Consider the following 1129858-nt stretch of genomic DNA (forward strand, 5'->3'; position numbering starts at 1 on the left):
TTGAAGAGAAAAGGCAGAAGAAATATGAAGCAGGTCATGAACGCAGATATTTGGTGCTAGACCAGTCAAATCACAAATGCATCCAATGTGGGAGGCAGTGCTGATCCAATGCTGGTCTTGTGGCCCATAAACGTGCCTGCAGAGACTAAACTCTCAGCACAGTCCACAACGAAATCGATGGACAGCCGAAGAAAAAGAAAGATGTAAAATATCAGTCAACAAAATTAGTTAACACAGTAATAAACCAGCCTGTATTAAGGACCGTCAGAAAAGAGTAAGAATTACTTTCATCTTATTTTCATGTGGGGATTCCAACTATCACAATGTTGCAGGGGTTGGTTGGAGTTTCCAGCTGTGTACAATCCATAACAAATGAACTGGATAAGGGCTCCAAGTATAGTATACAGATAAGTTTCAAAGACTTGTAGAGAGCTTAAGTGAATGGATGGTGAATGAATATAAATCTAGAGATACAACACAGTAACAGGCCCCTCTGGCCCAACGAGCCTGCACCACCCAACTACACTCATATCCTACTAACGCATAGGCCTTTGGAGTGTGGGAGGAAACCAGAATACCTGGAGGGAACCCACAAGGTCACGGGGAGAAGATACACAGTGGCGGGAAATGAACCCATAACCCTGGTGCTAACCACTACTCCAATGTGCCTCCCTTAAAAATAGAAAAATACTTGTTCTATATTTCTGTGCATTCTCCACAATCAGTATTGACAATTATGTCTTCAGTTATTCCAAAGTTCTGAAATTACTTCCAAAAACTTCCCCACTTCTCTCTTGAACTTTAAGACGTTCCTTAAAATCTACTTAAGTACGATTTTAAAGTATAGTTTATAGTTAAAATATAGTTCATAAACCTTAAAGTATAGTTTAAAGTAGTTTAGAAATCTATCAATTTTCAATTGATACTCCTATTTATACTCTGATAATACTATTATGTTTTGTAATATTTTACACTCCTATAAATTGCCTACTAAGATTTTGCAATGTAAATTGGTGAAAGCTCTTGTTAGAATCTTGTAGTTTCATTGATCCCACAAATTTCTAACTTTCACAACAGCATAGAAAACAATCAATTATGGATTATTTTTGGGAAGCTGGGAACTAAATGATGCACGTGTCTTGGATAAACAGGTCGATTTTTCAATAAAGTTAAATTGTTTATATACAGAGCTGAGAAATAATCACATTATTCAAATTCACATCACAAGTCACAGGACAAATTGATGCTCCCAAAGTTAAGCTAAGTAAGCAGAAACGGGTTTGATATCACTGGCATATATCATGAAATTTGTTCTGTTTTGGCAGTTGTACAATGCAGTACATGATAATTGATTAAAAAACTGAATGACAGTAAATATATATCAAATAGTTAAATTAAATAAGTAATGCAAAAATAGAAATAAAAAAGTAGTGAGGTAGTGTTTGTGGGTTCAATGTCCATTCAGAAATAGGATGGCAGAGGGGAAGAAGCTGTTCCTGAATTGCTGAGTGTGTGCCTTCAGGCTTCTGTACCTCCTTCCTGATGGTAACAATGTGAACAAGGCATGTCCTGGGTGATGGGGGTCCTTAATGGTGGATGCCACCTTTCTGAAGCATCACCCCTTGAAGATGTCCTGGATACTAGAGGCTGGTGCCCATAATGGAACTGCAGCTTGTTTCGATCATGTGCTGTGATCCCCTGCATAGCAGACGGTGATGTAGCCAGTCAGAATGCTCTCCATGGTACATCTGTAGAATACATGAGTTCCAGTGAGATATAGGCGAACTTAAAAAATTATCTTTGAAAGTATCTAGAATCCAGCAAATAGTTGAATAATAAGTAGAACCTGATTCAATAGACATCTGGTATCTACAGGACATTGACATGACACCAAAAAGTTAATCCCTGAATTTAGTTAAATTATATGTTTCTAACAAGCTTTTCCTCCACTTTTTATGAAAAATTCACAACCAGTTGACTACCATGTGAAAAATAAAACAATTAAGGTGCAATGCATGACTCAGGCTATTAAAATTATGATCAAAATGTACAGTTTCTGAAATATCTGGCCTTGATCATGGGTACACATCAATAAACAATGGTTCATTGAATAGGCAATATCAATGAACAGGCTTCACATTTTGAAATATCACCAGTTCTCTGGCCTCCCACTCAATCACATCTAGGATCATGGCCATTCCTCAAACTTGCTGTCCATCTTCCAATCTTCAGACCATTTTATTCCCTGCACTAGACCATTGAAAATCCCCAGAATCAATTGAAAGTAAATATTATTTATCTGCAGTTTTATTACTCTTATTCAGAACTGTTTTTTTGGTAAATTAATCCCACAATTTCATCAGTGGTATGTTTATCAGAATAAGAGCACACACACCACTTTTCTGATAAGAAATCAACATTTAACAAATATATACTTTAATACATTATTGCTCATAAAACAAAATCATTAAGGAAATCAAGCTCTATTAAAAATATCTTAGACCATATACTGGGATACGCTTGCAGTGGCATGCAAAAGTTTGGGCACCCCTGGTCAAAATTTCTGTTAGTGTGAATAGTTAAGTGAGAAGAAGATGAACTGATCTCCAAAAGTCATAAAGTTAAAGATGAAACATTCTTTTCAACATTTTAAGCAAGATTAGTATATTATTTTTGTTTTGTACAATCTTGGAGTGGAAAAAAAAAGGAAAGGAGCACCATGCAAAAATTTGGGCACCCCAAGAGATTTGAGCTTTCAGATAACTTTTACCAAGGTCTCAGATCTTAATTAGCTTGATAGGGCTATGGCTTGTTAAGTCATCGTTAGGAAAGGCCAGGTGATGCAAATTTCAAAGCTTTATAAATACCCTGACTCCTCAAACCTTGTCTCAACAATCAGCAGCCATGGGCTCCTCTAAGCAGCTGCCTATCACTCTGAAAATTAAGATAAATGATGCCCACAAAGCAGGAGAAGGCTATAAGAAGATAGCAAAGTGTTTTCAGGTAGCCATTTCCTCAGTTTGTAATGTAATTAATAAATGGCAGTTAACAGGAACGGTGGAGGTCAAGTTGATGTCTGGAAGACCAAGAAAATTTTTCAAGAGAACTGCTTGTAGGATTGCTAGAAAGGCAAATCAAAACCCCTGTTTGACTGCAAAAGACCTTCAGGAAGATTTAGCAGACTCTGGAGTGGTGGTACACTGTTCTACTGTGCAGAGACACCTGCACAAATATGACCTTCATGGACGAGTCATCAGAAGAAAACCTTTCCTGTGTCCTCATCACAAAATTCAACGTCAGAATTTTCCAAAGGAACATCTAAACAAGCCTGATGCATTTTGGAAACAAGTCCTGTGGACTGATTAAGTTAAAATAGAACTTTTTGGCCGCAATGAGCAAAGGTATGTTTGGAAAAAAAAGGGTGCAGAATTTCAGGAAAAGAACACCTCTCCAACTGTTAAGCATGGTGGTGGATCTATCATGCTTTGGGGTTGTGTTGCAGCCAGTGGCAAGGGAAACATTTCACTGGTAGATGGAAGAATGAATTGAATTAAATACCAGCAAATTCAGGAAGCAAACATCACACCATCTGTAAAAAAGCAGACAGTGAAGAGGATGGTTTCTACAACAGGATAATGATCCTAAACACACCTCAAAATCCACAATGGACTACCTCAAGAGGCGTAAGCTGAAGGTTTTGCCTTGGCCCTCACAGTCCCCTGACCTAAACATCATCAAAAATCTGTGGATAGACTTCAAAAGAGCAGTGCATACAAGACAGCCCAAGAATCTCACAGAACTAGAAGCCTTTTGCAAGGAAGAATGGGTGAAAATCCCCCAAACAAGAATTTGAAGACTCTTAGCTGGCTACAGAAAGCACAAGCTGTGATACTTGCCAAAGGAGGTGTTACTAAATACTGACCACACAGGGTGCCCAAACTTTTGCTTCCAGCCCTTTTCCTTTGTTATTTTGAAAGTGCGAAAGATGCAAATAAAAAAAGTAACCTTGCTTAAAATATTAAAGAGATGTGTCATCTTTAACTTTAGGCCTTTTGGAAATCCAGTCACCTTTTACTCAGCTATTCACAGTAACAGAAATTTTGACCAGGGTGCCCAAACTTTTGTATGCCACTGTATCACCCTTGTAAGCAGTGTATGTAATATTGGTTTGAAGCACTGATTACTTCATGACTGTTCTCTAGATTGGGACATTTTGTAGAAAGTTTCAGAGGCTGCCTGTGAAGAATCCTTCACTAAATTTCACATTTTGAGGTTGTGACACCTTCTGTGTATCTATCTGCACACCCTAACTCACTTCAGAGATTATGAACCCGTCGAATACACTTTACAAGATCCTTCTGCCAGTATATCGTCAGTCTGTACTCGTGAAACTACTCTGCGGCAATATAATATCAATTATCTGATTATATCAAAAAAGGATATAATTAGTTCAAATACAGTCTAGATCATCTCTGCGCCCCTAAAAGAAACTTGCCCCGCCTTCTAACCTCCAGTCAACCGTATAACAGCACGGAAAGTTGACTAATAAATTTCTAAATTTCACCATCTGAATGCAAAATGACATAGATACAGTGGCTATATTCCCACATAACATAATTATAGAGTCGCGATTGGGAGAGAGGGGTGATAATCTGGCCCACCGCCCTCTCAAACTGGACCTCGTTGAAACTCAATAGAGCCACAATCCCCGATACTCAACGCGTACCCACTTGACAAAGATATTTATCAGAGTTTTAAAATAGATGGACCTATGGCTAATGCACAAAGAAAGTATTCTACGAGAACAGCACTACGTTTCTCGCTTACACCATCAGGATACAAGAATTAAATGCACAAACAGGATGAACCGACAAGCACTCACCTTAAAGGAATTTGAAAGCAGCCCAAATATTACTCGCACTGCACAGGCGCTAAGACATGCGATTGGTCGTGTCGGGCTCGGGGGGGCGGGTTAAACGATAGGCAGAGTGGCATTTAACCTATCCAATCGGCAACGCGGCGTTTGGCATCGGGATGGATTGATTGGTGGGCGGTGGAGCGTGTGCCGTGTGCAGAGGGTGGGACTTTTCGTCAGACGGTCGTGTGCAAACCGCATGAGGCTACGGAGCGAGGAAAGGCGAAAGTCGGGGTGAAGGCAGCCGGGCGGTGAGTGTGGGGCGCGGCGCTGGAGCTGGCGAGGGTTGAGTGGGGACAGACGCCGGCCGGACTTGACACAGGTGTGGCGAAGCGGGCTTGCTCCCTTTCCTTGCCTCAAGGGTTAAAGTGTGCTGGTGGGCTCCCAAGGGTTAAACGCTGAAGAAGTGCTGAGGTAAACAAGTGAATTTCTGACGGCGCATTGCGGCCTGGGCGTCAGGCTGCTGGGCCCGCTGGAGCCTGGGCCTCCCCCCTTCGATCTTGGCTGCTCAATTCCGCCTTCCCTGCCTTCGTGGTCTGCCTCCGGCGTTGGCCCAGCGACTTGACTACCGCCTACTTCGGAAGGCCGCCTGAGTCAGGGCGCTCCTGCGCTCTTAGGCCTCAGTGCGTGTAGCGGGATAGTGTGCGGCAGCTTACCTGTGGAGTCTGTCCTTACCAGGGCTAGCTCACTCTCACACGTGAAGAGGACGAGACCAGTCATGAACCGGGACGGCTTTCGGTGCCGCAATACTTTATGACGAACCAGCAGGATTTAGAAACGTTCAGGTTGGAGTCGTTCGGATAGGCCCTGCATTCGCTGGCGCTGAGGTTTTTTTCCTCATCCCCATTTTAAAATAAATCTTTGGAATAAATAGCACTATTCATTATAGAAAACGCTATGCGCAGTCGTTCCTCAAAACTCGTTTTAACCCGAAAATTGAATGAACCTGCGTTTGGCGGGAAAGGGAGTGGGGCTTGAAATGTTCCACGTGGGTGAGTGTCATGGCTAATAGGTTAAAATAAAACGTGCTCCAGACGTTTGGCTGGAGTCTGCATACTTAACAAATAAGTACAAACATTTAATTTGTGAAATGATTTTTATCTGGTTTCAGATGATGTACAGTTTTTTCATCTCACGAGAGCCATAAGGCAACTACCAATTTTATTCGAGGTTTATCTTTGTTTCTCTTTGCCTCTCTTTGCCATATGAAGACTGTCATTTAATTGCAGTAATCTGAGGTGGGACCAATGTAAACCAAGTGTAGTATGTCATTACGGACTTGCAGTACAAATTAGTATTTGGTAGTGCTGTTATATTACAATTATTGTGGGGTCACTGAGAAGTTTTAATGTGCACTCAAAAAAGCAAATTGGATAATATATTTTACAAAGCTCCATAAATTAACATGACTGTAAAAGGCATTTTGGTCTCTGGTACCAGCTTCAGGTTGTACTTTCTGTAGCTGATTTTTGTGCCTTTATTTGGAATATAATTTTAAAACCTAGTTGGACTGTTCTATGGGAAAAGTTCAAATTGGTCTGCATGGGGAAGTTATTTGGGGTTCTTTTCTAATGCAATTTTCATGTCCACAGTTTGTTTCCTAAAGTGTGCAGGGATTCAGCTAGCACAAATAAGTACTCTTTATTTTTTCAATGCTCCTTTAATTAAATATAGCAGTTTATTTTTCTCTAACTCTTCCATTTGTATTTAAAAATGTCTGTCCTGTGTCTAAGAATGGATGGATACTTACCCAAAATTAACTCGTGAATAGAAATTAATTTCAAATTACAGTGCACCACATTTAATTTGCAGTATTTCTTGGTTTGGATTTTGTAATCTTTTGCTTTCTATTTTATCGTGCCATCTTTCAGTTATATTTCTGTGGATTGTGTTCATATGATTATCTCCCTAGGGCTTCAATTCTGCCACTGCTTGGGACAATAAACCAAAAGAACATTCCATATACAATATACTGTGCACATAAGGTTGTCAAGGTTTTCAGCGGCACTTGTAAAACCAAGTGACTTGTGGCAGATTTCCATGTAGCCATGCATCATTTTGCTACCTGCTATTCTTTAATTAAATGGCAGCTGGGTTACTTAAGCTTGGTCTTTGGAAAGGACCAAAGACAAAATTTAAAACATCTTGACTTTAAAAAAAAATTAACTAGTTGCTACTGATACACAGGAACATCTCTACAAGCATTTTCATAGTTAAGATGCTCACCTCATAACTTGCCAGCTGGCAACATAATTTGAGGCTTGTACAGCAATCACCTTTTATTTTGCACCCAATTTTTTTTTGTAACTTCCAATTGTTGAATGGTACATTTTTGGGATGTTAACCCTCCAAAGTTGACTGTCTCAAATGTAAGCCAGAAATGATCAGTTTTTGGAGTCTGAGGAAAATGAGATAACATAACCTGAATAATGAGTTAGGAAAGGAAGCCTTTATCACTAATGTTGAAAGTACCAAAAATGAGCACAGTTAATTGCAACTGTGGCTGGAATTAACGATGGTATTATGATCTAAATGACTTTTTTTATTTGTAGCGTTAATGACAGTGAAAGGGCCTATAAGCCACTGTAGATGATCATGGTATGTAAGATTAGAGAAGTCTGGAGGATCACATTGAAATGTGCAGTCTGATTTTTTTTTACATAAAAGGAAGAGGAAAGGTCACACAATTTGATTTATCTTTGTTTTCTATTAGCACAATTTCAGAATTAAATGTCAGATGAGGGAATAAAGCTTAAGGACACAAAGAATAGATTTCACAGGATTTTTGTGCTAAATCACAATGATGTGTAGTTAAACTTTTCCATGTTTTGCCTTTTGGTAGTGTTGGATGAAAGCAAAAGTGTTTCTGCTTGATGTGGAATATCATTTTCATCTAACAGGTTTTGTGTATCAGCTTTAAGTTTTGAAAAAGTTGTCAGGCCCTTGGCTGTGGAACTTTGCTTACATTTCACCCTTGAGTGATAGCTGGTATTGTTTGGATTAAAGTAAAGGTGGGTAATACAGAATGGAGGTGAAAAGAGCACAAGAAAATGAGTTTGCTTCCCAGTCTTTTAAACTTGTACTACTATTTAATATGATCATTTGCTGATCATTAAGTTTGTACTTTAAATGTTTTTAATACACAATCATCTCTAACAGCTGAGACAGGTTCACCACCCTTGGCTTTAAATGATCAGTGGCTTGAAATCGTGTATTGTAGAAAAATCATAATTCATTCTTCTAAACTTCAAAGCACTCATACCTAACCCGTTACTCTTAATATGGCAGCCTTCTCAACTGAGGAATTGGACTGAGTTACTTTTGGTCTGCTTCCAATGCTACATTTCTTGGGCATATCGTGTGGCCAGCACCCAATACAATTGTTACAAGCTTTGCTATGTCCAAAATCCAACTTGGCAATAAAACCAATGTGCCATTTGTGGTCTTTATTGTTATTTGACAATTGGATTGTTATTTCCATGTATTAATAGTTATCAACCAATGGCCTCCTTTTCCTTTTAGGGATTTGTCTTGAGGGAATATTGTTTTTCTTCAACTTTGGTGCCTTTTTTCATTGAATGCTTTCTGTTCCTGTCCGAGATACCTTTCAATGTATTTTCCTTATAAGCAACGCCCCCAAAGATGATTTATTTAGACTTCAGACCCAAGTTTTGCATTTCTTGTTCTTGTGACAGGAACCATTTGGCTTATTGACTTTGTTCTATCAGAATGATCCTTCAATCTCATTGCCTTGCCTAATTCCTGTAACCCATTATCTTATACACTCAAACTTTTCATCTGCCACTCGGCTACACTAGGGGTGATTTTTGGCCAGCAATGTGCTACATATCAATTTGATCTGTATGAGCAGCATACGAAAGTTTTGCGTGATCTTGGTACATGCAACAATAATTGAATTCCTACTAAACAGCACATTGAAATGAAATAGCTGTTATATATCCTATAAATTAGCTGCTCTTTTTTTTTTGTCCTTTTTCATAGTTTAATCCAAGCTGGTTTGTATATTTTGAAGAAATCATTTCACGGAAAATGGGTAAAATAAACCTCGGGTATTGTATGCATGAGACTGGTGCTAAACTAGCAGTATTTCCACATTGTTATACCACAGCTCTTTTCAAATTTTCTTGTGAGTTTCAAGCAATACACGAAATGTCATCAACTGAGCCATGAGGTTCACTATTTACCTGATACCCTAGGTCTGTTAAGTTGACTCCTATTAGAGCATCACTTATTTATAAATAGTTTGGGAAAGGTCAAGCTAAAGCAGTGTCATTTTTGGACTGGATGCTTCACGTATATGGTAGTGTGTCTGAATCCTATGAATTGTTCTCTAAGCTATTATTTTACTAAATAGTTTCACTTAACTGATTCATTTCCTTTGTTTTTGTTCCCAAATCCAACATGTATTTTAAGGAAGGGAAATTGTGTTTTGGGTCTTACTCAAGTAAGATTGTGCACATAGCCTTGAATAAAGTGTATTGTGTGCAGTGATTAAAATGCTAGAGAAATGTACTGCAGGCTAACTTCAGATTTGCTGCCACTTCAAGTGGTGACTATTTCATTGGTATAACGCTGAACAGTTTTTAATGTCATAACATTTCAGATTAGATTTCATCATGAGCAGCAACGAGTGCTTTAAATGTGGACGAGTTGGGCACTGGGCACGGGAGTGTCCAAGTGCAGTTGGACGTAGTCGTATTCGTGGACGGGGTAGAGGAAGCTTCACTGCTGCAAGAGGTAACCTGGCAAATGGGAATTATCAAAATTGCATGAATGCTTAAGAGTCAATTTTGTATGCATTTGTAGTTTTAAACAATCTCATTTGAAATTGGCCAGTTCATAATTTTACATCTAGAATCTTTAATGGGGGGAAAACTTGAGTTGAAATAATGAATTTTTGATTTAATAGCTCTAATTACTATGCCCTGAGTAGAAAACTGTTTTGTAAGTAATTGAAATTGGAGCTGGAATTATAAATATTACAATATAGGTTATTCTACCAACGTGCATTTATATGAAAGTGGCAAATCTGTTCCATTGGCACATTGGCCTTCATTGCAGAGGTTTGTAAATGTAAGTTGGTATCTTGCTGCCATGATTAGGAGGTTGAGGCCACGAGTTGATTTCCTTTAAGTATTTAAAGCATGCAACCAGTTTTCATTAGATTGCCCTTACTACAGAATGGGTTAGCAAGGTAAATATTGTAAAGTCACCTCTGATCAGATTCCCTATCAATTATATTGTTGCCTTAAGTGATTTGAGAGTGTGATTCAAGAAAATTATCACCAAAGTACCGGAAATGAAAATGGACATTTTGTTTCAAAGGAACTACTTCAACTTCAGTATGTTCTATAGATTGGAATCCCCTGTGTAACCACAAGATATTTCAGATATTTTGTAGATTTGAAGTGTCACATTTGGTAACATTTACAGAAAAGGGAAGGTTTAATATTTTTGTTTAGACCATTGAGTTGAGAGGTGTCTGAATTGTGTATTTCCAGCAATTTTAATAATTTGTGCTTTTTCTATGATCAGTGTGCAGAAAATATGCAATTGAGTAGAATTGAAGAAATTAGTGTTGCAATCTGCAATATTTGGTAGAGTTGTTATTGAGCTAAACTGTGCTCCATTTACAGATATCTGCTATCGTTGTGGTGAATCAGGCCACCTTGCAAAGGATTGTGAGCTCCAAGAAGATGGTAAATATTTTTTCTTCTTTTTAGTATGTTGTAAAATAACTACTTCTGAATAATTTATCATCTGTCACATTTCAGCTTGCTACAACTGTGGTAAGGGTGGCCACATTGCCAAAGATTGCAAGGAGCCAAAGAAGGAGAGAGAACAGTGCTGCTACAACTGTGGCAGACCTGGACATCTGGCCCGTGACTGTGATCATGCTGATGAGCAGAAATGTTATTCTTGTGGAGAATTTGGGCATATTCAGAAGGACTGCACTAAAGTCAAATGCTATAGGTATGGAGCAGATGACCGGCCTTTTTTGTAGTCCATTGTTAATTTCTGTTCAGTCATAGATGACCTATGATTCTGCAGTTAGCAATATTTGACTTGATTTTGTGGTGATTTTTTTTCAAGTTATGCAACGCATGTTTGTGGCGCTGCATTTTATCATTAAGTACTGGTTATGTTCTGTCCTCCGCATTTAGCCCAAATTGCAGTGCAGATGACCATTTTCTTGCTTCATGGCTAACTACAAACATTTCTGCAGTGTCGCTACATAAAGAGTATGAAGGCTTTTACCCATTTGCATGTTTACCTACCCTAAATCTAGAATAGCATTGGGCATTTCAGCACTTCAAATAAACTGGGTTACTATTTTTGTATTATGGATGAAACAAAGCTTTCTTGGATGGAGCAATGTTAGCTCTGCCATTGCTGTCAATATGGATTCCTACCAGGCTAAAATTCCATTCCTTGCTCTATTTAGCACATGACTTTTCCATTTATATTCCTTAATATTGAGACTGTTCCAAAAACACATTTCTCCTGAAGCAACATCTACGCAGGTGAACCCAAGGGATTTTTACTTGGAAGTAATTGGGTGCATAAGTGGTGCCAGTGTCTATCTCACACTGCCCTCCACCAAAGAAAACCCTTACTATTTGACTTTGGATTGCTGAGACTAATGCCATTGTTTATAATGCTATCCTAGCTGATTGGACCAACTATTATCCTGGGAGCTTCCATTATTTGTGGCCCAGCCATTCATTGCTTGCTACCACAAATTGTATGAGCCTTTCAAAGAAAAAATCTTAATTGATAAGAATAAGTTACAGGAAAGGTATAACACTTTCAGGCTTCTTGCTGGAACTTTGGTACCAGTCTCAAGTTAATATAGGAACTAAAGTAGAACTTGTTTGGGTGTACAGTATGCAGCAACTTGCTTGCAGCTCAACCAACTGGGCTAAATAACTAACAAGTACTGCATACATGAGTGCTTGAAGATTACTGGGTAATGTTGGCTATGGCATTGCACGGTCACTTGTAATACAATAAAAATGAACTGACATATACTGAACCTCAAATTTAATCTATGATAAAATGTTTTGGATGTGATCTAATAATTACTGTTATCTTGTGCACATTAGACATTGCATTTGTATCAAGCTTGGAAAAATGGAAATCAGCTTGGCTTACCTCTTGTCATGAGTTTCTCAGCAAAATTTTAGGTGTTTCATGTAACCAATATTAAAAATCTTACATCTACAAAACATAACTTTCTGTTGTCAACTTTTATCTAGCGTTTGTCTTTTTTTCTACTCAAGATTGTAATGAAAATTATAAACCATCACAGCAATTGTACATCCATGTTAGTACCAAATTTATTAACAACCTACTTGTTTCAGCACTTGGTTTGGTCTTTGCAAATTACTGTATTAAAGATTATATTCTCCAGTGTTTGGGATAACTGTTTCCAAGGTCTGAATATATGATGAGGTCTCAATTGTACTTGTGCCTCCAAAATTTTAAATCTGATGTTGGCTCAAGGGGAGTTTTGGGGGGGGGGGGGTCAATGGGGAGTTAATTGATACTGTTGCATTAGGATTGAAATATTTTAACACATTGAACACATTGGATAAAATAAATTCACCTATTGTCATTTAACAGTGGCTTCAATGTCATTTCAAGTCTTGAATATCAGTATCAGGTGATAACTGATATTCGGGCTTGAATTTTTCAGGGGTATTTTTACTAGTCGTTCTATTCGTAAGTATTCGGAATCTTCATTTTCAAAAATTACATGCAGGTTACTGATCAATTCAACTTGATTAGTGGTAACCTTGTGACAGCAGTACCTTTTTGGAAGGTAATGTGGTTTTGCACATTGGGCAACTTGCTTTTTGAGAAATCAGTTTATGTCTGAGTTTATTTTGACCAGAAACTTAAAAATGCTGCCTCCATACTGAGCCAAAAATGAAATTCAAGCCCTATTTTCCTTGTTGTGAATTCCTCATTAAGGTAAGACTTAACATGGGACAGTAAAATAATGTGCAGTGTTTATATAGAAAAAAATTCCTTTCTGATTATGCATGGCTTTTAATCTAGGTTCTGTGGAACTGATCTGCCTATAATTTTTCCTGTTGTGCACCATTTCCCACTACTAAACCAATCCCTTCTGGTTCTGTCAACAAATACATCTATTCTTTATCACCGGGTGATAAAGATGTGACCTATATAATGGATGAAACACAGGAGGTCATCTGTTACCTTTCAATGCATCTTCTGATCAAGGCAATGATTTTTGAACATAAACTCACGTACAGTATCTTCACACAGCTCGAGTCTTCTACCATCTGCTCTCAATGAGAGTTGCTAAATTGTGGGAGGCTCTGGTCCTTCAGGGCTATGCAAGGAACCTTGACCAATATTCTAAAGTGTGGTGCTGAAATGGCTCATAATGCATTATGAGAGGTCACCAGTTCCTAAACTCTGCAACAATTGTCTGCTTTAATCCTTTAACTCTTTAATGGCCTCTTCAAAGATGTGTTTGTGCACATAAATTGCATTGTTTGAAGTCTTAGAATGATGTGTGGCATAGTTTAAAAAGCATTCCTTCTAATTTGCAGTGTGGTCTTGGGCTGGGCAGCCACTTGGTTTTGTAGGTGGGATTGGTGTTCCATTAAACACTAATTCCAGACATGCTAATTATTCCATATGAACAACTGTTCATAAAATGCAATAAGTCTCCAAGAACTTGAGTAGTGTGAGGAATGAGTGAATTCCAGTGGTGAGACAATCCTGTCTTTGTAGACCCAGTCAACTCTAACTGAAGAAGACATACTGTCACAAGTTTTTAAATCCTACCAATTCGCTGGGTCACTAATGCCACCTTTGAGAGAATTTGAAGTTTTCTACAAGGAGCTACTTCTTGATTTCTGGTACTAATTTCTAATTTTCAGTATCTGGTATAGTGGTCAAGCTGATCTCCAGATACAGCTCAGCATTATGTGCAAATTGTATTTGCTAATGACTAATTAGAGTTCGGAGTGTATGACAATTTCAAACATTAAACTTGAGTTGACCTATTGTAATCAATTTACAACTCAATGTAAAATCTTGTTTAACTTGCAGGTGTGGTGAAACTGGTCATGTCGCCATCAATTGCAGCAAAGCCAGTGAAGTAAACTGCTACCGCTGTGGTGAAGCTGGACATCTTGCACGGGAATGCACGATTGAGGCTACAGCTTAAACCTTGCATTGTCGCCCCCTCCTTTTCTGATTGATGGTTGTATTATTTCCTCTGAATCCTCTTCACTGGCCAATGGTTGGCAGATAGAGGCTAGTCCCAGGCCAGTGAGCTTTACTCAAAAAGAAAATGTGAAAGGAAAGGGGTGGAAATTGACTTTCTGCATTTAACTACAAATGTTTATGTTTAGTTTGGTAGAGGTGTTATGTATAATGCTTTGTAAAAGAACCCCCTTTCCATGCCACTGGTGTATAGGGATTAATGAGTGGGAAGAGATGAGTCAGATCAGTAACCCTTTCTGGGTTCTGGAAATGATTCTGTGAGAGGAAACCAAACCTGGAAGTGTCATTGAAACTTCCGCATGTGATTTCTTGAAATGTTGGCTTTGAATTGTTTGACCTTGGGAGCAGTTCATCAAACAAACCAACATCTGTATCAGGGCCCTACGTACAGTAAACTTAAGTGGGAGTAAACAAAGCTAAACAAGCAGACCTGTCAATGGTTCGGGAAAAGACAGGTTTTGAAGCATAGGAGTAACCAGCTTACAGTAGCTGAAACCAGAGCTGGTATTGGAGATACAGATGTGCAAGCAGAGGTTTAAATTTTTTGAATGTAGTTTAGCATCTATTATACCCATTATGAAATTACAACAGAAACACATAGCAAATAGGATTGGAACTACACAGTTGAATGAATGTTTTCACAGAAATCAAGATGTTATTTTTGTATAATACAGTTAGACTACTGTAGAGAATCATTTGCTTGAAATTGTTTTTTTTAAGACAAGGTAAAAGCAACTGAAGTCTTAGAACTATAGAAATGTAATTTTAAATTTAAACTATCAATAAAGCTGGAGGAGGAAGGGGAAAAGCTTGTCTGAGTGATCTTTCTAAAATTCATTAAATTCCATAGTGTATAACCAAGGTGCGATTTTTGTTTTTGCTGGAGTCAATGTCGAGGGAAACCAGTGTAAGGCATGCCTTTGGTATTTCCATGAGTGCATATTGCTTAACATTTTTGCACCTTAACTCAAATGTCGAATACATTTGGAAAGCTACTTTAGATGTATATGTGCTCTGATTTGGTTTGTTACCTTATTAATTTTGCCAAATGTTTTAACTGTCCTCTGAAGAAATTAGGAAATTTAGCAGAAGTTGAGGTAATATTACTTACCCTTGCAGTATTTATTTTACTTAATAATTTACTGTCCAAATAAACTTTTAAGCAGTGATAGAGTTAAGCAACTATTTAAAATTGAACCATTGCAGAAGGAACTTGCAAATCAGGCAACATCTATGGAGGGGAATAAACAATTTGAAATTTTTGGAAGTCCAAATCTGCTTATCAGAGAAAAGCAGTTTTAGCTGTGCCTTCACCCCATTATGGAGATATGAAACTTGTAAGGTTGATGTAGTTGTTCAGCTGCTTTTTCCAGAGTACTGCCAAAATAGCATTTGTTTATTACTTGCCACTGCTCTTGTATTTACTGTCAAAAATGGAATAGTTTGGTGAGGGAAGAATAGAGTGGCCTTTGTTAAGTATTTGTTGGACCAGTGTGGAAAATTGGAGATAGAAAATTGTGCTCGCACTGAATTGAAGCAGGAAGCCTTTTGAGTACTCTGGACAGCTGGGTTCAATTAGCATCACTCAAATTGTAGTCTTGCAGTGCTGGCAGTAAGCTGTTTTATTTATGGTTCAACTACAAGGCAGCCGTTTTTGAAAATTATAATTTTAGTATGCTGTGTATTGCATTTGAAGCCTTGGTAAACAAGGGTTCAACATGGTGGCAGTAAGTGGTGGATAGGAAAGATTGGCCATACAGTAGTCTCAATCTTGCTGAACCAAACTTAAAGGTGGACTGTAAATAGACAGCTGGTGAACAGCTTTGAGTATTAGTAACTGAGCTTAAGTAATTTGATCTGGGGAATATGCATAACCAATAACAGTAGTATAAGTGGGTGACAACTAAGTGGGTTGGCATTTTGCAGTACTAGATCTATTTGCCTTAGTGTGTTCATTCAAACTTTTATCTGTTATTTGACCTTCATCTTCCAGAATGCATAACCCTTGAAGACAGCAAATTTGTTGTACTTCCCTGTCCATTGAGATCTTTCACTCATTTGTGAAAGCACTACAGTTTTTGCTGCTGAAGTTGGTTGATGTGTAGTAGTTTCCAATCTCTAGATTTTCTTCAAACTGATGAACAACAATCTTGTTTCTATGTTACTTTAGTTTTCTATTTTCAGCATATTTTCATTATCCGATGGAGGAAGTATTCAGACTAAAATCTCCAGGTGCACTTGCAAGCATAATTTCATATTACTGAGTTGATCCTGATGACTTTCATTTGGAATTGGTGTATAGAGTACACCCTTTGGAACTAACCAGCAGATGTATCATTCACAGTTCCCCTTATTTTGCTTTTGTACATAAGTTAAAATGGTGCATTTGTATTGCATCTAGGAGTATATAGTGTCATTGAGTATTTAGTCTTCCAACTGACTCAGCCTTCATAACTGCTTGGGTGATATTTGGAACTTTATTGGATACTGACATTTAGACAAGTTACATTACTAGCTTTGCTGCTGGCACCCAGATATCCTCAAAAGCAGCCAACCGAGAGGTAGCTTACTGGATCTATTAGTTGGGAGCCAAGGTGTCCTATAGCACAGTAGCAAAGAAACTACTCATTTGGATTTTCGCTGATCGTAGATCTTCACTGGAAACCAGTTCAATCTCATTCTTTCACTCTCCTGTTTTACAAATGCTTGCTTAGTTCCTTCAATTGCTACTTAAGACCATAGCTCTCCATACCCCTCCCATCATTTAAACAAAGGGACTGCTTTTGCCTAACTCAGAATTAAAAGATTTAATATGGTTATATGTGTAAGTCAATTGGACTAAGGAGATTAATAGTTATGTACTAGATCTGCTGTGCTGTAGTGTTCTAACTATAAAGCTGAAATACTTACAATACCCATCTGGTGTACAACTTGCAGTAAGTCAGGGGATTTCATGCTTTAACAATACCTATTTTGAATGTAATTTATCCTAATAACAATTCGGATGAAAATAAAACTTGCAATGTGGCAGATGATTTAAAAACATGTTTCTCTAATCTAATTTTCATTCTCTGCTTTCCACCCTTTACCAGTTTGCTTTCATCCCTGAATTACCCTCAAGCTCTCCAAATGAAATTTCTTACAGTTCATTGGTAAAGTTTAAGAATATCAGGAATAATTTGGCTTGACAGTATGCTGTTCAGTTATCAGAATTACCTCTAGAAACAGCTGTAACTGATCTAAAAATAAGTTGTCACATTAATGAGCAGAGTTAAGTCAACTTTGATCACCTAGCCTAGGAGGCAAATTCTTTTAATGGAAGTCATCAATTAATAAAGTAAATCTGACCCAAGAATGTCTAAATTTGGAAATATACAAATATTTATTTCTTTATTATTGGTCAATTCCTTTGCAAGTTTTAAACATTCATATATTGTCCACATAAATCCATGTGTCAAAACCATACAAATCTATGGCTAAGGGATAGTTTGTGATAGCTGCCAAATTAATGTGTTCATTTTAGAACAAAATCATCTGGTGCCTTGAGTTTTCACACGGAAATATCCTATGAATGTGCCATTTTGTCTTGTTTAATAAGGTCCTGTTAAGTGGCAGTCAAGTTTCTTCAATGAAGTCACTTTCTAAGTCCAATCTGAAAAATAATTGCATTAGTGTTACACAACTACAGTGAAAACTACAATGTATATAATCACAACCATTTGTGTCCTTAGGGCAAATTTACTTAATTCTACAACATGCATTGACTTACAATTAGTACTCTAGCAGTTTTGAACTGTGCTTGTGCATTAGTCAAAATCTATTAGGATGTGATATTGTTTGTAGAGCTACTGCTCTTAACTGAGGTCTAGATGTTTCTCTTCCACTTGTTTCCCTAACTGAGCAAACATGTCTTAATCATTTACAACATGACTCACCTGATTTTGCAAAATTAACATGAATAATGCAGATTTGGTTTTACTGTAAAGCTTAAATGACTGAGAAACCTGAAATGTTGGCTACTTAATGTTTCAATTCATAAGCAATACTCCCATTTGTTTTCCAATCAATGGTAACAGACTCAATAAGTCTACAGGTTAAGTGGTGAACAATTCGGGACATCCAGTCAAATGCACAGTAGAAATGGGATCAGGATGCATGATTAGAACTGTGGCAGATTAATGCAGTAAAGTATCAATATTCCTAGATAGAATAGCTGCATTGTCAAAAGTCAATACATTCATAAAATAGTGGGGTTTGCCAGTGATTACTTAGAAAAATTATAGCAAAGAAAACTAGCCATCCAGTTCCTTGTATGGCAAAATATCAAAATACAAATCAATATTAAATGACACTATAATGAAGTACTGAACGCATTGCTACAAATTTCATCACTTCACAAGTAGAAAAATTCTTCTGGTAGTATCCAACTGTGGAAATAACATCAAATCAGAACAGTTCACTTAATATTCTGCTTTTTCTGTATTAATGAAAGCTTGTTATTTATCTCTGGTTACACTCTGGTTACAGCTATGTGGGAGTGAACAGAGATGCAGTGGGCATCCATACTGACTTGGAGACTGGCCTCTGTAGGCTAGCTGTCCTGTTGGTGCTGCTCTGCTATGTGATCCCTGGAAGATAAGCTGGTTTGCTATTGGCTACAGGAGACACAGAACTGTGTGCATGTTCTTGTAGGAACGTGGCTCTAGGGCAACATCCCAGTCCATGCCACTTGAGCATTTGCTATTTTGTAACTATATGCTGTGTGTCACTATATTGTTTAGCACCCTGGCTGCTGCAGAGTGCTGTTTTGTTTAGCTGTATGCATGTGTAAAGTTGAATGAAAATTCAACATGAACTTGAGTTCAAGCTGTTATTTAAGGCTATCTAATCGTACAGCAGAGAAAGATGTTTTGACCCACCATATATACTAATTTAGCCTACCACTATCCAAATCTTGGTGATTCACATGTCTAAATTCCTAAATAGTTTGAGAGCCTCTGCATCCATCGTCCACAAAATCAGAAAAAAATACAGCACAGAAACAGCCCATTTAGTCCATACCAAACCATTTAAGATGCCGTCTCCCACTGACCTGCTTCAGGACCATAGTCCTCTATACCCCTATAATCCAAACTAATCTTAAACAATGAAATCAAGCTCATTCGGCTCATTGCATAGATTACCATTCTGATCTTCCAGAAGACCAACTTTGACCTTTGCAATCTTTTTGCTTTGAACATCTGTAGAATCTTAGTATTCTCCTTTGAGTTGTCTACTAAGGCAACCTTATGCTACCTTTTGGTCCACCTGATTTCTTTAAGCGTTCTCTTGCATTTCTTATACTCCATAAGCACCTGATTTATTCCCATCTGCCTATACCTGCAATGCACCTCTCTTTTCCCTAACCAGGGACTCTATCTCTTGAAAACCAAGGTTCCCTACACCTGTTATTCCAACAAGCACAAACAAAATTTATACTCTCAATCTCACTTTAGAAGGCCTCTCACTTAGCAAGTACAGAAAATGTATCAATACACACTTGCCAGATCCTTTCTGATACGATGAGAAATGACCTTTCTCCAATCTAGAATCTCAACCTGCAAACCCAACCTATCCTTTTCAATATTTACTTTGAAACTAATGGTGGTGTGGTCACTGGAAGCAAAGAGTCCTACACAAACTTCTCACCTGCCCTGATATCCAGTGCCTTCCAGTTTCCAATTACTTAGTGAAAAAAGTTATTCTTCAGTTCCCCTTGTTAATGCACTTCTGTTACCTTTTTTAAAAAAAAAACTCTTGATTTATCAGTCAGGATTTCCCTGATCAGCCCCTGCCTTTCCAAGTGTAGCTTAATCCTGGCCTTCAGATTCCTATCTCTGAAGTTAGATGAATGGTCTGTAATTACCTGACTTAAGTGAAATGACTGAATCTGATTCCACCTTCTGACCCAGATATCAAACATACTCTGAAAAACAATTTTCTCTCAAATCCCCTTTAAAATTTCTTCCTCTCACCTTAAACCTCCTGATTTTAATAAACCTGCCACGATCAAAAAAATTTTCCCTACTTTTAACTCTTAAAACCTCAGCCTATCCAATATGCTTCCATAACTGAAATTCTATTTACTTTTCACACATCAAAACGCACGCAATACTCCAGTTGTAGCCAAGCAAGTGTTTAAAGGTTCAATGTTACTGTCTTGCTTTTATTCCCTTTTTAAATAAAGCTGGGATTCCACATACCGAGTGTTCATATTCATAATAATCCAGATAAAAATAAATGTATTAATTTTTTGACCTTGTTTTCTAATTTACAGCACAATTCAAAATGATGACCCACTATAGAGCAGATCCATGATAATGTTTGAAGTTAAACACAAGTACTGCCGCTGCAAGACTGACAAACGACAGCTGCGCAGACTTCCCTCTTACTTTTGCATACCTGCTGGCAGCCTGGATCATCTCCAGGTACCAGGCTCATTAAGCAGGAATGCATTTGAACACAAAAAAAACACTATTGGCTTTATACATTTCACAATTATTTCAGGAAGACTAAACCTTTATCCACCAGAAATACAAGGTAAAGAATTTATTTACCTTCAGTTCTTAATTATCTCTGGTTACTTCAGTGATTTATATTGAACAAGCTGTGCTGGATCCTGGGAAGAGCTATACAATCAGTCAACTAAAATTCCATTTCCCATAGCCTTTCAGATTTACCTCGATGCCTTGTTCTTTAACATTAAGTCTGGTTATTGACCTTCCTGGTAGGGGAAGTAGATTCTTCCAGTCAACATATCTCATATTAACTTAATTTACTGCCTCCCAAATCATTCCAAATAAAAATGGCCTTGATAGCTAACATAGGCCACAGTTAACATTTCAAACACTTAAAGATTCTTCAATTAGCTGAATTTTCATTTATAGCAGCCTGGGACTGGGAGAGGAATTGCACTTTCACAACCAGCTGGAGAATCTTAACAATGCGTAGAGGCCTGGCTTGTTTGATTTGGAATAGAGATAGCTCAGAGGAATGGTTAATGAAGATATACTGTGCATATATGAGGAAGTCATTTATTATTGAAGCAGGCCCTTTGACCCCCCCCCCCCCCCCCCCCACCATGGCCATGCCGGCCATTAAGAAGCTATGCTAATTGTGTTTTCGGCATTCATCCCAGAGCCTTCCATGCAATGATATTTCAAGTGCTTATCTAAATAGTTGCCAAGAGTACCTGTCTCCATCTCACTGGCAGATAAATTTTGACTGGGGGAAAAAAGCCCAAATCCTGTCCAAATCATGCTTATAGACAATTTTTCAAAGGGGTAAAGTTTATGACTATCGCACCTATCTACACAGCTCATACTTTTGTACAGCTTAGTCAGCCTTCTCTGCTCCAAAACAAATAAACCAGCCTATCCAGCAGAGATGCTCCACCCAGTCAGCAAGAACTCAGGTTAACCAACATCTGTGGAGGGTCTTTTTTTTTCAGGCCAAGAAGCTGCACTACAACTGACAAATCTCCTCAGCACCCTCACCCGTGCTATCACATCTTGGAGTTATGAACAATTGTATCCTTGCTTGGCGTAAATGATATTTTATATAACTGTACCATAGCCTTTGTGCTCTTATATTCTATGTCTCAGCTAATGCAGTATCCCATAAGCATTCTTAACCAACCCGTCTATCTGCAGCTCCTTGACAAGCTGAGGAAACCTTGGACATGTATAGTCGGACGATCTCCTCCATAGTACTTTCTAGGGTCCTTTTGTATATTGTTTATATTCTATCCATATTACTCCTTATCACCATAATCACACCATTTTTTTTCCAGGATTAAATTCCACCTGATAGTTCTCTGACCATCATTACTCTTGTGCATCTTACCATAAGCAATATGAGCAGGATAAGGCTAACGATCCATCGAGGCCGGCTCACCATTCCATCATGGTTGGTTTCTTTTCTAACCCCATTGTCCTATGTTCTCCCTGAAACCCTTAACCACTTGCCAATCAAGAACATAGCTATCTCTGCCTAGTTAAACCTTTCATTGCTGGGACCATTCGTGTGAAATTCCTCAGGACCCTCTCCACGCCCGACAGACCTTTGCTTAGATGCTGAACTTAAAATTGCAGATAATACTCCAGAAGCGTTCCGACCAACACCTTATAAAGGTCCAGCAGTGCCTCCCTTTCATTCAGACACGGTGCGGAATAGGCCTTCCGGTGCCACACCGCCCAGCGACACCCGATGTAAACCTAGCCTAATCACGGGACAATTTGCAATGACCATATGACGATGAGAGGAAACTGGAGATCCCACGCATTCCACGGGGAGGGTGAACTAACTCCTTACAGATGACTTCGGAATTGAACTCGGTCGCACCGATCTGGAATAGAGTCCCGTTGATGCTACCGTTGCCTGTTCTAATCCTCTCAAAATGAAAGCTAACATCGCATTTGCCTTCTTTGCTACCCGCTCAACTTGCAAGTTAGCCTTAAGGAAATCCCAAACCAGGACTCCCAAAAACAACACACACACACACACACACAAAATATTGGAGGAGCTCAGCAGGTCAGGCATATGGATACGTTTCGTTTTGGGCCGGGACCCTTCTTCAGGACTATCTATTCTGTGCTCCCAAATCCCTTCACACCTCAATCTGAATTCCCTTAAAGTGCGAAACCTCGCTCATACTACTTGCAACTTCTTGACGCTCTCCCAGCCTGTGCAATTCCCTCTGCACACTCCCTGCCTCCACGATAGCAGCTGTTCCTCCATCTCTGTTGATATCTTCTGCAAAGTTGGCCGCTATGCTACCAGCTTCTTAACAAAGACCATCTTCCTCACTATCAACTGCACTACCAACTTTAGTGTCGCCTGCGACCTCATCATCGTGTCTACAACATTGACACCTCAAGTCGTCGCTAACTCATATAACAAAGAACATGGCACTAGAATTTATAGTGCGAATAAATAGGACTAAACCCTGCATGGGCAAGGAACAGAAATGGAGGCAATTCGCTCAGAGATAGACACAGAAGAGTCCGGGATTTCTGAAGGGACTTAACGACAGAGATACCCGTCAGAATTATTTTAAAAGGATTTAGGGGTCTGTGACGTACCCTAAGCAACGCCAAGATCTGGGAAGAAGGATCAGACTGAAGCACAAAGGGTCGAAAGCGGTCAGGATCTCAAACGAAAAGCGCGTTTAAACTACAACTTCCGCTGTCCCCGCCGGCTCTGGGAGATTGACAGCTGACGTAAAGAACACGGCACAGCCAATCAACTTCGCCGGCGCCAACCGTTCCCTCCCCCCACCGAGACCGTTGGTCGCTCACGCTGACAAAGAGCCACGTGATCCGGTTCCCGAGCATCCGTCCAATCAGCTTGGTCTTTGTCGCTGACCTCCGACCCTTTCTCGGAGGTTCCTGTTTTGCTTCTGACCGAAAGCGGCTGCATGGTGGCGCGGAGTGTTTTGTGGGATCTGTCCGCGGCTAAACTTCGCAATGGTACGTATCAGGTTTGCTGCTGGGGGGTGGGTTAGTCTCTCTCTCTACCAGACCTTCTTGTCTTGCGATTGATACAGTATGAGAATTTCCAACGTGCGGCTTCGGGTCCTAAGCCTCTGTGTGTTTGGTTATTGGTGACCCCTAAAGCATCTTTATTTTTGTTGCAATCATTAATGTCCCTGCTATCAACTTCGGGTCTTGGGGATAATTTATTAAAATTAAGTTCAAGTTATTTAAACCACACACAAGAGAAAATCTGCAGATCTTGGAAATCCGAGCAACACACACAAAATGCTGGAGGAACTCAGCAGGCCAGGCAGCATCTATGGAAAAAAGTACAGTCGACGTTTCGGGCCGAAACCTTTCGTTCAAGTTAATGCAAGGGAATAGAAATAATTATTATAGATACTGGAAATCATAAGTAAAAACAAAAAAAAACAACCCTGGATACAGCTGGCCGGGCAGTATCTATGAACAGAAAGCTCATTGATGTTTCATTCTCTATTTCCAGCAAAAGATTTTAATTATTTGATTAACTTGGTACATCGTTTTACAAAACAAGATTACATTTGCAACCACAATTAATTACTGAATCAAATGAAGCTCATCTTTGGAAATAAACCCATATTTGTATTTGGAATATTTAATTCCATCCCAATTTCCCAGGCATTCTCATTGCTTTTTAGAAAAGAGATCTAATCACCACTGCTGCTTCCTTTCACCACCACCCCAGCATCTTGCAATGGTTAATTGCTATCGCCCAATTCATTTTTAGGTGTAATCTCTGCCCTTCCTGTTTTATGCAACTGAAACATTCAGTAGAATAATTTAAATCTTGACATCTTGGAAGAGTTATATCTTGAAAGGAATACTTTTATATATTAATGGTCCAGGAGACATGCATGTCTTTTAGGTTTTCTGATGCATTTTGCTGCTGTTTAGAGCAACACACAGAAGCTGAAGGAACTCAATAGGCCAGGCAGCATCTATGGAGTGAATTAGACAGTTGACATTTCTGGTCAAGACTCTCCCTCAGGAGTATGTCCAGCATTTGTACATTGCTCCAGATTACTGGCATGTGCAGCTTTTCCTGTGTCTTGTTTATAATATTTGTTTTATTTTAAAAATTGTAGAGTTTTGTTTATATTTGAGTAGCAGTTAGATTGACTACTGCTTCTGGCTTAATGATAACATTCTTTCATTGTAACCTGGTATAATCATATGGGTTGATAGAGGTTGTGAACCACAAAGTTCTGCTGGTACACTTTCTGGTGAATTAGTTGGCTGAGTGGCTTTCTAAGTAGGGCTCATATATTTTTGTGGGAAATGTCTTTTAAATAATGAGATCGAGGCCTTTCTCAGCATTTTTCTATTGAGAGAGTTTTTGTGTAAAAGTGTTAGAATTCCAATGTTCATAAATTTGCTTTGTTTCCATGCTTTTGCAGGCTCGAAATGCAGAGAAGGCAATGTAAGTAAACTATCTCAATAGGATTTAGTAAATTAAAATTTAATACAGCTCATTACAAAGCTTTGCTGATTTTATAAATACTGTGGATCCCTGTAACCTTTGGTGTCCTTACTAATCAAGCACCTACTTTCCTCTGCTTTAACTGCAGTGGATTCTGGTTAATTGGAACCAGGTAGCAGACACCAACAGAATCAACAAACTCACTCGTAAGGCCAGTGATGTTGTGGGTGTGGAACTGGACTCTGACGGTGGTGTCTGAAAAGAGGATGCTGTCCAAGTTGCATGCGATCTTGGACAATGACTCCCATCCACTCCATAATGTACTGTTTAGGCACAGGAATACATTCAGCCAGAGACTCATTCCACCAAGATGTAACACTGAGCGTCATAGGAAGTCATTCCTACCTGTGGCCATCAAACTTTACAACTCCTCCTTCAGAGTGTCAGACACCCTGGGCCAATAGGCTGCTCCTGGACTTATTTCCACTTGGCATGATTAACTTATTTTTATTTAATTATTTATGGTTTTATATTGCTATATTTCTTCACTATTCTTGGTTAGTGCGGCTGTAACGAAACCCAATTTCCCTCGGGATCAATAAAGTACGTCCGTCTGTCTGACATTGTGGCTGTCCCAATTAGCTGAAGTTTCATGGAAATAGTTAAAAAGGTATAAAAAGACAAACTACCATTTAAACTGAGTAACAAATTATATATTTGCAGTACTGTGCAAACATCTCATGTGAACATATATTTTAAATACTTTTTTTCACTTGAATGGGTGATGTGTGAGTGTATCTTACCTCAATCTCTGGCCCTCCACCAGAGGCCTGGGAGTTTGAAGGTTTGGCACAGCACACACACACACAATTGTACTTGTCAATACTGAGTACACCATTTAAGCAATCACAGGCTAGGTTCAAATAGGTATGTGAACCTCTGGGGTCATGCCTTCTACAAAAGCTATTTGGAGCTGAGTGTTCCAATCAATGAGATGAGATTAGAGGTGTGAGTTGTAGAAGTGCCCTGGCTTATAAAATGACAAACAAAGTCAGGGTACTAACAGAGCCTGCTCTTCTCAAGAAAGATCTTATTATGTGCAACATGCCTCGATCAAAACAACTTTCAGGGGACCTTAGAAGAATTGTAGAGGTGCATGTAGCTGGAATAGGCTACAAGAGCATTTCTAAGACTTGAGTGTTCATCAGTCCACAGTATGAGAAATTGTCGACAAATGGAGGAAATTCAGTACTATTGCTACTCTCCCTAGGACTGGGTGTCATCAGGAGCACAATGTGCAATGCTGAAGCAGGTGAAACAGAGCCCAAGGGTAACTGCAAAATACTGGCAGAAATCTCTAGTACTTGCTTAAACTTGCTTTAAAAAAAAAAGCACTGAACAAGAATGGTGTTCATGGAAGGACACCACGGAGGAAACCACTGCTCATCAAATAAAAAAAATTGCTGCACTTCTCAAGTTTGTAAAAGACCACCTGGATGTTCCACAACAGTTTTGGGACAACCCTCTGTGGATAGATGAGACAAAAGTTGAAGTTACTGGCAGAAATGCAGACTGCTACGATGGGAAGAAAAAAGGGCACTGCACACCAAAAGCAAAGCTTCATCAGAACTGGGAAGAATGGTGCAAGGAGCATCGTGGTTTGGGGCTGCTGTGCTACCTCAGGGCCTGGACAGCTTGCAATCACTGAGGGGACAAAATATTCAAAATTGTATCAAGACTTTTTAAAGGACAATATCAGGGTAGCAGTCCATCACCTGCAGCTTAATAGATGTTGGATGATGCAACAAGACAATGATCCAAAACACAAGAGTAAATCAACAACAGAATACTTTAAAAAGAAGAGAAGCTCATATTTTGGAGTAGCCAAGTCAGAGTCTTAGATCTTAACCCAATTGAGATGCTGTCGTATGACCTGAAGAGGGCTGTTCATTCAGATTAGATTCAGGTTATTGTAATTTATAACCACAAATACAATGCAGTTAAAAAATGAGACAATGTACTCCGGAATGATATCACGAAAAAAGCACAAAACAGACCACACAAGAAAAACCACATAACGTTTGGTAATCCCCAATCCAGAGTCCGGAGAGGCTGCTGCGTATCGATATCGCGCTTCCGTCTTAGCACATTCCCCGAAAAGGAACTACAAACCCATCAGACAAACCTAAAGCCACAGGACATACACAAAACCACATAGTTACATATAGTTATAGTTAACATATAGTTTCAACGGTGCAGACAAAACCATAATTGATAAAAAAAAACTAATAGACAAAGACCACATAATTATAACACATAGTTTCAACAGTGCAAAGCAATACCATAATCTGATAAAGAGCAGTCCATGGCACGGTTTTAAAAGATAGCCTCAAAGTCCCGACAGCCCATCGTCTCACGCAGACGGTAGAAGGAAGAAAAACTCTTCCTGCCATGAAACTCCAGCACCGCAGCTTGCCGATACAGCACTTTGGGAGCTCTGACCACAGCCAACTCCCAAGTCCGTCCGAAATCTTCAAGCCTCCGATACCAAGCACCATCTCTGCTGAGCGCTTCAACCCCGGCACCGGCTGCCAAGCGACAGGCAAAGCCGAGGATTCGGGGCCTTCCTCCTGGAGATTTTTCGGATCGCACAGTAGCAGTGGCAGCGAAACAGGCGTTTCAAAAGTTTCACCGGATGTTCCTCTGTGCTTCACACATCCCTCTCCATCAAATCAGGATTGTACACGGCCCCTACTTACAGATAACAGATATTCATTTCTGGAGTGGCCACTGCGTGCTGCGTCGTGCCGCCATCTTGCTTCTGGACTCATGCAAGGTATTCCAGTAATATTGATGAACTAGAACAGTTTTGTATGGAGGAATGGTTTAAAATTTGTCCTCACTGTTGTGCAAGTCTGATCAGCAGCTACAGGAAGCATTTGGTGGAGGTTTACTGCTGCTAAAGAAGGTTCTACCAGTTATTAAATACAAGGGTTCACATTTTTTTCCAGCCTAGACTGAATAATTAAACAATGTGTACAATAAAGACATAAAAAGTACAATTGTTTGTTATTAGTTTAGGCAGGTTATGTTTGTCTATTATAGTGACTCGGGTGATCAGATCACATTTTAGGAGTGATTAATGCAGAAAACCAGGTAATTGCAAAGGATTTACAAACTTTCTCTTGCGCCATGGGAGGGGTGTGGGACAGGTATCAGAGAAGGAGTGCCAGGCATGGGTGGGCTGGTGCTGGTATGGACACACCCAGCCCTGAGACATCAAACAAGGTAATTTGATTCCAAGATTACTGATCATTACGGAAGGTCTCTCCGGAGCTTCTTACTCCCTGCCCTCTCCCTTCCCCTTTTCCCAACTATGATTTTCCTCTCCTTGTACTCTTCCCACTCTCAATCCACAACAGAGACCCATATCAGAATCAGGTTTATCATCACTCATGTATGTCATGGAATTTGGTTTTTATTTGTGACAGCAGTACATAAAATTCCTACAGTACTGTGTAAATTCTTAGGCACCATAGCTATGTATATGCACAGTTCTGTAAATGAAATTCAGAACAAATTAAAACAATATCAGTGCTACTACAGTGATATAAAACTATTAGTTCCTAGGGTTATTGATGATGGAATTTATCCAGTGTCCGTTGGGTGTTCAGGGAGGGGTAGCACCTCTGGTGAAGGGGCTTTTGTGTCCATTCTGGAGCAGCTCACTCTTGGCCCCACCTGTGGCTGTTTGTATGTGACAGTGACCACACCCCAGCACACCACTTCAAAAGGTAGGCTAAACCAGGTGAGGGTAGCTGTTGGGTTTCATCGCCTGATGAAATAGGGATGCCTGTCCTAGCATGTGAGTCAGCTCTGGCGGACTGGGTGGGTGAGATCCAAAGGTCAGAAAGGCAGTTCTGCAGCACTTTGTGGAGAGTGGCTAAGGCACAGAAGAAGTCACGGGTATCCACTGCAACCAGAGAAGACCCCAGTTTGTGACAACTACTAGTACCACTGGACCAAGTCTTCCAATGTCAAGAGAGTGGCACTGTCACAGTGCAATTGCTTTTCCACTTTAAAAACCCCTCCCCCACTGTTTTCACTGTCATCGTCAGATACGATGGACAAACAACACTTCTTTTGACTGTAAGTGAACAAAATTAGTGCAGGTAATGGACTACCTTCATACAATATTTTCAACAGTTGCATCCTCCAAATCTTCATTTTCATTGTAGCGTTCAAGATAATTATTGGTACCTTCATATTCTTCATAGTTCTCAACTTATTGAAGTAGTGAAATGGTTTAATTTTCACTCCCATCTTTTCAGGCTTCTCCAAGTCCGAGTGCTTGAAACTGCAGTGAGCAAAACAGTTCCAAATTGTCTTCCTGCTTATTTTTCGCCAACAGTTAATGACAAAAATCACTGCTTTTTGAACACAAGTATATGCAACTGATGCCATTTGAAAACTGTTCACTCTAAGCACAATGTAGTGTCTAACGACAACACAAGTTCATGTGACTATTGCTAGTTGGAAACTGTTCAGCAAAAGTCTCTTTAACAGTCCTTAAGTGTCTCTTAACAGGGAATCCTGGCTATTTTCTTGATTTGTTTTTGTTCTTTAAGAGTTTTTCAAATAAGCGGCTACCCCAATTTACTGGAACCCACTGTATTCGGTATTGCTGTCCTCATATGTTTCTTCAGCTGGTTGGACTTGATCATCCAATTCAATTTTGCTTACATATATAAGCACACAAGATGACATTCTGAAAATAGAATAATCATCGCAATAAGAAAAAAAGATATTTTGATCTTCTAATTGATGTGAGGAAATTTTATATATTTCTCAAAATATTTTTCATGGAATGTTGTGAAAATGAGCAAATAGTAATTTTGTCTTGATCACAAATTTTGGATTTGCTTTGAGTTCTATTTAGCTCATGATTGACACAGAAAATTGGTGTTGTCAGGTCCTGATTAGATGGGTCTTGTTGTACTTTTACCTTTGAAACTTAGTTTCGAATCCTTTCCAAAATAATAGAATGAAACCAGACCATGAGCTAAATGGCTTGAAGGGTCTTAATATAAATTTGAGTGATCTTCAGTCCTTTGCCCAAAAGTGTGTGTGGAAATTAATCTTTATTTGGGGATTGAAATATGAACAATAGGTATTAGAAATACTCAGCAGGAAAGGCAACATCAATGAAGAGTAAAGAACAGGAGCCCTCTGTCAAAACCATTTTTTTATTTTGTTCTCCCCTTCCCAGTACTGATGAAAGGTCTACAACCTGAAATGGTTTGCTTTCCACAAATACTCCCTGACCTGTTGAGTGTTACTAGTGTTATTTGTTTTTATTTCAAACTTCCAGCTGTTGCAGATTCTTTTTCTTTTTTTTTTCCCTGAGGATGTGCAGAAAAATTTAATGTTAGATTATTGGAATGGATTTGCTAGTGTACTATTTGGTTTACAGAGCATTGTTCAATCATTGTATTTAGAACTGAACTTTGAATCTATGCATCTATTGTAACACACACAAAAAATTCAGCAAGCCAGGCAACATCTATGGAAAAGAGTGCATTTGACATTTTGAATCTATTTTATGTTTTGCCCATTGGTCAAACAAGGAGGAAAATTTAAAATTTTTAAATGTATAGACATCAATGTTTTATAGCTTAACTGAAAATACCGGTTGCCTACTTTATATTTCAAAATTAATTTTATAATCCCTTGTACTTGCTCTATCTGTTGTCACATAACTTCTTTAAGCTTGTTTCTCATTTTGTTGATCTATGTTGGAAGTTACAAAGACACTTGCATTCTTGATACTTTAGACTTCCATTTCCAGCTATGTAAAAGTCAGTATGGAATTATAGTTAAAATAAAGAAATCTCAGGCTTGCAAATGTTTATTTAAAGCAGTTATTTCCGTAAGGAAGATCTGCCAATTTTTCAGTTGGCATAAATTTTGAAGCCTTACAAATAGCTCACAAAATTTAGCCATGATTATAAAGTCTTGTAGTTAGCTTAAATATTTAAAATCATGTTTTGTTCTATATATTAATTTTGACATGGCAATAAATTTTCAAGCTCTGTTGAAATGGCAGATCTGTCAGTTTATGAAAAATGAATTATCCATATTATTTTCATTTAGGACAGCCTTGGCAAGATTTCGCCAGGCCCAGCTGGAAGATGGAAAGGTTAAGGTTAGTGAATTGTTATTTTCAATTATGAAAGAGATGCTGTAAAGATATCCATTTTGTATAAGATTCAGTATATGAGATTTTCCAGGATACCCAAACTAAAGCAATATATTTAAAGACATTGAGCACACAGCACTATGTAGTTTGTTCATTGAACCAGTACATGACCTGGTCTCGTAATCATTGGAGTAATACTGAGCTAACAATTTTTCTCCCCTCAGCAAAGCAATAGTTTTAATTCAGCATGTATGTTCTGATACTTTCCTGCCTGGTTGTAGTAAAATAATGTAGTTTTGATGTGTTCATTATTTGGGTCACTTGCCGCTTGGCTCCGTGACACCTTTTGGTTTGAGCAAAAACTTTGATTACAGTCTCTGTCTCTTCAGTAGGAAAGGAGACCATTCCTTGCATCAGAATGCAGTGATTTACATAAGGCAGAGAAATGGAGGAGACAGGTAAGCAAATTCTCATGGTTCTTCGGCACCAGTAATCTTCCATGAGTGGTTTTATTAACAGCATGTATTGATTACATTACTGTAATTGTTAGTGTTTTCAAAGATTATTTGACTGTCTGAAAATTTGTTTTGAAACTAAATTTTACATTTGCAGAGATACAAGTGGGATGGGGGCTGAGCAAGAAGAGAAGATGCTGCTGTTTACACTGCTCTAAAAATTGTATCATGGTTCACTTTAATATAGTGGCATTTCTCAATTGAGATCAAGACGTGACAATTGTGAAGTCAAAGCGCACAAGATGTGTGGTCACAAAACTTTCTTTTGGACTAATATCTGCGTTTTGTTGGCAATTCTATCAATTGGACTCCAGTGTTGGAACCATCCAAACTTTTCTGCTGGATCCAGAGCGTGGAAGGCAATGGGATGAACCGTGCACGTTTAGCCCAATTAAGTGGATATGTACGAGGGCTGTGATTGACAAATTGAATTCTATCAGATCCACATGACCCCATGTCATGTTTAGTTTTAAAAGTATTGCCATAAATAGTTCAAGTAGAAAGTTTCCTTCAATAATAAAACATGGTTTTAAATCATTTCAAAGGTTCATTTGTTAATGAAGTATACAACTCTGAAATTCTTCTTTACGTATATCCACGAAACCACGAAAGATCATCAAAACCCAAATCCCCCACACCCACACCCATACAAAAAAAAGGAGAAGGGTCGGGTGAAAAACTCAGAACGCAGAAAACGGTAAGACTGAAAATAAAGCCTGCAGTCCAAGTCCATATTCAAACCACAGAAAACCTGGGTAACATTCTCCGGGCACAGTGGCAAGACTTTTCCTCTCTGGCAGTGATCAAAAGGCAGTCTCTATCCCCTCTCCAGAGCAATGATCCTCCAGAGATCTAAAGCCATTTTTCACTTTTGTCCTGACGAAGGGTCTTGGCCCGAAACGTCGACAGTGCTTCTCCTTATAGATGCTGCCTGGCCTGCTGTGTTCCACCAGTATTTTGTTTGTGTTGTTTCACTTTTGTAGAAAGATTTATAGTACTCATACATTATATTGGAAAAGTAGTTTTAAACATGAATACCTAAATGTAATATTACCAATCAGACAGTGAGCTATTTAAAAAAAAATTGAAAATACACTTGGCCTAGGATGTTAACAGTCCTGTGCTATCACCAGTGGATCATCAGTTGATCTGCCACCTGTCTTCAGGAGTTTCGGCCCGCTTATGATCAAGACTCCCTCGAGGTGGTGGGCCAGCAGTGCTGAAGCACCACCTCCCACTGGTGAGCTTAACAACTTGGCATCTGCCTCTATCAGAGTTGTTGGTCGCCTCCATCCAACAGATAGTCTACTCTTCAGGTGTCTATGCAACTACTGGAGGGTTTACAAAAGATGGATACACTGTCCGACTATCTGCCCCTCTGGACGTACTTGGTCCACACCCATGATGATCCTGTCTCCCCTGCCTCAGCTACAGCCCTGCTGGTTGATTTGATCTCTCTTCTAGTGAAGCCAAGGTCACACAGCCACTTCTGGAAAGTGAACGCAATAAAGCCACAGCAACCTATTTCGAATGGATAACATGAGACCTTCCACCCTCTGCCTCTGCATTCTGATCTTAATTCTGCATACTTGGTTAACTTGCGCACGTGGGCTTCATCGATGTTGTCTTCCCAGGGGACTGTGAGTTCACCAATAATCTCTTCTGTACTGGTGTCAGGCCATATGATTATATCTGGATGCAACGTAGTGAAAGCTATTTGCTCCGGGAAATTGCCTTTCCCATCCAGGTCGGCCTTGACACACCAATCATTGGCTGAAGAAAGTATGCTTGATCGTGGGCTTGCGCTGTAAATATTTGATGCTAGTGTGCACAGCTTAAGGACAGGTTCATGGTCGGTGAATGCTTCAAATTTGCTTTAAAGGTATCCTGCTCAAGTAATCTTGTTAAGTTTATTACAATATGGAAATAATCAGAATCTTGTAATTGCTAAGGATATATTTAATATGTATATGAATAATATTCACAGTTATCAACTATTATCTTTTTTTTAGATTATAAGTGAAATTTCAAAAAAAGTGGCACAGATACAAAATGGTAAGTTTCTAAACTGCTTTCAACTTCACAAATGTATTCTCATTTTCAATAGAAATTCATGGGATGGAAATACATTTTCTCTTAAAGCTGGATTGGGAGAATTTCGGATACGAGATCTAAATGATGAAATCAATAAGTTGCTACGAGAGAAAGGCCACTGGGAAGTCAGAATAAAAGAGTTAGGAGGTCCTGATTATGGAGTAAGTAACAAGGTTTTGCTAAATATTCATGCAAATTTTCTTGACTTTGACAGTTGTAGATAATTGGAAATAATATATTTTGAAACATTGGGTTTTAAAACACATTGGACCTGCTTACGGGAGCTTTAATTTCAGCTCTGCAATTTATTACTGAAGCTTGAGTAATCTTCTTGTTCCCACACATCACTGTCCTAAGAGCTCTTTGTAGCTTTTGTGCCCAAGTTAGGTAAAAGCTATTAAAATAAATAGGGTGGTTTAATTATCAAAAAATAAATCAGGTTCCACAATATGGCATGTTTTTAATCTATGCAGGACTTTCTAAATAAACTAACTATACTTGTTAGGGATTCCTGTTGTTTATTCCAAATGGTGATAGTTTCTAGATTATTGCTATAGAACATAGAAATCTGCAGTACATTGCAGGCCCTTTGGCCTACAATGTTGTGCCAACCATGTAATTTATTTTTAAAACTGCCTAGAATTTCCCTAGTGCATAGTCCTCTATTTTTCTAAGCTCCATGTACCTGTCTAAGTGGCTGTTAAAAGATCCTATTGTTTCTGCTTCCACCACCAGTGGCAGCAGTGTATTCCATGCACCCACCGCTCTCTGATAAACTTACCCCTGACATACCCTCGGTACCTATTTCCAATCACCTTATAACTATGCCCCCTCACATTAGCCATTTCAGCCCTGGGTGAAAGCCTCTGGCTATCCACACAATCAATGCCCCTCATCATCTTGTACACCTCTGTCAGGTCACCTCTCATCCTCCAACACAAGAAAGGGCCAGGTTCACTCACCTCAAAAGGCACGTTCTCCAATCCTGGCAACGTCCTTGTAATCTCCTCTGCACTCTCTTTATAGTATCCACATCATTCCTGTAGTGAGGTGACTGGAACTGAACACAATACTCTTAAGTGGGGTCTGACCAATGTCTTGTATAGCTGTAACATTGCTTCATGGCCCTTGAACTCAATCCCATGGTTGATGAATGTCAGCACACCGTATGCCTTCCTAACAACGCTGTCAACCTGCGCGGCAGCTTTGACTGTCCTCTGGGCACGGACCCCAAGATCTCTCTGATCCTCCACACTGCTAAGAATCTTACCTTTAATATTATATTCTGTCTTCAAATTTGACCTACCAAAATGAACCACTTCATACTTATTTGAAATCCATCTGCCACTTCTCAGCCCAGTTCTGCATCCTATCGATGTCCCGTTGTAATATGACAACCCTCCGGACTATCCACAACACCCCCAACCTTTGTGTCATCAGTAAACTTACTAACCCACCCTTCTACTTTTTCATTCAGGTTATTTATAAAAATCATAAAGAGGAGGGGTCCCAGAACAGATCACTGCAGAACACCACTGGTCACTGACCTCCATGCAGAATATGAACCATCTACAACCATCTACATCTTGCCTTCTGTGGGCAAGCCAATTCTGGATCCACAAAGGAAGGTCTCCTTGGGTCCCATGCCTCCTTACTTTCTGAAAGAGCCTTGCATGGGGAACCTGATCAAATGCCTTACTGAAATTCATATACACTACATCCACTGCTCTACCTTCAATGTGTATTGTTACATCCTCAAAGAATTCAGTCAGGCTGGTAAAGCATGTCCTATCCTTGACAAAACCATGCTGACTATCCCTAATCAGATTATCACTCTCCAAATGCTCATAAATCCTGCCTCTCAGGATCTTCCAACAACTTGCCCACCACTGAATTCAGACTCCTGGTTTGCAAGAAGGTTGCATATTTTTGAGTATGAGGGCTAAAATGGGTATTTTTCTTCCCTTGTGAATCCTTCTCCTTTTGAACTCTGAAGAAAGCAATATATCTTCTTTCTCCATCCTGCTTTCTGTAACTGCCATATAATTAAGTTGATTTTAAGAGCATAAATCACTGATATTGCATCAGATACATTCTCCCACCTATTTCCCTCTGCCTGATCTCTTTCATGTGCCCATCAACCCCATTCCCCATCTCCTAACACTTGTTTAGCACAAGGGGCAATTTGAGTAATCAATTAATCCAGCAACAGGCTTGTGTTTGAATCACAAATAAGATAAAAAAAGTTATAATATGATACTTCTGCTGTGCTTCTGTGCTACCAGTTCATAATGTTGTAGCTTTAATGTAAAGAATGTGTTTGGATTTGCAATCAGTTTTTCAAAATATAAATTGATCTTAAGCATGTGACTGTGGCTAAATGCAGCATATTTGAATTTTGTCCTAACGTGATGCTACGATTTGGTTTATTACTAGGCAGTGATGTTAATCTACTGGCGTTGGCACTAGCAAATATCTTTAATCAACATAAGATGAAGGTTGCTTTCCTGATGAAAAAAATCAGAGGAAAACAGCTGTTTACAATTTTATTCTTCTTTCTGAATAATGTCATTTCTACAAGTCTTTTTTTTTAATTTAGAAAATTGGACCAAAAATGTTGGATCATGAGGGAAAAGAAGTTCCAGGCAACAGAGGATACAAATATTTTGGAGCAGCTAAAGATTTGCCAGGAGTCAGAGAATTATTTGAAAAAGAGCGTAAGTTTTTAAAAAATTTTTAATTTCCTTCATTACCTATCATGAGAATATTCACCTGTTGGAAATTTCTTTGGGTGTTGTCACTCCCAATGCTATGTAGCGAATTCAGTTTTCATTAATTATTCAAAATGTTACTGTTACACAGTTTAATCATTCTTTGGGGCCGCACTAATTAAACTCAGGTTTTTATAACCATATAACAATTACAGCATGGAAACAGGCCATCTCGGCCCTTCTAGTTCATGCCGAATGCTTACCCTCAGTCTCACCAACCTGCACTCAGCCCATAACCTTCCATTCCTTTCCTGTCCATATACGTATCCAATTTTTTTTTTAAATGACAATATCAAACTTGCCTCTACCACTTCTACTGGAAGCTCGTTCCACACAGCTGCCACTCTCTGAGTAAAGAAGTTCCCCCTCATGTTCTCCCTAAACTTTCACCCCTTAACTCTGAACTCATGTCCTCTTGTTTGAATCTTCCCTACTCTCAATGGAAAAAGTCTATCCACGTCAACTCTATCTATCCCCCTCATAATTTTAAATACCTCTATCACGTTTCCCCCCCGCCCCCCCCCTTCAACCTTCTACACTCCAAAGAATAAAGACCTAACTTGTTCAACCTTTCTCTGTAACTTAGGTGCTGAAACCCAGGTAACATTCTAGCAAATCTCCTCTGTACTCTCTCTATTTTGTTGACATCTTTCCTATAATTCGGTGACCAGAACTGTACACAATACCCCAAATTTGGCCTCACCAATGCCTTGGACAATTTTAACATTACATCCCAACTCCTATACTCAATGCTCTGATTTATAAAGGCCAGCATACCAAAAGCTTTCTTCACCACCCTATCCACATGAGATTCCACCTTCAGGGAACTATGCACCGTTATTCCTAGATCATTCTGTTCTACTGCATTCCTCAATGCCCTACCACTTACCCTGTATGTCCTATTTTGATTAGTTCTACTAAAATGTAGCACCTCACACTTATCAGCATTAAACTCCATCTGCCATCTTTCAGCCCACTCTTCTAACTGGCCTAAATCTCTCGGCAAGCTTTGAAAACCTACTTCATTATTCACAACCCCACCTATTTTAGTATCACCTGCATACTTACTAATCCAATGTACCACCCCATCATCCAAGATTATTAATGTAAATGACAAACAACATTGGACCTAGTACAGATCCCTGAGGCACACCACTAGTCACCGGCCTCCAACCTGACAAACAGTTATCCACCACTACTCTCTGGCATCTCCCATCCAGCCACTGTTGAATCCATTTTACTATTTCAATATTAATACCCAACGATTGAACCTTCCTAACTAACCTTCCGTGTGGAACCTTGTTGAAGGCCTTACTGAAGTCCATATAGACAACATCCACTGCTTTATCCTCATCAACTTTCCTAGTAACCTCTTCAAAAAATTCAATAAGATTTGTCAAACATGACCTTCTACGCACAAATCCATGTTGACTGTTCCTAATCAGACCCTGTCTATCCTGATAATTATATATACCATCTCTAAGAATACTTGCCATTAATTTACCCACTACTGACATCAAACTTACAGGCTGATAATTGCTAGGTTTACTCTTAGAACCCTTTTTAAACAATGGACCACATGAGCAATACGCCCATCCTCTGGCACCATCCCCGTTTCTAATGACATTTGAAATATTTCTGTCAGAGCCCCTGCTATTTTTACACTAACTTCCCTCAAGGTCCTAGGGAATATCCTGTCAGAACCCAGAGATTTATCCACTTTTATATTCTTTAAAAGTGCCAGTACTTCCTTCCTGTTAATCGTCATAGTTTCCATAACTATCCTTCTTGTTTCCCTTACCTTACACAATTCAATATCCTTCTCCTTAGTGAATACCAAAGAAAAGAAATTGTTCAAAATCTCCCCCATCTCTTTCGGCTCCACACATAGCTATCCACCCTGATTCTCTACGGGACCAATTTTATCCCTCACTATCCTTTTGCTATTAATATAACTGTAGAAACCCTTTGGATTTATTTTCACCTTACTTGCCAAAACAACCTCGTATCTTTTTAGCTTTTCTGATTTCTTTCTTAAGATTCTTTTTACATTCTTTATATTCCTTGAGCACCTCATTTACTCCATGCTGCCTATATTTTTTGTAGCTCTCTCTCTTTTTTTGAACCAAGTTTCCAATATCCTTTGAAAACTATGACTCTCAAACTTTTAACCTTTCCTTTCAACCTAACAGGAACATAGAGATTCTGTGCCCTAAAAATTTCACCTTTAAACTACCTCCATTTCTCTATTACATCCTTCCCATAAAACAAATTGTCCCAATCCAGTCCTTCTAAATACTTTCGTATCCTTTTCTTTTCTCATTTGATATCTTTCTGCCATTTTGCACCTGATAATCACTTTGTTTGAACTAGGCAGGCTATATGCCCTGGGTAGAGATATTAATTCATTATGTAGACTCTTGCTGTTCACATTACCTATCCATTTCACTATTGGGGTTTAACGCAAGTAAATATTGTAAAGTGATTTGTTTTAAATAAACTTTTCATAATGATTCAGTGCATAAACATGTCTAAAATGATACCTTTTTTTGGTGTTACGAATGCAGCAGCAATGAATATGAAATTGAGATGGTTTAGAACAAATCCCGAGATCTATTAAGTCTGCTCAAAACTTAGAAAAGTAAATAATTGACTAACTTAACCGGAAGTTAACAGTTAGGCGGCAATCTCTAACCAACAGTCAAACTTAGAAACTGTTCTTAACGAGTTCTCATCCAAACACAGACTTAAAGTGATAAATTCAAAAGTCCGTGTGATTTATACAGTCAGTAAGGAGAGACTTCCCCAGAACAACGATTCCTTCGAAGTAATGATGATCTGCCGATTCCACAGCCGGGAGATGCCTTGTTCACAGAAATGACTAGGAAATAAAAGGAACTGACCTTTTGACTGGAGGGTGGTCACTGCACAAACCTCCTCAACTTTGCAGGGGTTTAACTCAAATGTGCTTGCCACAACTCCTGAACGAAGTCGCAAAGGTTCATCATTCCCCAAAACACTGAATGACATTAACTTTATCCAATCAGTTGAACTCGGATGACAACACAACAGTGACGTGATATCAAAGAAAGCTATCCACAGATTGTCTATTTTGTATTTCTGTAGCTGCATCTGTCAAATCTTAGTCGTACAGTATGTCACCAAGGAAGCTGAGCAGCCTTTATCACGTCCAAAGCTAAGAAATACAAGTGTTAATTTTTAATCTAATTTGTTAAAAATGGCAGAGAACAATACAAGGATTCAGATGTACTTGAGTTATTGAGATGAGAACTGAAAATTACTTTGAAGTATTGCATTCTTAAAAAAGATATGCAATTTTGTTTTGAAGATTTGGAGGCTGATATGCATTGATTAATGAATGTTATGTCATCAGAAATTAAGTTGTTTATTCAGCAAAATCTTTTTCCCAAAACATTACTAGTATACAAAATCCTTTAATAAATTAATAAATAATTCCGCATTAGCAGCTTCCTGATTCTAATGGAGGAGGTGTCAACGGACTCGCTGTATGGCATAAAATTAGTAATGATGAATTAGCACATCTACTCCTGGGTCTGAACATCCATAAATGTTCCATTATAATGCATTCCTTCAATATAAAACCCACATTATTACTCTTGTCCCAAACTTAAGGCAATTCTTTGTTTAGATTTTAAGGCATGTTACCTAGATATGCCTCTTTTTTATTGATCTGCAGCGCTGACCATTTGAGCAGTGCCACACAGCGATCTGATTTAATCCTAGCCTAATCACAGGACAATTTACAATCACCAATTAACCTACCAACCAGTATACCTTTGGGCTATGGGAGGAAACCGGAGCACCCCGAGGAAACCCATGTGGTCACAGGGAGAACATATAAACTCCTTACTGGCAGTGGCGGGAATTGAACCCAGGTTAACTGTGCTGCAAAGCCTTGTGCTAACCTCTACGTTACTGTGCTGTCCCTTAACTATGTTTTATTGGAAATGAAGTTAATAATTATAGTTGGTAGGTTAAGGACAGAAGCTATGCTGTTTTGAGGGAACATCTTTTTTATATTTGCTTGAAGCTCCTGCCCCACCACGGAAAACTCGTGCAGAGCTCATGAAAGACATTGATGCAGACTATTATGGCTACAGAGATGAAGATGATGGTGTCCTTTTGCCTTTGGAACAGGAGCTTGAGAAAAGAGGTAAATAAAACTAAACCAGTTGTTAAATCTGTAAATGAGTATTGATAAAATAAGATGGTCCTAGCACACTCATTAATATTCACTTCTGAAGTTAAAAATAAAGCTAATTAGCATTGACAAGCATCTAAATATGATGTATGGAATGAAATGTTTTCACATCAGCAAATTTAATGCCACAGTTTCATAGTGTTCCTATTATAATTAACTTTAAATTATACACAAGTCCTTACGCAATTTTTTGACATTACTCTTAGACATAAATTTATTTTCCAAAAGATATTGTAAAACAGGGTGGAAGATTCAGGAGAGAGTACAGAGGAGATTAACTGGGTTTCAGCACCTAAGTTACAGAGAAAGGTTGAACAAGTTAGGTCTTTATTCTTTGAAGCGTAGAAGGTTGAGGGGGACTTGATAGAGGTATTGAAAATTATGAAGGGGATAGATAGAGTTGACTTGGATAGGCTTTTTCCATTGAGAGTAGGGGAGATTCAAACAAGAGGACATGAGTTGAGAGTTAAAGAGCAAAAGTTTAGGGGGAACACGAGGGGGAACTTCTTTACTCAGAGAGTGGTAGCTGTGTGGAACGAGCTTCCAGTAGAAGTGGTAGAGGCAGGTTTGATTTTGTCATTAAAAAAAAAATTGGATAGGTATATGGACAGGAAAGGAATGGAGGGTTATGGGCTAAGTGCAGGTCAGTGGGACTAGATGAGAGTAAACATTCAGCACCGACTAGAAGGGCTGAGGTGGCATGTTCCCGTGCTGTAATTGTTATATGGTTATATGATGTCTCCTCGTATGGTGACAAAACATTTGCAAATGGATTGCCAATATGGAGAACTCAAGCCAACCATATGCTAGAATATCAGCATGAATTTTCATTTACTGTGACAAACTCGAGGAGAAAAATGATAGCAATGGTTTTACTGGAACATTTTTGAATGGCCTGAATTACTACTATTGACAGTATCCTGCTTAAGAGTTGCTCTTGTAATTTTCCAACCAGTGGCGTGTGGCTATACAACCTGATCCTGATGGACCCTAACTAAATATACTAATTTCCCATTGGGTATATTGTCTGAGTGCAATCATAGTTAAGCCAGCTCATTACTTTACACATACGCTTTAGCAACGGTAGCACATTTTTATAGTATTGTCCAAATGCTTCCATTTGATTGCACTACTTCAGAATGAATGAGGCATGATGGTAGAGTCTACAAAGAATTCACTTGTGGGTAACAGTTAATTTTAACCTACTGATTCTGATGTACAAATATTGTGAAGAGGCACTATTCTGCACAGGGATTATGCATATTCTGAGTTGTTAACATAAAACATGCTCTGTGAAATGGCTAAGATCATGCATGTGTGATTAACTTGATGATATATGGTCATGTGTTTGATTCTTTTTATATACAAAAAAAGTGGGGAAATATTTTATAATGATCTCCATGTTTATGAAGTCACAAATTAGTTTAGAACGAAACAGTTATCTTCCTTGTGTCAAACACTGATCCTGCTGTCTACTCCCTTTGCAAAATAATTTATGAATATAAAATCTCATATTTTAACATTTTTAATAACTGGTTTGCTTTCATCAGATTAGTTTAGTTAAAAACAATTCTATTGGTCTACATGTGATCACCAGCACAAATCCCTGAATTGTGACAATATTATAGCGTGACTGATCTTTTTCCTTTGACTGGCTAATGTGGGTATTGAGTTGGTTTCAATATGTGTGTGCTTGTTGCATGTGTCATCCTGGGAATCTGACTTACATTTGTTGGAAGTATGCAGTGTTGGCAGAGAATACAGCATGTTTCACCGATTTGACACAGTGCTCACCAACCTTACGTCCAATTTCAGCAAGACTTAGGAACTGATAGTACAGTTCAGAAAGGGGAAGTTGCGAGATCACGCATCAGTCCTCCTTGAGTGGTCAGCGGTGGAAAGGGTGAGCAGCTTTTAAGTTTAATATCTCAGAGGACTGTCCTGGGGCCAACATTTTGATGCAAGTCATGAAGAAGGAATGCCAATAGTTCTGTTAGTACCTTGAGGAGGTTTGTTATGTCAGCAAAGACATCTGCAAATTTCTATTGATGTGCATTAGAAAGCATCCTGACTGGTTGTATCGCAGCCAATTATGGAGACTCCAGTGCCAGTGCACAGGATCGCAAGAGGCTGCAGAGGATTGTAGACTCGTCCAGCTCCATCATGGGCACAATCACCCCTACTTTCAAGGACATCTTCAGGAGGCGGTGCCTCAAGAATTAAGAGTTAGAATCCGATCAGAATCAGGTTTATTATCACCAACTTGTGTCATGAAATTTGTTAACTTAGCAGCAGCAGTGCAATGCAATACATAACATAGAAAGGAAAAAATAAAGTAAATCAATTACAATGAGATGTATATAATAGATAAAAATAGTGCAAAAGCAGAAATACAGTATATTTATAATGTTTAAAAAGTGAGGTAGTGTTCATGGTTCAATGTCCATTTAGGAATCGTGTGGTAGAGGGAAAAGAAACTGTTCCTGAATCGCTGAGTACCTCCTTCCTGACGGTAACAATGAGAAGAGGGCATGCCTTGAGTGATGGGGTCCTTAATAATGGACGTCTCCTTTCTGAGGCACCATTCCTTGAAGATATCTCAGGTACTACAAAGGCTAGTATCCAAGATGGAGCTAACTAATTTTATAACTTTCTATAGCTTCTTTCAGTCCTGTGCAGTAGCTTCCCAGCCCCCGCTCTCACTGTGCCAGATAGTGATGCAGCCTGTCAGAATGCTCTCTGCAGTACATCTATAGAAGTTTTCGAGAGCAAACCAAAACTCTTCAAACTTTTAATGAAATATAATTGCTGTCTTGCCTTCTTTATTGCTGCATCAATATGTTGGGACCAGGTTAGATCCTCAGAGATCTTGACACCCAGGAACTTGAAATCTCGCTCACTCTCTCCACTTCTGATCCTTCTGAGGATTGGTTTGTATTCCCTCGTCTACCTTTCCTGAAGTGCACAATTAGCTCTTTCATTTTACCGACATTGAGTGCAAGGTTGTTGCTGCATCACCGCTGGACTAACTGGTATAACTCGCTCCTGTACACTCACACCCTCCAGGATGTGCCCTTTTCTCATTACCATCAGGGAAGATGAACAGGAGCCTGAAGGCTCATGCTCAATGACTCAATGATTCCTGCAGCATCAGATCTCTGAATGGTCTATGAATACTACCTCTTTTTTTGGCATTATTTATTTACGTTATAATTTATAGTATTTTTATGTCTTTGCTGCAAAACTGTAAGTTTCACAAATAAGACAGTGGTAATCCTGAATCTCAAATGGAACTCGGCACTAATATCATGAGTTGAACATATATTTGAGTATTGTCTGTTTAGAAGCAGCAAGGACACATCCACCTTTCCCTAAAGTGAGCAAAAATATATGTAGACTGGAGACTGACGTTTGTCATGAAATTTGTTGTTTTACGTCAGCAGTACAGTGCAATGTATTACTTCAATTTACTTACAGATAAAGAATAAATAAATAGTGCAGAAAGAGAACAAAATAGTGAGATAATGTTCATGGGCTATTCCTAAACAGTTGAGTGTGCGTCTTCAGACTCCTGTACCTCCTCCCTGATGGTAGTAATGAGATGAGGGTGTGTCCTGGGTATTGAGGGTCCTTAATGATGGACTTTATCAACCATTTAAACACAGATATGCCTGTGTTGTAGTACTGTTTGGCTCCTGTCATTCACATTTCCATCTGCCACCTTACTCCCACTCCACAATCTGTTAGTGTGTTTGGAGGGTCTCTTAGCCTCCTATGCAAATAGCCAGTCTCCAATGGAGCTTACTTTCTCAGCTACTTGCAGTCATCTCCTCAGTGCACGAGTTTGTGATATATTTATAATTCAAGGTGAGCATTTACAGCATATCTTGAGCAAGGAGGCATACAACATGGACATGTATGAATGTGTGATTATTACAAATACAGTGGATTCCATTTAATTGGAGCATCAGTTAATTGGGTCAGGTGGTTATTTGGGACAACTCTTAAAGAAAAAAAATCTAATAGAGAAAATAGTTGGGGTTCCCTTCGCTTATTTAGGACACTATGCTGCTTAGTTGGAACAGGGAACTTGCTGATCAGTTTCTAACTAGCATCAGTTACGTGCACTTGTGACCATTAGACGCTACATCTTGTTTAGAGTGTATGGTTTATAAAATAGCTTCAGTTGCGTGTGTTTGTGTTCAAAAAGTAGTGACTTTGTCACAGATAGTTGGCAAGTAATAAGCAATAAGACAGTTTCAGAACATGTTTGCTCACTGTGGTTTCAAGCATTCAGGCTTGGAGTTGCCTGAAAAGGCCCGGAATGTAAATGGAACTTCAACTACTTCAACAAGTTAGGAACCACAGAGAATTTGAAAGTGTCAAAAAGATTTGGGTGATAAAATTGTTGAAAGCATTGTATGTAGGCATTCCATTATCTACTCTAGGTGTCTGCAGATTTTGTTCATTTACAATCAATCAAAAGAACACAGCAATGTATACTGGATGAATTCCTCCATTGATAACTAACACACAGTTTTATAGTACTGTATTAGTATTGTTCTAATTTGTTCTGTATTTCATTTAAATACATAATTTGTTACTTAGTTAAATGGTAGTTTGGTTTCTTTATGCCTTTTTAACTATTTGCATGAAACTTCGGCTAATTGGAACAATTGCTTAATTGGACCAAAGTGTATTGATTCCGATGTGACCCAGTTAACTGGAATCCACTGTATTTCAAATTCCTTTGCTCATTTTAGTCATAACAGAAGCCGTTCAAAAATGGAAGATAGATAAAGAGTCCCGATTTACAAGTGAAGAGTTTAAGGAGGAGGAAGAGGAAGAAGTAAATATCTATGCAGTGAAAGATGATGAGGTAAATGCATTTTCAACATTTATATCAAAATATTATAAACATGTTCACATTTGCTGTTACAGGGCAGAAGTGAAGATAGGTACAGCATGCTTATTGCCTCCATTAGGATCATACTCTTCCATGACTGGTGTTATCCCCTCTGCACCAATTTGCAGTAGTTTACAGATTTAAAGAGATTATTCAGATCACAATGATGATCACAGAACCAGGATGTGATAGCAATGGGGTACAGCTGAAATGCAATCACTCGAGTTCCCTATGAAGGTGGGAGGTTGAAAATGAATATATGAAAATGGTAACATACACAGAATGCTGGTGGAATGCAGCAGGCCAGGCAGCATCTATAGGAAGAAGTACAGTCGATGTTTCGGGCCGAGACCCTTCATCAGGACTAACTGAAAGGAGAGATAGTAAGAGATTTGAAAGTGGGAGGGGGAGATCCGAAATGATAGAAGAAGACAGGAGGGGGAGGGGTGAAGCTAAGAACTGGAAAGTTGATTGGCTAAGGGGATGCAGAGCTGGAGAAAGGAAAGGATCGTGGGAAAGGAGGCCGAGGGAGAAAGAAAGGGGGAGGGGAGCACCAGAGGAAGATGGAGAGCAGGCAAGGATTGATTGTGAGAGGGACAGAGAGAGAAAAGAAGAAGAGGGGAAAGAGAGAGATAATAAATAAGGGATGGGGGAGGAGGGGCATTAACAGAAGTTAGAGAAATCAATGTTCATGCCATCAGGTTGGCAGCTACCTAGACGGAATATAAGGTGCTGTTCCTCCAACCTGAGTTTGGATTCATTTTGACAGTAGAGGAGGCCCTGGATAGACATATCAGAATGGGAATGGGACGTGGAATTAAAATGTGTGGCCACTGGGAGATCCTGCTTTCTCTGGTGGACCAAGTGTAGGTGTTCAGCGAAACGGTCTTCCAGTCTGGATCAGGTCTCACGAATATATAGAAGGCCGCACCGGACACAGTATATCACACCAGGTGAAGTGTTGCCTCACCTGGAAGGATTGTCTGGGGCCCTGAATGGTGGTGAGGGAGGAAGTGTAAGGGCAGGTGTAGCTCTTGTTCCGCTTACAAGGATAAGGGCCAGGAGGGAGATCGGTAGGAAGGGATGGGCAGGAGGACAAATGGACAAGGGAGTCACTTAGGGAGTGATCCCTGTGGAAAGCAGAAAGAGAGGGGGAGGGAAAGATGTGCTTGGCAGTGGGATCCCGTTGGAGGTGGCAGATGTTACGGAGAATTTTATGTTGTACTCAGAGGCTGGAGGGGTGGTAGGTGAGGACAAGGGGAACCCTATCCCTAGTGGGGTGGCGGGTGGATGGGGTGAGAGCAGATGTGCATGAAATGGGAGAGGTGCATTTGAGAGCAGAGTTGATGGTGGAAGAAGGGAAGCCCCTTTCTTTAAAAAAGGAAGACATCTCCTTTGTCCTGGAATGAAAAACCTCATCCTGAGAGCAGATGCGATGGAGACAGAGGAATTGCGAGAAGGGGATGGCGTTTTTGCAAGAGACAAGGTGGGAAGAGAAATAGTCCAGGTAGCTGTGAGAGTCCGTAGGCTTATACTAGACATCAGTAGATAAGCCGTCTCCAGAGATAGAGACAGAAAGATCAAGAAAGGGGAGGGAAGTGTCAGAGATGGACGAGGCAAATTTGAGGGCAGGGTGAAAGTTGGAAGCAAAGTTAATTACACTTCTTCCCTCACCACCATTCAGGGCCCCAAACAATCCTTGCAGGTGAGGCGACACTTCATCTGTGAGTCAGCTGGTGTGATATACTGTGCCTGGTGCTCCTGGTGTGACTTATATATTGCTGAGGCCCAACGAAGACTGGGAGACCATTTCACTGAACACCTACGCTCTGTCCGCCAGAGAAAGCAGGATCTCCCAGTGGCCACACATTGTAATTCCACATCCCATTCCCATTCTGATATGTCTATCCGTGGCTTCCTGTACTGTCAAGATGAAACCACACTCAGGTTGGAGGAACAACACCTTGTATACCGGCTGGGTAGCCTCCAACCTGATGACATGAACATTGATTTCTCTCTTTCGTTAATGTCCCCTTCCCCTTCTTACCCCATCCCTTATTATTTTCCCCTTTTTTTCTTCTTTATTCTTATTTTCCTCTCTCTGTCCCTCTCACAATCACTCCTTGCCTGCATCTCCCTCTGGTGCTCCCCTACCCCTTTATTTCTCCCTAGGCCTCCCGTCCCATGACCCTCTCCCTTCTCCAGCTCTGTATCCCTTTTGCCAATCAACTTTCCAGCTCTTCACTTCATCCCTTCCCCTCCTGTCTTCCCCTATCATTTTGGACTTCCCCCTCCCACTTTGAAAATCTCTTACTGTCGCTTCTTTCAGTTAGTCCTGACGAAGGGTCTTGGCCCGAAACGTCGACTGTACTTCTCCCTATAGATGCTGCCTGGCCTGCTGCGTTCCACCAGCATTTTGTGTGTGTTGCTTGAATTTCCAACATTGTTAATCACACTCCCTTTTATTAAATCTAGATAATTGGTTTGACCCACAAAGGCCCTGATAGCATGTTCTGTATGATCTTTTTACAACCCATTGTAAAATGCCCATTGTCTTTATTATCTGTTGCAGTAATCAGTGGGTGTAAATTTTAAATAAATTAATTCAGCATATTAGAAGGAAGTTGAAACATTTTTTTAAAGTTGAGCAATTATGGGTAGGGAGCTAGCTGAATGAATGGCTTTAAAGTAATAAACAGTACTTGATATGTTGTAATGTACAAGGCTACATGCCAAAGGTTGAAAAGTAGAATCGAGTTGGGTAGTTTCTCCTAATTAGTATTTCACAATGAACTGAAGTAGCAGCCTCTTATGCTGTAAATTTATGCAATTTGGTATTAAGAACTCCCATTAATCAATGAGAACATAAATGGAGGTTCAATTGTTTAAAATCAATGGATTGTTTTATGATATCGAGGACTATGGGGGATAGGTAGGACTATAGTGTTAGGAAGATCAGCCATAATATTGTTGATTAATGGATAGGCTCAAGTGCACAAATAGCCAATTCACCCGGTTTTTTAATAGAAGCAGAAATATTGAAAAGCCATTCAACCCCTCATGTGCATGCAAATAAAATCATGGCCTTCCATTATTGTATATGTTTGAAATAAAATAGTCGATGCATATTTGGAAGCGTAATTATTAAAGTGTAAAAACATTAAAGTAGGACATATAAAATTTCCATTTAAAGTCTTGTTTTGAAACTCAACAACTACAGATGCTGACAATCCAAAGCAACACACACAGAATGCTGGAGGAACTCAGCTGGTCAGGCAGCTTCTATGGAAATGAATACAGTTGACATCTCAGTCAGAGACCCTTCTTCAGAACAAAAACAGTAAATGCTAGAAATCCTTGGAATGTCAGACTACAATTTTATATAGAAAAACGGAGTTAATGTTTCGGGTCAAAAACCCTTCATCAGAATGTTACATTGTTTTACAATTACATGCATGTGCCTTTTTGTTGAATTGTGGAGTGATCCCTGCTGGAGAAAGATTTGTATTGTGCAAAAACAAAATGTTAGTGCTTTTATATGTTACATCAATACCTTTATCTATGTATTTTTAAAAATTAAATGTATATGACATTCAAGATAAATACTGATTATATCTTCCCTTAGTATCTCAAATGTTATTTATACTTTGTTCTTCAGTCTGATGAAGACACCGGTGAACAGATGGAAGGAGAGGAGGACCAGCAAAAATTCATAGCTCATGTTCCTGTGCCATCACAAAAAGAGGTAAGATTATTTTGAAGAAATTCTTAAAAAAAAGTACAGTTACGTTAAAGTCTGTTATCATGTGAAGATTCGTTATTTTAAATTACCCAAAATTCTAATAGATTTGTTGTTCTTTTTTTAAAAGAAGCATCAGATCTTAGGTTGTCATCCAAAGGACATTTATAATACAAGTCACAAGTGCTTCTTATCTGCTTTGAGCTCTTTCAACAGTGGCAAATGGTTCTGCTTTACAGCACGTAATTTTAAGTACTTAACCTATTTTTGAGTTTGGATCATATTTTGTCATTGGATAATCTGATAATATTTCATTTTCATCATGACAGATTGAGGAAGCACTTGTACGACGGAAGAAAATGGAGCTGTTACAGAAATATGCTAGTGAGGCTTTAATGGCTCAAAGTGAAGATGCTAAAAGACTTCTGGGATTGTAACAAATTGTTTATTCACAAGGCCTTGTTCTATAAAAAGCCACGATGAAAATTTTACAGAAGAAAGACTGGAGACTACTTTTCACTCTTGTTACAATGATAAACTTTTGCACAGTGATCAAAATAATATTATTTTTGATGTCCGGTTTGTTGGTTTCAAGAAAGTCTTAAAAAAAAACCACTTCCTGTATATATATCAGCCTTCATTTCTCAATGTGAATTGGAAATTTTTAATTTCTAATTTTTATAGATTGTAAAAAGATACATTTTTAATAAAACAAGGCGTAGGTCTGAATTTTGTTCTCTTTATGCTCTCATGGTAGTATTCATTCAGTTTTTTTGTATAGAATCTATACATCTTTTATTTAAGGTATTGAGCAGAATGTTTTTTTTCACTTGGGTGGTTACTTCAAAGTTAATACAGTATTGTTTCTAAATGTTCCAAGGAGAAATTTGGAGTTAAAACATGTTTAGCTCCACAATCTAGATAAAAATCATTTTGACTGTTGTTTGTAATGTATTGAAATTTCTCTCACTGAAATATTTTTGAATTTCTGTACCAATTCTCAAATTTAATCTTATTCATCAGGTATATACAGCATGATAAACAATAGTCAGAGACATGGCTAAATGTAAATTTTGAAGGCTTTTTAAAGCAAGTAATCAATGATAGGCTGAATAGTTTTACTAAATTATTTCTCGGGTATCTTTTCATATCAGATTAACATATGTAATTGTAAATAAAGGTCATCAGTATTGCTGTGTTTATGCCCACAGGAACACATTTATTAACATAGGAACTTTTTAGTGCATTGTTTTATTAAATATTAAATCTCAAACCTTTACAGCTGTTAAAAAACCAAGTTGCTGGGCTATTTGTTATGCTTATTCATTTATTCTATATTTTGGCATACTTTTTACTATTATTTACATTGAATTAACTACAGTTGGAGATTTATGGTGTTTGAGAATATTCTTGCAAAAACTTCAGTAACTAGGTATGTGGTCAATTTGCATTTGATTCTACATTATCAAAATTTAATTGTTCGTAATATTTTGGACTGTTTTGATGAGAATTTAACTCCCTTGTATAATTGTTGCCATCTAAACCTAATGAATTAACTGCAGGCTGAGGAAGATAGGAAGCTGGAAGTGTTGAAGCTGTTTATTAGGAAGTCCTTTTGACATATCACTAGAGGTTATAATTGCTATTGGATGCCTGTTACATTGAGTATCACTAGATTTACTCAGCTTAACTGTTTGTGAACCATTCAGAGCAGGGAGGGCTCAAGTTTAGAAATTGTCCTGAACAGAGTATGGTGATCCCAATTCTGGAAGCTTTAATTATCCATAGGAAAATGGTTTTGTATTGTAATTATTTTGTACGTCTAGTACTGCTATCAATAGAAGTAAATGTTTAGAAATGATGACCACTAGCCACTGATACTCTTGCATATGTTAAGCACTAGCAACAAATTTGCTAGATGTTAGATTATAATGTTGAACCATGTAGTAAAATTACACAAGTCAGTGCTGCAAGTGTTCTCAAGTCTGGTCCCTGCATGGTGTGTCCTTGGAAATAGTGCAGAATGATTCCTGGCTGCTTTCCCAGTTATTTAGATGAGCGATGATCATGGTCTATTTATAATAGTGTAAATTTAGGTGCAGCCTGACTTGAGCCTTTTTAAATCGAATAGTTCACGTCTTGATGAAGAATTCCATTTTAGTGATTTGGAGTATTGGAGGGAAATGAGACTGATCGATTTGAGGCTATGAATTGGCTAAATATTGGGCTGCTCTTTTTATGAGAAGTAATAACATTTCTGGAATGTACTACTAGTATTATTATGGTACACTTTGAATAGAGAGCTTCCCAAATTGAAAATTGCATTTTGAGGAAAAGAGCAATATCTTTGACTAAAACTTAAACTCATCTACTAGTAAGCCGGCCGGGGCATCTGCACTGGACTTCAAGGCGAGTGGTCCTGGGTTCAAATCCAGCCAGGTCCTTGCATGCTTTCCACCTGAGCTAGGTTGAGTATCAAGCTAGCAACTCGGCCTTGCTTTTTAAAAAAAAAAACAGGCAAAAATGCTAAGGAAACGGCAAGGTTGCCGCCCAATGCGCAACAGAGCATGGAAGGGAGCAACAATGACATCTATTACTATTTTTTTATTACCTGAGATAGTTGGAAGTTTGTTTACAGAATATTTCCCTCTTATTGGGCTTAAGTTTTCTTTCCATCATTTTTTCACATGGATCAGTGATAGGAGAGGGATATAATCAGTCATGAAATGAGGCCAAGGGTACTTTCCTTAAAATTATGTCTTATGTGTATTGATTCCTGAGGTCACTGCATTGGCACCTACCTTTAGCTCATATCAATGACTGGTATATTTAAGTTCAATACCATGTGGTATAATGTACAGATCAAATCCACCAGAACTACAGTCAAATTTAAGACTAATTTTTTAAAAATAACATTAGTCAATCAGTTAAAATTAGAGCAGTGTTTCCCAATTTTTTAGCCCAACGCACCCCTCCCCAAAGCACTTTCATACTTGCCAATGTCCCTCTTAGGCACAATGTACTTTCCAGTACCCCCATAGTGTAAAAACATGTCTACCATATGTTAACATGAGAAAGATTATTCTGCTTTAAATTTTTATTTGTCTTTAAACTTTGCTTACACAATACCTGTGCGCTGTACAACAGCTTTGATATCTTTTTAGCAAGAGTTGAAATATCTGGTTCAAGTTGTGACAGCAAACACCTTAAGCTCTCACGCGTAACAATGTCCAAGCAGTTTCTGTTTTTTGTGAGTATGTGGTTCACTGTACTGAAGACCTTTTTAACAAGGTAGGAGAATGGAAATGCAATGAAGAGTAGTTTGGCTATTCTCAAAGACCTGGAAACTTTGTATGACAGTGCACCACATACCACAAAAGACAATATTTTTGAAAAGCATTTTTGCTTATCATACTGAATTTTGATATTTCTTCTTTCAAGTTCTCTTCCTGTTCTTCCACCTTGCAAAGAAATGGGCTAATTGCCCAGTCCAAATCCTTGAATTGATTTGAAAAATGCTTCTTCAGTGACTGCAGGTGTAAGCAGTACTCTTGCAAATCACCATCTTTGAAAGAGAGTCATATTTTCGATACAGGGAAACTGAGAACATTCTCCCAAAGTTTTGCTTATATATTTCTGATTTTCTGCCTGCACTTTTTGCCTGGATTAAATTGAAATCCTACCCTGCAGTTCCATATTTAGAATGCTCATTTTGTCATACAGACTAGCAAAGTATGCCACATCTCCAATTAGAAGTTCAATCTTGTTTACCAAGCTTGTCAACTTTGAGCACAAATTCAACAAGTGTCAAAAAGATAAAAGAAACGTTTTATGCAGCAACCTTTTGGCATCCAGTGTACTTCAGTGTGAAGAAGCAAGCATTCAAACTCTTCATTGTTATATTGGCATAACCAGCAAAATATTCTGCTATTTAATGGATGAGCTTTAATTTTGTTGATAACAGATATTACAAGAGTCATGCTTGAAAAAAATCAATGGCTGAGGGTTTTGGCTGTGAGATGTTGACGATGAATTACAAAATAGATTGCAAACACTTGGAATTTTTTTTCTCATTAATACCACTAAAACAGCAAGGTGACCTGTCATGTATGGTGCTCCATCTGGTTTGCACAAGAAATCGCATTCCTAATTAGAATGCTTCCATTCTCAATTATATCATCGTAGAATCGCTGTTGGTATTTGTTTTTTTTAACTTTAGAGAGCCTTCATAAATTTTTCCAATTTGATAAGCTGTACACACACATATTGTTTTTTATTGTAGCTCTATGCATAGTTGATAATGTCTTCTCGCATTCCGGCAATAAGACAGGCTACAGAGTTATTACTCAGAGGAATTGATTTTAAAACACATATCCATATTGAGGACAGTGGTGAGCACTTCTGATACAGCAGGCATTATTAATCGTTCACCAATTGTATGAGATTTTCCACACTTTACTATCATTTTGAAAATGTGATAAAAACCCATGAGTCCACTATCAAGGTAATTTTTCGCTTTCTTGGCAAATGATTCGAGTATGCAAATGCTTCTTGTGGAACCGAGTAATACCACAAGTAGCCTCTCAGGGTGACTTTTACGGAAGTGTTCCTGCAATCGATGGTTTCATGGCTTCATTAGACAATACAGTATTACAAATAAAGCACATGGGGCGTTGCTTATCTGACGAGAACAAAATAAAACTGTACTCCAGATATGTAACATTGTGTGAACGCACTTTCTGTAGTTTCTGTTTCTTCGCAAAGTGAGATTCAAGGCTTCACCACCTTCAGAGATGGTGCCATACATAATTAATGTGGCTAAATTAAAATTTTAAAAAATTAACACAAACTGGGAATGCCTATCGGATGTTGACAATGGCAGCGAGTTGACACAGTCGGTTCCATCTCATGCCTCAAGTTAGGGTGCATTTACTGCCCCTCCCCCCCCCCCCCCCCCCCCATGGCTTCTAGTTCCCCTAACGGTCCCTTAGGACACGTACCACCCGCATAGGGAATCACTAATACAACCTTTCGGCCAAACATCTATGATAACCCTGGTGTCCACCAAGTAGTACCATTTGGCTGATGTCCCTCTATACCCCTCCTATCCCGAAATTCAAATGTATTTTGAATGTGGTTATTGTATCTACATCAGTCAGTTCATCTGCAGTTCATTCCATATACTCATCAGCCAAATGGGACCTACTTAAACCTATGCCCTCTAGTTTTTAATTGTCCTTCTCTGGAGAAAAGACACTCTCTATGTCCTTTATGATCTTACATACTTCTCCGAGATCACCTCTCAATCTCCTCCATTCCCAGCTAAGAAGTCCTAGCTGCCCAATTGCTCCCTTTCATTTAAGCCCTCATATCCTGGCAGTATCCTTGTAAATCTCCTCTGCACTCTTTTCCAGTTTAATGACTTTTATATAAGAGGGTGACCAAAACTGTGCACAATGCTCCAAGTGCAGCCTCCTCAACATCTTGTATAACTGCAAAATGATGTCCCAACTCCTAAACTCAATGCCAGGCTGCTGAAGTGTGCTAAGTGCCTTCTTCACAACCCTGTATACCTGTCATCCTGCCTACAGCAAACTATATATTCATAGTCCTAGGTTCCAACATACTCTCAAGGGGCTGACCATTCAATATACAAATCCCACACTGGCTTGACATCCTGAAAAGCAACACTTTTTACTTAACCTAACTGAAAGCAATTTGTCAATCCTTGTCCCACTCACCTAGATAATCAAGATCCCGCTTAATTTCAATGTGCTTCACAGTCTACAATACTACCTATTTTAGTATCGAACTTGCTAATCATGCCTTGTATGTGTATATGTAAATCACAAAGGCGCCAGTACTAATCTCTTTGGCACACCACTAGTCATAGGAAAGGAAAGTCAGGAGATTCTACACTAATCCTCATCAGGAAGTCAGGACTGGAAAAGGTGAAGTGCTCCAGGTTGATGTGCATCTGCACCTCTGAGCATCTATTTTAAGTGCAAACACGAGGAAATCTGCAGATGCTGGAAATTCAAACAGTCCTGACGAAGGGTTTTGGCCCGAAACGTCAACAGTGCTTCTCCTTATAGATGCTGCCTGGCCTGCTGTGTTCCACCAGCATTTTGTGTGTGTTGTATCTATTTTAAGTGTATTCTTTCAATATCTATAGTCATTGAGAGATTTGCTTGTTCAATTGTCTACATATGCCCCCTTTTTTCCTGACCTAGATTTCAATATCTCTCATCAACAGGGGTTTCCTGAACTTCCCAGCCTTTGCCTTCATTCTAGCAGAAATATGATGCCCCCGGACTCTTGAAGTTACACTTTTATAAGCTTCCCACCTACAAGTCATCCCTTTATAACCCCACCCAATTGCCATCTGTGAGATCCCACCAAATTTGTCTAGAGCAAATTATAATCTTTCAGCTAAAATACAGAGCATTCTGATCAATTGCATATAAAGGAGGATCAGCATTAGACACAGGAGAGCTGTGAGGGAGATTCACATCTCCAAGCTGAACCAAACAAGTCAGTAAAATACAATCTTAACAAGCACAAAAAAATATCAACATGAGTTATTTTTAATATCACTACAAAAAAAGTGCTGGAGATATGGCTGGAAGTGCCTAGGCTGAAAATATGTTTTGTGGAATACCCTGATTCAACAACTATGTCAGAGTGACTTTCAATTGTTTGAATTTGTCTCTGATGCTATTCGCTAACAGATCAATGACATTATTCTTTCTCTAGTAACTATTTGCAGGTGAATGAGACTAGTTATATAGACTGATTTGGGATTTGGCTCTGCAACTGCACTACACTCAAAGAAACTACCTAGTTGCATTTCTGTGACATTACCCAATTTTACCTGTGCTTCACTTTATCTACTCCCTAAAGTCTCATCCACACCTTAATTGCTTAACTATTCTTATCCAAAACACTGAAGAAGAAATTTTAAGAAAACAGTGTTGGTAATACTCAACAACTTATGTGATATCTGAGGAGTCAGAAATAGAATTAACATTACAGGTCAATTACTCCTGGCCAGTCTCCCTTTTCCTACCTTTCATGTTTAAAGTTTTCCAAAATTATTGCTTGTGTCCATTCACTTGACTGTTAACTGACATTAGCTTCTGATTAAATGACATACCAATCTAAACTCACAAATATGCTTTCAAAACTATCTGTGATCTTGTCCCTCTCTGACTCAATAAATACCTTGCCCACAACTTTCCAAGAAATCTGTGCTGCTGCATATTTTGGCATACTGAGCACTCCTTTTGATGGTTACACTACCATTGTCAATAGTGTATTGAACTGCCAAGCCTCTAATCTTTGGAAAACCTTTCCCAAATGTTTCCTGAATTAAGTAATCAAAGTCTATCCCTTTGATCAGGTTTTTGACATTTACCCTAATGTGGCTCAGTGCCAAAATCTGTTTCATAAAGTTCCTGTGATGTTCATTGAATTATTTTAGTATATTAAAGTTGTAGTCTACATCTAAAACCCCATTGTTGAAACTAAATCTACCCTTAACCTTGTAATTTGTGCATGTGACAAGAGCATGCATTTAATAGACAATACATCTTCTGTTGGATTTCATGTGCTCTGTTTTATATAATTATAAAAAAGCTAATTAAGTACTTGTGTCATTCAATAAATTCTAAAAGTTCCATTTATCATTCAGTACATTTTTAGCTCCAAAATTATCTGGAAATATCCTTGATTGTAAAGGAGGAGGCATAGTATTCATTTGTGAGTTTGCTGTAGTTCAAGCAAAGTTTAAAATACACACAGTTAAAGAAAGATTCATCCAATAAATTTGAGTCAATAAAACACATGATTTAATAACCAAAAATGCTGGTACTAAAATTAACATATGTAAATTGGTCCTGGGCCAATTCAAGGAATCTGTTACCTTTTAATTCTTTTACTTTCTTAAAAGTTGCATGTTTAGTTATAAGATACTGGCAGGATGCTGGAGCAGGGATCTCATCGCAGACCCAATACTATGCACACAGTGATATTAATTGAGTAACAAATTCCAAGGTGCAAACAAAATCAGCATCAAAGTTCAGGGAGAGATCAAAACATCCAGAGAAATCCAAAAACCAGAATCAGGAAATAGGTAGAGTCAATATTCAGACAGACAGAGTACAGATATGAATGCTGAAAAGGCTCAGGAAAATTTATGGGCACGATCTGGCAACAAACAAGTAAAAACACAGGACTAAAATGCACTGAGCAATAAACAGAGAGGCACAATGAGACACAAATGGCAGCAAAACAGGTAATAATGAGGAACAGGTGAGAGACGGCGTACTCAGTGATACAGGAGTGGAGTAGATCAGGAGCGGGGACAGGAGCACAAAAACAAACAAGAGCACATGGCAACACAAAACCACAGACTGACGGCTAGGGGGGGAAACACACAAAAAGGCAGTTCAACTGGAGGTACTGATAGATACATATTCAGCGTCACTGCCCTTAACTGCTCATTTTCTTTAATTGGGTCAGCCATAAAGGTCAATGTATAGGTGGTATAGATGCCGATTTTGCTGGAAGTGTAAGCACAAAGGCTCCACACATTTTTAGTGTGGCCTGTGCTGTCTGCCATGATTGGAAGTGCTTATAGCACCACATATACTTGGAATTACCCAAAGCATATTTCAGACTTAGTACCAACAGTGCCAAGTTTGACTTACATGATACACTTTATGTTGTGTTTTCTGGAATTAACAGTGCTGGCAGAAACCCTATCCCAAATTAAGCTATACAAAGTGATGATCAATTATTCGCAAATTATTGGTAATTAATTGGAAGGAGAGTTGTGGTAAAATGGAGCTGTTTGGTACTTGAACAATATAAGAACTCCCACAGCTTTTTAGGTGGTGTGACTTAAGTTAGGATTATATTTATACTTAGCCACACATTTTTGTGGCCATGTGGGCTTATCAAGCTGTTTGGCCAGGCCCGCATCAGGCTCGGGTGCACAAGAAGAGGTCTCATGGAAAGCAGGAAGAGGTGAAATGTTCTAAACCTGCGTGTTTAGAATTATTTTCTGTCCATTTCTGAGAAGCTTGGCCATTTTTTTTGTTGCTATGCCTCTACTCTCCCCTGCCTAAATGTGGAAATATTTTCACGTTAATTCCTCCTTTCTATTTTTACATTTTTAAAAACTTTTCCTTAATGTTTTATATACGTATAGATTTTTTCAATGTCTTTTACAATATAACCTAACTATTCTCATTGTGAGAAACTCCTCCAGATCCAATATTTACTTCCTACTTCCTGCTCTCTCCTGAGCTTTCCTCAATGCTGTTTCAAATGCCATTTGTGAATTAGGAAATGATATTTGACGCCAAATCTGGAGGCCGACGAGGGTGCTCTCTCCTATACCACCTTTGTGTTGTATCCAGCCTTTGGTTGAATTTGGCAAGAAGGACACACCAGTATTTAAGAGCAGTGATGATTCCATTAGGTCAATACCATTACCACCTTCTGCTCAGACCTTGTGTCAGTCACAGATGAATAATTGGAGAGGGTGCAGAGGAGATCCACAAAAATGATTCCTGAAATGAGATGGTTATCGTGTGATCAGTGATTGAAGGCTCTGGTCCTGTAGTACTCACTGGAAATTAGAGGAATAAAGAGGGATCTCACTGAAACCTATCAAATGTTGAAAGGCCTAGATAAAGTGGATGTTTCTTTTGGTGGGGGAGTCTAGGACCAGAGAGCACAGCCTCAAGATAGAGGGATGTCCATTTAGAACAGAGATGAGGAGGAATTTCTTTGCCAGAGGGTGGTGAATCTGTGGAATTCATTGCCACAGGTGGCTGTGGAGGCAAGTCACTGGGTGCATTTAAGGCAGAGGTTGATAGGTTCTTGAATACTCATGGAGTGAAAGGTTATGGGGAGAAGGTAGGACAATGGGGTTGAGAGGGAAATGGAATGGTGGAGCAGACTTGATGTGCTGAATGGCCTAATTCTGCTCCTATGTCTTATGGAATACCTGGAACCAATTTGAACTGCTCAGAGCGAATGGCTGCAAAACCAATGCCATGCTCAATGGCAGTTGGCTTGATGATCTTTAATTTACCTCAGATAAGGTCCAATTTAAGACCATAAGATATAGAAGCAGAATTAGACCATTTGGCCCATCGAGTCTGCTCCACCGTTTCACCTTTTCCCCTCTCAACCCCAATCTCCTGCCTTCTCCCTGTATCTTTTCATCCCCTGACCAATCAAGAATCTATCAAGCTCTGCCTTAAATATACCCAATGAATTGGCCTCCATAGTCACCCGTGGTAATGAATTCCACAGATTCACTACTCTCCGACTAAAGAAATTCCTCATCTCTATTTTAAAAGGATGCCCCTCTGTTCTGAGCAGAGATAGCTCTCGGTTGTGGTACAGAATCTAATGAGCCCAGACCCCATTCCCCTGTGCCACGGCAGTCATGCAAACCATTTCATCTGGAGATTGATGGTGTCTGCAGAGAAATAAAACCAGAACAATTTGGAGCATAAGAATTACAGCAAGAGTAGGTTTTCTGTTCCCTCAAGTTTACTTCTCCATGATCATTTCCCCAGAGAAAGGAAATGTATTCAATGTGGTCCTCATTCTTTGATGTGGAGCTACTTCAAGCTCAGCCCTGGTACATGAACAGCAAGTTATTACTCTATAAGCTTCTACTTGTTGCAGAGAGCAAGTCTGACCACGTTTCCATGGAAATTACCATTCAGTCTGGGAAAGTTAAAGTGCCTGAGCCTCATAGAAATCTTTGTACTGTACATTTTAGACTAAGCAGTGGTCTGCAAGGAATATCCTCAAGGCCCTGTGGGGAAATGGGTATAATGGATCCAATTTGCTAGTTCCTTGAAATAAAATTTATTTACCAGGACTTTGAGACAAGAGCGGCTGGTGGTGACAAGGATTCTCTCTCTCTCATGGACAATCTTAATCTCAGCACCAATGTCCACTACCCTGAGCTGGCGGTGCTGAGATCATCCATGGCTTTCTGATAATTCTGTTTGTCAGAAGATCCAACAGCGGATGCAGTATTCTTTGTTGAAGTCTATCCCATACTGACTCTTTACTCTGAAAGCTATTCCCAGCAATACACACTGAGGTAAACATCAGCTGCTTTTAGAAATTTTTCAAATCGGTGAAAAGATGCAATTGGTGAAAGAGGGGCATCCTTTTAGAACAGAGTTAAGGAGAAATTTATTTAATGGGGGGCGGATTTGAATCTTTGTAATTCATTGTCAATTTTGTGGAGGCCAAGTCACTGGATGTATTTAAAGTGGAGGTTGACAGATTCTTAATTCGTCAAAGGTTACAGCGAGAAGGCAGGAAATGGGATTGAGAGGGTTAATAAATCAGCCATTATGGAATGGCGGAACAGACTCAATGGACCGAATGGCCTTATTCACTCCTATGCCTTATGCACTTTGGCCAGGCTGGAAATATAATCAAACATTGCGTGGGGCCACAATCCAAAGTAAGGGATAGGTGCTGGGGGCACTTCCATCTGCAGTAGAAGTTCGCGTTTAAATACTTCCCGCCACTGCATAACGACGGGCTGGGACCAATGGGAAAACCGAATGGCGCTGTAGAGCATATTTAAAAGTCAGAAGAGGTCAACCACTCAGCGGTTCAGGCAGCATTCATCCAGAGAGAAACAGAGTTAATGCTCCAGAGGCCAACGAGTCGTTCCTCTCCTCACTGATGCTCCCTGATCCGCCGTCCCAACCCTGGCATCTTCCGCTTTAATTTCAGATCTGCGGGGGATTTCACTGTACCTCTGAAAGCCCATCCGCGATATACAGGAACACGGGAACAATTTTTTGAAAACGTTGTAACGGGGTCAAACTCATCGAGGGCCGTTCCGACCTGCCGCCTGTCCTCACCTACAGGGTCTGTGTGTTCGCCTTTGGGTTGATTCCATCTCCACCGATCACAATTAGACTGAAGCAGTATCGTCCTATCTCGATTCACTTACAAATTTGCTAACACGATCAGCGCCCCCCTCCCGTGCACATTGCATTGGTGCTGTGATGCCGTCTCCCTCCTTTTTGCGTGCAGCTGTGATGTTAAAAGGCTTTGTGCCCTCATTCGCTTTTGCAGCGGAGGGAAGTTATGCCAGGCGGGTGCCACAGGAGGCGCTGTGAGCCGGAGCCGAGCTGTCAATCAGCCAGTGGGGGCGGTGACGAGAGGGGGCGAGGGATTGAAGAGGTGCGGCGCCGAGCTGTCAATCAGCCAGTGGGGGCGGTGACGAGAGGGGGCGGTGACGAGAGGGGGCGAGGGATTGAAGAGGTGCGGCGCCGAGCTGTCAATCAGCCGGGGGGGCGGTGACGAGAGGGGGCGAGGGATGGAAGAGGTGCGGCGCCGAGCTGTCAATCAGCCGGGGGGGCGGTGACGAGAGGGGGCGAGGGATTGAAGAGGTGCGGCGCCGAGCTGTCAATCAGCCGGGGGGGCGGTGACGAGAGGGGCGAGGGATTGAAGAGGTGCGGCGCCGAGCTGTCAATCAGCCAGTGGGGGCGGTGACGAGAGGGGGCGGTGACGAGAGGGGGCGAGGGATTGAAGAGGTGCGGCGCCGGGCTGTCAATCAGCCGGGGGGGGCGGTGACGAGAGGGGGCGAGGGATGGAAGAGGTGCGGCGCCGAGCTGTCAATCAGCCGGGGGGGCGGTGACAAGTACAATGATGAGCCCGAGCGCTGGCGGCGCCGCGGAGAGCGGCTGCAGCGCCCGAGAATGAGCGCGTTGCTTTCGCTGAGCCGGGTCGCTCGGGCGACGCTGAAGACGTTAAAGAAAGTGGCACCAGCGTGTTCCAGAGTAACGAGCAGCACGGCAGGATCTCAGGTAACGCGGGGAGACGGAGAGAATAGAGACCCGGGATGTAAAATGTTCTTGTAAACAGCCTGTCATTCACCCACTATTAGGTACTCATTGTCCCTCGGTGCAAGAGAGAAATGCTGCAATTCACTCAGAAAACAATAGAGGGGTTTAATAAAGAACATGTTTTACATTTATTTAATATCTTTAAAATACCTGATTGAGACAGGAGATTGCTGCTGCTGTAATGTAGTTCAAAGATCGACTATCCGGATGCCTCCACTGATGCTTCTCGACCCGTTGAGTTCCTCCACAGTGTGTTGCTTTTTTTTACACACACCACCTCCAGCTGTTTTTTTAAAGTGGCAGTTCCAGGCGGTAGACAGATTCCATTATTCCATATCCAGGCCAAAATGTGTCTTATCAAAAGAACTGCTTGGGATAACAGTCATTTTCTTTTTCAAAGTAAATTTATTATCAAAGTACATGTACAACATAGACAACTCTGGGATTTATTTTCTTGTGGGCATACTCAATAAATCCATAATGGAATCAGTGAAGGACCACACCAACTTGGATGTTCAACCAGTATGCAAAAGACAACGGACAGTATAAATACAAAAGGAAAGAAATGATTATGATAATAAATAAATAAACAATAAATATTAAAAACATGAGATGAAGAGTCCTTGAAAATATGTCCATAGGTTTTGGGAGCATTTCAATGTTCTAAGACTGCATGCAGGACTGAGTTGTGCATGATATGCCCAAAAATGATTTCCATGTAATATTCCATTCATAAAATTTAGTAGAGAGGGTGCAACTGGCCTATAATTTTAAGATATTTACTTCAAATAAAATGTAACCAGGTCTGCTGTGTTAAATGAGCACCTTTTTCGTGTTACGTACCCCGTAACTGGGTGTCAGACCAGCAGAGAAAGAAGAATCCGTTGGAGTCTGGTGGTACCAAACTAAAGGTGTTTATTAGTAAACTACACAATACAATATCAAAAATGCAAATATACATATAAAACAAGTTAGCAGTAATAAACCTAAAAGTGTAGGAATAATAATAATCAATAATAAACAAGCTCTATCGATGTCTAGGGGTAAATGAATTGTCATAGGAAAGTATAGAGTTCAGTTCATAAATGCTGAAGTAGTTATGGTTGTTGTATTGAAATTGTTGGGGAGAGAGAGAGAGAGTGAGTGAGATGTAACAGCAACAGCTGCGGCAGGCAAACCTTTTGTGGCTTTCTTAATCCGTTGTGTCGTTGTGGCCATTCAGTTATGACCCCTCTGGTCTTCAGCTAGACTGTTCTTCTGTGGTGGACTCGTCACTCTGGCATGAGTGGACACACACACACACAAGTCCCCACCAGCCCTGCTGTAACACTGTGAGCTTTACTGACTGATCTCCTGATTCGGTCTCCGAAGCCCCCACCTTTCTGTGGGTTCCCAACACTCAGTCAGTGTCCACTGGTGTGTCTGAAGGGTGTCTCTCCAGACCTGTCTTTTTTCCCCAGTCACGGTGTCTCAGCTATCTGTCAACTCTGAATGACCGTGTCCATCAAATCAGGCCACTCCTGCTGTCTCCTGAGGAATGTTAACGAGCAAAGTAAAGTCCTTGTAGTGGAGGGTAAATAATCCAGGAAGAGTCAAAATACAGTAAATCAACAGTCTCTCTCCCCCTCTTATCTGTAGCAGATATTCTTGCCTGTGTCTTATCTCTGTCTCTCAATAGCAGCATAGCAACAGCAATAGTTCGTAGTTCTCAGGAGGGGGTGTTGGGAATGGTTAACTCTGCACCCCATTTCCATCAGGTTTGTCCATCACTCATAACATTCATAATAAAGTGATGCTGCTCTTTATAATTAACATTGGGATCTGCAATGTGCTAACAGAAATGTATTTCAATATAGAAGCAACAGAATTGCTTAATTTTAATCTAATCTGCCTGGGATGACAATTAGATGAGCTTCCTGTTTTAAATCACAGCCTGTTGTACTTTTCTTTGAAAAGTTAGATGGAACACTGATCTAATTGCAATGGTGTGGAACTGATGGGCTTAGCTCAATCACAAACAAGAGAAAATCTGCGGATGCTGGAAATCCAAGCAACACATGCAAATTGCTGGAGGAACTCAGCAGTCCAGGCAGCATTGGTCCCGGCCCGAAACATTGACTGTACTCTTTTTTTTTCCCCAATGGATGCTGCCTGGCTTGCTGAGTTCCTCCAGCATTTTGTGTGTGGGGCTTGTTTTTATGCCATGTTAACAATATATAGTTAACAACTTCAGTTTTTTTTTCTCGCTATATTATTTTCCCTCCAGTGGTGTCTCCATTTCTTTCTCACTGGCTATATCAAAAACTGAGTTTTTCTCATTTTATCAGTTTCATTCTATCCATAAGCCACTCATTTGTAATGAGTCTCTTATTTGTAAAATGACCTTTGAAGAGGGTTTCCACCTGAGCCCCAAGCCCCTAAGTAATAGAAACCAGCTGTCAAAACCCAGGCAACTAAACTGAAAGTAAACCAATTTATTATTGGTTTATTATTGTCACATGTGTACTGAGATACAGTGAAAATCTTTGCCATCCATGCAGATCATTTCATTACAACAGTGCATTGAAGTAGTATGAAGTTCAAAGTAAAATTTGGTATCAAAGTACATACATGTCACCACATACACTCCTGAGATTCCTTTATCTGCAGGCATACTCAGCAAATCTATAGAATAGTTACTGCAAACAGGATCAATGCAAGAGCATAGAGTACAATTAGCCGTTGAAATGCAACTGTAAGTAAATAGCAATAAATAAAGCATGAAATAACAAGATAAAGAGACTTTGAAGTGAGATAATTGGTTGTGGGAACAGCTCAATAGATGAGTGTAATTATCCTCTTTTGTTTAAGAGCCTAATGGTTGAAGGGTAGTAACTGTTCTTGAACCTGGTGATGCGAGCCCTGAGGCTGCTTGATGACAGCAGTGAGAAAAGAGCCTGATCTGGGTGCTGAGGATCTTTGAAGATGGATGCTACTTTCCTGTGATGGTGTTTCATGTAGATGTGAACTTCGAGACCATTCATCTCAAAGTCTGGTGCTGATGCCACGCACCAGTGGCTGGTTAATGTTTCGTGTATATGTGCTCAATGGTTGGAAAGGCTTTACCCGTGATGTACTGGGCCAAATCCACTGGCTTCTGTAGAATTTTCCACTCAAAGGCATCGGTGTTCCCGTACCAGGCTGTAATGCGGCCAGTCAGCACACTTTCCACCACACATCCATAGAGGTTTATCAAGGTTTTTGATGACATGCCGAATCTCCACAGACTGCTAAGGAAGCAGGTGCTGTCCTGCTTTCTTTGCAATTACATTTGTATGATGATTCCAGGACTGGCTCTTTGAGGTAGTGACACGAATTTAAGGTTACTGATTCTCTCCACCTCTGATCCTGAGGACTGACTCATGGATCTCTGGTTTCCCTCTCCTGAAACCCACAATCAGTTCCTTGGTCTTGCTGACATTGAGTGAGAGGTCGCTGTCATTACATCACTCAGCCAAGTTTTTCAGTCTCCCTTTGCTACAGCCCACAACAGAGGTGTCATCAGCAAACTTGTATATGGTGTTATAGCTGAACTTAGCCACACAGTCATTGGTGTAAAGCAAGTATCTCAGGGGGCTGAGCACACATCCCTGTGGTGCTCCTGTGCTGATGGAGACTGCAGAGGAGATGTTTTTGCCAATTTGAACTGACTGGGATCTGCAAGTGAGGGAATCCAGGATCCAATTGTACAAGGGGGTATTGAGGCCCAGGACTTGGAGTTTACTGCTGAGTTTCAAGGACATGATGGTATTAAATGCTGAGCTGTAATCGATCTGGATATGCCAGAGTAAAGTGCAAGTGATAATAGTACCAGGGAATTACAGAATAAGTTGCTACAGTTAGAGAGAAAGTACGGTCGAGGGGATAATAAGGTGTTTTATGGGACTGGTGGTCTGAAATTAGTAGCATTATTGCCTATTTGGTAACGCTTCAATGTAGAATAAAGGATTTAGTTCTGAAAGGACTGTAGAAGCAGAATGTCAGGGAATACGTTCATAACTCATTGAAAGTGACAGGACAGTGAGGAGGTATGCTGCCTGTAAGGATTTTGTCAGCTTGGCAAATGGTGGAATCCTCAGTGAGTTTTAAGAACTGGGAAGGAATTGGAGGTAGTGTTGGTGAGGTGAGTGAGTTGGAGTCAGATCAGATTTGGAATGAGAGTTAAGGCCAAGATGAAGCAGAAGTGTAGAGATCAAGAATGTGGGAAAAAGTTATAAAGTGAAACAAATTTTACATGTTTTTAAAAAATTAGCCACTTGAAGGAATGAGAAGGCACAGTATAATTTGTTCCATTTCTAGATCTAACAAGTTGATAAATACATTAGCAAATGCATTTGGGTTCTAATCTCAAGAGACTACTTTCCTCAGAAATTTAGTTTGTAAATACAGAGTTGTTAAAAAATAACAGGAAGAGGAAGGGGGTGCAGGAGTTGGAGATCATTTTGTAACTATAAGGTAAATAAAGGATAAGACTGTTTAGGAAATTCTTTTCCTCTTGTTCAGACAGTTTATGTAAACTCATCTTCATCAAGGTGGGGCATTAATAGTGATGGAATTGCAATTTGTTTATTATTCTCAAATGTATGGAAATACAGTGAAAAGCTTGTTTGCATACTATTCATACATATCAAATCATTACACAGTGTGTTGAGGTAGAACCAAGTAAAACAGTCACGATGTGGAACAAAGTGTATCTGCTACAGAGAAAATGCAGGACAGTTAAATAAAAGGTGCAGGAACATAATGAGGTAGATTGTGAGGACAACAAACCACCTTGTTGTACTAAGGAATTGTTTTGTTGCCTTCTAACAAAACGGTAGAAGCTGAACTTGAACCTGGTGGAATATGCTTTCTGGCTTTTGTAAGTAGGGTGATGGCACTTTTAAAGTTGATAGGAAATGATTGTGGACTTTAGGAAGGTACAGATGAACCAGTCCCATCTGTGCATACATTGTTCCTCCATAAAGAGAGTTAAGTGCACCAAGTTTCTGGGAGCTCACAATACCTGGTCCCTCAATATCTGCCATCCATCGGGGACTGGGCAGGGACTGGGTATTGATAGTGAATGATCAGCCATGATCTCAGAATGGCGGTGCAGACTCGAGGGGCCGAATGGTCTACTTCTGCACCTATTGTCTATTGACATTTATCAGGAGTGCTGCAAATGCAGGGCCCTTAAAATTATCAAGGATCTCGCCCATCCATCCAACATCCTCTTTGACTTTCCACCATCAGACAGGAGATTCTGATGCATAAAGGCAAGAACGATCAGGATTGGATACAGCTTCTGACCTCCCTGCCGCATCACATTCAAAGTGTCATCAGATAATTTATACTTTATTATTTCTTTTTGTATTTCCATATTTTGTTATCTTCTGCACATTGGCTGAACGCCCAAGTTGGTGTGGTCTTTCATTGATTCTGTTATGGTTATTATTCTATAGATTTATTGAGTATGCCCACCAAGAAAATGAATCTCGGTGTTGTATATGGTGACATATATGTACTTTAACTCTTGCATTTGTTTTATTTTTCCCAGCAGAGAGTTTGCCAACTTGTAACTCTGTAATTGTGAAGAAAGCTGAAAATGGGTCCATTTTATACAGGAATGTTACTTTCATAAATAAAGTGGGTTAGCTGTGAATTTCTGCTTCTGTGCTGGATAATTCACACTTTTATAACCTTCAAAGTGAATAAATTGGAATATAAATGAACAAGAAATTGCTGGTTGAGACTATTGACAATCAAAAATCTTGAATCTGGAGATTTGTGTTTTAGGAGAAATATTCAATTGTGTAAACCGCTGGACTTCATCTGATTACTAAATACAGTTTCATCTGTGCATGAAAATTGGTCTTTCTAATCATCTGCACACAAAATGAGAAGATAAATCTGTTCTGACTGGTGTGCCTGTTAAGTGACAGCAAACTAACAGAAAAACATAATAGAGCAGCTCAAGTCAGATTGATTCATCTGCTTGATTGCACTCACTGCCAGGGCATTTGTCTTCTTGAAGCAAATCAGACCATTGTGCATAATAACATTGCTACTGATTCAATAGCAGAGATAATTTGATTTTTCAACTGAAGTTATTTAACTATTTTGAGTAAAATAGCTTTCAATAAAAAACACAACTAGATATTGTTTTGTTTCACAAAAATGTTTTCCATGGGTTGTATTGAACATATTGTGCTGTGTATTGTAATTCAAGGAACCCTTATTCTTATGGAATACTTATATAAATGTACAGTGGAGAGTGTATTGATTAGCTGCATCATAGCCTGATATGGATAGACCAATGCTTTTGAATGGAAATCTCTGCAAAAGGTAGAGGATTTGGCCCAGAACGTCACAGGTAAACCTCTTTCAATCATTGAACACATCTACATGAAACACTATTGTAGGAAAGCAGCATCCATCATCGGAGATCCCCACCACCCAGGTCATGCTCTGTTCTCGCTGCTGCCATTGGGTAGAAGGTACAAGAGCCTCAGGACTTTCGCCACCAGGTTCAAGAACAGTTACTACCCCTCAACCATCAGGCTGTTGAATAAAAGGGAATAACTACACTCATCTATTGAGAAGTTCCCACAGCCAATGATCTCGCCTTAAGTGCTCTTTATCTTGTTATTTCACGTTCTCGCTATTTATTGTTATTTATTTATATTTGCGTTAGCACAGTTTGGTGTCTTCTGCACTCTGGTTGATCTTTCAATGATTTTCTGAGCATGCTCACAGAAAATGAATCTCAGGGTTGTATACAGTTACAGGTATGTGCGGTATTTCAATGATAACTTTGAGCTTAGAATGCTATGGACTGTGATGCTCACTGCGGCACATGTACATGGGACCTACTGAGGGGAGAATTTAAGGGTGCGAACTAATGAGTTACTGTCTCGGAAGTGCTAAATATTAAGGGTTGCAAGCAATTGAAGGGATATCACTGGGCTTTGAAAACAAATAGAACAACTAGTTCTGGAAAGAGAGCACTAATGTGTGCTAAATGAAATTGATGAGAGATTTGTGGTCTTCTTAGGCAGTCCCTCGGGTTCGAGAATAACTTGCTACTATTCTAGTTTTGTGGGTTATGGGATGGCTAATGAGGACAGTGTGGGAACTGCAAATTCTTTCACTGCCTGGGCAGGACATATGATTACACCTACAAGTGGACTTGATGTTCTTTGTATCATCTGGAATGCTTCTTCTCCACCTTGACCAATCATGGGCCAGAGATGAACGGGAATGAGTTTGGATGTTGCACTTCATTCAGGAGGCTTTTATCACATCCTTGAATCTTTTTCTTCATTCGCCTGGCAACCCCTTCTCCTCAGAGCTCAGAATAAAATGTCTGCTTTGGGATGCTGGAACAAAGGCACCTGCTCTTCAAGAGTTTGTAGCCCATTAAGTAGCGCTCTGGCCAAGGGCTCCAAATGGGATTAGCTCATGTTGGCATGGGTGAAAAGGATGAAAGACCTGTTTATGTGCAACATAACTTGATTCTAAATCCAGGCTCCTGACAAAAGAGCAGATTTATATGACGTTAAGAATATGACAGTAATCCTTACAACCACAATTACTGTGTGCTTGTTGCAGTTTAAAGGTTATTAGTAAATTTCATCATTTTTTACTTCTATGCTGGTTTGGATAATTGAATTTATTTTCTCACTGTGAATTGTTTTGACGTTTTTCCAGAATTGAAAGTGTTACATATAGGTGGTTTAGAAAAATCCAACATTTTGTGTAGCATACTTTGTACCAGGAGTGAACATGTATAAGTGCTCAATAATAAGCAATTGCTTTGAGAGGCTGGTCAAGGACTAAATCTGCAGCTTGCTACCACCCACACTGGACCCCCTACAATTCGCCTACCGACACAACTGATCAACTGACGTTGCAATAGCCACTGTTCTACTTACTGTCCTTACACATCCGGAGAAGAAGGATGCTTATGTGAGAATGCTGTTCTTGGACTACAGTTCAACATGCAACACCATAGTTCCATCCAGGCTCGACAGGAAGCTCAGAGACCTGTCTTGACCTCTGCTTTGTGAAACTTGATCCTGGACTGTCAGATCGCCGGCAGGTGGTAAGAGTGGGCTCCCTCAACACAGGTGCCCCTCAGGGATGTATGCTAAATCCTCTACTGCCTGTATACCCATGACTGTGTTGCCACCCACAGCTCCAATCTGCTAACTAAATTTGCCGACGACACTACATTGATTGGCCTAATCTCAAACAATAACGAGGTGACCTACAGGGGAGAAGTCATTTCTCTGACACAGTGGTGTCAAGAAAACAACCTCTCCCTCAATGTTGCAAAAACAAAGGAGCTGGTTGTGGATTACAGGAGGAATGGAGACGAGCTTACCCTTATCGACATCAATGGATCTGGGGTTGAGAGGGTAAACAGCTTTAAGTTCTTCAGCATCCACATCACCGAGGATCTCATGTGGTCTGTTGTGCCTTTTTCACCAGCTATGTAGTGAAAAAGGCACAACAGTTCCTCTTTCACCTCAGACAGTTGAGGAAGTTTGGTATGGGCTCCCAAATCCTAAGGACTTTCTACAGGGGCTCAATTGAGAGCATCCTGACTGGCTGCATCAGTGCCTGGTATGGGAACTGTACTTCCCTCAATCACAGGACTCTCTGCAGAGAGTGGTGTAGACAGCTCAGCGCATCTATAGTTGTGAACTTCCCATAATTCAGGACATTTACAAAGACAGGTGTGAGAAAAGGGCCCAATGGGTCATTGGGGACAGCAAGTCACCCCAATCACAATCTACTCCAGTTGCTACCATTTGGGAAATGGTACTGCAGCATAAAAGCCAGGACCAACAGGCTCCGGGACGGTTTCTTCCACCAGGCCATCAGACTGATTAACTCACGCTGATTTGAGTGTATTTATATGTTACATTAACTGTTCTATTTTTTATAAATTATTATAAATTACTATGAAAGCGCATTGCACATTTAGATGGAGATGCAATGTAAAGATTTTTACTCCACGTGTATGTGAAGGGTGTAAGAAATAAAGTCAATTCAATATTAAGTTTGATACCATTTCTATCATATCACCAATATTGCCAATTTAACCTAACTGAATTAATCATTTTGGGCACTTTGTCAGCATGCCCTACCATTCCATCCCAGCTTACTTTCATATCCACATTGTCCTTGACCAGGATAACCCTTTTCAATTTGTTTGGTCAACCACATATGTGATCATTTATTTATTGATATACATCATGGAGTGGGCCACTTGAGCTATGCTGGCCAGCAACCCACTGATTTAATCCTAGCTTGATCACAGGACAATTTACAATGATGAATTAATCTACATCTTTGGACTGAGGGAGGAAACCTATGCAGTCACAAGGAGAACATACAAACTCCTTACAAGCAGTGGCGGGGAATTGAACATGGGTCGCCCGTACTGGAAAGCAAAGTGCTAACCACTAGGCTACTGTGCTGACCTACATCTAATATCTGCTGATAACTCATTTTTGCTGGAGGAGTATGTGATTCTCCAAAGAGGCATAATGCAATATTACATAATAAGTATAGGAATGTTAATTTTGTGGAAGAATTAGTTATGTGAAGGTGTTATACATTACTGGAGCATTTGAGATATTGTTTCAAAATGTATTACGGGTATTAAACCCTTAAGTGTATTAAACCCATCCAGTTAAAAGTTTCATATGATTATTTCCAAGTGCTTAAGGCTAATCCAGTTCCTTTTTTAATGGCCTTGTAGTAACTGAGTTATCTCATTTATAAAAACTATATAGATCATGGATGATCTGTTAGTAATTAGAATTTGTTTTCAGTTTTCCTGTTGGACATCCCAAGACGTTGTTGAAGACTTTCATAACTTTTCATGTGCTCCATTTTCTAGCCCACCTTTGGCCTCCTTGTTGACATTGATGGAGTGTTGGTGAGAGGAAAAACACCTATACCGGCCGCCAGGGAAGCTTTCAAGAAGATAGTGAATCCCAAGGGGGAGTTTTTAATACCTGTTGTATTTGTCACAAATTCAGGAAATTGTGTTCGGCAAACAAAAGCTGACCAGCTAACTAGAGTATTGGGAGTAAAAGTAAGTACCTTGAACTGGTGCACTTTAAAGGTGTTGAAATGTGTGGATCTTGTGGATTTAACCAATCGGGTTAGGACTTGTAGCCTTTACAGAGATGATCATGTTTCATGTTCAGTGGTTGCTAATAGTCCCCTCTCTTCCATTAGTAAACATGGCTTTTGCCTTGTGTTTGTTCTAAAGTCTTTTGATTTAGTTAGTCTCCATAATTCCACCCTATGGCTCTCGGGATCATATTAATGTTGTTTCTACTTATTATAACCAGAATTCAAATGTTTTGGTGAACATGAATAGACATAGTAGTTCTTACATGTAGTCTTCCAAGCATATGTTGTATTGGTGGTACATGGAGTTGGTAAGGGAAACACTGTATACAATTCCTATTTAAGTGCATGTGATGTGTTTTTGTTTATTGAGGGGAGATCTGAGGGAACAAAGTGGATAACTCCTTCATTTGGTCAATGGGTTTGGTCTTACATAGTTGAGAAAACTCTTTGCTTTTTGGTCATATTTGTACAGTGCTACAGCACAGAAATAGGCCTTTCAGTCCATCTAGTCTATGCCAGTCTGGCCTTCTGCCTAGTATGTCAAGTCAAGTTTATTGTCATTTAACTATATACATGTACACTGACAAATGAGAGTGGACCAGGAGCACAGTAGTACATGTAACCCACAATAACTCATGAAAGTGAAAATAAAATCTATAGATGAATTACACATAAATAAACAAAGTAAAATACATAAATATTGTAAGGAAAAGAACAGATTAGTTGGTGACACTTCAAATGCAATGTGACAGGGAGTTCAGAAGCATAATGGCCCGGAGGAAGAAACTGTTTCTCATCCCGACCATTCTTGTTTTTATGCATCGGCGTCTCCTGTCTGTTGGTAGAAAATCAAAGGGGATGCTGGATGGATGGGTGGGATCCTTGATAATACTAAGGGCCCTGCATACGCAGCACTCCTGATAAATATCATGGCTGGATGGTAGGCAGACCCCTGTGATCCTATCAGCCGTTCTCATGGTCCTTTGTCGGGACTTCCAGTCCGATGCTCGGCTGCTCCCATACCGGACGGTGACGCAGCTTGTCGGGATGCTCTCAATGGTGCTCCTATAAAATTCAGTTAAGTTCACATTAGGTGAATTAATCACAAACTCCACTCACCTATTTTTGCTACCACATATGAAGAATTAGTGACCATCCAAGGGCATAAAGAGGCTGATCGAACATGAAGTCGTATTGCATGCTATTGAGTATCCAGCAGGTTAATGAGCTGTGGGGAAGCACAAACTGGGAGCTCAGTATTCTGATCTGATAAACCAAGTGTGGCAATTGAAGATAAATTCTGGGATAGAGGCATCTAATTTGGCAAATATTTTATAGAAGTTTATAACTTTCTTGTCAGTTAATGGTCAAAGTTTTGATTTGGGATTAGTTGAAAGTGATGCCTTGAGGACAGTCCTTGAAGTAATGTAAAATGTGTGGACCTGCTCTTAAGTTGTGGCTGCTAGTGGAATGGAAATGGATTTGGAAAGCCAGTGTTGCAAGATTTAGCTTTAGGCATAAATAAGGTGACATGATCTACCTTCTCAAAAAGCATTATACAGATGGGAAGGTGATGGATTAAGGCTGGTCTCAAAAAAAAACCACTCAGATATCAAGCAAATGAGATTGAACAAGGCAGATTGGAGTATTGTTTTTGCTTTGAGATGGCAATAAATGTAGTCCTGATTTTCATAGTCACAGAGTTGTAGGAAGGACACTTGACACTGATTTTGGAAGGGGTGTATTTTATGGGTGAAAGTCATCAGAAAAATAAACCTGCTGTTGAGTCCTTTAATCTGATTGATATATGCCAGTGATAGCAATTGCGTTTAGCACACAAGGGACTACACCTATAATTCCGTCCTTTAATGAAACTCCAATCTCAGCCTTGCTACTCTAGTCCACCACCTTTGGCAGCTGGAGTAGGTTTTAATTTTCTGATTTTGTGTATAATATTTCACACACTCTCACATACTACACATAATTCTGCTATCTCTGTCCTCCTGTTAGACAGCTTTTTGTTTTCTTTTTTAAATTTCTAGTTACTTATCAAGCCCCTCTTCATTTTTTTTTCAACTTGGCTTGAATAAGTTTAGTTGAACCAGTGAGACTGCAAATGTCGGTGACCATGGTGAGGAAAAGGGGTTGGTGTGCTGGTTCGCGTTGGATTGGAGTTCAGTAGCTAAAGTGTCAGTGAGCCGCAGAGGACCAGAGAGAATTATTGGTTATTTTGCCCAAAATCTAATTTCTATTTATGGTAGTGTGGTAAATAGGGCATAAAACAATTGCTTAATCAGCATAATGCATTCAGAATATGCAATGTCATGTTGTATTGTGTGTACCTATTGGGTAAATGACGGTTGAATATTGTGTGGAGTAATATTACTAAAAGAGATGTGATTAATTTGCAGTGCATTTTTAGTGTCTTATTTGTACTTCCAAGATATGTACTAGAAAATGTAGCTGATATTTACAGCTTGGTTTTAAAACAATTAAAAATAGTATTGCTGATTTGCATGCACTTAATTTGTTCACTTTATTTCAGCAGATTGCTGCTAGCAACCTATAGGTTACTCTTGGATCTTCACAAGAATGACTTTTTTTTTGCTCTCAGGAAAGACACAGGACTTGAGTGCATATTCTCAGAATGGAAAAAAAATATTTCCTCTGCAGCACTTTAACTGGAGGGTTTCGACCTCTTACAGATTCAGTACTTCTGTAGTGGTGGCATGGTTATGTAGTGGTTAGCACAACACTTTACAGTACCAGCGACCGGGTTCAATTCTCACTGCAACCTGTAAGGAGCCTGTATGCTCTCCTCGTGACTACATGGGATTCCTCTGGGTGCTCTGGTTTCCTTTCACAGTCTAGTCCAAGAAAATACCGGTTAGGGGGTTTATTGGTCATTGTAAATTGTTACCTGATTAGACTGGAATTAAATTGGGAGATTGCTGGGTGGAGCAAAAGGGTCGAGGCCACACTGTATGTCAGTAAGTAAATAGATAATCCAGGGTTACAGGTGGATTGGAGTTCTGAAAATTTGGTTAGCTCTCTTTTTTTTTTGAAGAATAGAGAGAGACTTGAAATACAATGATGGACTACTCTGGGAGGGGAGGAATTGGTGGAATAGCCTATTGGTGTTTAGCAGCAATCTGGAAAAAAATAGAGATTTTTATTTTTGCTTGTGAAACCACTCCAGTTCTGTTTTGAGAACAGATGCACAAATGGTAAACCTCCAATGGTATTCACTTTAAAGAAATAACACCATTTGTGATGGCACAAACTGACAGTGTACCATCTTTAGTGAGAACTGAATCTGCAGAGCTATGGGAGAGAGGGACTAGCTAGATTATTCTGTATTGAGTGTTACGTACCCTGTAACTGGGTGGCAGACCAGCAGAGAAAGAAGAATCCGTTGGAGTCTGGTGGTACCAAACTAAAGGTGTTTATTAGTTAACTACACAATACAATATCAAAAATGCAAATATACATATAAAACAAGTTAGCAGTAATAAACCTAAAAGTGTAGGAATAATAATAATCAATAATAAACAAGCTCTATCGATGTCTAGGGGTAAATGGATTTTCATAGGAAAGTAAAGAGTTCAGTTCATAAATGCTGAAGTAGTTATGGTTGTATTGAAATTGTTGGGGAGAGAGAGAGAGAGAGAGTGAGTGAGATGTAACAGCAACAGCTGCGGCAGGCAAAGCTTTTGTGGCTTTCTTAATCCGTCGTTTCGTTGTGGCCATTCAGTTATGACCCTTCTGCTCTTCAGCTAGATCGTTCTTCTGTGGTGGACTCGTCACTCTGGCATGAGTGGACACACACACAAGTCCCCACCGGCCCTACTGTAACACTGTGAGCTTTATTGACTGATCTCCTGATTCGGTCTCCGAAGCCCCCACCTTTCTGTGGGTTCCCAACACTCAGTCAGTGTCCACTGGTGTGTCTGAAGGGTGTCTCTCCAGACCTGTCTTTTTTCCCCACTCACGGGGTCTCAGCTATCCATCAACTCTGAATGACTGTGTCCATCAAATCAGGCCACTCCTGCTGTCTCCTGAGGAATGTTAATGAGCAAAGTAAAGTCCTTGTAGTAGAAGGTAAATAATCCAGGAAGAGTCATAATACAGTAAATCAACAGTCTCTCTCCCCCTCTTATCTGTAGCAGATGTTCTTGCCTGGACTTTATCTCGCTCTCTCAATAGCAGCATAGCAACAGCAATAGTTCGTAGTTCTCGGGGGGGGGGGATGTTGGGAATGGTTAACTCTGCACCCCATTGACCATCAGGTCTGTTCCTCACTCATAACACCCCCATCCTTCTGGAAATTTTCACCAGGGTGAAAGTGAACTAATAAAGCATATTACTGAATTACAGAGTTTAACAAAATATAGAAGTAGTCTTAACTACAAGAATAATACAAGTACACTTTCAAATTAACATCTAGATAAACAATCACTCATTCTCACTCCCCTTTACATGTTGTATTTTAATATCAAATTCCTGTAACAGACTCCAACTTAATAACCTCCTATTTTTATTTTTCATGTTAGCCAAAAATACCAATGGGTTGTGTTCTTAGCTTAGGTGTATATTACAAAGTGTGACCCAATACATGTGTGATTATACTGTGGTACATTACAGAAGTTTGTGCAAATACTAATCTCTATTTTACTTTTAAACTTAACATTCAATCTTCCATGATGTTGTCTGTCTTATTCACATGCTTTGTTCAAAAAAAAAAATCAAATTCCCGCAAAACCAGATCCTGTTATTCAAAGTGGCATTTGGTCAACCTTTGCCTCTCTTCCACTTAACTCTCACGTGGTTAGCTTGCTCACCAGTGTGGAATAGGCCTTCACAGACTCCTTTCCCATGAGCTAGCTTAGCACCAATGTTTTCCAAACTAAGCCCAGTTGCTGAATTTCCAAACCTCTCATTAATTTTAAGCAGGTCATTAATTTTATCTTCAGGATCTTTCATTCTGTTAGTTTCCAGTTTCACATCTGCAGGTGATCCCTCTTGGTCAAAACAACACTTTAAGTTCTGCCTCTCCAAATCATATCCTTGAACAACATCGCCAAGTTGTTTATCCTTAAATTCCAAAACAAACTGTAATTATAGACAATAGAGACAATGGACAATAGGTGCAGAAGTAGACCATTTGGCCCTTTGAGCCTGCACTGCCATTTTGAGATCATGGCTGATCATCTACTATCAATACCCGGTTCCTGCCTTGTCCCCGTATACCTTGATTCCCCTATCTATAAGATACCTATCTAGCTCCTTCTTGAAAGCATCCAGAGAATTGGCCTCCACTGCCTTCTGAGGCAGTGCATTCCAGACCCCCACAACTCTCTGGGAGAAGAAGTTTTTCCTTAACTCTGTCCTAAATGACCTACCCCTTATTCTCAAACCATGTCCTCTGGTACTGGACTCTCCCAGCATCTGGAACGTATTTCCTGCCTCTATCTTTCAAGGGATCTTTCAATCAGATCCCCTCTCAATCTCCTTAATTCCAGCATGTACAAGCCCAGTCTCTCTAACCTCTCTGCGTCCGACAGTCCTGACATCCCGGGAATTAACCTTGTGAATCTATGCTGCACTTCCTCTACAGCCAGGATGTCCTTCCTTGACCCTGGAGACCAAAACTGTACACAATACTCCAGGTGTAGTCTCACCAGGGCCCTGTACAAATGCAAGAGGATATCCTTGCTCTTGTACTCAATTCCCTTTGTAATAAAGGCCAACATTCCATTAGCTTTCTTCACTGTCTGCTGCACTTGCTCATTCACCTTCAGTGACTAATGAACAAGGACTCCTAGATCTCTTTGTATTTCTTCCTTACCTAACTTTACACCGTTCAGATAATAATCTGCCTTCCTGTTCTTACTCCCAAAGTGGATAACCTCACACTTATTCACATTAAACGTCATCTGCCAAGTATCTGCCCACTCTCCCAGCCTATCCAAGTCACCCTGAATTCTCCTAACATCCTCATCACATGTCACACTGCCACCCAAACTTGCTGATGTTATTCTCAATGCCTTCATCTAAATCGTTGACATAAATCGTAAACAGCTGTGGTCCCAATACCGAGCCCTGTGGCACCCCACTAGTCATCACCTGCCATTCTGAGAAACACCCATTCACCGCTACCCTTTGCTTTCTATCTGCCAACCAGTTTTCTATCCATGTCAATGTCTTCCCCCAATGCCATGAGCTTTGATTTTACCCACCAATCTCCTATGTGGGACCTTATCAAATGCCTCTGAAAATCGAGGTACACTGCATCCACTGGATCTCCCTTGACCAACTTCCTGGTTACATCCTCGAAAAACTCCAGTAGATTAGTCAAGCATGATATTCGCAAGCACCTTGTTAACAAGCCACTGTTCCTTCAGCATGGTCAAGGCTTCTAAAATCAATCCAGACTTTAAATTTACTTTATTCAAAAGTTTAGGAACAATACTTTTCCCTTTTCCTTCAAAAATATTCACATCACCAGCTTTCATCTCATTACTAACTTTTAACACAGGTGACTGAGAATTCTCACTTTCTTCTGGTGCCACGGTTAAGCCTTTCTTCACTGAACCATCTGACCCAAAAGGATTGCATTCCTTTTCAACTAAATCAGATGCCTCAGTCTTTTCCTGAGCTTCAGCACTAGGTTCAGTACCCTGTGACTCCACATCCTTCACATCCTGAACACAGGCCAACGGGACATCTGCCTCTCCTAGGCTTTCAATACCAGTCTCCTTTTCAAATTCTAAGTTCCCCTGATCCTCCCAGGTACTCTCTGGGCAACTCCCCTCTGGAGTAAACTCAACCTTGCGGGTTAAAACAACTTAGTCTGCTAACCCAGCAGACTCCCTCAAGGTAGCGGCATCCTTTTCATCTAGGACTGCTCTCATATCATCGGGAACACACTTAACTTCTCCAACTGAAAACAGTTCTGTCAAGCCAGACAGATCATCCGTGTCCAACCCTGGACCTTCTAACTGCCTCATCAGTTTCTCATCTTTACTCTGGCCTCCATAACCTCCTTCCTCACTCCCAAGTGTCCACCTAGGGATATCTTGTGAGCCAGCTTCAAAATCTCGTTCCTTGACAACACTAAATCTGCTTCGTCTCCCTTACTTTCCTTAGCTCCACTATTCTTTTCCTTCTCCTCTGGTAACCCCCTTTCATACAAGGTCGGCAAAAATGTCTCCGCTAAATCAACCCTGGACTCATTTAAACTATCTCCTTTCTCAGCCGCCTTTCTAGACATGCTGCGAGTGATTGTGCATGTGGGATAAATCTTGGACTCAATGGGCGGGTCCTCAGCATTTACAGGCTTACTTGTCAGCTTCAGTGCTGAATACACGTCCCCAGTATCTCTCCAGATCCGCACTGGAACTGGGGTTACACCCTCCTTCACAGACTCCGTCCCTTTCAAGATAAACTTCTCATGCCCCTCTTGTGGTCTATCTAACTTTGCCTTCCCCATTGATCTGTTGACCAACTCAATGCAACCAGTTGGGACTGCCGTTTTCCCTTTTCCTGTCTCCTTCTTCGGAGCAAAACACTTAAGTGCTATATGACCAGCTTTCCCACAATTATAACACGTAAAGTTAGGAACCTTCCTGCCAGCCTTACCTTTTCTACTAGCTCCCGGCTTATTCTCTGCCTTAGCTGGTGGGCTTTCTCTGCCGTCCCTACTGCCTCTCTGGTAGCTCTTATTTAGGGAAAACTTTGTTTTGTGGGTTAAAGCATACTCGTCTGCTAATTTCGCAGTCGCAAACAAGAGTCACTGTCTCCTCATCCAAGTACATCTTCAAACTCTCAGGGATACAAACTTTAAATTGCTCCATCAGTATTAACTGTAACAGTTTATCATAATCTCCAACGACCCCTTTTGAGGCTCACCAACGCTCACAATTCATTTGCATCTCACGGGCAAACTCTAAATACGTGCGGTTCCACGGCTTTCTCAAGTTCCGGAACTTCTGCCGATTTGCCTCTGGCACCGACTCGTAACTCCTCAATACAGCCCTTTTTACTTCCTCTTAATCCTTAGACTCATCTATAGACAATGCCGAATACGCTTGCTGAGCCTTCCCCCTAAGTACGCTCTGTAACAGAACAGCCCATTTTCTCTCAGGCCAGTTCTGATTCACAGCCACTTTCTCAAAATGAAGGAAGAACTTACCTACATCCATCTTCTCGAATGGAGGTACCAACTGGATCTCCTGACCAATCTTGAACCCCTCATTTGGGTTTGCTGCCCGGTCTCTTCCCTACGATGCCTTTAACCTCTCCATTTCCAGCGCAAACTGCCTCTCTTTCTCTCTGTCCTCCCTCTGCCTATCAGCTTCTTCGCTCTACCTGTCAGCTTTTTCTCTCTTGCAGCTTCTATCTCCTTTATCCGGAGCTCATGCTCCCTTTCCTCCTTCTCCACAACCAACCTTAATCTTTCTATCTGTATCTCAAGCTCACCCTCGACTGGTTTTTTCTCAGGGAACAGGTCCAATACATCTGACGTGAACACACCCTTGGATACGTAATGCACAGCTATTGCTCTCTGTATATCCAACTTGCTCATCAACGATTTCACCGCCGAGAGATTTAATCGTTTTGCAATGCTCAGCAACTCCACCTTCTTGGCAACCTCTAATGCCCCCGAAGTCAGGTCTTTTAAAAATTTGTCAATTTCCATCTCTGCTGGTTTCCCGACTGGTTATCCACACAACCAGATCAAATAAGGGACTTCTATCCCAATTCACTGGTCCCCCCAATTTGGTAATCAAATCCCGGAGCCAAGGCACAAATTAGTAAACTACACAATACAATATCAAAAATGCAAATATACATATAAAACAAGTTAGCAGTAATAAACCTAAAAGTGTAGGAATAATAATAATCAATAATAAACAAGCTCTATCGATGTCTAGGGGTAAATGAATTGTCATAGGAAAGTATAGAGTTCAGTTCATAAATGCTGAAGTAGTTATGGTTGTATTGAAATCGTTGGGGAGAGAGAAAGAGAGAGAGAGCGAGTGAGAGGTAACAGCTACAGCAGCCAAACCTTCCTTTGCTTTCTTAATCTGCCGTATCGTTGTGGCCATTCAGTTATGACCCCTCTGGTCCTCAACTAGATCGTTCTTCTGTGGTGGACTCGTCACTCTGACATGAGTGGACACACACACACAAGTCCCCACCGGCCCTGCTGTAACACTGTGAGCTTTACTGACCGATCTGCTGATTTGGTCTCCGAAGCCCCCACCTTTCAGTAAATCAACAGTCTCTCTCCCCCTCTTATCTGTAGCAGATATTCTTGCCTGGGCTTTATCTTGCTCTCTCAATAGTAGCATAGCAACAGCAATAGTTTGTAGTTCTCGGGGGGGGGGGGTGTTGGGAATGGTTAACTCTGCACCCCATTGACCATCAGGCCTGTTCCTCACTCATAACATGAGCTAGTACTGAATCGATGAGCTGAATGTCCATCTTCATTCTGTAACAATATTATTTCTGTGGTTTCTTGTCACCCTTACTCAAGGTGTGTTATAAAGTATTATATCCATCCAGTGAGCGTTTGTGTTCTTTCAAAAAGTGTTGGGAGTACAGTAAATCGTCATTTCTCTTTACTACGTTGACATATGTTATACCCTGGGATGAGTCATTTACGGAGTTGGTCCTCATTTTATTTCAGCTTTAGAATCCAAATGTGAAAATTTGAAGTAAGAAGTGTTAAAAGGAGGTGACATTCCAGCAACCTACAATGTTTAATACTCATCGTGCTGGAGAGACAACGGAATGCAAAAATTACTAGACATCTGAGAACTTAAGATTTTGACCCTATGACAGAATAAAAAATCCAAGCTGGTAGGAAATAAAAGGTATAAAAGGGGAAGCATAGGAAGATTTGTCAGTGGAGATGGAAACCTGTTGGGAGTTTTCTGACAGTGTGTGCATGTATATTGCAAACATTCCTTGCTCAGTGACTGGTCAGTTGCAAAAATAAAACCATCTCGCTGATCAGAAAGACACCAGACCTTTGCAATCTGTGACTGTCTTCAGTGCAGTGTCTATAGGCAACATTTTTATGCCAATCCTGTTACCACTACCATTCATCTACTGGGCTAGTGTTAAATAGGTGGGTTGCTGGGCGGGCTGGAGAAGCCTGTTTCATGGCATTTACAGAAATAAACAAATAAATCCCTAGACACCTGTGCCCAGTGTTATAGCACTGATAGTAGTGGGACCCACATTTGATATTGTCACCTCAGTTGTAATGTAAAAAAATCAGAATCAGGTTTAATATCACCAGCATATGTCGGCAGCAGTACAATGAAATATATGATAAATAAATATCGAGAAAACAACTGAGTTACATTAAATAGTTGAAATAAGTAGTGCAAAAAAACAAATAAAAATTATAGTGAGGTAGGGTTCATAGGTTCAATTTAGAAATTGGATGGCAGACGGGATGAAGCTGTTCTTGAATCACTGGGTGTGTGCCTTGAGGCTTCTGTACCTCCTCCCTGATGGTAACAGTGTGATGAAGGTGTGATGTCCTGGGTGGTGGGGATCCTTGACGATGGACGCCACCTTCCTAAGGCACCGCTCCTTGAAGTTAACCTGGATACGATGGAGGCTCGTGCTCATGATGCAGCTGGCTAACTTTACAAATCTATGCAACTTCCTTTGACTTTGTACAGTGATGCAGCCAGTCGGAGTTGTATACTTGGAATTTATCATCCAAGTGTAAGAAAGAGGAAGATAGTTTTGATTCACGTGTTAAGTAGCAATATGTAGATATTAATTTATTAGCATATGAAACTATTTAAATACATTTCTTAGAATTAACGTTAAGTTAGAATGTAGTTATTTTTGTTTCAAAACATGTTAGTTAACTGGCTGCTTGATTTTTATCTAAAATCTCTGCACTAATCACATAGCCACAACTTTGTTATTTTAGTCTAATCAGAACAATCCCACATACAGTATAGGAACAATACAGGGACAATGCAGAATTTCTGATCCAATGAAGGGCAGTTAAAGAATGGTCTCATCCTGAAACGTTGACTACTTACACTTTTCCATAGGTGCTGCCTGGCCTGCTGAATTCCTCCAGCACTTTGTTTGTGTTGCTTTGGATTTCCAGCATCTGCACACTTTCTGGGGTTTAAGGAACTCCTTTGGTTTAACTGGGATGGATAAGGTGAAGGCAATCTCCTTCAAGGGAACCTTCAATATAGATACTTTAAATAGGCTGAGCCCAGCTCTTAATGGAGACCTAAGCAAAAGTGAACTCATACCAATTTGCAAATTAGTTTATAAAATGAGTAAGTTTGAGAGTGAATAGTATTCTACTGTACAAAAGAAATCCATACATATTGTAGGGCATGGGGCCAGTAAAGGGAATGTAGCTAAATTTTTAAAGATTTTGATACTCTCATTGTTGTGAGAGAAGGAAGTTAATCAACAATATTTGAGCTAATTTGCAAAATTTAAGATTTTGCTGTAAGATACTCATTAATTTTATTTTATATATATCTCGCAGATTTCTCAGGATCAGGTTATGATGTCTCACAGTCCACTCCAGATGTTTAAACGCTACCATGACAAGAGTGTTCTGGTGTCTGGGCAGGGGCCAGTCATGGACATCGCTAAAAGGTATCCTTTTGAGAAACTTGCCAGAATCATTGCAGCAAGTTCTTTTTTGTCTGTGTGTGTTTTGGTCTAAGAACTCTGAACATCTATAAAGAGCATCTCGAAAGCGTGTGGGGAGCAGAGCTTTACATATTCGATTCAGTTCTGATATTTTAACATTTTTGAAGATATAGCTACTAGGGGAAATAAAAAGGAATCACTGCTGTGTTTTGTCAAAAGGCACTTAATAAGGTGCTATACAAAGGGTTGTTACACAAAACAAGGGCTAATGGGGTTGGAATATTGCAAGAACTAAGAATTGGTTAGCAGACATGAAACAGGAAAGGAATAAAGTGATCATTTTTATCCTGGCAGGTGGTTACATGGGATGAAAACTGGCCCTTGGGTATTCTACATTCTTGTTCAATAATGCATTACACTGTCTTTTTGTAGATGAAAAGCTGTTAGGAAAGTGAGCGTGAGGCAGGTGCAGAATCTACAAAATAACCCAGAATCGGAATCTGATTCATTATCTCTGACTTAATCATGAAATGTTCTGTGGCAGCAGTACAACACAAGCATAGCAAATAAGTTACAATTAAAACAATCAAACAGTGTAAAACAGGAATAGTGAAGAAATAAGTCATAAACATGAGATCCTGCAGATGCTGGGAATCCAAAGCAACACACACAGCAGGTCAGGCAGCATCTATGGAAATGACTAAACTGTTGATGTTTTGGACTGAGACCCTTCTTCAAGATTGGAAAGGGAGGGGCAAAACGTCAGAATAAAAACGTTGGGGGTGAGGATAGCTAGAAGGTGATAGGTGAAGCCAGGTGGGCAGGAAAGGGAAAGGGTTGGAGAGGAATGAATCTGGTGAGGTAGTGTTCGTGGGTATATAGACCATAAAGAATGCTGATGGAAGAGGGTGTGATGCTGTTCCTAAAACATTGAGCATCGGTCTTCAGTCTTCCTGATGGTAGTAATGAGAAGAGGGTCCTTACTGATGGATACCACCACCTTGAGGCACCTTTTTTTTGGGGGGAGGCTTGTGCCCACGATGTAGCTGGCTATATCTACGATACTCTGTATCCTCTTACGATCCTGTGCATTGGCACTTCCGTGTCAGACTGTGATGCAGCCAGTCACAATGAACTGTAGGAATCTTTGATGACATACCAAATCTCCTCAAACTCCTAATAAAGTGTAGCTGAAGTACACAGAAGCTCTGGCATAACAGTAGCAGGCGTGCACTGCCACTCAGCCATTTGCCCGTTGGCCCCAGCAGAAGTATCCTCCCTGACACCTTCAAACACACTCCTACAGAGTTTTAGCAAGGCTGCCTAGGTTTTGAGACACAGCCCAAGATACACTTGCCTTCAAAACTACAGGATAACACTTCAGCTCTGTGAAAATTAGCATATAAATGCAAGAATTTTTGAGGTGGTCAGCCTGAAAGAGTTGCAATAAAACTTCCTTGTGAGCAGAACTATTTGGAAACTTGCCTCTCATTAGCTTCTCTATTGCTGATGGAGTGTTAGAATCAGTAACTCCCCACTCAGTGGGTGAGCTCCCTCAGTGATTTACCAACACTAGCAAACACATTGCTTCTCACAAAGAAACATTATCCCAGTCATCCCAACAAAGGTTAACAGACTAACCGTTCCTCAGACTACTTCTGTTTTTTTTCTCAAGTTGCAGGAATTTGATACGATTTTGAAACTGTGTGTGGGGAAAATATTATTCTATTGCTAACTAAGCAGGTGTATGAGGGATGTTTGATAAGTTCGTAGCCGAAAGTAGAAGGAGTCAATTTTAGAAAACCTAGCACATTTAGTTTTCCTACATTTACACACTTAGTCCAGTGATCGTGGAGCATACGGATCCCTTCTTTGTAGAAGTCGGCGTCTTGGACCTCCAGAAGTGGTCCACAGCATGGGGTGATTGATAGGTTTGTGGCCTAAGGTAGAATGAGATGAGTTATTAACTTCAAACTTTCTGCATAATCACTCAAAAAGTTGACCTGCATGTTCATGTAATGAAAGCTGTATAACTCATTGCCTACCTTGGGCCACAAACTTATCAATCACCCATCTATAGACACTTTCTGGAGGTCCAAGATCTTATGATCCACGACCGCTGGACTAAGTGTGTAAATGTAGGAGGGGACTATGTTGAAAAATATATGTGCTAGGTTTTCTAAAATGGACTCCTTCTACCTTAGGACATGAACTTAGCAATCACCCCTCGTAGATTCTAGATTTTCACAAGAAAACGGTAGAGAATGTTGACAAATTTCTCTTTTGCACATAAAAATTTTTAGAACTTTAAAAGCTGTATTTGGTGGTCATTGTAATTCAAATGCCATGCATATAAATGAGTAAAATGAAAATTACTGACGTAGGTTGAGAAACACAATGCTTTCCAGTACCAACAACCCGGGTTCATTTCCTGACGCTGCCTGTAAGGAGTTTGTATACTCCCTGTGCTCCGGTACAGCCCAAAGATGTACTGGTTAGTATGTTAATTGGTCATTGTGAATTGTCTCGTGATTAGACTAGAATTAAATTGGGGGGGGGGGGTGGCGGCACAGCTCAGAGAGCCAGAAGGGCCTATTCCGTGCGGTATCTCAAAATGGAAGCTGCAGTCTGAGCACAGCTATTGTGAACATGACAACTTCACAGAATGATAGAATTTCCATTCATTTCCAAAGGCAAATCCCAAAATAATAAGGGCATTTCCCAGCTGAATAACCTTTTTTTAAAATGTGGTATTCTCTTCTGTGCACAGTCTGTGCATTTTAAAAGTATTTTGAAACTTGTCAGCAATACCCGAGTCTGACAAGTGTTGAGTACTGAGATTGGGGGTAGTGAATCCAGTGTTACAAGCTGATTATTCAATTGCTTAATGCATAGATAGTAATCCTGGTCCACAGTATGTGTAATGTACGTGCACAAAGCTGCTAGACATGCGGGGCACATGGTGTCAATCTGCATTTAACACATGGTTGACACCAGCTGCACAATGTGTCTTCCTGCCAGCAAAATTCATGAACCGGCTCGGCATCAAACATTGAAGATAGCCTTGGCCAGAGATTTACTACCTGCTCTAGTTACAGCACCAATTCCCACCTGAGGCACTTCACAGGAACCCAAGGCCTTGATCTTTACTGTCCCATTTTGTCTTCTCATTTGGAGTGATCACGCCCATCATTGGACTCGTTTTGCTGATGTGGCTACGACTCCATCGACATCTCTCTGACCACTTGCCCCACCAGTTTTTGCCACAACAGCCTCCAACTTCCTTCTGACTCCTTTCTCCCTCCAACTAGTATGACCTGTTGATTTTTTTTCAACTAGCACTGCTGTGCCATGGGAAAAAGTGGAGGGAAGAAAAGATTTTTATAGCATCTGTGAATTTTGACAATAATTAAAGCGTTTAACTTTAGTTAATCATTGCTGTATGTAGGCACCTTTTACTTTGGACATACAAAGTGACTTTGGTCTTGGGGTTAAAATATTTCAAGGTCCTTAACAGGATTTTTATTAAGCTAGGTATGACACTGAGGCACACAACTTTATATTTAAATTCTTGGGAGAGATTCAAAAGAATATTAGAAGTTTAGGAAGCAATTACAAAACTCAAGAAACGTTTGTAGCAATGGAAGTCTGCAAGAGGCCATAATTGGAAGTGGACAGAGATCCTGGGGAATTTCTGAGAGACAATGGAAATCTGCTTGTAAAATCTTATTCCAGTTATGGTGTTGTACACTTTCTCACTAGGATCTAGTCATCACCACTGGTACTCTTCATCACCAGCTGAACAATCCACTGACATTTCACGGTTCTTCCTTTTAAAAAGTTTTATTTCCGAGATTCATGATTTAATATTGAAGTTTTTCTATCCAAGTCACTCAGGTCACAACAATTACTTTAGAAGTGTCATTTCTTTAGGTGATATTCTCTCCCCCTTCCTCCTTCTGACACTCTGTGATAGTTCACTGTCAGCTATTTGCATTTTACTTTAACTAAAATTATGATTCTTAACTCCCAGACCAGTATTGGTTTTACTCGTGTTATTACCATAGAGATGTTACGCGAGGCATTTCCCTTACTGGATATGATGGATCATGATAGAAAGCCTATTTTGTCGGTAAGTCTTGGTTTTGCTTAAGCTCATTAGTTTCAGTTACTGATGATTGCTCCAAATGGACACTTTTTTTTAAACTTTGAAGCTGTAATTTTTTTCTTAATTACTCTTGAGTTTTTTTGTGTGAACGTGTGGCGAATTTACTGCACATTCCTCTTACTAATTAGATTTACGCCAATTTGCCAAAGTTAGCAAATGATCACATTGCTAGCAAAGTTATTAAATGATTGGTCGTTGCAAAACAAAATTATAGAATTCTAATATTTGTTATTACTTAAATGTTTCCTGTTGCTGCAGCTACTAAGCCACTTGCTAATCAGTGGAACCTGTGGAAAAGTTCAGCAGCCTATATTGCATTGATCATTGGAAGCTTTTCTGACACTGCAGTGTGCTAAGCTGCCTTTATTGTGTGAAAGCTCTCTTTTCACAAAACAGCTTGGAGCCTTTCATAGCAGTGTCTGTATTTTATACACTCAGTGGTCACTTTGTTAGGTTCAGGGGGCATGAAGTTTGATGTCTTCTGCTACTGCAGCCCATCCATTTCAAGGTTTGAAATGTAGTGCATTTACAGATGATCTTCTGCGCACTATTATTGTAACCATTGTTATTTGAGTTACTGTGGCCTTCCTGTCAGCTTGAACCAGTCTGGCCGTTTCTCCTCTGACCTCTCTCATTAACAAGGCATTTTCACCCACAGAACTGCTGCTCACAGGATTTTTTTTTCTCACACCATTCTCCCTGAACTCTAGATATTATTGTGCGTGAAAATCCCAGGTGATCAGCAGTTTCTGAGATACTCAAACCATCGCATCTGACACCAACAATCATCCTATGGTCAAAGTCACTTAGATCACATTTTTTTTTTACCGTTCTGATGTTTAGTTTGAACAACAAAAGAACCTCTTGACCATGTCTGCATGCTTTTATACATTGAGTTTCTGCCACATGATTGGCTATTTAGCTATTTGCATTAACGAGCTGGTGTACATGTATAACTAGTGGTCACTGAGTGTAATTGCAATGTTACTGTAACACCTTCAAAGGAGAATGGAATAATGGAGTGGCCTAAAAATTGAGCACAAACACAATTATAGTAAGTAGCATTCCCTTCAATAATAGTGTCCACCCAGATCACATTGAACTAAAACCTGTGTAACATTAGGTTGTAGCAACCAGTATAGATGCAAAACCAGTGTTGTATCATGTAATGGGCCATAAGTTAACTTCTCATTAAGTTCTTAATTGTATTGTTAAAAACAAAACCCTATTAATATTCCTATAACATTGCTTTAATTTGCTACAGCATTGTATTTTTATGTGCTAATGCTGATTTGGACCTCTTCAAAAGAAAATAGTAAAATTGAACAAAAAGATGTATTCCATCCTTCGGCAAATCTCCATGCATTAGCACTTAGAGATGCACTGCTTGTCAGTAACACCGATAATGGATGCCATGGTGTTCCATTTCTGCCTCCCTGCATCCTCACCTACTACAGAGGCAACAATTCACAATTCCACCATGATCTCTCGAGCAGCACACCTGCCTGTGCCCTGCAGCCAGCTTCTTCAGTTCACCCTGAGTAGCGGTCTGAGGCTGGACATTTTAAGGCAGGGGCTTTCCTTGGGTCACTAACAGTATTGAAAATGGAATAGCCTTCCACTAGACCAGGGGTTCCCAACCTGGGGTCCACGGACCCCTTAGTTAATGGTAGGGGTCCATGGCATAAAAAAGTTGGCAATCCCCACAGTAGATGGGCAACAGCCACAAGGTCACACTGCAATGTAGTATAAAGATTTTGAAACCGACATATGAGGTAGTGATACATGAAAGGCATCATGGTATTAATGTACACCCTAGAGTGTAAATCTCAATTACAGTGATGCTTCTCTTCCTGATAGGCTAAATGTCTTTTACACTCAGTCCCCATTCTCCCGAGGAGCAGGCGTTCTTGTCTGGCCACAGCTGATGTGAGGAAGACTGGAACCACATTCAACCTACAAAAATCTGCGGGGCCTAATAATATTTGGGTGCTGAGGGATTACGCAGCCTAGTTAACAGAGGTTCTAATGGGCAACTGCAACATCACTCTGGAACAGTCCACTGTCCCCTCAGGGTTCAAGGTGGCCGCCATGATCCCAGTGCTCAAGAGGGCGACAGTAACCTGTCTCAGTGATTATTGTCTAGTGGCACTGGCCTCAACAATAATGAAGTGCTTTGAGCGGCTGGTTATGGATCACATTAAGTCACATCTTCCTGCTAAATTGGACCCTTTCTAGTTCACTTATTGCTCAAAGCGGTCCTCTAGCGATGCCATAACCTCTGCACTCTACTCTGTCCTGTCCTACTTAGAAAATGGTGCCTCATATACCAGGATACTTTCTACTGACTTTGATTGGTATTTAATTCAATCGTCCCACAGAAACTGGTGGGTAAACTGTCCACGTTGGGTCTCATTGCCCCTCCATGTAACTGGATCCTGGATTCCTTGACAGAAAGGCCACAGTCCAAGTTGGCAGCAACATCTCAAGCTCTATCACACTGTGGACTAGCACTGCACGGGGCTCTGTGCTCACCCTGCTGCTGTTCACACTGCTGACGCCTGACTGCACTGCCGGATCCAGTTCAAACACAATCATCAAGCTCGCCGATGACACAAGAGTGGGTGGTCTCTTCAATGATGATGAGACTGTGTAGAGAGTGGAGGTAGGGTGACTGGTAGAATGATGCGAGCACAACAACTTGAGTGTCAATGTAGACAAGACCAAAGAGATGATGATGGATCTTAGGAAGGAGCAGGCTGACCAGTCCTCACTTCATGTGCTTGGCTCCTCCGTAGAGAGAGAGAGTTAGAAACACTAAGTTTCTGTAAGTGTACACAATGGACAATCTCACCTGGTCCCTCAACACCACCTCGTTGGTCAAGAAAGCACAGCAGCATCTGCATTTCCTGAGGAGACTGAGGTGAGCACACCACCCATTATAATCAATGTTTAAAGAAGCACCATCAGGAGGATCCTGACCAGTTGCATCACTGTCTGGTACTGGAATTGCAAGGGAAGGCATCTGACTGCTGGTCCCACAAAGGATTCTGAGGACTGCTGAGCGGATCATTTGGATCTCTCTTCCACCCATCAGATATTTATCAGGAGTACTGCATATGCAGGGCCCTTAACCATTGATCCCTCTCATCCATCCAACAATCTCTTTGGAAACGGAGTATTCCTGCAGTGTGTTGTCTTCTACAGAATGTTTCCTTATTGCAAGAAAAGCAACAAGCTGGCGCAATATGCCCACGATCTATTGAGAACTTTGAGCTCCAGTTTAAGCTGAAGGAGGAATAGTGAATAGTGATGCCTATAGATGCATCTCCAAAACTAGAAAGTGTCATGTTCACTAACAGGGATATATTGGTCTAACGTGCTTTTACTGGGAAATGATGCCAAGTAAGATTTAGCTTTCCTTAATTGACTTTTCGTGCAATTTGTGTATAAAGATCAATCCAATTACCAGATTGTTGGTTTAAGTTAAGAAACAGAAGTGATTTTATATTGCACCTAAATCTTGGTACATATATTTTGAATTTTCCATTGGATAAACTGGTATTTTCTTCTCTAATTTGTATATTTTTATATGCACATCCAATAATTTTATGCATCCCTTGGCTAATAAACTAAATTGGAGACTTGCCATCCCCAAATCTAACACTAATGTATAATCCTTGTTGATAAATTACTTTGCTTGATAGCTATGTTGTTTTGTAATCAAACAAAAATGCTTTCAATACATGCCAGGCATTCCTGCTAAAAATAATAGTCAACTGGATTAAGTAGTGATAGCTGTTGCTTGTGGAGCTGTTTGCTTGCAAGAGTTTACACCTACCATTCCACAATGTTGGGATACATTGAACCAATGTTTTGGAAGGTGGTTGTGGGAACACGGAGCCCGATGTTACTCTATGAAAAAAGAGGGGAGATCCTTCTGATATTTTAACCACCGTTCGAAACCCAACTAACAGCACTGCAATCAAAATTAACTGATTTGTTCCCCGTGCCACTCAATGTCAGCAAGACCAAGGAGATGATTATTGACTTCAGGAGGAGGAAACTAGAGATCCTCGAGCCAGTTGTCATTGAGGGATCAGAGATGGAGAGGGTCAGCAATTTTAAATTTCTCAGTGTTATCATTTCAGAGGATTTGTCCTGAGTCCAGCACATAATTACCAATATGAAGAAAGCACAACAGCACCTTTACTGTCTTAGAAGTTTGTGAAGATTTGGCAATACAGGCCATGTACTCTTCTTGCTGCTGCCATCAGGAAGGAGGTACAGGAGCCTCAGTAATAAAAACCACCAGGTCTGGGAACAGTTAGTACTCCTCAGACATCGGGCTCTTGAACCAAAGAGGATAACTTCACTTGCCCCATCATTGAAATCCCCAAGCAGCTACTACAGTGTAGTGTAAGCTTTCATTGGGCAAGAGGAGTTGATGCAGGCCCTGTAAGAGGTTTAAGGACTGCAATGGAAGCTAATATTGCACAGGCTGAGCTTGTACCAAAACAGCTTGAACAGAGTGTGCAAGACCGGAGTGGCTGGCGAGTTAGAACCACTCACAACCACCTGGAAGAGAGACGTTGAGCAGTACTAACTGCTGTCAGACAAAGAAGGAAAGTGATCTCAACAACTCCACTCCCAGACCCAGCACAGTTTTCATGTCCTTATTGTGGCCATCTGCATCACTCACAACTTGAACTCAGCAGCTACCTATGAACCCACCACAGAACTGCACAAATCTGTCATCGGCTACGACAGATGCCAATGAATCATAGTGTTAGTAACTAGGGTTAAAGTTATGCACCTGACATTTAAAGAACAGTACTACTGACATATTGCAATGTAATAATTTGGAATTTCTATTTTAAAAAAAAGGTCAAGGCAGGAAGTTTGAAATCTAAGGAAGTCCACAGGATTTGCAGAGCTTTTTCGCTCCAAACTCAAAAGAGTTTAAGGGAGAATTCACATTGGATCCATGGAATTAATAATAATAACTTTATTTACATAACACCTGTCATACATTAAGATGCAGACTCAAAGTACTTTACATCGATTGTAAAGATAAATCAAAATAGTCATAAAAATACAAGACGAAATTAAAAATCATAAGTAAAAACAAACATTGTGCAGTATTATTTGAGTATCACAGACCTTCAGCGAAAGTCGACAGTCTGCCCCCATCCTGTTACTAGATGTTGTCTGGTATCTTCTGCAGAGTCATGTAATGCAGAAACAAGACCTTTGGCCTGCTAATTCTGCACAATCAATGAGCACTCATTTCTATTCATCCTACACTAACATTCATTGCTGTCGTTTGCAACCCCTCTGAATACATGTTCCTGACTTGCATAAGACTAAAGATATAAATTATAATACGTTTTTTTGTGTAAAGAAATTGTAATAGATGCTTTTGCTGCAACCTAGTATAGTCCACAGCACCAACCTACTGATCTTTCATTTTTTAAAAGAATAATTTATCAGCAGGAATCCAGCCTCTTCTAACAAACTCATCCTAAACCCTGCCTGCATCTCATTACTGGCGTTGCTAACATTGACTGTCTGTCCATGTCCTGCTACATGTAGTATCAAGTGTTTATTCATAGAGAGAGTACAGAGAAGATTTACTAGAATGTTACCTGGGTTTCAGCATCTAAGTTACAGAGAAAGGCTGAACAAGTTAGGTCTTTATTCTTTGGAGCATAGAAGGTTGAGGGGGAACTTGATAGAGGTATTTAAAATAATGAGGGGGATAGATCGAGTTGTCATGGATAGGCTTTTTCCATTGAGAGTAGGGGAGATTCAAACTAGAGGACATGATTTGAGAGTTAGGGGGCAAAAGTTTAAGGGTAACACAAAGGGGAATTTCTTTACTCAGAGAGTGGTAGCTGTGTGGAATGAGCTTCCAGTAGAAGTGGTAGAGGCAGGTTCGGTATTGTCATTTAAAGTAAAATTGGATAGGTATATGGACAGGAAAGGAATGGAGGGTTATGGGCTGAGTGCGGGCCAGTGGGAATAGGTGAGTGTAAGTGTCGGCACAGACTAGAAGGGCCGAGATGGCCTGTTTCCGTGCTGTAATGGTTGTATGGTTATAACTATTGAGTACAAGAGCAAGGAAATCCTCTTGCATTTGTACAGGGCCCTGGTGAGACCACACCTGGAGTATTGTGTACAGTTTTGGTCTCCAGGGTTAAGGAAGGACATCCTGGCTGTAGAAGAAGTGCAGCGTAGATTCATGAGGTTAATTCCTGGAATGTGTGGACTGTCTTATGCAGAGAGGTTAGAGAGACTGGGCTTGTACATGCTGGAATTAAGGAGAGAGAGGGGATCTGATTGAAACATATAAGATTATTAAGGGATTGGACAAGATAGAGGCAGGAAATATGTTCCAGATGCTGGGAGAGTCCAGTACCAGAGGGCATGGTTTGAGAATAAGGGTAGGTCATTTAGAACAGAGTTAAGGAAAAACTTCTTCTCCCAGAGAGTTGTGGGGGTCAGGAATGCACTGCCTCAGAAGGCAGTGGAGGCCAATTCTCTGGATGCTTTCAAGAAGGAGCTAGATAGGTATCTTATGGATAGGGGAATCAAGGGATATGGGGACAAGGCAGGAACTGGGTATTGATAGTAGTAGATCAGCCATGATCTCAGAATGGCGGTGCAGGCTCGAAGGGCCAAATGGTCTACTTCTGCACCTATTGTCTATTGTCTGTATACAGGCTAGATGCAAGGAGGATATTTTCCTTGACTGGTTCTAGGCCTGCGGACACAATTTAACAATAAGCAGTAGAATTTTGATCCCTCTGAAACTTTCAGCCGAGTCTTGAGCCTTTTACAATGCACCAGCCACTGAGCAAAGGAAGTTCACCATATTTCAGTCCTTACTTTGATAAAGTCATCCCTAATTCTAGAAAAGCATTCTGCCTTCGTCCACTGTGCCAAGTCATTTAAGAAATAACGTTTCAATGAGGTCGCCTTTCATTCTTCTAAAATCAAAAGAGGAAAAAGCTACTCAGGATCTGTAATATGACAAGATAGTCTACTCTCATATTCTCAAGTTGGGATTAGTTATAATTGTAACAAGTGAAAAAGCTTGTCTGGTGTATTGAACATACAGATCAAATCATGACACATTGCACTGAAGATAGAACAGAATGCAGAATAATGTATAACAGTTACAGAGAAAGCACAGTGCAGGTAACCAATAAGGTGGAACATTATAATGGGGGAAGTCTCTGAGGTCAAGACTCCATTTTATCATACTAGGGAACCATTCAATAGCCTTATAACGGCAGGGTAGAAGCTGTCCTTAAACTGGTGGTAAGGGCTCTCGGGCGTTCGTATCTTCTGTGCAGTGGGAGAGGGAAGAGGAGAATATACAGGGTGGGTGGAGTCTTTAATTATGCTGGCTGCTTTACTTAGTTTATGCTAACCACTGTACTGACATCATTACCTTAATAATGGCACCGCTCCACCTCCTTTTCCATTTCTCCTGTTCTTCCTAAGTGTACTATTTTTATCACTCTGAAGCCATGTTGATGAAACTGCAATTCAATCATCCCCATTCGTTAAAATGCTGTTCAAACGTTTGGCTCATCAACCTTACAGGACACAGACCAGCAGGCTGCTTCTCAGGGTCGTTAACTTCTCCAGTGGTACTTTCTCAATCATCGTTTACATTATTTCCTCATTTGAAATGAAACTATGACTCTCCAATCTTTTCTGGGAAGCCCTGTAAAGAACATAGAATATTACAGTACAGTGCAGGCCCTTCAGCCCACGATGTTGTGCTGACCTTTTAAAGTCCTCTAAAATCGATCTAACCCTTCCCTCCTGCATAGCTCTCCATTTTTCTAAGGCCAATACAAACAATTTCTTCCACCTTACGTTTTGACAGTTCTACACTGTTCACCCCATAGGTTACATACCAATACAAAGAATTAAATTACTTTAGTAAAAGGGTGTTTGTAAAATGATACTGTTTCAATTTGAATTTATAGAAATCTAAATCAAGGAATCTAGAAACAAAATTATAAAAATTGAAGAACTATAAACACCAGAAATGTGAAATAAAATGTGTGCTGGAAGCTGTGGAAAGAGAAGACCTTTTTTCAAAACGCTTCCCCTAAAATGCTATTTCTCTTTCTACAGATGCTGCCTGATAGAGTCTTAGAAAAGTATAGTGCAGTAATGGGCCCTTTGGCCTATCTAGTCTGTGCCGAACCATTTAAACTGCCCACTCCCATCGACCTGCACTGAGACCATAGCCCTTGACACACCCACCATGCATGTACCTATCCAAACTTCTCTAAGATGTTAAATTGAGCTCACATGTATCACTTGCACACTCGTTCCACACTCTCATGACCTTCTGAGCGAAGAAGTTTCCCCTCATGGTCCCCTTAAACTTTTCGCCTTTCACCCTTAACCCATGGCCTCTAGTTGTCAGCCCACCCACCCTCAGTGGAAAAAGTCTGCTGGCACTTACCCTATCTATAACTCTCATAATTTTGTATGCCTCTATCAAATCTCCCCTCAATCTTCTACATTCCAAGTAATAACATCCTAACTTGCTCAATCTTTCCTTATAACTCGGGTCCTCCAGTCCCAGCAACATCCTTGTAAATTTTCTCTGTAGTCTTTCAACTTGATTTAGATCTTTCCTGTAGGTAGGTGACCAAAACTACACACACAATACTCCAAATTGGGTCTTACCAACATCTTGTACAGCCTTAACATAGTATGCATCTACTGTACTCTGCTAAGTCAGTCCAGTATTCTCTGGTTTTGTTGTAGAAGCAAAAGTATCTTGTTTGAAGCTGCAGTACTTTGTATTTCAGTAATCTTTTGACATGAGAATTCTCTCTTTTCCAGCCATCTATACCCATAGAGCTTCCGACCATTGAAGGTATTGAAAAGCCATATTTTTTGTACATGTAAATAGTTTGTGCTGACGTTTTAGTTGTTTGGAAGTTCTGACAGTAAAACCGGGGCAAGATTTAATGTTACCTTGTTTTTGCAGAGGCATGACCTAAACTGGGGGTCACAGCACTCTGTGACATCAGAATGAAGTAGTGGTCAGCTTTGGGGTTGGGGGGAGTAATTTTTTTTGCAGCACCCTTTCAGGACTTGGCATGCAACTTGCATAATTGCAAAGTTGTTTCTCACTTTCTGTCTTGGATTGTGGTATTATATTTTATAGCTTACAATCTACTGAGACTCTTGCAAGATTGCCTAGATTGAGTAAGATTACCATACCTTTCGATCCCCAGGACACCAGCTGTGAAGAGATTTTTCAGTCTTTTAAACAAATTGATTTCTTCGGTACTTCCTAGTTAAATATGTGAAATTCTTATCTCTATTACACCGCAGATTTTGCACCTTTTCTTGTACATGCACCCTGGTTACATGTCAGTGTTTATAATGAATCCCACAAGACATATTAGGCTATAAGAACTGCCACCATGAAAGAGTGCCTCTGATAAAGGTGCTGAGCAATCACTTGAAGCTTTGATAAATTTCAATGGGAAACTGCAGATTTAAATTTTAAGGAAGTGTTACAGGATCCATAATCTTGACTTTGCTATTAATAATTCTATACCCATCTTCTGCTTTCTGGTCGTTTCCCAGACAGTGGTGTTTCAACTGACATTTAGTTTCTGTTGCTCTGATCAAAACAACTCTTGTTCACCCTCTTGTGGCTTGCTGGTACAAGAACATGGACAGCGTCACAAATTAATATACTTTCATATTATCAGTAGCAATATGTTTTTTTTTGTTTATGTAGTGGTCTTTCACATATTTTATAGGTGTTTCTTTAGTCTGTGAAGGATGTTATGAATCTAAGAATACACTGTTGCATAGCAAAGATCTTGGTGTTTAGCAAGGAATTTAATGGTATTGCCTCTAGAGCTTTTTTTTCTAAATTTGGATAAGAGCATCAAAACTTTTTAATGAAATGCATCTTTTCTTCCCTTCTATAACTTTAATTTTAGCTATAATCCTGTTTTGTGAGCCTGTCCAATGGGAAACACACCTTCAGCTGATTATTGATGTCCTCCTGACTGGTGGAAACCCAGAAAGAAGTCCTCGACAGTACCCTAACCCTCATATTCCTTTGGTGGCTTGTAACACAGACTTGATGTGGGTAGCAGAGGGCAAATCACCAAGGTATGGTAAGGTATTTGCATGAGAGTGGACAGCTACAGTGAGACCTAACCTACCCTGGACTTAAATTCAGATTCATCAGAATGAGTGTGAACTTTATTACAAAAACGAGAAAATCTGCAGATGCTGGAAATCCAAAGCAACACGCACAAAATGCTGGAGGAGCTCAGCAAGCCAGGCAACATCTGTGGAAAAGAGTAAACAGCCGACATTTCAGAAAGACCCTTTTCAGGATTGGAAAGGAGAGGGAAAAGCCGGAGTAGGAGGGTGTTGGGGGGTCAGGGGAGGAAGAAATTGAAGAAGTAAAGAGTTGGGAAGTTGATTAGTGAAAGAGATAAAGGCCCCCCTTTTTTCCATTGTCCTCTGTCCTCTCCTATCAGATTCTCCTTTCTATAGCCCTTTATCTCTTTCACTAATCAATTTCCAAGCTCGTTACTTCACCCGCTCTCCCCTTCCCACTTTCACATATCACCTGCCACCTTGCACTTTGTCCCTCGCCCCCCCCCCCCCACCTTCCTGCTCTGTTTTGTCCTTCTCCAATCCTGATGAAGGGTCTCAGCCCAAAACTTCCTTTCCATAGTTGCTGCCTGGCTTGCTGAGTTCCTCCAGCATTTTGTCTGTGAACTTCATTAGGTGAAGCTTTATCCAAAAGGTTGCCACGAATGACTGCAGGTTGCCAAACTGGTCCATTTTTTAAAAGAATTTTATTGTCCTTTCTCTGAAAGGTAAAAGGTGAGGCTTCTTTGCTGAGGCTCCTTGTCTGGACCATAATGCTGCAGGGCATCTCCTGAGGTGAATTTAACTCAGTGGCTTAAATTCTGACAAGTAAATTGTTGTAATTGGTATGCATACTTACTTCACAAACTTTATTGATAGCATCATTTGCTGATAGGTTTGGTTCTTGCATATTATAATTTGGGTAGTGGGGTGGAGATACATCTCTACCAAAGGATATGTAAGGCAGTATTTCCCTCTGCTAGCCTGCAAGTGATCCTTGGGCAAGATGTAGCACCTACTTAGCCCCCCCCCCCCCACCACCCTGATCAGGGTCACTTGAAGCCATGGGAGCAGGTGGTGGATGCCCATATGAGCAGCCAGTGCACATCACGAGTCCTGGTTATGTGACCACTGACACCAGGCAGACAATCTCTGAAGAGTATTGATAATGGTTGGAGTCACCCGTCTTGCAAAGACAGTGCTTATAAGAAGGCATTGGCAAACTACTTCTGCAGAAAAAATATGCCAAGAACAATCATGGTTGAAGACCATGATCACCCACATCGTATGTCATGGCACATGATGATAATACTGTAATTGACCGTTAATTGTGGAAGGAAAGACCATCAATATAGTTTAAGAATTTTAAATAGAAAAAAGACTCTTAAGACATATATAGCAAGATAAATCACGGGAAATCTATTAGTGTTTAGAAATAGGAGGGATAAAACATACTAAGGAAGAGTAGTAATTCATAGCACATTGTTCTTCTAAACTAAGCAAGTGAGTCTTATCTAAACTGAACTGAGTAGTTGGTGTGTACAATGCAACGTTCCTACGGTTTCATCTAATTTCTCTGCTGGGACTCTGCAAGCTGTTTATCAGCATTCAGCGCATGACTGATTAATATGAATTGGTGTGTTCCAGTTTCATGAATATGCAGGCATTAAATACATAACAAGAGGACTGGGGCTTTCTCCCATGTTAAAGGACCTATCCCTACATGGGCTGCTGTCACAGAGTCTGAGGTATCACGTTTCCCTAAGGTTATTTTATCATTTACCATTAGTGATAAGTACCTTTATAGGTACTTGTTGGCCTTGTAAGTGTATGGGGTTGTGTGGGATCAAGGATCAGCCATGATAGAATGGCAGAGCAGACTTGATGGGCTGAATGGCCGAATTCTGGTCCTGTGTCTTATGGTCTACCCCTGTTGCCTCTGAATTGTAACCTGATTTCTGCCCTGACACTCTCCCTGATCTTCTTGACTAGCTTCTCACTCTGGCGATCGTCCACTTCCTCTCCTCAACGGTACTCCACACTCTTATCAGTGCCTTACCCCACACTGATCTCCACAGGGGCAGTAGAATGCAGAAGTAGTTCCTTTGTGGCCACAGAGCTATTTCCCAGGCACGTCAAAATCCCAACTAAAATAGCTATTTGAGTATATTAATGTGTATAACCAGGGGAGTGGTAAATGGTGGGCGAAACATGTAATATCTATATTTTGTCCCCAATGAACTAGTCAAATTGGTTCACTACTTCATACAGCAAAAGCTAATTCAATTATGCTAACCTTTTTTGGAGCTGGAGGGGAGCTGGGGCAACTGGCTATACAAAGAGATTGTGGGCAATTTTATTTTTGAAGAGAGGAGTTTCCTTCGCTCTACCTCTATTACTTCTGTCCAGTCTTCCTCTTTTGACCAGACCATTTGCCTAACTATACCTTCTGAGGCTTAATTACTAATGTTGCCTGATAATACTTCTATGAAGTGCATTGGTTAATGCATTAAAAGTAGGGTAGAATTATTAAAGTTATTAAACAGGGCAATCAAATATTATAAATGTATCTTGAGATTGAAAGTAAAGTTACAAATCCTATCAAAAAAATTGAAGAAAAAATTTCTGTGGAGGGTTTCTCTTTTAACACCTGTGTTAACTTCACAGGTTTGGCCACGGAGTATTTGTGCTGTGTCTTGAAGAGATTTACAAGAAAATCACGGGCAATGATCTTAAGTATGAGCTCTTATTAGGAAAACCAAGTGAAATAACCTACCATTATGCAGAGTGTCTAATAAAGGCTCAAGCTGCTGGAAGAGGGTGGGAGAAGCCCATCCACAGACTTTACGCCATTGGGTAAGTGACTGTAATTATAGAAAAAGATGTGCTGTCAGGAGACCAGAAGTACTATTTGATGAGATATTTTAAAGTACACTCTAGTGTTTGTGGAAAAGGCATAGCAGTGTATCGCCGCAGTTTCCCCCTTGCAGTATGCAAAAGCCCGTTGAGGTTTGGGGCAAAAGTTACAGGGGGTCATGAGTCCTTAAAAGAATGGAGGCAAATTAGTTGGGAAGTTCACGAGGAAAGCAAAAATAAATTATAAGTATAGTAGTCGCCAGCTCTTCCAGCTGTAGGATTCTTCACAGTCCTCAGGAATTCTAGGGACATCCCCATAGCGTGCTTGTAGAGTGAGCAGCATGATGCACCATCAATAACTCACACTGAGACGTAAGGCGAGATATCGGCTTTTATTGACTGGAAGAAGGAACCAGGAGTGAGTGTCCATCATACTATGTCCTGGAGACTGAGCCCGAGCGTCAGGCCTCAGATCGCCTTTATACAGAGGCCTGTGGGAGGAGCCACAGGAGCAGTCAGCAGGGGGCGTGTCCAGACAGGCACATAGTTCACCACACAGCAGTTAGTGTGGGGTGTGGATTTTGCTAAGTGTGAACAAGTAGGAACTTCATTCAAACAGTCTGGGAACCTCTAGTCCAATGTCTCAATGCTTTGTGCTTAAATTTTTATTTTATTTTAGGGACAATCTAATGACTGACATCTATGGTGCTAATCTATACAACCGCTGCCTTGAAGAGGAATCCTCTACTAAAGGATCCTTGGTGCACGTCAAAGTTGCTGCAGGAAAGCCAACAGCAACAGTTTGTCAGGACGAAGATCTTAATGTAATGGCAGGTGGACTGGCACAGAGTTCTGCTACTTCCTGTAAGTCTGTGCTGGTTTGCACAGGTGTCTACAATCCCTGTAAGGATGACATAAAAGGCCATCAGGACCTTACAGGATCCGTATTTCATGGCCACAGGGACTTTAGCTTTGACGCTGATTTATGTGATCCAGACTATATCGTACCTAATATTGATGCTGCTGTGGAACTGATCTATAAGCTGGAAAACTATGTGCCAAGCTAATTTTTTTTTTATAAAGCTTTGACCTATCAGTTCAACTTGCATCTGGAGATAGAAAATGTAGATTTTTACAAAGTATTGTATAAAAGCAAGTTGCCTTGTTTGGTTCAAATATCAAATTGTCTTCCAAATGGTTTCCCCCTGCTTTGGCAAGGTTACCCCAAGATACAAGTGTATGTGCTTGTAGCCAAAATGTTAATTTGATCATGTAAGTCCAACTAGCTTCTTAATTTGTGTCACCCAACGGTCTAGTAATTCCCATATGTTTTGATAACGTAGCAAAGGAATAACTTGTCCTCTCTCTATGGATCACATCTACAAAAAATACTCTTTCCACAGTCAGAATCAACGTGGCTTTTTTAACCATATTGTTAATAGTTGTATGGACACAGGTTCCATGATAATTTAATGAAATACGTTGGTGCTTTTAATTTATTTTAAATTCCTGACAAAAGCATAAATTGTGCATTGAGATGATGCTGCTACTGTTGATTAAGCCAACACTCTGGAGATAAAAAAAAAACTATTTTAAAATTTTATTGATCTTATTCTTTTGATGGAGAACTGTTAAGTTTAACATAAAAGCACTAAAATTATTTGTCACATTTCCTCCTCCATTTCATAATCATAGCCCACATCAAGGCATATGTGTATAAATAGAAGTCGGTATATACATGGTTACCGGTTTTGTACCTGTACAGTTTTCTATTTCCTGTCTGTATGATTAGTTAGTGCAATAGCAATGGTGCAAAGCCACTCATTCTTTTGATAAGACTTATTAATTTCATGTTAATAACTTTTCTATACTGTCAGTATTTTGTATTGTATTTTGATACCCAGAAAGTAGATGAGAAGATAGTCATCTTCCAATATTAAGTTAAATGGTCTGCAAATGTATGTTACTTACTATGATATGACTATACATTTTAAACAGTACTTCAATATTGTGGCATGCACTGCCATTTTAGTAAGATTATCTTTAAATATGACGGCTTGCCATATTGAACAAAAATTGCCATCAAAGACGTATTTATACATGGATTAATTAATAACCCTGTTAGAAAATGGGGGTTCAGTATATAAGATTTTAACTACTAATTATTTTTTAAGTTTTCAATTCCTCAAACAACTCTAATGTGGAAATCCCCCACTTAAGTATTAAACAATAAACTCTTTATGATTATGGTCCCTTTATTTCATCATTTGATAATATTTGCTATTTTCTCTTTGAATATTTTTAATGCAGTATTAAAGTTTAAACACTTTTGTCACAATATATGCAATGATGAACACATGCCTCGACAAACTTAGTTTGTAAGTGAAAGACTGGTATTGAGTGGTCAGACCCATCTGTTGCCCAACTCTGCCAATTGTATAAATATTGAAGAGATTGATTTTCACTGATACTAATTAGTTCTTTTAATGAGCAAGCAGCTATGCAAACCTGTCTCCTGTTCATGCACACAGTTTTATTTTTAATCATCTTTCAGCACATGGGTCAGTGAATGCCTCCTCAGTCTCCTAATGAAGATTTAGCTATTTCAACTGGCTGTTGGCCTTGGTGGCATTATTTTGGCTTGGCAGGGGTATTACGCTATAGCCAAAGTGCATTAATTGGGGAAAGAATGGTGATCTGTAGAATTATTGAATTGAGAACTAATTAAGTGGGATACTCCGTCTTGGATGATGTCGAGCTTTGGTGGATGTTGACAGTTGCAGTTATCATGGAAGGTGGAAAATACTTAACCGGACTCCTAGTTTGGAGAAATGTTTTGGAGAATCACAAAGGTGACTAATGTTCACTTTACATTCTCAACATGTCCAAAGCTGTCTGACTAATGCTAAAGTATAACTTGAACATAAATAAGTTGATTTTTTTAAAGCATTCTTTATCTTTCTTCATTTTTTGATTTATTTATTGAGATACAGAGTGAAATAGGCCCTTCCAGCCCTTCAAGCTGTGCTGCCCAGCAACCACCAATTTAATCCAAGCCTAAACACAGGACAATTTACAATGACCAATTAACCTACCAGCTGGTAGGTCCTTGGATTGTGGGAGGAAACCAAAGCATCTGGGGGAAACTCACATGGTCACAGGAAGTACATACAAACTCCTTATAGATGGGTGGGAATCAACCCTGGTTGCTGGTACTTCAGAGCGTTGTGCTAACCACTACGCTATCATGCCACCCCGTTCATTCAGTTGAATGATCGAGCACCTTCCCAATGTATGTTCGCTTCTGTTGGCAAATATCTCACTTTCCAATCATCAAAATATTATATCGTGTTACAACTGTGCACGTGCTGCAGCGAGCAAGATGCTTTCTTTTTAAACAAGCTCAGGGATTTGCATTTCAATTCACCTGTGATTGCCGGGATGACACTCTCCCTTCAGAAGGCTGCTACTTAAATGAGTTTAAGTGGATTCGAATTAATCTCTCAGAGACGATCTTGTATCAGGTAACCCAATTTTAAGTTGGCATCAGTAAGGTCAGTTGGGAATGTTGGAACATAGTTGGGGCAGCAAATGCAAAATGTCCCCGATGCACTGCTGCCTGAGGTTAGGCAATTGTTAAGGGAGGGTACAGTTCTTTGTGTGGCTATATCATATCTGTCGCTAGGGTTCCTCCAATAGAAACCATTTCTATTGGAAGTCCAGGACAAGAGGACACAGCTTCAGAATAGAGGGGCATCTTTTTAGAACAGAGATGAGGAGGAATTTCTTTAACCAGAGTGCTGAATCTGTGGAGTTCTTTGCCACAGGCAGCTGTGGAGGCCAAGTCTTTATGTATACTTAAGGCAGACATTGATAGATTAGTCCTGCCAAAAGGTTTCAGCCTGAAATGTTGACTCTACTCTTTTCCATAGGTGCTGCCTGTCTTCCAGCATTTTGTGTGCGTTGTTTGGATTTCCAGCAGCTGCAGATGTTCTCTTGTTTGTTGATAGACCCATGATTGGTCAGGGCATGAAGGGCTATGGAGAGAAGGCAGGAGATTGGTGCTGAGAGAAAAAGTGGATCAGCCATGATGAAATGGTGAAGCCGACTCAAAGGGCCAAATGACTTAGTTCTGCTCCTATATCTTATGGTTTTATTTCATTCCACAGAAAGTCCTTACTTGCAAATTTGAAACCATTGATGCAAAATTAATCCTTAGTAATTTGATACATTCTAAATACACTTGAATATTTAAAAAAAATCTACTGAACACTAGAAGTCCCTGTGAAGAAAACGGAAGAGAATAGGCTACTGTAGAAATCCTGACTTAATATATGATGCATCTTTTAATGCTGGTGCTTCAAGCGTAAAGTCACTGAATGAGTTACTTTTTATGGGTGAGGGAAGTTGATCAATTTGCTTTCTTTGAATAATGACCCTTCCACAGAAAGACGGGCATGAGTTACAATAAAACAATTAAGTGATAGTGTCCAGATTGTGGTCCATGCCTGAATTCAAGGAAAGCAAACACAATTTGAAATCAGCTGAAGATTGTACTTCCATTGCAATTGATATGGCGAGGTGCCAATTAGAAATCTGAAAATATGTCAAATGGTAAGCTTTCGGACTGAACCTTGGGCTGTCCGCTGCTGTGATAGGCCTGTCTCTATATCTGCTTATTTTTAAGTTTAAAGTAGATTTATTATCAAAGTATGTATATTGTGTCCAACCTTAAGATTTGTCTCCTTACAGGCAAACACAAAACAAAGAAACCCAATAAAGCCCATTTAAAAAAAAACACACCCAATGTGCAGGAAAGGAAAAAACAAACCATACAAACAACTGAAGTTCATGAAAGTGAGTCGACAGCCACGAAGCCGGCCATCTCTACAGCCGATCCAGTAACCTGTTAGTTGTAGTCCCAGAGCTTCAGTTCAGCACAGAGACGAGTAAGCCTCACTGAGCAGTGAGCTGAACCAGCCGGTTCCTCACCTCAGGCGCCGATACCCTGACCTTTACATCTAGCCTGATGTTTAAATCATCCAAACCTTGGGTCGTTCCTCGCTGTTAAACTCAGGCCCTGTCACTCAATTTGGCCCGTACCTGACCGTTTCAGTTTGGCATTGTTAGTTTTCTATTGGCTGTTTAAAACTTTGTATAGTTGTCGTTCCTTCCCCTTTACTCTTTTTGTCCTGCTCATGTACGGCATTTGCATTTTATCTGGGGATATTTGCCCTCAACTATTTAATTTTTACTCCTTCAGCTAAGCTTGTACGCAAGTATTCCTGAGCAAAACATAATGATCTACAAGAATTTGTTGAATCAGGGGTAAATTATTTTACACTGATTTAAATTGTCTACATTAAGAAAGTACTGATTTACTGTTTGCAAATTCAAGAAAAAAGATTTCATTGTTCATCTTAAATCCACAATTTTAAATGACAACAATAATTCTGGTGCAATATTTCAACATTAATAAAATATTTGCTCACTTTAACTCCAAGACATGAGAATGATGTGTGTATGTACTCAGCAAATCTTTTATATAACAAGCCCCTTTCCTGTTATGTTTTAAACATCCTGACTTAGCTTTAAAACATTTCCTGTAAAAGGATTTTTTTCAAGGCTGAATAAGTTAACCTATGTAAAGCTTTCAAGTGATGCTTGAAAACAAATTTAGAATATGTACTGCTTTAAGATATTCGAGGCTTACAAATTGGTTTTTATTCTTGAGATCTGTAATCACAAAGTAACACCTTTCCATTACTATATAAGTGATGGGGAAAAACCAGTGTGCTGTGGTTATGGTTTCGGATTCATGAAAAATGTAGAAAGATGATCTCAACTTTAGTAATAAAATTTGGATTTTTGTCATTGGTTGATTCTTCAGGAACAGAGGTCATCCCTGCTATCTTAAAAATTATGATATTGTATTAAGCTATTAAACATGATTTAATTCGCTAATGTATCCAGACTTGTGGCATCGTCACAGCAAGAAATTATGGTGGTAACACCACACATTATTTATCCATTGGTGTACATGCAGTAAATTCTTGGTAAACCAACGCCCCAGTTATGCGGCTGATCAAATTGCAGGAGTTATAAAATGGACAGGAATTCAAACATACAAGATATGACCGAAGACCAAAGTTTAAATTTATTATCAACTTATGTATACTATATATAACCTAGAGATTCATCTTCATCTGTGATGAATCATAGTACTTTTACATATAGTAAAAAGTTGGCCATCTAATGTTTTATATCAATGACTTGGATGATGGAATTGATGGCTTTATGGCAAAGTTTGCAGATGATATGAAGATACGTGGAGGAGCAGGTAGTTTTGAGGAAGTAGAGAGGCTGCAGAAGGACTTGGACAGATTTGGAGAATGGGCAAAGAAGTGGCAGATGAATACAGTGCTGGATAGTGTATGGTCATGCACTTTGGTAGAAGAAATGAAAGGGTAGACTATTTTCGAAATAGGCTGGCTGGTGGTGTAGCAGCATCAGCACAGGACTTCAAGGGGAATGATCCCATGTTTGAATCCAGCTGGCTCCTTGCGTGCTTTACATCTGTGCTAGGCTGAGCATCAAGCTAGCAACTCGGCCTTGTAAAAAGTCAAAATGCCGTGGAAATGGCAAAAATATAGCCTGTGTTGCCACAAGGTGTGTAAAGGAACAACAACAATTTCCTAAATGGAGAGAAAATTCAAAATTCTGACATGCAAAGGACTTGGGAGTCCGTGTGCAGGAGTCACTAAGGATTAATTTGCATGTTGATTCTGTGGTGAGGAAGGCAAATGTGAAGTTAGCATTCATTTCAAGAGAACTAGACTATAAAAGCAAGGATGTAATGTTGAGGTTTTATAAGGCATTGGTGAAGCCTCACTTGGAGCACTGTGAGCAGTTTGGGGCGAGAAAAGGATGTGCTGTCATTGGAAAGGGTTCAAAGGAGGTTCGCAAAAATGATTCCAGGATTGAATGGCTTTTCATATGAAGAGCATTTGATGGCTCTGGGAAAGAATGAGGGGTGATCTCAAGGGGCCTTGGTAGAGTGGATGTGGAGAAGGTGTTTCCTATGGTGGGGAAGTCCAAGAACAGAAGACACAGCCTCAGAGTAGAGAGGCGTCCTTTTAGAAAGAAGATGAAGAAGTTCTTTAGCCAGAGAGTGGCGAATCGGTGGAATCCATTGCCACAGGCTCATTGGCTATATTTTAGAGGTTGATTCATTCTTCATTAGTCAGGGAAGGTAGGAGATTGGGGCTGAGAGGAAAAATGGATCGGTGTGGAAATGGCTAATACAAAAGGAAATAAATTTAAGGTGAATGGAGTAAGGTATGGGGGGGGGGGGGGAAATTCCAGAGGCAATTTCTTTAGAGAGTGCTGGGTGTGGAATATTTTGCTGGGATGGTGGTAGTGACAGATGTGAAAATACTTCAATGTAATAAGTTTGTGATAAAGCATGTGGAATTGAACCAGGAAACAGAGCTGAGGAATCATTGGATATTTTCCTGGGCGACAGATAGGGAGGGGTGAGATCGACACAAGCAACTTTACTTTGCCCCATTTAACCCTTCATTACCACTGATCTAGATGACAGAACTAAACGTACCATCTACCTGCTTTCAGCTGAGCGGTGGGAGATGCAAAGAGGTTTCAGGATGATTTAGTAAAGTTAGTCGAGTGAGCAACTGCAATAACGTGGACGAATGAGGAGTCATCTATTTTGGTTCCAAAAACAAAATGGCAGGTTACGAGAGTGGTGATTGTGAAACAGAAGGAGCAACAAGAGCGATGTGACCACTTACAGGAAACAAGCGTTCAAATGAAGTAAGTGGAAAGGCAAGGGGTAGGTTGGCTTGATTGTGGAGGTTTTTAGTGCTGGAACGAGGCTGCCTTGCAGCAGCTGTACAGAGGCTTGACAAAAACCCCATCAGGATTAGTCCTTATCCAATGTTTATGCCTAGGAGGATGTAATTAAGATTTACTGCACTGATTCTAAGGCATACAGGAAGAGATAAGGTTTTTGCGTCTTTACTCACTGGAGGCATATGAATGAGAGGAGATTTCATAGTAACCTGCAAAATTCTCAGTAGACACTGGCAAAATTCCCTAAAAGTGGCATCACAGGTAGATAGGGTCGTAAAGAGAGTTTTTGTTACATTGCCCTTTATAAATCAAAGTATTGAGCATAAGAGTTGGAATGTTATGGTGAGGTTGCATAAGACAATGGTGAGACCAAATTTGGAGTATTGAGTGCAGTTTTGGTCACCAAATTACAGGAAGGATATTAATAAGGTTGAAAGAGTGCAGAGAAGGTTTACAAGGATGTTGCCGGGACTTGAGAAACTGAGTTACAGAGAAAGATTGAATAGGTTAGGACTTTATTCCCTGGAGTGTAGAAGAATGAGGGAAGATTTGATAGAGGTTATAGATAGAGTGAATGCAAGCAGGCTTTTTCCACTGAGGCTAGGGGAGAGAAAAAAACAGAGGACATGGATTAAGGGTGAAGGGGGAAAAGTTTAAAGGGAACATTGGGGGGGCTTCTTCACACAGAGAGTGGTGGGAGTGTGGAATGAGCTGCCAGATGAAGTGCTAAGTGCAGATTAACTTTTAACATTAAGAAAAACTTGGACAGGTACATAGATGAGAGGTGTATGGAGGGATATGGTCCAGGTACAGGTCAGTGGGACTAGGCAGAAAAATGGTTCGGCACAGCCAAGAAGGGCCAGAAGGCCTGTTTCTGTGCTGTAATGTTCTATGGTTCTATGAATGTTCTTTGTGGTTGGATAGTTCAAAACCAGAGGTCACAAGGAGAAATTTCTTCTTACATAACATGCCACTGAGGTTGGGTGGGACTACAACTAGGGGTCATTGGTTAAGGGTAAAAGGTGGAAAGTTTAAGGAGAACATGAAGGCAAGTTCTTCAGAGGATGTTGGTAGTGTGGAACGAGATATCAGTGAAAGTAATGCCTGTCTCAATTTCAACATTTAAGAGAAGTTGGGCTGGGTACATGAATGGGTGGGGTACGGAGGGCTCTGGTCCGAGTTCAGGTCAATGGAACTAGGCAGTTTAAATGGTTTGTCATGGGCCAAAGGGTCTGTTTTGGTGCGGTATTTCTTTGACTCTATGCTGAGCCAGTGAGATTTCACGCCACATCTTATGGAAGAGAAATGATTAAATATATTCATGGCAGAAGATACAAAGGGGTCAGAGGATTTAGGGATAAAGCTGGAAATAGGTAATGATGTGGATAATCAGCCAGGACTGTGTTGAATGATCAGGCAGACCCAAAAGACCTGCAGCTGTTGTCCATTCTAAATCCATCACGTTGCACTCTTCCAACAGTCTAAGCCTGGTATATGATCTGGATCTTTGAAATATGCAGTTTTTTTTTGTTTAAGAATGTCCTCCATAAAGAAGCACATTATGACAACCCTTCCCAAGACTGAGCATAATACTGTTATACACATGGCCGTCAAAAGAAGGCTATTTCACACAATGAACTTCCTCAAGCTCCTACTAGACTGCTGTCAGTATTGTAGGAATGAGGGATCTTTTCAAACTGAGAATCTGGAATGAGTGGACTGTGATAAATTTCTGTTTGATTGTTGGATCAGTTCAAGTTAAACAAGCTGATTTTCCTCCCTGTGTAACGAATAATTTGTATTAATGATGCAACGGACAAAGATAATTTACCCTTACATTGTGAGCTACAGTACATTTGTGTGTCTGGTGAAATTTAGCTTGAAAGTATTAATTTTCTTGCTTATGTACACCATTCAACCTCCTTTCCACTGACATTTCTGGGTATGAAAGCACTCCACATATCCTCTGGTACACAATTATTTGGGTTAGGGTTAGTCTGAGCTTGGCAATAAGTAAATTTGGCTGAGGGAAGGGAGGGAGAAGACAAGCCAACAGCAAGTTGCACACCCCTGACAGCAGAGGCCTAGGATGAGTGGGCAAGATAGATCATGACAACGACAGAGTTAGGCCACTCAGCCCTTCGTAACCCTGTGTTCCTAAAAAAAGGGCCATTCAAGCTCAAAGGTATTACTTTTGCCCAAACTGTAGAAGAGACTTCGACCTAAATCCAGAACTTCTCTCTCTCTCTTTATGATTGAGTATTTTGGGAAGCTCAAACAGTTAGACATTGAGGCAGTATGGTTGAGTCCTTTTCATACATAATTAAGAATAGTACAGGGAAAAAGAACATGGAATGCCCAAAATTTATTTTAAATCAAGAATTTTTACAATAATATCCTTCAATATGGTAATTTCACTTCTTTTGCTTAGGAATCCAAAATGATCAAGTTACATCATATTACTTATTCTGCATGTTTTACAATATAGACAATTCAGAAAAGTAACAGATATACCAAATCCTAAGCAGAGGGAGAAAATAGGTAAAATATTTCCAATGATGAGCATGTATCATAATTGCATTGTTTAGTCTCCCACCAGATTAACACAATATTCTATCAAATGGGTTGAACCACAAGAGCATATCCCTATGCTTAGCTATGAGGCAGTCTATACTGCATGCAATGAGTTCATTGTTAAAAGATTCGGTTCACATTGTTTTTACAAGCCCTGTTCTGTCAGACAATACAGAACCAGTCAACTGTTGAGACATTTTTTGCTCTTCAAGCATCACGAACATTCCCAATGTCAGTTACCCACTTTGTTAGAGAGTGAGATTTACATTAAACAATAAAGCAGATCATGCCACTGGAAGTTCATACTAACAGCCTTGACCTTTTCAAATTACCCCAAGTAGCAATTTCTTCCTGACAACTTAAATAGAAAATTCAGTTTTTAAATTGGTCTGTATTAATTGCATTTTACATGGATGAGAAAATGTTAAACTTTCTAAATTCACAATAAAGACAGATAGCTCCTTTATATTAAAACTTTACTCACTTTCCTCTTCTAGTGACATATTGACATTTATGCTACTAAAATTAGCTGAAAAGATTGTAAAAATTAATACAAAAGACTACTTTGACACCCGTTATGGAGCCCTTATCTACATTTTTTTGTTAACATTGATAATAAAGTGCAGTATTAGTTCTGGAATATTTGGTCTGAGAATTTTGAATGTAGCGAGAATCACAATGGAACCAGATTTTACAGTTAACTACCAAATTCCATTCTAGCAGACAGCTAAGATGTTTGCTTAATGTCAAAAAAAAAATGAGAGTTCAGTATTTAGTTTGTGGCCTTGTTTTACAAAATATTGACTCATACAGAAATATAATAGGATACATTCCAGAAAACATTACTAAATTTAAACTTGGCTGCTTACTTTACCTGTCATTTAAGAACTATGAACAAGCATACTCAAGAATGCATGATCCTGATATCCCCAGATGATCTGTAAACACAGCTTTAAACAATTTAAACTTGAGGATTCATGGATGAACTAGATAGATGAAATTCATTGACACAAGAAGTACTGCAGATGCTGGAAATCTACAGCAGTACACACATTGTGCTGGAGGAGCTCAGCAGGTCAGGCAGCATCTATGGATAGGAATAACAGTGGCTGTTTTGGGCTGAGACTCTTCAATAGGACTCATGAAGCGTCCCGATGAAGGGTCTCGGCCTGAAACGTCGACTGTTTATTGCCATCTATAGATGCTATCTGACTATATCTTTTGCTGAAGATTGTCACATCAATACAAAATAGAACATTTTGAATTTGTTAACAAAAATCTTAAAAGTAACTAGAACGCTTATTGAGAAAACCACACTGAACATTTGTCACTTATCGTAACCAGAGGACAGCCATATGAATGATGTAACTGATGGTGTATAAATAACCAGAAATTTAGAACATTTTTTGAGACTGACAATCATCTTAATTAGGCAATGTAACTACATCTTTTTCATGATGTAATGGATTCAAGTTGACGTATATATGACTGTTTAAAAGAGTGTAACAATTGAAAATGCTACTGTAAGTTTGAGATTTTCTTCATTTAAATAAAAAAATGCATCCAACTAAAAGCAGTTATTATCCATCTACACAAGTTATTCCTAAACAAATGAATTAATGGGGCGGTAGCACAACGCTCTACAGTACCAGCGACCTGGGTTCAATTCCCGCCTCTGCCTGTAAAGAGTTTGTAGGTTCTCCTCGTGACTGTGTGGGTTTCCTCCCACAGTCCAAAGACATATCAATTGGTAGGTTAATTAGTTATTGTAAATTGTCCCATAATTAGACTCAGGTTAAGCCAGCGTGGTATCTCAATAAATAAAAAAATATTCAAATCCAAGTAGAACTCTTCCTGATTCCCAAATTATTTGCATATTAGTGATTCCCATTGGTTTCCAAATGATTATTAATAGACTTAAATCTGTTTGCTATAAAAATCTAATGACCTTAATGAGGATTTATCTTTAATGTGGAAGCCGAGGTGAGCAAAATTAATCATTGAATTATACAGCATGGAAGCAGCTCCTCTGACCCAAACCGATCAGCAAACTGAGTCCATGGACCTGATACTTATCAGTATTGGGCCATGACATTAAAAAAAGGTTGGGAACCTGTGCATTTATACTAGTCCACAAGAAACATTAGGCCATTCTGCCTATTGAGTCTAATCTGCCAATCCCATTTCATTTTCCCCATATTATCTTCAACTGCCCTCAGATTCCACCATTTGCTTGCACACCAGGGGCAATTACACTTCTGTGGACTGCGGGGGGGAAACTAGAGTACTGAGATGAAACCTATGCAGCCACAGGAAGAACATGCAGATTCTACACAGACAGCATGCGAAGTTAGGGTTGAACTGGGCCACAGGAGCTCTTGAGACACCGACTGTAACACCCACACTGGCGTTGAGGAAGTAAGTGCACTGTAACTAAACCGTCCTGAAAAGCTCAGCTGTAAAAAATCTAATCTGCAGGAAGACAGCGGGGCAACAATGAAAAAGAATTCCACTCCTACCTATAACACTGCAGATTTTGACAGCAAGTCCAGCATCCACTAGTTACCCAGTGAATGTAAGAGTCTGAAAATTGAAATGTTCTCCTGTCTAAAGCGTCTCATCTGAGCTCTCAATCAGGCAAAACTATCAGGAAGCTGGTTGAAGGGTGTAAATGACAGTATTTCCTTGTGAATATAGGACTAAAAGGGTTACTACAAGGAATTTGTGCTAGAGCTTCCTTTTCTGTGAACCGGACCTTCAGAACAGCTGAGCCAGGTTGCTTTCCAGACATGTAACTCTTCCAGGTGGTTCTTCACAAGGGGTACCCACAATCCACAGGCTATTTCATTTTGTGACTTTGCTGTGGTGCGGCTGCCTCTCACCCTGAAATGGGAAAACAACAGGCAGCGTTCACACAAGGCTAGGTGGCTAAATTCTGCTGTTGCTCCAACCTCAGACGCTTGGCAGGAAAGATTGCCTCCTCCCACTGGGAGCTAAAGCAAGTCCTTCACTGGTAGATGCATGAAGTCATACCTTAGTACTTAAATACAGTGCATGGTAGTGTAGCGGCTAGCATCATGCTACTACAGCGCCAGTATAATTGTGCCGCTGTGGGCAAGGAGCATGCACATCATCTCCATGCTCCCACATTCCAAAGTTCATCTCTCGCAAGGATTTGTGCTGTAAATGGCAAGCACTGATTTTTTTTTAGAATATTTGCTTGTAGGCAGATTAGATACTGGAAATAATAGAAAAATAGCTGCATAAAAAAGTGGAGCTGGGGTGGGGGTGGGGGAAAAATGTTTAATATGACTGATGTGAATGGAAGGGAAAGCCTTGGGGCAGTTTCATATGCATTTAGTGCCCGTCACAACAGCAAACCTCTAGTTTGGGACAGAGCTCTGAGATTAAAGGATTGCACTATTAAACAATTATATCACCATATAATACCTGTATTTACGTAAAATAGTAGCAATGCTATTAAATTTTATATTAGCATATCCAAAAAGGGTACAATTAATAAACTAGATTTTAGTACAATCTGTGCAAAAGTTTTCCATGAATAGTTAAATATTGTAGGCACTACACTTCACCCAGTTATTAAAATAGATATTGCCAAAATTTCATTATTTTATCACAAGCATATAAAAAATCTATTTAATTGCTTTCGCAAAAAAATAAGGTTGTCCTTAACTGCATCCAATAGTTTCTCTGGCTAATGGCATTCTTTGGCTTGGACAGTGGAATTACTGTTGATCTGAAATGCACACCATCAGAAAAAAGTGCTGCCAATTTCAATAAAATCAAGGTTTAGTTTTTAAGAGATTGTCGAGTGATCCAGCCAGTTCAGTAAAGCTCAGCTCCCACCCCCATCATCGCTAACAAGAAAAGCATGTTTAAAAAAAAGTATCATCACCCCCCCCCCACCCCCCCGTTATTCTGGAATCTGTTTTTTTTTAAAAACAGATAAAGTGCACCATGTATTTTCCAGGAGAGATCCTCCCTGTTGGCAGTTTGCAAATGCAAGGTGAAGAGCACATCAGTATCATCTGCTGCTGAATACTTTGTCCTCATCCATCCAAACCACACTCTGAATCAACAATAAGGCTGGCACTGATCCAAGCTGCATGCAGAACCACACACATCACAAGGCACAACATCCAGGCAAGGAGTTAGCTGCAATTAGCTGTCGCTAGGTTAGCCAGAGCCTTCGGTAATCTGCTCTTTGATCATTTCCAATCAACGGTGAAAATTACGTTGTTGCCTTGGGAGCACAAAATGGCCGACTGTCATGGACTGCAACACAGCAACTGAAGGGTGCAGAATCATTCTCAAAACGTAATTGCAACAGACACGCACTTGTTTCAAGTTTCAGATTAAATCACCACCTATAAAAGTAGGTCAGGCAACCATACAAAACCTCACAGTAAAGCATTAATTGATTTTAAAAGAACAATATTCATAGGACCGCTTGGGGTTTCCCAATACTGAAATTGGCACATAAAATAGTTGGAATGCAGTTTTAATTGTAAGGCAATGACAGATATGCTAAAGAATAATAGCTTGATGTACACCGCCTTTTTCCACCCACTGCTTACAAGTAACTCAATCAGGAGCTTTCCTAGGTATTAGCTCTAAGTATTAGTTCATATTTAAAATGTTCAGGTCTTCTCCACAAAATAACCTGCTCAGAACTATAAAATTCGTTAGAAAAAGGGCTGGTAGACTAAGTAAGTATTTCGGTATCAGTAGTTAAGGCAGTAGGACCACTGTTCCTATTGGAGTTTCAAGTTACATGGAATGTCATATAATCAGTGAAAACTGGACTGTCAGCTTCAAATTGTAGGAATGAGCAGATTTCACAAGTTTTCAAGAACGCATCACTAAAATGTTACTGGCTCCGAGTGATTTACATCGCATTTGTGATTTATCTCTCGATCTGAGAATGAGATGCAAAACCCGATGAAGTTAGCCCACAATATCAGCAGCTACAGCCCCATCCTTCATTCACATCCTTGCTATTTAATCTGAGGCCTTCCGTTGCTTTCTCAGTGAACATTGGCCCACCGTGCCTCAGCATCAATTCCGTGGCCATTTTGATAAAAGCCTCTTCCACATTGCTAGAATCTTTGGCGGACGTTTCTAATACAGACACGATATCATAGTGATCTGCAAGAGTTTGGGCTTCTTGGTATGCAACCTCTCGCATATCTTCCATATCAGACTTGTTCCCTGCAACGAGAAACAAAAGTATTTTACTAAATGAATGCAGGGTTAGTTTATTGCTATGAATCGTTGTCCATCAGTTTGTCAAAACTGTTGCAGCTCAGAGGCCTGCATGGCAGAAAGTCATTATTACATCTATTTGCTCAGCTCCATATTCCTTTTTTTCCCCACTTTAAACACTGCTCATTCATTTTTGTTGATATTTTGACCGGGGTGGACTGTCTCTGCAGGCTGAAATTAACAAATGACACAGCGCTGGACTGAATTGAAATGAATATGCCTGGATTGTTTCGTTGGTTTGGTGTTTTCCTGCTTACTGTTATCATTTACATGATTTGTTCTTTTTTTGTGTGTGTTTGGGGTTTGATGTTTCTCTTTGAATGGGTTCTACAGTTCACTTTCTCTGTTTCATGGCTGTCTGGGGAAGACAAATCTCAGGGCTGTATAACTGCTTACGTACTTTGATAATAAACATACTCAACTTAATGTGCGATTTTTGGCTCCAAATGTTCTAAGGAACTTCTGCTGCCTTTTCCAAGTTTCTTACATTATGGCTCCTTGTTCTAAAGAAATGAATTTCATTTGTGCATCTATCACAACCCCAGAATTCCCTAACTTGCTTCACAGCCAACAGTGTCTTTGAGATGAAATCACTTCTGTATCCAAGCTATACACAGCAAGCTCACACTGACAAATGATTCAGGGGTTAAACGTAGCCCTGATCAATAGGGGCAACTCCCCTCCTCATCTTCAACATGGTCATCTGACAGAAGAAAAAAACAGGGCACAAGAAACTGCAGAAAAAAACTAGGCCTCTATTTGGTATGTTGGAAAAATGGCAGCTTAGATAATGCAGCAATCCCTCTTTAAAACAAACACATTCACCGGAGGAATTGATCGGAGGAAACCCAAGTTCAGTGTGTTGAGTGACCCATCTCACGCAAGTTGAATCCAAAGTCTGACAAACAGAACGAGGGGTAACTTTTAAGGGAGAAATGGTGGAACTGCATGTCTCAGAAGTAACACTGATAACATTCAGCTTAGGTTGAGCATTGTGGTGAAGTTGTTTATCTGAGTGGAGGAAGGTTTGCTCAGGCCAGTGTCGCAGCCACTACTTTTACTGATCTACTTTCATGACCTGAATTGGGAGTACAAATCCACAGTTTCTAAGACCTTAAGAAATAGGAGCAGAATTAGGCCATTTGGCAAATCCAGTCTGCTCCGCCATTTCATCATGGCTGATCCAATTTCCCCTCAGTACCAATAGACAATAGCTGCAGGAGTAGGCCATTCAGCCCTCTGACCCCCTCATCTCTGGAATCAACCTGGTGAACCTCCTCCGCACTGCCTCCAAAGCCAGTATATCCTTCTTCAAATAAAGAGACCAGAACTGCACACAGTACTCCAGGTGCAGCCTCACCAGTACCCTGTACAGTTGTAGCATGACCTCCCTGCTCTTAAATTCAATCCCTCTAGCAATGAAGGCCAACATTCCATTCGCCTTCTTGGTAGCCTACAGCACCTGCAAACCTTTCATAATTCATACCCAAGTACTCACAAGTCCCTCTGCACAGCAGCATGCTGCAATTTTTTACCATTTAAGTAACAATCTGTTCTTTCACTTTGCCTTCCTAAGTGGATGACCTCGCATTTACCAACATTGTACTCCATCTGCCAGACCCTTGCCCACTCACATAACCTATCTACATCTCTCTGCAGACTTTCTGTATGTTCTGCACAATTTGCTTTTCCACTCAATTTAGTATCATCAGCAAACTTAGATAAACTACACTCGGTCCCCTCTTCCAGATCGTTAATGTATATCGTGAACAGTTGCGGCCCAGCACCTATCCCTGCGGCACTTCTCTCACCACTGATTGCCAACCAGAGTAACTCCCATGTATCCCAACTCTCTGCTTTCTATTAGTTATCCACTCCTCTATCCATGCTAATACATCACCCCCAACTCTATGCATCCTTATCCTGTATGTGACATCTTACCAAATACCTTCTGGAAATCCAAGTAAATAACGTCCAGCTGTTCCCCTCTATCCACTGCACTCGTTACATCCTCAAAGAGCTCCATTAAATTTGTCGAACAGGACCTGCCTTTGCTGAATGCATGCTGCATCTGCCTGATGGATCCATTTCTTTCCAGATGTCCCACTATTTCTTTTTTAATGATAGCTTCAAGCATTTTCCCAACTACAGATGTTAAACTAACTGGCCTATATTTACCTGCCTTTTGCCTACATCCTTTGTTGTACAGTAGCGTGACACACGTTCACCGACTTCCAATCCACTGGGACCTGCCCAGAATCCAGAGAAGTTTGGTAAATTATCACCAAAGGCTCTACTATAACTTCTGCCATTTCTTTCAGTACCCTGGGATGCATTCCATCAGGACCAGGGGACTTATCTATCTTCATGTCCACAAATTTGCTCAGCACAACCACTTTAGGGATAGCTATTGTATCGAGGTCCTCACCTCCCATCGCATATAACATCTCACTTCGGCATGTTAGATCTATCCTCTATCATGAAGATCGACACAAAATAGTCATTTAAAACCTCGGCCATTTCCTCATTACCCAATATCAATTCCCCCTTCTCGTCCTCCAAGGGACCTACATTCACTTTAGCCACCCTTTTCCACTTTATACAATTATAAAAACTTCTACTACTTGTTTTTATATTTTGTGCTAGTTTATTTTCATAATCTAGCTTCCCTTTCTTTATTGCTCTCTTAGTGGTACTTCACTGATTTTTAAAGTTTTCCCAATCTTCCAGTTTCCCACTATTCTTGGTGATTTTGCATGCATGAGCTTTTAGTTTGATACCTTCTTTTATTTCCTTAGTTATCAACAGCTGGCTCTCTCCGCCCTTACTGTCCTTGCTTCTAACTGCAATATACTTTTGTTGAGAACCGTGAAAAATCTTTGAAAGTCTTCTACTGTTCTTCAACTGCCCCACCATATAGCCTGTTTTCCCAGTGTACACTAGCCAAATCCTCCCTCATCCCATTTCAGTCTCCATTGTTTAGGCATAATACACTGGTTTTAGATTGAACTATTGACCCCTCCATTCGTATAAGAAATTCAATCATACTGTGATCACTCTTTCCAGGAGGATCCCCAACTACATGATCATTAATTTTACCTGTCTCATTGCACAGGACCAGATCTAAGATAGCAAGTTCCCTTGTAGGTTCAGTAACATGCTGTTCAAGAAAGCCATCACGGATGCATTCTATGAAGTCCTGCTCAAGACTGCCTTGACCAACTCGATTCATTCAATCTGTGTGTAAGTTAAAGTCCCCCATGATAACTGCTGTTCCATTCATACATGCCTCAGATATTTCTGTTTATTGCACATGCCACTATAATGTTATTATTCAGAGACAATAGACAACTCCCACCAGTGATTTTTTCCCTTTATGACTCCTAATCTCTACTCAGATGGATTCAACATTCTGCTCCTTATATCTTCTTGTGAGAGATCTTATACCCTCTCTCACTATTGTCCTGATCTCATCCTTAATTAACAACACTATCCCACCTCCCTTACCTTCCTGCCTATCCTTCTGTATTACCTGATATCCTTGGATATTTAATTCCCAATCCTCTTCACCCAGCAACCAAGTTTCTGTAATGGCCACTAAATCATAAAGCTTTGTACTGAGTGGAGCCACAAGCTCACTGACCTTGTTTCAGATACTATGCACTTTCAAATAAAGTGCCCTTATACTCATTGTGCTTTTAAAACATTGTCATCTTTTACTCTTTTGCACTTTTCTTCACTCCACTCTTACTTTTCTCTTCTTTATCTTTTGTTTTTTCTTTATCCACACTTTCCTTATTTTCTTTATCCATACTTCTCCAATTTGTTGAACTCACCCCCCTACTATTTAGTTGAAAGCCCTATCCACAGCCATAGTTATGTGATCCACTAGGATCCAGGTCCCATCACAGTTCAGGTGGAGCCCATCCCAATGGAACAATTCCCTCCTTCCCCAATACTGGTGCCAATTTCCCATGAATTCAAACTCACTTCTCCCACACCAATCTTTGAGCTATGCATTTAACTCTCTAATCTTCTTCAGCCTGTGCCAATTTGCACATGGCTCATTGTATCCAGAGATACCGGCCATGTGACAGAGGCACTGCCACCTGGCTGGTCAGAGGACACACCACATGCCAATCAACATTTGGTCCCTCCCAACTAATCAATGCACACCTAAATTATTGGTCACCTTAATTGGATTATCTCACCCAGCCCCATGCTTTAAAAGGTGAGACTTGGCCTTAACTAGCCCTCTCTTACAGACTGCCTCATTGAAGGTAAGTACATTGATTTATGTTTGGGAAGGTCTATCGTTTGTCCTGGTAAGGGAGCCACAACTATCCAAGGTCAAGGGGGATAGCTGTTGTAGTGCTTTTCCCTTGTTCTTTGTTTGTGCAATTGTACCCTGTCCCCACACTGCTCCCTGTGTATTGTAGTTGCTTGTGTTGACCCGACTTCCCCTTGTAAATAAATTCCTTGTTATTAAAACTGTGTGTGTCCAGGCCTCTACTGTTGAGACTCAAAGAACCAGTTATTTTCCATCACAACATTCAGGTAGTAATCCAGAGATTACCACCTTTTTGGTTCTGCTTTTTAATTTAGTCCCTAGCTGCTCAAATTCCCTCAGCAGAACCTTTTTCCTCATTTTACCCATGTCGTTGGTACCCACGTGGACCATGACAACTGGATTTTTCCCCTCCCACTGCAAATTCCTCTGAAGGAGAGATAAGATGTACTGAACGCAGGTAACACAGCCTTCAGGATGCTCGATCCTCGTGATAAAGAACTCTGTCTATTCCCCTGATTTTACTATCCCCAATTACCACATTTCTCTCATTACCCCCTCTTGAATGGCTCCACTACAGTGCCACCTCCTTCCTACAGTCCCCACTCTCATCCACACAGGGTGCAAAAAACTCTTGGCATGATGGACAAGGGTTGAGTCTCCTCCAGCACTGTCTCTTGGATCTCACTACCCGCCTCACTCGCAGTCACATACTCTTGTCCCTTACCACAGACTGAATTTGAGGCAGCTAACCTAATGGGTGTGCCTAACTCCTGAAACAGAATCCAGGTAACTCTCCCCCTCCATGATTTGTGTTTGAAGCTCAGATTCCAGGCCACCAACTTTGAGCCCGAGTTCTTTGAGCAGCCAACATTTGCTGCAGACGTGGTCACCAGGAACCACAATGGGGTTCACCAGCTCCCACGTCATGCAGCAACAGTGCATCACCCGATCCTGCATCATTCCTTTAATTAGCTGTAACTTAGTGACTTTTTAAATCAACCACTACAAAAGCTTTACTTGCTACTTACCCATGCCTCCTTGCCAATGCCTCAAGTTCCCACTCCTAAACTGGTCCTCTCACACAAAAGCCGCTCTGCTTTGACCCTGCTTTACTTTTATTTGCTCCTGCTAATGAATCACGAATCAATTGGCCCACTGCTAATGTGCCGACCCCCGTGAAACACTCCCTTTTTAAGCTCTTCTCCCCGACCTGTGTGAAGCTCGTTCTTTCTACAAATTGATTGATCTGCCGCCAATGTGCCAATCCCCGAGAAACACTGTTTTTTAAAACTCTTCTCCCTAACCTGCATGAAGCTCTCTCTTTTTGAATCGATTGGTCCGCCGCTAATATAAAATGATGAGGAATTCAGACAGCGGCAGGTTGTCCCCTTTTGTGAAGGAGTTAAAGGTCACAGGCATAAAGGGGAAGATTATGAAGAGCGACATGGGAGATTTTAAAAAAAATAAGAAGGCAGTGGGTCATTGGAATCTGGAATGTGCTGCCTGCTAATATAGTGGAAGCAGGTTTAATTGTGGACCATGCAGAAATTAGGTAAATATATTGTGGAGAAAGGTTTGCAAGGTTATGGAAAAAGGGCAGGTGGAGGATTTCATTAAATTTTCTCTGTGCTAGCTCTCCTTTGTTGTAAGCATTCTATGATTCTGTAGAGATACAACTTAACCCCTGGCAGTAACAGTCAGTAGAAGTCAATCCAAATCAGTCTGAAGAATCCTTCAGGCAAACTTGTCAAGGTCCTTGCCACTGTCGTTCTGACAGCAAAGAGCCGACATCCTCTACACAGGGATCAACGTCCTGTCACGCAGGGAAATTCACTTGGTGAGTCTTCACCAAGTCATTAGTGCCTAAGATGCAACAACTCTCCCTTTCAATGGAAGTGACAGACCCATCGGTAACCAGAAAGATTAATGCAACTTACTTTTTGATATTAATGCAACTTAAATAAAAACAAAACACTATTAGGGAAAGTTTGCAGGTGCTGGAAATCCATAGCAAAACACACACAAAATTCTGGAGGAACTCAGCAGGTCAGGCAGCATCTATAAAAATGAGTGAACAGTCGATGTTTCGGGGCGAGACCCTTCTTCAGAACTGAGAAGGAAGGACAAAGATGCCGGAATAAAAAGGTAAGGTTTTACTCTGAGTGTTCTTACAGCAACTTAACCCTTAGTAATAATCATCCACATGAACAAAAGGACAATATGCATCTCATCTATATACTACTAGAACTCTCATTCTGTCTGTCTGTGACCTCCAGTTAGCGCAAACGGTGCATTACACTTTTTCCAACTAAATCGACTTAAAATGCGCTAACTTACAGAATGCACGCGAAGTTCAGGGTTATATATTCCTATAAAATTTCTCACTCATCAATCAACAGGCCCTGTTTTCCATACCGGCCTGATTCCACCTTTCATGGAAACCACGACGCGACACCACGACACGCGCATGGCCAGCCTCAGCAGCGCCTCATGATGCTCACAGCAGCAACACCAAGCGGAACAACGGGGCAGGGCAGCTCTATTTCGAGTGGTCACATTCTGCTAATCACCATCAGAATGTGCAGGATCGGGACAGATCTAACTGCCACCCATCAATAAGAGATAATTAAATCTAATTGTAATGATGTACTTCCAAACACCCATCAAACCCTTTGCTGCAGTCAAAGGACAGTGGTGAGTACTTCACATCCATTTAGGAGAGCTCCAACCACATCATCAAGAATAATCAGCATCCTGGAGGCTTTGGTGTTACCACTTCATATCTTCTATCCAGTTAAGGTTAAAAAAAAAAGTATGGTCAGCCTAATTATGCGGCATGGAAAGAGGAGGAGGACATTATGGTCAAGAGATAACGCCAAGCGTCGTTGGGAAGCGGCAAGGAGAAGGAGAGAACAAGAATAGGATGAGGCCAGGGCCGCACGACTCCAGGATCAAAGAGTCAGGACAAAAAAGATGAGAGAAGAAGAGACAGAGGAGGAGAGGCATGCACATCTCCAAAATGACAACAACTGGCACAGGAGGAGGAGAGAGGAAGAGACAAAGGAGCTGAGAAGTGCATGTCTCCAAGATCAGAGACAAACAACAACCAGCAGATGACATGAAGAGATGGCCAATGAAAGGACTGCACGTCTCCAGAATGACAACGAAATGTCGCCATCATAAGTGTCCTTTGTTAAATGAGGAGGAGCTATATTTCCCTTGCTATGTGTCTGTCTTTAATAAACTGAGTTTTTCTTCTTCAATTTCCAAAACAAAGCGATACCAATAGCATTCAGGAAAAGTTAATGTTCACTCTGGTCACATCAGACTGCACTACCATTCTCTCAAAGGGTGCCCCAACAGATCACCCTGTTGTCAAGTGGACACTATGTATGGTTAAAAATTTTCAAGTATAATTCCAAAATGTGCATGTTCTAATACTTTAAACATTAAGATTAGGATTTTTCCTAGACTGGGTATTTTTCCAAGAGATATTACCAGAACCTGACAGCTTTGACTGTCAGTTAGCCAGAGCTGTGGCTTGGACAAACATTAAAGTAGTTCGTTACTGGCCCACAGGAGGAACAATGCACGGCTGGATTCAATGAGCAAGGTTTACAGAGCCACCGCAAGGCCTCCTGACCATTATACTCAGCACCCTGAGCAGTGAAGGCAAGTACAGGTGGCCCCCCATTTTTCCAACGTTTGCTTTACGATAGCTCATCGTTACGAAAGACCTACATTAGTACCCGTTTTCGCTAACCAAAGAGGATTTTCACTTTTACGAAAAGACACCTGCTTTATATGTGTTTACCCCATGAAAGACTACCATGACCGTGAAGCCTTGTGCGTGCATGCACCGATTTTTTTCTTCTCCAAATTGATTTTGGCACACTGTCTTCCCAATTTTGATAAGTAAAACTACACTGTACATACAATATTCCTACTTTATATAGGCTGTATATTTATCATATCATTCCTGCTTTTACTATATGTTCGTGTTATTTTAGGTTTTGTGATATTTGGTATGATTTGGTAGGTTATTTTTTTTGGTCCTGGGAACACTCAAAAAATTCTCCCATATAAATTAATGGTAATTGCTTCTTCGCTTTACGACATTTCCGCTTACTAACGGTTTCATGGGAATGCTCTACCTTTGGATAGTGGGGGAACCCTGTACGTCATTCACCTTTGTTACCACTCTATTTTCTCCATCCCATCTGCCTCTTTTGGGAAATTCAGAACTTTGACCCAATGCTCCCTCTGTGCAGGTCCTTATTGATCATGAGCTAGCTCTGAGAACTTCGACCATGTACTTGAAGAAATGGAGATGATTCTGGATTGTTGCTCCCGTGGTGTTCGAGAAGATACATCCTGCACACCCTATAATGGCCAGGAACTGCATGGTCCCTTCAGAGCTCTGTTTATATTAACATACTGATTTTATCATCCTTCAGAGCTTAAAATGTATTTTTAAAAATCAACAATATACACACATAAAGCTAGCTTTGTTTTTAATTTGAAAGACCAAATGAATTACTCTTCAGAATGTATTTTTTGTACTTTTGGTTGCGGAAACACGACTAAACTTTTCTCGGGCTTCTAGCCGGGTATCGATCTTAACGAATGTTTCGATGACAAACTCTGCCATCTTCATCATGGATGATGCCTGGACACGTCTAGTCCGGTAGTATTTATAACCCCCTTCGTCCATCCGTCCTGATTGGTTAGTCCTCATCCAATCAGATCTCCGCTCACCCACCTTGCTCACAATCAAATTCTAGTTCTTTCTTCGAACGAGACTTACATCTTTGTTAGAATTCTTTTCCTCCAGTTTTATTTCAATGGCTTCCTTCACCAGGCAGTCCCAAAAGCCAATGGCGTGGTATAGTAGTTTTGTACCTAATAATTCTATGGCCATTGTGAATCCAATGATTTATCAGCACATTGCACTATACTGAAACCCCCATTTTAATAATCCTTTTTACAGAGTTAATGCAGGGTTTAGCTCAAAGTTATATGCAAAAAGAATTAGACCCTTTTTAAAACACTAAGCAAAAATACAAATTCTATATTCAGGAGTTTATGAATATGTGCTACTAAATCAGACTCATGCTCTGATGAGCTAACAGGAGAGCAGAAAGTAAACCTCTTTCCCATTATTTAAACAGAGTTCCCAACCTGGCTCCACAGACCCCTTGGTCCATAGCATAAAAGTAGGAAACCCATGACTTAAACCTTCACTGACAATAAGGCTCTCTGGTTGGACTTTTTTTTTTGGTGCACAATGATTACAGAAAGATACAAGTGAAATGGCTGGGCTGGGAATGACCCCACTCCAGTATACAATGGACTTGGTTTACAACCAGTTACTTTAATCAACTGAAGGTCCAAAATGAGACAGTTGTAAATCAGATGCTCTTAAAGTCAATGCATCCATACCAACCAAGATCTCTATCTGATTGGTGATGACACAAAAAATTGTCAGCTGTGAATAGTGAGGAAACTGTCAATGAATTCAACAGGATATAGACCAGCAGATGGCCTATATGGGCAGAGAAATGGCAGATGGAGTTTAATCCAGACAAGTGCGGGGTGTTGCATCTTGAGAACTCAAATTTAAGAGGAAGGTATAAGTGGCTGGCAGCTAAGGAGCACTGATGTACTGAGGCATCATTGGGTCAAAGTTCTGAGCTCCCCTGGAGAGGCAGATAGGGTGGAAAAAGTAGACTGGCTGGTAAAGAAGGTGATTGGCACTGGTCAGGATGCCATGTTGTGACTCTGTAAAACTTTGTATAGGCCACATTTGGGTTATTGTGTGCAGTTCTGATCACCACATTACAGAAAAGATGTGGAAATAAAACATTATCTCTTAGGTCTTTTATAATTAATAATGTTAATAATTTCCCTACAACTACTGATGGTTTAGAAGGTTGTGAAACACTGGTAAGTCAATATTATCTTCTAACTGGTGGCCTGCTGGGAAAAAAAAACTTTAGTTTTAATCTCAGTTCATTTAGAGTGGCAGAATTATCAGAGCATTACAACACAGGACACGGCCAATTGCCTCATCACACCTGCATTGGACCTATTCCCCTGCAGAACCTTTACTTTCCCCTTAAATTTACAAACATTGCCCCAATACCCTCTTGAAAACTGCAATTAAATCTGCATGAACCCCTCTGCTGTACAATGCATTACTCACCATAATTACTTGCCACATTTAAAAAAAACAAATTCTTCACAACTTCCATGGATCTTTAGCCAATGGCATGAGATCAGTGCCTGCTGGTGCTCAACACCTCTCCAATTGGGAGTTCCTCCTGTTCAACTGATTCCAAATCATCATAATCTTGTTCCCGGCATCAAATCTCACCTAAACATCCTCACCTCTTCTTTCAGAACACAACACAACTTCTTTAAGGTCAAGCAACAAATGATAACAACATTCACCAATTGTCACGCCATTTCAGGCAGGTCTGGATGATCACGGTCCAATATGGCAATTGCAATGTACAGCAAAGCAAAAAGCTACAGAGGCTGATAATTGTTATGTCTTTATAAAACTTGCATACAATATTTGTCCATTCTATCTAAGCATATACACTCCATTTATATATACACACATGTACAGCCATTACCATCTTATAAACCAAATTCATTAACTATTTCACTGCACTTGCCTGCACAACTAAATGCAGGGTTTAGTTCATAATTATATGCAAAAATGATCAGGCCCTTTCTTCTCACCTATCTGATCCCTTCCTCTCCAGTCCTTTACTTTTCCTTTCCACCTGGCGTTACCTATCACCTTCGAGCTATCTTTCCTCCCGCCACCATTTTACTCTGACGTCTTCCCCCTCTTTCCAGTCCTGAAGAAGGGTCTCAAGTCTGTTTATTCATTTTCATAGATGCCACCTGAATAACTGAGTTCCTCCAGCATCGTGCAAGAGTGAGTAGGTGTGATGCACTGTAAAAATACAAGTTTCAGAATGAGGAGTTTATGAAAATGTGTTACTGAATCAGATTCATGCTGACGATCTAAAAGAAAAGCAGAAAGTAAACCTCATTCCCATTACTTAAACCATCACTGGCAACCCGTCTCTCAGATTGGCCGTTTGTTTGGTGCACAATGATTACAGAAAGATACAAGTGAAAAGGCTGGGCTTGAAATACCCCCTCTCCAATATACATCACGTGAAGTTTACACCTGTTATCTTAATCAACTGAAGATCCAAAACTGCTGAGATAGTTATACAGCAGAGGCTCTCTCTCAATATAGAAAGACAGGGTTTTACAACACAGAAGCAGGCTTTTAAGTTCAACCTGTCCTTACCAACCAAGATGTCTAACTGAGCTAGTTCCATGGTATCTTTTTAATAGCCAGAAACAACCTGTCCCAATGTTTAAATGAGGAAGAAAATCCATCTCATATCATTTCAGAAACAAAAAATGAACATTTTAGTTCAAGTATTTTACAACAGGGGTCCCCAACCACCGGGCCGCGGACCAGTACTGGGCCATGAGTACTGGCATGTGCTACTGGGCCACAAGGAAGCGATATGATTTGGCGATACGAAACAATGAGTTAGCTGCACCTTTCCTCATTCCCTGACATGCACTGTTGAACTTGAACTAACCCACCAAATAACACATAAAACCTAAAATAACACTAACGTATAGTAAAAGCAGGAATTATATGATAAATACACAGCCTATATAAAGTAGAAATAATGTACATACAGTGTAGTTTCACTTAACAGAATCAGGAAGATTAAGGCAACTGATTTGTAGAGAGAGAAAAAAATCAGCACGTACACACAGGTGCCCAGGCAAGGTATCCTGGTCATAGTAGTCTTTCTTGGGGTAAACACAAGTGTCTCGTATTTGACTGCAACTTTTGTCCCTGTCACCAGTCTGCAAGAATATTGTCAATATTAAACTGGTCCATGGTGCAAAAAAGGTTGGGGACCCCTGTTTTACAAGGGTGAGTCTCCACCCATCTTCTCGGAGGGGAGGGCATGCTGCTGATGAAACTGAGAATGTGAAGAGGGGAAAGGGTACGTGTAGAAGGGGTGGGCGAGGGGTAAGTGTAGCAAAATATGTAGACAGGACCAGGAAGAGGATACGTCATTGGGTAAGTGTAGGACGACAGGGAAGAGGAAGCCAAAATAAGATGCCAGACAGCATGTGGCAACCACAAAGAAGAGGAACCTTGCGACCACAAGACAATGTGTTCGGCAAAGTAATTTGAGCTATATACCTATTGAGTGGTTTGCTTGTGTCCATACCCATTCCAAGTATTACGCGGCCCTTGCTCGAAAGTACCGATTGGCCCTACCCCACCAAAAATCCAGGTAGATCCAAGCCCCGCCCCCCCTACCTGACAGATGCCAATGTGAGAGGTCCCTAACCCTCGTCACAATCCAGCCCAGGCTGAGGATGCTGTGCAAAATCCCTTGATGGTTTCTGTGTATACCCCCCGGAAGCCCAATGAAATGCTGGACAGAAAGCAGGAGCTGGAGCAATTTACTGAATATTTGCTGAGTATTATTAAGATCTACAGGGCGACCCCGAGGGATCTTTTTAGTTTCCCTGCATCAACCAGTGACGGTCTACTCTTCCCATGCGGTAACCGCCCTTCTAACCACGCACCAAACTCAACATCGATGAGGTTGCTCTTCTCCATAATCCGTTGCTGACGTTCGCCTATTGCACCACGCTTAACCCCGCTACCTTTGTGGATCACCCACCCGACCTGCTATCCGAGCCTCTGTAGAGCGAAACCACTTCCTCATTTCTCCGCGGCCAGACCTCCAGGACATTGAGTTCGACAATCCGGGCCGGATGCTTTTCGTGGACGGCTGGTCCTCTGTCTCCCCGGACAGTGGCCGGCAATTGGGTTATGCCATTGTGACCCCACACACCACCCTGGAGGCGGCAGCCTTCCACCCACCAGTCTCGGCCCAACAGGCTGAGCTTTTCGCCCTCACTCGCGCATGCATCGAGTCAGACAGCCAATATCTACATGGATTCACGCTATGCATTTGGCTCACTACGGGCGCAGCGGGGCTTCCAAACATCGGCTGGCAAGAGCAGTGCCAACTGCCTCCACATTGACAATTTGCTCAAAGCCATCCAGCTCCCCGGTAAGCTTGCTATTATAAAATGTGTCGCCCACTTATCCGATGACTCTCCCGTTAGTAAAGGCAATGCCAGGGCAGACCCGCCAGCCAAGCAAGCCTCCTCCTCTAAAGCAATAAGTGTGGATTCGGCCCCACGCCTTCTGCCTGCCAGGCAGCCGGTTGATAGCTCAGGCATATCCGACATTGTGCAATCACCCCGCGACAGAACTTGATGTTTGGAAGAAACATGGTTGTATTATTAATAACACAACGGGCCTCTGGCGGACCCCAACAGGTCAGACTTGTATTCCTGATACTCCCCCGCCTGTCCTGGTCGACCGGCTCCACTCTGACACTCACCTCGGCAAGGGGGGGAATGTGTAGTTGTTAAAAACATGGTGGTCCCCCAGTTTGAATGAGGCAGCGGAGAGACGGGCAAAGGGTTGCTTAATTGGCCATAAAGTAAACCCGGGTAAATCTATTAGATGTGATAAAGGGTGCACCCCAACCCTAGCAGGACTGTTTGACAGATTACAAATGGACTTTATTGAGTTACCTAAGGTGAATTGTTACAAGTACTGTTTAGTTATAATCGACATCTTTAGTAAATGGATTGAAGCCTTCCCCACAACGAACAACAAGGCCTCCACGGTAGTGCAAGTACTGCTGAAAGAAGTTATTCCTCGTTTTGGTATCCCACAAAGACTCTCATCTGATAACAGCCCGTACTTCATTGGGAAAGTAAACAATGAACTCTGCAAAATACTAAAGATTGAACAACAATTCCACTGTGCCTGTTCGACTCCTCCCGCGGATGAAAGAAGAGCTCTGGTGAGAGGGGAATCTCAAACCCCCGAAGGGTGACCGAGTATATGAGAACTGCTACTTTGGAACAGGGTGGGGATGTTCAGACGTGTATGTCTCGAATGACGTCACCTGCCTCTCCAAGCCCAGTAGGAAAAGGGAGTGTCACCCCACCAAGGATCCCTTAGGGATATCTTGCTCTTGCCATGAGACACAGTGCCAGCCCCTGACCCAGGGGGTGCAACTTATTTGTGGGGAGGGGAACCACACCCACCTCCGGGTCAATGATCATGTATCCCCACTACCTGACTATCACAGGGGTACCAAACGAGCGTACCCCTCTGCCGGTGTGGGAGAGTGGAGCGACGACAAAAACCTAAAGGGTAAAGGTTGCACTGAGACCATGTATACCCTCCCGGGGTATTTTTTCTTCTATAACGGCATTGCCACCAACTTCCTGGAGTACCCATACCCTTCCTCGGTGGCCTATGGCACCTTCCTCCCCACCGCAGTCCCTCGCCCTGGGACTTGAGTCCCTCACTCCGCCTGCCTGGGAGGTACAAGAGAGAGGTCTCCCAGGAATTTTGTGCAGATTACCAAGTCCTGACCACCCTAACCGCAGGTCAGGTGGCCGTTTATGGGGCAGCTGGCTTTTTCTCTTTGGGAGCATCAGGAGCCACTATGGCGGCCCACAATCGGAACTATCTGGCCTGTGGTCTCATGAGCCTTGGGAATGCCACCAGGGGGGCATTAAGACTCCTAAATGACAGCCTTAACCAACTGCGGCTCTTCTCCATGCAAACCGCTATGCACTTGATTACCTCCTCACCAGGGAGGGTGGGCTCTGTGCTATCGTAAAGGACAAATGCATAATGGGACCAGACGATGCTACCGCCAACATAACACGGTACATGAACAAAATAGATGAACAGTTAGGATCCATTAAGGAAAGAACAGGTTGGGCAGGATGGGGACTAAGTGGATGGAGGGACTGGTTGATCAATGGGCTGATGGCTATTATAGGGATTTTTGTCTGTATTGCCATTGTCAGATGTGTTCTGAACCACATGATGGCCTCGTTAAGGGACCTGCTGCCGGCTAAGCCACTGATGGTAATACGGGCGACTGTTGAGGCCACTGAACTCCTCGAACCTGCACCCGAGGATTTTCACGGTATTGATGAGTGATCATTTCATGATCACAGGAGGGACTGAGAATGCGAAGAGGGTAAGGGGTACATGTAGAAGGGGTGGGCGAGGGGTAAGTGTAGCAAAATATGTAGACAGGACCAGGAAGAGGATATGTCATTGGGTAAGTGTAGGACGACAGGGAAGAGGAAGCCAAAATAAGATGCCAGACAGCATGTGGCAACCACAAAGAAGAGGAACCTTGCGACCACAAGACAATGTGTTCGGCAAAGTAATTTGAGCTATATACCTATTGAGTGGTTTGCTTGTGTCCATACCCATTCCAAGTGTTACGCTTGCGTCTATGCTTATTCTGAGTATTTTGCGTGCTTAGCTATGTAAAAGCCAATCAATTGATGAATTTGAATCGGTATAAGTAAACCGACAAATTGGGAGTTGGCTACCTTATGCCCGAAGTGCGTGGGGCTGCGAACTCCTCTCTGAATAAAAACCGTTTCAGAGGTAATTTCATGTCTCTGGCATTTTTCCTCAACTGAGCAGGTTAATAATTTCAGGTTGACAAAACAACCTGAGGTTACAGCAAATGAGCATCATTCAACGTGAGGAGAATTAGACTGTCACGCGTCCTAACTCCAAAAAGCAGCACCAGTCAAAGTCCCCAAACTCCCCGCTTTACTTTCACATCAGCACCACCATATCTTTTATCCTCTGGCATTTCTGTTCTCAAATTCTCTACTTTAGTTGTGAATAAGAATGACAACCACAAGAAAATCTACAGATGCTGGAAATCTGCAGCCACACACACACAAAATGCTGCAGGAACTCAGCAGGTCAGGCAGCATCTGTAGAGGGAAATGGACAGTTGATATTTCAAATCAAGATCATCCACTGGGACTGGTATACAACTGGATTCCTATCCATAATCCTGCTCCTACCAGACATTATACATCACCTGTTCTTTCACATCATCATCATTATGTGCCATGTCATATGACATTATCACTATACACCATGTCGCATGACATGGGCAACCATGGTCTCTCTGACCATGATTGTTTTTGGCAGATTTTTCTACAGAAGTGGTTTGCCATTGTGTTCTTCTGGGCAGTGTCTTTACAGGACAGGTGACCCCAGCCATTATGAATCCTCTTCAGAGATTGTCTGCCTGGCATCAGTGGTCGCATAACCAGGACCAGTGATATGCACCAGCTGCTTGTACGCCCATCCACCACCGGCTAGCAGAGGAACGGAGTGCCTTACACCTCCTTCAGTAGTGACACATCTACACCCTGCCATCTTTCTCATTCCTCTCCATATACATGTATTTCAGTACTAATTGTGCACACACAGAATACTTGCAAATGTACTGAGACATAGAACACCACAGCACAGTAATAGGCCCTTAACATAAGAAACAGGAGCAGGAGCCTGCTCCACCATTTAATAAGATCATGGCTGATCTGGCCATGGACTCAACTCCACCTGCCTGGCTTTTCCCCATATCCTTTAATTCCCCTACTATGCAAAAATCTATCCAACCTGGTCTTAAAATATATTTACTGAGGTTGCCGCCACTGCTTCATTGGGCAGAGAATTCCACAGATTCATCACACTCTGGGAAAAGCAGTTCCTCCTCATCTCCATTCTAAATCTACTCCCCCGAATCCTGAGGCTATGCCCCTTAGTTCTAGTTTCACCTACCAGTGGAAACGGCCTTCCTGCTTCTATCTTATATATCCCTTTCATAATTTTGTGTTTCTGTAAGATCTTCTCTCATTCTTTTGAGTTCCAGCGAGTACAGTCCCAGATGACTCAATCTCTCCTCATAGTCTAACCCCCTCATCTCTGGGATCAACCTGGTGAATCTCCTCTGCACTGTCTCCAAAGCCAGTATACCCTTCCTCGAGTAAGGAGACCAGAACTGCACACAGTACTCCAGGTGTGGCCTCACCAGTACCCTGTATAGTTGCAGCATAACTTCTTTGCTCTTAAATTCAATCCCTATAGCAATAAAGGCCTTCTTGATTTGCCTTAATTTGCCTTCTTGATAGCCTACAGCACCTGCAAACCCTTCAGCCCATCTAATCCAGACTGAACCAATATTCTTCCTCGTCCCATTGACCTCTCCCTTCCCCCGAACCATGATCCTCCATACCCTTCCTGTCCATGTACTTTCCCAAGCGGTAAAATTGGTAAAGATTCACCACTTTAGCTGTTCACTCTACATATGGGAATTTTCCAAATCTGATCACCAGAAACAGGAATGGAAATAAGAGGATTACTTGAACACCATCTAAGCAAGTCCAGGGGTTCTGATGGTGCTAAACTACAGGCCATTCAATGAAGTAGCTGCCTTTTGAAGTCCTGTAACGACGGCTCCTGAGGGCATGAGAGGTATTCAGCATAGAGGATGCATGAATTGAAGCAACTGAAAGAGCATGAATGGAACTTCACACAGAATAAGGCAGGATGTTCCAGCCTCAGGGAGGTTGCTAAGCATTCCTGACAATTTCCTTATCAGAGGTCTCCATCAATCAGAGATGACCATGGATGTTGTGTCCTTGCTGTCTGGATACACAAGCCTGAGCAAGCTCCCTCTCTCCGTGCTGACGAACACAAAGGAAGGGCAGAGACTGACAGAGTTTGGTACCAGTAGTGTTGCCAGTCAACTAGATGAGCTCCCAACCATGACTGGCGAGCCCCCTCTGCCTGAAGCAACTGGTTTTAAGGTATCAGAAACCCTCCTTTGCCCTTTCTCCTGTTGGTAGAAATGTTTCCGCCGGGCTTGGTATCTAAGCCACATGTGAAGGCCAGGAGCTGTTGTCAATTTGAGGTGCACGCCATTGGGAGCATTTAATAGGTAGTGGGAACTTGTCCCCATTACCACCCCCAGTTATATCCTTAACACTATGTTAAAACACATCACCGTAAATCGTTATGGCATCTCAATGGTAGTTAGCCAACTGCTGATGGACTGCACCGGGGAATCATTTAAGACATTTACTATGCTGGGATAGTAAGGAGTTTGCATCATTTAAAATGCTAAAGGACTGATAAAATTGTAACATGCTGCAAGTTTCATGAAAAGACCAGCTGCCTCTTGCACAGCCTCTCTTAATATACTTCTGTAAAATGCTAAGACACTGGAGTTCTGGTCTGATTTAGAGGTGTATGATGGAGATCTCTGCATGTAAAAAAAACAATTGTGGGAAGGGACAGAAAGTTAACAGTCTAGCAGACATTAAAGCATTTGCCTTTCTCGTCAATTATCTCATTTGTTTCCACTCTAAATTTGAAAATGTATTGTCTCATCCAACCCACATGAACAAAAATAGCAACCACATCCAGCCAGCAAAGTGAGCAGAATCTACACTACAGTGAACTTGCAAAGATTTGCAAAAGTCACAGCGCAAGCAGCTAGTGTTCTAGCTCCATTCCCGATATCCAATCAGAATCCTTCTCATGTGCTCCCTCATTCCTGCTATCCAATCAGCGTTCTTCTCATGTGCTCCCCTCATTCCTAATGTCCAATCACTGTCCCACTCCTGTACACCCCTCACCCCGGTGCTGGGGGACATAAGTCCCTGACATGCATGAGGGGAAATATCTGGGCACAACCAAACCACACACTATAATCGACACTCCCGATGCACTGATGCTTCACTTAAGATGAGTGCAGCAAAACTGTTAAGGAGAAATGCAACTTTTGCAAGGATAAAGCTGTAGCTGTTAATACTGGTGGTCACTTTCCTGGCCAGGGAATGGGTATTCACAAGCATGATTCCAATCCACATTCTCCATAAAGTAGATGAGAAAATGACCAATTAATCATCGTGTAATATTCAAACATGCAAATAAACCTACCTATTAATAACTGTACAATGTTCGAGCCTGCGTATTTCTTCACGTCCTCTATCCACTGAGGCACTGATGCAAATGTTCCTCTTTTGCTAATGTCATAAGCAATAATTGCACCATTAGCACTTCGATAATAACTCTGTGTAATTGTTCTAAATCGTTCCTGTCCAGCAGTGTCCCATATCTGCAACTGGAAGACAACAGGAAAGCACATGAATGTTAAATGATCAATAAGGCAACGGTGGCACTCAGCAGGGGGTGGTATTGAGTTCCCTTTACGACAGTTCACGTCTCAACAATGGATGATGAAAGGCAGATGCAATTTTAGAAGTTGAGACTCTGAACTAATCGGGCTGCTGCTGGATTTTGGCATTTCCCTTTTAACTGAATAACTTCCAATAAGAAGGGGCACTTTATGTCTGAAACTGAAAAGGTAAACCAATTGTGGGAGATATAAAGGCCTGAGGTAAATTCAGTAGAATTGAGAGTACAGGCAAAGCAACAAAAAGCTATTTATGAAAATCCCCCAGGATAGGAGGTATTAACAGAACTTGCGCTCTTTCTGTGCTCTGCACATTTCAGAAGAGATCACCAGACCAGAATTTAACTTTTTATTATTCTCTCTCTCACTGCCAATATTGTCTAACCTGCTCAATATTTCTAGCATTTTCTGTTTCTTTTCCAATTTCCAGCATCTGGGAGTATCTGACCCTCAAATTAGAAAAAAAAAATGCCCGATGCAGCTTACTGTTCAGAAGTAAGATGTTGTATAACAGAAAAGACAACTGACGGGAACTTAAAGATGAATTGGAACCACCAGTGCTCAAAGACTAGAGCACAGGCCTTGACTTGTCTCTTATTGTAATATACCATATTAACTGAAAGAATCAAAGCCATAAAGATGTTATAAGCTTCAAAACAAAATCAATGATGTGTATTCTGATTCAAACTATTAAAGCAGAACTGGATTGATTTAAAAATCCAGCGTTTGCTTTAGAGTATATTTGAAAATTTTAAATAGACATTTAAGAAAAAATTTGGAAACAGCTTGTGCTGCCTCAGGGAGTGTTGTTAAGCGCGACATATCCATAAAACACATAAGATATAAAAACAGTCAACACAGATGCAAAAACAAAGTTCTGAAAGCACCATGGGAATCTATATTGATTAATCTGATTACTTAGTAACCTGCTCTGTGTACTGAGCACAGAACTCATTGAATTTTAGTTCACCTTTTTTTCCTGCCCAGTTTAATGCTGCTAAGTAGCTGCAGGCACAGATAAAAATAAGCAAAACGATTTCTAACTTCCTCTTGATTCCATAACCACAAAAACTTTCATCTTGTCAGTTCACGAATAACGTTTAAAAAAAAACCAAACAATTTCCTCTCTGGTTCGGCACGGAATCTGGCCATTCGGCCCATCGATCCCCAAACTCTGATTGATTTGATTATTCGCATAATCCAGACTTCTCCCTTTAGGAACGAGGTATAGAGAATTGACTCTTCAGTTATAACCCGAAATTACACATTTCTGTAACCACCACATTACGAGAATACTTTGTAAAACAGTCCATTTAACAAGAAACAAACTTATGCGTGAATATCATGTGTAATTCAAAAATATAATTGCCCAGCGCATTATTATCGACTTAAGTGTGGAACATTGTTTAGAAATAAGGGAGACCCCGAGCTATTGCCGGTGCCCAGGGCTGAATGAAGGGCACAGAATCCACACTTCACTCGAAATCAAACATCTCTGCGGAAGGTCAGTCTCCACCCGTGCAGAGTTAGTCACAGTCGCCACAACGGATGCGCTCACCCCGTTCCTCTCCCCGCACACGCTGCCCGACCAGCCGAGTACCTGAAGCCCTTTGACTTGCTTTCGTTCCTGACGGTCCACTCACCTTTACCCGCTTGCCCTGGATCTCCAAGGTTTTCATTGTGAAGTCCACCCCGATCGTGTTCCCCTGCCTTTCCACGAAGATGCCCGACTTGAAGCGCTGCACGACGCAGGTTTTGCCAACGCCGGCGTCCCCGATCAGCACCACCTTGAACAGAAAGTCGAACGACTCGTCCATATCCACCGGCCCCGCCATCGCAGACGGGCTGACTCCCCGCGCAGGTAACGCCGACTAAGAGGGTGATGATAATAAATAGCCGCACCAAGCTGTGCCCATGACGTGGATGCAAAACCCCGGAACTGATAATACGGAAGGAAGGCCACAAGGACCTCCAGCAGACGCCCACCACAGCGCCTGAACGCAGTAACATGCAAGGGATAGGGCGCTTTCAGCCGGCTGGCCCCTGAGTGCCTTCAAGACCCATTACCGCGCCCCCTAGAGACACATGAAGCGCCACAAACCCGGAGTTCTGCCCCCTTTCCTAATAGAAACAATGCAAAATAAAACACACCTCAACGATGCATATTTTGTGAACAAAAATACCTAGGAAGAGTAAATGGAACTGATTTTTAATCATTTAAAAGGCAAACGACGTCTCTTCTCGTGGATGCTGCCTGATGTAATCTGTTTCCGCCATGTTCTAAATAGGGTTCAGATTGACGTGTTCGTTTATTCTATTTAAACTATTGTTGATAGAGTTTCTAGCACATTAACGTAGAATGTCAAGATCTTCTCTTTTTTTCCAGTTATAAAATAGAATCTCTTTGACGGAATTGTTTTTAATTTGCGCAGGGGGAGTTCAAAGTTCAAATTCGCGATTTATCTATTTTGACTTTCGAAATTACCTGAATCTTGCATTAAACTATACACTCTCAATACGTCGCCAGTATCTTCATTTAAGCTTCTCAAGCTCTGATGAATAATTGGATTAATTGGATTAAAATGATTGAAAGTAGAAATCTGGAAAACACAGGGAATGATTTCCCCTGGCCAAATTGTAAATTATACAAGATTAATTATCCAACGCGTTGGTAACACTTCACGATGATTGACATTTACCTTCAGCCATTCGATTCGTCTGATAAATTCCCTTTTTCTTTGTTCCTCCCATAGATTTTCAAGGCCCACAAGGGAGAGTCAGGTCTAATTGCTGTCATCAAACAACTGGGAAACAGCTTGGGTTTAAATTCTGACAGCAGGTTTTTGGAATCAGAATCGGCAGATAATTTAAACCTTGGAACTGCCTTTTAACAGATTTAAAAGTTTAGCAGGATTTTTCTTTTGCTCTATGCTGGTTGTCTATTTTTTCCTCTGGCATCAAACACCAAGGAAGCGTGTTTTTTATTGATTGATTGAGATACAGTGTGGAATAAGCTCTTCCGGCCCTTCAAACCCCCCATTTAGCCCTAGACTAATTACGGGACAACCTACAAAGACCAATTAACCTACTAACTGGTACATCTTTGGACTGTGGGGGGAAACCAGAGCACCCAGAGGAAACCCACACAGTCACAGGGAGCAGTGCCCTTATAGGCAGCAGCGGGTACAGGAGACGATGTAATGAATTATCACATTCCACTACCTCTACCTCCATTTATTATTTCTGGGATACTTCAGTTGTAGTGTATTTAATATTTCAGTAATCTTAGAGTGATATTGTAAATATATTGTTTGCTTACATAATTTATTATGAGTCATATGCAAGAAGTACGGGAATGGCATACGTCATTATGCCGCTACATTATATGTGAGCACCTTACCAAAGGAAAACTAAGGAGACAAATATCCCAGGCTCCTGTGTTTTTCTGCTAATTAATTTCTGGAGTCTCAAAGTGTAACAGGAGTAAATGAAGGTTTTGCCCATGTTCGTCACAGGAAAATGTCAGCACGATGTCAGGAGTGTGTGATTACTAGAATGTGAACCATTTTCTTCTCCTCATGTTTACTTGAAGCACCAGTCCTCTGCCCAAAGAACTCTGAGGCTAGTGTATTCATATTTATTTATTGAGATACAGTGGGGAGTAGGCCGATGTAATCCTAGCTTAATCACGGGACAATTTGCAATGACCTACCAACCAGTATATCTTTCAACTGTGGGAGGAGACCCATGCAGCCATGGGGAGAGCAAACTCCTGACAGGCAGCGGCGGGAACTGGGTTGCTGTTACTGTCAAGCATTGTGCTGACCACTATGCTATGACACAGATTGGGTGGCTTTCACTTAAAGACATACTTGCATTTTCTTGCAATGGCGACAGAAGTGGACCCGTTCATCGTGTTCAAGGTGGCAACGGATTCCAATGGTACCTCCGAGCAATTGGAACGAGGGCACGGTAGAAATCTCAAGGCAACAGGAAAAGAGGTGGCGAGTAAGACTGACACGTGTGGGGACTCTGGCAGCAACAAAGACCGTCGTCCTCATTCACGGAAAATCAACTGGTTACCCAGCGATCATTGTCAACGGAGGATTGCTGTCACGCCTTGAACTGGAAGACGTACAATCACAACATTGCTGCAGAACCGAGCCGATCGGGAAATGTGAGTTCAAACCCCACCTCTACGGCTCACAGATGCTGCAAAGGGTATTAACTTCACCTTGTACATGGGAAATGCAAGTTCGAACCTCACCTCGGAGCATATCAACGCTGGTTGTTGCAATCAGAGAGAAGATCATGGCTAAACTGCCAATCAATGAACTCGGCTCCCCTGATTTAGTGATAAAATTCCATCAGGCAGCATGCTAGAAGCAGCCAATGAAGCAATACTCACGAATGCAGCCTCCAACAGAACTGAGACCAGTACTTGATGAATGCATCGGCAGCAGCCATCCTAGAAATGCTGGGCTACCAAATGAAATACAGTGGAGGGTACTGTCATAACCCCTCCCTCCCCCCGGAGACGACGATTGGAAGCCAAGGTGAAATCCACAAGGGTGGAGCTGAGCAGACTTACTGAGATGCAGAAATGTGGGAAGACCAAAGACTCATCTTGGCTACGAAGGAAGTCCAGAGCCACATCCAGAGCCAAAACCTTGGAAACTGCCAAGCAGCAGTTTCCAGCTCTGGCTAGCAGACTACAGAGGTGCACAAAGGATGCAGAAGCTAAGCAAGTGAATGCACTCTTTTCCAAAAAACCAGGACAAGTAGTTGCTCAGCATCAAGGTGCCAGTACCCGAACCAACCAAAGCAGCAACTGAGGAGCAGTGGAAGAGAGAGAGGCGTCACAAATCACCAGGGCCCAGTGGCGGAAAGACCCACAAGCAAGCCTCTGCGGACTCCCAGAGGAAGCACCAGTCACCAGCACAGCAAGATCCATGCCTATTGGCTGAAGAAACTAACAACATTACATACACACTGGCAGCTCAAATGAACCAGCTGCTTGAAGCTGGCTCCCACCCGGACTGGATAATGTCGTGGTTTCTCGTGCCCCACAAACAACCAGGAGATGCAGAAGATTCTTCAAGAAGTGTTAAACTTTAATTTGCAAATCAAAGGTGAGACAGTCAGTGAGCTAGAAAGAGACCCGCAGAAAGGAAACGGCAGATTGGGGACACTTCCCAGTCCTCTAGGGACCTCCACAGGGCTAACAGAATTAAGGGTGCACCCAAACAAAAGGTAAGCGCTTTTTGCGACAATTTGGACTAAGAATTCTGTTGGTTTTGGGGAGGTCTTGGAGTCTCAGAAGTGTGGAACCACTGCCGAAGGGTCTCTCCAGTCCAAAGAATCTGGCAGAATTGGGGATTAACAGGAGGCCCAGAGGATTGATCAAGAACACTGCAGTGAGGGTAAGTACAAATAAGCTAATAAGAAGTTAAGTGATGAAAAATTCCACGTGATGTTGGTAAGTCCCTGTGGATACCGCTTCGTATGAAACGAAGGTCTGAATGGGCAGGGAAAGGAAAAATAGAGAAAATCCCTGTGGATACCGCCTTAAGAGATAAGGGTCTGAATAGATGAGGTCAACCACACATGCCATTGCTGGGAAAGGAAAGAGGCCAGCAGAAAGATAGAAGGTTAGATGAGTTGCCATCTATTCTGTGGTCACAGCATGACATGGACGTAGGGAAAATAAAAACAGCTAGTCCGGTGGAAATAAGGCTGAAAAGGGGAGCAATTCCACCCAGGAGACCACAATACCCTCTAAGACCAGAAGCAGAAGAGGGAATAGCATCGACAGTGCAGGGGTCGCTTGAAGGAGGAGTGCTTAAAAAAACGAACAGTCCATGCAATACCCCGTTGCTGCCGGTCTTAAAAGCAGATAAATCTAAATGGAGATTGGAGCACGATTTGCGAGCGGTAAATGATGTGGTAGAGGACTGGCCAGCGGTAGTCCCCAACCCACACACGCTTTTGACTAATGTTCCACCAGAAGCAAGTTACTTTTCAGTGATTGATTTGTGTTCGGCTTTCTTCAGCATTCCTCTGGCCGACCAGTGTCAGTATCTGTTTGCATTTACTTACAGAGGTGCTCAGTATACCTATACCAGAATGCCGCAAGGAGTTAAACATTCACCACACGTTTTTAATCAGGTGTTGAAGGCAGACCTAGAGGGCATACCATTGGAAAGTACACTGTTACAGTATGTGGATGACCTGTTGATTTGCTCCCACAGTAAGGAACAGTGTGAGCAGGACACTATAACTCTGTTAGAGAAGCTGGCGCACGGAGGACATAAATATCCAAAATGAAACTGCAATTTTGCACGCAGCAAGTGGAATACTTAGGCAGGGTAATATCCAAGGGAGTGAAGGCGATAGCACCAGATCAGATTGAGGTGATAACTAAGGCCCCAAAACCCCAGACAGTTGGGCAGATGATGACATTTTTGGGAATGGCAGGGTACAGCTCAGATTGGATAGGAGAATATGCTGAGATTGTGGCACCTTTGAGAAAGATAATGAAAGAAGTGGGACATACAAATTTGAAGAACGGCTTACAGTGGAATGAAGAGGCGGAGATAGCTTTCAATACAATTAAGCAGGAATTGCAGTCAGCACCAGCATTAGCTTTGCCTGACTACGAGAAGGTTTTTCATTTGTGTGTATCCAACTGACAGGAGGGTTATGTCACAGCGGTTCTAACACAGGAGACAGGCACAGGAAAAGCAAAGCAGCCGATAGCATACTACAGTACAAGACTAGATGAGGTGGCTCAGGGGTATCCACCCTGTTATCAGGGATTGGCGGCACTGTACTATGCATATGAAAAGGCATCATCTGTAACCCTGGGCTATCCTGTGACTCTGTACACACACCACAAAGTAGCAGAGTTGCTGGAAAGAGGGAAATTTGTGCTGACGCCAGCCAGGATAGCAGCGTATCAGATGCTATTGACATTTCCAGACATAACTACAGAGATGCACTACCAGTAATATAGCCGATTTTGTCCCTTTGGGCTATGAAGGAGAACCCCATGATTGTGTAGGGAAGACGATGGCATTTGCCAAATTGGGAGCAGATTTACGGTCAGAACCACTAGAGGATGCAGATAAAAAGGTTCTGTTCGTAGATGGCTCTTGTTATAGGGATTATGATGGAAATCATGCAGGGTTCTCAGTAGTGCAGCAGGATCAGTCGAGCTATAAGATTATTAGGATGGAGTCCTATCCCCAACCGTGTTCCGCCCAACTAGCGGAAATCAAAGCCCTAACAGCTGCGTGTGAAATGATGGAAAGTGAGAAAGTAGACATCCATACTGATTCGGCATATGCTCATCGAGTATGCCATTTGTTCAGGGCAGTGTGGAAACAGAGAGGTTTTAAAAAAATCAGTGGAGATTCCATACAACATTGTCAGCGAATTCTGGACTTAATAAAAGCCATGATGAAACCTAAAGCATTGGCTATAGTAAAATGCCAGGCACATAAAAAGGGAAATGATGTAATAACAAAGGGAAATCAAGCTGCGGACGAGGCAGCCAGAAAAGCGTCTGGATGTACATCAGCTGTCATTGCCCCCCAAGTAAGCCTAGATCCAGAACCTGTGGTAGTGGACCTAATTGAAATACAAGGTAAGGCAACTAGCAAAATGGCGTGGCAGAATAGACAAGCATTGGACTGGCTGTCGGCAGAAAAAGGAGGAGTTTGTGTGATGTTTGGAGAGAAGTGCTGTACTTTTATACCAAATAACACTAGTCCAGAAGGATAGTTTACTAAGGCAATGTATAAGTTGAAAAGTCTAAGAAAGGAAGTTAAACAGAATGCAGGATTCGGACATCAGTTATTTGACTGGTTAGAAAGTAGACTCGGAGGATGGGGAGCATGGCTGACTAAAATGGCAATAACTGTCAGTATTGTATTGTTGAGCTGTGCGCTTGTGCTGTGCTGTTTTCTTCCTTGTCTCAAGTCTCTTGTAGTGCGTGCTGCAACCAAACAATTTCTGATGCTCGTGGCAATTACTGAAGCAAGCTTAGTGAAGAAAGAAGCACCGAAGATGTATTGTTACAGCCCTACAACACCTGCAGGATGAACAAGAGCAAAACGACAGTGTGGGAGTAGATTGTAAGGGCTTCTGAGTGTTTTTTCCCTGTCTCAGGTACAAAGGGACAGGTTTTTGGCTCAGCGGCCCAGGGTAACAAGGAGAGAATACTTTGAGGTCTTGGCGCAGAAAATTATAGTTTAACCTGAGATTTGGGAATAAGTGCTTGAGTTTATTGGGGCTTTTGTGCGCAGACTCTTAGTCTTCTTTCTCTATGTGAGCCCCTATGGGTCTCAAAGGGGAGATATATTGGGAGTATAAAGTTGCATTGTTTGCTGTGTAACCAAAACTATGTAGACAGCTTTGAACTTGCTATTTGCTATGTATGTATCCAATTTATTAGGGGAATGAAATTTCTGTATTGTCTCTGTTCTATTGAACACGTCAGTGACTTAAGAATGTAGCCAAATAAGAAGATAATGGTGTGTTAATGAGAGGCTGGCTAAGAGATAACTGTGTCCAGGGATGAGGTGACATGTGGCCCAAAGAGTAGATTAAAACATGATTAAGTTAATAGGTAGAAACAATAGTGGGAAGTCCGGAGCTGATGTACTGGTGATACGCAACTATAGACCGATTTGATATGCTAATGCAACTAAACCAGGAGATTGCTATAAAAAATTCTATGTTCAAGGATCCGTGGGCAATCAGCGACTAGCTCAATAACTGTCTCAGCTTTGATTTGCAAATTAAAGTTTAACACTTCTTGAAGAATCTTCTGCATCTCCTGGTCATTTGTGGGGCACAAGAATAACTCGAGGAAGGACAGTACTCACAAGGAAGGGTCCTCACAAAGGAGGAACACCCCCAAACTATCGGCCTATAACCTGCCTGGCAACAACACGGAAGCCCTATCAGTCACCAGCTGAAGAAATGTGTGTAAGTTCCCGAGGCCCTAGGCCTGCTCAGAGTGGAACCGGAGTCTCCAAGCACCAGCTGCTGGTGGACAAAGCAGCCATGTGAGACTCTAAAACCAGGAGAAATAGCCTGGATTGAGAACCAGAAAGCACATGACTCAACGTCCCTCACATGAACCCTGGAATGCCTGTCTCTGCACAGGTCAACAAGACCCTTCATCAAGAACTGCTGGAGGACAATGCTAGAGGTTAACTCAAAGCCAATAGCACGTGTCCACCGGGTGTCGCACTGCCTCCACTGCTGATCTGCATGGGCTAGGACCCTCTCCGCCAGATCATCTCAAAGAGTGGATATGGATGCAAGTTCAAGTGTGGAGTGGCCATCAGTCACCTCCAGTATGCAGATAACATCAAAATGTATGCCACTGACTCACTGATCCACCTGACAAGCAGAGACATCAGGACGTAATTTGGGCTGGAAAAGTGCAGCCGGATGGTAGTGAAAGGGGGCAAATCCATGAAGACTGCAGCAGTCGAGTTACCTGAAAGCCACATACCAGATGTGCAGGACAGTGAAAAATACCTGGGGATCTTCGAGGCAGATGGAAGCCACAATGAGGACACAAGGAAGGCTGCAACAACCAAGTACCTCCGAAGACTGAGATGGGTCATAAAAAGCCTGCAGAATGGGAAGAACAAGATCAGAGCCATCAACACATGAGAACGGGGGCTTGGAAGTGTCAAGGCCAAAGTCCTGGAAGAAATGTGTAACATCTATGAGTCTGTCAGGAAGATGGCTCCTCAGGATGACCCGCTAGGAGAATACCCCAGACAGCAGGCAGGGGACATGGAAATGGAAGCGGGTGAAGCAGAGCAGAGGAACAGAGGACATGGCAGGACAAGCCACTGCACGGAATGTACCATCGCCGGATATCAGAGGTGGCTGACGTAAGAAAGCCCTACCAATGGCTGGAAATGGCAGGGCTGAGGGACAGCTCATGGCTGCACGAGAACAGGCACTGAGCACAGGAGCAAGACACACCCATCACACCCGACAGGACGCAAGATGCAGACTGAGCTGCTGAAACCGTCCAGCACATAGAAGCAGGGTGCAAGATGCAGACAGGGACAGCATATACTGAACGGCACAACCAAGTTGCAGGAATTGTGGACGGGAACATCTGCACTGAATATGGATTGGACACACCCAAGAAGGTAGTGGAGAATGACAGAGCTGAGATCCTGTGGGACTTCCAAATGCAGACTCATAAGCAGGTACTGGCCAACCAACCAAACATAGTAATACTGGACAAGGAACAGAAGAAAGCAATAGTAATGGAAGTGGTATTCCTGAATGATGGTAACATCAGGAAGAAAGATCATGAGAAGCTGGAGAAATACCAGGACTTGAAAGAGCAAATAGAAAAGATGTGGAAGGTTGAAGTCAGAGTAATCCTGGTGGTGATAGGATCACTCGGAGCTGTGACACCTGGACTGGGAGAGTGGCTCCAACAAACCCCAGGAATAACATCAGAGACCTGGGTCCAGAAGAGCTCACTACTGTGAAAAGCAAGGATATTGGGCCGAACCCTTATGCTCCCAGGCCTCTGGCAGAGGATCTGAGATTGAGGGAAAAACACACTTGCACATCACCCATTAGGGATGAGAAAAGAAGTTAAATCAGTAATGCAAAAAAAGAAGTGAGGTAGTGCTTGTGGGTTCAATGTCCATTGAATGTCCATTATTACTCTGCAAGGGATGGGCAATTAACACTGAGCTTAGGAATCTCCATATCCTGTACAAGCAACCGCCTGGATTTTTTTAATCGTCTCCGTATATAGTATTTTGCACCTGCCACTTAACAGGCAGCAAACTGGGACTGTCCTATCTAATATAATCACAAAAAGGATGTGGGGGAAGGGGGAAGAAGTTCATCAGATTTGGCAGGCCACCCACCACCAGCTGCTGGGCATTCCATCCATAGCTCACTCACACGTGTGAAAAGAGGAAATTTATATTTCCTAAGATGATGGTGAAACACAAAGTTATTGGTGCCGTTAAATTTGAACTGTTAGACGGACTGCGTTGCTGGATTTTTTCAGAACTGCCGTGCCTATTCTGTGATGCGTTTTCATTGACACTGCAGGTACTAAATGATTTGTCAATGTACCCTAAATAAAGGAATTGTCCGAATGTGGTTGTAGGAAGCTCTTGTTCTGAATCTTCCCAGCTGTCTGCATGGGTCAGCAGTCGGCCGTGAGCTGAAAAACCTGAGGCAAGCATGCCAACGTGCTGCATTGAGCACATATACCTGATGACAAAGCAGATCACTGTGAACACTGGGCTATTTTTAGATCGTGTGCTTAAATCACTGGCAACACTAATCAAGACATCTTATCCTAACCCCAACCAATATTAAACATCATCATTTCCCTGAAGACTTATTCATGTGTCATGAGGCAGAGATGTCTGAAGATGGTGGAAATACTCAGCAAGTGTGGAGAGAGAAATGGACTCAACATCTCCAGCTTATCCCGTTCATCATTTCTCAAGTGCTGATATTGAATGTGCCTGTTCCAGAGTCTTAAACTTAAAGCCAAGATCTCAAGTTTTATATGTGCCTGTAAATCGGGAGATAGAGTTATATTAATTTACAATTCAAAGACTAGTTTACTTAATGACTGCAGTTTCTTCTCCAGGGGTCTAGCTCTCAATGATCACTATTTCAAGCATGATTTCCCTGCCCAACCAAGGAGCAGATACTCCCAGCGAACGAAGCAGATTAAACACAGTTTTAAACAGAACACATTTATTTTGAGGAGTAATTCCATCAGAGATTATAATTCTACATAGGATTTCCAACCACAAGTACAATTCTTACAAGCTTGAATGTGTTGTGGAAGAACATGAAAAGAAGATTCTGGGAAGAGATCCTTCTTGAGCTGAGGCAGAGGCATGAATTCTGTCTTCATCTTTGTAGCTCCCTTCCAACTTCTAATGCTTATTTTTTTCTGCCAGTCATCTAGTGCTAATCTCATCTGCATGTGATGTTTTCACAATTGCATTGATCAGGTCAGATGACAGGAACCTCAGATTATCAGACCATGTCGTTTCTTCCGATTAGGTTGTAGTCTGAGTTACACCAACAACAGGCTTCTTGAGCCTGGACAGTATTGGTTTTTCAACAGGGATGACTAAATAATACTGTTAAAAAAATTAACATTAATCATCTTGAATCTTGAACAGTTTTTCTTTTGCTATGCTAAAAAAAGACATAGTGAATGGCCATCACAATTCTAAAACAACCAATCCCCTTTAATTCTCTATGTACATTTAAGTTCCACTTGCATACTGATTTTGTTTCCATTACTAGTACTTTGTGGCTTATTGGCAAAGACCTGATTTGTGAGGTTGGACTTTTATCTGACGTTGCAGTATAATGTAGAAAGCTCACTTCTTTATCTTTGAGGTGGAATAAGTCACCAAAAGTCTACTGTGTGTCAATACTTTTGTTTATCAGTATATTATACAATTAGAACATCATGGCATCATTCTATTTATTCAAACATGTTCTAATGTTGAGGAAGATCATGCAACAGGTTGACTAAAATACTGTGCAGTAATTGGAGTGTTCTGTTTCAAAGCAGTGCAAGACTTGCTACTTTAAAGACAGTCAGGACCATCACCGTCATTGTGTGCCACCTTGTAGGATGTGGGCGATCGTAGTCTTTCTTGAACCTTGAACGTTCTCGGCCAATTTTTCTGCAGAAGTGGATTGCCATTGCTGCCTTCTGGGCAGCGCCAGGACCGGCAGAGTTTAAAGCGTGTGTGTGCAGGAAGGAGAACCAGGTGATTACACAGGAGCACAGGAAACGGGCTCCCAGAGTGCTTGGAGGGAGCACTGGGAAAGGATTACTTTGAGATTGAGGGGAGCATAGAAGCAAGATGTCAGTGTATTTAAAGAGGTGCTGGAAGCAGGGTTCTGGTGGGTTTGAAGGGAGCACATTACCAATTGTTGAAATGTTGGAATTATGGTTTATCAGAATTTTACTGATTCTGTTTCACAACTTAATGTTTTTTGAATTTTTGGATATTTTTTTTCTACTCCTTCATCATATACATCTTCCCCATGGCCCCATTGTTGCTGTGTTAATGGCCATCAGTTGGAAACTCCTGGAGAATCATTCACGGTGAGTTCCCCTTAACGTGGAATCCCACCAACTTGGCCCAGCACCCAGTAGCAGATCATTCAGAAAGAAATCCAGCCTTGAAGGATAGAGATGTAGCAAGACAGGGGTCTTCTGTTGCCTTGTTTTCTCCTTGATGCTAGGCTATATGTCGGCTGCTTGTCAAGATTATGTAATTTCTGCTAGAAAGACTGCTTCCTCATGCTATGCATCACCTAGTGCAGACTGTCATGAAGGGAAGCACCAGAGTAGGATAAGGCATTACATAACTCACAGAGTAAGAGTGTAAAGGGAAGGACAGTCACTGAACTTGAAGCAATATACATATGATATTTAGACATGAAATAGTTTTGTAGGGTAGAGCAATAAAGTAATATTAATTAAAAGTCTCCAATTAGGAAAACAAATGTTAATCAATTGGCTCTGTATAATTTCTCATGACTGTGTGGAGTTTGTGCTTCTGTTGTCCCTGATAGCCATGTTCACAGCCTACAAATAATAATGTTGGATAACATTAATAAGATCAGAATATCTGCATGTGCATAATTCATTGAACGTGGTGTCACTGGTAGATAAGAAAGCTTTTGGCACATTGGCCTTCATGAATCAAAGTATTGAATACAGGAGATGGGATGCTATTGAAGTTGTATAAAGTTGTATAAGACACTGGTGAGGCCTAATGTGGAGCTCTGTGTGCAGTTTTGGTCACCTACCTACAGGAAAGATGTAAATACGGTTGAAAGATGAGAGATAAAATTTACAAGGATATCACTGGGTCTGGAGGACCTGAGTTATAAGGAAGGATTGAATAGGTTAGGACCTTATTCCTTGGAGCATAGAAGACTGAGAGATTTGATAGAGGCATACAAAATTATAATGGGTATAGATAGAGTAAATGCAAGCAGACTTTTACCACCGAGGTTGGGTGGGACTACAACTAGAGGTCATGGGTTAAGGTTGAAAGGTGAAAAGTTTAAGAGGAACATGAGGGGAAACTTCTTCACTCAGGAGGTAGTGAGACTGTGGAATGGGCTGCCATTGCAAGTGGTGCATGCAAGCTCGATTTCAATGTTTAAAGAAGTTTTTAATTGATACATGTCTGGTAGGGGTATGGAGGGCTTAGTCCCAATGCCGATCGATGGGAGTAGGTATTTTAAATGGTTTGGCATGGACTAAATGGGCCGAAGGGCCTGTTTCTGTGCTGTGATTTCCTTTGGCTCTATGTACAGAATCAAAGAAGTTAAAATTATCCTCTTTTGTTTAAACATCGGATTGTTAAAAATGTTCTTTCTGAATTAAATTAGCTATCCAATGAAAATGTAAGTATTCAGGTTAATTTTATTGAAGATAATATTGTTACACAATGTATTGCTTTTATATAGCACAGGAAGAGGACTTCCAGGCTTAGAGACCTGTTCCAGTGCTGACACTCCTTGGGTGTTCCCTCCTTGCAACAATAAATCTCATCAACACTTGCTCCACTTCCTGTTGTATGTACATTTAGTTTCACTCGTCAGCATATTCACTCATTGTAGTAACCATATGTACATTATAATCATTGGTGTAAGTGCCTCCTAAATTACTAAACATTTTGTCTTATTTACTTGGCCCCTATTTTTGGCCTCTGTCCTTTACAATCTTCAAAGGCATCTATCAGGCTACTTTCTGGCCTTCTCACTTCCATTAACTGTACCAAATTAAACCTTAAGTAGAGCTTCACCTTCCTCCAATGGTAAAGGAAATCCATTTTGTTATCAGCTTATCAATCCATCCTAACTGCGGTGGCAGGCTGGAACTGGTCTCAAAAACAGACATCTTTCTTGAGACTAATATACATCTTTGAATCCTGCCCTACTCATTTATGTCTTTTGTTGTAGAATGGAGTTGGTTGCAAACCAGACCATGCTGATTGACATCCATTTGGGTGTCTCGAGAGTGGGTGCGAACGAGGAACTGTGTGATAGGAGAGCATGGTAGCTTCGTGGTTAGCACCATGCTTTACAGTACCAGCAACCCAGGTACAATTCCCGCTGCTGTCTGTAAGGAGTTTGTATGTTCTCCCTGTGACCCCCGTGGGTTTCCTCGGGGTGCTCCCACAGTTCAAAGACGTAACAGTCGGTAGGTTAATTGGTCATTGTAAATTGTCCCATGAATGGGCTAGGGTTAAAATGAAGGCTGGGTAGCACAGCTCGAAGGGCCTTTATCTCAATAAAATAAAAATTGCCTTTATCTCAATAAAATAAAAATTGTTAACAAATATCCAGCATTAACTTCAATCATTTCTATGATATGGATCTCTATGACAACATGTTGGTTTAACCTCTCCTACAGATATTTGTAACTTTTTGGCCGTATATACACTTCCCTTTCATTACATAAATTTTATTTCCACATTTCTTTATGACATAAAAAAGGCTATTCATTAGACCATAAGACATAGGAGCAGAATTAGGCCAGTCCATCCTGGCTGATCCCGGATCCCACTCAACCCCATACACCTGCCTTCCCGCCATATCCTTTGATGCCCTGACTGATCGGGAAATGATCCTGCCACCTCACTGAGTAATCCCATTTCCCCACTATTTCCCTCATGTTTCTCCTTACATTCCCAACATCTCTCCCCAGGTTCTACCACTTGCCTCTGTGTTAGGAACCAATTAGAGTGGTCTATTAACCTAGCAACCCATGCATCTTGGTGATACGGAAATCCATGCCACCTCAGGGAGAATCCACACAGACAACACCAGAGGTCAGGAAAGAAGCTACTCATGAGTGCTGCCCGGCAGGGACTGGCCACCCAAAACTGTGACACTACCATCCTTAAAATATATGGAATATCAGTTTGTGCAAAGATTGCAAACCAAATCAAATTTAGCTCCTGCACGATTGCAATGACAGAAAAGTGCAACCAGTTGTCCAAAAAAAAAGGCAACGTCAGCCTTGTAACCAATGAATAGTTTAGTTCTTGCAAACTGGATCATTTTTAATTAAAATAAAATGCACAAAAATTACTTGGTTTTCTTCATATCATTACTGGCTTTTTCACTTGTGTTCTCCTGCCTTCTTTCTTTTATTTGTAAACTCTCAATCTCCCATCTGTGAAATAGGATTGATGAAGTGTCGTTTGATTCTGTTGGCCAGTTCTACTCTGTGGGTGCATATGTAGGTCATATCAATTCATAATGCTAGGTTTGTTTTAGTTATCTTGTCCTTTCCCCCCCCCCCAGTATCTCTATAAATCATCATCTCCACATTCAAGATTGTTGATAATAACAGTGAGCTCTTATTTTTGACATAGTTGACTCAGCTCTGCTCATTCTAGAGATTTCATGCCTTAGTTCAGACTTTTAATTGCCCTTAAACTGTTAATTGATGTGCTATGTGGACATATAGTTCAGAATTCCTTGATTTTAATGTTAAATTTTACATTTAATGTTTGTACTATTTGTGGCAAAATCTCCATACTTTCATGGAGACAAGAGTACTCCAGGTCATCTGGCCATTCATTACTTGACGCAAATTCCACCGGCAATAATCTTTTCTTGTCTTGTCTTCGTTCCTTTAAAGGAACGTGTTCAATTAGATTAACATTTCTCAGCGGTGTAAAGATGTAAGCTTTTGATTTGATGCTGGTGAGAGAACGCATCATCAGAATGAGAAGAAGTAGATAGAGTAGGCAAAGTGTAATGCTTGTAATCCACAAGTAGTAGCATCGGTATAGATTATGAGACTGACACCTCGAATATTCAGTTCCTCGGAGTTCTGCCACGGGCTTCATTCTGACTGAAGGAGGAGTGAAGCAGGTGACGTTGGAATGAACCTTCACTGGTGGGTTCTGTACCCACTGCTTCAGATATGCAATATGACAGTCACAGTTCCAGGGGTTGCTGTGCAGGCTAATCGTCCGCAAGTTAGGCATTTTGTCAAAAGTACCTGGAGCCACTGTAGTTAGTAAGTTGTTGTGCAGATAAAGCTCTGTCGTGTCTTCAGGAACAAGTGGTATTTCCCGTAGCTCTCTAAAGCTGCAGTTAATTGTCACACCCCGAGATGAAGATGTACATTTGCAGTTTTCTGGGCACACTTCGGCAGCGGAGCTCCTCAAGAGGAAGAGCATGGCTAAACCTGGAGATAGCAGCATCCTGAAAGTCAGTTAATAAGACAGCGAGAGTCAGCAAATAGCCAAAACATATACATAAATCATAGAGTGCTTGTCAGAATGCAGAACATTTTGATCAAATTCTTTGGAGCTGCCTTGTTCTAGTGTCCTGCAGAATAGATATGTTCTATCTTTAGCAACCTACTGTTAATCTGAAAATAAATGTAATAGAAAAGAACATTAATCACTTGGTACATGAGGAAATATATATTATCAATATATTTTCATAATGTATATTCTTTATGTGAATATTATGCCTCGGAAAGGTGACATCCATCATTAAGGATCCCCCCCCCCCCCGGCACCCAGGGCATTCCCTCTTCTCGTTGCTGCCATCAGGAAGAAGGTACAGGAGCCTAAAGGTGCACACTCAACGATTCAGAAACTGTTTCGTTATGCACCTGACTGCTCCAGCTTCCGGGGTTCAGACACTCTTAACTCTCCGGAATATGGATAGCTAGTGTGGCCCCTTTAAAGATTCAGGAGCACCCCCCTCTAAATGGTGGCCATGTTTCGATGCCAGGGTTTTCAGAATCGGGTATGTTATCACCGGCATGTGCTGTGAAATTTGTTAACTTAGCAGCAGCAGTTCAGTGCAGTACGTGATAATATAGAAAGGGAAAAATAAATAAGTTAATCAATTACAGTAAGTGTGTGTACAACACACACACACATATGTGTGTGTATATATATATATATATAATATGTGTGTGTGTGTATATAATAGATTAAAAATAGTGCAAAACAGAAATATGAAAAAAAAAGTAAGGTAGTATTCCTGGGTTCAACGTCCTTTTAGAAATTGTATGGCAGAGGGGAAGCAGCTGTTCCTGAATCACTGGGAGTGTGTACCTCCTTCCTCCTTCCTGATGGTAATAATGAGAAGGCATGCCCAGGGAGATGGGAGTCCTTAATAATGCATGCCCCCCCCCCCCCATTCTGAGGCACTGCTCCTTGAAGACGTGTTGTAAACTACGATGTCTTGGGAGTTTAATATATAAAGAGAATCTGAACCGAGGTTCAATGCTCAATTGTTTGGTCTACTTTGGGTTGTAGTCTAGCGTCTAATTTAGAATCCTGTCCCCATTCGTGTCTTGTTTCAAGTCTCGATTCTAGTCTTGGATACACCAGCATTTGGGTCCTAACCATCCATGTCAAGGCGTCTCGTCACTGGAACAACTTCTTCCGCTCTGTCATCGGATTTCTGAATGGGCATTGAGCCCATGAATACAACCTCACTACTTTTTTGCACTACTTATTTCATTTAACTATTTTACATATTTACAGTAATTCAGTCTTTATTATTATGTATCCCTCAATCGCAGGCCTCTGCAGGAAGTAGAGTGTGAACTTCCCACTATTCAAGACATTTAGAGAGACAGGTGTGTAAAAAGTGCCTGAAGAATCACTGGGGACCCGAGTCACCCCAACCACAAACTGGTCCAGCTGTTACACATCCGGGAAAAAGGGTTGGCACAACATTGTGGGCCAAAGGGCCTGTACTGTGCTGTACTGTACTGTTTTATGTTCTATGAACTGGTACCACAGCATTAAAGGCAGGACAAACAGGCTCTGGGACAGCTTCTTCCATCAGGCCATTAGACTGATTAATTCACGCTGACACTATTGTATTTCTAATCTACATTGACTGTTCTGTTGTACATCTTACTATACATATTATTTATTACAAATCACTATAATTTAAAAATTGCACATTCAGACAGAGACGTAACGTGAAGATTTTCACTCCTCACTGATGTAAGGAATGTAAGAAATAAAGTTAATGCAGTTCAATAGAATTCAGTTCAATTTAATATTGATAGTACTGCAGCTGCAATAATAACAAATTTCATGATGTATGCCGGTGATATTAAATCTGATTCTGATTCTGTTCTGAAAATTACATTTGAGAAAATCAACATTTCTAAAGACAAAAGGGGCTGCAGAAGAACTCAAGCAGGTCAATGGGAGATAAGACATTTTTGATATTTTAGGCTGAAACGCCACATTAGGACTTCTATACTGGGGATGGAGATGGAAGACTGTGGCAGGTAACTGACAAGTGGAGGCAGACAAAGAGGAAGAGGGACAAAACAACAGGTGGAGCAAGGTGGGGAAGGGGAATGTGGATGGGGGACAGCTGCTGCAGGGAGATAAGCAGGAACACCAATGCTGGTTTCTGATAAGGAAGGGAGTTGCAAATGGAAACCATTAGGGGAGAAGAGAGTTGCTTTCCTCTGCTCTAGTGCAGATCCTGATGCAGGGTTTTGGCCCAAAATGTCAATGATTTCTTTCCTGTCTGATACTACTTGACCCATTAAGTTCTTCCAGCAGACTGTGTGGAGGGGGAGGTGGAGGACGTGACACAGCACCTGTTAGTCCAAGTGACAACTGTAATGAAGGCTTGAAGAACCACACTCAACATTTTAGAATCAGCCTTTTCCCCTCTGCCATCAGTTTTCCGAACAGTCCAGGAACCCACGAACACTACCTGTCTATTCCTCTTTCGCACTACTGAGTTCTCTGCTTTTTATTGTCACTTACAGTGAAATTTTAGGTCGAGCATTGTACTGCTGGCTTAAGCCGGTGCTACCGAACGTGTGGCAGTCCACTGGCAGTTCAAAAGGCAAGAAATTCAACTAAAGTCATTACTAACAAAGTCCCGCTTGGTGGCGCAATAATATCAGCGCTGGAATCCGGAGCGAAGATTCCCGAATCCAAGTCAGGTTGAGCGTCAAGCTCAAAACAAGAAATAAAACAAGAATAGCTTGCTACGGAAGCACTGTCAAAACAATAACACCAATTACACCACTGCCGTGTTAAAGGCTATTCTTCTGTGGTGAACTACATACACCTGCCTGGACATGCCCCCCCACCAGCTGACTGCTCCTGTGGCTCCTCCCACTGACCCCTGTATAAAGGCGATAGGAGGCACTGCTCCTCCCTCAGTCTCCAGAATGTTTGTGTGATGATCTCTTGCTGCTGATAGTGCTCTCTCTTTCCGCTAATAAAAGCCTATCTCTCGCCTCACGTCTCCGAGAGTTATTGATGGTGCATCACATCCACACCACAGACATCCAAATGAATTTTAATTGGCATTCTCTGTTCTGGGATTCACAGCTTTTAGGAACCCACTGTTCAGATCAGCACTGCAAATTAAATCCACAATACACTTTCAGATGTGAAGACTGGTAGCCAAGGTCAAGTGCTAAATGTTTATGTCCCAAACCCAAAAATCACTCTAACAATCTACCCGTGGGCAGATTGGCACATTGGTGGAGCGATTCTGGCCATAGGTAAATCTGCACACCACTGGAATGATCTACCTACGGGCAGAACTGTGTGTCGATGGATTGATTCTGCCTGTGGGCAGATCTACCCGTCAGCAGAGTGATTCTACCTGTGGGCAGATTATTCTCCTACAAACACTAAAATGTTCGTAGGAAAACTTGCCTCTGCTCTGTATGGCCCCTGCACTTCTTCAGTGTGACTCAGATTAGACAGAGAACCAACTCCTAGGTGAAGAGTGAATGCAGCAGAAGCCAGATAGACACCTGTAGATTCAACACTGACGACTGAGTTGGCCTTGGAACTGGATGTTGAAATAATGGGTAGAGTCCTGAGTCCAGGAGGGCCTTTGACCTGTGATCGTGCCGTATCCCTTGGGGTCACCTGATATCCCCTCTCTCGAAGTTCACCAGTTCACGCAGCCTTGCTGTACAGCTACGTCCTGGTTTCTCGTGCCACACAAACAACCAGGAGATGTAGAAGATTCTTGAAGAAGTGTTAAACTTTAATTTGCAAATCAAAGCTGAGACTGTCAGTGAGCTAGTCACTGATTGCCCACCGATCCTTGTACATAGCATTTTTTATAGCAATCTCCTGGTTTAGTTGCATTAGCATATCCAATTTGTCTACAGTTGCGTAACACAAGTACATCAGCCACTATTGTTTCTACCCATTGACTTAATCATGTTCTAATCTACATCTTAGCTACCTCTCATTAACACATTCTTCTACATTCTCAAGATTTCATTCTCCTACTAAATTGGATACATGTATAGCAAATAGCAAACTCAAAGCTGACTACGTAGTTTTGGTTACACAGCAAATAATGCAACTTTTATACTCCAATACTACCCAGTCTAGGTTGTCACTGAAATTGGTCCTGGCTATTCAGGGTAACAGTTCCTATGAGAACCTCAGAGCCTACCTCAATACCTGCGGAGTGGGCTGAGTTCCCAAATACTATACCGTGGTGTCAGGCTAAGAGAGCAGCTTCCTCCCAGATCACTCTGCAGTGTAGTGCTAGAATATTTACACACACTTAAGGTCTGAAACTAAACAGGCAGATGTCAAGAAATTTAATTAACATATTACTTCCTGTGCTTCATTGTAAATAGTTCTCAAGGCACTAGCAATGTTGAATCATGTTCTTCATTTAGGGCAAAGAGCATGGTTCAAAACATGGTGAAAATTATATCATTATGGCAATTACCAGCATTATTTCAGACCATGTAGTAAGGAGAGGGTTAAAGAATTTTGGGAATCTAGATCCTTTCCAAACAAACTAATTTTGAGACAGAGCCTGTGCAGGAGAGGCCTCTTCCCTCACTCAGCTGGGGGATGAGGTTCTTGATGTTCGCCGAGGACTTTCTCCAGTATCCTTCTTCATCCTCCTGCTCTTTATTTAAAAATTAATTCACTTGGCCAAAGTCCATCCCAAATTTAACACACACAAAATGCTAGAGGATCTCAGCAGGTCTGGCAGCATCTATGGAAGTGAGTAGATGGTCGATGCCTCAGGCTGAGATCCTTCCTCAGGACTGAGAAGGAAGGGGGAAGATGCCAGGGGAGGGGAAAGGTGATAGGTGAGCCCAGGTGGGTGGGAAAGGCCAAAGGCTAGAGAGGAGAGAATCTGATAGGAGAGGAGAGTGGACCATCGGAGAAAGGGAAGGAGGGGAAACACCTGGGGGAAGTAATAGGCAGGTGAGAAGAGGTGAAAGGTCATAGTGGGGATAGGTAAAGAGGAAGGGGGGGAATTTTTTAACCGGGGAGAAATCGATATTCATACCATCAGGTTGGAGGCTATGCAGACAGATATCAGGAGTTGCTCCTCCACTCTGAGTGTGGTCTCCTCTTGGCACAAGAGAGGAGGCCATGGACCATTCCGAGCTGCTCCTACCATGAAGCAGTTGCGAGTCAGCCATCTTGGTAAGTCTGAGTCACATGTGTAACCCAAGTCAGGTCAGGACAACTGATTTCCCTTCCCCAAGAGAACATGAGCTAACAAGACGGGCAGCATTACAAGTTCATAGTATTGTCCAAGAGTAACAACAACCTGGTCCTTTCATCAATTCCATTAATGAGACCAACTTTTTCTTTTGAAAAGTTCCAGTGTTACCTAATGGCTGGAGTTTCCATTCCTGCTACTGCCATGATAGGACTGAACTCTCGTCCCTCAGTCCGTGGTCCAGGACTCTGACTGCTATGCCAGTGATTTACTCCCCGCATAACAGTACACTACCGCTTTCCAGGCTGTGTTTCCTGTCCCCCTGTGTTCAAAGTACATTTATTATCCAAATCTGTATACTATATACAACCTTGTGATTTGTCTCCTTACAGGCAGCCCCAAGGCAAAGAATCCTAATAGAATCCATTAAAAAAAGACCATCAAACACCCAAAAAAATCCACAAATTGTGTAAACAATAAAAGTAAGCATATAACATTCAGAAGTGAAGTTTGCAAGAATGAGTCCGGAACCATGATGCCAGTCGACTTTCTGCGCTTTCTGTTGCCTTTGCTTGACAGGGTTGTGTATAGAGTGCGTAAAGGTGAATTCTCCAGAATGAAGGGTGGATACTCCTGACAACAGAGTATGGACGTTAGGACACACTAAAGAACAGAGACTTTGGTGTACATAGAAACATAGAAAACCTACAGCACAATACAGGCCCTTCGGCCCACAAGGTTGTGCCGAACATTTTCCTACCTTAGAATTACTAGGCCTACCCATAGTCCTCTATTTTTCTAACCTCCATGTACCTATCTAAAAGTCTCGTAAAAGACCCCATTGTATCTGCTGAGGGTATGTCCAAGGATTCCTGAGGGTAGTGGCACAATGTTCCAAGTTCAAGTACGTATTTATCACCGTGTACTATCTTGAGATTCATTTTCTTGCAGGTATTCACAGGAAAATAAGTAAATACAATAGAATTTATGAAAATCTATACAGATACCGACAATCATCCAATGTGCAAAGTTGTGGAAATAATAAGCAAAAAAGTAGATAAATAACATTCAGAAACTGAGTTGTAGAATCTTTGAAAGTGAGTGAATGGGCAGTGGAGTCAGTTCTGAATTGAGGTGAGTGAAGGTATCCACGCTGGTACAGGCCCCTGATAACTGTTCCTGAACGTGGTGGCGTGGCAGCTAAGGTTCCTGTACCTCCTGCCCGATGATAGTAGCAAGAAGAGAGCATGACCTGGATGACTGGGGTCCGACACAGACAGGTAAATGGGATGAAGATTGAATGAGAGAGACTTGTCTTTCTTAGTAGGGTCGTATCATATAAAAGCTGGTAAATGGGATTGGTAAATGCTTGAGAGTCGGTTTGGATTTAATGGTGTGACCCTGACATTAATATAAAACAGAAGTTAGATCACAGCTGGAGTACCACATGTGCTTCTGCTTGCCACACTTTATACTTTAGCAGAAGAGATCTTGCGATGAGGTTTTGAGCTCTTCCGAGAATTTCAGCTATGAGGAAACTGGATTGACCGGGTTGAAATGTGCGCCCATGGGAAATATTGAAACCGTACGAATCAGCTGACAAGTACCTGACAGGAAAGAGCTTGCAGGCTCAGGTCACGGCAAGGTTAAGCAATAGAAATTGTGTTGTTCTGATGGTTGTTAGAACAGCTGTGTTTCAGGAACCGGGGAACTACTGCAGTTCTGGCCGTTCACCAGTAGGTGTCAGCAACTGATGCACATAGACAGGGAAGTGAACTGATTACATACTTACTGGGATTCGTACCTCATTGGATATTTGGCGGACGCACAGCATTTAGCTCATTGGCAGGGACGTGGAAACTGAAAGAGAAGGGTACAACTGTAAGAGCAAGATTACTTAATCTGTCTACATCAAGCAATTGCATTTCGCTACAAAATAAGGAGATTCTGGTTTGCTGACGTTAACAAAAAAAAGTCTTTAGCTAGGAATGCCTGTTGAGGTCCGTCGCAAACATAGGGGGCAGAGGAATAAATTGTTCCACAAACCAGTCGTAGCCATAACAACAACACCTACAACAGTCCACTGCTGCTAAATAGAAATACGAAGAGTATTACAGAAAATAAATACTAGATTAATAGTGAGAAAACACCTCACTATTATTTTAAATACTCGCTGTGGAATTTGGAAGGTTTTTGAGCAGCCTATCTAAGAGCTGAAGCTCTCAACTCTGGTCACTCAAAGCCACCAGAAAGTCCTTTCACATTGTGAGTGAAGTGGGATGTTCTTGTTAGACTCAAGTTGTTCTATGGTACTTAGAGTGGGGAGATTTGAACTCTAGTTGATGTGAGTGTAAATAAGCATTGCACAAGTTATTCAATCAATTAATCAAAATACATTTATTATCAAAGAATGTATCAATTATACACCTTGAGATTTGTTGGCTTTCAGGCAGTAGCAAAGCAAGAAACCCGAAGAACCCAGTTTAAAAAGACAGACCGTAACCACTGTGCAGAAAAAGAGGAAAAAAAATCACACATTGTGCAAACAGTAGACGTAAACAAGAGCATTTCGAACCAGACAGAGTCCTTGGATCTGCTCCCCAGAACAGTTGGAGTAGTAGGCCCAAGCCTTGATTTCAGTTCATCATGTTAGCGGGGCAAAAGTGCTGCTAAACTCGCAAAGCCAATATCCGCCTGAGAGGAATGAGCATCGCAGGAGAGTGAGCAGAATCAGCCCAACTCTCACCTCCACACCCGGGCTTTCCAGTCTACCTGGGCTGGCATTTCAATGATCTCAGCACTCTAGACCCAGGTCCCGGTGCAGTGACACACCTGCCCAAAGCCGTTCTTGATCTCACCAAATTGGCTTGGTTCTTGGAGCGATCCAACCCCACATCCAGGCTAGGTGGGCGGGCATCAAAACTCTTCCGTAAGTTTGAGTAAGTTTTATGAGCCTGAGGCCAGTTACTGACTTAGATCATGATCAAAATCCCCATGGTCCAATTCCACTTCTAATGCAATTTCAGCCGGAAATAAATGCTAGCTTATTATGGTCTCCTCCAAGAGGCCTTGTCATGATTTGGAGGATTGCATGCCCCAGTGACCTGGAGGGCTATATTGGCTGGAGTTAGGGCTTTATTCGTTGGCTCTTGGGAGGGTTACCCATGCCGAACAGGTCATAGCGTAGAGGCCAGACTAAGAGCGGTCCACTGGTCCCCCAGGTTTAGGAATTCAGCTCAGGGCTAACAACTCTGGCTGGTAAAACAAAACTGTTATGGAGACAGCAATGAAGAATCCTTCTACATCTGAGTGGCCAACAGTCAGAGGTGGAGGGTCTTCATTGCTGCCCTAAACAGCAGCAGTGAAATGGGCACTAAGATAAATTCCTGCCCGCTATGCAGATGATATTTAGGATGGCAATGAAGGTCTTCCAGGTCTATCTCTACAGGAGGATTCTTCATTGCTGTCTCCATAACAATTGCTTTTTTTGACCAGTCAGGGTCATTAGCCCTGAGCTGAACCCCTGAACGAACCTGGAGGACTGGCGGGCCACTCTCAATCTGGCCTCTACCCTTTGACCTGTTTGGCTTGGATGACCCTACATAGCTCTCCGGGTCATTGAGGCAGGCAAAACCTCCAAACCATGACAAGGTTGTGAACCTCTTGGAGGAGCCCATAACACGCTAGCATTTATTTCTGGTTGAAATTGCACAAGGCCCTGACTCCAGCCAACATAGCTCTCCAGGTCATCGAGGCATGAAAGCCTCCAAACCCCACGACAAGGTTGTAGTCCTCCTGGAGGCAAGCTTGTTATGGTCTGGGTAAAATTGAATTTGCCGTGCTTTTGAATCATTAATTCTACCTCGAAGGTTGTTGTCACTTTAGAATTTCTTTTTGCACTGGTGCAGTCTGCACAACTATCCTTTGTAGCATTCCATTTTAAGCATGCATTACTGTACTTACTGTTGTGTGTTTTATTATCATCTATAATATTTATTCTGTGGCCTTCATGCAAAGCGAAGAATTTCATTGTGTGATGAATAGTCATTGTCCAGGGCCCAGGGGCCTTTTTGCCAAGCTCAGCTTTTTAACGCAGCAGCTGGCTCTTCCAGGGGCCAAAGAGTTGTTTTTAAGCAAGTTAAGCTCCCAAGCAATATTCCTTGTTCAGCTACTTGTCATAAACGAGAACCAGCCTTCGGCTTTAAATGTAAATTGCAAGCAATAAGCAGTCTGAAGCTTTGCGAACAAACAGCTCTCTGCAGAGCACAGGCCTCTGGCCCTCATCATGGGGCTGGCTGCCCAAGAGAGTAGTGCAAGACAGTGGGGTTATGTTAATTGGCCTGCATCAAACCGGGCAACACTGGCTAAGTTATTTAGTTCAAAGAAGCTTGCATACTTGACTGACACTATCACTTAGCACATGAAGTATCAAGATTGTTTGATGTCATTTCCTATACACAAGGGTAAGGAGAATGAAATGATTACTACTCCAGATCTGATGCAGCACAAAATAGTTTTTGATTCCCCTTCTCTGAGAAAGATTGTGTGCATTCACCCTATTAGTGCCCCTCATGATTTTATGCACCTCCATAAGGTCACCACTTAGTCTCCTATGCTCCAGGGAATAAAGAACTAACCAGCCCATCCTCTCCATATAACTCAGGTCCTTAAGCTCTGGCAACGTTCTCATCAAACTTCTTTGCACTTTTTCCAGATTAAAGACAGATTTCCTATAAGAAGATAACCAAAACCATGCACAATACACCAGGTGTCACTTCACTAATGTTCTTGTACAGTTACAACATAACATCCCAGCTCCTATACTCCATAGTCTGACTGATAAAGACCAGCATGTCGAGAGTCTTCTTCACCACCCTATCCACTTGTGACATCACTTTCAGAGAACTATGTACTTGTACCTCCAGGTACCTCCACTACATTCCTTAAGGCTTTACTGTTGTGACATGATCAAAATCACCAGAGAAGCTAGCAGATATAGAAGTGCTTTATTCAATAAAAAGAAGCACAGGGATCATATTGAGACACCCTTGGAGGAAGAGGCCTCCCAAGCCAATATTACATGATATTTTTGTATGCTAAAGGTCGAAATTAACTGCAGGACAATTCTATAGTTACATTGTATCTACAATGCTTCCTTTGAACTACACGTAGTTTTCACACAACTTCTTCTTTGCACCAACACTACAGACACCCAAAATGAATGTTAATCAGCATTATCTGGTTTGCAATCATCTCCAATGTACAGATCCCTGTAAACTATTGTTTGGTGCTACAATTAAATTTTACGTACAATCCATGCTCATGTTTGAAGATTGGTTGCCGGTGAAATTATTATTTGCAATATAGCCTAACTCCAGAATATGCCCTAACATTACTGCTCACTGTGGAAACCATACCTCGGTTTGACTTACCAAAATATAGTACCTCACACTTAAGTGAAGTGAATTGCCATTTGCCACCCTTCGGTCAATTTTCCGAGCTGATCAAGACCCCACGTTAACTTTGGTAAACTTTTTTACTGGTGCAATTTAGTATCACCAACAAGCTTGCCAGTCTTGGATTATTCATTCACATCCAGTCTACTTATTTAACTGACAATGAGTCCAGCACCACTCCCCATGGCAGTCTCCAGTCCAAGAAACACACTTGCTGATCACTTTAAAGTAATGTTATTGGCCGTAAAGTCTTGTGGGAGTTGGAGAGAAAATCATAACGTGAAGTGTCGGGGACGGAGTCAGGTAAACAAATAGCCGCAAAACGGGGAGTGGAGCGAAAGAGTCGAAGGGAAAATGTTTAACAGAGAAAAATAAAGAACAATTCCTTTCTTTCCCTTGACTAATGGTTGCTAGAAAGTACTAAAGATTCAAAGATTATAATTGCTCATCTCAGAGTATATTGCAGTTCATTCTTTACTCGTGTATTGTCCCCTGGCATCTTGTTTTGTGATTTCCTTCATGATAGAGGAAGGTCGAATTACTTTCCTTTCTTGGGCCCCTCACGAAGGACACTTTAGTCAGTTCAAAACAGATGAAGTGTGGACTTGCCGCTTCTGTACACCAGCCTGCTTTTGACATATTTGCTGAGTCATTGAGGAAACTGTTTCCTGAATGGGTGAAGGCGTACCCTCCAGTCCTGAGGCACTCATACAATAAGTGAAGTTTGCTATTCCTAAAATAAAAGCTAATACTTAATGTGGATCCTTTCTCATTCCTGATCGCACCTCTTTGGAGTTAATCGGCAAAGTCTGATGGGTCATACATCATAAAAGAGATTTTTTTAATAAAAAAAAGTCAACCCCCTACCAACTACCAAAGAAAAAAGCTGATGGATGATAATGGATAAATTAGAAAAAAAACATATTCGCTTGAGAAGAGAAGATAAAAATATACAAAAAAGTCTGTGCACTGTTAAACTTTATAAATTGGAAAAGTAATTTAGGAAAGGTCCCCAGATGTCATAAAAACATTGTTTCAAATTTAAGACTGAGCAGCGGATCTTTTCTAAATTTAAATAAGACATAATATCACGTAGCCATTGAAGATGTGTAGGAGGGGTAGACTCCTTCCATTTAAGCAAGATTGCTCTCCTTGCTAAAAGAGAGGTAAAAACTAAAACCTGTAGGTTAGGAGTATTTAAAGTTTATCTTCATTTGCAATAATACCAAACAAGGCAGTAAGGGGATTTGGGTCAAATTGGACCCTAAAAAGTTGTGAGAAGGTATGGAATACTTCCCGCCAAAACTTTTCAATTTTAGGGCAAAACCAAAACATGTGAATTAAAGAGGCATCAGCAGAGTTGCATTTATTACAAAGTGGAGAAACATTTGGATAAAAACTGGACAGCTTCTGTTTAGAAATGTAAGTTCTATGAACCACTTTAAATTGTAGAAGAGAATGACGAGCACAGAAAGATGATTCATTAACCCGTTTAAGAATTTTATTCCATCTATCATCAGAAATCTGACAACTTAGGTCATCCTCCCAAGCTTTCTTAATTTTATCTAAAAAGTCTTGTCTAGAATCAATCAACAAGTTATAGATACCGGTAATAGAACCATTAACAAAAGGTTTTAAATTTAAAAGATCGTCCAGTAAATTTTTATCAGGACCTATAGGAAAAGTAATTAATTGGAAACGTAAGAAATCTCTAATTTGAAGGTATCTGTAAAAATGTGTTTTTGGGAGTGCAAATTTAGTTGACAATTGGTCAAATGAAGCAAGAGATCCTGAGATAAACAGGTCCCAAAAACACTTAATACCTAGTTCATCCCAATCCTTAAAGACTTTGTCAGTCATGGAAGGGATAAAAAAATAATTAAGGAGAATGGGAGATGATAATGAAAAATTCGCTAAACCAAAAAGCTTCCTAAATTGAGACCAAATCCTTAAAGTTTGCTTAACAATTATGTTATCTGTTATTTTATTTGCTGAAAAAGGAGAGTATGATCCAAGAAGAGAAACAATAGAGGAATTTTTTACAGAATTCACTTCTAAGGAGACCCATGATGGGCAATCTTTACGATAAATATAATAGGACCAGAAAGTAATATTCCTTATATTGGCAGCCCAATAGTAAAAATAGTAAAACTGGGTCGGGCTAATCCACCCATCTCTTTATTTCTTTGTAGGTAAACTTTACTTAAACGGGCTTGTTTATTATTCCAAATATAAGATGTTAAAATTGAATCTAAAGAATCAAGGTAGGTCTTAAGAATAAAAATAGGGAAGGCCTGAAAAAGATATAAAAATTTAGGAAGAATCTTCATTTTAATCGAATTAATTCGGCCAATTAGAGATAAAGAAAGAGGAGACCATTTAGAAAGCGTCTTTTTCACATAATTCAATAAGGGGTTTAGGTTTTCTTTAAATAAATTCTCGAAGTTTTTAGTAATTGTTACACCTTGATATGTAAATTGACTTGTAACAACTTGGAACGGAAATTTGGCATTTGATGACATTAGGTCATTTAAAGGAAATAGCTCACTTTAATGTAAAAAAATCTCTTTTATGATGTATGACCTATCTATAGAGTGGTATACCTTTATGTGTTATGCTATAACATTTTGATCAATTTTATTACAATATATGAATGTACACAAGTTATGTTGAGATGTATCTATCTGTAAATCTTGTTTTTTTCTTCTGAATAAAAATATTGTAAAAAGAAAAGAAAAGAAAAGTTTGCTAATTCAGAGGATGTTTTCAATTTAATTCATTGTAGCCATGATGATTGTGAGCTGGGGAGTGATAGTGCGCTGGGGGAATGATCGCAAGCTGTGGGATAAGTAGGGAGCTGAAGGCCGTACTGACACACGCACATTGCTGGGGGAAAGAAAAGGCAGAGGATGTTCAGATCTGTAATGAGTTGGGAATGGAAAGGGATTTAGAAGAGCTTGGCTCAGCAGTGTAGACTGAATATTTTGCTTTTCCTATGAATTAAATAAACCCGGTTATTCCCCAACGTGCATCATCCTTATGGGAACAATGTCTCGTGGGTAGAAATGCAATGTCTAGCCTTGCGAATGAAGTGAGTACCATGCTCCATGCTTTTGGACTGTGAGCTTTCATCTCGAGATTTTATTTCTCTACCAGCTCCTGCTTTAAGTAATTCAATGGAGACTCAAAACACCAGCGATGCTGGAATCTGGAGCAGCAAACAATCTGTTGGAAGAACGCAGCAGGTCAAGCAGGAAAAAAATTGTCGATGTTTCACGTTGAAACACATCATCAGGACAATAATTTGATCATTAGCTTTATCCATTATTTCCCTGCTGATACTTCCAATACCTCTTACTGATTGTTTTGAGCGCATAAAAATGAGCTTGGAATAAAAGAGAAGCCAAGTTCAAGTTCAAAATTAGCTGGCTCAGATATCACACATGCTCTCAAAGTTTAAGTTCCACATTTGGTAGCTATAGAGTTTATGTCAGAGCAATTTATTTTTCTGTACGAGTAACTGTGAAAACCACTATTATTCCATGAAAAATGCATTTTAAAACTATTCCATAAGACCATAGGACACAGGAGCAGAATTAGGCCATTTGGCCCATAGAGTCTCTTCTGCCATTTGAGCAAAGCTGATCCATTTCCATCTCAAGCCCAATCTCCTGCATTTTCCCTGTAACCTTTCACTACCTGACTAATCGAGAACCTATCAACTTTCACTTCCACAGCCAAAACTGGCATCCAATTTCACAGATCCACCACCCTTTGGCTAAAGAAGTTTAAAGATTTATTAATTCCTCCTTTTATGGAATTAATATACCAAGTGAAAAGAATGCATAAACTTCCGCAATCTTCCGCAATCTTTTTGATCATAACTGTATTGCCAAAAAAAGATAGAGACCCTTTAAAACCAACATCATACAGGCCTATTTCTTTGTTGAGTCCAGATTATAAAATACTAGCAAAAATTTTATCTAATAGAATATCTAAATATTTACCAAAATTAATACATATGGATCAAACAGGTTTTATTAAAAATAGACAATCAATGGATAATATAACTCGGTTACTTAGTATTATTCATCTGGCACAAAACAGAGAGGAAATGAGTGTGGCAGTTGCTTTAGATGCAGAAAAAGCATTTGATAGATTGGAATGGGATTTTTTATTTAAGGTATTGGAAAAATATGAGTTAGGAAAATCTTTTATACAATGGATTAAAACTTTAAATACTAATCTCCATAAATTTTGATGAGATCCCCCCCCCCCCTCGTTCTTCTAAATTCCAGAGAGTACAGGCCCAGAGCCACCAATCGCTTCTCATATGATAAGTCTTTCATTCCTGGGATCTTTTTCATTAACCTCCGTTGAACTCTTTCCCACATCAACACATCCTTTCTTAGATAAGGGGCCCAAAACTGCTCACAATACTCCAAGTGAGGCCTCAGCAGTGCTTTATAAAGTTTCAACATTACATCCTTGCTTTTATATTCTAGTCCTCTCGAAATGACTGCTAACATCGCACTCCAAGATGCTAATTGTAACGAATGCCTTATTTCTGGAAGTGACTCTCAAAGTACGCTGGTGATAAGTTACAATGGGAATGATAAGGTGAAGTGAGATAGACAATGAGAAACATTTAATGCTGTTAAGGCAATAATTTGATGTAAAAACCACAGCTTTGCCATTTTTAAAATTACTTACACCTCTGTGTCCTAAACATCTAATAGATGAGCTTCTTAATATTCCAGTTGCATATATTGAGATAACTCAGTGCATCAAGCTAGCTCTGACCAGTTTAGTGGGTCATGTAGTTGAAATGAGATAGGAACAAAACCATATTCACTGGCCACTTTATTAGGTGCAGGAGGGGAGTGCAATGTGGTGTACAGCTGCTTTAGCCCATCCACTTCAAGGGTCAACATTGAGAGACTCTTCCTCACACCTTCCTGTCACTCCCCCTGTCGTCTTCCTGTCAGCTTCAAGTGGTCTGGCCATCCTCCCCTGACCTCTCTCATCAGTAAGGCCCACAGAGCTGCTGCTTGCTAGATCTTTATTGTTCTGCACACCATTCTCTGTAAACTCTAGAGACTGTTGTGTGTGAAAACCCCAGGGTATCAGCAGTTTCTGAGGTATCAAACCATCTGGTACCAACAGTCATTCAACAGTCAAAGTCACTTAGATGTCATTTTGATGTCTGCTCCAAACAACGACTGAGCCTCTTGACCATGTCTGCATGCTTTTATGAACTGAGTTGCAGCCGTATAATTGGCTGATTATATATTTGCATTAGCGAGCTGTTGTACATCTAACAAAGTGACCACTGACTGTATTTTTATCAGACTCAGTTAACCTTATAAAATAATTTGGATCATTCCTGCATCTGTCAGGACTCTTTTTGCTATTACTGGGTCATCCTAATATTGGGAGTTCTGCATTCAACGATTCAAAGTGAGGCACCTTCTTGGTGGCTACTTGGTTCTAGTGAGGTTGGGCCCAGGCCTGCAATGACTCAGACTCTTCGTGACCAAATCTTAGTGTTCAGAAGATCTACTCTTTTGTATCATAATTATTGCTGTCTAGAAAAACAGGTCATTTTAAAGATTTCTTTTGTTTTAAATCTGAACATTGTATACACTTGGAAGGAAAGGGGAAAGACAAAAACTAGCTTTCCAACCTGATGGGCTTTCGACTTCACATGGGACTGTGAAACTGCTAGAATAGTTCAGCCTCATTTCTTTGCAGGAGGATTGAAATACATGTAAAGAGGGTTTCTTCTTTTTTGTTAACTAGCAGGAATGCTAATTTACTGATAACGAGAATGGTATTCCTTTGTAAACCAAATGGGGATTAATGTTCTTTCTTCTGAGTCTGTAAGCTTTTGTTGACGGGCTTTTGGGCAGATCGGCGCGAGGGGGTCGAGAGAGAGGACGCAATGCTCTAAGCTGGGCGAGGATCGGACCCCAAAGGGGGATCCGAGGCCGGGAGATTCTCCGAGGGGGGGGGGATGAAGCTAGATGTGCTTGGTTGACCACTCGGAGGGTCCTGAGCTGTTTGGAGAGTCGAGGAGTTCGGAGGGTCATGAGCTGCGAGTTGAGGAGTTCGGAGGGGATCGAATGGTGGCCAGAAGGCTTCAGTAATTGAGCTCCAACGGCTGTGCACGAAGTGGTTTGGACTTTGATAAGTTTGGCGCCTTTTCTTTAATTTTCTCTTCATATATACTGTATCGTTATTAATCACTTAGTTATAGTAACCTTTATAAATTGTACTCATTTAATCGCATATGGTGTACTGTCTGTTTTTGGGCGAGGCGGGGACATCACACAGCATCCACACCAGCTGATTACCCAGTTTGGCGGGGCCGAAGGCTGCTCCCCCTAGACGAGAACGAGCTGAGCGAGCCTGAGGCGACCCAGGGGGTTACATACACAAGGCACAAAGCCATTATCATATAAAATATTCATCCTTCCATTGGCATAAAAAATGCAAATTTCTTTCCATAAATTCTTGTCTAACAGATGTGTACAAATAACAGAATGTATCAGCAAATGTGCAACTGATATCAAAGTGATTGTCCAGGTGGTTCAGCACCCTCTCCTTCTTCTCACACCAATTCTTCATGAGGGTTAATATCGATTAGCTCATCCTGCGCTCCAAAAGATTCATGGAGGTGAAAGGGCGTTCCTCTCATGGAAGTTTTATTCCTGCCAAAGCAGGCTATTTTGTGAGATTTATTCCTTGGCAATTTAGTGTTCTCTCCTTTCTGTTTCATTTCCATGGAAAAACACATTTTAAAAACTATTCCATAGGACTATAAGACGCAGGAACAGAAATAGGCCATTCAGCACATCAAATCTGTTTCGCCATTTGATCATGGCTGATCCATTTCCCTCTCAAGTCCATTCTCCTGTCTTCTCCCCATATCCTTTCACACCCTGACTAATCATGAACCTATCAACCTTACAGCACAGAAAGGCTCTTTGGCCTCTGAACAGTTATTCTGCCTAGTCCCATCAACCCGCCTTTGGACCGTAGCCCTCCATACCCCTCCCATCCATGTACTTATCCAAACTTCTGCTAGATGTTGCAATTGGACTTGCATTCAGCTCATTCCACACTCACACCACCCTCTGAGTGAAGAAGCTCCCACCCAGGTACTCTTTAAAGATTTCACTTTCTCTTCAGCAAGGATTTATCTTGAATTTCATCAATTGGATGAACTATAATAGTGATCTATTGTCAATGCAACAGCAAAGTAAAGAATGTCAAATAAATAAAAACACAAAATGCTGGCAGAACTCAGCAGGCCAGACAGCATCTATGGGAGGAGGTAGTGACGACGTTTCGGGCCGAAACCCTTCATCAGGAGGGTCATATAAACATGTTAAATAAACATATTTTAGAACAATGCCAAGTGCAATTGTAAGTAAAAGGTTCTCCATATTGTAAGGCCAGATAGTTAATGCACGTACCTTTATATCTCACCAAAGCTTGCAAAGTTGCCAAGTGATTATTCTGCATTCTCCACCAATGAACAATTTATATCTCCCCAGTGGTTGGCCTCTCAATCAAATCAGTGATATACTTTAGTTAGCAAGTCTAAGAGACCAATTTAGTCGAGTGTTTTTACACTTTGCAAACGTGCAGTAAATATCGTAATCACCAAAGCGACCAGCCAGCTGCAGCAATCTAATAAGCAAAAGCAAACCACGTGATCACGGTGAACTTAATGTTTTTGGAAGATAAGAATTCTCTGGTGAATTATTTAAACCACTTCCAGCTTTTTAAAAAATGAGGCAATTCGAATGCAGTATATTGTTAAGGTTAAACCAGTAAACCATTTTGAATTACTTACTGTTGAATTGCCACCTTTACTTCACAAAAAGGAGAAAATATATATTCATGCTATATTACGAAGTATAATATGTCTAAGTATATGACTTACAAACTATTCTCGGTGGCCACTTTATTAGGTACACCTGTGCACCTACTCATTAAAGCAAATATCAGATCATCCATCTTGCGACAGCAACTCAACGCTTAAAAGCCTGCAGACATGGTCATGAGGTTCAGTCGTTCAGACCAAACATCAGAAAAGTGATCTCAGTGGCTTTGACCGTGAAATTGTTGGTTGGTGTCTGACGGGGTGGTTTGAGTATCTCAGAAACTGTTGATGCCTTGAAATTGTCATGCACAACAGACTCTAGAGCTTACAGAGGATGGTGCAAAAACAAAGAAAGAACTCAGTGAGCAACAGCTCTGCGGGGGAAAACGTTTTGTTAATGAGAGAGGTCAATGGAGAAAGGCCAGACCGGTTCAAACCGATGGGAAAGTAACAGGAACTCAAGTAACAATGCATTACAACAGTGGTGTGCAGAGGAGTACAATATGTCAAGTCTTGAAGAGGATGGGCTACAGCAGCAGAATACACTCTGGCCACAGGAAGGACCAAATGAAGGGGCTACTGAGAGTACGCACATGATATAATTGTATTAACCGCCAAGTTGAGTGACAGCAAGGCTCAGGACAAATGATGATTCCACTGCAGGGTTAAATTAATCACAGATTAGAGAAACATGTACTGTAGCTAAAGAGACATATAGCAAAATGTCAACGTTACTAATAAAAACACAAACCCCGTTGAAACTGCTTTGAACTTTGTCTCCCTCTCCTGGCGAATTGGAGAGACTGCATGTCAAGATGATTGCGTTTAATTTTGAAGATGCTCTCCAATAACATAGAATATAGAAATCCCTTAGTATCTTTGCTATCGGTTAGTCCTGACGAAGGGTCTGGGCCCGAAACGTTGACAGCGCTTCTCCCTATAGATGCTGCCTGGCCTGCTATGTTCCACCAGCATTTTGTGTGTGTTGTATAGAACATAGAAATCTACAGCACATTACAGGCCCTTTGGCCCACAATGTTGTGCTGACCATGTAACCTACTCTAGAAACTGCCTAGAATTTCCCTGGCAAATAGCCCTCTAATTTTCTAACCTCCACGTACCTATCTAAGAGGCTCTTAAAAGACATTGTCATTGGCAATGTTGCCAAGAATCCTCTTACAACACTGTCGACATTTCGGACTGAGACCCTTCCTGTCGAAGGGTCTTGGCCTGAAACATCGACAACGCTTCTTCCTATAGATGCTGCCTGGCCTGCTGCATTCCACCAGCAGTTTGTGTGTGTTGCTTGAATTTCCAGCATCTGCAGATTTCCTCGTGTTTGCCTCTAACAACATTTCCTTCTTTCCTTTTTAATCACTTATAGGAAAAAACATTTCCCACATCAGGAGTCAGATTAAGATTATCACTGCAACGCCATTTGTATTTTTGGGGTGTTCCAATTTTTAAAAGATAATGCTATTATTTAGGGGCAGAACAGACTGTTTGTAGATAATCAGATGCAGTAAGGAGGAAATTTAATTCTATTTTATAGGCAAAGTTAAATTACGTTTGGTAAACATATTCACTCTCTCCCAATCCTCAGTCATTTTCGTTTCGAAACTCTATCCTGAATTTGCTGGATGTCTTCCCACTTTGTTTCCAGTCCTGAAGAAAGATCTCAGCCCGAAATGTTGACTGTTCATTCATTTCCATAGATGGCGCTTGACCTGCTGAGTTCCTCCAGCATTTTGTGTTTTGCTTTCTGTTATAAGTAAAATTTCCATCCCATGGTCAAGCAGGACCCTGGTGCAGTTTTAACAGCCCTCTGGGCAGCTTTTGCATCATGAATGCTCCATTCAATCTAACCTGTGGGAAGAGGCCCAAAAATTTAAGTGTGCAAATTCAATTCGAAATAAAAAAACAAAAATGCTGGAAATTCTCAGTAGGTCGAACAGAAATTAGCATTTCATATTAACTCTATTTCTCTCCCTACTGAGTATTTCATGACCTACTGAGTATTTACAACTTTTCTTTCTGTTCCATCCTCCAAGGGGACTACAACCTTGCTGTGGTTTGTAGGCTTGCGTGCCTCAATGACCCGGAGAGCTATGTTGGCTGGATTCAGGTTTGGTTCTTGGTAGGGTCACCCATGCCAAACAGGTCGAAGGGTAGAGGTCAGATCTACCACTCTTCCAGGTTTGAGGGCTGAGCTTGGGACTAACAGCCATGACTGGTAAAACAAAATCGTTATGGAAACAGGAATGAAGGTTCCTTCAACTTCATAACATTCCCGAGTCTTCTCCTGGGACTTGCATGACTGAATGCAGTGAAAACTGAGAGGAAGCTGCTAACATGATGAAGGAAGCCCTGAAGATGGAGGACTCCCATGATGCCCTAACCACCAGCCGTGTAACAGGCAGTAAAGTAAGTTCCTTTTACACAGTTCTGGAAATTACTTGCCTGCCTGCCACATCACCTACCTCGCCGTCGACAGGACATTGACAAGCCCTTCAGATGAGGAGCAGGCTGGCTTTCAAAAGTAGACCACACTCTCACTTCAACAGATTTAAAACTCCTCCGGTTAACAGGGGCTCCCAACCTCTTTTATGCCGTGGACCCCTATCATCGACCAAGGGGTCCGTGGACCCCTGCTCTAGTACAAGTGGGTTGGTTGGACTTACCGGAATAGAAAATAAATCTCTTTGTTCTATCATGCCCTCAAGCTGTGTCTGAATACTGATGGTAACATTGGCATTGGTTACTTCAGGCAGCTGTAAAAAGCTGGTGTTAAGTCCATTGTATATCTGGATAAGGCCTCTGTTGGAAATTTCATAATTTCACATGACAAGGGGAGATGATTCAGTCAGTCAAGACTGTGTTGGCTCCTACAACAATTCCATTGTTCTAATATTTCTTTGTAACTTAACATCTTTCACTTGCTCCCCAGCTCCACAATGGCCCTCCTACTACTCAGCTGCACTGCAGATACCTTACAGATACCAGGCCACAAATCTTTAACTTGTCAGAAGAAACTGGAGCCTCTGGGAAGTCAGGATGAAACCAAGTTGCTGAAGACATGAGACAGCTACTCTACCTGCTCAGCTTCCATGTTAACCCACTTATTTTAACTAAAATTTCAACAGATACATGGCGATGAATATTTTCAATGTACTATACTGCAAAAAAAATCGGATATTACAGCAATGCCCCACCCCCAACCCAAAAGAGAAAATAAATTCACTGAGAAGATAAATTCATTTTGGAAGAAGAGAGCTATACCAGGTTAGATGCCAGCTGTTGGATCTCTGTTTATTTTTTGATCCCTGGGGTTCTTCCGGGAGTCAGGAACGATGAGCAGATGTAATTCTAATGATCGTTAATTTTAGAGTACAAGCAAACACACAAATGCTAAGTAAACAAAATTAAGAGGTGAAAAATGATGCGAAGAGGCAAGCAAATGGCAAAAAATGCCAAGACAAAAAGATGGTGCCTCTGAAAAAAACCATCACTTTTATAGATAAATTAAGGAAAATCCCTTAGATAAACTAAACCAATCAATGGTTGCACAATTACATCATGTGGGTAATGTTCCAATACTAGCCAATGAAAAATGAGAAAGATTTAGCTCTATATCGTTTTCTGTCAGTGAGTGGGGATGAACCAACACATACTGTGCAAAATATGTGAGTTTGTTAAAAAGTACAAATCTTATAAAAAAGTTTTATTAAAAAACAGTGGTCCACTACGAGAGATCTAAATGCAAACATAAAAAGAACAACCGGATTTGAAACCCCCCCCCCCCCCCCCCACCACGCTCTTAAGGCCTCTACTAAAAACAACTCTATGAAACAAAGAGCTTCCAATTTGAGATCCTTTCCCCCAGTTTCTGCCCAACCTGCTGTGTATTTCCAGCATTTTCTGGTTTTATTTCAGTTTTTGGCACCTGCAGTCCTTTTACTGATTTTCATTTGCAAAGGTTTGGCTACGTGAAACTGCAATTATCAGAAATGAAAGCGCTGTTACAACACTGGTGGTTGAAACTGTCTGTTTCACTGCAACATCAATGATAACCCACCAGCCGGTGAAAAACAACACCGGTAGCTGTGGACACGACAGCATTTCATTTCTCAGTCCCACCAGTTTATTCACAATGTGGATACCTGATGTTATCTAAACATCCCAACATCATGCTTGACTATTGCTGGTCCCACTAATCAAAGAATCACTGTTTGTTTTGAGGGCGTTTGGGAGGATTTGATGTTATTGTCACTGGTTTTTTGCGAGGGAGGGGGTTGAGGGTTTGAGGTTTTTGAGTTCCAACTGCCATTTTGCATACGGAGATAGCTGTTAGTTTTTTTGTGCAATTGAGGGGGTGGGGGATTTTGGGGTTTGCATGTTTTGTTCCTTTTTTTATGCTGGGTGGGGGGGGGGGGTTGATGCCTTTTCTTTCATGGTTCTTTCCCCATGGTTTTTCTGCACTTCATGGCAATCTGGAGAAGACAAATATCAGAGTTGTATTGCACATGCATACTGTGACAATAAAATGAACCTTTGGGCTTCTGATTTTGATGCTCATTTTGGGTTTCCACATTGCCTGTCGCCAGCAGAAAGGAATGTTTGATTTTGCTTTTAGACAGTTCTGTGGATTTGTGAAGGCTAATTCTGCTCGAGCTTCACCACACACTCCAAGGACATTGCCAGCCTCTGATCACTGACCCTGGATACCCAGTGCAGGTCGATGGGAGTAGGCATTTTAAAGGGCTTGGCACAGACTAGATGGGCAGGACGGCTAATCTCTGTGCTGCACTTTTCTATAACTCTATGACACGCGTGATACATATCTGGATGAACTGCCAGAGGAGGTGGTTGAGGCAGACACAATAACAACTTTTAAAAGACAGGCCTGAGTCTGAGGCCTCCGCTGGACAGAGTTGACCATGGATGTTATGTCCTAGCTGTCTAGATACGCAAGCCTGGGCAGTATGATACGGAGAGCAACCTGGCCGCCCATGTAAGTTTCCCCTCTCCACGCATCTGATGAACCCAAAGACCGATACAGTTTGGCACCAGCAGCATCGCAAAGAGTTGTCAGTCAGTGTGGAACTCAACGTGGGACCGCCTTAGGGACTCCAGCTCCGGATTTTTCCCACGGGGTTTACTCCCAAAGCCGTCCCCATGAGTGGGTATAGTCGCAAGGCAGTGGAGGTTTGAGACCAGAGTTTTCCTTCTCCCAGATGAGCTGCCAGCCACAGCTGATGAGCCCCAACTGCCCGAAGAGACTGGTTTTAAGGTGCCAGTTAACCCGCATTTGCCCCTTGCACCAAATTTGGGTCTTGGCCAGCGTGGACCAGTGGGCTGAAGGGCCTTTACCCATGCTGTATTAGTCTAACACTCTATACAATTTTGTTTTCTATCCCCAGTACCTATGAAAGAGTTCCTTCCAATGTGGCAGCCAATTAAAACTGGAGAAGCTGGGTGAAGTGTCTCTGGACATGTGCCTGTACTGCAGTGAAGCCTAATGTATCATCTCAAGAAGTTGCTTTAAGCCAATGCCGTTCGAGTGGCTTGCTATTAGTTTTAAGTGTGACATCAGTGACCACAGTAAACTGAAAGCAACCTGTATGGTTTCATTACAAGGCAATCACTTCCCAAGTGACGCAATTCAATTAGCAATAAGAGTTAAAATTTACAGAGCATGAGTCAAATGGCTGTAGAAATAAAAAGTTGGAACAATCCACAGACTTCTATTTTCACACTATTTTGGTTTCATCTCCTGTGTTATGTTGTGTAGGATGTGATGATTATCAGTCAGTTGCACCTTGAGATGGATAACACTGGGACACAGGAAATGCAGGCATTAAAGAATTTTTAGTAAACACTGGGACACAGGAATTACAGGCATTAAATAATTTTTAGAAAACACTGGGACACAGGAATTAAAGGCATTATAGAATCTTTATTTCTCTCAGCTGTAGCAGCACGTTATTTCTACGAACATGAAAAGCACAGCAATATTACAATTTGTTGGTAATTAACCCGCAGAAACATGTTTACTTCTTCAGTATTTCATTTTCGGTCACAGGAATTTACAATCATTTTTGCAGATGCTATAGCAGCTAATATGTTGCGTATTTCTTTGATGCTCATTATCTTCCTTATTTTGTCACTGTTCAACCTTATATTCTTCTCTAGCCAACAAGATCCTCAGGTAATTAAAAAAGTTTGTAACTGTGAATATGTAGAATCATGGAATGACAGAATTTTAACAAACTGAAGGGGGTCATTTTGGCTGCTGTGTTCTGGTCGACCATAAATGATATCCAGATTAATTCTACTTCCTTGCTCCTTGTGCCTGGCCTTGAGGGTTAGGGTACTTGCAATGCATATCTAAGATCTTCTGAAACATGAGGAGGGTTTCTGTTTCAGCCTTTTTTCCCCTTAATTTTCAACCAATTACTTTAAATCTATAATTGACCCTACTGCTAAGGGAAATAGGCCCTTCCTCTCTATTCCATCTCAATCTCGTAAACTAAATTCCAAAGGTAAAAACCTCAATCTACACTTGTTCCTCATGGCCAAAATTCTCCATTATTGCTTCTACATCATTCCCGTGTGGACATTGAATTCATATTTATGTTGGCCCAAATTGAGATCTGATCTTTTGTTTCCTGGCTTTCCAATTGCCAGTAACATCTCTCTGATACTAACAGAACTGACAAACATTTCTGCCAGCTCTCAAAAACGTCTTGCAAAGTGCAGGTTCATTTTCAAATAACATGCAGTACTTTGATGGGGAGGATTCCTGATGACTGAGAAAGAATATGATATGAAATTATGAGAACTTGACTCTGCAGCTGTGTACAAATCGTTTAACGTTAGAAATTTGAATGGGATTGCAGAGTAACTAGTTTCTGGAATACATTCCAGAAAGAGCATTTAATATTTTGTCAATGAGCTGATAGTTGGCGGGAAGTAGGTCAAACTTTCCTGGAGCAAAGGTGGTTGAATGGTAGGTAGAGATCAATTGTCTTTTCAGGAAGAACAGGAATTTCTTTCAGCTAATGTGAGCTGCAGTCAAAGAAATGGCTAAAAGGAGGAAATACGGAGAGTGGTGCTTGTGTGGAACGTGCTGCTGGGATGGTGGTAGAGGCAGTTACATTAGGGATGTTTAAGAGACTCACAGAGAGGTACATGAATGATAGTAAATGGAAGGCTATGTGGGAGGAAAAGGTCAGTTTGATCTTAGAGTAGGTTAAGGGTTGGCACAACATTGTGGGCAGAAGGGCCTGGACTGTGCTGTAATGATCTATATTGTAAATCTGAAATGCATTAGGAATAATTTGTGTGAGAATATAAAGCAAGTCAATAAATAGGTTTGCCTTTATCCAAAACAAATCCATTTTACTCTCGCAATTCAAGCCCCTCCCACATTCCCCCTCCAGTATTTATAAAAACACCTGAAACTATTTCATTATCTGGAAGTGAGCCTCTTTGAAGCATGTAATACTTTCTAGAAAATAATAAAGGAAATGTGTTATAGGCAAAATCCATTTTCTCCATCTCTTTTTTTATTGGTATTTTTGTCTTCCAGGGCATTCTACCATAAAAACCCAGTAAGTCAAATACTTAGCAATGTAAACTGCACATATCAACAAAAGGAAAACAGACAAAGATACAGTAAAAATACAGGCGTATCTGTAAATAATTGATTTACAGTGGGTATATTCACGACCCTTACAGGCAGGGTATTCATTCCCTGTTAGATTCAATATATGTTTGCCTTTAATTAAAACAGGAGTTGAACAAAGAACTGGTGAATCAGAAATGAATTTCTGGTCTTCTAGCCAGTGTTTGAGGTACCCAATATGGCAATCACAGTTCCATGGGTTGGAGGAAAGATCGACCTTTCTCAAGTTGTGAAGCATATCAAATTTTCCGGGAGCAACGGAGGTTAAATGGTTATTCTGTAGGTAGAGTTCAATTGTGTTTCCATGAAGAACGGGAACTTCTTTCAGCTGTCTCGAGCTGCAGTCAACTTTGAAGCCTCGGCGACTGATTTTTGTGCATTCACAGGACACAGGACACAACTCAGCACTTGGCAACTTAAACAGGAAAGACAACACTAACCCAGCAGTGGCCAACATTTTGTACTGCACGGAAGCAAACGGCTGTAAAAAAAAACAATAAAAGTCAGCAGAAATTGCTAAGGAACATTTTTTTTGTTCCATTTCTCCCTTTTTCTCTTTTCCCAAAGTTGTTGATTCCTTTACTGGGATAAATAGGACCATTACTCATATGTGCGTACTGATAGCAAGTATAGAAACATGGAAATAATTGAAGTCGGTGGAGGGTATTTAGACAACAGAAGTACATGTGCAGTTAAAGAACTGCCATTTCATTCCCAAAGTACTCTAGGCAATATGACAAACTCTGTCGTGTGCTGTAAATGCAGAATTTAATGGTTTATATCAAATGCTTCTTTTAGCCGTTCCTGCTACTTTGCTTCCGAATGTATTTTTTCACTCAAATACCAATGTTTTCTGTCCATCCCAATCCTTAAATGAGGATGCAATTAGGAGTCAATCACATTTCTGAGTGTGAGGTTCCATTTAGAACAGACAAGGTAAGGGATTGTTGAATCAGGTATATTCCTCTGTATAGTTTCATGGTTTCCTTGCCTTTTTTAATGCCGGTCTTTAGTAGCTTGAGTGAACTCGGCCTTTTCTCCTTGCAGCGACGGAGGATGAGAGGTGACTTGATAGAGGTGTACAAGATGATGAGAGGCATTGATCGTGTGGATAGTCAGAGGCTTTTCCCTAGGGCTGAAATAGTTAACATGAGAGGACACAGTTTTAAGGTGCTTGGACAGCAGGTACAGAGGAGATGTTGGGTAAGTTTTTTACGTAGAGAGTGGTGAGTGTGTGGAATGGGCTGCCGGCGGTGGCGGAGGTGGAAACGATGGGGTCTTTTAAGAGACTCCTGGATGGTTACATGGAGCTTAGAAGAATAGACGGATATGGGTAAAGCCGAGGTAGTTCTAAGGTAGGGACACGTTCGACACGGCTTTGTGGGCCGAAGGGCCTGTATTGTGCTGTATGTTTTCTATGTTTCTATGTTAACTTAAGTTTAAATTCAGCTGCCGTGGCCACATTCCGTCTTACGTCCCCTGTCCAATGGTCCAGAATTCTACTTGTTAGTCCAGTAACTTAACTATCTAGTGCTAGTGTCAAAACTGATGATAACTGACAATGCTATTACACACATTTTCCAAACACCCCAAATCTTGAAGTTACAATTAAGCAACTTACTTCTAAATTAAGTTCTTAGTACTTTCATCATAGATGTAGCAACCATACCTGTGATATTTGTGGAAGACACACCCTTAGTGCTATCCTACCAAGTATTGAAAGAATGTATCCGATAGTGGGCAAGACTCAGAACAGAAGGGTGTCCCTTTAGAACAGAAATGAGAAGGAATTCCTTTAGCCAGAAGTAGGTGAATCTGCAGAGTTCATTGCCACAGACAGTTGTGGAGGCCAAGTCGTTGGGTATATTTAAAGCAGAAATATGATATGCTCTTGATTAGTAAGGGCATCAAAGGTTATGGGGAGAAGGCAGGAGAATCGGGTTAGGAGGAAAAATAAATTAAATGGTGGAGCAGACTCAGTGGACATAACGGTGTAACTCTGCTCCTATGTTTTATAGTCTTACTCATTTTATGTTCCTTCTTTGGTCTCTGAGTTAGTGACTGATTGGAGTACACAGTACGTGCTCATCAATTGAACTTTTGTAGCAACTCTACTAATATTAGTGAGAACCATCAAACAAATCTTTATAATAATTATCAGATTCATGCTCTGTTTAGAGTTAAAAGTCATTAAGAGAATAGGGCAGAAATATAACATGTGGCGGGTGGAGACAGGCTGGGGATGCGTCTCTACCAAAGGAGGTGTAAGGTGCTCCTTCCCTCTGGTAGCCTGCAGGTCTCCCTTGGGCAAGGTGCGGCACCTGCTCGGCTCCCTCGATCAGGGACACGTGAAGCCATGGCAGCAGGTGGTGGACGGTCGTATGAGCAGCTGGTGCATATCACAAGTCCTGGTTATGCGACCAGTGACACCAGCCAGTCAATCTCTGAAGAGTATGGATAACGGCTGGGGTCACCCGTCTTGTAAAGACACTGCCCAGAAGAAGGCAATGGCAAACCCCCACTTCTGCTGGAAAATTTGCCGAGAACAATCATGGTCCAATTGCACACGACACGGCACACAACAATGATGAATAACAGAAGCTGGCAAAATGGAAATACTGTCCTGCTTGAGGCTTCAAAGACATGTTTATCTGAATTTAAGGATTTTGCTCGTATATTTGTTGGAGATTTAAAAATACAGATGAAGATGGCTTGGCATTCCCTGCAAATGTCTAACCCTCCATTCTTGTTTCAGCACATACGTGAGGAGCAGTTACTTGAGAACAAGCTCCTGCAACCACAACACACAATGGGTTTCAGGAAAGGAAGGGCTAGGGTGAGAACAACTATATGAAGCATCAGAAGCTCACATTTTCAGTTCACTCTTTAGATTTAATCAATTAGAGGATTAAGGGTTATGGGGAGAAGGCAGGAAAATTAAGTTAAAAATATTCATCCATGGTGGAACAGACTCGGTGCAGCAAATGACCTAATTCTATATCTAATGGTCTTAATAAGTAAAGATAATTTTTTGTACCAATTTAATGATTTAAAATAAACCATTTGTGTTAAATCTAATCGCTTACCTTGCAGTCCAGATACTTCTTTTTAATTTGGCTTGTTAATCAAATAAAGCCTCAGGACTGAGTGGTACATATAAAACGCAAGCTGTCTGTTAACCTGAATGATTAAGCAAAGTATTTATTAGCTTTCGAGGAACGAGAACGGAAGTGAGTTTGCAAACATTGACATATCATTGTATGTCACATTTCCTGCATTCTGGCAAAATATACAAAAATGAATAGTTCTGGATCTTGCAGGCTCCCACCCACAATGTCTGTCCAATTGGGTAACATTTTCTGGATGTGAAAACTAGCTCCCCAAGAGGTGTCCCAGACCACCAGGCACCAGGCAAGAGTTCCTGAGGGAACACACCCTTGGAGAGTCCCCATTATCAGAGACAATTAAAAATTGTTCAAGTAGAAACAAATTGTTTCTTGTAAACAATTAAACATATCAAGATAAGTAAAACAGATAGAGCACTATTTACTTTTAACTTTTACAAGGCTGGCAACCATTCAGAAGTTACAGTTCAGAATCAGGTTTATTTTCCTTGACATACTATATATCATGAAGTGTTTGTTTCTTTTGACAACAGTACAATGCAAGACATAAACATTACTATCGGTTAAAATAAAAAGTAAATAGTGCAAAAGAGGAGTGGGGAGGTGTGTTCCTGGGTTTATGGACTGATGGTGGAGGTGAAGAAGCATTGTGAGTGCATCTTTGGGCTCCTGTACCTCCTCCCTGGTGTAGGAGAAGAGGGCATATCCCGGGTGGTGAGAGTCTTTAATGATGGATGTCACCCTCCTGAAGCACCACACTTTGAAGATGTCCTCGATGTTGTGGAGACTTGTGCCCAGGAGCTGGCTGAGTCTGCCACACCCAACAGCTTCTTCCGACCCTGTGTTTTGGAGCCTCCACACCAGGCGTTGATACAAGCAGTTAGAATGCTCTCCACGGTACATCTGTAGAAACTTGCTAGAACCTACAGTGACCTATGCCAAATCTCCTCAGACTCCTAAAGCCACTCGCGTGCCTTCATTATGATTGCATGTTGGGCCCAGCATAGATCCTTTGAGCCATGAAGCTGCCCACCCTTTCGATTATTGACCTCTCGATGAGAACTGGCGTGTGTTCTCCCGATTTCCCCTTTCTGAAGTCCATGATTACTTCCTCGGTTTTGTTGATGCATCCTTGAGGTGCGCCTGTGTTGAATGTCAGTGAGCTGGAGATTTTATTTCTGTAGTCTCTTGATGAGGAAGTCGAGAATGCAGTTCCATAGGGAGGTACAGAAGCCCAGTTTTTGAAGCTTGTTGATTAGTACTGAGGGGCTGAGGGCCTTGGACAGCGATCTGTAATCAATAAACAGCAGCCTGACGTAAGTAGTGCTGTTGTCCAGGTGCTCCAAGGCCAAGTGAGAGTCCGTCCCCTGTAGACCTTTTGTGGCAGCAGGCAAACTACAGTGGATCCAGGTCCTTGCTTAGGCAGGAGTTAATTCTAACTACGACAAGCTCTGACAGCATTCGTCACGATAGAAGTGAATGCTAACGGGTAATATCGTTGTGGCACTTCACCCAACTCTTCTTGCACACTGCAGCTAGTGGCTTCACACAGGTTTTCAGTAACTTGTTCAGAACACCACTGGGGACTCCTCCCTTGCATCAGGAAGGGTGCTTAACCCTCCCTGACCAAATCCCAAGGGCTGTATGTAACGTACATCTAGTTCCTCTTTTTAGCATTCCGATGCTCCAGGAATTCCTCAGAGTAGTGTCGAAGGGTAGATCATCTTCAACTGCTTTATCCAAGTCTTTCCTTCCATTAGGTCACAAGTAGGGATGTTTGCTGATGTTCACGCAGTGGCCTGGTTCCCGTGGCTCATATTTTTTTCTCTGTTATGCATTTTGGTTCTCTGTGGAAGCTGCTCGTTGGGTTACTGTTGAAGGTAAGGAATAGGAGAAACGTGTGCCATCCAGTGGGGAGGAATGGATTCAGGGGAGGTTTCTCTGGTGAGGGACGTGAAGGTTGGACTTGGGGCTTTTGAGAGGGGAGCAGAGAGAAGCTGGAGAGGAGAGGTTGGAGGAGTCGACCCAGGATTCAGTGAAGCCCGGGGAGATCGACGGAGGATCGGCAAAGAGGAAACTGTGAGCTCCAATTTGTGCACGTTAGACTGTTTCATTTAAAATAGGCCCCTTTCTTTTTTTGCTTTTTCCTTACTAACCCCTTCATCAAATTACGGATTATAAAGCGAAATCTTTTAATCGTATGTGGTGCACTGATCTGTAACAGGGTAACACGTCACACAGCGTCCACACAACAGGGGGATTGGAGGGGGGGCTTGCACTTCATTACCCCTCGTTTGGTGGGCCGGACGGTGTCTTCCCTGGACTTACGCTGCCAACAGAACCGGAGTGATACATTCAGTTCCGTTGTTAACTCCTTCTAAGGTGGAATGAGACCCAGAAAACCACAAGGCTTGGGTTTGGTAAATGGCTTGTAACATGCACCAAGCACAGATAACCACCTCTAACTAAAGAGACCCAAGTGCCATGACACTGAATGATATCAGCCCCACTAACAACATCCTTGATATGGTGATGTTTGTGGGGATGGTGTCACAAATGACCCAAAAGCTAACTATACCAGCCACACAAGTACTGTGGCTAGAAACTGTGGATCAGAGGCCAGTCTTTGTCTAACAGATGATCTCCCGTGGAATCCCTAGAGATTATCTGCCAAGGCACATCAGGAGTGAGATGGAATAGTTTCCACTTGCCTGCGTTGTAACTGGAATTTCTTAATCATTAGCACTGAAGGAGCATCTTCATCACACTGACAGAGGTGGTTCAAGAAGGCTGCTCACCTCTACCCTCTCAAGGGCAATTGACAAGGGGCAATAAATATCAGCTTTCGCCGAAACACCCACATCACATGAATTATTTTTGTAAAACTAGATTAGTGACACTTCCCAGATTGGTGTGTTTGTATCTCAAGCACTCTCCTGAGTGTGCATTTGACATGGCATTTATTCTTTTGGCTCTGCTGTTATTATGAGCAATAGATGACAATTTTGGAATGCATCCAGAAATGTGAGAGTAATTCAAGTTAAAGGAAAGAAACCGAATGAAAGGAAATGAGATAAACAGAAAAAGCACCAGGCCAGATAGCTGTGACTGAAGGCACTTGCTTCCATGGAAAGATACTGTAAGTGACCAGATGCACTGAATATCTCACTGTTTCTGTGCTGTAACTTAAATTATCGTAGTTGAGTCATAGACTATGGAAATTGGCCCGTCAGCACAAGTTGCCTGTGCCCACTAAGCTAGTCCCATTTGCCTTAATTTGGCCTGTATCCCTCTAAATCTTTCCATCCATTTTCTTAACCAAATGTCTTTGTAAACTTCTTGATATTTTTACATATTCCTTGGGTTTCTCAGCAGATAGTTGTTTATCCAGACCTCAAAAGGCAATTCCCAGGAAGAATAGCTCGGTTAGGCTGCTGAGGTACACTGTTCTCCCGAGACCAAGAAACAACAGATTTTAGAGAAACCTTTCAACCTCGAAAGTCAAAGTGGCCTTGTTTTCCTCTGGCCCTCCGGTTTATCTGTTTCCCCATGACAAACACAAAAAAATCCCTGTGTCTCTGTGCAATTTACAATTGTACCTGAACTTGCTTTTCTCTCATATCTGGTCTTTTACCATACTGAGCTCATAATCCAAACCCCACCACATTTCCTTCTGCCCTTGAAAAGCTGGTAGCACTTAATGGGCAAAGAGCAACACATAACTAGCTACTTATGTTTGGACCTGGACTCCCCAGCCTTGTGTGCTTGTAGTTTATCATGTAATTTGTTGGCAAAACTATAAGTGGACATAAATCATCTGACTTTGCATGATCCGAGAAAACAAGGTCCACCTGAGTGAGGGAGATGATTAGAACACAGTCAGAAACTTGTGATACAGAGCCACAATTGTGTAATTAGAAACATAGAAAACCTACAGCACAATACAGGCTCTTCGGCCCACAATGTTGGACTGAATATGTACTTACTTTAGAAATTACCTAGGGTTACCCATAGCCCTCTATTTTTCTAAGCTCCATGTACTTTTTCCAGGAGTCTCTTAAAACACCCTACCATATCCACCTCCACCACTGCTGCCAGCAGCCCGTTCCACGCACTCACCACTCTCTGCGTAAAAAACTTACCCCTGACATCTCCTCTGTATCTGCTTCCAAGCGCCTTAAAACTATGCCCTCTCATGTTAGCCATTTCAGCCCTGGGGAAAAGCCTCTGACTATCCACACGATCAATGCCCCTCATCATCTTATACACCTCTCTCAGGTCACCTCTCATCCTCCGTCTCTCCAAGGAGAAAAGGCCGAGTTCACTCAACCTATTCTTGTAAGGAATGCTCCCCAATCCAGGCAACAACCTTGTAAATCTCCTCTGCACCCTTTCTATGGCATCAGCAATTATAACAATAATCAGTATTATAATAATTAGTCATTATTGTACCTTGTGTTTCTCCTTACATCCATGGTGTACAATCCCTGTGCTTCTTTGTGAAGTAACATTTTGTTCCATGTTGTTTCTAATACTGGTACAGTTGTTCAATATTGCTTCCAACGGAGTAAGAAGGAATTCAGTTATATTTCATAAAAATAAGAAGATTGTGGCTGGCTCTGACTTCCACAGTAGAAAAGGTAGAGCCCAACTAAAAATTCAACTAGTATTAAAAGTTACATATGCTCAAACTTTTACTGAGGAATTAGAATATTGAGACAGACATCAGTACACGATGGTGAAGGTATACTTATTTATTGAACAACAGAGCATAACTGATTCACCAAATTGCTTATAGCGATTTCGGCTTTTCTCGGCAGCACAGTTGCAAGGGGAAATAAAACCAAGGAAAGGACAAGCAGAGGGGCCATTTTTTTTGGAGCAGCCATTGTTGAAGTGGACCAGGTTTAGATTGGGGAGCTTGGGCTCGGGCTTCAGTGAGATCACGCTTGGGCGGGGTAAGCATCTGGTAAGTTTCTTCTTCTTCTTTCTCCTTCCTCTTCTTCATTCTCCATCTGTTAGTGCATATTCAGAGCAGGGAGTACAGCTTTAGGGGCTGTGCTGTGTTCTTTGTGTGAGATGTGGGAATCCCAGGAGACCTCCAGCCTCCTGGATAACCACATCTGCACCAGGCGCACTGAGCTGCAGCTCCTCAGAGGACGCGCTAAGGAACTGGAGTTGAAACTCGATGACCTTTGGCTTATAAAGGTAACTGAGGAGATGAGAGAAAGGAGCTACAGGGACGTAGTCACCCCTAAGTTGCAGGAGACAGGAGGGGGAAGGGAAATAGGCAGACGGTGCAGAGAGCCCCTGTGGCTGTTCCTCCTCAATAATAAGTATACCGTTTGGATACTGTTAAGAGGGATGACCTATCAGCAACTGCAGCAGCTGGGTCTTTGGCACCGAGGGTGGCATTGTGACTCCGAAAGGAAGGGAGAGAAGAGGACTGCTGTAGTGCTAGGGGATTCAATAGTTAGAGGAGAAGAGGTTCTGTGGTATTACAGGAAGGACACTAGCACGGATAGAGCAGTAGCAGATTGGCAGGAGGAAAGAGTGGGAATAAAGGGAGCCTTTTCTTTTTGGCCATCGGTGACTAGTGGAGTCCCGCAGGAGTTGGTATTGGGACTGATGCTTTTTATGCTGCATGTCAGTGAGTTGGATGATGGAACTGATGGCTTTGTGGGTAATTTTGTGGACTGTATGAAGTTAGGTGGTGCTGAGGGAGCAGGGAGGCTGCAGAAGGACTTAGACAAACTAGATGAAAGGGCAAAGAAGTGGCAGATGGGATTCAGTGTCGGGAAGCGTACGGTCATGCACTTTGGTAAAAGGAATAAGAACATGGCCTATTTTCTAAATGAGGAGAAAATTCAACAGCCCAAAGGCAAAGGGACTTGGCAGTCCTCGTGCAGAATTCCCTAAAGGTTAATTTGTAAGTTGTATCAGTGGTGAGGAAGGCAAATGTAGTATTAGCATTCATTTCAAGAGGACTAGAATATAAAACCAAGGAGGTAATGCTGAGGCTTTAGTGTTGTGAGGCTTTAATGCTTGGAGTATTGTGAGTGATTCTGAACCCCTTAGTTAAGAAAGGATGTGCTGACCTTGGGGAGGGTTCAGATGAAGTTCACAAGAATAATTCTGAGATTGAAAGGGTTATCTCATGAGGAGCAATTATTGGCTCTGGGCCTGTTCTCACTGGAATTTAGAGTACTTGGGGGGAGGGTGGTGAGGAGAGTGTGATCTAATTGAAACTTATCGAATGTTGAAAGGCCGAGATAGACTGAATGTGGAGAGGATGTTTCCTATGGTGGAGCAGTCTTGAACTAGAGGGCACAGCCTCAAAATAGTGGAATGTCCAGAGATGAGGAGAAATTTCCTCAGCCAGATGGTGGTGAATTTATGGACTTTGTTGCCATAGACGGCTGTGGAGCCCAAGTCATTGGCTGCACTCAAGGTGGAGATTGATAGATTCTTAATCAGGGTGTGAAAGGTTACAGGGGGAAGGCAGAAGAATGGGGTCGAGAGGGAAATGGGTCAGACATGATGAAATGGCAGAGAAGACACGATGGGCCAAATGGCCTAATTCTGTTCTTATGTACTATTCTATGTTCTATGTCTTATGGTCTTGTGGTCTTTGTCATGGTCCGGTCCGTGAAATCCACGTTCTGGTTCATGATCCGGTCCGTCAACTCCGGACTCCGGGTTTTCTGGCTGTCCGTTGTTTCAGTTGGGCTTAATCACAGGCACCTGATGATCATATTGGGGCTGGAATATAAGTGGCCCTGGGTTTGCATGTGGTTGCTGGCTTGTCTTGTTGGTATCCTGTCCTTGTTGCTGTGGGGTAAGTCAGGCTGGTCTTGCTGTTATCCTATGGTGGTATCTGTCCCATTCCTGTCCTTGCCTCTGTGGGGGTAAGTCAGGCTGTCATTACCCTCTGGTGGGATCTGTCCCTTGCTGTCCTTGCCTCTGTTTGGGTAAGTCAAGCTGCCTTTGCTGTTACCCTGAGGCTGGACTGTTCCCTTCCTTCCCTCTGAAGCCTGGCCTGTAGCCCTGCTGGCAGCCTTGCCTGTGTCCTCACCTGTATCACCACCAAGTTTAGCTGCTGGGGTGAGACTGGAGCCTTGCCATGCTGACAGAATGAACTATCTATCGTTGAGCTTGGAACTGTCTCTTTGTGTCCCTGTGTTTAGTGTCTGTGTATGAGTCCTGGTCCTATGTCCAGTCCCCAAGGAGGGGTTCTGACTCTGCGAAGCCCTGGCCCTATGTCCTGTCCCCGAGGAGGGGTCCTGACTCTGCAAAGCCCTGGCCCTATGTCCTGTTCCCAAGGAGGGATCCTGACTCTGCAAAGCCCTGGCCCTATGTCCTGTTCCCAAGGAGGGATCCTGACTCTGCAAAGCCCTGGCCCCATGTCCTGTCCCCAAGGAGGGGTCCTGACTCTGTAAAGCCCAGGCCCTATGTCCTGTTCCCAAGGAGGGATCCTGACTCTGCAAAGCCCTGGCCCTATGTCCTGTTCCCAAGGAGGGATCCTGACTCTGCAAAGCCCTGGCCCTATGTCCTGTCCCCAAGGAGGGGTCCTGACTCTGTAAAGCCCAGGCCCTACGTCCTGTTCCCAAGGAGGGGTCCTGGCTCTGTAAAGCCCAGGCCCTACGTCCTGTTCCCAAGGAGGGGTCCTGACTCTGTAAAGCCCAGGCCCTACGTCCTGTTCCCAAGGAGGGGTCCTGACTCTGTAAAGCCCTGGCCCTATGTCCTGTTTCCAAGGAGGGGTTCTGGCTCTGTAAAGCCCTGGCCCCATGTCCTGTCCCCAGGGAGGGGTTCTGGCTCTGTAAAGCCCTGGCCCCATGTCCTGTTCCCAAGGAGGGGTCCTGGCCCTATGTCCTGCTTCCAAGGAGGGATCCTGACTCTGTAAGGCCTTGGCCCCATGTCCTGTCCCCAAGGAGGGGTTCTGGCTCTGTAAAGCCCTGGCCCTATGTTCTGTTCCCAAGGAGGGATCCTGACTCTGTAAAGCCCTGGCCCTATGTCCTGTTCCCAAGGAGGGATCCTGACTCTGTAAAGCCCTCGCTCCATGTCCTGTTCCCAAGGAGGGGTCCTGGCTCTATGTTCTGTGTTCCTGTGCTCCAGTCCAAGGCTCTGAGGAGGTTCCAGCTTCATGTTCTCATCCAAGTCTGAGCTTCATGTCCTCGTCCAGCCCTGGAGTCCCGCGTCCTGTCCCCACATCCCATCTGTTGCCTTGCCACGTCCAGTCCTTGCTTGGATCCAGAGTCCGAGTCAAGACCCAGGTTCTGAGTCCCTGTCCAGTCTCTTGCTTGGAGTCCTTGTCCAGGTTCCTAGTTCCCAGTTCCTAGTTCCTCATCCAGGTCCCACTTTCCTACTCAAGTCCTAGCCCATGCCCTGTCTCCTAGTCTTGTCCAGGGCCTGTGTCTTGTCCAGTGTCATTTCTTCCCCACTTCCTTTGCTTTCCTGATACACCTGGTTCTCTCCCTAGTATTTCAGTGTCTGTGCCTTGCATTTGGGTCTGTTCCCAACGCCCACCTTATGACAGTCTTATAGCAAAAAAAAAATTGGTAAATTAGTTTGTTATTGTTGCATGTGCTGAAGTGCAGTGAAAAACTTTGTTTTGTGGTCACCCATACAGATCAGTCCACTATGACAGTGCACTGAGGTCAAACAAGGAAGACAGTAACGGAATGCAGAATAGTGTTAGAGACAGTGTAGGCAAGCAATAAGGTGCAAGGGCATAGTGAGGAATCTTGTGAGATCAGAAGTCCATTTCATCGTGTTTATTTTAGAAGCTGTTGTTGAGCCTGATGAGGTTGCAAACTCCTGTCCTGATTCTTCACCTTGTGAAGGACTGAAGCATCAGTTATTAAACTTCAACAGGTCACTTTTCTGTTGTAGCTTCTCCTAGATCTATGAAAGAAGAACCTTTTGATCCAAGAAATGAGCACGTTCTTCGCAGTTTCTAAAACCGCCCTTTCAAAGGGCGTTGGTAATCTGACAGTTTTCTTGCAGCCACTTCAGCCGATGCAAAATTGTGCTCCAAGTCCAAGAAGAGCTTCCTTCTGTGATATCAATTCTCACAGCACAATCCCGTGAGCTCACAGCACCCACAAGTCCACTTAAACTCCCAATTTGGTATGTGCTATGGGAAGAGAGTCCCTCATTAAGATATTAATGAGCTGGTCTCAAATAAGAGCACAGGGCTGGTTAGTTCTGCTGAACAGACAGCATACAGCACCCCAGGGGCACAATATTAACCTCATTATATATTGTAGACTTCAAGAGAGGGAAACCAGAGCTCCATGAGCCAGCCTTCATCAGAGGTGGAGAGGGCTAGCAACTTTAAATTCCTGAGTGTTACTATTTCAGAGGCCCTGTTCTCGACCCAGCACATTAGTGCAATTGTGAGGAAAGCACAACAGCACCTCTACTTCCTTAGCAGCCTGTGGAGATTCAGCATGACATATAAAACTATGACAAACTTCTATCGATGTGTAGTGGAGAATGCATCAGCTGGCTGCATCATGGCCTGGTATAGGAACACCAATGCCTTTGAACGTAAAATTCTACGAAAGGTAGTGGACTTGGCCCAGGACATCAGAGATAAAGCCCTCCCAGCCATTGATCATGGGAGATCTTCACCTAGGCCATGCTTTTTTCTTGCTTCTGTCATCAGGTAAAAGGTACAAAAGCCTTGGGACTCTCACCACCAGGTTCAAGAACAGTCACTACGTGTCAACCATCAGGCTCTTAAACAAAGGGAATAACTACACTCACTTGCTCCATCATGGAGATGTTCCCACAACCAATGATTTCACTTTAAGGACCCTTCATATTGTTATTTCACAGTCTTATTATTTATTGCCATTTATTTATATTTGCTTTTGTACATTTTGTTGTCTTCTGCACTCTGGTTGATCTCCCATTGATCCAGTTATAGTTACCATTCTATAGATTGACTGAGCAGCCTGCAGGAAAAATGAATGAATGATCTTTATTGTCATTATACATAGATACAATGAAACTGTTTAGCTTCCTCTCAGGCAATTAAACAAAGTGGTAGATAAAAACAAGACAGTAATAGAAAAACTGTATTAAATAGATAAGCAGCAGAAAATAAGTTGCAGCAGCACCAGAATGTCAGTCATGTGCAAAGTGCCGTTAGTGCAAGTATTTGAGTCCTTGTGTGTGCTCACAGTTTCAGTCATTGTTCTGTGGGAGTGGTGTGATGGAGGCCACAGCTCTGGGGTAGAAGCTGTTCCTCAGTCTATTAGTTTTGGTTTTTAGTGTCCTGAACCTTTTGCTGGACGGAAGTGGGTCAAACAGGGAGTGGCGGGGGTGTGTGGTGTCTCTGGTTATGCTGATTGCTTTCCTCCTGAGTCTGCTGGAGTAGATGGTGACCAGTCCTGGGAGCTCCATCCTGACAATTGCTGGGCCGCCTTCACCATGCGATGCAGGTCTTGTCGCTCAGCGGCTGTGCAGCTGGCATACCGTACTATGGCACTATTGGTCAGGATGGTTTCAATTGTGCTTCTGTAGAAGTTGAGCAACAGCTTTTGTGGGAGTTTGTCCTGTTTCAGCTTTCTGAGGAAGAGGAGTCTTTGTTGTGTCTTTTTTTACAAGCAGCGAGGTGTCGGGGGTCCACGCCAGCGAGGTGTCGGGGGTCCACGCCAGCGAGGTGTCGGGGGTCCACGCCAGCTGCTTTGACAACATAACTCCAAGGAACTTCAGGTGTTTCACACTTTCCACTACCTCTCCGTGTATATGGAGCGGGGTGTGTACTCTGTCCTTTGATCTCCTGAAGTCAGTGATCATCTCTTTTGTTTTAGAAGTGTTAAGGACCAGGTCGTTGTCCTTGCACCACTCTGTCAGATGATCTACCTCGAGCTTGTAGGCTGTTTCATCCTCGCCCGAGATCAGGCCAGCCACTGTGGTATTGTCTGCAAATTTAATTATGGATTTGGAGGTGTAGATGGGGGTGCAGTCATGTGTGAAGAGTGTGTAGAGCAAAGGGCTCAGCACACAGCCCTGCGGGGTGCCTGTTTTTAAGATGGGGGTGGTGGAGGTGTGCTGACCAACTCTGACTTGCTGTGGTCGGTCTGTGAGAAAGACCCACGAGCACAGGGGGGAACCAAGGCCAAGAGTGTTCAGATTGCTGACCAGTTTACAACTGAAGTCCACAAATAACATCCTCACATAAGTGTTCGGTTCCTCTAATCTCAGGGTTGTATATGGTGACACGTATGTACTTTGAAAATAAAATTTACTTTTAACTTTGAACCACTCCAAGAATGTCTGAGATAAGACAGAGAAAAGTTACTGATTCGATACAAGTTGAAAAATAGGAAGTGAACTAGATCATGGCATAATAACTTGAAATCTGGTCCCCTCATTCTTCTAGAGTGGGAATTATTAACAATTCTTCCCAGTCTAAAGATGATAAAATATTGAAAGAGGCAGATTGGATCACAGAGAATTTAGGGAGGTTTAATAACTAAGTACAGTATGTGAATGAAAATTGCAGATAATCCTGTAGATAAAAAGTAAAATATAATCATAGACTCTTAAATATTAAGCAGAATGAAAGCTGAAAGATAATATTCTCAGTGTCAGTTGGTTTCTAGTCAGGCTGGTTTAGGAGCATATCACGAGGAAATTTTACATGGAATACTTAGATTTCCATTAGATTAAACAATGGATTAATGAGGATTGCTGTAATGACCTTCTGACCACAACTCTAAAAGGCCGACAGAGAATAGTGGAGCAACAAGCGGGGCAAAAATAAATAACAATAAATAAATAAAATTGGTAAAAAGAAAGAATCAGACTCATCGTAATTCTGTCACAAAACACAAGTGCCAAACAGTTGTGCAGCTGTTGCTGACTGGCGCTCTGAAGACAGGAAATTCATGATTTTTCATGCATAGCCAGCATGCTGAGTTGCTGTCTGCACAATTTGTTTGCTTTGCACGTGGGTGTTGATGTTCTATTTGAGCAGCTTACATGGTTTTCTTTGTTTCCCGGCTGCCAGGTCAAGACAATCTCAGAGTTGTATGTTGCATACATACTTTGATAATAAATGTACCTTGAACCTTGGGAAGTGAGCCTGGTATAGTGGGGCAGGGTGTGGTGTTGGCGTAGAGATGGGAGTTTATCCTGCCTGGCTGCACTTAAACATGTTTTACCCAGTGGGGTCACCATAAAAGCACTAAATTTGGGATAGCCTAACGTTAAGAAATCATTATCATGGTTTGTCTGCTTTGAGAGATATTAAATCCCAACTGAGACGTTCAGTCAACCGCTGCAGAGAGCTGCCTCCTTTTGTTCGTTTGGTATCAGCTGGGTAGTTGTCCACTGCCATGGAGATGTAAGAACTGGGGGAAGAGGGTAATCAGGGTGAGGAGACGGTTGTCCTCTTGCACTGTAAAGTGCCTTAATCGGGCCCAGTGCCATCAGTGGGCTCAATTGGGCCTACTGACAGAGGTCAAAGGGGTGAGTGAGAATGGGGAAGAGGGGGATCTCGATGCTGGGCTGTTTGTGATATGACAGCTGGAGAACCACTGATCCAATCATCGTTATCCAAAGACACAGATGCATAGATGCTTTGATCTGCTCCCAGCAATACTAGCAGTAAGGTTTTTAATGCAGGCAGGGGCATGTAATATCATCTGAGATTTACGACTTAGTTATTTTCAGTCCACTTTGAACTGCAAGTTAATAATGATGGTCAGAGACTACAACCTGAGCCAATTTCTGTTAGCACGGAGGGCCTGAATATAAGAGACTGAATAGCAAATTTGCTGATACAAAGATTGGAGGTGTAGTGAACAGTGAGGAAGGTTTTCAAAGCTTGCAGAGGGATTTGGACCAACTGGAAAAATGGGCTGAAAAATGGCAGATGGTGTTTAATACAGACAAGTGTGAGGTATTGCACTTTGGAAGGACAAACCAAGGTAGAACATGCAAGGTAAATGGTCAGGCACTGAGGAGTGCAGTAGAACAGAGGGATCTGGGAATACAGATACAAAATTCCCTAAAAGTGGTGTCACAGGTAGATAGGGTAGTAGAGAGAGCTTCTGGTACATTGGCCTTTATTAATCAAAGTATTGATTATAAGAGTTGGAATGTTATGGTGAGGTTGTATAAGGCATTGGTGAGGCTGAATTTGGAGTATTGTGTGCAGTTTCGGTCACCAAATTACAGGAAGGATATTCAGAAGGTTGAAAGAGTGCAGAGAGGGTTTACAAGGATGTTGCCGGGACTTGAGAAACTGAGTTACAGAGAAAGGTTGAATGGGTTAGGACTTTATTCCCTGGAGCAAGAAGAATGAGGGGAGATTTGATAGCGGTATATAAAATTATGATGGGTATAGATAGAATGAATGCAAGCAGGCTTTTCCCACTGTGGCTAGGGGAGAAAAAAAACAAGAGGACATGGGTTGAGGGTGAAGGGGAAAAATTTAAAGGGAACATTGGGGGGGGCTTCTTCACACAGTGGTGGGAGTGTGGAATGAGCTGCAAGATGAAGTGGTAAATGCGGGCTCACTTTTAACATTTAAGAAAATCTTGGACAAGTACATGGGTGAGAGATGTATGGAGGGTTATGGTCCAGGCACAAGTCAGTGGGACAAGGCAGAAAAATGGTTCAGCACAGCCAAGAAGGGCCAAAAGGCCTGTTTCTGTGCTGTAATGTTCTATGGTTCTGTGGAATAGGTTAGGACTTTATTCCTTGGAACATAGAAGATTAAGCGGAGATTTGATAGAGGTATACAAAAGTATGAGGGGTATAGGTAAATACAAACAGGCTTTTTCCATTGAGGTTGGGTGGAACTGTAGTTAGAAGTCACAGGTTAAGGATGAAAGGTGAAAAGTTTAAGGGGAACATGAGGGGAAACTTCTTCTCCCAGAGGGCCATAAGTGTGTGGAGCAAGCTACCAGTGCAAGTGGTGCATGTAAACTTGATTTCAATGCTTGAGAAGTTTGGATAGGTACATGGATGGTAGGGGTCTGGAGGGCTATGGTCCTGGTGCAGGTCAATGGGAGTAGACAGTTTAAGTAGTTTGGCATGGACTGAATGGGCTGAAGGGCCTGTTTCTGTCTCTATGATTCTATAAGTAACATGTTGAAAAGCAACAGGAAAATGACAACCATGTTACAGTTAATAGTAACAGGAAGTGCTTGGACAATTTCCCCTGTGAGGAGGGCCTCAATGGAAACTGGTACAAACACTTCAAAATATGTGAAACATACTTTACATGCACAGTTTACACTGGGGTGAGGGAGAGGGAAGACGTAGGATGTTGGGGGCAGTTGGACCAGGAAGAGAGGAAAAGGGGCAGAGCTGGAGAGTGTTCTTCAGTAAGGCTTTTGTCTGATTAAGGCCCAGTTTTCTGTTGTTAGAGGTCTTGAATAGTAATAGGAAGAAAACAGCTGTAACTCCACATCCCAAGATTTAAACGTCTACTGCTGTGTTCTGAATTGGAAAGCAGGTTGATATAGTGCTTATAGATAATACTGTTTTTTTTATTGTGTAGCAATGTAGATCCCTAATCATAAATGAGTTTTTGGTTGCAGAGAAATTCAACATTGGTTTGGGTTAAAAATATTTTTCAGTTTGATTGCAAAGCTTGTTGATTATTGCTGCTCCACTTTTGTACAATTTAGTCACACTTTACACACTTTTTTGGATATTAAAAAACCTATGATATGATGACATTTTAAGTGAGCATATTTCATGCCAGAGGTGCAGGTAAAGTATAGATATCCAAGTGTCCACAAATGAAAAAAAAAATTAAGATCTTGTTTATCCAAATACAGGATACAAACCCAATTTGAAGAATGGGTTGCTTATTAGGCAGCTCATGCTAATATTGGCTTCCTACAGAAGAAATAAGCCCTAGGTTTACCTGCAAGTTATTTTTAAAATTTTCTTACCTGATGAATGTAAAGCAATATCCACTGACTTCATATCTAACATATGGAGAATGATTGGCTAGTTGAGTGTTATTACCACTCAACCAGCCAATAGGAGGGAGATTGAAAATCTGGCTGAGTGGTGTCATAACAACCTCTTCCTGAATGTCAGCAAGACCACGGAGCTGAATTTTGACTTCAGGAGAAGGAAACCAGAGGTTTGTGAGTCAGTCCTCATTGGAAGATCAGAGGTGGAGAGGGTTAGCAACTTTAAATGTCTCAGTTTTGTTATTTCAAGGACCTGGCCTGGGATCAGCACATTATTGCACTTGTGAAGAAACCACAGCAATGTCTCTACTTTTTTAGGACTCTTTAGAGATTTGACATGACGTTGAAGACTTTGGAAAAACTTCTATAGGTGTGCATAGGAGAGTATATTGACTGGGTGCATCACTGCCTGATATGCAATCACCAATGCCCTTGAATGGAAAGCCCAATACCCAGTCCATCATGGGTAAAGAACTCCCAACTACTGTGGACATCTACATGAAACACTGTCACAGGAAAGCAGCATCCATTATCAGGGACCCCAACAATCCAGTACATGCTCTTTTCTCGCTGCAAACATTAGGAAGAACAGACAGGAGTCTCGAGGCTCACACCACCAGGTTCAGGAACAGTTATCCCTCAACCACCCATGTTCTTGAACCAAAGGAGATAATTTCATTCAACTCAATTGCCCCATCTTTGAAATGTTCTCACAACCAATGGACTCCCTTTCAAGGACTCTTCACCTCATGTTCTCAATGATTATTGCTTATTATTCTTTCTTTTTATATTTGCACAGTTTGTTGTCGTCTTTGGTTGTATGTCCTAGTTGGCAGACTATTGATTCTGTTATGGTTGTTATTCTACCGATTATTGAGTGTGACCACAGGAAAATGAATCTCACGGTTGTATATGGTGACATATACAGAATGTACTTTGATAATAAATTTACTTTGAACCTTGAACCACAATATCAAAGAAATGATTATGGACTTCAGGAAGGGCAAGTCAAGAACATGAGACAAGGTCCTCATGAGGGGTGGGGTCAGAGGTGGAACAGTTGAGCAGCTTTAACTTCCTGGGTGTCCTAATCTCAGAGGATCTGTGCTGGGTCCAACACATTGATGCAATCACGAAGCAGTAGCTCTGCTTTGTTAGGAGTTTGAGTATATTTGTTGTCTTGCAAATTTATATAGATTGAGTGCATTCTTTTTTATATATATGTTTTAATTCAATTTTTAAGATAATTACATAGAATGAATAGAATAAGAGAGTATATCAGCCCTTCTCACCCCCTTAACATCCCCGTCTGGAAAAAGAAGAAAAGAGAAAAAAGAAGAAAGATTGCCTTGGATACCAGATGATCTCCATGCTCCATGGAATTCAAATTAACTTTAATATATACATATTTATTTCTTTCCCCAAATGGCTAATAACTTTATCTTCAAAGGGCCTATATATTTAATCCTATCTTTTGTAAATAAGGATGCCAAATTTTCAGAAATATATTCATTTCTTAAATTATAAGTAATTATTTTCAAGTGGAATGCAGCTAAAAATTTCATTATTCCAATGGTCCATAGTTAAGTATGAATCTGATTTCCATAAATTCTTTCTGAAATTTGTTCAATTTAAGTTTTGGTTTTATCCCTTCAATATCACCTAGTAAAATAATATTGGGTTACGTGGAAGTTGTATTCCAATGATTTGTTCCAATAAAACTCTTAAATTTATCCAAAAAGGTTGAATTTTAAAACAAGACCAAGTAGAATGTAAAAAAAAAAGTACCAATTTCTTGATTACATTGAAAACATTGATCAGATAAATTTGGGTTTAATCTATTTATTTTTTGTGGTGTAATATATAATTGATGTAAAAAATTGTATTGTACTCTAAGTTGGACATTTATTGTATTTATCATACTGTCAAGGCATGGTCTTGACCAACCAACAGATTGAGTGCATTCTGTTGGTTGTATCGCAGCCTGGGATGGAAGCTTCAAAGCACAGGACTACAGGAAGCTGTTGAGGGTTGTAGACTCTGCTGGTTTTGTCATGGGCACAGCATCCGCACCATCAAGGACATTGGCAGGATGGGTTGTCTCAAGAACTCTCACCATCTACCCTGTCCTCTTCTCATTGCTACCATCAGGGAGAAGGTACAGGAGCCTGAGGACCCACACTCAACAATTAAGACAGCTTCTTCCCCTCTGTCAGTCCAGGAACCCAAGAACACTATCTCATTATTTGTTTTTCTTTTGTAATGTTCAGTACTATGCAAAAGCCGTAGGCACAAAGTATAGCAAGGGTGTCTAAGACTTTTGCACAGAACTGTAGTCATTCTGTTTTGCACTGTACTGCTCCCAGGAAAAAACTAATTTCATGACGTATGAGTGATGATAAATCAGATTCTGATGTTGACTGAGAGTGTGAAGAGGGCAGGAAGAGGGGAATCATGGTTGGGAAAGGGGAAGAGAGAGAGAAGAGGGAGCGGGAAGCACCAGAGAGACATTCTGGTGATCAATAAACCAACTGTTGGAATCAAATGACATTGCCTGGTGTCTCAGGGCTGGATGTGTCTGCATCCACGCCACCCCTGCCCCGGCACTCCTTCTCTACCACCTACCCCACACCCCTCATGCGATACTCCACTCTCACCATTCTCAACACCTGCTCCTGCTGGATTTACTAAACCGCTCTCCATTACCATGCAAAATTCTTGGGCACCCTAACTATACATGTGTGCCTAAGACCTTTGCATAGTACTGTGTAATAATTTTATGTCTTTTTATTTTTCTGCTGCAATGTACTAACACATTTCGAGTCATAGGGCAGTGATAATAACCTCATTCTGACTTTGACAATGAGATACAAGATGGTGTAATGGTACAGTGTGGCCTTTAGGGGTCACTGTGGATTTATCTTTGCTCATTAATGTCCTCAAAGAAAATAAAAATTTTTTAATCTGATAAATGACTAATGAACGCTTCTGGTCTCTGAAGGAGCCATTAAAATTCATCTATCTACTAAACAATAATTTGATTCAAAGCCGGAAACAAACTAAATTGTTGAACAAAATTAAGTTCAATTTGATATAAGGCACGGAAAGGATTTTTAAAATAACCCTGGCTTAATGAAAAAGGCTGGTGAACCCTTTGAAGCTGGGAATGACTGTGTGGCCATGATCCAGTTTGACACAAATTAGTTTAATATGTCAGCTGCTTGTAATGATTGCAAAATGTTTTTTTTTCATAAAGATTAACAGAGCTTGACTATTAAAGATCTTGATGAGCTAGACGATTTAAGTCTAGGCTGTTATATAGAATTATTACCAGAACATTAACAGAATATTGGCCCCAGGAATAATCCTGGACATTGGGAAATAAGTCCAGGAGTTTGACATTATTGACATTATATTAAATGCTGGGAAATGCTCTGGTTTAGGGGGAAACAGAAAATGAGGGGTTGCTCTTCCAGGATTCGTGTTCAAGTAAGTGAAAATGTTTTCCTTGCTATTTATCCAATGGCTTCCAGTGTTCCCTTTAAGATAGACGGGCCTAATTGCAATTCAACAGAAACATTCTGAATGTTGGATGTGTATGTGGCAAACAGCTAGCAATTTCACAGAAGTGTCTGAAATAGTCCTCATTTGATTTATTTGTGAAATTGGCTTAATGTTTTGGTGGGTTCTCGGGGTGATAACGAGTTATCTTAGCCAATAGGTGTGTGTTTTGTAGATTGCGTAGCGCCTGCTGCATTACGGTTTAAATCTCTCATTACCTATCCATCTTCCTCTTGTTCGTACCATCAGGTTTCTAGCTCATTAAAGTTCCAATTTCTAAGTAAATTTTATTATCAAAGTAGATACATGTCACCATATACAAGGTATGTTTTCATTTTCTTGTGGGTATACTTAGCAGATCTACAGAATAGTAGCTATTACAGAATCAATGAAAGATCAACCAGAGTGCAGAAGACAATTGTGCAAATGTAAATATGGATAAATAGAAATAAATAATGAGAATATGAGATAAAAAGTCCTTAAAGTGAGATAAATGATCGTGGGAACATTTCAATGCAGAGCAAGTGAGTGTGGTTATCCCCTTTTATTCAAGAGCCTGACGGCTGTGGGGTGGTAACTGTTCTTGAACCTGGTCATGTGAGTCCCGAGGCTCTTACACCTTCCACCTCAGTGGTCCCCAACCACCGGGCCGCGAAGCATGTGCTACCGGGCCACAAGGAAACGATACGAGTCAGCTGCACCTTTCCTCATTCCCTGTCACGGTCACAGTTGAACTTGAACACACGCAAGGTCATCAGTTGCATTAGCACCAGGGGTCACTGGTGGACCACTGGTTGGCCTTGAGTAACCAGCGGCCTCGCGCAGCTGGCGAGACGCCGTTGGTACTGGCCTGGAGCGCGGAAAGATAGGTGCCACCTCTAAATCTGTTCAGCACACTGAATATTCGATGGGAACCTGGTGCTAAAATATTTGCAGATGACCTAATTTGGGCCCGGTTTCGTAAGTAGCAAAGCAGCTACCTCGCTGCGATCTACTGAAAGTCATCCCTCGAGCCAAACTTTGGTCGGCCGAGAGATCCTACCAACCTACAAGGTGGGCGGGCACGCCCTGTTGCACTCCTCATTCAGTCAGTTGCTCTCTCTGGACTGCGACCACCATGGACCCAGTAGGGGGACCTCAAGCCCTTACCTTGTCCTCTCACTGGTGTGTTCCAAAAATTTTATATGTTCATGCGAGGGAAAATATGCGCTGTGTTTAATATTAAATTTGTTAGATAAACGCTTTTAGAAACAAAATTGAGTGTATTAGCCACTTATAAGTGACTCATTGTTGACTTATCACCTATATACCAGTCGTGATTAACACCCCCAGCCACCCCCCCCCCCCCCACCTCGGCTGGCCGGTCTGCAAGAATATTGTCAATATTAAACTGGTTCGTGGTGCAAAAAAGGTTGGTGACCCCTGTCCTACCTGATGGTGGCAGTGAGAAGAAACCATGACCTGGGGGCGTGGGATCTGAGGGATGTTGCTTTCCCACACCAGCATTTCAAGTAGACACGAGGAAATCTGCAGATGCTGGAAATTCAAACAACGCACACGTTTCGGGCCGAGACCCTTCATCAGCATTTCAAGTAGATGTGTTCACTAGTTGGCAGGGTTTTCCCTGTGATGTACTGGGCGGAATCCACTACCTTTTGTAGGATTTTCTATTCAAAAGCGTTGGTGTTCCCATACCAGGCCATGATGCAGCCAGTCAGCACACTCTCCACTACACAGCTATAGAAGTTTGTCATGGTTTGAGATGCCATGCCGAATCTCCACAGACTGCTAAGGAAGTAAAGGCACTGCTTTGCTTTCTTTGCAATCGCACTTGTGTGCGGGGTTGAGGACAGGTCCTCTGAAATAGTAACACTCAGGAATTTTAAGTTGCTAGACCTCTCCACCTCTGATCCTCTGATGAAAAACTGGCTCATGGACCTCTCCAGCTTCCATCTGCTAATAATAATAATAATCTTTAGGATAATGAAGTTTTATTTCCATAATGTGGTAATATTGCATAACTTTCAACATTTCATCTTTTGCAAAATTTCTAAAGTCACAAATTCTTGAAGAAAACTGCTTGAGGTCCTCACCGTTATATGAATTTTAGAACATAGAACAATACAGCACAGGAACAGGCCATTCAGCCCACAATGTTGTGCTGAACCAGCTAAAATGCAAATCAAAAAGACCCAAACACAAATCCCTCCTACCTTCATCTTCTGTATCCCTCCATCTTCCTTTGGATGTGCCTATCCAAACATCTCTTAAAAGCCTCTAGTATATTTGCCTCCACCACCATACCAGACAGCATATTCCAGGCATCCACCACTCTGAGTAAAAAAAAACTACTCCTCACCCCCCCCCCCTTTGAATCCACCCCCTCTCACCTTCAATGTATGCCCTCTGGTATTAGACATTTCAACCCTGGGAAAAGAGATGCTCCCCGTCCACTCTATCTATGTGTCTCATGGTGTTTAAACCTCTATCAGATTTCCCATTCGCCTCTGGCATCCCGGAGAAAATGACCCAAGTTTATCCAGTCTCACATAGCACATGCTCTCTCAACCAGGCAGCGTAAGCCCATAGCAGGGTGACCAGAACTGTACACAATTCTTAAAAGTATTACCTTTTAACCCTGTTTTCTTTGTTCTTTTGCTATTGTTCATTTAATCATGTGTGATGACTTCCTACTTATTTCAAAGAAATAAAAGTAGAAATTCATCCCTGGGGCACTGATTTATTTTTCCTTTGGAATGGTTAGAAAGGAAACTATTCTTGTTGCAAATGATGCCTGTCTGAGCAACATGACATTGAATGTGGTTATATTTAAGTCACCTAAATGAAATAAAGCAGATAATTCAATATTTAATATCATTCAAATTTCTTTGGGAAAATAAAACAAATCCTCATTGTGTGGAATAGTCAGAATATACAGATGTAGTGAGGCTTCTCTTCAATATGGTGAGCCAGAAACAGCAAGTTGAAGCACATGTTTTTTGAGATGCCTTCAGGCTTTGAAATAAATGCTTTAATATAGGGTATTAAGCAGATAAAAGCCAATTCAGTTCACAGATTTATTAATGTCTTCTGAAGCATTGTGGCCTATCCAGTTGTGTTTAAACAGTAAATGCTGGCAATATCCAAAGGGTCTTCGATCTGAAATGTTGACCTTGTTTCTCTCCTGCCTAACCTGCCCATTGTTTCCACCATTTTCTGGTTTTATTTCAGATTTCCAGCTGCTGTATCTCTTGGCTTTCATTTTAAAGTTTATTTAAAGCCTTCCACTGAACATTCATAGTTTCCATTATTGTTTTAGTACTTGGAATGTTTGCTTCCTTAACAAACAAATTGATTCACGTACAGCTGTCTGGTCATAACATGTTTATGTATGGATTTTCCCCTCAGCAGTGAACGAACTCAGCCTTCTCAGCGACAGTAGCCTAGAGATATTCTTCGATCTGGTAAATGAGATTTCCTGGATCTGTGTCCCTAGTACTTGGGCAGCCAGGAGAAGTGCCTCTGGAAACTGATATGCAGGTTTTCAAATGTTTAAAATATAGGCCAATAAAGGACAAGCAAAATTGTAATGATGTAACTGATATTGTTAAAAAGTGAAAAGTAGAAACAAATTAAGTTCAGACTGATAGGTAGGTGGTTAGAAAGTTGCTATCCTCTGCTAGAAAGCTGTGGAAATGGCTGCTCAGTTCAGAAACATCTTTAAAAGCTGCACATTCCATTTTCAGAAGAGACTTTTTTTTCTAATGAAGCTCTGGTGAATTGCTGATATTGTTCAAAGATTTTGATTAAAAGTTAACTGTAGAAGGTAAAATCTACGCCTCACATTTCAATCATTTGGACATACTAAACAGCATATTAAACAAGGTGTTATAAATTATGAAACTTAAAACTGAGGCAAGTGCTAGAAATTGAAAGGAATCCTGGTGTCCTCCTCATCTAATCCATACTGTGGAGCAGTTTAAATTACATTCTTAATGCAGCACGTTAATACTCTTTGTACTAAATCACTGTTTCCTGGGATGAGATTTAGATTTAAGGCAGACGGAACAGCTGTTTATTGCGGTCAGAATATATTGAAGTAGAATCCCATGAGATAGCAGGCATCAGTTGTTGTGTTGCCATGGATACAAGTAGGATGTGAATGAGGTTCCTTTAGGGGTTCTTTTTAGCTCCTGTGTACCAGACACTTCCTCACTGAATGATTAACTCTTGAGTTACCAAATGCATTTTCAGTATGCTTATACATTTTAAACAAGTACTAAATAGTATAAAATATATTAAGAAAGTAAGACTGTGGGATAGTTAATAAATATCCAGTCGACCCCACGTTTTCAAACAACACACACAAAATGCTGGAGGAACTCAGCAGGCCAGACAGCATCCAGGGAAAAGAATAAACAGTCACCGTTTCGGGCTGAGACCCTTCTTCAGGACTGTAAGCATGAATTTCAGCTTTGGAAGAATAGAATATTGTTCTGGCTGGACTCTAGATAAAGAGAGTGAACATGTCACAGCTGGTGCGATAAGAACAGTAGAAGTGTTTGGAAATGGAGTTCAGTTTCACCAGATGCCACAATACACCTGCTCCATTCAAATATTCTATTGTTTCTCTTCTATTTATATCTGCTTTGCACCCCCCTCACTTGCTTCCTTCTGAATGCAATTAGATTGTGGGTTATTTCTCCAAGCAATAGCCACAGTCCAACTCTTTGCCTGGGTGACAGCTTTGTTTTAGCAATCAAGTGAACTTCCCAAAGAGTTCATTCGCTTGCATTAGAGGAGGAAGGATAGCTGGTCTTCGCTCTCATTAAATATGGAGCCCTCGGGCCAGATTTAATGGCTGTAGACTGAAGAGGAAATCTCAGCTCTTGGCGCTCAGCAGAAAGCGCTAACTGCTGGACAAGCTGAGACATTGAGATGGTGTATTATTCATGCAGTGATTTTTGATGTATATTTGTAGAATGTTTTATGTATTTCATAGCTATGTACTTGATAGCTGTCCTTGCATTTCTATTTGTAATATTTGTAGTCGGAGACGGCAGATGACTATATTAGCTGAAGTAATGTAATATGGTAACTGAATTGCAAGGCAAAGAGAGGTACTTGGGTGAGGGAAAGGCAGGAACATTGGCAAAGTTTGTAGTGCTGCTACACCGCAAAGTTTATAGTGCTGCTACTGGGCCAAATGGCCTGTTTCCATTCTCTCTCTCTCTCTCCCTCCCAAGGTTGGCCAAATGAAATTTGGCTAATTAAACTTTTCAGAAATCTGATGGGGGAGGAGCAGAAAAAGCTGTTCCTAAATTGAGTATGGGTCTTTAGGCTCATGTACCTCCTCCCTGATGGTAGCAATGAGAAGAGGGCATGACCCAGATGAAGGTCCTTAATGATGGATGCTACCTTCCTGAGGTACCTCCTTTTAAAGATGTCCTTGATGGTGTGGAGGTTAGTGCTCATGATGGAACTGGAATGTATTGATAAAGAGTGCATTCTTTATGCACTTGCAGTTTATTCTCTAGATTAGGGGTTCACAGATCCCTTGCTTAATGGTTTTTACTCCATGGCATAAAAATGGTTGGGAACCCTTAACCCCTGCTCTAGGTGTGTGATGCACTGAAACTTTTTGTTAATCCTGGAGTGTGTTTGATAGTACAGATACCAAGATTAGAGCCATGGTCCAAATGTCAATTTACAGCATTGTTGATCTTCAAGATCAGATCCTTACATTCAGATTTATGGGAAACCTCTTAGAAAATATCAACCTCCCCTATATGAAATGACTTTAACAGTCACTTTCAATCCAGGGCTAACTGTATAATTGATAGTTTGTGATATACAACATACAAGTGGTATAGGTAGGGTTGATTTTTCCCTGTATCAGAGGAAAATAGAACTAGCATTCATAGACTAAAGTAAGAGGGAAGAGATTCAGTGAGGATATGAGGGGGACCTTCTTCATCCAGAGTGTGGCAAGTATCTGGGATGCACGCCCTTGAAGCATTTAAGAACTGTCCAGATGAACTGCTGAATCGCTGTGGAGCAAGTGCCAGTGATGGAGGCAATATGGAGGGTGCCCACTGGTCAGCATGAACTAGTTGAGCTGAATGGCCTATCGTGGTTCTTGGTGGTGAATCATTTTAGTCCAAGGACTTTGCCAAAGGAACTCCTCAGGTCACTAGTTTAGCTCCATGCATTTGCTTGATGTATGGTAAAGCCTAAATTGGCCATCCAGCATTTCTGGCAAATGTCAGAGCAGCCTACATGAGAACGTTAAATAAAGTGACAAATGTAATCAATTTGGAAGTAACAGACTCTCCATCCAGTCCCTGAGTTATTTTTATTGGCTCTGATTTCTGTGCATTATTTCTGACATAGCTCTGTTGCTGGACCACACACATTTAAGAACAAAAGAGAAAACAGCTATCCTGCTTTTCACCAAGATTATAGTTGTCATGCTTTCTTCTCACTGCTGCCATCAGGAAGAAAGTACAGGAGCCTCATGACTCTTACTTCTCAGTTCAACAACAGTTATTATCCATCAACCATCAGGCTCTTGAACCAAAGGGATAACTTCACTCGACCCATCACTGAAATGTTCCCACAACTTATGGACTCACTTTCAAGTCTTCATGTTCTTGATATTTATTGTCTATTTCAAAGTTATTATTTATTTATTAATATATTTGAACAGTTTGTTGTCTTTAGCACACCGGTTGGTGTGGTCTTTCATTGATTCATGGTTATTTTTCTTTCGTGAATTTGAGTATACCTGCAAGAACATGAATCTCGGGGTTTTATTTGATAATATATTTATTTTGAACTTTGAACTTGACCATCTTCTTCAGCACCACTTTCCTTACACTGTCCCCATATCTCTCGATGCCCTAAATATCCAAATTGTTTGTATTAAGATTTTTTCCTATTGTGAATGCTGCTTTTCTGATGCTGTGTGCCTGAGGCTGCTGCAATTATTTTTAAATTTCAGCCATGTGTACTTGCACTTGCTTGGGTGGCAGAGTGGAGATTCGTCTCTACCAAAGCAGGTGCAAGGCGCTCCTCCCCTCTGCTAGGTACATGTAGGTCACCCTCGGGTAAGGTGCAGCACCTGATTAGCACCCCCCAACCCCGATCCGAGTCATGTGAAACGGGTGGTGGATGGTCGTCTGAGCAGTTGGTCCATATCACAAGTCCTGGCTATGCAACCACTGACCCCAGGGCAGAGTATTGATAATGACTACGGTCACCCGTCTTGTAAAGACACTGTCCAGAAGGAATGGCAAAACACTTCTGTAGAAAAACTTGCCAAGAATAATCATGGTATGATCGCCCACATCATACAAAAATGGCACATAATGATGATGATAACGTATACCAGAATCAGGTTTATTATCACCATCATGCGATGTGAAATTTGTTAACTTAGCAGCAGCAGTTCAATGCAGTATATAATTTAGCAGAGAAAAAATAATAAATAAAATTTTAATAAATAAATAAACAAGTAAATCAATTATGTATATTGAATAGATTAAAAAATATGCAAAAACAGAAATGCTGTATATTAAAATAAGTGAGGTAGTGTCCAAGGATTCAATGTCTATTTAGGAATTGGATGGCAGAGGAAAAGAAGCTGTTCCTCAATCGTTGAGTGTGTGCCTTCAGGCTCCTGTACCTCCCACCTGATGGTAACAGTGAGAAAAGGGCATGCCCTGGGTGCTGGAGGTTTTTAATAGTGGATGCTCCCTTTCTGAGACACCGCTCCCTGAAGACGTCCTGGGTACTTTGTAGGTTAGTACCTAAGATGGAGCTGACTAGATTTATAACCTTCCACAGCTTCTTTTGGTCCTGTGCAGTAGCCCCTCCATACCAGACAGTGATGCAGCCTGTCAGAATGCTCTCCATGGTACAACTATAGAAGTTTTTGAGCATATTTGTTGACATGCCAAATCTCTTCAAACTCCTAATGAAGAATAGCCATTGTCTTGCCTTCTTTGTAACTACATTGATATGTTGGGACCAGGTTAGATCCTCAGAGATCCTGACACCCAGGAACTTGAGACTGCTCACTCTCTCCACTTCTGATCCCTCTGAGGATTGGTATGTGTTCCTTCATCCTACCCTTCTTGAAGTCCACAATCAGCTCTTTCATCTTACTGACGTTGAGTGCCAGGTTGCTGCTGTGGCACCACTCCACTAGTTGGCATATCTCACTCCTGTACGCCCTCTCATCACCAACAGAGATTCTACCAACAATGGTTGTATCGTCAGCAAATTTATAGATGGTATTTGAGTTATGCCTATTCACACAGTCATGTGTATATAGAGTAGAGCAGTGGGCTAAGCACACACCCCCGAGGTGCGCCAGTGTTGATCGTCAGCGAGGAGGATGTGTTATCACCAACCCGCACAGATTGTGGTCTTCTGGTTAGGAAGTTGAGGATCCAATTGCAGAGGGAGGTACAGAGGCCCAGGTGCTGCAACTTCTCAGTCAGGATTGTGAGAATGATGGCAATAAATGCTGAACTATAGTCGATGAACAGCATCCTGACATAGGTGTTTGTTGTCCAGGTTGTCTAAAGCTTATGGATGTGACAATGAACTTGACATTGACGTTGGAACTAGTTTATTAAATCTCCTTGCACTCCATCCTTCCCTTGGTAAGGGAAGTCAAAATTGTATATTATACTCCAGGTGAGCCTCAAAGGTCTGATACATTGCAATACCATCTTTTATTACCGGCACCTCTGACTTTCATCAGTACCTTTTTAATCATCCAATGATGCAAAAAGCATTGCACATGTGATAAGACAATCAAAAATGAAACAAGCTGGGTGAGAACAGAAGGGGAGACCAGAGCTGCTCTATTTGCTAAAGTAACTGATTTGTTCATTGTACACAGAGTCAAATTAAGCCAGATCCTGGGTTTAAAGAGAGCACATTTGCTGAAGATATGCCTAGGCCCAGAAAAGAAATCATATCTGTCAAGCAGAAGGCTGCTAAAACACAAAGTGATCATTAGGAGGTGAGTGTTGTTGCTGAGGAAAGCATGCCAGAGCAGAAGGGTAAAACGTTCAATAGCGCATACAATTTTTACATGCCTTAATTTTGATTAAAATAATTCAAAAAGCAAGAATTTACTCTTGCAATTAGGCCTACAGACCATAAGATAGCTAAAAGAGGTAAAAAAAATTATTATTTTTAACCTCACGTATTTTTATTAAACACAAATTTAGCATAAAAATAATTTGGCCTAAAACCCACACTTTAGACTTGGATCTGTTTGCTTAACATGCTGAGGGGGTGGGGGTGGGGGTTTATTCTTGGTTTACAGCTACAGAAGATGAATATGGTGATCAAATCTACAGCCACAAAGAACGCAATGCAGGTAGGAAGTGGGGCAGCATGGTGGGGCACAACACCCCACAGTACCAGTGAGCTGGGTTCAGTTCCGGTCACTGCCTATAAGGAGTTTGTACATTCTCCCTGTGACCATATAGAGGTCCTCCAGGTGCTCTGGTTTCCTCCCAATTGGTAGGTTAATTCATCGTTGTAAAATTGTCCTGCAATTGGGCTAGGGTCAAATCAGGGGGTTGCTGGGCAACACAGCTCATAGGGCCGGAAGGGTCTATTCTGTGCTGTATCTCAATACATTGAAGGAATGAATACGAAAGCCCAATTGATGGACCTTTTTCTAGCGATGAGATGATGCCATTGGCCAATCCAGCACCTATTCCATATTATTGCCCTTCAGAAGATGGTGGTGAGCTGCCTTTCTGACCTGTTGCAGTTTTGCGTCTGAAAGGTGTAATAGTTTCAGGGACATTTGTTGCAGTCGAGGTTAAGTTTTGGAAATGTATGTCCAAGTTGAGACAGTATTCGATTTGGAAGTAGTTTGCATTTGACTCCACCTCATCTGTTCTCAAGATGAGGCTTTCCTTTCCAGGACATCAGAAATGTCTTCCTCCTTCAAAGAACAGGGTTCCCTTCCTTCATTCAACTTGTCCCTCAAGGACCCAAACAATCTTTCCAGGAGAGACAACACTTCACTAGCAAATCTGCTGGGGTCATCCATTGTGTCTGGTGCTCCCAATGAGGCCTCCTCAACATAGGTGAGACCCATTGTAAATTGGGGTCTACTTTGCCAAAAATGGAACTTCCTGATGGCCAAATACTTTAATTGCCTTTCCCATTCTGACATGTACCATGATGAGGCCACCCTCAGGGTAGAGGAGCAACACCTTATATTTGTCAGGGTAACATGAATATCAATTTCTCCTTTTGGCAAAAAATCTGTCCCCCCTCCCCTCTTCTTTTCCCCACTCCGGCCTTTTACCTTTTCTCACCTGCCTATCACCTCTCCCTGGGTCCCCTCCTCTTTCCCTTTCTCCTATGCTCTGCTTCTCTATCAGATTTGTTCCTCTCCAGCCCTCTACCTTTCCTACCAACCTGGCTTCACCTATCACCTTCTAGCTCTCCTCCTTCCCATCTCCTGACTTTTTTATACTGGCATCTTTCCCCTTTTTCAATCCTAAGGAAGGGTCTCAGCCCCAAATGTCAACTATTTATTCACTTCCACATATGCTGCCTGACCTGCTGAGTTCCTCCAGCATTTTGCATGTGTTGCTTTGGACACTCAGGTGCCTACTTTCCCTCCTAAAATATAGAGGGTGTGGGTTTAGCAGACGATACCCGGAAGAGATCCGGGGAATTGTTCAGTGCATAATGTAGCTTGTTCACCTTGTAGATTATGAACAATGGTGCACCAGCAACTGAGAGAATAAATATTTTCAGAAGGTTAGTATGGTGGCAATCAAGCAGATTATTCTGTCACATTCCCAGCCATCCAGGGAAGTGGGGAGGGTTCAGTCACACTTCCCACTGCATTTGCTCAATATTGGAAAGGACCTGGGAGTTGGGAGGGAATGAGTGATTGCATCAGAATTAGGATGGAGTGTGACTTGGAGGGAAACATGTAGGTGGTGATATTTTGTATGCCAAGCTCCCTGTCCTCCTTGGTTATGGAGGTCATAGGATTGGAAGGAGACTTGTCTGGTTGCTCCAGAGCAGGTCGTGTAGCCCAATGGAGAACATTTCATCGTAATTTTTTATAGTCTTCGGTGAATAATTTTTGAGGGCACGAATGAGATTAACTGTGACAGACAAGTGCAGGGTGCAGGAACCATGGGCTGTGGAGGTCAGCTGGTTCAGATACAATCTGCTGTGGTACTGTGGATCCTTGGCTTCAGTGAATCGTCTCCGCTGGACCAGTCACATGCTGATTTCCGGTCTTATCAGATTACTTGCCATCTGCACGTGAATGCTCTTCATCATCTTTGTGATGCATTCACCTTCTTTGCTCTCTTCAGTCTTCTAAAATGTCAGATCTGACAGGTTAACACTCCTAATGTGAATATCCAGGGGCTCAGTCGGCACCTGTCAACACCACAGTGAGAAAACGTGGCTCTGTGTTTTCCCTGATAGCTTTGTGTCTCAAAAGGTTCCATTCGCTCTACAATGCTCCTGCCTGGTGAGGCAAATATTCAATCTCCAGCTCACCGCCTGCTCGTGGAAGACTCAAAGGCAGACAAAAATACTGTTTCCTCCTACATTAACTTCAATTTGAATGCAAGTCCAGTAGTCGTCAACCCACAGACAATAAACATGACGATAGAATGGCAGCTTTTTGTCTGCTTCCTTTGTTAACATTTCTATTTGTTCTTCACATGGGAGCAGTGACACGTCGTTCATTCAGTAACCCTTTGTCAAACAGCAGCTCCAAGTTCTCCAAGCTGCTTGTAGTTGTTAACAATGTGTTAGAAGAAATGTTCGACTTAACGTAATGTGAGGAATTTGCTCTAATTTCAATTGACTTTTACTATAACGAGGCCACTCAGCCCTTTGCTGGTCAATCTACCCTTACCTATAGATCTCAATAACTACAGAAGGCAGGTGTACGGGGTTGAGTGGGATCTGGGATGGAATGGTGAAGCAGACTTGATGGGCCAAATGGCCTAATTCAGCTCCTACGTCTTATGGTCTTATTGTTATGTGGAATGAATCCCAGGCAAATTTCACCAGATAAAAACAAGTATAAAAATGCCTTAAATTATTAAGTTTTATTGTAGAAGAGGTTAGTATGGCATTCCAGAAGTATTCAAGAATAAAGTCTGACTTATCATTAGAAGAGTCTCATTTAAGTAAACACACCTGAGTCATTATGCATTGATTTTTCTGTACGATTTTTGGCAATGACAGTGTTTCATCTCTGCACTCCCAAGATAATGGTATTCTTAAGTACATAAGAAATATAAACAATTCCACCCTCTCTGCTGCTCCTCCATTCAATATGAGAATCTTTTACCTTGCCTTCAATATCCAAAGATCTATCAAAACATGCTTGAATATTGTAGGAACTATGCATCTGTTCTCTATCTGCATTGTATACTGTGTGCAAGTTTACTATGCTTATGTGGTAACTAGTCACATGAGTGTGGACATGGTAAAAGTGAAGTGATTAAGTTACGTCCTTGTGCTTTGTTCTTTGTAGCTTGTTGTAGGTGGGGGCCGATGGAGGTCGTATCTTTTGCTGACTGCTCAATTATGCTTAGCTTGTACTTGGGTGTGCTTAAGTTTCAACATTTCAAGGTTGTATGTTTGCTATTTGCTAATGTTTGCAACCATTATTGGGGTGAGGATGCATCATGCAAGTATAACAAATCAGTCGGGTCACCAACAACGGCAATTGTTTTGGTCTTGGTTTGGCTGCTATAAATATATTCAGCAACCGAGTCTGCACGGTCATCTTGGGTAGTCAACTTCTCCAGAATGACTATCCTTGAGATGAAGAAGCTTCTTTTCAGGTCAGGAGGGTTGCGCAGGTTAGAGCATTGGAGGTATTTAAAGAGGAGGAGATGAAGGTTGAGAAGCATTGAGTGCTACGAGGAATTAGCATGGATGAGAAGGTGAAGTCTTGGGTAGCAAATTTATTATGATCTGATGTCAAGCAGGCCTGAAGGACAAAGTGATCAACTCCTGCTTGGCCAACCTTTGACATTGAGATTGTTATTCCTGATCTCATTCATCCCAGACAGGAGATCCTTGTCAATTTCTATAAGAATGTGACTTGTATCATTGGGGGGAAAAAATTGTATGATTGGGCAGAGTCATGTGGACTTCTGAAAGAGAAAGAGAAAGACTTTGGAATTAAGTCCATAGATTGGAAGGTAGTAAATATAACCCCAGTTATTAATAAAAGTGGGGAGAGAAGATGTGGGTCTACAGAGCAGTTATTTTTACATCAGCAGCAGAGATCTATCAGCAAGATAGCACAACAACACTGCTATCAGATCTACTGCCTCAAAATACTGGATCTCTGTGTTCAGTCCTGCTGTCTTTGGGAGTATGCAAAATCTTTGGCTGCTAGAAATATATTCAGCAACTGAGTCTGCATGGTCCTCTTGGGTAGTCAACTTCTACTGACTGACACACACAAAATGCTGAAGGAATTCAGCAGGCCAGGCAACATCTATGGGAAGGAATAAAAAGGTGGACGTTTTGGACCTTCATCATGATTGACTATCCTTTCAGGTGGAACAGCTTCTTTTCAGATCTGTGTGATGAATCTCTGGCAGGTTGTGCAGGTTAGATCATTGGAGGTATTTAAGGAGGAGGGAGATGAGCATTGAGGGCTACGAGGAATTAGTTAGATGAGAAGGTGAAGACTAAGGCAGAAAAAATATGATCTGAATGTCAGGCAGGCTTGAGGTTCAGAGTGTCCTGCTCCTGCTTGGCCAGCCTTTGACATTGAGACTGTTGTTCCCTGATTCTACTCATCACAGGCAGGAAAACTATCATCCTTGTTGAGCTCTGTAAGAATCTAACTTATTTCATTAAAAAAAAAATACTCAAAGAATTCAACCAGGCTCATTAGGCACAGCTACCCCTCACAAAGCCACACTGACTGTCTCTAATCGGATTTTGCTTCTCCAAATGCTCATAAGTCCTTTCTCTAGGAATTCTCTATGCTTCTCAACCTTTATCTCCCTCCTCTTTAAATACTTCCAGTGCTCTAACCTGCGCAAAACCTCCTGACCTGAAAAGAAGCTTCTTCATCTCAAGGATAGTCATTCTGGAGAAGTTGACTACCCAAGATGACCGTGCAGACTCGGTTGCTGAATATATTTGTAGCAACCAAACCAAGACCAAAACAATTGCCGTTGTTGGTGACCCGACTGATTTGTTATACTTGCATGATGCATCCTCACCCCAATAATGGTTGCTCCAATAGTTGACGATATGTATTTGATCCTTTATTAGCAAATAGCAAACATACAACCTTGAAATGTTGAAACTTAAGCACACCCAAGTACAAGCTAAGCATAATTGAGCAGTCAGCAAAAGATACGACCTCCATCGGCCCCCACCTACAACAAGCTACAAAGAACAAAGCACAAAGATGTAACTTAATCACTTCACTTTTACCATGTCCACACTCATGTGACTAGTTACCACATAAGCATAGTAAACTTGCACACAGTATACAATGCAGATAGAGAATAGATGCATAGTTCCTACAATATTCAAGCATGTTTTGATAGATCTTTGGATATTGAAGGCAAGGTAAAAGATTCCCATATTGAATGGAGGAGCAGCAGAGAGGGTGGAATTGTTTATATTTCTTATGTACTTAAGAATACCATTATCTTGGGAGTGCAGAGATGAAACACTGTCATTGCCAAAAATTGTACAGAAAAATCAATGCATAATGACTCAGGTGTGTTTACTTAAATGAGACTCTTCTAGTGATAAGTTAGACTTTATTCTTGAATACTTCTGGAATGCCATACTACCCTCTTCTACAATGAAGACTTAATAATTTAAGGCATTTTTATACTTGTTTTTATCTGGTGAAATTTGCCTGGGATTCATTCTGTAGAGCAATAAGACATAGGCTGAATGGCCTAATTCTGCTCTTATCAAGTCTGCTTCACCATTCCAACCCTGATCCCACTCAACCCTGCACACATGCCTTCTCGCCCTGACCAATCAGGAAACTATTAATTTTCACTTTAAGTATACACATACACATGGACTTGGCCTCCACAGCTGTCTGTGGCAGAACATTCCACAGATTCACTACTCTAGCTAAAAAAAATTCATCCTTACCTCTGTTCCAAAGGGTCACCCTTTAAATTTAAGGTTGTGCCCTCTAGTTCCGGACACCCCCACTGTAGGAAACATCTTCTCTGCATCCACCTTGTCCAGTCGTTTCAATGAGGCTTCAATGAGATCTCCCCCCCCCCCCCCCCCCCAGCATTCTTCTAATTTCCGGTGAGTACAGGCCCAAAGCTGCCATATGCTTCTCATATGTTAACCCATTCATTCCTGAAAACATCCTCGATGAACCTCCTCTGTACTCTCTCCAATGACAACATATCCTTTCTGAGATATGGGGCCCAAAACTTGATAATACTCTAACTGCGGCCTGACTTGCGTCTTTTAAAGCCTCAGCAACATCTCCTTGTCTTTATATTCTATTCCCCTTGAAATTAATACCAACATTGCACTTGCCCGCTCAGAATAAGATTCTTCTTTGATCCTTGTAACATGATTTCAACACAGCGATGTTTAGTGCAAGCATATGTCCAACAGCCATTATAGTACTTACCCCCAAAAACCATGCTGGTGCGACCACACCAGCTACTGCACTCCATTAACAACAAATATAACCCCGTTAATAGATGTTGGCTTGTCTGATTTTCCACACTAAAAAGCCCAGCATGCAGGACTTTGATGCACAGCCAGCTTATTGAAATTTCTGCGAGGAAAACCCGCCACACTCCAGCCCACACACTCATGCAGTTTAAATTCTGACAGATGTTTTAAAAAAAAATCAGGGCCGTAGTGCCTCACACAGGCCACACTTCAGAATCAGGCCTCTTATATGATGCAAAATTTGATTTCTTTTGTGGCAGCAGCACAGCGCAAAGGTATCCGATTGCTTCAAGTTACAAAATAATTCATGCTAAAAGGAAGGGAATAATATGGTAGTGTTCATGGGCTCGTGGACCGTTCAAAAATCTGATGATAGTGGGGAAGAAGCTATTTCTAAATGATTGAGTGTGGGTCTTCAGGCTGTTGTTCCTCATCTCTGATGGTAGCAATGAGAAGAGCACATGTCCCAGCTGGTGACTGTCCTTAATGATGGATGTTGCTCCCTTAATGTCCTTGATGACCGAGAGGGTTGTGTACATAATGGAGCTGGCTGGACCAACTTCAGCCTTTTGTAATCCTGTGTATTGGACTCCCATACCAATCAGAATGTTGTTCACTGTACATCTAGAGATTTGCAGGAGTCTTTGGTGTCAGAATTGGGTTTAATATCACCAGCATATGTTGTGAAATCTGTTACATTTGCAGCTACAGTACAATGCAATACATGAAAAATAGAGGGAAAAAGAATTATGGCAAGTATATATGCATATTAAATAGTTCAATTAAAACAATTGTTGCAGAAACAGAAATTTAAAAAAGTGAGGTAGTGTTCATGGGTTCAATGTCCATTTAGGAATTGGATAAAAACTGTTCCTGAATCGCTGAGTGTGTCCCTTCAGGCTTCTGTACCTCCTACCTGATGGTAACAATGAGAAGAGGGCATGTCCTGGGTGGGGGGTCCTTAATGATGGACGCTGCCTTTCTGAGACACTGCTCCTTGAAGATGTCTTGGATACTATGGAGCTGGTTTTACAACTATGTAGCTTCTTTTAATCCTGTGCAGTAGCTCCCCACCCCTGCCAAACCAGATGGTGATACAGCCTGTCAGAATGCTCTCCCTGGTACACCTGTAGAAGTTTTTGAGTGTTTTATGTGGCAAACTAAATCTCCTCAAACTCCTAGTGAAATACAGCCTTCTTGTCTTGCCTTCTTTATAGCTGCATTGAGATGTTGGGACCAGGTTAGATCCTCAGAGACATTGACACCCAGGAACCATACCATATTTCTTCAAACTTCTAATGAAGTGTAGCCACTGGCATCCCTTCTGCATGGTTGCATCAATGTGTTGGGCCCAGGACAGATCCTCTGAGACGTTGACAGCCAGAAGCTTGAAGCTGATCACCCTTTCCACTGCTGACCTGTCAATGAGGACTGGTGAGTATTCTCCTGATTTTCCCCTCCCTGAAGTCCACAATCTTGGTATTCGTTATTGCAGACATTGAGTGCAAGATTATAAAACCACTCAACCGTCCAATGTATCTGACTCCTCGTTATGTAAACCCCATTTCATTTTGAGGTTTACAGAACCAGATTGTATCCATTCCTCATATAAAACCATGTCATTGAAAACACCAAAATGCCATTAGCACACGGGCAAAGACTTAAAGAGAGAAAAAAAATCATTTGAATTTCTGTGTTTTGCTAATGTTGAATGAGATATTGTTAAATTTAGATATTAGGCCACAATTTAGTGGCACACATATATAGCTCACACAGCAGAAGCACAATTAAATCTGAAAATTAGAACTTTCTGTCTATGATGTGATTTTTATATCTAGTTTTGCCCATTGATTCGCCATTCAAACTGATGTAACTGATTTCGGATTCTGCATTGTAAGTGCAAAATACAGTACTGTGCAAAAGTCTTAGACACATATATATTGCTAGGATGCCTAAGATTTTTGCACAGCACTGTAGTAATTTTATGTATGACACTGTGCTGTTTCTGCAAAAAAACCCAACAAACTTCATGATGTATGTGAGTGATGATAAACCTGATTCTGATATGGGTCTCTGTTGTCGACTGAGAGTGGGAAGGGGTCAGGGAGAAGGGGATCATGGTTGGGAAAAAGGGGAAGGGAGAGGGGAGGGAGCCAGAAGCACCAGGGCAACATTCTGTAATGATCAATAAACCAATTGCTTGCAATCAAATTAACTTGCCTGGTGTCTCAGAGCTGGGGTGTGCCTGCACCTGCACCACCCCCCACCCCGACACTTCTGCCATTTGCCCCACACCCCTCCAGTGCTCCACCCTTGCCATTCCCAACATTCTTTGCTCCTGTCAAATTTACAAGCTTGTTCGCTGCTCCACATTGACAAATACAGTATGGTGCAAAGTAGGGGAATTAATGATTATGGGGGAAAGACAGGTAGGTGGAAATGAGTCCATGGCCATATCAGCCACGATCTTATTGAATGGCAGAGCAGGCTCGAAGGGCCAGATGGCCTACACCTGCTCTTATTTCTTGTGTTCTTATGTCTTTTGCACAGATCTATATGCTTTCCTTCGATGACAGTCCATTTCATGCAACAGAGATATGTCTGTTGGCCTCCCTGTACTGTAACTACAGATTTGAAATATTATTGGAAATTTATTAGGATACTCTCGCTTACTTTCTGTCTTGTTTTTAATAATCCTATCTTTTCAGTATCTGACATGAAACTAAATTCACCCATTCTCAGTTACACTTCATTCCTTGTGCTGTTCAGATAATAGATAAATGGGGAAAATGCCATTACTTGTCTTATTCCCAAATGTCCTGTAGAGGGAGTATGCACCTTCAATCCAGCGATGCAAAATACCATAGAGCGTAAATGGGAAAGGATGCCTAACTCAAGGCTAACACTGACTAATACTTTCTGAAGAAGTCTGTTCATATTCATTCTGCTCCAACTGTTGCATTTTGTTTTCTTTGGTACATTACCCCTGTAAAACTGATAGCCATAAAGAGTCCTTTATGAGCTTCCCGATGGTAAACCAGTCAGATGTTCCTCATGATGTGTACTGAGCCACACAAACATGAAAAGTTCCATTTCAATCCCCGTAGCGACGGAAGAAAAAAATACAGACATTGTAGACATGATGTGCAGTCAGTGAATGTGCTCTATTTTTGACGAATATTGGATAAACAAATTGCAAACTCTAGTTGGAAAGATTAACATTATCCAATGTGTCTTGCTTTGCTGTCACTCATAAATTTATAGATTTCTAAAATGTACCTCAGGCTGTTTTTTTTTAAAACTCATTGAAAACCATTTTGTGAAAAGACTATTTTAAAAGGCAGAAGAAAGGAATTCTAATTAATTTGCAACAAAAGTACATGCTGATATACAATTCTGTGCAAAGATATGAAGTCTTGACCTTTAAGCTCAGCTGTTTGAAGCTTCGGTGTGATTTATGGTGATGAACAAGACTTTTGACGACGCTGGGCTTCAATCAACCACCTTGTTTTAGTATTTACTTCAAAGACAAGCAGATAACGTTGACAGGGAGCGGACATGAGGTATATTACTTGAAGCCCTCCGTTGGTCGAGGTTGACCAAGGGTATTGTGTCGTGGCAGTCTATGTGATATACAAGCCATGGCAGTACAATATGGAGAGCAAGCTGCTACAGCAGCCTCTCTCTCTCTCTCTCTACTCAGCTGGTGAATGCAAAGGAATGGCGCCATCAGCGTCCCAAGAGTTGCCAGTCAGTGTTGATATCCCTTCAGCTCCAGATTTTCCCTCGGGGTTTACTCCTGAAGGCATTCCTGTGAGTGGGTATAGCTGCAGCGCAGCGTAGGTTTGAGATCAGAGTTTTCCTTCTTGATGAGCTGCCAACCACGGCTGATGAGCCCCAACTGCCCATAGAGATTGGTTTTACGGTGCCAGTAACCTGTCTTTGCCCCTTCTCCTGTCAGTAGAAATGCTTCTGCTGGGCTCAGTAGCTAAACACACATGAAAGCCAGGAGATGGAGTTAGTTGTCAGAGGCTATTTGAGACGCATGCCATTGGGAACATTTAATAGGTAGAGGGAGTTTATCCCCACTACCACTCCATCTATACCACCCCCCCCACCTCCCGACCTCCCCAGCTATAACAAACTTGAGGAACCAATAAGATACTGAGCTCTGGTTACTTAACTTAGATTGAAGGGTCAGAGTTTGACAAGCCAAGGTCTCTTAGAAGCAACACCACCCTGTGTAATTTTGAAACTACCCTGATAGATTCAGTTGCTGAATATTTAAATCACTGGCATATGTGAACATGGCTTTATAGCATCTGTGAACATAGTCTTCCCAGCATCTATTCTGATATCTACCTTTTGTTATTCAGTAGAAAAATAAGGATGTGCAGAATAAATTACAATAATTTACATAAGTGATGTTGAATCAATTTGGCATTGCACCTCTCGGCCTGACCTTGAAACTTCCCTCTCAGCATCCTGAGCTGGCTCGGTTCTTAACCTTAGCTGCATACGTTCTTTGATTTCATACTTGCCTGCAATATTTATCTTCATATGAAGAGGTGTTATGGGTTTTGTTAAAGTTCAAAGTTAATTTATTATCAATGTACATAAGTGTCACCACATACAACCCTGAGATTCATTTTCTTGCAGGCATACTCAATAAATCCATGATAGAATAATAACCATGATAGAATCAATGAAAGACCGCACCAACTTGCCATTCAGCCAGTGTGCAAAAAGCAACAAACTGCACAAATACAAAAAATAAATAAATAATGATGATAAATAAACAATAAATATTGAAAACGTGAGGTGAAGAGTCCTTGAAAGTGAGTCCATAGGTTTTGGGAACATATCACTGAGGCAAGTGAAATTGAGTGAAGTTATCCCCTTTGGTTCAAGAGCCTGAAGTTTGAGGAGTAATAACTGTTCCCAAACTTGGTGGTGTGAGTCCTGGGGTTACTGTACTTTCTTCCTGATGGCAGTAGCGAGGTGGGGTGCAGGGGGTCCCTGATGATGGTTGCTGCTTTCCTGCAACATCTACTTTGTGTAGATGTAACTACTATGTAGAAATAGCTACTATTGCTTTTGAAAAGCAACCTGTATGGTAACTGGATAGAACAATATCAAAGCACATTTCAGCATATTAAGAGGCTCTGTGTAAAATGCAACATTTGTTATTGAAAACGATTTGGTATTTAAATTCATCATTGAAAAGTTTTGTTTTTGAGGAACGAAGCCTTTGCAGTTTTTATGAAATAAGGATTTGTATGCATAGAGCGGTGAGGAACAAGGGTAGAATCAATAGTCTAGTACCCTAGAGAAATCGTAAAAAATGATGGCCCTGTCTGCATCCATTCTCTCTGAACTGAAGAGCCTGGCAAAGAGGTCATTGGTGACCTGCAAAATCATTATGGTTGTTTCACGTGTCTTGGGCTGTGGAATGCTGGTTCCTGAAAATATCTATCAAAACCTATTCAGTGGGCTCGGATCTCCATTGTTTTGTACACTGGTTGAACGCCCAAGAGATCTTTCATTGATTCTGTTAGTTATTACTCTACTATGGATTTATTGAGTATGCCCGCAAGAAAAAGAATATTGTGACATAACAGCAGGTAGATACTTTATTGATCCCGAAGGAAATTACAGCATCACAGTAGCATTACAAGTGCGCAGATATAAATATTAGAAGAGAAGTAGAAAGAATAAAAAAATTAAGTTACCACAAACAGTCCAACAGGAGGGGGTCATCACTTCCTCGGCTATAGGTTGTCTCTTTATAGTGCCTCATGGCTGAGGATAAGAATGATCTCATATAGCGCTCTTTGGAACAATGTAGCGTTCTTAGTCTATTCCTAAAAGTGCTCCTCTGTTCAGCCAAGGTGGCATGCAGAGGGTGAGAGACATTGTCTAGAATTGCTGGACTTTCTGTAGGGTCCTTTGTTCTCCCACAGCCTCCAGTGTGTCCAGTTTGACTTTTACAACTGAGCAACCCTTTCTAATCTGTTTATTGAGCCCGTTGGCATCACCCAGCACACCACCACATAGAGGATTGTACTGGCAACAACAGACTGGTAGAACATGTGAAGGAGAGGCCTGCATATTCCAAAGGACCTCTTTCTCTTCAGGAAGTAAAGGCAACTCTGGCCCTTCATGTACACAGCCTCTGTGTTGGTGCTCCACTCAAGTTTGTAGTCCAGGTGCACCCCCAGGTACTTGTAGGTCCTCACCACACCCATGACTTCACCATCAATTGTAACAGGGAGCAGTGGGGGCTTAGTCTTCCTAAAGCCCATCACCATCTCCTTTGTCTTACTGATGTTGATCTGCAGATGATTCAGCGTGCACCATTTGACAAAGTCCTCCAGCAGAGTCCTGGATTCATCCTCCTGTCTTCCCTTTATATTGCTGAGTCATCAGAATTTCTGCAGGTGACATGACTCGGTGTTGTAGCTAAAGACCGAGGTATAGAGGGTAAACAGGAAGGGAGCCAATACAGTCCCCTGCAGGACCTCAGTGCTACTCATAGCCATGTCTAACACACAGCTCTGAAGCCGCACAAACTGTGGTCTGTGGTCAAAGTATATGTACTTTGATAATAAACTTACTTCGTACTTTGAGTACATGCATCTTGTGTAGCAAATTCCTGCTTGCAAAAATAAAGTCAGAGAGTAAACAATTTTTTAAAGAATGGAATGCACAGGAGGTAAAGTTAGAAAACAAAATGCATAAGATTAAAACCACTCAAGTTTGGAAAAGCTGCTATTTTATTTTAAATTTTGTTCCATTTAATGCCATTGACGTCGTTTTGAATTTACAGGGTAAAGACACAAATCTTGACTGTGGTATCTTTCATAAAATTGCCTGAATTGAATAAAATTGCCAGTGAACTTGTGAAACAGAAACAGGATTAATTCACTCAGTCCTGCTCTGTCATTCAATAAGATCAGTCTGATCCCATCTTGCGTACAAGAACAGAATTGAGGTTTTGCAAACTTATGATGTATCAATTTGAGAGCTTTTGTGCTGGGTGGTTACAGCTATCAATCTGCCCAAGCAGCCTTTGACTAGCAAATAATCTAACACAATAGTAAAAAAATTACTTTATTTTTGTTTTTATAAAGTGGGTCACACATATAGTAAAATAAAGGAAAATACAGTTTGCCTTACTCTTGAAGTACATGGCAAATTGTGCAGCTGCTCTCTCTCTTTCCAAAGTAAAAATGGTTTTGTTTTGGGTGTGCATTTTGGGGTTGGAAATGCATACAGAGTATCTGCCATTTTGCACATACAGTCTACTAACTTCAACATTCCCAAACCTTGTTCATGCTTTCAGTCAAGGACCATCTATTATTTCACAAAACACTTCCTTCTCACATGACGATCTTTATTCCAGATACCTACACACAACTTCTGAGAGAACACAGTGAAACATACCGGCCCAAGTTCAGGGAATGTCAGTGAATCTTCATGGCACAGTTTCTACTTCAGCAGCCTAATGGAACAATCACTGGCCCATGTCAGGTGGCACTTGGAGTATTGTCAACAGCTTTGGGCCCCATAACTCAAAGGATTTGAGAGAGTACAGAGGACGTTCACACGGATGATTCCAGGAATGAAAGGGTTAACATATGAGGTGCATTCAGCAGCTTTGGGCCTGTGCTCACTGGAATTTAGAAAAATGCATGGGGATCTCATTGAAATATATTGAATGCTGAAAGGACTAGACAGAATGGATGTGGAGGGAATGGTGGGGGTATCCAGAACTAGAGGGCACCGCCTCTAAATTGGGAGGTGACTTTTTAGAACAGAAGTAAGCAGGAATTTTTTTTTAAAGTCAGGGAGTAGTAAATCTGTGGAATGCTCTGCCAAAAACTGTGGTGGAGGCCAAGTCCGTGTGTATATTTAAGGCGGAAATTGATCTTTTCCTGATCAGTCAGGGCATCGGAAGCTATGGCGAGAAGGCAGGTGTATGGCGCTCCAGGATCAACCCTGATGGAATGGTGGAGCAGACTCGATGGGCAGAATGGCCTACTTCTGCTCCTATGTCTTATGGTCGTATGTTAGGGGTTGAAACTGCAACTGAAACCAAGCACCCACAAACTTTAGATACAAGTAGGACAATGTACTACAGTTGTCAGCTTGTAACCAAAAGAATATTGCATGGGAGTTTGCCCAATAACTCCACAATCTGCAGCTGGAGACTATGACTATGCCTTGCTGCAGGGTTATTCCCATCATCAATCACAAGCTCCCTTCAGTTTTTTATTTGAAAGGTTCCTGGCGACAGTGTCAGAGTCATCGGTACAGACTTGCTGATTGGCTTCAGTTCCACAGACCACATTTTAATGACACAATGCCAATTGATCTAACTTTTGTTTGGTTACCAGGACTAATGGAAATATCTGTCTCACTTATAAGTGGCTCTACGAGGCTAAGTTTACTTAATTCAGCATAGAAATTACAAATGTTATAGCTGGCTGCTTATGAATGTAAATTTCAATACTGCGGCTTTAGAACTGTCCTCTAAAGTTATCAGATACGTTTTGTGTATAATGTGGCAATGGAATAAATACATATATATTTATTGCTGCAATAATATTTATAGTAGCAGCAGTACGATGGTTAAAAAATTCTCCCTTAGTGTTCACTGGCATTTGCCATTATGTCTGGATCATAACTATGGCATTTAATTTCCCATTTGAGCTGTTCAGCTATCTGTATTCATCACTTCTGCTATTTATGTCAGAAGGCCTGACCCAATAAACATTTCATACACTCAGTAGGAGTTAAATCTGTCACTTTTTGTGATTTTATCTTTAAAAAAAATATATATTTCCTGTTTATGATTTTTGAGCCAATGTATGTTTTCTTGTTAGAACTTACATTTTAATGATAATCTAATATTTTGGCTATTCATTTAGTACTTCTAAAAGACACAACTATTTCTTTTGGACTCATTTGTTAAGCATTCTTTATTGGACAGTTCCCTAGCATTCTCTTCCTCAAGTTGTAAAGACTAATAAGTAGGAGCCGTAATGATATGATTTAGCCTTCCATCCAGTAAAGCAAGTTAACCTGGCCGACAAGTTTAACATTGTGTTAAGTAAGGTGCGTAAAACATTTTTTTTTTTTTACAAACTTGCTTGGGATACAGGAGTTGTAGGTTTCTGGGAAACGTTTGAAGTGCTCTTTGAACAAATCGGCAAAGCCAGCTTGCAGATCCTCAACAGGAGATGAGCAGTGGATTTCCCAGGGACTGGTGACTCTGAGCCTTTTCCAAAGACTTGCTGGATAGAAGCTCACAAGCAGTAAGTTCATGATACAAGGCATTCAGTACCTCCAGAATGTGAGTCTTTCCTGCAAGAAAGAATCAATAGATCATTTCTTTGAGATGAACAATTTATGCTTTCTATACTATTGCCAGGGGAAATGCTAGACATAGGATCTGACTTGTTTGAACATTCAGCCATTCCTGTATTCATAGGAACAATAAAATATAAAGTGCTTCTTTGCTAATCCATTATATACAGTAGAGGAAGATGCTGTCAGCAGCAATAGCAAAAACAAAAGAAAATCCATAGAAGGGGTGCAACCGATTGTAAACTTTCCTCAAAAATGCTATTCAAACCCAAAAAGAGGCTCTGCAAATGACAACATATGAATTTTGTTATGATTAAGATACAGGAGCAGAGCCCAGCTACCTGGAACATCGAGTCTGCTCCACTTAACTGTGCAGGTAACTGCAGTGGATGTGCTCTCTAACCTGCACATTAAAGCTTAACGATTTCAGACTCCATACCAGCTTCTTCTGTCTCACTCCCTGAAAATTTCACCAGTATTTTCAAATCCCTCCCCACCTGTAGCTGTGGCCATTCACTTTAACACTAGAAAATATTTGGTGCTACGTCACCTTGAGTCCCTGGCTCAGGGATAACTCCCAGATGAGTTTCTTGCTAATTGGGGGATTGAGTTCAAGAGTAGAGAGGTCATGTTGCAACTGTACAAATCTCTGGTGAGACCACACTTAGAGTATTGTGTACAATTCTGGTCACCTCATTATAGGAAGGATTTGGAAGCTATGGAGAGGGTGCAGAGGAGATTTACCACAATGTTGTCTGGTTTGGAGAACAAGTCATATGAAGCAAGGTTAGCACAGCTGGGACTTTTCTCTTTGGAGTGTAGAAGAATGAGAGGGGACTTGATAGTGGTCTACAAGATTGAGAGGCATAGATAGGGTGTATAGTCAGTACCTGTTTCCCAGGGCACCAATAGCAAACACCAGTTAATATGTTCAAAATTAAGGGAGGGAAGTTTAGGGGACACATCAGGGGTAAGTTTTTTTTTATACAGAGGGTTGTGAGTGCCTGGAATGACTTGCCAGGGATGTTGGTGGAGGCTAAAACATTAGGGGTATTTAAGAGCCTCCTGGACAGGCACATGGATGAAAGAAAAATGGAGGGTTTATAGGGTAGTGTGGGTTTAGTACTTTTTTTTAAGGATTATATGGGTCGGCACAACATGGAGGGCTGAAGGGCCTGTACTGTACTATGTAATAGAATAATGTTGTGGGTCACTCTAACGATGTCTGCAAAAGCCTCATGAACAGATAGAACTTGATTCGTCAGGGTTCAATGAACATTGTCAGATTTTTTGGTAAGGTGTTGACAGTGTTGTTTCAGCACAGTGTTCCCTATTGATACCACATGTTTATTGGTTGGCATCCGTCTGTCTCGAAGAACAATGGGTGATCATCATCACAAGCCTGGGTGGAAGGTGTGGAGATCCTGAGATGCCCAGTCGTCAAGATCCCCCCCCAGCCTCACCAGTGCAGTCCAAAGGAAAGCTTATGAAGCAATACGTTTGGTACCAGCTTGGCTGCAGGAGCTGCTGAAAGAATGTTCAATGACGTCCAGCCCCATTAGGGGCCCTACTTCTGGATTTGCTCCCGTAGCCTTCCTTGCTCCTGAGGCTGCCCACAAGGCAGTAGGGTTATAAACATATCGATAGCTCCCAGCAAATGGGCCCTCTGCAGTCACTTCTCCATGGGACATACAACCAATAGCCTTGTAGCCACATTGCAGTAGTGCTGTTGTGGCAATAACCAGGGAAGAAAGAAGGGCACGGAGAGCTGGATTGTGGGGGGGGGGGGGGAGGGAATGGTGAGTAGTTAAAGACGGTGAGGAATACACATGGGAGGCGTGTTCTGTGTTCTGGAACCACGGTGAGTCTCTAAGACTTCAGGCTGATTTCCCAGGTATGGGAATGCTTGAGAGATATGAGCGCCATGCCCAAGTGCCGGAATTGGAGGGAAGCCCTGGGCTGCAGGCAAATGCCTGTGGTTGCTTTGACCTCCCTGCGCAGTGGCGAATGGCAAACTGTGAATGTGGTGGAGATCTGAAGCAGCAGCAAGCTGAGGCTGGGAACCGGAGACAGACTGAGGTCCTCACCCCCCCACTGGCGAAGCAATGAAGTATGTAACTGAGATTGTGTCTGAGGATGAAGGGGGTTCGAAATTGCAGTTCCACTGGAAAACTGTCAGTTCAGACCAGTGAGCTTGAAAATTTCCCTGGGGGAGTTGCATGTTGGGGGAGAAAAGCTTTAGAATTGTTAACACGTATACTCTTGTGTGCTTCATGCGAGCAAGAAATGTCATTGTACTCGGGTGTATTGTATATGACAATACACTATTTATAATCTGAGAACAAAACTCCCACTGTAAAATGAGAAGGTATATTTCTTTATGGGAATCTAGATGCTGAAAATTGCGTGCAAAATCCTATGTTAATTGGTCATTGTAAATTGTCCCGTGATTAGACTAGGGATAAATCATGGTTCGAATTAAAACTAGGGATAAAAAGCCTGGAAGGGCTTATTCCGCATTGTATCTGAATCAATCAATCAATCAATAAATATAGAACAGACATGTGAATTAATACCACATGCTAACAGGCTAATCACTCTTTCCCTTCATGATATTTTTATTTTATTCTGTTTTTCTTACAAAATCTTGAATTTTTACATAATATATTGTCAAAGTCTGCCGATATGGAAAGACGTATCGTCAGGGTTCATATGAAGTAACTGGAACAAAACTCCATGTTGAAAATATCCTGGTCTGTAGAAGGGAATGAGAGAACAATTTGCCAATTCAAGAGACCACAGCAAATAGGAAGTATCAGAACGAGAAGACAAACAGAATTCCTGAACTAGTGCCTGAGTAAGGAGAAACAGGTTATAAAATAAAAACAATAAACATAAATTTTACTTCACTTTCTAGTTTGTCGTCCTTCCCCTCCCGACCCTCTACTTGTTTCTAGTCTGGCATTCCCTACTTTCCAGTCCTGAAGAAAGGGTTTGACCCATAACATCTACTGTTTATTCATCTCCACAGAAGCTGCCTGACCTGCTGAGTTCCTCCTGTATTTTGTGTGTGTTGCTTTGGATTCCCAGCATCCAGAGAATTCCTCCCATTTAACGCTTAGTATTAGAAGTGTTTTTTTTCCAGAAATTTATCTGGTTTAAAAAAAACATGTTCAAAAGTAGTTGTGTAGTTTTGAGTGTGGGATGGACAGCAGTTAGAAAGCGTTGAAGTTCAGGTGACTTGGGTTAGGTGGTCAATATTGGAAAACCTGAGATGAAAGTCAATGGAAGAAGAGGTTGGTGATGGTGTATTGGGAGGGGCCTGTATTCTCCAGGGTCAGGGAAGAATCCTGACCTGCAGAAACATACAGGTCACAGACGGAGAAAGCGTGGTGCCATGAAAATGGTGTAAGACAGTGAAAGGACCTAAAAGGCAACTTGAACATGATAACGTCAGACACAATATGATGTAAAGTTTTCAAATATATAACAATAGGGAAGGAATTGAAAACCTAGTGACATTCCTATCAAGCTGAGAGGAGAACGTCAGCAAAATCTGTTTTTTGTTAACCTGAATACTTATTTAAAAATGTCATTACATAATATCCTGTTTGGCTAGATAGTTCAACGGCTGTTTATATACTTGAAATAATTCTGGAATGCAAGACATGACAAACATTAATCTTCCAAAGACATTATGCTGCAGGAAAGTATTCTCATTATACTGCTGTGCTGGCATATTCAATGCATCACAGAATAATGCAGGAAGGAACATTCAGTTCACAGTTTCTGAGCTGATTGTTTACTAGAACGATTCCAATTAATCCCTTGACCCCCACCATTTTCCTCATTGCTTAGAAGTTTATTTTTCCCCTCAAAGATGTATTTGTTTGGCCTGGAGCATCTCTGGTCTGGGCTGCTCCACACATCATGCCATGATTGCACCAACCAGTGACAGACACGAACTAATCTTCCAAACCTGACGTGCAACAAGAGGAAGGGGCCTGCAAGATTTTCCCATATTGCTACTGCTTCTGATGTTATTCATAAATTTGTCTTCTGTTTCTGATTTGTCTGTCAGTTTTTACTTATTACGATACTGAAACTATTAATGATCATAAATAATATCAAAAGTTCTGCACTCCTGGTAGAACAACTCCAAATTCTCTATACTCCACTTCCAGCTGAAGTCGCTTAAGCCGGTATCATTTTCACGAGCTTGCCAAGGCCATCGTAGCTCATTAAAACCCGATGGATTGGTGGATGATCTTCTTCCAAGGTATGGATTGGGTGGGAAGGAAAGGCACTTAGACCAAAAGCTCAGGAATCAGATTGGCAATGTTTGCAAATGGGACTGCAACAAATGGGGCAGCACGGCAGTGTAGTGGTTAGCATAATGCTTTACAGTACTGGAGATCTGGGTTCAATTCCTGCCATTGCCTGCTTAGGAGTTTGTACATTTTCCCGTGGCTGTGTGGGTCTCCTCCGGGTGCTCTGGTTTCCTCCCACAGTCCAAAGACATACCGGTTGGTAGGTTAATTAGTCACTGTAAATTGTCCCGTGATTAGGCTAGGATTAAATTGGGGGATTGCTGGGCTGTGTGGCTTGAAGGGCAGAAAGGATCTATTCTGCAAAGAGTCTATTCCACACGGCATCTCAGTAAAATAAAATAGGCACCATGGTCAGCATGAATGAGCTGGGTCAAGGGGTCCATTACCATGCTGTTTAACTCTGTACCAAGACCAGCCATAAAGATTAGCTTTATTTGTCACGTGTTACACCAAAACATCCCAACGTTCGGTGAAATGCATCATTTTGTCTCAACAACCTACACAGTCTGAGGATGTGCTGGGGGCACCCAGCAAGTGTACGCGCGCTTCTGGTGCCAACAATTTACTAACCCGGGCCATCTTTGGAACGTGGGATGAAACTGGAGCACCCAGAGGAAATCCATGTGGTCCCGGTGAGGATCTTTCATAGGCAGCGGCGGAGTTGGACCCCAATTGGAGATCATTGGTGCTGTACAGCTGCTGTGCTACCATGTCACCAAATATTGATCATAATGTTTTCCACAATTGTGACTTCATTGCAAGGAGTAAATGAACGAAAACACATTTACAGCAATTATACAAGGCTTCGCTGGGACCATACTGAGCTTTAGTCTCCATCCCCAAGGAAGAATATATTTATCTTCAAGGTTCTCTAGATGGCAGGTACTTTCAATAAGACATATCTTGGAATACTTTATAGGATAGATGCTGAGTGGCTGCTTCACTTGGCAGAAAGATTATATTATCATAATAAGGAGTCACAAATTTAGGACTGAGATGAGAAAAAATAGTTTCACTCAAAGTTTGAGAACATTTGGAATTTTGTACCCACTTGATAACAATGATCAGGACTGAGGTCAATAGATTTGGGATAAGAATGGGATTAGGGGACCTGGAAGGTGATTTTCATGCAGAAATTCTGTCATGATCTAATTGGGCAAAAGTACAAACATATGCTTTACTTCTGCTGCCTTTACCCATACAGTCAATTATTCACCAACATTCCAATGCTTCGTAAGTAAAAGGCCACTTTTTAACATTTAAAGTGGTATTTTAATAATTAGCAAGCAATTTTCAGCCAAAATTAATATAATACTTTGATCACAACAAAAACAAAATTAAAACACCCCTCTCAGTCTTGCTAATAAACCAAGTTTAGTTTAGAAACTAGCAAAAGTTTGCAACCATTCAGACATAAAGTTGGAACTTGTGTCCTTTTCTTTAAACATTTGCACTCCAAATATCAGTAGACTCAACAGGTGTTTCATCAATGTGCGATTTCTGATTCTCTCCACCTCCCTTTGTTCCAAGTGCCTGTGTGATACAAATACCAACTTCCCAGCAAACACCACGGTTCATCCTTTATTATCTGATGCAGAGGCAAAAGAATTGCAATGTCTACACACTGTATGAATGACAGGACAATGTGATGAAACCCATTCTCTCTAAAAAAAAACCTCTGACTAACACCTTGTATCCAATTGCTGTGCCAAATATACATTTCCAGATTACTTAGGTATAATACAGATTTAATATTTAATGCATTGAAATTGATTTAATGGACAGCTTATTAGATATGTTCCTCAGTGGATATGTTTCTTGATTAGTCAGGAATGGAGGGGTGTGGGGAGAAGGCAGGAGATTGGTGCTGGGAGGGGAAACAGATCAGGATGATGAAACGATGGAATAGACTCAATGGGTCAAATGGCCTAATTCTGTTCCTATATCTCATGGACTTTAGTTCTAAGTTCCTTACCATTTTCCGCTGAAGTACACAAATTTACAACCATGACAAGATCTTAATATACCATAAGACCATAAGATATAGGAGCAGAATTAGGCCATTTGGCCCATCAAGTCTGCTCTGCAATTTTATCATAGCTGATCTAATTTTCCTCTCAGCTCCAGTCTCCTGCCTTCTCCCTGTATCCCTTCAGTCCCTGTACAATCAAGAATTAACAAGCTAACAATTTTAGCCAATAGGACTTCTAGCAGAATTCTTCAGTGCATGTGACCAAAAATCATGCTACCAAGCTGTTTTTAATTAATTCAAAGTCTTCTGCACCGGAAAAATAGCAGATTTGTAAATAAAATCAAATGCCAAATATGATGCTGGATTTGCAAATTCTTCAAGTACTTATTACTTCTGAGTTATATTTTTTTCTAATACAATTTGTGATATTTTGTAACTTCAAAACATTAAACTAATTCAAAGGAAGACATGGGAGTCAGAAATGTGGGCTAACCTTATGTTTACTTTAAAGTATTGAATATTTCAATAATATTTGAGAAATCTTGTATATACAGTATATTGAAATATTAAAGGCACAACACAATTCACTTACCCCTTTGTAAATGTGTCTATGGCAAACATAATATTGTTCTTCTCTTACCCAAATCCTCTCCACTCAATTATCTCGACAGTGAGTTTATGGAAATTCCAACAGCTGGTACTTGCTTACATTTCTCACTCCTCACAAACTTCCATTAATCCTTGATTAATGACATAACACTAAATAGCACTGGAGTAAAATTTCACATTTACCTCCAGAAACCTAGCAACACCTGTGTGGAGCACGGTAAGTAAAAACTGGTGGAAAACTCCACTTATTGAAATGTGCATTTCTGGATTGTATTTTCATCAGTTATTTTGTTTTGTACCTGTCATCAGCAAAAAAAAATTATATAACTTTCATACTTTAACTTGGCAGGAATGACAGTTTAGACTAAGACAATCTACCCCTGCAATGGAGCTATGTTTTCCCATTGGACCTTTTTATGATTGCCTCTAGGATGTGGCCTGATGCCATTAGTTTAGCTTTCACTGAATAGCAGAGTCAAAATTCCCATGGGACGTTGACACCCATGTGCATACCCTCAAGTCATTCTTATATTCTCTACCTTCCCGAGCCTTCTCCATTTTATTTCATGTTACACATCTCTCCCCCACCAGAGACATGTAGATTGACTTTCATCTGACATTGATGCTCTTGTCAAATGAATCAGTTGAGTATTCTTGCTCTCTGTAAGTGCTGTTAAGGACAAAGAAGGACAAAGAGAGAACCATAACATCAATTTGTTAACTCACCATGCTGAGGATCACTGCAGGATTCCAGAGTGCTGAGCAAGATTTTTCCCAACGATCTCCTCGACACATTCTAGATAAAATAAAGATTTTATTGAATACACTGCAAAATGAAAATATGATCATGAACATTTTGGCACTCAAATACTTTCCAAGTCACATTTAATAACTCCCATGGTGTATTCATTTCTACATAGGGTGAAATTCCTATCTTTTTTTCCTGAAAGGTAACAGACATAAATCAATCCTAATGCACCACTGGAAATGAGCTTTTCCTTACTGTGAGAACCTATTGCATTAAATTACTGCAAGTTGTCAGAGCATCATTCACTCACAAGGTCACGTAATTGCTGCAGGAGCTGCAGTACATCCATCAGTTTTTCTTCAATCAATGATAGACGTACTCGCTCAGTTTCTAACATCTGCAGCTCCATCTGCAGCAGTTCAGTCTCATCCACTTTACGCTGTAGTTCACACAGCAGTGACCCCTTCAGCTGAAAAGCAAAGACAAAAATGCAGTTACACTTCTAAGCTTTGAAATCAAGTACGCAGAGGCTCTGCTGAAGAACTTCCCATCACCAACAAACTTGCTTAAGGATATTTATGTCTTTCTGAGAACACCATTAGTTACAGTACAAAATAACTGAAGACCATTTTATTAATGAGTATTATGAGACTTCTACCTTATGCTTTAGGGATTAAGGTTGACTATTTTATTAAAACACTTAAGTGCGCAGCATATAATTAAAATATAATTTTATCCCTTCACGTTTCTGAAATGGGAGAGAAAATTTCATAGAAAAGGTACCAAAAGGTAAAAATTTGTTAACTGAATGTATTATATATGTACTTTTCCTGTCTTGTGGCATGTTGGGTGGCATTTTTGCCATTTCCCTATTTTTTTTTACAAGGCCGAGTTGTTAATCCAACACAGATGGAAAGCGTGGAACACAGAATAGTGCAGCACATTACAGGCCCTTCAGCCCACAATGTTGTGCCGACCCTCAAACCCTGCCTCCCAAATAACCCCCCACCTTAAATTCCTCCATATACCTGTCTAGTCGTCTCTTAAACTTCACTAGTGTATCTGCCTCCACCACTGACTCAGTCAGTGCATTCCACGCACCAACCACCTTCTGAGTGAAAAACCTTCCTCTAATATCCCCCATGAACTCCCCTCCCCTTACCTTAAAGCCATGTCCTCTTGTATTGAGCAGTGGTGCCCTGGGGAAGAGGCGCTGGCTGTCCACTCTGTCTATTCCTCTTAATATCTTGTACACCTCTATCATGTCTCCTCTCATCCTCCTTCTCTCCAAAGAGTAAAGTCCTAGCTCCCTTAATCTCTGATAATCTCTGGAAGGAGCCAGCCAGATTTGAACCCAGGACCATTCGCCCTGAAGCCCGCTGCTGCTGCCACTATACCACTGGGCAGCGATATACATCATAGGCTGCTTCCAAAATGTCATACAACTGAAACCTATGGAAGCAGGATCCAAAATACATGAAGTACACTTAGCTAGCTCAAGCAGCCAAGGATGAAATGTTATATCACGTTGCGTTTTGGGGCAAGCCGCAGGCTGGCAGAGCTGGGGTTTCACAACAAAGTCCTAGTGTAATGAGTTCTTTGGACCTACGTGGGGCGCCAGAGAGCATTGGGTGCTGAGGTTTTTAATGAATTGGTTAATTGTTGTTTAATAACAGTTTTTAATTATTTAGAGTACCTTGTGTTTTTCTCGAGCAACTCACTTTTTTTAATGCAGTCTCCTGCTGCCTTCTGTTTAAGCTTGTTAAAGTTATTTTGATTGGCTCAGGGATTCTGTGTCACTTGTAATATTTAAGTGGATGCCTGATTAGCACTAATTGCTGGGTGCTTGTTTTGAAAATGATTCCTCTTGCAGTGTTGCTCAGTCGTGCCACCGACACTCTGTTGGAATTCCTGTGTATAAACTCTTGTTTCCATCTCTACATGTGAGTCTGCTGTTTCTCTACACCTGGGTTCAGTCGTGGCCAGCGCACACTGTGACACACTAGAATCCCAGGGCTTTGGTAGAACTGGAAAGCAAGGCAAAACACACATGGGTTGGGTAAGGAATCTTGACTCAGTGTTGCTGTGAAAAATCTGACAGAACTAGGAGTTGATTGCCAACTTTATCTCAGCAAAAGACACCTCAGAAACCATGCTGAGAGGTTCTTTTAGAACTGAATAGCCAGATATCATTTACACTCACAGTAAGATAGCACCTATTCAATGTTGAACCAGCCATTAAATGCTTTATTGCATATTTCATGAGAGAACAAATGGATAAAGGGAACACAGATTCATTACAAACTGTTGCAGTTCCAATTATGAAGAGAAGCTGGGAGGAACCTGTCTTGGGAAATGAGTACAAGTTTGACTTGGGCCCACCTCGCCCACACTCCTCTCTGTGGCTGCACTGACCTTTGCAGCCCCACTGGGCAAGTGAAGGATCAGGCCTCGCTGTTCTGTGAAGCCAAGTGATCCACGATCAGCATTAGGCCTTGGGCAGTGGATCCTAAGTCCCTGTACTCAGACTGCTTTGGCAACTCTGACGCTGCCAAAGGTTTTTTTTCCACTGTTTCTAATTATCTTTCGTTGGCCTGTGGAGCAATTGAACTGAAATAAGTTAATCAAAACCATTAATATTAGGATAAAAAAAGGACAACCGCTTAGCTTCAGTTACATTTTTCCATCCGGGCTTGTGACCTCATTCAAGTGATGGGGTCACTGCTGCTGAAAAGCAGCCGTAGACAGACTGCACCCAGCTCCTCAGCTCTGAACAACTGAGCTCTATCAGTTGAATCTTTGCTGAAGGAAGGACAGAGGTTCCAGCATCTGAGCACCCCACCCCCCATCTGCGTAACCACCTGCCTCTATAATTAACAGGTCCATGCCAAGCTGTGAACCAGTATCCCTCAACCGAACATCTGGCTTAAACACAGAATGAGTCTCATTATTCAGTATAGCAAGTTCAGGTTTGCTGGGGGAATGGGGAAGGAATTTAGTGGATTACTTGTGGAATATATGAGCTTTCCAAAGAAAACATGGATTGGTTAAAGCTCAGCTGCTGTGGAACGTTTCTGAAGATGCCGTAGATGTGTAAATAGGGAAGTGTCTATAGGGTTCAGAGAAGAAAGTTGGCATGGATCTGTATGAATGACATCTAGCTGGAATAAAATAACATGGATTTGGAAGTAACATTGTGTCTAGTAATAGACTGGAATGTAGGAGGTTGAGAAAGGTAACCTGATGAATGTACTAGATTCTCAGCTCTTCACCAAGTATATTAAGATGAAAAATATGAAAGCTTGGGAGTGAAGATGACACCAGAGGGTGACTCCTTTGAGCTAATCTGTGAAGCAGCTTCAATTCCACTCCTTAAAATCTCTTTTAAATCTTGCTCTCTCCCCCCTCCCTACTCCCTCCCTCTCTCTCTCTCTCTCTCTGTCTCTCCCTCTCTCGATGGGGGTGAGGTGAGAGTCTTCTGGTTCTTGAGTCGGGTGAGCTCACTCCAGACTATAACGTCAAAATAGCAGTCTGGTGGTCTCCCCTCTCGCTGTGACACCTCTCTGTCCAGAGAGAGAGGACGAACTTGGACTGTAGTTTTTGACAGACCTCTTTGGGGGCTTTGCTATTGCTTGCTTGGTGGGTGGTGGCACTTTTGCTTTCTGCTGGAACAAGTGGGGGGAGATTTGATGCTTTGCTGCTGCTTTGTGCGTTGGAGGGGGTGGGAGGGGCTTTGGGGATCAAACATCTTTCTGTCATTCGTTCTCTGGGGTTTTCTTCTGTTTTGTGGATATCTGTGGAGAGTAAGAATTTCAGGTTGTATACCGAATACATTCTCCGATATTAAATGGAACCATTGAACCACTGAAAGTATGGAGTTTACGTTAAGTTAGCCAAAGCTGTAAAAATAGGAACAGAAATCTTAATTGGATTATCTCTTCTTTGCTGCTGTATTTTCTCTTTTTTCCTGCTATGTACTCGCTTTCCTCACTCGTGTACTGCCCACTTCTCCACCCTCCCTTTCCCCAGTGCTGTTAGTTTCTTTCCATCCCTTCTACATTTTCACTCCCTCAAGGCATTCCGAATTATTTTTTCCTTCTTCTCTTTAAGAAACATTGTTCCTGCCTTTCTTAAATGTTGGTTCACAGCTACTAACTGTTTGCAGTGCTGTTATTGTTGACGCTGCCGTGTACCATCAAGGGAAATTCCCAGTCCTCTGAAATCCCATCGGCAGGTTTCAGCAATTGCCACAAAAACGCAAGCTGAAAAGAGTTTGACAGTAGTTTGGCAAAAAAGAACAGAGTCAAAATAAGATTATCAGTCTATAACTGATGATTTTGTACAAAATTGCCCTCTATGACATTAAGAACTGTTGCAATTGTTTTAGCTAAAAAGAAGGCTTTTTAATAAACTACTTGATCCGAATAAAATTGTAACCAAAGAAACTACAGCAATTGGTGCTGACCTAGATGTAAGCCATCACTATTTCAAGCCATCTGGACCTAAGTTCAGATGTAGCATTTTCTTTCCAATCGTAATTAAAATTATTAAGTCAAATGGTGTTATCTTGCATTAGAATCAATTAAGAAAGTTTGATTTTGTACTTAACTACATCTGACAAGGCATAATTTTTTAAAGTGTTCAGTCGAAGAAATCTAATCTAAAGGAAGGTTAACTTTCTCATATCATTGAAAGAATTACTTGATCTCTAAAAATTGGCTTTGAGGCATCAATAATCTACAAACATCAGCAACTATGCAGTAAAGCTTTCGGCATGAGTTTTGAAAGGAATCTCTACTAAATGTCGTAACGTGCACTGGCAATTTTGGAAATCAAGTGCAGAGAAACGATAGATTCCAATGTAGAGATGGCAAAGGGAGCTTATTCAAAATATTTCCAAAAGTACATTGGTGGCTCAGCCATGCAACACCACGAGAAGTAACATTCTCAAAACCAGGACCCTGGGATTAGTGCTGATTGGGCGTCTACTTAAATAATACAAGTAACGTGGAGTCCCTGAGCATATCAAAATAAGACCATAAGATATAGGAGCAGGAGCAGGCCATTCGGCCCATTGAGTCAGCTCCACCATTCAATCCTGGACTCATCCAATTCTTCCAGCCACCCTCACTCCCCTGCCTTCACCCCATACCCTTTGATGTCCTGGCTAATCAAGAACCTATCTATCTCTGCCTTGAATACAGACAATGACTTGGCCTCTACAGCCACTCGTGACAACAAATTCCACAGATTTACTACTCTCTGACCAAAGTAATTTCTCTGTATCTCAGTTCTAAAAGGACGTCCTTCAATCCTGAAGTCATGCCCTCTTGTCCTAGAATCCCCTACCATGGGAAATAACTTGGCCATATCTAATCTGTTCAGGCCTTTAAACATTTGGAATGTTTCTATGAGATCCCCCCTCATTCTCCTGAACTCCAGGAAATACAGCCCAAGAGCTGCCAGACATTCCTCATACGGTAACCCTTTCATTGCTGGAATCATTCTCGTGAATCTTCTCTGAACCCTCTCCAATGTCAGTATATCTTTTCCAAAATAAGCCCAAAAATGCACACAATACTCCCAAGTGTGGTCTCACGAGTGCCTTATAGAATATCAACACCACATCCCTGCTCTTATATTCTATACCTCTAGAAATGAATGCCAACATTGCATTCGCCTTCTACACAACCGACTCAACCTGGAGGTTAACCTTTAGGGTATCTTGCACAAGTCCCTTTGCATCTCTGCATTTTGAATTCTCTCCACACCTAAATAATAGTCTGCCTGTTTATTTCTTCCACCAAAGTGCATGACCATAAACTTTCCAACATTGTATTTCATTTGCCACTTCTTTGCCCATTCCCCTAAACTATTTAAGTCTCTCTGCAGGCTCTCTGTTTCCTCAACACGACCCATTCCTCCACCTACCTTTGTATCATCTGAAAATGTAGCCACAAATCCATTAATATCATAGTCCAAATCATTGACATACATCATAAAAAAGCAGCGGTCCCAACACCAACCTTGTGGAACTCCACTGGTAACCGGCAGCCAGCCAGAATAGGATCCATTTATTCCTACTCTCTGTTTTCTGCTGACCAGCCAATGCTCCACCCATGCTAGTAACTTCCCTGTAATCCCATGGGCTCTTATCTTGCTAAGCAGCCTCCTGTGCAACACCTTGTCAACGGCCTTCTGAAAATCCAAGTACACCACATCCACTGCATCTCCTTTGTCTACCCTGCTTGTAATTTCCTCAAAGAATTGCAGTAGGTTTGTCAGGCAGGATTTTCCTTTCAGGAAACCATGCTGGCTTTGGCCTATCTTGTCATGTGCCTCCAGGTACTCCGTAATTTCATCCCTAACAATCGATTCCAACAACTTCCCAACCACTGATGTCAGGATAACAGGTCTATAGTTTCCTTTCTGCTGCCTCCCACACTTCTTAAACAGCGGAGTAACATTTGCAATTTTTCAGTCATCCAGTACAATGCCAGAATCTATCCATTCTTGAAAGATCATCATTAATGCCTCTGTAATCTCCCCAGCTACTTCCTTCGGAACCCAAGGGTGCATTCCATCAGGTCCAGGAGATTTATCCACCCTCAGACCATTAATCTTCCTGAGCACCTCCTCAGTCATAATTTTCACTGCACAAGCTTCACTCCCCTGACACTCTTGAATGTCCGGTATACTGCAGACATCTTCCGCTGTTAAGACTGATGCAAAATATGCATTCAGTTCCTCTTCAATCTCTGCGTCTCTCATTACAATATCTCCAGTGTCACTCTGTATTGGTGCTATATCTACCCTTGACTCTGTTTTACTCTTTATATACTAAAAAAGCTTTATCTTCTTTGATATCTTCTTTATCTTCTTAACAAGCTTAAACAGAAGGAACCAGGAAACTGCCTTACAAAGAGTGAGTCCCCCAAGAAAAACACAAGTAACTCTAAATGATTAACAACTCTTGTTAAGCAACGATTATCCAATTCAGGTGCTCTAAAAACCTCGGTGCCCAACGCTCTCCAGCCTAAAGAACTCATTACACTAAGGAGGATGAGCAACCAATAAAATAATCACTTGAAATAATCACTGCCGAGTGTCTGATGAGTGTCGTCAATTTTTAACTAGAACAGGATGACATGGTGTCCAGACAGATTTGCAGCTCAATAAACATGCAAATCCCCTATAATGTTCCAAGTTGCATTCTTTCAATTTCAGACCAGTATGAAACCAATGAAATCAAAATAGAAAATGCTGGAAATATTTGGTGAGTTTGGCACACCTCTTTCTTTCAGATGGATGAGCAATGAAGAACAAGACTGTGTCACCTTCAAGTCATTCTGCTTCCCTTGGTCTCCAACTTATCTCAAACAGTTCCCTCCAGCCCTCCCATGCTTGGCAACTTAAAACATGTTTGATTTCAAAATTTAGCCCATTTTTCTTCAAAAAGTATTGGATTATTAATCTAAATGATAATCTCTCCTCCTCCTTTGGGAGGCCAGTGAGCCAGATGTCAGTCGCGGTTAAATTATTGGAAGGCATTCTAAGGGACCGAATATACACACGGTCATCGTCATTATGTGCCATGTTGTAGGCAAACATGGTCTTCGACAGGCAAATTTTTCTGCAGAAGTACTTTGTCAATGCCTTCTTTTGGGCATTGTCTCTTCAAGATGGGTGACCCCAGCCATTATCAATACTCTTCAGAGATTGTCTGCCTGGCGTCAGTATCTGTATCTACACAGCAGAACTCATGATATGAATTAGCTGCTCATACGACCATCCACCACCTGCCCCCATGGCTTCACGTAACCCTGATTGGGGGGCAACACCTTGCCCAAGGGTGACCTGCAGGCCAGAGGAGGGAAGGAGCATCTTACACCTCCTTTGGTAGAAATGTATCCCCACCCTGCCAAACTATGCTTTCAGTGGCCACACATTAGGACATGAACTGATTTAAAATCATTGCATCAAAACGCAGTTCAAAAATGTTTTAACAAAGACAGCACCCCTCAAATATCATTGTCATTATACTTCAAAGGCATAGAAGAAATGCATCAAGGTGTTCTGATTTCTCACCTGATCAATGTCGGTCTCCATTCGCTGGGTTTCGTACTCCTTCAACTCCAGCTGTTCCTTTAACTTTGCCACTTTTTCAACCAGTTCCCAAACAGCATTGTTGCTCTCTTCACACCGTATGTTCCCAAACTCTGAGAGTAGCTTTCTTACAGTTTTATCATCACAGCTGTGAAAAGATACCACATAACAGGGGACTGTCATGGAGCCGAGGATACTGCCTACGTTCACAATTTCGTTTAAAAATTAGTTAGTACATCCCTGATTTGTTGTCAAAATACCAGTAGGGCTAATAGTATTCATTATTCTGTCTTCAGCAGATAGCGTATAATTCCAGGTGAAACAGGCATATTATTCAATGTGAATTTGAAGCCATGGTAGTGTATGGTTAGCACAATGCTTTACAGTACCAGTGACCCGGGTTCAAGCCCCGCCACAGCCTGTAAGGAGTTTGCACGTTCTCCCAGTGACTGCGTAGATTTCCTCTGGGTGCTCTGGTTTCCTCCCACTGTCCAAAGACATACCAGTTAGTAGGTTAATTGGTCATTGTAAACTGTCCTGTGATTTGGCTTGAATTAAAACGAGGGATTGCTGGGCAGAGAAACTTAAAAGGCCAGAAGGGCCTATTCCGTGCTGTATCTCAATAAATTAACACATTCCAAATGCTGTTGTCTACATGACACCATCCCATGTGCTCTAATAGGACAAGTTGTCAGGCATTCACTTGGACAGTCTGAGGACAGGTCTTCGTGTTCTTCTGCCTGAGGCCTAATTCTCTTTCATCACTATTTTTAGCCATGAAGCAATTCCTCGATGACATTGTGAGCCTCAAGTAGGCAAACATCTAGTGTGACCACTGGACTAGCATTCAAGGTAAGAGTCACTTGGAGAATAGTTTGGGTCATTATGCTCAAATCTTTCATGTTGATTGTTTGGAAAGATACACAATTACCTTCCCTGTGAAATGTGTGCCCAGATAGCTGGCTTGGCTCAAAGCAATGCGAACAGTTTTCATCTTTGATCGTTTGTGATTCAAAGTGTCAGGGTACAAAATATCCAGGATCAAATCTAACTCATGCTGAAGTATGAACTTCTAGATTCATAGAGTTATACAGCATGACCAATTTGTCAAATTATGCTGCAGCTACGGAATTTGAAAACAGATTAGTATACTGAAGGCCACTGAAATTAATCCCTCAGGCCGCACGGTAGCTCAACGCTTTACAATATCAGCAACCTAGTTTCAATTCCTGACGCTGTCTGTAAGGAGTTTGTACCTTCTCCCTGTGACCATGAGGGTTTCACCCAGGTACTCCAATTTCCTCCCACAGTCCAAAGGCATGCCATTCGGTAGGTTAATTAGTCATTTAAATTGTCCTGTGATTAGGCTAGGGTTAAATTGGAGGCTGCTAGGCAGCACGGCTCGAAGGGCCAAAGGGTTTATTCCATGATGTAGCTCAATAAATAAATAAATATTTGCTTATAGAACATAGAATACTACAGCACATTACAGGCCCTTCGGTCCACAATGTTGTGCCGACCCTCAAACCCTGACTCCCATATAACCCCCCCACCTTAAGTTCCTCCATATACCTGTCTAGTAGTTTCTTAAAGTTCACTAGTGTATCTGACTCGGGCAGTGCATTCCACGCACCAACCACTCTCTGAGTGTAAAACCTTCCTCTAATATCCCCCTTGAACTTCCCTCCCCTTACCTTAAAGCCATTATAATCACATACACTTGAAAGAAATCAGGTAAGAGTAGCTTGACAGTTTCTTCCCTTCCTGGCTGTGCACGGAGAGACAATGAAACCACGTGATTATGATGCTAGGCTAGCAACCATGAGGTGTCATGACATTAAAAGGGAAAATAACCATGAAATCATCAAGCTGCTGTTAAAGCTCAGAAGTTTCAACAATATACCTCAGGGAAAGGAATGTATTTATTAGTTAAAATATTAATCTCAGTATTAATATTTTTTCTATTAGTTATTTAGAAATTCATTGTTATATTCCTATTCCTTCAGATTAAGTACTATATACACAACATTTTTCTAATTGTTCACTTTGGCCATTTGTGAAAAATACCTCTTTAGATCAGCTACTGGTGTTGGGATCACACTGTATGGATTTTGCAGTTTCAAGGTGGTTTTACCTCCGTTTACCACAAATTACATCGGTAATGAAGAAACCTCTATCATAATACTTGTTACAAAAGTTAAAGTGGTATTCTCTCTGAGAGAATTAATGTGGTTTGGCATTCTCTAATCTATGGGATTGGAGGGAACTGGGTGCAGCTCGTTACTCAAAAACAGGCATCCATGTCCCTTCTGTTAGGTTTTTGCATTTGATTGTAGGAGATACCCAAGGTTCTGTGGTTGCTTAAGTTCAGTGGTGTGGTGCTCACCCATTCCCACAGCAACAGAGCCGGTTCAAAAGTTTCTTCAGTTCTTTCACCTGGGTCTTCTGATCTTCAGTCCACTTCTCATCCTCCTCATCTGAGGCAGCTTGTCCTTCCACCGAGCGGAACATCTGTTCTTCAACTAGTTGATGCAGAGAAGGAAACACTAATGTAACTTAAATTTTTAGATCTACAGCAACACTTCATACCAGGATGTGACTGGACTATTCATCTTTTTGTGCAAAGGTTGAGACGCTTAGCTTTCAAAATTGATTCTGCACAAAAAGATATAGATTATTTATAAGCACTGGCTGTTCAAAATGTTCTCAGAGCCTCTTTGAGATCTTGGCTTTGAAATTGATGAACTGCAAGCCTTAATTCACTAAAATGCCAAGATAAACACAAAAACTGCTCCAAAGTAAAATACATTAGGATTATGTCATAATTGCATATAACTTGCATGCCAGGAATCAAAACATTTAAGATATACAGTATAAATGAATAAATATTTCTTCTATATCGGCTATAATAGTTAACACAGGAAAGGCGAAGGTCAGAATTTGCTGAATATTCAGCTGTTTTAAATACTATAATAAAGCAAGCTATGCACTTTGCACTTTCATAAATCTGGTCCTCTTCATTAATGAAGTTTACACAAGACATATTTAGCACATGCCTATACAGTTTTTTTTGTTTTAGAAATAAAAATGGCACAAAATCTAGAGATTTCACAAACCTAAATGACAATGTATAAATGGGGATAATGAATCATAATCTGCTTTACATGCATTTATGATATACATTTGCATGAGATTTGTTTGCATTAATATCCAAGTCATCTTCGAGGAGCGGTGCCTCAGAAAGGAGGCATCCATTATTAAGGACCCCCAACACCCAGGACATGCCCTCTTCTCATTGTTACTATCAGGAAGGAGGTATATAAGTCTGAAGGCACACACTCAGTGATTCAGCAACAGCTTCTTCCCCTCTGATATCCAATTTCTAAATAGACATTGAACGCATGAAATTTTTTTTACTAGCAACGCACACAAAATGCTGGAGGAACTCAGCAGGCCAGGCAGCATCTATACAAAAAAAGTACAGTCGACGTTTCAGGCTGTGACCCTTCGGCAGGACTCTTAAGCATGGTGCGTGGAGCGCAGTGGGTGAAGCAGTCAATTGAACGTGAGTACCTGGGGTCCTCAGAGGGTTCAAATCGAGAAGCTCGAAAATGAATCTGGAAACCGTGTGGTACGAGCTGGTGATGAAGACATGTTCCCAGGAAGGATACATGGCTGTAACAACAGACCTGGGTAAGTACACCGACAAAGTGAGTCCTGCCAAAGGCTTTCAGCCCAAAACGTTGACTGTACTTTTTTCGTTAGATGTTGCCTGGCCTGTTGAGTTCCTCCAACATTTTGTGTGTGTTGCTTGGATTTCTAGCATCTGCAGATTTTATCTCATTTGTCAACTTTTCTTATTATTTCTGTTGTTGCACTATTTTTAATTTAATGATTTAATATACATATTTTTGCTTACTGTGATTAATTTATTTAGTTTGTTTTCTATATCTATCATGTAATACATTGTACTCCTGATGCTAAGTTAACAATTTCACTGTGATATTAAACCCAGTTCTGATGCTGATCCTAATGTATGTGGTTTATACTTTCAAGTTTACTATCAATGGGCTCATAGAAGATTTAGGTTTCAGATTTGCTGCATCATATCTCCATGTGCCATTATTGGTCCCTGTCACAAACAATTGATCTTTCCTCATTTGTTTCAGACAATCCTGATGTCTGTATTGCACTTCAATTTTCTGAGAATGATTGCTGAGATTTAATTCCTTTCACAGTAAGGCATTATCCTTCACATCCCTTTTGGGGCTTAGCAAGTTAATTAGATTGCATATATTGTAGAGTACCAGCATTTTTTCTATCTATATTTAATTGATTGCATGCCCTTAAAAAGCAATGCCCACTTAATCTAAACCAGTCTGACTTTCCTTAAGGTAACAAAATATTTCCTGTTGTTCTTGTTCAGGCACTAGTGCAGGTCCATTTGCTATCTAACTGGATTTTGATATTCATTTTTAAAAATGAGGTCCCAGATGATTTTTATCTTTATTTTCGATATTTCTGTCATCATAGAGGAAATCTGTACCTAAAGTCAAAGCAGTTTTATTTTTCCCATGTGCCCCAACGCATCTCTTCCTACTTTATTGGCAGATTAGAATCAGAATCAAGTTTAATATCACCGGCATATGTCGTGAAATTTTTTGTCTTTGTGACAGCAGTACAATGCAATACATGATAATGGGGTGAAAACGAAAACTGTGAATTACAGTAAGTGTGTATGTGTTTGTGTGTGTGTGTATACATATATCACCCACAGTTAAATAAGTAGTGCAAAAAATAAGAAATTAAAAAATTGTTAAGTAGTATTCATGGTTCAATGTCTATTCAAAATCGGATGGTAGAGAGGAAGAAGCTGTTCCTGAATCATTGAGTGTGTGTCTTCAGGCTCCTGTACCTCCTCCCTGAAGGTAGCAATGAGGGCGTGTCCTGGGTGATGAGGGTCCTTAATGATGGATGCCGTCTTTCTGAGGCATCACTCCTTGAAGGTGACCTGGATACTACGGAGGCCAGTGCCTATGATGGAGCAGACTGATTTTACAACTCTCTGCAGCTTACTTTGATCCTCTGCAGTAGCCCCCCCTCCACCACCCCATACCAAACGGTGATGTAGCCAGTTAGAATGCTCTAAATGGCTTAGACTTTCTAATCAATGTAATGGAGTCAGCACCAGAAAAACTGTCCCTCTTCCGAGGCTCTGTATCTCATAAAGTAATACTGACGTTTTTGGGTGCTGGGTAGATTGTAAAGTTAAACAAGTTCCAATAGTGAAAACTGCATAATTACAACAGCACTAGCATAATCAACAATCTACCAAAGAGCTTCTGGAGTGGATCTCTGAGGCTCTGCAATTTGTCAGTTCTCTGGGTAGCTGCAGGTTAGAATTAGATACAGCAAGACAATGAGAAATTTGAGCAGCAGTGCAATAAAGCACTAACCATGGCAGCTGCACCAGTCACCTCACATTGGCAAATGATCAGGCCTATTCAAAGTACGATTGTAGACATGTAAACTGTGAAACATGCAAGAATTGATGGTTTGAGAATAAGGGGTAGGTCATTTAGGACAGAATTAAGGAAAAACTTCTTCTCCCAGAGAGTTGTGGGGGTGTGGAATGCACTGCCTTGGAAGGCAGTGGAGGCCAATTCTCTGGATGCTTTCAAGAAGGAGCTAGATAGGTATCTTATGGATAGGGGAATCAAGGGATATGGGGACAAGGCAGGAACTGAGTATCGATAGTAGATGATCAGCCATGATCTCAAAATGGCGGTGCAGGCTCGAAGGGCTGAATGGTCTACTTCTGCACCTACTGTCTATTGTCTATTGTCTAATTGAACAGGAAGAAAACCATGGCCTGGGTCTACAGTATGTATTTGCAGAAACCTTTAAAGAACAAATACAGAATCAATCAAAATGCCACAAATGACATCAAACTTGCCGTGTAGTTTATAGCCAACCTGCCTATATTCCTTTTCTGGGTGCTATAGTGAGTTACCAGATGACATGTAGATGTTGGTATGGATTTGATTCTAGTTCAGTACAGTAGGTTGACAGACTATCCTATCAATAACGTGCAGATTATTTCTCTTGCCATCACAAGGCTCTACTAGACATTGATAATGTAAGATGCCATGGGCCTGTTTCCCTTTTTTAGTGGTGCGACAGCTAGCGGGGGAGCTGTGTGGCCTCAGTTGTAGCGAGGACTAGGTCTCAAGCCGCGGGCTTGCCTGCTGCTGCAGTCCAGGAGAAGAGACACCAGAGGCAGTGTAGCGTGGGGTTCCTGCTTGATTGGGGGATGGCATCTCCCATTAGTGCTGCCCTCTAGTGTTCGATCGGTGGAATGACAGAAAATGCTGAAGGAACTCAACAGGCCAGGCAGCATCTATGGAAAAGAGTAAACAGTTGATGTTTCGAGCCGAGCCCCTTCATCAGGACTTTGATTTCCAGCATCTGCAGATTTTCTCTCGGCGGAATGAGAGGCTGGATTGCAGAGGCTGCGCATTGCTAGGAACTGTATCATTAATTTGCAGGACATGTCGCTTAGGGACTTGGGCTATATAAGTGTTTTTTTTTGTGTGACTATGTTTTATCGCTCAATATTTTGAACGTGCTGTGTATGTTTTGCATCTCAATCCCAGAGGAAGCCTGTCAGTTCAGTTGTATTCATATATGGTCGAATGATAATTAAAATTGATATTTGATTTGACTTGATTTGATTTGATTTGAAGAAATTCACCTAAAGTAGTTCCAATAAAATAGCAAATTAAATATCTAACTTGAGAAATGAAAGGGAAAATGAAATGAAATAGATTAAGCAGATTGAGAAGAAATAACGGTACCTCTGCATTAATTAGCACATAAGTTAATTTTACTCTGAAGGTCTTCCAAACTTTCTTACTGTTATAAGCTGATGTTTCAATGTCGCCTGTTGGAGATCTGCGTTCCTGATGCACTGGTAGGCATCCCTTCCACTCATACAGTGCAGGAGGAGGCCTCCCCTCTGGAGGGTTTGAATGTTGGAATTGAAACTTCATTACCTCTGTCCTAAAAGAAAAGTAAATAAGTAAATGAAAGAGCACATCTCTTTAAGTTTGCAGACATAGTTGGGATTTTCTTACCACAGCTGTTCTCAAATGCTTATATACTTCATAGAGGTTACTTTGAAACAAACCAAAGCTGCTGAGGGATTGAGAATTGACTCTGTATGACGCACTTCCAAATAACTGAGTTCCAAGTAGAAAAATATACATTCGATGCTTTATTATGAAATCAGCAAAGGTGAACGATCTTGTAGCAATGTTAGAAAGTAGCGTAACCAAAATCAGTGTTCAAGTTAGCAGTCAACAAAAAAAATCATCCCTGTCCTTGGCTGCTTCTAAGAACTAACTAAGACAAAGCGTGAATGCGTAACTATGCTCGTTTGCTTCTACCATGCCCAACCTACGTGACAAATTATCATAACCCATAATAAATGCACAATACAAAATACAATACAGACTGACAGAATATAGATACATAGATAAAGAATATAGATACGTAACTCCTACAATACAAGCACTAAATTTTACACATTTATGGCTATTTTCTGGTGCTTCCTAGTGATTTGCCTGGAATTGTCTGCTCACTGTTACTTGTTTTACTTACAAGATAATAAATTTATTTCAATCCAACATCAAATAAACTTAATACATTTTCAAAATGTTTCTGAATGGCGTGTTGAGTCAACAATTAATCCTTCCGCTTTAGCGACTTGAATAACAAAGCAGGTAGGTTAAATGGCCATCCTGCTGGTAGCTGATAACCGGAAATTAAATTTTCTGATGCAAAACACAGAAAATGCTAGAGGAACTCAGCATTTATGGAAGTGAATAAACCGTTGACGTTTTGGGCCGAGACCTTCCTCAGGACTGAAGAAGGATCTCAGCCCAGAACATTGACTGCTTACTCATTTCCACAGACGCCGCCTGACCTGCTGAGTTCCTCCAGCACCTGCAGTTTTTCCTGTGTTAACACTTTTTTTAAATTACTGCTTTATCTCAAAATACATTACACTAAGTTGATTAAAAATGAATTATGTTTAACGTTCTTTTTCTTTTTCAATCTTTTTATTAAATTTTTCAAAAGTAAACACATAATGCTCATAGCAGTATAAAGGGAGTGGGATTACATTGTTGGTAATTAACATATGGAAAAAAAGCTATAAATAGCACCAATATAGTTGTCCTCCCAAACCCTTGATACTCAAAAATAGACAAAAATAAAAAGGTGGAAAAAAAACCCCAAATTGAAATAAAAGTAAAACTAAACCAAACTAAAACAAAACTAAACAAAGCAGGGCTATTCAATTATATCAAATAAAATCTTTAATGCCATTAACTCCGCTTCTCTACTCAAGTCAATGAATAAAATAAAGGAATTGGAGAAGGTCAGATCACGTTCTATGAAAGTGTTGAATAAAAGGCCTCCGAGTTTTCTTATGTGGGATTTAAACAAAAAAATACATGGCGAAAGTATTACATAAAATGAAGGAAAATTGAAGAACAATGTTTAAAACAACGGTAAATGTTTCACAGAACACAGGAGCCAGGAAAAGCAGTTGTCCAAACCTTCATGCAGGGAGACTTGATCTTGAGAAATGACTAAGAAGATAATCCTCCAGTAATAAGACGAAGATAGTGACATATGTAATGGTGTGAAACAAAACTGGGAAAAAAAAACAATGGAGTAGTTTCACTGATCATCCACTACCACAGCAGTTGGTCAATTAAGATTGTTGAATTCATCGGTTTGAACCAGGCAAGTGAGCTCATAAAGTACCCCATCAATATAAACAATCGAATGAGAAAATTTTGTGGTTTCACACTGAGTTAGAACTAATTGGAGCTTGCAATGCTACACATTGGTAGCTTACAATTTAATAGCTGTAGATGTGCAGTGATATAAATCAAACTCTTGCAGATAGACTTTCCATCTGTTTAAATGTGCTCATTTGAAGCTCAATTCTAAGAGCTCAAAACCAACAACGAAAATTGGTCCATCAAAATGCCAAGACAAAGGTTGATGCAGATAGATTGCTCCATGTGGAGATACGCAATAAGTATAGAGAAAAACCATTAGAGTTTGCCAGTTAAAGGTGCAATGAGGTAGAGTAAAATTGCTTAAACTAATGCTAAATATACAGAAAATACATTTTTCCCCTTGGATGCTCTTGACAGTTTTTACAAGGATAGAAATTATGATGTTCCAATAACAACAATATTTGATGTACATTCTTATTTTAGAACTAGGAATTTATAAGTGTCAAATCAGATTCTAATATTAGTTTGGTGTCACAAAGTTTTATTCGTCAATCTCTAAACAATTTTAGTCATTGTACATTTTTTGTTGCGGCTTTGTTTTACTTAAGAACCAGAGAATTTTGAAGGATTAAAAAAAGATGGGGAAAATAGAACTGAAATTGCACGGAGATCATGAACTCATCAATGCTTCAATGTTTTGTGTAAATTAATGTACTTTTACTGTATTAAATGTAAACAATACTTTAGATTTAATTGTCTAGACCATCTTCTTTTTGATGTAAGTTCTAATGCTGAGCTTTTGACAGAGATCGGCTCTTCTTAATTATACATTCCCACTGTTCGCTTAAACAAGCCTTAGAACAAATTTAAATTATTTTTTAAGTTGCTCATTATATCTTCTTAAAATCCTTTGCCAAACAATTCAACCTAACATTTCACAAACCCAAGTATAAAATCCATGTGGTAATAGCTCAGTCTGGTGACCTTCAGAAGCATTGGAGACACTGGTAATGTATCGGCGCATAAATAGGGTGAAAAGAGGTCGCCATAGTGAGAGACAAACATCTCTCTTGTTCTTTTGTGTGAAAGAAGTAAGCTGCTTTAGATCCTGAAACAATGTCATAGAGCGTGAAAGAATGTAAAGTGATAGGTCTTGAAATATTACCCATGACTAATGACATTTTAATCAATGTGACTCTGACTGAAATAGCAAATTAGAAGCCAAATCGTGTAAAACAATTTAGATATAATAATTCCTACTCTGAGTGTAGTTATTATTACTCAAAACAGAAATTGCTTCCAATAATTAACAGGAATTTCTGACAACAATGTATTCTAAATCCAAACTGCCATCCACTAAATCGTACTAAATTTTGAAATTCATGAAGGTTCTGGTTAGCCTTGGAACTAAAAAATTAGCACAATGCTCTTTCACCCTTGATACTTTGGTCTGACTCCACAATAAATTACCTTCCACTGGATACACGGATTTTAAACAAATTTACTCCTTGAATTTGAAGAGGTACTTCCCTCAGTCTAAAATTCAAATAATTCTACAGACACATATGCCTTAAACATCAATTGAGCACAAAGCAAAGACATCTACTATTTGTCAAGACTTTTTAAAATTATTTTATCTATATTTTATGGACATGTAGATTTTTAATGCTGGGAGGGTCAGCACACACCCACCAATAGCTATTCAGGTTTGGAAGTCTCGATTCAACTTCTATTAAGTGTTGGTCACAAAGATAGCCAGTGTGTGTATAATGTACCCAATCTGATGCCAGATTACACTGCCAATGCTTATAGAGACTTTACTCTGTCTTCGAAGTTCGAAGTTCAAGTAAATTTATTATCTAACTACTTATACATAGTACAACCTTGAGATTCATCTCCTTTCAGGCAGCCACAAAATAACAAGAAACCCCAAAAGAACCCATTTAAAAATTGTTTATAAACAAATCTAACTGTCTAACTTGGATTTTTTTTAAAAACAACATCCCGTTCCAGCCCCTTGGGTGATTTTAACCATTGTCTCTCAAACTCCAACTCATTTTTATCTCAACTCCACTGTCTGGATTAGACCTCCCATGAGATGCCACACTCATTAAAAGAAATAATTTATTTCATTTCATTCATTTTGCAAGGAAGTCATATTTTTTCATAGATTTTCTTTCAATACGTTTGTAAGGTGCATGGAAATAAGGCTGTCCTTTGCTAAAATGTATTAGGTGATAATTAGGTGACTACCGGACTCCATTTACTCTAACCCTTTTCTACTCTTATACTATTTTTAGTTTCTTCCAAGCTGCAAACCAGCCAAACTACAAATTCTTATAGGCATCAGGTTTCAATTACTCATAATCTTGCACTTCAACTCATTCCTTGCCAACTGTTTCTTGTGCTATAACTTCAAGCCAAGTTTATTGTCATTTTACTATATACACGTATACTGTCAAATGAGGCAACGTTTCTCTGAACCAGGGTAAAAGCACACAGAACATACAACACCCATATAACACACAATAGCTTAGGAAAGAAAGGATAAAATCTATAGATGATTTATGCATAAATGAGCAAAGTAAAATGGATAAATTAAATATTGTCAGGTACAGAACAGGTTAACCAGTGACACTGCGAATGCAGTGCATCAGGGAGTTTAGAAGCCTAATGGCTTGAGAAAAGAAACTTTTTCCTATCCCACCCATTTTTTTTTAATGCATCGGAGTCTCCTTCCTGATGGTAGAAAGTCAAAGAGGACGCTGGATGGATGGGTGGGATCCTTGATAATACTAAGGACCCTGTGTGGGCAGTGCTCCTGATAAATATCTCAGATGGATGGTAGGCAGACCCCTGTGATCCTCTTAGCCATTCTCACAGTCTTTTGTACAGGTTGTTACAAGATCACAAGACAAAGGAGCAGAAGTAGGCCATTCAGCCCTTCAAGTCTGCTCCACCACTCCACCATGAGCTAAACCATTCTCCCGTCTAGTTCCAATTTCCGGCTTTTTTCCCATATCCCTTGATACCCTGACTAATCAGATACCTGTCAATCTCCTCCTTAAAAGCCCTCAATGATTGGGCCTCCACAGCTGTATGAAGCAACAAATTCCATAAATCCACGACCCTCTGGCTAAAAAAGAATTCTCCTCATCTCTGTTTTAAATGGGTACCCTCTAATTCTAAGATTGTGACCTCTTGACCTGTACTCACCCTCCAAGGGAAACAGCCTTTCCACATCTACTCTGTCCAACCCTTTCAACATTCGATGTGTTTCTATGAGATCTCCTCTCATTCTTCTATTTCTCGAACATCCTTTTCAATCGGTCCTACATCTATCCGTGTCGCTCTTTTACTCTTTGTATATTTAAAAAAACTCTTAGTGTCCTTTTTTATGTTAATTGCCAATTTCCTTTCATAATTCATCTTTTCTTTCCTAATGACTTTCTTAGTTTCTTTATGTAAATTTTTAAAATTCGTCCAGTCCTCAGTTTTCCCACTAATTTTTGCTTCCTTGTACAGAAGGAAAAATTTTTGCCTCTTTTGCTTTTATTTTAGCCTTAACTTCTCTCGTTAGCCACATTTGTGTCATTTTTCCTTTTATGATTTTCTTTTTTCTTGGAATACATTTTTCCTGCACTGTCCTTATTTCTTGTAGGAATTTCATCCAACTCTGCTTTACCGTCCCTCCATCTAGCTTACTTTTCCAATCAACTTGGGCTAGTTCCTCTCTCATACCGCTGTAATTTCCTTTGGTCCACTGAAATATCGATACACCTGATACCAGCTTCTCCTTTTCAAATTTGAAACTGAACTCGATCATATTATGAGCGCTATGTACGCAGCCACAGGATTTATCTCTCAGAAGATTTAACATGGAAGTGAATATGGAGGAGCAACACCCCATATTCAGTCTGTGTAGCGTCCAACCTGATGCCAGTAAAAAAAATCCCTTCACCCTTCTCTCTTCTAATCCTCATTCAGGCCGCTTACCTCTTCTCAGCTGCCTATCACCTCCCCCACATCACCCAGATCCCCTCTTTCTTCCCTTTCTCCCATGATCCATTTTCTTCTCTGATCAGATTCCTGCTTCTCCAACCCTTTACCCTTCCCACCCATCACTTCTTGCCTTCACCTTCACCTATCACTTCTTGCGAGTCCACTTTCCTCTATCTTTTTATTTTCCTGCAGTGGCAGTAAATGCTGAACAGCAGAACTATTGCTGGGAGATGCACTGCGCAGCAATTCCCCCAATTTAATCCTAGCCTAATCAAAGAACAATTTACAATGTCCAATTAACCTACCAACCAGTACACCCAGTGCACCCAGAGGAAACCCACGTGGTCATGGGGAGAATGTACTAACTCCTCACAAGCAGTGGTGGGAATTGAACCCAGGATGCTGGTACAGTAAACCGTTGTGCTAACCACTACGTTACCATGCCACCCTCCTGTCAGTCTGATAAAGAGAAAGAGCAATAAATGAGGAGCAACACACACAAAATGCTGGTGGAACACAGCAGGCCAGGCAGCATCTATAAGGAGAAGCACTGTCGGCATTTCGGGCCGAGACCTTTCGTCAGAACACACTGAACTCCTGTCGAACAGAAGATTTAAACTTCTTCAGTGTAGGTATCACTGGCAGAGGCTTCGCAGTAGTGAATTTAAAGAGCAAACAGGAGGAAATCTGCAGATGCTGGAAATTCAAACAACACACACAAAATGCTGGTGGAACACAGCAGGCCAGGCAGCATCTATAGGGAGAAGCACTGTCGACATTTCAGGCCGAGACCCTTCATCAGAAATCAGAAGAAAATGAGGAGTGTTTTTACACTGGATTTACTCTCAGAGGAAGATTTTTATTTGGAGATGAACTGAAAAATGTCTGTGTAATCAAAATTTCTAAGCTATTTGGCAATTGTTTTTAACAAAATATATACATTGACAAAAAAGAAACTAGATTCTTTAAATACAGAATTCTCTAATTCTCTAAATTCTCTCCATCAGAAAAGTATACACATTACAGTAATGTATAAATAGGAAATTAGTTATTTAGAGCATACAGCTTAAACACATTTTTTCATTAAAAATATTTATAATAAGACATTGAAGCAGAACTAGGCCACCACTTGATTGTAGCTGATTTACTCTCAACCCCAATCTCCTGCTTTCTCCCCATAACATTTGGCATCCTTACTAATCAAAAATCTGGCAACCTCCACATTAAATATACCCAATGACTTGGTCTCCACAGCTATCTATGCCAATGAATTCCACAGGTTCACCACCATCTGGCTAAACGAATTTCTCATCTCTGTTCTAAAGGGACATCCTTTGACTCCAAGACTGTTCCCCACACCCCCATCCCCAAATCCTAGACTCCACCCCTGCTGGAATCATCCACTCTATCAAGGCCTTTCAATACTCACTACTTAGAGATCACTTCTCATCCTATATTCCTAGTTTTCATAAATATTACAATAATAGAACCTCTATGATCTACACTTCCTTTTACAGTTTCATTGATCAAAATAATTTAAAGACTTGGTGTGCTTCTTGATATTTAAACCTTGGTATAAATATGATTTGAATTTATATAGAACCCTAGTTCATAAAAAGGAGAAAAGATGTCTAAAGCTACAACAGGATATAAATTAGATGGAAGTCAATGGAAAATTGCCAGACAGAAATTAATCTAGACTATAGAAATAGTTATAGGACATTTGAAGTAAACAGCAAGGCACTAAGGAATGTCAATGAACAGCGAGAGCTCCAGTTGGGGTCCAAGTTTATAATTCCCTGAAAGTGTTGATACAGCTCAATAGGATGCATCCATCAGTCAGGACATCCGACTTAAAGCTGGGATTTTAGTTTGCAAGTTTACTAAATAAATTGTTGGACTACACTTGCAGCGTTGCGTGCTTTTCTAATTGTCACATTATAGGAAGGATGTGATTGCACTGGAGAGAATGCAAAGGCGATTCAGCATAATATTGCTTGGATTAGAGGACTTCAGTTACTGAGGGAAATTGGTTAAGCCTGGAGTTTAATTTTCCTGGAGTGAAGGAGGATGAGGAGTGAGCTGACAGAAGTATATAAGATTAAGAGAGGGATAAACAGTGTTAATAGTTGAGATCTTTATCCCAGGTTAGGGACATAAAGAATGCATCTCAAGCTTGTGTGTGGTATTCACACCTTGATAATAAATTTACTTTGAACTTTGAAATAAGAGCTGAGAGACAGGAGTTTTATGGGGACTCTGAGGGCAATGTTTTTATGCAGTGGTTGATATCTGGAACTTGCCAAATAAGGTGGTGGAATCAGATACAATTAAGAGGCATTTAGCCAAATATTAATCAGATAAGGCATAGAAGGACGGATTTCTAATTGTGCATGGTGGATTAGAATAGGTGGACAGAAAGGTTGGTATGTATTTGGTATGACACCATGATTAAGAGTTACACATAAAAAATTTTATTAACAGACCAAAACGATGTCAATAATATGACTGACCAAACCATCTTTCTTTGTGAGATGCCGAGGATCAGCAGATTTCCAAGATGGATAGGTCAAGGTCAAGATCTCTTTGGGAGCTTTGGTATTGCCTGCGTGGCAGGTGGTGGGGGGGGGGGGGGTGATGTTTTTGCTGAAGCAGATGGGTGGGGAGGGTTGATGCTTTGCTGCTTGTGTGTGGCAGGAGGGGGTGCTTTGGAGATCTAATGTTTTTTCAGTCATTCATTCTTTGGGGGGGGTTTCTTCTGTTTTGAGGATGTCTGTGAAGAGTAAGAATTTCAAATTGTATATTGGAAACGTTCTCTGATATGAAATGATCGGAGTGGTCTGAGTCAGAGTGGTAGGGCTATGGCTCTACCAGCCTCCAACAGCAGCCAGGATGTGGATTACAAATTACAGCAGGAGATCGAGACGGTGTGTCAGATGGGCAATGTCAAGATAATCATTGGGGATTTTAACATGAAAGTGGATTGGAAAAACCAAGCTAGTACTGGACCTCAAGAGAGAGAATTTGTAGAACAGCTTGTTGTTGAAACAACCAGGGGATCGGATGTGCTGGGTTGGGTGTTGTGCAATGATCCGGAGGTTATACGAGAGCTTAAGGTTAAGGAACCCTTAGGAAACGGTGATTGCCATATGATCGAGTTCACTTTGAAATTTGAGAAGGGGAAACTATATTCCAATGTGTTGGTATTTCAGTGGAATAAAGGAACTTACAATGGCATGAGAGGGGAACTGGCCAAGATTGACTGGAAAGGGACACTAGCAGGAAGGACAGTAGAGCAGAGATGGCTGGCATTTCTGTGAAAAATGAGGGAAGTGCAGGACAGATATATTCCAAATAAGAAGACATTTATGAATGGAAGAAGGACATTACCGTGGCTGACAAGTGAAGTCAGAGCCATGGTAAAAACAAGAGGGCATATAATGAAGCCAAAGCTAGTGGCAGGATAGAGGATTGGGAAGCTTTTAAAAACTTGCAGAAGGAAATTAAGAAGGTCATTAGGAAGGAAAAGATGAATTATGAAAGGAAGCCGGCGGCTAATATCAAAGAAGATACTAAAAAGCTTTTTTAAGTATATAAAGGGTAAAAGAGAGTTGAGTGTAGATATCAGACCAATAGAAAATGACACTGGAGATATTGTAATGAGAGACGCAGAGATGGCAGAGGAACTGAATGCGTATTTTGCATCAATCTTCACAGTGAAAGACATCTGCAGTATACTGGACATTCAAGAGTTTCAGGGAAGTGAAGTTAGTGCAGTGAAAATTACAACTGAGAAGGTGTTCAAGAGGCTTAATGGTCTGAGGGTGGATAAATCTCCTGGACCTGATGGAATGTACCTTCCGGTTCTGGAAGAGGTGGCTGAAGAGATTGTGGAGGCATTAACAATGATCTTTCAGGAATCGCATTGTACTGGATGACTGGGAAGTTGCAAATGTTACTCCGCTATTTAAGAAGGGTGGGAAGCAGCAGAATGTTAGTCTGACATCAGTGGTTGAAAAGTTGTTTGAATCGATAGTTAGGGATGGGATTATGGAGTACCTGGAGGCACATGACAAGATAGGCCAAAACCAGCATGGTTTCCTGAAAGAAAAATCCTGTCTGACTAACCTTTTGCAATTTTTTGAGGAAATTACAAGCAGGGTAGGCAAAGGAGATGCAGTGGATGTGGTGTACTTGGATTTTCAGAAGGCCATTGACAAGGTGTTGCACAGGAGGCTGCTTAGCAAGATAAGAGCCCATGGAATTACAGGGAAGTTACTAGCATGGGTGGAGCATTGGCTGATCAGCAGAAAACAGAGAGTGGGAATAAAGGGATCCTATTCTGGCTAGCTGCTGGTTACCAGTGGAGTTCCACAGGGGTCAGTGTTGGGACCGCTGCTTTTTATGATGTATGTCAATGATTTGGACAATTGGATTAATGGATTTGTGACTAAATTTGCCGATGATATAAAGATAGGTGGAGGAGTGGGTAGTGTTGAGGAAACAGAGAGCCTGCAGAGAGACTTGGATAGTTTAGAGGAACGGGTAAAGAAGTGGCAAGTGAAGTACAATGTTGGAAATTGTATTGTCATGCACTTTGATTGAAGAAATAAATGGGCAGACGATTATTTAGATGGGGGAAAATTCAAAATGTAGAGATGCAAAGGGACTTGGGAGTCCCAATTGAGTTGGTGGTGAAGAAGGCGAATGCAATGTTGGCATTCATTTCTGGAGGTATAGAATACAAGAGCAGGGAGGTGACATTGAGGCTCTATAAGGCACTTGTAGGACCACACTTGGAGTATCATGTGCAATTTTGCACTCTTTATTTTTGAAAGGATATACTGACATTGGAGAGGGTTCAGAGAAGATTCATGAGAATGATTCCAGGAATGAAAGGGTTACCGTATGAGGAATGTCTGGCAGCTCTTGGGCTGTATTCCCTGGAGTTCAGGAGAATGAGGGGTATCTCATAGAAACATTCCAAATGTTAAAAGGCCTGAACAGATTAGATAATGGCAAAGTTACTTCCCATAGGAGGGGAGTCTAGGACAAGAGGGGATGACTTTAGGATTGAAAGACATCCATTTAGAACAGAGATGCAAATTAGTTACTTTAGTCAGAGGGTGGTAAATCTGTGGATTTTTCTTGCCATGAGCAGCTTGTGGAGGCCAAGTCAGTGGGTGCATTTAAGGCAGAGATAGATAGGTTCTTGATTGACCAGGGCGTCAAAGGGTTTGGGGAGAAGGCAGTGGAGTTGGATCAGCCCATGATTGAATGGTGGAGCAGAATCGATGGGCAGAATGGCTTACTTTGGCTCCTATATATTAAGGTCTTATGGTCTTATCGAACGAATGAACCACTGAAATATAATTATGGGAGATTTTCTCCGAAGCTGTTCCTAGCAAACTAAAACGGGATGGCTTAATTTGTATGATTCTGTGATGGAGAGTTCATAGCAAACAAGTTTCAGACCTTGATAAAGTACTAACATAATGGCAATACAATAAATGACAAAGCTTAGATGAATTATCTTTCTTCATAAGCTAATAAACAAAGCCAGACTTCCAAGTACAGTAATATGAATTGAACGATAAGATTAGAGAGGAGTGAAGAGAGATATAAATGAACAAAAAAAAATCATTACTCTAGCTGGTTAGAATGATGAGCAAGTGAAACATTTCAGGCTGGGTTTGGACTTCATCCCTGCTTAGATTGGATTCAGCTGTGATGCCTGCAGTCAAGCCCTGCCCTGGCTTTATAGTAATAGCTGGACCAAATGAAACAAAGGTTCCAGCAGCTTTCATCAAAAAGATTTTGTTCTTCCTTCAATCAAACATCATAAAAGTACTTTGTAACTTGTCAAGTTTTCTCCTTCAACTCAATCAACTGAGGAATTCTTAAAAAGACTGCTCAGAAATTTTCTTTTGTTGTATGATTAATGATTAACATTAAAGGACTCATATTTCAACTTTAATGAAAATCATTTCATTTCAGATACTTCTGTTTGTAAGTTTTTGTTCTGTTTTTAGTGACCTCTATTTAAAGTACAACATACTGTAGTTGTATAAGACATTGGTGAGACCTAATTTGGTGTGTTGGGTGCAGTTTTGGTCACCTACCTACAGTCAAGATGTAAATAAGATGAAAGAGTACAGAGGAAATTTACAAGGATGTTGCCAGGTCTGGAGGACCTGAGTTATAAGGAAAGATTGAATAGATTATGACTTTATTGCTCAGAACATAGAAGATTGAGAGATTTGATAAAGGTATGGATTATGAGGGGTACAGATAGGGTACAAGCTCTTTCCATGGAGGTGGGGTGGGAGTACAATCAGAGGCCATGGGTTAAGGTGAAGAGTTTAAAGGGAATATGAGAGGAAACTTTTTCACTCAGAGAGTTGTTAAAGTGTGCTGAACTGCCAGCACAAGTGCATCTCAACATTTAAGAGAAGTTTGCATTGGTACATGGATGGTAGGGGTATAGAGGGCTGTGATCCCAGTGCAGGTTGAAGGGAGTGGGCAGTTTAGATAGTTTGGCACAGACTAGATGGGCTGAAGGGCCTGCTTCTGTGTTGTACTTCTCTGAGTCACTTGTTTTTGTTTTGTTGTTGACAGCACTATATCTAACAATAAGTTGGAGTCAGGGTGATAGAACTCACAGCAAATAGTCTTTGTACCAAACTGAGTAACTTCACTCAGAGAACAGATTCTATATTAAAGAGCAGAATATATAACCAAAGCTACATGACTTCTCCCTGTTAAAGTAAGGTAACTTATTCATGAAAACACAATCCAGCAGAGGATATTTATCTACAAGTTATGTGCACAAAATTAATCTCATTTACCAAGATTGATGCAAGCATCAAATATAATTGATTGGGTAATTACTCAGAAGAGTGTTGACACCATCCACACATCTCTGGGGAAAGTACACAGAAGCCACTTTCCCATTCATCTGGATGGAGAGACAGAGAAGTGGACAGACTCTGACAGACTTCAACGCTAGAAATTAAAATTAGCTAAAATTAGAGATAGCAATGTTTCTCCTTCACAGATCATAAGAACATAATGAAAGCTGATATAAGCCACTTACGAGTCACACAGCAAAGGCGATAATAGAATATATTTTAACTGGATGGTTGAATTTTTAAAATGAACAGCAAATTACATTTGGTGCTATGGGGAAAGTACTAGGACTCAGATCAGAATCAGGTTTAATATCACCAGCCTATGTTGTGAAATTTGTTGTCTTTGCAGTAGTTGTATAATGCAATACATAATAATAGAGAAAAATTTTGAATATATATATAAAATAGTTTAATTAAATAAGTAATACAAAAATAGAAATAAAAAAGTAGTGAGGTGATGTTCTTGGGTTCGATGTCCATTCAGAAATTGGATGGCAGAAGGAAAGAAGCTGTTCCGGAATTGTTGATTTCACATTGTATATTGGATGCATTCTCTGATATTAAATGGACAGAGTGGTCTGAGTCAGAGTGGTAGGGCTTTGACTCATTTGGGCTCTGGCGAGGTAAGTGGACTACGTTTTTTTTGTTGGAATAGACAGCACGTCTGTAGGGTTAGTACTTTGCTCTGGGTGTCAGATGTAGGAATCCAGGGATTCTTCCAGTCTCCCAGATGGCCACATCTGTGCCAGGTACTACTAAGATGCAGCTCCTAAGAGATTAGGGATCTGGAGCTGCAGCTTGATGACTTACAGCTGATACCACCTTCCTGATGGTGCCAATGAGAACAAGGCATGTGTGGGTGATGGGGGTCCTTAATGATGGACTCACCTTTTTGAGGCATCACCCCTTGAAGATGTCCTGGATACTATTTAAGCTTGTGCATAAGGTGGAACTGACTAAGTTTAACTCTCTACAGCTAATTTTGACTGTGTGCTGTAGCACCCCGCGCCCCCCCCAACCACCACCTTCCTCACCCCTCTATACCAGACGGTAATGCAGCCAGTTAGAATGCTCTCCACAGTACATGTGTAGAACTCAACTATCATGACTCAAATAGGTATCTTGAGATAATGATCAACAAATTGTAATTAAGCTTTACTCTCATAAAAAGCTAATCTTTACTTCCTATCTAATGAATGACAAACTGCTTGAGTTATAGAAACATAGAGCAATAAAGTATGGACACAGGCCATTTGGTCCAATACTTCCATGCAGACCACAGTGTATCAGTGATAGCCCACCACCACTGGACAGGCCTTAATATCCACGTCAATGCTTTAGTAGAGTTTGAACTAAAGGTGCTGTATGGTGCTGAATATTAATAGCTCAGGTTGAGGCATTGGATGTTTCAGAGTTCACTGATCTTGGCAATTAACTTGCAGACGTTTCATCACCAGTCGAGGTGATATACTCAGTGCAGTGTTGGTGTTTCTCTGGGAGTGCTCACATTTGTATAGCACTCCCCCCCTGCCCCCGTTCTCTTGCCTTGGTCCTGATTGGCTACCCCTTCAGTTGACCTTTGAAATCTATTGGCTAGCGTTTCTTTGGCTCTTAGAGGTTTGTAGGTGCTGTCTATTTCGATATGTTCTGTTTACGGAGTTATCAGAAAAGAACCACGCATCTAAAAATTCTTGTGCCTGCTTCGTGTATACCTGCGCTGGTACCTCCACAGTATCCAAGTTAAAGTGTTATCCTTCCTGACCTTCAGGTACCGAGATCAGAGATCTCATCAGAACATCATGTCTCCGTATTACCAGTTTGGGTTCCCATAAATGAGTTGAGGGTTTATGTCCTGTCTGGCCAACGTAATTCTTGTTGCGGTCTCGACGGGTGATCCTGTACACCACAGTGCTTTTGTCAGTTGCTTAATGGTATCTTGGTTCTTGAGACAAGCTTCCTTAAAGTCGCTGTTGGTTTGTGAGCAATTGTGCTGCCATTTCTAAAAGTATTAAACTTGGTGCTTATGTCAATATGTGATTAAACATTAAACACCTAAAGAGCTCTGGACCCTTAAATGAGCACAATGCTGTCAGAACTGGACAGGAGAAAGACTATGCTGGAAACCAGTGCAAAGTAAATCAAACTTTCATTTCTCATTAAATCAATCAAAATACTTCAAAAATTCTAAATGGAAGTTAAACAGTCTATGGAAAAAATTGCTTTTCTCATCACTTCCTAAGTACTTTCAGTTTATTTCAATTTGTGATGACCTATGCAAACCAGCAGCAGATGTAATTGACTCCAGTAAAGGGATAGTAACCTATATAAATGTCCTGTAGAGACATGCCAGAGAAATTACATCTTTAAAGCAATTATTTATTATTCATTAGAAATGATGGGTATTTAGAGCTTGGATTTTAATTGAGCTATTCTATTAAAACATTTAGATCAAGAGCCTGCCTTATCAGTGATGAAAGCATCTGTTTGATAAAGTCTCAGCGGGGACTCTTAATGGTGCTGCAGTAACTCCTGCTGCCTCTCCCCCTAGCTATACTTTGCCAATTATTCATAGTGCCCACCAAATGCATCATCAACAGTAATTTCATTTCATCAGGTCAGGATACATTGCAGACTTTGCCTCATATCACAGTTGCATTTCTCCTGTTTTTTTTCTCCCTGGACCCCTGGCTGCTTTGTCACAGTTGATCCCACCCATGAGATTAGCACCATCTGTCAAGTTCGAGCAATTTGTTTTGCATGTCTGAATGTAGCGATTTAAGTGAATTTAAAAAAAACAGGATCGGATCATCCGTGATTCCTAGGGTAAACGATCCTATCATTTTCCTGCTTTATTTCCATAATGGTAATCTTTAGTTAAAAAATTCTGCCAAATTATTTCTTTCTATGTTGGCTTTTTTTCTTTCGAGGAAATACCTCAAATCATAAGTAGCAAACCCAATTTTTTATAAATCCAAATTCTGTAACAGCTTAATTAACTAAATAAAATTATTTTTGATATTCTTGCTTTCTCAACATTATTTCATCAAATGTATACAGAAAGCTTAATGTAAGATTCCATAGATTCTGGAAATATCGGATCAAAATAGAAAATGAAGAAAATAATCTAAAGGTCAGATAATATCTTCGGATAGAGAAAAAGCCATCTTTCAATTTGATATTTCATCAGAACTGGATTTTTACTCAATTTGCTTAAAGGTCACTGACTTTAACATGGCTTTGTTTTTTCCCTGTCTGCAATTGATGCTTAATTTCTCAAATATATTCAATATTTTATTTCATATACAGCAAATTGTTGGAGTCTAGGTTTTCATAAATCAATGAGAACTGAGTGTTCTGAGCTGATGAATTTCACAAAACCTGATGAGAAATGAATTAGGCTCTCCATGCTTATAAAATTAACTTCAACTTCAAAAATTGTAGAAACAGATATCAGCACTCCGTACAAAATGCTGGAGAAACTCAGCAAGCCAGGCAGCATCTATTGGAAAAGAGTAAACTGTCAACATTTCAGGCCGAGACCCTCTATGGTAAAGAGTAAGCAGTCAACGTTTTGGGCCGAGACTCTTTATGGAAAAGAGCGAACACTTGACATTTCAGGCTGGATCCCTTCATCAGGACTGATGAAGGGACTCGCCCCAAAACATCGACTAGTTTACTCTTTTCCATAGATGCTGCCTGACCTGCTGAGTTCCTCCAGCATTTTGTGTGTATGCTTTGGATTTCCAGCATCTGAAGATTTTCTTGTGTCTCAGATATCAGCAACTCTTGTTTTCAAAATTCTACCCAGCAGGTACAGCTAAATTTGGAAGGCTCAGTTCAAGTTCAAATGAATTGATGAATTTCGAATTCAGTAATCAGTCTAACAACAATAATTATGCAGGCACTTTGATGATGACCTTACAGACTGAGCCAGAAATGTGAACCGTCACTGAATTTCTAATACTGCTTGGTTGAGAGTGAGTGTAATTTTTAATTGTGCTTCATAATATCTTCCTTTCAAAACTTGAGCAATTTTCTTTTACAGTAGATATGGCAAATGGAAAGGAAATTAGTAATAACCAGTTAAATATTATAATCAAACAAGATTGGGATCTGTGACAGGTTCCTGCAGTGTGATAAATGAATACAATACTATTCTGGAGCTGAGTTTGGAGTGCATGGGTGATTGCTTTTTGTGTTAATTTTCGCTGCAGAGTTCTGTTATATGAGTTCCCAGCCATCGGCAGTCTGATAGACAGCCTTGAGGCCAAGGTAGCAGGTTTCTGAGCTTCACACAGCTATGGAATAAACTTTTGAGAGAGAGCTTGATTAGAGCATGACTGACCCTAAACTCCATGGTGGGGCTGGTGATGTGCTCTGACATAAAATCGGTCTGGTTATTACTGCTCTCCTTACCTACTCGTAGAGTTGCTGCTAATTGCTATCCAGTTATGTGCCGCTGCCACACATTTAGAGGCACCCTGGTACAAGTGCTTAGACTTTCCATATCAATTTCCAATAATGAGTTAATTTAGTGCAAAGGCATTGTTACTTTTGATGTAAATTATCAGCAATGATTATTAGGGATTGAACAGGAGGGAATTATGGTAAAGAGTATTGTATCATTGATTGTTCAAATACACTGTATTCAAAATCCATACAGCCAGAAATCGGTTTCGTCAGATGTAAAATCATTAGTATTTATGCAAAAGAACAGTTCATGTATTTTCATGTCTTTAAGTGTGGTGTTTACTATGCTATTAAAATACAGAGGTGCAGAGATTGCACTGGAAATAAACTTAACTACTAGAGAGGGATTCTAGAGAACTTAGAGTTGACAAACCTGGTACATTTATCAGATAAGATGGCAGACATGGCATGTGGGGAGGGATTAGTGAACACAGTGTACATGAACTTTATGAAAGCCTTTAAGTAGTGAATTTGATTGCAGAATCTGCCCAATTTATACTCTATTGTGTAAGTGGAATGAGCTGCACAATATTTCAAAGAACTGCATTCAATTTAGCCCTTATAGAGCAAAATGCAGATTCAGCCTGGTTATTATAGATCCCAAATTATGTACTATACAATATTTGCCTAACAATTTTTAAAGATACCTCACAATATTTCTTTAACGTCTTGTAAAGGAAGGCGAACAAATACAATATTTGGTCTATGTGTAGTTAGCAACAAAGGCTGTGAAAGACAATGATACAGCATAGTTCTGCTTTCTCAACTGAAATTCTAATTACTTTAGACCAGGTTACCTAACTGTTTCTTTCAATGGTTGCGATGCTGATAAAGGTGAACTACTTTAGAAATACAAATAGTAGAGAAAGCCTAAGCATCAAAGATGCCCCTCTGTAAATGTATTCATATCAAACTGACATCTAGCTTCAAGCACAGCCTCTGGCAGGAAACTGGTGGGGATAAAGCTGTAATCTGGAGACCAGTTCGTCGGATAAGCTTCATATCATAAACAGACAGAAATGGGACAAGAGAGCAGATTCATCATTGTGAATCTCCATGCATTCATAGCATCCTGCACATTTTCACTTCCAGAGCTCTTTTTGACACTAACAAGCTCTGACCACAATGTGTCACCATGGAAAATAGTTTTCGGAAAGAAAATTAGGAAAGCTGAAAGATGGATTTGGGCCAAAGACACTGTAACAGCCGAACTCATTAGAGAGTCAGGTTGGATCAGTAGAGTGAATTGAACAGTGGATGTTTTGGGTCAAGACCCTTCATCTGCAGTTTCTTTTCTCACCAGATGTTCATATCTGTAGTGCTGCAGGAACAACTTTACTCTGTCAAAAGAGTATTTCATGTAGTGGCTCAGCTTTTCAAGAGGAAATGAAAATGATCAACTACATCCACAAGGCCTGCGTAGCAACACTTTAGTGGCAGAGGGACACTTGCTTTAAAACCTCTGCTTCAGGGGATTTGCATAAGAGCAGAGTGGGTTAGATGGGATCTGCTCTGTCATTTAAGATTATGGCTGATCAGATTTTGGCTTGAGTTCCACTTTCCTGCCTCATCTCCAAAATCCAACTCAAATCCTGAAGTCTAATCATTTATCCATTGCAGCCTTGAATATATTTAATGACTCAACTTCCATAGTTCTATGAGATATCCTTAAATTCATAAAATTTGAAAGAAAGAATTTCAGTTTTAAATGTTTGACTCTTAATTTTGAGACTATAGTCCCTATGTCTAGGTTCCCCCACCAGAGAAAAGGTTCTTTGAGAACCAACCTTGTCAAAGTCTCTCAGGCTCCTGTACATTTCAACAAGATTACCTCCCAATCTTCTAAACAACAAAGAGCGTATGTCAGTTTGATTAAATTTCTTTTATGAAATTAGAGTCTTAAGTCTCAACAAAGGTATGAGGTGTGACCACAAACAAGAGAAAATCTGCAGATGCTGGAAATCCAAAGCAACACATAGAAAATGCTGGAGGAACTCAGTAGGCCAGGCTATGTCTATCGAAGAGAGGCAACAGTTGACATTTCTGGCCGAGGCCTTTCACCAGGACAGGTGTGAGTTGGGAAGTTGGGAACTACATTAAAATGAATATGACTGTAAAAAAAGTAATGACTAACATTTGTATAAAAATATAGTTTACAGCACGGTTCCAGCACTACTAAATGGCAACACCCAGCAAGGATAGACAGTCCATCTATTGTTACCAAGTAAGCCAAGATAAAGACAGAATCAAATAAAAAGGAAAGGTTTACACTATGAAAGAGCAGTCAATATGATGACAGATTAAAAAAAAAACTAAGATTTCAGCAAAAGATGACCAAAACATTGATAAAGGAAAGTGGAATACAACAAAAAGAAATTTAAAGACAAATTGTAGAAGTTTCTACAGATACAAAAAGGAAGGGATCACCAAAAATTAGTTTGACTTCCCTCACTGAAGCAAGAAAAATTAAATTGAGGAATAAAGAAGAATAACTTGAAATTATATTGGGGAATAAAGAAAAGGCTGAGAAATTAAACTATTATTTTTATCTGTCTTTATGCCTTAAAGAGATTGAATGTCAATAAGTCCAAAGAGCCCAATGATCTGCACCCAAAAATTGCAAAGGAGAGGCTAAAGAGGGAGTGGATGCATGGGTTATTATTTTTAAAATATTGATTCCCATGGATTGGAAGATAGCATATGTAAGACCAGTACACAGGAAGGAAGAGAATCTTTGAGGTTGCTACGAGAAGAATGGATAAGAACATACAAGTGATGCAGTGCACTTGGACAAAGTTAGAATAGATGGGTTTAGAACTAAGGTACAAAAAAAGGGCTGGGGATTGATTAACGAACAGAAAATAGTGAGAGGAAGGCTCTGGCCTGTGAGGCGGCACGAAGAACACCATCAGGGAAATCTGATACCCATTCCCGTTCTGACATATCAGTCCATGGCTTCCTCTTGGCCAAGATGAGGCCTCCCTCAGGGTGGAAGAACGACATCTTATATTGCAACTGAGTAGCCTCCAATTGGATGGCATGAATATCAATTTCTCCTTCTGATAATTTTCCCCTCCCTCTCCCCCCTTCTTCTATTCCCCACTCTGGTCCTTTACCTCTTCTCACCTGCCTATCACTTCCCCCGGGTCCTCTCCTCCTTCCATTTCTCCAATGGTCCACTCTCCTTTCCTATCAGATTCCCTTTTCTCCAGCCATTGACCTTTCCTGCCCACTTGGATTCACCTATCACCTTCCAGCTAGCCTCCTTCCAGCCCCCCCCCCCCCACCAAGCTTTCTTAGTCTTCCCCCTTCCTTCTCAGTCCTGAGGAAGGGTCTCAGCCTGAAACGTCAACTGTTTATTCGTTTCCACAGATGCTGCCTGACCTGTTAAATTCCACCAGCATTTTGTGTGTGTTGCAGTGATGTGGATGGGTGAACGAGTGTAATATATCCATGTTAGGAGATAATACCAACTTTGATGGCAGGGTGAGTTGTAGAGGGGATATAGAGAGACTTCAGGGAGACAGGGGCAGCCTACATAAATAGGCAAGGATATGACAAATTCAACAATATGTAGAAAATCCGTGAGCTCATTTACCTTAATAGAAAAAAAGTTAAGTATTTAAAATGGTGTGAGATTGAAAGGTGTTGGTGTTCTTTTACATGAATTATTTAAAACTAACATCTAAGTACAGAAAGCTATTAGGAATACCATGCTTTGGTTTTTATTGCAGCAGAATTTTGATCACAGGTGTCATGAAGTTGTGTTGCAATTATACAATATAGAGCTCTAGTAAATCAGTATGTATATTGTGCTTACATACAGTTTAAATATCAAAGAAAGGGTATGCTTGTTATAGAGAGATTTTATTTTAACAAGAAGAGATTAAACAGCATGAAATTAGAAGAATGAGAGGTTATCAACTGAGACCAGGATTTTGTGCATGTATTTGCCTGTAAATTTGGGGAGGTGGAGAAGGTTCCGGAGGGTGTCAATCTCTCCAGCTGGGTCCTATGTATGGCACGTTCACATACTGCAGATTATAAAGAGCCCTACTGGTTGGCATTAGGATTCTGTGAAAATGGTGAATATCCATTCCTTGGTGTTAGCTGAGTAGTAAGTTTCCAAGCCCCAATTTGAGGCTATAATTACCTATTTAAATTTTAGCAAGATGAAATCGACTCCAATACTTTCAGCTTTTTAGTCCCCAGACCTCTAGTCATCTTTTACACATTACCTAGTTTTTTCCTGCAAGGACTGGAGGACACAAACTTGCTTCGACTTTAGATTTTGCATTTTCGGCATGGACTCTCAGAAAATGGTTGAATATAATCGCGACATGCAATAAGGAACGTGCAGCATTTTGAATGTCCTGAGGAAGAGTCTCGGCCCAAAATGTCGACGGTTTGTTCATTTCCATAGATGCTGCCTGACCTGCTGAGTTCCTCCAGCATTGTGTGTGTGTTGCTTTGGATTTCCAGTGTCTGCAAAATTTCTCGTGTCTATGATTTTGCTGCTCAGGATATAATCCTCTTAAAAATCTAATAGCAGACACCGATAAAGGAAATAGATAAATTAAAACAACATGTTACAGGTCAGCCCTAGTGCTATGGTGCACTTAATTGTACCATGCAACTACAACACTTGATAAAAATACAAAATTACATCTTTTTGCTAAGGATTCAGAAATGCTCAAAAGCTCAGAAATAATGTTAGTGTAATGTTTTAAGCAATAATTATTTGTTATGGTACGCACCTGACCATGCCAGCCTCTGGGGTTTAGACATTCAGGTTCTCCAGAGGATGGCTAGCTGGCATTGTCCCTTTAAAGATCCTGGCCCACTCCACTAATTGGCAGCTTGTTTTGGTGCCCCAGGATTTAGGTACTAAAAGAGCACCTGAACTCAGGTTCAGTGCTCAATCATCAGCTCAACTTTAGTTTGGTCTGTGACTGCTTTTAGGATTTATGTCTTGCTTGGATTCTTGTCCAGTAACATCAGGTCCTTGTCCAGCATCCAGTCACGAACCCAGTTCTCGTCTCAGTCTCGAAATTGTGGCTCGATTCTCGTCTCAGATACTGACCATCCTCGCCTGGGCCTCTTGTCATATTACTAGGTAAGTTTACTTTTAAGCAACACCCTCAGTACCTACACTAAAACTTACTAAAAATATTAAATCCACACACACAAAATACTGGAGGAACTCGGCAGGGCAGACAGCATCTACGGAAAAGAGCACAGTCAACATTTCAACCATCCAAGAAGTGAAAAAAATAACTAAATGTTTATTTTGCCATGGCGTAGACCATTTGGCAAACTCCCAGTAGACCAATCCCGTCAGTTCCATTACCTCTTTCCTTATTTCATTGTATCTTTGCAACATATTCGTCATAAACCTGTCGACACATACTTGGGACATGGGAGGTAACTGAAGTCCTGGATAAATGTGCAAACTCCATACTGATAGTATCCCCTGTCAGGATCGAATCTTAGTCTCTGAAGTGATGAGGCAATAGCATTCATCCTGCACCACCATAAGTATATTTATTTTGTTTTGCAGCAAGATGAAGTGTTTTTAAGAGAGGTTAAACTTCTGAAGCATCTGGAGGTGACAAAGTTCTCACTGAAACTTCTGAACTAAATATTTCCTTGAGGGCTGAACTGTCAGATCTGAACAAACAGCCTACTCTAAAATGGAACACAGCCATGGCATGGCTCAGTAGAATTCTAGCCAAAATTTCAGCTTTGGTGGTTGACACATGTGACATACTTTTAAATTGGTAACCGTCTTTTATTCAATCATCTCCAGTTTATGCTTTATCTATGTGGGTGGCTAAAATGCGACATTGCTCCATTTAGTGGTAGCGTAATTTGACTAAAGTTCCACAAGCAGATGGATAAGTTGAGGAACAGAACTACAGTTCATGTGGTTGGCAAATAAACTCTTAAAAAAATGAATAAAATCCTGTTCCTGCACCCTCTGAAAGCATTCTTGAGAATAAATTCAAGCCAAACACAGCTCACAATAAACAGCTTGTTTTGGCTGTTCAATTTTGATTCATATAAAATCAGTAGCCAGTGCAAAAACATTGAAAGAATTCCCTCCTATCTATAATTTTTCACTCCACCATGAGAAACTCATTGTACTTTTGTAAGGCAGGAGAACAAAATTTTTTAAAAAAAACTATTCAATCGATTACGTAGTGTCTTTCAGAGTCTGGAATGATTGCCAGGTCTTTTATTCACACTTACTTCTTTACCATAGGCACAAGATGCCTGCTATAGAGCAGTAGGAGCTTTGTGTAAACTGTCACCCCATTCTAAAGGATAGAAAGGCTCTGCCCTTTGCGGTCCTTCAAACATGAGGCTCTGGCTATAAAAACCAGTAACAAATGGACAAGTGTTTTCAGCACCTCCAGATGGCATTACTTCTTTGCTGCTGCAAACGGCCCTATTGTTTTGGAAAGGGACCAAGTTTTTCATCAGTCTCTTTGACTGTTTGATTGAAACAGTGCTTTGCTAGGTCAGGGAAGGCTGCAGAAATGAAAGGATGAAAAGAAGGTGACGGTTCGATGGCCTCAGTTCTTTCATGGTAATGAACCAAACAACTTTTTTTTCTTGGTTGCATTCCACCCCCATCCCCCTTCTCTTCAGCTGGACTACTCCCTTAATCACTTTAGTTCTGTAAGTATGAACTCATAAACTTTGGGAGTGAATCAACTGTCTATCGAAGGAAGGATTTTCCAGATTCCAGCATTTTTTTTGTGAGCAGGTACCATAATAATGAGCTGGTATCACATTTTTTCTCCTACTTAAATCTGATCAAGTGGGGTTCTTCCAATAAATGATAAGGCTATCATAAAGTATACGTTATCAAGAAAGTTAACTTTTTGCTGGGTGACTGCGGTTTTTGCCCATGTTGTAAAATAAAATAACTTTATTTAGAGAGCCACTTATTCACATTGCCGATTCTTTTCCCATAGTCAGCAGTAGTTCCCCCTGTCTATGGGATGAAGTGAAGCTAGTTGCCTTTCTTAACATAATTCAATTAACCCAGAGGCACCTATCTTATAATGCATGAATTGAATACAACCGTTACATCTGAATGCTTCTCACTCTTAGCATTCAAAGTCACAAGGTAATTTAAAGTAAGCATCTAAACTGGTGCAATATCAGGTATGAACAATAAAACTATCTGAGTCGAAACTGCCTGTTTCCAGTAATCACACAGTTAAAATTATTAAAATCTATCAAGGCCTCTTTCTCACCTTCTGAAATGTTCGAAATCTCTAAGGACCATTAGTGATTATAAATGACATCCTGTATAGTGCCCTCTAGCCATATCCCTACAATTATCAGCCATCTGGCAGGTCTACAGTTTCTTTCTTTCAATAGCAATAGGATGACATGAGCTTCTGCAATCCACTAGAACCCTTTCAGCCCTGTGAAGGATATACAAGGAACCACAATTTACTTAAGCACTGGAGCATAACTGCAATCACATTTAGCATCATGATCAGCTTTGTGTCAAGATTAAAGCCAATTTTATAGCTGGTTTTGCTTCACTCCTTACATTGAACCCTGAAAGTAGCATTGTAACATACGACACTTTGCAGGAGTGCATCACATCCAAGATCTGACGGGTGACTAAATTTTCATCAAAACTGGAGATATTAATAAGTGTCTTTAAGAAGGGGAGGAGGGTAGAGAGGAGACAAGGTTTTGCAAGGGAATTTCTGAGCACAGCACCATTGATGGAATGATAAATTTATGGAAGTAGGCAATGTGTAAGAGATGAGAAATTGAGTACTATATCATCATCTATAAAAGCAAAAACAATTTAGTTCTTCAGAACCAGAATCAGGTCTAACATCATTGGCATAGGTCATGAAATTTGTTAACTTTTCGGCAGCAGGTCAATGAAATGCATGAAGAATAATTTTAAAACTGAATTGAATATTATTGAATAAAAATCAATAAATATTATTGCATAAAAACCAAATCACAGTAAGTATATGTATGTCTATTAAATAGTTGTTAAAATAAGTAGTGCAAAAAAACAACAGAATTAAAAAAAGTCATGAGGTAATAATGATCATGGGTTGACTGTACATATAGAAATCAAATGGCAGAAGGGAAGAAGCTCTTCTTGAATTGTTGAGTGTGTGCTTTCGGGCTTCTGTACCTCCTTCCCGTTGGTAACGATGAGAAGGGGGCATGTCCTGGGTAGTGGGAATCCTTAATGATGGACGCTGCCTTCCTCAGGCACCACTCCTTGAGGTGTCTTGGATACTATGGAGGCTAGTATCCATGATGGAGCTGACTAATTTTTCAAGTTTCTGCAACTTACTTTGGTCTTGTACAGTAGCCACCCTCCCTCCCTCTCCGCACACCCCCCCCCCCCGCACCAGATGGTAATGCAGCCAATCAGAGTGCTCTCCATGGTACATCTGTAGAAGTTGTCAAGTGTTTTAGTTTTCAAACCACATCTCCTCAAGCTCCCAATGAAATATAGCCACTGTCTTGCCTTCTTTATAGCCTAATCAATATACTGCATACAGGTTAGGTCCTTAGAGATATTGATAAACTCTCTCCACTTCTGATCCCTCATATGAACATTATTTTTTATTTCTTGCCACACAGATAAATATCATTATCATTATTTTTTCCATTTAAAGCATTATTGAAACTAAACATTGTCAGATTTTTCTTCTCAATATTCTACCAGCACTAATTACTTTACACTGTTAGTTATACTTCTTATGAAATTTGTTAATATGTCAAAAGAATATGTTGCCATTAGAACCACGAGCAGCTACATTCATAAAATGATCTATGCTTCTGATGACAGTACACAAATGTAAAGTGAAGTCGAAATGAAGTCAACAAAGTTGTATTTTGCTTATTTGAAGAGGCTGACAGTGTGTGAAATCACTGCAAAATGTTTCCTCATAGAAATACCTTCAAGTTGTCCTTTACAAGCTCAGGCATAGTTTCAGCACTGAAATACATACTACCAAGCATGAAATTATTGAGGCATAATTAATATTTCCTTGTAATTGGCAATGTTATTCTCTTTCATCAACTGTACCATCCTCTAAATATGTTCACCAAAGCTTTTTACGGATGAAAATTTAAAAACTGCTGATCTAGCTATCTGGAAATAAAGAATAGATATTACTAGAAGTGAAAACAAGTGAAAGCCTGCAGATGCTGGAAATTTAGAACTACACATGTCGAAGTCTGGAGGAACTCAGCAGGTCAGGCAGCATGAATAAAGGGTTAAAAACACAAAATGCTGGCAGAACTCAGCAGGCCAGGCAGCATCTATGGGGGGAGGTAGTGATGACGTTTCAGGCCGAGACCCTTCATCATGAATAAAGAGTGGATGTTTTGGGGCCAAGGCCCTTCTTCAGGCCTGGAGAGGAAGGGGGAAGACACGAGAATGAAAAGGTGGGGAAAGGGGAAGGAAGATAGCTAGAAATTGACAGGTGAAGCCAGGTGGGTAGGAAAGGTAAATGGCTGGTGAAAAGAAGCAATGCAACAGGAGAGGAGTGCAGACCATTGGAGAAAGAGATGGAGGGGGGACTGAAGGGGAGGTGATACTTGAGAGAAGGTAAGAGGCCAGAGTTGGGAATAGAAGAAGAGGGTCAGGGGAGGAAACAATTTTTTTAACCAGAAGGAGAAATTGATATTTATGCCATCAGCCTGGAGGCTATCCAGATGGTAAATAAGTGTTGCTCCTCCACCCTGAGGGTGGCCTCATCTTGGCAGAAGAGAAGGCCATGGACCAGCATGTTGGAATGTGAATGGGAATCAGAATAAAAATGTTTGGCCGCTGGGCAGTTCCACTTTTGGCAGATGGGGTGGAGTTGCTCGACGAAGCGGTCCCCCAATTTATTGCGGGTCTCAGCAACGCAGAGGAGGCCGCGTCGAGAGCTCCGAAGAAAGGAGAAACAACCAGCAAGTGGCACAGTAGCAGAGGAAAGAGAAACAGAGCTAATCTTTCAAGCTGAAAACCCTTTGTCAAAATCATAAGGCTATTTGGTGGTTGATTTGATACAGTCTTTAACATCCTTCTCCCTGGTCTGGGAACACAGCAGAATAAAAGCAAAGTTTTATTTCTGTATCCCCGAGGGTCTTTGCTAGCTCCCAGCTTGTTGCCAGAAATCTGCAGGGAGCTAGGATAAATTCTTCCCCCAACCATTGACCTGCAAATTGAATTTAGATCATGGTATTTGAGAGGACGTTTCATTCCCTGTAAGAATGAACTGCTCTCTATTAATAAATATATTGTACCTTAAATATATTGTATAATTTCAGATTTACATTTTTGCCAACTTTAACCTGTTAATTCTCTATTACTAATCTACCTAAAAGCTTGATACAAACCCTGAAAAAAAAAGAGCCACTTGGAAAAGTCAAGCCTGAATTTAAGTGGGAATTTGTTGCAAAGGTTGCCATAAATATAAACAATGAAAATTTGCAGCATTCAAGTTACATAAAGTACTTCACCCGCACCTAAGCCCCGTTTCAAAGCCTGAACAGTTTTATTTTGAAGATTCACCCTTAACAATGTGTTATGTATAAATATTTGGCAAGGTTTCAATCCTAATTTCCTGGGGGGAAAAAACGTTTGTACTTCCATCTGGGCTCCAGACGTATACTGAAATGGACAAGTATTAAACACTCACCAATAGAATGTGGACGGTACAACAGCGAGATCAAACATACTTGACATGTTAAACAAGAGCTTTTAGATGGCCTGATCGTAATTGTGGGAGGGTTATATATTGATTTCATATGTTTGCTTTCATGATTTTAGATGCTTTCTTTTGCCAAATGTCAAATTTACTAGCACTTGTGTTTTGATACTTAACAAAAGTCCTCTTTATGTGATGTTCAGGAACCAGGGTGAAAAAACTCACTGCAAAAACACATACGTTCTGTGCTTCTGCTCATTTCATTTGTCTTGCCAGATAGCCATAGGATTTATAAATTTCAGTTCCCTGTTATGCATTTTAAAATGTCACTTAGAAAGACCCAACAATCACAGATTTACAAAACAATACAATGTAATAGGAGTCCATTCTGCACTTTATTGATCTAACCAAATCTTCAAATCTCCCAATATTTCCTGCTTCCTAGCATTGTTTTACAAGTATTTATCAGAATCAGGTTTAATATCACTGGCATTTGTTGTGAAATCCGTTGTCTTTGTGACAGTAGCACATTGTAATACAAGTAAAAACTGTAAATTACATAACAGTTTATATACAGGCTCCTGTCCCTTCTTCCTGATGGCAGCAACGGGAAGAGGGCACGTCCTGGGTGATGGGGATGCTTAGTGATGGACGCTGGCTCTTTGAGGCATCACTCCTTGAAGATGTCCTGGATGCTGGAGAGGTCAGTTCCCATGATGGAGCTGACTCAGGCACAACTTTCTTCAGCTTCTTTCAATTGTGTGCAGCTAGCATGCCCTCCCCCCAATGTACCAGGCGGTGATGTAGACAGTTAAAATGCTCTCCACGATACATCTGTAAAGATTTGTGATTCCAATATCTATTTCAGAGTTTGTACCCAATCTGTTCTAACATTCCTTCAGGCAGTGCATGCTGGATTGCAGCTTATTGGATAGGTAAAACAAGAAGTTTCCTTGGTGATTCAGGATCCTTTGACCCAATTGCCTCAAATCTGTATCCTCAGTGACTGACCCTATAAACAGATCCTCATTATTTACGGAACTAAACCGTTCATTATATAAAGTCCTGTGTCAATCACAATTCTTCTTCACCAGCTGAGTACAACGTTCCTTTCTGCTCTTTTCCTAATCAGTAGGTTCTGCTGGACTAGTCTTTCCAGTGGCTCACAATTGTTGCATCATCCTATGACATCCTGGCTTCTGGTACCCAGCGACAGCAGAAACCATAGATGCCTTGCAAACCTTTTACCATTCTGAAATGGATTAACTTTCTAACAAGTAAATTTGACTGTTTACGGCAGATGCTTCATATCAGTCTGAAACCTCGGACATACAAATAAACTGTCTATGGATGGTTGCATTTTCAGCTTTTTTCAGTAACCAAATAGTCTTCTGCAAAAATGTCAATCATATTGGAATCTTTTTTCTATAAGTATTCTACTGAAGTGTCCAAAATTATGTAAGATCAGTTAAAATCCATGCCCTTTAACCATACACTGAAGCACCAAAATCAACATTTGGGCCTAGGACAAATGCCAGTACTCACCCAGCCTGTGGCAAACCCCTAGAGACAGAGACAGTGTCTGTAACATAGTATTTACTTTCCCAACCTTTAAAATTCTAGCATTTAGTTTGTTTTCACATTTTATAACCTCTTCCTTCCTTCATTCCTTTAACCTTGGAAAAATATTTTCTATTTATGCCTTTTAACTTCATTTTTTAAAGACATCTACTTAGATTTAAAGCTTGTCATTAACCTTCATCCATATGCCCATTGATCTATTTAATGAAAATACTTGAATTCAGAATAAAAACAGAAACTTTTTGAAATATTCAGCAGGTCAAGCAATATCTGAGAGATGAATAGAAACTGAGGAAAAAACTTTCACCCTGAAACATTAACTCTATATTTCCCTCTCCAAAAGGTGCTTACTGACGTACTCAGTATTTCCAGCATTTTATGCTTTTAGTTCAGGATCCAAGCATCTTTATCATTTTGCTTTTGCACTTCCATTCAGATTTTTTTAGCCATCTAAAATGGACAACCTTTGGTTTTCTTCTCCTATTCATCCTAATTACCCTTTCAGTCAGCATTGTCTTTTAATGACTTGTTGTGGGAAGTGGAACTCACTTCATTTAATCCATTCTAATTATATAAGCAACGTGAGTGGATCATGTAAACCATGCATATGTCATAATTATTTCCAGAAATAAGCCAGGAAGGCTTCACTGCCTTTTCCCTTGCACACCAATAAGGAGTGGGAACTATGCTCAGATCAAAAAGGAGGCATTGGCATTATATTTGGGATCACCGTTCTTGTTTGTGGATGATTCACATTGAACACTGATCACAAATCCTCATTGTTCATTCTTAAAACCAAGCTTGTAATTCTCACAATGGTGGTCTTGAGAAGGCAGAAGTAGGCTGTATTTTTTATCCGGATGTAACAATAACACTGAGAATAGAGCATTCAATTGCCTCACCTTTCCGTTCATTGAATACATGGATATTGTTTTTATTTATATATTTACTTATTTAGATATAGCACATAACAAGCCTTTTAGCCATGATGCCCAGCAATATCCCAATTTAATCTTGGGACAATTTACAATCTGCGTCTGCAGATTTTCTCTTGTTTGTGAACTGGCACATCTTTGGACTACGGGAGGAAAACCCATGCGGTCGCAGGGAAAACGTGCAAACTCCTTACAGACAGCAGCAGGAATTGAACCCAGATTGCCTGCGATGTAAAGCGCTGTTCTAACCACAACGCCACCGTGCTGCCCTAAAATATTTGTAACCCTTAATTATGATAAGAGGATCTTTGAAAAGATCTGTGCATTGTCCTTGAAACTTATTTATGGCTTACCACATTATTCAAAATCATCTTTAATTCATTGAGCTAATCTTTCTGCAACAGAGCTGATCCCTTTGTGAAATCCACTGCTATACCTAGTATTTCCACTTGGGAAATGATACATCACGTCTGATTTAGAGTTTGAATCAAATAATCACAGCTCAGGAGGAGGCCATTTTCCAACAGCATCTAAGCCAGTAGAAAAAGAACGGCTTAATCTAAGTCTACCTTGCTACTAATGTTACGTCAGGAGCCCTGCTGGTCTTGGCTCTTCAAATGCATGTCCAAATATTAGTTAAATGTGGTGAGTGTTTCTGCTTCCAATGAGTTTCACATTCTGTGTCAAAAATATTTTTCCTCATTTCTCTGCTTGTTTGTCTGCCGATTATTTCAAATCTATGCTCTGTTTTGTTTTGAGTCTTGTCATGGGGTAGCAGCTCATGCTTCCTTTACACCATTCAGCCCACCTTCATTTTGTACACATCAGATAAATCTCTCCTAAGCTTTTCCTGCTTCAAGGAAAACCAACAATTTTCTCATATAGCTACATTTTAAAAATCTTGATACAGCTTCGTAAATCAGTGTCTCACTTGAACATGTCTTAACATGCTTTCTGTTAGTCACATTGGTAAACCAAGTACATATTTCTGCTGCAAACCAAACAACCAGCTGGTATACTGATGGCAATATTGATAACTTCAATTTTAAAATCACTATTGCCTGGACAGTGCGAACCTCTGTGGCCTTGACTGTAACAAACAACACTGCTGATGTGCTCATGAGAGGTGACCAGTGATTTTAGGAGATTGCAGAGCTCATTGAAGATAAAGAATGAAATAGGAGTACCAGAGCTTGAAAGAGCATGTTTTCAGGGAAACCTGGCTAGTAAAACCTGGCAGAACTGTGACCAATTCACTGCAAAATAATTTGATATGTTTCGCCACAGTTGGCATCATTTGGGAGAATTTTATGGCAGGAAAAATGCAGGGGAGCATGAAAATACTGCCAAAAATTATCAGGAAGATATCCCTGGTGCGAAGACATCCAGAAACGAAGACAAGATTGGCCTGTGCTGGCTAGATTGTTAATAGCACTGGGCATCTTCTTTTAGAGCTGTGTGGGTGATTTTATAGATACATATCTCTCCCTCATAGTGCAACCATAAATCATAAACCCTGAGGTCTTTGATAGGCAAGGTAACATGTTCTGTTTTATCAGAACCTTTCTCATATTTTGCTGCAAAGCAATGTCGAAAACAACCCAGAAAACTCACAGAGAATTTGTTTATGGCGAGGGAGAGAAAGAACAAGAATCACAATCAGAATCAGGTTTAATATCACCAGCATAATGTGGTGAACTACATATACCTGTTTGGACACGCCCCCCTGCTGACTCTCCTGTGGCTCCTCCCACAGACCCCGGTATAAAGGCGATTGGGGCCTGAGCCCGACCCTCAGTCTCCAGGATGTAGTGTGGTGGTCACTCACTGCTTGTTCCTTCTTCCAGTCAATAAAAGCCAGTATCTCGCCTTACGCCTCGCTGTGAGTTATTGATGGTACATCACATATGTTGTGACACTTGTTAACTTTGCAGAAGCAATACATTTCAATACATAATAATAGATTTTTTAAAATGTGAATTACTGTAAGTGTATATATATAAAATAGTTAAATTAAATAAGTAGTGTAAAAACAAAAAGTAGTGAGGTTATGTTGATGGGTTCAATATCCATTCAGAAATCTGATGGCAGAGGGGAAGAACTGATGAGTGAATCGTTTAGGCTTCTGAACCCCCTTCCTGATGGTTACAACGAGAAGAGGGCATGTCCCGGGTGGTGGGGATCCTTAATGATGAGCGTCGCCTTTCCAAGGCACCACTTCTTGAAGATGTCCTGGATACTATGGAGGCTTGTGCCCATGATGGATCTGATCAAGCTTACAACTTTCTGCAGTTTATTTCGATCCTGCGCAGTAGCCCCCCCCCCCCCCCCCCCCCACACACACACCAGATGGTGATGCAGCCGATTCAGAGAATAGGTTTTAAAACTAGGATGGTGGAACAAGTTGGATATACTTGAAGCACTTTAAAACTTGCTAGCTAGCACGAGAGGAAATAAGATGTTTTCCAAAGCAAAACGGTCGTAAGTTCAAATCCCAGACAAAGTTTTTGCTTGCATCGGGCAAGATTTTCCATTTCACCGTGAGGTTATTACGTTAGGAGAGCTCCATACTGATGAGGAAACTTCTTTGAGATCACTTTAGTGCCTGCCATGGAGATATCATTGTTCCAGGTTGTTGTAGTAGCCAGCTGAAAATTCAATTACCAGCTGCAGCAGTAGGAATCCTATAAAAAGGGATCTTGGTGATTGAACAAGAACTGTGAAAACAGTTGCTTCTTATGGACATGGGAAATACAGATAAGGAGATATTGCTCTTATATAAGAGTATAATTAGCAAATTCTCATTCTTCAAAGTCTTTTTGAAGGGGATGCATATTGGTTTAGGGCCTATAACCTACTAATCCATAAACCCTTCCAGTCTTTATTGGAAACACAGGACTGACACATTGACCCCACGGTGTAGTTTGATTCATTCCAGGCAACTTAGTTTATTGAATCTTGTCCAACAAATTACTTTGGGGAACACCGAACAGACAGCCTGGTTCCAGCCTTATGCATAAGAGACTAATATGATTGGTTTTTCATATGTGTTAGGGTGCCTAGAGTGAATTGTTCACCATGTCTTCGTTCCAGCCAATCCCAGGTCAGCACAAATTCTCAACATAAAGAGAGCATTAAGTTTTTTTTTATATATACTTTTAAGAAACAGATCGTTCATTCTGAAGCTACAAACATTTGGATTAGTGCGCAAAAAGACAGAGGCTTTTCATAAAGCTTTGCGAGAGTCTGGGCTGCAAATCGGCCACCGAGAAAACTGTATTATAATGAGATTGTTTACTTTGGCAGACCCAAAGGATTAGACCAGAATCAAAGAATCTGACTGAGAACCAAATACCGGGATGTGGAAGTTGACCTGAAAAGTGCATTGCTGTGTCTAGTTTCATCTGCTTGATGATCCTTGTTTTATATTTCTGTAATGAAGTTTTCTTTTTTGTGGTTACAAGTCAAATATTTCTTCAGGAGGCAAGAAATGATGGAATGTCACCTGTTCTTGCCCAATTCCTTTGGTTCCATAAGCTTAAAAGCATTAATTTTAGCATACAGGTTGTAAACCCAATTTTCCTATTATTAATCTAACAGGGTACCACACACAAAATGTTGCAAGAACTCCACAGGGCAGGCTGCATCTATGAAAAAGAACAAAGAGTCGATGTTTCAGGCTGAAACCCTTCGTCAGGAGGGACCTGGCCTGAAACATCAACTATTTACTCAATTCCATAGATGCTGCCTGACCTGCTGAGCTCCTCCTGCATTTTGTGTGTGTGTGTTACTCTAGGCTTCCAGCATCAGCAGAATCTCCTGTGTTTAATTTTATTTAATTGACAGATGCAGCACAGTAACAGGCCTTTCCAGCCCAACATGACTGTGCTGCCCAATTACACCCACGGGAACAGTTAATCTATCAACCGATACGTCTCTGGAATGTGGGAGAACACCACAGTACTCGGAAGAAAGTGACGCGGTCACAGGGAGAACGTACAAGCTCCTTACAGACAGTGGTGGGGATCTTGTGTTAAACATAACAGGGGCATTCTTCCTTTACTCTTGCATTCTATCTGCCATAATTCACCATTATGGAGCCCATATGATTTTCACTTGATTAATGTCAATGAGGCGTGGATGCCTGATTTAATATGATGTTGGAGGCTGCTTCTGAGGCAACTCTTTTGTATGCCGTGCCCTACATGGTTAGGATGGTACAGAAGGTTAAGAAAAATATGAACTGGAGGAACTCAGCTTCTGTAGAGGGAAACAGACAGTTGGCGTTTTGGATCAAGATCCTTAATCCAAGGAGTACAAAGGGAGATGCCCTGGTAAAGAAATGATGAGCTCGGGCTAGAAATGACAAGAGAATTGTGGAAACAGTTAAGTAGCAGTTGATTGGCAGGTGGAATTATGTGAGGAAGGGAAGGATCGAGATGGCAACGGGAGGCTAGGAGCTGATGCACCAAATGCGGAAGAAACAGGAGATGGGGAGGGCCTGGAAAGAAGGGTGTGTTTGAGAGGGCCACCAACAAATCCTGTTTTACCACAAACAACAAGATTTTATTTTAGTGACCCCTGAAAAATATAAATGTGGTAAGCTCCCATCGAGGGTTTGGATCAATCGTATATTGTGTTTCTTTGCCAGCTGTTTTAAAACAGCCAGAAGTAGCTATGCAATATGGAGTTTATGCAAACGTAGAAACAATGACTTTCAGGTCTTAAATCTCGACAATAAAACCCAAGTGGGTGATGCTACAAACCGCCATGGATAACTTTCCTCACAGCATCACACACACCAAAACCTCGTTTTAACAGCTGTGTTTTGACATTATAACTCCACTGCAAAGGCTCAGCTAGCTCCATCACGGCGATCGCCTGCCCACCGTCAAGGACATCTTCGAAAGACAGTGTCTCAAGAAGGCAGAGTCCATTATTAAGTCCTTCACCGTCCATGACGTCCCTCTTCTCATTACTACGATTAGGGATGGAGGTACAGGAGACGGAAGACCTACACTCAATGTTTCAGCAGCAGCTTCTTCCCTTCTGCCATCAGATTTCTGAACAGTCTATGAACCCCTGAGCACTATTCCATTATTCAATTTTTGCCGTACTTACTTATTGTGTAACTTATGGTATTTTTTAAAAACATGTTTTGCACTGTCTTAACCTTAAAGCAACAAACATATGTCAGTGTTAATAAATCTGATACTGATTCTAATTTCTAGTTTTTGTTTCTGATGGTATTTTCTAGTTGCTATAGTTTCTTGCATTCAGGTATAACTTGACGCTTTAGTGTAAATGTAAAATTTGATTGAATCAAGTAGAAAAATTTATTATGTTGAGCACGATTAACAAAATATGGCCAGCGTTTTGTATGCACTTTTTCAGCTCACAGGTAAATGTACAGACTAGCTGTTTCATTCACTCTCTGTAACTCTGCTTGTTCCCACAGTCATTCTTTCAGGTTCCCTCTCCCTGAGCTGAATTTTCTTTAGTCTCCCTGCATCTCAAAAAGGGCAATAAGGTTCTAGTCAGTACCCTGGCTCAACAGGGCCATTAGAAATAAGGAGCAGATGTCTTACAACACAATTGGTATGTCTGCTTTTCTGGAGGTCAGCAAAGTTAGAACGACACTTTGCCACTCCTGTAGAGGGAAGGTGAGCAGGTAGGGATTTTTAGATTGTTTTTGTTAAAGACTGCTGAAAATATTCCATCAGCATATCCTGGTGGCTCTTTTCTGATGTCAAATGCTAAATTTGCATTGTGTTGACATAAAGTGAATCTTGTAAGCAAATTTGCTAGGAAAAGTGATTATGAAAAATGAACATCTATTATATGACTGTAAATTTTATAAACAAGGTTTTTTGGGAAAATAAAGTGTTGGGATTTCTAGTTGAACCCTTGGTTGGGTGGTCAATATGCTCTTGAAAATGGAAAACAAAGTTTTCCTCAAATTCCTAGCACTGCAATACCCGTAACTTGGTCACATTCATATTTCCTCTGTTCTTTTAAATCTAGGAATGTCTTGGTTCTCTGTTTATGTTTATTTTTCTCCCTTCTTGAATGGCTAGCCACATTCATTTCTCTGCCTTACTTGTATCCATTCCGCAGTTAAAATAGGTAGAAATTTTCTTTTATGAATCTATGAAATGCCATGAAAACAGGTGTTGCAATTTTTTTTCCACAAACATGCACACCCACATGTAGATATTGACCTCATTCTTGGATGGTCTTCCTGCCATTCATGCTTTATGAAGTAACATCCAAATTCTCACTTAATTAAAAGGAGTGGAACTATTGCAGACTTGTTTGTAGGGTTTTCTCAAACTGCCCATGCACTAATTAGGGAACAGTGGAAGATGCATGAGGTTATGTGGAGTGTGTGTTGGAGCAGCACTGAGGGAAAAAAATGCACCAGCAATGAAAAAGAACTTGAAATGATCAAACCCATCTGTCCAAAGCTTGAAAGACTCTGCAGCCAAGGGATGATGTCATAAGTAGAGAGTGCTCTCAAAGGGGTCTGATCTGCGATTTTCACCCTGATTTTCTCTAGCTTTAGTTTATATTTGTCTCAATTACTTCAAGCTTGATCAGAATCAGGTTTATTATCACTGGCGTGTGTCGAGAAATTTGTTAACTTAGCAGCAGCAGTTCAATGCAATACATAATATAGAAGGAAAAAAAGTATATATATGTATTTTAAATAATTAGATTAAAAATAGTGCAAAACAGAAATAATACTTTAAAAAGTGAGGTAGTGTTCATGGGTTCAATGTCCATTTAGGAATCAGATGGCAGAGGGGCAGAAGCTGTTCCTGAAATATTGAGAATGGGTCTTCAGGCTTCTCTACCTCCTTCCTAGGGGACATTGCCTCAAGATTCTGGACAGAGATGAGAAGAAACTGTTTTTCCCAGAAAGTGCTGAATCTGTGGAATTCTCTGCCCAGGGAAGCAGTTGAGGCTTCTTCACTAAATAAAATTAAGATACAGTTAGATAGATTTTTACAAAGTTGGGGAATTAAGAGTTATGGGGAAAAGGCAGGTAAATGGAGCTGAGTTTACGGACAAATCAGCCATGATCTTATTGAATGGCGGGGCAGGCTCGATGGGCCGGATGGCCTACTCCTGCTCCTATTTCTTATGTTCTTATATTCCTGATGGTAATAATGAGAAGAGGGCATATCCTGGGTGATGGGGGGTCCTTAATGATGGACGTCGCCTTTCTGAGGCACTGCCCCTTGAAGATGTCTTGGACACTATGGAGACTAGTACCCATGCTGGAGCTGACTAATCTTACAACTTTCTGTAGCTTCTGTAGATCCTGTGCAGTAGTCCTCCACCCTCCCTCCCCCCACACCAGACAGCATTGCTGCCTGTCAGAATCCTCTCCACGGTACATCTGCAGAAGTTTTCGAGTGTTTTAGGTGAGAAACCAACTCTCTTCAAACTCTGAATGAACTAGAGCTGCTGTCTTGCCTTCTTTAGAACCACATACCTTCCTCAGTGCAATAAGAATATTTTGAGCACCACACTTACTGGTTAACAGCTATATCATAAATTTTGTTGAACTAAAGCTGGAGTCGAACAATCTCAATGTTATCTCACACTATTTTTCTGCCCTTAAAACATTCCTGCTCTAGTACTGGGATTATTTTCTTACCAACACTGAATATTAACATTTCTTAGTCTTGGATTAAGAAATTCGGATGGTGTTCTGGCAAACTCTTGTGTGGCAGAATTTTGCAAGGTTCACGGTACTGGTGTGGTGGAAAATTCCAAATTATGAAAATCAGTGGAATTTGGTTTGGAACTCTGATATTTTACATGCAGTCCTGGCAATCTAATGCACTGAGATTTTTGCACTCCATGAATATTGAACCTGCTGAATAATAAAAGTTAATTTTTCTCCTCAGCTGCATTGTTTCATAGAAGTCCACATGCCAATGTATTCGTCAATGTGCTTTTAATTAGCTGATTTCTTTTAAGATTTTTAGATAATCAACTTTTTTAGAAGTTAATGCTGCAGCCAAGACTTTAGGCAATTAAATTTGACCTTGTCATTTGCAGGAGAAGAAGACAAATTGCACAGGAATACTAATTAAAAGTTAGAGATCTGCAAGTAGATTTGAAATAGACATATTTCCTTAATTCTAGAATGGCAAATTATGGTTAAGTCTTCGTTTGAAGTGCTGCATTGAAAGGATAAAGAGGCTGAAACTGATTGGTACTGGAAAGCAGATATGAACCTTGAAATATGTGAGTAGTCTGGTTCTGCTTGAGGTTGCACGCAGAATTTATCATGAGTACTGTGACCAGCCACTGCTAACTGCACTGTTACTGGTCTTAGTCTATGTTGGTCAGCTCTAGTTTTAGGAGGGACTAGTATTAGCTACAGATAGCAAGTGATAATTGAACACAAGCCTGCACTTCATAAAGAGATGGTTTGTGACATTAAATAATGATGGAAACAGAGATCAGACCCTTTTTCCAGACAGTGGTAACTGACACTGCCCATTTCTCTTTGTGCAGCATTTGAACCAGTGGGAATAAGGTAAAGTAGAGGAGGGATAACCTTTGGATTGGAGGCAGTATAGGCAGATGGTCAAGCTCTAGTGCAAGGAGGTTGCAGTGAAAGTGATCATGAGGAGTAAAGTTGCTGAATTTAGTGCAGGAAGAAGCTTTATAATCTGTACAAGTATTCTGGTCATTGGTACATCTTCATTTCCCTTCTCCCAAAAATCAACATGAGCTTTACATACTGCTAAACACCGGACATTTCCACCCACTCAACTAATAACATTTTTCACTAAGAAAGACACAAAGCCACCACAATCTCACACACTTACAACTACTCTAAGCTTTACACCCACATTTCCAAGCAAGCAGACAGTCAGTTACTCAGCGAAGGCAGAGAAATCAAACACATGGACTCACTAACAGCCTTCAGCGGCTTTGCAAGACAATGTGACACCCTTTTCTACTGAAACTAGCACTGCCATCATTGATGTGAAGAATATGAAGGCCAAATGATACTTTAACTTCATTAATATCTTCATTGGCAGTAATACTGAGAAGGAGACCCATTCAAGTTGAGCCTCAGCACCCAAGATTCAAATTACAGGGGTTGCCCATCCTATGGTTGGCTAGCATCTTCCATCATGTCCCAAACTCCTGCAATCTATGTAATAATGGTACTTAATTAGGAAGGAAATTTAATTGTCACTTTAGGAATAAATTAACACAGTCAGTTTCAAAGGTTCTAAGGTTCAATGTATTGCTAAAGCATGCATGTACAATACAACTCTGACATCCGTGTTCTCCAGATAGCCAGGAAATACAGAAAAACCATGGGAATTGTCGAAAGAGAAGATATCAAACCCCCCCCCCCCGGCATAAAAAAAACAAAACTCGCAAACCATAACTTCCCTCTACCTCTTCTCTTGCAGAAAAATGCAACAATAACATTAGCTTTAGCCAGAGGGTGGTGAATTTGTGGAATTTGTTGCCACGTGCAACTGTGGAGGGCAGGACGTTGGGTGTATTTAGGGCAGAGATTGATAGGTTCTTGATTGGACATGGCATCAAAGGCTATGGGGAAAAGGCGAGGAAATGGGGTTGAGCAAGAGAAAAAAGGATCAGCCATGATTGAATGGCGGAGCAGACTCAATGAACCAAATGGCTTAATTCTGCTCCTATACCTTATAGTCTTATGGTCTTAAATCCCCAACCCCCTCACTCACAGGAAAACAGTGACAATAGCATCAAAACCCTCAGTCCTCACTCTCACACACAAAAAAAAACTAACAGCTCACCCACACAGAAAAACAGCAAGAAGAGCATCAGACCAGAAATCCCCAATTCCTCCCTCTCACAAAAACTAACATATTGCCCACCCAGCAACTGACCACAAGAAAGAAATCTCTGAAAAAACTGAAGGAGACCAATATACAGTCCAAGAATCAACATAAATCTCAGAACATCAAAAAGATCTTCCCATCATCAAGAGAGCAGCTGCATGAACTCCGTCCAACTCTTTGGCATTACTGCAATTCAAATTATTTACCACGCAGCCTATTCATGTGTTATTGGGTGTTTTAGATGAATCATCTATTTGTTTATAGATACGGTAAATATTACAATCCCAACAGTGATCCTTGCAAAATATCTTTTGTCAATACTTTGAAGATTAGTAGATTATACTTTGTTGTCAGTCATTCAGCCAAGTTCCTGATCTGACGAAAATCTGTCCTCAGTTCTTTCCTGAACTTTGCTCCTAGTTCCACGGAATACGGCAGGGCCACATCAGAGTGGTCCAGGGATGTAAGTATTGATTTCATATACCAATTTAATTAGCAGCATTTCATTCTTTGTATCACATTGTCCTCATGGGTATATTTCCAAGAACTGGCACCATTTCCGAAAATGTCACTAAATAGTCTTTGTTATGCAATGGCTGTCTCTTGGTTTATATTGATGGCTTGAGTGCAGATGGTGAGGCAGATGGCCAGATAATGAAGGCATCATAGCTGCTGCCAGAATAACAGCATTGATGTCCACTAGTGTTTGTTCATGGTAACAAACGAGCTGAGCGCAGAGGGAGGGGAATCCATTTTGGTTGCGGTATATCTGAGAATTGATGCGAACCACCCCCAAAGCACTGTCCTACAATCATGATGTTCTGCAGGCGGAGACAGCGGCTATCCTGCAGAAGGTGTGTGCTTCATTCCACCTCTTGCTCTGAGGTAAGGAATAATGAAATGCTCTTTGAAGAGGGATTATCTGTGACCTCCTTATCCAACGTTGGATGGCAAACTGGGAGATTTGCAAATATATCCAGCTCCACTCCAGCTTGGAAGAAACGTTAAGTATCTCTTATTTATCAGGCCCTTTTAGAATCAAGTTAACCAGTAATTAGCCTGCTAACCCAGGAGCAGTAATGATCATTGCAAATAATGGTGGTGATAATTCCATTCCATTTGCCCTCTTTTGTGTGTGGAAAATCATGCTTCACAAATTTAATTTTTTTTTTTCAGATTTAAGAAAGGTGACACAGAGCACAGACAAGGGCAGAGTCACACATGTTGTCTCCAGGGACTTTAGCAATGCCTTTGACAAAGTCTGATCCGGAAGGTTAGATCCAAGGGTGAGCTAGTCAATTGGATACCAAATTGCAAACAAGAGAAAATCTGCAGATGCTGGAAATCCGAGCAACTCACACAAGATGCTGGAGGAACTCAGCCGGCCAGGCTGCATCTATGGAAAAAAGTGCAGTTGACGTTTCAGGCAGAGACCCTTCGGCCGGTCTGGAGGAAAAAAGCTGAAGAGTAGATTTAAAAGGAGGGGGGAGAAGAGGGAGGAACACCAGGTGACAGGTGAAACGCCAGAGCAAGTGGGATCTCCCAGTGGCCATCCATTTTAATTCCACTTCCCATTCCACTGATATGAGGCCACACTTAAGCTGGAGGAACACACCTTTGTGTAGCCTCCAACCTGATGGTCTGAACTTTGATTTCTCAAACCTCCGGTAATGCCCTTCACCATTTCCTAAACCCTCTCCCCTCTCTCACCTTGTCTCCTTGCTCACCCATCACCTCCCTCTGGTGCTCCTCCCCCCTTTTTCTTTCTTCCATGGCCTTCTGTCTTGGTGGGAGGAGTCAGAGGGTGGTTATGAAGCATGTGTTTCGGATCAGAGCCCTGTGACTAGTGGTGTGCCACAGCGATCAGTATTCAGTCTCTTGTTGTCTATCACATATACAGTGATTTGTGCATCTAAGAGCACAATGGGATCTTGATCAAATGCATCAGTGGGCTGAGGAATAAATATGGAATTTCAATTTGTTCACATTGAGATGTTACATTTTGCTCAGATGAACTAGGGCAGGACTTACAAAGTGAATGTTAGAGCCCAGAGAGTTGTAAAAACAGACAGACCTAGAATTGCAGGTACATACTACAGTTCTTTAAAAGAGTGACACAGGCAGACAGGGTGATTGTTTGTTCAGCCACTGAGAGGTAAATAAATGTAAAAACTACAACACAAACTCCAAAATGGCAGTGTTACCATCAATTCAGTACTGCACACAGATTGATGTCATGATCTGCCCGTTTACAATCTTCCAGCGAGACTCTCATATAATGCACCCTGTGACTCTCACCATAAAGAGCATAATTTTGAAATTTAATTGGCAATTTGAAAGATTAAAAAGGGCAACGTGGAAGCAATGTCTGCAACCTTAGATTTTTTTCCAGTTTGGGCTTAAAGGGGGTGTTAAACTTGATTAGCTTACTGGATTTATACTATTTACCTCAATAATATTAAAAATACAATTTGTTGCAATCTTTATTTGATCACTTATAAGCAACATTTATAGCATTAAGAGGAAGAGGTAGAGTCATTGACTTCCTTCAACCTGTCAGTCAAACACAGTCCAACACAGTCTCCTTTAAATGCCATGTTCCTCACTTATTGCCAAATAACAGGATTCTTTTCTAACCCAAGAACACAAAATTGTTTATCTACATGCCATTCAAGCACAAGTGTCAGGAAATATAGAGGCCGTTTGGCCCAAACGCAGCGCAGTGGAGCCAATTTAGCGGTGAGCAATCACTTTAAAAATAAACTGCAAAGTGACAAGCCTTGAGGGGGCCACCAAACAAGAGAAAATGGATACTTAACACGGCAAGGCAACGGGGTAACTGAAGTCTAGGAGTGTCTGGTTGAGGCTGGCTGGTTTGATGAGGGAACAAAGACTGTGGATGACAGCTGGGTTTAAATAGGCTACAGGGGATGAATTAGAACCAAGTGGCAGGTGAATCCCATTAGATGGGTGTAGACCGGGAGGAGCCTCCTTGTTCAGACCTGACAGGACACCACCTCCAACCCTATGGCTGCCCCCCCCCCAACAGCCTAGGACAATCCGGATGGGTTTAGTGGAACTCTTCAATGAGCGATGGATCAAAGATGTAACTGAACAGCATCCAAGATCTCTCCTCCAGGCTGTACCCTTCCCAGATAACCCAAGTACTGCACATCCTGTCCACGAAAACGTGAATCCATCAACTGGTGAACCGTATTCACCTTCCACCATCTTGGGTTTTCGAGGCGCAGGTCCATAGACAATAGGCTTGAGGCAGGATGCGTGGAAGGTAGGTGTGCTCTTGAGGTATGGTGACAGCTGGAAATGGCAAGTGTCTGGATGGATGCGATGGGTAATCTCAGAGGGACCAAAGAACTGGGGTGAGAGCTTTCAGGAGCAGATCTCGGGTGGAAAGCCAGGCACACTCCCCAGGCCAGAGTATCGTAGCTGGGTGCCTGATGCACCTTCAAGAACTCACTCTGAGACGTAAGGCAAGATATCGGCTTTTATTGACTGGAAGAAGGAACAATTAGTGAGTGACCACCATACTACATCCTGGAGCCTGAGAGGCCGGGCTCAGGCCTTGATCGCCTTTATACAGGGTCTGTGGGAGGAGCCACAGGAACAGTCAGCAGGGGGCGTGTCCAGACAGGTATATGTAGTTCACCACAGTGCCAATGGCAGTAGGCACAGTTAACAGCTAGGACGGCTCTCTGTGCCCTCTTTGAAGCATTCCAGAACGGCAAACCAGGGCCCTGGCGGATAGAAACTCCAAATGTCTCCTCTGTAGGGAACAATGGGGTACCAATGATGTACTTCAAAGGGTGATGTACCTGTGGCAGAGGGTGTTGTGTAGATTGTGGGAAAGCCCAGCTCAGAGCAGATATTTCTTTCTTCTGGAAGAGTTAGAGGCAGCGAGCCATTGCAGAAACTTCTCGACTTGCTGATAGGCTCTTTCTGGATGACCGCTGGTCTGGGGATGACAGCTAGAGGAAGTGCAGAGGAGGGAGCAGAAAGCTCGCCAGAAGCGGGAGACGAATTGTCCTGAGGGAAAGCGCGTTGGTAAAGCAGGCTCGCCGTCTCAGCAGCTGGCAGAAGTTTGGGGAGGGCAATGAGGCGGGCCAGCTTGGAGAACCAGTCCACCACTGTCATGATCACAATAGTCCAATCAGAAGATGGCAAACTCATGATGAAGTCTATAGATCAAGGGACTGCAGCAGCCCAGAGCACTGCTGAATGGAGGAACAGGATTGGGCACATTGAGGGCAGGCAATGGCGAAATGACTTATACTGTATCTGTGAACATGGTGGGCCACCTGAACTGGCACTGCAGAAAACCCAGGGTTCTTCAGGTGCCTGGATGGTCGGAGAGAGGTGAGTAGTAGGCCCACTGGTGTGCCTCAGAGCATATGGCCACTGGCACGTACATGTCTGGTGTGTCAGTTGGAGCGGGCTTGTGCTGTAGTGCCTTGTGAACCTGGTTCTCAAGATCCCAGATGAATGTGGTGACGATGATGGTCTGAGGGTCTATTTCCATTTCAGCTGGGTCGAACTGTCGTGGCAGGGCATCTGCCTCGGTGTTTTTGAAGCAGGGTTGGTAGGATACAGTGAAGCTGAATTACTCAAAGAAGAGGGCCCAGGGAGCTTGATGTGGGTTAAGTTGGCATGTCTGCTGGCTTTGGTGGTCAGTCCAAATCAGGAAGGGCACAATGTTCCCCATCAGCCAATGTCTCCATTCCAACAAGGCCCATTTAATGGCAAGAGGCTTCCAGTCTCCTACTTCATAACGGTGCTGTGTAGAATTGAACTTGCATGGGAAGGCACAAGGGTGCGCCGTCCCATCCTGTCCACACTGGGAGAGGATAGTCTGGCACTCACGTCAGATGCATCCACCTCTATCACAAAAAGCCCGGAGGGGTTTTAATGTCAGAGTAGGGTAAGTGTCTTGAGCTCCTCAAAAGCATAGTCTGCGACAGTGGACCAGGTCATCCGTGAGGTAGCTGATTTGGTGATGGAGGTGAGAGGAGGGGTAATATGGCAGTAATTCCTGATGAAACACTGGTAGAAGTTGTAGAAGCCCAAGAAACACTGTAGCTGTTTGAGGGGGTGGAGTCGGGGGCCATTCAATGACGGCACACACTTCCTCTGGGTCCATGGTCATGCACTGGTGTGAAACGACATAACCCAGGAAGGAAATGACTGGGGTGTGGAACTGGCATTCTTCTAACTTTCAGAAAAGTTGGTTTTCGAGGAGTCATTGAAGGTCTGAATGGACGTGGCAGATGTGGTCTTGGGGGTCTTGGAAAAGATGAGGATGTCATTGAGGCAGGCTATCTGTGCAGCTTATCTCGGAGGATCTCGTGAATGAAGGCTTGGACTGTTGGAACGTCCAAAAGGCATCACCAAATATTCATAGTGGCCAGTGGAGGTTATGAATGCCGTCCTCCGCTCATCTGCTGGCAGATGCAGATCAGGCTGTGAGCGCTTTGTAGATCCAGTTTCGTGAAAATCTAAAGCCCCATAGAATTTTTTGAATATGCTATCTGTCAAGGAGAGAGGGCAGTGGTTCTAAATGGTGATTTTGTTGAGTCCACAATAAACAATGCAGAGAGAAAGACTCCCATCTTTCTTTTTGACAAAAAAGAATCCTAAACTGGCTGGGGACTGGGATGGTCGAATGAAGCCGTGCTGTAGCACTTCAGCAATGTAGTTATTCATGGCTTGGGTCTCAGGAGGGGAGAGGAAGAACAGACGGCCACGGTGGGGGGGGGGTGCAGATTGTGGCCTGGAGGAGGCTGATTGTGCAGTTGAGTGGTCTACGAGGTGGCAGGGTGTGCTGGCTTCACTTTTACTGAAGGTGATGGTTAAAGTGTGGTATTCCCACAGGAGTTTGAAGTTGAGGGTTTCATCTGTCTCCACAGATTTACTAAGGTGAAGGCACCTGAGGTTGCGGGCAGATAGACCAGCAGGTGGGTCCCCAACTTAGCAGTAAACAAGATGACCAGGTAAAGTGAGCGTCGTGAGTGGAGAGCCTGGGGTAACTCAAGATGAGAGGAGTGTTGAGCAAGTCGATTGGGAGGAACTGAATGGGCTCACAGCGGTCTCCAAAGCTCACGTGCACAGGATGCACATGAGCTCTGACCATCTCAAACTCCAAGGGACATCTGTCACTGGCTGTGATGCAGAAGGGGTGCAAGATAGGCTCGGTATGGTGTCCAAGCAGTACACATTGAATCCAGTTCAGACAGCTGCCTGCTGTGCTGGAATCTACCAGAGCTTCCTCTGCACGTACAGCCTCTGGGGTGTGGAGGGCAGAGAGAGAGACTTCGTCAGGCTATGGTACTGGAATGAGAGGACGGGCAGATAGAAGACCCCTTGTCTCTATCTGGTGGTACCATCTTCCCAGATGCAGTGGACATTTGATGTGTGGGTGATCGGCTGTTCTGCAATAAATGCACAAGTTGTTTCTCCACCAACGCTCATGCTCGGGGGTGGGGGGTGGTTAAAAGAGCTCTCCCTATCTGCACAGGTTCTAGGGATGTTCCTGATGAAGGTCCTCCAGCCTGAAATATTTCTGGGAACGGAACTGGGTTACTGGCTGATAACCTGGAGGGTTGTTCCACAACGCACTTGTCAACATGGAGGGCCTGAGTGATGATACTTTTGAGGTTGGTGGGCATCTCACATACAGACTGCTCAATCTTTCAAACAATCTGAGAGGCCAGCAGTGCTTCCACATTCCTGTCACGTACCGCCTGAGGGTCCTGAATTCCACGGTGTAATCCAACACCAAGCATAAGCCGTGACGCAGGCAAGTGTCCGATTCGCCATCTCCCTTCTGCTTCCTGAAAACCTGGAGCATCTCAACAATGAATTCCTCATTTATTGCAGATGGCGTTTCTAATTGTCCCAGTTAGCAGAGGCCCATGTCAGAGCTTGCCCGGTCAAGAGGAAGAGGACAAAAGCAGTCTTGGCTTGGTCCGCAGAACACAGGGATGGCTGCAGCTCGAAGTGCAAGATTCACTGGGACAGGAAATTGCAGCAGTGGGTTGGGGATCCAGTGGTACATTCAGGCACCAGAATCTGGGGCTGTGAAGGAGGTTGTCAGGCCCAGGGTTGCTGGACAGAGAGTTGGTTGAATATTGTGAGGGGATGGTTCTGGATTGGGTACTTGTTAAGGCAGACAACTTCCTTTGGGCAAGCAGACTCTGTTGGGTCAATCTACGGTTCACCCATCTATCAGAAAATGTAGAGGAGGCTTGAGCCAAATGCAAAGCTGCAGAGACAGTTTAGCAGTGAGCGATCTCTTTAGTAATAAACTGCAAAGTATCAAGCGACAAGTTGGCACAAAACAAGAGAGAATGGGTAATAAACATGACGAGGTAACTGACGGCTGGAGTGTCTGGTTGAGGCTGGCTGGTCTGATGAGCGAACGAGGGCAGGATGAGAGCTGAGTTTAAATAGGCTGCAGATGATGCGATAGAAACCAGTAGCTGGTGATTCCTATTAGCTGGGTGGAGATTGGGAGGAGCCTGCATGTGCAGGCCTGACGATAAAGGAAATTAAGAAAACCCTCAGAATATTGATAAAAACACAAGGCTGAAGAGTGTCAGCTTTATGAAGTGTGAACGATTAGTAAATGCAATAAAATGCAAAATCATTAACAAACAAATGGAAGTGCTGGATCTGAAACTTTTTCACTCAGTGTCATTGGTGAAAAGATTTCCAATAATATATCAGTTTAAAAAAAACTTATAAATGGAGACTTGTGCAATCAAACATACAAAATCCCTTTTCCAATTATATTAACTATCAGTAAGTTAACATTAATAATAATCTCAGTTTAAAGAATCTCTTGCCACAAAACCAGGGGGGTATTGGATGCATGCAAAGCAAGCTAAATGTGACTAAGTTTCCCATATCTTCCCACAGAAAACAGAAGATACAAACAAAACAAAATCATTATGGAAAGGAACAATTATAAACTTGTAGTACTGGATACAAGTGATGATTATAATTCTCAGAGTTCATAAAAATATTTATTTCCTATTACTTTCCGTAGTAATTATCCCTCACATAACTCATCATTCTAAACTAGTTCAGGTGCTAATTAAGTAATTATATTTCTGGCATCTGGTTTTATATTGCATCTTGTTATTAGAATCTCTGTAATGACTGACTGCAATAAATTTGAAATATTCCCTACTGGCATTCTTTTTCTTCTGCAAGTGGGAATTCCCTGTTTCTTTCACCCAATTGCTTCTTCAACCTCTTTGCTAGTTTTCTTTCTCATTTGGTTAAAAGAACTGCATGTTGGATTCAAACCAAGAACAATCAATTTTGCTTTGGATTTTATACAATAAAACTTTGATGATTTTCTATGAAAAAAGTTGATATAAAGCAGGCACTTACGCAAGAAAACAGAAGCCTCAAGCAGTCACCTGGTCCTTCAAACCTGTCGTCATTCAGTTTGGTCATTGCTGATCTACCCCAGGCCTCAACTGCATCTACGTGCAATTCTACATTGCCCTTAACCTTCCAATCTATTTTCACTTTAAATAAGCTATCCTCCATAGCTATCCTTGGAAATTCTCTGCATATTTTGTTTTTGAATGACCAGCCCACATCATCAAAGACTCATTCACGAGTCTTCCACTGGTGAAAACATCTTGATGTCAACCCTTTCATAATTCCTTAGGATCCTTTGTGGTTCAATAAGACCCCCTCCCCTCTTATTCTTCTAAACTCCAAAGAACACAGCACTTTACAGCATAGAATGATTCGTGCCAATCAGGTTCTGATGCTAATGAAAATGAGCATGTGATAGCAGCATACTCTTGCAATATTTAATTTTGCAACTTTTAGTAGTTTTCATTCCTTGCACTGTTCTGCGGCCACAAAACAACAAATTCATGACAAATGTTTAATTTTTTAAATTTAAAGATATGGTAACAGTCCATACTGGCCCAACGAGCCCACACCTCCTAATTGCAGCCATGTGACCAATGAACTTACTAACCTCTACATCTACGGAAAGTGGGTGGAAACCAGAGCATCTGGGAGGAAACCCACATAGTCACGGGGAGAACATACAAATTCCTTAGAGACAATGGTGGGAATTGAACCCGGGTTGCTGGTATTGTAAAGCATTGTGCTAACCAATGGGTTACCATGCTGCCCTAAATGTTAGTGACAACAAACCTGATTCCGATTCCGATTCAGATTCTCCCAACACTGGATTTTGAAGAGTTACCTGTGGTTTAAGTATTACATGAACAAGGAATAACTAATCATTGCTAAAACGAGTACACTTTATCTTCTTCATGGATTTTCCCCCCTAATTGTGAGCTTAGAATGCAGTAGATTGCCATTTTATAATATCTTCGAAGAACATGTTAACAGGTTATTTCTCAGAATTAGATACATAGAAGTTATAGACCTTAATAGTTCACTTGTCACCAGTTCTAGTCTGGATCATGATTCCTCATGTTTCAGAGGTACTGATGATTCATATTATTATTAATATTCCTGATGTGATTCATCAGAGGTGGTGGCCTGGTGATATACAAACACAACAAAACAGTTCCGAGAGTTTTCAATGTTGACTCTAAACCCAGAAGTGACCCCAAAGTGAACCAATTGATCTTTGGCTTAAAGGAATCTCAAATGGTTTTGTTGTGGTTTGGCATGATGTAAGTAACGAAATGAATTAGATGTGCCATGTTAGCATGACCTGGATGAAGAGGAGTTAAATTTAACATTACCACCAGGCAAGAAAAAAGGAAGCAACAAGCCAATTTACAACTTGATTGTTTTCCCACTGAATCCTAACTCAAGACTATGCTCTTCATTGCAAAGGCCAGTTAATACTCTAGATCAGGGGTTCAACAGACCCCTGATTAACAGTATTGGTCCACGGCACAAAAAAGTTGGGAATCCCTGCTGAAATTCTGAAAGGGCATGAAAACACAGCTGGAGTTTTGCACAGGAATGTTGCAAACTATTTCTGACCAAATGGTTTGATGAGCACTAATGATGCATGGAGAGTCATCAAGATGTGATGACTAAACCACTGGAATTCCTGCCACCGTTGAACATTCAGCCCCATTCAGAAAGCAATTCCACGCACAGAGTATGTGATGAATGCACTAAAGCTAGTAGATGCCTCCCTTTAGCAAATGCACGTCCACTGCGGTAGACGTTCATCACAGTTGCTTGCAAGGATCCAGTGGTACAAAGGGTTATTATTTTTGGAATCTTCAATCCTTGGGGAGGAAGTATCGTTGTGGTAGAAGCTGTTTGTTGGCCCACAGGAGAGGATATAAACCTCTCCATAGGGAAGCAGCAATAATGAAGATGTGCCACGTGCAACAAGGAACTGACAGGTGTCAAGATAATACACTGTGTCTGGTCCTCCAAGCTTGACTTACTCTTGTAAACTTGCCTTCCACTTATAAATCATGACAAATTCAGGGAACTTCTCAAATACCCATCACTTTACTTGCCATCACTTAATTTGCAACCAAATTTAACATACTGGAAGAAATCAGACATTAAAATCGTTCAGTCAAAGCAAAGGAAGCAACATCTTGTTGACATGAAAATAATTCCACGTGCGACTTTCCTATCAGCTCCAGCTTGACAAGTTAGGGTCAGTGGCTATTTGAGACATTTCCAGTGGTTTTCAGTCAGAGATCAGGTTAGTTGCTATTGAAGTTTTACTTTAAAAATTCAGATGGGAACAGGAATGAGTAAAAAGCAGTGACTTGCCTTAGTGCAGGAACAGTTGAATACAATAGATTTCCTGTCCATTACTGGATAGATAACACTAGAAAGGTCAAAAGGCATCCTCAAGTAGACGTCTAAAAGAGGAGGAACTTCAGAGGATATTGTAGTCAACTGTGTCTAAGTTTACAAGGAAGTCACAGGAAAGAACACGTTTCATTCACCCCTACTAGAGGATGAAACTTGTGCCTTTGATGAGGTCTATTCCTGTATATGGCAAAAGTTTAACTCCAGAGCTTCAAACATGGATATGCAGAAAGACAGACAGACCTATAACAATACTCTTCAAGGGAGAAGTGAAGTATGAAGATGAGGTAGTACTTTGGAATAATGAAAGTGTTTAGAGACAATGAAAGCAGATTTAGAAGGGAAGGAAATAATACCAAATAGTTATCATCTAATATAAAGGCCAAGAGGTAGTTTTTTAAGTGAATTAGCAGGAATAGATGCAATGAAGCAATAAGTGGCTCCTGTAGATAAAGTAAGTTTACAGAAGACAAAAGAACTGAAGGGAGTGAAAGAGATAAAGGGAATGAGTTCAGTGTAAAGGCAGAGAATAATATGGGATAAGAATTACTTGATAAGCAAGAAAGGGTGCAGAGGATGTGAGACAGATGCTTCCAAAATAATATTTTATCAGTCTATGAACTGGTGCATGTTAGACTGGTGGTAGAGAACAAGATAGTGGCAGTGTTGGACATAGTGGTAGTAAATGGAAGAAAAGTTTGCACTGCACTCAGCACGTTTTCCTTCCAATCACAGGCTCTTTAAAAGGTAGGAAGTGCATTTGCTTGAGAGTGGTTGTGTGATGGGTGCAATAGTTTTTCTCTCAATCATCCCCATTTTCAACTTAGAAAACAACTGATCAAAATCAGAAATGATTTTAATCTACATATGAAAGCGAAACTTTTAGCACCGTGTGCTTTGATATCCAATAATATTCCAGATTGTGTTAAAAAACACGGATGAATTTCATGCCAACACCATTTTACGCAAGCAATCCTCGGAGGAGAAATTACAAATTGACAGTGCACTGAGTGCCCCTACCTGTAGTATTGCAGTTCCGATTCCAGTTGTACGATGTTCCTCTGTAAGAGAGGAACTTGTTTAGCTCTAGTTTCCAGTTCTTTCACCTTCTCCAGGCTTCCCAGCAATGCCTGGCGCGCTTCTTCCACCCGCTTCCTCATCTGCAGTTGCTCCTTCTTCAGGTGGTCGTTGCACCCCTCCAGTTTCAGCAGAGCGTCCTGCGATCTGCTCAGCTCCCTCTCCATCTCCCGGTTGAACCTGATCGCCTCTTCGATCTGCCCGTCCCTGGAGATGCGGATCAGCTCGATTTCCTTCAAGACGCTCTGCAGTCCGTTCTTGGGACCGGCGTGGCCACGGAGATATCGACAAGTGGCCGATCTGGTCCAGGCTAGGAAGCAGTTCTGCGACTCGTGGTTGGCGTGACTCTTCCACAGTCCCACTTGGAGTGCGAGGGATCGGGCATCGCTGCTCTGCAAGGCGGCTCTCATGTCCTCCACGAGTTCCCTCAGGCTTTCGTTCTCCTGCTCCAGCTTTGCGATCTTGTCTTCAGCTGCTTCCAGGGCTACGATGTCCTCGTAGCATTCCTTGGTGCAAGCACCGTGCCGTTCCCAGGACGGGACACCTCGCTGCCTGTCCAGCGAGGATGCTGTGTTGCGCTTCTCTCTCCTGGGAGATCCCGAGGACGCCGTGCCTGTCGCCTTCTTCCTTCGTCGCAGAGGGCTTCTCAGGCGGATCTGCGTCTCGATGTGCTCGCTGTCCTTCCCGACCAGCAGCCGCCCCGTCTCGTACTGGCAGCCGGCTTTAGTGCTGAAGTGACCGCACAACTTGGCGTGGAACTGCCTGAAGTTCAGCTCCGTCGGCACCTGCTCCAGGATGCCCGCGCACTCTTCGGCTTCCGTGTTGTTGTCCAGCCCCAGGATCTCGCACAGGGTTTGGAAATCCTCTCCCGGGATCTTGCCCTCTCCTTCGTAATCCAAGTGATGGAAGATTTCCTGCAGGTACTGGTCCAGACCCGTGGCCAGCACAATGATCTCGTTTTCCACCCCTCGGTCCAGTCCGTAGTGATAAGCCAGGGCGCTGACTATCCACTGCGTCCGGCGAGCTGGGCACCTGTAAGGATCGCAAGTATCTGATTGATCCATCTCTTCGGAGAGAGCACTGGGAATTGGGGCCGGATTGCACTTTAAAGGCGCGGACCCGGCTTTTCCACCGGGCATAATGTTTTAGCAGCAAATCGGGGTACTGACATCGAAACCTCGCCGAGTTTGCCACTTTGCCCAGATGAAGCGCGCCTTGCCTGATGCTGCGAGTTTCAGCAGTTCTCTGCCGCAATTGGAAGTGATCATCAAAATCAAAGTCCACGCGTCTGTGACGCTACTGGGGGAGGGAGCAAATCAGGGAGCGCCGGACTGGAAACTTTACAGATCTTTTCAAAGTATCAGAGAGACTCGATACTTCCCATTTTTAAAAACCTAGATGTTTGTGGATACCTTTCTTTTGAAACTATGCTTGTACTCACAAGACATTTCTGTTGAAGCGGAAAATTACTTCTGATACGTATAGCTGCAGACTGCGTGCTTTAATAATGAGTGCAAATACAATCAAAGGGGTTCGGGGAGCTCTGTATAAAGCCCTTTTCTTTAACCAGCTTCTCAGAAGAGACTTTCGAAACGGAGCAGAATTTCACAGAATCTTTGCAATAAAAATATTTTAAACATACAAAATTGTTAGAAGGGGGTGTTGCGAGCGGACCCAAATACAGGGCACAGACACAGAGGTAGTATAAACAGAACAGTGTTTACTGATAGTTACTAGGAAGGTCAGGGAGCCAGGACAAAAACGTCAACCTGGACGTTAATGTTGGATAACAAACCGGTAATACCTGGACTCGGACTCGGAACTTAACTGGGAGTCAGCCTGCACTCCGAATTTGACTTGGAGCCTGGGACAGGAACACGACTTGGAGCCTGGACTTGGAGACGGAGCACGACCCTGGTCTTGAAGGACTTGGACAACGAGGAGACAGAATACCCAACTCGGGGTAGTGGCAAATGGCCGGACCTACTTAGCTGGAAGGACTAGGACAGCAGACTCTCGACTCAACCCAGGAACTGCAGACGTCAGGCTCTTGACTTGATCCAGGAACTGCGCACGGCAGGCTCCCGACTCGACCCAGTCTCAGCCGGCCATGAAAATGACAGAATTCGTATCTTACTTGGAGTAGCAGCAAAATGGCCAGTAACCCAGCTGGACACGAAAACTACTGAAGTCACTAAGTGGCCACGGCACTGAAGCAACTAGAGTCCACGATTCTCGGCGGCCCCGAGACAAGCATAGCTGCCTTACTGAGGTGAGAGGCTTCTGGTGATGAATTTCTGATGACGGTCCAGCAAGCCAGTAGCTGTAACCCAGAGCCCTTTTATGTTGCCGGTACGAAGTGAAGATCAGGTGCCTTAATCAAGGCGCCCAACGGAACACAGGGAAAAGGAAATAACTGGAATGAGGAATCCATGGACCGAACCATGACAAAAATATTGCAGGTATTAGCGATCTGTAAAAATAAAAACAACAAACTCTTAGAGTAGATATATGTCAGGCAGCATCTGGAGGAGAAACAAAGTCAAAGTGTGCTCAGCCCCCTGCTCTACTTACGTTACACCTTTGACTGTGTGGCTAAGCACAGCTCCAATGCCATCTTTAAGGTTGCTGATGACATCACTGTCCTAGACAGAAGCAAAGGTGGAGATGAATCACCATATAGGAGGGTGATTGAAAATTTGTCTGAGTGGTGCCATAACAACAACCCCTTACTCAATGTCAGCAAGACCAAGGAGAAGGAAACCAGAGGTCCATGAGCCAGACCTCATTGGAGGATCAGAGGTGGAGAGGGTTAGCAACTTTAAATTTCTCAGTGTTATTATTTCAGAGAATCTGTCCTGGGCCCAGCACCTAAGTGCAATTAACAACGCCTCCACTTTCTTAGGAGTTTGTGCAGATTCGGCATGATATCTAAAATTCTGACAAACTTCTATAGATGTGTAGTGGAAAGTACATTGAATGGCTGTATCACGGCTGGATATGGAAACGCCAAAGCCTTTGAGTGGAAAATCCTACAAAAAGTAGTGGGTAGGGCCCCATCCATCATGGGTAAAGCCCTCCCCACCATTGAGCACATCCACATGAAACACTGTTATAGGAAAGCAGGGACACCTCCCTCACAAGGACGTGCTCTCTTCTCACCGGTGTTATCAGGAGCTGCCGTATTCACACCACCAGAGATTCAGGAACGGTTATTACTCCTCAATCATCAGACTCTTGAACCAAAGGGGATAACTTCACTTTCCCCATCGTTGAAATGTTCCCACAATCTATGGACTCATTTTCAAGGACTCTTCATCTCATGTTCTAGATATTGATTGTTTATCTATTTATTATTATTTCTTTTTGTATATGCACAGTTCATTGTCTTTTGTGCATTGATTTGCTTGCATGACTTAAGTTAACATTTCAGGTTTGCTAAAAGGTCATCCATCTGAAACCACAGAATTTGCCTGACTTGCCAAATATCTCTAGCGTTTTATTCTTTCATTTCAAATAGTTTTTGTGCAGGTGGGTGGTTAGTGTATCGAGGAAAGAACCAGGAATGATTAAAGTTATCAATGGTAAACCCATTACAAGATCCATTCCAAGATATAGTGTGAACTTTGTTTTAACTCTGAATCCAATGACCCGTTTGTTATATCCTACTTTGTGAATATTGTTTAGTGGCATTCGCACCGACTGTGATGAAGAGCTTTGAAAGGCTGGTCATGTCTAGATTCAACTCCTGCCTAAGCAAGGATTTGGACCCGCTGCAATCCGCTTATTGCCACAGTTGGTCTACAACGGCAGCTATCTCAATGGCTCTTCACCGGGTTTGGATCAGCTGGACCAACTGTTTGTTGAGTATAGCTCAGTGTTCAACACAATCACAGCCTCAGTTCTGTACAACAAGCTTTTACCAGTGGTAACCTGCTGCTTTGTGGTGTTCATTTTGATGAAAATGAATTAAAAGGTAGTTTATGTTGAATCAATTGAGTCAATTTGTGTTGGGTCCCAGCATTTATGAGCTGTCCTGACAATATAATTTAATATGGCCGATAAGCACAGCATCTGTTTCTTATACTGTGGATTAAGGTTAATTGGGTCACTTCAAAACTGGGATATTCATGAAAATAGTTAAAAAGGTATACAAAAGACAAACTGAGCAACAAGTTTTATATTTAAATAAAACGCAGAACAAATTGGAGCACAACCAATAGTACTACAGTACTATAAAATTGTATTTAAGTTCCTAATAGTTATCGACAGAGAACTTCATCTAGTGTACGAAATGAACATCAGCACAGACACCTGGAGTAAATAATAGACTGCCTTCATACAATGCTATCGATGATTGCATTCTCCAAACCTTCATTTTCATTGTGACATTCAAAATGATTGTTGACACCTTCAAATTCTCTGTAGTTCCTAACTTGTTGAAGTAGTGAAATGGTTTAATTATCACTCCCAGCTGTCTCGGGACTCCCCAAGCCTGAATGCTTGAAACTGCAGTAAGCAAAGGAGTTTGGAGTTATCTTACTGATTAATTCTCACCAACTATCAGTGATAAAAATCTCTGCTTTTTGAAAACAAACATATGCAATTGACACTAGTTAAAAACTGTTTGTTCGAAGCGTGGTGTAGCGTCTAACAGTCACACAGGTGCATGTGACTGACCTGCTCTCACCTCATCCATCCCACTAGGGATGGGGGTTCCTCTTGCCCTCACATACCAGTCCATTAGCCTCCATATCCATAATTCTCCATAAGTTCTGCCATCTCCAATGGGATCCCACCACCAAGCACATCTTGCCCTCCCCCTTCACTTTCTGCAGGGATCGATAACTTCTTTGTCCACTCACCCATCCCCACTGATCTCCTTCCTGGTACTTATCCTTGCAAGCAGAACAAGTGACACACCTCCTCCCTCACTATCATTTAGGGCCCTAAAGGGTCTTTCCAGGTGCACTGACACTTCACCTGTGAGTCTGTTGAGGTCATCTACTGCATCCGGTGCTCCTGGTGTGGCCTGCTGTGGTAATTTGACGCTGAGACGCAACATAGATTGGGAGACTGCTTTGTTGAGCACCTTCACTCCATCTGCCACAAAAGCTTGGACTTCCTGATGGCTACCTATTTCAATTCCACTTCCCATTCCCATTCTGATATATCTGACAATAGACAATAGGTGCAGGAGCAGGCCATTTGGCCCTTCGAGCCAGCACTGCCATTCAATGTGATCATGGCTGATCATCCACAATCAGTACCCCATTCCTGCCTTTTCCCCATATCCCTTGACTCCACTATCTTTAAGAGCTCTATCTAACTCTTTCTTGAAAGCATCCAGAGAATTGGCCTCCACTGCCTTCTGAGGCAGAGCATTCCATAGATCCACAACTCTTTGGGTGAAAAAGTTTTTCCTGAACTCCGTTCTAAATGGCCTACCCTTTATTCTTAAACTGTGGCCTCTGGTTCTGGACTCCCCCATTATCATGTTTCCTGCCTCTAGCATGTCCAATCCTTTAATAATCTTATATGTTTCAATCAGATCCCCTCTCATCTTTCTAAATTCCAGTGTATACAAGCCCAGTCGCTCCAATCTTTCAACATATGACAGTCCCGCCATCCTGGGAATCAACCTCGTGAACCTACGCTGCACTCCCTCAATAGCAAGAATGTCCTTCCTCAAATTTGGAGACCAAAACTGAACACAATACTCCAGGTGTGGTCTCACCAGGGCCCTGTACAACCGCAGAAGGACGTCTTTGACCTATACTCAACTCCCCTTGTTATGAAGGCCAACATGCCATTAGCTTTCTTCACTGCCTGCTGTACCTGCATGCTTACTTTCAGTGACTGATGAACAAGGACACCTAGATCTCATTGTACTTCCCCTTTTCCTAACTGAACACCATTCAGATAGTAATCTGCCTCCCTGTTCTTGCAAGCAAAGTGGATAACCTCTCAGTTATCCACATTAAACTGCATCTGCCATGCATCTACCATTCACCCAACCTGTCCAAGTCACCCTGCATTCTCCTAACATCCCCCTCATATTTCACACTGCCACCCAGCTTTGTGTCATCAGCAAATTTACTAATGTTACTTTTAATCCCTTCATCTAAATCATTAGTGTATTTTGTAAACAGCTGTGGTCCCAGCACCGAGCCTTGCAGTACCCCACTGGTCACTGCCTGCCATTCTGAAAAGGACCCGTTAATCCCTACTCTTTGTTTCCTGTCTGCCAACCAATCTTCTATCCACCTGTGTCTGTCTATGGCTTCCTCTGCCAGGATGAGGCCACACTCAGGTTGGAGGAACACCACCTCATATTCCGTCTGGGTAGCCTCCAACCTGATGGCATGAACATCGATTTCTCAAACTTCTGGTAATTACTCCCCTCCCTCTCTCCTTCAACATTCCCCATTCCTGTTTGCCTCTCACACCTTCTCTTCTTACCTGCTCATCACCTCCTTCTGGTTCTCCTCCTCCTTCTCTTTCTCCCATGGTCTCTGCCCTCTTCTATCAGATTCCTCCTTCTCCAGTCCTTTATCTCTTCCACCAATCAACTTCCCCGCTCTTTACTTCACCCTCCCCCTCTCCCAGTTTCACCTATGACCTTGTGCTACTTCCTCCCCTCCCCCTTCCTTTCCAGTCCCAATGAAGGTTCTCAGCCTGAAACGTTGACTGTTTACACTCTTCCATAGATGCTTTCTGGGCTGCTGAGTTCCTCCAGCATTTTATGTGTGTTGCTTAGAATTTGGGAAGCTGGCCAGAAGAATTTTGGAATAATATCGGAGAGCTTCACCAGTCTGAGAGTTAATACATAAGCAGGTTTGGACCGTAAGTGAGTGGTCTTGGTAATGATACCCTATTAAATGTAAAGTTGAGTTGCATTTTGGGTCTGGATCTTCTGCCTTGCTTGATCAATCATAAACCTGCCTGGAACTTGACTATAATTGACTAATTCAGATCATGCTCTGTATGAATTATCAGACATAGAGACCACCTTGAGAAGTGAGTGAGCAGAGTAGGTGAAGTCAGTCTTGTCATCTGCTCGAAACATAGTTTCGAAGTTAAGATACTTGAAACTGCCCAGCCAGTTCGTGTTCCTTCCTGGCTTATTATAATTGCACTGTTTGTTAATTATATCAGTACAGTTATAAGCTTGAGAACCTCTGAACTAATTTTAATATCACTGGCATATGTCATGAAATTTGTTGTCTTTGTAGCAGCAATCAATACAATAGGCAATAATAGGAAGAGGAGAAGAAGCTGTTCCTAAATCGCTGAGTGTGTGCCTTCAGGCTCCTGTACCTCTTTCCCGATGGTAGCAATGAGGACAAAGCATGTCCTGGGTGATGGGCATCCTTAATTCTGTATGCTGCCTTTTTGAGGCATTATTCCTTGTAGCTGTTCTGGATGCTACGGAGGCTAGTGTCTATGATGGAGCTGATTGAGTTTACAACTTTCTGCAGCTTATTTCGATCCTATGCAGTAGCCCCCCCCCCCCCCATACCAGACGGTTGTGTACCAATTAGAATGCTCTCCATGGTGCATCTGCAGAAATATGTGAGTGTCTTTGGTGATGTACCAAATCTCCTGAAACTCCTAATAAAATATAGTTGTTATCATGCCTTCTTTGTAGCTGCATTGTTATGTTTACTTTAAAATCATTATACAGAGAAGGGGTTTCTATATCCAACTGGTCAACGCACATAAAATGCTGGAGGAACTCAGCAGGTCAGGCATCTTTGGAAAAAAGTACAGTCAACGTTTCAGCCCAAAACGTCTGCTGTACTTTTTTCCATCGATGCTGCCTGGCCTGCTGAGTTTCTTCAGCATTTTTGTGTGTTGCTCACATTTAAGGCAATTGCAGATTTTCTCTTGTTTCAGATCCAAATGGTGGAGGGTTTGGATGAAGATAAACTACAGTAAATGATATCAAACGGCACGGCAGTTGAAGGGAAGGGCTGCACAAGAATTAAAGGAATAACATCAGTACTCGCTGTTAAATTTTGTTTTTATTTTACAAAATGCAGGATTAATTGCATTAATTTGACCATTTTCAATTATAAATGAGTCTGATTTTATTTTCATTGGTCACTTTGAGATATGGACATTAACAGCAAAGCCAGAATTTGTTGTCCTTCAAAAGTTTCCCTTTAGAAAACAACACCGTGCCTTCCCCTTGAGTAGTTTATCCATTTAATAAAAGTAATTCCAAACTACAAATAAGCGGAGAGTTCCAACATCTTGACCAAGGAAAGATGAAAACAAGTGTTTTAAAAAACCCAGACAAGATTGTATATTTGAATGGCAACTTTAAGCTAGTACGATTGGTGAGGATGTTTAAGGTGGTGAATAGGGTCCATATCTTGTGAAATGCTTTCTCCACTATACTGTTGAATATTTTGTGTTTTGCTGGAAATGAATCCATCAATCAAGTGGAGAACATTCTCACATACACCCTGATTTGTTCCTTATGAGAATAAAGGTTTTAAAAGGTGAACAAGGAACACCATGGCAGCAGGATATCTAACTTCTGATGTACTGCAATGGAAAGAAAGGAAGGAGACAGCATTAGAAATAAATTAAAATGAAATAATTAATGTCCCAATGTATTACATGTGAGGTGTGTAAACAAGAGCAAATTCAACATCTGTTCTTTATGCAGCCACTGCAGATTTGTCAGCTCTTCAGTATAAATGAAATCATCTGAAAATAAGTTTTGCACTTGCCAATTCATGGCCATATTGTGAATAGTGGAATAGACTATAAAATTTAGGAGCAGAATTGGGCTATCCAGTCCATTTTTTAACCAACAGAACTAGTCCACCCCCTCTGCCCACGTGCTTGTCTCTTCAATAGGATGTGTATCCTTGGATGATTATCTCCCAGTTGTGATCTTCTTTCAATCACGATTGTGCTGTACCTGCCAATTTCAAACTGTGCTATGTTCATCTACCTTGTTTCATCTACTGTGTTTATTCAAATATAGCACCTTCAGTCCTGTATTCATCAACCCTCTTCGCAAATTCTATTCTCATCTCATTCTAAACTTCAGCAACCTCTCTCTTGATCTCCTTCCCTTCTGCTTTATTCACACTTATCCAATTCACTGAACCTGCAGGTTACATCAATTCAATAATTATTTTGTAAATCCTTATTTCAATTTAATATGCAAATCAGTTAATAAGTAAAAGAAGCAGTTGAAGTCAATATGACTCATAGCTTTCAAATTCCATATTTAATTAATTTTCCTACCAGTGAATATAATCTAAACTGCACATTAAACTCCGATCATGTTTGGCAAACATTCAAGCAAACATTTTTATGTTAATTTGAAAGTAATCCATGAAATTCTTACATCTACATCCAATGCTCAGCAGATGCAGTAGCAATTGAACTTTTGAAGTTGCATCTTGAAATCTTTAGAAATGGGCAGAAACACAATTTAATGGAGGCAATTTTTAATTCAATTTTGTTCATGCAAAACAAAATCTGAACAAAAGTTTGTGGAAAAATTAAACACTAATATCCAGAAAAACAGAGGAAATGTTGAGAGGTGTGGAGAATCCAGCTCAGCACCCCTCTGCTTGCAACATCCCATCCTAACCCTCCACGTTTATCAACCTCATAGATTGAGGGCAAAGGCATAGCCCCTTACTCCATAACAAACATATCAGCATAAATTTGTCAGCAGCACCTGCAATTTCCACTTGATCTGGGTTGCAATAAAGCAGCAAGACATTTTAGAAAACACTTAGCTTTTTGTTGAGTTGCTTCATTTGCCATCTGTTTTTTTAACAATGAATGTTAAAAAAAAGTACAATCTGTAAAACTGTAAATATTCCAAATGCCATTAACAACATTGTGCTAATTAGATAGGAAGGATCTCGAGGGGGAGTTCAGGAGAATCACCATATTGTGTAGAGAGCTGGAAGCATATGCCTATACAAGAATTTCAGGTTGTATATTGTATAATTCTCTGATTTTAAATAGGACTATTGAACTACTTAGGGTAGTAGGTTCTTTTTCACTAAAGATACGGGTTCCATAACAAAATCGGGATTCCATTTCATTGTAACATTGTTGGTGCTCTGCAGACTCTGACAATTTTGTTGGTAATTGGGTCTATAAGGCTACTGGAAGATGATTTTAATCATTTTACATGGATGGACCTTTCTCCAAAGCAACTTTGGCTACTGATTCCTGAGCTTGTCTATACCACTACAGCAAACACCCTTGCAGTACAGTCAAAAATGCACTGTCTACATCCCAGCATGTGTTTATTGCATTCTATTTATTTTGGCATGGAATGAGAATAAGTTAATGGATAGGAATCACAGAGTGAAAATAAAGAGATCTTTCTCAAACTGCCAGGCTGACTAGTTGAGTAACCTCCAAAGGTTATAAAGTTAAATCCTGTGACATAAGGGACAGGAGAGCTTCGCTTCCAGATGAGCTCAATGCCCCCTATGCTCACTTTGACCACCAGAACTGGGAGGAACCATCGTGTGCCCCCATGTCTCCTGATGATCCTTTGGTCTCAGTGTCTGAAGATGACTTGTGGGCATTCCTTCAAGAGAATGAATCCAAGGAAAAAATCCGGTCCAGGTGGAGTACCTGGCCAAGTACTGAAGATCTCTGTTGATCAGCTGTGTGTGGTACCACCTGTTTCAAGCAGGTTTCAATTGCATCAGTGCCCAAGAAGAGTTCGGTAACCTGTCTAAATGACTATTGCCCAGCGACACTTACATTTCATAATGATGAAGTGTTTTGAGAGGCTGGTGTTGAAGCACATCAGCTCCTGTCTGAGTTGCAGCTTGGATCCGCTCCAATTTGCCTACTGAACCAACAGGTCTACAGCAGATGCCATCTGCATGCAACCCCAGAAAGTCTGGACAGTAAAGATACATACATCAGGATGTTTTTTTTTTATCAATTAAAAGGTTTGAATGGTGACCAGTGGTGTTCCACAGGGATCTGTTCTGGGACTTCCCCTCTTTATGATTTTTACAAATGACCTGGATGAGGAAGTAGAAGGGTGGGTTAGTAAATTTGCTGATGACACTAAAGGTGGAGTGTTGTGGATAGCCTGATTGTCATAGGTTAAAGTGGGACATCGATGGGATGCCAGACTGGGCTGAGAAGTGGCAGAAGGAGTTCAACCCAAATAAGTGTGAGGTGATTGATTTTGGTAGGTCAAATATGAAAATAGAATATAATATTAATGCTAAGACTCTCGGCTGTGTGGAGGACCAGGGAGGAGTTTATATCCATAGGACACTCAAAGCTGTTGTGCAGGTTGACAATGTTGTTAAGAAGGCGTATGGTGCATTGGCCTTCATGAACCATGGGATTGAGTTCAAGAGCCGTGAGGTAATATTACAGTTATATAAGACCTTAAGTTAAAACCCACTTGGAGTACTGTGTTCAGTTCTGGTCACCTCACTACAGGAAAGATGTGGATACTATAGAGAGGGTGCAGAGGAGATGTACAAGAATGTTGCCCGGGTTGAAGAGCGGGCCTTATGAGAAGAGGTTGAGTGAATTTGGTCTTTTCTCCTTGGAGCAATGGAGGATGAGAAGTGACCTGATAGAGATGTACAAGGTGATGAGAGGCATTGATCACGCGGATTGTCAGATGCTTTTTCCCAGGGTTGAAATTGGTTAACATGAGGGGACATAGTTTTAAGGCGCTTGGAAGTGGGTACAAGAGGGATGTCAGAGGTAACACAGAGAATGGTGTTTGCATGGAATACACTGCCAGCGATGGTGATAGAGCTGGATACAATAGGGTCTTTTAGGAGACTTTTAGATAGATACATGGAGCTCAGAAAAATAGAGGGCTATGAGGTAGAGAAACTCTAGTCAGTTTCTAGAGTAGGTTACATGGTCGGCACAACATTGTGGGCCGAAGGGCCTGTACAGCTCAGCATTTAATATCATCATCCCCTCAAAACTAATCAATAAACTCCTTGACATGGGCCTAAATATTCCCTTGTGCAATTGGATCCTGGATTTCCTCACTTGTAGACCCCAGTCAGTTCCTCCACGATCTGCATCAGTACAGGAGCACCTCAGGGATGCGAGCTTAGGCCCCTACTCTACTCACTTTTCACCTATGACTGCACAGCTCCAGCACCATATACAAGTTTGCTGATGAGATCGCTGTTGTGGGCTGTATCAAAGGTGGTGATGAATCAGCATACAGGAGTGAGGTTTAACATTTGGTTGAGCGGTGTAATAACAGCAATCTTTCACTCAACGTCAATAAAACCAAGGAACAGATTGTAGACTTCAGGAGAGTGAAACCAGAGGTCCATGAGCCAGTCCTCATGGGAGGATCAGAGATGAAGACAGCCAGTAACTTTAAATTCCTGGGTGTCACGAACTCAGAGGACCTGTCCTGGACCCATCATATAATTGCAAAGCAAGCACGACTGCACCCCTGCTTCCTCAGGAGACTGCGGAGATTCAGCATGTCTTCAAAAACCTTGGCAAAGTTCTACAGATGTGTACTGACTGGCTGCATTACAGCCTGGTATGGGAACACCAATGCCTTTGAGTGGACAATTCTACAGAAGGTAATAGATTCGACACAGTACATCACGGGTAAAGCCCTCCCAAACATTGAGCAGAATGTTAGCCGGCCACTGGTGTAGTGGCATCAGCACCAGCCATTCATGGCGAATGGTCCTGAGTTCAAATCCAGCTGGCACCTTTCATACTTTCCATCCGTGCAGGGTCGACAGTGGTGGAGGCGGATACGATAGGGTCTTTTAAGAGACTCCTGGATAGGTACATGGAGCTTAGAAAAATAGGGGGATGGGTAAGCCTAGGTAATTTCTAAAGTAAGGACATGTTCGGCACAGGTTTGTGGGCCAAAGGGCCTGTAACATGCTGCAGGTTTTCTATGTTTTATGACAGGTGAAATGGTCTCCTTTTCTGCCACTATAATTCTGTGAATTTGAGTCAAAAACAGAAGGATTGACCAGCTGAGATTTTGTCTTGATTTGAGAATTCAGCAGATAGGTGTGGAACGAGTTTTGTTTATGGTCTTTTCAACTGAATGACAAGCTTTCAGACCTTTGACTTTAAAAGTGTCTTGAAATGTTAACTTTTTCTCCATACATGGTGCCTGATTTGCTGAGCATTTCCAACATCATTTTTAATGCCGATTTCCCAGCAGTCAGCAGATTTCACGTTTGTATTCAACCTACAAATCCTTACATTTGTTAGTTCCCAATATTGTCAGGGGCGTAGTTTGTGCTGCCAATATGATTGTTGGTAACACCAAAGCAAACTGAGATATCAAACCCCAATAACTTCCAGTTTCCCTGTGCTTCTGGTAATTCCCTGACACATATCTGAGCGGTTAAAGATGTTAAATAAATTGTACCCAGATTGAACAGAGTCTGATTTGGTTCATTTCAATGAGCGCGGGTCAGATCAGGCAACACTGGTAGGCAGGGTGATTAGGTGGGCGTTTGGCACACTTACCTTCATTGGTCAGGGCATTGAGTAACGTGCAAGTTGTTGGCAAGGCCACAGTTGGAACATTGTGCACAGTTCGGTTTGGCCAGCTATGGCAGGGATGCCACTAAAATTGGAAAGGTGCTAGAACACTCACAGGGGCATTGCCAGGACTGGGGGTTTGGAATAAGTAGGTGAATAGCTAGGACTGTTTTCTTTGGAGTGTTACAGGCTGCGGGCAGCCTTATAGAGAGGTACAGGACTGTGCAAAACACGTAGGCACAGATATATGGCTAGGGTGCCTAAGACTTGCACAACACTGCATCTGTCAACATGGAGTGGAAAGCTGATGGGAGCAAAGGATGTTAGGAATGGTGATGGTGGAGGGCCATGGAAGGGGTGTGGGACAGGTGGCAGAGAAGGAGTGCTGGGTTGTGGGTGCTGTGTGGGTGCAGACACACCCAGCCCTGAGACACCAGGCAAGGATATTTGATTCCAAACAATTGGTTTATTGATTATTACAGAACGTCTCTCTGGTGCTTCCTGCTCCCTCACCTCTCTCTTCCCCTTTTCCCAACCATAATTCCTCTCTCCCTGCCCCCTTCAGTCAACAACAGAGACCCATATCAGAGGCACACATGTGAATCTGCAGATGCTGGAAATAAATAAAAACACAAAATGCTGGCAGAACTCAGCATCTATGGGGGGAGGTAGTGACGACGTTTCGGGCCGAAACCCTTCATCAGGACTGAAGTAACATGGGATGGTCAAGGGGCGGATAAGAAGTGGGGGGAGGGATAAAGCAGAGAGCTGGGAAGTGATAGGCTGGGGGGGGAAGGTGGAGAATTATGGGAAATAAAAGAGAAAGAAAGGTAGGGCTGGGGGGAGATTATAGTGAGGGGGGGAAAAGAGAGAGAAAGAGGACCAGACTAAAATAATAGATAGGGATGGGGGTAAGGGGGGGCAGGGGTATCAACGGAGGTCCATGAGTTGGATGTTCATGCTGGCAGGCAGGAGGCTACCTAGGCGGGAGATAAGGTATTGCTCTATCAACCTGCGTGTGGCCTCATCTTGACGGTAGAGGAGGCCGTGGACAGACATGTTGGAGTGGGAGTGGTCTGTGGAATTAACCTGCGTGTGGCATCTTGACGGTAGAGGAGGCCATGGACAGCAGTCCTCCAGCAGTGGCGGGATCTCCCTGTGGCCACACACTTCCCCCACTCTAGGCTTTCCGCAGGGATCGCTCCCTACGTGACTCCCTTGTCCATTCATCCACCCCCCCATCCCTCCCCACCGACCTCCCTCCGGGCACTCATCCCTGCAAACGGAAGAAGTGCTACACCTGCCCCCACACTTCTTCCCTCACCACCATCCCAGGCCCCAGACAGTCTTTTCAGGTGAGGCACCACTTCACCTGCGAGTCATCTGGGGTGATATACTGTATCCGGTGCTCCCGATGTGGCCATTTATACTTTGGCGAAACCCGCCGCAGACTGGGAGACCGTTTCACTGAACACCGGCGCTCGGTCCTCCAACAATGGCGGGATCTCCCTGTGGCCACACACTTCAATTCCACAGAGCACTCCCGCTCCGATATGTCTGTCCATGGCCTCCTCTACTGTCACGATGAGGCCACACGCAGGTCGATGGAGCAATACCTTATCTCCCACCTAGGTAGCCTCCTACCTGCCGGCATGAACATCCAACTCACAGACCTCCGTTCATACCCCTGCCCCCTCTTACCCCTATCCATATCTATTATTTTAGTCTGGTTCTCTTTCTCTCTTTTTCCCCCCTCACTATAATCTCCCCCCAGCCCTACCTTTCTTTCTCTTTTATTTCCCATAATTCTCCACCTTCCCCCCCAAGTCCATTTCCCTCCAGCCTATCACTTCCCAGCTCTCTACTTTATCCCTCCCCCCACTTATTATCCCCTCTCCACCATCCCATGTTACTTCACTCCTGATGAAGGGTTTCGGCCCGAAACGTCGTCACTACCTCCTCCCATAGATGCTGTCTGGCCTGCTGAGTTTTCCAGCATTTTGTGGTTTTAGACCCTTATCAGAATCAGGTTTATCATCACTCACATATGTCATGAAGTGGTTTTTGCAGCAGCTGTACAGTGCAATACATAAAAGTACTGTGCAAAAGTCTTGGGCACCCTAGCAATATACAAGTGAATATTACAACAATACACGTGAATACAAGTGAACACACACGTGTGTGTGTCTAAGACTTTTGCACAGCGCTGTATATAAAATCATGATGGACACAGGTAAGGTGAATTTTCGGTCACTTTTCCAGGGTAAATGGGGGGGCGGGGGGGGGTCTCGATTTAAGCTGATAAGTGAAAGGTCTAAAAGGGATCTGAGGCGCATGTTGCTCACATGGAAAGTGATGGTGTGTAGAACGAGTTGCCAGAGCAAGCAGCAGGTGCAGTTACAATTAAAGGCAACACCAGTGAATCTGCAGATGCTGGAAATAAATAAAAACACCAAATGCTGGCAGAACTCAGCAGGCCAGGCAGCATCTATGGGAGGAGATAGTGACGACGTTTCCTGATGAAACAAAACACACGAGAATGAAAAAAACCCACACACAATAAAGTCAAAAATAGCCAATTGCTAAAAGCAATAAAAACTCAAAATGAAGTGATGGAAGTAGAGAGCTGGGAAGTGATAGGCTGGAGGGAAATGGGCTGGGGGGAAGGTGGAGAATTATGGGAAATAAAAGAGAAAGAAAGGTAGGGCTGGGGGGAGATTATAGTGAGGGGGGAATTAAAATGCTTAAAAGACATTTGGACAGGTACACGGGGGAGAAAAAGGTTTAGTGCACAGGAAGTGGGCACTGAACAGGAGAGACGTCTTGATAGGCATAGCGCGAGTTCGAGCAAACAGCTTGTTTTTTTGCAATGCAACTATTAAAAGGTTAATTAAGTAGAAAAAAAAAGATTAAGGATAACGAGAAATAACTCAGGAAAAGAGAGAAAAATAACCCGTAATTAGGCAGAGAAGGAAAGTTCCATCAACGCGCACAGCACCGACCCCGAGCGGTAGCATGTCCCGGCCAGCCGAGTGCTCTGGGGCTCGGTCGGTCTTGTCCAAGCCGGAATTGCCAGCGCCCAGCAACCTCGCCGTCCAATTGATTTGTGAACTGTTACAATATCCTGCGGAGGGATTCGCGGAGCGGCCCGTTGCTGCGCGACGGGAAGAGTTGTGTCTGTCGCCGAGCAACCAAAAGTTGGAATCAAACTTGCGGTGGGAGCACCTGAGCCCGGGAGAGGACAAACAATGGAGTAGCGGTATTGGTGGCCCGGTCCCCCAGCGAAGGGCAAGGAGAGCCCGCATGGCCACTGGTACCTGTATTCGACGCGTTGGTTTTAGTTTTATACAGACTTTATTTATTTGCTTCCCTGTTTGAAGTTCAACAGTTCGAGCATTCAAACTTTTTAGTAGTTGTAGCTTATTCCACCCCCAAGAATGGATAGTCAGCTTCTCACTGTAAGCAGCAAACAATCGGATTTGAAAGTCCTTTGTTAATAGCAATATTATCATTCTAATTGTTATTCCACAGGATGGTTCGGAAGAATTACATTTCCCTGACTCGATTTCCACCGAACTAGCCCCCTCGCTATTAGGTAGAGGAACAACAATGGACGGTGAAAGTGGGGCATCAACTTCTGGCGATGACACGACAGGAGGGGCCTCAGACTACGGGCAAACCCTTGCAACCCCGGCGCCAGCTACTGAGCCCAATAACGCAGAGCAGAGTTCCGGCGTGTCCGAGGTCGCTAATGATTTCCAAGCCGAGGATACCGCCGAACCCGTTCCTCACCTTGTCACGTTCACAGTGACTGTAACCCTGGCGGTACCGACTGGTATGTGGTTTAACCCTAATCCAAACAAAACATTCCCAACCTGTGGGAATGTCAGGCTCAGTTTTATTGAACTACTCACAGATAGTCTTTTTGTTGCACATCGTTAAAGGCCAAGAAACGCGGATTACTTGTTAAAATGTTAAATGCTCAACAGGCAATTTTTGGGAAAAAAATGCTAATTGTCCAATTAATAACACCTGACTGATTGCGATTTATTGCTTTTCAGTTGCTGCATTTTGTACTTTGTTTTGAAGCTTATTTTTGCTGTGACTTTAAGGCACATAATACAAATTGTATAAAAATCAAACAAACCGTCTCCGTCCTGTTAGGTTAACGTAGGGTTTTTTTTTCTGCAAATGCTCCCTGACTACAGTGTTTCCATTTATTAAATAAGTAATGAAATCGTCATTTCATGGTTCAAGTGTTTTGCAGTGATTTGTAGCCTGGACAAACATCTTCCAAAAATACCAGTAGCCCATTCTCCACTTAAATGTTTCTGTTAAAAGCTTTCAGAGAACTTTGTGAACAATAAGAGCTAAAAATGTATTTGTTGTTGATAATAATGGATAATCCTTTTTCTGCTTTTTAATAACTTGCTGATTTGAGTGTACTCTATATTACATTGACTGTCCTATTTATTATAAATTACTATGATGGCACAAATATTTGGAGACGTAATGCAGATTTTTACTCCTGTGAAGGATCTAAGAAATAAAGTCAATTCACTTCAGATTAATCCCAAACACTTCAATATCTCCCTGTGAATGTATAGAGGAGCATAATGGAACATTACAGCATTGTACAACCCTTTGGCCCATGAGATGTTATGCTGACCTTTTAACCTACTCTAAGATTAGTGGACCCTTCCTTCCCACATAGCCTTCTATTTTTCTGTTACTCATGTGCCAATCAAAGTGTTTCTTGAACGTCCCAAATCTACCTGCATCTACAACCATCCCTGACATTGCATTCTGTACACCACCACTCTGTGTTTATTTAAAAAAAGAAATTACCTTTGGCATTCCCCTATACTTTCCTCTAAACACCTTTAATGTTTATGCCACCTCATATTATCCACTTAGGTAGTACAGAAAGTAACTGAAAGATTGGAAAAAATAGACATGTACCCTGCTCTAGCATACAAGAAACAAGTGTTCTTTTGTAAGGCCAAGATTTAGAAAAACAGAATTGCCCAAGTCCAGAGAGACAATTATGGCTATTAAACTAATGGTTTATATTTTGATTATGTAGAATTGGGGAGGAGAATAGCATTTTTGTATTGGGGACTATTCTTATGCATCCTTCAGTTGCATTACAAATTATACTTAAATTATATATTCTGCTCTGGGTCCATTCATAGTGCTTCATAAATATTCTTACAGTACTGAACATATCATAATTAATTTGTCCTGCATTCATCTCTAGTCCATTTTTGAATGTTATTAATTGTCCACTATAAATACCACTGCTAGTAAAAAAAAACATAGAGTTCGTATGCCAGCTGTATAGGGCAATTCATTTTAGGTCACTGGCACATGGTATAGATTTGCTTACAGTAGATTGAATCCTATTTTTATTAATTATGAAATGTGCATTTCTCACTGAAAGAGAATAACAAAATGAAAGATCAGAAGTATAAGGCACTGAAGATGTTGGAAGCATTAAAAGCTATCAGCTACTTCCACATGGAAGCATCTCTTCTTCCAAATGCTGAACCAATAAAATTTGACCTGGTGACTTTTGAAAAAGCTGCTAAGCTCTACATGGCAAGTGATTCCCAGGTAGGTGATTTGTCCAGGTTTATCGATTCTGTTAAGGTTTATGCTGGATTGGCGTCTGTGGGCAGAGGACTGAGGTGACCATGATATGGAATTTGCAGATGGCGAATGTGGATTCAGATGTGATTTTCAAAGGGAAGTTGGATAGATCTTGATCGGGAGGAAGTAATGTGTGGCTGCTGCAAAAAAAAAATAGAGTGTGGAAGAATGAGCTTGCTTTTTGGTCCTAAGTAATGATTCTGTGATATAGTTGTAGTCATTTGGTAACTATTCCTGCCCAGTGCAAATTAGATGTTTTCCCATGACACCATGAACTCCATTGGGAAGGACCACTGGAACATCTGTCCTTACAGGCCGTGGATTGACACTAATTTCAACAGGTTCATTACTATTGTTATAACTCCCAGTCTGTAAATGAATGTGGTACAGAGAAACACTAACTTGATTCCTCATTTTTATTTAACTTCTGTTAGGTTGGCAATGGAAGCTTGGGATTGTATCTCAGTATTATCCTTTGATAATAGCATAAATTTAAATTTGAACCAGCTGTTTCAAAGATCGTGAGTGGCAGTTTTTCATTAAGCTAGTAGTTACCATGCTTCAAGGAATAAATTATGAATCCTTAAAAATTCAGCTCTTTTAAAAATAACCTTTGAAATGTGCGTTTCCATGGCTTCACCTCTCATTATTTCTGTAACCTCCTCCAGACTTGGAACCTTATGTGAATTCTGCATTCCTCCAATTCTAGTCACTGGTAGCTCATCAGCTTTAATTGTGTTACCTTTGATAGCCATGCATTCACCTGTCCAGTCCCTATATGCAGGAATTGCTTCATCAGTCCACTCTATCTCTCCTGTATAAGGCTGTTTTTTAAAACTTACATTGATTTTGTGCTGATTTTTATTTGTCAGTGCTTGGAATATTTTATATGCCAGTTAATATAATTACATATTGCTGCTGTTATATTCCTCATAAAATATTTGTGTCTATTTTAATTAATTAATAAACTTTAAAGATCTTCACCATGAATTAACCATGAATATGTTTAACAAGAGAGGAAGTTTCCAATTAGTAACATAACACATATTTTGTACTGCCATGGAGAGTAATTATTTTTGCCTACTGAAACATTGTTGACCAAGGTGAAAATAAATTTAATTGTCATGTAGTCTCTTACTACTCAAAAGTCAATAGAAATCTTCTGCAATATTTTATTTTTGTTGTGGGAGAGTTGGGAACAAAATGGGAGCTGACCTATGCCAACTGGAACAGGAATGTAACCTTTATTCTCCTGAAATATATTTGTGACAAAGAGTTCTTAGCATCCAGAGATGCTCCTTCAATCTCAAATCCTCCAATTAAGACCAAGTGGGTAGTGAAAACGCTTAAAGATTAGAATAAAAGTATATGGTCCAATTTGTTGGAAAGTTGTGGACCTAATGATGGAATTGCCAAGCTGTCAACATTTAATTCATTTCTGCTTTGCTAAGAATAATGATAGGAAATGGGCTGCAATTATACAGGAAATTTTTAACAAAATTCATTAGCTTTTACACTAATGGTATTGTGAATGCCGCCACAAGATGGCGGCATGTATGGTCGCAGCCAGCCTCTGGCTCCAATAAATAGTGAAATTTCCTGTCCTGTTCATCTTTTCTGTGATTGAAAACGCTGCTGATTGTAAAGAATAGTAAAATTTGCAAACGTACCTCACCAGTGACTGGAATAATGAAGGTGCTGCACAGTTATGGCCCTTGCTCTGCACTGTGGCCTACCACAGCTACTTGGGAAGTGGATGTCAGAAGTGGAGCAGAGAAGGGTAGAGAAGTGTGGTAAAGCGTGCCGGTATTCGAGGGAAACTTAAAGTGGATCCCCTCCAGGCTCGTGCTCACAACGATTCTACTCACTACTGCCTGTCACTGGAAAATAAACTGGATTACCTGCACTGGTCTGAACCAGTTGGAAATGAGGGACTTCTGCACACTCATCCTGACGAGTGTCTTGGGAGGTCTGTGTGGCCTCTGTCTCTGTCATTAAGAATTGGTGTGTGTAGTGATGGCCCACTGCTCACCACAGATGGGAGTTTTTAATGGCGAACCGCAGCCCCTTCTATTTATCAACGGAGTTGACTGTCATTGTGAATGTTGCTGTTTACTAACTGTCCCCCCCCCCCCCCCCAGTCTGGGGAAGCACTGCAGGAGTTCTACAGCGTCATTTGCAACCTGGAAGCCTCTCATCCAGATACTTTCTTCATTGTTGCTGGAGGCGTCAATCATGCCAACTTAAGTGCAGTCCTGTCAAAGTTCTACCAGCATGTCAACTTCGTAACCAGAGTAGAGAAGATATTGGACCGCTGCCCCCGGCCTCACCTCAGACACTCAGACCACATCCCTGCATACAGACCACTGGTTAAACAAGCCAAGCCAGTTTACAGGGAGATCAGCACCAGGCCTGAAGGTGCCACCTAGCGTTGCAGGACCGTTTTGAAAGCACAGACTGAAGCATATTCAGGGAGTCAAGTACCTCCGATCATCACGTCAATATTGATGAGTCTGCAGGACTATGCAGGAAAATGCATTGAGGACGTTACTGTGGTTTAACACTACACTGCCAGGGCAAAGCAGAAACCATGGCAGAGGTTTGTGCGCTGCTGAGGAATCGGGGCACTGCCTTTAGATCAGGGGATAGGACAACTAAGGTCAGCAGCTGTGACACTCTCACACGCCACCGGGAAGGCAAAGCAAGAGTAGTCATGTAAAACTTACAGACACATTTGCAGTGCCTGTGACAAAGTATACAAGCCATAATAGATTACAACTCCATTCTGTACGTCAACACCCGTGATGTCTCCTGTCCTGGTGGGCTGAATGCCTTCTATGGATGACTTGACACAATGAATGATGTGACATCAAGGAAAGCCCCTTCTCCCCGGAGGAACAGGTACTCTGTCCAGCCATAGCCGAGGTGAGGAGGACCCTAGCCAAGGTAAACCCACTCATTGCTGTCGGGTCGGACAACATGGCTGGACGGGCGCTGATGGATTGTGCAGCCCAGCTAACAGAGGTCTTAATGGACACCTTTAATATCTCCATGAAACAGGCTTCAAGGCAGCCACCATCAGTCCGGTGGCCGAGAGAGCGACGGTAACTAGCCTGAATGATTACTGCCCAGTGGCAATAACCTCAACCATCATGAAGTGCTTTGTGCAGCTGGTGCTGGACTGTATAAATCTCACCTTCCAGCTACATTGAACCCTTTCCAGTTTGCATATACCACTCAAGCCAATGATGCCGTAGGCTGGGCCCTCCACTCTGTCCTGTCCCTCCTAGAAAATGATGCCTCTTCCGCTAAGTTGTTGCTTATTGACTTCAGCTTGGCGTTTAACACTATCACCCCTCAGAGGCTGGTGGATAAACTGTTCTCGTTGAGGCTCAACCTCTCTCTCTGTAACCGGGGCCTGGACTTTTTTGTGGAAAGACCATAGTCAGTCGGAGTTGGCGGCAGCATCTCAAACTCTGTCAGGCTGTGCACTGGTGCCCCCAGGGTTGTGTACTCACGACTGCACAGCCAGATCCAACTCGAGCTGCGTCATCAAGTTGCTGCTGACACAACACTGATTGGCCTCACCAGCAACAATGATGAGTCGGCATACAGCGAGGAGGTAGTGAGGCTTGTCAACGTGGACAAGGCAAAAGAGATGATTGTGGACATCAGGAAGGTGCAGGTCGACCACTCTCTATTGCACATCAATAGATCTGTCATGGAGAGAGTGAAGAGCACAAAGTTCCTTGGTGTGCACATAACAGACAATCAAACCTGTTCCCACAACACCACCTCATTGGTCAAGAAGGCACAGAAGCATCTACACTTCTTGCGGTATGCAAGTCTTCCCACCCCCATTCTACCAACTTCCTAGAGGAGCACCATCGAGAGTGTCTTGTGCGGTATGGAAGCTGCAGAGGACAGTAAAAACTGCCGAGAGGATCACCGGGGTCTCCCTCCCCCACTACCTGTGACATTTACCAGGCCCATACGTTTACCCAGACGTTTACCAGGTTGTATACGAACGGCCCATTGTTGAGGATCCCTACACCCATCCCAAAATTTATTCGACCCACTACTATCAGGAAGGAGGTACAGGTGCACCAGGACTAGGACTGCCAGGCTGGTTAACAGTATCTTCCCTGAGACTGTGAGACTAATGAGTACCCTACCACCACTGAGGTCTTGTCACTGGGACAGTGAGCTGTTTACAGTTCACCGTTAGTCTATTCTGTGCACTAAATGTACTTTATGTTTTATTAATTAATTTGTGGTAATAGTTTGTTTTATCTGCTGTGTGTGATGTATGTTCTGTGGGTGCACCGTGGCCCAGAGGAATGTTGTTTCATTTGGTTGTAAGTATATATTATATAGTCAGATGGCGATGAACGTGAACTTCACTGTTGTGGTTATTTATAGGGGATGTGTGATGCTAGCAAGTGTTACAGGCATCTGTCAGGATCATTAACCATTCAGATTGAAGATTTCTTACATTCAGCAAAAATTATGGATTATAATTAATGCCTTAACAATTGTTAGTTAATTAAACGAGACATGCAAAATGTATAAGGAAGGCACAAAAATATCAAGCAAATTAAAAATAATTTTAATAACATACATCCATTTTTTAAAAATGATATTCTGAAGGAATGAGACTCTACACATTGAAAACATTTTTACATTCAGTACTACTCTGCACAGGGCACCTTGCGTTGTGAGACCCTCCAAGGATCATTTCCTCCCTGCTTGAATCCCAGCTTTACAGTTTAAATAAATTAATTGTGAGCGAGATTAAAAATCTAATGTCTGTGCTCGATTACCTCATATTTCGTAGCAATCTAAGATGCTCTCTGATGACAGCCTTGATCTGGTAGGTAGAATTATTGCCCGAACAGAAAGTTGAGTTCTACTTCAGATATTTGAGCACAAAGCTTGATTTGGGTCTTCAGTGTGGCTCTGAGGAAACGGACCACTGTACAGAGCTGCTCTCTTTAGAATGAAATATTAAACTGAAGCCTGGACTTCCTTAAGTGTTGGTTCCAAAAAAAATCCCACGTTGTTTTTTCTAAGAATAGTTAGGATGTATTACCCAGTAGATGATGTCAATACGTGCTCCTCAACCAATGTGACCAAAACTCATTACCTGGCCATTATAATGTTCTTTGTCAGAGATTGCTGTATACAAATTGACTGTTGTCTTTACAGCGCTACAATATGAACATTAATCAGTACTTCATTGTCCAGAAGGTGATTTGGAATACCTCTGCTCATGAAGAATGGAAATACAAGTTTTATTTTAACGCTGTATAAGCTGTGCTGGTAGCTGTCAAGTTTTAGACAAAATATCTTGCAGCGGTTATAACAATTGTTACTTGAAGAAAGATTTGGCATTAAAACTTGTGTTGTTGTATGTTATTCGTATTTGTGAAATGAATGTTTTGTGAATTCAATTTAAAGATGAACTTGTAGTTAGGTGATCACTGTGTTTTTCTTACCCATGGGATTTGTGCTTCAGTATATAGTATTCTTATTCTTTAGAGTTGCTGCATTAGTGTAGGGGAGTGAGTTTGCAGAGAGAGCTGACATGACCAAATAGTTTTGATTTTTGTTGTGAGAAAATAGGAAAGATATGAAATGTAAGGTATTTTTTTCTGATTTCCCACTGAGCAATGAAATTACCTATTATTATTATTACTAATCAAGTTGACTGTATCTGCATATTTTGATGTATAGTAAGTTGTTCTTTAATGTTGTAACTTATCTTTGGAAAAATGGGTTCTTGCTAAAAGTTCACAGGAACAGATATGTTAATGATATATTTTCACCAGCTTTGAGATACAAATAAAGCAAAACCTAGTACTCAATGCTGGAGACTATAAGAAGATGATTGAGCAAATTTAAAAAATTTCAACAAGAAATAATGTTTTGGAAAAAAAAAGTAGAACTTTGAATAATTCATTGACTTTATGATTTCTAGAAGTCATCAGGAGTTCAGATTTTATATTTATTCCTAAATACACATTATGTATTAACTGGAGGATAACCTGCTCAATAACAGTGAAGAATAAACTGGGTAATTATAGACAAATTAGACTAATGTCAGAATTGTAAATTCTTTGGAACCGTAATGAAAATTAAAATGTGCAAGGGGCTCAAAACGGGATGTATATTTGAGAAATACACTTTATTTGAAGATATGATCATTGATTAGAGGAGGAAAGTATTTAAGAAATGGACTGTATGAATTTTCTTAAGGTGAATCACAGATAGTTTCTTAGATAATTTAAGTTACAGCTATAACAGGAAGATATAAACCCTATTGAGAAAGCTGGCAAGCAGAAATGAAACCAATACGTTAGGATAAATGACAGTTGATTTCATGAGAGAAGATTAGAACATTGGGTTCAGTCTGGTTCTCTTTTCTCAAAGATGAGTTTATATGTTAGGAACATAGTTTCAAAATTTGATTATATTAGTGATAGCCTGATAGACATAAATGAGGACTTTAATGACGTCAAGAAAACATTAACTGGATAACACAATGAGCAGACAGGCGATGGGTTAATTTAACAGGTAGGTATGATTTAATATAGTGTGGGAGGGCAGACAATAAAAGGAACCATACCTTGAATGGTATTCTGTTTAATGGATGTCTCTCATAGAGATCATTGGTATGCCACTTCAACTTTAGTAATGCAATGGAGTTTTGTTATTTGAAGGGGATAAGGATAACAGAATTCATCTAAAATGCAACTGAATGAAACACTGTTCATTTTTATGCATTTAATTTGAGGCTTCTTAAAGAGGCGATGCAGTATAATAGCAATGATTATTAATTTATATCAATTTATAAGTAAGGCACAGTTTTTGACACTGTCTTTTAGGAAGTATAATAAAGCCAGATTTGCTTTTCATAAGCTTAGTTTGGATGTTAGAATTTTCTGTTAGTGAGAATAAAACAGTTGATATTTGTTATTGAGAATGCAGCTTGATTCATTTAGTTAAGAAGATGATATTGACATAAATTAATAGCAATGTTGATACTAGCATTTACAGTGGGGTAAACTGACACAAAAATGTTACATCAGAAAGGAAATTTTGTACGCAGAAAATGTGTGCAAATCTAAATACAAATTAGAAATTACTTAAAGACTAATTTTGTTTTACTCCTGGGGCAGTTGATTGGTTTGCTAATGAATTTTGTGAGTGGAGGGGTGGAGATACGTCTCTACCAAAGGAGGTGTAAGGCGCTCCTTCCCTGTACTAGCCTGCAGGTCACCCTTGGGCAAGGTATAGTACCTGCTTAGCACTCCTCCCCCCCCCCCCCCCCCCGATCACATGGTTCACATGGTTCATATGAGCAGCCGGTGCATATCACAAGTCCTGGTTATGTGACCACTGACACCAGGCAGATAATCTCTGAAGAGTATTGATAATGACTACGGTCACCCGTCTTGCAAAGACACTGTCCAGAAGGCAATGGCAAACCACTTCTGTAGAAAAATTTGCCAAGAACAATCATGATCCTAGACCACAATGACCCATGTCTTACGACATGGCACATAATGAACAAATGAATTAATTTTAACTCCATGTGAAGTTTTTATGGTGTTGCAGCCGAAATGAAGTAGAGGGCAATGAACCTTCTGGAGGATATGTTGCCCAAATGAGGCATGCAAGCATATTCAAGCTTCTCTCACGATGGCATCGAAGCCAATCACTGCTGAGATTACTTTCAGACATTATTCAGATGATATTGATTTTCAGTATAACATAATTAAAATTTGTGTTCAACATACACAAGATGCTGGAGCAACTCAGCAGGCCAGGCAGCATCCACGGGAAAGAGTAAAGTTGATGTTTCAGGCTGAGGCCCTCATCCAGACGGGAAAAAAAATGAGAAGTTAGAGCAAGAAGGTGGGGGGAGGGGAGGAAGAAGTACATGGTGGTGGGTAATAGGTGAAACTAGGAGAGGGGGATGGGTGACGTAAAGAGCTGGAAAGTCGATTGGTGTAAGAGATAAAGGGCTGGAGAAGGGGGAATTTGACTGGTGAAAGAGATGAAGGGCTGGAGAAGGAGAGGGCAGAAGATCATGGAAGAAAGGGAAGGGGGAGAGCACCAGAGGCAGGTGATGGGCAGATAAGAGAATGAGGTGAGATAGGAATGGGGAATAGTGAAGGGGTGGGCAATTACTGGGAGCTTGAGATATCAACATTCATGCCATCAGGTTGGAGGTTACCATAATGGAATGTAAGGTGTTGCTCCTCCAACCTGAGTGTGGCCTTATCGTGACGGTAGAGGAGGCCATGGACTGGCATGTGGGAATGGGAAGTAGAATTGAAATGGGTTGCCACCAGAAGATCCTGCTTCTTCTGGCGGACAGAGCGTAGGTGCTCAGCAAAGAGGACTCCCAGTCTGTGTCGGGTCTCAATGATATACAAGAGGGCACATCAGGAGTGCTGAAAATAGTAGATGACCCCAACAGGCTCACAGATGAAGTGTTGCCTCACCTGGAAGGACTGTTTGGGGCCCTGAGTGATAGTGAGGGAGGAGATGTAGGTGCAGTTGCGGCACTTGTTCCACTAGCAAAGGGAAGTACCAGGAGAGAGATCAATGGAGAGAGAGGGATGTATGGACAAGGGAGTTGTGCAGGGAGCATTCCCTGCAGAAAGTGGAGGTGGGGTGGAGGGGAAGGAAAGATGTACTAGGTGGCAAGATCCTGTTGGAGGTGGGAGAAGTGGTGGAGAATTGTGTGCTGGATGCAAAGGCTAATGGGGTGGTTGGTGAGGATGAGGAACTGTATCCTTGAGAGGATGGGGTGAGGACAGATGTGCACAAAATGGAAGAAGTGCAGTTGAAGGCAGTGTTGATGGTGGAGGAAGGGCACCCCTTTCTTTGAAGAAGGAGGACATCTCATTAGTTCTGAAATGAAAAGCCTCATCCTGAGAGCAAATGTGTCAGAGACGGTGGGAAGAAGTATAGTCCAGTAGCTCTGAGAATTTGCATTGCTTGCTGTTGAAATATATTTGAACCATGTTTAAGCTTGTGACCTCTTTGATAATGAATTGCAGGTTCTAAAGCCATGGATTGAAGATGAACGGAGGTGGTTGCTCTTCCGCCATAATGTGGAGCTGCCTGTTACTAAGGAATTAATATTAACACTTGTCCCTCATAGAATGACACTTAGGATATGGGAAGGTAAAGACAAAGTGAGCCCAAAGGCCAAGTTTGATCACCCTAAGAACTTGCATCATCCATCGGACACGGAAGAAGCAAGTTCTGGTGAGTCAGAAGAGGTGGATTTCTCTGCTGTCTTAATAATAAATGCAAATGATGAAATAATTTAAAAGACAATTTTAAAATCCAGAACTGTTTACTGTGTTATATCTAATGTAATTATATTTGAATAATGAAAACTACATTTAAAACTAAAACGCCTTTAGAAACGATACTGATTATTGAGTTTAGGATAAAAAAGACAATGTTAATAGTATCATATTATCAAATGGATGGTTTAAATTAATGTTGCTGGAAAAGTGCATATTCTTTCTGACTATCTGATTTCATTGGCAGGTAGTATAAAATATTTGGTTAAGGATCAATTAGAATTGTTGGAAAACAGCCCCCTCTTGACAACCTATAAAGCAACAGATGATTTGCCACCGGAAACCATGAACTTTCCTGCACAAGGTAAAAGAGCACCCTGCAGAAAACCAACATCATGTGCACTTCCATTTTTCTTTAATTGCACGCCTAACGAACAGTTTCCTGAAAACATCTAAAAACCCATCATGTAGGATGACCTCTGTTTATTCCATGCCGATTGTGGGACTTTTTGTTTAAATGTGTTTGTGGGGCATGATTTAACCAATGGAATATTAATCAAGGTAAAACTTCAAGGACTGTTTGACATCGGTTCATATGCATTTTATAATATCTATAACCACATATCTGTTCTCTTTCTTTTAATATTTTTAGCATCCTAAATGTTTTGAGTAAGCATCACTACTGACAATGGCTACTAAGATTTCTAGGTAGATAGTTCCCTCATAATAATCATAGCATTGATATCAATAGAAAGAACGAAGTGAAGTGAACACACAATAGTTGCATTGTCATGAGCCAAAGAACTATTGATGCATACCACAATTATTGAAGCTATCCTGTGCTGTTATCAATATTGTGAAACAACTAAATCAACCACCACAAATCAGCTTACTGGAAAATGTTATGAATACAAACACAAGAAACTCTGCAGATGCTGAAAATCCAAAAGCTACACAACACTAGAATGTTGGAGGAATTCAGCAGGCCAGGCAGCAAAAATGGAAATAAATAAACAGTCAATGTTTTGGGCCAAGGCCCTTCTGCAGGACTGGAAAGGAAGGGGGAAGACACCAGAATTTAAAAAAAAAGTTGGGGGGAGGGGAAGATCGCTAGATAGAAGGTGACAGGTGAAGCCAGGTGATTGGAAAAGACCATAAGACAGATAAAGGATCAGAAATAGGCTATTTGGCCCATCGAGCCTGCTTAGCCATTCAATCATGGCTGATCCAATTCTTCTAGTCATCCCCACTCCCCTGCCTTCTCCCCATATCCTTTGATGCCCTGGCTAATCAAGAATCAATCTATCTCTGCCTTAAATACACCCAATGACTTGGCCTCCACAGCAGCTTGTGGCAACAAATTCCGCAGATTTACCACCCTCTGACTAAAGTAATTTCTCCACATCTCTATCTAAATGGACATCCTTCAATCCTGAAGTCATGCCCTCTTGTCCTAGAATCCCCTAGCATGGGAAATTTTTAATTGGGGAAGGGCAAATTATGAGGCTACAAGGCTAGAACTTGCAGGTGTGAATTGGGATGATGTTTTTGCAGGGGAATGTACTATGGACATGTGGTTGATGTTTAGGGATCTCTTGCAGGATGTTCAGGAAAAATTTGTCCCAGAAAGGAAGATAAAGAATTGTAGGGTGAAGGAAACATGGGTGACAAGTGAGGTAGAGAATCTAGTCAGATGGAAGAAGGCAGCATACGTGCGGTTTAGGAAGCAAGGATGAGATGAGTCTATTGAGGAATAGAGAGTAGCAAGAAAGGAGCTTAAGAAGGGGCTAAGGAGAGCAAGAAGGGGGCATGAGAAGGCCTTGGCGAGTAGGGTAAGGTGTGGGAAAAGAGATTAGTGAGGAGGGACAAATGGAGAAGGGACTCATGGAGTCAGTGGCCACTGTGGAAAGTGGAGAGTGGGTGGGAGGTAAAGATGTGGAAAAAACATCCAGTGCTTTCCCAGCGTATATGATGAATAAATTCTTCTCAGGCTTCTAGCAGGTACAGGTACCGAATTGAACCGAAGTGTTGATAACAAACTCTGCCATTTTCATCAGGGGTGATGCCTGGGCAAGTCTCGTGTTCTGCTACCACCGATTTCTCTGGGTAATCCAAATGGATACATCTTTGACGAACATGAGCTGTGATTTGAGCTTCCTTATGGGTTTTTTGGTGGTATTAATCCAGTATTTCTTCCTGGCAATCCTTCCAGAAACTGTGGAACTAAAGGGAAGATGAGCGGCATCACATTTCCCAATGAAGAGCGGTTTTTTCTACTTCAATTAACCATGTGAAAACTATTTTGGGCCTGGGGAGTCTGCATGAGGAAATAAGACTACTACACACGTCATTCCTACACAATGGCTCCAAGGTGAAGGAAATCAATTGGGCCCTTAAAAGGAAAGACAGAAAAACCAGGAATCCCAACAACGAGGAGGAACCTGTTGCTACCGCCGGTCTTCCCTACATTTCCACGGTTTCTGGGAGGGTCATCGGGATCCTGAAGAAGTAGCAGATTAATACCATTTGCAAACCCACAAGGAAGCTCAAATCACAGCTTATGCGGATCAAAGGTAACCTGGGACACAGGACAGCTGATGTTACAGGATTCCCTGCGAATGCGGAGCAGGGAATATTGGCCAGATAGGATGCAAGGTGGAAACCTGCATCAAAGACCACAGGAGGTTACCCTGAGGAATTGGTGGTAGCAAGGCATTGCATTCGCAATGGCCATAGAATTGACTTCAGTAGCACAGAACTACTATGCTGCACCAATGGCTTTTGGGACCAATGAAGTAAAACTGGAGGAAAAAATTTTTAACAAAGATGAAGGTCTCAGTCTAAGTAAGAACTGGAATTGAAGTGTAAACAAGGTGGGAGAGCAGATGAGGACAAACCAGTCAGGAGGGATGGACTGAACACCAGCGGTCTAGATAAGCCCAGGCATCATCCCTGATGAATGAGGCACAATTTGTTATTGAAATGTTGGCTAAAATTGATACCTATATCTGGATGGATAACCAAGAAGAGTTTATAAGGTAAAGATGTGTTTAGTGGTAGGATCACTTTGGAAATAGCAGAAGTTGAAGAGAATGATGTGTTGAATGTGGAGGCTCATGTAGGTAAGGACAAGAGAAACTCTATCACTGTTGAGGCGGTGGGAAGATGGAGTGAACCTGGATGTCTGGGAAATGGCCAAGATGTGGGTGGGGGAGGCATCTATGGTGAAGGAAGGGAAACCCCGTTCTTTGAAGAAAGAGAACATCTCTGATGTCCTGGGAATCCTCATCCTGGGAACAAATGCAGCAGAGCAGAAGGAGTGTGAAAAGGGAATAGCATTTCTACTGGAGACCAGGTGGGAAGAGGTGTAGTCAAGGTACCTATGGGAATCTGTGGGTTTATAATAGATGTTGGTCGATGGTTAGTCTCCAACGATGGAGACAGAGAGATGTAGAGAGGGGAGGGAGGTGCTTCCAGAGATGGAGAAGGAGATCGAGAAAGGGGAGGGTGGTGAATAGAATAGAATGAGTAGAATTTTCTTACAGGAATTATTGTCATTCTATTGAATAAATTCTTGGATAATTAACAGTTAGTGAAATTATTGGAAGACACAAACACATCACTTTATCATTATTCCCCTTGTCTGTAAAACTGCACAGACCTTTTAATCCTGCTGGGTAGTTGTGGCTGCTGTTAAAGTAAATTTAGTGATCTATGGTTTTAATTTTAGAATTCCCTTGCCTCATTTTCTCAACACTTATATCATACAGGAACAGTTTCCACGTTGAGCATTCATGATACTGAAGTAACGACTCTGAATGAACAGCTACAGAGGTAAAATTTGACATTTGCTTTTCAGGGTGACTGTAAGATAAGAACGCATGTTAATGTTTTAGCATGGATAGAGCTTGGTTAACTGATAGAAGGCAGAGAGTTGGGATAAATGGGTGTTTCTCTGGTTGGCAATCATTGTGAGTGGAGTGCATGGAGTGAGTAGAGTTTGATGCTGGGCCCCCAACAGTTTATGATATACATTGGAAAAGGGGACTGAGTGTAGCGTATTTAAGTTTGCTGATGACACTAAATTGAGTGGAAAGTCCGCAGGGAGATATAGATAGGTTAAGTGAGTGGGCAAGTGTCTGGCAGTTGAAGTGCTATATGAGGTAAAATAGAAGATTGCAGCACACTGTTGTGCTGAGAGACTTGGCAGTGCTTGTGCGTGAATCACAAAGGATTGGTTTGCAAGTGCAACAGGCTATCAAGAAGGAAAACGGAATGTTGGGCTTCATTGTAGAGGGATTTAATTTAAGAGCAGAGAGGTTACGCTACACATCTGGAGTACTGTATGCAGTTCTGGTCTCCTTAAGGAAAGATGTACTGGCTTTGGAGATGGTGCATTGGAGATTGATTCTGGAGATGGGGGGTTAACTTTTGAGGGGTGATTGAGTCACCTGGGATGATACTTGCTTGAATTCAGAAGAATGAGAGGGGTCCTTATAGAAACATGTAAAATTATGAAAGGGATTGATAAGATAGAGGCAGGAAAGTGAGACCAGAGCTGGCAGACATAATCTCAAGATTCAGGGGGAATTGATTCAGGATAGAGATGAGGAGAAACTGTTGTTTCTAGAGTACTGCAACCTTTTTTCACAACCCAAGGAATAGTAGAGGCAACCTTATTAAATATACAGTAGGTATGTAAGATGCAGTTGGTTAGATTTGTGCAGAGCAGGGGAATTAAATGTTATGGGAGAAAAAGGCAGGTAGGTAGAGCTGAGTCCTTGGTTAGATCCACCATAATCTTACTGAATGGCAGAGTAGACTCAACTAGTCCAATGGCCTAGTGCTGCTCTTATTATTAATGTAAAAAAACCTGCCAGACCAGCTTTCTTTTACCATTACAAAAGTATAATTAAATATTGATATCTGTTTTACATTATATTAATATGCTGCTGAGCTTCATAAACTTCAAAAAGTGTTTATAATCATAGAATTTAATTGGGGGTTCCCTACCTGTGGCCCATGGACCCCTTGCTTAATTGAAGTAGTTCATGCCATAAAAGAGGTTGGGAACCCCCTCAATTGAATAAATAATTAAAAGTCTGAAAAATTTGCATTTGTGATCAGTGTTTTTAATGTTCCTTGTGAATTGTTATCCTGATTCCTGAGCAACATAATATGTTGGTAGGCAATGGCAGCACAAAACAGAAGTATTAACTCTACCTAAATTGGGAACTTGTTAGATTCATGTTACCACTTTGTATCGGGTACCTGACTGACATGGTGGCAGAGCTGACAGAGTTGCTGCTTTACTGTTCCAGCAACCCAGTGCACTCCTGTCCCTGGGAGCTGTCTGTGAGGAGTTTCTATGTTCTCCCTGCGAGCTTATGGTTTCTTCTGGGTGCTCTCCAGTTTCCTCTCATTATCTCAGAAATGTTTGTAGGTTAATTACCTATTGTAAGTTGGCCCTGGTATTCAGGTAAGTGGTAAAAATCTAGGGCAGGTTTTCCCAACCTGGGGACCATGGATTTCTCAGTTAATGGTAAGACCATTGACCCTTCAATAATGATAAGTCTGTATGGCATAAAAAATATTGGGAACCCCTGAACTACAGGGGAGTTGATGGGAATGGAGGAAGGACAAAATGGGATGAGACTGGTAGGATTTTAATGTTTCTTGTGAAATCTGTGGGCCAAACTGATTTTTTTCCATACCATTAACACTCTAATACTCAATGTTTCTGGAATTCTTGATGCACCAATTGATCAAAGATTAGTTTTGTTTGTCACATGTAGGACAAAGCATACAGTGAAACGTGTCATTGGCGTCAACGGCCAACATAGTCTGACAATGTGCTGGGGGAAGCCTGCAAATGATCAATATTATTAGAATAGCTCGATACACAAGTATGCAGTTTGAGAGTACAGTTGAAGAGCTTTACAGTGTGATTATGATACTGAGTGTTGGTGCATGGCCTAGTGGATAAGGCATCGGTCTAGTGATCTGAAGGTCACTGGTTCAACCCTCAGCTGAGTCAGTGTGTTGTGTCCTTGAGCAAGGCACTTAACAACACATTGCTCTGTGATGACACTGGTGCCAAGCTGCTTGGGTCCTAGTGTCCTTCCGTTGGACCACATCGGTGGCGTGGAGAGGGGAGACTTGCAGCTTGGGCAACTGCTGGTCTCCCATACAACCCTGCCCAGGCCTGCACCCTGGAAACCTTCCAAGGCGCAAATCCATGGTCTCACGAGACTAACGAATGCCTATTATTATTATGATACTGAGAAATTTATGCAGAAAAATATTTCCTGCATATATATAGCCTTTTTCAAATATAGCCTCAAAGATTTAGAAAATATGCTACTAAAACAATATTCTCCAGAACATCTCAAATGAAACAAAGTAGTATACAATGTTAAATGTTTGGGATGGATATTTTTTATGCTTTATAATCCTAACAAAAGGACTTGTTAATCATTAGATATCCAAATACTGAACTTACAAGTATATCTGGCCAGTTGTTTGTGGCTGTGCTGATGAATTCCTTTGGAATTTAAGACTAGACTTTACTGTAATGACCAAGCACATTTAGGTTAAACATTGTAATGAATTTGTCAAAGATAAATTCATTTAGGTATCATGGTGTACAGCAACTGCAACTCAGCTTTCATAAAGAAATATTTACGGAACTTTCTCATGTGATTTATGTACATAACTTCATGGAATACAATCAGTAAGGAAAACTATTTGAAAGCTGTGACCTTATAATGCAGTTTGCATTGGTGTTGCATGATAGAGGATGATATCGCTTCATCACACAAGACCTATCTAGAAGATGATATTGTCAGTGCAGTTCATCATTTTGATCTGTTTTTTTTTAAAGTGGAAATCAGTAGCATCGGCTGCAGCTGTCACTGAGAAGGGTGTACAGGGAGATCAGGTGCTAGCTGTATTTTCCAGAGATAATGTAAGGCCAGTGTTGGTAATTCCTTCGCACTGAAAGCTGGCTGAGCCCTTAACTCTTGGATTGATCATCTGTCAGTGATAAGTTTAAATGTTTAAAAGTTGGAGCATCAGTGTTTTCGATCCCTGAAAAATTAATAAATCCTAGCTTTGAAATGAACTTATAATGGGGCATGGTGTTTTACTTTTAACAGACCATTTTCATGTAATATTAAGGAACATTTCCCAGATGGTTTATGAGGAGCGGGCAGACCATTTATCAGCAATAATATTTGCCAATAGACATACAATTGTCCTTCATTATTTTGCAGTCAATGGGGCGATTACACCATTCAAATCTTTCCACATCATTTATTTGGAAATGGTAGACAATTCAAAAGAGTCTAATTTTAAGGGTGCTTCCCCGATTCCTTTTGAACATTTATTCTGATCATGAACTTATGTTTCACTCTGTCACTGCCTTTGTAACGCTGTCTAGTATGGCACAAATCCCCTTGCTTGGAATTGGTATATTGAAGAACTGTGTAATTTGATGCTAATTCACAACTTATTTTCCTAGTTAGATGATTATCAGTTTTAAACTATTCTGATTGATCTCGTGGGAAGTTTGTCATTGTAAAAGCCATTCTGAAAAAGGATCTCGTGCTTTCCCGGCATATATGACGAATAAATGCTTCTCAGGCTTCCAGCCGGGTACAGGCATCAATTATAACCAACATTTCGATATCAAACCCTGCCATCTTCTTTAGGGAACCATTCTATCCTTGTACCTGTTTGGGAATTACCTCCACTTTGTTATTTGTATTGTCTTTACCCCTGTACATGGAACATAAAGAACACATCCAGCATTGGAACAGGCCCTTCCATCAAAGTAAAATTTATTATCAGGGTACATACGTGTCACCACATACAACCCTGAGATTCTTTTTCTGCAAATCTATAGAACAGTAACTGTAAGCAGTTAACATCATGAACAATGAGCTGTAAACAAACATGCAAATGCAGATCTTAAATAGCAATAAATAACAAGCATGAAGTAAATAGATAAGAGTCCTTAAATGAGTGTAGTTATCCCCTTTTGTCCAAGAACTAGATGATTGAGGGGTAGTAACTGTTCTTGAAGCTGGTGATGCAAGTCCTGAGGTTCTTGTGCCTTCTACCTGATGGCAGCAGTGAGGAAAGAGCATGGCCTGGGTGGAGAGCATCTTTAATGATAGATGCTGTTTTTCTACAGCAAAACTTCATGTAGATGTGCTCAATGGTTGGGAGGGTTCTACCTGTGATGTACTGGGCTGAATCCAGTACCTTTTGTAAGATTTTCCACTCAAAGGCATTGGTGTTCATGTACCAGGCCATAATGCAACTAGTCAGTACACTTTCCACCATGTATCTATAGAAGTTTGCCAGGTTTTTGATGACATGTCAAATCTCCCCGAGACTCCTGAGGAAGTAGATGCCCTGTCATGCTTTCTTCACAATTAAGTGTGTATGATGGGTCCAGGACAGGTCTTCTGAGATAGTGACACCCAGGAATTTAAAGTTAGTGACCCTCTCCACCTCCAATCCTATGATCAGGACTGGCTCATGGACCTCTGGTTTCCTTCTCCTGAAGTCTACAATCAGTTCCTTGGTCTTGTTGACATTGAGTGAGGGGTTGTTGTTATTGTACCACTCAGCCAAATTTTCGGTCTCCCTCCTGTGTGGTGATTCATCACCACCTTTGATACAGCCCACAACAGTGGTGTCATCAGCAAACGTGCAAATGGTGTTGGAGCTGTGCTTAACCACACAGTCATAGATGTAAAGTGAGTAGAGCCTACAGTGTCGGAAATGACCACGTTGCTAATCCAAACTAGTCCCATCTGCCTGCGCTAGGTCCATATCTGTTTATTTTTTGCCTGTCCATGTGTCTACATACTACTTAAATATTACTGTTAGATCCATAACTTGTCTATTTCCAGTAATATCCTTGTAATTCTGTTTCTGCTGTTATCAATAAATGAAGTCTGATGAATAAATGCCACCTGCACAAAGCCAGCTAGGTCTGCACTGCCCCTTTCTTTAGTCTGTATGACCTTTGCCATTTTAATCACTGACAGCAAACTATAGAATTGTTTTTGGAGGTTACACTTGCATTACACAGGTTTGATGAACTGAATTCACTCCAAACCAAATCATTGCCCCTCTGAGTCTTCATTCTATCAATAATTTCCCACACACAAATGAGAAGTTTACAGGGTTTGACTTTGGGACAGGTGACTTAAAGACCTATCGCCCATTTGGGTTTAATGATTTGTCTTGAAGAATGAGAAGTCATGATGTAGGGTTTACGGAGAGTAAAATAAGGGAGGTAGGTTCATGCATTGGGATTCTCATATCTAAAGATAACAAAGGCTTGGGTCAGAACATCAGCAGCAGATCATATGAACTGAGGTAGGGTGGGAACTTCAGTGCGGTGGGATTTGGTGGACTTGGCATGGATATGTGACTGGATACTTTCCTCTAGTTTAAAAATAACATTAAAACTCTGAATAGCAAGACGCTGGTGAGAGACGTTAATGCGTGTTTACACCAAATAACGTTTGGAAAGCAATTGTCACTGAATTGGGATGCAGTTCTTTCCAGGGATGCACACAAAGGGAGTGGAGATGGGTAACGAAAGGACAATCTGGCATGGAGGACATGAGGAAAGTTATCAGAAATTGTCTTGTATATTGAGGGAGAGGGAAGGAAATGTGCAGATGCTGGAAATTTGAAATGATGCAAAGAAAAACCAGCAAGACTCAGCAGGTATAGCCATATCATTGGAGAAAGAAAATTTAACATTTTATTAGAATAAGTAAAACAGGCAAAATTATCTTCCACTACAGGTATTCTGGGCTTTACTACACTCATATCCCGTTTCTTTCTCCATGCAATACAATAAGAGACCTGCATCTTCTCCCCACCAATTTCTTCACCATTTACCCAATTTGTGGAAATCCAAAATCCTGAACAGTGGCCTTTGGCAGGGGCCAAACGTGCCAGTCAGTCAACCTGCTAATAATAAATACTATAGGAGTGTGGTAGATCTCAGGACCTCTAACTGTGTGGTGAACTAACAGGACCTTGTGCAAGTCGGACTGAGGCATCTATGGAGTGCCATGGGTGTGTATTCCAGGACATTTGTTCATATTTTTATATAGATGATTTGAAAGTACATGTACATCCGAGGTTAGTAAGTTTGCTGACAATACTAAAGTAGGGGTATCATAGTGCAGAAGGCAATCAAAATTTACAGGGAGATAATGATCACCTAGGTGCTTGGGCTGACGGTTAGCAAATGGTTTCAAAGCAGTCATAGTGCATTTATTATTGAAGTATATGCAGCTCTGAGATTTGTCTTCCCACAGACAGCCACGAAACTAAGAACCATGGAACCCATTCAAAGAAAAACATCACCTCCCCCCCCCCGCTCCACATGCAAAAAAATGCGCAAATGGCCACAAAAAATGTGCAAAAGCACAGAATATAAAAAAACAAAATCATAAGTAATTTTTAATTCAGCTCAGTGTTCATTATCTGAAGGCTGCCCAGATTAAAAAATCACCTTGAATTCAGATAAGCGTGGGGTATTGCATTTTAGGGAGTTGTACCAGGTTAGGACATGTACAGTGAATGGTTTGGCCCTGGGCAGTGTTGTGGAACAAAGGGACATAGTTTGCTGAAAGTAACATTATAGATAGGTGGGTGTTTGGAACACTGCCCTTCATCAGCCAGGGCATTAAGTTTATGAGGTTGGAAGTTACACTGCAGTTGTACGGGATATTGATAAGAGCATTCTTGGAGCATTGTGTACAGTTTTGGTTGCCCTGTTATAGGACAGACATCATTAAACTAGAAAGAGTGCACAAAAAGATCTACAATGATGCTGCAGTGTTTAAGGGCCTGAGTTAGGAAAAAGTTGGACAGGCTCAGGTGTTATTCCATTGGTGCATTGGAGCTTGAGGGGTGACCTAGGAGGTGTATAAAATCATGAGGAGATTTGATAGGATGAATGCTCTCAGTCTTTTTCCTAGGGAAGGGGAACTAAAAACTAGAGAGCATTGTTTAAGGTGTGAGTGAAAGATTAGAAGGGACCTGAGGCCATTATCTTTATGCATAGAGCAATGCATATATAGACTGAGCTAGCAGAGAAAGTTATTGAGGTAGGTGCAATAACAAACTTCAATCATTACCAATGCCTCCACAGCCTGTTAAGCTAACTCTTTCAGAATCCTGGGGTGTAGTCCATCTGGTCCAGGATACTTACCTGCCTTCAGATCTTTCAGCCACCCAAGCACCTTCTCCTTACTAATAGCAACTACACACTTCTGCCCCCAACACTCTCAAACTTCTAGCATACTGCTAGTGTCTTTCATGGAGAAGACTGACACAAAATACTTAAGTTCATATCTATGAGCACATTACTACCTCTCCAGGACCATTTTCTAGTGGTTTGATAGCCACGCTTGCCTCTTTTTTACTCTTTATATTTCTGGAAAAACTTTTGCTATCCACTAATATTATTGGCTAGCTTATATTTAATCTTTTTTCTCCCTATGGCTTTTTAGTTGCCTTCTGTTGGTTTCTAAAAGCTTCTCAATCCTCCAAAATTCCATTAAGTTTTGTGTTTATGTTATCTTTGACTTCACTTACCAGCCATGATTGTGTCATCCTCCCTTTAGAATACTTTTTTATCTTTGTGATGTATCAATCCTGCGTCTTCTGAATTTCTCCCAGAAACTCCAACCATTGCTGTTCTGCTGTCATTCCTGATGGCGTCTCTTTCCAATCAATTTTGGCCAGCTCCTCTTTCATACCTCTGTAATTCCCTTTACTCTACTGTAATACTGATACAACTGACTTTAGCTTCTCCCTCTCAAACTGCAGGGTGAATTCTATCATATTATGATCATGGCCTCCTAAGGATTCCTTTACCATATTGATTTTGCCCAACACACACAAAATGCTGGAGGAACTCAGCAGGCCAGGCAGCATCTATGGCACAGAGTAAACAGTCAACATTTTGGGCTGAGGCCCTTCATCAGTCCTGTGTTACACTAATCTTACACCTAAGTATTGTACAAGATTAGTGTAAATGGTGGTTAATAGTTGGTGCATACACTATAGGACTTGCTTTTCCATGCTGTAACTCTTTATCTCTTCTGATTATCAGAGGCTACATAAATGTGTCCGAGATCATTATCAAAATTACTTCAAAACACTCCCACAAGAGCAGGTTAAATCATCTACTTGGCTCTGGTATTGGTCATTTTGAATGTCACCTGAGTTCTGTCCTTGACACCATTCCTTTACATAATCACTTGGTTTATTCAGCCATGTAATCTTTTATATACTGTCTGGGTAGCCTCCAACCTGATTGCATGAACATTGACTTCTCTAACTTCTGTTAATGCCCCTCCTCCCCTTCTTATCCCATCCCTGATATATTTCGTTTTTTTCCTCTCTGCCCATCACTCTGCCTGTTCTCCATCTCCCTTTGGTGCTCCCCTTTCCCTTTCTTTCTCCTTTGGCCTCCCATCCCATGATCCTTTCCTTTCTCTAGCTCTGTATCCCTTTTGCCAATCACCTTTCTGGCTCTCAGCTTCACCCCACCCCCTCCGGTCTTCTCCTATCATTTCGCATTTTCCCTTCCCCCTCCTACTTTCAAATCTCTTACTATCTTTCCTTTCAGTTAGTCCTGATGAAGGGTCTTGGCCTGAAATGTCGACAGTGTTTCTCCCTATAGTTGCTGCCTGGCCTGCTGTGTTTCACCAGCACTTTGTGCGTGTTGCTTGAATTTCCAGCATCTGCAGATTTCCTCATGTTTAATCTTTTTCAGAGTTTGCAAATGTTATTTAATTTTACCTTGCAAAGTTCCACACCCTGTATTAGCTGAAGTATCTTTCTTTTATTGCCTGTATTTGGGTTGGCTTCTTGATAGTTTCAATGACCCTGGAATGTTTATGAACAGAACCAGAGAGTTTTCAGTGTGGAAGGAGGCTCTTTATCTTATTCAATTCCTTACAAATCTAAAGATGACCAGTCCTCTTAGGCTTGTCTTTTTTCTTTCTCTTGACCGCTACATTTGAATCTTTCACCTCTACTGTGCTTGTCAATTTTCTTCCAGATCCTAACCAACTCATCATGTGAAAAGGATTTTCCTTCTGGTTTTGCTCATCTACGTTCCTTCATTATTGATTTATGTTAATCAGAGCACATCCTTTACACTCTGCCTTCGTGCTGCACAATTCTAAGTAAGAGCAGAAAACGTAGGAGCAAATTTGGAATATTCAGGCCATCGAGTCTGTCCTGACATTCTATCATTGGCTGATTTATTATTTCTCTCAACCCTGTTCTCGGGCCTTCTCCCCTTTGGAGCCCTGATTAATCAAGAACCTATCAAACTCTACCTTGAATATCTCCAATGTCTTGGCCTGCACAGCCATTTCTGGCAATGAATTCCACAGATTCACCACTGAAGAAACTTTTCCTCATCTATGTTCTAGATGGACACCTTTCAATTCTGAGGCTGTGCCCTCTGGTCTTAGACCCCCCCCCCCCCACTATAGAAAACGTCAGTTGTAACAATGCAGCATTTCTCTGAAGTTCACAACTATTTCTGTTCCAAAAAGAACAATGCAGGAATGTCAAACATAACTGAAGTCTGATATTCCTGTGATTGTTTTAGTAAATCTCTCTGCATTTTTATATAATCTTTCTGAAGTGTAACCATCAGAATTGAAGTAAGTATTGCACTTGGGGCTGAACTAGCTTTCTACAAATCTTGATCAAGCTTACATAAATGGCACCACATACTGGTATGCACACTGAAGCAGGCTCCCCTTGGTAATGGGTAAGTGAGTACTCACTCTATCTGAGAGAAGCCTATGATGCCATAGTCCCATTAACCCACCAACTGGAACACCATTGGGCTGTGGGATGAAAACCTCATGGTCATGAGGATAACGTACAAACTCCATACAGGCAGTGACAGGAACCTACGTCCTTTTCTCTTTAGTCATAGATGTAACATCTTCATAAAGAGTTCCTTTTTAATATGTTTGAGTGAATGTCAGTGTCAGGGCAGCCTTTTTCCTGTGGAACCAAAACTACCTCCACAGGAAGAAGAGTCAGTGCTCTTAGGTACAGAAGTTATTAAGTAGGTGTCATGGTCTGGTCCGTGAAGTCCGCGTTCCGGTTCACGGTCCGGTCCGTGGACTCTGGACTCCGGGTCTTCTGGTTGTCCCTTGTTTCAGTTGGGCTTAATCACAGGCACCTGATACTCGTCTTGGGGCTGGGAATATAAGTGGCCCTGGGTTCGTGTGTAGGTGCTGGTTCATCTTGTCAGTATCCTGTCCTCGCCTCTGTGGGGTAAATCAGGCTGTCTTTGCCATTACCCTGAGGCTGGACTGTTCCCTTCCCTTCACCTTCCTCCTGAAGCCTGGCTTGTAACCTTGCCTGAGTCTTCACCTGCATCGCTGTCAAGTTCTACCACCAGAGCAAGACCAGAGCCTTGCTGTGTCTAGATAAGGAACTGTCTATCGTTGTTTAGAACTGTCTCTGTGTCCACGCCTTTGCTAGGTAGGCCTGGCCATTTGCCACTACCTTGTGTTGGGAACCGTCTCTCTGTGTTCTGTGTACGAGTCCTGGCCCTACGTCCTGCAGTTCAGGAATTCCATGTCTAGTCCTGTAGCGAAGCCTCGAAGAACCCAAGCCTCGTCTAGTCCCAGCCAAAGTCCCAGCACCTAGTCTGTGTCCTGTCCCGTCCCTAAGCCAAGTCCAGTCCAGTTCCTAGTACCTCAGTGTCTGTGTCTTGCATTTGAGTCTGCTCCCAGCGCCCACCTTATGATAGAACAGTCCAGCCATATGTGGACCCAGCAACACAGACACTATTGTCTAACTCTCACCGTCCTGGGTTCCCTCCTGATTGAATACCCCCCTACGACCTCCCCAGGTCATCCTTAGTCCTGGAGAGCCCGTTCGGTTGCCCGGAGCCTCCCATGGTTGGGGGGGGGGGGTGCGTGTACTGTCATGGTCTGGTCAGTGAAGCCCACGTTACGGTTCACGGTCCAGTCCGTGGACTCCGGACTCCGGGTCCTCTGGCTGTCCCTTGTTTCAGTTGGGCTTAATCACAGGCACCTGATGCTCGTCTTGGGGCTGGGAATATAAGTGGCCCTGGGTTTGAGTGTAGGTGCTGGTTCGTCTTGTCAGTATCCCGTCCTCGCCTCTGTGGGGTAAATCAGGCTGTCTTTGCCGTTACCCTGTGTTTGATCTGTCCCTTCCTGTCCTCGCCTCCATTGGGTAAGCCAGGCCATCTTTGCCGTTACCCTGATCCTGGACTGCTCCCTTCCCTTCCCTTCACCTTCCTCCTACAACCTACACCCTCAACCTATGCCTGAAGCCTTTGCCTGAAGCCTTGCCTGCAAACTCGCCTGTATCACTGTCAAGTTCTACCACCAGAGCAAGACCAGAGCCTTGCTGTGTCAAGATAAGGAATTGTCTATTGTTGTTTTGAACCGTCTCTGTGTCCGCGCCTTCACTAGGTAGGTCCGGCCGTTTGCTGCTACCTTGTGTTGGGAACCATCTCTCTGTGTTCTGTGTACGAGTCCTGGCCCTACGTCCTACTCCCCAGGAGCGGTCCTGACTCAGTGTAGAGCCCCAGCCCCAAGTCCTGTTCCTAAGGAGGGGTCCTGGCTCTGTGATCCATGCCCCTGTGTTTCTGTCTCTTTCAAGACCAAGGCGCCGTGTTCCTGTTTCTCTCAAGACCAAGGCTCTGCATTCAGGTGTCCCAAGACCAAGTCAAGGCTTCAGGTTCTTGTCCTGTCCATGTGCCTCGTCCTGTGCAGGAATTCCATGTTTAGTCCTGTAGCAAAGCCTCGAAGAACCCAAGCCTTGCTTCATCCTAGCCAAAGTCCTAGCCTAAGTCTGTGTCCTGTCCCATCCCTAAGCCTAGTCCAGTCCAGTTCCTAGTACTTCAGTGTCTGTGTCTTGCATTTGGGTCTGCTCCAAGCGCCCACCTTATGACAGTAGGAAGACTTTCCCATTCGGTTGTGAATCACTGACATTTATGCTGTTGCTTAATGAAATATTATGTTGCTGATGAAAAACATTCATACTGTGTACCAGGTGCTGAAACTCTTTGAACTAAATTGGACATTGCTAGACTGTTTCAGAATCTCTGCAGTTTGATGTTGAATAGCCTGTGTGCCTGTTTTTTTGCCGTTGGTGTGGCTTTTTGTGCATTGTGTGTTTGATGCTTACTTTCGGGGGGGGGGTTCTATGCTGTTTCTTTGTTTTGTGGCTGTCTGTGGGGAAGTGAATGTGGTGTATACTGCAAGCATACTTCGAATTCTTTTGAACCCATCCTTCCTATCACATTTGTATAGACGGAGTAGCTGCATTTAGATTTTAGGCAGAGGGTAATTCTCAGGAATCCCCCTGTATTCCCAGGACACAGGAAGTTTAGTACCGTTCTAGTGAGGCTTTTTGTCTTAATTCATATTCAGGGTCTGGATGTTGATGGCAAAGCTTAATGTTTATTGTCCATCTCGAATTTATCTAGATAAGGTGAAAGTACGATAGCATAGCCGCAAAAATTTCCACTTGTCAGCTGAAAATTTGTGATATCTGCCATCGATGATATGCAGCATTGCCATTGTCACTTGAAGCAGATTTACAAACCTGAGCTCTGCTGTGAGGTTCTTTGACCTCGGGCAAAACCAAAAGTGTGCTAGCTTCAACTCTGAGAAGTTTATCACCCAGGGTATTCACAGCAAATACTCGTGTGATCAATATTCTGGAATTTTTGGGCAATTCAGATGTCTGGAAACGTTGACAGTTCTAATCTACAGAGTGCCTGATGTCCAAGACAAGACTGACACAAGAAAGCTACTACAGGAAGAGCACTAAGATTGTTCAGTGAGAACTGGGATTGTTTGGCTGAATAGGGAGGAGGCATTCAAAACCTGATTACAAATGGGTCACTTTACAAAGATCTACCATTGTTATAGAGACTTGGTCGAGAGGGGGACAGGAATGTTTGATGTCCCAGGGTTTTTATCTTTTTAGAAATGATAGAAAAAGAGGTAAAAGTGAGGGAAGGGGAGTTGCACTGCTAAACAGGGACAATATCACATCTGCACTCAGAGGGGACATAATGGAGGGCTCAAACACTGAGTCTATATGGGTAGAACTCAAAAATAGGAAGAGTGCTGTACTGTTCTATGTTCTAAGGCAATCCTTGGTATAAAAGTACCATCTGAGAAAAGTAGCTTGAGAACTACATCAAGACGAGGAAAAACTCAAGAGATTCAGCAGATGCTGGAAATACTGAGTAACACACACAAAATGCTGGAGTAACTCAACAAGTCAGGCAGTATCTGTGGAGGGCACCAAACAGTTGATGTTTTGGGGTGAGACCCTTCATCAGGACTGGAAAAGAAGGGGTTAGAAACCAGAATAACAAGGCAGGAGGAGGGAAAGGGACACAAACTGGCGGGTAATAGATGAAATCAGATATGTGGGTGGGGGAAGAGGGGTGAAGCAAGAAGGTGGGGGGTGATCAGGTGAAGCTGGAAAGGGCTAAAGAAGGAATCTGAGAGTGGACCATGGAAGAAAAGGAAGGAGGGGGGCATCAGAGAGAGGTGAAGGGCAGGTGAGGAGAAGAGAATGTTTATACTGTACCCTTCATTAGAAGCTGCCTGACCTAGTGAGTTCCTCTAGTGTGTGTGTGTTGCACTACAGGGAAAAGTAATGTATTTTAAATACCTGCATTAAAAAAATCACAAATTAACATAAAGGAATCTTCACCAGTAATATCAACTAAAAAATAGAAATGTTACGCTGTGGACAATGGAACTTTAGCCCAGAAGCAAAGCTTAATGATAAATATGAATAATTTAGAGCATCATTCAGACAAGGTGTGAATATGGGAGAAGCACGACACAGGCAATAAGGTTAACAGCAGGAACTATATAAAATGAGAATATATTCTCCTCTTGGATCTTTGACATTCATTCTTCTTTGTAGAATGTTTTTGAATGGTCCCACTCCCAATGTCCTGCACTGGCCACAGGTTCTGGTGCATATGTTGACAAATCCAGCGTCATGCTCCAAGAGCTGTTTGCTCCTCCCAACAGTAGATGATTGTCTGAAGGCCCTACCGATTTGGCAAGAATTTGCACCTGTCAAATTGCAGTCCCAATCTGCTCTCGTCCCATCTAGAAACAGTATGTACTTTTCACAAGGGGCATTTCCAATTTGGCTCCCTTCAAAACTCTTCTCACTGAGCTCTTGGTTTTGTTGGAGAATGATTCTGGCACATTTCAGAATTGAATTATAATAGGGTTGAATATTACTGTGTTTGGACTAAACTGTCTTGGGATATTCTCGTTACATTTATGATTTGTGGGTGTTGGGGAGGAGATGCATCTCTACCAAAGGAGGTGTAAAGTGCTCCTTCCCTCTGCTGGCCTGCAGGTCACCCTTGGGCAAGGTGTAGTACCTGCTTAGTCCCCCCATTCAGGGTCATGTGAAGCCATGGGAGCAGCTGGTGCATTTCACAAGTCCTGGTTAATGTGACCACTGATGCCAGGCATTCAATCTCTAAAGAGTATTGTCCTGTAAAGACACTGCTCGGGAAAAGGCAATGGCAAACCTCCTATGTAGAAAAATTTTCCAAGAACAATCATGTCCACGGAAGACCATGATTGTCCATGTCATACGACATGGCACATAATGAATGATCAAACAAATAAGTGTTCTAATTAATTTTAGCCATGACATCTTATAATCTTGTATTGTGTGATACTATGTTTTGCAAATAATCTATATGGTTGTTAGAAGTTTGTTTCTATTTTTTTATAGTGGACTAACTGCAAGAGTGTGAAAAGAGTTTAACTGAAAAAGAGGTTAAAATACACAAATAAAACACCTACAAATACATTCACCTTGTGTTGTGCAGGCTTTAAACTTTTTACAACTGTTTTTGTTTGCTCACTGACAGGAAATTATGTGCAGATATGAAGCCAAAGAAATTAATGCAGAATGTAAAAAGGCTATCATCAGTTTGGATGCTCACAAAGGGAAGTTCTCACCAAAAAGGCATAGAAGGTATGAAAATGTAAACTGTGGTGTTCAGTTTAAAAAATGACAAACATCTCCCAAAAGAAAGCAGGCAGGAATGAAGCAAGACTACTCAGCAAATGACCCAATTCAATTTTCTAAGTCACTCCAAATCTTTACAACTTGATGCAAGTTGCCGGCATAAAGCACCATTCCCCAGAGACAGCTTTCTATCTAATTGTTTAGAAATCAAGCACAGGTATTGAGTTTTAAGTAGGTTCAGGTTATAATTTTAAAGGTGAGAGGGGGACAAAATAGAAAAGGACATTCTGTGGCCGACACACTTAAGGAGAGTTCCCAAGTTTTCAGATACACCCGTTGAGATACTGGAGCTTCACAATAAACCAGTTGTCTTCTTTCCGTCAGATGATTGACAGGCTGCAATTTAAATTGGTATGCATGAATGGGGAGGGGAGAAGCAAAGTAATGCGTACATGATTAGTAGTCTGAAGAGGATCTGGTTGCAGTGCCCGATGGTTACACTAAGAATACCAGGCTGTGACACTGGTCTACATCTTTCCTATTTTCCACCCTGTATCTGGAATCATTTACTTCACCACCGCTGATTTTTCCCTTTCAGCTTGCTATAAAACAGTACAGTTCATGGACCGTCCCTTCAGCCCGCAATCTTTGTGCTCAACATGGTGCCAAATTAAACTATTCCCTTCTGCCAGCTTTCAGTAATCAAAAAAGAAAAGCTCATTGCACCTGCTGTCTCCTTTGACTCCACCACTATATTTTCCCAATTGCTTCTCTGCCTGGACATATTTGGCTTCTCGTGTCTTCCACACCACGACAATCTGGCTCACAGATGCTGAAAACCATTGTCGTAGCACATATTAACACACTGTGCTTGGAGTGGGGGTTCTGTCACCTCAGCGGTATGAATGGGGTGAGAGATCTCCCACCTGTGCAGTGGGGGTCATGATTGGGTGGTGTGTGCGTCAAGTGATCTCTCCCCTGGGTAGGTGGGGTCTCCAGCCTTCCAGGGTTTCAAACTCCATGTCATAGAGTCGCACAGCACGAAAACAGGCCCTTCGGCCCAACTCGTGTTTGCTGACAAAGCTACAAATCTAAGCTAGTCCAAATTCCCACCAAGCATTGTGTGTAAGACAGGCAAGGATATATTCTGAGCTCAATTCTGCAGCTCATGCACCGAGGCCAATTGCAATCAAGGTTACTGCATGCCCAGAACTTTTTGTGTCCATTTCTTTCCATGCTAAGAAAAGGACTATCACTCTGCGGAAAAGCACGTGTGGTTGAAGAGGAGGCATAGGAGAAGGCACAACTTAAAATTACTTTGATGCAATATAAAAGCATAGAAAATTCCAGAACAGCAAGCATTTCAATGATGTGTTACACTAATAATCGAGTGGTATGTATTGCAATTCATAAATGCAGTTCCTTTGAGTAAGTCCTCATAGAGGAATCTAAAAGTGGAAAGAGTGAGCAACTTCAAGTTTCTGGGTTTCAATACCTCCAAGGGTCTCTCCTGGATCCAACACATCAATGCAGTTATAAATCAGGCACAACAACAGCCATATTTCATCAGAAGTCTGAGGAGACACTTGCAAATTTCTACAGATGTACCGTGGAGAGTATTTTAATTGGCTGCATCACCATCTGGTATGGAGGGGGCAACTAGACAGGATCAAAATAAGCTGCAAAGATTTGTAAACTCAGTCAGCTCCATCATGGGCACAAGCCTCCATCATATCCAGGACATCTTTAAGGAGCGGTGCCTCAGAAAAGTGGCATCCACCATGAAGGACCCTGTCACCCAGGACATTCCTTGTCTCATGGCTATCATCAAGAAGGAGATGCAAGAGCCTGAAGGCACACATTCAACGATTCAGGAAGAGCTTCTTCCCCTCTGCCATCCAATCTCTGAATGGACGTTGAACACATGAACACACTTGACAACTTCTTTTTAATTTCTATTTTTGCACTGCTGAGAACCATAGAACATTACAGCACAGAAACAGGCCCTTTGGCCCTTCTTGGCTGAGCTGAACCATTTTTCTGCCTAGTCCCACTGACCTGCACCTGGACCATATCTCTCCATACACCTCTCATCCACGTACCTGTGCAAGTTTTTCTTAAATGTTAAAAGTGAGCCCGCATTTACCACTTCATCCGGCAGCTCATTCCACACTCCCACCACCCTCTGTGTGAAGAAGGTCCTCCTAATGTTCCCTTTAAACTTTTCCCCCTTCACTCTTAACCCATGTCCTCTGGTTTTGTTCTCCCCTAGCCACAGTGGGAAAAGCCTGCTTGCAATCACTCTATCTATACCCATCATAATCTTATATACCTCGATCAAATCTCCCCTCATTCTTCTACGCTCCAGGGAATGAAGTCCTATCCTATTCAACTATTTTACATATTTACTGTAATTCACTTTTATTAATGATTATATATTGCATTGTACTGCTGCCACAAAGATATATGCTGGTGATATTAAACTTGATTCTGATTCTGACTAACACAGAATGTCAGGAAATCCTGCAACCTGTGCAAGCTTATCTTCCTGCTTCTCAGTGCAGCGATAAGAATGAATGTATTTACTCTAGAGCAGGGGTTCCCAATCCTTTTTTATACCATGGACCCCTACCATTAACCAAGGCGTCTGTGCACCCCAGGTTAAAGGCTAAACAAGGCTCTGGGAATTCTCTAATACAATAAAAATGTACAACAGGAGATGGTCACTTTGTTAGCTTGAAAAAAGGCAAAGAAGTTGTTGACAACAATGGGCATTTGAATGTGAGCTGCAGAATCTCTTCATTCATCCAATAGCTACTGCCCAGAAAATCAAAATGTCCATGTGCATTTCACCTCAAAACTTTCAGCTGCATGATCTTGGACGCAGACACAATACCGGTTTTCTGTGATTAGGAAAGAATTCCTCTGAAGCTGATCGGAAAAAATATCAAATGAAAAGGTTCTGTTTCAATTTAATTACTCCTTCTCCTACTTCTGCAGTTCCAAGAAGCGCCTTCCTTAAGAAATACCAGAAATCACTTAATTGGGCAATATTTGTAATAAGGATTATGCTTTCAAAGCTCAAAGTTTTGGTTAAATGGAGCAAGCTACTGAATAATAATTGTTTCAAAAGCCTTTTACCTGAGAGGAACAGAAGATTCTTTTGACTGAGAGTTGGAATGGTTGCCTTCAGACCAGCCACAATTAACAAACGGGGCAAAGGCATATTGTTGTCAGGTGTAGAAGTGAAACTTTGAAAGTTGTAACAATGTTATTTGATCCAAGTTTGAATTTACTCACCAGACTTGTGTTTAATAAAAGTAGCAGAACTAATGTCTCCTAAAACACATCGTAAATGGAGCAGTAAGGGCATGAGATGAGCTTAATTATAAACCCAATGCTACTTTATTTATTATAGAATTGTGAGAAAAGAAGTGAAAATCAGCCCTTTTTCTGCCTTATATATGACCACCACAAGTTTGACAAATTCTGAAGAGATTTTTTTTTTTTACTCTTCCTGTCTTTTAATTAAAATCTTTCAAAAACTGACAAATATGGCTGGGGATGGGAACCAGAGTGCTAGGGCTGAGGATGGGCCAGTTAGCGTACAACTAGACGCAGCGTGTAGTGAGACTGAGGAAGGACAGGCAGATTTTAGGACAAACTTGCAGTCGGTAGGATGAGTTGAAGTGTATCATGGGGGCATAATCACAAAGGATGATGAATTCAGGATTGAATATGTTATACTTGAATGCGTGCAGTACATGTAATAAGTTAGATGATCTTGCAGTGCAGTTAGAGATGAGCAGGTTTGGCATTGTGGGCATTCCTGAGTCATGACTGAAAGAAGATCTTAGTTGGGAGTTTAGTGTACAAGGATACACGTTGTATTGAAAGGAAGGCAGGTAGATCGAGGGGGTTGTAAATAATGAAATGTAATCTTTAGAAAGAGCTGACATAGGATGGGAAGATGTAGCATCCTTGTGGGTAGAGTTAAGAAACTGCAAAGGTTAAAGGGCTCTAATGGGGGTTAAATTCAGGCCTCCAAACAGTAGCCAGGATGTGGGATACAACTTGCAACAGGAGGTAGAAAAGGCAAGTGAAAAGGGCAATGTTACAATAGTCACGGGGATTTCAATATTCAGGTAGATTGGGAAAAATCAGGTTGGTGCTGGATCCCAAGAGAGAGAATTTGTAGAACGCCTACAGGATAGAATTTTAGAGAAGCATGTAGTTGAACCCACCAGGGGAAATACAATTCTGTATTGGGTGTTGTGCACCAAATAACCAGATTAGATTATTAAGCTTAAGGTAAAGGAACTCTTAGGAGGCAGTGATCATAATGTGATAGAATTCACCCTGCAGTTTGAGAGGGAGAAGCTACAGTCAGATGTATCAATATTAGAATGGAGTGAAGTGAATTACAGAGGCATGAGGGAGGAGCTGGCCAAAGTTGATCAGAAAGGGACATTAGCAAGGATGATGACAGATCAGCAATGGATGGAGTTTCTGGGAACAATTCAGCAAGTGCAGGGTAAATATATTGCAAAGTATTCTAAAGGGAGGATGACAAACCCATGGCTAACAAGGGAAATTAAAGACGGCATAAGAGCAACAGAGTGGGTATGAAATATTGCTAATGTTAGAGGATTGGGAAGCTTTTGAAAGTAAAAAGAAGACAACTAAAAAAGCCATAAGGAGTGAAAAGATAAAATATGAAGATAAGCTAGCCAATAATATAAAAGAGAATACCAAACGTTTTTTTTCAGATATATAAACAATAAAAGAAAGGTGAAAGTGGATATTGAATGGTTGGAAAGTGGTGCTGTAAAGGTAGTCATTGGAGACAAAGGAATGGCAAATGAACTTAATAAGTATGTTGTGTCAGTCTTCACCCTGAACGACACTAGCACTATGCCAGAAATTCGAGAGTATCGGCAGGCAGAAGTGTGTGTAATTGCTGTTACTAGGGAGAAAATGCTTGGGAAGCTGAAAGGTCTGAAGATATATTGGTCACCTGGACCAGATGAACTATGCCCCATAGAGGTAGCTTGAAGAGATTGTGAAGGCATTAGTAATGATCTTTCAAGAATCGCTTGATTCTGGAAAGGTTCAGAGAACTGGAAAAGTGTGAATACCACTCCACTCTTCAGGAAGGGAGGGAGGCAGAAGAAAGGAAATTATAGAACAGTTAGCCTGACTTCAGTGGTTGGGAAGATACTGGAGTCTATTATTAAGGATTGAGCTACAGGGTACTTGGATGCACATAATTAAATAGGCCAAAGAGAGTATGGTTTCCTTAAGGGGGAAATCTTCCTTGACAAATCTGTTGGAATCCTTTGAGGAAATAACAAGTAGGATAGACAAAGGAGAATTGTGGATTTTCAGAAGGCCCTTGACAAGGTGCCACATATGAGGTTGCTTAACAAGGGAAGTTATTGGAGAGTATTTTTAGGAACAGGATTTATGAGTATTTAGAAAACCATGACCTAATTAGAGCGAGCCAGCATGGCTTTGTGCAGGGCAAGTCTTGCCTTATTATGTTTATAGAGTTTTTTTTATGAGGTGACGAGGGTGATTAATGGAGACAGAGCTGTGTATGTTGTATACACGGATTTTAGTAAGATATTTGACAAAGTCCCTGATGGGAGGCTTATCCAGAAGATTAAGATGCATGGGATTCTTGGTGAAGTGGCTGTTTGGATTCAGAATAGGCTTACGTATAGAAGACAGAGGGTAGTGTTTAAAGGTACTTATTGTACTTGGAGGTCTGTGATTATTCAACAGAGATCTGTACTGGGTCCTCTGCTGTTTGTGATGAATATGAATGACATACATGAAAGTGTAGATGGGTGAGTTAGTAAATTTGCAGATTATATGAAGATTGGTGGAGTTCTGGATTGTGTAGAAGACTGGCAAAGAATGCCTTGGTGATTCAAATGCAAAGAGACATTACACTGTTAAGAGCAAGATCCCTAACAGAGTTGATGAACAGAGGGATCTTGGGATCCAAGTTCATGGCTCCTGAAAGTGGTTACTCAGGTTGATAGGGTGGTTAAGAAGGCAGATGGCATGTTTGCCTTTATTAATCGAGGAATTGCATTCAAAGGTCAGGATGTTATGTTGCAATTTTACAAAACCATAAGATATAGGAGCAGAATAAGGTCACTTGCAGACATCCCAATCTGCAAGAACTATTTTCAGGGAGGTAGCACCATCAATTTGTGGAAGACTCCCGGAACTTCCGGGAGAGGTGGGGTGTCTGCAAAAGAGTAACTCCTTGGCAGCTAGCCAGCTAGATTAAATAATGTCCGCTATGCTAAGGAACAAATGACACCTGTTAAACTCATCTCAACATGCCTTTTAGTCATTTAACAAACCGTGGGCAATAGAAAAGTCACTGTTGCAAACAGTGCAGCAAGCAACACTGTCATTATTTTTGATATCTCTCTCTCCTCTTCTCGCTCTCTCCTCCTTGTCCTCCTCATCCTCTTTCTTCCCCCCCCCCACCCCGCTCACTCGCTTGCTCTCAAAAAGAGCAAGATTTCTGAGATATTGTACATAATTTGCAGGTGTCAGGGAGCCGCTATCAATTTGCAGGAGATTCCCAGAACTTCCAGGGGAGGTGGGATGTCTGCATTTGGCCCATCGTGCTTGCTGTGCTATTTTATCATGCCTGATCAATTTTCTCTCTCAGCCCTTCTCCCCATATCCCTTCATGCCCTGACCAATCTAGAATCTATCAACCTCTGTCTTAAATGTACAAAAGGACTTAGCCTCCACTGCTATCTGTGTCAATGAATTCCACAGGTTCACCACGCTCTGGTTAAAGAAATTCCATCTCATCTCCATTCAAAAACGAAGCCCCTCTATTCAGAGACTCTGTCCTCTGGTCGTGGACTCTTCTACCATTTAACCATTCGATAGGTTTCAATGAGGTCACCCCTCATTCTTCTGAATTCCAATGAATACAGGCCCAGAGCCATCAAATACTCCATATGACAAGCTGTTCAATCCGAGAATTATCTTTGTAACCTCCTTTGAACCTTTTCCAGTGTCAGCATACCCTGTCTAAGATGAGAAGCTGAAAACTGTTCCCAATACTCCAAGTGAGGCCTCACTAGTTCTTTATAAAGCCTCAACATTTATCTTCTAGTCTCCTGAAATGAACGCTAACATTGCATTTCCCTTCCTCACCACACACTTATCCTGCAAATTTACCTTTAGGGAATCCTGCACAAGGACTTCCACATCCCTTTGCACCTCAGATTTTTGAATTTTCTCTGTATTTACAACTCTCTTAATCTGTCTAAGTCCTTCTGTAGCCTCTCTACTTCCTCAAAACTCCCTGCCCCTTCACCTATCTTCATATCGTCCGCAAACTTTGCAATAAGGCCATCAATTCCATCAAGTCATAGCCATATGACATGAAAAGAATTGGTCCCAACACAGACCCCTGTGGGACACCACTAGTCACCGGCAGCCAACCAGAAAAGACTCCTCTTGTTCCCACTCTTTGCCTCCTGCCAATCAGCCACTGCTTTATCCATGCTAGTATCTTTCCTATAATACTATGGGCTCTTAACTTGCTATGCCGTCTCTTGTGTGACAATTTCTGAAAATCCTTCTGAAAATCCAAGTACACAACATCCACTGATCTTCTTTTATCCATCCTGCTTGTTATTTCTTAAATAATTCCAACAGATTTGTCAGGCAAGATTTTCCCATGAGGAAACCATTCTGACTATGGCCTATTTTTAATGTGCTTCCAAGTATCCCAAAACCACATCCTTAATAGTCGACTCCAACATCTTCACAACCACTGAGGTTGGACTTTTTTTTAATAGACACCCGTTAGTCTCAGGAGACCATGGATTTGCGCGTTGGAAAGTTTCCAGGGCACAGGCCTGGGCAGGGTTGTATGGGAGACTGGCAGTTGCACATGCTGCAAGTCTCCCCTCTCCGTGCCACCGATGTTGTTCAAGGGAAGGGCAAGGGCCGATACAGCTTGGCACCAGTGTCGTCGCAGAGCAATGTGTGGTTAAGTGCCTTTCCTTGACACAATATGCTGCCTTAGCTGAGGCTCGAACTAGCAACTTTCAGATCACTAGACCAATGTCTTAACCACTTGGCCATATGCCAACTGAGGTTGGACTAACTGGCCTATAATTTCCCTTCTTCTGCCTCTCTCCCTTCTTGGAGTGACATTTGCAATTTTCTAGTATTCTAGGATGATTAATAATCAGAATCAGATTCAATATCACTGGCATATGTCATGAAATTTGGTGACTTTACATGGTGGCACAGTGAAGTACATGATAAATAAATCATAGAGAAAAAACTGAGTTACATTAGTGTATATGTGACTATTAAATAGTTGTAGCGCAAAATAACAGAAATAAAAAGTAGTGAGGTAGTGTTCAATGTCCATTTCGAAGTCGGATGGCAGAGGGGAAGAGGCTGTGCCCTCTGAAGAATGCCTTTACAATCTCTTCAGCCACATCTTTCAGAACCCTGGTCCAGGTGACTTCCCCAAGAACCTTCTAATAATGGCAACCACACACTTCTGACCCCTGACACTCTTGAAATTCCAGCATACCGCTAGTGTCTTCCACAGTGAAGACTGGTGCAAAATACTTATTCAGTTCCCCCGCTATTTCCTTGTCCCCCATTACTACTTCTCATTTTCCAGTGGTCTGATACCCACTCTTGCCTCTCTTTTACATTTTATCTGAAGCAGCTTTTGGTATCCTCTTTAATAAAATTAGCTAGCTTATTTTAGTATTTCATCTTTTCCTTAATGACTTTTTTAGTTGCCTTCTGATGGTTTTTAAAAGCTTCACAATACTCTAACTTTCCACTAATTTTCCTGAATTATATGCCTTCTCTTTGGCCTTTCTGTTGGCTTTGACTTCTCGTTAGCCATGGTTGTGTCATCTTGTCTTTAGAGTACTTCTTCCTCTTTGAGATGTATATATCCTGCGCCTTCTGAGTTGCTTCCAGAAATTCCAGCCATTCCTGCTCTGCCGTTATCTTTTCTCATCAGTTTTGGCCAACTCCTCTCTCTCGAGCCTCTGTAATACCCGTTACTCCACTAATACTGATGCATTTGAATTGAGCTTCTCCTGCTCAAATTTCAGGGTGAATTCTCTCATATTGTGATCACTTGCCCCTATGGGTACTTTTGCCTTATCCTCCCCAATCAATTATGTTTCATTGCACAACACCCAATCCAGAATAGTTGATCCCCTAGTGGGCTCAACCATGAGCTGCTCTAAGCAGCCATCTTGTAGGCATTCTGGAACTTTGCCCTCTTGCAACACAGCACCAACCTGAAATAAAATTCTATTTAGGGGGCATCTGGAGTATAACATACAGTTCTGGTTGGCCCATTATGAGAAGGATGTCAAGGCCTTGGAGAGGGTGCAGAAAAGGTTTACTAGGATGCTGCCTGGATTAGAGTGCATGTGGGTGGGTTGGACAAACTTGGGTTGTTTTTTCAAGAGCGGCAGAGGCTAAGGGTACTTCTAATAGAGGTTTTATAGGATTATGAGAGACATAGATAGAGTAGACAGACAATATCTTGCAAGGATTAAAATGAAATTGGGCATGCATTTAAGATGAGGGGAAGGGATAATTTCTTTCAAGGGAGATATGGGGGTCAAGTTTTTTTTTCACAGAGAGTTGTGGGTGCCTGGAATGTCCTGCCTGGGATGGTGGTAGAGGCAGAAACATTAGGGACTCTTAAGTAATGTTTAGATAGACACATGATTGTGAGAAAAATGGAAGGATATGGACACTGTGTAGGCAGCAGAGGTTAGTTTAGTTGACCACTTGATTACTAATTTAACTAGTTTATCACAACATTGTGGGCAGAAGGGCCTTTTCCTGTGCTTTACTGTTCTATGTTGGATTATGTACAAAGGTGAAAATAAGAAGCCAAAATATTCCAAATATTTTGGTATTTAATTTGCGTTTAATTATTTCTTTTGTTCATTTAAAAAATCTGGGAAATTGTTCTTAATGAAGATATTATTCAAATGTTTATATTCCTGTTGAGGTTAAGACCTTGTTCGGAGTCAGCTTGCTGTGCTTTTGTAATGGGTGGGTGGGTAAATATTGCATGTCTCAAGGAAGTCAACTAATTGCTTCAAGCTCGACAGAAAAGTAAACCTTAAAATTTATTCAGAATATTAGGAACCATAAAATATAGAACCAGTCCATTCCATCTCAGACTTCAGCTGAAGAGGTGGGCAATCGTAATTTAAAACCCATCGTTTGCTGTGTGTAATAGCATGGAAATGCTCCTGCTTTGGGGAGCTGTGTAAAATAGCTGGTGTCTGGTAGGCCAGTAGATACTGTGCATGGGCCTGCTGCTGTAAATTTCTATTGCACTTTAGACATTGCATGTAATTAAATAGGCTTAGCACCTTATTTTCCTCCTCACCCTTTAATGCAGGGTGAAGAGAGATTGGGGCAAGAGGCTGTAAACTGGGTTGTTGTTCTCTACTGATGGAGCTGTTAGGGCCACCTCAGGTGTTTGGAGTCATACAGAGATGCAGCACAGAAATAGGCCCTTCCAGCCCATGTTGTCCACATCAAACATCAGCCATTTGTTTTCCAATCATCCTACATGAATCCATTTTCTTCATTCTCCCTAGAATCTCTTCAGAACCCCCCTCCCCACCCCCCCCCCCCAAATTCGATCACTTACCTCTTGGGGCAATTTACATTGACCAGTTAACCTGCCAACCTGAAACTGGAGCACCTGGAGGAATCCCAAAATGTTGCAGGGAAAAGGTGCAAACACCACACAGAGAGCATCGGAGGTTAGGATTGATCGTGGGTTTCTGAAACTGTGAGGTTACCAGCTGTGCCAAAGCGCCATCTAAAAACTGGGTGAGGAACAAGCCTCACTGGTGGAAGGTGCTGCCCTTAATTACTAGTGACTTAAGTTAATGAGAAGGAAGGGTGTGGAGAGAGGGTATGAAGAAATATCTCTACTAACTGGAGTTATAAATTGCACCAAATTTAATAGAATACAGTCTATAATGTTACTACGCATGTTAATCAAAATGGCTTCTTTGTTTGTTAAAAGTAAAACTGCTTCTTTGTTATGCTAACTGGTGAGAGAGTGTTGTCTTGCAGAGCATTCTCGAAGCTTCTCGCAGTCTGTTTAGGTTTAGGATTGCTCATAACGGGGATTGTATTCATTAATTAACCAATGGGGTTGGATGTCATTTTTTTATTGTGGGTCTGGGAGCTGGGGTTTTGCGGGTTTTTCGAGAGCGGGGAAGAAGGTGCCGAAAAAGGTGGACGTGTGCCGCACTGCTTGGTCGACCACTTCGGGTGGTCCCAGGTGCGAGGTTGTGGAGGATGGCTGAAGCAAAGGGTGGTCGAACGGTTTGATGGTTGAGCTCCAACGATGTGCACTAGATTGACTGAACTCTGATAAGTTTTGGCACTTTTTACTTTATTTTCTTTTCCTTCATATATACTGTATTGTTAGTAATCATTTAATTCTAGTAAAACCTTTAAAGTATATTCTATAACTGTATCTGGTGTGAGCTTGATATGGTGTGAGCGATGCTGTGTTAACTTGTTTTCCACAGCACCTGCGTATACGGGAGGCGGGGTTAGAGAGTGGCTGGAATTTCCCCCCTAGACATATACCAGCTTGTCATGTAAGCGTTCCAAATGCTTTATAGAAACAATCATGCAGTGTACCCACAAATTAATATTCAGCAAATTAATATACACATTTTCATTGTCTCCTCTGCTCAGTTTATGGACAAGGAGAATTCAACAATAACCTGTCAACTACAACCAAAAAGCATAATAGGTCTGAACTTACCATTAGCATACTTTGACAGGCTAAAAAATAATTATTTTAATGAAGTCTTTTGTGAGGGAACTTGTTCACATTGACTCTACTTTGAAGCTAGAGGAAGCTGTGGAACTAAACAGATTTTTCAATAACAGAATGAAAATGGTTTCCTCCTTAGTCATGAGGTCAAAAGATCGTCCTGGGTACCTTGGAAGTCTGACCTTGAAAATTTGCACACATTGGGGCAGTGGCTGTCTGCATTTGACAGCAGTATTTACCACGTGGATATCAGTTACATAAGCTTGGTCCTCACAAGAAAATCACTCCATCAACCTTGACCTTGAGGGTCAAAACTCAAAAAATGTTATGGTTTCAATTTGTTTGGGAAAATGTTTCATAGGCTCTCAGAATGATAAGCATCCATAATTGCACGGATCTTTCAATGTCATGTGGAGGTGCTCTTTGAGAAGTTTAATGTTCTTTGCAACATGTAATTCTGGACAAATTGGTTCTATTTTAGAAGACGTTTTGAGTTTGCAATAGATGGTGATGGTAGTGGTTAGCCCATGACCAATGGTCTACCACAGAAATAGCAAATCTTACAGTTTCTTATTTACGTTCATGAACTGGACAGTTGCCCGTGATGGAGCTCAATATATGAGTTTGCAGATAACAAGAAAATTGGTGATTTTAGTAGAGAGGAAGGTAGTCTTGGGATGAAGAATGATATCGATATGCTGGTTAATGGGGAAGAACAAGAGCAGATGGAATTTAATTCCAATAAGTATGAGATAGTGCACTTTAGCAGGGACAAATAAGGGTTAGTCATACAGAACTGTGCAAGTGTCTGAGGCGTATGTATATAGCTAGGGTGCCTAAGACTCCTGCACAGTTCTGTAGTAATTGTATGTATTACTCTACTGCTGCAAAAAAAAAACAAATTTCATGACATATGTGAGTGATGATAAACCCAATTCTGATATGCATCTCTGTTGTTGACTGAGAGTGGGAAGGGGACAGGGAGAGGGGAATCATGGTTGGGAAAAGAGGAATTGGGAGGGGAGGGAGCAGGAAGCACCAGAGAGATGTTCTATAATAATCAATAAACCAATTGTTTGGAATCAAATGACCCTGCCTGGTGTTTCAGGGCTGGGTGTGGCTGCACCTACACCAAACCCACCCTGGCACTCCTTCTCTGCCACCTGTCCCAGACACCTCCTCACCATTCCCAGCATCCTTTGCTCCTGCCAGACTTAAAAACTCACTCTCCACTCCACACTGACAGGTGGAGTACCATGCAAAAGCCTTAGGCACCCCAGCTATTATTAATGTGTCTCAGACTTTTACACAGTATCGTACACCAGGTATGGTAGGGCCCTGTGGAGTATTAAGGAAGTGTGACTCCAAAGGCCTTTGCAAGTGGCAACATGTAAAAACAGAACATTGAAGAAGGCATATGGATTGCTTATTTCCATTGGGGCAGCACAGTAGTGTAGAGATTGGCACAAAGCTTTACAGTACTAGCAATTCAGGTTCTTTTCCTGCCGCTGTCCGTAAAGAGTTTGTACGTTCTCTCTGTAACTGTGTGGGTTTCCTCCCACATTCCAAAGACCTACAGTTTCTTAAGTTAATTGGTCATTGTAAACCGTCCTGTGATTGGGCAAAGGTCAAATCGGGGGTTGCTGGACCACGCAGCTCGAAGGACTGGAAGGGCCTGTCTGGACTGTATCTCAATAAATTAATTAGCTGGGGCGGAGAGTAGAAGAGAAGGTTGTGGTGTAACTTATAAGACAGTGATTAGGCCACAGTTGGAGTATTGCGTGCAGTTCTGGTTGCCACGCAGTAGGAAGGATGTGACTGCACTGGAGAGGGTGCGGAGGAGGCACAACCTGAGAAATGGATTGCTTCAGTTATGAGGTGACATTGGATAGACTGGGTTTGTTTTCCTTTGAGCAGAGGAGGTGGAGAGGGATGGCAGTGGCATATAAAATTATGAGGGTCATGGAACAGATGGATAATCAGAATATTTTCCCCATTGCAGAGGCAATGGACAGACATTGATAAGAAAGCTAATCCCACAGTCATCATACAGTTACTATATCCTGTTGTCTATTTATTTATCTATCTAGAGATACATTGTGAGCAGACCCTTCTGGCCCAACGAACTGCACACCCAGTAACCCACCTATAGTATCTTTTAATTAGGCTAATTACAGGGCAGTCTACAATGACCAGTTAACCTACTAACCTGTATGTGTTGAAACCCACGTGGTCACGACCTTACAGACAACACTGGAAGTGAACTCTGGAACACCGAGCTGTAATAGCATCAGGCTGACCACTTTGCTACCGTGGCACTCTTTCAGACTGAACAATCCAAACTTTAAAAAAACTATTAGAACCTTGCACCTGAAAAACATAACAGTTGTAAAAGCGTAAAAATGTCTAGACAAAATGTGCCATTGAAATCCTGAAGGCATTGTGAAGATGGAAAACTGAAATATAATTAGAAAATGCTCCAAGCACTGGGCAGGTTTGACAAAGGATCTTCAACGTCAAACAATCTTGCTTTTCTTTTCTGCTTTCAGCACTTAACTGCTGGGTGTTTCCAGCTTTTACTTTTCACACCACAATGCTGTCATTTTTACTGACTTCTGTCGAGATTATTGTGATGGGATGGGACAAGAACTCTGGTATCTCTTCACCGGAGTATGCAGTTAGTAAAAGTAGCCCGCTCAGTTTTCCCAAGAAAGTTCACTCATTTTAAAGGCAAGAAACAAATGATATAGTAGGTTTTCATAAATAAAATGGCAGGGGTGTTTTAAGTTTAAGGGAAACCATCACAGCTCCGTTATTGTCCTCCAAACAAGGTAAAAAAAAAATTCACAAGATTACGTCATCACATCAGGCCTCTCTTAAAGTGAACCCCAGATCAACGTCGGTGGCTGTGAATTATGCATATACTTCCACCCTTTACATTATACTGCAATATCACATCATTTGGTGTGAATCCAGAAGCGTCCTGTAGTCAGTCCTGCTCGGTTTATATTTGAACCCAATGGAGTGATGACTTCCAAAGAGTGTATGGGACTGTTACATTAAAGGGGGCATCTTAATCAGTCATCTAAAAATTTTTAGAAGTATTAAATGTACAAAAAAACCTAAAAAAAAATGAAGTGTAAAGCAGAAAATACCTTTTAATTACTTTCTGCACCAGCATATGAAATTTTAAACCTATTGAGTAAGAATTCACCTGAAGTTTGGAAACTGGCCGACAGTACTAAATGAGCTGTGTTGTTTAACAGTACACATATCCTCATTTTCATGTTAAATAAACCACAGGACAATTGAAATATCCTGTTCAAAAGAGAAAACCAGTTGTTGCTGAAGCTTGGGTAATCCCCACAAGGCAGCATTCCAATAGAAAACAGCATGGTCACAGACAAATGCAGAAATACTAGCTGGAACCTAGTGAGCGATGTTGCTCACAGCTTTTCCGATTCTCAGCAAGAAGGTCTTCCTAATTATTACTATATTTGAATCTGTGGCAGCTACAGCTAAGACAGGCTCCATTAAGTTCTCAAAAAAAACTTTGACTGTCAAATTAAACGAAGATGTAACAAACAATTTATTAAATTGCTGCATTTCAAATACCTCCAAGTGCAAACTTCCAGATGTTAGAATAATTATCTTAATTAGTTCAGGCAGTAGATTCTTCATGGGTTCTGCTTTCGTGCACTCATAGCTGCGTTGAGTCTGTCTTTCCTCTTTGGCAATCCCAATCCAATAATATTTTCACAGATTCAGAGATTCAAAATTAATAGCTCAGAAAGAGTCCTTTTAGCCCATTGTGTCTGCTTGCAAGGGTGATTAAAGGTATCAAATAAATCAGAATAAAGGCCGATTGCTGCCACCAGACTAACATCAATTCCACTCGAGCAAACTGGAGAGCATTGAATTAGCTCTGAATTGGGAAGTGTGCTTGGAATCATAGAATATTACAGCACCAGAAATAGCCTGTCTAAATAATTTTATAGAAAAAGGATTCAGGTGAGTAAAAGAAATAGGAATCTACATTTTAAATCAATAGAGTAAAGGATTGTAAGACTACTAATAAAGATGGCATACAACCTAGTTTATTAACTGTCACAGCACTAAGCATATGTCAGAACTTGTCTTTCCAAACTTTAATTTAAAATAAAAAGATGCAGTCAATGTTTTGTTTTAATGGATCAGCATCACATACATCTTTTGTTACTGTCCATAATTTAGCTTTTTTTTAATCTTGCAGCTGGCAATTTTTTCTACATTTTGAAGTTTCTAGTTTCTGCATCTTCTCAATTTTCTGCTGTTTATAAAGTTATGAACTTATGTAACTAAATTATGAAGTTTATTATTTGACTGGAAGAGAATTTTTCTAAGTATAGCCACTTAAACCTACTGTCCACAAAGCTGGCAGAAACTGTTCTTTTGCATTAGACCAGCACAGAGATAATTCACAATGAAGTACAGCAATAAAGGGATAGCAATCACAAATATAAATGGATTAAACCATTGGTCTAATTCATATATGTCAAACTCAAGGCCCGCGGGCCAAATCCGGCCCATGGTGGAATTATCTTTGGCCCGCGAGATAATATTTATTACTATTACAGCTGGCCCCAGTAATCGAAGCGGCTATGGCGTATGATAGATAGATAGATACTTTATTCATCCCCAAGGGGAAATTCAACATTTTTCCAGTGTCCCAAACACTTATTGTAGCAGAACTAATTACATACAGTATTTAAAATATGATATGCATCTAAAATCACCCTCCCAAAAAGCATTAATAAATAGCTTTTAAAAAGTTCTTAAATAGTTTACTAAGGTGCATTGAATGGTAACTTAAGCTCAGTCCTAACCCCGGCACTTAACGTGTCTTGCCCCTGGTGGTTGAATTGTAGAGCCTGGGGTTGAATGATATGGCTAATGCTGAGTTTATTCAGGTACCAGGTTTTCAGGGTTTTTAGTGTTTATTCAGTTTCCCTGGTTTATTTCCTGAATATCATTAATGAATAAATTTTTTTTCTATTAGAGCTGGCCCGCCGGTATATTGCATGCACCACTAATACTACAAATCCCACAATGCACTGCCAGTGCATTGCTCGCGCTTGCCTTACTCTCTCATCAGCATCCTTATGGCGCTAGTCACGTGTGGTCAACTTTCAGCTCCCTCACCCCAAAAATGGCTGAACGAAAGGTGGACTTTGAAAACGGGTTTTCAAGGCAGGTGGGAGGCAGAGTATATGTTCGCAGATATAAAGGGCAAACCTGTTTGTCTTGTGTGCGGAGACGGTGTGGCTGTAATTAAAGAATATAACGTAAGACGACACTATGAAACGAAACACCACGACAAATACAAGCATCTGGACAAGAAACAGAAGCCCGCGATGTGCGGTCAAAAGAGTGGATTGGTGGGCAGGATCCGGGAGAAGATGCGGGAGGAAAACGGCGCAGGTGAGCTGACAGCTTATCACTGCATCATACACCAGGAATCGTTGTGTGGCAAAGCCTTGAAAATGGAACATATAATGAGCACCATAACACGAGCAGTTAACTTCATAAGAGCCAAAGGTTTAAATCACTGCGAGTTCAAGTCGTTTCTGGAGGAGTTGGGTTCAGAATATAATGATTTGCCCTATCACACAGAAGTGCGATGGTTAAGCCAAGGAAAAGTGCTGAAAAGATGTTTCGAGTTGCATGAAGAGATCTGTCAGTTCATGGAAAGCAAAGGGAAAGACACAACAGAGTTCCGGGATAAAAAGTTGCTTTGTGAAATGGCGTTTCTGTGTGACATCACGAGCCATCTCAATGCGCTCAACCTGCAGCTTCAGGGGCGGGGTCGTGTGATCACAGACATGTACGCTGCAGTGAGGGCTTTTAAAACCAAGCTGCACCTGTGGGAGACGCAGATGCAGCAAGAAAACTTGAGCCATTTTCCATGTTGTCAAACTATGAAAGAGCAGGTTTCTACTGCAGTGTTCCCACGTGCACAGTTTGCTGAAAAACTTAGCATACTTGGTGCTGACTTCATACAGCGATTTGCCGACTTTGAAGCCCAAAAAAGCAGGTTTGAACTGCTCAGTAATCCATTTGCAGCTGACGTGGAAAGTGCACCAACCAACATACAAATGGAGCTGATTGAACTCCAATGTAGTGACACACTCAAGGCAAAGTATGACTCGGTGGGCGCTTCACAGTTTCTACGTTTCATTCCCGACACAATGCCCCAGCTGCGTACCCAAGCTGCTCAAATGCTCTATGTTTGGCAGCACATATCTGTGTGAACAACTGTACTCTTTGATGAAGATAAACAAAACATCACACAGGAGTCATCTTTCTGATGAACACCTTCACTCAATTCTGAGGATTTCCTCAGCTCAGAGCCTGACTCCAAACATTGATGAACTTGCATCCAAGATGAGATGCCAAGTATCTGGCTTAGACTAGTGTGAATCACAGAGTGTTGGCCTGTGGAAAAAATGTTTTCATTAGAAATTACTCCAGAAAAGCTGCAGATAAAGCCATAAGAAATAAATGCAACTGATTTTTTATTTATTTAATGTTCAATGTTGTTTTTGTAGGCAATAACCTAAGCTTTGTTAGTTCCAGGTTAATATGTATAATAAATTCATTTCAATAAGTTTTGCAATAAACGTTGAACCAGTCCGGCCCTCGACTTGTACCGATTTTTAAATCTTGGCCCACAGTGTATTTGAGTTTGACACCCCTGCGTTAGGTCTACATTTGTGTTTGCTAATGCTTGATTTCAAACGGTTTATTAATGGAAAAGGTATGGCTCCCAAAGCAATCTTAGCCGAAATAGCATCGTTTTTTTCTCGTTGCCTACTTTCTTGTAATCTACGTCTGTAAGTTAATACCAATCATAAAAAGAATGCTTGCTAGGCAATCTGCTTCACAAAAAACGAAATTTGTAAAGTGAAACAATTTTAGATATAGCAGAGACTGAGACACATGAGAGCAGGTTGAAAAAAATGAAGGCAACGAAAGCTGTGGGAGCATGCGCGTGCACAACTGATCCGGCCCGCATGAAGTCGCATTTTTCTCAATCCGGCCCGTGACCTAAAATGAGTTTGACACCCCTGGTTGGATGCAGCAAGTAGTTGCTGGTTAAACAGTGGCAATCATGAATAGCAGATAACTGTGCCAAGTCAAAGCAGTAACCAGCAGGAAAGGAAGGTTTCTTATAATTTCAGGTTTCAATTGCTTCACTTAGACCATGTCATTTTAACTGAACTCTTCAAAAAAGTTGCTGGTATTGGCTTTGTTATATGGAACCTGTATTTACAGAATATGGTAATTCACCCACCAGTCTTTTTTTTAAATCTTTGTGGGTGTTTGATGTTCCTGGTTCATTCCTTGTGGATCTTTATCTCTCTAAACATCACTGCCTATTATGGTTTTTGTTCTTCATTCTGTCCTTTGGACGGACGGACAATGAGATGAAAAGAAGCACAATAGCGAGCTATTGAGTAATGGCCTGAACACAGACTAGGAGCCACTTGCTTGGACCATTTTTTGTGGAGCATTGCAGAAAAAAAAGATGTAGTTTACCACTGCTGTCCACGGGTTTGTCAGACCCATCACCACTCTTAACTACTGCTCTTTACTCTTTGTGGGCTGAGGGAACTTTACCGTGCTTGTACTGTTCTACCTCTTAATCCTTTTAGCCCGAAACTGGGATTGTCGCCTAAATGTCCCAGTTCATGGCACATTGCTATTTCAAATAGGTGCCAGTGGCCAGAATAATAAAGCTGTGCAAGCTTAAGGAGTGGCCAGCTTCTTGTAACCAGAGTATATTAGACCACACTTGTGCAGTTTATGGGAATAGCAAGATATTCCACTTGATCTCTGTACATGGGCACCCTTTTTAATAGGCAGTGCCAATACACCTTAGTTCAGTGACTCTTGTCCATCTATTCACTATTATTTAACCTTATTTATGCCATGGACCAATACCATTAATAAGGAGTCGGTGGACTCCAGGTTGGAAATCCCTGATTTAACTCATTTAAGAGCACTAAAGAAATTCTGTTGGTATACTGGTAGTCTCTTCAATTCCCCCTTTCATGAAAAAGTACAACCGATACCACAAGACTCTTGGGACCGACAGGAAATATAGTGCATTTTGATACATATATTCTGGGAGCTCTCTACAATGTGAGCCTGTCAACACAGGCTGATTTATTGTGGTCTGCTCTATTCTTCATAGCCTGGCAATTCAATAGAGACTGGTACCTGAGAAGGTAAAGAAGCCACAATGGAGGCATCACCAGAACACAAAAAAATGCTTGAAGGTAAGGGACAACCAAGGGAGACAGGCCAGCACCTAAATAGGTCAGGAAGCATTTGATAATACTGTGCTTTTAATAACCTCACTCAACCTAACCGGTAATTGAGTAATAGCTTCTCAACCCACTGCTTTCCTTTCCTTTCATTCCTTGGAACAGAGATGTGGAGGAATTTCCTAGCCAGACGGTGGTATATCTGTGGAATTCAGGCAGCTGTGGTATATCTGAAGTGGAGGTTGATAGCTTCTTAGTTAGTAAGAGCGTCAGAGGTAATGTGGAGAAGGCAGGAGAATGGGATTGAGGGAAAATAAATTAATCACAATGGCATTCTGCTCCTACATCGTATGGTCTAATCATTACTCCATTACGTACAGCCAATTTTTTGGTAAGTATCTTCAGATAACCAACTTAGTGATGAGAAAACTATAGATTGTTATAAAAATAATACAGTCAGCCCTCCTTATCCACGAGGGATTGGTTCCGGGAGCCCCCCACCATGGATACCAAAAAATGCAGATGCTCAAGTCCGTTATATAAAATGGTGTAGTACTTGCATAGGATGTGGAAGCATTGGAAAGGGTACAGAGGAGATTTACCAGGATGCTGCCTGGTTTAGAGAGTATGGATTATGACCAGAGATTCAGGGAGCTAGGGCTTTACTCTTTGGAGAGGAGGAGGATGAGAGGAGACATGATAGAGGTGTACAAGATATTAAGAGAAATAGACAGAGTGGACAGCCAGCGCCTCTTTGCCAGGGCACCACTGTTCAGTACAAGAGGACATGGCTTTAAGGTAAGGGGAGGGAAGTTCAAGGGGGATATTAGAGGAAGGTTTTTCACTCAGAGAGTGGTTGGTGTGTGGAATGCACTGCCTGAGTCAGTGGTGGAGGCAGATACACTAGTGAAGTTTAAGAGACTACTAGACAGGTATATGGAGGAATTTAAGGTGGGGAGTTATATGGAAGGCAGGGTTTCATGGTCGGCACAACATTGTGGGCCGAAGGGCCTGTAATGTGCTGTACTATTCTATGTTCAATGTTCTATAACTTTCGCGCATCCTCCCGCATTCTTTAAATCATCTCTAGATTACTTATAATACCTAATACAATGTAAATGCTATGTAAGTAGTTGTTATTGTTTAGGGAATAATGAGGAGGCTCAATAATACTAAAGTCAGGATCTGTGGAGGTTGAGGGCTGAGGATCTTCAAGCGTTGAAGGTTGAGACTTAAGAATTGCAGATGCTTTAGTTAGAATTGCTTTTCAGGAGCCATTTTTTCACAGAAACAAAGTAGTGACCGAACGAGATGTGAGGTGAACAATGCTCAAACGAGCGCTGGAGAGAGAACTTTCGGGTTTTCCTGATCTGCGGTTGGTTGAATCCACGCATGCGGAACCTGCGGATAATGAGGGCCGACTTTATTTCTGTTTCTGATCTTCTAGCAGATTGGGTCATCCAAGTTATCAACTTACTTTACTTCCCTTTGCAGTTCTAAAAAAAAAATCATTTATGGGATGTGGACGTCGCCAGCTAAGCCAGCATTTATTGCCGAGCCCCAGTTGCCCTTGAATAGATGTTGCCCTGGTGGTTTTGACAGAGCTGGACTCATTCATGGGTTGTCAACACCCTTGCATTGTCAACACTCTGATGCTCGAGTCTCCGAGAGCCCGGTTGCAGTCTTCAGCATTTTATCTGCTCCAGGACTGCTGGCCCAGATGGTTGTTTGAATGATGATGTCTTAGGTCGTGTGGGTGGTCAGGAAGCAGATGTGTTGCTGTCCTCAGGGAAGCTCATATTGCTAAACAGTCCAAAAGGGCTGGGGGTCAGCACTTCCTCCATATTCGTTAACTTCCTCTGTATTCAACAGGAGCACTTATTGTATTGAAAATGCGGCATTTTTGCTTTGCCTTCAGTGTTGTGTTGTTGCATGACTCTGCATCATTTGTTGGCAATGACTACAGATCGTGAAGTTCCAGTATGAAATGGAAAACATTGACAATAGTTATTTCATTGTAAAATCTAGCTCTGTGATCAAGCTGCACCTAAACTTGTCCATATTTTGTTGCAGCAACAACAAAGAAGCAAGGTATGATCAGAATTATCCCTCCAAAAATACATCATAAGAAAAAGAAAGTCAGAGAGAAACCAGTGCCAGCTTTGATAAACCTGGACATTAAACTTCTCCTTGCGGGTGAGTGAACACAAATGTCAGAAATAATTATGTGAGGAAGATGAATCTCAGGGTTGTATACTACATATACACTGATAATAAATGTACTTCGAATCTTAAATCATGGGGAAAGGATGCAGTCGATATCGTTTGACAAAAATGACTTATCCTGTAGGTTTAAACCTGATAGATTACTTCCCATTCCTTCATTATTTTCTACAAATAGATCATCACTTGGAAGCAATACTATTTTGTTCAACTAAATGAAATTATTGATTTTGGTAGGATATGGACAATGATTTTTTTTTCATAGTCAGCAATTCAAGCTGATGGTGAGACCATTCAAATGATTTCTAAATTTTGTAGTGGGTGGCAATGTTCAGCATTTGAAAGTGAACTACAGAGTATTAGCTGCTCTCAGGTGGGTACTCCCTGGACTGACCCAGTCCCTTAGGGTGTGAGGATATGCTAGGATTTCCCAGTATTGTACTGGAGAATTCCCTTGCATTATGAATTGCAAGTGGATCTTAAAATGTGATGCACCATCAATAACTCACTCTGCCGTAAAGGCGAGATATTGGCTTTTATTGACTGGAAGAAGGAACAAGCAGTGAGTGACCACCATACTACATCCTGGAGACTGAGAGGCCGGGCTCAGGCCTTGATCGCCTTTATACAGGGGTCTGTGGGAGGAGCCACAGGAGCAGTCAGCAGGGGGCGTGTCCAGACAGGTATATGTAGTTCACCACAATATGGCAATGGAGATCCCAGTAATCTGCATGGGGTTCCCTAATATGGAGATTAGGACCAACAGGTTAGGTTCAGTTACTAGTTTCCACATTTTATTCTAATACTTAATTGAATGCTTACCAAATTTATTCATTTCTAAACTTTAATTTTTAGCTTATATTAAGCTTAGTAGCTTTTATGTGAGAATCAGGTTTAATATCACTGCCTTATGATGAAATTTGCAACAGTGTACAGTGCAGAGATATAAAATCAGTATAAATACAGAATAAATAATAGGTGCTTTTTTAAAAAAAAAGGAATAGCAAGGTATGTTCAGAGCTCTGACAAGAAAAGAGTCTGGATGCTGTCCACCATACATTTACAGAAGTCTAAGATTCTTGGTGACGCACCAGATCTTCTCAAGCTTCTAGTGAAGTAGAGTCATTGGTATGCTTTCTTCATGATTGCATCAATGTGCTGGGTCCAGGACAGACCCAGGAACTTGAAGCTGCTCACCCTTTCCACACTGAATGAGCAATGGTACATGTTCTCCTAGATTTCTCTTCCTGAAGTCCACAACCAGTTCCTCGGTCTTGTTGATATTGAGTGCGAGGTTGCTGTTGTGACACTACCCAGCCAGCTGATCAATCTCACTCCACACTGCATTGTTGTGGGATTTTACCAACAATGGTGTCATCTGAGGATTTATAAATGTATGTTAATAACATATCCTCCTTACTGATACTCCTGTACTGTCAGTGAAGAGGAAATAATATCACTGATCCATACTGACTGTGGTCTCTTCATGAGGAAGTCGAGGAACCATATCCAGTACTGATGGGATGGTGGTATCGAACACTGAGCAATGGTATTGAATTTTTTGCTGTTGTCTCTGGCTATCAGAAACATTTAAACATTGTTACAAACTTTCTCAGTTGTAAACTGGTGGTGAGACTCCAACCTAAATTGAGACCTCTATCAAGGTTTGTTGAAGTGATCTTTGAGCGGGGTCTTGTGGGAATTTTGGAAGAAGTATGCTCTCACTGTGGCCCATTGCCATTCAGAATTGTATGGATCTTACTAGGGTAACGTGTTACCAAATAGGTATTTCCAAGACTGCCAGGATCACCATGTTCTTTGGACAAGTGTTTTTTTAAAGAAACAGTTTAAATTTAATGTGACAATATTTTTCACAATGATACTTTGTATATTGAATCCATCTATTGATGTAATAAACTCCGTAAAAAGGGAATAATGTTTAACATGACTTGATTTAGTTCCTTTTATATACTCTCCATTTTTATGTACTACTTCAAATTTCATTTTTGAAATACATTTTCCTTTAGCTACCAATATTATTTTAACCTATCCCTTATTGGTTTCATCTTTAAACACTTAATATGTTGAATAAACACTTTTTGGGCTTCCAGCCAGATACAGATATCGATTATAACCAACATTTCGATGACAAACTCTGTCTCCTTCTTCAGTGATGATGCCTGGGTATGTCCAGTCCGTTGGTATTTATACCCTGTAGTCCTTCCCTCCTAATTGGTTAGTCCTCATCCAATCAGATTTCTGCTCTCCTTCCTGGTATAAATTCAAATTCCAGTTCTTTCTTAGAGCGAGACCATCGCCTTTGTTAAAATTCTTTTTCTCTAGTTTTAATTCAATAGCTTCCTTTACCAGGTGTTCTCAAAAGCCATTGGCACAGCACTGTCATTTTGTGTTGTAGTCCATCCTATGGTCTTTGCAATTGCAATGTTCTGCTACCACTAATTTCTCTGGGTAACCCAAATGGATACACCACCTGTGCTTCTTGATTCGGGTTTCCACCATTCGTCCCATCTGGTCAATATACACTGCTCCACATTCACAGGGAATTCTGTAAACACCAACCATTCTGAGTCCCAGGTCGTCTTTGGCCTGCGTAAGTTGTGACTTGAGCTTCCTTATGGGTTTGTGGATGGTATTGGTCTGGTATTTCTTCACGATCCTGGTGATCCTTCCAGAAACTGTAGAAACATAGGGAAGACAGGCGGTAGTGACAGGCTCTTCCTGGTTGATAGGTTTCCTGGTTTTCTCGTCTGCCCTTTTAAGATTGGTTTTACTTTACTTTATTTTCACCAAGTAATTGATACTAAAGCGTACAATCATCACAGTGATATTTGATTCTGCGCTTCGCGCTCCTTGAAGTACAAATCAAAGTAAGTATAATAAAATTTAAATTATAAATTATAATTACAAAATAGAAAGTAAGGTAGTGCAAGTCAGGTCCGGATATTTGGAAGGTATGGCCCAAATCCGGGTCAGGATCCATTCAGCAGTCTTATCACAGTTGGAAAGAAGCTGTTCCCAAATCTGGCCATACGAATCTTCAAGCTCCTGAACCTTCTGGAGAGAAGAGGGACAAAAAGTGTGTTGGCTAGGTGGGTTGTGTCCTTGATTATCCTGGCAGCACTGCTCTGACAGCGTGCGGTGTAAAGTGAGTCCAAGGATGGAAGATTGGTTTGTGCGATGTGCTGGGCTATGTTCACGATCTTCTGCAGCTTCTTCCGGTCTTGGACAGGACAGCTTCCATACCAGGTTGTGATGCACCCTAGAAGAATGCTTTCTACGGTGTATCTATAAAAATTAGTGAGGGTTTTAGGGGAGAGGCCAAATTTCTTCAGCTTTCTCAGGAAGTAAAGGCACTGGTGGGCCTTCTTAGCAGTTGACTCTGCTTGGTTAGACCAAGTCAGGTCATTTGTGATATTCACCCCAAGGAACTTAAAGCTTTTGACCTGTTCCACCTGTGCACCACCGATGTAGATGGGGTCATGCGGTCCGCTACTACTTCTGAAGTCAACAACCAGTTCCTTCGTCTTGCTGACATTGAGGGATAGGTTATTGTCTTCACACCATGCCACCAGGTTCTTAATTTCCTCTCTGTACTCAGACTCATCATTACCTAAGATACGGCCTACAATTGTGGTGTCATCAGCAAACATATATTGATTTCAATGGAAACTTGGCTATACAATCATGGGTGTACAGTGAGTACAGCAGGGGGCTGAGTACACAGCCTTGTGGGGCACCGGTGCTCAGAGTGATTGTAGAGGAGAGCTTGTCCCCTATTTTTTTAAAGCCTGGGTCCTGTCTGTGAGGAAGCTGAAGATCCAGCTGCAGAGCTGAGTGCTGAGACCCAGGTTCCAGAGCTTAGGAATCAGTTTATTTGGAATGGTATTAAAGGCAGAACTGTAGTCAATGAAAAGGAGCCTTACATATGTGTTTTTATTCTCCAGCTGTTCTAAGCAGGAATGTAGTGCCAGAGAGATGGCACCTGCCGTTGACCTGTTGCTCCAGTAGGCGAATTGCAAAGCGTCGCGGTTGACCGGTAGGTTAGGGTTGATGTGTACCATAACCAATCGCTCGAAGCACTTCATAGCAATTGATGTCAGAGACACAGGTCGATAGTCATTCAGGCATGCCACCTTGCTTTTCTTCGGCACCAGGATTATCGTTGCCTTCTTAAAACACGAGGGGATCTTAGACTGAAGCAGGGAGCAGTTGAAGATGTCAGCAAACACTCCAGCTAGCTCGCTTGCACAGGCCCTCGTCACCTTTCTTGGATTTACCTTCAGGAAGATTCTTCTAACATCTTCCTCGATGACGATGAATCTTGATGCCACCAGCTCCGGTTCATCCAGAGGGGGCGGGATGCTCCTCTTCTGTTCAAATCTTTGTATCTTCTGTTCGAATCGTTTTCTTCACTTTGTAGCCATTTTGTAGGAATGTCATGAGTAATCGAAAAAGTGATCCTTTTTCACTTAATATATTAATTTAACTTTGTCACAATCTTGAGGTTGGACCTCCAATTGCCTGAAACAAGCTTTTGCTTTATTCTAGCTATTGGGTGCTTTTGTCTCATTTTTTGAGCACAGTTTTGGTATTCGTTTAGCTGGTGAGACTACACAGCAGTGATTCAACTAGCAGATGGTGTTGAAATTTATATTTTGTCATTACATCAATCACAATTCCCAGTGCTTCTGTTACCTGAGGCTCCACTTTGATTTGCACCTAAAGTGCAAAATGATACACTTTTTTTGTATGCCATTGACATAGTGTATTCACAAGTGGGATGTATCTTTTCTAGTGAATTAAAATATATATATATATTTGAATTAAAAATTACTTTAAAATCTGGAGATATCTAAAATTGGGGCAGCATGGTAGCATATAGGTTAGCACAACGTGTTACAGCACAGGCGTCACAGGTTCAATTTCTGCTGCTGCTTGTAAGGAGTTTGTATGTTATCTCCGTGACCCTGTAGCTTTCCTCCTGGTTTCCTCCCACAGTCCAAAGGTGTACCGTTTGTTGGGTTAATTGGTCATTGTAAATTGTCTTGTGATTAAAATCGGGGGATTCCTGGGCAACATGCCTTGAAGGACCTGTTCTGTGCTTTATCTCAATAAGTAAATCCGTAAATAAAATGCCACTATATTAATTGCTCACACTTTTCATCTGCCTGATGGTTAATTATATTCAGTAATCTGAACTATAGAGAGTAAAATTGTTTACAAGCTAACATTGCAATAATAAATTTACCACTTGATGCTACTTTTGCAGTTTATCAGTACTTGTATGTATCTAAAGTTAAATTGTTACGGTTGGATTTCATTTACTCAATGCACCTAATGCAATTTATTTGATTTTATACTGGCTTAGAAAATCAAGCAAAATTTGATATTGTGGTTTTAAGTTCTGTAGATGTGGGAAGGCAAGTTATTTTAAGATACTACATGTCGAAATAATTCCTCTGTAATCTTGCAGTTGTTGTTGAACTGGAGTAAAGCAGAGTTTAAAAGAGAATACATGTGTATTATCCCACATCCTGTGACAAATTAGCAACACATGTTGTCCTTCTTCAATTCTTCAGCAGTTCTTTAAAGGTTTAATGATGCCTATTTTGTAGTTGTGTCTATTGCATGACTTTGAAGCCTTCTCCAAGATGTAGGGGTAGAACATTTTAATAACTGCCTGTAGACTGGTACCAGACCTGGCCTGTCTGCTTGGCAGCTTTCTTTTGATATCAACTTTCAGCAATTGCCAAAGTGGATAATCTTGGGAAAGAATAGTGAAAGCTAAAAGGAACCAGACTAAGCTATATATGGTCGCTGTTTAATTTCCATTCAATATTTGTAAGGTATATCTGAGCTGGCATATGTGCACTGAATGGCACAATTCAAGCTTCTTGGCAGGAATCCAATGAAGCAAAGTGTGTCCATCAGAGGTGGCAGAATGCAAGCTTTTAATTTAATTTATTTATTTATTGAGATACAGCGCAGAATAGGCTCTTCTGACCCTTCGAGCCATGCCGTCCAGCAATCCCCCAATTTAACACTGGCCTAATCATGCGACAATTTACAATGACCAATTAACCTTCCACCATCTTTGGACTGTGGGAGGAAACCCACACAGTTACAGGGAGAACGTATTACAGGCAGTGGCGGGGATCGGTTGCTTTTAGCAGGGCAGGCATCTTTCTCTTTGATGGTGAAATGGTCAGGGTCCTAGAGAGAAGCACTCTTTGCTACAACATCCCATGCCCTGCCCCCACCTTACCCGTTAAAGTTAGGGCAAGAGGGAGAGGGCTACCTGAGTCTTATTATACAGTCTGTATACCAGAGAACTGGGAAAGGAACTTCAAAGAATAGCAGAGGAAACCCAGGCCAGAGGAGGACTCTTTTTCCTCTTCACTCAAGAATGAAGTAGGGAATTTACACAAGGAGCCTGAGGAAGATGGCAATGTCATTAATGAGTACTTTACATTAGTAATCTCCAAGGAGATGAAATGAGAAGCTGGGAGATGATAGGTGGAAGCGGTAAATGGCTGAATAAGAAAGAATTTGATAGGAGAGGACACTGGGCCTCAGGAAAAATGGATTTTGATCATATTAACTGAGAATTTTTATTTATGAATCACATGCTCCTATTCTCCCACACAGCAGAGCCCAAAAAAACCACAGGAAAATTGTAAAGCATGACAAACTAAAAATTCAAAACCTGAAATGTCAGCAGTTCAAAAGTATTCATCCCCCTTTGCTCAGTACTTAGTTGAACCACCTCTCACAACTATTACAGCCTGTAATCCTTTTGGATTAGTGTCTATTAGCTTTACACAATGTGATGGAGCAAGATTTACTGTTCCTTATTGCAAAATTGCTCAGGCTGTGCCTGGTTAGTTGGGGAACGGTGGTGGACGGCAATCTTGAGGTCTAGCCAGAGATGTTCAGTCGGGTTGAGGTCAAGACTCTGACTGGGCTTCTCAAGGACATCAATTTTCTTTCTTTGAAGTCACTCTGTCATTGATCTGGCAGTGTGCTTTGGGTCATTGTCCTGCTGAAAGACAAACTTTCTCCCCAGTTTCAGCTTTCTGGCACAGGCTAACAGGTGTTTGTCTAGGATCTGTCAGTATTTAGCAGCATTCATCTTCCTATCAATCCGGACCAGATTTCCAGTCCCTGCTGCTGAAAAGCATCCACATAGCATGATACTACTCCTCCATACTTTACAATAGGGATGGTGTCACCTGGCTAATGTGCAGGATTAGATTTACACCACACGTACCACTTACTTTTCAGGCCAGCAAGTTTCATTTTAGTCTCATCCAACCACAAAACTTTCTTCCACATCTTTACAGTATCTTTTAGGGGATGCTTTGCCAAGTCTTGATGGGCAAGGATTTTTTTTTTAGCCTGGGCTTCTTCCCTGCCACTCTTGCATAAATATCCTTTCTGTACAAAACCTCAGAGATTGTAGAGCCGTAGCCTGCATCTCTGTTGCAGCCATTGACTGTTGGCATCACAGATGCTAGTCTTCTCCAGCAACTAAGCTCAGAGGAGATGCATGACCTAGGCAGTGTAGCTGTGGTTTTGTATTTTTCCTCTTTTTCACTATGGACTCCTCTGAACTCTGAGGTATATTCAGTGCCTTAGAGATGGTCTTGTACCCTTCCCCTGATTTGTACTTCTCTATTGTCATTTCCCTGACTTAACTTGAGTGCTCTTTCATCTTCATTTTGGTTCCATCTTTTGAATATCTACCATATTGCTGAACCTTACAGACAGAGGGGTATTTCTTCTTATGAATTCATTGAAAACAGGTGATCCTCCAATTTTCTACAAATTAGGTGAATCAGTAAGGTAACATATTGCACCTGAGAATAGAACCCACTAATGACAAAGGGGATGAATATTTTTTCAGCTTCACAATTTTGCTTTCTTAATCTTTAGTAAATTGTTGACAGGCTTTGGGGTTTTTCTTTTGATTTGACATGATGCACAATGTCCTGTAGATTAGCTCAAAAATCCTACTTTAATTTAGAATTTTTAATTTAGAAAATGAGACAATAAAATGTGAAAATAGTCGTGGGGGCTGAATACTTACTGTAAAATTATGAGAGGCATCGGCATGGTAGAATCCAAAGTCTATTCCCAGAGCGGAAATGTGAAATACAAGAGCACATAGGATTAAGTTGAAAGTCTAAAAGAGATTTGCTAGGCAATTTTTTTTAACACAGGGTGTGGTAGGTGCTTGGAATGCTGTGCCAGGGGAGGTGGCAATGGTTTAGAGCCATTTAGACAGACACAGAATAGTTTACACAGCAGGTGAAGCTGAAGAGATCAGTTTAATTTGGATTGTAGTTGATGTGGACGTGTTGTGCCAAAGAACCTTTTCTTATGCTCTATGTTCCATGTTCCATGTTTAAGGGAGAGAGTCCCTCTACCCAGTACTTAAGATGTAGTCTTAGCTGTGTCCTCTGTAAGTGCACCCTATTTTGTATTCATTTACCCTAGTAATGAACAATAACATTCTTCTGGCTTTTCTAAACTCCAGCTGTACCTGCATCTGCAAATGATGGATCAGGACACGCAGATCAATTTGCATCTCAGAACTCTACAATCTCATTTAGATATAATGCTTTAGATTTTTTCTTTCCAAGATAGACAATATAATTTTTTTTAAAAAACGTTATACACTACTCCATCGTTCACTCTGTTTACAACCTTGAAGTATATACTTCACAACATGCTCTCCTGTCTTTGTGTCATCAGCAAATTTAGCAGCTTCAGTTCCTTCATCCCAGTCATTTATAAATTGTGAAGAAAAGAGCCTACAGCATGTCATTTGTTACAGCTTCCCAACCAGGAAGCCCTTCATTTATTCCTTCTCCCTGCTTCCTTATGGCCGGCCATCTCACCATAGCAAGACCTTTTACTTTCTGAAATAACCTTTGTTGGGGTGCTTTATCAAATTCTGGAAATCTATGAACTGTGCACTGGTTTTCCTTTATTCATAGTCCATTTTACATTTTTTTAAAGTGACTCTGTTAAGAGCCATGTATCTGTTTTCCGGCTGACTGTATTGTATTTTGTGTTTCATGTTTATTATGGGTGATTTGCCGTGTGGGTTTGGATGTGGTAGAAGCAAATTAGTATAGTTATATATTCATGCTTAGTTTTAATTTAGTCTGGTTAGAGCCAGAGAATGAGCTGATGTGGGGCGTGTTACTTCTAGTTGACCATTAATTTCTGTGTAACACCAACTTCACTAATTCTGATTACACTAATTTTATTCGACCTTTTAGTTATTGGAACATTAATTCCACTATATGGCTAGATTTAGTTTCATTCTCTTTATATTGCTATAAGATTGTTAATCTGTGCTGGTTTCATAGTAAAGGATCGAACGTACTTTTGTCGATTTGGAAGTGCGTCATGCCGTGTCAGTTCCCATACTCGGTCTTTCAGAGGCCTTGGCTTGTTTTCAAGTAACCGCTACAACTCCAAATAATGGTTCAGCCATAATTTCCTCTTTCACCAACCATTTTGACTTTGCCTGGTTACCTTGAATATTTTTCCAAGTGCTCTGCTTTAACATCATTAATAGTAACTTCTAGAATCTTCCCTATGATGGACGTTAAGTTAACTAGTTTGTAGTTTTCTGATTTCTGTCTCTCTTTTTGAGTAAAGAAGTTACAGCTGCTATTTTCCAACTTAATTGAACTTTACTCAAACCTAAGGAATTTTGGAAAATTAAAATGAGTGCATCATCTATCTCAATTCATGAAGATATGAGGTTGAATTCCAGGGATTTGTCAGCCTACAGCTCCAATACTTGTAGGCTTCCCCCAGCACATCCATTGGTTGTTAACACAAATGGCACATTTCACTCTGTTTCAGTATGCCTCTGATAAATAAATCTGACTCTGAATCTGAACAGTAGCTCAATCCCACTTCCCTGGTGATTGTAACCATTCCAATTTTCTCTTTCCATGCCCAAGAGGGCACCTGCATGTGCTCCAGCTACGTCTGCCTTTCTGTTGGTTGCATCTAACAGTCCACATTCCTAGTCTTCCCCAGTAACGCTCCCCAACACATTGACGGCTGCATTGGTGCATCCATGCTGAGATTGTCAATTTCATCAATTTTTCCTCCAACTTCCACCCTACCCTTAAATTCACTTGGTGTAATCTATTTCTGACTCCCCCTTCCTCTTTCTCAGTGTCTCTACCTCCATCTCTGGAGACAAGCTGTTGACTGACGTTTTTTATAAGTCCTGTGGTTATCTTGACTATACCTCTTCCTACCCTCTCCTGTAAAAATGATATTCCCTTTTGTCAGTTCCTTCATCTCCGCTGCATCTATACCCAGAATGTGGCTTTTCTTTCCAGGGCATCAGAGATGTTCTCCTTCTTCATAGAATGAGGTTTCCCTTCCTCCACAATTAACGCTGCCCTCATCCTCATCTTCTGCATTTCCTGGACGTCTGTGCTCACCCCATCTTCCTGCTGCCTTAACCGTGATAGAGTTCCTCTTGCCCTCGCCTCCCACCCCATGAGCCTCCACATCACATCATTCTCCGCAGCTTCTGCCATCTCCAAAGGGGTCCCACACCAAACATATGTTAACCTCCCCCACCCTGCTTTCCACAGGGATCAGTTTCTCTGTGATTCCCTTGTCCAGTTGTCCCTCCACACAAATCTCCCTCTCAACATTTACCCCTGTAAGTAGGCTAAGTACTATAGGTGCCCATTCACCTCCTCCCTTGTCTCCATTAAGGGCCCCCTGGTAAGGCAACACTTCATCTGCGAATCAGCTGGGGCCATCTGTTGTGTCCAGTGCTTCTGCTGCAGCCTCCTCTACACTGAAGAGACCCATTGTAAATTGGGGGACCACTGCATCGAGCACCTCTGCCAAAAGCAGAACTTTCTAGTGCCCAAACATTTTAGTTCAGTTTCCCATTCCCATTCCGTTATGTTGGTCCATAACCTCCTGTTGTTTCACGATGAGGCCACCCTCAGGGAGGAGGAACAGCAACACCTTATATTCCAGATAGCCTCCAACTTGATGGGATGAATATTGATTTCTCCTTCTAGTTAAAAGAAGTCCCTGTTCCCCACTGAGGCCTCTTACCTCTTCTCTGCTGCCTATCAGCTCCTCCTGGGCCCACTGAGGCCTCTTACCTCTTCTCTGCTGCCTATCAGCTCCTCCTGGGCCCACTGAGGCCTCTTACCTCTTCTCTGCTGCCTATCAGCTCCTCCTGGGTCCCTTCCTCCTTCCCTTTCTTCTGTGGTCCACAATCCTCCCCTATCATATTCCTTCTTTTCCAGCCCTTCACCTTTCCTACCCACCGGGCTTCAGCTGTCACCTTCCGGCTATCCTCCTTCCCCTCCCCAGACCTTTTTATTCTGGTATCGTCCATTTCCTTTCCAGTCCTGAAGAAGGATCTTGGCCCAAAACTTCAAATGTCTATTAATTTCCATAGATGCTGCCTGACCTGCTGAGTCCTCCAGCATTCTGTGTGTGTTGCTCATGAAACTTACTGCTGAGCATGTACAAACTTCTGAGGCTCTGATAATCCTACCCCTGCCCTTGCCAAAACAGAAATAACCCCCAATCTGCCCCAGGAGCTTTGAATAATTATGTAAATGAAAATCTCACAAAATCAACTGCAGTTGTCTTTTAATAGCTGAATTACTTAATTCTCCAGACAAAACACAGCGCATTCAGACCCATCAATGGCTGTGAGTAAAAAGCCATTGATGGTACTGCACAGTATATTTGAGCAGATGTTGAATGCACAATTTATGGCCCAAGACACATTAAAACAATGTTGGCTGATTTAAGCAACCTTTTTGAAAGCACACAGACACTAATATGCATACTTAGCTATTAAGAATATTACCTGGTATAACAAGTAACTACATATTTGTTGAGACTTCCAACAACAAACTCCACATCTGGGGTAAAGCCGTGGACATGCGTACCTGCTCGCACTTGTGCTGTTCCTGAAATACAGTAACTTCAATGTGGAAATTTCATTCTTTTGAGTTTTAATTGTACATCATTTGTGGGAGCTCATTGCGTTTCAAAAATACGATTTGATTTGACTGCAATTGGTTAAGTACTGTTACGTATCCCGTAACTGGATAACTTACCAGCAAAGATAGAGAGGTCCGTTGAAGTCTGATGTCACTATTTTCAAACATTTTTATTTATAAAGGGGCACAAAAGTAAGGTTAATACAAACATTCAGATCATGCACGTTGTCAATACTCAATCTAAAGCGCGGGTATAGTAATAATCATCATTAAGAAATGAGCTCGATTGTTGTCTAGGGGATAATATATTGTCCGTTGGAAATATAAAAGTCACTCAGAAGTCTGCAGGCTTCAGCCTTTTGGGAATCGCTGTGTTTCAAGTGGTGCGACAGAGAGAGAGAGATTGGTAAGAAAAGGAAAGACTTGCCGGGTCTTTATGAAGCATCCTTTGAATCAGGGGAGCATTGGTTCCCCATTGTTAGTTCGGAGTCCCTTTCGGTGTTATCGGCCACCCGCTCCCCTGGCAAAGGAGAGGCGGAACGCACGTGGCTTTGTATGGCTTCCCGCTAGCACGGGAGCACTGAGTGATGGTGTCCTTCTGGTGCGTCGCTGGGGTACCGCCTCCTGCAGTCCCCTTTTATCTTGACTTGCAGAGTTGTAGATGTCCATCAACATAGGGTGATGCAATCCCCACCCCCACATTGCCCGAGGGTGTCCATATCCATGGTAGCTGTCACGTAGCAGGGACATGCACTTCACACAGGTGTCTCTAAGGACAATGGCCAAAACCGTTGCATTGTCTCTCATTTCCTGGGTCCGAGACCCGAATTAATAGTGATCTTGCGATTCTCCGGAAGGAGGGGGCTGCTCCCACCCCTTCAGCCCCTCAAAGCTGTGGTACATTCATAACAGTATTCAGTGAATTATTATTTGGGGCGCCACAAAAGTGTAGCAGATAGAGCGACGCTATTACAGCTTGGCACGTTGGAGTTTGGAGTTCAATTTTGGTGTCCCCTGTAGGTTTGTACTTTCCTATACATGTGCGCGTAGGTTTCCTCCCATAGGCCAAAGACATACTGGTCAGGTATTAATTGGTCATCGTGATGAGGCTAGGATTAAATTGGTGGGCTGCTGGGTGGTGTGACTTTAAGGGCTGGAAGGGCCTTTTCCGTGCTATCTTTAAATTAGCAAATGAGAAGCAAACTGCTGCTGTGCTGACTGGGAATTTCAATTTTCATCTTTCACCTGCCTTAAGAAACCTGCTTCTGACCTGTCCTTGCAGCCATACTTGAGTGATTGGTCCTTTAGGTTTTTACTGTTGGTAACACAAGGAATATTGTAACAACTTTTGGATAAACGGCAACAGAAAGAAAGAACACTCGTTTCCTTGGTGTTTTAAGTGAAAATGGAGAACAATCAGGTCCAGCTGGAATTTAGTAACTGACTGGAGGATTGATTGTCAATAAAATGGTTGCCATCAGAGGAACAAAAATATAATGTGACAGCTGCAAAATTAATTTATAAAAATCTAAAATAAATTAGTTTTTTTTAAATGGCGTGCAAGTGCAAATGAAAAATAACAAGATAATTGGAGGTAATGGAAGGCTAGATCAGTTGTGCCTCTTTTGGAAAAACCATCGTGCTATGAAAGAGAAATGGCTGATGTTCTAGTCTTGGATTAGTCTAGCATCTCAGATGGACTGAAGAGCCTCCTTTTGTGTGGCAACTTTCTGCAGCATTCTTAAATTAGTTCTCACTATTCAACAGTTCTATTGAAAAGCACCAAGTCCTAGATGCTAGTGTCACATTGCTTAAATTTTTGCTACCCTTAAGAGCTTATCTTTTCATTATTTTTTGAGTATTTTTGCTAGTGATTCTCTCCATTCCATCTCCAGGAGAAAAATCTGTCACAAATAAATTGGAAAAAATAATCCCCGGACTACTGGATGCTCTTTTCACTGTATCAGTGGATAAATCACTAATGTCAAAGGAAGTGGAGAAAGAATTGAATCCAATGGTTATTCGCATTATCTCAGCCAGCTCAATGCCATCGACCCCTGTGCCAATACATATACTGCAGGTACACTTGCCATAAGGTGATAGTTGTATTTTTAGAAGGAGGTATGGAACTAAAATTTTCTTGAAAGATATTTTCTAGTGGGAAACATTGAACAAAGTGCTACAAACATTTACCATTGTTGTCATGAATTGGATTGTTTAAAGTGTACAAAGCATAGTGGATTGTATTTTCCTGGAAATAAAGTACTAATGTTCATTTTCAGACAATACTAAAAGAAGTAAAATAGAGAAAGCAATCCCATGGCTGATACCCTATTTCAGGAAGGTGCTGGATGGTAATGGATCCAGCACAAACAGTGCCCATAACAAAGTTAATCTTAGGCCTTTGACACCATCTCTTTATGGCTCTTGATTGAAACTGAACCAATGTTGCACATCAAAATACTTGATTTTGAAATGCTCTACAGCATGATATACATAAAATAAAACTGTTTAAAACAAGCTGTGTCTTTGAGGACAAAGAACTCAGGTTCTTTGTTTTGATGAACCTTGGATGATCTTCACACTATAAATCTATCGTGGTACTGTGCAGGCTGCTTATTTCCACCTTTGTAACTTTGACGAACTCTCCCACACTCCAGCTAGTTCAACTATTCCTGCAATATCTGATGTGATTACAACAGACAGTAGGTGCAGGAGTGGGCCATTCGGCCCTTCTAGCCAGCACCGCCATTCACTGTGATCATGGCTGATCATACACAATCAGTACCCCATTGCTGCCCTCTCCCCATATCCCTTGACCCCGCTATCTATAAGAGCTCTAACTAACTCTCTCTTGAATGCATCCAGAGACTTGGCCTCCACTGCCTTCTGGGGCAGAGCATTCCGCATATCCACCATTCTCTAGGTGAAAAAGTTTTTCTGCATCTCTGTTCTAAATGGCCTGACCCTTATTCTTAAATTGTGGCCTCTTAGTTCTGGAATCACCCATCAGCGGGAACATGCTTCCTGCCTCCAGCTTGCCCAATCCCTTAATAATCTTATATATCTCAATCAGATCCCCTCTCATCCTTCTAAATTCTAATGTAGACAAACCCAGTCGCTCCAATCTTTCAACATATGACAGTCCCGCCAATCCGGGAATTAACCTTGTGAACCTACGCTGCACTCCCTCAATAGCAAGAATGTCCTTCCTCAAATTTGGAGACCAAAACTGTATACAATACTCCAGGTGGGGTCTCACCAGGGCCCTGTACAGCTGTAGAAGGAGCTCTTTACTCCTATACTCAATTCCTCTTGTTATAAAAGCCAGCATGCCATTAGCTTTCTTCAATGCCTGCTATACCTGCATGCTTGCTTTTATTGACTGATGTACAAGAACACTTAGATCTCGTTGTGCTTCCCCTTTTCCTAACTTGACTCCATTTAGATAGTAATCTGCCTTCCTGTTCTTGCCACCAAAGTGGATAACCTCACATTTATCCACATTAAACTGCATCTTCCATACATTTGCCCACTCACCCAACGATGTCCAAGTCACCCTGCATTCTCATAACATCCTCCTGACATTTCACACTGCCACCCAGCTTTGTGTCATCAGCAAATTTGCTAATGCTACTTTTAATCCCTTCATCTAAATCATTAATGTATATTGTAAACTGCTGTGGTCCCAGCACCGAACCTTGCGGTACCCCACTGGTCACAGCCTGCCATTCCGAAAGGGACCTGTTAATCGCTACTCTTTGTTTCCTGTCAGCCAGCCAATTTTCAATCCATGTCAGTACTCTGCCCCCAATACCACGTGCCCTAATTTTGCCCACTAATCTCCTATGTGGGACTTTATCAAAAGCTTTCTGAAAGTCCAGGTACACTACATCCACTGGCTCTCCCTTGTCCATTTTCATAGTTACATCCTCAAAAAACTCCAGAAGATTAGTCAAGCATGATTTTCCCTTCATAAATCCATGCTGACTTGGACTGATCCTTCTACTGCTATCCAAATGTGTAGTAATTTCCTCTTTTATAATTGACTCCAGCATCTTTCCCACCACTGATGTCAGGCTAACTCAAGGAAGTGTTCTTGTCTGGATAAGTAGGAGCTTTCAATTTGGATTGTATTCATAGTAGTCCACTTGCCTCTAGTCTTTGTCAAAATGGAGTAACTAGAAGAAGTGGGAGGATGGTGACCCTTGTGCTGATGTTCTTTTTGCCATTGACAGTGAAATGACTTGTTTGGACTGCGAAAGGACCTTTGTTGTCCCAGTGTCCAATGACAAAGTCAGTTTGGTCCCTCACTAACATGAGATCTCCTTCCAGAGTTTCTGTGGTGTCATCAAGATGATTCTGATTTCTACATGGAATCCCTGACTTCTCTCAGTATGTTACATGTACTATTCCATAAAACATTGATAATCTTTTTACTGTTTAAGAAAGCTGCACTATTTTTCTATCAGTGTCTGCCACTGATTTCAATCTGAGCCTTTGCCATGCATTTTCTGAGGTTATTGACCATGATATTGTCAGAAATTCAGTATATTATCAATGTTATGGTCTATTTACCCTTTAATAAATAAAGGCGTCTGTGCTGTCATACAGCAGAGAGCACATGTTCCAGAACACCAAATACTCCGCAGATGCTGGGGTCAAAGCCACACGCACAACAGGCTGGAGGAACTCAGCAGGCCAGGCAGCATTTGCTTCTGAAGATGCTGCCCGACCTGCAGAGTTCCTCCAGCCTGTTGCACATGTTCCAGAAGTTGGGCGGCACAATAGTGTAGTGGTTGACATAATCACTCTACAGAGCCAGTAATCACTGCTCAGGATTCAATTCCTTCTGCTGTCTGTAAGGAATTTCACCTTATCCCAGTGTCTGCGTGTGTTTCTTTCAGGTGCTCCTGTTTACAGCCATGTTGCAAACACGCACATTTATGGTCAGTGAGTTGCTATGTTGGAGCTGGTAGAGTGGCAACGCTTGTGGGCTGTTCCCAGCGCCATCATCGGAATGCGTTGGTCATTGGCACAAACAACATGTTTCACTGTATGTGTCAATGTACATGTATCCTATAAAATTAATCTTTCATCATGCTTTAATGTAGTGGCAGTGGAACACCTTTCAAGTCTTCCATAGCTCCCCATAACCTGTGTGATTAAAATTTGTCTGATCAACAGTTGCAGGGGAAAGAGGAAACTTCAGAAAACGCAGGAATATATCCCACACAGATGGGTAAATTGGAAAAAGATATTGGAAATGGAAAATATTCCTATTCCAGTCGCCGTTGTAAGGTTTGACTGCTTCCTGTTATTTTAGTTGTCTCGAAAATATCAGTAGGTGTCTCTTATACTGAGTAACTTGTAACGGTTAAGGTGACATTCATTGTCGTCTCCTTCCACAAAGCTGGATCATATCTGAGGCTTTGTGAGACATTCGACTAAATTTGGAGTCTTGTGAGCAGTTTTGGGCCCCTTATCTAAGGATGTGTCGGCATTGGAGAGGGTCCAGAAGAGATTTATGAGAATTATCCTGGGAATGAAAGGCTCTAACCCTGTAATTGCTGGAGTTTTGAAGAGTGGGAAGGGGTGATCTCATTGAAAGCCTTCAAATATTGAAAGGCCTAGATAGAGTCTGGGACCAGAGGACATAGCCTCAGAATACAAGGATGCCCCTTTAGAATAGACATGAGGAGGAATGTATTCAGCCAGAGGACAGTGATTTGTGGAATTCATTGCTACAGACAGCAGTGGAGGCCAAGTCATTGGATATATTTAAAGCAGAGGTTGATAGGTTCTCAATTAGTAAGGGCGTCAAAGTTTACAAGCAGAAGGCAGGGGAGTGAGGCTGAGAGGGTTGAAAGATCAGCCGCGACTGAATGGCAGAGCGGACTCAATGAACCAAATGGCCTAATTCTGCTCCTGTGTCGTATAGTCTTTAGTGTCCGCCAATCCAGAACCAGCTTTTCTTTGATATTTATGTAAACTCAATTAGGAATTGCATCACTACACTGGATATATTCGCTCCAGGCAGATGCTGTAATGTAATTTAGGCTGTTCAGACCTTATAAAATGAAGCCATTTTCACGATGGATGATTTCTTTTCACTGACCAGTAACTGTGCAAACTTGGTATTTCTTGAGCCTCCTATGGTTGTTGAGTGATACTGTAATGTCCTTGTTGTATGTTTGGCTTTAGGATTCATTTCTAAAAGCAATTCTTGTCGTCAGTAATCATTAAAATCTGAAGTTAGTTTAGAGATGGAATGCAGATCAAACAGCATACAGTCCGGCTTTAGCAGGAAAACGTATTTACTTATTTTAAGCAAGCTTTTTGTGCATGCATAATGTACTGGGATTTAGAAACAAGTTGCTATTTAAAGTACTAAATGCGACCATTGGACAAATTAAAGCATTGATTTCAAGTATTGAAGTGAACACAATGACAGAGAATCATGAACAGCCTATATGGTAACTTAGTGAAATCTCGTAGGCAATCTACATTGAAAAGATTGTTATCTGCTCCCCAGTATGCAATAAATAATGGTGCCAGAAATCCCATCGATGCACTCTTCTTTATTGGAACAATAAAGTGTTTTTGTTTCAGTAGGATTCTAGAAAGGTTCCAGATGGCTGCATGGAAATCTATCTACGTTGAAATTGCCCGCTGAACTCTGCAAAGTGCCAAAGAACTTAAACTTCTGTGCTAAAACTTCATGCTGTGAAATACTTACATTTTCTAGCATTACTTCAATGCATCTGACTTTAGCTGCAGTCAATCTAATTAATATTACATACTCTTTGATGACTTCCATAAGTATATAACATATTAAAATATATATAATTGAAACTAATAAGGCTGACATTGTGATTTAAAAAAATGCTACATATTCTAAAACCCGGTAAAATTACGCCTTCAAACGGCCATAGTTGCCTGAATGTTATTGCTGTCTGACGGACTCCAAGTGCTGGAACTTGGAAGGTCACTCCGCAGTGAGATTTGGAGTTCATGGCTGCTCCCGGCCTGCTCGATGAGTCTGGGCCACTTTTGGGGGTCGAGCGCACCTGCTCCTTGTGTTGACACGTTGCTTGCATCCTACGGCCTTCCTGCTGTCTCTTCTTTACTTGGCTGCTCAGCTGTTCCCGGTCCAGCGATTTCTCCATGCTAACAATTTTAAAAGCCAGCGAGCCTATTACCCGAATGAAACCTCACTCTGATATGCAGCCATATACGAGGGGCAGCAGCTTCTATTGTGACTAAGAGAGACTTTTGGATCTGAGTAGATGGTCAACATGTGCTGCCAGTTCTCTGAAGTTTTTTACAACCACTGCGCTCGCCAGGGTGTAACATAGAGTCTCCCAACTCAGTGTGGGATGGTCTAGTGTTTACCCCCACCCACACACCAGCCCTCTCAGCAAGTCTCTGCACACGAAGTCTTGCATGATACTTTGCTTTGAGGATGGCAGCAGAAGAGGGTGGTTTGCACCAGATCACTGGTACTGAGGCTGCTTGGTCTCAATTTCCTGTAACAGAGGAAACGGGGGTGGATCTGTATCCATGTGTGTGAGATCGAGAGGACTATGGAAAGTCCCCAGGTTGCATCCATAACACTGAAATGAACAAACACAGCAGTGAAGGGAGAGCGAGCAGGCGTGGCAATCATTGAACGAGAGCACAACCGTGTTTGCTCAGCTCTTCAACCCTGCTCAGTCCAGTCCAGCCCTGACTGTCGTGGCTCGGAGTGGGGATGGGAAGAGAGTGCACGCGCCTTTATGTATCTGTGTCTAACACCATCCCTAGCAAGGCATTCCATACACTTGTCTCTCTCTGTGTTTAATAAAAAACCTTCCTCTGACGTAGCCCCTCCAATCACCTTTAAAATACGTCCTTTTGTATTAGCCATTGCCAGCCTTGCAAAAAGGAGCTGACTGTCTACTCTATCTGTGCCTCTTATTATCTGTACGCCTCTATCAAGTCTCCTCTCAGTCACTTTCTCTCCAAAGAGAACAGCCCTTACTCACTCAACCTTTCCTCATAAGACATGCTCTCTATTCCAGTCAGCTTCCTGGTTAATATCCTCTGCACATTCTCTAAGGCTTCCACATCCTTCCAAAAATGAGATGAACACAACTAAATATAATACTCCAAGTGTAGTCTAACCAAATTTTTATAGAGCTGCAACATTACCACATGGCTCTTGAACTCAATCTCCCTGGCTATTAAAAGCCAACACACCTATGCCTTCATAATTCCTCTATCAACATTTACATTTACTATTTACTTCAATCTTCTAGTATTTCTCCTGTGGCCAGTAAGGACAAAAAAAAATCATCACCAACGTCACAATAATCTCTTCCCTCTCTGTATCCCGTCCACCTCCACTGCTTACCTGTCCTAATGTTTTTCAAAACCTCCAACACTGTCTCTTTCTTAATCTTGACATGTTCCAACACATTAGCCTGTTCTGCACTGATCTCACATTCGTCAAGATCCCTCTCATTGGTGAACACTGAAGCAAAGTATTCATTAAGGATCTCCTCTATCTCCTTTGACTTGAGGCACATGTTTCTTCTTTTATCCCTGATCACTCCTACTCTCACTCTAGTCATCCTCCTTTTCTTCACATACATATAGAATGCCTTGGGGTTTTCCCTAATCCTACTGTGCCTTCTGATGTTCCCGTTAGCTCTCATAAGGCCCTTCTTAAGCTCCTTGCTGGCTACCTTATAACTCTCAGAAATCCTGTCTATTCCTTGCATCTTAATCCTTAACCGTGCTTCTTTCTTTCTCTTGTTAATCATGGTTCCTTCACCCTACCATCTTTTCTATGCCTCAATGGGACAAACTGATCCAGAATGCCATGCAAGTGCTCCCTGAACACTTCCACATTACCATTGTACATTTCTCTGAGAACATCTGTTCCTAATTTCCTGCCTAATAGCATCATAATTAGCCCTCCCTCAATTAAATACTTGGCCAAAGTTACTGCACATATCCTTGTCCAAAGCATATGTTAAAGGTCAGGGAGTTGTGGTCATTGTCTCTGAAATGCTCACCTTCGGAGGGATCTGTCACCTAACCAGGTACATTCTTTGTACTGTATCCAGTTTGGTCTCTCCTCTAGTTGGCTTGTCCACATATTGTGTCAAGGTTCCTTCCTGGACACTCCTAACAAATTCTGCCAATCTAAACCTTTTGCACTAAGGATGTACCAATCTAAATTAGGGAAGTTGAAGTTACCCATGACAACAGCCCTGTTATCTTTGCACCTGATTAGCTCCGCGGTGTCCTTGTTGCTACTGGGGGAGGTGGGGACAGAGATGTCTATAGAATGCTCCCAACAGAGTGATTGTTCCCATCCTGTTTCTTACTTCCACGCACACAGACTTAGTTGACGATCCCTCCACGATGTCTTCCTTTTCTCCATCTGGTGTTTGGTGACTCCAGTTCTGCACAAGTGTGTGGTAACTTATTCAAGGACTCAGAAAATACAGTTCATGAGATTGATCAAGTTTGTAATGTCAGCCAGAGAGAGCCATAAATTTAAAACTCAAAGTAGTATTGACTTACTAAAACCATTGTAATGATTATTGGTGTATACATAAACATATTATCAAGATTACCCCCCCCCCCCCCATCTCTCCTTCTACTGTCCTCCTTGTTCAGTGACTAACAAAATCTGTAAACGTGTACACTGAAATCAGGAGATATAGTGAGCAGCAGTCCAGTTGGGAGATGAAAGGAAAATGTTTCGTGGACATCCCATGTGATTTACATTGAACAGGATGAAAGCATCCAAAATCAAGAATGCTCCTGTCTGGTTCCAAAGTATACAAACAGAAGATAAAAACCTTTTTCCAGGGGTCTTGGAGAGGTCAAATCTGGCCCCTTTTGCAGTTTTGCACATGTTTCAATTTGGATTATGGAAGCACAAGAATGTACAGATATGGTTAGTCCAAGTGTAGTCTATTCCAATATTTAATAATTACACGAACCCATTACAGACAGTCCCCAGGTTCTGTTCCCTGAACTGTACATAAGCTGATTTCTCTGTAATTCAGTAAGTCCATTTTTGTTGTGGCAACTCATATCATTTCACTCTACATACCCTTTCTCTGGTTCTCCCTTTTCATTGGACATTTATTCTAACACTGCCCCATAATTAAACTGATTGAAATATGTACTGTATCTGGTCTCAAAACATAATAATTATTATGATTACTGTCTTGTAAAATACTTTGAAACTGAACTTGGGCAAGATCAGATTTCTAAGTCAGGCCACCTCAGCACAGAAAGCCGCTGTGCTTGATTCCTTGTATTCATTCTTCCACCAGGTACTTATCTGGTGATCATTTGAAACAACTGATGTACTTTGTCCCACAGTGCTCCCCTGGACTCTGCATGAGATGAAAAGGAATGGCAGTTTCAGTCTGATAATGTCACACAGTCACACCATGGAATCCTCTTAAAGTTTATGCTGGTCTGTTGGAACTTAGCAGTGAAATGACTGCAGGCCCTCTCATCTCCGTTTATTCAGCCATCTCTCATAACTCAGGTTCCTAATTTCTGACATCAGTGGATGTTTTTCTTCAATTTGATAAGTAGAAGTTAGAAATGGAACCAACTTAACATAATTGTCGATGTTTTAATTGGACAGAAGCTGTGCTGTACTCAGTAATGAAGTTGTAGCCGAGTACAGTCTTCTCTCTCTGTTACCTAAAAACATAAGAAATGGGAACAGGAGTAGGCCATCCAGCCCATTGAGCCTGCTCCGTCATTCATTAAGACCTGCCCAGAGTCTACAGAGTTTTGATAAATGATTACCAATGCATCTACTATAACCTCCGCCAATTCCTTCAGCACCCTGGGATGCATCCCATCAGCACCATGGGACTTATCTACCTTCCGGCCCTCTAGTTTGCTCATCACTATCTCTTTAATGACAGTGATTTTATTGAGGTCCACACCTCCCATTTCATCCATAACGTCCTTCTTTGGCATATTAGACGAGTCCTCCACCGTGAAGACCAACACAAAATAGTTGTTGATTGTGCACATTGTTCTGATGGTTTGAGTTGGCTGTCCGCCAGTCTCCCAAATCACTTTCTTGCATCAGGTCCTATAATACTATTTAGATTACTTTGTACAAAACTTATTATGCCTGCCTAACCTCACAAATTTATGTTGGTACTGAATTGGTCCAGTCTGTTTAAGCTCTTCACCAGATACCTGTCTCTCTTGTTATAAACAGTACTTCACGGTTTATTGTCCATAGTTGTGTCACTTTTGTCACTGGCTCACTACAAAGTCATTAACATACCACGCAAACTAAAACTGTAGAAATGCAGAAATGATCACTGTAAATTCAAGTAGCGGTAGGACGTATATTTTTGAGGTGTCATGCTATGTCACTTTGCCTTGGGTATCTGTCCCAATTTTAAAGTACCAGTTCAAAATTCACCTTATAACAGTATTCCCGTTGACTATTCACTGCCCTTTCACAGAGAAATAGCTTGGGATATTTCCTTATGCAATATAATATATTATATAAATGCAAATTCATGTAATGTTATCACCTTCTAATATTTTTCAAAAAAAACAATGGATATATCAGTGTTTTCCTCAAACAGATGATTTTAAGTAGCAGCAATGGAATTAAATATTACAATTTGAAGGGGGCGGAGAAGGCAGAAGGATATGGGGGAAATCAGCAGACAAACCTTTGCCAGGTTTATACAAAGTGAGAAAAACCTGTTAAAATCCTGGGAGTTATAGAGATATAGAGTTCCAAGGCAGGGTTTTTGTAAATTGAGAGTCTGATTGCATCAGTTCTGACCACCATTCTTTAGGAAGGATGTCAATGTGAAAGTAGAGATATACTAAAATGCTGCCAGGAATGAGAGATCCGTTTCTTGGAGAGACCAGGAAACTGAACTTTTCTCCTTTAGCAGAGGGAAGATTAAAGGGAAATCACTGGAGGAACCAGCTACAAACTTGGTAACTGCTTTCCAGCACAACCCAAACATCTCTTCACATAATTGTCTGCCTGATGCTAAAGTTTTCTTTCCTTGTCACATTGTCTTATGCAATATACAACCATGCAGTGCTTTCACCATAGGTTTGACTATCCCCTCATTGTCTCATTTCCATTTGAGGAACGAGACATGCAAGAATAGGATATGGTCATTTGTCCTCCAGTGTGATTGTGGTTGCATTCTCATACAGCAAATTCTACTGAAGTAGGACATGCTTCTAAATGTTAACAATTTGTTGTTGTAAAAGTTGCATTTTAAACAGCACAGAACTAGTATGGCACTGAGATGCTCCACCAGTCATGGCCAGCCATCCTTTAAAAGGTACATCTCAGAAGGAAAAACAATTAGAAAAATTGGGGAAATACATCAATCTGAAAAAAAATTGCTTTAAGGAAATTCCATAAAGTTCTGACACTGGAAATAAACTGTTACAATCTGGAAATTAGCTATTGGCCTTGGACCATTTAACCACAGGCAGGGAAGTGGCTGGTGAAATCCTGTCCAAAGCAAATGGAAAAATGTGTAAGGCACAATAAAACATTCAAACATGATTGGTGGCTCCATTTCAGGAAGAACCCTTCGGCTTTTTTTTAAATAGCTTGTGGAAAAACAGAACTTTGCACCAAGTGAGGCAAGTTTTCCAGCAGCTCTTGCTCCCCTACCCCAGTGCGATTAATGCTGGAAAATATAGACTCCTGGACACTCTTCAATCAGGAAAGTAGATTGTAATTATTTTGCATTTTCTGTGGCTTATCATCACCACTTTATTTAAAGTCCCAATGTTCTGTTAATTCTTTGCTTAAAATTCCAGTGAAGTCTGTGAGCTTTGATGGAGTTGTTTCCATTCCTGTGATGGAAGTGCATTGGTAAACCTGTGTAACAGATCCAGAAATAGATTCATAGAGTTATAGAAAAGTACAGCACAGAAACAGGCCCTTCAGCCCATCTAGTCTGTGCTGAACCTTTGAAACTGCCTAGTCCCATTGGCCTGCATCTAGAGCATTGGCCTCCATACCCCCTACCATCCATGTACCTATCAAACTTCTCTTAAATGTTGAATTTGAGCTTGCAGTCACCGCTTGTGCTGGCAGCTCGTTTCACATTCTTATGACCCTCTAAGTAAAGAAGTTTCCCCTCATGTTGCCCTTAAACTTTTCACCTTTCACTCTTAACCCATGACCTCTATTTGTAGTACCACCCAACCTCAGTGGAAAAAGCCTGCTTGTGTTTATCCGATCTATTCCCCCTTATAATTTTATGTTCCTCTATCAAGTCCCCTCTCAATCTTCTTCTTTCCAAGGAACAAAGTCCCAACCTATTCAATCTCTCCATATAACTCAGGTCCTCCAGACCCAGCCATGTCCTTGTAAATCTTCTCTGTACTCTTTCAACCTTGTTTATAACTTTCCTGTAGGTGATCAAAAGTGCACACAGTCCTCCAAATAAGGCCTCATCAATGCCTTAGACAACTTCAACATAACATCACATTTCCTGTACTCAATACTTGGATTTATGAAGGCCAATGCCAGTGTATCATTGTTGACAAGAATGGATAAAAATCTAGCTGGTTAAATGCTGCAGATGCCAGAGGCTGAAATAAAATGGAAAATGCTGGATATACTCAGCCGGTCAGATAGTGTCTTCGGAGAGAGGAAAAGTTAAGATTCAGGTTAATAATCTGTTGGATCAAAATAATGTAGTTAATTTTAAATGTAAATTGCTTCTCATCATTGAACAAGGATTTTTAGCAAATTAATAATTATATGGGAAAAACTGAGTTAAGTGGAGAATGGAAAGTAGACTGTATTCAATCTATTTACACACTTGATTATTCAATCTAGTACTTCTGGTTGTATATCCATTACTGAAGTGTATATTTTAGAAGTCTTTATTATCTATACTTAAAGAACAGTGTGAAGTGGTTCATTTTGGTAGGTCAAATATGATGGCAGAATATAGTATTAATGGTAAGACTCTTGGCAGTGTGGAGGATCAGAGGGATCTTGGGGTCCAAGTCCATAGGACACTCAAAACAGCTGCGCAGGTTGACTCTGTGGTTAAGAAAGCATACAGTATATTGTCCTTCATCAATCATGGAATTGAATTTAGGAGCTGAGAGGTAATGTTGCAGCTATATAGGATCCTGGTCAGATCCCACTTGGAGTACTGTGCTCAGTTCTGGTCGCCTCACTACAGGAAGGATGTGGAAACCATAGAAAAGGTGCAGAGGATATTTACAAGGATGTTGCCTGGATTGGGGAGCATGCCTTATGAAAACAGGTTGAGTAAACTCCTTGGAGAGACAGAGGATGAGAGGCGACCAGATAGAGGTGTATAAGATGATGAGAGGCATTGATCGTGTGGATAGTCAGAGGCTCTTTCCCAGGGCTGAAATGGTTGCCAGAAGAGGACACTAGTTTAAGGTGCTGGGGAGTAGGTACAGAGAAGATGTCAGGGATAAGTTTTTTACTCAAGAGAGTGGTGAGTGCATGGAATGGGCTGCTGGCAATGGTGGTGGAGGCAGAAACAATAGGGTCTTTTAAGAGACTTGTGGATAGGTACATGGAGCTTAGAAAAATAGAGGGCTATAGGTAAGCCTAGTAATTTCTAAGGTAGGACCATGTTCAACACAGCTTTGTGGGCTGAAGAGCCTGTATTGTGCTGTAGGTTTTCTATGTTTCTAATAATAATTGTCTTTAATGTTTCCTTTCTAAGGAAAGATGCGGCCCTGTTTACTGTCAGTATCAGCTGTTTGATTTGCCTTGTCATCAGACTAAGGGAAGAGAACATGGGGCAGACGTGTCCTTCAAGGATGTAAATTTGATTCTGACTGGGACCATCGATCCAGATAAACTCAGAGAGTATTTCCATGGGCCCCCACTCGTGATCGAGGTCCACGACCGTGACAGGAAGCCAAAAGCCCAGGCCCAACCGCCGGCATTGTTTGGTACTGAACCTGAAGATAGCAAACTGAGCAACATTGGCCTTGTTAGTAATAAGCGAACTGTTCATGACCCCTTCGTGGATGCCGATAAAGCTTGGGATCCTTACGGCATTGCTAAGCTGAATTTTTCAGAACTGGTATATGGTGAAACATGCTTAAACCTTGCTCTGTCAATACAGAACAGCAGTTTGCCAGATCCAATAGGGTATCAAAGGGACGGATTGGGCAGACGTATTCTAGGTGTTGCAGGAGCTGTTGATGGACCCGAGGGCCGGCCATTACCAAAAGGACATTATTTGGAATCAAACTCCATGCTTCATGTGAGAGTGCAACTCGCTTACCCTTTATCACGAAGGGGTGAGTCCTCATTGAACGAAGAGTGCCAATTTGGTCGGATAATATACATTTTTGATTATAATAATAGAACCTTTCTTCACAGTCTACTTGAGCAAGTTAGTTCAATTAATTCGCTAGCTCTTCACTTGGATTCACAGTCGAGTGGAAAAGGAAGCGAAGATGGATCGGTGGATGCGGAACTTCAACCAGATTCTGAACCGAAACCCAGTTCCAACCTGGATAGTGTTTCAATTTATAATGTGCATGCTGGTTCAGTTTCCAATTTGAATGTGGTGACAGGTTTCCATGTAATGGATGGAATAATTCACCTCTTTGTTTTGGAGGGACTGAAGAACAAAGGTCTCAGAGCATTGTGGGAAAAGCTGCCTATCAGGTGAGATGATTCAGCGCATTGTGCTAAATTTATAAAACTATAAAGACAGAATTTCTACCTCCACCGCCCCCCCCCCCCTGTCTTTCCTCAGGGATTGCTCTCTGCATGTTTCTCTTGTCCATCTGCCCCTCCCCACTGATCTTCCTCCTGCCTGCAAGTGGCCAAAGTGCTACACCTGTCTATTCACCTCCATCCACAGCCACAAACAGACCTTCCAGGTGAGTCAAAACTTCAGCTGTGAATCTGCCGGGGTCATCTATTGTATTTGTTTCTCCAGATGTGGCCTCCTCATCATTGGTGAGATGCATCGTAAATTGGGGGACCGCTTTGTTGAGCAACTCTGCTCCATCCACCAGAAGCTGAATTTCCCAGTAGCCAAAATTTAAATTCCAGTTCCCATCCCCATTCTGCCATGACAGTCCATGACCTCCTCTTGTGCCTTGATGAGGCATCCCTCCAGGTGGAGGAGCAATATCTTATTTTCAGTGTGGGTAGCCTCCAACCTGATGGCATGAATATCAGTTTCTCCTTCCAGGTTAAAAAAAAAATCCCCTCCCATTCCCCTCTTCTTCTATTCATCTCCCCCTGGTGTCCCTCCTCCTTCCCTTTCTCCTATGGTCCACTCTCCTCTCCTATTAGATTCTTTCTTCTCTAGCCTTTACCTTTCCCACCCACCTAGCTTCATCTATCACCTATCCTTCCCTTCCCCTACCTTTTTATTCTCACATCTTCCCCTTTCTTTTCAGTCATGAAGAAGTGTCTTGCCAAAAAAGTCATTTGTTTGTTTCCATGGATGCTACCTAACCTGCTGAGTTCCTCCAGCATTTTATGCATGTTGCTCAAAATTTCTAAACAGTTAATTTTGAAATACATATCCAAAATATCAAAAAACTGCTGACAATTGGTAACTTGATAAAAGGGTGAAGATGCTGTCTTTAAAAATAGTCTTTTAGTAAATCAAGTCATGGAATCCAGGAGGTTTTACCATTAGTGGAAGAAAGTGCATTGTGTCTGGAAAGATATTCCCAATCTTCTTAGTTCATTGTTAATAGATAACGAGTGTTTAGTAGAACATCACATTTTAAAAGGTTACTGTCTGTGATTGTTTTTGTAGGAGGTCAATCCTAACCTGCTTAGCAGTTGTCTCAGGGTCCATGGAAATAGGCTGCGGGGGAATGAGATATGTTCCATGGTGGAATGTGAAAATTAGTTCCCTTATAACAAACAAGAGAAAATCTGCAGATGCTGGAAATCCAGAGCAACCCACACAAAATGCTGGAGGAGCTCAGCAGGCCAGGCAGAATCTGTGGAAAAAAGTATGTCGACTGTACTTTTTTCCATAGATGCTGTCTGACCTGCTGAGGTCCTCCTGCATTTTGTATGTGTCCTCCTCAGAACAGCTTCTCTTTCAAGTGTCATGTTGATAATTCCTCAGGTAGAAAGAGCTGTACAATCTTTAATTTGAAGAATGCATTGTTGAGCTCACTGTTCTTCCAGTCAGGAGAAAAATCTGACACATAAAGCAACCTTGGCAAAGAACTGCCCTGTTCTGAAAAACATCATCACAGTCAGAGTAAGAAGGCATGGTGTGTCAGGGTCAGGCTTACTATCACTGACATACATTGCGAAATTTGTTGCTACGTGGGAGCAGTACAGTTCAAAACATAAAAGTTACTGCAAGTTGCAACAGATGAATAAACAAATGGTGCAAAAGAGGAATATTGAGGGTACATGGGCAGTTCAGAAATCTGATGGCAGAAGGGAAGAAGATGTTCCTAAAACATAGCGTACTGGTCTTCCAGCTCCTGCACGTCCTCCCCAGAAGAGGCATGCTCTGGGTGGTGATGCTGGACATTGTCCTTTTGGAGGTACCACCTTTTGAAGGTCCTCGATGGTGCATTGGGTAGTGCCGGTGATGAAGCTGACTGGATATTCAACCATCTGCAGTTTCTTTCAATCCTGCACATTGGAGCTTCCACACTGGGCAGTTGACGTAACCAGTCAAAATGCCCTGCACCGTATATTTGTAAAGTTTTGCTAGTCTTCTTGATTGCATCGATATGTTGACTCGGGATAGATCCTCCGAGATGTTGATGCTCAAGCACTTGAAGCTGCTCACCCTTTCCACTGCTGACTCCTCAATAAGGACTGGTGTACGTTCCCCCAACGTCCCTTTCCTGAAATCCATAATCAAATTCCATGGTCTTGTCAACATTATGTGCACGTTTATTGTTGCAAACCACTCAAACAACCAGTCTATCTCACTCCTATGCGCTTCTTTTGCCACCATCTGAGATTTTACCTACAACAGCAGCAAATTTATAGATGGAATTTGACTGTGCTTAGTCGCAAGTCATAAGTGTAGGGAGAGAGCAGTGCAGTGGGCTAAGCATTCATCTTTGTGTTGATCGTCAGCAAGGAGGAGATCCACACTAACTATGCTCTCCTGATGAGGAAACTGAGGATCAGGTCACAAAGGGATATACAGGGTCCCAAGTTTTGAAATTTTACATAAATACTTTAATTTTACAAATGTTAATTTGTTGGATAAATAGGGACTAAAATCATTCATCAACAGAAGCTTGACATGCATGTGTTGAATTCGGTTTTGCACCATAAGTAATTGCTATGATGAAAAATGGGATGTTGATATGAAGCAAGATTTATACAGGTTGACCAACACAAATCTGAAACGATTGGGACAAATCCCAAATGATCGGATTAGCGATTTTGCCAAATCACAGATGGTTAGATTAGGATTAAATAAATGAACACCTCTAATCCATTTGATGATCGTCTCATGTCCGCTGGTGCGAACGTGGCCCAAGTGTGGAGCGAGGGACACTGATGTGGGTTGATAGTTCACAGACCTTAAGGGAAAGAAAACAATAAATGCTAGGCCAAACAGGGCTGTTAACTAAAACTCCCAAATGGAAAACGAAGCCGACACTGCGGCTGAAATGAGCAACTAAGAATGAACCAAATACCGCTAGTATTCAGATTCAGTTGAGTCAACAGTACAATTTCTCAGGCAAGGCGGAATTCAGAAAGCTAAGTGTGGCTGTGTCCATGTCCAAGTCTCAACAAAAACTACGACAGAATGAATGGAGTTGCATGCTATCACAATGAAACAATAATTAGCTGACGCGTGCATATTCACGAGCACAATTGCCAAATCTGATGTGCTGCCGAGTCCGTGGTTGTGACACCTCACCCTTGAATAATAAAGAAAGAAGAAATGACAAATAAAAAGCAAGTGAAGTTTATTGAAGTACAGTGCAGGCAAAATATCTTGCAAGGTATATGTATTTACTTACATCAGAAGGTTGGTTAACTGCCACTTCCAGAGTAGAGAGATGGATTGTACAATAAAGCAGAATTACATGTCTGAAATTGGTGGGGGGGGGGGTCATCAGGATTGTCTTGCGTTTCATCTGGAAAGACCATTGAATCTTCAGGATGTGGTGGTGGTGGTGATGAAGTTGGTGCAACATCTTTAAGAACTGGTGATGGGAACACACCTAAGCCGAAGTTGACGGCACTGAATTTTCAAGTGTTGACTTCTGTCTTGCACTTTTCTTAGTTATTTTTCTGACCAAATCCTGCAAGTTTCAAGTATTTTGGTCTTTCTTTGAGTACTAAGTTCAGTTTCATTTCTACTATTCCATTATTAATGTTTTTCTTCGGGGGCTGCAGATGTCACTATTTATTGTCCATCTCTCCTGACCCCTGGGAGGTGTCAGGACCCCACCACAGTTGTGGATTTGAAGTCACGTAAGCCAGACAAGTCAAGGACAGCAGATTTCCTTTCCTGGAGCATGTTGGTGAAACAGATGGGCTTTTACATGAATTCAATAGTTCTGTAGTTGCATTTTACTGAGACCAGCTTTTGTTTCAAAACATTCCATATTTATCTGATTATATGAATTAACATTTCCCACAGTGAAATTCAAACTCGGATCTCTAGGTCTGTGTATACTGTAGCTCCTAATCCAGTAATGGAAAGTCACGAGGTCATTCAAAGCCAGATGTACTTGTTTACATGCATTGTTATTTTAACATCAAATGCATACACTTCCTGTTACAGAAAATTACTTCCCTGTTGATATAATTGTTTCACCTTCTGGCATGATGAATTACCATGAGCAGATTTCCTATTATATCTTATGGCAGTGAAATCACAGAGTTAAAAAGAGAACATAATTTTTCAATTGTTCCATTGACTGAAATGTAAGCTAGCAGAAACTGGAGTGACCATAGTGAATAATTGTAGATGGAGGTGACTTTATGGACATTACAGAAAGTGCAATGGTTACCTTGGTGCAGGGTGGCCATAGCTGGGAACTAAATATTCCAGAGTAGGGAATATTTTGGAAGCACAGGCAAAATTCAAGTCAAGTTTATTGTCATTTAACTATATACATGTATGCCGTTGATCAAGATGATGTTTCTCTGGTCTGGGGTATAAAGCTCAGTAGTATATGTGACGCACATATAACACTCTATAACTTGGCAAAGTAAGAGTTAAATCTACAGATGAATTACACATAAATAAACAACGTAAAGAGCACAAATTAAATATTGTAGGGTACAGAACAAGTTAACTGGTAACAGCTCAAATACAAATGACCTAAAGGAAGAAGCTGTTTCCTATCCTGACTGCTGTTGTCTTTGGAATCTCCTGCCTGATGGTAGAAAGTCAGAGGATGCTGGATGGATGGGTGGGATCCTGAATAATACTAAGGGCTCCTGAAAAGGAAAATGAAATGGTGTTATTATTAATATGTATCATTATTACAGTGGTTAGAAAGGATCTTGTCATGAATTATAGTTAGAGTCAGTGTGGGTGACATTAGAGAACATAGGTGGAAGTTGGTTTTAGGCCTCTAAGCAGTAATTATATAAAGCACTATATAAGTTTGAAGATTGAAATAGCAGCAGCAGTATTATAAAATAGCCATTGGGGCTTTAATCTACATATGGACTGGAAAAATCAAAATGACATTACCAATAGAGAATAAATTGCTGCAGTTGAAATGAAATAGAGTTTTTAAATTAGTGCATTGGGGAACAGGAGGGAATAGATTGTTTGTGGTCAGAAAGAGTTAGCTAATAACCTCATTGTTGTAAAGAGACCACAAGGAAAAAAAAAGTGACCATAATATAAAATTTAACATGATCACTTTTGAATTTAATCTGAAACCAGGGGTTTCACGGTTAAAAAAAAGAAGCTATAAAAATCTGAAGTTAAACTGTCTGGTGGGTTGGTAAACTGCATTGACTAGACTGACGATGGCAAGCATTTTATATAAAAAAAGGATTTGCAACAAATATACATTTCTTTCTAAGTGTGAAAAGTAACAAGAAAAAATAGTCCAACCAGGGATTATAGGAAAAATTAAAGAAAACAACTTGGGACTGCCATTTAAAAAAATCAATAAACCCAGGGTTTGGAAGTGTTTTGGAACTCAGCAAAGGGTGACCAAGAAATGATAAATTTGAATTAAAGCTCATGAGTAAAATAGCAACAACATTAAAAGATAGAGTGTAGAAGTTTCTGTAGTTGTGTATGTGAGAGACAAGAATGGGAAAAAGCGTGTTCCTTACACGTAGAGATACGAGAATTTACTATGGAGAGTAAAGGAATTAGTAAGTGGAACAACCAAAGAAAGCTAGACCACCAACAAACCAAGGTGTGGGAGAAGTGGATTTGAATTCATGGGAAATTGGCACCAGTACTGGGGAAGGAGGGAGCTGTACCAATGGGACCTGGATCCTAGCGAATTGCACAACTATGGCTGTGGATAGGGCTTTAAACTAAATAGTAGGGGGGTGGGTTCAACAGATTGGAAAAGTATGGATACAGTAAAGAAGAAATGTGTGGATAAGTATAAAGAAAAAACAAAAGATGATAAAAGTAAGAGTGAAGAAAAGTCAAGAGAAAACGGTTACAAGATTTTAAAACACAATGAGTGCCCATAGTATCTGAAACAAGGTCAGTGAGCTTGTGACTCAAATCATTATAAAGAGGTATGATTTAGAGACCATTACATAGACATGGTTGCGGGGTAGACAGGATTGGGAATTAAATATCCAAGGATATCAGGTAATATGGAAGGACAGGTTGGAAGGTAAGGGAGGTGGGGTAGTGTTCTTATTTAAAGATGAGATCAGGGCAATTGTGAGAGAATATAAGATCTAAGGAGCAGAATGGTGAATCAGATTAGAAATTGTAAAGGGATAAAAATCACTGGTGGGAGTTGTCCATCAGCCACCGAATAATAACATTACTGTGGCACAGGCAATAATCAGAGACATATCTGAAGTATGTAAGAATGGAACAGCAGTTATCATGGGGGACTTTAACTTACACATTGGGTGAATCAAGTTGATCAAGGCAGTCTTCATGGAATGCATCTGTGATTGCTTTCTTGAACAGCATGTTACTGAACCTACAAGGGAACTTGCTATCTTAGATCTGGTCCTGCGCGATGAGACAGTAAAATTAGAGATCTTGTAGTTTGGGATCCTCTTGGAAAGAGTGATCACAGTATGATTGAATTTCTCATACGAATGGAGGGTGCAATAGTTCAATCTAAAATCAGTGTATTATGCCTAAACAATGGAGACTACAATGGGATGAGGGAGGATTTGGTCAATGTAGACTGGGGACACAGACTATATGGTGGGACAGTTGAGAAACAGTGGAAAACTGTCAAAGAGATTTTTCATAGTGCTCAACAAACATATTTTCCAATTAAAAGCAAGAGCAGTAAGGGTGGGAAGAGCCAGCCTTGGATAACTAAGGAAATAAAAGATGGCAAAGCTCGTGCATGCAAAATCAGCAAGAGTAGTGGGAAACTGGAAGATTGGGAAAACTAAAAATCAGTGAGGTACCACTAAGAGAGCAATAAAGAAAGGGAAGCTAGATTATGAAAATAAACTAGCACAAAATATAAAAATGGACAATAGAAGTTTTAATAATTATATAAAGTGGAAAAGGGTGGCTAAAGTGAATGTAGGTCATTTGGAGGACGAGAAGGGGAAATTGATATTGGGTAATGAGGAAATGGCCGAGGCTTTGAATGACTATTTTGTGTTGGTGTTCTCGGTGGAGAACACATCTAACATGACTAAGTGAGATGTTATGGATGCGATGGGAGGTGAGGACCTCGATACAATAACTATCATGTGCAAATTTGTGGACATGAAGATAGATAAGTCCCCTGGTCCTGATGGAATGCATCCCAGGGTACTGAAAGAAATGGCAGAAGTTATAGTAGAGGCTTTGGTGATGATTTACCAAAATTCTCTGGATTCTGGGCAGGTCCCTGCGGATTGGAAGTCGGTGAACGTGTGTCACGCTACTGTACGACAAAGGATGTAGGCAAAAGGCAGGTAAATATAGGCCAGTTAGTTTAACATCTGTAGTTGGGAAAATGCTTGAAGCTATCATTAAAAAAGAAATAGTGAGGCATCCGGAAAGAAATGGATCCATCAGGCAGATGCAGCACGGATTCAGCAAAGGCAGGTCCTGTTCGACAAACTTACTGGAGTTCTTTGAGGATGTAACGAGTGCAGTGGATAGAGGGGAACAGCTGGATGTTAGTTACTTGGATTTCTGGAAGGTATTTGGTAAGATGTCACATACGAGCTAAGGATGCATAGAATTGGGGGTGATGGATAGAGGAGTGGTTAACTAATAGAAAGTAAAGAGTTGGGATACATGGGAGTTACTCTGGTTGGCAATCAGTGGTGAGAGAAGTGCCACAGGGGTCGGTGCTGGGCCTGCAACTGTTCACGATATACATTAACGATCTGGAAGAGGGGACCAAGTGTAGTTTATCTAAGTTTGCTGATGATACTAAATTGAGTAGAAAAGCAAATTGTGCAGAAGACACAGAGAGTCTGCAGAGATATAGATAGGTTAAGTGAGTGGTCGAGGGTTGGGCAGATGGAGTACAACATTGGTAAATGCCAGGTCATCCATTTTGGAAAAAAAAATGGAAGAGCAGATTATCATATAAATGGTAAAAAAAATTGCAGCATGCTTTGTGCAGAGGGACTTGTGAGTACTTGTGCATGAATCACAAAGGGTTGGTTTGCAGGTTCAGCAGGCTATCAAAAAGGCAAATGGAATATTGGCATTCATTGCTAGAAGGGTTGAATTTAAGAGCAGGGAGGTTATCCTACAACTGTACAGGGTACTGGTGAGGCCACACCTGGTCTCCTTACTTAAGGATATACTGGCTTTGGAGGCGGTGCAGAGGAGGTTCATCAGGTTGATTCCAGAGATGAGGGGGTTTGATTATGAGGAGAGATTGAGTCACCTGGTGATTGTACTCGCTGGAATTCAAAAGAATGAGAGGAGGTCTAATAGAAACATAAAATTATGAAAGGGATAGATAAGATAGAGTCAGGAAAGTTGTATCCACTGGTAGGTGAGACTAGAACTAGGGGACATAGCCTCAAGATTCAGGGGAGAAGAGATTTAGGGCGGAAATGAGGAAGAACAGCTTTTCTTTGAGAGTGGTGAATCTGTGGAATTCTCTGCCCAATGAAGCAGTGGAGGCTCACTCGATAAAAATATTTAAGACAAGGTTGGATAGATCTTTGTATAGTAGGGGAAATAAGGGTTATGGGGAAAAGGCAGGTAGGTGGAGATGAGTCAGCCATGATCTTATTGAATGGCGGAGTAGGCTGAATGGGTCAGATGGCTGACTTCTGCTCCTATTTCTTATGTTCTGTTCAGTGTCCTTGCCCAGCTACAAATGTACATACAATAGAGAGAGTGCAGGAAAGATCCACCAGGCTCCTTCCTTGGATGGTAGGTTTATGTAATGAAGAGAGTTTAAGCAAGTCAGACCGCTGTTCACTATAGAAACATACTAAACCTACAGCACAATACAGGCCCTTCGGCCCACGTCCTTACCTTAGAAATTACCTCGGGTTACCCATAGCCCTCCATTTTTTTAAGCTCCATGTACCTATCCAGGAGTCTCTTAAACGACCCTATCGTATCCGCCTCCACCACTGTTGCCGGCAGCCAATTCCACGCACTCGCCACTCTCTGCGTAAAATAAGTAGATAGATAGATAGATAAATAATTAATAAGAATTTTTAAAAAAGCTTACCCCTGACATCTCCTCTGTACCTACTTCCAAGCAAGTTTTCCAAGAATGAGATTGATCTCAATTGAACAAGAGGACTTGTCAGGGCTGATGTGAGGAGAATAGTACTGAGCATTTGAGCCTCAAAAGTAGAGAAGGCCATATAGGAAACAAGGTGAAGACAAGAATCTTTGGAATTCTCTGCCCAGTGGAGGTATGGTCATTCATCACGTTCAGGACACAGACAACAGCTCTGGACATTAAATGAACTCAGGGACATGAGAATAAAAGAGGAGAATAGTGTTGAGGCAATTCTGTGGAGCAGCAGTGCCGAACGGCCTTCTCCAGGTTCTATTTCTTGTGATCAGTGTACCCCTTGACGGAAAATGCAGCTGTTAAGTAATGACCTTCTTTTGCTTATATTTTTCAGATCTGTGGCTGGTGAAGAAGGGGTAAAGGTTCTGTACAATTCTGACTTAAGTTTTCATCAGCGGCTATATGCAAACTTAGATGATTACATTTATCACCTCTACCTCCACGAGCCCTTGAGTAACATTATAAAGCAACCTTTGTTATACGTGAGGGATATGGCACCTCAGGACTGCTTTCAGGCATTACACAGGTGAGGCCTTCCTTTGCAGCTATCATGAATTAATAAGATATTTGAAGGAATCTTCTAAGCAACTGCACCTGCATTTTATACATTCACCTTTATTTTGTTATGATACAGTATGAAATAGGCACTTCTGGCCCAGCAACTCCCGATTTAACCCTAGCCTAATCATGGGACAACTTACAATGAGCTACAACTCTACTGGACTCTGGGAGAAAACCACGGGAAATCCTGTTATTTGGAGAACCAAATCAGCTCATCATAATCCAATCCATATATTCATATTAAAGGTTGTGATTGACGCTTTGTTAAACATAGAGCTGAATAGCATTGAACTACCTGGTCAAAAATTGTTAAGTATCATATTTAATTAAAAAATCCAATTAACTGATGCAGAGCCCATAACATTTGGCAGGTCCCTTATATTTAGATAGATAGATAGGCATCCGTTAGTCTCGAGAGGCCATGGATTTGTGCCTTGGAAAGTTTCCAGTGTGCAGGCCTGGGCAGGGTTGTATGGGAGACCAGCAGTTGCCCATGCTGCAAATCTCCAAACTCCATGCCACCGATGCCCTTCCAAGGGAAGGGCAAGGGCCAATACAGCTTGGCACCGGTGTCGTCGCAGAGCAATGTGTGGTTAAGTGCCTTGCTCGAGGACACAATATGCTGCCTTAGCTGAAGCTCGAACTAGTGACCTTCAGATCACTAGACCAACGCCTTAACCACTTGGCCATGCACCGATATACTTGATGTTATATTTATCTGACAGTTGATCCAACGTGAAGGGATGTTGAATATTAGCCTTTACTCAGTGGCAGCGCTTGAACCTCTAAGAGGTGTATTTTATATGAAGGTGCCAGTCTCGGGTCTGGAGGACACTTCAGTCTGGTGCTGGGAGAGTGCTGCATTGCGAGAAGTGTAATTCTCTAACCAGTGACTCTGGCCTTTCAGGTGGATATAAAACTATCAAGACACCCGTTAAAAGAGCATTAGGTACGCTTTTCCCAGATTTACCGATAATCAAACAGGCTATCTGTTCTTTCTGTGCTTTTTTCCACATTACTAAATCCTGTACAATGGCTTGGGTCATCCTCAATATATGGAAGGCAGTGTAAATTCAATTTCTTTCATTCTGTTGCCTAAAGCCTATTTCCAATTTGTCCAATTAAAAATAGTAAAAATGAGACATCCCTGCTTAAATACTTTTTAAATGTGTATAAAATGGTCATGCCAACATCACTGCTTAAAAGTGATCTCAGAAGTTATTTTCTAAATTTGCCATTAGCTTAGCAATTTTTCCCTTAAATTTCAACAAGGAATGGCTGGAAAGAAATACAAAGAACTTCCACCACCCGCTTATCAGGATGTGTTCAAAAGATGATCCCAGATATGTTTGTTTCTTTTTCATGATTCAGTTGTGATTAGGAATTTGCATCTGGAATATTATAGGTTCACCACTGAAATTATTCAAAAGCACACACACATTAATTTGAGTCCTGAAGTACTTAAATGCTTCAAACAATTTTAGAAACAATTCTTCCATGGAAAATCTGATGAACGTTCATTGAAAACCTAAATTAGCTGAAAAATTGCTCACAGAAACCAGTGCTTCATGTGACTCAGGTCAATCGTACTCTTTTACTAAACAGAATCCTACCCGAAGCATTCTCTGATTTTTCTACATAATGGTCACCAGCCTCAGGGCTCAGTGATGTGTCTTTCAGTTTAAATTTGGATTACATAAATTAGCAACAGCAAATTTCTGATACACCCTAATGTCACACAGCTGTATTAGGAAGGTCAAGTTCATTGGAGGTACTAGGGTGAGCAGTTTAATTACTTTTCAAAGTACAAGCAACAGTGATTGCAAACACATGGGCCTGTAAACCCTGCTGGTCCCAGAACACATCCTAATAGTCCAGAAAGTTCACCGACGCCTCTACTGTGAGGGGGCTGAAGAGAGCTGAACTTCGCATATCTTTACTCATGTCATTCTACAGATGTGGCATAATGGGGATACTAGCAAGCTGCATCAGTGCTTGGTACAGAAATTACACTGTGGCGGACGGCTCTACAACAGGTAGTCAAAACTGTCCCAACGCATCGATAGCAACAGCCTACCTGCCAACAAGGACATTGATACAGAATGGTGATGGAAAAGGGGCCAGTAACATCATAAAGGACCGCACACACCCTCCTGCATTACAGGAAATGACATTAAGCAATCTTGAATCTTGAAATATAACAGATTTGTTCAAGATTGTTTAATGTTGTTTCCTGCACACAAGGGAAAAGGAGAACAAAATATTTTTACTCGAGATCCATTTGAGCACAAAAGAAACACACAAGATCAAGAACACAATAAAAAATAATAAATATAAGTACATAAGATAGCTTGAATGTCTGCCGATAAAGTGGCACTTGTTTTTTGAATGATAAAATACTGTATAATGAGCACTATTGTAATATAGTGGTTAGTGTGACACAACTACAGCTCGGGATGTTCTGGAGTTCAGAGTTCAATTCCTCCATTCCGTAAGATGTCTCTGTACATTCTCCCCGTGAAATGTGTGTGTTTTCCCTGGGTGCTCCAGTTTCCTCCCAAAATCCAAAGGTTAGTTGGTCATTGTAAACTGTCCTGTGATTAGTTTAGGGTTAGTCAGAGTTGTGGAATTGCTGAGGTAGTGCAGCTCAAAGGGCTGGAGAGACCTCCTCCGCTAAATAAGTGAAATAAATAGAGTATGCCCAGTTCCAAATGAATTGGAATCAGGAATATATGGTAACCATCTCAACATGTAAAATCTTTATAGTTCAAAATGAGGTACTACTAAAATCTTGTCGTGCTTTAATGTATTGCAAATATCTATTGTTTGGGTGTGATTTTTTTTTAATGGACTTTTGTAGTACTGAAACTTTAGGGAAGCATAATCTCTTATTCTCCAGTGTAATTTCAATTGAGACTCATTTTGTTTCTCAGACTTCAATGCATTTGCTCTGCTAAAAAGTTGAGGGAAGTTGTACAGGGCGACCTCTTCCCAACGGCAGCAATGATAATGGTGCTGAGCCGGGAATTTGGAATTCCAGCCTCGGAAACAGATCCACATAACGTCAAGGATTCAGCAACCATCCCGACTTTACACATCTCAAAAGCCGCACCACTGAAAAGATCTCTTTATAGTCAACTGGACATTTACAATGACAAATACATACAGAGCAAACTACATCAGACAACCCACACAAATCACATTCAGGTAATAATTTGGCGTAGTAGGACTATTCTAAATGTAGAAATTAAAAATTGAATTCCTTATTTGGTATGTTACTTTAATCAATGGAAATGAAGTCCTATATACAGCATTGTGCAAAAATCTTAGTCGCATATATGTAACTAGGTTGCTTAAGACTTTTGTATAGTACTGTATCTACTAAATGTGTATCAATATTAACAAAAACTTAACAGATATTGCTGTTTGAAGGCAAATAGAGGATGGAGATGTGCATATTACCATCACGTGCTTCAATTCAAATCGAAATTAACCCACACAGGAAATGGTATAAAAATCATGTTACAGTACTGTGCAAAAGTTTTAGCCACCCTAGCTATATACACACAAAATGTGCCTAAGACTTTTGAACAATACTGTGTATGCTTAAAGAAATAGCGAATCCTTTCTGTTTGATGACTCTCTAATATTTCTCCTCTGGTCCAGTCTTAATTTTGCAGGCTAAAAATCTGCACTATGTTTTGTGACGATGTGATAGCAAAAGCACAAGGTGTTTCTACCATTAACTTTTCAAGCACACTTGTTTGCAAATAATGGACTGGTCTAAAGCTGTACATTATAAGCAATAACTGGCTACCAAAGACAAAAAGAAGCACATTTTAAAAAGTCACTAGTTTGTAATGTGGAAGAAATATTTGGACCTGGTATTGAATAATGCACTTTTCAATAACTTATTCACTACTGCAGCTGACTGTTATTCAGTGAACCCTGATGAATTCTGATGATTTGGGGCTGCAAAAGTTTGAGAGTTCAGTTTTCTGAGACAGGTGATAAATTTAACGTAAGAAAGTAATATGTTTTGAAGTGCAAATAATCTAGCTTGATGTCTAAAGCCTTTTAAAAGCATTGTTAAATTTTTCGAGCACAGATGTTTTCTTCCTTTCAGAGTAATATTGATGCGATTCATGAAGCCAGCAAAAAGCTGAAAGAAATCAAACCAAGGCCATTAAAAGTTGTGCCTTCTGAAGGGACAAAGGTGCATAACTATTCCATTCAGACCTTCAACTCTACTGAGCAGGCGAAGGAATTGTTGCGGGAGGAATTAGCTAAGGTACCGATTGACTCGAAGGCGTATATATGTATGTGATAGGCAGCTATTAGTAAATAACAGTTCATTTCTGATAAGGTGATCAGTTATTTGAGAAATATAACATCTGGAACAGACTTGAGTAAGTGAGCTACTGCCACACAGTTCCAGCAACACAATATCAATACTAATCTCCAGCATTGTGTGTCGGGTTTGCGCATTTGCTCCAGAACCGCATGGGTTTCCCTGGGGTGCTCTGGTTTCCTCTCATCCCAAAATGAATGGATTGATTGGTTAATTGACCACTGTAAATTGCCCCCCCCACCCGCCCCCAGTGTAGGTAAGTGATGGGACCGTGGTAAGACTAGATTTTGGGGAAATTAGTGTGGGGACGGGATTGGTCTGCAAACTGGTATAAATTTGAAGGAATGAAGTGGCCTCCTGTGTGGTAAGGTGTCTTGGGAAAATAGTTTTGTATTTAATGTTATCATCCTGAAGTACAGAAGTGTTTTTGATAATAAACAAATGATCCTGGAACATATTACTGTGCTGGAGAATTTGCCCATACTTTGCGATCACCTGGATCAACTGTGAATATTTAATTTATTGAGCTATGGCATGGAATAGGCCCTTCCAACCCTTTGATCTGAGCCACTTTGCAACCCCTGATTTAATCCCAGCCTAATCACAGGACAATTTACAATGGCTATTTAATCAGTACGTCTTTATACTGTGGGAGGAAACTAGATCACCCGGAGGAACCCCTCGTGGTCATGGGGAGAACGTACAAACTCCTTACAGGCAGTGATGGGAATTGAACCCGGGTTACTAGCACTGTTAAGTGTTGCACTTACCACTACGCTACCGTGCCGCAGGTGGTGGCCATTTCCAATTCTAATAGTTATGTCTAACTTTTTTTTTCCAAAGATTAGTGTCTGTACATTTAACCTTGAAAACACTTTTTGTTATAAACTCTTAAGGAGTTCACTAATTTCCTACTACTTTACCCAGTCTGATTTGTAGAGGATGTTGGTTCAAGATTCAGGAATAAGTAACTGCTGTTATTGACATTGTGTAAATGACTAAATAATTAAGACTGTGCCTCCCCTTTTGAACCTAAAGTTGAAAGATCCAATGCAACGTGGACTTGCATTTTATCTGACAATATTGCTGGTTGGGAAATGGAGGCAATGGCTCCAGCTAATGATGTCATTGTTTGTCCTTTATGATCACAAGACACTGCTGGATATTTAAAAACACCAAGTACTTCACTTCTACCTCACTAACGAGCTGCTGAATAGTTGCTAAGCTCCGCAGCATTGGCTTATTGCACACCATGTTGTTGCCTGCTGCGGTCGCCCAGGGACGACACTATCAGAAACGATGCAGAAGGAAACAAGAGCACGGAAAGTGCGCTGGTATTCATGCAAGACTAAAGGCGGGCCCCTGTAGACCAGCTCTCCTGTTGATTGTGCTTTCCAACATTCAAGTGCTGGAAAATAAACTAGATTACCTGCATCAGAGACTGAATGAGCGGGAATTTCTCAGCCCAATGCGTCGACTATCCATTCATTTCCACAGATGCTGCCTGACCTGCCGAGTTCCTCCGGCGTTTTGTGTGTTTTGCTTTGGATTTCCAGCATCGGCAGACTTCCTCGTGTTTATGCACGCTCCTCCTGATGGAAAAGTTGCTCCAGGGCACTGCCCTGAGGGGTCCATCCAGCTCGATAGTTTCATCTCTTTTCGGCCTACAGAATTCCCGCCATCTCTGGCAAGGCCCACGGTGGAGGTGTGCGTATCTACATTAATAAGAGCTGGTGTGTGAATGCTTTGGTAGTGAGGACCCATGGTTTGCCTCTAGTAGAGTTCTTAACGGTGAAGCGCAGGTCCTCCTATTTACCGAGGGAGTTCACTGCTATTGTGATTGTGGCTGTATAGATCACCCCTCCCCACTTCACTAATGCTACAAGAGGTCTACGGTGCAATCAGTGATCTGCAAACCACACACCCCAATGGGTTCTTTATTGTTGCTGGCGACTTCAGTTATGCTAATGTAAAAACAGTCCTGCCTAAATTCTATCAGTATGTTGGCCATAGGTGAGAACACATTAGACCTGTTTGCACCAACTTTTCATTTCACTTATTTATTTATGTTTGAAGCATGTATCCATGTACCACTCTGAAATTCATTTTCTCCAGGTAGCCACGAAATAAAGGAAGAACATAAAAGACATTTAGAGAGAAACCCCCCCCAATACAAGAGGAATGCCACCTGATCATCAAACCCCCCCCTCCAAACTGCCTCTCTCCACTCAAAACAGGAACATCGATTCCCAAAGATACCCCTCCCCTGCATTAAAACTAACAGAACGTCAACCCCCAAACCCCTCCCCCCGCACAACAAAGCAGAAAAGGAATGGGTGATTAAAAAACTACAGAATATAAAAACCATATGTCTGAAAATGTCCACAGTCCATAAACGCAGTAGTCCACTCCATAAACACAGAACCACGATATCACCGACATTCATCAAAAGAGAGGGGCGCCGCAGGAGGCAGGGAGGCCTACCCGCCTGCCTCAGCAAGCCACTCAGCGATAGGCCGCTCACAGTGATCAAAAGGCAAACAGATGGCGCTGAAAACTCTTGCTCGCCTTCTGCATTGCTCGACACTTTAATCGGCAATTAATGGATGCTTTAAATGGCGAAACGGAGTCGTACATTGGCTTGCGCCCATCTCCAAGTTTCTTTGCATCAAGGCCGTCCAAGTATGCGCTGGCTTCCTGGATACACAGGAAGCTGCAGAGGGTTGTAAATCTAGTCAGCTCCATCTTGGGTACTAGCCTACAAAATACCCAGGCCATATTTAGGGAGCGGTGCCTCAGAAAGGCAGCATCTGTTATTAAGGACCTCCAGAATGCAGCACATGCCCTTTTCTCACTGTTACCATCAGGTAGAAGGTACAGAAGCCTGAAGGTACACACTCAATGGCTCAGGAACAGCTTTTTCCCCTCTGCCATCCGATTCCTAAATGGACCGAAGCTTTGGACACTACCTCACTTTTTTAATGTACAGCACTTATGATTTTGCACACCTTTAAATCTATTCAATATATGTAATTGATTTACTTGTTTGTTTATTATTATGTTTTATTTTATTTATTATTTTTTTCTCTCTGCTAGATTATGTATTGCATTGAACTGCTGCTGCTAAATTAACAAATTTCACATAATGTGTCGGTGATAATAAACCTGATTCTGATCTTCTCAGAGCTAGCAAAGCACTCAAACAATCTCCAAGCTGTAAATCACAGGCTCTAACAGAGCCAGAAACACAATTAAGGTGGAAAAACAAATGTAACTGAAATAAAAAAATCTATTTTCATTTGCGATCTGGAAGATGTCAACTGAGGGAGCATTGTAAGCTAGCACCATCCCTGATGCTCCCCGCCCTCACCTCGAAATCTTTGACCCCTTATCTGTTCTGCTAATTCCTGTAAACTGAACCACAAGTCAAACCAGTTCAAAGCAGAATTAAGATCTGGCTGGAAGGAGCAACCTCAGCTTTGTGGGACTATTTTGAAAACGTGGACCTGCAGCTGAAGTTTCTGGAAGTGCACAAAACAGATGATCTCAGCTGGCTGTTCAACACCACCTCTTTGGTTAAGAAAGCACAGCAGCATCTTCACTTCCTGAGGAGATTGAGGCAAGTGAGCCCCTCCCACCCCGTATTCTAACCAGTTTTTACAGGAGCACCATCGAGAGTCTCCTGACTAGCTGCATCACTGTCTGGTACAGTGATGGTTCAGGAAGTTTCTTCCCCTCTGCCATCCAATTCCTAAATGGACATCGAATCCGTGAATACTACCTCACTTTTATTATTTATGTTTTTGCATTATGTTAAATTTAAATTTATTAATTTATTTCCTATATTATCATGTATTGCATTATACCTTTGCCGCTAAGTTAACAAATTTCATGACATATGCCAATGACAAAAAACCTGATTCTGGTATGGGAATTGCAAGGCATCTGACTGTGAGCCTACAAAGATTCCAAGGACTGCTGAGAGGATCTTTGGGGTCTCTTTCCCACCCATCAGAGATGCTTATCGGGAGCGCAGCATGCACGGGGCCCTTAGTCATTGTCAGTGATCCCTCCCAACTGTCCAACAATTTCTTTGATCTCCTACCATCAAGCTGGAGTATAGTAGCATTAGGACAAGTGCTGTTAGGAACTCCCTGCCACTGCCCAGATATCATCACGTATGAAGCATCAGTGTACCATTTACCTCTTAACTTGTGTTGTAAATGCACCTTATTACGACACCTTAGTCCTGATGAAGGGTCTCGGCCCGAAGCGTCGACTGCATTCACCTCCATAGATGCAGCCTGACCTGCGGAGTTCCTCTAGCACTTTGTGTGTGTGTGTGTGAGTGTGTGTATCATCTTACTACTTGTGGTGCTATCACTTTGTGATGTGTGTGAGTTATTTTTTCAGTGTTGTGCACCTTGGCCCACAGGAATTTTGTTTCATTTGGCGGTATACATGTGTACACAGTTGAATGCCAATAACTACACTTGAACTTGAACCTATGTCAGTTCAAGCATCTAGTTACAGATACATCAACCAGGAAGGACCAAGGACAACTTATTTTCCTCTGATGTTATAAGTAAATCTTTTGCAAAAATACTAAATAATCAATGTATTTATAATCAAACATCAGCTGTTGAACATGTTGCAACATATGTTAAAAAAGTGAATACATAAATTCAGTTTTCTTTGGCCAGTGAAATTATATATTATATATACATTATATATATATAATATACATTATACATTTAATTACACCTCAAAAAATACTCATTTAGAATCAAAGCAATAAAGCATAACAAGGACCTGTTCCGCACAGAATTTCTAAATAAATGAATAACGTTTTCAGCGCATTTGACTGCAAATCTGATTTATAAATGCTTTAAGTTCTCAACAATTGCACTGATTTCCTGTGACTTCTATATTTCCCCACAGTGCACCAGTGGAGGAGCAGTGATTCATTGACAGTAGTTTGTGCATTGGCATGCTCCACCAGATGTTGTTTTTCTCCATGCCTTGTGTTGCTTCAGGCAACAATCTTGCTGTTTCTTTAGAATTTGTCTGGTTTTTTTTTTAATGAGGCCAACTTGCTAACTCAGCACGGCGTGCAAGGAGCCAGCCGGATTCGAACCCATGACCACTCACCTCAAAGACTGGTGTGAATGCCACTACTCTACCGGCCAGCAAATGTTCCACCAGGCATGCACTGAAATCCTCAGCCTAATGTCGTTGTGGTGAGAAGGAGCATTATCAGTGTCAACCACGTTAATGCTTCAGGGTTTGGGCTGAGCAAATCAGCTGCGTTTTCCTGGGACCAAACGTGGCTGGCACTGGAAGATTTTATGCAAAAGATACAATTTTCCTGTCTGCTCATTATCCTTCATAATTATGCTCACCACTTTGCTGACAGATGAAGCAACATCTCCAATAATATTGACAAAATTGAAGTTGATGGGATGAGAAGCAACTAATGAGATGATTTTTGTCACAGTATTGCCCTGATTTTCAGTGTACAAGTAACAGGAGATGGGGGTATGTCCCTCAAGATTTATTTGTTAGAATTATGTTCCTGAATTTGTATTTACCCCTTAATTTTGCAAACTTACATTCCAGTCCAAATGTTAAATCACAGTTCAAAGTTGTGTTTAAAAGTTCCATACAATTTAACCTCATATTTTATACCATGTACCATGGAGAGCATTCTGACAGGCTACATCACTGTCTGGTATGGGGGTGGGGAGTGTGGGGGGGCTACTGCACTGGACCGAAAGAAGCTGCAGAGGGTTGTAAATCTAGTCAGCTCCATCTTGGGTACGAGCCTACAAAATACCCAGGACTCCTTCAAGGAATGATGTCTCAGAAAGGCAGTGTCCATTATTAAGGACCTGCAGCACCTTACTGTCAGGAAGGAGGTACAGAAGCCTGAAGGCACACACTCAGCGATTCAGGAACAGCTTCTCCCCCTTATTCATTGTCGTAAATAGATATTGAACCTGTGAACTCGACCTCACATTTTAATTATATTATTTCTGTTTTTGCACAAGTTTTGATCTATTCAATATATGTGTGCTGCAATTTATTAATTTATTTTCTTCTATATTATATATTGCATTGAACTGCTGCTGCTAAGTTAACAAATTTCACGACACATACGGGTGATAATAAACATAATTCAGATTCTGACATATACCGGTGATTCTGAAATTGCAAATGGCTAACTCAGACTCGAGGGGCCAAATGGTCTACTTCTGCACCTATTGTCTATTTAAGCTACTTTTCTATTTGCTGTTTCTTGGCAGAGGCCAAAGCAGAGATTCACATACAGTCAGACATTCTTATGGGGAACATTGGCTCCTGTGGACATTGTCAATGAGGAGAAGAGAATAAAGAAAAGATCGAAGGAAACTTGGTTAACCTTTGATGGATTCCGGTTTTCGGGGTTCAGAAGTAGCCAGGAGGCAAATGAACATCCAAAAAAACCTGATGAAGCACGGATAGACGAACTTAAAAAGGTAAAACTGATATTTGAATATTTCAGTAACTTGGTTTTTAGAACTTGAATGGTTTGCTGAAGACATTTATAAGACATACAATACATCATCATCTCAAAATTGATGATAATTACCTAGATATTAGGTGCATAGAAAAGTAAAATCATCTATTAAACATTTAGTTTTCATAAACAGAATAACATTCACTGAATTAGAAAGGAACCTTTGAAATTTATCAAGTTTGTAGTTATTTCCCCATTGATAATACAACTTCTTTTAAAGAATTATTGAAGAGCATTTAGCCACCTGCAAAAGTTATTGTGATGTGAAATATATTTTGAAAAGAATAGGAGTGATTTCATTTTACCTGGTATAGGAAAATAAATTTAGTGATATGTTGTATTAACTCTTGCTGGAATTGCACCAACTATGTACAAATAATTTGTGTAATTAAATTTCAGCAACAATATGAAATTAAAGGCCATAGGGGAATTGTGCAAAATTTACAGGGATTTTTTTCAAAATGAAATGTTTGGCAGATAGGTAGAGATCCGTGAGATACAATTAATTTCTACTCACAAATTTCAAAAGGTATTTAATTAAATTTATCAGAAAAGTCAGCCAGGTTGTATTCATTCAGCTTTACTACTTGTTTATGCAGTGTAATTAATTACATTGCACACATTGTTTTCTGCTAAGGGCTTATAACAATGACTGGTAAGTGTAGAGTGCAGCTGGGAGATGGATCAGAGAATAAAACTCTTTCAGTCTTTTTTCTCAATGGAACAAAGGAATATTGTTGGTAAACAGATTTTTAAAAGCAAGGATCCAAATTCAGCAATTACCTTCAAGAGAAGATTGGTGTATAATTGAAAAGTAAAATTCTGCAGGAGGGGGAAACCACAGGGGTATGGGTAATTTGGAGAACATTTTCAAAGAGCTGACAGAATCAGCAGACGTGTAAATGGTCTCCTTGCTTGTTGTGGGTTCTGTGCTTCTAGGGGAAAAGGGTAAATGGTATTAATATGACATAGATGCAATGAAGCTCAATCAATATGCTGTCATGTTTAAATCATGAGATAGATTCAACCTAATTTCTGTGACACCAGGGATGTGAAAGTGAAACCACAATTATAAGATTATAAAATATAAATGCATTCAGCGTTTCTGAGAGTTCTAAGAAATACTCAACATTGTAAATACATTTGAGAGGTTAAGTTCTTGGAAATGTTCTCTTGATTGGTAAATGGCTAACTGTGAATAGGTCAGTATTAGTGTCAGAGAAGTGAGTGAGCTGGAAGACATTTTTCAAACAAGCTTCTGAAAGTACAGCATTTTGGATAACTTGCTGGTTATATACAAGTCAGTCAAAGTAAATTACAAAGAAATGAGAAAATACTGATGACCAGACATTAGTGATAGCTGTAGTTGGAAGCCAGGAGTGGTACAAAAGGCCACATGATCTCCAAAAACAACACTTTAATCATTTGGTAACCCTAATTTAAAGCTACCTTGTTGCCATCATATGCTTCAGCCCTTAACTCATCCTCCCGTCACCACAACAGGGACAGGGCTCCCCTTGTCCTCACCTACCTCCCCACCAGCCTCCGGATCCAACACATTATCCTCTGCAACTTCCGCCACCTTCAACAGGACCCCACCACCAAGCACATCTTTCCCTCCCTACCCCTCTCAGCTTTTCGCAGGGATCATTCCCTTTACGACTACCTGGTCCACACGTCCCTCCCCACAGAACTCCCACCTGGCACTTATCCCTGTAAGTGCAAATGCTACACCTGTCCCCACACCTCCCCCCTTACCACCAATCTGGGCCCCAGACGGGCCTTCCAGGTGAGGCGACACTTCACCTGCGAGTCTGCTGGTGTCGTCTATTGCATCTGGCGGCTCCCGGTGCGGCCTCCTCTACATCGGCGAGACCCGACGCAGATTGGGGGACCGTTTCGTCAAGCACCTACACTCCGTCCGTCACAATAGACAGGACCTCCCGGTTGCCACCCATTTCAACTCTGCCTCTCATTCCCATCTAGATATGTCCATACATGGCCTCCTCTACTGCCATGATGAGGCCAAACTCAGGTTGGAGGAGCAACACCTCATCTACCATCTGGGTAGCCTCCAACCTGGTGGTATGAACATTGAATTCTCCAATTTCCGGTAATTCCCTCCCCCTCCCCCCATCCTAGGTCCCTCTCTGCCTCTCTCCCCTTTCAACTTTCTGCTCCTCTATCTCTACAGTTCTTTCATGCTTATCCCCTCCACCTCCCCCCTTTATCCTTCCTCTGATTGGTTCTCCACCTTGGCGCCTCTAGCCCTCCCCCCTCCCCTATTTTTATTACTGGGCTTCAGCCCTCTCTTCCCCCCACATTCCTGATGAAGGGTCTCGGCCCGAAAAGTTGGCTACTCTTTTCTCATGGATGCTGTCTGACCTGCTGAGTTCTTCCAGCATCATGTACGCATTCTCTGCCATCATATGCTGGCTGTAAATCATGTGGGAATATTACCAATGTCAGAAAGGATGAGCATTATTATAACACATTATATCATGACAACAGCAATTAGATTGTTCACCACAAGGGATTTTAACACTTAGAGCACTCGTCGTAAGTGTGGGATAGGCCCTTCCCCTGCTAGAGCCACACCGCCCAGCAACCTCCGATTTAACCCTGGCTTAATCACAGGCCAATTTACAATGACCAATTACCCTACCAACTGGTATATCTTTGGACTGTGGGATGAAACTGGAGCACTCATTCCACAGGGAGGACATGCAGACCCCTTACAGACGATGTTGAAATTGCTCTCCGGACTCTGATGCCCTGACCTGTAATAGTGACGCACTATCCTCTGTGCTATCGTGGTGATTTTAGGAAAAACAGAATTTAATTTCCTCAACAGGTCACCTGCATTCCTTTATTTCAGTAATCAGTGATCAGAAAAGAGTCTGTAGATGTGGCTGAGTCAGTATACATGTCTCTCATTAACTGCAGTTATCATGTTAACTGACATAAACTGATGTTTATTATGGGTACTGAATGAATGTGCTCAACATTAATGTCCTGGCGAATTTAACAGGCATTTAGACTGCTGTTGAATCAACAGTGCACGTTTTTATTGAAGGTGGCTTCTGTTTGAGTTGGCTCTCATTTCAGTATTAGGCTTTGCAACTCATGCTGACTTTTCAGATTCTGCAGCAGAAGAGGCCAACAGATCTGTTGTGAGGATTGCTGAATGTGTCCTTATACTGATCCAGGAATACCCTCCTTCCCCTCCAATAATATTGCTCTTAAATTCATCCTGTATGCTCTGGCTATGGTGTCTGAAGCAATGGAACTCTGAACGAATTGAATTGGAGCAGCCAGTAGTTCACTGATTTTACTGTGTATTAATGAGGACGTATTTAGCACAGGCCTTGGGCTTCCAATCTGGCAAAAGATCCAGATTGTCCTTCGGTTCAGGTAGAGATGTAGGACAAGGCCTGTGGAGTTGATTTGTTCATAGGTTCTTTCACAGATGACTTTTTGAAGGACATTATGCAAACTCTCCAATTTCTCTTTCAGCCTTGGAAGGAAAATGTTCTTAATGAGAACCTAAATGCAATGCTCAAGTATCGAGAGAGATGGAAATGGAGTGAAAGGCATAAGGATTTTGAACTGTACAAGAAAGTACAAGCTGCTCCAGCGCCAGTCAGCATTCACTTGGCGGGTATGTGTTTGGTTATTATTGAAGACCTTGCAAGTTCAAAACAGGATATCTATCAAACAATGGAAGTTAAAGGAATGTTTCATGTTATAGTTCTAGCACAGCTGCACACCAACTCTTCTAAAACAGGTTCTGATTGAAAGTTGTACTTTTATCCTGAACTATTTATCAAGATGACCAGTTTCTACACACTGTGACCAGTGTATGCATGCACCTATTCGTTAATGAAAATGCCTTATCAGCCAATCATGTGGCAGCTATTCAAAGCATAAAAGCATGCAGACATGGTCAAGAGGTTCATTTGTTGTTCAGACCAAACTTCAGAATGGGGATGAAGTACGATCTAAGTGACATTGACCATGAAGTAATTGTTGGTGCCAGACAGGGTGGTTTGAATATCTCGGAAACTGTTCATCTCCTGAGATTTTCAATCACAACCATCTCTAGAGTTTACAGGAATGGTGCAATAAAAAAGAAATCAAATGAGAGGCATTTCTGTGGACAAAAATGCCATGTTAACGAGAGAAATCAGAGAAGAATAGCCGGACTGCTTCAAGCTGATAGGAAGGCAACTGTAACTCAAATAGCAGGTTTTGCAACAGTGGTGTGCAGAAGAGCACTACTGAATGCACCACACATCAAAGCTTGAAGTGGATGGGCTACAGCAGCAGACGTCCACGAACGTGCACTCAGTGGCCACTTTATTAGGCACAGGAGATACTTAATAAAGTGGCCACAGAGTGTTTATCCCCTGCTAAATACTAGCAAACTCTTAAAGAGCTTATGTACCTTTTAAACTATAAGACTTGTCTATGATTTCTCTTACAAACATAATAGCAAAAATAACCTTTAATAGCTTGAAATAGTCTGAGGGTATAACTTGAATGAAACACGACCCTCTGGTGGAGTTACTGATCCATTTATTAAAATGTGTTGCTGCTGCTAAATTTGTAGATGGAGGATATTGGACAGGCATGTGAATGCAATTCACTCAGTTCATTGTGTGTAAGGCACTTTGGGAAGGTGAGAGGTCATTAGGTTTCCCGTATAAATGAAAGTTTACAGCCTTGTTTTCAGTGGGCTGCTCAGTCATAACAATGGCATTGGAGATCAGCACTCGGATAACAAAAAGAGCTGCATTTCCCATTGATTATGACAGCACGAGTACGCCCTTTATCTGCTCTACAATGAGATCATAAGCAATCTATTCATTGTATTGGATTGTGTTTAATCCAGGCTGTGTACACCCTCGTGTGCTGCTAACCACGCAGTTTCGAGAAGGTGGCTTCGATCACTGGGTACCCTCACCATCCAGGACATGTCCTCTTCTCATTACTACCGTCAGGGAGGAGGTACAGTAACCATGCTGGTGGATGCAGAGTAAGAGATTAGATGTGAGCTCCATGGCCCCAGGCGATAGATGTCCCAGTGAAGTTGATACTCAATCAAAAATGAGCACCTAACAGTAGTAGTGAGGTTGGAGATGGCATTAAACAGGAAATTAGAAATGTGTACAATAAAGGAACAGTAGTTATAATGGTTGACTTCAATCTACATATAAATTGGGTGAACCAAATTGGTAAGGGTGCCGAGGAAGATGATTTCTTGGAATGTATGCGGGATGGTTTTCTGAACCAACATGTCGAGGATCCAACTAGAGAGCAGGCCATTCTAGATTGGGTACTGAGTAATGAGGAAGGGTTAGTTAGCAATCTTGTCGTGCGAGGCCTCTTGGGTAAGAGTGACCATAATATGGTGGAATTCTTCATTAAGATGGAGAGTGACATAGTTAATTCAGAAACAAAGGTTCTGAACTTAAAGAAGGGTAACTTTGAATCTATGAGAAGTGAATTAGCTAAGATAGACTGGCAAATGATACTTAAAGGGTTGACGATGGATATGCAATGGCAAGCACTTAAAGATCGCATGGCTGAGCTACAACAATTGTTCATCCCAGTTTGGCAAAAGAATAAACCAGGGAAGGTAGTGCACCCGTAGCTGACAAAGGAAATTAGGGATAGTATCAAGTCCAAAGAAGAAACATATAAATTAGCAAAAAAAAGCGGCACACCTGAGGACTGGGAGAAATTCAGAGACCAGCAGAGGAGGACAAAGGGCATAATTAGGAAAGGGAAAAAAGATTATGAGAGAAAGCTGGCAGGGAACATAAAAACTGACTGTAAAAGCTTTTTTAGATATGTGAAAAGAAAAAGATTGGTCAAGACAAACTTAGGTCCTTTACCGTCAGAAACAGGTGAATTGATCATAGGGAACAAAGACACGGCAGACCAATTGAATAACTACTTTGGTTCTATCTTCACTAAGGAGGACATAAATAATCTTCCGGAAATAGTAAGGGACTGAGGGTCTAGTGAGATGTTAGTCATGTTAGTAGGGAAGTGGTGTTAGGTAAATTGAAGGGATTCAAGGCAGATAAATCCCCAGGGCCAGACGGTCTGCATCCCAGAGTGCTTAAGGAAGTAGCCCAAGAAATAGTGGATGCATTACTGATCATTTTTCAAAACTCCTTAGATTCTGGATTAGTTCCTGAGGATTGGAAGGTGGCTAATATAACCCCACTTTTTAAAAAAAGGAGGGAGAGAGAAACCGGGGAATTATAGACCAGTTAGTCTGACATCGGTGGTGGGGAAAATGCTAGAGTCGGTTATCAAAGATGTGATAACAGCACATTTGGAAAGAAGTGAAATCATCGGACAAAGTCAGCATGGATTTGTGAAAGGAAAATCATGTCTGACGAATCTTATAGAATTTTTTGAAGATGTAACTAGTAGAGTGGATAGGGGAGAGCCAGTGGATGTGGTATATTTAGATTTTCAAAAGGCTTTTGACAAGGTCCCACACAGGAGATTAGTGTTCAAACTTAAAGCATATGGTATTGGGGGTATGGTATTGATGTGGATAGAGAATTGGTTGGCAGACAGGAAGCAAAGAGTGGGAGTAAACGGGACCTTTTCAGAATGGCAGGCAGTGACTAGTGGGGTACCGCAAGGCTCAGTGCTGGGACCCCAGTTGTTTACAATATGTATTAATGATTTAGACGAGGGAATTAAATGCAGCATCTCCAAGTTTGCGGATGACACAAAGCTGGGCGGCGGTGTTAGCTGTGAGGAGGATGCTAAGAGGATGCAGGGTGACTTGGATAGGTTAGGCGAGTGGGCAAATTCATGGCAGATGCAATTTAATGTGAATAAATGTGAGGTTATCCACTTTGGTTGCAAGAACAGGAAAACAGATTATTATCTGAACAGTGGCTGATTAGGAAAAGGGGAGATGCGACAAGACCTGGGTGTCATTGTACACCAGTCATTGAAGGTGGGCATGCAGGTACAGCAGGCGGTGAAAAAGGTAAATGGTATGTTGGCATTCATAGCAAAAGGATTTGAGTACAGGAGCAGGGAGGTTCTACTGCAGTTGTACAAGGCCTTGATGAGACCGCACCTAGAATATTGTGTGCAGTTTTGGTCCCCTAATCTGAGGAAAGACATTCTTGCCTTAGAGGGAGTACAGAGAAGGTTCACCAGATTGATTCCTGGGATGGCAGGACTTTCATATGAAGAAAGACTGGATCGACTAGGCTTATACTCACTGGAATTTAGAAGATTGGGGGGGGGGATCTTATTGAAACGTATAAAATTTTAAAGGGATTGGACAGGCTAGATGCAGGAAGATTGTTTCCAATGTTGGAGAAGTCCAGAACGAGGGGTCACAGTTTAAGGATAAAGGGGAAGCCTTTTAGGACCGAGATGTGGAAAAACTTCTTCACACAGAGAGTGGTGAATCTGTGGAATTCTCTGCCACAGGAAACAGTTCAGGCTGGTGATTGGCTATATTTAAGAGGAAGTTGGATATGGCCCTTGTGGCTAAAGGGATCGGGGGTATGGAGAGAAAGTAGGTACAGGGTTCTGAGTTGGATGATCAGCCATGATCACACTGAATGGCGGTGTAGGCTCGAAGGGCCGAACGGCCTACTCCTGCATCTGTTTTCTATGTTTCTATATTTACGCTCAGGAGTGCTGGCTAGTTTCTGTTTTTAACTGAAGTCTGGATGCTGGGAACTAAATACTGGCCACACGACAGCACACCACATTTGTGTGCCTTATTAGATCTGGTGAAGAAACTAATATGAAGATAACTAATTTGAACTTGCTTCAGCATAAGGGGTACAGAGAGATTGAGAACAGTGGATGGTCTGGATGGGGAATCTTGAGCTTCAGTGCCTGAAATTAAACCCTGCATTAGCAAAACATCACCACCTTTGAATTGGAGGGATGTGCAAGGGTAAGTGCAGAAGAGGAAGCTTTATGAACTCACCCCTTACTTTGATCTATCTAGCTAATATTTACTTATAGATACAGTGCGAAACAACCCTTCCAGCCCTACAAGCCGTACCACGTAGCAATCCACCTATTTAACCCTACCCTAATCACAGGACAATTTACAATGACCAATTAACCTACTAACCAGTATGCCTTTGGACTGTGGGAGGAAACACACATAATCATGGTGAGGGTGTACAGGCTCACAAGCTCCTTATAGATAACGCCCCGAGCTGCAGTCGCATTGCGCTAACCACTAGTCCACCAGGGCATCTTAAACAGTGGACCAAACTTCACTAGAATGATCCTGTGCTTTAGGACCAGAAGTAATGGTAACAGATTGAAAAATCAATCAAAATGTGATCAAATTTACGCAGAAAACTTGCAATTATCTGAAAAATGAAGGGAGGCCATAGCAGATGTGACATCTAACAGACATCTTCAACATCTCTCTGGAATAGTCCACTGCCCCCTCAGGCTTCAAGGCCGCCAGTCATTATCCTGGTGCCCAAGAGGGTGATATTAACCGGCCTCAATGCCTACTGTACAATGGCACATTCCTCAGTAATAAAATGCTTTGAATCACTGGTTATGGATTGCATTAAATCCCATCTTTCTGCTTACATTGGATCCCTTCCGGTTGCTTATCACTCAGTTCAGTCCTCTGAAGATGCCACACTCACTGTACTCCAATCTGTCCTGTCCCATCTGGTAAATTGTGCCTCATATGCCAGGATGTAGTTCATCGACTTCAGCTCAGTATTTAATACGATCATCCTTTAAAGGCTGGTAGATAAGTTGTTTTCCTTGGGTCTGAACACCTCTCTATAACTGGACTTCTTGACTAAAGACCACAGCCAGTCCGTGTTGGCAGAGACTTCTCTAGCTCCATCACACTGAGCACCGGTGCTTCCCAAGTTCAGCCCACAGCTGTTCATGCTGCTCTGCCAACACATCACTGCTCAAAACGACTCATCAAGTTCACTGATGACACAACAGTGGCTGGCCTCATCGACAACGACGCTGGTAGAATGGGGCAAGCACTGCAACTTGAGTCTCAATGTGGACAGGAGCAAAGATGATTTTGGTCTTCAAGAAAGTTCAGGAAACTCAGGAAGTTCATGGCTTTTCTGTGGAGAGATTTAGGAGCACCAAGTTTCTGGGACTACCCAGTGGATGATCTCACCTGGTCTCTCAACACCAGCTCTTTGTCCAAGAAAGCACAGCAGCATCTTCACTTCTTGAGGAGATTGTGGGGGGTGAGGCATTCCCCACCCTGCCCCCCCCCCATTCTAACCAGTTTTTAAAGGAGCACCACTGAAAGGCTCCTGACCAGCTGCCAACTGTCTGGTACAGGAATTGCAAGGCATCTGATCGCAAGACCCTGCAAAGGATTGTGAGGACTGATGTGTGGATCATCATGGTCTCTCTTCCACCCATCAGAGATATTCATCAGGAACACTGCGTACACAGGATCCTTAGCATTGTCAATGATCCCTCCTACCCATCCAACAATCCCTTTGATCCCCTATCTCCAATCTTGCAGGAGGTACCGTAGCATTAGGACAAGAACTGTTAGAATAAGAAACAGCTTCTTCCCCCAGGCCATAAGACTACTGAGCTCCCTGCCACCACCCACGTCTCATCACACTTGAAGCGCCAGTAGCATTATACTTTTTAATTTGTGTGGTGAATGCATCTTATTATTTGTTAATTTACTTGTGGTAATATTACGTTGTGTTATGTGTGAGAGTTATCTGTACTGACTTGTCCACCTTGGTTTGGAGGAACATTATTTCATAAGATATAGGAGCAGAAGTAGGCCATTTGGCCCATTGAGTCAGCTCCGCCATTCAATCATGGGCTCATCCTATTCTTCTAGTCATCTCCACTCCCCTGCCTTCACCCCATACCCTTTGATGCCCTGGCTAATCAAGAACCTATCTATCTCTGCCTTGAATACACCCAATAACTTGGCCTCCACAGGCAACAAAATTCCACAGATTTATCACCCTCTGACTAAAGTAATTTCTCCACATCTCTTTTGTAAATGGATCTTCTCCGAACCCTCTCCAATGTCAGTGTATCATTTCTAAAATAAGAAGCCCAAAACTGCACATGATACTCCAAGTGTGGTCTCATGAGTGCATATTAGAGCCTCAACAGCACATTCCTGCTCTTACACTGTATACAGTGGCATGCAAAAGTTTGGGCATCCTGGTCAAAATTTCTGTTACTGTGAATAGCTAAGCAGGTAAAAGATGACCTGATTTCCAAAAGGCATAAAGTTAAAGATGACACATTTCTTTAATATTTTAAGCAAGATTACTTTTTTATTTCCATCTTTTACAGTTTCAAAATAACAAAAAAAGAAAAAGGGTCCAAAGCAAAAGTTTGGGCACCCTGCATGGTCAGTACTTAGTAACACCCCCTTTGGCAAGTATCACAGCTTGTAATCACTTTCTGTAGCCAGCTAAGAGTCTTTCAATTCTTGTTTGGGGGATTTTCGCCCATTCTTCCATGCAAAAGGCTTCTAGTTCCATGAGATTCTTGGCCGTATTGCATGCACTGCTCTTTTGAGGTCTATCCACAGATTTGTGATGATGTTTCGGTTGGGGGACTGTGAAGGCCTTGGCAAAACCTTCAGCTTGCGCCTCTTGAGGTAGTCCATTGTGGATTTTGAGGTGTGTTTAGGATCATTATCCTGTTGTAGAAACCATCCTCTTTTCATCGTCAGCTTTTTTACAGATGGTGTGATGTTTGCTTCCAGAATTTGCTGGTATTTAATTGAATTCATTCTTCCCTCTACCAGTGAAATGTTTCCCGTGCCACTGGCTGCAACACAAGCACAAAGCATGATAGATCCACCACCGTGCTTAACAGTTGGAGAGGTGTTCTTTTCATGAAATTCTGCACCCTTTTTTCTCCAAACATACCTTTGTTCATTGCAGCCAAATAGTTCTATTTTAACTTCATCAGTCCACAGGACTTGTTTCCAAAATGCATCAGGCTTGTTTAGATGTTCCTTTGCAAACTTCTAACACTGAATTTTGTGGTGAGGACACAGGAAAGATTTTCTTCTGATGACTCTTCCGTGAAGGTCATATTTGTGCAGGTGTCGTTGTGTAGTAGAACAGTGCACCACCACTCCAGAGCCTGCTAAATCTTCCTGAAGGTCTTTTGCAGTCAAACATAAGTTTTGATTTGCCTTTCTAGCAATCCTAAGAGCAGTTCTCTTGGAAAGTTTTCTTGGTCTTCCAGACCTCAACTTGACTTCCACCATTCCTGTTAACTGCCGTTTCTTAATTACATTATAAACTGAGGAAATGGCTAATTGAAAACACATTGCTATCTTCTTTTATCCTTTTCCTGCTTTGTAGGCATCATTTATTTTAATTTTCAGAATGCTAGGCAGCTGCTTAGAGCAGCCCATGACTGCTGATTGTTGGGACAAGGTTTGAGGAGTCAGGGTATTTATAAAGCTTTGAAATTTGCATCACCTTGCCTTTCCTAATGACGACTGTGAACAAGTCATAGCCCTAACAAGCTAATTAAGGTCTGAGACCTTGGTAAAAATTATCTGAGAGCTCAAATCTTTTGGGATGCCCTAACTTTTGCATGGTGGTCTTTTCCTTTTTTTTCACTCTAAAATTGTACAAAACAAAAATAATATACCAATCTTGCTTAAAATGTTTAAAAGAATGTTTCATCTTTAACTTTATGACTTTTGGAGATCAGTTCATCTTCTTCTCACTTAGCTATTCACAGTAACAGAAATTTTGAGCAGGGGTGCCCAAACCTTTGCATGCTACTGTATGTCTAGAAATGAATGCTAACATTTCATTTGTCAGTTACTTGTTTACAGTTGAATGACAACATAGTGTGTTGAATTTGGATGAAAATCACGTATTTAGGGGAAAATTGTTTTATTAGCTAAAGTCTTTAAGTGTTTGTAAACATGCAAATCTAAATATTTTAGCATTTTTAATACAAATCACTTTTTAAGTCATTGTGATTTGCATTAAACAAATAAAAGAAGTAGTTATTTCTGGTTTTGGGTCAGTAAAATCCTAATTCTCCCTAAGGCATGTTCCCTGCCACACAGTAACACTCTGTCTCAATCCATTATGTGGTAAAACACAAGGGATGTATATCTGCTTTATTTTCACATTTCATTGAAGTTTATTTTACATCCTTTCCATAATTTTGTTTGAATGCCAGATTGGTAAAGAGTGCTCAGAAAGGCAGCACACTAACGTGTGGGATGCTGAGCCAACTGGTCTTCACTATTACGTAGTACTGTAATAGTGTCTGTGAAAATTGTTGTTTTGTGACAGCAGTACAGTGCAAAGATAAAAATTACCAAAAATTCTAAAATAAGCAAGGTAGTGTTTGTGGACTGTTCAGAAATCTGATGCTGGAGGGGAAGAAGCTGTTGCTAAATTATTTTGAATCCTGTATCTCCTCCCTGATGAGAAGACAGTATGTTCAGGATTGTGAGTGTCTTGGGCAATGGAAGGCGGTCTGTTGAAGATGTGTCTGATGTAGGGAGGATTGTGCCTGTGATAGGGTCGGCTGAATCTACAACCCACTATAGCAAGGGTTCTCAACCTTTCTGTATGCCACAGACCAATGCAATTAAGGAAAGGGTCCATGGACTCCAGGTTGGGCACTACAGCCTCTGTACCAGTCAGAATGTTCTCCACCTCACATCACTTGAAATTTGTAAGATGTGCCAAATCTTCTCAACCTCCAAACAAAGTAGAGTAGCTGGCATGACTTCACCATGACTGCATCAAATTGTTGGGCCAATGGTAGAACTTTTGAGATGTTGAAACTGAAGAATGTGACCCCTCAGGGAGGGCAGATATGTGTTTTCCGGACATTCCTTTCCTAAAGTCCATAAACATTTCCTTGGTCTTGCTGATATTGAGTGCTATATTTTGTATAATTGTGACATTTTTGTTTTTAACTATAAAATACTATATATTTTTTTAATTTTAGGTGATACTTTAAGAGCTGAACAGCTTGAAAGCATTCACAAAGATTATGAGAACTGGCATAAAAAGCTTAAACCTTACAGAGACACTACAAATCCCATGTTACCATCAACCAGACTAGAAGCTAAGTTGGAGTTAGACAATTGTGTGACGGTCTGCCTCAAGCCGGCAATTTTTCAAAAGGTACTGTCCCACATATTTTACAGAACTTGTTTTCTGATGGGTCTGCACAGAAAATACTTCCCTCCCCCATTCTTTTTCTCATCTGCTGTTTGCTCTGAAATACCAAGGCTCCCAGGGTTACAGATTTACCTTTCAGGAATCTGACCTTATGCAAATTCTCCCATAATTTTGAATCATTTTTCGAGCTAGTAGAGATAAAAAAAATCATGGGATTCATTAATGATTAGATACAGTTTATATTTAGGTTTGTTAGGGGGCAATTAGTGAAATGAAAGAATTATAGCAGATGTACAAGACGTACAGCAATTTATTTAATCTTATATGGAAAGTCATGTCTAGCCAGTTTTTCAAGGAATTTACCTTGAAAGATAATGAAGGCAAGGCAGTGGATGCTATCTACATGGATTTTTATAAGGGATTTGACAAGGTCCTGTACGAGAGGTTAGTCAAGAAGGTTCAGTTGGTTGGCATTCAAGACGAAGTAGTAAATTGGATTAGACATTGGATATGTGGGTACTAGCTTCTCTGACTAGTGGAGTGCTGCAGGGATTGGTGCTGGGTTCTTTGTTTGTCATCTGTATCAGTGATCTGGAAAATAAGGTGGTTAGCTTGATCAGCAAATTTGCAGATGACAATTTGGGATTGGGGATGTACTGATACAGCGAGGAAGACTTATCCCGGCTTTCAGTGGGATCTGAACCAGCTGGAGAAAATGGGAGAAGGAATTTAATGCAGTCAAGTGTGAGGTGTTGCCCTCTGGTAGGACCAACCAGGTAGATCTTCCACAGTGAATGGTAGAACAAAGGAATCTGGGAATCCAGGTCCATAATTCATTGAAAATGGCATCACAGATTGATGGAGTCAAAGGCTTTAAACAGGTAAGAAAGCTTTAAGCACATTGGCTTTCATATATCAAAGTATTGAGTACAGAAAATGGGATGTTATGTTGAAGCTGTAAAAGACATTGGTGAGGCCTAATTTGGAGTAATGGGTGCAGTTTTGGTCACCTACCTACAGGAAGGATGTAAACAAGGTTGAAAGAGTACAGAGAAAATTTACAAGTATGTTGCCAGGACTCGAGGACCTCAGTTATTAGGGAAGCTTGCAAGCAGACTTTTTCCACTGAGTTTGGGTGGGAGTACAACTAGAGGTCATGGGTCAAGGGCAAAAGGTAAAAAGTTTAAAGGGAACACGAGAGAAAACTTTGTGGGTGGTGAGAGTGTGGAATGAGCTGCCAGTAGAAGTGGTGCATGTGAGCTCAATTTCAATGTTTGAGAGATATCTGGATAGCTATGTGGGTGCAGGTCAATGGGACTAGGCCAGTTAAAATGGGTTGGCAGACAAGATGGACCGAAAGGCCAGTTTCTGTGCCATACTTTCCTATGACTCTTACAGCCAGTTCTCAGTAATAAACCCTTGATTAACCTGCGATATTCTTTTAAGTGCTAAGATCATTACAAAGACATGCACAAAAAATCCTGACCTTGGTAAATTAGGGCTAGTGAATTCTGAAAAAAGTATTCTAACCATTGTCTAATATTTCACTGAACATAATGCTTGACACTGTATTTCACAAAAATCAATAATTTATTCAAAAGTGAATACATACATAGAACTTGTTTTTCCATAATTTAATACTAGTTATCTTTGAAATTAAAGAATGCAGTCAAAAGTCCAGTGGTTTTAGCAATAACTACCATCAAGTGAATTCCTGAAATTGACCTCTAGTAAATTTTTTACAATTCTATTTAAATTTTCTCAAACAGCTGAAGGCTGTTTCAACTGCTGTATTCATTTTGAATTTTTGTTACATCAATCCAGACTAATCAAGTTGCAGAAACTGGCTCTACTCTTGAAGTAGTTTGATACATGTTATTCAAGGTACCTTGTTCAGGATATGATAAACCAGAAGTCTAGATGCAAGTACAATGTTTAATAGTAATTCTTAAAAGGTGGCATTCTCCCAGTATCCTTGCCTGATCTTATCTGTTGTGTTCCAATCTCAAACTGTCACTTAAGATATTGTATTCTTATTTAAAAATAATTCCAAACTTTATCACTGTACCCTGAGATTTTATTTCATTCATTGGTTTTTAACTTTATAGACTGGTTTTTATTTATTTTATAGAACTTGTATATCTTAGTCTAATTGAGAAAAAGTCAGCCAGAACAAAATTTCTCAGTGCTTAGTATTTTATACCTCTTTCAATCTGGTCATTTTCTGAAACCTGGGCCACCATACTGCTCACTTGTTTTGTCCTGATGTATAGATGTGTGACTTTCTTTCTTGGATACCGAGGATTACCTCAAGCCCAAAGTCAGTTTGGTAGGATGATTCACATTATCCTATATCCATGCTTATTTTTGATGAGTATCATATTGACTTTCCATTAGCCATTATTCTGCTTTTCCAGTGCCAAAGATACATAATTATTCCCAATATAGAACTCTTAATAAGAATAATTGCTGTTTTCTGCTCTTCAGCCAATTTTATTTATTTGCAGGATTTAACCATGAATCTTGTTTTGAACTTTGGTTTAATCTCATTGCATAACTTTGTCAAGTGGCTTTTGGCCTTCCGAAATAGTAAACCATAATCTGTTGGAGACCTTATTAATCCCAAAAAGCCAATGCATAACTAGAGCTACAATGGATACGCCTTTACATCTTTCTTTCAACCAAAAGATTTGCCACACTGTTCAGTTGTCAGTATTAATTTGTTCACAGTCAGAAACAGCCTCTGAGATAAATATAACTTCAATATTCTCACCCAAAAAGTGTTGCCATTCCCATAACATTGTTTGCTTTTACATGTTCTTTGGCCACCTACTCCATTTTTTTTTTGCCATTGAATTTCATAGTAGGGCTTTCATATTCCTCTAACTATAGCCTATCTAAAACTCCTCTGCTCTATATTCTATCCAATAATGACAAGTATCTCCAACCCACAAAGAATCTCATTTTTATGACCTCTGTATGCAGAGTTCAGTGTCACGCCCAGTCAGTCCATCCATTTTACCCTCAACTTCACCACTTTCAGCTGGCATCAAATGCTTTTGATTAAGATTCCAAAATGCCTGAGACAGAAGTTAAAATATCTCCAATAAATTGGAGAAACCAAGAGAAGACATTAACAACCATTATATAAAACAGCACTGGATATATCTTACTAAAACGAGCGACCAAGAGGGCCCCATTTTACTCAAAATTAATCTAATTTTAAAGCTAATCACACATAATTGTTGGTATTCTTGATATACAGATCTCCAGATTGATAGGTTAAACAGATGCATCAGGTTTAAGTGACAAGCATAAATGGAAAATGCATCTAATACAACTCATTGCTACAGCATAGAACACAAGTAAATTGCTGACCTCAGTCATGACTTTCTTAATCATTTTCTTTTATCTAGATTATTGGTACTTTAGCAGAATTGATTAGATATCAAATGAATTATTGATTCAACCATGAACCACTTAATAAATGTGAGCTAATCCAATTTCGCTAATGGCTGCTTACAACTCTAGCTCAACCAGCTCCATTGCACACTTAACTGGGAGAGGTTCTGACCAACTATCTGCACACAGTTATCTGCTATGGAAGAATAGTCATCTGTTCTGATTTAGGACCAAATGAATTCCGATGGGACACCTCTAGGCACTTAATTGAATAATCATTAAAAATTCCCTGAAGCTAACCATTTATCCTGCCATAAATGTGCAACAAACTAATGGTGACAATACTCTCTCACAACTGTTCTGTATTTTTAAGAATTGGTTCAGTGTGCTATATTAAACTTCATGATGTGATTGTACAAATGGCTACCTTTCCAATCCCAGGACTTTAATCATTCTGAAACCTATAATGGAAACAATATCATAGGTTAGTTTTGATCTCAAGTTAAAACTATTTTTGTGCATTTTTTCTCAGCATGTACTGAAGTAGTCACATCATCAATGCCTGAAAGCCAAATAAGGATATGCTAAAGACTCATCATTCTCAAGAGAACAATATAATCATTCTAAGATAATGTATGCCCAGTTAACTGATTCATCACTTGACAATATTTGTAATTTTTGTATAAATTAATGTAGACCATATTTAAGTGGCTTGGTTATTTCGATCATAAATAAATTGCTTTAATCTGTTATTCAACAAAACTTTTGAATTATATTGTACAATTAATCAAAATTATGTACAGAATTATTAGTTTTAATTATTAAGTAAATCATACTTTTTATCAGATGTTTACATATGTTTTATTGTCAGGTAGTTACATCCGGGTTTATTTGCAACTTGACCATAACCACGATGAAATATTTCTTAGAAAGTTCGATCAAGTGGGTGTGAGCAAGTATATGCTCTCTTGTCCAGCACTTGCTGTGCTATTTTCTTAATGCTGTCATCAAGATTTTCAGGAGAATCTAATAAATAAGAAAAAAGCATTAGGGAGCAATATCGTTGATCAGCACCTGATGAAGTCAAGAAAAGTGATATAGATAAAACTGGCAATATTGGCATTAAACTAGAAACAGTGCAGAAAAGATCTGAGGATGCTGTCAGAGCTTAGGGGCCTGAGTTACAAAGAGAGGCTGCATAGACTACAACTTTGTTCCCCTAGAAGCAGAAGATCGATGGTGACCTGATAGAGATTTATCATTCATATCTGAGAACTGATTTGCTGTGCTCTTCTCTCAAAATGTGGTCATTTTAAAATCTCAGTGAACGGAACATTACTACCTAGTCTTTTGGCAAAGGACTTTGATTTTAAACTTAACATATTTAATTTCCCTTCTACTCTCCCATCTTGCTGACAGTATCACAATCAAATTTTTCATTTACAATCGAGTAACTTGGTAGACAAGCATTTACAGATCAAGTAGTGGCACTGTGCTACAATAGCATCCAGTACAAGATAAATATTAATGTTTACTTCTGGATTCTGAGAAAGAGCCAAGGATAGATTCAAAAATGCACAAGTATCCCCATTACAGAGTAATGATTAACGTTTGCAATTTTGCATTAAAAGATTATCCCTGTGCACAGAAGAGATTTTTTAAAATACCAATCTTATTCATCTGTTACACAAGTCAATGGATAATCTACAAAAAGGTTTCACTAATCCATAAAAATAACAAATCCTCAAAGCCCAACTCTATATATTAAACTCACTCATTATAAAGCTAAAAACTTTCTGTAAAGACAAACCTTGCCAACTTTGTTCATGTTATACTTAAAATATTTATAACATTTAGAATCAAGTACACTAATGATCAAAGAGCCCCATGTGGCTCTGGAGCCGCAGGTTGCCGACCTCTGGTCTAAAGGAACCACTCCTTCCTAAGAGTTTCACTATTTCTTCCTTAATGACAACTTCAAGCATTTTCCCGACTACAGATGTTAAGGTAACTGGCCTGTAGTTGCCTGTCTTTTGCCTACATCCTTTTTAAAAAAGTGGCATGACATTTGCTGTTTTCCAATCTGCCGGGACCTGCCCAGAGACTAGAGAATTTTGGTAAATAATTACCAACAGGTCTACTATAACCTCCGCCAATTCCTTCAGCACCCTGGGATGCATCCCATCAGCACCAGGGGACTTATCTACCTTCAGGCCCTCTAGTTTGCTCATCACTATCTCTTTAATGACAGTGATTTTATCGAGGTCCTCACCTCCCATTTAGTCCGTAACATCTTTGAAGGGTTTCTGTTGCAAAATGTAATTATTCCATACATTACCAAACACTCTGGGAATTGCCGAATACAAAAACAAATCTTAAAGTAAGGCTTAAATGATTTCTCCACAAATTACTTCCCTATATTTGATAACTGCTCACTCCTTAGTTGGACTTTAAAAAAACTCATAACTTTATTCATTTGCAATACTAGAAATTTCTATGCCCAGTCCAACTCACACAAATTAAATTACCAGGTTTTCATGTTTCTGAACAGTCTTTTGTGATCAAGGATGGCAAGTTTCCACTCCAGTTTTTCAGGTATTTGAGGTGGCTGAAGCATCAAATGAGAAATTGGAAGATTCTGCCACATGTTGTGCTTTACACAGTGGGTGGGTGGCTAGTTGTCATGGACTCCATGCACTGTGCCTGCATAGCTTTCAAGTCTTACTCTGAGCTCCATCATGGTGATTAACTTACAGGTAACCTCTACTATCCATTAAGAAATCATACCAGATACCTTACATTACTGCATCTCCCCCCGCCCCATGATCACTTCTGAAACAATGTAGTTCAGTAGAATTACACTAAATATTTCACAGTGCAATTAAAAACAATTTCAAACCATTAATGCAGTCATATTTTTTGTTAAAAGGTCAAAATTATGCAAGATAATTGGCCTGCAAAATTAATTGTTTTTTTCTCTAGAGATGCTAACTGACCTGCTTGCATTTTCAGTATTCTCTACTTCCACTATCCATCCTTTTGGACATTGTTTAAGTTTTCTGTTGATAACTGCCCTTTCCAATGCACATTGCTACAGACAACAGCACCTTCAGTTTTTAATGTAAATGTCAACCCTTTTATGCACTTCTTAACACCATTTACTTTTCATGAATTCTTGTTAAGTACGTACTTTTCTGTAGTTTCGCCATTTGATAGTTATTCTGGAAATGGGCCTCCGAGCAAAAGGTGTTGGCAAGTAAAATCTGATGACAGAAACAGAACATGTGGGAAACACTTCAGAAGATCATGTCAAACCAAAGAGGAAACAGCTGTTAGCTATCTGTCTCCTCCTGCAAAATCCCTTAATTCATTTTTCTATAAAAAATACAAACAGAAATACTAAAATTAACCCCAATATGCATTTTAAATAAAAGAATATTAATAGTTCAGAGACCATGCATTATCCTTGTGATCTTTAAGTGTTACTTAAAAGGTTTGAATCACTTTTCAAGAAAGCTAAACACTTGCTATACATTGTGTTAGATTTAGACCAGTCCTGTGAAAATCTGATGCAGTTATCTTTAAATTCCCTCTCACTAACAATACCTACACTGAGGGAAAACATTTCTAACTTATTCAACCCCTTCAAAATTTTATGTTCCTCAATCAGATTCCTTCAGCCTTCTCTGTTCCAAAGGAAACCAACCACCAGCCTTTCCAATTTCTTCTCATAGCCTCTTGTATTCCCTCTGGAGAATCAGAGGGATCTTGGGGTCCAAGTCCATAGGACGCTCAAAGCTGTTATGCAGGTTGACTCTGTGGTTAAGAAGGCATACGGTGCATTGGTCTTCATTAATTGTGGGATTAAGTTTAAGAGCCGAGAAGTAATGTTGTAGCTATATAGGAACCTGGTCAGACCCCACTTGGAGTACTCTGCTCAGTTCTGGTCGCCTCACTACAGGGAGGATGTGGAAGCCATAGAGAGGGTGCAGAGGAGATTTACAAGGATGTTGTCTGGATTGGGGAGCATGCCTTATGAGACTAGGTTGAGTGAATTCGGCCTTTTCTCCTTGGAGCATTGGAGAATGAGAGGTGACCTGATAGAGGTGCACAAGATAACGAGAGGCATTGATCATGTGGATAGTCCGAGGCTTTTTCCCCGGGGCTGAAATGGCTAGTAAGAGAGGGCATAGTTTTAAGGTGCTTGGAAGCAGGTACAGAGGAGATGGCAGGGGTAAGTTGTTGTTTTTTTTGTTTGTTTTTGTTTTTTTTTCGCAGAGTGGTGAGTGTGTGGAATGGGCTGCCGGTGGCAGTGGTGGAGGTGGAAACAATAGGGTCTTTTAAAAGACTCCTTGGATGGTTACATGGAGCTTAGAAGAGGGCGATGGGTAGTTCTAAGGTAGGGACATGTTCGGCACAGCTTTGTGGGCCGAAGGGCCTGTATTGTGTTGTATGCTTTCTCTGTTTCTATGTTTCAATGCAATTGCATCCTTCCTTATAAGAGAGGCAAAAAGCTCTCCAGCTGTGACTGAGCCAACACTTTATTATACCATAAGCCACTCTTATTTTTTTATGAACCAGCCAATGAAGGCAAGTATCCTGTTTACCCCCAGTGCTGGTGCCTTAAGGATTCCTTGGACATCTACACCAAGGACACTGTGCCAAGTCTACACACATGAAGGGAAAGGAATGACTACAGGACACTAGGGTATCTATAAAGTAATTTAAATTATTCTGAATTAGTCAGCTGCTTTAAACATTATAGAAATGTGTTTTAAAATTATTTATCTTTTTGTTTTTTTTACTTATATCATTAACTTTCAATAGTTCAGTTTCTTCCACATATTCTGTTTTCCTCCCACAGTCCGAAGACATATCAGTCAATAAGTTAACTGGTCATTATAAATTGTTCCCTGATTAGTATCAGATTGAAGCAGAGGATTGCTGAGCGGCAAGGCTCAAAAGGCTGGAAGGGCCTGTTCTGCACTGTATATTTCTGAATGTTGGAGGTACTCACAAACATTCAAAATCCTTCACAGGTTTAAATACTAGCTCTTGGGATATGACTAAACAGGCTGTCAAAAGTTTGTTTCATTCGTTTTGTCACTGGGTTCGTACTGGGCCTGGCACCACATCAGGCAAGATTCTGCCTGGGGCAGTGCTAATTTCAATCAGGTTTGCAAATTAACTTAAGTAGATCAGGAAAAGGAGTGTCTGAAATGATGAATCGCTGGTGTGTGAGCTGCTGACAGCAGGTTCTAGGCCTTAATGTATGAATTATAATACAGCTGTCATTTCAAGATACAGCTATCTGCTTTACAAGTAATATTTGTACCTCTAACGCATGAAAAAAATACACTGTACTTGTTTGACACAAAGCCAAGGAATATTCTGAAGCACTATCATTTTACATGATGATACTGTACTTCAAACTTTGATTTAAAAAAAATCTAAAATTTAGATTAAAAAAAAGCTTAACATTTTCTTTAATTCCACAGAAATCACACTAGAAACTTAATTATTAGGCAATTCCATATGAATGAAATGTGGCAGCTCAACTGAGACTGGTGGTGTATGTTTAAATTTATACTTCTGCATGTGCAAAAAAAAATCTATATTCTGTGAGCTGAATTCATCAAAGCAATCGACTGAACAGTTACCAGCCTAGAACTACCGTGTGCTTGCTCCATCTCTGGCTAATTAGTCATGACAACCACAAGATAAGTCAGCTCGATCAATCAGTGGCACAGTTTTGAGTGGGAATCAATTGAAAGGTGGTAGTTGTGAAGATCAACAGCTAATAAGCATTTGTTCCATAAAAGAAAAAAAAATTGAAATACTGCTGTCCATTGGAATAAATGTAGATAAAGCAAAAGTAATAGCTTACAAAAATGTGGAATATTTTGGATCATATTTCAAGTAGCATCAAGGCAAAAAAATCAGAGAGGATGATAGAGCAGAAATACTCTTGTGAAACCAAGAAGATGTTTTTGGAACTGCTGGCCTAACTCAAGCAGAAAGATGCAACACTGTTGAGAACAGGGCTTGTGCATTATAAGGCACATCAGGAAATTGTTAGCATCGTTTGATTTCGATCTCAAGTAATCCCAATTGGAGAGATGTTAACCAGAGAAAAGAAAAAAATGGACTCATTAACTGGCTGCTTTCTGCATTCTGCAGGCACATGGCAAGATATATTTGACAGAACAGCAGGTAAATTAGAAAGCAGATAATGAGATAACATCTAACATTTTCTGCACCCAATATAAATATAGAAATATTCTAATCTCCTTCCCAATTGACAGTTTATTTTTTAACTGTAGATTTAATTGGAGTAATAATCATTGATTAGGTCATAGATACCTACCTCATGATCATGATTACGGAGGCCAATGCTGATTGAGCGACTAGCTCTTGAGATAACTGCTGTCATGGCATAAAGATTAATAAGAACATCGGCTACTTTCTTTACCACCAGTTGCTCTTCCACTATAGTCTTTGGAGGGAGGTGCATGCGATCCATTGAAAAACATGAACAAAAAAATAAATTTAATGTTGTTATATTAAGATAATTTCATCCTACTTAACCTACTTATTATATTTAATAACTATTCTCCCTAATCTAGTTAATTCACTCCACAAGTATGCATTCAAATTATTATTTTAAAAATCTCTGCCTCTTTGATATATCTACATTTAAACTAACTCAGTACTCTGAATTACTGCATTAAAGGTGATTATAAATTTGTTTTCATGCTGGTAAATGTCCTCTTGATCTTTTCCAGTGAAATTCATACACTTTAACATTTTGGTATGAAATTAATGAACTGCTAATATAAGTAAGTTGGTACAATTCTAAAAAGAACACAGAAACAGGCGGCTCAGGGTGTATATATACATAAGTTATTATAATTGGTCAACAAAAAACACATGGGTCCCTGGAGCTTGTAAGGAGAGGCAGAAAGTGAAAGACATTTGTCAGACTGAACTCATAGTGACTTCTTGGATGGAAGTCAAAAATGGGAGTTATCTTGTAGAAACAAATCATCTAAATATTTTTCTACTGTGGAGAGTCATGAAATCACACCACGTAATTACAAAATGCGGTGATCTCAAGTCAAGGACAGAGGTACAGTGGGTTGGTCAGGTTCACAAGGCCATCATATGCATATGCCTTAAAACCTTAGGAATATAAACTTACAGAAATGTCATTTAAAACATGAAAATTAGATGGAATGGTAAATCCATTTAATATCTCAATTATAATCACTTTTCTCTGGAGTGACCGTCTTGAGGCTCAACACTATAGCTAAGATGCTGAAGAAATAAAGGTTCAGTTGAGATTATTATTACTACTACTACTACTAAATTTGTAGTTAGGAGTCAACTACAATGGTATGATTTGGAACGGCAAGGAACTTTGTTCCTCAGTTCAATGAACCCCTTCAGTGTTTTTAATTAATCTTGTAGTTTTTTGGTTGGTTTTGCTAACACTATTTTTTAATTCCAGATTTATTCAAATTTCAGGATATGAACTTACTGATCAATGCTCTAAATCTCTGCATGGTCATACAATAATATAATCTATATATATTATCTCCTATGATATTGTCTTGTGAAAGAGTACATTAATAAGCATACACAGTTCTCATTAGAAAAGGAATTACGTCTTCCCCAGCATAGGAACGTCTATCTTAAGTACAGCTAGCACCTACAAATGAGTGCCTGGGGGACCTGTGGAATGGATTTTCTAGCTGCTGTGGGCTGCAGGCATCTTCCACTGCCTGAGAACTTGGCTCTTCAGATTACCCTTTATAGGTTGGTCCCAGGTTATGACTCGTCCATAATCTGGGGCTACCATGTACTAGGTAATTTGAAAGAGGCAATTAAAATTATCAAGTACAAGCAAGCATGGACCAAATGACATATGGGCGACACCAGATATAAAATTAATAATAAAAGTTTTAGAAAGCGAAAGATACATCAAGAAGAATGTTGCTAGTGGCTGAATTAGGCACCATTCTCAACAATGCTGGATAATTCTGAGGCTGGAACAATGGTGATAAATTGTTTTGGCATTAGTATAGTCTTGTCAGATCATATCTTCTGCTGCGCAGATGGCAAATTCTGTAAAATTTTACATCTTTCTACAGAATGGTAATAAAGGCTCCAATTCAGAGTAGGACTCTGAATAGTATTAATTTTTCTCAAAAGGAATCAATGTCAAGTTTTTTTTAAGCACACATTATAATATTTAAATGAAAGCAAGAGTTAAAATGGCCCAGACTATTTCCTCTAGTGATAATGACAAAAGGGTAAAAATTGGCTGTAGCATCAGAAATAACTGTTCTTTAAAATAATGCAATAATTTTTTTTCTGAGAGAGAAAACGTGCCTCAGTTTATTTAACACCTTATCTGAAGTAGAACACCTCCAGCATTACAGATATTTATTCAGCCTAAGTTTTGTGCTCAATTGTCTCACACTCCAACCACCTTGAACTGATTCCTCAGGGGGAAGATAAACAGCTTCTCTAGGCTTGCTGCATTGCTGGAGGGGCTCCACACTGCATCCAATGTTAAACAAAATCAGAAAATGCCAGGGACACTCAGCAGGCCTGGCAGTATTTGTGGAACGAGAAGCACACTACCACCTCCTTTCAAGGAAGCTCATTGCTTCTTCAACCCCACGTGTTTATTCTATTTTTGTGCTTTCCACAGATGCTGCCTGACTTGCTGAGTGTTTTGGGCACCTGGTTTTTATTCCACATGTAACACCCTTCTAATGACTTCATTTTGCTTCTTTATACTTCCATTGAATAAAAAAAGTCCTTATAGAGTGCCATTAAAAAGTTTGAAGAGCTCTCAAAGCACTTTCCAGCCAGAGTGGTTTTAAAGTGTGAACTCTATCACGGTGCAGGAAACACTTCGTTAATTTACGCACAACAAACTTGCACAAAGAGCAATGGGATGATCACCAGATCAATGTTTTAGGGATGTTGATTGAATGGTAGTAATTGGCTGTGACAAGAAAGTAACTGCTTTTCTTTGAAGCAATGCTAAAATATCTCACATCTGACTGAGAGAACAAATGGGCCTCAGCTCAATATCTCGTCCAAAGGGTAGCCCCTCCAAAAGTGCAGCAATTCATTGGTTCTACACTGCACAATCAGCCTGAATTTTGTGCTCAAATTCATGAAGGAGGACCATTCACTATTTCTCTATTATCTATGGTGCATAAATGCTGTCAGTTTTACTTTGGACTTTAAGGCTCAATAAGATGTAAATGGCAGCACTTTGTGGTATAGGAATGAATGTTAATTCCCTCTTTATTTTTATTCTGGATCAACATTCAGGTAACGGCAGTAGCACCAGTTAGCCACATTTACAGAAGCTATTCCATTTTCTCACATTCAACAGTATTCATTATTTAAAATTCATGCTTAAAATTCTAACTTGATTTGCCTCCCCCAGGTGACAAACCTCTAGTGATCCTGAGATCATACATTCTGAAATAAATCAGTCATGACCAGAGTAATGTAATAACTGCACTGATATTTTATACATTCTTAATAAACATCAGCTCTGCTTTTCTTACAAATGTAACTGCAGTTTTGTTATAATCATTTGAATTCAAAAGCTTTTCCCCCCCACATCTTGCTCAGCAGGGACACAAGTGTCCTGATGGGTTTCAATGTGAGAATGAGAATGATAAATAAAAGTCTTCTTGCAGCCTTTGAAAGGAGTGGTGCTGAGGCTGGTAACATTACCACAATCAGGTTTATTATCCAGAATGACATACCTTGGTTATGGTAAAGGAACCGTTTACAAGAGAAAATAAACTTAAGGGCCGTCACAGGTAAAGCTTTTAAGTGAGTTGTCAACTCAGATTTTTCCTCAAATCTCTCACCCTTACATGCAATTTAGGAAGAGACTTCTAGTCTATTGAGTCTATGCCAGTTCAGTCAATTCTGTCAATCCCATTCCCTAACTTATTTCATTGCAACCCATTGTTCTCCACATGGCCAATTATTTCCATTCTGATGCACTGCAGGCAATTTACAGAAGCCAATTAACCTAACAACCAGCACATCTTTAGCAGTGAGAGGAAACCAGTGGACCCAGGAGAAACAGAGACAATCACAGGGAGAACTTGCAAACTTTACAGAGATCACCTCCAGTCAAATATGAACCTAGGTTACAAGACTGTACTTTCCACTTACTACCTGACACTCCAAATTATTCATTTCTGTGAATGCCAGTCACGTAAGAGACACTAGCTCTGCTAAATGTTTAGGGATAAAACCTGACTGATAACAGCTGCTCTTGCTAGGGGGTACATTTTGTCTAGACAGATCTGAAGCTCATAACTACATGGTAGATTGATATTTCATAGTAAAGGCATTTGAAAATTAATAACTATTTTAGTTCACCTTGACCATGCTTTATTGGAAAACCAGGCTTTTACAGAATCTGTTAGCGTAGCCTTGCCAGAAATTTAATTTTCCCAGTGTTTGAAGGAGTACAGATGTACAAGCTGAATAATATAGGGTCAACGTCCATAACCAGACCAGACACAATTTTTATCAGTATTTATCTGAGGAGAGGGCTGGGCCTCTGCTCGCACTCATGTGGCGCCCCTTTGGGTGAAAATGTTCTGAGATACTAGCACTTTCTTGGATTCCGAAGCAGGCAAGTGCCTTGTACACATTCACCCCTATATTTTCACATTTTTCACTGTAAAAATGTCTTTCTGATTATTTCCAAGGAAACATACCTAAAAGTACATACTATGCACATCACATACATCTTAAAATTTTATATTTTGTCAATGTCCAAATAACAAAAGCTCATTCTACTTTTCCATTATAGTTACACTTTTGTATAAGCTCCCTTAATTATGAATCCTTGTGTTTAGATTTATGTATTACTGTGTTTGAGACAGGCTGAGGGCAACTGCATGTAAATCTGTAATGTAACCAATAGATGGCACTGTACTACATATTTCAAACCATATTACATTTTCTGTCTTACAGGTTAATTGTCTTAAACTGGATTCTGAACAACTTTGTGCTTAAAAACCAGAAAAAATATTTACACAATAAATGAACGCATCTTAATGAATTAACTATTTCGTTTTAAACTTTAACCATCTTAAAGAAAAAGTGAGCCTTGGTCTTAAAATGATTGCCATGATTAGAAGAGTTCAGGTTGCAAATTCTGACATTGTCTGCAGGAAGTGGTGGAAACGAATCATGCTTGTTATAAGGTGGAAGGAAATGGGAGATGGAAAAAATGGTTCTCAACAAGATTATGTAGCTGCACTGAGTACTTCATTTTTATCACTATATTCTGCATTTTGTTATTATTCTTCCTTCTGTATTACCTCATGTGTTTATGTATGAAATTGTCTAGATGGTAGGCACGTAGTGCTTTTTCCACTGTTTCTCATCACTTGACAATAATAAACTAATTACCTATATGTTTCTGAAATAACTAAGCAAATCAGTCCTCATCTATCACTGATATTTTTTCCTTCATCTCATCACATCACCGAAATATACTTGCATTTCTGAAAAGAACTGCAGAACAAAGTAGAACCAAACAAATAAATAATAGCAAGACAAGGAGCAAGAATGAAAAAAAAACTATTGGAACTGGAGCAACGGCCCAGAACTTGCAACCTAAAGAGAGGAGATTTTATCTATTACGAGGGGTGACTGATATGCTTGTGGCCTAACGTAGGAAAACAAAGCACATTTATTTTTCAACATAGTCCCCTCCTACATTTACACACCTAGTCCAGTGGTTGTGGAGCATATGGATCTTGGACCTCCAGAAAGTGTCCACAGCAGGGGTGATTGATAAGTTCATGGCCTAAGGTGTGCACATGCACTTCAACTCTTTTAGTGATTATGCAGAAAGTTTGAAGTTAATAACTCATCTCCTTCTATCTTAGGCCACATACTTATCAATCACCCTTGATGAGTTTTTTAAGGCTATTAGTGACAGTCTGCAGGGGAGGAAGACTGTGAACTAATACGTGATTGGCTGTGAGTGGCTGAGTATGCAAAGTGCTCATTGGCTGATTGAACGTTGACTGTAATGGTGACTGCTCTTGAGAAGTTTTGTGTTGTTTAGAATTAACTTCTGTCATTTTTTAAAAATTTCAATGAAGAATTGAATAACTGCATTGTAACGAATCAGTGTCTTGTGGGGTAGTGTTATGCAGGGTCTGAGGATAATCTCTAGAACTAAAATTAAAACAAAGCTCCTTCAAAAATGTAAGTATACTCATTTCTCCCACAGCCTGTTCCATTGCTGTGTCAAAATTAAATTAGTGCAAGTTCAAGGAGCAGATTTAGAAGCTCATTCTTGATGACTAAGTTCCACACTGGAGTCCAATTTCAGAGCATGAATGGCAAGTTCATAAATGTTATCATTTGCAGTGTACTTCCTGCCAGTTATGGGAATGAGAGGAGAAAATGTTGGCAATCCATGTATAATTATCCACAAAAGCCAGCAGTGTACTTTTTAATGTATGGTTATAAATTCTAGAGGTATGCATTTTCCCCACAGCAGATGCTTATATGATGAAGATATCAAAAAGTACAACTTACACCTTAACATTTTTAGACTTTAAAGTACATTTAAATATTTTCTTGACTTGACCATATTCTATTAGAAAAGAAATTTTTCATTACCTTGCCATACCTGTACAGAAGATTTTCCACTGTGGTGCCTAAAATGTATACATTCTCCTCCAATTTTTTGGCACTTGCCTAAAGGAAACAGAATCAAATTGTTCCCCTTATCCAATTTTACAATTCTGGTACATCCAGCCCTTTGCTGTTAATTACTAATTCCAAGTCACATGTCAAAACAATCTTATTAAAATCAAATTGTGTTAGACCAACTTGATTGAGACCTTTGATGCAATAAGAAGAGGCCTGAAGGTAGTACAACTGTACCTATATTTTCTAAAAAGAACTTGGCGCAGCACCATAGATTAGATTTGTTAGCAAAATGAAAGCTCATGGCATTGAAAAGACAGTGGTCGCACAGGTGTAACATTTTCCTAAGGAGCATTTAGTAATGTGCTAATATGTCTACATTCAATTTCAGATGTCAGTTCTCTCAACATCAACTGGTTAATGGGAAGATAATTTGGCAAAGATTTTGCTGTTCTGCCCCAGTGCTTTGTCCTGGCAAACAACTTCCCTCTTAAGGCTATTGGTGACTTAAATCCAACCCATGGCTCCTTTAAACTCTATTTCAAAATCATACCTTGTCTTTAATGATTGTTGCTTAATGTAAGAAGCACCATTAAGTTATATCTTCAGTAGATATTTTACAGAATTACTGACTAGTAAAACAACTTAACAGAATACAAATGTACATGATAAATTTACGAATTCCAGTTAATCAGGCCATCGGTTAATAGGCGCAGCTACTTTTTTTTGGGGATGACTCTTAAAGAGCAAAAATTAATCAAGAAAGTAGACAGACTCCTTTTGTTTAATTGGGACACTAAGCTGCTTAATTGGGGAAGGAGAGTGTAGCCAAACCCTAACTAGCGTGTACTTAGACAAAGCACCTTGCTTTGAACAGTTTTTAAACCACAGTGAGCAAAACAGTTCTGAATTGTCTTACTGCTTTATTTTTGAAGAACAGTCCTGGCCCAAAAAGTCAACTGTTTACTCTTTCCATAGACACTGCCTGACCTGCTGAGTTCCTCTAACATTTTGTGCGTTGCTTTAGTTTTTAACTACCTTCAGTTGTCAATTATAGTTGGAAAGAAATAAGCAGTAAGTCAATTCAGAACCATTCTGTTCATTGCAATTTCAAGCATTCAGGCGTGGAGATGCCAGGAACGGCTGGGGGTGAGAATGAAATGATCTTACTACTTCAGCAATTTAAAAACTACAGAGAGTTGAAGGTGTCAATAATCATTTTGAATGTTACAATGAAAATGAAGATTTAGACGATGTAATCATTGACAGCATTGTATGAATGCAGTCCATCATCAACTACTACACAGTTTTATAGGACCACAGTAGTATTGGTAGTGTTCTAATTTGTTTTGTATTTAGTTTAAATACACAATTTGTTATTCAATTTGTCTTTTTTATACCTTAACTACTTACACGAAACTGGCTAATTAGGGGAGACGCTTAATTAGGCCTGTATGTCTGTACATTCTTTCTCTCTCTCATTACTACCACTGAAAAAGTTGGCACAGAAGCATGAAAATATATCAACAATATATGAACAGTTTCTTCTTCTCTACCACAAGATTTCTGAATTGTTTTCGAATTGTTTTTGAACTTTTTTTGCACTATTTAATAATTTTGTCTTTGCATTGTACTGTTTTCACAACATAACAAACTTCATCAGTAATAATAAAGCTTATTCTGATAAATAAAGTTCTGCATTCTAAATACTGGCTTGTAATTGAGTTACACTTCAAAGAAACCCTACTTCACTATTAATTATGACACATGAACAAGTACCTCTAAACTGGGATGCACTACACCATTTTTGCCTGTGAGGCCAAAATCCATCTTTGTGGTCAAAGAACCTCCCAATTTTTTTCCTAGAATCTCCAACACAACTCCGATATTTCCTTTCTTCATCTCTCTGGAAACAAAGAGAAAGAGTATCTTAAAAATAGCCTCATAGTCCAAAAATTATTTAAAAATACATTGATGTGCTTTGCCCACAACTGCTTTATCACGATTCAGCTTACAGAAATTCAACATCAGAAAATCTACACGTCACTACCCCAAAATCTGAGGTATGGAATAAAATCCATTTTCTCAAAATTTATGGGGGGAAAAATGGTAAATAAGTCAACATATCCTTGTCAACTTGTATTTCTCGACACACGTGCAGATGATGCGACTTCACTATTTGGAATGTCTTCTAGGAATGCAATCCCCACTCCCACTGTAATATACGGTAGGGTATCTGTTTATAATTGTGATTTCAGATAGCACACAAGATAATATACTGAAAATGAGATAATTAACCAGCAAATTGGCAGCTAATACCATTTCAAAAAATGGGAAGTTTATCAAAAAAAACAGTAAAACAAGTACTGGAGTCAAAACTCAAAAACTGCACAAAAGGGTACTGACTTCTTGGAATCAAATATGCGTTTTCAGATTTAGAGCTTCTTAATTTAGAAACATAGAAAAACTACAGCACAATACAGACCCTTTGGCCCACAAAGCTGTGCCGAACATGTCCCTAACAAAGAAAAATAGATGACTATGGGTAACCCTAGGTAATTTCTAAACTCCATGTACCCACCCAGGAGTCTCTTAAAAGACCCTATCGTATCCGATTCTACCACCGTCACTGGCAGCCCATTCCACATGCTCACCACTCTCTGTGTAAGAAACTTACCCTGACATCTCCTCCATACTTACTTCCAAGCACCTTAAAATTGTGCCCTCTCGTGCTAGCCATTTCAGCCCTGGAAAAAAAGCCTCTGACTATCCACTCGATCAATGCCTCTCACCATCTTATACACCTTGGAAAATTGTAAAGTCTGAGATCATGAACATTTACCATTCCTAGAAAAATATTACCACTAAAGATAAATGAACTATGCAGCATTTTCCACTAATATTGCTATTTTTGAGATAATATATTTAGTGAAATTTGAATTGCCAGGAAAGGAAAACATTTGAATGTTTGCATATCTGGTTCTCTCAAAACATGAAAAACTGGAAGTTCAAACCATTATCTGATGTGTCAGTCATGACCTCTGAACCACTTGCTTATCCCCATCCACTGACGTTAAACAAGGACATTTAAAGGACAACATGATTTGTTTTACAGTTTTATTCTATCTTGTGGCAGTGTGCTACATGCAGCGCTGCAATAACGACATGGAGTCGGTGAGCTGCAGTTACAAAAGAGGTTTATTCAAACCTCATGGCATTGCTTTAAAGCCTTCCTGATCCCACCCTCCCCGAGCGGGAATGCTGTAGGGAGCACGTATTCACAGTCCCGTCCCGCACGCGGGCTTTTCCCCTTGCTGGTGAAGCAGGCCGGCGCGCGCCACTTTGTGAGTCGGTTTGAGTGTGCTGGGAAGTGGGTCACCACAATCTAATGTTTAAATACTTGGTCTAATTAAAACAGCAAACACTTAGACTTTGGATTTTATATTCCAAATCAGGAGTCAACTACCCTACTCCAGCAAACTATTTTCCTCTGCAGTAAAGTTGCGATTTCAACTCAAATTTTAACCAAGTGAACTGCAAATACATTCAACTACCTCCAAGTTACAGAATAGCATTATATAATGAAGTTAAAAATAAAATCAGCATTACTAAAACCAAGCTTTCAGAGCAGTGAAGGCACAGTCAAAGGTCAAAGGCAGCACTGATAAGTTGCATCAGTTATTTCCATTAACTAAGCAGTAGTCATTGTGGGTGGTGATTAATATTTAGGAAGTGGTTAGAACAGTATGGCAAAGACATGTATAGGCCAGCTTACTTTATTTTTCCAGTAAGTATTTTCCCTGCATGCTGTAGTCCAGTCAATCCCACAAACATCCTTAGAATTTCATTAGTGCCCTGCAATCCATAAAAATAGATTCATATGTATAGGAAAATGGAAGCTACCAGTTATAAGTTAGACTTTAATTGTGATTATTTGGCTATATTTGTAATCCAGCTACACGCACTTGTTTCGCTGTTTCACATATAGAACAGCCAAATTTCAAAAATTATTGAAGTCATCACACTGTCACCAAACACAAAAGCCTTTTCAATGAACTGAGTGATCCTTGCATTGATCAGTAAATGTGTACATTAAACATATAAATCAGTAACCTAACCACAGCAATTTGTCTTCTCTACAAAGCACCTTATGAAGTTGGTGAACATTTACATTAACCCCACTAATCTAACAACACAAAGATTGCATATTTCATGAAGCCTGCTTCTCTTTATTAGTAGCAGAAATATTTTATCACAGGTCAACCAACTGGATCACAGTACTGAACTGCAAATTGTCGAATGAATGAAGGAAAACACTGTTTCTTTCTCGGAGATTTAAAATAAAATGACTTAAAGCTATTCAAATACATTGCATGTCGGAAGTTCTTTTCAAAGAGTATAATTATGCAGGCTCCTTGAGCTGAGAGAAGATATTAAAAAGAGAAAACGCAGATTTATCAACCACTCAAGGTCGTTACAAAGGTTCTATGGAAACTATCAATAGCATGTCTGCCACGACCAACACGATACAGCAAACTGAAGTTATGCTGGCACTATCTTCTGAAATAACAAATACGTATTAAAAACTGTTTTATCTTTAAGAATCAAAGACTAACTTAACTTATTAGAATAGCTCATAAAATCCAAGAAAATACTTTATAAAGTAGAAATTTTCTCTAGTTATATTTCATAATATGCATATCTATTATGATTATACTTACAAACAACTGGATATTTTACCTCAAAAATCAGAAGAATTCTGCTATCTCTGAGGAATCTTTCATAAGGATAATCTTTCATGTAGCCAAGGCCCCCCAGAATCTGCAGTGCTTCACTTATGCATGTCCATGCTCCCTCTGAACTAAAAATCTAATCCATAGATGTTGCAGTTAGAAATTATTGAGATGCTACATTCTTATAATTACTCAGTAATTAATTATACGATCTACTAAAAGAAAATGTGCACATAACTTTTAAGTCATGATGAAAGTTTACTGGCATTTTGGATTCCATAATAATCAAACCAGATTACAATAATGGTTCTTTGTAAAATGAAGACTTCTATTTTAAAGGAATACAAAATCCCCTTAGCATCATTCCGCATTTTGCGTGCAATTCAGTATTTCATTATGACTTAGCATTCATTTTAAAATATCACCCAAGTGCCCTTTGCCTCCACAGGAAAATGTTTTTTTTAAATCCCTTAATTCCAAGCAGTTACTTAAGGCTTGGCAAATAAATCCACAGATGATTATCATAGTAAACAGTTTATGTTTTGACATCACGTACAGTTGATATTTTACAGAGCATCACTTATGCATGTTTTTGAATATTAACAAGTGACAAACTTAATTCTTCATCCTCGTAATTTTAAAGCAATTTTTAAATTACTTTTCCTGCTCAAATGTCAGAAGCAAAATCACAACTGAAATCTTCTAAATGAGTTCATAAGAATAGTTCTGAATTTCCATTCCTTACCTTAACCATAGCTGCTTCTAGAGAACAGTCTGGCTCTCCGGGACGGTCCATCATTCCTGCAGTCAAGTAAGCCATGCTTTCCATTACATATGCTTGCAAAGCCATCAGAGCAAATTTCTCCTGAAAGAAATTGCAATATCAATGGAAAATTGATCGGTATACTTAGATAATGAACTAGATAGCCTTCAATCAGGCTTACTCTGCCTTCTCTGGACACCCACACCTTGGCTTCCATTCAGAGCTTTCACAACTCAGTGGGTCTGATCAGCCTGGAAGCTATGGGGGCTGCAGCTGTTCCAAGAAACCTTAGATTTATGCCATTTTTTCACACAAACCCGTCAGATCAGCCCATTTACGTTTCACCCCTGGAGTCAGCAGAGGAGATGAAGCAGAACAAGAGATCAGATTCAATGGCATCTGACCTCCAGCTCATTTGTTTGAATGCATACGTGCAGATCTCCAAGACATTTCACTGGTCAGAGGCAAATTAGTTTCAGCCTTTCTTCTTAAGGTACCCTAGATTGCTGCTCCCTCCCCTAAAGGGCAAGAAGCAGTACTGGTAATTTTAAAACTAATGATTCAGCAATTCTCACAAAAAAAATGACTAATTCAAAAACTATATGTGTTATAAACAATAAGAAATAGAAGCAGAATTAGGCCATTTGGCCCACTGAGTCTGCTCTGCCATTCCATCACGGCTGATTTATTACCCCTCTCAATCCCACTCTCTTGGCTTTATCCCTGTAACCTTTGTTGCCTTGACTAATCAAGTGCCTATCAACTTCTGCTTTAAATATACTCAATAACTTGGCTTCCTTAGCCATCTGTGGCTATTAAATGCACAGAATCACTATCCTCAGGCTAAGTAAGTTCCCCATCTCTGTTCTAAATGGACATCTCTCTATTCTGAGGGGTGCCCTCTGGTCCTATGCTCCCCCACTATAAGAAACATCCTTCCCACATCTACTCTATCCATATCTTCCAATATTTGATAGGTTTCAATGAGATTCCCCCCCACCACTTAATTTTATAAACTCCAGCGAGTACCGGCCCAGAGCCATCAAACTTTCCTTGTATGTTATCACTTTCATTCCCGGAATCATTCTCTTAAACCTCATCTGGACCTTCTCCAATGCTAGCACATCTTTTCTTAGATAAGAGGGCCAAAACTACCTACTACTTACAATACTCCAAGTGCAAGCAAGCTGACCAATGCCTTACAAAGCTTCAGCATTACATTTTGCTCTTATGTTCTAGTCACCTCAAAACGAATGCTAACTTTGCATTTGCCTCATTATGTTTTTTTTAAGCCAGGGCTTCTTCCTTTCCACTCTTTCATAAATACCCTTTTTGTGCAAGACCTTAAGAGACTGTGGAGCCATGAACTTCAGCACTAGTTGCAGCCCCTGACTTCTGCTGCTCATTCAGAGTGACTGTTAATATTACAGTAGCCTCTCTTATAAGTGTCATTCTTCTCCTGTGACCAAGTTTAGAGGGGCAGCCTGACCTGGGCAGTGTGGTGGTGGCTTCATATTGTTCCAATTTTTCACAATGGACTGCACTAAGCTCTGAGGTATGTTCAATGCCTTTGAACCTTGAGATGGTCTTGTATCTTTCCCCAGATTTGTGCTTTGCTATTTACAGTTTCCTGACTTGTCTTGAATGCACTCGTCTTCATTCTGGTTTTGTCTGTTGAAAATCTACCATGTTGTTGGATCTTACAGAGAGAGGGGCTATTTATTCTTATGAATTCATTGAAAACAGGAGATCCTCCAATTTTCTACATCAATAAATTGGTTAGGTAATATGCAGTATTGCACCTGACGAAAGCTAATGTACTAATTACAAAGTGGGTGAACACTTTTTCAGACTTACAATTTTGGTTTTTAATCTATAGTGAATTGTTGACCCATTTTGGAACTTTTCTTTTAATTTGACATGCTTTCTAGATTAGGTCAAAAATCCTACTTCAATATATTTTAACTTTTGAAAGTGAGATAGTAAATTGTGAAAATAGCTGTGGGGGCTGAATACTTTTTCCCCAAGGCACTGTAACTCTACCCACAAGGATTCTACATCTTTTGATCCTATGTCACCTTTAATGATTTGACGTTGATTTGAAAGTATTCCAAAAATGTTGATGCCAATTCCATAAAGTGTGAATTTTGTAATAACACCTTTGGAAGTGTTTTAAGGCAAAAGACAATAATCAGCTACAGGTTTTTCTCCCTGTTTGCATACATGATAATGATTATTATTTAGAAGTTAAGTTTTTGTGTGCGAGGCATCATATTGGGACATCCAGGGATCTAAGAGGAACTCTGTATATGCAAGTCTTTTCATTTCTTTCTCCTAAAGCTTGTGAAGAATTGATGTGCATCGCACAGACATCAGCTGAGGAACAAGGTGAGGTTTTTCAAAAAGAAGTGTATAATAGGTCTTTAATAAGTAAAACACTTGTTACCAATAATCACTCCCCTTTATCTTCCCCCATTGTTTTTGTATTTTTTTCCCCATTTTAGGTTACGCTCCCACCCTTTCCCTTCTCTGCCCTTCATTGTCATGGCTTGCTTTTCACCTCCCGTGGTTCCCCAGCTCCTTCCCTTTACTCCAATGGGCTCTTCTATCAGACTCCTTCTTCAGTCTTCTACCTCGTTCATGCATCACCTCCCAGCTTCTCATATCATCTCCCTACCCCACCAACCCATCTCTCTCTCTCACCTGGTCTCAATGATCACCTGCCAGCTTGTACTCCTTCCCTCCCCCCTCTGTATTCTGGCCTCTGCCCTCTTCCTTTCCAGACCTGATGAAGGGTCTCAGCCTGAAATGTAGACTGTTTATTCCCTGCCCCCAGCATTTTATGTGTGTTGCACTAGATTTCCAGTATCTGCAAAATCTTTTGTATTAAACATTTGTTTGTTAAATATCATTTTTGTTTAATAAATTCACTTCCTTATAGAGCTATCTGAAATAAAACATTCTTAGACAGATCAAGCTGTACATTGCACGATTAGTTTACACAACAACTCGAGACAAACAGAAAAAAATAAATGACTCCCTCATGGTCTATTTACAAATGCAATAAAGAGTCTGCAATAAATTTACCAGTGACTACTGTACTTGCCTCAGAACAAATTGGATACAAATTCCCACAGAAATATAATCTGGCATTTCTGATTTTAATTTTATTCTAACTATCAGTTACTATTTGGGGAAGGGGACAGAGAAGGGGGCATTAAAAAGGTGGACTATTGCCCAGATTAGTTTTCTTTTACTTACCTATCTTATTTTATTATCCATTTTTAACTCTGTAAATTTATTAGTGGAATACAAGAAGAATAATTTCTAAGATTCAGATGCATTACCACTAAGAATAACTTTGGATGTTATGAAACTACAGGGCAAACATTTATGTACTTTTACAAATGCTTAAATTTCATTCTGCTGTCAATAAATTGGCTATAAGTTGCAATGGATATAGATAAATATTAAAAACTAAAGGACCCACCTGGATCAATCCAAACTCACTCAGCTTCCTATTAAATTGTTTGCGGGTACAAGCATACTCTGCTGTCATCTCTACAAAAAAAAACAAAACCGGAATTGAAGAGTTGAGTTTATATAATGCCTTGTAAAAACAAAACAAAAAATAGACAGAAGGAATAGGCCCTCTGGTTCCTGTTCCACCATTTAATTAGATTGTGGCTTGGCCACAGCCTCTCTCTCTCTCTCCCCACAAACCTTAACTCTACTGAATGTCTGTCAATTTACACCTGTTTTGTTTTTAATATACAGTGGGTTGTGGTTAATTGGGCCATCAGTTAATTGGGGCAGCTGCTTATTTGGGAAAACTCTTTAAGTACAAAAGCAAATTGAGAAAATAGCCAGGATTCCCAATGTTTATTTGGGACTCTTAGCTGCTTTAACTGGGGCAAGAGCCAGTCAGTCACATGCACATATGGGGCCATTGGTCACTGCACTGTGCTTAGAGCAAATAGTTGCGTCAGCTGCGTGAGCTTGTGTTATGTTATCTACTTGAGCTGACAGACACCGATTCAAAAAGCTGTGAGTTTTGATAATTTTTTTTTATTGGACTTCAAAAACAATTTTTGAGACCCTTGCCAAAAAAAATTATCTTACTGGACCAAATTAAAAGCCATATGCCTAACACCACTCACTGTCAGCACACAGAGATGACTGGAGTGTTGAAATTTACAATTGGTTGTGTCCAAGGGTTCAATGTCCATTTAGAAATCGAAGGCAGATGGGGAAAAAGCTGTTCTTGAATCACTTTAGGCTTCTGTATCTCCTACCTGATGGCAACAGTGAGAAAAGGGCATGCCCTGCATGCTGGAGGTCCTTAATGCCTTTCTCAGACACTGCTCCCTAAATATGTCCTGGGTACTTTGTAAGCTAATACCCAAGATGGAGCTGACTAGATTTACAACCTGCTGCAGCTTCTTTCAGTCCTGTGTAGTAGCCCCCCCCACCCCCCCATACCAGACAGTGATGCAGCCTGTCAGAATGCTTTCCATGGTACATCGATAGAAGCTTTTGAGTGTATTTGTTGACATGCCAAATCTCTTCAAACTCCTAATGAAGTATAGCCGCTGTCTTGCCTTCTTTATGACTATGTCGATATGTTGGGACCAGGTTAGATCCTCAGAGATCTTGGCACACAGGAAGTTGAAACTGCTCACTCTCTCCACTTCTGATCCCTCTATGAGGATTGGTATGTGTTCCTTCCTCTTACCCTTCCTGAAGTCCACAATCAATTCTTTCATCTTACTGGCAATGAGTGCCAGGTTGCTGCCATGGCACCACTCCACTAGTTGGCATATCTGACTCCTGTACACCCTCTCATTACCACCTGAGATTCTACCAACGATGGTATTCTATATACAATGCTGATGAAACAGGCCATTTTTATCATGCCATGATGGACAGTTCCCTTGCTACAAACACACAACACTTTCAGCTTCAAAGAAATCAACAGATCTTATAACTGTGTTATATTGTTCAAAAATGTCCGGAACTGATAAAAAGAAATTCATGGCAATTGGGAAAAGCATTAAACCTCAATGCTTTAAGGGGCTAAGAGTGGAGAGTTCACCAATCGAGTATTATGCTAATAAGAATGCATGGAAGACTTCCAATGGCTAATGAGTTGGGATATTGTGCTACAGCAGAAATCAAGCAAAATTTTTCTGCTTGTTGACAACAGTGTAGCACACCCAAACACAGAATGTTTGAGAAACACCCAGCCACAATTTTTGCCTACCAATATGGCATGCTTGCTGCAGTCAATGTAGCAACACACACAAAATGCTGAAGGAACTCAGTACTCAATTGAGTACAGGAGTAAAGAGGTCCTTCTGCAGCTGTACAGGGCCCTGGTGAGACCCCACCTGGAGTATTGTGTGCAGTTTTGGTCTCCAAATTTGAGGAAGGACATCCTTGCTATTGAGGGAGTGCAGTGTAGGTTCACAAGGTTAATTCCCGGAATGGCGGGAGTTAGATAGAGCTTTTATAGATAGTGGGGTCAAGGGATATGGGAAGAGGGCAGGAATGGGGTACTGATTGTGTAAGATCAGCCATGATCACAGTGAATGGCGGTGCTGGCTAGAAGGGCCGAACGGCCTACTCCTGCACCTACTGTCTGTTGTCTATAGACCAGGCAGCATCTAGGAAAAGAGTACAATCAACATTTCAGGCTGAAATGCCGACTGTACTCTATTCTTAGATGCTGCTTGCCCTGCTTAGTTCTTCCAGCATTTTGTGTGGGTTGCTCAGATTACCAGCATCTGCAGATTTTCTCTTGTCTGCAGTCAACTGATACAGGAATCATAAAAATTTAAAAGATGTATCGTGGGAAGTTGGTGAACCACAGTCTTGAAACAACTGAAGTAAATCTACTGGCATCTTTGTCATCTTCTTCAACAACTAAGTAAGTGAGTACAAAGTTGAAGCTTTTACAGGCAGTACAGTTTGCTAGTGATAAGCAGCAAAACAATTCAGAACGGTTTTGGTCACTGCAGTTTCAAAGTTTAGGCTTGGAGATGCTGGAAAAGGCCAGGAATGAGAATGAAAAGATTTCACTACTTCAACAAGTTAGGAACAATGTAGAATTTAAAGGTACTGCCGATCATCTTGAATGTTACAACGCAAATTAATATTTGAGGGATGCAATCATTGAAAGCATTGTACAAAAACACCAAACTGGGAATATGAAGACGAGGAAAGTTACCAGGATAACACAACTGAACCTGAACTAGTGACTACACAGGAATACAGGAAATTTACTGTTGGATTACAACATAACTTCAGGTAGGAAGGCGATGAAGGCAGTCCATTATCTGCACTGGGTGCCTATGCTGATTTTGTTCATTTACCATCAAAAGCACACTCCAGTGTACACTAGATGAATTCATCCGTCACTAACTATTATGAACTAATACACAGTTTCAAAGTGGTAGTGTTTTAATTTGTTCTATATTTCATTTAAAAATAAAATGTGTTAATTAAATGGTAGCTTGTCTCTTTTAAACTTTAACTACTTCCCTGAAAACTTCAGAAAACTGGGACAGCTGCTTAATTGGGCCAGAACGTATTGGTCCCAATGTGTCCCAATTAACTGGAATCCACTGTATTCCATAACACTAGTTCCACAAATGTCTGGGGTAGAATAGTTCAAAGATTAATGACCCACAAAGATATAAATTGCTCCATTGTCTCCCTATTCCAAACATTTGCCACCATCATGGAAACATCTGTTCTGTATCCACTTTCACGGAGGGACCGTCAACCGGAGTGGACAATGAGGAAAGAGTGGATTGTGTTTGAACCTTTAACCTTTGTGATGCACATTCTAAGTCACAAGATAAGAGCCGGTATCATACAGTAATGGATAAAAGAATTACTAACAGGCAGGAAGCAAAAAGTAGGGATATGACAGACAATAAGACCATAAAAATGAGAACAGGAACAAGCTAAGTAGCCCCTCGATCCAACTCCACCACTCAGTATGATTGTGGGTGTTCAGACATTCCTCAAATCCAGCTTCCTACCCTTTCCTTATAACTCTTGATTCTCTTACTGATCTGAAATTAAACCCAGTCTGAAATTTACACAAATGATCAAGCACTGGACTCTCCACCACCTTTTCATGATACCCATAGCAAGCAAATGTTGGAATATATTTTTGTGCATTGTTGGAATTGCAAAGCACATCAGCTGTTAACCTAATCATTCACTTTCTCCATCACTGGCACATCACATCTACTTGCCAAGGCTTCCTGGACAGCACCTCTCAAACACACAGCCTCCAATGATCTAGGGAAAGGGTAGCAGAGATGTGGGAAAATCATGTCTATCTAGACTTGGAGATCTATCCATAATCCTTCTATGTCCCTTACTCATAATCTGCAAACTGGAACTGAGGGAATAGTTTTACACGTCATTTACTGTGCATAAAGACAACAGCTCACTTCCTTTCTCTCAATGGCAATTCATATAAGGTTTTAAATATTGACCTTGCTAGTATTATTGACAGAGCAAAATCTCAATAACATCCTGCCAAATCAACAGGATAGGAAGACGGACATTATCAGTTCAGATGTGTTATAGGAAGATTCTATTCTGTGTTGGACAGCATAATGGAATACAAGGTAGAAACGTTAGTTTGCATATACTGCAAAAACTGGTGGTGTATTAGAAACAAGGGAGGTCAAAGCTAAGACAGAGCTGAGTTTGAGACATGCAGGGTGATGCACTTTGGGAGGACAAAGGAGGGACAAACATGCACAGTAAATGATAGGGCAATATGGAGTGGTTATGTCCAGAGGTACCTTGCGGTACAAGTGCAGAGCTCCCCGAAACTGACAGCACAGGAGAATAATATGGTGAGAATGTCTTCCTCAGCCACGGCACAAAAAAGGGTTAGGCCACAGTTGGAGTACTGTGTGCAGTTTGGGTCACCACACCATAAGAAGGATGTGATAGTGACGGTGTACAGAAAACTTACAAGGGTATTGCTTGATTGGGACTCCTCCATGGAAACGAGTCTGGATAAGCTACAGCTGAGGAGATTGAGGTATGAGATGATAGGAGGTATATAAAATTGTGATGGATTATTGGGGTACACAAGGCAGATATTAAAGCTCTATTTCCCATGACTAGGACAGGGATGTCTACGATAAGAGGGCATAGGTTTAAGGTAAGAGGTGGGAAGGTCAGAGGGCATCTGAAAGATACCTTTTTTAAAAATTACTCACAGTGGGTGATTAGACTGTAAAGCACTACCTGAAGAGTTGGTGCCAGCAGATATTCTCAATGTATTTAAGAAACATCTATACAAGTATCTGAATCACCCACGCAAAGAAGACTACAGACCTAAATTGGGTAAAGGGGTTAATGTTGCTAGGTACAATGGGCGGCAAGCACATGGTAGGCAGACAGGCTGGTTTCTGTGTTGTTCAATTGCATAAATCTCTGGCTGTGGTACATCATTCCTATTGTGGCAGGTTATTTTTCAGCAAAATCACTAATTTTCTTCATAAAGGAGCACCCGGCTAGGGGCAGTTTAAAGTCCAGAAGTGGTCTCAACTGCACAGATATTCAGCCACCTGCAATGATGAGCCAGACTCAAGTAGAACAACTGTAGCCTGGGACCAATAAAATAACAGTGTGGTGACATGTCACTAACATTTCTCACAAGAATCCACACGACTTGTGCTTTGACTCTTGGTAGGTCACCCATGCCAAACAGGTCAAAGGATATAGGCCAGACTACGAATGGTCCCCTGGTCCTCCATGTTCGGGGATTCAGCGCAGGGCTAACAACCCTGACTGGTCAAGAAACAAATGTTACTGAAACAGCGATAAAGAATCTTCTGTATATACAGAGGCAGAGGACCTTCATTGCTGCCCTAAATGCCAGAAGTGTAACGGGGCAGGAAGTAATTATCATTAATTTTTTAAAAAAATGAATATTATGTACTAATTTCAATTTTAAATACTCCTGTATGTTTCCAGCTTTCTGTCAAAGCCTGCTAGAGGGATTCCGTGGCTGAGGCCTCCATGTCACAGAGGCATCTGCAGTTGCTAGCAGGAACCAGAGCCCCAGTGAGATTCCACCTCTATACCTGTACCAGGTAAATACAGATGGGCGGGGTCTCCAACATAATCTGTTCCATTAACATTAACTACGCTTAAGACAAAAGACAGAAACTCATCAATACTTTTTCACAGCACCAAGGAATGGACATTAAATTATTTTAGCCAGCATTATATAAACAAATCATACCTAACCTGGACTAGGACATGAAGGCTGTAATCGATCATTCATGCTGACTTATAATGATAGAAGAGGTAGCCAATCAGCCCATCTCATCCATGGTAGCTCCCAGTAGAACAACCCATCAGTCTCTTTTCCCTGTAGACCTTCCCATGCCTACTGGCTCATCTTGGCTCACTTACCCTCTCAGGAGTTAATTTTAAAAAAGCCAGTGACCTTTCTATGTATGTCCTTAGGATGCGGGAGAAAACTGGAGCTCTCAGTTCTCAGAAAACATAGAACCTCCACACAGGCTGCACCTGAGGCACGCTCAAACCTGGGATGCTGGAGCTGTGTACAGTCTCAGTGGAGAACTGTATTGTCCCAATGTTTTACAGTTTTAGCTGGTATGGTTGATAGCTAGAAGATGATTATTCAGCATTTAGCTTACAAATCAACAAGATTATCATTTTATAATCTCACCAATAAGCTTTTTTATCATTCCTGCAGATGCACTCCCCATGCTAAATCGCCCACTATTCAAGATCTTCATGGCCACCTGGAGGAACAGAAAACAAAATAATTTCAGTCTCATCAAAATTTCTATTGATAAAAACATAATCCTTCTCCATTTACTTTCAACAATGAGCCTACTGTTCAAGTTCACCATAAATTTTGTGATTATCTTTGATGCACAGAAAACAGGAGACCATGGGTTTTCTTATGCCATCACCACTTCTCTAAATAAACTCAATTTCAGATTCAGATTCAGTTTATTGTCATTTATAAACCACAAATACAATGCAGTTAAAAAATGAGACAACGTTCTCCTGAATGATATCATGAAAAAGCACAAAACAGACCACACAAGAAAAACCACATAACGTTTGGTAATCCCCAATCCAGAGGCTTCTGTGTATCGATATCGCGCTACCGTCTTAGCACGTTCCCCGGAAAGGAGCTACAAACCCATCAGACAAACCTAAAGCCACAGGACATACACAAAACCACATAGTTACATATAGTTATAGTTAACATATAGTTTCAACGGTGCAGACAAAACCATAATTGATAAAAGACTAACTGACAAAGACCACATAATTATAACACATAGTTTCGACAGTGCAAAGCAATACCATAATCTGATAGAGAGCAGTCCATGCACGGTTTAAAAGTAAGTCTCAAAGTCCCGACAGCACATCATCTCACGCAGACAGTAGAAGGAAGGAAAACTCTTCCTGCCATGAACCTCCAGCACTGCAGCTTGCTGGGAGCTCTGACCACAGCCAGCTCCGAGTCTGTCCGAAAACTTTGAGCCTCCGACCAGCCCTCTGACACCGAGCACTATCTCTGCCAAGCGCTTCGACCCCGGCACTGGCCACCAAGCAACAGGCAAAGCCGAGGATTCGGGGCCTTCCTCCCGGAGATTTCTCCGATCGCACAGTAGTTCCACAGTAGTTCAAAAGTTCCACCAGGTATTCCTCCGTGCTTCACACGTCCGTCTCCATCAAATCAGGATTGTACATAGCCCCTACTTACAGATAACAGATATTCATTCCTGGAGTGGCCGCTGCGCGCTGCGTCACACCACCATCTTGAAACATTTACACTAAATACAACCTCCAAGAGGACTAAAACCTTGTCATAATTAGGAGGTCTGCATGCCTCAATGATCCAGAGAGCTCATTGGAGTCAGGGCTTTAAACTATTGCTCTTGTTAGGGTCATCAATGCTAAAGAAGTCAAAGGGTAAAGATTAGACTAAGAGTGGTCCTCCAGGTTCGGGAGTTTAGCTCATGGCTAACAACCCTGACTGGTATAACATTATTGTTACATAAATAGGAATGAAGAGTCCTTCTACATCTGAGTGCAGTGGCATTCTTGAGTCACCACATGGGACTTGCACAACTGACAGTAGTGAAAACTGAGAGGAAGCTCCTGACACAATGAAGGAGTCCTGAACAAAGCCAGAGCTGGAGGACCTTCATTGCTGTCCTAGGTGCCAACAACATAACAGGCAGTGAGTGCAGCATAAACAACTTATATTTCTATGAATCAGTTCACCTATACATTTTGATCTGAAGTCTTCATGCATATTTGTGTTAACCAACAACAAGAGGTCAGAGAGGCTGAGTTTGATTTTAGCACAGGGAAGGGAAGGGAAGGGTGAATACGACATGGGAGTTTTTTCTGACAAGAAGGTTGGCAACCGGAGAATAGAGACAACATACTGTAAGTGCTGGATTCTAGAGCAAGTCAAAGACAGCTTCAAGATAATTGACAAAAGAAAAAAAAAGACAAAACTTATTTTTTTAAATGAAGAGTGTACTGATCTGAAATGTATTGTCTGAAGGGGAGTATTTTCAATAATAATTTTGAAAAGGAATTTGAATCTGAACATTAACCAAACTAATGTTACAATACTACTGGAGAATAGCATGGAAGTGGGATGATTTAGATGATTCTGTCAAAAAATGAAACACGCATGAAGCGTCAAATGGCCTCATTCCAAATGCTTCAACGAAATGATGTGGCCCTCAATTGGTCAAGGTCGACCGTGGATGCTGCGTCCTAGCTATCTACGTTGCTGGCTGGTGCAGTGCTGTCTGTGGCTGATGAGACCAATGCGAGAGTGACAGTCTCTGTTGCAAAGGTCACATCTTTAAGTGGTCTTAGCCGTGCTGGAGATGCAGCATTCCTTTCAATGGGCCCGCTTTCAGAAATTTTTCCTCATCTGACTTAAGGTGTTGTTTCAGGTTGCTTCTCCACCTGATGTGTTCGGCTGCAAGTTCCTTGCAGGGCTCAGTGTTGATATCCAGTGCCTTCATGTCCCGCCAGCAGACATCCCTGAGGCACAGTTGTGGGCGGCCAACAATTCTCGTCTGAAGCTGGTCCACTATTGAAGATGTCATTTGGGATGTGGCCATCTTGAATGTAGCAGACGTGGCCCAGGCGGCACAGCCTACACTGCCTGAACAGGGTGGACATGCTAGAGAGGCTGGCACGAGAGAACCTCGGCACTGGGTCCTGTCTCTCCGGGAGATCACCACCTTAAATCGAAGATGTTGAGCCTTCTCTCCTACTTGGCAAATGTTGTCCAGGTCTTGCTACTGTACAGAAGTGCACAGGGGACACAAGCGTTGCACACTTCAATCTTTGTTTTGATGGAGAGTTTGGAGTTATCTCAGACTCATGTGGTCTTATAATCTTAATGGAATTAATATTTCTACTGACAGTACCAGCTCTTTACAAGTTAATTTGTAAACTGATGTTCTGGTATAAGCTTCAATATGTTAGGGTCTTTGGTACAATCTCCACAGATTATTTGTATTAGCATTAATTAGGGAGATACCACACATTTGGTACTGTCCAGGTTCAAATTCCATGATACATAAAGGGAACATTTGACTGAGTGTGACATTAAGGCTTCTTAGTTAAAATGAAGTTAAAAGACATCAATAGACAAGACTCTAGTGGTTGGAATTAAATCTACTACAAAGGAAGATGAGAATGCATTGTTGGAGATGAATTATCCTAGCTCCAGGTCATCACTGCACAAGTTTCTTGTGTAATCTCTTAGTGCTACTGTCTTCTACATCATTAATGGCTTCCCTTCCATCACAAAGTCAGAAGTGGGGATGTTAACGCAATGTTCAATCCCTCAGCAATTAAAGCAGCACATTCCTGCCTGCAACATGATATGATCTAGTTAACATTCTGGCATGGGCTAAACTGCTTCAACAAGAGTCAAATCACCATTCCTTGGCATTCTGAAACATTACCATTTCCAAGTTCTTCCACCATCATTTTCCTGAGTCACTATCGATCAGAAACCTAACTGGACCAGCCAAATAAATACTGCAGCTATACCAGCAAGACAGAAGCTTGGTCCTCTAGGGAGAATAACTCATCTCCTGATACCAAAAAGACCCTCTATCATCTGCAAGACATTAAGAAAGCCTGCAGCCTCTTGTTTTTTCTGGTGTAAGAATCTCCTTCTGCCTGGATGAGCAGTTCCAACAAATGCCAATACTATCCTGGGCATGGCAACCCATTTGATTGGCATGCCTTCCATCATCCCAAACAGACTGAAGCAGTGGCTCCATTGTGTACCACTCTTTTGCTAATGTAACTCTGACCACATCTCTGAAACCCACCACCTCTCCCAAGGGCAAGAGTAGCAAGGTACACGGGAAAACCACCTTTATAACAGTCCCTCCTTGTTTATATTAGCAAAGCTCTTCATTATTTCTACATAGAAGTGGCTAGTATATTTTTTTTTTTGCTAAGTGATTTGATCTGTTTCCCTTTTCCATTTTACTGGTAGATTAAGCACCTTCACAGCAAACAGACAGAATAACTGTCCTTGATATCAAAACAGCATTTGATTGTAGCTGTGCTGCATAGGTGTCCTATGGCTGAGATAATTGATCACCAGTTAGCTGTGCTGATTGGAGATCAGTCATCTCAGCCACAGGACACCAACTCAGGAGCTCCCCACCAGGGCTGTGTCCAAGGACAACCATCTTCAGCTGCTTCACCAATGACCTTCCTCCAGTCATAAAGTCAGAAGTACTATAGGGAAGTTTGCTGATGACCACACACTGTTCAGCCCCACTCACACCTCCTCAGATACTGAAAGAGTCCACATCCCAATACAGCAGGGGTTCCCAATATGGTGTCCACGGACCTTTTGCTTAATGGTAATGGCCCATGGCATAAAAAAAACACAGCAATACCTGAACAACATCCAGGCTTAGGCTGGAAAGTGACAAGTAATCTTCATGCCACACAAGAGACAGGCAATGATGACTTGCAAGTAGAGAAAATTCAGCTATCACCCCCTGACATTCAAAGGCACTGTCATCAATGAATCCTCCTCTATCAATATCCTGAGGGCTAGCATTCATTAGAAATTGAACTGGAGTAGCCAAATACACAATGTGGCTACAAGGGTATGTCAAAGGCTGGGAATCCTGTAGCACTCAACTCATCTCCCAAGATCCCAAAGCCTGCCAACCATCTACATGACTCACGTCAGGAGTGCAATTTTCCATTTGCGTAGATGAGTGCAGCTTTAACCACATTTGAGAAACTTGACACAATACAGGACGTAGCAGACTGTTTGATAGGCATCGCTTCCACAACCATACACTCACCCATTCCACCAAAACGAGCAGTTTGTATCATCCAAAGGATGCACTTCAGCAAAACACAAAGAGTCCTTTCAGAAATTTGTCTTCTAAACCCTTGACCTCTACCAGTCAGAAGGATCTCTTAGTATCTCTCCTTTCAGTTAGTCCTGATGAAAGGTCTCAGCCCGAAATGTCGACCATGCTTCTCCCTATAGATGCTGCCTGGCCTGCTGTGTTCCACAAGCATTTTGTGTGTGTTATTCTAATTCTAATTTTTGTTGCGACATCCTTCTATTCTGAGGCTGTGCCCTCTGGTCTCAGAATCCCCCACTACAGGAAACCAAAAAAAAAAGGCCACATCCCTTCTAGGCCTTTCAATATTCTAAAGGTTTCAATGAGACCTTTCAGTAAGGCCTGTACTCACAGGAGTTTTTTTCTAAACCCCAATGAGTACAGGCCTAGAGCCATCAAACACTCATGATACATTCAACCTTTCATTCCTGGAATCATTCTTGTGTACTTCCTCTGAACCCTCCCTAATGTCAGCACATCCTTTCTTAGATATGGGGTCCAAAGCTGCTCATAACACTCCAAGTGCTGTCTGACTAATGGTGAACTATATTGGCATTTCATCACTGTGGCTGCATTAAAATCTTGAAATTCTCCCTAAGTGTACTCAGCTTACACCCACACCTGAACAGCTGAAGCAGTGAGGGAAGCAGTTCACCACCACCTTCTCTTTAGGAACAGGGAGCTAAAAGCTGGCTCAGTCTGTAATGCCCACATCCCTTGAATGAATAAACAAAAGACACTACAGGCTGGCAAACACAGACAGTTTCTACCAGCGCCCATTGGCACCAAAAGCATGCACTGGGGTGCTAGATGAAAAGCTTTATTTTGGATACTCTGTGAAATTTTATTTCAGTGAATCGCTAAAATAATATTGATATAAGTTGTAACACTTAGCCATATTACAGAGATGCTATAAATGTCAGAATAGGTTAAGACATTAAGTGATTCAAAGCACTGTACTTAACCATTCTGTATCTCAACATTTTACACCAGAAACTAAGATAAATGATTGAAGAATAAAGGTTCTGAGCAAATGGAGTGGGAGAGAAACAGAACAAATGTTTCATTTAAAGTTTAGATCTTCTGAGTAATGCCATAAAAGGCTAACATTACAAATACTTAAAACTGCTTATATCAAAAGAAATGTACAATTGTTTATTTGTATTGAATTACTTAGCTTTGAAATGCTAATTAAATTTGCCGATGACAGGACATTGATTGGCCTTATCTCAAACAATAACGGGGTGGCCTGCAGGGAAGAAGTCATCTCTCTGACACAGTGGTGTCAAGAAAACAACTTCTCCCTCAATGTTGCAAAAACAAAGCAGCTGGTTGTGGATTACAGGAGAAATGGAGATGGACTAACCCCGATTGACATCAATGGATCTGGGGTTGAGAGGGTAAACAGTTTCAAGTTCCTTGCATCCACATCACCGAGGACCTCACGTTGTCCGTACACACCAGCTGTGTGGTGAAAAAGGCACAACAGTGCCTCTTTCACCTCAGATGGCTGAGGAAGTTTGATATGGGCCCCCAAATCCTAAGAACTTTCTACAGGGGCACAATTGAGAGCATCCTGACTGGCTGCATTACTGCCTGATATGGGAACTGTACCACCCTCAATTGCAGGACTCTGCAGAGAGTGGTGCGGACAGCCCAGCGCATCTGTAGCTGTGAACTTCCCACGATTCAGGACACTTACAAGGACAAGTATATAAAAAGGGCCTATAGGATCATTGGGGACCCGAGTCACCCCAACCACAATCTACTCCAGTTGCTACCATCTGGGAAATGGTACCACAGCATAAAAGCCAGGACCAACAGGCTCCAGGACAGCTTCTTCCACCAGGCCATCAGACTGAGTAACTCACACTGATTTGAATGTACTGTATGTTACATGACTGTTCTATTTATCATAAATTACTATGATTGTACATTGCACTTTCAGACAGAGAAGTAAAGATTTTTACCCCTCATGTACGTGAAAGATTGAAGAAATAAAGTCAGTTCATTCATTGTTCATGTAGCATTAAACATAATTAAAACACGTATTGATAAAAATATCAAATGAATTGAATTTGAAGTAATTATTTAACTAATATACTTTTGTTAATTACCTTAAACCCGCCACCAACTTCTCCCAGGACATTTTCTACCGGCACTTTGGTATTCTCAAAATGAACCTCACAAGCTGAAAGTACAAAACTAATTGTTAGTTTTCTGTAATGCATAGACAATTAAAGGTCTGAAAAAATATAGAAATATGCAATGTCAGGGACATGGAGAGTGTGAATTTTAAAAGGCCAGGTAGATCAGCAAGCACAAGAATGATAGAGGACAATTATGCCACTCATAATTTTGTATACTACAATCAAACTACACTCCCCACCTCCTCTGCTCTGTGGAGCACTAGCAAGATGAGCAGTGATGATAAGTGGATGAAATGCAGTTGTAAAAGGTATCTGGGGAAATTGAAATGCTGTTTATTGCTTTGACTCATCTTCAACCACTAATTAGTTTACAACTGTTGGCCTTGGTAGACAACATTGAATTACTTAGCTCTGAAATGCCAGTTCCATTGATTCCACTAACTGGATTGATAAAGAAGATGCCTTGAAATTTCATTATGGTAAGGATATTTGTTTCAATGTTTGTAAGAATAGCTATTAACATAGAGACAATACAAATTAGTGATGAGACTGGAGCAAAGAGACATCTAATGCTTGCATCTGTATTTATCTAAAACTGTAGAAAGGAATATGAGAAAAAGTGCTGAGAAAAAAAATGCTACCAAGTCCTTATTATGAAGCAAATCCTAAAGGACTCGTAACCACTAAGTATAAAATACAAAAGCATCAGAAGCTGAAGGGCCGTCTGCATTGTGAATGTGATAAGGGATTTCACAGTTCCTTTCCAAAGTATACCATTACACTATTTTCAAATATCCTGCATAAATTATTGCTCAAAGGTGGTAAGTAAACATCACTCTTTTACATTCATCATATTCATATCAAGTAAACAGCAGCAATATTACTGATTCAGAATCAGTAATGTAACTGGAAGAATAAGAGTCCATGCAAGCAGCAGTAGCCATTGTTAAATGTGCAGCACCTCTTTGTGCTATTTCATAGTGGAGAATTGTAGAAGTAATTTGAAAAAAAAGTTTCCTTTTTCTTGGTATTTCTTGTATTTGAAATTCAAGAAACTGTAAATACTGAAAATATGACCATTCTTTCTTTCCCTTACTTTAATTCTCTTAATAATTACATCAACATATTTCTTGGCCTTCCACTTTCCATTTCCCAACCTTTAATATATTGTGCATTCCTCTAGCTGAGATTTTAGATAACTAATTTCCTTTTCCACATGATTAACACAGCAGCTTGAACTGCAGAGAAATTGACATGTTGACGACAAGTCCAATTTAAGGCAAACATTGTCAAGTAGCTAACTTCAACAAATTATGGCCAAATGGGAATAATGGACGTGGTCAGCATGTAATTAAGATGCATTCAAATATCGAAAGCAGATTGCTCTGGCATATGGAATCCTGTTCCATTGACTAACCTTGGACAGATTTTAAAATTGAACTAAAAGACTTACTTTAAAGCAGAAATGCCTTTCATTTCCACACTGAAGTGAACTGGGTGGCAATGGAAATAATCCAATTCATCTTTGAGGATCAAAAGAGGTAAACTAGAGAAAATATTTTACTGAAACTAGCTTTGCCAATCAGTGTCTTGCGCTGAATTACGTTGATTGTGCCTGGTAGTTTGGAAAAGGTTCACCTGCTCTACTGACAGACACTCTGCTCCCTCAGCAGAGTTCATATAGAGTTCAATGGAAAAGCATGATCCCACTGGGATTGTTCAGCATTGCACCACAGAATCCACTGCCTTGCAGTGGAACCTGGTCTGAAGATCAGGAGAGAGAGAAAAAAAAATGTTTTAACATTGATATCAATATCTATTATTTCTCAGTCCAGTGGCTCATTTAAACCGAATGTGTCCTATTTTGTTTACATTAATTTTTGTCATTGTTGATATCATGCTACATCTTGCTGGGTCAGTTCCAAGGAAGCTGGGTCAGTCTATGAGCCTTCTGCACCTGGCCCAGTAAGTGCAGGTGGACCCAGACCATGGGCTGAATCCAACTCATAACTGAATTGTAAATTCCTCTATGTGTAAAACAGTAATTAACCTTTACACCTCATCTTTTCTCTACCAACTTGAGCAACTGGTGCAGATGAAAAGCTTCCCAATCCTGTTCATTATTCTGAACAAACCCATTGAGAAGTTATCAAACTGTTCTTGGTAAAATTCGGAGAGAACAGTTTGTGTGAAATGGAAACACTCGTTTGGATAGTTTAGCAATAATAGAATTTATCAGTTACCATAAACTTTTGTCAATACATCAAAAAAAAACTTTGTATTTCGAATTTAATCAAAATGAGTAGCACACAAATTGCATATCAAATGAAATGACTTTGCATTTGATTCTTTTAATAATAAGGAACTTAAATGCTTTCACACCAGAATCATGAATGCCTTACTATTGGATCCACGGATTCCTAGTTTGTCTTCCGGCTTCCCACTGGTAATACCACCAAATTTTCTCTCCACCACAAAAGCTGTGATCTTATCTTTGGTTGCACCATCTTTGTCAACTACTCTTGTTTGTGCAAACACTGTAAAAATATCTGCAATTCCACCGTTTGATATCCAGATCTGCAGCAGAAGTCAATGAATAGACATCAGAAACAAGACAAAGAGTAATTTCAGATAATACTGTTCAACTAATTGCAATTTTTTTCCAATTAATGTTCTCATAAAGTGCAAAATTCTGTATGTTCCACAAAGTTTGTGTTCAAAAATATATATTTTTTTAATGTCCCTGAATGTCAGAAACATTCAAGGATATTGCCGACCAGGCTCACTCAGCTATCCATCTCTTGGCTTTATGTGGAAGATGGTCACCTTCCTTGTCCATCCTCACCAACTCACACGAAAGTGTAACATGACATACATTATGCTACTGATACTAAACCTGATACTGATATATCCATTGGCTAAACAGGAGCCTGCCACATCAAGTGAAGATTGCTTATATTGGCAAGTTTTTGCCAAATGGAGCTTCAAAAGATGTTCTATGTTGGTCGGTCATTTCTCACTGCAAATGCTAAGCTAGTTAGTTAAACCATTCACAGGAAATTACGAGCAGAAGCTAGACCAGGGGTTCCCAACCTTTTTTTTTAATGTCATGAACCCCTATCATTAACTGGGAGGTCTATGAACCCCAGGCTGGAAACCCCCTGACCTAGACTGACAATTCAGTGCAGACGAACATTTATGGCTTTTCATCTCAGCATCGGAGTATTCCATTTATGACTTCTACTACCCATTTCCATAGTGAGCTTCAAGGGAGGATGACCTCCACTAATTCTGCATCTTCATTTCCAACACACTGCTAAAGTCCAGTCTTCTACCTGACTCTTGAAAATGAAATAATATTTGCCTAATATGCTTTTGGTTCACAAATATCAATAATTTTGTATCAACAATTTTAGGCACGAATTTATATTACAAACTCCACCATGGACGGTCTCAATCCTGGTGGGTGGGGTTAGCAATTCCATGCCGTAAAAACCCAACACTTCTGAAACCCCGACAGAAGCTCCAAAGACCTCATCACTGGGAAAGAAAGGAGCTTCAATAGGCTACACCTTGCAAGACTAGCCTAGGACAGAGGACTCTGGAGAGCTGCTATCAGCAGTCTATGCCCCAGTAGGGGTGATGGGCTTAAGAAGAATATTACAGTAAAGAATGAAATAGTAATCCCATCATTTTCCTTCTCTCAATCCTTATTTCTCTACAATTATTTTCCAAATAAATGACCAACCATTCCCATTTAATTCTTCTGTCACTTCCTTACACTAAGGAGCAATTTACAGGAGCCAATTTACTTCCCTGCCTATCAATGAAAGGAAACCACGGGGCTGAAACAATGTGAAATGCTTTTAAACTCCACAGGAACAGCACCTGAGATAAGATTAAATCCAGGACCCTGAAGCTATGAGAACAGTGCTAACTATTCTGTGTTGCCATTATTAGACCTCAAAATTTACAGGATAAGTTCAAGGTTAATGAAAACCAAACTGAGACAATCCTAGTTCCACTTCAGCTTGAGAGATTCACTTGCCCAGAAGCACACAGAACCTAACAGACATTACTTTCCAATTCTGAAGCTCATTATTATCAGCTAAGTAAGATCATCTTGACATTGGACATGCCATTAATCAAACTGGAGACTTCCATTTTCCGTATAGTGTAGCTCCTCATCACTTTTGAGGATTTGGCCATATGAAATTTCAGAAAACTAAAACAAAAATTATGACCCCCGAGGCAGAATGATGAAACAACAGTTCATATTGGGGAGTAGTAACATGAGAAGATAAAAGTACAACGCTACAAAATCTTGCTTTGAATTTTGTTAACATGCTTCCCTTTTTAATATGGAACAAAAAAAAAGAAAAATAGGCTACCTGTCTGATGCATTTCCAAAGCAGTTAATCTTGATCCAACAATAAATCAGATGAAAAGGAAAAAGAGGGACTGTCAAAACCACTTAGCGCTGTATTCACCTTTGATCCATTGAGAAAGTAGTGCTGTCCATCGTCACTGAGTGTTGCCTTGGTTTGAATTGATGCTGCATCACTCCCACTGAAAACAAATTAATAAATATGTGTGATGCACATTAAAAATTGGATATCACCAAAATGACTTTCAATCGGTGAAAGTGAAATAGTAGCCTGCTTGTAAACTGGCATATAATAACCGGTCGTCCCAGTGGATATTCATTATCTCTCTGTTGTTGAGAAACCTGTATTGAATCAGAAGACCAACTTGGCCTCCTTGAGCAATCCTGCCATTCATCAAAATCATAACAGATCTTCTACTTCAATACTATGTTGCTGTACTATCCATACATCTCGTGATTCCCTTACTTCTGAATGAACTTAATGATTGAACCTCTACAGCCTCTGAAAGTAGAACATTCCAATGACTTATTAGGCTCTAAATGAAGAAATTTCTCATCTCATTTCTAATTGGGATACCCCCCATTCTAAGACTGTGACCCCAAATTTAAAACTGCTTAACCAGGAGAAACTTTCTTCCTACATCCATCTTACACATATACAGCAGTACAGCATAGAAACAAGTCACACTGTCCACCACGTGTTGAACATGATGCCAATTTAAATTGCATAGCCGTCTACACGCAGTCCATTTCCCTCAATTCTGTTAATTTATCTAAATGTTGTTTACAACAACCTGACACTGTGTAAAAACAAAGCAGCACAATTCTCCTTCAAACTTTCCCCCTCTCATGTTAATGCTATGTCCTCTATTGAATTGAATTTCAGTTTATTGTCATTTAGAAAGCACAACTGCAATGCAGTTAAAAAATGAAACAACGTTCCTCCAGGATGATATCACAAAAGCACATGACAAAACAGACTGCAGCAGAAAATCCATATAACGTTTGGCTATCCCCAAATCCAGAGTCCGAAGAGGCTGCTGTGTAGTAATATCACACTACCACTAGTAGTTGACATTCCCACCCATGAAAAATGATTCTACCCTGGCTGTGCTTTGCATAATTTTACATACAACAGCCTTTGGCTCTTCAGAGAAATCAATCGATGCTTTCCCAACCTGTCCTTATAGCTAATACTCTTGAATCCAGACAACGTCTTTGTGCAGAACAGATTCACCTGTTTCCAAAGTCTTTGCATCCTTTGGACCTCTTATCACATTAAGCCCTGCAAGAATTCTGCAAGTTTCACTGATATCTGATTCATCTAAAAGCTCTTAAAGATGGAAGTCTAAGTTACTCACTCCCTCCCCTACAGCAAATCTGTTACCCTTGGAATGGCAAATGTATCTGCATTGTATTACCCCATGGCAAGTATATCCCTTTTAAAATAAGGAGACCTAAACTATATACAATGCTCTAGGAGCAGTCTCACCATGGTTGTATATAATGGAAGCAAAACATGTTTCAAGTCCCATCATGAGAGACTCTTAACTGTCCTTTGAAGTAGCACTTTATGCCACTCAGCAGTATCAAGCTATTATAAATATTCAAAACAAACTGTGGTCAATCAAGGTGGCAACTTGTAATGTACAGTAATGGCCACATCTAAAGAGAGTTAAAAAGAAGTGAAGGGATTGATTACAGAAAACAAAACCAATATAACTACTTAATGCAATATTTATCCTGTGAATGTTCTGCATTGTCGCAAAAGATGCATGAGCTTTCACTGGCAAACTAAGCCATAAATACTGCCGAGCAAAGCCAGCCTGCTTGCTGACATCACTGCTGCAGGGCACCGGAGACTGTTCCCTACAGCAATGTCAGAAGAGATGAAGTTTGTATTACAGATATCACTAGATTACATGGGAAGGTTTCTTTAAAGTCAGCCAACAAAACAGTGCTGGTTCAAAGGATAGCAAGTCAAAATCTCAATTAGAAACTAATTACAACAAACAGGATAAACAGGAGTAAAAGACAAAAGGGAAATAAATTGTAATAGTTTAATGTTTTTTTACCACAGGACAATAAATCATGGACAACTGTACTTCCAACAATGGAAAATGTGAAAGCCAAATTCTTTTGAAATAAAGCATTTTGGAGAAAAAGGTGTATCACAAATTGTGAAAAGAACAACCGTGAACGCAAAATAGCCAAGGTTAATTTAATCAAACCATGACTTCTTCTTAATCATTTGTTGAAATATTTTATTTATAACACATTCACACATTAATTCTCATAGTCAGCCTGCTTGTTCTTTTTCCTTCTTCATTTATCACATTATAAGGTCAATTTAGCACCTAGGAATTTGAAAGGAAGGTAGCACCTTCAAATAAAGCTGACAGAATCAAGAATAACATGCTTGGTTGTCTGAGAGATAGCCATACGTGATAAGAATAAAGACTGAAATTTCTGGAAATGCACAAACCAGGCAGCATACAGGAAGACAGAAACAATGGTTAAATAGAAATAGAGTCAAGAACAGGCCGTTTCCTTGTCAAATTCTGGTAAATTTACAATACACTTGCAAGAAACAAAAGATGAAATAATTTCTCCATGCAGGTTTCCCTGTAGGTAATTAAGTTAATGATTGAAATGAAATCTCACCAGCTCAGAAGTAAAGCATATAGCTCTAATTAAAGACTCAGGGATTGAAAGACAACCTAAGTAATAGATGCATAAGATGATGTCAATGAATTTGTGCAGTTATTCAAAAGGACAATGGCTAATTTTGATCAGCTTCTGTAATTTTTCACTTGCCATAACAGAAGTGACATAATCCTCTTAATAGCTTCCCCCTTCCCCCAACATGTTTACAACTTAACAGCACAATACCTTGCTGTCCGCAAGAGAGTAAACAGTTGATATTTTAGGCCGAGACCCTTCAAAGGATTTGACAAATGGTCTTGGCCTGAAACATCAACTGTTTATTCTTTTCCATTGATGCTGCCTGGCCTGCTGAGATCTTCCATTGCTTTGTGTGTGTTAATTTGATTTCCAGCATCTGCAGATTTTCTGTTATTTGTTTACAAGAGAGCTGGCTTATTACAACAGTAGCTTTATTCAAACGCAAAACTATCTGGTGTTAGACCATAAGACATAGGAGCAAAATTAGGCCATTTGGCCCATCAAGTCTGCTCTACATTTTCATCATGGCTGATCCAATTTTCCTCTCAGTCCTAGTCTCCTGCCTTCTTCCTGTATCCCTTCATTCCCTGACCAATCAAGAATCTATCCTTAAATATGTGCCTTAAATATACATAAAGACTTGCCTGTGGCAGAGAATTCCACAGATTCACCACTCTCTGGACCAAAGAAATACTTCTTCATCTCCATTCTAAAAGGAAACTCCTTTATTCTAAGGCAGTGTCTTCTGGTTTTAGACTTGCCTACCATAGGAAACATCTTCTCCACATCCACTCTATGAAGCCCTTTCACCATTCGATAGGTTTCAATGAGGTCATCCCTGAATTCTAGTGAATACAGGCCCAGAGTCATCAAACACAGTTCATATGACAAACCTGGAATCATTTTCGTGAACCTCCTTTGAACCCTCTCCAGTTTCAGCACATCCTTTCTAAGGGGTCCAAATCTGCACACAATACTCTTAAGTGTGACCTTACCAGTGCTTTATAAAGCTTCAACATTACATCCTTGTTTTTATATTCTAGTCCTCCTGAAATGAATGCTAACATTGCATTTGCCTTCCTCGCCACAGACTCAACCTGCAAATTAACCTTTAAGGAATCCTGCACAAGGACTCTCAAGTCGCTTTGCACCTCAGTTTTTTATATTTTCTCTCCATTTAGAAAACAGTCAACCCTTTCACTTCTTCTTCCAAAGTGAATGACCATTCATTTCCTAACACTGTATTCCATCTGCCACTTTTTTGCCCATTCTCCAAATCTATTCGAGTCCTTCTGTAGCCTATCTCCTCAAAACTACCTGCCCCTCCACCCATTTTCCTATTACAAAGCCATCTATTCCATCATCCAAATCATTGACATATAATGTAAAAAGAATAGGTCCCAACACAGACCCCCGTGGAACATTATTAGTCACTGGCAGCCAACCAAAAATGGCTCCCTATATTCCCACTCTTTGCATCTTGCCAATCAGCTACTGCTTTAACCATGCTAGAATCTCTCCTGTAATACCATGGGCTCGCAGCTTGTTAAGCAGCCTCATTAGTGGCACCTTGTCAAAGACCTTTTGAAAATACAAGTACACAACATCAACCAATTTTCTTTGCCTACCCTGCTTGTTATTTCTTCAAATAATTCCAACAGATTTATCAGGCAAGATTTTCCCTTGAAGAAACCATGCTGACTATGGCCTATTTTAACACGTGCCTTCAAGTACCCCAATACTTCCTTAAAATTCGATTCCAACATCTTCCCAATCACTGGGGTCAAATTAACTGGCCTATAGTTTCCTTTCTTTGCCTCTCTTCCTTCTTGAAAAGTGGAGTGATATTTGCAATTTTCCAGTCTTCTGGAACCATTCCAAAATCTAGTGATTCTTGAAATACCATTACTATTGCCTCCATGATCTCTTCAGCCACCTCTTTCAGAATTCTGGGGGAGTGCACCAGCTGGTCCAGGTGACTTCAGACTTTTCAGTTTCCCCAAGACCGTTCCCTATAGTTACAGAAACTTCACACAGTTCATGCCCCTGGCGCCTGGAACTTCCACTATCCTGCTAGTGCCTTCCACAGTGACGACTGATGCAAAATGCTTATTCAGTTCGTCCACCATTTTGTTGTCCCCCATTCCTGCCTCTCCAGCATAATTTCCTAGCAGTCCGATATCCATTCTCGCCCCTCTTTTACACTTTTAAGTATTTGAAGCAACTTTTGAATTTTCTTTAATAATATTGGCTATTTTGTATTTTACCTTCTTTACCATCTTAATGATTTTTTAGTTAGCTTCTGTTGGTTTTTAAAAACTTCCCAATCTTCTAACTTCCCACGAATTTTTGCTTTATTATATGCCCTCTCGTTAGCTTTTATGTTGACTTTGACTTCTTTTGTTAGCCACAGTTGTGTCCTCTTTCCTTCTTCCTCTTTGAGATGCATCTATCCTGTGCCTTCTGAATTGCTTCCAGAAATTCCAGCCATTGCTGTTCTGCTGTCATCCCTGTCTATGTTCTTTTCCAACCAATTCTAGCCAACTCCTCTCTCATGCCTCTGTAATTCCCTTTACTCCACAGTAATGCTGATACATCTGACTTCAGCTTCTCCTTTTCAAGTTTTGAACATAACAATAATTCAGATTCAGAAAGTTCATTTTCGCTTTTGGCAAAAATGCAATTTTGATCACAGACTTGTTTGAAGGCTAGATGAACTCGTCCAGATAATTAAAATCAAAGCTGGACTAAACAATTCATTTATAGTAATTACAAAACAAAGAATTATTCATTCTACGGTTACCATTACAAGGGAGAAGGTGCTTGGGGAAACTGAAAGGTCTGAAGGTAGATAAGTCACCTGCACCAGATGGACTTCACCCCAGGGTTCTGAAAGAGCTAGCTGAAGAGACTGTGGAGTCATTAGTAGTGACCTTTCAAGTAGATTCTGGAATGGTTTCAGAGGACTAGAAAATTGCAAATGCAACACCACTCTTAAAGAAGGGAGGGAGGCAAAAGAAAGGAAAATATAGGCCAGTTAGCCTGATTTCAGTGGTTGGGAAGATGTTAGAGTCCATTATAAAGGATGAGGTTTCAGGGTACTTGAAGGTACATGATAAAGTTGGCCAAAGTCTGCATAGTTTCCTTAAGAAGAAATCTTGCCTGACAAATCTGTTGGAATTCTTTGAGAAACTAACAAACAAGGATAAGCAAGGAGAGTCAGTGGAGGTTCTTTACTTGGATTTTCAAAAGGACTTTGACAAGGTGCCGCCAATGAGGTTGCTTAACAAAATAAGAACTTATGGTGTTACACAAAAGGTGCTACCATGGATAGAAGATTAGGTGATTTGCAGGCAGCAAAGTGTGGAATTAAGGAGATCTATTCTGGTTGGCTACTGGTGACTAGTGTTGGTCTGCAGGGATCTGTATTGGGACTACTTCTTTTCACATTATACACTAACGACTTGGATTACGGAATTGATGGCTTTGTGGCCAAGTTTTCAGATGATATAAAGATAGGTGGAAGAGCAAGTGGCGTGAGGAAGCAGGGTGTCAGCAGAAGGACTTGGATGGATTGGGAGACTGGGCAAAGAACTGGCAGATGGATTACAGTATAGGGAAGTGTATGGTCATGCACTTTGGTAAAAGGAATGAAGGTGTAGGCTATTTTCTAAATAGGTGCAAAGGGACTTAGGAGTCTTTGTGCAGAATTCTCTAAAGGTTAACTTACATGTTGAGTGGGTGGTGAGGAAAGCAAATGCGATATTAGTTTAGAGAAGACTAGAATGTAAGAGCAACGATGTGATGGTGAGGCTTTATGAGGCATTGGTCAGACTTCACTTAGAGTATCATAAGCAATCTTGGGCCACTACCTGAGAAAAGGTGTGTTGGCATTGGGGATGATCCAGAAGGTTCACAATCCTGTGAAGGAAAGGGTTAATATATGAGCAGCATTTGATAGCTCTAGGCTTGTTACTCACTGAAGCTTAGAAAAATGGGGGAAGGGAGTCTCACTGAAACCTATCAAATATCTGAAAGGCCTAGTCAGTGAGGAAGTGGAGAGGATGTTTGCTCCAGCGGGCGAGCGTAAGGCCAGACGGTACAGCTTCAAAATAGAAGGACGTCCATTTCGATGAGAAGTGAGAAGGAATTTCTTTAGCCAAGGGGTGGTGAATCTGTGTAATTCATTGTCATAGGTGGCTGTGGAGGCCAAGTCATTGAGTATACTTAAAGCAGAATTTGAAAGGCTCTTGGTTAGTCAGGGTGTTAAAGGCTACAGGAAGAAGGCAGGAGAATGAGGTTGCGAGGGATAGTAAATCCACCATGACGGAATGGTGGAGCAGACTCAACGGGCTGAGTGGTCTGATTTTTTGTTCCTACATCTTATGGTCTAAACCAAATGAACCAGAAGGAACAAAGGATGATCCCAATGTCATTTTTAAGGTATATGAAGCTATACAGAACTGATTACCAAGTGTAAACATATTTTTATCATAGGTTGCCTGACTGCAATCCCTCTAATTTAAATGGCCAGATTTAAAACCGTTCAGTCTTTATTTTACATGCACATTATTTTCGGAAAGGTATTTAAATTTAAAAAGCACATTTCTTTTGTAAGTTGACATTGTGTTTTAGACATTAGGCTAACAATCCCAGCTCTGTCTCTGTGAGATATACAAGGTATTCTCACTTGGAAATGATTGAAACTCACTGCTTTACCCATTAGTTACATGAAACAAAATAATGGCCTCACTTTTCAAACACCAGTCAACAATTTAAAGTCCGTGAGAAAGAGCAAGGCCCAATTATAACAGCAGTTCAATCGTTTATAATTTTCTATAATATATTAAAACATACATTTTTAATTGTAATAATGCAGTGAAATGAATTCTAAAAATATCACTGGTAATACTACATATGGAGAACATACATTTCCAATAACAGTGGCCTGAGACTAGAAAGTTATATTGAAAAACATCATCTGTAGAAGCACATCTTGTTGATGAGACACCTATAAACTGTTTCATTACTCACAGTATAGCATGACAAAATGCTTCCAATTATTACAACATAGGACCATTCTTTCACAAAAAGTTAAGAGATGACTCTTAAACATTTAATAATTATCTAATTCAGTTAGCTCACTTCTTACCTTCCAGGCTCTGTGAGACAAAACGCTGCAACGTGCTCTCCTGTTGCGAGTTTGGGCAGGTATTTGGCTTTTTGCTCATCATTACCAACAATCAAGATTCCCTAATACAGATTAGCAAAGGTCAGTTTCTGCTACACACACTGACAACTCGTTTTCAACTTTATTTACTGAAGAGACTACATCCAAATATTTCGAACCATAATCTGATTACATCATCATTGACCATTTGACCAATTGGAACCATCTTTACACCCACAGATTTACCAGTCACTGAATCTCATTTCAAATATCTGATGAAGTTTTAAGGGAATTGGGATAGTAAGGGGTTAATGATTTCTGCTGAAATGTATTCTGTCAGCATAACTGAGTAATGTCTGCCTGACAGAATTATCTGGCAAACTACTTCTCTGTTTTAAACAAGGACAGAACTGTCTGATTCTGTAAAGTAACAGATGTTTGTGTGTCTGATAAAAACTCCAAGGCTGGCTACTCCTTTGTCTGACCCTCTGTACCTGTAGTTTGACAATCTGGTACTAAGAACTGGAAAACAACTGCATATATGGATAACGATGGTCTCTTTGAACTGTATAAATGTTGCCGTACGTAACCTGTTGATAGAGGTCCGATACGAGCCCCCAGAGGGAGAGGAACTCTGTCCCTCTGGTGTGTGGCTCCATACCTCTCACCGGCTGAGTTTGAACAAATAAACTAGCGAAAAGGATAAAGTAAAGAACTGTATGTGGTGTGGTTATTGGTCCGGCAAATATAAGTTCACACATCAACACAAAAGAAAAAGTTTGCTTCTAGACCTTATTTCCTCCGGTCCATTCTCTGATGTTAGTTATTCCATTCAAAATTGGGAAAAAAACAATTCTGACTAAATATATCTATTTAACAAGTCTCAATTTATTTTGTCTATTACTTTAATGTTAGGTATATTAGAGATAGCAGCACACACAAAATGCTGGAGGAACTCAGCAGGCCAGGCAACATCTATGGAAGAGAGTACAGTCGACATTTTGGACTGAGACCCTTCAGCAGGACTGGGGGAAAAAAGATGAGTAGGGTTAAAAGTTGGGGTGAGTAGAGAGAGAAACTCTTCTTTTATATCTTTTTATTAATTTTAAACAAACATACAAGAAATATACAGTTTAAGAATACATAATTAATAGTTTAAAGTATAAATACAAATAGATGATAATCCATATATAACCTCCCAAACTCATAGTGATTATGAAAAAAGGAGTAAATAAGAAAAAAAAAACCCTCCAAAAAAAAAACACCTAACCAACATGGGCCATTGCATTATGTCAAATATACATAGCAGCGCCAATAACTCTGTACCTCCATCCAAATAATTAAGGATAATAAAAGTAAGATTTAGGAAAAGTCAGTTTAGCTCATATGAAAATGTTGAATAAATGGTCTCCAAGTTTCTTCAAATTTAATTGAAGGGTCAAAAACAACACTTCTAATTTTTTCTAAACTCAAACAAGAAATAGTTTGAGAAAACCACTGAAATATGGTTGGAGGATTAAATTCTTTCCAATTCGATAGGATAGATCTTCTAGCCATTAGCGTAACAAATGCAATCATCTGCCGAGCTGAGGGGGATAAACAACTATTATCCACCATTGGTAAACCAAAAATTGCAGTAATAAGATGCGGTTGCAATTAAATATTCAGAACTTTTGAAATAATACCGAAAATATCTTTCCAATAATTTTGCAAGCAGGGGCAAGACCAAAACATGTGGGTCAATGAAGCAACTTCAGAATGACATTTGTCACAGGTTGGATTAACATAAGAATAAAATCGAGCAAGTTTATCCTTAGACATGTGAGCCCTATGTACAACCTTAAATTGTATTAAGGCATGTTTAGCACAAATAGAAGAAGAATTGACTAATTGTAAAATTTTCTCCCACTGCTCACTGGGTATAAGACAATGAAATTCTTTTTCCCACTCCTTCTTAATTTTTCCTGATACTTCTAGCTGTATTTTCATGATCGTATTATAAATGATGGCTACTAAACCCTTCTGGCAAGGATTCAGAGCTAAAAAAATTTCCATAATGTCCATTGGACATAATTTCAGAAAAAACTGTAACATGTTATTCAAGAAATTTCTAACTTGCAAGTATCTAAAAAAATGAGTTTTAGGCAGATTATATTTATTAGATAGCTGTTCAAAGGACATAAAACTATTGTCTAAAGAAAATCACGAAAACACGTTATACCTTTTGTTTTCCATAATACAAAGGTGTGATCCATAAAAGAGGGCTGAAAAAAAAAGTTAGATATAATAGGGCTTGATAAGATAAACTTATTCAAGCCAAAGAATTTACGAAATTGAAACCATATTCATAATATATGTTTAACTATAGGATTGGTTATTTGTTTATTCAATTTAGATAAAACAAAAGGAAGCAAAGATCCTAAAATAGAAAACAATGAGAAGTCTTGTACAGATTTACATTCCAAATTTACCCATTGTGGGCAAGATACTATAATCGATTCTTGTGTCCAAGATATTAAATATCGAATATTAACTGCCTAATAGTAAAATCTCAGGTTTGGCAAAGCCAAACCACCCTCCTCCTTAGGCTTCTGTAAATATGTTTTACTTAATCTAGGATTTTTATTCTGCCACACATACGAGGATATTATGGAGTCAATAATATCAAAAAAAAGATTTAGGAATAAAAATTGGTAATGCTTGGAATAAATATAAAAATTTGGGTAATACTATCATCTTAATAGCATTAATTCGACCAACCAATGACAAAGACAATGGGGATCACCTGGTAACAAGTTGCTTGATTTGGTCAATTAAAGGTAAAAAATTAACTTTAAATAAATCCTTATGTTTCTTGGTAATTTTAATACTCAAATAAGTAAAATGATCTGTAACAAATTTAATTGGCAAGTGTTTATAAATTGGAACTTGCATATTTAATGGAAATAATTCACTCTTATTAAAATTCAGTTTGTAACCAAAAAAGCTACTAAACTGAGTAAGCAAGGACGAAATAGCAGGAATAGATCTCTCAGGGTCAGATATCTATAGTAACAAATCATCAGCATATAATGATGACTTAAATGTCCCTTCCCCACAAGTAATACCAAAAGTATTAGGTGATTCACGAATGGCAATGGCTAAAGGTTCCAAAACAATGTCAAATAATAAAGGACTTAAAGGACAGCCTTGCCTTGTACCACGGGATAACTGAAAAAAAGGAGATCTCTGATTATTGGTAAGAACCAAAGCCAAAGGTTTATAATATATTAATTTAATCCATGATATAAATTTTAAACTAAAATTAAAATTCTGCAACATATTAAATAATTATGGCCATTCAATTCTATTGAATACTTTTTTCAGCCTCTAAGGAAATAACACATTCTGGTATTTTGGATGAAGGAGTATAAATTATATTAATTAATTTTCTGATGTTAAAAGATGAATGACGTTTTTTAATAAATCCGGTCTGATCTTCAGAAATAATTTTAGGTAATATATTTTCTAATCTAGTGGCCAAAATTTTGGTAAAAATCTTAGGATCCGTATTCAGCAAGAATATAGGCTGATAGGATGCACATTCAGTGGGGTCTTTATCTTTTTTAAGAATTAGAGAAAGGGAGGCATCATAAAAAGATTGTGGAAATTTACCTACAGTTAACGCATCTTTAAAAATTTTACAAAGTCAAGGAGAGAGTATAGAAGAAAAGGATTTTAAAAATTCTGCAGTATAACCATCCGGACCAGGGGCTTTACCTGAATTCATTGAAAAAATAGCCTCTTTTATTTCGGTTTCCGTAATAGGTGCGTCTAGAAATACACAGTCTTCTGTTGTTAATTTTGGGATATTCAATTTTCTTAAAAATTCATCCATTACGGAAGAATCCTCAACAAATTCTGATTGATATAAAGAGTTATAAAAATCTTGAAAGGCTTTATTTATCTCTTTATGATCAATCATCAAAGTGTCATCTCGTTTATGAATCTTGGTGATTTGTCGTTTAACCGAAGCAATTTTTCAATTGATTAGCCAATAATTTGCCAGATTTATCTCCATGTACATAAAACTGGGTATAGATTTAATTAACTGATTTTCAATCGAAGAGGATAATAACAAACTATGTTCCATTTGAAATTCAACTCTTTTTTTTATAAAGTTCTTTACTGGGGGGTCACAGAATAAATCTTATCAATTTCTTTAATTTATCGACCAATATTAATTAATATTGCAGAATTAGTTTGTTTCCTAACTCCAGCAGAGTATGAAATAATCTGTCTGCGAATAAATGCTTTAAAAGTGTCCCATAATGTTCCAGTAGAGATCTCTTCTGTAGAATTTGTTGAAAAAAGTAAATCAATTTGTTGTTTAATAAAGAAAGTCCGAGTCCTGCAGTAAAATAGAGTTGAACCTCCAAGATTTAGCATTAGAAGATGAATCCATTGTCTTAATAGATAACTTCAAAGGTTCATGGTCAGAAATGGTAATTGAATATTTACAATCAATAACATCTGTGAGTAAACGATGATCAATAAAGAAGCAGTCAATTCTTGAGTAATTATGATAAACATGAGAAAAGTATGAAAATTCTTTATCGTTAGGGTGTAAAAATTGCCAAATTTCAGAAATTCCAGAATCAACCATAAAGCAATTAATAGGAGAGTCCAATTTATTCGGAAGAACCTTGGTGGGCTTAGATCTGTCCATTGAAGGATTTAAGCAACAGTTAAAATCCCCACCCATTATCAACATGTATTCATTTAAATTAGGAAAGGATGTAAATAGACATTTAAAAAATTCAGGACAGTCAGTATCTGGAGCATAAACATTAACTAAAACAACTTTTTGAATGAAAAGTGAACCAGTGACAAGCAAAAATCTACCTTGTGGGTCCGAAATTGTTTCATAGTGTATAAAAGAGGTTGAAGAATCTATAAAAATGGAAATGCCTCTTACTTTGGCTTGGGAATTCGAGTGATACTGTTGTTCTTTCCAAAACCTAAAAAAACGTTGACTATCCACCTTCCTCACATGAGTGCCTTGTACAAAGATAACTCAGCACTCATTCTGTGGAATACTTTGAATATTTTTTCCATTTGATCGGATGATTTAAACCATTAGTATTCCAAGAGGGAAGTAAGTTCAAGGAGGAACCGGAAGTTATGACACTCCAACCATTTTTGTAGTTTTGAGTCAGCCCATGAAGTAGAACTAAGCAAAAAGCAAGCAAAAAAAAAGAATCCCTCACTCCCCACCCTCGAAACCCCAGAAAAAAAGCCAAAAAGAGGCAAGCAGGCAAACTAATACTAATTTTATCCCCATGTCTCAAGATGGCAACTCAAACGAAAAAGTAAAAAAGACACAAACCACCCATATTTTTTTTAAAAAAGGGTTAGTATAAAAAATATTAAACTATAAAATTAGTGTTTATATATATAAACAAAAGGATTAAAAGAAAAAAAACTAAAATGTTAAAACCCAAGAATGGATAATATTGTATTAGTATTTTAAAAGAAAGTCCTTAATCTTGTTCAGACACATCCAAACGGACGCAACGTATCCAAGCACCAAGGTCTTATGGGAAAAAAGAAACATCTTAGGAAAAAGTTTTCTTAAAAAAACCTTAATATTTAAACGTTAGAGATATAGAAAAGTGTATATAAACTTAAAAAAATCTAATGAGTTATTTTTAAAATGAACAGAATAATATAAAAAGAACAAACTCAGAATAAACCAAAAAAAAAATGGACCTTTACTTAAGTGTGTAGAAAATACACTATCAACCATCACGTAAGAATCATCAAATTATAAAAGGTCCGAACCTATAGACTAATTATTAGCATAAGTAAAAAGTTAATACAAATAGTAAAAATACATGAGTCAACTCATAATGAAAAAAGTACTATTCTTCAAGGAATTTTTGAGCATCCGCTGGAGATTTGAACAACCGACAAGTCTCATCTTGAGAGTAACTCTCAATTGTGCTGGAAATAGCAGCGCTTGTTTGTAGCCTTTCTGATGAATTTCCGACATAACCGATTTAAAAGCCATTCTTGCCCTCAAAACTTCGGGACAGTAATCTTCCAGAATACGAAATTGGAAATTTTTAAAGCAGATCATACCCTTTTTCCGGGCAGCTCGAATCAGACGTTCTTTAGTATGAGGATAATGAATCCGGAGAATCACTGCTCGTGGTTTCGTACCTAGAGCTGGTTGAAAACGAGAAATGCGATGTGCACGGTCGATTATTGGAAGGGTATCTAGAACTTCTGAGCCGAATACGTCCATTAAAAATTTAGAGAAAAATACAGATTACCATTCTCAAAATTTTCCAGAATCCCAATTAGCTGAAGATTTTGTCTTCGAGACCGGTTTTCAAGATCAGTAATTTTAGATTTATAACGATCCAGCAGTTGAGAAGTCAAAGATTGCTGTTGTTCCAAAGTTTCAATTTTGTGATCTCTCTGGTGAGCGGCATCTTCGAGAGCTAAAATTCTTGCTTCTTGTTGAGAGTCCATTGTAAGTGATTGAAGTTTTACATTGACTGGCTTTAAAATTTCATTGAGTGTAGAAAGCTTTGGGATTAGTTTATTCTCCAGATTTTCAAGTTTCTTGTCCGTAAGTTTCGCAATTGCTTCCAAAGTTAACAGTTCTTTCACCTGTTTTGATTCCTTAGGTTCTCGTTGTTTAGACATTTTAACAAGTTGAAAAATAATTCAAACAGTTGAAAAAAATTTCATAAGTATCAACCCCTTTAGAATAGGTATAAACAGGACAATCAGGGGGTGATTGTAGGTTGAAAAAAATAAAAGGATTGGAGTGAGATAAAGAGCTGGGAAGTTGCTTGGTGAAAGAGATACAGAGCTGGAGAAGAGGGAATCTAATAGGAGAGGACAGAAGGCTATGGAAGAAAGAAAAGGGAGAAGGAGAATCCTTTCACCAATCAACTTCCCAGCTCTTTACTTCACCCCCCCACCCCCCAATTTCACCCATCACCTTGTGTTTCTCTCTCCCCTCCCCCCACCTTTCTACTCTACTCCTCCTGTTTTCTCCAGTCCTACCGAAGGGTCTCGGCCCAAAACATCAACTGTACACTTTCCCATAGATGCTGCCTGGCCTGCTGAGTTCCTCCAGCATTTTGTGTGTCTTGCTTGGATTTCCAGCATCTGCAGAGTTTCTCTTGTTTATATTAGGGAAAGGTTTAACTCCAGAAAGCAGCTTATCCAAAGAAATTTCCATCTTTTCTCTATATTCTTCCTTCTCCTAAAGTCTGGATTTACAGACAGACAGACATACTTTATTGATCCCGAGGGAAATTGGGTTTCGTTACAGTCGCAACAACCAAGAATAGTGAAGCAATATAGCAATATAAAACCATAAATGATTAAATAATAATAAGTTAATCATGCCAAGTGGAAATAAATCCAGGACCAGCCTATTGGCTCAGGGTGTCTGACACACCGAGGGAGGAATTGTAAAGTTTAATGGCCACAGGTAGGAATGACTTCCTATGACGCTCAGTGTTACATCTCGGTGGAATGAGTCTCTGGCTGAATGTACTCCTGTGCCTAACCAGTACATTATGGAGTGGATGGGAGTCACTGTCCAAGATGGCATGCAACTTGGACAGCATCCTCTTTTCAGACACCACCGTCAGTGTCCAGTTCCACCCCCATAACATCACTGGCCTTATGAATGAGTTTGGTGATTCTGTTGGTGTCTGCTACCCTCAGCCTGCTACATCAGTACACAACAGCAAACGTGATAGCACTGGCCACCACAGACTCGTAGAACATCCTCAGCATCGTCTGGTAGATGTTAAAGGACCTCAGTCTTCTCAGGATTGTAATTGTGTTTCCTTCTGTTGTTTCATTATTTTCCAAAGTACATTTAGCCTTTATCAGGTTCTGAAAAGGATTTTATCCTAAAACAACAGCTCTTTATGCCTTTCTGTTGATGCTGACTGACTTGCTGAGTACCTCTAGCATCAGTTTAGCTAGCATGAGTTATTTTGCCTTTAGCTAACTGTTCCTTTTTTCACTTCCTTCAAGGCGTTCCTTCTCATACCATATGAAGTTGTGACCTTCATTTGCCATCTAATTCTAGCCATATAATGGAAATTTGCTGTAGCTTGGCATGAATTTCCCCCTAGCTAGGTCATAGTGAAAACATCCAAGTTCAAAAAAAAATTATCATTGTGCTTTTTTCAGTCACGAATAGAAACAATTAATTTGAGAAATTTTTCTGGACATCAATGTGAACAATCAGCAAATTCTGCAGTTAAACCAATTTCAGAAGGAACAAAGTTCTTGACTTCGCCTGTATAAATGGTTGAAAACAAACCATGAGAAAGCAAGACCTGAGCGAACTGGATTCAGCAGAGAAGCAGAATTAGTTTAGAAAAAAATTGGGAGAGTACACGATTCTTGAATCAAAGCAAGCAGAACAATTTGCTACACTGCAAAACTACCGGCAAACAGAATTCCTGCCAAGGTCCTACCAACTATGTAAGTGATACCTTACGGATCACTCGCAGGGTAGGTTCAGGGGTCACATTTCAAATGGTGATCGGAAAGGTGTCAGGATCTAGAAAGGCAAGGATGGGAAGAGAGAAATGGGCCAAATCTTGTTATGCTTGTTCAGGGACACTAACTAGGCTTTCAAATGCTGCCTGAGAGGAGGCATAGAATGGAGGTAGGAAATGGAGCTAAATTAACAAGTTTAGGAGCTTTTCCTTAAAAGGCCATACTGATGAATTGTTTTCTTACTCTGGAACGTTGAAACACTGAACTCAATTTTCCCATTCAAATCAATGATTAACATTTACTTAGTCAAAGGAATGGCAAATATCTGTATTACCTTCAGTCCAATTGCTTGATGAGCTGCCAGAGTAACAGCAATGGACCCATCCAAGGAAGTAATTTCCCCAAGACGTGCATACATCGTATTTGATAGGCCAAGGCCACCTGCAGAGAGCGGGTACCAACAAATTGGCAGTCGCATTTTTGTCAAAACTCAAATAAATCTGGTAGTTAATTAATGGGCATTGTCCCAATTATGAATGTATAGCTATTTGAATGTAAATTATGTGACTAGCAAGTTTATATATCAGCATTAGCTTTGTTCCTCAGTACTTATAAACTTACCGTACTCTTCGGGAATCTGTTGTCCAAAAAGGCCCAGCTCTTTGAGCCCTCTCATAGTTTCGGATGGAATTTTTGCATCCAAATCAATATTCTTTGAATCAACTGTTGAAGAAGAAGAGGCCAAATTATATATTCACCTCATTACGTGTTAATATATATATATTGTTATGCCTGCAGCCCCCTCCTTTGTGAGAATCGCAAGATCACTATTGAGTTGGGTCAGGAGACCCAGGAAATGAGAGAGAGACGTGCGGAATATCTTGTTGCCCCGGGGATATAAAGCTACGGGACATGGCCATTGTCTCTGGAAGACGAACTTGTGGATTGAGAATACTGTGCTACGTGGACGCCCTCAGGCAAAGTGGGCTGGTTGAGGGAGGGATTGCATCACCCCCAACCTGATTGACATCTGCGACCCTGCGAGTCAGGATAAAAGAGGGTCTGTGGGAACAGCCCCTCAGTCGCACCAGAAGAAACGCTAGCGATCGCATAATAGCAGGAGCCATCGGAAGGAGGCCATGTGCGTTCGGTTCCATTGCCTGGAACTGGTGGCTTGTTCTACGGAAAATGGCTTTTAGCTAACAACGGGGAAACCAACTCCCCCCCCCAACAAAGGATTGGCATCATAAAAGAACTGGGCAAGTTTAACCCGACTCTCTCTTAAACCTAAAACGCTGCAGCTTGAACAAACTAACAGTGACTTTTATATTTCCATTGGACACTACATTATCCCCTAGACAACGATAGAGCTATTTCTTGTTGATTATTATTATACCTGCGCTTTTAGATTTAGTATTGACGACGCATATTATCTGTACGTTTGCATTAATCTTACTTTTGTGCTCCTTTTTCAATAAATACTTTTAAAAATAGTACCATCAAACTTCAACGGACCTCTCTTTGCTGGTAAGTGACCCAGTTACGGGGGTTCGTAACAATATATATATATAAAACATGCCTATGCTATTACTAATCAACGTTTTATCACAGTTTTAACTACCTCACCTCTCATTTCCTGAAGCAACTTGACTGATTTTCAAAGACATTTTGTGGCGTTTTTGAGCAAATTTTAGTAGTAAATTGAGTTTACTCCATTTTTGCTCCAAAACAGTGAAGCACAGTGTTTGGTCCACAGGATGCTTTTGTATAACCCCCTTGAGTGAACTGCAGGTTTCTACCGTCTTGATATCAAATACTAAAGTATATCCTGACTGACAATTCTCTGAGTAATGCAGAAACCTTCTATTGTAGGGTTCCCCAACCTGTAGTCCATGGACCCCTTACTTAATGGTCTATGTCCATGGAGTAAAAAGGTTGAGAACCCCTGTTCCAATGTAAGAGTGAATTCCACACACAAGAGCAATGTAAACTACGTCTCAAATTAAAAGTGCACCTGGGATATTTGTGAATATCTCTAACATTAATAAAGAGTGAAAAATATTCAGAATTTCTCAAAAAATTTAAAAGTTGCAAACAGAGCATACAAGTTAAACCAATTAATTCAAAAATGCAAATTACATAAACATACCTCTTCCTCTCCACTAACTAGTGCTTGAATCTTAGTCATGCAGCATATAAAAAGGCTCTTTGGTCTACCAACTCCATCCTGACCATCAATTCAAATCTATATTTATCCATTTACCAGCTCTTGACTTGTAACCTACAACACCTTGATGTACAAATACTTCCCAAAAATTGTTCATTGAATCTGTCAATGTCAGAACACACTGACAACTTCTTTGAAATGGTAGAGTTAACTGTATGAGTAAATTCCACCCACTGAAACAGGGTGTGCTTATTTGTGAATGTTTCCATCATTAGAGAAGGATGAAAAGTATTCAGAATCCATTTTTAAAAATGTATTTTTAATTTTGATTCTTCTGCAAGCTTACAATTTTTCTTTTCCATTAAGCATTTATTCATTCTAACTGTATACTGCCAAAGAAATAATTATTTATGTGTGAAGTTGATTTGACATTAGAAGTCAAGCAACTCTTCATGCCTTTCTACCACCCTTCCATGCTGTGTTTCTATCTTCAGGGATCTTTGGGCTTACCCTTAATACTTCCCCAGGGCCCTACTATTCATCAGATGTCGCTACCAGTATCAAACCTCCCTAAATGCATCTCCTGAGACTTCAACATTGAATTCCACCTGCTTTTGCTCTGCCCAGTTTACCAACTGATTACTATCATTCTTATCTTAAAACTGACTTCTTCACAATCAACAATAAGAGTATCAATGTTCTCTGTATACTTACTGATAACACGTCCTGCATTCACTGAATTCATTAATACACATGAAACAAACAAGGATCCCAGCACCAATCCCTGTGGTACATTATTGACCCAATCACTAACACAACATCTATGGAATAAAGTACATACAGTCTACGTTTACACAGATGCTGCCTGGCCTACGAGCTCCTCCAGCATTTTGTGTGTATTGCTTGGATTTCCAGCAACTGCAGATTTTCTCTTGCTTGTCATAGTTATATGGGATTGCTCAACAATTCTGTGGTGACCATCCTAATTAATCTTTGCATTTCCAAGTGAAATTACCCAATAATTTCTTGATCACTGATAATATATTGTATAAAATTATCCAGTTTATCGCTGCTGTCCTTCTTAAAGTTCCACATTTGCTCTCTTCCAGTCACTTGACACTTCAACTGTGGCAACAAAAATTTAGATATCCTCATCAAGACCATAGCAATCTCCTATCGCAAGTGGGGGCACATCTCATCAGGCTCTGGGTATTTATTTGCCTTTATACCCATTAAAGCATATTTTTAATCTGAACATGCTTTAGAAATTCACCTTATCAAATGAAATCTCCAAATACAATATCTTTCCCTTTAGTGAAAATAGATGAAAAGTGTTAACATAAGACCTTGCCCACATCTTCTGGACCCACACATGGAATTGTCCTTCAGTGCCTCACAGGCCTGGCTCTTTACCTAATCATTCTGTTGCTCTTCACATACTGATAACCTTTCTCAATATATAGAACAGGCTGGACTTGAATTCTTTTTACTGGTGCTGGTTCAGCAGTCAGACCCCCTAGTAAACAGCAGGGAGGTTGGTGCTTCTCTGCTCTATACAATTAAGACCACTCTGAAAGTTTGGAAATTCCTGCACCTGGCCATTAGAAGTGATTTGGATTGGCAGTCTGCCCTGCCACAGAAAAGTTGGGCACCTCTTCGAATAAAATGTTACACAAAAGAGAACTCCAGCCTACAAGCTGAAACACTCCCATTGATAAGTTTACAATAATTGTACTTTGCCTTTTGTGAAGAGAGAAATGTCCACGTGGACACAAACAGGAATAGCGTGAAATGTTTTGAAAGCAATTTGATTTTTAATCTATTGAACTGTCATACACCAACACATGCAGTAAGAGCTGGTGGATATTAAAAATATTTTTAGTAATTGAAAATCTGGTTAATCATAAGTAGCAATTAAAGATTAAAAAGCAAATAACATGAATAAAAACAAAGATATTCAAATTTGCTGCCACTACTTCCACCTTATTGTTCTCATATGGAAAATGTCCCATATAATCAAATCAACTCTATATAAATATTTATTTGATAGTATATAGTTAGATCAGAAAAGAAAAAAATATCTGACAGAAGAATACTTATCACTTAATTCTACAAATACAAAGGAACTGGCAATGTTTTCCTTTTTTACTTTGATATTGATATATAGGAGACTAGCCTTTACAGCTGAAAGTTCTAGCTATCTTAACCTTGCCATAGTTTTTAAAAGAAACAAATTGAACTATTAATAAACAAGAGAAACATGCTGGAAATACAAGCAACACACAGAAAATACTGGAGGAACTCAGCAGGCCAGGCAGCATCCATTGAAAAAGTACAGTTGAGGTTTTCCATAGATGCTACCTGGCCTGCTGAATTCCTTCAGCATTTTGTATGTGTGTAACTATTTATAAAGTTAGTTTTTACAAAGCTCAGATCAATACTTTTCTAATGAGATTCTTTCTGGAAAACAAGCTCTATCTTCCAATGTATATTTCCATCATTCCTTGAAATATACCTAGTTTAAATCACCATTTTCATTCTATCTACAGCCTCTTTATGATTAAGGTCTTGAGCATTACATTTGTTTGCTTCACTACTTTGAGGTGACGGATTCAAGCAATCCACAATGCTAGAATACCTCTGTGTTCATGAATCCCGGTTAAATTGCACCACTGATGTCCTTCCTCAATTCAAGCACCACTGCCTCGTGTTTTTTTTTACACTTATGTTAAGGTAATTTGGTCCTATTGTCAATGGAGGCAATTTCAACATTACTCTCTCATGGCATGATTTAAACATCTTTGATCGAGGAACATCACAAGGGTGGTCAAAGTGATATTGCTCTTCTAATTAGCATGCAAAATCCATCTACTCCAAATCCCAAACTGTACACAGCTGATATAGGAATCTTAATTAAGGTAAAGTTAATTGAATCAAAGCCTTGACAAATTCTTTTCAAGAATCATAATATCAAGCAGTACTGACGGAGACCTTTTGGCCCACCATACATGTTCTGACTACATTTGTTTACATAACACATTCAGGCAATACCCTCCAGGTATGATTTGCAAAGTAATCTAATTTTCCTTCAAATCAATCAAGTCCCTTTTGGTAGGTGAAAGTTGTGGCCTAACCCTATCCACTCCCACCATCTCACTCATCTCTAGTGAAAGGTGTGGTTTTACTTGTCAGTAACACTCATTGAGATGGCCAGCTGAACAGAAATTGTGGGCTTTGTCCACAATTGCCTAACTGGAAAGGGTGGAAAAGGGCAGTTCCAGATAAGCAAACACTTAGCTGCTATGTTTGAAGAGGGATATGGTAGAAAGTTTACTGTAAACCATTTATTTTCATACAAAGCAGACTCTTCATAAACACCACTTCAAGGAAGGGTACCTCAGCTGCAATGATTTATTTTAAACCACCTTTGAACAGTATGTCGAGAACTACATCCATATCTAACTCTTTTTAGTGGACATTGCCTCTAAATTCGTTACTGCTCTTGGAAGGAGGCAGCATTTATTTTGAGGTTTTCATCAGGTCTTATTGCATTTACTTTTCAGTGAGGCTGTTCTTAATTCTCATCTCTTGGTGAGTAATTACCTGACTTTGTCAAAATTTCTGGATAACACTAAATCACATTTTTGAATGTTCTGCTTAGCCTTTGATTGATATAGCTGCCCTGCAGACTCGAACGAAACAGGGAACCTACACCACTTGCATTGATATATGCCCACAAGATGTAACCCCCCCCTCCCCTCCCCCCCAGGCAATATCTAAGCTCTGGGTTCACGCCATATGCTGCATCCATTGACTTAAGCATACCTGCATCTATGGCCATATTAATCCACTGGAAAGAGTATTTAAGCTCCTTAAATACAATTTTTTTTCTCTCTACAAGATGAACCTGACAGTGTAGAAATTTACTTGTAATAACAAAATAGCATTTTATCTGTAACAAAATGGAACCTGTATGGTACCAGAGTGCTCTGCTAATAGCATGCTTGCAAGATTATGCTGGTGGATTGAATCCTCATCAAACTGCAGACCAGTGGATTTGATTACTGGAAGAATATCAAGTACAGTGATTAAGCTGCAAAACAGGGTGTCCTCGAACTGAAGCTCTACTTGGGTATAAAGCAGTGGCTATGCTGTCTGTTTTATTGAAGCTATTGTTTATGCCAGCCTTCTCTTACAGCAATTAAAATAAGCAAAGCCAATGTTAATTCACTCTAAGTAAATTGTTGTTTGTTATAAGACGTAACAAAAAACAGTGCTTGACACTTTACAAATTGTACAAATTATAAAAATATAACCATGAAAAAAAACAATGATCCCACATTAGACAAAAAGAAAACGCACCATCCTCATTGAAAAACTTTTCCACAGGCACAACAAGTTGACTGATCTCCTCCAACTCTTCTTTGCTGATCTCTGGATAAGGAAAAACTTCGTGCTGGAAAATTATATAAAAGTATTGAATGTTCGTTAAACATGAGTTTACTTTCAATCCAAAATCCTCAGAATAAAATCTTAAACTGATTAACTTCCTCACTGCTAACTGTCTTGTTCGGAATTAGAAAGCTCTAGAACAGGGGCACCCAACCTTTTTTATGCCATGGACCCCTACCATTAACCGAGGGGTCCATGGACCTCAGGTTGGGAACATCTTCTCGAGAATATTGAGCAGAAGTAGTGAACCTGGGTGTCTACATTGACTTTAGCTCCTGTGAAATCCCGTTTCATTGGCAGTTAGGGGCAAGAAAACTATTCCCTGATTACTTTGCAGTATTTGCCCTCCTCCATGGTAAATAGCACTTGGAAGCAGTACTGGAAATAGCAAGAACTTTAAGAATATAGAGTGTACATTTGGAGAGGCTCTTCAATACCCATCAAGAACAGCCAGATGGATCGCTGGACTGAGACCCAGGACAGAAGCCAGCTCTGCCACGTCTGATCATGAGTCGTGGTGGCGCAAAGCGTACTTATTTGTCATCTACAGCTACAAATGTGGGTGATCCACCCTGGCTTCCATCTATAGCCCCCATTATCAATGAAACCAGTCTTCAATCAATTCATCCCACATACAGAAGACATCCCAGCAGCTTCTGAATCAGATACTGTTCTGGTACAGTTACATCAGCATGTACTTGACAATGTGGGGAAAAAAAACACCCAATCACCTTCTATACACAAAAACGGTTAATTGCCCCAGATTCTGTCTACTCTGAAACAGTAAATCGATGGAAGTGCTAGGAAAGTAATCGCTACTCACTGATAAGTTTAGTAATGTCCAGTTAGGCTTCACCAAGACCACTCAGCACAGCCTTGGAGCAAACAGATACCAAAGAGTCAAATTCCAGACAAGGAGAGAATGGTTGCCTAACTGGACATTACTGAACTTATCAGTGAGAAGCGATTACTTTCCTAGCATTTCCATCCACACAGTCCTTTAACTTTAAAGCAGTCCATAATCTTCAGCCCCCAGTGGACCGCGATTTGCAAGCGAACACACACATTGGACTTTTGACTACCCAGGTGGACTCACAGACCTGGGCCTCTGGCCAGTGAGGGCTGGCTTATGGATTTCTGACTTCTCCCTCCTTTGGTCTATTATCATCTATTGGTTTTGCTAATTTTGAGTGAGAGATTGTTGTTAATCAATTTTCAACCTCCCTCCCATATGCCGACTCATTACCACCCTAGATTCAACCAACAACAGTGGTGTCATCAGCAGACTTAAATATGGCATTGATGCTGTCCTTAGCCACACAATTATAGGTATAAAACAAGTAAAGCAGGGTGATAAGCTCACAGCTTTGTTGCCAATCTTTACTGACTGGGGAGATGAGGAAATTGAGGATCCAGTAATACAGGGAGCTCTTGGAGTTTAGCGATGAACTCAGGGGATGATAGTATTGAATGCCGAGCTGTCGTCAATGAAGAGCATTCTGATGTATGCATCTTCATTGTCCAGATGTTCCAGATCTGGGTGAAGGGCCAATTTATTGACATCTACTACCTATTGTGATGGTAGGCAAACTGGTCACTCCTCAAGCAGAAGGTGATATGTTTCATCATCGAAGCAGGTAATCGCGTTCTTCTTGGGCACCAGTATGACTGAAGCCTGCTTGAAGCAGGTGGGGCCTCTGAAAACTCAGTAACTCCTAGGAAGAAATAGTACAGACCTGCGTACAAGAAACCTGGAGCCAACAGTCAGGCAGAGGTGAAAAATCTAAAATTACACAGTACACAGGACAGCACAGTAGTGTAGTAGTTAGGACAGTGCTTTACTGTAACGGCAACCTGGGTTCAATTCCTGCTGCTGTCTGTAAGGTGTTTTTATGTTAACCCCGTGACCATGTAGGTTTCCTCCAGGTGCTCTTGTTTCCTCCCACGGTCCAAAGACGTACCAGTTGGTAGGTCAGTTGGTCATTGTAAACTGTCCCATGATTTGGCCAAAGTTAAATCGGGGGTTGCTGGGCAGCACAGCTCTAAGGGCCGAAAATGCCCATTCCATGCTGTATCTCAATAAATAAATATATAAATCACAGACACCTAGATAACCATGGTTCATTTCATCAGACATGTTCTTGCCTTACTCCAAAACTTGGTTTATTTGTATTTCTACAAAAGTAACCACAATTTGCTCTCACAAGCATAAAATATACATGCATACAACTGTGTGTGTTTTATACATATATATATATATATATATATACACACACGCATATACATATACACACACCCACCCCCTACATACACATATGTTCACATGCATATATACATATTCACATTCCTATATACATACACAGACACATGCATATATATACACGTGTGATACACACACACACACACACAGCCCAGCCCTATCGCCGCCATTCAGACCGCTGTTCCTGGGTACCGTACCTGGTTAATTTTGCCCAGAAACAGGTCCTTAGCATAGGCCAGCGTTCGACTCTGAGAGCTGAATCCGCGGCGGTGAATAGACGAAGACAAGGGCCGGAGGCCAGCGGGGCGTTTCCTGGCGGCCCACAGCAGCGCCCTGAGGGAGAGGCACCCGAAAGCGGAGCCGCTCATCGCCCACGCCGGCATGGCTCAGGCTCAGGCTCAGGCCCAGGCCCAGGCCCGCCCGTTCGACCTCTCACACCCGCCGCACTTCCGTCACTATTATCGCGCTACATTCCGGCCGTCGCCACCAGCAACCGGTAGCGCCCCTTCCGTAAACAAAGACCAAAGGTTTACTAATGTGTTGGGGGGGGGGAGTGACAGGCAAACTCTGTAAGTGGCAAGCAAACTAAAAGTACCGAAAAACGAAAACAGAAACTTCGGGCAACAACCTTTCCTTACAAATAGTTAATTTTTCTGACTCGTGAATTTTAATGCTCTCCCTGAAGTCCTCTACTTGAAGTTCAGTAGTGGACATTGCATATTCCATTCCCGCAAATATTTTTTGGATTAATTATTTCACGCATAAAATCAGTTATTAAGGGTCAAAGAAATTATTCATCAATAATTGGATTGATATACAACGGAAAACATTCATCAGAGTGCAATGTTTAAGTGTTTTTTCAGAAAGAATAGTTGGTAAAAGGTTGAAAGTTTCAGCACAACTAATTTCTACAAGATCTGAGTGGACTTTAGAAATGCAACTGCAGAAGACGAATATATCACCAACAGCATCTTCTGGATCTCAGTTTTTGACTAAGCATTTGTGAACTCCAAAATTATTCAATTATAAGGAACAGTGATAGTATCTCCTTCAGTTTCACATATAGGCCAATATTTCTTTAAACATGAATGCTGAAAAATTCAGGAAGTGGGGAAAAAAAGCAAGCAGCACCTACCTGGAACAAGTAGTTGACCACATGGGATAAATTGGTTAAGTTGGTTATCAGCATTGTTTGTTGTTTGGAACTGGAAATGGATTGTTATTGTTACATGTATGGAGGTTCAGTAAAATGCTTGTCTTGTATACAGTCCATTCAGATCAATTCATTTCACAGTACATAGTACACAAGGTAAACAATAATGCAGAGAAAGTGTAGTGTAAGTAGACAGTAAGATCATATTAGGTAGTTTGTGACATTAAAAGTCCATCTTATTATACTAGGAATCATTCAATGTTGCGGTAGAAACTGTCCTGAAGCTTGGTGGTATGTGATTTAAGGTTTTTATTTATTTTGTCTGATGTGACAGAAGAGAGAATGTTTGGGGTGAATGGGGTCTTTGATTATGCTGTCTCCTTTATATTTCAAACTTTTCCCATCCCTAATTCTCCATCAATACACCCTATTATTTTTTACTGCAGCGTGTTTTATTAATCTCTTAACATTTTAGTTGCAAGTTCCAAATTCTAATCTCTCTTAAGATAAGGAAGTTTCTATTGATTGAAAGTCAGTCTCTTGCTTTTATGGTCCCTATTGTGATACTCCCAAGTGTTGAAATATCTTATTTTGGTGACATTACTTAATTTAATAGTCTTGGAAGTTTTTTTAAGTAGTCACTTCTCATCTTTCTTTCCTATAGAGTCATATTTTCAATATCGAATCAGAATCAGGTTTATTATCACCAGCATATGTCATGAAATTTGTTAACCTGGCAGCAGCAGTTCAATGTAATTCATAATAAAGAAGAAAAAATAAAGAAAATCAATTACACTATACATATATTGAATAGATTAAAAATCATGCAAAAACAACTAACATATATTAAAATAAGTGAGACAGTGTTCAAGGGTTCAATGTCCATTTAGGAATCAAATGGCAGAAGGGAAGAAGCTATTCCTGAATCACTGAGTGTGTGTTTTCAGGCTTCTGTACCTCCTGCCTGATGGTAACAGTGAGAAAAGGGCATCTCCTGGGTGCTGGAGGTCCTTAGTAATGGACGCTGCCTTTCTGAGACACTGCTCCTGGAAGATGGCCTGTACCCAAGATGGTGCCAACTAAATTTACAAACCTCTGTAGCTTCTTTCAGTTCTGTACAGTTGCCCCTCCCATACTAGACAGTGATGCAGCCTGTCAGAATGCTCTCCACAGTACGTCCAAAGAAGTTTTTGAGTGTATTAGTTGACATGCCAAATCTGTTCAAATACCTAATGAAGTATAGTCACTGTCTTGCCTTCTTTATAACTGCATTATGTTGGGACCAGGTTCGATCCTCAGAGATCTTGACACCCAGGAACCTGAAACTGCTCACTCTCTCCACTTCTGATCCCTCTGAGGATTTTGAATTTTGATCCCAAAATGTTCAAGTTCTGCCAGCAGCAACAGAAAGAATTAAATTCAAGTAAAGATCTTGAATACAAAGCAAGTATCAATAATTGTGATGATGACACTACAGGTCTTCCTCAGCTTACAAACACTCATACATATGGATGGGCATTTGGGAGACCAGCAGGATGGATTTGCCAGCTGCTGCAGGTACCTTCTGCCAGGTGGGAACTCAGTTCATTGGTTTTGACTTGCAAATTATTCAGGTTGCAAATAGTTCACAGGAATGGAACCCTACCATAACCCAGGGAGGACCTGTACCTGCAGGGCTTGAGAACCTGAAGAGTGGGGGGGGGGGGGGGGGGGGAGGTGAGGCTAGCAGTGTTCAATTTTCTTTAGCTTTCCACCTTTGCAGTACCTGATTCCAATAGAGTATGATTCTCATCTCCAGTGATGAGGTGCTATTTTTTTGCTCTTTAAAAAAATAGGTCCAGCAATTTCAGCTTGAAATTAACGTTGATGCTTGTAATCAAGTCAAGTCGCTTTTTATTGTCATTTCGACCATAAACTGCTGGTACAGTACACAGTAAAAATGAAACAACATTCCTCCAGGACCATGCTGCTACATGAAACAACACGAAACTACACTAGACTTTCTTTCTTTTCTTTATCAATCTTTTTATTAATTAAAAAAAGTACATATATATAAACAAGAAGAAAATTATCTCAAATATCTATATAAATAACAATTCATATAAAAGGTAAAATAAACATTGTCAGGATCATACATTGTATTAATCTAATAGTATGTAATAAAGAATAAGATAATCCATTTTCCTCTTATCATTCTGTGAAAAGAAGAAAAAAGATTAAGAAACTAGACTACAGGACTACATAAAGTGCACAAAACAGTGCAGGGCAGTACCATAATAAATAACTAAATAATAAACAAGACAATAGGCACAGTAGAGGACAAATTCAATATAATAATAAACAATGTAGGTGTCAGTCTAGACTCTGGGTATTGAGGAGTCTGATGGCTTGGGGGAAGAAACTGTTACACAGTCTGGTCGTGAGAGCCCGAATGCTTCAGTACCTTTTGCCAGATGGCAGGAGGGAGAAGAGTTTGTATGAGGGGTGTGTGGGATCCTTCACAATGCTGTTAGTTTTGCGGGTGCAGTGGGTGGCATAAATGAATGAGATATGAACTCTGTGAAGCTATTCGGGATGTTAAGATACAATAGCAGTCTAAAATTGATTATCCCAGACCTTTGTGGAAGGGCTTACATGCTATAATAGACTACAAAGCCAAGTTGGGCAGTTTGGTCAACAACAAAGTATCTGTTCCCAATGGGCTTAATGCATTCTATGCACGCTTTGAACAGAAAGGGATTGGAAGGTCAACAGCGCTCATTGCACCTGAAACCACAATTACTGTTGAGAAAGCAAAATCAGTTTTCCAGAGGGTGAACACATGGAAAACCTGGCCTGAATGGTGTCCCTAGCCATGCCTTTAGATCCTGTCCGATCAACTGGTGGAGGTATTTGTGACACTTATAGCATCTCCCAGGTTCAAACCGAAGTCCCCACCTGCTTTAAAAAGACCACTATCGGAATCAGGTTTATCATCACTGGCATGTGATGTTAAATTTGTTAACTTAGCAGTAGCAGTACAATGCAATACATAATATAGAATAGAAAAAGAACACAAAATAAAATAATAATATATAAATCAATTACAGTATATGTATATTGAATAGATTAAAAATTGTGCAAAAGAACAGAAATACGATATATTAAAAAAGTGAAGTAGTGTTCATGGGTTCAATGTCCATTTAGGAATCAGAAGGCAGAGGGAAAGAAGCTGTTCCCGAATCGCTGAGTGTGTGCCTTCAGGCCTCTGTACCTCCTACCCAATGGCAACAGTGAGAAAAGGGCATGCCCTGGGTGCTGGAGGTCCTTAATAATGGACGCCGCCTTTCTGAGACATCACTCCTTGAAGATGTCCTCGGTACATTGTAAGCTAGTACCCAAGATGCAGCAGACTAAATTTATAATCCTCTGCAGTTTCTTTTGGTCCTGTGCAGTAGCACCCCCCCCCCCCCCCAATACCAGACAGTGATGCAGCCTGTCAGAATGCTCTCCATGGTACATATAGTTTTTGAGTGTATTTGTTGGCATACCAAATCTCTTCAAACTCCTAATGAAATATAGCCACTGTGTTGCCTTCTTTATAACTGCATTGATATATTGGGACCAGGTTAGATCCTCAGAGATCTTTGACACCCTGGAACTTGATACTGCTCACTCTCTCCACTTTTTATCCCTCTATGATTGGTATGTGTTTCTTCATTTTACCCTTCTGGAAGTCCACAATCAGCTCTATCATCATCCCCGAAACCTACAAAAAGCAAGGTAATGTGGCTTCTTGACCATAATCCAGTGACTGTGACTTGAGACCATAAGACATAGGTGCAGAATTAGGCCATTCAGCCCATCAAGTCTGCTCTGCCATTTCATAATGGCTGATCTTGGATCCCATTCGACTCCATATACCTGCCTTCTCACCATATCTCTTCATGCCCTGACCAATCAGGAATCTATCAACTTCTGCTTTGAATAGACCATAGGCTTAGCCTCCACTGCAGAGCATTCCACAAATTCACCACTCTTTGACTAAAATCATTCCTCCTTACTTCATTTCTATGAGGTCGCCCCTCAGTTTTAAAGCTTGCCCTCTTGTTCTGAATACCTTACCAGAGGAAACATCCTCTCCACATCCACCTTATCTAGTCCCTTCAACACTCAGTAGATTTCACTGAGATCCCCATGCATTCTTCTAAATTCTAGTGAGTACTGGCCCTAAGCTGTCAAATGCCCTTCATACGTATCTATCATTGAGAAGTGCTTTGAGAGGTTGGTCACAAGAGGCATTAACTCCAGCCTCTCAGACAACCTTGACTCACTGTATACATGTCTCCTAAGTGATACAAACTGATACTTGGACTGGAAATTGTGGTTTACAGCTTTACCAATCAAATATTGCTTTAATATTAACAAAATGATAATTTAAATTTCAGTTTTGAGGAAACCATTAATAAAGCTAGATGTTGTTTTGCCTAATATATTGCTGAATATTAAAATATTTGTGATTAGAAAATCTTATTGCAACACCTAAGTTCAGTAACAATATTTTTGTTGACCCAGTCTCCCATTCAGAATTACAAATTTATGCTTTCTTACTCACTCCTCCCAAACAACCATACCCACAACTGAGATCAAGTTTATTTGTTTTCCACACCTGAGTCCAATGGCGTAGTCAAAATGTCAATAGGCATTCAGTTGGGCAATGTGGAGACCCCATCCTCAGATGTTTCAAGAGCCACCAAGTGTGAGGCAATGCTTTGCATTCGACAAAAATATTCTTTATTTAATAGGTTTTAAAAGTTTCATCAGATACTTAAAATCCAATTAAAGTTAAATAGACATTAAACATTAATATTGTTTAAAGCAAATTAAAAAATCAAAATAAAAACCTTAATTTTTTTTGTTCCATACACATCAAACATGCAGTGTTGGATTCTGCAGTGGATTTGACTTTCCCTTGGATTGGAGAGCAATTTCCTGTGGTTCAGCATGATTAGATGACATGACTAAACTCCACTGGGAGTCCATTGACAGGGAAAATTTACAGATTTTGCCTTTCAAATCTGTTGGAGCAAACACGAGGAAATCTTCAGATGCTGGAAATTCAAACAACACACACAAAATGCTGGTGGAATACAGCAGGCCAGGCAGCATCTATAAGGAGAAGCACTGTTGACGTTTCGGGCCCATACCCTTCGTCAGGACTAACTGAAAGGAAAGATACTAAGAGATTTGAAAGTAGTGCAAATCTCTTAGTATCTTTCCTTTCAGTTAGTCCTGACGAAGGGTCTCAGCCCAAAACGTCAACAGTGCTTCCCCTTATAGATGCTGCCTGGCCTGCTGTGTTCCACCAGAAATCTGTTGGAGTTCTGGATTTACTCCAGTTTAAATGGCTGAATGCTAGAGTTCTGTGTGAATGTTGTAACAATACCAAGCAAGATCTGACTCAGTGTTTCAATTATTGTTATTTATTTTCCTCAAAGATCTAAATAGTATCAGTACTTATCAAAATCTGCTGGGAGAAGGACGCTCTGCATCAATTTCTCAACCTGGATTATTACAAGGGTAAACTCTTTAAGAGAAAGGGACTAAAAACTTGGAGCAGTATCAAAATAGGATTCTGCTAGGACTTAGACCTAATTCTGGTCTTGTAATGAATTCCATGTTTTATATGACAGGTTTGGGGGACACTACAATATTAGTGTGCTTACTGAGTGTGGTCGAAACAAACCATTCTTAACCTTGGCTGCTTCTGGCTTCTGCTATCCATTGGTCACCTCTTTTTGCTGTCTTGTCCTTATCAGTTATCTCCAGACACCCATTTTCTATGTTCCTCTGAATAATTTTCTGCTCATTCTGCACTCTCCATTAACTTCATCCCATCCAAAGCCAATCCCACAGGCTATCCTGCTTACTAATCAGTCCTGTCCTTGTTGTAGAACAACAAGCTAATGTAAAACAACTGCAAAGTCTGTAATTCTATCCATTTCTTTCAAATATTTCTCCCCATTTCAAGTTCCATTCTTTGTACCACCACCAATAGCAGTGGTAGTTCTACTCACTTAACACATGCACAGCACTTTCTAAAATCTTGCTTCTTCCCTCCAAGATTCCAGATCTTTTATAGGAACAGATTTTAAGTTACACGTGGAAAGTTGTCCTATCAAATCCACTATCACCTGAATTATTTGTGGCAAGGAAGCATAATTTACATGTTTTTTAAAATCAAATTGATTGGCATCAATTTTAGCTTTGTGCACTCTAAAATGTCACTGATCTCATGAAGTAAAATGTAATATATTCACAGAAAAGTGACAGTGAATGCATAACATTTGTAATAATTTGGAAAATACGACTGCAGCATGAAAAACTAAGCCATAGTAAACTGCTTCCGTCTCCTGCATCAAAATTTGCATCCATACCATTGGAAATCCCAAAGCTTTTATGAGTTGCTCTGTTGCATCATGATCTTAGCAAAATTAAGTCAATGCAAATCAAAACTTGCATTCTATTGAATACAAAGCAAGATAATTGTCATTGTTGGTGAACAATCGTTTCAGTAGTGTTGCAACAGGTAGTGTAGTGCAGTGTCTTTGGTCAAGCTATCTTTAGATGCTTCATCATTGACCTTCCCTTCCAGTATAAAGGTAAGTGTATCTATGTACAATAATAATTTCTTGATCTTTAATTCCATTTGCACTTCCTCAAAGCAAAGCATCCATGTAGCACAACATGGACAGCATCAAGTAATATTTGCATCAATTAAGTTCGAGGTAATAACCATTTTTCCTTGTTCTTCAAAGCCATTATCACTAATTAGCATTGATGGGTGAAGATAATTACTTATTATCAACATTCTGGGACCCCCTATAAACCAGAAATGTAATTGTTCAGCCACATAATTGTGGCTATAGAACACAGCCAGAAGGAAGCTATCCTGCAGTTGTAATTCACTCCTAGGCTACCAAAATCAAAGCATAATTTAGAAATACGATGGAACATTCTCATTGTCTGGATAAATGCAAATCTAATATTTATGAAACCATGTACGGCCAAATAGCCTTTCAATGGTACCCAGCCTTCCAGTCTAAAACAGTCTGTAGCATGTACCATCTGCAATATACACTGCGGAAACTTGCCAAGATGTTTTCAATAACATTTGACAAACCTGAAATTTTTGTGACAAAGAAGAACAAAGATTTAGCAAAGACAACAATTATGGCCACTGCTTTACCTTCTCAACGGCATTTAAGGTTGGGTAAAAAAGCTGCTATTTCTAGTGAAGCCACTTCTCATAAATAAGGTTTGGTTATGCAATGATCATTACTTAACTCTGTTGCAATTACAATCACAAAGTTTGTGCCAATATATTTTGTCTGGAATGACTTGTTTAACTTTTAAACATAGGTGAAGGTTTGAATTTTCCATCAAAAATCATTTTGCAGGACCTACATATAATTACACCTTGTATAATAATAGCAGTCTGTTACTGTGAAGATCAAAGCCTACAGACCAATAAACAAAAAGCATGCGTAAGATATGATTTTAATAAAAAATATAGGAATTGTCCAAAAGGAAAATGGACGGCAACAAGCAGACAGCTTTCTTTCTGAAAAGGTAAGCAAATCACAAAATAAAAAAGACAAATATAGTAGTTATGTATGATTTATTTTGCGTTCTCCACATTATCACAGTCATAGTTTGACATGGATAGGGTTGCGTACTACTTACAACCATAATGCATATTAGAATGAATCCACTCCTCTCCTCATGTACATAATAAATGGATCTTAGTTGCAAATTAGTTGCAATGCATGGATTCTTGAAAGCATCTGACAATAAATGAGTATGCTTTCAAAAACCCATTGCTTGCAACAAGCAAACAGTCTGACATGGCTGCCACAGAAGTACAATAGATCTAAGCATTACGATAGTTCAGCAACAGAAATAATGCAACCCTATAATGACTATGGACATATTGATAAAACTAATTTACAAATATATACAAATTAAAGAACTGTCTATTCATTAACCCCCACCTTCAATCTAGTTTCCCACTCCCTTTCCCATCTCACCCTTGAGATAAAGTATTCCATTTTTAGCCTATGTACACAATTACTTTGCTATATTTGCAGGCAGATGTGGCAGTGTCAAATGATTTTGTACAATGAGTACAAACCTAAATACATGCTGGACTGCAGTAACACATCGCTTTACATGAGACAGTAATTTAACATCAAAAGTTTAACTTGTATCTGCTGACGTTCATTCAGTTCTTTGTTACCAGAAGCAATAGGCTTCTGCAGCATGCATTGCAAGATGGGAAAACATTTGACATCAGATGGTTGCAGCTTTCTCTCCTTTGTAAGCAATACAATACTTGTACACTAATATTAAAGTGATCTTATCCAAAAAAATCACATTATGATACATTTCATTCTTAACTTAAAAAACTCAATACAAATACACATTAGTTGTGTTATTCCAGAAAAGATCAGGTCTGCAACATCTGCAAGATAAAGTGGATGAATTACAAGCCATATAATGTCTTCTCAGTCTGGCATCATTTGGTAGAAATTATTTGTAAAAATAAAAAAAAGAAAAATACCCAACATCTTCATGAAAGTATATGCTTCAGTCAGAATTTTACAAATGACATATGCCATGTGTTGGAAATCATTTACACATCAACTCTCAGGCACATCTATACAGAAACCAGGATAAATTGATAATGCAGATATTTAAGCAGTAAATATAAAAAATAATCCACACTATTCCTAATTTAATACATTTTTATTTACAATGAAAGTTCACGATAATCTCAAACAATTTATGCACAGTATATGTAACAAACAAAAGTATTCATGAAGGGGTTATTGTGCAATTCTTAGAGGGACTTAGAACAAGTGCCTCCCCCACCACTATCATCTAGAATGGCAACCAGATCTTTTTTGGAACAAGTTTTAGATTATAGTTAGACTATAGTTATAAGTACAGAGGTATGAAGAAACAGTCTAAGTATTTTAATATGAGATCAATTTACCTCAACTATATTTAATGTCAACACTGAAATTTTGCAAATATACAGTATGTAGAGTGTAGCCTCACATTATTAACATTAAATGACATGCAAGATAGTCTGTTTCATTGAGAACACATTATTCTTTATACAGAAAGGAACAGAATCTCAGGAATTAGTCCAAATAGAGTGATAAGACAATGTGATCCAAGTTATTCAAGAATGATTAAATTAATAAGCCTGACATATATTCTCACTTCGTAGTACATACTGTAACTGTAAGAAAATATTGCACACACTGGAAACAAAACTGGAAAAAAAAAGGCTAAACTCTATTTGCTGTATTTGCTCTCTATGGCAGCTAACAAAGTGCTCAGTTCATAGATTTGCTGGCATTTTTGTAGGGGAAACTGTTATTTTTAGAAAATAAAGAGTCTGAGCTGGTCTTACTTTAGAATGGTCCAGGCCAGTGATGTTCCTTCACTTTTAGCAGACCTTTCACTTTATCACTGAATACATTACTTTGCAAGCTTACTAGTGCTGTCACATCAACCATGTGTCTGCTGCAATAGTTTGATATTAGGCGATATCAACAATCCACATTTGAAATAAAGGGACAAAATTTTAAATTTCAGGAAAAAAGTATGACAGTGATGTGAGTGTGAGATGTACTCAGCCTGCTGAGTGCAATGTACTTGGAAGCAAAAAAATATATCTCTCTCTCTTTCTTAAGAAAATGGAATTTCATCTTTGAAGGTTTTGCTATCACCTGCTAATTACTCTCAGTGCAGACTTCAGAATATTTGTGTATGTATGTACATGAAGTTATGTTTGTGTATGTAAACAGATCAAGTAAATTTTGACCTATTCTTTAAGTTTTACCTTCATTTGTCTCCAACTGATAAGCAGTGCTTTGGAATGAAGGATGGCAAGTTCACATAATCAGATGCCAACTGAATAGCAAACAGCAATAAATCTCATTAGTTAGCTCACCTAGAATATTAATTATATTAATTTCAATACTGAAGTCAAATAGGTGTGCAGTGTCTCTTATTAAAATATGCATGTTATACATAAAGCAAATTCTGATTAAAATATTAAGTGATGATATAGTTGGCACACTTAATAAAGCTTATTTATGATGTGTTTGTTATAAGGGGCTAAGCTGAATAAATACTGAAAGTGTTTATTGTTGCCCAAAATTCTACAATTTTAAGTCTCTGTGAATAGTTGAACAACTTTTTTAAAGCAAGGCTTATTTTGCAGCTTCAGGTTACTAGCCATTACTTTCTATGTGCAGTTAAACTATCAAAGACTAGAATTCAAACAAAGCCACCAGAACAATTTTCTGTTTACATAAGCATTTCTTCCACTGTCAGAATCCATTGTCACAAAGCAACTCTCAAATCATTTGAACCACATCAGGTATTTTGTTAAAGGCTGCCAAATTTGAAATAACAAAACAGCTGTCAGGAGGTACACCAAGGGAAATAAAATATGTTTTAACTACTGGAAAAGTAACAGTACAAGCACTGAATGGTAAACAGCACAAAAGGTTTCAACCTGCCTCAAGCAAGACAAAGAAACCTAGGAAAACTTTCCCCTGGGTAGCCTAAGGGACTATGTCAATTATATTATTTCTAATTTTGTACTGGGACTGTAAATTCAATTTTTCCGTGGGCTACTATCAATAATACACAGTAGTATTTTCAAGTGCTTTCAAGTTTGGAAGTTAGATTTATATATTGCTGCATTTAAGTGCCAGTGCAGCTTTCTTGTGAAGTTACAAGCATACAGCATTTTTAATTTTTCCTTTCCTCCTACACTATTGTACTGATGCCACTTGTGTGTTTGGTCTTGCTTGTGCTAGGAGCAGATGGGGGTTGCTGGCCATGGAGATGCTGAGGGTGCTGGGCATGAGCAGGGTGCTGGGAATGGGAAATAGGCACAGGAGGGTGAACTGCATGGGGGTGCTGTTGCACATAGGGGGCATGCTGGGAGTGAGATGCGTGCTGGGAATGCGGTAAGTGCTGGTGATGCTGATGAGGGAACTGCGCATGTTGAGGAGGATGGTAGTGGTGATGGTGGTGATAAGGAGGTGGTAGAGGCTGTGTCTGCTGCACGTGACAGAATTGGGAATGGTGTGCATGCAGCTGCTGTGACGGTATTTCTGTCTGAGCTGTGTGATGCATAGCTGAGGAATGTTGCTGATGTGGAGGATATGGAAGCTGCTGAGATGGTCCTGCTAGAGAAAAACCCTGGGATGATTTTCCTCTTTTACTGCCAAATATAGAACCAAGCAACGATGATGAGTTTGACATTGTCTGATGTGGACGGATTGGATTTTCTCCTCGTGTAGATGAGCTGACTCTTCGATGTACATGCGGGCTGTTAATGACTGATCCCTGGGAGGAAAAAGAAAAAAATACTTCAATTATTTAAGAACAATTGTTGAAATTTACTTATATCTGACAAGTATTTTTTAACTACATAAGATTAATCCATATGTATTGTTTTGATAATTGGATCACTTTTTTTTCAATGATTATGCATTGTCCTTATCAGATGTCACAAACGAGTTTCAACAAACTAATGTGACTGGACTTTTAAATGATTGACTTATTTTGAAGGAATGATAAACGCTATATATTTTACATATCAATTATAACATTAATCTATATATAGGCTTGTAACATTAATTTATATAAAGTAAAATGATTTTTGTATTTTATTTTATTTACAGATACAGAATGATATCAGGCTCTTCCAGCCCATTTACATCCATGTGACCAATTAACCTACTAATGTCCTTGGAATGTGAGAGGAATTGATTCTTGATTATTGGAAGAGAACATACTCCAGTGCTCCAAGATATTTTTTCCAATGAACACAGCAAATTTCAAGAAATGCTAGATCGAGCCTGATTCTGAACTATCGGGATTTTTGAAGAAATAGGTGGTAGATTATTAGAACCTTACATATTTGTATCAACAGTAATCCTAAACCATCCAAACCCATTCTCCCACATGATAAAGCTCATTCCCAGTAGTCAGTTAAACTCATTTCAAGGTTACTGTTACAGAGAGGAAACTGTGGTTCTATTGATATCACGCATGCCTAGGCTCTCTTGTTCTGCTCTCTTTTTAAAGTTACATTCTGAGTGAATGGAGACCCCTATCATTAAGATCATATACCTTTTGCTATTATATGCTAGGAATATTTAATTATAGAAAAAGCATACAAGATTAAAATTTTCACATTTATATTACAGCTACAACTTTCATAAACATCATGTATGCAGATATTTACCTTATTGATTTATAAGTTTTGAATTTCATGGGAAACAACATTCATTGTTACTCTAAACTTCTTAGGAACTTTTTATACAGCTGGATTTTGAAATAATTGACCAATAGATGCCTTTTGACATCAAAGAACCATGAGGAAGTGATCAATGCTAATGTGTTTAAAAGACACCTGCTTAATTCAATATCTATTTGTACAATAATGTAAAAAACAATTGGTTGATGGACCTTCAATGTCATAAGATCATAGGGAAATGAATTAAAAATCCTTTTCTAAAAGGGAGGGATGTTTGACTTCATTTTCTTATAATATTTCATTCTCTGCATTTCTCCACTATTTCCCCGACTTTAAGACCCTCTAAGATTTCTCTGATGAACACCCATTTACTTTTTCCTCAGGGTGCTATGACAGCATATCATCCAATTCCTTTACCTGTTTATTCTTAGAGCTCTGTAATGTGGTGCTGACAGTGTTTTTGAAATGAAATTGATTGTCATCTGGATAAATTCATGAATGGAGCACACACAAATTTGAATATACTAGCAGACAGAAGTGCCATAATCTGCTCATTGAATGGCCATACAGATATAAAAATACATTATTACAAAGTGAGTAATTTCTCACTCTGGCCTTTAAGTGTGCTGAATCTCAGCTCGGTGAGGAATATGCTGAAGCTCAAGCAAATCCCAAGAGGCTTACAACCTTAACAATTATTTTGGATTCCAAAAAACTTCTATGTCAAGTTATGAAATTTCTTAGTATGTCTCAATAATTTGTGCATCTTTGGTTGTATATAATCATCTAGAAGATAAAATTGAAATATTCATATAAAAAACAAAATTTTTGTCAAGCTATTATGATCAGATTTTTAAATCAAATGTATAAAAGATGCAAACATTATTTACAATTTTTCATACAATATTTATGATTGGAGATACGAAATATATCCATGATATATTGATATACATTGCTTTTCAATTACTGTTTATTCCTTTCTATTATTTATTCTGTAGCAATTCCCCTCAAGCTTCTGTGCAAGAACTTATATTATTTTCTCAGGTGAACAGACTGATCTAAATAGGTCCATTTTCCAGGTTTTGTTGACTCTCCAACCTGGAAGCAGTAGCTCTGTTCAACAGACAAAATTGTCTTCCAATAGTATTCAGTATTATTATTTCCTTTGTGTCTTAAATGAGGAACTCAAATGTTGTGAATTTCCATCATGGATTTCCCAGATATGAATGATTATTCATTATTCCAATACTTGACCGGGGAACTACTGGCTACCTGTTAGCTGTTTTATATATATATATTTTATAGAACACAATTCACAAAACCCTTCTCCCTCTTCTTGACTAAAATATTTACTTGTCATGTGAGATTTTATGCTTTCATAAGCCATCTTAATTGCTATGCCTAACTATAAAAGGTTTAAAATTTGCAAAAGATTAACTGAGATACATAATGAACAACAATCTCTATATTATCTACAAATTCAATAGTTGCCATGATGCATTTAAATATTTGCCTTTAATTGGCCATTATTCCACATTTAAGTAAAATGAACTGACTTGCTATTTGGCCTCCTGTTTGTGCATATGGTCTAATTGTTCATTCAAGATTTTAATACATATTGGACAAACATGATTGATTGTTTACAATAAGCAACAAATTTAAATTCATTCTTTAAGAACACACAAGACTTTTACAACAGGGACATTTGCACAGACAAAACAAAAACTGTAAATACATTACAAATGTTCAGAGAAATTAAAAAGGTTATTTTACAGAATTTCTGGCAATTTTATGTGAAAAGAGCAAATCTATTTATCCTTATGCCATCACACTGTAAGCATGCATGGGCAATACATGAAGTTGGAGCTGGAGCAGGGTAGTGGGAGTAAATGCTTGTAAAATGAATGATTTTTATGAAATCCACACTCAGATCATCTAACACTATCCAGTTTTTCTGTGTTTCCACACATTGCTTTGAACTGTTTTATAAAAATGTTAACATCTTAAGAACTCAAAACCCTGACTGAGAATCTTAAGTGTTATTCTGAAAATTGGTAGCCAAAAAAAGGAATAAGTTTAAGTGCAGCTCATACAAAGCAAAATAATAAAGCAACCATGTCCAAATGTTATAACATGGTACTTGTTAAATTTATTCAGCATGACAAGCTGATGATTTCAGAAGCTTCAGACTCAATTGCAGCTAGCAGAACCGCATTCAACTGATTCCATCAACAATGGTGTGTGCCTTGACAAGAAGCCTGACTCTGCGCGAGCATTAGATGCACTTGGCAAGCAGTTCACACATGCATTTCTATGTGGCAGGCAGGCTACTTACTGGAAGAAAGCAAAAGGATGCAAAACAAATGTTTTAAAGATATACATTATACATCCAGCTACAGAGCAATTACTTCCTACTTACTTCCATATTGCTGTCTAGCGATCCTGCACTGCTGCGGCGCCCACGCTTGCCTGCCCAGGACATGCAACACCAAAGATTAGAAACCAAGAATTAACCCAGGGGCCACATCCTCATACCCAATGCACATTGACTGGTCTCTGTACATGGTAGAAGCTGAGCATGTCTAATTGGGAACCAGCAGGCAAACTTGAAGGAAACTAAGCAGCGTATTGGGGGACAATGGCTGCAGGAAATCTAATTAGATTTTTGAAGCTTAAAAATAACAATAGCTCATTGTTATATTTCATTGTTGATTGGAAAAACATTCTAAATGAAATAATTCAAACAATTAATGCTATTGTTTCAAAATTTGATTTCTGTTTTCAATTCATACAAATATGGGTGTATATTGTATAAAACATATACTGCAGATGTGAAAAGAAAAAAAATACTTCAGCAATATGGGTGATGGTTATTTTACTACCAATGGAAACTACATATATGAGTAGATTTGTGGATAGACAGATGCAACAGTATGAGCACGTTGCTCAACTCCTCCTTAATCTGGTATTGTACTTAATTTTTAAAGTAGTATCCATTGATCTGAAAAACTGGACCTCAAGTGGATTTCATTTTTCTACTCTGTGATTGAGCAATGACTAATACAAAACTGGTGGTACCCAGGTCAGATGGTGAAAGATGAAAGAGCCTCTTTGAAAGAGATGCAAATCCAATCTTCTAACCAATGACCTTGCCTAAACATGGCATGTTTTACAGAATATGGGATGTGTAAAGCTGAACGTTTTGTGTTAATATTTCTGTTTAATATCAGAAGTGTTTGAATTGTACAGAGAATGAAAGCTCTATAAAGTACGTAAACTTTGATCCTAGACTAATTTGGGTAAGTAGTCATTTTAAAGTTTCATTAAAACCAAACAACAAAACAGTTTTGTTTTGAATACAAGCATACATTATATGACAAAATAACAGTGCACATCCATAATTAAAATGAACTTTAAAAGAGAACAAACAGACTTGAGACCAAACATTACTAAGCAAGCTACAACAACTGAATTATTTCCAGGAGTTCACTTTGATTTAGGTTAGCCAATGCACAATGCCGTTCCTCACATTAAACAAAAACAATGGTTTAACATGTACTGATCCAAGCACAAAGCACAGAAAAATTCTTTTTTTGTCTACATTGTAGAACATTCTCTTCATCCTAGATATAATCCATCCATGCTGACCATTTCTTCACTCAGTACATCACATGATGTGTTAATCTGAAAACAGGTTATATTTCTGATAATTCCAATGACCTTGAAAATCTGCACAATTGAATAATTGCTTAAAGTACATACATCATAACTGTCAGATTAAAATGTTGAAAGTGGATTTTTCAAACCCCAACAATTTTAAACTTATTTGTTTACTGATCACAGTTTGGATTCTGCAAGTGATTATGCAACATGAATGTGCTGAAAAACAGTTTAATATTAACATAACAAAATATTTGTGTTTATTTAAACCATATTGTCAGTACTTTCACGATATTTTTGTGACATTGCTCACAACTGAGTGTCACATGTGCTAAAGATAAAGTCTGCATGTAAGATTAATAAAATTAATACACAACTTCAAATGCTGAAAATTAAGAAATAAACTGGACTTTTTTTGGAATGAGCATGAAAGAGTCTACAAAAGTTTACTGACATTTGGCAACACCAAAATGACTAAGTAAATCAATGTTTTTAAACTTCTGTCAAAGCTGGAAGTGCTATTCAGTTCATATTTAGTAATAACAAGACAAAATGGAAGTTGAAAGTAATTGCCATCATCATACCTGCTTCGGAAAGGTCCCTGAGTGAACTGCTTAGGGCGGTCCTCTTTAACCCCTCCCCAGTGGCATAACTATCATCCAGGCTGGTCCTGCTTAATGTACCAATGCCAGGTTCCTTTTTCAGGCCTGATGCTTGAGAGATACTTGGCCGTACAACTCCCTTCTGCTTTTCCAGCTCAGCTAAAGATAAAATGTAGAATTGTATTTTCTTATAGTGCATGTTGAAATTGTGCAACGGTGTCAACAAGAGAAACAATTCAAGAGCATGATAAATTTGATTTTGTAAGACTACTGCGTTTAGGTTTAAATGAAACCTTCAACATTAGAATATTTCATACAAAGAGGAGCTGCAAATTAAAGCAGTAAAACTAAACCTATTGAAGCTCACATGTAGAAGTTGGAACATAAATTCAAGACTATGTCAAATAATTTTGTACTTACATTCTATCCTGTACTTTTCCATTTCTTGAACTTCTGCAATAGATTCACGAAGGTCATCAGTGAATTTTTTACGATCCTGTGGATTTGGGGCATTGAAATTAATAAGGACTTTAATGTCAGCGCCTGAATTAGCTGAAGTAAGTCGGATTCCATTTGGGTAATCTAAGAAAAATATAAAATAGTAACTTTGAGTTAACATTTTTATTTTTGCAATACATAGAACTATTACTGAGAGTTAAACAGTGTTTGAAAGATTTTTAAGTTTAAAAAATTTGGAAGTGCATATTGAGAGTTTATTTAATTCTTACACTGATTTTCAAAAAGAAGAACTTGTATCCCATACAAGGAAAAGGATTGCCGGAAACTGTAGGTCACTGAATTTTTCTTCTTTTGAAAAATCTTTGTAACCTATTAAAAGATAAACATGTTTTACTTATAGGGGCAACTGTTAACTATTAAGTAAGCAGTACCACTCATCAATTCACTTCAGCAAGAAAATATTTTATAACAGAAAATATTTATTAATGTTAACTTCTCAAACTTTTGGAAATGTAGTAATCAATATTTGAAATAATGTCTATATATTTCCCATTTGAAATGTTTGCATGAACCAGCATGGTAGCATCGCAGGTTGCATAGTGCTATTACAGCACCAATAACATGGGCTCAATTCTGCCACTGTCTGGAAGGAGTTTGTGCATTCTCCTCGTGACCGCGTGGATTTCCTCCGACATTCCAAAGACACATGGGTTAGTAACCATTAATTTGCTACAAAAGGCATGATCTCCTGGTGACTCTCCATTTCAATTTGACTTTCTACAGGTGGCCCCCGTTTTTCTAACGTTCGCTTTACGACAGCTCGCAGTTATGAAAGACCTACATTAGTACCCGATTTCGCTAAGCAAAGAGGATTTCTGCTTTTATGAAAAAAGACGCCCACTTTATATGTGTGTTTACCCCGAGAAAGACTACCATGATGGTGAAGCCTTGTGCAGGCAGTTGTGTGCGCATGTGTGTACGTACGTAGGCATGTACGTGCTGTTTTTTTCCAAATCAATTTTGGCTCGCTGTCTTCCCGATTTTGATAAGTGAAACTACACCATACATATAATATTTCTACTGCTGACTTCCTCCAACATTGTGTGTGTGTTTTTCCACTATCCTAACCTGCTTCTACTTTTTTCCAAGTCTCCCCTCTCCCCACCTGCCCCTACCCTCCATGCAGTTTCAGCCAGGAAAAAGGATTTCCTCCAAATCTCCCAAGTACTCTCCACAAAGGAAAACATCTACTGTCAAGATTCATCACTGACTGTAGTCTGGCCAAATAAACAAAAAAAAATTGAAGACTAAGACCTGAAAACCAACGCCAACCTCATGGTGTATTGAATAGAATTGGCTTTATTACTTACATCCTTCATATATATGAGGAGTAAAAATCTTTACGCTACATCTCCGTCTAAATGTGCAATGTGCAATTTGCAATTTATAGTAATTTATAATAGTGTGTACAACAGGAGAATCAATATAACATAGAAATACAATTATATCAGCATGAATTAATCATTCTGAGGGCCTGGTGGAAGAAGCTGTCCCGGAGCCTGTTGGTCCTGGCTTTTATGCTGCGGTACCGTTTCCCAGATGGGAGCAACTGGAACAGTTTGTGGTTGTGGTGTCTCAGGTCCCAAATGATCTTCGGGCCCTTTTTACACACCAGTCCCTGTATATGTCCTGAATCGTGGAAAGTTCACATTTACAGATACACTGGGCTGTCTGTACCCTCTCTGCAGAGTCCTGCGATTGAGGGAAGTTCAGGTCCCATACCAGGCATGGAGCAATAGTTACCCTGTTGAGTTGTCTAGTTCAGAATATGGAAAACTTAAAGCCACTGGAGGAGTACCATCAATGCTGTCTCCACAAAATCCTTCAAATATATTGATAGGATAAACAAATCAATGTCAGCATCCTCCCACTAGCTACAGCTCAGTATTAAAACTCTTAATCATGTTCAAAGGCACTGAACACTGAGAGTCCATTCTGTGGGTCCTGCATAGGACTCTATAGTCACCCCAAAACCTATAGAACTTGACGAAGATGATTCATATCCAAACCTAAAGGACAAACTAATTGGCATCAAGACTTCAGGAATTTTTCAGCAAAAGAAATATGACACAATTGAAATCAGCATTCTGTCCAATTTAAAAATGATAAACTTATTGTGAGGTTCCTTGCAGTGATTCTTTGTTAACAGAAACAGTCCCTTATTCTGCATTAACAGAAATATTGAATGTATTTTAAGGAGAAAAAAAAACCCTTCATATTAACAGCTGTGAAGTAAGATTATGTTAGTCATAAATGAAGAAATTCTTTGAGAAGAGTCACGATAATGCCTTAGAATATTATAATTAGTTTGAGGGTAATGTGATTTAAGAATTGAATGAACCCTAAAGTTAATGAACATCAGTATCAAAGGAAAGGGAAGTGTTGGTTAAGATACAATGAACTAATGGGCCAAAACATGATGGCTGCTAGATGTTTGTGAAAGCAGTACATTTTTGAACTTCTATGCACAGATGGTCAAAGGCAGGAGACTCTGGTATGAGAAATCAGACTGTCATCAACTGCTGGACTCACTATTGAAGCCAGCAGCAGAAAAGTGACGTACTGAAAAGGGTTCAGGTGTACTTTACATTTAACCTTGGGGATTGGCAAAGCATTATTCTGTGGAAATAGTAAAATAGGCACTTTGCTTATTTCATTTTCACTATCTAATTATCTGATTATTTGTTACATGTTAATTAATGTTTCTTACATTTTATATTTAAATATTTTTAAATTATGTAAATTTATGTGTAGATTTTAAATGTCTTTAAACAACCAAGGACATTTAAAAATGGTTAAAATTCTAGTGGTGGCAACAAGCAATGACTCCCAGACGTTCAATATCCAATGCCTATTTGCCACCTGGAGCCTGTTGTACTTCATGAGACCCTTGCAATGTATAGAAAGCAAGCCTTTTCACCCCTCACATCTGGAAAAAGTCTAGATAGACAGGAATCACTGGCTCATGTCCAGCTGGCAGGAAGGGTCCAAGATGATGCAGCTCAGTGGAAAACTGATCAGTGAGAAATTTAATTTTGCGAAGAAAAATTACTTGAATAACATATGATAATTTTATCAATCTCTAGAAGGTTGCCCTTCAGTTTCCATGTTTAAAAAAAGCCTAGACCTTAGGCCTATATCGTAAGCTATTTAACAAGATAGATACAGTTTAGCCTTAATCTTCACATAGACTGTAAGGTGGAATGTAATTTCATCGTTAATGAGAAAGAAAAAAGCAGATCAACTACAAACCAGTTAACATTCCATCAGTAAAAGAGGAATTGCTAGAATTCGTTACTGATTATGTGATAGAAGAGCACTTGGAAATGTAAACGTATATTTAGCCAGAGTCAACATCGGCTTTCAGAAAAGCAAAGTGGTGTTTGATAAACTGAAGTCTGTAACCAATGGCCTAGGTATATTAGAACCAGTAAAATGCATTACGCTTGTGACCTCGCGAGCTACAAAAGAGGTTATTACATGATTAGGGCTTTTAGATTTGGGATAATATGTTAACATAGACTGAAAGCTGATTCATGAATAAAAATATATTTGGATTTGGGCCCAAAACATTGATGTAATCATGAAGAAGTAATACTATCAGATGCACTTCATTAGAAGCTTGAGGATATTTGGTATGTCACCAAAGACTCCAGCAAATTTTTGCAGATTTACCATGGAGCATTGTGACTGGTTGCATCATAGCCTGGTATGGTTATACACTGGAGTATCCAGTTTTCATGGAGTCTACAAATTTCACAACATGTGTCCATGGTAATCAACCTGATTCCGGTAATAGACTGTAAGCAGTTATTCATAGTTAATTATGATCCATATCAATATCTGATGAAGGAACTAAGTACATCTATAATCTGATCACACAAGATTAGGTGGGAAAGTATCTTGTGACAATGCTGTAAAAAGTTTCAATTAAAGTGGGGATGAAGGTTGCGCAAGATTCAGGCAAACATGAAGCTGACCACTTTGATGAGAGGAACAGAAATGCTGATTACTTTCATACAATAATAATTTACAAACTAAGCCATGCTGACCTCCTTATCCATATACTACCTACACTTATGTGAATGTACATTTAGTTAGAGACAAAATTCAACTCGATATTCATCTAAAACAGGGGTTCCAAACCTTTTTTTGTGTCATGGACCAATATCATTAAGCAAGGTGTACATGGACGTCAGGTTGAGAACCCCTGAAAAAGAATGTGTTACTTAATTCCAAGAAGTATTAGAAGTACAGATGTCAAGTAGGTTTACCAGATGATGCATCTATCAGTTGAAGATGAACATTATCTTTATGGTGCATTACACTAAGGACCAATTTCACAATAAATGGGATTGATAAATGGTGTTTGAAGTAAATCTTATCATCATTTGGTTAAGTAAAGTGATTACATACCACTAGCAGGTCATTAAATAAGAAGATTTCTCGCTGGTGTAAGCCAAGTTTCTGAGGCTTATTTGGATCTGGAACCTCAAATAATCGGCAATAACAGACTAATCTTCGGTGGGGTAGCGAAAGTACCTAATTAATGAAGATCAGTAAAGATATTCAACCAAGAATACTATCACAGAGATGAACATATACAATTCAATTAATCTGGAAATGCTTAAAGGATCTTTAAGATTTGTATTTAAAAATCATCAAGGTGCTAAAATACAATGAAATCTTTGCTGCTTAAATAAGCATAACACTTGGAATCAAAACCTTTGAACAGCAAATATACAACTTTACATTACTGTTACAAAATACCAGTATATTAATCACCATATCATCTTCAATCTGCGCACCTAAAAGGTATCAATAGGCAGCTTTTTGAAAAGTTTTGGATATATGTGTACATTTTAAAAAATTATAAACCATACACCTTTTCTTTCAAATTTTTGAAATCTACTCTCCAAAATCAAATAATGTATATCATTTTACTAACTAGGAATTTGTCTTTTTAATTTTCTATTACATGTAAACAGATCTTAACTGTGCTGTGCTGAAGCACATCTTTTCCCAGAGGACAAGATCCAAGCTATTTGCAAGAGCAATGAAATATTAAGTATTTCTAAACGAAGCTTAATAATAATAATTCAGAAAGAATGTGTTCTGCAGTGATATTGGTATAAAAGATTATCAGGCTCTGCTCACAACTTACAAACTGCAAACTATTCAACATTCACTTTAGAGTGTCTAATTATCCACTTCCTTCCACTTCCAAATGAGACTGTAGCGGTGTGCTACACGCAGCGCTAAAATTACGACACGGAGTCGGTAACTGCAGTCGAAGGAAAAACTTTATTCGAAAACTTCAGCCTCACTTTTAAGCCTCTGTCAACCGGCCCCCCATGGCGAAGAGGCTCCAAAGCTCTGTGCTCGCAAACCCCCGTAGGCTATCTAATTGAGAGTCGGTTCGGATACGCTAGGAAATGAGTCGCCACAAGACATTCTATTTTCATCTTAGAAGGACGTGAAGGACCCAGGGGTACTACTCACAGGAAAACAACTGAGTATCTCGCCAGTAGCTTTTATTCTTTAACAATATCATCGAAACAAATCATTGGACCATTATCCTATAGCAATTTGTGGGTACATGTTGTGTGCAAATTAACTACCACATTCCCTATATTATAGAAGTAACTTCTTCATTGGTTTTAAATCACTTTTGGGATGTCTAGAGGTGCTATTTGAATTAAAGTATCTTCTTTATTAAAGCATTAAACTTCATTTACCTCCTCAATATTTACCTTTCATAAATGCTGGAAGTTCACAGACTTCTTAGTCACGAAGATTGATATTATTTATTGAACAGCTACCCTGCTCACCTAGGCAAGCTTCAACTAAGATCTCCTCAAACCACACACACACACACACACACACATACACACCGCCCCCCCCAAACTCGCATTTCTCTTTCAGTTCTCTGCAACTTCCTCTCACAGCTTCCCAGAGCTCATCTTGCCCATAAGCCTCGTTTCATGCTCCCTTAACCATATTCCTAAACAAACATTGACCATGTTGTCTCCCTTGTCCATTTTAAATTAAATAACATTTAACAAAATGTTAACTATTGCCAAGCACATTTTTGGCATGTGTTTAGTGCTACTAGCACAACTTTTGGCCAATTAACTACTGCAGCCCTATTCCTGAAGGTTTTAAATACTAGAGAATAAATTTTATTATTTTTGTTTACATTTTTTAAATCATTTTCCTAATCTGCTTATCCAGATCTTTTACTCTTCTTACCATGTCATATTTGGTATTCATGTAACTACTCTAATAACACTTCATTAATAGTCCTTGCATTGTTAGTAACTTTTATTTTGACTGGTGACTAAGGACTTATGTTCAGAAACAATGTTTCAATGTATACTTTCATCAGCTTTGCATGCAAAAATAATGAAACAACAGCACCCAAAGGCATATTTACCATAGCAAATCTAATACACCCTTCACTATGATTATACAGGTGACTGAGCAGCGACTTCAGTAGCTGCACATAGCCAGTGAAATGCAGAAATTCCAAAATTGCTCCGCAGAACTCAAGCTATTTAACTAATATTCACTAAAAAAAAAGCTCATCTCTTAAGTCCTCCATTCCTTTCACCTCAGTATTCTGTTTTAATACTTAATTGGCTACTGTGTTCATTACTCTAAGTGTTATTTTTGGTTCAGATCATGCCACCTCAGAATGAGTTTTTTGAGCTTACTGGTTAAGATGGTGCAGGATCAGTTATTTGTTCAGTCCAGAATTGTGAAATAGATAACATATAGCGAGCTCTGAGATACAGCAAATTCCAGTATAAATGCTGACAGCTAGGGGAAAAATTTATGTTGAATGAACAACCAGCAAAATGAATTGACAGCTAACTATACGATTATTGCCAATGTATTTTGGTAATCAACTTGCATGATCATTTTTGCAGCCAATTATCTGAGTGTGAAATTATTTATATAGAAGTTAAAAGCGCTCTAATGAAAGTTCAATACCGTTCCAGGACAAAAGAACTAAAAGTACTACCCACAGCTCATGAACAGGTAAGTTAAAATGATTAAATCTAAGTAGCCAACAATTTAGCTGGTTATTGTGATCTCTTTCATGATTAGAACTGTGTGGCGAGGGCTGGACTAGATCGACATCTGCAAAATAAAAGCCTCAATATATGCCATTTCTAAATGTTTGAAATGCTTATCAAAATTTTCACAACACCAGTAGTTTCATTGTTCCTGTTGCGTTAAAGTCAGTTATTTTAACTAGAGATGATAGTTTGTAGAGAAATTCAAATGAAAACTTGGCAATAAAAATAAAAAGTAATACTTACACAACCAAGTCCATGATGCAGAGATCCAATCTACAACAGAAAGATATATACAATTTATTAAACTTCAGAAAAATAAAGGAATTAATATCACAGCAGAGTGAATACAGTGCTAAAAGACTAATTCTTCAGAAAATGGAGTTGATTCCATCTGCCATACATATGTGTACTGATTCCATTAGCAACAAAGCTGCCTCATAATTATTCCAACCTTATTGGTCTATATTTCTTATTTTCTTAATTGCTAATTTTCTTCTAAAGGTAATGAGTCAGATAAGTGTAACAGCTTCTATCATTTGTTTCTAAGAAGTCCTTAAACTGTGTTATCTGTAACTCTGTCAATAATGTCATTGTTACTTCCCAAGAACTATAGTATTCTAGGTATGAAGTAGAAAAAGAAAGACAAAATATCATTGACCTTTTTTGAATGAATGTCAAGCAATGGTACTGTTAACAATGCATTATATACAACATTGAGTGCTTCGACCTCTCTTTTTTATAGAATTAGTTTTTGAGATAAGACTTAAAGATTTATTATTTTCTGGTCCAAGAGAATAATTGCAAGATTGAAGTAAGAGAAACTTGTTGTAGATCCAACTCGTGCAACTTTCCAAGACTGGATTGAACATGCAGGTGAGAACAGGAACTAACCAGCAGTTAAAATTTTAAAAGGGAGAGATTACAGTGAAAGAGTCACAGAACACCACAGCACAGTAAGTCTTTTCTAATCAGTACCAGCCTGCCCTTCTGTCTAGGTTTATCTATGTGCACCCAGACCATAGACCTCCATACCTCTTTTATCCATGTACCTATCCAAACTTCTCTTAAATGTTACAATTGACCTTGCACATATGATTTCCACTGATAGTTTGTACCACACTTGGGATAAAGAAGTCTCCTTTTTCTTCTTCTTAAACCCATCACTCTGACTGGGACATGGGCTGCCAACAGCAGCTCACCGAAATCCTCTGTCCAAGGCCAGTCTTTCAAGTTATCTTCAAATGTAGCCCATCTTCTTGGTATCCTTTTTCTCCCAGGGATGAGGTCTCTGGGACCTCTCTTTGCATTTCTGTAGCTCTTCCTTTTTTACAGAATGGGGTTTCTAGCCCCATGCCCAGACCTTCTCCTTTCACAGATGGCCTTGGGACCATCCATGGTGGAGTTAAGTTCCCCTTCAGAGGCCCCTCAAATATTACACTTTTCACTCTCAACCTATGACCTCTAATCCTCTATAAAATTTCCCCTCACTCTTCTGTATTCCCAGCCTATTCAACCTTTTCCTATAGCTCAGGTCCTCAAGTCCTGGCAACATTCTCGTAAAATTTCTCTGAAATTTCTAAGTAATGCAATTAAAACCTGAGATTGACAGATTATTTATAGGGAAGCAGAAGCAATTTTGGCGGATAGTCAACCAGATGAGGTTTTATGAATAGCCAAAAAGCTTCAGGGTCATTTTTAATGAGAGTTCTATTTTTCTTAACTTAATGGAAAATGAGGGGTCACCGCCTGAAATGTCGACTGTACTCTTTTCGATACAGTCTGACCTGGCCAACTGAGTTCCTCCAGCAATTTGTGTATGCTGTTTGGATTTCCAGATTTTCAGCACCTGCAGATTTTCTCTTGTTTGCGATGAATTTAAGTTCCTCATTTGACATGTTAGCATTCTATAGAATACAAATGCTGGGACATAACCAAAACATCAAGAACAAGGCAATCAGCTTGGTTGTTAACCTGTATATCCAACACTTTTCACTGCAGGTATATCTTAACTGCATTGTGCATGCTAGACAAGGCACTGTGAGAACACACAAAACCTTCTTAGGTTGCACCTTCGAAACCCATCACTTTTACCATTTACTTGGGCTTTTTATTTCCTCACTTTTTGGGATGTGGGTGTCATTCAGATGGCCAGCGTTTATTGCCCATCCCTCAATGGCATCAAAGTGGTGGTAGAGATTTATCTTCTTGAACTATCACAGTTCTTCAGGTGAAGATGCATTTACTATGACTTGCACCAAGCAAAGATGAAGGTGAAACATTTCCAAGTCAGATTAGAAGGAAGTGGTGTTCATATACATCTGTTGCCTTTCACCCACTGATGGAAATAGAAGGTTTGCAAAGTACTCTTGGGCTGGATCTAGCAAGAAACATAGTTATGGTGTGCCAGAGTGTAGGGAGTAAATATTTAGGGTGATCAAACAGACATCAATTAAGGCAGTTGTGCTGTCCAGGAATATGTGGAGCTTCTTGGTGATTGGAAGTGTACTCAACTAAGCAAGCAGAGAGTACTTCCAACTCATGCCCTGTAGATGGTGGAAACATTTTGGTGTGTCAAATAAAAAGATATCTAAATTCTGACTGTTCCTGTAGCCTCTGATGTAGACACCCAAAGTAGTTGATTTTGGAGTTCTTGGTGCTGGTAATTCCAGTGAACATTAAGGGAAACCAATTAGATACTCTCATGTTAGAAGTAGTAGTTGCTATTTTAAGACTTAGATTTTTTTTCCAATTACTGGTAAGTTGCATATGTAATTGAAAATTACACAACCATGTATCTGACTTTACAGAAAGATAATTGATGAAGCTACTGAAGATAACAGGTCTAAGAAAATGGCCTGATGAACTCTTGCAATGATGTCATTTCTTTGTGTTAAAATAGGACTTAAATTGTTGGAATATTTTCAACTTTATGCCTTTTCTTTTTAGTTTCATCAGTCAATTCCCGTCTTGTCATCAAAGAGGTTAGGTCACTAAAATTAAGCTCTTTGGTGTATGTTTGAAGAATAAGTGCCATTTAATAGCACCATTGAACTTTCATCACTTTGTTAATGACTGAGTAGATTAACTAAGAGGTCTTTACTTGGATTGGATTTGTCCACTTACTTGACAACTTTTCACACTTCTGGGTTTTTGCCAATGTTATAATTAGATGGGAGAGGTTAGCTAAAGGTACATCTAATTCTGGAATATATGTTTTCAGTACTTAAGATGGAATCTTGTCTGTTCCCATACCTTTGCTGCATCCACCTCTCTTGACTGTTTCTTGCTATTTCATGCAGTAAATCAATTGGCTGAGTTTGATTTACCTTGGTTTCTTGAATTTCAAGAGGCAAAGGCAGACCATTTACTTAGCACTTCTGGCTGAACATAATTGAGAATTCTTCAGTATTGTCTTCAACATTCATGTGCTGGGCCTCACCATTGTTCTTGAAGCCTCCTTGTCCTCTAGTATAACGTTTAATGTCACTTAAAGGAATATCAGCATTTGGAAGTTCCTTTCTAGGCTGCACATATCTTAACAAAGGCAAAATATTGATGTTTTTCATTACTAGGTTAAATCTTGGAATTCCCCAGCAGCACTGATAACTTCAAACAACAGTCCAAGACAACAGCTCATCACCTTCTTCCAGGAAAGTAGGTTTGCCAATAAATTCAGAAATGACTGGCAGATTTGTGGATCATTGGGATTTCTTCTGGGGAAGGATGACCTGTACAAAAGAGATGGGTTACACCTGAACTTGATAGGGCCCAATACCTTGTAGGCAGGTTTGCTAGAGTTATTGGGGAGGGTTTAAACTACTTTGACAAGGCGATAGGAACCAGAGTGGCAAGTCAAAGGATGGGACAGTTCATGTAAAAGTAGATGCAGCATGTACAGAGACTGTGAGGAAGGACAGGCAGTGGATAGGACAGTCATTTGGATGAGTTGAAATGTGCCTATTTTAATGACAGATCTCGCGATGGGTGAGCACTTCAGAGATAGTGACCACAACTTAGTGATTTTTAGCATAAACTTAAACAGGGAAAGGCAGACGGTATGGGAAACTATTTAATTAGGGAAGGATGAATTGTGATGCTTTTAGGCAGGAACTTAGGAGCCTAAATTGAAAGCAGATGTATTCACAGAAACGCAGAAATGAAATGCGGAGTTTGTTTACTGAGCACTTGTATGACATTCTGGATAGTTTTGTCTATTAAGGCAGGGAAAGGATGGTAGGGTGATGTAACCGTGGTTGTCAAGAGATATGGAACATCTAAATAAGAGGAAGATAGAAACATAGGAATTAAGAATCAAGGGTCAGACAGTGCTCCAGATTGTTACACGATAGCCAAGAAAGAGCTTAAGAATGGACTTAGGAGAGCAAAAAAGGGACACGAGAAGGCCTTAGCTGGTAGGATTAAGAAACAACAGAAGGAAACACAATTATGTACAATAAATCCTGAGGTCCTTTAACATCTGCCGGACGATGCTGAGGATGTTCTACGAGGCTGTGGTGGCCAGTGCTATCATGTTTGCTGTTGTGTGCTGGGGCAGCAGGCTGAGGGTAGCAGACACCAACAGAATCAACAAACTCATTCATAAGGCCAGTGATGTTATGGGGGTGGAACTGGACTCTCTGACGGTGGTGTCTGAAAAGAGGATGCTGTCCAAGTTGCGTGCCATCTTGGACAATGACTCCCATCCACTCTATAATGTACTGGTTAGGCACAGGAGTACATTCAGCCAGAGACTCATTCCACCGAGATGTAACACTGAGCGTCATAGGAAGTCATTCTTTACAAGTCAAACTTTACAACTCCTCCCTAGGAGTGTCAGACACCCTGAGCCAATAGGCCGGTCCTGGACTTATTTTGACTGGGCATGATTAACATTATTATTTAATTATTCATGGTTTTATATTGCTATATTTCTTCACTATTCTTGGTTGGTGCGGATGTAACAAAATCCAATTTCCCTCGGGATCAATATGTCTGTCTGTAATTTTCACTTGCAATTCATCAGAGCACTGTCACATACCAATTAGCTGGATGGCCCACCACTTTCCTCACAGAATAATTGTAGATAAACAATAATTGCTGTCCTGCCTGTATTATCTAAATCAAAGAACAAATATGCAAGCACCAATGCTTGGATGTGATATAGAGCTACCATATGAAGAGGATCATTAATGTAATAAGTAAGATGTGGAAGTTTACTGAAGATCTCCTAATGAGAGTCTAGTTTTATAAAATGGTTTTGAGCTTAAATTTCTGCTTCCCCAAGACTTTGATCTTTAACTACAGCAGTTCAGAGTATACTTCTTCAACGTTAGGTACACTGAATAGCAACACAGCACAACACACAACTGACTGCATTAATCTTGATGATCCTTGTGGGCGGTTTTACATGATTCCCCAGTTCTGCTTCAAGCTAACATATTAAGTCTGGCAAGGTGTGCAGGCCATTCCTTCCTACAAAGTGAAACCCTGCATCATGAATGGCAGTGATGCTTCACTACCAGATGAGCTGAATGCCTATTATGCTCACTTTGAAAAGGAGAATAAAACCACAACTGTGAGGATCCCTGCAGCATCCGGTGACCCTATGATCTCTGTCTCAGAGGCCAAGGTCAGGCTGTCTTTCAAGAGGGTGAATCCTTGCAAGGCAACAGGGCCCAAAGAAGTATCTGGTAAGGCTCTGAAACCTGTGCCAATCAACTGGTGAGGGTATTGAAAGACATCTTCAATTTCTCATTGCTACGGACAGAAGTTCCCAACTGCTTCAAAAGGATTGTTATCTGTTGTTAGACCTGTGCCCAAGAAGTGCAGGATGAGCTGCCTTAATGACTATCGTCCAGTAGCACCCACATTTACAGTGATGAAGTACTTTGAGAAACTGGTGATGGTTAGAATCAACACTTGTCTCATAGGTACTAGCCTTGGTAGTATCCAAGACATCTTCAAAGAGCAGTGCCTTAGGAAGGCAGTGTCCATCATTTAGGACCCCCACCACCCAGCACAAGCCCTCTTCTCATTGTTACTGTTGGAAACGAGGTACAGATGCCTGAAGACAACACAAAATGATTCAGGGACAGCTTCTTCCCCTTTGCCATCCAATTACTAAATGGACATTGAACCTATGAAACTACCTCAGTACTTTTTAATTTCTGCTTTTTAATGCACGACTTATTTTAACAATTATTTAATAGATGCATATATACTTAATGTAACTCAGTTTCTTTTTCTCTATATTTATTTATCATGTATTTCATTGTTCTGTTGCTGTAAAGTTAACACATTTCATGACATATATTGTAATATTAAACTTGATTTTGAATATTCAAAGCAATACACACAAAATGCTGGAGGAAATCAGCAGGTTAGGCAACATCTATGGAAATGAATAAACAGTCCACATTTCTGGCCGAGACCCTTCTACAGGTCTGGAAAGGAAGGGGGAAGATGCCAGAATAAAAAGGTGTGGGGGAGAGGAGGGGAAGGAGGATGGCTAGAACGTAATAGCTGAAGCCAAGAGGGTAGGAAAGATAAAGTGGTGGAATGTAAGGTATCTGTTAGGGAGAGGAGAGAGGGCTACAGGAGACAGGAAGGGGGGAAGGAAAAATTGATATTCATGACGTCAGCTTGGTGGCTATCCAGATGGAACATAAGGTGTTGCTTATTCACCCTGAGGGTGGCCTCATCATGGTACAAGTGGACGTCAAGAAGTGAAATGTCAGAATGGGAATGATGGAGGATAGAACTGTATGGGGTCTGTATATCCATGGTGACAAAGAGGCTCTCAGGGCCAGGGAATTGAAAGCTAGTTAGGAGATCGACACAATGAGAAGTATTACCAATGTAGGACGGAAGGGGCTGAATCAAGGGGATAGGATGGAGTCAAGATATGAGGAAACGAGTTCAGTGGGGCAGGAGCAGGCAGAAACATTGGGTCTATCTGGACAAACCACTTTCTTTTGAAAAGCCATATCTGAACAGTTAACCAAAATTCAAAATGAGTCAAAACAGAATTATATATTTCACAATTTTAAGACATTGGATCTTACTGGTTTCTTTCCAACAATCAATTTCTCCACTTTCTGGACTTGGGACACATGATCCTCATTGGTCTTGAGTTCCCTTTTGCGAATTCGTTCATAAATTCCTATTAATGTTTCTCGAGGGATGTCTTCTCCATCATCCACCCCTGCAAGTCACAGCAATCCTCATTAGTCTCTTAATAATTCCAAAAACCAGTTATCTATTCTATTTTTCCGCACATCTATCAGCTCTTCCATGCTTCAAAAGCAACAGTGAGCATTTCATAAAGATCAGAATTTTGTGCATAGTGGAATTTTAAAATGGTTCAGAAGTTTCTCAATTTACTCCAGGTATATACTATTTTTTAATCTGCATAGAATTATAATAATTGAGTATTCTACAGGTACCTTTAACAAAATTGTCACACATTTGGTAAGACCATCCATGATAGGCTTGCTAACCAAACCCACCATCTATCAAGCCAATTAGATTTTTACTTTCTCCAAACACGGACATCAACTGAACTGACCATCCCTTCAATGTGCCTTGGCAACCAATGGCAACTCAACAGTAAATAAAGTAAAAAAAAAGTACAACAAATGTATGCAGTATGTGTGAAAAGTCAAAGAAATAAAACTTTCTGATTTGGAGTTCATATCTTACAAGCTGCAAAGGTTCCACTGTATTGCCAATGCTCAGCAAGTAAGTTTATTAATAATTCATGAATCACACAGCAATGCAAAATCCATTCAGCTCTTGTTTTAAAAAGTTATCCAATTAATGCCACTTCCCTGATCATTCCCAGTGGCTTTAAAATTTCCAATTCATATATTTAGGAATATATTGACTAAAGTTATTAATATTCAACATTATCTGTTCGACAGCTTGCACAAGGTAGTAATATGAATACTGGTTTTCTTTTAAAACTTTTGTATGTTTCTATCCCATGATGTGTTTCAAACAAGATGTAATTTCAATGTATTTATTTAATAAACAACATGCCCCTAAAATATTAAATTATCTCTACTTTTAAATTTTATTTGTTTTTCTACTTCTTCACCCTTACAACAAAGATAAACATTTTGATCTGCGGTTAGCCTTGTAGTTGAGATTTATGGATAGCCAATTTTCGACAAATTACTTCCACCAGCATCTGATTACCTGTCTTGGAGCAAAAAATTCCACCTGATTAAATTTTATTTGCTTCAGCTAACTCCCAGATCAGTTATCCAGTGGGAGGTAAACCAAAACTGTTAGACCCCTATTTGCACTCTATTTTTTATTGCCTGCTACCTACATTGCCCCACCCCCACCTTTCATTAAATCTCTTCACCTGATCAATTTCACCCAGGGCTGCTTTTCCCTCACTAATACCAGTTATGCCATCATCCATATCCATTTATCTTATTAAAGACCACTAGGAGGATCCAGTTTTATCACCACCATTCTCATTTCATTTACCTTGCAAGTACTTCCAAACTTTTATAACATGTTTAGTAAAGTTAATGGACAGGAATATAGAAAAAGGAGTAGACCACGCTAGATCCTATTCAGTGAGATATGGCTACTCGATAATCCAACTCACAAACCTGCCTTTGTCTAGTATCTCCTAATGCTTCTTGCTATAAGGAAACTGATCAGTTGTCCCAAACTCCTATCACTTCCTGCACATAAAAATACTCACTAAATTAATTTAAAAAGATCTGGCCCCAATACACCAATAGAAATTGCTTATTTACAGTAATACTTTTATTACCGGTTCGGTTTGTAGCTCTCACCTCTGTCACGTGGATGTGGATCTAAGACCCTTACCACAAGTGGTGCATAAAAAATCTAGGCTCTAGAACCTGTCCAACACTGACACTGATACTGTACCAAGGCCAATCTACCCTCTCAGATCGATGCAAACTATCCCAAAGCACCATTTCAAAGAATAGCAAGGAATTTACATCTAGCACCTGGATCAATATTTACCTTTCAAATCAACATAAATAAAATACATTTCCTGATCATTGCCATTCTGTCAATGTTAGGAAATGGGTGAGTTTAATTTGGTTACTGCTCTTTTCACATAACTGATCATCAAAAATACTGCACAGAGCTCTGGGAAGTCCTGGAAGTATGGAAAGGAACAACATAAATGCAAGTCCCTCTCTCTCTAACTAATTTGCCTTCACTTCACCTCTTTTGGAAGATCATAAAATTCACAGATACTTCTCTAACCCCTCTTTGATTCTCTTAAAAGAAAAGTTGTTCATTAGATTGGACTTATACACTACAATTTCATTCAGCTGTTACATTCAGCTCAAATCTGTCAAGATCTGCAGTAGACATTAGGTGGAATAGTTGATCGTTTCCTGGTTTTTCCTAAATTAATTCTTCTTTAAAACAAGTAAGATGGAAACAGAAACATACAGGTAATGCTTATCCTTTGTTCTGGATTTCAGAATCTTTAATTCCCCTTTCTATCTATTCTGTATATTTAAATGCACTCAGCTGAAACATTGCATAAGCAGGTGTGGTAAACCAGAATTTTAAAACCATCTTTCAAGTAAAAGAGATAAAAAGCTATATTTAAAAATCAAGAGCCTATGTGACACTGGAGGTGATTAATGCTGTTGCATATTGTATATTTTCCATTGCCCAGCAGCAGAGTTGTAAATCCAACACTTACTTAAATTTCAACACTTCAGTGCTTTTTCTTCATTTGTATCCATTGCGCTAATAGCTAAACACTTTCAAAGTGCTGTCATAATGTTCTTTTAAATTGGATTCTAAAAATGAGGGTACACATTTATGCTGCTAAATTAATTAATTACACTTAGTGACAGGATTATACACCTCAGTTTAAATGGATTTACAACTCCGCTGCTGGGCAATGGAGAATATACAGTATGTAACACCATTAATTGGAGAACCAGTTTACCAGCTCTCAGAATCTACATTTAACAAAGGTTTGAAAGGCAGCTTTGAGATAATTACTTACTGAATTATTTTTGGCACCTAATTATGTTTATTGATACTACAGTCAAAAATGTAACCATTGCTTCATTATTTGGAAATAATTTCCTTATTAAAATCATGCTTCTTTTACTTCTTTAATATAATGAATGTGCATGAGATTTACGTACCTTTGAAATTATTTTTATAGCATGATAAAATTATCAGTTTAAATATCTAATGGATTTTCTATTCAAGCTAATCATGGCTATTCTGGAACTTAACACAAAGATCTCTTCATAGTAATGGATAAAATTAATTTCAGAAAGAATAAATTAATATAGCCAGTTCAAGAAAATAAAAAGTCAAAAAGTCACCTCAATATCACTAACCTCTCAAGTTTTTCACAAAATCCTCCAGTTTCATTTTACGTTCTGGTTTCACATTAGGGCTATACATGTCTGTATTCAGCAAAATTATTGCAAAGGCTAGGATAAAGATTGTATCAGGATTTCGGAACTGCCGCACAACTCCAGAATTGCAGATACAGTAACGTTGGCTACAATAGAAGGATTGAAATACAGTTTATTCTGTGAAGTCACTACCTAAAATAATATTGGTAACAACTACAAAAGAAATTATTTGTGATCAACTGTGAACAAAGATTTACAAGTAATCATCTGTTAATGCATTAGAAAAACGTTTGATGCAATACTGACAAAAATGTTGTGCAGACAAGAAATGTGTAAAGAAACATTAACCAATTTGCACACTTTCCCATGCTTGTCCAAATGCCACCAAAGGCCGTTGAATATTTGTTTCTGTGAATTTTTCCACATTTCCTCATAATGTAGGAGGCAGCAGTTCTCTCTATGGCAGCAGACTGAGCTTTGCCATCACTTCACTAGTTTTTCCAGTAGTCGTCTCCTCACATTCCTGTAAAATCTCCTTACTTCTTACATACACTTACACGAGGGGAATTTTATATAGACCTGTCAGCCTACCAATGTGCACATTTTTGTGATGCAGGAGAAGAATAGAGCATATATGGACCAGAGTTTGGATCACTGCTAAACTCTGGATCCCTGTTTGCATTCCATTTCCCAGTGTCACCTTCCAGAGTAGACAGAGATAGGACAACAAATTTTCCAACAAGCTCTCGGAGGACATTCTGCTTGTTAGAGACAGCAATGCTGGGAACCACAGAACAAAGCAAAGTGAAGGAAGGTCACATGATCACCATCTGGAAAGAGCACAGCTGAGGCATCTTTGTAAGTACGCATCTTGACCATGAGCAATAGTACAAACAAAATAAGGGTATCGGGCAATGGCCTTCCAGCAAAGGCTGGCTGATTAGAGAAGCATGACCAGGCATCAAAAGGAAAGAAAATGTTTTGTTTACCCAGTTCCAGGATGAGCGACAGCTTGAAATGATTGACCTGAAATGGCACTGACGAGATGGATTTGACTTGCAGGCAAGTATGTTCAGGTAAAAACTTAGCTTGGTCAAGCCACGTAAAATCACTGCTAGTGTCAAAAACATGGACATGTTCTGTCCAGCACATGACATAATTATGCACACATTTAGCATGCCCGAAGTAATTTTATTCATCAGCCCCGAGTCACATAGAAATGCTATTAATGTTGCCGAGGCAACCATTCAGCAAAACTACATCAACTTGGCTAAGGCATGGATTGGTTTATTATTGTCACATTTACCTAGGTAAAGCTTGTCTTTCATGCTGTTCATACGGATCTATGCATTGCACAGTGCAAGGCTAAACAACAACAGAGGCAGAATAAAGTGTAACTGGAAATGCAGTGCATGTAAACAATAAGGTGCAACATCATAACAAGGTAGATCGTGAGCTCAAGAATCCATCGTATCATCCTAGGGAACCATTCAATATTCCTATATCAGCAGGGTAGAAGCTGTTTAAAGACTCAAATATTAGCTTTATTGATCACACGTACATTGAAAACAATACAGTGAAATGCGTCGTTTGCATCTAATCAAATCAGCGAGGATGCAGCTGAGTAGCCCGTCATGTTTCTGATGCCAACATAGTATGCCCATAACTTACTAACTATAACTGTATGTTTTTGGAATGTGAGAGGAAACTGGAGCACTCGGAGGAATCTCAAGCAGTCACGAGAAGATGCAGACTCCTTATAGGCAGTGGTGAAAATTGAACCCCGATTGGTAATTGCTGACTCTGTAAAGCAATGTTGTAATCGCTATGATACCATGCCTGCCCCCCAAATCTGGTGCTTTCAGGCTTTTGTATCTTCTGTCCAATGGAAGAGGGGAGAAGAGAGAGTGAATTGTCAAATGGAACATAAAGGTTAATGTGGATAAATGTGAGGTTATCCACTTTGGTTGCAAGAACAGGAAAACAGATTATTATCTGAACGGTGGCCGATTCGGAAAAGGGGAGATGCAACGAGACCTGGGTGTCATTGTACACCAGTCATTGAAGGTGGGCATGCAGGTACAGCAGGCGGTGAAAAAGGCAAACTGTATGTTGGCATTCATAGCAAAAGGATTTGAGTACAGGAGCAGGGAGGTTCTACTGCAGTTGTACAAGGCCTTGGTGAGTCCGCACCTAGAATATTGTGTGCAGTTTTGGTCCCCTAATCTGAGGAAAGACATTCTTGCCTTAGAGGGAGTACAGAGAAGGTTTACCAGATTGATTCCTGGGATGGCAGGACTTTCATATGAAGAAAGACTGGATGACTAGGCTTATCCTCACTGGAATTTAGAAGATTGAGGGGGGATCTTATTGAAATGTATAAAATTCTAAAGGGATTGGACAGGCTAGATGCAGGAAGATTGTTTCCAATGTTGGTTAAGTCCAGAATGAGGAGTCACAGTTTAAGGATAAAGGGGAAGCCTTTTAGGACCGAGATGAGGAAAAACTTCTTCACACAGAGAGTGGTGAATCTGTGGAATTCTCTGCCACAGGAAATAGTTGAGGCCAGTTCATTGGCTATATTTAAGAGGAAGTTAGATATGGCCCTTGTGTCTAAAGGGATCGGGGGTATGGAGAGAAAGCAGGTACAGGGTTCTGAGTTGGACGATCAGCCATGATCATACTGAATGACTGTGCAGGCTCAAAGGGCCAAATGGCATACTCCCGCACCTATTTTCTATGTTTCTGTTTCTATGTTCAAAGGTTCATTTATTATCAAACTCTGAAATACATCCCAAAATACTTGCACTTATAAAATCTATAAACCTGTTTAAAAAGCAAAAATTACCTAGTTTAAAGTGTATTGAGTCTTTTCCAGCAGAGGTCGTATTCATCGTGATATCTTGGTCACCTACAGGGAATTCAGTTTTATGGCTGCTGCTGGTTGCAGGGTTTGATCTCACATGAAATTATAGTTTCCTCCAAAGATGGAGGTAATGGCACCCACTTTTACTCCCTATGCCTGTAACTGCCATGAAGTGATCTCTTCAAAAGCGCTAATCCACTTCCCAAGAGGCTTAAAACAGCATGCAGTACTTTTCTTTCAAGCAGCTGCAATGTGCGAATTGTACAGGTCAAGAGAAGCAAACCGTGTTAGTAACTTCTTAAATCAAGGATGTTTCAATTTTGTAGCTTCTTCTTGAAAAAAAGACTTTTTTGGTGTTAGTTCAGTCTGTAGACAATACTGAAAGTTTGATTTCTAGGCAACACTAACCAATGCATAATAACTGCAGATAGCAACATAGATTTCCTAGAAACGAGGCCTTAAATCTCATACGCAACCACATACTGAAACTTAAATCCACCACCAGTTAGTAAATTGCTACACGTTTTATATGAAAACTGACACTTCTAGATTGGAAAAGATATATATTCATTTAGTTCAAAGAACCTTCCGAAACTCAGCAAGGTCTCATGACCAAATTGTAATACAGTTCTGTCTGTGCTTCAGCATGATAACAGGGAGATTTTGTGTAGTTTTACACAAATGGTTAAATTAAACAGCCAATAACTGAGGCTGATTATATTTGCAAAAATATCTCATTGAGAGAGAGTGGTTGAAGACACTCAAGTCTTGTTCAATTTTTGCTCAGTATATCCTGGTCTATGCAGATATGGCACATGACCTTCTTCAAAAGATTCTTAGTTGCACTGAGGCACACAAGGTCTTTATTTGCACTTGACAAGGTGCAAAACTGATGTACTGAAGTCCTTTTCCATGACTTCAAGACAAAGCTGAAGAAAGAACTTCAGAAAAGGAACATAGAAGGCAAGAAAAAAACCCAGCAAAATGATTGGTTGACACTCACTGAAGTGGTTCCCAATTCAAGTAACACTATCCCTCTCAGTGATAACTACCATGCACACAGCTAGTATTCATCCCAAGACTTGTGTGTGAAGTTGGCAGTCCAAAGCCCTTAAAGTAAACTTGACCTGCCCAACACACATGATCAGCTCAATATTAACCAGGAGATCCAATGCTGCTTAATGAATAATATTCATAAAGGCTAATCTGCAAACTCAAAACTCGAAGAAGTCAATTAGTCTCCAAATTATTTTCAAGTCACTGTGGACAAGGTAATGGAATACATTGTCTCTGTAATTAAAAAAAAGACATATTGTTCACTAATGCAATTCAGGAAGAAATGTTAAGTATGCTCAAGCATACTTCATCATCGAAACAAAGCAAGTATTCTTTACTTCATATTTACGTGGCAGATAAAAATGGATTGAAACTTATCAAGGATACGAACATAACTTAATACCTGAAGGCTGGGTACTTCCAGAGTAAGTTGCAGTATTATGCCAGATTCTTATCAAACTTGATTACCAACAGCACTTCGCTGGCTTGCTAAAACTGTCCATATGAGATCACAACTGTGAATTCTGTGACCCAAGAGGGACACAAATCATGCTGACACTTCCAAGAAGGTCCCAAAAAGATCACTGAAGTAGTTGAACTTGTAGATGTGTTGACGTAACAAATTTTGTTTTTTTTTCTGCTTTTTCATTTCTAACCATAAAAGCAAGAACGGAAACACTGCAGAGCTGTAGATGACATTGTCAAGTGGCCTGTACTGACAGCAGAAAGCAGCTGAAAGTAACACATCAAATAATCAGCTACATTTTGCTTAGGCCCTGAGCTCTCAGGTATTTCCTAGCGTACTTCTAGCTATGGCTCTACCAGGAACTGATACAGGTAACATACAGCATATAATCAGATGAACTGCAAAGTCTTCAAATTTATAATAACATTACACAACAGATATTGATTAAATATAATGTAAATTTACAAGGCTATTCAAATGATGAAAGAGGAAACATTAAATGGCCCTTTTGATCATCACACAATATAAATATCCCACTGTAAATTAAATATGCATCAATTAAATAATATATTCTCAAGATGAATTATTTGCAGACTGATATATTTATAAAGATGTGAAGGAGAAAAGGTTCATTAATTTTTCATAGAGAATGGTTTGATCCTATTAATAAATAATAATCCAAGTGATTTAATAATCAATTCCTATTTATTTTAAGTAACCATTAGAATTTCAATATTAAACCTTGATATATTTGAATTAAATGGGCACCAATAGCTTTGTTTCATATCTGTATAGTGGAACTACTGTTCTGCTAAAATACATTTATGCTGACTAATGGAACAAATCACAATATGACTTAAAGTTCCATGTTGCAGGGAGTTTTGGAGAATCCTTTTGGACTCTTTGGGTGAAGTTTTTGCTTGGAACTGTAAGTCACATATTCATACTTATTTGTTACAGAAATGGGAGTGGAACCTTGCTGGGCCTCCACATCCTATAAGTGTAGTGGAGCCTCAGGGAGCCTGGCTTCTGCAACACTCCCGGTGGCTCTTCACAGATGGTAAAGATAAACCAGAGCAAAATACTTCCTTAAAAGAATCTTTTAAAATAATTTACAAAGTTCCTTGTATAAGTGGCATATTCTTTCAGAACTTTTGCTGCATGAAAACAATTTACCCCTTAGAATCAAACTCTCTTGCACAGTTGATTGCCTCTGTGATGATGCCTATCATCTGAGAGCTGTGTACCTGAAAGCTTCAATAAGACGCTCTACTTTCTGAGCTTCGCCTTGGACCCGAATGTGCGCTTGAAACTTTCTGAGTGCTTCATCCAATTCCATTCCTGAAAAATCCATCTCATCAACAACACAGCTGAAATAAAAATCATAGCATGGTATGTTTCTCTTAAAATATATCTTGGCATTTATAGTGCAACAAAACCTTAATAAAGAATTAAGATCTTATAATGTATTTCATATTATAAAATAATTTGGAATCAAGATACAAATTGTAAAGCTGCTTTGGAAGATCAACAAAACTGTTCATTATAATGGTTCTAGGAATAATCAAGACAATTGATTAAAAAGCAGTGGGAGCAGCCATAAGATTTTGACCTGCCATATTTTTCTTCCTTAGATTTGCCATTGAACCAAAACTATTCACTTCTCACCAATTGTCACAGAACCATTGCTGTCTTTCCACTAGTTCTCTTTGACTGTTTCAGCTACTACTATTAACAAAGAACACTGAAACAGTGTTGAGAAAAGGCACAAGCTTTTTTTATTATCTTTGCGTTGGCCTTACAGATTTTTTATGTATGTATTTGACCTATTGCAAAAGTTCCACAAAATATTTGCTGCAATTGATTAAGTGCAATATAGTTTTTAATATTAAAAACCGGCTAAAATAACTAACACTTCTTACCACCTTTATGGGATTGAAGAAAATTTGTAAATTTAGCACAAATTTAGTTCCAGAAATCTACTAAATGTGAAACTGAACCAAGGAGCCCAGATAACATTTTGGATATTGGGTTAGAAATAGATCATGACAAATGAACAATGAAGATTTCATTCAGAAATGGAAAAAAAACTCACAATACCAATCTAAAGTGATTTTACATAGCCACAAATCTTTTTAAGTTTATTAAAAAAATAAGTTTACAGGATTAAATAAGAGCAATTGATCAATACTAGAGAGAAATGGCTTGGCTTTTTAATGTTGGGTTCATACTGACTGCATCTTATATTACTATTGTGCACATTGCTCACGCTTTCAGATTATGCTAAATTAAGGCAAGGGTGGTGACTGTCAATTCTGATAAGGTAACAGTTGTTTCAAAATAATTCACTTGAATAACAACATTCATATAGAAGAGAATTCCAGCAGCTAGAATGCTAAATTTTGTTTCCTGTCATAAAACAGAGTGCTGGAGATATTCAGCAATGCAGGCAACATTCATGGAAAGAAAAACAGAAGGAACACTTCATGACCTTCCATTATGAAGTCTTGTCAGAACTTGATTCAAATTGTTTTTACTGAGTAAATTCAGTATGTTTCCTAATGTCTACTGAACTCAAAAATGCATAATCTATTCTTTGCATACAAGAGAGGAAGTTTTTGCAATAAAATAATTAAAAAATACTAGGATTGATGTAACTAATAAATTGTTTCCACATACGTTGCAGTTATGACAATGAGCATGCATTCCCTGTGTATACACATTTGAGAGGGCATCAAAGAAGTGAGGGTAGTGAGTGGTGTTAGTAGGAGTGGGGCATGGGGAGGAAAGCAAAGAGAGTCTAGGGGAGGGGAGAGTGAGAGTGTCTAGGGAATGGTTAAGGAAGTTCTGCAGATGGCTGATTTTTTTTTTGTGTAACCTTTGGCAAAATACATGTATGCCTTAATCATAAATTGTGCTTCAAGTATTTGGGATGTTTGTCATTGCTAAGTCAGTTATACTGTAACTTATTTTCTGATCTATTAAGGTAAAACTGCACACCATGGGCATTGTAACTACAGATTAATCCTGCTGTATGAGTTTGGTTATAGTAAGCAGATCAAGTTAATTTAAGGGTGTGTACTTAGGTATCCAAGAGAAGGGTATAAAGGTAGAAGTTGTGCAAACAACCTTTTGTTATTGTTTAACTCTTATTTTTAAAAAAGCACATTAATAAGCACATTAATCTTCTGTACAGTCTAACGTTTATCTCTACTACATCAGGAAGTTAAAGTTGGAAGAGAATTGATGACAGCTTCAATCAGCTATTAACAATGATATGGAATTATGTTAGTCTCTTGGGCACCGATACATTACCAAGTAATAATGCTATTCAAACTGAGAGAGGATTTCAGTTGAGAGTTTTCTTTGGCATTGATTTCAAGAGAATAATATATTTAAATTATAACAACATTTATAAGAACATTTGCAGATCTTTAATGTTTATGATAATATACTTCAAAAATGTAATTCTCAACAACAGTGAGCTTAATTGGAAAACAAAATTAAGAATTAAAGGTGATGAAAACAGAATGCAAAAAAAAAGTGCAAAATCTATGACTTAGGTTTGTCTCATACTAAGATTGGTCAAGCTTTTCAAAGAGCCTGAGGCAGACACATTAGAAATTCATTAATTTGTCAAGAATATATTTTTCTTTGCAAAAATCAATATTCTACCCAAATTTCAGATCCTGTCATTTTAGCTCAATAATCTAGCCTCGTTAATTTCAACTCAACCAACCAATTCTCAAATACTAGAAAGATAATGCGATGAACCTGTCAACTGTGCTTTCAAGAAACATTTAAAAATAGCCTGTTCAGCAATGTTAGATTTTGTAAGAATCACTTTACTCCAGATATCTGCACAGATTTGGTCCAAACATCAGAAAATTTCAGAGTGACTGGCAATGAAGCAATCAAGAAGAAAGCTCACCACTTGCTTTAGCCATAACTATATATAGTCACAAAGCAATGAAAACACAAGGATGGACAGCAAGAGTAATCTAATCACCTTCAAATGCCTACCCCTAGTTGGACATCAACTTGGATTTAGGTCCCACATCTCCTTGTCAAATACTTGGAATACCCAATGTATCAACATTTTTATCCCTACATCTCAAGGTCTGCAAAAGTTCAAGTTTATTGTCATCTGACTGTAAATCCATACAACCAATGAAACAACATTCCTCCGGTCCAAGGAGAGTTAAAAAAAAACCTCACTCAGTACATTAAACAAAAATATGAATCAAAATGCATGTAGTGCACAGGACAGGTAAACAGTGAACTGTAACAGCTCTCTGTCCTAGTGACAAGACCTCAATAATGGCAGGGTAGTCATTAGTCTCACAGCTTGAGGGAAGAAGATATTATTCAGCCAGACAATCCTAGTCCTGATGCTATTGTACCTCCTTCCGGATGGTGGTGGGTCAAAAAGATTGTGGGATGGGTGGTTGGGATCCTCAACAATGATTTGGGGCCTTCAGATACAACGCTCCCGGTAGATGTCGCAAGTAGTGGGAAAGGAGACCCTGATCATACTTTCAGTGGTTTTGACAATCCTCTGTGAGGTATTGTGGTCGATACCTTGCAATGTCCATATCACAATGAGCAGCCAGACAGCAGGCATCTTGAAGGTCCTCAATTGCCTCTGAAAGTGTAGTCACTGCTGTGCCTTTTTGACTAATGAGCAGGTGTTGTGGGTCCAGGTTTTGCGCACACTAAAGAAGTTTGTGCTTTTCACTCTCTCCACAGCAGAGCCATTGATATCCATTGAAGAGTAGCTGACCTACGCCTTTCTGAACTCCACAATCATCTCTTCTGAGACTCAGATTGTTGGTCTCACACTATTTGACAAACCTCTCTATCTCCCCTCTGTATGCTGACCCATCATTGTTGCTGATGAAGTCAACCCTTTCTGTATCATCAGTTAACTTGATGATGTGGGTTAAGTTGGATCTGGCAGTGCAGTCATGAGTCAGCAGCAAGCTGTGCTCAGAACCTTGTGGGTCACCAGTGCTCAGTGTGATGGAGCTTGAGATGTTGTTGCCAACTCAAACTGATTGGGGTCTTTCTGTGAAGTCCAAGATCCTGTATGGTGAGGGGTGTTAAGTCCCAATGAGGGAAGTTTACTCAAGGGATTATGGTGTTGAATGCCAAGCTGAATTTGATGAACAACCTCCTGACATATGAAACATCATGTTCTAGGTGAGACAAGACAGAGTGGAAGGCTGAGGCTATGGCATTATTGGTGCACCGGTTTGAGGGGCAGACAAACTAGAAAGGGTCCAATATAGCTGGAAGGTGGGATTTTATACAATCTATTACCAGCCGCACAAGGCACTTCATGGTGGTTGAAGTCAGGCTATTGGGTGGTAATCTTTTAGGACAGTTCCCATCGCTCTCTCGGCCACCGGACTGATGGTGGCTGCCTTGAAGCCTGCAGGGACAGTGGACTGTTTCAAAGAAATATTTCAAAGAAGTTAAACAAGGTCTGTCAGGTACTGAAAGAAAATTATTGTGTGTTGTGTGATATTCTGATTGAGATATTAAACTGAAGTCCATATGGCTGTTCTATGTCCATAAGCAGTTCTACAAAATTATTCCAGGGAGCAAGGGAACTGTCCCAAGTCATGATCAGGATTCCATACCCAAATTCCACACAAACGTTACTTGGAACTTGAGTTTATCACGCAACATAGAACCATATGTGAGATCAGGTATCTTCAAACTGGGCAAAATTCACAAATCTTTGTACAACACTTACTCAAGAACATCTCGGTTGAACTGTTTCTGACGATTGCCCAAAAACTCGCCAATCATCTGCCTGCTAAGGCCTTTTCTCTGCAGAAGGAAGTGTGCAACACCAACAGGAGTATCAGGAACAAATCCACGTTCTATCAAGTACTGTATACCTTTCTCAGGCTTCCTATGCAAAAAAAGAGAAAAGTTGAGTTAGAGGTTAAGATACATAGTGTGTTCAAGTGTTTAGAAAAAAAAGAAACTACTTGAAAATTTGTACATTTATAGTTTGAAATTTATAGATACTCGCATAGTGTTTATTCTTGAATAAAGTCAGGAGTGGAGAAAAATGAGAAAGCCTCAGGAAAGACACAACTTCTTTCATGCAGATCCTTTGAGACAGCAAATAACCTGTAGAAAATTCAGGCTGTACTACTACACTTGATTTTCCTTGCAAGGTTATAATTCACGAGTGCCAATATCACAGAAATTCCACCTGTGATTAATCCTAGGGGCAGTGCTAAGCATCAATTGAAAATGCAGAACAACAATTTTCACTTTTCCAAAAGGATATAATCTCCTCTTCTTGCCAATCAATGGCATTATTGTCATCAAGTTTTCAATGGTCTTTCTGCTGGTGAAATAACTGACAATAAATTTAACTAGATCATTTACACAGAAACTTTGGCTATGTGAGGCAAATCAGGAGCTGGTAAGTACCTTGAACCTTGAACTGCTGTGCAGGACTTGCTTCCCCACCCACCAAGTGTTAGCAATCATCCAGGGATGTGAAGAAATCCTCTCCACCTGTCTGGATGAATGTAATTTCAACAGCTTCATTATCATCTGATCAACATCAAATCCTCCAGTTTTTAAGAAAAATTTCTTTTCACTATACGCATTCTGCAGCTGTAGCGTATGCAGCAAAGAAATACTACTAGCCCCACATGATCTAACTGGAAAGCAAAGCTTTATTCTCCTAGATGGCATGGGGATAAAACCTTGAAACCCTCTGCCTGAGAACACACAACACAGAACTCTGCTATCATTCCACAGCAACGAGCGTTAATACTAATTTAGTGTTTTGACGATCATATCCATACATGAATTTGAAAATGTATCTTGTTACATTTTTTGAAATTTCAACTAAGTGACAGAATGCACTGCTCTTCTGCTCCTTATTTTCATTAAGCAGGATTGAGCTGCCTATTCAAGATAAGTCAATTCTGAATTGGATATTCTGAATTTCCTGAAATCACTATTAAATTCAATATTTTCAGACCTCATATCTTATACTCTTGTTGGGCAGATGAAAGTGGAGGAAAATTATTCTGTTATATACTACTAATATATCACTATATGCATATATCAACAGAACAAACAAAAATGAATTATTTCTGGCAGGCTGAACAGATGCCTTGCATTAACAAGAGAAAATCTGCAGTTGCTGGAAATCCAAGGAACACACACAAAATGCTGAAGGAACTCAGCAGGCCAGGCAGCATCTATGGAAAAGAGTACAGTCAATGTTTCAGGTCGAGACCCTTCATCAGACTGGAGAAAAAAAGATGAGGAGTCAGATTAAGAAGCTGGAGAGAAGGGAAAGAAGAACATGGTGATGGGTGAAACCGGAAAGGGGGGAGGGTGAAGAAGACAGCTGGGAAGTTGATTAGTGAAAGAGATACTAGTTTGATTTTACATACTTTCAGAAAAAGATATTAATTTATACACTTGTAGAATGCCCATTGTTGAATGAATTTTCTGACCCTTCATTCCACCAATCACCCATTTTCCCTAACTGACAAAGACTCTTTCTCAAGCCACTTGCTATCCTGCTTCTTAGTTAACTACTACGATGTGTATGACAGCAGTGTGATGTAAAGACTAATTCTTAAATATCTCTTTGTTTTCTTGCACAACTTGAGCATCTAACAAAGGAAGAAACAGAAATCGGATTAGAAATGATGTACATTGGATTTTATAAACCAAAAGACACTGCTCTTCTAATTTGAATACACTGATGAATGCTATGGTACATTAGCAACATAATCAGAATCAGAATCAGGTTTAATACCACCAGCATATGTCATGGAATTTGCCTTTTTGCAGTAGCAGTATATATTAATACATAATAATAAAAAAACAGTAAATTACAGTGAGTCTATATATAAAGTAAGTTAAATAAGTAGTTAAAAAAGAGAGGTAGTGTTCATGGGTTCATTGTCTGTTCAGAAATCTGACAGTGGATTGTAATTGCATTAATGTGTTAAGCCCAGAATACAGCTTCAGAGATGTTGACATTGAGGAACGTGAAACTGCTCACCTTTTCCATTACTGATGCTGGAGGGGAAGAAGCTGTTCCTAAAACTTTGTTTTCAAGCACCTCTACCTCTTCCTTGATGCTAGCAAGGAGAAGAGGACATGACCTGAATGTTGTGGGTCCTTAATGATGGAACATCCCTTTTGAGGCATCTATTTCTGAAGATGTCCTCAGTGCTGGGGAGGCTCTTGTCCATGGATCTGGCTGAGTTTACAACTTTCTGCAACATTTCTGATCCTGTGCAGTTGCCCTCCATACCAGATGGTGGTGCAACCATGGTAATCTGTAAACATTTGTACAAGTCTTTGATGACATACCAAGTCTCCGTTCAATATACTGAACCCAGGATAGAGCTTCAGAGATGTTGACACCCAGAAACTTGAAAGTGATCATCCTTTCCAATGCTGACCCCTCGATGAGGACAGGTGTGTGTTCCCTCGACTTCCCCTTCCTGTAGTCCACAATCAATTCTTTGGTCCTACTGACGCTGACTGTAAGGATGTTGTTGTGATATCTATCTCACTCCTGTATGCCTCCTCATCACCGTCTGAAATTCTGCCAACAATAGTTGTGTCACTGGCAAACTGATAGTATGAGCAATGCCCAGCTACACTGTCGTCAAAACAGAATAGATCAGTGGATAAGTACACATTTTGAAGTGCACCAGTGTTGATTGTCCGCAAGGAGGATATGTTATTTCCAATCTGCACAGACTGTGGTCTTCTGGTAAAGAAGGCAAGGATCCAGTTGTGGAGTGAGGTACTGAGGCCCAGATTAGAACTGAGGGTATGATTCAAAGGTTCAAAGGTACAACTTAATGTCAGAGAAATGTATACAATATACTTCCTGAAATGCCTTTTCTTCGCAAAACATCCACAAAAACCAAGGAGTGTCTCAGAGAATGAACAACAGATAAATGTTAGAACCCCAAAGTCCCCCCCAGCTCCCCTCTCCCACATGTAAGCAGCAGCGAGCAACAATCCCCCTCCCCCAACCAGCAAAAAAAAGCATTGGCACTACAACCGAGCACTCAAGCATGAGCAAAGCAATAGCAAAGACACAGTCTTGCAGTTACCTCAAAGACTTCGCATTTCACCCGGTATTCTACATACCGTAGGTTCTCTCTCTCCCTAACACGGGAGAAAGAGGTGTCTCCATTTTTCCAGTGAGCAGGGAGACATAACAAACAACTCGCTGATTTACGATGTTAGATGTCTGTTACGTCACTTTTTTCGAGCTCTGTGCCTGAAGATTGCAAAGATCCCGGGTCTCCAGGCACACAGCCATAGATACTTCGACTCCCCCGATGACACACGGGTTTCCTGTCATGACACCGACCCTTGATCTGCCCGACTCCACAGCCCCGAGATCCTAGGCTTCCGAATCCGAGCTGGAATCTTAGGCCGAGCTTTTGGCGTGCCAAACAACGGCCAATTATGGAACCCTGAGAGCGGGTCCAAATCCCGCAAAGAACCATAGTCAGTGTGTAATTCCAGGTCAGGGTCTTCAAAAGAACCCTGAAAAGGTAAAATAGAGATACAAAGATGGAAACAGAGCTTTCCAAAGATGCAAGCAAAGGAGTCGCTATAAGGTATCATTAACCCTACTGAGCTCTGCTTCCAGATTGTGTTCAAAGCTGACTTGTCATCAATAAACAGCAGCCTGACATAGGTATTGCTATTATCCAAGTAATCCAAGGCCATGTGAAGAGCCAGTGAGTTTGCTGTAGAACTATTATGGTGATATCCAAATTGCAGCAGGTCCAAGTCCCTGCGGGAGTTGATTCTGGCCATGGCCAATGACTCAAAGGTTGTAACTGGACTTCTTATATAGTTCTTATCACCAATCTTGAACACCACAGATCTAGCCCTCAGCAGACTATGAATCTCCAGGTTCAACCATGGCTTTTGATTTGGGAATATCCTGTATGTTTGTTTATTTATTTATTGAGATACAGCATGGAATAGGGCCTTCTGGCCTTTCAACCACATGCCCCGATTTAATCCTACCCCAATCACGGGACAATTTACAATGCCCAATTAACCTACCAACCGGTACATTTTTAGACTGTAGGAGGAAACCAGAGCCACTGGAGGAAATCCATGCAGTCATGGGGAGAACATAAAAACTCCTTTAAGGCAGTGGCGGGAATTGAACCTGGGTGGCAAGTACTGTAAAGTGTTCTAACCACTATGCTACCGCGCAACCCCGAAAGGCTTGAAGGCACATACTCATCCGCACAGTCTTGATGAAGTTTGTTTGATGAAGCTGTGGCATATTCATTCAGATCCAAAGATGAATCCCTGAATATTGTCCAGTCCACTGTCTCAAAGCAGTCCTGTAAACATTCCTCTGCCTTCCTTGACCATATCTTCTTGGTCCTCACCAATGGTGCAGTGGTCTTTCATCTGCCTATACGCCGGGAGTAATTCAGCCAGGTGATCGAATTTTCCAAAATGTGGACATGGATGGCATGGTAAGCGTTCTTGCTGGTGGTTTAACAGTGATCAGGTGATACAGTATGTCAGTGAGTAGTTGTTCTAAGACTTCTTCAAGCTGGATTGGTTGAAATTTCCTGCATCCGGGTGCGCTGTTTGGTGACTGCTGATCATGGTGCTCAGCTCTTCCAGTGCCTGCCTGATGTTGGCCTGAGGTGGTATGTACACCGCTACCAGGATGATGCAAAAAAACTCCGTTGGCAAATAAATGGATGACATTTGACTGTTTGATGTTCCAGCTTGGGTGATCAGGACTGAGACAGAACTGTCACGTCTGTGCACCATGATGAGTTAATCGTAAAGCTTATTCCATCTCCTCTACCTTTAAGGGTCCAGTTGCTCTGTCTTTGCAGAGAATGGTGAAGCCATTGTGCTGCAGCATTGAGTCCGCAATGGCAAAAGTTAGCAATGTTTTCATGAAGCTGAGAATACAGCAGTCCCTAAAGTCCCTCTGGTACTGCAATCTTGCTTTGTGGTCTTCAGTTTTATTTTCAAGCAAGATCGTCAGGAGTGGGGTTCTGAAGCCTCTGTATTTCAATCATACTTGTATGCCAGTGTGCCTTCCCCATTTCTATCTTCTTAAAGGGGAATAGCACACATGACCAAGTCTGCCATCTGGGTCCGCCGATTTTGAGTACTGATAGATTTTTTTAAAATATCTTAAAGTGGTGTTGCTAAAGTAAACCAGAAAAGTAAATCTTTCATGGAAAGCTAAAGCAGAATCAATCCACAAAAGGAACAGATCCCAACAAAAATGGCATAAAAACCTGACATTAAGGATAACGTTTGAAAATTTGCCCATCATAGTGCAGAAAAATAAGCCTGGTATTACACATTTAAAAAAGAAATGCATAGCTTGAACATTGAAGATGATTATTGTTTTGGGCTATAATATTGTGAATCCTGAAAACTTAAACTAGTAAATCCAAATTATTAACGAATGTATGGAAAGTAAAATTAAAAGGAAAGAAAAACAAAGGGGTTGAGGGATATTGAGCCTTATTCAATCTTTGCATAATTAAATTCCAAAATAATGAGACTCAGCACTTAGAAAATATAAAGTTTCATAGGGTGTTGCTGACAATAATTATTAATTATCATGGGGTTAATAGCTTTAGAGGGATATAGGAGAAACACAGGCAAATGGGATTAATTTAGACACGTATGGATAGATTGGGCCAAAGGGCCTATTTCTGTCCCATGCCTCTAAAATTTCATTACACTTGATTAGATCACCCCCAGCTAAAATGGCATATTTATTGTGAAAGTAATGTAACTTCACATCCATCCATGTATTTCAATGCTAGATTTATCATTACGGAGCTGTAATAACACAATTTACAAATGGGGCAGATTGGACTGCAGCTTCCGATTTCTGCATTTAACTATGAATGACTATACTTGAGAAGTTGCTGACCAATGCAATCCATAATCACAGTGTGTGCTGTTGGCCTTCACTATTACTGTCTATGCAAAATCCAGGCAAATCTAAAGCCTCAGCTAAAAAGATATTGTAAGCAAGATTTATACTAAAGCCATCAATCAGCACCTTGCTTTAGACACTAGAACCAACCAACAAGTACTACTCGATAATAAACTCAGACTGAAAGCCTGGGTAATCTGAGGAATATCCCTGTTACATTATTTGCATGCAGCATAGGCTGCTATTCTCAAACCTTTTTTCAACTGAAATCATCAAATACATTCAAAAGTGAAAACTGAACCTTGGATACTCATGATTTCTAAGCCCACGAGCTAAAACAGTACATTAATGGAATATTAGTAGAAGTTGGTTTCACCAGAATTACAATGTGTGCCTCATTGCACTGATCAGCAAGGAGAAGCCAGGAATTGTTAAATGAACAGATTTCAGAGATATTTGATAAAAAGCAACATCACCATTTCCTTTAAAATATGAAGACAGATCATAATCACCCACATCGGATTTACAGAGGAAATTTTCCACAAAGGCAACTACATTTATCTTTAAGAGCTGGATCACAGGGAGAAAAAAAAACTGTAAAAAGAACAAATTAAATTCCTGATTTTAATTAACAGTACAATGAATTCAAAATGAATTTAATTTAAATAGGACATTGGCCAGGTCATAGTTGCTGTTCTGATAGCTGAAAGGACAATTGACGTCAAGTACTTCAGCAAAAAATGGTAAAGGTTATAGTAATGAAGAAAAAGCATTATCACCAACTGTCCACTTGCACCAAATTCCTGTCCTGACTAGAAAGGTGAAGGGAAATTTACAGAAGTTGAAATTCTGAGTGGTCTTGAGAAAATAGTAAAAAAAAATCCACGAGTTCATCATTCGTGAAAACAAAGTGAGAATTATGAAAAAATATCTAACTCCAACTCCCATCTCTGCGCTATGATGGAGTAACAACAAGGAATCTTTTCATACTTCCACTTCCAACTTTGTAGGTTCTGTAGTAGCTAATGAGGCCATGGTGGGAATTTTTGGTTTATTCACAGGTGCAGATCAGGAAGATGGAGAATTTGTGAGGATGCCTGCTGCTTACACAGGGTCTCTGTGTTCTCCCTGCAGACTAGGCCTTGACAGTTTGCTTTTGTGAGATACTGTCTGAGAAGAGGCAGCTTTTTGGAGTACTTGTGACATCAACATTAATCTACACAATAATGCTGCTTTTGTTGCTGATGTTTCAGGACCAGGCTGAAGGAGATAAAGGCAAGGATTTATGGTAGTTATCCCAGCAGTCACATCACCATTACGGTACAGGTGACATCAGAACTTCGTTAGTTCTTGCTCAAACAATGATATTATCCAGCAGGTGCCAATGACTGAATGATGACTATGTGACCTCCAAGTTGCTTGCCATTTCAAATCCCCTTCCTATTCCTACAATGGTCTGTCAGTCTTAGTTTTATCCACTGACAGCGTGAAGCTAACTTCAAGCTAAAAGAACTGAATCTCTTAATCCACCTGATTAACCTACATCATCGGGGACTCCCACTACCAGGTCATGCCTTCTTCTTGTTACTGCCATCAGGAAGAAGGTACAGAAGCCTCAAGGCTCATACCACCAGGTTCAGGAACAGTTGTTACCCCTCAACTATCATGCTCCTGAGCCAGAGAGGATAACTTCCCTCAACTTCACTTGTTCCATCACTGAATGGTTCCCACAACCTATTGGACTCACTTTCAAGGACGTGTGATCTCATGTTCTTGAAAGCTATTGCTTATTTATATATGTATTATTATTAATTAACCACACATTATAACTTCTGGTTCTCCTATCTCCTCCCCACTTTCCTCTACTTTCCTCATTTATCACATTCTGCATCTGCAGCCTCTTGTTTCCAGCCTCTGTCTCTTCATCCATTTCCATCTGTCTCTTTCGTATCCTCTTTCCTAATCCGTCTTTGCCTATCACCCACCAGCTATTGTCTCCTAATTCCATAGCTTCCTCTTCTCATCATCTCCTAACTCATTTAATTCCAACTGTCCCCCACCAACCCTGCCTCAACCCTCCCACTCAGCTCTTTATTTTGGCTATCTTCCCTCTACACTCTTATTCCTGATGCAAGGTTTCAACTATACCTCTGCAGATGATGCTCAACTTATTAAATTCCTTCAGCAGTTTGTTTCTTGATATCTTGTGCTATCCTTCTCCACTCTTTCCTTGCTGATCATATCTTGCTAGATGACTGTGCCCCTTCTCACACTGATGCTGGAGTTGCCTTGGATGTTAAGTTTGTTTCTTTTTGGAACGTGGGCTACAATTTTCAAGGTTATAAAAGAAGTATTTCTGGACTTTTTCCAAAGCTTTAAAAGCATGTCTGTGTCATGGGCCACTGTGAGCTAGAGAGTCATAAAGTACACACTAATTCTGCAGAGCGAGTCCCTGAGATTCTAGTCTAGCTTATTCCTGATAATAAAGATCACTCCAAGAATACAAGAGATCCCTCGGATGCTGAAAATCCAGAGCAACACACAAAATGCTGGAGGAACTCAGCAGGTCAAGCAGCATCTATGGAGGGGAATAAACAGTTAATGTTTTTGGTCATGATCTGTCCATTAGGTCTGGAAAGGAAGGGAGGACAAGCCAGAAGAGGGGCAAAGTGCGTGGATGGGGAGATGAAGTGGGAAGTATGAAGGTGATAGGTGGGAAAGGTAAAGGGCTGAAGAAGAAGGAATCAGGTTGGAGTGGAGCGGGGAACCATGAGAAACAGAGGAGGAGGAGCATCAGAGTGAGGTGATGGGCAGGTAAGCAAAAATGTAAGAGGATAGTCAGAATGGGAGATGGAAAAAAGAGGGAAAGAGGAAAGATTGCTTCCCTTCCAGTTTGTCAAAAGTGGTGACTTCACTACATTATTCTTTAAAATGTCCATCTCCCATCTGTTGTGCTCATTCATTGTGATGAAGTTGATGCCAAAGCATCTGAGTTCCTGAGTTATGACAGCACTTGCTGTTCAGATCTGTTGTTATATTTGTTCATGAGGTTCTTGACATTACAGTTCCTGAACCTCATTGTGGAATGGAAGATGTACTGGAAATACATTTTTTAACATGGGGTAGCTAATACACAGTGATGAGGAAGCCCAAACACTACCAAAAACCAGGTTCTACTGATGTGCATAGGTACATGGGCATATGGGGTAAAAACTCCATATAGTGCCTGCGTACAGATGTGTGTGCATGTTAACAGTGATTGAGCATGCCTATGGTGGAATGCTCATACAAGAAACCACAAAATGACAGGCTTGTGATAAGATAATTGGACACGTCACACAAGGTAACATGTTGATCCAGCAAAATAACGTAGAATGTGGGCTGTTAATGATTTCCCTCTATCTCAGTAGTGGCATTTACAAAGTTTCTTCCTAACATACAACAAATAAAGATCAACTTCTGCTGGGTTATTTTCGTGTTCAATATAACATGGAAAATTGCCCAGGTATGTCCAGTTCACAAATTGCAGGACAAATCCAAACCAACCATTTTCTGCCCTGTTAGTGTAATCTTGATCATCACAGCGATGGAAAGGATAATTGATGGTACTTTCAAGTGGCACTTACTTTGCAATAAACTGCTCACAGAAGCTCACTTTGGTTCTACCAAAGTCACTCAGCTCCTGATTTGATTACGGCCTTAGTCCAAACATGGACTAAAGAGCTGAACTCCAGAGATAAAATGAGAGTAACTGTACTTGGCTTCATAACTAACATCAAGGAGCTTTGGCTAAACTGAAATCAGTAGGGATCAGTGGGAAAACCTGATACCCAACAAAGGAAGATGGTTGTGGAGGTTACAGGTTAATCATCTCGAGACACTAGACATTCCTCATGGCCTTGTATGTCTAATATATGTACCACCTGATAAATTCTCAGGTCAACATACAGCAGTTAATATACATTCTTCAGTTCCATGCAGTTTTGGAGTTCCTATTAAATTTTTCATCTCCTAAAATAAAAGTCATTTAAATTTCATGGTGGTCAAAATACTTATAGATCTATAAGCAAATAAAAATAGACTTTGCATTGTAATATAAAAATGGTAGGTACAAAGCAAACCAGACACTTAAGCTATATGTTTAATTGCTTGTGCATTTAAATGAAGGAATGAAGAGATGTCTTTTAATGTCATTAGATGTCATTAATGTCATTTTAATGTCATTTAATGTCAAAAAGCAGCTGGTTGCTAGGCCCTGAGAGCGGGTCCCATTTCCACAAAGAACCAAGGTCAGCATGTAACTCCAGGTCAGGGTCTTCAAAAGAACATAGTTGCTTGACAGTCCTGTACCAGTACATGCTATTTTTTGACATTCAAAGGAGCCTCAATTTTACAATACACATCTCCTAATACAAACTCTTCTTACTTTATGCCTTCATAACTGTTGCCTCATGGATCTAAGCACAATCTGTGTAAAAGATGTTAATTACATGTTACCCTTAAAAAGGATTTGTTCTTCATGCCTTTACAATTAAATCTATTTCTTATTTAGTCCCACATGGATTGCAAACAGAACACTTCACTCTGTAGGAAAATGCACATACCAGATAAGGAGCTTAGGATGATGGCACTGAACAGCAACTCCTTTGCTTGCATCATTGGAAACAGCTTTATTTCTATCCTTGGTATCTCTTTTCTCCCCCCATTTAAGGTTCTTTTGGAGACCCTGACCTGGAGTTACATGCTGACCTTGGTTCTTTGAGGAAATGGGACCCGCTCTCAGGGCCTAGCAACCAGCTGCTTTTTGATATGCCAAAGACGCGGCCTAGAAGACTAGTGGGCCTTCAGAATGCTGGATTTTCGTGGCTCTGGAGACAGCGGATTCAAGACCAGTGCTGCCACCTGAAGTGTCGTGAAGTAGAGTACACGGAAGATCAAAAGCAGTGAGCTGGATGCTGGCTGTGTGCCCAGAAATCCAAGTTCTTTGGGCACAGAGCTTGGAAAAAGTGACACTACAGACTACTAACACCATAAATCAGCGAGTTGTTTTGTTATGTCTCCTCTCTCACTGTGAAACAGGGACACCTTTATTCCCCTTATTAGGGAGAGAGCCTGTGGTATGTTGAACACTGGGTGAACGAGTAGTCTTTGGGGTACTGCAAGTCTGTGTCTTTATTGATGCTTTGCTGCATGCTTGAGTGCTCAGTGGGGGGTGCTGATGCTTTTTTGCTGGTGGTAGGGGAGCTGTTGCGTTGCTGTTGCTTATGCATGGGAGGGGGCTTTGGGGTTCTAATATTTAACTGTCATTCATTCTTTGGGGTACTCCTCTGTTTTCATGGATGTTTGGGAAGAACAAGAATTTCAGGATGTATATTGTATACATTTCTCTGACATTAAATGTACCTATTGAAACCTATTGAGAGGGAACTTTCAAATAGAAAATATAAAAGTTAATCACCTATATAGCTTCACGAGTAAGTTAAAGAGCAAATTTCCAGTATAAAAATTCACAACTTGAATAATAAATGCAAGAGATTCTGCAGATGCTGGAAGTATAGAGAAACACATACAAAATGCTAAAGGAACTCAGTAAGTCAAGCAGAATCCAAGGAAATGAATAAATGGTCGATGTTTTCGGCTGAGACCGTTTATCAGGACTCCAGGATAAACATAGACAGTTTATTCACTTCCGTAGATACTCTCTCACAGTGTGAATAATTCTATACGGTATGTTAACCAGATGTATCTGGAAAGAATTAAAAAGCCTAGCATTTTTTTTTACAAACCTATTCTTCCAGCATAGTGCTTTAATGCCTCAATTAAACAGTTTGGGTTTTCCAATCGATAGAAAATAATTTCATTGAGTGCTTTATAATGAGCTTCATTTGATTCATAGGGGAATGGAGTAATCTAAATATTCAAAATATTCACCTCTGCAGGACTGTTGGGAAGTAAGATCGTGATTTTCTAACAGCTTTCCTTTCCCAAATCAATTTACAGACCATGAAGTACTTCTTAAGTATAATTAGTGCTATAATTCAGGAAAACCAGCAAGCAAGTTATGCACTGCACACTCTGGAAAATTAAAATATATGAGTGACTAAACTTGTTTTTAGTTCAGTTGTGCTGACAAATATCAGCAAGAATATTGGCCAGCTACCCAGCTCACCAACTAAACAGTGTCATAGGATCTTTCATGTGCAGCCACGAGTGTAGAGGCTGCTTTGGCTTAATGCATTATCTGTAATGTTTGCGAATAGCTTTCATGTTCAAAAATGTTTTTAAAAAATATTACTAAGCAAAAGTTGTATTGCAATTTTAAATAGTTTAGCAAAATTAACACACTTAGAAATAAATCTAAATACAGTTAAATTTAACAAAATCCAAATTAAAAAGTTGTATGCAGCCTTCTGACTAATTAGTTCTTGCCCTTGAAATCGATTGATCTGCTAGTTTATCCAGGTTAATACTAAGGAAATCAGTAGATGAGTTTTCCTCTGCTGATGGACCTGGGTCTAGCAATTAGCTGACTGAGAGCCAAAACTTCTGCTGTGCTTGTAAGACCAGACATTCTGACTTCCTAACTAGGTGGCTGAAAACTGGTGGCTTTTAAGCAGAAGATCCACCTTAAAGGAAATGTGTAACTTTTAATTCTGAACCAAGAGTAATTATAATTTTTAAAGCTGTCGAAGGCCTATGGATCTGCAATTCTTAAAAATACAATATTCCACACCTGAAGGCAGAACAAGTACTACTGGGCCCTTGAGCAAAGAGATACATAAGGCTCTTCCACATCCCATTGTGTACAGGAACACAAGTGTCCCTCCACATAACTAAAGATTCTTGGAGTTGCATAGCCCAATGGGCCTAAATGGCTCCAATAGCTATCAACATAGCATGAAATAATAAGGAAATGAGAAAGAATCAAAACTTAATACAGGATTTACATTCAAAACACAGGAGGAATTCAGTGGTTCAGCCTTCATCTATACCAAAACATCGACTTTCCAGTTTCCTCCAAAGAGGCTATCTGACCTGCTGCTTTCCTCCAGCATTTTGCGCGTTACCTCAGGTTCCAGCATTTGCACTCTCTTGTGTCCTAATACAGAGTCTGTTATATATTAGTCATTTGTGATATGTATTAAAGACTTGGATTAAAATATAGAATAGAACATAGAAAACCTACAGCACAATACAAGCCCTTTGGCCCACAATGCTGTGCCAAACATGTACTTAATTTAGAAATGACCGCGGGTTACCCATAGCTCTTTATTTTTCTAAGCTCCATGTACCTATCCAGGAGTCTCTTAAAAGACCTTATTGCATCCGCCTCCACCACCATCACTGGCAACCCATTCCATACACTCACCACTCTCTGTGTAAAAAACTTAGTCCTGACATCTCCTCTGTACCTACTTCCAAGCACCTTAAAACTGTGTCCTCTTGTGTTAGCCATTTCAGCCTTGGGAAATAGCTTCTGACGATCAATGCCTCTCATCATCTTATACACCTCTATCAGGTCACCTCTCATCCTCCGTCGCTCCAAGGAGAAAAGGTCAAGTTCACTCAACCTATTTTCATAAGGCATGCTCCCCAATCCAGGCAACATCCTTGTAAATCTCCTCTGCACCTTTTCTATAGTTTCCACACCCTTCCTGTTGTGAGGTGACCAAAACTGAGTACAGTACTCCAAGTGGGGTCTGACCAGGGTCCTATATAGCTGCAACATTTCCTCTCAGCTCTTGAACTCAATCCCATGGTTGATGAAGGCCAATACATCATATGCCTTCTTAATCAGTCAACCTGTGCAAAATATTTGAGTGTCCTATGGACTTGGACCCCAAGGTCCTTCTGATCTTCCACACTGCCAAAAGTCTGACCATTAATACTATATTCTGCCATCATATTTGATCTACCAAAATGAACCACCTCAGACTTATCCGGGTTGAACTCCATCTGCCACTTCTCAGTCCAGTTCTGCGTCCTATCAATGTCCCTCTGTAACCTCTGACAGCCCTCCAAACTATCCACAACATCCCCAACCTTTGCATCATCAGCAAATTTACCAAACCATTCTTCCAATTACTCATCCAGGTCATTTATAAAAATCATGAAGAGTAGGGGTCCCAGAACAGATCCCTCAGGCATACCACTGGTCAGAGGCCTCCATGCAGAATATGACCCATCTACAACCACTCTTTGCCTTCTGTGGGCAAGCCAGTTCTGGATCCACAAAGCAATGTCCCCTTGGATCCCATGCCTCCTTACTTTCTCAATAAGCCTTATCAAATACCTTGTCCATATACGCTATAACTATTGCCCTACTTTCATCAATGTGTTTAGTCACATCCTCAATAAATTCAATTAGGCTCGTAAGGCATGACCTGCCCTTGACAAAGCCATGTTGACTATCCCTAATCATATTATGCCTCTAATGTTCATAAATACTGGCTCTCAGGTTCTTCTCTGTCAGCTTACCAACCACTGAAGTAAGACTCACTAGCCTATAATTTCCTGGGCTACCTCTACCCCCTTTCTTGAACAAGGGAACAACATCTGATCTCCAATCCTCCAGAACCTCCCCGGTCCCCATTGATGATGCAAAGATCATTGCCAGAGGCTCAGCAATCTCTTCCTTCACATCCCACAGTAGCCTGGGCTCTATCTCGTCCGGTTCCGGTGACTTATCCAACTTGATGCACATCCTCTTTCTTAATGTCTATATGTTCAAGCTATTCAGTCCACTGTAGGTCATCCCTGCAATTGCCAAGGTCCTTTTCTGTATGAATACTGAAGCAAAGTATTCATTAAGTACCTCCATACCTCTTCTGGTTCCATACACACTTTTCCACTGTCACATTTGATTGGTCCTTTTCTCTCACGTCTTATCCTCTTGCTCTTCACATACTTGTAGAATGCCTTGGGGCTTTCCTTAATCCTGCTCACCAAGGCCTTCTCATGGCCCCTTCTGATTCTCCTGATCTTATTCTTAAGTTCTTTCCTGCTAGCCTTATTATTTTCTAGATCTCTATCATTACCTAGTTTTTTGAATCTTTCGTAAGCTTTTCTTTTCTTGACTCGATTTCAACTGTCCTTGTACACCACGTTTCCTGTACCCTACCAATCCTTTCCCTGTCTCATTGGAACATACCTGTGCAGAACACCATGCAAATATCCCCTGAATATTTTTCCCATTTCTGCTGTACATTTCCCTGAGATCATCTGTTCCCAATTTATGCTTCCAATTACCTGCCTGATAGTTTCATACTTTCCCTTACTCCAATTAAACACTTCCCTAACTCTGTTCCTATCCCTCTCCAATGCTACAGTAAAGGAGATAGAATTATGATCACTATCTCAAAAATGCTCTCCCACTGAGAGACCTGACACCTCACCAGGTTCATTTCCCAATACCAGATCAAGTACAGCCTTTTCTCTTTTAGGCTTATCTACATACTGTGTCTGGAAACCTTCCTGAAAACACCTAACAAACTCTACCCCATCTCCTTCACTCTACGGAGATGCCAATCAATACTGGGGAAATTAAAATCCCCCATCACAACAACCCTGTTATTACTGCACCATGAACGGGTTAGGTAAGTTCGCAGATGATACAAAAATTGGTGGCATTGTGGATTGTGCAGACAATTCCAAAGACGCAGCAGATGTAGATCATTTACGGATATGAATGCAAAAATGTCAGGTGCAGTTTATTTCAGCCAAGTGTAGGTGTTGCACTTTAGGACAATAAATGTAAATGGGCTGTACACAGTTAATGGCAAGATCTTTAACAGCAGTAATGAAGAGGGATCTTGGGGTCCAAATCCATAGCTCTGTGGAAGTGGCTGCACAAGTTGATTAGGTACTAAAGGTTTATGCAATACTTTATTAGTTTGAAACATAGAGTTCAAGACTCAGGACGTTATTTTTCAGCTTTTTAAGCCCTGGTTTGGCCACATCTGGCATTTAATTCTGATCAGCCAATACAGAAGGCTTGGTGAGGGTGGAGGAGGTTTATTACAACGCTGCCTGGGTGTCTAAAACCAGAGGGCATGCACTTAAGGTGAGGAGAGCAAATTCAAAGGAGATGCGAGGGCCAGTTTTTTTTAAAACACAAAGACTGGTGGATGCCTGGAATGGTACTGGAAACAAATGATAATAGTATTTAAGAGACTCTTAGATAGGTGCATGAATGTGTAGAGAATAGTAGATATGGACCTTATGAAGGCAGAAAGGACCTGTTTAGTTATATATTTAGTTACCAGCTTAATTAGTTTGGCACATAATTGTAGGCCAAAGGGTCTGTTTCCTGCATAGCTTTGATCTATGTTATATTTATTTTTCAAATCTGACTATCTTGTGTGCTTTTATATTCAAGGGTATTCATGATATTTCATCAGAAAAACACAAGTATTAAAAAATTTATCATTTATACCTCAGAAGATGAACATCCACTCCACTGTCAGGAAGCTATGCATATTCACTATAGTCATAGAGGATGGAAACAGCCCTTAGGCCCAACTCATCCACGCCGATTTGTGTTGCCCAGTAAGCTGGGTTCATCTGACTGCATTTGGCTCATAGCTCTCTCTATACTTCCTATGCATGCACTTATCTAGATGGCTTTTAGACGTTGCTAATATGCCTGCCTCAACCACTATTTCTGCAGCTTATGCTAAATATGCACCACTGTTTGTGTGAAGAAGCTGCCCCAATGTCCCTTTTAAGTCTTTCACCTCTGATCTTAAATTTACACATTCATGTTTTTAGCACCCGCTCCCTGGGAAAAAGACTAAGTGGTTTCAGGTTGTCAATGCTTCTCATGATATTATATACTTCTATTCGACCATCACTCAATCTCCTGTGTTCTAGGAAATAAAGTCCTATTCAACAGAACGTCTCTTTGTAACTCAGGCCTCCAAGTCCAGGCAAAACCTTAGTAAATCTTTTCTGAAATCTTTCTAGTTTGCTAAATTCTTTCCTTTAAAAGGATAATCAAAATGGCACACAATATTCCCTGGGCTTCATCAATGTCCTATATAACTGTGACATAACTTTACAACTCCTATACTCAACGTTCCGATCAATGAAGGCCAGCATCCCAAGTCCCTTTATCACCACACTGTGATGCTGCTTTCAGTGAACTCTGCACGTGCACTCCTAGATCCCTCCAATCCATAACACTCCTCAGGGTCCTATCATTCATTGTACAAGTCCTCCCCTGGTTAGAGATCCCAAAATGATATACTTCACATTTAACTTGATTGAAAGACACTTGTCAAAACTCAGCCCACATACCTAGCTGATCAATACCCCATATCATTTTTCATAACTTTTACTACCTTTTTAAGCATCATCTGCAAACTTATTAACCATACCTTTGACATTTCCATTTATATAAATCAGAAACAACAAATGTCCCAGCACCAACCCCTGTGGCATACTACTGAATCCAAACTGCTATCCCCCACTCCACCCCACCCGTATCCCATAAAACCTAACCTTTCAGAGCACATTAGTCACTCCCTAGACCTTTGCAACGTCAGCTGTGGCCAGAGATTAAACAAAAATCTCTGAAGGGCCTCTGCAATTTCTTCTCTATCTTATCACAAAATCCAAGAATGCACCAGGTCAGGCCCCAGGGATATATAGGTATCATCCTTAATTCACTTTAAGGCTTCCATTACCTCCTCCCTTGTAATTTGTGTATGGAGCAAGACAATACCAGTCATTTCCTCCATACCCTTAATTTCCAATATTTTCTCACTAGATCCAAAGTACTTGCTAAAAGACACTTCTGCAAGTTGCTCTACCTCATTCCCCAGCAGGAGATCCACTGTTGTGTCATCTTCAGTAGATTCCCTTGTGTATTGATCAAGGAAGCTTTCCTAGACATATTTCACAAATTCCACTCAGTCAAAGCCTTCATACCATGGTTGATCCAGTCAATATTAGGGAAGTTAAAATCTCTCATTAATGCCACCCTATTATGTTTACAAATAGCTGCGATCTGAAAACATATCTGCTCCTCCAATTCCCACTGGTTATTGGGGGGGGGGGGGTGGGCTATAATACAATTCCATCAGAGAGAACAACACCTTCCTATTTCTAAGTTCGACCAGATGCCCTCATTTGATGATTACCTTGAGAATATTCTCAGAAGAGGTCTATTATTATGTTCTTTTTCATCAAGATGGTAACTACCCCTCTTCTCTGTAGCTCTGTCATTCTTGTAGCTTATCATGGAATATTGAGCTGCCAGTCCTGCCCTTTCCACACCCATGATTCTGTTATGACTACTGTGTCCCCGTCCCGCTCTGAGTTCACACGCCTTAACTGTCAAGCCTCTTGCAATGAAATAAAGTTTATCTACTGTATCTTATATAATCAACTTTATCTAGGATTCCCTGAAGTTCATGTCTTCAGGGTAATGCGTCAGCAGGGATGTTTAATCAAAGATTATCACAGTCCTTTGAGCATTAGCTTTTTTTTAAAAGACTTCATTGAAATTTTTTATTGACAGATCTTTGCCCACTAGTGCTATATACCTGTATGCTGACAGGATAACAAACTTGTGCTCATCAATACTCTAACACAAAACAATACACAAAGAAATGTATCTTGCTGTATTGTACCTGTGTCATACTAATTGACCTGTGCCCAATTATTTTTTATTCCTGGGTCAACAACTGGATCCAACTCAGGGGCCCAGAACATTGAATCAGGCTTAACATGGATCAGGTTTATGAGCTACTGATCCCTTAAACCTGGCCCAGTCTGGCTTCTGCATTGGACTGGCATCGTGGGCCTTGAGGTACAACAGAGCAACCAGCTTAACGGGAAGGGGCAATTTTTGGGGAAAGCACAGCTGGCCATGTTCTGATACTCTCCTTTGATGTCAAAGGGAAACTGGCATACAAAGTAAGAGTTTCAGTTTGGTTCATTTCAGGTGAAGAAAGTCCTGTACCAAATGAGAATGCTGTCAACACTAACCTCAGCTGTAAAGTCACATAACTTGCAGCTTTGTCATTTCTCTCGGGAACCCTTGGGCCTGGACTCTCCTACCTCATGTATTAGTTTACTGTTGTTTTACTAGGTGTTGAGGAATGAGGAGAGAAAAAAATAGCAACAAGAACCCAGAATTAACTACAAGTGTAGAAGAGTTGAAAGAATGACTAAAATACTGGTAAGGTCACTTTGACTAGGTAACTTCTGAGCAAATTTTCAGAAACCACAATGTTCTATTTGAACACAAGTATCTGCTTTATCAGTATTATATTACGATGACACAGTATCAGGGTTCACCAATTTAAACGTTACCTGCTTCATAATTAAGTAATGAAAAGATTTCAACAGATTCAATGTTTAGGTCTGGGTTAAGCCTCTTGAAAATCAGTAGCTCAATCAAAAAATAACACAGTACCAGCTTTAAAGTCCAAAGACCAACACCAGAATGCAAACAAAATTTGAGATAAAAGGATTAGTAAAAGTGACATACTTATTGAAGAGGTTTAGACCAATCCGGTAGTGGCGTTTCCTAATGATATCATTGCTAAATGCAGGGGAATCCCAGCTGTTTCGCGTTTCCTTGTGATATGTTTGCTTGCTCAAAGTTTGTTCTCGTAAACTATCTCTTGAAGAGGATTCTGAGCTACAGTTTATTGTATCATTGGAATTTGAAGTGCTATTAATACTGTCGTTGTCCCCATCAGAAAAATCGGACTCTGATTTGCTTTGCCGATTTGCGGAGCCATTGATAGCAAGATGACTATCAATCTGCCGTGGTCGATGCCGAGTAGGTTCTTCGTCACGATGATGCACTCTTGTAGGAACTGAGTGAGATATATGTTTGGGACTTCCACGTTGGCTATTGGGATTTTGCTCATATGCATTTTGTCTCTTTAGCGATCCTCTTTCTGAACGGTCACTTAAGTCTACTGAACTATCACTGGGTGGCTCAATTGTTAGTAAAGGGAGGTGGTCAACACGAAGCCTTGGCTCCTGACACTCCAAGGAAGGAGTGCTTCTGCAGCTTGTATCAGTGTCCAGTTTATCATCCCTGTGGGTCATAGACCAGTATTCCTGAGCAGAATTGACTGAATGGAGTCGTAAATCTGATTCTGTGCTGGATGGCCTGTCCGCAGACTGTAATGACAAAGGAAGTGGAGGAGAGAGCTCTTCCTCATCGATGTACAGAGTTACATCACTGTATGAAGCAGACATTTCATCCAATTTTCTGCGCTCAGCATCATGCACAGACTTAGCATAAGATACACTGTCCAATTCTTCCTCTTTTTGCATGCTTTCTTTGTAACGTTTGCCCTGGTCAGTAGGATGCCCATCATCAGTGTGCAAGGTACGACAGTTTAGTGCATCATCAATTGATTCTGCCAGTGATTTTACTTGTCTTGAGAAAGCATCCTCAAGTTCAGTTATTGCATCAGCAAAATCATTGTTTGCAGCAGGAGACTTGATCACTGCCGGATCGCCAAGATCTCCACAATCTGACGGAACAATAGCTCCTAATTTTCCTGCATCGTCAGTCATAGACACCTGTTTTCCCTCAAAAAATGAGCTGTGGACTTTCTCAGGCCCTTCAAAGGAAAACTGCATTCTCATATTGGACAACACAATGCGCCTGGACATGCGATTCTCCGACATAGAACTTCTTAGTCTTTCAAAGTTTTTGTTCATTTGATACTGGCGGAATGCTGTCTGAATAGTTCGGGCTGCATGTCTGGTTATGAAACGTCCTCCATATTTACGCTCAAGCATTTCCACCTGGAAAAGTCAAATATTTAATAATTCAGTTACCGAGTTAGAAAATAAATTTGTGCTTTAATTAACAATTCTAATTTTGCATGGTTTGAAATGGTTTAAGTAGTTAATATACAACATTAATCCAATTTCTTACAGGTATCAAATAATTGTTGTTAGTAAACTAGTAGTTTAACTGAACAAAATTATAATTGAAATAACAGGTTTTAAGTGCACAATGGAAGACATTACAATGGATTTATTTCAAGATAAAATCATAAAATATTGGAAACACTCAGATCTGACAGTGACTGCTGCAGAAAGCAAGAGAGATAACATTTCAGATCGATGTCCTTTTATCGGAGTTGGGTAAAGTTTAAAATGAATGGTTTTAACATCAAAATAAATGGAGGAAAAGTAAAAGAGAAGATACCACAAGATCTGTAATGGGATAAAGGCTGTGAAAGATTAAAAGGTAAAAAGGGATGATGTTGCAAGTGAAGAATAAAAAGGTTGATTCAGAATGAGACTTAAATGGGAGAAGTACAGTCATCGTTTGAAAAAGCTAAAGTAGTAGTATTGCAGGAAGTCTGAAATTTTTGAATACATTTAAGGAAGCTAGATTATCTTACTGGAGGCAATTTAACTGTTTGTTAATATTCACATTTCCTTTCTGGAATGAAGGCAAAGAACATGCATATTTTTACCTAAGGATCATACCATTTGGTCATAATGGTCTGGAAGGTTCTCCAAATGCACTACAGCATCTGCGGATAATACAGTATCAGTATTCTGTTCAATGCCAAGCTAGCCTTTCAGGCTATTCTATTCTAATAACAGAATTCCTTTCTTTCAATATGCAACAGTGCCTGCTTCTGCTTTCACCAGTTACCTCCCCATTTCTGCTGCTATTTCAATCCCTACATTCATCACCTCAGCATCAGTGCTTTCTGACTGAGCCCCTACATCAATCCTTAACAAGTTTCAATTCTACCAGAGATTATTGTCACAGTCTCACACCAATTCCCTCATTCTCACAGAGGGGAAAGGATGTGCTTATCTAAGGAGAAAGACCTAATTACATAAGATATATTGACAGGAGTAAGCCATCTGATTCCTTAAGCATGCCTGCTATTCATTTAGATCTTTGGTGATCCAATCTTGGTCTCAGCTCAAATTTTGTGTCTGTTTCCATAAACCTTCTCTCCCTGTAGACTAAAACAGTTTTGAATATAATGAATTATTCAGATCAACAGCTCTCTCTGGCAGGTAATTTCTAAGATTTATTGGGTTTTGGAGAAGGAATTCTCAGTCATTTTTGATAAATGTGAAACTGTGCTCTCCAGTTCTAGATCTCTGCATCAACAGAAAACTCGTCACGGTCTCTACCCTGCTACGTATTTCATCTTTCATAACGATATTTATCTTTCTTAACTTTATTCGGTTTTGGCCCATTCCGCTCAACCTTTCTTTATAAATCAGTTTAGTCATCCCAGGAATTAAATTAGTGAACTTCTGCTAAAGCAAGCAAATCCTGCTTAAATAATGAAACCATAAAAATTGTGTAGTGTTCCACGTGTGATCTCACCAGCACCCTATACAGATGGAAGAAGGCATTTGCACTTGCATCATCATTTTCTTTTGCAATTAAAGCCAACACTCTATTTGCCTTACTAATTACTTTAGTCACATTCATGCTACCTTCTTGTGTTTCATGTGCAAAGAAACCCAAATCCTTTTGTACATCAGAATTCTGTAGTCACTCTCCTTTTAAATATTATGTTTTTCTTAACTACATTCTCAAATTCAAAAGATTTATTCACCTTGCAGTATCAATAAATTCTGACAAAAGTTGTCAAATGTGATCACTTTTTCAGAAAACAATGTCGACACTATAATCAGTGGCCAGTTTATTGGGTACAGGAGAAGAATCTGTAGATATGGTCAAGTGGTTCAGTTACTCTTCAGACCAAACATCAAAATGGGGAAAAAATGCAATCTAGGTGAGTTTAAAAGTGGAATGATTGCTGTGGTCTTCTGCTGCTGTAGCCCATCTATTTCAAGGTTCTTCAATGTAGTGTGCATTCAGAGATGTTCTTCTGCACACCATTGTCGTAACACGTGGTTATTTGAATTACAGATGCCTTCCCATCAGCTTGTTTCAGTTTAGCTATTCTCCAGTGACTTCTCTCATTAGCAAGGCATTTTCACCCACAGAACTGCCACTCACTGAATGATTCTTTTTCTTTTGCATCATTCTCTGTACACCCTAGATACCGTTGTGCACCAACAATCATTCCACTTTTAAATTCACTTAGATCGCATTTCTTCCCCATTCTGATGTTTGGTCTGAAGAACAACTGAACCACTTGACTACATCTACACAGATTTATACTTTGAGTTGTTGCTATATGTTTGGCTGATTAGATATTTGCATGAACAAGCAGATGTACAGATGTTCTTAACAAAGTGGCCACTGAATATATTTTCTAATGTCATTATTTTAATAGAAGCAGAGTAGCAGAATATTCATAAACATTAACCCAAGGGAAGTTGTCAAATGGCCTCTGATTTCCTGCTTTGTCTCCCTTCTATAATAAAACATTTATTATTTTTCAATTTGGCTGCATCTTTTGAGAAACCAGGGAACTCTGGAAGATCACTACTAATCCATATACTTTTCTGAGACACTTGTTTTAAGATGAACCTCAGTGAGTTCTGAACCCACCATAAAGCTGAGGTCTTTTGTCACCTTTCTTTCCCAGCCTACTTCTTCTGCAAGAACTCGCCACCCCTCACCAATGATTCCTCCTGTCTCCACCCCTCCTCCTCTTATCAGACACCACTCTCAGCTTGTCTGTGCGCTCTAGATCTTTTCATCTCTAATTGCCGAGGATACATCAACTTGCTCAACTTCAGCACTCCTTTCTTCTCCTTGAACCTTACCCCATCTGAGTGCACTGCTCTCCACACTCTCTACACCAATCCCAACCTTACTATCAAACCCACAGACAAAGTGGGTGCTAGTCGTCTGGCAGACTGGCTTCTACCTTGCTGAGGCCAGGCAGCAACTCTCAGACACCTCCTCTTACCTAGTTCTTGTAAAGAACCCCGCTACAGACCACCAGAAAATTGTCTGCAACACCATCACTCACCTCATCAACTCTGAAGCACTCCCATTCACTGCCACCATGCTCATAGTTCCCTTACCCTGTGTGCTCATATCTACCTCCTACCCAAGATCCACAAACCTGACTGTTTGGGTAAGACCACTGTCTCTGCCTGCTTCTGCTCCTGCTCCACTGACCTCGAGTCTGCATAGGAGTGCTGATGTTGAGCAAGTTGATGTCTCCTCGGCAATTAGAGATGAAAAGATCTAGAGCACATAGACAACCAGAGCGTAGTTGTCCAATAAGAGGAGGAGGGATGGAGACAGGAGGAGTCATTGGTGAGGGGTGGGGAGTTCTTGCAAAAGAAGTAGGCTCAGATACAAAGGTGACAGAAGTTCTATCCCACTTGCTTTAGTCCCTTCACATCTACATCTGTAACACCTCATGTGCTCTTGATCTCCTCAACAACTGCCTCGTTTTTACTATGGATGCCCAGTCCCTATATACTTCTATCCTCTATCAAGAAGTTCTTAAAGCTCTCTGCTTCTTTCTTAACAAAAGTTCTAACCACCCTCCTCTGTCTAGCAGAACTGGTCCTCCCTGTCAATAATTTCTTCTTCAGTTCCTCACACTTTCTCCAATCTCAAGGAGTAGCCATAGGAACCTGCATGAGCTCCAGCCATGCCTGCATTTTCATCGGCTATGTGGAACAGATCATGTTCCAAGCCATCCCTGGTAACGCTCCCCAACTTTTCCTGCACTACATTGACAACGGCACAGGTGCTGCTTCATGCAGCCATGCTGAGCTCATCAATTCCATCAACTTTGCTTCCAACTTCCAAGCTGCCCTTAAATTCATTTGGTCCATTTAAGACACCCCTCTCCCTTTTCTCAGTCTCTCTGTCTCCATCTCTGGAGGCAAACTGTTTATCAACTTCTTTTATAAACTTATTGATCCTTATGGCTATCTTGACTACACCTCTTCTCCCCATGTCTTCTGTAAGATGCTATTCTTTTTTCTCAGATCCACTGCATCCGTTCCCAGTATGAGACTTCCCTTTTCAGGACATCAGAAATATCTTCCTACTTCAAAGTACGGGGTCTCCGTTCCTTCACCACTGATGCTGCCCTCACCTGCATCCCCCCCATCTCCCAGATATCTGTGTTCACCCCCATCTTCCCACCCCTTTAACAGGAATAGAGTTCTTCTCGTCTTCACCTGCCACCCCATGAGCCTTTGCATTCAACACATCATTCTCCACAATTCCTGCCATCTCCAACAGGATCCTAACACCAAACACATCCTTATTTGTCCCCCACTCTCTGCTTTCTGCAGTGATTGCTGCCTCTGTGATTCCCCTGTCCATTCGTCCCTCCCCACTAATCTCCCTCCTGGCACACATCCCTGCAAATAACAGAAATGCTATATCTGCCCATTCACTTCCTCCCTCACCTCTATTCGCATCCCAAACAGTCCATCTGGGTGAAGCAACACTTCACCTGTGAATTTGTTTGGGTCTTCTATTTTAACTGGTGCTCCCCATGCAGTCTCCTCAACATTGGTGAAACCTAATGCAAACTGGGGGACCACTTAGTCGAGAGCACTTCAGCTCCATCTGCCAAGAGCAGAATTTCCTGTTGGCTAACTCTTTTAATTCCTATGCTGATTCCCATTCTGACAAGTCAGCCCAAGGCTTCCTCTTTTGCCACTATGAGCCCACTCTCAGGGTGGAGGAGCAACAATTTATTTTCCATCTAAGTGGCCTCCAACCAGATGGCACGAATCAATTTCTCCTTTCAGTAAATCTTGTTCCCTCACCCTTCTAATACCTACCCTGGCCTCTTACCTCTTTCTCCTCACCTGCCTATCACTTCCACCTGGGGCCCCTCCTTCTTCCTTTTCTTCCATGGTGCACCCTCCTCTCCTATCAGACATTCTTCTCCAGCCCTTTACCTTCTCCACCCACCTGGTTTTATCTGTTACCTTCTAACTAGTACTCCTTCCTCCTCCCGGCCCCTCATCTTTTTATTCTGCCTTATCCCTCCTTCCTAAAAAGGGTACTTTTACAAAACATAACTGCTTATTCATTTCCATTAATGCCGCCTGATCTACTGAGTTCCTCCAGCAGTTTGTGTGCATTTTGCTCTGGATTTCCAGCACCTACAGAATCTCGTGTTTAAAGTGGTTTACAATTTGTGTGTAAAACAGCAATGAAAATAAACTCTGTTAATATTGCCATAGGAACCACTCAAAACTGGTCAGAGCAGTAAACTACATAAATCAAGCACAGGCCTATAGCTTCTGCATGTAAGGTTTGAAGGACAGAGCAAACCAGAATACTGACAGTCAAACGAAGTCCCATAGGAAGTCAATAATTACAGCTAAAAAACACAAGGCTTATTTACACAATACTGAGATGGATGAGCACCATATAAATGCAGTCTGAAAACTAGAGAATGCAGTTCTGGAAGAGAAATAAGAGGCTATATAACTGTTTTTCCCTAGATGAATAAATAAGGTAAGCTTAATGATGCTGACTATTTGTTCAAAGAAATGAAACTAGATAAAAATGCATATCAAACTAAAGTAGCAATGAGACTCAGTGAAGACCATGCACATAAATGATAATATGAATGGCGATTGCATGCAATATAATAACAAGCATGATAATGGGAAGTGAAGTTTAAAAGGAGCTGGTAAAAATGAAAGACAAGGCAGTTGCACCAGCATCTGTAACAGACTACGAAGGGAAGAACCGGGGCTTCAACAAAATTAATAAATGGGCACATCAGATCTATTATTGCATTGGAGACAAGAAGAATTAGATCCCAGGAAAGTCAATTGCAAATCAACTTTCATCCTCAACACAAGCAGATGAAAACCTTTTTACCTCCCTGCAGTGAAACATAATGACAACCACTTTGAAAATTTAATGAGAAGCTTCCACCTGCTAGTCACCATTACACTTTTCTACATGATTTCTGTTGTAAAAAATAAGAGTGGGGGGGGGGGCATAAGAAATGGCATTATTCTCTATACATCTTTCTTTCTTGTATATTACCAGGAACATGGGGCACAACTAAATGGAACACCTAGGTTTATCCTTCATCATTACCTCTCACACCTACAAATGCCTCAATCAGCAACTGCCTACCTCTTATTCACTGTCAAATAACCATGCTTACCAGATATCCCAACCTCCCGGTCAAATATGCTGGGTTTGGACATCATCCTTCCTCTTCTCCCACACCATCCCTATCAGATGTGTATATCCTCATTTCAAATTCCTGATTTGTATTTCAAAATGTTATGCTCTGATGCCTCACTTTCCAACTCAAGTCACAGCACAGGTCCAATTGGGCATGTTAGTATTAACAATAACATGCAATGCTCAGTCAGTTATACCTGCAACTGTACTTTAATGGATAATAATTGCCTTATCATTGCTTCAATCCAGTGCATCCAGCCATATGTGCTGTTAGAAGTTTGGTTCACAGTTGATTAGGATACTGAAACACTGAAAAGTGTGCTTCAACATAAGAATGAATAGAAATAGGTGATATCTATGACGATGATATGAAACTCATGGCTGGTCACCCCAATATTATAGATTGCATAGGACAGAATGAAACCCTTACTAGTACCACAATAACTTCTGTTATGCTTTAACACAGCAACAAAATCAAACACCATTTGTAGGAATGTTATTAATTACAACTAAAAAAAACCAAGGCAGATTAAGCAGATAGATGTTGTACTACATAACTAAGGGAAAAAGAAATGACAAGAGACTATCTCAGAGGGACTTACAAGCCTTACAGTCTTGTCAGTTAAAGTCATAGCTACCAGCAGGATGTTTTAATTAGGGACATTCAAGAGATCAGAATTAGAGAAGGACAGGGATAAGTAATGGATAGTTAGATGTCAGAGGTAATTATAGAAATAGGGAGATGCAAGACAGCAGTGGAATTTGAAACTGCTAATAAGAATATTTGAAGTCAAGAAGTCAGCCTAACAGTGAGCCAGCATAGGTCAGCATATCCAGAGGTGATGGGTGAATGGAGCTTGCTACAAGTTAGTCTCCAGGCAGCAATTTTGAATAACCTTAAGTTTATAATAGTAAATTTACAAAGTCTAACCATAAGGAATAATCTGGCAGTTTTAGAAGAAGGATGGATAAGCTTGAATGAGGAAGAATACAGTATTCTTAAGCTAGTGAACTACAAACTAATTTCCCTGTTCTAAACAGTAGTCTGATTGAAAGCTCCTGCATAAACTGCAATATTAACTTGCTTTTATTCTTTTTTAAAATTTATTTGCTGTACATATTGGCATATCCTAAAAGAAAGGTCATTACCTGTTTATCCTGAAGATCTGATGAGAGTTCATAGCTCTCTGACAATGATCTTGATCGCTTGATTGCATCTTCCTCTGCTTGTTTTCGTAATATGGAGGTGGAATGCTGAAGCTTTGGCCTCCTCTGACGTTGTTGACCAGGTGAGACAGGGAATGATACCAGTGAAGAACCATCAAACTGATCAGGGCTAGCAGCAGCACTGAGTGTTATTGGGCCCTGGCAGTAGCTTGAGGGGCTGTCGAGAGAAGTGCCGGTCTCACTTCCTGCAGCATCACCCTCCACACTGAAAAAGAAAGAAAAAATTCCAATTACTTACAGATGACTAAACCTCCTCCCTCAGTGCTAATTATCTGGTGATACACAGTAAAGCTTGGATGCACTCAAAGTTAATATAAACCACGTGAGACAGGCTTGTAGTTTTCTATTATTTGGCAGATCAAAGTTCACATCAGCTTGTAAAATAATATTCAAACTCTGGAAGGAAACAGGGTAGCTATTGCCACTGGATGACTCTGCAAGAATCTCTAAATTTAAACGGCTTTGATCAAACTCTGTTGAAAGTTTAAAATACATAGCATTCTTCCCTTTCACAGTGATCTAAATGCTTTAAAGCAATTTAAGATATGATAGTATATGAGTGAACACAATTATTTTACCCCTTTCTGATAGATGAAGCAATTCTGTGCTGATCTCATGCTGCGTTTACATTTGTTCCATTTCTTTCATGATCTTTGGAGCAATAGCAAAACAATTATCTTTTATGGTATGCTTGTAATATTCCACAACACAGTTTAACTGGATATCAAATGTTAGTTTTGCCATTTAAAGCTAGGATGCATTTTAAACAAACAGTTAAAGGTGACAGTTTGATATTTAAAAAGTGAAAGCTTTCTGCACACAGTATGTGCTTTATGAAATGTAAAATAATTTTCTATGAAAGAAAAACTACAGCAAGTAACCAAAAGGTGGTGAAATAAAATCTAGAACCATAGAACATTACAGCACAGAAACAGCCCTTTTGGTCCTCCTTGGTTGCATCGAACCATTTTTTCTGCCTAGTCCCACTGACCTGTACCTGGACCATATCTCTCTATACCCTTCTTATCCATGTACCTGTCCAAGTTTTTCTTAAAATGTTGAAAGTCAGCCCGCATTTACCACTTCATCTGGCAGCTCATTCCACACTCCCACAACTCTCTGTGTGAAGAAGCTCCCACCAATGTTCCCTTTAAATTTCTGTCCCTTCACCCTTAACCCATGTTCTCTGGTTTTTTTTCTCCCCTAGCCTCAGTGGAAAAAGCCTGCTTGCATTCACTCCTTCTGTACCCATCATAATTTTATATACCTCTATCAAATTTCTCCTCATTTTTCTACATTCCAGGGAATAAATTCCTAACCTATTCAACCTTTCTCTGTAATTCAGTTTCTCAAGTTCCGGCAACATCCTTGTAAACCTTCTCTGTACTCTTTCAACCTTATTAATATCCTTCCTGTAATTAGGTGACCAAAACTGCACACAATACTCCAAGTTTGGTCTCACCAATGCCTTATACAACCTCACTGTAACATTCCAACTCTTATACTCAATACTTTGATTTATAAAGGCCAATGTATCAAAAGATCTCTTTACGACCCTATCTACCTGTGACGCCACTTTTAGGAAATTTTGTATCTGTGTTCCCAGATCCTTCTGTTCTACTGCACTCCTCAGTGCCCTACCATTAACCTTGTATGTTCTACCTTGGTTTGTCCTTCCAAAGTGCAATACCTCACACTTGTCTGTATTAAACTCCATCTGCCATTTTTCAGCCCATTTTTCCAGCTGGTCCAAATCCCTCTGCAAGCTTTGAAAACCTTCCTCACTGTCCTCTACACCTCCAATCTTTGTATCATCAGCAAATTTGCTGATCCAATTTACCACATTATCATCCAGATCATTGATACAGGTGACAGATAACAATGGACCCAGCACTGATCCCTGTGGCACACCACTAGTCACAGGCCTCCATTCAGAGAAGCAATCCTCCACTACCACTCTCTGGCTTCTCCCATTGAGCCAATGTCTAATCCAATTTACTACCTCACCATGTATACCTAGCAACTGAATCTTCCTAACTAACCTCCCATGCGGGACATTGTCAAAGGCCTTACTGAAGTCCATGTAAACAACATCCACTGCCTTCCCTTCATCCACTTTCCTGGTAACTCCTCAAGAACTCCATGCATGACCTACCATGCACAAAGCCAAGTTGACTCTCCCTAATAAGTCCCTGTCTATCCAAATACTTGTAGATCCTATCTCTTAGTACTCCTTCCAATAATTTACCTTCTACCAATGTGTGGTGAACTCCATATACCTGTCTGGACACACCCCCTGCTGACTGCTCCTGTGGCTCCTCCCACAGACCCCAGTACAAAGGCAATTGAGGCCTGAGCCGGCCCTCAGTCTCCAGGATGTAGTATGGTGGTCAACTACCGCTTGTTCTTTCTTTCAGTCAATAAAAGCCAATATCTCGACTTCACGTCTCAGAGAGAGTTATTGATGGTGCATCACAATGCAAACTTACTGGCCTATAATTTCCTGGATTACTTTTAGAGCCTTTTTTTTACCTGTACCTGTAATTATATTTTAAAACTTTGATATTAAGGAAAAAAATATTGAGCTGAAACTCTCAGGCAAGTGACTCCCTGAAGAATCACATGCCAATCATGGTGTCTTTGACTTCTCACCCATGAATTGAAAGGTAAATTGCAAGAGATATGCAAATTGAATGTCAGTGCATTTGACCTTGTTCCACTGGTGTACTCACTGCCAAGTCTGGGCAAACTTTTCAGCTTTGTGTAGGACTTCTCACCTTAATTAAAAAGTTAAGTGCTTTTACATGTGTTAATTAATATGAAGTGGAACTTTTAAAGACAGATTTAATTTAAATTGATTGTTGGAGAACATGCAAAGGTAATTTAACAGCCTTTGTCACATGGTCTACTCTGCCTCTCAGGGTGCCTAAACTTCATGGTCAACTGGTACCATGAAGCTGCACAAATCTGTCTGATAATAAAACAGGAAATTGGAGTCGAGCACAAACAAAGGGCCCAACTAAAACATAATCTGTGTCTTTGTTATCTTCAAAGGTGTAGTGAAGTTCAGTATGTAAATTACAATCTTCAGGGATAAGGAGGACTATACTATTTTAAATAATTAAAACTCAAATTACAGAAGCAGAATCAGGACCACGTTTATTTTCACTGACATACATTATGTCATGAAATACTTTGCTCTGTGCAGCAGTACAGTACAAGACAAAAAATGACTGGAATTTATTACAGTAAACAAAATAAATACTGTGAAAGAGGAATAGCAGTGTTCATGGACCATTCATAAATCTGATGGCAGAGGGGAAGAGCTGTTTCTAAAACGTTGAGTGTGGTCTTCAGGCTCCTGTACCTCCTGCCTGATGTTAGTAATGGAAATGCGCTTCTAAAGTCAGACCAATGAATCCATAATGCACATGTGAAGCTATAAAATCTCCAATAATTTAAGCAGAAAATAATAATCAAGATAGTAAATGCCCATTATAAACACTACAGGACAAAGAAGATCTTTCATGGCATTGATCATGAACAATTAAGAAGATGAACAGTTGCTTTTACCAATTACCATTTCTCAAGCAAACATCTAAAAACAGATCAAGCTTCAAAAAACATATTTAGCTACCACTTTTCAAAATGTGATTATTTATTCTTCCATTATTGTATACAGTTCAAAATAATCTTTCCTGTATGTTTTAATTACTAGCAATGAATACATAATAATTACAAGTTATTACAATGATTACAAATTATCTAGTAAATAGAACATAGAAAAGGACAACACTGGACAGGCCACCGACTCACAATGACGTGCCAGACCAATAAAATTAGTAATCAAATGCCCAATTCACCGATTCCTTTCTGCCTACAGTGTCCATATACTTTCATTTCCTGCATATTCAAATGCCTATCTAAGAGCCTCTTGAAAGCCTCCATTAACCCCAGGCATGTATCTCAGGCACCAACCACTCTCTGTGTAAAAATATCTGACCTGCATATTTTCTTTGAATTTGCCTGCTTTCACCTTAAGTGCATGCTCCCTGGTATTATATATTTCAACCTTGTGAAAAAGATCAAAACCAGAATTCAGAATCAGGCTTATTATCACTGATATATGTATTGAAATGTGTTGTTTCATGGCAGCAGTATAGTGCAACTCATAAAAATTTACAATAAGTTACAATAAATACATAACATGAAAGAGGTAATGTTCCTGGGTTCATGGACTGTTCAGAAATCTGATGGTGAAGGAGAAGAAGCTGTTCCTAAAAACACTGAGTGTGGGTCTTCAGGCTCCTCTACCTCCTCTCCAATGGTAGATACTGGCTGTCTCTGTCGATGCTTCTCATAATCTTATAAATTTATGTCTGATCTCTCCTCATCCTCCACCACTCCAGAGAAAACAACCCAAGTTTGTCCAGCCTCTAATGCACCTTTTCCAAAGCTTTGACATTCTTCCTATAATGGGGCAACCAGTACTGAATACAATACTTCAGATGAGGCCTAACTAGAGTTTTATAAAGCTGCAATATAACCACCCAACTCTTAAACTCAATTGCTTTACTGGTAAAGAAATGCACACCATTAAATCTTATTTACCATGCTATCAACCTGTGTTGTTACTTTTAGGAAGCTATGGAATTTGTCCCTCTTGTACATCAACACTATTAAGGGTCTTGCCATTAACACTGCACTGTCTCTTTACATTTGATCTCCCAAAGTACAACACTTTGTATTAAGTTGAGTTAAACTCCATTTGCCATTTCTCTGCCCATTACTGCAACTGATCTATATTCTGCTGTGGCTAGTCTTCTGCGCTATCCACAACACCATCAATCTTTGTACAATCTTCAAATTTACTAATCCACCCATCTACATTTTCATTCAAATCTTTGATATATATAAAATGGGTGGTTGTATGGGCAGCTGGTGCACATCACAAGTCCTGGTGATGTGACCACTGATGGCAAGCAGACAATCTTGAAGAGTACTGATACTGGCTGGGCAGCTGTCTTGTAAAGATACTGCCCAAAAGCAGGCAATGGCAAACCACTTCTATAGAAGAAATTGCCAAGAACAATCATGCTCACGAGACCATGATCACATACATCATACGACATAGCATATAATGATGGTGATGACGACGATGATATATATAAAGCAAACAGAGGTTCAAGCACCAATCCTTGCGGAACACAAATGATCACAGACTTAAAGCCAGAAAAAGAGCATCCCACTCATACTCTATGACTTCTATTACCAACCAAGTTCTGAATCCAAACTTGCAATTCACTCTGAATTGTAAGCATCTTTATCTCCTGAGTCAATGGAATGTCCTCTGCAATTGAGACTGTTATATGAGGATGGTCAATGCCTATCTTGTGCAGATTTCCTAGGGCTGGAAAATCTTTGCTCCATTATAGTACTACATAATAAGCATAAATCCCATCAAGGAAAATGATGAAAGCATTTTATAACCAGCCAAGCAGCATCAGCAGTTTAGATGGCTGTTAAGGTTAACCAAAAAACTGAATATTGTTGAATGTTTTTGAAAGTCAGCATCACTCAAAAATTAAAATATTTAATAAATTATAGAAAGATGTGTAGGTCTCCATTAGTCTCGATAGACAATGGATTTGTGCCTTGGAATGTTTCCAGTGTTTAAGCCTGGGCAAGGTTTTATTTTATGGAAGACCAGCAGTTGCCCAAGTTGCAAGTTTCCCCTCTCCACACCACCAATGTTGTCCAAGGGAAGGGCATTAGGACCCATACAGCTTGGCACCAGTGTCATCACAGAGCAATGTGTGGTTAAGTGCCTTGCTCAAGGACACACACTCAGCCTCAGCCAAGGCTCGAACCAGTGACCTTCAGATCACTAGCCGAACGCCTTAACCACTTGGCCACACACGATAGAAATATATATATATAAATTATAAACCTGTAAATGAAATAATTAAATAATAGTTAATACAATGTATTTTATCCCCTTGCAAGAATTGCTCGCCACTCAAATAAATGATCATTTCAACTTTTGCCATATCTAACCTGGCCTAAGTATTGTGAAATTGCAATAAATCTGCAGTTTGCCATTAGATTCCATGAGCCAGCACGAGAATGCACTCTGGGAAATGGAAGTTTGGGTTTTAAGCAAACTAAACTTGACACAGAAGAAGTGAACTATCAGCATTTCACAGCAAAATCGACAACAGACTTATTAACCCATTTTCTATTCTGCCTTTATGGTACTTCTTGTAATTACTATTTGTATAGGACTGCCAGGTACACTTATTAAGCATCAGCAGGAACTGTCTAATAACTACTATTCTCCTTGAGTGATATGAATTCAATTTACTTTATTTCTTTCTTTCTTACATTCTTCACATACACGAGGAGTAAAAATCTTTACGTTACATCTCCATCTAAATGTGCAATGTGCACTCATAGTAATTTATAAAGTTATAATAAATAGGACAGTCAATGTAATATAGAGTACTCTCAAGTTAGTGTGAGTTGATCAGTCTGATGGCCTGGTGGAAGAAGCTGTCTTGGAGCCTGTTGGTCTTGGCTTTTATGCTGTGGTACCACTTCCTGGATGGTAGCAACTGGAATAGATTGTGGTTGGGATGGCTTGGGTCCCCAATGAAACTATGTGCCCTTTTTACACACCTATCCCTGTACACATCCTAAATCATGGGAACTTCACATCTACAGATGCGCTGGGCTGTCCACACCACTCTCTGCAGAGTCCTGTGATTGAGGGAGGTACAGTTCCCATATGAGGCACTGATGCAGCCAGTCAGGATGCTCTCAATTGTGCCCCTGTAAAAAGTTCTCAGAATTTGGGGACCCATACCAAACTTCCTCAACCATCTGAAGTGAAAGAAACACTGTTGTGCCTTTTTCACCACATAGCAGGTGTGTACAGACCACGTGAGGTCCTCAACGATGTGGATGCTGAGGAACTTGAAGCTGTTTACCCTCATAACCCCAGATCCATTGATGTCAATAGGGGTTAGCCTGTCTCCATTCCTCCAGTAATCCACAACCAACTTGTTTGTTTTTGTGACATTGAGGGAGAGGTTGTTTTCTTGACACTACTGTGTCAGAGAGATGACTTCTTCCCTGTAGGCCACTCGGTATTGTTTGAGATAAGGCCAATCAATTGTCATTGGCAAATTTAAATAGCAGATTGGAGCTGTGGGTGGCAATACTGTCATGGTTATACAGGGAGTAAAGGAGGGGACTCAGTACGCAGCCCTGAGGGGCTCCTGTATTGACAGTCAGAGAGTTGGAGGTGAGGAAGTCCACTCTTACAACCTGCTGGTGATCTGACAGGAAGTCCAGGATCCAGCTGCACAAGGCAGGGTCAAGGCCGAGGTCTCTGAGCTTCTTGTCAAGCCTGGATGGAACTATGGTGTTGAATGCTGAACTGTAGTCCAAGAACAGCATTCTCACATAAGGATCCTTCTTCTCCAGATGTGTAAGGAAGATATATAGAGCAGTGGCTATTGCGCCATCTATTGATCAGTTGTGTCGGTAGGCGAATTGTAGGGGGTCCAGTTTGGGTGGTAGCAAGCTGCAGGTGTAATCCTTGACCAGCTTTTCAAAGCATTTGCTTATTATTGAGGTGCGTGTGACAGGACACCAGTCAGTCAGGCACATTACCCTGGTCTTTCTTGATACAGGGACAATGGTGGATAATTTGAAGCAGGAGGGCACTCTACACTGGGGGAGGGAGAGATTAAAAATGTCTGTAACCACACCTGCCAGTTGTGCTCCACACATCCTAAGTACTTGCTCTGAGATGCCGCCTAGTCCCGTAGCCTTGCGACTCTCCATTCATTGGAAACATCTGCGTACCTCAGCTACAGAGGTGACAAGGTTGCAGGTTGTAGCGGTGCTTTCCTCTGAGGCTCAGACTTAGCATTAAAGAGATTGAGCTCATCTGGGAGAGAGGCTGTGATGTCGGCGGCACCACAATGTTTGCCTTTGAAATCTGCGATGGTATGCAGCCCTTGCCACAAATTACGTGTGCTATTCGTTGTGAACCTTGACTCAATCTTCTCCCTATATTGTTGTTTTGCAGCCTTAATAGCTTTACGCAGATCATAGCAGCTTTTCTTGAGCTCTAGTTGATCTCCAGCGATGTAAGCTCGTTGTTGTAAAGTGCTGATCGCACAAAACTATTGATCCAGGGTCAACACGAGGAAATCTGCAGATGCTGGAAATTCAAGCAACACACACAAAATGCTGGTGGAATGCAGCAGGCCAGGCAGCATCTATAGGGAGAAGCACTGTCGACGTTTCGGGCAGACCCTTTCAGGACTAACTGAAAGGAAAGATAGTAAGATTTGAAAGTAGGAGGGGGAGGGGAAAATGCGAAATGATAAGAGAAGACCGGAGGGGGTGGGGTGAAGCTGAGAGCCGGAAAGGTGATTGGCAAAAGGGATACAGAGCAAGAGAAGGGAAAGAATCATGGGATGGGAGGCCTAGGGAGAAAGAAAGGGGGAGGGGAGCACCAGAGGGAGATGGAGAACAGGCAGAGTGATGGGCAGAGAGAGAGAGAAAAAAAACTAAATATATCAGGGATGGGGTAAGAAGGGGAGGGGCATTAACAGAAGTTAGAGAAGTCAATGTTCATGCCATCAGGTTGGAGGCTACCCAGCTGGTGTATAAGGTGTTGTTCCTCCAACCTGAGTGTGGCTTCATCTTGACAGTAGAGGAGGCCATGGATAGATATATCAGAATGGGAATGGGACATGAAATTAAAATTAAAATTGATCCAGGGTTTCTGGTTTGGGAAGACCCTGACTGACTTTTGGGAGACAACATCATTGATGCGCAACCAGATGAAGCACGTGACATCTTCATCATGGAAGACATTCCAGTCAAGGTATGATAATTCCAACCACGATACCTTATGTATTTCAAATACTTTCTTATACCCTGGTCACAAAACACTAGTTCAGTTTCACAAAAAAATACTTATTTTGGTCAAATACTTTCTTTAGTTATGGTTTCATAAAATATTTTAGATGTTTTCCTCTGCTCTGGGTGCTCTAATGCTACAACGGAAGAGAGAAAGCTGCAACTGTAATAAAGAAACTGCACTACCTCCTCTGTAGGGTTACACAATTTTAATCAGTACTTGTGAATAAACCATAGAATTATTTTGACATTTAATATAAGAAATCAATTATTCAATATGTATCGGTCAAGATTCCTTTTACACATGAAGCAATGAGCCTACTGCCTCACAATGACCTCTTTTTCTATTTTATACTGGAGAGAGGTGGTAGCAGAGGCAGGGACAGCAGTAATGAATGTTCATAGTATGAAGGAGTATTAAATAACCTACTGAGAATTAGTCAGTTAACCAAAAATCCAGAGGTACATTTTTATTACAGAATAATAATTTAAATGCAAAATAAGGGCAAAAGTGCTACATTATTTAAAAGAGGCAGAGCGTTGTTTATTGGCATTCCTTAAGGATAATTAAAATACATTCAAATAAGGTTGAAAAGCAATGCTTCAGTTTGAAAACATATTATAGAAAGTAGAAAGTACTCAAGGTATTATTATACATTTAATCACAGTGTATTGTTAGACAGCAGGACACCTTCCACTTGATGACAATTATCACTATACCAACAATCCAAAGGCAACTAATTGTCCAGAGTTCAAATGACAATTGAAGTGCTGACACTTAGTTTTTTTCCCCCCTGAAAATTTGGTCGAAATAACCTTTTACGCATAAAAATCATCGAAACAGTCATTAAATTCCAACAGATTCACTAAAGTCCTCCTGTCCTCTATCGGGTAACTTAAATCCAACTCCAGTCCTATGATAATATGCTTTGTTTTGCTGTAGTGTATCAAAATGTTTTTAAGGTAAACCCTTGATCCATCTTCTTGAGACTATTGTGAATTAAATTCCCATATCCCATAAATAAGCACACACGAGTTGCATTGCACACTAATAGTAAAGAGCTTCCAAATTCTGTTTAAACAAGTAGTTAAGAAACAAAAGCAGATCATTCAGCCCCTCATACTTGCTCTGCCATCCAATGACAGCTGATCATCTACCCACTTACCACTTTGCTGTACTAATTGAATATCCCTCAAATCCAATCATATCTAAAAATCTCAAGATCCCTGGCATGAATAGACTCAGCAACTGAGCCTCCGCAGCCTTCTTGGATGAGGTATTCCAAAGATTTACTATTTTTTTAGTGGAGAAATTATTTCTCCTGTCTTGTTTGAAAGGTGGGGGGGATCCTTACTTTGAGATTATAATCCGGAGTTTAGATACCACAGCAAAGGAAAAACATCTATGCTATAAACCTAGTAACAATTGGATTTCAATTAGATCACTGTTCTTCTAAACATAGAATACAGGCATAGTCTGCTTAAACTCTTATAAAATAAACCTGCTGTCCCAAAAATGAATCTGGTGAACAACTCCTCCTTTAATGTCTATACTCATGCACCTCTCCAACAAAAACACTGGAATTAAAAAGGTCCAAAATGCTTCGTCAATGAGAACAGCTACATCACACTGACCTCTTTTTCTGTTATATTTGGAGGAACGTTAGGCAGCAGAGGTAAGGACAGTAGTAATGAATACTCATAGTATGAAGGGGTATAACATTGCCTACATTTTTGTAACATGGACAGAGACTATTTTTCTTTTTATTATACATCCTCCAGGATGGTATACTAAAAATAATTTTGCTTTCAAGGAAATGCTTGTTAAACTTTGTGCAAAGATGAATCAAACCCACTAACATCATCTGCTAACTTTTAAAATATTGGGCATATGGCTCAACATAATTATTCCATTACAAACACTTATTTGGTAGCACATGCTCTTAACATTATGATGCTTATTCTTTTTTAAACAACAGCAAAAAAAGCAATAGATTAAACTTTTGAACTACTCTAAGTTGTGTTACTTGACATTTGGTGTTTCTAATGGAATGTCATGAGGTTGAATTTGTTATTAAACATATCCTGTCCAATAAAGTACCAGTTCACAAGATAATTGTGATTGACAGAGACTTCCAATCACTTCTGAAACAAGCAACTCTTGTTAGGATTCATCTCCCCGGCACTAGCAATACTTTGTGGCATCATGCAATTGACTACCCTTTCATAAGAAGATCTAGATAACAGGTTTATTGAAGTGTAGATCAGAGTTAAACCTCATTTGATGCCTGTATTGGTGAGCTCTTTGCAAGGATGCACTTATCAGATGATTGACCACAAAACTGTTGGAGAATTCAATCTTCATTTAACTCAATAAATATTGTGGATGCTAAGAAACATGATTTGCACAGATATAGGTGAGTATATAAATAATTTGCCATCAGACCTCACTTCTACAGGACAAGCCCTGTGTACCAGACTTCAAATTTCCAAATATAACAGTGCAAAATAATCTAGGCTAATGTAATTTGATGTACAGTACATCTGTCTCCAGCTATATCTGTGGTTGGAATCACAGTCTTCAAGCAACATCAGAATGAATCAAATATAGAATCAAGAATGCCTATCCTTGACGTAAAACTGGGTTTAAACAGCTGCTGTATTCATCTGCATCAACAATCTGCTTAAAACTCATAAATATATTTTTGCATCTATCACCAATCTTGTCTTTCTTGCAGGTGCTAACTCATCCTGTAGAATGATACTACATACATACGTCCCTCAAGGTCACTGCACAGGTTGATAGGATAGTTAAGAAGGCCTATGGGATGCTAGGCTTCATTAACAGGGGGATTGCGTTCAAGAGTAGAGAGGTCACGTTGCAACTCTACAAATTTCTGGTGAGACCGCACTTAAGAGTATTGCGTTCAATTCTAGTCACCTCATTATAGGAAGGTTGTGCAAGCTATGGAGAGGGTGCAGAGGAGATTTACCAGGATGTTGCCTGGTTTGGAGAACAAGTCATATGAAGCAAGGTTAGCAGAGCTGGGACTTTTCTCTTTGGAGCTTTTCTCTTTGGGACTTGATAGAGGCCTACAAGATTATGAGAGGCATAGATAGGGGGTGGATAGTCAGTACCTGTTTCCCAAGGCACAAATAGCAAACACCAGAGGGCAAATGTACAAAATTAAGGGAAGGAAGTTTAGGGGAGACATCAGGGGTAAGTTTTTTTACACAGTGGGTTGTGAGTGCCTGGAATGACTTGCCAGGGATGGTGGTGGAGGCTAAAACAATAGGGTTATTTACGAACCTCTTGGACAGGCAAATGGATGAAAGAAAAATGGAGGGTTATGGAGTAGTGTGGGTTTAGTACTTCTTTTTAAGGATTATATGGGTCAGCACAACATGGAGGGCTGAAGGGCCTAAACTGTGCTGTAGTGTTCTATGGCTCTGTGACAGCAGTCACTCATATGGCATCCAAAAGCTTTCTCATATAGATGTCTACAAAACTATTTACATATTAATAAATATGAGAAAATCTGTAGATGTTGGAAATCAAAGCAACACACACAAAATACTGGAGAAACTCAGCAGGTCAGGTCAGGAAAAGAGTAAGCAGTTGATGTTTCAGGTGGAGACACTGAGAAAGCAGTGACTGAATAAAAAGGTGGGGGTAGGGGAAAGAGGCTAGCTGGAAGGTGATAAGTGAAACCAAGTGGACGGGAAAGGTCAAGGGCTGGAGAAGAAAAAATCTGATAAAGAGAGTGGACAATATAAGACAGGGAAGGAGGAGGGAACCCAAGGTAAGTTCTAGGCAGGTGAGAAGTGAAAGGTCAGAATGAGGTATAGAGGAAGTGGGGGTGGGGGGGGGGGAAGATTCCGTTTACTGGAAGGAGAAATCTATATTCATACCTTCAGATTGGAAGGTACCCAAACAGAATATACGGTGTTGCTCATCCACCCTGAGCATGGCCTCATCTTGGCATACGAGGAGGCCTTGGACTGACATGCCGGAACGGGAACGCGAATCAGAATTAAAATGTTTGGCTACCGGGACGTCCCTCTTGTGGTGGATGGTGCAGAGGTATTGATATATCCCTTTTAAGCTAATTCTTTGCACCCTTTTGATAAGTACAGGCATTTCCCATGCCAATGTAAATATAGACCCTCACTAATTTCCATAGGCAATGATGCTACAGATAGCAGAAACAGCACACTCCTCTCATTGTCAAGATGAATGCATCTACCTGCTTTTTTAATTTAATGTTTCTTTTTTAGTAATCTGTAGCTGAATTGATACTTAAAAATAAATTTTATTTTTTTAAATTTGCATCATCCAAATTCTATCCCCTCTCAAAATTTATTGTTAGGGTCATTGTTTTACAATTAGTACATATTAATATTTACATATTTCAGTAACGTAGAGGCTGTGTTTTAAATGTACCACTGCACTCAAACAGCAACAGAAAATTGCTAAACTCAAATGCCTGCAATTTAGTTCAGAAAAATATGACAATTTAAATTTTTGGCTTTGTTGCAGATTATTTAACAAAAATGAAGTTGAAAATACTGCACATTGTTCCCATTCTAATGCATCAATCTGCTACACCCAAAACAGGCGAAATGAAACATATTGCAGAACAATATAAGTGTTCCGGTTCCTAAAATAAACTTAATGAAGTCCATCCTCACCTGCTGATTTCATGGAGTACACTCCACATTTTGTAGATCAACAATGGATTTTGGTAGATATGCTGCCAGTTCAAAAACAACACTGATAATCCATAACACGGGTTGAATCAATGTGTGAGAGTATGCCAATAAAGAATGCCTTTTTGCCAGCTTGCCTTGGATCTAGTTAATGATGAGTATAAAAGTCTATCCCAGTTTGACCATTATGTATAGATCTATCTATACAGCTAAGGTAAGTAAATAAAATATGTTTTTCTAATGACATTTCTTGCTGCTTCTTTCATTACAAGCTCAAGTCTTCAGCTGCACAAAGCTACCAATCAGAAAGGATTGCGACACAGAATGACATAGCCTGCAGATAAAATCCAGTTTTTTAAAAATATGTTTATGCCTCACAGGAAATCGAATCTCCTGCTATTTCCATTGCTGTTTCCTCAGTCAGGAGTTCCATTTCTGCTGAATTTGATTATTATCTGAATATAGAACAGCAGAAGGAGTAAAGCCTCTCTAATATTTTATCTTGAATAAATTCTGCCAAACAAATACTGAACAGGCAAGATGTCTACAGATTTTTAAAATGTATTCCTGATGAGTTAATGATACATTAACATTAAATTCCAATCTGCACTGAATAACTTTGCTTTTATACCTTAACATTAAACAGGATTTAGATACTACAAAATGAAGCTAACTGCATTGCTTGTACTGAGTGGTGATAAACATTTGAGATCCATTTGTCCCCAAAGCCTTCCAAAAATAGAAAAATACCACGTCATCTAACACATACAAGTGTATACTTCTGGTGTAGGATTTTGTGAATAAAACATGTGAGATCATTTTATGTGCTTAACAAAAGCCGCAGCCCTTTACTTTCATAACAAACCAAAAGAAGTCGCCTTACACTGACGTCATTACGTTAGACACCACCTCTTAAAAGTGAACACAAATAAATGACAGTGTTTGTGAATTATGTAGAACAGTGTGAACAATATGGGATATCTGTCACCCATTTCATCACCCTGCAGTAGAATGAAGATTTATAATTGATGCATTACAACAATCTACTTCCTGTCACTTACATGAAGTATGCATTGAAATTATTAAAGGCTATATTTTGTGGGATAACAATTGAAAATTTGAGTTCTTTATAATCACAGCTTGAACTGTAATAGTGATCCTTGGGAAGATGTAAATGTGCATGGTTTGTGATGATCACTTACTTGTGTGCAAGTGATAAATACACATGAGTTTGATCATGTTGAAGTCCTTGAGCCATAAATTAAATGGAATTAAAATGCAAACAAAATAAAGAAATCTAGTACACTTAATGTACAATTTGCTTGAGATTCTGTGCACCAAGGTGAATTCAGATTTACAGAAATTAAGAATTGAAGACTAAAAGCAATACGGTAGTATTAATACTGCTTAAAAAATAAACTGCTAGGGAGATGCACAGGAAGTAAAATATGTATGCTTCACATTCTCAAATTATAGTTGAGTAGTGAGAACTACAAATAGCAATAATCATCAGGTTATGAAGTGAATAATCTACTCCCATGGCAATTGAGGAGCAAGACATAACCACTGTATATTAACAGCAGTGCTGCTGTCTTCACAGACATAAAAGACAGTCATTATTGAATTACATCAGAATACTGAATATTGGATTATGACATTTTTTACATAGCAAAAATACATTCTTTCTCTGTAAAAGATTTTTTACAATCTCATTCTGGTAAACATTTTTCTCAATGTAGTATTAAGTACTGAATGAATCTGATTTAATTCTATTAAAAATCTATTTAATTTTTAAATTCAGTAAATGATTTCATAGACTTGCAAAATCTTTTCTCATAAAACCTTACAATCAAATGTACCACAAATCAGAAAGATATTTTAACATATAAAACCACTAGCACTTCAACATCTCAGAGGATCTATCTTGGGCCCAACATATTAATGCAATTACAAAGAAGGCACTTCAGCAGCTATCTTTCATTAGAAGTCTGAGGAGATTTGGTTTATCACTATGCACTCCAGCAAACCTCTAGCAAATTTCTACAGATGTACTGTGAAAAGCATTCTGACTGGTTGATTCCACCTGGTATGGAGGCTCTACTGCACAGGACCAAAATAAAGATACAGAGGGTTGTAGACTCATCCAGCTTTATCATGGGTACTAGCCCCCCCTCCCTCACCATCGAGGGCGTTGTCAAAAGGCAGTACCTCAAGAGGGCATCTCCTATCATTAAGGATCATCCAGGATATGCCCTCTTCTCATTTTTACCACCAGGGAGGAGGTACAGGAGCCTAAAGACAAACACTCAACACTTTAGGAATGGTTTTTTCTCCTATGCCATCAGATTTCTTCATGGTGTATGAACCTGTGAACACTATCCCACTACTTTATTTTTCTTCTGCACTATGTATGTATTTATTTATTAATTATATTTCTTCCTGTAACATAGCAATTTTATGTTTTGCATTGTTCTACTGCCGTAAAACAATAAATTCCACAATATACAGTATGTCAGTGATATATAGGCTGCCTTCAAGAGAGTGTATCCAAGTAAAGCATCTGGTCTGGACGGGGTACCTGGCTGAGTACTGACCAACTGGCTGGTGTATTCACGGATATCTTCAATGTCTCGCTCCAGCAGTGTATACTACCCAACTGCTTCAAGGAGGCTTCAATCATACCAGTACCCAAGAAGAGCACGGTAACCTGTCTAAATGACTATCGCCCAGTGGCACTTACATCCACAGTGATGAAGTTTTTTGGGAGACTGGTATTGAAGTGTATCAGCTCCTGTCTGAGTGGCAACTTGGATCACTCCAATTTGCCTACTGAAGCAGATACCATCTCATTGGCTCTTCACACAACCCTGGAACATCTGGATAGCAAAGATGCATACATCCAGATGCTCCTTATCGATTACAGTTCAGCATTCAATACCATCATCCCTTCAAAACTAGTCCATAAATTCCTATACCTGGGACTCAATACCCAATACCCCTGTGCAATTGGATCCTAGATTTCCTCTATTACGGACCCGTCAGTTCAGATTGGCAAAAATATCTTCTCCACAATCTCCATCAGCACAGGAGCACCTCAGGGATCTGCGCTTAGCCCCCTGCTCTACTTGCTTTACAGCTATGACTGCATGGCTGAGTACAGCTCCAACACCATATACAAGTTTGCTGATAACACCACTATGGTGGGCTGTATCAAAGGGGATGGTGAATCAGCATAAAGGAGGGAGATTGAAAACTCAGCTGAATGGTGTAATAACAACAACCTCTCACTCAGTATCAATAAGACCAAGGAACTGATTGTAGACTTCAAGAGAGGGAAACCAGAGGTCCATGCCAGTAATCATCAGAGGCTCAGAGGTGGGAGAGTGAGTAACTTTAAAATCCTAGGTGTCAATATCTCAGATGACCTGTCTTGACCCATTATACAAATATAACTGCAAAGAAAACACAACAGAGCCTCTATTTTCTCAGGAGTCTGTGGAGATTTTGCATGTCAATAAAAATCTTGGCAAATTTCTATAGAAGTGAGGTGGAAAGTGTACTGACTGGCTGCATTACGACCTGGTATGGGAACACCAATGCCTTTGTGCAGAAAACCCTATAAAAGGTTATAGATTTGACCCGGTACAGCATTCCTAACCATTGATTACATCTACATGAAACACTGCAGTAGAAAAACAGCATTCATCTTCAAGGATCTTCATCACCCGGGCCATGCTCTTTTCCTGTTACTGCCATCAGGTAGAAGGTACAAGTGCCTTGGACTTGCACCACCAGGTTCAACCATCAAGCTCTTGAACAAAAGGGGATAACTACATTCATTTTATTTTTGGTGTTCCCACAACCAATGGTCTCACTTTAAGGGCTATTTATCTTGCTTTTTCATGTTCTTATTATTTATTGCTATTTATTATTTGCATTTGCACAGTTTGTTGTTTATTGGTCCTGTTTACAGTTACTGTTCTATAGATTTTCCAAGTATGCCTGCAGGATAAAGAAGCTCAGGGATGTATACGGTGTTGTGTATGTACTCTGATAAAAATTTTTACTTTGAACTTTGAATAAACGTGATTCTGATTCACTGCAAGTGTGATGCAGGCGTACTTAACTTTGGTTGCGTAGGTATTAAAAAACTACAATATTTCAATCTTAGGATGCTCTCATTATAACTTGACTCGATTTAGACAATTTTTACTCTGATTTTCAAACATTGCTCCTACATGTCTAACACAAATACACAAGTATTTTGCTAAGGTCTGCATTACCAATGCTGTTGTAGCTAAGCTCTGTGGCATTTAATTTCACTTATTGTAAATTATAATCTCAATTATCAACGCTATTAAATATGCTACAAGAAACTATGTCATTGAAAATAAAAACTGCCAAAGCTGAAGCTGCAAACATGAATAGTGCTTTCCTCACCCACTTGCCATGGTGTAGACAATATAATATTTGAAAAAGTATTTAAATACTTTCAAATTCAGTCACATCTTCAATGGGTTCTATTCATTTGTGCAGAACTTCAGTTGTAACCAATTCTCATCTTAAGGTTGGTTGTAAAATGTGCTTAAATGCCTGTGTATTTTTACAGATTAAGAAATTAGATGTATCTTTTAGCAATAAAGTATTTATTTACAGTACATACATATTTTTCTGTAAGGTTCTGTTTTTTTATTTAGTTTCTTTTATTAGTTAAATCTTAGGTGTGCCGTTTCACTTACAGTATTGAAATAGGAGACCACACACTCTTAGTTACTCTCCAGTTCAATCCCCAGCAATAATTGGGTTAACTCAGATGTACAATGCATACACAATGTGGCTAGAACATTAAGCAAGAAAGAGAATCTAATGTGCTAATAAAGCTCCAGTTCAGGAAAGCAGTGTGAAACACAAGGAGGGTGCATCACAAAACCGAATCTGCTTTCTAATGGCATTCAAGAGCCACAAATCATTCAGTATAAAATAGCCTTTTGGCTTTAGAAGAGAATGAGGTTCAACAGTATATGCAAGAGAAAATGACTGACCTTCTTGGGAGTGGTTGATTGATCTGGTTAATCAACCTGATGTGATAAAAGCTTACCACAGGGAGGTATTTGCAACTGGAAGACAATGCTGTAATCATCTGATACAGATTGTGTCAGTGTAAACAGCAATACAACTGGGAGGTAAACCATGTGAGGTTGTGCAGCGGTTCTATTAATAGGTATGCTCATATTGACAAATTCTAAACTTTGTCTTCACAAATTTATTAATAGTATTTGAATTTGTCTAAGTATAGATCTCTAGTATTAGTGTCATATCCTTATTTTAAAGGCTGATAACACAGCAACATACAATTTAGACATTCAGATTTTGGATGAAGATTTTAATTACTTGCTCCTATTTATTCACATTTCAATAATTCTAGGGAAATAACAAGTATAGATAAGAGAGTAAACAGTTTTTTTTTGCAAAGGCCATCTTCTTAATGAAGCTCAACAAAATATCTCCTGACATCTCAAGGACAGCAAGCATTTGGGAACACAACTACCTTCAAGTTACCCCAACTTGAACACTGCCCTGATTTGGCAATATAATGAATATTATCCTGATTGGGTGCCACAGTAGCAGAATGGATAGTGTGAAACTCCAGCTTGAAATATTGGAGTTTGGCGTTCAGTCCCCGTGTCCTCTGTAAGGAATCTCTGTATATCCTCTTTGTAGAATGTATGGGTTTTCTCCAGATCCACCTGTTTCCTCCCACACACCAAAGTCCGGGTTAATAGATTAATTGATCATTGTAAATTATCCCATGATCAGATTAAGGTTAAATTGGAGTTGTCTTGGGCTGCCGGGCAATGCAGCTCAAAGGTCCAGAAAGGCCTATTCCATACTGTGTCTTTAGGTAATTAAATAAATAAAGCACATATGGCTGTTCTTTCTTTCTTGCTGAGATCTGAAACTAAGGCATTGTGACAATTAAGATGCCAATTCATTGCCACCACTTTAAGAGCAATTCTGCAATAGTCTCATTCTAAGAATAATGTTAAAAACACTAAGTAGGTTTGAACCGTCAAAACATTAACTTTCGTCTCCAGAAACCTTGTATTAGCATGATCAAAACAGATCTGTACATCTGTTTCAATATGCTCATAACAAAGAACTGCACAGTTTAAACAAAACTGTTGTTAGGCTAGTTTCTGGCAGGTTTAAAGAGATAAATCTACCATCATATCATCATCCCCTCAGTACTAATCAATAAGCTTCAAAACCTGCACCCCTGTACCTCTCTCTGCAACTGCATCCTTCTCTTCTTCATTGGGAGACCACTGTCAATGGGGATCGGTAATAACATCTCCTCCTCAATTACAATCAACACGGGCACACCTCAAGATTGTGTGATTATCCCATTGTGCTACTTTGTCAATGAGGAGGCAAACAAGAGTGAGACACATTGATTAGTTGCATAGTACTGCAACAACAACCTTGCACTTACCTTCAGCAAGATGAAGAAATTGATTATGAACCTCAGGATGGGGAAATTGGGAAAACACACATCAGTCCTCATTGATGGGTCAGCAGAAGAGTGAGCAACTTCAAGTCCTTGGCCATCAAAACAGTGATGCAATCACAAAGAATGCATGCCAGTAGCCACACTGTATTAGGAGTTTGAGAAGATTTTTTTATGTCACTGAAGACTCATACAAATTTCTACAGGTGTACCATGGAGAGCATTCTGACTGGTCTCATCACCATGCAGTATGGAGGCTCCAAAGTGCAGGATCAAAAGAGGCTGCAGATGGATTCAGACTCAGCCAACCTCCCCTCAAGATAACCCTTGAGGTTATCTTAAAAAAAATGGTGCCTTAAGAAAGCAGCATCCATCATCAAGGGCCCTCAGTTGATATATATCACAACATATGTTAATGGAAAATAAACCTGATTCTGATCCTCACCATCTGGGATATGCCCTCTTTTCACTACCACCACGGGAGGGAGATGACAGAGCCTGTAGTCTCACACTCAACAATTTAGGAATAGCTTTTCTCTCTCCATTATCAGATTTCTGAACAGTCCATAAACCCATGAACACTATCTTGCTATTCCATTTTTCTATGAATTATGTTTTTATAACATAGCAATTATTATGCCTTGCACTGTACTGCTGCACTAAACAATAAATGTCATGACATTTGTCAGTGATAATAAACCTGATTCTGATTCTGAAGTACCTGTTGTGCAAAGTGTCCTGATCATCACAAAAGAACATGGACATTCAAGCGCTGGAGAAACTGTAGGGAATCTTAGCAAGACGATACAAAAATGTAAAACTCCTAGAGAAATGTCTGAATAAGCTTGCTCTGCTCTCCAGAAAAAGAAAAATTGTTTCCACCTTGAAAGTTCAAAACTAAACACCGTAAATATAAGAAAGTTGTTTTAAATCAAATCAGGAGTTCAAGAGAAATAAGCAAACTTCAATATTCTGCTATCTCATTGATGGAATCATAAATCATACAGGAGAAATGGATTCTTTCAGTTACCTCATGCATGCCAACTGGGATGTCCTCTTCTTTCTACATTCTATATCTTCTGTCATTCTACACGATCCTATTTGTATTAGGCCTGGATCCATCTATGCTTTTTCTAACTGAAATTAAAATGCCTTTTAGTTATTGTAAATCAACTTGTACAACCACTTCTCGCAGCTTGTTCCAGATAATAACCATTTTGTATGGAAAAACTCTTTAATTTCTTCTCTTCACCTTAAACCTGCGCCTTTTAATTCTACATGCCAGTGTCTTGGGAAAGAGACACTGACTATCTATGTCACTAATAAATTTATAAACCTGTAAGATGTCACTTGAGTAAGAATAAAACCAGCCAATCACATCTTTCCTTTTAACTATAGCCTTCCATTCTAGAAAACAACCCGTTGAATCCCCTCCGCACTCTTCATAATTACAATCATATTGGCAGCCAGAACTGTGTACAATGCCCTAAGTGTACTCCAACCAATGTTTTGTGTAGCTGTACAGCTGCAATATCTCATTCCAGCACTTACCCTTAACATCAATGTCTACTAAATGCCTTCTTCTATTATTATGCATGACTTCACCAATTTTCGTGTAATTTGCAAACTTCCCAAATGGTCCATCTATATTCTCATACAAATCATTTGCACATATTATAAAAAAACAAAGGGCCTAGCACTAATCCCTGACATACATCACTTACTACAAACTTCCAGTAAGAAAAACATACATCATCACTTTCCTGTGCCTCCTATCACCAAGCCAATTTTGGATCCAAATCTCAGATTCCTTGTACTTTAACCCTTTTGGACCAGTTTAACATGCAGACTATGTCACAATCCTTTCTGAAGTTTATGTAAACCGCATCCACAAGTTGCTTCCATCAGTTTTCTCAGTTAACTTCTCAAAGGAAACACAAATTTGTAAGGCATCATCTTCCCTGCTGGAGACCATGCTGACATCTTAATGACCCCCTGCCTTTCCAACATAAATCCTGTCCATCAGGATATTGGAAAATCATGATGGTTAGACATCTAGCTCATCAACTAATGGCTTGCTCTGCTCCTTTTCAACTTGCCGACCTCAGCTTCCACATTCTCTTTCAAATTACGGGTGCCCAAGTAATTGCTCTTGCTATAAATTGACCAGGCTCATTTTCCTCTGCTCCCTTGAAACTCACTTGGGCCCAACTTGCCATGCACTCCTTAAAATTGCTGTTAAAAATTATTACACGACTGTACAACATCTAAAACGAATAAATAAAAATATATTGAGGTTTTAATGGGGGGGGGGGAACATCTAATAATCTGGCACCATTGTTGATGCAAGAAAGCTGAATAATCAGTTCTCCTATAAGAGCAATGTTAGAACACAGTTGGCTTGGATTTTCAAACTAGATTTATGTAGCAGAGTTGCTTAGCTTAACTTGCTAAGTATTTAATTTTAGATAATAACAGCTGAACACTGAACATCCTTCTAGCAGCTCCTGCAGCCAAACTTATTGCTATATAAGCTTTCCTTTGGACTACATTGGTGAGACCAAGAGGGGGATCTTGACAACTGGACATCTCAGGATCTCCATATCTTCTGCCCAGGCTTGTGATGATCATCATCACCCATTGTCCTTCAAGACAAACAGATGTCAATCATAATCACTGATCAAAAGCTGATACTAGAAACAGCTCCGTAGCTGAGGATGCATTACAAATAAATTTATTTGTTTGATTATTTGTTTAAGTGTTTTAAATTTCAATCACAAGATAGCCTAGTTAACTACTTACTGGTAGTCAGAGCAATTGTTGGGTCCTTTCATTTAAATTAAAATTTAGTGTTCAGATACAAGAGGCAATTCGGAAAACACAAGAATGCCTATCTTGCTTTTATTACAAGATAGTTGTTGCAATTGTAAAAGGGTGTGCTAAAAGGACACCCATAGCATTTTAAGTGTCATACAACACAAAAACAGTCCCTTTCACCTCTTAATTCCACACCAATCATTTGAGCATCCAGTTTACAGTAACCCCATTTTATTCTTTCCACACAATCTTTTATTCACATTACACTCACTTACATTAGGAGCAATTTATATTGTCCAACTTTATTAATCCACATCTGTGGAATGTGCAAGGAAACGAGAACACTAGAAGAACCTTATTGCTGCTAAAATGCATCACCTCACATTCATCTGGAGTGAACTCCATCTACCATTTATCAGCAGATTTTACCAAAATATCGATGTCACTGTGTAACTTAAGAATCTGGCAATCTATGGGTCATCAATGAACTTTACTAATCATGCCTTCTACATCCACACACAAAATATCCACATATACAGTATTACACACAGTAAAGTCACAGAATGATCCCCAAGAACACCACTCGTAACAAGTATCCAATCACTACAACAACTCTCAACACCTGCCTCCTGTTGATGAAACAATTTTGTATCGAATTTGTCACGAACTGCTCTGGATCCTATGGACCCTAACCTTTTGAGTAATCTCCTACGTTGCACCTTATCAAAGACTTTGCTAATGTTCATGTAAACAATATCTATTATTCTGTCCTCATTGATATAATTGATAACCTTTTTCAAAAAATCACCAGATTGATTATAAAGATCTGCCCTTGACAAAGCCATGTTAATTGATTAAATTCTAGCATTATAAGTGATCATTAATCTTGTCCCTCAGCATTTCCTCCAGTAACTTCCTTAGGCTCATAGACATACAATTGCCAGATTTTCCCTGCTGCCCTTCTTGAAAAAAAGGACCACATTTTCTGTCTGCTAGTTTGCAAGAACCTCAAATAAAGCACTGGTGAAGCCTCACTTGGAGTATTGTGAGCAAGTTTGACTCCCTTGTCTTAGAAAGGATGTGTTGAATCTAGAGAGGGTTCAAAGGAGGTTCACAAAAATGATTCCAGGATTGAATGGCTTGTCATATGAAAAGCATCTGATGGTTCTGGGCCTGTATTCACTAGAATTTAGAAGAATGAGGGGTGACCTCATTGAAACCTCTCAAATGATAAAAGGCCTTGATAAGAGTGGATATGGAGAGGATGTTTCCTATGGTGGAAGAGTCAAAGACCAGAGCACACAGCCTCAGAATAGAATGGCATCCTTTTAGAATGGAGATGAGCAGTAATTTATTTTGCCAGAGAATAGTAACTCTGCAGAATTCTTTGCCACAGGCAGTTGTGGAGGCCAAGCCTTTATGTATATTTGAAGCAGAGGTTGATAGATTCTTGACTGGTCAGGGCATGAAGGGATATAGGGAAAAGGCAGGAGACTGGGGCTAAGAGGAAAATCGGATCGGCCATGATGAAATGGGAGAGCAGATTTGATGGGCCAAATGGCCTGATTCTATTCCTATTACCTTATGGACTTCTTATGATTAGTGAGAATTTTTAAATCTCAGTTATCGCCTTAGTAATCTCCTCTCTAACTTCCAAAAGCAGCCTGTGACAGATCCAGCCCTAGGGTTTTATTCACCTTTAAGCTGGTTAAGGTATTGATTGTCTCCTCTTTATTTATTGAGATGTACTAGACCTTCACCTTCTCTTTTGCTGAATTCTCCAACTACTATTGCATTTCCTTATGAATACTGATGAACAGTATTAATTTAGAATCACTCCTACACCATTTGGCTGCATTCACAAATTGCTATTTTTGTTCCTAATGGGCCATAAGACGATCCTACTCTTTCCCTGATTATTTTTGTCCCTAATATACAATAGAGATCGCTGATAGATTTAAATTCTGTCTGCCAGTGATATTTTGTAACCCTTCCTTGCCTTCCGAATTTTCCTTCTAAGCATCTCCCTGTTCTTTTTGTATTCCTGATAGGCTTCCTGCTCCGCAAGTTTTTTTCTTTTTATCTAATTCTCAAAGTTGTGTATTTGATATTTTAATAATACTTTAGTATTCTTGTGTGTGTGTGTGTGTGTGTGTGTGTGTGTCTATAGCTAGATATATATATATATATATATATATATATATATTGTTGAGTAAGCATTCCTGTTCATTTAAATAATTTATTACCGGTTATGTGTATAAATATATGGACTACATACATCATCACACTACTATGTGATATGTGCGCACCTCACTTAAAGTAAAAATGAACTTACATCTGTATTTCAGACTCCAATGTATTTCTTTGAGCTAATATTTTGAAGTTACAAAATATAACGATAGCGATGAGGCATTCTTCAAATGAACCTGAGACGGCTACTGAGAATGAAATGTTTGAAATAAATAACAGCACTGTGAGGAACATTGAGTTCAAAGCAGCACAGCACATGCTCTTCATAAGGGAGGGCATGATTGTTTTAAAAAAGTAAGAAAATGGAAGAATTCACAGGTTCATAAAGAGAAAGGAATGATTTGCATGTTCATAAAAAGTAAGAACTCAAAGAGTTCTGAAAAAAATCAGAAATGGCTGGATACATTGGATTTTGATTACATAACAGGTAATTGACTCGTACACAGAACTGTTGATACAGTATTTTGAAACAAAAGACTTAGCCAATGAGAAGCAAGTGCCAATTTTGCTGAGTGCATTAGATTTAAAGGCATACAGTTTGCTTCAAAGTTTAATCGCTCCAACCAAGTCGTCAGAAATGAGGTTTGGTGCTATTGTAAAGGAATGCAGGAACATTTATAACCAAAGCCAATATTGATTGCAGAACACTTTAGATTTCATAAGCAGAATCAAAAGGAAGGGGATTATCTGAGCATTTGTCAGCTTGGTAATGGGTTTAACAATACACTTAGAGATAGTTTAGTTTGTGTGATCTTAGAAGTATTCAAAAATGGCTCTTAACTGAAGCACAACTTACATTTAAAAGAGCAACTGAAATTGCTGTTTCAATGTAAACTACAGACAGAGATGCAATTAAGCTGCAGTCAACAATGAAAGTGGGCATGAACAATATTGCAGCGTCTAAACCAGGGGTGGGCAAACTTTTTGACTTGAGGGCCACAAAGGGTTCTAAAATTTGACAGGGGGGCCGGACCAGGAGCAGATGGAAGGAGTGTTTTGGTAATACACCTCATAAGAGAAAATAAAATATCATGGGATATGTAGAAAACATGTGCTTTAATTTCAATTGAAAATGAACAAATGCATTACAACAAAATATTTGTCTTTGAAGTCCCATGGTATTTAGCTATTTATTGAAATGACTTTTAAAACACTGAAAATTAAATGAATAAAATACAGCTTTTTTTAATAGTAACAGTAATTATTTTAAAGCACTGAAAATTCTATTATCCTTCAAGATATTATCATCATCACTCTCCTCCTGACTGTCTTTATTTCAAAAACGGTAGGAGATGCAGGTCTACTTGTCCTGCTCCTTCTTATTCAATTGTCCCCTATGCCAAAACTCAACGACCCGCACAATGACAGAACAGTGAGAGCGCGCCAGTATGCGGAGCGCGTTATTTGATCTGCAGCGCATTTTTTATTTTGAGAACGTACGTGCACCTGTGCACTACTCATGTCCATTGTTATGATCCCAGCCCCCTCTTTTGTGAGAATCGCAAGAGCACCCGTCGAAAGGGGGGGGGGGGTCAGTAGACCCAGTAGGAGAGAGAGAGAGAAACGTGCCAAATTGCACGTCCCACCAGGGATACAGAATAAGACGACAGCAACTATTGTCTCATGGAGACCACGTGAAAAGCCCTCGGGAAAGGTGGGCTGGTTGAGAGAGAGATTGCATCATCACAACCTGATTGACACCTGCGACCCCGTGAGGAAGTATAAAGGAGAGTCTCAGGGGGACAGCCCACTCAGACGCACCAAGAAGACACGAGAGAGTGATCCCGCAGCAGCGGGAAGCCATTCTGAAGGAAGCCACGTGCGTTAGATTCCGGGATTGGAATTTGTGGCTGGAATCATGGAAAACCACTTTTAACTAACATTGGGGAGAGGAAACCAACGCTCCCCCGACTTCACGGAAGATTCATCAAGACTCGGCAAGTTCTTTCTCTTCTCCCCCAATCTCTCTCTCTCGGTCGCCCCACGTAAAACCCAACGATTTTCAAAGGGCTGAGGCCTGCAGACTTTCTGAGTGACTTTTATATTTCCAACGGACAATCTATTAACCCCTAGACATCAGCAGAGCTCACTTCATAATGATGATTATTACTATACCCGCGCTTTAGATTGAGTGTTGACAATGTGCATTATCTGAATGTATGTATTAACCCTACTTTTGTGTCCCTTTATAAATAAAACGTTTGAAAATAGTGACATCAGACTTCAACGGACCTCTCTATCTTTGCTGGTAAGTTCTCCAGTTACAGGATTCATAACAGCATCACTTAACAGAAATGACATGTAACATGTAAGGCTTATTGAAAAAAATATTTTCAAATGCATTTTTTACATAACACAATGAAGAAACTTATTTTTAATTTCAGTGGGAACAGTGTCGTTGGTCTCCCTTTTTAGCCAGCGCATCAAAGTCTGGATTTAGTTTTGTTGTGGCGATTCTCAGGACGGATCTGAGGTGTTGGTCAGTTAACGTGGATCTGTGGCTGGCTTTGTTGATGTTCATGACGCTGAACGCCTGTTCACACAAATAGGTCGAGCCGAACAAAGAGTAAAGCGCAAATGTGGAGTAATATGCTGCACCTCAACAAAAGTCAATGTGTAGTGGTGTGCTACATGCAGCGCTAAAATTACGACACGGAGTCGGTAACTGCAGTCGAAGAAAAAAACTTTATTCGAAATCCCCAGCCTCACTTTTAAGCCTCCCACAACCTGCCCCCCTGCGCAGAGGCTCCAAAGCTCTGTGCTCGCAAATCCCCGCAGGCTATCTCCCTTAGCCGGAACGCTGGCTAATTGTGAGCCGGTTCGGATGTGCCAGGAAATGGGTCGCCACAAATGTATATAGAGTGCGTCATCTATTGGGAAAATGCCAGAATTGCGGGGAAAAAATGTTAACAAGGTTTATTAATATAACTTCATCAAGTTCTGCGGGCCGGATTAAAAAGCTTAACGGGCCGCATATGGCCCGCGGGCCATAGTTTGCCCATGCCTGGTCTAAATTGAAACCAGCCTGGCCGAACAAATTGTGTTACCATTGTGGCAGGGGCTCACATACACCAAACAAATGTACCATAAATTCCGGACTATAAGCCGCTACTTTTTTCCCACGCTTTGAACACTGCAGCAACACTGCGGCCTATACTACGGTGCGGCTAATGCATGTTTTCTTTTCATGCCGCCAAAAACATTTTGCCTCGTAACAGTAGACCAATAAAATTGATGAGTAGTTCACAGAGGTCCAATGAAATTGTACGATAAATCAAGCGCACTTTCACAATTAAATCAGTCATTTGTACTCACCCTCATCAACATGGAAAACACTCGAAGAAAAGCATATGATGCAGCTTTTAAGTTAAAGGCGATCAATCTGGCGGTTGAAGAAGGAAATCGAGCTGCTGCATATAATCTTGGCATAAATGAATCGATGGTGAGACAGTGGAGACGCCAGCGTGAAGAACTGAGCCAATGCAAAAAGATGACAAAAGCTTTCAGAGGTAATCATAGCAGATGGCCCGAACTTGAAAAATTTCTTGAAGACTGGGTTAACACACAGAGAGCAGGCGGCCGCGGTGTTTCCACTGTGCAGATCAGACTGAAGGCTAAAGCAATCACCACCAAAATGAAAATCGAAGATTTTAGAAGTGGGCCATAGTGGTGTTTTAGATTTATGAGATGAAAAGGCCTGTCCATCAGGGTACGCACGACTCTGTGTCAGCAGCTCCCTCCCGACCACGAGGAACAACTTGCTAACTTCCGCACATTCACTCAAACAAAGATAGCGGAGAATTCCATCGGGCCAGATGATATCATAAATATGGATGAAGTACCTTTGACGTTTGACCTGCCTCTCACTCGGACTGTTAATAAAAAAGGTGACTCGTCCATCACACTGAAAACTAGTGGCCATGAGAGAACGCATTTTACTTGTGTTCTGAGCAGCACAGCATCCGGACTAAAGCTTCCACCGATGGTGATTTTTAAGCGGCTGACAATGAAAGTTCAGTGAAAGCTGCCATCAAGAGTACAAACTCAATTCCAGCTGTGATTCCTGGGGGCACCACGAAGTATTTGCAGCCACTGGACATCAGCGTGAACCGGGCATTTGAAGTGGCGCTGCGCGTTGAGTGGTAGGCTTGGATGACGAGTGGCGAGAAATCCTTTACCAAAACAAGACGCATGCGAAGAGCATCTTTAACTCAAGTCTGCCAGTGGTTCCTAAATGCGTGGAGCCGTGTCACAACATCCACCATCACCAACGGGTTTCGAAAGGCTGGACTGCTGCGTGATGAAGAGGACCGCGTGCGCTCAAGTGCGAGCGACAACGAACAGACTGAAGTGAGTGACGAGATCCTGAGGTTGTTCAATTTGGACACTGAAGAAGAGGACTTTGATGGTTTTAGTGCACAGGAGGAAGATGAAGAAGGCGATCAATAACTTTTCCTGGTAGGCTGCAGTATATATATTTTTTTTACCAGTCGTTAGGAGATATTGGAATGTTGTTCGTGCACTGTTCAGTAAAAAAGTATACGCAACGTAAAATGTGTGTTACCGATACGTGTGTATATTTAAAAGTAGCTGTGTTACAGGCACTGTTCGAAAAAAAGCATTTGCAATATGTATTTGTTTATGTTACCATACGGATTTAATTAAAAGTTAAAAAATCCTCACGTGTAATATCCTTCTGTGTAAATATCTCATATTACAACGTGGGACACCGGCTTAAAATCTGGTGCGGCCTGTACAAGTACAAAATTGATTTTCTTTCTAAAATTAGAGCGTGCGGCTTTTAATCAGGTACGCTCTGTAGTCCGGAATCTACGGTAGGTTTAAAGGTGAAACTTGCAAAAGTGCAACAAAATAGGACACATACAAAGCGCATGTTGGTTAGACAAAAATAAATGGACTGCACAGAAAAGAGAAAAAGATAAAAGGTCACGCTGCACTTTCAAACAGAGCACTAATCTGCATGATGCTGATGAAAATTCTGATAATAATGAGTGACACAGGAATGTGCAGCCTTAAGATTTACAGTGTGAAAATTAACAATAAACAAGGAATATGGCTTACACCAGAAGTGAGCAGCAAATTAATTAAAATGGAATTAGACACTGGTTCAGATTTTTCAGTCATGTCACAAGATGCATTTGAACAGTATTTCAAAGATACCTGCAGCTATTCAACTAATAACTTATAATGGAGAAAAGATAACTCGTGTGGCAATGACATTTGTAACAGTAAAGTACCACAACCAACAAGCCAGATTGAACTTGGTAAAAACAGGAGGGCTGGTATTGCAGGGACATCATTGGTTGAGACAACTCCAGCTTGATTGGAAATCATCCACCATTTGTATACCACAGCTGTTTCCATGCCAAACACCACGAGCTGTTGCATAAAGATGACAAACAGGTGCTGGTGCCAACCTCTGTGCCTCTGCCTGAAAAGCAAATTGGACCAAGGAAGGACCATGCAGCTCAGAAGAAGCATGGAAGTGATAAAAGCAGTGGTCCAACTACAACAGTTTTCATAGGCAACATATCAGAGAAAGTTTCTGATTTATTAGTCAGACAGTTGCTTGCAAAATGTGGCTTGGATTTAAGCCGTAAGACAGTTCAAGGGGATTCAAGAAAGTTGCAAGCATTCAACTTTTGTGAGTATAATGAACCAGAATCTACTCTGTATGCATTAAGGTTTTTGCATGAGCTTTAAGTGGGTGATAAAAAGTTGCTTGTAAAAGTAGATGCTAAGATCAAAGCTCAGGTGGATAAATGGAAAGCCAAAAAGAAAGTAGTCAAAGGAGATACAAAAACAGAGGATTCATCAGATGATCTTGTGGATGAGGATACTATAAAGAAAGATGAGATCGTGAAGTGAGGAATAGAAGGATTAACCAGAGAATACGCCAATGACCTAATGGTCAGATGTATTCGTTTTACTCACTCCTTGATCACTGATTAAAATAATCTGATGGACAAAAGCCCACTATGGGAAGCAGGATAGAACTGATGAAAGAGAAGCAGAACAAAAACAACAATTTTAAAGTTACTAAACAAGTAATTTGCAAAGAATGAAATATCATGAATAAATTGGAATAAAATTAAAGCAAAGATATAAGAATACATAGAACTGATGAAACTGTCTCTTTTACTATAAACCGTTAGTTGTTTGTTCTTTGATTTTAATAGCCCTCTTTTAGATCTAATTTCCTTTCAAATTTATGTTCACAAGTTCTTAGTTCCACATTTTAACCAAATATAAAGAATAAAAAAGCTTTTTTTAACCTCAATGAATTATTTATTATTTGAACCTGTCTTTTTATCACATTCTACCAAGCAGAAAGAACAAACCTCAATAGCGGCAGTTTTAAAAACACTAGTTAACTCCTTTTGTTACAGAACAGCTTCAGCTATTCAGATTTTTGTTCACAACACTAACTTACTAGAAAAGTGATTTCAACCAGTTTTGTACATAGAATTTTTTTTGATTTTGAGTCAAAAACAGCTTTATTCATCTCTGCAGATAGATCAAAATAGATACAAGGACACCATTGAACTACAGTGAATTCACATCTGAAAAGCCAGCTGGGTTGATGATGAGCAGGGTGGGAGGTCAAAGATACAAGGTTAGAGGCATACACAAAAATAGGATGGAAGATTATTAAGGTCACAGGGAGGGCAAGAGAGAGTATGGAAGATTAGGTATGATCTCCTGTTGCAGGGAGGTATTACTGCTTAATAACTTATTAACCAGTAATGCAAAAAACAACATACACTATCAATTGTCCTGGATCAAATTCCACACAACAATATCTACTTTGACAACATAGTACAACAGTATATATAACAATTAGCAAGATACCAAAATGGCAAAAAACAGAAAATATTGTAACAATGTTTTAAGTCAAAACTTAGTGTGATTCATTTTGTGAAAAACTTTGCAAAAGGATAAAATGACCATAAGACAATCAAGACAGACTTTGCGTCACAAGGCAGCTTGATACAGTGACCAAAACTGCCTTTATAAATAAGAAAATATGATCTTTTATTTTTCAAACAAACATGTTAATTTGACATTTGTAACACTTAGCTAATGATTAACTGAAAAGCCCACCTTACAACCAATTAAATTAATTGGTCTTACAACCAATTAAATTTCAAATTCAAGTACTCAGTAATTTTAAACCACTGACATAACATCATCTCCATTTATTAAACTTGAAGCACCCAAAAAAATACAAAGCTCGAGCTTAAATTGAATCAGTTTCAATGCACTTGTTTCAGGTGCTTAATTTGTATATCTTAGGACACAGTAGAAAGAATACTTAGTTTATTTTTAAGTGGAAAACAAAATGCAACACCAAAATATAGATCTTGTTTAAAATGTACCAATTACCAATACCAAATACCAAAACCACCACCTGTCTTTTAAACACCTTTCTCACTAAACTGCAGACTATCCAATTTCTTATTCTGGCCCACATGCATACTGATACTGTTAACAGTTCTCTCCTCGTTTGGTGCATTTGTAATTTCTTTAACACTCAGGTCACGTGCCCAGGAACAAAATGACTAATAATAAAAAGGGTCACTGCACTGCATTATATGTAGAGATTCATTATGAACAGGACAGTATTCTTGTACAAAACCATGCCCTCCCCATTGCTGTGTTCAGCTTTGTCTAGAACCTGAGGGAAAACCCCTCTCATCGTGGTGTGGAAAGGCTGTTTAGAGGGTTGTTGTTGGATGTGCAGAGTGGTGATTCAGTGGCGATATGTAGTGTTCAGACACGCACCCAGGCCAGCACATTAAGCCTTTCTCATCTATTTTTATTGAATGCAATAAAAGCTGTCATCTGTCTCCCTCGCTTTGCTTGGCTACTCGACTCTCCCCACCCCTTAAGCTCTTTTACAGTAATAGCTCAAAGTCCAATGACACAACTATGCTTGTCGAACAAATGTACATTTCTTTCCTACACATTGCATTGCCCAACTGTTCTAAAATCCCTCCATCTTGTCCAAAAATACTTGAACATTCTAAAGCCTTGCAAATTCATACACATTTCATTTCTACTTCCTGTTTATCAACACATTCACTCTAATCTAAAATATTAACATATCACTTAATCCTCTATTGCTAGAAATGAATACCATGGCCTTGTACCTCTTGTTCTGTTCAACACTGCTTGCATTTAATCTTGTTATAACTGTCTCTGTCCAACCAAATAGCCTGCAAACATCCCAAAACGAAACTCTGATGTTTTTTGAACACCCAAATTATTTCTCCTCCCATAAATTATGTGGCTTTAATTCTCAATTCATGCCATTCTGAAGTTCATCATCTTACCATTTTCCCAGTGGCTTGACATGCCTCAAACAAAATGCATAAAATCCAGCATTCTGTATGGTTGTGCTAATCTCACACCTCATCATCTGTTTTCTGGCCTTTTAAGGTCCAGATTTTCCAAGTTTACTACAATCCTGTAACTCATAACCAGCCTATCGTTGTGATGCGTCTGTGGTGGTAGGGATGACACTTAAAATTAACAAGTTCCAACTTCAGTTCATATAATACTAATACTAATTAACTATTTACTAAAATTAACTAAGGTACTAATTAGTTATTTCATTGCATTTAAATTACTGGCAACATTTTATGTTAATGTGTACTTGTTAAAAAAGTGCTAATATTTAAACATACAAGCTTGCGTGCAGGCCTGATTAAAAATACCAGAATTGAATATTTTGATATTTATTAGAGCTCCTTATCACCTGAAATAAGATTAAATTAAAATTTTAAAATGTAAGTTTTGCCCCATCTCCAATTAATAGAAAAACTCTATTTACATATTTGCAGCACAAATATAATTATGGATAATACAGAAAATAGCTCCACAAAGAAATCTGGCAAGCATGGTATTATTATGTTCAGTTAATGCAAACAGAAAGTAAATTGCACAGTAATTAGTATAATTAAAAATAGATCCATGCTGACAAAAAAATAAGTAAAATAAAACAAATATCATTTCCCACCTACTTGGTGAATAAAATCAGATTCACTCAGTTTTAAAACTACTTTTCTTTGTTAAATTGCAGCATTTGCAATTTTATATGATCACTGAATTGTGATTTTCCCTTTTTTTAAGAAAAAGAGTATTTTAAAGTAAAAAGAGTATTTTATAAGATGAAACACTTGAGCATTTGAAACACCTGAAACATTTCAACATCTCACAAAAAAAGCTTTCACTGTGACCATGATAAAGCTTTTAATTCAACTACAGGATTGATTATCATAAGGCACCTGTCACATTTGGACGTCAGATATAAAGATATTGACAAAGTGGGCATGATGCAGTCCTGCAGTACCATGCAAACATCTTAGGCACCCTAGATATTTTATATACATTTTGTTTTGGATGTTTATTTTTTGTCTTCTTCATGAGCATGTTATTAGATAAGAGCAAATTTTAGATTTCCAAACATTCATTTTCCACCATGTTAAATGTTACAGAAAAATTTATTACATTAAATAAAGTAATATATTACTTTAGACATTTCATCAGCAGTCGAGGTGATATCCTCAATGCACAGTTGTTGGGTGTTCTTTCTGGGAATGCTCGCATTTGTATAGCACCACACACCTCCCCCCTCACCCATTTGCTTGCCTTGGTCCTGATTGGCTACCCCTTCAGTTGACAGGACATTAACTCTAAACCTATTTATGGAAACCCAAACTGGCAGTACAAAGACATGATCCACTGTCACTGATCTCAGAACATTAAGACCAGGAAGGTCAACACTTTAACTGGCCCAAGAAAACACAAAGTAGGAACGAGAATGTTTAGAGGCGTAGCTCTCTTCTGATAACTCTATAAACAAAAATATTGAAATAGATGCCATCTATGAACCCCTAAGAGCCAACAGAATTCAAAGGTCAACTGCAGGGGTAGCCAAACAGGACTGAGTTAAACAAAAAGTTGGGGCTATTTAATTGCAAGCATTCCTGGAGAGAAACACCTACAATTGCACACTGACGTTGATAAGATATCTGCAAGCTAATTACTACCCTCAGTGAACACCGCAACATCAAAGTTGAGGATGCGGTAGATGTGACAATTTAACCTTCAAATCACCAATTCTTACGCCATGGCAAGAGTGAGCGTAGCAACAAGAAGCAAAGTGGTCATGCTGCATCAGTAAGGTCTCTCCCAAGAATTTTCACAGCAGACAGGAGTTTCAAGATGTGCTGTCTAAGGTCTTCTGAAGAAGCACAAAGAAATGGGCAAGGTTGAGAACCAGAAACACAGTGGTCAGTCACAGAAACTGAGGCTAAACACAAAAGGGATATGTACATCACAATGACATCCCTTCTAAATGAGAAGTCCAACACTAATATCAGTTCTGAACTCACAGAAATCATTGGAACACAAGGATACCCCCTCTACAGTCTGGAGAAGTCTTGTCAGGAGTGGTCTTCATGGAAGAGTTGTTGCCAAAAAGCCATTCCTCTGAAGTGGAAACAAAGCCAACAGACTCATCTATGCACAAAAATACAAGGTCATGGGTGCTGAACAATGGCAACGTGTTCTGGACTGATAGTCAATATGTTACATTTTTGACTCAAACAGGAGACAGTTTGTCCACAGAAGAGCTGGAGAGTGCTACATAGATGAGTGTCTGCAGCCATCAATGTTGCAAAGCATAAGTTCCCTACAGGTTTGAGGCTGCATTTCTGCAAATGGAGCTGGTGATCCGGTCAGAACTGATGGAATCTTCAATGCTGAGAAATACAAGCAGATTCTCATCCACTACACAATACCATCAGGGAGGCGCCTGATCAGTCCCAACTTCATTCTGCAGCAAGACACTGACACAGCCAAGGTCATAAAGAACAATCTTCAGCGAAAAGGAGGAGGAAGAGTTCTGCAACAGATCACATGACTTCCGCAGAACCCTGATCTCAACATTGTCAAGGGTGTCTGGGATCACGTGGAGAGACAGAAGTAAGATGGATCTGCAGAAGAACTGTGACAAATTCTCTAAGATGCTTGGAACAACCTATGAGCCAATTTTCTTCGAAAATTGTACAACAGAGTACCAAAGAGAATTGATGTGGTTTGAAAGGCAGACTGGTCACACCAAATACTGATTAGATTTTTTTTTAAACTGGTTGCTCCTAGCACCTTTGCTTTACAGATTTGTTTTACATATACCTAGGACTTTTGCACAGTACCGTTACAGTTGATTGATTTGAAACAAGCAAAGCATTTCAATTTTTGTTTTGATGTACACATGATAAATAGAGTTCACTTCACATGATAGACTTCAGGTTTAGCCCACACTATTTCAGAGTGAGAGAAAGAAGAAATAAACCCCTCCATTTGCTTCCCAAATTTCAAATATACGACACTATGCTGAACCCGGGCTATAGCATTCCTGTTGAACAAATAGTAACATTAATCTATGCCTAGAGAACATTTTATAACATACAAACCATCAACCTTCCAACTACTTCAAACATTTAATGCACCCTAGTGTATTTTTCAAATCAGATTAAGTACCCCTTATCTGAAATGCTTGAGGTCAGAAATGCTTTAGATTTTGGCTTTTATCAGTTTGGAATACATAATGAGAACGCATAATTTCTGACTCTGAATTTATGTGTACTGGTAAGTAGTCTTTGTCTTACACTTCCATCACACATATGTACTTAGCAATATATTTTATTACATACTATTAATATAACAAATGCAGCACAGCAGCATTGGGAGAATATCTGAATCAGCTGTTGAACAACAACAAACAATGGCAGGGTTTCAGTCTCCACTTATGATGCTGTGTTTTGATTAAAAAGCAACAGTACAGAATATAGTATTTGTATTTTACTTTTTCTAAGGTTTTATTTAAGGTATAAAAACAATCAGCATTGTAGACTTGTTCTGGTGTTAGACTGTCATCAGCAATGCTTCCAAACTTTAATAACTTCTTTCATTCCTTAAATTTCTGCAACCAGCTTGCTGAATATTCACAATTACCTTCAATTTTCAGTTATTTGCTTGTTTGATGAGCAGCATACCGTTAAGTGGCAAATGTTCACTCCGACGCTAATGATACACGATAAAAGTCTTCAGATTTTGCTTTATGCAGTGTTTTTAAAAATTTTTTATTAACTTCTATTCATTACATACTGTATGTGAGGTCACTTCTCAGAACAGTCTTTGGTGTCCGGAGACTTGCACATCACCAGTGTTTTGTGGAATTTTCCATTTGCAATTTGTCATTTCCATTTCATTTGTCAGCTCTCAAAAAAAATACAGATTTGAGGCTTCTGGATTTTGGTCAAAGGGTACTTAAACTGTCTCTCACACTGGTATCAGAAGCTACTAAATAATACATTCCAGAAGTTAAAACAATTTACTGGAGGGACAAATGATTCTATTCCAAAGCAAAGTTCAAAGTAAAATTATTATTGAAGTATATATATGTCACATATACCATCCTGAGATTAATTTTCTTGTGGGCATTCACCGTAAATACAACGAAACAGAATAGAACCAATTAAAAAATACACACAGCAAAGATGGACAAATAACTAATGTGCAAAAGGCAAAAACTGCAAATACAAAAAGAAAGAAAATAAAGTAATAATATTAATAATAAATAAGCAATAAATATCGAGAGCTTAAGTTGTAGAGTCTTTGAAAGTGAATCTACGGGCTGTAGAATCAGTTCAGTGTTGGGTTCTGGATGATGGGGGTTCTTGAGGACTGTTGCTTTCCTGCAACAGTGCTCCTTGTAGATGTGCTCAGTAGTAGGGAGGGCTTTACCTATGATGGACAGAGCTGTATCAACTACTTTTTGTAGGCTTTTTCATTTAAGGGTATTGCTTTTTCCACACCAGCCCATGATGCAACCAGTCAGTGTACTCTTCATCTAGCAACTATAGAAGTTTGTCAAAGCTTTAATGACTTAACGAACCTTTGCAAACTTCTAAGAAAGGAGAGGCACTACCGTGTCTTCTTTGTAATGGCACTTATCTGCTGGACCCAGGACAGTTCCACTGAAATGCTTACACCGAGGAATTTAAAGTTGTCGGCTCCCTACACCTCTGATCACCTGATAAGGACTGGTTCATGAATCTCCTGTTGTCAATAATTGGCTCTTTGATTTTTCTGACACTGAATGAGAGTTTGCTGCTGTGACACCATTCAGCTAGACTTTCAATCTCCCTCCTATATACTGATTTGTCACCACCTTCGTGGTAATTCCACAAACTTAAATATGGCATTGGAGCTGTACTTAGCCTCACAGTCATAACTACAAAGTGAGTAGAACAGTGGCCTAAGCACACAGCCTTGTCATGCACCTGTGGTGAGGGAGATCGTGGAGGAGATGTTGTTGACAATCTAAACTGACTGGGGTCTGCACATGAGGAAATTGAGGATCCAGTTGCACAAGGACGTACTGAGGCCTAGATGGAGTTTATTGATTAGTTTTGAGGGGATGATATTGTGAAATGCAAAACTGTAGTGAAAGAAGAGCATCCTGATGTATGCCTCTTCAGATGTTCCAGGGTTGTGTGAAGAGCAAATAAAATGGCATCTGCTGTTGATTATGAGCAAATTGGAGTGGATCCAAGTCACTTCTCAGGCAAGAGTTGATATGTGTCATCACCAACCTCTCAAAGCACTTCATCATATTTGGTGTAAGTGCTATGGGATGAAAGTAATTGAAGCAGGCTACTGCATTCTTCTTAGGCACCATTATAACTGAAGCCTTCTAGAAGCAGGTGGGTACCACAGACTGCAAGAGGCTAAAGACATCATTGAACACTCCAGCCAGTTAGTACTTTGCATATTTTGGAGTTTATGTTTACATTTACTGCAGATTAATTATTAGTATTACTAATATAATTAATGTTGAGGTGAAATACATTATGATGTGAAAAATTATGTTAAGATATAAAAGGGGGAAATAAATTATGAGAACAGGAAAAAAGCAATTTAAACAAATTGGAACATTTTCCAAGGTTTTGCTAAGTTTATTTTTTCAATGCACAGTATTTATGACTCTTCCCCAAACTTTTGTCTTTATCCAAACACACTTTACCATATTAGAAATTAAATCATATTTTATAGTTGTAAAGAAAAGTAAGTAGGGCTACTAGTTCAATTGATCCAGTAGTCTCCATCAAAAATGTATTCTAATATATATTCTAGTTCTGACGAAGGTCTTCAGCTTAGGGCTTGTTGACAGATTTGAGTTTGCTTCCACCAAGTCAAGGCTGATGTTTATACATTTCTCTGTCATCTTACTAGATTAATATACTAGAATAATAGAAGAATGGCAGAATAATATTTCAGCATGGACTAGGTGGGCTGAAAGGCCTGTTTCTATGCTGTAAAGCTCAATGACTCTTTTACCATTCACTACAGCTACATACTAAGAACTGAATTTAGGATATTACAGATCCTCTTCTTTTCATAAGTAACTATAACCAAACACATAAGGTTCAGGACATCCTTCTCTGGGAAACCTGGTTGAGTTTGCTTATATAAAAGCTGGATGTAGACTTTTCTTAATGCTATTTCTCTGGGGCTTATATTCAACTTTTTGCAAAATATTACTTTACAAATTAAATCTATAAAATATTTTACAAGTGTCAGTGAAGAATTTTGCATCACAGGGAAGAATTGAAAGGAGGATGATCTTGCTCTCAGACCTATGCTGAAATACAATAGTGCAAGACAATCTTACTCTTTTCCCTCTGTCACTACACATCTAAACCAGATCTAGGCTCAAGTTTGCCCAAAGCATTTATAGCAGTAATTCCACCCCTGTCATTTTTAACATTTCTTCTGTTGGAGTTGGAAACTTACAATTGCAACTGAAATAAAAACGAAATATATGCGATGATGACCTTATCTGGTGGCTGATTTAAAGCATTCAAGATTTTCATATTCATCCTAGGTTTCTACCTGATGCTTCAGTCCCATCCTACATCCCAATGACATGCTGGTAAGGTTGATTGACCATTCTCAGTTATCCATCAACACTGAGAAATGGCAATGAAACCAAATGAGAGCTGATGGGCACATGAGAGAATAAAGCAGCTGGACTACAGGGAAATGAGGAGTGGAAGTGGGACTGCTGGGAACTGAAATGCGAGGTGAAAGATTATTTTACATCTCATCAAACACAGAGTAGGAAATGTAGAATTCTCAGAGAGGTTTAGTTAATGTCAAGTAAAACTGAAATATAGAGCACTGCTACTTTCTTAGTTGTTAATAGCGAAGACAGTCTACTAAATTTGTGTAAAATTCACTCTCTAATCTGTAATGTGAAGCTCCATATCTTCTAATATCTGTACATAATACTCAAACAAGTCTGTGGTAAATGTTGGGGAAGGGGAGGCAGGGAGATCGAAAGTTTTGATAGGGTTTCTTTGTCAGAATATAGTATCTTTAAGAGCCTAAAGCCACAGTACTGGATATTTCGCCTCTTTGTGAAATAATTAAGGAAATTGTGATTTGAAGATCTTATGACTGAAGTTTAAATTTTACACGGAAACTTGGGAATTCAGATAAGTATGATAAAATAAGGTTTATGTAAGAACTGAAATACTGCTGTATGTCCTGCTCTAATTATTCACTCTTCAATTATGAAGACTGCACTTTGTCTTACCTCAAGTACAGAATGAAGGAAGACTGATTCCTTAACCAGACAAAAGCTAAATACAAATAGAAAATGCTGGAAATCAGGCATCATATGTGGAGTAGAGAGATTAGAAATGAGTCTCTTTGGTCAGTGACCTTTTATCAAAATTAACAGTATGTCTGTCATCAGTCTAGGTACCATATCCGATGCAGACATTGGTGACCATGGTTTTCCATACAAATCTATCCCTTGTTCTTTGGATGACTTCCATTTCCTCGATGTGTAGCCACCTGGCTAGGCTTTTGATGTCACTTCATTAATTGAACCCATTCTATCCTATTCTTATTCTAAGGGATAGATTGATCTGATAAAGATGCACTGTTCATTTGTGAGGTTGAGTTAAAGGTACAACTGATGCAAGCCTGTCAGAGACCACGAATAATCCATCATCTTGGCAAAAGAATCAAGACAACCAAATATAAATGTTAGATAATTAAATGGAGAAGGATCAATGAAAACTAAATAACTGAATCAAAACTAGGATGCTGAAATATTTCTATATACTTAGTTATCACACTCTGTGGTTTTCCATCAAATAAAATAAAGCGTCAAAAGAAATTAGATTATACGTTGCATCCATTATAACAATGTACTGTTGGGATAAAGAGTGGAATTTGTATTTAGTTCTAAACTTCGCATTTACAAATAAGCATCACCTGCATGCTTGTGTGAAACATTTTCAAAAGCCCCTGCTTTCAATAGTAAATTAAAATTACATTGAAAATTTCATGATAGTAAAGGCAAGCTTTGCAGCTGTGATGCAATATTGAGTTCAAATTCCAACTTGAGCTCCTATTCCTCCAGAGACATCTCTTATAAAATTCCAGTTATTTTCCTGCCAAGGGAAAATCCAAATCATAAACACTCTGGTCACTGAGCTTAAGAAACAGATAACACTGTTTCTTATAGTTTCCCTTGCAGGCAATAAATTCTCCATGATGGAATACTGGAGAAATTTGTTGTCAGGAGGAAAATTTTGCAAAGGTTACTTCATAGGGAATTACAACAAGTCACAGTATAAGTTTTAGATAGAAGCTATCGAAAAATATTTAAATATTTTAAATTTAAAGCTTATAAGACTCTGAAAAAAGTTTCCTGACATAGGTATCTCTAGCAAAAGGCTGAATTTCCTGCAGTTTATGTGAAGGTACTTCCAGTGTTATAAGGTACAGAGCTCCAACCATTAACTTCTGTAAAGATACTGAAATTAAGATACACATCCAAAATGAGGCTTGGGTATGACTTTTCAGATGATTTTGTAGGTAGATGGTGGTGTTCTCAGATATTGGATATCATTATTCTACAGCTGGTGGGTGTGCATTTGGGAAGATACATAGAAGCTTCAGTTAGTTGTTCCAGAACATCTTCTGGACAATGGCTGTAGTTATTAGGGTGGTAAATGGATAATCAATCAACTAGGCTCCTTACTACTCTTTGGTGTTGAGATAAAAGCACTCTTAAAATGGCCACAACATTCTTGATGGATACCTAGAAAATTATACAAACACTTGGGGGAGGGGGAAGTTAGGAGGCAAAATCAATGATCCCATCTTGTGTTTAGATCATATAGTCACATTATTTGAGAAACTGGCCCTTTTAAAAAAACCTGATCAATAGCAACACTGATGGCGGAGATTTAAATAATTTTAATGCTGCTTAATGGGAATGGAAATGATAATTGTCTGGTTTGTGTTTGACACAAATAATACTTGCTAATAAGCAGCCTAAACGTGAATAATGTCCAATTCAAGGTAGCATGCTTCATCAGGACTGGAAAGGAAGGGGGTAAAAGCTAGAATAGTAAAGAAGTAAAATGCAATGTTAGCTTTTATTTCAAAAGGGCTAGAGCATATAAAAGTAATGATGTAATGCTGAGGCATTATAAGACCATAGATATAAGGTTGGATGGAGATATAAGGTATTTGTTAGATTTTACTTGGAGTTTTGTGAGCAGTTTTTGGCCCTTTATCTAAGGAAGGATGTGTTGGAGACATTCCAGAGTTATTCATGAGAATAATCCCAGGAATCAAATGGTTAATACATGAGAAGTGACTGATAGCTCTGGGCCTGTACTCACTGGAGATTAGAAAGATGTGGGGAAGAAGCTTATTAAAACCTGCTGAATATTTTAATGCCTAGATAGAGTGAATGTGGAAAGGATGCCTCCAATAGTGGGGGAATCTAGAATCAGAGGGCTTAGTCTCAGAATACAAAGATGTCTTTTTAGAACAGACATAAGGAGGCATTTCTTTCGCCAGGTGGATGAGAAACCAAGGAATTGATTGCTACAGTTGGCTGTGGAGGCCACGTCACTGGGTATATTTAAAACAGAGGTTGATAGGTTCTTGGTTAGTTGGGGCATCAAAAGTTACAGGGAGAAGACAGGAGAATGAGGTTAAAAGGAATAATAAATCAGCCATGATTTATGTGGCAATAAACTGAATGGCCTAATTCTGCTTATATGTCTTATGGTCTTATAGAATAAGGCGAGTGGAGGGGAAGGAGTACATACTGGCAGGTGACAGGTGAAACCAGGTGAGAGAGAAGGTGGGAGAGGGGGATGAAGAAAGAAGGAGAGAGGTGTGGGATAGAAGATGTAAAGGGCTGAAAAGGAAGGAATCTGATAGGGGTGGGCAGTAGAGCATGGAAGAAGAGGAGGAGAGCACCAGAGGGTGCAGATGAGGAGAAGAGAAGGGGTGAGAGGGGAACCAGAATGGAGAATGGAATAAGAGAGTGTGGGGAGAGGGAATGCAGGGGAAGAAATTGCCAGAAATGAGTGAATCAGTTTCATGCCCTCAGGTTGGAGGCTACCTAGATGGAATATAAGGTGTTGCTCCTCCAACCTGAGTGTAGCCTCATTGTTGTAGTAAAGGAAGCCATGGACCGACATGTTGGAATGGGAGCAAGAAGTCAAATTCACACTGGGAAAGTCTGCCTTTTGGTGGCGGACAGAGTTAAGGCACTTGACGGTGTGATCCCCTAATTTATGTCAGGGCTCACCAATGTAGAGGAGGCTGCATGGGATACAACAGATGACCCTGACAGGCTCTTGGGTGAAATGTCATCTCACTTGGAGGGCTGTTTTGGGCCCTGAACAGTGGTAAAGGAGGAGGTGGAGGGGCAGGTATAGCACTTATTCTGCTTGCAGCTTCCACGTAGCTGATAAAAAGTCTGGCATTGTTGGTGTCTATATGGGTGCCCATGGATAAACCTTGGGCTTGAAGGAAGCCAAAAGAGAAATAGCTGAGAGTGAGAACCCAACCTGCCAGATGGAGGAGGGTAGTGGTGAAGGAAAACTGCCGTCTGGAAAGAAGAGAGCTTCACAGCCTTTTTGATGGGAGATAGAAGTGTATAGGGACAGGGTGTCCTTTGAGAACATGATACAATTCCAGCCAGAGAACTTAAAGTAAAGTGATTGTATGTGAAGTGTCATGGATGCAGGTAGGAAGGGACTGAAACAGTGGGGACAACATGACGTTGAAATACGCAGTCACGAGTTCAATGAGACAGACATGGACAGAAACAATGGGCCTACTGGGATGCTCAGGTTTATGGATCTTGGGTAAGAAACAAACAGTGTGGAGGCACAGGAAGTAGTACTAGCTTGGCTTCTAACTCTGCAACCAAGTCCTTTGTCCTAGATTTTTAACTAATCAATGGAGAGCTTTCTGCTGATTGTGATTTACTTTAGTTTGAGTTCACAATTAATCATTTGTTGATTTGCTGCTAGGTAATTTTCACCACAACTTTGTACATTATGTTAAGTGGATGGATTCATAACAAAATGTGGCACTTCAAAATAGAAACTCATACAATGCTGCAGATCAGCAGCATTTAAACAATCGACCAACTAAACACATAGCATGGGATGACACCTGTTCAAGTAACCCTGGTATAAAGAAGAATGTAAGAAAAGGTACAAAGAGAATCTGGACTGGAAAGGAAGGGGGCAGCAGCCAGAATAAGGTGAGGGGGAAGGGCAGAAATACAAGCTGGCAGTCCTGACGAAGGGTCTTGGCCCGAAACATTGACAGTGCTTCTCCTTATAGATGCTGCCTGGCCTGCTGTGTTCCACCAGCATTTTGTGTGTGTTGCTTGAATTTTCAGTATCTGCAGATTTCCTCGCATTTGCTGTTTGATATGCTCAGTTCTTCAGCATTTGTGATTGTTGCTCAAGATTTCCAGCACCTGCAGAGTCTCTAATGTCTATAAATTAAAGATCATGGGGCACAACAAAAACTGTAGGACCAAAGAGTATCACAACTTAGTGTTAAAGGCTTTCACTTAAAAACTGGATGTCACTCCAGTACAAATACTGCACAGATAAGTACAAGCCAATTAAAAAGCAGGACAAATTTAACCTTACTAATTAATGCCCCATCAGTCTACTGGACAGATGTCAACAATGTACTTATAAATGACTGGTCCACCAAAGATTATGTAACCTCAGGCTCGCTCAGCTTGCTTCTGTCCAGGGGGAGCAGCCTTTGGCCCCGCCAAACTGGGTAATCAGCTTGTGTGGATGCTGTGTGATGTCCCCACCATGCCAAATAACAGACAGTACACCATATGCGATTAAATGAGCTCACTTTATAGATCTTACTGGAACTATGTACTTAACAGAGATATAATAAGTAAAAGGCGCCAAACTTATCAAAGTCCAAACCACTGCGTGCACAACCATTGGAGCTCAATTAACAAAGTCTTCTGGCCACCATTCGATCCCCTCAGACCTCCTCGACTCGTAGCTCAGGACCACCCGAAGTGATCAACCAAGCACCCCTGGCACGTCTGTCTTCGTCTCCTCTCCTTGCCGAAAACCCTCGGACCCCCGCTCAGGGTCTGTTCCGTCGCCCAGCTTACAGCATCGTGTCCTCTCTCTCTCACCCCCTCGTGCTGACTCCCCAAAAGCCCGCCAACAATAGCTACAGACCCAGAAGAGAGAATAACATCTATCCCAATTGGTGAATAAATGCATACAATTCCCGTTATCAGTAACTATAACCCAAACAAGCTTCGAGAATACTCTGCAAGAAGAAGCACTCTCTCTCTAGTTAGCATAACAAAGAAGCATTTTTACTTTAATAAAACAAAGAAGCCATTTTGATTAACATACACAGTAACATAAAGAAGAAACCCCTTACAATTAGTTCAGATTTTACAATGGCACACTGTGCCAGACATTATTAGAGCCTTGGTCCAAACAAGAGTAAAAGCTTAGTTGCAACAGAACAAGAGAGATTGGCCTTAACATTAAGGCAAAGTTTGACATTAAAGTAATTTTTCATGTACAGTAAAGGGCATTGCAAACTAAAGGATGGAGAACTGTAATGGGTAAATGCACCTACGCAGGGTCGATCTTCAAGGATGTGATCAAGAGGGTTTCTTATAAGTTGGTTTTCTTACCACTTGCCATAGCCTCAGTATTACAGCTACACACCTTAGGTCTAGGCCAGCTTGGTCACTATAAATGTTACTGAATCTGTTGTTTTCCATGATATTCCCACCCAGTGTACACTTGTATCATTTATATGTTGCTGATTCCATCAATTTTAAAGGCAGTTGACGAGATATCTGCTACTGAGAGCATTGTTTCGTTAAACACATTTTATCTTTAATTCATCTGACGAAGGGTCTCGGCCCCAAATGTCGACATTGCTTCTCCCTATAGATGCTGCCTGGTCTGCTGCGTTCCACCAGCATTTTATGTGTGTTGCTTGAACTTCCAGCATCTGCAGATTTTCTTGTGTTCACCTTTAATTCTTTGGTGATCATACTTTAATCTCAAACTTACCCTCAGCTCTCTGCCATCCATTTTAATTCCAGTTCTTTTCTCCCCACTTCATGGTTTTTAACCTCAATTAATGTATTTAATTTTATTTTATTTTAATAAATGGCAGCTTTGTTAAGACAGAAGATTTGAAGAAAAATATTAGAATGTTTCCTTAAATATTAAACTCACGATTAAACTTCCTGTTTTTCCTCTTAAACCATAAGGTATTCTTTTTGCAAAACAGAATACCCAGTTTAGCAAAGAGGAAATGTAGCACACCATCTTTAAAATGTTCCATTGAAAGCCTTCTATCCAAACTATCTTTTCTTCCTGTTCTGTATTTAGGGAAGAACATCTCATTAAAGATGCATAGAAATACACTGTACTAAATAATAATAAACTTCTCATCTCATTACATCAAGTATCAAAGCATAACCAGGTCCTGCCCTAGTGATAGTTGAAACAACCTTTACAATGGATCTGTTTTGCCCAGCAGTTTATGGAATCAAAGGGTTTTCTGCATTCAGCAGTTAATTTGAATGCTGGAACACTTAATCTTATAATAACTGACACACCAGTTAAAAACAATGCTTTCAGCTAAGAGTGCAGTTTCAGAATTAACCTTTATAACAGTCTTTCCACTCCAAAAATAATCAACTTGATTGAATTCTGCAAAGGATTCCACGACTTTCAAAAAAGGCAAAATATTTGTAGCAATGGTAATATTACCTAGAAAGCATAAGGGCTTTCACGGCATAAAAACTGATAAGCATAAAGATCTAAGAATTAAAATTAATTTTATGTAGCCCTCAGAATGTCACCATGGTTCACCAGAGCAATGAAGATGGTGCCGGTGAACAATAGTGACATTCTGAGGGCTACATATAATACTTTTAAATGTGTACAACTATTCTCATTGCAATCTGCAGTAGTAATTACCTCTGAGCAATGTACTTTTAAATCAACTTAATGACAGATCTCATGATTGGCTGAAGGACTTGTGGACCACACTATGGCAGCTTTAAGGGGATGAAAGCGAAGCTGGGGGGGTTGGGGAGAGGGAGTGCAGGGGGATTCCAAGCCAGGTTGAAATGCAGACCCTCTCTACCCAGCATCTTATCAACAAATGTGCAGTTATTGGAGAACAAAATTCTGGATCTGAGAACAAGACTGCTGGAATAGGAGAAATGACAAATTGTTGAGCTCGATGTCTGAGTGAGACATGGCTTTCTTGGGGCAAAGCAGGTACAGTGACCAAAGTGGACAGCTTTTCAATTTACCATATGGACCAAACAGCTGATTCAAAAAAAGACAAAAGGTGGAGGTGTGTGTTTCAAGTTAAGCTCTTGGTGGTGCTCCAATGTGGCAGTTTTGTCAAACTCCTGTTCCCCTGACCTTGAACACCTAACAGTCAAGTACCATCTGTTCTATTTAAGTAGTGAGTCCTCTTCCAAATCCTGACCGCAGTTTACATACCACTGGTGGCCAACTATAATCAAGCGCTTGAGATACTGCATGATGCCGTCTCCAACAAGAAACAGTTCATTCCAACACACTTCATATCACAGTCGGGGTCTTCAACCAGGCTTGCTTGAAGAACACCCTGCCCGATTACCATCAGTATATAACCCATAGCATCAGAAGTCTAGACACACTAGACCACTGCTCTACTAAGATAAGGGATGCCTACCTTTCCATGCCCAGATCTCATTTCCGTAAATCTGATCACTTGGCTATCCTCCTACCTGCATACAGGCAGAGGCTAAAGAGGAAAGTTCCAAAGATTAGGACAATAAAGCAGTGGTCACAGGAGACAGAGCAGCAACTATGGGATTTCTTTAAGTTAGTGAACTAGGCTGTATTTAAGTACTCATCTGTGAATCTGAGTTGCTGCCACGGACCTTATTAGAACAATTACAGACAAGTGTATCCCCACAAAATTGTTCAAGGTTTCCCCCAAACAAAATAACTGGATGACCCTTGAGATCCAGAATCTACTGAGGGCCAGATCAAAGGCATTGAAGTTTGGTGACCAAGAAAGTTGCAAGAGGTCCAGGTACGATCACCAGAAAGCTATCTCTTGGGCATAGTGGCAATTCCAAACCAAACTTGAATCAACAAAAGATACTTGACAGTTGCGGCAGAGGTTGAATACTATCACCTCTTATAAAGTTAAATCAAGTGACAGACTTAGATAAACAGGGTTTCACCACCAGATGAGCTCAATACTTTCCATGTTCGCTTTAACCATCAAAACATGGAGGAACCATCACAAACTCCAACAGCCCCTGATGATCCTGCATTTCAGGCCAACAAGCAAGCAATCTCAGAAGAGAGAACCCATGAACTGGGTACTGACTGGGTACCTGGCCAAGTACTAAAAACCTGTTTTGATCAACTGGCAAATGTGTTCTTTAATCTCTCACTTTGCAATCTGAAGCACCCATGTGCTTCAAGCATGCTTCAATCATGTACCAGTGCCTAAGAAATACATGATAACCTGCCTCAATGACTATCGTTCAGTAGCACTTACACCCACAGTGATAAAAGTGCTTTCAGAGGTTGGTGATGAAACATTTCAACTTCTGCCTGAGAAGTGACTTGTATCTGTTCCAATCTGCCTACCAGAGCAACAGGTGCACAGCAGATGCCATTTTACTGTTTCTTCACTCAACCCTGGAACGTCTGGACAGCAAAGATGCATACATCAGGATACTCTTTTTTCAACTATAACTCAGCATTCAATATCATCATCCTTTCAAAACTAATCAATAAGCTTCAACCTTGGCCTCAATATGGCCTTGTGCAACTGGATCCTCGATTTCCTCACTTGCAGATCTCGGTCAATTCAAATCGACAATAACATTTTGCCACGAAGGGTGGAGCGAAGTGATGATGGCACTAACCAGCGACTCTTTTGCTTGCATCTTTAGAAACAGCTCTATTTCACCTTTAATATCTCTATTATTCCTTTTCAGGGTTCTTTTGAAGACCGTGACCTGGAGTTAAACACTGATTATGGTTCTTTGTGGGAATGGGACCCGCTCTCGGGGTTTCATAACTGGCTGTTGTTCAGCATGCCAAGGGCTCAGCCTAAGAGTTCGGCTCGCCTTTGGAAGCCTAGGATCTCGAGGCTCTGGAGATGGGCAGTTGGGGACTTTGGGGTTCTAACATTTAACTGTTGTTCATTCTTTGGGCACACTGCTGTTTCATGGATGATTGTGAAGAAAAAGTATTTCAGGATGTATATTGTATACATTTCTCTGACATTAAATGTACCTTGGAAACATCTCTTCGATGGTCTCCATTAACACAAGTGTACCACAAGGCTGTGTGCTTAGTCCCCTGCTCTATTCACTTTGTATCTATGACTGTGTGGCTAAGCACAGCTCCAATGTCAAATTCAACTTTGCTGATGACACCACTGTCATAGGCCAAATCAAAGGAGGTGATACATCAGCATAAAGGAGGGAGATTGAAAATCTGGTGGTGCAGTGCAATGACAACAACCTCTTACTCAATGTCAGCAACAACAAGGAACTGTTTATTGACTTCAGGAGAAGGAATCCTGAGGTCCATGAACCAGTCCTTATTGGAGGATCAGAGGTAGAGACAGTCAGCAATTTCAAATTCTTCAGTGTTATTATTTCAGAGGACCTCTCCTGCGCCCAGCATATAAATGCAATTATGAAGAAAGCTTGGCAGCACCTCTACTTAGGAGTTTGCAAAGATTCAATATGACATCTAAAACTTTGACAACCTTCTACAGATGTGTACTGGAGAATACATTGACCGACTGTATCACAGTCAATGGAAACACCAATATCCTTGAAAATCCTACAAAATGTAGTGGTTATATCCCAGTCTATCATCATTCAGCACATCTGCATGAAACACTGTTGCAGGAGACCAACATCCATCATCACAAACTCCCACCACTTAGGTGATGCTCTCTTATCACTGTTGCCATCAGGAAGGTGGTACTGGAGCCTCAAGGTTCAGGAACAGTTACCACCCCTCAACCATCAGGCTTGTGAACCAAAGGGGATAACTTCACCCTATTTCACTAGCCCCATCACTGAAATGTTCCCACAACCAATGGACTCACTTTCAAGGACTTTTTATCTAATTTTCTCATTATTTATTGTTTACTTATTTTCATATTTGCAGTTTGGTGTCTTTTGCACATTTGTTGAACGCCCAAGTTGGTGCAGTCTTTCATCAATTCTATCATGGTTATTATTTTGTTATGGATTTATTGAGTATGCCTGCAAGAAAATGAATCTCAGGTTTTTATATGGTGCCATATATGTACTTCATTAATAGATTTACTTTGAACTATTTGTATTGAAGTACCTCACAAATAAAGCTTAAACAAACAAGAATAAAGATTTCAAAAATATTACAAGCACCTAGATCAAAATAGCCATCGGGAAACTCTCCTGAAATATGTATCAAATTGAAATTAATTATACTTCAATTGCACAGTACATGAGTCAACACAGCTAGAGCACTTTCAATGCCCTTTTTGTTGAGGAAAAAAGAATGTTTTAAGCCTCAAAGTAGCAGTATGGAAAAATCCCACAGAGTAATAACAGAAGACCAGATTGTTCAATAACATTGTAGAAGTTAGCACAACTTCCCTGCCTTGAATTGAGGCAACCAGCAAGGGCCCACGGGAGAGGTACATGATGGTTATGGGCAACGAGGCTACACCCCTTTAAATTACTGACATGCAAGGAGTCAGTAAACTAAGCAGCAGTTTTATTCAGGGACTAAAATGTAGCATAAGTGTTAGAATGTCTTCACAGGCACATTATCAAAACAACAGCTGATTGCTGATCTATACAGGAAAAGGGTGGGAACAGTGAATGAAAGACCTTGGTAAGAGATACGGCACAAGCCACAGAGTTTACTAAAATTGGGTTTTCAAAGAGTAAACATGAGAGACCATCCAAGACTAATCTATAATAGTTAAATCAGAGTTATCAAAAGGGAACAATAAGGGTTTATCCAGCAGATGAACTGAGACAGGAGCAACATCAGCAATTTACAACACAGGACATAGAAATCTGCAGCACATTACAGGCCCTTCAGCCAACAATGTTGTCCAAACTGTGTAACCTACTCTAGAAACTGCCTAGAATTTCCCTACTGCATAGCCCTCTATTTTTCTAAGCTCCATGTACCTATCTAAGAGTCTCTAAAAAGACCCTTTTGAATCTGCCTCCACCACCATCATTGGCAGTGCATTCCACACACCTACAACTCTCTGTGTGAAAAACTTAACTCTGACATCCCTCTTGTTCCTACTTCCAAGCACCTTAAAACTGTGCCCCCCTCATGTTAACCATTTCAGCCCTGGGGAAAAGCCTCTGGCTATCCACACGATCAATGCCTCTCATCACCTTATACACCTCTATCAGGTCACCCCTCATCCTCCATCGAGAAAAAACCAAGTTCATTCAACCTATTCTCATAAGACATGCTCTCCAATCCAGGCAACATCCTTGTTAATCTCCTTTGTACTCTCTCTATAGTATCCACATCCTTCCTGTAGAGAGGTTACCAGAACTGAACACAGTACTCCAAATAATATATTCACTTTGCAGAGAGAGCAACAAATCAATGTGCATGGGTGAGCTATCAGCCAATAACTAGTACTAAGGGGAGTATTTGTGCTAAAAGAAATAGACCTATACACTACACTTCCTCCCCCTTTAAATTAATGTAACATAAAACTCTATATGGAACAAAACATTTAATTTCCCTTTAACAGATCATATTCAAATAAATATGCTTTCACAATAACAATCCATAAATAACTTTCTATACTGAAGACTCAGTCTTACGGCTTGCGTTCTGTTGCTTTCAGGATAGTGTCTTTGGACCTGTAGAGTGGCATCAGCTTTGACAGGTGTCTTGTCAAAGACAACTTCTTCTGTTGCAGGATGGTGACTGAGAGGTTAGTCTGACTGCTTGAATGTGTCCGTCTTTTTGGATGCAGTTGACATTGAAATGAATGCCCTCGGGGATGTGCAGTATGAATACAAGATCAAAAACTGAATTCAGCACTAAACAGAATGAAATTTAGGAATGATAGCAGATCTTTTATTATCTAAAACTTGTAACATGTGATAAGAAATACTAAACTAGATTATGGAAGCAGAAAATATAACATGGTGTAAGAAAGCCGGATAAATGAACCAAGGCAAATCAGTGGGTTTTTTTTAAAAACAAATAAAATTTTCCCGAGATAAGGTAGAAATCTATAACTTTATAACTACTGCCCTGATAACATATTATTACTCAGTTTAAAAGATCAGAAATAACTCAAGTAAGGTCTTAGGAAACAGAGCAATCTAAAATTTGAAAATCAACTCTCTCAATGGAACTACCAGCTTCTGTACTTCCACTTTTTCCTCACTTTCTGGAATTACAAATCTCCCAGCCATCTTTCATGAAAATAAACTTGAAGTTTGAAAAGTCTTCAAAATCTGCTATACAATTTTGTTCTAATTATAAAAATCTTACATAATAAATATCTGAATTTTGGAAGGTACTTTTCCCTCCAAATCTACCTACATATTTTAAACAGAATTTGGAAAGTGTGATGTAGACATTTGCAAAGTGACTTGAAAACGAGCAACTTAAAATTCATAAAATATGTTCAGATCATTTTTTAAAATAATCAGCGTAGACCAACTTCAATTGATATTTTGTTAAATCTACAAGCCAGATATGTAGTATTTAATGAAAGCATTAACATCTTCCACCCATATATTAGCAAGAATGTCCTCCATTCACTATTATAAGAAACCTACAGTAAACACATAAAACAAATCTGCCTTGTGTCATCATCCCAGAGCCTTAATGCAATAAACAATTCAAAAATGCATACTATTTAATGAAGAATGACATATAATTTAAAATCTTATCACAGAGAAAACCTAAGAATATATCCAAATAAACTCCAAAGCTTTTTATATATTAACTTAACAACTGAAGTATTCATTGATGTATCAAAAGAAATTTAATTCCAAAGAATGTTTGAGAATAGAAAATATTATCCCACAGAATACTTTCATTTTCAAGGAAAACTTGCTACTAACACGAATATAGCTTTATAATTTCAAGTACTTATGTATCCTTGAAGATAATCTGTTTCTGAGTATTAACAGACTGAAGTCATCCCAATTGCCCTGTTGTGCAATTATTATATTAATCAGTATTATTGCTCTGTCAATCAATTACTAATGATATCAGATCAAACTTCAGTTACAACTTGGATTTTCTTCCCTTCTCTATTAAAATACTGAGAACTGCAATGACTTGTATCCTTCGATTCATCCTTTTTTTACCCTTGGTCACCCTATTTCCCTGCATCAGATTATCAACTTCAAACAATCGAACAATGAAAAACCTCAGGATCATTTAGAAACATATCAGTATAAAACAGGATTCCATCAGTTTGACTACACACTTTATTGACAATCACAAGTAAATGACCTCTGCCCAAAAGCTGTATTTGCTGCTCCTTTTATTGAGGTTTATTGTCATGCTTCTTCAAATAAAATTAAAACAGTGTATATCAAGACATTAAATTGAAAGAGCAATGAAAGAAGGGTCATCATATTACTGCAAGGCTTCACTTCCGCTAAAACAGAGTTTCAACTTACACCATTAAATCTGTCCTCTACCTATACCTTCAATTTCTCTCCTTCATTATATCACACCACAAATTGTAGTCTATTGCATGGAAATCTTCTCATAACATCAATACTATACCAACGCCGATAAAGTAGAAGATTCAACAGACTGCATATTCATCAGATTACACATGTTACTGCAGTCACTTGCTGCACTGCATAATTTACCCACCTCTGACTTCATGCTTTTGCAGACCATGAATAAATAAAAAAAAAATTCAGCTGAAGCTGTCAAGGTTCCGGATGCAGTGGAATTGCAGTGACTGCGTGGCCTGAAGGAAGATGAAGCTGTTATAGTGCCTCGTTGTGGAGCTCAGGGCAGGCCTAAGTTGATGGATTTACTGATCAGCAAAATCATATAACATTGATGTGATGGGCTGTACTTTGTGGCTTCCTCTATTCAGCAGCTTTCATGATCTAGTGTAACCTAATGCACACTCCCCTGATAATTGCTTCTGTTAAACAATCGTGCTTCAAGGTCATCATTTGTTAAAACGTCAGTATAAATCAGGAATGGGAATCAGGCACTGGCAAATATTGAATCTGAATATCACACATGCAACAACACTACATACAAATAGCCAAGGCTATTTTAGTTCTATGTATTATGCAAATAAATGCTCGAGTCTTTACGTTGCAGGTGAAAGAAATCAGCTGGTCTGTAGCATCAATTTGTGCAATAGGCATCAGTAAGGACAATGCAATGACATTCTGCACAGCAAACCCACACAGCTTGCACTGACAAATTAAGAAAGATTTCATTTCATTTTCCTATTACCACAATATCTGAGATTAAGTTACTCCTGTAAAGGCTGGGCTACAAAGTCAATATATTTAAGATTTTTATTGAAGATTTTTTATTTATAGCTTTTGTCCTCAGGTTATCCACATGCATCACAAGGTTGTACATACCATAGAATAACACACACAAAATGCTGGAGGAACTCAACAGGCCAGGCAGCACCTATGGAAAAGAGTTGACATTTTGGGCCGAGACCCTTCATCAGGTGTATAATATGTAGTCATAATAACCTTTTGGCAAACAGAATTGGAGAATTGAGGCATCAAAACTATTGAACAGTGTTAGTGAAGAATTATCTGAAGCGAGAAATTAGCATCAGTTTAATTACATATACCAGAAATATTATAGTTTGAACAACCTTGAACCCAGGGTTCCATAGACGCAACCTTCTGAGGGGATCTAGCATTCTTGGATGTGCTTGTCAGTTGAAACACATACGGCACTTGGGAAACTTCCATTTATCATAAGGGAACACGTACATAGCAGATCCGAAATTAACATAACAACCACCCAAATGCACATGAGAAGAGCTGTATCAAAACTTTGTTCCGAAGAGCCGAGACATGCTGCAGCATGGTGAAACTAAAAGATAAAAAGGAGAAACATCTCTTAAGGTATTCGCACGAAACAGATACACACGGAACTTCATATGAAAATGCGCTCAAGGTTGACAACGCACCAAACAAGAAGCAACCAAACAGTTTGTCCCTCCATACATCCGAAATATCTCAGAAACTGCTCCAAGAGCATAGAATTTTGGGATCCCACAAGCCTACAGCAATGTTGAAGAGAGTACTTTGCAGACCAAAAGAAACAAGCTATTGGACAAGGCCAATGTAGTCTACAAAATCCAATGTGGGGACAGCAACAAATATTAAATCAGCCAAACTGGGAAAAACTATCCACAAGGATACATGAACATCAACTGGCTGTAAAGCGGCAAGGCCAACTCTATCTATAAAGATCAAGGGGAACACAAATTTGACCGGGCAGCAGTGAAAGCCATGGTGCATGAAACACATGACATGCAAGAGAATTCCTAGAAGTGAAATTTTCCATGAACAATTCCATAAACAAACACATAAAACTAGATCCTATTTATGAGTCGATAGGGGCAAAATTCCAGACCACAACACATGAAGTTTGCCACAAGGCCAATCAGCGACAAGATTTCCTCATCACATCACAAGTGAGTTTCAGAAATGACATCCAATCAGCTGATTGAAAAGTATATAAACGCAACCACTCTGGGGGCACACACAATCAATAGCGCACTGACAATGTCTCATCGTATGGGGACGAAAACATTTGCAGGTTGTTACATACCCCGTGGCTATCTCATGACTGTCTTATGACCATAATGTAATTGTCTTGTGATGGTGGGGTGATGTAATTTTCCCATTGGTGTGAGGTCCCATGAAGGCATGTTCCAACAGGTATATAAGGGGAACCCCTGTTGTCACGTGGTTAGTTCGTTAGTTAGTTTTGCTGCGTATTCGTCTCATGATGCAGTTTCATTTTAAAGTGGAGTTTTTAAGGTGCAAAACCGTTGTGTCGACAGTTTCGCCAATCGCTGCCAGTTCTTGTTTGGTACACCTTGGTTTTACCTCCACAGTCTAGTATTGGAGAGTGAAGACTTTACCAAGGTATGGGAACCCGAAGGATTGAGTAAAGTTGGTGTTGTTTGGTGGATTTGTAAAGGATCGACCTTATTGAATCTTTGTCCAGGAATAGTGACCTGCATCTGAGATAACCCCTGCAAGATCAGGAAAGTTTGTGCAGTGTTCACCCTCCAGCAGAAAAAAAGTCAGTTCTTTTAAGCTGCATTATTTCCTTTGTCGTGAATCCTTTGGATAAGGCACCTCTCAGTTGGGATCAGCAGTAATGTCACATCGATACTTCGAAGAAATCATTTTTCAGGGAAGCCTCTCCTTACTGACTGTATAAATTATTTGGACTTTTGAATTTACCACTTTAAGAACTATTCCAGAGTTTGGTTGTTTTAAATTGCCGTATAGCAGTTAACTTCCAGTTAAGTTAGTCGTTTGTTTACTTTTCACTTTTGTTGAGCAGAGTTTAATAAACGTTTATGTTTGTTTATAAATCCTGACCCAACCAGAATTCATATCTGTAAGAGGAAACGGCTCCAGTAAATCAATAATTTTCAGCTGGTTGATACAGAAATGCTTTGTTAAACAGTCAAGATTGTGGCAGATCAAATGGATCTCAAGTGGGGAAACGAAACCATTCCTGGTTAACAGCACTTGAAAACCACTCCTCTGGTTTTAGGTCATCTGAATCTTTAAAATTCGCACACAAGAATCCATTACCTTCCCTGCTGCTCTTTTTCTCCTCTCTCAAAGCAACAAGTTAAGAAGAATCAAAGAATAAATCTTTTTTACCCAACAAAATAACAATGAGGAAAAAATTAACTGAGATGAGATGAGAACTTAATTAGTTCATAATTACTGTATTAAAGATGTTTGACAATAAAGTCAGCTAACCAGCATACTACACAAAACATCATATTTACACATCTACAATTTAAAATGTACTATATAATTGCATTTTAAGGGGCATTTCTGTATTCAACTAACCTGCAATTGAATTTATGAGATGCCATGAATACCAATTTGTTCATTTTCACTGGCTGCCTTGCTTAACATTGAATTACATAATAAAATACTTAATATTCAGCATTGTGAATTTATCCAGGGGTAAATAAAAAATATGAAAGTTAGAAAATGCAAATAAAGTGACACATGACCATTTTACAAATGCAATATCTTTCCTAGCATGGGAGAATTTTTTAATGGAAGTCTTTAGGAAACCCAAAAAACTACTCTCTCATTCAGAATCAGATTCGGGTTTAATATCACCAGCATATGTCAGGAAATTAATTGTCTATAGCATACACAAGTAAAATTCATGAAAGGACATGAATTTGACAAGTATTGCACTATACATAAATAAATACAATGCTTTCACATGAGTAAATGGCCATTTCACAAGATTTTGTCTTACTGCTTATCTTTAGAATGGCCATGGAAAAGGCACAATTCTCTAATCTACAGTATAAGGACAATTCCAGAATATGAGAAGCTTGGGAGATATCATGTACAGTAAAATAAACTGGTTAAAGACATGCCATTGTAATGGGGGATATCAAAACCACTTTCCCATTGGATGTTTCTTTGGTTACCACCATTCATAAATAGATATGGCAGAACTGCAGAGACCTGATCTGATCTATTAGTTGTGGGATCCCTACCTCTCTCTTGTACTGTAAATTTCTATGATTCACCCCAACTCTAGAAAGAATGCAAACTTATTTAATTTTTTTTATTCATCTGGGAGATTTAATCACTATTTGTAGGGTGAATATTATTACTAACCCCTGAGTACCATCAAAATAAGAAACATAGAAAATAGCTGCAGGAGTAGGCCATTTGGCCCTTCGAGCCTGCACCGCCATTCAGTATGATCATGGCTGATCATCCAACTCAGAACCCTGTACCTGCTTTCTCTCCATACCCCTGATCCCTTTAGCCACAAGGGCCATATCTAACTTCCTCTTAAATAAGCCAATGAACCGGCCTCAACTGGTTTCCTGTGGCAGAGAATTCTACAGATTCACCACTCTCTGTGTGAAGAAGTTTTTCCTCATCTCGGTCCTAAAAGGCTTCTCCATTATCCTTAAACTGTGACCCCTCCTTCTGGACTTCCCTAACATCAGAAACAATCTTCCTGCATCTAGCCTGTCCAATCCCTTTAGAATTTTATACGTTTAATGGTGGTCATCTGTCTTTCTGAATTACTTAAGTCCTGGTGAAAGGATCTAATGATGCCGAAGGAACATCAATCTATTTTCAAGTCAGAACACCAAGGAACTTGAAAGGGAGCCTGAAAGTGATGGTACTCACACGTGTGCTGTCCTTAACCTTCACAGTAGCAGAGGTCATAATGCTTTCCTGTGTCAGAAGTCTAGTCACTGGTTTAAGATACCCAGATTTTAACCTGTTCTTTAGTTTCTGGTCAAATGAGACAAGATTTATCCTGCTTTTTGTAAAATTTTAAGACTCCAGAGTCAGGAAGTATTGTAAATGTACTAGAAACGCTTATATAGTCTCAGTCTGCAGCATGTATCTTATATCGTCAGAACTATGTAGTGGATGCAGTCTAGTCCTTTTGATTTTGATGTATTCAGTGATCTTAGCAGCTTCAGAACTTAAGTAATCAGACTCCAATGCCATTTTCCAGCACTATCCCATTGTCTTTGATTCCATTAATGTCCAGAAATCTACTAATCGATGTTTTCAAAACTGCACATTAACTAAATCTCAACAGTCTTCCAAGGCAAAGAATTCCAAAACATTCACTGCCTTAAGAGTGAAATAATGCTGATTCGTCTCTCCTCTCAATCGTTGCCAGTATACTACCCCAATGCCATGTACTCCAATGATGTTGATGGACTTCTAGAGCGAGACTTCCTTAAAATTACCACAATCCTCTCCAATCAACACTGAGAGCATCTCGGCAGATTAGTCATATATCCAGATTGTTTCTGCTCATTTCTATTATTACATTCATAATGTCCTGTCATTATATCCTCCATTATAGATATGAGCATTTCATTACCACTGAGGTTAGGCTAATCAGCAGTTCACTGTTTTCTCTCTTCCTCCTAACAGGAAAAGCACAATTTTCTAATCTACAGTATAAGAACAATTAGAGAATATGATAAACTTGGGAGATTTCAGGGACAGTAAAATAAACTGGTTAAAGACCTGCCATTGTAATGGGGGATATTAAAATCATTTTCCCATTAGTTATTTCTTTGGTTACCACTATTCAAAAGTAGATACGGCAGGACTGCCATATCAGATTTGATCTGATCTATTAGTTGTGGAATTCCTTACCTCTCTACAGTACTTCGTCCTTGAGATTACAGATTGTGTACATTTCTACTGCTTTTGATATTCCACAGCACCTCATAGATGCCCAGCTTCTAAGTTTTCCATTGAATATAGCAGCCTGGGATGTTATACTGCCATGCAATATGATATTGGGCAACGGAAGCCAGGCTATACTTTGAAAGGCAGGTGAAATGCAGTTTGTATTCAGTTGATATGCCTTGTTGCATTCCACCATTGGTATGGGTTCGGACCCTGCCAATGCTATTCTCTCTCTCGTGTCCCTGTAATGCTTTTGTCTTCAGTCTGGCAATGCAGGTTTGATCTTAGTGCTATCTTTATGCTGTACTCCCTCCCCCCCCCCCCCCCATGTATGTGTGGGTTACTTCCCATTTAGGAGGATATGTAACAGAAGAAGAGGTAGTGAGGCAGCTGGTGGGACAAAGAGGGTCAATAGAGGTGGGAGGAAAGCATAAGGAAACTGGTGCTGTGCAGGGGTAGAGTGAGAGTTAGTGAGGGTGAAGGAGGAAGGTAGGAGAGTAAGGATTGGGAGAGGGGGGAAAATAGGAAGACTGGGAGTTCAGGGGAGAGAGCGGGTGTAGTTTGAGGAGGATGTGAGATGGGGTAGGCAGAAGGATCAGAGAATGAAGACGATGTATAGAGGTGTGAGCATTTGTGAGCTCCTTCTCTTTCCCCTTCAATCCTCCAATACCCCTTGGCTTTTCAAATCCAAACTAGGCTTCCTTGCTGACAGTCAACACAACCGCATTTCAAGTATGTGTGCTTAGCTGACTATTTAACTCTCTCTACTCATGATTGTGTGTCTAGGCATAGCTCAAACAGCACCTATAAATTCACCAATGTTTGTTGATAGAAACTCAGATGATGATGAGGAAATATACAGGAGTAAGACAGACCAACTCATTGTTATGAGTGGTGTCATAACAACAGCCTTACACTCAATATCAGTAAAACCAAGGAACTTATTGTGGATTTCAGAAAGGGGAAGTCAAGAGAATACACACCAGTCCACATTAAGGGATCAGCAGTGGAAAGGGTTCCTGGCTGTCAACATCTTACAAGGATTTATCCTGGCATATTGATGCAATCATGCCAACAGCTATGCTTCATTAGGATTTTCTCACCAAAGGCTATAGCAAATTTCAGCAGATGTCATGCCGAGAGCATTCTGACTGGCTCCATGGGATGGAGGCTCCAATGCTCATGTTTCTAAGAGGCTGCAAAGGGTTGTACACTCAGCCTCATCATGGTCACAATCCTCTCCACCATCGAGGACATCTGCAAAAGGGGGAGCCTCAGGAAGGTGGCATTCATCATTACGGACCCTCACCATCCAGATTGTGCCGTTCACTCATTATCACCATCAGGGAGGGGGTACAGGAACCGAAAGACATACACTCAGATATTTAGGAACAGCTTTCCCCTCCACCATAGGAATTCACAATTCTCCATGAACCCAAAGACACAGTCTCTTTACTCCTCTTTCATACTATTTATTTATTATCTATCTATCTATCTATTTATTTATTTATTTATTTATTTATTATTGTGACTGGATTTTTTTATTCCGCTGCCACAAAACAACAAATTTCATGATAGATGTCGGTGATAATAACCCTGCGTATCTCACCTCTCATCATTCTCTACTTGCAAATTCCTCCCCAAGAGTGTAGTAATATCCACCACATTGACAGAACAGTTAAGTCCTGTAATCATTCACTTTCAGCAGATCAAGTACTGTAGGTATGGGTGCAAACCTTTTAAACCTTGCCATTTGGAAAGCAGGTGTTCCCCACACTACAAAGCAGGCAGCTCTCAGTTATATACACAGTAATTTCTGAAAAATATATTTTAATACAAAAGTGCAACATACACCAGGCATTACTGATGCAGCAGGTAATGCTGTTGCCTCAAGTCTAGTCCAAGTTGATACTGATCTCCAGTGCTATCTGTATGGAGCTTGCAGTTCTCCCAGCAATAGCATCAGTTCCTTCCTACGTAAATTCCAGGAATGTGATGCTTAAGTAGGTAAATTGGTTACTGAATTTTCTCTAGTGTAGATCAATGGTAGGAGGATCAAGGGAGAGTTAATGGGTACTTGAGGAAAGGCAGATTATGCGAGGAGACAGCATTGTTTTGTGAGCTGACATAGACTAAATAGTACAAATGGCCTCTATGTAATAAATAAATATATCATAGTATTGCTAAGCAATTTGGAAGTAAATAGTTTGTATAATATTAGATCTGTATTATTCTGTAATCAATCATTTCCCTGAAAAAAATGTAATTACTTATGTTAGCTAGCACTTCAAGGAAGTTTTCAAGGAAGACAAAATTGTTTTAGGTAAGGTTAATCTAAATAAAAAATTTTAAAAACCTTAAAAATCAAGTACACTAAAATATCTATTGGTTTCTATTCCTTATTTCTTATCCTCTCCAAGTGATGTTGGAATGCAAGGTTTGAAACACTTTAAAGATATAATGTTTATCAATTAACCAAAAAATGCTTCAAATTACTCATTGTTTTAGGAGAATTATCAAAGTGATAATATTTAATATACTGTAGTTTTTTAAAGAGCTCAGTAGAGTAGGAACCAACAATTTTTGGTGATAAATATTACCAACCACAGGATTTTTGCTATGAAGTTACATTACATAGAATTTAACAGCACAGAAATGGCCAACTTGGTTCAACTAAGCTCAACTAGTCTATGCCAGTGTTTATGATCTACTCTCACCATATTAATTCTAAGTTTGGAAAAGTTATTTCAAAAAGAACATCAGTAAACAGCCAGAGATTGTCACTACAGGTGCCAAATGATTGCCATATAATGGTTAAAATCTTAAAAGATTGAATTACTATGATTTGTACTATCAGTCAAGCATCTTCCTCAAAGACAAAAAGAAAATGAGGAAACATAAACCAGTAGGAGGAAGTAATATTTTTTGCTGTAGATTCTTTAAAAGAGCACCTTGAAAGGGCCTGGAGGTACAAGAACATAATTCCTTAAGAGTGGCATCACAGAGTGGTGAGGGCTGCTTTTGATACAAACAGGACCATCAAGTGCAAGATGTTGGTGTGGTTACATTTGGGATAGTGTGTTCAGTTTAGGTATTCCTATTATAGCGAAAATGCCATTGAACTGGAAACAGCACAGAAAAGATTTACAAAGATGTTGCCAGGACTTGAAGGACTGAGTTATAGAGAGAGATTAAACAGGCCAGGACTTGTTTACTGGTGTCTAAGAGAATGAGGGGTGATCTTATGGGTTAACATATATTAACAACATTTAAAAGACACTCAATCAAGAAAATAGATAGGAAAGGCTTAGAGGGATATGGGCCATACAAGACTGATTTAGCTGGGTATCTTGGTTGGGTTGGCATGGACCAATAGGGCTGAAAGGCCTGTTTCCATGCTGTAGGATTCTGTGACCCTAAGATATTGAAAAATAAGTTAAATAGTGCAAAAACAGATACAGTAATTAGTTTAAGATGTGCTCTTTATTATAGGATTCTGTTCAGCATTATTATGCTTCCTATGAATACATTTTATAGACAATAGACAGTAGGTGCAGGAGTAGGCCATTCGGCCCTTCTAGCCAGCACTGCCATTCACTGTGATCATGGCTGATTATACACAATCAGTACCCCGTTCCTGCCCTCTCCCCATATCCCTTGACCCCGCTATCTATAAGAGCTCTATCTAACTTCCTCTTGAATGCATCCAGAGACTTGGCCTCCACTGCCTTCTGGGGCAGAGCATTCCACATATCCACCACTCTCTGGGTGAAAATGTTTTTCCGCATCTCTGTTCTAAATGGCCTACCCCTTATTCTTAAACTGTGGCCTCTAGTTCTGGACTCACCCATCAGCGGGAACATGCTTCCTGCCTCCAGTGTGTCCAATCCCTTAATACTGCCACCCAGCTTTGTGTCATCAGCAAATTTGCTAATGCTACTTTTAATCCCTTCATCTAAATCATTAATGTATATTGTAAACAGCTGCGGTCCCAGCACCAAACCTTGCGGTACCCCACTGGTCACACCCTGCCATTCCAAAAGGGACCCGTTAATCACTACTCTTTGTTTCCTGTCAGCCAGCCAATTTTCAATCCATGTCAGTACTCTGCCCCCAATACCAAATGCCCTAATTTTGCCCACTAATCTCCTATGTTGGACTTTATCAAAAGCTTTCTGGAAGTCCAGGTACACTACATCCACTGGCTCTTCCTTGTCCATTTTCATAGTTACATCCTCAAAAAACTCAAGATTAGTCAAGCATGATTTTCCCTTCATAAATCCATGCTGACTCAGACTGATCCTTCTACTGCTATCCAAATGTGTTGAATTTCCTCTTTTATAATTGACTCCAGCATCTTTCCCACAACTGACGTCAGGCTAACCGGTCTATAATTCCCTGTTTTCTCTCTCCCTCCTTTCTTGAAAAGTGGGACAACATTAGCCATCCTCCAATCAGCAGGAACTGTTCCTGAATCTATAGAACATTAGAAAATGATCACCAATGCGTCCACGATTTCTAGAGCCACCTCTTTAAGTACCCTGGGATGCAGACCATCAGGTCCCGGGGACTTATCAGCCTTCAGACTCAACAGTCTATCCAACACCGTTTCTTGCCTAATATAAATTTCCTTCAGTTCATCCTTTACCCTAGTTCTTTTGGCCACTATTACATCTGGGAGTTTGTTTGTGTCTTCCCTAGTGAAGACAGATCCAAAGTACCTGTTCAACTCATCTACCATTTCCTTGTTCCCCATAATAAATTCACCCGTTTCTGTCTTCAATGGCCCAATTTTGGTTAGCATGTTTTGTGCTAAGAACGTGCTAACAAAAGGCAACAAAGAATTTTATCATATCAATTTCCTTCACAGCATAATCAATGAACTACAACATTTATGAATGATGAAGCAGTTATTCTTTATAAGTCTGATAGCTAAGTTTAATTACAATGAAATATTTAAAACTATATTGTATTTACATTATTAATGGTCAATTACTGATGTAGAATGAGCCAACCTATAGCAGATTTAAAATGAATGTTTCCCATTATTCATGTCTTGGAATCAATTTGGTTAACTGTTGCGATCAACATTATTGAATTGGTGTTTCTAGTCAGTATCAAAATCAAATAGCTTCACCATAAATTTCAACATTTCATTGCTCAACTGATGTCATCTGATACAGATATCAATAACCAAATTCTTGTTGCTTCTAAAAAATTATCTGATAATGATTAAATATGAAATACAGAATATATATGCCATTAAAATGGTTGGCAGAGTTTAATAAGAAATATTACTCTTTGATTAATAGAATGGCACTAATTAATTCCACTTTAATGAAACTAGAATAATTATAAACTATTTGATTGAGATCCTGCGTCTTTCAACAATAGAAACATGGGCTCCAAATGTGTAAATATTTACAAAAACATCTCCAAAGAAGCGATAGTTCACTTGCAAGGCAGTACCCTTATGCCGTTCCTTAAGATTGTTATATCCTATGTTGGTAGTAGGGAAAAACTCCCACTACAATTAAATGATTTCAATGGTGTGCGTCTCAAATAGCCTTTGACAACCAAAACCAGCTCTAGCTTTCATGTGTGGCTTAGTTACTAAGCTTGGTGGAACCATTTCTACTGTCAGGAGAAGAGTGAAAGGCAAGTTATGATGCCTTAAAACCAGTCGCTTTGGGAAAATGGAGCTCATCAGCAGTGGCTGGCAGCACATCCAGGAAAAGGAAAATTCTAATCTCAAACCTCTACTGCCTTGTGGCTATACCCACTCATGGGGAAGGCTTCAGGAGTAAACGCAAAGGGAAAAACTTGAAATTGGAGTCCCTTAGACAGTGCTACATTGAGTTCAAAGCAGACCTGCAACAAGGGCCACAACAAAGCAGATTAGGAGATCAACAGTTTGTCATTTAATATCCAAGCCATCCATTCAATTGTCTAACAGTTGGCTGGTGTCACTTTGATAATGCTATACCATTCAGAACTAGGCACATCACATTCCGAACCCTCTAATACAAACACTATATGAACATGCATATGGATGGGGAAAATTCTTTCAGCTTAAATATACACTTTAAATCTGATGCAATAACTTAGCACCATAACAACAGAGCAATCAGTCTCTACCAATTAGTCAAATCTAATTGATTTATATTTCTACTTATTAGTCTAGGATCCATATTATTTTAACATTATTTAAATCCTTTTTTTTCTGTTCTATGCATCTCTTCCAAAAAAATATTGTCAAACATGATCTATTCATAGAACAAAATGGTCTGTGAAATCAATGGATTTGAAAAAGAAAATGGCTGATGGAAGGAAATTATAAGAATGGTAAATTACTGTTTTTCAGAACTGGGGAACAATAGCTAGTACACTCCTCAGAGCTCACTGATAAGTGTCATAAAGAAATATAGAAAACCTAAAGCACAATGTTTTGTTTTATAAATGAATTGGATATGGGTGCAGAAGAGAAACTTCAAAATTTGCAGATGAAAAACTTGCAAGTTAGTTGCAAGTGAGAAGGAAGCAATTGATTGGCAAATAAAAGAAAACAAAATATACAAAAACCGTATAGTTTTCTACTTGTACAGGTCATGAGTTCAGAAAAAGACAAAATCCTTTGATTGTGTGCAGCACTGTTAAAAGTAAAATAAGGCTCTGATGTAGTTAGTAGACTTCAGTTTAAAGTAACTCACTATAGGAGGATTTGGAAGCTTTAGAGAGATGCAGAGGAGATTTATCAGAATAATAATAATAATAATAACAACAACAACAACCACCACCAGGATATAAATTTGCTAGCATTCCTCAAAATAATTTTCTTTATGTTTAGCATCATAATGACACTTTTGACTCAATTGTTACATTTTAAATCTGGCAGTCAAATGTAGTTGAATAAAGTTCAAATATGTTATTAATCTCTTTGTCAAGAGTTCTGTATTCCCCTTGGTAGCATGTGGAATAATTCAGTACTTCAGCAAGAGACTGGCCATGCAAGGAATCATGCTGAGCTTTGAATATCCTTGTAATGTTTGCTTTGAATGCTTCCTTAACTATTCTGGCTGACCTCCAAGCTACCACATCTGAAGCGGCATGATAGGAAGTGAGTACGTTTGATACCATTTCACTTTTCCAGAGCAGACTAAAAACTGGGAACAGAGTAAACTATAGCATATTGTGATCTCTTGGCAAAATACACAGACTCCAACTCATCTATGTACATTTCGTACTGATCGGTGAACTTGATGTTGAATATTTAAGCGAGTGTCAAAACATTGGAAAATGTAATTTAATATGAGAAAATGTGAAATTATTTATTTGTAAGTACATACTTTTACTGAAATAGAGAGAAGTTGCAGAAAGCTGCAACACAAAGGGAATTTGGGGACGGTGTGCATAAACCAGACGGAAGTGATAAGGGATCTGTAAGGGTGGCATGCAAAAAAAATCAATGTACCTCAGTACATGTAGCAATACCAAACCTATGTACCAAAGCTAACAAATTCTCCAAACAGAATTTGCTTTAATATCAATCATTCCCGTGCTCCTTATATGAATTTCAACCAAACCCTTCTTTCTCAAAGGTTATTATCAAAGTATACAACCCTGAAATTCTTCTTCTCCAGGTAGCCATGAAACCAAGAAAGAAAAGAAAGGCCGCACGATCATCAATCCCTAAATCCCACCTCCCTACACCAAAAAACCAAACAAAAATGGAACTGGCTCATCCCTCCTCCTGGACAATGGAAAGCGAAAGGTTGGGCAAAAAAAATACAGAATATAAAAAAACTATAAGACTGGGGGGAAAAAAAGTAGATGTTATGGTCTATGATTCATGTCTCACACAAAATAACTCTGTGACAAATATTTGCAGGTCCTCATTTACACATTGTACAAATTCTAATGATGCCTTCAAATTTTGTTCAGAGAGATTTTAAAACACCAATTCCCTCCAGATCATATCTGGAATTTTAGATGCTCAGGATAAAGAAATAGATTTTCTTTTCTTTCTTTCGCTACAGTTGATGAATTGTTGTTGCACAGCAAAATCCAGTGCAAATGAAATTGCAAGTAACAGCTGATGCAGTTTATTTGCAAAATCCACACAACAAACGCATTGTAGAGTATTAAGTTGGCATATAAGTTGTTCTGTAATACATTTTATATTTGTTATCTTTGTGACTTGTTAGTTTTTCCGTGCCATGGGGAAAATTTACCATGTTATTACTTTCAGTTCTCTCAATCATTGCTATTTTGCAAAGATCCTTCTCCAAGAATGATTACAGATAAATGAGGCTGTTCTATTTACAATTAAATTTAAATGCTCTTTTGACACTTCCTTTAATTTGAGTAGAATTTCCTATTTGTGGACTTATATTCAACTGGAGTTACAGTTCAGGCTATCCCCCCTCGTTCTTGTAATACTTGCTTGTTACATTATCCATCCTCCTCTTGACTGGTGGGGTTTCATTCTCTTGCCAACTACTGATAATGCTATTCATCACTGATCTCAAAACCAGATGCTGGTTTCAATCACTCTCTTCTTTTACCTTTATTCCACAGCTGATCTGAAGAAAACTACATTCATTTCTGAATGGATATAGTGTTTCTATTGTTCCAGAAGGAAAATAAATGACTTGAAGGCTATTCTTCTGGAAAGATGGAATTAACGATTGAAGAAGAGGCAGGAAGAGTAGAAAGATAATGTAAATGGGAGCAAAAATAGAGTAAATAATCAAAATTGAAGAAGAGTGCAACACGAGGACAGAAGTCAAGCAATTAAGGAATAGTATGATGTCTTCCACCCCAACTAACAATAATTTCTATTGCTATTATCTTGTCTAATTTCTTTGGAAAGCTGTTCAAAATAATAATGGAAAATTAATGCCTAGTATTTTACATCACATATATTGAAAGACACTCCACTGATGCTGATCTTCATCTTCAACTACTGTGCCCTGAACCAGAGAACTCAATGAAATCAATTCAGTGAAGTGTGGAAAATGGTCCCTTTTCTGCAAAGGCTGAGGGAAGTCCATCTCCCACCCCCCCATCCTCATCACATTCTACAGGGGTTGTATTGAGAGCATTCTGAGCGGCTGCATCACTGCCTGGTTCAGAAATTGCACCATTTCGGATCGCAAGACCCTGCAGCGGATAGTGAGGTCAGCTGAGAAGATCATCGGGCTCTCTCTTCCCGCCATTACGGATGTTTACACTACACGCTGCATCTGCAAAGTAAACAGCATTATGAAGTACGCCATGCACCCCTCATATAATCTCTTCTCCCTCCTGCCATCTGGGAAAAGACTCCGAAGCATTCGGGCTCTCACGGCTAGACTATGTAACAGTTTCTTCTGCCAAGCTATCAGACTACTCAATATCCGAAGCCTGGACTGACACCTTGCCCTATTGTCCTGTTTATTATTTATTGTAATGCCTGCCACTGTTTTTGTGCACTTTATGTAGTCCTGTGTAGGTCTGTAGTCTAGTGTAGTCTATGTGTTGTTTTTTTTAACGTAGTTCAGTCTAGTTTTTGTACTGTGTCATATAATACCATGGTCCTGAAAAACATTGTCTCATTTTTACTATGTACTGTACCAGCAGTTATGGTTGAAATGACAATAAAAGTGACGACTTGACTTTACACTAGGCACCAATACCTAGGGACTTCCACTGCAATTATTTTTAACAACTCACAGCTTATATATTTTGTTTTATATTGAAAAAGAAATTTAAATCTTAATTACAGCATATTGATTAGGATTGTTAAGAAACTGCATTGAAAGACAAGGTGGGGATTGGGACTTTACTATTGAAAAATTATTTTGAAAAAATGATATCCGTTATGAGATACTAGCTTCAGAATCAATGAACTTATGAAAGCAATTGTACTTGTGTTCTATTCTTAGTGAACTGAATTATGAACAGTTACACCTTTCACCCAATTAATATTATTTTTATCTGCTCTTTAGAGCTTGTACCAGACCGGAGAGCTCTTGCATCTGCTGGAATAGTTGCTACAACCAAACTTGGCATATTTTTAGGCTGGTGGGCAATCTGCTTCATTAAACATGCTGTCATTATCTTCAGACATTTTTCACATGCTTTAATTTTACACTGTAAGGCCCCTTCTGTTCATAGATGATAAACAAGCTAAACATTAACACTATTTATTATCCTGTATAATGCATTATGTATTAGGTTTCTTGCATGTTAAATAAGAAAGCTATCACAAATAAATAAAAGTTAGAATAATAACATCCATGTTTATCAATGCAAATTTTATTATTCATAAGGTACTTGTAAAAATAGTATTTCAAATGTGAAAAGGCTTTCTACAAAATATTATCAGCAAAATATTCAATTCTCATTAAATGCCATAGGAAGAAATTATTTAAACTCAATCTGCAATCAAGGTTTACCTAAACTTCAACTTGTTTATTTGCTGAAAAATACTCTCCAATAAATACTTCTGTATCTTAGCCACATAAGTTACTTAAGCCTTTAAGCATCCTCAAGTACCCAACAGAAGGTATGTGAATATTGGTCATATTATAAATATATTTAAAAATGTGGAACAAATATTCTTAGAGCATCTTGATTCATAAAGAAAATGACTGCTAAATGGAAGTAGTATAAAAAAGTACTTTTATTATGGAATCTATTGCCCTACTGTCAGTGTCTCAGTGTATATGTTACTTAACATAATCATTGACATCTTATCAAAGTAAAATTACTTCTATTTCAGTCCGAAAAGAACAGATTGCAATATGGAGACTTCCATTTAAACTGATGGTCTTGTAGAAAGGTATAACAAAAGGGAAATCCACCAGCTGCCCCAAAAAGCCTCTCTGGAATAGCCATCAACATTGTGAATGTTAAGTCCGTTTGTGAATCTGCTCATTATACTGAGGCAATAGAATGGATGTGCCATCTGCAGGTCCATGCCCAGTGCATGTTGATTGATGATAATTAGGAGATACAGTAATAAATTGGGTAAATAAGTTTTTCTATCATATGCTAATTACAATAGTTATTATTGGTCAGCTCTTTATAAGAATTTCATACAGAGATTGGATGGTAATGTGAAATTGAATATTGAAATCCAATTTTGTTTTTAAAATATTACCTCTTAAATTAAAGATCATATTACTTTACAGTATAAAGGACATTTCTTTGCAGAACAAAAGAACATTTCTTCAATTTGAATGATATATGCTTCAAGGTCAGGATTAATACATGACCAAGTCAATGCATATTTCATAAAATTAAAAGCAGATTGCGATAAAAGCATGCTGGTTAGGGATATAACTGTGCTGTATGCATTTCATCATACATTAGAAAGAAACTACTGAAATATCACAATACCTTTTCTTTCTCCAAAAATGCTGACACATTGTATTTCAAATATATTGAATTTCAGTGCTGGCTTTATGCCATAACAGGGAGGAATACTGAGAGCTAAGTCACTCTCCTTCATGGTTATTTTTCCAAGAATACCATTTCTCCAAGTGCTTTTCTTTTCCTCCCTTTTCCTGGGCTCAAACAGTTTAACCCTTCTTTAGCCTTCACTGGCAAATCACAGTGTTCTGCATGTCTGTGTTCTTTAGTTCTGTGGCTTTTTCTACTGAAATTATCTTCAAGATGGTATATGCAAAACTCCTCCTGACCTCTACCTCATAAGGTTTTTATAAAATCAAGCAACCTATGTTTAAGCTATTCTGTTAGCTGAAAACCACCATAATTGGTTAAAACTTGTATTTGTTTGAACCTATTTTATCTTACTGTTTATTCAAGCAGAGCACAGGATGGATTCCACTGTATAAAATCTAAATCCATTTTAATTGACAAATTCATACCACAAAATTGTCTGTTTGACATATCTAGAGCTTTGTTTTTGATGCCTGAACATTTTTCTACAACTAATTGGATCAGTTTCAAACACATTTATCATGGTAAAGTCATAATTATTGTACTGACACACAATAAACTTGGAAATGATAGGGTCATCATGATATGAATTTGAAAAGCAATATTAATTATGCAATTGGATGGAAATGTGGGGTGGTCGGAAAGCAATAAGCATTATGGTTTCCTTACAACAGTACCTGCCGGGATTGTGAAAAATCAAGGCCAGAATAACAGAGTAAGGAATGAGGCCATAAAAATGGGACCAGAGCTGCAACACAAGCGAAGGAAGGGTTGATACAGGTAAAGAAAAATTAAAATGTGGACTGGTCATCCTTATAATGAAATAAATGTTTTTTTAATTTTAAGACTGAAAATGTTAAATCTCAGTCTTCTTAAATCCTGTACGATGTACCACTTACCTGATGACTTTGCTGTGACAGAAGAGGACCTTTTACAAATCAGCCCATATTATATTGCAAAGGGTTAATTCAGAATCAGGTTGATTCTCACAGACATGAGTTGTGAAATTTGTTTTGTGGCAGCAGTACAGTGCAAGCATACCAGATTACAATATAAATAGAGGAATAGTGAGGTAGTGATCAAGGGTTCATAGACCATTCGTAAAACTGATGACAGAGGGAGGGGAAGAAGGGGAAGGGAGGGGAAGACACATTGAGTGTGTGTCTTCAGTCTCCTGTACCTCCTCACTGATGGTCAGACTGAAAAGAGGGCATGTCCCAGATAGTGAGGGCCCTTCTTGAGACACCACCTTTTAAATTTGCCCTCTGTGGTGCAAAGGTATGTGCCTGCGATGGAGCTAGTTGAGTCTACAACCCTCTGAAGCCTCTTACAATCCTGTGTATTGGCACCTCAATACCAGGCGGTGTTGCAATCAATCAGAATGCTCTCTATGGTGTACTTGTAAAAATTTGCTGGAATCTTTGCTGACATACAGTTTCTACAGTTATATTAATAGCAAAAGGATAGTGGGGGATAAAATTGGTCCCTTAGAGAATCAGAGTGGACAGCTATGTGTGGAGCCAAAAGTGATGGGGGAGATTTTGAACAATTTCTTTTCTTTGGTATTAACTAAGGAGAAGGATATTGAGTTATGTAAGGTAAGGGAAACAAGTAGGGAAGTTATGGAAACTATTACGATTAAAGAGGAGGAAGTACTTTTAAGGAATATTAAAGTGGATAAATCTCCGGGTCCTGACAGGATATTCCCTAGGACCTTGAGGGAAGTTAGTGTAGAAATAGCAGGGGCTCTGACAGAAATATTTCAAATGTCATTAGAAACAGGGATGGTGCTGGAGGATTGGCATATTGCTCATGTTGTTCCATTGTTTAAAAAGGGTTCGAAGAGTAAACCTAGCAATCATAGGCCTGTCAGTTTGACATCAGTGGTGGGTAAATTAATGGAAAGTATTCTTAGAGATGGTATGTATAATTATCTGGATAGACATGGTCTGATTAGGAACAGTCAATATGGATTTGTGCGTGGAAGGTCATGTTTGACAAATCTTATTGAATTTTTTGAAGAGGTTATGAGGAAAGTTGATGAGGGTAAAGCAGTGGATGTTGTCTATATGGACTTCAGTAAGGCCTTTGACAAGGTTCCGCACGGAAGATTAGTTAGGAAGGTTCAATCGTTGGGTATTAATATTGAAGTAGCAAAATGGATTCAACAGTGGCTGGATGGGAGATGCCAGAGAGTAGTGGTGGATAACTGTTAGTCAGGTTGGAGGTCAGTGACTAGTGGTGTGCCTCAGGGATCTGTACTGGGTCCAATGTTGTGTCATATACATTAATGATCTAGATGATGGGGTGCTAAATTGGATTAGTAAGTATGCAGATGATACTAAGGTAGGTGGTGTTGTGGATAATGAAGTAGGTTTTCAGAACTTGCAAAGAGATTTAGGCCAGATAGAAGAGTGGGCTGAACAATGGCAGATGGAGTTTAATGCTGATAAGTATGAGGTGCTACATTTTGGTAAGAATAATCCAAATAGGACATACATGGTAAATGGTAGGGCATTGAAGAATGCAGTAGAACATAGTGATCTAGGAATAATGGTGCATAGTTCCCTGAAGGTGTACAAGGCATTGGTGAGGCCAAATTTGGAGTATTGTGTACAGTTCCGGTCACCGAATTATAGGAAAGATGTCAACAAAATAGAGAGAGTACAGAGAAGATTTACTAGAATGTTATCTGGGTTTCAGCACCGAAGTTACAAGGAAAGGTTGAACAAGTTAGGTCTTTATTCTTTGGAGTGTAGAAGGTTGAGGGGGAACTTGATAGAGGTATTTAAAATTATGAGGGGGATAGATAGAGTTGACATGGATAGGCTTTTTCCACTGAGAGTAGGGGAGATTCAAACAAGAGGACATGAGTTGAGAGTTAGGGGGCAAAAGTTTAGGGGTAACACGAGGGGGAATTTCTTTACTCAGAGAGTGATAGCTGTGTGGAACGAGCTTCCAGTAGAAGTGGTAGAGGCAGGTTTGGTATTGTCATTTAAAGTAAAATTGGATAGGTATATGGACAGGAAAGGAATGGGGGGTTATGGGCTGAGTGTGGGTCAGTGGGACTAGGTGAGAGTAAGCATTTGGCATGGAATAGAAGGGCCGAGATGGCCTGCTTCCGTGTTGTAACTGTTATATGGTTATATATATGGTTATATGGTTATACCAAATCTCCTCAAATGCCTAACAAAGTATAGCCACTATTGTGCCTTCATTGTGACTGTGTTAATATGGTGAGCCCAGGATAGGTCCTCTGAGATGTTAATGCTTGAAAATGATCACCTTTTCCAGATCGGACCCCTCAGTGAGGGATGATCTGAATTCTCCAGACTTCTTCCTGAAGTCTACTGTTACATAATTAGAACCATTAAGGGGCAGAGTTAGGTATTTTTGCAAATGACCAATGTACAAAGAACATTGATGTTTTATAACATGGAACATTAGCTAACTTAGGTAAGTGAAGTAAGGAAGTCATTTAAGAAAAGAATCATGTTGGACATGCAGAATGACAGTAGGAATTTTGTCTGAGCCTAACAAGAAAAGCTACACATTCCTGTCATAAATGCCTTTCTTGAGTCAGAACATTGGAACATTGGAATCTGTGCGTTTTGGTGGGATATGTATATAAAATCATAAGGACAAACTCATATTAACTAAAAGCTGTAAAAAAACTGAGTTTTATTTGTCTAAAAATGCTCCAAAGATATGAAATCGTTTTATGGATCATTTAAAACCTCAAAAATAGTGCGAGCATTTGAATCCATATTGGAGCCAGTTGATTGAAAAACAAAATGGGCACTAATTTCCTGTTCAAATAGTGCAATATGCAATTTTTATGGCAAAACTGTCCCTGATTATCAACAGGCTCCTGTCATAAACAAGAGAAAATCTGCTGATGCTGGAAATCCAAGACCTGCAGAAGGGTTTTGGCCTAAAACTTGACAATACTTTTTTCCATAGATGCTGCCTAGCCTGCTGAGTTCCTCCAGCATTTTGTGTGTGTTGCATGATCAGGCTCCTTATTGTTTACAGACATCCATCCATTAGTCCAGTTTGTGCAGTTTGGAAAATACACAAAATCACTCAGAAAGGTAGCCATACTTTTACAATATTGTAAATTAGGTGTTTCCTGTTCCTGATAAAGTGGTCATTGAGCTCATGGTCTTCTGCTGCTGTAACCCACCCACTTCAAGGTTCACAATGTGTGTTCAGTGATGCTCTTCTGCACACCACTGTTGTTACGTGTGGCTATACGAGTCATGTTACAGTCTGACCATTCTCCTCTAACCACATCATTAACAAGGTATTTTTACCCACAGAACTGCTACTTACAATGTTCCTTCTAATTTTTTTCCAGTTGCATAGACCAACCATTCCTCTGAGCAGGAACACTGCCTGAAAAGTGCATGGCACTTTAAATATTTTTAGTTACATGCATATTATAAATATTAAGAATGAAAATTTAAGAAAACACATACTTTTGATTGTATTTATTAATTCATTGAAGGGTATAATGAAATACAGTACAACAAAGAAAACCTTACAGGTTTCATAATTTTTTTCTCTTACAGCTCTATTACAAATCCATTATCTATAAACACGGTCCAGATTAATTTCACATCCAGATGAAAGCTACATCTTAATCCTTATCAGATCATTGATACATCACTGTCATAAGCCAAATTAAAGTTGGTGATGAATCAGTATATAGCATTCAGCCCAGTACATCACCGGTAAAGCCTTCCCAATCATTCGGTACATCTACACGAAATACAGTCATAGAAAGGAGGAATCCATCATCAAAGATCCTCACCACCCAGGCTATGTTCTTTTCTCACTGCTGCCATCAGGTAGAAGGTACAACCAGGTTCAAGAACAGTTACTACCCACAACCATGAGGCTCTTGAACAAAAGGGGATAACAGCACTCTCTTGCCCATCCATTGAGATGTTCCCACAACTAATTATCCCACTTTAAAGACTCTTTATCTCGTTATCTAATGTTCTCATTATTTATTGCTGTTTATTTATATTTGCATTTGCACTTTGTTGTCTTCTGCTCTCTGGTTGATCTTTCATTGATCCTTTTACAGTTAGTATTCTGTATATTTGCTGAATATGTCCATAGGAAAATGAATCTCAGGGTCGTATATGGTTACATTTATGTACTTTGATAATAAAAATCACTTTGAACTTGGTTGTGAATGTAGGATGTATGGTTATGATTGACTTTGCGGATGACAGGAAAGTTGGTTGTGATGTGGGTAACAAGGAAGATGGTCTAAGGTTACAGCAGGATATAGATCAGGTGGAAGATTTGGTAGAACATTAGCAAATGGAATTCCAACAAGTGCAATGTGGTACAGTTCGAGAATTCAAATAGGGTAGGATGTATACATGTAAATGGTAGAGTGTAAAGAAAGGTTGATAAACAGAAGAAGCTTGGGGTTCACGTTCATTGATCCTGAAAATGGTTACAGATGAACAGGGTGGTGAACACAGCATATGGCATCCTTGCCTTCATGTGTCAGGGCATGGAATAAAAGAATTGGATATTATGTTGTAGTTTTACAAAACACTAGCAAAACCAAACTCTGTGTGCAATTGTGTGTGATTCTGGTTGCAGCACAATAGTAAGGATATGCTGAACACAGTACAGAGGAGATTCACCAGGATGTTAGCTGGATTGAAAAACCTCAGTTATGGGGAGAGATTGGATAGACTCAGGTTTTATTCCCAGTAATAAAGGAGGCTGTGGAGTGACCTGAAAGAAGCATATAAAATTTTGATGCATAGATAAGGGAGGTGGTCAAAATCTTTTTCCCATGTTAGTGTATGGTATCAAAATCAATAAGGCATAAATCTAAGGTGAAAGAGAGGGTGTTATAATGGGGATTTGAGGGGCATGTTTTTCATAGTAGAAGAGGCTGGTATCTAGAATGCATTGCCAGACTAGATGTTACACTCAAGAGCTATTTTGAAAAAAAAATCCTAATGGAATCATATGGGATTAATGTAGACGGTCAAAATCTCAACATGGGTGTGGTGAGCCAAAGTGCTTGTTTCTGTGCCTTGTGACTATGACTCTCTGTTTTTCATTTCTATGACAATCACATTTGTAGAAATGATGTCAGCTTAACACTAGTCTTCAGGAAACAGCTGGCTTTGACAAACTTTGTTTAAGAATCCATAGAAAAAGTGCTTGCAATTACATGGAGCCTTGCACTTTGGCCCTACACTGTTTCAGCTGAATGATTTCAGCTGAAGTGGTAACGACCATTTTCCTAGCAAATGCAGCAGTGTTTTATAAACAGAAATGAATACAGCTAATGAATAGTTTGAAGCATTTTGGCTGCGACAGATATTTGGGTATGTTTGAGGCCAACAAACTTTGCTGATGAGTGCTCTGCATTAATTAATATGAGCTGTCTAGGATTTATTCGCATTGCAACCTGCGATGGGACTGGCTGCTCAATGTTTTGGGGTTCCATTGTTTTAGACCTGATAGAACCGGAGGGATTAAAGGGGGAGGGGTAGCATTACCAACCAGGTAAAATGTCATGGCATTGCTCAGACAGGACAAGCTGCAGAGCTCGTATTCTGAGGCTATAAAGGTTGAACTAATGAATAAGAAAGGGGTGACTACATTATTGGGATTATATTATGGATTATTATAATCATTACAATATTATAATCTGCAGGATTGTAGAGAGATGGGAGACTGTTACAAGAAATATAAGCTTGTGATAACAGGTGATTTTAACTTTCCCCATATTGACTGGGATTCCTCCAATCCTCCAATCCTCCATATTGGAGGATTAGATGGGATAGAGCTTGTCAAATGTGTTCAAGAAAGTTTCTTTAACCAGTACATCAAGATCCCAACTAGAGAGGGAGAGATACTAGATCTCCTATTAGAGAATGACACAGGGCAGGTGACAGCTTGTGTGCCAGAACACTATGCATCTGGTGATCATAATGCCATTACTTTCAAGATAATTATCGACAAGGATGCGTCAGGTCCTCGGGCTGAGATCCTAAATGGAGAAAGGCCAATTTTGATGGCATCAGAAACGATCTGGAACATATATTCTAGCAAAGGTGGCACTTGGTAAGTAGGAGGCCTTCAAAGGTGAAATTTTGAGAGTACAGAGTATGCATGTTCCTATATAATAAAAGGATAACAGGTTTAAAGACACTTGATTTTCAAGAGATATTGAGGCCCTGGTTAAGAAGGAGGTGCACAACAGGAAGAACAAATGATGTACTTGAGGGGTATAAGAAATGCAAGAGAACACTTAAGAAGGGAATCAGGAGGGCTAAAAGAAGACACGAGTTTCCTCTAGCAGGCAAGGTGATGGAGTATCCCAAGGGCTTCCACAGATATATTAAGACCAAAAGGATCAGAACTGGTTGTCTTGAAGATCAGAGAGGTCATCTATGCATTGAGCTGAAAGAGTTGGCTGAGATCTTAAATGGATATTTTGCATCTGTATGTACTCAGGAGATGTACTCAGAGTCTACCGAAGTGAGGCAAAACAGAAGGGAGGTCATAGACAGTATACAAATTACAGACGAGGAGGTGTTTGCTGTCTTGAGGTAAATTAGCATGGATATATCTTCAAGGTCTGACAATATGTTCCCTCAGACTTTGTGAAAGGCAAGTGCGAAAAATGCAAGTGTCCTAGCAAAGATATCTTTATCATCCTTAGGCACAGGTGAGGTACCAGAGGATTGAAGGATAACTAATGTTATTCCGTTGTTTAAGGAAGACTCAAAGGATAAACTGGGAAATCATAGGCCAGCGAGGCTGAAATCAGTAGTGATAAAGTTTCTAAGGGAACAAATATGTAAGTATTATAAGACAGAGACTGTTTAGGGATAGTGTACATGGCTTTGTGTGTGTTAGGTCATGTCTAACCATTCTTATAGAGTTGTTTGAGGAAGTTACCAGGAAAGTTGAAGGTGGCAAAGCAGTGACGGTCCTATCTAGGAGGTTGGTCAAGAAGATTTAGTCGCTTAGCATTCAGGATAAGGTCATAAATTGGATTAAACATTAGCTTCACGGGAGTAGAGTGGTAGCAATGGTTGCCTCTCTGACTGGAAGCCTGTAACTAGCAGTATGTCACAGAGTTGGTGCTAGATCTGTTGTTATTTGACATCTACATCAATAATCTGGATAATAATGTGGTAAACTGGATGAGCAAATATGTGGATGACACCAAGATTGGAGGTGTGGTGGATAGCGAGGAAGGTTATCAAAGCTTGCAGCAGGATCTGGATCAAATGGAAAATGGAATTAGTAAAAACTAATTTGGAGTATTGTGTGCAGTTCAGGTCACCTACCTAAAGGAAAGAAATGAATCAGATTGAAAGTGTGCAGATAAAGTTTATAAGTACTGTATGTTGCCAGCACTTGAGGACCTGAGTTATAAGGAAAGGTTGAATAAGTTAGGAATTTATTCCCTGGAGCATGGGAGAATGAGGGGAGATTTGATAGTGGGGTAAATTATGAGGGGTAAAGATAGGGTAAATGTAAGCAGGCTTTTTCCACAGAAGTTGGGTAAAACTAGAGTCATGGGTTAAAGGTGAAAGGTAAAATGTTTAAGGGTAACATGAAGGGGAACACCTTCAATCAAAGGGTGATGAAAGTATAGAAAGAGCTGCCAGCAGCTCTTTTACAACATTCAAAAGTAATTTGGATAGGTAGATGAATGGAAGTGGTATGGAGACTACGGTCTGGATGCAAGTCAATGAGGCTAGGCAGATTAATATTTCAGCATGGATTAGATGGGCCAAAGGACCTATTCCTGTATTGTAGTGTTCTATGACTCTATGACTATCTTTTTAATTTAGAATCCTATTGAAAATCTGCATTTGGAATTAGGGCTATACCGTGTCAATAATTTAAAGGAGTACAGTGCCAGAAATATCAGATACTGGACTGATCAAACTAAATTCAAAGAAAAGATCAGCTCAAAAACCAGTCCAGAGAGAATAGCATTGAATGTGTGATTTATGCCAATCATCTACAGATAGGTATCAAATCATAATTTACAGGAAATTTCCCCATTTCAGGAGTAGGGTGCAAACACAGATTAGTTCAAAAAGATTAAAAACTTGAAGATCCAGAATTTATAACCAAAATAGAAATTACAGAGAAAAATATACATTTTAGTATTTTTGAAGCAGTTTTTAAGAAGAAATACATGAAACTGAGTCTCAATATAAAGTTCAAAGTAAATTTATTATCAAAGTACATATATGTCAACATATACAACCCTGAGATATATTTTCTTGTAGGCATACTCAATAAATTGATAATAGAATAATAATAGAATCAATGAAAGATTACACCAACTGAGCTTTCAACCAGTATGCAAAAGACAACAAACTGCACGTATAAAAAGTAAAAACATAATAATAAATAAATAAACAATAAGTATCGAGAACATGAGATGAAGAGACGTTGAAAGTGAGTCCATTGGTTGTGGGGCATTTTAGTGATGGGCAAGTGAAGTTGACTAAAGTTATCCCCATTGATTCAAGAGCCAGATATGATCAGATTATGTGTAAAATATGTTCTACAAACCTGCCCAGTTTAAGCTTTCTGCCTTTACAAGTATTATCATTTGGCCACATTCACAATTATGAGCTAATAATGTCTCCTACAGTTTAGCCAGACTCCAAGTTTTGGATTATATATTCTAAGTATCAGATGTGCAGCAACATAGTAAATGGAATTTGTCAACTTTGTTATTTTCTACAATCTTTGATCACCAAAATACACAGGTATTCTTTGAAGATATATAATAAATGACAAACTGGAAGTGTACTATAAAGCAGAATAACAAAACAATGCAATCAAATGAAAAAGACAAGAACACAATAGCAGAGCCAGAAGGCCCCTGTTTCACCATTACTTCATATGTATAATCAATTATACATACTTCATATGTATAATTCAGCCAACTAAAAGTCAAAGTGATGGACTCATTCCAAACTGCGTTCAATTTTCTGGCCCCAAATTAATACTACACACACAAATAAAATGAGCAGCTCTGCTGTTAGGAGTATATATTTTGCACATTTGAGACATTCTTTCAGGAAGACATCATCACATTTGTTTCAAATTTAAGTCCATTCAACTGCAAGCTGCACTTCATACAGGCACTTTTTCCATCCAAAAAAAAAGCATTTTTTAATCAATTCCAATCATTAGAAATATGTGAAATGTTGAAATTTCACAAAGCTGGAACCAATGACATCCCACCTTTTCTTTTAGGTAGAGTACCATGACTCATCACCTCAAACTTCATAAATGTTGACAAACATAACAGCAGCATTGCCTCCTTGTGACCAGTCTACTTCTCACTCAGTTGTACACAACTGCTGAATAAAAGTTGACTGTCAGCTACTTACACCACAGCATGGTATATCTGCTAATTCATGAACAGAATATGTCCTATGACTGTTCACGAATTCAAACACAAATTTTTTCAGTAATTGTAGTAAATTAACCATATTTCCAAATGCGATTAGGGCAGAAGTGTCCACATTGGACATCATTAGGCCATGAAACAACAGCAAATTGAGGTACATGTTCATTTTTTAAATTACAAATAATTAATAATATGTTAACACTTCTGGCAATGGCAGCTTTGTCTGCTTACAAACAACATTCAAGGAGCTCTTTAGAATCCAGGACAAAGCAATGGACTTGACAGGCACCACCCATAAATCTCTACATCTATTTCTTCTGTCACCACTGTAGAACAGCTGTGGTGTGTGTCATTTTCAAAACACACTGTAGATTTTCGCCTATTTAGCACGTACCCATATCAAAACCCCAGCCATGAAGTAGTAAGGAGCAGCGGGCATGTGGGAATAGTACACCATCCTGATTTAGAAACGTAGAAATCCTACAGTGCAATACAGGCCCTTCAGCCCACAATGCTGTGTCAAACATGTACTTACTTTAGAAATTACCTAGGGTTACCCATAGCCCTCTGCTTTTCTAAGCTCCATGTACCTATCCAGGAGTCTCTTAAAAGACCCTATCATATCTGCCATTGTTGCCAGCAGCCCGTTCCACGCACTCACCACTCTCTGCATAAAAAACTTACCTCTAACATCTCCTCTATACCTGCTTCCAAGCACCTTAAAACTATGCCCTCTTGTGTTAGCCATTTCAGTCCTGATCTGAACTTACATTACTGCTCCCACAAAATTACAGGAACGAAACCCTTACCTAAAAAGATATATTTTGCTATCTTTCATAACTGTCCTCCCTCCTTCGTGGTGTAGACGTACAGCTACGTTGCTTTTGAGATTCTAGGCCTATCAGCTTTTGAATGAACACTAAAATGATCCCTGCACTAACCTGCAGGGATAAATGATAAATGCAATCCTTGCCAGTAAGCAAATACAATGTTGTTTGGCCATGTTTTAATTGTACAGAGTCCTAAACCTTGATGACTGTTCCATAATCTCTCTGGCTCAAAGAAACATACTTAGAGCACAGCGTAGGCTATTTCCTCAATTGAAGTAGTAAGAAAAACTTACAGTGCATGTCCAGTCATTATTTTGCCTCTTAGAAAATGATTAAAATATTGGTTAAAAGTCATGTCAGTTCCTGGTTTGCTGCCAGTGTGAATTCTTCAATGTTCAGCTTGCTTAATCACCTCATTATTTCCAGACCCAGGAGGTTGGTTACAATACCAGACAGTAACCAGTCTCAGGAGAATGTAAATACAAACTACATGAACCACTCTGTTTACAGTTTCTTAATGCAGCCAGTTGCTATTATTCTGCCACCAACAAAATCTGGATTAATGTTGGAATCACACCAACTTTCAACAAACAAAGTTTGGTAGATCCATTGATCATCACAAAACAGAGCAAAATTTGTAGTGCAGTAACAAAAGGTTGCTGAGATCATTGCATTCTTTTCAATATGAATTGACTTAAAAGCAGTAGGGTAGCATGTAATGCAAATCAAAAAACAGGACACACTACTATCAAGGTAAATCCTATGCTTATATATTCTGATAGGCAAATTGATATTAATTAACAACTTTAGCTTCAAAAGAGTATAACTTGCCCAGATGCCTTCGCCAATATTAAAATGCAGCAGGTTTCATCATTGAAAATTAATGATTAAATCAAGAAAATGAAGAAAAATAGCAGAGGTTTGCATCCACTAGAAATGCTAAGTAAAATGATTTGACTAAGTTTTCATCAAAATACTCAAGATTAAACATTTAATCAAGAGGGATTTACTGTGATTCCTCCCAAATTCCAGTCATGAACTGGATTTCGCCATTACTCATATGTATACCCTGCACATTTTTTAAACTATAAATTGCATTCAAAACTGATTCTTGCATAAAACAACTATCAAGGACCAAGGAGTAATATGACAATGCAGTTTCTACCCTTAATAAAATCCTCCTGGTGACAAATTCAGATTAACCTATACTTTCATATAAATTATGTTAAAAAATTCAAATCAGATGCCCGTATTCCAAATGGATATATATTTTTCATATCACATACCCTGAATAAAATTTGTGTCTCGCCTTTTGAATAACTAAGGGGATCAAATGCTACCCCAACGACAAAGGACCATTCTGACATCACAACTGCTATTATTTTAGCAATAGTGACAAGACATAAAAAAATCAGAACTTCACCACAGCATTTGTTAAATCCCTTTTTTTTCTAGGAGTTGTTTGAATATGAACGAGTGTAGCTTTTTAGACACCAGGTGCCATGTTTTGTCAAATGTGAAACATGAACAACGATGTTGCCCACAGTTGAGGGCAACATCATTTTTCATGCTTCAGATTTGAGAAAAGATCTTAGAACAATTTTATTAAATTGTCAAGAGCATCAAAGCAGAACCTATCCCTAGATTACAAGATCTTTATTTTGCAGATTTTTATTCTGATCTGACCAGCTGACAGAAGAGAACAATATTGGGCAGAGGGATGCTTAAATTGAGATTAGCGAATTTAATTCAAACTAGAAATCAGCAAATAGCAAGCCAGAAGTTTTTAACAACCGGAATAGATCCTCCTAAAATGGGCCCACAATTTGCAAATTGAGCAGCAACTCCACCCATGCAAAGCCTTATCTAATCTGTATGCATAAGACTGTTTTGCTGTTAAAATTGCCTGACTTGGATGAAGATTTTGGATTTTAAGTTTGTGAAAATCAACTAACTATACAGACACTGGGAAATGGAAAAAAAATTAACATGTTGAGCACTCTGAACATACTCTTTTTTTGTAGCCTTGAAAGTTTACACAGCATGAAATATGTCCTCGCCTATGCGAGTTTTTAAGCTCTGAGGTTTTAAAATACATAAATCTCTATAGAATTCAATAAGATTTATTCCATTGTTTATAGACTCAATCATTTTTTAAAGTTAAAACAAAACTGGGTAACAATTAAAACACTCAGGTAATTAAAAGTGTTTAACAAAATCAAAAGAGTAAAACTAAATGTTTTTAACCTCGATATCCTTCAATCCCTATTGAAATCAATGGTGCTGTTGATCTTGCACTGGGTTTTGGAGGATTCAAGAATTGACTCAGTTGTATAAATGCTGGGCAATCTTAAGAAGTTCAGAACTTCTGTCTTTGACTATAAAAGTTTTGAATTCTTTGGCATTTAATCTTAAAAATATCTACAGTCCTACTTGGAGCCATTATCATTTACTAGTAAAATCTGGTACCAACAAGTGTATCTTCATCCTCTTAAAAACTTTTCAACCAAAACTGAAATAAATAATCTTCAAATTTCACTGCTTACACTATGTATAATGCCTTACATTTTAGATTTCCATCTGATGTTTTAGACTACCAACTTATTTTGAGAGAAAAACTTCTGAAAGTCTTCAAATTATTTAATACAATATACATACAATTCTGCCCCAATAAATAAATAAACTTAAAGCATGTCGTACCTGATCGTCCGCACAGAGATACAGTATTTCCACATTAGATTCCACATGTTTTTGGAATTGCCAATTTGGTCATTTTATTTCTTCAGATCATGGAGTTTTACAGTTGCAGCAGAGTAAAAGGCAGCTTTCAAAAGCAAGAAAATTATTTCCTGGTGCTGCCAGCAGGCAGTAAATGACTCATAGGCATTTAACAATTTCCAACTCAACTTATTTAAGGAAAATGTGCATGATCTGAAGCCTCAAGAGAACGTTGTTAATATTTTTCCAAGATTTTGTTTGCCACTGTACTTTGCAACATTGCTGTGTTTGCTTGATAAATACTTTGTTGATTGTTGAAAGAAAAAGAATAACTAAGACGTATGATGCTCACAATTACCAAGTAAGGTAAAAGTCTAAACAACCCTATGTGATTTGACAGCCGAGTTCGGCACTGGATAAGATTGGTTGGGCCCCTGAATATTACTTACCAGAAGACAGCAAGTAATCAACAACACACCCCAAATCATCTGTCAGGGGCTGCTTAAGCTCTCAGCTGTCTGCTAAGATTTTTTTTTAAAAACTTGTCTAGTATAATAAAACATTTCATATGGAATTAGTGATGAATAGATCTGTGTATCTTTCCTGTAAAACATTTGGCAAGAAACTATAAAGTGTGGTTTTTAAAATGGTTTATTTCAGTGAAGTCACCACTTGAAAATTATAAAATTCAGAACTCCAGAAATGAAAACTTCTGTTCTGCAAATTTTACTTCGAATTAAATATCTAAATCAGGAAGCATTTTGTTCAGCTATTCTTTGAGGAAAACTCAGCCAATAATACTTAAAACAAGGACTGGATTAGGCAAAATTCTAGAGTATGAATTTTCAAAGCACATTCTTCAGAAGGCCTAGAGGAGTTGAAAAATTTCCAAAATAAAACTGAAAATCTTTATTCTTTCTATTTAAAATAGTTTTGAATTCCTGGTACTTCTAAAGCTACTTAGAGCTTATTAAGGTTGGAACATAGAACAGTATAGCACATGAATAGGCCATTTGGCCCACTATGCCTGTGCCCACTAAAACACCAATTCAAACTAATCCCTCCTGCCCATGTCCAACCATTCTCCATCTTCTTATGTGCCTGTCTAAATGCTTCCTAAATGTTGCTATTGTATCTGCTTCTACCAATTTTCCTAGCAGCGCATTCCAAACACACACCTTTCTGTGTAATAAAAAACTCAGCTCATAAATCTCTTTTAAACTTTCCACCTCACACTTTAAAGCTATGTGTTCTAGTATTTCACTTTTCCATCCTGGGAAAAAGATAACACCTAAGGTCCTTATGATTTTTATCACTCTTCTATCAGGTTCACCTTTAGCTTATGACACTGGAGAAAATTATGCAAATTTGTCCAACCTCTCCTTATATCTAATACTCAATAATCCATTTAATTTCTTGGATTACAGAGTAATCTATACTCACTCAAGAATCTCTTCACCTCTCTTGTAAAGTGGAGTCCAGAGCTGTACCCAAAATGCCAAATATGTCTTAACCAGTTGTATATAGCTGCAGAATGACCTTCTGACAATTATGCTGAATATCTTGACCAATGAAGGCAAGTATGCCATGCACCTTCTGTGCCATCCTACAGACTTGTGTTGCTACTTATTGGCTGCCCCATACACCAGTGCTCCTAAAGATCCTGTCATTTACTGTATGTTTTCTTCTTGCTTTTAGCTTTCCAAACTGTAACATCTCAAACTTACCAAAATTAAACTTTCTCTGTCCATTTTTATTTATTTAATTTAGGTACAGCACAGAACAGCCCACAGACAACTTACAATGACCAAGTAACTAGTACAGTACATCTCTGGAAAGTGGAGAAAACCAGAGCATCCACAGGAAACCACTATGCTTGTGGGAAGGACGTACAAACATCTTACAGACAGCACGGGTATTGAACTCCAAACTCTAACACCCTGTGCTGTAATAGCATTAAGCTAACCATTATCCCACCATGATGCCCAACTGGCCTTTGTCCCACTCAAGCCCCTGGCAACCTGTCACTAACCACAATTCCATCAAAGTTTGTATTGTCTGAAAAGTTCCCGATGAATCCACCAATATTTTTGTTATATCCTCAAATAATCCTCTTTGAGGATATAATGAGCGCAGTGGATAGAGGGAAACAGATTGACATTATTTACTTGGATTTCAGAAGGCATTCAATAAGGTGCTGTATAAAATCTCTATGCATCCTTACCTTATCCATCATCCTTAAGCTAAGGATGCATAGAGTTGGGGGTGATGTATTAGCATGGTTAACTAAGAGAAAGCAGAGAGTTGGATACATGGGTATAACTGTGCTTGGCAATCAGTGGTGAGCAGTGTGCCTGAGGGTTGGTGCTGGGCCCGCATCTGTTCAAAATATACATTAGTAATCTGGAAGAGGGGACCGAATGCAGTGTATCTAAGTTTGCTGATGATACTAAATTGAGTGGAAAAGCAAATTGTACAGAAGATACAGAGTCTGCAGAGAGATATAGATAGGTTAAGTGAGTGGACAATTGTCTGGCAGATGGAGTACAATGTTGGTAAATGTGAGGTCATCCACTTTGGAAGGAAAAATGAAAGAGCAGATTATTATTCAAATGGTAAAATGTTGCAGCATGCTGCTGTGCAGAGGTAATTTTGTGCATGAATCACAAAAGGTTGGTTTGCAGATGCAGCAGGCTATCAAGAACGTTGGCTTTCATTGCTAGAGGGATTGAATTTAAGAGCAGGGAGATTTTGCTGCAACTATACAGGGTACTGGTGAGGCTGCACCTGGAGTACTGTGTGCAGTTCTGGCTTTGGAGGCACAGCAGAGGAGGTTCAGCAGGTTAATTCCAGAGATGAGAGGGTTAGGTTATGAGCAGCGATTGAGTCACCTGGGACTGTACTTGCTAGAATTCAGAAAACTGACAGGAGATCTTATAGAAACATATAAAATTATGAAAGGGATAGATAAGATAGAGGTGGGTAAGTTGTTTCCACTGGTGGGTGAGACTAGAACTAGGGGACATAGCCCCAAGATTCAGGGGAGTAGATGAGGAAAAACTGCTTCTCTCTGAGTGTGGTGAATCTGTGGAATTCTCTGCCCAATGAAGCAGTGGAGGCTACCTCAGTAAATACATTTAAAACAAGATTGGATAGATTTTTGTAAAGTAGGGGAATTAAGGTTTATGGGGAAAAGGGAGGTAGGTGGAGATGGCACAGTGGCCAGATCAGCCATTATTTTATTGAATAGCAGAGCAGGCTGGACAGGCCAGATGACTCCTATTTCTTATGTTCTTATATTTATATACATCATAAAGGAAGGTTGCAGAATTGATCCTTATTGAACACCACAGGTCACTGTCCTCCAGTTAGAATTACACAGCTCCACAACATTTTCCTGTCTTCCATGTCCCATCCAATTTTGAATCCAATCTACCAAGTTTCCATGTATCTTATGTCCCATAATGTTCAGGATCAGCCTAGCATGTGGGACCTTGTTAAATACTTTATTAAACTTTATGTGTACAACATCCACTGCCTTTCCGTCATCTATTATCTTTGTCACCTCCTCAAAAATCTCAATCAGATTTTGATATGGCCTCTCCTGGAAAACGCCCATTGACTGTCCTGAACAAGCCTATATGCAAATACATCCTATCCCTCAGAATTTTGTTGAATAATTTCCCTAACCCCATATGCCTATATCTTACCATACCCTACCTGTTCAAGTGTCTGCCTTTAGGTCTTTTAAATGTTGCTACTCATAGGTATCTACCACTTTCCCCAGTGATGCAAGGCTCACCAGCCTACAATTTCCAGGAAATTATATTGCATTTTAACTTTAGGAATCAAAAACTCAATCTTCTATGGAGACTGAGAGGATGTCAGCATATTGAATATTTATTAACTATCCTCACTAAATATACCAATTTTTCACCAAAGAAAGTGATAGTAGAAAAGTTGTTTTATGATAAAAGCTGAGGAGGAAAGATAAAGGTGTGATCAGCTTTATCAATACCATAAAATTACTCTTTCCAGCTGCCCAAGGCAACAACTCTATTCAGTCTGGGGAAAACAAGAACATCTTTTCAAAAACACCTTCTGGTCTCTGATCCTCAGGCAATTTCATAACCACTGAGCCATTGCCTTTTTAACATTATGTGATTACTCCCAAGATTAATATGTAGTGCTTCATTAAATACCTTTTTGAAGTCCATGCACCAAACATTATTTACATTACTCTTGTGAACCCTTAAGGCCTTAAAGAATTCAAACAAATTCGTCAAATAAGGTAAACTCACTTTTACAAAATACTAGCTACACCGATGAGTCGTGTGATGTACCAACTTCTGAGCATAATTTATGATTTCAAGAGATTTTAGAAAGTGCAGACAGATTCATTACATAAAACCAGAGTTCAACAATTATTCACTTCCTGTAACTGAAAACAAAAGTAAAGCTCTTCTCCTTGGAGGTGTTTAGAATTACACAACTGGAAGATACCTAGAAAGCTCAAAGCAGATACACTGCTGAGGTTCTGACTAAGCCTTTAAGAGAGGGTAAAGTTCTGCAGCCAGCTGTACTCCTGTCAAAGCCATGAATCTCTGTTTACATTTTTCTAAAGTCTAATGTCCAATTTAAAATAAATAAACTATGATAAACTAAATAATTATTTAGACACATTAAAACAAATCTGAAAGGATTAATTTATTATTTTTCCCTTCAACATCAAAAAGAGATGGTCATTTATTTCAGAAAGGGCGGGGAGAGGGAGGGTTGGGGTGGTGCAAATGCTCTTATCTGCATCAATGGTGTTGAGATTGAGAGCTTCAAAGCTCCTAGTCACGGACATTATTGATAGCTATCCTGGTCAAACCACATTGATGCCATAGCCAACAAAGCTCACCAATGCCTCTACCTTCTCAGGAAGCTAAAGAAATTTTACATGTCCCTGTTCACCCTTACCGATCTTTATCAATGCACCATAGTAAGCATTCTGTCTAGATGCATAACAATTTGGTATGGCAACTGTATGCACATGACCACAAGAAATTGCAGTAAGCTGTGGACATAGCTCAGCATTTCACAGGAACCAGCTTCCCCTCTACGGGCTCTGTCTATACTTCTCACTGCCTGAATAAAGCAGCCAGCATAATCAACGGGCATATCTACCTCAGACATTCTCTCTCCGATTGGGCAGAAGATACAAAAGCCTGAAAGCATGTACAATCAGGCTCAATGATAGCTTCTATCCCACTGTTATCAGATTCTTAAATGGATCCTTGTATAAGATAGACTCTTGACTTCACAGTCTACTGTAGTAATATTGGTAGTGCTCTAATTTGTTCTGCACTTCATTTAAATATGTAATTTTTTACTCAGTTCAACAGTAGCTCATCTTTTTTTAAACTATTCCCACGAAACTTCAGCTAACTGGGGCAGCTGATTAATTGGACCAAAATGTACTGGTTCTGATGTGTCCAAATTATCTGGAATCCACTTTATACAATTTTAAATGCATTAAGTTAAATGAAATTATGACACCTTATTGTTAAAAGTAAATTTTACTTGGTCATCTCGGTTCAGAAGTGCAAATTAAAATAACATTTCTTTCACCTTGTAAATAAATGACACTGAATGTCACAAATACAATGACTGAATTTCAAGTACAACATGCAACTCAAAATGATTAAAATTAAAATAACAAACAACAGAAAATTTGCAGATGTTGAAAATCCAAGCAACACACACAAAATGCTGGGAGAACCTAGCAGGCCAGGCAGTATCTATGGAAAAGAGTACAGTCGATGCTTCAGGCCAAAACCCTTCATCATAAACTATATTTCCCCTTTTAAAATGATTTTAAGAGAAAATGCTATTATTTTCAGCAGACATAATGCAATATTTCTTTGATTGTCAGTTTGTGCACCTGTCACTGCCCACTGTTTTTTCGAATGGTTTTGCCTTTTCATGCAGAATTCAAAATGAGTCAGAATAAATGGCACTCAAAATTTTGGGAAACATTCACTTGCCATTTAGACTAGCAAATCTGTCATAATAAATGGAAAAATACTTTTTAAAAGTAGTTAATTGAGAAAATTTGAGATAATGTGTTGAGCCATGAGTGGCATTTAAAATTCATTACATGAAATCTTGAGAACAATTTCTGAATTAGCCTCACTGCTTCAAAACAGTTGATAGAAAATACAATAATAATAATAATAAAACTAGGTAGGGCACCTAGTATTAATCAAAGGAGTAGATTAGGATGTGATGAAGGCTCATTCAACCTGGATCACCTTACAAATTCCTCAGAAATATCTAGGGACTGGTCCCAAAAATTAATCCATCAAACAACTGCCTGATGAAGACCATACTCATAGAATCATTGATTTTAAGCAACATCAGGGTCTCTTGCATCATGACCTAGAAATAGAGGCACAGTTTTACTTTGAGGAAGAGTGGCCAAAGGAACTCTCATCCATGAAGTCCAATAACACCCAATGAAGCATAGGAAAAGATACTGATTACCACTTGATGGACACCCCAACGTAAAAACAGTATCATTAAAAACATAATCTTGGAAATGGATTCAGACATAGTAAATTGCTCTCATCTCGGTTCAACTTTATATAGTTGTCCTCATTGAATCTGCACATAAGTGTTTCCTAGAACCACGCCCTTTCAGCTTCTTTCATCCATATCAACCCTGATACTGGCTATGCTTATCTTATTTGCCTGCATTAGGCCTTTAACCTTATATGCTTTTCCGATCCAAGTATCACTCTAAATGCCTTTATAACGTTCAACAAGAACTGTATCTGCCTCCACCACCTCCTCTGGCAACAGTTTCCAGATACTCATCATGTCTGGTTTGAAAACCTAATGCTTGGATCTCCCTTCTCATCTTAAATCTGTGCCTTCTAGTTTTACACTCTACTGCTCTAGGATAAATTGACCATCTATTTTACAAACCTTGATAAAGCCAACTCTCAGCCTCCTACATTCCAGTGAGATTAAATTCAGCCCATCCAATCTTCTTTTTACAAGAAGTCTTCTGTTATTGGTAAAATCAAGTCTCTCTCTCTTTTTGTCCTACACATCATTCCTATAAAGTGATGACCAGAAATGTGCACAATATTCTATAAGTGCAGTCTAACCAAAATGGAGATAAAGTCCTGTCTTGACACAAAAAACACCCTCTGCACTACCATGGGGCCCAGTAGGGTAAATTCAGAAAAGCTTTGACAGCTCACAGCTGGAATTTCTGACAGGAGCCAGCTCTGTGACTTCATGTTTCCACAAAATCCTTCACTCACTATAATCAAGCCAGGGTATCAGCTTTGGTTCAGTGAGGATTGTGGAAGGACTTACTAGGAGAGTACAATGCAGGTCCTACTGAAGGGTTTCGGCCTGAAACTTCGACTGCACTCTTTCTCTTTCTGCTGTGTTCCTCCAGTATTTTATGTGTGTTGCTCGGAACAGAAAATTAAACTGCTTTCCTCTGAGAGATCATCCCTCCCCAACCCTCCAGCACCTTCCCCACAACACTTACGAAAATAAGAAACTTTTTACTGAGGGGAATGAGCAGAGTGGAATCCTGCACTTTCTGCCTACCCCTTCTATCTTTCCTGGTAGTCAACCAAATACCTGTACATGAGGTGTAACCATCTCAATAAAGCTTCTGTCTGTGATGCTCTCAGAATCATGTACGCATCAGACTGCAACTCCATCCATTCACTACGATTAATCAGGAATTGCAACTGGATACATTTTCCATAGGTAGTACTTAGGTACGTTGGAAGTTTCCTAGTTCTCTCGCATCCTGCAGAAGCATACAAATGCTCTACGTCTTTAAGCTACCAAGACCACAGAGAATAGTAAAATACAACTGTAGTTATGGATCTATTTCTTTTAGAGCAATGATCCTCCACTTACCTCTACACATTGATCTGTTGTCTGCACAATGGCTGTTGTCTACGTATGCACATTGTGCTCTCTCTCTCTCGCTGCGATGTGAATACACCAGTTAAAGCTATCTCTCACCAACATGCTTTCATTTAATATAAATACAGTTGTGCACAGATACAACAAATTGGCGACGAGTACAAACCTGAATGTCAGAACCAATTGCACTGACAGTTATGGGATGAACCAGCACAAGGTGGCCGTCATAGATGATAATAAACACATGAGTACAGTGCAGAGTAGCAGTGAAAGACTCGCTGAATTTAAAGTGAAAATAATGTCGCAATGGCTTCAGTCAGGAAAGCTGATGAATTTGATAGTGTTAATGAAGGCTGGAAGTCGTATATCAAGAGGGTTATAACACAAACAACGTGGAGAAGCAAAAGAAAGCCCCTACATTTCTTAGCTTAACGGGCCCAAGAAAGTACAGTTTCTTAAGCAACCTAGTAACTCCTGAAAAGCCAGCAAGCAAGACATTTGACAAAATTGTTACAATTTTACAAAATCACTTCAGCTAATAATAGCTGAGAGATCTAGGTCTTACAAAAGGAACCAGTCAAAAGATAAAAGACTTTCTGAATACATTGATTGCAGAACTGTGCAAACTTTCCTGGTACTGCGACTTCAGAGATGGACTTTCTGATGCATTAAGGGACAGGCTTGTATGTACAAGCATAGCTAAAACAATCAAAGGAGACTATTATCAAAAAGAGAGCTAACTTTAGAACAGGTATTGACCACTGCAGTACCATTAGAGACTGTGGCAAAGGACACAGCAGAACTATGGAAAAGGTTAGAATACGAAATGCACAAAATGTCCCTGAATGGTGCAAAAAGCAAAAAAAATATCGATGTGGCAAATCCTCCCATGATGCAAATGACTGTTGGTTCAAAGAAAAAGTCTGCAGAAAGTATCACAGACAAGGTCACATAGAGAGAGTATGCAAGGCAGACAAAAAGCACAATTGAGTGAAAAATCTCAAATATTAAGCAAAAAACTAAGCAAGTGCATAAAGTTACTAAATGTAAAACAGAATCAGACAACATAGAGTCTGACAAAGGTGAACTGTCATGCCTAGAATTGCACAGTATTACGGAAGCAGATCACAATATAATATGGATCGCAATAGACGTGTCTGCTATAAAACTAAAAATGGAGTTGGATACAGGGTCAGCTTTGTCCATGATTCCAGACTACAACAGACAGTTTTCTAAGATACCATTAGAAACAAGTCAGTGATGTTAAAGACCAACACAGGCGAAAAAGTGTCCCCCAAAGGCAAATTGAAAGTGAAGGTGACAAATGGAAGCCAAGCACAACAGTTAGAGCTTTATGTATTGAAAAGTGGAGGTCCAGCATTTTTCAGACGTGAATGGTTGAGAAAAATCCAACTAGACTGGCATTCAATCAAAGCTCTCAGTGTGAGATCCACAGGCAATGGCAGTCCAAATGGTAGTACTAAACAGGCACTAGCACAGCTACTTAATACTAATAAGAAAGTGTCTGAGAAGGAAATAGATAAACAGATTGAAGACTTGGCCAAAAGCTGTTCAGGATGCCAAAAAGTTCTAAATGCACCTCCACAGGCAGTGTTACACCCGTGGAAATAGCCGTCGTCACCATGAGAAAGAGTATATATTGACTTTGCTGGCCCATTCATGAACTCCATGTCCTGATTGCTGTGGATGCTCATTCGAAGTGGCCAGAGGCTATAACAATGATGACAACCCCCTCAGCAAAGGCTGTCTCTGCCCTGAGGACCATCTTTGCCAGGAATGGCTTACCAGAATGAATTATGAATGACAATGGACCATAATACACATCAGAAGAATTTCAACTGTCCATGAAGAAAAAAGGGCATCAGACATTTCAAGTCAGCTCCTCACCACCCAGCAATGAATGGGTTAGCTGAGAGGCTTATCCCAACCTTCAGGGAGGCAAAGAGGATATTTCTCCACAGCACAAAGTGGCTAACTTTCTTCTTGTGTACAGGTTTCCCCCGCAATCTGAAGGTAGAGCGTTCCTATGAAACTGTTTGTAATCTGAAATGTCATAAAGCGAGGAAGCAATTACCATTAATTTATATGGGAAATTTTTTTGAGCATTCCCAGACCCAAAAAAATAACCTACCAAATCAAAGCAAATAACACCAACATATAGTAAAAGCAGGAATGATATAATAAATTTACACCCTATATAAAGTAGAAATATTGCAGGTACACATATTGTAGTTTCACTTATCAAAACTCGGGAAGGCAGCGAACTAAAATCGACTTAGAGAAGAAAGTCATTGCACGTGATTACCAAAAAGACAAGTGGACATCCAATAGGAGAGCTACAAGAACTGGACCACTAACATGCACCAGTGTATATTGGAGATCAGACATGGAGACATCATGTGGACCTCATACTGGATGTTCAACCAAAGAACACACTTGAGTCGACTGCCCCAACAATACGGACACATTAGAGTCACCGGACTTACCTCCAAGCGATGATCATGTCACTGACAGCAACGTGACACAAGAAACCAAAAACGTTGTCTTAGACAAGACACATACCAAACCCATTGCCACTCAACAAGAGACGTAACAAGAATGTTATCATTGACAACACACCTGCTAAACCTGATGCCACTCCACAAGTCCAGAGGCGCTATCCCGAAAGAAAGAGAGCGCCACCCAAAATACTAAACCTTTAGAACTGTGAAGTTAATTATAGACTGCTATTGTTTATTTGGAATATGGGTTTATGGAAAGAAAATTGAATGTTTTGTATATTTACAGCTTTATGTGGCATTAATCTAAAGGGGGAGGAGGTGTAATATAAATCTACTTATACAGAACTATTTCTTTTAGAGCAATGAGCCCCCCCAACCCCACACTACATATCGACCTGTTGTCTGGGCATGCACTGTTGTCTATACACGTAGATTGTTTTTTTCTCTCTCCCTCTCCTTCTCTCTCTCTCTCATGTAAAAACACCAACTAAAGCCATCTCCCACGTGTGTGCTTTCATTTTATATGTAGTTATGCACAGACACAATAACAATCTTCTCAGCCTTCTTGTCAAAGTCTCTCGAAACAAAACCTCAGCATGACACTTCAAACACATTGTTGCAACCTCAACAACCATGCTCACAAAAGTTCGTCCGAAGTGTAGTTTAGATAATATATTAACTACTCCTCTTTATACAGGAACTATTTAAAAAGCTTAATGTTACCTTTCTGCTTACCCCATTATCTTTATATAGATTTACTGTACTGAGCTTTTGGAACATTTAACTTTGATGACTTCCATCAAAAATATGCTTTGAGATTCAGTGGAAAGTGAAGAAGAGGAAAGAACAAAACTGGTAAGGTATGTGACAAGGTGGAGAACTCAGGAGGTTAAATGACAAAAAAAGATGAGAACACATTTCAAAAGAGTTTAGTAATGTGACACTTAAAGAAGCAGATAGCTTGGCAAATTCACAAACACAAGAAAATCTGCAGATGCTGGAAATTCAAGCAACACACCCAAAATGCTGGTGGAACGCAGCAGGCCAGGCAGCATCTATAGGAAGAAGTACAGTCGACGTTTCAGGCCGAGACCCTTCGTCAGGACTAACTGAAAGAAGAGATAACAAGAGAATTGAAAGTGGAAGGGGGAGGAAGAGATCTGAAATGATAGGAGCAGACAGGAGGGTGGGGGGGATGAAGCTAAGAGCTCGAAAGTTGATTGGCAAAAGGGACAAAGAGCTGGAGAAGGAGGAGGATCATGGGACGGGAGGCCTAGGAAGAAAGAAAGGGGGAGGGGAACACCAGAGGAAGATGGAGAACCGGCAAGGAGTGATTGTGAGAGGGACAGAGAAAGAAAAAAAAGGGGGGGGGGAATAGATAAATAAATAAATAAGGGATGGGGTAAGAAGAGGAGGAAGGGCATTAACAAAAGTCAGACAAATCAATGTTCATGCCATCAGGTTGGAGGCTACCCAGATGGAATATAAGATGTTGTTCCTCCAACCTGAGTGTGGCTTCACCTTGACAATAGAGATGAAGAATAGACATATCAGAATGGGAATTGGACATGGAATTAAAATTTGTGGCCACTGGGAGATCCTGCTTTCTCTGTAGGTGTTCAGTGAAGAAGTCTCCCAGTCTGACTTCTCTAACTTCTGTTAATGCCGTAAATTGCAGAGATTTTACCCAAAGTTGCTGAAAAGCTGTAAAGAGTCTCATTGAAAAATCAGTTATTATTCGTTGCATAGAGTGCATGGAAAACTAAAGACAATTAAATAGAGTGGGAGTGGTAAAAAGAATTAACCACAATCTCAGATTCATACTGAAGTCTGAAAGGCAACCTTCTAAATGGCAACATTCTATATGGCCTCTCCACAGTCAATACAGTTGGCCCTCCATATCCGCGGATTCAACCAACCACGGATTGAAAATATTCGAAAAAAAATTCCAGGAAGCTCCAAAAAGCAAAACTTGAACTTGCCGCGCACCAAGCACTACACTGAATCCACGCAAATGAAGAGATGCATAGGTATACCCTGCTGTAGCTTCCCACAATTTCACAGATCCTCAGTCTCTCACCAATACTCGTTGTTTGAACTTTGTTCGCCTCGCATCTCGTTCATTTGCAACTTGTGTTGTGAGCGAGAGGAAGGAGTTTAAGGCTAGTAAGGGATGGCTGGCTAGCTATGTAAAGTGCTACAGCCTCAGGAACTTAAGGATCATGGGAGAATTGGCATCAGCTCATGCCAAGGCAGCATCAGCGCTCCCAGAAGAGCAACGATGGTTGCGTCTGTACTGAACACGTGCAGACTTTTTTTCTTGTCATTATTCCCTAAACAATACAGTATAACAACTATTTTCATAGCATTTACATTGTATTAGATATTATAAGTAACCGAGAGATGATTTAAAGTATACGGGAGGATGTGCGTAGGTTATATGCAAATACCACGTCATTTTATATAAGGGACTTGAGCAACCGTGGATTTTGGTATCCACAGGGGCTCCTGGAACCAATCCTCCGTGGACACCAAGGGACGACTGTACAGCAATGTGGAAGAAATACATGTGTATTACTACTACAACTGTAAAAAATGCTTAGGACCAAAAGACACAGGGAAGTTAGATACACGTGCTTACACATGAAAATCCAATGGGAACAATAGTGGATACTTACAGCAAAAATGTCAGCAATTTAATGGTTTCCAAGGAATGCTGAACAGAGAAGCAAGATGCACTTGCAAATGGCATCAATTTGGTACTCCTGGGAATGTTGGAAAATGATCAATTGAACACGAAAGTTGATGTGAAAGTGGTTAGATCTTAACCTTCATAGTTCCACAAGTTCAGAGGGCATAGATTAGAGAAAATGAGCAGTGCAGAAAAATGCATAAAATCAGAAAATATTGGAAATACCCAAGAGGTCATGTAGCATCTTTAAATACTACATTTGGCTTACAGCATTTCATTTCTTCCTATGCTGTTACTGTCAGCTGACCACTTTATAATTTTTCCATTCACATTATGTTTTTGCTACTTAAGTACACAATTCAGTCACCAAACAATGCAACTTTTGTGACCAAAATGCTATTTTTCCTTGTTCTTGATTTTCCTTCTTCTAGCCACAAAAGGATCAAGTAAAATAGTTTATTTTCATACCCTTGTCTTTACAGTTTTTATAAATGTCCACATTAAAACAAAATATTTTTCTTGTTCTCCGACTCCTAGCCCCCCACCCCCGACAGCCCTGGCAACTCTACTCTGTCTTCTGTAATTACCATCTAGTGAAATCACGTCTTTCTTCTCACAGCTATGTCATTTATCAAAGGCGAGGCCATGTCAGATACTGCCAAAAACTTTTGCAATACATTTTAGTACTGATTCTAAGGTCAAAAGAATTTTAAAATATGCAATGTAGACTAGCCTTCAAAGTTCTCTCAGTCTCAATTAGCAGGGGGCAGTGTCTACCATAAGCTGCCTAATTCTTCATTATTCACTTGGGTTCCCTCAATGTCATGTTTGATAACATAAGTAAGTATTTTCTATCTGTTTCTATATGAGTTTAGATAAGAAGTTTTGGTCCGGACAAGTATCCAGAAATAAAGCCCAAATACTGTATTCTGCCTTTAATATTGGGCAGATTTAACCAGCTATTGCATGTAGTATGTCATAGGCAGAATTAGTGCGATCAGCAACTTCAATAGCAATCCTGTTAATATCATGAAAGGTTGGAGTCCAATCATCTACTCATTAATGTATGTGAACCTGTGGCCACAGTGTATAAACTATGAAAAAGATAGTGTGGCCTTTAATGAAATTTATAAAGATTAGCTCTAACTTTATTTGTTACATGTACGTCAAAATATACAGTGAAATGCATTGTTTATGTTATTGACCAACCCAATCCAAGGATTGTTCTGGGAGCAGCCTGCAAGCATTGCCATGCTTCTGCTACCAATATAGCATGCCAAAAAATTTACTAACCCTAACTCATACATCCTTGAAATGTCAGAGAAAACTGCAGCATCTGTCTTCTGTAATGATCCCTGATTGGATCTGATACTTGCTGAAAAGCATTATGCTCAACTGATGCACTGCATTTGGATGCAAATATCACAGAGGTTAAATTTTGGGAAATGATTAAATTCTAAATATAATTTCATGTTTCCTTACAGTTCAGCATTTTAAAAACTGCAAAAATATAAAAAATATATAAAATTGACCTGCATATATTATTTTCATAGCAAAATTTCACCATTTTCCAAGAATATGCCTTTGATATTTGAAGTTTCCCTGCACACTTCCATCATTTCTTTTTCCAATTAAGTTGAAGACAACAAAAATTACAATGCCACATAAACAATTTTTTAAAATCATCAAATGTTTTTGATCTCCCATTCTTGGGATGTTCTAGCACTTATCAACATTTCTGGTTGACATGTGTGGTGTAAACCTAAGAATAAACCTAAGTGTGCTAAATTGAGTTAGCACACTAAATTTTGTAAAGAATACACTTCTTGGGGTATTTCAATTCTATATACACCATTGGTTTAATTTATCTATATCATCAGCAAGTTGACAATTTGCTGCTAGCTATTTCATTCCACAACAAGTCACTACTTTTGAAAGCACAGAATCTTATTAGGAAATTTGTACCTTACAATATGAAATTAGAAAATAATTTCTTGCTTCATTTCTAGTTATGACATTAGATTTTATATCCAAGTAAAGTTGTTGAATACAATGAATACAGAAACAATCCTTCAAATGCAGCATTGTCAAACACAAATCCTTTGTGATTAAAACTTGTCTCATATTCCTCTTGTACAAGGATCTTTTATTCTCGTGTCAGGACACAAGTAAAATGTGTGCCGCTATTGTTCACAACAGTCACAATCTATCAAAAGGAAAGACTGCTATGTAAGAAACAACATGAATACACTTGTAAGTTCTTTATTGAACATCTAAAGCAAAAGATAGGGAGGGATTTATCTGTTAAAATCATAAACTAGTAAAACATTAAATATTACATGCAATATTTATTATCTTTCAATTAGCTGCCAGAAGAAATTCAGCAAAAAAAAAACCACTTGAAATAAATTGGAGCTGCAGTGCACCCACAGTATAACAAATTTGACAATATTTATAAACACAATAATCAAATACAAACAGAATTGAAGATAGGGACATTTTTGTTATTCTATTTTGTTATTCCATTTTTGAATTATTTATTTTTGTAATTTACATTAATTTTATGTCTTTCAACTCTACTGCTGCCACACAACAACAAATTTCCCAAGTCAGTGATAATAAATATGGTTCCGATAATACTCAACAGGAACGAGAACACACAAAACAAAAATTATTTCAGTTGTTTGAGAAAGCTACCCTCAAGTTTGGTTATGGGAAAACTAATGTAAACATTAAGCTTGGAAACTAAGTTATTTTCAAAAAGATGTTGACTAGACTTTTAACCCACACACGGCGACTGATTTTTACAAGTCAATCACACAAAATTCCATTTTTATCCAGAATAAACTGCACCAGAAATTTTGCAGATTAAGTCATGACAATTGCAAAATTGGAACAGTTAAACTTCTGTACAGTATACACATTAGGGCAGCTGATCTTTCTTACCCTCAGTTACAGTGCCTATAAAAAGTATTCACTACCCTTGGAATCAGAATGGATTTAATTTGGCTTTTTTGACATTGATCAACAATAAAAGACTCTTCCACGTCAAAGTGAAAACAGATCTCTACAAAGTGATCTAAATTAATTACAGACATAAAACACAAAATAATTGATGGCCTAAGTACTCACCCCTTTAATAGATCATCACTGGTGCAGCCAATTGCTTTTAGAAGTTACATAACTGATTAAATGGAAATCTGGTTTTGGAAACCTGTGTACAGTCAAGGTATTTCAACTGACTGTTGTAAAAATACACCTGTATCTGGAAGGCCCAACAGCTGGTGAGTCAGTATCCTGGCAAAAACTACACCATAAAGACAAAAGAACACTCCAAGCAACTCTGTAAAAAGGTTGTTGAAAAGCACAAGTCAGCAGATGGATACAAGAAAATTTCCAAGTCACTGAATATTCTTTGGAGTACAGTTAAGTCAATCAGCAAGAAATAGAAAGAATATGGTACAGCTGTGAATCTGCCAAGAGCCAACCATCCTCAAAAACTGAGTGACTGTGCAAGAAGAGGATTAGTGAGGGAGACAACCAAGAGTCCTATGACAACTCTGAAGGACTGTGCATACAAATATTGCCCTGATGCATCACCAGTCACAGCTTTACAGGAAAGTGGCAAAGAGAAAGCCACTGTTGAAAAAAAACTCACATGAAATCTTGGCTAGAGTTTGCCAGAAGGCATGTGGGAAATTCTGAAGTCAGCTGGAAGGAGGTTCTATGGTCTGATGAAACCAAAATTGAGTTTTTCGCCATCAGACTAAATGCTATGTTTGGCGTAAGCCAAACACCGCACATAATCAAAAACACAACATCTCTACCATGAAACATGGTGGTGGCTGCATCATGCTGTGGGGATGCTTCACTGCAGCAGGTCCTGGAAGGCTTGTGAAGGTAGAGGGTAAAATTAATGCAGCAAAATACAGGGAAACCCTGGAAGAATACCTGATACAGTCTGCAAGGGAACTGCGACTTGAGAGAAGGCTTGTTTTCCAGCAGGACAATGAGCCCAAGCATAAAGCCAAAGCTATACAGGAATAGCTTAAAAACAACAAAGTTAATGTCCTGGAATGCTCAAGTCTCAGAGTCCAGACCTCAATCCAATTGAGAATTTGTTGCTGGACTTGAAAAGGGCTGTTAACTCATGATCACCATGCAATCTGACAGAGTTTGAGCAGTTTTGTAAAGAAGAATGGGGAAAAATTGCAGTGTCCAGATGTGCAAAGCTGATAGAGACCCATCCACACAGGCTCAAGGCTGCAATTGCTGCCAAAGGTGCACTTAATAAATACTGACTTGAACAGGCTGAGTAATTATGCAATCAATTATTTTGTATTTAATAAATGTAAATAATTTAGACCAATTTGTAGAACTTCGTTTTCACTTTGACATGAAAGACTATTTTCTGTCAACCAATGTCAAAAAAGTCAAATTATATCCACTGTGGTCTAATTTTGTAAAACAATCAAACATGAAAACTTCAAAGGGGGTGAATACTTTTGCAGGCACTATATTTGCAGTGCATCTTTTTCTGTCCATATGACAATAATTTTGACCTCAAATCTATGGAAGTCATGGTATAGTCTACACAGCACTAGGAACATACTGAATTAGTTTGCTGCTAAATCTATAAACTACTGCCATTGAAATAGCAAAATGAGTAGCTTTAGATCTCAATGCAGGTTGCTCCAATAACTTAGAAACTTGAAAGACTCCCATCATGGAAGTTTCATCACAGAATTCTTGGGAATAAGTATTACCCTCTACCTCACGGCTGCTCATACCAATGCTCTCTTCAATTGCAGCTGCTGAGCACGAGTCCGGTGGCAGCCATGCATATCCCAGAGTAATAGCCAAAAATGTGATTAGGCACCTCAAAGTGATTTTCTTTCTTTGCTGGAAAATGTCTATATTTTGGACTGCACAGCATGCAATCTTGCAAACTAAGGACAAAAGCCCTGAAGGCAGCTGGTGGCAATAATATTTCCTTCTAAATGGTACATTTATATGTGCAGTACAACTCTAATCCAGGGATGTCACAGATTTCATGCTAATTATCAAAGCAATTATTAGAATTCAATAGATTCAAATTGGTATACTCAACTGAGCAATGTGTCTTCTCCAGATGACATCAGTGACAATTTCCACTGTATAGGAGGGTAGTCCATTCCTGCCCTTAATTTTGCCAAGTACCCACTTTTGATCACATCTGTAGTACCTCGCCAGGAATACTTGTCCAGGAGTGAAACATCAAACATTTTTATATGAAGAGCCTTCAACTTGTCTTAGCTACTTGTACTGCGTACCCATTGAGATTTAGTTTGAGGAGATCCAAGCGTGGGTACAAGGACAAACCCAGGCATAGCATGGTTGGTGAGTTGTTGATTGTGGAGTGTTCTGCATTGTGAAATACAAGGCTACTTGGCCTCCTTGGCTACTGGGACCACTAGTGTTGTCCATGGGCTTCCCTCAACCATCACCCTCCATGTGATTTAGCTCATTGGCTACTTTATTATGGATGGTATTAGGAACTAGATGGGCTTTGTCATTTAACACTATTTTACCCTTGATATGTTTGAGTTTTCCAATGCCATCCTTCAACATTGCTGTGATATCATCCAGTACAGTACCTTTCTTAATTTGCTTTCCATTCACTCTATTGCAGGTGATGTAGATTGCAAATAATGACTGGATCTTCAATCAAGTTGTATTCATCTCAGCCAATCATGACCACACAAAGCTGACCTTTTGTTTTACCACATATGGCTTGTTTTATTTCACTGTACAAATGTCAGTCTCACAGGAGTTATCTTTTCTCCAGTACAAGTCCTTAGTTGGATATAGTACTGTGCAAAAGTCTTAGGCACATATATATAGCTATGGTGTCAAATACTTTTGCACAGTACCGTATTTGTCAACATGGAGCGGTGAGCGAGTTTGTAAATCTGACGTGAACAAGGATGTTGGGAATGGGGAGGCTGGAGCACCGTAGGAGGGGTGTGGGGCAGGTGGCAGAGAAGGAGTGCCAGGGTGGGGGGTGGCCCTGAGGCACCAGGCAAGGCCATTTGATTCCAAACAATTGGTTTACTAATCATTAAAGAACGTCGTCTCTCTAATGCTTCCCGTTCCCTGCCCTCTTCCTGACCATGATTCCCTCTTCCTCCCCTTCCCACTCCCAGTCCACAATAAAGACCCATACCAGAATTACTCAGATATCATGATTTTTTTGCAGCAGTACAGTGCAATACAAAAAAATTTACTACAGTACTGTGCAAAAGTCTTAGGACCCCTTCCTCCTCCATTGATGGTGTCCTCACCACCTGCACCTCCTCCATTTCCCAAACATATACGCTCACCCCATCTTCCTGCCACTTTAAAATAGTTCCTCTCATCCTTAACTACCACTCCATAAGCTCCACATCCAACATATTATATTCCTCTGCCATCTCCAAAGGAATCCTACCACCAATCATTTTCTTACCTCTCCCTTCCCCTCCACTTTCTGCAGGGATCATTCCCTCTGTGATTCCCGTCTATTTGGCCCTCCTCACTGATCTCCCTCCTGGTACTAAACATTTTAATTAATTCCCATTTTGACATGTCAGTCTGTGGCCTCCTCTTGTGCTACAATGAGGCCACCCTCAGGATGGAGGAGCAACAGCTTATATTCTGTCTGGGGTGCTTCCAACCTGATGTCGTGAATATTGATTTCTCCTGGTAAATTTTTCCCCCTTCCCCCCCCCTCCTCTTTTTCTTACTCCCACTCTGGCCCCTTACCTCTTCTCAACTGCCTATCACAAGATCACAAGACAAAGGAGCAGAAGTAGGCCATTTGGCCCATTGAGTCTGCTCCGCCACTCCACCATGAGCTAAACTATTCTTCCATCTAGTTCCAATTTCTGGCTTTTTCCCCATATCCCTTGATACCCTGACTAATTAAATACCTATCAATCTCCTCCTTAAACACCCTCAATGATCAGGCCTCCATGGCTGTATGTGGCAACGAATTCCATAGATCCACAACCCACCCACTGGCTAAAAAAATTTCTCATCTCTGTTTTAAGTGGGTACTCTCTAATTCTAAGACTGTAGCCTCTTGACCTGGACTCACCCACCAAGGGAAACAGCCTTTCCACATCTACTCTGTCCAAACCTTTCAACATTCGAAATCTTTCTATGAGATCAACCTCTCATTCTTCTATGCTCTAATGAACACAGCCCAAGAGCTGACAAACACTCCTCATATGTTAGGCCCTGCATTCCGGAAATCATCCTCGTAAATCTCTTAACTCTCTCCAACATCAGTACATCCCTTCTAAGATAGGGAAAATGGCACACTGTATTCCAAATGAGGTCTCACCAGTGCCCCATAGAGCCTCATCAACACCTCCTTACTCTTATACACTATTCCTCTTGAAATGAATGCCAACATAGCATTCGCTTTCCTTACTGCTAATCCAACCTGGTGGTTAACCTTTAGGGTATCCTGCACGAGGACCCCCAAGACCCTTTGCACTTCCGATTTTTGAATTTTCTCCCCATCTAAATAATATGCCTGATTATTTCTTCTTCCAAAATGTACTACCGTACATTTCTCAACATTGTATCTCATCTGCCATTTCTTTGCCCACTCTCCTAAACTGACCAAGTCTTTCTGCAACCTTTCCATTTCTTCAACACTTTCTACTCGTCCACCTATCTTGGTGTCATCCACAAACTTAGCCACAAAAGCATTTAATCTATAATCTAAATCATCGATATACAGTGTAAAAAGTGGCCCCAACACTGACCCCTGCGGAACACCACTAGTAACCGGCAACCAACCAGAATAGGATCACTTTATTCCCACCCTTTGCTTTCTTGCCTATCATCCAGTGCTCCACCCATTCCAATATCTAATTCCCTGGGCTCTCATCTTATTAAGCAGCCTCTTATGTGGCACCTTATCGATGGCCTTTTGAAAATTCAAATACACAACATCCACAGCCTCTCCCTTGTCAATTTTATTTGAGATCACCTCAAAAAATTCCATTAGGTTGGTGAGGCAGGATCTTCCCTTCATGAAACCATGCCAGCTGGCTTGGGGCTATCTTGTCATCCACTTCGAGGTATTTCATAACCTTGTCCTCGAGGATCGACTCCAATAACTTTCCAACTACTGATGTCAGACTAATAGGTCTATAAGTTTCTTTTTGCTGCCTCCCTCCTTTCTTAAACAGCGGAACTACATTTGCGACCTTCCAATCCTCTGGAACCATGCCAGAGTCTATTGATTCCTGGAAGATCATTTCCAATGCCTCCACAATCTCCAAAGCCACCTCCTTCAGAACCCATGGGTGCAGCTCATCCAGTCCAGGAGACTTACCTATCCTTGGTCCATTTAGCTTCCCAAGCACTTTCCCTCTAGTAATCTTGACTGTACCTAATTCTATTCCCTGAGACCTCTGGCTATCAGGTATGTTGCTAATGTCTTCCACTGTGAAGACTAATGCAAAATACTCATTTAGTTCCTCTGCTATCTCTTTGTTACCCATTATAATTTCACCAGCGTCATTTTCAATCGGTCCTATATCTACCCATGTCACTCTTTTACACTTCGTATATATATTTTTTTAAACTCTTAGTACCCTTTATTTTAATGTTAATTGCCAACTTCCTTTCATAATTCATCTTTTCTTTCCTAATGACTTTCTTAGTTTCCTTCTGTAAGTTTTTAAAAGTCATCCAGTCCTGTTTTCCCACTAATTTTTGCTTCCTTGTACACCGTCTCTTTTGCTTTTATTTTAGCCTTAACTTTTCTCATTAGCCACATACGTGCCATTTTTTCCCATTCATGATTTTCTTTTTCCTTGGAATATATTTATCCTGCACTTTCCTTATTTCTTGTAGGAATTTCATCCAACTCTGCTTTACCGTCCCTCCATCTAGCTTACTTTTCCAATCATCTTGGGCCAGTTCCTCTTTCATACCACTGTAATTTCCTTTGGTCCACTGAAATATCGATACACCTGATACCAGCTTCTCCTTTTCAAATTTGAAACTGAACTCAATCATATTATGATCACCACTTCCAAGGGGTTCCATTACCTCTAGCTCCCTAATCGCCTCAGGTTCATTACACAACACCCAATCCAAAACAGCCAATCCCCTGGTGGGCTTATGGACAAGCTGCTCCAAAAAGCCATCCCGTAGGCATTCTACAAGCTCCCTCTCCTGAGATCCAGTATCTTCCTGACTTTCCCAATCCATTTTCATATTGAAATCCCCCATAATTATCTTGACATTTTCCTTCTGACACACTTTTTCTATTTCCAGCTGTAGCTTGAAACTTGTAACTATCACCTCCCCCGGGTCCCCTCCTCCTTTCCTTTTTCCTATGGTCCACTCTCCGCTCCTATCAGATCCCTTCCCCTCCATTTCTTTAACTTCCCTAGTCAATTAACTTTGCCTATCACCTTCTAGCTATCCTTCTTCCTCTCACCCCCACCTTTTTATATTCTGTCATCTTCCCCCTTCCTTTCCAGTCCTGAAGAAAGGTCTCTGCCTGAAACATTGACTGCTTATTTACTTCCATAGATGCTCCCTAACCCACCGAGCTCCTCCAGCATCTTGTGTGTGTTGCTTCAGATTTCCAGTATCTCCAGAATTTCTCATGTTTATGACTAGCAGTATATATGTACCTATGATTTTTCCACAGTACTGTATTGACAGGCTTCAGTTCAGTAACTTTGAAATGCCTTTCAAACAGACTCATTTTGTGGAATGACTGAAACAGCCAAGCTATTTCTCTTCCCTGTGCGAGCTACTGATTTTTATCTACCCCATATGCTCTTTGTATGTGGTCCCACCAAGTTTGAGGTGGTGGCATGATGACGCATGCCTTTCTCGTACTTATACATATAACCAGTAATGAATTATTTAGGTGAATAAGAATGCTTAATCAGACAATTTATTTATAACATTTTACATACATATCAGAAATATTAAGTACACAACAGAAAATATGCCATATTCAGAGTGGTAATGGCTTGATCTCACCATGAACAAATGATTACTATGTTCCAAAACTTCCAATTTCAGGGAGCACCTTAGACTTGTAACATTGTATTCTCTAGGTACTGATCATAACATATAGAATTCCACTGAATTGTGATGGTCACTCATCATGTTAGTTTGCTGGGCGAAGTTAAGCTGATGGTGAAGAATGAAAAGTATTCTGATAGCAACTAATTGGGAGTAGCAAAAGAAATTTGGGACAATTCTTTCCTCCTGGATGTTGCAACTTTCAAAATATTTAAGGGAAATAATGAAACTGTGATTTTCAGCTTGGAACCCGCAAAATGGTTTTAAAAAATTAAGCTTAATCTTCTCTCTTTCTTACTTGTGTATAGTTGCCATCTTAGAAACTATTAATACTCTCTCATTCTCCCCCGAATCTTAATCACAAAAGGCAGTTCTTTAAGAAAGCAGTATGAACTGAAATTATCCAGTGCTTTCTCACCCCCCCCCCCCCCCAAGTAACAACGATGCAAATGACTACAAGAGCAGCTGGCAACAATGAACCTCATTGGAAATTCACAAACACTGAAGTCGTTCTTTAAGAGATTTGCTTGCTAGATGAATAGTAACGCTCCCTTGTTGGTGATCCATTCAATTAAGTTTTTTTTATTACTCAGCAAATTTTGTTACACATGTCTGTATCTCAATATACTAATATAATTTATACACCTTCTGTTGAACTGCAACTCAAAGCAAAATGCTTATGTGCAAAAAGCTTACTAGAAAATCAAACTAAATTAATTCCAACTTTAAAATGTATAAAGTTCTTTCTACCTAACGTGGCACTATCTACTTTTGCTCTAAAATAACAATTTTTTCTAGATGTGGAAACTCGGTAAATTAATTCCATCAAGCTTAAAAATCAATAGAATAGCACCAAAACATTCAGCATTTACTTTGTTTTACACAACAATAATGATGCTACAATATAATCTATGTCCTACCTTTTATAAAATCCATGGATTGGTTGTAGACACAAGAACTGCCAGTAATCCAAGCAGAAGGCTTTCAATTTTAACATTTTACAAGTTGCCTGTTGATTTGTTTCTAATTTCACAAAATTGCCTTTAAATAACTCACAATAAAATCACTGCTTAGGATTCAGTATTAGGATCTCAGAAGCATTCATATTCACAAAGTAATTCAATATTCTTCCACAGATCTTGGAGTTTCATTCTTCACACCACCAATATTTACAGAAGACAGATCTGTAAGCTTGTATTTTCATTAAGCTTCTTGAGGTCAAAAACTTATGACAAGAAATTCAGCAAATTTCAATTTTAGTCAACAGACTTTTTAACAGCGTCTCGAGTTTACAAAGCCTATTCAACATACAAGCATGATAATCGGTACTTCTTTGTCATTCGAAACCAGTTTTTTACTATGTAATTTTAATCCCGGCGTGAAGAACCTTAAGTGTTCATTGTTTCCTGGATTCCCAAAGATGCATCAAAAATACTGAGATATGGAAAAAATGCATGATAGTTGCTCAAAAAGATCATCTCAAATTCAGACTTCTTTTTCTAACAAGAAACAAGGGGTTCAACTATAGCAAGTACAGTACGAACAAAACTGTCTTCACTGGACACAATTTCTGAACTACAGCTGCTCCATTGTCTTCTATTCAGTGTGAGAAATGCGCCTTTCCCAGTAACCCGGAGTAACAACGAAGACAATACCTTACTCAATCAGGGTGCTAATTATGCTTTATCTAATTCCCGTCACCCTTTGCCAATCAGCTCTGTGAACATAGAAGCTAATCATCTGTACCACATGGTGCTCAATGGGCACCCTCCTGACCGTGGAGGTTGCACGCTTGAGTAGTATAGATAGGCTGATGATGGTTGCTGTAGCAACTGAATCACATTGATAAAATCTTTAGTGACAAATGTGTGACAGCCCTTTTACTAATTCTAAAATAACATTTAAAAGCTTAATAATCTCTTGATATCACTCATCTACTTTGCTTAGAAAGTGTTTTGTAGATTACTATACTGTAATTAAGAAAAATAAATTAAATGTATTTACAGAAATAAGTGAAATATCATCCAAAAGATGAGCATTTTAAAAATAATCTCACTATTTGCTACTATTAAGCATTTTTCGGATGGTCAATAAAACCAAATTCATAGTTATAGTTGTTCTGATTTTCTTTTGTTTTTTTTTAGAAAAATAAACTGAAATAAAGAGACACTTCAGAATAGGTGGCAAACATCAAAGTATATCATAATTAGAACAATTGCAGGTTAACCAGTAGGATCATGAGAGAATGAATAGTTCTAGCTAATAAGGGTGTGGGTCCTTTCATGCTTTGTGTGGTCTCGTTGATTTTGTGGTCAATGGTTAAACGAGTCATCTGTCACATCTATTCATATTCTGCATCACTTGGCACTAGAATGTGCAGCAATGAGGCTCATACTAAGAAGCAGCAAAGGTGAGAAAGAGCAATCATTTAATGGGCACACAGACATCAAAGGTCAAGTAAAGACATTGCTGGGTAGGTAGTAGAAGCAGAAATGTTTTACTTATTGGACAGTCAAAGATTAAATTGTTAAGAGCTTTCATAAATGGAGAAATAAATTGGCAGTTTTATATCCAGCTCTGTACAGGACATTAGAGGGATTTGGTGGATAGTGATACATTGGCCTTGTAAATGAAACAGCAGCAGTATTGAGACCACATGACAGTAAAAGCATGAGAAAAGGCACAAAATATAATTTGTGGAGCTAGTACAAAGGGGGCAATTAATGGAGTTAAAGAGGAAAGAAAACATGATAAAATAAAAAGTAGACAAATTAAAAGAGGATGAAACAGTGCTAAAACAAAGATGGGGATTGGGGAGGGGTGTTATCGATCAGCATTCAAAAAAACCTATCCTGTCTGGGAAACACAAGATTTTTCAATAATGTAATAAAATGTAATTTCAACACAATTCAATAAATATTATGTATTCAAGGCTTTTTACAATGGTTGGGATTTGAGAGTCAGCAAAAAAGTAACAGCACACACCACTGATTCATAAGCTAACACAAATGTTTAGCTAACTCGATGGCACAGACTTCCCCTTGTTCAACATCTGTGTAGCTGCCAGTTCAACAGGATCTCTGGCACCCAGTAATTATGGTGTCACAAGCTACTTAGTAGCTGACCATATTGACAATTCACACATACAGCTGGTCAAAGTATAAAAAACTGACTTCTTAAAAAATTTTGCAGCAAGTGAACTAAAAACTGCAATACACAAATAAAAGAAGATGAGCTAACAGAGTAGTTCAAAAAATTATTCCATTATATTTTGAAATATTTACTCAAGAATAAAAATAGTAGTTGGCCATTTGGCTCCTCTCACCTGCACTTTTGCTATTCAATACATTATGTTTGACCTTTTATCTCAGCACCATTTTCCTGTACTGTATTTCCCTTGTCCTTCTGTATTCTAAATATACAAAAATCTATCAATCTCAGTCTTAAATGTACTTAGTAACAGAGATTTGAGGCCTCTTGAATGGATATTTCCAATGATATATGGCTACTGAGTTTTCCAAAACATTAATGTAAAAAAATAACATTAATAAATATGCATAGATTACATCTCAGCATACTTTCTAGTTGAACAAAGGTGGCATGGTAGTGTAGTGGTTAGCACAAGGTTTTACAGTACAGGCAACCTGGGTTCAATTCCTGCTGCTGCCTGCAAGGAGTAATAAATTTGTATGTTCTCCACTTGACTGTATGGGTTTTCCTCCAGGTGCTCAGGTTTCCTCCCACAGTCCAAAAACTTTCCAGTTGTTAAGTTAATTTTACATTATAAATTGTCCTGTGATTAGGCTAGGGTTAGTTCGGAAGAATGCTGAGCAGCGCTAATCTAAGGGCTGGAAGGGCCTATTCCGCACTGTATCTCAATAATAAATAAATAAATCTCGCTAATTCTTCCGATATATAACCATTATTCTGACTTTTAATTCCTAATTAACTTGCGATACAGATCAATAACTTGCTTTTTAATTTACAATTTTCAGTTTAGCTAGCAGTTGCATTATGTGGAGGCTTAACAAATGGTGTCCAGAAACATGCATAAACTAAACCTACATTGTGGACATCAGTTTTGGTCTCCCCTCAGAAAATTCCATTACATTTAGGGATGTGACCAATCCATGCCAATCCATATTGGTATTTGGTTTAACATTTTTTCTTGTTGAGCCCAGTTGCACTGGTTTATAGATATAATTTTTTATAGTCTAATATGAATAATTACAATGTAATTGACCCAGTATCTCCATTCAATCAGGTACGCAATTAGAACTGGCAAAAGAAATTCTCCACGAACCCAATGTGAAATCAAACTGACCAAGGAATATAGCAAATAATAAATTATTATTTTATTATTATTTCATTACAAGCTAATAAAATTGTTTTCATTTGATTTACACTGCCCTCTAACTGGAATAAAATGGCACTCATACACATTTTCACCACCTGTTGAAACTAATATTAATCAAGGGATTAAGAAATGAGAAATATATGATATACAAGCTTAACAAGTGGCTTGCTTTCACTTCTTTATGGAGAGTATCTGCTGCTTTATTTACCAATGTTTAAACAGAGTTAAATGTTTTAATATGTACTCTCAGTTTAGATGGCATCCTCATTATTCCAATAATTATTCCCCGATCTTCAAACTCTGAAAAGAATTTATTGAAACCAGGCTATTACCCTCACACAAAGCATAAACTTTGCTTAGCAGTATTTTACCAACAGTGTTTTAAGCAGCTAGGTAATTGGTGTTATTTTACTGCTTTTGTTCCAGCAGCAGAGCTCCTAATTTCCTGAGGCTTTGCTTCCAGTGATAACAAGAGGACAACATACAGAAGCTTTTTGGAAATTATGGCAACCTGGATGGTGGTTTTCAGTTAAAACACTGAAATTACCCGCTTTCAAATACCATTCTGTAATATTTCAGAAGCGGAACACCATTTCTAAATTGACTTTTGTAGAAGAAATGTTAAACTGTTGTCCTGTGGCGACCCATTTCCTGGCACATCCGAACCGACTCACAATTAGATAGCCTACGGGGGTTTGCGAGCACAGAGCTTTGGAGCCTCTGCGCCATGGGGGGCAGGTTGAGGGAGGCTTAAAAGTGAGGCTGAAGATTTCGAATAAAGTTTTTTCCTTCGACTGCGGTTACCGACTCCGTGTCGTAATTTTAGCGCTGCGTGTAGCACACCGCTACAGTCCCATATTTCTTCAAGTAACACAAAACATCCCAACAGCAGCACAGGAGTAGCCCTTGCACTAAGAGAATTATTGGAGTTTGGAGACTGTGGTGAACTAAAGCATAAGTAGTCTCCAAAGAGCTTTGTGGTCTATTGTTCATCTTTCTTGGCGAGAATGTCATCATCTTTATTTACTTGTCTGCACTTTAGAAACCATCTGCAGACAATTTGGAGGCAGTTCAATCTGATACATTGTGCAAACATATTCAAGTGGAGAAATTAAAGCATGATGTAAAGAGGGCCAAAATATACTGGAACATAAAACTGATGGGAATATTTTCCTTGTAATTTTGGACAAAGGTAAATTGTACTGTTACAGGAATAATATTAAGACCATTTAGGCCCTTGTTCTTGTTCCAGATTTTAAGTAGATCATAGACAATCTTTGATCTAACACCACATAACCTCCTTTTCCCTATATGTTTTCATATTTTAGTTTAGTTAAAAAATTACCACTCGGAATTAAAATGAACAACTGATCTAACATCAATGGTCACTTGCAAGATGTCCTGCCGTGTGATAGTTCTGGTCTTAATTTTTAAGGCTGTGCTCAAGAGCTAACTCACTAACCAACACAAAATTTCTCCTATCAGTTCCCCTCCGCCAAGTACTTCAGCACTTTCCAAATGGACTGAATTTTCAAAATTTCAGATAATACATCTGTATTTGAAGTGGAACCCTAATATTTGCTACATTCCCTCTGAGGGCAACATGTCATCCCTAAAAGGAATGTCTGAAACTGCTCACTGTAATCCAAGTAGGATCTAGAAAGGTATTTGTATAATATAATGGTAAAAGATGGAAAGCGGAATCCAAGGGTAGGATCATTACAAGATTATTATTTAGAGTAACAATTTATTTAGACATCAGCATCAAAAAGATAATTCCAAAATTTGGAAATAACAACAAATTAGGGTAGTAGTGTGGTCATTACTAGCAAATGACAACAAATTACAAGATGGCTTGAAATATTTGCAGAATGCATGTGTAATTGACAAATAAATTTTGAAATCAACTACAAACTATTTTGAATTGTGTTCTGCAGTCTGTGGTCTATTGTACAGCACAGGGACAGACCCTTCAGTCCATAATGTCTGTGTAGAATTAAACTAATTTCATCTGACTGCACATGGTCTATATCCATCTAATCATTGCCTGCTCTTATGTATGACTAAATACCTCTTAAATGTTGCCTTCACATGTTCTTCCAATACCTCTCCTGGCATCACATTCCAGATATCATTCGGGCTGTGTAAAATAAAATCTTGTCAATCTCCTCTAAATGCTCCCTCATTCACCTTAAAGCTATGTCCTCTGATATTAGATCCTGACTGACTACCCCAGACATTCCCAATCTCATCAGTTAAATGAATGATACATAAGCCTTAAATCACATTCCACCAGCTTCTATCCTGCTGTTGTAAGAGTGTTAAACAGTCCCCTGGTACAATAAAATGGCCTCTTGACTCACAATCTACCTAATTTGAAGCTCTGATGCTTCAGAGAAAACAATCCATGTTTGACCTTATAGCTAACATTCTCTATATTAGGTAACATCATGGTGAGGTTCTTCTGCCTCCTCTTCAGAGTCTCCCCATCCTTCCTGTAACACAACAATCAGAATTGCACCCAATGCTCCAAATATAGCCTGAAGAAAGCTGAATGCAGCTGCAATATGGCTTTCTAACGTTTATTTTAAAAGGCCCAACCAATTAATGCAGACCTGCTATATGCTGCCTTTACCATCTCGTCCATTTGTGTTGGCTCTTTCAAGCTGCTCCTAAGGGTCCTGCCATTTTCTATTTGTCTCAGACTTGTCCAGCTTAAACTCCATCTGTCACTTCTTGACTCATATGTCCATGTGCTCTATATCCTACTGTATCCTTCGACATCTTTCCTCATATTTCACATCCCTGCCAATTTTCATGCCACCTGCAAACTTACTAATCAGCCCAACTATATTTTCATCCAAATAATTTATATATAATCACAAACAACATAGTCACAGCATTGACTCATGTGGAAAACAAGGCACAGATCTCCAGTTAGACTAACACACCTTCACCACTTTTCTCTGTCCTCTATGGCCAAGCCAGTTTTGAATCCAATCTACCAAGTCGTCGCTGGATCTCATATGGCTTAATCTTCTGGATCAGCTTATCAAGAGCAACTTTGTCAAAAAAATGTACACCGGATCCACTGCCATGGAAGAATAATGTAAATAGAATACGGAATGAAAGATTTAAAATACAAATACAGAAATCACAAAATAGCAAATGCAGATAACAAGGCCATAATGAAAACAAGCAAGCACCAAAGGAAGAATAGGATGATAAAGTAAGTATGCTAAACTTGTACCAATCTTAATTAAGCTACATTTAGAGAACTATGTACAATTAAGACCAGCAATTTATGTCCATAATAAAATAGCATTTGGTAAGTTTCAAACTAGTCTTTCCGAGGATGGTAGCAGACATGAAAGGTTACCCATGTCATAAAAGGAAGAATAAGGTAGACCTCTTCTTTCATGAAAACAAATAGAGGTGGTGAACTAAAAATATCTATAATATTATAGCAGATATTACAGGAACCAGCTAGAATCTTCCTATCAACAAATTCCTAGAGATTATAAGCATAAGACAGTCATCATTAAATTGTGAATTCAGTATATCTATAAAATATTTATACTTCATCTACAAAAATGCATACAGAACTGACATAACTTTTACTTGTGTATTTAAGTAAAAGACTGATACATGAAGAGAATTTGAAACTGCATGAAGATTTTTAGCTTCATAATTCCTCATATGAAATAGAACATTTTTGTCTTGCACATTCCCGATATTTCTGTGTAAGGCTTATACACGGGTTGCAATTCAGGTGCGCAACTCATTTTAGCATTTTGAAAGTTTAACTCAAATTCAAGTAAAACATTTAAACAATAAGTAATTCGTAAATAAACACAGAACCCATCTTAAGTATTCACACAATATAAATCACAGCAGAAAAGTGTTTGCCTTTACAAAATAGAAATGTCTTTCATTCTAATAAATCATGACTTCTGGAGCTTGCAAATACCAAATTATTGTTTTAATTAAAAGATCTTTGTTTTGCTTTTAAAAGAATTTTGTTTTGTTTCAGACACACAAACAGATCATTAAAAGATAACAGGATAGATTAGTAATATAGTTAAATAGGCAGGTGGGATCTTTTTATTTACTAGCCAAGAAGGACATGTTATACTAAAATTGCTTATGTAATGTTAACTAGGCCATTATTTTAAAACTGCAAACAGTTTTGGTCACCAAACACCAACATAAAACTAAAGTATGACTACATTGGAGAAAGTACAAAGAAGATTTATAAAGGACTGAATCTGTCAAGAAAATGTTGTTAAAATAAGATATCTTCTTTAGATAGTGAAAGCTAAGAAAGACTTAACAATGGTATGTTAAGTTATAAGGCAGTAAGGTGGACTAAATAGAAAGAATCTATTTCTGATAGCAGAAGTACTAAAAACAAGAGAGCATTGATATAAAGTACGAGGACAAGGAGAGAGATCAGAACAATGTTTTCACCCAGAAAACATTAGTGGTGGTCTGGAACTCACTGAAAAATGTTAAAGAAAAAAATCTTCAACACATTCAAAATATTCCTGGACATGCCCTTCAAAAGTGTTGACCCTAAGGCTAGAGATCATATGGTGTAGTAGTGTGGTCAAGTGTTCTAAAAGATTTAAAGATTCAAAGTACAAAGTATGTATAAATTATACAACCTTGAGATTTGTCTGTTTACAGGCAAATCTGGATTAAGACTCAAATCTCCAAGGTAGTTGGATTCAAATCCCACCACTGCCATCTGGTGCATACCTATATTTTCAACAGGGCTGGATGGAATAGAATTCAGGAAAGTTTCCTAAATCAATACATAGAGGTCCCAACTAGAGAGAATGTGATACTAGATCTCCTAATAAGGAATGAGACAGGGCAGGTGAAGTTTGTGTAGGGGAACGCTTTACATCTAGTAATCATAATGCTATTAGTTTAAAAAAATTATGGAGGAGGATAGGTCTGGTCTTTAGACTGAGGCTCTAAACTAGAGAAAGGCCAATTTTGATGGTATCAGAAAGGATCTGGAAAGTGTGGATTAGGACAGATTGATTTATGACAAAGGTGTTCTTTGTAAGTAGAAGGTTATCAAAGGTGAAATTTTCAGAGTACAGGGTTTGTATGTTCCTGTCAAGAGTAAAAGGCAAAGATTATTTGTTTAAGGAACATTGGTTTTCAAGAGATATGTGGCCCTGGTTAAGAAGAAGGAAGTATTGCCTATTAGGTATCAGCAGGAAGGAACAAATTAGGTACTTGAGGAGTATGAGACATGCAAGAGAAAACTTAAGAAGGATATCAGGAAGGCCAAAAGAAGGTTACTCTTGCCGACAAGGTGAACGAGAATCCCAAGGGCTTCTACAGATATATTAAGAGCAAAAGGATAGCAAGGGACAAAATTAGTCCTCTTGAAGATCAGAATTGTTATCCATGCATAGAGCTGAAAGAGAGGGGAAGTTGTTAAATGGATATTTTCAACAGTCCATAACGTGAGGCAACACAGCAGCAAGTTCATGGACCATATACAGATTACAGAGGAGGGTGTGTTTTCTGTCTAGAAGCAAATTAGGGTAGCAAGATCCCCAGTGTCTGGCAGTGTTCTTGGATCTAGGGGGAGGGTTGTACAGAGCTTGCAGGGGTCCTAGCAGAGGTATAAAAAACGTCCTTAGCAACAGAGAAGTGTAAAAGGATTGGAGAATAACTGATGTTGTTCTGTTGTTTAAATTATAGGCCAGTAAGCCTAACACCAGTAGAGGGTAAGTTATTGAAGGAAACAGATATATATTTAAATAGACAGGGACTGATTATAGTCAACATGGCTTTGTGCATGGTAGGTCATGTTTAGCCAATGTTACAAAGTTCTTTGAGGAAGTTACCAGGAAAGTTAATGAAAGCAAGGCAGTGGATGTTGTCTACATGGACTGTCCCACTTGTGGGGGGGGGGGGGGGGGGGGGAGGGGTGGTCAAGAAGATTTAGTATCTTCGCATTCAGGATGAGGTAGGAAATTGGATTAGACCTTGGTTTTGCGGGTGAAGCTACAGAGAGTAGTAGTAGTAGATAGTTGCCCTCTGAGAGGAGTTCTGTAACTAGTGGTGTGCCGCAGGGATCAGTGCTCTATTGTTGTTTCTCATCTATGTCAACGACCTGGATGATAATGCTGTAAACTGGAAAATTTGCAGATGACACACCAAGATTGAGGGCACAGTGGACCGCAAGGAAGGCTATCAAAGATTGCAACAGGGTCTGAATCACCTGGAAAAATGAGCTGAAAAATGGCAGATGGAACTTAATGCAGGCAAATATGAGGTGTTGCACTTTAGGAGGACCAACCAGGGTAGGACTTACGCAGTGAGCAATAAAGCACTGAAGGGTACAGCAGAACAGAGGGATCTGTGAATACAGATTCATAAATCCTGGAAGGTAGCATCTCAGTTAGATATAGTCGTAAAGAGCGCTTATGGCACATTCGGCTTCATAAATCAAAGTACTGATTTTCTAAGACATTGGTGAGGCCTAATTTGGAGTATTGCGTACATTTCTGGTCACCTACCACAGGAAAGATATCAGTAAGATTGAAACAGTGCAGAGAAAATTTACAAGGATGTAGCTGAGACTTGAGGACCTGAGTTGCAGAGAAAGGTTGAAAAGGTTAGGATTTAATTCCCTGAATGTAGAAGTTTGAGTGGAAATTTGATACAGGTATACAAAATTATGAGGAGTATAAATAGGGTAATTGCAAGCAGGCTTTTTCCACAGAGGTTAGGTGATACTAGAACTAAAGGTCACGCATTAAGGGTAAAGGTGAAATGTTCAGGAAAACATGGGGAGGAACTGCTTCACTCAGACAGTGCTGAGAGTGTGCAATGAGCTGCTAATGGAAGTGGTGAATTTGGGTTCAATTTCAACAGTGAAGAGAAATTTGGATAGGTACATGGATGGGTGGGGTACGGAGGGCTATCGTCTTGGTGCAGGTCAATGGGATTAGGCTGATGAATAATCAGTAGAGACTAGATAGGCTGAAGGGCCTGTTTTGTGCTGTAGTATTCTATGACTCTATGTCTCTATCATGTGCTGAAGGCTGAACATTGTTTTGAAAAGCAGACAAACAGTCTCCCGCATTAAGAATTTTTAATGATTCTACATAGTGTATTAAGTAAATGACAATTGACATTATCAAATAAAACATGAAAACTAAACAAAATAATCACATATTTTACACTATAGCTCCCTCTAGCTGTACGTAGCAGATGGCACGTGTAAGTTTTTTCCCCAAACTCCTCAATAATACAAGCCCATTTTTAAAAAATCTGCTTGAACAGAAAAATGATAAAACAAGTGTATATCTGGAATACAAGCTTTATATTTGACATTCACAGACCTTCCCCATCATTCAAATAATTTTCAGCATATTACATTTAATATACATTTTGAAGCATTATAAATAACTACATGTTCCTGATAGAGTGAATTTTTTCTCAATCTGATTACAAAATTTTTATTTTACCCATTTCATATATTTTGCTTCCACTGCTGGACTGTTAGGCATTTTAAGCAATCAGATGTGAAGAGAGTGAGTGATTGCACTTTGCATAGTGTCCTCATCTTAATGTTGAGGGAATGAGATACGGGTAAGGTGTTGACTTAACAATTTCATCTATTATAGCATTTAACGCAATTACTTTTAACTATTATTATTTTCAATTGATAAAATTATTTAAGTATGTTTTGTATTTTATAAATGTCTCCAATTATCAGAGAACTTAAAAAGAGCTGAAATGCCCTTGTCAACTCATAAACTCTCAAAAGGTTGCCTGAGGCATTCTGGAGGCAGGTACTGTACTCAGTTACACTGCTTGGAAGCCAGCAGCCCACTGTTCCTGGCAAGACACATGCCAGACCTAGAGGATCAGCTCATTCAGCCCTTTGCATCTTGGGAAAAAAGGGTGGGTAGGTGGGCAGCATGCTAAGTCTTGGACAATCAAGCCTAGTCTATTACTTTTAATCACAGTAATTCATTACTGAACATGCAGCTGTATGGAATGCATTTTCATTTCCTGCATTTCTGCTGTTCACTACAGCAATTAACAAATTGCAAATTTGATTAAATTTCGGCTCTCCTTCCTGAATTCATAGCTGATTGATCTGCAATTTAGCAACAAGTTATTTATCACAACTAGAAAAAGACAATCTTTTTACCCAATGTTGTTTCACGTTTTCATCCTTAAATACAAGGTATATTTCTCTTTCTACAAATACTACTTGACATTCTGAAAGTCTCCAGCATTTTGTTTTTATTTCAGATTTCTAGCACCTGCAGTTTCTGTGCCTTTTCATTCACAATACATCTCTTGACCTATTCTAAAAATTAAACAGATGGTCAAGAATATAATGCAAGAGCAGTGAAGCCTGATTTATTTGAAGAAAAATAAATGCAAATGATTTACAAAGATCTTATCTCAAATATTGCTCAATGAGAATATCCACGATCATTTGCATTGCTTTTATGATGTATCTAGCAAAATCTAGTGATCCATTTTATTACTCCTCTGTGCAAAAGACCAGATTCTTATTTTTACATAAGCTTATGCAAGAAATATATACTACAGTGCCTACAAAACAAATCCACTACCCTTGGAAGCTTTCATGTTTTTTTTACAACATTGAATTACAGTGGATTTAATTTGGCTTTCTGACACTGGTCAACAGAAAAAGACTCTTTCATGTCAAAGTGAAAACAGATCTCTACAAAGATATCTAAATTACTTACAAATATAAAACACAAAATAATTGGTTGCATAAGTATTTAACCCTTTAATATGACACAACAAATCATCACTGGTGCATCCAATAGGTTTTAGAGATCACATAATTGGTTACATGGAGATCTGTTTTTGGAGACCTATGTGCAGTCAAGGTGTTTCAAATGATTTTCATAAAAATACACCTGTATCTGAAAGGTCCCACAGCTAATGAGTCAGTATACAGCAAAAACTACACCATAAAGACAAAAGAATACTTCGAGCAACTCTGTAAAAAAGTTATTGAAAAACACATCAGGAGATGGCTACAAGAAAATTTCTAAGTCACTGAATATTCCTTGGAGTACAGTTAAGTCAATCATTAAGAAATGGAAAGAATATGGCACAGCTGTAAATCTGCCTATCCTCAAAAACTGAGTGACTGTGTAAGAAGGAGACTAGTGAAGGAGGATACAAAGGTACCTATGACAACTCTGAAGGAGTTACAAGCTTCAGTAGTTGAGATGGGAAAGACTGTGCATACAACAACTGTTTCCAGGGTGCTTCGCCAGTCACAGCTTTATGGGGAAAATGGCAAAGAGAAAGCCACTGTTGGAAAAAAAAACTCACATGAAATCTTGGCTAGAGTTTGCCAGAAGCCAAGTGGGAGACTCTGAAGACAGCTGGAAGAAGGTTCTATGGTCTAATGAAACCAAAATTGAGCTTTTTGGCTATCAAACTAAACGCCATGTTTGGCATAAGCCAAACAGCACACATCAACACATCACCAAAAACACACCATCCTTACTGTGAAACATGGTGGTGTCTCCATCATTCTGTGAGGATACTTCACTGCAGCAGGTCCTGGAAGGCTTGTGAAGGTAGAGGTTAAAATGAATGCAGTAAAATACAGGGAAATCCTGGAGGAAATCATGATGCAATCTGCAAGAGAACTGCGACTTGGGAGAAGGTTCGTATTCCAGCAAGAGAATGACCCCAAGCATACAGCCAAAGCTACACAGGAATGGCTTAAAAATAAAGTTAATGTCCTAGAGCAGCCAAGTCAGAGTCCAGACCTCAATCCAATTGAGAGTTTGTGGCTGGACTTGAAAAGTGCTGTTCACTCACGATCCCCATGCAATTTGATAGAGCTTGAACAGTTTTGTAAAGAAGAATGGGGAAAAATTGCAGTGTCCAGATGTGCAAAGCTGATATACCTATCCACACAGGCTCAAGGTTGTAATTGCAGCTAAAGGTGCATTTCCTAGATACTGACTTGAAGGGGTCAATACTTATGCAATCAATTATTTTGTGTTTTATATATGTAATTAATTTAGATCATTTTGTGGAGATCTGTTTTCACTTTGACATGAAAGACTCTTTTTCTGTTGATCAGTGTCAAAAGAGCCAAATTAAATCCACTGTGATTCAATGTAAAACAACAAAACATCAAAACATTCCATGGGGGGATGAGTACTTTTTATAGGCACTGTATATGTATGATAGCTGATTTGGACATCAAAGTATATGATGCAGAGCTACGCAGTTCTGCAATGACTTTGAAAAACATTTTTTTTAAGAGGCACATCCTGTACACATGTTAAACCAGGTAAGGGTCTGAAACTAAATTCTTTTGTTGTTGTGAAATGAATCCCAATGTATTATTTAGTTGCACACATAATATTAAGTAAGTTCTACCATATATACAGTGAATTCTGGTTAATTGGGATAGCATTTATTTGGGAGAACTCTTAAAAGAACTAAAGCTTATCAAAAAAAGAATTTCCCACTTGGGATCAATAAAGCATTTATTATTATTATTATTAAAATAGCTGGGATTCCCTTTGTTTATTTAGGGCACTATGCCACTTAATTGAGACAGGAGACTGAAGTCAAATAGTTTCTAATTAGAGTCAGTCACGTGCACTTGAGTCGCCACTAGACATTGCACTGTGCTTAGTGAACAGGTTTTAAATAGCATCTGTTTGTGTTCAAAAATCAGCGATTTTTATCACTGATAGTTTGCAAGAAATAAGCAGCAAAACAATTCTAAACTGTTTCCTCAATATAGTTTCAAGCATTCAGTCTTGGAGATGCCAGAAACAGCGCTCATGAAGGGTCTCAGCCCGAAACATTGACTGTTTATTCTTTTCCATAGACGCTGCCTGATCTACTGTGTTCTTCCAGTATTTTGTGTGTGTTGCTTTGATTTCCAACATCTGTAGATTTTCTCTTGATCTAGATTTCAGTACTTCAACAAGTTAGGAACTACAAAGAATTTGAAGGTATCAACAATTATTTTGAATGTTACAATGAAAATGAAAAGTTGAAGGATGCAATTATCGAAATGATTTTATGAAGGCAGTCCATTATCTGCACTAGATGTCTGCATTGATTTTGTTCATTTGCAGTCAATCAAAAGAACACGGCAATATTTTATGTCTGAATTTATTGATACTTGTTAGGAATTAATACATAGTATTTATTGTACTGATAAAGTTCCAATTTGTTTTGTACCTCATTTAAATACATAATTTGCAATTCATTTAAATATACAATTTGCTACTCATTTAAATGGCAGCTTGCCCTTTTTTATATATTTTTTAAACTATTTCTGTGAAACTTTGGCTAATTGGACAGCCACTACTTAATAGGGACAAAATGTACTGGTCCCAATGTGTCCCAATTAACCAGAATCCACTGTTCTTGGATCAAGTACACGAGTAGAAGGATTTATATCTTAAGACTCTCCATTATTTAAGAATATCGGGGCCAATCTTCCACTATTATAAGGAATAAAAGCCTCTCATATCCTTATCTAATCCCTTGAAATTTTTAAATTTATTTTGGTTTGATATCCCAAATTCCAGAATGTTTACCTCATTTTATTCAACAGCCAAGTTGCAGATAAAGTATCTCATATTAAATTAAATCACATTGATTATTTATACTAAATTGAACAGAATAAATTTATTGATTCATAGTTGATTCTACTAGTATTAAAATAATACATGGTTTAATTAGACAGTAATTTAAACAGTTTATGCTTAAGCACTTCTAACAAATTCTCGAATGTACAAACAACAAGAGGAAAGGTAGAAATTCATTTCTTCTCAATTGCAAAACAGATAACATTGACACAATAGTATGCAGTAAGTGAAAATCATCCAGAAAGAAGTCATACCCAGCTTTGTCTTTTGTCAAGACTAATTCTGATACAGGACTCAACTCTACTGATTTCAATACATCTCCTAAGGCAATGAGGATAAAGGAAACACAAATAAAAGTCTGTTTTTTGGTTTTAAAAAAAGTTTTAGTTTGTTTTAATGATTTTTTTATTATTTCATTTTTAATAACTTGAATGCTTAAGTACCAGAGACTTTCAGATATTTTCAATTAATTATTAAAGTTTTGACAACTCACAAAACTGAATTGAAATTTGCTAGCTAGAAAATCTATTGGAAGAGTTTGGAGCTAAGTTTCTGCAGGTCTTCTGGAGTACAGGATGGCTCAAAACAACAAAGTAGACCTTCTGCACCAAGACTAGGTAATTTCACATAAGATATAATGAAGTTCAAAAGTCAATTTAAAGTCCAAAAGTCTGTGGTGACCTGGGTCTGCAAGTCTGCTAGGGAAGTCAAAGCACAATGTTTGTGAATCCCCAAGTCTGCTGGAGGCTGAAGACAGAATATTGTGGGGTTGGAGGACCATTTGTGTGTGAGGTGGGTATGCAGTTAAGAGGGAGGAACAGGGCTTGTTTTGCTGTTGTTATTTTCTTGCATGTTGTTTACTGTATTGACTGCCAAGTATTCTGGGCATGCTATGTTGCACCAGGATTGCGTGGAAACACTCACAAGCTACTCCCTATCACGTTGTTAAGTTGTATTGTTTGTTATTGAATTTCATTGTATGTTTCGATGTACATATGATAAATAAATGAATCCAAATCCGAATCTGCAGGTAGTAAGTGTAGACAGTGGCTCATTAATCTGGCCTTTTATTTAGCCACTCCTTTAGATCATCTTCCATCATTGAAAACAAACATTTACTCTTTATCTTTCATTTAAAATAATTAAATACAGCCTTGTCATTTGTTCACTGTTGAACAATAATAATTTGTGTTTCAGCATACTCTGATGTGGCTTTATGTATGCATACAGTTTAGAACAATAATCTCTTCCAGGCACATCAGTAACTCTTACTCCTTATTCTTTGATAGAAGTTCACACATGCATGATTAGAGAGAGACCTGTATCTAGCAATTACTTGTTCTGCTTTTATTCACCTCTTCTGAAGCAATTACAGAGCTGAAGCTTTTCAAACCATTCCACATCAGCACTTGCTCCAGCCATTATCAAAACAACATTGAGTCATATTAAATATATCAATCGAGTTGTGTCATGATACAGTAAACTTCAGGCACATCAATTCTAATTAAGGTATAAAATGTCAATCAATTATTTAAAATATGTTCCTATCTTTTTCCCATTACTTAAAGCAGATTGGGAAAGCTGTCCATCATGAAGTTCAATTGAAAACTACATAAGTAAAATGGGCATCCAAAAATAGTAAAAAACCATCTGCTCCTTCACCTGTGCCACAAAATTATTATGCCAAGGGATTTCATATTCCTAGCAGTTAAATAATCTTCTGAGAAAAACAAAATATACTGTATATTTTAAAAATATCACAGACCTAATTAAGGTAAATGTAACTATAAAATTCACTGCCTACTGCCTTGGGAAACTGCAAGTTGCTTGGCTGCCCACAATGAACAAACAAATCTTTAATAGTTACTTCATATGATGCAACTACTGAATAAACTACACACTCTTCACACCCAATCTTCCACAGATTTATTGTTCGTAAGCAGCTTGATTTGGTCTACTGCAGCACTGGACCTTTTTGACAGCTTCATTTGGCAAGACTCAACCATGTTACGCCCACAGCATTGCTTTGAGAGCCACTTAAACCACACCCCCAGGCTTCCAGTTGTCAAAATTATCTGAGATCGAATGTTTCATAACTATTCAAAATTATTTAAATTGCATGGTTAATTACATTTAAAAAACTTAAAAACAAGAAAATAATTAGAAATTAAACAAAACAGTAACTGGCACATTTTTCTTCCCTTCAAATGCTACTCTGCAAATATTTAATTTATCCTGATTGTGAGGGAAAAAAAGGATTTTGTCTCTTTAATAGTTGTACGTATCTGCGTCTTATCAAGATGTTCCAATGCAGTAAAGATGAATGGACTGGACTAACATGGGTTATAATGACTGTCACTGGAAAATAATGAATAGTATTTTCTGTAGTTTGTACATTAACATATAAACTCCAATCAGTCATGAGGAGCCCCTTCTTTTCCAAGAAGGACATCAAGGAAGCTGCTTCCTCCACAAATGTAGAAACTCATTCCACATTCCAAATACTTGATTGTAAAAGGTTTTCCTCATATCACTCTCATTTTCATTATTTCATACTTGTGATTTTGTAAAATCAAAATCAGGTTTATTATCATTGGCACACAGTATGTTGTGAAATGTGTTGCTTTGCCGCAGCAAGAGTGCAATATACAAGAAGCTACCATAAGTCAGGTAAAAATAAAATAAATATTGCAAAAAGGATCAAAATAGTGAGGTAATATTCATGGATGTTCATTATTATGATGCTGGAGGCAATGAAACTGTTCCTAAAATGTTGAGTGTACTTCCTCCCTCATGAGAAGATGGAATACTCTGGATGATGAGGGGCCATAATGATGGATTTGCCTTCTTCAGGCAGCTCCTTTTGAAAATATCCTTGATGGTGGGAAGGCTAATGCCCATGATGGAGATTAACATCTCAACACCCCTTCATCATTTCATATATTTCTATAAGACTCTTCTCCAAAGTAAATATTCCCAGCTTCACCAATCTAACCATGTAACTGTAGCCCCTTCTACCCTTGTAAATCTCATCTAACCCTCTCCAGCCTATACTTCATTCCTATACAGAGGTAACTAGAGATGAAGAAAATTCACCAGTAGAGGCCAGACCAATAATTATGAAATACGTTCAGCACAACTTGCCTGATCTTATATTCTATGCCTTTACTGGTAAAACCTACAGATGCATATCAACTGTTTATCAACCTGCCCTGCTGCTTTCAATGTCTTGTGCAGCCACACCCTCCTTTCCAGCAGCATAGCATCTATACTGCCTCTCCTTATTTTCTCTAGCAAAATATTTTACCTCACATCTCTCTACAATTAAATTCATATAAGCACTTGCCCATTTTATCAGGCTGTAGATAAATTCTGCTATAGTTTATCACTATCCTCTTTGCAGTTCATAATACCGACTAGTTAGTTTCATCTGCAAATTTAGAAATTGTAGCTTTCAATGCGCCAAAGGTTATTAATACAGATAAAAAACAATGGTCTTAATATCAATCATTAGGACAGCTTCACTTTTCTCCTATCAAAAACAGAACTATTCAACACCACCTGCTGTTATTTCTTACACTGTCAATTTTGCATCCATCTATCAATGTCCACGTTATGCCACTTGCTTCAATTCTGCTGATGAGTCTCCTTTGTGGCACCTTATTAAAACCTTTTGGAAGGCCACGGACAGTGCATCAAATATATTATCCCTATCAATTTCTATCCAGTATCTCATCAAAAGATTCCATCAAATTGGTTGAACACAATCTGCCCTTAAAAAATTTGAAATTACTTGATTTAATTATTCCATTTTCTCCAGAGGACTATAACTCTTGTCCAGAATCAATGTTTCTAATTTTTATTTACTATTGTGATTAAGCAGATTTTTAGTAGACTTATCCTTACTCCCCTATTTTTATAAATTACCATATTTATCCCTAATCCCATATTTGAATAAGACAGTAACCAGTCATCATTCTCCAGTGCTAATGGCTCTACCTCTGTAAACAAAGAGCAATGGAAGATTATGATCCAAGTGTGCATCCTATTTGATCCTTGTAACTAATTTACTTTAAGCTCAGCCAATTTCTCTGCTATGTCCATGATATCAATTTTTAACAACTGCATCTCAGCTATCTCCTCCTTCTCTATGACTTCGGAATATGCTCTTCACCAATGAACTACAAAGTATTTATTTAACACTCTAACTGTAGTTGTGTACTGATCCCCATTTTTGTCATTTTGCTATTTACATGCCTGTAAAAAGACTTCTGGATTCACATTTATGCTAGCAGCTAATCACTTCTCATATGCTCTAAGGAAACTGCTCAGATGTGCATTGGATGTACTCCCAGTGAAGTGAAAGATTCTTTCCTCAAAAATAGCACAAAAACAAACAAGTTATTTAACTCTGCTGCCTGTGCAATGCCTCTGATGGAAGATGTATACAGTATTTTGCTTGTTTATGTTAATAGCTGCAGCTTAGAAATAATTAAAACTTTAAAGTGCTCTGATCACCAATAAAATGCAATACATAAAACATAAAATTAATTTTGTGCTACTCTCAATTCAGTTTCACTGCTCAAAGTTTTATTCATTTCCTTTGTAGTGTATTATTGACAAAAGCTCTCCGTGACTGTAAGCACTGTCCCAGAAATAAGAAAAGTTAAATTTTTAATCAGTTAATTATCTACATAAAATTCTTATGGAATGTACATTAAACCAAATCTTGCAGTTTCCTGTCACTTTAATTCTCTATCCCACTCTGACCTTCGTATTTGATCTTCTACATTGTCACTTCCCTTCACTAACCCCATATCCTTCCAATGTGCATGCATAAAGAAAGAAGCCAATACTGCAAAAGAGCCCACACAAACATTGAGGGCAAAGATTTGACATGAAGTCTCAGTGAGTATTAAATGCACAAAGTAAATGTTATAGGATCTAGAAATTCTGATAGGTTGTACTTCACTAAGGCTCAGAGTTTCTTTGAATCTGCTCACTATTGACATTTGCCACCTATTAATGTCACATCTACATTTACAGAATTGGCAAGGCCATAGAAACACAAATAACCAGCCGCACCTAGAGATCTCAAGCTCAACCATCTGTCAATGCACTGAGTGTTGGTGAATGCCTCTGACATTCAAGATACAGAATCTTTTACAATTGAATGCTCTTAGAACTCTAATTTATTGAATTACTGTATAAACTTAAAAATCTAAATAAACTGAACTAACTTGAATTAACTTAATTAAATCAAAGCTTTTAATTCATCAGTAACGTATATCCATCTCCCGTAGCTGAGGAACTGCATCACTACACATACCAGGGGTTCAGTGGGGAGATGTACATAATTGTGGAAGCTTATACTTTATCAATTGGGAGTCCAGCTGCAGAGTGCAATCTAAATGACAGTTGCCATCAATGATTCTACATTTGTGCAAACACAGGAGATAGCAGGGAATGTTCCCATTTTCACGGTTTCGGCTAATAATTTAACACAACCTGCCAACAATTCTGTAGAAATTTCTGAGCAATTTTTTCTGAAAACCTAAAACAAAATTGTTTCCAGTAGCACAAAGACGAGAAACTCTGCGGATACCGGAAATCAAAACAAAACAGACAAAATGCTGGAGGAACTCAGTAGGTCAGGCAGTATCTATGGAAAAGACTAACCAGTTGACATTTCAGGCCAGGTCCTGATGAAGAGTCTCAGCTCAAATGTCAACAATTTACTCTTTTCCATTAATGCTGCCTGGTCTGTTGAGTTCCTTCAGCATTTTGTATGTGTTGCTACAAAATCATTTCTGTTCTTTTTATTCACATAAGCTGTCTTCCATGTGAAGGACTACAATGGTTAATCAAGCTATGGTTCTTAATCAAATCTTAATTCCAAGAATTTAATTTACCATTGAGTTGCATACAAAATATTTTGTACCTATCGTAGAGTTGGAGGACAGACAAACAGCCTCAATGATCCAAATGGTCAGTGTTTGGCCATATCTATGTACCTGTCCAAGTGTCTTCAAAAAATTGCAATTCTACCCAGCTCTACCACTTCCTCTGAAAACTTATATGGAAAATCCTGCCCCCAGGTGCTCTTTCAATTTTGCCCCTTCCACCTTAAACCTTATGCCCTCTAGGTTTAGACTTCCTTGAGAAGAAGACTGTCAGATATCTACTTCATTTATATGTGAACCTCATGGTCTATATACCTCTATAAGACCACTCTTCAGGCTCCTTCACTCCAAGGACAAATGCCCTAAACAATCCAAACTCTCCTTATAACTCAATCCCTACCATTCCAGAAATACATGTTGTTACTTACCCCGTAACTGGGTCACTTACCAGCAAAGATAGAGAGGTCCGTTGAAGTCTGATGGTACTATTTTTAACAGTATTTATTGATAAAAATACACAAAAATAATATCAATGCAAAACATATAGATAATATACGTCGTCAATACTAAATCTAAAAGTGCGGGTATAATAATAATCAATAAGGAATATCTCTATCGTTGTCTAGGGGATAATGTATTGTCCGATACATATAAATATAAAATATAAAAGTCACTTTAGTTCATTCAAGCTGCAGCTTTTTGGTTGGAGAGAAAGACGGGTTAAAACTTGCCCATTCCTTTTATGATGTCAATCTTTCGAGAGTCGTTGGGAGTTGATTTCCCCGTTGTTAGCTAAAAACCATTCTTCCATGGTAAAGGACCACCGATTCTGGGGCAAATGGAAACGAATGCACATGGCCTTCCCACCAGCTTTCGCTATTACAGGATTGCTAGCATTTCTTCTGGTGCGTCTGAGGGGCTGTTCCCACAGACCCTCTTTTATCCTGACTCACAGGGTCTCAGATGTCAATTAGGTTGGGATGATGCAATCCCTCCACCAACCTCCCCCTCGGTCCATTGCCTGGGGCTTCGATGCATCGTACAGGATTCAATACACAATTCCGTCTCCAAAAGACAATGACCTGTTCTGTGGCTTTTTATCGCGGAGGCCCAGGAAACATTCCCACCATTGAGGAATCTGTGTGTCTCTCTCTCATTTCCTGGGTCTCCTGACTCGAATCAATAGTGATCCTACGATTCTCAAAAAGGAGGGGGCCACGGGCATAACAATGTCAATACATTTATCTCATTATACAATTGTACAGAAGTTTAACATATTAATAGGTTTGACAAGCCAGAGGGATCCGATAGATTCAACATTTGCAATGACATGGATTTAGATATTTAGTATCTACTTATTTAAGTAAATTGAGAGAAAAAAGGGAAGAAACATCAAATAAAGACAGTAAGAGCAGTGTTCTGCTGACTCACAAAATATCTCAAAATAAATCAAAATGCCCCTAGACTCTACTCCATTTATATGTGATTTTACAAGCAAGGCTATTAATTCCTCAGGTTTTTTTTTAATGTTTGCAGTATTTGTCACAGATGACAACAGCATTGGATGGGGCTGGTGATGGTGGGGTGGGGGGGCGGAGGTCACAGTGCAAAAATATGGAAAATGGAGTAAACTTCAAAATTTATCAACTTTGGTGCAGGGGGACCATAGCTGTAGAAACTGGAAGACACATCAGAAGCACATGTAAAAAAGATGACATGGTGAAAACGGATAAAACAAAGGAGGAGAAACTGGGAGAATGCAATGGAAACCTTGCCAAAGGCAGAGTGGGAGTACATTTTATCAAGTCACTGCACTCAACCCATCGCCTTCCATTCAGAAAATCGAATGGGTTTTCTGTATCACCCAACTTCCATCTCACCCATTTTTTACATGCAACAAATTTCCAAAACTTTCAACATGATGCAATCATTCGGTTAGTATTCTTGACCCATCTCTACACTCCAAAAGTAAGGACTCTGTTTTGAAGAACTCTTCTATTTAGTTCCCAAGAGTTACAGAGCTTCCAATTGTTTGTTACTTCAATTCCCATCCTATTCTGACCTTTATCTTTGGTCTTTTTTCCCCATCAAAGCTCAATGCAAATTGAGAAACAACATTTCATCCTGACTGTACACATTCTAGCTTTCAGGACTTAACATCAAGTTCAATAATATCAAATTATCAACTTTGTAACTCACACTTACAACAATCAGCCTTTTTTCACTTTATTTCTTATTATTTGTTATATTTAGAAAATAAGACCATAAGATATAGGAGCCCATCGAGTCTACTCCGCCATTTCATCATTGCTGATCCAATTTTCCTCTCAGCCCCAATCTTCTGCCTTCTCCCCGTATCCATTCATGCACTGACCAATCAACCTCTGCTTTAAATATACATAAAGGCTTCACCTCCACAGCTCCTTTGAAACCTCTCCAGTTTCAGCACATCGTTTCTAAGATAAGAGTTCCAAAACTGCTCACAATACTCCAAGTAAAGCCTCGCCAGTGCTTTATAAAAACTCATTATATCCTTGCTTTTATATTCTAGCCCTCTTAAAATGAATGCAAACATCGCATTTCTTTCCTCACCACAGACTCAACCTGCAAATTTACCTTCAGGAAATACTGCACAAGGTCTCCCAAGTCCCTTTGCATCTCTATTTTTTGTATTTTCTCTCCACTTAGAAAATAATCAACTCTTTCATTTCTTCTACCAAAGTGCACGACCCATACACTTCCCGACACTGTAGTCCATCTCCTATTTCTTTGCCCATTCGCCTAATCTGTCCAAGTCTTTCTGTAGCTTCTCTATTTCCCTCAAAACTACCTGCCCCTTCACCTATCTTCATGTCATCTGCAAACTTTGCAACAAAGCCATTAATCCCATCATTGAAATCAATGACATATAACGTAAAAAGTATTGGTCCCAACAAGACCCCTGTGGAACACCACTAGTCACTGGCAGCCAACCAGAAAAGGCTTCCTTAATTCCCACTCTTTGCCTCCTGCCAAACAGCCACTGCTTTATCCACGCTAGGATCTTTCTTGTAGCTTGTTAAGCAGCCTCGTGTGTAGCAACTTGTCAAAGGCCTTTTAAAATCCAAGTACTCAACATCAAGCGATTCTCCTTTCTGTATCCTGCTTGTTATTTCATTCATTTCCTCTACCTACATCTCATTATACATTCATCTTTACCAGCCAATTTCAGCCAACAGCACCACCATCTGTGTCACTTGTTCTGTTCATGTCCCCATCATATCATAGTCTTTCCCTTGCTCTCTCTACCAAACCCAATTTCTGAAGTAAGATTACTGAACCGAAATGTTAAATCCTTTTTCAATGATGCTGCTAGCATCTTCTGAACTTTTCTTCAACTTTGTTTTTAGATTGGTACACATTGAATTTAACATAGCAAAGCCATTTTCAAACTAAATTATTGGCCATATTTGTGATGATCACGATGATCCTGCTACATCAAACCTCAGAACAAGAAGACAACAGAGCAAGATTTCAGTACCAGAGGGACATCACAGACTGCTGTGTACTTTGCTTCACAAACACAAGGCTCACCTCTGGTATTCCAGATGCAGGGCTTTACCTTCCACCACATGAACTGGACAATGCTAGTCTCAGTCATCTGTCTCAGTCCTGCTTCACTGACCTGAACACTGGCAGTCAAATATCATCCATTCTATCTGCCGAGGGAGTTTTCCATCAACATCATACTTGCAATGTACATTCCCCTGGCCAACATTAGACTAGCATTGGAGGAGCTGAGCACCACGATCAGCAGTAATAAGACAGAGCACCCTGATGGCTTCCCCATTGTTGCAGGGCACTTCAACCAGTCCAGCTTGGAGAAGTCTCTGACCAACTGTGACCATTGTGTAACCTGCAGAACCAGAGGAGCCAACACTTGACCACTATAACACCACCACCAAAAATGTTTACCATGCTATCCTACACCCAAACTTTGGCAAGTATGATCACCTGACTATACTTATACACCCAGCATACGGAGACTGAGGAACACAAAAAAATGTTTAAGGGAAGCAGAGGAGCACTTATAAGTGCTTCAAATCAGTGGACTGGACTATATTCAGGGATTCATTTTCAATCTGAATGAAAATATCACAGTTGTCACTGACTTCATCAAGACCCATGTGGATGTGTATATACCTTTGAAAATGGACATACCCAAACCAGAAACCATGAGATTCACAGTGTGCTGAGGGCTAGATCTGTGGCATTCAACAATAATGATCAAGAATTCTCCAAGAGGTCCAGCTACAACCTACCAAAGGCTTTCTTAAGAACGAGAAGGCAATTCCAAGTGAAGTTAGAGACAGAATCAGATATATGTTAGCTAATAGTATGCAGGTCATTACTTACTACATCGTAAATAACTCCCCAATGAGCTAAATGCCTTTTCTCATGCTTTGAAAGGAAGAATAAAGTTATATATGTGTGAATTCTTGAGCATCTGACAACCTTGTGATATCTGTCTCAGACATTGATGTTAGAACACTTTTCAAGAGGATGAACCCTTGCAAGGCTTCAGGCCCCAATGGTTTACCTGGAAGGTACTGAAAACCTGTGCCAGCCAATTGGCTGCACTGTGCAAGGACACCTTCAATCTCCCACAGCTGCAGTCAGAGGTTCCACCTGCTTCACCTGCTTTATATTGGTGCCCAAGAAGAGCGGAATGAGCTGATTCAATGGTTATTACCACGTAGCACTCACATGTACTCTGATGAAGTGTTTTAACCCCCATCTAAGCAAGAACCTGGACCGACTGCAATTTCCCTAATGCCACAATAGGTTTACAGCAAATGCAATCTCACCAGGTTTCGATGTGGCCTTGGACCATCTGAATAACAGCAATACTTATGTCGGTCTTCATTTATTGATTACAGCTCAGAGTTCAATGGCATCATTCCCCGAGTACTAATCAACAAGTTTCAAAACCTGGGCCTCTGTACTTCCCTCTGAAATTGGGTCCTTGACTTCCTCATAGGAAGAAAACAGTCAGTTTGGATTGAAAATAATATCTCCTCACTGACAATCAACACAGGTGTTCTGTATTGATGGTATTTAGCCCACTGCTCTACGCTCTCTACGTTCATGACTGTAGGGCTAAGCACAGCTCAAAAGGCATCTATAAATTTATCAATGACCAACTGTTGTTGTCAGATTCTCAAATGGTGATGAAGAGGCATACATGAATGGGATAGATCAGCTGGTTGAGTGGTGTTGCAACAACCTTGCACTGAATATCAGTAAGACCAAGGAACTGATTGTTGACTACAGGAAGGGAAATTTGGGAGACTACATACAAGTCCTCATCAAGGGATCAGCAGTGGAAAGGATGGGCAGCTTCAAGTTTCTGGGTGTCAACATCTCTGAAGACATAAACTGGGCGCAACATATTGATCCAATTATGAAGAAGACACACTAGCACTTATATTTTGTTATGAGTTTGAAGAGATTTGGTATGTCACCTTAGACCCAGCAGATGCACTGTGGAGAGCATTCTGACTGGATGCATCACCTCCTGGTACGGAAGCAACACTGCATAGGATTGGAAAAAGCTGCAGAGTTGTAAACTCAACCTGTTCTATCATGGGCATTAGCTTTCCCACCATCAAGGACATCTTCAAAAGGTGATATCTCAAGAAGGCAGCATCCATCATTCAGGACCCCCATCCTTCAAGACATACCTTCTTCCAGGGAGGTGGTGCAGGAGCCTGAAGACATACAGTCAATGTTTTAGGAACAGTTTCTTCCTCTCTGCCATCAGATTTCTGAATGGTACATGAACACTACTTTACCATTTCACTCTCTTTTTATACTACATATTTTTTATATTTCTTAAAGTGGTTTTTTATGTATTGCACTGTATGGCTGCTACAAAACAAATTTCTTGACATACATCATGATAAAAAACCTGAATTCAAATATTGATTCTGGAACAAATGCTGTAATGAAATAACTAGGTGAAATATTAAAATTTGTCCTTTATATCGCTGTAATGATTCACAAATTCAACACATAATGAGTTCTGTGTTTGCTGCCTCTGCTGATTATACAGCCATGAAGCTTTACATCAGTAATGACAGATTTTTCAAAAGAAAAACAATTGCAAAATAGGATATATCAATAAAAGTGTGTGGAGGTATCATTGAACTCTTGGCAATAAAGAAAATCTCTATTATTCCTACAGCTTAGTTGCTGATAGCAGCAGAATAGAACATTAATTATTTTAAGCATTAACACCACAAAACACATCCTATACATTCAGTAATGTTCAATGTGTCATACAGCATGGTTACAGACTCCAAGCAGTTTAAAAATTCAGTCAATAGAACCCAGTTTCAAACGCTGAGTAGCAGCCATTTAATATAGTGTTTACAAAGTACTAAATATTCTTTAAAATGCAAAAAATATTTAAAGCCTACCTTGGCAAGAACACCAAATGAAGTATCAGAATAGCAGCAAGACCACAGTTAATTCTTTTCAACAACTGAAAAGCAGTTCTTGTCTTGAAAACCAATCATATGAAAGATTTACAATGGAGGGTACTTAAATATTTTAAAAGTAATATGATTCACAATGCACAATCCTGATTATGTTTCAAGGTCAATCTGGTTAATAATGCCAACCATATATCTGGTAACAAACACATCAGAAGCTGCTCATATCTGTGGTTGTTCATTGAAAATATTTCTACTGTTGCTGGAACCCTTTTTCAGTTCTGATGAAAGGTCTCAAGGCCTATAAAGTTAAACTTTTCTCTTTTCACGCTGCCTGACCTGTTTTCCTCCAGCATTTTCTGTTTTTATTTCTGATCTGCCAACCCCCTCCCTCTGATTGTCCTCTTCATTCACTTTCATCCATGCTCCATTGTCTAATTAGATTCATTCTTCTTCAGACCTTTACCTCTTCCAATCATCTCTGAACTTCTTACATTATACCTCCACCCCCATGCAACCACTTACCCCCTCTCCTGGTCTCAACAATCACCTGCCAACTTATACTCCTACCCCTATCCCTCCCCCGCCTGATTTTGGTTTCTGCCTCCATCTTTTCCAGTCCTGATAGAGGGTCTCAGCCTGAAACGTTAACTCTTTATTTCCTTCCCTCCATTAGATGCTGTCTGATTACTTCCGTCAGCATTTTATGTGTGTTGCTCAAGATTTCCAGCATTTGCAGAATCTCTTGTGTCTATGATCTATGCAGGTCAGTCATTTAAAAACTTCAGTGCTGGGGAAATTTTTAGAAATGATAATTAGACTCAGAATTAGCAGTCACTAAAACAAGCAGATTAAGGAAAACCAACTGTTAAAGGTATATTATGCTCAACCAGCTTGAGAGTAGTAACAGAATATCAGTTAAGGAAAGGTGGTTGATATAATGTCAATGGACTTTTAAAGTGCTGTGCCGATTCGTCATCAAGATTAAACTTATAGAATATAAGGGATAGTAGCAGCACAGATAGAAAAATCAACATAGTAGAAAATAAGACAGAGGAAGAACATGAATGGGATGATCTCATGGGATCCATTTGAAGATCACTCTTTCTAAATAAAAACAACAAAAATTTTGAAACATTGAAACAGGACAAAGGGTGTTGGCCCAAAATGTTGACTGTACTTTTTTTCCATAGATGCTGTCTGGCCTGCTGAGTTCCTCCAGTATTTTGGTTGTGCTGCTTGGATTTCCAGCATCTGCAGATTTTCTCTTGTTTGCCATACAAAGTGAATGTTATTTTAACTTATAGCTTTGTTTTTCTATGTAACTGAATTGACCAGATTTTTGCTAATCATGATCTAATTAACCTTAAAATTTCACTGTAATTTTCAGTTTTTAACATTACCTACATTATACACACATAGTTCCTGTGACTGGTAACATTTGTTTTGAACAGCGCTTAGATAATGCTATTCTAAATCTATGACTTTATTGTTCTTTGATCAATCGATAAACATGGAAATGGGATGGTGGACATGGTAGGAGGAATGCGTTTTTGCTTGTGGACAGTCTGGTCACTGAGCTTGAAGATGGCCTTGGCCACACACTATGCAGTTTGCTTTGAATAATCCATTCCCAAAGTGTACTTACAATCTTGTACAATTTTAATTCTGTGCATTGTGAAATACCACCTAATGTAAGTCTGTATTTCATTATCTTTGGCTTTCCCTCCATAGCAACACACCTAAGTGCTGGAGGAATTCAGCTAGTCAAATAGCATCAACGGAAATGAATAAATGGTCAATGTCTTAGGCTGAGAAAGAAAGGGGGAAGATGCCAAAATGAGAAGGTGGGGTGAGGGGAAGGAATACAAGGTAATAGATGAATACAGGCGAGTGAGGGAGGCAGGATGAAGTAAGAAGCTAGGAGGTGATAGATGGAAAAGGTGAAGGGCTGAAGCAGAATGAATCTTATAGGAGAGCAGACAATGTGAGAAAGGGAAGCACTTGGGTAAGGTGATAGCCTGGTGAGGAAAAAAGGTAAGAGTGGGGAATAGAAGACGAGGATAACTAGGGAGAGGGTAGGACCACGCAAGAATAAAGGGGGAGAACATTTGCTTGGATGTGGAGGATATGGGTGAGGTCATTAATGAGCACTTTACATCAGTTTTTACCAAGAAGGAGGACGTGGAGGATAGAGAGATTAAGGTTGAACACATTGATATGCTAGGGCATTTTGAAGTAAAGGCGGAGGTAGTGTTGAGGTCTCTTAAGGAGCCTTAAGGTAAATGTCTCCAGGGCATGATGGGATATATTCCAGGTTATTGAAAGAGACAAGAGATTGCTGAGGCCTTGACCAATATCTTCATTTCTTCTCTAGAACAGGCAAGATTCTGGAGAACTGTTGAGTAGCTAATATTGTTTCATACTTCAAGAAGGGACCCAGGGATAATCCTCGGAACTATAGACTGGTGAGTATCATATTAGTGGTATGGAAGTTGCTGGTGAGAGACGATAGATATAGGATTTATGAGCATTTGGAAAACCATGGCCTAATTAGGGAAGTCAGCAGGGCAAGTTGTGTCTTACTAACTTGATTGAGATTCTTAACAAAGTGATAGGGGTGATTGATTAAAGTAGAGCTGTGGATGTTGTCTACATGGATTTTAGAAAAGCATCTGACAAGCTCTCTCGTGGGTGGGTCATCCAGAAGCTTAAGATGCATAGGATTCATGGTAAATTGAGCATTTAGATTCAGAACTGCCCATAGAAGACAGAGGGTAGTGATTGAAGGGACTTATTCTAGCTACAGACTAGTGATTAGTAGTTTTCTGCTACTGTACTGGGACCTCTGCTGTTTGGGATGTATATAATTGACCTGGGTGAGAATGTAGATAGGTAGATTAGAAAGTTTGGAGATGATATGAAGATTGGTGGTGCTGTAAACAGCATCGATGACTGGCAAAGAATATAGCAGGATATAGATCAGTTGCAGAGATGGATGGAGAAATGGCAGATGGAATTTAACCCATCAAATGTGAAGTGTCACTCTTTGGTAGGTCAAATGTAAAGAGACAGTATACTGTTAAGGGCAAGGTTCTTAACAGTGATGGATAATTAGAGGGATCTTGAGGTCCAAATTCATAGATCCCTCAAAGTAGCTACACATGTTGATAGGGTGGTTAAGATGGCATTTATATTAGTTGAGGCATTGAGTTCAAAAGTCAGGAAATTATGCTGTAGCTTGATAAACTCTAGTTAAGCCATATCTGGAGTATTGCATACAGTTTCAGCCACACCTTTATAGAAATGGCTTTGGAGAGGGGGCAGGAGGTTTACCAAGATGTTGCCTGGAACTAGAGGGCATATGCTGTAATGATAGATTGAATAAACCTGGGTTGTTTTTTCTGGAGTGGCAGAGGCTGAGCAGAGATCTGATAAAGGTTTATAAGATTATGAGAGGCATAGATGGAGTAGACAGACAATATTGTTTTCCAAGTGTTAAAATGTCTGATATCGGAGGGCATATCAGTGGGGGTAATTTCAAAGGAGCTGTGAGGGGCAGGCAAGTTTTGTTTTACACAGAGTTTTGTGGATTCCTGGAATGCACTGCTTAGGGTGGTGGTAGAGGGAGAAACCTTAGGGACTATTTAAGAGACATTTTGATAAGCACATGAATGTGAGGAACTTGGACGGATATGGACATTGTGTAGATTGAAGAGACTAGTGAGCCGTTTAATTACTATTTTAATTGGTTCAGCACAATATTGTGGGCTGAAGGGCCTATTTCTGTGCTGTACTGAGCTATTCTCTTTGGGTATCTGTTTACACTATCCCTTTATTGTCTTTACAATAATCCTGTCTTTTCACTTAGCCAACAACTCCCACTTGCCCCATTAGCAAGAAGGAAGACAACACCCCATCACCTGATCTAACAGTCACCAGCTCAGGTAACTTAGAGTCTAATTCAGAGATATGTGGCAAGTTACTAGGCACAAATCAACTGTACCAAGTCATGAGTACAAAGAGCAGCCAAGATGCCAGCTCGTCAGAACATATTAGTAACACTGAATTCTGCTGCAGAGAAATATTGACTTTGATGGGTTGTCTGCAGAACATGGCTGATGGACATGTGCAACTAAGTGACTGACTCATTAACCTGTCTTCCAAAAAATTTACTTGTAATTCTAACATCAAATTGGGCTTTGTACTTTGCCAACCTGGAATAAATAGGAACCTCTATTTTAATACTAATAATTTTACAATGGCCAATGGATACACTTTGCTCTGCAGCATAAGCAGAAGTCATCGAATGTCTGGGTATTGAAATGGGAAGTAAAACATGCCCAGCAGTCAACAGTGTACTTAATAATTCACATGACTCATGTTCATTATCTCTCTTATATGAAGTGAAATTTTGGGTTTTGCAGCATTATGCCGTATGGTGTAAAAACACAGCATTAGTATATAATACAAAATAAATAGTATAAAAAAGGAATAGTTAGGTAGTGTACATGGACTGTTCAGAAATCTGATGGGGGAGGGAAAGAAGCTTTTTTCTGACTCACTGAGTATGGGTCTTCAGGCTCTTGTACCTCCTCCCTAATGGTAGTACTGAGAAGAGGGCATGTCCCAGATTGTGAGGGCCCTTAGTGCTGGATGCCAACTTCTTGAGGCACCACCTCTTGAAGATATCCTCAATGACAGGAGGTTTGTGATGGAGCTGACTAAGTCTACAACCCTCAGCAGCCTCATGCCATCCTGAGCGTTGCTAAGGGACAAAATAATTAGAGTATATCCATTTCACAAAGCTAACATCTCTCCTTCCACTTTTGCTTTTCCCTTAGTAACTTCAAAACTACCTGTCACACAAAGACTAAGGTTATTGTCAATGGTAAAGTCTGAAGCCAGGTCTTCCATGCTCAGAGCTCTACAGGACCAATTTCATCCATCAACACTTCAAGCTGTCACTCTTGCAGAAGTCACAAGAGAAGCAGAATTTACAGTTTTAATTGATAAAAGGATATGCTGAAAACATTAACTTGTTCCTTCCTCACAAATACAGCCTGAACTACTGAGTTCTTTCAACATTTCCAGTTGTATTACAGATATTGTGTATCTGCCATATTTTGCTAGTGGCCTGCTAATGTTACCTCTCGCCTCACTACTCCTCTTCCCATGGCAATTATTGCCCCTACTGCTAAGCTACTGGGATGTAATACCCCACAAATTTAGTACCAGATTGTAAGAAACTCTAAAACCACTCTAACACCTGACAGCCATTCTGGGTTATTTGAGAAAGTTTGAAGCAGACCATTTAAACTTTAAACTTTTTATGGTGCTCAGACACAGTGGTCTTATCGCACGCTTGTTCCCCCCAACCTGGAACATCCAACGATTAAGTGCCGATCATTGTATTTACTAAGAGAGTTCTCCTGACCACAGTTTACATACCACCAAATGCCAACACTAAGCAGACACTCAAGATACTGAGAGCTGCCATCAGTAAACAAGAAACAGCCTCCCCGATGTCTTTCAAATCATTCCCGGGGACTTCAATTAGGCTTACACAGAACATAGAATAGTACAGCACATTACAGGCCCTTTGGCCCACAACGTTGTGCCAACCCTCAAACCCTGCCTCCCATATAACCCCCCACCTTAAATTCCTCCATAGACCTGTCTAGTAGTCTCTTAAATTTCACGAGTGTATCTGCCTCCACCACTGACTCAGGCAGTGCATTCCACGCACCAACTACTCTCTGAGTGAAAAACCTTCCTCTAATATCCCCCTTGAACTTCCCTCCCCTTACCTTAAAGCCATGTCCTCTTGTACTGAGCAGTGGTGCCCTGGGGAAGAGGCGCTGGCTGTCCACTCTGTCTATTCCTCTTAATATCTTGTACACTTCTGTCATGTCTCCTCTCATCCTCCTTCTCTCCAAAGAGTAAAGCCCTAGCTCCCTGAATCTCTGATCATAATCCATACTCTCTAAACCAGGCAGCATCCTGGTAAATCTGAACCCTTTCCAATGCTTCTACATCCTTCCTATACTGAGGCGACCAGAACTGGACACAGTACTCCAAGTGTGGCCTAACTGGAGTTTTACAGAGCTGTATCAGTACATCGTGTCTCATAAACTCTATCCTTTGACTTATGAAAGCTAACACCCCATAAGCTTTCTTAACTACCCTATCTACCTGTCAGGCAACTTTCAGGGATCTGTGGACATGTACCCCCCCAGATCCCTCTGCTCCTCCACACTACCAAGTATCCTGCCATTTACTTTATACTCTGCCTTGGAGTTTGTCCTTCCAAAGTGTACCACCTGACACTTCTCCGGGTTGAACTCCATCTGCCACTTCTCAGCCCACTTCTGCATCCTATCAATATCTCTCTACAATCTTTGACAATCCTCTACACTATCTACAACACCACCAACCTTTGTGTTGTCTGCAAACTTGCCAACCCACCCTTCTACCCCCACATCTAGGTCGTTAATAAAAATCACAAAAAGTAGAGGTCCTTGTGGGACACCGCGAGTCACAACCCTCCAATCTGAATGTACTCCCTCCACCACAACCCTCTGCCTTCTGCAGGCAAACCAATTCTGAATCCACCTGGCCAAACTTCCCTGGATCCCATGCCTTCTGACTTTCTGAATAAGCCTACCGTGTGGAACCTTGTCAAATGCCTTACTAAAATCCATGTAGATCACATCCACTGCACTAACCTCATCTATATGCCTGGTCACCTCCTCAAAGAACTCTATTAGGCTTGTTAGGCACGATCTGCCCTTCACAAAGCCATGCTGACTGTCCCTGATCAGACCATGATTCTCTAAATGCCTATAGATCCTATCTCTAAGAATCTTTTCCAACAGCTTTCCCACCACAAAATCTCTGCCATCAACATATAAGCTGCAGCACCAGGGATCCCAACATACTCAACCATAGCCATATACAACTACAAATGTCTACTGTTCTATGCCTTGACCACATATTGGCTGTCCTCCTCCAACCTGTAGAGGTAGAGAGACTTAAATTCCTCAGTTTTATCATCACAGAAGTGTTGTCATGGGGCCAGCATGTAAGTATCATTATGAAGAAGCATGAGAGTGCCTCTACTTTCTTAGAAGTTAGCGAAGATTTGGCATGTCATCTAGAACTTCGCAGTTGAGAGTATAATGACTGGTTGCATCATGGCCTGGTATGGAAATACCAATGCCCTTGAACAGAAATGTCTGCAAAAGGTAGTAGATACAGCCCAGTATATTATGGTAAAACCCCACCATTGAGCACAACTACATGAAGTGCTGTCAAAAGTGCTATCACCACCATTATCCAGTCGCTGCTCTCTGCTGCCATCAGGAAAAAGGTATAGGAACCTCAGGACCCACACCACCCAGTTATTACCCCTCAACCATCAACCTCCTTAGCCAGAGGGGATAACTTCACTCACCCCCTCACTGAACTGTTCCTACAACCTATGGACTAATTTTCAAGAAATTTTCATCTCATGTTCTCAGTATTTTTTGCTTATGTTATTATTATTTGTATTTTTTCTTTCTTTTTGCACTTGCACAGTTCATTGTCTTTTGTACATTAGTTGTTTTCCATCTTGCTAGGTGCAGTCTTTCATTGATTCTATAGTGTTTCTTGCATTTACTGTGAATTCCCACAAGAAAATGTATATGGTGACATATAGGTACTTTGATAATAAATATACGATGTATTTTAATAGATTGCTTCAATAACGGCAGATAGACAGTACATCTTTAAATGACCTGGAAGAGCTCTACTGTAATACGTTATGCAACTTGGAAAGGTTTAAGAGATAGTTCCTTTGAGGTTTGTGTGGAACAAACTACATACATGATTTCCTCAATCTTTGTTTCTCCTGTTCTTGCTGCACATTGTGGTGAACTACGTGTGCCTGTCTGGACACATCCCCTGCTGACTGCTCCTGTGGCTCCTCCCACAGACCCCTGTAAAAAGGCGATCAAAGCCTGAGCCCGGCCTCTCAGTCTCCAGGATGTAGTATGGTGGTCACTCACTGCTAATTCCTTCTTCCAGTTAATAAAAGCCGATATCTCGCCTTTACGTCTCAGAGTGAGTTATTGATGGTGCATCACACATCACAACTACAAGGAAATAAGAATGTATCAAAATCGAAGTCCTTCACTTTAATGTGGAGAAGGACAGAAGTAAACTAACTTAATGACAAATGGGAACACTTAACAAATGCCTCATTATACATGATTCCTTTGCAGTTTCTTTCTTGAGAAGTATCTCAGGACATTCATGCCATTTTTGAAGGATGGTCCACTGAAGGGAATATAATGACCGACTCCTATCACATTTTTAACAATTGTTCCAAGGCAAAAGGTTGAACAAAAAATCTTAACAAATCTTAACAAGCTTATTTTTCTATCAGCTCACAATATTCTAACCTCCCCACCACTGAGCACATCTACACTGAGTGTTGTTACAGGAAAACAGCATTGATCATCAGGACCTACTCTATTCTCACTGCTGCCAACAGGAAGAAGGACCTTACCACCATGTTCAGGAACAGTTATTACCCCTCACTCAGCAGGCTCTTGAACCAGAGGGGATCACTGACTGTTCCCACAATCTATGGACTCACTTTCAAGGACTCTTCATCTCATGTTCTTGATACTAATTGCTAATATTTATTATTTTTATTTATTTCCTTTCTTTTTGTATTTGCCCATTTGTTTGTCCATCCTGTTGAGTCCACCCTTTTGCTAATTCTACTCTGTTCCTTCTATTTACTGTGAATGCCTGCAAGACAATTACTCTCAGGGTTGTATATGGTGATGTATATACTTTAATAATACATTTATTTTGAACTTTAAACTCAGAGATAATCTGCTCATCTGAGCACTGGATCTTGATTTGAGATCAATGCAATAACTTCATAAGGTAGCAATACGTGTACCATGGAAGCAAATATTTGGTCTGTCAATAGTCAAACACTGTTGATTATTCAGGAAAAAAAGCATTGTAGCTGCCTCTGGGTATGCTGGTGTTGCAAAAATGTTTTTGTTCTGGCTGAAGTCTGCAAACCAACTTTATATTTTCCATCTGACATACGTTGAGAATCCTGCAATATTGGGTTTCCAGAAGACACTCTATAAGCTGCCACATAAGTGACATATGATAAGGATGTTGGGGGTATGGATAGAGGATTGGTTAACCAATAGAAAACAGAGAATTGGGATAAATGGGTGTTCTCTGGTTGGCATCAATGGTGAGCAGAGTACATTAGGGTCAGTTCTGAGCTTGCAGCTGTTTAAGATATACATTACAATTTGGAAGAAAGGAACAAGTGTAGCATATCTAAGCTTGCTGATTACACTAAGGTGAGTGAAAAAGCAAATTATGCAGAGGATGCAGACAGCCTTTACAGTTAAAGATAGATTAAGTAAGGAGGCAAGATCTGACAGATGGAATACACATGGTAAATGTGAGATCATTCACTTTGGAAGGGAAAATAGAAGTTAGGATTACTATTTAAATTTTGAAAGATTGAAACATGTTGTTGTGCAGAGGAACTCGTGAGTCCTTTGCATGAACTGCAAAAGGATGGTTTGAGGTGCAATAGGTTATCAAGAAGACAAATGGAATATTAGCTTTCATTGCTAGAAGGATGGAATTTAAGCACAAGGAGGTTTTGCTGCAACTCTACAGGTACTGCTGTTGAGGTAAACCTGAAGTACTGTGTGCAGGTCTTGTCTCCTAAGTTGAAGAAGGACATTGTGGCTTTGGAGGCATTATACATGAGGTTCACAAGATTGATTCTGGAAATGAGGGGATTAACTAATGAGGAGAGATTAAGTTGCTCGGGACTGTACTCATTGGAATTCAGAAGAAAGAGAGTAATCTTAAAGAAATGCAAAATTATGAAAGGGATAGACAAGATAGAGACAGAAATGTTGTTTCTCTTTGATAAGTGAGACTATAACTGGACACACAACCTCAAGATTTGAGGGAATAGATATAGGATAGAGAAGAAGAAAAACTGCTTTTCCCAGAGAGTAGTGAATCTGTGAAATCTTTGCTCAGGGAAACAGTGCAGCTATTCCATAAATATATTTAAGACATAGTGAACAAAGTTTTGCATAGCAGTAAATTAGAGCTTATGGGGAAAAGACAGGTAGGTAGAGCTGAGTTTGCAGCCAGATCAACCATAATCTTATTGAATGGCAGAGCAGCTCACCCCCAGGTGGCCTACTCTTGCCCCTATTTATTATGTTTGAGCTAAGCAGATCCACTCATTATTCCTATCACAGCACATTCCCAGTGATCTCCAAACAAGTTACCATATTATGACCTCAGCCATATAACTTCTCACAAACCATTTTTCACACACTAAAACTTCAAATCAGACAGACCTGCACATAGCTGACGCAAGTTTCTAAAATTGTTAAAGATATATTACTTCTTGATGCTAAAGTGTACTGAACATTCTGTGATGCCATCTCAATGTCACACAAGAATCAATGTCATTTGCTGAGTTGGGTTAAAACAAAATGTGATGAGGCTAAGCAATTTAAATTAGAACCATGTTGTTACCTGTAGCTTTGGTAAAACATACTAAATGGCACTTTTGGTCCCCTATTTCTAAACAGAGTGGAAAGAAAAAATAGATACACATTTCTGAAACCTTAGTAAACAATGAATTGCAGATTTGAACAAAATGAAATCTGGCAGAAGTAATGCATTTCATTCCATCTGTATCCAAAGCCTGCTATTCAAGTTGTACTAGCACATCTGTTTCTCAGCGGTGCACAATGCATATGGGGTTGCATCAAGAAAAGTTGACAACATTCCACTGCCTGAAGTATTGCAGCATGCAGTGGTCATTATCAAAACCAGAATTTCCCAATTCTGGAAGTCAAAGAAGCTCACTCATACTGATGGCATAATTTTTTACTTTAGAATTGTGCTTTGGTTACAAACTCTCACATTTCCATACTTCAATCATCTAAAATTCAAATCATCTTTGGTCACCTATAATGATTTTTAATGAAGCTTAAAATGTGTCTAATGTTTTTAATTCTCTATTCAACATGTCATAGAAACATTCTGCGTAAATAGCCCAGTTTGTTAATCCATATAGATAGTATATAGTGTTGTCTTATGTTGTTCAATATTCACTTAGTCTATTCAAATAGTTCCAAATAAAAGCTGCTAGAATTGTGTGATATTGTGCATATGTAATAGACAATCCAAAACTAAACCTCACAAATTAGAATTGCAATATCTGAAATGAATATAGTGGAATATAGTGGTGCTAGTAAGTTTGTGAAGCCTGTAGAATTTTTTCAGTTTCTACATAAATATGACCTAAGCTGAGATCAGACCTTCACACATCCTAAAACTATATAAAGTGAACCCAATTAAATAAATAACACAAAAAATATTTTACTTGTTCATTTATTTTTAGAGAAACATGATCCAATATTACATGTATTTGTTGGAAAAAGTATGTGAACCTTTGCTTTCAATAACTGGTGCGATCCCCTTGTACAGCAATGTCAACCAAATACTTCTGGTAACTGTTGATTAGTCCTGCACATTGGCTTGGGGGAATTTTAGGCCATTCCTCCTTACTAAACTGGGATGCTGGTGGGCTTCCTTGCAAGAACTGCTTGTTTCAGGTTGCTCCACAACATTTCTATACACTTGGCCATTCCAAAACACAAATTTTCTTCTTTTTAAACCATTCTATTGTTGATTTACTTTTGCCTTTTGGATCACTGTCTTGTTGCATTAACCATCTTCTATTAAGCTTCAGGAAACAGACTGCTACTCTGACATTTTCCTGTAAAATGTCTTGATACAATTTTAATTTATTGTTCCCTCAACAATTACATGCTGTCCAGGGTCTGCGGCAGCAAAGCAACCCCAAACCATGAAGTTCCTTCCACCATGCTTCATAGTTAGGATGAGGTTTTGGTGTTTGTGTGCAGTGACTAGTTTTCCCCCAAACACAGCAATGTGCATTTCTACCAAAAAGTTCAATTTTTGTCTCTTCTGTCCATAGAACATTGTCCCAGAAGCATTGTAGAACATCCAGGTGGTCTTTTGCAAACTTGAGACATGCAGCAATGTGTTTTTTGGAGAGCAACAGTTTCCTCCATGGTATCCTTCCATGAACACCATACTTGTTCAGTGTTTTTCTTATAGTGGACAGATGAACAGAGACTTCAGTAAGTTCTAGAAATTTCTGCAGATCTTTTGCTGTTAACCTTGGGTTCTATTTCACCTCCTTCAGCATTGCATGTTGTATTCTTGCTGTGATCTTTGCAGAATGCCAGTTCCTAGGGAAAGTAGCAAAAGCACTGAGTTTCCTCCATTTGTAGACAATTTCTTGACTATGAACTGATGAGCACTGAGGTCTTTAGAAACACTTTTGTAGCCTTTTCCAGCTTCATGCATCACTACGATTCTTCTTCTAAGGTCCTCTGAAAGTTGTTTTGATCAAGGCATGGTGGACACGTAAAGAGATCTTTCTTGAGAACAGCAGGTTTTGTCAGTAATCTGACTTTGTGTGTCTTTTTTTTAAATAGGGCAGGGTGGCTGTACAACCCACACCTCCAATCTCATCACATTGATTGGGACACCCGATTTCAAATAGCTTTTGTAGAAAGCATTACCCCAGAGGTTCACATACTTATTCCAACAAATACATGTAATATTGGATCATTTTTCTCAGTAAAACAAATGAACAAGCATAATGTTTTTGTGTTATTTATTTAATTGGGCTTGCTTTATTTAGTTTTAGGAGGCGTGAAGATCTGATCACATTTCAGGGTCATATTTGTGCAGAAATAGAGAAAATTCTACAGCGTTCACAAGCTTTCTACCACCACTGTCTCTTCAATAAAATTTAGACACTTATTCAGTTAAAATAGTCAAAGGATAAAGAAAGATTACAGAAATAAAAATCTTCCCAAAAATTTAGTTCCCCTCAACAAGTACTAATACTTCAAGAATTCAATGTAGACTCAAAATTTATTGCACTTGAAAACAGCTAATAAGCCTATACTCAGATGAAGGCATTAGTTAATCACAGAGCTGAAATATTATACATCTATGTGAACATATTTGAGTAAATTACCATTGCCATTCAAACAACTTCGAACCACTTGGAACTGAACAACCAAAAAAGACTATGCTTTTATGATAAACTTTATCTTCAAATCTTTGAGGACTGTGATAATTTTAACCTAAGAGTAATGACACTCAGTCATGGCTTTTCTCTTCATAGACTGGTCACTCATAATTCATTTGCAATTACTGTCAGTAAATGCAGCATTAACACAGTAAGTAAAGGTATTTCACTTTGGCCTCAAGCAATACATCTATTTCTGTGCATAGAAGATCAGGAAAGACAGACATGAGCTTTCAATTCCTATTTGACCTTTCATTTATATTACAATAATCATTTGTTTTCTACCCACATCTGAGTTTACTGCAGGTAACAAATACTATCAAAATGAAGCAAATCAATTTATAAATAAACACTGGAGGTTGTGTAATTAGCTCACAGATTAGATATTAACATAATTTTTTTCTCTATTATCATTGGTTAAATCTGAGAAGTCCTATGCACAAAATATTGTATGAAACTAAGAATTGATCATGCATATATTTACTACAATCCATCTAAAAATCATGATTGCTTCCATATTGAATGATCTTCTTGTTCTTATCCCACCTGCAGCACATTACTACACCCAGAAATCAAGATCAGTCTCTTCCAATTACAGATTTTTATTTTGAAAAAGACTAGTACCCTTACAATAATATGTCATGACACATTACAATATTGACATTACTATGTTGTATATACATTTTTGTATTTTGAATACAATCTGCAATGAACTACTGTCAGATGTGCCTCATTATTAAAATTTTTCCTGGATGTCTAAAACACATTTTTACAGTACACCTGATTACAACCATCTTATATGACATCTTACATTACAAAATCTGCTTCTATATGTAGTATGGCCAAATGAAAAATTATAGCACTGAAAGCAGTTGCTACAAAATATTTGAATCACTGCAAAGGGCTTCCGATCATTAGATGACCTTTCCCTCATCTTTTAATGTTGCAAAGCACTAACTATTCAAGCCATAATCTTAAAATATTTCAGAAATATGGGGCAACCTTGTACTTACAAATGACAATGTCTAAAGGCCATTCTGAAGCTGTGTCACCTTGATGATCGAATAAAAAGCAAAGATGGTTCATTAGGCTATTTGCAAAAACTACAACCAGTGGACTTCCACATTTCTTCCAGCTCAGTTAAAAGGGTAAACGTATACAGACAGCAGAGAGGTTTGATGCAACCAGAAAATAACTGCATCACCTAAACAGAGCACAGGGTAAGATATGGTGGGTTTATAATATTCCCCCAAAAGATCGCTCTTTTGCATAGGCTACCTCATTTAAAAATACTACATTCCATATTAAACAAAAATGCGCAGTTGCTTAATTTACATTCAAAATCAAACATGTAAGAAATATGTTCACATTTAAGTTATTTTTCCACCTCTGTATAACCAATGTAGTTCAGTCCAAAATAGTGATTGCTGATTGGTGCCATATCACCATGACAACGGCAGTTATCAGTTGAGGCCAATCTTAGTCACTTTGACAATGGCTATTCAATTTATAGGCAGTCTCTACACAGTGAGAGATGCTGCAGATGTATTTAGGTTTAATGAACATTTGCATTTGTATAATTAGCAAGGCAGAAGAAAATTAATGACAAAATTTTTTATTTTTTAATTACAACAAACTTCAGAAAAGCTTCCAATTCAGTGTACAAAACATATACTTTCTATTTACAGATATAAAGCAGTTTTTTAAAGAAATGTTTCAATCACAGTACTATCTCTCTAACTTAATAATGCATGAGTGATTCTTTCATCTATCATTACAGCTGCATGTCCAAGTAACTCACAAAATCAAATATATCTCCCATTTCTGTGAGATACTGACAAAGTAATGTAGCATTACATCATATAAAACAGAATAAATTTCCCATTCAAAATATTTTTATTTATAAAATCAGGAGTACTAAAATAACAAAGCCTTTAGTACCTATAACATCTCTGCTGATATTCTAAAATTATGTGAAAAGATGAGTCAGAAATTCATAATCTGATCAACCAAATTAAGGAAACGGGGGATACATCTCAGACCTTGACCATCTCTTGACAATAATGGAAACTAAGCACTAGGGTGTTCCTCAAACTCCTCCTCACAGTGTCTGAAGAGCTGCTTCCCAACTCACAGTGCACACACCATTCATTAGGTGCTGTGGACAAAATGGTCACTATGTCAAACTCCAAGAAAATGCAGGGAGTAGCACCAGCCTCTATATATGGGCTTACATTAATTCACCAAAACATTTGACTTAATCAGGAGCACTTCTCAAATTTTGCTACCCATGGAAATGTGTCTAATTCTTATGTCTGGTCTACGATGACGTGCAAACTATGAAACTAACCAATGGGTCTACAACCAGGGAAGGTTGATTTTCTTTATTTTTTAATTATATTATAAATTGTCTTTATTTAGTTTTAATGTTTTAATTAATTTATATGACAAACATTTTAATTAATGTACTTAGAAATGAGCCAGTTAGTCCAGCCCAATTAAATATTTCTCTATTTTCTCCTTTAGTAGGGTCTCCATTTGATTAAAACTTGTGAAATACCAACTATTCCATCATGACCTGCCAAAATTTTTCATGTCAGAATGTTTACAAACACAGAAATTCCAAACCTCGTTGGGTTTTGCTGACTGTGTTCCAATGTTGGATTCCCCATATATATACTATAAACAGTATCAGGGTCTGAACCTGTTACAAATCCCTACCATTTGTGCTGAGAAATTTGTCCCCTGGAACAATTCCAGTTTTACATTAAAAGATGCCAGACTTAAAACTGGCTACAAGAAGCAGTAGTGGCATGTGAACTACTATTTTTGACAGTTTAGCTAGATATTAATGTCATATGAAATTGCTAAGTATGAGAATTCACTATACCATATATCTTTATTAAATCACTAGGCTATGTGGTAAAGCATGTATACCGTTCTGGACACGCCCCTCTGCTGACTGCTCCTGTGGCTCCTCCCACAGACCCCTGTATAAAGGTGATTGGGGCACTGCTCCTTCCCGTCTTCAATATGGTTGTGCCCGTTTTCACTGTTAATAAAAGCCTATCATTTTGTACTCTACTTCCAGTCCCCTAGAGTTATTGATAGCACATCAGGCCAGCACAATAAACATTAAATGTCAGCAAGGCATTGGTTGATTAAAGAGGTGTTGCTGGGAAATCATATTCTGAGCCTTAACGCATGTGAGTATATAATCAGAATCAGGTTTATGAATCAGAACCGGCATGCATTGTGAAATTTGTTAACTTAGCAGCAGCAATACAATGCAATACATGTTAATATAGAAATAAAAAATAGATAACTAAGTAAATCAATTACAGTAAATATATATACATATTGAATAGATTAAAAAATAATGCAAAACAGAAATAATATATATTAAAAAAGAAAAAAACATGAGGGCGTGTTCATGGGTTCAATGTCCATTTAGGAATCTTACGGCAGAGTGGAAGAAGCTGTTCCTAAATCACTGTGTGTGTACTTTCAGGCATCTGTACCTCCTTCCTGACAGTAACAATGAGAAAAGGGCATGCCCTGAGTGATGGGTTCCTTAATAATGGACGTCACCTTTCTGAAGCACCTCTCCTTGAAGACATCTTGGATATTACTGAAGCTAGTACCCTTGAAGCAGCTGATTAATTTTACAACTTTCTGTAGCTTCTTTTGGTCGTGTACAGTAGCACCCCACACCCATACCAGACAGTGATGCAGCCTGTCAGAATGCTCTCCATGGTATCTATAGAAGTTTTCAAGTGATTTAGTGACAAACCGAAACTTGTCAAACTTGTAATGAAATATAGCTGCTGCCTTGCCTTCTTTATAGCTACATCGATATGCTGGGACCAGGTTAGATGCTCAGAGATCTTTACACCCAGGAACACAAACATGCTCTTTAAAGATACCAGTTGATAATCCTTTATCAACAAGATATTGGAAGAGGTTTCAACAAAAGTGAATTTACATAGTGCTTATTTACTAAGATATTGATATGATTGGAAAAATCATTGCTATGAGCAGAGTTTAGTTAAGAGCTAAGAAAATGTTAGTTATATTTCCTAAATCCTTTGCTATTGATCCAAATGTTATTTCCTCTGTCACTTTAACAGTAAGAAAGGACATCAAAGAGTCATATCAAAGAAGGATGAACTACCTCTCACAAAGATAATGACAATTAAAATAACAGAACGAAATACATCCATTTCTTCTCCAACCACCCCCACCAATACAAAACTCGATAAATGACATGGTAGCTTTTTTTAGATACAAAATACAAATAAAACAGCATATTATAAATTAAAAATGAAGGTGATAGTGCTATAAATTCACATCAGAGCTTTGTGATTATAAGCATATTTTCTGGAACAATTTTATCTAAAAATTTGTTCATTATGTGGTAGTATCACATAATACATCAGTGTATAATTCTTAGCTCTGAATTTCAGAGGTGGAATTCAACATGCTGTCAAGACTTCAGTGCATGGGCCCTTCAAAGCTTTGGGATAACCCAAGCTTGTAAAGGCTTTCTTCACTGTCTTCTAGGACAAAATAACAATTAAAATGAATCTACCAAATTTCCCTCTCTGGAATGGAGAAAAAAAACTTTCGCAGAGGCTATTTTGATAAGTGCTGCTGTCATTTCTTCATTTCTCATCACAGTCACCACTGTCACAACTATCTGCTGTTTTTAGGTATAAAGTCTTATGTGACAGAAAGAAATACATCATTTCCTAGTATATAACAATTAAGGGGTTTTAAAAACTGTAATCATAGAAACAATTATAAATATTTGTGATAGATAATACTACACCACACTTCTTTTAGGATATATCACAAAACACTTGAAGTACAAATAGTTATCGTTCCAGTAAACAAACATCATTACTTTAAAATGTTTTTTTCTCTATTGGGACAAAAGCTCTTATGGCCAATTATTGCAATTGTAATCACAAGCAGGAACTTTGAACATTTATTGGACTATTTATTTCAAAACATATGTTTTTCTATATGAATATCAATGTTTTCTCCAAGAAAGTTTCACAATATGTCTACATATCCAGTTACTAAATTTCATTGATTTACTTGCAACAGTCAGGTTAGTAGCACTGTGACTGGATCTGAGGTGGCTCAGCAGGGAAGGGTAAGGTCAGGCAGAGTAATTGTGAGAGAAGGCTCAATAGTTAGGGGGACAGACAGGAGATTCTGTGACTGCAGCAGAGATGCTAGGATGACACCTCCCAGGTGTCACTGTCAAAAATATCTCTGAGCAGCTGCAATATATTTTTGAGGGGGAGGCTGAACAGCCAAAGGACATTGTACGCTTTGTTACAAATGACATAGGTAGAAAAAGGGACAAGTCCTGCAGAACAAGTACTGTATAGGAAGTTAAGTAAGAAATTAAAATGCAGGATCTAGTGTGGTAATCTCTGGATCACTCTTGGTACCATGAGCTAGTGAGCCCAGGAATAGAAAGATAGAAGAGCTGGTGCAGGGGGCAGGGTTTCAGATTCTTGGACAGAAATATAGAAACACAAAAAGACTACAGCACAATACAGGCCCTTCAGCCCACAAAGCTGTGCCAAACATATCCCTACCTTAGAACTACTAGGCTTTACCCATAGCCCTCTATTTTTCTAAGCTCCATGTAGCCATCCAGGAATCTCTTAAAAAACCCTATCGTTTCTGCCTCCACCACCACCGCCGGCAGCCCATTCCACGCACTCACCACTCTCTGCGTAAAAAACTTACCCAACATCTCCTCTGTACCTACTTCCAAGCAACCTTAAAACTATACCCTCTCGTGCTAGCCATTTCAGCCCTGGGGAAAAGCCTCTGACTATTCACATGATCAATACCTCTCATTATTTTGTACACCTCTCATCCTCCATTGCTCCAAGGAGAAAAGGCCGAGTTCACTCAACATATTCTCATAAGGCATGCCCCCCAATCCATGCAATATCCTTGTAAATCTCCTCTGCACCATTTCTATGATTTCCACGTCCTTCCTGTAGTGAGGTGACCAGAACTAAGCACAGTACTCCAAGTGGGATCTGACCAGAGTCCTATACAGCTGCAACATTATCTCTCGACTCTTAAACTCAATCCCACGATTGACGAAAGCTAATGCAGTGTATGCCTTCTTATCCAGAGAGTCAACCTGCGTAGCAGCTTTGAGTATCTTATGGACTCGGACCCCAAGATCCCTCTGATCCTCCACGCTGCGAAAAGACTTAGCAGTAATGCATTAATTAGGATTTTGTCTTTTACAAGATGGACAGATCAGGCTGTATTTAAGCCAGAGGGAGGCCAATGGAAATTTGTTTTTGCTACCAGAGAGGGTTGAAACTAGATTGCAGTGGAGTGGGACTCATGAGACTAAAGTCAGTAAGAAGACAGGGGTACATGCAGCAACCAAATAGTGTAAGGCCATCAATCAGGATAGCTATGTGTACAGTAAAAGGGCAGCTAGGACTACTGCTTTAAATTCCACCTATATCAATGCACATAGCTGAACAGGTTAAGGCAGATGAACTGAAGGTGTGGATACCCTCTAAGGGCTAGGATATTGTGGCCATAACAGAAATGTGGCTCAGAGAAGGGCTGTACTGTTCTTGGATACTGATGGTTTAGTGTAACAGAGGAATAAATAGGAATGGAGGTCAGAATCAGAACAATAGTTAAGGGAATAGAAACAGGTACACAGGGTTAAAGTCCTGAACTGGAGTGCAGCCAGCTTTAAGGGCATTAGGCAGGATCTAGCTGGTGTCGGCTGGGCAACTCTATTTAAAGGCAAAGGAACAGTAGGTAAGTGGAAGGCCTTCAGAAGGGTAATGTCAAGAATCCAAGTGCAGAATGGTGTTGTTAGGGTAAAGAGTGGACATACCAAATTCACTGAGCCCAAGTTGATGAGAGATATCGAGGCAATGGTCGGGAAAAAGAAGGAAGCGTACATTAGTTTTAGGCAGCAGGGTACAAATGAATACCTCTATCAATATAAAAAGATTAAAAGCGGGATTAAAAGGGAAAGCAGGAGGGCAAACAGATAATATGAGATGGATTTGTCAGGCAAGTTTAAAGATAATCCTAAGAGGCTCTTCAATTATATTAACAGTAAAAAGGTGACTAAGGAGAGACTAGGTCTTCTGAAAGACCAACAGCGGCACCTCGGTGTGGAGCTGTTGAAGATGGCCACAGTTTTTCATGTATATTTCTCCTCAGTTTTTACAAAGAAGAATAACATGGGTACAAAAAAAATCAGGGAAATGAGCAGTGAGGTCTTGGAACACATGTATCTTATAAAGAAGAAGTTATTTACAGCCTTGAAGCACATTAAGATGAGCAAATCTCCAAGGCCTGACCAAATGCATCCCAGACCATATGTACAGCCAGGGAAGAAATCATAGAGGATCTTGTAGAGATGGAGGTCCCAACCTGGGGTCCATGGATAGGGACCTTTTTGGGGTTCATGGCATAAAAAAGGTTGGGAACTCCTGTTCTAGAGATAATTGTTTCATTATTAGCCACCAGTGACATTCCAGAAGATTGCAACTTGGCGAATATTGTTCCATTGTTCAAGAAAGGTACCAAGGACAGGCTGGGGAACCACAGTCTAGTGAGGCTGATTTCAGTTGTACGGAAGTTACTGGCGGGAATTCTGAGGACCAAGATCTACCATCACTTACATAGTCAAGGCCTGATCAGAAATAGTCAGCGTGGTTTTGTGTGTGAGAAGTTAGGTCTGATGAATCTTTGGAGTACTTTGAAGACATAACAGAAGATAAAGCTGAAGATAGGACAGTGAATACTGTCTATATGGACTTTAGTAAGGCCTTTGACAAGATGCCACATGGCAGGCTAATCTGAAGATTTGGACATAGAGGATACATGGGAGCTAACAAGATGGATTCTGCTCACTGACAGCAGCAGAGGTGACTGTTGAAGGTCAATACTCCAAATGGAGGCCTGTGGCTAATGGGGTGTCACAGGAGCTAGTTTTGTTTATTTATGTAAATGATTTGTATATGAATATACATGACATGATTAACAAGTTTGCTGTGATAATAACTTAGGGAGTCTTGATAAAAGCAGGCTACAATGTTCTACAATGTCATTTTGATCAGCTAGGAAAATTGGCTGGGGAATGGCAAATGGATTTCAAAGTGTAAGGTGATTCACTTTGGACATTCAGTGAATGGCAGGGCATGGTCACGTGTTGTGGAACAAAGGAACCTGGGAATACAAGTGCACAGTTCACTGAAAGTGGCTGCACAGGTAGGAAGAATGGTGAAGAGGCCAGAGAGTTAAAAGGAACATGAGAAGTAACTTCTTTATACAGAGGGTAAAGAGTATCTGGAATGAGCCATCAGTGGAAGTGGCCAAGGTGGGTACAACAGATATATTTAAGAGGAAATTAGACAGGTACATAGAGAGGAAGGGCTTGGAGAGTTATGGGCTGAACATGGACATCTGGGACAAGCAGGGAGGATGCTGTGGTCAGCATGGACCAAACGGGCTGAAGGGTCTGCTTGTGCTCTATTACTCTTATGATTCTATTATTTTGATATTTAACATTCATCGAGCATACCAGATCACATCTAGTATGAAAGGCATCGGATGCCTCACCAAATTATTTTACAAAAATAATCTCACTGATTATAAAACTATCTATATTTGCAAAACAATATAGCAAAATATCAGAAGGCACTTAAGAGTGTTATTAAAAATGTTGATGCAGAGCCACAGAACTTTGTTAGAGATGCAGTTTTTTAGAATTACTTCAAAAGGAGCGGAATGTGAAAACAGAAGTAAATTACATAATCTTGCAAGCCTATTCCACTCTTGCATGATATCAAGATGAATTTCTGAATAATTTTATAAACCTGCTTTCTAACCCTCCCTCTACCCATTATATACTTCCCCACAGATTTAAAATTTAGTTTCTGTAACCTCCCTTTGTATCCAGATGTGGTTTAACTGTGGCTTCTACTGCTCTAGAATGTCACCTAGTTACATTAATCCAGCCCTTGAGACATTAAAGCCAGCATTCAATTAACTTTATCAATTGCTCTTTGCACCTATCTATCATATTTAATAATTTAAGCATGTAGATGACCATCAAACAACCCCGCTCGGAGATTTTGTATCCCCAATGTTTCAACTTTCTACCAGTTGTTCAATACACCAATATATCAATTTAAGTTATGAAGAAAACAAGGCTGAATTTGTCAGTTTTCTTATTATATTTTTGCATTTCCATGCTTCCCTTTCCACAAATAATATTGTAATCTAGCTCAGTAAAAAAATTTGAACATGTGCCATTCTATCACAACATGTAATATGCTAATCTCTAACCAAATCAGCAATAAAGCCCTTCATTGGTCAGGGTTAACCATGGATGTTGCATCCTAGCTGTCTGCATCAAAGTTCAGATTCAGATTCAGATTATTGTCATTTATAAACCACAAATACAATGCAGTTAAAAAATGAGACAATGTTCTCTGGAATGATATCACAAAAAAGCTCAAAACAGACCACACAAGAAAAACCACATAACATTTGGTAATCCCCAATCCAGAGACCGGAGAAGCTGCTGCATTTCGATATCGCGCTTCCGTCTTAGCACATTCCCCGAAAAGGAACTACAAACCCATCAGACAAACCTAAAGCTACAAGGCCTACTCAAAACCACATAGTTACATATAGTTATAGTTAACATAGAGTTTTAACGGTGCAGACAAAACCATAATTGATAAAAGACTAACTGACAAAGACCACATAATAATAACACATAGTTTCAACAGAGCAAAGCAACATCGTAATCTGATAAAGAGCAGTCTATGGCACGGTTTAAAAGAAAGTCTCAAAAGTCCCGTCGGCCCATCATCTCACACAGACGGTAGAAGGGAGAAACACTCTTCCTGCCATGACCCTCCAGCACCACAGCTTGCCGATACAGCACTTTGAGAGCTCTGACCACAGCCAACTCCGAGTCCATACGAAAACTCCGAGCCTCCGACACCTGACACCAAAGTTGATATGCAAGCCAGGGCAGTGCAATATATAAAGCAAGCTGTTCCAAATCAGTACAGTGCTTTCAAATTCATTAGCCTCAACTTACTTTTGGATGGACTTGTATCAAATGCCTTTAGATGTATACTGTATATCAATTACATTCATAAGTATTCCATATTCCCTGGCCCACAAATGTAATCACCTCTTCAAAAAAAAAATTCAATCATGTTTGACAGGTATGACTTATCCTTTACAAATCCATGCTGATATTCTTTGATCAACTGAAAATGCTTAAGACTTTTGAACATATTCTTCTTCAATTATTGACACTAGCATTTTTTCACAGATGTTCAACTAAATGATCTATAATTCCCTGTTTGCCCTCTTTGGCTCTAAATAATGGAAAAGCAGCATGATTATCCAATCTGAATAAACAGGTCCAAGTGGAAGGTTAAACTTGTGGCACCTGCAAGGTAGTTACCTATTTTCTTTACAACTCTAATGGAATCTATGTGTAAGACTTTAATGCCATTATTTTCTTCATGGCTGAAATGTTGAGTATTAACTTTGGCAAGTCCCTATCCAATTCAATATTGTGTCATAAAAACAAAAATTACTGAAAACAGCTGGTCAGGTAACAAATAAGATTAATGTTTCAGATCAGCGATACTTTTACAGAACTCAAAGAGAAAACAAACTTACTTTTAAGTTGCAGTATAGGAGAGATGAGTAGGACAAAGGATATATGATAGGTTCCATGGTAATCAGTTGTAAAGGGTCATTTAGAGGGAAAAAAAGCCATGAGATAAACTACTCTTTCCACTTTTCTGATCTTTTCTTTCATGCTTTTTAAAGCACCCACATTGCTCTTGACTATCCATTTTATTTTAACTTTATTGTAATTTTAGTTCTTTTGTTGGGTTACTTACTGATACATTAACCTTTTTTGTTCCATGGATTCATTGTAGGTAATAAAACATAAACTATTGGGGATGTTCATTGAATTGCCAGGTATTCCTAGCATTTTCTGTTTTTGCAGTTAACAAAACATGAGCCTGAACTTTCAGATGGTGTGTGTAATGACACATGTAAATGAGAAAAAGTGGCCAAATATTGATCCTTTTGTGATTCTGCAGCATAAGACTATAACAAAGGAAAATAAAGCAATTAAGTAAATTCCTTTTCCACGATTCAACATATAGGAATGGAAACAAGCACATTGGCGCATTTATAAAATCTTGTCCTAAATAGGCACACTGAATTTCTAGGCTTGCCAAAATTCCATTTAAAATTCTTTGCAATAAGACTACTTGCCTGGCAGATGTCCTGACAACATAGCTAAAAGACAAGAAAATCTGCAGATCTGTGTGTTGCTTGATAACATAGCTATCTTATCAGGGTTTGATTTATTATTTTAGGAGAATGCTCTGGAACTATGTATGGATTACCAGAAGAAAACCAATGTAGTTAAATGCCTGTATTGTGTAGATGTCAATGTAAATTATTTCTGATTACTGGAGATTTTTTGTGTTTTACATAAATGAAATAATGAATTAATGCCCCTCTTTGTACCCCAGTTAATCTTCACTTTTCAACTTTTCTCACTCTCCCACTTTACTCCATCAGTATCATCTTGTACATTCCTAAAATTATTGCAAGCCCAGAATGCTACCTAAAAAATCTGGAAATACAGTCAGTGTTGTCAGGTTCCATCCTTTACGTGTCTCTTACACCTCTATTCCAATATCCACAGCTTTGATCATCAGAATGTTCAGGAGACAATATAAAGTGATTTCATGCTGTTTTCTCTAACTCCTAATAACTACTCCCCTCTGTTAACCCCCATCACCCTGGATTTCCTTTATCCTTTGAGCTGTGTCTTTCCCCTCCCCCATCTCATGACCTACTATAATTTCCTCCTTCGGGTACCCCATCTCCTCCCCTTTGTCTACTGTCCTCTCCTATCCAACTCCTCCTTCTTCAGCTCTCTACCTTGTCCACCTATAACTTACCAGCTTCTCACATCATTCCCTTTCCCTGATCTCCCACCTTCCTATGTTCTACATCTCACCTGAATTCATCTATCACCCGCAGGCTAGTGATTCTCTGCTTCTGTCCTTTTTCTTTCCAGTCCTGCGGAAGGGTCTTGTCCTGAAATATTGACTGTTCATTTCCCTTCAAAGAAGCTGCTTCACCTGCTGAATACATCCAGTGTTCTTTTTTGTGTGAGTATGCATGTGTGTGTTGTTCCAGATTTCTAGGCTCCGCACTCTCTCATGTATTCATCCAAGGCATTCCTGAAGTGACCAATAAAGAAAGGCTGCATGTCTGCCTATGACTTTGCCTGCTAAGGGCTGCATAAATATCTAGAATGTGATCAAAAGATTCTATTGACATAAAGCAATAACAAATGAACAAAAACATTTAGTCTTCAGAGCTTTCCCATTGCTGAAATTATTCTCATTTCTATTGGATACAGGTTTAGGTTAAGGCAACTTTTTCTGATTACATTTCCAGTCTTCCTAATAACTACATCTGCACCAAGTGAATCCAGCTGCAGCTCCTTACAAACCATGTTAGTGAACTGGAGGTGCAGCTCGATGACCTTCAGCTGATATGGCAAAATGAAATAGTGATTGAGAGAAGCTAAAGGGGTTGTCATCTCTAAGTTGAGGGAGGCGTGTTATTGGGTGACTGTCAGGACAGAGAAAGGGAATAAGCAGATAGTGGAAAGTTTACTGGTAGTTAATAGTGCTATTCCACTCAATTATCCACTTACAGGAAGAGTTCACATACTGTACAAGCAGGGTTGTCAATAAAGTTCAGTTAAGTACCTGCATACTGGCGTCCTAGTGTGCTCTATACTACTCCTCATAACAAGAAGGGTACAAACAAGGTGTAGTCAGAAAGACTATAGAAAGAGATGACACTAGAGCTCAGCTCAAACTAGACAAGCGAAACAAAGAGCAAGTAAAATGACCAACTGCAGGAGATGCGGCAAGTCTCCATTCCACATCAAAGAGTTCTGTCCAGCAAAAAAAGTGCAGTGTCACAAATGTAATAAAGTTGGCCATTATAAAATCCAGTGTCACTCAAAAGCTGTTTTTAATTGGTTAAAGAAGAACATGATTAAGACGAAGACAGAGTTTTCCTTGAAGCTCTGGATTCAAATAGACAAGACTGGTTTCCTCCGGTTCAGTTGTAAAATGAGGCAGTGAAGTTCAAACCATGTTCAAACTGGGGTAAATGTCACAGCCGTCCCCAAATATCTGTTCATAAAACTAGCAAAGGAAACAAGCATTATGCTAAACCCAATAAAGTGAGTGATCATGGGGCCAGAGACACATAAATTCAGTGTGAAAAGACTATTTACTACTTCCATCCATAAAAAATGAGACACAGAAGAGGACGTCTATTTTGTACAGAATCTCTGTACCACCACTGGGACAACATGCCATCAAAAAGCTAAACCTCATTGAAAGGTTGGACTTACTAAACAATTCTCAGTGGCAGGAGAAGTACCTGGATTTGTTCACAGGCCAGGGGGTACTGAAAGAGAAGTACCTTACCTAAATGAGGCTAGGACTGATGACCTATTCTCCATCTGCAGCAAGGCATATACTAGTCCTATAGATGAACAAAGTCAAAGCTGAACTAGAGAGAATGGAGGCACTTAACATCATAACTAGAGTGAGTGGACCTACTGACTGGTGTGTGGGCATTGTTCCTGTTCCCAAGCCAGATGGCACAGTGAGGACCTGTGCTGATCTAACCAAACTGAACAATGCAGTGAGGTGGGAGAAATTTATTCTGCCCTCTATTGAGCACACATTAGATATACTCAGTGTGGCAAATTTCTTCAGCAAATTAGGTGCAAACTCTGGGTTCTGGCAGGTCCATTAAGCTACTGAGTCACAGAAGCTCACAACCTTTATCACACCATATGGACACTATGCTTTCAAAAGGCTCCCTTTAGTTATCTCATCAGCCCCTGAACTCTTTCAGATGAAGCAAATTTTGGAGGGACTGGAAGGAGTAGTCTGCCATATGGATGATATACTACCTTTAGAATCTCAAGTGAAGATCATGACAAAAGAGTGGAAGCTGCCTTGGAGAAACGTTTGGAACTGGATGCACCACAGGAGAAGTCACTCTCATCACTTAAAGCAGAGCTTATCTTTTCGCCAACATTGGTATTCTTTGATCCAAACAAGGGAGCCAAGGTCTCAGCAAATGCCTCTTCCTTTGGCTTAGGTGGACTGCTCATGCAACACTGTAGTGGTGTATGGAAGCTGGTGGCATATGCATCAAGAGCAATGACTCCTACTGAACAGCGTTTCGTCCAAATTGAACAGAAAACACCGGCTCTTGTGTGGGCTTGTGAGAGCTTCAGCTGATACTTGATAGGCATTAAATTCCTACTTGAAACACACCACAGGCCACTTGTCAGCCTCCTCAGCTTGAAACATTTGGATGACCTACCTCCACGTCTACAAAGATTCAGAATGAGGTCCATGTAATACCGTTATGACACTGAATGTGTCCCTGACAAATCTTTCACAACACCAGACACTCTGTCAAGGATGCCATGTAAAAGTGAGTGGACAAAAGCTGACTGTGCTCTCATGGAAGATACCAACATCTACGTAGCTCATGTAAGGTTCTCAGATTATTAACTGTAATGTTAACTCCTTACATAAAATGGCTTCTCTGTAGCGTTATAATGAAATGGCTTCTTTGTGGGTAACTGATGAGGTAATGCTCTGTTTAGTTGGAATGTTTGGGTTATAATTATTGATAACAGAGGAACTAACCAATGGAAGCAACTTTGTTCTATCTGTATGTGTGGGAACCTGGAGTAAGTGCGCAGGGATTTTCGGGAGGAGAACCGAAGAGGAAGGATGTGTTGGATGCGCTCTGGTCGACCACCGAGGTTGGTCCCAGGGGTGGGTAGAGGTCGGAGAAGATTGAATGGTGGACTGAATCCTTTGATAATTGAGCTCCAACAGTTGTGCACGAATTGATTGAACTCTGATAAGTTTTGGCACCTTTTTTTCTTTTCTTTTTATATTGTATTTCTATTAATTACCTAGTTCCAGTAAGATTAATAAAGTATACTCTGTAAATGTACATTGTGTGCTGTCTGATATTGTGTGCGCAAGTTTGTATCAGTGTGCATTTCACAGCATCCACGCAAATGTGAGATATGGTTTGCCGGGCGGATGGATTTTCTCCCAGACACACACAAACTGATAGCCCTGGGCGTTACACTTAGGTACGTGCTAGCTGTTCCAAAAGGAGCTCACAAACTCAGAACTTACTACTTAAAAGAGACACACCCACCTTTCTTGATGGCTTGCTGCTAAAGGGCTCCAGACTTGTCATTCCTGCTTCTATGCAAGCCAAAATTATCAGTCAAATCTACCAAGGACATCAGGGCATTGAAAAATGACACTTAAGAGCATGGCAGTCCATGTGGTGGCCTGGTCTGAGCACATAGCTGGGAGATTATGTAAAGCAGTGTGAGGTATGTAGAAAAATGCACAAAAATAATGCTGAACCTCTCTGCCCGCAGACTTCCCAGACTTTCCTTAGCAAATTGCAGGCACAGACATTTTTGAACTGAGAGGAGACAAGTATCTTCTCACTGTGGCTTACTACTCATGGAACATTCAAGTGTCAAAGTTGTCTTCTACATGCTCAGCAGCAGTTACACAGCACCTGAAAGCTGTATTCACTTGCCATGGATTACCAGGGACACATGCCAGAAGACAGTCTACAATTCAGCTGCTCAGAATTCAAAGCCTTTGCTAGAAACTATGAGTTCAAAGACCAGACATGCAGTCCACAGTATCCACAGGCAAATGGAGAAGCAAAAAGAGCAGTGCAAACCATGAAGAGTCTCCTACTGAAGGCAAAATATCCCTGCAAAGCACTGCTAGCTTATCTCTCCACGCCTCTTGCAAATGTCTACAGTCCATCAGAGCCATCAATGGGCTGGAGACTGTGAACAAGCTGCCTTTTCTTCCTTTCCTTCTCCAACCTCACTTACCAGACTTAGACAAAGTGAAAAAAATTTCAGATAACACAGCATGAGAAAATGAAGAGCACGCATGATCTCAGACATGGAGCAAAATCTTTGTCACTGCTCGGGAGTGGTGAAGCTGTCTGGGTTTCAGTCCATTTCACCAAAGGAACAATAGTCCAGTAACATGCACCACAATTGTTTGTGATCAGAACATTACAAGGTGAAATCAGGCAGAACAGGTGTGTGCTCATGCGCCTTCAAAGTCCACAAAAGGTAGAAAAAGAAATAGAGCAGCCTGATCCTTATGACGAGGACCACTTACCAGAAGTGGATGCACCTGTTCAAGAATCTCCATCCGTTCCAGCACTTCCAGGAACCCATACTAGATTGGCTTGTTTATCTGTCCCACCACAGAGATATACTCCATAGCCTAATAGCTTAGGACAAGTGACTTAAGAGGCAAAATAATTCTCACACTTTGCTGGAGTGTTTGGGTAGTCTACCCTGACCTCCATTAGATTTAGTGAGGAACATAAGTAATTGGACATGTTATGGGTAAAGAGAACTGAGTTGCTCAATTTCAATGACTATAATTTCAATGCAATTCCATAGACAAGAAGTATCTACCCAGTTTTTCTTTTTTCTTTTCCCAAGAATGTGAGATGTATTGGTAGTACACAGCATTATCCCTATGCCACCCATTTAGCCATTCCCACATGGGAGGAGTTCAAATACTGTACAAGTAGGGTTATCAATAAAGCTCAGTTAAGTATCCTGCATGCTGGCATCCTGTATTCCTGTGGCCATTCTTCTCAATAATAAGTATAGCACCTTGAATACTATTTAGGAGGGGATGACAAAGCAGTGGAAAGCTGCAGCAACTGGTTCTCTGGTACTGAGTCTGGCTGCATGGCTCAGACGAAAAGTGGGGAGAAGAGGAAGTAGAGCAGTGAGAAGGGATTCTATAGTTAGAGGAGCAGATGTGAGATTCTGTAGACCAGATGGCATGTTGCTTGTTTGGTGCCAGAGTCAGGATCAGGTCCAGAGCATTTTAAAAGTGAAAGGTGAACAGCTGGAATTTGTGGTTCCTATTGGTACCAATGACATAGGTAGGAAAAGGGAGGAGGTCCTATAGAGAGAATATAGGCAGTTAGATAGACAGTGAAAAGCAGAATCTCAAGCAGAACCCCTGGATTGCAGCCTGTGCCACATGGCAGTGAGGGTACGAATAAGATGATTTGACAGTTGAATTTGTGGCTGACGAATTGGTGCGGGGACCAGATTTCAGATTTCTGGATCATCAGGATCTCTTCTGGGGAAGGTATGACCTGTAACAAAAAGATGGATGGCTTATATCTGAACTCAAAAGCAACCAATATCCTTCTAGGCAAGTTTGCTAAAACTGTTGGGGGGGGATTTAAACATATTTAGCAGGGGGATGGAAACCAGCATGATAGGGCTGAGGGTAAGACAGTTGTATACAAGTTGATGCAATGTGTAATGGGACTGTAAAGAAGGATGGACAAAATTGCTGTCAGTGGAATGAGTTCACATGTAATATAGGGGCAAAATCAAAAAGGGTGATGAATATAGGACTTAAGGTGTCATATTTGAATGCACACAGTATATGAAATAGCACATTTAGAAATTGGCGGGTATGACATTATGGCCATCACTGAATTGTGGCTGAAAGAAGTATCCTAGTGATACACATTGTATCAAAAAGACACACAGGTAGGCAGAGAAGGTGGGGTGACTCCGTTGAAATCCTTAGAAAGAGTGGAAGATGTAGAATCATTATTGGTAGAGTTAAGAAGCTAAAAGGGTAAAAAGAGCTGGATGGGAATTATATACAGAACTCCAGGATGTGGGATACAAATTACAACACGAGATAGAAAAGGCTTATAAAAAGGGAAATGTTACAATAGTCATGGGGATTTCAATATGTCAGTAGATTGGGAAAATCAGGTTGGTGCTGGATCCCAAGAAGGAATTTGTAGAATGCTTATCAGATAGCTTTTTAGAGAAGCTTATGGTTGAACCCACTAGGGAAATGGGAATTCTAGATTTGGTGTTGGACAATGAAACAGATTTGATTAGGTAGAGAAAGATAAAGAAACCCTTAGGAGACAGTGATAATAATATGATAGATTTTACCCTGTAGTTTGAGAGGGAGAAGCTAAAGTCAGATGTATCAATATGACATTGGAGGAAAGGGAATTAGAGGCATGAGAGAGAAGCAATGGCAGGTTTTCTGTGAGTTATTTTGGAAGGTGCAGGACTGATACATCGTAAAGATGAAGAAGTATTCTGAAGGGAAGATGACACAATCGAGGCTGAGAAGGGAAGTCAAAGACAGAATTCAAGCAAAAGAGAGGACATACAATATAGCAAAAAATAGTGGGAAGTTAATGGATCAGAAAGCTTTTAAAAGCAAACAAAAGTCAATTTTAAAAAAAGCAATAAGAAGAGGAAAGATGAAATATGAAGGTAAGCTCGTCAATAATATAAAAGAGGATACCAAAAGTTTTTTTCAGATAAAAGGGAGGCAAGAGTGGATATCAAACTGTCAGAAAATGTCATTGGAGAGATAGTAATAGGGGACAAGAAATGGTGGAAGACACTTGTAATATGCTTGAAATTTCAGAGTGTCGGGGGCAGAAGTGAGCGTAGTCAATATTAAGGAGAAGACATTTGGGAAGCTGAAAGGTCTGAAGGTAGATAAGTTACCTGGACTAGATGGACTACACCCCAGGGTTCTGAAAGAGGCAATTGAAGAGATTGTGAGAGAGATTGTGAAGAGATTGAAGAGATTGCACTAGTAGTGATTTTTCAAGAATCACTAGATTCTGGAATAGTTCTGGAGGGCTGAAAAATCGTACTCTTTAAGAAGGGGAGTAACAGAGGAAATAGCAGAGTAGCTGCTTAAGAAGCAGAGGAAGGGAATTATAGATCAGCCTGACACCTGTGGTTGGGAAGATGCTGGAGTTCATTATTAAGGATGAGACTTCACGGTACTGGGAGGAACATGATAAAATAGGCCAAAGTCAGCACGGTTTCCTTAAGGGAAGATCTTGCCTGATAAAGTCTGTTCAAATTCTTTTAGGAATTAACAAGCAGTTGGTGGTTTGTCAGAAGGCCTTTAACAAGGTGCCACTGATGAGGCTGCTTAACAAGATAGAGCCCATGGTATTACAGGAAAGATACTAGCATAGTTAGAAGATTAGTTGATTGACAGGAGGGAAAGAGTGGGAATAAAAGGGGCCACTTCTGATTGGCTACTGATAACTAGTGATGTTCTGCAGAGGTAAGTGTTGGGACCGCTTCTTTCCACATAATATGTCAATGATTTGGGTGACAGAATTGACGGCTTTATGGTCAAGTTTACAGAAGACATGAAGATAAATGGAGGACAAGTAGTGATGAGGAAGCAGAGAGGCTACAGAAGGATTTACACAGATTAGGAGAATGGGAAAAGAAGTGACAAATGAAATATAATGAAGGGGAGTGAAAGGGAGTAGACCATTTCTGAATGGGGAGAAAATTCAGAATTCATAGGTACAGAGGGATTAGGTGGTCAGCGTGCATGATTCCTGAAAGGTTAAAAAGAAGGCAAATTCAATGTTAGGATTCATTCAAGAGGACTAGAATACAAAAACAAGGATGTAATGTTGAGGTTTTGTAAGGTCAGTCAACACTTAGAGTATTGTGAACAGTTTTCAGCCTTTTATCTAAGAAGGGATCTGTTAGCATTGGTGCAGGCCCAAAGGATTTCACATGACTAATCGCAGGAATGAAACTTTCTTAACATATGGGGAATGCTTTCTGGTTCTGGGCATGTACTCACTGGAGTTTAAATGAATGATGGGAGATCTCATTGAAACCAGATAGAATTGGCATGGAAACAATGCTTCCTATAGTGGGGGAATCTGGGATCAAAGAGCACAGACTCAGAATAGAAGGACATTCCTCTAGAACATAAATAAGGAAGAATTGAATCTGTGGAATTCATTGCCACAGACAGATGAGGAGGCAAGTCATTAGGTGTATTTAAAATGTACTCAGGACGTGAAAGGTTATGGGGAAAAAAAGCAGGGGAATAGGATTGAAAGGGATAATAAATTAGCCATGATGGAATGGCGGAGCAGACTTGATGGGCCAAATGGCCTAATTCTGCCCCCATATCTTACGGACTTACTTGGATTTAACTATTTAATGAACAGTCCACTGGCACAATATGTAATCTAACGTGGTCAATGATCCTGCTTGAATATTGCAGTCCTATAACTTAAACATTGTACTGAATTCAGACGAATACAGAACACAGAATGTGTGCCCATAAGATGAAGAAATGACCTGTCACACTGCAGCATTACTACTTCCAATTCAGAACTTCCATGTTACAAAATGACCCATCTTGACTCCCAAATCAGACACATATAGCCAGTAAATATAAACAAGTACTTAAGTGATCAGCAGTATGGAGCTGACAGTTGTCTGTAGGGTTCTTCTGCCACCAGCCATAGTTCACAGGGATTCTGCCATTATGTAGGGACAACCTGCATCACTGAATAGCTGTACTCAACTTTAATTAAACTGAATCTTTGCTGTCACTTCTTGCCTCTGCCATATAAAAGACAAGGCAGGGATAAAGCACATATCAAGATGGCACTGACAACACATGGCAATGTTTTATGGGCTGCACTCAAAACTTCTAAAACTATCTCTTCTGAACTACTATCACCACAATCTGTAGCCTGTACTTCTCCTTTAAGTAACCTACTTTTAAACAGCTTCACGGATTAGAAATTTTATGATCTTCTAAAGAACTCAGCAGACTTAGTTCTTAAGAATGCAGGTACAGCACCTTTAAGGAGATGAAGGCACATTGCCATGGCTGAAAGAGAAGAAAGAGGGAAGGACTCTAAAGTCAGACTGAAACATCAGGGTATGAAGCTTCCTCTCCCTAGTATCTTGTCAACAAATGTACAGTCTCTGGAGAAAAAGACTGAGGACCTAAGACAAGATTACTGCATTGGAGACAGATGAAGGATTGCTGAATACCATGCTTCACAGAGACATGGTTAACTCAAGACACACCAGATATGTCAGTAAGACCCAAGGGTTTCTCAATTCACCAGTTGGACCAGACTGCTGATTCGGAGAAGGCAAAAGGTGGGGGCCTTTGTTTCATGATCATCTCATTATGGTGCTCGGACACAGTGATCTTGTCATAATCTTGTTCCCCTGACCTGAAACATCTAATGATTAAGCGCCAATCATTCTTCTCCTCCGTGATCCTGAGTACAGTGTGCATATTACCAAAGGCCAATGTCAAGCAGGCACTCAAGATATTGAGTGCCACCATTAGCAATCAAGAATCAGCCTAACCCAATGGCTTTCAAATCATTGACAGGGACTTCAATTCAACTTGTTTGAAAAAAATCACTGCCCAATTATCAGTAACACATAAGCTGTAACACCAGGGGTCCCAACACACTCAATCACTGCTTTACTACCATTTGGAATGTCTACCGTTCCATGTCTGGACCACATTTTGCACAATCTGATCACTTGGCTGTCCTCCTCCTACCTGAATACAGTCAGAGGCTAAAGAACAAGGCACTAGAAGTAAGAACAACAAAGAGGTGGTCGCGGGAGGCAGAGAAGCGGCTAGGGATTACTTTGGGTCAGCATTCAGTACTATCATCCCCTCAAGACTAATCAATAAGCTTCAAGAACCAGGCTTCTTGATGCCTCCTTGTGCAGCTGGATACTCGAGTTCCCTCAGTTGCAGACTCCAGCCAGTTCACACAAAATGCTGTTGGAACACAGCAGGCCAGGCAGCATCTATAGGAAGGAACACTGTCAATGTTTCAGGCCGAAACCCTTCGTCAGGACTAATGGAAAGAAAAGATAGTAAAAAAAACAGCATTTTGTGTGTGTTGCTTGAGTTTCCAGCACCTGCAGATTTCCTTGTGTCCAGCTAGTTCGGAGTGGCAACACCTACTCCACAATCTCCAACAGCACAGGTACACTACAAGGCTATGGGCTCAGCCTCCTGCTCTACTCACTTTATACTTATGACTGTGAAGCTAAGCACAGCTCTAATGACATATTTAAGTTTGCTGATGACACCACTGTTAACGGCCAAATCTAAGATGGTGACAAATTGGCAAATAGATGGGAGACTGAAAATCTGGCTCAGTGGTGCCACAACAACTACCTCTCACTCAATGTCAACAAGATCAAGAAGTTGATTATTAACTTCAGGAGAAGACAACAGAAGCTCATGAGCCTGTTCTCATCAGGGGAGCAGAGGTGGTAAGGGTCTGCAATTTTAAATTCTTAGTGTTATCATTTCAGAGGATCTGAGCTGGGTCCAGCACGTAAATTATGTTATGAAGAAAGCACAGCAGCGCCTCTACTTTCTTAGACATTTGCAAAGATTTGGTATGTCATATAAAACATTGACAAACATCTACAGATGTGCAGTGGAGAGTATATAGACTGGTTGCATCATGGCCTGGTATGGAAACACAAATGCCATTGAATGGAAAAGCCAACAAAAAGTAATGGATATGGCACAGTTAATCAGCAATACTGCCCTCCCCAGCACTGAGTACATCTACACTGAGCACTGTCACAGAAAAGCAGCATCCATCATCAAGGACCCCGACCATCCAGGCCATGCTCTCTTTTTGCTGATGTCATCAAGGAGTTACAGAAGCCTCAGGCCTCACACCACCAGATTTAGGAACAGTTGTTACTATCAGGCTGTTGAATCAGAGGGGAGAATTCAATCACCCATTACTGACCTGTTCCCACAGCCAATGGGCTCACTTTCAATGACTATTCATCTCATGTTCTCTATATTTATTGCTTATTTATTTATCATTATTATCTAAATTGCGGTACCACCGTTGCATAACAGTTAGCGCAATGCTACTCCTGTTCAGGACATTGGAGTTCAGAGCATCCTCTGTAAACAAGTTTGTAAGCTCCTTCCCACACGTGCATGTGGGTTTCCTTTAAGAGCTCCGGTTTCCTCCATCAGTCAAAAGTGTACTGGTTAGTAAGTTAATTCGTCCTTGTAAATAGTCCCATGATTAGGCTGGCATTAAAATCAGTCGATTGCTAGGTGAACAGCTCAAAAGGTCAGAAGGGCCTAGTCTGGACTTTATCGCCAAATAAATAAATAGAAATAAATTATGTTTATTTATTATTTCACTTTTTTCCAATTTGCAGAGTTGTCTTTTGCATATTGATTGTCCATCCTGTTGATGTGGTCTTTCATTAATTCTATTTATTTCTTGCATTTATTGTGAATGCCCATAAGAAAATGAATATCAAGCTTATATCTGGTGACAGATATGTACTTTGATTATAAATTTACTTTGAACTTTGAACAGACCTTAAATTACTAACAGAGCTCCAAGACATAAAGGAGGGTGAGGGGAATTTAAAAGGAGGAAGGGATAGCCTTCAAGAAAAGTGTCAAGAAAAATGAGGCTGAAAATTCGGTTTATTCAGTTGCATGATTCAATTTATTCTTGTGAGAGCCATATCATTAGCTTTGAAAATAATTGGTAATAAATACTGTCAATAATGATTTGAAATTCAAGTGTTCTAATCACTGTGAAGACAATGGTGAAACAGCCATTCTGTTTGTGTTCCACACACAAATTGCTGGAGTAACTGAGCAGGTCAGGCTGCCACTATGGAGGGGAACTTCCTGTGTTTTGTAAATTTTCTATTATTCTAGAGCCAAGCAATTGAAATGTCTTTTTCCATTAAAAAAAAAGATTTAGAGTTCAACTGATTATGATTTTATGTTACAAAGACTGTATGATACCTTTGACATTGAGCAATGCTGCACTAACAACTTTAAATTTGATCACTAGATAGCAGAGCTGAGCCATCTTTAAGTAACCTGTGTTTACAGGTGGAACAACACATAATCTATTGGATATTTGTTGACTGTTTTATTTTGAGAATGGAAATGTTAGCACAGTTACTTTCCACCAATTTTTGAAAGGAGTTCAAACTACAACTGAAGTATGCAAAACAATGCAATAGAAATACTATGTTATCTCAAGAAGACTTTCTAAAGCAGCATGTTAATCATGCATTAATTGTTTTCAATTCTTTACACTAAATACTAGTTATAATCAGCCTTTTATCTCAGAAATCTGCTGACTCTGAATCAGTAATCATAATCCAATTCTATTTCTCTTTGAAGATGCATGTATTTCATTAAAATTGATAATTACATATGGGCATGTATTTTATTTGATTAAAATAAGCCATTCATTTCAACGTTTATCTACTTAAACCAACAGATATATGCATTTAAAAATAATATATTGCAATCATTTGTGAAAATAAATCAAATCATTCTACCTAAAAAAAATAAAATGTAATGAATGATTTCATGTATTCAATTCAAACAAATATACAGGAATTCAGGCTTCTGATTCAAAAGTAGATCCCCAATGTTTGATCAATTAGCTGAAAGTTTCTTCCAATTTTTTTTTGTGAACAAGTTATTTTATAACTTAAGGGACTTTGAAATGTATATTGCAAAACCTTAACTGATTTTGTCATACTACCAGAAGGGGGCAGAAAGATTCCTATTTTCACTTACAGGGTACTAAGAGTGCTTCTTTCAGAATCAAATTTCACAAGATGTTTTACAAAAAATTCCAATGCGTAAAAAAATATGTTATCAGTAACATAAAAACATTGCATATGGCACTAAAATTTCACAGTATTTGATTTTCCAATAAGGGGAGTTGTCAGAAAGGCTGCTTTGGCTTAGTTAATAACTAACTTTTCAACTAACTCCATCCATAATCTTTGTTGCATCTGACTGTTTAATTCTTTATATTACAATGATCAATTGTTAATTTCTTTGCAGGTTAACAAATAATTATCTGCTTGCTTTTTAAGTAGTTCTTATATGCATATGGCAGATTAATATACCTCTAGTGGCCATACATTCTGGAAAGCTCTGGAAGCTTCTTTATTCTGCATTATTTGAATAAGAGCTTTCTCATTGGTTAACTTTGTTCTGCATTATTTGAATAGTAGCTTTCTAATTGGTTAATTCTTATCTATAAATTTGAACGGAATTTTCCTTTTCTCTGAGGTATAAAAATAACTGTTCAATGTTAGAACATAGAATAGTACAGAACATTACATGCCCTTCGGCCCACAATGTTGTGCCGACCCTTAAACCTTGCCTCCAATATATCCCCCCACCTTAAATTCCTCCATATACCTGAGTTAGGTGCCATATTATTTCCTTTCTCTCTCTCTCTCTCTCTCTCTCTCTCTCTCTCTCTCTCTTTGAACAGTAGACTTTTGTCACTGTCTGTTCAACTTAGCTTTGTTCTATCAACCCCTAATAAAATGATAGCGAAGCAACAAGTTTTGTGCCTCTTTTCTGACTTCCGAAAGTAAGTTCGATCAAGAACATCAGAATCCAACATTTCCAAACTAAAGTGTTTTTCATTAACAAAAGAAAAGCAAGTTACTGAGACTAATTTTGCACTTCCAATTCTGAAAGCAACTGAAAGACAGACTTGCAAAAATAACACAATTCAAAGTGTTTTACAGGCAATAAAAGGTTTTCCTGTGTTATCTATGTTGCATTGCAGAAGAGACAGCAGCTAAATCTGCACAATAATAAAATGACAATGAGATAATATTTTTAGGTGTTAAGAAGCACTAAATATTAGTCAGAATTCCTTTCTTCTTTGAAGAATTTAAAACAGAATATTTAATAGCTGCCAGAGAAAACAGACATTTGTTTAATACCTCATTTTAAAGGACCATCTCCAGAAATACACCACTCTCAGTTCAGCCAGATTCTGGCTTCTTTTTTGTAGCCAGGCCTCTGCATCACATTGGTATTAAATTACCAAAAAGGTGGAGAGGCTCAGTGGCAAATGGCGAAATAATTTTGGTTTCTGCTGTGATACAACCATCTAAAGCAATTTCCTGTATGTCCTTCTTAATCTTAGTTAAGCTCAATAGTTGTTCTTTATTTCATATTAAGCCTCAAGAATACCTTATTAATTGTTGAAGCTTATCAAAGAAACTTACAAAGCTAATCATTTCAAGTGAAATTTTTAAAAATTATTACAAATATTAATTGTAGGTAGAACCCACACTATGTTCACCAGACTCAAAAACTATTACTTTCTCCAAGCAGTAAGGCTAATAAACACCTTCACCCACTAACCCACGCCTCCACACCCCCAACCACCACTACTTTATCATTTCCTCATAGCCACGTTACATACTGACACTCTTTTGCCTAGCGTCACTTTATGGACATACAGTCTCTGTATATAAACTATATTATGTATTATACTTATTGTGTTTCTTTATTATTATTGTGTTCTTTATCTTATTGTGGTTTTTCTGTGCTGCATCGGACCCAGTATAACAATTATTTTGTTCTCCTTTACACAGTGTACTGGAAAAAACATTAAACAATCTTGAATCTTTACAACAAATGCTACTCAATTCCATCACTTGCTTCTGATTCAAAGCAAACTACATTCACCGTATTACAATTATAATTAAAGCATATAACTTAAAACCTAGAAGGAATGTAATGTTTTGTGCTTCATGGAGACCTGATTGACAGAAGAGATACCAGGTCACGCCATCGAGCCCTCTGGGTTCTAAAAACCTCTCTGGGAAGAGTAAAGGAGGTGGGTTATACTTCATGGTCAATAATGCTTGGTGCGACCCCCGGAATGTGCATGCATTCTAATCCTTTTGTTCACCGGATCTGGAGAACTTTGTGCTGCTGTGTAGACATTTCTGGCTGCCCAGTGGGTTCATAGCTGTTATCACAGCTGTGTATATTCCACTGCAGGTTGATACTGACCTGGCTCTCAAAGACCATCAGTACCTTGGAGATTGAATATCCGGAGGCTGCTTTCATCGCCAGAGACTATAATCAAGCATCGCTAACTAAAGTCACTCTGAAATTTTGTCAACACAACCAGGTGAGCACATGGGAAGATAACATACATGATCACTGCTACTCTCCCTTCACAACACTTACATGCAACACCATGGTCCAAAAAACGTTGTCTCATTTTTACTATGCACTGTACCAGCAGATATGGTCAAAATGACAATAAAAGTTGACTTGACTTGAAAAGTGCTCCTCCATCCACTGTTTGAGAGTCTGATCACGCCTCCCTCCTGCTTCTTCCTGCGTACTGGCAGAAGTTGAAACAAGAGTTGAAACAAGAGTTAAAACCATCCACTGTTGGTTCGACCAATCAGTTTCCATACTACAGGACTGCTTTGAAGACGTCAGCTGGAATGTCTTTTGTGATGTGAATGTAACGGAAGTTTCTACAGCCTTTAGCCTACAGAGAAGAAATCATCACCCTGACACAGTGGTGTCAAGGAAATAACCTCTCCCTTAATGTCGCAAAAACAAACAAGCTGGTTGTGGACTACAGGAGGAACAGTGACAGGTTCAGCCCTATTGACATTTTAAGGATCATAGGGGACCTGAATCACCCCAACACAGACTGTTCCAGCTGCTACTATCCAGGAAATGGTACCACAGCGTTAAAGCCAGAACCAACAGGCTCCGGGACAGCTTCTTCCATTAGGCCATTAGACTGATTAATTCACACCGACACACCTGTATTTCTAAGCTATACTGACTGTACATACCATTTATTACAAAGTGCTATAATTTGTACTTTGCCAATTCAGACGGAGAGGATTTTTACTCCTCACATATGTGAAAGATGTAAGAAACAAAGTCAATTCAATTCAATTTAAAATCCATGTAGCTAAACTAACATGTCAATATTTTCTTGGTAAAACCTAATACACAGTTGCAATGTGTTGGAACACATGCAGACATTACTTACATTGATTTAACTTGCATTTAGGTAGCTGACAATACTGTACTATACAATTATGAGTACACTGTCATGAATTGCTCATAGGACTGAATTAAGTAAGAAATATCTAGGTAATATCACTGTCTCCAAATTCCCTTGCAATACAGCCAATCTGAATCTCATAATAATGGTTACCTATTCACTGTTTTTTGATAAATATACTGGAAATTCTTTCCAACACCATTATCATGACCACTTGTTACAGGTTATTACAGCTCAAGTTTCTCATTATTTTCCAACAAAAGTGAAAACAGACAACAAATATTTCCCAAAACTATGAATATTGATTCAGAACTGGACTGTTTTACTGGCAATGATTGAGTTACAAGTAAAACAATTCATAATTGACATAGCCAGCCCAAGAAGGTTTGCATTTTATCATCATAGTAAGGAATAAATATTTTAACAGAAACAGTAGGAACAACTCTATCAGCAGATAGAGTACCTTTTCACATACAGAGTACAACAAGCATTTCTTTACATAGAACTTGAATGACTTACAGGATGGTAAATGACTGAGAATGGAAGCCAATTAAAATGTGGTTCATAGTTTTTAATCAACAATGAAAACTAAGGATGCCTGCCAGAAACACCAAGGAACAGTTAATCTTTAAGCATGGTTAAGAGTTTCAGTAGCAAGTAGTGTGAGGCAGGACTAAGGCAACAGAATAGAAGTAGTAACAGGCAGTCAAAGATAGATCAAATTTGAAGTTTGCCTAAAGATAAAACAAAACATCAAGTTACACAAAAACGTGAGAGGAAATCAGCAAGTCAGGCAGCATCTATGGAGGAAAATAAGCAGTCCGTCTCAAGCCCAGACCCTTCATCAGGACTCAGCTCTTCCCCTGAAATGTTGACTGTTTATTCCCCTCCATAGATGCTGCCTGACTTGCTGAGTTTCTCCAGCATTTTGTGTGTGGAAATACTGAGTCTCAGACAGCCGAACAGATAGTGTATGTTGACAGCATGGGAAAGAAGTTTGTAGTGGAGATTTAAGATAATAGCTTTGATTTTATGTCTATTTAAATGATGGAATATTTTCTGTGTAATTAAGAAGAAAAATAAGTTAATGTTCAGAGTCTGGCCATTCTTAGTCCTGAATAAAACCACTCCATATCTTTTGGCCATGCTTTAAATGTCTACTGTAATAATTACAAGTTATATGTTTTGTGATAGAATTTAAATTGGTTCAGATAGAGCTCCTTATGAAGCCTATACATTCAGTGGTTGAAAGTAGAGTACACAACTATTCCATTTACAAAGCCATAAACTAATATTCTGCCTAGAATATTATGAAACCTACAACTATGAACTTGACTTCTAACATTTTTCCAAGCATTTAAATGGTCTAAATGCTTGTGAAATAACAAGATGCTCTTATGTTATAATAATATAAAATATGAGACAAAAATTACAAATTCTGTAAACAAAACATATTATTAAACAACTGACAGAATTATAAGTGGAAACAGTTTTATCTCTACCCACATGAGAAAGTGCAATCCTGGTCTTATATCCTGCTGATAATAAATCTTACTGGTTAATACAGACAGTACTTGGTTGGCACGAGCATTCCTCCTGACTTCTTGAGCTTCCTGACTGGAAAGGTGTGTGAAAATTATACCCAGCTTATTTGATTGAGAATCTAAAGGAATAATAGCTTAAGAATACAATAAACATTCTGACTTACCTTGAAACAGGAATTCATGGCTGAACATTTTCTTTGCAAACAGCTGAGAATACAAAATGTTACCATTCCCAAGGTGGCTGCTTTTATGGGACCAGAACTATAAGGCATTTTAATACGTTATATAATGCTTTGATAACTGTTTGGGCAGAATTAAATGAAGAAACACATGAGCCAAATCATATGGTGATTCCACAAAAGGATGTAAAAATGTTGTATGATTCTGGCTGATTGGCAGATTGAATCACCAAGGAAGCTTATTAACAAAATTAAACAGTAAAACACTACAATTGTATGTAAGGCATGACTGGCTAAAATTAATATAAATTTTGGAATCATAAGAATATTCTTCAAAGTTATTACTTGAAGCATTTTATCCAACCCCTTTAATGCGCACTGACTAAAATTTGATTTAAAAAAATAAATCATTGCCACAGAATAGAAAAATTGAAAAAATATTTTTTGTTGGAACATTTACCACATTTGGCAATTAAGGATTCAAGTTATCACAAGAAACAATACACATTAAACACTATTAAACAGTATCACAGGATTTTTAAAGTTTTGCATTGCATTTACAATTTAAATGTGTGTGCGCACACGCACTTACAGAAATATGATGCAACTGCTGGAAAACCTCTACAGGTTAGAAAGAAAACCATCATTGGAAAGAAAAGTAGTCAAGGCTTCAGACTGACACCTTTCATCAGAACAGAGAAAGGTACACATATTGGTGGTAGAGAATGTGAGGGGTGGCAGTGGGCAGAAAAATAATTTCTGTGACAGAGTACAATGATGTACTCTTTAATGATGGTTAAGCTCCTTTGCTTGTGTAATGTTTTGGTAATGATAGTTAAGCTCCTTTGTTTGTGTAATTCTAGATAGTGTTGGATATTCTAACCTACTGAGACATGCCCAGCAAGCCATAATATACAAATATAAGAAAGAGGACGAGAGCGGCGGCAGGAAAAAGTGATACAAATAGAAAGAGCAGAGCGAATTATCTGAAGTTGGAGAATTTGATATTGAGTCCTTAGGGCTAAAAGGGGTCTTCAAAAATAGCAAAAGGAAATACAACGCACTATATTTCTTGATTTATCAATAATGCTCAATCATCAGGACATGGCAAGAGAATTCAAATAGCTTGCAGAAGGAAGAAAAAGAAAAAGTATAAAACTGATACTATAATACTAATCTTTTAATATTTATGTGAAAAAATAGACATCCTAAAAATTAACGATATCTGCCAAGTCTGCTTATCCAGCTATAAAAACAAAGTGGTTCAGGAAAGGGAATAAAAATTGTGCAATTGTGGTATTTCACAGCCTCAGAAAAAAAGCCTTTATGAACTAATTAAAACCACAGCTAATTTAGCTAGGTAAAGCCAAACATTTTGTTCTTGGTTAAACATCACTGAGTTTAGCGATGCTGATTCAAGTCCAATTTATGACTTTTAAAATCTTAGCTCCACTAAAGTACTCTAAAGAAAACCACAAAGTATATCCTGGTCAAATTGAATTCAGCCACTTCTATAGTGATTTGGTAAACATATTGATTATCAAATTTGAATGAGCCAGTAATACAATATATGGACGTAAGAAACACAAAAGGTATAGTCCGACATTTGGATGCTCAAACATCTTCATTTCTTGTAAAAGTAATTAAACTTAGATTCTCCCCTCCCTACCCCATTACGCATCTTAAATTGCTCATTTTGTAATAATGCTTTAAAATATTTAATTTTCATGAACTATTTCAATGCAGTAGCTGTAAGCAACTCTGTCATTTATGATTTGGATGTTTAACATTTGCAGTAGTCTGCTCTTGTAAAAACACATTTTCCTGAAGATCTGCAATTATACTATTTGCCTGCTGGATTACATTCAGTCTTGTACCATTTTGCCACACTTATTTTGGATAGACAAATTAGATTTTCAAGCTAAACCAACTAATATTTATTTGTAAACATAGATAATGAAGCAGAAAAGATCCATTAATACTAACAGTGCAATGTAGAGCTGCTGCGGCTGGTGAGGTATTCTAGAATTTTCAGCTGTAGCCTACTTTCTCCACGTACATAAATGATACAGACAAAAAGTAATATTAATACCTGCAAATTATAAATTTGGGAGAACAACAAATTGAGGGCAATCTAAAGATTATCACAACAGACACTTACAAATTGTAGTAACAGAATTGAGGTAAAACTGCTTCATTGTTGGAAGAAGTTACACAGAAAAAACTTTTAAATAGTAAATGCTAAAGACTCAATATGGCTTTGGCTACTGTGTTAAAGCAGGCTTTTTAAAAGATATAATATTAACCTGCAATACAAGTAAATCATTGGACACAAGTTTTGGTGGACTGTTGATAAGCCAATATGGTGTCAATGTTCATGACAAGTGATTATTCAGATATGAGGAACTACAGAAATGTTCGCCTTACTTTAACCATATGTAAAATGATGACTTGTATATAATTTAATTTAGTTTTAATTTTTGAAATAGTAAAGAGTAATTAACACGGATTTGATGCACTTTGCACCTTGATTTCCAAAAGATCTTGGCAAAATTCTAAAATGATATTATTTAATATCAAAGCTATGGAAAATCAGGATAAACCTTGGTGATGAAGAAGAAACTGATTGAAGTGTACAAATTGAATGGAAGCAAGAAAATACAGTGTGGAGTGTCTCAAGTTCCAAATTCAGGAAGCATATTGTTTTCATTTTAAATCCAAGGTTTCGATTCAAAAGAAGTCAGGAACACAATTTAAAAGGATAAATGAATAAATCTCAGAAAAAGAAAAAAAAGAGATTAAAATTAATGCAGGCAAACACAATGTATAGTTGATATACAGCTACATTAACAATACTCAAAACAGCTCAGAATCAAACACACACACACACACACACACACCACTCTCTCTCTCACTCAATTTCTCACTTGCTTGTTTTGTTTATGGCTATCGTTTCAGCTCTCTGGAACTATTCACAAGTCCCTATCTGGAGTCTCCCCCTTTCCTTTCAAAAGCTTTAATTCTCATTGCTACTAATCAATATGCTATTTTCTGTTGAAACTAGTTTTGCTAATGAGAAGATATACTGCAAAAATCCATATCTGGTCAAGTTCTGTAACTTTCAGACATCATCACAACAATATATGTAATCTGCTCAAAATTTACTCAACATTGGCATATTGTACAAATTCTACTCCACTTGTGTATCAAAAATAATATACACAGTTTGCAAAGTTTACAACTATATATGAAATTAAATAATGAATTTCACAGCAAGAACTGTACTAAAACTAATGACAAATTTGGCAAATATACATGTTAAGTCCATGGTCACATTAATTATATTTTGTTTAAAATAAAATGACATTAAATTCAAAACAAATTGTATATCTTAAATAGTAAAATGTTTTATGTTACAAGGAAAAATATATGATAATAGGGCTAAGGATAAATCCAAAGGAGATACAAGACATATGTAACAGATGAACTAAATGCGGTTAAGGCTGTAATGAACCCAATCACACAAAAATGAACTCAAGAAGATATCAAGGTTCACTGGAAAAATACAGAATAAAAGCAAAGATTGTAGTCATGGAACAGAGAAGTGACAAGTTTTTGAAAACTTGGAATCACACTGGTGAACTCCTAAAGATATTAATCAATTTACTTTTTCTCTTTTCATTGTAGAGACCACAATATCTTGAGTATGCCAAATTAAAATGGTATTATAGGTTATTTCACCCAGAGATTATGGATAAGATGATGTGTGATTAGAATACATGTAGTAAAAAGGCAGATACTACATTGCCACAAATACCAAAATTAAAATATCGAATTATAATAGATCTATATTAATTACTGGTTAGGCCCCACCAGGATTACTATATCTAATTCTGGATATGATAAAAATAATTTCAAGGTATTAATGAGAGTATAGAATGGATTCACAACAATATGAATTATGTGGCTAGCGCAAAGACATTAGGGCTGCTTTTCTTCACGCAGAAGATTAAAATGACAATTAATTGAGATGAAGCGCATCATAAAGCTTTGAAGAAGATGATTAAAGAAGAAGAAGATTAGTTTTATTTATCACAAGTACATCAAATCATACAATGAAATGCATCATTTCTGTCAAATCAAGTCAGCAAAGATTGCGCTGGGGGCACCCTGCAAGGGTTGCTATGCTTCTGGTATCATCATAGCATGCCCACAACTCAATAACCCTCACTGTAAGTCTTTAGAATGGGGGAAGAAACCAGAGCACCTGGAGGAGGCGCACACGGTCACAGGAAGAACGTACAAACTCCTTACAGACAGTGGCAGGAATTGAATTCTGATCACTGGATGTTGGCACTGTAAAATAACTGTGCTAAACACAAAGTATGCTGCAGATGCTGTGGTCAAATCAACATGTACAAACAAACTGGATGAACTCAGCAGGTCGGGCAGCATCCGTTGAAATGAGCAGTCAATGTTTCGGGCTGAGACCCTTCATCAGGACTGAACAAGGAGGGGGCAGGGGCCCCATAAAGAAGATGGGGGGAGGGTGGAAAACCAATCAGAGGGAAGGTCAAGGGTGGGGGAGGGGAAGCAGGGAGGGGATAGACAGGAGAGGTGAAGAAGAAATCTAAGGGGAAAGCACAATGGGTAGTAGTAGAAGGCAGAATCATGAGAGAGGGGATAGGCAGCTAGAAGAGGAGACAGAGTGGAAGTGGGATGGGGGAAGGGAGAGGTAGGGAATTACCAGAAGTTGGAAAATTGGATGTTCATACCAAGGGGCTGGAGACTACCCAGATGGTATATGAGGTGTTGCTCCTCCAACCTGAGTTTGGCCTCATCATTGCAGTAGAGGAGGCCATGTATGGACATATCCGAATGGGAATGTGAAGGAGAGTTGAAGTGGGTGGCAACTGGGAGATCCTGTCTGTTGCGGCAGACGGAGCGTAGGTGCTTGACGAAGCGGTCCCCCAATCTGCGTCGGGTCTCACCGATGTGGAGGAGGCCGCACCGGGAGCACCGGATCCAATAGATTACCCCAACAGACTCACAAGTGAAGTGTTGCCTCACCTGGAAGGACGGTTTGGGGCCCTGAATGGTGGTGAGAGGAAGTGTAGGGACAGGTGTAGAACTTGCGCTTGCAGGGATAAGTATAAGGATTGGATGGGGAATTGAAGTGTATAAGGATTGTTATTGGGGGCTCGGACACCCCCAGCTCTGGATCCAGCTCAGACCAAGATCCTGACCCTATCCAGACCGGGACCGTTCCTACTGCTGCTGGGTCCTACCACTCGTCTTATTCTTCTACTACCCCCTATCCTCCCAGCAACTCCCAACCCTCCCTCCACCACTCATCCCCCCTCCATTCCTCTGATCCCTCATCCTCCCCTCAGCCCGCTCTCCCTGAACATCCCAACCCCCTCTCCCTCCTAAGACCTCCCATTCTTTACCCTCCTCTGACCCCAGCCCGAGCCCTTGCCCTGTCTTCACCATCCCCTCTGTGCTTAGCAAGGGCCTCACTTTTGTCCCCCTCTGTCCCCACCTCAGTGAGTTCCGTGCCCGGCATGACACTGAACTCTTCTTCCATTGCCTACTTCTCCAAGCGTACTACTTTAACAGGGATTCCCTTCCCCCTACTGATGACTCCTTCTCCCGTCTTCAACCCTCTTCCTCCTCCTGGACACCCCCACCGGGCCTTCTACCTGCACTCGACCTTTTCATCTCCAACTGTCGCCGAGACATCAACCGTCTCAACTTCACCACTCCTTTCGCCTGTTCCAACCTCACTCCCTCTGAGCGCACTGCTCTCCACTCTCTCCGCACTAATCCTAACCTCACCATCAAACCTGCAGACAAAGGTGGTGCCATAGTAGTCTGGCAGACGGACCTCTACCTCACTGAGGCCAAACGGCAGCTCTCTGACACCTCATCTTACTTAACCCTGGAACATGACCCCACCAAAAAACATCAAGCCACTGTCTCCTGTACCATCACTGCGGAGATCAACTCCAGAGATCTTCCATCCTCAGCCAAAAAACCCATAATTCCCACACCCCGCACTGCTCGGTTTTACCTCCTCCCCAAGATTCATAAGCCTGACTGTCCAGGTAGGCCCATAGTTTCGGCCTGCTCCTGCCCCACCGAATTTGTATCTGCCTACCTGGACTCCATTTTGTCACCCATTGTTCAGTCGCTCCCTACCTACATCCGGGATATATCCCATGCCCTCCACCTCTTCAATAACTTCCAGTTACCCGGACCCAACCGCTTAATTTTCACCATGGATGTCCAATCCTTATACACTTCAATTCCCCATCAAGAAGGCCTCAAAGCCCTCCACTACTTTCTTGACAATAGACCTCACCAGTTCCCCTCCTCCAGTTGGTGGAACTGGTAATCACACTTAATAACTTCTCTTTTGGCTCTTCCCACTTTCAGACCAAGGGTGTAGCTAAGGGTACTCGCATGGGCCCCAGCTATGCCTGCCTCTTTGTGGGTTATGTGGAACAGTGTATGCTTCAAATCTACACTGGTACTGCTCCCCAACTTTTCCTTTGCTACGTTGACAACTACATTGGTGCTGCTTCCTGCACCCATGCTGAGCTCCTCAATTTCATCGACTTTGCCTCTAACTTTCACCCAGCCCTCAAATTCACTTGGTCCATCTCGGACACCTCTCTCCCCTTTCTCAATCTCTCGGTCTCCATCTCTGGAAATGGACTGTCCACTGAAATCTTCTATAAACCCACTGACTCTCATAACTACCTTGATTATACCTCTTCGCACCCTGCCAAATGTAAAACTATTCCCAGTTCCTCCGTCTCTGCCACATCTGTTCCCAGGATGAGGCATTCCATTCCAGGACATCCCAAATGTCTTCTTTCTTTAAGAATCGTGGTTTCCCTTCTGCCGTCATCAACGATGTCCATCTCCTCCATTTCCTGCACTTCGGCCCTCAACCCATGCTCCCGTCACCACAACAGGGACCATGTTCCCCTTGTCCTCACCTACCACCCTACCAGCCTCCGGATCCAGCATATTATCCTCCGCAACTTCCGCCACCTTCAACAGGACCCCACCACTAAGGGCATCTTTCCCTCTCTACCCCTCTCTGCTTTTTGCAGGGATCATTTCCTCTGCGACTGCCTGGTCCACACGTCCCTCCCCACAGATCTCCCACCTGGTACTTAGTCCTGCAAGCGCAAGTGCTGCACCTGTCCCTACACCTTCTCTCTTACCACCATTCAGGGCCCCAAACAGTCATTCCAGGTGTTGTGAGTCTGTTGGGGTAATCTATTGCATCCAGTGCTCCCAGTGCGGCCTCCTCTACATCGGTGAGACCAGACACAGATTTGGGGACCACTTCGTTGAGCACCTCCACTCCATCCGCAACAACAGACAGGATCTCCCGGTTGCCACTCACTTCAACTCTGTTTCACATTCCCATTCAGATATGTCCATACATGGCTTCCTCTACTGCCATGATTAGGCCAAACTCAGGTTGGAGGAGTGTTACGAAATCCCGTAACTGAATCACTTACCAGCAAAGATAGAGAGGACCGTTGAAGTCTGATGGTACTATTTTTAAAAGTCTTTATTTATGAAGGGGCACAAAAATAAGATTAATACAAACATTCAGATAATATACGTTGTCACTACTCAATCTACTCGGCTCTAATAATAACCATCAATAAGAAACAGCTCGATCGTTTGTCTAGGGGATAATATATTGTCTGATGGAAATATAAAAGTCACTCAGTTCCGGCAGGCTTCAGCCTTTTGGGGGACCGCTGGGCTTTCTTTCACTTGTTGGAGAGAGAGAGAGATTGGTGAGAAAAGAAACTTGCCCGGGTCTTTTATGAAGCGAATCCGTTGAATCAGGGGAGCGGGCTTCCCGGTTGTTAGCTAAAAGCTGGTTTCCGTGGTTCCAGTCACCGATTCCAGCAATGGAATTGAACACACGTGACTGCCTTCAAATGGTTTCCTGCTACTACGGGATCGTTAGCGTTTCTTCTGGTGCGTCTGAAGGTGGTGTTCCCCCAGACCCTCTTTTATACTTCCTCACGGGGTCTCAGATGTCAATCAGGTTGGGATGATGCAATCTCTCTCTCAACCAGCCCACTTTACCCGAGGGCTTGCACATAGTATAGTCCCCAATCCACAAACGTGGTCTCCAGGAGACAATGGTCAATGTCGCATTATTTTGCATTGCGGTGAAACGAGGTATTCGGCATGTCTCTCTCTCCCATTTCCTGGGTCTCCTGAATGGGCTCAATAGTGATCTTGCGATTCTCACAAAGGAGGGGGCTACCCTGCACCCTTCGGCCCCTCAGAGCTGTGGTACATTCATAACACCCCCTTTCTTCAAAGCGTTTTCACCAGCGGTGAAAACGAAGTAGTACAGAATCTAACACAATACAAAAGCTTTTTTTTACAGAGTAATACAGTTATACATTCAATTCAGTATCTAAACAGTTAACGATTACAGTGTCACTTTCTTTAATATCTTAACATCGTGTACCGTACTAAAATCTTGTAGCATCAGACTTCAATTTAATAACTACCTATTTTTATTTCTTTCCTTCAGCAACAAAACTAAGGAGGTGTGATCTTAGCTTATGTGCATCTACAAAAGTTTATGCGAATACTAATCGTTTTGGTTGTTTTACTTAACCGGCAGGTCTCCAAGGGGCTGTCTTTATTATTCACAGGCTTTGGCGCAATCCCGTACAACCTGCTTTGCTGTTTAAAATGGCATCCCCATTAACCGTCGCCTCTTTTCCGGTGAGTCCGTCCCCCCCCCCCCCCCCCCGTGGGGAACTTGAGTAATTTGGCGTGGTAAACTCCCGCCCACCTCATTCATAGGGGTTATTTTATCAACAACCTGTCCCAAATTTAGACCATTTCCACCCAATTCTTTAATTTTACCCAGGTGGCTAGCCCTTTTGTCAGGACCCTTCAGGCTATTGGTTTTTAATTCGAACTCTTTGTTCAAGTAGCATTTCGAATTCGGCCTCTTCACACCCCATCCTGGCATAACAATAGAGTGGGGCCCCCCCCCCCCCCCCCGCTATCTCCCGGCTCACTCTGTAAGCGATCTGCCAGGTTTAAAATTTCTTCATTCGACTTGGGAACTACAGACTTTCCGTTTCCTTCAATAATACTCCTCATCTCCCCATTCCTAAATTCTGCATTAACTTTGAACACACTTTCGAGCACAAACACCTGGGAACTCACACTTCCCACAGTTACCAAGGTTAACCCTTTTTCCACTGAACCAAGTCTATCTGACCCACAAGGACGGCTGCCCCGTTCCACTGAATCAAATACCTCAGACTTCTTCTAAGCTCCGTTACTAGGTTCAGTACCACGTGCATCCCCATCTTGGACACACTCAAACGGGACATTGGCCTCTTCCAGGCTTTCAATACCCATACCCTTTTTAAATTCTAAGTTCCCCCGTTTCTCCCAGGTACTCTCTGGGCAACTCCCTTCCGGAGTAAACTCAACCCCGTGGGCTGAAACAACCTCATCTGCCAACGCAGCAGATTTCTTCGAGGTAAGGGCACCCTTTTCATCTAGGGCTGCCCTCATTTCATTATCGGGAAAACCTTTAGAAGTTTCAACTTCCTCAAACAGTTCTGCCAAACCAGACAGATCATCCATGTCCAACTCTAGACCTCTTAACCGCTCTATCAGTTCCTCATCTTTATTTCCTGCCTCTAGGACCTTTCTCCTCGCTAAAGGCAGATCTACCTCCACTCCCTTACCCTCTTTCACTTTACTACTCTTCATTTTACCACCCTCTAAACCCTCGTGGTACAGGGTTGGTAGAAACGTCTTGGCCAAATCAAAACTGGCCCGATTTAAACTGCTCTCGTTCTCAGCTGCCTTTCTCCACATGCTGCGAGTGACCGCGCATGCGGGTTAGATCTGGGACTCTAGGGGCGGGCCACCGCACTCACCAGTCAGCAGATCGGCATCATGGCTGCCCAAACCTTACCACCTGCTAAATCGTTACCGAGAAGGATGTCCACGTCAGTTCTCGGGAACTCTGATGGCACCCCTATTTCAATGGGTCCAGACACCAGCTCACAATCCATAATGACCTCATGTAAGGCACCATTTCTATTCTTTTGCTGATCCCCTCTACCGCTACCATGCCCGTTTTTCGACCAAATTCTAGTACCTTACTGCTGATCAACGACAGCTCAGCCCCCGTGTCTCTCCAGATTCGTACGGGAATTGGTGGTTCCCCTTTCCTCAAAGACACAGTTCCATGTGTCAGACAAGTCTCAGACCCTTCTCGTACTCTGTCTACCCGGGGCTCTCTGGTCGATTTACTGATTACCACGGCACACCCGATAGGGACTGCGGCTTTCCCTTTCCCTATCTCTTTCCTCGGAGCAAAGCATTGAGATGCAATATGCCCTCCCTTTCCACAATTAAAACAGGTCAAGCCCAGAAACCTCTGGCCGTCTTGCCTTTCCCCCTCAACCTTACCACTAGTGCCCAGTGGGACCTCTGCCTCATTCGTCGGACTTTCTCGATCGTTCCCATGGTCTCTCTGGGAACTTTTATTCGAGGAAAACTTTGTCTTGTGGGTTAGGGCATATTCATCCGCGAACCTAGCAAATTCTGAAATGGAATTATTCGGCTTCACATTCAAATACATCCGGATGTCCTCCGTAACACAACCTTTAAATTCCTCAATCAAAAGTAACTCTCCCTGAGACGCCCATAATCCTTGTCCACTTTTTCCGCGGTGCACCAACGGTCCACCCTTCTCATAGGCAAACTCGGTATACGTCTGATTCCACCCTTTTCGTAAATTTCTGAACTTTTGTCTATATGCTTCAGCTACTAGCTCGTAACCCCGGAGAATGGCCGCCTTTACTTGGTCATATTTCTCTTCCCCTTCCCCCTCCATGGGCAACACCGCATATGCCTGCTGGGCCTTCCCTCTTAACACACTTTGTAACAATTCCACCCACTGCTCTTTGGGCCACTTCTGATTCACTGCCACCTTTTCAAAAAGCAAGAAATAACTATCAACATCTGTCTCCTCGAACGGGGGTACTAACCTCAACGCCCGACTGACATCAAACCACTCCTCTCGGTCCGACCCCTGACTGCGTTGCTCTTGTCTTAACTTCTCCATCTCCAAGTCATGTTTCCTCTGTCTCTCTGCCTCCTTCTTCCTCTCGGCCCTTTCCTTCTCTCTCTCAGCTGCTTCCAGCTGTTTTAACTTAATTTCATGTTCCCACCTTAATTTCTCCAACTCTAACTGAGCCTTTTCAGGGATATTTTCCAATACCTCAGCTGTAAACACATTCTTCCCAATATAATACTGAGTTATTGCCCTTCGCACCTCCTGCTTTTTCATTGACAACCTCACCCCTGTGAGGTTTAACTCCTTCGCCAATTTTATCAAGTCCAATTTGGAGGCCACCTCCAACGCCTCCAGAGTCGGGTTTTCTATAAATTCACACACGTCCATCTTTGCTGGTTTCCCGTCTGGCTACTCGTGTAACCAGATCCAAGTTTTGGACCTACAAGCCCGATTCACTGGCCCTCCAATTTGGTGTCAAATCCTGAGACGAGAACCCCAACTGTTACGAAATCCCGTAACTGGATCAGCAAAGATAGAGAGGATCGTTGAAGTCTGATGGTACTATTTTTAAAAGTCTTTATTTATGAAGGGGCACAAAAATAAGATTAATACAAACATTCAGATAATATAGGTCATCACTACTCGATCTACTCGGCTATAATAATAACCACCAATAAGAAACAGCTCAATCTTTTGTCTAGGGGATAATATATTGTCCGATGGAAATATAAAAGTCACTCAGTTCCGGCAGGCTTCAGCCTTTTGGGGGACTGCTGAGCTTTCACTTGTTGGAGAGAGAGAGAGATTGGTGAGAAAAGAAACTTGCCTGGGTCTTTTATGAAGCGAATCCGTTGAATCAGGGGAGCAGGCTTCCCCGTTGTTAGCTAAAAGCTGGTTTCCGTGGTTCCAGTCATCGATTCCAGCAACGGAATTGAACGCACGTGACTGCCTTCAAATGGCTTCCTGCTACTACGGGATCGTTAGCGTTTCTTCTGGTGCGTCTGAAGGTGGTGTTCCCCCAGACCCTCTTTTATACTTCCTCACGGGGTCTCAGATGTCAATCAGGTTGGGATGATGCAATCTCTCTCTCAACCAGCCCACTTTACCCGGGGGCTTGCACATAGTATAATCCCCAATCCACAAACTTGGTCTCCAGGAGACAATGGTCAATGTCGCATTATTTTGCATCGCGGTGGAACGAGGTATTTGGCACATCTCTCTCTCTCCCATTTCCTGGGTCTCCTGAATGGACTCAATAGTGATCTTGCGATTCTCACAAAGCAGGGGGCTACCCCGCACCCTTCGGCCCCTCAGAGCTGTGGTACATTCATAACAGGAGCAACACCTCATATACTGTCTGGGTAGTCTCCAGCCCCTTGGTATGAACATCAAATTCTCCAACTTCCGGTAATTCCCTCCCTCTCCCTTCCCCCATCCCACTTTGTCTCCTCTTCTAGCTGCCTATCCTCTCTTTCATGATTCTGCCTCCTTTTACTACCCATTGTGCTTTCCCCTTAGATTCCTTCTTCACCTCTCCTGTCTATCCCTTCCCTGCTTCCCCTCCCCCACCCTTGATCTTTCCTCTGATTGGATTCCACCCTCCCCCCCCCTCTTCCTTATGGGGCCCCTACCCCCTCCTTCTTCAGTCCTGACAAAGGATCTTGGCCGGAAACATTGACTGCTCATTTCAACGGATGCTGCACGACCTGCTGAGTTCATCCAGCTTGTTTGTACGTGTTAAAATAACTGTGCTAACTGCTGCACCATGCAATATTTTCTTGATACTCTAGTTCTATTGATGTTATAATGAAAGAAAAAAAGATGTCTCAAGTGTTGTTTAAAAGATTTTTTCAACACAATGAAGACCAATATGTGGTAAAAACATAATCAATAATAATTTTTGAAAGAGGACAGTTATTTCAAGGGGGAAAATTGTAGGACTATGGGAAGGAGCAATAGGAATGAACAAAAAAAACCTGACAGGAAATAATGCGGCAAATGATTCCTTCAAAGCATTATCACTCTAAGATTCAACTTATTTTTCATTGGCCTTGACCTTCACACTCCTGAGACAACTTTTCAGAATATTCAAACACATATGGTGGCACATACACAATTAAAATATGATTCATATTACAAAGCCACCTGCCAAGAGTTTCATTTGACTGGAGGCAATTTGATGGTTGGTGTTTTATGAACAACTGCCAACATATCTTCAGAATCAATAGACCCAGAACAGATCTGCAATTGAATGTTATGCATATTCTAAAAAAAAATTTCTGTTTCCTGTCATCCTGTCCATTTATCTTACAAGACCACCTGCAAACTAGTCCTCAAATGCCATCAGGTAGGCAGACATAATGCTCTCTGTCAGGATATTTAACTTCTATAATTCTGCAGTTATTTGATCCAATACTGCAGAATACATAGCAGAAATCTAATTGTTGCTGAATATAATGGTTCTCTCATGTGTACCCATCCATGCTGATAACGGATAAATTTCACTTGTTCAGTGGAGGGAGTTGTGCAGGATTTTGAAATTCAAACTGCAGGAACCTAATCTCCAAAGGGATCACAAATATTGTGTTCTACTAACTTAGCTGTAATTGCAAACAGAGCTCTGGTCCATTAGTGGCTCCAGTCCATTATTTACTGTCTGTAGCAAAAGCATTGAATGGTGCAGTCATGAGACTTTTCATGCAAGTGACTGATCTGTACTGTTTCATGTTCTATGTCCTTAAGGCTCATTTATACTTGTGCGTCGCATCTGCGCCATAGGTACCGCGTACCCTTTGCTGTAGGGTGACTTGCACCTCTCCAGAAAAGTTACTCACGTGTTGCAGTGACGCAGACCGTAACAACTGTGATTGGTCTGCTTGGTAGTATTTCCTCCTATGCATTTCAGTTGCTTCTTCTCCGCTATGTCTGTAGGCCGTGCGTACACCGATGTGAAATAGATGAACCAAATCATCAAATCTACCTGCCGACATGCGAAAATGTTTGAAATACATTTCTTCATTCATGTCTCTGATGAAGAAACTCAACACAGTGGCATAGAAACCCCACCGCCAACTAGCGTTTTGGCGCACACCAACACATGCTTGCTACAGCGTAGAGTGATGTTGAAGTGAAAATCAGGGCTACAGCGTAGCTTGTACGTACATGTATAAATCAGCCTTAAGTTATATCCCATCCTGACTGAGAAATATATTGCCATTCATCCATTGCTATTCTGTCCAAATCCTGGCACTTCCTATTCACAATATGTAGGGACATTTTTATCAGAAGGATGACAGTCATCTATAAAGGCACTTGACCATTATCTTTGCAAGGCAAAAAGAGAGTATTAATGAAATGATGGCCTTACCAGCAAAGTCCACTTCAATAATGGAATAAAAGGTACAGAAGACTTGGAGCATCAATTAAACCAGCAATATAATTAATGTGTCTCAATCCATTGCTGAAGTCAGTACTAACTGAACCAGCAAGATTTATATTAGCATTTCATTACAACTTAGTGGGTCACCAAGTTACTTCAGAAGGCAATTAATAATTAACATCTTTGAAGAGAAATGCAGAAGAGATTTACGAAACTTCTTTACTAGAAGTCTGGAATTGCATATAGGCTGAGCAAGAACAGTGAATTCCCTTGTCTCAAGGGTATTAATGAACCACAGGCCAGGTACAAGCATGGCACAACCATGATGGAAGCTAGCTTTTTAGTTCAGATAATAAACCCAATTTAAATAGCCCAGGTGCCACAGTGAAATTTGAAATTATGCCTCCTGATCCCTTAGGCTAGTATCCTCAATTACTTGTTCAATAATAGCCACTGGGCTACCATTCTTTTACAGAAAGGTTAAGAGGAAAAAAATGGTGCTCTCGTTCCTTTGTGAATGCTACAACTTATTCTACCCCCATTACTATTCCAGACAGAAAATGCCAGATCTTCACTTCCTCTATTTCAAAATATTGTTATATTAATTTTTATTCTTTTGCCAATCACCTTCATTCCCACTCTCAGTTCTTGACTCTTTTGCCAATTTTATACCTTTTATTCAGTCTACACTGGAATCATGCAAGTAATTCTCTTCTGCATTCTCTTCAAAACTTTCACATCTTGCTTACCATTAGGCACCTTGAACTGAATGCAATACTTCAAACGTAGCAAAACCAACCACATAACTTTCTTCTATTATTCTTTGCATGAAAGTGTTTGCTAGCTTCTTGACTGAAAAGTCCAGCTCTGATTTTAAAAATCAAAGTTGCAGATTATGTATTTTATTATGCACCTGCTAAAAAGAGTACCCACCAAAAGCAAAAATGCTGCATGAGACCTTACTCTACATAATGTGCACACATCTCAGAAATGGTTCGTCATCTGTCAATTTGAATTGATTGGTAAGGCTTAGCTCAGTGGCAGCACTCTCATACCAGTACTGAGGTTGTGGATTCAAACCACAATTACAAAATTGAACAAGTAATCCAGGCTGGAGAGTGTTTTACTTTAAGATGTTTTATATTTCAAATAAGGCTATCTAAAGCTCAGCCTGTCCATTCAGATGGATTGAAAATACAGTTGAAGTCAGAAGTTTACATACACCTTAGCCAAATACATTTAAACTCAGTTTTTCACAATTCCTGACATTTAATCCTATAAAACATTCCCTGTCTTAGGTCAGTTAGGATCACAACTTTATTTTAGGAATGTGAAATGTCAGAATAATAGTAGAGAGAATGATTTATTTCAGCTTTTATTTCTTTCATCACAGTCCCAGTGGGCTAGAAGTTTACAAACACTCTGTTAGTATTTGGGAGAATTGCCTTAAAATTGTTGAATTTGGGTCAAACATTTTGGATAGCTTTCCACAGTTTCTCACAATAAGTTGCTGGAATTTTGTTCCATTCCTCAAGACAGAACTGGTGTAACTAAGTCAGGTTTGTAGGCCTTCTTGCTCGCACACACTTTTTCAGTTCTGCCCACAAATTTTCTATTGGATTGAGATCAGGGCTTTGTGATGGTCACTCCAATACCTTGACTTTGTTGTACTTAAGCAATTTTGCCACAACTTTGGAGGTATGCTTGGGGTCACTGTCCTTTTGGAAGACCCATTTGTGACTGAGCTTTAACTTCCTGGCTGATGTCTTGAGATGTTGCTTCAATATATCCACATAATTTTCCTTCCTCATAATCCCATCTATTTTGTGAAGTGCACCAGTCCCTCCTGCAGCAAAGCATCCCCACAACATGATACCACTCCCATGCTTCATGGTTAGGATGGTGTTCTTCAGCTTCAAGCCTTTTTCATCCAAACATAACAATGACCATCATGGCCAAACAGTTCAATTTTTGTTTCATCAGACCAGAGGACATTTCTCCAAAAAGTAAGATCTTTGTCTCCATGTGCACGTGCAAACTGTAGTCTGGCATTTTTATGGCTGATTTGGAACAGTGGCTTCTTCCTTGCTGAGCAGCCTTTCAGATTATGTCGATATAGGACTCGTTTTACTGTGGATATAGGTACTTGTCTACCTGTTTCCTCCAGCATCTTCACAAGGTCCTTTGCTGTTATTCTGGGATTGATTTGCACTTTTCACACCAAGGTACCTTCATCTCTAGGAGACAGAATGCATCTCCTTCCTGAGCGGTATGATGGCTGCATGGTCCCATGGTGTTTATACTTGCATTCTATTGTTTGTACAGATGAACATGGTACCTTCCAGCATTTAGAAATTGTTCCCAATGATGAACCAGACTTGTGGAGGTCCACAACTTTTATTCTGAGGCCTTGGCTGATTTCTTTTTATTTCATTTGTAAACTTCTGACCCACTGGAATTGTGATATAGTCAATTAAAAGTGAAATAATCTGTCTGTAAATAATTGTTTGAAAAATTACTCATGTCGTGCACAAAGTAGATGTCCTCAACGTCTTGCTAAAACTATAGGTTGCTAATATGAAATCTGTGGAGTGGTTAAACAATGAGTTTTAATTATTTCAACCTAAGTGTATGTAAACTTCCATCTTCAACTGTATATTACAACACAGAAAGTGAGGTAAATGGTTTACCCTGGATAATATGTATTGCTTAACCAACTTTACAGGAGAAAGATGACATGATTATATATCTCATTATTCTCTGCAAGACTTGCTTTTGCAGAAATTATGCACAAAACCTATCCAGATGTTCTACCAGTTGGTAGAAAAACTGCCTGGTCTGAAACCACAAGAAACTGCAGAGAACTGCAAACACAGCTCAGCACATCACAGAATGCAGCCTTCCCTCCATGGATTTCATCTATACTTCTCACTGCTTCAGTAAAGCCATCAACATAATCAAAGGAACCAACCACCCCAGACATTCTCTCTTCTCCTTCCTCTCAGGAGGGAGAAGATACAAAAGCCTGAAAGCATGCACCAGCAGGCTTTAGGATAGCTTTTAGGCCACTGTTTTAATGCTACCAAAAATGGTCCCCGGTACAATTAGACTGACCCTTGACATCGTAATCTACTTTGTTATGGCCTTGCACCTTATTGTCTGGCTGCACTGTACTTTCTTTGCAACTATAACACTTTATTTTCTTGTTATCATTTTCCCTTGTACTTTCTCAATGCACTGAGGTGATGAAATGCTCTGTACAGATAGCATGCAAAACAAACTTTTTCACTGTAACTCTGTATATGTGATAATAACAAACTAACTTCACAAATTTATTCAGTATTTTGATGCATTATAAAAGAAAATATAACTCAGGTATGCTTCATTGATGATAAAATATTTGGGAACTGCAATGCCAAGAAAGTTATTGGGTAAATGCAAGTTGTTCTTTTTATCCCAGATGAAGGATAACATTGCATAATGCCTACTGAATTTTCCTTATACTGCCTGTTGCTTCCAGTCTCTTCCTTAGTATCATGATATATTCTGCTAAAGAGAATCTATTTTTTTTTTGCGACAGAAAACTCAATAAGGCACACTGGATACAAAAATTCCTACTCTCATAGTTATTTGATAATTATTAATAGAGGTATCTCTCAAGGTTATTGCACAGATACATCAACATTATTGTAGGTTTATTTTTCTGAAATATGCAGGATTCTTACTGAATGGTTAATCAATATAATTAAGCAGCCAATTGAAAAAGGATCTAGTGCTTTCCAGGCATATTTGACAAATAAACACTTCTCAGGCTTCCAGCCAGGTACAGGCATCAATTTTAACCAATGTTTCTATGACAAACTCTGCCATCTCCATGAAGATGGCAAAGTTTGTCATCGAAGCTTTGGTTAAAATCAATAGCTGTACCCTGCTGGAAGCCCAAGAAGAGTTTATTTGAGCAGCCAACTGTTCCAACTGTCCTTCAAACAATGAGGAAAACCTATGAATCCAACTTATTGTGAGCATTGCTTGAGAAAGTGTGTGCAGAGACCTGTTGTACTGATGTTTCTTTACGAATACACTGATAAATGAGCAATGCAGTTCAGAAGAACATCATCAAGTGGTAATAAAATGAGCATTCATGCATAATGTTTTCTACAAGACTGAAATCAAAATTATTGCCTCTGCTTCACAAGTTATTGCAGCTACAGTTTAAAAATAAGGACTTAAAAAATAAATGTTGCCTTCTTTTACAGTTAACCACTGAGGTGAATGGGTAAAACTTCCTTAACTACTGCTATTATGTATAAATACATGTAGAGCTGGTCAAGGTAGACTATGATTTTAAAATGCATCTTGATCGAAATTATGTAGCACAGTATAAAAGGTTACATAAGAGTAATTTTCTTCTGTGAAAGTATCTTTTCAAAAGCAGTAAAAGATTAGATCACCAAGTGCTACAGAAAGAAGATTGCTGAATGACGTTTAACAATGATAACCAGAGGCAAAATCATTGTTTAAAATAACAACCTCACATTGGGGAGCAATTTTGTGAAACAGTCGAGTATGTCATCTCCCAGTACCAGTCCATGGCTTAGGTCAGTATGAAATTTAACAATGTAATACAATTTAATTTGTAATAGCATAATCATAAGCATATAGGTCAACCCTAAAATACTGGCAAAACTCAAAAAAATTATACTTACAGGGTGGTGAACCTATTGTACGCATGCACAAAGTGGCGCATGCTAAAAATTTGTTGGCACGGGGCATGCAGTACTAGCCCTTGAATCTTTAAACCCCATCCATAATAAAATGATACATAATGATTAACGTTACTGTTAAATGAAACAGTAAATTTTTTTTTTACATCCCAAGAGCATTGAGATGCTTTCACAGGAAACACCTCACATCGGCTTGGCGCCAGCTAGACAGAGATGCGGAAAAACTTTTTCACCCAGAGAGTGGTGAATATGTGGAATGCTCTGCCCCAGAAGGCAGTGGAGGCCAAGACCCTGGATGCATTCAAGAGAGAGTTAGATAGAGCTCTTATAGATAGCGGGGTCAAGGGATATGGGGAGAGGGCAGGAACGGGGTACTGACTGTGTATGATCAGCCATGATCACAGTGAATGGCGGTGCTGGCTAGAAGGGCCAAATGGCCTACTCCTGCACCTACTGTCTATTGTCTGGACAGTTGCAAGAATAGGTGACATTGGATGATATAGTTCTAAATCCATGCAGACTTGGTGTACAAATCAATAATTGGATAGCAATCAGTTACAACAACAATTCTATTTAGAAATGATGTAATTTTTCAATTGTATTTTATATGATTAATATTAATAATTTTGAAAAAGTTTTCTAAAATGCTTCATTTATTGCAATCTGTTGTACTTTTATTAATAGTAAAACAATAAATACATGTAAATAAGAATCAGAACTCACAATTTTTCCTTTAGCATGAGCCTAATTATTGTTACTTATTCATTAATCAATGATAATTTCTGGTGCAAATTCCCTTGGCATGTGAGAGAAATTTTAGCAGATTATCACCAATTTGGGCACATGCTCTCAAGAAGGTTCACCACCCTGTTATAGTATGTACTAGTAGTTTTAAAGATAATAATCTTTGAAAACAATACACAGAATTGCTTTTTTAAAAGTGATCATATGAATATATTTCACACACCAGAGGGCTGATACCCTCTTCAATTTATTCAATTGTATTTTTAAATATCTATTTGAAGTTTTAATTCAAACAACATTTATTCAGAAGTATTAGGCATGTATCCTTTTTACTCCAGTTGTTGTAAATTATGGTTGGTTCTATCAAGAATTCACTAAGAACGCTGCATTAAGCCACAAAGTACAACCAGCAACAATATAACACAACTGCAGAAACTCAGAAAATACATCTGATGCAAAAATAACTTCCACTGTATTTTCATCTAGTGTTCAGTAAATCATTAAATCTACCCCCATCTGCCAAAGAGGGTGAAATATAACATCAGCTTTAAAAGAAGTCAATTACATGTCTCAGCCCAAATGTAAGCCATAAGTTTTGACTTCAGTGTTGATTTTTTTTGTAAAGCAGCAGTGATGAAATTACATCCAACAAGGTTAACAAAGCAGGAAGTTGTGGGAAACCCTGCCCTGCAGGGTCTTTCCCTGGTGAGAAAAAAAATTACAGCATGTCCTTCCCTATAGAGGTCATAATACCATTAAGTCAAATCATGAGGTATAAAACAAGCAAACAATCTCTGTTAAATCTAACCAGGTAAAAAGTCAATAACAAGAACTCTAAAAATCCTGAAATCAAAGATGCAGCTAGTGAGATGGAATGCAATTAAAGCCTTGGGTTAAAGATTTTATCAAAATTATATTACAGATTGTGTCAAATAACTTACTTTTTTTGTAATTTATTTTTTATTGAAATTCATCATCAAACAAGCATTTCCATAAGATGTATTTCAGATACTGTACATATATATCATATAGTCATATATGCCACAAATCTCCACCTAATATTTATCTGAGGTATACACTTATAGAAAAGAGAGGAAAGAGTAAACAAGTGAAAGGAGTAAACTATGTACAAGTAGGGACTGATCTTTTTTTTACAACATATTCATTGATTTGTGAAGATAAACTCAGGCCCATGGGGTGTTATGTAGTTAAACCATTTTTCCCAGTATGAATCAAATTGTTCCAACTTATGATCAACAGATGCTGTTATCTTCTCCATTTGTAAATATCCATTGTAATTTCCATCCATGTATTTAAAGTTGGGCTCTCCTGTGATAACCCATTTCCTAGTAAGAGTCTTTTTACCAGCCAATAGCAGTATATTCATTAAACATTTATCTCTTTTCAACCATTCTTGAGGTATATATCCAAAATATATGGTCTTACTTTTTAAGGGTATTTCACTTTTAAAGATGTCTTGTAGAGCGTTGTGTATCCCACTCCAATAGTCTTTGATAATGGGGCATTCCCAGAAAATATGATAATAGTTTGCATTTTGATTTCCACAATTTCTCCAGCAAACAGGAATGTTACTATCATAATGGGATTTCTGAGAGGGTGTAATAAAATATCTTATCAAGTTTTTCTATCCGATCTCCCTCCATTTCTGGGAACTGGTACACTTCCATGGATACCTCCATATTATTGTCCATTCTTCCTCAGATATAATTATCCTTCCTTCCTTCTCCCATTTTGTTTTAACGTAGGAAGTTGAATGTGTTTTAAGATTTGACAAACCTTTATGCACGCTTGAAGTGATTCTACTACAGTTATCTGAATTATATGCTTTTCTAAATAGCTCTATCAAACATGTTCTTGTCTTGGTTACATTTTTAACCGTCCTATTAACATATTGTCGCATCTGTAAATATCGATAAAAGTCTTGTTTTTTAATAAGTGTTTCGCTTTAAGCATTTCAAAACTGAACAGTGTTCCTTCTTTCATTATATTACAAAGAACTGTAATTCCTTTAGCTGTCCAGTCCTTAAATCTAACATCCAGTTTATTTGGCGTAAAATCCGAGTCATATGCACACAATTTAAGAATTGCAAAATCTCCCTCTAGTTTATATTCTTCTATAACAGTTTTCAATATGTTAAGAGTCCATTTCACCAGTGGGTTATCCATAGTATTTATGTACCTTTGTAGGTTGTTATCAGTCAAAATTGCCTGTATGACGATGGGAAGTATCCCCTTCTCAATGTTTTTCCATTGAGCGTCATATGATGGGTTGCACCAACATACCACAGCTCTCAACTGTGCTGCAAAATAGTAATCTCTAAGAGAAGGTTGGCCCCATCCCTCCTTTTCCTTGGCTAATTGCAAAGTTTTGAGATGAACTCTAGGCCTTTTACCTTGCCAAATATATCTTGATAACATTTTGTTCCATTCATTGAATTGATTTTGATTAATCTCTATTGGTAGGGTCTGAAAGAGATGTAATAGTCTGGGCAGTATATTCATTTTATTAGTTTCAATCCTTGAACTGAGACTAAAAAAGGAATTAGGTGTTAAATAACTTTCTAACTGCTAAGCTTTACATATTCCCATGTCTCCAATCACTCAGCTAAACTGATGAAAACTATAAGAGGTTACATTACACCCAAATATATCATACATCTGATTACCTGGGAAAATGCAAATCTTTTATAACAAGTCAATACAGTTTCAAAACCATGAAACATACTATCCCATGCATTCACAAAAAAATCTGCAGATGCCGGAAATTCAAGCAACACACACACACACAAAATGCTGGACGCAGCAGGCCAAGCAGCATCTATAAGAAGAAGTACTGTTGACGTTTCGGGCCGAGACCCTTCGCCAGGACCTCAGGTCTCAGCCTGAAACATCGACTGTACTTCTTCCTATAGATGCTGCCTGGCCCACTGCATTCCACCAGCATTTTGTGAATGTTGCTATCCCATGCATTAACTGCTTGTTCATGTTAATTCAGAATTATGTCTATTATCACGTCTTATTAATGTGAAATGTGTTATTTGTTGCAGCAGTACAAAATTACAGCAAGGACACAAAATTACTATATGTTACAAAATATTGCAGAAAAAGGATTAATGAGGTTGTTGAGTACTATCATTTACACAGCAAAACCACCCCAAGTTTCAGGATAGGTAGTGTACAATAATCTGACTGTTTTTCTAAAAGCAATAAACCAAAAGGGAATTATAAGAAATCTTCTCCCCAAATAAGAGTTTGCATTAGTTGTTGTTTGTGGCTGCTGACATTCCAGTTGATGTCTGGATGTCTCGATCTGCCGTCCGTAGCTGTGAATTATCAAATATAACATATGTTACACATTACAGACGTTTTAAACAAAATGTCCTGATGAAGGGTCTCGGCCTGAAACATCAACTGTACTTCTTCCTATAGATGCTGCCAGGCCTGCTGCTTTCCACCAGCATTTTGTGTGATCTGCAGATTTTCTCTTGTTTGTCAATTCATTAACAACCCTGTGAATGAAGTTTCTCCATAGTCCTAAATTGTCAACCTCTTATCCTTTGAAAGACTTCAGATTCTTGACTCTCCAAGCAGAGAAAATTGCTTCTCAGTAAATATCACTTTCTTAGGATTTCGCTTTTCAATCTTTCTTCATCATCTGAAAATATTCCTGGCAAGGTCAGGTGCAATTAAGAGACAGTTATATAGTTTTAGTCTCCAGTCATATAAAAAGCAGAAGATTACTGCCCCAGAGTGTATTTTTGAGCCAGATTAGTTTTCATGACAACCCATTGTTTTCATACTGAGCTTTAATTGTTTTAGTCCTTTATACTAAATTTATAAAACTGCAGATGCTGGAAATCCAACCAACACACAAAGTGCTGGAGCAAGCCAGGTAACATCTATGGAAAAAAAAGCACAGTCAAAGTTTTGGGCCAAAACCTTTCAGCAGGATTGGAGAAAAAATAGCCGAGAAGTAGATTTGAAAGGATCGGGAAGGGAGAGAGAGAAACACCAGATTATATATGAAACTTGGAAGGGGGAGGGATGAAGCAAAGAGCTACCAAGTTAGTTGGTGAAAGAGACAGGCCATGGAAGAAAGAAAGGGGGGGGGGAACCACCTGAGAGAGGGACAAGGGGATGGGAAATGGTGAAGGTGGGGGAGGCATTACTGGAAGTTTGATAAAATCGATGTTCCTGCTATCTGGCTGGAGGCTACTCAAATGGAATATAAGATATGATTCCTCCAACCTAGGTGTGGCCTTATCCCGACAGTGGAGCTGGCCATGGATGGACATATCAGAATGGGAATAGGAAGTGGAATTAAAATGGGTGGCCACAGGCTTGTTCTGGTAGATGGAACGTAGATGCTTGGCGAAGCGGTCTCTTAATCTACGTCAGGGACATTCCCATTCCTATATGTCCATCCATGGCCTCCTGCACTGTCAGGTTAAGGCCACACTTGGGATGGAGGAACATCACCTTATATTCCGTTTGAGTAGCCTCCAACCTGATGGCATGAACATCGATTTCTCAAATTTCTAATAATGCCTCCCCACCCCCACCACCTTCACCATTTCCCATCTCCTTGTCCTTCTCTCATGTTATCTCCTTGCCTGCCCATCGCCTCCCCCGGTGCTCCTCCCCCCGCCTTTTTTCTTTCTTCCATGCCCTTCTGTCTCTTTCACCAATCAACTTTCTAGCTCTTTGCTTCATCCCTCCCCCCTCCAAATTTCAACTATCACCTGATATTTCTCTCTCCCCTCCAGCACTTTTCAAATCTATTCCTCGGCTTTTTTTCTCCCGTTCCAGCTTGAAACGTTGACTGTACTTTTATTCCATAGATGCTGCCTGGCCTGCTGAGTTCCTCCAGCATTTTGTGTGAGTTGTTAATCAATGTATCTTTCTATTGCAGAAAGTTTTAGATATGCATGGCTGATAGTTGGGAATGGTGGAGCAGTTGATAGGTCATTTGGTTTTCTCCCAAATTTCTTGTGTAAATCACTAAGAGTAAGGAAACGAATAAAAATTTTTATTTTGGACTTCAAGAGGTCCATGTATGGCTGATGAGACTTTTATTATAGTTTGATTATCTTTAATCCAAAATGCTTGGGGCCAGAAATGTTTTGGATTTTGGGATATATAATGAGATAGCCATCACTTCCTACTCTGAATTTATGTAATACCGGTAATTAGTCTTTGTCTTATACTTGTTCATTACACATATGTACCTAACAGAGAAAATTATTACACACCACTAATATAGTGAAAATATAATGCGTACAGGGTAACAAAAGCAGCACAGTAGCATTGGGAGAAAACCTCTACCAGCTGTTGAACAACAATAAACAACGACAAGGTAACAGTCTATGCCCATGATCCCTTGTTTTGCTTAAATAGTTACAGTACAGTTCATTTGTATTTTTTTTTAGGTTTTATACAAACTATAAAAACCATCAGTATTGTAGACTTGTTCTGATGTTAGACTTTCATCAGCAATGCTTTAAAATGCAATACCATTATGCAAAGTATAAAAACAATCAGCATCATAGTCTTACCCTGGTGCTAGATTTTCATGATCAGCAGACACTTTAAAAATTTAATGCAGTGCTTTTTCTTAAATTTCTGCTCACGGCCTGTTGAATATTTCACTATTACCTTCAAACTTCAGTTTATAATGATAGACAAATCTTTGTTTCTCTCATGATACCATTGTTGATATGTTCAGACACTGATGATAAACGATCAAGATCTTCATTTTTTGCTTTATGCAGTTATTTTCTATTTATCTGTTCATTACACATGTGAGGTTACTTCTCAGAACAGTGTATAGTGCAGAGACCCCATTGCCTAGGAACCTTCCCAGCGTCTTGCAGAATTTTCCAATTATGACGTTATGTCAATACTCAAAAAAAAATTCAGATTTTGGAGGTTTTTGGATTTTGGAGTTTCGAATAAGGGTACTCAACCTGTACTGGGATAGGCAGTGGAAAAAATCACTGTACCACTAATGGAAGTGAGGGAGGGTTCCCTGGTGACTGTGTAACTAGAAATCTGTGTTATGCTTGCTGCTAAGTTCCATCTTCCTCTAATTTTTACAGGATCTTTCCCAGCTTTTCACTTCCTTCTCTCAGCTTCTCCCAAATTAAAATGCCGCATTCTGTGCCACAAAGAAGCCTTCTTTCCATTGCAATGTTAAAACGCTCCTTTGCTTTTCAAAACACTCCATTCAATTTGCAAGCATGACCTGGAGCTCCCAGTTGTCCAACACTTGCACTCAAACATCCAAATTCATATTTAAGATACAAGAACAGTTTCTCATATTCCAAACATATATTGCAGCCTTCACATTCAAGCATGTATTCAACAATTTTGGATAGTCACATCAAATCTTTGTCTCTTGTTTACAACATGTAATTTTTCCATTCCGACTGATAATTTCAGTTAATTACAATTCAATAACATGATAATCTAAGCTGTGGAAGCAGATGCTGCTAAGAGCTCAGACAATTCAGGAATCAAAAGGTTGAGCATGGTGCAACCAGTGTATATTTCAATGCAAGAAATATGGTAGGAAAGGTGGATGAGCTCAGGGCCTGGCTCAACACCTGGAATTATAACACTGTTGCCGTAAGTGAGACTTGGTTGTAGGAGGGGCGGGACTGGCAGCTCAATATTCCAGGATTCCATTGTTTTATCAACCTCCTCTGTAAAGATACCCAATGACTTGACCACCACAGCCATCTGTGGCAATGAATTTCATAGATTCACTACCTTTTGGCTAAAGAAATTCCTCCTGATCTCTGTTCTACATGGACATTCCTCTTTTCTGAGGCTGTGCCCTCTGGATCTGGACTCCCCATCCCCCCTCATTCTTCTATACTCCCATGAGTACAGACCCAGATTTATCAAATGCTCTTCATACATTAACCCCTTCATTCCCAGAATCATTCTCGTGAACATCCTCTGAACCCCTAGATAAGGGGTCCAAAATTACTCTCAATATTCCATGCGGTCTGACTAATTCCTTACAAATCCTCAGCATTACGTCCTTACTTTTATATTCTAGTCCTCTTGAGATCAATGCTAGCACTGTATTTGGCTTGCTCATCACTGACTCAACGTACAAATTCACTTTAAGACAGTGTTTCCCAACATTTTTTAGCCTAATGCCCTCTAAAGCACCTTCATACTTGCCAATGCAGCTCTTAGTCACAATATACTTTCCGCCAACCCAATAGTGTAAAAACATACTCTCCCTATGCTAACATGAGAAAAATGATTCGGCTTTTCATTTTCATTTGTCTTTAAATCTTGCTTACACAGTACCTGTACACTGTACAGTGGCTTCGATATCAATGTGATTTAGGAGCTGATAGCTTTTAGCAAGAGTTGAAATAGCTGGTTCAAGTTGTGACAGCAAAAGCCTTAAGTGTAACAATGTCCAAGCAGTTTCTGTTTTTTTGAGAGAATGTGGTCAACTGCATTAAAACCTCTTTCAACAAGATAGGAGGATGGAAATGCCAAGAAGAGCAGTTTGGCTCTTCTCTAAAGACCATAAAACTTCGTATAACAGTGCAGCCACATATCACAAAAGATGAGATTTTGAATAGCATTGTTTGCTTCATCATTCAGAATTTCAATAATTTCTTCTTGCAAGCTCGCTTCCTGCTCCTCCACCTTACAAAGAAATGGGTTATTTACAGATCATTCAAATCCTTGAAACGATTCTGAAAATCCTTCTTTAGTGACTGCAGGCACAAGTAGTACTCTTGCAAATCACTGTCTGTGAAAGAGAGTGCCGTACTTTTCATGCAGGGAAACTGTGAGAACATTCTTCTCACAATGTTTCCCTCATATATTTCCAATTTTCCAATAAAGGTGGATTCGGCACTTTTTGCTTAGATTGAAATTCTCACCCTGCATTTTCATATTTAGAATATAAATTTTGTCATACAAATTGGCTAGGTATGCTATATCTCCACACAGAAGTACAAACTGGTTTCTCAAGCTCTTGTCAAATTTGAGCAAAAATTCAACCAGTGTCTAAAAGCTCAAAGAAACATTTTAAGCAGCAACCTTTTGACAGACAGCGCACTTCACTGTGAAGCAACAAAGCATTCAAATTCTTCATCATTATCTTGGGATAACCAGTGAAATATTCTGTTATTTAATGGATGAGCTCATAAAAGGATCACAAGAGGAGAAAGTGAGCATTTTCAAGTTCCTGGGTGTCAAGATCTCTGAGGATCTAACCTGGTCCCAACATATTGACGCAGTTATAAAGGCAACACAGTGACTATACTTCATTAGGAATTTGAAGTGATTTGGTATGTCAACGAATACATTCAAAAACGTTTATAGGTGTACCATGGAGAGCATTCTGATAGAAACATAGAAAATAGGTGCAGGAGTAGGCCATTCGGCCCTTCGAGCCTGCACCGCCATTCAGTATGATCATGGCTGATTATCCAATTCAGAACCCTGTACCTGCTTTCTCTCCATACCCCCTGATCCCTTTAGCCACAAGGGCCATATCTAACTTCCTCTTAAATATAGCCAATGAACCGGCCTCAAATGTTTCCTGTGGCAGAGAATTCCACAGATTCACCACTCTCTGTGTGAAGAAGTTTTTCCTCATCTCGGTCCTAAAAGGCATCCCCTTTATCCTTAAACTGTGACCCTTTGTTATGGACTTCCCCAACATCAGAAACAATCGTCCTGCATCTAGCCTGTCCAATCCCTTTAGAATTTTATAAGTTTCAATAAGATTCCCCCCTCAATCTTCTAAATTCCAGTGAGTATAAGCCTTGTCAATCCAATCTTTCTTCATATGAAAGTTCTGCCATCCCAGGAATCAATCTGGTGAACCTTCTTTGTACTCCTTCTATGGCAAGAATGTCTTTCCTCAGATTAGGGGACCAAAACTGCACACAATACTCTAGGTGCGGTCTCATCAAGGCCTTGTACAACTGCAGTAGAACTTCCCTGCTCCTGAACTCAAATCATTTTGCTATTAACGCCAACATACCATTTACATTTTTCACCGCCTGCTGTACCTGCATGCCCACCTTCAATGACTGGTGTACAATGACACCCAGGTCTCATTGCACCTCCCCTTTTCCTAGTCGGCCACGATTCAGATAATAATCTGTTTTCCTGTTCTCGCAACCAAAGTGGATAACCTCACATTTATCCACATTAAATTGCCATGAATTTGCCCACTCACCTAACCTATCCAAGTCACCCTGCATCCTCCTCACAGCTAACACCGCTGCCCAGCTTCGTGTCATCTGCAAACTTGGAGATGCTGCATTTAACTCCCTTGTCTAAATCATTAATATATATTGTAAACAACTGGGGTCCCAGCACTAAGCCTTGCTGTACCCCACTAGTCACTGCCTTCCATTCTGAAAAGGTCCTGTTTACTCCCACTCTTTGCTTACTGTCTGCCAACCAATTCTCTATCCACATCAATACCATACCCCCAATACCATGTGCTTTAAGTTTGCACACTAATCTCCTGTGTGGGACCTTGTCAAAAACCTTTTGAAAATCTAAATATATCACATCCACTGGCTCTCCCCATCCACTCTACTAGTTACATCTTCAAAAAATTCTATAAGATTCGTCAGACATGATTTTCCTTTCACAAATCCATGCTGACTTTGTCCGATGATTTCACCTCTTTCCAAATGTGCTTAATAACTTTGATTTTGATAACTTTCATCTTTGATAACTGACTCTAGCATTTTCACCACCACCGATGTCAGACTCACCGGTCTATAATTCCCCTGTTTCTCTCTCCCTCCTTTTTTTAAAAAGTGGGGTTATATTAGCCACCCTCCAATCCTCAGGAACTAATCCAGAATCTAAGGAGTTTTGAAAAATGATCACTAATGCATCCACTATTTCTTGGGCTACTTCCTTAAGCACTCTGGGATGCAGACCATCTGGCCCTGGGGATTTATCTGCCTTTAATCCCTTCAATTACCTAACACCACTTCCCTACTAACATGTATTTCCCTCAGTTCCTCCATCTCACTAGACCCTCGGTCCCTTACTATTTCCCGAAGATTATTTATGTCCTCCTTAGTGAAGACAGAACCAAAGTAGTTATTCAATTGGTCTGCCATGTCTTTGTTCCCTATGATCAATTCACCTGTTTCTGACTGTAAAGGACCTACACTTGTCTTGACCAATCTTTTTCTTTTCATGTACCTATAAAAGCTTTTACAGTCAGTTTTTATGTTCCCTGCCAGCTTTCTCTCATTATCTTTTTTCCCTTTCCTAATTAAGCCCTTTGTCCTCCTCTGCTGGTCTCTGAATTTCTCCCAGTCCTCAGGTGTGCCGCTTTTTTTTGCTAATTTATGTTTCTTCTTTGGATTTGAAACTATCCCTAATTTCCCTTGTCGGCCACGGGTGCACTACCTTCCTTGGTTTATTCTTTTGCCAAACTGGGATGAACAACTGTTGTAGTTCATCCATGCGATCTTTAAATGCTTGCCATTGCATATCCTTTAGGTATCATTTGCCAGTCTATCTTAGCTAATTCACGTCTCATAGATTCAAAGTTACCCTTCTTTAAGTTCAGAACCTTTGTTTCTGAATTAACTATGTCACTCTCCATCTTAATGAAGAATTCCACCATATTATGGTCACTCTTACCCAAAGGGCCTCGCATGACAAGATTGCTGCATCACTATCTAGTGGGGGGGGGGGGGGGGCTACTGCAAAGGACTGAAAGAAGTTGCAGAGGGTTGTAAATTTAGTCAGTTCCATCTTGGCTATTAGCCTACAAAGTACCCAGGACATCTTTAGGGAGCAACATCACAGAAAGGCCACGTCCAGTATTAAGGACCTCCAGCACCCAGGGGATGCCTTTTTCTCACTGTTACCATCAGGCAGGAGGTACAGAAATCTGAATGCACCTACTCAGCGATTCAGGAACAGCTTCTTCCCCCTTGCATCCGATTCCTAAATGGACACTACCTCACTTTTTTAATATATATTATTTCTTGTTTTTTTGCATGATTTTTAATCTATTCAATATGCATGTACTGTAATAGATTTATTTATTTATTTATTTTCTTCTTCTGTATTATGTATTGTATTGAACTGTTGCTGCTAAGTTTACAATTTTCACAACACATACAAGTGATAATAAAGCTGATTCTGATTTTGCTGGTAGCAGATATTACTAGAGTCATGACTGAAAAAAATTGCTGGCTGAGATTTTTGGTTGTGAGATGTTAATGATGAATTACACAATGGGTTGCAAAAAGACTTGGAATTTTTTTTTCATAAGTGCCACTAAACTAGCATGGTGACCTGTCTGGTTCTCCATCTGTTGCACTAGAAATCATGTTCTTAATCAGAATACATTTATTCTCAATGTAAATTTTGAGCATATCGTAGATTGATTCTCCATTGATACTTATTTTTAATGTTTTACAAAAGAGTATCTCATCATAAACTTTTTTATTTTTAATAAACCATACATATGCCATTAGCAATGCCCGGTTGTCTCACACAGTTGATTCATCCAGTTGCATCCCAAATGTTGTTTTTTGTAGCTCTGTGCATAGCTGATACTCAATATCTTCACTCAGTTTGTCAATTCAACAAACTACAGAGTTGTTGCTCAGAGGAATTGATTTTTAAATGCTGGTAATCATTTTGAGAACAGTGATGAGCACTTTTGATACAGAAGGCATCATTAATCTTTCACCAATTGTATGAGATTTTCCACACTTTGCTATCATTTTGGAACTGTTATAAGAAGCAGTGAGACCACTACCAAGGTCACTTTTAGCTTTCTTTGCAAATGACTCGAGTGCGCAACACTCTTCAAGTCCTTCTTTCATCTTGTGGGACTGAGACACCCATGGGGTGTCTTTTACAGACGTGTTCCTGCCATCTTGATGGTTTCATGGCTTCATTAGACAGAGCAGTATTTCAAATAAGATACACAGGGCGTCATTGATTTGATGGTAACAGAATTAAACCATGCTCCATGTATGTTACATTGTATTGACACACTTTCTGTAGTTTTTTGTTTCTTAGCAGGATTAGAATTCAATCCTTTCCCGTCTTCAGACTCATACAGATCACACCGTATGTACTTATCCATCATTAATGGGGCTAAATTAACATAAAAAAATTATCACAAACTGGGAATGCTTATTGGATGTTCATGACAGCAATGAGTTGACAGTCAGTCAGCTCTCATGCCTCGAGTTAGGGCACCGCTTACTGCCCCCCCCCCACAAGAATCTTGAACGCCCCTTCCCTGGATGACTTCTATTTCCCTTGATGGCTTCTGAGGACACGTAATCACCTCCATTAGGAATCACTGCGTTAAGGGAATGCTGCACAAGAACTCCCAAGTCCCTTTGCACCTCTGATTTTCAAATTTTCTCCCTGCTTAGAAAATACTCTGTGCCTTTATTCCTTCTATCAAAGTGCATAACCATATACTTCTTTACACTATATTCTATCTGCCACTTCTTTGCTTATTCTTCTAATCTGTTCAAGTCCTTCAGCAGACATTCTTGCGTCCTCAACATTACCTGCTCCTCCAACTATCCTCAACCGCCTACAAACTTGCCCTAATGCCATCAATTCCATCATCCAAATCAATGACATATAGCATGAAAAGGAGTGATTCCCACACCACTAGTCACCAGCAGCCAACTAGAAAAAGCCCCATTTATTTCCACTCTGTGCCTCCTGCCAGTCAGTGAATCTTCTATCCATTCTGGTGCCTTTTCTTTAATACGATGAGCTTTTATCTTGTTAAGCAGCCTTTTGTCAAAGGCCTTCTGAAACTCCAAGAAACAGCATCCACTGACTCTCCTTTGTCTATCCTATCTGTTATTTCCTTAAAAACTTCCAAAAGATTTATCAGAGAAGATTTCCCCCTAAAGAAACCATGCTGACTTTGGTCTATTTTATCATGGGCCTCCAAGTACCTCAAAGACTCATTCCAAATAATAGACACAACATCTAAAGAACTGAAGTCAGGTGAACTGGCCAATAATTTCCTTTCTTCTACCACCTACTTTTCTTAAAGAATGCAGTGATGTTTGCAATTTTCCAATCCTCTGAAACCTTTCCAGAACCTAGTGATTCTTGAAAGGTCACGACTAATGCCTTCACACTACTAATGTTTTCAGCTACCTCATTCAGAACTCTGAGTAGTAGTCCATCTGGTCCAGGTGATTTATCAGACCATCAACTTCCCAAGCATCTTCACTTTAGTAATAGCTACCTCAGTAACTTCTGTCCTTGACGCTCGTGAATTTCTGGCTTACATCTGGTGTCTTCCACATTGAAAACTGATGCAAAATTTTATTTGTCTGCCATTTCTTGTTCCCCCATTACTACCTCTCCAATAATCCAATATTCACTCTCATCTCTCTTTTACTCTTTACATATCTGAAAAAACTTTTGGTTTCCCCTTTTATGTTATTAGCTAGCTTGCCTTCATATTTCAACTTTTCTCTTTTTTGGTTACCTTCTGCTTTTAGTTACCGTTTGAAGTACTTTAAAAGCTTCCCAATCATTCGGCTTCGAACTATTTTTGCATTTATGCTGTCTTTAACTTCCCTTGTCAGCCACAGTTGTGACATTCTCCCTTCAGATTACTACTACTTCTTCTGAGGCATTTTCCAGAGAGACTCTCAAAGCTCATTATGCCTTTGTCTAGCTTTAAATCCGTACTCTAATTTACTGAATCAGACAAAACTAGAATATCAAACTAGAAACAGCCAAAATAATTATACCTTGACACACCTTCTATACATGAATAATTTGAAATGACATGCTCCTTCATCAGTAAAGCTAAAGCAATTAATTTAAACAGTAGAGCTATTTTCTAAAGATATAAACATGAACTTTGGACAAGTACAGAATATTAAACATAAAGAAAGGTGCAATAGAGTGAGTAGAATATAAACAGAGTATCAGGATACAATATAACCAATGGATGAATATGAAAGATATTAGCATCCAGGATATAAACAAGGAAAAAACTAACTTTTGACAGAGTTTACTTCAAGGATTAAAAAGATCTGTCAAACAGCACTCAATGGTAAAAGTATAGCAGAAGGCAATAAACACTTTTGCTATACCCGTATTATCATATTTCTTTGGCATAATACCTTGATCCAAAATTGATTTAGACATTTTGTAAAGAAAAATAAGAACTGAAGTGACAAATTTTAGAAAACACTATCTACACTTGAACACACTTAGATTAACAGTACCTAAGAAAGAACATAAATAGAAATAACAGACATAAAAATTCACACACCAGTCATATAAAACTTTAAGGATATATTTTCAACAATGAAAACAGGACTCAGCCCTCCATGTCAGTATATGCAATTCTGATACGTACAAACCACTAAACTTATATGAAAGCACAACACAGAAAAATGAAGAAATTATCACTGCAGAAGAAAGAATTAACCAATGGAAGATTATTGAAGACATCCCCATGATCAGCAGACTAGATGTTGACAAGGAAGCGTTGAATACTTGGCTCAGAGTTTGGAGATCTCTTCCCAGAAACAGAGGGGTTCCTTGTGGCAATACAGGACCAGGTGGTTAACACAAAAAATTATCAAAAATACATAATAAAAGACCAACAAATTCAAGACAATGAATGCAGGAAATACCAAGAGAAAGCAGAAACAATCCAACAGATTACAGGATCCTGCAGCAATTTAACTCAATCTGATTACTTACACAGGCACAATCAAGTGGTAAACAACATTCACCAAAATCTTGCTTTAATATGTAAACTCATAAAAGACACCACATCTTACTACAAATTATATTACAACCAATCCATTATTATAGATAAGACAATCCATATTAACCACCTGGATATAATATTACAGGACAAACAAGCAAGAACAACTTAATAGGTATAGCCATTCCAAACATACATAATATACAGAAATCAATAGTGAAAAATACCAGAAATATGCTGAATTAAAAGAGGACATTGAAAGGTTATGGAACATGAACAGGGTATACAATAGTAATATCCACAATTGGTATGATCCCAAAGCAACTATACAATAGCATTTAATAATCAGGCCTACACAGCACTATTTATGTAAATCTCCAGAAAGCCACAATACTAAATACAGTAATCCAAAAGTTCCTAACTATTGAGAAATGAGTGTGCATGTTTATGCCTATACCTCAGGTTTTACCAGCCTGAGCTGAGAAAATAAACAATAATAAAAAAAACTTTCTGACTTTGCACAGATAAGCTATTCAGTGCAAGATCATAGCACTTGCAATTAACTTGTGCTCAACTAATTTTGTTTCTTTTCCTAGTAGAAGTGATAATTTTGAGTCCTCCATTTGTATTCCCTTGATTAGATTGATTCTGACTCTTGGCTCCCAGTTTTTGTATTGATCTTTCAAAATAAACTAATTTTTAACTGAAGTATTTCAAACATCACAGAATGTTTCACTAATTTTTTTTTAATTCCCCTCCATTATTCTCTGTAACAACAAAAAGAAAAGCATGCCTCTCTGAAAGTTTTGTAAAGCTAACAGTCAGGAGAAAGTTGTTGGAAATGCTCTGACTTTGAAAATGTATATTAATCATTTATTTACAAGCACTAGCAATTCGACCAAACATTCATGTTCCCCAAGTTACAAACACTTCAAAGCTGACTATTCAACAAACATTTATACATTTAACAAAATACTTAGTTAAAAGTATGTGCAAAGCATACCTTCCTAATAATCATGTGCATCCTTGCCTTCAACAAAGGAAGAAGCAAGCAAGCCCCTTCCACATGCTATTTTATATACCCAAGACATTTGAAACTGGATGCTAGGCAGCTATCCAATGGGAAAAGCAGTGGCAGTTTCTAAACTAAACAATCACAATGGAAGCCAGTTTCAACGATCAGAATAAGGAATGGCCCCACAGGTTAGGCCCTAGCACAGATCCCTACAGTAGACCATTAAGCATAGGCCTCCAGCATAGGCCACTACCCTTCATCTTCAATGGGTAAGACTATTCTGAATCCAAATGGGCAATTCATCATGGATCCCATGCATCTTTATCTTCTTGAGTCTCCTCTGAGGGACCTTGTCAAACACCTTACTAAAATTAATGCTCTACTCACTTTATTTTACTATGAAGCTAAGCACAGCTCCAATGCCATATTTAAATTTGCTGATGACACCACTGTCTTTGGCAGAAACAAAGGTGCTGATGAAACAGTATATAGCAGAGAGGCTGAAAATCTGGCTGAGTGGTGCCACAACAACCTCCCACTCAAAATCAGCAAGGTAAAGAGCTGATTATTGACTTCAGAAGGAAAGTGGGGGTCCATGAGCTAGACCTCATCATGGGATCAGAGGTGAAGAGGGTTAGCAACTCTAAATTCCTTGGGGTTATCATTTCAGCATATAAATGCCATGACAAAGAAAGTTAGGCAGCACATCCACTTTCTTTGAAGGTTGCAAAGATTCGGCATGTCACCTAAAACTTTGACCAACTTCTTTAGATGTGTGTTGGAGAATATATTGACAGGTTACATTAGGGCCTGGATGGAAACACCAATATCCTTGAATAGAAAAGCCTACAAAAAATGGTGGATACATCCCAGTCCATCACTGGTAAAGCACTCCCCACCATTAAGTACATCAACATGAAGTGTAATTGCAGGAAAGCAGCATTCCTCATCTAGGGCTGCCACCCCCACCACCCAGGCTATGTTCTCTTCTTGGTACTGCCATCAGGAAGATGATTCCTCAGGACCCTTAACACCAGGTTCACAAACAGTTAATACCCTTCAAGCATCAGGCTCTTGAACCAGAGGAGATAACTTCATTCAACTTCATAGCCAATCACAGAACCGTTCCCACAACTTATGGACTCACTTTCATGGACTCCTCATTTCATGTTCTCAATATTAATAGCTTATTAATTTATTTATTATTTTATTTTTTGTTGTTTTTGTATTTGCACAGTTTATTGCCTTTTGCACATTGGTTGCTGCCTATCCTTTTGGGTGTGGTCTTTCATTGATTCTATTGTGTTTCTTGTATTTACTGTGAATGCCCACAAGAAAACAAATCTCAGGGTTGTATATGGTGATACATGAGTACTTTGATGATGAATTTATTTTGAACTTTGTACACAACATCCACAGCTCTACCTTCATCAACCACCCTCGTCACCTTGTGAAAAAACTCTGTCAAGTTAGTATGACACTAACTGTCATACTGTTGCCCCATACAAAGCCATGCGTGGCTCCTTCTAATTGAACTATCTACATACTGATTTAAGAAATCCTCCTGGAGCAGCTCTGAGACATCCTGGACCCCAGCATACGGAAGGCAAAACACCATCCTGGCATCTCTTTCATGGCTACAGAATCATTCCATCCATCACCTAACTACCAAGTTTCCTATCGCTATAGCTCTGACTTTATCCGTCTCTGCTGAGCCTCAGAACTAGTCACAAGATTGACTACTTCTGCTGTGTCCTGATAGGTCATCTACCCCAGGAGTATCCAAAGGGGTATACTTGTTGCTGAGGGGAATGGCCACAGAGAAATCCTGCACTTACTGCATATTCCCCTTACTTCTCCTACCCATTAACTGAAGCCTGCACTCTGGGTGTGACCATCTCAGTAAAAGTTTAATCTATGAGGTTTTCAGCCTCCCGAATGGTCCTGAATACAACCAAGTCGGTTCCTTGACCTTGTCGGTCAGGAGATGAAGTTGGATGAACTTCCCACAGATGTAGTCATCAGGGATACTGTTGGTTATCATGCAATCCCATGTATTACAGGAAGAATATTCCATCCCCTTACCTACCATCCTGCCTGCACTAAATTAAGGACTAAGGAATTACAAATGTTGGATAACTGGGTTTTGATCAAAGGAAAATTTGCTGAGTCACTGAGTACTTTAGTGCAAGGTTTTTCATAAGGTGTATCAAAATTTAGTGAAAATAGTGAAAAGAAAGCTGTCGATATTTACAAAAAGATATCTATCAGAAAACATAATAATAGCTCCATACTATTTTTGTCCAGTGAGAACTCCTGGCAGCCCCTATCTCTCTCTCTCCTATTGCGGAGGAGAGCTGCTTTTATTCGGCACTAGGACACAATACCTTTAATTACCAAATTGATAGCCATGAATTAGGATATGATGTACCCCTCAAGGTAGTTACAATTATATTACAAAATAAACAGAAGTACGGTATCGACCTCAAATACAGGATAAAACAACATATACAAATTTAGACTTCTCCATTACTGAAGAAATGGAATATTCCACTGTGTATGAGAAAGGTATCATAACTTGAGGCTTCAGCTTAGTTAAGGACTATTCTGAGAATATACTGAGGAAGATATTGAAGTGCATACACTCAGCACAATAACAGCAGGATGACGTGTGTGTGTGTGTGTGTGTGTGTGTGTGTAAATATGAACATGTAAGGAATGTGAATACCGAGTGCGCTCCATCACAATGAACAACAAAAAAAAGCTTACCTGTTCTTACCAGTTCCTTCTTTCTGAAACCTTTGAGATTCGCAGTCACCTAGATCACCTATTCAGCCTTGTTAAAACTTCGGTTCTTCTTAAGTTCTACAATCAAATAAATTATTCCAAGCAGCTCAGCACCCTTGGCCTCTGCTTGTTCTCACTGAAGCCTGTTCAGCCCAAGCCTCCCACTCCAATCCAAGACCACTCCAACCATTGGCTCCTCTACTTATGTGTTGCTTCTTTTTACTGGGTCTTGCTAAGTTATTAATAACCCAAATGATCTCTTGCTCTGCAGTCAAGTCCTGAAAGGCCCCACTCTCTCCACGATCTCCCACTCTGCAGACTTCTGGAGTGGGAGATCTTCTTAATGATGCTTTTAAAATCTCTCCACCCGCATTTCACATAAAATCCCATGTATGTGGGCAGAGTCACCTACATCATCATTACCTGCAAACCAGAGCACATATGTCACATGTAAAAAGTAATTCCCTCAATTATACATGGAGGTGTAGTGGACAGTGAGGAAGGTTTTCAAAGCTTGGAGAGGGATCTGGACCAGCTGGAAAAATGGGGTGAAAATGGCAGATGGAGGTTAATACAGACAAGTGTGAGGTATTGCACTTTGGAAGGAAAAACCAAGGTAGAATATACAAGGTGAATGGTAGGGCACTGAAGAGTGCAGTAGAACAGAGGGATCTAGGAATACAGATACAAACTTCCCTAAAGGTGGCGTCACAGGTAGATAAGGCAGTAAAGAGAGCTTTTGGTACATTGGCCTTTATAAATCAAGGTATTGAGTATAAGAGTTGGAATGTTATGGTGATGTTGTATAAGGCATTGGTGAGGCCAAATTTGGAGTACTGTGTGCAGTTTTGGTCTCCAAATTACAGGAAGGATATTAATAAGGTTGAAAGAATGCAGAGAAGGTTTAGAAGGATGTTGCCGGGACTTGAGAAACTGAGTTACCGAGAAAGGTTGAATAGGTTAGGACTTTATTCCCTGAAGCATAGAAGAATGAGGGGAGATTTGATAGAGGTATATAAAATTATGATGGGTATAGATAGAGTGAATGCAAGCAGGCTTTTTCCACTGAGGCTAGGGGAGAATAAAACCAGAGGACATGGGTTAAGGGTGAAGGGGGAAAAGTTTAAAGGGAACATTGGGGGGAGGGGCTTCTTCACACAGAAAGTGGTGGGAGTGTGGAATGAACTGCCAGATGAAGTGGTAAATGCAGGCTCACTTTTAACATTTAAGAAAAACTTGCACAGGTACATGGATGAAAGGTGTATGAAGGGATATGGGCCAGGTGCAGGTCAGTGGGACTAGGCAGAAAAATGGTTCAGCACAGCCAAGAAGGGCCAAAAGGCTTGTTACTGTGCTGTAATGTTCTATGGTTCTATGGGTTGTACCATCACCAACAGGATCAAATGGTAAGACTATAAAGGTTCTTTTTGGTCATCTTCTATAACCAGCTCTTGTGGGAAGCTTAATTATTAAGGAAAAGGTATCTGTAACCAGCAGTTTCAATTAAGTTAAAGCTCCTGCCTTGCATTCAGTCCTTTTAAATGTACTGCCTGGGGACTATTTGGTGATATAACACAAGCAAAATAATCCTGATATTCCCATACAGAACTGCTCACATCAACCCGAATGCTACTCAAAATGCTGCTCATTTCCTAGGGTATCCAAAAAAAAATCTCAGGTTTAAGGTAAGGGGATCATTTAAGATATAAAGGAGCAAACATTTCTTGGTCAGAAAGTAGTAAATTTTTGTGATTTTTCTATCCAAGAGATCTAGAGGATCAGGCCCCTGCTGGTGTAGTTAAAACTGAGATTAGTTGATTTTTGAGCATTAAGATATCAATGGATATATGGTTAGTATAGTAAAATGATTTTAAAAATCATTCAGTGTATTTCTTAATGAAAAACAGGTGCAATGTGTCAAGCAGTCTTCTGGTTCTATTTCACATGTTCTGCTCTACATATCAAAAACCTGACAGATCAAAATTAAAATTATGGGACTGGGGACTAAAAGGACATTAAAAACACTGAATGATTTGTGAGATCAGATAATCAAACTTTAGCAATGGTTTTCAATTCAAATTGTGGATATATAAAAGCAGGTCATGGAGAGAGTAAGTCATAAAAAGTCACTTTCCATGCATCAGAAGCACATAAAATTTGGGAACCCATGCTTGGATTTTGTTTTCTTTCTTTATATTTTCTGCCTTTGTCATTTGTAACTTGATTTGATCTTGGGTAGGATTTCTATAGATCGCAATTATTTTTCATAAGCTGAGCATTAGCTGATGTTACATCATGCTTTTGTTATATAATTGAATCTGACAATTGTTCATTTCTGCAGAGCTGACATTTTGCTCAATGAGTAGCATCTCCACTAGCTTCAATGAGGTGAGTCACTCTGGCTGCCTGTCATTCTCTCACTGAATTGTTTCTGCTTCTTGGCCTTGGAGAAGGGTTGTGCAGTTCATTAGGATGCTTGGACTTTGGTGAATGACGGCAATGCAGAACATTAGCTGCATAATTGAACACAACAGCAAGGTCATGATCTTGTTTAAATTATGTCTCTTTTACTTTGATTGAATCTTAGGTTGTGTGTACTTTTCACACTGAGGAGTCACCAAAGTAATTATTTTCTCTTTAGTACAGTGACTTAGTTGGGACCAACTCTACTGGTTCGATGAAAATGGATCAGCAGTATCATTGTCAAGTTCTGCATCTGTGGTAGACCATAAGAACCTAACACACATTCTGCAGTTCATAGTTTAAGAAGTTTTGAAATGAATAAATTCAAAGTTTATCCAGCTATGGTGAAATAAATCAAAGCATTCAGTACCATTGATGACTCAGATGATAATAAGAACAGAACTAATGTTTCCAGTCAATGACTTTTTAAACAGAACCAGCAAAAGTTAAAAATCAAATGCTGGCAGTAGTGGGAGAGTGGAGAGAATAAAGAGGATTCCTGTTATATCATGGAGAATATGGCACAGTGAATGACAGTTGACGGCAATGCTGGCTGAAAATTTATTTTAATCTCAGCTCGTCCTTCTGCAGATGTGTAAGTAGGAGGAGATGAATTCAGACAAATGGGAAATAAAATACTGGAGCTGTTTTTCTTTAGTTTAACTGATTAACACTTCCAAATTTATGCACAGCAGGTCCAAGATTTGCTATGCATAATCATTGACACATTCACCTCATCCAACTCCTTCAAATGTTTCTCAAGATGGAAGGTGAAATGGGTGTAACCTGATAAGAGCATTTGAAGATATTTTAATTATACATGACGCCACTTAACTATAAATATGATGCACTCATAGGATCGAATAGCTTGCCTATGAAGAGCATTTGATGCCTCTGGGCTTGTATTCACTGGAATTCAGAAGAATGAGGGGTGACCTCATTGAAACCTATCAAACGGTGAAAGGTCTTGATAGAGTTGATGTGGACAGTATGTTTCCTGTGGTGGGAGAGTCTCAGAATAGCAGAGATCCTTTTAGAATGGAGATGAGGAGGAATTTTTTTAGCGAGATAATGGTGAATCTGTGGAATTTTTGCCACGGGCAGCTGTAGAGGCCAAGTCTTTATGTATATTTAACCGCAGAGGTTGACATATTCTTGATTGGTCAGGGCATGAAGGGATACAGGGAAAAGGCAAGAGATTTGGGCTGAGAAGAAAATTGGATCAACCATGATGAAATGGCAGAGGAGACAAGATGGGCTAAATGGCATAATTCTGCTCCTATAGTCTTATTATGGCCTTATCTAGGCTGAGTCATGCCTCTTACCCTCTGCAATAACGCAGCCTTCAACTTGATGTGGACTGCACTTTAATGTGACCATCTTATTCTTCTCAAATGTGGATTGTAATAGTAATTTCTGCTCAGAGAAACAAGCTCCAATCTCAGAAGTCAAACTGACAAACCTTACTTACATTCCTTCTACTGTAAGGAAAGCTTTCTTTATACAGGAAAACTAGAAATGAATGCAATATCCCACACATATTCCCATGTAATAGATTCCCAACTATGTAAATGAAATATGACATCTTTACTCCTGTACTTGGAATAAAGATCATCCATGTAATTTGCCCTTCAACTTATTTGTGATCATTGCATATTAACTATTAGCGATTTGTGTAGAAGGCCGCCCTTGACCCTCTGAACACAAACATCTTTCTATATCTCACTATTTTTGGAAAATATTCTGCCTTTCCATTTTCTCTATTAAAAGGCTACACTTGCATTTTTCCACATTTCTTTCCATCTGTCACATCTTTGCCATTAACTCAGTCTGTTTATAAACTGAGGGTTCTCTGTATCCTCTTCACAGCTGACAAAATAAGGATTTAACTTACTAAAAAGCAGATACTTTAATACTCTATAGCATTGTCACAAAGCTTAAAAATAATTAATGAACAAAAACTCTTCATCTTCACCAAAATAAAACAAGGACTTCAAGTTATCAACACCAGAAATTTTGCAGATGCTAGAAATCCAAAGAACACACAGAATCCTGAAAGTTGGGCAGCATTTATTGAAAAGAAGAAACAGTTGACGTATCAGGCTGAGACTCTTCTTCAGGAATCAAGTTGATATTTTATCAACTTTATCTAATTCAGAATCAGATTTAATATCATTGGCATATGTAATGAAATTTGTTGTTATGTGGCAGCAGCACATTGCAACGCAAGTTGTTTTAGGCTACGTCCACACTAGACCGGATAATTTTGAAAACGCCGGTTTCACATAAAAACGATAGGTGTCCGCACTACGCATTTTTAAAAATATCTCTATCCACATTGAAACGAAGATCTTGGCGAATCTCCTCCTCCTGCACATGCGCAGGGCACATCTACTGAAAACAAGTGACATGTTTGGTGTCGAATGTCGCCGTAAAAGTGCGCGTTTGTGTAGTTACAGACTAGAAAAACTTTAAACGACGGACAGCTGTTTGGTTTTCACGCAGGAGAACTTAAAAGTAAAAAAAAACAAATACTGGAGCGTACTGAGGCAACCAACAGGGAGTTCACGGACAGATTGACCTGGCTGACGATGAACATTGAAAAACTGACTAACTCTGTTGCATTAATAAAGCACCTTGTTGAATATATAAAACATGTCTGCATCAGTGTTATCTTGTATTTCCATACAATGTTACATTAGGCTGTTACACGTCTATTGTCGGAGAAGTACTTGCATAGATAGGTAAACCACCTTCATACGAGCAAGGACAGAAAACAGGGCAAAGTGAGTATACTTATTTATTCAGTAAGTTATGGGTCAAAGTATTTGGTGAGTACATTTCTAACTCTTCTGGCGTCAGTTTTGTTGCTGTCTATTCTGAAATTGTTAGGTTGTGTTCAAGAAAACAATAAAATAGCGCGCTGCCGTCTGACAGTGTTTTCAGATTTCTCCGGTTACCCCATCCACACTGATCCAGCCAATCCGGTGTTTTCAAAAATACGCACTTTGGAGAGCGTGTCTGAAAAGCTCTGGTTTCGGGGGACAGAAATGCCATTTTAGTGTGGACGAAGAGAAAAAGCTTTGGTTACAGATTTATCCGGTGTAGTGTGGACATAGCCTTAAAAATATTGTAAATTACACTAAGTATATAAATATCTATATAGTGCAAAAAGGCAAACAAAATGTAGTGAGGTAGTGTTCGTGGGTTCAATATCCTTTCAGAAATCTAATGGCAGAGGGTAGAAAGTAATTCCTGAATCAATGAGTGTATCTCTTCAGGCTCCTGTACCTCCTCCCTGAAGGTAACAATGAGAACAAAGCATGTCCTGGGTGATGGGCAGTCCTTAATGATGGATGCCGCCTATTTGAGGCATTTCTCCTTGAACATGTCCTGGATGCTAGGGAGGCTAGTGTCCATGATTGAGCTGACACTGTTTACAACTTTCTGCAGCTTATTTCAATCCTGTGCAGTGGAACCCCCACCATACCAGGCAGTGATGCAGCATGTTAGAATGCTCTCTCCAATACACCTGGAGAAGTTAGCAAGTGTCTTTGGTGACATTTAAAATCGCCTCAAACTCCAAATGAAATATAGCCACTGCCGTGCCTTCTTTGTAACTGCAGCGATCTGCTGAACCCAGGATAGATCCTCAGAGGTACTGACTTTCAGCAACTTGAGATTGCTCACCCTTTCCTCCGCTGATCCCTTAATGAGGACTGGTGTGTGTGCCCTTGTCTTACCTTTTCTGAAGTCCACAATCAACCCTTTGATCATACTGATGTTGAGCACAAGGTTGTTGCTACCACACCACTCAACTAGCTGATATATCTCACTTCTGTACGCCTTCTTGTCACCATTCTGCCAATATTAGTTGTAGCAAGAGCAAATTTAAAGGTGGCAATGGATGATTTTGTTTTTAAAGTTTGAGCACTTCATGCTGAAATATTTTAAGATCGTTTGAATATCCAAAATTTATCAAGTTTTGCTGAGACAAAATTCAATGTACAGTTGGCCCTCCCTTCCCGCGGGGGATTGGTTCCGGGACTCCTCGCGGATACCAAAATTTGCAGATGCTCAACTCCCTTACTTAACTTGTCTTTATGCGGTGGACCATAGGACCCAGTGGAACCCCAGACCTTATTTAACCTGTCTCAGTGCGGTGGACATTAAGACCCGGTGCCAGAGCTCTGAATGTGTAGTGTTTCTGTTCACGAAAATAATCATGATCACGATTGAAAATAAAGTGGGAATAATAAAGCGATCGGAAAGAGGTGAAATGCCATCGGTCATTGGAAAAGCGTTAGGCTACAGTTGGTCAACGATCGGAACAATTTTAAAAGATAAAATGAGAAAGGCCCTGCCCCGATGAAAGCTACAATTACTACTAAGCAACACAGTGGTTTAATTGTTGGGTTTTTGATCCTCTACATCAACCCGGCACGGTGGAGAGCGCACTCAGGAGCGATCTGTCCCGAGTCCCGAGAACTTCCGTTCCCGATTCTGGTGCTGAAACATACGTTCTTAAGTGTTTTATATGCATAGAAAGGTAAAATATATACAATATATTTGATGCTATATTTGATGCTAAATAACACCGGATGTACCTATTCCAACTTACTTACTAAGAGCACTGCTGATTTTTTTCGATCCCAATCCACAATAACCCACGCACATCCTCCTGTATACTTTAAATCATCTCTAGATTACTTATAATCCCTAATACAATGTAAAAGCTATGTAAAATGGTTGTTATATTGCATTGTTTGGGGAACAATGACAAGCAAAAAAAGTCTGTACATGTTCCAACAACAAGTGCTGGAGGAGGACTTCCAGGTTTTCGCGATTCGCGGCTGGTTGAATTCTCACATGTGGAGTCCGCGGATAAGGAGGGCTGACTATATTCAGTTCTGCTCTCAGTAACCAAATGAATAATAAAGGCAGTCATCCAGCTAATTGTCTGCTTGCAATAAACTCTAGTTAAACATATCAAAGATAAGGGGTAGAATGTGGTGGCTCTGCTAAGAGAATGTGTGCAGCTAAGATCAAAACTGAAAAGCAGGGACGCCAAGGGAACAGTCTCTAAACTGTCCAAATTCACTGAATGAGTATGAAATACCTGTCCCAAAGACTGATACTGGCAAAAAGGTTTTCAATTTATAGGACACTGACCTCTGTAATGGGGGAATCAAGAAACTGTTGCTTTGCGGCAAACTTCATTTGAAAATCATTAATGAATCAAATAACCCAGCACACAGAAGGAAATAATATAGGAGGGGATTGCAGTGAGGGTATTTGGAAATTTTTTTAAAAGTATAAGGTGATAGTGCAGGGTGAGTAACTGTAGGTTTTGATAAGATAATGACATGATTGTTCAGCACTTGTGAGGAAAGTCATGGAACTAGCTTGGTAAGCACCATAGTCAGCATAGACAATTGGGCTGAAGGGCTTACTTCTCTGCTGTTTGACTCAACTCTAATCCAGCTTGTTCGGTGCTTTGACTTCAGCCATGTTCTTTACATGTTCTTTTTAAATTTGACATTATTTTCTGACTCCTTCATTATTTCAGGCAGCATTTTCCTGATCATCAGAATTACAAGATTTTTCTTCAACTTACCTCAAATCTTTCTTAGCTTAAACTTAAGACCCTTTATTACAGGGAAAAATGATAGAGGCCCTAGCCATTCAATTCAGTATTTTCCCCTTGAACCTCTCCTGTTTGTTTTTAATCAAACTCTAATACTATTGTCATCTTTAACATCCTTGTACAGCTTCCCTTAAAAATAGACAAATGAGATTGCACATGCTGGAATACAAAATAAATAAATGCTGGAAGAACTCAGCAGGTTAATCAGCATCTAAGAAGGCAAGAGGCAAAAATTGACATTTTGGTTTGATATCCTGCATTTTCAGGGAATTGTGTACTTCTACCCTTGGGAAGATTTCAGATCATCTATCCTGGCCCGGCACATATATACAATTATAAGGAAAGCGCAATAGCTTTGTTAAAAGGTTAGTGAGATTTGGCTTGTCGCCAAACTAACTTCTACAGCTGCACTATTGAAAATATCCTGACTGGTTGCATCATGGTCTGATACGGCAATTTGAATTCATAGGAACACAAGAAGCTGCGATGGATAGTGGACTATGCTCAATATATCTTGGGCACATCCCTCCACAACACTTTAGCACCTACTGGAAGCATTGCCTCAAAAAGGCTACATCTATCATCAAGGATCCCCAACATTTGGGCTATGCTATTTTTTATAGCTAGTACTGAACATAGAACAGCAGAGTACAGATCCTTCAGCTCATGACATTTTCCTGACCTTACAATTTACTCTAAGATCAATCAAAATCCTTCCCTTCTACATAGTCCTACATTTTTTTTATCATCCTCGTGCCTAAGAATTTCTTAAGTGCCAGTAATGTGTCTGTCTCTACCTGCACCTTGGCAGTGCGTTCCATGCACTCATCATTTCCTGTAAAAAAAACTCTGAAATCCCCTTTTATTTTCCTCCAATCATCTTAAGATTATGCCAGTTATACCTCCTCATATTAGCAATCTCCACTCTGGGAAAAACTCTGGCATTTCACTCGATCATATCTTATAATCATGCACACCTCTAGCGAGTTAACTCTCAACTTTAAACCAGAGAGAAAAGCAGGAAGTACAGAAGATTTAGGGAGGAATACTTCCCTTTAAACATCCAATTCTTGAACCAACCAGCAAAACCCTAATCACTACAATTGTTGCTTTTATGATGCTATATGCCTATGATGCTGCTGTATGTAAGCTTTTCACTGAACCTGTGTACTGGTACACATGACAATACACCTAATTTTGATGAGCTCACAATATGCTACAGCACGATCTAGAGCCCTGCCATTTACTGCGCAAGACTCTGGCTTAACTTCCCAAACTACAGCACTTCATACTTGTCCAAATTAAATTACATCCATTCTTTAACCTACTTCTTCAGTTGATATATCAACAATTTTGTTTCATCCACAAACTTACTCACCATGCCGGCTACTTTCTTATTCAAACCATTAATAGAGATGGCAAACAATACTGGACCCAGCATTGACCACTCCACTACAATGATGGTTACAGGTCTCCAGTGTGAAAAATAAGTACCCACTATAACCCTCAACTGCTTTCACAAAGCCAACTTTACCCATCCTGGATCCCGTGTCATCTTCTTTTATGGATTAGTCTGCCGTGCAGGATCTCATCAAAAGCCTTGTTGATGTCCATGTAAACAATATCTCTTACCCTGCCCTTCTCAATCCTCTTGCTCACCTTTTCAACATACAACAATGCTGCTTATCCCTAATCAGCCTTGCCTTTCCAAGTGCAAGTAGATCTGTCTCTCAGAATTTCCTCTGATAACTTTCCCACCATTGATGCCGGGAATGTTACTGATCTATAGTTCTAAGTGGTCATTCATAAGTAAAGACACAACAGTACCCATCTCCTGTGACTGTGAGAGGAAAAAAACGTTTCAAAATTAAAGTCAGTAACAATAAATAAAATTTAATTCCATTATTACTAAAATAAAATTTCAGTAACAAATTTGTTTAGGAGAAAGTAAGACAAAATAGTCTTTCTTTTCAGTTAGTTTGTGGTCATGAACCTGAGAAGCATATCAACTTCATTTTTCCTGCCTATTACAATCCATAGTGAAGTAGTGGGAAACAATTTCTAGAGCAAAGTCATCTCGGATAACTTCCAATTACCTGAATATTTTTAGCCACATTAATATTATTTTAGTAAACCTAGATCATTGAATATTTTGCATAGATCAAGTCAACTAAAAAAAACTATTGTAAACATTTGTATATTAAAGAAGTAGGAACAAATGAAAATAAACAATTCACTATTTAAACAAAGAATCCTAAACAAGAGATGACAATTGCGATTCAGATTGTCCTGGACAAGGCACGGATTATTGATTAATGTGAAACACAGAAGGAATCAGATCAGCTGTTCTTAATCAAGAACTTCCTAGTGCTCAGGAGAAAAAAAGGACTCCTTCAGGGCTACAATGAATAATTGTGGGTAACAGGCAGATTGAGCGGATCAATGAGATAATGGATAAAAAAAAGGAAAGGGGGAGACAAAAGAGTGTGATTACCATGAATCAGAGAAATTGATATTCAGACTGCCCAGGTAGCCTTTGAGACTACCAAGGCAGAATACAAAGTGCTGTTCCTCTAAACTGTGTCTAGTGTCAACTTAGCAGCAGATGAGGCTGTAAACAGGCGTGTCCATGTAGAAAAAGAAAGTGGAATTAAAATGGCTGACCACCAGGTGATCTGAGCTAATACAGCTTGATACCCACCAGCCCCTATCACCCATCTCTTTCCTCTTCCTGCCTGCTCGATCTGCCGATCATCCATACATTTCTTCCAGCAGTTCCCTTCTTCAACTCCTTCCCTTTATTCCATATTTCATTGTCCTTCCCATCATATTCAATCTTCTTCAATGCTTTGTCACTTCCACCTATCACCCCCGCCTCTTATGTCATTCCCACTCTCCCTTCCCTCAGATGCTTATCAACCCCTCACCTGAACTCAACACTCCTGCCAGCACTCGCTCCACATATTCCCCCAACTTTTTATATTGACTATCTACCCTCTCTCTTTCCAGACCTGATAAAGGGTCTTGATCCAAAATACTAACCGTCCATTTTCTTCCACTATTGCTGCATGGCACGTTTCATGTATTACTTCAGATTTGCAGCATCTGCAAATTCTTTTTTTTCTCCATAATAAAACTGCCATTGCTCTAAACATATGCTCTTTCACTATGGGCTGCTAGATGTTTTGTAACAACATACTAAAAGAATAAACAAGGAGGTCCATCAACTTCCAAGTACCTTTCAAGCTAAATCATCATAACATAAAAAAAATTACCATTCCTTCACTGTTACCAGGATATATTTATTCAACAAGCTACCCAACACCAACCACTATTGGTAAGGAGGTTTGGAGGAAAAGACCAATTTGGCTTTCTCAGGACTATTCAATCTATAAAACAGAGAGGCATAAAAGACTGCAGTGCAGTAATCTGATTTCTCCAGCTGTTTGGGGGTTTTTTCGCTATTAGATAGGGACACATTACAAGAATTGTCTATATTGAAATCTGGTTTTAAGTTCTTAAGAGTTATTTTACAATACAGAATAATTAATTTTTCAGGGGTTTTTAGAAACTATTTCCTGAGTATTACAAAGCATATATTTTGATCAGGGTCTGAGACATCTGTGGAAGTTGCAGTAATGCAAGGGTTAATGATAATGTCCAGGCAAGGGTAGCCTGGGGCAGTTGTAATCAAGTAAGACCTTTGAAGTGTGACTGCCTGAGCCAACCTTGTTTACTGCAGATGGAGATGTGAGAAGGAGATGTACAAAGGAGATATCTTCCTTTTTTAAAGAAAGCGGCTTCCCTTCCTCCACCATCAACTCTGCTCTCAAACGCATCTCTCCCATTTCACGCACATCTGCTCTCACCCCATCCTCCTGCCACCCTATTCAGGATAGGGTTTCCCTTGTCCTCACCTACCACCCCACCAGCCTCCGGGTCCAACATATAATTCTCCTTAACTTCTGCCACCTCTAACGGAATCCCACTACCAAGCACATCTTTCCCTCCCCCACTTTCTGCTTTCCACAGGGATCGCTCCCTACACGACTCCCTTGTCCATTCGTCCCCCCCATCCCTTCCCACCAATCTCACTCCTGACACTTATCCTTGTAAGTGGAATAAGTGCTACACCTGCCCTTACACTTCCTCCCTCACCACCACTCAGGGTCCCAGACAGTCCTTCTAGGTGAGGCGACACTTCACCTGTGATTCGGCTGATGTGATATACACTACCGCGTCCGGTGCTCTCAGTGCGGCCTTCTACATATTGGTGAGACCCGACGCAGACTAGGAGACTTTCACTGAACACCTACGCTCTGGCCGCCAGAGAAAGCAGGATCGCCCAGTGGCAACACATTTCAATTCTACGTCCCATTCCCATTCTGATATGTCTATCCATGGCCTCCTCTAGTGTCAAGATGAAGCCACACTCAGGTTGGAGGAACAACACCTTATATTCCGTCTGGGTAGCCTCCAACCTGATGGCATGAACATTGATTTCTCTAACTTCCGTTAATGCCCCTCCTCCCCTTCTTACCCGTTTCCTTATTTATTTATTCCACCCCCCCACCTTTTTCCCTCTCCTTTTTTTTCCTCTCTCTGAGCCTCTCACAATCACTCCTTGCCTGTTCTCCATCTCCCCCTGGTACTCCCCTTCCCCTTTCTTTCTCCCTAGGCCTCCTGTCCCATGATCCTTTCCCTTCTCCAGCTCTGTATCCCTTTTGCCAACCAACTTTCCAGCTCTTAGCTTCACTCCTCCCCCTCCTGTCTTCTCCTATCATTTTGGATTTCCCCCTCCCCCTCCCACTTTCAAATCTCTTTCTATCTTTTCTTTCAGTTAGTCCTGATAAAGGGTCTCAGCCCAAAATGTCGACTGTACTTCTTCCTATAGATGCCACCTGGCCTGCTGCATTCCACCAGCATTTTGTGTGTGTTGCTTGAACATCCAGCATCTGCAGAGTTCCTCATGTTTGCTTTACTGCAGATGAGATAGGTGAGAATGACTGTAGCCGTGGGTAAGCAGTCTAGAAGAGTGTAGCTTCCCTCTTATACAGTAGGGGTTGCCAGAGACAGATGAAATTGGAACAGAAAGATGTGAAACACACCCAACAACTAAGGGGCAATTGCTTTACTCACTTCAAGATGTCTTCAGTTATCAGCTTGTAGTTACTATTGTCTTTTAACAACTCTATTATGAACGGCACTTGATCTTTCTTGCAAGTAAGGAATCCAAACAAATCCAATTTACCAAATGGTCAATATCATTAACTGATAAGCCAATTCTGTCCTGGCTTCTGAGCAGGAGCCATGCGGTTCTCCTTGTGCACAAGTAAATAAAGTATGTTTGATTCATATGAGTGTGTGTGTACTGAGCCCAAAGCAACACACACAAAATGTTGGACGAACTCAGTAAGCCAGGCAGCATCTATGGATAAAAGTAAACAGTCGATATTTCAGGCTGACACCCTTCATCAGGACCATGTACTGGGCCCAGTTATTTCATTTACTTTACTATCAACGATGGCACATCAAGGGTCAAATGACAAAGGCAAAATTAACTGAATATTAAAAATACCAATGAATCTGCAAATGATTGTCTTGAATAACATATGTGGAACTTTGTTTTAAGAAGTAAAATAGCATATAATTTACTCTGTGAACACATTTTGAAATTCATAAAATGCTATTTACTCCACATCCATACTCATTTAACCTGATTTCAATATAAGTTACAAAAATTTGTCAAGTAGCTCGATGTCCTGCTAACAGCTAGGCATTTTCAGGCCAGAAATCTCACGCCAATGAATATCTAGTTGATGATGTTGTCTCGAATCTCACTGATTCAAGCCATTTCTATTGTCTAATTAAATTATTTTGTACAATTTTGCACATAGGAAAATCGTCCAAATTTCAGTACATACAAGTGCATTCTCTTGCTTCTGTAGTAACAGGAAGATTGCTACCTTTGAAGCGATAATTAAAGTGCTAATTGCAAAGCAACATTTGTTTAAACACTCCTGGTGAAAATTTGTTCAGTTAATGATTTTCCAGCAAGTGAAGGCAATACTAGCTTATCTGTTTTTTATTACATCATGCCCAGTTTTTTTGAAGATAGTAATTCTTGAGACACACAGATTCATACGCAGGTTTGGTTATTTTCTACCTGGTAGGGTATTCAATTAGAGGTTTCACTACCGAGCCTATGACATATAATACTTACCAGGAATAATTGTACAGATTCACGTACATGTCTCAATGGATTATTTGCTGGAGTTGTAACAGATGTTAATTACTTTCTGTATTGTTAGCGGTTCTGAATTCTTTTACAGCCATGATACAATTCTGGCTCCTAAGCAGAAAATCATTGCTTATGTGAACCATGCAACCTCCAGATGACTTCATCAAGGGGTTCCATACCCATATTTAATCATTTCCAAAGATAAACTGATCTACATTACCACACTGAAATTTCATTGTCAAAACTCGTAAGCATTGAAAGCAACATTATTCAATGTTGTAAAATGTCATTAGATTGGTCAATTTCACGCCAAAGCTGGCCTGTAGCAGCTTTTGGATAATGCTGACTCACAGATTTATTCTCACTGAAATCCTGTGGCATGCATGAATTTTCCTGTGTCTAGCATATAATATCTGGCACCAAGAAGTTCCACAACAATTCTAAATTGCCACCTCAATCATTGCTCCTGCCTGGACATCAATGCACATATGGCCATTAAGCTGGGATCATTCTTCTGCACCCCTCCCTGCTTCCCAGCTCTCCCCTATATATTGGGCTGCAGAAGATTCAACTTCTGAGATAAAAGTTCATGCACGATAAGAATACAGGTACTGATTCCAAGCAACAGGCCCAATTGATGAAGAGTCTCCCAATAGCAATAATCCTGCTTGAGATATAGAGGCAACTCATTGGATATTCACTTTTTTAAGCTTGAAAGGCTGAATAGATTGGTAACTATTAATGTCTATAATTACAATGCCAGAGCAGTTGTAAGTTTCAATCCTATTAAGCATTGAAGTTAGTGTCAACATCTAAAGAGATTAATTTTGTAGTGTTATGATTCAAAATGAAATATTCATCTTAAATCAACTTAAACCCATGAAGAATCTGCATTAACATTTAAAGGGAGTTTTGTATAATTACATATCTCTTCACCTCAAAATCTATTGTCAACAGAGAAATACAATACATTTGCACAGACATGAACTGGCCACCACTTGAGAACTGAATTGTTGATTGTAGGTTTGAACATTCTCACAATTTATACCATTTTCAGTTTGCTTAACAAAAAAATGAGGGAGCTACAGATTAAGAAGTAGGTTTTCTAAGGATGTAGTGGAATAGACATCAGCTAGAAAGTTTGGTGGAGCAGAGGGAGATAGAATTTAATCCAGAAAAGTGTGAGGTAATGCACTTTGGGAGGTAAAGTTCTCACAGGGTATACAGAATAAATGGCAAGGACCTTGGGAGCATTGATGTACAGAGAGACCTTGTGGTCCACATTTCCCTGAAAGTAGTGACACAGGTTGACAGGGTGAGAAAAAACATTTAACGTGCTTGCTTCTCAATGGCTGAGTCATTGTGTATAAGAACTAGGAAGTTATGTTGCACTTGTACAAACTGTTGAACAGATCACACTTGCTGTGGTGTGCACAGTTCTGAACTATAGTTCCATACTATAGGAACAATGTGGTAGCAATAGAGAAAAAGCAGAAGAGATCCACATGGAAAAGAGTTGCATAAGTTAGAAGGAGAGATTGGATGATGATGCTCATTCTCACTGGAGCACAAGAGACTGAGGGATGACTTTAAATATAAAGTTTTACAAAACTATGAGGGCATAGATAGGAGATGATCAGAACCTTTTCCCTAGGGTAGGGGAGTCCAGAACTAGAAGACACGGGTACAAGGTAAGATTTTAAAGATCAGCTTTATTTGTCATGAGTAGATTGAAACACACAGTGAAATGCAACATTTGCATCAAATCAAATCAGCAAGGATTGTGTTGGGAACAGCCCATGAGTATTGTCACACTTCTAGCAGCAACAAAGCAACTCACTAACCCTAACTGTATATCTTTGGAACGTGGGAGCAAACCCACGTGGTCATTGGGAGAAAATACAAACTCTTTACAGACGGTGGCGGGAATCAAACTCCGATCAGTGATCACTGGCATTGTAGAGCGATTACACTAACCCCTGCACTAAAAAGTGAGCTAAGGTGCAACTTTTACCACACTGATAGTGGTGAACATCTGGAATAGACTGCCAGAGAAAGTGATGGAGGCCGACACAATTATAACACTGAAAAAAACATTCAAAGATTTCAATAGGAAAGTCAGAGAAATATGAACACCACAGTCGATCTGGTCTACTTTTGACATTTTGACACTATACATTTTTATGATTCTATGTATTAAATCTGTAGTTTCTAATTTTAAACCTATTCCCCTAATCATAGTTAAATTTAGCATTGCATTGAAATACTTGTTGAGAAAGGAAGCAAGCTTATTTGATTAATTTACAATAGATTATTAGTGGGTCATCTGAAATTGAAAACACTTAAGAAAATGTGAAACACAGAGCTTTTAATATTATTGAATTTTTAAATTAAAAACTCCAATTTATTACAGCACCATATAAATATCAAAAGAATTACAACAAGGTTAACAATGGTTTGTTTTCAATATACTGTACAGCTTCAACACAAAGAACTTGAAAGTTAGGAAGGAAACAAACGGTGAGCAATGAGAATATTATGAAATCTCTTGTGAGTGCAATTAAACATTTTTACAGGAGATTTCTGGAAGATATTGCAAGGATAAATTATTTAATCATATCAGATAATTAAAAATTGTAGTAACGTACAAATAATCAAGGAAGTTGCTCCTGTAGAACTCCAGATGGATTCTATATAAAACTGCAGTTCTACTTTCTCAGCTTTGAATTTCAAAGTTCCTTTGGTTAAGAAAAACATTTCATCAGCCATGTGCTTTTCTTGCATTTATTTTAATGAATTGTGTACTAGTACTCAAGTTAATTTGATTCATTCAGATCTTCAAAATGTATAAATGATCCCTGTGAAGATCCCTTTCATTCCGTAAAATCATATTATGTACCGTCTTTTACAGTTCTCACTGCTCACTCAATCTCTCACTGCTGCAGTCAGGGACTCCCAACTGCTTCAAAAGAGTATCAATCATACTGGTTCCCAAGAAGAGCAGGGTGAGCTGCCTCAATAGCTATTGCTCAATGGCACACACACCTACTGTAATGAAGTGCTTTGAGGTGTTGGTCATGGCTAGAAATAATTCCCGCCAACGCGAAGACCTGGAGCTGCTACAATTTGCCTATCACTACAATAGGTCTACACTGGGTACATTCTCACTAGTTCTCCACTTGGTCTTGTGCCACTAGGACAACAGTAATATTTATGTTAAGGTGCTGTTTGTTGATTACAGTTCAGCAATCAACACCATCATCCTTTCAGTACTAGTACTAGTCAACAGGCTTCAAAACCTGGGCCTTCCTCCGCAACTGGATCCTTGACTTCATCTTTGGGAGACTGTCTGGATCAATAATAATATCCCCTCCTCACTGACAATCAACAGAGGATGCATGCTCAGCCCACTGCTCTGCTCTCATGACTGTGACTAAGCACAGCTCAGACACCATCTATAAATTCACTGATGACACAACTGCTATTGGCGGAATCTCAGATGGTGATGAGGAGATGTACGGAAGTGAGATGGATCACCTGGTTATACTCATTGTCAGTAAGACCATGGAAATGAATATGGACTTCAGGAAGGAGAAGGAACACATACCAGTCCTCACTGAGGGGTCAGCAGAGGAAAAGATGAGCAACCTCATGTTCCTGGGTGTCAATACCTCTGAAGATCTATCCTGGGCCTAACATATTGATGCAATTATGAAGAAGGCATGCTAGAGGTTATACTTCAATAAGAACTTGAGGAGATTTGGTATATCACCAAAGGGACCAAATTTCTACAGATGAACCATGGAGAGTATTCTGACTGGTTACATCACCTTTTGATGTGAAGGTGCCAATGCACAACATCAGAAAAAGCTGGAGTATGTTATACACTCAGCCAGTCCCATCATGGGCACTAGCATCCCCACCATCAAGGACACCACCAATACGATATGTCTCAAAGTGGTGGCATCTATTGTTAACAACCCTCACGATCCAGGACATGTCCCTTTCTCATTGCACCCATCAGGGAAGAGGCACAAGAGCCTGAAGACACACACTTAACCTTTAAGGAACAGTTTCTTCCCCTCCACCATCAGATTTGTGAACAGACAATAAATACTACCTCCCACTTTGCTCTCTTTTTATTTTCCTTATTGTAACTGATAGTAGGCAATTCACACATGGCACTGTACTGCTACCACAAAACAACAGATTTCATTATTTGTGTTAGAATCATGTTTATCACTGATTCAAAAAAAAATATTCCATTTTATAATGTCCTGATAAATGCTTTGAAACACAATAAAATGACCAACAAATCAACATGCCCCCTTAAATACCAAATCTTTAAGCTGTAAAATTATTGTTTTATAGTTTGAATACCCCTTATCCAAAATGCTTGAGGCCAGAAGTATTTCTGATTTTGTAATATTTGTATCAATAATAACGAGATACCTTGGGGATGGGAACGCAAGTCTAAACACAAAATCCATTTACATCATTTAACAACTTATATATACCTAAACATAATTTATATAATATTTCTAATACTTTTGTGCATGAAACAATAATGTGTACATTGAACCATCAGGAAAGTAAACTATCACTTATCTCGGCCACCCAGGTGAAAAGTCGGTGGCTGTTTGGCATCACCATTATTCCTAACTCTGAATTTCTGTGCTATCATTAAGCAGACTTTGTCTTACACTTGTTCATCACATATATATGCTGATGCAGTAGTCCAGTGTGTTAGATTTTCATCAGCACGACTTTAGAAGGAGTACCGGGGCAGTAGATGGAGCAGGTGAAGACACACCCAGGCAAAGTCATTTGATTCCAAACAATTAGGTTATTGGTCATTACAGAATGTCTTTCTGGTGCTTCCTGCTCCCTCCCCCTCTTTTTGCCTTTTCCTGACCATGCTTGACCTCTCTCTGCCCCCTTCCCACTCTAAGTCCACAATAAACCCGTATCAGAATCAGGGTCATCATCATTCACATATGTCATGAAATTTTTTTGTGTGGCAACAGTATAGTGCAGTACATAAAATTACGATAGTACTGTGCAAAAGTCTTAGGTACCCTAGCTATATACATATACTTCAAACTTTTGCATAGTACTGTATATTTAGTGAACAATTGTAAATCTCAATGACCTTGTTCAGCCACCACGACTTCTGTTTCCTTTATTCTGCAAGGTGTTGACCAAAATAGATCTCCCACAACCACATTTTTGAGTCGTAATCCTCACGATCACAGCTATCAAATTTGCAAAGGGAATTTTACCCTTCATTTTTCAGATCCACACATCACTACAGACATATTTAAGAAATTCAGTATTTCCATATCACTCTTCTATACTAGGATCCAAACTTAATGGCACGTGTCAGCAGACACAATCTCTCGTTTGCCCTCCTGGTTTCATTTTATTCAAGTTCCAAGTTTAATTATCATTCAACCATACATGAATATAGCCAAATGAAACAGTGTTCCTCCAGGACTAAGATGTAAAGCACACAGCACAAAACACAAATAGCACAAATGGTTATGATTTCAGAAAGGCATACAGTCACAAAGAACACAAAAATAATATAGCCCGTGCTCCTGAGTGGCATGACTGTAGAACTGATGTCAAGTTGTCTTGGTCCAAATTGTTCTTCCAGTAAGTGAACACTGAAGGGGCAGCACCAATGGGAGGGGTATCTCCAACTCAAGCATAGATTCTAGCGTGCCCTGCAGGGGCTCTCCCACACCCTCTCAGTGCCTCCTCTCCTGGTCAGCTGCAACAGGCAACCCTGCAGCCTCAGCTTTGTCCTCCCCACAACTGAGGCAATGCAGTTCCCCCACCATCAGACTCACCAATGAACCAGTGAACTGGATTTGCAGTATTCTATATTACGAATTTTTAACAGGGTCTTGCAATCACAATAAAATTCCAAAGACGATCACTCATGCTGCACACCATCCAACGGTATATGACAAGTCCAGGTGCCAATGCACAATCGGTATGCAATAAGTCCAGCTCCAGCACTATTGAACAACTTGTTGATGGGATAGCCATGCAGTACTTGACATTCTTAGTATCCAGCAGTGATTTGCGAATGCACAATAAACTGGACTGAGGCTGTCTACAAGAAGGGTCAGAGCCGTCTCTATTTCCTGAGGAGACTGAGGTCCTTTAACATCTGCCGGACGATGCTGAGGATGTTCTACGAAGCTGTGGTGGCCAGTGCTTTCATGTTTGCTGTTGTGTGCTGGGGCAGCAGGCTGAGGGTAGCAGACACCAACAGAATCAACAAACTCATTCATAAGGCTAGTGATGTTGTGGGGGTAGAACTGGACTCTCTGACGGTGGTGTCTGAAAAGAGAATGCTGTCAAGTTGCATGCCATCTTGGACAATGACTCCCATCCACTCCATAATGTACTGGTTAGGCACAGGAGTACATTCAGCCAGAGACTCATTCCACCGAGATGTAACACTGAACATCATAGGAAGTCATTCCTACCTGTGACCATCAAAATTTACAACTCCTCCCTCGGAGTGTCAGACACCTTGAGGCAATTGGCTGGTCCTTGACTTATTTCCACTTGGCATGATTATTATTTAATTATTTGTGGTTTTATGTTGCTACATTATTCTTGGTTGGTGCAGCTGTAACGAAACCCAATTTCTCTCGGGACCAATAAAGTATATCTGTCTATTTGTCTGTCAATAATAAAAAAGACGTACAAGACAAACAATACACCTTTGATTGGACCCTGAGTGGATGCTACACCCGAATGTGCCACCATCTCACCAGATGCTTTATTACATCTGATAATTACACAGAAAGCTCTTTCCCAGAGTAATGCAAGCAGGATTTTTTGATCAAACTCTGCTACGCATCAAGATTACAAGATTCAGTTTATTGTCATTTAGAAACCACAAATGCAATGCAGTTAAAAAATGAGACAACGTTCCTCCAGAATGATATCACAAAAGCACACAATAAAGCAGACTACACCAGAAAATCCACATAACATTTGGTAATCCCCAAATCCAGAGTTCAGAGAGGCTGCTGCATATTAATATCACGCTACCATCTTAGCACATTCCCCAGAAAGGAGCTCCAAATCCACCAGACAAAACAAGACTACCCAGACACACCAAGTCAGGAGACCAATTCTACCACCCAACAAACCAAAAACTAAAGCGACAAGACCTACACAAAACCACATATTTATATATAGTTATAGTTAACATATAGTTACAACAGTGCAGACAATACCATAATTGATTTTAAAAAAAAGACTATAGGCACAGTAAAGATAGTCCAAAGATGTTAAAAGACTGTAAGTTCGAAAGAAACCACCACAAGTCCTCAGGGTCCCGATAGACTCGTCACCTCACACAGGCAGCAGAAGGGAATACCCCCGCTATGGACTTCCACAGCTCAGCCCTGCAGATGCAGTGCACAGTGAAAGTGCCCTGACCGCAGCAGACTCTGAGTCCATCGAACCATCCCCTCTGGCACAGCCTCTCTGAGCATCATCCTCTGCCAAGCGCACTATGGCGCCCCTGCCAACGGCCACCGGCAATGTGACCCTGAGGACTGGGGGCCTGTTCTTCTCAGCAGAGACTTGGACCTCACAACAGCAGCAGCAACGAAGAAGGCCTTCCTGGAGATCTCCAGATGTTCCTCTGTGTTCCCACGTCCGTTTTTCATCAGATTAGGATTGTGCACGGCACCCCACTTGACAAATAACAGACATCAGCTCCAGAATGGCCGCTGCAAACTGCGTTGCACCGCCATCTTGCTGGAACATCAATCCCATACCAAGAGGACCCAAGGGCCTTTCATTTCTTCCTTGTGAAAAAATGAAATCAGTCTCTCTCAGCCAGCGCAATTCTTCACCAGCACAATACTTACAAATTGAACAATTTTTTAAATACCCTCACTTTGTCTACATTAAAATGGTAGCCATTGGATCTTGCATGGAATGCTAGTGGTGGAATAGATGGATCAGTCCTCATTTTAAAACAACATGACTCTGCTGGATCTTATGTTTTAATGAAGTCAGTTCTATTCTAAACTCCAACAGATATAAGCCTAGCCTGTCTGCCTTTTCATCACAAATCAAACCATCATTTGGCTCAGTCCTCGTGAAATTCCGCTTTCAGCAGATTAACACAGTGATCCAAATATGGCCCCACCAAAACCTAATATACCTTCTCCATCTTTGTACCATTCCACTCCTATTGAACAATAACATTACTAGCTATCCCAAAGTCCTGCAATACCTCTATTCCAGCATTACAGATACCCACATCCCTCTGCTTCTCAGAGCTGTACAATTTCTGAAACAAATTTTGGTCATTGGCTGAGCATAAGTTAAAAGATTACAAAGCTCAATCAGAAAAATGAATCAGGGAATTTAATTGAAAAAGAGTGAATGAGGTATTGATTTAGATCAGAGAGGATGAGAAATCAAGTACACAGTTTAAATAAAATGAAGTGAACAAATGGGGTAGTGGGTAAAGCATAGACAACAATGAATGGAATGGCAAGAGGGAAAGTTAAGATGCTTGAGGGTGGTAGTGAGGGAGAGGAGAAAGTGGAGTAAAGATGGAAAAAACTGCAAGCCCAAGGTTTTGCCTAGAACTCTTTCTTACTTGGCTCTCTCCGAATTATTTTTATTCCTGCTGGAAAATGGTTTATGTCATCTTCTGACTTAATTAATGATAAAAATGGTATGAACTGTATACACAAGAGTATAAACCCAGTGGTCACGAGATACACATGCTCATTAATGCAAATATCTAAATAGCCAATCATATGGTAAAAACTCAATGCATAACAGCATGCAGATATGGTCAAGAGGCTCAAATGATGTTCAGACCAAACATCAGAATAGGGAAGAAATGTGATCTAAGTGATGGTCACCATGGAATGATTGTTGATGCCAGGCGGGGTGGTTTGAGTATCTCAAAAACTGGTGATCTTCTGGCAGTTTCAGACACAACCGTCTACAGAGTTTACATAAAATCATGCAAGAAATGAAAATATATCCAGTGAGTGGCAGTTCCGTGGGTGAAAATGCCTTGTTAATGAGAGAGGTCAAAGGAGAATGGCCAGACTTGTTCAAGCTGATAGGAAGGCAAATATCCATGCATTACAAAGGTGTTGTGAAGAAGAGTATCTCTGAATGCGCAACAAATCGAACTTTGAAGTGGATGGGCTACAACAGCAGAAGTCCATGAACATACACTCAGTGGCCATTTTAGTAGGTACAGGTGATAAGGTAGCCACTGAGTGCACATTCTTACATTAATAGAAAAACATGAACACATAATGATATGAAGTAAAAAAAAATTCAAGAAAAAAGTAAAAATAAAGGAACAAGTTAGAACATTTTTGATTGAACTTACTATTACTTCAAAAATACAAACAATCTTTTGTAACTTTGTGTCATTAATTCTCTTCTCTGCAATGGGGGAGGGAGAAGCAAAATCCTCCACGGTCTCTTCATGAAAAACAAAAATAAAGCATAGAAATCTGCTGGTCTGCAGTTCAACCATTAGGTTTGCATGATTCAAGAATACCATTCCAACTTTTCAATTGTATTTCAAGGGTCACACAATTGGATGGTGTCTCCATACTCCTGATAAACTGTAAACAAGCTGCTTCAATGAGTGAATGAGATGTTAGCCAGCAGTAAAATTTTTTAAAAAAATCAAACCTACTGTTACCCAACTTCAGACAAATTGATTTCCACTGTGTATCAGTCACCTGTTTTTTTTTTTTGTTTTTCTCCTCCTGTATATACATATACACATACATACATATATATATATATATACACACACACACACACACACACATATATATATATATATATATATATATATATATATATTTATAAATATAATGTTCTCAGTCTCTAACTGCTTCATTGACCAGATCATCTTCTTTACAGTTTATTCCTATTCCTATGATCACCCCTTTTATCCTATCAATGTGATTAAAATAGACTAATTTTAACATTTGCTTTTACATGATCAACACTCCAACAGGTTGTCAATTCTGTTCAAAATTTGTATTTGCTGGTAGGCAAGTTTATTTGCAGACCAATAGCTTAAAATGGCAAAATGTGTATTTTTGTCAGAATCTGTGCTTAAGAATGTAACAAGACTGAGCACCATAATTTGCTTCACAAGTACTTTCTAATAAATAATTTAGAATCAAACTGTTCAACTACAGATTGTTATTCCATATATAAAGCAAGAAGGAATTTTAGATTAATCTGCAATGTTAATTTTGCTGTTACATTACATTCAAAGAACTGCCTACACCAAAAAGTATGAGCAAACATGAAAGGCACCATTTGATTAAATAACTTAAATGAACGTTATTCTTTTACTCTGTCCTCAACTAAATATACCAATAGAATTTATATCAGCTTGAAAATCAAAATGCAGCGATTATAGGGAGCATCTTTTATTTATTCACCTCATTCAGAAGAAGCTACTGATTTACATAAGAATCAATAGACAATAGAGAGTAGGTGCAGGAGTAGGCCATTCAGCCCTTCTAGCCAGCACCGCCATTCACTGTGATCATGGCTGATCATACACAATCAGTACCCCGTTCTTGCCCTCTCCCTTGATCCCGCTATCTGTAAGAGCTCTATCTAACTCTCACTTGAATGCATCCAGAGACTTGGCCTCCACTGCCTCTGGGACAGAGCATTCCACATATCTACCACTCTCTGGGTGAAAAAGTTTTTCCTGAACTCCGTTCTAAATGGCCTATCCCTTATTCTTAAACTGTGGCCTCTAGTTCTGGACTCACCCATCAGCGGGAACATGCTTCCTGCCTCCAGTGTGACCAAACCCTTAATAATCTTATATGTTTCAATCAGATCCCCTCTCATCCTTCTAAATTCCACTGTATACAAGCCCAGTTGCTCCAATCTTTCAACGTATGAAAGTCCCGCCATTCCGGGAATTAACCTTGTGAACCTACGCTGCACTCTCTCAATACCAAGAATGCCCTTCCTCAAATTTGGAGACCAAAACTGCACACAGTACTCCAGGTGGGGTCTCACCAGGGCCCTGTACAGCTGCAGAAGGACCTCTTTACTCCTATACTCAATTCCTCTTGTTATAAAAGCCAGTATGCCATTAGCTTTCTTCACTGCCTGCTGTACCTGCATGCTTGCTTTCATTGACTGATGTACAAGAACACCTAGATCTCGTTGTACTTCCCCTTCTCCTAACTTGACTCCATTTAGATAGTAATCTGCCTTCCTGTTCTTGCCACCAAAGTGGATAACCTCACATTTATCCACATTAAACTGCATCTGCCATACATTTGTCCACTCACCCAACCTGTCCAAGTCACCCTGCATTCTCATAACATCCTCCTGACATTTCACACTGCCATCCAGCTTTGTGTCATCAGCAAATTTGCTAATGTTACTTTTAATCCCTTCATCTAAATCATTAATGTATATTGTAAACAGCTGTGGTCCCAGCACCGAATCTTGCGGTACCCCACTGGTCACAGCCTGCCATTCCGAAAGGGACCCTTTAATCACTACTCTTTGTTTCCTGTCAGCCAGCCAATTTTCAATCCATGTCAGTACCCTACCCCCAATACCATGTGCCCTAATTTTTCCCACTAATCTCCTATGTGGGACTTTATCAAAAGCTTTCTGGAAGTCCAGGTACACTACATCCACTGGCTCACCCTTGTCCATTTTCATTGTTACATCCTCAAAAAACTCCAGAAGATTAGTCAAGCATGATTTTCCCTTCATAAATCCATGCTGACTCGGACTGATCCTCCTACTGCTATCCAAATGTGTCGTAATTTCCTCTTTTATAATTGACTCCAGCATCTTTCCCACCACTGACATCAGGCTAACTGGTCTATAATTCCCTGTTTTCTCTCTCATAAAAGATTTCAATGGAAATGATAGAAGGAGCATTGTTAAGTGAACATACCTGAAAATTAGGCTGTCTGCAATGAAAATATTTGTTATTCCTAACCAAAGTCAATTCAAATACAGTGCTCTAAAGCAGGGGTTCCCAACCCTTTCTTATACCATGGACTCCTACTATTAACTACCATGGACCCCAGATTAGGAACCCTAGGTTCTAAAGAGAACAATTTGATAGCATCCGTTAAAAAGACATTTGTCTAACTTTCCAGAGTCACAGACTAATAACTCTTGCTCCTTCCATTCAATTTCAGTGTCAGCTCTGCAACAAACTGTGGGTCAAAATGGAATTTTTTGCTTGTGAAAAACCACATTGACATCTTATTTAGATTTCATTTATGAACAATGGTTAAATTGTGTCAAATCTGTTACAAACTTCCTGCAATATAGGCAACATCCATGTCATTGGGTAGGACGAGTGCAGTACTAGAAGGTGATCTGTATCGCAATTTTGCATAATGTGAAATCACATCACCTGTCCATACGTCAAAATTCACATAAATTCCATTAGTGAACTTTAGTCTCTGTGTTAAATTCTTGGGTGGTGTCACAGAGTCACACAGTGCAGGAACAGGCCTTTTGACCCAACTGTCCATGCCAACCAAGACTCTCATCTAAAGAGATCCCATTTGCCCACATTAGCACATAACTAATCCTTTCCTATTCACGTTCAGTGTTTGCTATCATGTTAAACGTATCTGCCTCCACCACTTCCTCAGTAGCTCATTCCGTATACTGATCACCCTCGGGAGAAAAAGTCATCATCCCCCAGGTTCCTTTCAAAACTCTCTCCATTCACCCCAAACGTGCGTCCTCAAAATCTTGATTTCCTAACCCTGGGAAAAAGACTGTATCCATTGACCCTCATTATTTTATACATTTTAAAGAGGAATGGGAAAAAAAGTGGCAGTTGGAATGCAGTGTTGGGAAATGTATGATAATGCATTTTGGTAAAAGAAACAATTGTGCAGACTGTTATCTAAATGGGGAGAAGTTTAAATATCAGAGGTGCAGAGGAACCTAGGAGTCCTCGTGCAAGACCCTCAGAAGGTTAATTTACAGGTCAAGTCTGTGGTAAAGAAGGAAATGCAATGCTGGCATTTATTTCCAGGGGAATAGACTATAAAAGCAATGAGATAATGCTGATAATGCTCTATAGCAGGATAGAACCAGACTACAGCGCACAGTGAGGACTGCCGAGCGCATCATTGGAGCGTCCCTGCCCTCTATTGTGGACCTGTACTCTTCCAGGTTGAAGAAGAGGGCGGGGAACATCATAAAGGACTCCTTCCATCCTGCGCATGGACTGTTTGAACTGCTTCCGTCTGGTAGGCGCTTCAGATCCCTCCAGACTAAGGCTAATAGGCACTGGAGAAGTTTTTTCCCTACTGCAGTCACTTTGCTGAACAGTTAACTGCCGGTTAACTGTCGGCTAACTATTACTTGGATTGCACTACCTGTATGTATAATCTATATTTTCATTTATATTTATCATTATTATTGTTTTGAGCAGAGAGACAACATCTGCCGGAAGTAAATTCCTTGTATGTGCACAGGTACTTGGCGATTAAAGTCTGATTCTGATTCCGATGGTTGCTCTGGCAGTGTGCTTTTGGTCATTGTCTTGCTGAAAGATTAACTTCCTCTTCAGTTTAAGCTTTCAGGCAGAAGGCTAGCAGGTTTTTATCCAGGATCTCTCTGTATTTAGGAGCATTCATCTTCCTACCAATCCTGTCCAGCTTTCCAGAGCCTGCTGCTGAAAAACATCCCCATAGCATGTTACCTCCACCATACTTTATAGTAGGGTTGGTGTTACCTGGCTGATGCACAGTATTAGATTTATACCACACATACCACTTAGTGATAAGGCCAAAAAGTTCCATTTTAGTCTCATCTGACCACAAGTCTTCTTCCACATCTTTACAGCATCTTCTTGGTGATGTTTTGCAAAGTCTTTGCAAGCAAGAACACTTTTTTTTAACCCAGTACTTTTCTTTGCCACTTAAGGCTTTTTAAGACTTTTTGTACAAAACCTTAAAAGCTCCCTCAGAGCGCCTCTCTTACAAATGGCGTTCTTTTTCGGTGACTAAGTTTAGTGGGGCAGCCTGATCTAGGCAGTATAGCAGAGGTTTTATGTTTTTCACGATGGACTGCACTGAGCTTCAAGATATGTTCAGTGCTTTTGAGATGGTCTTGTGTTCTTTCCACAGATCTGCACCTCTCTGTTATCATTTCCTTGACTTGTCTTGAATGCTCTTTTGTCTTCACTTTGTTTGGTCTATTGAAAATCTACCTTACTGTTGGACCTTACAGAAATAGGGGGAAGTTAGTCATGAATTCATTAAAAACAGGTGATTCTCCAACTTTCTACATCAACAAATTGGTGATTGGGAAGGTAAGATGCAGTATTGCACCTGATAAAGGTCAGCGTAGTAATTACAAAGGTAATTAACACTTCTTCAGCTTCACAATTTTGGTTTTTAATTTTTAGAGAATCATTGACAGGATTTGAAATTTTTCTTTTGACTTGACATGATGCACAATGCTTTGTAAACTAGCTCAAAAAATCCTACTTCAATATATTTAAAATTTAGAAAATGAGACAGTAATATGGGAAAATAGTTGTAGGGGCTGAATAGCTTTTTCAAGGCACTGTACACCCAGTATAATTGCATGTTATGTAAGACCATGCTTATTTTGTCAAAAGAAAACAGATTTTAATAATAACACCAATGATAAAGGATGCAAAATCAGACCAAATGTTTGGTATCACTTAACAGAAAAGTGCATTCAATAGGACTCAAACCATCAGTAAGACAATGAAAGGAATGGTGTTTATTTTGAGTTCTTTTTTCTTGGACTAAAAGAGGAAACCATGAATTTATAAGAGGTTAATGCAATTTAACTCCCTTTATTTTATTTAATTATTGGTATTCATTACCCTTCACTTTTTTCCAAAGCAAGGTCAAGATCTTTGTTTTCAATAACATTTATATATCATAAAATCTATGCACTACTTGTTATACAAGAATTCAAAAGTGAAACAGTGAATCTTACATTCATCTTTCATTATATGCAATTCTTACTGAAATTGAGGACATTACAATATGGCCAGAAGGCGCAGATTTAAAAGTTACTCTCATTTTTCATTTATTGACAATAATTAATGGTGAAAGTGAACAGAATTATCCAGGGACTATGCAAATTGCAAGCAATTTAGTTAAATCAATAAATTAATTTAATTACAACAAACAAGTTCTTCTTTGGACCACCAAAATGATTGAAAAGTACTTTGCATCATATTTTCGTCTTTATGAGCACGTAATTTGTCCTATTGCCTGATAGCTAAAGTTGACTATTCTAGTCCTTTGATTGGACACAATAAAAAGCACAGGCATTGAAAGCAATGTATGGTGCACATTTTGGACAGTGTTCTTTTAATTGTTAATTGCTTCAGTTAATTCCTTTACTGAGTACACACACAAACAATGATTTTATTGTTTGATAGCATTCAAGCTTCTCTGTTCTCAGATCTCTCCTTTTTTTATTTCTGAATATTCATCAATTGATTCAATTGGGTCTGCTCTTCAAAACAGGTATGACATCCTATTTAGGATTTAGGAATAGCATAGCAGTACAAAAAGATGCCACAGTAACAGAACAGGTAGTGCTTCAGCAATCTGGATTTAATTCTGACTGTAACTACAGTCTGCATGGAATTTGTATATTTTTCCTGTGCTTCATGGGCTTCCCCCAGCTGTTCCATTTGCCTCCTAAATCCCAAAAGAGTGTTTGTAGTTTAACTGACCATGGTATTGATGGACATGCAAGTAAGTTAGAGGGAATTAAGTAGGGGAATAGAGTTATAGAACCATACAGCATCGAAACAGGCCCTTCAGCTCTACTGGACTACATTGATCAAGATGTCAACTTGAGCTACATTAATTTGTGTGCATTAAGCTCCTATCTATCCAAACATTTCCAGTCTATGTAGCTGCACAAATACGTTTTAAATTTTGTAATTGTTCTTGCTTCTATCATCTCCTCTGATAGCTCATTCCATAAATCCACCACCCTTTAAAAAGAAAAAGTTAACCCTTGGGTCCCTTTTAAATCTTTCCATCCATATATTGATTGAGAAACCTTTTACACATTAAAAATTCTGCCCCACCTCTTCCCTGATCACTATAGCATTTGCAGTCAATACCAGGGTTTGACTGAAATGATTTGAGAGCAGCCACATATTGTCCCCAAATAATCTATTCTTTTTTTTAAATAAACACTTTATCTCCAAATATCCATTTCCTGTGTTCCTAATACCAATTCTTCTACATCCATAAACATCTGTATTCAGAGTGGTTTAACTTTTAGTTGCCAAAACCACAGGGACTTTAAGTAGATCCACCAGCATCAATGAAGAGAAAAAACTGAGCCTACTTTTTGGATAAATGACCTTTCACCAAAATTTCCTGACTTTTTAATTATCTTTAATACTTCAGATCTCCACCATAAGAATCAATGCTTCCACTCCCGCTTCAATGTAAGAAAGTGGTCCAATTGTTCAAAAAGATCTACATAGTTTAATCGTTATGAAGAAATTTCCAACAATGCTTCAGTTAATAATTTGTATTATATTTGTTGATTAAGTGTCTAAATCACCTGAGGCAAGTGTAGGTATACAGGATCAAATTAAATAGATAGGTTTTTTTCTGGTTTGTAATTCTAAAATCTTCCAGGTTATCCAAATCTGTTCAAATGCAATGCTGAACTGCTCTTAGGTAAACACTTCCCACCATCCATACCTTTCCAATTTTCAGTCACTTACATCTTTTTAAAAATATACCTGTATCCAGTTTATACATGTCAATTTTGTGATCTCTTGCTTTTCTTATAGCCCAACAATTCAACATGATAAAACAGACTAGAATAAATCAACTGTGCTACTAATAAGCTTGTCTTTGTTATTGTTGTCAACATTCATTGAACTGCAGATTCCTACAACATTGTTGCAAATATTTTTATCTGAAAAGATTTGAATAAATGCTGACATCTATCAGCAGGTTCTCTTCTTTGATTAGATGAAATAGCACTCTCCCCCCACCCCACCCCCACTTCCTGCACTCATTCTAATCAATTGCTTTTCATTTTGTTTATGGTGGATGCTGGAAGTATTATTGATCCTTCCTTAGCTATGCATTTATAATTGCTTCATAGCAGGGAAAGGAAATGGCAGCATTGAGTAATTAATCTTGTGAAAAGAATCTTTCACAGGATTACAACACCTTCATTTGTTCAAATCTGAGTGTTCTACATTCTAAACAGACTTCACATAATCATTCTTCTATATTACATTTTGGCATTAATTAGAGGATTAAAGTAATATTTTTGGCAATTTTGCATCAGGATATGTTTACAATTCATTCCTCATTCAGGTTTTTGTTAAGGCACTAATTAAGCAGTCTTTAAATTAAAATTAAACTGCTTTCCCCATCCTTTAAGTATCAGCCAAATAAGTGGCTAATTTTAACCAAGTATATGAGTCTTCAATAAGAATGCTTCAGAAAATCACATATTCATTTAACAGGCTCAAGCTAGTTGTATTTTACTTTAAGCTGCATAACACACACAAATAAACAGGTGGCATTAGTATCATGTGTGTTCTCTAAACAAAAAGTACAGTATCCTATAAAAGTAGAGTTTCAAATGTAATTTCACAATTATTGCCACTACATTTGGCACTACTGAACAACTTCAGCATTAAACACAGTAAACTAGTTCAATTTTTTATAATATCTCTGAAGTACACTTTTATGCAGAATTATTTTTAATTTAAGAATTTTAATCATGACAGAAGAAACTGACAATGTCAACACCAGATTTCAAAATGGGAAATTTATGATACACAATCAAAATATATTACTCATTATATTGAAATAGTTTTAAAATCATCCACAGGAGCTATCAGAATGCCTGCAAAACTAAATTCTATGAAACAAAGCTACTGCCAATCTAGCAAAAGGTTTTACTATTGGTCCACAATAAAAACTCATTTGCACCAGATACACAAGTGATCAGTGGTACAGGCATAAATAATTATGTACTGAAACAGGAAGAAGCTTGAAGTTGAAGTTTGATCAAAAATTATGAGGCAAATATTAAGTGCAAGAATCTTTAAAAATGTGCACTGTATTTTTGGGAATGTAAAGCATAATAATTGGGTCGAAAAATATGGTGGTTTCTAAAAAGGTTTAACATCAAATTATCACAAAAAAAAAACAAAATCTAACTGGACAGAACGAAAAACTAAGGGGTGAGAGTGAGAATCCCAAAAGGTAATTTTACTGCTAATTCATTAATGGCATAAGAGGATTGCTCTTTGGTTGGAAGGCTGTGACATAACTGTAGGGATCAGAGCTTGGCTCCAGCTTTTCACAATCTACATCAATACCTTTTGGCTAAAAAGGTGTTTCCAACTTTGCCAATGATACCAATCTGGCAGGGACCATTTATACAGAGGAGGATGCAAAAAGGCTTCAGTGTTATACAGACAAGCTAAGTAATTAGACAGAAGACAGCAGATAGAATATAAAATGGAAAAATATGAGGTCAAACAAGAGAAAATCTGCAGGTGCTGGAAATCCAAGCCACACACACAAAATATTGGAGGAACTCAGCAGGCCAGGCAGCATCAATGGAAAAGAGTACAGTCGACGTTTCAGGCTGAAACACTTCGGAGTTATCCACTTTGGTGCACAGAGAAGTGGAATACTTGTTAAATAGAGAGAGTATGGAATGCAGATTTCAAAGGGATTTGGTGAACTTGTTTATAAGTCTTTGAAGGCTAACATGCAAGTGAAGCCAGTGATTAAGAAAAATAATGATGTGCTAGCTTTTACTATGAGAGGATTTGCATGCATAATTATGGCAATTATACGGAAACTTGCTGAGACCATGACTACAGTATCGTGTATTGCTTTGGTCTGTCTTCAGGTGATGGACTGCTACCCTGACATTCTCCTGTAAAATATCTTGATACCATTTTGAATTCATTGTTCCCTCAACAATCACAAGCTGTTCAGGACTCGAGGCATGCTGCTCCTTCCACCATGCTTCACAGATGGGATGAGGTTTTGGCATTTGTGTGCAGTGCCCTTTTTCCTCCAAACATGGCAATATGCATTTCTGCCATAAAGTTTAACTTTTGTCTCATCTGGCCACAGAACATTGTCCCAGAAGCACTGTAGAACACCCAGGTGGTCCTTTTGGAGAGCAGTGGTTTCCTCCACAATGTCCTTCCAGGAACACCATTCTTGTTCAGTGCTTTTCTTATAGTGGATACTTGAACATAGTGGACACATTATACTGGACACATAGGACACATTCTCCTATGGAGAATAGCCAGAGTACAGAGTTTCCTCCATTTGTAGATAATTTCTCTTACTGTAGACTGATGAACACTCAGGTCTTTAGAAATGCTTTTGTAGCCTTTTCCAGCTTCATGCATCATCTCAATTCTTCTTCTAAGGTCCTCTGAAAGTTGTTTTGATCCAGGCATGGTGCACATAAACAGACCTTTCCTGAGAACAGCAGGTTTTGTCAGTAACCTGACTGTGTGTGTGTGTGTGTGTGTGTGTGTGTGTGTGTGTGTGTGTGTGTGTGTGTGTGTGTGTGTGTGTGTGTGTGTGTGTGTGTGTGTGTGTGTGTGTGTGTGTGTGTGTGTGTGTGTGCGCGCGCGCGCGCGTGCGTTTTTATAGGGCAGGGCATCTGTAAAACCTACACCTCCAGTCTCATCTCATTGATTGGAACACCCAAGTCCAAATAGTTTTTGTAGAAGGCATTACTCCAGAGGTTCACATACTTTTTCCAACAAACACATGTAATATTGGATCATTTTTCTCAGTAAAATAAATGAACAATTACAATGTTTTTGTGTTATTTAATTGGATTCCCTTTATTTAGTTTTGGACTTGAAGATCTGATCACATTTTAGGTCATATTTATACAGAAAAAAAGAAATTTCTACAGGATTCACAAACTTTCTAGCACCACTGCAAGTCCCTGCATTGTTTGCCCATGTACAGCAGTGGCTTTGAATAGAGAAACCATGTGTGGAAAGTGGTATTTGGGCAAGCTGAAGCAATAGCTGTGGCCATGCAGTACTAATTGTGGGGCCCAGGGCTCCACATTGGCTGGCACGTTAATGCAGGCTATCATTGGCTCTGGCAGCATCTGCTCCGCATGTTGACAGATCACTTAGATCATCTCCCTATCACTGCCTGTTGGATGTAATGGAAGCAGCTATCTCCCCATCTATAACTGGCTGCTCTGCTTTCCTTATTCCAGAGATTTGTCCATGTTAACAAGTTCATCTGCTCCACTTCTCCCCATGCACATTCTTGATAATCCCAATGGTGGTCAGGGACATGTGGTAGATTTTCAGGTCTGCAGAGTGAATCTTTAGACTGCAAAACTAGGATAGCTGCAAGACATCAGCACTCTACAGGTGGGGTATCGGTGTACGTAAAAGGAAAATAACAGTAACTAAAGTCTAAGTGGGGCCCTTACAGATGAAAACAGAATAAATTATGCTGGGGAAGGAGGAAATGACAGAAACAATAAACAAATACTTTGTCTATCAGCACTGACATGGACAACCACCTCTCACTTTTTGAAAATTATGGCTGTCCTTTAGTGAAGTCCTTGATCCTGGAAAAGGACAGGAAAAGCACGACCCTGAAATCATACTTTCAGCTACAGAAACATCTTTCTGCCTAGAAGTTTCATTATTTGGGGAGCAAAGCTTATTTAAAATACATGTTCATTCTATGTGCATTTATCAATTTAAATGCATAAAAATATTTCTATCAACCTTTTACCTTTATCCCTAAAAAAGAGTGACTAGTTCTAATATATGTAGAGGTCAGTGCATGATTTGAAAGTACTGCAACATGAATGCTCAGAACTTATAAGAGAATGTAATTAATGCATGGGATGACTCCCGATTCAACAGTAGCATGGAAATGCATTCTCTAAAAAGATCAGTGATTCAGAATAGGAGCCCAACATCACCTTCTCAAGGGATAGACAATAAAATACAATGTCTACTAGCAACCCAAGCATATCATAAATAAAGAGCAAGAAAAACTGTCATAATTAATTTGCAATGTACAAATCCTCAAGCAGGAGTCACTCCACTGCAAGCTAACCCTGTACTTTACAGTATCTGTCAGTGGATTACAAACTTCCTGATAGGAAGCAAGCAGTAAGGCGGCTGGGTTCCTACTTGCTCGATCCAACGTCTATAAGTACAGGCTTTCCACAGGCTTCTTTCACCCCTCCCTTTCTCACTTTATACAAATTACTGTACCTCCACAGACAAATCAACTAAAATATCTAAGTTTGCAGATGACACAACTGTAGATGGTCTTATCTCTGATATTGTGATCTGTGATACATTTACAGATTATTAGATTCTTAATAATTAGAATTTAATTACTAAAATAGAATGGAATAATGATACCTTTTTAAAGACAGATTTAATAACATTTATTTTAGATTACACTAAGAAATTAATAAACCCAAATATCTTACATTCAAGGCATGAGTTCCACTGCATCTAGATTTTAGGTGCAGTCAACCAACAAAGGAGTGGTCAAAGGGACAGAGTTTCACTTAGGTACTGAAATCCGAAAGGAACACAGTGGATTCCAGTTAATTGGGCCATCAGTTAATCAGGTCAGCCGTTTATTTGGGACAGTTCTTAAAGAACAGAAACTACCCAGGATTCCCTTCATTTATTTATTCAGGACACTATGATGCTTAATTGGGGCAGAAGACTGTTGCCGAACAGTTTCTCATCAGCTGCCCGACACTACACTGTGTTTCGAGCGAAAATTTTAAATAGTGTCAGTTGCGTGTGTTTGTCATTGTTGCAGTGATTTTTGCCATTGATGGTTGACAAAAAATAAGCAGCAAGACAATTCAGAAATGTTTTGCTCATTGCGAGTCCAAGTATTCAGGCTCAGCGATACCAGAAACAGCCAGGAGTAAAAATGAAACAATTCCACTACTTCAACAAGTTAGGAACTGCAAAGAATTTGAAGTTTCGACAATCATCTTGAATGTTACAATGAAAATGAAGAATTGAAGGATGTAATCGTTGACAGTATTGTGTGAAGGTAGTCCGTAATCTGCACTAGGTGTCGGCGCAAATTTTGTTCACTTATAGTCAGAAGAACATGACATGGATAAACTCCTCTATTGATAAGTATTAGGAACTAACACACAGCTTTATAATAGTTGTAGTTAAGGTAGTGTTCTAATTTGTTTTCCATTTCATTTAAATGAGTAATTTGCTACTCAGTTTGCTTTATACATTTTTAACTAAACAGCTAACTGGAGCAGAAGCTTAATTGGGCCAAAATATGTTAATCCCAACATGTCTCAATTAACCGGAATCCATTGTAATATGACATTAAGAATGGTGACTGAACACAAACCTGACACTTCTTGAGCTCTCTCCTTCATACCTGTTAAGTTAAAAAAGGAGGAATGGTTAGTACAAAATATGGAAAGAATTTTATGATGTTTTCATTTAATTAACTGCTTTCAAAACCAAAACCAATGGAAAAAATGACAATTCTGATTAGACTGAGTCAGAAATAAAATTTTCAAGCACTCAATTACTACACTTCTTTTCTTCAGCATTACCATATCTAGATGGATTTAAATTTCAATTTTAATAAAGCACTGAATATACTTGTGTTTGTTTTTTATCTAATAACACTTGAGAGAATACTTGGAAATTAATGCTCTTAGGTTGAAAAATTAAGATCATTTTCATTAAATTTAAAATTCAAACAATAATTTTCAAAGGAAGAAAATACCCTTATAAATTCATAATCAGCTTTATAAAGAGCCCAAGTGCATAATAACTATCTTCACCATTATCATAAATTTGACTTATGAGAAGTAACATCAGTTAATGAAGGAATAATTTAGATTTTCTTATTGGTATCTAGCAATCAGCCACTGTTTCAAATAGAACTTTCTAGGCTTGTGAGATAGAGACCATAGAATTTAACCACAAAATCATGACTTATTTACTTAATAGAAAAAAATCTATAGGGAAGAAAAACAAGGTTGCTGTCTTCATAAATTGCACTGCATGGTATTTTGAAAACTAGGCATTACATTCTGGACTCACTAATATTTAAAACTAAATACATCATTCCACAACAAAAATAAGCACCTTGTAAAACAGCATTTAGGTTATGTCATATAATAACTATATAAGACATTCAATATTTAACAAGTATTTTAATGACAAAACGATTTAAAGTTCTTTTTTAAAAGTGCAAAGTTCATTTAATATCAAAGTATGCATACATTATACAACCTTGAGATTTGTGTCCCAACAGGCAGCCATAAAACAAAGAAACCCAAAAAAAATTTTTTTAAACTGTCAAACACCCAATGTGCAGAGGGAAAAAAACAAATAGTGCAAACAATAAATGCAAGCAAATAGTGTTCTGTGCGTTCTCAAAGTCCGTCCTCAGACCCTTAGTTCAACGCAGAGCCAAATAAATGTTGGGCAGTAGTGAGCTGAATCAGTGAGTCCCTTGCCTCAGGCCTCAACACCCTGACCTTCTCAATCTGTAATCATTCTCCAAACATCAGGTTCAGTCACTTTTATATGCTCTGGATCCCACCGCCTTGATTCAGCCTGTACCCAACCTTTCTGATTTGGCCCAGAACTTAAATTGTCCTCCAAAGATTTTTTACACATTAGGTTAAACCTCATAAAGAAAGCAAATTTTTACATAGTATAGAACCGTAAGTGGAAACTTTCCTACTATCTTAATTGCTTGTTGCTGTCTTTTTTTTACAAAATGTTCTGCTACTTCATAAGCTACATTCTACAGTATGCCTCAGTCTAAGATTTGAAACAAAATCTGTATTTGATCTAGTAGTTCCCATTTGCTAAACCTATTCCAAAAGAAAATTAGTCAGAAAGTTATCTGAATTTTGAGACTTGTGATAATCATAGGCTGCACAATATGTGTTGATGGTAAAGCCAAATTGCAAATAAATTGAGTACTTCTGATTAAAATGAACAAGTTGGAGTACTGAGTATAGATACAAAGTAATACGCTTTCTATGAGACAAATAAAAGAGAGCATAAATATTCTTCTTGAATCACCGGGCCATTAATTTATTGGGCTAACTTTCTTTCCAGGAGAAACTTTGGCAATGCTATATTTGACTTTCAAGAAAGATACAAGCATTGGATAGAAAACAAAAAATACAGGAAACACTCAAGCAGTTCAAACAGCATTGGTGAGGACAGACATGCACTGTCAGGTCAAGGATGCTATATAAAACCGGCATGTGAAGCAACAAGTATGAGAGGGATGGGTAAAGAGATTAGAGGCAAGATCTTCAATAGAGTATAGGCCAAAGTTGTCAAAGTAATAATATTCTTTAAAAAAATCAATAATTGGTGAAAAGAAAAAAGGAAACTCATTGGATTTTGTGACAGCTTTGCCAAGTGACTTATTACCATCCTATTCCCATTTTGTCATCAGCTTCCTATATTGCTCTAAAGATGCCCAACAAAAGCTCAAGGACAATATTATTTCTTCCTTCTGGTTGTTAAAGGGCTCCGACTTAATATTAAACAACTTCAGCTAACCTCTTTTCTTCCTCTCCAAACATGTGCCTGTGTCATGCTTTCTTTTTTTTACATGTCTCTATTTGCCAGTTTTAAAAATAAATTTCTCCTTGGAAACTTTGACCCGTACCTTATTTCTGCACTATAGCCCTCTCTGCAATTTAAAACACAGGTTCCTTTCCCACTTTACTAGTTCCAATGAAGAGCCTCAACCCAAAATGTCATATGTTTCTTTTCCTGCAGATACTGCCTGACATGTAGAATACATCTTTCCTCCTCGGCCCCTACCCCCTCTGAACACACTGCTCTCCACCCTGTTTGCACCAATCCCAACCTTAACATCAAACCTGCAGATAAAGATGAGTGGCAGACTGATCTCTAACTTGCTGAGTCCAGGTGGCAACTCTCAGAAACCTCTTACTTACCTTGTTGAAAGGAACCCACTCTTTATCATCAAGCCGCTGTCTCCTGCACCAACAGTAACATCATCAACTCTAGAGATCTCTCATCCAGTGCCACCAATCTCATGGTACCCTTACTCAACCTACTCATTTTACCTCTTACACAAGTCCACAAACCTGACTGTCCAGGTAGGCCTATTGTCTTTGCCTGATCCTGCCCCACTGAACTCATGCCTGTCTACCTCAACTTCATTCTATCCCCCTTGTTTCAGTTCATACCCACTGATATCCACAGTACTTCACATGCTCTCGATCTCCTCAACAACTCTCAATTCCCTGACCCTGACTGCCTCATTTTCACAATGCATATCCAGTCCCTATACACTTGATCCCCCATCAAGAAGATCTTAAAGCTCTCCACTTCTTTCTCAACAAAAGATCTAGCCAGTTCCTTCCACCACCAGCCTCTTCCATCTGGCAGGACCGGTCGTCACCCTCAACAATTTCTCATTTCGCTCCGCCTACTTTCTCCAAACTCAAGGGGCAGCTATGGGCAACCCCATGGGCCCCAACTATGCCTATCTTTTCATTAGCTAAGTGGAACAGTCCATGTTCCAAGCTTTCTCTGATAATTCTGTGCTACATTACAACTACAACGTTTGTACATTGGTGCTGTTTCAAACACCCATGCTGAAGTCATCAGTCTCATCAACTTTGCCTTCAACTTCCACCCTGCTCTTTAATTCATTGGGGCTATTTCTGACACCTCTCTTTTCTTTCTCAATATTCTGTTTCCATCTCTGGAGACCAAACTGTCTACCGATATCTTTTACAAACATGCTGATTCCCATGGTTACTTTGATTATACCTCTTCCCACTCTGTCTCCTGTAAAAATTCTACTCCTATTTCTCAGTTCCTTCATCTCCACCACATCTGTGCCCAGGATGATGTTTTCCAAGGTGTCGACTTCTTCAAAACACAGGGTTTCCCTTCCTCCACCACTGATGCTGCCCTTGCCTGCATCTCCTCCATTACCCAGACATCCACAACCACCCATCTTCCTATCACCTTAATAGGGATAGATGGAGTTCCTCTTGTCCTCACCTGTCACTCTATAAGCCTTTACGTCCAACACATCATTCTCCACAACTTACATTATCTTCGGCCAGATCCTACTACCAAACAGATCTTTACCTCTCTTTCACTCTCCATTTCCAACAGGAATAACTCCCTCCATGATTCCCTCGTCCATTTTTCCCTCTCCATTAATCTCCCTTCTAGCACTTACCCTTGTAAGTGACAGAAATACAACTTCGCCATTCAGGGCTCCAACTAGTTCTAGGTGAAGCAACATTTCACCTGTGAATCTGTTGGGGGTCATCTATTGTATTCAGTAGTGCCGATATGGCCTCCTCTATGTTGGTGATGTAAATTGGGGACCACTTTGTTGAGTACCTCCAGTCCATCCATGAAAAGTGGAATTTCCTGGTGGCCAGCCATTTGAATTCCTATCCCCATTCCTGTTCCAACATGTCGGTCCATGGCCTCCTCTTCTACCATGATGAAGGCACTGTCAGGGTGGAGGAGCAACACCTCATATTCTGTCTAGGTAGCCTCCAACCTGATGACATTACCATCAATTTCTCCTGCTTGTAAAATTTTTCCCATTTCCCCTTTCCTCTTCTTCTATTCCCCACTTTGGACTTTGACCTCTCTTAATCACCTGCCTATCACCTCTCACAATGCCCCTCCTTCTTCCCTTTCTCCCAAGGTCCACTGTCCTCTCCTATAAGATTCTTTCTTCTGCAGCCCTTTACCTTTTCCACCCACATGGCTTCACCTTTCAACTTCTAGCTAGCCTTCCTTCCCCCCACCTTTTTATTCTGGTGTCTTCCCTCTTCCTTTCTAGTTCTGATGAAGGGTCTCAGCCTGAAACATCAACTGTTTGTTCATTTCCATGGATGCTGCCTGGCCTACCGAGTTCTTCTATTATTTTGTGCGTTACTTCCAATATTTTCTGGTCTTTTTGTTTTGGATCTGCAGCTTTCTATTTCAATTGCAAATACCAGGTTGTCTTCAGTGTAAGTTTATTTACTTCTTTAACTAATGACAAATATAGCAATATTTTAGTTATATTTAAACCTATACTGACTACTTCTGGGATCAAAAAGCTCCTTTTTGCATCTGTTGGATATCTGTTGAACCTCAATGTCAGTCAAGTTGTACTTTGTATTGAACAGAGCTCATTTCTTCATTGATCGCATAGACTATTCCCCTAAACGAGGAGAAAATTCTGAAATCAGAGTTGCAAAGGGAATTGAGAGTCCTCATGCAGAACTCCACCATGAAGGTTAACTCACAGGTTGAGTCAGTGGTAAGAAAGGCAAATGCAATGATAGCATTCATTTCAGGAGGACTAGAATATAAGAGCAAGCATGTAATGCTGAAGCTTTACAGGCATTGGTCAGATCATATTTGGAGTACTTTGAGTAGTTTTGGGCTCCTTATCTAAGAAAAGCTGTGCTGGCATTGGAGAGGCTCCAAAGGAGGTTCACAAGAATAATCCAAGATATGAAAGGGTTAATTTATAAAGAGCATTTTATGGCTCTGGGTCTGTACTTGCTGGGGTTTAGAAGAATAAAGCGGGGAGTGGAATCTCATTAAAACCTATTGAATATTGAAAGGCTGATATAGAGTTGATGTGGAGGCGATGTTTCCTATAGTGAGGGATGTCTGGAACTGGATGGCACAGCCTCTGAATTGAAGGATTTCCCTTAGAACAGACATGAAGAGGAATTTCTTTAGCTAGTAGGTGGTGAATCTTTAGAATCCATTACCACAGACAGCTGAGGAGGTCAGTCATTGGCTATATTTAAAGCGGAGGTTAATAGGTCCTTGATTAGTAATTTATGGGGAAAAGTCAGGGGAAATGGGGCTGAGAGGGATAATAATCAACCATGATGGAACGGCAGTGCAGACTCGATAGGGCCAAATTGTCTAAATCTGCTCCTATGTATTATGATATAAATTTCCAAGGGTAATACCCAAAGTTTCTTAGATACTTATCTAATTCATACCAGTTTGTATTTGCCAAAATAATAGCTTGCACTGTACAATACCTTGATGGTTTACCTTCAACCCTAATCCAATACAGCAGGAGTCCTGGAAAAACAAAACTAATGAGGGAATATTGATAATTGCACTCACTCTGCTCATTACAAACATTGTGGTCTTACACAATGACTCATCGTTTAATTTCAGCTGTCAGAATGCATGTTTTGAATCTATAAAGAATTTTTAAAAGCCAAACACTGTATTAATAGCAACCTTAAGAATTACTTGAAAATTGAACAGAATATTCAGGGAAAATTATATGTTGACCTTACTGTCAATATATGAAAAAACAAGAAAGTATTTTACAGCTTAACTGAAAATACTGATGATACAAGAGTTATTGCATGAGAGAACCAATTACCTAACTATATTCTAAAAGAACTTAATTTAAAAATAGATATCTATATTTAATTTAAATGCAATTTCTCTGAGCCCATAAACCTTAATAGGACTGGGGTTGTTGGTAAAGTACAGCCTTTGAAAATAGTGTTTTAGAGAGTTATAGATGTAAATAATATTTTGGCCCATATTTTCCTGGAAAAAAGGAATTTAGAAAAGAATTACATTTAGACAGCATTTTAAATCAAATTAGGAGCTCAAATTTTGAATTCATTCTGTACCCACTGTCAACTACTTCTGAATTATGCTATTTATGAGCTATGCATCAATTTAATTAAAACCAGGTAGACAATCTATGAAAGATAGTTGATCAAATAACATTTCAAGCTACAACTAAATATAATTATAATTATCTCAATTACTTTGGATCATGAAGAAGTGGCAAAAATACACATCCAATGTTACTTTTGACAGATTTGGAGATTTACTTATGTTAAAACTAGTACATCAAAAACTAGAAGGCTGACTAGAAAAAATGTCATCATAACATACTAATAAATATTAGCTGTCAGGGTAATTGGTACAATGGCAAGTTGCTATTGATCAGTCGGCATGCTATTTGGGTATACGCTGCTTTGGACATTGTGCTCCTGGCACAAATTTTCAAAAGCAAGCTGATCCCCTATTAATCAAAATCTTGAGACCAGCTCCACCCTTAAATTGCCTTGACCGCCTGTGAAGCTCCGCCTGCAGGCTCATCAGCTGTCAAAGCAGTAGCATCCAATGCCCAAAATACTATTTCCTTTCACTATTCACAGTAGTCTAAAATCATTACTATAAATGCTGAGAGAGCAAAAGGGAAATGGCAAAATAAATAAATACTTGAACTTTTTAACACATTGGTTACTGATTAAAGGGGGAATTTTGAAGCAATAGCTAACAATTAAAAATTATATGCACAGTTAAGTTTAACAGAAATGCCCTGGGGAGTGGCAATTGTCATCCAGTCCCATCAGATCATCTGGTTGATTTTTGCGTCAGTGGTCTACAGTGTGGGGTTCACAAAACCAAATGACCATCCAAAAAATTGAAGGGATATAAAAGCATTTAGTGAGGGAAAAGAATGAAATAAAATGCTTCTTTATTTTTTGATTATAAACTATATTTAGTAATACTCCAATAATTGAATACAAAAAAATTTACCTTTGAAATCATAATACTTCAAATTTTTGAGAGAAAGATTGGCTTTGGGGAAGGAGGGTGTATACTTTAAAAAAGAAAGTGACATACCAATAGCCTTAGGAAGTTATCCTTTAGTCATGGAGAAGTCCTCCATGATCTGGATCAACACGTTGATGTCATGTAGAGGCGTGTGTGTTTCAAGGACTCCATCAGGCAATGCCAACTCAGGGCCACCCATGCTGTGGACAAGATTCATTTTTTCTATTGTTTTACAATGTTGAATCACAGAGGATTTAATTTCACTTTTTTGACACAGATCAACTTCCATGTCAAAGTGAAAACTGTTCTCTATAAAGTGATCCAAGTTCATTACATATATAAAACACAAAATAATTGATTGCTAATCAATGATGCTGGCACGGTGGGATATCTGCGAATTAGAAGGTGAGAAGCTTGTAGTTTCAAAGAAAACATTATCTATACTTTGTAAATATGGCAGTCCTTTATATTTAGCACATAAAATACCAAGTAAATGTATTATGGATTTAGTTTGGAACAATGGATTCCCAAAAGCTGTGGATCCTAGTCCAGATGCTGCTGGCACCTGTGGGATAGATGCGAATTAGAAGGTGTGAAGTTTGTATGTAGTTTCAAAAGAAAGCATTGTCTATACTTTGTGAATATGGAATTGTCCTTTGTGCTTAGCAAATAAATATCGAGCCCCATGTTGGACTGGTAGACCTTTTCCACCGAAAGTGTCTCCATATGATGCCTTTTGTAACTTGTTTTGTCAAATAAAGAAGCTGCTTTGTATCTACCAGCATATCTCACCGGTGATTTCATTCATGCAACAACACTAAAGTATTCACCCCCTTCATGTAAGTATTTAATAGATGCACCTTTAGCAGCAATTACAGCCTTGAATCTGTGTGGATAGGTCTCTATCAGCTTTGCACATCTGGACACTGCAATTTTTACCCATTATTTTTTATAGAACTGCTCAAGCTCTGTCAGATTGCATAGGGATCATGAGTCAACTGCCCTTTTCAATGTCCAACCACAAATTCCCAATTGGATTGAGGTCTGGACTCCGACTTGGTCCCTCCAGGACAGTAAAGTTGTTGTTTTTAAGCCATTCCTCTGTAGCTTTGGCTTTATGCTTGGGATCATTGATTGCTGGAAGACAGATCTTCTCCCAAGTAACAGTTTCCTTGCAGATTGTGTCAGGTTTTCTTCCAGGGTTTCCCTGTATTTTGTTGCATTCACTTTACCCTCTACCTTCCAGGACCTACAACAGTGAAGCATCCCTACAGCATGAAGTAGCCATCACCATGCTTCACGGTAGGGATGGTGTGTTTTTGATGATGTGCAGTGTTAGCATTGAGTCTGATGGCCAAAAAGCTCAATTTTGGCTTCAAAAGACCATATAACCTTCTTCCAACTGACTTCAGTCTCCCACATGACATCTGGCAAACTCCAGCCGAGATTTCATTGAGTTTTTTCAAACAGTGGCTTCCTCTTTGCCATTCTCCAGTTAAGCTGCGACCAGTGAAGCACCCGAGAAACAGTTTTTATATGCGCAGTCTCCCCCATCTCAGTTACTGAACCTCATAACTCCTTCAAAGTTGTCTAATTCTCTTGGTCGCCTCCTTCACTAGTCCCCTTCTTGCACAGTCACTCAGCTTTTGAGGACGTCCTGCTCGAGGCAGATTTACAGCTGTGAGATATTCTTTCCATTTCTTGATGATTGACTTAATTGTACTCCAAAGAATATTCAGTGGCATGGAAGTTTTCTTGTATCCATCCTGACTTGTGCCTTTCAATAACCTTATTGTGGAGTTGCCTGCAGTATTCTTTTGTCTTCATGGTGTAGTTTTTTTCAAGATACTGACTCAACAGCAGTTAGACCTTCTAGATACAGGTGTATTTTTACTATAATCAATTGAAATATCTTGACTGCACATAGGTCTCCAAAAACAGATCTCCATTTAACTAATTATGTGACTTCTAAAAGCAATTGGCTGCATCAGTTATGATTTGGTGGGTCATATTAAAGGTGAATACTTATGCAATCAATTATTTTGTATTTTATATTTGTAATTCTTCTAGATCATTTTCTAGAGATCTGTTTTCACTTTGACACTGAAGAGTCTTTTACTATTGCTCAATGTCAAAAAAGCCAAATTAAATCCACTGTGATTCAATGTTGTAAAACAATGAAAAATGAAAACTTTTAATAGGCACTGTAGGTGAATGGTGGAATATGTCTGGCAACAGTATAGCTGTGATTCCACTTAAAAACCTAAGTGATAAATCAATGCTGAAAGTTATCATTTCAAATTTTTAAAAACAACTCTCTTTTAATATGGACTGCTGTTCCACAAAAACACTTAATACCTAGAAACTTTAGTTTTGTCTCAAGCATAAATTCTGTAACTACAGTTTATAAAAAAAATAAAGATATTTCCAAAGGCATCACACACCATGCCTTCGTTTACAGATTTGTACCTTGTTTAATATAGTCTGTGTCTGAATTTTGCAAGAATCATTACATGGAAGGTAGTTCTAAAAGCTCAAATAAAAACTTAAATAAGGATAGGTGATCTATTTGAAGTAACAAATGACTGGCATTTTCTTCAACCTCCAGTTGCACCTGCAGCTAGAATTGACCAAAATAATAATAGAGGAATCCTATGTTCCATTGTTGAAGACTGTAGAAGAATCTTTTATCCCCAAAGGAATCCGTAGGAGCCATGTATCTATTTTCTGTCTGTATTCCATTTTATGGCATTTTTATTCTGGCAATCTGTCACATGGGTTGGAGCTTGGTAGAAGTAAACATTTATGGTTATCGATTCACATTTTGTCTTAGTTTAGTTTAGTAAAGAGGGGTGAGCCACAGGGAATTGAATTTTTTTTGTTGACCGCAAACTTCATTGTTTCACTATTCCCGCTATTTGGAATGCTTAGCTACGCTAATTATGCTATTATACTATTTAGTAACAGTATATCACTATTAGACCACTACTTTGACCATTATATCACTAATTTAGATTCATTAGTTTTTCTATTGCTACAAGATCACACATCTTTGCTGGTTTTGTAATAAAGGATCAAACATACCTTTTTCCAATATGAAAATTCATTATTTGGAAGCACATCATACAATGTCAGTTACCCTGGCTTAGTCTCTCAGTGACTTTTAACTTGATTTTCAAGTAACCACTATACTTTGTCAACAAAAAATAGTTATACTAAATGAACACCAGTCTACCGCAAAGGATTGCCTCAGATCTCTTGGTGAAGCTGGAGCAGCTTGCAGCAAGTAAACGGCCTTTTGTTGATTCATGCAGTGTATTGTGGTTTGAACACAGTTTTGGTTGATCAGTGCTGCCTGTCCATTGGGGACCATTACTTGATCATGTGGGGTTTGCCCAAGGGTTTGTCACTTTGTCATTTAAATTGAAAACTGTTTGTTCAGTCTGGTTTAAGCACTGGATGCGTGGACCTTTTGTTTGTTGCCTATGTTTATTGAATCGACTATCACTGGTGCTGCAGGTGAACTAAGAGTTAATTGCAAGTCACACAACTAAAGAAAGTATTACAAGTGTATTGAAGCATGACACTGGTGGCAACAATCCTGGAGTTGGGGCTTGCAAAAGAGAAATTAAAAGCTAAAGCTAAAACTAATCTAATCAAAAGTCTTCATAGGAGTATGAAATAAGTGTGAACAAAATTAAAGGTTTGATACCATCAATTAATAATCAATAAAATGCCTTACAAGTGCAATCTCGGCTTGAGGACTAGACTAATCTCTGTGACACTGTTGCTAAGCAAGATCATATGCTAATCTCAATGCCTCCCAAAGCCGAACAAGAAAAACAGAACCAATATTTTTGAAATATTGATTGCTATTGCAGTGCATTCATAGAGGATACAAAAAATGGTTGAACGAAACATGTTCCCATGTTGCTGCAACAAGTGATATGTGAATCAGCTCCCATTACAATTTTCTCAAATTCCAAATTAAGTTTTAACTACGCGTATAGTAGGTGACCCACAGGATGATGTAAAACAAACAACAGTATTCAAATGTCAGTACTTGAACTTCTGTTGCAGGAAAAAAATCTCCGGTATCTACTACCTCCTCTGCATGCATTAAATCAAAGGCTGATTTAGCTACATTAATGGTATGTCAACAATTATTGAAGGACAGACATGTGCTGGAGAAGCTTGAGGATCAATTACTTGCTATGGAGCTACAGAGAAAGAAGGAACAGATTAAGGGAGGCTGAAATTGTCACACAGGTGGCCAAAGTTAACGTGCTAAGGGCTTTATATGTGGCAAGTGCTGAAAGTGCTCAGGTGGCCAGTCCTACAGTGTAAACTCTGATATTGAAAGGCACAGAAGAAAACATAAAGACTCAATTTTAATGTTGATTCATTTGTTCCTCAAGTGTTTGGGATGCACAAATAAGACGCCCAGGAGATAGTTCTGGGTGTTTACTCTCAGCCTATACTAATGAGGCACTCTGAACCTATGTCCTATCCAACAGCTTAAAGTGCTTATGGGGATATTAACTTACAACATAGAAACACTCTTGTTTCAGACATAGATATCAGAATTATATTATTGATATTATGAGGTAGCAAAATTAAATTTTGGTATTGGTACAATAGCAACATATTTCATCTTTGCCTAAAAGAGAGATTCAGATCTTCAATGGAGATCCACTGCAATATCATGATTCATAAGGGCTTTGAAAATAGTGCTGAAGGCAAGACTGACAACTATAGTGACTGCCTGTTTCCTTAAACAATACACTAGGAGTCAGAACTAAGTCAGAAGTTGCCAGCATGTTGAGCCTAAGAAACGATATGTAAAAGACGAGGATTTACTTTAGGAACAGTTTGGTAATGAACAGAAATTTGCATCTGCCTACATACAGAAGACTCTTTCTTAGGTACCTATCAAATCTGAAGAAGTAAAATCTCTTCAAGAGTACAAACTTTTTCTTAGAGGCTGTTGCATGCCATAGAAAAAGTACACTACATACTTGGCTGAACATGCCTGCCAATATGTCGACTGTCACAAAGAAATTGTCCTTATCCTTAGGGATGAATGGAGAATGGTGGTCTGTGAACTGCAAGGAAGGCATAATTCTAAGATTATTTTCACTAATTTTACTGAAAGGCAAGTGAAGATTGCTACACATCCAGTGTTTGGGAAAATTTAGATGTTACATCACCTGCAATAAGCAAAGGTGTGAACAAAACTAAGTCACAATTTCATTCTAAGGCTAAGGGAAGTAGTTTTGCCTTTACTGTGGCCACTATGAGAAGAAAAACTAAAAAAGAACCTGGAACTAATTGAAGGCAAATGGTCTCACATTGGACCAAGCGGGATCTCCCAGTGGCCACCCATTTTAATTCTACTTCCCATTCCGATATGTTCATCTGTTGCCTCCTCCACTGTCGTGATGAGACCACACTTAGGTTGGAGGAACAACACATTATATTCTGTTTGAGCAGCCTTCAACCTGATGGCATGAACATCGATTTCTCAAACTTCCAGTAACAATCCACACCCCAACCCCCACCCCTTCTCCATTTCCCATCACCTTTTCCCTCTCTCACCTCATCTCATAAATCAACTTTCCAGTTCTTTATGTCATCCCTCTCCTTCCAGGTTTCACCTAACACCTGGTGGCTCTCTCTCCCCTCCCCCACCTTTTAAATCTACTCCTCAGCTTTTTTTCTCCAGTCCTGCCAAAGGGCTTTGGCCAAAATGTCAGCTGTATTTTTTTCCATGGATGCTGCCTGGCCTGCTGAGTTCCTCCAGCATTTTATGTTGCTCGGATTTCCAGCATCTGCAGATTTTCTCTTGTTAGTGGTTACTTATGCTTTGCTAGATCCAGAAGATACAGTAGTGTTCTGCACAGACAGCCTAATAAACAGGCTCAACCTCACAGAAAAAAAGCTTTGCTTATGCACTATGGGTCAAGAGAAGGTTATCAGTAGCTACATTGTTTCAGGATTGGGAGTGATTGGTTTGGATGGTAAAAACTATTACAAACTACCTAACATCTATATGCCTGCGTACAAAGGGAACATTCCATGACAGAGGGATCTCCAGGGATGGTCTCACCTGAAACATATCCATTTGCCAGAGATTGATTCAGAAACTGTGGTGCTGATAGGGACAAATGTGCCTAATGCACTGGAGTTGTTGCAAGTGATTTGCAGTGTTAATAATGGATCCTATGCAATTAGAATCATGTTGGATTGAACTATGAATGGACCACTGAAAGGAGACCATGGTGATGGAAGAGACTACACACAGCCAAGCTGACAGTTATCAGGATCTCAATTTTGAACTTCGATGAGCTTTGGCACCGGCAGTTCAAGGCAGACTTCAGTCAAGATGAACAACCAGGTTTGTCATGAGAAGACCACAAGTTTATGGAGCTGGTTGCAAATTCTGCAAAATGTGTGGATGGCCACTACCATATTAGTTTACCTTTGAGAAAGAATGAGGTTAACATGCTAAATAATAGGAAGATTGCTGAACAGCGTGCTCAACTAAGGAAGAGGTTTAAGAAGGAATTGTCATTTCATACTAAATACACAGCTTTCACAAAGGATGTCATCTCCAAAGGTTTTGTCGAAAGAGTGCCAGCAGAAGATCTGGAACACAGTGATGGGGAAGTCTGGTGTATTCCACATCATGGTGTTTATCACCCCAGAAAAAGGAAACTTTGTGTTGTATTTGACTGTGGAGCGACTGTACAGGGAAAATCACTTAATGCTCAGCTTTTACAGGGACCAGGTCTTACTAGCTCACTGACTGGAGTCAGAACCAGATTCAGAAAAGAACCAGTGGTGATCATGGCAGATACTGAATCAATGTTTTATCAGGTTAAATTACCAGCGGAAAAAGCAGATTTGCTGTGTTTCTCTGGTGGCCCAATGACAGCCAAGATATAGTGGACTTTAGAATGGTGGCACACATCTTTGGAGCAACTTCATCACCAAATTGTGCCAATTTCGCTTTTATGAAATTGCAGGAGATAATGAAGAACAGTTCAGCCATGAGTCAGTGGATAAGGTTTTGCACTGCTTCTATGTTGATGACTTCCTTGTGTCTGTGTCCTCTGAGGGAGAAGTGGTGTTTCTCTATTACAACTTTGCATCCATTTGTGCTGATAGAGGCTTTCAACTCACAAAGTGGATAAGCAACAGACGTAGTGTGCTAGCTGTGATACCAGAAAAGCAAAGAGCAAAAAACATGAAGAATTTGGATTTGAATCGAGATATACTTTCGGCGGAGAGTGTACTGGATATGCAATGGTGCATTCAGTTTGATACTTCCAAGTTTAAGGTCGCAATACAAGATAGACCACTCACCAGAAGGGGGATCCCCTCCACAATTAGTTCCACCTATGATCCTTTAGGAATCTTGAGTCCAGTTGTCTGCTAAGAAGATCATGCAAGATCCATTTAAGAAAGGACTTGGCTGAGGTAGCACTATACCAACATTAGTTGCTCATGAGTGGACAAGCTGGCTGGAAGAACTCTGCCAGATGGAAGACTTCAAGGTTGTTAGATGTTTGAAAACCCTAGATTTTGGAGAAGTTACTGCTGCACAGTAACACCATTTTACAGACACAAGCAAAGATGGCTATACGGCAGTGACCTACAGTACTATAGTTGCACAACAAGTATTCTCAGATGCACAGTGCTTTTATCATGGGAAAAACTCTGGTAACTCCGTTGAAGTTAGTTTTCATCCCTTTTATGGAGTTCACCACTGCTGCAAATGGCAAGCCATATGAACAAGCTGTGGAGGAAGGAATTACACTTGCAGGTTCATGATAGCACTTCTGTGTTGAAGTATATCTAGAATGAAACTTTCAGGCTCTGAACCTTTGCAAATAGAGTTTAAGAAATTCTTAAGTTCTCACGGGCATCTCAATGGAGGTATGTAAACACTTCAAGCAACCCAGCAGATGTGACCTCTACAGGGTTGAAGGTGAAAGCATTCTTGAAGAAAGAGATATGAGTGACAGGGCCTCAATAACTTTTTCAGCCTGAAAAGGAATGGCCTATGAATCCCAATTGTTCTAGAGAACTTCTGCCAGATGGTCTGGAAGTCATGAGGAGTGTTATAATGAATGGCAGGCAGACTGAAGAAGAAGTGGACATGGTAACACATATAATCCATCACTCCTCATCTTGGACCCACCTGAGGAAGACAGAGGCCTGGATTCTTAAATTTGTCAAAGATGAATTCCCAAGTTTGCAAAGGAGGGAAAGTGTGAAAAGGAACAACTATAATTTTCAAGCTCAGTCCAGCACTTGAAGATGGTGTCTTGAGGTTGGTGGATGGCTTAGTAGAGCAGCTACACCTGAAGAGTCTAAACATTCTGTTGTACTGACAAAGGATCTTCATATCTCAGACATCATTCTGAGGCATGTTTATCAAGAGGTGGGACATGGTGGCCGTAACCATGTTATCTAGGTTGCACCAAAAATACTGGAGTCTTGACACTAGGACAGCTATAAGAATAATCCATGTCTAAGTGTGGTGTTTGTTGACAGTCGCACACAGCTCCAGGATGCAGCACCTTTGGACCGAGTCTCTCCAGATGAAACTCCCTTTACACATGGAGGAGTGGACTATTTTGGACCTTTTGAGGTGAAGAACAAAAAGGGTACAGGGAAGAGGTATGGGTGTTAGATTTACCAGTCTAGCTACGTGAGCTGTTCACATTGAAGTAGCATCTTCTTTAGACAGATATTCCTTTGTTAATGCATTTCGACACTTTATAGCAAGACAAGGATTGGTTCATGAACTGTGCTCTGATAAGGCAACAAACTTTGTTGGAGTTGAGCGTGGGTTGCAAGAAGCCATTGAAAAGTGGAATCATTCATGGATCAATGATGCCCTGCTTCAAAAAGGAATTAAGTGGATTTTAATCCCCCAGCTGGTTTACATCATGGAGGAACATGGGAGAGATTGATTAGATCTGTGCAAAAGGTCCTCAATTCCACTGTGAAGATACATAATCACTAGCACTATTCAAGAGACTGGTGTAGTCACATGACAACCAAAGAAGATAAAATTAAGAGAAAATGCAAACATATCTAAAATGTTGGGGGGTGGGGGGGTAAGGTTCAAAGTTCAAAGTAAATTTATTATCAAAGTGAATAACTTTAATTACCTCGACACTGACCTGTTCACAACCTTCATGCCGAATCTACTCAAACTTCTAAGAAAGTAAAGGTGCTGCTTTGCCTTCTTTATGATGGCGCAAGTGTTCCCAGGACACAGCCTCTGATAACTCTAAGAAATTTAAAGTTACTGACCCTGTCCACCTCCAATCCCCTAATGAGTTCTGTCTCATTGACTTCTGGGATCTTCACCCTGCTCTTTCGTTTTGCTGGCCTTGAGTGAGAGATTGTTGTTGCAGCACCACTCAACCAGATTTCAAATCTCTCTTCTACGTGCTGATTCATCCCCACATTGATTCAGCCAACAGTGGTGTCATCAGCAAATTTAAAAACAGCATTGGACCTGTACTTAGTCACACAATAATAGGTATAAAGGATTGGAAATTACTCCATTGATAACATTACCCTAAAGCAAATGTATGTATATTACTAATCAAACAAAGATTAAATTTCTATGCCCATTCCACTTTACACCATATTACAAACAGAATATCAAAATAAAAATGTTGCATCTTTGATAGCAAAATAGCAGGTACAAGACTAAATTGTGAGCTTACAGATTTTCCATCTCGAGTACAACAGAAATGAATTTGCATCCTGTGTCTGGACACGACAAAAATCTATCATCTCCCTTTCTGGACTTCTCTTACAATTGTTAAAGGGCCTGAAGTAACTGCTTAATAATCTAAAGAGCAACTACCAACAAAACAGCCTTTCCTGCTGATAAAATAAAAGCTACATTCATTACGTGCATTTTGAAAAAGTTAAACTATCCTTCATGTACCCTTTAAAGAACATATTCAAATTATTAGCTATTTACATGCATAAAATTATTTACAGATAACTTATACGTACTGAGAGAATATACCATAAAACGAAACAAACATTTACTCAGAACTTCCAAAGTTTCTTCAAAAACAAAATGCTTCACTCATGAGCTGTGCTTCACATTTCTGCAGTATCTGTGCCAAGTTAAATCATTCAGTGGATTACTTCCAGACTTTATATACAGTATGTCAGGTCCAACATCCTCCATTGTAACTGCTACCTTAAATGCCTTTCTCAATAACAGTGCACAACTATAAAGCCATAGATCAGAATTTTTCCAAAACATCAAAATGTAATTGTTATCATTCAGTTTAATATAGGCTGATAACATTTGTCATCTAATACAATAATTACAAATATAATTAGCATTTTGGTATATTTGAGATGCCATGGATGCACTAACAATTTGTTTAAGGTTCTCCACTTTAGTGCCTGTGCTTTCACACCCTCTCACACCCAGAAACTTAGTTCAGGGCTAGTGCCATCCTGATTAGACAATATCGGTTGTGTTAGTAGATTGCTGGTATTACTGTAAGAGCTGTTGTGACAAAAGTCCCACTGAAACAATGCTTATTTACCCATCAGTTTTTAGAACTGGACATTATAATCATTTGAATCATTTGGATGGGTAATGAGTCCTATTTGGTCATAAGTTGAAGTTTCACTTGCTCCTTTCCCATGTGCTGCATCTTGCCAAATGTTACCCAGGACAGAGTTCCAGAAACTGCAGTCAGAAATCAAAAGCAGCTTAAAATAAATAACATTCCAGCAAGAACTACAAATCCCAAGGTATTAATTTCATGAGATGCAATTCCACTCTGTTTGAGGGATCTTTCTTCCCAAACATACTAAGTATGTGATTGACATATTTGATCTGGCCTGACTCAAGTTTCATATTAATAGCAGAGCACAACTGAACAATACAGCAATTAAAGGAAAGTATTATACTTCCTATGAAAATATTTAATTGCTGTATGAAATATCAATAAGTGGCCTGAAATAAAGAAATCAGATCAGACATCTCCCCCATACACCGCTGCTTCTTTGGTTGATGTTAAATTAGATGTTAGGCTTCTTCTGCTCAGATTTCGATCACAGATTTTTGGTTCAGATTAGTGTTTTTTTCTAAATACACTTAATTTCTGGGGTCTTGGAAAGAAAGAACTCAAACTTAGGAGCAACAGGAAAGGACAAACACACAAGAAGGAAAAAGCAGCACTTTTACAGAATTCCAAGAGTATATGTAAAGCGTATGAAGGATTTGACATCAACAATAAAAAAATCTAAAAGAGAAACACAGTCAAAAGAGTGCATTGTAGGAACATGATCAAAGTTCAAAGTAAATATACTTTCAAAGTACATATATGTCACCATATACAATTCTGAAATCCATATTCTTGTGTACATACTCAGTAAATCCAAGAAACATAATAGAATTGATAAAAGACCTGGGCAGACAAGCAACCAACTTGCAAAAGGCAACAAGCTATGCAAATACAAAAGGGAAAAATAATAATAAATAAGCAAAAACATTGAAATTTGAGATGAAGAGTTGTTGAAAGTGAGAACAAAGCTTGTGTGAACAGCTCAGTGATGGGGCAAGAAAAGTTGAGTGAAGCTTTCCCCACTGGTTCAAGATCCTGATGGTTGAAGGATAAAAACCGTTCCTTAATCTGGTGGTGTGAGTCCCAAGGCTCCTGTACCTTCCTTCTGATCTCAACAGTGAGAAGACAGCATGACCTGGGTGGTGAGGGTCCTTGATGATAAATGCTGCTTTCCTGCACCAGCACTCCATTTAGATGTGCTCAATGGTGGGAAGGGCTGTATCCATTACTTTACGTAGGATTTTCAATTCAAAGGGATTAGTATTTCCATAACAGGCCATGATGCAAATAATCAATATACTCTACCACACATCTATAGAAGTTTGTCAATGTCTTTGATGTCATGCTGAACCTTCACAAACTTCTAAGGAAGTGGAAGCACTGCCATGCTTTCTTTATAGTTGCACTTACATACTGGGCTCAGGACAGGTGCACTGAAATGAAAACTCAAGGGAATTTAAAGTTGCTATCCTCTTCACTTATGTCCACAGATAAGGACTGGCTCATGGAGCTCCAGTTTCCTCCTCCTGCCACCAATAATCCCCTCCTTGCTCCTGCTGACATTGAGTGAGAGATAGTCATTGTACACCACTCAGCAAGATTGTCAATCTCCTTCTTATATCCTGATTCCTCGCCAATTTTAATTCGGCCAATGACAGCGATGTCATCAGCAAACTTAAATATGGCATTGAAGCTATTCTTTGCCACACAGTCAAAAGTATAAAGCCAATAGAGCAGGGGGCTAAGCACACAGCCTTGTGGTGCACCTGTGCTGATGGAGATTGTAGAGGAGATGTTGTTGCCAATCCGAACTGACTGGGGTCTGTAGCTGAGGAAATCAAGGATCCAACTTCACAATGAGGTACTGAGGCCAAGGTGATGAAATATGGATTAGTTTGGAGGGGATAATAGTATTGAATGCTGAGCTGTAGTCAATAAAGAGCATCCTGATGTATGGCTCATTGCTGTTCACATGTTAATAGCCAATGATCAAATTGAAAGTGGTGAGATATAATGAGGTTATGCTAGGGAGCAATTGGAAGCTTATTGACCTGAAATATTAATTGTATCTCATGCCCCAGAATCCTTCTGACCTGCTGAGCAAGCTGCTAGTAATTTGTGCACAAGCTTGCGCAGATAAGGTGATCATGACTAGATATTCTGCTAGCAATATCATTTGGCCAGAACATCAAAAATTACTCATCCAAATAGTGTCTTGGAATTTTGTTTTATCGACCTAACAGCACAGAGGGGACCTCAATTTGACCTTTTGATTGAAAGATAACATTTCACAGTGCCGCATAATGGCAATGAGATTTCTAGACCTTAGCCTCCATTTCTGCAAGCAAGTTTGGCTTGGTGATCGGAGTCAGTGGATGGTAGTGAAGGATGATTTTTCATATTGGAGGCTTGTAGCCAATGGCACACCACTAGGATCTGCACTTCATCCCCAGTTGTTTGTCACATGTATTAACAATTTGGATGAGAATATTTGTGGAATGATTTGCAAGTTTGCACGTCACATAGAACAACTTAGCCCGCCCCACATCAGCACCAAACACAATACCAAATTTACCTAAATCTCTTCCGCCTGTATATGATCCATAACCCTCCGTTCTCTGCATATTCATGTTTCTACCTCATAAACACTACTGCTGTATCTGCTTCCACCACTACTACAGGCACCCATTGCTATGTAAAAACAACATGCCCCACAGATCTCTTTTAGGCTTTCTTCCCCTCACTTCAAATGCATGCCCTCCAATATGATAGTGTGTGGAAAGCAAAGGAGGCTTCTGCAGCAACAGGATTAAATTCTATATAGGTGGTATATGAATTTTTATTTCATAAATGTATATATGGACTTAATGCCCAAATATAAACATTTTGTTACATTAAAGGCATTACAGATCATACCTAGATAACAAATGGAGTACATTTTACCTACATCCTTCAGCCATTATTTTCCTTAAGTTGGAAAATACTCTAAAATTACTCTACCTGTTAACCATATCTCCACAATATTGTAGTGAATGGTATCAAAAGCATACATGGCTGATAAAAATGAACAATTATAAAGAGTGGAAAGTGAGAGGAAACTCACTCTGCCATTTGTAGGAATGAACATATATAATATCAGACTTTTCAATTTAATACATTTGTTTGTACTCGTTTGTTTGTATTGATGTACCCAAGCTGGGCATTCATAATTTGGGGACAGCCAGTATATATTGTACATATGAACAGAAAGCTCAGAAAGAACCTCAAGTTAATTTTTTGTTTGAACGATAATCAAACAAAAACATTAATGCTATAATGTAGCATTACCCATTATAGCAATGGAATTACAAGCCTAGGCTTGGCTCTGAGGTGGCTCTGAGTGGGTGGTGATGGAGGATGAATACACTCCAGGATTCTGAAATAGATAGCTGAAGAGATTGTGGAGGCATTAGCAGTGATCTTTCAAAAGTTAGTAGATTCTGGAATAGTTCTACAGAATTGGAAAATCACAAATGTCATTCAACTCTTTAAGGAAGGAAGACAAAAGACAGAAAGTTGTAGGCCAGTTAGCTTGATTTCAGTGGTTGGCAAGATGGTACAGTCTATTATTAAGAGGTACCTTGGAGGCACATGATAAAATAGGCCAAAGTCAGCATGGTTTCCTAAAAGCCTGACAAATCTGGTGGCAGGACAGACAAGGAGAGTCACTGGATTTTGTTTACTTGAATTTTCAGAAGACATTTGACAAAATGCCACATATGATGCTGATAAGATAAGAGCCCAAGGCATTACAGAAGAGATACTAACATTCCAAATTGTTCTGTTGCAGACTTCAGAAATTAATAATTGAGTTCTCAAAGTTTAGATTACTCATTCTTTCTGAATCAGAATGTGTTATTTCTTCCTGTTATTATATTGGCACAGTTCTATTTCTTTTTATTAGCATGTCTGAGTAATAACAACACAATACACAAAGCAGCATAATCTGATTTTAACTACTACTTAACTAATACTTTAAGTCATTAGTCTCAACCTAGTAGAGATACTTCCATAGTTTTATCTATCTCTCCCCCATCATCACATTTGCTACCTTAACATTTCCCCCCCATTTCTCGTGATATTAACAATTCCACTTTCCACAGATGCTGCATCTTATGCTGAGTGTTTCTACTTTATTTCTGGTTTTCTTTTGAGTTGTAAATTTTATTCCAATCTACAATTATAGGATTGATTTGATCATTTCCTTTTCTACATATTTAATTTTGATTTACACACTAATAATTTACATAAACTATCTTTTGGTATTTTGGATCTCATTTGTCACATTTTGGTAATTTAACAGATAAAGTATAAAATTAGATCTTATAATAGTCGAGGTTAGAAGATGCATCTAGATATCCTATTTGTGATGAAGTGTTCCAGATAAAGCAGTCTTTCCCAAGCTCCAAATTCCCCTAAACAGGATATACAAGATTTTCATACTGGATCAGTTATAGTGTTAAAAGAGATGCTAAGAATAAAAGCAAAAAAAAAAGTAAATATTCAGCCTGATAGGTAATAATTTGGAGGTGGTGGATAATAAAGATTGTCAGCAGTGATTGCCCTTGAAACTACTGACCACAGGCAGCTCAGTTTCTCCAAGTGGGATTATCAGTTTGTTACTGTTTTCAAGTTCTGAGCCACAAAATCAAAACATATGAACACAATCCCTACAAGTACAACATTAATACAATTGGGACTACATTTTATCATCTTTCTACTTTTTTGTGATTTGTGCCCATTTCCTCTTCCAAATCAAGAGATTCAATGCATCATGCCCCTATTTTGTAACAGTAAAGATAGAAACATCTTGTTAGCCTTGAAACTAGTCTTACATAGAAATCCTAAAATTGATCTCAGCAATCCAGAGTCCAGAGATTAATGAGCTAATATGATTTTCATTCTACCTTTTAAGAAATTCAATCATCTGAAGACTTCAAATCAGTTCAGAAGAACATTTTCAAAGAGAAGATTATTTCATATATGTTCAACCCATGTAACTGTGGTGAGATAAAAGATGATTAGTGATCTTCCTGTTGTAACAACTATAAAAAAAAGACTGGATATGTTAACAAGATGGCTGACTCATGTGGTAGTTTTGAGTAAATTGTATACACTGTACAGGATCGGAAAAACTGCAGAGGGTTATAAACTCAGCCAGTGCATCATGGGCACTAGCCTCCCCACCACAGGATATCTTCAAAAATCTATGCCTCAAAAAGGCAGCATTCACCATTAAGGACTCCCACCACCCAGGACAAACTCTTATTACTACCATCAGAGAGAAGGTACAAGAACCTGAAGACACACACTCAATGTTTTAGGATCGTCTTCCATTCCACCACCAAACTTCTGAACAATGAACCGATGAGCAGTATCTCACTATTTTTGTTCTTTTTTTAAATCTATTTTTATTGTAATTTATAGTGTATTTTATGTATTGCACTTTAGTGCTGCCACAATACAAATTTCACAAATATGTCAAGGATAAATATGTCAGGCACAAATATGTCAAGGAGTTCAACCCAGATAAGTGTGAAGTGGTTCATTTTGGTAGGGCAAATATGATGGCAGAATATAGTATTAACGGTAAGACTCTTGGCAGTGTGGAGGATCAGAGGGATCTTGGGGTCTGAGTCCAGAGGACACTCAAAGCGGCTACGCAGGTTGACTCTGTGGTTAAGAAGGCGTACTGTGCATTGGCCTTAATCAATTGTGGGATTGAGTTTTGGAGCTAAGAGGTAATGCCAGACCCCACTTGGAGTACTGTGCTCAGTTCTGGTTGCCTCACTACAGGAAGGATGTGGAAACCATAGAAAGGGTGCAGAGGAGATTTACAAGGATGTTGCCTGGATCAGGGAGCATGCCTTATGAGAATAGGCTGAGTGAACTTGGTCTTTTCTCCTTGGAGCGATGGAGGATGAGAAGTGACTTGATAGAGATGTATAAGATGATGAGAGTCATTGATTGTGTGGATAATCAGAGGCTTTTTCCCCAGGGCAGAAATGACTAACAAGAGAGGGCACAGTTTTAAGGTGCTTGGATGTAGGTACAGAGGAGATGTCAGGGGCAAGTAATTTTACACAGAGAGTGATGAGTGCATGGAAATGGGCTGCCGGCAATGGTGGTGGAGGCGGATACGATAGGGTCTTTTAACAGACTCCTGGATAGGTACATGGAGCTTAGAAAAATAGAGGGCTATGAGTATCCCTAAGTAATTTCTATAGTAAGGACATGTTCAGCACAGCTTTGTGGGCTGAAGGGCCTGTATTGTACTGTAGGGGTGTTGCCTTACATGGAATTGTTATTCACTTATAGGGGAAATAAGAGAGTCCCTTAACAGTATAATAGTAAGGCTGTTTCAAGGAGTTTTTTGGAGCTTCTTCATGGGTTTGATTTAAACAGTGCCTGGCGACCTTAATGCCACTTCATGTCTGGATGTGTTGGGGCTCCCAAGCAACGAAAGACCAAGTGTTTAAAAATATACAAGTAGTACTTCTAATTGTTAATTGCTGGTAAGTATTACTATGAATTGCATGCAACCTTGAATTACTTTATTAGTGAAGAATCAAATAAAGAAATTTGAGTTTTTTCTCTTTTAGTTGAATTAGACTAGATTTATAGCTCAGAAAAAATGCTGGAAGAACTCAGCAGATCAGGCAGCATCCAAGAAAATGAACCAACAGTTGATGTTTCAGGTCAAGACCCTTCTTCGGGACTAGAAAGGGAGGGGGAAAACACCAGAATTTAAAGGTGAGGAGAGGGGAAAGAGGATAGCTAGAGGGTGATAGGTTTTCGATCTCTCTGTCTCTATCTCTGGAGACAGCTCATCTACTGATGTCTATTATAAAAACTCTGACTGTTACAGCTACCTGGACTGTCCCATCCTGTTGCTTGTAAAAATGCCATCCCCTGCTCTCAATTCCTCCATCTCCACTGCATCTGCTCGTAGGAGGAGGCTTTTCATTCTAGATATCCTTCTTCTTCAAAGAAAGGGGCTCCCCTTCCTCCACCATCAACGCTGTCCTCCACTGCATCTCTTCCATTTTGCACATGTCTGCCCTCACCCAATCCTCCTGCCACCCCCAGCAGGGATAGAATTCTTCTTGTCCTCACCTACTACTCCACCACATTCCGCATCTAGCACATAACTTACGCCGTCTCCAATGGGATCCCACTACATCTTTGCCTACCCATCCCACATTTTCTGCTTTTGCCAGGGAACTGATTGATCTCTACACGACTCCCTTGTTTATTCGTCCCTCCTAGCACTTATCCCTGCAAGCTGCCTCCACACCTCCTCCCTCACTACCATTCAAGGCTCAAACAGTCCTTCTAGATGAGTCGACACTTCACCTGTGAATCTGTTGAGGTCATCTATTGTATCCAGTGCTCCCAGTGTGGCCTCCTGTATATTAGATCAGAATTTTATTTCTTACATCCATTTTACAGCATGAGGGAGTAAATATATTCGCTTCTCCGTCACTATGTTCAAGCAATAAGGAAGGGAAATGTGAGAGGATATTGCTCAAACACTAAGATTGTATATAATATTAATTGTTTTGTATATACAGTGGCATACAAAAGTTTGGGCACCCCGGTCAAAATTTCTGTTACTGTGAATAGCTAAGCAAGTAAAAGATGAGCTGATTTCCAAAAGGCCTAAAGTTAAAGACGACACCTTTCTTTAATATTTTAAACAAGAATACTTCTTTATTTCCGTCTTTTACAGTTTCAAAATAACAAAAAAGGAAAAGGGCCAGAAGCAGAAGTTTGGGCACCCTACATAGTCAGTACTTAGTAACATTCCCTTTTGCAAGTATCACAGCTTGTAAACCCTTTCTGTATCCAGCTAAGAGTCTTTCAATTCTTGTTTGGCAGATGTTTGCCTATTCTACTTTGCAAAAGGCTTCCAGTTTTGTGAGATTCTTGGGCCATCTTGCATGCACTGCTCTTTTTGAGGTCTATCCACAGATTTTCGATGATGTTTAAGTTGGGGAACTGTGAGCGCCATAACAGAACCTTCAGCTTGTCCCTCTTGTGGTAGTCCATTGTGGATTTTGAGGTGTGTTTAGGATCATTACCCTGTTGTAGAAGCCATCCTCTTTTCATCTTCAGCTTTTTTTTTACAGTCAGTGTGATGTTTGCTTCCAGAATTTGCTGGTATTTAATTGAATTCATTCTTCTGTCTACCAGTGAAATGCTCCCCGTGCCACTAGCTGCAACACAAGACCAAAGCATGATTGATCCACCCCTATGCTTAACAGTTGGAGAGGTGTTGTTTTCATAAAATTCTGCACCCTTTTTCTCCAAACATACTTTTGCTCATTGCAGCCAAAAAGTTCTATTTTAACTTCATTAGTCCACAGGACTCCCAAAATACATCAGGGTTGTTTAGATGTTCCTTTGCAAACTTCTGTTGCTGAATTTTGTGGTGAGGACACAGGAAAAGAATTCTTCTGATGACTCTACCACGAAGATCATACTTGTGCTGGTGTCTCTGCACAGTAAAACACTGCACCACCACTCCAGAGTCTGCTAAATCTTCCTGAAGGTCTCTTGCAGTCAAACGGGGATTTTGATTTGCCTTTCTAGCAATACTACGAGCTGTTCACTCGGAAAGTTTTTTTGGTCTTCCAGACCTCAACTTGATCTCCACCGTTCCTGTTAACTGCCATTTCTTAATTACATTACGAACTGAGGAAACAACTACCTGAAAACACTTTACTATCTTCTTATAGTCTTCTCCTGCTTTGTGGGTATCATTTATTTTAATTTTCAGAGTGCTAGGAGCCCATGGCTGCTGGTTGTTGGACAAGGTTTGAGGAGTCAGGGTATTTATAAAGCTTTGAAATTTGCATCACCTGGCCTTTCCTAACGACGACTGTGAACAAGCCATAGCCCTAACAAGATAATTAAGGTCTGAGACCTTGGTAAAAGTTATCTGAGAGCTCAAATCTCTTGGGGTGCCCAAACTTCTGCATAGTGCTCCTTTCCTTTTTTTTCCCACTCTAAAATTGTACAAAACAAAAATAATACATTAATCTTGCTTAAAATGTTGAAAAGAATGTTTCATCTTTAACTTTATGACTTTTGGAGACCAGTTCATCTACTCACATAACTATTCACAGTAACAGAAATTTTGACCAAGGGCGCCCAAACTTTTGCATGCCACTGTATGTATGTGCAGTCAGATGTGCAATCAAATCAAGCTGATGCCAGGCAAAAGAAGTTGCCCGGAGCCTGTTGGGCCTGGTATTAATGCTGCAGTACCATTAACCAGACGCAAGCAGCTAAAACAGTTTGGGGTTGGGGTGTCTGGAGTCCCTGATGATCCTCCGTGCCCTTTTTATGCACTTGCTGTTGTAAATGTCCTGAAAAGAGGAAAATTCACATCCACAGATGTGCTGGGCTATCTGCACCACTCTCTGCAATGCCCTGTGATTGAGGGTGGTACATTTCCCATACAAGGCAGTGACACAGCCAGTCAGCATGCTCTCGAGGGTGCTTCTACAGGAAGTTTGGGGGACACATGCCAAACTTCTTCACCCATCTGAGGTGAAAGAGATACGATTGTGCGTTTCTCACCACACAGCCACTGTCCTGGTGAGATCCTTGGTGATGTGTATACCAAAGAACTTGAAACTCCTCACACACCCTCGTATCAGTGAGACCCGATGTAGATTGGGAACCGCTTCACATTGCACCACCAGAAAAAGAGGGATCTCCCAGAGGCCACCCATTTCAATTCCACTTCCCATTCTGACATGTCAGTCCATGGCCTCCTCTACTGTCAGGATGCAGCCACATTCTGGTCAGGGAAGCAAAACCCCTTTTTTCCCATCTGGATAGCCTCCAACCTGATGGCATGAACTTCAATCTCTCAAACTTCCAGTAATGCCCCCCCTTGACCATTCCCCATTCCCTTTTCCCTCTCTAACCTTATCTTCTTGTCTGCCCATCTCCCTCTTTTCTCTCTTCCATGGCCTTCTGTCCTCTCCTATCAGATTTCCCCTTCTACAGTCCTTTATCTCCTTCACCAATCAACTTCCCAGCTCTCTACTTCACCCCTCCTCACCTCCCCCCCAGTTACACAACACCTTACATTTCTTCCTCTCCTCCCCCCACCTTCTTAGTCTGACTCCTCATCTTTTTTTCTCTTGTCCTGATGAAGGGTCTTGGCCTAAAACATCAACTGTACTCTTTTCCATCAATGCTGCCTGGCCTGTTGAGTTCCTCCAGCATTTTGAGTGTGTTTATTGAAAAGAAACGAGCTATGTTTGAGACTGAAACAGATTTAAAATAGCTTATTATTTAAAAAAGACTAAAATATACTTTTTAAGAACTGGTAAAATCTCTCCAATAGCTTACTAATTTAGAATTAAAATTTCTGTAAATTGCTAAAGATTTTGTGGATCATTAAATACTAATTTCCCCTCTAAGCAATTCAGGCCAAGTAACAGAGTGTTTTTTTGTATCTATCATTTATACTATTAGTGTTATTTGATTTTGTTTGCAATTCTAGTTTTAACTCTCACATGTTATCTCTAAGGCACTTGAAACAACAATGCAGAGAAGCTGTGCATTACCATAGTTTTTTTTATATACGAGACATCACTGGGATGATTATTCAATGCAAATTATAAGTTTTTAAATCACATGCTCCTAGCACAATATTTACCACAAAATCTGGGCAGATTGCTAGAAAGTAAATCACTCATAATGTTAAACATTTTTTAAATATTAATGAGGGAATTTGATAAATACAGCTAATATAAATTCACTCTGGGTAGTGTTTTCAAAACATTACTTGAGGGACCACTTGTGCTGGGTTCAGGATAGGTTTGTCCCACTGAGACAAGGAAAAAGTAGCAGGAAAAGGGAAACGTGGTTGACAAAACTCATGAGGCAACTCGTCAAAAGGAAGAAGGAAGCATATGTTAGATATAAGAAGCAGGAAGCAGGAGAGGCTCATGAGAAATATAGGGTAGCCAGGAAGGAGCTTAAGAAAGGAGAGCTCAAAGGGGGCATGACAAGTCCTTGGCATGTAGGATTAAGGAGAACCCCAAGGCATTCTATGCGTATGTGAAGAACAGAAGAATGACAAGAATGAAGGTGGGTCCGCTATAGGATAAAGAAGGCAACATGTGCCTGGAGGCGGATGAGGTTGGGGAGGTCCTAAATGAATACTTTGCTCCAGTATTCACAAGTGAAAAGGACCTTGATCAGGGTGAGGTCGAAATAGAACAGGTCTGTGTGCTGGACAATGTGGAGATTAAGGAAGAAGTAGTGATGGATCTTCTTAAAAACATCAAGATTGGTAAGTCCCCAGGTGTGATATACCCCAAGTTGCTGTGGGAAGTGAGAGAAGAGATCGCTGGAGCAGTAGCTATGATCTTTAAAACCTCTTTGGCTTTGGGGAGGTGCTGGAGGATTGGAGAATGGCAAATGTAGTACCCTTGTTTAAAAAAGGCAATAGGGAGAATCCAGCAAACTATAGATCAGTGAGTCTTACCTCCGGGTCTGCAAACTATTGGAAAGGATTCTTAAGGATAGGATCTACGAGCATTTGGCGAAATAGTCTACTCATGGCTTAGTGAAGGGAAGGTCGTGCCTCACAAACCTAATTGAGTTTTCTGAAGAGGTAACAAAGGAAATTGATGAGGGTAGGGCGGTAGATGTGGTCTACATGGATTTTAGCAAAGCATTTGACAAGGTCCCCCATGAGAGACTCATTCAGAAAGTCATGAGGCATGGGATCAGTGGAACCTTGGCTGTTTGGATAAAAAAAAACCTGGCTTACAGAAAGAAAGCAGAGGGTAGTAGTGGAAGGAAAGTACTCTGCCTGGAGGTTGGTGACTAGTGGAGTGCCGCAAGGATCTGTCCTGGGATCCCTGCTCTTTGTGATTTTTAAAAATGACCTGGCTGAAGAGGCAGAAGGATGGGTGAGTAAGTTTGTGGATGACACGAAGACTGGAGAAGTTGTGGATGGAGCTGTAGGTTGTCGAAGGTTATAAGAGGATGTAGACAAGATGCAGAGTTGGGCAGAAAAGTGGCAGATGGAGTTCAGTCCGGATAGGTGTGAAGTGATGCATCTTGGAAGGACGAACCAGAAGGCTGAGTACAGGGTTAATGGTCGATTACTTAAAAGTGTGGATGAACAGAGGGATCTTCAGGTTCAAATCCATACATCCCTCAAGGTCGCTGCACAGGTTGATAGGATAGTTAAGAAGGCCTATGGGATGCTAGGCTTCATTAATAGGGGGACTGAGTTCAAGAGTAGAGAGATCATGTTGCACTCTACAAATCTCTGGTGAGACCACACTTATGAGTATTGTGTTCAGTTCTGGTCACCTCATGATAGGAACGATGGGGAAGCTATGGAGAAGATGCAGAGGAGATTTACCAGGATGTTGCCTGTATTGGAACTTTTCTCTTTTGAACGTAGAAGGATGAGAAGGGACTTGATAGAGGCCTACAAGATTATGAGAGGCACAGATAGGGTGGATAGCCTATTTCCCAGGCTGTTTCCCAGGGCATGAATAGCAAACACCAGAGGGCATATGTACAAAGTTAAGGGAGAGAAGTTTAGGGGAGACATCAGGGGTCAGTTTTGTTTTACACAGAGGGCTGTGGGTGCCTGGAATGACTTGCCAGGGATGGTGGTGGAGGCTAAAACATTAGGGGTATTTAAGAGCCTCTTGGACATGGATGAAAGAAAACTAGAGGGTTACAGGGTAGTGTGGGTTTAGTACTATTTTTAAGGAATATATGGGTCGGCACAACATTGAGGGCTGAAGGGCCTGTACTGTGCTGTAGTGTTCTAGTGACCATTCCCTAAATTAGAATCTTAAAAGTATTTGTGAAATACACATCTGTAGTATTAATCAATGTAAAACATTCTCCACGAAGCTGGTTCACAGATTTTGCAACAAGCTCTAGGTCGCCATGTTCAATGCAAAATGATGAAAATGATAACAGTTTAAATGTGTTCAAGGTGAAGTTCCTCAGGAAGCTTTGTTACTTGGGGCTCCATAACCGAAACAGTCCTGCAGATAGGACAAGTATTGAAACAGACTTCTCTCTATCATGGCCACACACTGTGCTATTTTCCAAACTGTGTAGAACCGATAACGCAATGCCTCTTCGCTTCATTCAGAAAGTTGGGAAGCATGAGATTCAGGGAAACTTGGCTGTGAGCAAAGGGTGGTATTAGATGGAGCATATTCTTCCATGAGTCGCCAGTGATATTCTGTTCTGGTACCCCTGCTCCTTCTGATTTTTATAAATGATTGTATAAGGAAGTAGAAGGGTAGGTTAGTAAGTTTGCAGATGACATGTAGGTTTGTGGTGCTGTGAATAGTATATAAAGTTGCTGGAGGTCACAACAGGACATTAAGGAGATGCAAAACTGCGCTGAGAAGTGGCAGATAGAGTTCATTCTGGAGAAGTGTGTAGCTTTTCACTTTGTAAGATCAAAACAAGGCAGAATACTGGGTTGTAAACACAAAATACTCTGCATATGCTGGGGTCAAAGCAACACACACATCATGCTGGAGAAACTCAGCAGGTCAGGCAGCATCTGTGGAAATGAACAGTCAACATTTCGGGTGGAGACCCTCCGTCCTGACGAAGAGTCTCGGCCTGAAATGTTGACTGTTCGTTTCCACAGATGCTGCCCGGCCTGCTGAGTTCCTCCAGCATGTTGTGCGTGTTGCAGAATACTGGGTTAACGGCAGAATTCTTAACAATGTAGACAACAGTAGGATCTTGGGGTTCACATAAATGGATCTCTCAAAGTTGCAGTGTAAGTTGATAGTTGTTAAGAAGGAGTAGCGTGTTAGTCTTTATTAGGGTACTGAATTCAAGAGCTGCAAGGTAATGGTATAGCTCAAATACACTCTGGTTAGACTATATTGGAGTATAGTGTTCAGTTCAATATTGGAAAGATGTGGCAGCTTTAGAGAGGGTGCAGAAGAGATTTACCAGGATACTGCCTGGATTACAGTGCATGTCTTATGAGGATAGGCTGAGTGAGAGAGGGCTTTTCTCTTTGGAGAGCAGGATGAGAAGTGACTTGATAGAGGTGTACAAAAGGCAAAGGTAGAGTGAACAGTCAGAAACATTTTTGAATATAAATCAATTTGCCTGATCTACAAGGAATTACAATTATTAATACCCATTTTTAAAATGGAAATTAATGCAGGTAACCTCACACTAGGAAGTAACCTTATTAAATATCTGGAGTGATATGAATCAAATCCAGAATAGTTGCTATTGTATTATATTCCAGGAAGCGTCCATTTTAAAAGGTGTTACTGAAAACTGCTCTATGTATTTGAATTTATAGGCATGAATATTTTATGAAGCACAGATTGTGAATGTTAAAAATATTTGTCTATTGACACACTTCAGCATTTCATTCTTTCTCATTAAAATAAATTATTAAAACATTTATGAATACTTCCCTCATTTAAACACAAAATTTCTATTTGTTTAAATACAAATAATATACAGAATACATACTAGTATTTTATGCAGATCTTAAGTATAATATAAAACAGCATAACAAAAATATAAAAAAAGGCAATTTTCACTTAGTTGATTTTCAACACATCACACATGATGATCAGCACACGTATGTACCCATCTAGTAAGGATAGATCTGCAGAATCTCTAGTATTTAGAATCTCCATTTGTTTAGCTGTAGATTTTATGACCTATTGACCTTTTCCCTATCTGTCAAGGCAAGGGAAAGTAAACACAATATGCAATCACATTTGAAGTTTAATTTTAAAATATCTTTCTTATGGTCCTACATTCTTGGAGAAGTGCCAATTTATATTTATGCCAATCATCATGATTAAAAAAAATCTGGATGATGCCCAACTTTTCCACACATCCACAATCACAAATTTAACACTAAATCAATTTAATCTTGGAGTTCCATATGCTTTTTAAGACAAAATATACTTAAACCATTAAATTTAACTTTTACAAACACCACTGTCAGAAAATTATGCAACAAATTAATGACTGTTGTGGCAACAGATAACATCATGTAGGTTCAAACTGATCTATAACAAGGTGGTTGATATTTTCTGCTAATATTAACAATGTTGTGATACAAATGAATTAAAAATAAAAGTTCAATATCAACACCAATTAATTTAGAATATCATGCCTAAACGACACTAATAATGAAATACATACAATCTTGCTCATTACATTCGAAAACCAAAAAAAAACAGGCCACCTTTTGATAAAGAGCAGCTGAGGTAGTACCTAAAAGAAGTATATAAAATGAAGGGAGACAAAGGTAGATAGTTAAAAGAGTCATTTTCCCAGGGTAGAAATATCAAACACTGCAGGAAATAACTTTTAAGGCGAGTGGGAATAGTTCAAAGAGTTACGAGGCAAATTTCTTGTTTTACACAGAGATTAGCAGATGCCTGGAACAAGTTGCCAGGGGAAGTGGTTGAATTAGATAGGAAAGCAAACTTTAAGCAGCATTTAGATAGACACATGAACTGATAGGGATGGAGGGGTGTACTGTATACAATATACAGGCAGAAGGAATTAGTTAAAAATCCAATTGCCAGTACAGACTGCTTGGGTCAAAAGGCTTATTCCTGTACTGTAATAATATTGTCTACAGGTACTACTGTGTAATGTTAATGTTTTTCCTGTCTCTACTGCTGCAAACCCACTTGCTGAGTATTTCTGGGATTTGCATCAATCCCTCTTGGTTCCCACCTTTTCACAGTTATTCTCTTTGTTGTCACCTTCCTTCTCCACAACTTCTAATTTTGGCCTATATCAGAATTAGGATCAGTTTCAATCATGTTGGCAGCAGAGTGACAGTTAGTAGAGCCCCAAGTCTAACAACCTGGGTTCAATCCTAACTGCAGGGCTTCCTCCAGGTTGCTCCACTTCCCTCCCACATCGCAAAGATGTACCAGTTGGTAGGTTAATTGGACTAAATTACTTCCAGTGTGTGGGTGAAGAGTGGATTCTAGGAGAACTAATGGAAATGTGGGGAGAATATGATTAACATAGGACTAGTATGGGTGCATATCAGCATGGGCTGCTAAGAACTAAGAAGTCATCTGTTCCAGTCTTTGTGCTTGACAAAACGAAAACAGTGGAATGCTTAGCTTTTTTTATAAAGAGGTTTGAACGTGACAAAGGTAAAAATGTACAGAGTGTTGAATCAATGGGGATAAACAAAAGTAGACTGCTGCTTCAGTATAATGTCTTAATTTGTTAGATTGTGTACAATCCCCAAAGCATTAAATTTTCACCAGGAATAACAGCTGAACTCATTTCAACAAACTACATACGTATCCCCACGTGATCAGTTTGCAAATAAAACTGGCAAAAGGTGTTTGTCTTTTTCCAAACAGAGAAATATTTGAGCCATGAGTTTGCCAAAGTGGCATTGGCAGTGTAACAAAAATCATATAAATGAAAGATGTCCTTGTTGGGGAATGGAAATTCGTACTTTAAAATTCACAAGATCTCTGGTTTATTGAGAAAATTGTTTCCTTTAACAACTTAACTAGCCACATCAATACAAGCCTTATAAGTTTAATACAGATCTAAGATTAAAGATAGCTATGTAAGTGCATTCAAGTGCCCAACACAATTTACTGCAAGAGTAGATCTTGTTGAATTTTAAGTTCAAGGAGTATCAAGTTCAAAGGCAGGTGTTCTTGGATTTATATAGTGCTTTACAGAAAATCAGACCTATTTTTTGAAGAACATATTGCAGGAATTTGGTATTTTTCTACCATTCACTAATGCTAACTTCACAAGTGATTAAGGACATAAGGAATAAGAGCGAGACTAGTCCATCTGATCCATCAACTCTCGTATACCTTCCAGTAAGTTCATAGCTGATCTTATAGCTGTTGGCTGAGCTTCACTTACCTCCCTTGTCCCCATTACTATAATTCCACTACTCCATAAAACTCACTACTTGTTGGGAAAAGCTGTTTACACTCATCTCTAACAAGAGGAAATCTGCAGATGCTGAAAATCCAAAACACACACACAAAATGCTGAGGGAACTCATTAGTCCTGATGACTCAGCTCAAAACGTCGACTATACTCTTCCATAGATGCTGCCTGGCCTGCTGAGTTCCTCCAGCATTTTGTGTGTGTTGCTCATACTCATTTCTGTTCTAAATCTACTCCCCTAAATCGCTCTCATATTTATCCAGTTTCCACTTAAATGAATCAAATCTGTTTAAGATTCTTATTAAGTTAGAGCATGAAAGGATATGGGGAGAAGACAAGAGATTGGGGTTGAGAGGAAAAATGGATCAGTCATGATGAAATGGCAGAGCAGACTCTATGAGCCAAACGGTCCTATATCTTTTGGTCTTGTGACTTTATAACTCATTCTATATTATTTCATTCTAATTACTCTGCAAATTCTTATAGACTTATAGGTGTTATCTTCTTTATGAAACATTAAAAATATGTAACAAACTGCCAGATAAAAGTGTTACAGATTGACAGATGATACAGAAAGGACCATTCAAGCCATTAGGTCAGACAGCATTCATGCAATGTAATACAGTCGATACTTCAGACCAAGACTCTTCATCAGGGCTGGAAAGACCATATAACCATAAGAAATAGGAGCAGAATTGGGCCATTTGGCCCAAGTCTGCTCCGCCATTTAATCATGGGTGATTTTTTTTTTCCTCCTCCTCAACTGCATTTCCCGGTCTTCTTCCTGTAACCTTTGATGCCATATCCAATCAAGAACCTATCAATCTCTGCCTTAAATATACCCAATGACCTGGCCTCCACAACTGCATGTGGCAACAAGTTCCACAAATTCACCACTCTCTGGCTAAAGAAATTTCTCTGCATTTCTGTCTTGAATGGATGCTCTCTATCCTGAGGCTGTGCCCTCTTGTCCTAGACTCTCCCACCATGGGAAACATCATTTCCACATCTACCCTGTCTAGTCCTTTCAGCATTCGAATAGTTTCAATAAGATCCTTCCTCATCCTTCTAAATTCCAGTGAGTACAGACCCAGAGCCATCAAACGTTCCTCGTATGATAACCTTTCATTCCAAGAATCATCCTTGTGAACCTCCTCTGGACCCTCTCCAATGCCAGCACATTTCTTCTAAGATGAAAAAGGAAGAAGTTAAAAAAAAGCTTATGGGGTGTTAGCTTTCATAAGTCGAGGGATAGAGTTTAAGAGACGCGATGAAATGATGCAGCTCTATAAAACTCTAGTTAGGCCACACTTGGAGTACTGTGTCCAGTTCTGGTCGCCTCACTATAGGAAGGATGTGGAAGCATTGGAAAGGGTACAGAGGAGATTTACCAGGATGCTGCCTGGTTTAGAGAGTATGGATTATGATCAGAGATTCAGGGAGCTAGGGCTTTACTCTTTGGAGAGAAGGAGGATGAGAGGAGACATGACAGAGGTGTACAAGATATTAAGAGGAATAGACAGAGTGGACAGCCAGTGCCTCTTCCCCAGGGCACCACTGCTCAGTACAAGAGGACATGGCTTTAAGTTAAGGGGAGGGAAGTTCACGGGGGATATTAGAGGAAGGTTTTTCACTCAGAGAGTGGTTGGTGCGTGGAATGCACTGCCTGGGTCAGTGGTGGAGGCAGATACACTAGTGAAGTTTAAGAGACTACTAGACAGGTATATGGAGGAATTTAAGGTGGGGGGTTATATGTGAGGCAGGGTTTGAGGGTCAGCACAACATTGTGGGCCTAAGGGCCTGTAATGTGCTGGACTATTCTATTCCATGTTCTAAAAGCCCTAAACCATACACAATACTCAAGGTGAGGCCTCACAAGTGCCTTATAAAGCCTTTGCATCATATACCTGCTCTTGTATTCTAGACCTCTTGAAATGAATGCTAACATTGCATGTGCCTTCCTCACCGCTGGCTCAACCTGCAAGTTAACCTTTAGGGTGTTCTGCACAAGGACTCTGAAGTCCCCTTGCACCTCAGATTTTTGGATTTTCTCCCTGTTTAGAAACTAGTCTGCACATTTATTTCTACTACAAAGTGCATGACCACACATTTTCCAACTAGAAAATGAGGCAGGAGAAATAATAACAGGGGACAAGATGGCAGATGAACTAAATGAGTATTTGCCACTTTCTTGCCTATGCACCAAATCTGTCTAAGTCTTTTTGCATCCTATCTGTTTCCTTGCCCTGCCCCTCCAGCAATCTTCGTATCATCTGCAATCTTGGCAACAAAGCTATCTATTTCATCATCTAAATCATCTTTTTAGCTGAAAAAGAAGTGGTCCCAACACTGACACCGGCAGAACACCATTAGTCACTGGCAGTCAACCAGACAAGGATCCTTTTACTCCCACTCACTGCCTTCTTCCAATCAGCCAATGTTCTAACCATCTTAGTAACTTTCCTGTAATACCATGGGCTCTTAACTTGGTAATTAACCTCATGTATGGCACCTTGCCAAAATCCTTCTGAAAGTCCAAATGTACAATATCCACTGCATCCCCTTTATCTATCCTACTTGTCATCTCCTCAAAGAATTCCAACAGGTTCATCAGGCAGGATATTCCCTTAAGGATACCATGCTGACTTTATCCTATCTTGTCCTGTGTCACCAAGTATTCCATCACCTCATCCCTAACAACTGACTCTTACATTTTCTCAACCACTGTCAGGCTAGCCAGTCTATAATTACTTTCTCCTTTCTTAAAGAATGATGTGACATTTGGACACTAGGAATCCTCTAGTACCATGCCAGAGTCCAATGATTTTTGAAATATCATTTCTACTGCTGCCAAAATCTCTGGCGCTACATCTTTCAGAACCCTAGAGTGTAGTTCATCTGGTCCGGGTGACTTATGTACTTTTAGGTCTTTCTGATTTTTGAATACCTTCTCCCTTGTAATAGTAACTGCATCCACTTCTCTTCCTTCACACACTACAACATCTGGCACACTGCTAGTGTCTTCCACAGTGAAGGCTGATGCAAAATACTCATTTGGTTCATCTGCCATCTCCCTGTCCCCTGTTATTATTTTTCCTGCCTCATTTTCTAGTGGTCCTATATCTACTCTCATCCCTCTTTTATTTTTTTACATACTTGAAAAAGCTTTTACTATCCACTTTGATATTATTTACTAGCTTGCTTTCATATTTCTTTTCTTTTCTAATGATTTTTTAGTAGATTTTTAAAAATGTCCCAATCCTCTATCTTCCTACTAACTTTTGTTTTGTTATAAGCCCTCTCTTTTGTTTTTACATTAGCGTTGACTTCTCTTGTCAGTCACGGTTGTACTATTTTGCCATTTGAGGATTTCTTCACGATTTGTGTACTCATATCCTTCACCTTCCTCATTTTTCACAGAAAAGCATGCCATTGTTGCTCTGCTGACATCCCTGCCAGCAGCTCCTTCCATTTTACTTCGGCCAACTCCTCTCTCTTACCACTGTAATTTCTTTTACTCCACTGAAATACTGCTATATCAGACTTTACTTTTCCCCTATCAAATTTCAAGTTGAACTCAATCATATTGCGATCCCTTGGTTCCTAAGGGTTCTTTTACCTTAAGCTCCCTAATCGCCTCCAGTTCATTACATAACACCCAATCCAGTATAGCTGATCCCCTAGTAGCTCAATGACAAACTGCTCTAAAATGCCATCTCATAGGCATTTGACAAACTCACTTTCTTGAGATCCATTACCAATAGTATTTTCTCAATCAATCTGCATGTTAACATCTCCATTGACTAACATAAAATTGCTCTTTTGACATGCCTTTTCTATTTCCTGTGTGGTCCACCTCCCAGCCACTGTAGGGAGGCTTGTATGTAACTGCCATCAGGATCCTTTTACCTTTGCAGTTTCTTAACCGAACCAATAAGGATTCAACTTCTTTGGATCTTATGTCACATCTTTCTACTGATTTGATGCCATTCTTTACCAGCAGAGCTACGCCTTCCCCTCTGCCTACCTTCCTATCCCTCCGAATGTGTAACTTTGGACATTCAGCTTCCAACTACAACCATCCTTCAGCTACAACTCAATGATGGAAGGTGATGGAAGAAGGAAGAGTACCGGGTTAAAGATAGGAGGGTGGGGGGAATGGGGAAAGGTAGGTGGAGGTGGAAGTGAGAAGCTGGAACATGATAGGAAGGTCCTAATGAAGGCTCATGGCCCAAAATATCAACTGTTTATTCATTTCCATAGATGCTGCCTGACCTGCTGTGTTTCTCCAGCATTTTGTTATAGGTAGATACATCACCTGCTCCCTCATTTCCATTTAGGGCCCCAAAGCAGTCTTTCACCTGCAACACTTCACCTGCAAGTCTGTTGGTGTCATCTTCTGTATCCAGTATTCCTAATGCGACTTCCTCTACAAAAGGAAGACCAAACGTAGATTGGGAGACCCTTTTGTTGAGCACCTTCACTCCATCTGCAAACAAGATTTCATGGTGACCAACCATTTTAATACCAATCCCCATTCCCATTCCGACCTGTTGGTCAACAGCCTTCTGTACTGCCATGCTGTTGTAACATTTAGGTTCAAGGAGCAACATCTCATATTATTTCTTGGTAGCTTTCAACTTGATGTCATGAACATTGATTTCTCTAACTCTCAGTAATTTATCCTTCTCCTACTTCCCTCTTTTTCCATACCTGTTCTCTTTCCCTTACCTGGTGCCTTTTCTCTGTCCCTTTCACTGTGGTCCACATTCCTCTCCTTTCAGACTATTCCTTCTTCAGCCCTTTACCTTTTCCAACAAATAACTCCTGGCTTCTCATTTTATCACCCTTCCCCGACACAGCTTTACCTACCACTTTCCAGTATGTACTCCTTCCCCTCCCTTACCTTCTCATTCAGGCTTAATCCCTCTTCTAATGCGGTCCTGATGAAGGTCTCGGTCATAAATGTGGATTGTTTATTCCTTTTTATGGAAGCTGTTTGACATGCTGAGTTACTCCAGCATTTTGTTTGTGTAACTCTGGATTTCCAGCATCTACGTTATCTCTTGTGTTTATGAAAGTCCTAGACTGTTCAATCTCTTGCAATAAAGCTGTCCCTCAAATCCTGCCTTTGTATATCTTTCTAATCTTTGTTTATTTTTTGCAGTTTAATAACATCTTTCCTATAGAAGGGCAATCAAAACTGAACACAATAGTCCAAGTGTGACCTCACCAGTGAGAACAGTGAGAACCTCATAAATATTGTGCCAAACTCCCCCCTCCTTCCCAAAAGGGGAAAATTTCCAACTTACTTTGGAACCTAACTCAAGCAGAATTGAAGATTAATTGCATCCCCTCCTCTCCCAACAAAAAAAGACATTAGAGCAGCAGATAACCTTCTCACAGGTTTCCTTCTCAAAAAAGGATGAGTAGACTAGAAGAAAGTTAAAATAAAAATAAAAGTCCTTAGCAGTGCCAGAAAAAATTAGATAACTTATGGCATTGTAGAATATCAAATGTACTAAGGGGGTACTAATTTTCCCAGAGCAGAACAAATGCCAAGATCATTTGGTACAACAATCTGAGCATAGCCAGACAAAGCTCTAAAGACATGTTCTATAAAATATGACCTTAAGTTATATAGTCTAAAAAAAATCTTACAATTCTCACTACCCAGTATTTACAGATATTATGTAAAAGAACAAAACGTATGCCAAAAGCTATTAGTAAAGAAGATACTAAAGTGCTAAACAATTCCAATCATTGCCTTTTATAAAGCAATCTACATACAGTAGCTACTAATCACACTAAATCCTACACAAAATTTGTGTAATTAGGTCAATAGTGACCTCCAAGATATTGACTGCTGAGGATTAAACATTGGCAATTAGATTCACTCTTGCTGATAATTATTCCCTGACAGTGGAGACAATTTTACTTGCTATTTTTCAAAGTTCAAAGTAAATTTATTATCAAAATACGTACATGTCACCATATACACTCCTGAGATTTGTCTTCTTGTGGACATACTCAATAAATCCAGTTACCATAATAGAACCAATGAAAGGCTATACCCAACAGGATGGACAACTAATGTGCACAAGACAATTATCTGGAGTTGCAAATTAACCTAAATACTGAAGTTAAAAAAAAAACAGCATTTGATCTAATTATTAAGATCTGAGATACTATCTTGAGAAACACAGTGTCAGTGATTGTACTGTATTTGTTCTAGACATACTCAAGTTCCTCATTGGTCGATACAAACTCTATAGCTGTACTTATGAAGAAACCACAGCAGTGTCTCTACTTCCTTAGGAGTTTGTCAAGATTCGGCATGACATCTAGAACTTTGACAAACTTCTATAGATGTGTAGTGGCTGCATCATATAGCCTGGTATGAAATCATCAAAGCCCCTGAACCAGAAAATCCTACAAAAATGAATAGATATGGCCCAGATAATCACAGGTAAAGTCCTCCCACCTTTGAGCACATCTACACAGAGTGCTGTCGCAGGAAAGCACCCCCCGTCATCAGATACACCAACCACCCAAAAATGCTCTCCTCCCACTGCTGTCATCAGAAAGGTGGTACAGGAGCCTTGGGACTCACACCACCAGGTTCAGGAACAGTTATTGCCCCTCAACTATTAGGCTATTGAACCAAAGGGGATAACTTCACTCAACTTCACTTGCCCCATCATTATAATGTTCCCACACCTCTGGATTCACTTCCAAGGACTCTTCATTCATGCTCTTGATATTTATTGCTTACTTATTACAATTCTTTCTTTCTTTTTTATTTGCAATTTGTTGTCTTTTGATCACTGCTTGGATACACAAGTTGTTGCGGTCTTTCATTGATACTATTATAGCTAGTATTATATTACGGATTTATTGAGCATGCCTGCAAGAAAATGAATCTCAGGGTTATATTTGGTGCCATATATGTACTTTGATAATAATTTTACTTTGAATTGCTAGGACCATTGTATTGAATTGGGGTAAATAGACACAGGTTGTTGTATGGGCTCAGGTATTTACCAAATTCTGTTTTCCAAGGTGGATAGTGATAACATTGAATAAAATGAATGAGCTGATAAATGTACTGTGCAACTTTGAGACTCTATATATGCCATTTATTACATTGTACACCTCTATCAAGTCTCTTTTCATCTTCCTTCTCTTCAGACATCTGGGTAAATCTCCTCTGCACCTTCTCTAAAGCTTCCACATCCTTCCTATAATGAGATGATCAGGTCTGAGCACAATAGTACAAGTGTGATCTAACCAGAGTTTTATATAGCTACAGTATTACCTTGTGGTGCTTTATCTCAATCCCCCAACTAACTAACCATATTATTGTGCCTTCCAAAGTGAATCACTTCACAATTTTCCAGATTGAACTCTGTCACTTCTCAGCCCCACTGCAACCTATGGCAACCTTTTATGCCATCTTCAACACCACCAACCTTTGTGTCATTTCCAGCTTACTAACCTACCCTTCCATTTCCTCATTAAATTCATTTATTTAAAAAAATTGCAAAGCATAGCAACATGGAAATGTTGGAAAGATATTAGGTGGCTTGATGAAAAAAAAATGTTTAATGTAACTTATGCTAATATAAAAGTTACTGGGAGATGGTAATTAAGGGAATGGTGCCGGAACAGAAAGTTACTAAAGTGTCTGAAAACCACAGAAAAACTAACTGAATTTACAGGCAATTGTTAAACAAATGTTAAGAAGGAAGGGGCAGTGGTGAATAAATGGAATCTGGTTCCAATTTGGTGAAAACTTGGTAAAGAGGACTACATGATGACCTTTCACTCTTATTTTCCATTCTGCTCACCTTTGCTAAAACTATCACTGTAATTTATTTCAGGCCAATTGCTAAGTTTTCATTCTTTTTATCCTTAATCAGCAGTACTTGTAATTTTAACCTTGATTATATGCTCCAGTGGAAATGAAATAAACTGCAACTCCCAACAGAAAACAAACCTTTTCAACTATACAGAATTATTTTCTGAAAAGTACCATTTCAAATCGGATCTTCAAATCAAGTCACTTTTATTGGCACTTCGACCATAACACTGGTACAGTACATAAAAATGAGACGCTTTTCAGAACCATGGTGTTACATGACACAGTACAAAAACTAAACTGAACTACACAAAAAAAAACACAGAGAAAGCTACACTAGACTACAGACCTACACAGGACTACATAAAGTGCACAAAAACAGTGCAAGCATTACAATAAACAGGACAATAGGGCAAGGTGTCAGTCCTGGCTTCGGGTATTGAGGAGTCTGATAGCTTGGGGGAAGAAACTGTTACATAGTCTGGCCGAGAGAGCCCGAATGCTTCAGAGTCTTTTCCCAGACGGCAGGAGGGAGAAGAGATTGTATGAGGGGTACTTATTTCATTTGTAAAGTTTTCTTTCCTCACCTTTGCCACCTCAAAGCTTAATAAATTTCAGCAGGTTATTTCATAGAAAAATTGAAAAGCAGAATGAACCACTTCTAACTGCATTGGTCAAAAGAGGAGTTACACAGCTTCATCCCACCTTCCAGTCAAGGCCCATTTTTAAAATAGATTTATAAAAGGATTTTGGAATTCTCTTTAATTCTGTTTGCCAGGGCCATTTCTTCCCTCCTAACTGCCTTCTGGTCTCTCCTACCTCCTCTATAATGCTTAAAGGATTTGCTTAAAAAATATTTTCAATACTTAAAATATACCTCTTCCTTTTTCCTGATCAACCATCACTTTACTTTGCTAACCAAGGTTCCCTTATCTTTGCCTCTTACACTTACAGAGACACAAGGGTTCTGAAATCTCTTACTATTTCACTTTTAAATGCATCCCATGTATCGGATGTTGTTCTTAAGCAGTTGACCCCAATCCAAGTCTTGTACTAATGAATTGATTTCTTCTGAATTTAAGACCTTAATTCTAGATACAGCTTTATTGGTTTTCATGACTTCCTTATAAGCTTTCTGAATTGTGTAAACTGTTAGCAAAGTGCCTCTCCAGAAACATTTTTGCCATTTGCACATCCACTTTCCTTAAAATAAGGCCCAATAAGTACAGATCACTTTACTTTACAAACCCTTCCTTAATGCATTTAACAAATTCCACTCCATCCAAGTCCCTTCTGAGACAATCCCAAAGGATAATAGTAAATTTCAAGTCATCCACAACAAAACTCTTTGCTTTACACCAGAATTGTATTTGTCTACATATTTGTTCTTCCTAATCCTGCTATTTGGAGACCGATAGTGTAAGTCCATCAAAGTGATCTTCTCTTTCTTAGTTCTAAGTTCAACCATATAGCTTCCTTGCCAATCCCTCCAAGATATCCTCATTGTGTACCATTGCATTGCTTTCTCTAATTACCCCTGCAACATCTCACCTCCTTTACAGTTTACTCCATCCCTAATTTTATTTAAATACTCTCCAGTGGAGTCACATCTTATTCGAAAAAGTGCTGGCTAGAACTGTATACAATACTTCAGCCATGGCCTAACAAATATTGTATATAATTCAACCATTACCTCCCCACACTTATATTACATGCACCAGCTAATAAAAGAAACACACTGTATACAGTACTCAGCAAAGATCTTAGGCATTATATATGCCTGGGTAATGAATGCTAGGAATGGTGAGGGTAAAGCTCTGCGGGAAGGGTGTAGGACAGATATTTATAAGCTTACATCATAAATAAATGCAACAAAAAGCAAAGAATGGGGGTCTTGACCCTTGGGGAATAACAAGGTTCTGCAGTAAATTCCTTTACTTAAAAATGTCAAAAAAAATTCTGATCAGCAATGGAACATTAATAGTACTCCAATCCTCTACAGCCATGGATGATTAAAAAATTAGATCACAGCCTTTACGATTTCCTTCCTTATTTCATCCAGGCTGCTTGCATGTTCGAAAGATGCTGGACTCCTAACACATCCTCATTCATTTTACATCTGCTATTGTTTCAAATAAAAGCAAACAATTAGATTTTTGATTAAGTAACCTTCATATGAACATGACAGTTCCTTTCTAATCCAAAGGAGAATATTTGTATTAAAATAATGAAACTGATTACAATTGGTTGAGTTTAGCAAGTACAGTATATGTGAAATGTAAACAATCTTTATCAATAATACTGAGAGCAGCTGAGAAGTAATCTCAAACAATCACAGCTACAGTTCATTTTGATGAATGGCAAACAATAATATTCATTGTTTTCATCTGATTATAATTGTGAGGAAGCATTACAATAATTAGTGGTAGTGACTTGACAAAGTGAAAGTTAATATTGCCAATGCTTCATACTTGAATAGACAGAAAATATTATAAATAGTGACATATCTAGCAGTATCTACAGAGAGAAATTTAACATTTCCAGTAGATAACACCTAGAAGCCAACACCTCCCTGTGCAACTGAATCATTGACTTCTTGACCAATAGACCAAATCAGTAAGGATAAACACAATACTTCTGCCACAATTATTCTCAACATTGGTGCTCCACAAGGTTATATCCTCAGCCTTCTTCTCTACTCCCTGTACACTAATAACTGAGTGGCCACATTCTGCTCTAACTCCATCTACAAGTTTGCAGGTGATACCACCATAATGGGCTGTACCTCAACAATCAGTCAGAGAACAGGAAGAATACAGCGAGCTTGGTAACGTGGTGGCACATAACATGACAATAACCTTTACCTTCATAACAGCAAAACAAAACATTTCCTCAATGACTTCAGGAAGGGGGTGATGCACATACTTGTCTTCAACAGTGCTGAGGTTGAGAGCTTCGAGTTCCTAGAAGTGAACATCACCAAAAGTCTGTCCTGATCCAACCGTGGACCACCACAGACAAGAAAAGTCACCAAGCATCTACTTGCTCAAAAGGCAATAAGAAGGATTCTTGACCTCACAATCTACATACTTCGGTTGCATTCTTTTAACTTGTTGTCCGCCTGCACTGCACCTTCTCTATAGCTGCATTCTGTTTTACCTTGTGCTCCTTCAATGCACTGTATAATGAATTGATCTGTATGAAGAGTATTCAAGACAAACTTTTCACTGCATCTCTGTATATTTGACAATAATAAACCAATTGCAACTCAGATGGAAATATCAGCCTGGAACATTGGATCCGTTTCTCCATATTTAAATCTTTTCATTCTCAAAGCTTTAGAAATAAAACAATTTTAATAATGATAACACTCCTACTTACAATTAAAGTGAGAATCAATAGCCTACTTTTGCATGGAAAGTCGGCCAAAAAAATAAATGATTAGTCAGCACAAATACAGCAAAATTGCTGGTCTTTGTTCATTCTTCAGTGTCCTAAGAATTCTATAGTTGGTAGTCTAGAGTTGATAAGGCTTTCCACATCAGTGTCTCTGAAATGTCTTAACCTCTTTCTTAATTGTGGCTTCCTCTTTACTATTATTTTCTGGGCTCTTAATCCCACCTATTTCCTGAACTTTTGCATTCAACCCCTCTCCACCCACACAGAGCAAGCATAAAATTATAGAATACTTGTGGATCACAACATCAGCCTTTGCATTCAGCAAGTCATAGAACTACAGCACAGTGCAGGCCCATCAGCCCACAATGTTAGTGTCAAACTTTTAAACTACTCGAAGGTCAATTGAAGCCATTATTCCTAAGTAGTTCCCCCCCCCCACCACCATTTTTCTATCATCCATCCACCTATCTAAGAGTTTCTTAAATCACCCTGATGTATCTGCCTCTATCACCATGTTCAGCAGGGCATTCCAAACATCCACCACTCTGTGCCAAAAAACTTACTCTGACATCCCCTCCTTTACTTTCCTCTAATCACTTTAAAATTATATCTCCTCATATTAGCCATTTCTGCTCTGGGGAAAAGGCACGGTTATCCACTTGATTTATGCCTCTTATCATCTTGTACACCTCTATCAAATTGCTTTTCATCCTCCTTCGCTCCAAAGAGTGAGCCCTAGCTCACTCAACTATCCTCATCAGACATGCAGAGGGCATATATCTTCTGCACCCTCTATAAAACTTCCATATTTTTCCTATAAAGAGATGACCAGAAGTGAAAACAATATTCCAATCAGGGTTTTTATAAAGCTGCTATATTACCTTGTGACTCTTGAACTTAATCTCCTTACTAACGAAGGTCATACCCCATATGTCTTTTTAACAACCTTATCAATTTGAGTAGCAACTTTGAGGGATCAATGGACACAGGCCTCATAGAGTCCTCTGTTCCTTATAACTGTTAAGAATCCTGCTGTTAACTCTATATTCTACCTTCAAGTTTGACCTTACAAAATGAATTACATCACATTTCTCTGTATTGCATTCCATCTGCCACTTATAAGCCCAGCTCTGCATTCTATCAATGGCTCATTTTAACCTATGACAACATTCTACACTTTCCACAATTCCACCAATCTTCATGTCATCTACAAACTTACTAAACCACCCTGCCACTTCCTCATCTGAGTCATTTATAAAAATCACAAAGAACAGGGGTTTCGGGACAGATGCCCATGGAACACCACTGGTCACCAATCTCCAAGCAGGATACACTCCATCTATACTGACCCTCTGCCGTCTTTAGGCAAACCAAATCTGAATCCACACAACCAAGTTTCCCTGGATCCCATGCTCCCTGCCATTCTAAAAGAGCCTGCCATGGGGAACTTTATCAAATACCTCATACACTTTATCCACTGTGCCACCTTATTCAATGTGCTTTGTCACATCCTCAAAGAATTCATGATCTGCCCCTCACAAAGGCATGTTGACTATCCCTAAGCAGACTATGCTTTTAATCATCCTTTGTAATTTCTGGCTCTTTCAGCAAAGTACAAACTACCAGACACAATTTCATGTTAAATATCCTTTTAGCACTCTAAATAAGTCATTGATTTCTTGAACATTTAGCTTGCTCTTGCAAGGCAAGGTTTTCACTCTACCCCAGTTACATAATTAACATTTCAGATTCAGGATTCTTCATAAGAACTATGCAGATGTTCTGATTAGGGATCTCAGAATGGAAATATTAACTTGTTTCTTTCCACTGATGCTGCCTAACCTACTAAATGTTTCCAGTATTTTCAGTCTTTAATTTCAAATTGCCAGTATTTGCATTTTTATTTTCATTTTCAAATTCTTTTTGATTATTTGTGAGTAGTTGTAAAATTGCGATATGTAATGAGAAACCTAGTCTCATCTAGAATATAGAGTAGCTAATATGTAATATTGTTTGTAGATGTTGTATGCTAACATATTGTTTCCATTAAATGTGATTGAAGTCTTTAGATTTGCAATTAACAAGCATGTGCTGCAGGGAATCTGTTGGTTCAGAATGACTGTGCAAAGATAAACCAAAAGGTAACTGGTATGGTCATTAAGCTGTCTGAGACAGGATTTGAGCAAATGTTCATGATACTGCAGGTCTACAGCTAAGACGGACATATACAATGTGAAGATGATAATAGTAAAGAATAGACAAATTACCACCAAGTGCTGATTAGGCTGGAGCCAAAGGTCATCTGGAATCTTCAGTGGATATGGCATTTTTAAAAATCACAATAACCATCACAATAGGTCATGTATAAATTGATCAAGTGACTGAGAATTGCACAGCTACACTGAAAAGAGAAAAGAAGTTAATGTCATTTGTGTCCAGAAGTCTCCGAAGACCAAGAGCTGTGATGTACTCATCAATTTTTGCCTATTGCTAAGTATAACATTTTTTGACTTTGACCCTATATTTTCTTTTCTAAACATGACTAGTTATTTATTATTTTGTTATGTGCAAGAACTTTTCCAATCTTACAACAGCCTTGGACCACTGTGGTTTGAAACAATAGCCTGGAATCTGAAAACAGAAAATGGCAAAGTCAATCAGTATTTCAATGGAGGAATCTGACACCAACTTCTGGAGAGGGCATCTAAGCAATTACGCACAGAGTTCTCTGTTCCAGTAGTAATCAGTTATTCAACATTATTATTGTTCCTCCTTAACAACTTTATTTCATATAAAGTTAATTCTCTCAATTATTTTTAATTCCAAGGTTTTTTAAATATTTTAAACTGCTTGATTTTTTTAATCTAATTTAATCTTGTACATAAGAGAGAGTGCATTTACTGGAAATCTGGAGTAACAAATTGCTGAAGGAACACAACACGTTAGGCGACATCTATAGAGAGAAAGTGACATTTGTCATTATGGGTCAAGACTCCTCATCTACACAGCGGAGGGGTCTCGACACAAAATATCAACGGTCTCTTTCCCTCCATTGACGCTGTCTGACCCACTGAGTTCTCCCAGCATTTTGTATGTTGCTTAATCTTGTGCATAGATCCAATAACTTATTTTGTTCTCTGAAAATTATTTTTAAGATTAGAAATTAGTTCTTCAAACTTCTTTGGTGTCTGAGCATTCTTTAACGCTATTTTTAGTTTATAAATACATTCATTTTTCTGGACACTAGACAGCTTCACAGCAACACCTGAGATCGGGTAAGAATAATCTACAAAGCTTCCTAAATCATGGCAAGTAGCTTCCTGCAACAAAGACAATGACTAATAAATCTGCACCATTCTGGATATAATAAGTACAAGAATTGATGGAAATGAATGAGTAAGAACAATCTAGCTAAAAGCAGCCAAACATGAGCTATATTTTCAGAATAATTGCAAATTTTAGGTGTCAACTTTATGTATTTGGATCCACTCACTTTATTTCATTGAATAGCCTATTTTTAAGTTCTGATAGAATTCTGAAAATTTTCAACAATGCCAAATATTAAAGTCATGTCAAAACAGAGTTGCACTTACTTGGTCACTGATGACTTCTGAGAGTCATTCTTTAAGCACCAAGTTTTGAGTTAGCAAAGGCTGATTTTCATTTACTACTTAACTCTGATCTATACTTCAAGGGAATTATCAGAACCATCTTACAAACCAACCATCTATCCACCCTGAAAACCAAATCCTGTCTCACCGAAGGCAAAATCTGCAGGTCACACATCGACCACATCAGTCAACTCCATGCTGACAGAATCAATGTGTTAATAAATCAACTGGTAATAATATCAGGAGGAAAATAGGTAAAATTGTATGAAATATCACTGTGCCAATAAATCGTTTAAGTCTTGATTACATGATCTTGCTAAAAAAGCATACCTGAAGGCACTAACTTCAGCATCAGAGATTCAAAACTTTACACAGGCATTTTATATTATATTTACTTTCCATAGTTACCTCAGGAATCCAATTTGTTAAAAGCAGACACAGGAGGAAAAAAATGCCTGAAAAGTAGCTAACAGAAAATAGAGCAATCAAATTCTGTTCACAACATTGCAAACCAAAAAAAATTGTTCAAAAAGGTGACAAATACCGAACTCTGCCATCTGTTGAGAAAAATAAGTCAGGTTAGCGCTACAGTGTTATCTCTGCTTCTGTAACACTAATTCTCAGCAAACTAGTCAGAAATAAAATATACCAGGCTAAGTGCGAAAATGTTAAGTCATTACTTTATATAGTAAATATTAAACAAAATTTGTTTTGCATGTTGTTCTTAACCAGTTGTGGCATGAAGAGGAAGGGAAAATGGTAATAACAATGAACAGGAAAATATAAGAAGCTTTTGGGATTAGGACAAATGATTATCTACCATATTTAGATACATTGAAAATAGATAAAATAATCTGACGTGGTAGCACCTCATCAACTGTAGTACTGTAAAGTGATAAAGGATATTTTCTGAAATCATAGAGAATAAATACAACGAAAACAAAAGACTAAACTACAGTTGCAACATTTCCTGCTCTGATTAACACTTCCAGAAACTTAACTAATTACTTCCAAAGTTCAAATTCAAAGTAAACTTAATATTAAAATGCATCTATGTCACCATATACAATCCTGATATCCACCTTCTTGCAGGCAATCATAAAGGAATCAATGAAAGACCACATCTAACAGGACGGACAACAAACAATGTTCATAAAAACAAAACAAACTGTGGGGATATGAAAAAGAAGAAAAAAGAGATAATAATAATAAATATCAGGAACATGAGGGGAAGAGTTCTTGAAAGTGAGTCCAAAGGTTGTGGGAATAGTTCAGAATGTTGTTATCCTGTGGTACAACAGTGCAAAAGTTGAGCAGTAATAATTGTTCCTGAATCTGGCAGTGTGAATCCTGAGGCTCCTGTACCTTCTTCCCAATGGCAGGGATGGTGGGGGTCCTTAATGATGGATGTTGTTTTCCTGCAACAGCGCTCGATGTAGATATGCTCAATGGTGGGGAGGGTTTTACCTGTGATGGACTGGGCTGTATCCGCTACTTTTTTGAGGATTTTCCACACAGGACATTGATGTTTCAATACCAGACCGTGATGCAACCAGTTAATATACAGCCCAAATGCCATCTATAAATTTGCTGACAACATAACTATTGATGGCAGAATTTCAGATGGTGACGAGAAAGTGTACGGGAGTAAGGTAGATCAGTGCGTTGAGAAGTGTTGTAGCAACAACCTTGCACCCAGCATTAGTAAGACCAAAGATTTGATTTGTGGATTTCAGAAAGGATAAGACGAAGGAACACACACCAGTCCTCATAGAGGGATCAGAAGTGGAAAGGGTGAGCAATTTCAAGTTCCTGGGTGTCAACATCTCTAAGGATCTACCAACATATCGATCCAGTTACAAAGGTGGTATGACAGTTGCTATATCTTATAAGGAGTATGAGGAGATTTAGTATTACACCAAATATACTCGCAAATTTCTACAGATGTACTCTGGAGAGCATTCTAACTTGGTGCATCACCGTCTGGTATGAGGGGGCACTACATAGGTTCGAAATAAGCTGCAGAAAGTTGTAAACTCAGTCAGCTCCATCATGGGCACTAGCCTCCCCAGCATCCAGGACATCTTTAAGGAGTGATACCACAAAAGTTGGCATCCATCATGAAAGACCCCCATTACCCAGGACATGCCCTCTTCTCATTGCTACCAACAGGGAGGTGGTATAGCAGTCTGAAGGCATACATTCAACAATTTAGGAGCAGCTTCTGCTCTGCCAGAGTTCTGAATGCCCACTGAACCCACAAACACTATCTCTCCACTTTTTCCCTCTCTTTTTGCACTGCGTCAAAGGTTGATTTTATTGACAAACATATGCATGTACAATACAACTCTTATATTTGTCTTCTCCAAATAACCATAGCAACAGATCCCCAACCCCTCCACCGCAGAAGAAAAACAGCAACAATATCAATCTCCAACCCCTCTCAATTGCAGAAAAGAACAGCAAGAGTAGCTTCAAAATCCCTAGCCCACCCTCCCCCAACGCACACACAAAAAGCTAACAAATCATCCACTCGACAATCAGCCACAAGAAAGAAAACACCAAAAAATCTGAAGATCAATATAAATTACAGTTCAAAAATCATATAAATCTCAAAATATCGAGAAAATAATCTACCATCTGCATACAAGTACAGCAGTGGCACAAACTCAGTGCTTCCATAAAGAGCAACCACGTTGGGTCGCGCTTATTCAATTTTATATAAGCAGGTCTTAACAAAGTGATCTAAAATACAAAATAACTGATTGCATACATATTCACTCCCTTTAATATGACACACCTAATCATCACTGATGCAGACAACTAGTTTTAGAAGTCACATAATTAGTTAAATAGGTCCAACAGCTGGTGAGTCAGTGTCCTGGCAAAAACTATGCCATAAGATCAAAAGAGCACTCCAAGCAATTCCACAAAAAGGCTATTGACAAGCACAATTCAGGAAAGAATGTAGAAAAATTGCAGTGTCCAGATGTGCAAAGTTGATAGATACCTATCCACATAGACTCAAGGCTGTAATTGCTGCCAAAAGTGCGTCTACTAAATACTGACTTGAAGGTGGCGAGTAATAATGCAATCAATTGTTTTTTTTAATAACTGTAATAAATTTAGATCAATTTGTAGAAATTTGTATTCACTTTGACAGAAAGTCTTCTGTTGATCAGTGTCAAAAAAGCCAAACTAAATCCACTGTGATTCAATGTTGTAAAACAATAAAACAGGAAAACTTCCAAGGGAGAGTCAATACTTTTTATACACACTGTATATGTACTTTGATAATAAATTTCCTTCAAACTTTGAAAAATGGCAAGTAAAATTATTGTCTCCACTATCAGGCAGTAATAACCAGCAACTGTAAGTCTAATTACCATTGTTTAATCCTCTGCAGTCTCTATCTGGGAGGTCGCTGTTGACCTAATCACACAATATTGTGTCAGATATAGTCTGATTAGCCTGTATGTGGATGGCATTGTAAACAGCAATGATTGGAATATTCATTAGCATTTTAGTATCTTATTATCTTTTGGCATATGTTTTGTCCTTGTACCTAATATCTACACACTCTGTATACTGAGAATTGATTTATGTTTAATCTATATAATTTAAGGTAATACTTTATAGAAAAACTCTTTAGAGCTATGTCTAGCTGTGCCCTGGACATGTTGCATACTATTGGACTTGTTGAGTACCATTATGCTGAGAAAGTGCGCAGTCAGTGACTGTCTTCAATGTTTTTATTGTGATCCTATTGGTCATTGGCAATATAGAATTCTGCAAATGTGATTCCTTGATGAGACCAACAGTGGGGGAGCTACATTACCCCAGTTGTGGCAAGGATTAAGTCTAGGCCAAGGTTGCAAAGTCATCTGTGGCAGTTGCCCAGGGGAGGAGATGCCAAGGTTGTGTTGCCTTCAGGTGTTTGCTCTGCACTGTCCTCCGGTGTTCACTTGGTGAAAAAACAAGCTGGACCAAGACGGCTTGAACATTCTTTCTGTGTGCGTGTGGGCTTTTTCTGGGTGTTCTGGTTTTCTCTCATATCATTGATACAGAAATGGAACATAACATATGCCTCCAGAACATCATACTCAAAGTTCCAGAGAATAATGCCTAGCCTTCTCAACTACCATTTTTAATCATTTGATTTGGTTCAAAAGTCACTTATTGGTAGTGTACATGAGTTGGTTCATTGTTAAAAGATGTTCCTAAAATACTGACTCTGTGTCTTCAGTTCCCAGTACTTATTCCCTGATGGTAACAATGAGAAAAGGGTATATCCTGGGTGATGGGGGATCCTTAATGATGGATGCTATCTTTCTAAGGCATTGCCTTTTGACTGTGTCCTGATGCTGGGGAATATGTACTGGATGGAGCTGGCTGAGTTTGCAACCTTCTGTAGCTTTTTCCAAACCAGTGCAGTGGCCCCTCTATACCAGGCAATTAGAATGCCATACACCATGGTATATCTGTAGAAATTTGTTAGAGTCTTTGGTAACATATTAAATCACTCAAACTCCTAATGAAATATAGCCATTGATGTGCCTTCTTTGTATTTGCATCATTATACTGGGTCCAGGATAGATCTTCAGAGATGTTAACATCCAGGAACTTGAAAGTGCTCACCCTTTCCTCTGTGGATTCCTACTATGAGGACTGGTGTGTATTCCCTCGACTTCCGCTTTCTGAAGTCCACAATCAAGGCACAATAAATCTGAAGCAAACCCAGTGAAGTAAAAATATATTCAATAGATAACTACTTTCCCGCCTTCCCGTGATGTTACACTTGCACTTAATTTCTCCCTCTGCAACCAAGAGAGTAGTCTCACCACAAACTCTACCACCGCAAGTCAGCCAGTTCGCTATCTGGACAAAATTCACACACTCCTTTCAAATACATTTCGTATGCGTGTGCATTTCATGTTTCTCCTCTACCTTAGATTTCAATCATCCTAACAAGCTCAATGAAACTTCCAGAGAAACAACAGCTAACTGGAATTTTCATACCTCTGGTCAACACTGCCATTTATAACTTAGATCTCTCTTCTATTTTGTCAAAAATGGCCCCTTAAACCTTAATCATTTTTATATCATCCCTGTATTTTATTCACCTTTAACTTTCGAATATCATCAGCTTCCATGTAGGAATACATCTAAACCTTTTGAAAACTCCATACATTAAACGCTCTAGACTTCTATCACCATTTTAAATAACTGCCAGATAAAGGTAGGACGTATTTGAATTCTTAATTTTAACTATTGTTCTTGTCTGCCATATTTCCTGTTTTATATTTCACCCGGCTCACATCATTTCTACAGAAACAGAACTTCAATTGAAAATTTTTTAAAAAGACTCAAATGGAATTTCTGATAATAGTTATGGCATTACCTAATTTTTAGTCTATATACATCTAACATCTTCTGTCATTTGGAAATCACCAAAGGACAGAACATTCATTAACAATCAATATCTGATTGGATTTCACTACACACTCTCCCTCTACCAAAAGCAAACTGCTCTTCCACCACCCTCCCCATGCAGATTCCTCACCGTCTTCAGATTTCCAAAACAGACAAACATTAAAATTTGTACCTTGCTCAACATAATGCATAAACTTTAAGACCAAAGGTTTCCTTTTTACTTAAAAAATAAACTACCCTACTTGACTCATAAAATAAAGGCATGATTGATTTATTTACTTACGAACAACAAATATTTTTATAGTAAATTCTGCTTTTGGCTAGAAAAGCTATTGCAATCAATCTCTCTAGTTTCAAGATTTGTTTCTGACCATGCCAAAATAAAACTCATACATGTTTCTCAACTCACAAAATGTAATGTAGTTGCTTCCTGACATTATCAATAGCTTTGTGTTTCTTTCATTTTTAAAGTACACCTCAGCACTAATTGACAGCTTTCCTTCAAATCTTTGCAATCATAATACCAAAACTTGTTGAGCACAGTAGATAGCAAAAACACAATCCAAAATAAGGTTATGGAGACGAAATATCTTCAAAATCCTCATCTCAGACAGATACTAAGAAAAAAAAGGGACAAATGTAACAATAAAACAAAAAAAAGAGGCAACCCATCAGGTTGAAGACCTTTCAACAAAATTAGGGGACAAGAAAAAAGAACAAGCTTAGTTCATCTTCTCCCCTTAATTAGACAAGTGTGTTCTCTGATGCAACTCCCACATTTATGAAAGATTATTAAACTGAGACTCTGGAGGCTTTCTCAAATGGATGTGAAATATCAACACTGTGTAATATGGTGGTTAAGATCATAAGACATAGGATCAGAAATGGACTGTGCAGCTACTTGAGTGTGCTCTGCCATCCTATCATGGCTGGTTCATTGTCCCTCTCAGCCCCATTCTTCTACCTTCTCCCTGTAATCTTTGATGCCCTTATTAATCTAGAATCTATCAATCTTCATTTTAAGTATACCAAATGACTTAGCCTCCACAGCCATCTGCGGCAATGAATTTCACAGACTCTCCATCCTCTGGCTGAAGGAATACCTTCTCATCTCTGTTCTAAAGAGACATCGCACTATTCTGAGGCTGTGTCCTCTCATACTAGCCTCCTGCTCTACAGAAAATTCTTGTCCTCATCCACTCTATCTAGGCCTTTCAATATTCAACAGGTTTAAATGACATATCCTTTCAAGTACAGGCCCAGAGCCATCAAAAGCTTGTCAAAAGATAACCCTCTCATTCATCAAGTGAGATCAAGTGAGTTATCCCACATATCCCAGCTAATGATTTACACTTAAATCAACATCAATAAAAACAGGTCTAATCAATATGATTGGGAAAATTTGCTGTTATGTTTCATCTGAATGACTAGACCAGGGTTGGAACGGACTTTATTATAACAGCTGTATATAAGTGTGACCCCACTAAATCATTGTGTCTTCCCCAATCAGAAGCCCTGGATGTACCATGAGATACGAAATTTGCTGAGTCCCATATCGAAGGCATTTAAGTCTGGAAATCAAGAATGCTTCAAGAGGTTCAGGTACGATCTCCAGAAAGCCGTCTCCGTAAAGACTCTCGTCCATCAGGCTCTTGAGAATTAAAAGGGGATAACTATCTCACTTGCCCTTCCATTGAAATGTTCCCAAAACGAAAGATCTTACTTATCTTGTGATTTCATGTTCTCGTTATTTATTGATATTTATTTACATTAGCATTTGTACAGTTTGTTGCCTTCTGGTTGATCTTTCATTGATCCTGTTATGTTACTACTCTATAGATTTGCTGAGTATGCCTGCAGAAAAAATGAATCTGAGGTGTATATGGTGATATCTATATACTCTGATAATAAAAAGAACTTTGAACTTTACACCACAACAAATACTTCAGATTAAATACTTCAATGGTTGCATGTCTGTCGGGATGCCTGGAGTTTATGAATGACTCCATGGAAATACAACTCTACCTTAAAAGGCAGGCACAAATAACAAGAGAAATCTGTTCCACTGTTCATTTCAACCTCCTCCTCTTGAAAGAAGAAACCTCAAAGAATATATTCAAAATTAAATTTGCATAATCATTAGGTTTAGTAGAGTAGAAGAGTTTTTTTTAAGAATAAAGACTTTAACAATAGACAGACAAATTAACAGCCTGACATTGGATAAATATAGACCATGTGCAGGGAGATGGGATTAGCTTAAACTCGTATCAAGGTCTGCACAGACACTATGGGGTGAAGGGCCCGTTTCTGTTCTGAACTGTTCTTTGTTTAATGTTCTAACGTATTGTCTAGGTGTCAAAGAATTATTAAAAGCTTCCATATCTCAGACATTAGAAAACCACCCAAATAATAAACGTAATTAGCAGTACAAGACATGATCAAATTAAGAGCCTTGGAGTAAAACATCCAAACTTCCGTCTTCCACAGAGATAGCAATCTCATTCATATGAAGATGGTTTGTACAGTCATTCTTTCAGTGTAAAGGCAAGGGCTAGAAATAATGTACATCTAGACAGACAGTCTTCAGCAATTCAATTGTCTGCTGTTGGACTCAATGGCAAATTGTGCTGGCTCCAGCATGTCACCAACTTCCACATATGCCCACAAGTTTAAGAGATGCTCAGAAAAAGGAAACACCGATAATCAAACAACATGATTTGGGGCTTTATTCAATATAAAAGTTGGTTTCTCTGGAGATGTTATAAGTTGTAGTTTAACAAATAATGTCATAGAGTACTTGCAGCACAGAAATGGGCCTATCGGCCCATCTAGTCCAAGCCAACCTGGTCTTCAGCCGAAATTCATCTACCTGTACCCAGTCCACAGCCCTCCATACACCTCTCATCCAAGTACCTACCTAAATCCTCTTAAACATTACAATTAAACCTGCATCTACCTCTTCCACTCACAGCTCCTTCCACACTTGCACCACCCTCTGAGTGAAGTTCCTCCCAAATGTTCCCCTTAAATATTTAACCTTTCATCCTAAATCTGTGACCTCTAGTACTGGTCTCACCCAAGCTGTTGGCAAAACGCCTTCAAATTCTCCAAGTATCAAGTTGTACACAAAAATGTTTGGAACTGGACTAAATCTCAGCAAATTGGTTTCCACTGTGATGATGTTTGTAATGAAGTAAAATGAAACCAAACATCAAAACAGACAGAATATCTAAAAATTAAGTGTACATGGAATATATATAAATATGTTTAATTGCTATTAAGGAATCACTACCATTACCACTGAAAAGTTAACACAAAATTATATGCAGCTTTTTCTCAACTAGCCTTCTGATGGCTGTCAATCTCTGTATCCATTCCCCTACCTGCCCATGAAGGACAATTAATTTCTGGTACTTCCCAAAATCTAGTGATATAGTGCTAATTACTCTAGGCCTCATTCTTGCTTCAGATAGTGCAAATGCAGTAACATGTTTGAACACTGAGTGGTTATAGTTTTCAGATATGCACAATTGCAAATTTACACTTGACACAGCCTTAATTATTGTATTAAATAGGGGAGGGAATAATAATTCTTGACCGTGCAACAGGAGTGCAGTCACTCAAGTCAAGTATGATGCTCTCCTGAGGGATTGTCTATTAATGGGTCCTCAAGAAGCTGTAGAGGCTGATCCAGGATCCCTCTACTCTGGTGCAGTATGGACATGAGCAAGTGGCGGCTGTGGTTAGTGGTTGGGTCTTTTGGTTGTTCAGTCTTTCCTTTCAAAGCTGACACTTGTTCTCTGCAGCACAGCATACTTTTAAACAAATTTCCTCGAGGTGTATCTCCAGTGAAATCCACATTTTAGATGTAATGTTGAATTTCTACCAGCTGATTTTGGAGTCACCTTTGAAGTGTTTCCTTTACCCACTAGGAGCTAACTGAGTAAAGGATCTGTTTGGGGAGATGTGAGTTAGGCATCTAGATGACATGGCCAATCCATGGTAGTTAGTGTTGCTAGGACTTCAATACTCAATTTTCATTAGCTTGGAGTTAATTGATAATATACAAAAAAATAATGTCATTAGATATCTGAAATATGAAAATGTCGCAACAATTTATTGGTTGGTCTAGATGTGTTGTAAAAACTCTTCAAACTGGGATTATGTGCAAACTATTAAACTAGAGGTTAAACTGTTAATGTTTCTTGCATTGTAATTTCTGCCTGAATGTCTACACAGCAAGGCCTTCTGTATTCTCAGAACATGTTGACTACTTTTTTTAAGCTTCAGATCCTGTAAAATCTCAACCTTCCCAATCATTCTTCATAAAGATGTATGTTATTATTCATTTTTTAAGATCTGGGAGTCACTAGCAAGACTGGCATTTATTATTTATCCTGGTAAAAGTATTCCAACTGCATTGTTGCACAGGGAGTGCCAAGGATTAGACTGAGCACAGTGAAGGACTTGCAATGTTTTTCCAACTTAGATGGTGTGCAACTTGAAAGGAGACATGTAAAGTGGTGGTGTTGCTCTGTAGTGGCCACACTTCTTCATCTCAGTAGCAGAGGTTCTGTATTTGGTAACTAATTCCAGTGCATTTTGAAGTAGGTTTTCTTGATTCCGATAAGCAGCTGTTGTGCAGTATGGTGGAGACTGTTCAGGATTTTTATTTGTTAGCCTTTTCTACAATAAATTTTTAAACAATGAAGTGATTGGAGGAAAAAGTGATACCAAGATGGCACACCTTAAACATGACATATGATTAGCAGAATAACTGAATATGCCTGGAGATGTGTTCTGATAAAAATACAAAAATTGAAAATATTTGAGCTCAACCAGTAGCTGGATTCAATGGATAAGAACAGGTTCAACCCTTACCCTGCAATGACTTATGCAATCTTAGACTTAGGTTTGGTCTACAAATTTCTTTGCCCTGAATCAGAAAATATCAAATCATTGCCAGAACTCTCTGTGTTGGCATACATGAAGTAGAGTTCAATTCTAATGGCCTTCGGAAATATCCGTCAACATTTGCCTTAAATATATCCAGCAATATCGCTACATTTTTGAGGACAAACCCCTCTGATGATAGAGTTTGCTTTACCCGCATCTAAAAAGGTTGACTCCTGATCATAGATTTTCAAACACAAAGAATCATCCTCTTCACATCTACCTGTGGCACAATAATATAGCAGTTAGCATAAATCTATTACGTCCAGCAGCTGTAAGAATGGGGCTCAATTACCACCGTTGTCTATAAAGTATTTGTACATTCTCCCAGAGACCACATGTATTTCCTCTGGGTGCTGTGGTTTCCTCCTACATATTTTCCAAAGCACATGGGTAGTAAATTGTAGGAATTTACTACCAGGAATTTACGCACCAGGGCATGGCAACATTTGTGGGCAGCCCCCAGCACATTATAGGACTGTGTTGGTTATTGACTCAAATAAAACATTTCATTCAGATTTGATGTAGATGTGACAAATAAAGCTAATCTATACTTAAATATTTAGGCCTTCTTACAATATATTTTCCTATCCATTGTAAATTTAGCAGCCATGCCTTTGTTAAACATAGAACATAGAATAGTACAGCACATTACAGGCCCTTCAGCCCACAATGTTGCGCTGACCCTCAAACCCTGCCTCCATATAACCCCCCACCTTAAATTCCTCCATAGACCTGTCTGTTAGTCTCTTAAATTTCACTAGTGTATCTGCCTCCACCACTGACTCAGGCAGTGCATTCCACACACCTACCACTCTCTGAGTGAAAAACCTTCCTCTATCATCCCCCTTGAACTTCCCTCCCCTTACCTTAAAGCCATGTCCTCTTGTACTGAACAGTGGTGCCCTGGGGAAGAGGCGCTGGCTGTCCACTCTATCTGTTCCTCTTAATATCTTGTATACCTCTGTTGTGTCTCCTCTCATCCTCCTTCTCTCCAAAGAGTAAAGCCCTAGCTCCCTTAATCTCTGTTGATAATCCAGACTCTCTAAATCAGGCAGCATCCTGGTAAATCTCCTCTGTACCCTTTCCAATGTTTCCACATCTTTCCTATAGTGAGGTGACCAGAACTGGACACAGTACTCCAAGTGTGGCCTAACTAGAGTTTTATAGAGCTGCATCATTACATTGCGTCTCTTAAACTCTATCCCTCCACTTATGAAAGCTAACACCCCATAAGCTTTCTTAACTACCCTATCTACCTGTCAGGCAACTTTCAGGGCTCTGTGGACATGTACCCCCAGATCTCTCTGCTCCTCCGCACCACCAAGTATCCTGCCTTTTACTTTGTACTCTGCCTTGGAGTTTGTCCTTCCAAAGTGTACCACCTGACACTTCTCCAGGTTGAACTCCATCTGCCACTTCTCAGCTCACTTCTGCATCCTATTAATGTCTCTCTGCAATCTTCGACAATCCTCTACAATATCCACAACACCACCAACCTTTGTGTCGTCTGCAAACTTGCTTACCCACCCTTCTACCCCCACATCCAGGTCGTTAATAAAAATCAAAAAAGTACAGGTCCCAGAACAGATCCTTGTGGGACACCACTAGTCACAACCCTCCAATCTGAATGTACTCCCTCCACCACGACCCTCTGCCCTGCAGGCAAGCCAATTCCGAATCCATCTGGCCAAACTTCCCTGGATCCCATGCCTTCTGACTTTCTGAATAAGCCTACCATGCGGAACCTTGTCAAATGCCTTACTAAAATCCATGTAGATCACATCCACTGCACTATCCTCATCTATATGCCTGGTCAACTTTGCAAAGAACTCTATCAGGCTTGTTAGGCACAATCTGCCCTTCACAGAGCCATGCTGACTGTCCCTGATCAGACCATGATTCTCTAAATGCCCATAGATCCTATCTCTAAGTATCTTTTCCAACAGCTTTCCCACCACAGATGTAAGGCTCACTGGTCTGTAATTACCTGGACTATCCCTACTACCTTTTTTGAACAAGGGGACAACATTCGCCTCCCTCCAATCCTCCGGTACCATTCCCGTGGACAACGAGGACATAAAGATACTAGCCAGAGGTTCAGCAATCTCTTCCCTTGCCTTGTGGAGCAGACTGGGGAATATTCCTTCAGGCCCTGGGGACTTATCCATCCTAATGTATTTTAAGAACTCCAACACCTCCTCTCTCTTAATATCAACATGCTCCAGAATATTAACCTCACTCATATTGTCCTCACCGTCATTAAGTTCCCTCTCAATGGTGAATACCGAACAGAAGTATTCATTGAGGACCTCGCTCACTTCCACAGCCTCCAGGCACATCTTCCCACTTTTATCTCTAATCGGTCCCACCTTCACTCCTGTCATCCTTTTGTTCTTCACATAATTGAAGAATGCCTTGGGGTTTTCCTTTACCCTATTCGCCAAGGCCTTCTCATGACCCCTTCTTGCTCTTCTCAGCCCCTTTTTAAGCTCCTTTCTTGCTACCCTATATTCCTCAATAGACCCATCTGATCCTTGCTTCCTAAGCCTCATGTATGCTGCCTTCTTCCACCTGACTAGATTTTCCACTTCACTTGTCACCCATGGTTCCTTCACCCTACCATTCTTTATCTTCCTCACCAGGACAAATTTATCCCTAACATCCTGCAAGAGATCCTTAAACATCGACCACATGTCCATAGTACATTTCCCTGAAAAAACATCATCCCAGTTCACACCCACAAGTTCTAGCCTTATAGCCTCATAATTTGCCCTTCTCCAATTAAAAATTTTCCTCTCCTCTCTGATTCTATCTTTTTCCATGATAATGCTAAAGGTCAGGGAGCAGTGATCACTGACCCCCAGATGCTCACCCACTGTCAGATCTGTGACCTGACCCGGTTCGTTGCCTAATACTAGATCTAGTATGGCATTCCCCCTAGTCGGCCTGTCAACATACTGTGACAGGAATCCATCCTGGACACACTTAACAAACTCTGCCCCATCTAAACCCTTGGAACTAATCAAGTGCCAATCAATATTAGGGAAGTTAAAGTCACCCATGATAACAATCCTATTATTTTTGCACTTTTCCAAAATCTGCCTCCCAATCTGCTCCTTGGGATCTCTGCTGCTACCAGTGGGCCTATACAATACCCCCAGAAGAGTAACTGCTCCCTTCCTGTTCCTGACTTCTACCCATACTAACTCAAAAGTGGATCCTGCTACATTACCCACCCTTTCTGCAGCTATAATAGTATCCCTGACCAGTAATGCCACCCCTCTTCCCCTTCCCCCCCACCCATCCTTTTTAAAACACTGAAATCCAGGAATATTGAGAATCCATTCCTGCCCTGGTGCCAGCCAAGTCTCCATAATGGCCACTACATCATAATTCCATGTATGTATCCAAGCTCTCAGTTCATCACCTTTGTCCCCGATGCTTCTTGCATTGAAGTACACACACTTTAGCCCTTCTACCTTACTACCTTTATACCCTTTATTCTGCTGCTCTTTCCTCAAAGCTTCTTTATATGTTAGATCTGGCTTTACTCCATGCACTTCTTTCACGGCCCTATCACTCCGGGTCCCATCCCCTTGCAATTTAGTTTAAACCCTCCCAAATCATGCTAGCAAACCTACTAGCAAGGATATTGCTCCCCCTCGAGTTCAGGTGCAACCCATCCAATCTGTACAGGTCCCACCTTTCCCAGAAGAGATCCCAATGGTCCAAAAATCTAAAACCCTGCCACCCACACCAACTCCTCAGCCATGCATTGAACCGCCATCTCCTCCAATTCTTACCATCACTATACGTAGTACTGGCAGCAATCCTGAGAACGCCACCCTTGAGGTCCTGTTCTTCAGCCTTCTGCCCAGTTCCCAAAACTCACACTTCAGGACCTCATCCTTCTTCCTGCCTATGTCGTTAGTCCCAACATGTATCATGACGTCTGGTTGCTTTCCCTCTACCAGGATGTCATGCACCCAGTCAGAGACATCCCGGACCCAGGCACCCAGAAGGCAACAAACCATGCGGGTTTCCTTCTCACATCCACAAACTCTCCTGTCTGCTCCCCTGACTAGAGTCTCCAATGACGACAGCTCTCCTCTTCTCCATCCCATCCTTCTGCACCACAGGGTCAGACTCAGTGCCAGAGGCCCTGCCACCATGGCTCACACCTGGTCGGTCGTCCTCGCCAACAGCATCCAGGACGGTAAACTTATTATTCAGGGGAATGGCTACAGGGGTGCTCTGCACTGCCTGTCTACTCTCCTTCGCTTTCCCCCCTTGGACTTTCTTTTTTCTAAATAATTTCCATAAACTGTAAAATGTTATGACCCCATGGAATACCATTTATTCTTCTTGCAAAATTCAGGAATGTTTACTTTCCATTTCCCATTAGGTTTATTCCTCTTCTATTCTACACTTATCTCCCCTAATATTTTGTGGCAAATTCTGTTTGAAAATGTTCCTATGAAGCACATTGGGATGTTTGCTACATTAAATTAATATGGATAAGATTGTGCTCAATTTCATTCACTGTTTGTACTTATACCACACTTTTGCAGCCTGATGGGTCTATACTTCCTCTAGGCCTTGCAGCTGTGGATATTATGTAAAATACAGCAGTCAACCGGAGACAGCTAGTGCTTCATATAAAGCAATGCTACAATAAACAAACAATAAAGCCATTGTTAAATTCAAAATATTAAAATTTATGTAATTATGGTCAAGTTTTAGAAACTTGTGTTTGCTACTCAAAGTATTACCATAATACAAGGAGCAGAATTAATCCATTCAGCCCATTGAGTCTGCTCTGTCATTCTACCATGGCTGATCCCAAATCCCACTCAATCCAATACACTTGCCTTCTTGCCATATCCTTTGACGCCCTGACCAATCAGGAAATTATTAACTTCTGCCCTAAATATAACCATGGCCTTGGCCTCCACCACAGTCTATGGCAGAGAATTCCACAGATTTACTACTCTCTGGCTAAAAAAAAATTCCTCCTTTACTCTGTTCTGAAAGGTCACCCCTCAGTTTTCAGACTGTGCCCTCTAGTTCAGGATACCCCCATCATAGGAAACATCCTCTCTACGTGCACCTTATAATCCTCTCCACGTGCTCCTTTGAACATTCAGTAGGCTTCAATGAGATCCCCCCCCACATTCTTTTAAATTCCAGTACAGGCCCAAAGCAGCCAAATGCTCTTCATATGTTAACTCCTTCATTCCCGGAATTATCCTTGTGAACCTCCTCTGGACTCTCTCCAATGTCCTGATTATAATGTATCAAAAATTATTTTCATTCCAAGGAAATAAAACCCCTGGTAGAATGTTGCTTCACATAAGTCAATACAATAACTGAGTGCCACTTAAAAGAGCGCCACCTATGGTACTTGAGACTTCTTCCAACACGTTTTCTCTCCCCCTTTATTCTACTTTTCTTAAATGGATCCAAAGATCTCAGCTGTGTCATGACCCATTTGCCAGCACCTCAAACCACATTCAAACTCCACTGGCTTCCTTGAAAACAAATGTAAACTCTCAGTCTTAAAATTTCTTCACTCTTTCCTTTCTCCACAAACCTCTGTTTGTACATCCATTTATTATCCACTACTGCACTTGTTGTGAATCTTGGATTATTCTATATTTAATATGAGAATCATACTGCATGTAAACTGACCTTTTAGTCCAACTCATCTATGCCAACCATAGTGCTTACCAAACTAGCTCCATTGCTCTATACATTTGTGTTATGATCTTGTTAAACCCATAGTTAGTCACCCTGTAATATCACCTTGCACTTTCTCTTTACTTCCCAAATACCCTTATTGCAATCCTCTCCCATATCATTTCAATATTTACAATGATGCCTTCAATTGTCAAGTCCCTAAAACTACAAAATTACTTTAATGTACATTCAATGTGCATGATTTAAGAGAAGGATAAGGTCACTTACTTTTGAGTGATTCTTGTAACTACTACAGCTTAGGAGGACAGATTGGAACATAAAAGATCTTCATGGATTTAGACAGGGTAGATGTGGAGAGCACCTTTCCGTCTCTGGGAGAATCTTGAACTAGAGCTCATCCATTTAAGATGGACAGAAGGCTGACCGCCTTTGGGACACTTGTCTTCTAAACTTAGTGCGAACAAAATATCTGGATATTTTTAAGGCAGAGATTAAACATCTTAAGGCACAAGTATTAAGCTCTGTTAAGTCACAGGATGAAAGAATACAAGCAGACAGAATGCAGAGATGAAGTTACAATCACATCTACCAAGATTTTATTAAATGGCTTAGCAGTTTCAAGGACCATATTCTTGCTCCTACTTTTAGATATATGTGATTAAGTGATTTCCAATGCTCTGCCTTAACATTTGAAGGCATCATTGTGAATGTTAAAGAGATTCGATCTAGAATAAACAGAGGCCAAAATTGGATAACTACAAATATCACAGGTTTGCAGAGAAAGGATGCAGGAGGATATAAAAACAAGCAATTAAAAATGCATCATTGCTTAACTAGGAGCCAGTAACCAAAATGTATTGCGGTCATAACAGACGGAATTTTGGGTGAGTTTAAGAAGGGTAAAATGAGATAGCTTGCACTGTACTGGAAAATGTTTTCAAGCACTAGAAGCGAAGTTGAGCTGAGACACAATGGATGAGTGAATGGTGGTGAGGAAGTTATCTAGGAGATAGCAAGGTTATGGTGCACATACCAAATATGCAGTTATTGACCAAAATGTCAGCTTTTCCCCGCATTTTACATGCTTTAACCATTGCATACTCGAAGCACCATAGTTTATTCTAGTTTTATTCACCTGTGATAAAGGGAAAAGACTTCTGTAATCTACTTTATCTATACCTTTTAATCTTATATACCTCATGTCCTATGTTCCCTCTAAGCTGCGCACGTGTGCACGTGCACACACATTTTTCAACCAGCGCACAAAGGAAATTAAGGTGCGCACAAAAGGTTAGTTACCTAAAATAATGTAGTAATTAATAATTATACTTATTGAAAATAATCTTTTAGCTAAATGTTTCTGTTAACTAGTCAACATAATATGTATATTATTTTGTTGTTATTCTGCACAGTTTTATGTCAAATATTTTGTAAACCTACATAAACTGTGCTATGTGTGCATTCAGTGCGCACATACTTTTGCCACCAGAAAAAAAATTTGCACAACGTAAGATTTTTGCGCACACTGACCACTAAAAATTAGAGGGAAGATTGCTCATGTCCCCTCTTAATCTCCCTCATTCTGCAAAAAAATCTAACCTCTCCCAAATAAGATGCCTGACCCCGGTGAATTACCTCCATATCTTCTCCATCACTATTACATCTTTTCTATCACACAGTGACCAGAACTGTAGAGGTCTGATCTATGTTTTATAAAGTGGAAGCATAACTGTCATGTTGTTATATTCAGCCCCATGACTCCTGAAGGCCAGTATCCTACAGACATTTTTAACCATATTATCTTCTTGCAGTGTAACCTTCAAGAATCTTCAGACCTGCCATTTTAGAGTGACCATTGTTAGAGTAGCCAATGTTAGAGTAGGGAACTGAGGCTGTGGCTCAAGAAGCTTCAGCACATTGGCACCAATGACATAAATAGAAGTGGGGGGAGGGGGGAAAGATGTCCAGCACAGTGAATAAAGGGATTTTGGAAAGAGGCTGAAAAGCAGGATCTCAAAAGGTAGTAGCCTCTGGATTACTTCCAATGTCATGTGCTAGTCAGGGCAGGAAGAGAAAGGTAGAAGAGATGAATGAGTGGCTGAGGAACTGGTGCAGGGGACAGGGTTTCAGGCTCTTGGATCATTAGAACCTTTTCTGAGAGTTGAGTTGACCTGTGCAAGAGGGATGGGTTGCACCTTAACTGTAGGAGAACTAATATACTGGTTTGAAAGGTTCGCTAGTGCTACTCAAGAAGGTGGAGGATGGGGTGTAATTGAATTAGTTTGGCGGGGGTGGGAATCAGGTCAGAAGGTAGAGAGATCGACAGAAAAATGTCATTACTAGTAAGAAGAGGCAGGTGCAAAGTAACAGGCACAGTGAGATGGATGCTTTGAAGTGTGTATATTTTCATGCTGGGAGTATTCTGGGTAGGGTGATGAATTAGGAGCATGGATCAGTAGGTGCAACTGGGAGGTTGTGACCAATACAAAGACTTTGTTACTTAGTTGAGTGGGAGCAGTGATGGGTGCTTAATGCTCCTGGGATGTGATGTTTTAGAAAAATTAGAGAAGGAGGTAAAAATGGAGGGAGGGTTGTAGGGGACAAGAGTTGAGGAGCTGCACGCTGCAAGCACCGTCCAGGTTAAGGGGATTGTTTTGTTTTACAAATAATTGTCAATTCCTTTGACTGGATGATCTTTGGCAAAGGTATGCTGCCTCTGTGTGGCACAAAGAAGAAAATCTTCTTTCTGTGCGGCAACTCAGTGCAGGAATATTAATATCTATTATTAAGTGCCCAACATTCTTCATCCAAATCCAGCGGCACATATACATGCCACAAATAGGGTTTCATAACCAAAAAAATCTGGATCTCACCTAATGTGGACAGAGCATTTTAATTTTATCTTCCTTTGGAACATTAGTTATTTTTGCCTTAATGCTGAAGACAGGCAATCTAAACACAACAATCTACCAAAATTTAAAAGCAGCACTGTATAGACTACTAGAAGTGATAGCACAAAGTTATGCTATAGCTGAGAATACCAAAGAACAGTAAACAATATCAAAATACAAATATAATATACAGTGAATCAGTGGTGCCGTACATTTACATTCCCCTTCTGTAAATATGTGGGATTCTTCTCAATATTCCAGTTTTCTCTCTTTTGCCATACAGGTTATAACCATACAGGTTAAACAGCTGCTGTAAGTTGCCTCTAGTCTAAGTTGGTGGCAAGTGAATCAATGAGCGTGCAAAAAAGAATTGATTACAGAGCAGTAATGTGGAGAATGAGATTGGTACAAGAGCTAGTATAGATTCAAGGGACTGAATAGCCACATTCTCTAGTGATAAAATACCACACGGAATATATATGACAGCCCAAATGAGAGCAAGGAAACAAAACATAACTTCTGTAGCAAACTCATGCTGCAAGTTAAAGAAAGAATTCCAAGAAGAGACAAAAAGCATTGCAGTCAAATTAGACAGCAATATACTAAAGTAAATCTGAGAAATAATAATAAAAGTGCAGAAAGGACAGGTACAACAATTAAATTAAACCCCCAAGTGCATCTCAATTCCACTTTGAATGAAATACAAATCATAATTAGCTTCAGCACTTTCCTGTTGTACTCAACTTAAAATGGTAAAGCACTATACGACCACAACCAAATGACTATTATTGAATGATTCTGCAATTTAAAAAAAAATGCACAGGAGAAACAGGTTATAAATCTCATTGGGAAAGTATAACTCATTAACTCTCTACAAACAATTGGACAGACAGACAAATTAGATCCACATGAACTGGATATATTTGGTTTTTTTTTAATTCTGTTCCAGTAATCTTAATATTTCTACAAGACTTAAATTCATTTAAAACCCACTGTCACAGCAGTAAAGTATAATCCAGGGATTCCCAACCTTTTTAATGCCATGGACAAAACCATTAAGCGAGGGGTCCAAGGACCCCAGGTTGAGAAGTCTTGGTGTAAATCAATTATATTTTCTTCTAAAGTTGATTAAAATTCTTCAGAACCTACAAAACTCAACATTTAAAACATATTAAAAAATAATTGCCATGTAATAGAATTAACTTCATGGGCTGTAAAAGCAACACCTGCAATAAAACACAATAAAAAAGTGAGTGTTTTTATCAAATACCAAATTGTAACAATTCAAGTTTTAATATTTCAATGGATATTTCCCAAACCTATTTCAGTTTTGCTGTTCAATTTCCATCAAGCTGTGTCTTTGGTCAATGATGTTCTGAGCATTTTTATTTCATCTTGGAAATAAAACTGTCATTAATGCTTGAGAATTTTACACCAATTTAGTATTTTGTTGCAAGATTTATTTAGAATGAAGCCTGTGATCCTTAGTAGTATTATTGGTCAGGTTTGTGATACAAAGCAAGAAAGAAAATACTTACTTATTCTTCAAGGGAAATTCAAAATATGCAAATAACACCACAAGGAAGGGATTTAATTGAAACAACATTGGTATAAAAGCCTACTTAACCGCTGCCTTGAATTCTGAAAAGGGGTATTAATTTTAACGCTTGTGAGAGACTAAATTTATAGCACAACAGTACCCCAATCCTACCTCATTCTGTGATGTCCATTGTATCAGTATAAAGACTATTTTCCCAAACAAGGAAGTAAAATATAACTATTGCTTACCATTTCTTAAATAGGCCCCAGGAGTTCCTTTAAGCGCTACAGCAAAATCGTTACACGGCATGCTCCACCAGGCTCAACTGGTGACCTCCGAAAATATTCAGTACACACCTTGCTTAGTTATATTCATCAATTGTACTCGAGACACCAAAAAATAAGATAGACAAATAAGCTTGCAGCCACTTGCCCATAAACTAGTAAAACTGGAACCCATTATATTTTGTACATTCAGGTTAAACAGTTGGTGGGCTACTATCTATGACAGAATAAGGAATCAGGCCAATAATGCAAATTAAGTTTAATACTGGTGCTCAGAACATATGGCAATCTAGCAGTCAAGAATACAATCTTTTTTCCCCAGTTTTAGAAGTTGCTATGACTTCAAAACTAATATTGTGAAAGCAAACACCTCAACAAACTTATTTTATAGAAACAATACACACAAAATGCTGGAGGAACTCAGCAGGACAGGCATCTGTGGAAAAGGGTACAGTCGCCACTGCGGACCAAAACCCTTCAGCAGGACTGGAGAAAAATGCTGAGGAGTAGATTTAAAAGGTCCAGGGAGGGGGAAGAGAAACACAAGGTAGTAGGTGAAACCTGAAGGGAGAGGGATGAAGTAAAGAGCTGGGAAGTTGATTGGTTAAAGACTGTCACCTCACCTAGACTGATCTCCCTCCTGGCACCTATCCTTTCAAGCAGAACAAGTGCTACACCTACCCCTACACTTCCTCTCTCACTACCATTCAAAGCCCCAAACAGTCCTTCCAGGTGAGGTGACATTTCACCTCTGAACCTGTTAGAGTCACCTTCTGTGTCCGGTGCTCCTGGTGTGGCCTTCTGTATATCAGTGTGACCCGAAGTACAAAGTAGATCGCCAAGCACCTGCACTCCATCTGCTAGAAAAAGCAGTATTTCCCTGTGGCCACCTATTTTAATTCCACTTCCCTTCCCCATATGTCCATCCATGGCCTCCTCCATTGTCGTGATGCGGCCACACTGAGGTTGGAGAAACAACACTTTATATTCAGCTTGGGTAGCCCCCAGACTGATGGGATGAACATTGATTTCTCAAACTTCCGGTAATGCCCCCCATCCCCTCCTCTCCTTTAACATTCCCCATCCCCTTTTCCCTCTCTCATCTTATCTCATTGCCCGCCCATCACCCCTCTCTGGTGCTCCTCCCCCTTTTTCTTTCTTCCATGGTCTTTTTTCTCTTTCACCAATCAAATGAAATCAAAGAACCTCCAGTTCTTTACTTCATCCCTCCCCCTTCAGGTTTCACCCATCACCTTGTGTTTCTCTCTCCCCTCCCCACCTTTTAAATCTATTCCTCAGCTTTTTTTTTCCAGTCCTGCAGAAGGGTTTCCTTAGATGCTGCCTGTTCTGCTGAGTTCCTCCAACATGTTGTGTGTGATGCTTGGACTTTCAGCACCTGCAGATTTTCTCTTGTTTGTTATTTTATAGAAGTATTTTGGGGAAAGATATTTGCCACCCTGAAGTCTAAAGCTGATGCAATTCAAGTTTCATAATAGCAGGTTGACCTCAATGCTTATTATTCAAAAATAATTATTTTAACCTAGACAGTCAAACACGATGAGTATACTCATAGAAATATGCACTCTAAAAGGTGTCAACGTAGAATGCAATTTTAACTGTAGATATCTGATTAATCTTTAAATTGTCCCAACATTAAAAAACACCTCTTAATGATCACTATCTACCAACTCCTTTCTCTTGTATCCCTAAATTCCGGCTTTTGGTGTCAGCTTCCGAGACAGAGCTCAAAGGGTCACCAGATTAGCACAAGTGTAGTTTTATTCTCCCTTTCAAAGCGTGCATAAAAGGCATCGAGCTCATCTGGGAGTGAAGCATCACAGCCAATCATGATGTTAGGTTTCACTTTGTAGGAAATAATAGCCTACAAACACAGCCAGAGCTGATGTACATCTAATTCCATCTTTAACATCAGTGGAGTTGTTTATCTGCTCTTAAAATAGCCTTCTGTAGGTCATACTTGAACAGTTCTGGATTACTGCATAGATCTAGACCTCAGCAGACTACAAATCTTTTATAACTCCAGAAACTAATTGGAAGGAAAAACACAACAGCCCATGAAAATGTGTCTACTGCATTTTACTTTAAAGGAGGTGTTCACAGGTGACATGGTGGCATAATGGCGTATGCCATTCACATAATAAATTATGTAAATTAAGAATGCTTAATCAACCAATATATTTATAACGTTACTCAGATATTACTGAAATATTAAATACACAACAAAATCTATTTCATCCATGGCTTTTAGTTTGTGAATGTCTGGTATGTTCTCCAAGGTACACACTCATTCACACAGGTTCTGATGAAGTTGGGACAATTGTGGTTTATTCGTTCAGATTCGAAGATTATTCAGTTAATTCTATTTCTCTTTTCACAGATGGCCAGCTGAATGTTGCCAGCAATTCAATTTATTTATTTGATGAAACTGCAGATGCTGGAGATATAAAATGTTCTTTTCAAAACAGACTGCTAGAATCTGGAGCAAAAAGTAAAATGCTGAAAGAACTCAAAAGACTAGGCAGCATCTTGGAGACAAAAGGGATGTGTCCATGTTTCAGGTCAAGACACCCATGCCTGTGTTCTTTACCCATTCCCATTAGTCCAGACAGGTTCTCTCTCTGTTTACCTTTTCCAACCCCCTTTTCCTCTCTGATCTGGCTTCATTTTCACATCATTCCTCTCCTCATCTGGTTCCACTTATTGCTTACAAAATGTCTCACCCCTCCCACACACTTCATTAGATCAGCCATCATTCCTTTTTCCTCCACCCATCCCTATAGTACCAAGTCCTGAATTGTTATTTTCATGTTTGTGAATTATTGATTCCATCTGGAAAAATAATCAGTTTTATTGAAATGAACTGGGTAAAAACGTACATTGTTAACTTGTTGTAGATACACTAACAATCTCAACTAGTAAGCTATGAGCAACAAACCATAATTCCATCTTTACGAATTGTGGAGAAAATTTTTCAAGACTGTATATTCCAAATTCAAAATGGTGATCATGAAGTAAATGAGTACTTTTCAAAAAATATAGTGATTACACTTCCTATTAACAGAGTCAGAAAATATACAATCATAGTGATTCTAAAATACTTACATTTTATTAGATTATATGCAATACTTAAAAAAAAGTTCACATTCCAAAATTCAACCTAAATGTGAGCAACCAAAGAGCCTAAAATGCTCCTTCATGATAATACAAGATTACTCCACTTGACAAAATATTCAATTTAGTAATGGAAGTAATTTATAAATCAAGTCTTGCACAGGATTAAAAGGTTGTGACATGGTTACTAAATAAACATACCCAAATATTTAAGCATATTTTAATCTGTACTGGAACCTGTGTTGGGTTCAGATTGTTTTACAAAATGTATGGACAATAAGGATAAAGCGTAGATAGTACAGAGGATTCTGGTCAATTGGCCATTGGTTAATCAGGGCAGCCACTTCTTTGGGACAACTCTTAAAGAACATAAACTAACGGAGAAAATGGTAGCCAAGATTCCCTTTGTTTATTTGGGACACTATGCTGCTTAACTGGGCTAGGAGACTGTTGCTGAACAGTTTCTAACTAGCATCAGTTGTGTGCACATCATGTGGCTGTTAGACACCACACTGTGCTTAAAGCAACCCATTTTTAAACAGCATCACTTGCATGTGTTTGTGTTCAAAAATCAGTCCTTTTTGTCACTGATAGGCCACACGTGGAGTACTGTGTCCAGTTCCGGTCGCCTCACTATTGGAAGGATGTAGAAGCATTGGAAAGGGTACAGAGGAGATTTACCAGGATGCTGCCTGGTTTAGAGAGTATGCATTATGATCAGAGATTAAGGGAGCTAGGGCTTTACTCTCTGGAGAGAAGGAGGATACAAGGAGACACAACAGAGGTATACAAGATATTAAGAGGTACAGATAGAGTAGACAGACAGCGCCTCTTCCCCACGGCACCACTGCTCAATACAAGAGGACTTGGCTTTAAGGTAAGGGGTGGAAAGTTCAAGGGGGATATTAGAGGAAGGTTTTTTACTCAGAGAGTGATTGGTGCATGGAATGCATTGCCTGAGTCAGTGGTGGAGGCAGATACACCAGTGAAATTTAAAAGACCACTAGACAGGTATATGGAGGAATTTAAGGTGGGGGTTATATGGGAGGCAGGGTTTAAGGGTCAGCACAACATTATGGGCCAAAGGGCCTGTACTGTGCTGAATTGTTCTGTGCTCTATAGTTGCTGTAAAATAAACAGCAAGACAACTCTGAACTGTATTACTGCAGTTTCAAGCATTCATGTTTGGAGATGCCAGAAATGACTGGGGTGAAAATATAACGATTTCACAACTTCAACAAGTTACAAACTATGAAGAATTTGAAGGTATCAACAATCATCTTGAATGTTATAATGAAAATGAAGATTTGGAGGATGCAATCACCAAAAACACTTATGAAGGCAATCAATTATTTCACTAGGTATCTGCACTGATTTTGTTCATTTACAGTCAATCAAAAGAACACAGCTATGTACACAAGATAAATCCCTCTGTCAATAACTAATACATAATTTCATAGTACTGCAGTCTATTGATTGTGTTCTCATTTGTTCTAATTTATTGCTCAGTTAAGGGGTAGTTTGTCTTTTTTTACACCTTTTAAAACTATTTCTATGAAACCTGCTAATTGGGACTGTGGTTTATTAAGCCAAAATGTACTGGTTCTGATATACCCCAATTAACTGGAATCCACTGTACTGTATATAAAATGGCTAGTATATTTACAGAATTAATCCAGATTTTGGATATGCTTAATGATTTTCATTCAAATAACTTCATATAATTGGAAAGTGGTATCAGAATTCCACTTGTCGCTGAAACTAGAAGAAAATGCACAAATGTACAGTAAGTTGTATTGTAATACAAGTTGCACTAATGAACATTTCAAACAAAAATTCTATATCTCCCTCCATAAAAGAGGAAATGTTATTGCAAAAATGGAATTGAAACCTCCTGCAAAGAGGGATTATTATTTACTATTAAATCTATTCTTTTAAACTTGAACTCAAATAAGATTCTACTAAGGAGCAGTGGTTTTAAAGATTAACTATCATGCAGGTAAGGTACCAGAAGGATGTATTGAGGAAGCCATTTCACAGAGTAACATCAATATGGGTGACACCCATGTTGAAAATAACTTGCATCATGATTTGCCATCTGCCCTTGTGCCAAGAAACAAGACGTGAAAAAAATAGCAACGCACACATAATGCTGGTGGAACGCAGCAGGACAGTCAGCATTTATAGGAAGAAGTACAGTCGACGTTTCAGGCCAAGACCCTTTGTCAGGACGTTTCTTGGTCCGAAACGTCAACTGTACTTCTTCCTATAGGTGCTGCCTGGCCTGCTGCAGTTCCACCAGCATTTTGTGTGTGTTGCTTGAATTTCCAGCATCTGCAGATTTCCTCATGTTTGAGGTGAAAAAAAAGTTTATTTCCCTCCCCCACATAATTTCTGTGAGTGTGAATTTTATTCCACATCTCAAACTTTTGGCAGCAAGCTATGAAATCTGTAAGGGAAAATTTCCTTAGTTCAAGCAACAGAGGGGTCACCTGCAACAAAAAAAAATGCACAGAGCACAAGAAAGTTTTTTGCATACAGTGTCATTTATAATATTCTTAAGAAACAGATAAAAAAAGGACTAATATTTTGCTGGTACCACATTTTTGAATTTATGAGTTAATGCGATCACTCAAGTCGATGCTCGCCTAAGGAACTGTCTGTCTATTGGTGAAGCCTCAGGTGGCTGTAGAGGCAAAACAGGATCGATATTCCTTACACTGTGTGGACAAGAGTAAGTGGTGGCTGTGACTAGAAATTGGTCTTTTGGTTGTTCAGTCTCTCTTTTTGCAGCTGTTGCTTATTCTCTTTGGCACAGTGTAATATAGCTCCCTCTTTAAACAGATTTCCTCCAGGTTTTTCCATTGTCTTCCCAGATTTTGGATAAAATGTGGAATTTCTTCAGGCTGATTTTGATGTTATCGTTGAAGCATTTTCTTTGCCCACCAGGAGCTTGCTGACCTTCTTTTAGCTGGGAGTAAAGTATCTTTTTGGGGAGATGCGAGTTAGATATCCAGACAACATGACCTATTCATTGGAACTGGTATTGCTTTATAGTGACTGCTATGCTGCTCATATTGGCCTCCTCCAGTACACTGGTATTAGTGTGGTGGTCCTTCCAGCTTTCCTTGGGCTCCATGGTGATACTGTTCCAGGGCTTACTGCCTACTGTGGTCTATGACTCAGCTCCATATAGTAATGTAGGACAGATAACTGCTCTGTAAAACACAAGTTTTATTTTGACTATAGGTTGTGGACTTCAAAAACTCTTTTCCTTAATCTTGTATATGCTCCATAAACACGATTCAGGCAGAGGTTGATCTCTGAGTTGGTGTCTAATTTTGAGGAGAGAATGCTGCCAAGGTAGGGAAAATGGTCTACATTTTCAAGGCCAATATTGTCAACTTTTAAGGAGGGCTGGATAAATGCTAATTGGGCAAAGGCTAATATAGGACCTGCGTCTTTTTTTATATTCAAGACCTCGGGGCTAATATGCTTAGGCAAAGGAATCCAGGAAACAGTGGAGGTCTTCTTCTGAGTGTGCACTGTCATCCATGTACTGAAGCTCCATGACACTGATGGTGCTGATCTTGTACTTAGTCTTGAAGCAGTTGAGGTTGAAAAGCTGAGGATGACTTGCTCATTCTATACACGATCGGGATCCCCTGTGGCAGGTCATAGCCAATGAGATGAAGGATGGCAGCAATAAAGATGGAAAATAATGTGGGCACAAGGATACAGCCCTGTTCGACTTCTGTCTTCACAGTGAAGGGCTCTGATTCAGCACCATTATTGCAGACTACTATGGTGCATCATTTATGAGTATTTTACAGAGATTAAATAAGGGTACTCAAAGATATTTAACTTACAGCAAATTAGAAGTATTTTTGATTAAGCTGATAGTCTTCAATATCATCTCAGAAGGGAAAAGACCTTCATAAATTCATTAAAATTGGGTTAAACTGTAACTTTAAATATCTAAAGCAACATAACCACAGTCAACTTCAATAATAAACTAAATACAAACCAACTGTTTTGTACACTGTAGAAAGAAAGCTTCCAGGAATAAGCCTCAAATAGTAAGCAACTCTAGATTTTGCTTAGCTACTGTCCAAAATGATTTTGTTTAAGCTACTGTCAGTCAAAAGATTACAGGAGCAAACTAGTGTCCTATTAAGCCAACGAGATCTGTAATAAAAACAATATACCTGATCCAATTGGTGGTAGAAAGAGTGGTTACAATTACATATATCACTTGGAAAGAAAATAATTTGTTTCATTTATAAATATCTTTAGAATTGCCTGTATTTGCAAACACTTCTCAGTCAGGGATTTCATTGTACATTTGAGGCTTCCAAATTGAAGGTAAATTCTCAAGTTCTCAGACTCTCACACATCTGATCAACAATTTGAGGTAGAACTATAACATTTTTGTTTCAATGCATCAGTGAATCTTCCATCAGTTAACAGCCTAACCTTTTCAAAAGTTGGCTTGAGCAAATACACTATAAGTAATGGTATGGTCAAATGAGTTAATCATGGATTTAATTACATTTTATACAAGTAAAAATTCTGAATGTTGAAAGAAAAATGGTTTGGCTTTATATCCTTTAATAATAACTGAAATTATCATCGTTAAAAACTAAATGCTATTAATTTTCTGTCTCTATTATTCTCCGGTCTGATACAGGTGTCCCCCATTTTTTGAACGTTCGCTTTATAACACGTCACTTTTACGGAAGACCTACATTAGTTACCTGTTTTCACTAACAGAAAGTGTTTTCACTGTTATGAAAAAGGGCAGCGTGCACCCCGAGCAGCCAAGCTCCTCCCCCGGAACTGCATTCTAGCCGGCATTGCTTAAACACGTGCCTGTGAGCATCTGTGCTTTACTTCGATTTATTTTTGCATCCGTGATACCTGAAAACAAGATGAGTTTTCAGGTATCGGAAAAACCTAAAAGAGCTCGCAAGGGTGTTACACTTAGCGTAGAACTAGACATAATTAAGCGTTTCGATCATGGTGAACGAAGTAAGGACATAATGAGCTTTTTTTAAGGAGGCTGGGTTTGTGGAAGTTGACAAAGATGATGTTGAAGAGGTCTTGGCCTCCCATGACCAAGAACTGACAGATGAAGAGCTGATGCAATTGCAAGAGGAAAGGATAACAATCGAAACCAAACGCAGTAGTGAACAGCCCAAAAGTGAAGTTGTCCAGGAACTGAACGTGAAGCAATTGCGTGAGATTTTCGCTGCAATTGACAACGCTGCAATGATTGCAGAAAAGTATGACTTTTAATTTTGAAAGGGTACATAGGTTCAGGGCATATTTGCAGGATATTTGAGATATCTTAGGGCATATTTGAGTGCTCACAAGAATTGTATGATGCACAAGGCTAAGCAGTCAAGCATACTGTCATTTTTCAAGCCTTCCACATCAGCCACAGCAGATACAAACCTCGACCTTCAACATCGAGGTAGGCAGACATAGATGTGGCCTGCCTGCCCTGATGGAAACAGACAACGATGAGATGACACCCCAGTCTCCCACACCCCAACCTCTGACGACTCAACCTAACACACCATCATCAGTGTGCTCGCTGTCTTCCCGACTCCAGTGAGTGAAGCTACACTGTTCATACATTATTTCTACTTTATATAGGCTGTGTATTTTTATGTGTTACTTGGTATGATTTGGCAGCTTCATAGCTGAAAGGTTACTGGAAAGAGTGTTTCTGCTGAGCCTGCACCGAGTGATTCCGCCGAGAGCGCCCGCTCCGAGTGATACTGCCGAGAGCGCCTGTGCTGAGTGCTTCTGCCGAGAGCACTTGTGCCAAGAGTGCTGCCAAGAGCGTTTGCGTGAGATTTGCACTACAGTGGACAGTGCTGCAATGATTGCAGAAAACTATTTCTACTTTATATAGGCTGTGTATTTATCATATCATTCCTGCTTTTACTATATGTTACTGTTATTTTAAGTTTTTTGTGTTATTTGGCATGATTTGGTAGGTTTTATTTTGGGCCTGTGAATGCTCACAAATTTTTTCCCACATAATTAAATGGTAATTGCTTCTTCATTTTATGACATTCCGGCTTATGAACCGTTTCATAGGAACACTGTACCTATGGATAGCAGGGGAAACCTGTATCTCTTTCAAATTTGAGTCAATTGTGTAGCTTGTATGCAGAAGAAGAAATGTATGACATTAGTTGCAATGGAAAACAACCAAGAAGGGTTTTCTTGCTTCAGTAATTGTTTTGAAAACATTTTTGCTTACCTTTATAGTTTTAGGCAAAACCAGAAATATATTCCAAAAGCTTGAGTTAAATAGACTAATTTCCAATTAAGTCTTTAAATAGGAGCTTCACTCACTCCTTCTTAGCAATTTTAAACAGTCAACTGAGTTCTGGCTATTTTGCTACCAAGGCTGAAATGATTTCATCTATTCATCAGGTTTTCCCTCCTTTCCCTTAGTCCATTAGACAAACAAAAAAAAGATTTCTACTTATCCTCAGAATGACTTTATAGCTCTCAATTACACACACAACACAGATACACAGACACTTCACTACAACATGCTCCCCAAGTTCTCTCCATTGTTCAGCTGCAGTTGGTACACAAGCCTAGTTCTATTCTTATCCTATCCCTGCAGCTTACTTATTGCGAATTACACAAGAGTCATACAGTATGGTAATGTGCCCTTCAGCCCAACTGGTGCATGCTGACTAAGATGTCTATCTAAGCTGGTCCTATTAGTCTGCATTTGGCCCATGTTCCCATATCACCTCCTCCATCCTGGAGACAGTAGGAGATTCTAAAGGGGCAATAAAAAATTAAGGCGGTGGTGGGGGAGGCGTTCAGTAGCAAAGGTGGGAACTGAGGGATTACAGGCTTAAGTTAAGAAATGAATTACTTATTATAAGCATTTGATCCTTAGTGCTTCATAATTGATTACAATGATCAGGTAACCACCTCATTTCTCAATAATTCACCATTCTCTTTGACTTTGCTCAAAGCTTGTTATACTCGTTGAAAAGCAATGTCAAACTTTTATATTTGGCATATCATGAGGAACTTGGACTGAAAAATAGTGTTATTTCCAAGCCTGGTCTCACATTATTGCCATTCGATATTGCAGTACAGTGTTAGCTCGTACGATTTCTAAATTAGTGGCACAATTTAGAATTATTGTGGCACAAATCATGGGAATTAGGGTATGGCATTCATTGGGATAATGTTAAGAATCTGTCCTTCTAAATGGTTCTAAACACCTTTCTCTAGCCCACGGCCCAACCAAGATATCTGTGTCCTATTTTATGCACCTTCAGGCTGAGGGTCGGTTTCACCCGAGCTATGAAAACATCATAGTTTTCCCCTTTATTGATCGCAGTGCTTGAGGTTGAACTTAAACAACAGAAGATTTGCTACAGATGTTAAATGGTAGAAGCAGACCAAACAAAAAAAATTGTAGACAATATGGTGTGGATTTTCTGAAACATGGATTATACTTGACCCAGCAAAAAACCAACAGTATCCAACGAGTCTGTTGTTTAAAAAAGATTTTGCAAATGAGGCAATAAAACTGTCCAAGCTCCTTGAAAACTGGAAGAGAATACACTCTGATAAAGCAAACAGGAACTTGGCTTATTTTCAGTCACTTCTCAAAAAGTTTTAGAAAAGGAAAACACTTGAAAACATATTCACCAGCTCTTCACAACAAAACAGTGATGGTTTGCGCGCTACATACAACTTTTCATTACTATATATGGAGAGCCCCTTACATTTAGAGAAGAACTGATTCTGCCAGTAGTAAGGTAGGTTCTCAGTAAGATTTTGCATAAAACACCTGATCAAATAATTAAAGCAATTCTGCTCAGCAACAGGTCTGTTCAAAGATGAATAGATTAAATGTCTAAGAATGTAGAAGACACACTGTGCAATATACGTAGAATAACTAAATTTGCTCTGCAGTTGGATGAGTCAACTTTGCAAGGCAACAAATGTTTGCTTCTTGGTTATATAAAGATATAGGCATGATTAAAGAGGTGTTATTTGCAAGGGGGCTAGAAACAGATATGAAGAAAGAGCCAATATTTCGGGTTGTTGAGCAATTTTTCAAAGAGAAGAACATTCTGCTTGCGCAACAAATGAAACACCATCAATGACAGGGTGCCACTATGGGTTTACTACTTCCTTGAAAAAAGCTGTACCCAACATATTTATCATTCACAGTGTTATCCACAGACAAGGTCTCGTCACAAAAAACCAAAGTGATTGGCTTCACAAATCATTAAATATTGTTATTACAACGGTAAATAAAGTAAAATCCCATGCTCTCAATTCTCAACTATTTCAAGAGCTTTGTACTGAGAGTAATGAACAGTTTGAATGTTTGCTGGTGCACAGAAGGAAGATGTCTCTCAAAACAAAACTGCCTGAGATGTTTTTATACACTTCTTTGAAACTGTGATAAAATTCTTTGAAGACTTGAATGCTGCATTGCTTAATTGTCAAAATTATTTGCAAACAATCTTCAATTGCAAGGAAATGGTGTGAATCTTATCAAAGTCAAATCAGGCAACTCCACATTTCTGTCCAAGTTAGCCCTATGCAAGTGCAACATTGGCCATTGTGAATTTTTCCAATTCTAAGCCTCTCAGAGTCTGGAAAAAAGAATACCAGGTGACAATCTTCAAGTATACTGTGCCCACCCGAATGAGCCGCATAAAGACATGTCAGAGAGATTTCAGGATTTTCTCTCAATCCAAGTTCCAGATGGGTTAATAAATCTAATCCTAAACATTTGTAAAAAGAAATTAGCAGGAAGGATGGAGGAAGAACTGATCTTGCTACAAACTGTCTTTGAGCTAGTCAACATTCAAAAAATCATATCAAGACTAAAAAGGACAGGATGTTCTTTATTGCCTTTCCAACATTATATTTATTTGAGTGTGGTTTCAGTACAATCACAGAAATGAAGCAAAATGCAAATTGCTGATAATGGGGATCTAAGACTCCTTCTAAATTATATCTAACTTGATGCTGTGATGCTGATATCATTTCAACGATACATTTAACTCATTGAAAGGTGAATAAACAATGAAGTAAATAGCTGAACCACACCTGTACACTCTAAAATTATTTTTACTGTAATTAAAGAATTTTATTTGTAACTTTAAATACAGTTGAATAATATTTTGCAATTATTTATCATTGCTTTGAATTTGCATTTCCTCTTTTCTTTCACTGTGCATCATAAAACAAAATTCTTTATAGTTTTATGTAAAGGCTGGAAAGGGAGGGGGAGTACTGGATATCAGGTCTGGGTGGTAACCCAAAATGTTTGGGAATCGCTGCTTTAGACATTTCCTATCCAAGTGCCAGTCTAAGCATTTTTTTTAATGTTGTTAACATACTTGCTTCAACTACTTCCTCTGGCAGCTCATGCCAAGAAACTATAGGTAGGTATTTAGAACAAATATGCCGAAGGCAGAGTCACGATGGCACTAAATTGCAACTCTTTCATGTTCATCTACAAAAACAGCTTAATTTCTACCTCAATGTCTCTTCTTTTCCCTTTCAGGGTAGATGGGGTTTTGTGAAGACTTCAGTTCTTTGCAGTGGTGGGGCCCACTCTCATGATCATTCACTTTTGATATCCCACGGACGCAGCCTAGAAAATAAGTGCACCTTCAGCGTTTCAAGGTTTCAGGGTCCTGTGAACAAGCTGATTCGAAGCCGGTGCCACTGACTAAAGTGTCACGGCTGAGAATGGAACATCGGGAACAATGGGTCAGCTGTCGATGGTTATGTACTTGTCGAATTGTCCTCTCTCCCTTCCTCCCCGCTTCCTCACAGATGGGTGAGAGATTGTTGCTGAATCTCAGGTCACAGAACTCAGTGGAAAAAAAGTGGCACGGCAAACTTTTAACACTGTAAATCAGCAAGTTGTTTTGTTATGTCTCCCCTCTCACTGTGAAAGGGGACATCTCTTTTTCCCTTTTATTGGAGAAAGGGAGAGAGCCTGCAGCATGTCAAATTGTCAGGTGAATGATTAGTTTTTGTTGTATTGCAGATCATTGTCTTTATTGGGGGCTTTGCTATTTATGCTTGGTGAGTGGAGGATGCGGATGATTTTTTGCAGTGAGTGGGGGTGAAGGAGGGTCATTGCGTCGTTGCTGCTTGTGCATGCAAGGGGAAGTGGGGAGGGCTTTGGGGTTCTAACATTTTAACTGTCACTTATTCTTTGGGGCACTTCTGTTCTTGTGGATGTCTGCAAAAAGAAAGAATTTCAAGATGTATATTGTATACATTTCTCTGATATTAAATGAACCTTTGAACAGTATGGTACAGTACAGGCCCTTCGGCCATGATGTCGTGTTGGCTTTTAACCTACTCCAAGACCAATTTAACCCTTTCTTCTACATAGCCCTTCATTTTGCAATCATCCATGTGATTCTAATGTATCTACCTCTACCACCTCCCCTGGCAGTGCATTCCACCTACCTCCCATATTTTCCCACAATCACCTTAAAAATTATACCTCCTTCTTGCAGTCATTTCCACCTTGTGAAGAAGCCTCTGGCTATCCACTCAATCTAAGGCCATTATCATCCTGTTCACTTCCATTAAGTCACCTTTCATCCTCCTTCACTCCAAGCAGCAAAGCCCCAGTCCACTCAATCTATCCTCTTAAAACTGCTCTCTAATCTAGGCAGCATCCTGGCAAAACTCCACTCTAAAGCTTCTACATCCTTCCTTTAATGAGGCAACCAGAATTGAACAAGTGTATCCAACCATGATTTTATGGAGCTGCAGCATTACCTCACATCTCTTGAACTGAATCCCCTGCCAATGACAGCAAACACACCATATGCCTTCTTAACAATCCTAACAACTTCTGAGGCAACTTTCAGGAATCTATAGATGTGGAACCCAATATACTTCTGTTACTCCACACAGCTAATACAATTTCTATTAACCTTGTATTCTGCCACATTCCCTCTAAACTGTTCAGGTGTGCAGCTGTGTAGTAATTGAAACTCTCCTGTGCACGTAGCTTGTGTTGCCATAAATTTCCATAGATTTCTAAATAATAAAGATACCACAACCTTTATGTTGAAACATTATAGAGCTACAACGTATCTACATTTTTAGTATATCAAGTTCATACACTTGCAAATTGTAATAATAAACACAGAATGGATGTCAGTAGTTCACTATTAATAAACCACCAACCTGCTGAAAGCCGATGCCATTAAGTCAAAACATTTTATTTTAGCCATTGTGCCTTGTTAGTAGTTTTGACTGCCTGAGGAACTCAGCAGGTCAAGCAGCATCTATGGAAATGAATAAAAAGTCGATGTTTTGGGACGCCCTTTCTTCAGGGCTGGGAAGGAAGGGAGAAGGTACCAGAATATAAAGTTGGTGGGAGGGGCAGGGGGATAATTAGAAGGCTAGAGGTAAAGCCAGGTAGGTAGGAAACGGCTAAAGATGAAGGAAACTGAAATGAGATTGGACAATAGAATAAAGGGAAAGAAGAGAGGACCCAGGGAGAGTTACTAGGCAAATGTCTGTAGTATGCTTATTACAAAAGAAAAGCATCTAAAGTGCCACACAGTTTTCAGGCCATGTAAAAACTTCACACTTTTCTGGGTTGAAACACTTCTCGCCTCAGCTCTGCATCCTATCAAAGTGCCATTATAACCAATGACAAACTTTTACACTTGACACAACTCCTGCAACCTTTGTGTCATCTGTAATCCGACTAACCCACCCTTCCACTTCCTCATTCAAGTCATTTACAAAAATTACAAAGAGTAGGGGTCCCAGAACAGATCCCTGCAGAACACCATAGGTCACCAAACTCTAGCCAGAATATGCTCCATTTACAATTACCCTCCATCTTCTATGGGCATGCCAATTCTGAATCCACACAGCCAAATATGTTGGCTTCCCAAGGCAGTTGTGGACATGAGGGTGTTTAATTTGTCCTGCAGAGCCACAAAGTAAATAATGCAACTACAGGGGTAACAGAGAAGATATTTCAGGTGCATCTCAGATCAAGCATTTTCCCCACATATAGTTAATTTGATGCAAGTTGCTTCTTCACAATCTGCAAAATGTCTTCAGTTTTAAACTAAATTAAAGATATTATATCAATAGTAATTGGTTTAGAAACCTCTTGTGCCTTCCTGGACTCAGATAACTCATTAAAATTGACACTTACCTTATTCATCTTTTTTTTTCCAAACTCATTGATTGAAATAGCTTAGCAAGTATATTATGAAGTATGAGTAGTGGACAGAGCAAATAAATTGAAATACAAGACAGTACAATTATTTGACAATGTGAGCAAGTTAACAAGTAACCATGTTTCTACAAATTCCTTTCAAAGAGACCTCCATTTTAGTATTCTGTTCAATTTCCTTATCTTTCCATCAATATTTCACATAGCTTTTATTGCTCAACTCCTACCTCAGGATCAAAGAAGCTGCTCCTCTCCAAAGCAAAGCATCTTCAATGGAGAGCTATAACCAGAGATTCACTGCTCTCACTATTTTCCTTCTCACCAGAATAAGGATAGGGTGCCCTAATTCTCACCTTCCACCCCACCAGTCTCTACATTCAGTGAAACATCCCTCGCAATTTCCACAACCTTCCATGAGATTCCATCTCTAGATACCTTTCTCTTTTGTTTAAGAAAGAAATATTTATCAGAGCACAAGCAAATAACTCGCCATGATCTGAAGCAGCACCGGAGCACTTAGTTTAATATGTCCTTCAAAGTTAGTACACACTAAGAACCACAATGGACTTTTGTACACAAACATCAAGATGACACAAAAATCCTGAGATTTTATAAACATGCAATTAATTGAATTACTTATAGATACTTTATTGATCCCAAAGGAAATTACAGTATAATACTAGCTTTACAAGTGCACAAATATAAATATTAGAAGAGAAGAAGAAAGAACAAAAAAATAAAGTTATCACAGTCTGACAGGACGGGGTCATGACGGTTGACTCATTATACAGCCTAATGGCTGAGGGCAAGAATGAACTCATATAGCACTCCTTGGAGCAGCGTATAAATATAGAACATATTTAAACTGTACCTAAACCTTTCAAATATTTAATTCCAATTTAATCGTGGTCATATTGCTGAAAATGATCGCATATCTTTAAAGTTATTTGGATTTTAAGTAATAATGGTGAAAGTAATATGTTATTAAATAGTGCTCTAATTTCTAAGATTCTCAGTCACTCAAAATATTGATGATAGATGGACATAAAACAGATTAGAAGATCAAGCTTAAACTAAAAAACAGCCAAACCAATTTGCACAATAACAGTAACAGACCAAAGTGCAATTCATGGAAATGTTTAACCAATTGTAAACAACATGGCATCGGAAATTGTGGTAGAACTGCAGCCTATTGTATTAAATTGATGTTAAAACACTACCCCCTTCTGTTGGTAACATCTATGTAATAAGAATAAAAATGTGGAAGCAATTCAAGATTGCTTACATTGCCTAAATCTAGGGTCCAACCTCAAAATACATACAAGAAACAAATGAAAATTCATAACAGATGAGTAGGAATAAGTGATTTTCTGCTTGACAATTAGCTTCCCACTTCCACCTACCATCCAAACTTACTGAAAGTTTTGATATTTTTCAGGATACATTCTATTTAGGGTCGGGGATCTGACTGAAACCTATCGAGTACTGGAAGGCCTATTGGACATGGAGAGGATATTTCCTATAGTGGGGAAGTCTAAAACCAGTTAGCATAGCCACAGAATAGAAGGACATTCCTTTAGAAAAAAGATGAGAAGGAATGTCTTTAGCCAGAGGGTGGTGAATGTGTGGAATTCATTATCACAGAAGGCTGTGAAGGCCAACTCATTGGGTATATTTAAACCAGAGGTTGATAGTAAGGGTGGCAAAGGTTACAGTCGAATGGGGCTGAGAGAAATAAAAATCAGCCATTTTGAAATGGAAGAGCAAACTCAATGGGCCTAATTCTGCTCCTATTTCTTATGGTCTTACTTCATCACAGAGAAAAAAAAAGACAATTGTTGCCCACGTTCATTTTGTATTGTTGTTCCAGGCAATGGTTACTAATATTCAAAAACATAATGTATATAATTTCATCCATACCCTAAAAGATCAATGAAACCAAGTGGTGAAGGTAGACTCAAATGTAGATCACAGGAAACAAATTCCAAAATGTTGCTAAGTAAAAATTAAGGAAGAACAATACTTGATTAAGTCAGGATTTTGAGCTATTCATCCAAACATGCAACTGATTATGTTCTCAATTTTATTCCAGTGCCAACTAGATATTGATGATAATGGCTATGGTTAAAATTGCATTCGCACAAAATAAAAGACACAAAAGGAACATGCAAAAACAAATGAAGAGCTGCAGGAAATAGCCAGCAGATCAAGCTGTGCAAGTCATGAAAGAAAAACAGTCAATGTTACAGATGGATAATCTCCAGTATCATTGCTAATTATGATGCAATCATAAAAGCATACAATTTTGTTGAATTTGATCAAATTTAAGAGTTGAGAGGAGATCCCAAGAAGGACTGAAATAAGGACTGTTCTATGTATCTCACAAAAAGAGAGGCAATGCATCATATGAGATACAGACTATGATATACACTGAAGGAGGATGTAGCAGTGTTTCTCAAGTTTATTTTGGACTTCATTGTAACAATACTGGAGGCCATATACAGATGTTGGAATGGGAATGGAATAGAAAAGTAACAGGCAACTGGAAGCTGAGTAGTCTCCATAGACTAAATGGATGCCACCTAATGTGATCACCCAACCTTTGTTTCTCCAAGGTAAAGGAGTTCCAATGGGCATTTTTCCCCACAAAGGGTAGTCAATATATGGAACAAGCTGCCAGAACAAAGTGACAGAATTGGGTACAATTACACAATTTAACTTTCATCTGCCCAGTGCATAGATTATAAAGGAGTAGAGGAATATAGGTCAAAGTAAGGAAAATGGGACTAACTCAGTCAGGCAACTTAGCCAACTTGTTCCAAAGGGCCTGTTTTCCATACCGTGCAGCTCCGTTACTCTAAAAGCTTAACAAGGAGAAGGGCTTCGGAAGAAAGGGGAATACATTTCAGATACACATGTGGAAGGCAGCATCAAAGCAAGTATGACTTTGGAAATGGAAAAGTAGAGTGGAATCATTAAAGGAGGCTGGGAATATTCAGCTATGTGCTTATTGTGCATGTCTACCATTAATCTATGCTTTGAGATAGAGATTCAATAAGGGAAGAGACTGAAAGGTACTGATATCGGTGTGGAAATTGGCAGAAAAATAATGAAATAATTGAGTTCTCTGGGAGTGCAATATGCAGCATGAATATAGTCATCAAGTATACAGGAAAAGAGTAAAGGTGTGGATCCCAAGAAGGACTAAAACAAGGAGTTTTCCAAGTAACCCACAAAGCAACAAGCACTGCTTGAGCCATGCCAGATCCCATGGCTACACCTTCAATCTGCAGGAAGTGAACAGAATTATAAGACAGGATGCTCAATGCAAAAATGAATTCAGCCAAGTATCTAAAAAAAAACACAAAATGCTGGCAGAACTCAGCAGGCCAGACAGCATCTATGGGAGGAGGCAATAACGACGTTTCGGGCCGAAACCCTTCATCAGGAGTGAAATAACATGGGATGGTTGAGGGAGGATAAGAAGTGGGGGGAGGGATAAAGTAAAGAGCTGGGAAGTGATAGGCTGGAGGGAAATAGGCTAGGGGGAAGGTGGAGAATTATGGGAAATAAAAGAGAAAGAATGGTAGGGTTGGGGGGAGAGATTATAGTGAGGGGGGGGAAGAGAGAGAAAGAGAACCAGACTAAAATAATAGATAGGGATGGGGGTAAGGGTGGGGTGGTAGGGGTATCAACGGAGGTCAGTGAGTTGGATGTTCATGCCTGCAGGAAGGAGGCTACCTAGGCAGGAGATAAGGTATTGCTCCACATGCCAGCAGGAAGGAGGCTACCTAGGCGGGAGACATGCTGGCAGGAAGGAGGCTACCTAGGCGGGAGCAATACCTTATCTCCCTTATCTCTTAAGGTATCCCAATACCTTATCTCTTATCTCTTACTTCCCAGCTCTCTACTTTATCCCTCCCCCCACTTCTTATCCCCCCTCGACCATCCCATGTTACTTCACTCCTGATGAAGGGTTTCGGCCCGAAACATCTTTATTACCTCCTCCCATAGACGCTGTCTGGCCTGCTGAGTTCTGCCAGCATTTCGAGTTTTTTATTTATTTCCAGCATCTGCAGATTCACTCGTCAGCCAAGTATCTGGAATTTGGCGGAAAACCAATGTGAAAAAATTGGAAAATCCTCAAGATCATCTGGTGTGCATAGAGGGCTAGTATATCCATGTAAAGGTGATCCAATTAGGACAAGGAATTTTAATATTATCAAAAGCAAAAAACTGCCACAGATGCAAAGACAAACAAATCTGGACAAGGGAGAATCTGGACATAGAACTAATGTAGAAAACAAATAAAGTAGGGTACAAGCACACTAAATCAATGCATTTGTTCAGAGTCTTCCTTGCAGTAGATGTGGGCTGCTGGAGGCGGTGAAGTAAAGAACTCCTGAGTTACAGTACAAGGTCCATGTCTTATGGAAGACAATGGCCCTATGGTCAATATGGAGTCATAGTCCATTGGGAGTTAAGTATTGTTGTTGAGAACTGACATTCAGCCTCTGTAAAGAAATGACAAAGACATCCCTCTCTCATTGCACTTGTCTTTACAATATTAGGAGCTGCAACAGCTATCTTTTTCCCCTTTTCCTTCTCAGCATGGAGAATCAAAGCAACGTTATCAGATAAACCACTTTCATTTCTACCAATCTAGCAAACTGAATTCAGTACTTACAATGTGGTCTCCTCTATGTTGAAAAAAATCAGATTAAATTGGGTGATCTTTTTGCAAAGCACTGACATTCAACCTACAGATGAAATCATGAATTTCTAACTGCCTTCACATCCTTCACATTAGTTTGCCATCTTAACTGACCTCCATCTGTGGCTTTTTGCACTGTTATAATGAAGCACATCAAAACCTCAATGAGCAACACTTCCTCTTTGAACAAACAAAAAAAAGCTGGAAGAACTTAGCACGTGAAGCAGCATCTATGGATGTCAAAGGTGTAAGTCAAGGTTTTCAGTTCAGGCACTGCATTACTATTTTGAGGAAAGAGGAAAGGTTGCCAGTATATAATCAGTAAAGGCAGGGATTGGGTAAAAGGAAGGTGGTTGATTTGTGATAGTTGAAACCAAATGGGGAGAAGATGATGAGCTGATGGACACAGATACAGGAAGGGAATATCAAAAGGTAAACAAAGGGAAAAGAATACTAGGTAGACAAGCAAGTGTTTGTGGGAGAATATTGGTGCTGTAGAAAATTTTACATTCATATGATTGGGATGTAAGCTACTCAAGTAGAACATGTTCTCCTAATTTTAATTTGGCCTCTCTAACAATGGAGAAGGCCAAGCACAGATAGGAAGATGTATGATTGGAAAAGAGTTATAAATAACATACAGCTAGAAGCTCGAGATGACAGCTGTGGACAAAGTGAAGGTACTCTGCAAAATGGTTGCCTAGTGCTTTATTTCACCATTATAGCACATGCCTCATTGTGAGCACCAAATGCAACGAATCATATTGGAAGAAGGGCAAAGCCACTTCACTTGGAATGGCTGTTTAATTCCCAGGATAACAATGGGGGAAGAGGTTAAGAACAGGAGTTACATCTGCAGCTGAGGGGTTAATTGCCAGGGGATAGAAAAGGATAAGTAGACCAGGGAGTCAAAGGTCGGATTCCTGGTGGAGTGTGGTTGGGGCTGGGAGTGGGGGTAGGGGAGACATTTAGAAGAAAAGATAAGACTGGTGGTGAAGCTGGCAGAAATTGTAGATGATAATGTGTTGGATATGGAGGGTGGTGGGTTGAAAAGGCAAGGACCAAGGGAACACTGCTGTTATTTTGTGTGGGAACGAATAGGAGTTTGGGGGATGATGAGAGCAGATTTGTGGGAAATGGAGGTTCCTGATCTGAAATGTCAGCCTACAACTTTTGCCTCTACAGATGTAGTCTGACCCACAGACTTCTTCCAATGGGCTTTTTTTTGCTCCAGATTCCAGTATCTGTAATATTTGCTGTTTAGCACCTCATGTTTGCTATGCACACATTATAATCTTCCAGACCAGTGGTCCCCAACCACCAGGCCGCCGACCAGTACCAGGCCGCAAAGCATGTGCTACCAGGCCATGAGGAAACAATATGATTTGGTGATATGAAACAATATGAGTCAGCTGCACCTTTCCTCATTCCCTGTCACGCCCACGGTTGAACTTGAACGCACGCAAGGTCATTATCCATGCGAGGTCATCAGTCAGTCGTTAACCTACAACTACTCGATGAGTAAAAAACGTCGCTTGAGAGTTTCTTTGGAAGAGGTGGTAGGGGGATATAAAAGGCCCCATGATGATGATGATAATGCAGAGACAGCTGAGGCCGAGACTGCAAAAAAAAAGCTTCCTTCAACAGAAAATACGACAAGTCGTAAATAAAATATGACTTTAATGCGACCAGTGACTCGCACACTAAAAGCCCCCTGTGTGTGATATGTGGAGACAAGCTGTCTAATGAGGCAATGAAGCCCTCAAAACTGCTTTGGCACCTTGAATCCAAGCACCCTACACTTAAAGACAAACCCGTTGAGTTTTCTGAGTGGAAAAAACGTGAGCAAGTGGGACAGAAGCGAGTGCTGAGAGCCACCACCTCCACAAATGCTGTTGCTCTGAGAGCATTGTACTTTGTGGCTAGCCGTATTGCTAAGGCTAAGAAGCCTTTCACTGTTGGTGAAGAATTGATTCTGTCTGCTGCCAAGGACATGTGCCGTGAACTGTGGGAGAAGCTGCAGCTAACAAGATGGCACAGGGATCACTTTCAGCTACCACAGTTTCAAGGAGAATCGATGACATAGCGGAGGACGTCAAAACACACTGTTGGAATGGCTTAACTGGTCACCATGGTATGCTATCCAGGTCGACGAGTCTACCGATGTCAACATGGGTGATATATTTTTCAAGATGATGTGCATGAGGATATGTTGTGTGCACTGCTGCTGCCAACTAACACAACTGGGGCAGAACTATTCAAGACTTCGAATGACTACTTGTCAGGCAAACTGGACTGGTCATTCTGCGTTGGAATATTCACAGATAGGGCTGCAGCTATGACTGGATGGCTGTCTGGTTTCACTACCCGAGTCAAAGAGGTCGCTCCTGAATGCCAGTCTACACACTGTGTCATACACAGGGAAATGCTGGCTGGCCGAAAAATATCACCTGATCTTAACAGCATATTGAGTGACATTGTTGAAGTTATCAATCACAAAGCAAAAGCCCTTAACTCACGTCTGTTTGAGCAGCTTTGCGAGGAAATGGATGCAGAGCACAAACGCCTTCTCTTACACACTGAAGTCAGGTGGCTATCAAGGGGGAGAGCCCTAGCCAGGGTTTTTGAGTTAAGAGAGCCGCTACAGGGATTCCTTTCAGGAAAAAAGTCACCACTGGCAGCACACTTCAGTGATGAGGAGTGGATAGCAAAACTCACTTATCTGTGTGACATCTTCAACTTTCTCAATTAACTCAATTTGTCACTTCAGGGGAGAATGACAACGGTCTTCAAGTTGGCAGATAAACTGTCTGCTTTCAAAGCCAAACTGGACCTGTGGGGACAGCGAATGGACAGGGGCATATTTGACATGTTCCCAACATTAGCTGGGATTTTGGGAGAGACTGAGGTTGCACCGTCCTTCTCAAAGCTGGTGCGCAATCACCTATCTTCGCTGTCGACAGAATTCGAGCATTACTTCCCAACCACAAATGACCCAATACGTGCAAAGGAATGGGTCTGTGACCCATTTGTGAATGTCCCCGGTGAATCATCCATGTCAGCGCGGGAAGAAGATCAACTCCTCAAGCTTGCAAATGATGGTGGGCTGAAAAGTACATTTGACATAACATCTCAGTCGGCATTCTGGATCAAAGTCAAGGCTGAATATCCTGAGATAGCCACGAAAGCACTAAAAACGTTGCTTCCATTTCCAACATCATGTCTCTGCAAAGCGGGGTTTTCTGCAATGAATGCAACGAAAACTAAACTGCGGAATAGACTGGACATAAGGAACCCCCTTCGAGCATCGCTGTCTCCCATCACCCCTTGATGGGACCATCTTGTTGCAGGGAAACAAGCTCAGGGCTCCCACTGATTCAGCGATATTGGTGTGTTGCAATGATTTTATATGTTCATACAAGGACAATATGTACCGCGTTTAATATCTGAACGCTACTTAAAATGTTATGATGCTATTGACTTATAATTGACTTATCACTATATTCATGCAAGGAAAATATGTGCTGTGTGTTTAATATTAAATTTGTTAAATAAACCCTTTTAGTAATGAAATTGAGTGTATTAGCCACTTATAAGTGACTTATAGTTGATTTATCACCTATATTCCAGCCGTGATTAACACCCCTTCCCCCCGTTGGCCAGTCCGCAAGAATATTGTCAATATTAAACCAGTCTGTGGTGCAAAAAAGGTTGGTGACCCCTGTGACTCAATATAGAATTCAACAACTTTGCATAACTTATGTTTATATCTAAACTGTAATAATACCAATTTCAACACTTCCTACAGCCCTACATTACAGGGGTACATACTTTTATTCCCTCTCCCTCAAATCAACAGTTTATCACCTCAGCAACCATAGGCTCACACTTTATAATTATTCCCTAGCTTTCCCCCCTTCCTCCCTGCAATTTACAATAATGTGCTTTCTCTCTTTCCCAATTCTGTCTTTGGCCCCAAGGCCTTTGACCTTAATAATAAGCTCTGTTTCTCTTTCCATGGTTAGTGCCAAAACTGCTGAATATGTCCTGTATTTCTGTTTTCTTATATTAAGATCTCCAGAAATACTTTGATTTCCATTTCGCAACTGTTATGTTGGTTGTTTGAACACTACCCAACATCCAGGTTACCTACCATCCCGGTTACTTTGCATATAGACTTTGACCTAACATTGTGTAATTCTTAGCAAACATCTGCATGATCCTATGAAGAAGTGGTCATATTCCACACTGTGGGTTGCAAGTAATATTCTATGCTTTTTGAGCTAAAACAAGAAATGCACAATACAGTAAATCATGAAGCATCATTTACCAGATGCTTTAACAAATACAGTATACATACAGTATTTAGGTGGCATAACTTTCCTGCTTACTCTACAAAAGAAATACTAGCAGAGAATCAATAACAGCTATGGCAAATCTTTAAATTTAATTATGAACGGCAACATTTGTCATTGCTACAATTCCAAAATCTAGACTTTCCAAGCATTATCTTTCTATACAATACTCTCTAAACAATTAGTGTTCACAGCTAGATTATAAAACAAATATGCAGGGATCACCATTTTATTATCATTGGCAGGCTGGCAACCTCAAAACATTACTGCTAGCCCTAGACCAAGGGTGGCCAAACTCACTTAATGTGAGAGCATACAACTAACTTCAGATGTTTGAGAACCACAAAATTTACACACACGTTTTTATTGTTACATACACATTTTGTTACAAAAATTTTATATAAATGTTAAGAAATACATGTATGCAATAATATTCTAATAACTTCAGCTATATTCTTCTTAACAAATTCGCCATCAGAATATGGGTGTTTAACACGAGCAATATTCCATGACATAACAAAACTAGCTTCAGTCGTTGTATTGGCTTCCTTACTGAACGTTGTCAACAGTGTCTGCTGACTATTTAGAGATGATATTAACACAGTTAATTTGTTTTTCCGTAATTCAGATTTATGTGGATAATCAGCCGAAAAGTTATTGTGATTTGTTTCATAGTAGCGTTTCAAATTACTGGTTTTGTAATGACTCAGTGACACATTGCAGATAAGACACAAAGAACTACCTCCTTTAACGATGAATGCAAAATCTTCCTCCCACTGTGCTTAAAATGTCTGTTTTCACCTTCATATTTTTGTTTCTTACAATTTGATGACGCCATCTTCCTTCACAAAATTTTCACAGACACTTGTAAACAAAACTTATATCCGCAGTGTACCAACTAGGTCTGCACAATTCAGCATCCTGTGTTACACTGCGTTAATGTACATGATCTGAGTGAGGTCAGGCCTAGACTCACTAACACTTTGAACACCAAACGACGTAGACCTATGTCTGCACTACTTTTGCCTTCAGCGCTCAACGACGTAGATCTACGTTGTGTATTTTGAAACACGCACCTCTGTCTTCAAGCTGTCTTCAGCGCCACATAGCGATTCTCACCAACTCTTGAGCGATGGAATTAAGTCTCAAGGGATTTCCCACAGTTCTATTTATCGCCAAAATGCTTTCCCATTCATTTCTATGCAATGGCAGCATGTGGTAAAAAGGTCACCTAACATATTTCCATGAGCTGCACATTGAATGCCAAAGAGCTGCATGTGGCTTGCGAGCTGCGGTTTGGCCACCCCTGCCCTAAACTAAATGTAATGAAATATTTATAAATTAAACAATGGGTATACAGACAAGATATAAGACATTCAAAATGTATGAATAATATTTAATCATCATAAACAAAAGAATCTCAAATGTATGCATTTAAACTCTCCTTACTCAAAGAGATCTTCTTCCAGTATGGGCTCAACTGATTGAATTGGCTTCCCTCAAGATAGCAACGACCCAGATTTTTGTGAGAATTATGAGAATTAGGCCGAAGTACAATATATTTGAAGCAAATTTTTAGTTTTTTGCTTCCTTGTTCTTTTAGTGGTGCTGCAGGGTAGCAGTAGAACATCAATAGCAAAACAGCAGGACATAGAAGAATGTCTAGAGTGAAGTGTGCACATATAATCGTATTATGGATTAAGAGCAACAGATAAAACTATGTCATCTTTCCACTTTCTTTAAATATATTAAAGATTTTGCTTTTTGCAGAAGACTGAATCATAACAAAGTCCAAAGCAAATCAGCAGGCAAAATATTTGTCTTCACATGAACTGCCAAACATTGTACAAATTAGGAGAAGGCTACTCAGCTTCTCCAGGTGATAACATCTTCTCCTCACTTCTAATCAATACAGTCACACCTCAAAGACATGAGAAAATCTGTAAATGCTCATCCGTGCAGGTCTTCACAAATCTCTCTGAGCTTCCCCTCTCTGAGAACGTTTTGACTGTTCTGTCCTTAGTAAAGGATTCACCTTTGTCCCTTGCACCCACACCTCAGTGAGTTCCATGCCCGACATGACACTGAGCTCTTCTTCACCACCTCAGTCTCTGTGCCTACTTCTTTAGCAAGGACTCTCTAGTTCACAGATGACCACTTATCCCATCGTCAGCCTTCCTCCTCCTCCGGGACACTGCACTCTGGTCTTCTTCCTGCTCTGAATATTTTTATTCCTTACTGCTGATGAGACATCAACCATCTGAACTTTACCACTCCTCTCTCCAATTCAAAGCTCACTCCTGAACGCGCTGCTCTCCACTCTCTCCGCACTAATCCTAACCTCAACATCAAACCCACAGTAAGGAGGGTGTTGTAGTAGTCTGGCAGACTGACCTCAATCTTACTAAGGCTAGGCGATACCTCCTCTTATTTACCCCTTGAACAAGACCTGACAAAGAAGCACCAGGCCACTGTTTCCCATCCCAACCTTATAAACTCTAGTGATCTCCTAACCATGCCACCAACCTCAGAATTCCCCTACCCATCACCTCCCATTTCTACCTCATACCCAAGAGTCATAAACCTTCCTGTCCAGGTAGACCCATTGTTTCTGCTTGTTCCTGCCTCACCGACTCCGTTTTATACCCTTTGTACCTACATTCATGACACTTCACACACTCTTGATCTTTTCAATGACTTCAAGTTACCTGGCCCCAAAAGTCTCACTTTCACCATGCATGTCTAGTCTCTAAACACCTCCATCCCTCATTAGGAGGGCCATATAGCTCTCTGCTTCTTTCTTGACCACAAACTCAACCAGTTCCCCTCCACCACCACTTTCCTCCATCTGGCAGAACTGATACTCACTCTCAATAAATTCTCCTTTGGCTCCTCCCACTTCCTTCAAAACCAGAGGAGTAGCCATGGGCACTCACATGCATCTGAGCTATGCCCAACAGTCCATGTACCAAGCCTACACTGGTACCACTCCCCAACTCTTCCTATGCTATATCAATAACATTGGTGCTGCTTCCTACACCAATGCTTAGTTTGTTGACTTCATCAACTTTGCTTCCAACTTCCGCCCTGCCCTCAAATTTACTTGGTCCATTTCCAACACCTCCCTCCCCTTTCTTGATCTCTCTGTTTCCATCTCTGGAGAGTCTACCCACCGATTCTCATAGCTACCTCCACAATATCTCTTCCCACCCTGTCATTTGTGCCCACCATCTCTGCCACATCTGTATCACAGGCTGCTGTGGAGGTGCATGATTGAAAGAGGTTGCAGAGGGTTGTAGACTCAGTCAGCTCCATCATGGGTGCAACCATCCCTGCCATCTGATTGAGATTGTTTAGCCATTTAAGATCATAATTGATTTCTCAACCTTGAATTCCTTTCAATAACTTTTGCTCCCTTACTCATCAGGATGTTTACCAGCTCAATTATATTCATAATATCTATATTCACTGTGCTTTGGGAAGGAGAGCTCCTAAGATTCACAACTCTCACAAGGAAAAAAAAATCACCTATAGTAAATAGGTGACACATTATTTTTTTATAAATACAGTGACACTCAATTTCACATTCTCCACAATAGGAAACCTCTTCCTCACATCCAATCTAATACGATGATTTTTCATTTCAGTCACGTATCCTCTCACTCTTCTAAACTCTAGTGGATATGTCAAGCTTGTCTAAGCTTCTTCATAAGACTATCCATTCATTTCAAATATTAGTCTAGCAAACCTTCTCTGAGCTGCATTTAAAGTGTATTAAATTATTCAGTTTTATTATCATTGATAAGTGTCATGAAATTTGTTGTGTTGTGGCAGCAGTACAGTGCAAGATTTTTTAAAAAACTATAAATTATAATACTAAATAAACATTGCAAAAGGGAATATTGAACTAGTGCTGATGGGTTCATGGCAGAGGGGAAGAAGCTGTTCCTAAAACATTCAGCACATATTTTGAAAGTGCTGTACCTCCTCCCTCATGGTAGTAATGAGAAGAATGTCCTAGAGTGAGGGTCCTCAATGATGGATACCACTTTTTTAGGAATTCACATTTTGAAGATGTCCTTGACAGTGTGAAGGCTCATACTCATGACGGAGATGGCTAAATCTAAACCTCTACAGCCCTTTTCAATCCTGTGCACTACAGCTTCCATACTAGTATAGTTGCCGGCATGCCTTCTTCATGATTACATCAGTATGTTGGTCCCAAGATATATCCTCTGAGATGCTGACAGCCAGAAGAAGCTGCTCATCCTTTCCACTGCTGACCCCTTCAATGGGAAATGGTGAGTGTTCTCCTGACTTCCTCTTCTTGAAGTTTACAATCAATTCCTTGGTCCTGCTGATAATACATGCAAGATTGTTATTACAACACTTCTCAGTCAGCTTATCCGTATCACTCCAGTATGCCACCTCGTCAACAACTGAGAAAATGCAACAACAGTTGCATCATTGAGTGAAATTATAGATGGTGTTTGAGCTGTGTCTAGCCATGAGTGTCACCAATATCCTTCACATGATAATATTCCATCAACAGTCCTAATTACTTGCTGTATGCATACAGTAGCTTTTTTGCCATGCACTCAGTCATCCTTTGATTTCAGAACTCTGTAGTCTTTCAATATGGAGATATATGTGCTTTTTAAAGTTCCCCTTTGAAGATGGAAAATTCACATATTATACCCTTTTGCCAGCTCTTTGCCCATTCACTTAATCAATCTACATCCTTCGACTTAATACCTTACGCTATCTATCTTTGTGCCATCAGTGTCATTGCGCCCTTCTTCAAGTATTGTGTACGTTTCATTGCAAGTCGAGGCTCCAGCATCAATATCATTTGCAAACCATTCATTACATGTTGCCAAGCAGAAAAGCAGTTTATGTCTGCTCCAGATTAAACTTTATTGTCCTGATGAAGGGTCTCTGCCCAAAACATCAACTGTTTATTCATTTCATAGATGCTGCCTGACCTGCTGAGTTTTTCCTGCATTCTGTGAGTGCTGCTCTAGATTTCAAGCATATGCAGAATTTCTCATGTTTATGCTCCATTTCCTGTTTGCCAAAAAGACTTCCACCTATGCCACTGTTATCACCGGCACTACAAGCTATTATTTTCTATAATAACCTTTGATGCAGCACCCTATCAAATGTGTTCTGGAAATTTTAATATAGTACACTCAACTGCTTCCTCCTTATTCACAGCACATTTGCTCTTCAAAATATTCCAATCAGTTGGACGAACACAATTTTCTTTTCACAAACCTACACTGACTTTGTCCAATTACCTTAAATTCTTAATAACTGCTTAACTTAATGTTTTTAACAGCTTGTAACATTTTAGACGAAAGACAAAAGACAGTAAGATGAAAGAGCAGATTGTGGACTTCAGGAAGGATAAGACCAAGGAACGTATACCAATCCTTAAAGAGGGATCAGAAGTGGAGAGAGTGAGCAGCTTCTGAGGATCTCTGAGGATCTGATCTGGACCCAACGTATTGATGTAGTCATAAAGAAGGCAAGCCAGTGGCTATATTTTATTAGGGGTTTGAAGAGATTTGGCATGTCAACAAATACACTCAAAAATTTCTATAGTTGTACCGTGAAGAATATTCTGACAGGCTGTATCACTGTCTGGTATGGAGGGGCTACTGCACAGGACCAAAAGAAGCTGCAGCAGGTTGTAAATCTGGTCAGCTCCATCTTAGGCACTAGCCTACAAAGTACCCACGACATCTTTTGGGAGCAGTGTCTCAGAAAGGCAGCGTCCATTTACGTAACTGATTTACTTGTTTATTTATTATGTTTCATTTTATTTATTTTTTTCTCTCTCTCTGCTAGATAATGTATTGCATTGAAATGCTGCTGCTAAGTTAACAAATTTCACATCACATGCCAGTGATAATAAACCCGATTCTGATTACCTTTGACAAATATTAGGCTAACTAACTGTAGTTTACTGTCTCCCTAGCTTTTTGCTATTTATCAAAATCATCCTCAATCTGGTAATTTTTGAAAAATAAAGCATCAACTATTACTCTACCTGCTTCTTTCAAGACCATGGGATGATCCATTAGTACCTAGAGCTCCATCAACCCATGCTCAATTTTTCCAATACCTTTTCTCTAGTGATTACAGATTTCTGAGTTTTTCCTCTCCCAGTTCCCAATTTGGAGCTAGTTTGTAATGTGACTTATATCCTCTGTGATGAAGACGGATGCAAAGTCTCTGTTAAATTAATCTGCTATCTCGTCATTTCCCCATTAATTCTCAAGACTTACTTTCTGTAAGACCAATGCAGCAGTTCTTGTTAAGTTTCTAAATATCTGTAGAAACCTTTACTAATGTTTGACACTTCAGGCTACCTTTGTCTTTTGTTCCAATTCTCTCATTAATATTTCAATTATTTTAAAAAAATATTTATTATAATTTTCAGACCTGCTATCTACCTTTAGACAATTATTTAGTTTCAAAAGTTTGGTACCATCTTTACTTTTTTTTAAAGTTAAATACATAGAACAGTAATTTGGCAAAGCTCTTAAGCTATGGCTTTTGTAATGCCATCATTCATGGTTAAGTAGTAATGTTAGATTTCCCTTCCTCTAATTTAACACAAAATTCAATATGATTGCTGCCACAGTGAAATCTTTAATTAATCCCACCTTGCATCAAATTCATACACTAAGCTTCACTATTCCCTTACTTTCCCAATAGATTTTCAGTTCCCAATGACCTGAATTTCAACTGAAGTAGTAATTTGTAACTGGAAAAGTAAAAAGATAAGAGGTAGAGATGGATTAGATGCATTTGTCACTTTGACACATGTACATCGAAACAAAATGCATCAGCCGAGATTCAGTTAAAAAGTCAACACTAACTAAATGTGAGACTTAGCAGCAAAACCTGTTGTTACAGACATTATTACATTCTGCAGGGGCAAAACATGAAACCATAACTTTTCCAAGGAATGCATGTGCTATCCAGATACTAAGAATACACAGTGGGGTAGAAAATTTAAAGCATGACTGCAAAAAAGATTATATTCTTTACACTGTTGAGTTATCATGGACAAGTATTTTCCCCTCAAAGAAAGCAATCTAATTAACAAATTATTTCACCAATGTTCCTAAAATTTTCTCCTTTATAAATGTAGACTCACCATAATAATCCTAATGTAGATGAGACCCACCATATCAATGACAATGGAACTGTCTTAATCCTCATAGATATGAGAGTCAGGGATCAGACAGACTGATAATAAATAAATGCAGGATCTTTGGTAAAATTAGAAACTCACACTGAAGAAATGTTTTGTATCCATTAGGGATGGAATTCACACAAAACCTTTGAAGGCCTATAAATTCTCCCACAGTATTGAAGAAGCCTTCAAGGAATTGAAATAGATACTAAATGCAATAGTCTGTCCTGAAAAATCAGAAGTAAAATTGGTTGCCACTTTCAATCATGGAGAAAGGATTGTGCACAATAAATCAGTCCTTAAACTTTAATGCCAATGCTAAAATTAAGAGCAGATAAACAGACACATGTTGCTGTGGAAGAACAAAATCAGCATTTCTTGCATTAAAACATGCACCTGATATTTTCTCTAAACCATCATGAACAGGGACTGAAAAGATTATTAGGAAATAGTATTAGTAATATTTTTTAGGGAAGAGTTAAATATATTGGTCTGCAAGAAGTCACTAAAACAATTCTTGCACAACTCTACTCCTGCACAAGAAAAGATTATCTCCAACAAGTAATAACAGCAAACCAACTCTATTGCTGCTCAAAGCAAATTAACGTTTTTGTTCTTCATGCTATAGAGTATTAACAGCACATGCACACATAAATAAGTATCCCTGATAAGTTTGTTAATGCAAAGTAAATGTTTAAGACAGTAACAATACCCGACAACCTCAACATACTGCAATTTGCCTACCACCAATACAGATGCCATCTCCCTGGTCCTACACATCTTTGGAGCATCTGGACGGTAAAGAGTTAAGCTACTGTTAATCGGCTACAGATCTGCATTCAATACTATAAACTCCAAACAAACACATCACTAATCTCAGAGACCTGTGTCAACACCTTCCACTGCAAATGGATTCTCAGCTTCTTGACAAATAGACCATAATCAGTAAGGATAAGCATCAACACCTCTGCCACAATCATTCTCAACACAGGCGCCCCACAAGGCTATGCCCTCAGTACTCTTCTCTACTCTATGCATACTGATTACAGTGCGGTTAGATTCTGCTCTAATCCCATCTAGAAGTTTAAAGATGATACTACCATAGTGAGCCATATCTCAAATAAAACCACAATACCATAAGATTTAGCAGAATTAGGCCATTTGGTCCATCAAGTCCGCTCTGCTATTTCATCATTTTCTTCTCAGACCCAATTTTCTTCTCAGCCCCAATCTCCTGCGTTTTCCCTGTTTCCCTTCATGACCTGACCAATCAAGAATCTCTGTCTTAAATATACATAAAGACCTGGCCTCCACACCTGCCCATGGCAAAGAATTCCACAGATTCACCACTCTCTAGCTAAAGAAATTCCTCCTCATAACAATGGGTTGGAAGACAGGAAGAAGATAGAGAACTTAGTAACATGGTATCATGACAACAACCTTTCTCTCACTGACTGCCAAATAAAAGACCTAGTCATTAACCTTGGGGGTGGGGGAGGCAAGGGGGTGTTATGTATCTTCATCAAGTTCCCAGGAGTGAACATTACTAAAAGCCTGTGCTGGTCCAACCACATGGTCATCATGGTCAAAAAAGTTCACCAATGCTTCTATTTCCTCAGTGAGGCTAAAAAAGTTTGGCATGTTCCTATTGACCCTTACCAACTTTCAATCCCAGCCGGTTGCACCATGGCTTGGTATAGTACCTTCTCTGTCCGTGACCACAAAAAACTGCAGAGTAGTGGGTATTGCACAACACATCAAGGAACCTGCCTCCCCTCCATGGGCTCTGTCTATACTTCTCACGGCCTAATCAAAGACCCCATCTACCCCATTCTTTTTTCTTCCCTCCCCAATTAGGCTGAAAGTGCACTCTTCCAGGCTCAAGGGCAGCTTCTACCCAACTGTTATAAGATTACTGAAAAGGGTGTACTTTTGACCTCAATTTACCTCATTATTATCTTGCACCCTTTTCTTTACATGCACTGTATTTTCTTTGAGGCTGTTACAGTTTATTCTGCATTCTGTTATTGACTTACTTGGTAGCACCTTGATGCACTGTGTACTGAATAAATTTGCATGAACAGTATGCAAGACAAAATTTTCACTGTGTCTCAATATACCAATTTCAATTCCTAGTTCTAATTTTAATCTAACAAAGCTGCAATTACTGCAGCATAATCATCTAAATCCAGGGAATTTTTCAGGGTAATATCCTAGATTAACCATTTTCAACTGTTCAAGATCTCTTGCTCAACATCAAAGTTCTCTCCTAGTGAATGCAAAACTTTCAGTAACAACCACATAAATAAGTCTGCACCCACACAGAAACCTACGAAATGAATTTGAACACAGCAAACTTTGAAAATTCCTCTTCACATAATTCGGTGGATGACGTTTAAATTGAGAAAGTGGTCTCACAGAATAATGAAGAAACAGCCTGATACCCACAGTATTTCACCTTAAAGGCAATGTGCCAAAACTCTTCAATCAGAATACCTGATTGCATTTTGTCCAACCAGCAGGTCAGAGTCACCATAAGTGGCCACACAGTGTTACAAAAGCAGAAGGAGCAGTCCTTTATATCTCCGATATGGATTCCAGATATTAAGCAATGTTATAGCATCAATTCAAATGTGGGCAAGGAATCCACATCCTGATTTCCATCTTAACTGATAAAACATGTTCCTCTATTGGAGTATTGAATGTAGCAACGGCATAGAATACCCTTTGCTGAGGAATCTCATAATCCTTCAACAGAATGCTCATAATACAGACTGAATTGCCTGGGAATAGAAAGACATTGCTGCAAGACCACATTTACGACAGGTCACACATGCAGCAACACAGGAGAAAAACTTACTCAAACTCATCATCAGTAATCTATGACAGATACACTTATGTAGGGAATGCAGTGGTTGAAACAACCATTGCACAGAGCTCAAAGAGATGAAGTCTTGTCTTCACACAGTGGACCCCCTCCATTGTGTTTGTGGCACTACAAATTCACTTAATAAGATGGTCTCAATAGAACTGACAACTCAAAACATAACATCAATATTTCAGCAGCAGCATTAACATACACAACTACAATTTATAATCTCACTGCTCACCATATTGATCAATATCTGATTACTAGTAAATCAAATACTATTAAATACCTACTGAACTGTAGTTCAATAAGGAGTGCAGAAGTACCAACCAACAGGGAGCCAAATCAGGCCCATCTAAAACTGATGAGGTGCAATACAGGATCATATGCCTGCTTAACAAACAGAAACAGTAGGCAATATAGAGAACAAAGTAATTTCACAACCAATGATTGAAATCAAAGCTCCCCAGTTCTATAATATACAGTTATGAATAATGGGGTATAATTAAATGTTTGCTGATTTATTTATAAATGTTTTTATGCATGACACAAGGCCAGAGAGGTTTTTGTTATTGGTATTAATTAAACAGACTGGAACCTTTTTTCCAAAAAGAATGTATGTTGCTAGGACTGGACTTGAGGACCCAAGTTACTGGGAAGGTCTGAATAGGTTAGGACTTTATTCCCAAGAATATATAAAGGTGAGGTGAGATTTTGATAGAGGTACACAAAATTATGAAGAATATAGATAAGGTAAATGTAAGCAGGCATTTTCCACTGAGGTTGGACGAGACGAGGTAGAAGCCATGGGTTAAAGGTGAGAAGTGAACTATTTAAGGGGAAGATGAGGGGGGATTTCTTTACTCAGGGTAGTGTGAGTGTAGAATGAGCTGCCAGCAGAAGTGGTGGATATGGGTTTGACTGCAACACTTAAGTTTGGATAGGTATAAAAATAGGAGGAGTATGGAGAGCTATAGTCCAGGTGTAGGTCAATGGAACTAACCAGATTAATAATTCAACATGGACTAGATGGGCTGAAGGGCCTGTTTCTGTGTTGCAGTGCCCTTTGACTCTAAATTGAAAGAAATGCTGCAAGAACATCCCTATCCTCAATGACAAGACTGAAACATACACAACCACATCAGTTAGAAAGTGCCAAATTTACAGCAGACTGCTAAAAGAAACATAAAAATTGTTGTAGTAGGTGATTTTAATTTTCCACATGTTGACTGAGACTCCCATACTGTAAAAGGACTAGATGTAATAGAGTTTTTCAAATGTATTGAGGAAACTTTCCTTGATTAGTACATAGAAATCTCAACAAGAGAGTGTGTGATACTTGATCTGCTATTAGGGAATGGGACAGGTCAGGCGACATAAGTTTGTATAGAGGAATTCTTTGCATCTAGTGATCACAATAACATTAGTTTGAAGTGAATACGCAAAAAGATAGATCTGGTCTGCAGATTAAGATTCTAATTTGGGGAAAGGATCAGGCAAGCGTGGATTGGTACAGGCTGTTTTTTGGCAAAGGTGTACTTGGTAAGTGGGAGGCATTCAAATGTGAAATTCTGAGAGTATAAAGCTTGTACGAACCTGTAAGAATAAAAGATAAAAGGTAACAGGTATAGGGAACTTTGGTTTTCAAGAGATATTAAGGCTCTGATTGAGAAGAGAAGGCAGTGCATAACAGATATAGGCAGGTAGGAAAAAACTGAGGTGCTCATGGAGAATAAGAAATGAAAGAGAACACCTAAGAAACCAGGAGGGCTAAAAGGAGGCATATGGTTGCCCTAGGAGACAAGCTGAAGGAGAATTCTAAGGGAGTCTACAGGTATGCTAAGAATAAAAGGATTGCAAGGAACAAAATTGATCCTCTGGAAGAGCAGAATTGTAATCCAAGAGTGGAGCCAAAAGAGATGAGGGAGATCTTAATTTTTTTTTGCATTTTTACTTACTCAAGAGTCTATAGAAGTGAGGCAAAATGGCATCAACTTCATTGACCATGTACAGATTACAGAAGAGGTATTTGGTGTCTTAAAGCTAATTTGGGTATTTAATCCCCAGGGCCAGATATCGTGTTCCCTTAGACCCTGTGGGAAGTGAGTGCAGAAATTGCTGGGGCTCAAGTAAAGATACTTAAATCATCTTTAGTGACAGGTAAGGTACCAGAGGATAGCCAATGTTGTTCAATTATTTAAGAAATGCTCTTAAAAAACAAACAAGGAAATTATAGGCTGGTGAGCCTGACATCAGTAATGGGAAAGTTAGCAGAAGGTATTTTAAAGGAACAAACATGAGTATTTGCATAGACTTGGACTGATTAGGGATAGCCAGCATGGTTTCGTGCATGGTAGGTCATGTCTAACCAATTTTATAGAGCTTTTCAAGGAAGCTACCAGAAAAGTTGATAAAGGCAAGGCAGTGGATGTTTGTTGTCTACATGGACTTTAGCAAGACACTTGACAAGATCCCGCGTGGATCCCGCATTTTGGTCAAGAAGGTTCAGTCATTTGGCATTCATGACGAGGCACTAAATTGGATTCGACATTGGCTTTGGCTGTGGATGGTTACCTCTCAGACTGGAGGCCAATGACTAGTGGAGTGCCGCAGGGATCAGTGCTGGGTCTATTGTTGTTTGTCATCCATTTCAATGATCTGGATGATAATGTGGTTAACTGGAAAACTGGAGGACCCGAGTTATAAGGAAAACCTGAATAAGTTAGGACCTTATTCCTTGGGGTGTAGAAGATTGAGGACAGATTTGACAAAAGTATACAAGATTATGAGGGGTGTAGATAGGTAAATGCAAGCAGGCTTTTTCCACTGAGTTGGGTGGGACAACAACTAGAGATCATGGGTTATGGGTGAAAAGTGAAAAGTTTAAAGGAAGCATGAAGGGAAACTTCACACAAGTTGGTGAGAGTGTAGAACAAGCTACCAGTGCAAGTGGTGCATGTGAGCTTGATTTTCACATTCATGAAAGGCTTGGATATGTACATGTATGGTAGGGGTATGGAGAGCTATGGCCTCAAAGCAGATCAATGGGATTAGACAGCTTAAATGGTTTGATGTGGACTAGATAGGTTAAAAGGCCTGTTTCTGTGCTATACTTTTCTATGACTCTCTGACAATATATTCTGACTTCCTTCGGAGATTATCACCATCACAGAAGCCAGACTGAAGCCATTTGATTCATTCCATGTGTTATCAAGAAGTGATCAAGGTTACCAACCACAGCAAAAGCTATAGCCAACATGCCCACCTTTAGTATTAAAGATTTGTATTCTACAACTAGCTGTAACTTAACCCAACCTGCTCCAGTATAGTTACAAATCTAGCAACAACCTGACAAATGTGGAATGGTGCACAATATGCCACATTTACAGACAAATGCAATCCAGCTAATTACCACCTAAAATTAGTCTACCCTCAATCATAAAAGAGTATGAACCAATTTTCTACAGTTTTTAAGAATAATAACAAAAGAGTTCAATTGTGGAGGTAAGGTGGGAGTGACTGCCCTTGACATCAAGGCAGCATTTATCTAGTGTATGATCAAAGTGCCTTAGTAAACGATAAACAGCAGACATTTCAAGTGCTCGGAATTTACCAATCCTAAAAAGGTGATGGTTATGGTTGGAGGTGGTCAATCATCCCAAAAGGTACATCTTAGGGAATTGCCCGAGGCTCAACCATCTCCAGCTGCTTCAATTACTTTCTTGCCACCACAAGGTCAGAAAAGCAGTTGTTCACTGATAATTGGAATGTTCATTTTCATCCACAATTCGTCAGGAAACGAAGCACACTGAGCCTGCATGCAGTTACCGTATATTGGGCAACATTAAAGCATGAGCAGATAGGTGATTATGTAAAATTCATGCCACAAAAGTTACAATAACCATCTCTGGCATGTAAATCCAACCACCTATATTCACCTCTGACACACTGAGACCTTTTCACTATCAAACTGGGATTCAATACACCCTACTAATCTGGTATCATGGAGAGCACCTTGATACCATCCAGGACAAAGCATCTTGCTTAATTGCACCCCATCCACTGTTCTAAATGTTCTTTCTCTTCACTATTAGTGCTCAGTGATTGCAGTATTCCATCATTTACATATTACACTGAGGTTACTCATCCAGACCACTTAAACAATTGTCCTTTAACATTTATCACCAAGAAAGACAAGTGCATAAACGGCACTGAACACCAGCATCTGCAGATTCTCCTCCAGGTTGCACACATGTTAATTTGGAAATTTATCATCATAGCTGGATCTAAATCCTGCAACTCCATGCCCAACAACACTGTGGGGTAACTAACTAGAATAATGGCAGCAATTTACCATGGCAGCTCAGCAGCACCTCCTCAGTGGCTGTGCAATAAATGCCAGCCTTATTGGCAATGGCCAAATGCCAAAATAAATATACAGAAGGAAGCTCCAAAAATGCTAACTGGCAATAGACTTAGCTAATGTCAGAGATTCAAATAGAGTCAAATAACTTCCTTTACTGTTTGGAAGCTCCCTGACACATGACATAGAATCATACTGCAAGAGTTAGGTAAAAGTCATCTAACCGGTCTTATCACCTACCCTCAAGATGCAATCACTGTTGTATGAGATCCCTCAACTACATCTTAGTCACAATGAACAGAAATTTTAACTGAAACAGCCACATAGATATAAAGTTTACAAAAGTGGGTCGCAGACAAAATACTCCAGTTATTTCTCTCAGTTTTTCCACCATTTATAATTTGGAAGTCAGATTGATAGGATATTCATACACATTAATTAAATACAATTCCAAAAAAGTCAATAACTTTGATAATATCTAAAACAAGCATTGATGTTTCCATAATCTGAAATAAATGTTCTTCTCCCTCTCCATAATGCAGCTGACAAGTGTGTCTACATAAGAAACCTACACAACTTGACTTACTTGAAGTGCCAAACACGCTATTTTCTAGTATCAAGTTGATCAAGGTAAGCAGGTGACACAATGGAGAAATTACCATACAAGACCTATACAACCCCAACTTAAAAACATACAGTACTGTGCAAAAGTCTTGGGCATGTACTGTGTATATATAGGTAGGGCACCTAAGACTTTTACACAGTACTGTAGTTATTTTATGTATTGCACTGTGCTGCTGCCACAAAAATCATGATATATGTGATAAACCCGATTCTGCTATAGGTCTCTGTTGTGGACTGAGAGTGGGAAGAGGGCATGGAGAGGGGGGAGAGCAGGAAGCATGTGAGAAAATTTCTGTAATGATTAATAAACCAATTGCTTGGACTCAAATAACTTTGCTTGGTGTCTCAGGGCTGTTATGTCTGTACCTGCAACATCTCTGCCACTGGCGCTCCTTTTCTGCGACCTATCCCACACCCCTCCCACAGCATTCAACCCACACCATCTCCAACATTCTTTGCCCCCAGCAGATTTATAAACTAGCACTTTGTTCCACGTTGACAAATATAGGACTGGCAAGTGGCTACTGTTGCACCCCTATTTAAAAAGGGAACATCCTGGTAACTATAGACTGGTGAGGTTCACATTAGTTGTGGGGAAATTGCTTAAGAAAATTCTTAGGGAGAGGCTATATGAGCATTTGGAAACCCATGGCTTAATTAGGGACACCAGTATGGCTTTGTGCGTGGCAGGTCGTACCTTACCATTTTGATAGGAGTTTTTTGACAAGGTGACAAGAGAGATTGATGAGGGCAGGGCAGTTGATGTTGTCTGCATGGATTTTAGTAAGGCAATGGGAGGCTAATCCAGAAGATTAAGATGTATGGGATCCACGGCAAATTGCTTGCTTGGATTCAGAACTGGTTTGCGCATAGAAACAGAAGGTAGTGAGTGAAGGGACTTATTTGAGCTGGAGGTCTGTAATTAATGGAGTTCCACAGGGATCTGTGCTGAGACCTCAGCTGATTGTGATGCATATAAATAACCTGAATGAAAATGTACCTGGGTGGGTTAGTAAGTTTGCGGATGATACCAAGATTGGTGGAATTGGATGGCTGGCAAAGAATACAGCACAATATGGACCAGTTGCAAATATCAGCTGAGAAATGGCAGATGGAGCTTAACCCAGCTAGAAGTGAGGAATTGCACCTCAATAGGGCAAGTGCAAGGAGACAGTACACTCTTAAGGGAAAGATTCTGAACTGTTTTGCTGAGCAGAGATTGGCCGCAGCTGGTGCTACATTGCAATATGCAAGGAGGAGACTGGCAAGCTAATGATTCAGAGTCAGTGCAGGGTGTTCTGCTGACATTGCACATAGTGCATTCTTTTGGCTCTGGACAAACTCTCTACCAAGCCATTTGTAGCTGTGTGGTATGTTGAAGATGTAATGTATAGTTGCAAGAAAAAGTTTTTAACCCTTTGCAATTACCTGGGTTTCTGCATTAATTACTCATAACATGGGGTCTTCATCTAAGTCACAATCATAGACAAGCACACCCTGCCTAAACTAATAGCACACAAACAATTGTACTTCTCACGTTTTTACTGAGCAAATTGCTTAATCATTCACAGTCCAGGCTGGAAAAAGTACGTGAACTCTTGTTTTTAATAACTGGTAAAACCTCCTTTCACAGCAATAACCTCTGCCAAATGTGTCCTGTAACTGTTAATCAGACTTGCATGACGGTGAGGAGGAGTTTTAGGTCATTCCTCCATACAAAACTGTTGTAGATAATCAATATTTCTTGGATATCTTGCATAAACAGCCCTCTTCAGGTCATGTCACTGAATCTCAATTGAGTTTCAGTCTGGACTCTGAATTGGCCACTCCAAAACACAGATTTTCTTCTTTTTAAGCCATTTTGTTGTTCATTTAGTCTTGTCTTTTAGATCATTGTCTAATTGCATCATCCAACTTCTATAAAGCTTCAGGTGACAGACTGCTACCCTGACATTCTCCTGTAAAATGTCTTGATACAATTTTGAATTCATTGTTCCCTCAACTACTGCAAGCTGTCCAGGCCCTGGGGCAGCAAAGCAACCCCATATCATGATGCTCCTTCCACTATGCCTCGCAGCTTGGATGAGGTTTTCGTGTTGGTGTGCAGTGCCTCTTTTTGTCCAAACATAGCAATGTGCATTTCAACCAAAAAGTTCAATTTTTTTTCATCAGAATATTGACCCAAAAGTAATGTGGAACATCCAGGTGGTCTTTCACAAACTCAGAAAGTGCAGCAATATTTTGTTTAGAGCAGTGGTTTCCTCTGGTGTTCTTCCACGAACACCATTCTTGTTCAGTGTTTTTCTAATGGGAGACATATGAGCAAAGTTCTAGAGACTTCTGCAGGTCATATTGCTGTTATCCTTAATTTCTTATTTACCTCCTTCAGCATTCATTGATCAGAACACTTGACTCCAAATAGCTTTTGTAGAAGGCAAACTTTTTTGAACCTAGTTTGTGGTTGTTTAAATGGTGTAATCAGTATTGACAAAAAGTAGTACAATTGTTTGTGTGTTATTAGTTTAAACAGATTGTGTTTGTCTATTATTGTGACTTAGATGATCAGACCAAATTTTATGAGTAATTAATGCAGAAAACAAGGTAATTCCAAAGAGTTCCCAAACTTTTTCTCGCAACTATATGTCTTATTCCATTCATTTTTAAGAATAACTGAAACAGTTCTGCAACAAACTATGTCACTAAATGTTCCGGGCCACCAGTTCTTGAGAGGAGGCAACAGTGTGTGAGGCTGTAGTGGAGGCTATCGGGAACACTTCTGGCCATCTTGCACCTGCATTCAACTCTACTAAGAAATTTGTACCCATGAATAATCTGGCAAAATCCACGTGAATCCTCTGCTATGGTAATGCAAGCCATCCCCAGAAATGGAGAGGCACTGCCCTTGTCATCTTCTGGATGTGTTGATGTCCTGATCAGTGCATTGCAAGCTGCTCAATCTGCTGATCTATCCCAAGCCACCAGACAAAGGTTTGAGCTAATGCTTTCATTTTGATCAGCACATAGTTCCTCCAACACTTTAGCTCTCAGCTTGGATGGTACAACAACTCTCAATCCCCATGTAAAGCAACCACTGTTCATTCCAAGTTCACTCCAGCATTGGTAAAAAATGGGGAAACTGGAATGTCTGCAACATTTGTGTTGCAATGTGGACCTTAGACAGTGTAGGGTCTTTTCTCATTTCCCTTTGGATCATTAGATCATCTCTGCCATAAGGAGACTTCAATTTGCATTAAGAAGAAAATATCTAAAAGAGTATCCTCTTTTGTAAATTCTTCAGATATTTCCTTTTCCAAAGTTAAACAGGCCAATCCTTCAGTATTTCTATAATTAGTTGCCCTTTTAAGTTTGATCTTGCAATTGCACCCTCCAAGAAACACAGCCCATCTCTGCATTCCTGCTACAGCTGTTAGTGGAACACCCTCCTGTAGACTGATGATCAGTAAAGAGGGTAAACTCACTCCCATATTAGTTCAAATGTTTTATACCCTAAACCAGACTCAAGGTCTATCTATCAATCTGTGCACAATTTTTCTCTGCAGCATTAAGGGAATGTGATGCAAAGACTATGGGGCACTGTCTTCCATCACTCATAACATGTGACATGATTGCACCTGTACCATAAGGCAAGGCATCATCACAGGAAAGCTCCACTGAATGATGCAGATCATAATATGCGAGTACAGTGTCTGAATGACCACTTCCTTTGTCTTTTGGAAAACCACCTCATACTGCTTTGTCCATTGCCATTTCTTATCAATCTGTAATAATGAGTTCATTGGGTGTAGTACAGTAGCCAGGTTTGGCAGGAACCTGTTATAGTAATTGACAAATTCTAAAAAAAAAGGACACATCTTTTGGCCTTGGGACATCCACCACTGCTTGAATTTTCCCAGTACACTTCTTTATCCATCCACATCAATAGTGCACTCACAGTAAGTGATGCTTGGTTTAAAGAATTCACTTCTGTTGCGTCATGCTCTGAGTCCATAACGTCATGCTCTGAGCCCATAATCTTCTAACCTTTTTAATACTGTCTTAATTCTTTGGAAACGTTTCTTGGCATCATCACTGATGACAATAATGTCATCCATGTAACACTGGGTGCACAGGCAGCCTTCCAGCGCCTGGTCCATACACTTCCCACCAAGGTGCAAAAGCAGAGGCAACTCCAAAAATTAGCCTATTATAGCAATAAAGCCTCTGAGTGTTTTGGTGAGAAGCACTTTGGACTTTTCTTCAATCTCTATGCATAGGTTGGCCTCAGTTAAGTCCACTTTGCTGAATTATCTCCCTCTAGAAAGGTTTGCAGAGATATCCTCTATCCTGGGCAGAATGTATTGATCTAATTCCTATAATGGGTTGATGGAGACCTTAAAATCATCACAGATCCTAACAGACCCCTTAAACCTGCAATGGTCTCGTTTATATGAGCCCTTGCCATAATGATAACAATTTGTTTGGCCAGACAGGTTTCTGTTTAGGTGGTGCAATTCTGTTCATACTCACTTTCATTCCTGACTGCAACTCAATTCTGACTCTGGCTGCCATTCCCATTGATACAATGATCTCAACTAAACATAAGTTTTGTTTCGGTTAGGAGCTATGCTTTAATAAGTTCTTTCAAGATTCCACAAACTTAACAATCTCTCAATGCATCATTAAGACGATCACTGAACTGACAATGCTCAGACAACTTCTTCAGTTCAACCCTATTATTCTGTAATGGACTCCCCTTCCTTCTGAAACCTAAAATGTTCTGCAATCAACCATGGTTTCTGTTCTACATGTTCTTGCATTACTTTCACAATAGCAGCAAAGCTTTTTTCGGTTGGAACAGTCAATCCAGACTCTAGAGAACTATATGCTTTTCCACCTAATACACTTAGCAAAACAGGCACTCGCTTTTCATTGGCTATTTCATTTGCTTCAAAATACTGCTCAATTTGTTCAGTATACATAATCCAGTTATCCATTTACAATCAAATGAGAATATCTTTCTGATGTAGCCAGCCTCAGAATAATGTATTGAAATATATAAAAATATATTGAAATACAATTATCAAAATATATTTTAAAACAAATTTGTGATAATTGATATATATGTACTTCTTTATTAAAGCATTAAATAATAAGACTAAAATATAAGCAACTTAAAATTACTTTTTAAAGGCATATCAGTTGTATAGCTTGAATAAAAACATTAAACTGTGGGGTGGTCTTTGACAAAGCAGCACATAGGTTAATTACAGGGCTGCCCAACAGTTGACCACAATGTCGCGTGAGGGTCTGCAGGCAGGAAGACTATGATCATGTTTGATCTAACGCAGGGTCTAATAACTACTGTAATTTTGAAGTAGTGATGAGCATGCTGGAAAGGATATTTTGAGATATTTGTAACAACTGTAACATGATATGAAAATATCTGTGATTTCTATTGGTGACAAAGTCACATATCCTGCTAATACTAATGTGGTTTGTTATCTACATTCATAATTGAAGGAAATGCTAAATATCAGTTAGAAGTTAGTGGAAAAAAAGATGTAAATGTTTTTCCATCCAACTTCAGAGAATCTATCAGAGGGATATATTCAACACCCGAGGCATTCAAGGACCCCAGGTTAAGAACCCTTGCTTTAGAAAATGCCAGTCATCCAAGCATAAAGTACAAAGTAGAATATGTACTAATAGAATAAGTGCCTTAAGGTAATCAAATCTTAAACACATTACTAAAACTAAATCCAACAATAATGATTCACAGAAATCTAAAAGAACAACATTGGGTAAACAAAGAACACTGGAATGTCAAATCAATGAATTATTGGGAAAGGTTATCAATAGGTTTTTGGAAGTGGGTCTAGATAACAAAACAAGAATTATTTCAAGATTATTTGCAAAGTCTTTCAATATCAAAATGGAGCATCCCAAAAACCTCAATAAAGCCTCTCTCAATTCATCTCCACATTGCACCATGACCTCCAATAAGATGGTGGCAGTGACCAACGGTGATATCTTGCAGACAACTTACAAAACTACTGGATACTCTCCTTCTTTTAGATACACTTCTTTTTCTTTTTCTTCTGAACTACAATTGATTGTAACCTGTAACTTCCCTTTTAGGAATGAATGCTTTGGCTGACTGAATATCTGGCGCTTTTGCAATCTCCTGGGACATCAGCATGGAGTGCATCTATGGCCCTCCCTGGGGGTGGCTGCACCAATTTCCAGTGGCGGAATGCAAATCCGTGGTTGGTTCTGTTACACCATGCTGATTGAGGTATCAAGCAACATTAAAATTGACCAGGACAAGAACAGAAAATGAACAGGTGTTCAGGGCTATCAGCCTGTGTTTGACTGGACTCCCTCTCACTGCTGATGGCAGAAGGTGCAGGAGTCTTGGGTCCAATCGATAAGGTTCGAATGCTTCACTTCTGGCTGCAGTTTGATGTTTAATGCCCTCAGCACTGAACATGCTTTACTATTTGCATGATTTGATCAAGGCACTTCGGCACCAAACTTGATCTGCAGCCATGGCCAACAGCCATTGACACAGCACTGAACTGACTGACTCGGTGGCTGTGGCCATCAGTTTCTGAGACCGGCTTCACTTCCCTTGGTGGCTCATGGCTATGTACTCACTTTTTAAGAAATTGATGTTTAATGTTCTGTTTGTAATTTGTTTGCTTTTTATTGCTTGCATCATTTGTTCTTTTTTTCTGAATGTTTCATCACCTTGTTGTGTGGAGTTTATCTTTAAATGGGTTCCTTGGTGTTCCTGTTTTGTGGCTGCCGGAAATATTATGAAACTCCTGGTTGCATATTGTATACATTTTTTGATCGTTCAAAGTACTTTAATTTTGAACTGTGCCTTCATTTTATATTGCAGGAAGGACCACATAATTTAGCTGCTTGACTTTAATTCTCTATTCCACATTCACGTCTTTACCAGTCCAATGAATTCCAACAAAAGCTGAAAGACTAAATTTTCTTGCAATACATTGTTGAATTCAATACCAAATATCCAGGAATGCAATTTTCTACCTATCAAAAGCAATCCCTTTTTTTTTCCACACCCCAATGACTCCTTTGCAACACAACTCTTTGCAATGTCTGGTTTATGATAAACTTGATATAGTGCACTGAAGCTGTCTTGTCCCCAACCTGTCCATCACAGATGGACACTCAAAAGCTGTGACAGAACTTGCACAATATAACTTACCACAAGGAAAGATCATGTAGCGTAACTGGTAATGACCAATCATTCCTGGATGAACTCAATGCCTTTAATACACACTTTGATAGAGTGAACCATGACATAACCACATGCGCCCTCACATCTTTGGATGACCTCTTAATTTCAATCTCAGAAGCTGAGATTTGGCATCCCTCAAGAGGATGCATCCACTAAAAATACCTGGTCCAGACTGTGTACTTTGTTCTTATAGTATTTATAGTCATAGTAACGCAGCATGAAAACAGGCCCTTTGGCAAAACTTGTCCATGCTAACAACAGCATCCTCCCTGCTAGTCGTAGTTGCCACAGCTCAGCACCATAACCTTCCAAGCTCTTCCCCTCAATGTACCATTCTAAATGCCTTTCAAATGCTGTTATTGTACCCAGCTCACCCACTTCCTCTGACAGCTCATCACCATCCCCCATGCTAAGAAGTTACCTCATAGGTTTCCTATTCAAAAATATAATGTTTGTGGTCTGAGGCTCCCACCTGCTTCAAAAAAGACATCTATTACATTGGTGCCCTGCCTCAATGACTACCATTCTGTGGCACTTACATCAACTGTAACAAAGTACTTTGAGAAGTTGGTTATGGTGTGTGTCAACTCCTGCCTCAGAGATGCCCTGGAATTCCTCCAATTTCCCTAGTGACACAACAGCTCAACAGATTTATCTGGCTCTACTCTGCTCTGGACAACAGGCATGCATAACTCAGTTGCAGCTGTTCATTAACTACAGTTCAGAACAATCATCCCATCCAAACATCATCAAGCTTCAAGATCTGTACCTCCCTCTGCAACTGGATAATCTGCTTCCTCATTAGCCACCTCAGTCAATGAGGATTTCACAACTCCTCGTCAATGATCATCAACACAGATGCTCCACAAGGCTACATGCTTAGCCCCTGCTCTACCCTTCGTACATAACTGTATGGCTATGCACAACTCCAAAGCCATCTTCAAATTTGCTGATCATACTACTGTTGCTGGACAAATCACAGATGGCAATAAGTCAGCTTACCAAAGTGAGACAGGTCACCTGGTTGAGTGGAGCTACGAAAACAAGCTCAATGTCAGCAAAACTAAAGAGCTGATTGCTGACTTCAGAAAAGGGAAGGAAGGCAAACATGCACCAGTATACATTAGGAAGGAAGTCGGCAGTGTAGGGAGTCAACAGCTTTAAATTCCTCTTCAAAGACGACCTGTCGTGGGCCCAGTACACAGATGGAAACATAAACCATGGAGCATCTTTACTTTCTTAGGAGGCTAAGGAGGTTCCGTTTATCATGAAACATTCTAACAACTTCTGGAGATGTACTACTGAAAGTATCTTGACTGGTTGCATCATAGTCTGGTGCAACCATTTGAATTTGCAGAAAATTAAGAAGCTGCAGTGAATCGTGGACCCCGTATGTAGCAATATTAAGTCCCTCAACAATTCTATATTTCTATTCATTAAATAATCTCACATTTCCCAACATTATATTCCATCTGGCATCTTCTTGTCTATTCAACCAAATTACATAAATCCCTTTGTGACTTCCCTGCAGCCTTCTTTCCCCACCTAGCTTTATAACATTAATAAATTTAATGCCTGTTACATTCAATATAATATATAATTGTTAATATAAAACTGTGGAAAGCTGGAGGTTCAAACATAACCCCAAAGCATCCCACCAGTAACTGCAAATAAATATGAAATGGACGCATTCTGTTCTGTTTTTAACCCAATCCTCTATTCACAATGTGATGTTATCCCAAACCTTCCAGGCTCATATTTTAAAGATATCAACCTCATGTGGTACTTCACTATAACATGCACCATATTTTCTAATATCAATTGCTGTAAATTGTTTGTTCATGTGAATAACAGATGATATTGGATGCTTGGTTGGCTTAATTACTTAAGTATTCTCAGCGAGCAAATCAGAAAGTCAAAAGTCAATTTGAGCTAGTTTTATAAAGACTTTGCAGAGCATGAAATAAAGAATGACTAATATATAAATATTAACATTTTAATAAAATTAAAATCCATTGCATTTTGAAATATCTAGTCAGCTTAAGCCCAAAAGGGTTATCACATAATAATTACAGCTTCATATGCTATAAAAACCACTTTACCTCATGCATTAAAGTGAAACATCTTCAGGATATTTTGGAAGTTCATAAATGTCCTACCCTCATCTGCAATATCATCTGCTCAGTGATATTGTTTGTTTATACTGGAGTTGATTGATAAAACAATACACGTTGGTTGTGGAGGAACAGGAGATTACGTACAGCAACTTCCGGATAACCATATTGAACTTTGTGTGCATGGCTTACTGCCCGTGCTCACCTTTGCATCCAGGGTCAAATGCAATTTCCTTTCATCAGCTGCCTTTTAAAAAGTCTCCATAATTCAAAGAGACATTTAAAAAAAAATCAAATTTACTTACAAATGCTTAAAACTGGAGAACAAAGGAAAATACTGAAGGCCATCAATCCATTTCAAATAAATGATGTCACAGTACTTACACCAGCCTAGCTTTGAAAAAAAAAACAAAATTTCAATCTGCAGGAAGGGGAAAAGCAAAGAAATAGACCAGAAGAATGATATCACTGGCAGTTCTCCATGGAACCACGTTAGAAGGCAAGGAAGTTTCTGTCCAGTCTAATAGCGAACAGTAGGCATTGGTATTTATTTTGTTATTACAATTGCAATATCAACAGGAACAGGCCTTTGATGCCTAAGTGAGCCTCATTTACTTAAAACCCCAAATTTGACAGACAATTTTATGCATAATTCTTACCTTAACTCAAAGTAATCCTGTAATCTTTACTTTTGAAGAGATCTCCATACTATTATGCTGCTGAAGTATGTGCATAGACAAGTATAAGGGTTAAGCAAAAATACTATGTACACTACATTGATTAATGAAGGAGCCAGGAAAATGCCAGGTGATAAACTCAATATTTAGGATGTCTTTGTGAATTAAGAAGGAGCTGAGTGAACAATGGGCATCTCTAGACAATACATGCAGGCTTGTTCAGTCAAATGGTACATATTATCCTAAAAAAACTTGTGTTTCTGTTTTCCGGCATCTGCATGTTTTTTTTCTCTTTGTTTTTCAACCTCTTATCCGTTTGCATTATTTGTTTTTCCATAGAGGCTGCCTGATTTCCTGCACTTTCCTAGCTTTTTTCTTCTTTCAGATCTCCAATAGGTACAGTCCTGTATTTCCCATTTCATCATGCATTTTGTTTCCTTCTATAGATGATTTCCCTGGATTTAAACCTCATCCAGATAACTAACAAGCCACCTTCACCTTCTCCATCATTTCCGATCTGTATCAATTGCTCCCCTGGTCTCACTTCAACACAAACATTCCACTTTTTCTCATCAATCTTCCCTTTTTTTGAACTTAAAATATTCCTGTTGCTTAAACACCCACATATCTCAAGAGCCATCAATCTTAAAGTTTAACTCAGTTTTTCTCTCCCAAGATAGAGTATTTCTGTTTACCCCGTATACCTCGGACTTTAGATACAACACTGACACATGTCATCTGCAGAAATTCTCTGATTACTCAGCAACAATTGGGTGTATAAAGGGAGGATGGGAGGATGAATACAGGGCCTTGGTGGAGGACTTTCTCAAATGGTGCCACCTGAATCATCTGCAGCTGACCATTCGTAAGACAAAGAGATGGTGATGAACTTTAGGAAGACTTGGCCTGCAATGTCCAGTTCGCCTATCAGCCCCGACTATGAGTTAAGGATGCCATCGTCTACCTACTGAACCGTGTCTACGTCCACCTGGACAAGCCGGCAAGCACAGTGAGGGTCATGTTTTTTGACTTCTCCAGTGCATTCAACACCATCCGCCCTGCTCTGCTGGGTGAGAAGCTGACAGTGATGCAGGTGGATGCTTCCCTGGTGTCATGGATAATTGATTACCTGACTGGCAGACCACAGTACGTGCGCTTGCAACATTGTGTATCAGACAGAGTGGTCAGCAGCACTGGGGCTCCACAGGGGACTATCCTGTCTACCTTTCTCTTCACCATCTACACCTCGGACTTCAACTACAACACAGAGTCTTGCTATCCTCAGAAGTTTTCTGATGACTCTGCCATAGTTGGATGCATCAGTAAGGGAGATGAGGCTGAGTGCAGGGCTATGGTGGGAAACTTTGTCACATGGTGCAAGCAGAATCATCTGCAGCTTAATGTGAAAAAGACTAAGGAGCTGGTGGTGGACCTGAGGAGGGGTAAGGCACCGGTGACCCCTGTTTCCATCCAAGGGGTCAGTGTAGACATACTGGAGGATTACAAATACCTGGGGATACGAATGGACAATAAACTGGACTGGTCAAAGAACACTGAGGCTGCCTAAAAGAAGGGTCAGAGCCATCTCTATTTCCTGAGGAGACTGAGGTCCTTTAACATCTGCTGGACGATGCTAAGGATGTTCTACGAGGCTGTGGTGGCCAGTGCTATCATGTTTGCTGTTGTGTGCTGGGGCAGCAGGCAGACACCAATAGAATCAACGAACTCATTCATAAGGCCAGTGATGTTTTGGGGGTGGAACTGGACTCTCTGACGGTGGTGTCTGAAAAGAGGATGCTGTCCAAGTTGTGTGCTATCTTGGACAATGACTCCCATCCACTCCATAATGTACTGGTTAGGCACAGGAGTACATTCAGCCAGAGACTCATTCCACCGAGATGTAACACTGAGTGTCATAGGAAGTCATTCCTACCTGTGGCCATCAAACTTTACAACTCCTCCCTCGGTGTGTCAGACACCCTGAGCCAATAGGCTGGTCCTGGACTTATTTCCAATTCGCATGATTAACTTGTTATTATTTAATTATTTATGGTTTTATATTGCTATATTTCTTCACTATTCTTGGTTGGTGCAGCTGTAACAAAACCCAATTTCCCTTGGGATCAATAAAGTATGTCTGTCTGTCAATTGGTGGCGAGTTCGTGGATGTGGTGAGGACCTACAAGTACGTGGGGTGCACTTGCATGACAGAGCACTATGAGCTCATCCATTCTTACCCGAGGCCATTAAGCTCTATAATCAGTCAACCTATCATCAGGGAAGTGATGACCTCTCCTGTTAGATTGTTTGTGGTAACTTATTTTTTTATTCTTTCTACTTCTCTCCTAATATTTATATCTGTGCACTTGTAATGCTACTGTGACACTGTAATTCCCTTGGAATCAATAAAGTATCCATCTAACTATAACAGTCCCGCCAAAGGGTTTCAGCCCAAAACGTTGACCGTACTCTTTTCCACAGATGCTGCCTGGCCTGCTGAGTTCCTCCTGCATTTTCTGTGCGTTGCTCGAATTTCCAGCATCTGCAGATTTTCTCGTTTGTATCTATAATCGTTATTTTAATTTCAGATCTACAGCATTTCAGTTATTGGCATAACCCAAATCAGAAAACTATACAAATCAGAGATTTAAGAGAGAGATTGGAAATACTCCACGGGCCAAGCAGCGTCCGTGGAGAGAGGAACCACTTCACGTGGATGTCCTTTCGTCTAACTTGAAGTGTATTTCTTTCCTTCAAAATGTTAATTGGGGAGCAACCCACCACTATAGTTTCTTTGGTTATCCCAATGCGCATTGGTGAAACTTGCAAAACAAAGCAGTTGAAGTCCGTCCGTCAACGGCAGCTTCAAGTTCAACGACGGTTGAAAGCATGGCGCCCCCTTGCCTCGTGCTCGGCGTCAGTGCGCATGCGCGCCTCTGCCCCTCCCCTGCAGGCGGCGAGAGCTGGACCGGGACCCAGCAAGACTGGATCAAGGTGACATGCACCAGTGCTATCAGAAAGAGCAGCCTCACCTGTGATTAAAGATCCAACCAACATTTTTTTTAAAATATAAAAAGCACTGAAAAGTTGCGTTGCAGAACCACAGCAAGTATCGTGCAATCAGCCTTCACCATTCCGAGTCCTGATCAGGGAATAAAACCAACCTTAAACACCGAACTCTAGTATTTTCATTCATATTGAACACCCCTTTAGGATATATCGTGAAATTCTAATCAAGACGACTTTTGAGTATGTGCTCGCTTGATGCTCTTTCATATTGGAATTTAACAAAGCTCGCTTCAACCGTACTCATTACAGCTGAATGGCATTTTACCCGCTGTCAGGTATCGATCTCGTTCACTGTATGAATGAACGGATGTTTCTCTTTACATTTACGGGTGTACAGGTACACACATGTCGGCACTTTTCATTTCAGTTCTCGAGAATCAGTAGACAGATAGCGGTGCTGCAGTTACAATTTGCCAAGTGAACCCGACGATCTTTCTAATATCAAAACGTTTTAAAAGTAAGAGGGTCCCTGAAAAACCGCACGTTGCACTAAAAATGACAAGTCGAGATTTGTTGGAACTAGCAGTGGCTGAATCTAAGTTCTCCCTTTCTCGATCTTGAGCACAGATACGCCTAGTTATTTCATTCATCCAAGCACAGGAATACATTAATGAAGAATGAGTTAAATTGTTGAAATACATAAATCCGAGAAGTGTAAGTAAATATATTAAGGATATCCTTAACACGGGAAAGCTTTAAAAGTATCGGAAAGTCAAGGCCACTATTCCAGGAGTTTAGATACTAAAAATATCACGGATTACAGATTAACTAAATCGACTTATCAAAACACTGTCCTAAATATCAAGATGCCACAGATGGTAACGAATGCTACACCGATGTAGTCTTTTACTTCTCTTCTGAAAAACACGCAGCAAGCTAGGATAAAGTCCTCTTCGCGCTTAAAAGATCGTTCATTATTTTGAAATCATACCCATTCATTGGCGACGGAAATTTTTTGACAGAAACTATACCCATTGGAGTTGTTCCGTCTCATATTTAAATGACAAATATCCACCGTGTTTGTGTATAAACACAGAATACAAAACGACGACATTTGCGTTTCTGAATACTTAAGTTATCTTCTATTTAGTCCCATATCACGTAGACCACTTGGACAGCTAAGAACAGTAGATGATTCTAAATCCTTTTAAGAACTAGAATAATGACTCCTACTTAATTTTAATACGAAATTGAATTACATTTTGAGATTAATTTAAACAATGCTGATAACACAAACTGCCCACTATACAAAATAATTATTCTTCAAAAAGTAAATGAGATTATATTTTTTAAAAGGGCTTCTTCTTTAAAACTCTCTAGATCTATATTCATAACCGGCTACCAAATAAATAACAGCTGGAGCCCTGTAATAAAATGCAGTCGCTTCACTTTCTGCAGTCGTTTCCAAAAATTAAAAAAACTCGAGCGATAGGCACAGTCATATGATCACTTGATTCTATATGTAAAGAAAATTATGATTAATTGATTAAAAGTGCTCCACTATAAAGATCCCCAAGAGGAAACACTTAGGTTTTGACTGAGACTTGATTTTCCAAAGAGCATCTAAATCCGCACCCATATAACTTAGATCAGTACATTTTACTCAGTCCGCTTTCACTTTGTATCCGCTTTGGCATTAAAACGCCAAGTTGTCTCATGTCAAGTATTCTAATGAATATTAAAGAAAGCCCAGACCTTACAATGTCGTTAATAACCCTTGCTACACTTATAGAGTATTTAAACTTATAACATTAAGGCAAAATTCAATCACCACCTAGAATAACGGGCAACACTTCGTAAATGGAATTAAACAGGATATATGAACCAGCACCGAGTATCATCAGATCTTACTTTAGATCTTCTTGTTTTAGGTCCTCTTTAATTGAAGCTAGAGGCGTATAACTGGCGCTCTGCAAACGGCAAGTGGCCAGATGCCGCTGGTGTTCCTCTTTGAGAGAAGCATTTTCCTTCCAGAGCTCGGCCACTTGCTGCTCCAGCTCCTCAATGCGCATCTTCTGGTTCTCCAGCAACTCTTGCTGAGTCTCGATTATTTTATTTAGCTCTTTTAGATATTCCACAGCTCGATTCGGATTCTCCGCTGCGCCTTCCATGGCGAACATATAAGCTCCGCATAAGTTCGTTTGCCCGCGGGAAAACGAATCACTGCTTTTCCTTAACACTGAGGTAAACACAAAACGCCTTTTCCTAGCTGCTTTCCGCCATTGTTTGTATTGCACTGAGTGAATGAGTGAACGTGTGGCTGGAGGTTTGGCCACCGCCGTATGCCGTCCAGCTGAGCTCAATGTTCATCACACGTATAGGCTCGACGTGATTTCACCAGCTAGCTGTACTTAATTGAGGGAACTCGACTTAAAGAGGCAATTTCCACTATAATTTCTGACCCCGCGCCGTGTGCTTTGCACGTCTCTCTAAGCAAAAATGAGAAATTACCGCAAACAGAGTGTTTAAAGGACGGAATAAAGCTGTAACTTCGAATTGTGACTCTGTGGGTCCCACCGAATCATCAGAGTGAAGAATGTAAATGTTTCGTCAGAACAATTGCGCTGAGATGGTGAAAAAACACGGCGACAGGATTTCAGCAAGAGGTTTTGAAATGCTGTCATTGCAAACTTTGAAATACAGACCATTTCATTATTCAACAATTTTATGGGAAAGCGACACGACACTTATATTCTGGGCACAGGAAGATCCCATAAGCAATACGATGATGCAACCACATTTTATGTTGGTGGGATTAATATTGGGTAGTGGACCAAACAGTCCAGCCAAACAAAATGGGGATCTTGTGCATCCAACGGAGAGCAAAGCGGTTTCAGTTTATCGTGTGTTTTCAAAGTACTCGGAAGGCTTCGCATGCAGGGCAAAGATCCCGCAATAGCTGACAGAAGTAGGAGCCAAGACCCTGCTGCTCGGTACTGAGACGTGCCCTCTTATTCAGAGTTGAGAGTGGGACCACTCTGAAAAAGGATTACACCAACCAACAGATTACTGGTGGTTACAGATATTAGTCATTCCCGAATTTTTAAGGAACAGTGTAATGGGCCCGAGAGACAAGTGAAATAATAATGAAATTCTTGTGGCCATAGGGGTTTCAAGGTCAATGATGGCCTTGAACTTTTGGTACTTTCAGCATGCAGGTAAAGAGGAACTGAACAATAAGTTGACTGTAAATGGGGCAAAGTCACTAATGGCCTCAAATTAAAGGGGAGGAGCTACAAATGCAGCTTTAAAGTTATTATTCTCCATCGCCAGGAGCATATATAAAGTGTTGTACCTCCAAACTGTTCTGCAAAGGATTCTAGCCAGGATTTTGTACTGGAAGCTCTGGGGTAGGGGTTAAAACTTCAATTCTTGTGTGTATGTCACCATTACCTTGACGAAAACCTTTACGTTAGGGTATAGTAAGGCTTAGAGTCCTCATTAGGAACTTGCGCAAAGTACAGGCAGTGCTTTACCACAGGGACTGTTGTGGCTGAGACTAAAATATTAATTAAAATGGAATTGGAGAAGTACTGAAACAGACATATTTTAAAGGATAGGGGGAGAACAGCATGATGCTACTGGACATTACCGTTTGGTTGAAAAACCAATGACGTCTCCTGAAGCAAATTATTTCTTTGCTGTAATTCTGTGATCAAGTGTTAATTTTACCTCATCACCTACAAGTGAAACCTTGACAATTATTATGTAATGTTTTAGCAAATAGTTTCATAGTTTTCATCAAACTGTTGCACATTAAATTTTTTTCTTTTCTCATAATTAATTACAAGGAATATGAAGATATTTCCAGATTTGACCTAGCTTTTGTGATTCAATAGCACTCATGAACCAGAAATGTTGCATGAGAAAGTAATTAATTTGCATATATTTTGAGATCTTGGAATACCACATATTGTACCTGAACTGGAACTGATTTGATTTATTAAAATGTTGTCACTTACTGAATATTTTCCCCAAGTCATCTTAAACTACACATGTAGATGAAGATTAAAATATAATGCATGACAGTGCTCATTAGGCATCCAGGCTCCCTGTTCTCTCTCACATACTTTTAAAAACAAATAAAATATTTACAAAAAAATCTAGACTTCATTCACTATACTTCACTACCATCTGTTTGCTTTGCTCAGCTCACAACAGTTTAAAATCAAAATATTGTTAATGCTGGAGTTCTAAAATAAAAACAGATAGAGTTAGAAATACTCATTGTTCTTTTTCCAAAGCCAACTTTGTTTTTCTGAGTGAAAGCTATTGACAGGAAACGTTAGCTCTGATTTCCCCTACAGCTGTTGTCAGATCAGTTGAGTAACCCCAGAACTCTCTATTTTTATCTCTTTTGCTGCGTATATATACTCAAGGTATATGCCTGCTAAATATGTAGTGTAACGTGCAAATCTGGAACCTAAACTGATTTCAGAAGATTGATTCCCTAAGAGGAAGCTGCCTCACATCACATGAATTTCAAATGTGATGAATCAGTGTTTAAAAAGTATTATGATAATCCATTTGGCCATTCCAGCACTCTCTATATTTACTGGTTGGTGTTACCTTAAATATTTAGAAAGAGCAAATCCTCAAGTGATACTTAATAGTTTCAAAAACTAGAAAGCTGCTCATGGGTGTACATGTGCATTTTCTTTCCTTGAGAGAAAAATTACATTTGGAATAAAAAAAATTAACAAACCTCAAACTTAATTTTAACTTGTAATCATCAAAATAGTATTTGACGTGTCATGTGAAAGCCCCACTAAAGGTGTAGATAATAAAACAAGAACGTTCTAAAGGTTGGAGCCATGTCTTGCACAAAGGCCCCCAGTACAAATGGTGCATGCAAGCTCAATTTCAACATTTAGGGAAAGTCTGGATAAGTACATGGATGGAAGGGGTATGGTCCTAGTGATGGGAGTAGGTACTTTAAATGGTTTCGCCCAGAGTAGATGGGCTGAAGGTCCTGTTTCTGTGCTGTACTTTTCTATGACTCTATTGTTGTGAGAGTTTGATCATCCCAGAACCAGAATATCACAGTGTCTGGGCTCAACATTGTAAGCAGCTTCATCAGTGACCTTCCTTTCCATTCTCAGCTTAGAAACAAGGATGTTTACTGATAATTACACAACGTTCAGTTCTATCCACACAGAAATGAAGAAGTCCATGCTTGCATGCAGCAAAACTTAAACAATACACTGGAAGGTTTGATCATTGGTGTAAAAGCCACACCATGAAAGTGCCGGTCCCCAACAAGGGAAAGTCTGACCAACTACCCTTGAAATTCAACAGCGTCTTGGGATAAACTAAGTACTTATTTAATGAATCCATTTTGCAGCACTTGACCTATGGCCTTCTGTGCCATGATGTTATAATTGCTCATTTAAGTAATTTTTTTAGGTGTTGTGAGAGTTTCCAGTTCCACCATCGTGACAGGCAGAGTGTTCCAGATTTCAACTACTTACTGGGAAGAATTAAAACTCATCTAAATCTTCCACTGCTTGCTTCAAACCTCAGCACTCTTTCTCCTTTGCTGTGAGGGAAGGTTTCACAATATTTATTCATATGTACCTCAACCCCTTCAAGGAAAATAGACCCAGCTTATCCAGCCTCTCCTTATTGATAAAAATGCTCCATTCCAACCATTGTCCTGTGGTTCATCCCATCCCAGTCCAATTGTTGCCTTTTGCAATTGTATGGTGGCCAGACCGCACACAATAGTCAGTATATGGCCTAACAAATGTTCTATATAACTGTACTTTTACTTTCTTATTCTAATGTTCTATGCCTTGGCCAATGAAGGCCTTAACCATCTTACTGCATCCATGCTACTCCTTCAGGGATCCTTGGAAGTGTGCATGAAAGTCCCTCTTCTTCAGTACTTCCTATGTTCGTGCCACTCATTGTGTATGCCCTAGCCTTATTTTATCATCCTAAAATGCAAAGCCTCACATTTTTCAGGATTAAGTTTCATTCAACTTTTATTCAGCCAATCTGTCAGTACCTCCAGTTGAATTTAGTCTTCTTGTGTGTTTTCCCCCTATCTGTCGGTCTGTGGTTTTGTGTTGCCATGTGCTCTTGTTTGTTTTCATGCCCCATGTACTCCTGCTCTACTCCACCCCTGTATTACTGAGTACTCCGCCTCTCACCTGTTTCTCATTAATACCTGTTTTGCTGCCACTTCTGTCTCAGTGTGCTCTACCTATCATCTACCTCTGTTTATTGCTCAGTGTATTTCGGTCCTCTGTTTTCACCTGTTTGTTGCCAGATTGTGCTAGTGAACTTTCATGAGCCTTTCCAGCATTCGTATCTGTACTCTTGTCTGTCTGAATATCGACTCTGCCTGTTTCCTGATTGTGGTTTTTGGATTTCTCTGGATGTTTTGATCTCTGCCTGAACTTTGATGCTGACTTTGCAGCTTGGGATTTGTTACTCAATTAATATCACTGTGTGCACAGTACTAGGTCTGCGATTGGATCCCTGCTCCAGCGCCCTGACACGATCATACCTAATCATTAGCATTGTTCTGTAGCAGAGAACAACTATCCTCATGGTGGAAAACATCGCCTATTTTCATGTGATCTCTAAAGTTAACAGTATTGATATTCCTTCGTCATTAGGTGTAAATCCTGGAACAGTTGCCAGAATGACAGCAGTAACTGAAAATGGTGCCTCATCACCATCTGCCAGGAAATCAAGAACCTGCTGAGGAGTTCCAGAATTTTCAGTTTTATTTTAGATTTCCAGCATCACAGTTTTGCTTAAATATCTACTGCGGGATTATTAATGAGTGTTGATCTTTCAGACCATGCCCAGATCTAAAAAAAATTAATATTTTGGGCACTTGAATTTTTATTTCAAAGTTCAATGTTCAAAGTAAATTTATTATCAGAGTCTGTAAATATACTCATTTTCTTGCAGGCATTCACAGTAAAACAAAGAAATACAATAGAGTCAATGAAAAACTACACAAAAAGGGGGACAAACAACCAACATCAGCTGCTTGTCAACAACCAAAAGAAGACAAACTGTGCAAATAAAACAAAATACATAAATAAATAATATCGAGAACATGAGTTGTAGTGTGCTGGAAAGTTAACCAGTGCATCTTTTTGTTTGATTCAGAGCATCAGTGGAGTACTATTCAATATCTTGATCCTGGAAAATGTGCATACTGCTGTCGTTTTCAGAGAGTTTCAGTGAACTGTTATGAACAACTATATGCATAGAAGAATACTTTCAGTCAGATTGACTACATCATTTGAGATTATGATGTTCATCTTTTGCAGATGAGCAGCTTCCAAAGCATTTTTTACCCTTTGTTTCCTTCAACTTCTTGATATAGGGCTTCTCAAAGATGGCAGAAGTGCATAACAGTCCGTCTGAGGTGATATGCCTAAGAGTAGTGATTAACTTACTGAACTAGAGGAGCCAGAGTTCTACTAATAATCTAGAGACATGAGTCCAAATTCCACCATGGAAAATGAGTAAAGTAATTCTGTAATTAAGTAAATCCAGAGTTTTAAAAGACTACTTTCAGTTTATTGTCATATGCACAAGTATGTTTTTCACAGTTGCAATGGGAAACTTACTTGCAGTAGCGTTGCAGGCATGTAGTATCAGAAGGAGAACATAAATTCTACAAGTATAGTGCAAGAAGAGAATGCAATTAGAACCAAAACAAAAATCAAGGCTCTTTGGAGTGTAAAGTAGTCATGGTGTTGCTATTACAGAGATAATGATTCAGATTTTGCTGGTTGCCTCAAGAACTGAAGGGTTAAAGGGAAGTAGCTGCTCTTACCTGGAAGTGTGGGACTTCAGCCTTCTGAATCTCCTGCCTGATATTAACTGTTTGAAGATGGTGTGGGCTAGATGGTGCAATTCTTTGATGACTGATGCCGCTTGTTTGAGGCAGTGCTTCATATACAAGGGGTGATTGATAAGTTTGTGGCCTAAGGTAAAAGGAGTCAATTTTAGAAAAGCTAGCACATTTATTTTTCAGCATAGTCCCCTCCTACATTTACACACTTAGTTCAGCGGTTGTGGAGCATGCAAATCCCTTCTTTGTAGAAGTCGGCATCTTGGACCTCCAGAAAGTGTCCACAGCAGGGGTGATTGATACATTCGTGGCCTAAGGCAGAAGGAGGTGAATTATACAGCTCTCGTTACATGTGCATGCAGTTCAACTCTTTGAGTGATTATGCAGAAAGTTTGAAGTTAATAACTTATGTGGTATTTCTGTTTCAGATAATTGAGAGTTGTAAGTAAGCACTGTCTGAGAAAATAGACAACATCGGCCTTCGTTCAGTCATCCGCAACCTCAGTCTCAAGGGCTTATTACCCAAGGAGGTCCACGAGAACATGGTTACAACACAAGGGGAGGGTGAAAAATAAATGTGCTAGGTTTTCTAAAATTGACTTCTTCTACCTTAGGACATGAATTTACCAATCACCCCTTCTGATGGGGATGGGGGTGGGGGAAGCTCCTGTAAAGAACTGGGCAGAGTCCACTACAACTTGCAGCTTCTTCTGTTCCTGCGCATTCGATTGCCATTGCAGATCATGATTCAACCAGTCAGGATACTTTCAACAATATATCTTCAGAAGTTTGTGAGAATGAATGAACAAATAAATAGAAAATAAATCTTTCTCTGATGATATACTTAGCTTGCAGTGGTGTTGGGAAAGTCTTAGTCTTTTGCCCATTGGAGGTTTAGGAGTCCAGCAATAGATAGAAAACTGCTTGTTACACACATTCTTTGAATGAATTTTACCACTACTGTTGAATGGGTGATAGAGGCTGCTTTCAGTTTTGATTGCTTTCTTCCTGGACAGTGTCACCATTCTGTAGTTCTGTAGATATCACTTGGCCGCCACCACCTTGGGCTAAGAAATGAAGCAAATAATCAGAGGATTTTAAGAGAAACTCATCTTTTGTAGTTTGTCCTCTTTCACAACAATGAACACGAGGAGTCTATTGGAAGTGGGAAAAGAAACATCAGTAATAGTCTATTTTGGCCTCTCCTACACTGGCAACTTAGGTCTCTATCCAGACTGTCCTGGCAGAACCATGGTTTGAAAATCTACAGGTTTGAGCAAGGCTGCTGGCCATGGTCACATCAAAGGCAATTCCACACATGAGTATCCACAGTTCTTCATCAGCTACAGTGAAGTGACCAGATGAGGGCTTCATAATGATCATAGATTGAAGAAAACTTGCTTTCTGAAAACTACCCCTAGATGACCATTCATGTATCTAAATTTAATTCTGTTCATCATTCATCTGTTCTTTAAAAACATAGAAAGAGGCCATTCATTCTATCAAGTCTATGCTAGTCCCTAGAGAACTCCCATTAGTCCCAATTCCTCCATTCTCTCTCAGTCGTCCATAGTTCCACCATCATTCACCTGCCACTCATTTAGAGCAGGGAGGATTTACAGTGGCAAAACCTACAAAAAGATCATGGGGCCATTTAAATAAATACACTGTGTTCACAGTGTTTGTACCTACTGTTTGTGAATATGTTCTTTCTAAAGCAATATGAATCATTGTTCAGTAACTGGACTGCACAGAGTTCTGGATCACTGATACTGAGATGGGAGTGAATCCTATCATTGAAGTTGGGAATTTTAAATTGACATGATTACATAAATTGCGAATTTAAGAGGAAACTGGTGTTAGCAACAGTATCCAAGGAACTGCTAGATTGTTATTAAAAACCCATCTGGTTTGCTGATGTGCTTCAGGGGAGAAAAATTGCCATTCCTACCCTTTCTGGCATACCTAGAACTTCGGACCCACCAATGTGATTAACTCCTAACTGCCCCCTCAGTTCAGTCACAATTAAGGAAGGAGACGAACACCCACGTACTATGAACATATGCTTATGAGAAAAACACCTTGCGCAACATACTAAGAGCACTTGGATCAAAGCAGCAAGTGCAGAAATTTATTTTTTTTAAACTAAAGCACCATTAGATCAAGCACCATCCCCAAAGAGGAAACACTGTAAAGATTAGGGTCTTTTATCAAATCAGGAAAAGAGAGAAAACAAGTAAGTTTTAATTTGCAGAGCTAGAAAGGGTTATAGCTTAGAACATGATTATTCATTAAATGTTCATAAATTTCATTGGAGCCCTCTTTTATTGCCCTTTGTTTCTATATTACCCTGCCTTACGTGTCCAAAAATGCTTCTCCTGTAGAAAAAGAGAGCAAAATCCTCCCCAGTGTTGCCTTTTAATCAATCACAAAGTACGAGGGGTGATTGATAAGTTCCTGGCCTAAGGTAGAAGGAGTCAATTTTAGAAAACCTAGCACGTTTATTTTTCAACTCATTGGGGTGATTGATAAGTTTGTAGCCTAAGGTAGAAGGAGATGAGTTATTAACTTCAAACTTTCTGCATAACCACTCAAAGAGTTGACCTGCATGTGCATGTAACGAGAGCTGTATAACTCATTTCCTTCTACCTTAGGCCACAAACTTATCAATTACCCATCTGTGGAAACTTTCTGGAGGTCCAAGATCTGTATGTTCCATGACCGCTGGACTAATTGTGTAAATGTAGGAGTGGACTATGTTGAAAAATAAATGTGCTAGGTTTTCTAAAATTGACTCCGTCTGCTTTAGGCCATGAACTTATCAATCACCCCGCGTACTAAATTCTGACACAGTTCCTCTTTGACCAACTCCCAACCTGGATAATAGTAAGAAAAATCAGACTATGTTTACAGTTGGGCACAATGGATTAAACTTTACAGGTATTCTGTAATCTGTCTCTCACAATTGTGGTTGGGAATTCCTGTATGTAGAAGCAAACTGATAACTCTCTATCAATGCTGGTTCACATTGAGAGATAAGGCATGAGATAACATTGCAATTCAAGTCTACAGTTCCAAAATAGACTGTCCTTTCCTAATAATTCTAAAACAACAATAAAGATAAGTTGCCCACAGGACTGATTTTGAAGGCAGCAGATAACTTACAACAAAGATGCGTATATCAGGATTCAGTATCATCTACTACAGCTCAGCATTCAACACCATCATCCTCTCAAAACTAATCAATAAGTTCCAAGACCTTGGCCTCAATACCTCCTTTTGCAATTGGATCCTTGATTTCCTCCCTTGCAGACCCTAGGCAGTTCAGATTGTCAATGACATCTCCTCCATGATCTCAATCAGCATCACAAGGCTGTGTACTAAGCTCCCTGTTCTACTCGCTTTACAATTACGACTGTGTCCAAGCACATCTCCAATGCCATATTCAAGTTTGCTGATGACATCACTGTCAAAGACCAAGATAAAGGTGGTGATGAATCAGCATATATGAGGAAGATTTAAAATTTAGCTGAGCAGTGCCATAACAACAAACTCTTACCCAATGTCAGCAAGACCAAGGAGCTGAATATTGACTTCCAGAGAAGAAAACCAGAGGTCCATGAGCCTGTCTTCATCAGAGGATCAGAAGTGAGGAGGGTCATTAACTTCAAATTTCTCAGTGTTACTATTTCAGAGGACCTGTCCTGGCCCAGCATGTTAGTGCAATTACGAAGAAAGCATGGCAGCACCTCTACTTCCTTAGTAGTTTGTGAAGATTCGGCATAACACCTAAAACTCTGACAAACTTCTATAGATGTGTAGTGCGGAGTATATTGACTGGCTGTATCACAGCCCAATATTGAAACATCAATGCCCTTAAATGGAAAATCCTACCAAAAAAATAAATACGGCCCAGTCCATCATGGGTAAAGCTTTCCCCACTATTGAGCCTATTTACACTCCAATATCTAAGTCAGCATCCATTATCAAGGACAACCATCACCAAGGACCTGCTCTCTTCTTGCTGCTGCCATCAGAAGCTTCAGGACACACAACCAGGTTCAGGGACAGCTACTACCACCAGGCTCCTGAACCAAAGGCGATAACGTCACTCAATTTCACTTGCCCCATCACTGAAATGTTCCCATAACCTATGGAATCACTTTCAAGGACACTTCATCTCATGTTCTTGGTATTTATTATCATTATTTCTTTATTTTTGTATTTGCAGAGTTTGTTGTCTTTCACACACTGATTGAATGCCCAAGTCGGTGCAGTCTTTCATTGATTCTTTTATGGTTATTATCCTAAGGATTTATTGAGTATATCCAGAAGAAAATGAATCTCCGGGTATTATGGTGACATATATATGTTTTGATAATAAATTTACTTTGAACTTTAGACCTATTCTAAACTCGGCAATAATGCTCTTGCAGTCTAGTTGCTTCTCAGAGAGTCAACTAGTGAATTTGGTCGCCAGGTTACAGTCTGCTTCATATTCCGGCACACTTATCTCAGGACCCCAGTGAGGTTGGTTGATTGTTTCAATGCCAGGTGTTTCCAGCAAGTAATCACCAGTGAAGATAAGGCAAGCCAGGCCAGTAGCACAAGGTTCTCTAAGTGGCTGCTGCCTGCCTTCCATTCACAGCTCTTTTGAAAACAAAATTTGACCACAGTGGTGTGACACATATGACACTAAAAATTATATTGTAATCGTTTTTTACGTTGCAATGTTATTTTGGAAATCGTTATGGAATATGTACCATGTGAAAAAACAATTTAACCAATATATGAATTATATCCGATGTATGAATATTATGCTGACTTTTAAAAAAGGCAAAGATGTAATGATGACGCTGGAATTATCCACTAGGGAGAAAGTTAGGGCGTTTCATCTTTTTATTCTGGGAAAAAAAAGCTTTTCTAAAAAATTCCATGTTGCGCTGCTTTCTCCGCCCTGATAAATTGTGGAGTAAAGGAAATGTTTTTTTTCAAGCTCTGGCAGCTTGACAAATATTTATTGCTGGAATGTAAAACAGAATCAACCCTCGACTACATTGAGATACAGAGTCATTCAAAGGACAGTTACGCGACGGATACTAGGAACAAGAATATACATTTTGCTCAGTTCCAACTTTTACAGATACTGCCATTGCTCTGAGCAAAACTTCCAGAGCGATTGTATTCATCATACAACTCACTGCGATTGAACCACAGCTTCCATAGTTGTATTACAGACAGCGACTCTATTACGACCCTATTCCAAGCCGTCATTCTTAAAAATAGTCGTTTTTTTTCAGCATAATCAACTCATATGTTTTCTAAAAAAATAAATAAGTTCTGTGTGGCGGAAGTGTAGAAAATTGACGAGACCAACCAAGTTGTTGAAATTAATCCTGTAGTTTAATTTCTTTTGAAGGATGGTGTGATTTTCTTGTACTAATCGCCAAATAAAAGGGAGAGCTTATCCTGAGGTGCGAGGCGTACGTAGACAGATCACATTCTGTTGGGATATCACATATCCTTCCTCGCAACCTCCGATGCATTGGGATGACACACTTCAGCTGCCCCTTCCGCTGGTCTATCGGTCCCTGCTGTGGATTTTCCCTCAGCACTCAAGGAGGTTTCCTTGTAAAGCGGATGTAATTTTCATCGGCTATAATTGCCAAAACAATACACGGAAGCAAGAAGTGTTGGGAGCTCAAACGGAAACACGGACAGATACCAAATTCCGACGTGCACTCGAAACAAACGCAATTACTTATTATCCCGCGCAAAGTGTCCTGTAAGCTTGTCATTTGTCCTGTGTTCTCCCGAACTACAAATTTTAGTTAATTATTACATGTGTCAAGGGATTTCTTAGCACACCAGCGTGAAACAAATACTTAAAAAGTAAATAATTTTTCGAACAAGTTAAATAAGCGGGGTCTGCTCGCGGAGTCAACACTTGATAAAACTGGCAAATAATTTCAGCGCTGCTGTAAACCATTTTTAACAGTCGCCCTTTGGACCTATCCGCCATGGATTACCCCAGTTTCTGTTATTTTGCAATACATTTGTTCAAGCCGCATCTGGATCTAGAAACAAACAAGAGAAAATCTGCTGATGCTCGAAATCAAAGCAACAGACGCAAAATGCAGGAGGAACTCAGCAGGCCAGGGTGCATCTATGGGGGAAAAAACGTACCTTTTTCCCCCATGGATGCTGCCTGGCCTGCTGAGTTCCTCCAGCATTTTGTGTGTGTTGCTTTGGATCCAGAAAATGAAATTAGATTCATAGATAACATAAACATTTCAGAAGGAGTAATGGTAAATAAATGATTCATTAGGTTCGCTTTTAAATTTGATCATAAAAAGCAGGCAGCAATGAATACGCACTGCACTATCTACGATTCTTCCAAATATTTGTAATTGTGGGTTGTGGAAAATTATTTTAAATCTCGTGGATTGCTTTAAATTACTGCCTGTTCGGATGCAGCAATAGCTCTTAAAAGTAGCGCACCTTCATTGTGTCATGTGCAATAGGACATTCTGACGCCACAGTGTGGAGCAGAAATAATTAGCATTTTCAAAATATCAGTATTGGGAAGTTAAAGATAAATCCCCAGGACATGATGACCTTCTTCCCAAACTTTCAAGAAATGTAAAAACATTTGGGTATGCCAGCATGGTGGTTGGCTTCTAAAGGTTTGAACTAATGATCTGGAAGTGTGCGTGCAATTTCACATGACAGCCTAAGAAATAAATTCAGTTCATTAAATATTTATGGAATAAATATGTAGACCGTGAAACTACTGGACTGTCACTAAGAAAAGAACTTTGTTCACTAATGTCCTTTAAAAAAATGTAATCTAAAGCCCTTCTCATCTCTGAGCAAGTGTATTGCCCAATACACACCTTCTGAAATGGCACAGGAAGGCAATGGACCGTGGTAGAAGACAAATAAGGACAGACGCATGATATTTCATTTGTCAGTAATGAGTCATAGAAAACTACAGCACAAAACAGTCCCTTGGCTCATCTAGCCTGGGCTGACCATTGAAACTACCTAGTCCCATTGACCTGCACCTGGGCCATTGCCCTCCATACCTCTTCCATCCAAACATCTCTTGAAAGTTGAGGTCAAAATTACATCCACTACTTGTGCTAGCGGCAGGTTCCAGGCTCTCACCAGCCTCTGATTGAAGAAGTTTCCTCTCATGTTCTCCTTAAACATTTCACCTTTCATGCTTAACCCATGACCTCTAGTTGTTGTCTCACTCAACCTCAGTGGGAAATGCCTGCTTGCATTTACCCTGCCTGTACCCCTCGTAGTTTTGAACACTTCTGTTAAATATCCCCTCAATCTTCAATGTTCTGGGGAATGAAGTTCTACCTATTCAATCTTTCCTTAAAACTCAGGTCCTCCCATCCTGGCAACATCCTTGTATATATTCTCTGTACCCTTTCAACTTTATTTACATGTTTCCTGTAGTAGGTGATCAAAATTGCACACAATACTCCAAATTAGGCTTCACCAGCATTTTATTCAGCTTCAACATAACATCCCAACTCCTATACTTTTATCTATGAAGGCAACTGTTCCAATATCTTTCTTTATAAACCTGTCTACCCTGTGACACCACATTCAATGAATTGTGGACCTGTATTTCCAGATCTCTTTGTTTTACCACACTCCTCAGTGCTCTACCACTCACTGTGTGAGACCTACCCTGGTTGGTCCTCCCAAAGTGGAACACGTCACACTTGCCTGCATCAAATTACATCTGCCTTTTTTCAGCAGATTTTCACAGCTAGTCCAGATCCCATTGCAAGTTCTGATGGTCTTCCTTGCTGTCCCCTACACTTTCAGACTTGGTGTCATTTGCAGATTTGCTGATACGTTTAAGCACATTATCATCCAAATTGTTGTTATAGATGACAAACAACAACGGATCTAGCACGGAACCCTGCAGCACCCCATTAGTCTCAGGCCTCCAGTGAAACAGGCAACCATTTACTGCCAAACTCTGGCTCCTCCCAGAAAGCCAATGTCTAATCCAATTTATTACCTCACCTTGAATGCCAACCGGCTGAACCTTCATAACCACCCTCCCATGTGGGACCTTGTCAAATGCCTTCATGTAGACAACACCCACTATCTTACCTTCAACTTTCCTGGTAACTTCCTTGAAAACTCTAGATTGGTTAGACATGACCTACATGCACAAAGCCATGCTATACAAATGTGGTCCCTTAGAATACTTTCCAATAACTTTCCCACTATTGATGTCAGGCTCACCAGTCTATAATTTCCAGGTTTATTTTTAGCGCCTTTTTATAAACAGCAGAACAACATTAGCTATCCTTCAATCTTCCGGTATATCACCTGTCACCATGGATGATTTAAATATCTCTGCTAAGGCCCCTGAAATCCCTGCACTTGGCCTACCGCAGGGTCAGAGGGAACATCTTGTCAGGCCCTGGGGATTTGTCCACCCTAATTTGCCTCAAGACAGTAAACACATCCTCCTCTGGAATCTGTATAGGGTCCATGACCTCACTGTGGCTTTGCCTCACTTCTATAGACTCTGTGTCTGACTCCTGAGTAAATACAGATGCAAAAAAAAAATCAATTTAAGATCTCCCCCCCCATCTGTTTTAGCTCCACGCATAGACCATTCTGATCTTCCAGAGGACCAATGTTGTCCCTTGCTCTTAAGGTATCTGTGGATGCCCTTAGGGTTCTCCTTCACCTTGTCTGCTAGACCTCAATGAGGATCACAACCTTGTTGTGGTATGGAGGCTTATGTGTTTCAATGACCCAGAGAGTCTCCACCTGGGGCTTTTATGAGTAGTGAAAATGAGAAGAAGCTACTGACATGATGAAGGAAGCTCTGAGCACTGCCAGAGATGGAAGGCCTTCATTGCTGCCCTAAACAGCAGCAGTGTAGCTGGCAGTAAGTTGTCAGTAAGAGAAGGAGGGCCTTCTCTTAGCCCTCCTGATTTCTTTCTTGGGTGTTTTCATGCATTTCTTCCCACTTGTTCCTATGTTCCTATACCTGCTCTGCACCTCCTTTTTACTTAACCAGGATCTCAATATCACTCAAAAACCAAGGTTGCTTAAATCTGTTATCCTTGTTTTTTTTTTCATTCTGATAGAAACATACAAACTTTGTAGTCTCAAATTTCACTTTTGAAGGCCTCCCACTTACTAAGTACACCTTGCCAGGAAACAGCCAGTCCCAATCCACATTTAGCAAATCCTTTCTGATACCATCAAAGTTGGCCTTTTTCCAACTCAGCATCTCAGCCCAAGGACCAGACCTATCATTTTCGATAATTACCTTGAAAAATGACATTATGATCAGTAGATGCAAAGTATTCCCCTACATAAACCTCTGTCACGTGCCCTGTTTTATTTCCTGATAGTATATCAAGTATCACACACTCTCTCATTTGGACTTCTGTGTACTGATTAAGGAAACTTTCCTGAACACATCTGACAAACTCTATCCCATCTAGTACTTTTACAATGTGGGTGTCCCAGTCAATATGTGGAAGGTTAAAATCACCTACTACCACAACCTTCTTAGAACAGTCTGCAATCTCTCTACAAATTTGTTCCTCTAAATCTTGTGAATTGGGGGTTGGTTGGTTTATAATAATGCCCCATTAAAGTGCTCTTACCTCTTTTATTCTCTTTTATTCCTCAGTTCCACCCACAAAGCCTCACTAAGTGAGTTCTTCAGTCTGTCCTGACTAAGCACTGCTGTGACATTCTTCCTGATAAGCAACACCTCCCCTTCACCCTTTAATCCCTCCCGCTCTATCATGACTGAAACAACAGAACCCTGTAATTCTGAGCTGCCAGTCCTGCCCCTCCTGCAACCAAGTCTCACTAATGACAACAATATCATAATTCCATGTGTTGATCCATGGCCTGAGCTCACCTGCCTTTCTGACAATACTTCTTGCATTGAAATTTACACAACTCAGAACGTTAGTCCCACTACATTCAACCTTTTAATTCCTGACTTTGTCTGAGTTCTTAATAACATCTGTCTCCACAACCACTCCACTATCTGTTCTGGCACTGTGATTCCCATTCCTCTGCAACTCTAGAATAACCCCCCCCCCCCCCACCCCACCACAGTACTAGCAAACCTTCCCGCTAGGATATTAGATCCCCCTCTTGTTCAGGTGCAAACCAGCTCTTCTGTACAGGACCCCTTCCCTGGAAGAGAGCACAGTGATCCCAAAATCTTATGTCCTCCCTCCTACACCAACGCCACAGCCACGTGTTAAGCTGTACAATCTTCCTATTTCCGGCCTCACGTGGTGTAGGTAGCAATCCTGAGATCACAACTCTGGATGTCCTTCCCCTTAACTGAGCATCTAACACCCTGAACTCACTTTTCAGAACCTCATCACCCTTCCTACCTGTATTGTTGGTATCTGTCACATCCTCTGGCTGCTCACCATCCCACTTAAGAGTGCTAGGGATTTGTTCTGAGATGTACCAGACTCAGGCACCTGAGAGGCAACATACAATCCGGAAATCTCGTTCTCGTCCTCAGAATGGCCTTTCTGTTCCCCTAACTAATGAATCCCCATATAGTAACAGTTCACCTCTTCTTCAACTCCCCCACCCTCCCCTTCTGAGACATGGAGCCAAACTCAGTGCCAGAGACCTGACCGTTGTGACTTCCATCTGCTAGGTCATCACTCTCCAACAGTATCCAAAGGGGTATACCTATTGTTGAGGGGGATGCCACAGGGGCTACCCATACTAGTTGTTTAATCCCTTTCATCTCCCTGACACTCACCCAGTTTCCTGTGTCCTGCACTTTGAGTGTCACAACCTCTCTATATGTCCTATCTATCACCCCCTCACCCCCAGCCTCCTGAATAACAAATATCTAATCATCTCAGATGTGTGTGGCGTCTGTTATTCACATGAGACCATGGATCTGCACCCTCTCCAGGACCCAGGTCTGGGCAAAGTTGTATGGAAGACCGGCAGTTGCCCATGCAGCAAGTCTCCCCTCCCTATGCCACCGATGTTGTCCAAGGGAAGGGCAAGGGCCGATACAGCTTGGCACCAGTGACATTGCAGGAGTTGCCAGAATGAGGTTGAAGACAACGTTGGACTGCCTTAGGGACTCCAGCTCCAGATTTGTCCTCAGGGTTTACTCCCGAAGACTTTCCCATGAGTGGGTATGGCCGCAAGGCAGCAGAGGTTTGAAATCAGAGTTTTCCCTCTCTTAGATGGACTGCCTTCCCAGGCTGACGAGCTTCATCTACCCGAAGCACTGGTTTTAAGGTACCAGCACCTGCCTTTGTCCCTTCTCCTGTCAATAGGAACAGTTTTTTTTTAAACAAAATATACTTTATTCAAAAATAAAATTATATACAATAAACTATTCAATGACTCTCAATTCTTTACAACTGTTTCCATTACGGTCTTTACATTTTCACACTTTTCGTCACCCACGTGGCACTCTGTTGTTCCATATTTACATCCCCTTGAAGAGGGGTGTACACCCCGCCCCCCCTACCCCTCAACGCCCACGGGAGAAGAACCCTAGACTGTGGGCCTTCCCCACCGGGCCCTTGCGGCGGCTGCACCAAATTTGAGTGCGTCCCTCAGCACGTACTCCTGCAGCCGAGAATGTGCCAGTCGGCAGCATTCCCCCACGGACATCTCCATGTGCTGGTAGACCATCAAGTTTCGGGCCGACCAAAGAGCGTCTTTGACCGAGTTGATGATCTGCCAGCAGCACCGGATGTTGGTCTCGGTGTGCGTCCCAGGGAACAGCCCATAGATCAGAGAGTCTTCTGTTATGCAGCTGCTGGGGATGAACCTCGACACTGTCCCTTCCATCCTCCTCCACACCTTCTTGGCGAACTCACAGTGTGCAAAAAGGTGGGTCACCGACTCCTCCTCACTGCAGTCCTCCTGTGGGCAGAGGGGTGTGGAGACAACGTTCCGGGCGTACAGGAGGGATCGGACTGGGAGGGCCCTTCTCACCGCCAGCCAGGCGAGTTCTTGGTGCCTGTGGGTGAGGTCTGGCGATGAGGCATTTTGCCAGATGAACTGGACGGTCTGCTCAGGGAACCACCCCACTGTGTCCATCACGTCCTTCTCCTGCAGTGCAATAGGAACAGTTCCGCCGGGCTTAGAGACTAAGCCAAACAAGAAGGCCAGGAGTTGGACTTGGTTGTTGGAGGCTATTTGAGGTGCGTACCGTGAGGAGCACTTTTGGGTAGTGGGAGCTTGTCACCACTACCACTCCTCGGCTTGACAACCTTGGAACCAACATTTGGAATCTCAAATACAAATGTAATAATAAACCTAACAATAGCCAGTGATATGGAAGGGACTTCCACACCTGGCCAAACACTTTGATTAAAGAAGTGTTTCTTAAAACACTTCTGAAATGTCTGACTCTAATCTTTTGGCTAGGCCACAAAAATTTAAATGCCTGAATCTCATCCAGAAAGAATATTTTCTCTCAGTCTATTTTTAATATCTCTGTGATATCCAAAAACTTCAACAAAATCATCCCATATTTTATAAATTGCAAGTAATATATCAAAGGTAGTGTATTAATTACTCATTATTTAATCTTGAGACTGCTGCACTCCTTCAAGTCCATAGAACATAGGAAATAGCAGGTGTAGGCCTGTCAAACCTGATCCATCATTCAATTAGATCATGGTTGACTTGACCATGGATTCGGGTCCACCTAACTGCCTTTTCCCCATAACCTTTAAATCCTCATGCTGCGCAAAATCCTTTCTAAAGGTGGCTCAAGTACACTTAATGAAGCAGTCTCTATTGCTACCCTGAGCCGAGAACCCCACAGATTCAGAAGATAGGTTGAGCGAGCTAGGACTTTTCTCTTCAAAACAAAGGAGGGTGAGAGGTGCATTAATAGAGGTGTACAATATCTTAAGAGGCGTAGATCGAGTGGATAGCCAGAGACTTTTCCCCAGGGGAGAAATGGCTAATCCAAGGGAGCATAATTTTAAAATGAGGAAAGTATGGAGGGATGTCAGATGTAAGCTCTTTATGTAGAGCGGTGGATGTGCACCATGCTCTGCTAGGTATGGTGGTAGAGGCAGATACATTAGGGGCATTTAAGAAATTCTTAGGTAGGCACATAGATAATAAAAACACGGAGAGCCTTAGTGGAGGGAAGTCTCTAAGGTACTACTCTCAATTACACAACTGGGTAGTTTGTTCCATGTGTCCACAACTCACTGTGTAAAGAAATGCTTCCTGATGTTAGTCTGACATTTCCCTTGAACCATGTCCTTGACAATGGATTAATTCTGAAGTAGCAACTGGCATTCACTTTCCTTATACCTTAATGATTCTGAACACTTCTATCATGTCTCTTCTCATTCTACGTCTACTTGGGCTAAAAAGATTCAATTCTTTCAATCTTTCTTCATAGCTCATGCCCTGGAGACCTGTGATGAGTCTAGTCATCCTTCACTGGACTCCCTCCAATGCCTTCACATCCCTCACACAATATGGATACCAAAATTGTATACATCATTCAGGGTGTGGCATCTCAAGCACATTATACAGCTTAAAGAGAACATCTCTTGACTTGAACTCCACTGAGCACATTATCTAACCCAACGTTCTATTAGCCTTCCTAATCACTTCTGTGCATTGTCTAGAAGTTGAAAGTGATGAATTCACCAGGGCGCCAAATTCTTCTCATACAGTGCACTTTCTAAATCAAGACCCACCATTGTATATTTTTAAGAGTATCTGCTATGTCCTTCTCTGCATAATTTAACAACTCCCTATTATTCTTAAAACACAACTTCCTCTTTGACTTTTTTTATACCACTAAAGTATTGAAAAAAAATCTCTTAGGGATGTTTCAATTTTCTTGCAGGGAATTACAGGGAAAAAAGAAATACAATTGAATTTATAAGGAAGGTTCAATCTTTAGGTGTCAATATTGAAGTAGTAAAATGTATTCAACAGTGGCTGGATGGGAGATGCCAGAGAGTAGTGGTGGATAACTGTTTGTCAGGTTGGAGGCCGGTGACTAGTCTCAGGGATCTGTACTGGGCCCAATGTTGTTTGTCATATACATTAATGATCTGGATGATGGGGTGGTAAATTGGATTAGTAAGTATGGAGATGATACTAAGATAGGTGGCGTTGTGGATAATGAAGTATGTTTTCAAAGCTTGCAGAGAGATTTAGGCCAGTTAGAAGAGTGGGCTGAAAGATGGCAGATGGAGTTTAATGCTGATATGTGTGAGGTGCTACACTAGTAGGATTAATGAAAATAGGACATACATGGTAAATGGTAGGGCATTGAGGAATGCAGTAGAACAGAGTGATCTAGGAATAATGGTGCATAGTTCCCGGAAGGTGGAATCTCATGTGGATAGGATGGTGAAGAAAGCTTTTGGTATGCTGGCCTTTGTAAATCAGAGCATTGAGTATAGGAGTTGGGATGTAATGTTAAAATTGTCCAAGGCATTGGTGAGGCCAAATTTAGAGTATTGTGTACAGTTCTGGTCACTGAATTATAGGAAAGATGTCAACAAAATAGAGAGAATACAGAGGAAATTTACTAGGTTGCTACCTAGGTTTCAGCACCTAAGTTACAGAGAAAGGTTGAACAAGTTAGGTCTTTATTCTTTGAAGCGTAGAAGATTGAGGGGGGACTTGATAAAGGTATCTAAAATTATGAGGGGGATAGATAGAGTTGACGTGGATAGGCTTTTTCCATTGAGAGTGGGGAGATTCAAACAAGAGGACATGAGTTGAGAGTTAGGGGGCAAAAGTTTAAGGATAACACGAGGGTGAACTTCTTTACTCAGAGAGTGGTAGCTGTGTGGAATGAGCTTCCAGTAGAAGTGGTAGCGGCAGGTTTGATATTGTCATTTAAAAAAAAAATTGGATAGATATACGGACAGGAAAGGAATGGAGGGTTATGGGCTGAGTGCAAGATTAGGTGAAAGTAAGCGTTTGGCATGGACTAGAAGGGCCAAGATGGCCTGCTTCTGTGCTGTAATTGTAATGTGGTAACATGGTTATAAAAATCTATACATAAGCAGGCTGAAAACCAATGTACCAAAGAAGTCAAACTTAGCATATTAAAAAATAATACTGAGAACAAGAGTTGTAAGCAGTTGTCGAAAGTGAGCTGGTACATTGTAGAATCAATGCAGGTGAGGTTATCCATGTTGGGTCAGGAGCCTAATGACTGTCGGGTTGTTGTGACTGTGAACAAAGTCACAGATGAAGAAAGTGGATACAGAAGTCTTTAATCTACAAAACAAGTAGGCTTCATACCTGAGACACTCTGGTAAGAAAAGGCCTGTCTGACCAATATTACATGACATTTAAATATGCTAAAGATCGAAGGTAAAAGCAGTTACAATGTATCCACATTGCTTCCTTTGAATTACATATAATTTTCAAACACTTCCATCTTCACACCAACACTCCAGACACCCAAAATGAACATTAATCCCCGTGAACTCTGCAGCTGCAAGCCCCTCCCATTGTTGCTGCTCTCCAGTGTTCACTCAGTTTGAAAACAAGCTGGACTGCGACAACTCAGGTGAATGGATGTTTCCTGGTTTGCAATCAATGTCAGTCTGCAGTGCCAGGAAGACTAGTGTTCAGGGCTGCATTTTAAACTCAGTCTACAATCCATGCTCAGGTCTGGAGACTGGTTGCTGTTGAAATTAATATTTACTATATACCTTAACTCCAGACCTTCATGGGGTAATAACTGTTCCCAAACCTGATGGGTGGGACCGAAGGTTTCTGTACCTCCTGCCCGGTGGTAGTGATGAGAAGAGGGTATGGCCTGGATGGTAGTGTTCCATGTAAATGTATTCAATGGTTTGGAGGGTGTTGCCTGTGATGGCCCACCACCTTTTGTCCTTTACTGTTCACAATCCTACTCAAAACACCAGGACTGTTTTGATGAGAACGATTGGGAAATCAGATGTCATTCAACCATGAGCACAAAGTGTGCACAGAACGGGGATTCCACCAAACCTCAAGGATAAGCAGACAGTTCTACAGGCTCCTGAAAGTCAAGGTTCAACAAAAAACATTCAAGCTAAAGAACAAGCAGTTCTCAGTAACAAGGCAGCGCGCTCGGATGCAACCGCCTCGCCAGGTCCAATCAAAGGTATGTCTGTTCATCTTGTATGTCTTTTTTGTAGTCACATGTTGCTGCTGGATATCAAGTACTGCAGGACCATCTCATCGCCGAGTTGCTCGATAGTGATGGAGCGTACCGTTGTTGTGTTGTCGCCTGGACTTGTGCGTAGCATTGGATGGTCCACAGTACGAGTGATTGTCTTGGACATCTTTTATTGTGATCACAAGACCCTGTTGGACATTGGTAATGTACAATGCTGTAAGTCCAGTTCGCTGTTTCATTGACAAGACCGACGGTGAGGGAAGCGTGCTGCCTCAGTTGTGGCAAGGATTAAGTCCTTGCCGTGGGGTTGCCTGTTGTAGAAGACACTGAGCTAGTGTAGAGAGATCAGTAGCCTTTGTGGGTGTGCTGGAATCTGTACTCTGGTCTGGGGGGGGGGGGGGGCAAGCCCCTCCCATTGCTGCTGCTCTCCAGTGCTCGCTCAATTTAAAAACAAGCTGGACCAGGACAATTTATCACAGTCATGCCACTCAGGGACTTGGGCTATGCTATTTTTTTCTTTATGTTATTATGTTTTTCTGAAATCATAAGCTTATGTGCTATATGCAATGTGCTGTGTGTTTTGCATCTTGGCCCCAGAGAAATGCTGTTTCGTTTGGCTATATTCATGATAATTAAATTGGAATTTGAATTTGGATGAAGAGAGTGCAGGAGGTAGAGCAGCTTACTAATAAACATGACAAGTGCAGATTGTTCAGTGATGTCAAGCCCAGCTCAAGCTTCCATGCAAAGTTCCCTAACTTTGTGACTGATGTGATTGAAAATATACGTTTACAGTTCAGTTTTGAGGGCATGGCAGGGATCTGATTTTAAGTTCTATTCTTATTAAAATTTAATCCTTGAGGTAAATTCTATTTTGCTTTTATATTCTTCTTAACTTGTTACGACTTATATTTTCACCAAAATGCACCAAATCATAGTCATTAGTTAAGAAATTCTTTGTAAAGCAACACAGCATAACCTGATATAACCTGAGTGCTGCATTGTGGAGATACCTGACCCTGGGTCAAAAATGACCACAGCTGTTCAGGTTGGTTATTAATGTGGACTTTGATCCTGATAGATATGAAATGAGTCGGGTCTCAGCTGAGTTCATCCTGGTTGGGATGCAAACGGACGTCAATCAGTGTATACTATGGCGTTAAGTATAAATGTCCCTGCAGTCTCCTGCATATCTAAACTCAGGGCATTCTTCTTCCTGTGCTGCTGCTAGATTCAGAGAACCTTGGTCTCCATCATAGTTACTAAGCTCAGGGTTCCCCTCTCTCCTGCACTGTTATTTATCTCAAGGCATGGACTGACATTGCCCCGTGTTTGCAGCGCTGTGCTAAGCTCTTTTGATCAACCGTATAGGAAAAACTTGATACCTCTCCTGGCGTGTGACTGTGGGTACATAAAATATCTGAGGGCTCCAGATGAAACCTCTTCTCAATTCATCAGACTATTACCAGTTCAAGCAGCACTAATTAATTAGTTACTATTACATCTGAGCCTATCTTGACCACCAGGAAAAGCTATTTTTTTTGCCTACTTTAGACCAGATCAGTTTATTATTGTGTACCACTACAGTGCAATGAAATTTCTTGTTTATGTGAAGCTCACAAAATAAACAGTATAAACTGTAATAATAAAGATAATAATTAATATCACCATCAGCAGTGATCATTTGTAGTCGAGTATGATTCTTCTCCTGGTGGTTGATCTGGTCACTCATGGGTCTTGAGATAACTGAAGAGATGACCAATCTGTGATCTACAAGTCCTGATGCAGTGTTGGCAGCTGTAGTTCATTGAAGTGGTAGTGGAAGTAGCTGGTTGGGCCTTTCCTAGTCTCATTGTATTGAAGCTGCTTAGTCTCGGCGGCACAGCGGAGGTATTCTTCGAGCTGTGCAGTCCTCTCATAGTCAATCCTGCTCCAACTTTTCCTATCCTGTGCTAATTTCTCCTATCCATTGAGGTTGATGTGGCACTTCCTCAGGTGGGCCTTGATATTGTCTTTGAACCACTTTTCTGCCTTCCAGTGGTCTGCTTTGCATCCCCGAGTTGGCCAAACAGAAGTTGTTTAGGGAGGCGGGAGTCAGACATACGGATCATGTGGCTGACCCCTCGCAATTGGTGTTGAGTCACGATTGTGGCTATGGAGTTAATGGTAGCTTCCTCCAGGATGCTGGAGTTAGTATGCCTGTCCTTCCAGCTAACTCTCAGAATCTTTCAGAGCCATCTTTGATGGCAAGTTTCTAGGGATTTTATGTGCCTGCTGTATGTTGTCCATGACTCCACTCCATATAGCAAGGAGGGGAGGGCTATAGCTTTATAGACCAGAAGCTTAGTGTTGGACTTGATATCCTGATCTTCAAAGATCCTCTTCCTCAGCATGGCTAAAGCTCCACTCGCACAGCCTATTTTGCATTTCATTTCAAGGTCAATGTTGGCTCTTGAAGAAAGCAGTCTGCCGAAATATGGGAAATGGTTCTCCAGAGGGATGCTGTCAACTTGGATGGTTGCAGGTTTAGGAGCTTGATCTGGAGCAGGTTGATGCAGGACTTGGGTTTTCTTGATGCTTAGATCAAGTCCCAGGAGTTTGTACACTCCGGCAAAAGCATCCATTATGCACTGCAGATCCTCCTCAGAGTGAGCTACCATGCTGTTGTCGTCTGCATGTTAGAGCTCCATGATGGAAGCAGTTGACACCCTGCTCTTTGCCTTGAACCCGTTACGGTTAAACAGCCCCCCATCTATCCTATGGAGAATCTGGACTCCCGGTGGGAGGTCTCGGCCGGTGAGATGAAGAATGGCTGTAATGAAAATGGCAAACACAGTTGGGGCAATGATGGACCCCTCTGACCCTGGTCTCAACCGTAAAAGGTGCTGTTTCAGAGCCAATGTTGCTGATGACTGTTGCTCTCATTTCATTGCGTAAGACCTGCAGGATCTTGAGGTATTTTTCCTGGCATCCAGTTTTGGACAGTACCTAACAAAGGGCAGGATGACTTACTGAGTCAAATATTTTTGTAATGTCTATGAAGGGCATATAAAGTGGGAGATTTTGTTGCCGGGCCTTCTTCTGCAATTGATATGCCTTAAAAATCATGTCAGATGTTCCTCTGGCTGGACGGAAGCCACACTGAGACTCAGGCTGGAGAACATCTGCCATAAGATTCCTTCCTGTTGTGGAGAGGAGGGAGATGCCTCTACAGTTCCTATAGTCAGGTTGTCACTCTTTTTTAAGAGTGTGACTTATACTAAGTATAATAATAAATATAGCAGGTGTAACACCATGGAATGATGGAAAGATAGTTGGGTAAGTAGAAGTAATGCAAGGAAAATGTGGAAATATCAATATCAGACTAACTGAGAGAGGCTGAATTAAGAGTCTAAGAACGTGGCAGCACCACTGGGAAGCCAATGTTATTTCCAAACTTATTCATCCATTCCAGAAATGCTTCCATATCACTATGTAAGTTCCCAGTCATAATAAAATGTGGTTCAATTCTGATTCTCCACGTTTTGTCTCTTTGATGCGTTTCCCTTGCAGAAATGTCAATTATTCCCACATTCTGTGGTTTGATCGGTCGTTCCTCTCTCAGTAGCTGCTGTAGGGTTAGGTGGTTCAGCATCATTAGCTTCAACACTCTGTAGAAGGCACAGGACAATATGTCACCAACCTATCAGCATTTTCAAAATACCCCACAGCGATTCACAGCAATTGCTCTCCCTGCTAACCAGCTAGTTTTGAGTCGGTAAACAAATCATGTTGTTTCAAATATTTATCAGTACATGCTTTTACAACAGCATTTTAAAACAACATTTAAAGTCACCATGTAATAGTTATGCTGATGTTCAGCTGAGATTAGTGTTCACACAAAAAATGAAGTAAATATCAACGTTCAAAGTAAATTTATTATCAAGGTACATTTAAGTCACCACATACAATCCTGAGATTTGTTTTCCTGCGTGCATACACAGTAAATTGAAGAAACGCAATAGAATCAATGAAAGACTGCACCTAATAGGAAGTGGAAACTTTGAAACTTCTAAGGAAGTAGAGGAATTGCCGTGCTTTCTTCATAAAGGCATTTACATGCTGGACCCAGGACAGATCCTCTGAAATAGAAGCATAGAAACATCAAAGTACAGCCCTGGAACAGCCCACAATGTGTGGAACCAACTAAACAGCAAATCAAAAACATGCAAACACTAATCCCTCCTACCTACATCGTGACTATATCCCTCCATCTTCCATGTGCCTGTCCAAACATCTCTTAAAAGCTGGAGAAATAATGGCAGGGGACAAGGAGATGGCTGATGAACTAAATGAATATTTTGCTCACTCTTCGTTGTGGACACACTAGCAATGTACCAGATGTTGAAGGGTGCGAGGGAAGAGAAGTTACCATTACAAAGGAGAAGGTGCTCAAAAAGTTGAGAGACCTAAAGTTACGTAAGTCACCTGGACCAGATGAACAATACCCTAGGATTTTGAAAGAGGTAGAGGCAGAAATTATGGAGGTATTAGTAATGATATTTCAATAATTATTGGACTCTGGCATGGTTCTGGAGGATTGGAAAATTGCAAATATCACTCCACTCTTTAAGAAAGGAGGGAGGCAGCAGAAAGGAAATTATAGCCCAGTTAGCCCGACCTCACTGGTTGGGAAGATGCTGGAGTCAATTGTTAAGGATGAGATTATGGAGTACTTGGTGACTCAGGACAAGATAGTACAAAGTCAGCATGGTTTCCTTAAGGGAAAATCTTGCCTGACAAACCTTTTCGAATTCTTTGAGGAGATTACAAGTAGGATCAATAAAGGGGATGCAATGAATGTTGTATATTTGGACTTTCAGAAGGCCTTTGATAAGGTGCTACACATGAGGCTGCTGACCAAGTTAAAAGCCCATGGTATTCCAGGAATGCAGGTTATTACTGGAAAGTTACTGCATAGTAAGAGCATTGGCTGATTGGTAGGAGGCAGTGAGTGGGAATAAAAGGATCCTTTTCTGGTTGGCTCCCAGTGACAAGTGGTGTTCCATTTCTTTTTATGCTGTAAATCAATGATTTAGATGATGTTGCCAAGTTTGTAGATGATACAAAGATTGGTGAAGAGGTAGGTAGTGTTGAGGAAACAGGAAGGCTGCAGAAGGACTCAGCCAGATTAGGAGAATGTGCAAGAAAGTGGGAAATGAAATACAATGTTGGGAATGTATGGTCATGCACTTTGATAGAAGAAACAAATGTGCAGACTATTTTCTAAATGGGGAGAAAACCCAAAAATCTGAGATGCAAAGGGACTTGGGAGTCCTTGTGCGGAACACCCTAAAGGTTAACTTGCAGGTTGAGTCGGTGGTAAGGAAGGTAAATGCAATGTTAGCATTCATTTTAAGAAGTTTAGAATATAAGAGCAAAGATGTGATGCTGAGGCTTTATAGTGCACTGGTGAAGCCTCACCTTGAATATTGTGAACAGTTTTGGGCTCCTCATCTAAGAAAAAATGTGCTGGCTTTGGAGAAGGTTCTGAGGAGGGTCACAAGGATGATTCCGGGAATGAAACAAGTTTCATATGGCTCTGGCCTGTACTCACTGGAATTTAGAAGGATGAGGAGGGATCTCATTGAAACCTTTCGAATGTTGAAAGGCCTAGACAGAGTAGATGTGGAAAGGATGTTTCCCATGGTGGGCGAGTCTAAGACAAGGGGGCACAGACTCAGGATAGAGGCTCATCCATTTAAAACAGAGAAATTTCTTTTGCCAGAAGCTGGTGACTTTGTGGAATTTGTTACCACAAGCAGCTGTGGAGGAGGAGATCGATAAATCCTTTACAGGACACGGCTTCAAAGGTTATGGGGAGAAGAGGAGAAAAGGATCAGCCATGATTAGAATTTTCATTTGCTCCAAATTGACTTACCATCAAAAGAGTCACAACATATTATTATTGCATCTTTTGGTAAGCTACGTGGCTTATCAATTCAAAATTGTTCTCCCAAAGTCAATGCTGGTGATCTTACTCGATGCTAGAAAATCTTCTTTACATCCAGTATATCTGAAGTTATTTTCTCCAGTTAGAGTTGGGACACCTACAATAAATTATAACAATATTTAAAAGAGAATAAGAAACGCTAATGCTGAAAATGCAGGGAAATAGAGTTTGTTTGAGGCAGAAGACCGTCTGTCACAGCATACAATAAATCCTGATGAAGGGTCTTTGCTCAAAACATTGACTGCTTATTCCCTTCCATAGACACTGCATGATCTGCTGAGTTCCTCCAGCATTCTGGGTGTGTGTTGTTATGCAGGACAGTATTCCATTTGATTTCAAAATGGTTTAACATGATCACAAATAGGTGTTAAAGTAGATAATTCATTTATCTTAGTTGTAATACTGATTTATGAAATACAAAACACTTAATTTAATAATTATCATAACAGTATAAAAGTAATTTTAATAATTTTAAATATTATTTCAAACACGGTCACACAGATGGTCTGGAAAAGGTCGTTTTCTGATTTTATGATGCATTCAGGTGGACAGTTGAGAGGAGAGAATTACCTTTTTTGCTTACAGACATCTGCTGCAATGATATATTTAATAGAATTACACTGTGATACAGCTCACAAGGCAGCCATTGGTCCATGCAGTCTCTGCTGATTAATTGGAAGATATGAGCCCAGATGGAGCAGAGAAATAAATGGATCTTAGAAGGTAAAGACACTTATCATTAAAAGTTGTTGTGCAAGTTATCGAGCAAAAGTGAAATCAAACCGAGTGCTAAGGACTATTCCTGGACAAACAGAAAGAGTGCTAAGAAATTATGCCAAATCTATATTGAACCCATTTCAATCACACTGCATGTGGGTTTAATTTCCTTATAATAAAAATTATATAGAGAAAATGGAGATTACAGGAGGATTTACAAGGATGATATCAGAAATGTGAAGAGATATATCATGAAAGGTTGAATGGTTTGGGCCTCTTCACTTGAGACAAGAATGCTGAGAGATTATCATCAGTGTTAAAAGTTGATGAAAGATTTTGATCAAGGGGTTCTAAGAGAACATTTGCACTTGTGAGGAAGAACATAATTGAAGGTCATCAGTGTAATATGGTTATGAAGATATTCAATAGGGGATTTAGAAGAAACTTCTTTATGCAAAGAATAGTGAGAACTAAAATTCACTCCCACTGTGAGGTGTCAGGACAGACATATGAGAGAGGGAACTATAGAGTCATGCTGAAATAAGAAGGGACAGGAGGAGGCTGAAGTGGAACAGAGAATTTATATTGTCCGGTTGGGCTATGTGTTGTGTATCTCATGATTCTCTGAACAAATCCTTCTCATTGCCCTCCCCTTTGCCTGTTGCCTTTCTTTTGCAATAAAGCAAAAAAATGATGGAAATACTCAACAGATCAGATAGTATCTGTGGGGGTAAATTGTCAGAACTAGGAAAGAGAGAGAACCAGGTAGTTGTAAATGCAGAGAGGGTGCAGTGGGATGGGCATCACTGATTTGGTGTGGCCAGGGTTGCAGTAGGATAAATTGTAAATCGGTTCAACTGGTCACTGGAATAACTGGAGAGAAGGAGAGGGGCAGGGAGGGAGAGAGGGAGAGAGAGAGAAAGTGAAAGGAGAGAAAAAGATAAAGGTGGAGCTACTGTCCAATAGATCTAAACTCATTGGTCATGAAAATGCTGGAAATTTGTAACAAGAAAGCAGAATAACGTGAAAATAATAACAGGATTGAGTAGCATTGGTTTTTGAGGGGAAAATTAGGTTTTCTGAAGTACTTTGAGAATGTGATGGAGAATAGAAAATGTGATGTATTTGGATTTTCCAAAGGCTTCTGATGATGTCTTATACTGAACATTGGTCAACAAGGTCAGAGAATAAGGAGTAAACAGGCTGTGACAAGTGGGACACCGCAGGGGTTGAGGCTTGAACCCCAGTTACCCACCATCTGTATGAATGATTTAGTTTAGGGGACCAAATATCTTATTTCTATGTTTGCTGATGAAATAAAACTATGAGTGATTGCCAATACAAAGAATGATATAAAGAAGGGCTCAAGAATATATAGACAAACTGAATGGGCAAGGATGTGGCACTTGCAATATAATGTGAGAAAAGTATTAAGTCATCCGCTTCAGTGCACAAAAAAGACAGAGTAATTTTTTAAATAGTTGGAGAATGGGTAACATTTATGTTCTCTAAAAATTAAAACGTGCTTGTTAACTTTTTGTCTTTCTCCACCAACACTCTCTGACCTGCTTACAGCATTTTCTGTTTCCATCTGAGAGCATTCTATCCCTGTATTTTCCATGTTAAAGTGAAGCACATTCTGCTGTTTAGACGATCTAACCACCGGCCCAGATAGACTGGAAAGGCAGGGTGTCGAGAGTCCGGCGAGGTTGGATCGCCCTAAGTGCCAAGTCAATCCGGAGAGGTTGAGATCAGCTTCTCTGGCAGCGAAATCTAGGCCTGGAACGATTCGATGTGGTGGGTCCCAGTTCATAGTGTGAGTTTTGGACAATTTACATCCCAGCCCAGATAGTCTAGGGGCTCCTCTCTCTGTGACACTGTGGGGCTACCCCAACTGCTGTGCTTTGTGTCTGTGAACTTTGCAGTGACTTGCCCTGCTAATATTATGAACTGAACACCAAGACTTCGGGCCTTGTTTGGGCTGCTCCAGGGATTTGGATCTAAGGGCTCAGTTTGGTTCAGAATGCTGTTGTCGCTTGCTTCAATTTTTTGCATGATTTGTTTCTTCCTCTTTCTCTGTGGTCACTGGGGGTTGGTCTTATTTTTTTAATTGAGTTCTTTCAGGTTCCTTGCTTTGTTCCTGCCTGTTAAGCAAACAAATCTCAAGGTTCTATAATTTATCCATTCTTTGATGATAAATATATTTTGAATCTTGAATCTTCTGTAGATCTGTCTTGACTGGTCTGTTGTCTGTTACATCTTTTTGAGTGTGCAGTTCCCAGGGCCAGCTATAACTCTCCTGTTGGGATCCAAATGAACTCAGTAGAATCTCCCTCCTTTTGTACCCTGGAACCTATATTTTTAATCTTTTTCTCAGCCCCAAACTTTGATTATCATTTAGCTATTTACATGTTTATGAAAAGCTTTCTTGTTGCCATATTTTCTTTTATTTTCTCTACATTTTGTCTTCTAATGTTTTCTCTGCCAAATTCAAAACTTGTCTCAGCAAATGTCACGTATTTTTTGTTTTTCAGTTTAGTCTTTATAGGTTTAGTCCTCTTTGGTTTTCAGAAAGCCAATGCTCCTTAAAATCTTCAAAACTGCAAGAAAAACACATTCTCTCCTATATATATATATATATATATATATCAAGTACCAATAGTCTGGCTTTCTTTAATTTTCTAATTTTCTAATTGCATGTGATTGATTGCCTAGTTCAGCAACACATTCGCAAAAAACTCCTCCAAAAGTTCAAGGTTTATTTCATAAAATATTGCTGGCAATATTTTCTGTTATTATGTGGAGACACTTTGCTGGTATTTTTTAATCAAGCTTAATCTCGAATCATATCCTCCATTCACAAAAAGCATAAACTACTGCAGTAGTAATGGTATTATCAAACAGCTAATTTCAATGCAAAAGAGCAATATGCTGGAGGGACTCAGCTGGCCAGACGGGATCTGTGGAGGGAAATGGATGTTTGGGGTCGAGATCCTTCATGTGGACTGGAAGAGCTGAGATGCGAGGGTCCAGGATGAGGACAAAAGTTGTTTTGTGGTAAGTGGAAAGGAGAGAAGGGGAAATATGGGGATAGGGGGTGGGAGGGGGAAATGGCAAAAGGATGTAATAGGTGTACGTAATAAATGGTTGCAGGTGACGGAATACATCAGGAAAGGAAAGTGGAGTGAGGCGGTGGGAACAGTGGGAGGAGTGACCGGGTAATGAGCAGAGGGAGAGGAAAGGAATTGCGTGAAAGTAGGATGGGTGGTGGGGTGTTGGGAAGACTAGTTTCAGACGTGTGAAAGAGGAACTGGATAGACCAGAAGGAGGGAGAAAAGGACAGAAGGGGAGCAGATTACTTGAAATTGGTGAATTCAATTTCCTTCCACTAGGTTGCAGAATACTCAGGCAGAATATGAGATGTGATTCCTCCTGTCTGTGATTGGCCAATTGGCCAATTCACCATGAGTTCATCTTAATCTTCCAATGAGCCTCCCATAAGGGACATAAGTGAAAAACCTCACTAAAACCCATGCAGACAGCATCCACAACTCTTCCTTCATCAATCACCCTCATCACCTTCTCAAAAAAAACATCAGGTTAGTAAAACATGGTGTGCCCCACACAAAGCCATGCTGACTGTTTCTAATTAGGCGATGATTTTCCAAAAATACTCATAATTCCTATCCCAAATAATCCTCTCTAGTAGCTTCCCTTTCACTGACGTGAGACTCACTGGTCTATAGTTTTGAGGTTTGTCCGGTACAAATAGCTGAGGACAGACGTATCAGTGTAAGATTGGAATGGTTACAGCAATGCGGATCTGCAGATGGCCAAGAAGGGAGAAATGTACTGTAAGTGCTGGACAAAGTGTTTGTCTGCTCTGTGCTAGTCACTGATGTCAAGGAGATCACACTGAGAGCAGCGAGTGCGGTAGGTGAGGTTAGAGGAGGTGCACATGAATCTCTGTCTCACTCAGAAGGCATGTTTAGGTCCTTGGATAATGGCGAGTGAAGCAATTTAGGGACTGGTCTTATACCTCTTATGAGGAAAATGCCAGGGGATGGGCAGGGAGGGATGATGGAACCAGGAGTCACAGAGAGATTGGTCTCTGCAGAAAGCAGGAAGGGGTGGAATGGGAAAGATGTGGCTGGTGGAAATGTTGAAGAATGACATGCTGGATCTCTAGGCTGGTCAGGTAAAAGGCAAGGGCCAAGGGAACTCTACACCTGTTCTGTCAGCGGGGGAAGTCAGATGAGAGGCCAAGTGTGGGAAATGGAGGAGATGCAGGTGAGGTGCAATAATCATAGTTGGGCAAGGGGGAGAGACAAAATGGGAGGAGTTGCCAACTTTTGCATGGAGACAGCACTGATGCAGTTGTCAGTTTATGGAGAAAGAGTTGGAGAGCAGTGCTAGAGTAAGACTAGAACAAAGGTTGTTCTATGTTACTAGCAAAAAGGGTGCATTGCTTGGGGCCATGCCCTTGTCTCCATTTAATTCCAATAGACAGCAGGGTCATCTGAGAAGACGGAGATAAAAATCACAGTTCCTTTTTTGAAATCTTGTTTAAAGTAATGATGCATAGCATACAAAAATATACAAAGTTCAGATACAAAGTATTGGCTTCTTATTAAAATGATCCTGATTGTCACTATCTGAAAGATCATTATAAAGTGGAATACTGTAGAAGTGATTAATACAATACAATTATGTTTCTTTTTAAAATAAGTAATTTTTTCCAAAAATTGAATTTTTTTTGCATCAAAGTAATGCGTCAAATTGGAAAGAGAATTCTCGAGTGAATACCTATATGGTACATTCATTTTTGTTGCTTTATCAGTCCAATCATTTCATTCGAAACAAATGCTTTTCTGACAACTCCAAATCAGCTGGCAAAGCACAGACTGCTGCACATCATTCAAACTGAATTGTGCGTTACAATTAACTAAGAAGACATAGAGTTGTAAATAAAAGAAATAGATGCAGTGGATTCCAGTTAATTGGGACACATCAGCACCAGTTCATTTTGGCCCAATTAATTGTGCCCTAATTATCCATAGTTTCATGGAAATAGTAAAAAAGGTATAAAAAAGACAAAGAACCATTTAACTGAGTAACAAATTATGCATTTAAATGAAATACAGAACAAATTAGAACACTAACACTACTACTATAGTACCATTAAACTGTATTAGTTCTGAATAGTTATTGAGGGAGGGATTCATTCAGTGACTGTAAATGAACAAAATTAGTGCTGGTACCGAGTGTAGATGATGGACTGCCTTCAAACAATAACTACATCCTGCACTTTGGAAGGATAAACCAAGGTAGAAAATACGAGGTAAATGGTAGGACACTGAGGAGTGCAGTAGAACAGAGGGATCTGGGAATACAGATACAAAATTCCCTAAAAGTGGCGTCACAGGTAGATAAGGCAGTAAAGAGAGCTTTTGGTACATTGGCCTTTATAAATCAAAGTATTGAGTATAAGAGTTGGAATGTTATGGTGAGGTTGTATAAGGCATTGGTGAGGCCGAATTTGGAGTATTGTGTGCAGTTTTGGTCACCTAATTACAGGAAGGATACTAATAAGGTTGAAAGATTGCAGAGAAGGTTTACAAGGATGTTGCCGGGACTTGAGAAACTGAGTTACAGAGAAAGGTTGAGTAGGTTAGGAATTTATTCCTTGGAGTGTAGAAGAATGAGAGGAAATTTGATAGAGGTATCGAAAATTATGATGGGTATAGATAGAGTGAATGCAAGCAGGCTTTTTCGACTGAGGCCTAAGGGAGAAAAGAACCAGAGGACATGGGTTAAGGGTGAAGGGGGAAAAGTTTAAAGGGAACATGGGGGGGGGGCTTCTTTACAAAGAGAGCTGTGGGAGTGTGGAATGAGCTGCCATATGAAGTGGTAAATGCAGGCTCACTTTTAACATTTAAGAAAAACTTGGACAGGTACATAGATGAGAGGGGTACGGAGGAATATGGTCCAGGTGCAGATCAGTGAGACTAGGCAGAAAAATGGTTTGACACAGCCAAGAAGGGCCGAAGGGCCTGTTTCTGTGCTGTAACGTTGTATGGTTCTATCCTTCAAATATTCATTTTCATTGTAATATTCAAGGTGATTGTAGATTCCTTCTAATTCTTCCTAACCTGTTGAAGTAACATAATTGTTTCATTTTCACTCCCAACCATTTCTAGGCATCTCCAAGCCTGAATGCTTCAAACCGCAGTGAGCAGAGCAGTTCTGAATTGTCTTACTGTCCATTATTCCCCAAATATCAGTGACAAAAACACTGCTTTTTGAACACAAACATGCATGTGATGCTATTCAAAAATTGTTCGCTATAAGCATAGTGCAGTGTCTATTGGCCACACCGCATGTATGTAACTGATGCTAGGTAAAGAATGTTTGGCAACAGCCTCCTGCCCCAATTAAGTGGCGTAGTGTCCCAATTAAACGAACAGAATCATGGTTATTTTCTCAATTTGTTTTTATTCTTTAACAGATTTCCCAAATAAGTGGCATCCCTGATTAACCGATGGCCCAATTAATAGGAATCCACAGTACCTTCTATTTCTGAAACAAATCCAAATCTAATTACTTGTTCTATAAGGCACAGTGGGCACCATGCCAATGCAAACACATGTATCTGGACAACTTCAGATAATTTTGCCGCAGCTACTTAATGGTGTGAACTCGGAAAATGTGCTTATGAGTTTATGCTATGAATTATTCATTTCAAGGCAAAATTATTATAGGACTACAAATGATATCAACACACGAAGTACGGAGAAATAAGATGTGTTGGAGGAACAGTGTGTGCCAAACCGAGAATGTTTCATGTTGCAATATGGTTATTTGTAAGCCTGTGTAGTTTGTTACACTTGACATTTAATATGTGGTCATCTGCTCTGTAATTTCTTAGACAACTTTCTTTTAAGGAAATCACATTTTATAGAAAATACATAATACCTCGTTTCATATCAACTCATGTATCCAGTTCACTGCAATAGAATTTGCTGCCTGAAGCTCAGAGCCAAATTTCCTTAAAAATAAGTTTTATTTTAATGCTTTGGCAGGTTGCCTAGTTTTGCCCATTGCAGAGTTGGAACGAACCTGGCTCATCATCAGCCCTTTGGATGCTGTGTAGAAAGGCTACTGATACACAATGAGCCTATTTTGCCTATTTTTTTTATCAAAACACCGTCTTTCTTACTGGATTGTTGGATCTTAGTGGTCTAAATTGTGCCACCAATGCCAAGGTCTGGACCATTGGGTTCAATATTAAACCACTTCAAGGCAGGATGCTGTTGAAAAGCGTTCATTCCACAACATGGACTCAGAAGTCAGAAAGGGTCGGGGCAATATGTGAAACACCGGCATTTTCACAAGAGGAGAATATCTTTTTGGGGATATCTTTTTTTTTGAAATAGTTATATCTATTTTACACTTTGGCAAGGGTTCATGAATTCATTGTCCTTGGGTCAAAAATATTATTTGGCCGAATGCTTTGAGTACTTAACATAGGCAATATCAGATTAGAGATTGGATTAATCTGAGGTGGCTGAAGGGAAGAGGTATTAACATTTAGTGGCTATTTCTTACATGCTCTCAACAATCCATAGACAATATTTTGTATTTTCAACATGCTGTTGCTACTGATAAAAAATAGACTGTCTGAACAGAATTACCTGAACCATTGCAAATCTGGGAAGTACATTTCCACCTGTTATATTTGTGATAGTTATATTGAAAAAGATATCACTGAAATGGATGAAAGTGATAGGGTTCCAGTCATATCAGTATTTCTTTCTTGTTGCATTGTTTGAACCTGCTTTGCTGAACAAACATACACTATTACAGAATAGGCTCATTATCCTAAAATCTGGCATTTACATCATTAATCTAAATCTTTTTATAATTTACAGTGGCCAGATATATCTTGAAAACCTGTTTAAGATGTCTGTTTATTTTTGCCCTGTTGACAGTAGCCATGCCAGATCAGGTGCAGCAACCTACAGATATTATTTTTCTGGCAAGAGAAACTCTGCAGATGCTGGAAATCCGAAGTTACCCACACAAGATGCAGGAGGGACTCAGCAGGCCAGGCAGCATCTCTGCAAAGGAGTAAACAGTCCAAGTTTCGGGCCGAGACCCTTCACTGGGCTGAGGACTGTCCTGATAAAGGCTCTTGGCCAAAACGTCGACTGTTTACTCTTTTCCATAGGTACTGCCTGACCTGCTGAGTTCATCCAGCATTTTGTGTGTGTTGCTTATTTTTCTGGCCTTCTGTTTTGTAACCCCAGCAACTAATTAACCATGAATAGATTGCCCATCCCATTTCTTGGAGAAAATGGCAGCAGTCTTTCACCTTGGATTGCTGTAGCTCTCAATCCGAATATTACAGAGCATTGAGCCTGTCAAGATGATGCCAGTTATAAATCAGTATGAATAATATTTATTATTTAGCTGCTGACACGTTTTCCATATGAAATTAACTTTGGATGCTTTGTGCTTTGCTAGCACAATATAGAAACAGCTTAAATCAATGGCAGATGTCAAATGTTGGCAGGGGCCCAAATCAATTCTTAAGTTTAGGTCAGGACCTCTCAATTATAACAAAGTGCTGGGTGTGTTGGAAATTTCAGCATAAAAATTTCAAGAAGTAACCAACTCACAGAAATTGCGCATTTTTTGTCATTATCACTGAAATACACACTCATCCAGATTTTAGATAAGTATCAAATACAAAGGGCACCACAGAGGCAAAGTAGTAGTTAGCATGAAGGTATTACAGCTCAGAGTGTTCTGGAGTTTAGAGTTCAATTCCCTCTGTAGGAGTTTGTATATTCTCCTCATGTGGTTTCCTCCAGTTTTATGTTCTGTAACTTCAGAACATTCAACTCCTTCAAAGGAAGACACAGGAGTCCGAAATGCTAGTCTAACTTTGGGTTTTACTTTAAGTGAAGCACGCACACATGACAGTGTAATGATGAACACAATTCATGCACTTATACATATAATCCATAATGAATTATAGAAACAAACAAGATTGCTTAATTAAACTATATATATATGTAAAAGACTAGCTGAGTATTATTAAAATATTAAATATTCTGCATCCAGGTGCTCCAGTTTCCTTCCACAGTCCAAAAACATACCAGCTTAGTAGGTTAATTGGTCACTGTAAATTGTCTTATGATTAGGCTAGTGTTAAATAGGTGGGTTGCTGGGTGGGGCAGCTCACTGGACTGGAAGGGCCTGATTTTGCACTGTAACTTTAAATTAATAAAATTAAAACCACAAAGTAAAATAAACATCTAATTAGGCTCATGCCTTAATCAGCCCTTTAGAGTTGGAAATAAAATTTGCAGAATATTTTGATTTAGTGAGGCTCCCTATCTCCTTTTGGGCCCCTTTCAAATGACAATCTGAATATTCATAAAACACTGGAAAGTGGAATGTGAATGAAGAGCTTTGTAAGAAGCACTGTACATACGTATAAGGTGTAAAATTGCAATAAAATGTTATAGGAATAACACCAACTGGCACATTAGAATATACAACCAATATTGGCCATTCAAATCTACAATGGCTCTTAGGCAATTGTTTCAATCTTATTTTCTCACATACACTTTTATTAATGACACCAACCCACTCCCGTCACATCCCTTCAATTTATCCAAAATATTCATTGTAAAAATAAATGCATAAATATCTTCATTCATGCCCTAAATCCATAAGGTGCAGATCAATGACTTGTATATTTGATCAAGATCATATTTGTAAAAGTAGAAGTAATTACATTAAGGAAGCGACAGATCATTATCATTTTATGTACAGAACAGGATAGTTAAATATGACTAATCTCTTACTATCTCTCTTGTCTTCTACAAGAAGCCACACTCAACATCTTGTTTTTCTTCCATTTTTCTCTTTTTCTGCCTCCCTCAAGGAAAGAAAATTACATTGGTTGTTGACTGTTGTAGAAAGAAGACAAACGTGGCTTTCAGTGGCTTCTTTCTCAGATGTCTTCATTTACTCCTGCCACCCCTCCCCACCTCTTTCGTCATATTGTAGTGTTATCCCTTTACTTTCCTTTGTTTTTATCATACCACCTGCACACTGCTAAGAATCCACAAAGACATCCATGGAAACTTTAAACTTGGTCTATGGTGTGCTGGCCTTCAGTAATCGGGGGAGTGAGTTCAAAAGTCGGAGGTATTCTTGCAGCTCAATAAAACTCTGCTTAGATCACACTTGGAGTATTGTGTTCAGTTCTGGTTCTCTCATTATAGGAAGAACGCAGAAGCTTTAGAGAGGATGCAGATGAGATTTACAAGGGTGCTGCCTGGATTAGAGAGCATGTCGTATGATGAAAGTTTTAATGAACTGGGACTTTTCTCTTTGTGGCAAAGAGGATAACAGGTGGCTTGATAGAGATGTATAAGATTATGAAAGGCATAGATAGAGTAGAGAGCCAGCATCTTTCTCCCAGGTTGGCAATGGCCAATACCAAAGGACATCCATTTAAAGTGCGTGGAGTAAAGTTGAGGGGAGATGTCAGAGGTAGGTTTTTTACAGCGGTAGATCCCTGAAATGCACTACTGAGTTGAGGTTGATACAATAGGGACTTAAGTGACATGCTTTCTTCTTGTAACAACCTTCAGGCAGGAGGTTCAAATAATTTAGGTCCTACACCACCCAGTTCAGCAAGTTATTATTTACAACCCATCAGGGTTCTGAATGTTACAGATAACTTCAATCATCACTATGCTGAACTGCTTCTACAACCTAAACACTCACTTTCAAATACTCTATGACTTATGTTCTCAGTATTATTATTTTTATTTGCAGTTTTATTTTTTTATTGACTGATTGCACATTAATTATTTGTCAGTCTTTCTTTATATACATTTTTCATAAATTTTATTGTATTTCTTTATTTTTGTGCATTTTTCCCATTGATAATAAATCTTACTTTGATTTTGACATGGATATAAGAAAAGTTGAGGGTTATGTGCTGTGTAGGAGGGAAGGCTTAGATTGATCATGGAGTAGTTGTGTAGGGTTGACAACATCCTGAGCTGTAGGCAGGTACTATAGGCAGTGCTCTGTATTCTATTTTCTCAGCACCTTTTATGACATTAAAACAATGAGTAACTAAGTAAACAGATAAATTTTCCTAAATTTTTAAGTTGCAAGTTGATGGATACTATGCTGACAAATAATAAAATCTTTAATAATCTGAACAATAAGCAAATCAAATCTCAGTGCAACATTTCAGCTGTTTTGTGTCCGTCTAGATTTATACGCTTGTTTTCTTGGACTGAGCTAAGAGTTCAATCTCCTCATTCAGAGGTGAAGATACTGCTACTTAACCAAGATAATGCTTAGAAGTGCTCATTAGTAAATGTGTGAACTTCAAATAGCGTAGTAAATTGACTGGAATATAATTTAAAATAAGACAAAAGCTTAGAGAGCTTTAACTTAGGGTGGTAATGATCAATTATAGCTACCCTTTATGAGCTGGCCTGACACCCTCAGTAAGTCATAACCACAATATCATTTATTTTGACATGATCTGAAATTCTATATAGGGAATTAATTCCAGAATTAAATTTTTGAAAAGTCATCTTCAAGGATGCAAGGCGAAAGCTGAAACAGATTAACTGGGGAAAATTATTTGATTCTTCAGGAACGGATTAAAAAGAACACCTTCAAATGTGCATTGTTGAACATGTAAGATAAGTAATTATGAAGATTACTAAACACAGCCATAAAAAGCTTAAGCCTAAATGGATTACTGGCACAAATGAAGTGAAATAGAAAAGGATGAAAGACAAGAGAATCGATGGGGAAAATGCAGGAAACTTTAGAAACATATCGGAAGAGTTGGAAGGACAAATAGAAAACTGATAATTAGCATCATTGCATATGGCAGAAACAGCAATAATATCTGCTTATATTACAAAAGACAAGGATGAAAGCATGAAAGGATTAAATTACGAATGAAGAGGAACAGTTAATATTGACAATGCCCGGCTTAAGTATTCAGTGGTTAAGTCTATTTTAAAATACATGTCATTTGTAGTGATAACAGAATTAGATTTTCCAATTTTGACCTCAGCAGGATGAAAGTGTGAGAGAACCCAAAGTAAGCCCATGGGACAAATGACATTAATTTCAGGGTTTGAAAGTTAAAAATGAAATGTGCAAAATATTAAGAAGTTTCTGTAATGAGATGATCCTGTGAGATTATTCTTATTACTTGACGATCTTCTAGTATCAAAGTTGATTTGCATTTACACCAGCTCTGTGGGTATGGAGATGACTGGTAAAGTCAGTGTGGGAACTCCAGATGGGATCAAAAGTAAGACAGGGCTTCTACAGGGCTCCTGTGTACTCCAGCTGAATGGACAAGGTTCTCAATGTCTTCTCACACTTCCCTTCTCCATTAAGAGCAGCCATGTGTCAGGAATTCACTTTTATCATAATATACTTTCAAGGCTTTGTAAACATCCTTGAATCATTTATTACCATCCACCAGGTAATTTCTTTTGTTTAAAAAGCTCAGAATAGAGTATATATTCCAGGAGTTTGGAGTTGTGCATGGCCTGCACTTTTGGAGTCAGCTGAATGTAATTATGGTCAGTGTTTGGTAAATATGCAATATCATATTCCATGTCTCAAAAAGTATATAATAATGTAGGGATTACTGTGGTCCAATAGCTTATGAATTGGCTTTGAGGTTTTGGTCTGGAAATACCTTTTTTCTGAGATGAGTAAAGGGTTTTCTTTTGAACTTAGGGTGATGGTACAGTAACCTGATTAGCTGTGTCTCTCAATGTATGGGAAGTGGACTGGATATTCCATATGGGTCCTTTTTGACAGTAGGTACATAACAGCTTCTGATTTGTCTTATAGATTAGTTCCACTCCAACAGGAAGCTCATTGGAGGTCAGGAGTAGCATTGCAGTTGGAAGCAACGGAGAGAAGCGCAAGTGCGTGCTTGACATTGGTCTGCATAGGATTGGGTTTCTTGTTGACTTGACCACTGTCTGCAGGGGTTCATGTGGAATGGAGAAGAATTTCTATGGACGGACATTTTGGAGAAGGCATACAGTGTCTGAGGTGTGAAAAGGCCATGTATCATGGCTGATTTCTGGTGAAATCTCCATGCACTGTGCCTCAGGATGGATGGATTTGCACTGCAACTTACATGGTCACTGTGAGGATGTGGTTGGAAAGGTCTTGGTGATGAATTTTCCTCTGCTAGATTTCAAGTAGGCGCTACTGTAGATCCACTGTGAGATTCATCTTGATTTTAGAGCAGGGGTGGGCAAACTTTTTGACTTGAGGGCCACAAAGGGTTCTAAAATTTGACAGGGGGGGCTGGACCAGGAGCAGATGGACAGAGTGTTTTGGTAATACACCTCATAAGAGAAAATAAAATATCATGGGATATGTAGAAAACATGTGCTTTAATTTCAATTGTAAATGAACAAATGCATTACAACAAAATATCTGTCTTTGAAGTCCCATGGTACTTAGCTATTTATTGAAATGACTTTTAAAACACTGAAAATTAAATGAATAAAATACAGCTTTTTTTAATAGTAACAGTTATTATTTTAAAGCACTGAAAATTCTGTTATCCTTCAAGATATTATCATCATCACTCTCCTCCTGACTGTCTTTATTTCAAAAACGGTAGGAGATGCAGGTCTACTCGTCCTGCTCCTTCTTATTCAATTGTCCCCTGTGCCAAAACTCAACAACGACCCGCACAATGACAAAGCAGGGAGAGCGCGCCGGTATGCGGAGCTCTGTGTTCGCAAATCCCCGCAGGCGATCTGTCTTAGCCGGAACGCTGGCTAATTGTGAGCCGGTTCGGATGTGCCAGGAAATGGGTCGCCACAAGGTCACAAAGTAAAGCGCAAATGTGGAGTAATACGCTGCACCTCAACAATGTATATAGAGTGCGTCATCTATTGGGAAAACGCCAGAATTGCGGGGAGAAAACGTTAACAAGGTTTATTAATATAATTTCATCAAGTTCTGCAGGCCGGATTAAAAAGCTTAAAGGGCCGCATACGGCCCGCGGGCCGTAGTTTGCCCATGCCTGTTTTAGAGCCTTAACTCCCTTGTACACCCTTCTTTCCAGACTTGAGATAAAGTTGTGAACTTGTGCCTGGACCTCCTCACACCTAGGAGTTAGGACATCAGCAGGGAAACTGCCTCCACGGTCTTGATTGTCAGTTGGAATGTGAAGTTTTCAACTTCTTAATCAGGGTTGATGATGAATCGGGACTGGACAGTTTGCTGTGGAATGGCAGGAAGGGCAACGTCAACAACCTTGACTGACAATAAATTGGAAGATTCATATGCCAAATGAAAAACAAGTACAGAAACTTGTTTGAGACAGCTTTTGAAGTGCTTCCTCCTGTGGCCACTGACTGCCTCTCTGTGGATAAGTTCACCACCATTCCTGGCGCTGAGTGGAATGGTCCCGTGAGTGTTTTGATATCAGTGGTGGATAGTCCTGCAGCACTGAGGAATCTCCTGCATTCTTTCTACTCCCTAACTCAGGTTGCAGGCCACCCACAAAGTTGCTTCTTTCCCTCTGATGCATGATGGATCTTCCAGATCAAGAACACCTTCATTTTGAGTTAACAGGCTTCTGGATTTTCATGTCAATCTTATCAAAGCTGCCTAGGCATTTCATAGTAGAGGAGCCAAGCATTATGGTAAACTTTAGGGGAGTGGATATCTGTGGCTCCTCTTGTTTGGGGTTATAGGGTTATGTGTGAGGTACTGTCTGTGAAGAGCTGTCTTTTCAAGCTCTTTAAGACCAGAAATAAAGTAAAGTCATATCACTATTAAATAAAGTTAAAAATCAAGATATTCTGCAGATACTGGAAATCCAGAATAAGACATACAAAGTGCTGGAGAAACCCAGCAGATCAGGCAGCATCTATGGAAAGGAATAAAGAAACAATGTTTCAGGCTCAGAACCCTCATCAGGACTATGAAGTTAAATCTGGCCAATTATAATTGTCTTATAATTGCACTAAGCAGCAAAATAATTAAATATTAAGCTCAACTACAGCTGAGTCAGAAGAATTGGTTGCAACTAACAAAAGATCTGTTAATCAGGAGTGACAGATAACATCATCTACAAGGAACTGAACATTGTTTTGCATCATATAATGCATAGTGAACAATTCATAAACTACAAAGTGTGAAAAGACAAGTAATTGTAAGATTAGGGATCAATTTGTCAGGCCACTGTGAACGATATTGCTAAACCAGTAAAACATAAACCAACAGATATAATATTTAGATTACGTGATGAGATGATATCTTACATCACGTTCACAACTTGCGGCAGGAACAGTTTGTTCAAGTGGTATCATTTAAAACCAAGGGCGGCAAATAATGAGGCACACCAGCTATGGCTCGGTGACTAACAGCATTTCTTCAGCCTGGAAGTCCACAGACACGAAAACCTAGGTCAACACCCTACTGCAGTAAAGAGAAACCTACATTATCAGTCTTTTAGGTGATGAAACACCTGCCTATTCTCAAGTGACTGAAAAACATCAAATCATGCTACTTCATATTGATAAGATATGTTATGGCTTGTGCCTGAGCCAGCATTTATTCCTCAGTTGACACTTCTTACACTGATTATCTTGTCTTTGACATATTACTATTTGTGGGAGCTAGCAGAGCACAAATTGATAACTGTTATTTTCTATATTATAATAGTAACCATATATCAATAAACACCAAGATAGCTGTGAACAATTTGGGATGTATAAAGCTATATAAATGCAAGTTTATCTGATTTTAAAGAGTGCTACTAATAATGCAAATATCCCGAGCAGGATCTGCCATGGTCAAATCCAGGCAAAGGATAAAATGTTGAAACCGTGCCAATCTCCTGCTCTTTGTCTTTTTTGGCAGTCCCTAGGGATTGAAGGTGACTTGCTTTTGCTCGGCTATTCTGGGTTCAGAGGTGACTGATGAGACGCTTTGGGAACTGCAGACCGATTTAGAGATGAGGTAGGACATGTAGATGGATCGGTAGTTTGAGAGGGGGTATATTCCTTCTACCACTTACTTGGGGCTTCTGGTGCTCCCAATGCACATACTTGAGGTTTTCAACACTGCTCCTATCACTCCTCCAATATTTGGGAACTTTGAATTGTATTGGCCAGGAATACCCAATTATCAATGAGGATAGTGCAGTTTTCCTCAATACGGTAGGCAGCTCGGGGTTTTGGGATTAAAATATTTCAGAACACTAGGGGTGGTATGGGATGCTGTTCTGACTGGAGATCTATGACCAATGGTATTCAATGCTGGGACCGCTGTTATATAAATAATTTGGGCAAAATGTAGGGGGCTGATCAGTAGGCTTGCAGGCGACATAAAATTCGGTGAACCTGTGGGCAGAGAGGAAGGTTGTCAAAGGATTCAGAAGGATGTACAGCAGTTTGAAATGCAGGCAGAGAAATGGCAGATGTGGTTTAGAATTCAAATCAGGTATATTATTACTGACATAGCAAGTCATGAAATTTGTTGTTTTGTGGCATCAGTACAGTGCATTCATTACTGTAGGTTACAATAATAAATTAATAGTGCAAAAAGAGGACTAGTGAGGTAGCGTTCATGGGCCTGTCAGAAATCTGATGGTGGAGGAGGAGAAGATGTTGCTAAAGCGTTCAGTGTGCATCTTCAGGTTCCTGTACCTCCTCCCTGATGGTAGTAAAGAGGGCACATCCCAGATGGTGAGGGTCCTTAATGATGGATGTTACATTCTTGAGGCACCCCCTTTTATGTACTGGGATACAGTACGGAATAGACCCTTCTGGCCCTTTGAGCCATGCTGTCTAGCAACGACCAAGCCTGAAAGTGGAACTTCTGGAAAAAAAACCCATGCATTCCACGGGGAGGGAGTACAGATTCTTTACAGGTAACGTTGGAGTTGAACTCCAAACTCTGACGCCTGAGCTGTAATAACATCGCGCTAACTGCTACGCTACCATGGCGCCTCGAAGATGAATTTGGACAAATGTGATGTGCTGCGTTTTGGGAGATCACAAATGAAAGAGGAAATATACAGTCAAAGTCATGATAACCTAACAGCACTGATATACAGAGAGACCTTAAGAGTGCAAGTCCATAGCATCCTGAAAGGGGAAAAACAAGTGAGAGTGTCATATAAAAAAATACATAATTTCAAACATCAAATTGTTGAGCATCAAAGTCAGGAAGTTCTGTTGCAATTGGTTAAACTTACTTAGAGTGTCATGTGCAGTGCTGATCAACAAGTTACGGGAAGGATGTTGAGACTTTGGAGAGAGTGCAGAAGAGATTTACCGGTTGACTGAATACAGACAGTAATAATCATATGTTATTTTGAATTTGTTCACTGTCTCGCAAATATTTGATGTTTGTATTCCATCTATTTTGTTTTGTGTAATTGTTTAAGAAAAGACATTTACCAGTATAGTGCCTGGATTGGAGACCATTAGCTACAAGGAGGGGTTGGTCAAACTTGCACCGTTTCCTCTCGGGTGCTCGAGACTGAGTGGTGACCTGACACACTCAGTACAGTATGTAACATTTTAAGTGGTAAAGGAAGGGTGAACAGTCAGAGCTTTTATCCCTGTGGTGAAAATTTCAACTATCAGAGTGCTTGCCTTTAAGATGAGATGGGGAAAGTTTCAATGAGACTTGTAGCAAGTTTTTAATCTTTTTTACACTGCGAGTTGTAGGTGTCTGAGATGCGCTGCCAGTGGAAGTGGTGTTTGCAGACACTTAAGAAATATTTAGACAGACACACAAACAGGCTGAAAATGGAAGGATATACTGTAGGTCATGGGCAGGCAAATGGATTAGTTCAGAACGCACCATGGCGATGGGCCTAAGAACAGTACAGAACAGGAATAGACTCTACATTTAGCATTTCAATGTTTTATGCTTTCTGTCTGAAGCTCTGAGTACATCATTGCATCCTTCCCTATGTCTGCCTGGTTATCTCATTCCCACAACAAAGCTCAGAGAAGGCCTTCTGTTTCAGGAGTCTGACTTCAGGTACCTAAATGATGGTCCTTGGCCTAGTAGGGTTGACCGACTATAACTGGAACCTTACGGCAGGGAATATTGTCTAGGGAGTGGACACTGCTGTTGGCTTGTTCAACCTTCCAATGAATTTGGGGGACTTTGCAGAGACTGCATTGGTGGTACTGTTCCAGTACCCTACGTTGCCTGATGTGGGTGGTAGAGATTGGACTGCTTGAGTTCTGAAGTTTTGATCTACAACACCCCTTTCCTTAATTAACCAGACTGTGCTGGCACATTGAAGGCATCAGTGAGTTTCATTATTGGTGGCTTTCTTGAGATGAGAAAAGAATTTGTTCATGTTTTCCAGCATTTATATACAATACCTTTAAACATCCCCAGGTACAATAGAATTACCAGTAGGAAAAGCAGTGAGGGATAATGAAGAATTTGGATAATGTGCTGAGATTCAGAGATGGAAAAGGAGAAGGAGCTTAGAGAAAGAACTTCAAACAGCTGAAATGCCTTGAACTTAGAGATACATTAGACATGGCCAGCATTCAGGAGACTGAGAAATCAAGAAAAATTGGGGTATTTTTGAGTTATTGAGGGGAAGAAACAATAACGGAACTTTCGTAAGAATTAGACTGTTAGTATGAACCTTTTTAATGGGAAGTTAATTATATATTCATATTCTTTGCTGTCAATGCTCAAGTTATTTTCCTCCTTGTTAAAAGACCTCTGAACAAAATTTTAAATCCATGTAGATTTGGGAGTGAATTGGAGGTTACTGGCACCAAACATGACTGTGCAAGAAATTTGCTGACTTCCACTTTTAACAAGAACACAGAGCATGGAAGCCATTCCCTGAACAGAAATCTGCTGCTAGAGGCTGTCCATTAGTAGTTCATTGAGTGACATTTGCTACATTTTGTACAGCAACTAAATGCATGCATTTCCTCAAGCTTCCTAAATCAGTTAATGAAAGGCAGAGCACTGGAATGGGCTGAAGATCTGATAGTAAAATCCCTGAACAATCTCACAGCCATTTGAAAAGATGGTTCACAGAACTTGTAACACAGAATGACTTAAATTCTTGAGCTCTAATTTATTTTTATATGGTTAGCTAAGTTCATAAACTTGGCAGCGTGTTCCCCAGATTGGAGGTGAAAATGTGTGAGGCATGCTTGGTTGCTCTCGATGCCAACATCAGCCTAGATGCTGCAAATGTTCTGCTATGTTTTGAATAAATGGTATTAGGAGCCTCAGGATCACAAGCATGATGATATTTGTATTTCCAGGTGCACAGGGCAGAGTGGTGCAGCTCAGAGAAAGTCAAACCCACCAAAATAGAGTGTATACACTTCAGACCGTAAGATATAGGAGCAGAATTAGGCCATTCGGCCCAAGTCTGCTTTGCCATTTCATCATGGTTGATCCAATATTCCTCTCAGCCCCAATCTCCTGCCTTCTCTGTCAATCCCTTCATGTCCTAACCAATCAAGAACCTATCAACCTCTGCCTTGTAAAGACTCTATCACTTATAACATGATAAAGACTTGGTTTCCACCGCTGCCTGTGGCAAAGAATGCCACAGATTCACTGCCCTCAAGCTAAAGAAATTCCTCATTTCCGTTTTTAAAGGAAGCCCCTCTACTCTGAGGTGGTGTCCTCTGGTCAGACTCTCCCACCATAGGAAACATCCTCTCCACATCCATTCATCAAGGCCTTTCACCATTTAATAGGTTTCCATGAGGTCACCCCTCATTCTTCTGAATTCTAGTGAATACAACAGGCCCAGAGTCATCAGATGCTCATCCTATAACTAGCCATTCAATCCTGGAATCATTTTCATGAACCTCCTTTGAACCCTCTTCAGTATGAACACATCCTTCCTAAACCTACTCACAATACTCCAAGTGAGGCCTAATGAGTGATTAGTAAAATTACAAAATTACAACCTTGCTTTTATATTCTAGTCCTCTTGAAATAAATGTTTACATTGCATTTGCCTTCCTCACCACAGACTCAACCTGCAAATTAACCTTTAGGGGACCTACATAAGAACTCCCAAGTTCCTTAGCATCTCAATTTTTTGTATTTTCTCTCCATTTAGAAAACAGTCAACCCTTTTATTTCTTCTACCGAAGTACATGACCATATTCGTCCCAACATTGTATTTCATCTGCCATTTCTTTGCCCATTCTTGTAACCTGTCCAAGTCCTTCTGTAGCCTACTTCCTCAAAACTACCCGCTCCTCCACCTATCTTCATATCGTTTTTGCAACAAAGCTATCAATTTCATCTAAATCATTGACTCAGAATGTAAAAAGAATTGGTCCCAACACAGACCCCTGTGGAACACCACTAGTCATCGCCATTGTCAGAAAAGGCTCCCTTTATTCCCACTCTTTGCCTGCCATCAATCAGTCAGTACTTCATCTATGCTAGAATCTTTCCTGTAATATAATGGGCTCATAGATTGTTAAGCAGCCTCATGTGTGGCATTTTGTCAAAGGCCTTCTGAAAATCCAAGTAGGAAACATCAGCCGAAACTCCTTTGTCTATCCTGCTTGTTACTTCTTCAAGGAATTCCAACATATTTGTCAAGCAGGATTTTCCCTTGAGGAAACCATGCTGACTACAGCCTGCGCTTTCAAGTACCCCAAGACCTCAATAATCAACTCCAACATCTTCCCAACCACTGAAGTCAGACTAACAGGCCTATGGTTTTCTTTCTTCTGACTCTCTCCCTTCTTGAAGAGTGGAGTGATTTGCAATTTTCCATTCTTCTGGAACCATTCTTCTTGAACCATAGTGATTCTTGAAAGATCGCTACTAATGTCTCCACGATCTCTTCACCCACCTCTTTCAGAACTCTACACAATGTGAATCTTCCCTGACATGTCCAAATTACTTGCATCAGGAGAGTCAAGATCTCACAACAGGTAATGACAGGCAATTAGAATCTATTGGAATGACCCCTGCTGATCAGTAGAGCATGGGCTGTGGAAATTAACACTATCCTCAAACTCTCTGCCCTGGTTTCATTCCCAGGACCTGAACAACCAATACCATTCAAAACCCAGCTGCCTCAGAGTCAGAATCGGGTTTAATATCACCGGCATATGATGTGAAATGTGTTGTCTTTGCAGCAGCAGTACAATAATAGGAAAAATGTGCATTACAGTAAGTATATACATTATATATGTAAATAAAATCATTAAATTAAATAAGTAGTGCAAAAATAAAAGTAAAAAGGTAGTGCGGTAGTACTCATGGATTCAATGTCCATTTAGCCATTTAGGAATCAGATGGCAGAGGGGAAGAAGCTGTTCCTGAATTCCTGAGCGAGTGCCTTCAGGCTTCTGTACCTCCTTCCAGGGTAGCAAAGAGAACAAGGCATGACTTGGGTGATGGGGGTCCTTCACAATAGATGCCACCTTTTTGAGGCATTGCTCCTTGAAGATGTCTTAGCCACTCTGAGGCAGCTGCCCATGATGGAGCTGACTGAATTTACAACTCTCTGCAGCTTATTTCCATCCTGGTCTGGAGCACCCCTCACACCATAGCCAGCTAGAATGCTCTCCATGATGCAGCTGTAGAAATTTGGGAGTGTCCTCTGTGAGAGACCAAACCCCAAACTTGTAATGAAATACAGCTGTTATCGTGCCTCCTTCAACAGTTGCATTGATATGTTAGATCCAGGATAGATCCTCAGAGATATTGACACCCAGGAGCTTGACATTGTTCACTGATTCCACTTCTGATCCCTCTATGAGGACTGTACAAATCACCAGCATGCTTGAGATGAATTTAGTTTCAGGACCCTGATAATATGCATGTGTACTTTAAAATGTGGTATCCCCAAAACTGTGTGGTTGAACTAGAAAGCATAAAACCTCATTGTATGATTAAGTAATGCAGGGAAGCTAAAAGCATTACTCCTCCTTCAGAGGAGTTGTTGGATCCATACCGATTTCTGAGATGCTCCCTGCCAGTGTCAGGGTTCTCCAATTGATCCACTGGTGGGTTACTACTTAAAATATATTCATTGCCAACTGATACACCTCAGAGAAGGCCCTGCTGGCCAGCCAAACCACACTGCCCCAGCAGCCCCCTGACAAACCTGATTAACCCTGGGACAATTTACAATGACCAACTAAGCTACCTGGTACATCTTTGGACTGTGGGCGGAAACCGGGCAACCCAGAGAAAATCCACAGGAAAGACATACAGAGTCTCCTTACAGAATGGCGCTGGAACAAAAAGCTTTAATTTCCTCTGTATCTGTAATAGTATATCTAACTCAGATTAAGTACCTCACTATACTTAACCAGAATTTTATTCATATTCTCAGGAGGGCTTCAAGTAGCCAAATTTAAGAGAATTCTTATTTACTGGTGAACTAAGCTACATTTGACAGCTGCATTATGTTTTTGGCAGCGTTTTCTCAAAATCTCAGATAGTGTCCATGAATATTTAATACTTACTGGTGAATGTGTCAAGAATCAGCAATCTAAATGTGATTGATAAGAAGGTTTATACTCACCTAAACAAATTACTAAACAAAAGCATTGATACTAAAGAAGATTTGGGTGACATTTATTATTTGCCAAGCACTTAAAAAAACAGCAGTACATCACTCTGAAAGCATTAAATTAAAAATAATGTAAAATAAAATCACAACCAGTCATATCTCTGGCGTTCATTAATTGCAGGTTTTTAAGGCACGTCCATAATAAAACTTCAAGGTTAAAATCACATTCACAAGAAGAGGTGAAGTAAGCTTATTTAAAAGGACTGCCTGATGCTAAGCATTTGGTCTGTTCAAGTACACTTAGCATTTAAGACTGTCTTCACATTTTATTATATTCCAACTATAGGGATTGTTATTGTGGTACAGTTGCAGAACAAAATTACTTTTTCACATTCTAATTGCCTGAGAAAATATGTTGCATATTTTACAAATTAATTGTGCAGTTAAAAAGTTTCCATTTACTAATTTTGAAGACTCTTGACCATGACTGAAATAGTCCAAATATGAGCTTAGTACTGCAAACAATTTTGTCCAAATAAATATTCTTGCAATTTCACAAAAAAAAAGAAATTCTGGCTCTCGACTGCTGAAATGAACTTATTAATACAAAACAATTTTTTTTTTGCAAATATACACTCTTCATACTGTTCATCAAGTATATTTTAAACAAATTCAAACAGTAAAAACTCACTGCAATATTAACAAAGCAACAGCAATGAAAACTATCAATTGCTAAATACTTACTTCGAACACCAGTCTTTATTGCATAAACTGGTTATGATCACAGCAAACTCATTTATCTACCACAAAGTACCTTTCCCAACAAATTACAGATTGGTCAAATGGAAATTTCACTTCAATATACCAGAGAGACATTACAAAGCTTCCTTAAAACTAAAATCTTGACTTGTTAAACATCTGAGCCATGCAGATCTTGGCACAAGGTCTGTGCTCAACTACCCAACTCAAACTTCAATAAATACAAAGTAAATTGTCGTTATTCTTTTTCACAGGGAGGTAGTTTCCCTTCTGATCACAGTATCACATCCATACTGCAAGTGCTTCTTCACCAACATCAGGCCAGGGCATATGTGGTATTCCTGTGCTGTCCCAATTGTTCAAGAGCTGATTGAAGCTATTCATCTATGAATCACCCATCAGGCAGGTACTGCAGTACAAGCAGGTGTCTGTACAACCAGACACCATCAAATGATCAACTTACCCATGAGGTAAGGTAAAGATGAAATCATTTTAGAAATCAGCAAAGGCACCACAATTTAGAAAGACGGCGAACAAATGCTCCTGGGCTGTATCAGACGAAATTTTCTTCATATCAACTGCTTTTAACTTAAGATCGATTGGCTGTATTTATACTCCACAGTGGAGACCGTGATCTGTTGGACAGTGGGCTTGCATTGAACTGAGTAGGAGATGGTGTAAATTCTAAAAAAAATCAATAACATTATATTCTTATTAGTCTAAAATCTCTGAGGACTATCTTTCTATGCATATTATTCAATTGGCTTTTAATCTTTCTAACTATTCTGACTTCATAGCATGTACATGCCAAAATATGTATTCAAAATCTACTAAGTTGTTCTACAAATACAGTTAGCAGCAAAAACAAATGCTTCTGAAAAATAATGTACCACATTGACGGACGTTTTTAAAAAAAAAGTTCAGCAATATCAAACCTTTCTGGAAAGTATTGATCAATAAGATACAATAAAGATAATAAATCAATACAAAAATAATGTTTTCACACAACTAAAATCATGCATTTTTCCTGAATATGGAGAAATAAAATAACCTCAACTCGGTAATATAGGTTTACCCTCGCAATCCGAAGGTAAAGTGTTCCTAGGAAACTGTTTGTAAACTGAAACGTCGTAAAGTGAAGAAGCAATTACCATTAATTTATATGGGAAAAATTTTTGAGTGTTCCCAGACCCAAAAAATAACCTTCCAAATAACACATAAAACCTAAAATAACACTAACATATAGTTAAAGCAGGAATGATATGATAAAAATACACCCTATATAAAGTAGAAATATTGTATTATGGTGTAGTTGCACTTATCAAACTCAGGAAGACAGTGAGCCAAAATCCATTTGGAGAAAAAAAAACATCGGCACGTACACGCATGCGCAAACAACTGCCCGCACAGGGCTTCAAGGTCATCGTAGTCTTTCTCAGGATATACACACGTATAAAGCAGGTGTCATTTTTTTGTAAAAGTGAAAATCCTCTTTGGTTAGCAAAAACAGGTACTAATGTAGGTCTTTTGTAACAGCGAGCTGTTGTAAAGCGAACGTTTGAAAAGCGGGGGACATCTGTACTTAAAAGATGGCCAAAGCGTATGCTTGATGTCAAATTAAATGGTTAGGCGTTTCAGTTTTAAATGGAAAATCTCAGCAAACATACAGGAAGTAACAAGGAGATAGGTGTTTTTTACCTGTCTGTCGTGGGGGTGAGGGTGGGTGTGGGGTCCATACAAATGCGGGGTGATGGAACTGTTGCCGTGGTGAAAAGAAAGCATGATAGGCTGGAAGTGAAAAGACATAGTTAATAGCAGTAAAATCATAATAAGTTAAATTTTAATTCAAAATCAGTGATGCCTACCGATAATCATGATTGCTGTCCCAGTGAGTAGAGCAAAGAATGTGAAGAACATAACTTGATAGGAATTAATGAACTGGTGGAAGAGACCAACACCTTCTAATCGAGCTGTTGTGAAATGAGCTAAGAAAAAAAAATGAACACATAAACAAACAACATTGACAAAAAAAAATTGCTTTCACCTTAAAATTGTGCCGGAGTTGCATGTTCCAATTCACACAAGCTTTAACAAGAAAATATTTCATGTAAACAGCTTAATTCTTTTGTCACTTTTGAACACTTTTAACAACTTTCAATTTGTTACATGTACATCAAAACATACAATAAAATGTGTAGTTTTGCATTAATAACCAAATGTGCTGGATGGAGCCCGCTAGAGCTTGCAGTACCGACTCCGCATTCCCTCAACTTGCTACATGTATGTCTTTGGAATGTGGGGGGGAAACTGGAGAGCCCAGAAGAAACCCACATGGTATTGGGAAGAACATACAAACTCCTAACCGACAGTAGTAGTAGTTGAACCCCGAATGGAGATTGCTGGCACAGTAAAACATCGTGCTAACTGCTATGCTTACTCCATCTAGATAATCCATAACTATTTCTGAACAAAGACCCTTTGTCAGATGAGCGTATCAACTAATTATTCTAAAAATGATCCAGGTGTACAAACTTACCGTGTGCTTCATTATTTTTATCAGAAATGTACAAAACTTTGACTGGCAGAGAGATTGACTGGTCTGTCAGTGAATTGGATATACTAAGAGTGGTTAAGAAAGGCTCCAGGCTAATTAATCGAGAGTCAGTCAAGGAGACTGCAAACTTCACATAATTATGGGATCCACAGATCTTTTCCTTTTCTTGAATATCTATTAGTGATGATCCTGCTGTGACCTGAAAGGGGGGTAAAAGAACACACATTACTCAAAAACAAGCAGATACCTTGGTCCATCATTAAATATTATGGCTTATTTGATTGCACATTTCTGCCTACACACAGTAATCATTTACTCCTGTGAGTCTCAAGAATCTCTCCATATTTTCCTTGAAAATATTAAGCAGCTACTTCTACGTTCTCTGTGAAAAAGAGTTCGGAAGACCTACAATTCCTACAGAAAGGATTTCACATTATCTGTCTTAAATAGGTGACTTCCTTTTCTAGATTTCCACATATGAGGAAACGTTCTTTCCACTATCAAGCCCTTTCGCAATCATATGTATTTCAAACAAATTGACCCTCAAGAATATGAACTTCAATGGATATGCACCTAGCTTGTTCAACCATTCTTTATATGACAACCTGCCGGATCTAGATGAGGGCCTTGTAAACCATCTTGGAACTTAAATGTCTCTGTTAACCTGAATTTGTCAGTTCACATTAGCCAGCATTGCTTTATGCCCTCAGGTTTAAAATATTAGTCTTGGACTCATTTCTCTCTCCTTCAAACTGAATTTAAAATTCAATGATATGATGATTGCTGCTACTAGGAGTGCCTCTTGCCTCATTTATTAATCCTTTCAAAATGCAAAACACCAGATTCAGTCGGCCCTGCTCTCTGGTTTACTCTAGAACATGCTGTTCTAAGAAATATATTCAAAACACTACAAAAAAGCTTACCTTTGCTCAGATTTCCCCAGTCTACATGATCACTACCATACCTTTCTGGCAGGCCCCCATTATTTCTTTCAATATCATAACATGTAATTACTGCTTTGCAATTATGCAAATAAATTAGGTTGGCATGCAAAACGGACAAGAACCTTGCATATCCATTCCTGACAATAATTTGTATGATGCCAGGTGTAGATTTGCCACTTAGAGATGCACATAAAATGCTGAGGTCAGGTCAGGCCAGGCCAGGTCATATCCATGGGAAGAGAAACAGGACTAAAGTTTAAGGTGAAATGATTAGGAAGGAGACAAAAGAAGCTCGGCAAGCTTCAAGGAGGGTTGGGGATATTTCCAATCGGGTAAAACTGCTAACCATGGGATAGGGTACAAGCAAATTTATAAAGTCAGTTTAAAGAGCAAACACGAGGAAATCTGCAGATGCTGGAAGTTCAAACAACAACACACACAAAATGCTGGTGGAACACAGCAGGTCAGGCAGCATCTATAGGGAGAAGCGCTGTCGACGTTTCGGGCTGAGACCTTTCGTCAGGACTAACCGACAGGAAAAATAGCAAGAGATTTGAAAGTAGTGGGGGGAGGGGGAAATGCTAAATGATAGAAGAAGACTGGAGGGGGTGGGATGAAGCTAAGAGCTGGAAAGGTGATTGGCGAAAGTGATACAGAGCTGGAGAAGGGAAAGGATCATGGGACGGGAGGCCTCAGGAGAAAGAAGTGGGGGGAGCACCAGAGGGAGATGGAGAACAGGCAAACAACTAAATATGTCAGGGTTGGGGTAAGAACGGGAGGAGGGGCATTAACGTAAGTTAGAGAAGTCAATGTTCATGCCATCAGATTGGAGGCTACCCAGCCAGTATATAAGGTGTTGTTCCTCCAACCTGAGTTTGGATTCATTTTGACAATAGAGGAGGCCATGGATAGACATATCAGAATGGGAATGGGACATGGAATTAAAATGTGTGGCCACTGGGAGATCGCTTTCTCTGGCGGACCGAGGGTAGGTGTTCCGCGAAACGGTCTCCCAGTCTGCGTCGGGTCTCACCAATATATAAAAGACCACACCGGGAGCACTGGACGCAGTATACCACACCAGCCGACTCGCAGGTGAAGTGTCGCCTCACCTGGAAGGACTGTCTGGGGCCCTGAATGGTGGTGAGGGAGGAAGTGTAAGGGCAGGTGTAGCACTTGTTCCGTTTACAAGGATAAGTGCCAGGAGGGAGATCGGTGGGAAGGGATGGTGGGGACGAGTGGACAAGGGAGTCGCGTAGGGAGCGATCCCTACAGAAAGCAGAAAGGGGGCGGGGAGGGAAAAATGTGTTTGGTAGTGGGATCCCGTTGGAGGTGGCGGAAGTTACAGAGAATTATATGTTGGACCTGGAGGCTGGTGGGGTGGTAGGTAAGGACAAGGGGAACCCTATCCCGAGTGGGTTGGCAGGTGGATGGGGTGAGGGCAAATGTGCGGGAAATGGGAGAGATGCATTTGAGAGCAGAGTTGATGGTGGATGAAGGGAAGCCCCTTTGTTTAAAAAAGGAAGACATCTCCTTCGTCCTGGAAAGAAAAGCCTCATCCTGACAGCAGATGCGGCGGAGACAGAGGAATTGTGAGTCAGGGTGGGAAGAGGAATAGTCCAGGTAGCTGTGAGAATCTGTAGGGTTATAGTAGATATCAATAGATATCTCTATCTCAGGATGAGGCTTTCCTTTCCAGGATGAAGGAGATGTCTTCCTTTTTTAAACAAAGGGGCTTCCCTTCGTCCACCATCAACTCTGCTCTCAAACGCATCTCTCCCATTTCCTGCACATCTGCCCTCACCCCATCCACCCGCCACCTGACTCAGAATAGGGTTCCCCTTGTCCTTACCTACCACCCCACCAGCCTCTAGGTCCAACATATAATTCTCCGTAACTTCCGCCACCTCCAATGGGATCCCACGACCAAACACATTTTCCCTCCCCCCCCTTCTGCTTTTCGTAGGGATCGCTCCCTACGCGACTCCCTTGTCCACTCGTCCTCCCCATCCCTTCCCACCGATCTCCTTCCTGGCACTTATCCTTGTAAACAGAATAAGTGCTACACCTGCCCTTACACTTCCTCCCTCAGCACCATTCAGGGCCCCAGACAGTCCTGCCAGGTGAGTCGACACTTCACCTGTGAGTCGGCTGGTGTGGTATACTGCATCCGGTGCTCCCGGTGTGGCCTTTTACATATTGGTGAGACCCGACGCAGACTGGGAGACCGTTTCGTGGAACACCTACGCTCAGTCCGCCAGAAAAAGCAGGATCTCCCAGTGGCCACACATTTTAATTCCATGTCCCATTCCCATTCCGATATGTCTATCCATGGCCTCCTCTATTGTCAAAACGAATCCAAACTCAGGTTGGAGGAACAACACCTTATATACCGGCTGGGTAGCCTCCAACCTGATGGCATGAACATTGACTTCACTAACTTCCGTTAATGCCCCTCCTCCCCTTCTTACCCCATCCCTGACATATTTAGTTGTTTGCCTGTTCTCCATCTCCCTCTGGTGCTTCCCCCCACTTCTTTCTCCTGAGGCCTCCCGTCCCATGATCCTTTCCCTTCTCCAGCTCTGTATCACTTTTACTAATCACCTTTCCAGCTCTTAGCTTCATCCCACCCCCTCTGGTCTTCTCCTATCATTTCGCATTTCCCCCTCTCCCCACTACTTACAAATCTCTTACTATCTTTCCTTTCGGTTAGTCCTGACGAAGGGTCTCGGCCCGAAACGTCGACAGCGCTTCTCCCTATAGATGCTGCCTAGCTTGCTGTGTTCTACCAGCATTTTGTGTGTGTTGTTATAAAGTCAGTGATTGAATAGGAGCTGTTCAAGGGTGAAAACAGACAAAAGAATGCAAGAGCTGTGAAATTCAAAAGGAGGAAGACGTGCTAGACATGCTGTCCACTGCTGGAGGAGACAAAACAACCAAACGGAGCCAATATCACAGATGGATGCCTGATACAGACAGAAATCAAGATACTGAAGTTGGAGAATTCAGAAGTCAGGATTAGGTCCGTGCGGGATTCGAGTGGATAATTCAGGTGACAGGCAATGGAAAACTTCTGCAGGCTGAACACTGGTGGTCCACAAATCACTCTCACTTTGAGCTATCGGTCTGTAGCCTCCTACATTGTTACAACGAGGTCCATTGCAAGCTTGGGGAATAGTAACTCACCTTTGGTCTGGGCACAAAACACCCTTCAACTTAACATCTGTGATACTGTCTCAGCTTGGTTGCTGTTTCAGCCACACATTTTTTCTTTTTGTCTCCCCCCCCCCATCTCTGGGAGAGGAGGACTTGCTTTGCGGGTCTTCCTGCTTTGATTCTCACAACTCTTACTGTTTATTTTAATCAGTTCTTCTGTCTACATTCAAACTCCCTAACTGCTCCCACTCACTCACTGATCAAGTAACTTTGTTTACAGCTAAACCCCATGGTCAGCTCAGTTTTATCCTATCAGACACAGTCCCCTTTCCCCACCCACCTTGCAGAAGAACAAGCTGGTCTTCTTCCCAGTTCCACAATGGGTCTTAGCTTTGGGTCTCTTCCCACAGATCCAGCCTGCTTAATTTAGATTTCCAGCATCAGCAGTGTTTTGATTTTTACTTGGAAATAAGTGGTGGGGTTTCATTTTTGTTCAATAAAAGCACTTGTGTCTTTTGCTTCAGCCCTTCCTTTCCTCACTCCCACCTTTGCAACACTGATTATGGGCTTATGAAAATGATGAAAATTGGCCACGCAAAAAGCTGGCTTTACTGCTGATATGCTGGAGGAACTCAATAAGTCAGGCAGCATGAAGGGTCTTGACCTGAAACGTTGACTGTTCATTCACCTCCATAGATGCTGCCTGGCATGCTGAGTTCTTCCAGCATTTTGTGTGTGTTGCTCCAAACTTCCACTGGAATCTCTTGTGTTAATTACTGCCGATGTGACAAAGATAAACAGGGCATGAATACTTTGGTACAAAGTATATTGAAAACCAGCTCCAGTTCTACATTAACAGCAAAATGTGAAAATATGGAATTAGTTAAAAATCAAGTTTTTATTTAGCAAGTCATACGAAAATATTTTTAGTTTCCAATTGATTTTCACAATAGAAATTTATACAGGATATTTACAAATTTATAGATTTGCTTACTGAATTCCTAACATATAGTCTAGAAAACCAGGGTGATTTCTTAAGATTCAGTTCTATTAACTCATTTCTTATAAATAATATCAAGATGTTCATTACATCATATTTGCCAAAGAAATTGGGTGTTCTGGCTTCTTTCAAAATTTGGATTACTGTTGCTTCTATATAGATATCTGAACAAATCACCGCAGATATGAATCTGTCCCTCTATGATTCTCAGTGCACTCTCAACAACTACTACCAGTCAACAAACAATAGGAAAGTTCTTAGTGATGCAAATTTCAGTCCATAAGTTCATTGAAGGGGAGTTTCAAACTCATTTCAAAGTAATGCATCAGTGCCAGTATAACAGCTAGAACTGAAATATTTTCACTCCAATACTAAATAACTGCATTGCTCCTTTACCAGAGTTGGTGTAAACAAACCCACAGTAAAATCCTACTCTCTCCTTGGCGTTACGGGAGCTGCAAAGAAATGAGCCATCAGGACCGTCATGGAGGCTGCTTTGTGAGCCTCCAGGCGGCTATGGATCAAGAGGTATGACCTGTGGACCGCTGCTGGAACACAAGCCTGGGCCTGATCAGCCCTGGCTGGGTCACCTGGACAAGAGCGACTGACACTGAAAGACCCAAATCACCATATGACCCCAGGTTACATCACTGATGATGTAACCCAGTGCATCCTAACATACGTCTCAGCATCAGTTCAATGTGTTACTGGAAGAAAATAATTAATTTCTCAACTAGATTAAGACTTCATGTATCAATATGCTAGTAAGACCGTTACCTCCAAGTTTGCCAGAATTTCCGATGTCCCATATACTGTAACTTCAGTAGTGGTGTGTAGGTTGCTCAAAAGAATTTCTGAATGGTCAACGTAAAAATCAGGTAAAAATGAGACATTGGCACCAACTTGTTCTCCAGTGAATTGAGCATCAAGTACCAAGGCCTTCACATTGACAGAGGTTTTGTCTTTGACTAATATTTTAAGCTGGTGATCAGTCAATTTCTGCACTGTAACACCACAGGTGTAGTGGCCTAATGAGGAAGAAAAATATTACTTCCATTTAGATTTAAATAATGAAAAACAAAACCATGAACAACAATGGAAAGTACATTTTAAAAGCTAAAATATTATTTCATGTGATAAAAATATTTTCTTTTGACTTAATGTGGATTTCCTATAAGCTCAAAGGTATTTAAACTACTGAATCCAAAAAATACAACAGAAAAGCTCATTCTTACCTGAATGGGCATCAAATCCTGTTTGGACACTGAACACATCTTCAGCTGTTATTTCTATTGCATTATTGAATTCCAAATTGCAAGTGAAAAGGGACTCTGGGTGTATATGATCAATTGCCTCAACATGTGCAGCCGTACACTCCCCTGGAAGAAAACATGTTTAAACCTCTCTGTACGTAATACGAACAATGTAACTTCAACATCTGAAAATATTTACTACAACATTTAAGTTGTCATTTCTACAAAACATTTCATCATTTTACCCAGTTCAGGTCTTAAATTTACTGATCTCACAGTTTATTTCTAAAAATTTTGTCTATTTTGGATCTCCCTCGATCCTGAAGGGAAGTCCACCACACTCTCTGGTGGACATTTAGCTAACAGATCTAGCCGATCTTATTCCCAACAATAGGGGCTGCCTGACCTGCTGAGTTCCTCTAGCACTTTGTATGTGTTGCTCAGGATTTCCAGATTCTGCAGAATCTCTCGTGCACCTGAAGATTTAATTTTGTCTAGTATACTTACCTTTATATTGGAATGTTCTCCCCACTCACAACTTGGATAAGTTATAGACCATTAAAATCACAACATAAAAATAATTCAATCTTTTTCTACGTGGAATGGTGAGCCTCAGTGCAACCTTGTTACTTTGTTTAAAAAATATTCAGAATTTGTCAGCAACAAAACTTTACTATCGGTACTGCAAACATAATTACAGCAACAGCAGAAACCAGCATTAATCAGTGATCAATGTGATTTCAGAATATTGAAATGGATATTGATTGCCCAATCTTTTTATTCCAGGACTCAATGAATGCACATTAAAAGGATTTTGGCTGTGACTGCCACAATAGGTCAACGGTAGATGTAACCACAATGGTTCTCCACACAGCTTTAGACCACCTAGACAACATAAACACCTACATTAGGATGCTGTTCATCGACTATAGCTCAGCATTTATTACCATCGTCCCCAAAATCCTGATTGAGAAGTTGCAGAACCTGGGCCTCTGTACCTCCCTCTGCAACTGGATCCTCGACTTCCTAACCAGAAGACTACAGTCTGTGCGGATTGCTGATAAGATCTCCTCCTCACTGACGATCAACACTGGCGCACCTCAAGGGTGTGTGTTTAGCCCACTGCTCTACTCTCTATATACACATGACTGTGTGGCTAGGCATAGCTCAAATACCATCTGTAAATTTGCTGACGATACAACCATTGTTGGTAGAATCTCAGGTAATGAAGAGAGGGCGTAAAGGAGTGAGTTATGCCAACTAGTGGAGTGGTACTGCAGCAATAACGTGGCACTCAATGTCAGTAAGATGAAAGAGCAGATTGTGGACTTCAGGAAGGGAAGATGAAGAACACAATCCAATCCTCATAGAGGGATCAGAAGTGGAGAGAGTGAGCAGCTTCAGCTTCCTGGGTGTCAAGATCTCTGAGGATCTAACCTGGTCCCAACATATCGATGTAGTTATAAAGAAGGCAAGACAGTGGCTTTACTTTATTAGGAGTTAGAAGAGATTTGGCATTTCAACAAATACACTCAAAAACTTCTATAGTTGTACCGTGGAGAGCATTCTGACAGGCTGTATCACTGTCTGGTATGGAGGGGCTACTGCACAGGACCAAAAGAAGCTGCAGAAAGTTGTAAATCTAGTCAGCTCCATCATGGGCACTAGCCTACAAGGTACCCAGGACATCTTTAGGGAGCTGTGTCTCAGAAAGGTAGTGTCCATTATTAAAGACCTCCAGCACCCAGGGCATGCCCTTTTCTCACTGTTACCATCAGGTAGGAGGTACAGAAGCCTGAAGGCACACACTCAGCAATTCAGAAACACCTTCTTCCCCTCTGTCATCTGATTCCATCTGGTAAAGATACTGAATCTTTGGATACTACCTCACTTTTTAAATATACAGTATTTCTGTTTTTGCACGTTTTTAAATATCTATTCATGTATACTGTAATTGATTTACTTTTTTTTCTCTGCTATATTATCTATTCCATTGAACCGCTGCTAAGTTAACAAATTTCATGTCACATGACAGTGATAATAAACCTGATCCTGACTCTGTATTTTCTGAAATAATCTTAAACAGCTTTTAAACAAGAATGAAAATTTATTTTTGCTTTACAATAATCGTTTGCTGCAATTTCTCTGTAACATTGCCCCCAAACCCTGAAAATTCCAACTTCTTTCACTATCAAACAGGAATTTAGCTACTTCAGTTAAACATATGAAGTGAACTCAACGTTGAAGCAAATCATCTTTCCATGAGAATTTGCTGGAACACTGGAAGATATTCTATAAAAATCAAATTAAATACTATAAGTTATATGAGCGCTTGTTAGTGCCACAATGACACAGGACTGAAATTATTGAAAACATTTATAAAGATGGAAAATATGTCAAAATACCTAATTAAGTAGATTATACCTCTGAACTTCCAAACATTTTAAAACAGATGTAATCTAATGGATGATAAAGCACATCAAATCTTGCGCGAATCAAGCGCAATATAATCCATGTTAATTTTAAAAACAATATACGCCCACATAGTTTATTTCTCCATGGACTAGAGGAATTGGTTATTTAAACTCACGTTCACTGTAGTTCAAAAGGAATATCAACTATTTTAATTGCAAAGATCCCCTACTGCTGATTGCAAATTAGAATATGAAGATTAAGTAACAGAACAGGTTACCAAAGGTTATGAGACCTGCCTTTAGATGAGGGGTTCTCAATCATTTTTATGCCACGGATTGATACCATTAAATGAAGGGCCAGTGAACCCCAGGTTGGGAAGCCCTGCTTTAGACCAAGCTCTTTCTTACAGCTTAGTTCAAGGCATTGTCTACCCTTGGCCCAGCTAGACCCATTACAGTGCAGTCCAATTCAGGGCCCTGATTGCAAACAGCCAGCTGTGATGCCAGAGTAGCGTTCTGAGTTACTAGCCATCAATGAAACTTAATAGTTTGGAATTTTGTTGGCATTCAAGCAATGAAAATAACTAATCAACTGTAACACAATCTGATTAGTAAACACCGAAACAATAGTTTTAAACTTCCAAAAGGAAAATAAAAAGCTCATCCATCTGTTTGTTCCGCATTCAGCTCAATGGGGGCAGATTCATCATGTAACTTTGCCAGCTCGGAAATCTGGAGGACTGCACTGTCCTTTCAGATTCTAACAGAAGGCCACCAGAACACCACAAGGCTCTTACTTAAGCTGAAGTTCATTTGTGCTTACTAATCTTGATTTTGAGTAACTCAACTGTTCCATGTTTTTTTTAAAACAAGTAGCACATTGGGATTAAGTGAGCTTTTTTATTAAAAAGGAAAGAACTTACAGTTAGGCAACTCAATGTATATTTTGCAGCCAATAAAGTGGTTGTGGTCCTAAAATGTAGGGAAATAGAGTAAGATTTTTATGTTTCAACATAGGTGATTAAATTTAAGTTCTTTTTCATAATATTGGCAAGGAATCCCCTATCTGAGAGTAAATATTGCTTGAAAGATTGTTAAGCTTAAATATCATCCAAATGATGGCATCTCTGCAAGTGCAACTTCTCAACACTGGTGGTAGATCTCAAAGCTCCAAAATATTTTCTCAGCTGTCTGATGGCCCTTGAATTCACATCCTCCTGACACAGAAGTGAGAGCATTAATGTCAATCAATGGCTGGCACTTTGCTCTTTAGGTCAGAACTGAAGAACAAGATTTTCTTCTTCTAGAGGTATATTCATAAAGTGTCTGTATAATAATTTCTAGCACATTTTTCTTTGGACCTTGCATCATGCATCTGAAAAGTTCTGAAAGTTGAGTTTAAGTCAAAACTTGATTTTCATGAATGATTTAATTATTACAGTAAAAATGGCACTTAAGTATTTCTCTGAATAGTGACATTCATTTGAATTATTGCTTCTGTTTCTTACTTTACTAATTTTCTATTCTTTCTTGTCTACGTAACATTAATGTTACTTATTTATAGCATTAAGGCCAATCATCCACTTTCAGTAAAATGTTAACTTGACTTGAAATCTGTTTCCTTTTTTCTAGTACATTGGAAGATAGGTTCTTACAGTGAGCGACTAGCAGATCCAACTTTGATACATGCTTCGTCGTTATTTATGAAAACCACTGGATAACACAGGAAGTAAAAAAATAAGTGTTTGAAGATCACTGCTCGGAAAAACTGTTTTCTCAACAGCCATCCCTAACTAATAATGAATAAATAAAGATGGCTGGCATTTGAAAAAGACGCTTGGCATGTTACAGTGACAATATGGATGATCAGTAATCTAAATGATAGACAGCAAAAACTTCATTCTTTTAGCTCGGTTTCATTCTATTGACACAGCACATGTTTGTTCATATTAAGACTGCTGCAAACTTTACAAGGCAGACTGCATAATCAATTACTAGGCAAACACAACTGATTCCCCTCCCCTCCCTCACAATTCCCATCTACCCAAGACAAATACCTTTCAAATTGTTGTTCTCTCCGATGGTAACAGGAAGCTTAAACGGCACAGTCCCAGCCTGAGAAGACAAGTGTGCGCCACTCGGCACCTGAACAACAGTCTTTCCTGCACTCTTAACCACCATCTGAAAAACAACGGTGTTTGCTCAATATATCTCATCAATTAGAAATCACTAATAATAGAGTGACAGAGTTGTGGAGAGTAATATCATTCTGTAATGATAAAGTAACTGTAAAGTATACCAAGCAATGGCACAGAGATAAATCGTAGCGGTTAGCATGATGCTATTACAGCTCGGACCACCGGAGTTTGGGGTTCCATTCCAGCCACATCTATAAGGAGTCTATATATATTATCCCAGTGTGAATGACTGAGTTTTTTTCCAGGTCCTTTTTCACAGTCCAAAGATGAACTGGTTAGTAGGATAATTGGTCACTGTAAATTGTGATTATATTTGGGTTAAAATTGGGAATTGTTGGGGATGTGATTCGAAAGGTCCATGCCACGCTGTATCTCTAAATTATATAATAAACATTGTTCCATTGTACTAGAAGGGAACCAGGGATAATCGTGGAAACCATAGACCGGCGAGTCACATGTCAGTGGTAGGCAAGTTACTGGACAGAATTCGTAGAGATAGGATTTATGAGCATTTTGGAAAGCCATGGCCTAATTAGGGAGAGCAAGCATGGCTTTGCTGGGGCAAGTGTGTCTTACTAACTTGATTTGAGCTTTTTGATGAGGTGACAACAGTGATCGATGAAGGTAGAGCTGTGGATATTGTATACATGGATCTTAGTAAGGCATTTGACAAGTTTCTTCATGGGAGGCTCATCCAGAAGATTGAGGTGCATGGGATCCATGGTGAACTGGATTGTCCATAGAAAATAGAGGGTAGAGGCCAAAGGGACTTATTCTAGTTGCAGGTCTGTGATTAGCCCGCAGGAAACCGGGACCTCTGCCGTTTGTGAAGACAATGTTAGTGGGTGGTCAGTAAGACTGCAGTTGATACAAAGATTGGTGGTGTTGTAGACAGCATAGAAGATGGGCAAAGAATATAGATCAATTGCAGATATGGGCAGATAAACTCGGGTACACGTGAAATGTTGCGCCTTGGTGGGTTAAATGCAAAGAAACAGTACAGTCAAAGACAAGCTCCTTGACAGTGTAGATGAACTGAGTGACCCTGGGGTCCAAGTTCACAGCTCGTTGAAAGTGGCTACACAGGTTGATAGGGTGGTAATGAGGGCATGTGGCATGCTTGCCTTTAATAGTTGAGGCAGTGAGTTCAAAAGTCAGGATGTTAGAGTATGTTGCAGCTTTCTAAAAGTCTAGTTAGGCTGCATCTGATTTGCGTACAATGCTGGTCGCTCCTTTCTAGAAAGGATGTTGAGGCTGCAGAGGGGGTTTACCAGGATGCTGACTGGGTTAGAAGGCATGGTACTTTAACAAGAGCTGGACAAACTTGGGTAGTTTTCTCTGGAGTGGCAGAGGCTGAGAGGTGATCTGATAAGAGGTTTATAAGATTATGAGAAGCAGAGACAGAGTGGACAAACAGCATCTTTTTCCCAGGCATGAAATGTCTAATACCAGAGCACATACATTTAAGGTGAAAGGTTGTAATTTCAAAGGAGATGTCAGGGGAATTTTTTTTTAAAACATCGATAGTGGTGGATACCTGGAATGTGCTCCCTGGGGTGAATGTAGAGGCAGAAACATTAGAAAGTTTTAAGGAACAATTAGTTAGACCCATGAATGTGAGGAAAATGTAAGGATATAGACATTGTGTAGGCAGAATAGATTAGTTTAGTTAGCCATTCGATCAGTAATTTAATTGATTCAGTACAACATTGTGGGCTGAAGGGGCTGCTCCTGGGTTGTCTTGCTTTTTGTTCTATAAGGCATTCCCAACCTGGGGTTGATGGATTCCTTGCCTAACGGTATTGGTCCATGGCATAAAAAAGGTTGGGAAATGACTCTTGGAGCAATAACAATGCTGAAACCAAAAATAAATCTGCAGTATAGAAAATCTAAATGAGAAAAATATAAAATGCTAGAAATGCTCAGCAGGCAAGGCCACGTTGAGCTATTTTCCCTGTCCCACCCCTCCTGCAGCATATAAACTTCTTTTCTCACCTTACTGAAGTCTGAAAAATTAACTCCATTTCTCTCCCCGCAGATGCAGCCTGACCTGTTATTTCCTTCTAGCATTTTCTGTTATCAAAGCAAAAAGGATGTCCTTTGCCCCCTCCCCCAAGAACAGAACTTAAACATACGACAAATTTGTGAAGAATGCGTTCAGTTGTACAAATTGAAGGAATTGGGAATGAACACCAGTAAATCTGAATTCTTAGCAGTCTCCCCCCCCCACTCCCAAAGTACTTAGTGATCTCAGCTCACATAAGATTGTAAATTTAATAGGGTGATTGTGAAAGCTTGCTGAACATCACTATCCATATAAAAGTACTAGATTTCATTTTGTATTTCAACACATGGCCAAATGGACTTTCTTACTAGCAAAATTTGAGATACTGCCATACTTTAGTCTATAGTACCACATATGCAGTGTGGCAGGTGTTACAAATATAACAAAAGGTCACTTCCAGGATATCGTAAAATCACAAATGATTGGTAGACAGCCAAAAAACTATCTGAATCAATAGAAATGCTTAGGACGGGGATACAGGCCAAATGCAGCAAATGTGATTAGCATAGTAGGCATCTTGGTTTGTTTAGATGATTTAGGCTAGAGAACTCGATCAATCTAAATTGACTGCAGCATTACTTGGAACCAGGATAATCATAAGAAATCAAGTGGTGGTGGTGATTTCATTGCAGGTTGTCAAAAATATTTGAATAGGATAGTGAAGGAAGGAAAACGTACAATAGAATAATCCTCCATGGACACTGGGTGAATCATACATTCAGGCTTAAACAGCTTATCACTTATTATATTCATATTTACCACAATTCATTGTCTTGATTGCATCAGCTAAACCATCCAATCCTTTGTGATCTGTGTCCCAACCCTCTAAAGCTTTTTTAAAGATTCCTGCCCTTAAAAGATGGCAGGTTTTCTCTTGGTAGGGACATCAGAAATTCAATCAAATATTAAAATATATTCCCAGTTATTTTACAGGAAGCAGTACATTGTTTTAAGCCATTCCCTGTTCTACCAAATTAATTAGTTGACAAAATCTAGGCACAAAACAAAAAAATAAACTAGTCCCAGCAAGTGTTCCTTGTTATCTGCAAAGCTTACCTCTCTGTAGGTTTTGAGGTATCCTGGTATTTCATAATATACTGTGACAAGACCAGAATTTCTTGCAACTGCTGTGCCTGTCTTAGGGCTAATCTGAAGAATGCTACTGGAAGATGAACTCCAAACTCCGAATTGACCTGAAAGAACACAGGTGGAATGGTGAATTTCAGCGAACAGTCATACACTGAATGTTGATCTGAATATCCATTAATATATCGGATATTTACCTTCCTGATTAACTAGATTACTGCTGAAACATATAACATCACCAACTACAAGTTCGTCCAGCGATTCAGGTTGGATGAAATGTTCTACAGGCAAGGGAACATAATCAGCAATGCCAGTATGTTCTGCATCCCATATGCTCAGCAAAGTGAGCCCCATGTTTACCGTCCTTATTATAAAGGTATTATTCATAGTCCCTTTGCCAATCTGAATGAGGTCATCCCTATAAAAATCAATATAAACATTAATTAATATTGAGACAATTAAACAAATAATGAAATAAAATATAGGCATAATATTTCAGACCACATACGCTTTATTTCAAAACCTGAACTTCCGGTGGATAAATGAAAATGCCTCACTCTCATATTCGTACTTGTGATCCAAAAAATACGTATATGCTGTAAACTGCTGGTCTAATTTTAGATCCTGTTGTTTAGTTATTTATTTAATCTCTAAAGCAAGGCTTCATTGCAAGTATTTATAAACAAACACAATGATTTAGTAAACTGTGCATGATCAATGGCAATCAGTCTTTCTACACACTTTTACTAATTTTAAAACCTCATCTGTGCTAAAGACTTAACATGGAATTTATTGTCTCCAGCATCAGTAACACTCAAGCTTTCCTCAATTAATCTTATGTTACTTCTGAAGACTTCTTTACATAATTAACCACCTAGAGACAATTACAAATGCAAGGTGGAATGGGAGTGATTTTCTCTCCCATTTCTGCTTTCTCTTAGCCCAAGTCTCAGCTCTTTAGTGCCTGAATTTTGTCTCTATCATCTCTGAAAATTTTCCCTACGTCATCTCTTTCCATGCTTCATTATTACAGAAGCCCAAGGGTTGAAGACTGACGCCAGCAATTCTGGAGGTTGAGGCCTGAAAGTCAAAAGCCCTGGGTTACTGTGTCTGGAAGTCAGAGGTCTTGTTTGTAGCTGTGAGTCCAGGCTCAAAGTCTGTGAGTCTGAGAGTCTGGGGCCAAGGACTCTGGAGGCAGCCTGTCCTGAGGCTGGAGATCTGCCCATGTGTGTGAGTGGGTGGGATGGTGGGAAGGGGCTTGTTCTGCTTTTGCAGTGGTAAGATGGTGGCATGCTCAGACTCAGTGGCCTGTTTAGGTACAACCAAAGGTGTGTCGTTTATGTCTTTTTTATGATTGCAAGACACTGCTGGATGTTAAGAACATCAAACACCACAGGTGTACCCATCACTGAGCTGCATGATAGCAATGGAACCGGAATTATTGTGTACCATTGTTGTGTTGTCATCGTCTGGACTTGCTGTGTACTGTGGTGATGCACAGTCCAGTAAATGGTGCGAGTTGGTCATTAGTAATAGAGAATACTGCAAGTCTGGTTCTCCGGTGAGATCGATGGTGATGGAAAGTGGAGGAGACGACGGAGGCAGCCTGGGAGAGAGCAGAGGACTCTGTGAGTGTGTTGGAATCTATATTGGGGTGGGAAGGCTGAGCCCTCGTCGGTGCTGCTGTCTGGTGTTCGCTCGGTGGAAGCCCGAGCTGGATCAGGACACCATCTATCTACACTTGCGGACTTGGGCTATATTTTTTTTTGTGAGCCTGTGTGTTTTCCTGCCGTTATAACCGTATGTGCTATATATATTGTGTGCTGTCCGTACTGTGTTTTTTACCTTGGCCCTGGAGGAACACTGTTTCATTAGGCTGTATTCATGTGTAGTTGAATGATTATTACATACTTGAATTTGAACTTATTGTTGCTGGTGTTCTTCTGCTGAACATTGTGGGTAGGCTATATTGGCACTGGAATGCATAGTGACACTTGAGAGCAGCTCCTGTACATCCTTGGGTTGTGTTGTATTGTGTTTGTAGTACTAGTGTATTGGTCGGTTGTCTTGTGTTTGTTGTACTATTGTGTTGTTTGGTTGTATTGTGTTTGTTGTACTATTGTGTTGTTTGGTTGTATTGTGTTTGTTGTACTATTGTGTTGTTTGGTTGTATTGTGTTTGTTGTACTATTGTGTTGGTTGGTTGTATTGTGTTTGTTGTACTATTGTGTTGTTTGGTTGTATTGTGTTTGTTGTACTATTGTGTTGTTTGGTTGTATTGTGTTTGTTGTACTATTGTGTTGTTTGGTTGTATTGTGTTTGTTGTACTATTGTGTTGTTTGGTTGTATTGTGTTTGTTGTACTATTGTGTTGGTTGGTTGTATTGTGTTTGTTGTGCTACTGTGTTGGTCGGTTGTATTGATGCATTTCACTGCATGTTTCCATGTACATGTGACAAATAAATGCACTTGAATCTGCAGTTTACAGCAAACACCTAATTGAGTGAAGGTTACGTGTGCAAAGATAATAAGGTTAGAGACCTGAATTGTCAGCATATTCCTCTACCGAATAAGCAGAGTACCTCTCACAACTAAATATTGGGAAAGGGGAAGATGTTTCATCTCAGCCACAAGCTTCAGATAACCAACCATACCACCTGCAACTGCCCTGCTTTCCACCTTCATTACGATATCCAAATTAACTCCTGAAAGTTTCATCCACCCTTGTTGTGCTTTAGAATTCATCAATTTAAATATCAGTCTCATTTCACCCTCTAAACTTGACAGCAAACCAAATGCTTCTGAAAATGTCCTCATATTCAACCATACTTGTCAGACTAAAATGGGCCATTTTTAAGCAACACCCATTCATCCTTGCTTTCAGATCCTTGCCCATGTATTATTTTCTTGCAAAGTCTAATGATTTTCTCCTCATCGATTCTCCTTCAAATTCTGGTCTCTTTTTCAGCAGTCGAGCCTTGCAAAATCTGTCACTACTCCATTACACTTTGTTTATCCTCATGGAAAGGTCTGTAAAAACTTATAGCTTAGAACAAATGTCATCATCTCCCAAATATGTGGATTGATGATGATGTTGTTTACTTCATAACACTGAAGTTACTTAGGATATGTTGGCTATGTTAAAACTACTACACAAATGGAATCAGTAGCTGATGCTCTAGTAAACTCAAACTGATCAGCAGTTTAAGATGATGAAATTCCTGTAACCAAATATTCCAAGTCTTCTCCCTACCCAGTTTATTAAATGTGCTCATTTTGGAGTCATTCTCCCCTCCCCACCCCATTCACACTCCTGTCAGAGGACAGCATTTCAAAAAAAATGTACCGAGAATTTCATTAAAAATAAACTTATGGGACTTAGAATAAAACTACAATTATCTATTTGACTTTTTAGTGGCTACTTGTTGGCAACAGATGCATTGTTAGCAACCTACACCTTTGCTCATTAGTTACCACAAAATCTTTCTAAGCATCAGATTGTGATTTGTTGTTTTACAAAGTGCATCATACATCATTTGATCTCCTTTGCTGTCATGCATTGCAAATCCAATAAAGTGGTTAGCAGCAAATTGTCTTGTGGAAATACATCACAATTAAGTCACAGGAGGCAAACTTCATTATCCATTGTAGTGGGCTGGAGCAAAGAATTGATGAATACTGGCTCAGCTGAAGTCTGGTAGCATTAGGAGAGGTTCATAGATTGACACATTTAACATACAGAGAGCCAAAAGGAATATTAAACTCTTAATCCCTTTTAAATCAAACTCTCCTGACCCTCTCCATTGTTCTTATCTTTGCCATTGTCTTAAAGCATCTTGCTAACTTTACAATTTGTACTATGGCGCAATATTATTATTCTTACAATCTGTTTTACCACAAATAATACTGTACTACTCAAAAATCTTCAACTCTGCAACCTGTGAAAACAACACTTGTATAACAAATTTCAAAGCAACAAAGCTTCATTAATGTTTGTACGTGGTGCTTATAAAACCCAGAGTTAAAACAGAATTTGTTCACCTTATTAGGTTCTGAGTTATAGAATGTTACTTCTTAAATCCACAAGTATAAACATCTTTCAAAACCATCAAAGCTTTACCTGTTCATTGCAAAATTTATCATTGTATTTTGAGCATGGAAGAGATCTCCAGAGCTATCATGGAAATGGACAGTCAAAGTTAACGTTATTCCCACTGGAATGGCGAGTGCAAACTCCTTGTTGAGTGTGTGTATTACAGGACCTGTGCTGATTCTCAAGTACGAGACAGGTGCAACCTAAAAATTACAAAGCAGCACATGAGGAAGCAGCACGAATGTAGTTTCATGTAAAACATCACATTATTTTGTTGTCCTATTGAAGCAGATTGTATAATTACTGTAATTTTCAAATGAATACTTTGGTTCGAGCATCACTGAAAAAATTAAGTTTCAGATATTTGAATCCTAATTTAAATGTGAAACAGAAATATCTATCAATGTAAACAATAGTTATAAACTGGAAATATACTTAATTTGTGTGTAGCATCTCCCCCAACATATTAGTCAGATGTATCAGTATTATGCGGAGTAAAGGGAATTACAGAGGCACGAGAGAGGAGTTGGCCAGAATTGATCAGAAAAGGTCACTGGTAGGGATGACAGCGGAGCAGCAATGGCTGCTATTTCTGGAAGCAATTCTGGAGCCACAGGATATATCTATCCCAAAGAAGTAGTATTCTAAAGGCATAACGACACAACCATGGCTAACAAAAGAAGTCAAAGCCAACGAAAGAGTATATAATTGAACAAAAATTAGTGGGAAGTTAGAGGATTGGGAAGCTTTTAAAAACCAACAGAAGGCAACTAAAATGTCATTGAGAAGGTAAAGATAGAATACCAATGTAAGCTAGCCAATAATATTAAAGTGGATACCAAAAGTTTCTTCAGATACATAAAGTGCAAAGTGAGAGGTGAGAATGGACATCAGACCTCAGGAAAATAATGCTGGAGAGTAATGGGGAACAAGGAAATGGCTGGTGAACTGAATAAGTATTTTGCATTATTCTTCACTGTGGAGGACACTAGCAGTATATTGGAAGTTCCATGCATCAGGGGCAAGAAGTGTGTGAAGTTGCCACAACTAAAGAAAAGGTTCTTGGAGAAACTAAAAGGACAGAAGGTAGAGAAGTCACCTGGACCAGATAGTGTAAACTTAAGAGTTCTGAAAGAGGTGGCTGAAGAGATTGTGGAGGCATTACTATACAGATTACAGACAAGGAGATGCATACTGTCTTAAGATGGATAAATCCCCTGGGCCTGACGAGGTGTGCCCTTGGACACTGTGGGAGGCAAGTGCAGAAGTTGCAGGGACCCTAGCGAGATATTTAAATCATCCTTAGCCACCGGTGATGTAGCAGTGGACTGGAAGATAGCTCATGTTGTTCTGCTGTTTAAGAAAGGCTCTAAAATAAACACGGAAATTATAGGCCGGTGAACCTGACATCAGTACTAGGGAAGTTACTGGAAGGTATTCTAAGGGACTGGATGCATGAGCATTTGGATAGACAGGGACTGATTAGGGATAGTAAACATGGTTTTCTGTGTGGTAGATCTTGGCTATCCAATCCTATACAGTTTTTCAAACAAGTTAGCAGAAGAGTTGATGAAAGCCAGGCAGTGGATGTTGTCCGCATGGACTTATGCAAGGCATTTGACAAGGTCCTGTGTGGGAGATTGGTCAGGAAGGTTCAGTCGCTTGACGTTCAAGATGAGGTAATAAACTGGATTAGACATTGGCTTTGTGGAAGAAGTCTGAGAATGGTAGAAGAGGTTTTGACTGGAGGCCTGTGACTAGTGGTGTGCCGCAGGGATCAATGCCGGGTCCATCGTTGTTTGTCATCTAGATCAGTGATCTGGATGATAATATGGTTATCTGGATTAGTCAGCGGACGCCACCGAGACTGGGGGTGCAGTGGACAGTGAGGAAGCTTTTCACACATTGGCCTTCATATATCAAAGTACTAAGGGCAGGAGTTGGGAGTTGTATAAGAATTGGTATGGGCTAATTTGGAACTGTGTGCAATTTTGGTGACCAAGCTACAGGAAAGACGTAAATAAGGTTGAAAAAGTACAGAGAAAATTTACAAGGGTATTACTGGGACTAATGGAGCTGAGTTATAGAAAAACTGAATAGGTTAGGATTTCTTGGGACATAGAAGACTGAGAGATTTGATAAAGGTATATAAAATTATGAGGGGTATAGATAGGGTAAATGTAAGCAGACTTTTTCCACTGAGGTTGTGTGGGACTACAGCAGGAGGTCATAGATTAACAGTAAAAGGTGAAAAGTTTACGGGGAAAATGAGGGGAAACTTTTTCACTCTAAGGGTGGTGAGAGTGTAGAATGAGCTGCTAGAACAAGTGGTGCATGGCTTGATTTCAACGTTTAAGAGAAGTTTGGATCGGTACATGGATCGAAAGGGTATGAACGGCTATGGTCAGCGTTCAGGTTGATGGGACTAGGCAGTTTAAATGGTTTAGCACAGACTAGATGGGCTGAAGGGCCTGTTTCTCCGCTGTAATTTTCTATGACTTTATGACTCTTAATACATCAAGACAAAGCCTTGACATTTAGTAAAAGCAATGAATTCAAAACTATAATAAAAAAAATCAAAAGAGAACCAGAAAAATCTAATGATTTATTCTGACCTTAACAGCAACCGTGACAGTTTGATTGATACCAAACTGCTCTTCAGAGTTCACTTCAATTGTACAAGATCCAGTTATAGAACCAGAAGTCAGAAGTCCATTTTCATCCACTTGTATCACAGGAGATTTGTCAGAACAGTCCTGTACTTGGTAACTAAGAGAAGCCACGCCATCTCTGCCAATCAAACAAGCATTAAATGTTATCAGTGAAAAACATCTTTGTTGAGCAAACACAAATTATTTTAAGAAATCTTTCAGCCCAGTGAACCAAAGTGATGTGCAGAGGCATGCAGAGTTAACTATAACACAGTTCAAAAAGATAAAGCATAATAATAAAAAGGCAGTATAGTGTGGTAAATATACATTGATTTTAAACCAGCCATGGCAGTACAATGTTCATTAAACCATCACAAAGCTGTGGGCATGTAGTAAACCTGCAGCTCCGTGCCTCCTGAACACAAAGACTTCTCATTTAGTACAAAAACAAATGACGTTACTTGTGATGAGATCAACCAATTAACTTATACTAATATTTTGTTCAACATTTTAGTCAGTTCAGCCCATTCTTCCCAATTCACTCTTAAAAACTTCCACTCAACCAACACATATTCAGAGAGGTGCCGAAATCTCTATAAAGCACATTCAACCATTAGGAAATTGCTCGCATTACAATAATTGACAGGAAATGCAACATTATTTTGGAGGAACAAGATCTAAACTGCACGCATCATTACTGGTGCATCAAAACAGTTCAAATGTCACCAAGTATGAACTTCCATCTACGTAAGTCAAACAACTTACACCAATTCCATACATTCTTTGTCACCCAAGACTTCAATCACTTAGGCTATAAATGGAACTGGGATTTTGGTTCTTAAGTTTTAAAATAGTTCAAAAATGTAACAGAATATTCAGAAATTTGGTGCTAGGAAGCATAAAATATTTCATTGCAAATTCAGTTCCTTCATCTCTGCTAGTTCAAAACTGATGTTTGGAATCTCATGTTGCAGCTCAGACATGGCCATTTACATTTTATCTCAGTATGGTGCCAGTTGGCTACAGGAACTCCCAACTTAACTCTATTCTTCCACCACTTCTCTAAACCTTGTTAAATTTTATCTTTTTCAAAACAGAATTTCCTTCCATTTAAAAGCTGTTACAGACAACCAACAATATGAACTACTAAATTATGCAACTACTAGAAGTTGCTAACTTGCCCCTCATTCTTTTGGTAATGCAGTTATCACTTCTAACTCTTTAAATCAACTAATTCAAAAAAGAAAAGAATCTTTTCCCCCACTACTTATCCATGGCATTCACAAAGCAAAAGAAATGAAATGATTAATTTTCCCTAATCAGGAAAGAATACAAGTAAATTTAAATGAGCTAAGCTAGGACGGTCAGCTTGAACAAATACACTGGCATTGTTATTCTATTCAATATGTCCATGTTATTTGAACTGACAGAAATTTATTGTAAACTTACTTTCTATTGTGCTCTCTTGCCAGAGTTGTGTTCTACTTTACCATTACTCAGTGCTAGCTTAACATCTCTTGAGAAAATTAAGCCAGATTAACGTGTATTAAATGAATTCACTGCAGAAAATTAGCCAAGTTTTTTAAAAGTTCAAAGTAAATTTATTATTAATGTTATTATATACAACCCTGAGATTCCTTTTCTTGAGGGCAACCATAGTAAATACAAAAAAACACAATCAGCGAAAGATCATACCCAATAGGGCAGACAAAAACCACTGTGGAAAAAAAACACAACAAACTGCAAATACAAACAGAAAGAGAAAATGAATAATAATAAATACACAATAAATACTGAGATGAAAAGTCTTTGAAAGTGAGTCCAGTTAAAGTGGAAAGAATTCAGTGATGGGATGAATGAAGTGATCTCCTTTGTCAAGAGCCTGATGGCTGAGGGGTAATAACTGTTCCCAAACCTAGTAGTGCGGATCTAGCATCACGTTTTTACACTGTAATGATTTCTTGTAGAACTGCATAGGATGGGTTAGGGTGGCTATAATTTACATGATTATTCGGCAGAGCTCCAAGTCAGATTCCACTTCCTAGCTTGTATATGGAGGATAGCTAATATGTAACTACTGAAGAAAAAAGTGATGTTTTTATGTTATACAGGCATTATCCTCTTGAAGTAAGTTTGGGCTATTTAAAGGGAGAGAAATGTAAACTTGATAACATGCAGATTAAAGCAGCGACAACCTAATAATTGTCGTTCTATCTGGAAATTAGTTTTCTTAACACTGGGATGTTTGTTTCAAAAGTTAAATTACAGATTTAGTTGCTCTATCAAATTTATTGGCAAAGTCACTTAAAAGTGAGGCAATACTTTCACATCATCAAACACCTAATCAAATAAAGCAGATTCAAATGCTAACCTTCAAAAATCCACTTCAAATAAAGTGAAATTAAATCCACAAATAGCTGCAGAAGGCTATTACCAATAAATAGTAATGCTTCCAAGGGAAACCAAGTACCTTCATTCAAAGCTTCATGGATAACATTTCATTACCTAAATTTGGCAATTCATTCTAAACAACCTTAACAGAGTTGAAAAACAAAACAGGCAAAATAGAATAAACTGTAAAATAAAGTTACATCAGCTGGAATTTAATCGTCAGTAGTCATAAAATGCAAGTACTGGTTACAAATCAGATTAGGAATCCAATGCTCGAATTCTTTGTTGGAAGTAGGGAAAGTGCTGAGTTCCTTCGGAGTCTGTGGAGTTTGGCATGTCATCAAAAGCCTTGACAAACTTCCATAGATATGTAGTGGAGAGCATATTGACTGGCTGCATCATACCCTGGTACGGACGCACCAATCGCTTTGAATGAAAAATCCCTCAAATAGTAGTGGATACGGCCCAGTACATCACAGGTAAAATTCTCCCAACCATTGGGCACATCTACATGAAATGCTGTCATAGGATAGCAACATCCATCATCCGAGATCCTCACCAACTAAGCAATGTTCTTTCCTCGCTGCTGCCATCAGGTAGAAGGTACAAAAGCCTTAGGACTTGTACAACCAGGATCAGAAACAGATACTACCCCTCAACCATCAGGGTCTTGAACAAAAGGGGGATAACTACACTCACTTGCCCATTCATTGAGATGTTCTGGCAACCAATTATCTCACCTCAAGAACTCATTATCTCATGTTCTTGGTATCTATTGCTTTATATTTATTTATATTTGGAATTGCAGTTTGTTTGTCTTTTGCACTCTGGTTGATCTTTCATTGATCCTGTTATCGTTACTATCCTATAGATTTGCTGAGTATTCCCTGCAGAAAAATGAATCTCAGGGTTGTATGTGGTGACATACATGTACGATGATAATAAAATTTACTTTGAACTTTGAAAGATACAACAGCATAATGCCTTCAAAATAACAGAAATGAACAGCAGTGGGTATGGGATTTATATGAAAAAACTGTTTGATTAACCACTCCAGTTGTTTGAGGAGAGGACAGAGTGTTTGAAGCTGAGTTGATGAGCAATTGAATCATTTAGGCTATGGACCAAATGCTGGGAAATGAGATTAATATGGAATGATGCCCACTGCGTGTTGATAAATTGGGACTAATAGCCCACTTTCATAGTGTATGCCTCTATGACTGTTGTGATAGATAGGAAAACAGTGTATGTAGTACACTTAGATTATGCCAGGTCTTCAATAAGATTCTGGCCAGGAGGCTGGTCAAAGTTAGAGAACATGCTGTCATACATCGAGAACTGGTTATCTGACAGATGGCAAAGAGTGGGAATAACAGATACTTCTCAGTCTTAGGAGACTGAGACAAGAAGGGCACAGTGGGGATTTGTGCTTGGGCTCTATCTATTTACAATTTCCATCAGCGATTTGAATGAGGGATCACATGTACAAAATTAGATGGAAGTATTGAAAGACATAGATAGTCAGTTTGATTTATCCCCATGAAGCCTAAGTGGGCAAAAACATGACTGTTGGAATATAACGCAGCAAAATACCAGACTCATTTCGCACATAACAGAACAGTTGAGATTTTCTTTAATAAGTAAAAGATAAATAATTGTTGATGGCACACAAAATGCTGAAAATCAAAATGCATGTGTAACAAGTTTGAAGTTTTGCACTTCTGCAGGACCAACCAGGGTAGGTCTTACACTGTGAACAGTAAGAACTGAGGAGTGTGGTAGAACAAATGGATCCGGAAATACAGGCACGTAATTTATTGAAAGCAGCATAAAGAAAGTTTTGGCTCATTGGCCTTCAAAAATCAATGTATTGAGGACAGAAGATGGGATGCTGTATTGAAGTTGTACAAGACATTGGTGAGGCCTAATTTGTAATATTGTGTGCAGTTTTGAACACCTACCTACAGGAAAGATGTAAACAAAGTTGTAAGAGGGGCAGAAAAAATTTACAAGGATTTTGCCGGGTCTGGAGGACCTGGGTTATAAGGAAGTACTTCCTTTTTAGAACGCAGAAGATTGAGAGATTTGATAGAGGCAAACAACATTATGAGGGGTATAGATGGGGTAAACGCAAGCAGGCTTTTTCTACTGAGGTTGGATGGGACTACAACCAGAGGTCATGGATTAAGGGTGAAAAGTGAGAAGTTTAAGGGTAAATTAAGGGTAAGGGTAATGAGGGTAAATTTCTTCACTCAGAGGATCACGAGAGTGTGGAATAAGCTGCCAGCACAAGTGGTGCATGTGAACTCGATTTCAACATTTAAGAGAAGTTTGGATAGGCACTTGGACAGTTGGGAAATAAGGGCTATTGTCCCAGTGCAGGTCAATGGAGTGGGCAGTTTAAATGGTTTAGGCGTGGACCAGATGGGCTGAAGGGTCTGTTTCTATGCTGTACTCTATGACTCTGTAAGTGATTAGGCAGGCATTATGAAGTGAGTAAAAACAGGAATAAGGATGTTTTAGAGCAATTGTATAGGACCTAAGACAGTGTACACTTTTGATCTCCATACCCAATACGTACTTGTCATAGAGAAAATGCAACAAAGATTCAAAGGTCTTGATCTGGAGATAAAGTTTGCAGCATCAGGGAACACTGTATATAGAATAAACATGAGAAAGCTTGCAGACGCTGGAAATCCAAAGCAACACACACAAAATGCTTGGACAACTCAGCAGGCCAGGCAACACCTGTGGAAATGAATAAACAGCCCGTTGTTTCGAGCCGAGACCCTTCATCAAGACAGAAAATAGGGAAGAGGACAGAATACAAAGGTGGGGGGGGGGGGGGGGGGGGCTACCTTCCAGCTAGCCTTCTTCCCCTCCCCCCCCCCACCTTTTAATTCTGGTGTCTTCTCCCTTCCTTTCCAGTCCTGAGGTAGGGTCTCGACCCAAACCGTCAGCTGATTATTCATTTCCATGGATGCTGCCTGTCTTGCTGAGCTTCCCCCGGGAGTTTGTGTGTGTTGCCATGTATACAGAATACTTGTATTCCATTCAAAATAAAGTTCTCATTGGATTGGCTGGATGAAGGGAAGCTTTTTCACTGGCTGAGGAGTCTATAAGCAGTAGAACCTCTTTCAGAACAGGGGTTTGCCTGACTGCTACTGAGATGAATTAAAAGTTTGGTGAAATTTTGGAATTCTCGTCCTCACAAGACAGACATTGATTTATGAATGTTAAGGAAAGGAAGGGATATGGGGACAGTGCAGGGAAATGGTGCTCAGGTTCTGAATTTGATGAATGGCAGAGCCCATCCTGGAGAGCTGGATTGTCTACTTTTGCTTCAGTTATTTATGTTCTTATAAATGTTCACCGATGATAATCTATTTTTCTCCAGATGCTGTACAATGATGATAAAGATAGATAGTAAAGCAGGTTGTGAGGAAGATACAAGGAAGTTGCACTGGGTGTAGGTGAGTTAACTGAATGAACCAACAAACAGCAAATGAAGCACTATGTGAAATTGTCCTTTTTAACAGGAAAAATATAAAAATGCACCTTACCTAAATGCTGAGAGATACCAGATCTCTAAGATGCAGAGGGATCTGGCTGTCCTAGTTCATTATTTTCAAATCGCTACTCTGCACACACACAGCAAGCAATTAGGAAAGCTGACAGAATGTTATCATCTTTTGTTAGGGGAACTGAATGCATATGTAGTGAGCTTCTCCTTCAGCTATACAGAGCATTAGTTGTACTATCTCAAGGGTGCTGCACGGTGTTTGTCTCCTTATTCAGAGAAGAATGTTAATATGTTGGAAACAGTTCAAAGGAGACTGCATTAATACCTGGAATGGGCAAGCTGCCTCATGAGGAACAGTTGCACAAACTAGGCTTGCACCTACTGGAGCTACCAGAGTAACAAGAGAACTTCATTAGAGGAGTTTTGACAAGATGGATGTGGAGAGGGTATTTCTTCTTATGAGAGGATCTAAAATAGAGATTTCTTTAAAGTGAAGGGGGCAGAATTACTATGCAGGGTTGCAAGCTTTTTGGAACTCTTGTTCAAAGAAAGGAGGAAATCGAGTTTCTGGATATCTTTAAAGTAGATACTGGATAAGCAAAGGGGGTGAAAGGTTTGCAGAGTTGAAAAGCAATGTACATTTGAGATTACAGTCAAATCAGCTATGAAATTATTAAGTAGTGGAACTTGCTTCAGAGGTTGGCGGTGTAGTGGAAGAAAACCATACAAGTTACTAAAAAGTTTCCTCATTTGTGATAAGCAGTCTCTGCTTCACCATTAATTGTTACTGTAATTAATATCCTCCCCTACTCAAATAATTCAACACCATGGTCACAAATCCATAACACAATCCCAGATTCTTGTGAAATACTATTTGATGGTATCCTGTTTAGGGTACATGGGTATATCACAGATAGAGAATTGATGGATTAATTCACTGATTTATCATTTGTAAGGGTCTTTTGGGGATTTTATTCAACAGTTGTGTTGATTTGCAATCAAGGCCACTAACTCAAGCTACTTTTTCCAGCACAAGGGTTCCATGATAGTCCACTGATACTTCACAAATTCATTCTGCAGTATTGGCCATTATGGGTGCAAATCAGACTGTATGGAAGGAAAGTGTATTAGGACAATGTGCTGTTTCTCAAAATGAAAACCAGCTCCCCAATCAGGTACAATAAGCTTTAATTCCTAATGTTGTACTTTATAATTCCTTCTAGTGTGGCCCTTTAATTACATATTAAGCATTTCATTTATTTTACACAGATTTAATAATTCAAATAATATTTCATAACCATGAACAATGATCCTTTTGAATATTTTCCATAAACAATTTGGGAATGTACCCTAGTGTTTTTCATTCCATTGCATATTACTGCATGATTGAAAATAAGGGAAATCTGATGAAACCTAAAGATCAACTTGAAATATGACCTGTTGCTCAAAAAGATTCCCAGAGCTGGAGAAATTAAATAGGTGATCAACTAGCCTTACTGCCATTTTTTTCTCTCCCAGATACCAGATAATAATCAATTTGCTGGCTTATCCCTTAATCTACATCATTTCCGCTCTGTTCAAAGGTCTTGTTCTTGAGCATCAGAATTAAAGCAGAATATCAGACATCCTTAAAGTAGTTTGGTGTTTGCAACAGAACCTTGACTTTCAATAGTGAAGATCAAAGTAAAAGAATAGACCCGCGTATGTCAGCTTGCAAATTGGTTACGTTATTCGTGTGTCTGCTACATGAAGGCCAACTGCATCAGAGGAAGAAAATGACATGGAACCTTCATCAGTCATCTGTATTTTTAACTCTTTGTATCATAATACGGTCAGTCATTTGTATCATGTTTTGTAATGGTTAATGTCTTTGGGAGGCTAAATAAAATCATGAAAGGATATCTGGATTCAACATTACCATAAGCAAGAACAAAAATACTTGGGTAGGTTACAACAGCAACTAATGCCAGAGCACCAAAATTCACAAATGCCACTACCAAGACCAAGTAATATTTTTGAATAACGAGATTACTTGGAGGGATCTAATTTATTTTAGCTTTTCAGAAAATCTAAATGGTAGCATTCAAATCTTGCAAAATCTGAATTCAAGTTGTTTGTTACATTTTAAAACATACCGATTTGTTTGAACTTTAAAGAAAGAGTTTGGTGACATTAATATCTGCTGTGCTTCAACCTTGGGATTTAATAACCGCAGCTTTTCAAACACCTGAAGGGTAAAAGAAAAAAACAATTTTACAGTTCTATAATATGTAAACATACAGGCAGTTCAAAGCATACAGTGATAGAAAGAGCTTTTGGAAGTGAATTCTTTAGAGCTTCCCTGGCTTTAGCATTTTATATGCATGGACTGTAAAAAGCATTTAAGAATAATTAAATTTAAGTTCAGCCTCTACACTAATTTTACACTCTAATCATGAAAAAGTGATTGAAATAATGTTTTTTAATGTAAATTTCCTGGTTTGCTTTCAGTGAGTTAGCATGATTGGTTGCTCAGTAAGATGAATGATATTACACTTCCCAGTTACTTGGAACCAATGTCAAAACTGATTGCTGGATCTTTGGATGCTGAGTTCTATGACTTTGTTTTTATCAGAATCAGGTTTATTATCACTGGCATGTGACTAATTTAAGATTACTTTAAGGATTACAGAACAAATCAACGCTTTTTAAAAAAAAAAATATATATATGCTGCCAACTAGATTCTATGGAAATGGATAAGGATACAAACACAAATCCAAAAGGCAATGAACCCTTTCTTATTTTCCTCTCATATTCTAATAAACAGATTACAGCTTGGACTGTTCTACACACCTTTCACTAAAAATACAATCCCTCTTGGGCTCCTGGTTATGATTAAAGGGCAATGAATTTTCTCCCAGACATAGGATCACTATTACTTGCTGTTTAGCACCATACTGCTCTTGCCTTCACTCAGAATCAGAATATGGTTTAATATCGTTGGCTTATGTCATGAAATTCCTTCTTCAGCAGCTGCAGTACATTGCAATACACAATAAAAACTATAAATTTAAAAAAATGAAATAAGTAGTGTAACAAGAGTGAAAAAAAATACTGAGGTAGTGTTCATCGGGTCATTGTGCATTCAGAAATTTGATGGTGGAGGGGCTGGAAGCCGTTCCTGAAATGTTGAGCATCTCCTCTAGGGCTCCTGTACCTCTCTCTTGATGGTAACAATGATAAAAGGGCATGACCTGGCTGATTGGGGTCCTCGATGATGGATGCCACCTTTCTGAAGCATCACTTTTGGAAAGTGTTCTAGATGCTGGGGAGGCTAGTGCCATAATGGAGATGGCAGGGTTTACAATTTCCAGCATTTTTTTCCGATCCTGTGCAGTGGACCCTCCATGCCAGATGGTGATGCAATCAGTTAGGATGGTCTCCATGGTGTATCAATAGAAATTTTGGTGACGTTCTAAGTCTCCTCAAACTTTCATTGTAATTGCATCAATATGCTGGGCCCAGGACAGATCTTCAGAGATGCTGACATCCAGGAACCTGAAACTGCTCATCCTTTCCACTGCCAATCCCCCACTGAGGACTGGTGAGTGTTCCCTTGACTTCCCCTCCCTGAAGTCCACAATCAATTCCTTGGTCTTACTGACATAGAGTGCAAGGTTGTTGTTACGACACCATTCTACCAAGTGATCTATCTCACTCCTGTATGCCTCCTTATCACCAGCTGAAATTCTGCCAACAATAGTGTCATTGGTAAACTTATAGATGGTATTTGAGCTGTGCCTAGCCACTCAGTCGTGCGTGTAGAGTACAGCTGTGGGCTAAGCACACGTCCTTGAGGTGTACCAGTGTGAGGAGATCTTATTTCGGACTCTGGTCCCCTGGTAAAGAGGTCTGGGATCTAGATGCAAAAGGTGGGATCTAGATGCAAAAGGAAGTTTTTGGAGCTTACTGAGGGTATAATTGTGTTGTGTGCTGAATGTGCCTTGCCTTAACTCTGGCTAGTGTATGATGCTTTAGTCACAATGAGATCAAGAAAGTAAAAAAAAAGATGGAAGCAATACCTGAATTTGCACTTCATCTGACAATTCCCTGGCGTTGTTCTCAAACTGTCCAGCCGTTCGATCTGTAGCTCGTACAACAACCCTCAGTCCAGTTCTACCTTTAACACGACTGTACACATTCATTGCAAAATTGTTCCTTGCTTGAAGCTGAAAAGATGCCTTGAAACAGAAAATGAAACTTCTCTCAGTTAAATTTAAGTTTTGCATAAAAAATTAAAATACTTTCAATATTGGAGTTTGTTTCTTGAAGTTCATTTGTATAGATACTTTGAATGATATTCATAGGTATTATATGTAAATAGTAAAACAGAACCTGTAATCTTAGAAGTTCAATTTACCTCAGAGTGTCTTGTATCCAAGTCAATGATGTCTCGTTTAGTGACAGACCAATGAAATGTCAATCCTGGTACTGCATTGCCAAATGCAAATGGTGTTTGATTGCTTGTAATTCCCATTACATAAATTGGCATCTGTGAATGATATTAATCAAAATTACTGCCATTTTCAATGTATATTATCAAATTCAAGTGTGTACAACAGTAGATTATGTTTTAACTGTCTTGACCGTATGGGTTTTAAACTGCTGTGTTAATATTTTGTATCTTTAGAGTTAATTGGGTTAATCAGAGATATTCAAGAACCCAGAGATTAAAAAATCAAGAACATGACATTACCCAAGTGCCAGTCTTCATTCTTGTAATGGGTGCATGGATTCTCACAGCTTTAAGCTGAACAACTTCCACATCTACTTCATCCTTTAATGAAATAAAAGCAGCTTATAAACAGCATTATAAAAGCCAGGCAAGCAAAACATTTGCCTCGTGCCGCCAGTTCTCATTTTGTACTGCTGCATTAATCTCCAGAAGACAATAACTTAAGCACTGGGAAAAGGATTTATTTAAAAATGCATTCTGAAGAATTCATACACATGACTACTTTTAGTTTAAGAGCACAGGATTACAGTGCATTACTCTGATCTAAATTCAGGTAATACTATAAATGAATATAAATCTGTTATATTTCTCATCGTTCGTTTGTCATGTCCTGTGTCGTATGTCTTGGGTGACCATGTCTTTCCATGACCATGACTGTTCTTAGCAAATTTTTCTACTAAAGTGGTTTGCCATTGCATTCTTCTGTCCAGTGTCACAACAAGATGGGTGATGTCAGCCATTATCAATACGACTTGGTGTCTTCCTGGTGTCTGACAAGGAATTGTGATATGCACCACCAGCGCTCTTGGCTTCACGTGACCCTGATTAGGGGTGGGTGGGAGAAGCAGGTGCCACACCTTGCACAAGAGTGTCCTACAGGCTAGCAGAGGGAAGGAGTGCTTTACACCTCCTGTGGTAGAGATGTGTCTCCACACGCCACCCCGTATTTCTCATACCCTAGTTATAAAATTGTAGTAGTATAGCAGTACTCCAGTAGTTAAACAAAAGTTACAGGTTAAAACTAATTACAGAAAAGGATCCTATTTACGTTTCTGTTTTGCTGTCTATTTGAATTTAGGGGTGTCATGGACCAGTGGTCAGGTCTAAACAAATTTGATTTTAGATAATAGGTTTGAACCTGGTTATTTTACCCAAACAAGGAAAATATCTGCTAATTATGGGAGCAACATTAGGCTTACACAAGGATGAGCTTGTTGACGTAAACAGGTCAGTAAAATCAATTTTCCTGAAAAAAAATCACAAATAATACTAACAACCACTACACTGTATTTCACTCTTCTGGACAGTTAGTGCCAAAGCTTATTCTATAAGCAGCTTTATTTGAAAAGCTGAGATTTTCACCTTGGCGAAGAGTGAACAGCATTGTGTACTGATGTGGCAAAATTATAGCAGAGGCTCAAGCAGACTCAAAATATCTTAGGGCTACAAATCTATTTAATAAGATTCTAATATCAACAGATTCAGCCACCAGCCTAATTAGGCATGTTCTGATAATATTTGCATAGCATTCATTACATTCTCAAAAATGGGACCCTAGACAAAATGTTACTTTTGAAGATTAGTCATTGTAGCCTTGTCAAAAGCAGCAGCGAGCACATAAATATAAATATTGATCCAAAAATACTGGTGAAACTCTCCAGCTCTTTATTCCAATTTGAACTTAAAACAATAATTTGCATTAGAGGGTAATATAAGCTTGTATCCACATCAGTATTAAAGGAATTACAGATATATGCATTTGACAGTTTGACCTTTTTTCCTATTATTCTGTTGCATCAGTAAGTTGTTCAAGCTTGAAGGCAGCATCCTCAAATTAGCATCTCATTCAAAAAGCAACACCTCTGACAGAGCAGGATTCTTCTACGTGGTCAGCTTGGATTCAGTGCTTAAATCCTGCAGCGAGGTTTGAACATTCAGCTTTATGACTCTGCAGCAGTACTGCCAACATCTGAGGAAAAGTGACTCGTGATAACACACACTGGTTAAAGCAAGAGGTCAACACCAATGTCAACACTATTGATTGAACAGATTCAGATCATCAGGTGCGTCTGATGCAAGTGAGGCAAATCTAAAGATTTAATGTTTTCCATTATTTTTAATTCTAGAAGATAAACTTAGATGAACTCCAAGTGCAATTGGGAATAGAAGGGAATCAGGATTTATATCCATCACAATGAATGCCTACTGCATATAGGCACGAACTTGCTTCATGTATATCTTAGAGGGGAAACTGAGGATTGCTGACAAAGGTACCATTAAAACTGATACAAAATGTGAAAAGTTGAAGCTTTATAAGACCAGATAATAAACAGTCATACTAGTTAATGAGCTTGAGAAGTTCTTGAAGAAGAAGGAATGTATTGCATTTGCAGTATGGGAAATTTGTCAAAAACAACATTAAAAAGGTGAAGAAAACCCCTTTGGCTGTTTCCTTCACCTGACAATGGAACAAAGAACAATTTAAACAAAATCACTAGGTGAGAATCCATATTTTATTTGACAGCAGCATGACCCATAACACAAGGTGTTGTTTGGCCTCCACAAACGGAAAGCAGAAAGGGATGAATACAAGGGTGAGGTGATTGAATGATTTAGATGTGAATCTAAAGAGCAACATTAGCTGGGGTCTGAATAAAACTTCAGCATTAAGTCCAGTAACAAGACTAAGGACACCTGAATATATCAATGTATTATGTACTTTGTCACGAAGGACTGAAAACGGCTCTCTCAACTGGAGGAGAAAAATTGCAACAAGGATAAAATGTAGAATGCAAAACCTTGTAACATCAGAGCAAGGCCATTAAGTAGAACAAGATGAACATTAACAACGCAATTATAGTCATTTTGAGAATATGTGCTCTCTATTGTATTCCTGCAAACAGCAAAGATGACAAAGTGCAGAAATAGCAATTTCCACTGTTTAGTTCAAGGTAGACTAAAATCTTTCATGCCAACTCCTGGAAGAAAAGGTACAGAACCACATTGAATAATACTGAGTGAGTGCAGCAGCCCTTGGCTATTGCTCATTCATCCAAAACAATTATACACAAGTCAATAAATTGCAAAATCAAGTTCTTGTGGCTCACTTCCTTCGGAACAGATAAAAGCTGAAGTATTGCAAATTCCGCATCAAATGACTAGGAAGGGAAAGCTGCGCATTCTCATATATTGCAATGTGAACACACCTGCACAACATGGGGATAAAAGTTCTATCTCCTTATTGAGAAGGAATCTAGAGAAGCTCCCCTAAAATGACTCCCAGAAGGAAAGTCATTTTTGAGGAGGAAATCAGTAGAATCAGTGTGTACAGCGAGATTAAAAATAGCTGCAAGTACTCCAACCAGGAAATGGGCCAGATGCTTTCTGCAGGTTTACTCTCGAAGACTGATCCAACATTCCCAATAGTTTAGTGAGTTCAAGAGCACTGGAGGTAGTTGGGATGGGGTGTGGCATTCCAGTCCCTTACTGTCCAAAATGTGCATGGAACGTATTAAACTCCACACATGAAAGGCTGGCAGAACTCAGCAGGTCAGGCAGCATCTGTGGAAGTGAATAAGCAGTCAATATTTTGGACCAGGACCCTTCTTCAGGAACTGGAAAAGAAGTGGGAAGATGCCAGAATAAAAAGGTGGGGGGAGAAGAAGGAGGATAGCTAGGTGATAGGTGAAGTAAGGTTAGTAGGAAAGGTAAAGGGCTGGAGAGGAAGGAATCTGACAGGAGAGGAGAGTGGACCATGGGAGAAAGGGAAGGAGGAGGGGCACCAGGGGAGCTGATTGGCAGCTGGTGAGGCCAGAATGGGGAATAGAGGAAGGGAGCAAGGGAGGTGAAACCAATATTCATTCCATCGGGTTGGAAGCTACCCAGATGAAATATAAAGAGTCACTCTACCCTGAGAATGCCCTCATTGGGCAAAAGAGAAGGCCATGATTGGAATGTTGTAACGGGGATGGGAAATGGGTATTAAAATGGCTGATCACTGGGTAATTTTGATTTTGACAGATGGAGAGGAGGTGCTCGACAAAGCCCCCAATCTCCTCACACCAATGTAGAGGAGGCCGCACTGGGGACTGTGGTGAATGACTCAAGAAGGAAATCAAGACATCTTCAACATCTCCCTGAGCAGCGCCACCATTCCAACGTGCTTCAAGGCCGCCACCATTGTCCCCATGCCAAAGCAGTCTTCAGTGTCCTGCCTAAATGACTACCGTCCCGTTGCACTCACATCCATCATCATGAAGTGTTTCAAGAGGCTCTTCATGAGGCATATCAAGACCCTGCTGCCCCCCCCTCACTGGACCCCCTGCAGTTTGCGTACCGTCCCAACCGCTCAGCAAACGCCATTGCCATCACACTCCACCTGGCCAAAAAAAGACACGTACGATCGAATGCTGTTCATAGACTTCAGTTCAGCATTCAACACAATCATCCCTCAGAAACTGATTGGAAAGCTGAGCCCACTGGGCCTGAACACCTCCCTCTGCAACTGGATCCTAGACTTCATGACTGGGAGACCTCAGTCAGTCCAGATCGGGAGCAGCATCTCCAACACCATCACACTGAGCACAGGGATCCCCCAGGGCTGTGTTCTCAGTCCACTGCTGTTCACTCTGCTGACCCACGACTGTGCTGCAACACACAGCTCGAACCACATCATCAAGTTTGCCGACAACACGACCGTGGTGGGTCTCATCAGCAAGAACGACGAGTCAGCATACAGAAAGGACGTGCAGCGGCTAACGGACTGATGCAGAGCCAACAACCTGTCTCTGAATGTGAACAAAACAAAAGAGATGGTTGCTGACTTCAGGAGGGCACGGAGTGACCACTCCCCGCTGAACATCGACAGCTCCTCGGTAAAGATCGTTAAGAGCACCAAATTTCTTGGTGTTCACCTGGTGGAGAATCTCACCTGGTCCCTCAACACCAGCTCCACAGCAAAGAAAGCCCAGCAGCGTCTCTGCTTTCTGCGAAGGCTGAGCAAAGTCCATCTCCCACCCCACATCCTCATCACATTCTACAGGGGTTGTATTGGTTGTATCACTGCCTGGTTCGGAAATTGCACCATCTCGGATTGCAAGACCCTGCAACGGTTAGTGAGGTCAGCTGAGAAAATCATCGGGGTCTCTCTTCCCGCCATTACGGACATTTACACTACACGCTGCATCCGTAAAGCAAATAGCATTATGAAGGACCCCACGCACCCCTCATACAAACTCTTCTCCCTCCTGCCGTCTGGGAAAAAGCTCCGAAGATTTCAGGCTCTCATGACCAGATTATTTAACAGTTTCTTCCCCCAAGCTATCAGACTCCTCAATACTCAAGAGCCTGGACTGACACCAACTTACAGCCCTATTGTCTTGTTTATTATTTATTGTAATGCCTGCACTGTTTTGTGCACTTTATGCAGTCCTGGGTAGGTCTATAGTCTAGTGTAGTTGTTTCTTCTGTGTTGTTTTTTTACATAGTTCAGTCTAGGCTTTGTGTAACATGTAAACACCATGTTCCTGAAAAAACGTCGTCTCATTTTTACTATGAACTGTACCAGCAGTTATGGTGGAAATGACAATAAAAGTGACTTGACTTGAAAAGTCCAAACAATATTCAGCTATCAGCTTGCTGATGAACACCAGAGGAGGTTGAAACGAATCGCAGGGTGTATATTATCCTGCAGAGCATGCTGATTTCTTCAAAGCTACGAATGAGTGATTGTAGTTCAACGCTGGCCACAAAATCTGTATCATGGTAGAATCAAGAGAAATTACAATCAAATCTTTTGGAGCTTCATTTACAATGTCAATAGCAGGAGAAGTGAACGTTAACCTTGATGTTGAAACGATAGTAACATTTTTTTGGGGTGGGTAGTGACATTCCGATCTCCATCTGTTCAAAACGTGCACAGAACATGATCAGCTCATTTGGAAGGGATGCACTGCCACAGAGCTTCGTTTTGTAGTCCATTACTGCCACAGCTGACAGCTGGTTGGGGACTCGATTTGGGACTGGTATCCCCTGATAACTTTACAGAGATTGTATCTAATTTCTTGTAAAGGTCAGGATCACCTGATTTGAATGCTGCAGTCCTAGACTTCGGTAGGGATTGGATCTCCCAGTTAATCCATGGTTTCCATTTTGTTGGCGTATCAAGGTGGAGGTAAAATGGGGAGATTCTAGGGTTCTCAAAGGGTGCCACAGGAGTTGTAGCTTAGAAACAAAAGTCCCAACGTTATTAGCATCTTGGATCAGAAGCTCAAGGCAAATTTGTCAAATTTACAGGGGTATTAAACAAGGGAGAAACATAGCAACCTAAGAGAAAAGGCTGCTCATGAAATATAGACCATAGTGCAGAGAAAAGAACCAAATGCAATTTAAGTACTACTCACAAGGGAAAAATGGATGGCATATATTCAATAAATGTTGAAGCAATTGCCAACAACATTGTTGGAAAAAGACCCAGGAGTCCTCATAGACAACATCTTGGCATGTCCAACCAATGCAGAGTAGCAATCAGCAAAGCTGAGACAAGACTCAAAAGAATTGAATACAAATGAGAAGAGGTCATTTATGAATTGCTCATCCACTCACTCCTTCTGGTCGCTGAGAAACAATGGAGATGACTCATTGCTTTCTGTGTGCAAAAGGATGCAAGTTATGTGGAAAGACTGAAAAAATCTTTCATTTAAAGGAAATAAATGAACAACCATTAGTTCTTCATAAAATAGCAATGTGAAGCAAATCTTGCATCCCCAGGTTCAGGATCAGGTCCTTGAGCCAGCCTGCACAACCTTTATTCTACCTCAGCAACACAACATTACAGGCCATCTTTCGCACTACCGTGGACTTGTCCGATTGTGGATTTGTTTGCAGTAATATCTTGTTTTGCAGTCACCCTTTACCTCACTAAGATGTATAATCTGTGTATATAACATATGTTGTATGTGTTGTTGTTTAATTTAAGTTCATGTGACACTGCTGCTGCGTGAATTTTAATTGTACCTGCACCTCACTGTATTGTGCATGTGACAATAAACTCAACTGGATCTGAAAAATCACTTAATACAAAAGCAAGATTAAAAAGGTGCCTTTTAAACTATTAGGTAACTTCATTTTGCTCAGTTTTTTCCTCTATGGGGAGGTGAAAGCCACACAAGAAGACGACTTGTAGGTATGGGAATGCAGGAGTTTTTACTGATAACAAAATTAAGTTTTGCATTCACGAGGAAATCTGCAGCTGCGGGAATTCAAGCAACACACACAAAATGCTGGCAGAACACAGCAGGCATTGCTGGTAGCTTGCCAGATACCTATCACTTACCTCTTATTGATAATTAACCAATTATATGATCTGAGACAGTTACTATTTAGGAATATTGCCTTTATAAAAGAACCACTTCATGACCATTGATGTGAGACCAGTTAAAACTATCTGAAGATTAAAAATTTCAGCTATTACATTTAGTTCATAACTGTATGATTTCTAAGTTAACAAAAATATATTTGAAGGCTTGATTTGGTGAGTGAATATTGGAAGGATTCTCCTGCAATACTTTGAAGTAAATGACACCTTGCATGCAAGCTTAAATGAATATTAATACTCAGAGGGCTTAGCTGAAAGTTTCCTTTTCAAACAGAGGATTAACCCAAGCATACAATTTATTTTATCTGCTTTCTCCACAGAGCATTAGTAATACAAGTAGCTGAGGAATTTCAGTAGAGTAGGAACTTTATACTCTCAGAAACCTCTGTGGTCAATGGATACAAGTAATATACGGACTGATGTAAAATGCAGTTAAGGCACCTCATGTTTTAACTCCTCTGCACTTACCTGAGAAATCACCACCACTTTTCCACTTTCGGCATCAATGACTTGGACTACACCTGTCACTTTCCCACTTCCAATTGCAAGCCCCTTCACATGTCCAATGTTATTTACTGTAGCAAGGTCTGGATCACTTATGGAAAATATGATGTTGGACTGAGGCTGTGGACCTCCTTCAGATGTAATCTGCAAGAGACGATTTAAATTGCCCAGCCTTAGAAATAGCTGCGTAACATTCAATATTCTGCATCTTTTATTTAACGTTAAAATGTTTCAGCATGGTTCTGTTCGAAATATTTATCAGAAGTAATCACTTTGATCCCAGCCTACCTGCATCATTGCACCCACAATGAGTGTTACTTTTCTTGGAATCAACCGAAAAGGATGGAATACCTGCAGAACGGGGGGGGGGGGGGGAAGAACAGATATACAGTGACTAAACATTACATCTGATATTCTTTATATTTTAATAATAAGAATTTTTGAATTCTGTACAAATGTTTGATAGTTTATATCATCATGATGATGAGACTTCTCAAACAATTATAGAAACTGGTCAAGACTGTACTGTAACTTACTTCAATTTGCTGAGGTGCAGAACTTAGTTTTTTGCCATCTCTGGTTACCACAGTTGCTGTCAAGCTTGTCTGTCCTATAGCAATACCTTTAACAGTAAAGCCAACAGTGTAATCATCAAGGATGTCATCAAGTGGCCTAAAATAGAAAGTGTGCGAGTGGATGGAAAGTGGGAGGGAGGGAAGGGTTGAAAAAAATAATCAGATCAAGCATTAATGACTAAGAATGAAAATGCACCATGAGCCGAATAGTTATCTCAGCATGACCTGGTCTCCATTCTTGACAGATTAAAAGGATGAAGCTAGTAATTTTCTGAAGGTCAAAAAATCTTACTTACTCCAAAGAAATTATTTGAGAAGCTGCTTTCAGTTTTAACTTCATGAATGGTAAGTATTTGGACAAGAAGGGTTTTTTTGAATAATCCAGAACTCTCACATAGGCTTTCACAGTTTTAAAAATCTCCACCTGTGGAAGACAAATTTATTTTAGTAACAGATGATTTTATAAATGCAATTTAAATAATTTGAGGAATAAATTGAATTGGATTTAGTGAGTATGTACACAAGAAAAGGACTCTCGGGTTTGAATGGTATATGGTGACATACATGTTCTTCAATAATGAATTTATTTTGAACTTTGAACTTGAGTTGACTATCAAAGATATAATAAACAAACCTACATCTTTCTCTCCTAGCAGACTCCTTATCTTCAGCCCTTAGCTGCCTCCACAATATCACCCAACCCAAGCTTGTGTCACTGTTTCCACGGGTCCTTCCTCCATCTGCCTATCATCCGACTTCAACTGCATCCACCTATCATTTTCCAGCTCCTGCATCACTCCTTCCCTTTAACTTTTTATACTAGCCATCTTCTCTCTATCTTTCAGTCCAGATGAAGGGCCTCGACCTGAAACAATCATTATCCATTTCCCTCCACAGTGGATGCACGGCCCTCGCTCCACAGAAGATACATGACCCACTGAATTCTTCCAGCACCATGATTTTTGCTCCAGATTCCAGTACTTAATAATCTCTTGTATTTCCATTGCCTCTGACCTGTTATATAAATTCAAATATTCCACACAATTGTTTATTTGGCTTTCTGCTCCTGAAACCTTTCCATTTAATAAAGCAGTTCTACCATATGTAATGGTGTAGTTATAATCAAACTTGTACATTTTTTAATGAAGTAATTTCACAATGGACACCAAAGGGAAGCTGAAATCTGCAGAGATAAATGCAACTTAACATTTTTTGAATGCAGATAGAATGCCTCAATTATAATTTTGCTAAGTGCCACGATTAACAGATTCCAAAACTGTAAAATATTTCTTCACCCATCATGTTTATATTTATAATAATTTTCTGCTGTTTACTCAGAACCGCATCATTTTGCTGTGTTTGAAGAACAGCTTGTTTTCCTTTTGAAGAATCAATTGATGCCTCGAGTATTCTCAATGGTACCACATTTTATGCTCAAACACACCACAAAGAGTATTCTCCCTCATTTCTTTCCTTGCACAATGAAACAATGTTAAAATGTTTCAGCTTAAATTGATGGGCTGAATGGCCTAATTCTACACCTATGTCATATGGTCTAAACTGACAAACCATCCATATCACTTTTACAGAGGAAATTTATTTTCCAATCCATCCCATCATATCCCTTGCTACTTTAAAAAAAATGTCTTAAATCTCCTTACAGCTTCTTTGTTTCAGTCTAACTGGTCCTTGATCACTTGTCCCCCTACCTCCCAAACTACAGTTGTTCATCTTTATTATCCTGTTCATGCTGTAGTATATAGTGTTCATCCTTGAAAATCTTTTCCATCACGGGCAGGAGGTACAGAAGCCTGCAGTTCAAAACAGCCAGGTTCAAGAACACCTACTTCCATTCAAACTTTCATTTTTTTAGCCAGCTGCCACGACCCTAATCATTACAGTTTAGCAACTTTGATAACTTTGCCAAAAATTGGACTTAGTTTTCTTTTGTATGTAATGCCTTGGTTCGTATTTTCACTGTTATGCTGTAGGTATTTCATTCAGCAGTTCTGTACAAGCAGTCTGTTCTGCTGTCAGCCTGTTTGAGTTATTGTTGAAGATAAGGGATGATGAGAAATCGTGCCATCCAATTAGATAATAGAACTGAGGGGAGGTTTTTCTGGTGAGGGACACTAAGGTTGGGCTTGGGGCTTTTGTTTGTTGGGAGATGAAGAGAGAAGATGCTGGAGAGAACAGGTCATAGGATTCGACCCAGAGCGGCACTGTGATTCCCTGAAGCTGGGGCGATGATCGATTGAGGATCGGTGATACGGTGAAACATTCAGCTCCAACTTGTGCACATTTGGCTGTTCAATTAAAATGGGCCCTTTTCTTTTTGTTTCTCTTTAATATAGTTAAGATTCGTAAATATAATTCCTTTAATCGTATGCAGCATACTCTGTCATTTCGTGGCACTAATTTGGGACAGGGTAGCAAATTGCACAGCATCCACAGAAACTGGGGTTTGGAGTGGGAGAGCCGTCTCGGTTTTGCGAGTTTGGCGGGACTGGAGATTGTCTTCCCTAGACTTACGCAGCCAAGGAAACAAGGGGGTTTCATGTACTAATTGTGTTTTCTTCTAAAATCATGTATAATTTGTTTTTAAGTTTTTCTTGTGAATGCTGCTTAATCAATACTATGTCCCTGTGATGCTGTTGCAAGTTTTTCATTACACTTGTGCATAACAAACAAGATTTTCAAACAGCCATCCTTGCTAACAATACGTTCTCATCATTAAGTTGTACAAATCAAAACTTATTTGCTTTTAACATACCAGAATCCTAAAGCTTAGTGTTATTTGTTATTTCTTTATTCAACTGCACTTGAAAGTAACTTTTGTAGACTAACCTTGTCCACAACCCGTACGTATAACTCTAAGATATCTGATATGTGCACTTCAGCTTTCGCAGGCCCCAGAAAAGAAAGGCACAAATCATGGACCAAAACAGTCAAAATTCCTGGATGAACTGGCAACACCTAAAGAAAACAAAACATGCTTAGTTGAAATACGTTTGGTATAAAGCTTCCACATGTATCTGTTCAGATACCCTAATTAGCTAATAATTAGCTGAGTACTTTCAATTAAAGGCAATTTAGCATTCTTAAATTACCCAAAGCTATAACAGATTTTATGAATTCCAATTATTTTTCAATTAGCCCATTGTTAAAATATAATAAGATGGTTTAATTCTAATCAAGCACCACTGAGAACACTTCCAACCTTCCCCTATAATATTAAGAAGAATGACTCACCTGTGCAATGTTTTGGGCCTCCTGATACACAACCTTTGCCAGTTCTGTTGAACTTGTATTAATGAAAAAGTACCCTGATCCTTCCTTAAGTGAAAGCTCTGCCTTATAGATTAAAAAAAAGAAAATATTGAACTTGAATAAATATTTTTTGAAGAGATCCTTTAGGAATCTGTATCCTAAAATCTTTGTTGAATTTTACCTTAATATTCGGATGGTTGTAAATGGTAATGTTCTCTGGAATAACTTTAACATCCTCCACAAGCAACAATTCAATGGTAACTGATACAGGTAGTAATGGATCATACTGTTATTTAAGGAAAATCAAAATTAGAGTGGCCGGAATTCATCTCTAACCATGTTTTAATCTAGTATAATAATTAAAACATTTTCCCCCAAATGTAAATCAGCCTTTGGCAAACCATTCTTGAATAAGTTGTACACTGCAGTTCACTCTATTATTTTGCTTAAACTAAGTGCATACCCTGGATTTAACTTTAGCTGCAATGAGATGTTCCTGCTGGTAGCTTGTTGCATTTGCTGTGACTGAAGTTGTTCCTGATTCATGATGAACCAGCACAGTTTGTAAACCTTGAAAGAATGAAATGCACAGAGTTAGGCTGTGCAAGTGATTAAACCTTTGCAGAGTAAACCAATTAATTACGTATTAACAATACCATGTTGTTTCTTTTGTCCATTTCCATGATCTTTCACCTTCATTTGCATAGGCATGCTGCGCTCAACACTGGCTAAGGAAGGCTTTGATGACTCCCACAAAATGCTAAGGGAAGAAAAGTTGTCAAATTTACGCCCTTGCTGGTCATATGCCTCCAAATCAAGGACTGGATTCCGATAATTTGACACAGGAACCTAGAAGAAATGCAGTACTATTAAGATACATGACTCAAGATTGTTTGGTGTCACTTCCTGTACACAAGTGTAAAGGAGAACAAAATAATTGTAACTCCCGATTTGATGTTGCACAAAAATAACGCAATTAGAAAAGACATAATAAGTAAGTACATAAGATAGCTTATCTACTTAGACTGATTGCATTCCATAAAGTGACATTAGGCACAAGGTGACTGACAGGAAATAATAAAGTGGTGGTGGTTGGTGCCATGGAAGGTTGGGTTGGGGGTGGAGGTGTTGATCAGCCTTACTGTTTGGGGAAAGTAACTGTTTTTGAGGCTGGTGGCTCGGGCGTGGATGATAATGTAGCCTCCTCTCCATTGGGAGAGAGACAAACTGTCCATGGGCAGAGTGAGTGGGATACTTCATGATGTTACTGACTCTCTTCCAGAACCCTTGTGTAAATATGTTCTTGATAGCAGGTAAGCAGGTGCTGGTGATGTATTAGGCAGTTTTGACTACCTGCCGTAGAGCCTTCCTGTAGGCCACAGTTTCCATAAAGTAATTATTTCAATTGTTTTTCTTAAAAAAAATTAAAGGGAGCTAAACTAAAAATGCTGTCCAAAAGAAAACAGATGTATAAGGCCTAAACTCTTAAAAAATCTTGATAATCATTTTGACAAGTTGCCATGAAAAATTAAACTCGTTAGAAATTGTAAGTTTACAAATTTAAAAAGCAAATTTGACATACAACTTGCTTATTTCGTTGAAGCAAAGGGCATGATAGGTCCAGTTGAGAACTTAGGTACACAGGAGCCAAGGTAAACCTTGTAGGAGGAGAGCAAATAAATTTGATGACAGCTGGTTCGACTGCAGGGTAAGAGTTTTTTAAGCTAGGCTTGTTTCCAACCGACAAGGCCAAAACCTAAAAAAAAAGAAAGAAAAATACACTTAATGGAAAGTTTAAATAGTTTAAAATAATAATCAATGATTGAGCCAATGATATTGCAATATTCTCAAAATACTACAGCCAGGTAAGAAGCAGTCATCTGTACAGTGAATTTGAAGAAAACGATCTTTTTAAGTATCATGCAAGTCTACAAATAATTTGCAGATTTACTTAGATATTCCAACTAAGTATCATATTCATCTTGGAAAGAAGTTGATAAATAGACTTCTTATTGCAAAATATTGTAGTATTTGTGTCAGGAAACCATTGTTTAAAGTAGTTTAACTTAAAATATGAGACACAGCAAAAGCTGCTGTTTCTTACCTGCTCTCCCAGTGCTGTGCAGGTGGCTCTAACCAAATGCTTTGGTTGGTTTCTAAATGCAGGGGAGCTTATAAGATGAAGATTGATGCTCTCTTCATTTTCAGCTGTAAGCTCTGTGAAGAACTTTGAAGGCTCTAAAACCCATGGCCTGGGTCCTCCCTCGAAGAGCATATCCTTTGATGACCCCAACGTTACCAAAGCAACAGATACTGGATCAACAGCCTGAAAATTGGAAGGCACGTCATGCTTTCATTACACATACTGAAAAATTATAATACAAACTCATATGCTACTGATAATGTGTAACACTGATTTCCATGTAACTCTTGGCTCTAAAAGTAGTGGTTAAGGTAGAACATAGCACAGAGATCACTTTGTAACAGAAGTCCAACTTTCAAAGCTGTCTCTATAGTTTGGGAGCAATCAAATATGGGCAATAATAAAAGGCATTTCCAATTAAAATATATATATACTCATGAAGAAGACGCAATGTCCATTGCTAACACTTGCCTGGAAGGAATTACTGGAGTCTTACAGATGTGGATGCCTTCTGAATTGCAAACCAACCACGTACAATAAGGGGAGTTTTATCAGAGCCAATTTATCTACAAAGTACCCAGGACATCTTCAGGGAGCAGTGTCTCAGAAAGGCAGTGTCCATTATTAAGGACATCTGGTACCCAGGGCATGCCCTTTTCTCACAGTTACCATCAGGAAGGAGGTACAGAAGCCTGAAGGCACCCACTCAGTGATTCAGGAACAGCTTTTTCCCCTCTGCCATCCAATTCCTAAACAGACATTGAATCCTTGGACACTACCTCCCCTTTTTTAATAGACAGTATTTCTGTTATTTTGTGCATGTTTTAATCTATTCAACATACATGTACTGCAATTGATTTATTTATTATTATCTTTATTTTATCTCTTCTATATTATGTATGGCATTGAACTGCTGCTGCTAAGTTAACAAATTTCATGTCACGTGCTGGTGATAATAAACCTGATTCTGATAACCGGGATGTTTTGGGAAAATATGTGGAAGCAAGTGCCAGAAGAAATCCAAGGTAACAATGAGAATGTGTGAATTCCACACAGCGGGTCAGGATTGAACTTTGATGCCTGGAGCTAGTCAAAACCCAACAGACACTCCAGGAGTCAGATATGGAGGCTGGGGACTGGGGAGGGGAATTCAGTTTATTTTCTGAAACCAGGGTTTGGACTGAGTTGAAGTTCAAGGCTAGTGCAGACAAAAAGAGAAGTGAAAAGAAAGGAAATTTAAAGGGGGTGCTTCCATCATACAAGCCACCAACCACATTTATCCGATAAAGATTCCTCAGGGAACTTCAGACTGAGAGTACTTACTACATGAAAATAGGTCTTTGGACACGGCACTGCCCACGTTCACCATTATGGAGAAAATTACAGTACATTAATGCAACAGTCAGAAAAAGCAGCAGGCACGCACTGACGCTCAGCTATCTACAAACATTACGCTGATTGTTGAACTGAGCGAGATGGGAGAACTTTAAAGGAAGTCAGATGGGTACAATTTTCCACACAAAGGGTGGGAAAGAGCTGCCAGAGGAGGGGGCGGGGCAGGTGGAAACAGATACAATTAAAAGGAATTTGAATAGATACTTAGATAGCAAAGGCATAGGTGGTTGTGTGTCTATGGGGGCAAATTCAATTAGTATAGATATGCATTGCGGTCAGCAGCGACAAGCTGGGCCAAAAATCTGTGTGGTATGACGCTCCGACTCTCTGAAAGTCTTCATTGTAAATACTTACTTTAAGCGGCACATATGCAGCAATCGTGATGCTGGCACTGAGATACACATGGCCATGACTATAACTAACGACAAGAGTTGTGTAGCCTGGAGCCTCGGCCTGAACTCTTATTCCACTGCAGTGCTTAGCACCTGGTTCCAATCTCCCTGTTAAAACATCCAGAAAAATTAATTTTAACATACAAAGCACTTTTATAATTAAAATGCATTATAATCTACTCCCATTGTTAGCTGTGAGATACTAAACTGGCAGAAAATATTTCCCCCTCATTGAGGGGGGAATATTTCCTCAGATTAAACACAGGTCATCCCATCATGAACTACAGAAAATTTTCTGCCATTACAGAAGCATTTTGCTATAATTTCTTACAAAGCACTTTTAAAAGGCATGTGTATTAAATGCAACTGGCAGTTGCTTATTATAACGTACTAACTCATTTGGATTAAAGAGGTATTCAGGTGTAAAATTGTTAATGTTGAGCTCTGGCAGTTGATTTACTGAATGTTAATAGCTGAAGTTATTTAAATACATCATTTTGTACTGGGTACATTGATCTTAAAAATATCATTTAGTAAAAATTATGTAGTAGTATATCATCATCACAAAGCCTGGAAGGAGAGGGTTGAGAACAGGTACCAAACACAAAGATCTTAATCAAAATTGGTCATCATAGCCTGAGCTAACTCTCCACTCCCAATCCAGGGTGGAGTACCTAGGTGCACTCTTTACTGTGGCGGAGATCAGTCAACAATTAATGCTACAGCCTTCCTGGATTAACACAGCAGCCCCCTCCCCCACTAACTTCCTCTCTATACCTCACAACCCACCAACCAACTGCTTGCTAAGTTTTTAAGTCTTTGAGAAATGGTTTTATGCGCAAAAAAATGCCTTTTTTTTGGGACACTTGTAAGATGTGACCAATTCAGTCAAGAAAAGCAGTTCATTACAATTAATTTATTAAACAATACTACAGTTACAAACACACTCCTGTTTCACCCTGTGACTGTGGATGATTATAGCAGTCCTGGAAATAGGCCAAAGGAGATCTGTAATATTGTTTTTTAGTTTAATGAACTTCAAGCTACTCAGAAAGCTATATACATGGGTCCATTTAATTTACTGTAGCTCAGACTTGGAGGTGACCTGACAGAAATTAATAAAATTGAAGTGCTGGATACTGCAATGATGTTTCCAGTTTAATAAATTGCCAAGGTCTTGGAGATACAAAATTTTAACCCATTTAAGCATAGGAACATAATGGATATTATGTTGTCCTCTTCTCAGGGTAGTTGCTAATCATAAGCATGAGAAATTCTTCAGATGCTGGAAATACAAAGCAACACACACAATATGCTGGATGGACTCAGTAGGTCAGGCAGCATCTGTGGAAATTAATGAGCAGTCGACGCAATGCATGCAAAATGCTTGAGGAACTCAGCAGGCCAGACAGTATCTACGAAGACGAAGAAACTGCTGACGTTTCAGGTGGGGGCCCTTCAGGACTGAGAAGAAAGGGGGAGGGGGAGGAGGATAGCTAGAAGGTGGTAGATGAAGCCAGGTGGATCAGGAAGGTAAAGAAAGGGCTGGAGAGAAATGAATTTGACAGGAGAGTTGAGTGGGTCATAGGAGAAAGAGAAGGCTGAAGGGACCCAGGTGGAGGTGATAGGTGAGTGAGAAGAGTTAAGAGAGCAAAGTGGGGAACAGAAGAAGAGGGGGGGGGGGGGGGAATTTTATTTTACTGAAAGGTCACATCTATATTCATGCCATCAGGTTGGAGGGTATCCAGACAGAATATGTTGCCACTCCACCCTGAGGGTGGCCTCATTATGGCACAAGAGGAGGCCAAGGACCAACATGTGGGAATGGGAATGGGGATCAGAATTAAAGTGGTTGGCCACTGGGAAGCTCCCCTTTTGACAGATGGAGTGGACGTGTACGACTATGACTAAGTGGTCCCCTAAATTATGACGGTCTCACCAATATAGAGGAGGCTGCATTGGAAGCACTGGACACAACACATGACCCCAGCAGCTTCACAAGTGTTACATTGCCTCACCTGGAAGGACTGCCTGGGGCCCTGTGAGCGAGGAGGTAAATGGACAGGTGTGGTGCTTTGGCCATTTGTAGGGATAAGTATGATGTTGTAGCTATCACTGAAACATGGCTGAAGGATGGTTGTAGTTGGGAGCTGAATGCTCAAGGTTATACATTATATTGGAGGGGTTGGAAGGTAGTTAGAGGGGGTGACAACAAAGCAAAAATTAGTGGGAAGTTAGAAGACTGGGAAGTTTTTAAAAACCTACAGAGAGCAACTAAAAAAATCATTAGAAGAGAAAACATGAAGTATGAAAGCAAGCTAGAAAATAATATCAAAGTGGATAGTAAAGGATTTTTCAAGTATGTTAAAAATAAAAGAAAATTGAGAGTGGGTACAGGACCACTGGAAAATGAGGCAGGAGAGATAATAACGGGGGACAAGGAGATGGCTGGTGAACTACATGGGTAATTTGCATCAGTCTTCACTGTGGAAGACACTAGCAGAATGCCAGATGTTGTAATGTGTGAAAGAAGTGGATGCAGTTACTATTAAAAGAGAGAAGATGCTCAAAAAGCTGAAAGACTTAAAGGTACATAAGTCAGCTGGACCAGATGAACTGCACCCTAGAGTTCCCAAAGAGGTAGTGTTAGAGATCGTGGTGGCATTAGAAATATTCCAAAAACCATTAGACTCTAGCATGGTGCCAGAGGACTGGAAAATTGCAAATGTCACTCCACTCTTTAAGAAAGGAGGAAGGCAACAGAAAGGAAATTATAGACCAGTTAGCCTGACCCCAGTGGTTGGGAAGATGTTGGGAGTCAATTGTTAAGGATGAGGTGATGGAGTACTTGGTGACACAGGACAAGGTAGTACAAAGTGGTTTCCTTCAGGGAAAATTCTGCATGACAAACCTGTTGAAATTCTTTGAGATGACAAGTAGGATAGATAAAGAGGATGCAGTGGATCTTGTATATTTGGACTTTCAGAAGGCCTTTGTTAAGGTGCCACACATAAGGCTGCTTACAAAATTAAGAGCCCATGTTATTACAGAAACATTACTAACATGGTTGAAGCATTTGCTGATTGGTTGGAGGCAGTGAGTGGAATAAAAGGATTCTTTTCTGGTTGTCTGCCAGTGACTAGTGGTGTTCCACAGGAGTCGCTGTTGGGACAAGTTCTTTTTATGCTGTATATAAATGGGACTTGGGAGTCCTTGTGCAGAACACCCTAAAGGCTAACTTGCAGGCTGAGTCGGTGGTGAGGAAGGCAAATGCCATGTTAGCATTCATTTCAGGAGGACTAGAAAACAAGAGCAGGGATGTGATGCTGAGGCTTCATAAGGCACTGGTGAGACCTCACCTTGAGTAATGTGAACAGTTTGGCCCCTCATCTTAGAAAAGATGTGCTGGCATTGGAGAGGGTCCAGAGGAGGTTCATAAGGATGATTCCAGGAATGAAAGGATTATCATACGAGGAACGTTTGATGGCTCTGGGTCTGTACTCACTGGAATTCAGAATGATGAGGCGGGGATCTCATTGTGACCTTTTGAATATTGAAAGGCCTAGACAGAGTAGATGTCGAAAGAATGTTTCCCATGGTGGGAGAGTCAAGGACAAGAGGGCACAGCCTCAGGAGAGAGGGGCGCCCTTTCATAACAGAGGTGTGGAGACATTTCTTTAGCCAAAGGGTGGTGAATTTGTGGAATTTGTTGCCACATGCAGCTGGGGAGGCCAGAGATTGATAAGTTCTTGATTGGACACAGCATCAAAGGTTATGGGGAGAAGGCTGGAAACCTGGGGTTGAGAAGAGGAAAAAAAGGATCAGCCTAGATTGAATGCGGAGCAGACTTGCTGGACCAGATGGCCTAGTTCTGCTCCTATGACTTATCATGTAAGTACCAGGAGGGAGATTAATGGGGGAGGAATGAATGGACAAGGGAATCAGAGGGAGTGATCCCTGCAGAAAGCAGAGAGAAGTGGGAGATAAAGATACATTTGGTGGTAGGATCCCTTTGGAGATGGCGGAAGATACAGAAAATGATAGAACACACACAGAATGCTGGTGGAACACAGCAGGCCAGGCAGCATCTATAAGGAGAAGCACTGTCGACGTTTCTGGCCGAGATCCTTCGTCAGGACTAACTGGAAGGAAAGATAGTAAGAGATTTGAAAGTAGTGGGGGGAGGGGGAAATGCGAAATGATAGGAGAAGACCGGAGGGGTGGGATGAAGCTAAGAGCTGGAAAGGTGATTGGCAAAAGTGATACAGAGCTGGAGAAGGGAAAGGATCATGGAACAGGAGGACTAGGGAGAAAGAAAAGGGGAGGGGAGCACCAGAGGGAGATGGAGAACAGGCAGAGAGAGAGAAAAAAAACAATCAACTAAATATGTCAGGGACGGGGTAAGAAGGGGAAGAGGGGCAGTAACGGAAGTTAGAGAAGTCAATGTTCATGCCATCGGGTTGGAGACTACCCAGCTGGTATATAAGGTGTTGTTGCTCCAACCTGAGTTTGGATTCATTTTGACAGTAGAGGAGGCCATGAATAGACATATCAGGATGGGAATGGGATGTGGAATTAAAATGTGTGGCCACTGGGAGATCCTGCTTTCGCTGGTGGACCAAGCGTAGGTGTTCAGTGGAATGGTCTCCCAGTCTATGTCAGGTCTCACCAATATATAAAAGGCCACACTGGGAGCACCGAACACAGTATACCACACCAGCCGAATCACAGGTGAAGTGTCGCCTCACCTGGAAGGACTGTCTGGGGCCCTGAATGGTGGTGAGGGAGGAAGTGTAAGGGCAGGTGTAGCTCTTGTTCCGCTTACAAGGATAAGGGCCAGGAGGGAGATCAGTGGGAAGGGATGGGGAGTGAACAAGGGAGTCGCATAGGGAGCGATCCCTGTGGAAAGCAGAAAAGATGTGCTTGGTAGTGGGATCCCATTGGAGGTGGCGGAATTTACGGAGAATTATACGTTGGACCTGGAGGCTAGTGGGGTGGTAGGTGAGGAGAAGGGGAACCCTATCCCGAGTGGGGTGGCGGGCAGATGTGCAGGAAATGGGAGAAATGCGTTTGAGAGCAGAGTTGATGGTGGAAGAAGGGAAGCCCCTTTGTTTAAAAAAGGAAGACATCTCCCATGTCCAGGAACGAAAAACCTCATCCTGAGAGCAGATGCGGCAGAGACGGAGGAATTGTGAGAAGGGGATAGCATTTTTGAAAGAGACAGTGGGAAGAGGAATAATCCAGGTAGCTGTGAGAGTCTGTAGGCTTACAGTAGATAGGCCGTCTCTAGAGATGGAAACAGAAAGATCAAGAAAGGGGAGTGAGGTGTCGGAAATGGACCAGGTAAATTTGAGGGCAGGGTGAAAGTTGGAATGATACGTTGGATGTGGATGTGGATGCTCAAGGGGTAATAGGTAAAGACAAGAGGAACTCTATCACTGTTAAGACATTGGGAAGATAGGGTGAAAGCATATGTTTGGGAAATGGAGGAGATGCAGGTGAGGGCAGCATCAATGGTGGAGGAAGGGAAACCCCATTCTTTGAAGGCTGAGGTGATGCATGCTAATTTTGTTTTAAATCTCATAGGGAATTCTGCTGGTTACTGAATTGGCACTAACATATATCATAGAGGAAGGTCTTTATGGATTATCCTGAGTTTATATGGATCTACTGTACTAATTGTTTGAAGGGCCAGAGAGAAATTTTTACAGAGTTCACCTCCTCTTGCCCCCATCTGGGCCATGATTTTTTTTAAAGTGTTCTTCTACCTTTCTGTGTAGTCCCACATTATGACACTTCTGGTAATGAAAATTCACCCTTGGAACTCAGAAATCACCACCAAAAATTTGAGATATAGAATAAAAATTAATTATTATGAAATTTACATGCAGGGAAAAAAGATCAATCAATCACAATGAGAATTGTCAAGTGTTTGTAATACAGAAAATTGCAATATGAATATTTTCCTAGGAATGCAACCCCTCCCTACAGAGATTCATTGTACAGAGATTCAACGACAGAGGCTTATTTGTGAGCTGCCATTCCTTAAGTGAGATACAGTTCTGAAGAACCAGCAAATCTTTTCCTGTTCATCTGTTTCATATGTTGACATGTCAATTCAATATAGAATTATTGATATTAATGCAAAGTTTGAAGTTCCAATTCTGTCCCGTTTTTTAGAGGAACAATGTTACTTCCAGCATTTTGCAGAATTTCACTGTAAACACATTTGTCTGCCATTTCCCACATTTGGACAAATAGTGCAGATTCTCATCAGACATGAATTATTTATCCCCAATTTTATTATGACCTTTGAAAGATAAACAGTACGAATAAATGAAAATAATGCAATGCAAAAATATGTTGCATTGGAAATGGTAACATGGGTGACAAACTCCAAACCAATTTTCAACTGAGAAATTTTGAAAATGGCTTGATGTTTTAAAGTTTAAATATATTCCCATTTGAAAATGCACATTTAATTGCATTAAAATTCTGCAAAATAATTTTATTCTAAAGTAAAAAAAAAGCTCTCTTTTGTTACCTTCTATACTCTTGAAAACACCACGATTTTCAATCTCTGTCACAAGGTCAAAATGGGAGCAGTCAGTTAGCATAACTTCTTCCTCTGTTTCTGTGTTCATGAGGCCATAAATTTTGAGGGGCAAATCCAATTGTTGCCCAACTCTAGCTTCCACTTGGCAGGGCGCAAACTCCATTTGGATTGGTTCTATTACATATACCTTGAAGTTTTAAAATATAATTTTATGATGAACCAAGACTACAGTTAAATCACAATACATTCCAGACCAACATTTAGGTTTATAGTGGAGGATTACTTATTTTAAAAAGACTAACAAGGTAACTGGCACAAACCCTCTGATCATGTACAACCCCGAAACCCGCCCCCCCCTCGGAATTTTGTACTCCCACAAGCAAGGGGACACAACTATTTAAAAAGTTGCATCCTATATTGGCACTGCCAGTGCCACACTACTTCACCACACAATGAAATATTAGCAAGGTTTTCTGCTCAAGTTTGCAGTGGAATTTGAACCCATTTCTTTTTTTTTCTGAGGAATGGTACTAACTTCTACACCAAGATAACCATTATCTCTTGTTGTAAACATTCGGATCTGGAAATTGTCTTCAATTCCTTCTTGTAAGTTCTTGTATTGTAGTAACTGATCAGATATTTAGAGCAGCAGCTTTCTGTCTTTCCTGCAGAGTCTTCCAAAGACTTTGAGATGTACAAGAGCACATAATAGTGTCTTTTTAGGCCATAAACCATTCAATTTAAACTTGCACAAGCTATTCTATGAGTAGCCCTTCTAGAAAATTAGCATATTTTTAAGAAAGTCAACAGCATATAACCATTCATTCCATTTATACTTTTTGCCCACAGAAATTCCATGAAGAGAGCCAAAGCACTATAGCACCCACTCACTAGTATTCTAGAACATGACTGAATAGGGAAAAATTAGTCAAACTGAAAAATCCTTTTTGACAGTCTTAATTATAAAGCAACAGAATTATGAATTTGTTGCTAAAGACAAAATGTTTTAAAAAGGTAGAAAACAAAGATGGGATTATAAGGGATAAGAGACAAAATGTGCATTTAATTTTTTAAATTGGTTAGTATTAAAACAGAGTAAATGAAACTGCATGATCACTAAAGTTAATTTTTGGTGCATTAAAGGCATAATTAAAAATGCAAATATTAGCACATACAATATTCATTTTTTCCGGTAAATTCAGTAGTTGTCTATCACTTGGGTGGTGTAAATTCACACCTCTCCACATACTTAAATCCCAAGACATTTGGCAAGATAACAATTACTGGACAAAAAAATCAAATCAGAGAGCACTGTCTTGCTTTTCATTTTTAATTGTAAATGGGGTTAAAGAAGTCACTCAACACCTAATGGTACCCTCGGTATCATGATCATTTCCACCTTGATATCTCCACAAATTCTGAAAACTTCATTTCAACATGAGATACATTTTATATCGCTCTTATAGATAATGTTCAGTCAATAAAAATGAAATGCAAAGGTAAAAATGAATCAAATTACCATCATTTGTCCATAGTGTAATGGATTCTGAACATCATGAGCTTTTATTATGCTCAGTCCTGTATCACTTCCCGTTGTCATAGTTCCTTTAACTGTCACTGTTGCCACTGCTTGATTGGATGATGACCAAATAAAATTTCCACTCCCACCTTCGGCCTAAGCAGCAAATTAAATTAAAAAGGGAAATATAAATGCAACCTCATCTGTCATTGAAATATACTGTACATTCAAATCACAAGGCAGAACATCATTTCCCTATGTGTGCAAGTGCTGAGTGCCTGTTTTGAGCAATAATAAGAATACAGGTGCTCAAAACACTCACTCAGGGTGTGGGAAAGGAAACAGTCAATATTACTAAGTATTGTTGGCCTGAAACTTTTACTCCATTTCTCTTCCTGCAGATTCATTCTGCTCTGCTAATTGTTTCCCACATTTTAGAAGATAGAACAGTACAGCGTAGGAACAGGGCCTTCGGCAGACAACGCTGTGCTGAATCAATTAAATTAGTAATCAAATGATCAATTAAACTAATGCTTTCTGCCTATACAATGTTCATATTCTCCCATTTTCCTCACATTCACGTGCCTGTCTAACTACCTCCTAAAAGTTCCAAATGTATCGGCCTTATCTACCACCCCAGGCAGCGTATTCCAGACACTCACCAACCCCTGTATAAAAGAAACTTGCCTCTCACACCTCCTTTGAATTTATTGCTCTCATCTTAACTGCATGCCCTCTGGTATTAAACAATTTAACCCTGGGAAACAGATACTGTCTGTCTACTCTACCTGTGTCTCTCATAAACATTTAAACTTCTATCGGATCTCGTCTCAGCCTCCGCCACTCTGTATAAAACAACCTAAGTTTGTCCAGCCTCTCATTATAGCACATGCCCACTAGTCCAGGCAGCTTCCTGGTAAATCTCTTCTGCATCCTCTTCAAAAGCTCAACATCCTTCCCACCAGAACTGTCCACAATACTCCAGATGCAGCCGAACTAGAGAGTTTTAAAAAGCTGCAAAGTAACCTCCTGATCTTTGAACCCAATGGCTCAATCAATTAAAGGCAAGCATACCATATACCTTCATAACCACACCATCATTTTATGTAGCCACTATGTAGCTGAGGAAGCTATTAACTTGCACCCCTAGATCACTCCACTCATTAACAGTGTTGATGACCTTTAAAACTGTTAAAGGCCTTGCCCTTAACAGTGTACTTCCTGTTTACATTTAATTTTCTGGCTTTATTTTAAATTTTCAGCCTTTTTATGTTAACATTTATAATCATTATGGCCCTCTTTCTCCCTCCAAAGATGCTGCCTGACCTCCAGCACTTTTTGTGTTTTCAATTCTAGTTCTGCAGCATCTGCATGTGTTTTTGTTAAGTGCCTTTTGTTACCACATATTGAAGATCTTGACAGATTTATTCTCCAAATAGATTTAGCAGAACAAAATACTTAAGTTGTTATTGCCTCCTCTAAAAAGGAGATAACATATCTTTTTAACTATTTCCATGAAACTTTGGCAGCCAATAACTGGGCCAAAATTAACCGGAACCTACTGTTTGTTAATTAGGCAAGATATATTGTATTCACAAAATAAGCACCTTTATTACATATTGGTAAGCTCCAGCCACCTGCTGCCAGGGAAATGTCAAAATACTTGGTGTAAGAGTAATCGGATTATAAATTTCAACTTCTTGTTGGTTTCGCACTGGGACAGCCATGGAATGCACAGCTCCATTCTGAAAGTCAAAGTTAACAAAATATAGAATAGTATTAGTAAAACACTAAACAGCACTGGAATATCTGCAATTAATGCAACTGACATTCAAGAAAACAAGCATCAGCATAAGTTTAAAAAATTTTAAGATGATTTTAGAGATGCCCAGACCTCCAAAACTTCATGACAATGCTGCAATTTGATAGTATTTATTTAAAAACCATTTGTAGCCATGCATTCTGTTCAAATTGGCAAAAGCCTATTTTTGCTTCAAAGAATCACAACAGTAACTATGAATTTGCATATAGTATTTTAAGATTCTTGGAATTACAAAGCTAAGCTTTAACAGAACTAATATACATTCCATTTTCTGCAATACAAGGAAGAAAGCCCTCATCCCTTCATGTTTGCATATAAAAATGTATATTGCAGAGTTGATATTAACATTATTGCATGAGTTTCATAATGTTTTTAAACATGAAAATTTGTATTAAGTCCCAGAAACAGCTTATAAATAGTATCATAAACCCAAATGAGATGGATTCTGTCTGCCACCTTCATTTGCTGCATTTCTTGTTCACCTACTTATGCTTACCTGGGCTGGTTACAGGGAAAGAAAAATTTATGAAATACTTGCAGTGATTTAGCATTTTAATGATTCTTTTTACAAGTGTGCAGAGATGAGAATTACTTTTGCTTTTATTTTCTTCTCTATGTAATATTTGGAACACTCAGTAGTTTAAAAAGTACTGAAAATTAGTTCAATTAAAAATATTTACAAATTCAAGAGTGCATAGAAATGTCAAAAACCAACTGTACACAAGCAGTCATCTGCATTCACCTGAGCATGGTTTCTGATTTAATCCAGGTCTGGACAAGGAAATTCAGAAGTGCACTGGAAAACAGATCTGCTGGGAACCGTTATGTTACTTTGCACTGGACCTTTTCCGGGTTCTGTAAATCTGGCATTTAGTTATCTGGGACCAGCTGGATGCCAACATTTCCAAACACAAAGCCTGCTTGCATCAGCCTACTGCTTCCTTTCTAAGCGTTGCTTCAGGAAACAAAGATCGTGCAGTGCACTTTGAAAATGCCTCTGCTCACTGAATGGTAGGGTGTTTTTTGTTTAGCTCCCAACGGAACAGGTATAAGGTTTTAACATTTCATTCAAACGACTGCACAAGCAGCAATGCTGCACTGATGTGTTCATATCCTGAAGAACCCACCATCGGGTAATTCAAAGTAAAAATAGCAACAGGGCCATAACTGACATCGTTTAAACCCAATAAAAAGGTTTAAACCAAATTGGATTATATTCGTAACAGAGACTATTAATAACACTGCATTTTATTCTACATCATAGTCCAAATGTAAGCAGAGCATCTGAATTCCTCAAAATTGTTTTGTTCCCAACATGACATTAAATCAATATTTCAAAATTTATTATATATTAAATATTTAGTTGCTTGAAAATTGATCCTGAATTCAGTCGCATGCGTATATACTCCTTTTTATGACTGATCTAAATTCAAATCCCGAATTGGACAATGGTTTGAACGCTTACTATAAAGTTACCACTTAAGTAAATGGTTTTTATTTTTGTAACAAGAATTCTCAGCAATTTTGAAAATTAGCTAAGAGCTGTTTATAACAAAGTGAAATATGCAAAGAACTTCAATTGTGAAGAGTTCTGTTCTGTTCATTAAATTCAAAGTTATTTTTAATACTTATGAGATTGCATACTTCAGCATAAAAAAATACATTCTCACCTGAGATATCACTTTACTTAACGATGCATCAATTGTTGTCTGTCCCTTTTTCAATGCCCTCACACGATGATATGATCCATTTAAAGAGCTCTCCAATACGTCAAAATACTCTGCTGGAATTTCTGCGTTAATTCTGATTTCCTATGTTGTCGTGAAGAAATGAGTTACCATAAAATATTACTACATACATTCAACAGTGCACATTGCAGCTTGTATATAATACACAGGGCACACACAACTACAACAGCTAAAAACAGAAATCAACCTTTGCCAGAGTTAAATGGGGTCTAAAAAACTAGCCACTTAACGTATTCTCCTCCGAATACTTTGGAATCAAATACATGGGGATAAAACCAAAGGCAGTTGATATGTTTGGAATCATTGTAGCACTAACAACCAAAATCTAATTTCTATTTCATGGTCTCAATTTAAAAAACCAAAATCTGTCAAAAAAAAACTCAACTATGCCTTGACAGGTAATGTAAAATTAAACAACAAATGGACCAGACTAAATGACTAACAATATTGCTTAAACATGATCACATAAAGCATCAGTGTTTTACAAAATGTTCAAACACTCTATGGGTGAACCGTGTAACAATCTCAAAGCAGTATGGCAGAAGGATCTTGGAAGTGACATTGAAGATAATGAGTGGTCAAATATCTTATCAAATGTGAGTAGACATATTAGGGAAGTAAGAGGGAAATTTATTCAGTATAAGATAGTACACATATTATTGTACACCAAATAGACTCAACAAAATGGGGATTGTTGATAATCATTTATGCCAGAAATGTAAAAATGAGGTGGGCACATACTTTCACATGATTTGGAAGTGTTCCATGGTTCATCCATTTTGTTGTAAAGTTTTTGATTTGTTGGGGAATTGGTTGGGTCCTACACTGCCCTTGTGCCCATGGCTTTGTCTCCAGGGTGATAGGACGATGATCCCTAATGTAAACAATGACAAATTTACTATTTTAAAGGTGGGTCTCATCACAGCTGCAAGAATTAAATTGCAAAACTGGAAAAAACCCAGATGTCCCACTGTGAGGGAATGGACTGAGGAAATGGTTAAGATTTCATCATATGAACACATGTTGGGAAGAATTAACAGTGAGGGGAAAGTGCAAGACGCATGGGATCAATTTTGGTTGTATGTTAATTTAAACTAAAATTAGAAGTTTTTTTCTGTTTCTTAGTTTTATATGTTTTCCTGTCATGGGATGGCTGTGTAATTATGCTGTACTATATCTGCTCTATGATATGCCGTGCTACTTTGTAAAATAAGAAAAAAAAATAAAAATTTGAATTACAAAAAAAAACATGATCACAATAAGATGTGGCCTTCAGATTGTAAAGCCATTTTAAAGGGAAGGCTCAATTTTCTTCTATAGTTTGAGTGGGGGCTGACAGGGAGATATCACGAGTTTGAAAATTTCACTTTGGAAATTGCCATTTTGGTAGTTTCCAAAAAGGCAAGGTCACTTCAAAATTGACAATGTGACCTTCCAATTTTTACTTGATTCCATTTTTATCTTACCATTGCTGGGCTTAAAAAACATAAATAAGCAGTCATTAGTTTTTATAACTTTACCTAGTGTACAAGTGTGGCTTGTGATCAAGTGGTTAAAGCACTGGACTAGCGATCTCGTGAGTTCGAGCCCCAGCCAGGATGGCATAACCACCGGCCTGATGAGGCCAGGACAGACTTTAACTTTTTAACCTTGGCCTAAAATTTACTGAAATGCTAAGACTGCGAATGACATATATTTACTGCATAAACCAGCTATAACTTGAACTAAGGGAGAATTATCGCACAAATGAAAAAAATAGTCACAGGTTGCTGGATAATTTTTCATTTGTAATGAGCTTTGTGAAAATGACATCTTGTCCTTTACCTCCCTATATATTTCATGGAGTTGCTGTACTTAAGCATTAATTGCTCACTTAATGTGCTATGAAAGTTCAACTCACAGCACAAGTACTCTTGTTAAAGGGAGTTCATTTTCTGGGCTCAAGTTTGATAGGTAATCAGTGTGTATGTCTGTCCTGGGAGTAAATCATTTGAGCATTTAAATGTCAAAGGCAAGTTAATATTCTTCCCTTCCCTCTACCATACTCAATTACAGCCTTTAGTTCATCCCCTGTATGTTCAGCTCTCATTAATTAAGGGACAAGGCCCTGGATGTCGTTTTCACCTTATACTGCCAGGACAAAGCAAAACTGAACCGAAGGATGCAAGAAAAAGTTGAACTCATTAGGAAGTTTGTCTTAGAATGTAGAACAGTAGATCACATACAGGCTCTTCGGCCAACCTTTTAGCCTACTCCAAGATCAACCTAACCCTTCCCTCCCACATAGCCTTCCATTTTACTTTCATCCATTTACCTATCTAAGAATCTCTTAAATGTCCTTAATGTATCTGCCTCTACCACCACCCCAGGCAGTACGTTCCATGCACTTAGCACTCTCTGTGAAAAACCTACCTCTGACATCTCTTCGACACTCTTCTCCTATTACTTTAAAAGAATGCCTCCTCATTTCAGTCATTGCCACCCTGGAAAAAAGGTGCTAGTGTTCACTCATCAATGCCTCTTATCAGGTCTTCTATTATCCCTGTTGCTCCAGAGACAAAAGCCCTAGCTCACTCAACCCTGCCTCATAAGATGTGTTTTCTATTCCCGTCAGCATCATGATAAATCTCTGCACTCTCTCTGTAAAGATTCAACATCCTTCCTATTGTGAGACAATCACAATACTCAAAGTGTGGTCTAATCAGAGATTTATAGAGCTGCAACATTACCGCATGGCTCTTTAACTTCTTAACCACCCTATCAACCTGTATGGCAACTTGGAGAGATCTATGAACTTGGATCCCAAGATCCCTTTCTGTTTCTCTACACTGCTAAGAATCTTGTCATTAACTTTGTACTCTGCCATCAAATCCAGTGGGTGATTGGGTGAAGGTACATCTCTACCAAAGAAGATGTAAGGCACACCTTCCCTCCACTAGCCTGCAGGACACCCTCGGGCAACATGTAGCACCTGCTTACCCCCTGATCATGGTCATGTGAAGCCATGGGTGCAGGTGGTGGATGGTCTTAAAGAACAGCTGGTGCACATCACGACCTGGTTATGCAACCACTGATGCCAGGAAGATAGTAAGTATTGACAACAGCTAGGGTCTTGTACTGAGACTATATAGAAGAAGGCAATGGCAAACCATTTCTGTAGAAAAATTTGCCAAGAACAATTATGGTTATGGAAAGATGATGATCACTTATATCATACAACATGGCACATAATGATGATGATCAAGTTTGACCTAAGTCCATCGATTCATATTTTTCTGGATTTAACTCGATCTGCCACTTCTGCATCCTGAAAATATTCTTTTGTAATCTCCAACAAGGTTAGCTTGCTCAAGCAAGTTCTAGTTCAGTGACATCCAGGCCCAGTTACATTGAGAGAAACAGTTATAATTAATAAAAACTTGGTTGGCCAGCTCAGTAAGTGGTGCAGTGCTCAGTGAGGCCAGAGGGAGGGACAGGGGCATAGGAATAGTTGGAACAACTCTTGATTACCCATCACCTGTCAAGTCCAGGAAACACTGGACTACTGAAGTTTTAAAAGGTCTTTTGTGTCTGAAAGGTTTTCTTGCTCAGAGCGACACATATTTCCAGTTGAAAGTAGAAGTGAGGAATGAGCCAGTTCCCAAATCATTTAACACTGTCAATTGAAAACACCGTACATACATTCCAAAACTAAGCAAGAGGAAATAAACAGAATAAAACAAACTAAGTCATTTGTACACAGCACAATCATTTTGAAGATTAATTGTTGGGAATTTTAAAGTTTCACAAGTGAACCGATAACATCTTTTTCTTGCCTCGGTAGAATACTTACATCTGAATGATAAAATTTATTGCTTTCTTTATCATACACTTCAATTGTTAGAACGTACTCTTTGCCAGTTTCCAAAATCCATCTGTCACCAGGATAAACTGTAAATCCTATATATATATAAAAAAAGTTACTTAATTTCTATATAGCCTTAGCATAGCTCAGTTTTCTAATAAAAGTATTATATAAGCAGGGGAGATTTACAAACCATTTACTCTATGAAGTTTTGCAACTTTACAGTGGCCACGTCAGCAATGGCCTTCTGAAAGATTATGTCACTGCTCTACATTTATATGACAATTTTTGTGATTGGCCCAGAGCAGATCAAAATGAATGCATTATTTTTATCAAAGGGTAGTTTTATTGTATTGATATAATTAGGAAGACCGTACTAAAGTTGAGTACTGGAGAGTTGTTAATTCAAATTTTTTCTCAGCTAAGTTGAGAATGTCTTGCAGGAAACCATAGACCTGTTAGCTTGACATCGATGGTTGGAAAGTTGTTGGAGTCCATTACCTGGAGGCATATGACAAGATAGGCAGAACTCAGCATGGTTTCCTTAAAGGAAAATCCTGCCTGACTAATCTATTGCAATTTTTTGAGGAAATTACAAGTAGGCTAGATAAGGAAGATGCAGCGGATGTTGTATATTTGGATTTTCAGAAGGCCCTTGACCAGGTGTCACACATGAGGCTGCTAAACAAGATAAGAGCCCATGGAATTAGAGGAAAGTTACATACGTGGATAGTGTTGGCTGATTGGCAGGAAACAGAGAGTGGGAATAAAGGGACCCCATTCTGGTTGGCAGCCGGTTACCAGTGGGTGTTCCACAAGGGTCCGTGCTGGGGCCACTTCTCTTTACGTTGATATACCAATGATTTGGATTGTGGAATAGATGGCTTTGTGGCTAAGTTTGCTGATGATACAATGATATGTGGAGGGGCCAGTAGTGCTGAGGAAACAGAGAGACTGCAGAGAGCAAACACGAGGAAATCTGCAGATGCTGGAAATTCAAACAACACACACAAAATGCTGGTGGAACACAGCAGGCCAGGCAGCATCTATAAGGAGAAGCACTGTCTCGTCCCGAAACGTCGACAGTGTTTCTCCTTATAGATGCTGCCTGGCCTGCTGTGTTCCACCAGCATTTTGTGTGTGTAGTCTGCAGAGAGACTTGGATAGATTGGGGGAATGGGCAAAGAAGTGACAAATGAATTACAATGTTGGAAAATGTATGGTCATGCACATCGGTAGAAGAAATAAATGGGCAGACTATTATTTAAATGGAGAGAGAGTTCAAAGATCTGGGATGCAAAGAGACTTGGGAGTCCTCGTGTAGGATACCCTTAAGGTTAACCTCCAGGTTGAGTCGGCGGTAAAGAAGGTGAATGCAATGTTGGCATTCATTTGTAGAGGAATAGAGTATAGGAGCAGGGATGTGATGTTGAGGCTCTATAAGGCAATGGTAAGACCTCACTTGGAGTACTGTGTGAAGTTTTGCGCTCCTTATTTAAGAAAGGATGTTCTAACGTTGGAGAGGGTTCAAAGAAGATTCACTAGAATGATTACAGGAATGAGAGGGTTAACATATGAGGACTATTTGACTGCTCTTGGGCTGTACTCCTTGGAGTTTAGAAGAATGAGGCGGGACCTCATAGAAACATTTCAAATGTTGAAAGGCTTGGACAGAGTGGATGTGGCAAAGTTGTTTCCCATGGTGGGGGAGTCTAGTACGAGAGGGCACGACTTCAAGATTGAAGGGCACCCATTCAGAACAGAGATGCGAAGAAATTTTTTTAGCCAGAGGGTGGTGAATCTGTGGAACTTTTTACCACGGTGGCAGTGGAGGTCAAGTCATTGGGTGCATTTAAGGCAGAGATTGATAGGTATCTGAGTCGCCAGGGCATCAAAGGTTATGGTGAGAAGGCAGGGGAATGGGACTAAATGGGAGAATGGATCAGCTCATGATAAAATGGCGGAGCAGACTTGATGGGCCGAATGGCCAACTACTGCTCCTTTGTCTTATGGTCTTATTACAGGAGGCCTTTTCAAAATCGGGGCATTATTTTATAATGAGCAATTAACTTCCCTGATAGCATTATGAAAACTTTTCCTCCATTCTATCTGAATACATTGCTCACCATATAAAGTTGGTTTGGTGCTGTTAATTAGCTGACAACTGCAATTACAATCCTTGAAACACAATAAAATGAATTTGTTAAATATATTTACTGACATCAGTAATGATTATAGTGTGTATAAGCACATTACAATGTTTTGTAGTAACATTAATTTGCAATACTTGTCCAGTAAACTGAAATATACGAAATTCTGAACCACTACTGATTGTCTATTGTTTCACCCAAGTGTTGTACATGATATTCAAGAAAGAGGAATGGAACTATCAATCCCCAAAAGATGGATCGATCGTCCTCGACAACTTAACAACTCTTCACTACTGCAGCAAAACCTCAGCAATTATCTGTCAGAGGTTGCCATAAAATCATTGGATAGATCCATCTATCAAAGTGATGTATAATCTGAAGATGCAGTAATATTCATAAACATGTATTTGGTGCAATTCCAATGCAGTCTTAAAGAAGAGGCAGACGTATGGAGAAATATATATTTTCTCTATGCATCAAGAAAAAGCTATTCAAGTAGTCCCACCTGTTTAAAAAGATAAATGACAAGGTAAACTACAAACACAATTGGAACTGAGCAGTACAGCTTAGAAAGTGGTAAAGAATACATTTCATATATTGAGAGCAAAACGAAGAACAATGCAGCTTGTTTGGCCATTGAACGAATATTTTGGGTAATAACCCAATACTATAATTAGGCATGTTTTAATACCAGAGGGCATGCATTTAAGGGGAAAGGGGGTAATTTCAAAGGAGATGTGAGGGGCAAGTATTTCCCCTCCACAGAGGGTGGTGGTTGCCTGGAATGGTGGTAGACACAGAAACATTAGGAACTTTTAAGAGACTTTAGATAGGCACATGAATGTGAGGGGAAAAATGTGGAAGGACATAGATAAACATCGCGTAGGCAGAAAAGATCAGCTCAGTTCGCTATTTGATTGCTAATTTACAAAGACAGATGCTGGAAATTCAAAGCAACATACACAAACTGATGGAGAAAGTCAGCAGGCCAGGCAGCATCTATAGAAAAGAGTAAACATTTGATGTTTCAGGCCAAGACCCTTTATCAGGACTGAGAAAAGAGAGACATCAGAGCAAGAAGATGGGGGGAGGGAAGGAAGAAGTACAAGGTGGAGGGTGATAGGTGAAACGGGTTGGGGGGTACTGTAGTAAAGAGCTGGGAAGTTGATTGGTGAAAGGGATAAAGGTCTGGAGAAGGGGGAATCTGATAGGAGAGGGTAGAAGACCATGGAAGAAAGGGAAGAGGGAGGAACATCAGAGGGAGGTGATGGGCAGGTAAGGAGATAAGGTGGGAGAGGGAAATGGGATTGGGGAATGGTGAAGGAGGGGGTGGGCTATTATTGGAAATTCAAGAAATCATGCCACAGGTTGGAGACTACCCATGCAGAATACAAGCTGTTGTGATGAGGCCACACTCAGGTTGGAGGAGCAATACCGTATATTCTGTCTGAATTGCCTCCAGCATGATGGCATAAGCGTCGATTTCTTGAACCTCCAGTAATTGACCCCCCACCACTGTTATGAACTATAAAATGATTTATTTCTTGATTTTAAAACTTCTATCTAAAAGCGGATTTACAGTGAAACCAAGATAATCCATTATGAGATTGTTCACAAATCCTGATGGTTTGCTATCTGGTTCACTTGTTGTGGTCACCCACACTCCCTCAGTTTACTGGACAATATACTACTGGGTAACACCTAAAAACACTGAATTAAAAGTGTGATACAGCCAACAATTCTAAATCTGTCAGTCTGTCACCAAAGTCCCAACGATGCCAGAGTATCAGAGTGCTATTGCGACAATTTCATGCTAGCACTAAAACAAGTTTGCATGCATGCCATATTTCACAGCTACTCTACTATCCAAAATTGAAGATTGAACATGATAAATTTATGACTATGTAAATTAAAGAAAACTTTGTCCATCTTCATCAGTGTCTATTGATTACAAGGAATGGTGTTTTTTTTATATTTGAAATAAAAATTAAGAAAATCATTAACCATGAGTTCTCTGCTCCAGCCCCAATTCTGAGTGGATGGCTGACTAACATTGGGGGAGTGACCATTCATAAATTACAAGAAAATAATTTAGCAAAGACACTTAGTATCCACATCGGAGCTTCTGCATTCATAACCCAGCATTCCTCTTTACAATAGTGCTATTAAACATCTTGTCAATAAATATAAACTTCTCCCTTACATTTGATCTCTCAAAGTTTAGCACATCACACTTGCTCAGATTAAACTCCATCTGCCGTTTCTCTGCTCATATTTGTAACTGAACCATATTCTGCTATACATTTTGGTGGGTGCTATACTGTTTGGAGGCCCACGACCAGTTGTGTTCCACAGGGATTGGTGCTGGGTAATATATATGTAGCACCCATCTAAAATGAATGCTTGGACATGAGGAAGCACTGAGTAACGGAAAAACATTGGTGCACTTCTGGAAGGATCCCTGAAGGCAGCAGCACAAATACATAACGGCAGTTACTAAGCATAAGGAATAACAGCCACAGCAGGAGTTCTCAGTACCACACTACAGGGCAGATCCAATTGCACTGGAGAATGTGCAGAGGAGATCCACCGGGAAGTAACTAGTATGGAGCTTTTCAGCTTTGGGGAAGACTTGATAGTTAGTTTTCATTACAGTAGAGAAAGCAGAAGGTCGCAGTGGGTGGGATCCTAAATGAAGTGTATAAAATGAAGGATGCAGATCAGGAGGGCCATGTGTAACCTAGAAAAGGGGAATGAGAGTACATAGACTTAAGGTAAAAGAAGATCAATAAGGAATTTGAGGAAGAATATTTTCACCCAGTGGAAAAATGAAATGAGGAATACTTTGCCTGAGAGGTGCTGGTGGCAAGTACTTGTACAAAATTTAGGTACACAAACCTATTAGCATGGAAGGCTACAGGCTCAGTGCAGGAAAATGGGACCAGTAAAGATAGGAACTTGATGGTTACAATGACTGATGAGTTTAAATTCCCCAACTGCCATAGTACAACTCAAAGCACTAATAAACAATAGCTGAGCTACAATTGCATCACTGTTTCCATGCAGGGCACTGACTGTCAGGAGAGATATTCAAACCCTTGGAGAGCACTAAAAAGGTATCTGGCAAATGGATTCCAAGAATGGGCCAGCACAGTGGAGTAGAGGCACATGGTTTTACAGTGTCAGCCATCACTTCTTGGGGTTTAACTCCCATCACTACCACGTGGATTCCCTCGGGTGCTCTGATTCCCTCCCATATTCCAAAGATGTACGGTTAGGTGTAGTGAGCTGTGGGCATCTTACGCTGGTGCCAGAAGGGTGGAAACAATTCCCAGCTCAACCCCAATTTGGTTTGATGCAAATAACACATTTCACTGCATATTTCGATATGACAAACAAAGCTAACCTTTAATAAGACCATAAGACAAAGGAGAAGAATTAGGCAATTCGGTGGTATTCAGTAATGTGGATAGACTGGAGAAGGTTGTACTGTTTTCCTTGAAATAGAAGAGATTATGATGGGATGTGAAAAGGATATGAAAAGGATAGAGTCAGCAGATGTGCAAAACCAAGCTACAGAGAACGGAGGCATTTGGGAAGAGATAACCAGCAGTTACATAGGTTCCTTTTGATAAAGCCAAGTTCGTGTCAAGGGTCTTGAATGTACTGCCGAGGGGAGTAGTGGAAGACTGCAGCATTCAAAAGGAAGCTGATTTGTACCTAAAAAATAAATATGGACAGTGATGGGCAGAGGGTGGGTGAATACGATTTTCTTTTCAAGAGAAGTGAAGTGGTCACAATAGGCCTAATGGCAACCTCCTGTATTGCAATCATTCCTTGATTCTGTCTTTCAACTGATGGTCCAGAATTCAGGATGTAGCCCTAATAATTTAACTGCATTTCCACCATATACGTCTTAACTGATATCATGCCGATATACATTCTGAACTACTTACCTAGGTAACGTGGCTCAACAACGTATATTGTGCAGTTTGGTAACCGAGATACACCTTGCATACGAATATCTATGCATTTGTTAAGGTCCTCTTTTTAAAAAGAAATTGCTACTATTCTATTTTTTTTCAAATAAACAAATAATAACATGGATCTAAATCATTCTCAAATACCAAACACTTGTAGATTTGTAAGAACTTGTTGCCATCATGACAGCAAAAGGATTAATTCCTAATTTAGATGGAAGTTTCATTCATTAGTTTTTCTCACTTAAATCCTACAAAAAAAAGGAAGCATTAGAGTAAAAATCCCCCACTGGAATTAAGTGATGAATCAAAAACTTCCCTCACCCACACCCTGACACATAATTCAGTTCCTGTCAGTAAAGACTTCTCAAAGATGATCAAAAATTGTAAAAGCATGCAAGTGGTATTCTGGTAGCAAGCAAATGACAAAGTTTAAAAAAAAATTTGAGTAACTATAATCTGTCTGTAAAGGTAGAAATTCTATCAGCCCCATTATTTTGGACCTGCAATTTGCTGGTGGTGCAAATGCCTATGTTTTAAACCTTCTTGTGGTTCTCTGCCAAATCTTGATCATTAACATAATTGATGCTGCTACTAAAAGATTCAACCAAAATTGTATTGCTTTGAAAAGAATCATTACTTTCTGCATCATCGAGGATTCTTGATTTTGAAGTGTTATCAAAGTCCAGTCATATTCAATTAATAGGATGGGTCTGTACTTTCTGATGGACCAAAAACACAGGATAAAATGTCAGGAAGACCTAATGGTTTAAAAAAAAGTGAGTGACATGCTAATAAATTTAAAGTATTTGCATGCCTATCCAAAGACAACAATACATACTGGAAGCCAGAATGAATCCAAAATAATTTCTCATCATCTTCTTGAATTTTGGTCATGATGCAGCTTGAAAGAGGTGCAAGTATTGCTACCTTCCACATCAACCCATCAATTATTTCACTGATTAATTCAAAGGCTAGAACTAGCTGAAGTTACACTACATTCTGTTGCTTGATCTCCCCATTGGGTTGAAATTGTGATTTCTGAGCAAAGAAAAGACACTTCAAGGTCTGTTCCACTAATACAGAGAGGTTCAAAAGAATTCTCCTTAGCAAATAGAAATTCTGAAGTTACAGTCAGACCAGTTTGGCAAAAATAGTCTGTAGGAGAGCAACACACAAAGTGCTGGAGGAACGAATGCATGTCAGGCAGTATCTATAGATTTTTCCTGCATGAGGTGAGACTGACTCAACTAGATGCTTCCAACCATTAACAACATTTCCTACCATATTTTAAGTTAACAGAGAAAGAATGCCAATGAAACAAGATAGAAGACCAGAACCAGGTCAGAATTAACACTGAAAAATGAAATTATATGAGCTTAGAAACAGAGTCAATGATACATGAGCAAAATTCACAACAATGTTAGACCTAGATTATGATTGCTTGCTTTGCTATACAAGCTGGAAACAATCAAATGTCGAACAGATATGAAAGCAGCTGGGTACTCAGCTGAAATCTACTAAAGGCCATTCGTAGCGTAACTGCAAACTGAGATGCGCAGCAACTAAACAGTTCATCTGTTATTTTAATTTCTACTTGTTACCTTTTAAAAAAATGAAACGTTGCTTTATTCCAAATACTTTAGACTAAATGCACAGCACTGCACCACAGAAGCATAAACTATGTAGATTCGGATCTTTTATCCACAAAGCATGGAAATATTGTGCATCCTGCAATTGATGCTCACACATTTTATGCAGAATAAGCATTGAGCAAACACTGCAAAAGCAAGGGAAAAAAAACAATGCAACTGCAGCAAAATTAACACTGGCTCTTCAGAGCGAAACCATATAGACTTATTAAGTTAGTGTGAGGGACAGGTATTGTACAAATAGCACTGTTGCTGTCAAAACTTCTATCGTTCAGCTTCAGCAACGTGTAAGCTTGTTTCTCCAAAACAGTAAAGGATACTTTTGTGCATTAGCACCAAATTTACTTGCCCTTGCTGCAGTGCAGTTACCGTCGATGTGGCCTGGTCCAGTTTGCCCACTGGTCGGCTTGTATCTCTCCCTGGACTTGCCACGCTGTTCTGCAGCTCTAACTCATACTGGTCAGAAGGCATAATTAATTCTGGGGGAAAAAAAAGTTAAAGGAATTTTTATAATGAAATATAACTTACCAAGATAATTTACAGAATGCTTCAGCCACATAACGGTGAAAAGCTGATGCTGCAATTCACTTCAAGTAACTTAAAACACTGTCAGTTTATCACACATTAGTATTAATCTTTGCATTGGATACACACAAAAATAATCTGCACTAATAGGAAGGTATTAAACATTTGATACCCAACTTAAAAATCTCAAATCACATAAGCAGACCTCATTACTGTGATGTGAGCTGAACAGAAAGATGGCCTAGAGACGAAGCAGATTTTTAAAAAAATGCCAGTCATAGCAAGTTTAGCTGGGGGAAAATAAACTGGGTTCCAGGGGATAAATAAATTGCTGAAATGCCCTTTCTGAAAGTTGCTGCTCAGGTCATTATGCAAAGAATTTCAGAAATTTAACTAAACTTGTAATGGAGAGGGAAAGCTGTGTCAGAACTATTGCTGTGATCTTGTTAATGAAAATCAAGGAAGTTCTCAGCAGACTTACAGACTCAGGCATAAAATACCGAGCATAGCATTTATTGCTGATTTCATGAAAAGGACAAGAAAGGAGATTTGACAGATATCAACACTGATTCAAAAAGATTTCCTTGGATTTATCATTGTGCTACTGACACATGAAATCAGAGCAACTGCAGAATCAGTTTCAGTTTTGACGGATACAAATAAATTAACAAGTTTCACAGTGAGGGAAATGTAACTTGCTTGATCAATCTTAATGGACTGCTTTATTGCCAAAAACTGGCATGTACATAATCTGGCCAGCTTTCTAAGATATTGAGAAAAAAACTTTGTGGGTTACATTTATGAGATTTCACAATGGCGTAGATGAAATGAAAAGAGTGAAGCCTCCATAGTTTTTTAATAATAATTTGGTTGTAGAAACATTCCTGGTGAAATTCTTCCATTGCTGACAGTAAAGAATAAAATCCTGAAAAAAACATTAAATTGATATTAAGATTTTGAATGTCTCTTAAATTTGACTAATTTTTCCAATTCCTGACAAAATTAATTTTTAGATACTCAATAAATTCACTTATCTGTTTCCTTGAAAAGTGAAAGCTCACATTTCTGCAGGCTCTCCTTAACAAACGCAAGCCAAAATGATATCAAGTGGCTTTCTGAATGCTCAACTGGTTCCTTATGCTCAAAGATTCAAAGTATGCATGCAGTATACAGCCCTGAAGTTTGTCTTCCCCACAGGCAGTCATGAAGCTAAGAAGACTATAGAACCAACCGGTTCAAAGAAAAACATCAAAACCCCTCCTCTCATGTGCAAAAAAAATCACGCGTGAACTGCAGCAACAAAAAAGGACCGAAAACACAGAATATAAAACACAAAAGGCATATTTCAGTACAATCTGCAGGCTGCTCAATTCAAAATTTGCCCAATAGTTGCTACAAAAAGTTCAACCAGAACCAGAAATACAAAACGTCATAAAAAACTAATTAGTCCAAATCTACAATCTGCATCGATTAAACCTTGCTCAGGCCCCACCCACAAACAATGAGGGAGAGAGAAAGAAATCACTTGAATGCACCTGAGGGAAAGTCCTTGCAACATGTACAAACACCTTCCTCCGGCAGTGAGCAAGCATAAGGCTGGTAGATGGCGCTGAACACTTGCTCACCTCCACACCTGCCTCGATGATACTGTAATACTATCGTTGGCGGTATACAAAATAAGGAATGATTTGTGACAGCTAAGTAACACAGGATGATAATTGAAATTAGGCGGACATCCCACCCTGCAAAAACTCATTACAGGGAGGCAGCACCACCCCACCCCCAGTCGACACCCTCCAAGGGTGTATGTATATAGGACATTTGATTATGAAAGAACACAACAATTTATTTGATCACACATTGAAACTATTTACACACATATGTATATATTCCTTGTTGAGTATTTTGTTGGCAGTCTCATTGCTAACAGCTAAATGCTAATGCAAATAGCTTTTTTATTTCTTTTGCAAACTTCCCTTGTTACTGTGATGTGGCTTGCTTGGCAGATTTGAACACTTTGCCTGAAGTCTCAAACTCATAGCAGTTTATGTCAATGAATTTGTTAACTGAGGGACAATGAAAGAGAGATGCAGACGTCAGGGAGCCGTTATCAATATGTGGGAAACTCCCAGAACTTCCAGGAAAGGTGGGATGCCTGAATTAGGGAAAAGTAAAGGAAAAGCCCATTATGGGCCAAGTTTTATCCTTTTGGATAAGTAAACCCAGACCACACTCACAATTATGTGGCTGGAATGGTACAGGTCATAACGTTTCACTTACATATTTTTCCTTCAAATTTTGTAAGGCTTCAAAAGTAAAAGGCAAAAAACAAACCTGTGATCTTCCCTTGCTTCAATTTCTGCACACGGTAACGAATACAGCTGCCCTCAATCAGGTAGATATCATAAGCCGGATGCAACATAATGTTTTCTAGGATTAGGAGTTGAACCTCTGCAGCCGGCACATTCTTACAGGTAAAAGATAACAATGCAGTTGTCAAAATTTGGTATTAAAAACAAAGTACTGTTCAGATATCTGATGCCATTTTGTCAGAATCAGTTTCAGTTTTATGATCACTGTCTTATGACATGAAATTTGTTTTGCAGCAGTAGTACAGTGTAAAGACATAAAATTACAATAAATTACAAACAAGGGACATACATCGCACATGGATATCTGAATATTTCAGTTAGATACTCCAACACAGTAATTCTCATTCTGTGGATTGGGCAGCATGCTGCTGAGGCCCATTCTGCTAATGATTTTTAAATGGGTACAAGGATTCTGTATTATGTGAGTGCAGCCTGCAATGACTTGTAGGCTGCACCCACATCAGCAAATCAGCAATTGTTGTGATGCATGTCCCCTGTAATCAGACAAAGCCTGAAAATAAGGCATGGTATATGCTTCAGCAAAATTTTAAAAAAAATGCTATTTTAGTAATACATTTAAGTCAGCAAGACAAAGGAATTGATTGTGAACTTCAGGAAGGGCAAGCTGGGAGAGCATACACCAGTCCCCACTGAAGGATCACTGGTAAAAAAAAGAGTGAGCAGTTTTAAGCTCCTGGGTGTCAACATCTCAAGAGGGCCTGGTCTTGGGCCCAACACATTGATGCAAGCACAAAGAAGGCATGCCAGTGGTTCTACTTCATTAGTTTAGGGAGATTTGGCATGTCACCAAAGACCCTGGCAAATTTTGGTAGATGTATGGCAGAGAATGTTCTGATGGGTTGCATCACCATCCGGTACAGTTATACAAGTGGATTACAAAGATTGCACTTATAATTGCACCCATGGTGCACCCAGATCATTCACTACATTGTTAATGGAAGTGAGGTGATGATTAAGAAAAAAGAAACCTTTCTCTGTCCAAAACATTTCTATGAAATCAACAGTTGCCACCTTTATCAATGCATCAGAGACATTCAAAAAGTGAAAGAAAATTAAGTCTTTTTTAGTTTGCTGGACTACAGAAGATTCATAGAATACTCAGTAAAAATTCTCATCTCCCCTCTTTAATGTTAGACAAAACTGGATCAAATTTCAGACAGCATTATCATGTCCTTAGTCAGTTCCTCAAAGCCTTCAAAGTCTGTGCTGTGGTTGTGCAACAACTGATGAGTCTCATGCAGGAATTTGCAACATCTGACACAGAGATGGATGGGGGTTCATGGAGTAGTTGGGTGGGTTGGTTGATTTAACTAGCTTCTTAAAGATCCCTTCCTCTGTACTTGGCCTCTATGAATACTTAGTGTCTTTGTCACTGTGTGAACTGCATTAGATTAGCATTCCTATTACTCAGTGAGAAAGTTATATTTCCAGACTGATTTCCCATTCTGCATGAGGATTTTTAAAGATATTCAAGACTTCTCCTCCTCCAGAAACTTATTGCTATTAACACAGTAAGGCAATAATTCTGGAGATGGGGACACTGGCCTGGGAGAGAGATTAGCTTGCTTGGCATGCATATTTGGCAGACATTGCAAGGCTGTGTCAAATTAGCTACTCATTTGGCTTGAGGTAAGGAGATCTCAAGTATATAGAGGAGACATACAGCTCAATGGGCTAAGATTTTTGCACTGGAAATTATGTGGGTGAATGTTTTTCCACAAATGACAAACACAAAATTTGATGATATGCTTCACTAAGAAATGGTTCCCAAGATATAGCAAGTGATACCAGTCAATCCTGATTTTAGCAAATGATACAGATACCCATGGACCATAACATATAAGAGCAGAAATAGGCCATTCAGTCCATCGACTGAATGTCATTCAATCATGGGCTGATCCAATTCTTCCAGTCATCCCCACTTCCCTGCTTTCACCCCTTACCTCTTGATGCCCTGGCTAATCAAGAACCTATCTATCTCTGCCTTAAATACTTGGCCTCCACAGTTGCTCGTGGCAACAAATTCCGCAGATTTACCACCCTCTGACTAAAGTAAATTCTCCGCATCTCAGTTCTAAAAGGACATCCTTCAATCCTGAAGTCGTGCCCTCTTGACCTAGAATCCCCTACCATCAGAAATAAATTTGCCATATCTAATCTGTTCAGGCCTTTTAACATTCAGGATCCTGGCAGTTGTGAGACAGAGCTAGGTGGCAGGTAAAGAACACCAGTCTTCTAGGTGCTAATGAGAGGCTCATATTCTAATGTACTTCAGTATAGGAATCAGCAATGGTCTAGAGTTCAAGAGAAAATGTACACATACACAAGTGCTATCAGCACTTATCTGTTATTTAACGACTGAAATTGGTGTGTTGGAGCTGAAGAATCAACAGTTTCAGCCTGCCCTGTAGACTAGACACAATCCAACAGTGTTACTACGATGAAAGATTAAAAGGGTTGATGCAATGAAAGTGTGAGTGGATCCCAGTCTACACTTGGAATGGCACCTTACTTGGTGAAGGTTCCAGTTTAATCATCATCCAAAAAAAAAAATGTGAGGACGGACATGAATTTTGAGACAACCAAATCTCAGAATCTTAACGTTTCTCATTCAGAAGATGAAACAATCAGGGTTGGAAGCACAGGTCCATGATCATAACCTAACTATTATCAGGTAGATAACACTATGGAGTCAAAGGAGCACACCTAGAGTTGATAAAATTTCCTCTTCTCTGGATTTGTCACACAGTGAAGATCTTATTCACTGTGCTCCTCGATGGAGGGATGAGGGGTGGTGGGAAGAAGCTCTTCAAACAATAGCAGAGAAGGACCCACAGAAAGGCTTTCCAATGATAGTCATTGGGGAGAACCTGCAGTACTAAAAGCATCTACAGATGCTTCCTTTCTTGGAGATATTTAGATTATGGCAGAATACCCTGGGCATGCTCTGATAGAATCATATAGCATGTAGCTACCTTCTCAAGATGGACTAATTTTGCTGTATTTTACCCACACCCCTCCAAACCTTTCCGATCCATATACCTGCCCAAATATATTTTAAAAGTTGCGAATGTACCATCTCTACTACTTCCACTAGCACCCCATTCTTGTGTGCCTTCACTTACCAAATGAAAAATTTGCATTTCAGTTCCACTTTAAATCTTTCCACCCACAGTTTTAACCTATGCCCTCTAGTTTTAGACTTCCCCATCAAGGGAGAATAAAACCTGACCATCCTCCTTTATCTGTGCCCCTCATTATTTTATGTACCTCAGCCTTCTTTGTTCCAAAGAAAACAGCCCCACCCTATCGCTTCTCACACAGGAGAGAAAATACTTTGCCACCGTGTTTTAGAAATACAATTCCAGCAAATTTTGTCAGAAAGCTTATTGCTGGATGGCCTCATCAACCACTTCCTGGGCTGGTGTAGCATCAAGATTGCTGCAGATTGACCGCAGAATGTCAATGAGGAAATTGGCATCTAGGGTAGGTGAGGAGTTAACTCAAGGGCTCAAAATAGCATGATCCTTTTGCCACCACTTGTACTACCACTCTGCCCAGTAGCTACCTCCTGTAATAATCAAGACTCATTGTTCTTGAACTGATATCTTAGCTCTTAGCCAGATGGATAATGGACTATGCACAATGCTGAAGGATCTTGCTAGACATGGGTGTTGGCTTGTTACTGGATCACTTGCACTTTCCATCAAATCTGTTCATTAGGTCATGATATTTTTGTTGAACCCCAGATTTCAGATGGCCAAAGATCTAACCCGCACCTCCAACCCTACCCCCCCCAACTGTTTCCAATTCAAGAACATCTTGCATTTATTTAATAGCTTCCAAATCTTATGGTCATTCACAAAGAGCCAGCCTCTTCACAGAGATATTAATTCTGAACTTCAAGACACACTGCAAGAGACAGCAGATATTGTGAGTTGGGAATAGTAAGTTTGAGCATGATGCAGTGATTGCATTTTTTTTAGATTTCCCACAGCGGAGTTTCCATTGCCATCATCCTTTATGGAAAGCATTGGGGAAAGTATTGTCCAGTACAGGATGCAAATATTCTTAACATTTCTCATTTAGAAGATGAAACAATCTGGGTTGGAAGCACAGGTCCATGATCATAATCTAACTATTATCAGGTAAATAACGCTATGGAGTTAAGCTTTCCCTACTTCCTTAACCAGAGCATTTTTGAGGGTTGTAATCATTCCAACTGCAGCAGCCCATTAATGAAGGCAAGCATGCCGTACAGCTTCTTTACCCCCAGCCCTAGCTACTCCATGAATGACCTGGCACTCTAAGATAAGAACGTCATCGAGTAGATGTATGTGCACATGTAGTTGTTGTACACTACATTTGTGCATTAGAATTGACAATGAGGTTGTGATCCAACAGCACAAAGAGGTCTGGGATGATCAGAGACCAGACGTTTTAGACACTTCAAATCAGAGATAAGCACATGAAACCATCGATATTATACAAAACATAAATAAACTGGAATTGCTTTAGTGATACTGCTGAAATTCAGTATCATCATTCATTGTATCCCTGCACCAAGGGGAGTTTTGGATGAGAACATCATTTAAGTAAAAAATAAAACAATAACGCATTTAGGTGCCATTTGTAAGAAGAAACAGGTTTGGAAAATAAGTGTTGTACTCATTAACTACAGCATTTAAAAGATTTTTAGAAATATGTCAATGGTGAATTACTCTGTAAATTGCTTCTTGTATTTTCCCTTTCAATTTGGAATTTCCTGTCTTCATTCCCGACACCAAGATGGTATCCCCTTGGATTCCATGCTTCTCCATCTCTGATATGTACGTTGGGGGAGTGTAGGCAGATTCAGAAAACTTAACTATCCTGTAATAAAAAGAATGAGGTCATTCTCACTTCACTTTCTCACTAAAGAACTAAACTATCAAGAAATGTCCAAATCAGCTGACTCTGTTTACGTAACCACCATAAGAAAATGATGTTTATTAGACACTTATGTGCCATTTCCAAAAGATAATACGCAGAATAATAGTCCATTCTAATGTCCCAAGTAATGGATTTATACTGTAGGAACCACTGCAACAGCCAAAAGAAGAAAGTGTCTGATATTATTCAGAAACTTCAACATCACATATTATTTAAGGGCGATTATCTGCAACATCATGGCAATAATGTACAATATTAATTAAAATGCAAATACAGTAATTAAAATGAAAATGACCATCTACCACTCATCTCCAAGGAATTAAGTTCTATATAATATAAAAGCAGTCAGCACTATTATGTACTACGCACAGAAGAATACATAAACAATTATTCTGTCAGGATTTGGCTGCCAAGTTCTTGGCGATTCCTTGAGTTATTTGTAACTCAAAGGCCAATAAAAGGAAGCGAGGTGCAAGTCGAGTGGTCATTTTTGGAGTGGGGCACTGTTTGAGTGAGAGGCTTTGACTTAACAGGCTTTAGCAAGAAGGGCAGGCAGAGGGCTAAGGGAGCTGAGTCCTTTGGAATCATTTCGTTGATTGCAGAATTTAGGCTTAAGAAGTCAGAGCCAAAGGTATAACAAGTATAGGCAAGGTAATTATTAAGGTGGTGGAATGTTCACCCAGTAAGATGTGGCCTTGCGGTCTCCCTCATGACTACATCTGCAGCAAGTGCACCTAACTTCAGATCCTGAAAGTCAAGGCTAAGGGACAGGATCTGGACATACTAAGAACCAGCCAGCAGGCTGAAAACCTCAAACAAAACTTTTACTGAGGTGGTCACACTTCAGATGGGTGATCACTGGGAGAAGTAAGGGGAACAACCATTTAGTGCAAGGTTCTGTTGTGACCATTCCTCTCAGCAACAAGTATACCCCCTTGGATATCGGTTGGGAAGGAGAAGACCTACCAGGGCACGGCAGCAGGCGCCAGACCAGTGGCACTGTGACCACCTCTGAGGCTCAACAGGGAAGGGTAAAGTCAAACAGAATGATAGTGACAGGACACTCTATAGCTTGGGGATGGACAGGAAACTCTGTGGCCATGAAAGAGATGCTAGGATGGTGTGTTTGCTCCCAGGTGCTCGAGTCCAGGATGTCCCAAAGTGGCTGCAGAATATTTAAAAGGGGAAGATGAGCAACCAGAGGCCACGGTGCACATTGTTACCAATGACATAGGTCCTGCACGGTGAGTATAGGGAGTTAGGAAAGAGGCTAAAGAGCAGGACCTTCAGGGTAGTAATGTCTGGATTACTCCCAGTGCCAGATGTGAGTCAGAGCAGGAACAGGATGATGGTACAAATGAATGAGTGGCTGAGAAACTGTTGCAGGGGGAAGGATTTCAGGCTCTTGGGTAATTGGAACCTTGTCTGGGGCAAGGGTGATCTGTACAAGATGGACAGGTTGCACCTAAACTGGAGGAAAACCAATATCCTGCCCGGGAGATTCACTGGTGCTACTCGGGAGGGCTTAAATTAGTTTGGCAGGGGGGGTGGGAAGCAGAGCTCCAGGCCAGAAAGTGGAGGGATGGAGAGGGAGGTAGAATCCAGGGTCAGTAAAAACAGGCAGGAGCAAAGTTATAGATATGATGGGATGGTTGGTTTGAAGTGTGTGTATTTTGTTGCTAGGAATATTATGGGTAAAGGTAATGAACTCAGAGCATGGATCAGTACATGGAACTATGATATTGTGGCCATTACAGAGACTTGGTTGACAGAGGTGACAGGAATGGGTGCTTAATGTCCCAGATTTCAACTTTTAGAAAAGATAGAGGAGGTGGTAAATGGGATGGGGGAGAGTGAGTTGCACGACAATTCAGGAACAATGTCACAGCTGCACTCAGAGAGAACGTAATGGAGGGCTTGTCTGTATGGGCAGAACAGAGGAAGAGTGCAGTCACTCTGATGGGATTGCACTACAGCCTCCCCAATAGCCAACCGGGACATTGAGCAGCAGATATGCAGGGAGATTAAAGAAAGGTGTCAAAACAATAGGGTTGCTGTCATGGTGGGGGGTGGGGGGGGACTTCAACTTTTGTAATATACACTGAGACCCTCTGAGTTTAGAGGCATATAGATAGTCCAACAAGAGAAGGGGCTGTACTGGACCTGGTGTTGGGTAATGAGGCTAGCCAGGTAACAGACCTCTCAGTGGGTGAACAGTTAAGGAACAATGACCACAACTCCTTTAAGTTTTAAGATAGCTATAGATAAGGATAATTATCGATCTTGCAGGAGAGTATTATGTTAAAGCAGTACAAATCATGGGAATGTTAGGCAGGAACTAGGGTACAGCTGACTGGGAACAGCTATTTATTGGGTAAGTCCAAATCTGACATGTGGAAGGAGTTTAAAGACCAACTGCACAGAGTACAGGACAGGAACATTTCAGAAAGTAGAGAAGACAGTGATCCAATAAGGAAGGTTGACAAGGTAAGAGAACCTTGTTTGTTGAGAGAAGTGATGAATTTATTCAAGGATAAGTTTGTAAAGGTGAAGAAGCTAGAATCAAATAGAGCCCTTGGGGATTATAAAGAAGCCAGAAAATAACTCAAAAGAATTGGGAAAGCAAGGAGGGACCATGAAAGTCTTTGGCAAGTAGGATTGAAGAGAATCCCCAAACATATTATATATACACTGAGGGCAAGAGAATAACTAGGGAGAGAGTAGGCCACTCAAGGATAAGGGGGGAGGGGGTGTAGATATCTGTTTGTATGTGGCTGAGGTCCTTGATGAGTACTTTTCATCAATATTTATCAAGGAGAATGTGGAGGAAAGGGAGATCAGAGTTGAGTGCCTTGATATGTTTGGGCTTTTTGAGTTAAATGAGGAGGTAGTGTTGGGTGTCCTCAAGAGCATTAGGGTGGATAAGTCCCAGAGCCTGATGGGATATATTGACCAATATCTTTGTGTCCTCTCCAGCCATAGGCGAGGTCCCAGAGGACTGGCAGATAATTAATATTTTCTCATTATTAAAAAAATCCTCGACACTATAGAGAGGCAAGACACACATCAGTGGTACGGAAGTTACTGAAGATAAATCTTAGGGATAGGATTTATAAGCATTTGGAAAATAGTGGTCTAATTAAGGCGGGCCAACATGGCTTTGTGCAGGGTAAGTTATATCTTTTATGGCAAGGTCACAAGACTAATTGATGAAGCTAAAGTTATGGCTGTTATATACATGGATTTTTGCACGGTGTTTAACAAGGTTCCTCATTGGCAGTTCATCCAGAAGATTATGATGCATGGGGTCTATGGTGAATTGACCATTTGGACTCAGAACTGGTTTGTCCATAGAAGACAGAAAGTAGTGGTCAAATGGATTTATTCTAGCTGGAAGTCTATGATTCTGCAGGGATCTGTAATGGGACCTCCGCTGTTTGTTATGTATAGAAATAATGGGATGGGTGGGTTGGTAAATTTGCAGATGATGTGAAGATTGGTGGTGCTGTGGATAGCGTAGAGGACAGGAAAAGAATACAATGGGACACAGATCAGTTGGAGATATAGGTGGAGAAATGGAAGATGGAATTTAACCCAGCCAAAGGTGAACTGTTGCACTGCAGCAGGTCAAATGGAAAGAGGTGCTTGGATAGGCATGAATGTGAGGAAAATGGAGAGGAGATTATTTTAGTTAGCCATTTGATGACTAATTTAATTGGATGGGCACAATATTGTGGGCCAAAGGGTCTGTTGTTGTGCTGTACTGTTTATGTTCTATTCATTTAAAAAACCAAAATCAAATTGGCAAATACACTTCAGCAGTACCTCTCAACACTTAGTTTTAAAGTAAATGGGCAATGGGCTTTCTGCTGTAAGCAGATTCAAATCCTTGAATCCTATTCTCAGAAGTGTTTAAGAGAAAAAGAACAAATTTGAGAACTCATTAATGCAAAGAACAAAAATCATAAAGATACACAATGTCAGTTTATCTTCTGATGTTATAGCTTATGAACATCAATCTCAGGTGTAAGGAACAACAAAAACAGAAGAAATTAATGCATGGCAAGAAGATACTGCAGGCAGCTATTCTGCAAGCCCAAACACAAGAGATTCTGCAGGTGCTGGAAATCAGAATCAGGATGCTGGTCCTGATGAAAGGGCTTGGTCCAAAACATTGACAGTTTAATCTCCTCCATAGATGCTGCCTGACTTGCTGAGCTTCTCCAGCAGTTTGAGTGTGTTATTCTGCAACCCTACCCATTTTAAATAGGGAACAGCTTTTCCTATTGTCTTCATGCACCAGGTTTTAGATGTGTGATTAATAGCAGACAGTGACTCTGAAGTGAGCTGGGCCATTTACTCCATATGAAATCCTGCAACTGGAATGTGGATCAGCTAGGAAAATGGCAGATGGAATTTAATGCACTTTAGTAGGACCAACCAAGGTAGGTCTGACACAGTGAACGGTAGGACACTGAGGAGGGCAGTAGAACCACGGTATCTGGGAATACAGGTCCATAATTCATTGACGGGTAGACAGGGTCGTAAAGAAAGTTTTTGGTACATTGGCCTCCATAAATCAAAGTACTGCATACATGGGGTGGGATGTTAACGTTTTAAAAGATATTTCAGATACATAACCTTTTATTGGAATGGAGGATAAAAATAGGAGTTTCACAAGCTTTAGGTTGCAGAGACAGGCAGAGGACTGCGTAGAGAACAAAAAAGTTCAGTGATTGAGAGTCAGGGGAGACAGCATGACCCGCTGACTGTGCAGCTGAAAAAGGCTGGTAAAGGCATTTGTGGAGGATTCAGGTGAAATCAATGATGTCAGCAAGGGCAAAAGAACCTGGAATCCTAGAAATGATTAGATAATGACATTTTGGTAGAAAAATGGTCAACCAACAAGAAACAAAAGGCAAAAAATGAGTCTTTCACTGGTTCACGAGATATAACAAAACTATCACTTATATTGGGTGAATGTATGATTGCTAAATTTGTGGATGGCACTAACATTGGTAGGAAAGCAAGTTGTAATAAGAAATTAGAAGGCTATAAATGGGTACAGGTAGAGTAAATGAGTAGTTGTATATCTGGCAAGTGGATTGTAATATCTGGAAATGGTCAAATAACATCAGCGAAAGCTTAGTGCCATAGCAACTCTGGCCAAGCCCCAGAGCCATTACCTTTATCCTTTTCATTCCTCATGAAGCCCCTCTGTAACTCAAAACTAATGTGATCATTTGCTAGTTTTGATGGGTTGTTTGACATGAAATATCACCACAGTTTCTCTTTCCATGGATATCGCCAGACCAAATGAATGCATCCCCTGTCTTCTGAAGTATATATGGCATCTCTTTAATTTGTTTCAATTACTTTCCAGATTAGAAGTTGAGGCTTGCTTTTCCCCTGTGCAAAGGGATTTTATACGGATGATATTTACATTCAGATGGGAGTGCCTTTTAATAATCTCATGAACTACTTGTGGATATTAGCAGGACCTTGGAAAGTAATGGCATTTTCCTGCCTCCAGCTGTATGGTGGAAAATCTTGGACAACAGTCATGAATGACAGAAATGATATCATACTTATATAATTTGTCAAGGAGAAATGGCTCAGACACTTCTGGCTGGTTTCTTTGAACTGTATGTTTGAAAATCAAACCCATTTCAGCTGAATAACCTCAATGAGGAGCTGCAATGTACGTCATTTCACCCTTCCTTAAACTCACTGAATATATTTGCATGAGAGAAGACATCAAATGGAAAACATCTGGTGTGAAAACTAACAGTGGAGAACTCAGTACATTATCACATAAACTCAGAATTTATATATCAAAGACCAAGTTAAATTATGCTGGAAGAAAACAATGCAGTAGATTCTAGTTAATTGGGCCATCAGTTCATTAGGGCACCTGCTTATTTGGGACAACTCTTAAAGAGCACTAATAAAGAAAAAAAAGCCCAGATTCCCTTCATTTATTTGGGACAACATGCCACTTAACTGGGACAGGAGACTGTTGCTGAGCAATTCCTAACTAGCATCAGTCATGTGCAGTTGTATGGCTGCTAGACACTACACTGAGCTGAGAGTGAACAGTTTTTAAAAGTAGTGTTAGTAGCGTGTATTTCTGTTCAAAAAGCAGTGATTCTTGTCACTGATAGCTGTCAAGATATAAGCAGTAAGACAATTCCAAACTGTTTTGCTCACTGAGGTTTCAAGCATTCTGGCTTACAGAGGGCAGAAATGGCCGCGAGTGAAAATGAAACAATTTCACTTCTTTAAGTTGGGAATCATGAAGATTAAGGTAAATACAATCATCTTGAATGTTACAGTGAAAGTGAAGATTTGGAGGGTCAAATTATCAAAGACATTGTATGAACCAGACTATGTGACAGTTTCTTCCCCAAGCTATCAGACTCCTCAATACCCAGAACCTGGACTAACACCAACTTACTGCCCTATTGTCTTGTTTATTATTTATTGTAATGTCTGTACTGTTTTGTGCACTTTATGCAGTCCTGGGTAGGTCTGTAATCTACTGTAGTTTTTTTCTGTGTTGTTTTTTTACATAGCTCAGTCTAGTTTTTGTACTGTGTCGTGTAACACCATGGTCCTGATAAACGTTGTCTCATTTTTACTATGTACTGTACCAGCAGTTATGATCGAAATGACAATAAAAGTGACTTGAAGGTAGGCATCTACACTGATTTTGTTAACTTACAGTCAATCAAAAGAACATGGCAGTTTGCACTGGATGAATTCCTCTGTTGATAACTACTACAAACTAATACACAGTTTTATAGTACTGTAGTATTGGTGTTCTGAATATAATTTGTTTTAATTTAAATTAAATACACAATTTGTTACTCAGTAAAATTGTAGCTTGTTTTTTTTAAAGCATCTTTTTAACCATTTCCATTGAACTTCAGCTAATTGGGGTAGCTACTTAAATGGGCCAAAATGTACTAGTCCCAATGTGTCCCATTTATCCAGAATCCATTGCATCTACAACCAGGTGGATATATTCCATCTATATAATCTTGAATTCAATATTCACACATCAGACTGAAGAGCATAACAAAATAGGAGTAGCAATAAAGCACTTGGCTCCTCAAGCCTGGATGATCTATCTTAATTCATTTCTCGTGCCACTTCCCTTCAGTCCTCAATTCCCACTTCTTTCAAGAAATTTAGCTACTTTATCATGAAGTTCCCCCAAAGAACTAGCCTCATCTTTCTTGAGCAATGATCAGAGCATTGCACAGCTTCTACACAACTGGCTTAATATATTGCAACTACTAACTAGACCAGCTGGTTTAAAAGGGAAGTGTCATATTTTTAAAGACTTATAAATAAAAAGGATAAGCTATTTTCTTGTGAAACATAATCATTCAAAGAAAAGTTGCCTCTGAAGAGACCAGAGAAACAGATCTTTCTGGTGGCCAAACATTTTACTACTGATTCCCATTCCAAATTGTTGATCCGTGGCCTCTTGTGCCAAGATGAGGCCACCCTCAGGGTAAAGGAGCAACACCTTGTATTCTATCTGCATGCTCTCCAGTCCAATGGTACATCGATTTCTCCTTCCAGAAGGAAATTCCTCCACCATCCCCCCCATTGTTCCCCACTCACGGCCTTTTACAGCTTCTTACTTGTCTATTATGCTCCCGGGGTCCCCTACTCCTTCCCTTTTTCCAATTGCCCACACTTATGTCCCAATAGATTCTTCTCCAGACCTTGACCTTTCCCACCCATCTGGCTTCACCCATCACCTTCCAGCCAGCCTCTTTACCCTTCCCCCACCTTTTAATTCCGGCATCTCTCCCCAACCCTCTCGGTCCTGAAGAAGGGTCTCAGCTCGAAACATCAACTGCTTACTCTTCTCCGCAGATGCTGCCTGACCCGCTGAGTTCCTCTAGTACTGTGTGTGTGTCGCTTTCAATTTTTCAGCATCTGTAGATTTTCCTGTGTTTGTGATTACCTACCGTAAAGCATTGTGGGAATCTGAATATCCAGCAAATTCTGTATCCTTCACTATACTCCATTCAAATACGATTCCTGCCAAGGTGCTGAATGTGTTGCCTGTAAGTGGGAGATAGAACAACTCAGTACCTGCACCACAGGTTAATAAGCAATTGCAGCTTAGCTAGTTTCTCTCAGGCTCTATCACCAATACCTATTTCGTGACACTCTGGAAAAAGTAAACAGCTACTTGAAGGAGTGAAAACACAGCAGGAGACCTCATCAAAAATACCACTGCAATTTCAACATGTGCAGCGACCCGTGAAGCTGGATAAAACTGGGAATTTAACAATGATGTGGGCACCAGTTACATCATCAACATGACAATTGTGTCTCAAAACAAATGCTCAATGAGACAGTTTATTATCTAACCACATAACACAAGTAGATCATTCATGGCTGCCCTGTGACTAATGAGGATATTGGGACCCACAGCCTTAGTGTTCTCTTAATTACACTGAATAGCACTGTACGTCTACAAAGAGTAGAACCACAAGTCAGAAACAAACAACTTCAGTGAGAGCTGATTATCAGAATCCCGTTTAATATCACTGGCATATGTCGTGAAATTTGCTATGTCAGCGGCAGCAGTACCATGCACAATAAAATAGAGAAAGATAAATAAATTACATTAAGTTTATGTTAAATTTAAAAAGTGAGGTAGTGTTCATGGGTTCAATGTCCATTTGGGAATCAGATGGCAGAAGGGAAGAAGCTGTTCCTGAATTGCTGTGTGTGTGCCTTCAGGCTTCTGTACCTCCTTCCTGACGGTAACAATGAGATCAGGGCATGCCCTGGGTGACGGGCCCCTTAATGATGGAAGCCACCTTTCTGAGGCACTGCTCCTTGAAGATGTCTTGGATACTATGGAGGCTAGTACCCAAGATGGAGCTGACTAATTTTTCAACCTTCTTTAGTTTCTTTTGATCTTGTGCAGTAACCCCCCACCCCCCACCAAATACCAGACAGTGATGCAGCCTGTCAGAATGCTCTCCACAGTGCATCTGTAGAAGTTTGAGTGCCTTAGGTGACAAACCAAATCTCCTCAAACTCCTAATGAAAGGTAGCCACGGTCTTGCCTTCTTCATAGCAACATCATTACGTTGGGTCCAGAATAGATCCTCAGCGATCTTGACACCCAGGAACATGAAAAACTCACTCTCTCCACTTCTGATCCCTCTATGAAGATTGGTTCATGTTCCCTCGTCCAACCCTTTTTGAAGTCCACGATCAGCTCTTTGGTCTTATTGGCATTGACATTACTCAACATGATTATTTAGTTGTTTTCTCATGTACTGATACATTGGTACAGAATCAGAATGCCCCACATACAATGGCAGTTTTGGTAACCTTAAAGTATTGACTGATACTATGTTCTTTGATAGTAGAAGACATTGCTTTGTTAGTTTCCAAAGCAAATGCCTCAAATGTCCTCGCATTGTAAACAGGTTGTTTGTGCCTAGTGTCTACTTGATTACTGCAGGGAGTTTCTGCAAACAGACAGGCTTTCTTCTAAAATAGCTAGCTGTTGCTCATAGCCAAGAACATCTGAAGATACTCGCATCACTCTAACACATTTTCCTTTCTTTAAAGACCTATCAGGGAGTTTGTATAAAATCAGATTTTTTGTAAGCCAGATCCGTTGCAACTCTTGAGATCCCAGTGTGCCTACTTGAAAAGATTTCATTATGGGAAGTATACAATTCCTGACACTTGTTCTCTTTTAAATTGCCTCAGCTAGTTTCAAACTTTCTTACCTGGTTCACAGTGGCATTTTGTTTCCTCTTCCTCCCACCCAGTTCAAGTATTTTTTTTCTTAGGAAGTCTTCCATGTCCCTCGCAGTTATTGAAGCAAACAAGATTTTCCAGTTACTCACCCTCTAATCTCAAGGACCCAACCCTCCTTCACTGCTACACAGCAATGGAATGTGGTGGCACATTTTAACCACTTGGAATGCTCAATGTTAATGAGAACTACTATTTGTATTTAAATGCTAGAAATAAATCCTTCATTAGTTTAACTGCTCCCACCCACTCTCTAAAGCAGGGGTTCCCAACCTGAGGTCCATGGACCCCTCGGTTAAAGGCAGGGGTCTATGGCATACAAAAGTTTGGGAACCTTTGCTCTTTCTATGACCTGCAGTATGAAAGCTCCATTGTCACAACAACCAGTGCGACTGAAATAAATCATAATTGATCCTTGCCTGCAGATTAGGAAACTGAGGACATGCTGTAGGACGTCCATAGTAGCAACTGCTATAAAGTCTGCCATGTCAAGGAAATGGCCAAATGAACCATAGATTAAAGAAAGGAGAGGAAAAAATATTTTATTTGGAGATACAACGCAGAACAGGTCTTTCCGGCCCTTCGAGATACACCAGCCAGTAATCTCTGATTTAACCCCAAGTTAATCACAGGACAATGACCAATTAACCTACCCTATACATCTTTGGACCATGGGAGGAAACTAGACCACCTGGGGAAAACCCATACATTGCACAGTCTCCTTACCAAGGATGCTGGATAGCATATTACTGCTTAAGGTGTAAAGTATGAATTCCTGTGATAAAGTCTCTATGAACAGGATGAGTTTTCCAAAAGGAAATCACTTTCTTTAAAATCTTGTAAGCAGATTAATTGCATTATAAAGAATGGATGGAATTCTGGTATACATAATCAAAACAATTCCATTTCCTAACAGGGTGCTATAATAGATCAGGCTCCTTGATGTCTGCATTGCTGCCAAGCTCACTAACATTAAGATCATCAACGTAGTGAACATTTACAAATCAGAGAAATGCACTTAGGATCTTGAATTTGAATCAATATTCCTTTTCTCCTGCTTTTGCAACCCCAACCAAGCAGACCAGTATGTAGTTCAAGTTGTCATTTCCAGAAACTAGAATTCTAGGTTAACGTACTTTAGAATGCCAAGTTCCATAGATCAGGTTTTCATAGATCATCTTGCTATCATTCCCTCAGTTGATTAAATGTGATCTTGAAGGATCCAATAAATCTGAAACGACTAAAAATTTTCCCTCTGCAGACGCTGCCTGACCCACTGAGTTCATTTTTTGCTCTGCAAAGGTGCTTTGACTTAATTGCAAAGTAGTATTTAATGAAGAGCAACGTTAGGAAAAAAGGATAGAAGTTTACAGGAGATGCCGCAACGAGCGGGGAGATGTGATAAGCAAAATAGTATCATCTTCCCTAGTGTTCCACTGATGCAGTCATGAATATTTGAAGCTGTGAATAACAAATCCATGAATAACAAGGGATGAGTCTAAGGTGAAGCCTATCCAAATATTTTTTCCTCCTCTTTTGCAATTTTCTCTATTTCCTGATATAAATCATACTAAACAAATGGATACTCAGCATTCATTTCTTTTTCAACCATATTGTTTGTTCCAACTTCAGGACTGGATCTATGCAACAGTACAAAGGAAATGCTCCTCGGCCAGAGATGCCATCCTTCAACTGTGATGTTAAACTGGCACATTAAACCATCTGTATTCTCCAAGGTGGACACAGAAGTTCCTCCATTTAAACTGAAACAGGAGTTCTGTTGATGTTCTGCCAACATTTAATTGCGAGAACACATAAATCATTCATATCACTGCTGTTTGCTGGGCCATTCTGTGCACAAGCTGGTGTATACATTTTCAAATTTTACTTGTGTGGCTCCTCTTGAACAGTAGTTGATTTATTGCAAATCACTTAGGGACACCACAGGTCATGAGATACAAAATTTCTTCTTGCTTGTATTTTCACTTCCTAAAGCATTACCTTCCACTTAGAAATCCAAAATTTAGCTGTGGCTCACCAGTAATTTCACCAAATGTCTGTTGTGATGGTGAATGGAGAACAAGCAGCAAATTCTGCTTCACTCACCTCTCCCATTTCCATTTAGATGAAGAATAAGGGTGATGACAATTGCAGACTGCCTCTGTATAGCACATCCACAGACTGTGTTGATTGTTGACACAAATGATGCATTCATTGCATGCTTCGATGTTTTGATGTACATATGACAAATAAAACTAAGTTTTGACTGACTTGATCACAGACTACTTTTATTATTTTGTTAACATCAAGGATAGCTTTTACTGGAGTACCATGGTGGTGTAGTGGTTTTATCCTATTTACAAACTGAAAATTAAAAATATCACTTTTCTCATGGCAAACAGCCACATCTGTAACCTTGATAGTGGCCATTATTTCATACTGTAGCACATTTGGTGATTCATGCATCACATCTCACAGTTTAGCTTCCAGATCTCAGTGCTGCTAATTCACCTTAAATTTTGTGAATTTTGAATATAGTGGTTAGAGACTCGGAACTGATCAGAGAGCAAAGATAAAAGCACATTCACTCTCCAGTCAGGAGAGACTAAATGGATTGAAACGTAGCTTCATAAATAAGACTTAATCTACAATTCAGCTTTGCATCAAGACTAATGGTTTGCTGAAACGTTCACGTGACCACGACAGGAAGATGAAAGAAAATGACATACTCAGCTAAATCAATGACAAGTGAAAATGAAATTGTTTACATCATGATTTATGATGTGATGTAGATGAAAGCATATCAGAATAACAACCGTCAGAAAATTATAGCAACACAAATACTACAATGGAATACAAACTTAACTGCAGGCTGATTTGGTGCACCCATCAGTACCATTAGGAATCTCTGAAAAGGACTAGTAAATGTACATTTGGGTTTTCCGGCAACCACAATAATAACAACAACAATATGCTCAACAAATATGCCCTTTTCTCATTACTACCATCAAGGAGGTGATAGAGGAGCCTGAAAACATACATTCAACATTTTACGAACAGTTTCTTCCCTTCCACTAGATTTCTGAACTGTCCACGAACACTAACTCTTTTTTTTTTGCTCAGTTTACACACATTTTCCAATTTCTTACTATAAAGTTTTTTTATGTATTGCACTGTAATGTTGCAAAACAAATTTCATGACGAACAGTATGCCAGTGATAATAACTAGATTGTGATTATCTAACAGCTCTGCAGAATCTCTCGTGTATAGGGTAATTTAAAGCTTTATAGAAATCCCAGGAACATATGGAATGGTGCAAATATTAGTTGAGGTCACTTCTACACTAAGAATCCAGATGATGTGAATGTTCATGTTCTGCATTCTAAAACTGGTCAAGGTATTGCAGGATAACATAAGGAATATTATTGCCACATCAATGTAGAAAGGAAGTCTCGAAACTTGCTGTACATTCCATGGAGAATACCAGGATGCATAATCATGTCAGGACCACTCATTTCCTTGCAGAGTGAATGGCAACTGAACCCAAAAGGTGAAAAAAAAACTTTTAAAGTGATGCACTGTTCAAAACATATCCAAAACCATCCTTGCTGCTGATCCGCGGAAACAGTAAAGCTTACATATTTAGAATGAGTTGAAGGAAGGCAAGAATTTTTCTGCAGAATGGCACTGGGGAATGCAGTGCATTTACACTGCAGGCATTGCCGTGAGCAGAATGGAGCAATTACAACCCAATGATTAAACGATCAGTTTTTGTAATAGATCCTGGGAAAGCTTGTCAAAAAGAGCAAAAAAGTGTCTCCCATGGTAAATTGGCAAGCATCTGCTATTTAAAATAAAACTTATTTGTTGTAGCGTGGTTGGGGAGGGTGTTAGAACATGGCATATTTTTCTAAAGGACATAAATTAAATCCAAGATGATCCTTGAATGCTTTGAAATAATCAAAGTGTTATCTAGGACAACAGCAAAGCCTTTTATTTAAATAATCCCATAATACAACATGGATTTATTGACAAATACCCTTAAGCTAGTAAAATACCCCCCGGTACAACAGTGAAATATTTGGCATTAACCAAAAATGTTATTGAAGGCCGTGATTAAAATCTTTGTCTGAGTGAAGAGCAATGCAGAGGAGATTTACAAGGATGTTGCCTGGATTGGGGAGCATGCCTTATGAAAACAGGTTGAGTGAACTCGGTCTTTTCGCCTTGGAGTGACTGAGGATGAGAGGTGACCTGATAGAGGTGTATAAGATGGTGAGAAGCATTGATCCTGTGGATAGTCAGAGGCTTTTTCCCCAGGGCTGAAACGGCTGCCACAAGAGGGAACAGATTTAAGGTGCTTGGGAGTAGGTACAGAAGAGATGTCAGGGGTAAGTTTTTTTACTCAGAGAATGGTGAGTGCGTGGAATGGGCTGCCGGCAACTGTGGTAGAGGCAGATACGCTAGGGTCTTTTAAGAAACTTTTGGATAGGTGCATGGAGCTTAGAAAAATAGAGGCTATGGGTAACCCTAGTAATTTCTAAGGTAGGGACATGGTCGGCACAGCTTTGTGGGCCGAAGGGCCTGTATTGTGCTATAGGTTTTCTATGTTTCTATGCACAATATTAAAAGGAAAGCATATTCATGATTGGAAAACTTTAGGGAGAAAGCACCAAAGATTTGGCTACGGCAGCTGAAAACATCACCATGGAGCATTTCATCTGAGGTTGATGAAAGGGAACCAAATTGAAGAGTATGGACTTGAGACTTGGATAATGCAGAAAATGCAGAAGGAACTTAGCAGATCAGGCAGCATCTATGGAGATAAATAAACAGTCAATGTTTTGGGCGGAGACCCTTCACCCGAAGTGCTGGACCCAAAATGTTGACTGTTCATTCCTCTCTATAGGTGCTGTGTCTGTCTGTCGGTTTCTGGATTGCCAGCATCTGCAGAATCTATTGTGTCGAAGATCAAGTTACAAGGAGTTTCAAGCCATGATATGAAGGCTTAAAGTTTTTAAACAGTAAGATCTCATTTAACCAATTACTCAATCACAAAAGAGGGTGGAGGAGACTCACTGCAAGTTGAGAAAGAGACTAGGTGAATTTGCAAGGACCTTAAGTTTATGAGGGCTGGAATGAGAAAGATCAGTCTGGACAGGAACAATCAAACAAAGGCTTGGACAGAGCTTTGGAAAGAAACAAATCTAAGCAAAGACAAAGTCCTTTGACGTTTGTACAGATTAAGCCATCTTGATGTTGGTATAAACGCAGTACAAAACTCAACAGCCAGAATTTCACAGCATGGAAACAGGTCCCTTGGTTGACATATCCAATGCAGACTAAAATGCCTATCCATGATCATCCGATTTTCAGCCTGTGATCCATATCCTTCTATTTCTTTACCATCTAAGTGCCTAACCAAAATGTGTTTTTTTTTAAATAAACTGCGACTCTACTTGCCACTCCTGCCCCACCTGGCAGCTTGTTTCATACACCCACCATTCAGCAGAGAGAGGAAAAAAAAACGACCCTCAACATTTCACTTAAATAGTTCCCACTTCTATTAAACCTAAGCCCTCTAGTTTTAGACTCTGCCCTTAGAGGAAAGACTAACCATCCAGCTTGTCGATGCTCAATTTTAAAAACTAAAAGGTCACCACTCAGTCTTTAGCGTTGCAGTAAGAATGGTTCCAGCCTATCCACTCTCTCCTTGTGCCTAAAAGCCCTTCATTCCAAGCAACATCCTGGTGAATCTCTTCCACACTCTTTACTTTGCTGCTACATCCTGATCCAACTGACACAATATTAGAAATGTGGCCCAACAGTTTTGCACAGCTGCAGCCTGACATTCCAAAGCTCAAACTCAATCCTCCCCCCACCCCCCACCGACTGTGAAGATAAACAATCTGAATGGCATTTTCAGTATTCTTCCCAATTGTGTCATTATTTTCAGGAAGCCATGAACTTGCATGCTTAGATACCTGTTTACTGTACATGTCCTGTCATCATTAGATAGCCCAGAATGTATTGCCTCACACTTAAATTCAAACTGCTACCATTATACCCAACTTTCCAGCTTCTCCATGTCCTCCTATCGTTGGGCAGTCATCTCCACAATGTACAATTCGACTAATCTACAAGTTGTCAGCAAACTTGCTTATCAGTAAGGACCTGGACCCACTGCAATTTGCCAAACGTCACAAAAGGTCTAAGGTGGATGTAATGTCACTGGCTCTCCTCATGGCTTTGGATCACCTGGACAGGATGCTGTTTTTTTACCACGGCTCAGCGTTTAACAGCATCATTCTTACTATTATGATCAAAAAGCTCTGGAACCTGGGCCTAAGTACCTCCCTTTGCAACTGGATCCTCGACTTCTTAACCACAATTGGAGCGGATTGGAAATAATATCTCCACCTTGGGGACACTCAACACTGGAACATCTCAGGGACGTGCTTAGCCCACTGTTCTACTCTCCCTACACCAATGACTGTGTGGCTAGGCATAGCTCAAGTGCCACCTAGAAATTTGCTGATGATACAACCATTGTTCACAGCATCTCAGATGGTATTGACAGGGTGTACAGGAGCAAAATATACCAGCTAGTTGCGTGGTGTTATACCAAAAATCTTGTACTCAATGCAGGTAAGGCCAAAGAACCTATTGTGGACTTCAGAAAGGGCAGGACAAGGAAACACACACCAGCCCTCACAGAGGAATCAGAGAAGTGGAGAGAGTGAGCAATTTCAAGCTCCCGGGTGTCAATATCTCTGAGGACCCAACCTGGTCCCAACATACCAATGCAGCTGAAAAGGCGGCAAAACATTGGCTATATTTCAATCGGAGTTTGAGGAGATTTGGTTTGTTACCGAAAACACTCGCATATTTCTACAGATACACCATATAGAGGGGTGGGGGGGGGGGGGGGCTACTGCACAGGATTGAAGTAAGTTGCAGAGAGTTGTAAAATTAGCCAGCTCAATCATGGGCACTAGCCTCTGTAGTGCCCAGGTCATCTTCAAGGAGCACTGCCACATCCATCACTCAGGGCCTCTACCACTCAGGACATGCCCTCTTCTCAATGCTACCCTCAGGGAGGAGGTACAGAAGCCTGAAGGCACACATTCAATTGTTCAGGAATTGCTTCTTCCCCTCTGCCATCCAATTTCTGAATGGTCAATGAATCCATGAATACCACCTCACTACTTATAGTTAAATTATATATACACACAACTGTAATTAACAGTTTCCCCCTATATCATGTATTTCTTTGTACTGCTGCTGCAGAGTTAACAAGTTTCACGACATATGCCAGTGATATTAAATCTGATTCAGAAATGCAGTCTTTCTCATCCAAGTCATTTATATATTTGACAAGAAAACAACTATGCCAGCATCGAGCCCTGAAGTGCACCACCAGATACAGACTTTATAGTCTGATAAACAACCCTCCACCATTAACCTCTGCCTCCAATCACCAAGCCAGTTTTGGATCCAGTTTACGATAACATCTTGTACTTCATGTGCTCCAACTTTCTGGACCTGCCAACAGTCTGGGCCCTTGTCATAAACCTTGCTAATGTCCAAATACACCTCATCTGGTCTTCAATGATCTCAGAAAGCTCCTCAAATATCTGTCTGATTTGTGGGGCAGGATTTTCCCTTGGTAGAACCATGTTGACTTCCCCTAATCAGTCTAATTGAGCACAAATACTATCCCTAAGAATGTCTGGCAATGATTGTTCACTGATAAATACTGATGCAATGTATTAATTCAGGACACCACACATATCTCCTGGCCCCACACAAAGGCTAGCCACTTGCTTCTAATGTACTTATAAACATTTTGGAATTCTTTTTAATTCAGCTGGTCAGGGCCATTTTACACCTTTTTGCTCTCTTAACTGAAAAACACTTCCTCCTTCCTGATCAACCTTAATTTCTTCTGTTAACCAAAGTTCCCTTTATCTTAGTTTCTTTGGTTTTCACCCTTATAGGGACATATTATCTGGGGACTTCCATTTTACTTTTAAACACCTTCCATGTATTGGATGTTGTTTCTCTCTGCCAGATACACCCAATCTAGATCATGTCTTATACCAGTGGACTCAGCCCTCCACAACTTAAGATCTTAAACTCTTGGTCCAAACTTATCCTTTTCATGCCTACCTTAAATCTTACTGAATTCTGGTCAGTGACTACACAGTTCCTCACAGATATTTGCACACTCCTCATTCCTTGGAATAAGCTTGAGTACAGCTCCCTCCATAAAACAACTCATTACATACTACTTTAAAAACCCTTCTTGGACCCCGAACAAATTTCATCCCATCTAGAAGTAAGGCAGTCCAAGTCAATATTAAAGAAGTTAAAAATCACAGCTACAGCCCTATTGCTTTTAAATCCTACTGCTATTTTCTACGTATTCGTTCTTCCAAATCCTGCTGACTACTTGGAGGTTCATCAATATAATCTCAAAGTGATCTGTCCCTTTCTTATGAAATCAATTTCAATTTCCAATCAATGCATGATTAGTTAGCACCAAGGTTAAAAACGGTCTTTTCAGTTTCTGAAAATCTTAGACTACTTTTATTCATCCAATTTTGGAAACTGGGCAGTCTGATAATTCAGAACTAATGAATGGCTTGAAAGAGTTTGTGCTGAGGTAGAGCAGCATGCCATTAACATAACTGTAATGCTGTACTTTATAGGGCTTTGGCCAGTACAGAGATGAGAATGAGGAAACCAATGACAGATACTTAGGGAGATATTGGCAGCAATGATAAGGAAAGAAAAGTTATTACACTCACATTTCTGTGAGGATTTGATAGTTAAGAGTACAACTCAGCAAGAGTAGGGGTACTTGAATGGAGTCTCTTAAAAAATGAAAGGACTCAGCAGAATCAATCTGGATCAATCTAAATTATGACAGATTGGAAAATTTTCAGATCTGGTAATATTTCATGAAATGCTGAAGGTTACTGTGCAGGTATAACAAGTAGTTAGGAAGGCAATCAATACGCTGACCTTCATTGCAAGGGAGCTTAACTGTAAGGGTAAAGACATTTTACTACAATCCTATACAACCAAGGGAGCACCGCTCCAGAATATCACGTGCATACCTGGTCTCCCTACCCAAAGGGAGGATATACTTGCAATAGAAGGACTGCAGTAAATGAACTTTGAGAGATTAAACACAATGGGCCCGTGCCCATGCTCACAAGAACTGAAAAGTATGAAGTCGTCAAGGGGACTCACAAGGTAGGAGTGCAGTTGGTTTCTCCCCCAGCTGGGATGTTTAGATTCATAGAGGAAGGTCTCAAAATAAGGAATCCACCATTCTGGACTGAGATAAGAACTGCTTCAGCCAAATGGAAGTATGTATTTGGTATTCCCTACTCAAGGAGGCTCAGCCATTGAACATACTCAAGACAAAATGATAAATATTAGGGAATCATGGGACATAGCGTCACTTTCCTGCAGGGTTTGCAAAACACCCCCCCCCCCAAAAAAAAATTCATCCATGGAAGAGTTAATGTGAAGAGATGAATGTTCGATTTTTGTCCCATTTTTCTTTATGTGGATGGTGTGGTTAAAAAAAATAACAATGTCTGTAGTCAAATGCAGGGGGAACTGATCAGCTTATCACAATCATCTATGATTACAATGTAGAGTAAGCTTAGTGCCAAGTGGACAGGGCAAGTACACCGAGTTTGCAATTGGTCTCAAATTTAGCAAAAAGCAACTTCATCTTTGACCTATGCATCTTGCATGGCGATCCATTTTCTCACAGCAACTTAGAACAAAACACATAATAACTAAGTGAATGTCTTTCTCTCTGTATTTGAAAATGGAAAGGATACTGCATTCAAGTAATCTCGTGACTAGACACTGGTTTCATACAAAACTTAAGTACCTGTACCGTACAAACACTTGCATACCTTCTGAATCCAAAGCTGTAATTCTTAATTTCAGTGGAGAATCTTCCAAGTAAAGTTCACGAGTTGTAGACACAATTTCAATCCTGCTGATGACATCAACTATTACGTCACACCGCAAAACCCGGCCAAATGCTATTAAAGGAAATATATGCACAATTGAAGACAAATAGAAACTTCTGCAAAAAAAAATCACTTCATTCAAAGTCACCTACATTTTTCATTTGCTGAAACATATTTTCTAAATGCTAAAATCTCTTTAAAACCATGTGGCTACGGTATTTCGATTCATCCAATTTTCACCAATATTCTTAAATCCCATCAGGTCAAATTTAAAATTTTAAAGTGACCATCATAACTCTTTCATTATCTTTGATAATCTCATTATCTTTCATCCTGGAACCAACTGTGCTTGTGACTTCTCACCATTTCCCAACTAGTGATATTAGTGCTGAGGCAACCCAACATTAATAGACAGAGTTGGAGGAGAAATAAAAAAACTGATAGTAAGGCTTGAAACCATGAGAAGAAATTTCAACACATAGGGGAAGATAACAATTTGTGTTGTATACTAAATGAAGCTAACATGACTAAAACCATCATAGTACAATGAACAGTGAAAATATCTTAAAAGAAACCGAACGTTCTGAAAAAGACCTTTGCATTTCAAAATTTTAATTGCTTTCAAGAGACTGCTTTGGAAAGACCGCAGCATTCAGAAAGGCATCTAAGAGTACGAAAACAGGCCTCCAGCCCAACTCGTCCAGGTTGAAGGGTTGAGTTCATTCTATTTCCCTGTATTTGGCCCATATCCCTCTGAAACTTTACTATCCATGAACATGTTCAAATGTTTTTTAAATGTTGTAATTGTTCATGCCTCCACCAACTCCTCTGGCAGCTCACTCCATATTCCCACCAACCACTGTACGAAAAGTTTACCCCTCAGGACCTCTTTAAATCTTTTCCCTCCAACCTTAAAACTATGTCGTCTTCCTGTTGTAGACTTAATACTCCTGAAAAAACAAACACCGTGACTGTATCTCTGATCCCTGTGATTTTATAAATCTCTAAGGTCACCCATCAACTCCTTCACTCTAGGAAAAACAGCCCAAGCCTATTCAGTTTTTCCTCGTAAAACTAGCCCACCAATCCCAGCAACATCCTTGAGAATCATTCCAACATTCTCTCCGAGTTTAATCATATCCATCTTACTGATGGTGAACAGAATGGCACATAAGGATCCAAGTGTGGTCTCACTGACCTTTTGTTGAGCTGTATCATAGTACCCTTCCTCTTATATTTAATGCCCCCAATTGACGATGGAAAGCAAGCTATTTGCTTGTTTCACCATTCCGTCTACCACTTTCAGGAACCATGCATTTGCACCTGCGTCTCCACCATACACTGTTTGTTCTTCCCTGGTTTAACTTCCAACATTGCATCACATCACACTTGCCCAAGTTAAACTTCTATTGCCACTTCTTTGCCCGCTTTCCCATTCGATCTAGGTCCAGTTATTAGACAACATTTTCACTGTCCACCATATACCCAATTTTTTGAATCTTCCATACACTGATCTTGCCACCTACTCACTTACCAAACGATAAACACATACACGCACACACCCTCTTTTCCTACTTAGCCTGAACATGGCTTTCTTTCAAAATGCTCAGTGATTCTTTGTAACTATTAATTAAAAATGAATGAAGATCTCAGTGCACAACTGAATTTTTACTCAGTGGCAAATTTTAGGTGATAAAGGAATGGCAAATGTTACTCAACGAAATAGTGCAAACGTTAGCTTCTGTATCACCTGAATTTATTCAGAAAACCATACCTATTTCTTCAGCAAAAATAATGCTGGTGAGGCGAGCCGGTTGAGATGCACGTGACAAAACGACTGCGCTTTGTGAACATTGTTGATCACTGGGGTTCAGAGGTTCAATGCTGGCAACATCTGGTCTTGTTGACCACCTGGAGTAATATATCGTAATTAAAACTTTTGCCTTCAAAATATACTTAAATGCCTTAAGAAATAATCTCAGCACAAATCCGTAATAGCAATGCTAGCTTAGAATATAATTGTACGGCAGCTTTGTTTATCAGCATTTAGTTCCATTGAAAACTAAAACTTCAAACAAACTTAGTTTGACTCATAGCAGATGTTATCTACTTTGGACTGTTACGAAATCCCGTAACTGGATCACTTACCAGCAAAGATAGAGAGGTCCGTTGAAGTCTGATGGTACTATTTTTAAAAGTCTTTATTTATGAAGGGGCACAAAAATAAGATTAATACAAACATTCAGATAATATACGTCGCCAATACTCAATCTAAAAGCGCGGGTCTAATAATAACCATCAATAAGAAACAGCTCGATCGTTTGACTAGGGGATAATATATTGTCTGATGGAAATATAAAAGTCACTCAGTTCCTGCAGGCTTCAGCCTTTTGGGGGACCACTGGGTTTTCACTTGTTGGAGAGAGAGAGAGATTGGTGAGAAAAGAAACTTGCCCGGGTCTTTTATGAAGCAAATCCGTTGAATCAGGGGAGCGGGCTTCCCTGTTGTGAGCTAAAAGCGGTTTTCTGTGATTCCAACCACGATTCTAGCCAAGGATTCCAGCCACGGAATCCAACGCACGTGGCTTCCTTCAAATGGCTTCCGGCTGCTACGGGATTGTTAGCGTTTCTTCTGGTGCGTCTGAAGGGGTTGTTCCCCCAGACCCTCTTTTATACTTCCTCACGGGATCTCAGATGTCAATCAGGTTGGGATGATGCAATCTCTCTCTCAACCAGCCCACTTTACCCGAGGGCTTGCACGTAGCATAGTCCCCAATCCACAAACGTGGTCTCCAGGAGACAATGGTCAATGTCGCATTATTTTGCATCGCGGTGGAACGAGGTATTCGGCACGTCTCTCTCTCCCATTTCCTGGGTCTCCTGAATGAACTCAATAGTGATCTTGCGACTCTCACAAAGGAGGGGGCTACCCCGCACCCTTCGCCCCATCAGAGCTGTGGTACATTCATAACAGGACCTTTACTATCACTTCTATCTACATCCTTTTCATAATACAGGTATGCGCCGTTTAACATCCATTCGTGCAACGTCCGATCGCATATACGTCCGTAGTCCTGATCGGAGGACGTGACGTAGCGGACGTAACAAATCTTGAGTACCGCACGTCTCTGGAGTGTAGTAGTGTTATCTCTGTTTAATTTTCTTTCCAAAATATTACTGTAAAAGTGCATCATGGCTTCCAAATGCAGCAAAACCACTCCTAGTGATAGCAAGAGGCAAAGGAAAAGTATTGATTTGGAAGTGAAACAAAAGGTTATTAAACAATATGAAGGTAGAAAACCAGTGAATGCTATTGCTCAGGATTTAGGCATGGATGTATGTATTATTGTGTACAGTATACAGTTTTAGTGTAAGTTCTTGGCTATTTGGTTAATACAGGTACACTACAGTACTTCATATAGGTTTGCTAAGTATATAATATAGTATTCACACAACATCCAAATCACATAACGTCTGATTTCATAGAAGGTATCGTGGACGTTAAGCAACACATACCTGTATGACCAAAATTGTTAACACTTCCCTGATAAGACCACAAGGTATAGGAGCAGAATTTGGCTCACTGTGTCTGCTCCGCCATTTCATCATGGCAGATTCCGATTTTCCTCTCAGCCCCAACTCCTGCCTTCTCCCCGTATCCCTTCATGCCGTGACCAATCAGGAATTTATCAACCTCTGCTTTAAATATACAGAGACTTGGATTCCATAGCTACCTGTGGCAAAGGATTCCACAGATACACTACTCTCTAAAGAAATTGCTCATCATCTTCATTCCAATAGGAAGCCCCTCTATTCTGAGGCTGTCCCCTCTGGTCCTAGACTCTCCCACCATAGGAAACATCCTCTCCAAATCCACTCTATCAGGTCCTTTCACTATTCGATAGGTTTCAATGAGATCACCCCTCATTCTTCTGAATTCTAGTGAACATAGGCCCAGAGGCATCAAATGACAAGCCATTCAATCCTGGAACCATTTTCGTGAACTTCCTTTGAATTCTTTCCAGATTCTGCACATCCTTTGTAAGACAAAGGGCCCAAACTGCTCACAATACTCCAAATGAGGTCTCACCAGTGCTCTATAAAATCTCAACATTGCACCCTTGCTTTTCTATTCTAGTCCTCTTGAAATGAATGCTAACATTGCATTTCCCTTCCTCACCACAGACTCAACCTGCAAATTAACCTTTAAGTTAATTAAATCCTGCACAAGGACTCTCAAGTCCCATTGCACCTGTTTTTTGTATTTTTTTCTCCAAATCAACCCTTTCATTTCTTCTACCAAAGTGCATGACAATACAGTTCCCAACACTATTCCATCTGCCATCTCTGTGCCCATTTTCCTAACCTGTTTAAGTCCTTCCGTAACCTCTCTACTTCCTCAAAACTACCTGCCCTCCACCTATCTTCATATCATCTGCAAACTTTGCAACAAAGCCATCAATTCCATCATCTCTCTCTTTCTTGCCCCTCCCCCAACCGTGAGTTTGGGAAATCAAAATAAAAAGCAATGCTTCAGACTGCGACTGTAACATCGATAGAGTGACTGCTTATTTCCCCTCTTGCCATGGAAGTGACATCGGCTTCTCACGCTAGTGAGAGAGAGCGAGAGCCTGAGGGATGTCAATTTGTTGGAGGGATAGTTAGTAGATCAAGTGGTAGACCATGATCTCTCTTTGCGGGCTTTGCTGTTGCTTGCATGGTGGGCAGTGGGAATGCCAAATCTCTATGCTAGAATAATTCGGGAGGGTCAATGCTGCTTGCTTGTGTGTGGGAGGACAACAGGGGGGTGTGGGGTTCTTACCCCCCCATCATTCATTCTGTTTTGAGGATGTCTAAGATTAAGAATTTTAGGTTGTATATTGAATACATTCTCTGATTTAAAATGGAACTATTGAACCATGAACACCACATAACTTATCCTCATTAATGTTTGAAGATGGGCGTTTTCTGAAGCTTTGTAACTATACTCTATTCCCAAATCAAAAGATTCACTTCCCACTTGTAATAGTAGTTCCCTCTTGCCAATCAATTAAATAGTGCTCATCTCTGCTGTGGCCCCTCCATTAGAAATTGTTCTGACTTAGTCAGGCTGATCCAAAATAATTGACATGTGTGGCAAAAATCCAGACAAATCATGCTTCCACAACATTTTTGAACAATTCTAAGTAAATATCTCAGCGATACACAACCCTATTCATGGTCTGGTTACCTCCCATAGGATCAATATAAATATCACGGCAAGTTTCCATGAAACACACAACTTTCAGCCTTCAAAGATACTCTTAAAGATGCTATAATTTTAACATGAAAATGAATGAGAGCTATTGGTAAGTAATTCTTAAAAATAGATTTATTTAGAAATGCATTGTAATCTGGATGGCAGAAGGCTTGTCCCTATAAATTTCAACAACCTTCACTTTCTCAATATCACAATGATATTTAAATATTTAAAACTATTTAAATTGAAATAAGTAAAGCTTTTGTTTTCATCAGCAAATATAACTGGAACAATAACCTCAGGGCATCTGTAATTCACAACACGTGCAAAGAAGCACAGGCTCTTGAACAGTAAAACTGGGACATTCTGTTTGGAAGCACCAATTCCACTCAGCAAGGTCTGGCCCATCCTCACCACCTTTAGTCACAAATAGATAGAACACTCGGGAAGGCATCAGCAGTATCTCAAACAATGAAACCAAAAGCAGGAAGTAGCAAGAAATGTCAGGAAGGAAGATGGGGGTAAGTTTCTGAGAAATGTAAAAATATCACAGTGGGGATTAAAACTATCCCAACTGAAATAGAAAAAGGCGACAGAAGGAACATGATTAACATACCAAAATATCTAATGAACATAATAAAAATATCTAAACAGCCTTACAGGGTACAGAAAATGAGAATGAACCTGAGCAGCGGGAAGGGTTACAATGGGACACTCCATTGGGCACAGTGATAATTATATTTAGTTATGGGAAAAGTACATGTATCGACTAGGATCAATAATGTCCGCTAAAGGACAATTTTAATAGGTTAAAAATAGACTGGAAAAAAGATACTGGGAGGTATATCAATGCCAGATAAATTAGGTACTCAAGAAGATTTGTTTGAAATCTTAACAGTACACCCTTTAAAAAAAACAGAATAGTTAAATAAAGGTAGTTAAGAAAACAAATGAGATACCTCCCTTTCACGGTTGAGACTTAGAACATAGCTCAGAAAGATTTCACTGAAGCTGCACAAAGTTTCAGTCAGCAAACAGCAAGTTACTGTAATGCTCTAAGTCACCACACTAAAGGAATATGACTGCATGAGAACATTTCTCCACAATCTCCATCATAACAAGTGTACCACAATGCTGTGGGCCTAACCCCCTGCTCGATCCACTTCATACTTATGACTGAGCTGAAGTACAGCCCCAATGCCACATTTAAGTTTGCTGACAACATCACTGTTGCTGGCCAAATCAAAGGTGATGAAGAATCAGCATTTGGAAGGGATATCAAATATCTGGTTGAATGGTGCCAAAACAACCTCTCACTCAATGTCAGCAAGACCTTGAAGCAGATAATTGATTGCAGGAGGAGGAAACTGGAAGACCTCTTTGGAGGATTAGAGGTGGAGAAAGTCAGCAACTTGAACTTCCTCAGCATTATCGTGTCCTGGGTCCTGCTTGTAAGTGCAATTACAAAGAAAGCACAGCAGCACCTCTACTTTCTTAGAAGTTTGAAAATCTGGCATGTCATCTAAAACTTTAACAGACTTCTATAACTGCAGAGTGAAGAGTATACTGACTGGTTATATCACAGCCTGGTATGGAAACACCAATGCCCTTGAATGGAAAACCAACAAAAAGTAATGAACACAGCCCAGCCCATCAGAGGTAAAACCTTCCCCATCATTGAGTATGACTATGCTGTTGAGCACTGTTATAAGGAAATCAGCATCCATCATCTTGGCCATGCTCTCTTCTTACTACTGCCATCAGAAAAGAGGTACAGGAGCCTTAGGTCCTACACTACCAGGTTCAAGAACACTTATTACCTCTCAAGCATCAGGCTCCAGAACCAGAGTTGATAATCACCCCAGCATTAAACTGATTCCACTAACTATGGATTCACTTTCAAGGACTTTACTAATTCATGCTCTCAATATTATTATTTCTTTTTTTGAGTTTGTAAAATTTGTTTTTTGCATGGTGTTTATTTGTCCATCTTTGTGTGCCATTTTTCATTCATTCTACTGTCTTTCTTGTACTTACTGTGAATATACACAGGAAATTGAATTTCTGGGTAGTATATGGTGACAGATATGTACTTTGATAAATTGACTTTGAACTTTGGGAAAAGACAGAGGTAGGACCTTTTTGGCATATTTGATGAATTATGAGAGACTTTCGCTGGGGGTTGTTTTCTTTGGAACACAGGAGACTGAAGTATCAAGTTGTGTGAGCCAAGAAAAGGTCAACAGAAAAGAATAAGGTACATATACATCTGGAAACACAGCGGTGGATTAGGGTAATTAGTAGTAGTCACCATGGCTTTGGGTATGGGAGATCATGTTTATGAACTTGATTGAATTTTTTGATGAGGTGACCAAGAAAGTTGATCACAGCAGAAGAGCAGGTATGGTTTAAACGGACTGGAAGCCTTTAATAAGCTTCCATATGGCAGGCTACTGTGTGAGGTCAGATCACATGGAATTCAGGGAGAGCGGCCTAATTGGATATGCCTGATGGTAGAAAGCAGAGGAGAGTTGATTTCTGCACTAGAAGCCTGTGTCTAGTGGTGTGTCACATGGATCAGTGCTGAGCTCATTTTTGTTAATTGATAATCCATTTTTGTTAAAGGGTTGGATAAGCATGTAGGCATATTTTCCGAATGTGCTAAAATAGGTGGTATCATTGACAGTGAAGTGGTTAGCAATGATTGAAGGGAGATTTCAGTGGCTATTTGTATGGAGTTTGTGTGTCCTCCCCATGACTGTGTGGGTTTCCTCTGTGTGCTCAGATTTCTTCCCACAGTCCAAAGACATGCCAGTTGGTAGCTTAACTGGTCATTGTAAATCGTCCCATGATTAGGATGGCGGTAAATTGGAGGATCGCTGGGAGGCTTGGCTCAAAGGGCCTACTCCACATTGTATCTCAATAAAAAAAAATATTGATTTGTTGGGGAAGTTAGACAAGAAATGTTAAAGGGAGTTTGATTGAGATAAGTGTGAGGAGCTGCATTTTGCAAAGTCAAATCCAGGTAGGATTTTCAGAGCAGAACAGAGGGATCTTGGAGGACAAGTACATGGTTTCCTGAAAGAAGCATCATGGGTAGATGGTTTGGTGACGGCAGCTTTTGGCACATTGGCCTTACATCAAAGCATTGAGTAGAAAAGTTAGGAGGTGTTGCTGCAGAGGCCGCACTTGGGAAATTATGCTTAGTTTTGATCACTATGAAAAAGATGTTACTGAATTGGAAAGAGTACAGAAAACATTTACAAGAATGCTGCCAGAACTTGAGGGACTGAGTTATTGAGAGAGTTTGGACATGGTAGGCTTTTATTCCATAGGAAATTGAGAGGTGATCTTATAGATTTGTGTAAACTCATGAGTATCGATAAGGTGAAAGCTCTTTAATTATCCCTCCAGAGTTTGGGAGTGAAGAACTACTGGGCATAGGTTTAAGGTATGAGAAACTTGAGAGCCTTTTTTTTTAATGCAAAGGATGTGAAATCAACTGCCAAAGGCAGTGGTTGAGGCAAGTACAATGACAGCTTTTACAAAAGTTGGTCTGACACATGGATTGGAAAGGTTGAGGAAGCTCTGGACCAAACATTGACAAATGCAACTAGCTTGAATTGTGCATCTCGGTCGGCATAGTCCAGTTGGGCCAAAGGGCTTATTTCTTTGCTGCAGGTCTCCATGATTGCTTTCCTGCCATAAACCTTAGTACATATGTACCAAAGATTCATGTTAATTGGTAGAATGATTAGAAAGGTATTAAAAACAAAATACATACAGTGAGTCAGGGAACTCAATTTGTTGAGTAAGGACCGAAGACAAGTTATATTAAAATTTGGCTTGGGTATCCAGATGATCATTGAAAAACCAAAAGCAGTTAGCTGTTGTCTAAGAGGTAGAAAGTAGGATTAATTCAATGTTCATTTTGGCTGACTTTGATAAAATAGGCTGAACATCTTCCTTTTTTCATGTAAGTTTGCATCATGTTATGATTCTGAAGTGCCAAAGGAATTTACATTCAATTCGTAAATTGGCTATAGATTGCTCAGCAGTAAACAATGAAAGCTAAAACATGCATATACTATTGGAAGCTCAAAAATATAAAAGATTATCTTAAAAGGTCATAGAAGTAACTACAAAATACTTATAAATGAGGAAGGTCAGAGGATTTACCAAACAATAATTGTGGGTCAGATCATGCTTTATAGTAGGCCTGCTTTCTAAATACACATCCAGCACTGAGTCTGTCCTAGTTAGCAGGAATGCAAGTGGTTGAGACCCGTGACTCCAACAGGCTTGGACTGTTAATACGTGCAAGGGTTGTTGAAGCTGAAGATTCTGTCACACTGGCTTGCCAATGGCCTTCGAGTGTTTCGGACTATCAAAGTCACTTGTTGCACGTAAAGATAGGATTTAATTTAAAAAATTAAGCCTGCATTGTAAATAACCATTTTGCGCAGACCGGGGTAGCAGCACAATCACTGTCTTCAGCAATGACAATAAAGTTTTATTCTTTTCAGTTTCAAAATTTCCACATTGAGCGATGAAAGGACGGGAAACTCAAAGCTGCTGTTGGTTTAACTAATGAGCGAGTTTTATTGTCACTCCCTCAACAAAAACTGGACCACGGAAACTTGAGCAGCTTACACTGAAAGCAGGAACCATGTGTATAAAACAACTGTGTGCTTTATGAGCCACATGTGCATGGTGCTAATCAGATCAATAGCTGCTAATGCAAGAACATCCTGTGGCCTCAATGTGCTTCCCCTGTACTTCATTGGGCTTATACACTTTGTGACATCTTGCCTGCGTTTATCTTCAGAAAGATAGTCACAGACTTTAACTATTCAATCCCTCGAGCCTGTTTTAACTTTTAAAATCAGATAAAACTACTCACATTGACTCTGCATGGCAAAATTATTTGTTAATTATTCTTAATTGCCTAACCATGGGCCTTGTGTGGGTATAAGGTATGCTCATGTGAATGCCAGGTATGCCCATGAAAACTTATACCAATTTTTGCAGAGCAAATCATGTCACCATGCAACCAATCTCTCATACAACCTGATTAGTAATGAAAGACTCAAGTGATCTGTGCGCGAGGAACAGGTTCATATTTACAAGTGGGGGCTTAAAATCCTGTGGAGTTTGCTAGTGTCACTTTGGAGGCTTTAAGGTAGTTTGGAGGATGGCAAGTGCTGTGCCTTTAAGCAAGCAGCTCGGCAGGGATAAGCATAGAAATAGAGGCTGGTGAAACCTCCATGAGTGGTGGGAAAGTTACTGGAAGGAATTCCAAGATACAGGATTTGTTTGCATTTGGAAAGTCATGGATTATATTGGGACATTCAGCAGGGTTTTGTACTTGGGGAAATCAAGTCTTATGAACTTAATTGTTCTATTTTTGAAGTAGTGACCAAGAGGACTAATAATGGAAAGGCCGCACATAGTGTCTACGGGAACTTTAATAACACATTTGACAAGTTAGGCTAGTACAAGAAGTTAGAACACATGGGATCCAAAGTGAACAGTCAATTGGATACAAAATTGACTTAGTGATAGGAGGCAGAGGGTAATGGTGGATGGCAGTTTTCCAGTTTGGAGGACAGTGACCAGTATCAGGGATCAGTGCAGGATCCTTGGCTCTTTGCCAAATATTTAAATGACTTCCATGAGAATGTTGGTGACATGATAAGGAATTTGCAGATGATACCAACGTTGTGGTGGGTTGGTGAACAGGGAAGATCATTGCTAAAGGTTACAACTGGATATAGATTAACTGGGAAAGAAGAATCTGAATCAAGTTCATTAAAACCTCCATGTGTCAAGAAACTTGCTGTTTTGTGTCAGTAGCACAATGCAAGACAGAAATTACACCAACTCGGTAGGGGTGTCTGAAAACAGAGGGCATATGTTTCATGTGACAAAGAGGGTCTAAGTGGTAAATATTTTACCCACACTGAGTAGGTGGTATCTGAAATCAGCTGCCAGAAGAGGTGACGGAGGCAGAAACAGTGCCAGTATTTAAGAGGCATCTGGAAAGGCACAGAAGAATATGGAATTAATGCCGGGAAGTGGGATTAGGAGAGGTAGGAATGATAACATAGGTGGGATAAACCACGTTTCTAAGCTGTAAAATTCTATGACTCTTGAATTCTTTAGAGTGACCCTCACGATAATGGGGCAAGTCATCTAGGACTGAGACGAGAATACGTTTCTTTACACAGAGTACAGAGAACCTGTTGGATCCACTACCACATGGGGTGGAGGAGGACATACGGAACCGGAAAAAGACTCCTAGTCACAAAAAGAGTTTTAAGAGGTAGACGGAGAGTACAGAAATACAGTACTGAGATCAGGAGTGAACTAGGGTTATTATGAATGGCCAAACACTTGCTCCTAACTGTTTCCAGAGAGAAGGCATGGTGTGTAACCTTAAAGTCAACCGCTCACGTGCTCTCAATGTGGCAAGTCGCGGAACTGAAACACAAATTAATTTAGCAGCTGAATACTTTACTTATATCGAAATGTGAAAAGAAAGCGACAAGATTAAACAGTAATGTTTAAAAACAATCAGACAACCGCTTTTGGCCAATCAGTATGTTTAATCTTACCATTTGTAACATCCTTCCGCCGCTTCCAGTGTAAAATTGACTGTTGTGCTTCTAGCAAAAGGGAGCAAAACTTTGGGAATGTTCAGTTTCGAGGCTTCAGAGCAAAAGAAGATGTAGTTGGCTGCCATCAATATCCAGTTACGAAAGCAGAGGGCCATGATCTGACAGTTCAATTACAAGCAGTTACTGCTTTTGAGTTCGTCCGAAACACGAGGTTAAAGACTGGGTTCAAAATGAAAGCTTGTAGGTTAGAGAAGGTGCATTCACTTCAATGAGACCGTCAGAAAGGTTGCAGATCAAGGATACATAGTAACTCGTGCTTCATGGCGCTCGGGTCAGTCTTGCACCCTGCACTGCCGGTAATACAACTTTAGCTGAACAACAGTTAAAGGCATGGGTAACTGTTGCCGGAGACCATTGATTTCCCTTGCTTCTGCTTCAAAGGCCCTACACGCACGGCCTCTTCTCAAACCACGCTGGAAGTAACGGGGTCCGCTTCCTTTACCCTTCTATTTTAAAAAAATATATCTGAAACGCGCAATCCTTACAACCAATACTGCTGTAGTCCACACAAGAAAAAACCCGCCTTTTCCAACCATTTGACCGACGTCATGCACCAACCCCAAAGCGCTACTCTGAGGGCTGAAAGGTAACGCATGCGCTTTTGGAGTCGGATAAACCGGCTGACATCTGCTCTGCTTCCTCGCAGCAGCGAGAAATCAGATTTCAAAGCGATAACAAAAGAGGAAGTCATTTTGGGTTGTTTCTTCTGACTCCGTCTATTTGTTTCCTCAAGTGCTCCAGTCTGAATATTTATCCTCCCTAGACAAGCTGCATTGCAATACCCCCGTTACAAATTACACAAAGACTGTCTTTCAACTTGCGGTTTTAGATCCTTCCGCTTTTGCAACTTGGGGGCTTTGTACTTAAACCCTCAGACGTATCGAATGTATAGGGAAAGGGGGGAAAAGATGACGCGATCCTGGTATAATGTAAGTATTGAAAGCAAATAAATGACGGTGTGAATGGTGACATATTAATGCATATTTTATGACGAAATGGATGGAAGTTTAATTCTGAAAAAGCATGAGGGTTGCATTTTGAAAGGACTAATGAAGATGCTCACAATGAATGGTAGTTGTATAGAAAGGTAACGAAAATAAGAATGCAGATCCGAGGATTCCTTCGAGAACAGCATTGGTAGGTCAAGTGGTTAACAAGTACTTGAGGTATTTGTCTTCATTAGCGAGGGCATTTATTAAGAGAAAGGAATTTATGGGACAGTTATATAAAACACCAGTTCAGTTATAGCAGAACTACTGTGTGCATCTCGTGTCACCACTCTATAGGAAATATGTGATTGTTCTGGAGAGGGCACAGAGGATGTTGCTTGTGATAGACTCAGAAACAGGCATATTATCACTGACTTGTATGGTATGAAATTTGTTATTTTTATGGAGGCAGTATGGCACAAAGGCATAACAATGACTACAATTTACAATAATAATAGGGGTGTAAATAAAGAATAAAAGGGAAGTGTTCATGGACTATTCAGAAATGTGATGGCAGAAGGAAAGGAGATGTTCCTAATGATTGAGCATGAGTCTTCAGGCTTCTGTACTTAATGGTAATATTAAGATGAGGGCAGGTCCTGGAAGGTTGGGATGGAAGACCAGGCTTGTCATTAAACAGCCATGAAGAATATCTGGGTGACTTACAACAAACATAATTTGACCAATTATTGCTTAATTGAACCACTCTCACTCCTCATCAAAGTGAGGGCAGGTGTTTTCTAGGGTGTTATCAAGAACACTTACCAAAAACCAATTCACCAATGCTCATTTTGGATTTCACCATAATCACTTGGCTCCATGCCTCATTAGAGCCCTTATTTAAATATTGACTGAAGAGATGATTTTTCAAAGAGTTTAAAGTGATTACACTTGATATCAAGCTAGTATTTGACCGAGGCAATGGCAGACCAAACAATTCAGACCCATGTTACAGAATGGAAATAATTCTTGGTAAAACAAAACATTCCTCAAAAGAAATTTGTTCATATTGCTTACAGATTTATTACATTTTAATTGAGGTCAAATATTTAGTGGAAGAAATATTACAAAATTGAGGATATTTCTTAACGTAGTGGTAATTTTGTGGGACGTGAAGTTGGAAAATCTCAGCCTGAGTTTGGATGCACATTAGCACCTGATTGGTCCCCTTTATCCAGAGTCTTAGTTGCAGCAGTAATTCCTTTTGACTCAGTGGAGACTCTGTATAGGTCACAGTGACCAATGAGACCCCCTCATGAAGGTAGAACATTTTTCCTACTGACACTGGCAGGCTTGTTGGGGAAGATACATTGGCACTCGCATCTCCTCTGCAGATTAGTCAGATTCACAGCAATAAACAAAAGAAGAGACAAAGGTTTCTGCAATCAATATGCACAAGCTAGTCCAATCAACCTCTCAAAACATTCTGGAATTGATTTGAGTTGACTTTATTACTTAGATCCTTCATATACATAAGTAAAAATTTTTACATTATGTCTCTGTTCAATGTGCAACTATAGTAATTTATAATAAATATTATGTACAACAGGATGGTCAATATAACACAGAAATACAGTTGCATCAACATGAATTAAGCAATCTGACAGCCTGGTGACAGAAGCTGTCCCAGAGCCTGTTGGTCCCGGCTTTTATGCTGTGGTACCATTTCCTGGATGGTAGTAGCTGGAAAAGTTTGTGGTTGGGGTGACTCAGGTCTCCAATGATTTTTTGGGCCAGTTTTACACACCGGTCTTTGTAAATGTCCTGAATAGTGAGAAATTCACATCTACGGATGCGCTGGAGAGTTCTGCCATTGAGGAAAGTACAGTTCCCATACCAGGCATTGATGCGGCCAGTCAGGATGCTCTCAATTGTGCCCCTGTAGAAAGTTCTTAGGATTTGGGGGCCATACTGAACTTCTTCAACCATCTGAGCTGAAAGAAGTGCTGCTGTGCCTTTTTCACCACACAGCCAGTAAGTACAGACAATGTGAGATATTCAGTGATGTTTATGCCAAGGACCTTAAAGCTGTTCACCCTCTCAACCCCAGATACATTGATGTCTATTTATCTTCTCAGATGTGTAAGGATGGTGTGTAGAGCTGTGGCTATTGTGTTGTCTGTTGATTGGTTGTGTCGGTAGGCAAATTGTAAGGGGTCTAGTGTGGGTGGTAGCATGCTGCAGATGTAGTCCTTGACCAGCCTCTCAAAGCATTTGCTCATTATTGAGCTGAGTGCGACAGGATGCCAGTTGTTCAGACATGTTCTATGGAACAGCAATGACATGGCAAAACATTTAAATATGGAAGGAGGGGTGGATTTAATATTTAAGTAATATTTGAGTAATATTGAAAAAATATTGTTTGGTTAATCATTAGTTGGTCACATAATTCATTACTGGGTTATAGGTAAGAAGTACATGAACAGCATATGTCATATATGTGTGCCTCACTAAAGTGAAGGAAAGAAAACTAAGAAGACCTGTCTCCCCAGGTACCATGTTTTTCTTTTGATTAATTTCTGGAGTTACAAAATATAACAGTGGCAACGAGGAAGTTTAAAGTGAACTTACTTGTTGAAACACAGGACGATTTTTCTTCGGAAAGGGAGAGAGACTTTCAAGTTAAAAACAAAGCATAGTGTGTATTACTTCAGAAAGTGAGAGAGATGGGTGATAATAGTAATAAATAAATAAGCAGAAATGACTGTCTACATTGGAAAGATAGATGCATTCAATTACACAGCAGATATCTGGATGGTGTATACTGAACAAATTAAACATCATTTTAAAGCAAATGGAACAGACAATAAGAAACAAGTGCCAGTTTTGTTGAGTGCAATAGATGGAAAAGTATACAGTTCTTTTAGGAGTTGTCATTTTCTTGACTATTCATTCAACCCTGGAACATCTGAACAGCAATGATGCATATCACAGGTGCTCTCTATTGACTAAGTTTGTCATTCGATACTATCATCCCCCTCAAAAGTAATCAATAAGCTTCAAGACCTTGGTCTCAATACTTCCTTGTGCAAGTTAACGTCACTATCAACACAAAACTGAAAGTAGATCAATACCCTCTGCCCAGGATAGAAGATAAATTTTGCAAACCTTTCTGGAGGGAAACACTTCAGCAAAGTGATCGAGGCTTACTTAGAGATGAAGATGGAAGAAGAGTCCAAGGTGCTTCTCACCATAATATTCACAAAGGGCTTTATCGCTATACTTGGCTTATTTTTGGAGTAGCATCTATACCTGCACTGGCAAAAAACAATGGATCAGGAGCTGCAAGGCTGCCTAGGCATGCAGTGTTACCTGGATACCATCTTTGTTACCAGTAAGGATGATAAGGAACATCTCCAAAATCTCAAGACAGTGCTAAAAAGATTAGAAGATTATGGGCTCAGAGCATGGTATGACAAGTGTGAACTCTTTAAACCAAGCATCATTTACTGTGATTATACCATTGACGCACGTATTACACAAGTGTCTTGAGAAAATTCAAGCAATGGTGGGTGCCCTAAGGCCAAAGGACATACCACAGTTCAAAGTAAATCTATTATTAAAGTACATATATGTCACTTTATAAAATCCTGAGCTTCATTTTCTTGCAGGCATTCTCGATAAATCTAATAACCATAATAGAATCAATGAAAGACTGCACCAACGGGGTGGACAACGAGCATGCAAAAGACAACAAACTGTGCAAATACAAGAAGAAAGAAAAACAAGAAATAATAAATTAATAAATAAGCAAGCAAGCAATACTGAGAACATGAGATGAAGAGTCCTTGGTCCTTTTTAGGGTTTGTCAATTACTTTAACAGGTTCCTGCCAAACCTGGCTACTGTGCTCCATTCCTTGAACTCATTACTACAGAATGGGAAGAAATGGGAATGAACAAAGCAGTGTGGGATGGCTTTCCAAATGACGAAGGTAATGTTGATGTTATGATACACATAGTCCAGTGAAGCTTTCCTGTAATGCCTTGCCTTATGGTATAGGTTTAGTCATTTCATTAGTGATTGGAGTGAATGACCCATGGCCTTTGCATCAGATTCCCTTATCACTGCAGAAAAATTGTGCACAAATTAACGGAGAGGCCTTGAGTCTGGTTTGGGGTGTAAAATGTTTCAATCTGTACTTATATGGGTGAGAGTTTTCCCTCATTACTGATCATCAACCATTGGTGTCCATTTTCAATCCACAGAAGTTGTTCCATTAACAACAGCAGCAAGAATGCAGGGGTGGGCTCTGTTTCTTGGAGGACACAATTACAAGATCGAATTCAAGAGGATAACTAATCACGGAAATGCTAATGGATTGTCTTGTTTACCCTTGGAAAATGAAATACCTGAAAAATTGACAAAAGAGGGCACTCCTCTTGACATACTCTTCCTAATGAAAATTGAAAGTCTCCCTATTATTGTAGAGATGATCCAAAGGGAAAGCATAAAAGACCCCCTCCCCCCACTCTCTGAGGTCTACATGGAAACCCAAAATGGCTGGAATGTGCAGCAAAATTCCAGTTGCCCCGCTTTTACCAGCGCCTGGATGAACTTGCCCTTGACAGGGGTTCCCTAATGTGGGGATTGAGAGTTGCACCATCCAAGCTGAGAGCTAAAGTGTTGGAGGAGCTACATGCTGGTTATCTAGACATGGTCAAAATGAAAGCATTGGCTCAAACCTTTGTTTGATGGCCTGGGATAGATCAGCAGATTGAGTGGCTTGCCATGCACTGATCAGGATGGCAACATGTCTAGAAGATGCCAAGAGCAGCAACTCTCCATCCCTGGGGATGGCCTGCATTACCCTTTTAGAAGATTCAAGTGCATTTTGCTGGACCACTCACCAGCATAAATTTCTTAGTAGTGGTGGATGTAGCTACAAAGTGGCCAGAAGGTTGCCCAATAGCTTCCACTGCAGCCTTGCACAACTGTTGAAAAATGCTGGAGGAACATCAGGACTCTTGAAGGGTCTCGGCCTGAAACATCAACTATTTACCCTTTTCCATAGATACTGCCTGGCCTGCAGAGTTCCACCAGCATTTTGTGTATGTTGCTCGGATTTCCAGCATCTGCAGAGTTTCTCATCCTTTCACAGCTCTTGATGTGATGAGAAGCCCGTCTCAAGGACAAGTGCTCCAGAACACTTTGTCGGTGACAATGGACCATTGTTTAGTGCAGAACACTTTCAGTCATTCCAGAAAATGAATGGAATAAGACATATTGTATCTGGACCATACCGCCCAGCTACAAATGGCTTGGTGGCAGGTTTGCCCGGAGTCTAAAGACCATACTGTAAGCAATGTCAGCAGAACACACTACATTGACACTGAATTTGAACTTTGCCAATTTCCTCCTTGCATATTGCAAAGTGGCATACTCCACAAGCAACAACCCACCAGCTGTGTTGTTCCTGGATCTTCCCTTGCACTCCAGCTTGGAGCCTTAAACCCAGTCTCAGAGGGAAGATGCAGGACTACCCACTGAGATGAATTGAGGACTCCTCAAACAAAGAGGTTTGATGTTTCACCCCTGGAGAAACTGTCTGGTGAGGGACTACATAAGTGAGTAATTGGAACAATTAAAGACAGAACTGGACTACTCTCTTACACAGCGGAGATTGCGTCTGATAGCACCTGGAGACGACACATCGATCAGTTGAGAGCGAGTCAATTGTTAGAGAAGAAAGGTGTTCAGAGCTGTCAGAACTACTTCCTCTTGTCCCAGAGCCAACATCTACAACTACCATGGAGGAAGTCCCAATACCTAATATTGTTTTACAGCCACAAGTCTCACCTGCCAAGCAGAGTGATGCCCCCTTGTCAGGAAAGACGTTATCCTACATGAGGAAGAAATCCTCCACAGTGTTTAAATATTTAGGTCTGAATGGGACAATTTAAAATTTACTGTGGGTGTCTATATTGTAGTTGTATTATATATTATACTATGTATATACAGTATATATAATGAGAGAGCAATTTGTTACATTTGAGTTGACATGCATTCTATGTTGAATTGAAGTTTAGCTAAGTAGTGAGGAGTGTAGTATATTTAATATTTGAATAATATTGTAAATATATTGATTATGAAAACAAAATTTTTTAATTAATTCATTGCTGATTACATTTAAAAAGTTTGTGACTGGCTTATGCATTACATCACCATGTCATATGTAAGTTCCTCATGAAAGAAAATGAAAGCAATCTAAGTCAATCCATTTGCCCGATTCCTGTGTTTTTCTTTTGTTTAGTGTCTGGAATTACAAGACATAACAGGAAAAACTAGCAGTTATTTTACCTTATCTGATTTTGACTAAGTCACAACCTTGCAATACTGTAGTTGATCCATGTTATTGGTGGGTATTGCCAATAGTTAGAAGGAATTTGGGGTTTTGAGTGATATTTTCACTTTTGTATAAAACCTCTTCTTTTGTTACCAAATTAGAATCAACCACAGAATTCTAATTTCTGTTCAAAATAAAATGATAAAGTATAAACACGAGATTCTGTGGATGCTGGAAATCCAGAGCAACACACACACAAAATGCTGGAGGAACAAAGGAACTGAGTGTGTTGCTAAACAAAACAGTTGATGCATAACTGTTTCAGCCATTCATTACCAGAGTTAATTCTACCAGTTCGAACATTCACTGCATCTCAACAAAGCATACCAATTTCATTATGGAAGGAAAATTCTAATATCCTTTCCTTCATGATGTACTCGCCCCCTCAACATTTTTACTCACATCTTCAATCCCATCTCCAATTCAATGTGCAAACAACATGACATAATTATAGCTGTATCTGTTATCACAGCTGATATCATAGAAGTTTTTGGCACAGAAGATGTCATTTCATACACGGAGTCAGCGCTGGCTCCCAGTAGACTGCCATGTTTTTCCTTCAGACATATTGTCAATTCTCTCTTGATTGAATCAGAATTCCAGATTACAGTTATCCATTTCATAAAAATATTTATCCTTCTGCAAAAAAAATACTTAAGAAATCAGGAGGGCTAAAAGAAGACACGAGGTTGCTTTGGCAGTCAAGGTAAAGGATAATCCTAAGAGCTTCTATAGGTATATTAAGAGCAAAAGTAGTAAGGAATAAAATTGGTCCTCTGGAAAATCAGAGTGGTTGGCTATGTATGGAAGCAAAGGAAATGGGGGAGATCTTAAATGGGTTTTTTGCATCTGGATTTACTGAGGAAACTGGTTTGAAGTTTATGGTAATAAGGCAAACAAGTAGTGAGGTCATGGAACCTATACAGATTGAAGAGGAGGAGGTGCTTGCTATCTTGAGGCAAATCAGACTAGGTAAATCCCCAGGACTTGATTGGATCTTGAAGGAGACTAGTGTTGAAATTGCAGGGACCCTGGCAGATATATATAAAATGTTAGTATCTACGGGTGAGGTGCTGGAGGATTGGAGGATATCTCATGTTGTTCCGTTGTTTGAAAAATGCTGTAAAAGTAATCCAGGAAATTATAGGCCGGTAAGTTTGACGTCAGTAGTAGGTAAATTATTGGAAGGATTACTAAGAGATAGGATCTACAAGTATTTGGACAGATAGGGACTTATTAGGGAGAGTCAATATGCTTTGTGCGTGGTAGATCATGTTTAACCAATCTATTAGAGTTTTTCGAGGAAGTTACCAGGAAAGTGGATGAAGGGAAGGCAATGGATGT

The 1129858-nt window shown here is 39.8% G+C and overlaps 9 protein-coding genes and 1 long non-coding RNA gene across 25 annotated transcripts; 4 read left to right on the plus strand and 6 right to left on the minus strand.

The window, feature by feature from the left end:
• The first annotated feature begins 5030 nt into the window (after positions 1 to 5030).
• On the plus strand, positions 5031 to 15003 carry cnbpb (CCHC-type zinc finger, nucleic acid binding protein b). Of its 3 annotated transcripts, none has more exons than XM_059944088.1 (5): positions 5031 to 5166; positions 9540 to 9673; positions 10573 to 10635; positions 10711 to 10909; positions 14027 to 15003. In XM_059944088.1, exons 2-5 carry the CDS (start codon positions 9553 to 9555, stop codon positions 14142 to 14144), a joined length of 501 nt encoding a protein of 166 aa, XP_059800071.1. In that variant the 5' UTR covers positions 5031 to 5166; positions 9540 to 9552; the 3' UTR covers positions 14145 to 15003. The 3 variants fall into 3 exon arrangements, with proteins under 3 accessions (XP_059800071.1, XP_059800072.1, XP_059800073.1); XM_059944089.1 differs by having other exon boundaries at positions 5091 to 5237; XM_059944090.1 differs by lacking the exon at positions 5031 to 5166 and adding an exon at positions 5885 to 5907.
• A 1388-nt stretch (positions 15004 to 16391) lies between these two features.
• On the minus strand, positions 16392 to 138782 carry rab43 (RAB43, member RAS oncogene family). 2 transcript variants are annotated; one of them, XM_059944087.1, is made up of 3 exons: positions 138447 to 138782; positions 136548 to 136731; positions 16392 to 17855 (listed from the first exon to the last, which is right to left on the minus strand). In XM_059944087.1, exons 1-3 carry the CDS (start codon positions 138636 to 138638, stop codon positions 17845 to 17847), a joined length of 387 nt encoding a protein of 128 aa, XP_059800070.1. In that variant the 5' UTR covers positions 138639 to 138782; the 3' UTR covers positions 16392 to 17844. The 2 variants fall into 2 exon arrangements, with proteins under 2 accessions (XP_059800070.1, XP_059800069.1); XM_059944086.1 differs by lacking the exon at positions 16392 to 17855 and adding an exon at positions 115965 to 117261 and having other exon boundaries at positions 138447 to 138776.
• isy1 (ISY1 splicing factor homolog) lies at positions 23592 to 50949 on the plus strand. 5 transcript variants are annotated; one of them, XM_059944078.1, is made up of 11 exons: positions 23592 to 23712; positions 25158 to 25180; positions 31334 to 31385; positions 31772 to 31837; positions 33907 to 33949; positions 34037 to 34149; positions 36588 to 36705; positions 40832 to 40954; positions 45766 to 45881; positions 49567 to 49653; positions 49778 to 49962. In XM_059944078.1, the coding sequence occupies exons 1-11, from the start codon at positions 23710 to 23712 to the stop codon at positions 49916 to 49918; spliced, it is 885 nt and encodes a 294-aa protein (XP_059800061.1). In that variant the 5' UTR covers positions 23592 to 23709; the 3' UTR covers positions 49919 to 49962. The 5 variants fall into 5 exon arrangements, with proteins under 5 accessions (XP_059800061.1, XP_059800064.1, XP_059800065.1 ...); XM_059944079.1 differs by lacking the exon at positions 49778 to 49962 and adding an exon at positions 49977 to 50949 and having other exon boundaries at positions 23594 to 23712; XM_059944081.1 differs by lacking the exon at positions 33907 to 33949 and having other exon boundaries at positions 31769 to 31837; positions 34002 to 34149; positions 49778 to 49966.
• zgc:77375 (uncharacterized protein LOC402927 homolog) lies at positions 62307 to 103832 on the plus strand. Its single transcript, XM_059944077.1, has 8 exons — positions 62307 to 62516; positions 72490 to 72687; positions 84280 to 84392; positions 88428 to 88521; positions 97438 to 97471; positions 98559 to 98733; positions 101395 to 101583; positions 102263 to 103832. Exons 1-8 carry the CDS (start codon positions 62409 to 62411, stop codon positions 102648 to 102650), a joined length of 1299 nt encoding a protein of 432 aa, XP_059800060.1. The 5' UTR covers positions 62307 to 62408; the 3' UTR covers positions 102651 to 103832.
• Positions 138783 to 148601: 9819 nt separating the features above from the next.
• Positions 148602 to 172454, minus strand: LOC132378107 (uncharacterized). The gene is made up of 3 exons (XR_009506887.1): positions 172289 to 172454; positions 161144 to 161211; positions 148602 to 154101 (listed from the first exon to the last, which is right to left on the minus strand). It is a non-coding gene; the product is annotated as an uncharacterized LOC132378107 (long non-coding RNA).
• Positions 172455 to 201823: 29369 nt separating this feature from the next.
• cfap92 (cilia and flagella associated protein 92 (putative)) lies at positions 201824 to 449775 on the plus strand. 6 transcript variants are annotated; one of them, XM_059944096.1, is made up of 19 exons: positions 201824 to 201956; positions 218975 to 219191; positions 243670 to 243747; positions 319124 to 319427; positions 321036 to 321208; positions 330319 to 330529; positions 330821 to 330937; positions 334344 to 334407; positions 349565 to 349671; positions 371914 to 372036; positions 386006 to 386190; positions 398867 to 399825; positions 409366 to 409557; positions 412526 to 412799; positions 413719 to 413883; positions 420249 to 420461; positions 424019 to 424163; positions 433502 to 433680; positions 448114 to 449775. In XM_059944096.1, exons 4-19 carry the CDS (start codon positions 319202 to 319204, stop codon positions 448153 to 448155), a joined length of 3375 nt encoding a protein of 1124 aa, XP_059800079.1. In that variant the 5' UTR covers positions 201824 to 201956; positions 218975 to 219191; positions 243670 to 243747; positions 319124 to 319201; the 3' UTR covers positions 448156 to 449775. The 6 variants fall into 6 exon arrangements, with proteins under 6 accessions (XP_059800079.1, XP_059800080.1, XP_059800074.1 ...); XM_059944097.1 differs by lacking the exon at positions 218975 to 219191 and having other exon boundaries at positions 201942 to 201956; XM_059944091.1 differs by lacking the exons at positions 201824 to 201956; positions 218975 to 219191; positions 243670 to 243747 and adding an exon at positions 317912 to 318922.
• Positions 224505 to 303343, minus strand: efcc1 (EF-hand and coiled-coil domain containing 1). The gene is made up of 7 exons (XM_059944098.1): positions 302009 to 303343; positions 249812 to 249957; positions 245282 to 245417; positions 242878 to 243043; positions 235100 to 235258; positions 234768 to 234837; positions 224505 to 227126 (listed from the first exon to the last, which is right to left on the minus strand). Exons 1-7 carry the CDS (start codon positions 303202 to 303204, stop codon positions 226993 to 226995), a joined length of 2007 nt encoding a protein of 668 aa, XP_059800081.1. The 5' UTR covers positions 303205 to 303343; the 3' UTR covers positions 224505 to 226992.
• Positions 435249 to 502037, minus strand: acad9 (acyl-CoA dehydrogenase family, member 9). The gene is made up of 18 exons (XM_059944099.1): positions 501764 to 502037; positions 499217 to 499310; positions 493309 to 493410; positions 493022 to 493128; positions 484144 to 484244; positions 476410 to 476488; positions 474322 to 474496; positions 471887 to 471960; positions 465047 to 465122; positions 458798 to 458868; positions 455290 to 455409; positions 454552 to 454680; positions 453587 to 453666; positions 451591 to 451717; positions 449782 to 449859; positions 443447 to 443575; positions 440270 to 440342; positions 435249 to 438105 (listed from the first exon to the last, which is right to left on the minus strand). The coding sequence occupies exons 1-18, from the start codon at positions 501947 to 501949 to the stop codon at positions 438005 to 438007; spliced, it is 1902 nt and encodes a 633-aa protein (XP_059800082.1). The 5' UTR covers positions 501950 to 502037; the 3' UTR covers positions 435249 to 438004.
• Positions 502038 to 511503: 9466 nt separating this feature from the next.
• On the minus strand, positions 511504 to 958745 carry iqsec1b (IQ motif and Sec7 domain ArfGEF 1b). Of its 4 annotated transcripts, XM_059944100.1 has the most exons (15): positions 956604 to 958732; positions 831552 to 831581; positions 575901 to 576183; positions 567174 to 568456; positions 547460 to 547621; positions 542946 to 543068; positions 537290 to 537456; positions 533984 to 534123; positions 527163 to 527192; positions 524251 to 524376; positions 520044 to 520143; positions 519736 to 519897; positions 519298 to 519474; positions 517473 to 517522; positions 511504 to 514137 (listed from the first exon to the last, which is right to left on the minus strand). In XM_059944100.1, exons 1-15 carry the CDS (start codon positions 956870 to 956872, stop codon positions 513553 to 513555), a joined length of 3687 nt encoding a protein of 1228 aa, XP_059800083.1. In that variant the 5' UTR covers positions 956873 to 958732; the 3' UTR covers positions 511504 to 513552. The 4 variants fall into 4 exon arrangements, with proteins under 4 accessions (XP_059800083.1, XP_059800084.1, XP_059800086.1 ...); XM_059944101.1 differs by lacking the exon at positions 831552 to 831581; XM_059944103.1 differs by lacking the exons at positions 831552 to 831581; positions 956604 to 958732 and adding an exon at positions 661592 to 661693.
• Positions 958746 to 1008140: 49395 nt separating this feature from the next.
• Positions 1008141 to 1121726, minus strand: nup210 (nucleoporin 210). The gene is made up of 40 exons (XM_059944105.1): positions 1121118 to 1121726; positions 1111036 to 1111172; positions 1109202 to 1109333; positions 1097435 to 1097531; positions 1089236 to 1089386; positions 1084456 to 1084588; positions 1081917 to 1082075; positions 1079921 to 1079989; positions 1073803 to 1073909; positions 1069893 to 1070033; positions 1068008 to 1068145; positions 1066401 to 1066556; positions 1064870 to 1065068; positions 1058288 to 1058433; positions 1056500 to 1056721; positions 1055978 to 1056151; positions 1055052 to 1055244; positions 1054859 to 1054965; positions 1054577 to 1054681; positions 1054378 to 1054479; positions 1053973 to 1054101; positions 1051422 to 1051549; positions 1051087 to 1051222; positions 1050839 to 1050901; positions 1050515 to 1050694; positions 1042912 to 1042992; positions 1042576 to 1042707; positions 1042238 to 1042396; positions 1040311 to 1040402; positions 1032226 to 1032400; positions 1029638 to 1029813; positions 1025717 to 1025937; positions 1025490 to 1025626; positions 1022228 to 1022351; positions 1017739 to 1017882; positions 1017281 to 1017531; positions 1011386 to 1011602; positions 1010715 to 1010834; positions 1010548 to 1010637; positions 1008141 to 1009533 (listed from the first exon to the last, which is right to left on the minus strand). Exons 1-40 carry the CDS (start codon positions 1121273 to 1121275, stop codon positions 1009439 to 1009441), a joined length of 5676 nt encoding a protein of 1891 aa, XP_059800088.1. The 5' UTR covers positions 1121276 to 1121726; the 3' UTR covers positions 1008141 to 1009438.
• Between the last annotated feature and the right edge of the window lie 8132 nt (positions 1121727 to 1129858).

This window comes from Hypanus sabinus, chromosome 19, assembly GCF_030144855.1.
Source record: "Hypanus sabinus isolate sHypSab1 chromosome 19, sHypSab1.hap1, whole genome shotgun sequence".
In the NCBI taxonomy this organism is placed as follows: domain Eukaryota; kingdom Metazoa; phylum Chordata; class Chondrichthyes; order Myliobatiformes; family Dasyatidae; genus Hypanus; species Hypanus sabinus.

What these genes read in the sequence shown, in the direction of transcription:
- acad9 (XM_059944099.1), bottom strand. Translation starts at nt 501,949, where the DNA reads ATGCCGGCGTGGGCGATGAGCGGCTCCGCTTTCGGGTGCCTCTCCCTC. An exon ending in AGGAATCCGTGGATCCAATA is followed by an intron (nt 471,961 to 474,321) that starts GTAAGGCATTCA and finishes TTGTACTTTCAG; the next exon opens with CTTGTGAGGTTCATTTTGAG. An exon ending in AATGATAAAAAAGCTTATTG is followed by an intron (nt 458,869 to 465,046) that starts GTGAGATTATAA and finishes TTTTTTTTGTAG; the next exon opens with AGATGACAGCAGAGTATGCT.
- cnbpb (XM_059944088.1), top strand. Translation starts at nt 9,553, where the DNA reads ATGAGCAGCAACGAGTGCTTTAAATGTGGACGAGTTGGGCACTGGGCA. An exon ending in TTGTGAGCTCCAAGAAGATG is followed by an intron (nt 10,636 to 10,710) that starts GTAAATATTTTT and finishes GTCACATTTCAG; the next exon opens with CTTGCTACAACTGTGGTAAG. An exon ending in ACTAAAGTCAAATGCTATAG is followed by an intron (nt 10,910 to 14,026) that starts GTATGGAGCAGA and finishes TTTAACTTGCAG; the next exon opens with GTGTGGTGAAACTGGTCATG.
- zgc:77375 (XM_059944077.1), top strand. Translation starts at nt 62,409, where the DNA reads ATGAGCGCGTTGCTTTCGCTGAGCCGGGTCGCTCGGGCGACGCTGAAG. An exon ending in AGAGCTTCCGACCATTGAAG is followed by an intron (nt 97,472 to 98,558) that starts GTATTGAAAAGC and finishes CTTTAATTTTAG; the next exon opens with CTATAATCCTGTTTTGTGAG. An exon ending in CACAGACTTTACGCCATTGG is followed by an intron (nt 101,584 to 102,262) that starts GTAAGTGACTGT and finishes ATTTTATTTTAG; the next exon opens with GGACAATCTAATGACTGACA.
- efcc1 (XM_059944098.1), bottom strand. Translation starts at nt 303,204, where the DNA reads ATGCCCGGTGGAAAAGCCGGGTCCGCGCCTTTAAAGTGCAATCCGGCC. An exon ending in TGGAGACCGACATTGATCAG is followed by an intron (nt 235,259 to 242,877) that starts GTGAGAAATCAG and finishes TTTGCTTTTCAG; the next exon opens with CTGAAGGGGTCACTGCTGTG. An exon ending in CTGCAGTGATCCTCAGCATG is followed by an intron (nt 227,127 to 234,767) that starts GTGAGTTAACAA and finishes TCTTTCTTGCAG; the next exon opens with GAAAGACTCACATTCTGGAG.
- rab43 (XM_059944086.1), bottom strand. Translation starts at nt 138,638, where the DNA reads ATGGCGGGGCCGGTGGATATGGACGAGTCGTTCGACTTTCTGTTCAAG. An exon ending in TCCAGGGCAAGCGGGTAAAG is followed by an intron (nt 136,732 to 138,446) that starts GTGAGTGGACCG and finishes GTTGTCTTCCAG; the next exon opens with TTGCAGATATGGGACACTGC. An exon ending in CATTGTACAGTTATTAATAG is followed by an intron (nt 117,262 to 136,547) that starts GTAGGTTTATTT and finishes TTCTCGTTGCAG; the next exon opens with GGAACAAGTCTGATATGGAA.
- cfap92 (XM_059944091.1), top strand. Translation starts at nt 318,608, where the DNA reads ATGTCCCGGCCAGCCGAGTGCTCTGGGGCTCGGTCGGTCTTGTCCAAG. An exon ending in CACGGAAGAAGCAAGTTCTG is followed by an intron (nt 330,530 to 330,820) that starts GTGAGTCAGAAG and finishes TTTCATTGGCAG; the next exon opens with GTAGTATAAAATATTTGGTT. An exon ending in CCCACACAAATCACATTCAG is followed by an intron (nt 412,800 to 413,718) that starts GTAATAATTTGG and finishes TCTTCCTTTCAG; the next exon opens with AGTAATATTGATGCGATTCA.
- nup210 (XM_059944105.1), bottom strand. Translation starts at nt 1,121,275, where the DNA reads ATGGCCCTCTGCTTTCGTAACTGGATATTGATGGCAGCCAACTACATC. An exon ending in TTTAAAGTTCAAACAAATCG is followed by an intron (nt 1,032,401 to 1,040,310) that starts GTATGTTTTAAA and finishes TTTGATTGGCAG; the next exon opens with AGATGGCGTGGCTTCTCTTA. An exon ending in CTGTCACGGTTGCTGTTAAG is followed by an intron (nt 1,029,814 to 1,032,225) that starts GTCAGAATAAAT and finishes TGTAATTTTTAG; the next exon opens with GTTGCACCTGTCTCGTACTT.
- isy1 (XM_059944078.1), top strand. An exon ending in TAGGAGGTCCTGATTATGGA is followed by an intron (nt 34,150 to 36,587) that starts GTAAGTAACAAG and finishes TTTTTAATTTAG; the next exon opens with AAAATTGGACCAAAAATGTT. An exon ending in ACAGGAGCTTGAGAAAAGAG is followed by an intron (nt 40,955 to 45,765) that starts GTAAATAAAACT and finishes TGCTCATTTTAG; the next exon opens with TCATAACAGAAGCCGTTCAA.
- iqsec1b (XM_059944100.1), bottom strand. Translation starts at nt 956,872, where the DNA reads ATGTTCGCCATGGAAGGCGCAGCGGAGAATCCGAATCGAGCTGTGGAA. An exon ending in TATTTAATGACCTGCTAGTG is followed by an intron (nt 520,144 to 524,250) that starts GTATGTAATCAC and finishes ATCTTTTAATAG; the next exon opens with GTTACAAAGATTTTTCAAAA. An exon ending in TCTTCTTTTTGAAAATCAGT is followed by an intron (nt 519,898 to 520,043) that starts GTAAGAATTAAA and finishes TATTTTTCTTAG; the next exon opens with ATTACCCAAATGGAATCCGA.